At 47.5% G+C, this 1,153,433-nt stretch overlaps 2 protein-coding genes across 7 annotated transcripts in view; one reads left to right on the top strand and one right to left on the bottom strand.

Annotated features, from left to right (window-relative positions):
* Positions 1-101,310, top strand: part of AK5 (adenylate kinase 5) — a 3,278,219-nt gene extending 3,176,909 nt beyond the window's left edge. The window contains exon 14 of the mRNA XM_069641673.1: positions 99,765-101,310. Coding sequence (XP_069497774.1) covers positions 99,765-99,833 — 69 coding nt within the window. The 3' untranslated portion in view covers positions 99,834-101,310. The remainder of the gene's footprint in view (positions 1-99,764) is intronic.
* Positions 101,311-393,313: 292,003 nt separating this feature from the next.
* On the bottom strand, positions 393,314-1,101,284 carry ZZZ3 (zinc finger ZZ-type containing 3). Of its 6 annotated transcripts, none has more exons than XM_069641671.1 (12): positions 1,101,091-1,101,284; positions 1,005,888-1,007,443; positions 949,105-949,243; positions 901,405-901,552; positions 901,207-901,322; positions 879,442-879,513; positions 852,892-852,993; positions 776,147-776,242; positions 686,123-686,275; positions 583,705-583,839; positions 547,071-547,171; positions 393,314-394,561 (listed from the first exon to the last, which is right to left on the bottom strand). In XM_069641671.1, exons 2-12 carry the CDS (start codon positions 1,007,411-1,007,413, stop codon positions 394,417-394,419), a joined length of 2,733 nt encoding a protein of 910 aa, XP_069497772.1. In that variant the 5' UTR covers positions 1,007,414-1,007,443; positions 1,101,091-1,101,284; the 3' UTR covers positions 393,314-394,416. The 6 variants fall into 6 exon arrangements, with proteins under 6 accessions (XP_069497772.1, XP_069497773.1, XP_069497767.1 ...); XM_069641672.1 differs by lacking the exon at positions 1,101,091-1,101,284 and adding an exon at positions 1,100,631-1,100,696; XM_069641666.1 differs by having other exon boundaries at positions 394,270-394,561; positions 879,442-879,516.
* Between the last annotated feature and the right edge of the window lie 52,149 nt (positions 1,101,285-1,153,433).

Here is a 1,153,433-nt window from a genome sequence, read left to right as displayed (position 1 = left end):
ATTAATTGAGATTTTAATTGCAAAAACCAGGCAAAGCCCATGGCTAAACATAGACAAGACAAACTTTAGATCTTATTATGGGTAGATTTGGTTGTTTTACTGTTTGTAAAAAACCAAGATTCAGGATTGGACTGACCATTATGAAATTGGCTTTGATATTTCAAGTTTTTTTTTACTAAGAACAGTAGTGGTTTGTTAAAGCTAACAAACACCCTTGGGTAGCTAAATAGACAACAAGCCATAATTTCAAACCACATAGCAGGGAGGCATTCCTTGCAAGTATAATACCAGAAATATCACAACCAACATGGAAGACGCCATATCAAGTCTGGTAACCTGAACACAAACAATTCTTACAAGAAATGGGAACAGCAAATTGAACCTGGTATAACATGACAACAATGGATTTCAATTAGTATTTAGCGAACATCATGAAGCAATATAAAGAAGCCCTTATTGCAGAAAAAGAAATATGTTTGTCTTCAATAGAGCATGTGTCATATTCCCGATAACACATGTTATATATCCTTCAACAATTAAAAAACAAATCACAACATCTTCTTTCTAAACCCCAACAATTGCTAAGATCTGGTAGATTGTCTTAAATGCAGAAGGAATACCAAAAGGACTTCCCACTCAACATTGTTAAAGATTATAATCGGGTGTCACACACCAGACCAGGACTCTTGCCGCCAGCCTAGGATGCAGCGCACAATTAAAATACTTTTACTTAATTTCCTAGAATTCGGATTGAGTTGGCACCCAACCCGTCTCACACCCCCTTCTACAAATACCCCGGGTCACAATGGACCATGAACAAGGCCGGTGGGTGGTAGTACAATATTTATTTTAAAATTAAAGAAAATCACATAAATTTAATATTGGGCAACAATCACCAATGGGGTGATAATTCCAAGGTAAATTGATGAAATACACTTAGTTTCACCTTCTACTATATACATATCCAAAGCACAAATGAATAGGAGCAATTTTACTGTTTGGATAAATAGCATCTGAGTTAAGATTTCTCCCTGCAATGCTCCTAGAAAGGAGCAGCAAGGAGTCAGGTATACTATGCAGCATACAGAATTAAAATCAGACCTTCCCGCACGAAATGGGAGGTAAAATCGGATTTTAAAACCTTTGCAATTGCATAAAATAGCACTCAGAATTACTAAATATTTAATTTAAATGTGCAGTTAAATGAATGAGGTAAATATGAGTTATAACAGCATCAGGGATGTAAGAACGCTAGCAACTACAAGGCAAGGTACCAACAACGGGCATACCATTCAAAATTCAACTTTGAAGTGACAACACAGTGCAGCCAAATCACACGCATAGAAATTGCATTTGCTAATTTACACAGGTTTAAATGTCAAATCGGTTTGAAAAATGGGTGAAATAGACAGAATCGGAATGCGGTTTTTATGCTGAATGACAGATGCACATCACAGGGATGATATGCAAGTGAAAGAGTGACTCTAAATTAATGACAGGATGAGATTCTCAATGGGAAAGGAAATTCGGTTTTAAAAATAGAAGCAGTTGACAGAGAAAATAAGTTTGGAAAAGAAAGGTCAAGTTTCACTTAAACTGGATTTTAGTGGCTAGAAAAGAGAGACGCCGCCCACGACACAGGTTACTTTACAAGTGTAACCCCTTTGCATTGTGTGGCTCTTTACGTGGGAATTAATTAGTTTAATCAAAATAGTACAAAGGACTTACACAAGACAGAAATTAGTGGAAGAATGGCGCTAACACTTGGAGATCAAGGACAGGATGCACAGAGAACTCTGACAGTTTTAAGGATTTCTGCTAAGGCAGTTATGGGATGTCTATGGGGTGGAACCTAATACAAGGTACAGAGCATGGGAAGCAGTTTGTGGTTGTTGGTGGATGGGAAATACTCACAACAAGCACAAGGGTATTTGGAGAGCGCACCGGATTTCTTGACAGCAAGGATGTGGTTACTGCGGTAAGCTCTCCCAGAAGAAAACAGCTGGGCAAAGGTCTGGTCACGGCACAGCGGCACCTCAGCTGGATAGAGCGGATAGCAGGGCAAGCAGGCAGCACTACATAATCCCACTGAGGGTTCAGCCACCTTTCCCCTTTCTCCCTGAATCTCTTGGGATTTTTAGTGGGGTTTTTCTGGATCAATAGTCCTGCCTGGATAGGGTCAGCTATGCTCTGGCCTGGAAGTGGAGTCTGGAATCTTGCAGAGTGAAGATGGAATATCTGGATGTGCAGGAGCTGGAAAATTCAGAAGAGTGTCCTTTGACTCTCTGAGTCTCCCCCTTTTATAAGGCGGGTAACATCACAGGATTTACCATGAGGGCAGGCCTTTGGCTTGACATGCCTCTAACAACTGGTTTGTTCAGGGGTACAGTTACCGCCTTCCTGTCAGCCGGTTGGGCTTCAAGGACATGACATCAGTTTTATAGTGTGAGCTTAAATTGCCCATGCCCTCCCACAGTCATTTTTGCCAAAAATCAGTTATGACATATATTGCACAGTTTTACAGTTGTGGCATTTTTGAAAATCACATAGGCAAATGACACATTTCATACAGAGCATGGCATTTCCGACTCTACTTTGTCATTTCACCCTCCTAATAATCTTTCACACAATTTTATATATGTGTACCTATTATCACAGAGCATGTTTGCATTAAATTTTAAAGTTGCACCAAGTATACTTTTACCCTGATTTACATTTTTCAGCCGTTTGCGTCTCCTACATGCTAAGGAAAGCCACAATATCTTATTTTAATGCCACAAAAATTACATTTAAACTGTTAAACCTTTGCATTCCTGCGTTTCCTGGTTGCAGAAATAAACGTCTTAAAGTTTATTAATTCAGAACAATATTTTGCCCCAAATGGCCAGCATTGTCTTCCAAACAAGGGCATTTATTTTCAAACCACAGCCAACTGTCAGGCACTAGCCCTGTGTGCCATGGATTTGTCTTTGAAGCTCCCCAGTTTAAGTTCAGGGGAGATGCTGCTTAAAAAGTCACACCTTTGTGTCTGAGAAATCCATTGTACCCGGCTGGAGCACTGCCACAGAGTCTGATGAGGGCGTGAAATGTTTCACCCCTGCCTATTCATAGGCCCCAGATGCTGGTACACTTGGGGGAAGGTAGATCCTGTAGTCAGTCCTTGGGAAGCCAGGGCCTAAAAGCCTGTCCTGTTGGTTTCACAGTAACTTTATTTATTTATTTATTTATTTATTTATTTCCTGAACCAGAGAACAAGAATATTGGCATTAAACATCCTATATATGTTTTAAGATAAACCTCCATCACATTTTTATGCAAGGACAGGGCTTTTATTCAACATTTCACTTTTAAACAGATCTTTTCTTGTTTGTAAAAAAAGCACCAATTTACACGTGGTTCATTTTTCCTTTGCTGTCACTTTCAAATGCGGTTTTTCCTGGTATCCTTATTCTGAGCATTTCCATGGCTATAGTCAATTTATACTACACAGGAATCTGTTCAAAGCAAGGGTCCACTGAACTGACAAGAGAGAGAAAGCTTCTTATGAAGGGTTTGTCTGTGTCATTTTGTTTCAAAGGTAAAGCATGTTGCGCACGGCTTGAAGTAACGTCCTTTGGTATTTCACAGATCTTGCCTGACTCAACCTGTCATTCTATGAGAACTGCTCCCTGTTTTACTGGAGCACAACCTAAATATGGAGGGACCTAGCTGGGTCTCACTGGATCAGAACTGTGTACTGTTCAACAGATGAAAAAGAGCATCAGGGCGCAGTCATTTTAAAAGGCAGAATATTTTCTTTCTCAGTGAAAAAGTTTTGAGCTGACAGCATAGCAGTGCTGCCTTTGCATTCTTTTCTTTGGTGCAATTGAAGAAATGATGGCAGCAATTCTCGGGGTGTTCTGTGTTTCATCTTGCCCCATGTGTGGTGGTAAGACGGCGCAGCCATCATTTTGAAGACTGCAAAGCACAGTTTTAATGCAAGGTGATAGTGCTCAACAGAGCCAGCGCAGCCATCCTGCTGGTGCCTGCTGAGATGTAGTTTGGTGAGGTAGGGGAGTTCCTCTGGGCTGTTCAATGTACCCCACAGCATACAATCCTATCTGGTTTTCATAAGTCATCTTTTCCAGTTTTGCAGTGAAAACAGGTTACTAAAGATGAGCTGATACTGATAATTTGGCATATGAACAACTGGGAAGATTCTTTGCTAGTGATGCTCGATTTATCATTTGCCTTCGACACCTTGCCTCCACCATTGGATATACTTGTGGTGTCAAAGGATGCACTACAATGGTTCTCATCTTTTCTCTCAAAACATTGTACTGTACTGTAGTGTCCTTGTTGCACAGATCACACTATAGTTTTTAGGCACATTTTATAGGTAAGTTCCTTTATACATATTACTGTTACAAGTACATCTTCAAGTATATAAAGGAATTGGAACCCACCGGCTGCCACCATCCAGGTAGCCAGCTCCAACTGACAACTCTAGAACCCTGGGAGGGAACCTTCTGTAGATGACACCACAGAGTAATGACTCCTTTCTTCACCTGTATTCACTACTTTCTCTTCTTCTTCTTCTGCTTCTCGACTCGCAATCTCAAACTTTCCCAGCCCCCTCCCGGACTTACTCTTATTCCTGGTACCTTCTCTCTGGGAATGCTTAACAGGTTTTGCCAGGGGCCGTGGATTTGTTCTTCTTGCCTACCTCTGCTTCTCTTCATAGGCCCACTTGTCTTCTCAGCCAGGTACTGCTGGTGGACTCGGTGCAAGTTCCGGACCAAATAGTCTACCGTTACAGGTCATGCCACCACCATAGTTTCTTGTGCTCCTCGTACATTTTTCTAGGCGTCTCTGTGGTAGGCCAGAGTAGGCGGTCTTGGTGCAGTTCTCGGACCTCACGGTCCACCCAGAACAGGTCAGTCACGCCACTGCCTCTTAGTTTCTCTACTTCAAGTGCGCCGGCTCCCAGCCGACTTGCAAGACGCAGTCCGGGCGTCCTGCTGCTCGTCTCTGCTATACTGGAGAACTCACTGCAGTCTCCCAAAGCCCACTTTCAACCTTGTGGACTTCTCAACGACATCCTATCTCACCGGGTTCTCCTTCCTGATTCAGAACAGAACAAAGCCCTTTATTTCTGTTTGGTTTAAACATCAGTTTGATTGACAACAGCTGGTCAAGCACTTATCATACTTGATTGCAACATGCTCGGGGTCTTCTTCGTCCCTGTACTCATTATGGCGAGGTTGTCTGACAGTTTACAATAACACATGGTTTCAGCCGATACACTAGTTAGAGAAGGTTTGGGTGATGTTATTACCCTGTAGGGTTGGGAGTTGAAAGGGCTGTGTCTCAGACTCATGTCCTTATCTCCGGGAGGGGAGTTCCTCCCCATGAGGTTCTCCTGCATGTTACCACCCATAGGGGGACTATTGGTTAGTGGCTGCATCTCCCTAGCCACATGGAAAAGGGCTCCCCTAAATCGAGAAGTGACGCCATCTGGAGGATCATCACACTGTAAAAGAAAGTAGTCTCCAAATCTCAAACTCTGCAAAAACAATATCTCAAAGATTGTGGTTAATGCCCCCCCTCCTTTTGTCAAACGACTCCTATCTTTTGGAAATTTCACTGGACACTCATCTTGTTTAAGGTGGCTACCTTAACCCATAAATGTCTATACCAAACAAAAGCGCCTTGCTGATCAAATCTCATTATATCAGCCTACCTGTCTGATGTCTCAGATATTCACAGGCTAATCTCTTTAATTCGCCTATTTTCTATTGAAAAACTGCAGTATTCAAAACGTTACATCTGGAAAAGTCTATTTCTTGCACTAAGACCGCAGATAAAGATGACTCGTTATACAAAATAATTTCAAAAATAGCTTTATTTATGTTACTTAAAGTAGCATGTTTTATTTTTCATAAGTCGTTTGGCAATGAGTTCACCTATCTGACAGGTTTCACAGCGTTTTAATAATTTATGGTCCTCAGGACTATGCAAGACTCTAAACATAAGCATCATAGAATGGGACATTCTGACATCCATGGCTGAAGGAGAGAGAGCAGAAATAGACCCAGATGCCTAGGTTTGATACATCACAAAAGAAGATAGGCCCATGGTCTCAAACTATGTACGGAGAACTAGAGTTATCCCCCAGACATTGAGATTCAACAGTAAAGTGACTTTCTTAGCCGACAAATTATAAGAAAGGTACTTTTTCTGCATACTATACAGTATGCATGGAATAGAGAATGCCAAAACCCTGAGAAATAAGTGGTATATACGTTTCTGTCCAAGGGGTACCCAGTAAACGGAGGTAATGTTGAAACTAGTGCTTTCACAAAAGGAGATAATTGTACTGTATTGCTTCTTGACTTAGAATCTCAAGTACAACTTGCATCTGATATTGCTACAGACTTTATGACAGGGGCAGTCCTCACAGGGGCTACAGCAGCAGCAGCCATGTGCAATATTTATATTTGTGACTGTAAAAATTGATATGAGGACACAAAGTTCTCCACTCCCCTATAAGGATCATAGACCAGAATAACAAAAAAGGCCAAGAGCAATCCTTTTGCATCAAGACCCAAGTCTTCTAACGGCAATATGGACAGCAAAACTCAGTCCTGACTACTCCAAGCCTGCCCAGTTGAATGTAGGTCCAATAGAGGGAAGTGTCCATTAGTTCAGTCACATATGGAGCACCGTCAAATAGACTGGGGAATGGCGGTAACACCAGTTCCCAAAAAATGCCAGTGAAAAGAAGATCTCTCCTTATAAACATACATGATCTGATGTCCAAATGACCTATCAGCATAATGCCAAAGGAAGAAAGGAACAAGGGTTTCTGTTCATGAGTGTGTCTGGTGAACAAAACCTCAATGGGTTTCTAAATAGCATTAAATCTCAAGACCCTCAAGATGCTAAACCTATATATTCTGAATATCCATGTAAAAATGGAGACAGCACAGCTGATCATGCCCTGTCATACTCGTATTACATACATGAGAAATGTCTGCCTCTTTGATTCCAACCATCATATACCTATCTACAGGAAGCATTGGAAATATATCCAATTCTCAGCTCAAGGGCAACATTATCACTTCATCATGATATCATTTGAGCTTACATTGGCACCCAAAATATTCACAAAGATGATGGCTCCAATAATCGAACTATTAATCTAACAGAAAAACATTGTCAACCCTTAGCTGGACAACTGACTGATCCATGCAAACCCCTTTTTTGAAACATAGGTAAGTAACCACATACCAAGATTGTGCAATCTTGAAACTTTTCACGCTGTTGGTAAACATCAAGAAATCCCACCTCACTCGGTCACAGAACCTAGTGTTCATTGGGGCACAGTTCTGAGCAGGCATAGGTAAGATTTTTGTCTTTGAAATTAGCACCCTGAAATTGATAACACAGTTCTCCAGCCTGCTCTGATGCAAGTCGGCCACTGCCAGGGACTGGTTAACTGTAAAAACTGACTTCTCTATCTCTCCAATTCCTAAATCACTGCATTGGCTTCCTTATTTATTTTCATTTATGTATTGACAGCGCCAAAACCCGGATGTATCACTGCACTGATACAGCTTAGGAAAGAGAGCAAACAAAGGTAAAACAAATGAATGGTAAGCAGGCAGGGTGAGGAGCCGCTTGGCACCCGCTTGCAGTCTTAGTCATATTTGTTGAACTGCCAGGTTTTTTGTCTTTTTCTACAGATTAGATAAGATGATTCTTCTTGGATGTAGAGGGGCAGAGTGTTCCACATGGTGGGCGCTATGATAATAAAGTTAGCTCCGCCTGCTTTCCTTCTGGTCAATCTTTGTGTTGATAAGGCCAGGGTGGTGGAAGATAGTAGGCAGTGAGGTTTAGATCTTTTGGAGATGTGCTGATTGATGAAGGCAGGTGTAATGTTGTGGATGCATCTGTGGGTTATGGATAAAATCTTGAACTCGATGCAGGCTTTGATTGGCAGCCAGTGGGCCTCCCATTTAGCTTGGGAGATGATGTTCACACACCTCTAAGCCCTGGGCAACCCAAAGGACATTACTTTGAATCAGTTGGAGTCCGTGATCGCGAAAAACATGGAACCGCAATCAAAGAATCAGTTGGAGTTCAGATAGAGTTTTGTTGGAAGTGCCATAGAGAATGGTGTTGCAATAATCCAATTTGCTGCCAATGATGGCACTGGAAAGGGTAAGGCAATTGTTAGCAGACAGACATTTTCTATTGAGGTTGATGAGCTTAGTGATGTAAGCTGCTGATGAGGCAAGGGCCTTAACATGTTGTGCATGGATAGTTCTGCATCTAGGGAGACATGCAGGGTTTTCACATGACTGGAGACAACAGTGATATTTCCATTGATGGAGACGGATGCAAATGCTGGATCGAGGTATTTAAGCTGGTGTGGGGATCCTACAATGACGAGTTCTGTTTTATCATCGTTCAGGCGGAGATGGTGTTCAGTGAACTTACTGGTGAGGTGCTGACACAGAATATCATGGTCGACAAGATCAAAGGCTGCAGAGTGGTCAAGTAGGAGGAGAATGGCGAGTTCTCGAGAGTCTCGAATGCCATCAAGCTGGATCTTGAGGTCAAGGAGGGCGGCCTCCATAATATGTCTAGGTCTGAAGCCTGATTAGCGAGAGCCAAGAAGGCTGTGGTTTTCCAGGTGGGCTTGGAGTTGGGTGTTTACGCTGAGTGCAAGAAATTTGAGGATGTAGGGTACCGTTGTGATAGGGCAATATTTGATAGGGAGGGTGGGGTTGAGGGAGGGTTTCTTTAGTAAGGGGGTGGCCCTGGCTTCCTTAATGGCTAAGGGGATAACACTAAAGTCAAATAAGGCATTGATATATTTGGAGATAATGGGTGCAAGGGGCTCAGTGCACATTTTAATGGTATGGGAGGGGCAGTTTTCGCCTTTGCAGTGTGAAGGTTTCATGTGCTGTATGATGGAGTTGATGTCGGAAGGAGAGACTTGGGTGAAATAGAAAGGAGATGTGATGGTGGTAGGGAGTTCTTGGAGAACAGGAGAAACACCTTCTGCAGATAGCATGGTTAGCTTAAGGATAGTTTTGTTTCTCGGCTTGACAGTTTTGTTGGTCAGTGCTGATTGGAGGGTTGTACACCATGTTTTGTCGATGTTTTGTCCTTCGGGAAGCTGACTTTGAGGAGTGCTGGGGATTCGAGTTCTTTGAAGATTTTGATGCACTCCTTGGTGTTGGAAATGGCCTCCGTGATTCAGGTATTCTAAATGCTGGATTTGGTGGTAATGATGGCTGATTTATAGGCTTTAGCTGCATAGAGGAAGGATTCTTTATGAGCTATGGGGGGATTCTTCCTACAGAGGTGTTCTTGGGCCTATTTGTGTCTGTGTAAGGTGATTCCTGATGCTAAGTGCATTGAATTTAATGCATAGTTCAATGGGCCGGACTATTTACAGGAGAAATGTTGTCCCTATTTTCCCACCCCTCCCCAAAGATCTGCCACAGCTTCTTTGATTGCGGTTCCATGTTTTTCGCGATCACGGATCCGCGGCCAAGCCTTTTCAGTTGTGGCTTCCCAGCTATGGAATAGGCTCCCCGCTTCTTTGTTCCACGGAGGAACATTTTTCATTTCAGTGACTTTTGAAAATATTTGTTTTAGGATTCTTCCCTTTTCTTTTTTATCTTTTCCTTGACTACTCCTGGCCTGTTTGTTTAGCACCAAGATGCCCTTGTGATGAACACTGCACTATATACATTGGTATAACATAACATCAGTGTTTATGGTACCTTAAGATATGGCCCACATCAAACCCTGTTCATACCTACCAGAAATGTGGAATCAGAGGTCACAGACTTTAAGCACATGATATCTCAGTAGCTCATGAAATCTGGATTCAGTGGTGGCTTCTAGAAGTGAGCCTAGAAAAAGGAGTCTCCCCGAACCCTGCATTGCTAAAGGTGGTCGTGACAGATGCTGATGGTACAGAATTGAGGGTCCACTTTGAAGACACCAACGGTACAGGGGAAATGGTCTCTCCCGCAAATGAAACATTCCTTCAGTTGGAAGGAACTGATCATAGTGAAGTTTGGCACATTTATGTTTCCAGAACTAGATGCAGAAAATACCAATATTGTTTAGGATGTACAACACAGTCTCAAATGTGTTCTGGAACAGGTAGGAGGATAGGAAACCACTATCTTACATAATGAACCAATTCATTTTAATCTTTAACTCTTCACTGGAACTCTTGTTATCAAAGAGGTTCAGGGCTACCAGTAGAGGATATGGTACCCCCCCCTCAGTCAACCTATTTGCAGACAAATCCAACATTCAGGACCCTAACTATTTCTCGAGATTTCAGGATCGTGGGTCTTGGCAATAGATGTGCTGTCAGTGAAAGGATGTAAGGGTCTCCATACAAGAAATACTAAGGAAATGCAGACAAGAGAGCTGAATTGATACTTACTGCTCTCCACTAGGTGTTATATCCTTGTATGCCCCATTGGAGCCTCCGTGGATACTTGATTGCAGCCTTTCTCTTTTTGCCAGCCCCAAGTTGCCAGTAAAATCCCTCTCCCAGCTGTATTTAACGGTTTGAAAATTGAGAGGCAGCTACTAGTAAAGTTTGGCCTTTCTGACAAAGTTACTAATACTGTCCTCCCTGGATGGTGTCTCGAATTCTAGATTATAGAGTACAGGAGGGGGACCAGCCAGAAAAGGTTACTAAAGGTTTCTGATGGAAAAAGGAGCAATGACAGAATGTGAGCATTGGTATGAAGGAAACTCAGAACAGAATCTATTATTTGCAGCCCTATGAAACAACAAACACTGTAATAGCGAGCTTTATGTTATAGCTAGACCTTACTAAAAGCTACATACCTGTACATATTATGTATATAATTTCCAGTCACCATGAACAGTTGAGATGACATTGTCTTATGGAAGACATGTTACCATATATGATTCAGCAATTCTTTCTGTGTTTTGGTCTTCTGTATCATTTTAGTTCACTTTTTCAGGCTAACAGAAACAGAATATTATTTTTCTCAATGGATTGCTTCTAATTGGCGTGTTTGTTTATTTATTAATTTATATTGCGCACCAAACCCAGAGGTAACGGGGCTCAGACATTACAGGAAGGTTCAAAGCTTAAGTGGGGTTAAGTTCAAGTCGGTCACAAGTCAGCAATCTGACCTTGTGACTGACCTTGTCCTAGCCCAAATCCCCTTTGAGAAGAAGTACCAGCCTTTTGGGATCCTCTTATTTTATTATCACCACAAGATATTTAAATTCTTTCCAAGACTGTTAGGGAGAATTCTCTGTTTAGGCTGAATTTCCTAACCTAGTGAGTCCCCCAGCAGCTTTGCTGGATTTTTGGGGTTTATTTTTTTCTCCTGCCAAGAGTGAGACTCTTTTACCCACACTCTTGGACATGATTTGAGTGTGTTTCTTTGAATCTAGATGTGTTTAATGGGCTATGGGGTCTTTTACCCCGTAGGGTTTCATGTGTTTTTGTGATGTGTGTTACACAGCACCCCCGTGCAGTAACACAGGGGTGTCATAGTGACCCCCCAGTATAGACTCCATACCCTGGGACTGACTACTGTCTCCCAGGGCATGTAAAGTCACTATTGACTTTACTAGTCTTAAATTCTGAACAGAACCAGTACAAACCATCATATTGTGGACGTACTGGCTGGGGCAATTCGATTGCCCCAGGGTCTGTTAGTCGAGGGGGCACGTCTCCGTCCCCCCTGATCGAGTTTTGGCTGGTGGCAGTGGATACTGCTTTTTATATTCTGCCGCGAATATTTTCCTATGGGATTTCCCATTGTTTTAGGCTACTATCTTTATTTAATTATTTAAGGTAGCCTCGAACATACCGCCGGTTTATTTAATTAATATTAATTCTCCGGTTGGTATTTTTTGCCAAAACTTGATTCTAAAATGGCGTTTGTGTTCTCTTCTGTGACTCCAACCCAAGTCGAGCCCTTTGTTCCACTTTTTGGCGGGCTTCTCCACAGAAGCCCTCCAAAGTGGTGCCACTATGTCTGGGGTACTTAGGAGGGGTGGAGGGGAATTTAGGCACTCTGGACTGAGTTGCCTAGGCAACTCAAGTCGCACTCCGTCCTGATTGGCCCAAGTCGTGAGCCGGTCGGCTCACCACTTAGCATGTTTGAGTGACAGCTAGGCTGAGTGAATTGGGGGTTTGCTGCATAAAAGCAGGGCTTTGGGGACTGGAACTTCAGAAGTCGCCACAGGACCTAAGAATCCGACGAGGGAGAAGCTTAGCTGACCTGCCACGACACCACGACCGGTGGAGCCCTGCTGGACCGTCTCACCACTTTTCCCAACAACAGAGGAGATCTCCCGCCGGAGAGTCTTCTTCCTTTGACTGGTGGGGATAACCAGTTTCACTGTCTTTTCGCTTTCCCGACGTATCTCGTGGCCGCCTTGCCCGTGCTAAGCACCCCGGTAACCGGGATACCACGTTTTACCACGACCGCGAGATAAAGGTAAAGGTACCACCTTTTACCGGAAAACTCCGCGGCTGGTTTCTGCCCTGGTAGTGCAACGACCTGCATCTTTCCTCCACGTCGAGATCTTCTCTTCCCCTGGACGACGCCACAACTTGTAACCACTACCAGGAACAACTGCCACCGCTGGAGGATCCTTCCCACTTAAGGTACCGTGTTCCGCCTGGCTTCCCTTGCAACCGACTGTACGGGGTAGATTTAGCCCCCGGCTTTCGAACCTGGGTTAGCCTGGGACATCCTGGCTAAACCTTTCTAAGCCTCTCTAAACTCTTTTCTGAACCCTCTGCAAGACTTTCTAAGCCTAGTGTAACTATGTGATCTGGGGCGCATTTGTGCTCTGCTCTCTCTAAGAGTGGGCCCAGACTTTGGACTTTGGCCCACCAGTGACTTTTTGCTCTCTGCCTTGCTAATAGTGTTCCTGAATCGTGGAGTGGTGTAATCCTGCATATTCTGTCTTTTTCCCTCCCTTTTTCACAACCTTAGTAGAGTGCAATCTAGTTAAGCGCTCACCTCTGTATGAAAATAAGTGGTGTCTTACTGTGATTATCTAATAAGGGAAAAAGGGGTGTATATATCATAATAGTAACTGTGTTTAGAATATTTTACAATAAGAGTGCTGGAGTGTTTCAACTGTGTGTTTATAAATAAATAATTATATACTTTGATACCAAAGCTCTGGTCAGTGTTTGCTTGTATTATTGTATCCGAGTGCCTATTGAGTATACTTTGCATACTGCCTAACTCTTCTTGAGGGAAGTCTGACTGCTCAGCCACAGCTACCAGGTAAATCTGGGTGGTACAGACTGCTACCAAGTGGGTTTACTGCTAAGTCTTAAATCTTTTGCAGTGGTCCCTAAGGGAACTGCACAGGTTTCTGCCTAACACCTTTATATTTCCTCCTTAGCTTGTCAAGAAGCCATGGTTCTCCTTCTCTTCCTGAGCCTAAGAGTGTGGTAGGGGCTTGATATCATCCAAAGGGGCTCCATAGTGAGTTCACACAAACTGACAGCTAGGACAATTAACCTGCATAGGAGAATGGCCACTGGGTTTGCTACAAACAAGGATATTCGATTCAACACAGAAATTATATAGTCGCATTGGAAACATAATTAGGAAGCTCATTTTGAGAATAGTGTAAATCCTACAGAAAGGACCATGCTTGAGACAAAGTACACACCCATAGACATCCCTGTGACCCTGTGGAGGTTTAATGGTTTACTGCCAGGGGTGCAAAAATGGCATGGGTAGCCAGGCGGTCCTGGGTTGCCGCGCCTCTTTTATACCCTTGCCAGTAAGCAAACTGTAATGCTGGACACCAGGTACATGCCCTGCCGCTGGAATACTTATGGACTTGGTTGCTGCCTCCACCACAGGGTAAGTGAATCCCCCTCCCTGCACACACTCATTTCTTTGCATTTTCTTTTAAAACAAATAAACTTCATGCTCCTCTGCGCTCTATGTAGTCCTTCTACCCCTGTGCCCAATCTGCTTCATGGTGTGTCCTTTGCCTGCCCACCTCCATTCTGATTGGGCCTTAAGCCCACACATGACACCAAAGGTGATACGCAGTGTTTGTTTGCTGCAAAACCACTTGGTTGCTGCCTTCACCACAGGGTAAGTGAATCCCCCTTCCCGTGGCCACCTGCACTAATTTCTGTGCGTTTAAAATAAATAAATAGAGGTTGCGCTCCTCTACGCTCTGTGTAGCCCTTCTCCCCCTGTGCCCAATCCGCTTCCAGGTGTGTCCTTTGCCCGTGCACCTCTATTCTAATTGGGCCTTAAGCCAACACACAACACCAGAGGGTCTAAGCAGTGTTCATGTGCTGCGCAACCAATCGGTTGCTGCCTCCACCACAGTGTAAGTTAATCCCCCAACCTGTATCCGCCTGCACTAATTTCTGTGCATTTTCTTTTTAAAAAATAGACTTTGTGCACCTCGGTGCTCTGTGTATTACTTCTCGCCCTGTGCCCAATCTGCTTCCTGGTATGTCCTTTGCGCGCCCACCTCCATTTTGATTGGGCTTTGAGGCCACACATGACACCGGAGGGTCTAGGCAACGTTTGCTTACTGCGCAACCACTTGGTTGCTGCCTCCACCACAGGGTAAGCGAATCCCCCTCCCCGTGGACACCCACACTCATTTCTGTGCATTTCCTTTTAAAAACAAATAGACTACGTGCTTCTCAGCGCTTTGTGTAGTCCTTCTCCCCCTGTGCCCAATCCGCTTTCTGGTGTGTCCTTTACCCTCCCACCTCCATTCTAATTGGGCCTTGTAATCCCTCTTCTATCCTCCACCCAGGGCAGCCTCTGCCCGGGCAGCCCTCAGCTAAGGATACATAGACAAAGGGCAGCTCTTGAAGAAGCAGCTCCAGTCTGTGTTTGCCCGTGTTCACCTGAGAAGCCTGCTGCCATCAATTAGCAGCGACTCATACGATAAGTGTGGTCTGGGTGGGTAGTACAGTAATTACTGTACTCAATTGAAACCCTATCTCTCTTACAACCCTACATAACATAGCACACCCATTTTAGTTTGCTAGTAAGGAATTTTTCAATCACTACAGTGTCCGAATTGTAAGTGGCTACCCAGTTACTGCTGTGTCTCAAATGTAGGTGTATTTTCCCACTTACCACGAATTCCAAATCTAGGTGTTGTTACCTGCTGCTGTATCTCAAATCTAGGTGTTTTTTTACCTGTTGCTGTATCTCAAATTTAGGCATGTATCCCACTTTCCAGGTGCCTCATTTCTAGGTGTTTTTTACCTGCTGCTGCATCTCAAATGTAGGCATTGTTTTCCACTTGCCAGGTGTCTCAAATCGAGGTGTTTTTATTTGCTGCTGTCTCTTAGATGTAGGCATTTTTCCCACTTGCCAGGTGTCAAGTCTGGGTGTTTTTTACCTGCTGCTGTGTTTGGAATTTGGGTGTTTTTTTACCTGCTGCTGTGTCTCAAATGTAGGCATTTTTTCTCATTGCAGGGTGTCTTAAATCTGGTTGTTATTTTACCTGCTACTCTATCTCAAATCTAGGTGTTTTGGCCTGCTGCTGTGTCTCAAATCTGGGTGTATTTTACCTGCTGCTGTGACTCAAATTTACATGTATTTTCCTACTTGCCAGATCTCTCAAATCTGGGTGTTCTTTTACCTGTTGCTATATCTCAAATTTAGGCATGTTTTCCAACTTTTCAGGTGTCTCCAATCTAGGTGTTTTTTACCTGCTGCTGTGTCTCAGATTTAGGAAGTTGTTTTTCCCACTTGCCAGGTGTCTAAATTCTAGGTGTTTTTCACCTGATTCTGTGTCTCAAATGTCAGTGTTTCTTTCCTCCTCAAGCACTGTCTGCCAGTTCTAGGGGGCTCCATATTGCTCCTGTGTTTCAAATCTAGGTGTTCTTCACATGGCTGATTTGTTCCACTTCTAGGCATCCGTCCCAATCACTGTTTACTCCAATTCTAGGTGTCTCCTCTCTAACACTGTGTTCCAGTTCAGGGTGCTCCCCCACACCTGTTGGGTTTGGCTCCAGCCTATCTCTATCATTGCAGCTGTGCTCTGAGTCAAAGTGCTAAAGAACTAGGTCTCCCACTAGTAAGGGGCCCAATTTTAGGTGCTCCACCACCTCCAATCTAGGTTTTTCAAGGGGGTATATAGCAGAAAAGCACAAAGGTAGCCGTAAAATTCCAGCGGACTAATAATCAGAGTGTAGTCTTTGCAGACAGGACAAAGGTTAAGGCCACCTAAGCACACATTCAGGAACCAAGCCTAGCCCTGCCCCATTTGGACCTCTCCCTCAACCAATCTGCAAGCCATAAAACCCCAACTGAGTCGAAGATACCCCACACCTACCCAGAAATAACTACAGACAACAGAAACTACCAAGAAAAATGTGACTAAAAGAGGCCCCTAAAACTAAACAAACAAAAAGACAACAAGCACAGCAAAAACTCAGGAAGGTGTCAGAGGTGGGCAAGCGCACCTAGGATAAACAAAATGGAACCACACCACGCCACCACATCACCAATACCAACACAGCAACAGAGCACACACCCATAAGAGCGACAGAAAATAGAACAAACTCTAAAGACAAAAATCATTATACCTAACACCATACCTCGCGACGGACCACTCGCCAGAGCAGCATACAACATCTAGCAATGCCAGAAACACCGGCAGGATGCTGGGACTGCACAGGAAACGAGTAGAAACATATGGAAGGAGAAAGATGGGAAACAACACCTTCCCTCCATACATCACCAAAACTCAAGGGGACCTACAGCAATGGCAATAAGATACAGATACAGGAGCGAGAAGAAGTCATGGACCCAATGTGAAACCTAGCTGATCTACTCAATGATGAAACAGACCCAACAGAGCACATCCTACACCCTAAGAATAATGAGGAAACTCGCCAACAAGACCACACAAAAACGAAAGCAAGAACAAAACATGACACCATGAAGAAAAGAAAAAAATACACTGCAATCTAATCAACGCAAGATCGATGTCTAAACATGCTACAGAGACCTTTGATCGATCTACTCTACGATGGTGGAATTAACATTGTTTTTGTCAGAGAAACTGGGCTAGATGACAATTACAAAGTCACACTATACAGCTGTCGACCCGACAACCTCAAATGCACACAAGTAAACAGAAAAGGAAAAAGAGGAGGAGGACCTGCAGTAGCCTGCAAAGCCATGGTCAGAGACAAGCAGCACATTCCAAACCTAAAACGACAAGGTGCCATCTACAGAATAAGAGAATAAATTCTCATAATTGCAGACCAGAAGAGCTCGATTTTGTGGTCCTCAACCACATGATGCGGCCGAGCTAGGCAATGGTTATTCACCCGCAGACGGAAGACCAACAGTTCTCAGCACCAGAGACATGAAGTGAAGCATGAACAAGTAAACAGAGTGCAACATGGAGAGCACTCTCACAGGCAAAAGTGGTGCTGTTAACTGATGCATTGGGTACACATAGTCATTTTCATCAACTTGTAGAGGTGCACAGAGCCCTGAGAACAGAGCAGGGTCCCAGGCCTGAGGAGACCAGTTCCAATCAGGCAGAAATCCAGGGGGTTGATGGCAGGGGGCAAGGGCCAATGGTAATCCTACAAGCCTGCAACAACGTAATAGATAGTTTCATGGGGAAGAGGCACATCAGCCACCTGACATGCAAGAGCCAATTAACTAAGATCTATAGGGGCAATCCATACTGTACACAACTCTGATCACCCAACCAGAAAGTGTGATAGGTTTTTTGGGGGGCGCCCATGTTGTGACAACATTCTGCCACAAAAAGGATTGACAGGAGCGGTGACTCTGGAGATTTGAGAATGTCCTGTATGATCCCTGTGAGTTTTTGTAATAAACGACAGTTCTAAATTGCCCATTGATGAGTCCTCCATTTGTTCTGGGGCAGGGTTGTTTGGCCCTTGGGAGCTGAATGGGTGAGCTCGTAGTAACCTCCAGACCTCTGGCATACCAGACCTCACCAACAGAAGGTGTTAAGACACCACTACACCACCATTTCCGCTCCAGAGACTCTAGAGAAGATGAGTTCCAAGGTGTCCTTTGCTGTGAAGGGCGCTTGGGAAGGGAAAGGCTGATTGGCCTATGCGCCTATCTTGCAAGCACCATGTGTGGCCTGCAATGTGGAACAAAGAGCCAACCAGATAACATGAAGACCATTAAACCTTTCTTTTTTACTGCGTTGCGCACTGTCTGACATTCAAATACTGACTTTCAGTGTCAGATTAAGAATGAAAAGGTTATCTCGCTTTTTAAAATAAATCCTTCAAAGGACACGTGATATTTGACACATTCCCAAACCAAGATCCATATGAATTAAAGCAGAAGTCTAAAACTAGAGATGGTAACCTACTTAAGGAGTCTGACAGAAGCCAAATAACATGAACCTTTTCAAGTGATCCACTGAGCAATGCTTAACTATTAGACCTCGTTCCTGTGTTTAAGCATGTATTCTGTAATCAGTACATAATTAAAATTAAAACACTACAAGTAAGGACATTGTAGTGGCCTTGAGTAAGACACTGGACTGGATGATGGTTGGAAGGGGTTTTTATTTGGCAGATGTATAAGCAGATGGATGAGACAATCAATACATGAAATCAAGACCTGTTCAAGCTGCACTGCAGCAGATCCACTGCCTGCTGCACTGTCTCTCATAGGGGTAGGCTGTGTGCCTGGATTCAGGTAGGTCAATGAGGCCTACTGCCCTGAGCAGGAGGAGCACTGCAAAGCATCCGCGCTGTCCCTAGATCCCGTTCCTTTTTCTGTGGTGCGCGCACAGCCACGCACATCCGCACCGTAGTCTCGCGGGATCTTGCGAGGGATGAGATCTTGCAAGGCTACTTCTCTACACACATCTTGTTTTCCTGTCTTTTACCATGTTTAAATGTTAGATTTAGACATCAAATTGCAAACATTTAAAATATAGGCGTTAATGCCTTAGATGTCCCAATGCTGCTTAGTTATTTACAGTATCTGCCATTCCTGTGGTCTGCGGTTCTCTGCCACTCTGCCGCCAGCTGGCTTCAGCGGCCCCCAGATTGATGCAGCAGATGACTGTGCGTGAGCAGAATGCACATTTTTTAAAATAACAAATTGATTTTATGTTCAACGATTTAGCAGGCTAGAAAACGGTGAATATTATTTGGCAAGACTCCTCTTAAATACATATTTCTGGTGTGAAGAGGTTGCTGTCAAATCCATGTAATGTGCCGAGATTATTTTTCAGGGACAGTGGCAAGAGCTGGACACAGAGACTGCAAAATAAATAAAGAAAAAAAGGAAAATGCCGTCGACACATAAAAACGATCATGCCTTTTACAAAAAGTGCTTATTTTATTCAAACATAAATTGATCATTATTGTGGTTTTAAAAGCTTTATTTCGGCGGTTGGCATAAAAGCATGATATGATGTTTTATGTATATCGCACTCATACACAGGTGTTTCAGAGCGCGAAACAATGATATCATCATTGAGTAAAAACAGTCCTTTAGAAAACAGCTTCGTAAATACAATTAAAACTCATAAAATATCCGCGTTTGAAGAATGAAAAAAAATTAAATTAATAACTACTCCGATTAGCACAGTGAGTATCATTTTAAATACATGCAAATTATGTCCGGTCTAAGTTGCGTTTTTTAAGAATTCCTTCCTACAAGCCAGCACTTTGGTTAAAAAACGCACTGATAACATCAAAAACAAGCATTCTCAATAGCAACCCTTTGGGCTTTTGTGTAGGCATGGGGAAGGCCCTTGCCAGGCATTGCTGTAATGGTATTAACTGGCCATTGATGATGGCAGGTGCAAAATGGTGCGAATACCTGCGCATCTAAAAGCAATGCCTTTACTTATACGCACGCCAAAACATTTGGCTTTGCCAATGCTGGTTTTTAACAGAACTTTAATGAAGGACACACATAGTGCTTATAAATCGAGTGGCTGAAGACAGGCCTGGTTAAGGCATTTGTATTACAACAGTAGCAGGTTTAGAGCTCCAACTAAGTCATTAACTCTCAAAAGACTGCTTTGAAAAAACACTAGCAGGCACTTTAGTGCAACGTTTGATGGTTATGTTGTACGTCAATGTGAATATGTATGTGTAGTTACATGTAAATATTTATTACAGTAATGTTATGTTGGGTAATGAGGGGGAAAGTGTAGAGTTGGGGTAAGTGTTAGCGGGTATGATAAGTAGAGTTTAAAGTTAAGTTGGGGTAGGACAATATGTATAGATGGCCATTATTTAAAATAGGGGGGAGAAGGGAGGTACTCCGGCATGAGGTAGTGGGATAGTGTGTCAGTCTGCCTGAGGCCACCTAGTAAAATGGGACCACTCACAGAGGCAATCCTATGGCCTCACACTCCATATGGGTGGGGCCTGAGTTTAGGTAAGGGGTCTGTTGTGCCAGACCCACCCTAAGGGTCCCGTGATCCCTCCAAGGAAGAGTGAGCTGACGTAGCAGGTTCCCAGTCCGTTGGATCTCACACCAGGGGAATCCTAGGGAAAAAAGATAAAAGTTATAAATGGTTTTATTAAATAAAGAGGGGTCCCTGTTGGGATCCCACTAAAATTCACTGTGGTGTCAGTGTCCCTTTGTGATCCAAGAACTCAGGGTGTTAACAGCAATTTTATTTAGCAGGTGCAGCGTCCACACCCTACCCAGCGGGCTGAGGGGTGGGGGTGGTGGTATCCATGGGAACTGACCCTGCTCCAGGGATGGGAAGTGTACACCCTTTCACGGACCAGGACTGGGAAACAGGGTCTATGCTTGGTTAAGTTATCTGATGGTGTCTATTCATTGAACCTAATGGTGATTGTATATATTTGTATTATACAGTGTTGTGTGATACTACTATCTGCTAGTTTCATTTTTCATTTTGTTCTAAAGGCCTGAATAAATGACTATATTTTTATAACTGTCTGTCTAAGCTGAATTATTGTGTTCCATTCTCTGTGGCCCCTGACCCCACTCACTCTCCTGAGACTAAGCCTTGATGACTCTCCGCTGCTACCTTGATTGGATTTTGGCTAAATCCTGAGCTCCCTGTTCACCATAACTAGGGTGGCCTCCTAAAATCTGTTTATCAGGCCAGAATCTAGAAATCTGTTATAACAGCATGTGAATTTAAAACCAATCCCATCCTAAAGAGTGAAGACTTATTTAACAGAAATAGTGTTACTACACACTGATGTGTTTGAGTCGCATGTGACCGTTCCAGCCTCCCTGTTGTATATACTACAGTAGGCAGAGGCATAGACAGGATAGGGCCTGAGCGGGCAAGGGCCTACCAAAATCTGTAAATGCCCAATCAGCACTGCTGTGTAGGCATTTACAGATGTTATTGTCAATGCGGTGGGCACAACTGCATTAGCTTCAGGCCCCACTTGTTAGACAGTTCTGGCTATGCCTCTGATATTAGGCGAGAAAGGGAAACCGAGGCAGGGGAGGAAGTAGAAAAACTGTACAACTTTTCACTAAAGGCCCCTTTTTACACCTCCTCCTCCCCTCCCCCTCCCGCACCCAAGCACTCTGTGACTCTCTCTATCTGACCAATTCTACAACATATCCCTGGAAGGAAACCTCATCATAAGCACTAAAATAGCATTGCTCGTGCCCCTCCACCACAGCATCCTCGTCCAGGCTCTCAGTCCCACCATCAACCCGCTCGCTCTTTTCTTCCTTCTCTCTTCCTCCCACCTTTGAATTTCTAAAGCTACTAGCTAACAGCCAGCCCTCAGGATCCCCTGCAGACCCCTGCCCTCCTATTCTTGTAAGAGAAATCCTATCCTCAACCTGTGCTGGCAACATCGCTAGATTGATTATTAACTCATCTCTGACTTCAGGCACTTACTCAGCAGTTTTCAAGACTTCATACATCAAACCCTCTCTTGACCCCCTTCTATCGACCAACAACAAAGCTTAAGGTAAGTAGGGGAGTGGAGGTGTGGGCGGTTTGGGAGGGGGTTATGGTTTCTATAGATTTGGGGTTGTTTTACGTTGGATGACCGAATGTGAAATGTACGAACAATTTTGTATTACGTACATTTCTCATGCAGTCATTTCCGTCACAAACTTTTCAGTCGCGGTAAAATAACCCCAAATCTTCTCAACCTCTCAGTGGCCTTCACACCATTTTATCCATGCTACCCTGAAGGGCAGATACCACTCTTTTGGCATCAGGGATACAGCCTTGAAATGGATCTCCTATTTCCTCTCCAACAGATCCCAAATAATACACTTGCCTTCCTTCTCATCGACTCCCCACCCTGTTGCTCACAGTGTACCACAGGGCACAGGTCACCTCTCTTTTCCCTCTGCTGTTTAACCTCTATCTGAGCCCACTCTGTTATCATCCGCTCACACGGTATGTCTTGCTACAACTGCGCACATGACACCCAAATCATCTTCAAGATATCAAAGGACCCTTCCAACACCACCCCGGACCTTGCATCATGCCTCACCGAAATCGACTACTGGATGACTGCTAACCACCTCCTTCTCAACTCTGGAAAATCAAAAATTACCTGCCGGAATACTGCCTCTTCCCCAACACACTCCTTGCCCACTCTCTCAAAGCCCACCCCCCTCTACCTCCAACTCAGTAAAAAGGACTCAGACCTAACACTAGCACATCACATCAACTCAGTGTAAAAATCCTGCTATCTACACCTATGCATTCTCAGACACATCTTCCCCTGACCTTCCCACACAGAGTCACTGCAATCATGGCTATCGTCCTCTCACAGCTAGACTATGCTAACTCCCGATACCTGGGCACCCATGCATCACAACTCAGTAAGCTCAATGGGTTTAAAACACTACATCAAGGCTCCTTCTTGCCCTAGCCCTCAGATAACACATCACACCCACCCTCCATGTCCTTCATTGGCTGCTAATCAGGCGACGAGCCACCTTCAAGGCAATGTGCATCACCCACCGAGCTCTGCACAACACAGGACCAGAATATCTAGAGCATAAACTCACACCCTACAGGCCTACCAGAAACCTGAGATCAGGCACAGCTCTCCTCCTTGTCATCCCATGCGCAAAATCAACTTGAATAGGGGAATCTTCTTTCTCCAGCCAAGCTCCCACCACCTGGAAATCAATCCCATTTAGCCTCAGCTGCATAGAGGATCACCTCGCGTTCCGGAAGGCACTCAAGACCTGGCTTTTCTCCTCTACACCTTGACTGACCTAGTCAATCTCCTGGGTGAACTATCAACCCAGTCAGATAGGTGGGGACAACGATGAGTCCCGCGAAAAGACCACAAGACAGTACCTAGCCTGCATGGAAAAGATCCCAGTCTATTCTTATCATACGATTGGTATACCCTCATCGAAACTAAATATCAGCCTTGATTCTCTGGTATGTACAACACTCCATCTCAATGGAACTTAGTCATATCCCCCTGGGCACGGCCACCCACCCACACACATCTGAAATAATTCACTACTCGACTTCCCACGCAAAAAAGTCAGTGTAGCTGGGCATATAATCACGCCTGACTCGCCTACTCTCCTGACAGACTATTACAGCACCCATCCACTTGCCAGATCTCCATGGGTCACTAGCAGGGACTTACCGTCCCTAACTATCTTTGTGCTGGCTAAAATGCACACACGCATTCTAAAATCATCCTTTCAATTCTCATACCGGCGTTCACCCACAGCACTTTGAGGCCATACCAAAGGCATTAGTGCTATACAAATGCCATGTAACATAACATAACATATTCCATTTCTCCCTATCGGTACTCTAATGCAATAGTTTTGGCTTAAAAGTGTTGCAAGCTACAGCTAATAGCCCAAACTAATAAGGATAGATTCCTTGGTTTATTTATTTATTTATTTATTTTAATATTTATATTGCGCCGGTAGCTCGCGAGCCTCGGGGCGCAGAAACAAGGACACAAAAACAGACAGACGGTGATTAGACAGAGTGGACGGGACAATCACATAGATTTAAACGGACTGAGATTTGGGCAATGAGGCAGTTTATTTGAAGATGTGGGTTTTTACCCGTTTGCGAAAGCGCGAATAGTTGGTTTCCAGTCTAAGGTGGTCTGGTAGGTTGTTCCAAAGGTTGGCTGCAAGGGTCGGAAAGGCTCTGCCTAAGCCACTTTTGAGTTTGTGTGGTGCCGTTGCGATTTTACCAAGTTGGGATGATCTCAGTGTTCTATTAGGAACGTATGATTTGATCCTTGTTTTTAAGTAGGTTGGTGCCTTTCCGTAGATACATCTGTGAACGATGGTTAAGGTCTTGAAATGCACCCTGTCTTCGATTTTCAGCCAATGAAGCGCCCTTCTGGAGTTGCTGATATGCTCTGTTCTAGTTTTGAGCTTGACAATTCTTACCACGTTGTTCTGTACAATTTGGTAGCTTTGTAGGCATTGCTTGGAGGCACCCAGGACTAAGGCGTTGCCATAGTCGAGGTAGCGACAAGATAGTGGCTCTTGCTATGGTCGCGCAGTTTTCCTCAGATATGAAGGGTCCGATGGCTTTTATTAGACGGAGGTGATAAGCACAGTTTTTTTTGATAAACTGTACTTGGGCGTCCGCCCCCAAGGATGCTTCCAGCAGCATACCAAGGGTTTTAACCTTGCTTAGGACCGGTATGGGGGTATCCTTAATGTGGAAGGATGTGTAGGATGAGGATAGCTTAGCACGAGCAGAGGATGAGCCGAAAATCATGAGTTCCGTTTTTTCCCGTTTAGGCACATCCAATTGGAGTCCATCCATTGCTCCACGTGGTTGTATATCATGGTAAGTTGCTCGCTATCTTTCTGATAATTGCCACTTAGTTCGAATACAAGCTGCGTGTCGTCAGCATATTTAGTGAAATAGGTGTTTATGTGGTCGAGAACAAGGCATAGGTACCTCAAGTAAAGATTAAACAGTAGGGGTGACATACTAGCCCCTTGGGGAACTCCACAGAGAATTTCTTTTTCCAGGGAGAACTTGTCCCCCCAGTGCACTCTGGATATTCTGTTTTTTAGAAAGGACTTTCTACTTTGGTTACTATCATTTCTCCTTTGCAAAGTACATTCAATATCAGTTTAAGCCACGTGGTTCTTACAGTATCCTATAATGGACAGGTAAACAAAAATTGGTACTCATCTTTGTCTCAAATTTTACAATAACGGAATTTGGGTGAAAGCCCAGTGGCTAGTTACCTTAGTAAGTGGCAGCGAGGTTACCCGGTCAGAACGTTGAAAATGTTTTCCGATATTTCTCATATGGTTATTCAATATACTTCTCAGGACCAAGTGTGTGTTTTATTGATAAATATTTTTGTGATAAACACTGTCGAGTGCATGTGCCCAGTAGTTATTTTAACACCCAATCGTTAAAAAAGGAAATTAAGACTGTTTTGGTTGTTTGCCCATTTTTACAGCAGTCATCCCAAAAAAAGGGAAGGCCTATTGTAAAGAACATCTTTTACACATTTAAACTATAAAAGAAACCTGCCTCCTGGTGCTTCCAATATATCACAGAGGACTTCATGGTAGGTTTGCAATTCATACGTATTCCGCAACCTTAGACAACATAGGTGTGGTTTCAACATGATGTTGAATTTAGCTTCTTTTATGCTTAGTTTAAGGTTTAAAGGGGCTGAAGGGGAGCTATTTAGAAGGCCAAAAGGGCATTTTAGTATCTGCAGCTCCTGCAGTGTGAGGGGAGCATTCAGTGCCGCTTGCGCTGCTGGGGAGACCGTTCTTGGGATGCCCGACAGAAACTTTTCTGCCTGGTGTCCCACTGACCTCTTCTCCTCATAGAGGTCCCCATAAAAGTCGGTCGCCACCTTCATTATGCCATCCCTTGAGTTACAGAGTTTCCCCTCCTTGTCGCGCAGTTCAACCAGAGTGGTGTGCGCAGCGTAGACTTTCCTGAAGAAGAAGGAGTTGCATTTTTCCCCCTTCTCCAGGTTCTCCACTTTGGAACGGAAGATGATGCCCCTGGATTCATCCCGAAAGTGCTGGCTCAGCCCTTTCTTGACTTCCTCCAGGGGACCCCTTACGTCCCATCCCTTGAGTTAGAGGTCGTGCAGCTCCTGCACCTCTCGCTGCAGTTTTTTACACTCCCTCTTCCTCCCCTGGGCTTTCCTCCTCCATGCATTCTTAAAAGAGTCTTGAACCCTTCCCTTGACCCATTCCCACCACTCACCTGTCGCCTGGAAGCCGTCCTTCATTTCCTGCCACAACCTGTACATCTCCCTTAGGTCGGCCTCCAGTCCCTCTTCTCTCAGCAGGGAGCTGTACAACTTCCAGGATCCGGTCCTGCTAGGAACTTGCCCGTCAGTTCACCCTGGAAGTGGATAGCTCGATGGTTAGAGAAGTGAACAGGTATCATAGAACTCAGTCCCCCCTCAATGTTTGGGAGGTGAAGACAAAGTCTATCCTAGAGTGCAGAGAGCCATCTGGGGAGCTCCAGGAGAAGTTCCTGCCGTTAGGCCCCATTGACCTGATTACATTCTTCAAGGATGCCTCCCGCACCATCTCCGCCAGGAGCTTTGCTATGGCATCCATCCACCGAGAACCCGCCCTCAGGCCTATGCCTCCTCCCTCTTCCAAGTTACATTTAGAATCCCCACCCATCAATATTGTTATGGTGGTAACCAGCAGGGGCCTCAGGTGCTGGAGAATTTCCATCCGCTCATCTACGTCAGAGGGGGCGTACACAGCTATGAGCCTCACCGACTCGCCCGCCCATGAGCCATCAACGACAAGAGCTCTGCAGCATTCAAGCTCGGTGACGGAGTCGGCCATGAAACGCTTCCCTCTGACTAAGATGGCTACACCTGTAGCCCAAGTGCTGTTCCCCCCGACCAATATGAGGGGCCTAGAGTCTACTGGTCCTCCAGGTGTCTGTAGGACTGGGAATAAGGGATGGCACATTCCGATAGAAAATAAACATCACTATTCTGGCTAGCCAAAAAACTCAGGGTGTTAGCGCATCTGCTCTTGTCCTTAACGCTTCTTACATTTATGGAAAATAATGAAATAGCCATAATAATGTTTAAAGGTTTAGTTTAAACTAATAAAAGTGGATGAGATATGGTCTTGCCTCCCAGCATTGCTGCACAATTAGAAACCACTTTTTCTCCCCTAGCTAGGGCAAGGTAGCTTTATTTTCTATCTGCGGTATGTGTAGCCCAAGGTAGTCAAACGTTGTAATGTTTTATAATGTTACATTGTTTATAGTAAAACTTGAAAACAGTACTTTGTGAAGGGTGGAGGTTACGACATGCCATGGGTTTGGTTTAGGAACTGTTTAGAACTAAGCCTTTTACTTTGCATTTATCTGCAATGAGGTTCCATTGGTATTGAAGTCCAGAAGGGTTTTTGGAAATAGGTACAGCCTTGTCACAGAAATGTAGAAGGCCCCATTTTTCCTAAATAGGGTGTGTCAGTACCAGGTTGGTTGATGCCTAGGGCCAAAACATTAATTTACAAAAGGAACAACATGGGGGCCATGAGACAGCCTTGCCTTATACCAGGCCTTTAAGTGGGGTAAGAAATCGAGGGGGGGCCCTCATTTGGGGGCGTGGCTTGTGGGAGGGGCGTGGCCTAAAAAGTACGCAAATCGTAGGGTATGCACACAAATATATATATAAATGTTATATATTTGTGTGCGTACCTTACTATGGTTTGTGTACTATGCAAGCCATCTTTTCTAAACATAGAAATATGTAACATATTTCTATGTTTATAAAAGATGGCTTGCAAAGTACACAAACCATAGTAAGGTACGCACACAAATATATAACATTTATATATATTTGTGTGCATACCCTACGGTTTGACTAGTTTTCAGGCCATCTTTTTTAAACATTTCAGGTTTATAAAAGATGGCTTTGAAAGTACACAATTCAAGCCATCTTTTATAAAGCTTTGACTACGGACAAAATTGTCCGTCGGCAAAGCTTTATAAAAGATGGCTTGAAATGTGATCTTTCAAAGCCATCTTTAATAAACCTCGAAATATGTCGAGGAATCCCCAGGTTCGCCGAGGGTTAAAGACGCCTCGGTGACCTGGGGAAACAAAGGCACAGTAACTGCCTCTGGTGACCTCCCGCGCGAGGTGTCACCAGATGCAGTTACTATGACTGACGGAAGTGGCAGCCAGTCACAGCGTCGCTGTGGCTGGCTGCTACTTCTGTCAGCTTGCCTGACTTCATTGCAGGCGCATCTCCCGTCGCGGCCGCGACGGGATAATGCATCCCAATCCCGCCACTGTTGCGGTAGGACGGGGGCCCCGGCAGGGCCCCGGCTCAGTCACACTTTTTGGAGACTGCCGGGGCCTGGCCCCGGCAGGCCCCGGCCCACTTTAAGCACTGCTTACAACCTTATTGATGTTAATCGGTTCTGTGCATTCACCTTTAATGCCTCAGCGGATGAAGGCATAGATGCTATGGTATAAACAACACATTGTAACAAGTAGGTTGTGGGGAATCTATAATTGCAATAAAAAATATCACAGATGAACACGTGGTACAGTGTCAAACGTCATTTGAAGATCAGTATAGGCTGGGTAGATTGTGTGATATTTTAGAAATAGAAATGTTTATGGGATTAAGCATAGACTAAAAGAATGATCAATAGTTGATATACATTTTCCAAAACCTGCTTGCGCTTCTGTTATTGTGTTGTGTTCCACTAGGTTGTGACATCAAAGCTCTTGGGACCTACTCACTAATAAATGATTAGCTGGGAGAGGCAACATTGTAGGAGCAGGTTCTGTTATGCCCATTTCCATTGTCTATCCACTGAATATAATATCTAAACATGCATAAAGCAGGACGCTCTGCTAATGTAATTTCCTGGTGTATTCCTGTCTGGGTTGCTTCCTTTTCTAACGATATGCCTGAAGTCCCGCAGATTTGTTTTTTTAACAGCATTATTTAAAGATTGCCAAGGGCCAATGAATAATCCTTTTTAGTTGTGGCTATTAGGTGGCACTGAAAGCACTACATTTAAAGCCAAAACTGTTGTCATTAAAATAAGAGCTTTAAAATAAGAGGATGGATTTAAGTAGTTTGGCTGTATGTCCCACCCATTTAACACCAATCTCTAAGTGAAATCTATATGATTTTCCTCCCATTCCCACCCATCTTCCCTCCAACCACACCCCTTTTTGTACTCTTTGCTGCAAAAGTGTGGTGAATTTGTCAGCTATTTTTACTTCCAAAATGGCAGACGCCTGTTACACTCACCTGGTTCCCGCAGGGGCATTGAACGGGACTGAACAGCAGTGGTCTCCACCAGCGTGACTCGTAGGGCGGAGATGGCTGACTGGACTGGCCCTCCTAGTTTTGTTTGCTTGACCCGTAAAAGTAGTTTCCCGAACGCCTCTGATATTCCCTTTATGTCCTCACCTTAGTGCTTGAAATGATGAGCGCTCCATCCTGCGCTGATTGCAGGGGCGCGTAGAATGCCAGTTACTCCACTGGATCGAAGGAATAGGGTGAGTTCCAGACGAAATAGGGCTCTGAGGAATGTGGCGAGGAGCCATAATTATATAGTCTTTAGAGGTCCAATGTCTGCTATTCACTCATTTCCCTTTTCCTTTATTTATCTTGCAGCTTGGACCAAAAGGATTCTCCTGATTGGCAGCAGGTCACACTAAGGTAAGAGTCTGTATTACCCAGCACTGTCCGGTAGAAAATAATGATGCTAAATGTCTCTAACCAAGTGCTTTTGTCCTTTTACAGGTGCGGCGTAAGAAGATGCTGGATGCCGAAGAATTATACCTCGGGCGGCAAATCAAGTAAGTGCCTGGCGGTAACCAAGATTGTCTATGTTTGCTCTCGGCTCACCTTGTTTTTTTCTTGTCTTCCTCTAGATGCCGAGAATGCAGCTACGAAGAGATGTAAGCTGCGCCAGATTGTGTAGATGCTGTGAAGACTGGTATGTATGGCGCGGCTCAGCTGCTAGCGGTGCGACGCGTTTATTTTTTCAAAGTCTTTTTCCTTGTCAAGGATGCAGTGGATTCAGGAGCAGATGAAGATTAGAAGGTAGGTTCTTGCTCTAACCTTTTCTTCTTCTTCCCTTCTTCCCAGGATGCGGTCCGGATTCGGAGCGGGCGTGGCTGGTAGCAGGATGCTGGCTGTAGACACGGTGAGCGTTACGCTGCTGAATGCAGAATAACGCGAAGCATGTTCTGCTCTTCGGGCGTGGTTTAAATAGCTTCCAAAGTAGTCCAGGTAAATAGTTCCAAGCACCACAACCAAGTAAAAAATAGTCCCTGAAGAAAAGTAGTCCTTCCCAGGCCTCACAAAGGCCAATGCTTGAGTTCTCTGCGGCATGGTCTGCATGAGGTAAGTTTGACTGTATGAGCCTGGCGCCTACGGCGCCAGGACTGAATCCATAGAGCCCCTAACCGGGGCTTTGTGGGTTCCAATAAGGGGCTCGATGTCTGCCCTCTGGACTGATGGGCTTGATCCGGGTGTCCGGGGGTAGGCATCATGACAGCACTCCCCCCAAGGCCCCTCCTAAGGCTGTCCTTCTCTCTGGTCCTGGCTTATCTGGGAAATTCCAATGGAATTTCTTCACCAACCGGGGTGCATGGACGTGATCGCTAGGCTCCCATGACCTTTCTTGTGGCCCGTAACCCTTCCAGTCGACTAAGTAAAAAAGTCTTGATTTGACCAGAGTCCAGAATGTCTTTAACTTCAAATTCGGGTTCCCCGTCTATTAAGATGGGGTCTGGTGGTTTGGCTAGTCGTGTTCCAGGTCTTACTAGTTTCAGGAGTGAAACATGAAATACGGGGTGAATACGCATAGTTGGAGGTAAGTTCAACTTAATGGCCACTGGGTTGATAATGGCTTTAATAGTATAAGGTCCCAAGTATCTGGGTTAAAGGTCAGAGTTCCCTTTAGAGTTATGTGTTTCGTAGCCAACCAAACTTGGTCTCCAATCTGATAAAGCGGGGCTTCACTTCTATGTTGATCTGCAGTTTTCTTGTATCTTTCTTTAGCTTGTCTCAAATGTTCTGTTGCTCTTTCAAAGGCTTGCTTAATAGCAGCGTTTAGATGATTCACTGCGGGCATGTCTAAGTGGTGAGGTGAGTCAAGTTCGGAGGTCCGAGGGTGACGCCCATATATGGTATAAAAGGGACTTTGTCCGGTTCCTGAATGCAAAGAGTTGTTATATGCATATTCAGCTATCCATAATATTTCCTTCCAGTTGTTTTCGGTTTGATGTAACATACAACGTAGGTATTGTTCAAGAGTTTGGTTGGTCCTCTCCGTCTGACCATCGGTCTGGGGATGATGGCTGGTTGACAGCCTCACGTCGATTTGAGCCAATTGACAGCATTTTCGCCAGTACTGTGAAATAAACTGGCTACCTCGATCGGAGACCAATACAGAAGGAAATCCGTGCATTCTAACTATATTTTCAAGAAATTCCTTGGCCAAGGTCGAGGCTGTAGGTAGCCCTTTCAGAGGAATAAAATGAGCCATCTTGGAAAAAAGTTCCACTATGACGAGGATGCTGTTAAATCCATTACACGGAGGCAGATCAGTGATAAAGTCTAAAGATAAGGTATGCCATGGTGTGGGTGGAATGTACAAAGGTTGTAACAGGCCAGCTGGTTTCTTCTTCAAGGTCTTGTTTTGGGCGCAAATACCACAGGACATCACAAATGTTTTCACGTCTTTTCGCCAGGTTGGCCACCAAAATTGTCTTTTAATCTTGGCTTCTGTCTTTGCGATTCCAGGGTGTCCTTCAATTAGAGCATCATGGTTATTGGAAATAACTAATTCTTGTAATTCTTTGTTTGGTAGAAATAGACGACCTTGATAGTCCGGTAGATGATCGTTAACTGAATAATCCTGGCCTTTGTTTGACCAGTCCTGTAAGGCTGCCTGATCGAAAAGTTGTTGGACCTTTAAATGGATGTCTTCCAAGGTTTGTAGAGTTGTTATGCCCAGGATTCTTTTCTCCGAAATTATAGGCACTGGTTCAGGATTGGAATATGCTTCTCCCATTCCAATACGAGATAAGGCATCTGCTATACCATTTTTACAACCTGGTCGATAAGTAATCACAAAGTCAAATTCCGCAAAGAATATGGCCCATCTAAGTTGACGTGAAGATTGGGCCATGGCTGTCTTTAAATATTGCACATTTCTGTGATCAGTGATTACAGTGATGGTATGCCTAGCACCGAGAAGATAATGTCGCCAGGCCTTGAATGCAGACTTGATAGCCAATAGTTCTTTGTCTGTAACGGCATAGTTTAATTCGGGTGCCGAACATTTTCTTGACCAGAATGCTACTGGATGAAGTTGGCCAGTTTCAGGATCCCTCTGGGAAAGAACAGCCCCCATGGCTACACTGGACACATCTGTTTCAACAACGTATGGAAGCTCGGGACGTGGGTGCCTTAAGACAGGTGCAGACGTGAATTTTTGTTTTAGATCCAGGAAGGCCCTTTCTACTTCTTCTGTCCATGAAAAGCGTTTGTTCTTTCGCAAGAGTGCTGTGATGGAATGTACAATATGTGAGAAGTCAGAGATAAATCTGCGGTAGAAATTAGCAAATCCAAGCATGCTTTGTACTGCTTTAACTGAGGTGGGTGATGGCCACTTAAGGATGGTGTCCACCTTTCGAGTCCATTCGAACTCTATTTGGGGTCAGGATAAATCCAAGGAATTCCACTTCTGTAGAGTGAAAAGCTCATTTTTCCAATTTCGCATATAGCTTATGCTGGCGTAGTTTTTCAAGGACTGCACGAACGTGCTTAACATGGTCTGATTCAGAGGAAGAGTCACTAGGATGTCATCTATATAAACAACGACACAGACGTCAATGAGTTCTCGAAGGACATCGTTCATAAAATACTGGAAGGCTGCCGGTGCATTGCACAGCCCGAAAGGCATCACTTGATACTCGAACAATCCGTACTTGGTGCGAAAGGCGGTCTTCCATTCATCGCCTTTTCTTACACGTACCAGGTGATATGCCCCTCGGAGGTCTAACTTAGTATAGATACGAGCATCCTTTACTTGGTCCAGTAGTTCCGGGATAAAAGGCAGCGGGTATCGTTTTTTTACCGTAATTTGGTTTAAAGCGCAATAATCTATACACGTTCTAAAGTCACCTTCTTTTTTTGGCACTAAGAATAATGCTGAGGCTGATGGGGACTTGGATGGGCGAATAAAACCATTGGCAAGATATTGATCCAAATATTGTCGAAGGTGAAGGTTTTCGGGTTCTGTAAGGGCGTACATTCTACTGCATGGAACTTGGGCACCGGGTATGAGATCGATCTGACAATCGTATGATCTGTGAGGTGGTAGCGTATTTGCTTGATCCTTCTGAAAAACATCCTGAAAGTCTAGGTATTCCTGAGGTAACTGAGTAGTTGAATTCGTGACTGAGGCCAGGCTTTTGTTCAAAGTTTTTTTTGGATAACAAGTGTGCACACAATCCGAGAAGGTCATTCTCTTTTCTCGCCATTCAATACAAGGATTATGCGTTTCCAAACATGGCATTCCCAGAATTATTTGGAACTGTGGGGCCTTGATTAAGTCAAACACAATACTTTCTCGATGCCCATCTTGACCCAACAGCATCATCTCTGTAGTGGAATGAGTTACTGGTCCAGAGGCAATTTCAGTTCCATCGACAGTTGTGATGACCTCTGTTGCGATCTTTTTGCAAAGAGGTAGGTTCATCCTTGAGGCCAATTTGTGGTCCGTATAGTTTCCTATGGCTCCGCTATCAATGTATGCTCTTACTGCGTGCAGACGAGATGGCTGCCTATGATCAATAAGGACCATTGGTATGATGAGATGCGAGGTCTGAGCATCTTTCTTCATGCTCGGCAAGCGGACCTCTACGCTTGTCAGGCGTGGTCGTTTCCCGAGTCAGACTCCATGAGGCTTTTGTCAGCAGCTCCTACCACCTTCTTGGGTGGTTTTACTGGGCAAACCCATAATAAGTGTCCCGAAGTTCCACAGTACAGGCACAGTTGTAACTGCCGTCTCCTTTCTCTTTCCTTTTGAGTCAGAGGTCCCTTAACCCCCCCCGATCTGCATAGGTTCTGATGCATCTGTTCCCTTGGGGGTAACATAATCCTTGGGCTTAACAAATACCCGATTCTTGAATTTAGCTCGATCAGTCTTTCTATTCTGAAGTCTGTGATCTAACTGGACCACCAGATCTATATATTCAGGGCACTCCTGAGGTGGATTCACCACTTGTGCTAAAACATCTTTGAGCTCACCTCGAAGTCCTAGATGAAATAACGTAATCTGCTTTGCCTCTGGCCATCCGGTTTCCACCACCAACCTATTGAAGGTTGTGATGTAGGTCAACAGATCCTGGTTACCCTGACGTAGGGACAAAAGTTTGTTATCCAGGGCTTGTCCTTGTGAGTGTCGGGCAAACAGTCTTTCCATGCTTAATTGAAAACCCTGGAAAACCCGAAGAAGAGGGTCATCCTGATTGACTAGTGGAATTGACCAATCTGTTGCACTACCGCTGAGATAAGATAAAACAAAGGCTACCTTTGCTAGGTCATTCGGAAAGGCTCCAGGTCTACATAGAAAATGCAAGCGGCACTGGTTCATAAACAGAGCAAACCTTTTTGGGTCCCATGCAAAGCGTTCAGGTGGTGCTAAGAGAATATTTCCTGGTAAAAGTACTTGCACAGGGTTACTTGTTTGAGCGTGAGTTGGGGTACCCCCGAGTCCAGGTAGGGGTGTTTGCCCAGCTTGGTTTTGCAATAGTTGCCTAGCAAGATCGTCAGTGCGTTCCTTAGACACAATCAGCTTTCTCCGGAGAGCATTGGTTTCTTGGGGGGCGGAATGCACTTCGGCCCTGAGTTCTCCCAGTAACTGGGCTAGTTGGTCAGTTTCTAAGGCCCCCATAACGCCCAGGTGGGAATTTGTATTGAGGCTTCGCGTTCTGTTACGCTCACCTGGTTCCCACAGGGGCGTTGAACGGGACTGAACAGCAGTGGTCTCCACCAGCGTGACTCGTAGGGCGGAGATGGCTGACTGGACTGGCCCTCCTAGTTTTGTTTGCTTGGCCCGTAAAAGTAGTTTCCTGAAAACAATAGAAGGGAGTTAGCCATCCGTGGATTACGAGGATACCTGCACCCAATTCGTTCCCACTGAACACCTCCGATATTCGGATTCGGAGTGGGCGTGGCTGGTAGCAGGATGCTTGCTGTAGGCACGCTGAGTGTTACGCTGCTGAAGGCAGAATAATGCGAAGCGTGTTCTGCTCTTCGGGCGTGGTTTAAATAGCTTCCAAAGTAGTCCCAGGTAAATAGTTCCAAGCACCACACCGAAGTAAAAAATAGTCCCTGAAGAAAAGTAGTCCTTCCCTGGCCTCACAAAGGTCAATGCTTGAGTTCCTTGCGGCATGGTCTGCATGAGGTAAGTTTGACTGTATGAGCCTGACGCCTACGGCGCCAGGACTGATCCCATATATGAGCCTGGCGCCTACGGCACCAGGACTGAATCCATAGAGCCCCTAACTGGGGCTTTGTGGGTTCCAATAAGGGGCTGGATGTCTGCCCTCTGGACTGATGGGCTTGATCCGGAAGTCCGGGGGTAGGCATCATGACAACGGCATGTGTGAATGTAAATAAAAAGTGATTTGACTTGATTGATGCTTTAAAAAATATTTACTGCCGATTTTCAGTAATGTTACATATTTTAATGTATTTTGTATTCAAAATAAACAAGTTACTGTTATAAATATATTTTTGGCAAAATTTCTCTAAAAATGTCCATGTACTTATTTGTGGGTGTTTATCTAGTGTGTTCTTATGAAGCAGTACCTGATTGGATATGCAGTGTGATGTCACTATGGTGTGATTGGTTGAATAGTCTGTGCTTTTATGCCACACGGCAGCCATTTTGTTTCACTGAATCGGCTGAGCTTCCAAGGATAGATTTGGCTGGCAGCTCTGGGGATGTTATGGGTTGCTCCCATGCCATCCCCACTCATAGAATTATTCCTCCACTGGTTCATGTTGGCGAGCCACGGGGCTTTGTATGCGCCATAGATGGCGCTGTTCATTTGGATGCGGTGTGCGTTGTGTGAAGAAGCGCTGGCTGGAGATGCAATGGAAGACATGGTAGGTTCAGAGGAGGACTGGCTGCACAGTGCTTTGTATGTATGTTATTTTTTTGCTTTAAATACATTCCCTTCTCTGGTCATAGGTCCATTCGGGCACTATCATATCATCAGCAAATGGTGGCCCCTGGGCTGCAGAGGGTGGCTGCCATGGGTTTGCATCCTGCCCATCTATTGGAAGGGAACTCACTAATAGCTGCTCAGCAATACTTCGTTGGCGGTGTGGTTGAAATCCCTTTCCTCCATGGTGGCATCATTTCTATGTTTTCCATTTTGGCAGCATTGGTTTAAAGGTCTGTGCCCTTTACTGTGAATGGGGCAAATCCCCTGCCAAAGGAAGTTCTCCCAGAAAGCAAGTCTCTTGCTTGGCCCTAACTCAGTCTCACCTACCTGGGTGCGGGCACCAGCAGGCACAGTGTACTCCTCCAGCGCTCCATACTTCCGTTGGCTTGACATTCTGCATGCCTGCTGCAGGCAGAGGCCTGTCAGGTCACAGTTGGTTCTGGCTGCCTCACGCCTGCTGCAATTGTTGCAGCGGCAGGCAGACACGCTCCTCAGCCCATTTGGCCCCAACTTCACGCACACCTGTGCTGACCTGCACATGCAGCCAAGGCACCAGCTCCTGCCTGCTCAGCCACCCTGCACATGCAGACTGGCTTTACATTGTCTTTTTGGGAACAGGGGACCCTTCAGGCTGTGGATTCCTGGGGAGCCATGTCACTGCTCTTCCTTCACCTCTTCTAACCATGCTCTCGTAACATGTTTTCTTAGCTGTTTCTGTCCTCTGTGCGGTGTCCAAGTGGCTGTTCAGTCCATTGTGTCTGGGCAGCGGACACCCATTGTCCTTTGGCTGCTTGGGATTCCATGTGTCACCCATAGGGAGGACACCTTGATACAGTCCATTTACATGCTAGTGTAGAAATCTCACATGCAAGTTATCTTGGCCAACGGTTGTTCGACTCAGTCCTAGCATACTTGAATGTTCTCTTGTGCTTGTGATTTTAATTCCAGTGGTCGATTGAAAAAGGGCTCCAAATCTTAACCAGATATATAAAATGTTGGTCTGGGGGTGTTCAGAAAACATGAGCCTTTTGAACTGTGTGACCACCTCTGAGGTGCTTATGACTTCACCCAAGGTGACAATGGGCCTCATTACACGGTAGGCGGTGAGCCATGGCGCTATTAGCGCCATGGCTCATGCCGGTAAAATACCAGCACCGCCTTGGCGGAAAGGGGATTTACCGCCCCATTCCAAGGTTGGAGGGGCGGTAAATCCCCTTTCCGCCATTGCCCTTCCCCATTCCCATTTCTGCCCCATAGGGCTCTATGGAAATGGGGAAGGCGCTAATTACGGCACCGCAATTTTGCGGTGCCGTAATTAGCTCCGAGGTCCCTTAGCGGGTTGGATTTTAACGCCTGCAAGAAGCAGGCGTTAAATCCTCCAACCCGCAAAGGGACCTCGTAGTACGGCGGTAAGGGTTAACGGTCACCGTTGCCATTAACGGTGACCGTTAACCCTTACCGCCGTCCGTGTAATGAGGCCCATGTGTATTAGGTTTCCTGGTCCCCACACCAGTCCTCCCAACTGCCCTTCCCTGGCTCTGGACCAAGCTCATTAAGAAGTATGGCCATTTACAACACCTAAACAGGGAGATGACCAACAAAAGCAGTGGTTTGCAAAGACTGGGCTTAGGCAACAAGGACAGCCATTTTATTAGCCAAAATGCACTTTTGCAGTAAAAAGGTGCACCGCAGTGCATCAGCAAAATCTATACAAATTAAGATACATGACCCCTAGCCCATTAGGAACACTCTCAAAAGAGTGAAACACTAAGGGCATTATACAGGGGGGAAGGCAGGGCACCAACCAACCACCTACTCCTTCATTTTGGCAACATTTCAGCTTTTACATCTGTCTTGATATTGGGCAAAATCTTCCTCGGGGCCAGCCCTTTGAGAGCAAAAATACCCAATTCAGCCCAAAATACAGGTTCTATTGTGCTGAGCAGTGATCTCATGCTAGTGACAAATGACACCCTCAAAGTGTTATTAGCATATTTATTCTAAGCAGTGAATTTCATATACATTTGGGATTCAAGTTAGAGAATATTACAAAGCATAAAACAAAGAGCAATGCAAAATATAGTGAAACATGGAACTTAGATAAAACATAGAGAAACACAGTCTTACGTCCCTTAATCTCAGCCCTGGGAGACCTGGGTTTCTCATAGAAAAACAAGGCTGGAGGACACCGTGAGAGCCAATTCCGGGCACCTGACTGTACACGAATCAAGTCCACAGGCGATCTCCCCCTGATCCCATGTGTGCATGGATACTTTATACTCTCTTGCTGTCAGTCACCATGACGCATAGTTCCAGAACTTTCTCTGTGAGGCTGGTTCATGGAAAAAACCCAGCTCTCTCTGAGATGCTCCCTGCTCGCTCCTACCCCCTCCCTTGTTCCCATCTGCGCTGGCTGAGGAATGTCTTATCAGTACCTTCCCAGAGAAAAGGAAGATTAGCTTGGAGCCAGGGCTAACGTTAGTGAGGCTGAATATTCTAAGGGAAGCAGGGATGTATTAACCCCATCTGCAAGCTCTAAAAGGCATGCACTCATAGCTTAGTGTTTATAGCGCTTAAGACTGGCTATCTAAGCGCTATATAGGTGCCATGATGTTCCAAACACTCCAAAAACCTATTAGCTACATGGCTAGGGGCCCTCCCTGCCTGTCTATCAACAATGTTTAATTTGACCTATCTCATACTAGGCCTGCATATTCCTTGTAGCTCACTACTGCATAATGGAAGTGCTACAACAGACTACTGTCAGCATTTTTAGCACATACTTTGAATACACTATTGGCTTTCAGCGGCTAATGCTGTCATCTAAAGCCCTGATTGGCAAGGTTGCAATTTCGTGTATCACTACATTCCACCCCTATTCAACGTTTGTGCGACAAATGCTGACTAATACCTATCAACATAGTATTTAGTGCAGTGATAAAGACCTAGGGGCTTTGCAAGAGGTTTAAGCAAACTATCTTCTAGCGGTTAGTTAGCGTGGCATGCAAGGTAAAACACTACCTAAACAAAAATGTACACAAAGTGAACAGTGACATATACCCTTGCCAGAACCTGGCCTACACAAAAATACCTACGCCAAGTGAACATGGACATTTACTCTAGCCAAAACCTGGCCTACACAAAAATACCTAAATCAATTTTGTATAACTGATTGTCAGTTAAAAAGCAGCATGCAGTTAAAATGTCAAGGCAATCCAGTGTAGTCTAATCTACAATGCACTATTGCATTTATGTGTGGTTACCAATTCTAAAACCTGGCAGCCTTTCACCCTAAGGGCCTACCCTCCCCCTGATCCCAGGGCATTCAAGCGTGACTATGGGCTGTGTGACTAGACACTTCCCCCAGGTAGGTGGAACCCAACCAGAAACCATCTAATTTCGTGAACAAGGTGAACCCATGGGCACCAGGTTGTCTAAATAAAAACAATTCTACTAATTTACATCAAAGCATGGCATGTGTTATTCATGCAATCAAAAGCAAGCAATTCAATCCATATGTATGCTGGTAACTGTAGCTCTGCGTGCCAGTGTGTGGAGGATGGTTGCCCCCACCCAGTAAAAAGCCAACACCTGCTGATTTAACAATGTTTGCCATACAATGCATTGTGTGTATTTAGCAGTCTTGTTGACCTGCCCTATGGCAGACAAAAATGTCTTCATGTCTAAAATTCTGTTATCTTCAATTGGCTGTCAATACTTGTAGCAGTGCTGGGCATATCAATGGGCCCCACTAGGCCAGAAGTTCTATAGCAGAGCTGGCATCAGAACCCATAGTGGCTAGCTTATTGTGATATCTACCATATACAATAATAACTTTAGCCACAAACACCATACTACTATCCGGCAGTGGCTGTTTCATCACACCATGGAAAAAATTCATTTAGTCAAGTTATAGTTCATTAAATCTTGGCGAGAACACTCGCTGCAGTTCTTGGTCAGAAAAACATCACATTAGACAAATTAAACAAATGGTATCCATTCAGTGACAAAAGATGCCTGACAATGTGCCAGGCCAGTACTCTAGCAATTCCATGTGGATACTCATTTGCAGCGCTTTTCCAAAGAATTATTCCAAATGTTTACAATCAAAAGGTGACTCTTTGCATTAGTGTGCTGGAGACCGCTGTCCCCACAAAAACATGAAACTGGTTGGTTTAACAAAAAACCGTGTCACACTCTGTGTCATAAAATCAAACATCAAGTCAGTCATGGTTTCATTTACCTGCCTTAAGCTGGCTGTAAAAGTATCCAGTGTTTCAAAGATTACCATTTCAAATTATAGCTCATACACTTGGCAGCATTACTTCAATTAAGAATCTTAACCTACGCACAGGTGACTTTGATGTGCGCACTCATCTTATCTCAAAATTAATTACACTCCTGCTTGCATAATTCTGCTGCCCCAACAGTTCATAAATCATTCTCCTGCCTACGTGCAATGTAGAATATTTTTTTTTTCAAAAAACAAAACATCTCTGGTTAAAGCCATTCAGTTGGAAGAGTAAAACCATTTGGTTTTTTCAGATTCATCTCAACAGTGCATTTAAAAACCATTTTTCAATGTGTTAGCATTCAATTGCTGTGTCACACAGCTGTATGTGGTGCCTGATGTTACAGTCCACAATTCATTGTCCATAGTCCTTTAAACAAGAAAGGGCAAAACATGTCATTTAAATGTGTAGCATCAAATACTTGATAATTAGCCAAGTCTGCACCGTGCCAGTTCAGCAAAAGTTATTACTCTGTTGGACACTATTCGCAGGTTACAGCATTGAGTGCGGTGCAGGGCACGTTAAAGTTGAAATAGCATGTCGCAGTGGCTCGCTTTCTCTGAGAATGCGTCTGACCCTTCTTTGATCAGTGTCACCCACAAACTGCATATTCACTCTCTATATTATGAAATGTCTTGTCGTGCTTTGCCTAGGCAAAATACAAACAGAAATGTTAGGATGTCATCAAAACTTCAATATCAGCGTTATCCACCCCTTCCCATAATACCACCCCCATCTTCAAAAAGTCTCATCAGGTAACTACACACTTTGTCATTGCTACTGCAATTATTTATCACCTTTCTGCATGTTTCTGGGGGCTTATTTACACTCAACCATACGGGGTGTAACTGCCTAATCACAAACTCATTTGTGCAATGCAATCATAGCTGGTCAATGGTACCTCAGACTGATCTGTGCTTTTACAAAGCCATATAGTAAGTACCCAGGTCGCACAATGCTTTTCTTTTTCACCAAAGCGATCACCAATGCCAGGCGCCAACTTGCTTCCAGTGTCCCATGATCTTGGTTTAGGTTGCCCTGCTGGCATCACTCCATTTTTCAAAGGTAAAGTCTTTCAGTCCAATACCGCTTGCAGTTGTACGAGCAGCTTTGTTTATTTATCTTTCTTTTCTTAGCAGTGTCTTTTCAAGCCTCTGGTTTTTTTCACTTGTCATTTTTTTCAAAGGGCGTTTGCTGTTTTTGAACCACTCCTTTGAGTGCGATAGTCTGAGTCAGTTTCTTTGTTGCTTCAACAAATCATTCATTCTTGCACTAAGCCGTGTGGCTTCTGGATCATGGCTAATGTGCAGTGTTCATGTTGTACTTCAAAGCCCCGCTCTGCATGTTGTCTCTTGCAAAACGGCTAAGCACTTTTGTCAGTTTTGCTTCCATCTGGAATGCCATAATGTCTTTGTCAGTTACTCCATCCCCTGGCAATGTAGCTTGCAGTTTGCCAGATGTGTATTTTCTCTTCTCAAAGCGCCTAGAGGTTTCTTCTCCAGTGCACAGCGCTTTACTTCAGTTCACATCACATGGAGCATTGGAATGCAGCTTGCACAGCAATAGCGCTTTACTTCACTTCACATCACATCACATGGGAATGCGGTTTGCACAGTAATGTCTGTTGGAATGGGCAGCTGTCTTTTCTTGGCCCATTCACAGATGCATAGGTAAATGTTCAGATGTGATGTGCCCGTCTGCCATCCTGCATGAAGCCTTTGCTCCGTACCACAGTTTACTGGGCAAATTCTTTACTTTTTGAACAGCTCTCTGTTTTTGCTCCCCCTTCCTCAGGAATGCAGGCATGTTTATCTTTCGTGTGCACCTGGCAGCGCCATTAGCACGCAGCTTATCTCTTTTGCCTATAACTCTTATACTGTGGCGGCTTCACTCGTTTCAGACAGTTCATCCAAATTAACTCTTTCTTGTACTGTTTCTGCTTTTGTTTGCCTTCACGCACCTCGCCCAAGACAGCTTCAAGGCACAAGCTCTGCACACACAGCAAGACTCTTGTTTTTCAAAAGCGGCACTTTTCTTGTCATTTTTCTACTCCATGTAATTTTGCAAAATGTCAAAGCGTCTTTTTTTCTTGTAATGTGCGATCTTTCAAGAGAACTCACAACCCATTAAATCTTTGTGCTATCTTATCACACACAGATGTTTCATTCTGTTGTACCATTGCCAAACTATAACCACTCAGTTCAGTGCATTTAAAAAATTAAAAATGCCATATTTAGTGCAGCTCCCTGCACGTTTTTTTTTTCCTGCAAGAACAACCCACACTCTATTGCTTGTGGGCTGTTTAATGTGTCAACAACATTTTTCCCCATGTATCACAGTCAACAGGTCACTATTTTCAAAGCATACATCACTTATAAGGCAACAGCACAAATCCATGGCATAGCATGGGGACAGTCAAAAATACTCCAGGGGCAATTTAGAAAAATATAAATTGTTTTTCCCCCCAACCATTGCAAGCTGGTTCTGCAATTTCAAATCAGTACACAAAAATCGAAAATCCAAATAACATTCACTCACTTTCCTTTTAAGTGAGTCTCTCACCCAATAAAAGCATGGCACAGCCTAAAATGCAATATAACCATTTTAGTGTGTTTCCTTTAAACAGAATTTGCCACCATTAGCACATGGAATTTTACAGTTGCCAAAAGAAAGAAAAAACTCTTTAGGCTCTCAGCACAGATGTTACTCATTCTCCTAAGCATGGCTCATTCCCCTTCCTCATTATTCAGGAATGCCAACCCTTCAAAAGCATATATCAAAAAAGACGAACCTTCGCCTCCGAACATTACAGCCCCCACTCGCTAGCACACTGGGGCTGAGTCAATGGTTAAATTACTATTCACAATTTGCATGTCAAATCCCTGCAATTATTATTTTTTTTCCTGCCCTCATGACAGAATAGAGATGAGAACTCCGTCTCATTATGCATTCCAAATTACAACTTTAAACTTGGGAAACCACATGATAAAATTCTTTTTCTAATTGAGCATACATCTTTCTTAACCATTCATCGGAGTGCTTTAAACAAAGCCATTTCCCGCTCGTTTATTGCCTTGTACTCCCTGGCACCAATCCCATGCAATAAGTCAGTCACGACTGATTTACTGAAGGGAGTCTTAACCACACAAGCTATCGGCCACGGCAAACCGACACAACATTGCTGCCTTTTGAAGTCTCAGAGCTGCAGTGAGACCATCAAGGAAATGCGACAGCCTGCTCCCCACTCTACACTGTGTTCTCTCACACCATTTGTCATGTCATGGCACTGCTCTTCACAAATCCCACCGCTGCCACCAAATGTCTTGATATTGGGCAAAATCTTCCTCGGGGCCAGCCCTTTGAGAGCAAAAATACCCAATTCAGCCCAAAATACAGGTTCTATTGTGCTGAGCAGTGATCTCATGCTAGTGACAAATGACACCCTCAAAGTGTTATTAGCATATTTATTCTAAGCAGTGAATTTCATATACATTTGGGATTCAAGTTAGAGAATATTACAAAGCATAAAACAAAGAGCAATGCAAAATATAGTGAAACATGGAACTTAGATAAAACATAGAGAAACACAGTCTTACGTCCCTTAATCTCAGCCCTGGGAGACCTGGGTTTCTCATAGAAAAACAAGGCTGGAGGACACCGTGAGAGCCAATTCCGGGCACCTGACTGTACACGAATCAAGTCCACAGGCGATCTCCCCCTGATCCCATGTGTGCATGGATACTTTATACTCTCTTGCTGTCAGTCACCATGACGCATAGTTCCAGAACTTTCTCTGTGAGGCTGGTTCATGGAAAAAACCCAGCTCTCTCTGAGATGCTCCCTGCTCGCTCCTACCCCCTCCCTTGTTCCCATCTGCGCTGGCTGAGGAATGTCTTATCAGTACCTTCCCAGAGAAAAGGAAGATTAGCTTGGAGCCAGGGCTAACGTTAGTGAGGCTGAATATTCTAAGGGAAGCAGGGATGTATTAACCCCATCTGCAAGCTCTAAAAGGCATGCACTCATAGCTTAGTGTTTATAGCGCTTAAGACTGGCTATCTAAGCGCTATATAGGTGCCATGATGTTCCAAACACTCCAAAAACCTATTAGCTACATGGCTAGGGGCCCTCCCTGCCTGTCTATCAACAATGTTTAATTTGACCTATCTCATACTAGGCCTGCATATTCCTTGTAGCTCACTACTGCATAATGGAAGTGCTACAACAGACTACTGTCAGCATTTTTAGCACATACTTTGAATACACTATTGGCTTTCAGCGGCTAATGCTGTCATCTAAAGCCCTGATTGGCAAGGTTGCAATTTCGTGTATCACTACAACATCAGGCACACATAATTGTGAAGACACCAAACATAGGACTTGGAAGCAATAAAGGTGCTATGCCGGTTTGGCTGTAAAAGAGTCACCAACGATTATATATATATAAAGGTATGGGGAAAGAATTCATGAATAATTTTGGAGGAGCCTGAATTTTGTTTTTCTTCCGATGCACCGATGGCCACAACATTCCCAGGAATTGAGCAACTGGTAAACGCCTACTTGGTGAGGTTGTTACCTCCTGCGTCCCTCACCGACCCTTCCCCAAACCCCCAATTTGCATGACATAACTGTCCAGCCATGCCTCAGCCTATCCTGTAAGGGATGGTAGACAGGGTAGTGTCTTAGTGTCTGCTTACTTGCTACAGTGGTTTAATCCCCGTAGCCCCATCATGCCCTGCTGATATGATTATGCCATCAAACACGCCTTCTAGGGCTTGTACCCCTTTACCAGTCTTGGAGGCAAACATCAATTTCTTGACCAGCATAGTGTGGGAAGGCCCATGACCTTTTACCTTTTAAACCATTACCTTCTGTTGGTTGTACCATAGCATACAACGGACCCCTGGTGCTGCACCCCCCATCACCATCTCTCAGCATTCTTTGCCCAGCAACGCGTCTTTGGTTTTGGCACATTTTGGTGGCGCATGTATAAATCTATTATTAAATGAAGCACTCCTATCTGAGATCATATTCTCCTTTCTTCTCGTTCTCTTGTTTTGTCTAGAAGCAAGGCTTTTGTACTTATTACTTTTATTTGAGACAGAATGGATATCTCTCCCTTTTTCAGTTTTAGCTCCTCTATGATGGATTGTTTAGCTCTTCTGAAGTCGCTGTCAAAGTATCCTATTTCATGAGGCATTATGTTATTTGCAGTGGGTACAATTTTTGCTGTAAATAAATCAATCATACTCATCAAACAGCTTGTCATGCAACCTGAGACGACACTCAGGTGAATGGGCATCAGTGTCCATTCATACGCTGTCTCTGCGCAGACATATGTCAGCTGCTGCGCAAATTGAGGTGTACCCCCACTCGCATGTTGATCTACTACTCTACCTCTCTGCCAAGTCCTCTCTTGATAAAGAAAGAATTGAATTCATCCTCACCGACTAAAAGGCAAAAAGGCACCTAAACCCACTCCTCACTCCTTCTAAACCTATGAATACCATCTCCACTCTCACAGTAATGAACTAGCTGAATACTTTGCTGCAAACATTTCCAAAATTAGAGACTCTCTTCTGGCCTTCCTCACACTCCCTCCTCCTACATTGTACACTCTGCCTACTCTACCTTTATCCTCTGCCTCTATCTCCCACTTTAGTCACACTAATACTGAAGAAGTCCTAGTTCTACTGATGAAGGCTAAACACTCTTGTGCCGCATCAGACCCTCTTGCTCCTCAGATAGGCAAGCCTATTGTCCATTTAGTGGTCTCTCACCTAGCTGAACTCTTCAACCTGTCCTTTGATTCCACTTGCATTCCCCAGACCATGGTCATCCTTCTCCTAAAAAAGCAAGGGGGCTGACCCGAACCTACCGGCAAACTTTTGCTCTGTGTCTCTCCTTCAGCACTACTCTAAAGTGCTCAAAAGGGTTGTGTTCAACATCTTACACATTTTTAGACATCCACAACTTTCAAGACCTGTCTGCTACCTTTGACACTGACGATCACTCTGATCTCCATAGTACTCTCTCTTTTCATAGGATATGTAATCGAGCCCTTGCCTTGATTAAATCCTACCTGGCCAATTCTGTCTCCTGGAACAGCACCTCTCAACTCACTCCTCTAACTGTTGGTGTTACACAAGGCTCTGTCTTGGGTTCTCTCCTCTTTACACTGTACACCTCTCCTCTTGGGATACTAATCTTCTCCTTTTGGTTCTCCTACCAACTCTTCGTGGCCAAAACACACATTTGCTTCGCTTTTCCTGAACTCCTCTATGAATTCACCATCAAAATGTACAACTATCCCTCGTCCATTCAATATTGTATAGTTTTACACTCTCTGTTGTTAAACTCTACCAAATCAGAGCTCTTCTTCCCTGCTATTTACTCTCTCTTTTCTTTCATCTCCAAAACTGCAATGGCAGCTCGCCTCAACCTCCTAAATATTAGGAAAATCAGGTATCTCCTTCCTTTCAACATGCCAAGCATCTCTTAACCACTCTTGGCTTCTCAAAACTGGACCAGCATCCTCTTTGGTCTCCCTAACTATGCTTTCTGTCCTCTCAACAAGATCATTGATTTCGCTACCAGGACTCTCTTTGAACTCTCTCACTTCACACCTACTTCCTCGTACCGTCGCTAGGCTTAATGGCTGATGATGCATAACAAGACCAGATTTAAATGTCTTCTCCTGGTTCACAAATCTATCCATGATAAGGCACCACTGTATCTATCCTCCTCTATCCAACTCTACAAGCCTTCTCACAATCTCCTCTCTGCTTGCTCAACCATCCTTGTGGCACCTCACCCTCCCTGTGCTTCCTTTCGCTTCTGCTCTTTCTTCTTACTCCACTTGCATGGAATTCTCTTCCCCAAGACATCTGAGAAACAGTCCACATCAATTTGTTCAAAACCAAACGCAAAATCTACCTTCTATCCTCTGAGTTACCCTCTTACCCTACCTATCATTTGCCTTTTAGCTAACATTCTTCCCTCGCCTCTAACCTGCCTCTGTCTGGCACTTTCTCTATGTAAATCCTTTAACTGTTCTATTTTTTCCACAACTTGGTCAGAATGTCACTCGAACTCACCCCGTTGTAAGAAGCTCCCTGCTTCCCATCAAATCTAATATCTTATCTAGTGTACATTCTTTTGTGATCAAAAGAGCATTGTTCCTCCCTGTATATGATATGATATGATATGATATCATAGTTCATTTATCACGTGCCTGTACACAAGTGTTTCTAGGCATGACAAGAAGGGGGGACAGAGGAGGACAAAACAGCGATCTTACTAGGCTTTGTGCTATTCAGATCGTGCAAGTGTAGGGTGAGAGTGGGGGAGAAGTGATAAGGGGGGCAGGGTGGGAGGAGAGTGCAAGTTGTTTGTGAGTGCTTCGGTTGGTGGCTCATAAGTGCAGAGAGTCAGGGGAATGCAGGGTTGCAGATACAGTCCCTTAAGTGGTTGGTAGGCCCAAATGCAGTGTAAGGGCAACTGGTCGTGCAGGAGCTTGGTCCCAAAATGTGAGTGGGTGGCCAGGTAACCAGAGTGTGCAGCAGACAGGTACATCAGTAAGGAAGCAGGAGAAAGAAAGCGGAAGTGAAAAGGAAGGTCTCGAATTGCTTCCGGAACCTTAGATGCTCCTGCTTATGTTTGAGGGTGGCAGTGAGGTTGTTTTAGAGGTATACCCCTGCCGAAGAGATAAATAAAAAAATAGATCTCTAGCATAATTGATTGGATAGCATTCCATGACTCCAATTCAAACATAACCAATCTAACTTTGTTTTGTCAAGGTTCTATAAGTAGGATGTGCTGGACAGCCCTCCTTCAGATGCTCATTTAATTCTCTAAGATCATGAGTGACCCAAACAACACAGGATCACAGTCCAAAAAGGTAATGTTCAATCAAGGGTCTATACAAATATATATACTTCAATTGAACACACTACCTGTAATAGAACACATAGAAAATACTGTACAAAATCCCACCCTAAGGAAGAACAAAGAAGATGTAAGTAGAAATCAGCACTCTGAGCGTGGTTTCAGGGGTGGTAGGAGAAATACTGGCCACAAAAAGGATAAGTTGTTGTTGAAAACAGGTGCACTCATCACCTAGCTAGTTTCTAGTACCCAAGTTGACCGACGGTGGAAGTTCAGGATCACCAGTACCTGGATTCAGTTCTTGGTGGGTGCCAAGTAGTGGCTTATGTGATCATTCTGTGCAGCAGAAGGAGTGCTCTCAACGACTCAGGTCAGAGCGGTCCCAGGATTGCTTCACAGCATAGCCGGGCAGAGTTGGGCTTTAGCTGCTGGGAGGGGTCAATGAGTGATGCTCCAGCGGTTTGAGTCGGTGGGCAGCGGTCATCAAATTGGTGACTTTGGGGGCGTTGATGTGCAGGTCGATGAGGTGGCTGTTCAAGGACTAGCTGGGCTGAGCCATGGTTGTAACACCTGGTCAGAGTCGGTGTGGGAATCACCAGTGATTCAGGTCGGGCCCCGGCATAGAGCAGTCAATTGGGGCCTAGCAGGTGACAGGCTTAGCTAGGGCACGAGGGAGCATCAAGCTGGTTTGAAGGGCAAGCAAAAGTTTGACTTGGAGGAGCGCAAAAGCCAGTGCCAGTGCCTTCCCTCTCATAAAACAGAGAGCTTCAGCTGGTCTGGCCCTACAGCTGGTGTGAAGCCCGCTTGAGGACAGGATGGTTCTGTTCAGGGTCTGCGCAGAGTGTTACATCCTGATCCACAGTAAAGGTCACTCCCGATGTGCCCTCAGAGTGGATATGGGGAAGACCTTCGTTCCACCCAGGACGGCTCCTTCACCTCTGGTTTAGGGCTTTGGAAAGCACTACTTTCCCAAAGGAAGTCCAGTGAATTCTTCTCAGGTGTGTCTTGAGAGGATCCGAGAGGATCTAAAGAAGGGTTGGGAGATCCCTTCTTTTAAAGGCAAAAGTCCCAAGGTGACTGGACTAAAGCTAACCCACCTTAGTGGTCCAATCCCTGTTCTTGTCACACCCAAAGTGCTTTGCTCCAGAGGTAGTGGAGGGGACACGGAAGAGAAAGAGAGACAGAGAGAAACAAGATGATGGAAGTCTCCTTACATTGACCAGAGACTCTGCCTACTCAAATCAGATCCTCTCCCTTCCCTTTCCACTAAGAACAAATGCCCTTACAGATGCAACACCCTGGTATGAGGCAACTTCTTTTGAATGGGCCTTATGCTTTAATGCCTGGGCCCAGGACAGCTGCCTCTGGCAGAGGGTGTTACCTCACCAAAGAGATCAAAGAAGAGACCTGTTCTTCCCAGTTCAAGCCCTGCCATTTGGCGGTCTTCACCAGGCTGACAGAACACACATCAGCTTCCACAACAGAGCTGACACACAGGAGCTGACACATGTGCGATATCAATTGGGATGTGGGTGCCATGATCATAGGTAGTACCATGCATCATGCCTAATCTCAGGCATAGTTTTATTTAGAGCGTACCCTGCCACCAGCATGGGTTACTCATGATCATCGTAGTTTTGGTACAGAAAAGGGGCATATCTTAAATGCTGCCCATTGCTCAGCAGAAACTTGGCTGTTGCTGCGGCTGTGACCTTTGAATCTCCTCTAAGCCATGAGCAGAGAAGGCACTGCAGATCAGGCTACTCATGCAGCAGGGCACAAGTACACTATGCATTTAGTATGGAGTTGACAAAAAGGGGACCCTGGTGATTGTATTACCTGTATTATTGTATGTAATAACAAACATTTTAAAAAGCCAGGGCTTTGTACCCTTGCCAGATGGCAATTCTTCACACTGTACATGCTACAATGAGACATACGTCATGCTCAGGAATTGATTAAAAGAAACAGGACATTGATCAAAGGGGACCCATAATATGAAAGATACATCTCAAAGAAGTACACATTAAAGTAAAGAAGAGATGAAGAGGGCAGTTATGAGGGGGCTTTGAGAAACGATAACATCACTTCCCATTGCACATTTTGCATATACCAGTAGAGGGGTGGAACTGGGAAATATAGCAGCTATCATTTATCTTCCAACGCTGTTCTTTCTATAAATAATATTGGTGTGAGGAAAGACAAGCACCCCCACTAACTAGACAATCACCTTAATAAAGCTATTTTAGCTTACATAACTAGTTGTTTTTATTGCAAGTATGTTGTTTAGTTGCACAGTAAGTACTTCTATCAACAGCATGTACATACACAAATATGAACCTCAGCACACAAACACAGATCTATCTCTTCAACAAGTGTGTAACCCACTGGGCTATCTTCTTCACCATGCTGGAACTCAAACTTATCAATATTCATTTCAATTTTGATTATTGCATTTTATTAATATATTCCCCCAAAGAAAGTTGGAATTGCCACAAAGGTTGTGCTGTAGTGAATGTACTAATTGGGCATTCAGAGGCTCAGTTGATCTGATCTGAACTTTGTTGCAATGCCTCATCAGCACACTATGCATTATCATGATGTGTTTAAGTCTTTAAAAAAAGTGTAACAACTTCTTTGCCAGGTAGCCAGGTGGAGGCCCCTCCCACAGTGTGACACCTCAGTGTATGCAGACAATTCGTACTTGTCCTGCCTGTTATCACACTCCGTTTGATGTCAGCCACCACCTTAGCTAGACACTTGTTGACATTTACAAGGTGTTAATGGCTACGGTGTGCATGCCAGCCCTGGCCCAAAGATGAACTGTAGCAGATAAGCGCACACTCGCAGAGAAGTAAGCATGTCAATGTTTTTTGTTTTTCAAAATGATTGCCAACATTGAGCAGCAGGGACTAAGGCGGGATTGCAACCTATGTTTGCTTATTCTATTTTGTACAGCCACTTCTACAACAGTTCAACATGCACATAATTACCAGAGAAAATATTCTCAACAAAAGCCTTCACACACACCAAAACATATTTATTGTGCACTGGGTCAACATCATTTCTCATTACCATTACTTTCCTGTTACATCTGGGGACGCGGCCTGTCACCTGCTTTTGTTTTCGCTTGAAGACACGGGCTCGAAGGAGGTTACCCTGGCCAGTAACAGCTGCAAATCAAATGTGCCATGGCTTAGAAGTGGCCCGGTATCTGACTGAGATAGCATATTCCCGGCCTATGTTGGGTACAAGGTGCTATAAAAACAATTAGAAGACAAAGATATGATTTAGCTGTTACAGCATGCTGTGCCAAAACTATACTCAGTTGCTTTCAGAATTCTTGCCCTCTCAAGCTATACATCCCTGCTTTCTGAAACCACACACTTATTTATGGACCTTTGAATGGAGGAGCCCCCTCACTATTTACCTTGCAGAATCAAGGGCTCAGAGTGGGCTGCCATACCAGAAATACTTTCCACTAAAGTGTGGACATGCCAATGCCCTCCTTCGGCCACCTACCCCATGTAATGATGGCATTTCTTCCACAGACAAGCAGTTTTATAAAATCGATGAGTTATGTTATTTTGGGCACTTTAAACTACCGTGGCACTTACGTAATCAGGGGTTTCAATGCTCAGCTAAAGGGTGCTCATTTTATCTGCCTCTGAAAGGAAGAAAGGCTGAGTTGGCCCTGATGGGGTTCAGAAACCGTGTTCTACAGGTTAGAGCTCAGCACCCCATTTCCTTTTCCTTTCCCTTTGTTAATATTTCTTGTACTCCGAGCAAGTTATTACAAATCCAACGTATTGTAAAGGTGAACTGTTACTGCCCGTCTCCTGTATCCTGGTAGATAAAAGCTGATATTTGAGATGGATGGTGGCAGGGCCCCCTCAGCCATGTTCTACTGCATGAATAACAATCTGGCCTTGGCACTGTGAAGGCCAAATTAGAGAATCCTTAGAGGATATTAGCACACAGAAGCACAGTATCTGGCAGCTTCAGTTTCACATCACATTCCATATAATTGCAGTTTTGGACACTGGGAGATGCAGGGATTGGTCTAAAATAACACTGTGCTGATTAGGTACTGAAGCTAGGAGTTAAACCCAAGTTTCTGCATGCTTAGCTCAGTAATGTGGACACTCAACCACACATCCCAATTTGTCATCGCTGGGACTTGGCTGCAGATGCCAGAAGTGCTATGCAAATAATAACTTACAACACAACACATGCAGAACCCCCACCCCACTAGTCTGAACTGACCTGCATGGTCCAGGGTAGTTTGCCCTATGATTGGTACCCCACTTGTGATGGCCCTGAATGAATGATGAATGTACATATTTCTCTAATTTGATAATAATGTGTCTCCCTTGCCTCAAGCCTTGAGGAGGAGAAACTCGAGGAAGAGCTCCTTAGGCTCTTGGCTGGCTGTCCTTCTGTAGCAGGCAGGATGTAGGCAGCAAAGTGAAAGTGCCGATCATGGGGGGGGCAGACAAACAGTAACAGTGGTGGTGACCTGCTGCACCATGCACTGAGGGAGGGCAGAGCAGCCGCCTCAGGCAAGCTGCTGCAGTGTGCCACCCATGCAGGAGGAGGGGAAGCATTCAATCCAAGGCAGGCAGGAATCAAGATAGAAGCCAGGGCCTGCTACTTCTCAAAGCGTGAGCCCTCATGCTGCTTGTCTCACTTGCTTTCACACCCATGGCCACACCCAGCAGTCAGGAAAGGAAAAGAGAACAGTGACAAACAATTAATTCACTGCAAGGATGGGTGGAGTCATCAGACAACACGAGCACCTCCATGCCAGTCATCCTTACTGTTTCATAGTTTAGGCTATTAGGGGGCATAAGCCAAAACTATTTCATTAGAGTACAGATAGGGAGCAATGGCATATGAGGAGGAACACAAAGGTTATAAGTGTTGTTTGGTCATTTGCCCACCAATTAACTGTCCATGGTCATGCTAATACCAACGTCCATTCCCACTCAGTTCCTGCCTCTCCCCGCCCAAACACCTCCTCATGGGAACACTTTTAGCTCACTTTAATCAAGCCTTACCATTAAACTTCGATCCCAAAACACCTGACAGTGTTTTCTCAAAGCAGTCTTATCAGATGTAATGACTTAATTGGAGTAATAAACACCCTACTGGTGTAATAACAATGTCTTAACCAGGTCTGCCTTCAGCCACTCAATTTATAAGCACTATGTGTGTTCTTCACTGAAGGCCTGTTAAAAACTAGCATTGGCAAAGCCAACAGTTTTGTCTTTTGTATAAGTACTAGGCAATTGCAGGCACTGCTGCTAGACACCCAGGTACTCGCAACATTTTGCACCTGCTACCATCAATAGCCAGTTAATGCCACAGTTGCAGTGCCTGGCAAGTGGCTTTCCTATGCCTAGACAAAAGTCCAAACTGTTGGCATTGCCAATGCCTGTTTTTATGTCTTGCTAGTTCCTGGCTGTCGCCCCCGCTCTGGCGTCAGCAGTGAGCAGCATGTGTCCAATGAGCAAACTATTTGGTTGCCATGTGGTGGGGGCTGCGCCTCCAGGGGAGCAATGAGTCATCTCATTAGTTTGGGCTATTAGGTGGCACTAGAGTACAGATAGAGAGAAATGGCACCTGAGCAGGGACCATTGCTTGAAGGGTTTGTTTGGTTATTTCAATCCCTATGGCCATTCCCTCATAGTTCCGGCCCTCCCCACCCAAAACACCTCCTCACAGGAACTGTTTCAGCTTGCTTTAATCAAGCCTTACTATTAACTTTGCTCTCAAAGTGCCTACTAGTGTTTTTTCAAAGCAGTCTTCTGAGAGTTCATGACTTAATTTGAGTTGTAAACACTACTGGTGTAATACAAATGTCAAAAAGGTCTGCATTGAGCAACTTGTATAAGCACTATGAGTGTCCTTCACTGAAGTTCTGTTAAAAACAAGCATTGTCAAATCCAACGGTTTTGACTTGTGTATAAGTACTAGGCATTTGCCAGGGGCTGCTATTAGATGGCCAGTTACCCGCCCCATTTTGCACCTGTTACATTCAATTGGGCAGTTTATACCACTACACAGTGCCTGGCAAGGGCCTTTCCCATGCTGCCCAAACTGTTGTCATTGCCAGTGCTTGTTTTTTTGTGTGTCAAATGTGTCTGCAGGTATGCACGCACAAAGCATATGTTCTTCTCAGTGTCTAAATGAGGTTGTAAATGAGAGAAAGAAATAAAGAACGCTAAATCTCTTCTGGCCTTGTGACTTGGCCACACACCATTAAGTGTTGACTTCCCCCAACCCCCAAGCAGTGCTTCCCCCCTACCCCCAAGTTGTGCAGCAGGTGAGCCCCCTCTTCACTGCCAAGGGTGCGGTCCGGGTCACATATTTTCCCACCCATAAAAACGCCACTGAATGTAAATGCACATGGATGCCTTTAAATGCATTGAATAAGTGCTATCTAGGCAGAGAGATCCAACTAAAATCGAAAACAAAACCCACCACCACCACGGCCCTCCCCTTCATAGTGCATATTTCTTTGGCCTGTGCTTTCTCTCCTCTCATCAGTCATCTCTCGCATGGAACTGGAGCATCAGTCAAAGACGGAAGCAATGCCCTTTGCGGTGCTCTTCCAGCTAAAAGGTCACACATACAAAGGCACTGATTTCGGAAAACCCAAATACGCTGTGGGAACTCAACAAAGACACGCTGGGTTGCAAGTGCTCCCCTGTGGTCTTCAGATGACACTGGGGCGCTTGATTTCACTTCAACTGACAAGAAAGCAGTACACAAGGCGTTGATTGTAACATCAGAACAATATGAGTTGAATTAAGGGTTAAATTCCCTTACATTTGAACGCTTTATTTTAAGCACATTCTTTATCTTTGTAGACTGCTTTATTTTAACACATCCCTCCTTTGCCAATACGCAGCTTTGTGGATTTACTCTAGGTGCCAATATCACAACTGCAGTGAATGAGTAAATGCATGCAGCTCAACAAAATACACCCTATCCTTGGGTTAAAAGATTGCTATAATATGTGTGTATTTAGCTTCTGTCTAAAAGTAAGGGGACTATGTTGAGTGTAAAGCACCATGAAAGGGTGATTTGTTTTTTGGGCACGCCGGAATTCATTGACATGTTATCCACATGAAAGCTGCCATGTAGATCTTCAGAATTAACCAATGGGCAGGTGGAGGATAGACAAGCCATGGCAGCCTGAGCCCAATCTCTACCTTCTGTGGAACCAACAGCGAGCAGAACCTTCTGTCATTGGGCACAAGGCGACAGCCCTAGAGAAACCTGGAGATTTTCCAGCAGGTCATTGGCTGCTGGAGTAAAGTCATGTCAGGCACACCTCTCAAAGCTGGGGCGGCTCGTCCATAATGAGCGATGGGGTGCCAATCCACCACCCATTCTAGAGGAGCTACCAAAGGCGGGGAAATCTAGTTCCCCTTTACTTTTTCAGTTCCCCTTCATGTATACCCAATGCGGCATACAAGGTAAGGGCATTTGCTTACCCAGCCTTGCATAGCTCAGTGAGGATGCAGGCTCTTTAACTGCAGCCATAAATGTGCAAAGGGGCTTCATCCATGCCTCCGAGCACATTTAAGTTTCCTTGGTCCTTGGGCAGCAAGATGGAGGCACTCCATCACCACCTCACATGTCAGGAACCGGGAAGCTCACCTTGCGTCTTAGGTTCCTGTCTGCGTTGAGCATGGGAGCCAGACGTGTGGAGAGAAGCAGTGGAGATGGTGGCGAGTCTGGAGCTGGGAAGAAATGGATAAGAAAAAAACATCTTTGTATGTGAGTTTGCAAGTATGTGTATATATATGTATGTATGGAAACATCCAAGTGGAGTGTCTCTGTAACTGCACATATGAATGAGAGTGCAGTGTGAACGGTGTGTACCTGTGTGAGCTTGCATATGAATGATTGAGAAAGAAGCTGTATAGATGCCGTCTGTGTGGTATCTAGACTTTACATCGAAATCAAATTCATCTAAGACCTTTCCATCAAACTTTATTCAACAAAAATACTTTCCATCGAAATGCATTTTCATTTAATAAAATGTGATGGATATTTGATTGATTTTTTAAATTTTAAAATTAGGGTTAGGGTAAGGGGTAGGACAAGGGTAAGGGTTAGGGCAAGGGTTAGGATTAGGGCAATGGTTAGGCTTAGTATAAGGGGTAGGGCAACGGTTGGATTCAGGGTAAGGGGTAGGGCAAGGGTTAGAATTAGGGTTACGGTTAGTGTAAGGGGTAGGGTAAAGGTTAGAATTTTGGTAAGGGGTAGGGCAAGGGTTAGGGTTAGGCTAAGGGTTAGGGTAAGGGGTAGGGCATGGGTTAGATTTAGGGTTAGGGTAAGGGGTAGGGCAATAATTAGAATTAGGGTTACGGTTAGTGTAAGGGGTAGGGTAAAGGTTAGAATTTTGGTAAGGGGTAGGGCAAGGGTTAGGGTTAGAATAAGGGTTAGGGTAAGGGGTAGGGCAAGTGTTAGAATCAGGTTTAGGATTAGAGTTGGGTTAGGGTTAGGGTTAGTAAGGGTGTCTTGGGAGTTGAGGAGGGGGGTGGAGGGGAAACCTCCCCCAAAAAATAAGATTATGAAACGTTACATGAAGCTTGCCAGTCACAAAATTCTTTGAAGATTTCAGCACTGGACAGCTCCATGTAACGTTTTAACGTTACAAAAAATGCATCTAAATGCTATTTCTTACATTTAAATATCCATCGAAACTTGTCCATTTCTATTTTCGATGGACAAGTTTCGATGTATATGCACTTTTACATGTAAAGGATAGCATTTCGATGGATTGGCATTCGATGCATTTCCATCAATGGATTTGCATTTCGATGAATTTCCATCGATGGAAACACCATAAACTGTCTGTGTGTGTGAATGGGTAGGAATGTGGGTGTGGGTGGCCAGCGCGCACTGGTGCATGCACCAAATCGATACTTTCTTTCAGTGGCATGGCCTGTTGTACTGCCATTTTTAGCCAAAATCAACTTGATGGGTGTTATTACATTGAAGAGGGGTGAGGGTTGAGGGGAGGATACTTCATTGTGGCAGTCACCCTGGATGTTTTCTTACTTTGGTGTGGCCTTTTTGTACTTGTATTAAGGGCAAAACCAACATGATGTATTGCATTGTTACATGGGGGCGGTAGGGCATTAGTGCAGCCAGAAAGGATATGTTTTCTTAATGTGGCATGACAGTTTTTATTGGTGTAAAGGGTAAACGAAAATGGTGATTATTCTAACATGGGGGTACATTTGTGCAGTCACCAAGGATCATGTTTTCTTATTGTGGCATGGCATTTTCTACTGGCATTAAGGGTAAAACCAACATGATGAGTGGTCTTACATATGACATGTTTTCATATTGTGTTATTATTGGCATTATGCACAAAGCAAAAAGAAGTATGCTCTTATGTGGGAAAGCTGCTATACATTGGTGGAACCAGCCTGGACATATATGGGCACAGTCAGCATGAAAATGTGTTTTACACTGTCAGAATACAACTGGCATATTGTGGGCAAAAGAATCATGAAAATGCTTTGGAAAATTCTCCTGTGCACTGTTGGCGATTTGTCATTTAATGGATTTTGTCATGGTTTCCTACAAATTTGCTTATAAACTGAGTGGTTTTTTTATCATCTTATGTTTCACTGAAAGTGTGCTGTAAAATGCACCATTTCAACCCAGTATTTATAGACTTATAGACTTTTATCTGGAGAGAACCTCTCGAAACGCCCTTGATTGCTTAGGGCTCCATCGCTTCGCTGGGTGGATCCTGCATATTGTTGGGAATGTGTAGACCCTCCACTTAAAAGAATTGCAGCCATCATTGTCTCGTAGGCTAAGAGTGCTCGGGCAAGCTGAGGCATAGACTGTCACGAGTCAGGGGCACGGTGCCCAATCAGTGGGTTCTCACATGTGTTTGTGCTGGCTAAGAAGGGTAGTGAAGATTGGATGTCTTTGATATCTGGGGACACTTAGAACAAGTATTCCTTTTTTTAATCAAGTTTTACAAATAGATGTTAAAACCTTCTGTTGACAATAAAGCCAACATGTTAGAAAGAATGCGCCCACTGCACATAACATACATACATGTACATGCATATAGCTCTAGGAAGTATTCCTCCTTTCAGTTAAAATAATACCAACACCATAAACAATTTCGTTTAACAAATATCTCTAGTTTATAGAAGGTTGGCGCACCCACCCGCCAAAACATTTGTTTTTAAACGAGAGATGACTTTCATGTGTAACCATTATTGTCTCACGTGATGGAAATAACCCTGTATGGGCCCTTTTACATGCTGTTACAAACGATGACCGGATTGCAAGTGTAATTTAATTTTGTTTTCATCTGTCTCGTGCCCCCCACAGAGATAATGCTGCTGGCCGCCTGGAGAGCTGCTGGCAGCCACGCAGACGGGGCGACACAACTAAACATGCCAGCAATCATGGTAATGCGTATGGGAGCAAAGAGAGAGAGATAGCATTGGCAATGCCAAGAGCGTTGGCTTTTGTTTAGGCATGCATTTGGAAATTCATTTGCCAGGCACTCCCGTAGTGGTATTAACTGGCCATCAGTGGTAGCTGCTGCAAAATAGTGTGAGTACCTGGGCATATAATAGCAGTGCTTGTCAGATGCCTAATACTTGTACACAAGCCAAAACTGTTTGTTTTGTCAATTCTCGTTTTTAACAGTTTAGTGAAGGACACGCATATAAATAGAGTGGCTGGAAGGCAGATCTGGTTAAGACTTTTTAATTACACCACTAGCGTGTTTACAGCTCCAATCAAGCCATTACCTCTCAGAAGACTGCTTTGAAAAAACAGTGACCGGGACTTTAAGCACAACATTTGATGGTAAGGATTGATAAAGTCAGCTCAAAGAGATCACAGGAGGATGTGCTGTGGCCAGGGAGGAGCAGGAAGTGGGTGGGAATGGCCATAGGGCTTAGCATGGCAATGAGCAGTAAATGGGTGGGTAAATAATCAAACACCCACAAGCTTTCTGTCCCTCATATGCCATTTGTCACTAGCTGTACTCTAATGCAATAGTCTTGGATAAGAGGTGGCGCTTTAGTGCCACCAAATAAAAATACATGTTGCTGATTATTACATAGTTCAGGCACTTTCATCCTGTTAATGATGACAATACAGCAGTCTAGTGGGAAAGAAGATAATTGTGATGTGACGACAAAAAAAACAAGAACAGGACTTGGGGCTGAATACATTTTAAAAAAAGGCACATTAGGACTATGCTGTGGGCTGGGTGAAACATCAGGGTATTTCAAAAGTAAAAGAAGAAGTTCTTACATTCCATAATCGTTATGTCAACAGTGTTGTATCACATTAAGAACGATTCTTTGGAGAAAAAATGTATATAGTTGAAGCTTACATCTCACACAGTAGTTAGGATAAATGCAGGAAGGGGAGCCAACAGTAGGGTGTAACTAGGGATAGTGTGGGAGAAAAGCTGTCCCTCCACTAACCAAATGTATGGGTGCCCCAACCTGCATTGGTACTTATTCAGAGAGAATGAATAACTATATCTAAAAAAGAGCAACCGAAATGCAAAACCACACAACTCCTATGTGTCCTGGTGTGACAGAGCTAGGTATTAGATTACTGTCAATCACAACTCAAATAACTTGCATGAGTGTTTAAATGACCGTGGGATGTTCTCATAATTCTGCAAGGATGCTGTGAGGAGACTAAAGATGCAGCCATCCGGATATCCCCAATAACAAGGGGTGGTATCCCAGAAGAAATATATCAGTTACCTTTCACTCACAAATTATGAGCTTTTTACAGTACTCTAGATTAATTAGGCATCTTAATACTACACTTGATGCCCCCCTTTTTAGATGTTCACAAAACTCACCACTCCACATGAGATTTGATTGAATAGGTGAATAGGTGAATAAAACACGGACAGAAAATCCCACGGTCATTTAAACACTCATGCAAGCTATTTGAGCTGTGATTGACAGTCATCTAATACCTAGCTCTGTCACACCAGGACACATAGGAGTTGTGTGGTTTTGCATTTCGGTTGCTCTTTTTTAGATATAGTTATTCATTCTCTCTGAATAAGTACCAATGCAGGTTGGGGCACCCATACATTTGGTTAGTGGAGGGACAGCTTTTCTCCCACACTCTCCCTATTAGATAGGCGCTGCACCACACGCTGCCTAGGGATAGGCACCCCGTTGAGGGACAAGGTGTTCTTCTAGCAGTGTCAGACAGTTACACCCTACTGGTGGCTCCCCTTCCTGCATTTATCCTAGCTACTGTGTGAGATGTAAGCTTCAACTATGTAATTTTTTTCTCCAAAGAATCGTTCTTAATATGCTGTGGGCTGTACATGATCTCAGACTATTGTGAGGAGTGGATGCCCTAAAGTCAAGTTGCAACCATAGACTGTTGTGATACAGTGTGAGCTGACAGTTCAATGAGCTGCAGAGAAGTGCACTCTCAGGCTGAATTGTCACTCAGTTAGCTCATGTCATTTGTAGGGTTTGAGCAAATCAGTTGTTTTATTTTGTGTTATGATGTAGATGACATTTTATGTTCCTAAAATGTAGTCTATGTGAAAAGTGTAACAAATAAGCATGCCACTTAACCAGTGGTTGTATTTTCATAGGGCACAAACGTTAGGAATTGGCAGTCGCGACAAATAAAGACAGAGGTGGCCAGAGGCACCACAAATAACCCACAACCAATAGTCATTTCATGTGTTACCATAGAACATGTATTACAAATCCTATGGACATTTTATACACTTTGTCATGAAAGCCATGCTGTAAAATGCACAATGTGACCCCATTTAAAAAAAACATCTGTGGGTAGGTTGAGTCTTGTTCGCTTGCACTACACTCACAATAATATATATGCCCCACTACTTTAAAAGTTCACCAGCTGCTACTGACAAAAAGTCATTGTTTGGTGGGCATAGAAAAAGGACTGGCTCTAATTCCTTCATGCACACTGAGCTTGGCTTTAGCAGTAAACTTCCTATCTTGGAAATTCGAACACCCATCGTCAGTCAATGGCATCACCCATTGATTCATATCTACAGGTCTCTGGTGTGGGAAAGCTTAGCAATCAGGGGTTAAGTCCTAAAAAATAAAGTGGGGGGACTCAGCAAACACAGTGGCATGTGCCGTCGCCAGAAATTAGCATATCAAGGTGAAATGTGCACATTTCATTAAATTGGTTTTGCATAACCACCCAAATTGAGCAGGACGAATGGCATTTGCCTTTCATAAAATCAACACACGAAGAAAATCAAGAGAGGATATTTTCTTCTAATAGTGTTTTTGAAAACTTTAAAAGGTGTGCAGGTTTTTAAACTCCAAGAACCAATATACATGTTTTCCCTGGAACTTGCAGTACGGAAATGGAACATTTCACCTTTAGTTGTCTCTTATTTTTCATCATATAGTTTAGTGGTGAAGTGTCTGGCCTATAAATATGAGGTTGGCTTTAATTCATAAATTCAAAGAGGACATTCAATGCTTCTCATTTTAGCTGGGGGTACTGAGTCCCTCCTCTGAAAAACGTGGGTGGGCTCCGTCCCCCTGTGTGTCCCCTCGACTTGAGCCCTGTTAGCAATCCTTGGTTAATGGACTAATCAAATGCCTTTGCCATGGCAATAATTGCTTCTGCAAATGTTATCTCCACTGCAGCTGCCATGGAAGCAATAATACATTATACAAACGGGCCATGCCAAACCACATTCCCTTAAGTGACAGCAATCACATGCTAGTTGTGTTGGACCTCTTCCTTTCCTCTGTAGAGAAAGAAACACCTCAACGCTCACACCAGAAAAATACAATCCGCTAGGGAAAAAGGCCCAGCACACCTCTTACAATGACAACAATGTTTTATTTCCACAAAAATAGAAATGCGCCAGCAATGCACTCTGCTGCTAAGGAACTTTCTGCCAAAATCAGTACGAGCAACACTTTATGAAGGCACACAGCATCATCAGTAACGTAAATTACATAATGTACAATATCCTCATGGCTGGTTGGTCGAGACCCTATAGATAGGCTACCTGCTCCATAAGGGATGCCATGCCATTGGTACCAGCACCTTCTGTCCATCTTCTTCCATGTGGGTTCCTCCTTGCGAGTCATCAGGAATGAAGCTACAATTAATTGGCAAGCAGGTGGAAAAATCCTATACAGGCTCTTTGTCTAACCTAATGTTCACCTGGTACTGTAAACAAGGGATAAACAGATAAGTGTATACTTTGAGGTCATTGCTTCTAACAAACTACAGCTTGATTCCAGCTCCCCACCCTCGTTTAGCTATGTTGTTTTATCCCTCGCGGCACCTCGCAGCACAAATCACGTGACCTATGACAAAGGTAACAGATCACTGTTTTCAGATGTTTTCTCATCGATTGGGGGTTTAACAGTTATATTGCCGGTGGTCTGGGACTGGCTGATACCTTGGAATGCTAGCAGTGTTGGGATGGGGGCATCTGAGTGCTATTACTTAGAGCTGGGATATGGAAGGTCAAAGGCTCATGCCCTACTTGTCGTGGGATCGCTTTTCGCAGAGAGCTCTCAACCCCCTCATGGCCTTGCAGGGCGCATTCCTTCTGGGATACGAATGCTAGCAACATAGGACAATGATGAGTCTATGAAGCTCTGTAGCCCTGGCCTTTCTCACTGGTGCCCAAGCTACAACTCATTTTAAAATATTTTTTATAATTGGTTATTTATGCATTCCCGCATGCATTCGCTTTATTTCTATGTGTGTGGTTCAGGCCTGCAGCCCTAGCTTCAGCATAAAATTAGGCCTTCATTCCAATATGGCTGCTACTATCTAAGATGCTATTTGTTTCCCCATGTATACCAGAGCAAAAACGTACACCAACCTCCCCGCACTATGGCCCCTACTGAGGCCCCACTGCCTCCTCTAACCTCCCCGACCCCATACTGCACACTCCCAGGCCTCTGCCTCATCTGAAAGCACTGGGGGGCCTGGAACAATCGTAACCACGTCCCAACACCTCCTTGGGTACCTTCCATGCTGCAATCTTCTCCATGTAGTGTCAAACACTCTAAATTATGTAATTGATATCAAATAGACATTCTGTTATGTGCCTATCAAACCACTTGTGAGTCAGATGCCACTCTCCCTATTGCACACTAGGGTCAGACTATATATAGATAATTGGCTACTAAGCAAAATAAAACAAATCTAGCCATTGCTCCAACTCGGTCCATGTGTTTGACTTTGGTCAACTCACGTTATGCCCGTGTTCCGCATTTAACGCATGCGCCGACATCATGATCATTATTATCTAGGCAGATCACAGTACGACGTGCTATTATTAATGGATCGTGTACATGTGCCTGTGCATGCACAAGACTTGCTTGGCAGGCAGTGCTGCTACAGTAGGACGTGTAGCAAGGTTGCTTCTTGTGAGCACCGGATATGACCTGGACAATAAAGACGACATTACTCCCAGCGAAGGGACGGAGAAAGAGGAAACGAGCCAGGCCATGTCTTTTGTTGATTGTGAGGAGCCAATAAAGCCACGCTTGCCTTGCAAGAAACAGACGGCATCCTAACAGAAAGTACAACTGGGACAGATGCTGGCTCTCCAAAGTAACTGCATTGCAAATATATACCCATTCAATGAACGCGGCCAGCTCTAACGAGCCGCTGCTGTTAACAAGTTAAAGTAATTGTGCCCCTCGTGGCTTTTTAATGATGAGCATACTTAATCTAAAAACTGCATATTAGCAAAATAAACACAATGCTCATTATATAGTTATAATAAAATGAAAACCTCACCCTTGTAAATCACTCGATTTACCCCTGTGTTCAAATGTTAAACAGACAAACACACAGCTTCACTGCTCACTACGAATAAAGAAAACAAAATGGCTTACTTGTAGAAACAAACCAGAACCAATCACATTATGCTTACATCACTAACTACACATCCAATAAGGTTGTGTTTACATCACAAAACACTGGAACACAATCCACAAATCATTACATGGGTCATTTGAAAGCCATTTTGCAAAACACGTATCTTCTTCATTTTGAAAACGAAATACATTAAAATATGTAACGTAACTTAAAAGATGCAGTAAATATTTTTAAAAGCATCAATCAAGGCAAACAAATGTTTTATAATATTAACAATTAATAACATTAACACATGGCAGCCACCAGTCTGCAATGAAAAATGGCTGACAAATTCAGCACACAATACAAATGCAGATAAAGAGTGGAAAAAGGGGTGTGGTTTGAGGGAAGATGGGAGGTAATGGAAGGAAAATCATATAGATTTGACTTAGAGATGGGCGTTAAATGGGTGGGACACAAATCCAAGCAGCAGAAATCCATCCTTATATCCCATCTGCATTGAAAAGCATTAGAGTCCCTCATTCAAAGACTCTATTTCAAGCTCTTATGTTAAAGCAATAGTTGTGGCTTAAAGGTAGCACTTTCAGCACCACCTAATAGCCAAAACTAAAAAGGAGATAGTTGCTCATGACTAGTTGGCACCCATACATCTACCTCCTGATGAACCCCTGAATGTTTTGCTTTTCCTCTGACTTCTTAGTATTTTCTATCTCAGAAAAGATTCTGGCCCTTTATAAATGTGTAGCTCAGGAGCCCCAGCAGCACTGATGCACTGCTGGTTGGTGCACTATGTCGAGAAGTCTTCTACAAGAAAGGTGATTCTATAATCACTGTACAACATACTGTAAAGGAGCAGTCTGATATGAAACTAGGATTTAAAATGTCGTGCTAACTGTGCAAACATCCTTAGAGAGGAGACAGAATGAGTATTTAGGTTAGATTCTGTGGTCGTTAAACTTGGGTCTCTCAGAGATTATCAAACGTAGTGCCAGTTGCTGCTTGGCAGTGGTTGCTCAGAAGGCCACCATTCTACATCCAATAACGACTTGGGGTACACTCTGAGGCAACCTGTCTGAGTCCATAAAATATATAGAGGTTTTTAGGCTACTTGCTCCTTCCATTATTTGCCCAGTGCCTAGAAGAGAATTGTTTGTCTTCTCACATTCTCTGGGGTACCTGAACAGGGCCATCATAAGGAGTTTTGGGCCCTGAGTCACAGATGTCTTTACCCTTCCTCCCCCCCTTAGCCAAGAAAATGAAGGGATCCAGAATCTCTCTGCCTGTGCCCCTCCATCCCCGCTCCATGCGATCTCAACCCATAGCTTGATATGCTGCCTCGCAGCAATCACAATATGCATGGATACTCCCTTCCAGCCCCCTTAACCTCTTCAGACTTGCTGGAATCAGAATAATAAACTACTGCCATTTCAAGGGCAACATTAGCAGTCCATGATGAGGGTTCTGGCCACATTTGAACAAAGTCAAAAGTTATGGGTTTGGGTAGGCATAAATAAGGCATTTGCCATGAACTGCCATAATGGTACCACCTGGACATAAGATGGCAATGGCTGGAGAATGGTGTGAGTACTTGGGCATACAATAGCTTGTCTGGGAAAATGCTTTTAACAGGCCTTCAGTGCAAGCACTGCTTTAAATCAAGTGACTGAAGGCACACTTGGTAAGGCATCTTTATTGCACAAATAACTCTTTACAACTGCAAATAAGCCATGAACTCTCAAAAGACTATTTAGAAATAACACTGGCAGGACAAGATGTGATGTTACAGCTTGATAATGCTGGCTCAAAGAGATCCAAGGAGGGTTTGTTTTTTTAAAGATGGCACAGTAAACGGTGGCAATGGCTATAGGGATTAGCATTTCTAAGGGCAGTCAAAGGGTGGGTAAAAAATAAAACACACACAGGCTGTGTATCGCTCCTCACATCTCATCTCCTTACTTACTGTACTCCAAAGAAATCGTTTCGGTTTCGGCTTTACAGCCACCTAATAGCTAAAAGAAAAAAATAGCAGTCACAAAGAGGGTGTAGTTTAAGATGCAGGACACAGATCAGTAGCTGTTTGAAAAAGGTACAAATACCCTAGCATAGACAGAAGACTCATGTTAGCAGAATGTAAAAGTGCTCAAGCATGCAGACAGATTGGAAGCAATGGGAAAGGCTCACATGTCATTGCACAGAAGAGATAGCGCATATACATTAGAAGCTACCAGAAAGGTGCAGGTATAATAACATAAACTGAGATTAAAAGGGAGCTATGGGTTTCAAACTGTATTGATATTGGTCAGCCAAGAAACAAATGACTTGGTGGTGTGCAATATATCAAGACCCTATTATACATGAAGCAGCACTATGGCTATTTAAACCATGAGTGAGACTTTTTTAAGAGCAAACCTTGTGAACTAAATCAAATAGACAACGTTAGAGAATGGCAATTTTGACAGGTTAGGCACCACAAGATTAAATGAATTTCCCAGGATCACATACATTGGTTATGAGATGAAGCTGCGGTTTGAGCCAATTTACATTTTCTGCACTTGACACATTGTTTCCCAGTTGTTATCAAAGAACAAGGTATAAATATTTATGAATGTCTGCCTTTCATGAACTAAAATAATACCCTGATTTGCAGAACTAACTTAGAAAGTACACACATGACATAATAACCTGACTTGACAATATTTAAAAAGAAAACTTTGTAGAAGAATGTTACGCAAAAGAAGAATGATTGCAGCTTCATGTTCTCCATTATCAAGGTAAATATACAAGTACCAGAATATCATTTCGTGTGCGCATAAAGATTTAATCTGGGTTATCTTTTGTGTTTTAAAGCTACAAATATACCCAATACATAGAATTGTGGACTGGTATTTATGATGTCCGGAAGTACCTTTGAAATTATATAAGAAAGCAACCAATTTCTTGTGCTAAATAAGTACACTTGAAAATATTCTCGCCAGAGGTCGGTGACATTTGGTCAACTCTCTTTTGTATATGACCTCTCCATTCAAATGGCCTACATAAAAAGAAAGATCAGGAAAGGGGCTAACCAATGGCATTGGTTTGTGAGAAGGCAAACCTCACTGAAGGCAGCAGCGTACTATAGAGTGAGATAAATTAACTTGTTTAGGATCACTGTATTGTCTGCTGTAAAAAGCAGGCTATGAGCCTCAACACATTGGTTCTGCATTCTTGAATTTGGGTACCTAGTCACCTTTCTCGACTAACACTTTATGCTCTTTATTTGGGTGACTGCTAGTTTTGATAACCATCATTTGGAGTAATCGAGCCCCAGACCTGCATCATACTGATGCTATGCCACTTTCTATAGCTAACGCTGTCTAAAAAGGTGCAATGTGGCATAGCGCAGCAGGTGTTACTATCACAAAGGTATACATGCATCAACCTCAGATATTGAAAGTCTGAAGCTATCTTGCTGGAATTGGGTTCTGTGATCTGACATGAATGCAAGTCTCTGTAACGAGTGTTTAACACACTGAACTATCTTCTGAAAAATCATGGAATTCAAATGTATCAATATGCATTTCAACTTGCAGGATTGCACATGATCAATATATTCCCCATAAAGAATGAGAATGCCATGGGGGTTGTGCTATGGTGAACGGACAAATGGGTACAGATTCTCAAAATTGAGAGCAAATGGAAAAAGCGCAGAGGATGCACTTTTTTCATTTGCACTAATTTCTGAAATGTGCACGTCACCTCAATCTTAAAGGTGACTGGCACATTTCAGTGATGGTTGAACAGTAGCACAAAGATGCACTGCCCAGCCCCCTTAAATAAAGTGTCATGAGCAGGATCCCAACACTAATGTATTGCAGGCTCCTAGCACCACGTGGGTGATTGTAGCGTATTTCAAAGTGACCTGCTCTCCTGGCTCTGTGAAATGCAGTAAAAAATAAAAATGTCATTTCTATCCTTCTTTGAAAAATAGATAGTGAGTTTCCTATCTCAACCACCGTGCCCATTGATGCAACAATCTGCACCTGGAAGACAGGTGGCCACGTGCAGAAACAGCAACAGTACTTGCTCAACCCTGAGATGTGCGCCAACTGTGGAGTAAGGACTGACTGAGAAGAAAATGGTTCTTCTTTCATCTCTTCTGGCTGCTCCTCCACCACCACCTCATCTTATTCTCATCTTATTCTCCCTTCAGAGTCAAGCCACTTCTGCTTGGTGCTCCGTGCCTCTGCAGGTCTACCTCTAAATCCTCTACTGTTTGTTTGTCCAAGGCACTCAATGCCCTCGTTGCTATTGGCTGGAAAACTCAAACTATTAGGGTTTAAGCCTCTTAAGGGAGTTCTGAACAGTGGCACATTTCCCAGTAGTACAATACTGTTCATAATGTGAGATGATTGGTTATTTTCCAGCACACCAAATTGCGTACTTATAACAGACATATTGTCTCCTGATAAGCTATTTACTGCTTCCTGACCCTCCTCTTGTAATTCGAAATAATGTATTTAAATTAACTTATTTTTATGTACCAATGTTATTGTACTTGGGCTTCTCCTTTCACCTACATTACCTCCATATGTGATTTCAAAGTGTGTGGTGACTGTATTAGTTGTCACATAGGTGTTTCAGCAACGGGTGACTCTGCACTGTCCACAGCACTGATGAGGGAATTACCAAAAAAGGTTTGGAGAACTTTCAATTATCCCGTGAGGTCTTTTTAGTAGTGCCCCATGCATTCATCTGAATTCTTGCATAGTATTTACTTGACTGCTAGACCTCCCGTAGTTTGGCCTCGTGCAGGGTCGGGGTGACTATGGGCACTTTGTCTGCCCTTTTGAATGGGCATGTTTTCTTTACTTGACCCCTTCCTCCACCTCAGTCATTACTGTTATATTGAGTCGGGATGGGGCATGTGCTAACGGGAAACTATTTACTGCTCTGTAAACATGTCCAATAGATATTTTTGCGATATTGGCCAGTTTAAGCCTACATGTTGCTAAAGAATTTCTGGACTTTGGCATACAGAGTTTGTGTGTTTCTCAGAGAACATGATCGATGGAGCACATGCTTTGTGTAATCAAGACATGCACAGTAGGTGTTTGTGTACACACACACTCGCTACCCAGAAGTGACATAAGCTCACTAGGCACTGCAAGAGTGCTCTTCTGAAAGCAGGTGGGAAAGTCCTTTTTAAGGGAGGACCCGCCTTTCACTTACTCTAAAGCTACTGACGGCTTGAGCTAGGGTGAGAACTATTTTCAGGCATAACATAAATGGTGTGTCAATCCCGACTACTTTTTCCTTCTCATCCATCTTCAGGATATTTCTTTCATTTCTTTTTTCCAGGAATCTCTTCCTTTCCTTGTCTCTCTTCTGTTCTTTCTCTGCTTAAGTTTCAGTCTCGTTTTATTCTCTAGAGGAATTGTCTCAGGTTGCCCTTTGTCCCTCTTTCCAACTTTTTCATTTTTTTCATCCTCCCTGTACTCTTCAGCTCTTTCTTGTCTTACTGTCTTAGTTCACCTCCTTGTCAAGCTTGACACCACCCTCCTCTGTAAACTAATGTCTCTGTTCAGCTTTTCCTACCACCCATTCGTTGATGACACCCAAATCATCTCCTCCTTCCCATCCTTTATCTGCCTCCCAGCTGCCTCCTGCTCTTGTTTGCTCCTTGGCTTTGCTATCTACTCTTTTGCCCCCTATATAAGGTACTGTACTTTGCAACCCTCACTCTTTAAAGCATGCCAGGCACTTCTCCCACCACTGCCGCTCCCCCGCCTTCACTTTGAATGCCTCTCCATCCAAAACTGCTCCTTCCTCAAATCCCTCATCTTTGTATTCAAATTCATGCACATGGAACTCTAACCTTTCTAACGGTCTCCTTCTACTCCCCACATCCCGCGCTGTCTCAAACCCTGCTCAGTCTGTCAGCTTCTCACCCTGCTTTAACTCCTATGCTGCTCCTTTACACTCCTTCCTCTGTTCCACTGGAACTCCCTGCTTGGGCACTCTGAAATAATGAACATCAGCAAGCTACAGGACTTTACAATTGGTCTAAAGAAAAATCACCTAACCCTAGTAGACGCATTCATGATGCATGACATGATATGATATGATATGGCATTTATAATGCGCCTATACACAAGTGTTTCAAGGCGCGACGAGGCTAGGGAGCGGGACAGAGGGAGGACAGAGACAATGATCTTACTAGGCCAAGTGACATTGAAATCGCGCAAGTGCAGGGGAGAGTGGATGGGAAAAGTGTCAGGGGAGGGGGGGAAGTGCTGTACATGGGATCAAACAATAACAAGAAGTGCAGCCAGTAGGTGGAAAGTGCAAGGGTAAGTGCAGACAGCGGGTGTCCAATAAGTGCAGGTACGGGGACTATAGGGTTGCAGATACAGACCCAAGTGCAAGGGTTGCCAGGAGGCAGTGTGGTGTGCAGCTGGGTCGGCAGGGACCTGGGCCCGAAGTCTGAGGGTAGCCAGTTGACCAGTGCAGTATCAGAGAGGAGATCAGCAGCAGAGAGGAAGAGAGAAGGCAGAAGCAAAGAGGAAGGTCTTGAGGTGCTTCCAGAACCTGAGATGGTTCTCCTCAAGTTTCAGAGAGGCAGGGAGGCTGTTCCAGTGGGGGACCGCAGCTGAAGAAAGATATCTACCACAAACTCCTTGCTTGGAGAAGCGATGACCCTGAGAGAGTTGGAGGTGGAGGAGTGAAGAGCTTGAGTAGGAAGGTATTTTCGAAGAGAGAGATGGAGGTATTGAGGACCCAGGCCCCAGAAGGCCTTGTGGACAATGCAGAGGGTCTTGAACTTCATCCTTGCAGCCACTGGGAGCCAATTAAGTGATTTCAGTGCTGGAGAGATACGATCCCTGGGCTTGAGGCCAAGGACAAGTCTTGCAGTCCTATTCTGGATAAGTTGCAGAGGGCAGAGAGTAGAGGAAGGCAGATTTAGATAGAGGCTGTTACAATAGTCCAGCCTCTAGAGAACCAGGGCTTTGGAGACAGTGAGCTTCTAGGGGCAGGAGAGGAAAGGAAGAATACATCTGAGGAGGTGCAGTTGGTAGTTTGGCTTCTGAGAGACGTCAGAGATGTGAGGAGAAAAGGAGAGTGTGGAGTTGACAATGACGGAGAGGTTCTTAGCCTCACAGGTGGGAGCAGGAAGAGGGCCAAGAGAGGCCGGCCAGAGGTTGACAGGAAAGGAGGGTGCAGGTGTGCCGATGAGGAGGATCTCCGTCTTACTAGCATTAAGGCAGAGATGATTGGTGGCACACCACTCCTGGATAGCAGGCCAACAATGAGAGATAAGAGAGGGAGAAGAGCTGGCAAAGGGGAGCCTGAAAACAAGCTGAGTGTCATCCGCATAGCACTGAATTTTGGAGCAGAGTGCAGCAATGTGGTGGGCGAAAGGTGCCAGGTATTGGTTGAAAAGCCAGGAGAGAGGTTAGACCCCTGGGGAACATACAGGTCGAGAGTTAGATAGACGAAAGGAAGGACCCAAGTTGGACCTGGGAGGGTTGGTCAGAGAGGAAAGAGGTCAGCCAGGCCAGGGCCTGATCGGTGATACCCAGGTTATCACGGAGGTGGTTGAGCAAGATGGCATGGTTAACTGTGTCAAAGGCAGAAGAGAGACTGAGTAAGATGAGGACAGAGGGGAGATTAGAATCAAGGTTAGAGAGTAGGTCTTCACAGATGTTCAAGAGAGCAATTTCCATGCTTCTGGCTGCTCTCAAGCCAAACTGATGGTCATGGAGACAACCAACAGATTCAGTGTGAAGATTAAGCTGGGAGAGTGCCAGCTTTTCCAGGAGTTTGCCCAGGAAAGGGGTGATGGAGATTGGGCGATAGTTAGCCAGGCAGGAGGGGTCGGCAGAGGGTTTCTTGAGAAGAGGGTGCACAAGACAGTGCTTCAGGGGGAAGGGAAGGCTCCAGTGGCAAAGGAGTGATTGGAGAAGTCGGACAGGGCAGGAACGAGGGTGTCAATGTGGTCCTTGACGGTTTTGCAAGTACAGGGAAGAACCTGTTTTGACAAAACATTCATGGATCAGACTTGTTTAGAAACCTTGTCAAGGGAGAACAGAGGAAAGGAAGAGAAAGAGGGAGGAGAGGTGGCAACAGGGAGGTCAGAGGTTGGGAAGAGAGTAAAGGGAGTAGTAAAACCAGAGGGTGGACAGGATGTCCTGGGTTTTAGAGATGAAATGAGAAGCCAGCGATGTGCAGAGGGCCTGGGAGGGGACAGGAGAAGTAGAGGCTGCAACAGGATTGGCCAGCTCCTTGCAGATTTTAAAGAGTTCGGCAGAGTTGTTAGATGCTGCAGAGATGCAGGCTTTGATGTGGGCTCTCTTCTTGGTGCGGACAGAGATCCGGTATTTACTTTGGAGCAGGTGGCCGGCCAGTTTGTCAGAGGATGCACAAGATGCTAGCCATTTCCTCTCAGCCACTCTACACTTGCGTTTGAGGGTGATGAGGTCAGAGTTGTACCAGGAGTTGCACTTGGCTTCGGGCTTCAAGCAGATCCTCATGACAGGGGCAAGAACATCACGGGTATCAGAGATAGCAGAGTGGAGCATGGAAAGGGCTGTGTCAGGATGTGAGTCAGCCAGAGGTGGAGGAGGGGGAGAGAAAGTGGTAGCGTAAGCCTCAACTGATACACGTTTCATGGGTCGCATGACCGGGAAGGTAGGTGGCAGTGCTGGAGTTGGCTAGGCCTGAAGGGTAGAGAGGAAGAGATGGGAGGAAAGGAGAAAGTGATCACTCCAGGAGGGAGGAGTGGTGAGAGGGATAGAGAGGGGGAGGGCTGAGGAGATCAGAACATCCATAGTGTGACCTGCAGATTGAGTCGGCCAGAGGGAAGAATAGAAAGAGAGAGAGTAACAGAGGGCGCAAAATTGTCCAGAGGAGGGACAGGAAGCATTCAGGTGGATGTAGAAGCCAGGAGAGAGGAGCAGAGGTCCGCCCACTCAGAGAGGAAGGAGGTGATTTGACCAGGTGGCAGATAGATAGCAGCCATGGTAAGAGAGTGGTCAGGACAGAGAGAAAGTCTGCAGACAAGGCATTCGAAAGAGGAGTAGGCCTATATATGAATGACAGAGGCAGGAATTCACTCCGGGAAGATCAAGGCTACACCCCCTCTGGAACGGTTGGTTCTGGGCACAGAGAAGATCTTGTACCATCAGGGAGGAGAGTGTCAAAGCTTGTGACAGAGCTGGCCATGAACCATGTCTCGGTGAAACCGAGGACATCAAGGTCAAGTTCTTCCAGGAAGCGGCAGATGTCACAGAGGTGTTTGATGGCTGAGCGAGAATTGAGAGTGGCAACATTGAGAAGTTGCCAACCTTAAAAGACTTACGGGGAGGGGTACAAATCAGAGGTAAACCCTGCAGAGGTGAAGAAGGAGCCTGAGGGAGGGCAGTAGAGGAAGGAGGAGAGGACAGGGTAGCCAAGGAGGCAGCAGAGGGGGGAGGCAAAAAAGCTGAAAAGAATTGAGATAAGGGACAACAGGAGATGAAAGGAAATTGATGAGGCTGGGAAGTGTCTATCAAAGAGGAGAAGGTTGGCCTGAGGGCCTTGGACCAGGACGGTGATGTCAGGTAAACATTAATGATGACCTTAGGGGAGTGGAAGGAAGCCAGGAGGGCTTCCCACCGGGTGCCACCATTGTTTGTATTGTTGTATTGTTTATTTATTTGTAGAGTGCACCGGGTCGTTAGGCAACTGGACGCTTGTGAAGTCTTAGATTAGAGTTACATAAATATCTTACATTTCTTAGGTTACAGTTACATAAAGATCTTACATTTACAATCGAGGTATCAGTTAGAACTGAGGTTATATTTGTATTTACCTAAGCAGCTTGAAGCAGCAATAAACAGAGGTTTGCAGAGTGGAGGTATGTACATGTGCATCATAGGTAAGGTTACAGATACGTATAGAAGGGAGGATAGGGAGGATAGCTCAGTGGCAACGTGCGTGCCTTGGAAGCAAGAAGACACAAAGCCACACAGGTTCGATCCAAGGGTCCGCGCTTAGAAACCTCTAGGTGTTTAAGCACGTTATAAATACGCAACTAAGACAAACACAATTACGCAACTAAATAAACAAAAACAATTCCTGTAACAGCCCTTCGATGCCCGTGGGCTGTGTGAGCGCTTTAAAAATGTAAAATAAATAAATAAAATAAATATATATGGTTTATATTTACAGTTATCGGCAACATATAGGATTAGCAGAGGTATACATAGAGGAGAATTAACATGGGTGTGTTAATCTCAACACAAGTGTCTTGTTGGATGGAAACCAGCCAGTCAAGGGTTATACATCAGCAGTCGTTGGTGTGTAGCCAGAGTTTAACATTAGTTTTGAAGGATTGGAGGGAGGGTGTGTCTCTTAGGAAATCCGGGATAGAGTTCCATAGATGAGCTGCCAGTACTGGGAAGCTGGAACTTCCAGTTCTTTTCAGATTGAAGTTAGGGATCCTGATACTATTGGCTTGAGCCTTTCTGATGGGGCGTTCAGATGTATGCTTCGTGAATTTCTCTGTGAGGTATGCAGGTGCTTTGTTATCGAGACAGTTGTGTGTAATGGTCAGGGTTTTAAGTTTGATTCTGTCATTGGTGGTCAATCATTTGGCAGCTCTTCTTTGGTCATATATGTTCTGTCCTTTGGGAATGCCTAATGCTGTTCTAAGGGCATTGTATTGCAAGGTTTAGAGTTTATTGGTGTTGTGTTTACTAGTGCCTAGGTAATGTGTGTTGCAGTAGTCTAGTTTTGATAGGATTAATGCCCGTGCAATAGTGATGGAGCTGTCAGTGGACAGAAATGGTTTACATGCATGAATTAGTTTACAAGTGTAACTTGTTGCTGACGCTGTGGCATTTACTTGCTTGTTGAGGTTAAGAGCTGAGTCTAAATAGAAGCATAAGGTCTCCCATTAATGGGAGAAGAAGAGAAAGGAGAGAGCACAGAGACCATATGAAGAATTCATAGGTCTGGCGAGGGAACGACCAAGAGGATATCAGTGAGGGTCTGTCTGGAGGACGCACTAGTAAAGGTGACAGCAATAGGGAGGCCTGGGTTGGAGACCATGATATCCTTTTTGAACTTCTTCCTACCAGACTTAGCGAGGAGAGCATGATAGTCGATAGAGAAACAGTTGGAAAAGATAGGAAAAACTGAGAGCACCTTAGAGCAGGTGGGGGAAAGAGGAAAGAGGGGTGGTGGGGAAGATGGAGGGGAAACTAGGGGAGGACAGAAGGAAAGGTGCAAGCAGACGAGATGGAAATGGACAAGACAGATAGCAAATAATTTAACTAAGTAGACAAGAGCTCAGATGGCAGAGCAAGGCAGAAAACAAGGCAGTCCGGTAAACAACAATCAGGTTACCAGGGCATCAGAAACAGAATAGTCGCTAAGAAGAAAACCTAGAAGAGGGTGGAGCACAGCCGAACAAAGAACAATATACAAAAGCACAGAGCAGTCGACAGATGAAAACCTAGAGGAAGGAAGAATACAGCAGAACACAAAGCAAAACAATGCAAAAACAGGGCAGTCGATGAGGAAAAAAAACAGAACAATATACAAAGAACAGAGCAGTCGACAAATGAAAACCTAGAGGAAGGAAGAATATAGCAGAACACAGAGCAGTATGATGCAAAAACAGGGCTGTCAATGAGGAAGAAAACATAGAAGAGAGAAGAGCACAGCAGAAACAGGAATACACCAAGGGGCAGGGAAGCAACTGGAATGTGGGACGGGGCAGGGGAAGGGGAGGGTAAGGCCCTGCAGGGGGGCAAGGACACTGGGGGTGCTGCATGGGTGCAGGAGGCTGGAAGGGAAGGCGCAAGGCGCACCCGAGCAGGAGTTGTGAGGGACCACGCTGTCAGGAACTTAGCGCTGCGAACAAACCAAGGATGGAAAGTGCGAGGAACACACGAATGAGAGTTGCGATAGACCACGCAGACAGGGACGTGAAGCTGTGAACGAACCAAGGATGGAAGTGAGAGGAACACGCGATCAGGAGTTGTGAGGGACCACGCAGTCAGGGACACGCAGCTGTGAGCAAGACCAAGGTGGAAAGTGCGAGGAGCCACACAATCAGGGATTGCGAGGGACCACGTGGGCTGAAGTGTGCCCGAGGATTGAGAGGGCGATAAAGCACACGCGATCAAAGATTGTGAGGGACCGCGCAAGTCAGGAGACGCGCAGCACCAGTGGAATCAAGGATCCAAGTGGCGCAGAGGCAACTCAGTCAGAGTTTGCGAGGGTCCACACAGGTCAGGGAGGCACAGGGTGAGCGATGCGAGGATGGAGTGGTGAGGGTGTGCACGTAACAGGCAGCGGTAGAGGACATGGATGGGTACGTGATCAAGGAATGCAAGCGGAAACGCAGGTAGAGGGTGCAAGGGGGGACAGGAAGGAAGTGCGAGAGGTGAGCTCAGGAGGGGTGGGAGGGGACAGCAAGTTAACACTCACAGGGGAAGGGGGTACACCAAGCATGGGGCAGGGGCAAATGCGTAGGTTTCAGGGGAGGGGAAGGACACAGTCAGAAGAGGCGCAGTCAGAGGGTCTAAGAAGCGCAGAGCAGGCAAGCAAACTCCCCAACTTCTTACCTGGCAGCCGCAGGCATGATGGTTAGTCGCCCGCACTCATTGTCTGCGCCGGAGACCCCTTTGTCGCCAAACACCTGCGTCATTCAACACCATGGACTTCTCCTGCGGGGGCTTTGGCGCAGAGGGTCCGAACCTCAGATTTTATAGTGTGGACATAACAAACGTGTTATGTGTAAATCGGGCAGAGTCTCCTGCAAACCTGCGTCGTTCAACACCGCAGCCTTGTCATTCCGCCTTCCTGATCCCAGACCCTGTCATCACCTGTACAAAATTATACTGTAAATAATGTATATATTATGTGCTATGACATCCATCTTGCTCCCAAACCCTATCCTCGCTTGTGCAATAAAATGCTGTGCTGCAATCGAGCACAGGGAATAGATTGTAGCGTGGGCACTGGTGAGAAAGACCAGGGCTACAAAGATGCATAGAGCCATCATTGTTTCATGTTGCCAGCATTCGTATCCCAGAATGAATGTGCTCTGCAAGGGCACAAGGGGGTTTGAGAGCTCTCCGTGAAAAGCGATCCCACAAGAAGGAGGGCATGAGCCACCGACCTTCCATGTCCCAGCTCTAAGTAATAGCACTCAGATGCCTCATCCCAGGACCCCTAGCATTCCAAGGTACCAATCAGTCCCAGACCACCAACCATAAAACTTTTAAACCTCCAATCGATGAGAAAAGATCTGAAAACAGGGATCAGTTGCCTTCACCATAGGTCACGTGATTTGTGCTGCGAGTTGCTGGGAGTGATAAAACAACATAGCTTAAACAAGGGTGTCAACGTGTCTGGACTTGAGCTGTAGTTTGTTAAAAGCGATGGCCTCGAAGTATCCGCCTAGCCCATGTTTGCAGTAGCAAGTGAACATAAGGTTAGACATAGAGCCTGTATTGTTTTTCTTTACATAATTGCCAATTAATTGTAGCTTCATGCCTGATGACGCGCAAGGAGGAACCCACATGGAAAAAGATGGACAGAAGAGGCTGGGACCAATGGCCTGGCATCCCTTATGGAGCAGGTAGCCTATGGATAGGGTCTCCACCAACCATCCATGCAGAGTTGTACATTATGTAATTTACGTAACTGATGATGCTGTGTGCCTTCATAAATTGTTGCGCGTATGATTGTGGCATAACGTTCCGTGGCACCAGAGTGCTTTGCTGGCACATTTCTATTTTTGTGGAAATAAAGCGAGGTGTGCTGGGCCTTTTTCCCTAGCGGTTGTATTTTTTCTGGTATGACCGTAGAGGTGTTTCTCTACACTCTTGTCATGTTCACTCCGCCTCAAGGAACTTTGAGATTGCACAGAGGGGGCTCTATAGCACGTACGTGTTAACTTTGGTGGTCTCCTGAATGCAATTGCCATGGGTTGTAAAATGATGCTTTTAGTCTCCATAGGATTTAACAGAAAACCACTGCTATATTCATGAGTCATGGAACACTGCGCTTTTGCAAATGTACTCCTGATGAGGTTTTTTTAGTAAATTCTTCACAAATGCCCAATAGAATGTTAAGAGCACTTTTACTCCATAAGTGTTCAATCAGACCTTAAGGATTGTCTCTCTCGAAAACTCCTTGGGCCAGATTATCAAAGCTTTTTAACACGTGTGCAAAAAAGTGCCGCAAACAAATTTAGCACCAATTTTGCTGCTTGGATTTTATGGAATGGAGCAAACAGGTTTAGCCTCAATCGGTATTTTCTAAAACGCTTTTCACTTGGGCAAAATTGAAGCAGGCTGTTACGTTTACTCTGCATTGCAACATGAACAAAAACATAGTAAACACCTTTGCTTTATGGTATGCAGGAAACATAGTACCATGTAACAGTCCGATTAATGTGTACCCTAGTGCAAACGTTTTTAGGTCAAATGGATTGTGACAAAACCTGTCTGCTCCATTTTGTATTATCAACGCATTTGCTCAATTTTTAGCACTGGTCCAAATGTTAGATGATGGCATTTGCCGTACGCCAAAGCCACAGGGAATGCAGCCTTATTGAGCAGAGCTATCCAATAGGGAGGCACACGAATGTGTTTTAATCTGGGGCGAATTTAAGATAAATGCAGTGACAGGTGCTTGGGAAAATGTACGATGTAGTGATAGAATGTTTATCATGTGATTTGTGTTGGTAACGTGTATTTTTTAGTTCATTTGATAAGCAACTATAATCTTGTCTGGTTTCGTGTGATGAATGGAGTGACGGGTGCTTGGGAGAATGTACAGAATATTGTAGAATGTATAATTGATGTGGTTCTGAGGTTCAAAATGTTGATGTGATTTGTGTCTGTAATATGTGTATTTTTTTAGTTCGTTTGATAAGCTGCAGCAAACTTGTGTGGTTTCGGTGGATGAATGCGGTGATGGATTCTTGGGAGAGTGTAGAGTATAGTGATAGAATGTATAATGTATGTGGTACTAAAGTCCAAAATATTGTTCATGTAATGTGTGCCTGTAATATGTCTGTTTTTTTATTAATTTGATAAACTGTTATCAAGCTGTGTGGTTTTGTGGGATGGATGCACTGATGGGTGCTTGTGTTGACAGGGATCCCTGTGTCACAGGATGAATACTGATTGAGGTATTATGCAGAAAGGGCATAAGGGTAACTCAGTTGCGGGTGGGAAAGGACAGTGTGGACTAGTGGCCAACCATGCTGCAGACATATTCCTTGGGGTATGTAATGACAGGGCACCTCACCACCTGACAAATGATTGATAGGGGCTGGCAGTGAAACCAGCAGTCTACACCTCAAATCTCTATTCTCAGTGCAGTGGACGAATCAGGCAGAGTATGATGGTGATGTGGATGGGTGCTTGCAAAGGATAAACCCACCTGCCATCCCAAGCATATATCATGGGTCGATGGCAGACAGAAGGAAAGAGAATGCACCTGCTGTCCAAGTGAACTCCAAATTCAGTGGGGTTGACAGACTGCGCAGAGGATTGCCAATCGCCCAGAAGGAAAAATACGATTGATGGGTTGAGAAGGGGCGGGCATAGAGCTTTGTACCACAACCAACAGTTTCTGGTTAGCAAACGTCAAGGCAAAGTAACTAACCACCCGAACATATTTTCGGTATATGGGAGGTCCACCTGTTTCTCCAACCATCAATTTTGCCTGATATGGTTTTGAAGACCAGAAGCCACGTACATTTCTAATAATTATTTTTAAGTGAGCGAGCGACTGAGTGTTGAGCTGGTGTGTTGGGGTTGTCTGGCAGATGGGTGTGACAAAGTGCCATATCCACCCGTCTAGGCCCCAGGCCAGGTATAAGGGGGATCCCCCAGTCTCCCCAGCTCATCTCTAGCATGTTATCTCTGACCCCGCTTTTGACTTCAAAGAATCCCTTACTGCCTACAAAGCTAGCCCTGAGTTGATTCATGGAGAGTCAAAGCGTTCCTTTGTACCAGACGAAAGAAGGAAATGCAAGCAAGACAATGGGCCTCATTACCAGGTGGGCGGTAAGGGATTACCGGCACCGGTAAGGGCACCGGTGCTGGTAATCCCGTACCGCCCTACTACGAGTTCCCTTTGCGGGTCCTTCCTTAATGCCTGGTTTAACCAGGCATTAATGACGGGACCCGCCGGGGGATGCCGGGGTCAATAACAGTATCGCAATTTGCGGTACCGTTATTGCCGCCTTCCCCCTTCCCATTGAGCCCTATGGGGGCTCAAATGGGAATGGGGAATGGCTCTGGTGAATGGGGAATTACCGGTCCCGCCGACCGCGGAATGAACCGGTAATTGCTCCAGCCACCAGACCGGAGTCCGAACGATTTTGGAGGCATTCATGGCGCTAATAGCGCCATGGCTACCTCCAACCTTGTAATGAGGCCCAATGTCGGGTACTTCACTTCAACTGAAAAGAGCAAATGCAGCACAGATTGTGCCCGATGGCGCTGGACTGCAATGACTTGACCAAACTACAGACACGTACTAGCGTGCACCCATGTCAATCAGCAACCGAGGATAAAGACACAGTACTTAAAGCAAAAGGAGTCTGGAAGTGGTGTTTGTGTGCACGCTCACAAGCCTAGGTGTGACAGCATTGCAGAAGCCTGTTTAGTGCAGATCCTCACTCATTACCTGCTTAGAATCAGACAGCATCTCACTTCACATCAGCCAATGCTACACATAATTCCAGGGCATTTGAAGCCAAGATGGTGCCTGTGAAGGATTAATTTATCTATTTATTGTTTGCTTGTAAGGCGCTTATACAGCCAGTAAAATAATTTTTCAAAGCACCCACAGGACGAGGGGAGGGAACAAGGGAGTGAAATACAATACAAAACACAATATTTAAGAAGAACAGTAGGGGAAACGGATGAAAGCTTCAGCTAGCAGACCCCCACACAGCTTGCTTGCATGCTAAACAGAGGTGGTAATATCGTAGTCCTTGCACTGACTGAAAGATCCTGATTAGCTGTTGATCAATCAAATCTTAGACCATCTGCTTAGAAGTGAGGTATGGAGGGAGATGGGGATAACAAAGCAGTGTGGAAGTCAGGAGATAAAAGCAAGAGAGGTTGGGCTGTGTATGGTGGAGCAGGAAGGAGCAAAGTGACAGGAAGAGGTGGGGCAGCGGCTGCCATGGATTCAGTACCATCAACGGCCAATGATCAATGCCCAAGATTTGAGTTCCAACCCATTAGCGAGAAATACCTGGCTGAAGTCCTAGAACAACTAAAGCCTACAAATTGTAAGTGGGACATATGCCCAGCCCTCGCAATCAAGCTTTGCGCCCCGCAGCTTATCCACTTGATTACCAAATTTATAAACACATCCTTTAGGGAAAATTCTGTACCCACTGACATCAAGCAGGCCTGGGTTTCCCCACTAATTAAGAAATCCCTGTTGGATGCTAGCATACCAGGTAATTACCGGCCAATTACAAATAATATATACAGTGGCGCACCTTCAAACTGAGGAGTTTGTGCAGTGTCATGATGTTCTGGGACAGAAACAATAAGGGTTCCGGCGGGCACACAGCACAGAATCAACCCTCCTCAACTTAAAACCAAACATATTTATCATCATGGGGAAGGATAACATGGCTATGGTGATGCTGTTGGACCTGTCCACGGTGTTCAATCTAGTTGATCATTCCATATTTGCAGACAAGTTATGTCACAAGCATACTTTTCCACTGCAGCTGCAAGCTGGGTGAAGTCATTTTTATCAGACCGGAAGGCGAGTCTTCTTTCAGGAGTCTAGGGCAGAGGAGTTCTTGGTTACTTGCAGTGTTCCACAAGGCTCATGTGTGTCACCAACACTCTTTAACATCTTTACACTCCCAATATTCAATCAGTTGGATGCAGCTGGAATAATTTATGAAAAATTATGCTGATGACACACAAAGCCTTGTTCCGCTCTCTGGGGACTATGCCTTGTACTCTGATACTGTCAATTGCACCTATGGTCTGATTCAAACCTGGATGCTGGCAAATAAGCTTGCACTCAATGACTCTAAAACTGAGCTTGTGGTTGTGGGGACACAACCACAACTGCGTAAGCTAAGCCTGAAATACCAGCAGTTCAATATTGCAGGTTGGGGGCGCTGTTGAGCAGCCGGCAAGATGGCTGCCTAGCTCTTCGGCTCCGAGCACTGCCGCTTTTCATCTATGGACATCTGCGGTCAGCCTCCTCGCTACGCCTCTACACCCGTCTCCCTGCTCTGCTGATACTTGGGGCTACCTGCGTGTGAAGTTTGGCCCCGATTCGGACTTCCGAAGCCAACATACGGCCCTGTTGCCTTTTCTCCTTGCTGGACAGGGGCCTGCCCTGGTGGCAGCGGAGGCCCGTGGCAGTCTCGTGTGGCGCCGGTTGTTATCTGGGGCCCCTCGCCGTTGTGCCCTGTGCCACGCACCTGCCTGACCCCCCCGCTGTCATTCCTGGACCTGGCCACCCAGAGACCTGTGGAGCGCGCGGTCTTTCTGCGTGGCCGGGGACGTTGCTGGTGGACGGGACCCTGCGCTACGCCGACGCTCGGGGTCCTTGCTGCCGGCGTCCTCTTTTTGAACTGGAGCCGCGGACCGCGCGGCTGCTGGGGGCTGCTCTGCGGCGTGGCACCTGGCCCCCCCTCTGATGTGACTGGCAGCTGGGGAGTCCCCGGCGATCTTGCTACTCGCTGCCCGGGTCGAGTGCTGCGCCAGAGGTGAGGAGCTGGGGAGCCACTATATACCAATCTTGTCTGCTGTCCCCCTGCCTTAACTCCCGCAGCCCGCTCCATAGCGAGGCCTAGTCCCTGTGATCCTGTGGCCCCGTGACACTCCCAACATATGTGGATATTGCTCCGGTTGCCATAACTGTGCCCTGGTGTGCGGACGCTGTGTGCTGCCCCAGCTGACCTCTCTCCCTGTTCTCTCACTCCAGGCAATGGCGGCTTTCGCTGCTTGACACTGTGCCCCAGTGCTGGGGATTTGACAAGGGGGCTTGACATTGGCCACGCTACACGGCCACTTGGCCCTCGGGTCAATCCCCAGACGGAGTCCCGCTAACGGCCTGAAACGCGGGCCTACCTGTTCCATGTATGAACTCCCCTGTCTCTTTGGAGGGGGGGGAATGGCCACTTCCTGAATAAACCCATCGTACCTTAAGCTCTTGGTGCAGAGAGTCTGTGATTTGCTTGGGTTTGCGCAATAATCATCACGTTGGAACCACTTGGGCACCATAACCACGCTCCCCAGACGCGTGTGGTGTTGCTGCCCTCTCCTGGACTGCTTACACGAGCGCTGTGGTTGCTGACTATCAGCACGATGTCCAACAGGTCCAGGAACACCAACAAAACTGGAGCCATGGACAAATTCGCTAAAGCAACCTCGAGGTCTGACTCGGCCCACACATCAAGCGACCAGATGGACGACGCGCCTCCAGCTGAGGCACCTGCCACAGACCTCACGGTAATGATGGAATCAATGGCCAGAAACTTTGCAGCCTTCCATGAAAGGCTGGATGACATTAATGCAAATGTGGCGTTACTCAGAGCTAAACTTGATCAACAGGGAACGAGAATCACGGAAGCTGAAAACAGGATCGGAACTAACGAGGACAGCATTACTACACTACAGGACACAGTGTCCACTCTGATCACGGATATGAAGTTAGTAAAAGCCAAATGTGACGATCTCGAATCTAGATCGCGGAGAAATAATATACGCATTATCGGAGTCCCGGAGAATGCGCTGAAGGGCCGGCTCGAACTGGCAGTTGAGAACCTGTTGACAGATTTACTGGGCAATCCTAATATGTCCCCCTTCTTCACCATTGAGAGAGCCCATAGAGCGCTTTCTCCACGCCCCAAACCTGGAGACTTTTCGAGACCTATCATTGCGAAGATTCTCAGCTTTAAAGACCGTGACCTGATCCTCCGCCTGGCACGCGAAAAGGGGGAGCTCAGAATGGAATCACAGGTGATCAGAATCTTTCCTGACTTCTCGACTGGAGTACAGCAGGAGCGTCGCCAATTTTTCTGAGTGAAAAAATTACTCCGAGAGAGGAGCATTCCCTATGCCATACTGTTCCCTGCGCGCCTGAAATTCACATTCAACAATAAACTATATTTCTTTACAGTGCCATCTGAAGCGGTGAAGTTCATAGAGGCACATATTCCCCCGCAGCCTCCAGCTAATGACTTCATGAACAATGACTGAACTCTAAAGTTGGCCCGCGCAATCTAAATGTTCCACTCATATGTGAATTAAGAATCTTACTGAACGTTGACCTTACCTGCAGCCAACCATGTTTCCTTATTTACCCTTCTGCACTGCTCCGGCTGTATACACGTCATATAGCATCTTGGAGATGCATGCCACTGAGATATTGCAATACTAACTGTTTATTTTAATCATACTTACCGTTAATAATGTTCAAACTGCAACGCTCACATGTTTCATTTGCAGTTCCCTACTCCTCACTTAAAGATGCAGGGGCAGGCACTACATGACCGCTAATACTGCTTGTTTTGTAACGGAACCACTATGGTTCCAAGCGTGCTAGTGCACGGCAATGGCGCCCCCCACTGCGATTGCACTGTTCTTCGATACACTTCTGTTATGGGTTAGCCCCAGTTGGGCTATTGCACAGGCTGGACCAAGTTGGGGAAGGCTCAGCTGTGTGCATATAAGGGTGGGTGATGTTCACACTACTAATCTTGGGTTGGTGGTGAGGGTGGTGGGAGGGTATAGGGTGTTATTCAAAAAAAGCACACGAGGTACTGCGGCACATGCATTGTGGAGGCACGAGCACACTTTAAATTCCAACCTTTTGAGCCCACACGGCTGCTCGACCTGGGATGTCCACTAGACAGGTGCCATGGGATGAAATGTTAACCACTGAGATGTCTACCGCCATAATGTCCTGGAATGTCCGGGGATTGAGCAACCATACCAAGGCCCGTAAAATCATGCCCTGTGCTAAAAGGCACAACTGTAAAATTCTATTCCTACAAGAAACGCATTCCAATGGTCATATACCAACGACTATGGCGCCGTCGTGGGGCCCCGCTAGGTACTTCACTTCCTACTCCACCCAATCTAGGGGTGTCCTCACGATGATCCATAAATCTATTAAAATTGTACTACACAAAAGTTACATAGACCCCGAAGGGCGCTATATCATACTGTATTGCACGCTGGTCAACAAGGAGTATCTGCTTGTTAACAACTGCTGTTCCAATGTAGACTGTCCTGAGTTTTTCAACACTGTGGCCAGCATACTACTAGGTTATGTGGGGGTTCAGATTTTATGGGGGGAGACCTGAACCTCATCCTAGACACTGTCCTGGACAGAATTGGAACTGCTACCCGATCCCTGTCCGGCGCCGCACGTAAGCTACACGGCCACATTAGAACACTTAACATCTGTGATGTCTGGAGGACGCTATACCCTCAACGGCGAGAATATACTTCTTACTCGTCGGTGCACGACAGCTCATCCAGGATAGACCTGTTCCTCGTATCATGTGAAACCTTGGGCAGGGTCGAGGGGTCCCGGATCTTACCTCGCACATTGTCAGACCATGCCCCGATCACACTGTCTGTTAAGCTGGGAACACCTGTCCCGACGTTCAGTACCTGGCGTTTCAAATCCGAAGCTCTTCAGGACATTGTGTTCAAGGCTGAAATACTGGCCGACATTGAATCCTTCTTTGAGCACAATTCCCTCCAGGCCACGTCTGCTGGGGTCAGGTGGGACGCCTTCAAGGTATATTAGGGGTATGTGTATTTCCAGGGAAGCTGGGGTTTTGAAAGCAATCAGAGCTGCCCTTGGTCGCTCCGAAGCCAAACTGAGGCAACTAGAGCTGCAGTGCCCCTCTGGTGATGACCCTGCCATACTCGCCCAAATCAGTAAAGAACTCCAGACGTACAATGCACTTGCTACCAACGAAGTCCAGTACTTCGCCCGCCCACAGGCCGCCCGGAATTATGGTGAGGGGGATATCCCGGGCAAGACACTAGCGACACTTGTAAGAGGGGAACTTGGCTGAGCCCAGATTACCTCCATCAAAGACGAGCAGGGCAACGTACAATGGGCGGACCAACAAATCTTGGACACGTTCACTGAGTTTTACAGGTCTCTCTACTCCCAGCCTACCGAACACACCGAACAGCACATCAGTGAGCTCCTTGACCAGATCCCCACCACATGTATCTCCCCCCTAACTCGTGACCAACTTGACTCCCCGATCACATTGGACGAGATAGTCGCGGCCATCTCAGACTTGCCTAAGGGTAAGGCGCCGGGTCCAGATGGGCTTAGCACTGAATTCTATCAAGAACACATCGCTATACTGGCCCCCAAGCTGCTCGAGGTCTGGGACGAATCACTCCGCACTTCCATCCTTCCCCCCTCCCTGCGTGAAGCTGCCATCACGGTACTGCTCAAGCCTGGTAAACCCGACGACGAATGTGGGTCATATAGACCTCTCTCTCTCATGAACCTTGACACTAAAATATTTGCCAAGATCATAGCAAATTGATTTCTGCCCATCATGACATACTTGGTTCACGAGGACCAGGCAGGCTTTGTCCCTGGGCGCTCCACCTCCCACAATATCAGAAGCCTGTTTAATGTAATGTCCCGTATTGACCAGGATGCGCAGGCTGTGGTGGTCACCCTAGATGCTCAGAAGGCTTTCGATATGGTCTCATGGAGGTACATGTGGTTGGTGCTGGAGACAATGGGCGTTGGCCCAAACATGATTGGGTACATTAAACTTCTATATATTTCCCCAGTGGCGCGAGTCCGTGTTAATTCATTAACATCTAATCTCTTCACACTTTTCAGGGGCAGCCGACAGGGATGCCCCTTCCCCCCGATCCTCTTTGCCCTAGTAATAGAGCCAATGGCAGATTATATCCACGCACGCCATGCCCGCAAGGGAATTAGATTGAAAGATAACCCCGAAATCATATCCCTCTATGCGGATGATGTACTATTATACATCAGAGATCCTACTGCCCACCTTGACCCCATACTGAGAGACATTACTCACATTGGCACCCACTCCGGGTTCACAATTAACTACTCAAAATCTGAGATGTTTCCCCTCACTAGATCTACCCAACAGCCCACCACCGAATACCCTCTTCGCTGGTCCCCGGATGGTGTCAAATACTTGGGGGTCCAAGTATCCCTTACTAAACCCACCTTGCCTGGAAATAACTGTTCAGATTTGAGAAAAAATGTGCCTACACACTCAAAAGGTCTCCCTCAACTTTCGCTACCGCGTCATGCAGTATAAACTCTTAAATAGGCTTTACTATACCCCACACAGGACCTCGAGGCTCACTCACACAGCTGTGCACCCCTGTCCCCGCTGCGGGGCGGAAGGAGCGGATCACTTACATATGTTCTGGACATGTGGCAAATTGCTTGAATTTTGGGAAAGTTATTTAGAAACACTTGCTGTAATTACTGATACTGTAGTTGATCCCGACCCCCTAGTAGTTCTGTTTGGAGCATGGAGAACAGATGATACCAGACACATGGCTAAATTCCTAAACATAAGCTGTATGATAGCTAAAAAGTGTATACTTCAGAATTGGAGAAGCTCCTCCCTCCCAGTCCTCCAGAAGTGGCTGTGATTGCTGGTTACCAGTCAATTGGTCGAAAACATTTGGTCGACAGGACAACTGGTCGACACCATTTGGTCGAATGCCAAATGGTCGAATTTTTTTTTTTTTTTTACCCCTTTTTTGGGTTTTTTTGGGGGGGTCCCCCCCCCCAACCCCCTTTTTTTTCTTTTTTTTCTTTTTTTTTTCCCCACACGAAAACCGACAAAACACATATATAAAAAAAAAAAAAAAAATTCGACCATTTGGCATTCGACCAAATGGTGTCGACCAAATTGCAGTCGACCAGTTTGCTGTCGACCAATTGACTGGACACCGTGATTGCTCACCTGGTCCCGCAACTGTGAGGAAGAATATCTAAATACGCTCCCCACCCACTCTCGCCCCAAGAATATCTGGGTCGAATTCAACACCTTTCTTAACAATCAAGGTGAAAGTACACCCGGGTCTGGCTTGTCCCCTGCCGAATCAGGAACTATCCCTGCATCATGAACTCCCATACCCTATCCTTTTATGTGATGCTCTGTTGACACTGCTGCGATTTCTGTATTGTGACCAATGTGCTGCTCCAAAGCATACCTGTTATGTACATTAAATGCCTCCATTTATGTGCCTGTTATGTACCTCTGCCGAAGAAAATAAAAGTTTAAAAAAAAAATATTGCAGGTTGTACCATCAAGGCCCAGTCCAAGGCTAAATCTCTAGGGGTAACTTAACAGCTTGGTCTCCAGCGAGTCATACCACCTGAAATTGCTGGCTCTGCTTCGTCCCTTTCTATAGGGGCCAAGTTGGACTATTGTGCTAGCCTCCTGCTGGGCATCGCCATGGGAGAGCTCTTCCGGCTCCAGGTAATCCAAAATGATGCCGTACGCATTGTGGAAGGGCTGCAAAGAACAGACCGTTTTTCAGCAACCAGAAGAGCCTTGCATTGGCTCCCAGTGAGCAATAGGATTCTGTTTCGTGCCCAGTGCATCACACATCGATATTTGTATGGGCAAGGGCCCAAGTACCTGTCCAACTGCATTTCTTGGTTACCAGCTGGCAGAATACTGTGTTCGAATAAACCATTTCTTCTGGCAACCCCACAGATCAAACATGTATGTGTAGCACATGGGTCTTACTCAAACGCAGCCCCAAGACTCTGGAATGCTCTTACCCATGAAGTGAGGGCGTGTGCATTATTTTCCAGCTTCAAACGAGGACTGAAAAGTATCCAATTCTGCTACATTTCACTGCTTTCCTAGTCTTCTCTCTTTTATGTTGGATGTTTATTGTCCTGTTCAGCGCCATTATGCCCCCAAGCTCTGTTTTGCGCTTTACATTAAAAAAAAATAAGAGAGCAGCTGTTTAAATGGATGAGGAGACTATCAAAGAGAGAAGGTAGGAGAGAAGGTGCCAGAGGAAAGGGGCAGTTTTGAGGGGGCGGGGAGGCCATTAAGAGAGAGAGAAGGGGTGGAGAGGAGCAGTTTAGAGGAGGGAGAGAGACCATCACCAGAGAGAGAAGTAGATAGAAGAAAGGAGGTATAGCTTAAAGGAGGGAGAAAACTATAAGCTGAGAAAGGAGGAGAAGTATAGCAAAAAGAGAAGGTGAATAGCAGAAGATCACATAAACAGTAAGAGAAAGGAATGAAGAGGAGAAGAACAGGGCATTGCAGAATGTCGAGGAAAGGAGGAAAGAGATCTGGCATCCGGAGGAGCAGAGGGTAAAGGCTACTGAAAAGCATAAAGACAATGGGCCTCATTATGAGCTTGGCGGTAGCCGTGCCTGTTTTACAGGCACAGCTACCGCCAAACTCACAACACGCACTGGCACCCACGATTGGGCAATAACCGGCCCATTACAAGTTGAATGGGCCGGTAATTGCCCATTCGCGGGTGGCGGTATTGCCGGGCTGCCATTCCCCATTCTGCCTCACCGTTGATTACGGTGCCGGTGCAATCACGAGTTCTGCTCGCGGGTGCCGCACAGCCTGCCAGGTCACACCTGGCGGGCTGTCAGACACCCGCGAGCAGAACTCGTAATTCGGCGACACGGTATGAACGGTGCCGGTGCCTTACCGGCACCATTCATACTGTGCCCGCCAACATTTTAATGAGGCCCAATGGCCTGTAAGGAAGTTGATCATTTAGGGTGATAGGAGAAAAGAGGCAATTCTAGATAAGATTTTTATTGAGATTTCTGACTGGCATATCCAAGGATTTCCAACAGGTTGACGCCCCATGTTCAGATCACCCAAGGTACCATGGCTGATTATGTCAGTAACTTCTACATACGAATTGTGACATTCTGACAACTACAAAGACCAACGCATCTACAATTACTTCCAAGAAATAATTGTAGGGCACTTAAATTCCTAAAGTCTATGTTTCCCTGCCAGGATGGTAGCACCTTAAAGAGAGCAGAAAGGGCCGGGGGCTACAGTCCGTAGAGGAGTTTACTTTCTTGTCTAGTGTTCAATTCCCATTTGGTAATTGCAGAAACAATTATGTTTTCTTTTCTGGTCTCAACTTGTCTGATGATTCCTCAGCCGTAGTGGCGTGTCTAGTCTTTTGACTGGGGTGGTCCAAGTGAAGCACTGACTTATGCAGGGGTGGCATGAAGTATGAGCGCACACACACATAAAGATCATAGTTTAGGATAATGGAGTGGCACCTGGAGAGGCCAATCAGATTCCAGGGGTAGCCCGTAGGCCACTCCTTGGACATGCCACTACTCAGCAATGAGATAGGTCAGGAGTTGCCTGCCACCACACCTCTTCTTAAGGAATTTGCATCCCATTTCCACCATTTCCCTCCTGAAACTGTCTGGCAGTGAATCAAGGTCCTTTGTGCACGGGTGACAGTATGTGTTCCATGACTGCCAAACCTCTCTTTCTTGGCTAACTACTTCCTTTCCCCAAGGTGGTCCCAGTTTTTTCCTTTTCCCAGATCCATGTTTATTTATTTATTTATTTATTTATTTCTACATTTATAAAGCACGCTAAGTCTGGAGGCATCAAGACGCTGTTACAAGACCAGTTAGACGTCAGACATATTGATAAATACATAGCATACCACATATCAAAGTGGTACATTCCAGGTAAAGAGGCTACCAGTGTCATTTGCAGGGGCGGCCATTGTCCGTTAAATGAGGCAAGCATTAGACATCGGCCAGTTAGGTGAACAGAAGTGTTTTTAGCAATTTTCAAAAGGTCCAATAGGAATGCTCAGCTCTTATGGAAGGAGGGAGACGGTTCCAGTGTTTGTCAGCAATGGCAGGGAAGCCGAAGCCTCCCACTTTGGCTCGTTTGATTTTAGGTTGGATAAAACCATGAGCGTAGGCAGCTCTCGACGGTCTAGAGGAGACGGCTTTTTCAAATGTGTTTGCAAGGTAGGGTGGGGCATCGTTAGAAAGGCATGTGTGAGTGGTGGAGAGTGTTTTAAAGAGAATCTGCTCGCGGACAGAGAATCAGTGGCCTTTTTTTCTTGCTGCTGTAATGTGCTCCAATTTGGGGACGTTCAAGGATGCTCTATTTTGAATAACCTGCATCTTTTTGATGTTGTTGGCCGAGGTATCTACAAAGAGGGCATTGCAGTAGTCAAGTCTTGATCCTATTGTAGCGCTGGCTATAGTGAGGCAGCTATAAGGGGAGAGGAAGGGTCTGGCTGAATTGATCCATTTTGTTGTGTAGGCGGCTGAGGAGCCAATAGCACTTTAAAGGGATAGTGTATCATCTATGTACACTCCCAGAGTCTTCACAGAAGGTGAAGCTGGTATTGAAGTGCCATCAATATTAAAGGAGGAGTATTGTGGATCGAACTTCTTGATCATAGATGGGGTGCCCACCATTAGGATTTCTGTTTTGTGATAATTTAAACACATGTAGATGGAGTCTAGGATAGTAGAGTCTTGAAGATAATTGCTGGAGAGGGTAAGTAGTATGTGCATTCGGCATAATTTGTGTAAGATATGCCGATTGAGTCTAGGGGGATGAAGAGTGGTTTTGTAAAAATGTTGTACAAAGTAGGGGATACACATCATCCTTGCGGTACACCAAAAGTAATGGGTGCTGGGGGGGGCACTGGCATTCTCTGCAAATACACGGATGACACGGTCACTTAGGAAGGAGTCAATCTAGGTCGAGGCCTCAGAGGAAAAGATTGCCGCAGATGAGAGGTGATGACCTAGGACTTTGTGGTCCACCAGGGCAAAAGCAGCAGATCAGTCTAGGAGTAGCAATGGTGCAGGCTTTCCATTATCCATAATCTCATCGATCAGAATTTTTAGATAAAGTAGCACTGATTCAGTCCCATTACCCGGGCAGAAGCCTGATTGGCACATGCCTAGGATGTGGTTTGCTTCTAGATAATTTTGAATGTGCTGCTTGGTCCAGAATTCTTTGTAAAAAGGGGATGGTAGTGATTGGGCGGTAGTTGGTGGGAATCATGGGGTCCAGGTCCAGCAAGGGTTGTTGGATGAGAGGGGGAACCCAGGATTCTTTAAGGCTGTTGGGGAAAATGCCAGTGATGAAGGAGGCATTAATGAAGGAGGCGATGAAGGGTACCTAGGTCTCAGCACAATCTTTGATGAGGCTTGCAGGGCAGATGTCGCCTTTGCAACAAGAAGGTTTAAGGCCTTTTAAAATCGACTTAACATCGGCTTTTGAGATGTCAGTGAAGGTGAACATTGGTAGATCCTTTGGGCAGGAGGGGGGGTAGTACTAACTAATGTGGAAGATGGTCAGAGTTTAAACAAGGCTTGCTTAGTATCAATCTTTCTGTGTAAGGTTTGAATTTTGACAAGCATGGCATTCTGAATGTTGGTGCACCAACCATCCTCCTTCAAGATTGTGACTGGGGTTTTCGTGGGGGTTTCCAATTCCCTTAGGATGGTGAACTACTCATGAGTGTTGGATTTTGAATTGGTAATGCAGGCATTGTAGATAGTGGCTTTGGCAGAGGGGATAGTTTTTTTATAATGTTTGGCGGCCAGGGAGAATAATACTGTCTTGGCTTCTGAGGGAGATTTATTTCAGTCTGCATCTGCAAGCTGTTTTTTAGCAAAGTGTTTGCAGTTTGGGGTAATCCATGAGTTCCTGTGTGCAGATGGTTTGAGTTTGCGTGGTTTGAGCGGAGTAATAGTGTCGATGGCCTCTGTCAAAGTCCTGTGGTACAGGTCAGCAAGTGTGCTAGGGTCTGTAGTAAAGGGTAGCTCCAGTACGAGAGAATTAAGCAGAAGGGCGATGCGTTCTTTGGTGATATTCTTAGAGCTGTGAGCTAGGGTGGGGGCAAGGGGATGGCAATAGGTGTGGAGTGGGCTGAAGGCGAGATGGTAAAGTGGACAAAGTTATGGTCCGACCATGGACAAGGGTTGCTTGCAAGGATGTTGACCTGGCAGTTTAGGGCAGCAATCCAGTCTAGGATGCCTCCTTTATTATGCATAGGCGAGGTGAAATCTTAGTGCAGTCAGTGAACTGGCGAGTATAGATGCAGCTAGATCTGAAGGGTCATTGTATCCTAGGTTAAGATCTCCCAATAGAATCATTTTGGAGGTAGATTTAATATTAGTACCCAGAGGGTGTATGAGGTTCTCTTCAAAGGAGGGTGGCAGGCCTGGGAGCAGTAGATGGTATAGAGGGTGATAGTGTTGGAGTCTGAGACACAGGATACCACAGGATACCACAAACAGGATATCACAATTGTCTGAGAAAGTGGCGTTGGAGTATCTAATTGCTAGGGAGTCTTTTGCTATGAGTGATACTCCTCCACCCCTGGCATTAGATCTGTCACAGCGGAAGATCATGAATCTTGGGGGGATTGCAATGGACAAGGGAGGGCCTGTGGTAGCCTGTAGCCATTTTCCGTGGTTGCAAGAAGGTCAAGATTTTGGGTAGTGATCAAATCATGGATGTTGAGGACGTGTGCCGGAGTAGATCTTGCATTGATGAGACCACAGTTTAAGAGAGGAGAGGGTATGGGATTGATAGGAGGGTTGGGAGGTAACAGTTTGGCTACTGACTTGCTTTGAAGCGCTTGGGAATTGATAGGAGTTTTGTTACAGTTTTCTCAGAGGAGGTAGGATTCCTTAACTTTTGAGGGTTAAGAGGTCTGGGGGAGTTTTTAGAGCTGGGCGGTTCTAGTGGTTTAGATATGGCTCCTAAACTATTAACTGAGCGGTCATCTCGACGGGTGTTTCTGTTAGTGATAGGTTGGGGAGTGCTTGTTGCTTAGGGCTAGATCCTAGTATGAGGGCAGTGTGGTCACCCAGATGGGAGTTTATAGTTCAGGTGTCTTGTGGGAGGGAGAGGCTGCCAGGAAAGGCTAAAATTTCTGTGCTAACGCTGCTATCGAGGGCCTGGTCTGTCTTGGCAATGCGATCGGTGCTATGCTCTGCAATCCGGGGTAGGGTGCCATCGATGCTCCTGGCCTTAGCACCAGTGGTGGGTATGGGCCAGTTAGTAGGGATGAGGGGGGTCCCGATGTGCATGAGTGCGGGAAGGAAGGGGTAGATTTAGGTAACACTTGTCTAGTGAGGTTTGTAATTGAGGGTTGCTGGGACCTCCAGGTTCTGAAAGCTAATGTGGGCGCAGGGCGCGGGCCTGATACTGATTGGCCGTGGAGGACATTTGCTGGCAAAGTGCTTGGGAAAGACTATGCACAAACTGGTTACTGCAAGTAGGAACAACGCAAGAACCAAAAAAGCTACTGTACTTGCTCTATCTGGCTATGTATCTCTTTTGTAACAAGGTAATGCACCCTGGGCGCTATGGAAGTTGCAAAACTTTTATGAAAAAGGGGGGATAAAATTGCCTAATTATGAGGTTTATTATGTAGCGAGCCAGCTGCAATATGTTGCCAAATGGCTCTCAGATGAAGTGACCCCTGAATCTAGGCTGTTTGGACAGGATTGCGCCCCATTTTATTTAAAAGAGATGATCTGGCTGCCCAAAACAGAGATGAAAGAGCGCTCTAGGATGATGATGCTTGGATGGAATATGTGGCGCCGGGCATGCCAGATGATGGAGAACCCGTTCCCATGTTCCTCGCAGATGCCGCTAGCGACACTGGCGGGGGGTGATGAGCAGTTGAGGATTATGATTAGGACTCACTGGGAATCGGTGGGGTTGGTAACGCTGGGAGATGTCTGGCGAGACGGGACTATTATAGAGTTTGGAGTGCTGGGAGGAGAAACGGGGCTACACACGGGCCAATATATCACATACTATAGAATGGTGCAGAGAATCAGGAAGACATGGCCCGAAACAGTACTAGAAGGAGAACCAGATTCTACCATAGATGTAATATATGATATATCAGAGGGGGGGCATGAGATCTCTAGACTGTATGAGATGGTGATGTCTAAGGTTGGGAAGGATTTATCGCAATTGAGACTAGACTGGGAAGAGAAAGTAGGAGCCCCAATAGAGGATGGGATGTGGGAGCTGTCTTGTGGGATACCACAAGAAGGTGTCAAGAAACGCAAGACTGAAAAAGATACAACTGTATATTACGCACAGGGCGTATATGACACCTTTGAGGATATCTAAGTTTGGAAACGCTGGACGACAAGCATGTCCCAAATGTGACGAAGAAAAGGTTGACATGGTACACATGTTTTGGTCATGCCCAGTAATTGAGTGTTTCTGGGGGGAGGTGGCGCAGAAACTAGCGGAAAAGGGGGTAAAGATCATCATAGATGCAGCCTGGGCCTGCTTGCTGGGGGGGGTTCCCCAGATCGCAGAAACTTAAGCATGTCGGTAAACTAAAAGACATAGCATATGTGCTTGCAAAAAGAAGAATTGCCATGGGATGGAAGACATGCCACAGGCCACGGGTGGAGGTGTGGTGGAAGGAGTTGCAGAAATGGGCAGAGGCGGAAACCATGGTATGGCAAGAGGCAAGCACAGTAGGGGGAGAGGAGGAAGCGGGAACCCTGTTGGCATGGAAATCGTTAATAGCGGAATTGTTTGGAACAATGCAAGACCTGACGGAGTCTACGGAAAGTGAGACCCCACCACCAGCGACAGATACAGACTGTGCGGAATAATTAGGCTCATAAAGGGGGGTGGGATGGGGGGAGCAGTGGTCAAAATTAAGAAATGTATAATTGAACTGTTGATATATGCACTGCGTGTTTGGTTGTGTTGTTGTTTGGTTGAATAAAATCAATAAAATTATTTTTTTTTAAAAAAGGTAATGCGCCCTGATACCTCAGGGTTTGGTGCTCTATATAAATAAATAAACAAACAAACAAATGACAAGGAAGGGAGGAAGTACATAGGTGGAGGGAGGGACAGGTGTTTATGGCATGGACTTATACATGCAATTTTACTAGGGTTATAATCGCAAACAGTAGAAGGCAAGATTTTATCAAGGTGGTTTCCTTGTGAAGTTAGGAGGGACGTACAGGCATCTTTTTCGTCCGCTTGGAGCGCGGGTGGGACGGTGCATGCAGATCCTCCTTTTGGCATGGTGGAGGGGCAGCCAGCGTGTTGGACTGTCCAGGATAGGCCAAGACAGGCATGATGGCCCTCGGAAAAGACTGGTCAAAATGGGCCGGCTGCGCCTGCCGGCTTGGGGGGGTAGTCTCACCACAAGTTGCAGTGGCAGCCAATCATGCCGCTCGATTCTGGAGGCATGTCCAAAGAGTGCTGAAAAGGTCAGTGGAGATGGCAGCGGCCATTTTGGAAGGGCTTTCTCCCCCATGGATCACCAGGCACTGCAGTGGAAGTGAAGGGGGCAGTGAGGGGATAGCTGAATGATGCAACTCGGCTGAGCTGTTGTCCACCACACAGTCCAAGATGGCAATATGTCCCTTGGAAACGGCCCTTCAAAATGTTACACACCTCTGGAGCACAACAGAAAGAAAATGTGTCCACGTGCCCGCCTTCTGCACTTATCCCACAAAGCTTTTTGGCCTAGTTAGCAACCAAGTATAGGTAGGAAAATTGACTCATTTGTTTAATAGGATTTCACCTTTTGCATATGCTGTTTCCTTTCGTTAATGCTGAATGAGCTACAATATTATTAAATGTGATCTCAAGAGCATAACATTAATAGTCCCAGGATTGAAGATTTATTGACCCAAGCAAAATAATATATTTCTAATGTCAAGCAAGGAAGGAGATTCATTAAAAAAAATAAGTTGTGGTTTTAGGTTTCATGGGGGAAAATTAAACTGAGACAGAGACCACTGCTCCTAGAACTACCTGTCTAAGAGGAATTATCAGTCTTTTACTGAAGTGGTAGAGCCTGCATCGGAGGGCTCTATTTTGTGATAGATTTCCGCCACCCGAATCACTTATTATAATTGGTTACTTATAAGGCGCTTAATACTTAAAGGGCAGACCCATGGATCGAACCTGTATTGCACACGCTGTCTTGCTTCCAAGGCAAGTGTGTTACCCCTGACCTATCCTCCCTTCAACTAATCCAGAATTGGACTTGTCCCAAGCTGAAGGGAAGGGCCTCTAACAAAGGTGAAGGTCGCCGAACACAATAGAGCTTGATGGTAAGAGTTGTAATGCTATAAGAGCTTGTGTAGGGGGAAAGGGAAGCTCTGTCTAGGGCTTCCTGTGACAGAGCCCGTCAATGGCCCTCATTACAGTTTTGCCAGTATCCCGCTGGTAATTCTGGTGGGATACTGGCAAAACTGCCGTACCATTTCCACTGCCCGATATCCTAGTATTACCGGGTTGTAAGGGCGAGAAAGACGCCGGTAAATTCCCATTCTATGGAGTCCCATGGGATTACTGGATTTATCGGTTATTCTGGCATTTATTTGGCTGTAGGGGCCTGTGCTCCCATCAGATTAGGGTTTTTGGAATTACCAGCATTTATTCCAGACCAGCGAATTTATAATGAGCCCCAATGCCTGCTTGCTAGTGTGTAAACATCCAAAAACGGAACCTTGGAATGCACTTTTTATAGTCATTTAGAGCCTCCCTTCCAAGCTTGCTGATTGGCTCAAGAGCTGGAAACCTTGAAAAGAAGAAAGAAGAATCCTGACTGACTGCCTGACTGCTATTCAGGCGTGGTGATCTGCCAATGATCTTTGCCTTAATGCCAGTAAGACAGAGATCCTTCTCATTGGTATCCCTGCTTCTTGTTTCCCCCCACCCACTCTATGGCCAGAATCCTTGGGTCCCCTCCCCTCACCCACTTGTGAGGCAAAAAACCTTGGGATCATCTTTGACTCCTCTCTCTCCTTCTCTCCACACATCACAGGCCTTGCAAATAAGTCTAACTTTCAACTGCACCTCCTCAGGGGCCTTCTGCCTTTCCTCACCTTCCCCTGGAAGCTCAACGTCTCCAGAGACCTGGTTCTCTATAGACTAGACTACTGTAACAACCTCTTCCTCAATCTGCCTCTTTCCTCCCTTCAACTAATCTAGAATAGGACTGCGAGATTTACCCTTAGCCTCAAACCCATGGACCACATCTCTCCAGCCCTAAAATTTCTCCACTGGCTCCCTGTGACCGCAAGGATCAAATTCAAGACCCTTTGCGTAATCCACAAGGCTGTCTGGGGGCTGGGACCTCTCTAAATCCAGCCTTCCCTCCATAAATACCTCCCGGCAAGCGTCCTTTGGTCCTCTGGCTCCCACTCTCTGCAGGTCAAACGTTTCTCCAAGCAGAGAGTTTGAGGTAGATCCCTTTCCTCAGGTGGCTCCTCCCTTTGAAACGGCCTCCTGCCCCACCCCGAGACTTGAGCAGGATCTTCTTATGTTCCAGAAACTTCTCAAGACTTTCATTTTCTCCTCTTCCTTCCCTCTCCCCCTCCCGTGCTAACTCTCCCTCTGCTGCTGCGACTGGGGCCTGGTCCCTTCAGAGTCATACATGGGCCAGACAGCCCCCTACCGGTCCCCCCCAGCATCTCTTGCCAGCACTTGCCCTCAGACTCCCTTTCGTAGACTAGTCAAACCTGGTCCTCCCTATTCACCTCACCCATCCTATCTCCCCCATCCCCCTTGCTCTTGCCGCCTTGGCCTGTCCAGCACTTGCCCGCCCTCACCCTAGGGGCACCCAACTCTTGCACTTCTCCCTCTAAACCCTGTCCCCTGCACTTACCATCTTGTTCATGTACTTGCACAGTAGGATTGTCACAATACCAATATAACCGTTTTTGTTGTTCTACTTTTGTGAGTCCCATGTTGCCGCTGCCACCCACCATCTTGTCTTGTGGCACCTGCATTTTGTGTATAGGTGCCATACAAATGTCCAATAAGTAAATAAATCATAGAATGCAGCCTTATATTGGTGGTTAAACCTGATTTCTACACTCTATGACAGTGTAAAGAGAAACAATTGTGCTTACATTCTCACTTGAATCCTCATCAAAAATGTGTATCAATGATAAAAAATAATTTTAATTGTGAGTTTTCATTGTTTTTTTCGTCAATGTGGGGCACCATTCACATATACAATTCAAAATTATATTGTGTGGATTTTCACCCACATGAGTGTGGCTTTCCCCAGGACCAGAATGGGGGTTGTGCAAAGGAGATAATGTCCCCCAGGCCTCAGTAGTTCCATCACGGTTCCAATCTCCCACAGACATATTAGGATTTTGAAAAGGCATGTTTGAGGCTTGCGCAGCATTAGGGGTCCAAAGGACCCCAGAGGGGTTGCATTTATTTTTCTTTTCTCTGTTTGTTGTTGCATATAATGCTTGCATTGTTAAGGTGAAATTAGATTGATCCACAAAGATTGTGTCATGTTGGCCCAAAGTTGCTGTGTGTACCTGGCCTTCAAATTCTCTTCATTGTTATTTCAACTGCAGGCTCACACCCTTTTTTTTCTTTTGCAGATTAATGCAGAAAGGACGCCAGAAGACATTTTTTCTCAAGTCTGTGCTTCGGTTGAATCTATTTTCTGAGAGCCTGGCCCACTCACATGTCTTTTCAAACAATGAATTGTAAGGTGTATATTCAGTAGGCATGTTACATCATTGACAAAAGGCAGCCAAGGCAAAGAAGCTGCCCAGAGCAATATGTGTTGTCATAGAAGGTATCTGGACTTAGTGCATGAGGTATTTAAATGTCAGGAAATGTTCTGTCATGCATTGACAACAAATTAATGTCGGCACTACATTGCAAATGCTTCATAATGATGATGCCAATTCTTGCATTATAAATAGTGTATACTCCATCGGCCAAAAGCAGCATGGCAAGAAGGTTAGCCCGGTTCATGTTTTTGGGAACTATAATGTGTAAACGGGTTACCAGATGTCACACCTGTCAGCAGTCAAGCCTGCTACTCCAAGTAACAGAATCCAGCTTACATCCGACGCAGCGCAGACTACAGGAACGCAGCACAGAGTCGAAAAGGGGCTCTCTCCTGCGGTGATGCCCAGGTTAGGTGTGGTGTTGGCACCTCTTCACCCTTGCCCTTAGTCTCCCTCTTCATCCTAATGGTGATTTGTTATTGACTGCCACATGTAAAGAGTATCTGTGTTATTAAGCTGTCTCTTTAAATTCTGTAAATTCTTCAAGGAAAAGGGAGAAAATCAGTTTGAGGGATGAACACATGCCCCTATTCGCACGGTAGGATGAACACTATTCGTTCTGTTCATGTACGGTTCCTTGGTGTGTTGTTTTTGGACACTGTTATATGCATTTGCTATTGGGAGTGGGTCTGCATAATGTGGGTAAAGTGGAATTATTGTAGTGGTGCAACTAAAATGGCTCACAGTGCTGACTGCTGCATGCCATGTAAAGAAGGAACACAGGACGAACTGAATCCAGAAAATACATTAATATAGATCCCATGTTGGCAAACTTTGGCTCTTCAGATGTTTTAGTCTACAAACCCCATCAGTCCTATCTAGCATAGTCATTAGTGAGGGATCATGACGTTAATTTTTAGTATGTAGGTATATTGATTATTTTACATAATGTATCATTCCGTGCAATGCTTCCATTCAAAAAAGTACCAAAAAGAAGTTTATAAGGATTGCAATTTTGTTAATTCATCCTGCTTGTAATGGTGAAATGCTTCCATATCAGTGGCACGGTGCATTTGATAGGTATTGGCGCCAAACAAAAGACTGCATCTGTTTGGTGTATTGATGTTGCAGTGAAGTAGCTTCAGGAACCGGCCAAGCGTCCCTGTCACCTCCGAGCACGACAGGCCGGAAGTCATTTCAGCTTGAATCAGCCAGCACAGCTGTGCCATTGGGGCGATGACCAGGATCTCTTCAGCTGAAGTCAGTTACTCCCACTCTGCAGCACCCCGCTTTTGCATGACCGACCTTACTTTGTCAGCAGTTCGACTATTACTGAAATTATTTGTATTTTTCCAAGTTTAATATCTTGTAACAAAGACATGCTATTAAAAACGTATGTACAACATGAGACGCGTATCCTCCTTTTTGTAACCGCTGGGCTGGATGTAGACGTGAACCAGTCTTCAAGAAAAGTAGTGGAATTAAATGTTACTAGCATTAAAGCTAATGAAGCACCTGCGTTCCTGCAGTAGGTTGATTTCGTGTAATGCTGAAATAGTTTCTCTTTCTCTTGCATCTTTTTGGTGTGGGGTAAAAAACGTATACGTGTTTTATTTTGGTTATCCTGGGTTCTTTTTTAGCTTATCGTGGCCCTTTAAGGACCATATTTCCTTTTACACATGTCAATTCAAACCTTGAATGTTATTTAGGGAAATAGATAATCACATTGATTTACATGCACCTTTAAATATGTACAAAAGTATATATTTCTATATCACCTTCTGCAACAAGATAAGTGTACCGATATCACTCTCTCCACTGCTCAGGATCCACCTTTGAACAGAGGTGCACCAGGCTGCAGAAGGTAAGTTCAGAATGTATTGGTTATGGTGTCAAAAGTAACACCAAGAAAGAGATCTTCACAGCCTTCCTCTGCAGCGCACTGAGGAGATGTCCATCTTCCACGTCACTACCGTCTCTGCCCCACACATTTTTGTTTCAACGTTCCTTACTACACGTTCTTTACTCGCTCCATTCAAAATAACATCTCACACGTGCTATGCCACCCGAAACTACACCCATTGAAAAGAAGTACCACACCTCATTTTCTCCAGCAAACCAAGTCACGCCTTAAGTCTAACCACAACTACATTCCTTTCTTCCAGTGTCTTCCATTCATTGTTTTGACAGCTTGCACCATGTTCTTAAGCCTTTCAATCCTGGAAAAATGTAAAACTTAACCAGCTTTTCCTGGAGGTTTAACTTTAATCCATTCACCCTGTTTCGTATTCAGGCATGTGTGCAATCACGCAACACAAAATAAATTGCTATGGACTTGTTAAAATAGATTGTCAAAATCAGCCCTGTGGACAGATTCTGAGAGGCTACCCTGTTCCGGCGAACAGGGACACACATGAATGTCTAGCCAAGCTCTATATAGATAGTGTCACTGAACAGCAAGGCTTAGAGTTGGGAGGGCATGAGAGCGGTGAAGGGTTCAATTAAGCACACAGGGTGCACTCTTGATAATACATGTTAGGCAGAATGTATAAAAAGACAGTTGATTACTTAGGCATTGGACAACTCTTCTCAAGCTGAAAAACAGAGGTAAAAGACGCACTAAAACATGTATGATATGATATGGCACTTATAACGTGCCTATACACAAGTGTTTCAAGGCGCGATGAGGCAAGGGAGAGGAACAAGGGGGACATACAACGATCCTACTAGGCCATGTGTCATTCAGATAGCGCAAGTGCGTGGGAAGCGAGGAAGGAATGTGCAGTACATGAGAATAGATAATAAAAATAAGTAAAATAGCGGCCAGCATGTGGCAAGTGCATGGGTAAGTGTGGACATCAGCTATCTAGATCTGGTGGGGGACTGTAGGGATACAGAACAGTCCACAAGTACAGGGGTTGCCAAGTGGGCAGTGCAGATGTGTGACGCTGGTGGGAGAGAGACCTGGGCTTGGAATCAGAGGGTGTCCAGGTAGCCAGTGCAGTGCCGGTATCAGCCAGGAGGTTAGCAGAGGAGAGGAGGAGAGAAAGCAGAAGCAAAGAGAAAGGTTTTGAGGTGTTTCCGGAACCGGAGATGGTGCTCCTCAAGTTTAAGGGAGGCAGGGAGGCTGTTCCAGAGGGAGGCACCAGCCGAGGAGAGAAATCTACCACCAACTCGTTTCTTGGAGAAGAGACTGACCCTGGGGGAGTTGGAGGCAGAGGAGCGAAGAGCTCGAGAAGGAAGATATTTAGGAAGAGCAAGTTGAAGATATTGAGGCCCGCCTTGTGGACGATGCAGAGAATTTTGAACTTAATCATCGCAGCCACTGGGAGCCAGTGCAGAGATTTCAGTCCTGGAGAGATACAATCCCTGGGCTTGAGGCCAAGAACAAGTCCTGCAGTCCTGTTCTGAATGAGTTTCAGAGGGCGGAGAGTAGAAGCAGGCAGATTTAGAAAGAGGCTGTTGCAATATTCCAGTCTAGAGAGAACAAGAGCTCTGCAGGCAGTGAGCTTATGTGGGAATGAGAGGAAAGGAAGAATACCTCTGAGGAGGAGCAGCTGGTAGTGTGACTTCTTAGAGACGTCAAAGATGTGAGGAGAGAAGGAGAGTGTGGAGTCGAAGATGACCCAGAGGTTTTGGCTTTGCAGGTGGGAATGGAAAGGGGACCAAGAGAGGCCGGCCAGAGAGCAACAGGAAAGGAGGGAGCGGGTGTGCCGATGAGGAGAATCTCAGTCTTACTGACATTAAGGCAGATGTCATTGGCGGCACACCACTCCTGGATAGCAGACAGACAGTCAGAGATGAGGGAAGGAGAGGAGGAGACAGAGGGTAGCCTGAAAATTAGCTTGGTGTCATGCGCATAGCACTGAAAGTTGGGGCAGAGAGCGGCGATGGTATTAAGCGCGTTATAAATAGCCTATCATATAAATAACCTATCATATCAGTGATGGAAGTGGCTTGGCCTGAGGGGTCGGGAGGGTGAGGTGGGAGGAGAGGAGACAATGATCACTCCAGGAGAGAGGAGTGGAGAGAGAATCAGAAAGGGGAATGTCTGAGGAGATCAGAACATCCAGAGTGTGCCCTGCAGAGTGAGTCAGGCCAGAGGGGAGAATAGTGAGTGAGAGAGAGTCGCAAAGGTTGCGAAAGAGTACAGAGGAAGGACAGGAGGCATCCAGGTGGATGTTGAAATCTCTGAGAAGGAGGCGTTGAGTGGTCAAGGCCAGGAGTAAGGAGGAGAGGTCCGCCCACTCAGAGAGGAAGGAGGAGATCTTACCAGGTGGCCGATAGATAGTAGCCAGAATAAGGGAATGGCTAGGTGAGGGAGAGAGCTTGCAGACGAGGCATTCAAAAGAGTAGTAGGACTGCGTAGGAGTGACAGAGGCAGGAATCCACTCAGGGAAGATCAGGGCAACACCCCCTCCAGAGCAGTTGGATCTGGGCGCGGAGAGGATCTTGTAGCCATCAGGTATGAGCGTGTCAGAGCTAGTGACAGAGCTGGCCGTGAACCATGTCTCGGTGAGACCGAGGACGTCGAGGTCAAATTCTTCAAGAAGGCAGCAGATATCAGAGGAGTGTTTGACCGCAGAGCGAGAGTTTAGAGTGGCAATATCGAGAAGGTTGCCATCCTTGAAGGATTTCCAGGGAGGGGTACAGCTCAGATGTACGCCCTTCAGAGGTGTAGAAGGAGCCCGAGAGGGGGCAGAGAGGGAAGGAGAAGGCAAGGAAGCCAAGGAGGAGGCAGAGGGGTAGGTGAGGAAGCCACGGAAGGGGGAAAGAGGGGACAGCAGGAGAAGAGAGGAAATTGATGAGAGCCTATCAAAGAGGTGAAGGTTGGCCTGAGGGCCTTGGACCAAGATGATCCTGTTCGAGTAAACATTAATGATGACCTTAGAGGAATGGAAGGAGGCCAGGAGGATGTCCCAACGGGTGCCACCATTAATGGGAGAAAAGTAGAAGGGAGAGAGCACAGAGACCATATGAAGGGTCCATAGGTCTGGCGAAGGAACGACAAAGAGGATGTCGGTGAGAGTTTCCTTAGAGGAGGCGCTGGTGTAGGTGTCAGCGATAGGGAGGCCTGGGTTGGAGACTAGGCTGTCCTTTTTAAACTTCTTCCTACCATATTTAGTAAAGAGAGCAGGATAGTCAATAGAGAAACAGTTATAGAAGTTAGAGAAGATAGGGGGGACAGAGAGCACCATAGAGTAGGTGGGAGAGGAGAGAGATGGAAGGGGCAGGGGGAGGTACTGGAGGAGGACACTAGAGTAGGCAGACAAGGAGTGAGAGGCAGGCAAGTTGCGCAATAGGACAAGATGACGACACTCAGACTTACAGAGCTAACATATTGCACAGTTAAGACAGGAGAGAAGACACAACAAAAATCGAGAATCCTGAATAGAGGGAGAAAGGCCAAGGTTTCACAACGCAATTTTAAATACTGCGACATTGCATATTATAACAGGTGAAATCACACCTAAATTTGAGGATCCTGAATAGAGGGAGAAAGGCCTAGGTTTCACAATACAATTTTAAATACTGCGACAGTGCATATTATAACAGGAGGAAAAACACCCAAGTTAGTGGGTCTACTAGGTGGAGGCAGTAGTTAGGGAGGCCCGGACCATTGAGCAGGGTGACAACTGGCAACAGGTGTCCCCTGCGGACATCTGCCGACACAACCAGGAGCCGCCAATCAGGGAGCCGCCCCTTGCCTAGGGGCAGGGCCGGTCTTTGCGTCAGTCAGCCTCCAGGGTGCGCTGCACCAGCAGTCCACAGTGCTAGAATATACATGTCCCACGTTCATTTCCTAACATTATAAAAGTGAATGTGCCTGTTCATTTTACGTTAGTTTCCTAACATTATAAAAATGAATGTGCCTGTTCATTTTTATAATGTTACGAAACAAACGTGTTACACGTGTATTCTACCACTGGCACTGCTGCAGGCTGTGGCCTCGGCCCTCAGGCAGGGCAGTGCTAAAATACATGTGTAACACGTTCATTTCCTAACATTATAAAAGTGAATGTGCCTGTTCATTTTTATAATGTTAGGAAATGAACGTGTTACACGTGTATTCTACCACTGGATCTGCTGCAGGCTGTGACCTCGGCCAGGGCAGTTTCTAGTCCATTTGGTGCCCAGGGCGAAACATTAGGAATGTGCCCCCCGCACCCCATCCCATCCGCCACTCCTACCACACCCTGCGCACCACTCACACTGCACCCTGCGTGCCATTACCAAACTACACCGTTAAGGAACTCCTAACCAAAGTCAAACAGTCTGTCACACAAGGAATGAATTGCCATTTGCAACGGCGGCCCACTTTTTCACTGGTGCCCAAGACAATTTTATTCCTCAGTCCCACTTAGGCTGCAGATAATGAGGACTGGGCACACCAACCAAGAGACCATGAATATGGCACAGGATGCAGTATATACAACCAACAAAGAACACAAGATTCTGAAGGGGGTTTGGAGGCAACCTAAGCCAAAAGGGCAATGACAGGAAGACACCTGAACCCAATAAACAATCACTTTAACATTCTTTGAATGGGAATCAAGGGTTATGCTTTGATACAGGAAAGTCTTGACTGTTGTAAGGAAACATGGACCAGGATTATTTATTTATTCATGCAATGTTTGTCGGGTACCTGCATATTTATTTATTTATGCAATGTGTGTCGGATACAGGTATCCGAAAAACATTGCATAAATAAATAAATTATCCGTCTCCATGTACCCGACAAACATTGCATAAATAAATAAATGAACTGGTTCGTAGCTTAAAGAATATTTACTCAGCAACACTGGTCAAAACTATTATCCGCATAGTGAAGTAACTCATCACCAGTGCCATGAAAGTGGTTTAAAGTGTAATTGATATATAGTTTGGAAAAGAAGCAGCATGAAAGAAATAGCGCTGCTTTAAACTATTATTTTGGCCATTTTCTGGGCTTGCAGGGACGCACCATGGGCCCAAACGGGTCGGGGCCCACGGTGCATCCCTGCAAGGCACGCTCACTCCCCACAGCCCACTGCACCTCCTCTCCCATCTCAATGCCAGCACGAAACCATTTAGTGACTAATGGGCCACCATTAGCAGTTTCCTGCCGGCATTGTGATGGAAGGGGCTGGTCTTAGCTGCAGGGGGACCTAAAGTGTTTTTATTGGTGTGCTTATGCCCCCACCCCAAGTGGCACAAAAGTGGTCAGAGGGAGCCTTTGACTTCTGTAATGTCACGTAGTACTTTTGTACTACGTGACATTACAGTCGGAAAGGGCAGCGCCAGCACCTGACCTGCAGAACTTTCCCCACGTCAATGCGCCGCCCCACAAACTGGGGAATTCCATCCCCTCAAGAGGCTCCAGGGACCGGGGCAATTGCGTCCCCCGGGACTATTGCGCCCCGGGCAGTTACCCGCCTCGTCCGGGCCAAGAAACAGGCCTGGCCTCAGCCCTCAGGCAGGGCAGGGCGATTGGCAAATAAATTAGCAACATTTGTTGCTTTATTACCTTCCCCTGGCCCCGGGTGGCGCCGGCGCTGCTGGCGCCAGCCAGGCCCATGGGCGCACGTGCCGTGTGCCCTCCTCCAGGCTATGGGCGCGCACTGACACTGAAGTGTGGATCGATTGGGGCTGGCTGGTGTTGTCGGCCCCGGCCATTACAGAAAAGAGGAGCGAGTGGGTCACTAAATCCTGAAGTTGTTCCCATCACAAGCACACACTGCCAAGCAGCAGCAGAATCAGCAAATACAAACAGTTTCTGCATCCTGCCCTCACTGATTGGCCTTGTGTCAGGAAACCCGGCAGTAACTACGGCCTGCCGAGGCAAGCACACTTCTTTCCTCCTGCTCCCGTCCTCGCAGGTGAGGCCTATTGCTGAACAGGCGTTTTATTTATTTTAAAATGGTATCGAGGAGTTGACTGGGCCATCCAAGAACAGCCTATGGAGGCCACAATGCTAGACACTTTTGTCAAGGCCCAAGTAGTTATGAAAAAGGAAGCGACCACTGGTGGTGGACTCTCCTCAGGAGATCAAAAGGCCGGTCCTCGGGAAAGAAATGGGCAGAGTGTCACCGTCAGCAGATCTTAGACAGTTGCACGTTCCAGCAGGGTTGGATTGGTCAGTCCATTGGCCGGGCCAAAATCACTTCGAGGGTGAGGCCCTGGGGGCCGGTACCACGCTTGGGCCGGTTTGGGGGTTACTATGCCCCCCTAGTGCCCGCTCCCGAGCATGTTGTTCGTCGTTCCCTCTTTCCTGGGCATGCAGTGCTGACTTTATTTTAGTGCAAGAGTTTCATACATTTCACTGTTCGCTCAGACTTGTCTTATACTCTTCTTTGTCGTTGTGCTTCTTTTGTTTGAAATAGCAATCACGCTAGTCTAACAAGATAAACAAACACCTACACAAACGCGCCTTGTGAATGATGGTGTGAAGGATGGATGCAGGCGCTGGACCAAAAGCTGAGCGAAGTGTGCACAGCAGCTGGCTTGGGAAAGCGACTCATTAACTACAGTAGAAACCGTCTCCGTGGACGGTTGGCCCGTCTTCCGTATAATGCAAATACCCAGACTGTAGGATGCATGCTTCACTTTTTTGTTCCATTGGTGGCGGCATGCTGTAGCATCAATTCATGGCCTTTAAAAAACCCTGCACGGTGCAGCTTCCAATCTCCTTTAACACAAACGCTGGGATATGCCATGACTAGCTAACGTCACATTAATCAAAGCCAGGTCTCTAAAGAATGGTTCAAGTGTTGGGGAATCACCTGCTCACACTTTCTGTCGTGTGACCAACCAGTGCGCAAAAGATGTTTCAGAGCGTGGGGCTCTTGATGCCACCCATTTCTGCATTTGATACACCAGCAGCTAAACACACCCTGGGGAGGCAGCTCCTTCTGCATAGTCCATTTCTCTCCCAAGCTCGGGACAATGTTCTTTACCATAATGGAGAATGTGAAAAGGCGCAGGTCTGCAAAGCTGGGGGGTGAGGGTAGAGGGCAAAGTGCACTACGCTTGGGGTACACTGGAGATGCTTCCCCTGATACCCGCAGTACTCCAAGTCCCTGGAAATTAAATTTGTCTATACACTGCACAATGTGCAAGGGCCACTGTTATTCAAGCAGCACGCCACTAGTAATTTGCAAAAAGTAAACTTAACGAGTCTCAAGAAAAGATCATCTTCCACCCTTTAATAATTTGATTATTTTTCTTTTTTTGTTGGGATGGTAGACATCATTTTTCTTTGCGATCTTACAGTTTCATGGTGCTGTCGGGAGCTAAAATGAGTGATCACGAAGGAAACATTTAAGAATTTGGAGAGTTCACAAGCATGAGCAAAACAAACCCCAATACTCGAACTGCCATTTCTCTTCCGCGGTAATGCACTACAGTGTGTTTCAATGTAAAGTCCACATTGTAATGTCATAATTTTAGAACGCCACCTCTCCAACATTAACATTGGGAGCTATGTTGAATTGTACATGCATGTTAACTCTTTGCATATGTTTAAAGTAGACTTTACCACTCACTTCGAGTAGTGATATTGTTTACGTGTGTCCCTCCTAAATATATTTAACTTCCCGTGAAATATTTGATGCAATACATATTGCATAAATGCATGTATTTTAATGCTGGGATAGACGGGCTTGTACAGCTATCGGTGGGTATGTTGCTGGTGCTTGTTCTTGGAGGTTTGAGTAACACTGTTCAAGACCAGTTCGTCACCTTTTAAGAGTGGCTAAATATTTGAGGTCATACGAATGACATTAGTCTAGATCTGAAATTGTCAATTCTCTGACCTGAGTCACAGCAGCAAACTGGTTTTTGTTACTAAAAATGAAGAGCAAAAGCAGATTAACATAACCAGGCCTGTTCGTGATTGACCCTCTTATTGCTGTTTTCTGAGGTTCATGAAATTCAACAGATGCCAGCATTGACAATTTTGTTAACTCATAGTCCCCACTCCCGCTGCTCAGCCCATGACACATGCATGAGATCACAGGTCAGGGGATGGAGGGGCGCCAACGATGCTTCCCGCCTGGGGTGCAATCTGTTGTAAGACCGGCCCTGCCTAGGGGCCCTTAGCTGAAAGGGGGCTGCCGGACAGAGGGCTGACCAAGGATGGTCAGCAAAGAGCACCAGGCAGCCAATCAGGATGGGGAAGGGGCTGGCTGGGAGGCGGGAGGGAGAGGGAACAAGGAAGTGGCTGAGGGGATGGGGGAGGGAGAACAACGCGCTCAGAGCGCGAAGGCACACAACTAGGAAAGGGAAAAAAACACAAACACCTACTTTGGGGCACCGGGGCAGGCGAATCCTCCTGCAGCAATGTGGAAGGCAGGCAGGACACGATCAGCTGCTATCTCCGCTCCGCTGGCAATGAATGTACTACTAATGCATACACATTCACCTTAGTGTACACTACTAAGATCAGTAACACTTCACTTGTTTAATACAGCTAGAATTACTGTTTCAGTATACTGTAAGTGTACCAAAGTGTTCTATATACAGTAAGTAATCAATTCCTTAAGAACTAATAGGTGTAGAATAAATAAGTTGGCAAAGACCATAAAAAAAAAACCTAGAATTAAAGTTTTAACCTTAAACAGTACTTCCCTAGTTGGAAAAGAATGGCCTAGTAACTAAAGAGTCACAGGTCCCAATACTAGCCTTTTCAGGAGGCTAGAAGACTATTTAGGAAGATTGACCAAGTGTTGGTTTGAGTTGTAAGTCTTGCAAAGTTCAGTAAAAAAAAAAATCTTTAAAATACCCTTTCCCAATCCAACTACCTTAGGAGGGACCCAGGGTGGAGACCAGGCTAGAACACCACCTTTCAAGGCTAGGCAAAGGAGGGATAGGGCTAGGACTTCACGTACATAGAACAGTGGTAAATGGGGAGCCAAAACAGGTATGTTTACTCACCCCCTGTACTCCAATTTTCTCATGGTCTACCGCGAGAGTTACTAACATCACTGGGCCGTCTGTTTTCATGCCTTGGTTCAGTTGGAGAAAGCCCAGGGGTCACGAGTGCAGAGGTCACTTGGGCCATCAGGTTCTTGGGTATGGCTAGTTCATGGTTCCATCCCTGTTGTGTTGGATTCTGGATTCTGGCCATCTGAAGCACTGCTAATGCTGCTAAATTCGTCATGAAGGCCATTGTCCTGAAAACCCAGCATAACGGTTAACTTCCCGAACAAGAGAAACATAATCCATTGGAAGACAGTCACACCTGTTACCAGGCCATTCATCCACTCTCAACAACACACTTTTTCAATGCATACTTGAAATTGGAAAACTTTAATTTTGTAACCACCTATACTCCAAACCCATGGACATCAATTAAGCTTTGAGCTATCATTCAGTTGAGACTCGAAGGGGAGTTCATGTATAGTCAACTGTTAACTGTGAAGAGAATTTTTTCAGATCCTATAAAAAAATAAAATAATGAAACCTTGGCAAATCTTCAATCATGACATTTGATATACTGACCTTTTCCAAAACCGCTGATCCAGGCATACAGATGGATAAATATTTAGAGAACTATGCTAGTAGCGGAATAGATCTGAATGGTTCTATGTCATTTCATCACCAGATTTTTTTGTGGAGTTTTTTTACACCGATTTTTGATAGAAAAAACTCAATGATTTTTCTTTTTTGTTAATGAGTGGAGTTCCACCAAATCCCTCTTTTCTCAGTTATTTAATACCTATTCCTCACACCCCTACCCATTATATCACTTTACAATTTTTGAAGTGTTCCATAGGCAAAAAATCGCCATAAAAAAAACACGCAAAAAAAAACCTGGCAATGAATGAACGTCGTACCATCGGAACTATTTGTATTGTACAATATTATTCATGGAAATGATATGCACTATCCACAAACTGGTGCAAAATATGTTCTCAATTCATTATGCTCCGCAAGTTGAAACAGCGGGGAATGTAATATAAATCTGATATAAGTACCCCATTTTTTAAATCATATGTCACTCATCATTATTTGGCGCATAGCCATAATATTTCACAATTTAAATGTACAATGATGTTGGAGGTAGTGAAAAAACACTGAGGGGTAGAGACTTAGAAACACTTTCATTACAGCAGGACATGTTATGGATGGACATTTCACCAGCGGTGTATCCCACAGAATTGAATGACCAGTTAGAATTACATTGATTCAACTAATGCTAGAGGGGCATTGTGCTGGGCAAGCAGATGCTAATTCATTGCCTTTTGGATACTTGCCCTTTTCGCAAAATGTTCTAGAAGATGTTTTGGTGGAATATTAACCACGAGGCACCCTTGCCGCTCAAATGTACAGTGTGGAGCAAGTAAGTGCATTTCGTTTCTGTACAACTTTCATTGGCTGCTTAGCTATATTGGCTGCTGATTTATATTTTCTGGTTATTGTTTACACAATTGATAATTTACTCCTGATAAAGAGTCCAAAACAGTTGGACACAAAGAGAGACACCATGTGAATCATCAGTTAAAATGAAATGCTGTCTGCGTTTTGAACTGTCAAAAAGTCAAGCAGGATCAACCTCACATAGGCAAGTAAACAAGTAATTAATTCAATATTGCTTCTGGGTGACTATAATGCGGGGTTCAAACATAGTAATGGAAAAATGTGCCACAGTCGATTTCCTAATTCCTAGATATGTCCTTATGCAGCCAGTAGGAATATTCAATCGGGTAGTCTCTGAGAGGGGCTCACTAGACCTTCTATAATCCTGAATCAGGATACCATCTCCTAAAGTCAATCACCCAGTCTCTGTGTTTCCTGTATCTCTTTCTAGGAGTCCCTTCCCAGAAGGCTCCTTGCTTTCTCTTAAAACAAATATAGCCCAATAATCAAAAAATGTTGATTTACGGACTAACTAACCATAAGCCTCTGGTATACAAATTAAGGGGCCGATTCATGGAACAAATGTGCGCCAAAAATCTCAGCGCAAGCTGGCGCAAGCGTGAAAAAAAAGCAAGGAAGGTCCTGCGCGTGTTTTCCCCAGGATGTGCGCCAAAACCGCGCATGTCGCACACGTCATTGCAACATCCCGAACGCCGTGCCCGACGCGCACAGGGAAAGCGCACAACATCGGCGCATACACCAAAAAGGGTGCAGGACAACGGGGCCTAACACGCGGAATGGGGAACAAAGAAGGCGTAACTGAGGAAGTACTGCAGGGAAATACACGGAATGCCCACAAGCACGCAAACAACACGTATTCATGGGATCGAATACGGGAAACCCGCGCATGCCAAAAGACGCGCATAGGCGTCAACACGTCCACCACACGAAGGCAGGCGGGAGCGTCCCCGCACACAGTATAAAAGTGCGCGCAAACAACAAACACGTATATCCAGCTACGATGAATGCCCCATTCGTTGCAGCACTGATCGTGGGAAACCGCAGGAGGAGGAGAATAGCCAGGGCCCGCATTTTCTTTCCCCGGACTAGCCTTTTTGGGATGCCTGACGACCAGGTCTAGGGCAGGTATAGCTTTCCACCCCGTATCATCCTAGACCAGGTCAGGGAGTGGGATGATGACCTTACATCACCCACCCTGTGCTCCCAAGCATTGAGCCCCTTGGAGAAGGTGCTCAATGCCCTGCATTTTTTGGCCACTGGGTCATTTCAGCGGACAACTGCCATAGTGGGGGGGGTCTCACAGGCAATGCAGTCACACTGCCTACACCAGGTGATGGCAATCATTCCTGCACGTCCCTCAGTCCGCAGGCACATATACATGCCCAGAACACCCGCAGAAAGGCAGGCCGTGGTCCAGGACTTTTACAGGGTGGCACACTTTCCCAAAGTGCTCGGTGCCATAGATTGCACCTATGTGGCCCTACGTCCACCTAGTGCCACTGAGCACATCTATTGAAACCGCAAGCACTGGAATTCCATCAACGTGCAGGTCGTATGTGATGCAAAGGGATTCATCACCTCTGTCTATGCAAACTACCCTGGCTCTACCCATGACAGTTTCATATACAGAATGTCCGCCCTGAGCTGGACCCTGGAAGCTGGGCAGCATGGGGACACATGGCTCCTAGGTGAGTACAAATGCCTGTGCACATGCATGCATGTCACACAGAGCCAAATACACAAACCCCAATAATCACAACCATTATCACCTCCCCAGGGGACAGTGCCTACCCTCTGAGCAAGCACATGATGTGGCCAATCCGGAACCCCACCACACCACCCCAGGTAAGATACAACGCTACCCATATTGCAACCAGGGCCATAGTGGAGCGCACATTCGGAGTGCTCAAGTCACGCTTCCGCTCCCTTGACCGCTCTGGCGGCCAGCTACTATATGCACCACGAGTAGTGTGCAGGATCATTGTGGCAGCATGTGTCCTGCACAATGTTGCAACACGGTGGGACGTACCGGTGGAGCCCCCACATCCCCAACTACATGCAAGGTGTGTATCACCCCCACCCCGCAAAACAGGCCATCACAATCCCTGGTATGTCACCCAAACCCTCCCAACCCACATCACCCTTGGTGCCACAACATGACATGGCATGCAATAGCAAAAGGCCAACACATGACCAATAAGATACGAAGTGACATGTCATAAATGAAAACTGGCACGAGACAATGATGCCTGACATGGAATCAGATGAAATGACTGACCAACAACCTCCCACATATACAAAGTCAGACACAAATGCTTTCCACCAGTCGTAGCATGAATACAAGACTGAATGCCTGTTCACATGCACATTGGGCATGCAAAAACCCTACTCCCAAACCTGTGTGCTGTGTGTGTCTCCTGCAACACACTGCTCAGCACACAGTACATTGAGCAGCCATTGTGTTGCAGATACACCTTGAGCATCACATGAAAATGACAAATCAAATCAATAACCAAATGACGCATGTACAGGATACCCAAACGGTAATTGCAGGGACACAGTGAGCCCGAGAATGCAATCTGTGTGCAATCTGTGTGCACCTGTGGCCATGGAAGGGGGGTTGTATGTGTGGTGGATCATTGTGCAACTGTGTGTGTCATTAGGGACATGCACTCAATATATGCATGTGAAATAAAGTAACCCTCAGTGTCCTGTACACATCACATGTGAACATTGCCGCATGTCAAACCACACCAATCCCCTGACACCTGAAAAGTAAAGACAACAGGAACAGGCATTGACCAGCACAACACATCATGTACATAGTACCCCACAATTACAATGTCAGAGTGCCCAAAACACTGTAGCCCAAGCCAACTGTCCAACAACAAAATGCCCTCCCTCATTTACACATCACTGTGACCTTCTGAACAACTGTGTCTGGGGTATGTAGCCTTCTTCCTTCAAGTCTACCTGGCTACAGGATCACCCTATCCCTTGGTCTCCATGTTCCAGTTTGTGTGTAAATAGGGTCCAGCCCCCTCAGAGGCCACCTTGACTGGTAAAAATACCAAATCGCAAAGAACTCCAAGGAGCCAAACCCACAAACCAGGGAAAAGGCCTGTAGTCACCAAAAAACCCTGGAAGAGTCTCCAGTAGATGACTTGAAGTAGCAGGGAATGTCAAAGCACATCTACAAGCACAATGATAGAACAACCAAGGTAGCACAGTTGAACAATGGCCCTACAGGATGGTACCAATTACGGTACATAACACACAATGTGGATGCAAAAACTGATGGGTAGTGTCACAGCTCCGGTGTCAAGGCGCAGGAGTGCCACGAACCAATCACCCCCTCCGTGGTCTGGGCGCCTGCAAGGTCAAACTTACAGAGGCCTCTGAGAGCCAGGCGGGGAAGGAGGGTCCGGGATATGTTGTTTGGACAGGCATTGGTATGCAGGATAACTGGAAAAAGGGGCAGGAGAGGGGAGTCGGATTGGCAAGGGGAAGTAGTCAAAATACTAAAAACTACTATTCACCATAGCACATACTCAATCTGAGAAAACATGTTGACCATGCACATTGTACCAAATGAGTCAAATGCAAGCCAAGGAGAGACCTATCTCTGGGGTGAGTGCTGGCCTCCTGCCTGCGCACTCTCAGGTCTGGTAACAGGAGCAGTTCAATGCTGCAAAGAGAGCATGAGTTACTAATCTGAATGTGTGTTAACAACACACAGACACAACACCATCCATGCCCCAAAGTAAGTGACTCCTCCACAAACAAACACTCCTGTCTGCTGCTTTGTACCTATACATTAGCTTGGCCCCCTCATGGTTCATACACTGTCAATGCAGTAAGGCAGGCGCATGTGGGCGCGCGGGAAATGGAAGACCAATGCGTCAAAAATCACACATGATACAATGGTCCCTGGGTGAGCTGCTACACGCGTATAGCGAGGTGCAACTTCAGTACAAGTTGTTTTCTGGCTGCCGCAGATTTCAATAGGTAGTGCAGGTGGCAATTTGCACATGCAAATGATATGCACTGCACACAAGTCTGTGCCTCGTAAGGGTGTCCCTGTGCGCTGTATCAGTTTCTGGCTAGGAACGCTACTGCCCTAATAACTCTGCTTCAATGGAGCAGGGGGTACTCGAGGATATGTTCGATGGCCCCTGCGTGTGCCCCTGATAACTTGTAAAGCCACTTTGCATTTGACCCTCAATGCATGTCAGCTGTACTGTGCACTTCTCCAACAATGGCTGGCAATGCTCCCCAAGTGGCCTGATGGAAGGTTGGCTGCGGTGTGGGCCCTTGTGCTGCTCACCTTGCCTGGAGCTCCTGGAAACACGTCTGCTTCTGTCAGACATCTGAGCAGAAGCCCTGCGCTTCTGCTTGCGCACACATGCACACGTCTGCACCACTGAACGTGGCCAGTCATCAGGATTACTGGTCCCTGTGTCTGCTGGCAAAGGTAGTGTGGAGGCTCATTTCCCTGCAGAAAGGGCATAAAAGATATAAATAAGGCTTGAAAGTTCCCTGTGTGTGTGTCTTCATGCTGGTTGTCACTGGGCCCGGTTACAAACCTACATCCAAACTCCTTCCACCATCAGTGTGACTTTGACAGGCCAAACGTGCAGGCTACTGTCTACAGCATGAAGGGCATCAAGCACATATACAGGCAATAAAATAACATACATCAAAATCCACACCAATTAATGGAGACATCAATCACGTATTCAACCAAATTGATTACAGACATGGGGTGGATAAAACGCCACAAATCCCCACTAGGGGTGTTAACACAAGTAGTACAGCAGCAGACAGGCCACAGTTATGATGAAAGTCCAAAGCCCTTGTGTAAATGTTTGTCACACTGAACCATCCTAGCAAGCCCATTGATAAGGGAAGCAGGAGTGGCCTATGTGAGTCAGGACCCCAAGCTGCAAACACATACACGAGACAAGCTTGAAGGGCCCAGCTGTAACAGACAGTGGATGCTTTCAAAAGCCACAAAGCACCACACCGTCACATGAATGCACAATAGACAAACAATGTTAAACTATATTAACTAATTAAACTAACAATGAACAACCTACAGAACCTAATTAAAATAACTATCAAATAGTCAATATTAACTAACTAAACTAAAATCAAAAATCTAAAATGGCCACATACGACCCAGGGGGGGGGTACCTAGGAGGGGGAGGTACAGGGTGCACCTCAACACCCACATGCGATGATGTTGAGACAAAAAAAAACCTCCATGGGCTCAACGCCTTCACAGCCTGACCTGTGTGGGAGATATCTCGTTGTCCGAGTCTGGCTCAACCTGAAAAGGAGGACGTGGCACAGGAGCAGCTTGCCCCTCTAGCCCCTCGAGCTTGCCCCTCGTCGGCAGCAAGTCTGCCGGATGGGTGAGCCTGGTTCTGTGCAGCGATGGCACATAGGTCTGCATGCAGAACCTCCCGTGATACACGTGCTTCCTCTTGCAAGGTAACACGTGTAACTCAGAGTTCTTCCTGCAAGGCCTGGCTGGACAACTGATGCATCTCCCGGCAAGCACGTAGCTCAGCCGAGATGGTACGCTCAAGCTGCGCAAACCTCTCCTCTGCCCGCTCCTTCTGGGTCATCATGAGCACACCCAAAGTGGATCTGAGGGAAGCATACTCAACCTCCATGGCTTCCATATGTGCCTCTGCATGAGCAGCAATTGCTTGATGCAAAGACAACATTTCAGCCTGGCGTGCCCTGTCAGAGGCCGCCATGCCCAGCCTGAGCGAGTGGGTCATGGGCCGTGCCGCCTGCTGCTGGAGAAGCACATGCCTAGCAGGGAGAGCACGGATTGGGCCACACGTTCCATGCTCACAGCAATGTTATCAAGTGCTGCCCCCTGCCATTCTGAATTGGCAGTCATGTCTTGCTCCCACTCAGTATACCTCAGTGGCGCACGGCCACCGCATTGCCCTGTAAGACCCAAGGACCGGCCGTCCTCGTTGGGTTGGCACCACCCGCGGCTGCACGACTACATGCCCCCGTCGACGTGATGGCCCAGGCTTATCAGCGACTGGTGTGGAGGGTGACCCTGCATCCGATCCACCACAGGCAGAGGTCCCACCACTCTCTGGCCCCTCAGTGCAGGTGTCGTGGACAGAGGAGTGTCCACATCAGAATCACTCACCCCTGACGTATGGACCTGATGCACATCTAAATCGACATGTACGTCAGAGTGGTCATCTGAGCTGGACTCATTGCCAGCCAAAGACAAGATGGTCCGTAGCACATGTGGGTTCTCAGGTCTACCACCCCACGACCCCCACTTGTGCCGGGTTGCTGTTGTGATAACAACCCTGTGCCTGGCATGACAACACCATCCTCTGGCTCCATTGCGTCATCATCTGAAAAGTGGAGAGAAAAAAACATTAGTACACATGTCAGAAGCACATAACAGACACACACATACACATCAGACAGACAGCCAACACATGAAGCAGACATGTCACACACAAAAGAGAACCTGCCATGCATGCCAGGTCAATTTGACATTGCATCAGTGAGTAGGCATGTAGAAGGGTGTTATACAGCCCTGAAGTAGGTCGATGCAGTGCAGAACATGTGTACGTTACTCTGTATCTACATGTACAAGTACTTCATGGTGTGTATCAAAAAATGTGAAGGCAGTGCAAGGGCAAGTTCAGGCATCACGAGCAATGTGCATGCAATGGGTTGCATGGCTACACGCAAACCTCCCCCCCCTTAGTAAAAATGCAGGGATGCCTTGCATGGTAGCAAAAGGGTGACCAGAGACCTGTGTATTGGCAGACAGTGTTGACTAGCATCAACTGCATCATCTGAGTCAACTGACAACACAGTAGATGATGATGGGACAGTAAGCAGGACACATGATGAACCCTCAGTAGTACACTGATGTGTGCAGAAGCAACTACACCAGTTGGACAGAGTCAGTTGGCCTGAAACAGGGGGAGGACTGTGCCCCACATAGACTGTGACACCCTAAACATATGTGTGATGCAGGACTGAGCCAGAGTGGGCATGGGATGGCTGAAGAAATGCCATGAAATGTAGCTCATCCTGGACAGGTACTACAATGATCATCCAGTCAAGGACACATAGGGGGATGCATGGAATGCACATGGAGCATGAATGGGCACTCATGTCCCTGCGGAGCATCTGCCATCTGCGCAGTCCAAGTGAGACACCCTGCATGAAGGGCAGAGGATGTACCCCACTGCATATGTCTGGCAGGTTGCCTGGTGGAAGTTAACATGTACACAGGAGGCTTGAACAGGCCATTGGAGTATGCCAAAATGATGTACACCAGTGCAATGGTAAAATTAGGGTGCAGGGGGGTGGAGGGGCAAGGGGGCATGCCTACGTGGAGTACCTGCATGCAGGCAGAGGACACATGCACATCAGTCATGCAATGACATAGTCCCAGTGCGGAGAGGAAAGACACCCCTGGCTACATGCAGAAGGGCCAGTGAGCTGGAACATGGACCGGAGGGGCATCTGGGTGACTAGCATGTGAGTGGGGTGCAAGTGTGGTGACGAGGACAGTCCCCGTCTGCTCTGCATGTCCACCATCCTGCACAGCATGCACACATCAGTGAAGCATTGCATGACTAGCACATGAGAACCATGTACACATAGCATGTAGTGGCAGTCAAGCACAACACATCACACAGGCAAACCACACATGGGCTGGACATTCACGGAACAACACTCACTGGACAGGGCATCAAAGTCCTGCATCTCTCCCACTCCTTCGACTGATTCTGCCGGTTTGAACTCCGCAACAAGTGACTCGTGCAGAGTGAGGTCATCCTCCTCAGGTGGTGGCCCACTGCCAGTCACCAGAGTCATGCTGTAATTAGAGGCATGCTTGGCCTTAGCGCTGCATTTGAGGTCATCCCAACGCTTCTTGCACTCGGCAGCTGTGCGCACCTCATGGCTGAATGCACTCACATTATCCGCAACATGCTTCCAGTGAGTATTCCGATGGGCAGCGGTAGTTTGACAGTTCGACCCACTAGCATGTCATGGCTGTGTTCCCGCACGTAGTCCACAAGGGAGTCCAGTTCCTGCACACAGAAAGGCTTCTTCCTTGACGTGCAGGAGGCTGTGGCTGTGTCTGGGGTCCCAGCCTGTGTTGCAGGTGCAACCTTCCTCCTCTTGGGTGGTGGTGCGGAACCTGGCTGGCGAATGCCGCCCTGATCAGTATGGCCAGTGGCTTCGGACGATTGAACCAAGGGAGTGGCAGGCGGAAGGATGACCGAAGGCCTGACTTGCGTCAGTGGCTGCTGGGTGCCCTGGAATGGACCCTGCACAGCAGCATCCGCTGTGCCAGGGTAATTGACCGCGACTGTCCTGGTTGGTAGACTCACAACCGGGGTGTTGTTGGCTGCATCTGCCCCTGCACTTGCCAACACCCGGCTGGTCGGGGCAGAAGATGACATTACTGCCCCAGGGACACCTGCCTCGGTCAGGGCAGCCCTGCGTGTATCTACGGTGTTCCTCCTGACCTGCTGGAAATCTTCCATGGACTCTTCAAGTGCCAACGCAGACTGCGCTGGCAGACCCTGAGCCTGGGTGGTGGTGTCCACAGCTGCACCTGCAGCAACCCCTACCCTTGGGCCTGTGGCAGTCGATGAAACGGACTGCTGGGTCACATGGGTGCCAGTGCCAGATGCATTAACTGCATCTCCCGGAGCCGCAGGGGGTGGTGGCATGACTGCACCAACATGTGGCACAACACCGTCCGAGCTGCCGCACCCCTGCCTCTTCCCCCTTTGCAGCCACCCTGGACAACCTGGAGTCCCCCTACTCCCTGGTCACCCCGCCCACATCCCTGACAATGCCCGCCACGAGGAGTATGCCCAGCTGAGGTGGCCCTCACCTTTCGTGGCCTCCCAACCATGGCACAGATGGAGTAGTGCCGGCACAGATGGAGTAGTGCACCCATGTTGAGGGAAACGCCCTTGTGCGTCACGTCACAGACGCGCTTACGCGCTAAGGGCCTTTCCTCGAATTACACGCAGACGGGCAGTTTTTTCATGTGCCAAATCACTCTGTATCAAGCTGGCCACGCAACAACACATGGAAGACCACACTCCTGCCCAGAAGGCCATTTTCCTGCCCCCCAGAGCCCCAAGCATGCTCCCACCTGCCATGTGCTGCAGCCTGCCTGCCTGCTGCCCATATGTCCTGCTGTTTGGTGCCTGCACGTCAGCCATCTGCAGGGTTGCAGTTGCTGAGACCACCCCTGCTGGAACAGAAGACTCCCGACTGGGATACCATCGCTCCACAGCCTAGCCCCAGGACCCAGTTGCCCACCCACACCTGCCTCTGGGGTTGCCATGTCAGACACAACACCATCTGGCACCACTGGCAACCCCCAGCCAGAGAGGCAGAGGGCTACCAGCTTCAGTGCCAGCGAAGTTGTTATCCTGGTGGAGCAAGTCCTGGGGCAGTATGATGCCCTCTTTGGAAGTTCACGCGCGACAATGAAGGATGGAAGAGGATCTGGATAACATCGTGACAGCCATCCACGTGGAGAGGGTGGCAGTCCGCGACATTCAACACGTCCGGAAGCGCTGGGAGGACTTCAGGTCCAGGACCCTCAACAAGGCCCGGCGCCTCTTGAAGGCAGTGGATGGCAAGGGGTGCCGGGTCCGCCTAACCAACACCCAAATGAGGGTCCTGGAATGTATACGCCCAGCGCTCCACCTCCAGGTCCTTGAGAAGCAGACCCATCTGGAGTCGAGCGGTAAGTGTACATGCGTACTGATTGGACGCTGTGCATGTTGAGGTGTGGCAGGAGTGTGCAGGTTGTACATATGTCTGTGTAGGGCCATGTATGCATGTGTATGTACATGGAAATGAGCCTGCTGCATGTGAGTCCTCTCATGTGTGAGACACATCGATGGTGTATGTGTTGGTAAGCATGCTGGCCAAATGCTGGTGTGGGTGCACACATTTTTACATTTCTGTGTATGTACAGTGGCATGGTTGTGGTGGCACACATGGATGGTGGTTCCACCTGCATGTATCTGCACTATGTACATGTGCATGTGTGTTTATTTGACAAGTGTGCAACTGTGATACACCATGGATGCATGTGACAGTAACATGTAGGAGGCTGATTGCCAGATGTGACATGGATGGCGATTTTATCACTGCAACAGGTGGTGGAGATGTACAGATGCATGTATGTCTGGTGGCATGTGTGCATGTGTTCTGCACTACCCATGTTGCATATGAGGTGAGGCTCACCTTCGGCTGCTCATGCTGTTGTTTGTGTATGGATGGTGCTGCCTGATGCAACATTCCTGTTGATGTGCTCATGTGTGTGAGTTCTAATGACATGTGTTTTGGGGAGTGTGATGCCATTTCTGAAGTTTGACACTGCCACTCATGCACAACTGTCATGTGTTTATCAGACCATTGTACAGTGCCCTGATGCCTGTGTTCTATCTCTCCCTGTCTGCAGCATCAACTTATGAAGAGGGCGGAGACGGTGCTGTGGAGCAAAGCGGCAGGGATCCCGCCGCCAGCCCGAGACGCAAGGCCCGGCTCCCCTCCCAGGTTGTCATCTCGTCGGGGAGTGAGGAGTCTGGTGCTGCGTCCGTGGCCGCAGCTGCCGAAGGTAGGTCCAAGAGGCAGAGGTCGGAGGTGGACTCCTCAGTAGCAGAAGGGGCAGCTGAGACCCCACAGGGTCCGATGGAGGAAGATGGCACGGAGTCATCCAGGTTGGTGGGGGGTTTGGTTGAGGAGGAGGCCGTGGAAGGGACACACACAGGGTCTGGAGGGGGGGATTCCACTGGTGCTAATGGTGCAGTCCAGGGGCAGGTACAGGAGGCAGCTCAGGCTACTGCGGAGGTGCCTGTGTGTAATCCTGTCCCCGATCCTGTGACTGCATCATCCCGCACCAGCAGGGATGCCTACGTCCAGACCCGTTCTCAGGGAGGGGATGAGCGCACAACAATTGGCCTTCCTCTTCCTGCGGATGTGGCAATCCGGGACCATGTTGAGCCTGTCCTGGCTGGGGTGGCGTTGCGTCAACGGGGCATGTGAGATGACCTGCAGTGTTTTCGTGAAGACACTGCACATCATCTCGGATGCCTCTTTGACCGCGTCGACCTACTGGGATGGGTCACCAGGACAGGATTCCTCTGTCTGCTGGACCTTCTTCCGACCCCCTCCTCACCTGAACCCCCTATGCAGCAGTCGTACTCCGTGCCATCTTCCAAACCCATGTATCACCTGGGAACCCTGTAGAGCTGCCTCTTACTCAGCGGCCAGGCTGGTGGAGGATACATCCCTGCCACAGTCGGGAGTCAGAGGTCCAGCAGGGGTGGCTACACCAACAACTGCACCCCAGCAGGAGGAGGACATGCAGGCATCAAGAGCCAGGGCACAGGCACAGCAGCAGCAAGCTCAAGGTGGGAGCGATGATGGCTCGGGCCATCAACATCAGAGGGGCAGGCATCGGCGGGAGGGCAGGAGGACCCTGGATTGGGAGTGTCTTCCGTGTGGCAGCGGTTGGGCCAGCACATAGATGCGGAGCGGCGGCAGGCGGAAGAGGCACGGCTCACTATGGTCAGGGCGGAGAACTCCATGCGCAGGGCGCTGAGGCAGGCCGAGTGCCTCGAGGCAATTTGCAGGGAGTTGGAGGTGGACATGGCGTTATCCCTGCGAATCCTCAGGGCCATGAAACAGGCCCGCCTAAAGGACATAGAACAGGAGTTCGATGATACCCTGGCCCGGGAAATCGACAAATGAGCCGTAGGACTTGCCCGCCGCCATTGTATATAGTTAGTTAGTGTTAGGTTTCATTTATGTTTTTCTTTAATTTGGGACGCTTGGACTATGCCCCACCTTTTTGTAGATAGTTCTTTATTAGGTAGTCTTTTTTGTAGGTTTCATTTCAATAGTTGGGCTCATGGACCCTGGATTTGTTATTTGTATATAGTTGAACAGTCGATTTTGCATCATTCCTTTTTTTATTTGACCATGGAGCAATGGATTTTACTTATTTCTTTCCCTTTGGATTTGCTTTGTTGGACGGAGACTTTGGACACATCTTCATTTGAATTTATTTGGATTTTGATTTCATATTTTTTTTTTATTTCGGGACATGCAGCATTTTATTTCTTATTTCCATTATTGTGTGTTTTCATTTGATTCCCTTCATTTTGTGTTCAATACATTTTTGTTTCGTACTTCAATTTGTGGTATTCTCTCATTGGTTTCATGCATGTCACAATATGGGTTTTCACATTCACTGCCACCCATTGTGTGTGTGTGTGTGAGGGACGTGTTGATGTACATACTTGCCATTTGGGTTGTGTCATGTAATGGGCATTTCAATGTGGGGTGGATGAAATACTTGGTTGGCTCTTTGGACAGGGGTGGCGTGCAGTGGGCTTTGTGTGGCCATAAGGCCCATGATTGTGGATCATGATGACGTGTTGGGGGGGACATGAGTCGGGGCCTGCTGGCAGGTGGCCCTCACTGCCGGGTGGGTGGGGGTGCAGGGGGACATGAGTCGGGGCCTGCTGGCAGTTGTCGTCACTGCTGGGTGGGTGGGGGTGCAGGGGGACATCAGTCGGGGCCTGCTGGCAGGTGCCCATCACTGCTGGGTGGGTGAGGGTGCAGGGGGACATGAGTCGGGGCCTGCTGGCAGGTGGCCCTCACTGCCGGGTGGGTGGGGGTGCAGGGGGACATGAGTCGGGGCCTGCTGGCAGGTGCCCGTTATTGCCGGGTGGGTGGGGGTGCAGGGGGACATGAGTCGGGGCCTGCTGGCATGTGCCCGTCACTGCCGGGTGGGTGGGGTGCAGGGGGGCATGAGTCAGGGCCTGCTGGCAGGTGCCCGTCACTGCTGGGTGGGTGGGGGTGCAGGGGGACATGAGTCGGGGCCTGCTGGCAGGTGGCCCTCACTGCCGGGTGGGTGGGGGTGCAGGGAGACATGAGTCGGGGCCTGCTGGCAGGTGGCCCTCACTGCTGGGTGGGTGGGGGTGCAGGGGGACATGAGTTGGGGCCTGCTGGCAGGTGGCCCTCACTGCCGGGTGGGTGGGGGTGCAGGGGGACATGAGTCAGGGCCTGCTGGCAGGTGCCCGTCTCTGCCGGGTGGGTGGGGGTGCAGGGGGACATGAGTCGGGGCCTGCTGGCAGGTGCCCGTCGCTGCTGGGTGGGTGGGGGTGCAGGGGGACATGAGTGGGTGCTCACTGGTGCATGGTGACATGTAGGTTGGCTGGGAGGCATGACCAGAGTGGATGGGCTACCTGCGGGGCATGGCCTAGGTGGATGGGTGGAGAGGGCACACCTGGGAGGTCCCACACTGCCAATTTGCGTGTGAAACTCCCCGCGCACCCCCAGTATACATGTACCCCTCCCGCAGCAGCGAAAACGTGTGTAAAACTCCCAGCGCACCCCTCTGAATACACGTACCCCGCTCGGCCAAGGACTATCGCATGTAAAACTCCCCGCGCACCCCTCAGAATACATGTACCCCACTCAGCCAAGGCCTATCGTGTGTAAAATGTCCTGCGCACCCCCAGAATACATGTGCCTCTCCCGCTGCAGCGAAAACGCATGCACAACGTCCCGCGTTACTGAATGAAGACAATGTATGCATCCTAGAGGACAAGTGACGAAGATTACACGTTAAGAAAGTGCTGAAGAAAACAGAAGTTCGATAAATGTACAGACGCTGAAACGCACAAAGTCATCATAGAGGCTAGCATTGAGTAGTAAATAGAATGCAGGCGAAGCCGCCATTGTACAGAAACTGGACATTGGTATCATGAAATAAATAAGCCAGAAACCATGAAAGGAGAATGGAAAGCTGTGTCGCAGCAGAATAGCAGGCTCATGGAGTTGCGTAGCGAGGCTGCCTGGCCTGAAGTCAAGATCTTAGAAATCAAGGTCAGCTATCTACACTGAAGAAGAACACGTGTGCAGAGAATGAGTCTTCTCACGTTAAGGTGCAAGAAAGAACACAAAGGATGCCAAGTTTTAAATAATTTAGAGCATTTAAAAACTGCAAAATGGACCAGATCGTAGTCTCCTGTCACATGAGCCTAGGATAGAAATAGAGCTTGAACTTGGAGTTCCAGACACACTAGCAAGTTTCCATACATTCCCAAAGACGACAATACTCTACAAGGTCAAGTACAAAGACAATTTCATGGCAGAAGGTATGGGTGATGAGAGATGCTAGGCTAATTTGGTGGTGAGGTAGCTTCATGTCCTATCTCCCTACACCTGGGTCTGGGCTTACGTGCTGCTAACTGAACCAAATGTTCCAGACATATCACAAGCGTGCCAACCAATTGTATAAGTCTGTATAACGAAGGAGCTTATACCTTGTAGGACCAATGAGGAACTGTGTATCTAATGTTTCTGAAATGACATGTTATGAGAGGTAGGCATAAGTTGTCCACCTGATAAAGGACAGCCAATTCTAAACGTAGCTCCTATACGATTGTATATCTAGATGTTTCCCTAGACGCATAATTGAGTATAAGAATTGTATTTTTTGTGGAGATCATTGAGTGACTGAGCATATGCCCATTGACGTTCGTTGTAACCTCCCTGTTTTAGATAATTGTTAATAAAACAGTACTTGCCATCTTCTTGAGTTTGTCCAGTTATTTGGACTTCCTAAGGGCCACAAGTTCAATACTAACACAACACATCTCAGAACATGCATGCATACATCTATTAACATCGCCAGACCTACAGATCTCAGCAACAGTCAAGCAACTTGTTGAGCTACATAATATTCAAACACAAGGTGAACACACTACAAAAGAGCAGATGTTTTCATGTTAGTAGCTTTCAGGTCAAATCCTGGATGGGGCAGCCGCACTAGTCATCCAGTGTGTTTTCATGTGGTGTCCGAGCAGCACAGTGTCCAGGCAAGTAGCAGAGCTGGGCTCTCTCTGGGATCTCAGTGGAATTGTAGTCAGAGAGAGGTACACAATGGGCCTCATTACGAGTTTGGCAGTCCAGAAACAAAGGGGCAGGTAATCTTACCGGCCTTGTTATTTCCGGACCGCCACACTACAAGTCTGCCTGCCGTTCCTGGCAGGTCTGACCCTGTTGAGCACAACAGCACCGGTAGGCAGAGTTGTTATGGACGCACCGTTAGCAATGGTGCTGGTGCATCTGAGTCCCCATTCCCGTGGAGTCAAAGGGGACTCCATGGAAATGGGTACTTACCGAATCCCCCGCCTGACGACCCGCTCCTCTGGGACTTGTAATTTACCGGTGGCACTGGGAAGTCAGATGGCGGATTCAGTATTTCGAAGTCAGTAGCAAACCACAGGTAGCACCAGCGGGTTATCGCTGACCTCGTAATGAAGTCCACTGTTATGGAAACTACAACCACGCTCCTTTTGTAGTCTAAGAGAAAAAAGTCCAATGTGAGATGCTACTGTCCTGCTTGAGCGAGGTAGGCCCTCTGTAATGTGCATGCCTCCTTAGCCTTCTTTGCTGCTACTGCTTCAAAAGGTCTTGTACATGTAAGCCTAACGATTGTTCTCGAGCTTCTGGCTCGAATAAACAAGCGAGCAAGTTATCATAAGGATCTGTTTGATGCTTTAGGTTTGGCTTGCCCTGTTGACCTCTACATAGCTAAGCTCTTGATGGCCAGGCACTGTGGCCCTCTGCTCACTGGGAGCAAAGAGAGGGACAGACATTATGACGAGGTGGCCAGGTGCCCGGCATTGCATTCATTTGCTGACAGGCATTTATTTCGATATCATTTCCGACGCTGAAATTTCTTCGAAAACCAAAAATCGAAATATATGGGGGGGGTTGCGGGGGTTAAATGGGTGGAGAGGGTGTTGGGGTAGGGGTTAGGAATAGGGAAGAGCACATTCGTGTGGACTCCCCGAAAATAAATATAAATTAGATGGGTTTTTTCGAAGTAATTTTAGCGTCGTAAATTACTTTGCAAAAAGCCTGCTGGCAAATGAACAGGGAACTATGTGGTCCACAACTAGAGACTCCACTTTAGCCCGATACGCTCCTATCGCTTGGGGTGATGGAAAATGCCTCATTAAAGGTAGCCCATAGCTCATGTAACAACTTCCACCCCAATCCAATGGTAACCAGCTATAGACAGAGACTCTACATATACAGTAGTTTCCATGGCAGGTGGCACGACCATGTTCAGCAAAAGAAACTCCTTCATGAAAAGAAAAAGATACATTATTTATAGTAAAATTGTTTTTGTTGGATAGTGGATATTTGCATTTGCTTATACCCATAAATAAAGTGATCAGGTTTGCGTAGCAGAGAAGGTCTGTGGCAGCCAAAGTGCAAGCAGAGTCCATTAAATGAAGCTCTTCGTATGCATGGACACTATGAACCCTCAGCATTCCTTTGGTTCGATGATGCCAAAAATATTTCTAATTATGGCACTGTAGCCCCAAAGGGAGGTGCTTGCAAGACAGTCATATCATCTAGTTCAGCAATACCAGCACTACAGGGAAAGCACTAAACGCTACATCCAACATTGCCCAAGGAAAATTACAATGTTTTCAATAGCCTCCACGATTGAGCAATGCTGGCTGGATCCAGAAGGCAGGAAGCTTGTGAGAGCAGAACCACATTCGTTCGTGAAAGGGTTCTGCATTATGCTGAGGGTGTTTGGAGGCAGCAAAAGGATTTAGCTTGCGCACTGTGGAGGCAGAATCAGTAGGAAGAGAATGTTCTGAAATAGGAGGAATGAGGCTGGAGAGAGTAGGTCGGAAAGCAGGAGAGGAGGTTAGGAGTGCTTTGGAAAAGGAGGAGGAAAACAAAGAGGTGACCAAGACCAAGAAAGTAGCAACATTGAGAAGAAGGAAACAACCCGGTGGTGAAGCTCAAGGCAGGGTTAAAGGTTGATGCAGAGTTGGAGACCAAGGAGGTGGTAATGAATCAACCCGAAGACAGTTTTATAACTGAAGATGGAACAGTCTATTGCACTGTTTAAATTGTACTTTATGGAAGCAGGAAACCAGTTCAAACCACAGCTTCCCACTTTTCACATTGGGGTTGATTTTAAAGCGAGCAGTGTAGAAAATGAAAGCGTAAAATTGCTGTCACGCTTTCATTTTCTGCTGCAGATCATTTGGCAGCTATCCTGAGGCGTCGGAGGGCAGCAAAGCGGAGACAGAATCTCTGCTTTGCATTCCTCTTCCGTCTCAGGACAGCATTTCATTTTACGCGTTCATGAGATTTTCATGCAGAAGTAAAACAAATGGAGTCCGATAGAATACCCCTCACATTGGCACCTGCTAATGATCAGGCTGATACCACTGGAATCCTTTATAAAAACGCCACCTGCAAACTGTATTTGCGGCTGTGTTTTATATCTCTCAAAGCAGAGAGAAAAACTGAAGACTAAGGGCTTGTTTGCCTCGTTTTATGCTTTACTTTTCCACTCGCTTTGAGAGTAATGAAAGAGTTGGTGGTTCCCTGTATGCAATTACCATTTTTAACAAAATGTTCCCCAATATGTTATCTTCTGCAAAACACTTTATCCAGGGGCAACATTTCAAGATTAAAGCTGCTAGCTGTTATAACGTCAGCTGTCACGCCTGTCAGGTGAGCCGTGAGGTGGCAAGGAGTTCGGGAAGAGTACAAGGATTACCCAGGAGTGTTAAGGGTGCTCCGGTTCCCGAATTCGACATCCTAGGCTCGCCTGCGACGCTGGGACAGAGATGGGACCTATGGGTTGAGTGTCTTGAGATGTTATTTGCAATGTCTGGTGAGGATGATGATCAGAAGGAAGATGAAGGTGATGCTTCTCTTTTATGTGGGCAGTGATGTTCATCAGGCTTTAAGTCCCTGGTGCCTGGTGATGGGTCCTGTGCGGAGGCAAAATTGGCACTTCAAGCGTATTTTCGGTCAATGGTTCATAAAGAGTATGAGCGTTTTCAGCAGGCTCATCAGGATCACGCGGAGTCATTGGATGCCTATTATGCGCAGTTGCAGTGTTTGGCAGTGTCTTGTCATCTTGCCGATGAATCAGAGGAGATACGTGCCCATATTATCCAGCATTGTGCATCATCTGTATTACGGAAGCAGATTCTGCGGGAACCAGACATATCAATGCAGCGTATTCTGGAGTTAGGGAGGGCGCAGGAGTTGTCCTCATCTTGTGCTGCAGATGAATAAAACCTACAAAGCAGGGTGGGTTGAGTCAGCGCATGTTGTGTCAGCTAGAGGATTGCCCAGGGAGCCGGGCAGGCCTTCGCGGGATTGCGAGGGTCATGGCGGTCGGCTGACAGAGATGACAGGAAGGTTTGTGATAATTGTGGTGGTTTACTGCCTCATGATCGGGGGGGTGTCCGGCAACTGGCCAGAGCTGTAGTCTGTGTGGGAAATTGAATCACTTTGCACGGATGTGCCAAACCCAGTGGATGGAGCAGCTGGTTGATACTACCCCGTTTGTTTCATCCAGCCGCGCCGGAAGGGTATGGCTGCGGAGGTGGAGGGCCAGGCACTGCCACTTTCAAGGTTTAGGGGTGTGGTGGATGAAGGAAATGTTTTCTTTGTGTCTGCAATACGCCGGGATGACGTGAGTACTGGCTGTAAACCTTGTTGTGTGGTGTCAGTGTTGGGGGTTGCAGTGCTGGTGATCATTGACACCGGGGCATCAGGGAATGTGATGCAGATGACACAATCTGATATGCTACTACCTCGACCTGTTCTGCATTGTCCCAGGATTTGGATTTTTACCTATGGGGGTGTGTCATCTTTGCCCTTGGATGGAGCTTTTTCGCGCCTCTCTGGCGCATGATAATGGTTCGGGGGCCACTACATTTTATGTCACTCCTGTTGCAAAGGATACTTTGTTGAGTTGTACTACGGCTGAGCGTCTTGGCTTGGTCTGTTTTGCATTATAGGGTGTATGTGGGCAATGATGAGGGCCTTTTGGAGAAAAAAGCCCATTTGTTTGACGGGGTGGGGTGTTTGAAGGACCAGAAAGTGAAGCTTCATATTGATCCCTCTGTGCAGCCAGTTGGTCTGCGACATTCCCGCATTCGTTTGCATTTGCAGCATAAAGTGGAATTGGAGAAGCTGGAGATGTCCGACATTATTGAGCGAGTGGATGGTCCCACACCATGGGCGTCCCTGATTGTGGTTGCGGCAAACCTAAGGCCCTGAATGATATGCAGATTTGTGTTGATATGCAGCTACCGAATCTGGCTATTGGTCGTGAACGGCATGCCACGCCAACTCTTGCTGATATTCTTGCCGATCTTCAGGTGTCTCCTGTCTTTTCTACTCTTGACCTGAGGACGGGTTATCATCAGGTGCCTCTATATGTGGATTAGAGACCCATTACGACTTTTTCTTCCAGTGTTGGGTTGTTTTGATATAAACGGTTGAGTTTTGGGGTCTCATCTGCTGCTGAGGTTTTTCAGAATACGATCAGGGGTGTATTGTCAGGGCTCCCTGGTGTCCTGAATGTTAGTGATGATGTGCTTGTTTTCTCTGGATCCTACAAGGAACATGCATGGACTGTCATAGGTTTACGCTTAATAGGCGTAAATGTAAGATCATGTAGCTGAAGGTGGACTTTTTGGGATTTGTTTTTCATGATGGTGGGTTGTCCCCAGATCCAGAAAGTGGACGGCATAAAGATGACACCTCGCCCTGAATCACCCACTGCAGTGCAACGTGTTTTGGGGACGGTTAACTTTTGTGGATGGTTTGTCCCCAATCTGGCCACTATCACTGAACCCCTGCGGTTGCTTGCAAAAGGGGATAAGGAATGGCAGTGGGGGCTGGTGGAAGAGGATGCTTTTCGCAGGGTGAAGGAGGCATTGGTTGCAGACACTGTCATGACTTACTTTGATCCCAGGGGTGGTGTGTCCTGGTTTGGTGCCACGGAGATTGTGGTGCATGCTAGCCCCGTTGGGCTTGGAGCAGTGCTATTGCAGGTCCATGGGCAGGGTGTGAAGAAGCCAGTGGCGTATGCTAGTAAGGCCCTGTCTGATACTGAATGCTGATATTCTCAGACTGAGAGAGAGGTATTGGCGGACATGTGGTGCTGTTGAGATTGTTATATTTACATCTTTGGGCATCCGGTTACTGTGTATACGGATCACAAGCCCCTTGTCCCTATTATGTCGGGTTTGGATCTGAGACCGCCCATTCGGTTGGAGCGTTGGCTTCTGCAGTTGAAGCAGTATGGGGTGAGGTTAAAGTTTAGGGCAGGAGTAGATAATCCAGCCAATCCAGTTTTTTGGGCGCTTGCGGTGATGAGGGGGCTGAGACCGAGGAGTTTTTCTCTATGATTGCCATAGCAACGGTTCGTAACACAATGTCGCTTGACGAGATCGCTGAGGCCACTAAAAATGATTTGGGTCCGTGAGACCTTGTTGCCCAGATACGGGATGGCCATTGGAAGTCCTTTCTGTCAGTGTCCCAGCATAGGACTCCAGAGGCACAGGCATTTGTGCAGGGGCTGTGGAGGGTCCATCCTGAGTTATCTATGGGGCCTGAGGGTGTCTTGTTGCATGGAACTCAGTTGGTGATTCCATTGGCCTTGGAGGACAAGATTCTTATGTTGACACATGTTAGTCATCAAGGGGAGAGAAAGTTTGGTTTCCTGATTTGTAACGGGAGTTGGATGATGCCCTTGCAAGATGCAATCGGTGCCAGGTCTCAAGGCCTGTGGCCGAAGTGCCATCCATGAAACACCAGAGTGAGAAGTGGCGCTGAGTGTAGACTTTGGGACTATATTACAGTCTGAACACTTTTTGGTTGTGCTGGATGAGTTCTCAAGGTATCCATTCATTCAATTTGTGGAATCCACAGCTGCAGCAGTAGGTATTCCAGATGCTTGAGGGCCTTTTACAGCCCCTGGGGTCCCTGAATCTCTGAGATCTGATAATGGCCCTCCCTTTCAAGGAGTTAAGTTTGAACGCTTTTTGCAGTTTTATGGCATTACGCATCAGTGTATTACTCCTTGCTGGCCCAGAGCTATAGAGAGATTCATGAGGCTCTAAATAAGGCATTTCAGATTGCTTTGGCCGAAAGAGCAGTCCCTGTATTTGGCCCTGATGTCACTTTTGATGGTGTATAGGACCAAGCCACATGCGTCCACTGGGATGGCGCTGGCGGAGATCTTTTTAGGGAGAAAAGTGGTGTCACTCATTCCTGAACATCCTTCCTGAAGGTGTGCTGTTCCTGACCCGAAGGGGTGGAGGCAGCGGCAAGTGCAGGTCAACAGTCAGGATTCTGTGAGGAGGGGCCTTGGTGTTGAGGGTGCAGTGGTGGTTGGGGACTTGGTGTTGGAGAGATCCAAAAATGTGACTCATAAACTTTGTCTCCCACATAAAGTTGAGCCATGGACAGTTGTGGGCTCACTGTGTGCAGTGAGGACGGGAATCAATGACTCAAAACTCTAGTTGGTTTAGGCAGGTGGCCTCGCCTCTGGTAGATGGGACCCATATGGATGAATTTGGTTCCCTGGATGATGGCGATCCGATTATGCCAGATGATCAGGGTGATCAGGGAGTTCCACCGCCCGGTGGGGAGGATGTATGCCAGGATGGTTTCTATTGGTTGGTGTGTCCTGGTTTGGTGACAGATTTTTCTCTCAGGAGGTACCTGCAGCGTATGGAATGCAGGCTTCCAGAAAGATTTTGGCACTATGATCTTGAATGACCAATGAATGATGTGACTGATGAAGTACTGTATAGGGCAATAGTTCTTGATGTTTGTGGTTTGTTTAAAAGGGACATTCACTTTCCCCTAATTCTGAACAAAGGCCAGTGTCTTGCACAAGCGAATGTGCACTGAACGTCAACAATAAGGTACAGCTGTAGCCTGCCTAACACTACCTTGACAAGATCCTATTTGAAAAAAGAATCCAGTAGTTAAACAAGAGAACAATGAAAGATATGGCATGTGCGTGCGTCCGTACTCGGGTTAAACAAGGAAAGTAAGTCCATTGTTAACCAGTGCACAACAAATATATATGGATAGGAGACCTGGTATTGTGTTTACTCACTCTGGGCTGTAGAAATATATTTTTGTGTGAAATTGATGTAGGGAGAGATGTACAATTTTGAAGCAGGAGTAGACATGAGTTCCAATCCCTGATTCCATATCACTAAGTTCCTGTGATCCAGTGTGTAATGTCCAATGTATTGCTGAACAGCTAACTGAGGAAATAGTGACTTAAATATCCATTTCCACGCTTGGCATAGTTCTGATCCCCAGCAAATCACTCATTGTGATGTAGTTTCAAAGTCTCAAAAACATACTTTTGGAAGTGCACTCCTCCCCGCTACCTGCCCTGTGACACACACAGAAGCACACACCTCTTTCATCCCACTTTAAGTACTGATCAGACACTTAACATTGGTGTTTGCTTTAAAGTTGCAAACTAATGATAAAAGAAACCTCGCGTCAAATCTCAATTCTCCCATTTGACCCATTTGTCCCAAGTATGTGATCATGGGAGTTACACTTGCTTTCTGTTCCTTATTTCTGCTAGGTGATACAATTGAGATGATCCCCTAGAATTTTGCATGATTCAGCTAAGTGGAAGTCTATTGATTTACATCATTGATTTACATCATGCTTTAACCCCACCCTCCTTTTCATGACACTTAATCCATTTCACGGATGCTTAAATACATATGGCTTGTGCCCTATTGGGACTTATATTTTCTGACGCCTGACTTCCCGATCCGCCAGGACTTGTAATGTCCCGTGGCACTGGGAAGTCAGGCGCCAGAAACATGGTTACGGGGTTGGCGGCAACTCACCAGTGGCAGCGGTGTGTTACCGCCAACCTCATAATGAGGCCCTCTGTTACTGCATATGGCATTATGGCTCTATCATCTCAATGCTGGTACATTCATGACGGTAACATGCTTTTTAAACATTTTCAATTTCAGACATGGCAGTATAGCTGTTAACTGAAATGAGTATATCATAACTCTGTTCTTATACTGCTGTCTTTCTATCTGTTCAGGTGGCACAAGATGCTGTCCGACTACAAGGACAGTGGAATGTGTTTGCGTGATACCTCTGGGTGACTGGTGCCCTACTAGGTGCCCTTGAGAAGTATGCTGCATTCCATGGTTAATGGCTAAACCCTGTCCAGTTACATACCAGCATAGGAAGAACCTGTTACACAAGCCTCCTGGGTCATGTGCTAAGAAAGCCTTTGTTAATCAGAAGCACACTGGAAATGTAAGCCTTAGGCTGGGGCCAGCCCACTGAAAAAAACAAAAAACATTCGACATTTTTTCCCCCAGCATTTTTCGAATGACATTCGAAAAAAAGTGACATTCGTCACTATAAACCATGTTGTATAATAGGGCCATACATGACAAGGACAGAGTTCCTGCCTGCCCATGATGCTAGACAGAGATCTGATTAAATCCTGACTTCAGTGTCCATCTTGGTCCTTGCGTGGAAGTGAGTACAGGTGTGCTTCGGTCTGGTCCCCAGACTGAGGCCTCAGCAAACCCAATCATTGGAAATAGCAATCATATTTCAATGAATTTATTTTCTTCCATGAGATATGTACACATCTCATGTTCATAACAATACATGCTCTATGCATATATAATGTGTATGCTCACAAACACAGGTGTGTCATTGCAATTGCCTGCTGTAGGTGGCCCCCTTACTTTTTCCTATGGACCCTGTGTTCCCCCTACCAATGATTCCTGGAGATGTCAGTGTCTGGCTTTCAGAACTTTGCTGAGGGTATGCGCTAATATAACCCCAGGAGTGAGTATTCAACTCACTCAAGACAAGATTGTTAAATTATCACTGCTGTTAGAGAAAGTGGTAATTGATACTTTATGAGCAAATGGCTCTGCATACTCCGGCACTGAAAAATCAAATGGCCTTAGATACTATTCAGGACTTGAAAGGAGGCATCAACACCATAATTGGGTGTGAATGATGTACGTTTGTCCCAAACTATGAAGGCAACTTTACTGCATTATTATCCATTTTAGAAAATATGTGGATATATTACGTAGAGAGAATATCTAGGCCGGATAATCCCTTTGGTCCAGGTTAACCAATTCTATTGGGTCATTAGGCGCTTCTATAATTCATGGGATGCTGTTCATTCTTGATAATCTTTTGGGAAAGTACTATTTATATTTACTAATCGGACAGTGTTTTTAGCTGTCTGGTAAAAAACATGATTAATGCTCTAAGGGTTGAAGAGCCGATCATGTTGTTGAAGGCAACCGAAGAAATTGAGCGTTAGAGCCCTTTGGATAGCACACATACAATGGATAGGTTACAGAATAACTCTTACACCAAATAACAAAACCAACTCGGAAGATGGCAAAAGGATTTCTGTTTTAATATCAATTGTCTAAAGCAGGGAGTTACAACGGACATCAACGGATGTCGCACACGCTCTCTTGAATCAAAAATTCATCATACGTGATGTCATACTACGTGGCAAACTAAGAAAAACCTAAGAGTGATTCTGATGAGCTCAACTGGAACACCTAAGTATGCTTACTATGAGGGTTGGGTTGTGATTGGATATCTACTGTCTACTGTCAGCAACTGACAACTCATGCCCACCTCTAGTTAATGTTAATGTCAAAAGATATTTGTACTGCGCACTATCACCACTGCAGTGGTCCCCTGGCGCTGTGGCAGATCTGAAACAAAGCGGGAGTGGGTTAGGTGTGTTTGTTGGACTAAGTTTGGAGAAGAGCAAGGGAGCTGTGAAGTACTGTTGGTAGCTTCAGTCCGGTTAACACCGTTCGCATGGCATATTGGTGTGTTATTCGGTCAGTCGTGTGCTGTTGTTTGTGGGTCTGTGTGGTGTGGTTGTTGCGGTGTGGTGAAGTGCATGCGGGTTGCTGTGGTTTCAAGAGGCGTGGTTGTGTTTGGTTAGAGTGTGAGCGGTGTGTGAGGAAAGGTGAGGTTTTTAGTTGTTTTTTTGGGGTTGGTTAGTATCCTTGTTGTTTGGAGAGATGCATATTCCTATTGCGTCTCCTTTCTTATTTAGAGAAGGTTATTTCCTTTCGGTGATTAAGCTTCAGCGTGACAAGGCTGTCTCATCTCTTTGTCATTATGCTAAGTTAGCTACTTTTGTTTTTTTATCTTTGTATTCCACCAGCCCTTTCATCCCAGTTTGTCTTTGCTGTAACCTGGTTTTTTCGATTGATTTACTTGTGAGCCACGCCCGTACCCTACATCCTTTCTGAGTGGGTAAGGTTATTGTTAATATTGGGAATGTATGCTAATTTCTGTCCTCATGCGGTTGTCGCTTGTGTTCTATTCCACCTAGCGTTGTCACTCTTGTTCTTGAGGGAGTTTCCCTTAGTCGGTCCTGGGTGTTGTCTTTGCCATCATATATTCTGTCAATCTGTTCTTTGCGTTTCTGTTTCATTGTTTTAGTTGTTTCAATTTGGTTCTGAGGTGTTGAAGAGCCAGGTTTTTAGAAGTTTTCAAAATTTTAGGTGGTCTTTGGTGTTTCTTATTTCTTTCGGGAGGTTGTTCCAGGTTTTAGTGCTGGAGTGATGTGGTCTCTTCTGGATAGTTTGAGGAGGAGCCTGGCTGCTGCATTTTGGATGCGTTGTAATTTCTTCAGGAGGTATTCGGCATCCCGAGGTAGAGGCTGTCGATTCTTGACATGATGAGGGCGACGATTGTCAGTATTTTGTGAGTGAAGGAGAGGAAATGTAGGATTATTCTTGTTGTGTTAAGGAGGAAGAAACATTTCTTAATTATTGCCTTTACTTGTGGTTCTAAGGTTAGGGCGTTGTCCATTAGGAATCCCAGGTTTTTTACTACCTTAGGTGCTGTGGGAAGGGTTCTCATTTCTGTCGGCCAGGGAATGAAGGTGTTCTCTTGGTTTTTGGATATAATCATGATTTCTGTCTTTCCTGGGTTGATTTTCAAGTTGTTGGCGTTCATCCAGTCAAAGATTTCTTTTAGACATTCTACTAGGGTTAAGTGATCGGCTTGAGTAGCTTCGATTTTGTAGATGATTTGAGTGTCGTCTGCGTAGTTATAGCATGTAATGTTGTATTTTTTGAAGATCCTGATTAATGGAGTCTGGTAGATGTTGAAGTATGGTGGTTATAGTGAGGATCCTTGTGGTATTCCACAGTCGTAAACTTGTGGAGTAGATTTGAAGGGTTTTATCCATACAGTTTCTGTTCTGTCTGCTAGAAATTATTTCATTCAGAGTAGTGCAATGTCCGTTATACCTATATCTTCCAATCTTTTGATTAGGGTGTCATGGCTAACTGTGTCGAAGGCAGAGGAGAGGTTGATAAGAATCAGAGCCGAGGTTGTGTTGGAGTTTGTTTTTAGGTCATCCCAGATGGATAGTAGTGTTGATTCTGTTGCTCTTGCTGGTCTGAAGCCGACTTGTGCTTGGTCTAGCAAGTGGTGTTTTTCCACATGTTCTTGCGTTAATTTGTATACATATGTTTCTAGGAGTTTTGCCAGATAGGGAATGTTTGAAATCGGTCTGTAGTTGGCGAGGTATTCCACGTCGCAACTTGTGTTTTTTTAAAAGTGGCTTAATATATGCTGATTTCAAGGATCGTGGTACAGTCCCTGTTGTGAGCGACAGATTTAAGAGGTTTCTGTAATATACTGATGGCGTTCCTTGTGCAAGGATTGATTTGTAGATGTCAGGGGGGCAGGGATCCATGGGTGATCCTGCCTTTTTGCTGTGTTTTACCAGCTTGACAAATGTCTCTACTGATATTTCCGGGAAGTTTTAGAGTTTGCGCTGCAGCTCCTTGTCAGGTCCGGTCGGTTGAGTGTTAGGGTTGGATGGTCTGTTTTGTATGATTTATCGGATTTTGTTTTTGAAATGGTCTGTTAAGTTGTTGCATAATTTCTGTGAAGGTATTGGAGTGTTGTTGCAACCTGGTGGGTTTCTTATTTTGTTTATGATAGTGAAAAAATGTTTTTGTGGGTTGGTGGCATTGGTCATTCTGTCATCATAATGCCTTCTCTTTGCCTTTTGAAATTTCTTCTCATATGATCAGATTTGTTTCTGGAACTGAGTTTTCTTATCATGGTCGTATTCTTTCCTCATTCCAATTCCAGCTTCTTCTTGTTCTTTTTCATGGTGCTTAGTAGTAGTGCGATCCATTTTGTCATTGCTCTTTTTCTTGAGGGGGTAAATGGTTTTTCCAGGGAGATGTTTTCGATTGTATCGGCAATCCATTTGTGGAGTAGCTCCACTTTCCCGTCTAGGTCTGCCTTTTCCAATTCTGCTGTTGAAGGTTTGGTCATCTCCAGTTGTTCTATTAGGTTGCTTGCTTTGCCAGTTTTCCAGTTTCTTTTTGTGGTGTTTGAGATCTTGAGGGGCTAGATGCTGACTTAAGTTGGTAGTGTGATCACAAATGGAATGATGAGGTGGTTGCTCCAAAGTATTTGTATCGGTGGTGCTGTGGTGATAAGTATTTTCTTGATGAAGATTGCATCAAGGGTGTGTCCTGCCAAGTGTGTTGCCCCTTTGATCAACTGTTGTAGTTTAATGGTTGTTAGCTGTGTATTAGTGCACTTTGAGAGTTGCTGTGTTTTTCTTCAAACTAAATGTTGAAGTCCCCCAGGATTATTAGATGTTCGTGTTTGAAGACTGTGTTGGTGATGGCTTCTATGAAGTTGTCGACGAAGGTTGCATCGTATGTCGGTGGTCTGTAAACCAGCATGAATTTAATGTTTGTTTTTGGATTTGTCGATAGGTGTATGACCATGGATTTGCAGTTCTTGATGTTAAGAGGTTTGTCTGTTTTTAGTTTTAGGTGTTCTTTGAATGCTATTGCGAGGCCTTCTCCTTTTCTATTTTTCCTGATTAACTGAAGGCATTTGAAGTTGGTGAGGAGGCAGCTTTGGAGTGTGATTTTGTAGTTGTCATCCAGCCATGTTTCTGTGATGAATAGGATGTCGATGCTGTTGTCGCAGAGAAGGTCGAAGATCTCTGTTCAGTGTTGGGACATGGATTTTGCGTTTATTAGGTTGCAGTGGATTTTAAAGGTATAGTTTGATGTGTGCTTTATTGTCGGCGTTGTCTTCTGTCTGGTGTTAAGGTTTCCTTCCAAGTCCATCTCTAGTTGAGGTGTTGGTACAGTTGTGTCTGTGTCGTCGAAAAGCTCTTCTAGGTTCAGTCTTGGGTTTTTGTTTTCATCAGGCTCCTCTTCTAAATTTTGTGGCTGTCGAGCGGAGGGTCCTCTTCTTTTGGTGATGTAAGGGATTATGGCATCCATTATGTTCTTGTTATCTCTAGCTTTGTCTGTTCTTCTTCTGCGTGTTTGTTGGTCATCCTTGATTTGTACGTTGGGTCGGTTTGTTCCGGTGAGTGGTTATTTGCGAGGTATGGAGTTAGGTATAGGGATTTCTCTATTCTCTCTGCGCTGGTTCTGTTATCGTTCTTGTCTGTAGGAGTGTTTTCTGCAGTTGTGAGTCTTCGGTGGTGTTCAGTTGGGTTTGGTCTTTCTGCTCTTTGTCTTTCCTTTGGTCCAATTAGTTTTCACAGAATTTTGAGTTTTGGCATTTTTTTTGGTTGGTTTTTGTTTGGTTCGTTGTTGAAGAGTTGGTCTTTGTGCTTTTCGTCCGGCTGTCTTGTGGTGTTGGACTGGGTGTGGGGAATTGTCCGATAGAAGCTTGGGCTCTGTCTGTTGGGGTGGTCCATTCAGGTGATATCGCTAGTGTAGTTTAGTTGCCGTCTGGAGTTTGGACTGTCCAGTTGGGGAGGTCTACTAGGGTTATATCGCTAGGATATTTCAGTGGCTGTCCCTAATGTGGCTCTCCTTGGAAGAGACTTACAGCAACAAACAATCTCTTTGGTGTGAAGCAGGGTACTGTTCACAGCACCATCTCAGAATGTCAGGGCCAATGATCACAGTACCATCTCTCCGCGGTAGGGCTTATACTTACAGCACTGTCCCAATGTGGCACCCTGTAGAAGTGGTTTAAAGGCCTTCGTGCCAATTCTTTCATGGTGTAACATTGTGTTATCCTCGAGAGGCGCAGGTTAGTAATCTCAGTACTGTTCTTATTGTGGTGTTTCCTAGATGGGATTTAAACTAATATCCACATATCTGTACGGGTACTGCAGGGCCTGTTAATTACAGTACTATCCCAGAGAGGCACCAGCTAATAATCCTGGTACTATTCTAGAAAGTCACAAGTTTGTAATCACAATACTGTTCTATTGTGGTGCTTTCTAGATGTGTTTTAAGTCAATATGTGCTAATCTCTAGGGGTGCATCATGGTCTAATAAACACAGTACTAACCTAGAGAAGTACAAGCTATTAATCACGGTGTTGTCCTAAAGGGACACAGGCTAAGACTCACAGCACCATCCCAGAAGGGGCACAAGCAAATAATCACAGTACTATCCTAGAAGGTAAGCCGTTAATCACAGTACTGTTTTAGAAAGACGCAGGTCAATAATCACCATACCGTTCTATTGTGGTGCTTTCTAGATGTGATTCTAGTCAGAGTATGGTAGTCTCTAAGGGCACGGCGTAGTCTAATAATCACGGTACAATGCTAGAAAGGCAGAAGCCGATAAGCACAGTACTATTCTAGAGGCAAAGCTAATAATCACAATATTTTCTTAGGAAGGCATAAGTCAATAATCACATTACTATTCTGTTGCAGTGCTTTCTAGGTGTGATCTAAGGGTGTGGCACAGTCTATTAGTCAAAGTACTATCCCAGAAGGCACAAGCTAATAGCCACAGTACTATCCCATAAGGCAAGCCAATAATCACAGCACTATTCTATTGTGGTGCTTTCTAGATGTGGTTCAGGTCAATAAGTGCTAACCTCTAAGCGTGGGGTGCATTCTGACAATCACAGTATTGTCCTAAAAGGCACAAGGTAATAATCACAGTATTATCCTAAAGGAACAAGCTAATAATCACAGTATTGTCATAGAAAGGCACAAGTCAATAATTGTAGTACTATTCTATTGCATTGCTTTATAGATGTCATTCAAGTGAGTAAGTGGTAAACTCTAAGGGTGCGGTGCAGTCTAATAATCAGAGTACTATGCTAGAAGGCAGAGGCTAATAATCACAACACTATTCTATTGTGGTGCTTTCTAGATGTGGTTCAAGTCAGTAAGTGGTGAACTCTAAGGGTGTGATGCAGTCTAATAATCTCAGTACTATCTTAGAAGGCAGAAGCTAATAATCACAATACTACCCTAGACGGCGCAAGCTAATAACCACAGTACTATCCTAGAAGGCACAAGCTAATAATAACTGTACTATCCTAGACGGCGCAAGCTAATAATCACAGCACTATCCTAGAAAGCAGATGCTAATAATCACAGTACTATCCTAGAGGGCGAAAGCTAATAATCACAGTACTATCCTAGAAGGCGCAAGCTAATAATCACAGTACTATCCTAGAAGGCGCAAGCTAATAATCACTGTAGTATCCTAGTGGGCGCACGCTAATAATCACAGTACTATCCTAGAGGGCACAAGCTAATAATCACAGTACTATCCTAGAAGGCAGAAGCTAATAATCACAGTACTATTCTATTGTGGTGCTTTCAAGGTTCGCTGACGGTGCTGGTGCTTCCATGGCAACTCTGCCTGCCAGGGCCACTGTGCCCGACAGGCAGACTAACAGTGTGGCAGTCCGGAAACAACGGTTTCCTGACCGCCACACTTGTAATGTTTGATGTGTTTTTATTTCCCTTTTTAAAAGATTAACTTTTTGATGTTGTGATGTATTTCTTTGGGTAAAAGTTCTAAATTCAATTGTAAACCTAATACATAAATAAATAAATAAATAAATAAATAAATAAATAAATAAATAAATAAATAAAGTGTTACCTTTCACATAGAGAAATCTGTCCTTATTCTTCCCACTTTTATTTATCTTCCCCTTAAGTCAGGATTTCCTCAGTTTCTCTTCCTAGCTGGTTATTATCTCACTGGGCTGACCATAGAGGATACTAACACAAGAGGGTTCAGTGATGGATTTCTTAATTTCCTGCTCTTGGTGGTGTTCTTTTAAGGATGGTATAGTTACCAAGTATAGTTGGGGAATCTATCCTGTTTGATGGGCAGTACTTCTCTAGATGTCCAGATTCATCACAGGAATAACACTGCTGGGATTGCGTTAAAAGGTATGGCACAACTTCCTTTTCACACCCTTTCATAACATCTGAACCAGACCCACTATCTTTAGGTGTATCATGTGTCGCCAATCTTAGTAAATCACAAAGAGAGTTCCTGGGTTATACATTGCTCGCTCCTCCTGTTCTAATGGGGCAGTACCTTGGAGGGAATCCAAATTCTTCCCATGAGGGATGTAATTCGTCTTTTGTGGCAGATGGGATGGTTTCCTGTCTGTCATCTGCCAAAGACAGATCAGAAATATTTTCCTGTAACATGGAAAATGGTCTCTGGGTAAATCCATTAGCCAAACAGAGCTCTGATTTTTCTGGTTTTCTGAGTCCAGAAACCAACAGAGTGTTACCTCTGAAGTCGATGGTTCCCCCTTTTCTAGTTGTTCCCTAAGGCATTCTTGGTTTGAGATTTCTGAATGAGGGTTCTCGTAAATCTCTTCTTTATCAAGGGGGTAGATGTAGGACTGGGATCTTCTGAGACTTTAAAAAAAGGTCGGAAATCCGGGAAGGTTGATACCTTCTTGGGCCGGTGTCCTAACTAGGGTTTCATAGATTTGTTAGATTTGGCGGGGAATCCTCCCTCAGTTGTTCAGGTGTTTTTAACCTTCTTAGGGTGTAGATGGGCATTTTCATCTCCTCCCAGTCTCATAATGTTTTCACCCCTGTGTTTAGAGGATAGTGAGGCTCCAGAATGTATGTCTCCTGAACGTAGGAACTAACCAGTTTTTTTAAGGCTTCAGTTTTTGGAGTGTTACAATTTTCCATTCTCCAGAGGAAAACACGTGATATTGAGGTATTTGGAGATGTCATCCCTTCCAGGGAAAATCTGGACTCAGATTGATCGTGATTAGTGTCAGAGTTTAGCTCTGTCTCCAACCTTGAGTCATACAAAACATTTTCTTGGTCCCATTCCCCACTGGGTTGTCTCTCTGAGTTTTCACCATCTCCCTTTTTAGAGTTTTGCTGGATGGGAGGTTTACATAGGGTTTCCTACTTTAGTGTTAAATACCTGGTCTCTTCGTTGTTGAGTTCGAAGATGAGGAAGGCCTATCAGAAGATGGTGCAACGCAGGGATCAGCTCCAAGCCCCTCTTCCTGAGATTAAAACAGGAAAAGGACCCTGGATTTGTCTCCCTACACCACGGACAGCTGCCCTTGGTTTTACGTGGCATAAGGACAGTGCAAGCACTGGCCGGGGGAGCCCGTTGGAATTAACCACAGCAAAGTAGATGTAAAAGCTGTGAGCAGGTTGCCAAATGCCGGATACGGCCAAAAGGTGAGTCCCAATATTCAGTGGACAAGGAGGAGGCCAAGGTATTCAACCAGAAAATTGACAAGAGACGGTAAGTTAGAAGCAAGAACAAGAAGAATACCACAGAGCAGAGTATAAGAGGGGAAACAGGCAAAAAGGGGTATGAAAGAGATGATGAACAAGGTCAGGATGCAGGAAAAAACAGGGTTGCAAAACAGCAGAGAGCTGGTAAGCTACAGAGTGCATTTAAGACACGACCATCTGTGTCAACAGTGTGTTTTTATAGACTGGAGGTATGTGAGTCGTGACAACGGGATCCGATGTTGTCGCCATGGTAACCAGTGACTCTTCTGGAATTGCTCATGCACATGGAGCAGACACTGGCCTTACATGCATTCTTCCTAAACCAGTAATGGCGGCGATCTTGGAGCCGTCAGAGACCTCTGTGGACTTAAATCTGTCCCTGCGGTGCACATCAGGATTGCAGCTTCATGTTCTTGGCGTCCCCTGCTGCAGATACCAATGCAGATATGACCACCAGGTAGGTAAGTGCGGGCCACGACGGTGACATGCTGCACGCACAACAATTATTTGTCCTAGCAACTCGCCTCTGTTAACCTGCATTGAACCCCATGATACGTTTAAGAGGGTGATTTGTATCTCATCTCCACAAGCAAGGAGAGGCAATACTGTTAATCTGCACATCCTTTCGGATTTGTCACAGGGCATAAGATAAATCACTGAGTTTCTGTGCATTTTTACTCCGAGACCTAAGGAGATGATGTGCTTTTCTCTACAGAGGATTCAGTACTCGTGGGGAAAGATCAGATTCTCAATATTCCCCAGCACCTTTTCTCTAGTGGGAACAACATCCTGGGAAGATAAGAGGGAAAACTGGATTCCTACTCATTGAACCAAAGGATAAGTGGTCTCATGAACTTTCTCTATAAGGTCCTGCCGATTGGTAGAGAAGAGGACCTGTGTGGGCTTTTCCCTAAATACGCAAGTTATGGGATGGGGATTATCCTTAGTTAGTTTACATCCTCTTGGGGTCCTCCAGTTTGTGTCATCTGAGCTGGATTCCACTCCTGAGATCATATATAAGAAATCAGGAGTAAACCTCGGACACAAGGGCATTGTGTTGTTTGCTATAAACATTTATTAACAGAAATGAGGGTTGGAGAAAGACCTATCTCACCTTATCCTTATGAGGAGTTTACCTGCCTCAATGCAACTAAAGGATGCCAATGTCACGATGTCCAAAAGCAAATTAGTTCTCCGTCCTGTGTCCAAAATCCTAACATGACCCTTACATTCTAAATCTAAGATAATGTGAAAAAGGGGTATAGTCTCTCCACTGGTTCCTTCCACAGTTCCAACGTAAAGTTCGAACAGGGTGCAAAAAGAAACAAAATAATCAAACATTGACAAGCCTCAAGAGGCAGCTCCCTTCCCCTAAGGTTTTTCATTATGATTTACTACGCATACTCAGGGGGTGTTGCCTTTTTTCTGAGGTGCTTTGCATTTTACACCTTAAAAGTTATACGGTCCAAGGTAGGTGCTTCCCTTCCCCTTGGTTTCTTTTTCGAAGGTCCACAACTTTCCAATCCAGGGATATCCTTTCCTTGCCCTGGGGCTTAGAATTTACAAACACAATTCCTTTCCTTAGGATTCTAGGAAAGGTGTATTTTTCCCTTCCCCTGGATTTCCCAACCTCATGGGATTTTCTGTCTCTCTGCGATTGTCCAATTCATTTAAGTTTCTTGCTCAAGGGGTATGGCTCCCTTCCCCTGGAGTATGTCCAATCTTAAGAGTTCACTCTGCCTCTTCCCAATTCTCACAGTACATTTCACATTGTCTGGTGTACAGCATTGCAGTTCCCACCACCCACCCGAGGAGCAGGAGCTCCGGACCATGTCCCTGCAGGAGCAGAGGACCAACGAGGGCATCAGCTATCCCCAGGGCCAAGCGTAGCTTTTTTGGTAAGCGCTTGATTTCTGCCGAAATCCGCCCGAAATTGCGCATTTCGGCCGCGCTCCAGCTGCCTAGGAGCTTATTAATGTTATTTCGATTGTGGAGGCATTGCCCACACTGCCCCACACCTGAAGACTACAACTAAGCCATTCGCCGCCATTGCAGCCCACGAGGCTCTCCCCCACTCCAAGATGGCCGCCCCCTGAAAGCAGCATCCACAGCCGACTGATCCAGGCCCCCAGCAGCCAGCTGATTGGCTGCCGGGCCTACCTCTTGGCCCATTGGCCGCCGGCAGGCGAAGCCGGCCCCCTCATTCCAAGGCCCATGAGAGGCAAGGCCAGCACCTGTTTTGTGCCTGTTCGGTGCCGTGGCTGCCGTCTGCCAGACCCCCTGGCTCTCTTCACACAAGGTACTTTTACTCCTCTTGACAGCCACAGCAGTCTGATTCTGCCCATACGCATTAATATGTGACCAAGGCCCTCTCCACATACACTATGGTCCTGCCTATGCCCACACAGCCTGACCACGACAACCATGCCTTTACAGAGCCACGCGCAGTACAAGTTCTGCATTTAGCCTCTCCTTTGATTGCTTTTGCCTATCTATAATCGCATTTAGCCTACATATGGTTGCTCTGACTAGCCTAGAGGCACCCAGCACCCAGATTTGCATTTAGCCTGTCTCTGACTGCATTTAGCCTGTCTCTGATTGCATTTAGCCTGTCTCTGACTGCATTTAGCCTGTCTCTGATTGTATTTAGCCTATCTCTGATTGTATTTAGCCTGTCTCTGATTGCATTTAGCCTGTCTCTGACTGCATTTAGCCTGTCTCTGATTGTATTTAGCCTATCTCTGATTGTATTTAGCCTGTCTCTGATTGCATTTAGCCTGTCTCTGACCATTTAGCCTGTCTCTGATTGCATTTAGGTGACTGCATTTAGCCTGTCTCTTATTGCATTTAGCCTGTCTCTGATTGCATTTAGCCTGTCTCTGACTGCATTTAGCCTGTCTCTGATTGCATTTAGCCTGTCTCTGATTGCATTTAGCCTGTCTCTGATTGCATCTAGCCTGTCACTGATTGCACTTAGCCTACATATGATTGCCTGTCTTGCCTAGAGGTACCTGACTCTTGCAAACCAACTGCTCGCGCCTAAAACCAGGTCACAATGATACTAACTTTTATTTACCTGTCAGCCTTTTGGACAACAATGCCAAAAGTAAACCACCAACCGAGGCCTACACTACAGGGCATACCGCCCGTGGATGAAGGACTCTTAACTCCCCCCCTAGAGCCCAGCCATCAATCTTCACACTCACTTATTACCCACCAATCGCTAACATACCTCCCCTGTGACATTGCAAGTAGAAACGCAAAACTACGTTCAAGATTACCTAGAATTTACGAACCATTAGCTAGACTCATTACCTCTTGCAATAGAAGTAACACTAACATCCGAAACACTCCTCCTATAAAGATTGACCTCCATCGCAATAACCGCCCAAATAAGCAGCCCAATGCTAATAATAGCATACCTAAAAAGAAAAGTAATACCACCAGCATACCTAAAAAGAAAAGTAATACCACCCAGGCCACAGCAAAGCCGAACATCCAACTGAAGTGCGCCCTTATTAATGCCAGGTCACTAATAGCACACGCTACCGAAATTGCGGATCTCATTCAAATAGGAGACTATGACATCCTCGCCATAACAGAAACTTGGCTGCACCAAGCTGAAGGACCTGCCCTAATGCTTGCCTTACCCCATAATTACACCATACTTAGAGAAGATAGAGTCAACTCTCGAGGAGGTGGCCTAGCTATTATTGCTAAAAATAATCTCACCCTAAAAATTGAACCAAGTTCAACGACTAACTCCTGCGAATCTTTAACTGCTAAACTCCTCGCATCTCCCTCTCAAACTATTACTATTCACCTTATCTATAGACCACCAGGCCCTATTGGCACGTTTGAGGAGGACATTTCCACGATCCTCTCAAACAACCTAAAAACTTCATCCCAAGCTATCCTTCTAGGAGACCTAAACCTAGGCTACAATGATCCTAAAGACCTGCAAGCAACTAATGTCACTAATGTCATCTCAGAACTAGGCTTCTCCCAAAAAATCCTACAACCCACACACGAAAAAGGCCGTATACTCGACTGGGTTGCTGACTATAACTGCAATACAACGATTGTCAATATCACCCCACAAATCTGGACAGATCATGCACTGATAACTTTCCTCCTAAATGTTAACTTGGCCCTACCTACTGAAATTGCTCTGGCTCCCCCCTTGCCAACCAGAAACAAAAAACGTATAACTACAGAAAAACTGCTACCACTCATCCTCCCCAGATTAAACTCTCTACCTGACTTATTGGACACCTCATCACTAGTAAATGAATTCAACTCTTCCATGGCTACAGCTCTAGATACTATTGCCCCACTGAAACTGAGAAGGAGTAAGCCCAGAGCCCACCTAAACACCTGGTTTACTCCTCACCTCAAATCTCTAAGACTTGAAAAACGCAAATGCGAATCTGCCTGGCGACTAACCCCAACAGAGACAAATAAAATTGCACTCATCAATGCCTCCAAGATTTACAAAAATGAAATAAAGAAAGCAAAAAGAGAGAACTTCAACAACAGAATACTGCAGCCCAAATCTGGAACGAAAGAACTATTCCTTATACTAAAGGAACTAGAAAACCCCATTCCTGTCCAGGATAACTGTGACAAAAATAAAATATGGTGCTCGAACATCCAAAAAGCACTAAATGACAAAATTGCCACACTCCAAACAAAAATTGAGATAAAGAAACAGAATATTCCACCCTCAACTAACCTAAGAGGCAAACCACCAACCAGCACTGAACCAGACCATAAATTTAACTTCTCGAAAGTAACTATACCTGAAACCGAAAAGATAATACTTTCACTCAAGCCATCCAATTGCCGAGGCGACCTATGCCCAGCCCAACTAATAAAAGACGCGGCCAGAGACCTCTCCCCATTCATTTCTAAGCTTATTAATGCCTCCTTTGCTTCAGGCACTACACCAGATAACCTCAAGCAATCTTGGGTCCTCCCCCTCCTAAAAAAACAAACATTGGACCCATCCATCCCGACTAACTACAGGCCTATCACAACGGTACCCTTCCTATTAAAAATCCTAGACAGGGTAGCCTACCTGCAGATCCAAAAACATCTGGAGCTGCACCACCTTCTAGGCACAAGACAATCAGGTTTCAGACCTCAGCATGGAACTGAAACCGCGCTCATCGATCTTAAAACTCAGGTCGAGGAGCTGAGAGACTCCGGAAAGATGGCCCTACTCCTCTTACTGGACCTCTCTGCAGCCTTCGACCTGGTGGATCATGATGTGCTTTGCACCCACCTAGAAACAGCTGCCCACTTCTCCACACATGCCATCGCATGGATCAAATCATTCCTAACCGGTAGAACTATGAGAGTCTTCTCTACTTCTGCTGCTGCTGACCCTGTATCCATCACATGTGGAGTCCCACAAGGTTCTTGTGTCTCCCACACAAAACATCAAAAGATTAAAAGAAGAATACTCCTCCTTCGTCATAGACGGTAACACTATCAAGGTAGCAAAAGAGGTAAAAACATTAGGGTTTTACCTTGATTCCCACCTCTCCCTAACTAAACAGGTGAGCGCAATGGCATCCAGCACCGCATATACCTGCAAGCTGATTAGAGCCGCAAAACCATACCTATCCACTGTCTGGCTTTCAGAACTTTGCTGAGGGTATGCGCTAATATAACCCCAGGAGTGAGTATTAAACTCACTCAAGACAAGATTGTTAAATTATCACTGCTGTTAGAGAAAGTGGTAATTGATACTTTATGAGCAAATGGCTCTGCATACTCCGGCACTGAAAAATCAAATGGCCTTAGATACTATTCAGGACTTGAAAGGAGGCATCAACACCATAATTGGGTGTGAATGATGTACGTTTGTCCCAAACTATGAAGGCAACTTTACTGCATTATTATCCATTTTAGAAAATATGTGGATATATTACGTAGAGAGAATATCTAGGCCGGATAATCCCTTTGGTCCAGGTTAACCAATTCTATTGGGTCATTAGGCGCTTCTATAATTCATGGGATGCTGTTCATTCTTGATAATCTTTTGGGAAAGTACTATGCTCGAGCATTAGTGCTGTCGAAATTGGACTACTGCAACGCACTATATATAGGGGCCAATAAACATACGTTGCAAAAGATGCAAACACTACAGAACAATGCTCTTAGAGCTGCCTTAGGAATTCCAAGAAGGGAGCATATTTCAGAGGCTAGAAGACAATCCAACTGGCTCTCCACAGCGGACAAAATCAAACTCAAGACAGCTTCTCTAACTTTCAAAAGTATCAACCATCTAGCACCCAAATACCTAGCTGCTAGATTCAACAGAAAAATCTCCACTAGACCCACCAGAGAAGCATACTCCAACCAGTTAGTGATACCCCCATTTAAACTAAGTACGGCCGGAGGAAACAGCTTCCCGGTCAAAGCTGCCCAGCTTTGGAACTCCCTCCCGTCCGGCTTGAGATCTCCCCAATCCTACGCTCTCTTCAGATCTAACTGTATCAATTGGATCAAAGAAAATGACCGATAGTCCTGCCCTACACCAACATAACCACTGTTCTACAGACGTACTATGTACATAATTATATACTCTCTATCTTCCTACTGCATATTTCCTGTATATATTATGTTATATGTATATATTATGCACAATGTATATTCTCCTTACTGTCCTGCATTATGTAATTTCTACCATGTATAACCACTACTTGTAAACATGCGTAACCTGTAAAGTTTAAAGTATCCTTGAACAACGCGCCCGGTTACCTTCGGGTCTGGCGCGCGCTATAAATAATAAACAAACAAACAAACAATACACTCCTACCAGGCTTTCACAACTCTTACTTTGCATGTTCACTTTTCTCTTATGCCTTGTATACTCTCCTGTCAGAGCATCTTTGTATAGCTGCAACAAAAGGGTATGATTCGTCCCTTGTACTTTCATGCTTCTCCCATGCCCGGAGTGTACACAATCTTAAGAGGTCACTCTCCCTCTTCTCAATTCTTACAGTATATTCACATTGCCTGATGTACTCTCCTGCCAGGCTTTCACAACCTTCACTTTGTACTTTCACCTTTCTCTTATGACTTGTATACTCTGCTGCCAGGGATTTTTTGTAAATGTACACCAAATGGGTATGAGTCTTCCCTTGTGTTCTCACACCTCTCCCATGTCTGGTACACTCTCTTGCCAGGGCTTTCACAGTAGGTTGTACCAAAGGGTTATGACTCTTCCCATGTGCCTTTACAATGCTCATATTTTGGTGTGGGTCCCGGACTTGCAGTCCCATTGCCTTGTGTACTTTCCTGCCAGGGCTTCTACAACATACACTTTTAGGTGTGGTTCCTAGACTCGCCCCACATTGCCTGGTCTTCTTCAACATATGTCAGTTTTACTCAATTATCCTCAGGCTCTTCAACTCCTCTGCACTTGTTTCCTTTCTCAATGCTTTCAGCGTTCCCGTTCCCTTGCTTAGGTTCACTTTCACAGTGCTTCTATGTGCAGCGTGGTCTACATTACGAATCACCCCTATGTCCAACTTTCCTTGCTTGGGCTCACCTGTCTGTTGTGGTGCTTCAGCATTCTCTACGGTCCTCGCTTCTTTCACTGTGGAGCCTCGTCTTGCTGACTGTGGCCTGTCAGCTCTTCGGTACCCACTTCACCATGGCCTCCATCAAGTAGCCTCTCCTGCTGCAGGCTCTCGGATGGCATACCTTCCTTCCAGCCTCTTTCAACGGTGTTGATAGCCTCTGGCCTGCTCCCTTCTCTGGCTCTCATCTGCTTCATTCCCCGACTTGTGTCGTGTAAAGTGGATCTGCTTCCCCTCGATCTCCATCTGCTTTGCGGTGCCAGGTTTTTGAATGTCCCGGAACCTCTCGGATACTTCCAATAACTACAGCGCGTCTCTAGGTCAGTGATCTGCATTACTCCTGTGATCTTTCTTGTCTCAGTCTTTCAATAAAGAGAATGGAAGAAAGCCTTATAGTCAGTACTGAGTAAGGGAACAGGTTCTATGTTGCAATATAGGTTGGGGGATTTTAAGAGTGTGGAAAGGGGGATACCAGGTCCTCCCTCAGATAGCCATCCCAGGGTCAGAGTCAGGTAGCTTCTGCCTTTCCCTGGCCACATGAGTGGAGCTTCCCCTTCAGGGAAGGAGTGATGACATTGCTAGATTCGTCGCAATACTAATTTCACCTATATTGTAGTTCACTTACAATTACATTTCCCATCAACATTCTTTAGTCATTCATTTGCATACATCTACATTATTCCTCCACAGATTTTGTCCTTTTGAGGCTAATTACCACTAACCTTTCACCTCTAAATGCATTGAACAATTTACCAAGTTAATTTGCAAATGTTATGTAGAGGAGCAGTCACATGCCTCTGAAGGAAGTCCCGCCCCCCTGAATGGGGACTCAGTGTCGGTGCTTCGGTGTCCCCATTCCCATGTAGTCCTATGGGAATGTGGACTTAGAAGATGTGCTGCCTGACTTTCAACTCCACCAGGACTTGTTATGTTCCGGTGGCACCAGGAAGCCAGACAGCGTATTCGATGTTACGGGGTCAGCGGCAACCCCGCCAGTCGCACCGGCTGGTTACCGCCAACTTCATAATGAGGCCCATCATCTTTCAGATTCATAGAAAGATAAAATTCACAGTTAATTCAGGCAAAAATAAAACCAAGTATCATAACTTCGATTCAAGTTCAAAGACAGAACAAATTTTACCACAGCTACAGTAGTGAGGTATAACGACCAATTAATAAAATGTTCAACCATTTTCCACCTCCCAACAGTCTATACTCCCCTTTAAATTTGTCAAATAATGCCTTCCTTTGATCATTCAGAACTATACAATCATCCAAAAGATGAATCAAAGTTTCTTGCTTCTGTGGAGAGAATCTACAGTTTGTGTCGAACATAAGGTCAGGCAATCGAGTCACTAGCAGATCTTGAGTTAAAATCACATTAAATCTAATTCTTAAACATTATTTTGAAAACTCAAACTAAGGAATTTCCCCAAGTACTTAGGCAGTACCTTATGCTTGGCTGGCCACCAGGGGGCACATGGAGGAAAGCTAACCTTTCATGCACTCCTAGGCAGCAGGAAGTGAAGGGGCTTGCGCCCCCCATTACCTGCCCAGAAGGTGATTTCATCAGTGGCCCCCGTGAGGTGAGTGCCACGAACGTTTGGAGCGATTCGAAGCTGGTGTGGCTGAGATAGCCACAGGGGAGGTGGAGGCAGGAGAAACAGAGAACCCCTGGCGCTGGGGTGCTGCGGAGGACCCCGAAATGGTGGCCTGTGGAGGGGTCTGGAGGCAGCTGCCGGACGCCAGTGCAGTGCAACTGGCCCCCCTGGGGAGGGCGGCCAGTGGCCTGGCAGTGGGGTGCCAGTGAGGAGGAGCAGGAGACACATCTGGCCAGTAGGAGGTGGCGGCCCAGGCAGGATCCCACGTGTTTCACTCGGTCTCCATCCAACATCTTGGGTTCTGACCCTGGGAGCATGAGGGGCCACACTACATTGACGGGAGAGGGACCCACGCTGACCAAATCAGCTGGCCCCACTACAGAGGGAGTAGAGGCAGTGGAGTCTCCCTCGCTACACATGGGGAGGGGGCCCCCGTGAGGAACCTGGTAGGTGACAAAGGAGGTCGGCCCTGACCAGTGTTGGGAATACCCCTAGATGACTGTGGCAAAATGGAAGAGGGGAAAAGGTCAACTTCTAGGCGGCTAGATCCCCCTGGGAAGAGGAGGAGAGCCGACTGGAGGCACCAGTGCAACAACATAGAGGGAGAACGGCGCAGCCCATGGAGCTTTTGCCACCGGGGCTCCCAGCTGCCACCCACCACGCCCCAGCCCATGAGCTGGAGAGCCTCCCTGCAGGGATTCCAGTTTGTGGGTGGGGAGCGGGCTGGAGCAGCCTCTGCATCCCCGGGAGCCAGCATGGAGAGTGACCCGGCTGCCACAAAGTCCAACCTGATGGCCAAATGGACCAGAGAGTCCTCTTGGTGGAAGTCAAGATTAATGGGCTGGAGGCCAATCAGTCCTCAGTGGACACCCCGGAGCTCCAGATGGGGGTGAGGCTGGCTGACCTGGAGAGGAGGGAAGCGGAGAGCGTGCTCAAACTGGATGGCATATATGAGAAACCTGATGGTATTCCCCCAAGTAGACCTTGAGAATCTCTTATTCTGGTGGCCAGGGAAAGGCTGGTACTCTCAGATACCAACCCTGGGCGTGGACGAGTGAGGGAGGATCACCTGTGTACGGCAGCCCGGGATCATGCTCGGGAGAATGCCCCCGGTGAGACGCAGTATTATACTGTAGAAGAAGAACATCCCTGAGGCTTTCGTAGGCTGTACCACATCTGCCTCCCTTCCTCACATGGAATCTTCCTTGCCAAATCTAATGACCCATCCATCTATAACAAATCCCCTAGGATCTCAAACCGTGTTGCATTCAGACACCATCTCTCCCAGAATCCCTGTTGTCCTGTTTCTTCGTCTCCATGTCCCTCTGATAATTAATTCCCGAACACCCAGTCTACCTTGATAAAACACAAACACTACAACCCTGGCCCCTTTCAACACGAACACTTTCACACACTGTGAAAGACAACGTACTAACCACCAAGCCTTTTACCTGACATGTCCTAGCACAAGGGTCAGGCAGAGTCAGGCAATTGACAGTAACCACGCACACCTGAAGGCCCTTTCTCTTCCCCACAGGGATAAAAGGTGGAGCATGAGTGTGCCATACGAGCAAGGCAGACCACACGACTAGACAGCTAAACATGGCAGTTCAAGAGGAGAAAGACAGTGCAAACTGAGAGGGTGACAAGGAGAGAAGCGACCTTGCCCTTTCCGACCATGGCCCATGAGACCTCTGTCGAGCGAATTCTAAGACCGCAAACAATAGCCCAAGTGTGTTGCAACAAATGTCTACGGTACACGAAGCGTGCCTACGCTGATAAGCAGGACAGAGGGAGACGCCTGCTACCGTGGGACCAGTCTTGACACCCAATACGAAGAAATCCAAGAGGTTCATCACAGCATGTGAATCAAGGGGAGGAACAATAAAGAAACCGAACTGTGTTGAACAAAAGTAGCAAACGGATGATTGTAGAATGTACAAAGAACTATTGATGTAAAAGAGGAAAGCCAGCTGCAGTTGAGCCAGACACCACAGGGGTGCTCACTCGAGAAAGTCTGGGCGATTACCTGATTGTTGAAACTACTATTACCAAAAGGCCTTGAGAAAGGGGAGAAGAGGGTCAAAGTGGTCATACGGGGGTCTAGTAAAATCCTCTGTACAGTTGAAAGTCTTTGACCGGCAGATGATCGTGAATAAAATAACTCAATCCCACATCGTAAGAAAGTAGAAGAAACTGTGAGATTGGCAAAAGTGAACCCGAAGGAGGGATTCTGATGAAAAGGGGCAAAGTCTAAAGTCACAAAGGGAACAGTGTATTGACTAGAGTGAACCCGGCAGAGGATGGTCCACATTGAATGAATACTAGTGAAACACTTAGGGGAAATATCCCGCTTAATAAGAACGAAGGAAAGCACAGTGGGGCAAGAGCGAACATGACAGAGGGGTGTCCAACAGTGTGTTGTTCAAAAAGACACTAAGACCTGTGAAGAACAACAGGTGAAGGTGTTTGCGAAAGAGCAGGGGAAGTGGATTGTCCCCCTTGGCACTGGGGCTTGAGCCCGGCAGTGGGAGATCCTGAAGGAAAGGCCTGAGCCTGATTGAGGGAGGCCAGAAAGACCAGGGGAAGTGGATTGTCCCCCTTGGCACTCAGCAAACGGAAGAGTGACTAAAGAAAGCCAGAGTGAACCGGACCGGAGGCAGGCTGATATTCGAGATGGGTCTGCACACGGAAGAGGGGGCCCCAAGGGTGAGGAATCGTCGCTCAAGTGCAATCCGAAAGATTTTTTCGTTTGATTATTTGAACTATCAGATCCTCGGAAGTAGGAGAGACAAGCTCTGAAGATTCTGATATTGATAGGAGCTGTTTGCGGGGTCTGCGCCCAGAAGAGGGAGATACAGGGGTGAAAGCCTCACCCAGCATGCAGGGAGAAAGGAACCTTTGTTGTTATTTTGAATGCATCATGCCCTTGAAGGTCAGAGACTTTTTATAGAGCAAGAGACTTGGCCATTGAAGATCCTGATAGCTGAGACCAGAACTGTCGTCTCACTCTGGGAAAGCTCTAACGTGTGCTGTACTCCAGAATCCCACCTTGTCCTGTGCTCAAAATGTGGAGAAGGGACACCACAACTACTACATCCTGGCATCTTGTTTGTGAACACTTCTTTATTTCTTATGAGCCCTATCCCACACTCTTTTGTATTTTAGCATAAGGATTGGCAATAGGTTTTTCTTAGTATAACCTGCAATCTTCTCCCAGAGTTCGCTGCATCCGCCTTGCATCCGCCTCCTGCCAAATTCCAAGGCCGCCTGATGCTGGATGTCCACAGCAGTGCACGTGTGAAGCGGCTCGATCGGAGGAGGTAAGACGGCGCGTATGATGAGCGGACCCGGTAAGTGAACCCTCAATGCTGCAATGAAGCTAACACAGACAGTTTGGTAAAAAGAGGTGATTGTACCCTTCCACCCTGAACTCCCACGCCGTCGAGCAGAGACCCCAAAGAGGCACCATCACACACTCATATTCCTGGCGGGAAAGCTGTATTTTTGACCGCACGCCAGCAATACCACAGTAGATCAAACATAAGACGCAGCACATACAGGGGGCACCTACTGGCGCAATAATAGTGGTCAACAGCAGAACAAAATTACTGTTAGTGACACTCAAGGCAAGAGATGAAAGCTGCGGGAAGAGTGAACAACACTACCACTGGCACTGCCAAACGTGACTGCACCGCTGTTAACCTGCCCCCATCGGCACCCAAATGCAACACTGGACGGCGAAAGGACGCTGACACAAGGAAACAGGAGAGTGCAAGGCCACAGATCCCACGACACGATCAGAGGACGCCATCTAATCAGCCTATTACACTGTAGTGGCCAGACAGGGAATCTCTTGACATATAGAAATGCACACAGAGATCCATAACCGACTGATCATATTGGACGAGTTGTGCCTCCGGTGTACACCATGATGGAGCAAAAGGGAATGAATGAACACTAAGAGCCTCCCGTAGAGACACGTGGTGACTGAACTGGCAGTGGAACTTTATGACTTGTCGGCGATGGCCTGACCAGCAATCTCTCCAGGAAGACAATCAGTAGAGAAAGGATAGAATCTAAACACTAACAGAATCAACCCCGCCCAATAGCACCAAGCAGTAGGCAACAACCTGACCCCTGGAGCCCATAACCATGCACAGACTGCCCAACTGAGGCACACCCATAGAAGTGATAATGTGGAACTAAACCAGGGAAGAAACATCACATACACCGACGGCTGACCTGGAACACTGCATCAACGAGACAGGGTGGCTCAGCAATATCTTACACAAAAATCATATACCTCACCTAACGGGAACAGCAACGCTTAACATGGGCAAGGATAAGACCAAGAAGCTACCCGCCCAGAGTAGAATCGATCAATACACGATGCCAGTCACACAAGCCCGAGAAGGACAGGAATAGGAAGACTGTATGGCTGAAGCAGAGAGCTCAATATTGTTAAAAGACGTTGGGCCTCATTACGAGTTTGGAGGTAGCCATGCCCTTAATAAGGGCATGTGTACCACCAAACCCAGGTCTGGTATCCCTGAATGGGGAAATACCGAGCCATTCAAACCTAGGAGGGCCCGGTATTTCCCCATTCAAGGAACCCGGACCTGATACATCCCCATTGCCATTTGAGCCCCCATAGGGCTCAATAGGAATGGGAAGCATGCTAACAACGGGCCCGTTAATGACGGCCCGTTGTTAGCATGCTGGGCCACTCGCGGGACCTGCTAAGGACGTCTGGTAAAACCAGGCGTCCTGAGCGGGTCCCACGAGCGGACTTCGTAATGACGCAGTCGGGGGTTAACGGCGCCGGCAACTCTACCGGCACAGGGTCCTAATGAGGCTCATTTTGTCCGCCCTCGCATACTCCAGGGCCTCAATGGAACAAAAAATGGATGGCATCAGTATGGACGTGTCACTCCTCCGTCATGACCTGAAAAAACTAACGTCACGCACTGGCGAGGAGGGGTTGCGTGAACTACAACAACAATTAACCGGCTGAAAAAGATGGAAGAAAGAGTGGACGAGGGCGAAGGCAGGTCAAGGCGCAACAACGTCCGAATTCTAGGCTTAACAGAAAATAGGGAGGGAGCAAACATGGAATTGTTCTTGGAACAATGGATCACCGACATGTTCTCCAAGTTCTTCTCGATAGAGAGAGCCCACCGCATGCCATCTGGATGACCAGTGCCTTGTGCCCCCCCACATACTGTGATCGCAAAACTCCTGAACTACAGGGACCAGGATGCACTGCTCCAACGTGCACGTGCCAAAGGCAAGCTGACCTACAATGGATCCAAAATTGCCTTTTTCCCAGACTACACCAGAGAGGTGCAAAAGGCCAGACAGTCGTTTGATCAACTTAAAAGTGAACTGCAAACACTAAAGGTGAAATATGGCCTGTTATTCCCAGCCCAGCTGAAAATTTGCCACAAAGGCACTAGCGTCCACTTTACGGACCCTAAGGAAGCATGGAGATGAGCAGAACAGCACATTGAGGGGGACTGGAGAAATGCATGGAGCAACAGGAATAGAAACCCCCGGGCCCGACCAGAAAGAGAACTACTACCGCTACAACCGCCGCCACAAGACCAAGAACCGCTGCCTCACAGGGAAGAAGAGTGAGAGCCAAAACGGGCAGTGTAATACACACCGTGAACCCAGCAGAATCAAAAAGTGGTAGAAAAAAAGACAATGTCAAGATACGTAACTAAGATGTCCAAGAATAGACAATATTGGTGCGATAGCTGGGGACGAATCTCCACCCCACCAGGAGCAAACCCTACTCTGGACTCAAAGTTTAAGTGTAATTTGGAATTTGTTGGGGATAGAAATTGTTAAAGGGTTTTCATGTGTGCTTGATGGCTGACTGCTTTTGCTCAGTTGTCAGATAAGGTTCGGGCGACAGATGCTTCAAGTTGGGTGGAGTATGGGGAGGGGGTGGAGAGTTTTCTTCCTTTATTATTGTTCTAGTCGTTGTTACTCACGGATCCAGAAACCGATACACTGATGCTTCATTGAAATCACAACATAACACGGAATGGGAAAGTCACTGGTCACCCAAGAACTCTAACAGCACTCAAAATGACCTCACCTAAACACAAAACCAGAACACTAAAAATACTAACGTGTAATGTCAATGGACTGGGCAGCAGTGTGAAAAGAAGGCAGGTAACACAGCTACTGAATAGACATTCACCGGACATAGTATTCCTCACCGAAACACACCTGGCAGGTACAACCTGTAATCTGTTCAAACGCACCAACTACCACAACGCGATTCACACCGGCTCTATGATGGGCTCAAGAGGGGTCCTTATATTAATACATAAAAGGCTCCCCCTGACTCTCTCCGCTGTAATCCAAGACACAGGAGGTAGATTTGTATACACCACAGGATCTCTCTGGAACCAAACGATAGCCATGCTAGCAATCTATGCGCCGCCTATATTATTATCAGCATTAATAATGGATGTTACGCCCACACTCACCAATGATATGTCCAACACCTTAATCCTAGTGGGGGGAATTCAATGAAGTCATGGATGTAGAACTAGACCGCAAGCACCTAAGAGGAAGAAACCCTAGCACCAATACCAAACTTGCTACTTTCACAACTGCACTGGGCTAGGGGGACGTGTGGCGGGACCTGCACCCCAACACAAGAGAATATTCATACCATTCTGGTGCCCATGCCTCCCTCTCGGAATTAGACTACTTCTTCCTCCCAACGACAAATATACACAAAGCAATCACTGCAACCCTGCTCCTGAGGGGTATCTGGGATCACTCCTCATTGGTAATGGAGTTGATGACGGAGAGACTGCTCCACCCACCTACTTGTCGCCTCAATAGCTATTACCTCGGTTTGCCAGACCTTATAGAACAGATACAAACTGTCACAAAGAATTACTTTGAACTAAACACTGAATCAGTGAGAGATCCGTGTGTACTGTGGGAAGCGTACAAAGCGATGCTCCGGGGAGAGATCCTCTCCTGGATCACTGCCCACAAAAGGAAGCACCACAAATCACTGGAAGAGGCGGAGGCAAATGTAAAACGAGCAGAGGAGACTCACCTCGCCCTAGACCGACCTGACACACATCGAGCATTAATGTGAGCCTGAAAACACCTACAAAATATAGCCCTAGACTGCGCCAAACAAGCACACAGAGCGATGCATGCCAGAATATATGAAACGGGCGATAAAGCGGGCAAAATGCTAGCGTGGCTTGAACACAGGGAAAAGGGGCATAGTCAGGTCAGAGTTATCAGACCTGATAATGCAGATCCGCTGGTAACTGATGGAGACATAGCAGAGGGCTTCGCGACATACTATACTGATCTATACCACAAGATGTGGTAACTCAAAGATGGCCGCCCGCACGACTCCATTTCTGCCTGATGGCTTCTATTTGCGCCCTGATTGGTCCTCCTGGTGCTTTTGTGCACCAATCACGAGCCAGCAGGCGAGTTCGAGCCAGCACACTACAACGAAGGCTCACATAGACAAAGGCTCTCACCCTGCCTGTCCCGAGCCTGTCACGTGCCGTCTGGCCGTCGGGCAGAACCCCTGCCTGACCATGCCTAATCCACATGCACGGCCACGGTAACATTATAACCCCCACACGTGACCTTAATGTATTATCACTCTGAATCTGCTAATATTTACTGCTATGCATACGCCTATATACGCCTATCAACTAATGTGGCACACTTGGTCTCCCAAGTTCCCATGAGCCATAAGTGCTCTCGGTCTTAGTCACTGCACATCTCTGTATCTTACCCTGTGCCCTATATATCTTTGTGGTGCTTATTCCTAAATCTATTAATGGCTCAGGCACCTAGCTGCCTCAATTGCTCTGCCTTGGCGAATATACTACTTTGATTTTATTATTAATGACTTCATTGAGACCAGATCTAGGACCCTCCTTACTTGCTTTGCCTAACTATGGCACTTCTGCCTATTGGTGATATGTACTCTACCTATTGTCTTATTGTGTCCAGCCATTGCCCACTGCACCTGAGCGCCACTGTGTTAGGCACCCCACTAGTCTACCCTACTGCATCTATAGGTGCTGCGCCACTGTCCTCTTAGCCTAATTGTGCTATTTCATATCAAGGTGCTCTCTCATTGTATTTATTGCATTATATTCTTTTGCATTTTAGCCAAATTGTGTCATTTGAACTTAGGTGCTACCTTCATTGCATTTTAGCCAAATTGTGTCTTTTGAATTTAGGTGCTACCTTCATTGCATTTTATCCAAATGGTGTCATTTGAACTTAGGTGCTACCTTCATTGCATTTTAGCCAAACTGTGTCATTTGAACTTAGGTGCTACCTTCATTGCATTTTAGCCAAACTGTGTCTTTTGAATTTAGGTGCTACCCTCACTGCATTTATTGTGTCATTTGAACTTAGGTGCTACCTTCATTGCATTTTAGCCATACTGTGTCATTTGAACTTAGGTGCTACCTTCATTGCATCCTAGCCAAATTGTGTCATTTCGCACTTAGGTGCTAGCTTCACTGCATTTTAGCCAAATTGTGTTATTTCGCACTTAGGTGCCACCCTATTGAAGCTCAGCCAAACTACGTTAGCTCGAACCCAGGCACTGCTCCTCAACTAGCGCTACTCTCTTCATGCACCATGAGCCCTCTTTGCCCAGGGAGAGTCTAACTCGGCACCGGCCTAGGCCCGAGCTCTTGTCCCAGAGTTAGGTCAACTACCCTCACTTCTAAATATTTGCTACCCACTATTTAGCATGTGCCCCTTGAATTGTGTTCGCCTGCCTCCTGCTCTTCTTAAATACCGTAGCACTGCTTAGCAAGTCATCCCAATCACCTATAAAAATGTATTCGACTATGAGCAATACTAAGTCACCTGGTAGCGCTCCTCCACATACTGGTGACCTACAGCCACTGCTGCCCACCAGCCTCCTCCGCTCCACCTCTGATAGGAATTTAGGACTCAGAGCCTGATTAGCTAAAATGTATGAGCCCCTCGCCCACTCTATGCCCACCTCACAGAGACTTAGAACCACGACTGCCCGGTGGCCTAGCCTACCTACCCTCAAACCTAACTCATCCCAGAACCCCAACTTCACACCTCAAATCACAACTACTAAAGCTACCGCGAGCCCCCAAATCAAGGGAGCCCTAATCAATGCTAGATTGCTAGTAGCACACGCAACAGAAATTGCAGACTTGATCCTCAAAGGACAGAGACCTGGCTACATCCGGCAGCTGGCCCAATGCTCAGGCTTGCAATCCCAGATAATTACTCTATCCTGAGACACGACCGACCCAACTCCAGAGGAGGGAGCATTGCTATCATACACAAATGCAGCCTTACCATGAGAACTGTAACTACTATAAATGTCCTTTCTTGCGAATTACTCTCTGTTAAAGTCCCTCTTACCAACTCCCAAACTCTCAACATACACCTGATATATCGTCCTCCAGGCCCAATATGAAGATATTAATACTATACTATCTAGTAACCTCAAAAGCTCCACCCAAGTACTCACCCTTGGGGATTTCAACATGGGCTACAATGACAATGACGTAGAAGACCAAATTGCCAATACTGCACTCAGTACCCTTTCGATTTAGGATTTACCCAAAGATGTATGGAACCTACACACGTCAAAGGCAGAATACTCGACTGGGTGGCTGACCAGAATTGTCTAGCCAACATTACCGACATCTCACCATTAGCCTGGACCGACCACTATTTGGTATCATTCACGCTCTCTACCATCCGACCCCCACCTTTACCTATTAGTAGGGCCCACCTACACTCACGAGAAGCAAGAAGAGCATCACTGTGGAGAGACTCATCCCGAACGTACTCCCCACAGTAAACACACTCCCTGACAACCTGGACCCGGAGACCTTGGTTGAAGAATATAATAAAATCATGTCCACTTCGTTGGATTTAATCGCTCCCCTCAAACTTAAACCAAGCAATCCCAAAACATATCTGAACAAATGGTACACACCATTCCTCAAAAACGTAAGACAGCAAAAAAGAAACTGTGAAGCCATTTGGAAAAAACACCCTTCAGTAGCTAACAAACTTAAACTAACCAAACTAGCAGCCCTCTACAAAAAAGAAATCTACCTTGCTAAACGATCTGCCTTTGACTCCCACATAGCCCAAGCAAGATCCAACATGAAGGAACTATTTTCCATCCTGAAAGAAGTAGAAACCCCCATTGAACCACCAGATACCTGTACTAAAGATAAAAACTGGTGCTCAGAAATTCAAAAGGCTTTAGCCAACAAGATTGCTATGCTACAAAATAAAATTTCCTGCAAAAAAGCCTCCCTGAATGACCCTCCCACCTCTAAATCGCCTGAGAAGCCTACTTCAAGGGAAACTACCCGCTTTAATTTCTCTAAAGTCACCACACTTGAAGTAGAAAAAATCATCTTGTCACTAAAACCATCCAACTGTCAGGGTGATCTGTGCCCTGCACAGCTCATTAAAGATGCGGCCCATGACCTCTCCCCTTTCATCACAACATTAATGAATGCCTCCTTCTCCACTGGTTCTATCCCCACCAACCTAAAACAATCCTGGGTAGGGCCACTACTAAAAAAGCCCAAACTTGACCCAGCCACGCCCACAAACTATAGGCCCATAACGACTGTGCCATTCCTTCTAAAAATATTGGATAAGGTTGCATACGTGCAAATACAGAAGTATCTGGAAGAACACCACTTACTTGGAGCTAGGCAATCAGGTTTCCGTCCTCAACATGGGACCGAGACCGCCCTCATTGACCTTAAAGCCCAGATCGACAAGCTTAGAGATAATGGCCAAGCCGCCTTACTCCTCCTCCTTGACCTTTCCGCAGCATTTGACCTGGTCGATCACTCTGTCCTATGCACTCACTTACACACATCAGCCCACTTTTCCGTTGAGGCCATTACATGGATTAGATCTTTCCTCAACGGCAGAGCTATGAGGGTCTTTTCACCTACAGCTGCAGCAGACCCCATTCCCATCACTTGTGGCATGCCACAGGGCTCCTGTGTCTCCCCCACCTTGTACAATATATTTACCAAGCCCCTTTTCGATGATTTGGATCATCTCGATATCACCTAAGTATGCGGATGATACCCAGATCCTCCTTCTGCTTTTTGGGAGATTATGGAAAGGATATGGCCTTGGTGAATAGAGTGTACATCATCATCCAGGCATGCATGGCCACACATGGACTATGCCTGAATGATGAAAAAACTTAACTCATAATTCTAGGGACTACTACCAGTCTGAAGAAATTGGGCTCTGCCTATTGCCCCTTCATGATCGATGGCAATAGTATTAATGTGGGACAAGAGGTCAAAACCTTAGGCTTTTACCTGGACTCCACCTTCTCCTTCATCAAAAAGGTGAACTCTCTAGCCTCTTCCACGGCCTACACTTGTAAATTGATCCGTGCAGCCAAGCCTTTCCTGTCTGACACCAGCTGTTTGACCCTTGCCAGAGCCCTCATACTGTCCTGCCTGGACTACTGTAACGCTCTCTATCTTGGGTCCTCCAAACCCATCACCAGCAAACTCCAAACTCTCCAGAACAACGCTCTTAGAGCAGCACTGGGCATCTCTAGAAGAGAGCATATTACAGCATATTGTCAACAGAACAATTGGCTTTCTGTCAAAGACAAAATCCTTTTAGAAACGGCCTCACTTTCTCACAAATCCCTCAATAATGCTGCCCCCATCTATCTAATCGATAGATTCCATAGACAAACCTCCCTGAGACCAACAAGAACAGTATATAAAGACTGCCTTTCTGTCTCCAATTTTAAATGTTCTACCATAGGGGGTAACAGCTTCCCAGTCAAAGCAGCAAAATTGTGGAACTCTTTACCACCACCCCTCAGAATGGACTTGCACTATCAAAACTTCCGATCTAAGGTCATTTTATGGTTCAAAACGTAGGCTCCCCATCATAACCTAGTGCCTAGTCTATCAGACTCTTGTTTACTGTACCCATTGATGCCTATTTGCACATATGTATATATTACTGTTATTACTGTATGTTATATATTTTTTGATGTTGTAACCAAGCTTCGCAATCTCATGTAAATGCTGCGCACTGTTACCTGAGGGTATGACGGCGCATTACAAATAATAAAACAAACAAATAAACAAACAAACAAATCACCAAATGCCCCCGTCAATGTCTCGATATTAGATGAAATCCCTCTCCCCTTCCTAAGTGACGAACAAAAAATGCTGCTTGAAAAGGATATCACAGAAGAAGGCCACCTCCCCGCAGATCTAAGGAAAGCCACCATAATTGTGATACCTAAAAAAGATAAACCGCCAGATAACTGCGGATCATATAGACCAATCTCCCTCATAAATGGCAAAGCCAAACTCTTGGCGAAGGTATTGGCTAATAAAATGCAAACGGTCATAACATCACTGATACACGCGGATCAATGCGGCTTTATGCCACAAAGATCCACACGCATGAACATACACAGTCTCCATGCAGCAATAGAAAAGACATCTACCCTACAGGACCCCCTCTATCAAGGGTAAACAAAGAAGTGAGGTGGAGTTAAACTATCCCTTTTTGCAGATGACATTCTGGGATATCTTACAGCGGTGGGTGCCTCTTTCCCCAAACTCATGTAGCAAATCGAGAGCTATGGACGCCTTTCATGCCTGAAATTAAACGTGGATAAATCCAGCGTTATGCCATGAGCCAAAGCGACTCCAGCCTGACCGCCCATACACTATACTTGGGGATGAGGGTAGACCAGACACAGACAAAATATTTAGGGGTGATCTTGCCGAGAGATCTTACAGGACTAGTCAAGGCCAATTTTGACCCAATTCTGACAAAGATCAAAGAGGACCTTAGAAGGTGGGTGCCCCTCACCCTCTCTTGCCATGGGTGAATGACCTCTGTAAAAATGAATGTCCTCCACTGCTTGCTTTATCTGTTCTCCGCCCTCCCAGTGAGGCTTCCAGCGGTATTCTTCAGTGACTTGAAAGGTACACTCTTGAAATTTGCATGACAAACCAAGAGGCCGAAAGTGAAATGGGCAACCTTCATGCTCCCGCGTGACCTGGGTGGTTTTGGCTTTCCGGACCCCTATCTATACTACAAGGCCGTCCAGTTAAGGGTGTTGGTGGTGCATTCATGGGAGGATCTTGCGAATGTATTGGACCTACCCGGAAGACTTGGTAGTCCACTGAAGGTGAGGGGCTACCTGTGGGTCCCATATCGGCGCATTCCAGGTGTGGCTAGGGAACATCCTACATTGGGTGCTCTCTAGAACCTTTGGAGGGACAGTGGAGCTAATAGAGTTTTTTCATCCTGGCCCTCTTCCTTGGTGTCGGTCTGGGGTCCCCCATTCAAATTGGCAAGTCAAGGGAAGAAGTTTGAACAACAATGGTCACGTGAGGGGCTTGAGAGGGTGGGCCAGTTATTTGAGCAGGGCCGCTTCAGGAGCTTCAAGGAGATGTAGGAGGGCCTGGGGCAGGACAGCGTCATGATCTTTGAGTACCTAAGGCTAAAGCGGATATTTACTGGCTCGAGGTAGCTTGCCTTGGTCCCCGGGGATCTAACCCCTTTTGAGAGATGGTTAGATGTTCCGTTGCCCATAAGGGATCCCTTTTGAGCATATACAAATTCTTGGTCTCTACCCAGAGGTTGGGAGATACACATTCAAAAGATTTTGGGTGGAGCTTGTGGGGAAGGAGATTTTAGACGAGGTCTGGGCTGAGATTTTCCAGATTACGTTCCATGACAACATCTTCACCGCTACCATGGAACACAATTTTACGGTGCTGCAAGGGTGGCATAGGGACCCATTGAAGATTCAACTTATGTTTCTGGGGGCCTCTCCCATGTGTCCCATGGGATGTGGCCAGGTGGGTTCCCTCTTCCACATGTGGTGGCACTGTCCTAAAATAGACATCTTCTGGCAGGAACTCCTTAGCTGGATTAAGGACTACTCGGAGGTCCAGCTGAGCATGGATCCTCTCCAGATGTTGCTCGGGATCCTGGCCATGGACCGGGAAGAATACAGGCTGCTGAGGGTATGCAAAGCCATGCTGAGGGCTGGGAGACTGGCTTTAGTGCAAAAGTGGAGGGCAGAGGGGGCCCACGAGGTGGGAGTGGGAACAGAAACTATGTAAGATCATGGTGATGGAGAAGTTGATTGCCACTGTTAACAATTACTTGGGGTCCTACTTGGACGAATGGGGCCTGCTGATGGCTAGGATGTAGAGTGTCAGTGCCTAGCCATTGAGGAAAGGGAAGGACAAGTCTACTATGGCTCTCTGTCCGGAGGAGGGAGCCAATCGAAATCTATATCTATGTGAAGTCAAACGGCCATTGTTGTGTTATATTGATTCATGTGTCTCCACCCCTGAGACTGTGTAATGTATATTTTATTTACGCTGCCTGAACACGCTGACAATGGAAAGGAGGAAGGAGGACATCCTGTTATGAGGTATTCAAAAAGTCTTTATTGTTGACTATGTCAGATTAATGGCAATAAACACGAAAGTTTAAAAATAAAAAAGCTTTATGCTCAACCAGAACATTTTCAAACGTTTTATAACCTTGGCATGCAACTCAGGTGGCGAGCCAATCTGCTAGCGTAACTTTCTCTTTAGCTTTATTAGGGTTGGTTAGCAAAGTCTTCATTGAGAAGCTAGCTTCTTCCATAAATAGCCTACACTAATTTTTCCAGATTTCAAGGACTCCCTCCCCTGCGAATTCCATTGCCAGTTTGATTTTCTCGAAGCAGGGGCCAGGAGAGGCGCTTCCATGCAATTATGCCCTGTAACAAAAGAAGTCCCAATTCTTGCCGGATAATTGCAATCGCTGTACACCTCAGGAGTGGTAAAGGACGTTCTCAGAAGGTACCTTCTAGATAATACCAATTCACTCTATCTAAGTTTGTTAAGTTATCTGCACCATAGGTGATTATCGGGACTACTTTTTGTTTGTAAAACATCAGTAAAGGGCATAAAGAATACAGGCTGTACTTTTTATTAATAATGGAAACTTGAGAAGCTGGTGTTGCCATTTGGGAGACCAGCTTCTTCACCTGTGTTAAATCATCTTTCTTATTATTATAGCAGATCCCCAAATAACAGTAATCCTGAACTATTACAAGGGATTTACTGCTTAAAGACCAGGTTGAGCCTTTCAAGGTTCCCTCCTTAGTGGGTTGAATTTTCATAACACTCGACTGGGGAATATTAATTGTTAGACTGTTAGTCCTTTCATATATTGATAGAGCATATAACTGCCTCTGTAAACTGATTGGAGTGCGATCTAATAACATCAATTCATCGGCATATAAAAGCCATTGAACCTCGCCAAGACCAACATTTGGCGGGAATACTCGAGCTGCTTCAGGGTACAAATTAAGATCTAATAAAAACAGATTAAAAAGTGCCAAAGGGCAACCCTACTTTAACCCCCTAAAGGTTGATATCGGGGGAGAGGGGGCTCCTTGCTGACTAAGCCAAATGGTTACTGACAAATCTATATACATACCCTGTATCAGCTCCAATAAATCATCCGGGCAAGCCCAAGACCTCAACTTCCTCCACAGAGCACCTCTCGGGACTATGTCGAATGCTAATTTAAAATCAATAAAAGTCAATACAGGGGAGTTTTAGTTTTAAAAGACTTTGCTTTAAAAACATCTAATAAAAAACAATTCAATGATGTACTTAGTCCCGTGACAAATCCTGAATTGATTAGGATCAAACACTTTGTTTAGTAAAATCCAGTCATTTAACTTATGTAAAAGAAGTGACACACATATTTTCGTGGAGGGTCTAATAATGCTATCAGGCAATATTTTTCGGGTAAAAGGTGATCGCTGTATTCAAAAACTGGAGGATTTGTTTAGCCATAATAATTTGGTTAAAGATGTAAGTTAAAATTTCCGCCCATAACTCTGTTTTTGATATAGCATTAAACAGACCGTCCGGCACAGGTGCTCTCGATGAAAACTGTATTGCCTAATTATCAGCAAAACCTCTTCCTCATATATTCTCATCAGCCAATGGGATTTCGGGGCCCAGTTCTCTGATTCGGCTGCATAAGGCTGGTCATCATACAAATTTGTAATGTGTGATGACCAGTTTACTGGCATAAAAGGTTTAATTTGGAGAGTAAATTGAGGTGTTTCTTGCAATTTAAACAGCCTCCAAATTTCTGTCATGTTACTAGAGGCCATAGCCTTCAATATTGCTTTTGCATTGTGCTGCAAAATCATTAACTTACGTCCTCTCAACCATTGGGAGTAGCTCCATTTTATCTTTGCTCTCTGACAAAAATGTCATAAACAAATGTCCCTTCTGACACTTGATTTTTAACAAATGTGCGGGCTTGCATTCAATTCCTATTAAAACGAGCTTTAGCAAATCCAACAGTGTGACTATTTTATAAACACAAAATAGCATTTGCCAGGGACTGCCATTATTTGCCCATGTACTCCCACCATTTGCCAGCTGTTGCCATCTTATTGCCAAATGTAACCATTATGGAAGTGGCTGGCAAATACCTATCCTACGCCTGCACATAATCTAAAATTGCTGCCTTTGACAATGCTTGAATGGAAAGTGCACTTGCCTAGCCGAGATTACTGATTTTTCCTTTGAGTGAATCTTTTAAAAGAGTTTTCTCTGACAAATGGTTCATCAAAGCATCCAGTGCAGTGCTGGACTGACCTACAGGGAACTCTGGAGATTTCCAGGTAGGCCTCTGGGCCATGGGCTCCTTTTGTGAAGAATGTGTTAAAAAAGCTTCCAGTATGTTGTTCCTCACTCTTAATAAATGTGATATGAACGTTTTGTGCAATGATTTTCTATTTTGTAATCCTTAATAGGAGAAATGTGCTTTAAAATTCCCTATTTAGACTAATTTGTCTAACTGTTATTGAACAAGATATACATATGGTGTCAGCAGTGGGATTTGATCCAATTGCTAATAGTTGGAGAACCCCGTTACATGTAGAGAATCCAAATAGAGACCTCCATGCCCCATCCATAGAAATCTTAGATTCAATAGACAAACCTTATCAAACCCCTTTTTCCCTCAATGGTGAGAAATCGATGGAGAGTATGATACAACCCTTCCCGCTCTTAGAACAGAAAATGGGAGTACAATTCTTCCCCTTCACCTCTCAAGCTATTCACCACAAACAAAAAGCAATAGAAGGAAATGAGCATTGCCTTTGATGCCCACAGTACTCTCTGATTCACAAGAGAGATAAAATTGTAGTCTCTCTAGACTTACGGATGAGACACTCTACCACTTCCGCCATCTATGTGGAACCTCACGGAAAACGTAGTGTTTTAATTTTTCCAATTCTATCTTGTGGAGAAGAGCTGAGATTCGTTATCTTTAATTTCTCTCATACTCAAAGAAATATTCACCAAGACAAAATACTGGGAACTCCATATACGAGACCATGTGGCGTTCCCCATTTAAGGTTGATTTAGCAGGTTGAATGAGTCTCAGATAGACCATCCCTTCTTTTCCCCAAAACACCCAAATCCCACAACATCGGAATTAGAAGACCTACTAAAATCCCATTACCTCTAGTATAGGATCCTAAAGCCCCTTCGCTAGAGAAATTCCTTGTGAATTCATTCCGGGGGCGGGGGGCGGATGTGGAAATAATACCCCAGATTCCAACATCTTAAGGGCAAAGATAGAAAATAAAAAATCAGGAGGGGATCTTAAAACCCCTTCTATCGAAAATGAAAGCCAGGGACCCCATCCTTACTACTCAGAACAGAAACTAGAGGACGAACAATGAAGGGAAGAGATGCAAAACTCAAAGGGGAAACTGCAAGAAGATCAAAACTTAGAGAGCCATAATCCCTAGGAAATTTGATTTGGCCCGCTAAATAAGGACAGGAGAAGGTCCATATCTGCTGTATCTTTAGATGAGTCAGAAACCTCCCAAGTAGAACAATGCTTATTTTATGGAGAGTGGGGCCATGTTATGGAAATCTGCTCCGACTAGCTAGGGGAAGAGTTAATGGACAGCCTAGAGAGAGAGAAAGAAGCAAAAGAACTCCTAAAGCCATCTCCTACAAAAAACCTGAACGACCAAACAAGGGTAAAAAGCTTAAGCCATAATAATGCTATGATATTCAAAGGGAAGATCTACCTTGATTTTATGCTGGAAAGCTTGTACTGACGCTCTGGATGTTCCACAGAGAGATCTCTCAGTGAACCTGCTCTACCCAACCAGCATAAGGGAAGGACATGTGAGCAACCTGAGGGTATTCTCCCAGGTAGACCTTGGATGTCCCTTATTCATGTGGCCAGGCAAGGGCAGGCACTCTTAGATCCCAACCCGAGGGGGTGGACGAGCGAGGGAGGATCACCTGGGTAGGGAAACCCAGGGGTATGTTTGGGGAAATGCCTGAGGTGAGACGCAGAATTTTACCAAAGGAGGAGAGGAAGATGAGATACCTAAGGCATTTATAGGCTGTAATACACCTACCCTCTTTCCTCCCGTCAAACCTCTGCCATACAAATAACAAATGCCCTAGAATCCTAAACCCAGATACATCCACACACCACCTCGCTCAGAATCCCTGCTTTTGCCCATCTTACCCCAATACTCCCAGTTATTATCTTTCCCATCCCTTTGATTATCATTTCCTGCATTCTCAACCTGCTCAGACAAAACACTTCTGTTCCCACAAACCTCCTTGTTTATCTCATGATCGTAATCCTGATCACTCCCGTTTTCTTTCCAAACCCTGCCAATCTCATTATTCCGAATATATCCAAACCTCTAGGACGAGAACCATAATCTTATACAAAACCTCTTCATCTCTATACCCAGTAGGATACTCGAACATTCCAACCCCTGAATGGACTCATTCCCCAACATAAATCCCAAAATTGGAATAAATGGACACACCCCAGTAGGGAATGAGACCAGGTGATACTTTACAAGTTGTACAAAGTTTTTATAACATATAAAAGATGCATACAGAGAACGCTGCTGCTATGAGAGCGCTCTGCCAAACATTACACGAGCAGCACATTATAAGATTGAAACGCATAACGGCTGATGATTTGATATAGGTACATAATACTTGAATGTCATAGGCTCAACTTGCAGAACCAGTATGGATACATAAGACAGTTGCACCGTATTGGCTCGAGGCTTGGGTGTTTGTTGAGCAGCACATGGGTCAGCTGGGCTCATCTCCGTGGGGTGAAGGTCAGACACACACGATGAAACATAGCTAACTAATCTATCTTATCAAAACAGGAACTGAAGGCATGCAACAAATAACAATTGGAAAAAGTGGACAGTCATGGGGATGCTGTAGAGTTCATTTTGTTCGATATCTGATTCAGTTTGCTCTTTGAACCTTAGAGACTGTTAAACTCGGATGCCCGGGCCCAGGTGCCCACCTTGGACCTTTTGCTCTGTTTGATACCTCATGATATAAGCCGACATGTGTTAGTCTTACTAGTGAAATACAACAGTGGGGGATTAGACCTGGGATGGGTAGTGGGTCTGTTCATAAAATGGAGGTCAGATGTGTATCTGCATCAAGAGACGTTGGGGGACTGTGGCTTCTCGAGGTGGGAGTTGAGGGGCCATAGACAGGTTTGTGGAGATGGATGGGCACACAGGCAGTGGTTCGGCTCCGGTCACACACTGGGCAGTGAGCTCAGAGGAATAGAAAGAATACTGTTCGCGACTGAGCTTACATGAGAAAAGAGCTTATGCAATGCAGACATAGGCGGAGATGGTGGGGTTGGTGCTGTGCACAGCACTGGACAGTGGGAGGGATGGCTTTTGGAAATCATTGTGCGGCCTAGTAAAAAGATGGAGTTTGGGGAAGTATAAAATGGAGTCTTTATGTGTCATCCAATGGCTCCCGTCTTCTGTCTTCAGATGACAGAACGTGGGAACGTCTCCCGCGATTGGGTGAGCATAAGAGTCATTCCATACAGAATGCACAGGGGGGTCGAAAGGACCCTTCCTCCCTTACACCCCTTCCCTTTCGGAAACGAACACCTTCGCACAACACCAAGGAAAACAACAAACTAATTCCAGAGCTGTTCACCTGAAATGTCCCAACCTGAGGGTCAGGCAAAATCAGGCAATTGACCAAAATCACACACACCTGACAGCCCTTTCCTTTCCCCACAGGGATAAAAGGTGGAGCACGAGAGCACAGGACGAGCAAGGCAGACCGCACAATGTGAGGGCTAACTCAGAATGGCAGTTCAAGAGGAGGTGAAAGTTGGCAAATACTGAGAGGGTGACAAGGAGAGACGTGACTGTGCCCTTTCCGATCCAGGCCTGTGAAACATCTGCAATTGGAAACATATGGCTGCGAACAAAGGCCAGCGTGTTTGTTGCAGCAGATGTCTATGGTACATGAGACCCTCCTCTGCTGATAACCAAACCGGGGAGAGACGCTTGTCTCGGTGGTACCAACCTTGACTCGAAGGAAAAGAAAGCCAAAGCAGTTCACCACAGCTGGTGAGTTGAGGGGAGAATCCATAAGAAACTGAACTGTGTTGAACGAAAAGTAGCAAGAGCTGATTTGAACTTTGAATGGAACTATTGAGAAAAGAGGGGGAAACCCCAGAACAGAGGCGAACAGCACCACATGGGTGCTCGCGCAAGAACTGCGGGTGATTACCCGATGATAAAAGACTACTGTAACAAGAAGGCCAGGCAAAGAAAGGTCAAAGTGGTCACAAAGAAAGGGGTCTTGTAAAATCCTCTGTACCTTCGACAGTCTTTGACCGACCAATGATTGAGAAAGAAAGGGAAATGAATCCTGCATGGTGAAAACTAGTACATGAACTGTGAACCCCGGCGGAGGGATGCTAACATGCAGGGGCGAAGTCTGAAGTCCTATAGTGAACTGTTTATTAATTGGCCAGAGTGAACTCAGCGGAGGGATACTAACGAGATGGGGCAAAGTCTAACGTCCCATAGTGAACTGTCTGTAGAAGTTGGCGAGAGTGAACCCGGCAGAGGTAAGCCAACAACCAGAATAGTGTGTTAAGTGAACCAAACCAAGGGGTGTCCACGATGAACTGTCTGTGAAAGTTAGAAAGAGTGAACCCGGCAGAGGGAAGCCGACAATCAGGGGCAAAGCCTGAAGAACTGTTTAAAAAGACATTAAGACCCGTGAAAGTAAGAAGCATTGAAAGACGAGGGGAAGTGAATGGTCCCCCTGGTCAAGTGGGTCTGAGCCCGGTCGAGGGAGATCCAAGGGTGAAAAGTCCTCACCCAAAGTCCATTGAGAAAGGAACTTTTTGTTTTTTTGTTTGTTTTTGACTACATCAGGCCGCGAACGCAAGAGACTTTTTATTGAAAAAGAGACTTATCCATCGAAGAACCTGATAGCTGGAACATAACTGTTAGCTCGTGCTGAGAAAGCTCGAGCATGTGCTGTACTCCAAGGTCCCACCTTGACCTGTGGTGAAAACGTGGGGAAGGAAGACCCCTGGCAATCACATCCTGACTTATTATTTGTGAACACTTCTTTGTTTATTGAACCCTTATCCCACTCTGTTTGTGTAATTAGTTGTAAGGAATTGGCAATAGGTTTATCTTAGTATTAGCCCTTTTATTTTGACACAACGCCACAAGAACTGCTTTATTTTTCATTTGATGTTCGGCGCTTGCTCCCATCTAAGACTTAGGTTTAGATTAGGCGTTTTTCCACCCTGCATTTACAGTTTAATAAACACCCTTGAACTGTGATCACTTGTGTCTGTCTTTACCGTTGCCACCATGAGTTCCTTACAGCGCCTGGAGTGGATATATATAATTTAATTTAAATTAAAGCACCTGCAGCAAATTCTGCCACAACCTCGCTCTAACATGACACAAAAAGCACTGTAGCTGCCTTGATTGCTACTTCTGTTGCCACTTCTGCCACTATATGCCAGCTACCCGTCAACGGCCAACAAAAACAGGTGTGAGCCCAACTGGATAGTGTGAACAGAAACTGTGCCATCAGATCTGAGTTATAACCTAAGAATTGGAGAAGGGCCACACTGAAGAGATTTGCTGTGTACATGGACATACAGAGATGTACCCTTTTGTAGAGTTTCCTGTTACAGCTTTTGGAAAGGAAACCTAGGTGACAGCGGCTGTGATTCCACAATTAGTGGCCCAGATAGTTATAAGGAGTAACATACCCAAGTTCGACCAGTAGGTTTCTCAGTTGGCCCGAACAAGGATAGTTATAAGAGCCCAAAAAGGTAGAACTCCCCTTCTGATTAAAACATCCTTGCCGAAGTCCAGGGAAATCTCATCTTCCTTTATAAAAAGGAGAGTCCAAAACAAAAAGGTGGTGGTCTTTTGATCTTCCATCTTGTCGAGAATGTCAAAATGGTGTGAAACTGGGAAAAGTGGATTACCTATATAGTTTTCCCCCAAGAGGACAAAGAGACCAACAACCTAAGGGGAAGGGTATGTCATGAATCTAGCAATGTCGTTCCCTCCTTCCCTGAGGGGAACATCCCCTCATGTGGCCAGGGAAAGGCAGAAGCTACCGACTCTGACCCTGGGGGTGGCTATCTGAGGGAGGATCAAATGAGGGGAGATAACCCTCCTGGGACTGAAGTTGACTTACTAGGTAGAACCTTATATCCCCCTTTCCAATCAGGCTATGACACTCGCTCTTTAAATCCCCCAGCCTGTATTGCATACAGCGACATAGAACTTGTTTGCCTACTTGGTACTGACTATGAGGCTTTCTTCCATTCTCCTTAAGGAAAGACTGAGATGGGGATGCTGTTGAGCAGCGGGAGGATGAGGACCTAAGCCTCCGTTGCTCTGCTGTGGCCGCACATATCCTGATGGAAACATCCTGAAATTGGACAAAATTCATCCAAATGTCCGCAAATATATATGATCGGAAGGTTACCGCCAGATAATGTGCCATTTGAAAGGCTGTAGATGGAGCGAGATTGAGTGTGAATCAGCTGGTACGGAGTGCACCTGGTGCCGGGAACCATATTGTTAGAACTGATGTGCTGAAACAGATCGGTCATCCCAGCACACCAACACTGCGAACGTACATCCAATTGATGGCGATACGTGCCACATGGTAGGAGTGAATCCCCCACCTTGCTGATCAACTGCCCGGTGCCACCAGAGGCGACGGACAGCATCAAGGTCTGAGCGGAATACAAGGGACGAGGCACGTGGGAGGGAACTCCACCTCACCTGCAAGGCCTCACCGCACCGGAGCCAGACTGAGGTAGGACCCCTACAGCGTGGAACCCGCCAAGGTAAATACCAGGTGAAAAGAAGAAGTGAGGCGTTGGAAAGGACAGGGGGAGTCTCCATTATAAAGTGAACTCAGCAGCCAGAGCTTAGGGGGCACCAAAGGTGGAAAATGAGGAAGCCCGATACACGGACCGCGATGGGAACATAAAGATTATTCGTGACTCTGGAAGGGGAAACGAGTACAGGGAATCCCCTTACTAAGGCATTGGGGTAGCGATCCCCCGTCATTGCGCTGTGAGATTGAAGAACTTATACTTAACGGCCTGACACACAGGACCTGCAGGATGGAGGCCGTGAAACCCGCTCGTCAACTTAATCAGAGGCAAAGACCAGCGGGAGACAGACACCGCCACACGGCAGGGCACCCATAAGGAAGGGCAGGATAAGGAGGGATATCTGGAGATATTCTCACTGGGAGACTCCGGGAGACACAGAGAAAAGCATAACTGTACGCTATGGGAGACAGGAGAGCCAGAGGACTGCCCAAGGCCGTGGATACAGCCATAGGAACACTCCCCAGAACACCAGGTGGGGAAGAAGCAAGGCACTGACATCAGTCAACGGCTCACAGCAATTAAGGGAAAACCACAGACAAACACGCCGGAACAGGCCCCAACCCATACATCAGATACCAGGTTGGCACACAATAGGAGAGAGTAATAGAGAGACGCCTATTAAAACTTGGCAAACAACCCATAAGGCACCACAAGGAATCTGACAGGGTACCAATAGAGAACGACAGGGGCGCACCCAATGCTGATATCCAAACAACCTCTTGCACAATGGTGAAAGGCCATCAGAGGATGGAAGCGTATGTAGTAGCCAAACCCAAAACGCCCAGGCAAACCCAGGACCAGCAGGAAGGAGATCCAGGTATACCGACGGAGGCAGGGGAAGTGACTCTGGAGAATCTTATGATGGCCATATAAGAGACAAAGAAGGCACTTGAAACCAGGATCCAAGAAGCAGGCTCAGATGCATCTCTGGTACGTGTGGGCCTGGGGAAAATGAAGGATAGAGTGGCATCAGCGGAGCAGCGAATAAGTGATCAGGAAGATGTGGTGGAATCCATGCAAAACAAAATCCAGGGTCTCGTGAGGCCAACGTAGATTCTCGAAGACAAGGCGGAGGGCGCAGAAGAGCGCTCCAGATGATGAAATATCCAGATGATAGGAGTGACTGAATGGGAACTGTGGGACAGCACAGAGCTCTTTGTGGAAAGATTCATATTCGATACACTGCGACTCTACGGTCTCGCCAAGTTCTTTACAGTTGAAAGGGCACATAGGGTGCCCAGCCGTCTACCACCCCGAGGAGCACCACCTCGTGCCATAATAGCCAAGTTACTTAACTTCAGAGACTGGGACGCAATCCTACAGGAGGCACGGAAGCTGGGGAGTATACATAAAGAGAACACGTGGATCCTGATATTCGCAGACTTCACGCAAGAAGTGCAAAGACAGAGACGGTCCTTTGAATCAATAAAACGGAAGCTCCGGGAACATGGCCCGAGATAAATGATGTTCTTTCCGGCCAAGTTGAAGGTGCTGGCAGATATCCAGTCGCACTTCTTTCTCTCAGCCAACGAAGCCTGTTCCTGGATAGAATCCAAGTATGGACAGGCTGATAACCGAGGAACACAGGACTACAGGGAGAATCAAAAACGATGATGGGATGAGGAGTTGAAATATCATGAAAGAGTGGGGAAATAAACAAACAAACAAAAAAAGAGAAAGAAAAGGACAGCAATGGACATTGTGGAACTTTCCGAGAACATGCAACATGACACCAAATTGCAGAAGGAGGAACAGAGAAGCACCAGAATCTGAGGTCAATGTTAAGGCCTCGCAGCCACAAGCGAGACCGAAGGGTCGGACAGTCAAACCAGTATATTTTTAAAAGATGTCCAGTAACGAGGACCTATCACAGTTTGAAGCAGGAATCACTTCCTGCGGGGAGAATGCAGAGGAATGGGAAACTAGAGAAGGTGGAGTGGTGGAAGGGTGGGAGGGGAGGGAAGAAGGGGGAAAGGGAGAAAATGAGGGGAGAAGACAGCACAAACTTACGTGGGGCAACAGTCAAACAGCAGGTTAAGGGTATGACAAGTGATTGGTATGACCAAGATGTAATCAGTGGTTTAAAAACAGGGGCGGCACAGTTGGATAGCAGGTGGGCGCGAATGAAGACACAAAGGGCAGGGTGGTTTCTCCAACAGGGTGTGGGGGGCTCCAGGGGAATGGGATACCAAAGCACTTTAGATGTCGATAAAGATAGGAACCTGGAACACACAAGGCCTTGGAAATAGATCTAATCGCTCGAGGGTTCTGCAATTTTTACGCAGACACGACATCCAAGTGGCATTATTACAGGAGACACATTTAATCGAAACTGATCTTATACATCTACAAAGGAGATGGGGTGGCATATTGGTGGGAACGACATACTCATTATATTCGAGAGGGGTGGTGGACGCCAGAGTACCATTGCAGTTGGAAGCTGCCAAGGGGGACAATAAAGGATGTGCATTTATGATACAGGGCAGCCTGGAAGGGCATAACATCTGCATAGTAAATCAATATGCACCTAATATAGACAACGATGACTACTTCCAAAAGGTTGGGGAAGTTGTGGGCAGAGACAGAGTGGATATTTTTATTTGGGGGGGAGATTTTAGCTGTTATTTAGACCCAGATAAAGATCAGACAGGATCAAGGCTTTCCCAACGTCCCCAATCAACTCGCTCCCTCAACAGAATGGTGTTGGAATTAGACTTGCAGGAATATTGGAGGGGGTCACCCTGGGACGAAAGGGAATATTCATTCTATTCACCAGTGCACAGGACACCCTCTTGCCTAGATTATCTATTTACGGGCACAGAGAACGCACACAGATTTTCCCAGATGGAATACCTAGGGAAAGTGCTATCCGATCATGCCCCCCTGGTTACGTCATTCCAGACATGGTGTTGCCGCCCAGCGGTACCAACCTGTAAATTAAGAACACAGCTGCTGAAGGACAGGGCATTCAATACAATGTTGAGAGAGGAGATTGTCTCTTTCTTGGGGTGCAATGAGAACTCAGTGGACAAGGTGAGTGTGGTATGGGAAGTCCTTAAGGTAACAATAAGAGGGATATGCATATCTAAGATGGTGGGAATTAGAAAAACTTTATCATAAAAATTAAAAGATTCAGAGAGAAAAATTAGGGATCTAGAGAATGACTTGGGGAGGGGAAAAGTGGTGGGCCATGATTTAGCAAGGGATATCACAACACAAAACTCAAACGGGAGGCTTTGTCCAAATTTGACAGGAATCACTACATCAAGAGTATACATGGCGAAGGGGATAAAGTGGGCTGCTTGCTAGCGTGCCTGATCCAGAAAGAACACCCAAGAGGGGCGATCACGCAAATTTATGATAGTAAGGGGTCTAGAGTAGCCACGCAACAACAGATCAATAGGGTCTTCCACGAATATTATATGACACTGTACTCGAGCGAGGGAACAGACTCAGAAGAAGAGGCCTTCAACCTGTTTAGCACACATGCCTAAACTGATGGAACCCCAGAGGGAGATGTTAGAAGCACCTATAGAGGTGGGGGAGATCGAGTGGGTGCTAAAAACAATGGAGTAGAGTATTATCTAGAATACGCTGATATATTGCTCCCAGTGCTATGAGGAAGCCTTCGCTCAGGGTATTCTCCCTGAGTCGATGAGAGAAGCACTGATTACGGTTATCCTAAAACCCCGGAAACATCCCACCTACTGTGCATCATACAGACCCATATTGCTACAAATGTTGGCACAAAAATACTAGGGAAGATAATAGCACTGAGACTGGAGAAAGAAGTCCTCAATATAGTACACCCGGACCAATGTGGCTTTATAAGGGGGGAAATACCTCCATGAACATTAGGAGGCTACATTTTATAATGGAACTTGTCCAGCACTCAGAGGAAAAAATTGCCTTGTTGGCATTAGACACAACAAAGGCTTTGATTCCATGGAGTGGCAGTGGCTATTTAAAGTCCTAGAACGGATCGGGATAGGAGCCCAAATACTGCAGTGGATCCAGCTATTACATAAAGCCCCAAGCAAGGGTAAAAACAGGCAATTGGATATCTGGGAAATGGACACAAAAGAGGCACCCGTCAAGGTTGCCCGGCATCACCGATACTGTTCGCCCTGCCACTAGAACCTCTGGCAGGATATTTCAGGCAATATATACATGAGACGGGGATCAGAATCCATGGTGTAATGCACAATATATCACTATACGCAGATGACACGTTAATGTATGTGAGCAACCCACCTCAGGACGAATGTCCCGGTAATATCAGAGGTACTAGCTCTTTATCGGGCTGTAGTGTGAACAAGGAAAAATCCCTGGTTTTCCCATTAGGATCACTATGCACACAACCTGTGGATTTACTCCAGCAATAGGGGATTCGTTCGGAACTGGAATCCTAACACTATCTAGGAGTCACAATTTTCCATGAAATAGTGGAGACCTTTAGGTTTAATACGAGGAGAGCATTGTCCAACATAGGTGACTCAATACATTTCTGGAAATCCATACTGCTCTCCTTGATAGGGAAAATAGCCCTGTACAAAATTGTGTTATTACCCAGATTACTCTATTATTTTATTAATATTCCGTATAAAATCAGGAAATGCTGGATGCCAACATAGGGGATCTGCTCTGGGGTTTGAACAGGAGAAGGGTGGCGTTAACCACTCTACAGAGGTCATATATGGAAGGGGTGCTTACCTTACCAGATTTGGAAGCCTACTACAAAGCAGCCCAGCTGCAAACAGTCTCCAACTGGGTGGACACTCCGGAAGGTGACTTGAGACGACTATAAGGGAATTTCTCGACACATAGAAAAGGGATTTAACTATTGTGGGACCCAATGGCAAGTATGGGAAAGAGCGAGATACACACAGTGCCAAGGGAAATCTGGAAACAGACAGCAGGAAATTGCAGAACCCCCATGACCTGGACCTACCATTGACCTTTGACGCAGTGCTAAGGGGAATACTGACTAATCTCAATTGGTCTAGATTACGACACAAAGGGTGCTCGAGGCTGGTGGATCTCTATGATGAAGGGAAATTGCTTCCATTCCAAAAATCACGCCTACGGTATGATATGCCTGAGGAAGCTTTCTTGAGCTATGCTTGAAGCGTGGAGAGAATAGCTGACCTATGGGCGGGGACCCCGATGGAACCAGAACACAGCACCCTAATGCAGAAGATACTAAACGCCAAAAACAGTAGAGGACTGATCTCACGTCTGTATCAGCAAATGGGGGAACAAAGGAGAATCCGGGAATTAGGTGTTAAGGCAAAATGGGAATGGGATGTCGGGAGGGAGATCCCTGAAGAGCAGTGGGCCAGGATATGGGAACAAACATGCAAAGTGTCAAGAAATGCCAGGTTCAGGCTCATACAGTATACATTTATTCATAGGGTATATATGACACCATCCAGACTATACATGATTAACTCACAACACATGCCCAAGATCTACGGAGGCCACGGCAGGATTCTGGCATATGGTGTGGGACTGCCCAATGATCAGGATATTCTGGGAAGAATTAGTGACTAAGACCAACTCCTGGGCCCATAGTGAGTACACTGGCACACCAGAACCGTGTTTATGGGGGATATTACCTGGTGGAAAGAGACCCAAGACTAAAAGAAAAATAGTGTCCCTCTTGCTCATACTGGCCAAACGCAGGATTGCGATCTCGTGGAAAAACCCAGGGGGTCCATCCATTCAATTGTGGATGAAAGACATACATCGTTGGGGGATGGCAAAGATGGAGATATTGAGGGATTAGACCTCAACAGAAGGAGGGGAGGATAGGGGAATGGACTGGTGACAAATGTTGAATTAACTGATGAATATTCCTGACTTATGCCCACCATAATGGGAGACATAAGCGAACGGGTCTACCGAGAATGGAATGCTAGTCTCAATTAGAATTTGGACTGGATGCAGAGAAATTGATATGTATTGCTGCCATCAATCTGATTTTTCACACCCAATGAACAAATAGGCGCAAAGTTCCATAACCCTGTGCCTCAAACTGGAACATTTAAGTTGCATGTCAAATACTGTAAGTTTACACTTTATGGTTTGAAATGTTTAGTAACCGAGTAATGTTTGATGTGTTGCGGTATTGTACGCACTTGCTGAGAACATAACTGTAACTAAAGCTGTCACTACTTTATCAATAAACAAAAATATATTTTAAAAAAAGGAAATACTGAAATGAGAAAGATTGTGGGAGTAATGTAATGTAGAGCACTGAACTAGAGACAGACTCTAGTCGTTGGGAGTATCTGAGAGGTTCGGGGCATTCAAAACCCTGGCACAGCAAAGAAGAGGGCGATCGAGGGGAAGCAGCACTTTACCTGACACAGTTCAGGGAACAGAGCAGATGACAACCGGAGAAGGGATCAGGCCAGCGGCTGTCAGCACCGTTGCAAGAGGCTGGAAATAAGGTATGCTGTCCAAGAGCCTGCAGCAGGAGAGGCTGTGAGAAGGATTGCACAGTGAAGCGGGTACCAAAGAGCTGACAGGACATCAGCAAGATGAGGCTCCCCTGTGAAGGAAGCAGGGTCTGCAGAGAACTCCAAAGCCGCTACAAGAGACCATTGAGCCCAAGCAAAGGAAGTGGTACACCACCGTTCGTAGTGTAAACCGTGCAGCACTCAGAAGCTTTGTGAACGTGGACGCAAGCAAGGGAATGGGAACGCTGAAAGTATTAAGAAGGGAAACCAATGAAGAGGGTTTGAAAACTCAGAGGATAATTGAGAGAAACAGAGATATGTTGAAGAAGACCTGGCAGACAAGTATACCAGGCAATGTGTGGTGAGTCTGGGACCCACACCCAAAAGTGCATGTTGAAAAGCCCTGGCATGGGAGTACATCAGGCAACAAGATTGCAAGTCCGGGACCTGCACCCAAATACAAAGTGGACATTCTAAAGGCACAAGGAAAGACTCAACCCCCTTTGGTGCAACCTATTGGGAAAACCCTGGCAAGAGAGTATACCAGTTACAGGAGAAGTGTGAGAACACAAGGGAAGACTCATACCCCTTTGTTGCAGCAATGCAAAGAAGCACTGGCAGGAGAGTATAACAGGCATGGGAGAAAGTTATAAGTACAAAGTGAAAGTTTTGAAAGCCTAGCAGGAGAGTACACCAGGCAATGTGAATGTACTGTAAGAATTGGGAAGAGGGAGAGGGACCTCTTAAGATTGTGGAAACTCCAGGAATTTAGAATTCCTTTTTAAATAAACATTGTGTGCATACTTATTTTCACCACCTATACACATAATAAGCAAACACAGTATACCTAAATTGTTCCCTAAAACTCTTATCAGTTGTTACATTTTATTTATTTTTCAAACATTATACTAGATGGTTTTTCCATCTACAACCTACTGTTTACTTGTTTTATATGTAAACAGTAATGCATTTCTACACTCCCTCACACTCAAAATAACGTGCCTGGAACCATTCATGTAACCTAGCACTTATAGGGAAAACTTGTACATATTAAAATATACAATGTTTAGCTCAATAAAACACAAGTAGAAGATTGCAGAATGCTTTTTTCTCTTTTAGATTATATACTCTTCAGAATATTACCATTTATTTCGTACTATTTTTAAAGTACAACCTAGTAACAACCCATCTCCTACTTTATATAAAACACTTATTACCCTATTCTTCCATTTCAAACTTTTATTTTGCATGTTTATATTCACAAAGCATATTACACAGATATTTCAAAACTAAGGTTCTAACAGCATTAAGTAAGCATTCTTTAAACCCTTTGGCACTCTAGCTTGGTGTGTGACTATAGAGTCATTACACAGTAGCAAATATATTTCTGTACGCACCCATGTCGTGAAATGTTCACATTCAATGGATGCCCCTTCATTAAAAATAAGTGCACACGTTTTAAAAGTTTTCTTACTAACAGAAATTTGACCACATTTAAAATTCATTATCGATATGTTAATTTTCCTACCATCTACACTGTATCTTTGAAACATAATCAATGCATACTTATTACAAACTAGATTTTGCAGTGTTGATTATAAATTACAGCCGCAGACACTGCATTGTATGTCATGGAATGCTTTAGTTACAAGATCAGACAAATGTACACTTTTCTCATCAGGGATAGGTACATACACAAATCTTTCACAAAGATCTGGCGTAGAATAACCTTTCTTACATTTTGGATATATATGATTCCACTCGTAATTAATTCCTACATACCTGTGTACACTAACAGTTTCCATCCCTAATAAATGAAAGACAGTCATTAAATATTCTTGACTATCTCCCTGTGTATTTTGAGAAAAATGTTGATTTCCACTTGCAAAAGCTACTACTTTTCGGATTGAAATTGCCAAATGTAAACTATCTGGTTTTTCATCTATAGATATTTTAAGAAATGAACGTTCCACACATAGCTCCTTCTCTGCTGTGGAAGTTATTTCTTGCATCAATGGAGTAATTTGAAACAACAGTCACAAAGCTGCATTACAATAGCATTCAACTTCTGTTTCATTACAAAATCTGTAATGAGAGTATGCTATAGTTGAACAATTTTCGAACTCTGTTAAATTCTGTTGTTTTTTAGTCTTACAAGGACTGATCTCATTTGAAAGTGCTTTCCCTGGCTCCTTATGTTTTCTGGATGAGTGCTGTACAGGTATAAGGTTCAATTGAGGAGCATACTGTACATGCAACCTATTATATTCTTCAATGCAAGAAATGTCAGCTGTCACTTTTCTATCATCAAAGTTTATTAAAAACAAGCCTATATTTTTCACACATTACAAAGCTACATTTGACATTCCTGCTTTAAACACTGTATTACCAATGTCAATAAGTGCTGCTTCTAAAGTCAACCCTTGTGATTTCTGAATAGTTATTGCATAAGCAGAGCACAATGGAAACTGTGCTCTTTTCACAAAGGCATCCTTAAAAAGCATGAAATGTGCAGAGGTCCAAGAAATCAAATGAGTTCTTTCTACACGATCAAACTTAACTTCAACATGTTCAATATTTGTACTGTGAGGAAAAGTGTGAAATGCAATCACTCTTCCCATGGCACCATTGACTAGACCAATTCCTACATTCAAGTTCCTCTTCAATATTACTTGTGCATTAATGCACAGTTTTAAAACTCTTTCTAGACCTGCGGCTTTAGAAATTAAATTCTCTAGTTGACCTAATTAAGCTTTTGCTCTCTTATCCAACTATAAAGGCACAACATGACCATCTAAAACATCACATGATTTTATCTCCAAAATACTTTGCTTCTCGGACAGTAGCATTTTAGAATTAAACTTGTTACACTCTGCAAGTGTGCACATCAAAGCAGCACAAGAAATATATATTTCCTTAAGAGTCAACATTACATCAGATGGACTGCAATCTGCATGAAACGTGTTAAAAATCAGTCTTTCCCTTAAGACTGCTTTCACATTTTCCTCAAGAATACCTATACAAATCTTATTAAGCATTTCTGCATACTCTAAGTCTGCAGATTGCCTCATACTAATCATAAATTCCTAGAATTCCAAAAAATTCCAAAGGTTAAAATGACCAATAGTTCCTATACTTTTTTGACTATCCTTAGATTGCATCATTTGAAAACTGGTTAACCTTTCACAGGAGTTGATTGTAACAAGTCACCAAAAACAAGTACATGTTTACCTCCAAACAAAACATTGTAGTCAGTCTTCAAAACCTCTTGCATTCCCAAGTGAATGGAAGCTAGCATCAAGTTAGACACTATACTTTGTTCACCTACAATCAAGGTATTTCATTTTCAAATAATTTTTCCTACTTATTGTGCTGCACTTGATACACGTTTTCAGTACTCTAGTGTGTTGTCATGCTCTACTGGTAGCATCAACAGATGATGTAAAGTAACACCTCCTACATTAAGGGGCCGATTCATGGAACAAACGTGCGCCGAAAATCTTCGCGCAAGCAGGCGCAAGCGGAAAAAAACAGGCGCACGTGCACGCGTGCGATTCATGGAAGTCCCTGCGCGTGTACACCTCAGGATGTGCGCCAAACCCGTGCATGGCGCACAAGTCACTGCAACATCCCGAAAGGCGTGCGCGACACGCACAGTGAAAGCGCACAACCTCGGCGCATACACCAGAAAGTGGGCGGGACACGGGGCGTAACGCGTGGAATGGGGAACAACGCGCGAAAATAAGGGCGTAACTGGGGATGTACTGCAGGGAAGCAGACGGAACGCCCACACGCACTCGAACCACACGTATTCATGGAATCGAATAGGGCAAAGCCACGCACAGCCAAAGACACGCACAAGCTGAAACACATCCGCCACACGAAGGCAGGCGGTAGAGTCCCAGCGCATCACAAAAGTGGCAACATACAGCAATTGGGCCTGTGCGAGCGGGGTACGTGTATGTCGGGGGGGCGCGGGAAGTTACACACGCAATTGAGCGGGGTACGTGTATTTCGGGGGTGCGCGGGAAGTTACACATGCGATTGAGCGGGGTACGTGTATTTCGGGGGTGCGCGGGAAGTCACACACGTGATTGAGCGGGGTACGTGTATTTCGGGGGTTTGCGGGAAGTCACACACGCAATCTCATCAGGGTACGTGTATTTCAGGGTGCGGGGGAAGTATCCCACGCAACATCAGCAGGGTACGTGTATTCCAGGGGTGCGCGGGAAGTTCCACACGCAATCTCATCAGGGTACGTGTATTACAGGGGTGCGCCGGGAGCAGCACACGTGAATTGCACGTGTGGGTCCTCCCAGGTGTTCCCTCTACAGCCTCCACGGCCCCTGCAGGTGGCTCACACCACAGGGGCCTACCCAGCACATGTCCTGCAGGCACCCCATCCACCATGGCCATGCCCACCAGCCAACCCACATGTCAACTTGCACTACTGCCCACCAACGCATGTCCCCCTGCACCCCCAGCCACCAGGGGCACCCACCACCAGGCCCCCACCCATGTCTCCCACCACCCCCACCCCCCAGTCACCAGGGGCAGCCTCCACCAGGCCCCCACCCATGTCTCCCACCACCCCCACCCCCCAGCCACCAGGGGCAGCCTCCACCAGGCCCCCACCCATGTCTCCCACCCCCCCACACCCCAGCAGTGCAGGGGCAGCCTCCACCAGGCCCCCACCCATGTCTCCCAGCACCCCCACCCCCCAGCCACCAGGGGCAGCCTCCACCAGGCCCCCACCCATGTCTCCCAGCACCCCCACCCCTCCAGTCACCAGGGGCAGCCTCCACCAGGCCCCCACCCATGTCTCCCAGCACCCCCACCCCCCAGCCGCCAGGGGCAGCCTCCACCAGGCCCCCACCCATGTCTCCCACCACCCCCACCCCCCAGCCACCAGGGGCAGCCTCCACCAGGCCCCCACCCATGTCTCCCAGCACCCCAACCCCCCAGCCACCAGGGGCAGCCTCCACCAGGCCCCCACCCATGTCTCCCAGCACCCCCACCCCCCAGTCACCAGGGGCAGCCTCCACCAGGCCCCCACCCATGTCTCCCACCCCCCAGCAGTGCAGGGGCAGCCTCCACCAGGCCCCCACCCATGTCTCCCAGCACCCCCACCCCCCAGCCACCAGGGGCAGCCTCCACCAGGCCCCCACCCATGTCTCCCACCACCCCACCCCCCAGCAGTGCAGGGGCAGCCTCCACCAGGCCCCCACACATGTCTCCCACCACCCCCACCCCCCAGCAGTGCAGGGGCACCCACCACCAGGCCCCCACCCATGTCTCCCACCACCCCCACCCCACAGCAGTGCAGGGGCAGCCTCCACCAGGCCCCCACCCATGTCTCCCACCACCCCCACCCCCCAGCAGTGCAGGGGCACCCACCACCAGGCCCCCACCCATGTCTCCCACCACCCCCACCCCCCCAGTCACCAGGGGCAGCCTCCACCAGGCCCCCACCCATGTCTCCCAGCATCCCCACCCCCCAGCCACCAGGGGCAGCCTCCACCAGGCCCCCGCCCATGTCTCCCACCACCCCCACCCCCCCGTCACCAGGGGCAGCCTCCACCAGGCCCCCACCCATGTCTCCCAGCACCCCCACCCCCCAGCCACCAGGGGCAGCCTCCACCAGGCCCCCACCCATGTCTCCCACCACCCCCACCCCCCAGCAGTGCAGGGGCAGCCTCCACCAGGCCCCCACCCATGTCTCCCACCACCCCCACCCCCCAGCAGTGCAGGGGCACCCACCACCAGGCCCCCACCCATGTCTCCCACCACCCCCACCCCCCAGTCACCAGGGGCAACCTCCACCAGGCCCCCACCCATGTCTCCCAGTACCCCCACCCCCCAGGCACCAGGGGCAGCCTCCACCAGGCCCCACCCATGTCTCCCACCACCCCCACACCCCAGTCACCAGGGGCAGCCTCCACCAGGCCCCCACTCATGTCTCCCAGCACCCCCACCCCCCAGCCACCAGGGGCAACCTCCACCAGGCCCCCACCCATGTCTCCCAGCACCCCCACCCCCCCAGTCACCAGGGGGAGCCTCCACCAGGCCCCCACCCATGTCTCCCAGCACCCCCACCACCCAGCCACCAGGGGCAGCCTCCACCAGGCCCCCACCCATGTCTCCCACCACCCCCACCCCCCAGCAGTGCAGGGGCAGCCTCCACCAGGCCCCCACCCATGTCTCCCAGCACCCCCACCCCCAGCCACCAGGGGCAGCCTCCACCAGGCCCCCACCCATGTCTCCCACCACCCCCACCCCACAGCAGTGCAAGGGCAGCCTCCACCAGGCCCCCACCCATGTCTCCCACCACACCCACCCCCCAGCAGTGCAGAGGCACCCACCACCAGGCCCCCACCCATGTCTCCCACCACCCCCACCCCCAGCAGTGCAGGGGCAGCCTCCACCAGGCCCCCACCCATGTCTCCCACCACCCCCACCCCCCAGCAGTGCAGGGGCACCCACCACCAGGCCCCCACCCATGTCTCCCACCACCCCCACCTCCCCAGTCACCAGGGGCAGCCTCCACCAGGCCCCCACCCATGTCTCCCAGCACCCCCACCCCCCAGCCACCAGGGGCAGCCTCCACCAGGCCCCCACCCATGTCTCCCACCACCCCCACCCCCCCAGGCACCAGGGCAGCCCCCACCAGGCCCCCACCCATGTCTCCCAGCACCCCCACCCCCCAGCCACCAGGGGCAGCCTCCACCAGGCCCCCACCCATGGCTCCCACCACCCCCACCCCCCAGCAGTGCAGGGGCAGCCTCCACCAGGCCCCAACCCATGTCTCCCACCACCCCCACCCCCCAGCCACCAGGGGCAGCCTCCACCAGGCCCCCACCCATGTCTCCCACCACCCCCACCCCCCAGCAGTGCAGGGGCAGCCTCCACCAGGCCCCCATCCATGTCTGCCAGCACCCCCACCCCCCAGCCACCAGGGGCAGCCTCCACCAGGCCCCCACCCATGTCTCCCACCACCCCCACCCCCCCAGTCACCAGGGGCAGCCTCCACCAGGCTCCCACCCATGTCTCCCACCACCCCCACCCCCCAGCAGTGCAGGGGCACCCACCACCAGGCCCGCACCCATGTCTCCCACCACCCCCACCCCCCAGCAGTGCAGGGGCAGCCTCCACCAGGCCCCCACCCATGTCTCCCACCACCCCCACCCCCCAGCAGTGCCGGGGCACAGACCGCCAGGCCCCCACCCATGTCTCCCACCACCCCCACCCCCCAACAGTGCAGGGGCAGCCTCCACCAGGCCCCCACCCATGTCTCCCACCACCCCCACCCCCCAGCAGTGCAGGGGCACCCACCACCAGGCCCCCACCCATGTCTCCCACCACCCCCATCCCCCCAGTCACCAGGGGCAGCCTCCACCAGGCCCCCACCCATGTCTCCCAGCACCCCCACCCCCCAGCCACCAGGGGCAGCCTCCACCAGGCCCCACCAATGTCTCCCACCAGCCCCACCAGCCCAGTCACCAGGGGCAGCCTCCACCAGGCCCCCACCCATGTCTCCCACCACCCCCACCCCCCAGCCACCAGGGGTAGCCTCCACCAGGCCCCACCCATGTCTCCCACCACCCCCACCCCCCAGCAGTGCAGGGGCAGCCTCCACCAGGCCCCCATCCATGTCTGCCAGCACCCCCACCCCCCAGCCACCAGGGGCAGCCTCCACCAGGCCCCCACCCATGTCTCCCACCACCCCCACCCCCCCAGTCACCAGGGGCAGCCTCCACCAGGCCCCCACCCATGTCCAACTCATGTTCCCCACCACCCCCACCCCCCAGCACTGTGGGGCACCTGCCAGCAGGCCCCCACCCATGTCCAACTCATGTTCCCCACCACCCCCACCCCCCAGCACTGTGGGGCACCTCCCCACCCATGTCCAACTCATGTTCCCCAGCACCCCCACCCCCCAGCACTGTGGGGCACCTGCCAGCAGGCCCCCACCCATGTCCAACTCATGTTCCCCAGCACCCCCACCCCCCAGCACTGTGGGGCACCTGCCAGCAGGCCCCCACCCATGTCCAACTCATGTTCCCCAGCACCCCCACCCCCCAGCACTGTGGGGCACCTGCGAGCAGGCCCCCACCCATGTCCAACTCATGTTCCCCACCACCCCCACCCCCCATCAGTGCAGGGGCACCCACCACCAGGCCCCCACCCATGTCTCCCAGCACTCCCACCCCCCAGCCACCAGTGGGCACCCACCACCAGGCCCCCACCCATGTCTCCCAACACCCCCAACCCCCAAGTCACCAGGGGCAGCCTCCACCAGGCCCCCTCCCATGTCTCCCAGCACCCCCACCCCCCAGCCACCAGGGGCAGCCTCCACCAGGCCGCCACCCATGTCTCCCACCACCCCCACCCCCCAGCAGTGCAGGGGCAGCCTCCACCAGGCCCCCACCCATGTCTCCCAGCACCCCCACCCCCAGCCACCAGGGGCAGCCTCCACCAGGCCCCCACCCATGTCTCCCAGCACCCACACCCCCAGCAGTGCAGGGGCAGCCTCCACCAGGCCCCCACCCATGTCTCCCACACCCCCAACCCCCAGCCACCAGGGGCAGCCTCCACCAGGCCCCCACCCATGTCTCCCACCACCCCCACCCCCAGTCACCAGGGGCAGCCTCCACCAGGCCCCCACCCATGTCTCCCAGCACCCCCACCCCCCAGCCACCAGGGGCAGCCTCCACCAGGCCCCCACTCATGTCTCCCACCACCCCCACCCCCCAGCAGTGCAGGGGCAGCCTCCACCAGGCCCCCACCCATGTCTCCCAGCACCACCACCCCCCAGCCACCAGGGGCAGCCTCCACCAGGCTCCCACCCATGTCTCCCAGCACCCCCACACCCCCAGTCACCAGGGGCAGCCTCCACCAGGCCCCCACCCATGTCTCCCAGCACCCCCACCCCCCAGCCACCAGGGGCAGCCTCCACCAGGCCCCCACCCATGTCTCCCAGCACCCCCACCCACCCAGTCACCAGGGGCAGCCTCCACCAGGCCCCCACCCATGTCTCCCAGCACCCCCACCCCCCCAGTCACCAGGGGCAGCCTCCACCAGGCTCCCACCCATGTCTCCCAGCACCCCCACCCCCCCAGTCACCAGGGGCAGCCTCCACCAGGCCCCCACCCATGTCTCCCAGCACCCCCACCCCCCAGCCACCAGGGGCAGCCTCCACCAGGCCCCCACCCATGTCTCCCACTACCCCCACCCCCCAGCCACCAGGGGCAGCCTCCACCAGGCCCCCACCCATGTCTCCCACCACCCCCACCCCCAGCAGTGCAGGGGCAGCCTCCACCAGGCCCCCACCCATGTCTCCCAGCACCCCCACCCCCCCAGCCACCAGGGGCAGCCTCCACCAGGCCCCCACCCATGTCAACCCCAGTCACCAGGGGCAGCCTCCACCAGGCCCCCACCCATGTCTCCCACCACCCCCACCCCCCAGCCACCAGGGGCAGCCTCCACCAGGCCCCCACCCATGTCTCCCACCACCCCCACCCCCCAGCAGTGCAGGGGCAGCCTCCACCAGGCCCCCACCCATGTCTCCCAGCACCCCCACCCCCCAGCCACCAGGGGCAGCCTCCACCAGGCCCCCACCCATGTCTCACAGCACCCCCACCCCCCCAGTCACCAGGGGCAGCCTCCACCAGGCCCCCACCCATGTCTCCCAGCACCCCCACCCTCCCAGTCACCAGGGGCAGCCTCCACCAGGCCTCCACCCATGTCTCCTAGCACCCCCACCCCCTCAGTCACCAGGGGCAGCCTCCACCAGGCCCCCACCCATGTCTCCCAGCACTCCCACCCCCTAGCAGTGCAGGGGCAGCCTCCACCACGCCCCCACCCATGTCTCCCAGCACCCCCACCCCCCAGCCACCAGGGGCAGCCTCCACCAGGCCCCCACCCATGTCTCCCAGCACCCCCACCCCCCAGCCACCAGGGGCAGCCTCCACCAGGCCCCCACCCATGTCTCCCAGCACCCCCACCCCCAGCACTGTGGGGCAGCCTCCACCAGGCCCCCACCCATGTCTCCCAGCACCCCCACTCCCCAGCCACCAGGGGCAGCCTCCACCAGGCCCCCACCCATGTCTCCCACCACCCCCAACCCCCCAGCAGTGCAGGGGCACCTGCCAGCAGGCCCCCACCCATGTCCAACTCATGTTCCCCACCACCCCACCCCCCAGGACTGTGGGGCACCTGCCAGCAGGCCCCCACCCATGTCCAACTCATGTTCCCACCACCCCCACCCCCCAGCACTGTGGGGCACCTGCCAGCAGGCCCCCACCCATGTCCAACTCATGTTCCCCAGCACCCCCACCCCCCAGCACTGTGGGGCACCTGCCAGCAGGCCCCCACCCATGTCCAACTCATGTTCCGCACCACCCCCACCCCCCAGCACTGTGGGGCACCTGCCAGCAGGCCCCCACCCATGTCCAACTCATGTTCCCCACCACCCCCACCCCCCAGCACTGTGGGGCACCTGCCAGCAGGCCCCCACCCATGTGCAACTCATGTTCCCCAGCCAACATGTCATCACAATCTAGATCCCTGGTCCCTATGGTCAGCCTCCAAATGCAAAACACCCACCCGAGTATTGCATCCACCCACTCATAATTTGCAATTACATCACAGAACACCAATTGCAAGTTCCAAAACAAACACATTTCCCTCACATACACCCAATGGGTGTCAGTGAATCTCAAAACACATATCATGAAATGCATGAATCCAATGAGATACCACACAAAGAAGTTCACCAAAAAAAATATGTATTAAAGGAAACATAAATAGAATAAAAAATGAAGAAACAGAAATATGAATGTAGAAAAATTAAAAGAAGCATGTCCGTGAAAAAAAGCAAAACCAAAAATAAAATTCCAAAGTAATGTCCAAAGTCAATGTCCACAAAACAAAATCCAATGGGAAATAAAAAAGAAAGCCATTGCTCCATGGTTAAAAAGTGAAAAAAAATACAATCCAACAGTGAACTATGTACATGGGAACAAGCCAGGGTCCATTATCCCAACAAAAGAAAGGAAACCTATCTAACTACACTAACTAATAAAATGAACTATATACAAAAATGTGGCCAATGTCCGAAAGGTCCAAATAAAATCAAAACAAAAATGAAACCTAACACTACCTACATAACTATGTACAAGGGCAGCGGGCTAGTTTCACGGCTCACTTGTGGATGTCCCGGGCCAGGGCATCATCGAATTCCTCCTCAATGTCCCGGAGGCGGTCCTCCTCCATGGCCCCGAGGGTCCGCAGAGCCGTCGACGTCTCCACCTCCAAACCCCTGCGGATTGCCTCGAGGCACTCGGCCCGCCTCAGGGCCCTCCGCATGGAGTTCTCCGCCCTGACCATTGTGAGCCGTGCCTCTTCCGCCCGCTGCCGCTCTGCATCTATGGCGTGGCCCAACCGCTGCCACACGGAAGACATTCTCTGTCCTGGGTCCTCCTGCCCTCCCGCCGATGCCTGCCCCTCCGATGTTGAAGGCCCCGAGCCTTCATGGCTCCCACCACGTTGCTGCTGCTGCTGCTGTGCCTCTGCCCTCCTGCTGCCTGCACATCCTCCGCTGGCTGGGGTGCAGTCGTAGATGTGGCCACCCCTGCTGGACGTCCGACTCCCGACTGTGGCAGGGATGCCTCCTCCACCAGCCTGGCCGCACCGTCAGAGGCAGCTCCACAGGGCACCCAGGTGACTGATGGGTGGGAAGATGGCACAGAGGACGACTGGCGCGTAGGGGGTCCAGTTGAGGAGGGGGTCGTAGCAAGCCCCATCAGACGGAGGAATCCGGCCTGGGTGACTTGTACCAGCAGGCTGACGTGGTCAACGAGCCATTCGAGATGACGTGCGGTCTCTTCATGAAAAGACTGCAGGTCACCTCGCATGGCCCGTTGACGCAACGCCACACCAGCCAGGACAGGCTCAACCCGGACCTGGATAGCCACGTCCGCAGGCAGAGGAAGGCCAGTTGACGTGAGCTCATCCCCTGCCGGAAAACGGGTCTGGACGTAGGCATCCCTGCTGGTGCAAGATGATGCAGGGACAGGATCAGGGCAGGATTGCACACAGGCACCTCCGCGGCGGCCTGTGCTGCCTCCTGTCCCTGGTCCTGCACTGCACCACTAGCATCAGTGGGATCCCCACCTCCAGACCCCGTCTCTGGTGCTTGCACGGCCTCCTCCTCCACCAAACCCCCCACCAACCTGGATGACTCCGTGCCATCTTCCCCTGTTGGGGCCTGTGGGGTCCCTGCTGCCGAGGAGTCCAACTCCAACCTCCGCCTCTTGGACCTCCCCCCGGCAGCTGCGGCCTGGGACGCGGCACCGGACTCCTCACTCCCCGACGAGATCACAACATGGGAGGGGAGCCGGGCCTTGCGTCTCCGGCTGGCGGTGGGATCCCCGCCGCTGTGCTCCACAGCACCTTCTCCGCCCTCTTCATCAGTTGACGCTGCAGACAGGGAGAAACAAAACACAGGCATCAGGGCACTGTACAATGGACACATACACACATGACAGTTGTACATGAGTGGCATTGGCAAACCTCAGACATGTCATCACAATCCCTAACACACATGTCATTACAACTCGCACACATGAGCCATACCACAGCCATATCGCAACTGCCACCACCATCCATACACATACAACAGCATGAGCAGCCAAAGGTGAGCCAGACATCACATGCAACACAGGAAGTGCACCACACATGTACACACACCACCACACTTGCATGCATGTGTACACCTCTGCCAAGTGTCGCAGTGTTCAGACGGGCATCCATGTCACATCTGCCAATCAGGCTTCCACATACCGCTGTCACATGCATCCATGTTGCATCACTGTTGCACCCTTGTCAAATACACACACATGCACATGTACACAGTGCTGATACATGCAGCCAAAAACAACATACATGCGTGACATCACGGACATGTCTACTTACATACACATTCATCCAAACACAACTGCATTTGGCATGCAAGCCTACACACACAAGCACCATCCATGTCTCACACATTCCAGCCCTCGCATGTGTCAGCCACACGGCCCTGTCCACCCCCACCCATACTCGACCCCATACAAACAGATGTGCAACCTGCACACTATTGAATAATCACCACACGCACTGCTCACAATCAGGATGCATGTACACTCACCGCGCGACTCCAGACGGGTCTGCCTCTCAAGGACCTGGACGTGGAGCACTGGGGATATGAGTTCCAGGACCCTCATCTGTTCTTCCGACAAGTGGCCCCGGCGCCCCTTGGCATCCGCTGCCTTCAAGAGGCGCCGGGCCTTGTTCAGGGTCCTGGACCTGAAGTCCTCCCAGCGCTTCTTGACATGTTGTAAGTCGCGGACTGCCACCCCCTTCGCATTGATGGCAGTCACGATGTCAGTCCAGATCCAAGTCCGTCCTTCCTTGTCGGCGCGGGAACTTCCGAAGAGGGCATCATACTGCCCCAGGACTTGCTCCACCAGGACACCAACTTCGGTGGCACTGAAGCTGGTACCCCTCTGCCTCTCTGGCCGGGGGTTGTCAGTGGTCCCAGATGGTGTTTGCCCCGACATGACAACCCCAGAGGCAGGAGTGGGTGAGCAACTGGGTCCTGGGGCTGGGCTGTGGAGCGATGGAATCCCAGTCGGGAGTCTTCGGTTCCAGCAGGGGTGGTCACAGCAACAACACCCCTGGCTGATGTGCAGGCAGCAAATGGCAGGGCACGTGGGCAGCAGGCAGTCAGGCAGCAGCAGATGGCAGGTGGGAGCGTGCTCGGGGCTCTGGGGGGCAATAGTTCGGCCTTCTGGGCAGGAGTGTGGTCTTCCGTGTGCTTACGCGTGGCCAGCTTGATACGGAGTGATTTGGCACGTGAAAAATCTGCACGTCAGCGTGTAATTCGAGGAAAGGCCCTTAGCGCGTAAGCGCGTCTGCACGCATACGCATTTTCATTGGACAGAAGGCCCCTCAAGCGCAAGCGCCCCTGTGACGTGACGCGTACAGACGTGCATGGGCATTTCAGCGCGCGTGAAAAACTGCACGTCCGCGTGTAATACGAGGAAAGGGCCCATGCGCATAAGCGCGCGTGGAAAACTGCACGTCCGCGTGCAATACGAGGAAAGGCCCTTAGCGCATATGCACGGCAGCACGCATATGCGATTTCATTGGACCAAAGGCTCTTAGCGCGTGAGCGCGTCTGTGACGTGACGCGCACAAGTGTTTCCCTCATTGCACGTGATGACAGAACACACGTGGATTTCCACCAATCGCGTGTGAAAGTTCCCGGCACCCCGGAACACACATACCCAGGCTAATCGCGTGTGGAACTTCCCGCGCACCCCGAAACACACGCTCACTCCCCTCCGATCACACGCGATGACACTCGGACCTACAGTCTTACCACGTATCCGAATACGGGAAACCCGCGCACGGCAAAAGACGTGCACAGGCGTCAACGCGTCCGCCCACACGAAAGCAGGCGGAGGCGTCCCCGCGCACAGCATAAAAGTGCGCGCAAACAACAAACGCGTATATACAGCTACGATGAATGCCCCATTTGTCGCTGCACTGATCGTGGGACACCGCAGGAGGAGGAGAATAGCCAGGGCACGCATTTTTGCACCACGGACAAGCCTTTTGGGGATGCCTGACGACCAGGTCTACGGCAGGTATAGGTTTCCACCCCATATCATCCTAGACCTGGTCAGGGAGTGGGAAGATGACCTCACATCCCCCACCCTTTGCTCCCAAGCATTGAGCCCCTTGGAGAAGCTGCTCAATGTCCTGCATTTTTTGGCCACTGGGTCATTTCAGCGGACCACTGTCATAGTGGGGGGGGGTCTCACAGGCCACGCAGTCACGCTGCCTACACCAGGTACTGGCAATCATGACAGCGCGCCCCTCAGTCAGCAGGCACATATACATGCCCAGAACACCCGCAGAAAGGCAGGCCGTTGTCCTGGATTTTTTCAGGGTGGCACACTTCCCCAAAGTGCTCGGTGCCATAGATTGCACCCATGTGGCCCTACGTCCACCTAGGGCCATTGAGCACATCTACCAAAACCGCAAGCACTGGCATTCCATCAATGTACAGGTGCTATGTGATGCAAATGGAATCATCACCTCTGTCTATGCAAACTAACCTGGCTCCACCCATGACAGTTTCATATACAGAATGTCCGCCCTGAGCCGGGCCCTGGAAGCTGGGCAGCATGGCGACACATGGCTCCCAGGTCAGTACAAATGCCCTTGCACATGCATGCAATTCACACACAGACAAATATCCAAACCCTAATAATCTCAACTATTATCACCTCCCCAGGGGACAGTGCCTACCCTCTGAGCAACCACATGATGACGCCAATCCAGAACCCCACCACACCACCCCAGGTAAGATACAACGCCGCCCATATTGCAACCAGGGGCATAGTGGAGCGCACATTCGGAGTGCTCAAGTCACGTTTCCGCTCCCTTGACCGCTTTGGTGGGCAACTACTCTATGCACCACCAGTAGTGTGCAGGATCATTGTGGCAGCATGTGTCCTGCACAATGTTGCAACACGGCAGGGCGTCCCGGTGGACATGGTGGTGCCCCCACATCCCCAACCACAGGCACAGGCGCTGCCCATGGGAGGGGACAGGGCACGTGGCGAGGAAGCCCGGACCCAGCTTGTGGCCACATTTTTCACCTAAACTCCCACCCCTGCGGAGTGCACACAGGCCTGGCACATACCAGGTGACAATCGATGATGACAAAGAGACAGTCAACTGTCGCAACCCTACCACCCTGAGATAGTTGCCATGGAAGTGCCACATCGTCTGCATCCCTAGCTACTTAAACACAAGCTATCCTGTGTGACCAAAAGGCACACATATGACATATGACATGACATGGGCCATACACAAGTATTCCAAGGGGCAATGAGGCAGGGAGGGGGGAACAAGGGAACACAGAGAACGGTACTACTAGGCCAGGTGTCATTGAGATTGTGCAAGTGCAGGGGTAGGGGGAATGGGAAAAGTGCAAGGGGAAGGGTGGGGGGGAGTCCAGTACAGGGGAAGTAGCCCAAAAAAATAATACATAGGTCGCCTGGTGGCAACTACAAAGGTAAGTGCAGACAAGTGCTGGGAAGGGAGGGCTGTAGGGATAGAGAGACAGTACTGCAGTGCAGGGGTTGCCAGGGAGGCAGTGCAAGTGGAGAGTGGCTGGGCCAGGGACCGAGGTCGGTGAGAGTGGCCCAGTTGCAGCTCCTGTGCAGTTCCAGTGAAGAATTCTGCAAGGGAGAGGCAGAGACTAAGCAGAAGCAAAGAGGAAGGTCTTGAGGTGCTTCCAGAACTGGAGATGGTTCCCCTCAAGTTCAAGTCAGGCCGGAAGTCTGTTCCAGGGGGAGGGCCCTGCTGCGGAGAGAAATCTACCCCCAGCTAGTTGCTCTGAGAAGCGGATGACCCGGACATGCAAGGTGTGCATCACAAACACCTGCAAAACAGGCCATGGCCATCACTGTCATGTCACTCAAACCCTCCCAAACATCAACATGACATGGCAAGCAATACCCATACACCAACGCAGTAACGATAAGGTACACATTGCCATGTCCTAAATGTACAGTGGCATCGGACACTGCTGCCTGACCCGGAATCAGATGAAATGACAGACCAACAAAATCTCCCACCCAAAATAAGTCATTTCCAAATGCATTACAACAGTCGTAGACATAACATCAAAATGAATGCCTGTCTACATGCACATTATGCATTGCAAAATCAACACTGCAGCTCATGTGTGCAGTGTCCTACTCCTGCATCACACTGCTCAGCGCACAGCACAGTGAACAGCCATTGTGTGTGATGCACACCCTGAGCATCACATCTAAGTGACAGACCACGTCAAACATCAAATTAGGCATGTACTGGATCCATAATCGGTCACAGAACATGTGCTGCCGGGACACAGTGGGCACCAGAAGACAACCAGTGTACACGTGGATATGCAAGAGTGGGAGTACATGTAGTGCATCAGAGTGCAAGTGTGTGGTTCTGCAAGGACATGCACTCCACATATGCATGTGCACTCAAGTGACCATCAGTGTTCCCTACACATCACATGTGAACATCCACCATGTGTACACCCCAGCATGTCAAACCACAACTATCCCCTCACACCTGAAAGGAAAACACAACACATGAACAGGCATTGATCAGCAGAACACAACATGTACATATGATACCACCATTACTATGTCAGAGTTCCCATCACACTGCAGGGCAAGGCAACTATCAACAACAACCCCCCTCCCTCACAAATGACCATGACCCACTGAACAACTGCACCTGGGTCATGGAGCCTCCAAACCTCAATTCCACCTGGCCACAGGATCACCTTTACCCTTCGTCACCATCTCCCACCTTGTGGAGAAAAAAGATGCCTGAACCCTCACAATCCACACTAATTTCCAAAATCACAAAATCCAAGGCATAAAAACGAACCCGAACACCCTCCAGTAGAGGACTTGACGTAGCAGTACCTCACAAAGGCCAAGTACTACCACAATGATGCAACAACCAAGGTAGCACAGCAAAACAATGTCACGACAGGATGTGAGACATGTGTGGTACATGACATAGGATGATGCACCATGAATGGATGTGTACTGGCACAGGTCGCCTGTACAGGCGCGGGAGTGTCATGAAACAGCCACCTCCACCATGTCCCCTGAGACCCTGGTGGGGAATGAGGTTCAGGGATATGCAGTCGGGACAGGTGTTGACACACTGGATGACTGGAATGAGTGGCAGGAGAGGGGAGGAGGAATGACACATGAAACTAGGGAATGCACGAAAATGTACAACCTGCATGAACACATACACAATCCAAACAAACTTGGACATCATTGTCATGGCCTTCTGTAGTCCAGGCTCAGGAGTGGTACGAACCAACCACCCCCTCTAGGGTTTTGGCGCCTGCAAGTTCGGGGCTTACACAGGCATCCGCAACCCCAGTGGGGAAAGAGGGTCAGGGAACGTTGCTTGGATAGGCACGGGAAGCAGGAACACCGGGTAGAGGGTACAGGTTTCAAAATTGCATAGGATCACGGGTGATTAGGGAGAAAAAACATACCAAATTGAACCACACATACATCCATGCATCAGTACACTCCCCAGCAAGCTTATCCAGAGCAGTTCGTAAGAAAAACAACAAGACACTTAGCTCTGGTTTTGAGTGCTGGCCTCCTGCCTGCGCCCTCTCAGGTCCGGTTACAGGAGCACTGCAATGCTGCAAAGAGAGCCACAGTCAACAACCTGTACGTGCCAATTACACAAAAACACAACACCAAACATGCCCCATAGCAACAAACTACTCTACAAACAGACAATCTGTGCTCAATGCTTCGTACCCATATATAACATCACCCCTGTGACGGGTCATACACAGTCAATGCAGTAAGTCAGCCGCTGGTGGGTGCGTGGCAAATGGAACACCAATGTGTCACAATTCACACAACATGCAATGTTCCCTGGGTAAGCAGACAGACCCATATAGCAAGCCATGACTACAGAGCAAGTTGCGTACCACCATGACCGAAACAAAGTTGGCAGTGCATTTATCATGAAGTACGTGGAAAAGACATGCACTGCACCCGAGTATGTCCCTTGCTGTATGTCCCTGTGAACTGCCCCTTTCCATGTCTCGGAAGGCTACATGGTTGATACAAGTGCCTCAATGGACCTTGGTGTACCGGAGGGTATGTGCCACTGCCCCTGCATGTCTGCCAGACAACCCTACTATCAACAGCCATCAGTCCACCAACACATCTGAGCTGCATTGTGTGCTTCAACACCAATATTCGTCTAAGCTCACCCTCAGTGCTGTGACTAAGCCTGCATGTGCAACTCGCCTGGTGCAAGCTTTGCTGTGTCGTGGCCCCCCTGTGATGCTCACCTTGCCTGGAGTTCCTTGGAACATGTCAGCAGTTCTAGGATGTGGGTCTGCAATCACTGTGCCTCTGCTTGTGCATACATGTCCATGTGGGCACCAACAAACGGGTCCAGAATTCCGACGTCCAATGGGCCATGTCTGCTGGCAAAGGTGCTCTGGAGGCTCATCCCCCTGCAGAAAGGGCATGAAACACATGATTAATGCTTCAAAGTCATCTGTGTGTGTCTCATCAGGCATCTCATTACTTGACCATGTCAGAGAGTCACATCACGAATCACACCATCAGTCCGTCTTTCACCTCCAAAAGGTGGAACACTATCTACAGCATGAATTGCAACAAGCACGTGTACAGGAAAGATATGAAACATACTACACAATGCATAGCAATCAATGTCCACATTAATCATGACACACCCCATCTAACAAAAGCTGAACAGTGGACAATGACACCTAAATCATCCCCACTAGGGGTGTCAACACAAGTCACACAGCACCAGACATGCCACAGATATGACAGTCCAAAGCCCTTGTGTAAAATGCTGTAACACCGAACCATCCTTGCAAGCCCATGGATAAGGGAGGCAGGAGTGGCATATGTGAGTCAAGGACCACAAGCAGCAAACACATACACAAGACAACCATGAAGGGCCCAGCTGGAACAGACAGTGGATGCCTTCAAAAGCCACAAAGCACCGCACCGTCACATGAAAGCACAATAGACTAGCAATTTTAAACTAACTCAACTATTAACTAATTACACTAAGTATGGAAAACCTACATTACCTATTTAAACTAACTATCAAACAGAAACTTAACTAACTAAACTAAAAGAAAACTCAAAAATGGCCACATACGACCCGGGGGGGGGGGGGGGCACCCAGGAGGGGGAGGTACAGGGTGCTGCTCAACATCCACATGCGATGATGCTGAGCCAAAAAAAATATCCTGCATGGGCTCAACGCCTGCACAGCACGACCTATGTGGGAGATAGATGGTCGTCTGAGTCTGGCTCATCCTGGAAAGGAGGACGTGGCACAGTAGCCTGGCCACGCCTAGCCGCAGCTTGCCCCTCGTCGGCAGCAAGTCTGCCAGACGGGTGAGCCTGGTTCTGTGTGGCGATGTGACGTAGGTCTGCATGCAGAACCTCACGTCATACACGTGCTTCCTCTTGCAAGGTAGCACGTGTAACACGGAGTTCCTCCTGCAAGGCCTGGCTGGACAACCGCTGCACCTCCCGGCAAGCCTGTAGCTCAGCCGAGATGGTACGCTCAAGCTGTGCAAACCTCTCCTCTGCCTGCTGCCTCTGGGACATCATAAGGACACCCAGAGTGGATATGAGGGAAGCATACTCCTCCCTCAGGGCATCCATGTGCGCCTCTGCGTGAGCAGCAATTGCTTGTCGCAGAGACGACATTTCAGCCTGGCATGCCCTGTCTGAGGCCGCCATGCCCAGCCTGAGCGAGCGGGCCGTGGACCGTGCCGCCTGCTGCTGGAGAAGCACCTGCCTAGCAGGGGGGAGCACAGATCGGGCCACACGCTCCATGCTCTCAGCGATGTTCTCCATTGCTGCCCCCTGCCATTCGGAATTGGCAGTCATGTCTTGCTCCCACTCAGTATACAGCGGTTGCACGCGGCGACCGCGTTGCCGGGCTTGACCCCTGCGGGACCCAAGGACCGGGGGTCCTCGCTGTGTTGGCACCGCCTGCGGCTGCACGACTACATGCCCCCGTCGACGTGATGTCCCAGGCACATCAGTGATTGGTGTGGAGGGTGACCCTGCGTCCCGATCCACCACGGGCGGAGGAACCAAGACTGTCTGATCCCTCAGTGCAGGTGTGGCAGACAGAGGAGTGTCCACATCAGAATCACTCACCCCTGACACATGGACTTGATGCTCATCCAACTCAACATGGACGTCAGAGTCGTCATCAAGGCTGGACTCATAGGCAGCCAGAGACAAGATGGACTGCAGCACTTGGGGGTTTTCGTGGCCTACCACCCCACGACCCCCACTAGTGCCGGGTTGATGTGGTGTTACCAACCCTGTGTCTGGCATGACAACACGATCCTCCGCCTCCATTGCGTCATCACCTGAAAAATAGAGAGAAAAAGGTCAATACACATGTCAGAAGCACACGACACACACACACACCGACAGCAAAGGCATCCGGCAGACATGTGACACACAACATATGACCTGGCATGCATGCTGGGTCTACTTTGAATAGCTTCTGTGATCAGACCTGTTGAAAGGTGGCAGTTTCCATGGAAGTGGGTCTATGCAGTGCAGAAAATGTGTACGCCACTCACTACCTACATGTACAAGCACTACATGGTGTGTGCCAGGAAATGTGAAGGCAGTGCAATGTCAAATTCAGACATCACGTGCATTGTGCATTCAATGTGTACCATGTCTAGAAGCCAAGCACCCCTCCACCCCAGTACCAAAGCAGGGATGCCTAGCATGGTTTCAAAAGGCTGACCATACACCTGTGTATTGACAGGCAGTGTTGACTGGCATCAACAGCTTAATGTGATTCAAATTACAACACTGCAAATGATGCTGGGACAGTGGGCAGGACACATGATGAAAACTCCGGAGGCCGCCCATGTGTGAAGAAGACACAAGAGTTGGACAGAGTCATTGGCCATTGAACAGGCTGAGGCCTGTGAGCCACACAGATTGTCAGGGCCTAAACATGTGTGCAACGCAGGACTGAGCCACAGTTGACCTGGGGAGGCCGATGAGATGGCAGGCAATGTATGTAACCAAGGACTCATATTACAGTGATCATCCAGTCAAGGACACATAGGGGCATGCGTGCAATGCACATGGAGCATGAATGGGCACTCATGTCCCTGCGGGACATCTGACCCATGCACAGTACAAGTGAGATACCCTGCATCGAGTACTAAGGCTATACCACACGGCATATGTCTGGCAGTTTCTACGCTGGAAGTTAGCATCTACACAGGACACATGAACAAGAAACTACACATTGGCAAGATTGGAGCAGACCAGTGCAAAGGTGGAACTGGAGTGCATAGTGGCGGAGGAGGGGCAAGGGAGCATGCCCACATGGAGTCCCGCATGCAGGCAGAGAAGACATGCATGACGGTAGCATTGCATTACTTACACATCAGAACCATGTACACGTCACATGTAGCAGCAATCATGCACAACACATCCCACAAGCGAAACACACACTTCCTCAACAAACACGCATCAACACTCACTGGACTGGGCATCAAAGTCCAGCATCTCTCCCACTCCTTCGACCAATTCAGGTGGTATGGACTCTGCAACGAGAGCCTCATGCGGAGTGAGCTCTTCCTCCTCTGGTGCAGGCCCACCGCCAGTCACCAGAGTCAAGTTGTAATTTGAGGCACGCTTGGCCTTAGTGCTGCGCTTGATGTCATTCCAACGCTTTTTGCACTCCTGCGCCGTGCGCACCTCATGGCCGAATGAACTGACATGTTCCGCAACATGCTTCCAGTGGGCGTCTCACGTTGGGCAGCCGTAGTCTGACTATTGGCACCCACTAGCATGTCACGGCTGTGGCCCCGCACATAGTCCACGAGGAAGTCCAGTTCCTGCTTAGAGAAAGGCTTCTTCCTCGACGTGCAGGAGGTTGTGGCTGTGTGTGGGGTCCCAGCCTGTGCTGCAGGTGCAACCTTCCTCCTCTTGGGCTGTGGCGCAGACCCTGGCTGGCTAATGCCGCCCTGACCAGTATGGCCAGTGGGTTCGGTGGATTGAGCCAAGGTAGTGGCAGGTGGAGGGATGACCAAAGGCCTGACTTGTGTCAGTGGCAGCTGGGTGCCCACTAATGGACCCTGCGCAGCAAGATCAGCTGTGGCAGGGTCATTGACCGCAACGGTCCTGGTTGGCAGACTCACAACCGGGGTGCTGTTGGGTGCATCTGCCCCTGCACTTGCCAACACCCGGCTGTTCGGGGCAGCAGATGACATGACTGCCCCAGGGACACGTGTCTTGGTCTGAGCAGCCCGGCCTGCCCCTATGGTTTCCCCCCTGGCCTGTTGGAGATCTACCAAGGGCTCTTCAAGTGCCAACGCAGCCTGCGCTGGCAGACCCTGAGCCTGGGTGGCGGTGTCCACAGCTGCACCTGCAGCTACCACTACTCTTGGGCCCGTGGCAGTCGATGGAACGGACTGCCGGGTCATATGGGTGCCAGTACCAGATGCAGGAGCTGCATCCCCCGGAACCACAGGGGGTGGTGGCATGGCTGCACCGACACATGGCACAACATTGTGCTCAAGTGGCGCACCCCTGCCTCTTCCCCCTCTGTGGCTGCCCTGGACACCCTGGAGTCCCCCTGCTCCCTGGTCACCACGGCCACGCCCTCGACCACGCCCGCCACGAGGAGTACGCCCAGCAGAGGCGCCCCTCACCTTTGGTGGCCTCCCAACCATGGCACAGATGTAGTAGTGCTGGCACAGATGGAGTGGTGCCAATGGGAGGTGTACACCACAATTGACCTGGGCAATTGGGGTGAAGGGCGTGGGAAGCAAGATGTTAACAGCCCCCCTGCACCTGCAAGGCTGTATGTGACCCCGGTGATGTGGTGACGGGTCACGCAATGCTCAGGCACCCCAAAACTGCAGTAAAACCGTGCACGCAACCCTGCAGCCTACGTGCGTGGATTCAACCTCCCGCAGTACGCGGTGGCACCCAGTAACACGAATAACGCGTACGCATGGGACACGCAGGCTACTATGACATCGAAAATGGGTGCGATACACAGGGGCACCCGCAGTGGGAAAAAGAGCGTGTGCGACTCACCGTCTGACTAGCGCGATGCAGAAAAACACGCGTAGCCAATAACCCCGCCAAAAGAAGAGATACGTCCTTGATAGCTGTGAAGTTGTGATGGCGTGCGAAACAACAGGAAGCAGCAACACACGTCGGTCTCCACGAAAGGCACGTACAGCGAACTGCTGGGCCCGCTCACCTTTAATCCGTGCTGAGGGAAATGCACGCGCGCGTCACGTCACATACGCGCATGGGCCCTTTCCTCGTATTACACGCGGACGTGCAGTTTTTCACGCGCGCTTACGCGCATGGGCCCTTTCCTCGCATTGCACGCGGACGTACAGTTTTCCACGCGCGCTTACGCGCATGGGCCCTCTCCTCGTATTACACGCGGACGTGCAGTTTTTCACGCGCGCTGAAATGCCCATGCACGTCTGTACGCGTCACGTCACAGGGGCGCTTGCGCTTGAGGGGCCTTCTGTCCAATGAAAATGCGTATGCGTGCAGAAGCGCTTACGCGCTAAGGGCCTTTCCTCGAATTACACGCTGACGTGCAGATTTATCACGTGCCAAATCACTCCGTATCAAGCTGGCCACGCGTAAGCACACGGAAGACCACGCTCCTGCCCAGAAGGCCGAACTACTGCCCCCCAGAGCCCCGAGCACGCTCCCACCTGCCATCTGCTGCTGCCTGACTGCCTGACTGCCTGCTGACCACGTGCCCTGCCATTTGCTGCCTGCACATCAGCCAGGGGTGCTGTTGCTGTGACCACCCCTGCTGGAACCGAAGACTCCCGACTGGGATTCCATCGCTCCACAGCCCAGCCCCAGGACCCTGTTGCCCACCCACTCCTGCCTCTGGGGTTGTCATGTCGGGGCAAACACCATCTGGGACCACTGACAACCCCCGGCCAGAGAGGCAGAGGGGCACCAGATTCAGTGCCACCGAAGTTGGTGTCCTGGTGGAGCAAGTCCTGGGGCAGTACAATGCCCTCTTCGGAAGTTCCCGCGCCGACAAGGAAGGACGGACTCGGATCTGGACTGACATCGTGACTGCCATCAACGCGGAGGGGGTGGCAGTCCGCGACTTACAACATGTTAAGAAGCGCTGGGAGGACTTCAGGTCCAGGACCCTGAACAAGGCCCGGCGCCTCTTGAAGGCAGCGGATGCCAAGGGGCGCCGGGGCCACTTGTCGGAAGAACAGATGAGGGTCCTGAAACGCATATCCCCAGCGCTCCACGTCCAGGTCCTTGAGAGGCAGACCCGTCTGGAGTCGAGCGGTGAGTGTACATGCATCCTGATTGTGAGCAGTGCGTGTGGTGATTATTCAGTAGTGTGCAGGTTGCACATCTGTTTGTATGGGATCGAGTATGGGTGGGGGTGTACAGGGCCGCGAGGCTGACACATGCAAAGGCTGGAATGTGTGAGACATGGATAGTGCTTGTGTGTGTAGGCTTGCATGCCAAATGCAGTTGTGTTTGGATGAATGTGTATGTAAGTAGACATATCCGTGATGTCACGCATGTATGTTGTTTTTGGCTGCATGTATCAGCACTGTGTACATGTGCATGTGTGTGTATTTGACAAGGGTGCAACAGTGATGCAACATGGATGCATGTGACAGCGGTATGTGGAAGCCTGATTGGCAGATGTGACATGGATGCCCGTCTGAACACTGCGACACTTGGCAGAGGTGTACACATGCATGCAAGTGTGGTGGTGTGTGTACATGTGTGGTGCACTTCCTGTGTTGCATGTGATGTCTGGCTCACCTTTGGCTGCTCATGCTGTTGTATGTGTATGGATGGTGGTGGCAGTTGCGATATGGCTGTGGTATGGCTCATGTGTGCGAGTTGTAATGACATGTGTGTTAGGGATTGTGATGACATGTCTGAGGTTTGCCAATGCCACTCATATACAACTGTCATGTGTGTATGTGTCCATTGTACAGTGCCCTGATGCCTGTGTTTTGTTTCTCCCTGTCTGCAGCGTCAACTGATGAAGAGGGCGGAGAAGGTGCTGTGGAGCACAGCGGCGGGGATCCCACCGCCAGCCGGAGACGCAAAGCCCGGCTCCCCTCCCATGTTGTGATCTCGTCGGGGAGTGAGGAGTCCGGTGCCGCGTCCCAGGCCGCAGCTGCCGGGGGGAGGTCCAAGAGGCGGAGGTTGGAGTTGGACTCCTCGGCAGCAGAAGGGGCAGCTGCAACCCCACAGGGCCCAACAGGGGAAGATGGCACAGAGTCATCCAGGTTGGTGGGGGGTTTGGTGGAGGAGGAGGCCGTGCAAGCACCAGAGACGGGGTCTGGAGGTGGGGATCCCACTGATGCTAGTGGTGCAGTGCAGGACCAGGGACAGGAGGCAGCACAGGCCGCCGCGGAGGTGCCTGTGTGCAATCCTGTCCCTGATCCTGTCCCTGCATCATCTTGCACCAGCAGGGATGCCTACGTCCAGACCCGTTTTCAGGCAGGGGATGAGCTCACGTTAACTGGCCTTCCTCTGCCTGCGGACGTGGCTATCCAGGTCCGGGTTGAGCCTGTCCTGGCTGGTGTGGCGTTGCGTCAACGGGCCATGCGAGGTGACCTGCAGTCTTTTCATGAAGAGACTGCACGTCATCTTGAATGGCTCGTTGACCACGTCAGCCTGCTGGGACAGGTCACCCAGGCTGGATTCCTCCGTCTGATGGGGCTTGCCGGGGAATGACTCACCTGATAAAACAAGTCGCCTGTCCTGACGCAACCTCTCCCAACGTCGTGTCTGCACTTCTCTGGCTTCTGCCTCGCTTCGGGACCCTCGCCTCCTTTGCCCTCTGGCTCGGTACGTCGATCAGGGATCAGATGTGTGCAGATCTGCGAAGGAATCTCTCCTCACTTCTACAGGGCGTCCCGTACACCTCTTGATCCCGGCTCGATCGTCCCGTCCTCGCCGTTCTTCCGCCTTTACTCCGTTACAACGTATACGATGGGGCAAGTGGGGGAGGGTCCCTATCCGGGCGCCATCTTGAAAGGGGCCCCTAGGGGTCCCTCGCGATATGGAAATAAGGCAATAACCATACACAAAAGGATGCGCCGGACACGAGGTTCAAATTCCCAATGCTAGGGTTTATTGCAAGCAACGTGAGTTTTCTAGACCGCGAGGGACGCAAGAGAGCGAATTACGTACATCAGTTACATAGATACAAAATGCATATCATACAATCAGCTATGTCATGTTTAACACCCCCCTTTATTAAGTTTCTTTGAACTCAGGATGACGATGGACATTTCCGACGGGTATGACAATTATGACACTTTCGATGTCTATTCTAGTAACAATGTGCAATTAGAAAGTGTGCAGGCATCTTTTAGTTGTTGAACAGGACACGGTGGTTCTGTTCTTGGAAGCAAGCTGCACACGGGGGAAGAGCCACATCCCAAGCTTTGCTATCTATGAGGTACTATTCGTGTCCTGGGACCCGACACGCTCTAAAGGGTTTTGCGAAGGGGGGGCCGTAAGAAGAGCATAATTCAAGCCTTTAGCTGCTTTATTCTAACATATTCTACCACAGTACGAGACTGGTAGGCAGCTGTGAAATGATTAAATGCCCTGCAGCTCTCCCTCAAGGCTACAGAGAGGGAGCGTGGGCATTCCTTTCTGGGCTACTCATGAGGAGTTTCAACAAACTCCTCAGTCCCGCGACCTTGCCCTTTCATATTCAGACAATAATGTTAACAGTTGAGCAGAGTAAGCAGAATTCGCAAGAATTGCAAGCTGCAAAGCAGTTTAGACAGAAAGCAATGAGCAATGGTTAACAAGCAAAACGGCGATTCTTGCTACGTTTAAAATGGCCGCTTGCTGGTCAAGCATAGCAGTCTGTATTTCGATAATTCGGTGCATAAGACGGTTGGCCTTCGGCCATCAAGTTACGTCTGTCATTCAAATGAAGGGTATTCACTTTTCCAGATTGACAACATCCTGCACGTCCACAAAACATTGAGAGTAGTCCTTTCTCCATTTCCATTGGAACACATTGAATTGCTATAGTTACCTTAAACACGGTAACTTTCCAGCATGCTGTAAGGTTTCCGGGGAGACGGTGTAAACCCACCACAGCTTACTCGTGGGACGCATCGCCCGCTCCGTGACACGTGCGGCCGCTGCAACCCGTTTTGCAATTAGTAGCGTTCTGTACGCTACAACGGGGTTGCTTCTGATCAATTCTTAACAGAATTTAAAAGGTAAGAACAGAGTGGGATGACTGCACGGCGATTAGAGTCGGCAGTGGACTTGTTATGGTGTATTAGAATAGCGAATGATAGTGTACCTTAATGCTTCTCAGTTTCTATGCAAAGATTGCCAGAAAACTTGTTTAAATTGAAGAAAGGGATTAGTGAGTAACAAAATCACAAGCACACCCAGTACTGAGCAGCACATTTATCCCACAGACCCAGCCTCAGGACTGATAAGAAGTAAGCCTATAATTTTACTTGAATCACTCTGCATGCTATTACCTTTTTGGAACAGAAAACCGGAGGTTTATATACCAGAATAGAAATGCTTGGCAGAATAGCAGGTAGATCAGATTTGTTACTTTATAACCAAACGTCAATCATGGATTGAAGGGTATCTGGTATTCTTTAGATTATATGTGCTTTGACTTTAGTCGGAACAAGCAATTACTAGCATGGCATTGGCTACTGATAACTATCACCTGAAAAACCTTTTTTACATCATGCTATAGTCTAAATTAGAATCCTCATTGTATACCCATCTACTCTGTCTACATTTAGGTCTCGAACCTGAAAACAGTAGAGTGCTCTACCCCAGAGTCATATGAGGATTCAGAATACTCTAATATATTATTTTCTCCAGCATGGGTTTCTTCACCCAGCTCCTATAAGGTGCGCTTACTTGCATCTTCGCCTAATATAATGCATATTTACAAACACTGTCTATATATGGTAAACATAGTTACCAGACATGTATTCGTACATTATAGGCACATAGAGTACTAAATTACAGGATGGTCACAGCGGCTTCCTGTTGATGTTTTGAGCTAAAATGAGTTGCTTTGAAATACCAGAGACTCTCCTTTGAATGTTTTCACATAAGGACCAATTTTATTCATTGAAACCAAGTTTATTCACCATGGTCTGGTACTAATGCTTTGTCTTGAATTTGTTGTCCTTGAACAAAAAACATATGTCTATATATTTATCAGTAGTTTGACATATTCTTTATTTATTTTACTGTTTTTAAGTTCATACTTTTTGGCTCATGAAGAAGGGATGTTGATCCCGAAACGCGTCAGCCTTTCTATTTGAACTGTTTATATACATGATTGATGCTCATTTAAACAGCATTTACTGCTTGACATTTCATTTGTTTTCTGCATCAAATGATCCAATGACAAAACAATTTGTTGTATTGATTAAACCATTATGTTTTAATGCCTAAATCATTGTTTGCTCTTATATTTACTTTATTAAAAGAGTGTTCATTGTTAAATTCTAAAAAGATTTTCACTTAACCATCAGATGATGGAATATTGATAGTGTACAAGGGACGGTGGGCTCCTACCTTTGGATCCTCTTTCTTTTCTCTACATATAGGTAATAGTGATCCTGTGCCAGGGTCACGTTTCCTCCCCTGCACCTGAAAATAATATAGAACACACTTACACATCCCATTAACAATACATAAGGTTAGGTGAGTGCATCTACAACCCTTCGCATAGTCAAACTGATACAGCCCAAGTTTCATCATAGAAGCAGATACTTCTGATGTGGCATTAGGAGCAGTTTTTTTTACAACTACAGTCCAACGGATTTGAGCATCCGGATCAGGGGTCAAGTCCTAAAAATTAAAGTGGGGGGACTCATCAACAAACGCAATTGGATGTGATGTCACCAGAAATGAGTATATCAAGTTGGAATATGCACATTTCATGCTTTGCATAACTACCCAATTCGCCCGGGACAAATGGCATTTGCCTTTCATAAAATCAACACACAGAAAACCAACAGAGGATATTTTCTTCTAATAGTGTTTTTTAAAACGTTAAACGGTTTGCATGTTTTAAACTCCAAGAACCAATAGAAATGTTTTCCCTGGGATTTGCAGTACCGAAATGGGACATTTCAGCTTTCGTTGTTTGTTATTTTTCATCAGGTTATATAGTGCAGGGAAGTGTTCGGCCTGCAAACCTGACAACTGCGTTTCGATCCTTGATGTCGGTGTTAATTCACAAATTCAAAGAGGACATTCAATGTTTCTCATTTTAAGGTGGGGGGGAGGGGACTGAGTCCACCCTGTGAAAAAGGTGGGTGGACTCCGTCCCCACGTGTACCCTCGACTTGAGCCCTGATCCAGAGACTAATCTCGCTCAACCCTTTCACTGCGTGAGTTGAATTATTCAGTCCTTTAAAAGGAATTGTTAGCTCTGAAACAAGCATGCATGGAATTGAGACATTTGTTGATGGGGGCTACTCATCAGGTGGATTTTATAACCGAACACGGAATGTACAAGCCTTTCAGAACCTAGAATGCAGGAACAATAGACAAGCCAGATGGGCTTACTTTATTGCATAAATTGACTTCAGAATTACCTACATCCATGGTTCAACCAATATAATCGCTGATGCATTATCCCATAAAGACGTCATCCATCCCAGACCGAAGATTTTGACAGAAAGGATGCTACCTTCCAAGGCCTTTGTTTCTGTGATCGATTAATTCTTTCAGCAAGTTCTTGCAGAATCCAAAGACAATCCTGCGTGTATTTCAAATACCATGGGACTACATGAGCACCAAAGTTTCCTCTTCAAGGACAAGAATATATATCTTCCGTCCCCAAGACTTCAAAGACAAGTCCTTCAGATGTTCCATGATCACCCTGTTGCTGGACATAGAGGACAGAACTGCACTTAAGAAGCCATTTCCCAATATTTTTGCCTACATGGCAGCAAGCTATCAAACAACATGTACACTATTGCGTCGTGCGTGCACGAAACAAGACCACTTCCCATAAACCGTTTGGAAAGCTACAACCTCTTTCAATCCCTGCCAGGCCTTGGGAAGCAATAGCCACAGATTTTATAGTTGAACTCCCCCTTCAGAAGGAAAGACAAACATTATTGTTACCGTAGATCGCTTCTCCCCAAGTTGGCCGACTTTAATGCATTATCTAAACTACCTACTTTGGCAGGAACGTTGATATGCTTCTTTCATGAAATCTGCCACTTACATGGTCTTCCTTCTTCCATAGTGTCAGAAAGAGGGCAACAATTTGCCTCGAAATTTTGGAGTCATGTATGTGCTGCTTTGAAAGTCAGTCGCAATCTGTCATAGGTTATCACACACAGTCTAACAAAGAAAACAAACCAGGTGTTAGGATAGTACTAACAATGTTTTGCTACTCCAACTGATACCAATTGGACAACTGTGCTACCCTTAGCGGAATTCGCGTACAACAATGCCCAACACACATCGCTTAAGAACAACCCGTTCTTTGTTTCCGATGTCTTTGTTTCCGATGGATACAATCCTCACTGCCTTCCTGATTTGCCTCTCTCAGAGACTCAAGTTCCCACTGCCGATCAATGACTTTTTGATCTTCAGGCTACCCATCGTCTTGTCAAGAGTCAACTGCAAGTCACTCAAGACAGAATGAAAAAACTTGCTGATAAACGCAGACAGGATTCCCCTTCCTTTTCTGTGGGTGACCTAGTATGGCTTGCCTCTCAGACACTTCCTCGAAATTTGGTACCATCCAAACTTGCCCCATGGTTCTTTGGTCCATTTGACATATTACGATGTATCAACACTCTCGCCTACCTGTTGGATCTGCCCCCTACATGGAAGAGGATCCACCGTCATTTTCATGTTTCCCTTCTTCACCCCAACAAGGGTGTGCCTTCTGATCATCTCATGACTACAAGACCCCCTCCGATTCTGGTTGATATAGAACAGAAATATGAAGCTGAGGCCATTCTCGTTATCGTTTAGGGGTGCTTAGTACACTGGAAGGGATACAACCCCTCTGACAGGACTTGGGAACCTGCACATAATCGCCATGCCCCAGCCCTAGTTTTTTGATTTCATCGGCTTAAACCTTTCAACTGCGATTACAGGACATCAGGGAGGGGGCATGCGGTCATGAATGGATGTGTCGTGCGCTTCAGACACACCTCATGGTCCTTACACACTTCATTTGGAAGATGCGGTTAACGGTCTAGTTGCTTGCCCGACCATCCCCATGTCTCAGACTGATATCATCTGCTCTGGCATATCCTTCTGCAAATTATTCTGCAGTAGCTGGCCTGGTAAGTGCTCTGGCCTTGGAAGCCTCGCTCACTCCATTTGAAGATTGTAAACTTGTATACATTTCTCTGTTCCTGCTCTGTGGCTTGTTTTCAGTGTTTCTCATTCCTTGTTCCATCTTCCTGCTCACCATCCCCGCTACCCTACTCCCCCATTCCCCTGTGTCTGACTGGGCTTAGCGTCTTGAGTAATACGACACTGTAGGATGTAGTCAACCCTGCGCCTCCGTGTTCTGCATTATTCTGTAGTAGCTGGCATGATAAGTGCTCTGGCCTTGTGAGCCTCGCTCACTCCATTTGAAACTTGTAAACTTGTTTAAATTGCTCTGTTGCCTCTCCACGGTTTGTTTTCAGTGTTCCCATCCCTTGTTCCCTCTTTCTGCTCCCCTCCCCTGTGTCTGATTGGGATTGGCGCTTCACTTATTCAGGTAATAGAGCAGTCCACTGCCCGTTGCAGCCCCCCTGTGGCAAAGGACCCGAGGAAAAGAACAGCTCCCACAGAAGCATCTTTAGTTGGTGTCTGCCGGTGTTAACCAGGGAAGCAAGAAGCCTGCAGCTGTCAGCCTGCTGTGACTGCCAAGGTAGCTGTGGTGTGGACAGGGAGGGCAGCAATCCCTGTACCCCACTAACTGTTGCACCCCTCTAATTACTCTATTCTTATCACACCACTCATAAGCATCTCAGTGAACTGTATTACTTGGCCTTCTCTCACATCTCTCTTGGAAAGTCGAATCTGCATTGTGGTTTGTGTTGAAACTAGGCCGTTTTCCCTCTTATTAGGAAAGTCAATTCTGGGTGTTCTACAGTGCACTCCCCCAGCCCCCTTGCCTGCGTTCACTCTGCTCCTTCGTTCCCCTGTGGTTACCTGGTTATTGCCTTTTGTGTGTCTCCTTCTGTGTGCACCCTCCCCCTCTGTTGCCTCCTGTGGTGCATGGCTTTGGGTTGTGCTTCTTTTCCTTCACTCTCCATGTTTGCCTCCTCACACCCTCTATGGTGCATTCAATATCTCCCATCTTTTCAAACTGCTGCTCTATATCCTATCCTATCCTATCCCTCTCACTACGTCCAGAAGGAAAAAGTTCAAGAGGGATAGCCTGGTATCCAACCCAGGCCTGCCTATTGCAGATACCCACATCAGTGATTCCTCCAGACAGACTCTAATGTACATCCTCTTCTCCAGACCAATGGACCCCTCATATGATCTCTGTTCTCTCGCCTTTCTCCTCCACTTCCATTAATGGTACCCAGGTGGCACCCGGTGGGAGGTCCTCATGGCCTCCTTCCATTCCTCCAAGACCATCATCAATGTTTATCTAAATGGTACCATCATGCTCCAGGGCTCTCAGCCCAATCTCCTCCTTCTTCATAGGCATCTCCCACATCTCATAAATGTCCTCCCTTCTCCTGCCACTCCTTCTAACACCTCTCTGGCTCCTCTGCCACCTCCTTCCTCCTCCGCTGCCTCTCTGGCACCCACCTCCTCCTCTGCTCTGGCCCATATGCCACCACTGTCTACTTCGACTGCCAAATCTCTGGCCCTTCTGCCCCCTCTGCTGGGTGTACCTCACTTGTGTACCGCACCCTGGAAGTCTTTCAAATGCAGCAACCTGCTCCATGTAGCTACTCTCAATTCTCGCTCAGCTGTCAAACATTCCTCTGACGTCTACCAACTCCTCAAAGACCTTGACCTGGATGTCTTCGCTCTCACCAAGACATGGTTAATGGCCAGTTCTGTCACGAGTTTTGTCACTCTCCTCCCTGAGGGCTACAAGATCCTCTCCGAGCCCAGAATCAACTAGCCCAGAGGTAGAGTGGCCCTGATCTTTTAGGAATGGGTCCCTGCTTCTGTCATTCCTACGCAGGCCTACTCCTCCTTTGAATGCCTAGTCTGCAGGCTCTCTGTCTCTCCTAGCTGCTCTCTGACTGTGGCCACCATCTACAGGCCATCTGTAGATGGTGGCCACCTGGCCAGTTCACCCTCTTCCTCTCAGAATGGGCTGACTTCCCTTCTTCCTTCAACCTCTCAACTTCTCCTCAGAGACCTCAACATCCACCTGGATGCTTCTAATCCCTCCTCTGGGCATTTCCACAACCTATGCGACTCTCTCTCCCTTTCCATTCTAACTTCTGGTCCGACACACTCTGCTGGACACACCTTGGATGTTCTCATCTCCTCAGACATCCCCCTCTCTAACCCTCTAACAGCTCCTCTCTCTTGGACTGACCACTTTCTGCTCGCCTCTCACCTGAAGCTTCTTGCCCCTCAAGCAAATCCTTCCCCAGAACTGCCACCTTCCTTTGCGGTCATTCGGCCCATTAAGCGAGTGTCAGTGGATGTCTTTGCCTCTACTTCCTCTGCTCCTCCTACTCCTGTGGCTGACTTGCACTCTGACACAGCCCTCTCTAACCTGCATCTTTCTCTCTTCAACACTAGACATCCTTGCCCCTGTCATGAGAATCCATCTGAAGCCTTCCTCCAAGTGCAACTCTTGGTACGACGACAAGCTTGCCACCCTGAAACGTAAGTGCAGGGTGGTGGAGAGGAAGTGGAGGGCTTCGGGTGCATCATCTGACAAACTGACCTGCTGCATCTTCCAAAAGCAATACGCACCCTCTGTCCTCTCCAAGAAGAGGGTCCATATCCAAGCGCACGTCTCTGCGGCCTCTAACAAAACAGGTGAACTCCTTAATATCTGCAAGCAGCTGGCCAATCCTACTGCAGTCTCCACCACTCATGTTCCCTGCCAGGCCATCTCTACGGTTCTGGCCTTTCATTTTACCACTAAAACCTAGGACATTGTCATGATGCCTACCCCCGGAGCACCAGGCCAGGCCCAGCACCCCCGGGAGCAGGCATCACGCCCCCGGGTAAAAGCCCAGCGGCCCTTTATAGGGGCTCTTTGGACTCGGTCCTGGCGCCGTTGGCGCCAGGCTCATGTTGGACATCAGTCCTGGCACCATAGGCGCCAGGCTCATAAGGGGAAGTGTTTGGTGCACTTACCTGAAGCAGACCATGCTGCACACTCACCTGATGCAGACCATGCTGCATGAAGAACCAAGCCAAATGAGGCTTAGATGGGACTATTTTTCTGAAGGAACTATTTTGTTACTTGGGTGGGGCTGTGGAAGAATACTCACCTGGAACTTCATCCAAAGCTATTTAAGCCACGCCCGGACAGCCACACGTGCTTCGCGTTGTTCTGCATCCCAACAGCTGAACGCTCACCGTGTCGGCTCCTGCACCTGGACTCCAGCCACGCCCGCCTCGAACCTAGAACACCTGTAAGGGAATAAGAGAAGAGAAAGGTGAAAACCAAGAACTTATTCAACCTTCTTACCTGCATCCGGAATCTTCACGCCAGCATTCCTGTATCATCTTCATACTTACGGCGTATCGCTCAGAAAAGTCAAGTGGATGTGCCAGCGCCATTCTGAAAACCAGTGAAGTAACTGGACGAACGCGCGCCCCTGCACCAGAAGCAGGATGGAGAGTTCATCCTTCCAAACCATAAGGTGAGCTTAAACTGGGGGTTTTGGAGGAATCAGAGAAGAACGAAGGGGGGAAGGGGGGAGCAAGCACACTATTCTGCAGACTGTTAATCCCCTTTCTTATCTGCAGAAGGATATTCCTACGGGCCAGACAAGCAAGATTTGAAGGTTCCGTTCAGTCGGTGTTCCGAGTTCTGCGCATCACGCTCGAAAAGGCCACAGCAACCCAGACCAGACCAGCGCCTCTGTGGGAGTCAGGTGAGCATTACAGAACATGAAGCCTTCCTACAAATTCCCACCGAGGCGCTATGGAAACTTCTGAGACTGATCAGTTGGCCCAACTACTGGGGGAATTACGGGCCGAAGTACACACCGCTCGTCAAGAGACTAATGCTCTCAGGAGGGAAGTGATTGTATCAAAGGAAAGAACTGATGACCTGGCTAGACAGTTTTTGCAAGGTCAAGCTGAACACACACTCCTCTACCCGGTTCCGGGAGGAACCCCGCTCCTGTGGTTCCCAGTAACCCTGTGCAGATTAATCTACCTGGAAACATGCCGCTGGACCCACCCGAACGCTTTGCTGGGGACCTCAAACCATTCGCTGTATTCATGAATCAGTGTCGTTTGCACTTCCTATGAAGTCCTGGGGCCTTCCCTAATGACCAGACCAAGGTAGCCTTTGTATTGTCATATCTCAGCGGCTGTGCTGCCGATTGGTCAGTTCCACTGGTTACTCAAGATGACCCGATTCTCCGTGATTTTCAAGGATTTCAAGCAAGCATGGAAAGGTTATTTGCTCGACACTCTCAGGGGCAGGCTTTGGATGACAAACTCCTATCCCTGCGACAGGGCAATCAGGACCTCCTATCCTACATTGCAACCTTTAATAGATTAATTGTGGAAACTGGGTGGCCAGAGGATAAAAGAATCATGTTATTTTATCGAGGTCTACGCGGAGAACTTAAAGATGTCCTGGCCCAAGTTGTAAATCCGCCCCAAGAATGCACAGAATATATAGACTTAGTGGTCCAATTGGATCACAGACTTCAAAACAGAAAAGCAGATCGGTCCAAGTTTGAGACCCGGGTGTTGATCAAGACCCACGCTAACCCCAAGGGTGCTGATGTCTCTGAGCCTATGCAAATCGGAGGGGTTAAAGGACCTTTAACTCAAAAGGAACGTGAAAGAAGACGGCAGATGCAATTATGTCTTTATTGTGGGTCCTCTGGACACTTTCTACGAGATTGCTCGGCAAAACCGCCCAAGAAGATGGTAGGAGCCGCTGATAAAAACCATGAAGACTCTGTTTCGGGAAACGACCACGCCCGACAAGCGTAGGGGTCCGCTTGCCGAGCTTGAAAACTAACTCTCAGACCTCGCATTTCATTGTGCCAATGGTCCTCGTAGATCCGGAACAGCCTAATCGGTTGCATGCAATAAAGGCATACATCGATAGTGGGGCTATAGGAAATTATGTGGATCGTGAATTGGTCTCTAGGGTTAACCTCCCTCTGCGTCCTAAAACCAGCAAAGATGTCATCACCACAGTCGATGGAACTGAAATTGCCTCTGGACCGGTAACACATTCCACTGCTGAGGTGACACTTATAGGTCCGGACGGCCATCGGGAGGCAGTTGTGTTTGATGTAATCAAGGCTCCATAGTTTCAGGTTATTCTCGGAATCCCTTGGTTAGAGACACATAATCCTCGAATTGATTGGCGAGCGAAGAGAATAACCTTCCCGGATTGTGCACAAACCTGCTACCCAGAAAATCTGAAGATTAGTCTAGCGTCTGTAACCTCTGTCTCCATGCAACTACCTCCGGAATACCAAGACTTTCAGGACGTCTTCCAAAAGGAACAGGCCAACACGTTACCTCCCCACAGATCGTACGATTGCCAAATCGATCTGGTGCCTGGTGCACAACCCCCTTGTAGCAGGATTTATGCACTTACTGAACCTGAGAATCTGCATTTCAGGCAATATTTAGATCAATACCTAGCCAATGGTTTCATTCGCTCGTCAAAGTCTCCGGCATCCTCGGCTTTGTTCTTCGTGCCCAAAAAAGAAGGCGACCTTAGAACTTGTATTGACTACCGCACATTGAACCAGATAACTGTTAAAAACCGTTACCCTCTGCCTCTGATCCCTGAACTCCTTGACCAGGTGAAGGACGCTTGCGTATACACCAAGTTAGATCTCTGGGGGGCTTATCATCTGGTGCCAGTAAAAGAAGGCGACGAATGGAAAACGGCCTTCCGTACAAAATAAGGATTATTCGAATACCAGGTGATGCCTTTCGGGTTGTGCAACGCGCCTGCTGCCTACCAATTCTTCATGAACGATGTCCTTCGGGAACTCATCGATGTTTGTGTTGTCGTATATATCGATGACATTCTTGTGTACTCCTCTTCGGAATCTGATCACAGAAAGCATGTCAGGGCCGTCCTTGAGAAATTGCGCCAGCACAAACTGTTTGCAAAGCTGGAAAAGTGCGTTTTCCATACCACCGAGGTTGAGTTTCTTGGATTCATCCTCACACCTAAATGGACTCGCAAATGGACTCACAAAAAGTGGATGCCATCCTCAAATGGCCATCACCTAGTTCGGTGAAAGGTGTCCAAAGCATGCTTTGTTTTGCTAATTTTTATCGCAGATTTATCCCGGAATTTTCACGTGTGGTACAACCCGTTATTTTGCGAAAAAATAAACCCTTCGAATGGACCGAGGAAGCTGAACAGGCCTTTCAGGAATTGAAAGCTAAATTCACCTCCGCACCTATTTTGAAGCACCCGCGTCCCGATCTCCCATATATAGTCGAAACCGACGCGTCCAGCTTAGCCATGTGAGCTGTCCTGTCTCTTAGAGACCCTGAAACCAACCAACTGCACCCCGTAGCATTTTGGTCCAGAAAGTTCTCGCCGCCTGAGGTAAATTATGCAATCACCGACAAGGAATTATTAGCCATTATGTCCGCCTTTAAGGCTTGGCGGCATTATCTTCTTGGCGCCAGGCATACCATCACCGTGATCACTGATCACCGAAACTTACAATATTTAAAAGCTGCCAAGGCTCAATCATCACGTCAGCTCTGATGGGCTTTGTTCTTTGCTGAGTTCGATTTTGTAATCACTTACCGCCCCGGCTGTAAGAATGGCAAAGCGGACGCGCTATCTCGAATAGGAATGGGAGAACTAGACACAAACTCAGAACCAGTGCCGATATTTCCCGAACAAAGACTTTTGGGGATAACCTCTTTACAAAGCCTTGAAGACATTCAAGCAAGGGTAAAACAACTCCTGGACTCTACAGCCTTGCAGGATTGGATCCAAAGGGGGTCTTACTTTTCGGTCAACGATGGCCTACCTTACTTCCAAGGACGCTTATTTCTGCCAGAAAAGGAATTGCAAGAACTGGCTATTTCCCGTCATCATGATACCGTGATGGAAGGACATCCTGGCATTGTCAAAACTGAGGAAAAAATTAAACGACAATTCTGGTTGCCTTCCTGTCGAAAGGATATAAAATCTTTTGTGATGTCCTGTGGAGTTTGCGCCCAAAACAAAGGCCAAAAGACAAAACCTGCCGGTCTTCTTCAGCCTTTAGACATTCCACCAGCACCTTGGCACACCTTGTCACTAGATTTTATCACGGACCTGCCCCCTCGTAATGGATACAATACTATTCTGGTTGTGGTGGATTTATTTTCCAAGATGGCCCATTTTATTCTGTTGAAAGGATTACCTTCAGCTTCTGTCCTAGCCAAGGAATTCCTCGAAAATATCATCCGTTTGCATGGATTCCCGTCCATACTAGTCTCCGACCGGGGAAGCCAGTTTATTTCTCATTTTTGGAGAAAGTGTTGTCAACTGGCACAAATCGATGTAAGACTCTTAAACAGCCATCACCCACAGACCGATGGTCAGACAGAGAGAACGAACCAGACCCTTGAACAATACCTACGATGTATGTTGCACCAATCGGAGGGTAATTGGAAGGATATTTTATGGGTGGCCGAATATGCATACAATAACTCGGTACACTCTGGAACTGGACAAAGCCCCTTTTATACCCTATATGGACATCACCCTCGTACTTCAGACCTGGACTCACCTCTGACCCTTGAAATGCCCGCAGTGGACCATTTGCATTCCACGATAACTCAAGCCTTCAAAGATGCAACTGCACATTTGCAACAAGCGAAAGGGAAATACAAAAAGAATGCGGATCTGCATCGGAGTGAGGCGCCTCCATACCAAATAGGGGATCAAGTATGGCTGGCTACCAAACAATTATTGCTCAAGGGACCTCGAACTTTTAATCCAAGGTATTTGGGCCCTTACTCGATCAAAGCTATAATTAACCCAGTGGCAGTCAAGCTCGATCTACCAGCTAACATGCGGATTCACCTCGTTTTTCATGTGTCACTTTTGAAACCAGTGCAACCAGGAACCAGATTAATAAACCAGAACCAATCCAGATAAATGGGGAGCCTGAATTCGAGGCGAAGAACATTTTGGATTCTAAGATCTCAAAATCAAAACTTTTCTATCTAATTGATTGGAAAGGGTACGGCCTCAGGAAAGGTCTTGGGAACCCAGCGACCACGTACCTGCACCTCAGCTGGTAAAAAGGTTCCATCGGAATTTCCCAAACAAACCGAAACCTCCAGAGGGAACGACCTTGGGAGGGGCCTTGGGGGGGAGTGCTGTCGTGATGCCTACCCCCGGAGCACCAGGCCAGGCCCAGCACCCCCGGGAGCAGGCATCATGCCCCCTGGTAAAAGCCCAGCGGCCCCTTATAGGGGCTCTTTGGACTCTGTCCTGGCGCCCTTGGAGCCAGGCTCATGTTGGACATCAGTCCTGGCGCCATAGACGCCAGGCTCATAAAGAAAGGTGTTTTGTGCACTTACCTGATGCAGACCATGCTGCAAGATTCAGGCCTCCCTGAGACCTGAAAGGGAATATTTTTTTCATTGGGTCTATTTTGCCACTCGGGCGTGGCCAGGGAAGGATACTTACCTGGAACTACTTTGGGGGCTATTTAAGCCACACCCAGACAGTAGCTCACGCTTCGCGTTGTTCTGCATCCAAGCAGCTGAACGCTCACCCTGTCTGCCCCTGCATCTGGTCTCCAGCCACGCCCGCCTCGATCCTGGAACACCTGTAAGGAAAGAAGAGAAGAGAAAGGTGAAAACCAAGAATTTTATCAAACTTCTTACCTGCATCCGGAACCTTCACGCCAGCGTTCCTGAGAAAATACTTTCATTTAAAAGCACTGCGTTGCTCGCTGCAGCTCCGCGCTTCACTCACCTGTCCACGGGAGTTCTTCTGGCTCCACCGTGACTGTCTGCACCGGTCGCCACATTTCTGCGCCTAGGGGAGAGAAGAAGAGACAAAAGGTGAGCAGAAGGAACATATGAGGAAAGCCTAATTTTCCGCCATAACATTTACCGGTCTTCTGTTGGTGGACCATTCCTCATTTCGGGTCGGCGCCGCTTCGTTGGCAGGTACCGCACCCCAGCCCCTATGGGGAAAGGACAAAAGACATTACTGGAGGAATATAAAGACATTAAGAGGGATCGCCCCCATTGCTAACTCACCTGAGTTTACCTTCGGCAATTCAATCCCTCAACGCATCGCCTTCATTCTGCACCTGAAATAAAGGACAGATCACAGGTTAGGAAGGCAACAGAAAAGGAGGCTCTACACTTGAACTTTTGTAATCTTCATACTTACGGCGTTCCGCTCGGAAAAGTCAAGTGGATTTTGCCAGCGCCATTCTGAAAACCAGTGAAGTAACTGGACAAACACGTGCCCCTGTACCAGAAGCAGGATGGAGAGTTCATCCTTTCAAACCATAAGGTGAGCATCAACCGGGGATTTCGGAGGAAGTTAGAGAAGAACGAAGGGGAGAAGGGGGGAGCAAGCACACTATTCTGCAGACTGTTAATCCCCTTTCTCATCTGCAGAAGGATATTCCTACGGGCCAGACAAGCAAGATTTGAAGGTTCCGTTCAGTCGGTGTTCCGAGTTCTGCGCATCATGCTCGAAGAGGCCACAGCAACCCAGACTAGACCAGCGCCTCCGTGGGAGTCAGGTGAGCGTTACAGCTCGCTCCAACCTTGGCTGATTTCCGCAATCACTCTTTCGCTATTGAATCGTTCCCCTTTCCCCTCAAGCACTCCCTTGTGCACCCCCTCCTAAAAAGCATTCTCCCGATCCTACATGTCCGGCAAACTATTGCATGATTTCTATCCCTCCTTTCCTGGGCAAACTCCTGGAAAAGCTGCCCATCTCCCAGCTTTCCCTCCACACTGAATCTGTTGGCTGCCTTCATGACCATCAGTCTGGCTTCAGAGCAGCCAGAGGCACAGAAACCGCTCTTTTGAACACCTGTGAAGTCCTCATTATTCTGGACCTTTCCTCTGCTTTCGACATAGTCAATCACACCACCCTGATTAAAAGACTCAATGAGGACCTGGGCATCAAAGAACAGGCCCTGACGTGGCTGATGTCCTTCCTCTTTGACCGTCCCTCCCAGGTCCAACTTGGGTCCTTTCTCTCCACCACCTCTCTCCACATGTGGTGTCTCTCAGGGCTCTATCCTCTCACCCTGGCTCATCAATGTCTATCTAGGCCCGTTGGCGCTCCTGATCTCCACCTTCTCTTCTAACTTTCAGTGTTATGCGGATGACATTCAGCTCTCTTTCAGGCTTCCCTCAGCCTCCTCGCCTCCCTCGCACATTCCAGACTGTCTATCCACGATTCAGGATTGGTGCACCTCCAGCGATCTTTGCCTTTTTGCCTGTAAGATTGAGATCCTTCTCATTGGGACACCTGCTCCTGCTTTCACTCTCTCACTCTGGCCGCCCTCCTTGGACCCTCTACCCTCACCTTCTTGTGAGGCAAAAACCTTGGCATCATCTTCAACTCCACCCTCTCCTTCTCTCCTCACATTACAGACCTTGCCAAAAATGCCCACTTCCAGCTGCACTTCCTCAGAGGTATTCTACCTTTCCTCACTTTCCCCCAGAAGCTCATTGTCTCCAGAGCCCTGGTTCTCTCCAAGCTGGACTACTGCAACTGCCTCTTTCTCAATCTGCCTACCTCTACTCTTCGCCCCTGCAACTAATCCAGAACAGGACTGCAAGACCTTTCCTTGGCCTCAAGCCCAGGGACTGTATCTCTCCAGCACTGAAATCTCTCCACTGGCCCCCGGTGATTGCAAGGATCAAGTTCAAGACCCCCCTTCCTCGTCCACAAGTCTTTCGGGACCCACCCTACATCCAACTCTCTCCTCTGAAATACCTTCCTTCTAGACCCCTACGCTCAGCCAACTCCCACTCTCTGTAGGTCAGACTCATCTCCAGGCAAAGAGTGGGGGTAGATCTCTCTCCTCTGCAGGTGCCTCCTTCTGGAACGGCCTCCCTGCCCCTCTTAGACTCCAGCTGAACCACCTGAAGTTCCAGAAGTAGCTCAAGACCTTCCTTGTCTCCGCTGCATTCTCTCTCCCACTCCCTTGCTAACTTACCTGTTTGCTGCGCCGACTGGTTGCCTAGTTTGTTTGTTTGTTTGTTTATTATTTATAATGCGCGCCAGACCCAGGGGCATCAGGGCGCAGCAGTTACAAGACAATGTGAAGCTTAGTTACAGGGAGTCAAAAGTATGAAACATTATTTACAAAGCAGGGTATAATACTATTTACAAATATTACAGGCGTTATATGCAATGTTATAGTTATCTTCACGGGGTAACAAGTGGTGAGTCATGGAGTAAAATAAATGTTTTACTATTTATTTATTTATTTGTTTGTTTGTTTGTTTATTTATTTGAATGTATAAAGCGCCCAGCGGCCCTTAGTCATCGTGGCGCTGTTACAGCTTATTCACTTAGTATAGGTACATTACATAGCAGTTGTAGAGATTTGGGAAAAAATAAAAAGTCTTTACGTAGGCAGGTTAGGCATTGTAGGGAAAGTTAGTTGAATAGATTCATTTTTAGCATCTTTCTGAAGACTGTGAGAGATTTTTCATGGCGTACGTTGGGCGGGAGTGCGTTCCAAGCTTTAGGGGCTAGTACGTCAAAGCTCGTACCGCCCGCTTTGGCTCTACTGAAGACTGGAACTGATAATAGCTGGGAGTATTGGTCCTGCCTTGGTCTGTGGGCTGGAGCAAGGTGTATTCTTTCAGACAGGTAGGCAGGGGCTGTCTGGGCAATGCATTTGTGAATGATTGTGAGGGATTTAAATGTTATGCGTTCTTTGATGGGTAGCCAGTGGGCATCTTTCCTTGCCTGTGAGATGTGTTCTCTCCTAGGTATGCTGAGGGCCGCTCTGAGGGCGTTGTTTTGTGCCGTTTGCAGTTTGTTCATGTTTTGGTGGAGGTGCCTAGGAGCAGGATGTTGCAGTAGTCCAGTTTTGCTCCAATGGTGGCTCTGGCGATGTTGAGGCAGTTGGTTGGTGATAGGTGTTATTTTACTGCGTTTATGATTTTTTTAGTGAGTGCAGCTGAGGATGAGATGGCTCTGACTTGCCTGTCCATTGATAGGGTGGCGTCAAGGTATACCCCAAGAGTTTTCACTGCAGTGGAAGCTGTGATAACTGTATTCTCAATGTTGAAGGAATTATACTTGTCATTCAGTATTTTTAGGGACTCTTTGGGGCCTATCACTAGGATTTTGTTTTTTTCCCCGTTTAGGCAGAGACCATTGGCTGACATCCAGGCTTGGATGCGTGCGTAAGTCTTTTGGAGTGTGTTAAGGTCTTGTTCATTGTTCCCGGTAAGGGGCAGAAGAATATGTGTGTCGTCGGCATAGTTGGTAAAGGCTATGCCGAATTCTTCTAGGTCGCTGAACAGTGGGAGGGTGAAGAGATTGTATAGAGTGGGGGAGGTACAGGATCCTTGTGGCACTCCACACTCAATTGGGGAAGGGGTGGCTGAGGCATGATCAGAGAAGACCCTCATCGCTCTGCCTTCCAGGAAGGAGGTTATCCAGGCGGTGGCTTCATGGGAGAAGTGGGCGGTGTCCTTGAGATGTTTGCACAGGATTTTATGGTCAACCAAATCAAAGGGCGCAGAGAGATCCAAGAGTAAGAAGAGTGAGGATTTGCCTTTGTCCATGGCTTCAAGTAATTGATTCTTGAGGTCCAAGAGGGCTGATTCTGTGCCATGACCAGGGCTAAAGCCGGATTGTCTTTTTCCTAGGATATTGTGGGTTTCTAGGTAAGATTGAATCTGTAGGTATGCAGCCTTATCCAGGATTTTCAACAGGAAGGGCACTGTAGTAATTGGACGGTAGTTGGTGGGGGAGTCTGGGTCAAGGGAGGGTTTCTTTAGTAGTGGGCACACCCATGCTTCCTTAAGGGTGAGTGGGACGGTACTGTTGGTGAAGGAGGCGTTGATAAAGGTGGTGATGAATGCGGCTAAGGCTGTGGCGCAGTCTTTGACGATGTTGGCTGGGCATGTGTCCCCTTTACATAGCGACGGTTTGATGCGCTTCATGATTAGTAGGACTTCTGGGATGGTTACTTCCCTGAATGAAAATGGTGTGGGTTTGTTAATGCCCTGTTGACGGTCTGTAGCTGGTGGGTTGGGGTAGAGTAACTTTGGGCAGGTTGTCAGACTGGGTCTTAATTTTGTTCTGGAGTGTTTTAATTTTGTTTAGCATGGCGTGTTTGATATTGTTACACCAGGTTTTGTTTTTTTCAGTGGGTTGTACGGCGGTACGGGGGGATGGTCAGCTCGTTATAGATTGCGAATAATTCTTTAGATTGGGAATTTGATTTCTCAATTCTCGAGTTGTCCGTGTCTGCTTTGGCTTTGGAGATGGCATGCTTGTATAGTCTGGCGGCTGCGTGGTAAGAGTCACTGGTAGTGGTGGAAGGGTTATTCTGCCAGGAGGTTAGAGCTACTCTTTTGGCAGTTCGGGCGTCAAGGAGTTCTTGAGTGAACCATGAGTTGGCATGGAGTGTGTGCTTGGCTTTTTTCTTTTCCAATGGAGCAATGGTGTCTAGTAGCTCTTTGAGCGTGGTGTTAGAAATGTTGACTAGCTCCATGGGATCACTGGAAGTAGGGTGGGCGAGGGCAGAGTGTTCAATCAGGGGGAGGAGTCTTTCTGCGGTGAGTGATTTCTTGGATCTGACCAGTGTGGCTGGTGCGGGTGGTTTTGGCTTTACTGTTGGCTTAGATGGTATGAAGAAGTGTAATAGGTGGTGGTCCGTCCATGGGAGAGGGGTGCTGGAGCTGAGGTCGACGGCACAATTGTGGTCCGCGATCCAATCAAGTGTACAACCTTTGGTGTGGGTCGGGTTGTTGATTAGTTGAGTGAAGCCTAGGTCTAGGAGAGCTTTAGCGAGGGCTTTGCCTTTCTTGTCTTTGGGGTCTTGGAAGCCTAAATTAAGGTCACCTAAGAGAATAGCTCTTGTATTTGTTTTTAGGTTGTTTCCTAGGATGTGGGTGATTTTGGGTTGGAAGTCGTCGGTTGGTCCTGGTGGACGATAAGCAATGTGGAGTGTTATGGTATCATTTGGCTGGGGTGATATTTTTACTGAAAGCAGGTCAAAGTTGTCTGTCTCAGTGGTGTTTTGTTGCCTGGCATTAATAGATCCCCTGAGGATTAGTGCTACTCCTCCACCTTTGCTGGAGGTCCGTCTTGGCGCAAGATGTGGTATCCTGGTGATAGGATTTGGCAGATGGCCGGACCAGAGGCCTCGTGTAGCCAGGTCTCAGTGATGGCTAGGATGTCTGGATCTAAGTCGGTAATGAGGTTGTGGATCTCTGTGGCATGTGCTGGTAGGGAACGTGCGTTGATAAGGGCACATTGGAATAGGGTGGCTTTATTTGTTTGTGGTTTAGTTTTGGTGGGGATGCCAGTGAGAGTGCACATTTTGGCGGTGCTGGGTATGGGGGCGGCTGTCGGTAGTGGTGGGTGGTGGGGTTGTTTTATAGGGTATGTTTTGGAGGTGGTTGAGCAATGGGTCGATCTGGAGCCTAGTCTTCGATTTCTCATGTGAAGCTCCATGGGATGCGAGTTAACTAGTGAGCAGTAATGCTCACTAGTTAACAATGTTAACTGCCATAGTTAACAAAGTTAACAATGGCAGAGTATACAAGTATTTACAATGTTATAGACAAAGTACACCAAGTAGGGGTTGCCGACTTGGGATGGGCGTTGTTAGTTACCATTCAGTTACGCAGGCAGGTGGTTATACATCATGTGACTTAATGGTCATTGGATTTCAGCCACAGGATGGTGTTGGTTCTAAAGTTAAGATAGGACTGGTCTGTTCTCAGTGTAGGAGTCAAGGAGTTCCATAGTTTAGCCGCTTTAACAGGAAAGCTGTTACCTCCAAACGTGGATAGTTTAAATCTAGGGATGGACAAGCGGTCCCTGTTTGCTGATCTGGTGGGTCTTATGGATGTCTGTTTGTGGAATCTCTCAGAGAGGTAGATAGGGGCGGCGTTATTAAGAGATTTATGGATAAGCAACAGTGTTTTTAGGATGATTTTGTCAGTTCAGAGCCAGTTATTCTGTTGTCTACTCTCAGAGATGTGGTTTCTTTTGGAAATACCTAAAGCCGCTCTAAGGGCATTGTTTTGTAAAGTTTGGATTCTTCTAATAATAGATTTGTTGGAGCCTATATACAGGGCGTTGCAATAATCCAGGCAGGACAGGAGAAGGGCTCTAGCCAGGATAGTACAGCTGTGATTAGAAAGAAATTGCTTACCTGTTCTTATAAGTTTACACGTATAGGCCATAAAGGACGCTAGCGTGTGGACCTGTTTGGAGAATGAGAGCATGGAGTCAAGATAGAAACCTAATGTTCTTACCTCCTGTGCTACCTTAATGTGGTTGCCGTCGATTATAAATGAAGAGTAGTCAGGTCCCAAGTTAGTTGGGGTACCAAGGATGATGAGTTCTGTTTTATCATCATTCATGCATAGACCATGCATGGCCATCCATGCCTGGATGATGATGTACACTCTGTTCACCAAGGCCAAATCCATGTCATAATCCCCTGAAAGTGGGAGGAGGATCTGGGTATCATCTGCATAGTTAGTGTAGGTGATACCGAGATGGTCCAGATCATCGAAAAGGGGCTTGGTGAAGATATTGTACAGTGTGGGCGAAACTCAAGACCCCTGTGGTACGCCGCAAGTGATGGGTATCGGGTCTGCAGCTGCAGAGGGCGAGAAGACCCTCATAGTTCTGCCAATTAAGAAGGATCTAATCCAAGTAATGGTGTCCTTAGAGAAGTGTGCTGCTGTGTCGAGATGGTTACATAATATTGCATGATCCACCAGATCGAACGCAGCTGAGAGGTCCAAGAGGAGGAGCAAGGCTGATTTACCGCTGTCTCTAAGCTCATCGACTTGGGTCTTGAGATCAATGAGGGCAGTGTCCGTTCCGTGTTGTGGGCGGAAGCCTGATTGTCTAGCTCCTAGCAGGTGGTGTGATTCCAAAAATGTTTGTATTTGCGTGTAGGCCACCTTGTCTAATATTTTTAGAAGAAAAGGGACTGTTGTAATAGGCCTGTAATTGGTAGGTGTTAAGGGATCGAGCGTTGGATTTTTTTAAGAGTGGAAGTACCCATGATTGTTTGAGGTTTGTGGGGATAGTGCCGGTGGCAAAGGAAGCGTTGATAAGCTTGGATATGAAGGGTGATAAGTCTCGAGCCGCATCCTTAATGAGCTGTGCAGGGCAAAGATTGCCCTGACAATTGGATGGTTTGAGGGACAGAATAATTCTTTCCACTTCAAGGATAGATACTTTAGAGAAGTTGAATCGGGTGGGTTGGGCTTCGGCTATGTTCCCAGTTATTTTGGGTGATGGTGGGTTCCTTAAAGAATCTTTTTTGGGCTATTTTATTTTGTAAGGTAGATACTTTATTAGCAAGTACATGTTGGATGTCTGAGCACCATTTTTTATCTTTGTTACAAGTGTCTGGTATAGCGATGGGGGTCTCTAATTCTTTGGGAATAATAAATAATTCTTTCATATTGGAGTTAGCTTGGGAGATACAAGTGTCGTAGGATGCTCGCTTAGCTAGGCAGATTTATTTTTTGTAGAGGGATGATAGTTTGGTGAGCTTTCATTTTTTGGCTTCCGAGGGTAGTAGTTTCCAGGCAGCCTCGCAATTTCTTTTTTGTTGTCTTAGGTTTTTTAGGGAAGGTGTGAACCATTTGTTCAGATGGTTTTTTGGCTTACTTGGTCTGAGTTTAAGGGGGGGGTGATCTGGTCCAAGGAGGAGGCCATCATTTTGTCATACTCCTCCACCAGACTCTCTGGGTCTGCGCTGTCAGGAAGTGAGTTAAGCGTAGGGAGTGAGGCAGGGATAAGCCTATTTCTGGTTAATGTAGGTGGAGCCATGGGGGCAGGAGTGGGCGGGGGTCTATTGGTGGAGAGCGTAAATGAGAGTAGGTAGTGGTCGGTCCAGGCTAGCGGTGAGATGGAAAGGATGTTGGTATGGCAGTTGTGGTCTGCCACTCAATCTAGTATTCTACCTTTATTGTGGGTGGGTGTTATGCTTCTTTGGGTGAAGCCTAATTCTAGTAGAGTATTTGTCATTGCCAGGGCAGGCTGATCCGAAGGGTCATTGAAACCCAGATTAAGGTCACCCAATAGTAATACTTGCGTTGAACCTTTGAGGTTATGGGCTAGGATCATATTAATGTCTTCCTCAAATGTCCCAGTTGGGCCCGGGGGGCCATATATCAAGTGAATATTAAGGGTTTGAGAGTTATTCAAAGGTACTTTGACTGACAATGCTTCACACGATTGAGTATCGTAAAGGGGGGGCTAATCTCATAGAGAGGCTGCATTTACAGATAATGGCAATACCTCCTCCTCTAGTCCCTTGTCTGTCTTGTCTCAAGATAGTGTAGTCATCGGGGACTGCTAGCATAAGCATGGGGCCTGCTGCGACATGTAGCCAAGTCTCAGTGATGGCGAGGAAGTCTAGGTTATCCCTCAGAATCAGGTCAGCAATCTCCATGGCATGAGCTACTAGTGATCTAGAATTTATTAGAGCTCCTTTGATAGGCGGGCTAGTGAGAGCTGTAGTTAGTGGGTGGGAAGCTGACTGGTCTTTGGGATTCAAATGCAGGACTATGCATCTTCTTGTCTTAGGAGGGCGGTTATGGGGGCGTGGCCTGGAGATCATGGCGAGTGGAAGCTGAGTCGCCGTGCTCCGGCCGAGACGCCGTATCTTGATCCTTTTGCCTGCCTGAAATCACACCTGAGACAGAAAGAACCGGTTCCGAGGGAAGGAGAACCGACTCCGGACACGATCCTGTGGTTTTCTCCTGGGTTCGGACCTCCAGACCCACGGATTCTCCCCTACAAAGGTCCCCTCCCCCACTGCTGGCAGGACCCAAGATGGCGGCCATCTCTTGAAGCCGGTGCCGGAGGAAAACGGTAGCCGCCTTCGCAGCGAAGCCGACCCACAAGCTGCTGCCACGACCGAAACAAGGAGGAGGAACCTGCCCCTCCACCCGGGTCCGATCTGCTGTTGCTGCAGCGACAGCCCGGGGAGACAACCGGGCGCTCCCGCCCGGGGAGACTGGGCCCGGGCCCTGGGCTACGGCATCCGTAGCGGCCGAGGAGTGAGAACCGGAGAGACATCGTGAGTGGACACGCTGACCCCTTCGTGCGGGGAGCCCCGCCATCGACAGCAAAAGAAGGTGGAGGTGAGGAGAGCACTGGGTGAGGGCATAAACCAATCGAACACACCCAGCATAGAGGACAAAGCAACGTGCTGTTGTATGCCCCTCCGAGAACTTGAACACTGATCCCGCGAAAAACTGACCACCCCACCCCCAGAACCATAAGCTCCCCCAGCCCGCACACTAAAATCACTGGGCTGGTGGGGGCATTACTGAGGAGGCGACGGCAACTATCATCTACCCCCACATAACAGAGTGGCGTCTCTGAACGCCCCTCATCATGGCGGCCAGGAATAAGAAGAAAACAAGCACCAATGACACGTATGTATCTGCTAAAGCAAAAACTCCTCCGCAGCCACGCACTTCCACCCCGAACCTCCCCAAGCAAAACCGGCAGACTCCCCTGAAAATCAAGCCCAGGTACTGGAGGCAATTGCATCACTGCGCACATTTATAGATTCCAGAATCGGGGAGTTCAAATCCGAGCTACAACTCATGCGCCAGGATGCCCGCAACCTAATAGAAAGAGTGACCACTGCCGAAACAACCATAAAAGAGATGTCAGACGACACAGCAGAGCTGAAAGCTAAGGTGCTGGACCTGGAACAAAAGGTGTTCACACTTGAGGCCAGGGCTGAGGAGGCTGAGGGCCGGGCCGGATGGGCCAACATCAGAATACTTGGGGTCCCGGAAGGAAGCGAGGGCTCGAATCCGACAGCCCATATAGAATCCCTGATACAACAGGAGGTGGGCGCTGGAAGACTAACGCAAGGATTCTCGATTGAAAGGGCCGATAGATCACTTCAGAAGAGACCCCCGCCGGGCTCACATCCTCGCCCTATAATCGCTAAAGTACTCAACTTCCAGGATAGAGAGACCATCCTCCGGCACTCCAGAGAGGAGGGCCCCATTGAACGTCGGAGCTCCAGGATCACAATCTACCCCGATTACACCCCGAAGGTCCAACGGGAGAGGAATTCATTTGTGCCGATTAAAGCCCGGCTCAGGCAACTGAACCTGAAGTACATGCTGTTATACCCCTCCAGACTGAAAGTGATCCACAAGGGGAGGACGATCTTCCTGGAATCCCCAGCAGCTGCAAACATGTGGCTGGAAGAGAACAATCTAGCCGCAGATAAGGATCCTCAACCCACGGAAAACTGAAGAATCCCCTGCGCTTGAGGCATGGACGAATTCATGACTCATTAAGCTAACTCAGATGCAAGGCAAATGACCAAAGAGAAAGTAAAATCACCCAACAGTTAGCTATGTAGATGCGGCCCTCGCTCGGCCCACGCCAGGCACAGAGCCCTACCCCCACGCACAGTTCAGGACAGGCCAGTTGCCTTACCGACCTCCCTCGTGCCTGACACCCGGATGGGTCCTGATGGTATGAGAGCGCCTGAGCACCAGCAGGAACTTGTTGTTTCTGGGCGCACCAGTTCCAGTTTTGTTAATCGTTTTGTTCACACCACAGTCCTCGAAATATTAAGAGAGAGGAAGCACGAGACCGAAGGTCCTTGGGGGCCGAGGATGAGAAAACGCCAGAACCCAGGGGGAGAGCCTCACCACCTGGAGAAAGGGCCGCCCCGTGAAATCTGGGGCGACCGGAAAGATGAAACCTAGACACCAACTCAATGGCACTCCAACTTAAGGTGATGAAGTGGAATGTGAGGGGTATGGGCACGTACCTGAGAAGGAATCGGATCCACTCTTACCTGCGCAGGAAAAAGGTATCGATAGTGATGCTTCAAGAGACCCACCTCACGGAAGAATCCACAGCTAAATTATCCGAAAGATGGGGTGGGATCGGAAGAGTGGCGCCATACTCCAAATTTGCTAGAGGAGTAGGTGGGTGAACCCGACTGTGCCCTTCCAGCTACTGGACTATGAAGCCGACAAAGAGGGCAGATATCTAATACTATGGGGAACTATCGAATCCATGCCAGTGTGCCTGGTGAACTCATACTGTCCACAACACGCAATACCCTCACACCTCGAAATGCTCAGTGCTAAAATGATTCTTCGCAGAGAGAGTGCCTTCAAATGGGGTGGCGACTTCAATTGCATCAGGAACGGAGCTATGGACAGATCAGACCCCCCCGTCTGTTAAATAACCCTGCATCTAACGTGCTAAACACCACAAAAGAGCAGCTCGACCTAGTTGACATCTGGAGGGAACAACATCGCACCGAAAGGTGCTATTCTTATTACTCGGCCCTGCACAAGGTCCATACGAGGATAGACTATTTGTTCATAGATCGTGAGCTGGCTCAACAAGTAGACTCCACATTGTATCTAGGCAGAACCATATCCGATAACTCCGCTATGGAGAATGCCACCGGCAGCACTCACAGACCACGCATTTAAGGAGGAACTTGCTGCTAAACTTGAGTAATATCTAGACATTAACACAGGCTCAGTGTCAAGTTGGAGCACACTATGGGAGGCCATGAAGGTTGTGACACGGGGAGAAGTCATATCCGGAGCTGGTGGCATCCGCAAGAATCTGAAGTTGGAACTGGAGGATCTGGAGAATAAGATTACACACCTGGAATTCGAAATTGACATCATGCCGGACGCTGAAACAGAACTGAAGGGCACCCGGGAAGAATGCCTTCTGGCATGGAATAGGCTGTCTAAATTCGACTACACGATCTACATAGCCAGAGCACACAAAGAAGCAGATAAACCTGGTAGAATGTTGGCCTGGCTGTGCAAACGCGAGTTCCCAAGACACCTCCTAACTGAAATAACTGACAAAGGGGGACAACCCACAGGACACAACAAGATATTAACTCTGCGTTTGCGGCCTTCTACTCCAAACTGTATGCCCACGACACCAAAATACCAGTGGAGGATATAAGGGCTACACTAGCTGAGATTGAGCTCCCAAGACTGACGGAGGCCCAAAGTGAGCTACTGGATGCGGAAATCACTCCAGAAGACGTGACAGAGGTGATTAGATCGCTATCCACCTGCAAGACCCCCGGGAGTGACGGGCTTCCGCCAGAATTCTATAAAGCGTATGAAGCGACCCTCGCCCCGATACACCACAAGGTGTATATGGAGGCATACGAAAACGGAATCCTACCCAACTCCATGAAAGAAACAATTATCATCCCTATACTTAAACCCAACAAACCTGTCGACAACTGTGAATCATACCGCCCAATCGCCATGCTAAACTATGACTGCAAGATCCTGACCACAATACTGGCTAAGAGGCTGGCAAGGGTGGTAGGAACCCTGATTCACGAGGACCAGAATGGTTTCATTCCAGGACGCAATACTACCGCAAACCTGAGGAGGCTCCAACACATCATGGCAGAGACCTACGATCGAGATGAGGACCTAGCAGTGCTATTGCTAGACGCTATAAAAGCCTTCGATTCCATCTACTGGGAGTGGCTGATCAAAGTACTAAGGGAATTTGGCTTTGGCGAGGGCTTTGTAAAATGGGTCGAGGTACTGTATAATACACCAGCAGCGAGAGTGAAGACTGGAGGGATGGTGTCCGAAGCCTGGGCGATACAGCGGGGCACGAGGCAGGGATGCCCGCTGTCCCCGATGTTATACATACTGGGCCTGGAGCCAGTGGCTGCCTATTTCAGGAAACAACACTTCGACGCGGGCATTGAGCTGGGTAGTGACCATGCCATAATATCCATGTATGCAGACGACGTCCTCTTGTATTTGAATAACCCTCAGCGCAATGCACAAGTCGCGTTGGACATCCTAGACAACTATGCCCGATACTCTGGGATAACATTTAGCAAGCTAAAGTCGTGTGCGTTCCCAATGGCCAGACTCAGGGGTCTGGATAAGTCCGACCTTCCAGACGTCGAGATACAATGGCAATTAGAGAAGTTTAAGTAACTGGGAGTCGAAGTGTGTCATACTCCTGTGCTCACGCATGAACACAACACTGAAAAAGCAGAAGGTGCCCTCCGCAAATCCATGAACTCTTGGTCGAAGCTACCACTGGCAGTAATGGGCAGAGCGGCAATAATCAAGATGATTGTTCTCCCCCGTTTCTTATATCACTTCACGAATGTCTGCTTCTACATCAGACCTCCCTTCTTGAAGAAACTGGACTCTCTAATCAAGGACTTCATATGGGGGTCATCCAGACACAAGCTCTCTTTACCTACACTTACGCTCCCGTACAAGGAAGGAGGGATACAACTACTCGATCTGCAAAGGTACTATCTAGCTGCACAGCTCAGCCACGTGACGAAATGGCTCTCCGATGACCCGTCAGCTGAAGTGGGGCTCCTGCGACATGATAGACCCAATCCAAAAAGCGCATCCCTGAGACAAAAATGGGAAACCGAATTAGGGATCACACTAACTGACAGTGAATGAGAGCGAATACTACTATACCCCAAAGAGGTGTCGAGGAACATTAGATTCAAACAAGTTCAACTGAATGTGCTATACAGAACATACATGACCCCACTAAGAGTTGCTACCTTTAACAAACAAACATCACCGAACTGCCCCTGGTGCGGAAATGATAAAGCGGACATGATCCACATGTTCTGGACCTGCACCAAAACGGCGAAATTCTGGTCCATGGTAGAAAGCACTTGCACCAAAGCGGGACTCACAAGATATGAATGGAACCCAAAGGAATGCTTACTGGGAGCCCATCCCAGACTCAGCAAATACAAACACCTGGTCAAACTAATGGACCTAGCCTGCATCCTCGCAAAAAGGTCCATAGCTATGGCATGGAAATCACCAGGGGGCCCGAGGCATGGACGTTGGTTTAAGGACCTGGAAAAGTGGACAGAGGCAGAGACCAGAGCCTGGCAGGATGGAATCAACTCAAACGATGATGACTCGAATGACAGCCTAGAATCATGGAAGGCCCTGTTGCGCGACATCCAATACGCTTCGGATCACAAACCCCCCTGAGCTCTCACCCCTACCAGAGACTTGCCTGGGGTTTACCCCCAAGAATGGACAACCCGGAAATCCAACCCCCGTGACCTTGGGTACACCGACTACCGGCCCCTCTCCCCCTCACCACAATTAAGAAAAATATGTTGAGCTATGAAGACTGTGGTAGTTAATTAGTTGTTGTTTGTTTGTTATGTTACCGTTTGATGGTTATTATGTACTAATATAAATGCCAATAAAATACTTAAAAAAAAGGTGGACGGTTATGTACTAACTCGGTACTTGCGGGCATTGGGCCGGGCAGAGTTTTAGGTGTCCTTTTTCCTATAGAAATGGTTAGCGAGCTTCTAAGGGGCTCATATATTTTAGCTAGTCTAGCTCTAAAACGGGTATTCCTAGATTCCATTGTACGAGGGTTACTCGGAGTTCGGTGTGGATGGTCGTCCATAGCTAGATGCTGTTTAGTTGTTGTGTTGTTAGGCTGGTCAGGGGGTGTCGTGGTAGGTAAGTCCCCAAGGGCCTCTGTGTGGCGTCTAGCAAGACACAGTGTGAAACTCGATATGAGTAATGAAATGCAAATCATTTGGCTATTAACTTTAGTGAACATGCTGAAGCTTAGTGAGAGAGACACTTTTTAAGAAGATTGGCTTATGTAAGGCAGTGGTGATCGAGTACCCAAGCCCTAGCGATATGACTAAGTGCACATAGGCACAGTTCAACTTGGCTGGGCTATGGCACAATTCAGCACGGGCACAATGGGCGCATGACTAAATGCAAACAGGCACAGTTTAACATGGCTAGGCTGTGGGCAATGAGGCACTGGCTAAATTTGGATTAAGCACATGGCTAAGTGCACGCAGGCATAGTTCAACATGGCTAGGCTATAATTCAGTGAGGCGCCGGCTGAATTTAGATTAGGCACGATGCGATCTGGCGCGCAGTGGGTTACAGACAGTAATCAATTTGACGTATGTGCATGCATCAATGACAGCAGCAGGGGCTTGATTGTGAATCAAGAAGCATATAAATACAGTAGTTGGCAAGTGTAAGCTATTGGAGATCAGCAGAGGTGGTAGTTAGGCAGGTGCAGTACAAGTTAGCCTTACCAGCATGCATAGACAAATTTAGAGCAGTAGACTGATACAGTGTCATCCTATACAGGCAAGTATGTGATGGGCAAATCAGACAGGGGCCTTTTTAAATTGGCAGGCAGATACAATGCCAACTTCTGCCGGCAGGTAAGTACTTAGGCAGTTCAGTCTCGGCATAGGCAAATTTCGAATCCGTAGGCCAATACGGAACTAACCGATTCATGCACATGAGAAGTGAGTAAAGGGCTAAACAGCAGGTTACACGTCATATAGCACAGGTACATACAATCCAAAGTCATGCAAGCATATAAGAAAGTCAGGCAAATGCAGTGTAAAGCAGTACCGGCAAAGCCAGTGCAGGATACTAATAAAGTCAACAGAATAATGCAGAAGTGGAGCAAAAAGTGGAAGATATATCTGGGCAGCATAAGTATAAGATGTACATAGCAACAGTCATAGGTATAGTTCCTAACTTTAGAGGTTTATGTTGTACTAAGTTGCATTCGCTGCGTATTTGGATAGATCTGGAGTTCTAAGAGTTGTACGTAGTCAGCCGGACATAAATTCTATAATGAGAAGCAGTTAGCTGATAGAGAGGTCGGGAATCGGAAAACCGTATAGGAAGACAGATAACTGATAAATGCGTAACATTGACTTTCTCGGGAAGCGAGATTGGAGGCACTGATTTAAAAGTTAAGGTTGGAAGTCTTTGTAATGTGATTAGTGCCGAAGGACCTTGTGCGCAATGTGGCGGTGCACTGTCGGTTGCACAGTTGTGAAGTGAACACAGGTGAAAGGGTTTTAGGTTAGCAGGTAGTGAGGGATGTGTGCACTCTGGACAATGGAGAGCAGTGGGTAGCACTCAAAAGATTGTCAGAAGTGCACGGCTTACCAAGTCCTCAATTATGCAGAACAAGTGACTGAGGTCCGTGATGTGCTGCAGCGCCGTATGGGTGTGTAGCAGCAGGCTGTGGGGGCTCGAAGGGTCGAGGGATCCGGGCCTGGCCCAGGCAGATCTCAGGACAGGCTCTGGACAGGCCCGAGCCTTACACTTGTGTGCCTGACCATGCTCCTGCAAGACTGGTCTTCCTTTGCACTGCCTCCTGACCTACAGCGCACTTGGGCCTGTAACTGTAACCCTTACAGCCCCACTGCCTCCTGCCCTTTCCTAGAGCCACGCTGCCCTGGCTGCACTAACTCCAAGCTATGCTGCCCTGGCTGCACTCCCCCATTTCCTCTGACTTACACTTCCCCTTCTCCTTACCCTTGCACTTCTTTTGTCACACTTGCATGATCCGAATGACACAGGCCCTAGGAGGATCGTTTGTCTTGTCCTCCCTATGTCTTCCCTACCTTGTCTTGTGGCACCTAGAAACATGTGTGCGCTGGCGCATTTGTAAATGCGCCATATGTTAGGACTGATTTTTTATATTCTGGCCTAGTGGGCAGATGTATAGAAGACCAACCTATATTGTGACAGGGGCAACTCTGGAGAGCTGTAGCCAAACCAGTTCAAGGTAGCTAGGTGAGTGGTCTAGGCTAAGTCTCAAGAGGTGGTGAGCTTGTAAGGGGCCCACAATGAGTATACACAGTTCAGCAGTCAAATATTACACTTAGACAATCAGGTATAAAAATACTTCTTTACTTATGGCCAAAACACACAGTGAAAAATGACTACTAACAGGTAATATCACACAATACAAAACATTAGATACATATATACAATTACTGGTGTAGGGCAAAATACATATCAAACACCTGAAAAGAAAGGTACTACAAGTCCACAGAGAATCAACCCTAACTTCAGAAGTCCAACCCTAAATTGTCTGGGGCCTTCTGCCCAAATGTGCAGCAAAGTTTCCACATAGTTTGTGAAGCTGGAAAAAACAAATGTAGGGTCTATGGGGTCCAGTGAACAGTTCCAAGTGTCAGGGAACGAGTTAAACTAGCTAACAAACGTGTTCACAACTTTTGAAGTGCTTGTGTGAACAAGCTATGGCAAAGCTAAAGTTTTAGGAAAGTTTTACAAAAGTTAGTAAACTTTTAAAGGGGAGTTTAGGGGCAGGTAAGTATCGCTATAGCTCACGCCCTGTGCTCCAATTGTTCATGAGACTTGGCAGGTCGGTTGAAGAAGGTCCAAGGTCGCTGTCAGCCGCAGCCCTTGATCCCCAGGGGTTGCAGGTTCAATCAGCTCACCAGTCAGTGTCTGATACAGGTGCAAAGACTCTCACAATGCAGGAAAAACTGATGCAGGGCCCCTATCAAGACAGGAATGGACACAGGTAAGCAATGTCGGGCATTACTCACCACAGGACGGCGGCGCAAAGGGATTCACTTGTTGCAGTCAGACTTTCCCTCCTATCTCGGGTCCCCTTGAGACTAAGACGACAAAGTTCCGCAAAGGTAAGTCTTGTAGCACAAGCTGAGGATCCCCTAAGTTCCAGGGCTAAACTCGGAACGGTGACGTCGGCAGCACAGTAGCCCAAAGTCAGAGCTGGTCAGTCACAGGGCAGTCTCGGGGCATTTCTGAAGGCTCTTCTTTGCAGGACCCCGAGCTGATGTCGAGAATGGATGTTCCCTCCACTCGAAGGATCGCAACTCCTTTGCAGGACTGCTGGAGATCACCTTCAAGACAGGGTTCTCCCAGGACAGCAGGAGAAGTTGGTCACCAAGCCTTCTTCCGATGGGTCTCTGGTTTCATCACGGGTCTTGCACCTGTTTCTGTCAGAATATCTCTAGAGTGGGTGCAGGGGTACTCTTCTTATCCGAAAAGCCAGGTAAGAGCATCAGCACCACTAGCCGATGACAGATCTGCCCCACATACATACAACTCAGCTGTGGTCAAATCAGGACCACTGGCGGCAAAACTCATTCCACCCAGACACACTGGCACCACTAGCATGTGGTTTGGGAGCCAGACAGTCCCAGTCCACCTCCTGGCAGCAAACACACATAGCCCTCCAGTCGCCCACCAAAAGTCTCTGCTTTCACTGGCACTTGAATACCATATAAGGATTTTCTTGGCCTCACAGGTCAGGAAGAAGGCTGAAAGACAAGATGGCCAAAGAACAAGCGAAAAATCTCATGTTATGGCCATGTTTGGCCACTAGCCACAGTTAGTAGCAAAACGCGGTAAGGCTAAAATGAAAAGTCCCAAAAAGTAGGAAAAAGTAACTGCTGCCACCAGCCTGTCCATTTAGCACACCTAGAGTAACCAAAATCATCTGAGTGTAAGTCTAGGGTAAAACAAAAAAGTGTACTCCATTGTACTGCATTGTAAAAGTAGTTACAAAGTAACTAAACTAAGGGAAACAATGTTTCCCAGTACTGACAACCTGAAGGACATGTTAGTTTCCCCATAAGAGATGAGCACAAAAGCCAGTGTAGTGAAGCTTAAGCCTTCCTTGCACTGTAAAAAAAACAGGTCAGATTCAAAAATAAAAGCAACAGGTTTGGGGGTCCATAGAAATAGAAGGAAACGTGCAGTAAAGAGGAAGCTTTCCTAACACCATATCATATCCTACCAGTAAGTTGCTGTGGTGCTAGTTCATACCTTCTGGTTTCCCCTGTTGTTTGATCTCTCTTGCCTGTCTCTCAGCCTTACGGGAATCTCTACATCCTGTCTTCTTCAGCTGCTTGAGTTGCTTGGCTGAGCTCTGTTCTGGACTGGCTCAGTTACCTGCCTTGGACCCTCTGCTAGGATTGTTCATGTCATCTTGGCAAGTACCCAGGGGTTTTTATTCCCCAGAGGATGTCCCCCTTTGTTTGGATCTGTACTGGAGAAAGGCCTTTCTGGTCACCCCTTATTATACCAGTGGGGTGTCAGACTGGCCTCCTTCCGAGACAAACCCTACCTCTTTGAGCCACGCAGCTTCCGCCAGTCAGAGGTAAAGCGATCACCTTCTCATAAGCCTGGAAACATCTCTCTAAATGCAGATTTTTTTGTGCAACTTTAATTATTAATAAATAAGGGAAATGTATATTTCAGTTAATTTTGATCATTATTACCAAGGTGAGGGCTAATTCACAGCCAAATACATCCCGTTTTGTTATATTTAAATACTTTGGGTCAATCAAAGCAAAGAGGAGGATGATTCTAATGGGTGTAATTGAAGGGAAGCCATCACAGGAACTGTCCAATCCAAAATGACTCTCAAACTATGCTACATGGGTGAAGTGGGTTGGGTACTTAAAATTAAAAACATAGGTAGAGAGGGAGGGTTTTCGGAAAAACAGCAAAGGAAAAGAGCCTGCACGACAGGAAAGCTTTTTGGGGTTCCACCTGGATGTAGCTGATGGAAATCCTATTTAAAAAGGCCTCTTCAAGAGTGAGCTGAATGGACAAGCCTTTCCCAAAACAGAATACTCACACAAAGTTTTGTCCCAACCAGAAAGTTATTTTGTATGGCACTTAATCACTGTTATTCTAACATTTGCATGGTAGTATTAGATGTTAAAACAGAACCAGATTGAAGGGCCTCATTACAATTTTGGTGGTAAGGCAACAACGGCGCCGGTAGTGCTACCGGCACCGTTGTTACCATGCCACCACATTACAAGTTCTGCTTTCGGGTGCCGCTCTGCACGCCTGGTCAGACCAAGCGTGCAGAGCGGCACCCGCAAGCAGAACTGGATGGTAGCAATGGTACCGTTATGAACGGTACCACTGCTACCATCCTCCCCATTCCCTTTGAGCCCTATGGGGGCTCAAATGGGAATGCGGACGTATGGCTCCGGGTCCCGCGCAAGGGGAATTACTGGGACTGCCGAGGTCGGGATGGCCTGGTAATTCCCCTTTCGCGGGACCCGGAGCCGGACCCGAGTTTGGGGGTAGCCATGCCGGTATAAACGGCATGGCTACTTCCAACCTCATAATGAGGCCCAAAGACAAACCAAAAGTGAATACAATAACCCCAGAGAATTTGATAAAGGTGCCAAAAAATAATGAAATCCCAGCTAGAATTTGGACATATTCTGGGGGAATGGTGTTTGCAATCGGTCACTAAAGGGGCACTAGGATGATAAATCAAACTTTGGTGAAGTAGATTTAAAATGGTTTCCTAGAACCCAAAATTGTGCCGGCCACATTTGTCTCCGACAGTAAGCAATGGTTAATTTCCTGAGTTTTCACAGGAGCAAAATATATCTGGGTTTTTGAGTATGGTGCACATAACTCACAGATTTTCAGGGATTAACTTCTTGATCTGTATAATGTAAGGGTGCAGAAGGAGGAGACTGACACACAGGTGGCATAGTAATTGCTATAGACTTTCCTTCAGTATAAAAATAAAGAGAAAACCTATCTTTCCCTATATCTATGTGGGTTTTCCCTGCCTCAACTAAAGTGCTAATCAGTCAGTCGAGAAGTCTTCGCAACTTAAATAGTCCACCATGCTGTGTCAAAACGTCCCTATCTCTATCTTTTTACACTTATAACTGAACTAAAAGGTTGCACCAATGTTATTGGTCCAGGAGAATGACTCCCTCCTCCTGGACTCGATGGCACAGTTGCGGTTGCAAGTTCCTCACCAAGGGGAATGACTCCCTTCCCCTGGTTCTGATACTTCACAAAACGAGAGCACCAGGGGACCACTCCGGTGGTGATAGTGCAGGGTACAAATATTCTTTAACATTAACACAAAAGATTTCCGATCCTTTAACGCTCTATCTCAAAATGTTCACTGTTTCTTTACTCCAGGAGAAATGACTCCCTTCCCTTGGATCACTGGTTTGATCCTCCTTGCTAACTCAACTACCTGGAGAATGACTCCCTTCTCCCAACCTTCTTTGGCTTTGTTCTCACAGTTTGCAACACCAGGGGGAATGATTCCCTTCCCCTGGCCTTGCTCAGGCTTACTTCACAGTTCACAACACCAAAGATAATGTCTCCCTTGCCTTGGCCTTTCTCAGGCTTACTTCACAGTTCAAACAAGTTTGCCTAGTGCACACCTTCTAATTTAAGTGAGGTGAGAGTATTACGATGCTTAGTGGGGTGCGGGGGAGAATATCAACCTTGACACTGGGTTGTACCAAATTATGTAAAAACAGCAGGTGTCCACAATCTTTGTGGAACACTCCCGTCCCCTGCACACCCTTGTAGTTGAAAATACAACCAAATTCTCTTGAGTGATTTCAAAAATAAATCTTTATAAAGGGATGATATCGTCATCCATGGATTGTGTGCCCCTCATGGGGTTGGTTTAGGCAAATGATAATTCAACGTGCAATTTGTCACAGTTTATAATCAACATATAAAACCTAAAGTAAACTGATTTTTACAATACATAGCATTCACAGTAACTATTTTTCATAGTCCAGACAACTGAATATTAACATTTATAGTTCAAATGACCTATAGTAGACAATTTGTACTTGATTTGAACTCCCAATCCAATGTGTCTTAGTAGGCAGAGTCCAAGTTTTCAAAGTACTGTATACTTTACGCGTTTCGGGGCGAATAGAACCCCTTCTTCAGAAGATGTCTACTAAACGTGTTTTTCTTCAATTTATCTGTATTAACAGTAGAAAGGTTATTGTTATTTAAATCATAATAATACATCATAGTCCCTGTCTGTCATGACTGGATTTTTCTTAATATATAATCACCTGTTCGTTTCTTAGTGTGGTCTCAATTGGAGATACCAATTCCATCTTGATCGGTATATCTTTGTCAATCCTAAAAGAAATTTAAAAAAATATGCAAAAAGGGGGTTGTGAGTCCCTATCATTTTAAGAAGTAAAGATATAAAATAACTGCAACCATGTTTGCATTCTCAAACATGTCCATTAGAGAGAGGGTATAGATGTTTACCTGATCAGCAGGTCGTAGTCGGGATTTTGGGTAATTTCCCGCTTTGTTAAAGCTCTATACTCCTGTAGTGGATCTTGGAGACGCGATCAAATGACAACGTGGGCCCTGTAAAGCGGAAAGAGGTTTATCAGGGGCTATATTTATCAATTACCGAAATCCTATAAGATAATTCTATGTGGTGAGTGTAAAGTTCTAATTAAGCTTACCTCAAAGAGGGACGTCTTTATGCATGTATCGTATGTTGAAAATCATACGCACGGCAACTGAACAAAAATGGCTGTTCTGATGTTTATATAGCGTGATGACGTCAATGCGTGTCAACGTCGTGACGTCACAATGTTTACTTTTGACGCGATATACTGTGTGGTCTAAGCAGAATAGGGTAGAGTCTTCAATGCTAAATTAGAATCTATATTTTGAACATATATGCTGGTCAGTAATGTGGGTTCCTTGTTTTTTAACATAAATCTAGAATAGTCTTAACAATTATCGTCGACTCGTGATTGGAGGAAAAATCCAGCCTGCTCACAGTCTATCTGTTATTACTTCACAGTTCACACCAGCAGGGGGAATTACTCCCTTCCCCTGGTCATTCTCAGGCTCATCTCACAGTTCACAAAACCAGGGGGAATGACTCTCTTCCTCTGGTCTTTCTAAGGCTTATCTCACAGTTCACAACACAAGGGGGAATGACTCCCTTCCCCTGGCTTCTTGTATATTTAGTTTCACAATTCAACCCTCTACTGGTTTGTTCTGGCAGACCTGGTTCACTCTCCTGCTAAATATTGCCCCGAAGATGATGACTTATATTGATCTGGGTGCAGATCTCAGACCGGCATTGTTCTACTACTTCCATTTGTCAGACCTGGGCTGCTTTCCTGCCAGGTACTGCCATGAAGATGACTTGCATTATGTTTCTATTCTTAGGTTCTCAACCCTCCCCTGGTGGTCAGTGACTTTTCTTGAACTCCAGCATAAGGGATACTCTCTCTTGGTTTCTGTGCAGGTCTCAGAGACTTCTCTGGTGGTCAGTGGTATCTCTGTTCCCACTGGGACAACGTAGTTTATCCCAGAGGCTATGCCTGGCTCTGCACTCCACACCGGCAGGTCTCCCGTGTTCCTCGTTATCTGCTTTCTAAATGGGATGCGTCACTGACTCTTTCAGGGTTCGTACTTCTACCCGTCAGCCTCTCTGGCCCTCTTCTGTTTCGACCGGCCTTCTCCAGCAGCTCCTCGAGGCTCTCCGACTTTGAACAGTTTTGTTACCGCCACCAGACCTGATGGTCTACTTCCTCGCAGGTATGAAACTGCCACCCCTTCGGCAATCCTGGTACGAGTAGGGCTCCTGCTGGCAACTCTGCTGTTTCAGCGACGTCTCTCTCTCTTCCTCCCTTCTCAGGAACAGCACTTGGCTGGACACAATAGTCCACTTCACCACAGGTGTGGGACTGCCACTCCTTAAGCAATTCCAGTAGGAGTTGGCCTCCTGGTGGCTCTTCTGCTGCTTCAGTGATGTCTCATCCTCTCTCCTTCGCCCCAGTTCAAATCTCTGGGTAGCTGGCGCAGGTTCCTGACATCCACGGTATAAGACGCTAAGGCCTTCTTCAGTTTCCTTATTATAGGGCTTGTCCCACCATTGCGTAATGTCAGTCTTTGTTGTTAATGGCTCTGTGGTATTCTTCACGCTTCTTGTGAGCCACCTCATCCCAGTACGTCAGTCTTCCAGGCACTGCAATAATACCCGAGTCTAATATCAGTAGTGGTTACATCTTCAGATTTGCATAGATACATCCAAGTGTTGGGTAATGTATTGGGATCTGTACTATAGGGAGGTGTGTTGTACCACATTCTCCCTAGATGGTCGCCCTTGGCCCTAAACAGGGAGTCTCTCCCCATGATATCATCCAGCTGAGTACAACCCAAAGGGGGACTATTGGGTAGTGGCCTCACTTCCTTGGCCTCATGGAAAGGGGCACCCCCTCGGGAAAAGTGACGACATCTAAAGATTTGCCAAAGAAAATACTTTACACAAAAGTAAAATCCCAAATATTTTTCCTCTGAAAGTGAAATAGTCAGGTTAATTTCACTCCTTCATTCCCAAGAAAATATATCAATTGAACTAACCAACAAAATGTTTTCAAACAATATCGGGCACAAATAGGATTCTGCCTTAAGTGGGCTTCTAATGCTTGATAGTTTCCTTGCTGATTCCCTTTACATTTCAAATGAATAATACCATGCTTGTGAGACCCTTTAAAGCATCTAAGTATTTTGCTCTTCAAAATAAAAGCTTCTACCCTTAACCCAAGCCTTTGGAATAGGTGTACCAAAGTCAACCCTACCAAACATTATTTTATGTACAAGCTAGAAACCAATGTTGAATAAGCTCTAGAAAAGGAAAGCCACAATTGTTCTCTGTTGATATGATATGATATGATATGACATGGCATTTATAACGCACCAATACACAAGTTTTCAAGGCGCGACGCGTCAAGGGAGAGGGAAGACAGAGAAACGATCATACTAGGCCAGGTGGCATTCAGATCGCACACGTGCAGGGGAAGGGGGAAGAGGAAAAGTGAGGAGTGGGAGGGGGGTTGAGACAGAGCAGTACATGGGTAAAGAACAATAACTGAGAGAAGTAGGGCCAGCTGGTGGCAAGTGCAAGGGTAAGTGCAGACATCAGGTGTCAAGTGCAGGTGGGGGACTGTAGGGATATAGAGAACAGTCCCTAAGTGCGGGTGTGTAACTGGTGGGGAACCTGGGCTAGAGAACAGAGAGTTAGCAGGTAATCAGTACAGTTTCAACCAGGAGTTCAGCAGGGGAGAGGAGGAGAGAAGGCACAAGCAAAGAGGAAGGTTTTGAGGTGCTTCCGGAAACGGAGATGGATCTCCTCAGGTTTCAGGGAGGCTGTTCCAGAGGGGGGCCCTAGCCAAAGAAAGAGATCTACCACCAACTCATTGCTTGGATAAGCGACTGACCCGGAGGAAGTTGGAGGCGGATGAGCGAAGAACTCGAGAAGGAATATATTTAGGAAGAGAGAGTTGTAGGTATTGAGGCCCCAGAACCAAGAAGGCCTTGTGAACAATGCCGAGGGTTTTGAACTTAATACTCGCAACCACTGGGAGACAGTGCAGAGATTCCAGTCCTGGAGAGATACGATCCCTGGGCTTGAGGCCAAGGACAAGTGATGCAGTCCTGTTCTGGAAGAGGCTGTTGCAATAGTCCAGTCTAGTGAGAACCAGCGCTCTGGAGACAGTGAGCTTCTGGGGGAAGTAGAGGAAAGAAAGAATACCTCTCAGGAGGTGCAGCTGGTAGTGTGACTTCTTAGAGACATCAGAGATGTGTGGAGAGAAGGAGAGTGTGGAGTCGAAGATGACCCCGAGGTTTTTAGCCTCACAGGTGAGAGCAGGAAGAGGGCCAAGAGAGGCCGACCAGAAAGTGACAGGAAAGAAGGGATTGGGTGTGCAGATGAGGAGAATCTCAGTCTTACTCGATACAAACACTTGTCGATGGTTTCAGAGAAATCTAAGTTAATTGTATTATTTTAAAATGTATTCTAAGACTAGTTTTGTCTTTTGAATCCGAGAACCAATGTCAATTTATATGTTTATATTGGAGAAGTTTTATTGATTTGTCTAGAATAGTTATTCAAATGTGGTTTTATAGATTGATGGTTGTGTGTAGTTAAAGGCAGGCTGGTTGGGTTTCTTTCCTGTACACAAGCTGCCTGTGTTCATGCAAAATATTGTGGCTGACTCCCCCATAACTTAAAGTTGGGGGGCCACCTTTAATGTCTTTATTTATTATTTAAATTTAAAGACGATTCAGATTAAAAACAGTGGACCTCATTCCCAGTGTGTCGCAAAAAATCTGGTGTTACCGTGATGGCGGTGGCACCGGTTCCGCCAACCAGGGGCGCCGGAAACAAGGTAGGATTCCACCTTGTGGGCCACGCACCTCCCCTATCTGTGGAACCGGTGCCACTGCCATCCCAATAACACCGGTGGAGACGGATGTACCGCCACCAATGTTGGCGGTGCATCCACCTCTGCCGCGTGCATGCCGGACATAGCGGAACCATGGCCACGGAAACACCAGATCTGGAAATAACGTGATTGCCGGAACCGGAAAGCGCCCGGTGGACATTAACAAAAATCACAATCCACTGCAATCTCCCTGGACCTGAAACCATCCAGCGTTTCTGACAGCCACAACCTATCTAGTGACATATCATCCAGGATTCCCCAAACCTGCCAGCGAAAGCCACGCTTCTGTGAGGCCGAGCTGAACATGATGGTCGACCACATTGTTGACAATGCCAGGGAACTTTTCCCGCAGCACACAGCTCCGGGGGAAGGCAATCTGGGTGGAAGCTGCCTGAAAGGTGACTGCTGTGGGGGTGACAGCACACAGTTTTAAAGACCTGTGGGACAACCTGTACCTGAGGGTGTGCAACCTACTAGCTGCTCACCGCAGGAGCTGCACAGCTACAGGCTATGGACATCCCTCACCCATTAATCCGCTGCCCTGGGAGGAGAAGTGCAGCAGTGTGCTGCATTGGAGGGTATTGAGGGAGTCGATGCAGATGAGGTGGGAACTGGGACACTACCTTCAGTAAGGGGGGATTGCAGTCTGTATATATATCCGGTTGCTGATGTCGTCATGAATGAGGGGGACTATTGATGTTATGGTCTCCCTGTAAAGCCGGTACAAGGTGTGGATGTGGCCTGGCGTCAGGTTCCAGGGTGATGCACTGATGCAGGTTAATGTGGGCTGCCTGTGGGGTGCTACCTGCTGGACTTTGATGTTAGGCATGGCCAACTGGTTCCTCCATCGCCTCCTGCGCATACACCACCTCCTCTGCCTCTCAGCTGCTTCATTCTCAATACCTCCTTGCAGGTTCCCCAGCCCAATGCTGCTACAGCGACTGCCAGCATGCTTGTGTTGGGAGATGGGTTGGGTGTGGGTGTGGTCCTTTTGTACATTCACAGTGGTCAATGGTGTGCAGCTGGGCTAATTTTGTACTCCTGTGTCCTGTTTGCCAGCATGGTTGGGATGGGTGGGGTGTTTGGTGTGGTCCTTTTCTGCATTCACAGTGGTCAGTGGTGTGCACCTGTGGTGGTTTTGGACACTTGGGGCCTGTTGCTGCTCAAATGGCACTGTTAATGCCTGGTCCACGGTGCCGACATTACAGGCGCAGTGTTCACGGTGCCACTAGCATTTTTATGGCAGTGTTTCAGTGTAGGCAGTAATTTGTGGTATTTGGGGTGTAGGAGGAGGTTGATCAGGAATATATATCCATAAAAAGAATAAAACGTTAGAAATATAGACATATTCCATAAGTAAAATCATTGGGCCTCATTACACGGTAGGCGATAAGGGTATTTTACCAGTACTGGTAAATCCTTACTGCCTTAATACGAGGTCCCTTTGCGGGTTGGGGAATTTAACGCCTGCTTTTTGCAGGTGTTAAAAATCCAACCCGCAAAGGGACCAGGGAGCTAATTACGGTACCGCAATTTGCGGTACCGTAATTAGCGCCTTCCCCATTCCCATTATGCCCTATGGGGCAAAAATTGGAATGGGGAAGGGCAATGGAGGAAGGAGGAATTACCGCCCCGCCAACCTTGGAATAGGGCGGTAATTCCCCTTTCCTCCAAGGCGGTACCGGTAAATTACCGGCATGAACCATGGCGCTAGTAGCGCCATGGTTTACCGCCTACCGTGTAATGAGGTCCATTGCATCCAAAACCCATCCCGAAAAGGTGCACAAGGACCAGTAAGGACTGGTACTCACTTCATTTGGCATTCATATAAAACCGTCCTGAACATAGAAAAATGGTTCCCAGGAGCAAGGCTGTGTCCATAGAGGTGCTTTCACTGTCTTGCCTACATTTCGCTGCTGCAAAGAAAATACTTTATACAATATATTTGAGCAATTGAGCAACAATCTGGTGTATGCCAGTCCTGGTTGAGCTAAACACTGCTATCCCCTTATCCTACATGGACCAGTCCATTACAAATATAAATCACGTAGGACAACAGTATCTTTTGGCGCAAAGAGGAAGCTATTTATATCCCGCCAAACCTTATCAAGGTGCAGGCGATATCCCAGGCGATATCCCACATGAGACCAAGATCTTTTCTCTGATTCGGGAGCAGCATCATGTATAATAGCTTGCTTATGCAGTGCTAAGGTGGGGGTATGTGCCTGAGTTGTCTTGTCAGTCTCAATATAAATATAAATTCAGCCTGAGACTTGGAAACAAACCACCTCTGTAGCAGCATCTGTGAAAGGGTTTCTTTGTAATGCTTCGTCACAAAGGCATTAGTGAGCTGCACACTTAACAACTGTGATGTGTTTTGGTAACATAATGATACAGCGGAAACGTAAGAATTATTTTTCATTTGACAAAACCGTGATATCTAGAAACCTCGCTGCTTCCAGAGCTGATTAAAATCATGGGCCACACTACTGATCAGCTAATATGCATGCCTTGGTCATAGCTATTCAGCAACCTGGCCAGAGAATACATAGGTAATTGTCGGAAAGAGACTGCATACCCCACAACTAATTTCCCTTTAACACGGAAACCAGGCCCATCAACACAATGAAATGAGCATTATGTAAGCGTGTATCAAGGAGGTCCTGTCTTGGTTGTGCCAGATCAGCAATAATGGCTAAGCAGTTGTTGGACTCCCCATCAATTGGTCTAGGTAATACAGATGCAGGAGTATAACAGGGCAACACGCCATGCATGAGACACACATTCAACAATATTTCATGTTTATTTAAGGCAAGAAAGTGAAAAGTGTTGTTAAAGCAAGAAAGTGAACAGTGGTGTGCTTGTTTTCAATAACAGTGCTATTATAGCTTGTGCCACTTCAACCTGAAGCAAGGGACTTCAAACAACACTGTTTAACTGTTGTACAGCACGTGGAACTGCTGCAGCAGAACTGAGACGCGTGAAAAGACCCGCAGCCACTTTGTCAAGTGTTGAGCTATAATATGGAAGTGGGCAGTGTTTTTCAACATGTTTTTGAGTGAGAATTGGCGATAAAAACCTGTTCTGCGTATAGAGCATTATTTATACTGTGGCGAATGCATGTTCAGTTTCTGATGACAATGGTCGTTATTCTGGAGTCTTACTGCGTTGGTTCCTGTGAATGTTCGACCAACAATCCATTACTCGGGATACAAAGGCGTCAATATCTGCCATAGCCAGGGAAATGCACTTCTGTGAAATTCTAGGGCATGTCCTGCCCTAGATAATGTACTTTTTCTTAACATAACAACAATGTCTATGAGCTAATGTAGTTAAAACCCGCAGTGTATCGGGTTTACAAGCTTCATAAAATAGTAATCCTGTACACAGCTTTTGAAAAAGGATTTAGAATGTTTAGAAAAATCTGTGTTAGTCCATTACAAGGAAACGGGTGAGGTTCTCAGTGTACCACCCGTGGAAGTCTTGTCCAGATATGTTGTAACCCATTGCATGACAATGTGAATACATATTGCTTATCTATGTGCACTGGGATAGAGAAACATCTACAACATTGAAGCAAGTAGCTGAAGGTAGAATGCACACATAAATAGCAGGATTAGGGACCACTGGAAAGAATGGTAAAACTAGGGTACAAAACAATACATTTTCTTACTCAGGTCAGAGAGGCACAGCTCCACCTCACTGATGATGCCCAACAAGACTGAAACACGTGTATGGGGTTGCTGTTGGTACTCTTGTTCAGAAGGGAATTGCTATAGCATTTCGGTGCTGGACTGCCCCATGTGGGCGGGGCAAAGACTAATATGAAAATGGATATTTCCCATCTGTGAAAGGTACAGTGAGCTAAAATGTGGCTGCGGAATCTAGAGTGGGTACCATCCCATATAACAGGCCATTTTAGCCATGTTCGTTCTCATAGAGGGGCATCCAAGACTAATTTTTTGATTTTTTCAAGGGCCTTAGGTTTAGTCACCCTACGTGTCCTAGGGTCCTCCAGACGTGGACTCCTTGCTCACTGTGTTCAGAGAGGCACAGCTCCACCTCACTGATGATGCCCAACAAGGCTGAAACACGTGTATGGGGTTGCTGTTGGTACTCTTGTTCAGAAGGGATTTGCCATAGTATTTCGGTGCTGGACTGCCCATGTGGGCGGGACAAAGACTGATATACAAATGGAGAGCGCCTGGGGACCAATTCCGTTGGTGACGGTGCGCTGTATAAGTACCTTTAACATAACATGACATCTGTGAAAGGTACAGTGAGCTAAAATGTGGCTGTGGACTCTAGAGTGGGTACCATCCCATAGAAAAGGCCATTTTTGCTGTGTTCGTTCTCATAGAGGGGCACCCATGACACATTGTTTGAGTACTGTAAGTTGTTTTGAAGTTAGGGTGAACGTTTCTTTTCCTATTCAGCTCGTCATCCGTGGATGAATGGAATAAGTCATTGCCTGTAGTCCTTGTGAAAGTGTGTACCTCTGGCCCACGCTATTCGCCTCAGATCTACGCCAATGCTGATGGCTCTGGCGGCTGTATCAATGCGTCAGGCTGCCGATTCTTGCAAATCTTGAGCAATCAATTTGGCCTGAAGTAAACCAGAATTGAATGGCACAATTCTCTCTTGAGGTAGGTATTGGTGAAAGTAGACGATTTCCAACGATAACCTATGGTTAGCAGCTGACAAGAGCACATGTGAGTTTGCCTGCCTTAAATTAAGGGACGCATTAGCGGAATACTTTTTGCCATATGTGTCCAGCAAGTTATCTTCCCTAGAGAGAGGATTAGAGCTCTGCGTGCCAAAAGACATATTTTGAGGAGTTTTTGCAAAAATTGTAGCAGAGGCCGCCACTGAAGACTGAGGTTGTGAAACTACCGACAGGCTTGAAGCCTCTGAATAAAGCTCTATGGGCCTCATTACACGGTAGGCGGTAACCATGGCGCTAATAGCGCCATGGTTGCCGCCGGTATTTTACCGTATCCGCCTTGGTGGATGGTGGAATTACCGCCCTACTCCAAGGTGAGCGTGGGCGGTAATTCCCCATTCACCAAGGCTCATCCCCATTCCCATTTTTGCCCCCATAGGGCATAATGGGAATGGGGAAGGTGCTAATTACGGTACCGCAAATTGCGGTACCGTAATTAGCTCCGAGGTCCCTTTGCGGCACCCTACTTTAACGGCTGGTAAAACCAGCCGTTAAAGTCGGGTCCCGCAAAGGGAACTCGTAGAAAGGCGGTAGGGTTTTACCGGTACCGGTGCCCTTACCGGTACCGGTAAATCCCTACCGCCTACCATGTAATGAGGCCCTATGTATCTAGGCAAAGAATGCAGAGTTTTCCAAAGAATCTTGGCCTCAGACAGCACATCCTTTTGCAAGGGAATTCCTGTTTTTTCAGGTTTATTAATTGACAGAACGCCTGATAAAACACCTGGCTCCCCATCCGACTTTTCTGAAACAGGAAAACTCACGGAGGTCTTGAACCCCAGCCATCCTGTTATGCAAAGCCCTTGTAGACAAGGCAATCTCTTCTTCGCTCTCATTGTCGTCGTTTTCTGTGTCCACTTGAGTGTGCGCAGGCAGAGCTTTCGCAGAATCAGTAGCTATCGGGAGGGTGTTGTGAGCAATATCCAGGCTAAAGAAAAGTAATTCTGTGTAATTCAGACACCTGAGTGGCAGAGACTGTGTTGCTGGACGAGCCTGATTGTGCAGTATTTGCTGGAGCACAGGGATGTACAGGAACAGGAGGAACCAGTTGAGTTGAACTGGGTGGAGGAATAACTTCCTTTATTAGATTTTTAAAATAAGTCTTCGTAGGGTACGGGTGCATTATTCTTTGGAACTTTCCGAAGATTCTACCCTCAGAAGAGGCTGAAGATGTGGAGGCTGTTGCAGGGCCGTCACGAGGGGGGTGCAGGGGGGGCAAACTGCCCCGGGCCTCGCGCTTGCTGGGGGCCTCGCGGCCCCCTCTCCTAAGTGGAAGGCAGCACAGTCTCCCGTGTCCTTTATTCACACGGGGGACTGTGCTGCCCCTGCAATGATTTTGCTGTTTCTTGTGAAGCCGTTTGGCTCCGCAACAAACAGCAAAATAATGGGAGACAGCAGGGCTCAGAAGTGAGCTCTGCTGCCTCCCGTCATTCAGCTGAAAACGTGGACACGCTGACTGACAAGAGAGGACTCCTCTCCTGTCAGTCAGTGTGTTCACTTTGCTCAGCGTGACCACACTGACTGACAGGAGAGGAGTGCTCTCTTGTCAGTCAGTGTGTTCATGTTGTCAGTGTGACCACGCTGACTGATGGGAGAGGAGTTCTCTCTCGTCAGTCAGTGTGTTCAGGTTGCTCAGCGTGACCACACTGACTGACAGGAGAGGAATTCTCTCTTGTCAGTCAGTGTGTTCATGTTGTCAGTGTGACCACGCTGACTGATGGGAGAGGACTCCTCTCCTGTCAGTCAGTATGTTCATGTCAGCGTGATCATGCTGACTGACAGGAGAGGAGTTCTCTCTTGTCAGTCAGTATGTTCATGTTGTCAGTGTGACCACGCTGACTGATGGGAGAGGAGTTCTCTCTTGTCAGTCAGTATGTTCATGTCAGCGTGATCATGCTGACTGACAGGAGAGGAGTTCTCTCTTGTCAGTCAGTATGTTCATGTTGTCAGTGTGACCACGCTGACTGATGGGAGAGGAGTTCTCTCTTGTCAGTCAGTGTGTTCATGTTGTCAGTGTGACCACACTGACTGATGGGAGAGGACTCCTCTCCTGTCAGTCAGTATGTTCATGTCAGCGTGATCATGCTGACTCACAGGAGAGGAGTTCTCTCTTGTCAGTCAGTGTGTTCAAGTTGATCAGCATGACCACGCTGTCTGACAGGAGAGGAGTTTTCTCTTGTCAGTCAGTGTGTTAATGTTGTCAGTGTGACCACGCTGACTGATGGGAGAGGAGTTCTCTCTCGTCAGTCAGTGTTCACGTTGCTCAGCATGACCATGCTGACTGACAGGAGAGGAGTTCTCTCTTGTCAGTCAGTGTGTTATGTTGTCAGTGTGACCACACTGACTGATGGGAGAGGAGTTCTCTCTTGTCAGTCAGTGTGTTCACGTTGCTCAGCATGACCACGCTGACTGACAGGAGAGTTCTCCTGTCAGTCATTGTGTTCATCTTGATTAGAGAGGACTCCTCGCTTGTCAATCAGTGTGTTCACGTTGCTCAGCGTGACCACGCTGACTGATGGGAGAGGAGTTCTCTCTTGTCAGTCAGTGTGTTCACGTTGCTCAGCGTGACCACGCTGCCTGATGGGGGAGGAGTGCTTTTTAAGGGTGCATGGAGGTAAGGTAAGTGTTTTTTATTTTAAATTAAAAGTGTGTATGTGTATTTAAATTAAATTAGTATGTATATGTGTATGTATGTATGAATGCATGCGTGCATGTTGATGTTTGTGTCAATGCTGTGTTTGGTTTTATGTATAAATGCATGTATGGAGTTGTGTAACTGGTGGTTGAATGCATGGGTGAAAGTGTTTTTTGTGAGTGTGTGTTCAGCACCACCCCTAAATGTAGCCACCCTGGGGGCCACTTCATTAAGGGGTGGGCTCATGGCATCAGAGGTGCACCTAGGCTAAAATGTCAGGGGGGAAAGGGGACTAATACTTCAAATGTTGGGAGAGGTGCTAACGTCAGTAGCTGTGAGGAAGGGGCAAACTTCCTTGTGTGGGGGCACCTAAAATCTTTCCACTTTTCGAATGAGACTATTCTGGTAAAGCTTCAATGTTACAAGCAGCTACCTCTTGCCTTCATTTCTGAAACATCACACTTAAGGACTGCTGTGAGAATGAGATGTCTCATGTCACCACTTCCCTTCTAATCACTCCCCTAGCATGCAAGTGCTAACCCCACATCACAATTTCAATTACCTAAAAGTGTATGGATAGAATGCAGGTGCTAACAGTGAAATGACTTCTCATGGCCATGCTTATCCCGATGGCATTCTCACCCAGTCCCTGTCCTCCCCACCCAAAACAACTCCTCACTGGAACTCTTTGGGCTAGCTTTAAACATGGCTAGCCATCAAACTTTGCCCTCAATGTGCCTGCGTTTCCTCAAAGGAGTCTTATAAGAGTTCATGACTTCATTGGAGTTGTAAACACGTAACTGGTGTAATAAAAATGTCTTAATCAGGTCTGCCTTTGGCCACTCAATTTAAAAACACCCTGCATGTCTTTCGCTGAAATTCTTTTAAAAATAAGCATTGGCAAAGCCAACAGTTTTGGCTTATGTATAAGTATTAGGCATTTACGAGGCACTGCTATTAGCTGCTCAGGTACTCAAACCATTTTGCACTGGCACTATCAATGGCCAGCTAATACCAATACAGAAGTGCCTTTGCCATGCCTACACAAATGCCCAAACTGTTAGCATTGCCAGTGCTCTTTTTGCTTTACCCTTGATGCACAGGACTATGCATCAAGGTTAAAGCAAACATACTACTTGGCTAAATTGGCCCACTTTGAATGTAGGGCAATCTAGCCAGTAATAACACTTATGGTACACAGTCAGCCTGGATATACTTTCTGTGGCATGGCATTTTTACTGGTTGGGAATCCGTACATGGTAATAATGGCAAATATTGATGCAGCCTGAATCGACATAATTAGAACAACCAGCATGAATATATGTTTATACTAGCATATCTCGAGTGGAAAGGCGGCATGAAATGTATTGGAAAATGTTCCTATGCACAATTTGTGATTTGCAACTATTGGGAATTTCCATGTGCTTCCATACAAAACCAATTGCAAACTGTGTGGATTTCTACCCAATTTTGCAAAGAAAGTGCTATAAAATGCATACTTTTAACCCAATGTTTCAAACATTTTCTTGGGAGTGAGAACCCCCCCCCCAAGCCACCCTTTGGTTTGGGCTCCCTCACTGTGCTCTGTTGATCCTGACTAATTGGAACAAACATTTAAGCCTCTTAAGTTCAGAAATGTACCAGCCTCCACTGTACATCATTTGTCACTGTGTATGATGTGTGTTTTAATGCGCAAACAGGGGCAGGGTGCTCCTTAATTATATGATATGGCATTTATAACGTGCCTGTACGCAAGTGTTTCTAGGCGCGACAAGGCAAGGAGGGAGAAACAAAAGAGTAGGACAAAACACAGATCTTACTAGGCCTTGTGTCATTCAGATCGTACAAGAGCAGGGAATGGGGAGGGGAGAAGTGCCGAGGGTGGGGTAGGATGCAGAAGTGCAGGAACAAAGTAGAAACAAGAGTGCAGCCAACTGGTGGCAAGTGTGAGTACTCATAAGTGTAGCCAACGGGTGGACAATACGAGCAAGAGCGGGGACTGTAGGGTTACAGATACAACAGATACAGACCACAAGTGCAGGGGAGCCAAGAGGCAGTGCGGGATTGCAATAGGACGTACAGGCAGGGACCTGGGCCCGAATTCAGAGCTTGACCAGGTGACCAGTGCATGGATCAGGCAGGTGATCAGCAAGGGAGAGGAAGAAAGAAGGCAGAAGCAAATAAACAGGTCTTGGGGTGCTTCCGGAACCGGAGATGGTGCTCCTCGTTTTTAGCGAGGCAGGGAGGCTGTTTCCAGAGGGAGGCCCCAGCCGAAGAAAGAGATCTGCCCTCAACTCTTTGCTTGGAAAAGTGATTGACCCTCAGAGAATTGGAGGTGGCGCAGTGGAGAGCTCATGCCATTTTATATATATTTATTCATATGATAAAAAAGTTAGTCTGGCATGAACCTTTCTTCAGTAGAGAAAGTAGTAATAAACCATATTTGGGATCCTGCACACAAACTCAAGGGTAGATTTCTCAAGTCTCCTGTGTGCGGATATGCCGCCGCTGGCCGAGTGCAAAAAACTGTAAGGGGGCCTCACCAAATACTTTGCCCCGGGCCTCACCACATCTTCTGACAGCCCTGGGCTGTTGATGTCCAAGTGGCTGTTGTGGTGGGTGCCAGGAACCAAGTTGGTTGCCTGACTGGCGGTGGAGCCCCGAACCCAATGGAGGATGATGGCACCTGGTATAGCCGACCAAGAAGTCATTGCAGACGATTGGACCATTACAAATTCACTCTCATTTACTGTAGGAGGGAGCAGAATTTGGTGAGGCAACAATGTCAGCATGTGAATAGATTCTGGTGAAGATACGTCAGATGTTTCCTCTGCAGCTTGTGGCACTGAAGCTGAAGGATATTTCCATTTCCCATGCACCCTAGCCGCCATCTTGTATAAGGAAAGTTGCTCCTGTAACTGTCACCACACCAGAAGGTTGTGAAAGTGCCTGTGAGGTTGGCATCACGGAAGGAGACACAGACAACAGATTCTGTGTAACAAAAATAATTTTATTGACTTAAAAGTCATGATGGGGTAAAGCCTAACTTGCAATATACTAAGATGGGATTTCCCCACCTAACAAAACGGTATTACCCAAATTGACCTTTTACAATTGACCTTTTGCACAATTGACCTAATTATAGTGGTCCTAATTGAACTTCTGCACAATTGACCATTATATTATTTTAGTTATTTTATATATGTATTGGGTTGGTTTTGGATTATAAATAACATAAGGGGATTGGGTGTGGGGTTGCAGGGGGTTTTGGAATGGGTGGTGGTTGCGGGGGGTTTCCCCCCGCATATATGTCCTAATTGACCTTCTAAATTAGGTCAATTGTCCCGAGGTCAATTCTCCCGAGGTCAATTATGAAAAGGACTATTAGTATACAACCAACAAAACTAAGGATAGTCTGTGTCAGCAAGTTCAACTTTAAAGTCTGTCTGTGTCGAAAACCTATGCTTGCCCTCATAACTAACAGCAAAACAACGTGTAGGGATGTCAACAATAAATTAAAAAGTGTTCCAAAAATAAAGTTCTGAGCTATTTCCAGCTCAAGCTTAGGCTTCAGCTACTCCTCAAATTTCAGAATTGTCATCACAATGTTCAAGTCACCTTCTCTTGGATTTAAGGTTATACAGTTCCACACCTTTTCAAATGTCAGGCTACCCTTTCCCAAGTTCAATACCGTTTCTTGGCAGCAAGTCTCAGGGTTGCCATCCCCAAGTTCAATGCCAAAAAATGTCACAAAAAGAAGTATCTTAAAGCTGTGTCTTTCAGCTCAGTTCCAACAATTCTTCACAGCCAGAGTTCTCTTTTCCAAGCCTTACATGCATCAATAGTAGTCTTGCTCTTGACACAATAGCAGATTTCCTTGCTAGCATTTAAGGGTTCTCTGGTATTGGCACATTTGTCAGACCACACTGTCCACCCATTACAGGTCATTCAACAAGGAGCCTTAAGTTCTCTTTTTAGCAGGTCAATTAAGGGTTCTTTTTTTTATCGCGCAATAGCCAAAATTGGACTTTTAACACATTAAGAAGAAAGTACATACAGGAAATAAAATTAAGTCAATTTACATAATCCATTTACAATTATTCAAATAAAATCTAAAACATACCCACTAATATAGGAAGAGAGAAGGAAGAAAAAGAAGAACACATAAAGAAAACACAGTAAAAAGAAGGACAACATGTCTCATAGCAAACTGCATTTTACCAGAAGAGAAAAAAGAGAGAGAAAAAAAAGAAAAAGAAAAGAACAGAACCGGGGGTCGAAAGGCCTCCACGGACCATTCCTCTTCTTCTCTCTCTTGTGCATCTGAATCAGTCATCAATTTGAGTTCCCTTAGGGATCTAACGACCTATACAGAAAGACCAGACTCATTACCTGAGGATAATCTACCCCAGAAGTCATTGGTCTTTAGCCAAGATTCATCATGAACAAACCTGCTAAATCTTCTAACCGTCAGACTCAATGTGCCTGGGTACTTAGATAGTAAGTGCTTACTCTTCTGGACTTCATTATTATCACACTTATCACAATTTGGTGTGATTTTCCCTTCCTTATCTCTAGTTGCTAGTATCTCTAGAGTAGGGAGTAGATTTAAACAGATTCACAGAAAAGATATTCTAAAGCATCAATCAGCTGACTTTTTTAGATAGGCAGGCACTACAGACAGTTGCTTTTCCGTCAGTGTAAAGGTGGTTGATCTCTTAGACTTCCTCATGCTGACTATAGTGTCTATCTAGTCATACTGCTTCATTTTTTCTTTCACCTCTAGTGGTTTCTGAAGGAGGAGGTCAACACTACACTCAGATCTGGCCAGTATTTCAGAGCATCTTTGCTTAAATTTGACCAAGAACACATGTTTTCCAAAATGCAACTCAAGAGCCACTTCCTCAAAGAGGGAGTTCTTTGGTGGATCTAAGATTAATCTGTAAAGTGCCATCCACTTCCATTCCATCCATGATCTAAGTGATGAAAGGCCTAGTTCGTATTGAAGGGAAACTATTGGCACACAGTCAGGTAAACCCAAGGTTCGTTTCCACAGCTTAGCTTCCATTGTGTCCCATTCTATATCCATGGGTATTCAGTTGTAATCCAAGCCAAATAGAACTATCGGAACTACCTTACCTATGTAAAATATAGTATAGAAAATTTACAGAATTTGGATTTGATATTTTTCATTTGAGCTCCCAACTTCACCAATTTTAGATCAATTGATAGCAACAGACTGCTCTTCGTTGGAAAAGATCTAAGTGTGGCTACCAAGTAGGTTAATTCCGAAACAGTCTCTATCGATAGCTGGTCCAAGTTCCAGGCATAGTTCTTAACTGCCTTTCTCGGATGTTTAAATATACATTTCTTGGACTTTGCAGGATTAACGGTTAGGTTATTATTTCACGCATTGTTGTCTAATGCGGTCAAGAGAAGCTGCAGCCCAACTTGAGAGTAATCCAGGACTACAACGTCATCTGCATAAGCTAACCAATTCACTTTTGTGTTTCCAAGGGAAGGTGATATTAAACCTATTCCTGCAGCCACCTGGATAGATCTGCCATGAAAAGAATGAACAAGAGGGGAGCTAATAGACAGCCCTGAAGAACACCTCTCTCGATCCTGATCAGGTTTCATGGAAGGCCAGATCTACAAAGCCTCATATGCATAAGATTATTATAATGTAATTCTCTCAGGGTCGATAATAAACTAGGAGGGATCCCCCCAGGCATCCAATTTTTTCCATAGGAGGTTCCTATCAATTGTATCAAAAGCCTGGGAGAGGTCAATCCACGCTCCGAAAAGGAGGGTGACCCCCCCCCCTTGAAACGAAGTTGCACCAAAACAACTCAAAACTAGCCCATTGTGAGATGTAGATAAACCCTTCCTAAAGCCAGATTGCTGCCTAGGTATAATTCCCTTGACTTTTGCCCAGGCTTCCAATTCCCCTAGAATGAGCCTGTAAAGATTTTTCTGTCAGCATCCAGGAGGGAAATCGGGTGGTAATTTGATGCCAATTATCTATCCCCCTTCTTATAGATGGGTATAACTATGGAGTGTTTCCATGAGTCTGGAAATCTCTTCAGAGAGATGATGTTATCAAATAATTGTTTTAGTACCCTTGCCCAAGTAGGCGGGTCCCAAAGTAAAGTGCTCAATCCAGACCTGTTCTTGTATAACAGAATCCTGTTTCTGGTTCCTAGTTACTTCATTCATCCCCACCATTGTCCAGAAGTTTCTAGAGTTTCTACGGGAGAGTGCATAAAGCATTCGCTCTCCATCTTGCTGGAGAACAAGGTGCCTATGAGCTCTAAGCTAGTTTCTGAAGTTGTTATTGAGGTGTCTGACACCTTCTTTATACGATTCAGAATCTAGGCGGGATGTCTTTAGCTTCGCTCTTTGTTTTCTAAGTTCTTTCTTTTGTGCTATTATTTGAACATTAAATGTATGTTTATGGATCCTATGTGGTTTCTGAAGGTAGGATTCTAAAGGGGCCAGATTAGACAAGAAGAGAGAGAAGCCCCCAGGATCGCAGCAATTCGACAGTTGTTCGTTAGAAAGTTGGGTCACCAGTTCCCTCAATTCATAATTGAGCAGCTTACCCCCCTTATCAAATCTCCTTACAGCATTACCCGCACCGTTAGTAGACAACTCATGAATATAGACCAATGCGCCTGGATCACTATCATAACACAAGGTTTCCTTTAGCATTACATGATTGTCACTATTTTCGTCCCCCAACTGAAAAACAAGAGCAACTTTCAAAAATACTTCTTGAGGCAAAGAGATAGTCAATCGTTGAGAACAATGTTCCCCTGTGCCAGGATGGAGCATTTGGAATGTCCCCCCTGATGTTACCATTAAACATTTGGAAACCCCACTCCCGCATGAACTCTACCCATATTATTCCATTACTGGTCTTCTGTCGAGTATTATCGGACTTTGGTTCAAGTGTGGGGATACATTGTGAATTTAGATCTCCAGCAATAATAAAATCATCTGCCGGAAATTGTACTAAACACTCCACTAAACCATCTGAAAGGTCATGCAGGAAGTCAGACAAAGAAAGGATGCTGGGATTCCAATACACATTTACAATTATCCAGCTCAAGCCCACCTTGACACCTCTTTTTGTCACTCTCACCATAAGGATACCTTGGCCCTCATTCCGAGTTTGGAGTAAGTACCGTCCCTTACCGGCACAGTGCAAATAGCATGTCCATGCTGGTACCAGCACGCTAATAAAGGCCTATTACGACTTCGCGGACACGAGCTTTGCGCCATGCCGGTAAGGGACGTAGCGCCATGCCGCAAAAGGCCCCCAAAAAGCCCTTACCGGCATGAAGCTAGGCGCAGATTACACCTCCGACATAGTCCAATGCGACATTAGCGGTGACCGTAAATAGCGGTGACCGTAATTAGCGAACACTGCTATTTACGGTCACCGTTAAATAGCAGAACCGGAAATAGCATCATCGCACAGGAATGGGAAGGAGCACGGCGGCCATCTTTAAAAACACAATCCATTGCAATCCTCAGCACACAGGACCCCTGGGGCACTGCTGACCGACTGAAAAGTTCATCCTAATACCCAAGAATGCCTAAAGCACTCAAGAAGGGATATGCCCGCCTCCGAAAGGAGAGATTTAGCCAGGATGAACTGCAGATGCTCGTCGACACCTTGCATGAGCATGCAGGGACCTTGTTCAGCAGCAGTGTTGCGCAAAAAGGAGATCTGGGCACTAGTTGGCAGGAAGGTCAGTGCAGTGGGCAACACACCCCGCACGGTGAAGGATTGCCATAAGTGGTGGGATGATCTGCGCCTGAGGATGCGCAACATTCTCTCGGTAAACCGTACAGAGGCCTTGGAAACCGGAGGAGGACCAAGTTCTCCCATTAAGCTCACCCCGTGGGAGGAAACATGTGCAAGCATGATTGGCCCTGAATCAATAGAAGGCGTAAGAGAGATGGAGTGTGGCGCCACGACATCTGCTGATGGAGGTGAGTGTCCAAAGTAAAAACTGCTAAGCCAAATGTGATGAAAGTCAATGCCAATGTTTGTCCAAAGAGTGATGCCATGGTCGGCCACACACACTCCCTGCAAAGTATGCCGAAGCAAGTGAGACACATGCCGATGCCTGGTGCAAGGCCATAACGTACATGGCACATACCACACAAAGTAGGGAATTCCATGAGGTACACAGCGTGCATGACCTAAATTGTGAGCATGTCAGACAGCACAGGACCTGGCCAACCTAAGTGACACCAACATATGGCTGTATTTACCACCCATGTATGAAATGACGTGCCCTTCCCAATACAAATGCCTATTACCCACAATTGTGTGGATGTGCAATCGTCCCAATGTATGTATGATGCCTATCCAAACATCACATCATGCCGTCCCTCTCTTTCACCCCCAGAGGCAGTGAGCATGACAGTGAAGAGCAGGACACCACCCCTGCACAGGACAGACCCAGTAAGAGGTCACAGGAGGACAGCAACCGTCCATCTACATCCAGGGGACAAGCCAGGGGGTGCCGTGTCCCAGCAAGCAAGCCACAGCAGGGACACATAGCACCTGCAACTCCAAGGCCCGTGGAGGGCACACCACCCCACCCCCACTCCCCACTGTCCTGCCTGCAGACACCTGTCCGACCCCCCGTTGGGAGGAGTCCAGTGTGGCTGGGGAGGTGGCAGCCATGGCACCCCTCACAGTTGAAGACATCCAAGATGACAGCGCGGGCACCATCGAGGATGATACAGTGCATGTTGTCCACACCCCTACACAATTTGCATCCTCCATGTATCTATGAGCGATAACGCTGACACCAACACCCCGGAGCAGTGTGTGGGGGAGTTGTGGGGGGAGAGGGTGGGGCGAGGGGGTGAGAGGGTGTGGGGGAGTTTTGGGGTGAGGGGGAGGAGGGCGAGGGTGGTGGAGGGTTTTGTCACTCACGTTATTATTGTTACTTTCAATACACCGGTTGTGTGAAAAAGAAGACCAGAGTGGACATTCATCATTGCGCATGTGTCATTTAATCAATCACAGTGCATAGTGTACATGTACCCCCACACCCAGTGCCCAATTTAGAACCATTATGTCACCCTCTGCTAACATGTATGTCAGAACTATTGTGCGATCACTGACTGGCGCACGGCACGTCCCTCCTGTGCATCGCCACCGTGATGATGTCCTGCCACATCTTCCTCATCCCCTTCATCATTATCAGGTGGTAGCAGTTCCATGTTAGGGGGCAGGGGCACATTCCGGCGGATGCACATATTGTGCAGCATTACACATGCCATGGTGATCTTGGCCACCTTCTCATGCCTGTAGAGGAGTGCCCCACCCGACCGGCTGAGGCAGCGAAATCGTGCCTTCAACAGGCCGAAGGTCTGCTCGGTGACCACACGTGTACGGGTATGGGAACGATTGTAGTCCTCCTCGTGCCTGCTCTGTGGGTTTCGGACAGGGGTGAGGAGCCACGGCTTCAAGGGATAGCCACCATCACCTGCATGAGAGGGGAGTGAAGGTAAATGTTTGCAAATTCATGATGGACAACTGTACTAGTCTCACATGCCTGCAGGTAATCGGTGCCCACATGCACATGTCCCTGGATGCATTGACCCCATTTCAGTTCCCTCTATGTGTCCTGTGCCATTGACTAATGGTGTGGGTTGCATCTTCAAGATGATACATGGTGTGCACTGACATCTTGTTGCACGTGCATCATATATGCATACAGCAGTGTTGGAGTCAAATTAGTGATGTGTTGTGTTCTTTCAGATTTACTTCTAGGGAGCGTTGGCAGTGTTTGGTACAATATTGGGCATTCTGCGCTGATCATTCCCATGGTGACATGCAGCACTCCTATGGGTGTGCCGACCCAGTGACATACTGTGGAATCCCTAGTTGGTTCATTTCAATGCACTCCCAGGGATGATTGTCCTGTGTGGTGGTATGCTGGAGACAGCAACATAGTGCATATTCCATGCATGGTGCAGGATACCCTTATGGTGGGTGAGGGCCGCTGATGAGTGGTGCATGTGTTGTGGGATGTGGGCTGGTTACCTGTTAGTCATGTAGTCATAGGTGTCAACCTTACTTCATCACTATGGGATTTGGGTGTCATGTACCGTTTGTGATGCTTTGGGGCACAGTGTTCGGTGATGTGCACATCGTGCAGTCACATCAACATTCCCACCCAGGTGGAGTATGCATCCCCCCCCATTCCCACCCAGTTGGAGTATGCATCCACCCACCTCACAACCCTGATACACTGCCATGGCCGAGTCTGGCAACTCACCAAGCAGCCAGGCACGTCGTCCAGCATGTCGCTCCATGAAGCGTGGTAACGTGGAGTTCCGCAGGACCATAGAGTCATGAGTTCATCCGGGATATCGGGCACAGCAATGTGTGATGATCTTGCTGGCGTCGCATACCATCTGCACATTGATGGAGTGGTATTGCTTGCGGTTGCGATACACCACCTCCATGGCATGCGGGATCACCAACTCCACGTGGGTGCAGTCAAGGGCACCTACACAATTTGGCATGCCTGCCAGTGCATGGAAGGCAACTTTTGTATCGAATATATCCTGGGGAGTCTGTGGTAGGGATATGTAGTCCCTTGTGTGCTTGAGAAGGGAATCCAGCACTTGGTTCAAAATCCGGGAAAAAAAGGGTTGTGATATGCCATGCATGTGCCCCACTGTGTGCTGGTAGGTGCCTGTGGCAAGGAAGTGGAGCACAGACACTACCTTCAGTAGAGGGGGGATGGCGATGCGTATTTCTATGAGGCTCACTATGTCGTCGTGTATCAGGTCCACTATGGTGGTGATGGTGTCCCGGTCAAGCCGGTACAGGGTGTGGATCTGCTCAGGGCTTAGAATTAAAGGACTGGCTCTGGTGCGAGGGATTGTGGGCTGCCGGAGTGGTAATGGTGGCTGCACTGGTGGGGCATGCTGGGCCTGTCTCACCCTCCTTCTCCTCCTGCATCTCCTCTGTGGTGGAGGCTGTTGTTGTTGTTGTTGGTGTTGTGGCAATGCAAGCAAGTCCTCCAGATCCAGTAATGCTACTACTATTGGAATCATCTTGGTGTGGTGTGTGGGTGTGCTCCTTTTGTACTGGGCCTGACTCCATTGCCTCCACCTGTGCTGATTCTGTGCACCTGTGCCAGTTTGGGACACTGCTCAGGGCTTTTTATGGCATGTCCGCGATGCCAGTATTTACGCCGTGCCGGTAAGCACTTTTTTCGGCTTCATGAGGCCGTTATTTGCATGTCCGCCTCACTTGTGATCTACTACGATTTACGGCATGCCGCTAATGCCGGCATGGTGGGTCGCGTGTGCGCGACCAGACCGCTATTAACTACATCGTACTTTACAATGCCGTTAATAGCGGTCTGGTTGGTCGGAATATGGCGTAGCGGTAATCGATGCCGGTATTCCTTTACCGGCATCGTTATTCTCTTTGCATCAACCTCGGAATGAGGGCCCTTGTCTTGCATTCGATAGTATTATTGATGTCTTAAACACCTCATCACTACAAGCAACTAGCAGACCCCCATTGGTCTACCCCCCTCTGATCCCAACGCCAGCTGCTGAAAACCAAATCTCTTGGAATAATATCAGGTCAGATGTACTAAACATTAGCGTTTTCCTTGGTTCTTGGGAGAAGGAAGTATAACCTCTAGTATTCCATGACAGTACATTTTTCTGCTCATTCCTTAGAGCTTCTGCTGGGTCATGTCCATATTAAGGAATACTTGTGAGATTTTCTCAGGAACCATTTCCCACATGTTCAATGGATTTAAAGGGTTGCCCTCTTTGTTTTTGGTCCCTGCTGACTGTTCTTGCCTCTCAGGGTACACTTGATGAGCAGTTATTGGTACAGGGCATACCTGGGAAATCCTCAATCCTCTTTGGTCCCAAGCCGCTGCCTCACCCAAAATTAAGTCCAAACCAAGTCTTGATTTCAGGATTACTTCAGCAGCGTTCGTATCAGACCCAAAAGGGAAACTCACTACGTCAATATCTGCTGTTGTAAAGTACTTTAAAGCAGGAATTGATTTAATTTCAAACAGGATTTTAGAACGATACCGGGAATTTTCTCGAGAGAGAAAGACTCTACAATTCATAGTTTTTTTATATTGTTTAAATTCTCTCTGGGTCCCCATTGGCAAATTACTATTATCGGTCGTGCTTCCTGTAGTTTTACTCGCTCCAGTTTCATTTACAGGATGCACATTAACTTGTAGCTCTTGTGACTTTCTTTCATTACTTATTGCAGGAGAACCGCCAACCCCTAAATTGATCACCACTCATGTGTTTGCTGATCACCACTCCTGTGTTATTATTAGCACTCAGGGCCTCCCCCAGACCTCCGGAGACTTCACTTTTGGATTTTTTCAGAAATATCAGAGGGATTTTTACCATGTAGTTAACAGATTTTCTTTTTCGTTTAGCTAACAGAAATATAGGAGCAATTTTCTTTGGTGGCTCAATTACCTCAGTTTGGCTTCCCACAGTTAGTTTTCCCACCGTTTCTTCTTTTTCAGCCGGACCCTGATTTTTTTGACCTTTTGATTGGGATGCTTTCTTCCAGTTTTTCCCTTGGCCACTTTTAAGCGCCTTTTCTTTCTGCAATTTTTGAAACCTTCTTTTAGCTTTTGAAGAAATCGGTTGGCCTCTGATGCCAGATGCTTCTTTTTTCATTTTCCTTGATTGTTTGGCAGACAGGGAGCTTCATTTATTGCTCTTTCCCTTCTTTTTCTTTTCTTTTTGGATTTTCCATTCAATTTCTTTCTCTGGGGGACTGCCAAATCAGAGTGTGCAGATGATATATTTATTGGGAACTTCTGTTCCAGATCTTCATGCGGGAATTCGCTATCCGCCATGAGGGCCAATCTTAAAACCTCCTCCATTCCCGAAGCTGACAGTGGAGTATCATGTAGAAATGATTCTGGATTAGTTTTTTGAGTGGTACCTTTATCTCTTACCTCAGTCATTCGATTGTAGAGCTCGAATTTCTCCAATAGGGTCACCAACACCTTCATTAGTTCCCCGCACAGTACTGTCAGGTAATCCATTTTTAATGATTGGTCTTTAACTTCTTTTTGGAGTTATCTCATGGCTTCCCCCGTCAATTCATTGATGGCAGATTTTAAAGCCACCGTAGTTATTTCATTTATCTACAGATCTTTTGTGACCTCTAATAGCATACGTGTATGCTGTTGGACCTCCATTTTTAAGTTTTCAAAAACCTTGACCAAAGATGTTAGGACAAAGCCAATTCCTGATATGTATTTACTGGTTGCGTAATGGAGATCAGCTGCGAATTGGCTAACAAGTTTATGGACTTTTGTGGACAGGGGACTTTTCCTTGTTCCAGCTATTTTCCTTCACCTGTGCTCATTTGCTCCTGGGGTGCATTGCCTGGTACAGCCATTTCCAATTCCAGCAGATCTTCATCTCTCGGCTCGTTGAGGTTAAAGGTAGATTGATTTTGAGGGTCCTCTGACTGCACAGGACCCGCCCCTTGATTTAGTAGATCTTCAGTAGTGCAATTCATCAGTAACTCCATCGATGCCACTACTAAGTGATTAGAAATCACATTTTTAATAGTGGTCGTCCTTAGGGTATAATCAAGATTTCCTTGAAAAAGTGACTGAATAGGATTATTTAATGGAGTTGACTCACCTCCTTTGTGCCTAGATGCCTCTGGCCTTTTCCGGATGCCTGACCCAGTTGGAGACTGGTTGTCAGAAGGATAGACACTTGGTGGAGGAAGAAAAATACCACCACCTGACTTATAGGGCTTAAAGAAACTTGAACCTCCCCCCCCCCGGGGCATTTTGTCATTTTGCCAGCTTCAGTAATATTATTCTGATTGTTCCGGCTGTTTTGGGCTCCCTGGACAGAGCTGCGTAGATCATACATTATAAAGGAAGAAGTATGTTGCCGCTTCACTTGGGTCAAAGGCCACTGGTCCACAGTCCCCATGTATAAAAGTCAATGGAGGTGACCTTGGTGTTGAAGGAAGGACTTAATTAGAAGCTGTGAGTAAGCTTGAAACACTGATCTCGGGTCCCAGAGTCACACCAGGAAACTTAAGTACTAGTACGTCTTGGACAGTTAAAATGAAGAATCACTAGGGCGTTTCAGTCGAAGTTGCCCGTCACCTGTGAGCACTGTTAATGCTACTAGTCCAAGGAAAGCTATTACCCTGTTTCACAAGAGCGAGCAGAGAGTTGTATAACATGCCCCTGCTCAGTCAAACAGTTCGATAATAGACTAATTAGAGAGTAAGTCGTTACTCCTTGCCGACACACAATAAACTTTGTAATTCGATTCTGGCATCCCCTCCGCCAAGTATCAAATCACTCTCTGGGCGGGTGCTGACCTTCCAGGAAATACCGCGAAGGTCCTCCCTGCGCCCTGTGCTCTAACCTCTTTTGAGTTTGGAAGGTTAACAATTTTATTATATCGAGCACTAAACCGGCCGCTGACGGATACTGAGTAACAAGTTACAGTTATTCAACAGTTAATCACAAAAATATACAAGTCCAGATACCCACTGACTTTGCAGTACCTTATTTCTCTTATTGCTCTTCCTGGTTTTCACTGGTCTTCACTGACTGCCGGGAGAACAGTTTTCAAATCGATTCAGCTCGATTCACAAAGAGTCTATCAGTGAATCAGTGCCCGTTCACACCACGGCCTGCCGTCCCCTGACGTACACGGACTACACAGACTACTCCTTCACTCTCCTTCACTCCGCTTCGTGGAGTTTCAATGTTTTTAAAGGCTCCTCCCAATTCAGTTCCAGTGTGAACAGACTCCAGCACCGAACACAGACTACTCCTTCACTCTCCTTCACTCCGCTTCGCTCCGCAGAGTTTCAATGTTTTTAAAGGCTCCTCCTAATTCAGTTCCAGTATGAACAGACTCCAGCACAGAACATAGACTACTCCTTCACTCTCCTGGTTCTCTGATCTTGGCACAGTCGTTGCGCTACACAATCCACCCACTACAGGTCACGCAACCAGGAATATTGAGTTCTCTCTGAGCAATTTAAATATTCAATAAACAAGTGGTTTCTCAAAGGCAGTTTCAAAGCCAAACAATTTATCATACTTGATTTCAGCTCTGCAGTCAGTGTTCTTTATTCACTTTTAGTTTCCTATTTTCTTTCTGCACATGATTAAACATCAGCTTAATATTAGCAGGGGCTTTTCCTTCCATTCAGTTCGGTACACAAGATTAGCAGATTTTCTTGTTTCCTTCAATTCGGTATTCAATATTGGAGGTGTAGATGTTTTCATTCGATTCTATATTCAATATTAGTAGTGTTGCGAATTTTCACTCACTTTACCTACGGGTTAGGTGCGCTATATAAATAAATAAACAAACTTGGGTATTCAATATTAGCAGTTTATGCTTTTCATTCAATTCAGTATTCAATATTAGCAGTTTATGCGTTTTCGCGCCAGTTACCTTCAGCTCTTTCATTTAACTTCACTGTTCCACTTGTAATGCCAGTATTTATTCCCTCAGCGCTGTTTGCAACCTGTGTAGCCCGCTGGTGTGCCCCGGTCTCTGGGTAGCTTCACCATTACTCTCCGGTTGCAAGCGTCTTCCTCCAGCGGTCCTCTCTGGCCCCTACTTCAACTTCTGCAAGGCCTGCTTGAGTAGGGACAGGAGTTCGATCGGCGTCAAGTGAGCTAAGTGCCTCTGCTAGGCCGGGCGCAGCGTTCTTGCCATTTGTGCCTCACTGGCGCTCCTTTTGCTCCCACTTTATATGGGAGACTTCCTTCTTCATAAGGGAGGCTTCCCTTAATTTGGGGATCTCGTCCGGCTTCTCGTGTCGGGTCCCACCACGGCTGCCTCTGGATTCTCTGGGTTTCCCAACAATCTCCATCCAAGTTCCCCATATCTCTCTCTCTTACTCCTGCATGGCTTGGCCTTTTATACACATGTGGTCCTCAATGGGCTGCAGGCATATTCCATCAGTCAATTTTGCCTGACTGATTAAGTGGCGATGCCTGAACTTCATACCTTTCATGCATCCTCATCGTTCCAGTACCTAAGTGGTCAAAGTGAATGGTGTTCATTACTCTTAGTTGCTTCTTCCTCGTCTCAGTGCCAGAGAGGGGAAGAGTATGTCCCAAGAGAAGAAAGAAGGGGATTTGACCTACAATAACCCATAAAGGTTGGGGGAGGGCTAGATTTGTTGACATTAGGATAAGGGGGATACCATGTATTGCCTGAAGCCATCCCACTCTCAATCCCCAAGGACCCTCCACCCAGGTGGTCCTCCCTCACTTGTCCAGCCCCAGGGTCCGGATTCAAAAGTGATGGCCTTTTCCTGGCCACCTGCGTGAAGGATCCAAGGGGAGTACGAGTGAGAATACCCTCAGGTTTCTCACATGCTTGTGGAATCTGTAATTTGAGGCGACAGAGATGCAGAGAGCTTGATCAATGCAGAGCTCTTCCTTCTATGAGACCCTTATAGACGCTCGGGATGTACCCTGGTAACTAAGCCCTAATAGAATCCTCTGGAAGATCGAAGACCCTCAGAAACCTTGGGTCCATTAAGCTTATGATGCTGGGGCATCTCCTTGGGTCTGGAAGACCCAGTAATAGACCTGAGGGGTCCTTGGTGTTACCACAGGTAGAAGAAGTCTGGATGACCTTGGTGGTCTCTCCGGTAACAGTCCCTGAAAGGACCTCGGTGCTTGCACCGATAGAAGCCAGGAGGGTCTTGGAGAGGACTCCGGTAGCCCAGTGGCTAATCATAACAGGTCTTGTGTCCCTCTTGCTTGCGCAGGGTTCCCAACTTACCTGCTTTGATTTCCCGAGAAGACATGAACTCCTTAATGTGACGCACCAAACGCCTCTCTACAGCATGCAAGTCTTTGATGAAGTGTCCGGAGGGAAAGAGCTAAACAGGAGGAACAGGCCACCCACCGATGGTTGGGGCCCGAACACTCCAAGCCATGCATGTGAGTGTCTGCTGCTGCAAAAAGCCTGCTGTAAGAAGCACAGGTGGAAAACCTGGTAACGTCCATCATAAAAACTTGATAGGTATTGCCAGAAGGCAAATGATAATTCCCTCCTCCCTTCCAGTGTTATGCAGACGACATGCAGCTCTCCTTCAAGCTCCCCTCCACTGCCTACGCTTCTTCTTCTCTCATACCTGACTGACTGCGATTCAGGCATGATGTGCCAATAATGAGCTCTGCCTTAATGGCAGTAAGACTGAGCTCCTTCTTATTGGGACCCCAGCTCCCGTCTTGTCTCCTATTCTCTGGCCACCCTCCATGGGCCCCCTCCCCTCACCCTTGTGAGGCAAAAACCTTGGTGTCATCTTCAAGTCCTCCCTCTCCTCCTCTCCTCACATTGCAGACCTTGCCAAGAAGGCCCACTTTCAGCTTCAGCTCCTCAGAGGCATTCTCCCTTTCCTCACCTTAACCCAGAAACTCAATGTCTCCAGAGTTCTGGTCCTCTCTAGGCTGGACTACTGCAACAACCTCTTCCTCAATCTACCTAATTCTTCCCTTCACCCCCTTCAACTAATCCAGAATAGGACTGCAAGACTTATCCTGGTTCTCAAGCACAGGGACCAGATCTCACCAGCTCTAAAATCGCTCCACTGGCTCCCAGTTGCTGGAAGGATCAAATTCAAGACCCTCTGCATCATCCACAAAGCATTCTGGGGCCTCTGACCCCACTACATCCAACTCTCTCCCTAAATACCTCCCTGCTAGAGCCCTCCAGTCTTCTAGCTCCAATTCACTGCAGATCAGATGCTTTTCCAAGCAGAAAGGGAGGGTAGATTTCACTCTCTTCCACAGGAGCCTGCCTCTGGAATCGCCTCCCTGCCCCTCTTAGGCTGGAGACGGATCTCCTTAAGTTCTGGAAGCTTCTCAAGACACTCCTTTTCTCTTCTTCCTTCTCTCTCCCCCTCCTCTGCTAATGTCCTGCGCTGCCGCATTTTGACTGACTGCCTGGTTCCTGCTGACTCATACAGGGCACCAGGCCCTCCTCGCCCAGTCTACCCCAGGACCTTCTTCTCCCCTGAACCCCCCCAAAACCTGCACTTGCCCTACCAGGCTCCCTCCCCGGTACTAGCCTGCCAGAGGCAGCACCCCTATTAAGCCCTTCCAACCCTGTACTGTCGGATGTCTCAACCCACTCATCCAAGCCCTGCAACATCACGGGGCATTGCTGGCAGCAGAAACATCAGAATGGCCACTGGAAAGCATGCGGCCCGCCTGAAATCACCAGAAAATGCGCAGTGAAAACCTGAAAAATAGGCTGCCATCCACTTTTGCCTATCTTAGTGAGCACAGGAGATCAATGCCAAAAACCACCATTGGGCTACCCACAAAGCAGCCTGAAACCACTTGGAAATAGCAATGCTGATTGCAAAAGAAATACAAAGTTGTTTGGGAATCCATGTTCTTGATTGTAAGAAATTGCTAAAAGTGCATTGAAGTCACTTACAGTACTCACACCTGTTCTCCCCTTAGCATTTTCCTAGCCCTGGGGTCCTCTCCCCCACCACTTGCACGCTCTCCACTCTGACCTGCACCCTTCCATCCTTAGCCTTAGCGCATTCTACTCTGACCAGCACTTGCCCCCACCTCCCTACTCCCCTGCACTTCTTGTTACTGCACTTGCACAATCATAATGACACAAGGCCTAGTAGGATTACTTTTGTTACTCTTCATCCTTGTCCCCCCTGCCCTTTTCTGTCTTGCTGCACCTTGAAACACCTTATAAATATCCAATAAATACAATAAATAAATAATTGAAAAATTACAAGGGAAAACATTCTGCAGAGCAGAAAAAAGGGCTGACGTGTTCCTGGTAGGTGGAGCGTGCAGAGCTAGCCAGCCACTGCTGTAGAGCCTACCATGCAACCTACATTTCTTAAAGCAAAATGTACTTTTGTGCTGTGCAAAAGTGCTCCAGTCCGGTCCCCACAGCACAAACACCCGTAAGTGTGGAGGAAAGTGGAAGGGATGTATTAGTAATGGTACAGTTCACCTTGCCTAAACGATTGCACCCCAACAAATTACCTGATGCTGAATGACACAACAAGAATGCTTGCATATGTTTCACATCTCATCTGCTGTCCATAGGGGCATCCAGCCCAGGGCATCCCAGTTAATGGCATTACAGAAAAAGGTGATGACCAGCCTCTTCCCCTCTTTGCTTCCGAGCCGTTGTCCTTGCTGCACCTGCAAGTACCCCTATTGCACTTTCTCTCCACACTGCAGTACTCACCTATAATGCATTTGCTACCGTTGTTCTTCGTACTCACCTCTCCCTATGCTTTCTCCAAAAAACTGCAACTTCTTCCTATCATAAAACTCATGTATTGAAATCCCACAACCCATTCTCTCTTCCCCCTGCTTCCATCAAACAAAGCAAAAGAGCAAAACACACCTCCCCTAAGACTTGTCCACCTCCTCTCTCTTCCTCTGATTCTCAACTTCTCTACTCTTTCTTACCGCATCAACGGAACATTGCACTCTGGAATGCTCAGTTGGTATTCACAGCATGTCTCTTCTCATTGATCTCCTTGCTATCATTGAAACCTGAATCCATCTGACAATGCCTCCAAGTCGTCTCCTTCCTTTGAATTCACCATCTGAACTATTGCGCCGCCTCACTCGGTTCACATCAACTGCATCGATTGCTTTCGTGGTCCCGCTGGAACATTCTATGATGAACTTCGGCAACTCCTTGATTCTCTTTCCACTAAACACCACCTCATTCTCTTGGGTGACTTTAACCTTCCCTCTCCATCTACTTCTCAGAAATCTAAACTTCAGTCTTCTCTTAATGACCATGCTCTCCACTCTATACATAACTTACCAACCCACATCAGGGCTAAGTCTTTGGATCTCTCATTCATCTACAACTCTCTCTCCGCTACTAATACCACTGTCACACCACCCCTATCTGATAACTCTATTGTTTCCACCACCCTCTCCATTCCTCCCTCCAACCTCTCCTCACCACTTGCCTCACCTATTACTAAAAGGACATTTAAACCTTCTACCATTCCTCCCTTTCTTCTCTGGACTATGGCTCTCGCTCTCCTCCTTCACACCCGATGCCTCTTCCACTAACACTGCCTTCTCCAGCTTCCAATCCCTACTATAGGACACCTTCTCCTCTCACTTGTCACTGCTAGATTTCACCTCTAAGTCTCTGCATCCTCAACCAGGGATCACCCCATTCACACACTCTCTCCTGACAGACATGCATCGGCTGCTGCACAAATGGAGCATTAGCCACTTGCATTAGGACCTGAAAGGGAATTCCACCTGACCCTTACTGACTTTCACTCTAAGCTGGCTACAGGGCACCCTAGAAACACTCAAACACCTAGAACTATCAACTCCACTCCCACAGCTAATAATCTCTTCAACATTTCCAAAAGTAGAGCCTTTTGCCTGACCTTCCTCAGACTCCCTCCACCCACATTCTACCTACTCATCCGCCATCCTCTGCCTCGATATCCCACTTTAGTAGCACTAATATTGAAGAAGTCCAATCTACTGATGAAAACTAACCCTTTTTGCACCTCATCAGACCCTATAACTCCTGTGCTAGGCAAGTCTATTTCCCCTTTGGTGGCCTCTCATCTCATTGAACTCTTCAACCTGCCCTTAGACTCTGCTTGCTTGCCCTCTGTTTTCAAAATGGCCATGCTCGTCCCTCTCCTAAAAAAGTAAGTGGCTAAACCGAACTTCTACCAGATACATTTCTTCCTGTCTCTTTACTTCTGCACTACTCTCAAGTGCTTGAAAGGGTTGTGTTCAACAGTCATCCACAACCTTCGAGACCCCCAAGGAGGTTACCGCTCCCATTACTCCACAGAAACTGCTCTTATGAATGTCTCCAACTTTCTCCCCTCTGCTTAGCACTCCAACCTATCCTCTATCCTAATTCTCCTTGACCCGTCTGCTGCATTTGACACAGTCGATCACTCTAATCTGCTTAATACTCTATCTCTTCTTAGGATTCATGATCAAGCCCTTGCCTGGATTGAATCCTACCTGGCACCTCGCCAATTCTCTGTCTGCTGGAGTAAGATCGCCTTTCAACTCACTCCTCTAAATAATGGTGTCCCACAAGGCACTGTCTTGGGGTCTCTCGTATTTACAGTCTACTCTTCTGCTCTTGGAGCCCTTATTCCCCCATTGGGTTCTTGTACCAACTCTTTGTGGATGACACCCAAATCTTCTCTTTTCCTGAACTCTCCTCTGATCTTGATCGAAATTACAAACTGTCTCTCTGCCATTAAATATTGGCTGGCTTTGCACTCTCGGATGTAGACTCTACCAAATCAGAGGTGCTCTTCTTCCCTGCCAAATACTCCCACTCAACTCTCCTGCCTATCCAGCTCCCACCTGACACTCTCCCCTACTCTTCTTCAGCTAGAAACCTCAGCGTCATCTATGACCCTTTTCACACCTTCTCTACTGTAATCTCCAAAACTGCAAAGGTGGCTTGCCTTAACCTCCTAAATATTAGGAAAATCAGGCAACTCCTTTCTTTCAACACTGCCAAGAATCTCTTAAGCACTCTTATCTGCTCAAACTGGACTCTGACAGCATCCGATTTCGCCTCCCTGAGTACGCTTCTGTCCTCTCAACCAGATCATTAACTTTGTAACCTGGACTCCGAGCTCCCTCACTTCACACCTACATCCAATTACAGTCTCCAGCTGGATGGCTGATGATGCACAACAGGGCCAGATTTAAACGTCTTCTCCAGGTTCACAAATTATCCACAGTAAGGCAACACAGTATCTATCCTCCTCTATACAATGCTACAAGCCTTCTTGTAATCTCCACTATGCTCCATGAGTACCCTTGCAGCACCTTGACCTCCCTGTGCTTGTTCTCCTGCTGTTTCTCTTCTTGCTCAACTTGCATGTAATTCTCTTCCCCGACCATCCGAGAAACAGTCGATTTGTTCAAAGGAAAACTGAAAGCCTACATCCTCACCTCAGATTTACCCTCTTAACCTGCCTCATCTGCCTTCAGTCTAACATTTTTTCTTTGCATCTAACCTGCCTTGTTCTCTAACGTTCTCTGCCTCCACTAAGACTTCATCCAGCGCAGCACATCACTAACACAGCTGGCAATACTGCATGCATGCACTTAATAAATGCCTAATATTCATTGTCCTTAAACTTTGTATTTCCACCCATGTATTTTCCCTGGTGACGGTTCCACTCACACCCCTCAACAAGCCGGTCAAAAAATCACTGAAACGCCATCCATTGTAAGACGCTCACTGCTTGCCATCAAATCCGATATCTATGGTATGTTCTTTTGTGATCAAAAGAGCACGTCATCTTCAAAACACTGGCCCTCACTCACAAATGTATCCACCACGCAGCCCCTCAATACCTATCACAAAGAATTACCAGGCCACCCACAGGGAGACCAATCAGAACCCCATACACCAACCTACCCTCAGTGCCCAAGGTCATAAGAGCACGGGCTGGAGGCTCCAGCTTCCCATTCATCGCCACGACCCAGTGGAACTCCTTGCCATCCAACCTCAGAGGAATATCATCCCACATAGCCTTCTGCAAAGCAATTAGAACACTACTGTTCGTCTCAACCTGCCAGTGTCTATTCTACAGGACACCAAATGTATAGAAATGTCTTGCCTGTAACACTGCCACTCCTTTTGTAACCAAGTCATTTGTAAACGCTGCTACCCATGTAACCCTAACCAACTGTGCTACGCCGTATGTATCCAGTAAGCAACGTACATAACATGTAACTAAGTCACTCTCTTTTACCAGCGCCTTGATGCCCCTGGGCTGTTAGTGTGCTTTATAAATGCAAAAAATAAAAAATAAATTGTTCACGTTCGATCTACCATAAACCATAATGTTCACTGTTCCTTTTGCACAAGGAAGAATGTTGAATGAAAACGCATGGTGATTTCCTTTATAGAAATGTCCTAAATAGCTAATTATAGTAAGAATGCCTTTCCTTCTGCAAGCAATAATGGCAGGTGTTATTTATTTTGGAATATCCTTAGTGGTAATGTGGGCCAGCTTACTTGTGAATGGGATGCAATAGCTGTTTTGAACTGTGTCCTTCACTCTCTTTTCAAAGGTGATATTCCACTTGTGGGCATGATGGGGAATTACCCCCAACCCCTCCAGCACTGGCTTCCTGTGGGAGAGCATTTCCTTGATATAGTCATTGCCTTGTTGCAGGACCTCCCCTTGCGGGTTCACCCTCGTTTTCTTCCACTAGATGGCGAGTTGTCAAACTTCTGGCCTTGAATGTAACAGCTCTCTCCATAGGTCAAAAATAATTCTGATACCTTGGAGAAGCCTCTGCCCTGTAACATGCTCTTGTTGAATTGGCACCTTTTCTTTGGAAGTGTACTGTTGAAATGGTACCAGCGGTCTGTTTTTACATTTCTGACCTTTCCAAGGCCTTGCCACCGTGCCCGAGTCTCAGACCAAAAACCTGCTACCATTAGCCACGCACGTTTCTTAACAACTAAGGCAGCGGCTTGCTGCCCTGCATTCTACACAGCATCAAGGCTGCTCTTGATAATTGTATCACAGGGTATCTGCAGTCCTTTTCCTATAGCTTGTGCCAGTCCACTTACATCTTCTGGCAGCATCTTGATAAAAGGATTAATTTCGTCCCACCCTTGAAATGGTCATAGCAGTGGAAGGCAGTGGAATTAGCAGTGTGTATTATACTCATAGCTATAATCACCATTTTCCTCCACATGGTTTTTACCCGCATAGATTGTCCCTTGGTGACTCTGAAGAGCAGGCAGAAGTTCAACATCTTTTACGACCAGTTGGGACCATCATGGAGTGTGTTCTAAAGTACTGAGAAGCGCGGGCTTGACCTTTTTACTATTCAACGGCGAACACACCTCGCTGCTGCTGGGGCATAGTATGTTTCAATTGCTTATTTACAGATTCTATAATTTGGATGCAATAGCTCACTGGTTTTATTTCATCTAATAGTTCAATGAGAAAATCCTCATCGTGCTGTAAGGAACAAGTTACTACCCTGTAACTCATGTTCTCTAGCATGGGTCTGGGATGGATTCACATGCTCATGAATATTCCCGGTCGTCAGGCTGGGAATCCTCAGTAAAAGAAACAGTTTTGATTTACCCTGAACACTGTACTTTACTCTGTAACCAATCACTATCCTTTGGGTCACACTGCCCCCATCCAATGACAGACGTCTCCCTAAGCTGCAACCCCTCTTCAGTTTTGGTAGAGCATGTGAAGTGGCAGTATGAACCAAAAAGAGCCACAAAGGGCAAGGAGCGAGGGTTTGCATGCAAATCCATGCGAGAGCCATGCTGAGGGACAGGAGTTACGTAACTTGGTCCTTCTGCAGCATGGGTCTGGCATGGATTCACATGCTGATGAATATGACTGAAGTGGCAAGGCTCAACACAAGCAATACACTTACCCCATGAACAGACTCACCTCTCACAAACAGGTTGCCTAGCACCGCTTGGCCAACCCAGGACTTCTCCTTGGAATACCTGTTGATGCAGTAGAATCTTGTTAAGGTGTGGGTGGATCTCTACGTAGCAGCCCTGCAGATGTCAAGCAAGGGAACACCAGAGAGAAACACTGTTGTTGCTGACATGGCTCTGGTTGAATGGATCTCGGCTGGCCTGGAAGAGGTCTGTTGACCATACAATGACAGTGCATGATGCAGCCGGAGAGCCACCTGGATATGGAAGCCTTAGACCTTCCTGTGAATCACAGGTCCAAGTTCACAAAAGGTTTAGATGTTTTCCAAAAGTCCTTTGTGCATGCCACAAAATCTCAAGGCACAAGCAACGTCCAGCAAATGCAATGTCCTTACCGCCGGCGTAGAAGGATTCAGGAAGAAAACTGGCAGGACTAAAGGCTCGTTGAGATAGAATTCTGAAAGGACCTTCGGTATGAAGGTGGGGTGGGTCCACCGCACCACCCTCGTAGAGTGGACCGACAGTACGGCTGCTTGCAAGAGAGGGCCTGGATCTCCCTGACCCGCCTGGCCAAGGTGATGTCCACTTAACAACCTGGTGGAAAAGTCCTGAAGAAGCATTTGAGGAAGTCCTTGATGAGGTTCCACCACAGAGATGGCTTACCAGGCGTCCTGGTGTAACGAGACATGGCAGCCAGATGCACCTTGACCGAGGCATGAGCCAGGCCAGCCTTGGCCAGTGAAAGCAGATACGGAAGGAGCTGTGGAGCTGTGATTGGCAGCAGTTTAATCTTCTGAGTACTGCATCACACTGTGAAGTGCTTCCACTTGTGACAGTGGGAGAGTGTAATGTCCACACTCTAGGGCTGCATGAGCCAAGCAGTGCGGCTCAACAAAGCTGGGTCGGGTGAAGTATTGTTCAGTCACGCGAGAGGTAGCTGGATGGACAGAGCCACCTACAGAGTACGGCTGGGTACCAGATCTGCCGGGGCCACGCAATGACAATGTCAGAGTGTGTTGATCACACATAGCAGGAGCGGAATTGGAGGGCAGGCGTACAGGGAGAGCCCCTCCATTGGGAACGAGAAGGCATCCCCAGGCTTCCCTGATGAGAGTACCTGCTGGTGAACCTCTGGCACTTGAAGTTGGTCGATCTGAGGCCGACCCACTTGCTGAATAGACGGGATACTTACACTTGCTAAAGCTCCCATTCGTGGCAGGACCGCAGCTCGCTGCTGAACGAGCCTGCAATGGTGTTCTTGATGCCTACCAGGTGAAAGAGTACGAGGAACATGTCCTGAAGGATGGCCCAGTGCCACCTTCCAGGGAAAATGTGGGAGAGCGCATCCCGCCCTTCTTCCGGATGTAGAACATGGTGGTGGTGTTGTCCGTGAAGATGCGCACCACCATCTCCTTCAGCTGAGTTAGGAAAAACCTGAGGGCCCAGAAGATGGCCCGAGCTGCAGGATGTTGATGTTGATGTATTTTCTTCTGAGAGCCAGAGGCCCCTGGCATGGGACTATCCAGTGTGGGCCCCACACCCTTTCAGTGAGGCATCTGTGGGAACCGTGGCCTCGAATGAAGGTATCTGGAAAGGAGCCCCTTGTGTGAGATGTTGGCATGCCCTCACCATTGGAGAGCTTGTCAGAGCTCCTGGTTGAGAACGGCCTTGTCCGTCCTAGTACCTGTGTTCTGTAGCTACCATGCATCCAGAAATTGCTGAAGAGGTCTAATCTGAAGCCTGCACATCCGGACAAAGTGGATGCAGGGGGACCTCATGCTGAACAACGACTTGATGGCTCGCAATGTTGAGTTATGCACCAATGACAGGAGATACACTTTATCCATGATGGCAGTCATCCTCTCCTCCGAGAGGCTTGCCAAGCATGTGACCGTGTTGAGGCAGACGCCCAGGAACAGAGCACTCTGCAATGGCTCCATGCAGGACTTCGTATAGTTGATGAAGAATCCAAAATCCATTAGAGGTAAATGGGCTCCGTGGTGTGCTGGACTGCCAGCATGCGGGAGCGGGTCAGCCAGTCGTCTAGATAAGTGTAGATGTGGATTCCCTTGAGGTGCAGATGTGCTGCAACAGGAGCCAAACATTTCGTGAACACTCTCTGCGCTGACTTCAGGCCAAAGGGCAGAGCCTTGAACTGATAGTGCCGTCCCTGGACCACAAACTGTAGGAACCTCTGATGTTTTGCGTGAATGGGGAATTGAAAGTAGGCATCCTACAGGTCCAAGGTTGCCAGGAAATCCCTTTCCTCCAGCTGGCCAAGCACATGCTGCAACATGACCATCCTGAAATTTTGGGATTTCAAGTAGTTGGTAAGGCGCCTTAAATCTAGTATTCTCAATCACCGTCCTGACTTCTTCCATAATAGAAATGATATTAAGTACACTCCAGAGCCCTGGAGGCACTGGGGACAGGCTCTATTGCTCCCTTTCTTAACATGGCCAGAACCTCCTGCTGCAGCTGGGCCATGTGTAGTTCTTGACGCGCCACAGGAGGAATGCAAGGATACCTGTGTCAAAAATCCAAGGTGTGCCCCTGATGAAGAACGTCCAGCACCCATTTGTCTGTGGTGATGGTCTTCCACTTGTCGACAAGGTTCGCTAGCCAGCTGCCCCCGGGGTGTGAAAGTGGGTGCCCGGATCTATGGTCGGTTTAGGACTGCTTCAGCATCCTTGCCATGGCCTGTGGGTGACGTTGCCCTCTGGTGCAGAAGGTTTGCAAGTGCCCTCTGTATGTCTCCTGGGTGGTAGAGCAGGAGGGCTGGCGATAGGGTGCAGAGTACCCCTTGGAGGATCTGCCGGATTTCCCTCTTTTGGAATTAAAGGACAACAACCTTCTCTGCCTCAGTGTCCCCAGGACCTGTGCAGACTCTGTGTCGGTCTTAATTGTTTGGAGCATCTCGTCTGTTGCCTTTTCTGAACAAATCATTCCTGTTGAAAGGCATGTCCACCACCTTCGACTGCACGTCCGCCCTGAAGTCTGTAGCCTTCAGCAACCTTGGTGTTGCAGGACTACTCGGTTGCTCATCTGGCGGAAAGCCAGTCTCTGTAATATCCAGTGCCACTGTGATGGCATGGTCCGAGGCCACCTAACCCTCTTGGAATAGGGCTAGGTCATCAGCCTTCTTGTCCTCTGGCAGAAAGTCCAGGATCGGCCCAAGCTTGTTCCAGAGTTGCTGATCATACCGGGACAGGATGGCTAGGGCATTGGTGGCTTTGATGGTGGAAGACGTGGTGCAAATGATGCACCTCCCCACTGCATCCAGCTTCTTCCCCTTCTGGTCCAGAGGTCCCATGCACAAGGATGATGGGTTCGCAAAGCGTTTCGTGGTGGCGGCAGACACCTCAGAGTCTGGAGAAGGCTGCAATCTCAGGCACCTGGTGGCTGGGTCCGGTACCCTATATTTCTTCTCCAATCTCTCTCTTTTGGGAGGGGCAGTATTCAGCATCTTCAACAGCTCCAAACCCTCCCAAACAGTGTCCAGCAGTGAAATTGGCATGACAAAGGAACTCTTTGATTGATTGCTTGATTGATTGATTGATATTTTATTTCTATCGTGCTTGTACAAAAGTGTTTCAGAGCGCGACAAGGCAAGGGAGGGGAACAGGGGAGAACAAAACAGCGATCTTACTAGGCCCAGTGACATTGAGAACGCGCAAGTGCATGGAAGGGGGGGAGGGGAAAAGTGCATGGAAGGGGGGAGAGGTGGAAAGTGAGAAGCAGAGGAGAAACAGATAAATCACAATACATAAATAATAAAGGCAACAAACAGTGGTAATGCAGCCAGCAATTTGCAAGTGCTAGGTGTAAGGCAGCAGACCGGGTAGGTCTGATAAGTGAAGGAAGAAAAAGGGGGGCTGTATGGGTACAGATACAGACCCCAGTGCAAGGGGTGGCCCGGAGGCAGTGCGGGAGGGTGGCAGAATGAGCAGGTACCGGGGTCCAAAAGACAGAGGGTGGCCAGGTGCACGGTGCCAAGAGAGAACAGATCAGCAGTGGAGAGGGGGAGCGAAGGCGGAAGAAAAGAGGAAGGTCTTGAGGTGCTTCCGGAACCGGAGATGGTTCTCCTAACGTTTTAGAGTGGCAGGGAGGCTGTTCCAGAGGGAGGCCCCAGCCGAAGACAGAGATCTACCCCAGCTCGTTTCTTAGAAAAACGACTGACCCTGAGTGAGTTGGAGGTAGAGGAGTGAAGAGCTCGAGAGGGGAGGTATTTGCAGAGGGATAGCTGAAGGTATTTTGAACCCAGGCCCCAGAAAGCCTTGTGGACAATGCAGAGGGTTTTGAATTTAATCCTTGCATTCACTGGAAGCCAGTGGAGAGATTTCAGAACCCTTCCTTCATTTCTTCCGGGAGCAAGTTCAACAGGGTGGAGATCCTTGAGAGCATGCTATGAAAGGATCACACCTTGTCCTGGAGTGAAGACCTGGCGGGCTTATCCGTGCCCAGTGGCTCACCATCAGCCAGAACATAATCGTTGTATTCATCCATATGGGTTGATTCTCTGTCTCTGCCTGTGTAGATATGTGTAGACACCTCCCTCACCGGGGTCAACGGTCTCACTGGAGAATACGGGGCTACCCTACTGACCGGCCCAGGGACCGGAGCAGCTGGTAGTGTCTGCTGTATGTGTGACACACAGGTGTGGAGGGTTGTCAAAATGTCCATAGACACATCCCTTGGAGCTGGCTGAGGCATGACTGGGAATACAGGTGCCGTCTCCGGGCTGAAACGTGGACCAAAAGGCAGATCTGGCTCACCCCTCGGTTATCCCTCCTGGCATATGGGGCCTTTGGGAAGGTGATTGTTATCAGAGATGGTGTATATTCGTGGGGATCTCCTTTGAGACCATTTCAGGCTTGTCTGCGACACCTTCCCCACCCTGGGGAGAAAATCCTTATGGGGCAGTAGCTCCCTCAATCTCCCTGAATCTTTAGGGAAGGAGGCGATGATGGGAGCCTGTTCATGCACAGGCGCAGCTTCAGGAGGGCATGTAGGTAAAGACACCGGTGGTGTAGCCGTCATCTTCACCGTGGACACCACTGTAGTAATGGCCCCTCCCTGTGGCCGAAATAATGATGGTCGTCGACGGGTACGTCAACGAGATGGCAGATACCCTGGATGACGAAGGGGTTGTTGACGAGGACGAGGCCTTAGCAGACAGAGCCGACATCAATGGGGTCTTGGGCCTCTCCTTCACACCCTTGTCCTTAGAAGAGGGACAGTGCTTCAAAGGGGTCAGGGACTTCCTTGCAGAAGGTGTCTCCCCCCCCACAGGCAGGCTCACTGTGGACGCAGATGAAGACAGGGAATGGATCCTTTCCAAAGAGGGTCCCACAGCTGCACCGACCCTGGTAGGATCTGCAGCATGGTGTTTGGCCTTCTTTTGGATCCTCTGACCAGAGGCTTCCTCAAAGGATCTCAACCTCTTTTCAGAGGGAGCACGCTCATGGTACCGGCCGGTCCTGGATTTCTATTTCTATTTGTTTGTATATATCACGCTGGTCGGCCGCATGGATCAGGGGACAATGAATAGACGCAAGGCAGTGGAACATATAAAGATAGGACAGCTCGTAGGCCGGAGTGAGCAGGGCAATTATATGAGATAATGGTCCTCATTATGACCCTGCCGGTCCGGAAACAACAGTGGCGGTAAATCAACTGCCACCGTTGTTTCCGGACCGGCTGATTCTGAGTTCTGCAGGTGGGAGGTGTCACTCCTGCCAGGTCTGACCTGGCGGGAGTAACGCCACCCGCCTGCAAGCGGAAATGGAAACACCGGCTCCGTCATAGACAGGACCAGTGTTCCCATTGTCCCCATCCACATGGGGACTCAATGGGAATGGGGATTTACGGAATTCTGCCTCCGGAATTTCCCGGGTAACCGGAGTTGTAATGCCCCAGTGATTCTGGCAATCACGGAGGCAGAATGGTATTTAGGGTCCGGCAGCAACCTGCCGGTTTTTCCGGCATGGCTACCGCTGGACTCATAATGAGGCCCAATGTCTCTCTCTCATTTACCTGAAAAAGAGGGTTTTCCGTTTTTTTACAGAAGCTCATGAGGTTGTACTCTAATCTCAAATTTGATGGTAAGTTGTTCGATTTGTCAGCGGCGACGGTAGGAAAGGCTGTACCTAGTCCGTTCCTTCTCTTATATAAAGGTAGCACAATTTGGCCGGAATTTTCTGATCTAAGAGATCTGCATGACACATATCACTGGCCCATAGAGACGCTTGTGGACCAGGGTAATTTCTTTAAACTGGGCCCTGTCTTTCACCTTAAGCCAGTGCAGTTGTTTTCCTGCATTGCTAATGTTTTCTGTTTTGGTTTTCTGCTTAATAATTCTAACCGCGTCATTTTGAATGTGTTGGAGTTTAGAGATACTTTGCTTACTTGCGTCGACTGTCAGAGCATTTCCATAGTCGAGACGTGAGAGGATGATTGCTCTGGCTAGGGTGGCGAAATTCTCCTCAGTTAGGAGCAGTTTAATGTCTCTAAGGATTCTTAGATAATATGAGCAATTCTTACTCACGTACGATGTCTGAGCTTCAATGCTCATAGAGGCCTAAAAAAAAACCTTGCTCATTACCGATATTGGGATATCATTAATGAGGAAAGATTTGTATAGAGAAGTCAGTTTAGCTCGTGCTTGAGTGGATCAAAATACCATAAGCTTGGTTTTATTGCCGTTAAGGCAGAGCCAGTTATGGTCCATCCAAGATTCGATATTATTGTAGATTGTGTTAATGGAGGCGCTGTCCTTCCATAGTCTCCAATCAGCTCCATTACCCTCTGAGTGTCGTTGCCATAATTGGCGAAATAGACGTTGATATTGTCAAGGATTTCTCAAAGAAGACGTAGATATAGGTTAAAAAAGGAGGGGGAAAATACTGGCTCCCTGAGGCACTCCACACAGTATGTCCATTATATGGGAGAACTTGTCACCCCAGTATACCTTGGATTTCTGTTTCGAGAAAAAAGACATAAGCCATGCAGTTGCCTCCTCTGAACAGTTCACAACTTTCTCCAAGGCGCATTGGATCAGACGATGATCAAAAAGGTCAAAGGCTGTGCTTAGGTCAAGGAGGGGGAGGAGTACTGTCTTCCCTATATCTACTTTATTGAGCATATGTGTCTGGAGATCTAACAGTGCCGTTTACGTACTGTGGGGTACTCTGAAGCCAGATTGTTGGTGAAGCAGTATCTAATTTTTCTGTACATGGGACTGTAATTGGCCAGTGGCCACCTTGTCCATTACCTTGAGGACAAAGTTGCAGTTGGTTATTGGTCTTAAATTACTTGGGCTCCTATGATCTAGATTAGGTTTCTTCACCAGGGGGGGTGACAGTAACAGTCTTAATACTAGAAGGGACCTTACGGTCCCGGAATGAAGCATTTATTATTCGAGTGAGCAATGGTGCGAAGAGGTCTGCATTGTCCAATATCATCTTGGATGAGGCATTGCTGTGCCCAGGGGCAGTGGTCTTCCCCAACTTGAGCCACACTGCTAACCCGCGGGAACGGTCCTTAAAATCGACGCAAATCTCACATTCCTCATCATCAGTGTCCAGAAGCAGGCAATATAGGCACTTGAGGTGACGATACTCAACGTAGATGTTGCATAGACCACACTTGGTGCAGTGCTTGAAGAGACTCCTCTGACATCATTAAGGTACAAACTAGGCCCAAGCATGGTCCTTCAAAAAAACTTTGAAGAGAAGATCCACAATGGAAGGTGATCTTCGTCAACAACGGATCCCCGCTGCTGGTAGTCGAGAAACGCTTCAAGGTGGAACGTTGGTCAAAAAAGACACATTTTATTGAAAAAACTCAAAATATCAAAAAAGGCTCAAAGCACGATATGGGAGGACTCCCAACACTGAAAAGTGCAGTAAAAATCTGAAAATGGCCACCGGTGGTGGTGCTTAAGCAGATTGTCATTGGATGGGGGCAGTATGACCCAAAGGACAGCGATTGGTTATGGAGAAAAGTGCAGTTTTCAGGTTAAAGCAGAACTGTTTTTCTTTTACCGAGCATTCCCACCCTGACAATGGGGTATATTCATGAGCATGTGAATCCATGCCAGACCCCATGCTGGAGAACTGTATGTTACACCTTCCTTTGCTAAATCAATCATAGTCAATATTGTTTTTTTTTAAAAAAAATGGATTAGATTTCTACAGGAACATACAATATTTCAGGAACAAGAAAACAGAAAACAAGAAAACAGAAAATAGGAGGAAATGCCCCCACAGCATAAAAATAATTGATACGGCGGTGATGCATTCCGGTTACTAATAGTTGAGGCATGGTCTCAATAAACAATGAAGAGGATGTAGAAGATTTGAAAGATTGGGAGGACTTACTAGTGAATACATCAAAAGAAATGATATACAAAATTATAGCCAACACTAAGAAGACACACGACAAATTGATCAAGGAAATTGAATTAACTCGCAAAAATATAGAAGATCTCAATATACCTGAAGGAACTTTCAAAAATATTCAAATACTGGACAGCTATCTAGAAAAGTACGAACAAGAGATCAAAATGAAAAAACAACAAACATTTCTAAGAGACGAATTAGATTATAAATTCAAACGTGTCTATACATTTCAGACTAAAAGAGGCCACAGGGGCTGAGGGAGTATCAGGAAGCAACACAAAAGAGCAAATAGGCTCGGCAAGATCAAAGAACCTACAACCAAAGAAAGCCTAATCCTTAACATTTCGAACAAGCAATGTTCCAAAGCTCTAGCAGCGTTAAATAAAGGATTATCGTTCAGCCCCTCTTCCCATTCAGATTACTTCCAAGAAAATGTGGATATATTCAAATTTGGAAGACTTCTCAAATTAAAAAAATTCTTTGCAACAACAGATGTAACGAAGAAACAGGTAACAAAACCCATTCCATCAAGCCTCAGTGTCTCACACTCAATCAACACTATTGAACTATTAAACATTCAAGAATTAGAATACACTCATACTATTGAATCATTTGCAACAGATCTAAACGTGGAACTCAACCTAGCACTTTTGGAGGATCATTTTTGGAATAAAAAACCTCATGATACAACAAACATGATTTTTGGAACATCATTTAACCTACAGTTAGCGTTAACTTTAGGTGCGCTAGAAGGTGACTTGAAAATTCTGTTCTTCATAAATTGTGACACATTCGGCAGTCTGAGTGTTTTCAGTCACCACCAAGCAGCACCCAAATTACCTTTATCAAAATAAAAACACTGTCAACCAAAGACCAATTCGCTATCAATTGTATTTGAGACTGCAAATGTATAAACAATAATTGATTTGTACAGTTGCGGCAGAATTGGAACATTTACTTTTGAATCCTAAAAACATGCTACAAAACAACTCTGATCTGTACCATTATGGAAGAACTGTATGAAACCAGAGAACTTCAGGCAAAATGATTATTCTCAGGTGCCAATATTCGTCAGACACAAAACAACAGCAACATCAATTCCAAGTCTCTTAAAAGCTGTTTGAACATCTCGAGCTCCTTTCCAAAAGGGAATTATCAAAGTGGTGGGAAATCACCACATTAGAAAAATATCTGGAGGTAGGAAGAATACCAAGGGGCCTCAGAATATGCATTTTTCCTTCCTTCAATGAAGAGGATGTAGAAGATTTGAAAGATTGGGAGGACCTACTAGTGAATACATCAAAAGAAATGATATACAAAATTATAGCCAACACTAAGAAGACGCATGAAAAATTGATCAAGGAAATTGAATTAACTCGCAAAAATATAGATCTCAATATACCTGAAGGAACTTTCAAAAATTTTCAAATACTGGACAGCTATCTAGAAAAGTACGAACAAGAGATCAAAATTAAAAAACAACAACATTTCTAAGAGATGAATTAGATTATAAATTCAAACGTGTCTATACATTTCACAAGAAAAACATCAATATAAATCCAATCATTAAAAAGAAACTAACACCAGTATCGACATCCGAAACTGAAGCCTCAACGTCAACATCAGAAACAGAACCAACGAGTGAAGAGGAAAATGGAGCTTTATCTGCTAAAGATGATAACACTGAGGAATCACAAAGACCATATTATTTTTTAGAAGAATACAAAAAACACAAGCAATGGAAATCTCAAATAATGACCAGATCACAATTTGTTATGGACAGTCAAACCAAAGATCGAAACAAAGAAATAAGACTAAAAGAGGCCACAGGGGCCGAGAGAGTATCAGGAAGCAACGCAAAAGAACAAAGAGTCTCGGCAAGATCAAAGAACCTACAACCAAAGAAAGCCTAATCCTTAACATTTCAAACAAGCAATGTTCCAAAGCTCTAAAATCAGCGTTAAATAAAGGATTATCGTTCAGCCCCTCTTCCCATTCAGATTACTTCCAAGAAAATGTGGATATATTCAAATTTGGATGACTTCTCAAATTAAAAAAATTCTTTGCAACAACAGATGTAACGAAGAAACAGGTAACAAAACCCATTCCATCAAGCCTCAGTGTCTCACACTCAATCAACACTATTGAACTATTAAACATTCAAGAATTAGAATACGCTCATACTATTGAATCATTTGCAACAGATCTAAACGTGGAACTCGACCTAGCATTTTTGGATGATCATTTTTGGAATAAAAAACCTCATGATACAACAAACATGATTTTTGGAACATCATTTAACCTACAGTTAGCGTTAACTTTAGGTGCGCTAGAAGGTGACTTGAAAATTCTGTTCTTTATAAATTGTGACACACTCGGCAGTCTGAGTGTTACTAGTCACCACCAAGCAGCACCCAAATTACCTTTATCAAAATAAAAACACTGTCAACCAAAGACCAATTCGCTATCAATTGTATTTGAGACTGCAAATGTATAAACAATAGTTGATTCGTACAGTTGCGGCAGAATTGGAACATTTACTTTTGAATCCTAAAAACCTGCTACAAAACAACTCCGATCTGTACCATTATGGAAGAACTGTATAAAACCAGAGAACTTCAGGCAGAATGATTATTCTCAGGCGCCAATATTCATCAGACACAAAACAACAGCAACATCAATTCCAAGTCTCTTAAAAGCTGTTTGAACATCTCGAGCTCCTTTCCAAAAGGGAATTATCAAAGTGGTGGGAAATCACCACATTAGAAAAATATCTGGAGGTAGGAAGAATACCAATGGGCCTCAGAATATGCATCTTTCCTTCCTTCAATGAATAGGATGTAGAAGATTTGAAAGATTGGGAGGACCTACTAGTGAATACATCAAAAGAAATGATATACAAAATTATAGCCAACACTAAGAAGATGCATGAAAAATTGATCAAGGAAATTGAATTAACTCGCAAAAATATAGAAGATCTCAATATACCTGAAGGAACTTTCAAAAATTTTCAAATACTGGACAGCTATCTAGAAAAGTACGAACAAGAGATCAAAATTAAAAAACAACAAACATTTCTAAGAGACGAATTAGATTATAAATTCAAACGTGTCTATACATTTCACAAGAAAAACATCAATAAAAATCCAATCATTAAAAAGAAACTAACACCAGTATCGACATCCGAAACTGAAGCCTCAACGTCAACATCAGAAACAGAACCAACGAGTGAAGAGGAAAATGGAGCTTTATCTGCTAAAGATGATAACACTGAGGAATCACAAAGACCATATTCTTTTTTAGAAGAATACAAAAAACACAAGCAATGGAAATCTCAAATAATGACCATATCACAATTTGTTATGGACAGTCAAACCAAAGATCGAAACAAAGAAATAAGACTAAAAGAGGCCACAGGGGCCGAGGGAGTATCAGGAAGCAACGCAAAAGAACAAAGAGTCTCGGCAAGATCAAAGAACCTACAACCAAAGAAAGCCTAATCCTTAACATTTCAAACAAGCAATGTTCCAAAGCTCTAGAATCAGCGTTAAATAAAGAATTATCGTTCAGCCCCTCTTCCCATTCAGATTACTTCCAAGAAAATGTGGATATATTCAAGACTTCTCAAATTAAAAAAATTCTTTGCAACAACAGATGTAACGAAGAAACAGGTAACAAAACCCATTTCATCAAGCCTCAGTGCCTCACACTCAATCAACACTATTGAACTATTTAACATTCAAGAATTAGAAGACACTCATACTATTGAATCATTTGCAACAGATCTAAACCTGGAACTCAACCTAGCATTTTTGGAGGATCATTTTGGAATAAAAAAGCCTCATGATACAACAAACATGATTTTTGGAACATCATTTAACCTATAGTTAGTGTTAACTCCAGGTGTGCTAGAAGGTGACTTGAAAATTCTGTTCTTCATAAATTGTGACACACTCGGCAGTCTGAGTGTTACTAGTCACCACCAAGCAGCGCCCAAATTACCTTCATCAAAATAAAAACACTGTCAACCAAAGACCAATTTGCTATCAATTGTATTTGAGACTGCAAATATATAAACAATGGTCTCAATAAACAGTCTCGGGTCAGGTGGGTCGTCACTGCACCCCATATGTCATAATTATCATTAAGGCGCTCCCCTCTCTAGCATTACTTATATCGGTCCGGGTAGGCCTCTCTCCTTTTGGCTCATCCATTACCCCCCTACTGGAACACAGTGTGGAATTGTAACTATTCAGTTTCAACCAGTGTACTACTCCCGTGCAGCACAGCAGAAGTCTTTTCCATTAGGTATATGTCTTTAGCCATGGCCGACCATTCCTGTACCGTTGGGAGGTGTTCCCTTTTCCGGTGTCTGGCTCTGCAAGCCTGTGCTGCCAGCAATAGGAAGTGTGCCAAGGTTGTGGTTGTCCCTCAGTCCTCCGCCCGTCTCTCCAGCCCAAACAGCACAAGCAGTGGGTCCAGCGCATATGTTCCCCCCCCCTGCATCTCTGATCCAACCAGGACCTCCAACCAGAAAAACAGAACCCTCGGGCAGCCCCGCCACATGTGCCAGTAATCAGCCCTGGCCCCACATCCGTGCCAACAATGAGGGTTCACCATTGGGAACATCTTGGACAGGTGGACAGGGTTGTATTGCCATCGGTGGAGAAGTTTTATAGCATGCAACTTATATTGGCATGAGATGGAGGTCTTAAAGGCTCGCCTGCACATCCATTGCCAGAGACTATCCCCCTTTCAATGCCCAGGTCCCTTTCCCAGTGCGAGCGGAGAGCCCCTGTGACCCCCCCTTTCCAGTTCCAACAGTGCTCGGTAGAGGCGCGAGATCAGGCCCCTCATGTCTGCATAACAATCTAGCACCTTCTCCACTGGGGTGAGTTCCCTCTGAATGTATTCTTGTAACGCTCACCTGATTCCCGTAGAGGCGCCGGTCTTGACTGGGCGTATACCGTATCTTCAAAGGTGATGTGTAACACACGGCTGGCTCTTTGGGCTGGACCTCTGTGCACTGTATGTCTGGCTCGAAGGGTAAGATGTCTGCAGATAGAAAATGTGGGATTAATGAACTGGGTTATTGAATGTCTCTCTCTTCTTCCCTTTCTCTTCTCCTGTAGAACCCCAAAGGTTAACGCTCTCACCTTAGGTAAGTGAACGCCGTGCTCTCCATCTGCCTCGAGGCAGGGTGCTGTAACCAGTTTCTTCACTGGATAAGGGGAGCAGGCCTCTTGACTTCAGAGGACTGCTGTCCGTCGTTTACTGCACGAGCGGTAAGTTTCGAGTAATTCTAATGTCTTTAAAGTCTTTAGTAATGATGTCTCTTGTTTTGCAGGGTTCCGGCGATGGCGGATGGCGGGCTGAAGTGAGTTGTAGATGGAGCCCGTGTGATGAATAGAAGCGCCTGGAAGCACGTAAGTAAGCGCTTGTTGCCTGCTTCACGATGCGCTCTAACTGTCTTTTTATTTTGCAGGTACAAGTTCGGGGCGGCTGCAGGGTGCCGGAATACCCACTGGGTTAGATGTGGAAAGGAGTAATGGCACGTGAGTATTAAAGTTCCCCAATGTCTTTAAACGCTCCTTGTTTTGTCTTTCAGATGCGGGATGCAGCGCCGAAGGCCTCCGGAGCGTGCAAAGAGTTGGTAAGCTTTTGTCTTTCAGATGCTGGAATGCAGTGTGAAGACCTTCGGAGCGCACGAAGAGTAGGTAAGCCTTTGTCTTTCAGATGCCGGAATGCAGCGTGAGGCGTTGGTGACAGCAGATGGACCAGGTAAGTGAAGAGCTGTCACTGAAGACCGTAATGCTAACCTGTTCTTTCTTGTCTTTATAGGTGTTGCTGAAGACTGGATTCAGGATGGTAAGCCTTTTTCCTTAGGCCCAGGATCAGATGCAGAAGACACGATGAGCGTTCTGCTGCTGAGGATGCAGAATAACGCAAAGCAAGATTCATCCATCGGGTGTGGTTTAAATAGCCTCCTGTAGTGCTTAGGTGTCTCCTTCCACAGCCACGCCTAGGTAAGAAAAGAGTTCCTGCTTTCCAGAAGAGTTCCAGTGTTCAGAATCTAGGGAGTGGCTCCTGCCCCACCCAACAGGAAAAGTAGTTCCAAACAGAAGAGGATCAGAGACTCAACTGGCAGGCAAGTAAGCAGCATGGTCTGCTGCAGGTAGTCCACCCAAGCATTATGAGCCCGGCGCTTCCAGCGCTGGGACTGGGCATATTTATGAGCCTGGTGCCACTGGCGCCAGGACTGGGTCCAAAAGGTCCCAATTGGGACTGGTTGGCACTCGGAACCTGGGTTATGGATCTGCTTCCAAGGGAGTTGGGAAAACCCTGACCTTTTGGAAGCAGAGATCATGACAATTCTTTCCACTTGACGGACATAAAAAAAAAACTTGAGTCTTAGGTATAAGAGGACTGACAATTTCCCTATCCCCAGGGCTTACTCCAGTTTTTGGATACTGATGAATTCCCCATTTTGGACCAATAGACCCACTCTCGCCAATCCTGCTTCAAACCATGCCTGGTAACATTCGACCCTTGGTATCTCGTCCCTAACTGGGGGTGCCCAGATGTGACTCATCGGGGAGGGCCATGTGGTGATCCCAGATCCGCCCCTCTCCTTAGCCATGCTGTCCCAGTGTTTTCCCTCGAGGATCGGGTGTTCTCTAATGTGGTTCGGGAGGCGGTGCTTGGGTGCCCAGAACCACTCCCCCACCGTAACCGGGAGCAGGTTCTGGTTCTCCAAGTGGTACCCACTGCTTGTCTGGATCTTCCCTTAGATGTGGGAGCAACACTCTGAGCTGTGTCGCCCTATAGTATGTTGTCAGATCTGGCAATCCCACTCCCCCACCCTGTCCTTGGCCAAAATAAGTGCATCATAGCTCACCCTGGGCTTCCGACCTTGCCAAAGGAACCGTGTGATGCGCCGCTTGGTTTCTTTCAAATGTTGTACTGGTGCACTAATTGAGAGCATCTGGAACAGATATAAAACCATCGGGAGGAGGTTCATCTTTATAGCATTCAACCGGCCCATCCACGACAGCTGTCCCTTTCCCCATGTCAGAATATAGCTTTTCAAAGAAAGTGTGGTAGTTGGCCTGGTCAAAGTCCTGGTCTGGGTGGACTAGATTAATCCCCAAGTATTTCAGCCCAACTCACTGGATCTGCAATCCCAAGGGCACCAGTTCCTCTACATTCCTTGCCACTTCCGGAGAAAATGGGAAAACCACTGATTTACTTGTATTCCCCTTAAATCCCGTGAACCTTCCATATTGCCCAATAACCTCCACGGCCACCGGAATGGACTGAGCGGGATGTCTCAGGTGGAGCATTACATCGTCTGCATAAAGACTGAGCTTCTTAACTTCCCTGTTTCCCACCTTGATGCCCTCAACCCGTGGCTCTCGCCTCAGATTTCCAGCCAGGATTTCCATGGTCAGAGCGAAGAGTAGGGGCGACAAAGGGCACCCCTGCCTTGTGCTCCTCTCTAGAGGGAAAGATCGGGACAGACGCCCGTTAACCGTAACTCTAGCTGAGGGGCTCTCATATAGAGCCTGGACACCATGCTGAACCCCTTCTCCAAAGCCAAATTTCCTAAGCACCCCATTGAGGAAGTCCCAATCCACCTGATCGAAGGCCTTCTCCGCATCGATGGCCACCAGTACTGAGATTCCCTCCTCCCCCGCTGCTGTTCTCATGAGGTGAAGGGTCTTGCGGAGGGTGTCTGCCCCCTGTCTCCCCTGAATGAACCCCACCTGGTCAGAGTGAACGAGTTTTGGCATCAGGCTCTCCATTCTTGTAGCCAATATGCTCGTAAATAAGTTTGTGTCCAGGTTGAGCAGGGAGATAGGCCTATATGACTTACAATCAGAGGGGTCTTTGCCCTCCTTAGGGATAACTGTAATCAGCGCCCTCCCGAAGGATGGGGGGGTTCACGAAGGATGGGCGGGTTCACGAAGGATGAGGGGGCCCTCCCCCCCAAAGTAAATAGGGCAGCTAAGTGCTGCGCAAGGGGTCCTGCTGCAAACGTCTTATAGAACCCTGCCGTGTATCCGTCTTCGCTTGGGCCCTTACCCAACTTTAGACCCAATATTGCGTTAAGGACTTCCTCATGCGTGATTGGCCTGTCAAGGATCGAGCTCTCTCCTTCCCCGAGTTTTGGGAGTCGGACATCTGCCAGGTGCTTCTCAAGAAAGTCTTGTCTCGGGTTCCCTCCTTCCCATAGAGTTTTTTGTACAATGCCTCAAAACCCCCTACAACATCCCCCGGGCCGGAGAGCCCTTTGCCCTCTCTCCCCTTGAAACCCAGCCACCCATCTGCCAGCTCTCTGGCCTCTGAGTTTGACAGCCAGCATGGCATCGGCCTTGTCTCTCTTCTCATAGTACTTTTGCTTCAGGTACTGAAGGCTGGCGAGGACCCTCCCCATCTCTAAATCCTTCAATTCCTGGTACTTACCTCTAGCCATTGTAAGGACCCACTCCTCCCGCTCTGCCTGTTTTCCCTCTGCTTTTTCTAGAAGGAGGATTTCTCTCCTAGGATTTTCAGCCAGCAAGGCCCTGATCTTCTTCTTTCCGGCTCTTTCCCTAATGAGAAGACCTCTCCAGGTTGCCCTTGCAGCGTCCCAAACCATTCCCCTTTCCACTTCCCCCGTGTCATTAACCTGGAAAAAATCATCTATAGCCCCCTTCATTTCTTCCACAAAGATGGTGTCCTTGAGGAGAAGGTTGTTGCAACGCCAGAGCGATTCTCTGGGTTTCATCCCCGAGAGAGTCATCTTACGTTCTACCAGGTCGTGGTCTGACCAGCTGATTGGGGTATGTACGCACAAGTTCACCTTAATGAGGTGGTCCCGCTCTAAGAAGAAATAATCAATCCTCGTTCTGGAGGCATGGACTGGGGAATAGAAAGTATAGCCCTCCTCTGTCGGGTTGGTGTCCCTCCAGATGTCTACGAGCCCCCGGTTCCACATGTAGTCAGCAAAACCGTTACTTGCGCTTCCCCCTCTACTGCCCACTGGGGTATGCCCGCCACTGTGCGCCTGCACCCTATCTGCTCACATTTTGAAGTCTCCTCCTATGATGAGGAGGCTGTCCGCCCTATCCATAACCTCCCTCATGGCTTCCCTCAGGAATTTGGCTGGTGTTGGGGCTGTACAGCGAGACCAGGGTTATTTTTGTGTTGTGTAGAATCCCCGAAACCACCAGTACCCTCCCGTCTGTCCGGCCCCAGGCCACTGGATCCAAGAGCCTGAGTCTCCAGCTCAATATAATACCCCCTTCCCCCTTCTTGGCTGGCCCAGTTGCCCAAAATGTCTGCCCAATATGGGCTCCTGGGATTCGTCTTTCTTCACCCAGAACTGTGCGGGTCTCCCATACTCGGAGTACATTGAGGCTGCCGTTCTTGAGCTCCCTCCCCAGCAATAAGAGTTTAGTGGGGGAGTTGAGGCCCTTCACGTTCAGGGAGCCCATCTTGAGGACCTCCATTGGGCCTGCCATGTTACGGGGCACAATTCCAAGACTGCATGACCCTCCAAGACCCCCTGGTGACCCTCAACCCCATGCCTCCCTCTGGTGCTTCAATTTCCCCTATCCGAGCATCAGGTCCTGTATCCGACCCCTTACCCTCCCACCCCCCCTAACAGTTACATTTTGAAAGACGCCCACCCTAAGGTGTGCACTAGGGTTGTATTTGTCGCTCCTCCGTTGGTCCTCATAATATCTCACCTCCCCCTGACAGTGGTAATGTGCTATAGAGTTCCCCTCCTTCGCTAGTCCAAGGACCCCTGCACCTCAATTTTCTTCTTCTACTTCCTCCCCGGGAGGGGTTTTCAACTTCTTGAACTTTCTACGACCTTGCATCTTCTTTTTGGTGACTTGTAGACCCATGGGCTTCCGCTGCTGGTTCTGGGGTGTCGCATCCGTTTCCATTGAGGCCCCACTGCCGTCCGCGCCTTTGATAAATTGGAGTACCTGGAGGGCCTCTTTACCCCCTGTCACCCGGTAGTCCACTTCTCCCAGTTCAAATGTTAACGCAAAGGGGTGGGACCAGCGGTACCTGACGTCCTTGTTGGTGAGCCATTTTGTGAGGGGGCGACACACCCTGCGGCTGTCTAACATCAAGGCGGAGAGGTCCTGGAATATTTTGATTGTATCTCCCTCGTAGATGAAGCTCCCCAGGCGCTTTGCTTTATCGAGGACCTCCATTTTCTCTCTATACCTGAGGAAGCGCACCACTATGGACCTCGGGCCCCTGTCTCCTCCTCATCCTCCTCTGTGTGCTCTCTTCAACTGCACTTCTTTGCCCCCCTCGAGTGCGAAGAGTTGGTTTATCAGGCCCTACACTTTTCGTCCGACTTCCGCGGCTGATTCGCCCTTCTGCTCGCTCACTCCGAGGATTCTCAGGTTGTTGCGCCTCTCCCTGTTTTCTAGGTCGTCAACCTTCAAGAGCATCTCTTCTTCCCTTTGTTCCAGATCTGCTTTGCGTGCCTCGTACTTCATGTCAAGAACGTCCATTTGCAGATGGTTGTGTTCAAGCCCTTCCATTTTGTCCTCGATTTTGTTTACCCTGCCTTTGAGGTTGCAAGTGGATGTCTGTATGTCAGTTCTGATGACCCTGATCTCCTTAAACAAGTCTTTGAGATCATCTCTGGTCAGGGCTGGAGTTGGGGCGGAAGCGCCTCCCCCGTCTCCATTTTGTGTGTGGTGAGGGGAGGTGTCTCTAGCAGCACTTGCAGGAGTCTCCTGAATCGTTACAGAGATAGAATCCCGGTTTGGGCCCGTGTCTTCTCGGTTGCCTGGCCTTGTGCCTCCTCCAGTGTAATGTCCACGTGTGGGGCACTGGAGTTGTTCCACGTCTCTCTAGTTGGGGTGCCAGCCGAGGCAGGGGGTCTTCTCTATTTATGCTTTGTATTTTGGCCTGGTTTGGGTGGTCCAACCTGGCCTCCAACGTGTGTCACCCACCGTGGCCCTGCACTGTGGTGTTGAGGCCCTGTGCCTTTTCCTAGATTTCTGTGGGGGGGGAGCTTATGGAGTACTCCCAGTTTTCGAGGCCCCGCAGGACTTAACAGATCCAGGTGGTGTTCCTTGTGAGGGGATTCAGTAGGTGTTGTCCCCTGTGGGGCCCTGAGGTAGGTGTACCTCAGTGCGGGCACCTGTGGGTATGGTGCACACAGTGGTGTTCGCTCTGGGGTGCCGGGGGCCCAAGACTTGTCTCCAACCTTTGAGTAGGTCTCTTCTGGAGGCCCTGGACTTCCTGGGCCTCCCCTCTTTGTGGTCCCCTCGCATCCTGGGCACGAACCAATGGAGATGGGGATTCAGGCTATGCTCCAAGCCCTCAGCGCAGGCCCCGCGGCCTTCAGTCCTCAGAAGACACACCAAATGTCTATGAGGCCTCCAGTGGCACCACGTGTATCCCTCACCCGATTTGACTCTCCTGTACCCGGGGCTCTTCGTGTGGCCTCCCCCATTATGGAGGAGATCTCTATGATTCTCCCTCCCGGGTGGGAGAAGGCCCCGTGAACTTGGTCTCCCCGGGGGTGCTACGTGGAGTGATCTTGTCCCTGCTTCACCCTGTGGTGCCCAGGCCTTGCACCTTTTCATGCGGTCCTTAGGAAGTTCTCGAGAAGGGACCCTCGGTTTCCGGAGACCCTAGAGCTTGAGCACGTTCAGGTGGGGAGACTCGCAGTGGGACTCTGTGCAGGCCTTCTCCTGGCGTGCCTCTGGAGTAGGCGTGCCTCCCTTGCTCCATTCGGGCTCTTTCTGTGGCTGGCACGCAGCTAGTGCTGAGCCCCTGAGTGTTTCAAGTCCGCTTCTAGCTGGCGTCTCGGTGCCCCACCCATTTGCACCATGGCCCCCACCTGGGGGGTCTGGTACATTATGTGTCCCTGTAGCTTTTGCCGTGTGTGCCCCTATCTGCAGGGGCACAGCTTGAGGTGGGGCCCCCAGACCCTTCCCTGGCCTCCTTGTTGGGGTTCTTATGCCAGTCTAGGCCCCTGAGCTCCGGGGCTCGTGGAACATCATCCGGGATGTGAAGGGTCGTTTAATTGAGGCGTAAAGGGGCCCTCTCCTCTGGCGTCCCCCTCGAAATGCAAAATGTCTTTTGGTACCTCGGGCCTGTTGTGGGGGAGGAAACCGGTCTGTTGACCTGGCGGGCACAAGGTGATGAGCTCTTCTGCTCGACCCTCGGCAGCCCCACGGGTCCCAGCCCACTGCGGACCACGGCCTGGGCTCAGGGTTTCGGCTGTTTTCTGTGCAACGCCCACCGGGGCCCGCTTGGAGTCTGTTCCCGGTCTCGTTGAGTCTCCACTCAGCTGAGCCAGCGCTGAGCCGGGATCCTGGGGCCCAACTTCTGTCCTCTGATGCACTGGGGTCTGGGCCAATCGGCCTCAGGCAGCGTGTCTCTGGGATCACAGGGGCCCTCGAGATAGGGGTCCCAATTTCCCGCTCTCCACCCCCACGTCTGGCAGGCGTCCCACTCTCCTTTCCTTCGCCTGAGCTGGGTGGTGGTTCATGGTGGGGGGGGTCTCCCCAATGGTCAGCAGCTTTGCCTTGAGGGCCCCTAGGGGTACCAGGAAGCCCAAACGGTGTCGGGGGAGAAGTCCACTCTCTAGGCCCAATGGGAGCTGACGGAGCGAGAACTTCATGCATCCATTCAGGTACGCACACCCTAGCGGTCTCCCAGTCAATATAGTTTAATGTCTAGATCCTATCAGAAGAAATCCCAATTATAATTTGCCCGCCACCATTGCCTATGCACTCAGAAACGCAACCAATCATCGGAGATGCAGGAAGTTATCCCCAGGCAGTGCACCTATGCGTCTCAATGCTCCCATATTATACCAAGCTGACACTTTGTGCCTTTTGTCCATAGTTTCTCATAATTCTACTAGTCCTTTCCTTACTCTCCCATGCTGCTTTCCTTCCTTTCCTTAATCTTGTTCCTTGTTCCCCGGTCTACCCCTTCTATGGCTAGCTCCATTTGTATTTGTATTTGTTTATTTATATTGCGCAGCCTGCCCAAGGGCATCAGGGCGCATGTTTGGAAGGGTTACAATGAGAAGTTACAGAAAGACAGTTACAGGAAGGCAGTTACATATTACAAAGTATAAATATACATAAGGCAAAGAAATATACATATATTTACAAGGTAGTTAGTCGACCCAATATGTACAGAGGTGATAGGATTGGTACAGCGTGCAGTGAGTGTTTACAAAAAGGAGGCTGAAGCTTCGTCTTGCTCATAAAGCCATTGTTTTGCTCTATTTTTGAAGGATTGAAGGGAGGGGACATTCCTGAGATCATTGGGAAGTGAGTTCCAGAGCTTGGCTGCCAGGACTGGGAAGCTCGAGCCTCTGGCAGTCTGGAGCTTGAAGCTAGGAATGATGAGTGTATTAGCTTGTGCAGATCTTAGGGGTCTGTGGGCTGTGTGTTGTGTGAAGCGCTCTGACAGGTAGGCTGGTGCAGCGTTATTCTGTGCTTTGTAACTAAGAACCAGTGTTTTGAGGGCAATGCGCCGTGAGATGGTGAGCCATCGTAAGTTGCGTCTAGTGGAGGAGATGTGTGTGCGCCTAGGTATATTAAGAGCAGCCCTGATGGCGTTATTCTGGGTTACCTGAAGTTTGTCAATGTTTTTTTGACTGGTTCCCAAGTAAAGGGCATTGCAGTAATCAATTTTGGATAAGATGAGAGTTCTGGCAAGGATCAAGCAATTGTCCGTAGATAAGAAGGGTCGGCAAGCAGTGATTAGTTTGCACGTGTGCGCAGATGCTGAAACTACTGAGTTGGTTTGTCTAGTGAGAGAGAGGGTCGAGTCTAGATAAATACCGAGTGTTTTAGTGACCTTAGTGACCTTGATAATGTTACCATCAATGATGAAGGCATCATATTTGCTGTCAAGTTTTGCAAGTTTGGATTGAGAACCGAGGATGAGTAGCTCAGTTTTCTCATCATTTAGGCAGAGACCGTGGTGGGCCATCCACGCCTGAATGACGGAGTAGACTGCATTAAGAGCTTTGACGTCAGTTACATAGTCACCAGTGATAGGGATGAGTATCTGGGTGTCATCCGCATAATTTGTGTAGGTGACACCCAGATGGTCAAGAATATCAAAGAGTGGTTTAGTAAATACATTGTAGAGCGTAGGTGATACGCATGAGCCTTGTGGGACTCCGCAAGGGACATGCGCTGGGTCAGCCGCGGCCAGAGGTGAGAAGACTCTCATGGATCTGTTGGCAAGGAATGAGCTTATCCAAGAGGTGGCTGCATCGGAGAAGTGGGCAGCCGTTTTGAGATGCTGGCAAAGGATTTGGTGGTCCACCAGATCGAAGGCGGCGGATAAATCTAAGAGGAGTAGGAGCGCTTGTTTGCCCTTGTCTTTCAGATCCTCAATTTGTGTTTTTAGATCTAATAGAGCTGTCTCAGTGCCGTGTCTCGGACGGAAACCAGATTGCCTGAGTCCTAATAGGTTATTTTTGTCAAGATAATCTTGAATTTGGAGATATGCAGCACGGTCCAGGATTTTTAGGAGGTAAGGTACCGTGGTGATGGGCCTATAGTTGGTGGGATTATTAGGGTCTAAGTTAGGTTTTTTGATTAAGGGGATTACCCAAGCATCCTTGAGGTTGTTAGGTACTATGCCAGATTTAAAAGAAGAGTTGATGAAGGATGTTATAAAGGGAGCGAGCTCAGGTGCTGCTTCCTTTATGATTGGTGCTGGGCAGGCGTCGCCTTGACAGTTAGAGGGTTTTAGCTTCTTGATGATATTTTCCACTTCCCTAGTGGTAAGCGGTGAGAAGCTAAAAGGTTTGAATGGATGAATGGGGGAAGAGATGTTGGAGGGTTGGGGGTTTCCTGCTGAGTCGCGGAGATGGGTTTTTTTTGTGTTAATTTTAGCTTGGAGTGTCATGATTTTGTTGAGTAATGCTTTTTGTATGTTGGCGCACCATTCTGTGTCAGGGGTACAGGTGTCAATGGGGGCGGCTGGGGACTCTAATTCCTTCAGAATTCTAAAGAGTTCCTTAGTGTTGGATTGAGCTTGTGTGATCCTGTTGTTATAGACTTCTTTTTTTGCCGCTAGAATGGCTTCTTTGTAAGAGAGGGTGATGGATAGAAGGTTAATTTTATTTTCTGGCGTAGGTGAGTTTCTCCAGAGAGACTCAGCTTTGCATTTATCTTTGCGAAGTTCTCGTAGAAGTGGGGTGAACCAGGGGTTGAGATGGTTGCGTGATTTTTCTTTGCGCTGTTTAAGTGGGGCAATGGAATCCAAGGCTTTTAGCATAGCTCGATTGTAGGTGTCCACCAGGGCGGTAGGGTCAGCACAGGTTGTGGAGACCGAATTTAATAGTGGTAGGATGAGTGGGAGTAGTTTCTCAGTTGTGATATCCTTCTTGTTACGAGTAAGTGTGGGTGGCGCCGTACAAGGTTTATCCATAGATGGGCGAGATTTGATAGAAAATGTTATTTTGTGATGGTCGGACCATGCACATGGTAGCACCGAGATTAAGTTTAGTGCACAATTCATGTCAGAAACCCAATCCAGTGTACGTCCTTTGATATGGGTAGGTACGTTGACATGCTGAGTGAAGCCAAAGTCAGATAGGACATTGGCTAGGTCACCGGCTTTAGTGTCATTCGTGTCCAGATAGCCTAGATTAAGGTCACCAAGTAAGATAATTTGGGATTTAGGCTTGGTGCTGGATGCTAGGATAGAAGAGATATCTTCTACGAAAGTGGACGTAGGACCAGGTGGCCGATAGATGAGGTGTACTAAGGCAGTATGATTGGGAGAGATAGGGAGTTTGATTGAGAGTAGTTCAGCAGAGGGTAGCTGATGACTGTTAGCGACTCTTAAGTTAAGAGAGCTCTTGAATATAAACGCTAATCCCCCCCCCTTAGTTTGATTGGTGTCCCTATCACATCTAATGATGGAGTAGTTATTGGGAATGGCGAGGGTCAGGGCAGGGCCAGATGCCGCATGTAGCCAGGTTTCTGTAACAGCCAGAAAGTCAAGGTTTTCAGTCACAATGAAGTCAGCGATGTCAAGCGCGTGAGCGGAAACAGAGCGGGCGTTAATGAGAGCCCCTTTAAGTTTAGGTTGGGTCTTGGGAGTGTTGGCTGGGGAGGCTTCACCCGATAGTGAGGTATCTGGGGTGTGGGTTAAGTTGGCCGAATTGTCCCTGATGTCTGTGTTCAGGTGGTAGGACCAGTGGTGGCATCTGGTTGCTAGTCTTTGGTTCCGGACTGGAGTGGCACAAGGTTTGCTGCAACTGAGTAAGCGTAGTGGTGAGGGTTCATCTGTGGTGATTTTGGACCTGGCAGTGTTAGGCAAGGATGAAGTATAATCGTGTTGAGAGATGCCGTTCCGTGATGTGAGATGTGTGTTTGAGTAGTAATAGAAGCGAGAGCAAAGCCTGGCATTCCTGATGCGCGTAGGGCATGGTTGGTTCGGGGTGGGTTTGGTGGTGAAGTGTTGTAACCACAAGGTTGGTTCATTTAGGTATGGATTGTGCGATATTGTGTTGCAGGATGGAGGTGAACACGATAGTGTTGAAATAGTTGTGGTAGCTGGACTAGGGTGCAAGGCCATAGTGGATACAGGATGTAGTGAGATTGAGGCCAGAAAGGTAAACAATGTAATGGGGTGATGCGAGAGCAGATGGGCGTGCTTAGGGGTGATGAGGTTAGGTAAGGAGTACAGTAGGTAGATAATCCATGTGCAATACATAGTTAATAAAATTGTCGCACAATGTGATGTGGGGAGCTAGTGGGTAGAGGGTGACGCAGTGGGCGGCTGACAGCAAGGCGTAATAGTGCAGGCAGTAGGTCCTGGGTGTAACTTTGTGTTGGGTTTATGGTGGTTTGGGCAAATCGTGGCAGCGAGTGTCAGGTGGTTACCAAGAACCTTAAAGCCCAGCAACACAGGAGGCACAGTGTCTAAAAATGCCTATTAGGTACGTACAGATGCTAGAGGGATCGGCGATGACTATTCAAACAATCGAGTATGGCATAATGGCAATGAATATCTAGCAATACATAGTGGATGCCTAGCAATACATACTAGATGACCATGGAGGAATATTAAATTATGTTAGCGGTAAATGCAGCACATGGACAGTACAACAAGATTAGCGTGGAAGAATATAAAGATTGCAGTAAGTACGGCCGGGTAAGTCATTTGCAGAGCGCGTGCAGGTTCAGAAGTGTCAACAGCACATGGTGCGCGGATAGCGGGATCAGCTAGGCGTGGTAGGGAACTTACCCCAACAAGACTCCTGGCGCCGGTGGTGTGCACCAGAGGACCGCATCCGAAGGTAAATCTAGGGCCAAAGCTCATTTAGCTCTCATTATGCGGCCTTGAATATGGGTGTGTAGAAATCAGCAGCTTGCAGCGCCCATCGGCGAACAGGAGGCAAACAGGGACTTTCTCCTGGCCTTCCTCCGACGGCTCCATCCTGGCACCATAAGCCTATCAACCTCCTTTTGGTCCTTTTCTCTGAACCAATAGGGTGGATAGAAGCTTGATCTCAACCCACCCCAGACAACCATCTTCAGATTCAAACCATAGTCCTCTAACCATGTATACCAGAAGCTGCAGTCTCAATGCGGAGCAGGTGTACCAAAGGTTGTTGCCTCTTCAAGGAGGTAGGTGGTTCGCACGTGTATCTATGAAAGATACCAACGCCAGAAAACTAGTCACAGTTAAGTAACTAATTCTTCTCCTCCAGCATTGGATCTTCCAAAGACTTGCATTCCTGAATAGAACACCAAACAGTGACAGCATGCAAAGGGGTCAGTGTAATTCTCGAGTAGCATGAATACAGGTCTGTAATCACATATTAAACGCATGCAAGAAAGCATTGGTCAAGGCAGGAAACACAGGCTGTACATACCATGTAGAGGAGGTCCCAAATAAAGCCTGCACTCCAGTCACCCATTTTGAAGTACCAGGAACGTTCACACAAAAATATGTGACGTATGATGAGCAAATAAACCAGCAGAGAGCCGCAGTAGAGCAATACCTATTGAAGTATCGATACCCAGAAAACCATGGACAGCAAGGTATCCATTAAGAAAACCCTACCAGCAAATGAGACAAAATGAAGAGTGCCAAAGTACAGTCCCGGAAGAAACCAAAAAGGTCTTAATGGAAGACAAATGGTGACGTCACGCTGTAAGCAAAATGAACACAGTCGATCAGTTTACACCTGTACATATGCTTGGAACCACAAGAAAGCTAAGAAAACAGTGCAGCTTACTATGCTAAGTAGAAGAATAGTGCGGCAAGCGCCATTACACATAAATCTACCTCAAACAAAGTACTTTAGTATAAGTATATTCCACTTTGCAAACGAAGCAGAATCAACCCAGGTTACTAAAGGCTGAATGAGCAGAGATTCAGATTTAACAAAACGAGGAAGAGGCGGCTGAATCGAAACTCAGCAGAAGCAACTCGTGCCAGGGAAGCCAAGGTCATACCAATAGACGAGGCGAACAGTAGCTACATATAATTGAAACTTAAGAACAGAATATCCTGTCTATGAAAGGTCAAGATAAGGAGGCGTAGGCAGGTGGCAAGCTAAATAAGAATCAAATACACAAATTGAGGGGGGGTGCTGTTGAGCAACCTGCAAGATGGCTGCTTAGCTTTCTGGCTCTGTGACCCGACTGCTTAATATCCACCTGCATCAGCGGTTCTCTTATCAGCCACTGCTGGGAACGAGTGCATTGTGTTTGTTAACCCCGGAGCAACACACAGACCCATGTCGGGGTGAAAAACAAGACCTTATTTCTGAAACGAGACCCTTTCTTGTCCCAGGCCGGCTCCCCAACAACTGAGACCTGCTGGGCCGCGTGTCGATACTTCGGGCCCGGCCCCCCGCATGCTACTTGGGTCGCGGCTCACCATCCCTCACTGGCCGGCTGCCTGCTCCTGATGCCCTGTTGATTCGTGTGCTGCCGCTGCGGGACTGGCCCTCCGGGGGCTGCTGGAGCGGCGGGCCTGGTTCTCTCTTTGCCCGGCCAACTGCGTGCCCGGCCACCTGTGCAGTGCTGGTGCGGCGCTTCTGCTCCCGGCCCCACTCTCCCTTTGGCAAGGTGCCCCTGGGGCTGCCGCTGTCCCGGGCGGCTCTTCCTTGTCGGCTTGCCCCTGGAGGCGTGCAGACGCGGCAGCCGAATCCTGCCTGTGGCTGCCGGATCGCCTTGCTCTGTGCCGTGGGGACTGCTGTGGTGGGCCCGCTGCCCCGGAGGTGATGAGCCGGGTCTGGCTGGTGGCTGCCCCGCTGACTTGTCTGGCCCTGCGGGGGCTGCCGGGTGGGTCCCACCACCCCAGAGATGATGTGATCTCCCAGCCCGCGCCCGGCCTGCTCCTTTCGGGAGGCGCCCGTGGTGCTGGACTGACTGCTGATTCCCGCCACGATTCTGGACACTGCGGCCCTTCCGCATACACTCTTCTTGGTCACCTGGGGGGCTGGGGCCTCGACTGTGGCGGGGAACCTGGTACTCTACATCTGCAGGTGAGGAGCTGGGGGGGCTGAAGCTGGTATGTACTGTGCCCCTAAGTGTCCATTACGCGCATAACCTGCCTGCAGCGCAAATCCTACCTGCCCTAAAGACCCTGCACATAACAAGCTGCTGCAGGCCCACAAGCCTGGGGACTTAAACGGAACTGTGCGGCCCCGCTGGCCTGAGATTCGGCACGGCGCCACTCCCCCCTAGAAGATCCTTTACGCCGCAGTGGGGGCTGCTCTCCTCCTATGGACCCAGTGTCTGTGGCACGTTTGTGGCTTCCTCGGACTGGGGTGGGCAGTGCCTGTGGAGACCTGCCCTGGTCACATCCTGTTTGCTGGCTGGGCGATCGTGGCGCCCCGCTCCCTGTCACCCATACTCTGCACCCGCTCAGCGGCCGCTGATTGCACTGCCCATTGCCTCTGATCCTGGAGGCCCGGTGCCCTCCTGGCCTTGCGGAGCGCCTCGCCTGCCTGGCTCCCCAGCTTGGTTACGCTGCATCACAAGACTAGCGGACGCGCCGGCCACCTCTGTACAGTGCCGCCGGCGCCCTGAAACACCGTTGCCTTGCATACAGCTCACCCCTATCCCTACACAGTGGTTGGTCCCTTGTTCAATGGGAAGGTGAGGCCTTCCTCCTCGTCCCGATACTGTTATACTCAAGGGGCCCAAAGTCCACGGACCAAACACCCCGCAAATACCGTCCTGGGGTGCCACAGTGTGTTCCCAAAACATGTCAAGTAAATCACACGGGGCCAACAAGGCGGGGGCAATGGATAAATACGCTAAGTCACTACCTAGACAGGAGCAGGGAGGGTCTGTCTCGGCCCATGATGAGTTGGATGCACCTCCATGCCCCCCCAGCCTGACCTCACGACTCTAATGGAGGCCATGGCGAAGAACTTTGCGTCATTCCACGAGAAACTGGATGACATTAATGCTAGTGTGGCCTCCTTGCATCTCCTTGTATTGATCAGCACAGCGCCAGGCTGGTGGAGGCCGAGACCAGAATTGGGGCCAACAAGGATGAAGTACACACTCTCCAAAACACTGTCTCTGACCTGGTGCGTGATATGAAACAAGTCAAGGTGAAATGTGACGATTTAGAGTCCAGATCCCGTAGGAACAATATCCGCATTGTGGGGGTCCTGGAGTCTGCCCTCAAGGGCAACATGGAACAGGCGGTTGAAAATCTCCTAAGAGACTTCCTGGGCAATCCCCTATTTTCTCCGTTCTTTGCGATCGAGCGCGCTCATCGGGCGCTGACCCCCGACACAAGCCAGGCGATTTCCCCAGGCCGATAATTGCTAAGGTTCTAAGCTTCAGAGATAGAGTTCACATCCTACGCTTGGCTCGGGAGAAGGGGGAGCTGAAACTGGAGTCTCAAACTATCCGAATTTTTCTGGACTTCTCCGTCAGTGTGCAAATGGAGCACAGACAGTTCAACGGCGTGAAAAAGTTGCTCAGGGAGAGGAAGATTGAGTATACCATGCTTTTTCCGGCACGACTGAAGCTCACCCATCGTAATAAGTTGTATTTTGTCACTGTGCCGGAGGAAGCAGTGAAATTCATTGAATCCCACATCCCACTTCCTGACCCGGCTGATGAGCCAACAGATAATGGTTGAGGAAATGCGCGCCGCCCCTCATAGGCGGGCCTCCATGTGCACCTCCAGTGCACGCGCCGTCTATATCTCCCTTGTTTTACTTATGGACTTTGCATCCTGTATATTCCCTGCTAGTTGTAACCTGTTGTAATGGTTCCCAGAAACAGTGATACTTGATACCGCTGTACGATCTACAGTGCACTGCACCGACTTCTCACTTAAGTTGGGTTCACAGCAACAGCTACCCCCGCTGCAGCTGCAATGCCGAGTTTGGCATGTTATGACCACTGGTTGCGCCCCAGTTGGGCGTACAGGCAGGTGTTGTCCTGTTGGGTTTGGCACGCCTGCGTCAGGTCTTCGGGTGGGTTTCTGTGCACTGCTGGGTTGGGGTGGGCAGTGAGGGTGGGGGGGTAATGTTGTGGGATGTTACTTCAAAAATGGCAAGGAGGTAGTGGCTTTGAGGGCAGAAGGGTGCGCCATTGTATCGATAACTATCACATGGTCAACAAACAAGGCCATGTGGTGCTGGGATGCCGCATAAAGCTTAAACATTGATATTAGGCTAATATCATGGAACATCCGGGGGCTCAGCAATTTTACAAAGGCCCGCAGGATAACGGCATATGCTCAGAGGCATGGGGTCAAAATACTCCTCTTACAAGAAACCCATGCCCTCGCACATCTCTCATCCTCCCTTGCACCGACATGGGGCGCCAATAAATATTACACTGCATATTCCTCTCAATCCAGGGGTGTCCTCACCTTGATTCACAAAGCAGTGGAATTTTCCTTACGCACTAGCCACATAGATCGAGAGGGTAGATATGTGATCCTACATTGTCTGTTAGCTAACACAGAGTGCCTATTGGTTAACACTTACGCTCCAAACATAGATGCTCCCGATTTTTTCGATGGCATCAACATCCTGCTTCTGAGACATGTTGGGGTCCTGATCATCTGGGAGGGGACATGAATCTCATATTAGACGCCGAGCTGGATAGATCAGGCACTACACACAGGACGATATCCAGAGCCGCTCGCCGGCTCCAGGCACACATGGTCCCTGCTGGCCTAGTCGATGCCTGGAGAGCACTTAACCCACTGGCTAGGGAATACACATTTTAGTCTTCTGCACACGACAGCCACTCTAGAATCGACCTCTTCCTTCTGTCGACTGGGCTCATGGGGAAAATCCTCAGTTTGCAGATATTATCGCGCACGCTTTTGGACCATTCCCCAGTGACACTGGACATTGCTCTGCAGCCTGCCCTCCTTCGCCACTCCAACTGGCGCTTCAAATCAGAGGCATTACACGATATAGTTTTCAAGGCCGAAATCCTGGCACATATCAATTTGTTTTTTGATAACAACAAGCGTCATGACACAACCGATGGGGTTCGGGGGGAGGCATTTAGGTGTTCATTAGCGGTATGTGCATCTCTAGGAAAGCAGGGGTCCTGAAAGACATTAGGAACTCTCTACACCGCTCTGAGACCATACTCAAGAACTGGTATGTGAATACGCCTCTGCCCCCTCTCCACCCAAGTTGGCTCAGATACGAGCGGAATGGGAATCCTTTGAGACCCACGCCCTCAGGGAGATACAATACTATGCCCGGCCCATTGCGGCTCGGAAGTATGGCGAAGGGGAAAGACCTGGTTGAACTCTGGCCAGGCTGGCCCGGATTGAGGGGGGCAGAACCCGGATTGACTGTATCAGGGACAAGAATCGAGTGCAGCATTGGTCTGACCAACCCATTCTCGAGACCTTTGCAGAATTCTATGCTGCCCTCTACGCCCCGCAGCGCGAGCATAGCCCAAAAGACATGGATCTTCTCCTTGACCGAATCCCCATGTCTCATATATCCAACGCCACTAAGGAACATTTGGACGCCCCCATCATCCTTGATGACATAACCGTGGCCATCTCAGCCCTCCCCAAAGGCAAAGCTCCCGACCCGGATGGCCTCATCGCTGAATTTTATCAAGAGCATGTTGCTGTACTGGCACCGCGCCTGCATGAGGTGTGGACTGAGTCGCTCCGCCACTTTCCCCCAGTCCCTTCGTGAGGCCATCATTACCGTGCTCCCTAAACCGGGCAAACCCCCGGAGGAGTGCGGCTCCTACAGACCTCTTTCTCTTATGAATACAGATACCAAAATATTCGCCAAGATCATTGCGAACAGGTTTCTCCCCATCATGACATACTTGATCCACCGTGACCAAAGCGGCTTTGTCCCTGTCCGTTCCACTGCATTAAATATCCGGCGACTATTCAATGTCATCTCTAGAATTGACCCTAAAGCTAGCGCTGTTGCTGTGACCCTGGATGCCCAAAAGGCGTTTGATATGGTTTCATGGCAGTACCTGTGGGCGGTGCTAGAAAAAATGGGAATCTGCCCACGCATGCTCTCCTACATCAAATTGCTCTACACAAATCCAGTGGCCAGGGTCCTGGTTAATTCTCACCTGTCCGCTCCCTTCGCCCTCCACAGAGGGACGCGCCAGGGGTGCCCATTTTCTCCCCTGCTATTTGCGATGGCTATCGAGCTTATGGAAGATAGTGTAAGAGACAAACATACTCGTAAGGGGATACGTCTGCGCGATATGCCCGAAATCATATCACTGTATGCGGACAATGTGCTTCTGTACATAAGGGACCCCTCGGTCCATCTAGACCCAATCATCCGCGAGATAATCAAGATAGGTGCATTCTCGGGCTTCACTATAAATTATACCAAGTCAGACATCTTCCCCCTCACACCTGCTACTCCCCAACCAACATGTGAAATCCCACTCAGGTGGGCCCCTGAAGGCATCAAGTATCTCGGGGTTCAGGTATACCTGTTGAGATCCTCCCTATTGGCTGATAACTACGTGGCTGCTGCGCAATATGCAGAAGTCAGGATGAAGAGGTGGTGTAACCTCCCACTGTCCCTGTCGGGAAGACTGGCGCTAATTAAAATGATTATAGTTCCAAAGCTCCTATATATATTCGCTAACGTCCCACTCTGGCCCGGGAAGCACTATTTCGCAGACCTGCACACAGGGTTCGCCCGCTTCCTGTGGCATTCTGGTCCCGTCCGGCAGCATATGACTTTACTCTATGAGAAGGGGGGTTTTAATGCACCGGATCTAACCTGATACTGGATTGCTGCACAAGCCCAAAATGCAATAAACTGGTATACACACCAAAACCCTCCTCCTCATGTCAAACTTGAGATCCTGGCAACCGAGGAGGTGAATGTTATGTCCTTGATCCTCTTCCACTCTTATCGCTCTGACGCCCAGGCCGACCCAGTGGCCACCACGATCAGGGCATGGAAATTGATCCTGCAATCCCACTCTGAACTCTGCCCCTACTATAAATGGCTGCCCATATGGTCATTCCCAGGCCTCGCCCCCACACAGAATAAACTCCTCATGCGTCACTGGCTGGACCTGGGATATCGTGCGCTCTCCAACCTGTTTCCCGAGGGGAAATTCATCACCCCGCAGACATGGAGGCCAGGACACTCTGAGTCACCACTTGAATTACTGCACTACTTTAGACTCAGAGCAGCAGTGCAGGACATGTGGCCTTCGTACCCGGACAAACCCCCTAAGTCACCTGAGATCTGCTACATTGCTAATTCTGCGGGGGGCTAGGGACATAGTATCCGCCCTGTATAAAATGTTGTTAGCACGATCTGCAGAACCATCCCACAAGATTCGGGATGCATGGAGCCATGAACTGGGGTTGGCAATTACTGACGGCATGTGGGCGAAAATGTGTGCACACACACAGAAGGTCTCCCTCAACTCCAGATTTAGATATGTGCAGTATACACTCCTTAATTGTCTGTATTATACCTCTCATGCGGTGGGGAAATTTGCACATGATCAACCCCACGTCTGCCAGAGATGCAGATCCAGCAAAGCGGATCATGCCCATATGTTCTGGTCCTGTGGGGCGCTGGCCCCGTTCTGGGAGGCTGTGCTTGAGGCCCTCTCAGAGATGGTGGGGTTCTGAATTAATCCTGATCCCCTGGCTACGTTGTTCGGACTATGGGAGGGAACTGGGGCAAAGCGGGTTGTTAAATTCTTGAATGTGGGGGCTATAGTGGCTAAGAGATGCATCCTGCAGTGCTGGAAGCGGCGATCCCCACCTTCGCTAGAAATGTAGGTAAGGGCTCTCACTTGGACGCAGGTGTGTGAGGAAGACTATATCAATACACTACCTGTGAAATGCTTGCCCCAAAAACGTGTGGACAGAGTTTTGTAGCTATTTGAATAGCAAAGCTGACTTGGAGCTCTTATCCTCGCCCCCATCACCAGATCAGGCAGCTGTGTAATCTCAACTATGAGCCGCCCTACTAGACTCAAAGTGTTTTTGAGAACGTGCCTGTTTTGTTGCTTATGCACTGCTTCCTTGTCCATATCCTCAAGTATGTAACATGGTTTGTTGTTGTGATGTGTAATGCACCTGCTAATGTTCTTTGCCAATAAAGAAAAGTTTAAAAAAATAAAAAAAAAAATTGATAGAAACTAGACAAATTCACGGTGTGGGAAGCACGTGACCAGCCGAGCGAGAAGAAGCACAGGTTCACACCTACGCTTGGCATCCGCCCAGGCAGAGATATCAGAACTTTTCCAGACAGAAGATGTAGTTTTGAGGCCAACCACAGTGAAATAATTGACACATAGTTGCTGAAGCGATGATTGATCGTAACCATAATTGGAGAAAGGCCAGATCACTAAGGGGCACCCCGCACCTGGCCGACCGTTCTTCGTGCTGCTAAGCAAAGTGGAAGAATATGCATGGGGTTGATGCCAACCCAATCACAATGGACCAAATAACCTAGGGTCCTATAGTTAGTAAAACCAATGAGACGTTGTACTTTTAGTGATGTCTACAGTAGTTGTTTTTGAAGGTGGGGCTCAGATGCCCATCTGACAGTGTTTACCCAATCCCCTCACTCCGTTACAATATACAGTACCTATATTAAAGTTACCTTTTCCTAACCAATAGAATTGCATGTTAACTTTTGAGTGTTAAACGTCAATTATGATGAGTTTTGGGTATAAATGTTACAACTTGTATGAAGTTCGTTGGAGTTGAAGCGAGAAGGACGATTTAATCACTGCTGATTTCCATGACTCCCCGTTTTTTGTACTCGACATTAAACGGACTCCCTTTGCCAAACCATTGAGTTATCCTTATTGATTGGTGTTGGAGTAATAAATCTGCACCCCCATCCATCACAAGGGTGCAGCTATCTCATCTTAAAGTACTTCTGAGCAAATCTCGGCTCTATGGCCCGGCCAGGGGGTCTCGGAGTACAACCCTCAAAACAAAGAAATGAGGCAGTAACATTTGGCCAACCTATAATTTCGTCTTGGATTGTTCAAGACAATAGTGCCTTGCAAAGGTGCACACGCATCTATGTTGCGGCTCTGCAGATATCCTACAGGGTGTTCCCAGCATAGATAGCAGCTGTTGGTGCTCTGCCAATGGTCGAGTGTGCTTTTATCAGCACTGTGATGGTACGTCCCAACATGGTATAACAATGGTAAACATATGGGACCACCCAATGGGCCAGTCCTTGCTTCAATAAGACTTGGCCCTTCTGGGGCACCACCAAAGAAGAGAAATAATCTATCAGATTTCCTGAAAGGGAGAGGGCTTTGCACGTAAAATGTCAATGTGCCTACCAAATCCAGGGTGGATTTTCTTTTGGAGGGGGTGAGTAAAGAGATGGACTCACTGAGTTTAAATTCTGAAATGACCTTGGGCTTGACTTTTGGATGAGGGTGAAGGATAACTGAGTGCATAGAACTCCATGAAAGGCCGATTGACACAAACCTTGCAGCTCTCCAGTTCTCCAGGCCGAGTTCACATTGTACCTCATCTTTGTAATAATTATCCTGTTGTCTGACCAGGGAGTTTCTAGCTAAGTCCCATTCTATATGTTCGTATATTTGTGTGTTTGTGCGCCCAGATGCCTGTGGATCCCCGGCGCATTACATGTAAGTAAATAAATACATTAACAAAAATATATGATAGCCACCAAGAAACCTGTTTTCCAAGTTGTGAACTTTATGGCACTTGTGAAGCTGCTGTTGCGGTAGCTTCCTTAATGCGGTCAGGACTGTATTAAACTCCCATGCCGGTACAGGGAGCCGCACTGGTGGGAACTAGTGTAGCAGCCCATTCAAGGTCTTAACCGTAGGGTCAGAGAAAAAAAAAGGGGCCTGAGGTTGTTCGGAGTAAAAGCAAATAGCTGCTAGATGAACCCCTTTCACAGCACACCAAAGTGCAACACGTTGCCATAAATTCTGGGTAGTGGGTGCCTTTGCAGCCTGAAGAACTGTCAAGCAGAGACGTAAGTAGATACGCTTGCAGTATTCAGCAGCCATGCTGAGATACTGCATTCTCATGGAGTAGCTGTCTTTGTCTCAATAACTGCACTGAATACCGCTTGAGTGGAATGGACTTGGTAGTCGAAATCCTGTTCAATACGGGGTACCATATATTTCTCAGCCAACCAGGGCTAAAAGTAGCATCTCACAGGGTTGTTCCCTGACTCTCTTGAGCACTCTGGTGACTAGAGGAATAGGCGTGAAGGCATATAGGCCCCGATTGTTCAATGGAATTGCAAATACATCCCCCCCAGAGATTCCAGTTCCTAGAATTTGCTCGCAAAATGTCGATACTTGGGAGTTTCTTTAGGTTGCAAAGAGGTCCAGGTTTGGTCTGCAACAAGCTCTGAACAATTTTTGAACCTGGGCATTGTCAAGTTCCCACACATGGAACATATGTACTCTCTGTTGAAGCGGTCCACAAGTACTTTAATTGCTGCTGGCAAGTGCACCGCTCTGATTATCTGTATCAGGCCCAGTTCCACATGCACTCACTGCTGCTGGATAGCATGATTGCGTTGGTGTTTCCCAATTTACATACTGCATGGACATGGTATTGTCAGTCTGTATGGCCATGGTGCATCCTCTGAGCACTGGAGGAAAAGACCTGAGGGGCAAGCGGATCACTAATTTCCAGAACATCGATGTGTAAATTGGCTTCCACTCCAGACCATACACGTTTTCCTTGCAGGTGATTCAGGAGCATGCCCCACCCTGCCAGGGAGGCATCCGTCCACATTGTGGAGGTGGGCGTCTGGAACAGCATTCCTTCCAATAAATTCCTGTCCCCATGATACAGATTTGGAAAAATGTTGACTCAACATGGGGTCACCTCAGTTGCCGGTAGCTTGTGCTCACTGTGTGTCCTCTCGTACCAGGAACATCTGCAGTGGGGCATGATAGAAATACAGGAGAACATAATGCCCATGCACAGTGAAGTGCATTCTTAGTTGTGAACTGTTTTACCAGTGCTGAAAGAATAATACTCAAAAAGGACAGCAGACCCACCTGCTGGTCAATTGAGCACTTTCACATTTAGGTCTAACACCTGTAGGTTGACAAAAAACAGTCATCCACTTAATTGATTTTCAGCACATGCTTTCATGTAATTTTCAATATGGAACTTGGAATTTCAAACTTCATTCAAATACAACATCTTTTGTTCTTATTAATTAGGACATAAACCGTATTTGTTTGCCAATTGTTCACCATGTAACAGCCACTACATGCACATGTTTGGATCCATAAGGATCATCCTCAGGTGGCTAAAAACAAATTAAAAAAAAAACCAATCAACAGAAATCCCACTCCCCTGTCTCTAGCAGCAATCAGATTATAATGCACAAAGTCCAACGCTTTTTGACTACAGATATACTTCCTTCAGTAAGTGATGTTAACCACATGCTGTTAGAAACCTGTATGCAGCCTAGACCCACCAAGCTGCTGTGAGGCGCCAGAAGTAAGGGAATGGACACAAAGTTAGTGGATTCACAAATGTTTTGGGGAAATGCCTCATTATTCTCAACTCTATGAGAAGTTTCCCAGCCTCAACAAAAACAAACTAATGGACCAGTCTCTGTAAGGATGTCCCAAATAAATGTCCACCGTCCTGTGTCCTAATAAAACTACTCTGACCATCACACTCAAATACTACCCCAAACTACTACAGGGGAAAATATGTTGTTGGCTGCTTTCCTCCAGCCTTCCTACATCGTGAGTGCCCCACTGTCTAATGGGAACACTGATAACCGAGAACCCTTTTTCAATTTCTTTTAATTTTATTTAGTTTATTACAAACTTTTAAAATACATTCAATTTAATCTCACATGTCATAGAAATGTTTTAGGCTCTTCCTTGTGATTGTCAAATTCGTCACATTCACAGGATGGAATTACTCATTTATTCCTTTCAATGCATAAGATTGTGTTTGCCAACTGCTTTATGCATTTCAGTAGCCATGCCTTCCTTTGCTAACAATTTGTCCACTTGATCCAGGAAGAACGTCAGAGCAAAAGTTAGTTTTTTGTTTGTTCCATCGAAGCATACCAACCGCTACTCTTCACCACTCATAGGCGGTCTTTCTGATACAAGAGATCCCACATATTTGCTTCTCATGGATCTTACTGCAAGGCATTAAAGGGTCAAATGCTTCAATGTTTCCTTAACACTATTGCAAAATCTGCATTTGTTGTCCTGTAACAAGCTATTTTTCCACATGCTTCGAACCTCTTTAGTTTGGAATAGGCTTAAACGAAATTTCATGTATATAGCAGCAACCTGTGGTATCTGCTTGGATACTTCTCCAAGTAGCTGGATAGCTTGTTCAGGGCTTTGGCCCACTAGCACCATTTTGCATCAGTTTGTGTCGAAGTCTCTGATCTACAGTGTCTATCCAATCTTGAAGTCAGCGTTTTTTTTTGGACCAAGTTGGGATTCACTTGTAGAGTGTTTATATCGATGTTAAGATCTCCTGAGGTTTTTTTCACATCGTTCAACCCATTGAGTCAAAGTTGTTTCATTCTTACAACTACAAGGGTTCTGAAGAATGTTAAATTGTGGTTGGACTGTCTTTGATGATCGTTTTCCTGTAAAGGGACAGCATGTTCCATACCACTCTGGCATTTATTGATGTGAGACCCAACTCCTATCTGATACACACGGTCGGAACGACTTTCGGTAACCAAAGCACTTTTCACCAAAAGGTGTTTTCAAAGGAGGCCCATATTAAGTGGGAACAACCTAATGCACACTCTGCTCCATGAACCAGTGCAGGAACCACCTTTTGCCTATAGAAGTAAATTGTTGGTTTTAGCGAATTTGGAATTTGCCAAACTTTGTGTTTTTTAGGACACCTTGCGCCGTTATTTGTTTACATTTGGCTTTGGTTTTTTCAACCCAGGGAGCATCATTGATGTTGGTATTGATCCACATCCCTAGATATTAGTAGTTACCGCGATTTAAGGTTTCCTTCCCCAGATGCCACTGTGGCTTCTTTTTAGAGAATCCTATTCTTCCTTTCAAATTTTGAAGGGTTAGTATTTCAGATTACGAAGGTGTTTATGTTTAAACTATTCACTCCCACATACTTTTCCAACGCGAACAATTTCTGTTGTAATCCGATAGGGGTCACATCAAGCAGGACTAAATCGTCCGCGTATAACATCCAACCAAATGTTTTCCATTAATTTTGTTTGGGAACGCGGGCATACTTCCTAAAGTCATACCAATGTCTGATATGAGCAGATTGAATAGAATAGAAGCCAATGGACACCCCTGTTTCACTCCTCTAAAAGTCTTTATTGGTGCCGACAGGGTGCCAGCGTTATCAAGGCAGATTCTTACTTCGGTACCCGTATGCAGTTCTTTTAATGCCAAGATCAAGCTTATTGGACAATTCAATGTTTTCAGTTTTGTCCATAAAAGCTCCCTGTCCACACTGTCAAAGGTGTGAGCCAGGTCGATGAATGCGAGGTAAATCTTCGTCCCATGTCGAATAGCATCCATTTTTAGGAGGTTGATTAATATCATATTTAGCCCACATCCGACGCCCTTGTCAAAACCTGTTTGTCTTGGATCATAAGTAATAGTAGGTTTGATCCATGTTGACAACTGTAGTTGGATTTGGGTGGTGAAGATCTTTCCCACAACGTCGAGGAGGGCAATCAGGCGATAGTTTATTGGATTCGATCTTATGCCTTTTTAAAATATTGGCACCACGATTGCACGCTTCCATAACGTCGGGATTGCACATTCATCTGTTATTACGGAGAACAATAATGTATACAATTCTGCCCACTCCTCTTGATTTTCCTTCAACATTAGGTTTGTGATGCCGTCGGGGCCTGGTGCTCTCGAAGAGCTAATTTGAGTGATGTTCTTCAGAATGGCATCTTTCACAGTATGGCTGTACCAGTGATTTAGATGTGGGAAGGTTGGAGCTTCTATGAGACCTTTCTTTTTGTATAACTCATCATAATGATTTACCCACTGTGTTTCTGAGACCATATTGCTCATGATTGCTTGTTGTGGGGCACTAGTATCATTTAAGAGTTTCCAGAAGTCTCTTGAATTTTTGTGTGATAAAATGCTAATCATGACTTCCGAGTCGCATTGTTCCAGTATGTGCCCGTGTGAGATCAGCCAGTTTTTTTATTTTTGTTTGGCCTTTTTTTTCTCGGCTGGATGGTTTTCATTAGATGACTTCATGATTTATCTGATTTCTTTCCTCAGCTCTCTTTTCTTTATAAGGATCTCAACATCATAAGCTTGTTTTTTCTTAAACCCAATGTTACGTAAGCCTTGATTACTTTCTGCGTATTGATCTAGCAGGGGGCAGTATTCTACTTTATTGAAGTTATTCTCAGTTAATTAGTTTAGGAATTCTCTTGCAATGTTTTCCACTTGGCTAGCATTTATCCGCAGTCTGTTTCTACTCAGTTCTGCAATCAAGGCTGGGTTCCATAAAGTTGGACTAGGATTGGGAAACCCGAGGAATGTTATTTCCAGGAGATTATGATCGCTCTGATTCATAGCGATAACCTGCTAAGTGACAATTCTTTGTGCTACTCGTTCAGATACAAAAAAGTAGTCTAGGATTGATTCTTGCATGTTCCTTTCCCAAGTAGCTCGTGGCAGAATGGCAACTGCGGTATTTGCCATTAAGTAAGGACATATCCCTAGCCTCCATTTCTTCCAACCATCGAGTAGCAACTTGATTCTACTGCCCGGCCTTTCCGATTTTATGCTTCCCTGTGCACATTGTGGTAACACACTCGATGTTAAGATCTCCACACAGTATAATATTTGGGCACAAATCTGCAGATTTAAGGTTCTCGATTAGGTCAGACAGCTGATCGATGAATGTAAGGGTGCCGGCTGCTTGATGATGCCAATATACATTCAAGATATGTATTTTATTTCCAAAGATCTTAAAATCATCCAGCATTTCAATTGTAGTTGATTGAATGTACAGAGTTAGATTATTTGTACTAATAACACAGCATCCACTTGTTTCTTTGATCAGGGTGAGCAGACCGGCCATAGCACGTCCTTTCTTTCTTCTTATGGCTTATGGGTTTATACTTATCTCATATCCTTCCATGATTCGAGCTACTGAGAGCCAGGTTTCTTGTAAACACAGTTTATCAAATGAGTCAAGTCTGTGAGATACATTGTTGAACAGGTGCACAGAGCCTCTCGTGTTCCATGTGCCAATCTGATATATGGTCTTGTTTGGATCCTGTTGGCATTAGCTATAATTACATCCGCCTAAAGCATCAGAGATCCAACTCCAGTTATCTTTTTCGTCTGCAGAAGCTAAGTCATTTAGCATTTTTTTCTGCACTCACTTTGTTACTGCACGCTACGGTTATTATTTTCCGTTCTCCTAAATGGTCTCCACCGAAGGAGTCTCGAATGCTTTTTGCGCATGCCTTCTCTGTATTGGGTGGATTCACCTTTTCTTTTGGAGGCAATGTCGTGTACTCTTTTAGACAGTTCACTTTTCTTGGATTATCGTAGAAGTCCTGATCATGAAGATTACAAATGACATGACTTGTATCCACTCTAGATTCTGGGTTTACTTCCAAGATGTCGAACCCAAGAGGTATAAGACATGGCACTGCATTAAGCAGCATGTCGCATATCATTCTCGGGTGGATATGCAACCGCACCCGATCATGAAGTAGTTCTTCCAGGAATTCCACAATTATGATGTCATCTGATTCAATTGTTCTTAAAGTTGGCACATGGTGTAGTAAGCGCAGTACATTTTTTCTGATTAAGATGAGTCCATCTTGCGCTGGTAGAATATGCTCCAATATTAGAGAATAATTATTGCAAACCTTTTGTTTTCTTCTTCTGTTTTCATGAAGAAATCTCTGCATTCTTTGCTTATTGGCAACCCTTGAATCCTTAGTGTTATTTTGAAATTCTCGGTGCCACTCACCACTCCGCGGATGATAATGTCACGATATGAAGATCTTAGGAGGCGTGCTTTGGTTTCATTTTCACAGCTTCTAAGTTGTGAAGTCCGCCCCTTTTCCGCTGAACTATCATTTGCGTGATTTTGAGCTTCTATTTTAGCCCTCTTTTCAGCGATGGTACAGAAACTAGGCTTCTCAATTAAGCTGGTGACATTTCCATGCTCGCTTCCGGGCCCAATTCCAGACTGTGGGATGATTTTGCTGACTCGCTGCTGAGGTTGCTCATTAACTCTAGGTAACGCTTCACTACAGAGTTGTTCTGGCTCCTCTTCAGATTCTATGAAAATAGCATTCTGCAAATCATTTTGAGATTGATCGTCTTGCCTTTCTTCATCTGTGTCATAAGTTGAAAGAATTAATAGCACCGAGATATCTTCTTTATCATTGATCGTCGGGGCAGATGTTAGCACTGTCTCTTTTGATTTGGATATTGCCTGCAGTTTCAATGTAAGTAAAGATGTTTTTGACGTGTTGGTTGATTCAAAAGTTACATTCAAAGCGTTGATGTTTCGTAGGAATTTCTGAAAATTATTGGCATTGCAGGTCTTTCCTTTTGCTTTGTTTTTGTTTTTTGCCTAGTGGCAGTTTGCCTGCTCGGACCTTGTCAGCTTGTAACTTGCCAGAAGAAAATATCAAATAATTTCCATCACTATTGCTGGATACGTCCAGTTATCCAGTCTGTAAACTCACTGGATTGCCAATTAAATCCCCTGCATTAGCCGAGGTAGATGGTCTGGTTGAGGGTAAATCATTCTCATTCGGGTTCCCATTATCCGTTCGTAAAGCGTTGGTACATCGGTACTTTTTTTGTTTCATCTATTGGATTCTTGGTGTTAACAGATTTACTTGATTGTGGTCTACAAGAAGGCCCCATCAGATTTTCTCCTGTTAGTAGAATGGGATGCCCATTAATATCATTGTTAGGAAGTAACTAATATTGAGTCTCTGCATGGTGAATTTCAATCTGCTGAGCATTTTCATGGGCTCCTCGCGTTGATTTCAAGTTCAACACTTCTTGGTTTCGTTTTATGCGGGCGAGGGCTTCCCTTGCGACTTCCGCGTGAAGTCTCTTATGCTCAGTGTTGTTTTTGAAGTGCTCCATCAAGAGCTTATGTGAGAAGTCAGATCTTTCGTTCTTGTTTGTTTGTGCTTTAATTGCATTAATTCCAACTTCAATGTTAACAAGCTTTGAGTTCATCATGGCAATCAGAGTGCTCTGATCTTTATAGTTGTCATTGATTTGCTCATACATTTTTCAGAAAGGTGTTACAGCAATTGTCAAGGCAGACATAATGTTGGGATTTAATTCTCAAAGCACTTTCTCCACAATATCATTTGTATTAGACCTTTCAATTGGAGGTCCATACTTACCAGAGGAAATAGTTCTTCTAATTTATGGATATTCACGCTTGATAAATGAGTCAGAAGATGGGTCCTCAGTATTATCCTGTATTCCTTGGGAACATGAACGACTTTTGTTATAGTTTTCCCTCGTGTTGAAGCTGTTGTTTGAGCTATTCAGTCTGATTGCATCAGATTTCGAGGCTGCATTAAGTTCTACATTGAGAGCAGCTTATGAAGGGCGAGGAACTAGAGTCCACTCTTCTGTGTTTTTGGGGTCTGTTAACTTTGTTAACACTAGAGTTTAAGCCCAGAGACAATTCCTGAAAGTTCTCAGTGGTAGACATGGATGGATCCACATGTGGCTCTCTTGGGACACCATCACGACTTTTAATACTTACCTTGTTGTTCAGTTGAGTCAAGTCGCAGAGGAGTGTATCCTCTACAGCTAATGAGGTCCGTCATTGTTCGAGGGTGACCCCGTCTTTGTTAAAATCATTTGCCTTGTATTCCAAAACTAAATTTGCACACAGCTGTGTTTGCGCATCTCCAAAAACCTGATGCCGCGGGCCCTGTTGCATGCTTTCCTGCAGTACCGCCACCTCTGACTGAGAAGGCACAGCGTCTGCACTATGCAGACCTAAGCTTGAAGGAATGGCCTGGGTTATTTTAGAGGAAACTTGGGAAGAATTGTTTGAATGCTATGAGGCTTGTTTTTTTCCCCTTGCTTGGAGGCAAGGAATCAGATGGTATGAGTAGTATGGATTTTGAGTTCTCTCGCCCCGGATTAGCAGGGGTAGCAATGTCGAGCTCAGCTTCTGTCACATTTGAGACAATCAGCACTGGGAACAGGAATGACAGCATGCTGACATTAGAAAAATACGTTTGGCGGAAGATTCATAGGGCTTACCTCAGTCACTGCGTGCACTGTTCATCAGGGGAGCCCTCCCCAGTGCTTCCACTGCGCACCATGCCAGTACGTGCAGTCGAGGGACTGTTGAAGGGCCGTTGGGCAAGTCAGATTCCACATCTACAAGCGGGACACACTCGACATGGCCCCCGGATAGCCACAGACCACAGCACTGCAAACTGGAGCGTAGGCAATTGTATGCTCTTGCATGCTCCATTCTCATCTCCAACCTCATTGTTAGTTACCCTTATGGATCCCATATGTAGTGTTTGTAACATGGGGGGCCAGAGGAGGTGCGCACATGGCCGGATACATCGTTGTCAGTATGCTGCATGTTGATTATTAGTGTGCTGTTAATAGGGGGGGTGAGAAGCAGGCTTTTCGCTTACTGGACAGTCATCCCATCGTCTGAGGCAATCCAAGGAAACACAAGAAACACTCCAGGCACTCCGCGACACTCCACATCGTGCAGTGAGATTTTAACTCCTTGGCTCCTCCTTAGCAAAGGAAAGTGAAGAAACACTTGCACAGGCAAAGTTCAGCTTCTGGGCAACGGAGGAATTGAGCAGCACCTCCAACACAAGAAACACTCCTTGCACTCCAAGTACCCTTTTAGGGAAGTAACCACCTTCCTAGATTTATGGCCAATGATGCCAACTCAGTGCCAAAGGGACAATCCTCTTCTTTGGTCTTACTGTCAGATCTTATAATGGCAGGGGGATAATCCCCTTCCCTGGTCTTCTTCTGGCTAGTCTGCCAAGGGGAAAATCCTCGTCCCTGGTCTTTTCTTCGTTCTTACAAGAATGCATATTGTGTTCCTGCTGATGTTTATGCATGTTGTTTTGTTCTAATGTTTATGGACCTGTTCTGTGCCCAGGTTCTCCACTGTGTACAGTGATGTTCACAGCCCAGTTGTACATAAAGAACTATCTACGCTATATTTACTCATTTCTGGTGGAGTTAACATATTCTCCTATCTGCAAATGTCTGTCTGATTTCCCAACCCTGTCTCACTGGGATGAGGATTGGGTTGCTTTTATCCAGTAAACAATTTTCTACTTAACAGAGTTATTTGTTGTTTTACGGCACATATATACCTGGATCTGTGTCTATATCACTTGCATATCAGCTGCTTCGATACAGTGGGTTTCTTTCTCTGTTGCCCATGTTCTCTCCCCAATAAAAAACTGTTCAGCTTATATATATATATATATATATATATATATATATATATATATATATATATATATATATATATATGTCATTTATAACACACCTGTAGCTAGGCGTTTCTAGGTGCGACAAGACAAGGGGGCTACATGGGGAGACAGAGGGAGGACAAGACAAACTATTTTACTAGGCCTTCTGTCATTCATATCATGCAAGTGTGACAAACTAAAAGCACAGGGGGAAGGGAGAGGAGGAAGTGCAATCATGGCAACATTGCTCTGAGCAAGTGCAGCACAGCTCTGGGTAAGTGCAAGGAGGCGGGGGACTGTAAAGGTTACAGTTACAGCCCCTAAGTTAGCAATAGGCCGTGCAGGGGAGATTGATCATGGAGAAGCCTAGTACCCGGTGAGACTCTGAGGGTAGCCAAGCAGCCAGTCGACACAGCAGGCAGATAGATCAGGAGGGGAGGGAGAAAAAGCAGAGGAGAAAAGGAAGGTCTTGAGTGTCTTCTGGAATTTCAGGTGGTCCAGCTGAAGTTTGAGAGGGGCAGGGAGGCCATTCCAGAGGGAGGGGAGGGGGATATCAGGAGAGGGAGAGGAAAGCGAGGACATGATGTCCTCAGTTTTAGTGGTAAAGTGAGACGCCAAAGCAGTACAGAGACCCTGGGAGGGAACAGGTGAGGCGGAGACTGCAGAAGGATTGGCCAGCTCCTTGCAGATTAAAAAGAGTTTGGCTGTGTTGTTAGAGACCACAGAGGGACAGGCTTGGATGTGGACTCTCTTCTTGGAGAGGACAGCGAGTCTGTATTGCCTTTGAAGCAGGCAGCCAGTTTGTCAGCGGTTGCACCCGAGGCCCTCCACTTCCTCTCGGGCACCCTACACTTGTGTTTCAGGACAGCAAGGTCATAGTCCTACCAAGAGTTGCACTTGGAGGTTGGCTTCAGACAGATTCTCATAACAGGGGCAAGGATGTCCAGAGTGTTGAAGATAGAAAGGTGCAGGTTAGAGAGACTGTGACAGAGTGTAAGTCAGCCACAGGAGTAGTAAGAGCAGTGAAAGTGAGGAAACAGGCATACGCTTCGTGGGCTGAATGACTGAGAAGGAGGGTGGCAGTGTTGGGGCGGGCTTTGCCTGGGGGACAGAGTTTGAGGTGAGAGGAAAGCAGAAAGTGGTCAGTCCAAGGAAGAGGAGTAGGGAGAGGGGGATGTCCGAGGAGATGAGAACATCCAAGGTGTGTGTCAGACCAGAGGGTACAATAGAGAGAGATGATTACGATTACTCTCCTCATATCGTTCTCCAACCTTTTCAGTGAATACTGAGGTATTTCACAGGGCACACATGCGAAGTATCTGCATACCCGATTTGCTTGCCAGAAAGGCTGCATGCCTTCTGCAGCCCGACGCTGCCAACACCATCATTGGAAACGTTGGTCTCCCTCTGGACTTCGCTGGAACTCCCGCTGACTCTGCATACATGGGAATGCTGCCGTGACCACATTGGTCAACGCTCTCTCCTCGTTTCTCCAAGCACCACCTGTGCTCTTATAGTTGGTTGCTGGGCCCTCACTGGTCTTCGGCCACCTTTGCCCCACAAAGGCAGGTCCTCCAGTGCCAAATATCATTTTCTCTGTTGGTCTTCTCTCAGTTGGCTTGTCCTCACACAGTTTCTTCCTTTTTTTTTCTTTCGCTCTCTCTCTCTCGCTACAGTCCTTCTCTTTTAATAGTTACTTGGTGAAACAACATAAACAAAGGACTCAAGTGAAAGTGGAAGCGCAATCGCCGAGCTCCAGCTAAGATGGCCACAGTGAGCGCAACACAGTGGAAGATGTAATCAGACTGCCGCTACGATACAACGTCCTCCCGCCAAACTCACCCGCCGATCCAGTGCTGCCAGAAAGATGAAGGGGCTGACCACAGCCACGAACGGTTATGGTTCCCATATGAGGCTGACCCTGCAGCACATCGGAGTGGGGAGGTACGAGGAAACCTCTGCTCTGTGACCCACTGGAGTGGTGCCGACCCGTACCATCGTCTGAAGCCACCTCTAGCGCTGAATCGGGACGCCCAAGACGTGGGAAGAGACCCGCTTCGAACTATTCCAAGACACTGCCTTGAACGTGAGCGGGGTGCAGACCCCCCCACCGCCTGATTGCAGCAAGAGCGAGGACAGCGTGCCTCCCTCAAGGACGACAGAGTGAATCCCCGGAGGAAAGAATAGGGCACTCATCGGAGCAGAGTGTGCTGCCTGCATATTACGCTCCCGAGGAAAAGATTCAACCAAACGAGGACAGAGACATAACACGAGCTGTAAATCCGTCACAAGCCTGGAGCCATCGTGTGGAACCTCTCTTTGGACCTCCCTCTGCGGTCCGAGAGAGAAAGAAAACAGAGCCCTAACACCGGGACCGCACGTGCGGGTGACCGACACCCCGGGGAACGAGGTGATCTACAGCAACCCATTAACTTACACCCACGCTGACCATACCCATAAATGCTGTGGTACGAAATGATACAAAACCGCACAACGTGCCTATAAATTACCGGACACAAAGAAGGAGCGCCCCAAGTGCGCATACTGGGCCCCGTACAACAGCGCAGACTCAGTGTGAGCATATGGTGAAGTGCAAAAGAATACAAAAGGTATGAACCTCCTGCATAACGGACACGGCGGTCATCTGGCACGATCCACTCAGTAACACTATTATGCCCAGTGCCATATACCTAACACCGAAACGGTCACACTGGGGACTCACCAGGACTCACCAAACCAGCGAATGCAAAGACCACTCTAGGAGCCGAAGTAAGGATACCCTTGGTCACCCTCCTGTATGATTATACGTTTTTTTTCATGAGACACACTAAACAGAGTGGTTGACAGCAACGAGCATTCCAACGCTTAACGCCTCTGGGCTGTAACGCGTCACCATTAACCTGTAGGCTCAATACTACCCTTGCATGCCCACCAGAAGACCTAACATGGAGTGTGAGCATACGATAGTACCAACCCGCGGTTTCGGAGTAGAACCTGTAACTTACACACAGGCAGAAACTTCACGACAGGGGAAAAACAGAACTTACCTACAGTCACAGATTTCAATCCCACATTGTGCGCCACTATAGACTCCCTCACCGGAATCTAGAGGGAAGAGGGAAAAATAAATTTAAATACTGGCACGATACACACGGACACCCGCCGACCCCTAGGGGCTTATTGATTAGCTGCAGCTCATGCAAACATATATATGCAGATCAAATTGGTTCCACTCTCCTGCATTTTATCACGCAAACCAAACTGTGTGCCTGTGTAACATCGTCTGCGAGGAGGAAACGTTCCAGGCATCCTAACACCGAATACTAATGTGCAGAAAATGTGCCAATATCGCCCCACGGACACAACTACCACGTATGCTTACCCCAGAGAACCGGAGTGGGAGCACATGTTAACAACAACCTGCGGCATCTGCAAAGAACCAGCAATCCAGACACAGGCAGCAAACGCACGAAGAAAGGAGGGGAGCTGCATGCTGGAGTCACCCATGACCGCACCCTTGGAGGGGATCAGCAATGAAGCCAGAACCTGGACACACTGTACTACATTGTTGACCCAGCACCGCCCAACATAACACTGTGATTTACACACCTCTGAGCCGCAATACAAACCCACTGTCAGCGGCCCTGCACCTGTACAGCTCATCATACAGTCAACCAACAAGGTGAGACAAATCACCTACGACGTACCTACTACAGAGCTTGGCATGGTGAAAGATAAACCCAGGAAGTCCACCACACAGAGCAGGATGGAACAATACACGACATCCACTCCAGCCTCTCTACTGGAACAAGCTGTATCAGGTGAACTAGAGAGTAATGACAACAACATCTCTCCCAGGGACGTGATGAGTGCTATAGCTAGTTCTCAGTCATCTATGGAAAATAAAATGCATAGTATCGGCACGGAAGTGTCCCTCCTGCGCCATAACCTGCAGAAACTTACCTCACGTACGGGGGAAGCTGAAACCCGCATATCAGAAACAGAGGACAGGCCACGGAACGTGAATCACCAGATGTATGGTGTAATAGAGCGCATCAAGATTCTGGAAGAACGAGTGGAAGAAGGTGAAGGGAGATCGAGGCGCAATAATATTTAATTTCTCGGCCTGCCTGAAAAAAAACTAAGGACCGAGCATGGAACTATTCCTTGAACAATGGCTAGCCGACCTGTTTGACTTTAAGACTTTCTCGAAATTCTTCTCCGTCGAACATGCACATTGAGTACCGACTGGTAGACCTGTACCTGAAGCACCACCAGGTACTGTAATTGCAAAACTCCTGAATTACAGAGATCGAGACACCATACTCCAGATGGCAAGAACAAAAGGCTCCATCACATACAATGGCTCCAAAATCGCATTCTTTACAGACTTTACCCGGGGGGTACAAAAAGCACAACAATCCTTTGACCCGCTCAAAAAACGTTTGCAATCACTGAAGATCAAATATGGGCTGATATTCCCTGCACAGCTCAAAATATACCAAAACGGTACAACGGTACATTTTACAAATCCTAGGGAAGCATGGAACTGGGCGAAAAGACATTTGGAAGGAGATTGGAGATCACAAGGGAGGCAAGAGGACATGCAAAACAGACTGCGCCCAGAAAGATCACCACGTGCAAGACCACAGCAAAAACCGGAAGCAATTCTGCAGGACAACAATGTTTATTAAGGGCTGCAGACCTACAAACTGTTATAACCACTCTCAGAGAGTGGGGTCAAGATGCTGGTCCCCTATCCACACTAGAATGCTGAATCGCATGTGACCACGATGGTTGGCGGCCCACTACGAGCCGCCCCTGATGCAGAGTTGAGAAATAAGTAGACATTTAGAGCACAACCCCTCCTGACTGGGATAAGTCGGGTGTTTGGAGTAAACAGTGTCAGTTAATATTTTGTTTGACAACTGTCCTTTTTTGACAGCTGTCCTTTATTGTTCGGGCAATAGATGCTTCAAGTTGGGTGGAGTATGGGGAGGGTGTACGGAGTTTTGTTGTTTGGGTTCACACTGGGTGTCAGGGCTGGGCAGGTTAGCAGCATTTCTTATAGTAAACATATGTTTCCTAATCACCAAAACCCTGTGAATCATTTGAAGAAACCTTATATGCAGTATATAAGCAGGATTTTCCATCCATGTTGCAGGCAAAGTATGCAGGGACTCAGAAACCTAAAGAGACTACATTTCCCAGCAGGCCGTGTGCTTCACAAGCCTGCCGGGAGAAGAAGAACACACGTGAGCCGCGCCCAACAAACCGTGCATGCGCGAGCCACGCCCACGCCTCTTTGCTTGCTATTCCGGCTTCTAAGGAGATCGGACGTGTTTCCCAGCGCTCTGCTCAGGGCCAGTCTTCGCGGGGCATTCCGCCCGCCTGAACTCATCACAGGCCCCGCACCAGCATACAGATAAGTCCTTTTGAATGATACTGTGTGTGGAAAGAAAGACTAACGAAGCGATCGAGGTCGCGGACCTGGCAGACATACTTGACGGCTCAGTCCGCAACGCATGATCGAACATTAACCCGCATGCAGAGTGCATAGGGGAGACTGAGTGTAGCTCAAGTACATTCCGGGTGAGGCAACCTGGAACGTGTACTTCTGGTGTTCCAGCGGGGCGGGGCAGGGCAGGAGGCGCGGGTGCGGAGCCTCGGGTGAAGACAACCCGACTCAAGCACACAAGCGGGTCATGTTGGCCCATAGTTTGGGGACACAAACATAGTGTGAGAACGTATAGTAGACCCAGCACACGCTTATTGTGTTTTTTGGTATTTTCAGCAGAGTCTCCTACGGGTCACTTGGAACATCCGTGTGTTGAGAAGGAGAACAAGACTACGATCCGCAGCTAAGTACATTTCTGATCCTTTGCTGATGTACTCTGTAATGTCACAAGGTGCAATGTAATGACAAGGATGCCGTGTAACAGTGCACGTTAGCACGAGCCTTTAAACTGCATGCAGCTAATGCAGTGACGGCAAAAGGCTCATACTAACGTAGTGTTTTGGGGGGACTGTAGCGTGGTTGAGAGCTCCAAGCAAAAGCTCTAGTAGTGGTTCCAGGCTCCACAACAAAGGCCCCCAATTACTGGTCAACAGTGTGAATGTGTGTAGCATGAGTGGGCAGAGAACTCATCACAAGAATAACCAGTGGATGGGGCGGCAGGAGCTGAGGAGCATCTTTCCCTAATCCCCCCAAATCCCATCCATAACATCTCCCTGACCCTTTTCCCTGTGATCCTACTACCCTGTACCCATCCACTCAACGGACCCTAACCCTCTTTCCCTGACAGGTTGCGGTATCCTGCATTTCCCATCGGGTCCAGGTGCCAAGACCTTACGGGGAGGAAGGTGTTCGTGCTGCCTCTGCGCCTGACAAGACAGAAGGTTCCCCGACAGAATAGCAAGCCCACGTATATTTAGGCGCCCGGGCAGCACGATCAACCATGGCTGAGATGGTAGTCTTGTTACAGGAGCTCAAGCAGGAGCTTGCAGCAACCAGGCAAGAGTACCAGACTCTAGCAGGGCAGGTTCATGCCCTAACAGTTCAAAGTCAAGCCCAGGCAACTCCATTACCCCGCGAACCCCCGACCCCCGTCCAAGTACAGGTGTCAAGCGAACCCCTGCTTCCTTTGGCTGCCCCAGAACGATACCAAGGTGACCCTCAAAGGTACAATCAATTCATCAGGCAATGTCAATTACATTTTCTAACAAAACCTACAGTTTTTTGGACGGAACAGGCTCGCACTGCCTTTGTGATATCGGACTTGAGCGGGGATGCGGCTTCATGGGTGACACCATTGGTTCAAAAGGATGATGCCCTTTTGTATTCTTGGGAAGACTTCCTAGAGGAATTTGGTCAGATTTTCAATCGACGTTCAGCCGCCCTGCAAAAAGACAGGGAGTTGTTGACCCAACGCCAAGGAAGCAAGGAACTGGTCACCAATGTAACTTCTTTCAATAGATTAGCCGTAGAAACGGACTGGCCCCAAGAGAAAAGAATGGTGCTTTTCTAGCAAGGCCTTCAAGAAGACCTCAAAGACCTGATTGCGCAAGTAGATCCACAGCCAACTACGTGCTCAGGGATGATCGACCTAGCATTACGTCTAGATCAACGCCAAAGCGACCGGCGCCAAGACAGAAGGAAGTGGGATGCAAAGACAATGGTACGCCTAGATCAACAAAGACCCAGTAAACGCTCTGAAAAAGGTACAGGCACAGAGGAGCCTATGCAAATTGGGACGGTCCGGGGACCATTGTCCAAAGAGGAGAAGGACAAGAGAAGGCGAGACAAGCTTTGTTTATACTTCGGAAAAGCAGGGCATTTTGTGAGAGAGTGTCCCACAAAACCGAAATGTAATTCATCGGGAAACGCCACCGCTCGCCAGTGAGGGTGGCCCAGGCGAGCTTAGGAGAAGACACCCCGAAGAGCTTGGCTAACACTCATCACAGCCAGGGAGCCCATGTGCTGCTGAAAGGGCAGTTGCGTTGGCAAGACAATCAGGTCTCAATAATACTCATGGTCGATTTAGGTGCTACAGGCAATTTTGTTGATGCGCAATTAGCGCAGAAACTTGGACTTCCTCTAGACTGGACGAAGAAGTGAAGGCAGTGGATGGATCTCCGTTGTCCTCAGGACTCATTACGCACCAAACACAAGATCTGCAATTGACATGCAGGGATCATCACCAAGAACAGTTACGGTTCGACGTCATAGCAGCTCCACATTTTGGATTCATTCTAGGTTTACCTTGGTTACGAATACATAATCCCGGAATAAACTGGAAGGTAAGTTCAGTCCGGTTTTCGTCAAGCCATTGTGAAGAACACTGTTTGGAACCACGTGACACACAGATCGTAGGAAGTACGAACATGGAGCTACCCGAAGAATATGCTGAGTATAGGGATGTCTTCAGTAAGGCCACGGCAGAAACTCTACCACCCCATAGACCATTCGACTGCCGCATTGATTTGGAAGCTGGAGCCATGCAGCAGGATTTATGCACTCACGGAGGCAGAAAACGAACACCTCAAGGCTTATATAGAGACCAACCTAGCAAACGGGTTCATCAGGCATTCAACATCACCAGTCTCTTCTCCATTATTTTTCGTCCCAAAAAAGACAGGAGATCTACGCACTTGCATAGACTATAGAGCAATAAATCGGATAACTATTAAAAACTGTTACCCGTTACCGCTGATACCGGTGTTGTTACATCAAGTGAGAGGATCCACGGTATATACAAAATTGGACTTACGCGGAGCATAGCATCTAGTCCACGTAAGAGAAGGAGACGAGTGGAAGACGGCATTTAGGACCAAATTTGGTCTATACGAATAACAAGTAATGCCGTTTGGACTCTGCAACGCCCCAGCAGCGTTCCAACACTTTCTGGATGAAGTCCTACGGGGTTACCTAGATGTTTTCACAGTTGTATATATTGACGATGTATTAATATATTCGCAAAATATGGAGGAACATCGAAAGCATGTACGAGCTGTTTTGCAGAGGTTAAGAGAACATCAACTATATGTAAAGCTTGAGAAATGCGAATTTCATCGATCAACTGTAGAATTCTTAGGGTTTATCCTATCGCCTCAAGGAGTCACCATGGACAAGAGGAAGGTACAAGCCATAGTAGATTGGCCATCCCCTAGCTCTGTTAAAGAAGTCCAAACCATATTAGGATTCGCCAACTTTTATAGGCGTTTTATAGATGGATTTGCTCAAAAAGTGCTTCCAATCACCCGTCTGCTCAAGAAGGGAGTGATGTTCCGTTGGGATCCAGCAGCCGAGGAAAGTTTCCAGGCGCTAAAGAAGGCTTTCACCACAGCTCCAGTGTTTTTGCACCCAGATCCTGCTAAACCCTTTGTCGTAGAAACCGACGCATCAAGTTACGCTATCGGGGCTGTTTTGTTGCAGCGTGATGACCATGGACAATTACATCCCGTAGCGTATTATTCCAGAACCTTGCTACCAGCTGAGCAAAACTACGTAATAGCTGACCGGGAACTATTGGCCATCAAGGCTGCGTTCAGTGAATGGCGGCACTATTTAATGGGAGCCAGGCATACCATCACAATTTATACTGATCACCGGAATTTGCAATTCCTAAAGTCTGCGAAAGCATTAAGTCCAAGACAATTAAGATGGGCGATGTACTTTGCTGAATTCGACTTCGTAGTCACGTATCGGCCTGGTGCAGAAAATAAAAAGGCTGACATCATGTCCAGATATCCAGACTCCTCATCGGTCTTGGCAGAAAATCCAATTGAAACAAAACCCATAGTAGATCCAGTACGGGTAATCGGGAGCATTACTGTGGATGATATGTTCCAAGATATCAGAAGGGCGATGACCGCTTAAGAACTAGCACAATGGACAATACAGGATGCAGACCGAACTGTAAAAGAAGGATTACCATTCTACAAAGGCTGCCTGTATCTACCCACTAACCAACTACAAAAAAAGGCTCTTCAGTGGTGTCACGATTCGCCATTCGTGGGTCATCCAGGGGCGACTAAAACACTCGAACTACTTCGCAGACATTTCTGGTGGCCTAACATGATCCGAGATGTTCGAATATATCTGAATCAGTGTGAAAATTGTCTACGTAATAAGGCTGACCATCAACGACCCGCAGGCTTGCTCCAACCTTTAGCAACACCACCAAGGCCTTGGCATACAATTTCAATGGACCTCATTGTTGAACTACCTAAAGGTTTGGGCTTCACGTCTATTTTGGTGGTTACAGACTACTTAACTAAAATGGGACGCTTTATACCATGTACAGGGACGCCCTCTTATAGCGACCTCGCCGAGTTGTTTTTGAAGAACATAGTACGGTTTCATGGTATACCTCAGGAAATTGTTTCAGACAGAGGCCCACAATTCACCTCCCATTTCTGGAGTGCCTTCTGTAAAGCAATAGGTACTGAGATGCGTCTGTCTACAAGTTATCCCGAGACAGACGGTCAGACCGAACGCCTGAATCAAACATTGGAACAGTACTTAAGATGTATGATTCACAGTCAAGGAAATTCTTGGGCGGAGGTAATTTGGCTAGCTGAATTTGCCTACAATAATGCTGTCAACACATCCACTAAAGTGACTCCTTTTTTTGACACATACGGGTTTCACCCGAGGTATCAACCAGTACCCGACCTCGCGCCTATGGCTCCCGATGGGGAAGAACGCAGGAAACAACTTGTCGGCGCTTGGCAAGTCATGCAAAACAACCTGTCCTCAGCAAAGCTATAAAAAATACGCTGACAAGAAGCGCAGACCAAGCCCACCTTACCACATTGGGGTCATAGTCTGGCTATCCACACAGAATGTACACCTCCAAGGTCCAAGGAAACTCCAACCAAGATTCATTGGCCCATATCCTATAGAAAAGGTGATAAGTCCAGTGGCAGTACGATTGACACTACCAAAGCACATGCGTATACATCCAGTCTTTCACGTATCCCTTCTAAAAGCAGCACCCCCGTCCCTGAAACCCAAAAAACCCCCACCCCTTATTGTCAATGACAATCCCGAGTTTGAGGTCAAAGCTATTTTGGACTCACGTGTTAAGCACAAAAAGCTTTGGTACCTAATAGATTGGAAAGGGTGTGGCCCGGAAGAACAATCCTGGGAACCGGCTTCTAACCTGCATGCTCCTCGGCTCCTCCGTCAGTTTCATCGTAAGAACCCTACTAAACCCGGGCCTGCAAGAGGGAGGGGGAGTACTGTCAGGGCTGGGCAGGTTAGCAGCACTTCTTGTAGTATCCCATCCATAACATCTCCCTGACCCTTTTCCCGGTGATCCTACTACTCCGTACCCATCCACTCACTGGACCCTAACTCTCTTTCCACGACGGGTTGCGGTATCCTGTGTTTCCCATCGGGTCCAGGTGCCAAGACATTATGGGGAGGCAGGTGTTCGTGCTGCCTCTGCACCTGACAAGACAGAAGATTCCCCGACACTGGGTCTAAGAGTTATGGTACAGAAACCTCCTTTCTAACAAGACATGTCACAACGGCAAGTGGGCATAGTCCTCCCGTAGTCCACACCGCCTGTTAACGTAGCATGCCTTCCAGCACACTGATAGAACACACTACAGCACTATGCAAAACAACACATCCTGACACACTCTACACCTACTCCAGATGGCAGTGATTTACAATAGGAATGACACCAGATCTATTAGAATCATGACCTGGAATGTAAATGGGCAATGCAGCGGACTTAAAAGGCACCTAGTAATACAGCTGTTAAACCGTCACTTACCGGACGCTGTATTCCTAACCGGGATGTACCCGGCTGGTACAGATTGCAACTTGTTCAAACACATCAATTATCGCATCGCAATACATGCATGGTTCACCATGGGCTCCCAGTGGGTACTTATCTTGATACATAAGAGGCTTCCCTTCACCCTCTGTACAGTCACCCAAGACGCGGGGGGTAGATACGTATGCATAAAAGGGACTCTCTGGGAGCTTACCATCGTTATGCTAGCAGTCTATGCTCCGCCTTTGCCCACTTCAAGATGGACATCGTCCTGGTGAACCGCACGCATGCGCAGGGTTGCCAGGACGACACATAATGCCATTCTCCAGTCTGTACGCACGTAGCAGCGGCCAGACTCCACGGAGATTCTCGTACACCGAGGTACGTTTTTCACAGCGTGCCCGTTTCTTTTTTCTCCTGCCTGTATCCCTAGTTGATGCAGCTACATTTCCACCGGATTACTCCGGGTTCGTTATTCTGCCCATTTTAAAGATGGACGTGCGCTTGTCCGTGAGGTTCTGTTGCAGCTTCCTGGACACGCCGTATCCTCTTTACTTACATCTCTGTCCATGGCGCGGTCCTGCCATGCACATGGCAATCTGTCCTTTTACATGCAGTATCTCTTTTTCCACTATTCCGTATTGACCAGTATCCTGTCCCCGTTAGGTTGGTTTCTGTTTCTGATGTATGGGTCCTTTATGATCTTTATTTTAGATACTCTTTTGGCCGCATCCCATCTCCGCTCTGTTTGCTGGCTTGTCCACCAGTTGGCTGGCTTTTGACTGGACGCCTCGCTTCTGTATCAGCAAGGTTAGTGTTTTCTATCCTCCCAATCACTTTAACAGGCTCTATGAAATAAGACATTAGACTGATTAGTGCCTTTTCTCTATTACCCTACAGGGTCCATGTTATGAATATTGTTGTGAAATAGGAACAGTGAAAGTTTATACGCTGAAGATGGTTCTTTGAACCGAAACGCGTCGGTCATCTCCCTTTCTCTAACATCTTTAAAAAAAAAAAAGGAGACTTTTCCACTGGAAGTTTATACTGTTTTAAACTATTGATTCTGAATGTGTGAAGTGACACTTTTCTGTATACATTCTTGTGACTGATTTACACAATGCCAGTCATTGTAAGGCATTTCCTATGTTTGATATAAGTTCTGTACATTGTATGCTGCATGGACTAATGTGCTCCATATGGCTTTAATAGAGGACACTGTGTACATTTGATCCTATCACTTCTAATAACTCATTGGATTTGACATATTAAAAATTCAAGAGTTAGCTCTTTAATTCAGGCTCTGATTTATATGTACATTTTCTACTGAAGTTTCTAAATGTCATGTTTGTCAACTAATGAGTTATTTTTATTTACCTTTTAATACTAAGTGTTTCATTGCAACCAGGTACTCCAGTACCTAGAAATTCGCCTATACGGCGCTAAAACTATTAGAGTTACTTTCCTTAATAGGGGGATTTTCTTCCCTGGAGAGTGCATTTGGGCTTGCTCTGTAGCAATACACAGCTCTGGTTCTACCAGATCTATTAGAATCATGACCTGGAATGTAAATGGGCTAGGCAGCGGACTTAAAAGGCTAGTAATACAGCTGTTAAAACATCACTTACCGGACGCTGTATTCCTAACCGAAATGCACCCGGCTGGTACAGATTGCAACTTGTTCAAACACACAAATTATCGCATCGCAATACACGCAGGGTTCAACATGGGCTCCCAGGGGGTACTTATCTTGATACATAAGAGTCTTCCCTTCACCCTCTCTACAGTCACCCAAGATGCGGGGGGAAGATACATATGCATAACAGGGACTCTCTGGGAGTTTACCATCGTTATGCTAGCAGTCTATGCACCGCCAAATTTACTCACTTCCTTAACCAATGATATTATACCATCATCACCGGAGACTCTTCGAATCTTATGCTAATAGGAGGAGACTTCAACGAAGTTAAGAATATAGAACTTGATCGAACACACCTTCGAAACAGGGACCCGTCCACCCGCACCAGACTCGCTACGTTTGCTGATGCTTTGGGGCTACAAGACATATGGAGAAATTTACACCCGAATACAAGGGAATACTCATATCATTCTGGAGCTCACGCCTCGCTATCAAGGCTAGATTATTTCTTTCTCCCGTCAGTGCACCTGCACTTAGCATGCGAGGCACAGCTACTGCCCAGGGGTATTTCAGACCACTCCCCCCTAATAATAAGTCTCAAAACCAACAGACCTGCTCCACCGCTCCTCTGGCGACTGAAAAACTACTATTTGGGATTCCCAGATCTGGTGGAACAGATTCAGAATACCACAAAAACATAACTTGAGTTAAACACAGGCTCTGTAGATGACCCAGGGACACTATGGGAGGTTTTTAAAACAGTGCTTAGGGGCGAAATAATTTCCTGGTCCACAGCCTATAAAAAGAAACACCTGAATACACTACATGAAGCCGAAACACGTGTGCAATGTGCCGAGACAGCCCATCTAACCCTTGACCAACCAGAACACACCGTGCACTACAATTAGCGCAGAAACAACTATAAAACATAGCTTTAGATAATGCCAGGCAGGCGCACAAAGCAATGCGTGCCAGGGTGTATGAAACAGGGGACAAGGCGGGAAAGATGTTTGGCGTGGCTGGAGCGCAGGGATGAGGGTCTATGTCAGGTCAGGATGCTTATACCCAATGATTCGGAACCACTGGTGTCAGACCGTGACATAGCAGAGGGCTTTGCAGCCTATTATGCTGAGCTGTATAAAGCTCCATCCTCCCCCATTGATGCCTCCATATTGGCAGAAATTACCCTTCCAACCCTCTAGAATGAACAGCTAACTTTGTTAGAAAGAGACATCTCGGAGGATGAGCTGACCACCGCCATGTCAGAACTGCAGTCTGGTAAAACCCTGGGGCCAAATGGCTTTCCAATTGAAGTATGGAAGAAAATAGGAGCAAATGGCATATCCTCACACCTGCTGTGAAAGTACGAAAATTCATGTACACAAGGTTGCCTGCCCCCAGACCTCAGGAAAGCCACTATAATAGTACTACTGAAACCAGACAAACCACCGGATAAAAGCAGCTCATACAGGCCCATCTCCCTCAAATAGTGAAGCTAAACTGCTCGCAAAGGTGCTGGCCAATCGACTACAACGGGTGATACCTTAGTTGATCCACCCGGATCAATGTGGCTTCATGCCGCAGAGATCCACCCGGATGAATATACATAAGCTACACTCAGCACTAGAGAGGGCAACCGCTCTTCAAGGCCCCTTAGCCCTACTCGCAATAGACTTTGAAAAAGCTTTTGATTCAGTCTATTGGGAAGATATCTGGGAAATAATGCACTGCATGGGTTTCGGCACGCAGTTCATGAGTTGGGTCAAACTCCTTTACAAATCCCCGGAGGGAGTAATGAGAGTAAACAGATATGTATCAAGTCCCTTTGAATTAGGGAAGGGGACAAGACAGGGTTGTCCCCTGTCAGCCATGATCTTCGCATTGGCGATTGAACCTCTTGCTGAATTATTGAGAAGCACAGAGACCTGGAACGGCTTTCGCTGGTCGGACAGCTGGGAGGACAAAGTGTCCTTTTATGTGGACGACCTGCTAATATATTTAAAAGACCCGATCAGATCCTGCACCACAGTAACGCAACTGTTGGAAAGATATGGTACTTTGAGCGGCTTGCGTGTCTACTGGGCCCAATCCACATTATTTCCATTGGGACAGGCGGTAGACATAGTGCCACCTGACTGCCCCTATAGGGTAGAGAAGGAACAATTTAGATACTTAGGTATACAAATCACGAATAACCTCAACGATTATGTGCTCAAAAACCTACACCCTGTGACAATGAGGTTCAAAGAAGATGTACGACACTAGACCTCCCTGCCACTCTCACTGCTAGGCAGGGCAGTGCTTTTTAAAATGATGGCTCTTCCCCGTTTTCTGTATATACTGCAAAATGCTGCTCTATATATTCTGCAAAGCGAATTTCACAAAATACATCAAAATCCTAGGAAACTGCTATGGTGTGGGGGCCATCCACGCTTGGTGCTTACCACTCTTCAAAGATCCATATGGGAGGGCGGGATTGGACTTCCCTGTTTACAGACATACTATTGCGCCAGCCAGATGGCAGTTGTGAATGACAAACTTCACGGGGATACCTCACCACCGCATAATAGGCAGTCAGAACCCGATACATTCAAGAGACCCATAATGAAATCCCTCTACCACGATAGATACAAGACGACCGTCCCAACTATGGTAACACACATAGCGAGAATATGGGCAGAGACCCACAAATTCATCAGATGGGACAAAAAGGTGACCCCCGTACAGCCACTATGGAATAATAGGAACCTCCCGGGTGTGAACAAGCTCCCTAAATGGACCACTTGGTCAAAGAAAGGAACAGTGACAGTAGGGGATGTAGTGAAGAAGGAAACATAATCCCACTTGTTGATCTGGCTTCCCATTTCAGTCTCCCCCCGACCGAACAGTACTACTATATGCAGCTGAAGCATGCATTGTTGGCCCACCTCCCCTACCTGCTCGACATGCCAGAATACACCCGAATGGAACATAACTTATTTCCAGAAATGATCAAGCATAAGATAACATCAGTTTTATATAGTGCCATAACCTCTTTCGCCACAACTGATCTGTCGATTCTAAAGGCCAAATGGGAAAGGGATGTGGGTGCTATACTACCGGAGGAATGGGTCTCATCGCTGATGTTCCCCCGAGAGATAGCCATCTCATCCAGACTCAGACTAATCCAACTGAAAATACTGCACCGGATATGCTACCCAAGAGTGGCTCTCTTCAAATGGGGTAAGATTACTGACCCGACTTGTTTGCGTTGCAAAAGTGAGAAAGGCACATTCTTCCATATCCTCTGGAGTGTACTTATATCCAACAATACTGGCAAACATGCTGTAATGAGCTATCGTAGATCATGGGTAGAACGAACCCTAGGGATCCGAAACTGCTACTGTCAGAGGGGGGGGATGATGGTGACCCGTCACGGTTTGAAAAACTGTTTTTGTCTACCACCACCGTGTTGATAAAAAGAAACATAGCACAGCTATGGTGTTCTGCTGTGACACCAACTTGTGAACAATGGATCACAGACATAGACATCTGTGTCGCAATGGAGCGTAGAGTATACACTGCCAGGGGTTGCCCTGAGAAGGCAAAAAAAATTTGGCAGAAATGGGAGGATGCTCACTGACTTGTTCATTGTTTCAGAGGGCCTACACGGCATTATGCTGATATACTGTGGAATCCATATGCATTTAATGCTGTTGTAATTGAACATACCCATAGGAAATGAAAGACCCCATTTTACTTTAATCTAAGTGTGACTTTAAGTAGTTAACAAGGAAGGCAGAAGGTTAATTTACCTCGAACTGTTGGTTTATGTGTATGTTATGTTTTATTTCAAAATAACAATTATCAGGCCGATTCATGGAATTAATGTGCGCTGAAAATTCCCGCGCAAGTGCGCGAAACCGTGCGAATCGCAGTGCAAGTGCGAAAATCGCAGCAAAACCCGCGCACATCGATTCATGGAAGTCCGTGCGCAGGTAAAATCTGGGATGTGCGCTGAAAATCTGCGTGGCGCACGCCGGCGCACAGGTCATCTAATGGCATGCACTATGGCCACAGCGAAAGCGCACATAGCGAGGCGCACATAACAAAAGTAGGCGTAACACGGGGCGTGACACGCGGAATGGGGAACAACGCGTGAAAATGTGGGCGTCACGGGGGAAGTACAGGAGGCAAGTGCGTGGAACGGCCACACGCTCGCCTACAACACGTATTCATGGAATCGAATAGGGCAAACCACTGCACGGGCGAAGACGCGCACAGGCCTAAACACGTCCGCCACATGAAGGCAGGCGGTAGCGTCCCTGCGCATGAAAAAAATGTGCGCCAAAATGTGCGCTAACAAAAAGCACGTATATACAGCTCTGATGATTGTCCCATACTGTGGCCCTCTAGGACAAATGACGTGCAAAGGGGTACGCGACAAACACGGACACCCGCTGTGTCAAAAATAGCGTGTGCGTGTATTTCGGGGGTTAGCGGGAAGTTTCAAACGCGATTGGCTTTGGGCGAGCGGGGTACGTGTAAATCTGGGGTTGGCGGGAAGTTTCACACGCGATAGGCCCTGTGCGAGTGGGGTATGTGTATTCCTGGGGTTCGCGTGAAGTTTCACACGCGATTGGCCTCGGTACGTGTAAATCTGGGGTTTGCGGGAAGTCTCACATGCGATTTCAGCAGGGTACGAGTATTTCGGGGGTGCCGTGGAGTCCTACACATCAATTGGCAGTGTGGCTCCTCCCAGGTGTTCACTCTACACCCTCCATGACCCCTGCAGGCAGCCCACACCATAGGGGACTACCCTGCACCCCTGGTCATGTCCCGCAGGCAGCCCATCCACCATGGGCAAGCTCCCCGGCAAGCCACATGTCAGCTTGCACTACTGATCAACGCATGACACCCTCCACCCCCACCCCCCAGCACTGAGGAGCACCTGCCAGCAGGCCCCCACTCATGTCCCCCAGCACCCCCACCCCCCAGCACTGAGGGGCACCTGCCAGCAGGCCCCCACTCATGTCCCACACATGTCCCCCAGCACCCCCACCCCCCAGCAGAGCAGGGTACCTGCCAGCAGGCCCCCATTCATGTCCCCCAGCACCCCCAACCCCCAGCAGTCAGAGGCACCTGCCAGCAGGCCCCCACTCATGCCCCACTCATGTCCCCTGCACCCCCAAACCCCAGCAGTGCAGGGCACCTGCCAGCAGGCCCCCACTCATGTCCCCCAGCACCCCCACCCCCCAGCAGTGCAGGGCACCTGCCAGCAGGCCCCCACTCATGTCCCACTCATGTCCCCTTGCACCACCACCCCCCAGAAGTGAAATGGCGATCTCATGACACAAACCAAAAGTCAACTATGTACATCAACACATGTCCGCCACACGAAGGCAGGCGGTAGCGTACCTGCGCATTAAAAAAATGTGCGCTACAAAAAGCACGTATATATACAGCTCTGATGAATGTCCCATACTGTGGCCCTCTAGGACAAATGACGTGCAAAGGGGTACGCGACAAACACGGACGCCCGCTGTGTCAAAAATAGCATGTATTTCAGGGGCTCGCGGGAAGTTTTACACGCGATTCGGCCTGGGCAAGCGGGGTACGTGTATTTCAGGGGCTCGCGGGAAGTTTTACACGCGATTGGGCCTGGGCGAGTGGGGTACGTGTATTTCAGGGGCTCGTGGGAAGTTTTACACGCGATTGGGCATGGGCGAGCAGGGTACGTGTATTTCAGGGGCTCGCGGGAAGTTTTACACGTGATTGGGCCTGGGCGAGCGGTGTACGTGTATTACTGGGGTGGGCGGGGAAGTACAGGAGGCAAATGCGCGGAACGCCCACACGCACACGCCAAAAAAGACGCGCTAATCCGGAAACACGTACGCCAGCAGGAAGCAGGCGTACGTGGACCCACACAGCATAAAAGAGCGCGCAAACAACAAGCAAGCTCAGACGCCAGGATGAACATACCGTTCCTACCAGCAGTGGTCGTGGGATACCGCAGGAGGAGGAGGAGGAGGATAGTCAGGCCCAGAATTTTCACACCCAGAACCAGCCTTTTTGGGATGCCTGATGACCAGGTGTATGGGAGGTACAGGTTTCCACCTCACATAATACTCGACATGGTCAGTGAGTGGGAGGATGACCTCACATCACCCACCCTCTGCTACCAAGCACTCAGCCTCCTGGAGAAGGTCCTCAATGTACTGCACTTTTTGGCCACCGGATCATTTCAGCCGACAAGTGCCATAGTGGAGGGGGGCGTCACAGGCCACGCAGTCACGCTGCCTACACCAGGTCTTGGCCATCATGACTGCACGCCCATCAGTCCGCAGGCAAGTATACCTGCCCAGAACACCTGCAGAAAGGCAGGTTGCCGTCCAGGATTTCTCTGGGGTGGCACAATTCCCCAAAGTCCTAGTTGCCATTAATACGTCCCCCCAGGGCATCAGAGCACATCTATAGAAAACGCAAGCACTGGCATTCCATCAACGTGCAGGTAGTATGTGATGCCAAGGGAATCATCACCTCAGTATATGCCAACTATCCAGGGTCCACCCACGACAGTTTCATTTACAGAATGTCAACCATAAACCAGGACCTATGTTACTCACCACTCCGAATAGGTCAAAGATGCGGAGAACACGACCTTGGAGATGTTGGTAGCATAGAATTCCGAATTCAGCCTTCCATCCCAGCTCCCCTGAGTACAAGACTCAGGCTTCCTCAAAGAGGGGCTCTTTTCCACAATGTACCTCTCTGCTGTTTCAGTAGAACAGACAGAGATGTCAATTGAATAAAAGAGCGGGAAGAACACACACCGCCAATACCAATGCTGCAAAAGAATACCAAGATATTAGACAGTGTTGATGTGTTGATGTTAAACAAATGATTAGAACAGTAAATGATTGGACAACTACCTATATGGATATTGGAGTGGAATTGCGTTTCCCCGGGATAATCTACAAAGAATAACACGAATGAGTGGAATAAATCTAAATCAGTATCGTTTCCCGCTTTAGCTATAGAATTGATAACAACTGACCTGAGTAAAGATAAATGGAGTAGGAGGAGTCCAGGATTGAAACAGGAGTTCAGAATTCTGAAGACAACGACAGGAGAAAATAACAAACAGGGAAGTTAGTATAGGTAAGTAACCCCGGACGGCACGAGGGACGCACTAGGGTCGAGTTGGTGCAGATCAGGAAAGCGTTCATATGCACTGAAGAGTAATCTCACAGGAAAGTCACTCAATGTCCTAGAATCCAACAGAAAACAATGTCCATGGAAGACAATAGATATGTACCCGAGTATACGAATATGGTTGAGTAGTTGTTGAGATGATCCGGATGAAAACAGCCAAAATTGATGTGCAGAGCGGCAACCAGGGAAGAACCGCAAGACACAGAAGAGAGCCGTATCCAGAAGCGTTCCGAGTCCAACAACCAGACGATCACAACAAGAACAAGGGAGGAGACGAAGCAATCCAATTTCAGGCAAAAGGTCAAAACCAGCAGTTCAGATAAGGATTCGTGCAGGGATACACGAAGAAGAAACGGATGAAACCGCGTGTAGCTGGTAACGCTAATTAGCAGCAACGAGCCCCTTGGAAGACGGTGGTTTTATAGTCGTAAGAGGGGCGTGGCTTGCTGTACGTCTACCACGTACAAGGCGTGTCAGGTGACCTGGAGTACGTCGACGTTTGTACAGACGCCATGGTAGCTTGTACCTGGACCATAGAGGAGCCTGTAAAGAAGATGTATTCTGCAAGGATGCCGACGGGGAAGTCTGAAGTGTAACAGCATCCTCCCCCAAAGACACCGGCAACCCCCTGGCGGAATGGAAGCTCCTGAGAAGAACCAGACAATGCAAATTGGAGAGTGGCTCCCAAGTACGGTCCTCAGGCCCGTACCCCTTCCAATCCACGAGGTAGAACAACGTACCCCTAGACACCCTGCAGTCCAGGATACGCAAGACCTCATATTCCTCCTCACCATCCACCAAGATCGGCGAAGGACGAGTAGGCAGACGGGTCCCAGGGATGAAAGGCTTGATCAAGAAGACGTGAAAGACTGGGTGTATGCGCCATGATCACGGCAAAGAAAGCTTAACTGCCACGGGATTGATGACATCAGTAATGACATAGGGTCCCACAAATTTAGGCAGAAGTGAGCGTTTACCTGCAATTCGCAAATTGCGGGACGATAACCCCACTTTCATGCCACTGCGATAGACTGGAGCAGGTGATCGATGCATATCGGAATACTTCTTGGCACGATCTTGAGCTCGGAGTAAATGGCAGCGTACATCCCGATGAATCTTATCGATATCTCTGATGCAATCCTTTGCTGCAGGATTAATGGCCGGTAATACCGGATCAAGTGGAAGTGCTCTAGGATGACCACCATACAGGGCGAAAAAAGGAGAAACTCCAGTTGATGTATGCATAGAGTTGTTATATGCAAATTCTGCATAAGGCAAAGAAGTAAACCAAGACTGTTGGTACTGAAGGCATAAACAGCGTAGATACTGTTCGATGGTAGCATTAGTTCTCTCAGTTTGCCCATCCGTTTGAGGATGGTAAGCCGAGGAATACCTGTCTTCAATACCCAAAGAAGCTGTAAGAGCCTTCCAGAATCGTGACGTAAATTGGGTGCCACGATCGGAAAAAATGACCGAGGGTAACCCAAAGAAACGAAACACATTCGTCAAGAACAGTTTTGCCAATTCAGGAGCTGCAGGTAAACCAGAACAAGGTATGAACAATGCGTATTTAGTGAAGTAATCAACGATTACCCAAATAGTGTCATAGCCCTGAACGTCAGGAAGTTCCACAATGAAATCCATAGACAGCATCTGCCAAGGTTTGTACGGCACAGGAAGAGGTTGTAACAATCCAACTGGTTTGGCTCTAGAAGTTTTACACTGAGTGCATATGGAACAATTCAAAATGTAATCCTTTACGTCACAAACCATAGAAGGCCACCAGGCCCAACGCCGTAAGGCTTCAAGAGTTTTTTGACTTCCTGGATGTGCAGCAATCAAGGAATCGTGAGACCACTGAAGAGCTAAGTCTCTAGCTTGACCTGATGGTATATAGACTCCCTTGAATGAATGGCATACCCTGACTGATTTCCAGATTGAGGTCACTGATCTCTTTTGGATGTTTTGAAACCCAATCAAGGATAATTGAACGCAAAGAGGGCTGAACCGAACAACCACAAACAACCTTGTTTGGTAGAAGAGGAAGAGCTTCGATCTGTTGAGACTGGCCATCCGCATGTAAACGCAAGAGTATCAGCCGAAACTTGAGCTTTAGCAGGACGGTATGTAATAACAAATTGGTATTGTGAAAAGAATAAATGCCACCGCGCCTGTCTAGCTGTAAGACATTTCATAGATTTGAAGGCTAAGAGACTGCGGTGATCAGAGTATACAGTTACAAGGTGTTTAGCCCCCAAAAGATGATGCCTCCATTCCAAGAATGCGTCTCTGATGGCTAAAAGTTTGCGTTCTGTGATGGAATAATTCTTTTCGTAAGCTGTCAATTTACGAGAAAAATAGGCAACAGGATGAATCTCTCCCGAATGCGGACAGGTTTGAGACAATACCGCCCCAATGGCATAACCTGAAGCATCAGCTTCCACAAAAAAAGGAAGCTCGAGATCAGGATGTTTGAGGACAGGAGCGGAAGTGAAGGCTGATTTTAATTGATCAAAGGCTCCCTGAGCTTCTGAAAACCATACAAATGGTACTTTGACACTTGTCAGAGAGGTAAGTGGTGCAGATATTTCAGAAAACCCATTGATGAAGCGTCTATAGAAGTTTGCAAATCCCAGGAATGATTGTAATGATTTGACTGAATTAGGCACAGGCCATTCCAAGATCGCACTAATTTTGGATTGACTCATGCGCACACCATTGTTAGTAAGATCATATGCCAGAAATTCCACCTCTGAGGCATGAAATATGCACTTTTCGGCTTTAACGAACAATCTATGTTCTCTCAGACGTTGGAGTACTATCTTGACGTGTTTTTCGTGGTCTTCCTGGTTTTGAGAATAAATCAAAATGTCATCCAGGTAGACAACAACAAATTGATCAAGAATGTCGTAAAACAGATCGTTCATGAAAGCTTGAAAAGTGGCCGGGGCATTACATAAGCCAAAAGGCATGACAAGATATTCAAATAGGCCATAACGTGTTTTAAATGCGGTCTTCCATTCGTCCCCCTCTCTCATGCGGACGAGATTGTAAGCTCCTCTAAGATCGAGCTTAGTGAATATTTTGGAAGAACCCAACTGGTCAAGAAGGACAGAAATCAGAGGAAGAGGATACTGGTTTTTAATGGTTGCTGCATTCAAAGCACGATAATCTATACAAGGACGTAGATCCCCTTCCTTCTTAGGGACAAAGAAAAGTGGTGATGAAATAGGTGATTTGGAAGAACGAATAAATCCCATGGACAAAGCCTTGTCTATGTAATATTTAAGAACTTCGTCTTCTTTGAGAGTGAGAGAGTACACTCTGCCAGATGGTATTTTTACTCCCGGAATTAGGTCTATTGGACAATCATAAGCTCTATGTGGAGGTAGAGTCTCCGCCATCCCTTTTTCAAAAACATCTGAATAATCTGTATATTGCGAAGGTATCACAGAGGATACGTTTTTAGAGACAGCTCCGATATGCATAGTAGGTGAAACTAGCGCCCTGACTGGACTATCATGGGTAATACCGAGTAATGTAGTACATCGAGTATTGCACATATTGGAAGGGAACTGAATCTGAGATGTCGACCAGTCGATGACAGGATTATGAAGTTTCAACCATGGAATGCCCAGAATGACTTTGTAAGCTGGTGCTTTAATGATATCAAATGATATGTCTTCAGTATGGCCTTCGTCAGTACTCATATGGAGTGGAACTGTTTGGTGAGTTAACATTCCAGAGACAAGAAGTGAACCATCCACTGCGTTAACTGTTTCAGGGATAGTTTTGCGAACTAATGGTATTTTTGACATGGTGGCAAAACATTGATCAACATAATTACCTGTTGCACCTGAATCGATCACAGCTGTAGTCTGGAATGAAACACCATGATCTAAAGAAAATGTAACAGGTAGGCGAACTAAATGACTCAGATTCTGTACTGTAGAGTCCAAGGGTGAGTTTCCCGACATAGGGACTCTGTCTACTGTCGGGATTTGGCGTTTCCCACCTTTCTTTTAGGTTTTTTGGTACACTCAGGTAACAAGTGATCAGAGGCCCCACAATACATGCAGAGATTGTGTGACCAACGATATTCTCGTTGAGCAGGGGTAAGCGGTCCCCTAATCACCCCAATCTGCATAGGCTCAGGCGCAGGAGATGATGAAGATGAGGCCTCTGCTGCAACCGAGCTGAACAATGCTGTTTTCTTTTCGCCGCGTCTTTCAGACTTACGAGCGTCAATCTGAAGGACTAAATCTAGTAGTTCCCCGAATGCTGCGGGAACCACAGGAACAGTGGAGAGAATGTCCTTTAGTTCATCTGAGAGGCCTTGATAGAAGACAGCTGTCTTCTTTTCTTCAGGCCAGTCAGTCTCTGCTGCCAACTGATTGAATCGAGCCAAATAAACCAATAAAGAATTGTTTCCTTGTCGATGTTTTAAGAGTTCCAGATCAGTAGCTTGAGTGGTATAACGTGTATCAAATACTTTACTCATCATAGCAAGAAGGGCATCACAATTGTACAGAACATGACTATTAGATTCCAACAACGGGTTAGCCCATGCGGCTGCAGTGCCTCCCAAATGACACAAAATAAAAGCCGCTTTGATTGTAGATGTGGGAAATGAGGTGGGGCGACACAGAAAATGTAATTTGCATTGATTGATGAAAGTTCTGTATTGTTTAGGGTAGCTTAGGAAGCGTTCAGGAGGAGCTAGCGGGAACTGGGTTGTAAGCATGATCGGATTTGATTCCTGCTGTGGAGGTGGAAACCCTGAACCGGATGCTGTAGCTCCGGCACCAGACATCTGTGACGCTGGTGTGGTAACCAAAGACTGAATGGCGTCCATGCGTTGGCGCAGTGCTTCTTGTGCATTGGCCAAGTCGGTACGTAGATCCGTGACCATTTGCACGATTTGATTCAAAGCATCACTGGCCTCTGTGGACATTTTTAAGGCTGCTAATTCTGTTACTCACCACTCCGAATAGGTCAAAGATGAGGAGAACACGACCTTGGAGATGTTGGTAGCATAGAATTCCGAATTCAGCCTTCCATCCCAGCTCCCCTGAGAACAAGACTCAGGCTTCCTCAAAGAGGGGCTCTTTTCCACAATGTACCTCTCTGCTGTTTCAGTAGAACAGACAGAGATGTCAATTGAATAAAAGAGCGGGGAGAACACACACCGCCAATACCAATGCTGCAAAAGAATACCAATATATTAGACAGTGTTGATGTGTTGATGTTAAACAAATGATTAGAACAGTAAATGATTGGACAACTACCTATATGGATATTGGAGTGGAATTGCGTTTCCCCGGGATAATCTACAAAGAATAACACGAATGAGTGGAATAAATCTAAATCAGTATCGTTTCCCACTTTAGCTATAGAATTGATAACAACTGACCCGAGTAAAGATAAATGGAGTAGGAGGAGTCCAGGATTGAAACAGGAGTTCATAATTCTGAAGACAACGACAGGAGAAAATAACAAACAGGGAAGTTAGTATAGGTAAGTAACCCCGGACGGCACGAGGGACGCACTAGGGTCGGGTTGGTGCAGATCAGGAAAGCGTTCATATGCACTGAAGAGTAATCTCACAGGAAAGTCACTCAATGTCCCAGAATCCAACAGAAAACAATGTCCATGGAAGACAATAGATATGTACCTGAGTACACGAATATGGTTGAGTAGTTGTTGAGATGATCCGGATGAAAACAGCCAAAATTGATGTGCAGAGCGGCAACCAGGGAAGAACCGCAAGACACAGAAGAGAGCCGTATCCAGAAGCGTTCTGAGTCCAACAACCAGACGATCACAACAAGAACAAGGGAGGAGACGAAGCAATCCAATTTCAGGCAAAAGGTCAAAACCAGGAGTTCAGATAAGGATTCATGTAGGGATACACGAAGAAGAAACGCATGAAACCGCGTGTAGCTGGTAACGCTAATTAGCAGCAACGAGCCCCTTGGAAGATGGTGGTTTTATAGTCGTAAGAGGGGCGTGGCTTGCTGTACGTCTACCAGGCGTGTCAGGTGACCTGGAGTACGTCGACGTTTGTACAGACGCCATGGTAGCTTGTACCTGGACCATAGAGGAGCCTGTAAAGAAGATGTATTCTGCAAGGATGCCGACGGGGAAGTCTGAAGTGTAACAACCTAGAAGCTGGGGGGCATGGCGATACATGGCTGCTTGGTGAGTATAAATGCCACAGCACATGCATGCATGCCAGATACTGAGTAATGTCACAACCCTACTAATGATACCCATCACCACCTCCCCAGGGGACAGTGCCTACCCTCTGAGCACCCACATGATGATGCCAATTCGGAACCCCACCACGCCACCCGAGGTAAGATACAACACAGCCCATATTGCAACACGGGGCATAGTGGAGCGCACATTCGGAGTGCTCAAGTCACGCTTTTGCTCCCTCGACCATTCTGGCGGGCAGCTCTTATACGCTCCCCCAGTAGTGTGCAGGATCATAGCGGCAGCATGTGTCCTGCACAACGTTGCAACACGCCAGGGCCTGCCGGTGGACATGGTGGTGCCCCCACATCCCCAACCACATGCACGCCTGCTACGCATGGGAGGGGAAAGGGCACGGGGTGAGGCAGCCCGAACGCAGCTGGTGGCTAATTACTTCACTTAGAATCACACCCCTGTGGAGTGCACACAGCCCTGCCACATACCAGCTGACAATCGATGATGACATAAGGGACAGTCAACTGTCACAACCATACCAGCCTGAGATTGGTCACCTGGAAGTGTCACAATGTGTGCATCCCTACCTACAGAAACACCACCAATGCTGTTTCATCAAAAGACACATATGCGGCTAAATGCATTACCCCCTTGCAAAATACAACATGAGAACAGTGCCATGTCACCCAACCCATCCCCAGCACCGCCACCCAACACACCATGGCATATCATGCTATGTGAGAGCAAACAAAGCAATCCCGAAAACCTGACAAGTGTCACAAAGTACAGTGTCCCTAATAGAAACTGGCCACACACAATATGCTCCCATTAATGTTGAACTAACAACACACATGACCAAATACTTACCAACAATACAATGCAGCTACACAAGCTCAAACATAACTAAAACATGACAGTACTAAGTTAAAGTAGTCGTAGTCTTACAACCTGAATATGCCACCACATCGCCCCCTTCCAACTGTAGTCTTGCAAGCTTCAAAACTTGTCTGTGTACTGCATACAACATGAATTCCATCTCCAAAGTAGACGGCCTTGTGAAGACATGAGGAATGAACCTGCAAATTTAGAGGGAGACATGGAAGCAGAAGCATACATAATTACAACATGCAGTGTACAATACAACAACAATATACACAAGAAATGTCTACACAGTATTGACTACAGACTTCCCACACAGCTCATGGGAGCCCAACATCACTGTGTGCATCACTGTCACTTGGTCACACCCTTTGCAAGCCCATGGAAACGGGAATGCTGGAGGGGGTGTGTCTCACGAACCCAAGCATCAAACCCAAACTCAGGACAAGCCTGCATGTGCCCAGCCAGAATACAGTGGATGCCCACGGGAGCCACACAAGGCAACACACTGTCAAAAAATAATCAAAAATAAAAAATAGAAAATCAAAAAATCAAAAATCAAAAATGGCCATGTGGGGGTGGGGGGAGGCCACCCAGGAGGTCCGAGGACAGGGTGCGCACCAACAGCCGCCTGTGTGGATGTTGGGAAAAAAAAACACCTCCATGGGCTCATGGCCTGCACGGCTATGCCAATGTGGGAGAACTGCTGCTGTCGCTCTCATCACCCTCTGCTGCTGCTACAGGAGGTGGTGGTGCTATGGGAGGTAGCCCACGCAAAGCCCTGGTATGGTCCCCCATGGCAGCAAGCATGCAGGTGTGGAAGGTCTCGTTCTGGAGGATTATAGTGCGGAGATCCCCATGCAGCACCTGACGTGATGCCCGGATCTCCTCCCGAGTTGCCTGCATCTCAGCTGAGAGCGAACGTGTGAGCCGCTCCAGCTGCTGTTCTGTCCTCAAGTTAGTGGAAGTCTCAAGGTCAACAAGAGTCTCCCTGAGGTGATGGAGTTCTACCCTCAGGGCTTCCCTGTGGCCCTGGGACTCTATTGATATCGATTGGCGTAGAGTCTCCAGTGCTGCCCGTTTGTTCCTGTTGGGCGCCAACATGTCCTCCCTGTGTGATTGGCAAATGGAGTCTGATGCCTGCTGTAGTTGTTCCATCTGCCTTTCAGGGGGGACAATGGAAGTGGCCACCCTCTCCATTGCTTGAGCCATCATCTCAACTGATGCTGCCTGTTGGGTTACCATACCGTACATGGATTGTTCCCATGCGGTATTGCCTGGTGGCGTACGGCCACCACGTCGGCGGGCACCACACCTGTTTGGGGCAAGGCGACCTGCGCCTTGCTGTGCCGGCACTGCCTGAGGCTGCAGGACTGCATTCCCCCTCTGATCTGCTGGCCCAGGAACAGGATCAGATGTTGTGGAGTGTGACCCTGCACCCTTAACCGCCAAAGGCTGACTAACCAACACCGACATCCCCATAGAGGGTTCTACCCCTGGTGCAGGTGGGTTGGACAGACGAGAACCCCTTCCAGAAACACTTACCTGCGACGCCACATAGGTCTCATCACCCGAATCAGCACCTGAATAGAGGTCTGGGGAGGTGCACCTAGAGACACCCCTTGACAGAATCGTCTGCAGCAAGAGTGGGTTCTCACCCACCACCACACTACGTCCCCCACCGGTGGCCGTTTGTGCCTCAGGTTCCTCCTGGGTCTGCACCATCTCCTCAACCTCAACAGCATCAAGTGCGTCATCCCCTGCAAAAACATGAAAGACAAAAAATGGAAACAGGCATTAGCACCATAGCACACAAATAGGCCTGACAAGCTACAGAACCAGTACATGATTTACACATGTCCCACATGACTATAACCCTCCCATGCATGCACTGTCACAGAGTTGGAAGGGGAGGCAAAAGTCAGACACTGATGACACCAAGATGGAAGAGCAACACATTTGCTGCATGCTGGGTAGCACTGCCATCACACATTGGCCTGTGAGTGGCATGTCCTATACACATAAATGACACATGCCACACACAGCATAGCCATGGTACATTCCACAAGTACATCCATATGTCAGTGAATGAGTACTGTCACCCATCCATGTGAGATGGACATGAAGAGATGGAAAAATGCAACATAGTGTGAAAAGATACGCCATGTGCCACACACTGCAACACATCCAGTGTACAAAAATACAGTGATTGCAGGGCCATGTACACATCAATGGTTGTGCACTTCAACATGACAGGAAACAACTAGCATGTTCCACATTCAAACAGGCCCAAAAACATCATGTGATCAGGACAATACTCATTCAGCCTGAATGGTCAAATCATTCAACTACCAAGGTGACACATGTGGGCCAATGTGGGGTTCTTCAATGACAGAAGCATGTCACATATGTCACAATAGGGCTGAGGAATGTGTTGCAAAAGTGGGAGAATTGAAACAATCAGCCTGAAAGAACACTGAAAAATACAAACAATGTTGTTGCATGATGCCACCTCAAAGGCAACTGCCGTAATGTTGCGCTAAATTACTACTGTCGGCAGAAGGGATAGTGTCACACCCAAATTTCAAGGCCGCAGAATGTTTTGGATGAAGCACATGGGTGACCCATACTACTCAGTCACACACACCCTCACCTGCCACTCAATCAGAACCCGTCTCCCAAACAACATACACATGCATTACACACACACGCATGGGCACTCACCGGACAATGTGTCATAATCGGGTAGTTCTCCCACACCTCGGATCTGTTCCTCTGTGACGAAGGTCCCAGCAACAGACTCATGTTCAGTGAGTTTGTTGTCCTCTTGTGGAGACCCACCGCCAGTCACCAGAGTAGCAGCATGACTTGAGGCCAGCTTGTTCTTTGCTCTGCGTTTCAGGTCGTTCCACCGCTTGTAGCAATCATCAGCTGAGCACCTCACAAATCCAAGGGCACTTATGTGGTTGGCGATGGTCTGCCAGTGTGCCTTACGTTGACCAGGTGTGGTCTTGGACCCTGCATTCACCACCATTTCGTGGCTATGGGCCAACACATAGCTCACAAGTGCATCAAGTTCCGAATCATTGAAGCAAGGCTTCCTTGAGGTACCGGAGTGTGTAGCCGTGCCTGGGGTCTCAGCCTGTCGTGCCAGAGCACCCTTCTTCCTCTTTTTAGAAGGTGGAGCGGAGCCAGATTGGCTAACGCCGCTCTGGTCGGTAGGGGCAGAATCACCGGTGGACTGGGTTGTTGGAGTGTGCAAATGCACATTGACCATAGGACTTGGTGCAGGCATTGCCTGAAGTGTGATGTTGGCAGGGGGAACATCAGTATGATGGACCAGGACCAACACTGTCCTGGCTGGGAGAGTCAGAGCTGGGGCGGATGGAGCTGCAGCTGCCCCTGCAGCCTCACCACCCTGCATACTTGGGGCAGCAGATGACATAGCTGCCCCAGATCCACGTGGCTTGGTGACAACTTGCACCGCCACACGTGGCTTAGACTTGCTGACCTGGAAGTCAGCCAGGGAGTCATCCTGTGCCAGGTCAGGTGCCACAATGGGCTGGTCCAACAAGGGCTGAGCTGGGATTGTCTCAGCCACGTTTCCCTCAACCATGGGGGGGGCATGGGTGTCCCTGATTGGTCCTCCTCACATGGGGGCATAGGGGCACCCTGCAAATCCCGGCCACGTCCCCTACTGCGCCCACCACGTCCACATTTTGAAGGTCAGCCACCTTTGCCTCCCTTACCGCTTGGTCGCCTCCCAACTATGGCACTGATGATGTGCGTATGGGAGGAGCAGTAAACTATTGTCCTGGGCAATTGGGGGTCAAAGGGGTAGGGTACTAGATGGAATTCGTACCCTAGTGCTCTAACAAGGCTGTCTGTGACCCCTGGGGGAAGATGACGGGTCACGCAATGCACAAGCAGCCCAAAAACAAACATAAACGTGCACGCAACCCCTCGTAGACCACGTGCGTGGAAAAATGAACCCGCACTACGCTGTGGCACCCAGAAACACAAAAATAAGCGTACGCGTGATACACGCAGCCTACAATGACCTCTGAAGGGGTACGCGACACACGGGGCAAGCAGAGTTGCTAAGTACATGCAGAACTCACCGTCTGCCTGGAAAAAGAATGTGAAAAATACGCGCGTGTGCGCGTTGGCAACACCCTGCCCAAAAGAAGAATTGTACGCTGTCTGAGGAGACAGGACAAAAGGAGAAGTGAACACTGTTTGAGGAAACAGGCCCACAAAAAGTAGAAAAATTAAAGCTGTCAGAGGTAACAGGGAGTATGAACTTGAAACGCTGTGAAGTAATCGCGTGTGAACCAACAAGAAGTACAGAATCCACCCACTCGCTCTCCACAAAAAGCACGTACAAGGAAATGGCATCCTACACGTACCTTTTAAACCGGACCACATGTACACGTCACTTACGTGTGTACGCGCCCTTTCCTCCAATTAAACGCGCTGACAATCGGACAGGCAGCTTTTCCACGTGTGCTCTGTCATCACGTGCTATGAGGGAAACACCCCCGCGCGTCACCTCACAGACGCGCTTAGGGCCTTTGGTCCAATGAAATTGCATACGTACGCTGACGCGCTTACGCGCTAAGGGCCTTTCCTCGAATTACACGCTGACGTGCAATGTGCACGATTTCCTGCTGCCCACGTGCCCTGCCATTTTCTGCATGCACGTCAGCCAGGGGTGCTGTTGCTGTGACCACCCCTGCTGGAACCGAAGACTCCCGACTGGGATTCCATCGCTTCACAGCCCAGCCCCAGTTGCCCACCCACTCCTGCCTCTGGGGTTGCCATGTCCAGCACTACACCATCTGGCGGCACTGGCAACCCCCAGCCAGAGAGGCAGAGGGCCACCAGCTTCGCTGCCACCGAAGTTGGTGTCCTGGTGGAGCAAGTCCTGGGGCAGTATGATGCCCTCTTCGGAAGGTCGCGCGTCGACAAGGAAGGACGGACCAGGATCTGGACGGACATCGTGACTGCCATCTACGCGGAGGAGGTGGCAGTCCGCGAATTTCATCATGTCAAGAAGCGCTGGGAGGACTTCAGGTCCAGGACCCTCAACAAGGCCCGGCGCCTCTTGAAGGCAGCGGATGCTAAGGGGCACCGGGGGCCACCTGTCGGAAGACCAAATGAGGGTCCTGGAACGCGTATGCCCAGCGCTCCACGTCCAGGTCCTTGAGAGGCACACCCGTCTGGAGTCGAGCGGTAAGTGTACATGCATACTGATCAGAAGCTGTGCGTGTGGTGGTGTGCCAGTAGTGTGCAGGTTGCACATGTGGTTTTGTAGGGCCATGTATGGATGTGTATGTACAGGGCCATGAGGCTGACACATGCGAGTCCTTTCGTGTGTGAGACACATGGATGGTGTATTTGTGGGTAAGCATGCAGGCCAAATGCAGATATGTGAGCACACGTTTGAATGACTGTGTATGTCAGTTGTCAAGGTTGTGGTGTTACACATGGATGTTGGTTCCAGCTGCATGTATCTGCACTGTGTACATGTGCATGTATGTGTATCTGACAAGTGTGCAATTGTCATGCAACATGGATGCATGTGAGACTGATATGTAGAAGACTGATTGCCAGATGTGACATGGATGCCGATCTCATCACTGCGACACTTGGTGTAGGTGTACACATGCATGTAAGTGTGGTGGCGTGTGTGCATGTCTAGTGCACTCCCTGTGTCTCATGTGATGTCAGGCTCACCTTTGCCTGCTCATGCTGTTGCATGTGTATGGATGGTGCTGGCTGTTGCGATATGGCTGATGAATAGCTCATGTGTGTGATTTGAATTGCCATGTGTGTTGGGGATTGTGATGCCATGTCTGAAGTTTGACAATGGCACTCGTGTGCAACTGTCATGTGTGTATGAGTCCATTGTACAGTGCCCTGATGCCTGTGTCCTATCTCTCCCTGTCTGCAGTGTCGACTGATGGAGAGGGTGCTGTGGAGCACAGCGGCAGGGATCGCACCACCAGCCGGAGACGCAAGGCCCGGCTCCCCTCCCAGGTTGTCATCTCGTCGGGGAGTGAGGAGTCCGGTGCCGCGTCCCAGGTTGCAGCTGCCGAGGGGAGGTCCAAGAGGCGGAGGTCGGAGTTGGACTCCTCGGCAGCAGAAGGGGCAGCTGAGACCCCACAGGGCCCGACAGAGGAAGATGGCACGGAGTCATCCAGGTTGGTGGGGGGTTTGCTGGAGGAGGAGGCTGTGCAAGGGACAGAGACGGGGTCTGGAGGTGGGGATTCCACTGGTGCTAGTGGTGCAGTGCAGGGGCAGGGACAGGAGGCAGCACAGGCCGCCGCGGAGGTGCCTGTGTGTAATCCTGTCCCCGATCCTGTGACTGCCTCATCCTGCACCAGCAGGGGTACCTACGTCCAGACCCGTTTTCAGGCAGGGGATGAGCTTACGACAACTGGCCTTCCTCTGCCTGCGGACGCGGCTATCCGGGACCGGGTTGAGCCTGTCCTGGGTGGTGTGGCGTTGCGTCAACGGGCCATGCGAGGCGAAATGCAGTATTTTCATGGGGAGACTGCATGTCGTCTCGAATGGCTCGTTGACCACGTCGACCTACTGGGACAGGTCACCAGGGCTGGATTCCTCCGTTTGCTGGGCCTTGTTCCGACCCCCTCCTCAACTGAACCCCCTATGCACCAGTCGTACTCTATGCCATCTTCCCACCCATGTGTCACCTGGGTGCCCTGTGGAGCTGCCTCTGACCCTGCGGCCAGGCTGGTGGAGGACACATCCCTGCCACAGTCGGGAGTCGGACGTCCAGCAGGAGTGGCCACCTCAACAACTGCACACCAGCCAGAGAAGGATGTGCAGGCAGCAAGAGCCAGGGCACGGGCAGAGGCACAGCAGCAGCAGCAACAAGGTGGGAGCCATGATGGCTCCGGGCCTTCGTCATCGGAGGGGCAGGCATCGGCCAGAGGGCAGGAGGACCCAGGACGGGAAGTGTCTTCCGTGTGGCAGCGGTTAGGCCATGCCATAGATGCAGAGCGGCAGCGGGCAGAAGAGGCACGGCTCACGATGGTCAGGGCGGAGAACTCCATGCGGAGGGCCCTGAGGCGGGCCGAGTGCCTCGAGGCAATTCGCAGGGAGTTGGAGGAGAACATGTCGTCGTCCCTGCGAACCCTCGGGCCATGGAAGAGGACCGCCTCCGGCACATTGAGCAGGAGTTCGATGATGCCCTGGCCCGGGACATCCAAAAGTGAGCCGTCGGACTAGCCCGCTGCCCTTGTAAATAGTTAGATAGTGTTAGGTTTCCTTTGGTTTTTTTCTTTATTTTGGCTGCGCTTGGACAATGCACCACGTTTCTGTATATAGTTTTTCATTAGGTAGTATTTTTGATAGGTTTCATTTCTTCAGTTGGGATCATGGACCCTGGATTGTTCATCTGTATATAGTTCACTATTGGATTCATCTCTTTTTTTTGGATTTCCCCATGGAGCAATGGTTTTCACTTTTGTTTTTCCCTTGGATTTGCTTTGTTGGACTGTGACTTTGGACACCTTTCCTTTGGATTGTGATTTCTTGTTTTTCATTATTTTACGGACATGCAGCTTTTCTTTTTTTATTCCCATTGTTGTTTGTTTGATTTTAATTCCATTCATGTTGCGTTTAATACATTTTTTTCTTCATACTTCGATGTGTGGTATTATCTCATTGGTTTCATGCATGTCATGATATGGGTTTTCACATTCACTTGCAACCATTGTGTGTGTGTGTGTGTGTGACGGACATGTGTTCATTTACATACTTGACATTGGGGTTGTATCATGTAATTGCCTTTTCTATGTGGGTGGATGCAATACTTGGTTGGGTCTTTGGGCTTGGGAGGCTGGCCATAAGGGCCATGATTGAGGATCGTCATGACCTGGGGGCAGGGGGACATGAGTGGGAGCCTGCTGGCAGGTGCCCTGCACTGCTGGGGGATGGGGGTTCAAGGGGACATGAGTGGGGGCCTGCTGGCAGGTGCCCCTCAGTGCTGGGGGGTGGGGGTGCTGGGGGACATGAATGGGGGCCTGCTGGCAGGTGCCCTGCACTGCTGGGGGGTGGGGGTGCAAGGGGACATGAGTGGGGGCCTGCTGGCAGGTGCCCTGCACTGCTGGGGGTGCAAGGGGACATGAGTGGGACATGAGTGGGGGCCTGCTGACAGGTGCCCTGCACTGCTGGGGGTGGGGGTGCAAGGGGACATGAGTGGGACATGAGTGGAGGCCTGCTGGCAGGTGCCCTGCACTGCTAGGGGGTGGGGATGCAAGGGGACATGAGTGGGGGCCTGCTGACAGGTGCCCTGCACTGCTGGGGGGTGGGGGTGCAAGAGGACATGAGTGGGACATGAGTGGAGGCCTGCTGGCAGGTGCCCTGCACTGCTAGGGGGTGGGGGTGCAAGGGGACATGAGTGGGGGCCTGCTGGCAGGTACCCTGCACTGCTGGGGGGGTGGGGGTGCTGGGGGACATGAGTGGGACATGAGTGGGGGCCTGCTGGCTGGTGCCCTGCACTGCTGGGGGGGTGGGGGTGCAAGGGGACATGAGTGGGACATGAGTGGGGGCCTGCTGGCAGGTGCCCCTGACTGCTGGGGGTGGGGGTGCTGGGGGACATGTGTGGTGGCCTGCTGGCAGGTGCCCCTGACTGCTGGGGATGGGGGTGCAGGGGGACATGTGTGGGGGCCTGCTGGCAGGTGCCCCTGACTGCTGAGGGGTGGGGGTGCTGGGGGACACGTGTGGGGGCCTGCTGGCAGATGCCCCTGACTGCTGGGGGGTGGAGGTGCAGGGGGACATGTGTGAGGGCCTGCTGGCAGGTGCCCCTGACTGCTGGGGGGTGGGGGTACAGGGGGACATGTGTGGAACATTTGTGGGGGCCTGCTGGCAGGTGCCCCTGACTGCTGGGGGGTGGGGGTGCTGGGGGACATGTGTGGGGCCTGCTGGCAGGTGCCCCTGACTGCTGGGGGGTGGGGGTGCAGGGGGACATGTGTGGGACATGTGTAGGGGCCTGCTGGCAGGTGCCCCTGACTGCTGGGGGGTGGGGGTGCTGAGGGACATGTGTGGTGGCCTGCTGGCAGGTGCCCCTGACTGCTGGGGGGTGGGGGTGCTGGGGGACATGTGTGGGGGCCTGCTGGCAGGTGCCCTGCACTGCTGGGGGGTGGGGGTGCTGGGAGACATGAGTTGGTTATCATATTGCAACGTGACATGTGGCTTGGCTGGGGGGCATGCCCATGGTGGATGTGCTGCCTGCAGGACATGACCAGGGGTGCGGGGTAGTCCCCTGTGGTGTGGGCTGCCTGCAGGGGCCGTGGAGGGGGTAGAGGGGACACCTGGGAGGACCCACACTGCCAATTCACGTGAAGGACTCCCCGCACTCCCCCAAAATACGTGTTCCCCGCTCTGACAGCAAAATCGCGTGTGAAACTTCCCGCGCACCCCTGAAATACACGTACCCAGGCCAATCGCATGTGAAACTTCCCGCGCACCCCTGAAATACACGTACCCAGGCCAATCGTGTGTGAAACTTCCCGCGCACCCCTGAAATACACGTACCCAGGCCAATCGCGTGTGAAACTTCCAGCGCACCCCTGAAATACACTACCAAGCCCAATCGCGTGTGAAACTTCCCGCGCACCCCCAAAATACACGTACCCAGGCCAATCGCATGTGAAACTTCCCACGCACCCCTGAAATACACGTACCAAGCCCAATCGCGTGTGAAACTTCCCGCGCACCCCTGAAATACACGTACCCAGGCCCAATCGCATGTGAAACTTCCCACGCACCCCCGAAATACACGTACCCAGGCCAATCGCGTGTGAAACTTCCCGCGCACCCCCGAAATACACATACCCAGGCCAATCGCGTGTGAAACTTCCCGCGCACCCCTGAAATACATGTACCCAGGCCAATCGCGTGTGAAACTTCCCGCGCACCCCCGTAATACACGTACCCCACTCGCACAGGCCCTTTTGCGTGTTAAAGTTCCCGCGAACCCCGCAATACACGTACCCTGCTGAAATCACGTGTGAAACTTCACGCGCACCCCAGTAATACATGTTCCCCGCTTGCCGTTTGGCAGCCCTGTAAACTGGTCCAGGGTTAGCGCAGCCCTTTGCGCTGAATTGGGAATTTTTATGGCTTTTCCTTGCGCGAGGGCGTTCTTAGGGGCGTAACTGGCACTGCTGCAGGGTCGCTGCGCCACTCTGCGCCATGGCTTGTTTTGGAGGCTAAAATCCATGAATACGCTGTGCGCGGAAATTGATTTTAGCGCACGCGGTTGGCGCAGACATTCGCACGTGCACACTGTGCGCCAGCCGCGTGCACCACTTTTGTGCGAAATTCTATGAATTACCCTGAAAGTGTTTTATTTAATAAAAAAAAAAAAACAACAATACATATCCCCAGATGGCTTGTCAGAACTCAACGTATACAGTGTTGTGGGCACTTGCAGTAGTTTATTAGGTTTTGGTGTGGGGACTAATTCTCTTCTTATTTCAGGGACGATTTTTATCTGACACGTCACAGTACCCAACAGAAAATATATAACATTCCAACTTATAACTGAACTAGGTCAGTGTATAGCGTGCACTTCCTGCAATAAATACATTCACACGCCTCCTGTCATAAACAAACCACAATTCCCAACAGAAAATCCAGTGACCCAAAAACGAATACTCAGTGACTGAAAAGGTATCCACACGTGCACCAAATACACATATTCTCCTTCACCTCAAAGTGACCCACCCCATCCAATGCACCGCGCATCACTACATGTTTCTGACTACCCCGCGTGCCTCATGCAGTTCCGTAACCATGCCATCTGATATTATAGATGCTTAAACACAGCTTTTCCCATGCTACTACTTGCCACAAACACATATGTGCAAGAAAATCAAAACAAATTCAAAAACATTACCATTCCTGCAACTGTCAACGTGTACCAGGTTTCCAATTTTCTGATGCAATTTCCAACTGTCATCAGATCTGTGTTTATTATGTTCGACATGGCAGACGGCCAAGAAAGCCTGCCCCTCAGTCCCTCTAATGAGCTGCCAATTTTCTAACGTCATATCAGTGCTTAGAGAGTCGAGAACCATTCCCTTCATTATCTGACCATAGGTGCAGATGTGTCAAATTCTGCCCCTAGGAAGTTGACAGATTGAAATTGTGAGATCAGACTTTGAAATGTTGATGGAAACCCTAGGTCGCTAAAGGAATGTATTATCTGCTGAAAATGTGCTCAAGCTTTAGATTGTGAAAGCCCCTTTAACAGCCAGTCATCGAGAGTTGGGAAAACTTGTACTTACGCTCTCTGCAGATGGCTGGCAACAAGCGTTAGGCATTTGGTGAGCAGTCTGGGTGTGGATCGGAGTACCAAGGGGAGAAAGCAGAATAAATAATGACTTCATACAGTGACCCTGAGGTAGAGCCTGTGCATCCAGTGGATTAATATGTGGAAGTAGGCATCCTCCTGGCCCACCACGGCCAGGAATTCTCCCTTTAAGGCCAGGACTGAATCTATGTGATCACTGTGCCGACGAGAAATGTCGACGCAAGTAATGGCGCAGCGCAGTGATCAAATAGATCACTTTACCCACATACCACAGCCTGCATTCCCTTACCCGACCCCCCCACCACACTTACCTTTACGACAGCACACTTCTGTGTGTGCTGCTGACACCCCACTATCCCAGAGGCACTGGTCCCTCGCACTTACGTGGGTCAGAGTTGATGCTGCAGGATGCTTTTTTGCTTTACTTTCTTGGGCCCCAGTTACCACAATGGTAAACTGGGGACACCCCCACAGCCCCCAACTCCTGTTACTGCACCCAAGGAGGGAGAGCGGGGGACATCCCTGCAACCCCTGCTCTGCTTGGGTGTAGTAAAGGGAGTCGGTATTTTGTGCACCCCCAAAGTCAACATTTTTGTAGATTTCCCCAGGACCTACCCTGATTTGCATATTGTCTTTCCCCTTGTTATGATTGATTCAGAACCTTTCAGCCATCATCTCTTGGTTTTGCATAAGCCACCCCGAGTGGGATGAGTAAGCCCAGATGTGGGTCCGGAGCCTGCTGGGCCTAGAGACCCAAGCAAACCCCTCATTGAAGCCCAATGAGGCCGCACATTGTCTGGGGTTGCCTGTGATCTCATGCAGAAGGGATGTGATCTAGCAGTTCAGGCTGGACTGCCCTTTTCGGGGCAGGGTCAAGCCTGATTTGCATATGGTCTTCCCCTTCTGTGGCAGATTGAAAAACTAGGGTCTGGAAAGTTGTTCATACCTGTGCCTGTGGTTATGATCAAACCATCCAGCCATCACCTTTTCGTTTTGCAGGACTTCTCAACTTTCTGTCCATAGGCTGATCTGCAGCAATGAGAACTTGAGAGGTTTGAGGAGTTTGTCTAAATGGCACAACTCCAAAATGGGCTGCCACTCCACATTCTTGGTCCTTACCAGAAAGTTTCATTAAAGTATCATGAGTAAACAACTTTCTGACTGTGACGATTTACATGACCTCTTTCCCGAGAAGCTTCAGGATGTTCTGATTGCTCAACACCACAGGAAGGAGTGTGAAAGCACTGCTGTAAATTCCAGTGTATGTCCCTTTGAAACTATGTCTAGCATCCAGTTGCCTATAACAATGACATGTCATTGCCTTGCATGCGCCTTGATCTGACCTACCTTCGGGAGTGCGGGTTCGGTGGGTGGAGGTTGCATCAGAATTGAGTCAAGTTTACTTAGTATATTAAATGTCAAGGGTGGCCTAATGCCCCCTCGGCTGCTGTGGGCAGAATGCTTGGTTGAGCTTTGCTGCAACCTGAATGAGGTAGTGCGTGAGGACATAGACATGGAGCTGCGGGTCCTGTAAGACATGAATATGGCACTGCAGCTGCTGAAGGAGCAAAAGGGAAATGTGTACCAGTTTCACAGTAGCCTATGGCGCTAGCTGTGTTTTACTTTACGCATTTCAAGTGATTATTAATCTTTCTGTTGTACAGATCCGGTCCACCGAAGAGCATAGCAACAATTCGAGGTTTGCTTTTGGCTGGACATTGGTAGCCCTTCATCCAAGCTGGTCTTTGCAGGAATGACCCGTGGCAAGCTGCAAGCTGGCAAAAACCCACGCCCGCTGCGTACACTGCCTAGTCGATAGCATGATCTTAAGTTATCGCACCCTCCTTAATTAACAACATTCCTTGCTTCTTTCTGTAGGTCCACCAGAAGATGCTCAAGGTTCTTATTCATCTGGTGCCAAAGGTATCCATTATAGTGAGCTGTCATTGCTAGTGTTTGGCTGTTTTGATGGTCATCTAGGTGTACACCGACACCTTCCGGATGATGGCTTCCAATTTTATTCTGTGTTGTCTGGGCATACCGTCAACACAGAGGAAGGGTCTTGGATCTCCTCGTAGGCATGGTAGGGCAGAATCTGGTGCCTTGTATTTCTTTTCAGGACATGCTGTAATCACAGGCACCGAAACTGGCATTTTGAAGATTGCTTGACAAGTTTCTTAAATGGTGTCTCAAATCGGGATGACTGTTGTGTTTCACCTGTGCTTATCACTATGGCCACAGAGTCAAGATCGCTTTCCCTCAGTGGACACTTGCAGATGACACAGCTCTGCTACCATGGCAATTATAGTATGAATGGAAAGTATGTCATCGGGTGGAGGTGCTCTGCCAGTAATATCGGCTTCCCTTGCTTAGGGAGGACAAAGTTTCCTTATTCATCACCTAGAGGTGCATCCCGCAGCAATTTGCCCTCTTCCAGTTCATTCTCACCTGGATGACCAAGAGAAGTCATGGTCACCTGTTCTGGTGGTGTTGGCTTTATCGTGGGAACACATGGCTCTAAAGGACACTGTGTCTGGCCCTGAAGGTCTTTTCTGCTTGATGCGCCAGCTGCCGCTTATTGAATTCTGAGATATTCTGTAATGGCTGCAGAAAGGCTGACTGAAAGGAATCAGTGTCCCGATTAAGTAATGGCATGTTCAGTACACAAGTAGCTTTAGCCACAGGAGGGTGTGAAAGCCCCCAAAAACGCTAGTCATCATTGGGTTCTGAACCCACATTGTAAAATTAAGTCTGGGAGGTCAGACATCTACACTTAATGGGAAACAATGCAATGTCAGACATCTACTTTATGTTAAACAATGCAATGATGTGCAAACCCATCACCGAAACTATCGGCCAGCGATTGACAGGGGTTAGGGGGGATAATACTGGACTTTCCCAACGTCTGGGATATACATGTCTCGGTCGAGTCCATAGAGGAGGAAAGTTAGCTGTTCTTTTACATTGACTATTTAAATGTCTCCAACCTAGCCTCACAGTTGGCATGGACAGACGTCTGTGTCAAATAACATTTCACCCTTCGAACATGAATGAAGAAAGCTTGTTTGGACTTCTCGTCAGAGGATCTAATTGAGGATTTTGCAGTGCCCAGCGTGGATGAGCTTTCCCTAGACAGCTCAATCGACAAGCTGTAGTCAGAATGAGACTTGGGACTCCGCTTTCTGGTTTTTCTCACCAGTGGGGACCATGCTTGATGCAGAAAGTGTTTGCAGTGACCTTTTAAATTTGTGGACCAGGTGAACCTCTCTCCACAAATTAGCTCTTCTTTTCAAAGATTATGCTCTTCTGTAGCTCTGAAAGGCAAAGACGTAAGGGCAATTCTCACAGATATATCTCCTGAAAGATGCCCCTTTACTGTCGTAACACACATCAGATGTCTCCTCTGTCTGTCCAAGAGAGTTGTTAGAGAAAAAACCTTTGCAGATGTCAACAGTCCTTAGTTATGTGGGGATGGAGACAGTAAATACAGTCATTATGAGGATCCTTGAGAAAACCATTGTTCTTCCACAGTTACTTCATTCTTTAAATAGACTTCTTAGCTTTAAGAGATTCAACTTTCCTACCTTTCTTACCCATGTTAACATCAGCAGGTGTAAAACCATGCTGTTTTAAGGAGAAAGGAGGGAGGAAGCCAAGAACCGAATTTTATGAAAAACATTAAAAAAAGAAGTTCCAAGTGTTTGCAAAAAAATTGCAAAAGCTCAGAGAGCTGAAGTGGATTCCTTGTCACTAGACTTACAGTGAGGAATCCCAAGATGGCTGCTTGGGTTCAAGCTAACCGCATTATTAGATTGGAGGAAAGGTTGTACGTTAAAAGCCTTCATGTGCTCTATGTGCAATGCATTGATATATGGGGTACATTACTCACTGTAATCGTATTTCTGATGCTTGTATCTGCTTAGAGCCACATGATATGCATAGGCCGACATCTAGTGGCAGTCGCAGATTATTACATGATTTGTTTTCAAAACTCAAAAAGGGACGTCGACAGTGTCTAACCGACCTCTTTTGCCAGCTGGTTGACTTTTAGCCGTCTCCCCCTTGTGAGGGCCCTTTAAGGCTAGACAGTTGATCAGGGTGGTGATCAAAGAAGTCCACATAGCATGACATTCTCCGCATTATCCAGTCAAAACTTTCTGTGGTCCATAGAGAGGAGCTAGGAAACACTAAGGGAACCTGGGTGTCCTGCATGTGAGGAGTACCCTCTGTTGGAGCATGCTGTTTATGGCACAAGGCCCCTGAAAGTGTCTCTTTGGGGAGAGAAGGGTCCCTGGCCTGGGAAGTAGCAGATTTTTGGGAAGTAGAGGATTTTGACATTAGGGGCATCAATGTTTTTGGAGTTTTCAATGCCTTGGACTTTAGGAGTGTGTCTGGCACATGTTTCTTAACGAGTTCCCTCATTTCCGAGGTAGTGGAGGGGGCCGTCAAAGCATCTTTGGATGCATGTTCTCCAGCACCCAAAAGGTGGTGCGATTTATTTGCGGTGTCAGAAACAGATTTGGATGTCTGTTTTGGGAGCCTGTCATGCAGCCAACGTAAGCGTGATGGCCCAGAGGACAGGGATGTTTTCGACACTGCGTATGCCTCAAGGACTGTCAGCCGTGATGTGTTTCGGTGGCGTGCAGTGCGAGTGCCTGAGCTGCCGGGTGTAGTCTCTGTAAAAGGACCGCCGGCCTGCTTGATGGAGTCGGGGGCTCACACGCGAGAAACCCGTTGGGTGCCAATAGCCCTTGGCGTCACTTAGGACGTCGACATCACTGGACGCTCCCTCCACGTCAATAGCGGCTTTTGCCTGCATGACGTGATGGGCCAGTGTTTCATTTTACAGTCCTTTAAAGTTTTAGGCTGAAACAGATTGCAAGGTTTTCAGTGTTTTTCAGGGTGGTCCCTGGGAAGACAGTGATTACACATTTTGTGTGTGTCCCTCCAGGGGTACTTCCTGTTGCAGGAAGGACAACATTTAAAAGGCATATTTTCCGTAATACGGGGTGATGGCAGCCTGGCCATGGAAAGAGAAAGATAGGGAAGGAATAGACATTCTCTAAAAAAGAAGAAAGTTATGACCTCCCTCCACTCTCCATACTGTGAAGGGCCAAGGCCTGGTGTAGGCCGCAGTCAAAGTTCATCGAGACGGTATGAGCAGTCGTCGATGATAAATTTGTCCTCAAAAGCCGCTGAAGAAGATCTTGCAGTGGTTCGGCAGTTGAAAGGAAAAAAAGGCTATAATTACACTTTGATAATCAAAGGCATTAGCCAGAAGGAAAGTCTGCAACTTGCATCCGACTATGATGGCAGAAAAAAACAATCTGAGGGGCCTTGTTGCGTGAAGGACCATGGGTACAGTGGACGTCACACTAGGTATAGGATTACTGACACACTACATCCCTTTGAGTTCGAAAACAAATCATGTTATACTCCGCGACTACCACTAGATGTAGGCCTATGCATAGCATGTGATCTAAGCACTGATCATATACGGGGAATAATTCAGGCATGTGAATCTATTAAAGAGCCAATGCAGGACAATCCCCTGGTATTTTTTTTACTTCATTAAAAGATGCATATGTTCCAATGCCTATTTTAGTGTTAGGAGACTGAGAGGTTACATGTATGTAGATAGGTTCGTTGAAATGCCTCATTCTTTATGACTGGTAACTTTGCCTATTTGTGTTTTCAGTGTTGAATGGGAAAGACATCTTCGGCATGATGCAGGTATAGCTAAACACTGTGTTGGTGTTTATTGTTTGGTTTCCAATTGTACTCCAAGTCCTGGTACCCTTTGAAACAGTGATCTCTTAAAGTGGCTTTAGTTGGTCAAGTACCAGGTCTCCTGTCAGTGTTAACTCCACTTTTGGACATAGATTGTGCAAATGCTTTTTTTCTCAGGCCCTGTATGTGTTTTTAGCATGTGCCTCCAGATATGCTTTGTATATCAGCTGCCTTTTCTACACCACATTTCAAGGTGCTAGCGTGTTTTTCAGTGAAGTAACGCCCCATGTAATTTTCCAGAGCCAGACCATGCATGCCATGTTTCTTTGCATAGTTTTTTTTAAGGCCCACTAAGGAGCTTGTCTACGACTTGGAAGCAGCTATGTGTGAAGCCTCAACAGTACCAGTGACCTTCACTCAGCCCTACAGATAAGGGGCGTATCGGCCACGTTTGCTCCCTAAAGCATAGGCAAATACTCCCAGAAAAGAAAATTAGGGAACAGACACCCGAAGCTAGCCCCGCTTTCACCCACACTGCTCAGTGTACATGCTTGGAATAGTAGTACATGTAGAGCCACAGAAAGAAGCTATTATTATTACTGCCTGATCTCAAGAGGTAAAAATGCACCTTCTAAAGTGCATGGAAAACCAGGTCCAAGGTAATATGTATACAGTTAAAACACATTTTTACTTGCTAAGAAAATACTCTCTAAAAAAATGTTTTACTCCCAACTTAAAAATAAATAGATAGGGAGTAAAATACTCCGGTTTCAAAACCTTATCTGGAGCACTTCCTTCACTGGAGCTGTGGTTGATAGCCCAGTACCTAATTTGGGAGTCCATCAATGGCCTCTATAGCCTGCACCTCCTCTCTTGGAATGCCTCGGTGGTTTCAGCCCTATCGGCCTCAATGGCATAGGCACCGCCATGTTTTTCTTTAGTCTTAGCCCTAAACCTTTATCGAGCCAGACAGCAACACTTACTTGTGATCGCTTGGTGGGCAACTAGTACATACCCTGTTCATCAACCCAGGGGAATCTGAGGTTTTACGGAAGGCAAAAGTTAAAAGGAGCATTTTTCATTGCACCTATATGCAATAAAAACAAGACTTAAAATGCTCAAACACGTTAACGTGCATTTTCATTTAACCAGACTTGCAGTGTGGTTACTGGAAAACTCTCCAACCTTGGCCTTGGTAGCAACTTCTTTCATTTATTCTTTCAACTAACAAAACCGATAATGGAAAAAAAATTGAGGGCTTCAACTGAAAGGAGAGTTGTAGGTAATGTGCTCAAGGTATACAGGAACACTATTAGAGCTGTGCCTCCCGATGACGCCCACCATTAAGTTTTGATAAACAAGTTGCAATACTAGATTGTGGTGTATTCATAGCATGCCAATCTTAAACAGAACAGAACATATATATATTGAAAGTTGTGAGAGCCTGCTCAGAGGTTAACCTTTCAAATGTTTAAGAATAATGAATATCCCATGATAGAGGGCACTGGTCAACTCAATGGAAACCCCACACTACGCTCATCTCCATTCCAGGTAGGTATCTTGGTCTCTGTACTTCATACAAATGGACTGCACTGAAACTCCATGCCAACATTTATTGTCTCGGGGGGATAGCTCAGGGGAAACTTGCTTGCCTTGGAAGCAAGACAATGCACAGCAACACAGGTTCGATCCCCGGGTCCGTGCCTGGAAACCTCTGGGTATTAAGCGCGTCATAAATAACCTATTATATCATAAGGACAACCCTTCCCTTTTCGGTTGACCCACACTAATCCTGTTTCACTTGCAAATGAACCACTTTCGGTACAACCAGGAGAACCATGTATCTAACAGAAAAACTCACATGGTCCAAATGCAGGTCGTTCCTTTGGGGCCCAGATGCTGAGAAAGCATTTCCTCTTCATGGAGCTTTTACAGAGCGGTTTCCTTTTCTACTGGGCACTAAAAAGGGATCGCCACTATTGCCTTGGCTGGTCGCCCTCACTTTGGAACCAATCGAAGACCATACAAAGGAGGAATTATAGCATTAGTGGTATCCAATGAGCTAAATTGTTCCATAAAGCCAAGATTCTTTACAATCTAATTCTTAATGTATCAGACTACTAAAACACTCTCTCCCTAGTGCCAAAATCGAAGGCAACATGGGGGCTGGCTAGGTAACTTGCCTGAAGTGAGAGATACCCTAAACAGTCGTTACATTTGGGTGGTGAGCAAGCAAACCAGTATTTAGGGTTCTGTCTTCCACCCAAAATGTCTTCATTGAACATGGCCAACAACTACCTTTTTTGATACCTGCAGGAAGGCTGAGCTAAATCAGGTGTGTCAAACTCCGACAGGGAGCCCGTTGTGATTCAAAAAGACCTCTCAAGTGCCCCAACACCAAACCAATGAAAATGATAATAGAGTGGCAGCTGTCAGATTCTTAGAGTGAATAATCCAAGCAAGCAAAGTGAATCAACCTGAAACTACCTTTGTCGGGAAGGAGGTTTCCCTCCCGAGAGTAAATATATATTTTTTCTTTTACAATAACAGGTTGAATTGGTGCATTGTGCAGACCAAATGGGAGTAGAAATACGATTATAAACTCTTGAGTAAAAGAAATTACTTTAGGGGGGCACGTGAAATATTGCAATACTTCAAATGCCAACAGTTCATGAGAGCATTTCAAAGCAACAATTGCTTGCTGGCATCATACAATTCTGTGCCCCAAAGAAACAATGAGTGCATAGTAGACATCCCTGTATTTGTGCCATATGACTGAAGCAGTGCCCAATGCAGTTACACAGTTGCCACTATCGTTTTTGGAGATAATGTTAGTTGACATTACATAGTCTTAACACATTAAGGGGTTTGGAAGAGTTGGACGTTAAACTTCAACTTAATTCAAAGTTGTGGTTTAAGTTAACAATTTGCATTTCTTGGAAGTAAGGATGCAAAGGACAATGCATCTGCAACGCTGCACTAGACTACCAAAATATCGTATTCTGGTAGTTTAATGATCGCAGGTCCATATTCGTTTCAGATAGTGATCATGCGTGAGGCATGTAATCCTTGTAATGGTATGTTCCGGGCAATGGCCATATTTTATGGGGCATTTTTGTGTCTCTTGTGTTCAGAATAATTATCTTCTCGCTTTATAAACAGTGCGAAATGCTTAAGGGATGGCTGCATACATACCATGTGGCTTTTGCTGGAAAGAAGAAACTAGATTTTTAACAGTAAGGTGACTTTATTTCTATGTATTCATTTGGATGGTTACATTTTCATTTGTCACTGCATTTTAAACCTTGCTTTAATATTCTGCTTTTAGGCTTTTTCCATTTCAGTTCATCGATTGTGATCTGTAGATAATCAGTTTCTAGTGACAATATCTTTCTCTCGATATGGAAAATAAAGTCACTGCAGAAAAGGACCATGTGGTGGGTCTGATGAAGGGACATCTGGGACCGGATCGGCCCTGCAGGCTTTAGGATTGACACGCCCAAGGTTAACAGACACATTACAGAGTCATGGTAGAAAAGGGTCAGTGCTGTTCCGGTTCATAATTCTGGGAAGGCTCCAGAAAACCTACAAAAGGCAGTGTTTGAAGTTGTAAAGAACGGTAGAGAAGAGTTTCAGTAGCAGTACATTCTTAATTCACATGCCACGGGTAGAGTGGAGTTTGCCCTAATATCCACACACACTACCCGTCACAGAGGTGAAGGTGATCACTGAGTGCATGCAAAGATAGACAGAATTACTGGGGCTATATTGAGTATGCTGTATCTGCACACATACGGAATAAGTTACTTACCTGTAACTCCCGTAGGCTCATGAATATTCCCTGTCGTTAGGCTGGGAATCCTCAGTAATATTAAAGGCAGTTTTGCTGTAAAGCCAAAAAACTGCTTGTCGATTATACAGGCTATTGGTGTCACTTTGGGTCATATTACCCAGGCAAATGGCATTCGTCGTCCTAGGCTCCACCCCCAGTGACCATCTTCGAATTTAGAGGCACACGTGAAGTGGTAGTAGGAACCAAGAAGAGGCATAGATGGAGGGGAGGGAGGGTGGCATGTGAATCCAAGTAAGATGCCCATGCTGTTGAACAGTAGTTACAGTTAAGTAACTTGTCCCTTCTCCAGCATAGAATCTTCAAGGATTCACATGCTCATGAAAATGCATTTACAGCAGTACATGCACAACCACAGGAGGTGGCACAGACACAACAGAAGCAATACAAAAACTCAGCTCTGGAACACACTCACGTCAATTAAACAGGTTGCAAAGCATTGCCTGGCTGACATGGGACTCATCTCTGGAATCCCTGTCGATGCAGTAGAATTTCATGAAGGTATGAGTCGACCACCACGTAGCAACCCTGCAAATGTCCAGCAGGGGACAACAGACAGGAACGCAGTAGTAGCAGCCACGGCTCTGGTAGAATTGCCTCTCGGTCTTCCTGGCAACGGCCTGTTTGCAAGCCGGGGCAATACATGATACAGCCAGAGAGCCACCTGGAAATGGAAGCTTGATCGAGGGCTTTCCCCTGCCACAAATGTCACAAACTGCAAAATTGTGCAAAATGTTTTAGTGCGTGCGAAATACAACTTCAAAGCATGGGCAGCGAATGCAAAGGCAGTTCTGCAGGAAAAGCAGGATTGAGGAAGAAGACTGTCAGAACCAAAGGCTTGTTCAAATGGAAGTCTGACGGAACCTTTGGCATGAAGGATGTATGAATACGTAGCACCATCTTGGACTGATGGAAAGACAAACAAGGTGGTGTTAGGAAACATTTCCACTCATGTGTAATTTTACCCTCCAGTTGTGAACCCCAACTTTTTGCTGTTGTCCGACCATCTTAGCCTGACTTTTGCCAGTGGAGCCCAGCCTTCTACTGTACTCCGCTGAGCTTTTGCTCTTTACATTATGGGGAAACTGACATGCCCTTAAAGGCAGTCAGTACTGTGAGACTTTGTTTCCCTTAGTCTTTCAGTTTGTTGCCATTTCTAATCAACATTTTACCAGTACACAAAGTAATACAGTCGGCTGGGGACTTCCTTTCAGTAGATCTACAGATGTGCCTTGGCCAGAGCTGGAGGCAGCTTTTACTTTCCATATATTTTTTACCCCTTTCCTATGGTCCATACCGTGTTTGGTCCAGGACAGTGGCCAGTGCCTAAAATGGCCTTGTGACTAGGTCCTTTGTTCTGTCCTTTGGCCATCTTGTCCCTTTGCTTTCCCCAGGTTGAGCAGACCCGGGAAAGTCCTCATTTGGTAATGCAGACCAGCACAAACCGAAGCTTTCGCAGGCTTCTGCATAGCTTGTGTGTGCCTCCAGGATGTGGGCTGGACCGTCTAGTTCCAATACACATCGTGGGTGCCAAGATGTCTGGTGTGCTGGGAATAACTGGGACCACCGTGATCCAGGATTGGTTCACGTCTGGGATGGCTGTATGTGAGCAGATCTCTCATTGGGTCCTCTTCGTTTTGGCGCAAGGGAGGTTCTGGATAGGAGAAGGAATCTTATACCCATTCCAGGCCGATCTCTTGAGTTCACACCGAACTTAGGAAAGGAGCCAAGTATCCTGAAACCAAGAAGCAGAGCCGAGGAACCGCTGGTGACCCGCTGGAAGGTTTGGCACCCCGAGCCTGATGTCGTCCCGTTGGACCCCCTGTTTCTGATCAAACCTAGAAGGTCTGCAATGGCGCTTCAACTCATTGGAATAGTGGGACCAACTATTCTCGGCACCTCCAACTTAACCAGTAAGCAAGCCTTTTTAGGAAGTGTTCCTGGACCGCCCAGTGAACTGACCAGATTGCAAGGGATGTTTGCCCTGGAACCACTGCTGTCTCGAGTTCCCACTTGAGCATTTGGAGCCTAAGCTCTGGGTATAAGGCCCTCTCCCACCGAGTTTCGTACACCTAACATTCCTAGGTCTGGAATTAGGAGGGTATGCCTGAACCTGAGCATACGCGATCACCGGGTCGCCCAGCTGTGGTGATGAACATTGTGGGTATCTTGCTGCTGTGCCCTCAGAATCGCTGCAGCGCAATTGGCCTGATCCCTTCATCAGGAGCGGAGGAATCACCACTGTGCCACCATGGAATCCTCCCTGGAACGCAGCCCCTGAAAGCCACAGAGACGCGCAACTGCAGGATTTGAACCTGCAAACCGAAGTAGACTTAGTCCGGGGTGCGACGAAGGTCGGCGAGTACTTGCAACCCTTACCGGTGGCCCCTGGCACATCCATCCATTTTTACGCACAATTGTCCCGAGGGCCACTTTTCTTTATCGAGGTAGCCTCTGCTACCAAGCTATTCCCAACTCTTGGAACCTGTTCTGCCCTCTTGAGGAGACCCTCCTCGAATAGTGGGAACTTATTCTTCACTGCCTCACCCACCTTCCTTAGCCCCTGCAAGAGACCCCGTTTTGGGGCAACTGCACGATCGCGTGCACCAGCATCGAAAGTACTTTTGAGAACAAGGCTCCTCTCATCTTTGGGAATGGACTCCCTTCTCAGCTAGGGTTTGAAAAGTGAAGGACAGCCTAAACGATATTTGCACTGTATTCTCCATTTCTTAACAGGTTGTAGACCTTTACTGTGCACTATTCCTTTAGGCCATTGGTAAGTGTATATATGTTTATTATTCGTGTTGTGGTGGTTTAGTTATAACTGCTGAGATTTGCTTTGTGTATGATTTAAAAGGACTTCAATAAATGCATATGTATTTTTGATATATACACCTGACAGAGTAATTTGTAGTGTCTTTTACTGTGTGTGCTCATTGTGGGTTTTTGATCACCCTCACCCATCCTGAGACCTAGTCTTGACCGCCGCCAATGCTACCTTGATTGTCCTGGCTTGCCCAGAAGGTTACCCTCTTCCAAGAAAATAAGCTGGCCTTCTGAACCTCTGCCCACCAGGTCAGAGTTCCGAAATACATTTTAACATGTGGTTTGCAAGAGAGCCTGTAACTCTCCAACACATCTGGCCCAAGTGGCAGAAAAGCAGTCGTCCAAGACAAAAACCCCAGAGAAACACTGAAGAGGATCAAAAGGTCAACTCCTCAATTTTGTCATAACGTTGAGCTCCAATGCAGGGGCTGGAGCCTTCACAAGAGGGAACGCTCTGAACAGACCATTTAGGAATTGTTTAACCAGTCTTTGTGAGCACAAGAAAAGCCTGCCAGGCGTTCCAGTGTATCGGGAGATAGCTGACAGGTGTGCTTTGATGGAAGCATGAGCAAGGCTGGTCTTTGCTAGGGAGAGCAGGTGGTATGGCAGGATTTTCAAAGGGGAGAAAACCCCTGCGAATTGCACCACACAGAGAAGCGCTTCCATTTGTGCTTATAGTACGCAAGGGTAGACAGTGCCTTAGCTTTAGCCACAATATTTTTATTTTTTTATTTGTATATGGTTCTTTCATGAACCTTTACAAAAACTACAATACACAATTAAAAGTACACAATCACATTTAAAAAGACGAGAAAAAGAAAAAAAAAACTTACAATCGCTTAAATGCAAAAAAACTATCAAAAAAGTAGAAGGAAGAAAAAGGAAAAGAAAACTGGAAATATCCAACAAAAAGACCAATATTTACAATCATGATTACTTAATCTATGGCTAAACTGATTTTGCACCCTTATAATGCCAAGGCCCCTCGAAGGTCATGCAATGATTTCGCAAAGTTTTACGACTCGAACCACCGTCGCTGTTAAGGCCATGTCTTATCCAGAAACTAATCTATCCCAGAAATATTTTGCAGTGATCCCTTCCTCACGTAGTACAAATCTCCTAAATTGCATTAGGCGCATAGACCATGTTCCCTCGCACTCCATCAATAAGTGCCTTAACGTTTGGTTTGAAGGAATGTCACAGACACTAGAGTTTTATGGCTGTCTCCATGATGGCGTCTTGCCAACACCTCTCCACAATGTACCAAATTTAGTCTGATCCTCAAGAAGTTGTTCCTCACTAACCTATCAGGAAATTTCATTAGGTATTGAGAGAGGCAGCCACGTTTTTTTCTGCTGAGAGGAAGGGATTATTTGAAGAGGACTGTTTAAATTTCACGATTATTTCTATCCAATCGCTAATTTCTAACTGCCGCTTAACCTTTAATGGATAGGATATGAGGATCTCTACATCCAAGTCCATCTTGGGCAGCATCTCCTTCACTCTTCTATTGCGATCTATCAACATGGACGATCTGGATTGTTCCAATTGGTGTCTAATGTCCCCATATAAGGAGGTGCTCTGTCCAGTGAGCTCCCGGTAGATCAAGATCAGCTTCCAGTTTGACATGCACCCCAACGATCTGAGACCGAGTTAGAATCTGAGGCTCCAACACGGGGTACACAAAGGGAGGCCTAAAGTCCTCTTCCATTATTGGCCCTCTACGACACTCCAGTTTGTAGGCCAGAGCTGGGGTTTAGCCTCCAAGCCATAAAGAATCACAGGAACCGCTTTTGCCAGATAAAATTTCATCAGCTGCAGAATGGAGAACTTACATTATTTGGAGTTTATCTTGAGCATTTGGGATTCAATCTGTGATGTCTTCGTAGCTGCTTGTACTTTGTGGTGGGTGGGAGAGTCATAGATGTTATATCCCAAATATTTCACTTCCTTAACCCTTTGGATAATTTGGCCCTCTAAAAACCAATTTGAGTAATGGATCTTCTTCTGTCGATGTCTGAAGACAACAATTCTGGATTTGAGGGGGTTTCTGGAAAGTTTATTCGCTCCTGCATATTCGGCCAATTTGGTCAGTAGTCACTGGAGACCTATGGCTGTTCTATCTAGCAGAACTATGTCATCTGCATAGGCCAGCCAATAGATCTTCTTGCGATTTAGCGCTGGACTGGCCAATGCAGATGACTCCATGAAAATGCCCATGTCCGCCAAGAAAAGGTCAAAGAAGAGGGGGGCCCCCAGACAACCTTGCCTGACCCCCCTCTCTATCCTAATAAGCTCCGACAGGTGACCATGTTCATCCAGCCGAACCCTTATAGAAGTATCTCTGTGCAATTCCACTAACATTGCAAATAGTGTGTCTGGCATACCCCAGCTCCTTAGTTTGCTCCAAAGCAATGCTCTGTCGACCTGGTCTAATGCTTTAGAAAGATCGACCCAAGCTCCATATAATGGTAATGATCCCTCTCCCATCGTATGTTCGCTAGTCAAATTTATTACCAGGCCATTCATTCAGGCCTGTTGACAAGCCCCGTCTGAAACCTGTCTGGAATCGGGACAGAATCATTTGCCTATCTACCCATGCTAACATTTCATTTAGCAAGAGTTTCACGAAGATCTTTCTTTCAATGTCGAGCAGGGCAATTGAACGATAATTTGCAGCTTCTCAACGGTCGCCACCCTTGAAAAGGGGTATAACCAAGGCAATCTTCCAGGAGGGTGGGAATATTTGGCTCCTGAGGATCTCTTCAAAGAGTCAATAAAAAGCAAGCGGGACCATATTTTTTGCACATTTTTAGGGATTTGATAAGTGAGACCATTTGGGCCCACCGCTTTAGATGAAGACGATTTGAGAATGATGTCTTCAATGTCCTCCTCATTAAAGGTTAGTTGCCAAGGAACTTTAAATAAGGGACTGAAATAGGTGCTCTTGGGGTCCTAAAAGATTTCCGTTAAATGTTCCACCCACCAGACTCAGGAATTAAGTTGCACAGAGAACCATTTGCACCAGATTCTAAATGACCAAAAGTTTCTAGTATTCTTTTCTCTTAGGAGCTTCAACATCTGTTCCCATCTCTTTGCAATCGAAAGGCTCTATGATTTCTTGACCACAATTAATAGTATGTTTTTTCACTTTTAACTTCTGCCGTATACTTTGCTAAATCCAACTCAGCTGATTTCAAATTGCACAAGGTTTTTCTGAGGACTCTTTTCCTCGGCTGTGTCACTATTCATCGAAACTATGCAGATGTGCTTGTGTGTTTCTTACCACTGAGTCACTGGGAACAGAAGTGGCCCAAACAAATTTAATAAAGTTATTTGAGTGACAATGGGTCTTCCAGATGTATCTGGGAACCTTCTTTAATTGGGCATTCAATTTTGCGCCCTCTACCCTGTATTTCACAAGCCTGATTTTCCCTTTCTGTTCTATTAAGGCCTGTTGTTCTATGTTTAATGACAGGGAGGAGAGATCAGTGAAAGATAGCTCTAATCTGCAATGATCACTCCCCTCCATCATGTTTAATTGCCAGGGCTGAGGTGCACGAGTGAAGGGGCTGGGATACAAAGATTTAGTCCAAAACCGACGAGGATTTCCCTCTGTGCCAAGACGTCAATGGCCCCAAGTCACCCTGTCAGCTTCCATTCACCATCCTCAGATCCCAGGACTCCAAAAAATTCAACCAAATTCGCCCATTTTTTAAGATTTCTAGAATATGCTGCTTCACTTTGTCCCTCCATGGCTGTACACACACTGTATTTAGGCCCCCAGCTAACACAATATGAGTCCCCCAAGGATCCATTTTAATCGATTCCAGCAAAGAGCCCAGAATCGTGAGGAAGGGTTGAAGTTCTGAGCGGGCGGGGTTCCAATAAATATTAATGATCACCCAGTTGGGATCAGGGAGTTTTAATGTACTTTACATGCCTAGATTCCATTGGCATTCATAAAAATCGGAGTGACACTTTTTATTAGCCGATTTTTAAATACCATCAGACCACCACCTGAGGGTCTCCCTTTTGCTTTTGGAGAGGCTGGCAAACACAACATTATGAACCCTTCCATGTTGATTGGGTTTACCAACCAGGTTTCCTGCAATAGTACTATGTCACTAAATTCAAACAAGTAATCCCTCATACCCCTGGCTTTAAAAGGTACTGGATCCCCGCGTGTACCAACTCACTAAATATTGACCCTTTTTTCTAAAGCTGCTTGTTCCAACTCCCAGCTTCTGCAGAACCTGGGAGAGCATTTCTGGTAAAAGGGTTAAGGTGTTTTCTTGAAACTTAGGACCAGAAAATTCCCTTCTTTACTCATTTGAAACCTTAGTTTGAGGATTGCCCACCCTTTGATGTTGAGCCTTTGTACCCCCTTTGCTCTAAAGAAGAACTTGAGCACTGGCCCTTGACTCATTAATGGAAACCTCGGACTCTAGCTCCTTCGATGCTTTCAAGATAGCTGACTTTGCTGTCATCGAGGTAAGAGCTACTTCCACAAAATGAGGGTCTTGAGCAAGTGGGAATGTTATATTCTCAATATCATCAGAGAATAGATACAAATTGTTTACTTTTTGAAAACCCCAAGGATCACTGATCTATTAAGAGATTTATGATGTTTGGTATTCGTTAAAAGTCTTAACCACACCCTTGGGATGGCAAAGTTCTTAATGTCATCTATTGCAATCGGTACATCTGACAGTTCAACGGCTTGAGATGAAACACTGGAATCCTTTCGAGTTGGATGAATAACAATCATTGTTGATGTCCCCTGGCCATTCAGTTTACCGATTCTTCCATGTGGACCACCTTGATCCGATTCCAATATTGGGATAGGCGTTAGGCTTTCTGACCCAGCCGAGGATTTACTTGAGTCTCTTCTGCCTGCTGGGAGGAAGATTGGGGCGAGGTTTAAATTGGCTCCAATGTGAGAGGCCTGGGTCTTATTAATCATGTAATTCTGCTTTAGCGGTAGAGTTTTCTTCTGCAGAAATATTGGGGCCCATTTTATTTTATCTGAAGTGTTTCTTCCTGAATGTTTTAGGACTGACAAAATAGTGCTCTGCCCAAGTGCCCTTAGATTCTGAGTTCTATGGCTTATTTGGACTCTGTGGAGCCCCCAAAACGATTGCCGGGCCACTCCTCATCTGTTTGAAGGCCAATACTCACTCTTATTGCTTCAACTTTATCCTCTGTAGTGAGTGACTCTTGAGCATTTCCCAGCTTTGCCTAATCTATTAGTTTCGATAGGCAACAATGAGGGTTTCGGTGAACTACTTGTGATCGGAGATTTTTGCCTTTCATTGCCTTGATCACCTACTGCAGCGGATATTAGGTTCTCCTTAGGCTGAGCATCGGATCTTCTGCTGGTCATGGGCCCTTCTTTTGAGTCTTTTGGTTTTTTATGATTTCTCTTCGATCTTGGTTGAGAAATTCTTGATCTTTTTTCCCCCAACTTGTTGCTTTCTCATTTTCCTTCGACCTCTGTAACTGACAGGTTGCCGTTTCCAGGTTAACTCAGGATCCGTCTGCTTTACTGGGGTGCCCCCGGAGTGCGTAGGAGGGTTTTCTACGATTGTTTTGATCTCCTCTTCTCCTATGTTTGCCAATCTCCGGAACTCCGCCAGCGTAGATTCTGAGAGAGGAGTATCGTCAAAGTATTGGTTTGAGACGATATCACCCTCTTCCCCCTCTCCCTGCGGAGGTGGCTTCATTTTCAGAAGCTGAATTGCCTCCTCTAAGACTGGTAGTTTTTGTCTGGTAGTTTTTGTCATCTTCAGCCTTTGTCTTAAGGATTGCCATATTCTGAATCGAGGATAGGTCTAGGCCTTGGTTTGTGAACTCGAGTCTCATCTCTCTCAAGGATGGAATTATGTTGGTATTGATGGCAGAACCCAAGCACACCAACGTAGATTCGCATTTTGCCATCTCGTTTGTTAGCTCTACAAATATGCCTGCTTGAGACAGTACTTCTGTCTTGAGAAGCTCAAAAATTGAGACTAGAGATTTCAATACAAAGTTCCAAGCCTTCAGGGTACCCTCATTCAGATAGTCTTTGTCTGCGGGGTACCCTCCGTGTTGTGGGCCTTCCTTCGCCAATAATTCTTGGATGGTGTGTCTGACTGTGGAAAGGACAGATTTCCAAATCCAGTATTTGAGGTATCTGAAACCTTCCCTAATCTTGTGGAGGGATAAAGCTCTGTGCTTCAAAATGTGATTTGTAAAGCCACCCATGAGGTTTCTAATTCACCCTCCACATCATTCAGACTTTTGTTCCTTTCTTCCGAAATGTTTTTATTTATTTTTTGTATTTTCATGCTAGTCACTGTGTATTCCAACCCACGTTGCCAGTGTTGAACAAAGACAGATTGAGCATTCTGCTCTACTCTCTTTCCCTCGGCTGAGCAAACAATGCATCAGCTTGGACTTGGGCCTGGCTTGTTACTGTGCCATTATTAAGAGGGGGTATAACATCCAGTGTGGCCGTAGAAGAGACATCTACTGATGGGTCTACCAAATAGGAACCGTCCCCTTCCATGGCCTTTGCTCTGTCCAATGTCCATGTGCTACGCAGTTTCATAGCCTTAGCTTATACTTGGATGCCTTCTTAGAAGCAACCTGGCCAGGAGCCCTTTCGAAAAAATGCCCTGCGAAGCAAGACAGTCAATGCAGTTTGAGCCGTGTGAAATCACAGTGATTGTTTACGGGTATGCTGACTGATCCTCGTGCTGCATCTCCCACTTAAAATATACGCGGTGTATTGATGGAAGAGCGAAAACCACTCCAAAGGAGTTTACCGAAGTGCTTACAGTGATTTAATGCCTCCCTTAGATTGATTTTAGTTTCCCGGACCCTGGTACAGAGATCTCCTTCCGGTTTCGCTTTTCCGGGGCATTAAACCATCCTTACAATCACACGTCCGAGTACTGGCGCCTATTTGCCAAACAGAGGCTCCTCGTCCTTTCGCCTGAGTGCTTACGCCGCAAGGGCGGGGAGGGCGGGTTTATAAACCCAGCTGATACAATTCCGCACTCTGCCGCATTCTTGTGATTTAAAGCTGTAGACACCTTCAATCCACTCCTCCACGCTGCGTGGCGATAAATACAAGGTTTTATAAAGTTCTGTTTTCAATTTGGAAAGATTGATCCTGGTGAGCGCAGGCAAGACCAAACACGGTGCAGTATCAGTCAAATAGAGGCTCCTCGCTCTTTCTCCCTTTACATTCTGTGGGCAATGAGTAATGGGCAAGCTCTAGGTTTGCAGGAGCCAAGCCGCCAGTTTCAAGGATGCTGGATCGTGGCAGAGGACAGACCCTCCCTCTTTGGAGAGCAGTTCTGGAAGAGGAGGCATCTTGATGCAAGGAGCCAGAAACAGGTGTAGAAGGTCCGAATACAAGATCTGCCTGGGCCACACCGAAGCAACACATACCATCTTGCAATGAGTCTGTTTGAGTGCCCTGAACAATCGCAGAATCAGGGGAAATGGCGGGAACGGCTAGAGAAATCCTCCCTTCCAACGGAACAAGAAGGCGCCCCTAGACTCCTTGGTTGCAGCAAACTTGGAGGACTTTGCATTTGCTACTGTGGCGAATAGGTCGATTTGAAGGCTACCCCACCCAGAGAAGAGCAGAAGAACCATAGTCTGAAGAAGTTCCCAGTCATGGCAAGACCGTAGTTCCCCGAGTGAATCTGCAATGGTATTGTAAACGTCTCCCAGACGGAATGTAATGAGAAACATCTTCTGATCTATCGCCCATTTCCATATCGCTTGCGCTTCCTTGAATAGAATGGGAGAGCAGGTTTCCCTCCCCGTTCGAGCCCAGTTTCCTGATGTAGAAAATGGCATTTATAACCACCTTGCCTATGAGTTGGGGGTTGAATGACTTGAAAGCCCAGAACACCAGTCGTAGATCCAAGACGATGTGCAACTCCTCCTCCTCTGGTTGCCATAAGCCCCTTGTGTGAAGTTGACCAGTGTGGGGCTACCCACCCTTGCAGGGAGGCGTCAGTAGTCACGGTGGTCTGATGCTCTAGAAGACAAAAAGGAGTGCCTTGGGTGAGATGCTGACGAACGTACCACCACTGCATGGTCTTTCTGGACACTGGAATTAGTGATCTTGCAGTTCCAGGGGCCTGATATTCGTATCCATGAGCTGCTGTAGAGGCCTCATGTGAAGCCTGCAACGAGAGACTAGGGGGATGCATGAAGACATCATCCCCAACAGAGATTTGATTGAGCAGATGGCTGTCACTCAAAGAGTTGAGAGATGTTGCACTTTGCTCAAGATGGCCTCAACCCTCCCGCCGAGGGAGAAGCCAGACCTGTCTGTGTTGAGACATGAGCCTAGAAAGGGAGCGTTCTGCAATGGCATGACGCATGACTAGGGAAAGTTGATCTAGAACCACAGCAAACTCAGACACCAGATGGTCTCCTCGGTGTGCTGACTGGCCAGTGGAAGAGAGCGGGCGCGGATCAACCAGTCATCTACGTATGATAGACAAAGATCCCTGAACACTGTAAAGGGGCTGCCACTGGAGTCAGACACTTTGTGAACACCCTTGGAGCTGACTTGAGACCGAAAGGACGAGCCTTTAATTGGTAAGGTGTGCTGTTTATGACAAACCAGACAAAGCGTCTGTGCCTGCGATGAATGGGTATGTGAAAGTAGGCATCTTCTAGGTCTAGGGAGGCCAGGAAGTCTGTGCTGCAGTTGGAGCATGTACTGCAACTAGACCATCCAGAACTTCTCGGACTTTAGAAATGTATTCAGTTTCCTCAGATCAAGGATGGGCCTTCAACCACCAGACTTCTTTCTCACCATGAAGTATCTTAAGTACACTCCGGAGCCCTGGAGGTATTTTGGCACTGTTTCTATTGTGATCTTCTTTAACTGTGCCCGGATCTCTTGCAAGAACAGAGGTAGGTGTTGCTCCTGTCTTCTGACTGGAGGAATGGATGGGGAATTTGAAAACGGCCTGACGGCCAGGCCCACTGCTCTGAGCTCCAGCAGGTTTATATACAGGATGCTTCCGTCCTGGACCATGTTCCACGAATCGCAAAGCCCTCCAGAGTAGCACCCCAGCCCTAAAGGGAGGAGTCTGTTGTCATCACTAGGGTAGGCTCTGGTCCACTGAAACAATGCCATCCATCAGAGAAGATCGGGTAGCAGGAGCGGTGGTATTGGGATCCTGTCCCACAGGCACCCCGTCTCCTGATCCCAATTGGCCAACAGGTGGAGCTGGAGGCGCTTCATCTTGAGGCAAACATGATGTACAGTGTGGATGCAAGAGGTCATCAGGCCCAGAATGGGCTGGAACCACCATGTTGATGTGGTCATGTTGGCCAGAAAGTGCCCCACCGCCTTGTGGAGGGACAGAAGCCTCTCGGGCATAGGGAACACCCGCTGAACGGTAGTGCTCCAACGCACCCCTAGGAAGGCCAGTTCCTGAGATGGGCACAACTGCGACTTCCTCTGGTTGAGGGAGAACTCCAGCTGATGAAGGAGTTCCGCCAATCTTTGGCGGGAGTGCGCTTCCCCTTTAGGCGACCCCGCCCTCACCAGGGAGTCGTCCAATTAAGGGTACAGACGATGGCCCTCCAAGTGAAGAAGGCCCGCCACTGACATCAACTTTGTGAAGACACGAGGGGACGAGTTCAGGCCGAAGGGCAGCACAATGTACTGCAATGGGCAGCACCCTGTACTGCAATTGGTACGACAATCGTGAACCACAGAAACTTCTGATGCGCTGGTAGATCGGAAGATGCAGGTACGCATCCTTGGGGTCTAGGGAACATATCCAGTTCCCTGCACATAGAGACTCTGCTATGTGTGCAGAAGTAATCATCTTGAAGCATTCCAGCAGTAAAGACAGATATATAAATGACAGGTCCAGGACAACCGTATTGCCAGCCTGGTTGTTCTTGGGTAGCGCAAGAATCCTGAAATAGTAACCGGAGGCCCTGTCCATAAGAGGAACCGGTTATATCACCTGCATCTCCAAGAGCAAAAGGACCTCCCGTAACAGACCTGGGACCCGATCTGACAGAGGAGGCGAGGATGGTAGAGGCAAATAAAAAGGAAGTCTGAAGACTGTGGCGACTATGGAAAGGATCCACAGGGTTCCTGAAAAGACACTTTCAGGTGTCCTGGAAAAGGGCCAAACAGCCCCCCACAGGGGAGCTGTGTTACCCAACCTTGAGGTCACGGCTTCTTGGTGTCAGAGGCGGGGGCAGAGGAGGGGGAGCGGAAAAATCTGCCTGACGTCCTCTGCCGCTTCCTTCTGTTGTCCCTGAGCGACCTGCTGGGCCTCTGCGTACTGCAGTCGCGGATCCCCTTGAAGCTGGAGAAAGCATGGGGCTTGAACTGAGGGAAGGACTTTTGACCTGGTTTTGTCAGGATGGCCAAGGACTTGGCCGTTTAAGTGGAGGTTTTCTTCTTTGTCAACTTGTCATCGGTTGACGAATGAAAAAGGTCCACGGCCTCAAATGGCAGATCCAGGATCCATTCCTGCACGTCAGATGAAAACTTAGTGGTGTGCATCCACGCCGTCCTTCTCATCTCAACCCCAAGGCACAGCTCTCTGCTGGCTGGGTCGATGTGGGAGACCGAAGACTCCATGAGGTCCTGCACAATGGCCCGAGCATCTGCCAGACCGGCCTCAAAGGACGCTTGTTTGCCCGAAGGGAGGTCGGGCAGAAATTCCCTGAGCTCCCGCACAGAGCTTCTGGTTAGCTACAGCCGAGAGTGCATCTGCGTTGGCTTGCCGCATATGCAGTCCTGAGATGGAAAAATAGCGTTTCCCAAAGACTCGAGCCCTTTGTCCTCCTCAGTTTAGAATACAAGGAGGCCACAGCCACCACTGAAGAATGAGGCTGCTGGTGGGAGGCAAGGAGGATTGACTCCCTGTCCGTCAGCTTAAACCTGCTGTCCAACTTCTTGTTCATTTGCCTGTTGACCCTGGGCTTCTCCCAGACCTTTCGCACCGCCTGCAGAACATCCTTCTGGAGAGGGATGCCAGACCAGATCGTGGTGCGTTTCCCCAAGACCTCTGCTAGCACTCCCGACTGCTGGGGAGCTTCCTCGGGTAGAGGGACCACCAAGAACTCTGCCAGGCCATGAAGGCACTCATGAAAGGCCTTAATGGATGCAGAGGGTTCATTGTCATGGGCGTCAAAGTCATCATCCCCTTTTCACAGACCGAGGGGATTCCGGGTCCTGGGACACGGGTGCCAGCGGGGCCAACCTATGTCCGGAGCCGAATACAGGTCCAACAGTTGTTGAGGGGGAGGCATAGGTCATTCAGGAAGAGGTAGAGGGGTCAGAACAACCTGTAGGGCCGCCTGGAATGGGCGAGGAACCAGCAGTGCTGGAGGAACAGGAGGAGTACCCAGAGGAAAATGCTGGGACGGCACCACCTCCAGGACGACCTTTTTCACTCCTTCAGGAGCCCCTTCATCTGAGGGGAACGCCTAAGGAAGAAGAAGTGCTCGAAAGAAACGGTCCTTGCAAGCCGCTGGGTCCCTAGGGGCCTGGCCCTCTGACGCGCTAGGGCTCTGCTCCGGGTCAAACCCCAGAGGTGCCTGGTTTGTGTAGCTGTAGGGCTGTGGTGGTTAGATGTATCCCTGAGTGAACCAGAAGCCTGCACCATATGATCCGTTGCTGCTTCCAGAGGGAAGGGGACTGGTATCTTCTTGCAAAAGCACTGGCGGCCCCTGAGCCGGATCCAAGATGGCCGCCAGCATGGCAGGCTCCGCCACATGCCTCTCCGCCATTTTGAAGCCTTGCGCCATGCCCTGGGTCTCTGATACGGAAGGATACAGCTTGGGTCTTGCACCTGAAGCAGAGGTGTCAACCTTGGAGATCACTCTGGTAGGCGCTGAACCCTAATCCGGATGGCCGATAGTCGTAATACTGTGACTCACGACCTTGGAGCGACCTCAGATAGGCTGGACACCCTCGGACCCTGTGTCGGTAGCCGTGCTGGATCGTGCCAAGGATGGTCTCCTGGAGGTGGCACTCTATGATCCCTTAGCCACTGGGGCAGACAAAGAGGGCGAACTTGAGCGTCCTTCCGAGGACAGCCTGGTAGGGTCCCTGAGCCCCTCAGGTTGGGAGCTGGTAGCCAGGACTAGCTCGGACCTGCCAGAACATGCATTCAAGGAACCCGGGGAAGGAGTTGCTGCGCTGTGGAGCTGTGCTGAACAGAGGGCCTACCTTGTCTTGACGAGAGGTCCTGGAGACAAAGTCCTTAAGGGGGGAGGAGGAGAAGTGTGGAAGATCTCCCTCCACCACAACAACCGATTCTTCAATGCCCTGTGACCGAGAGCGCTGCAAGCCTAACATGCGTCACAGTGGTGGTCGGGCCCCAAACACTCAAGACAGAGTGCATGGGGGTCCAAAGCCGGGAACGAGCGGTTGCATGAGGCACATGGCAGTGAAGGGAAGTTAAATAAGATGGAAAAAGAAACCGGCGAGCAAGCGGAAAGCTAAAAAAGTCTCTGCGCCAGCTGGCTAGTCCGACACAGTCTGTGCAGAAAAAGGGACAGAGGTGAGGCACTGGAAGGTGGGGCATTCACATGCCTGAGGCCACGCCCCTGCACGCTATACTAAATTTAAAGTGAAAGCTCAATTTTTCGCTGCCAAAAGGTTGTTAGAAGACACCCACAGGGATGGAGAAAAGGGGACAGGATCTATTAGTACATTGGGAACAAGGTTTCTAATGACCCAGTGTTTTTCCTTTTCACTGCATATGCTTGACGCAACTGGGATGGAGGGCTCTGCCAAGGGAAACGGGCACTACAATTACTGCTTGCGGCCAAATGGTCTATAACCAGCCTATGGAGTAAACCAGAAATACAGACGAAGCTCTTGTGGTGAAACAGAGTATGGTTTATAATGGACATGGAAGAACTAGCCCAAGATGTTCGCAACTTGACAATTATTTATGTTGTTGGACTATGCGCCAAAAAACAGCAACTTCCTGTATTGCCTCAGGAGATAGAGGGCTCTCAACATTTCCCAAAGTATGGTAATTACCCACCAATTCTATGGTAAGACCTGTGGCTTTCAGACTATGCTTTAATTACTTTATTGATGCTCAAAGAAGCAGTACAAAGCAATACCATTGAGGGATTAGGTTTGCACGAGACTTTCCCAGAAAATCTAGTTCCAGAACTTCAGAAATTATTTGATCTCAGGTTCCAAGTGACAGATCCTTCTAGCCCTAAATGTCTTCTACTCACACTGGATTCTCCTCTACACTATTTTGACTACAGATGAGGGACACTTATTTCTCTGACTTGTCAGGGATGTTTGTGTTGCATTGAGATCACTTCTGCTCCCTCCTCCCACAATTGAAGATTTGCACCACATGGTTTCTTGTCAGTAATATGCACACAACCCTCCTCCATCCCATGCTATAATCAGAACCTATTGGAATGCAGGTGGAAGAATTGTCTCTTTTTCCTTTGTCTAATAGGATTAGGAGCAGTGGAACTGCGGCCATGAAGAGGGCAGGATTAAAGGTTGACTCCTGCACCCTGCACCTGTACTGCAGGTTCACAGCCGGAACAAGTTATATGCCGATGCAGAAGGGGACAGCCAAATGCAAACCAGTCTTGGCCACAACCCAAAAAGGGCTGTCCAGCGTGAACCGCTGGGTCACCTCTGTTCTGAGCCAGACCCAATGTTCCATTTAAGATTTCCAAGGAACATTTTACGCCCTGTTTTTTGAAGTTGAGAGTACTTTTTTTGACATGTCAAAAAGTTATGTCTATTCTCAATGAGTATTTTTCATTCATGTAAGCCAAATCTGGAGGGGAAAACGGTGAACAGGAGGATTAAGTTACTGTCATTTAATGCCTATAGCATGTCTATTTTGACATAGTTTCATAGTGCGTTTTGTTTTATGCCAAAACGTGGGTTGACAGCTCTCCTCTCAGATCAACATGTTATCCACAATTACAACTGTTCACATAAGGATAACCACTACAACCCAAACTACGGTAGAAAAGAAAGAGAGGCTCATTGAAATCCAAGCAGATATTTTGAGTATCTACACTGAAAGTCCCACTCCTGGCATTCAGTCAAGGTATTGAGAAGAAATACAAAAGCAAGTCAGGTTGTTGTGCATGTTAACATCAAGAAGTAGCATTCACAAAATAAATAAGCCAAAGAGAAAATGGTCACCATTATCAATCTAAATGTGCTTGAAACCCACAATCCTTTGGCCCTAAACATGGCAAAAGGTTTACTTTTTAAGGACACATTCTTTCGACACGCATGCTCTTACATTAGGAATCACAGCAATCATTCTATGTATAAACAGAATGTATACACATAGTTTATTTCTCACAGTTCTCCTGACATTTTAACATTATTTAGGAACATACTGTATACACAGATTAGAAGAAAACAAAAACATACAAAATGTTTTAAATGATCCACAACAGAATCCAGCAGTATAAAAGAATGCATGTGAATCCCTGCTCACTGCACAGACTATATAGGTCATCACTGGTTTAAATATTAATAAAAATACAATCTTCAGTGGATCTTGCGCAGGCTACAAAAAGGGGGAATTATTACTGTGTGTATGATTCATGTTAGGCAGTTTTCATAGACTAGCTGCGTTGACAAATGCAGGGGACAAACAGCTGTGTGTTCTATTTCGAGGGCATTAATGTTTAATAATTGAGACTATATACAGCAACTACCACTGGCACTTCCACCATATTTTGTACACATCACATGATCATTTTTTAATATAACATTACATTTAAAAAATATATCTGAGTGACAGTTTTTGAACATTCACACACCATGAGCTGGTGAAAGGAAGGGCACCCCAATTGCCACCTGTAGTGCTTTGCTGTTGGTAAAGAACAACTTCTTGTGGTAAAAAGATAAAAGTAAATGGCATCTAAGCAGCTCCAATTTTACAATGGACCGTTCCTGGAACAGCAAGTCCTTCTGTACAGTATATCCTACAAACAAACAGTGTCATTGGTTAAAAACCTTGTCTAAAGATGTCAGTTTCTGTGCAAAAAAACGATTTCACAACAAACTGCAAGCTACTAAACTGGTTTATTATAAATACTTCTATTTATCTCTATCATATGACTAGAGTCAAAAGCCTTTGGAATTGAATGTGTGCTCATCATCTGTCTCCACATTGCTTCCAATCCGCCCCCTGCCAGTGCAGTAGAGACGGTTAACAATTCCAGCGAAGCCTTCTGCACACGCGGAATGTTCAGCTGCTGTTCACGGACCTAGTACTAGGGCAGCACAGTGCTGGAGGTTGAGGAGCACACCCAGGAACCAGTCATGCCGAGAGCGTCATTGCAGCAAAAGACTAGAATCTTTTCCAACTGTAGAGGGAATTAGCAATGATGACAGCCAACCCAAACGTCCAAATCAAGTCCCACGTCATCTGTTTGCTGGGAAGTAGTTTGGGTCAAGGTAATTGTAACTAGTGCCCTGGGCCATGCAATAGTCTCTGTCTAAGAAGGTCTCTACTCTGTAAACAGGTTCCAAGTGGTGATCTTCCTTGTGAGTTGCTGTTTCATGAAGACTGAAAAAGAAACAGAAGATTTAGGAGAGACATTTTTCAAACCGTGTGAACTTTCGCTGGCATTAAACATTTTCAAAGATGTAGCACATTTTAAAACAATTTCTATGCGATACATCAATAAACAAGTTTGTTGTTTTATTAAAGGATCACTTGCTGTCTTTTTAAAAGAAAAATTCAGCCTTTTTTCTGACTACATAGCTAATACAGATTTTTCATTGAATAAATGCAATGTCATCACAATTTAATATGTATATAAGCGAATGTTGCACAGGCTTTTGATAGCTTTCCTAATATTTAAAGAAAGGATGGGGACATCAAACCGGTATACACTGAATGGTCTGGTTTTGTCGTGAAATCCGTAGACTCACCCAATCCAGTGCAAACATATCCACTTCAGAGACAGATTAAAATCTGGCTGAAGCTGGCCAGGACGCAGAGGCTGCAGAGCAAGTGTTTGATTTTTAGGGAAATTATCTACTTCTTAGCAGACTTCCCCCGCTTTAAAGCTGGTCCCATAAAAATATGTTAACATGCCTGTGTCTTTTTTTTGCGTACAAGTAATTTCAAGTCACTTTTTTTTTAAGACCGGCATGTATTCCTCCATTTATAAGTTTAAACACTTTGGCATGTAAAATATGAAGGAATAGTATATAAATTGTGTTTTATTACTAATATCTAGGCATTCGTATAGTCATTTATCTACGTTCACCATTCACGGTTAAAGCAAAATATCAGTGCTATATGATGCAAATGCTAAAGTGTTTATACAGTTAAAAGTAAATGCTAAAATGTGTGCTTTACTAATCAGCCCTCGGTTTCTAACAAAGCCTTCAGTATCTAGTAAGTGCATATTTCTAAATGAACCTTCAGTATGCAAAATCCAACACTGACAAGTCATTTGTGTGCATTTATTTTACAAAGTTAATCAATGGAAATACTTAATTTAATTATTCAGTGCATCATTCGTTAATTTCGAGCGATGATGGCCACGCATTTCTTTATCTTGTCTGCAGCCTCCCCATATCCACCTCTCCATATCTGCATGCTTTCTCATCCGATACATCTCTGCTATTGTCCCGTTTATATATGGTGTAGGTAGATAGAAGCTCAAACCACATACAGATTTTTTTTTTTTTTTTTTAACAGAGTGGGAGGACTGCCTGGACATGTGCCAGGTATTTCAGCCTGGGAATCTTAAGGAAGCAATTTCTAGATGGCTCTTAAGCAATCACTGTTTCGCATCTATAACTTGAATCTTTATTTTGCATGGGGTTTAATACAAGAATATTATTTTATTACATTTTTCAGCATACAGTTTATTTCTAGCAAATGCTCTTGGAGGTTTAACTGCCCTTTCTGGCTCAATCTCCAGTTTTCATTTTGAAAGAGAACAGCTGATACTATTGTAGTGTATCCTAGAACCAACAAAAAAGCCCTCTTTTTAATGAAATAATACTGTCTGTGCATAGCACAATGCTATGCTCTTACAATTCAACAGTTATAAGGCAGTTAAAAAATCTCATTGAATTAAACAATACTATGAGAGGATATATAGGCCACATGCCGCTTTTGAAGTCGAATTATGGCTGTGGTGGGTTGCATACATTAGACATCTTTGTGTATAGAAATCATAAAACTTAAACCTTCATCTTTCACAATTTAAAGCACATTTTCGTGGTTTGCTGAAATGAACAATCTGTCAGTTTCCTTTTCAAAACTTTTTCCTGATAACGCTTTCAGTACAAAAGACCACATTGTATACTGTATATAATGTATACAGCAACAACATTCACCTCGAGCCGAAACAATACTCAAAGCGTATATTTGGTGCATCAGCATTCTCCTGCATAGTGGTGAGACTTTGGAACTCGCTCCCAAGGGATAACCTAAAGTTCAGAGCATTGTTAAAAACATGGCTCTTCAACTCGTCAAGCTAAATAAGAAACGTCATCGAAAGAAAACTGCCAACACAGAAAAATAGAAACACGGATTTTAGAACCTGGCTGTTCCAGGAATGGCAGCTTGAGGCTGGAGCTCCTGTGTCCTGAGCTTATCTCCAACTGCCACAATGACTGATCCTACCACTGCTGAGTATTCTCAGCCTGCCAAGCGGCAAAAAGGTGGAGATGATGAGACTAGGGAATATGGAAAGAGGGAAGACAAAATCCTGGAACTTTTAACCAGGGTTACCTCAGATATAGCAGATATTAAAGCAAAACTGTTTGCTTCAGAGGAGAGATATACCGAGTTATCCACTAAGGATGACTCTATGGAGAACCATCTGACTTCAGTGGATGAAGGAGCACAGAGGATGACTGAACAGATAAGGGATTTACAGCTGCAAAATGAGAAATTAACCCTCAAAATCTCTTAACAGGAAAAGTTGATGGACAGGTTCACTCTTTCAATGAACATAAAGGAGCTGAAGCATGTCTGATTTGGATCAAGAGCCGCTGGAAGAATCGGCAGCTACATCTGGTCACTTAAACACTGGAAAAAAGAAGAGAAGACTGTTCACCAGCTTCTGTTATGCCATTAATTTACATCTAGTGTTGTGTTTGAATGTGGTTTATGTTGAATATAGTTTATTCATATCTCTCTTTTTTTTTTTGGAAACATTACATATTGGTAAAGTATTCATTGGAAACTGCCGGTGCGTTTGCTTTTATTTGAAAGATCGATATGCAGGCGATTTCGAGCAAAGGACCTCATCGAATGTGAAGCATGTTTACGTAATCCAGGAAGTTGCTTTGTTGATCATCCGGTTGATACACATTATGTGCTGGAAAGGCCTGTATAAGGAGAATGCAGTGTATTGTTGGGGGAACTCATGTGGGTCCCTCAACGTCAGAAGTTTTAATTTGATGGATGACATTTATGCAATGACTGCAGCAGTGAGTGGCGATCAAACAGCATGGGTACCTGGAGACTTGGAACCTTCGCGCGCTACAGGGAGGAGCGTTGTGATAATAGATACACTGCATGCAAGCATTTTACTTGCCTATATTTGTCCAGCTTCAATAATGAACATGCATTTATATCACGGGTACAATGACTTTGTTAATCTGCATTCCGTGATGTGAGAGGGAATGAATGTGTACGCGCACAATATTCTAAGGAAAAACCAAATGAGGTGTAATTAATATGGTTTGCTTGCATGGATAAGATCATTTCTGAGCTTGTATTTCTATCATGGGCACGTTGATCTTGCTAATATGCATTTTGTGATATGAGATGGAATGCATATATACGTGCGCAATATTCTGGAAGTTACTGTTTCAGATGCAGGTCCTGAGCGCGGGCATAACCAAGAATGAGATGTATTTAATATTGTTTGCTCAGCATGAGTTAGACCATTTGGGGCTCATTATGTAAAGGGTATGTGCTTATACTGTTTAGGCATGATTCTACCTTGGTTTTTGTTGTTTACTCCCTTTAAGTTTAGTAGATTTTCTTTCAAACAACAAGATCTATGAGGAATGGCTGCTGAACGGGTATGATGTGTGACTGAACCTGCATTGGGAAACGTGGGAGAGCGAAATGTATATAAAACTGTTTCACAGTAATCCAGCTGGAGTGGGTGGCTGGAACATTTGTGGGATACTCTTCAAATTGTTGGTTGGGATACCCTGATGCAATGCAGTTTCGAAAGTGGGTTTACATGTATGATCTCTTATTGTCTTTATGTGACTAAGGGTCTCAATTGCAAACAAACAATGAACAAATGCTATATATGTTTTTTAAACTTCTTTGGGCAAAAGTGGATTCAAATTGGCACAGTATTATCCTTCTCTAATTATTTCCCTGGTAACAAGAACAATATATTATGCTGATTGGGAAAGGAATTAGTATGTTTTGGTTTGGCATATTATTGGACGACAAATACACATCAAAGGGTTTATTATTGAAATTTAGAGAGGGAGTCTATGATATTTTGAAAATTTGCATAATATTAGATATGGATTTGATGGTGGACGGGGAAAGGTTAATATATACAGCTGAATGGATGAGGAGACTTAAGAGTGTAAACATTCACTGTAAGATATGGTATTCGGATTGGATGGTGGTTATAATGATTTGGGATTGTGAATGACTTTTTGTAACATAGGAGAAGAAATGTGGATGAATTTCTTTCTGATAATGGACACCATTAATCGGGAGTCTAAGATTTTGAACACAGTTTGACAATTCAGGAGAATACTCTTAGATGTTTCTGTCTTACTTGGGCGGACATAGGTCAAATCTTTTGCAGATTTATTTTCTTTTCTTTGGTGTAATGTACTGTCTGTTTTATGTGTTGGTTGTATGTTGTAAGGTAGAAGCATGCATAATGGAGAGCAGTGTAAATAGGATGCACATGAGGATTTTGCATATTAACAAGAGATCATTCACTGACGTGTGAACAGAGATATTTGCTTAGCTCATGTTGGGTTGCAAATATGTAAGGTGTTTGTGATATAATGGGTGACTTAACGTTTGTGTCTTGGAATGTGAAGGGGCTAAATTGCTCTACGAAAAGGGAAAAAGTGATGGCTAGATTATGGAGAACAAAGGCGGATGTAGTGCTTTTTACAAGAAACTCACTTATTGGATGAATCCAGGACATATCTGACCAATAAGAAGTATCCTCGTGAGATATCGAATTGATATGTTTCAAAATCAAGGGGAGTTAGTGCCCACTTTAAGCACAGACTTATTCTTAAAATGAGAAAGTGGTGATGGACAGAGAAGGTAGGATACTTTTAGTTGACATTTCTTATAGTGGTAAGGTTATTACTATTGAATGTGCATATGGTCCATGTCCTCCAAATAAATTATTCTTTGAGACGATTACCCGGTTGCTACGTGATATGCAGGGTGACAATTATAATTGGTGGAGACTTTAATTGTGTTCTTGATCATGCTGTTTATCGATCAGCAGTATGCAGATTCACGAATTATGGGATCAGTGGAGCGTATGGCTTGTTCCTTGAAAGATTCAATCTGGCAGATGCATGGAGGATTATACATTCCTCTAGTAGAGAATACTCCTATTCGCCAATGCACGATTCCTTTTCCTGGATTGACTATATACGGATATCGGAGAAATTGGTTGATAAGTTGCTGAGTGCAAACATTAGGGAACGTGACATTTCTTATCACGCTTTGGTGGATTTAAGGTTGGCAGTAGGTGGAGAAAAATCAAACTTCTTAAGATGGCGCATTAAAGCAGGTATATTAAGAAATGACAATGAAGTAAATCACCTCAAATCATATATTGAGATGCTTCTCAAGGAAAACATACATTCAACAGTGTTGGGGAGAATTCTCAGAAATGTGCCAATTCCCTCCACCTTAGAGACCCCCCCCAACAACTTTGTTTGATTTTGAGGACTTGATCTTTTTTAACCTGGAGAGTGTGTGACCCTTTTTCTGACGCTCTCATGTATTGTATTGTGATTTTGAACACTTTCTTTTGGTTGTGGACTCTGACAAACTCCATAGGCATAATCTTTTACATTGTGTCACACAGCACCTTCAGTGCAGTGGCACAGGGAAGTCTTTCAGGTTTCCCAAAGGTTTAAATACCTTCTCTTGGATAAACTGTTTCCAAGAGCAGTAAAGTGAAATTGACTTTACTTACCATTGTAACTTTCTAGACCCAGCACACCCTATCTTACAATAGAGTCCTGGAGGGGTTACCTAGTATCCCCTTTGTTTAGCTTCTCATGTAACATTTTTATGTCACCCTTTCCTCACTGAAGGGCTGGTGGCAGTGATTTTGTTTTAACTACCATGGTGTGCATTTACCGCCGGCTGCGTTCGCAGCTACAGTAAAGCATCCATGGGTGCCATTTTTGTCAAAAAGGTAGTCTTCTTTTTTCACCATTTCTTTGAGGAAAGGCCCTTCTTATGGTATGGTCTCATTGTTCATTTTGCCTTTGGCGGGATTCATGAGTGAAGTCCGCCTCTGGCTCCAGGGTGTCTGGGGTAGGCAGGAAGTGAGGGAGGTTCCCGAAACTCCCTGTGCTTAGCCTCCTAGGAGACCCAAATGCACTCGGTGGTGATTGGCCGGCTGACTGTCCCGCAAGTACAGCCACCCTGCTGGGTGACTGATAGCTGGGCTGGAATGAATGGGAGAGAACTGAATAAAAGGCAAGTCTTTTGGCTTGGAAGGCAGAGTCGACCACTGGACGAAGGAACCAAATAAGTACTTGAAGAGGACGCCTGCTGCAAACTCCTGGACCGCTGGTTTGCCTGGTGAAACCCTGCTGCAGTGTCGAAACGCCAAGTTCGCATCGACAGAGAGGCCCCTGCACGGACGACTTCTCCCCTTAAGTTGGTGGGACCAATCAACTCCAAAGTAAGCCACCTGGACATCCATCTCGGAGATGGTTGAATTTCCACAGAGTTTCTGCTGGAAACCGTATAGCCTGGGAGAGGAACACCAGATTATGTGCGTTACTTTTAGGCTGGCCTAGAGCTTCAGGAAGATCCTCCGGACTCCCAGGAAGCAGGACTGACCGAGCCTGAGCCCCCTCAACAGAGTGCGGGACCCCAGAAGCAAGGAAAGTCCATCTCGACAGCCAGGAACCACAGTGTTGCTATTCACGAGGAGCTGAAACACTGAGCAGCCACTAAAAGTGAAGTTTGCCGGTTGCGAGTTTTGATCGTCCCAGTGCCTTGCAGGAGTCCCCCGACGTCCTCCCTCTTTTACCCACGACTGAGCCCCAGGAACAGTGAGATCTGCAGAGCTGCACAGGAACAGAAGTCATCAGCTGCATCTTTTCTTCATTTCTAAGGTACGGTAAAAAATCTGAGAGAACTTACCTCTTACTGTAAAGTGCTTGCAACTTCTACAAATCACAAGTCTAATCAGCTTGTGGCCCTACATTTGATTCTTCTTTTCATCAAAGACTCTGAAGAACTTGTGCAAAGACTTTTCCATTTACTTACCAGAAGTGCTTCATCCTATACAAGCATTTGCCCATTGACCTTGGCTTAGCCTATTGAATTGTATGACTCTTCTTGAAGGATCCAAAAGTATTTGCCTGCTTAACAATATTTGTGGTCTCTTGTTGTTCTAATAACCTTTGCCTTTTACCAACTTCTAAGATTATTCTAAATGCCAACAGTAAGATATTAATGTCCCCTGTCTCCTAGTTATTGAAGTTACCCGTGGGTGTAGGTTGTGTTTGTGGGCCATCCCAAAAGGGTCTTTACCGATTTAGAAACTAAGAGTGAACAGTATTTACGTGTATTTGTGTGTTACTATTATATTGCTCCCTGCTGAAGAAGGCTTATTCTAACTGGCTGATAAATAAATTAATAACTATTTATGCTGTTGGAGGCATGTGGACCGGTATAGTGGGAACTGGCGTGGGCATCTGGGCCTGCAATGGGGCCTGAGGCGCTGGAACCATGGGCAGAGTGGCCGTGGGTGTTAACAGCAGAACTGGAGGGTGCATGCCCCGGATCACATCGTTGAGGATGAGGCCCATCTTTGGAGACCTCATAAGCGAATGGAATTTTTCCAAAAAAACTGTCCTCGCAGGCGGTGGAGCGCTTGGTGGCACGGGCGCAGGGCGCGGAGGTTGCTGAGACCTGTGCACACTCTGCCTTGCTGCATGCAGGGTATATCTGCCCTGCGACACTGAAGGGTATGCTCTAGGCCACGAGCCCGGCGAAGACCAGTCCCACCTGGAAACTTGTTCCCCTGCCTGTTCCCCAAAAGGGGATGGGTTTCGGGCAAGCCGCCATTTTGTCTGGACCGGCGGCCATTTTGGCAGGCTGCATGCCACGTGTGTCTGTTGTGGTGCTTGCCGCACTGTGCCCGGCCTCTTCCTGGACTCTTGGCGGTGGAGGTAGAGGCCTATCTTGCACCTCAGGACGGGGTCTGGCGGGCTGAGTGCCCTCGGCCTCGCAGTAGTACTGCATACAGGCGACCCCTCGGACATCTGTCCGGTACCAGGGTGTAGCCCCTCGGGCGGAGCCCGGTAATAGAACCTTGCGGTCTCTCAGCGGAGTCACCGGTAGGATCTTGCGACCCGTCGGCCTGGCGGCCGGTGTCTGAGTCAGCCTTGGTACCTACGCTGGTGCTAGGAACTGAAAGGTCCCTCCCGATCAGGCACTTCCTGGGGAAGGAGTCGCCTTTGTGGGGTGCGGATGAAATCAGTGCCCCTATCCTGGACCTGGACTTGTGCCTGATGAATTCCTTGAAGTCCTCTGGAGGCGACCTTCCAAAGAGCTCCCTCCACCGAGCTAGCCTGTTCTTCAGAGCGTGCGCTGTGAGCGTGTCACACATGGTGCAACCCTCCCAGCCATGTTCGGGGCCAAGGCAGTGGAGGCACAGAGCGTGGGGTGGGGGTCGGGGGGGGGGGGGGGGGGGGTAGTCGGATGTAGGAAAGAGCCCTTCGCAGGCTGGCCACCTGCTTAAGCCAGCTGACATTGGCATGCGCCAGGGAGGAGAGTGGCGCCAGAGCACAGAGGTATCTGAATAAGAGACAAGAAAAAAGAAGACAAAAGTACTTCTCCGGGGAAGAGCGCGTGGAATTACTAGGCCAAACCCAGGAGCGCTGGTGAAGGCAGTGCGTTCCAGTCGACTTGGAAAAGAGGACAAAGGAGTGGTGTCGGTGGGCGAAGTCAGTGGAGCGCATGCACCATGGGCCACGCCCTCAGGCACATCTAAATTTAAAGGGGAAGATGATTATTTTTGTTGAAAAAGGTTCTGTTTCCCATCCCTAGCGAGGGGCGCCCATACAGTATGGAGGAAAGGGGACGGGACTTAGGAGTAAGAAAGTTTAGGGCAAAGTAGATAAAGTTGCTCCGTTTGTGTCAAAGTCGATCTGAGCCCGGCAGAGGGGGATCAATTGAAAGTTTGAGGATGAATAATGAAACACCCGAGAAATTGGAAAAGTGAAAATCCTGAGAGCAGTGTGTTAAAGTGGATTTGAGCCCGGCAGAGGGGGATCCAAAGTGAATAGTGAAAATCCTAAGAAACTTGAGTACATGCAAAATAAAGGTAAGGAACTTTGTGTGTTGCATCATGCCCTCTAAAAGGAGAGACTTTGGCATAGAAGGCCATGATGTTGAAGTTTTGAACTGCACTCTCGTGCTAGAAAAGCCAGAAACTGTGCTAATCTCTAGCGTGCCGCCTTGTCCATTACTGAAAACGTGGGGAAGGGAAGCCCACGGCTGGAATATCCTGACATATGATTTCATTAACACTTTTCTTTTGCATAACATCGTTTCCCACACTATTTGTATTTAGAGGCAAGGATTGGTAATAGGTGTTAGGCAAGATTGGAACAAGTTACTTACCTGTAACTGTTGTTCTCCAGCATGGGTCTGGCATGGATTCACATGCTCATGAATATTCCCTGTCAGGCTGGGAATCCTCGGTAAAGAAAAATCAGTATCAGTTTCGTTTCTGATCTGTCTTTCGTAGTAGTAACCAATCACTGATCTCTGCATGATACTGACCACAGCCAATGACTGCCCTCTCCCTAAGCCCCACCTCTGGCAGCCATCTTCAGATTTGGTAGCACGTGAAGTGGCAGTATGACCAAGTCAAGAGCCGCAGAGGGGTAGGCGGGAGGGTTCGCATGTGAATCCATGCCAGACCCATGCTGGAGAACAACAGTTACAGGTAAGTAACTTGTTCCTTCTCCAGCATGGGGTCTGGCATGGATTCACATGCTCATGAATAAAAGAATACATAGCAGTACACACATGCACAACCACGGGAGGTGGCAACAGGCTCAACATTAAGCAATACCACAACTCAACATTAAGCATCTCTTACCTTCTCACCAGGCTCACCTTAGGCGAACAGGTTGCGCAGCACTGCTTGGCCGACCCTGGACTCCTCCCTGGAATCCCGGTCGACGCAGTAGAATTTCGTGAAGGTGTGCGTCAACCTCCACGTAGCAGCCCTGAAGATGTCCAGCAGGGGCACACCAGATAGGAACGCCGTGGTAGCTGCGATCGCTCTGGTGGAATGGGCTCTCGGACGGCCAGGCAGCGGTCGGTTTGCCAACCGATGACAGTACATGATACAGCCGGAGAGCCATCTGGAAATGGAAGCCTTTGAGAGAGCCTTCCCCTGATTGACAGGTCCAAAGTTCACAAAAAGTTGTGACGTCTTCCGAAAACTCTTCGTGCGGTCCACGCAGAACTTCAGTGCTCTAGCCACATCCAGCGAGTGCAAAGTCCTTTCAGCCGGCGACGAAGGCGACGGGAAGAAAACAGGCAACACCAAGGGTTCGTTGAGGTGGAAGTCCGACGGCACCTTGGGCATGAAGGAGGGGTGCGTCCTGAGCACTACCCTTGTGTCGTGAAAAGTCAAGTACGGGGGCTTGCAGGAAAGGGCCTGGATCTCTCCCACCCGTCGTGCGGAGGTGATGGCCACAAGAAACGCTGTTTTCCACGACAAGAACTTCAACGGAGCTGAGTGCAGAGGCTCGAACGGAGGTCCCATGAGCTTGGTCAGCACCACGTTGAGCTCCCACGCCGGGACCGGAGCCTTCACCGGCGGGAACGATCTGAACAGTCCCTTCATGAATTCTTTCACCAGACGATGAGACCACAAAGACGTCCGTCCTGTGGTTCTGGTGTATCGGGAGATCACAGCAAGATGAATCTTGATGGAAGCGTGCGCCAGTCCAGCCTTGGCCAACGTCAGTAGGTCCGGCAGTACTTGAGGAGCCGTAATCCGTAGAGGGTTGATCTTCTGTGCGTGGCACCAGACAGAGAACCTCTTCCATTTGTGTCCGTAGCATTTAAGAGTTGAGGACGCCCTGGCCTTTGCAAGAACCTCTCTGCATCGGCCGGTATGTCGTAACCTCCAAACTCTAACGCTGCAGGAGCCAGGCCTGCAAGTTCAGCGACTTCGGGTCGTGATGGAGGATGGCGTCTCCTTCCCTGGAGAGAAGATCCGCGTCCACTGGCAGCTTGATTGACGGGGACGCTGACAAGTCCAGAAGGCCCGGGAACCATATCTGCCTCGGCCACGCAGGTGCGACGAGGATCATCCTGCACCGTGACCTCTTAAGCTGGTTGATGAGCCGGATCAGCAACGGCAATGGAGGGAACGCGTATAGGAACAGGCCCTCCCAGGGGAACGAGAAAGCATCGCCCATGCTCCTCGGCTGGGGAAACCTGCTGGTGACCCTCCGTCGCGAACAGATCGATCTGGGGTGTGCCCCACCGTCGGAAGAGGCGGTCCACTAGATCCTGTCGTAGTTCCCACTCGTGGCACGAGCGCAGCTCTCTGCTGAGCGAGTCGGCGATGGTGTTTTTTATTCCTGCCAGATGAAACGGCACCAGAAACATCCCTTGGGCGACGGCCCAATGCCACAGATCCTGCGCCTCCTTGGACAGGGCTGGGGATCTGGTACCGCTCTGCTTCCTGATGTAGAACATGGTGGTGGTGTTGTCGGTGAAGATCCTCACCACCTTGCCCTTGAGGGACGGAAGAAAGGACCTGAGGGCCCAAAACACTGCACGGAGCTCCAGGACGTTGATATGGAGGGACTTCTCCGTCGGCAGCCAAAGGCCTCTCGCGTGCAGATTTTCGGTGTGCGCTCCCCACCCTCCCAGGGAGGCATCCGTGGTCACTGTCTTCTGGTGGCCCGGGGTCTGGAAGTCCATGCCCGCCGTCAGATGCGCGGGTGCCCCACCACCGGATCGCTCGTCGGAAGCTCTCGTCAAGTGTGATCCTGTCCTCGAAGCTGCCCGTTGTCTGGATCCAGCGAGCGTCCAGGAACTCCTGTAACGTGCACATTCGAAGCCTGCACAGGCGGATGAGATAAATGCAAGAAGACATCATTCCGAGGAGGGATTTGATGGACCTCACCCTGGCCGCGTCCGCAACCAGCATCCGCTGCACCTTGCCCAAGATGGCCCTCGTCCTTTCCTCCGACGGAGAGGCCAGAAGCGCCACTGTGTCGAGTTTTTCTCCCAGAAACAGTGCGTCTTGCGTGGGCACCAGGTGGGACTTGGCGTAGTTTATGGAGAATCCCAGGTCCTTGAGTAGTTGGACAGTCCTCGCCGTGTGCTCCGCGGCGAGCTCCCTTGTCTTTGCTCGGATGAGCCAGTCGTCCAGGTAGGGGTAGACGTGGATCCCCTCCAGGCGCAGCCGCGCCGCCACCGGTGCGAGGCACTTGGTGAACACCCTGGGCGCCGACCTCAATCCGAAGGGAAGGGCTCTGAACTGGTAGTGATGCCCTTGGACCACGAATCTGAGAAACCTTCGGTGTCCCTTTAGGATGGGGATATGGAAGTAAGCATCCTCCAAATCCAACGACAGGAAATCGCCCTCCTCCAGCTGACCCAGGACGTGCTGGAGGGCGACCATCCGGAAGATCTGTGCCTTGATGAATTTGTTGAATTGTCGTAGGTCCAGGATGGGACGCCATCCTCCTGTCTTCTTCTTCACGAGGATTTATCTTGATTATACTCCGGAGCCCCGAAGCCTCTTTGGGACGAGCTCGATGGCACCTTTCTTGAGCATCGCCTTTACCTCCAAGAGAAGTTGAGGGACCTGATGTTACTTCCTGGCCACGGGGGGGGGGTCAGGGGGGGCTGGGGGGGTGTAGGAACGCGCTGGAACTTCTTTAGAAACTCGAGCACGTGACTCTGGGCCAGGGCGTCCAGCACCCAACGGTTGGTGGAGATGGACTCCCACACGCTGATGAAGTTCGCCAGCTGGCCTCCCTGGCGATGCTTCGGTGGGGGCCCGACCCCACGGCCGGTTCAGTCCTGCTTCGACGAGGCTTTGCCGCCTTGTCCTCCCTGGCGACGACGGCAGGGTCTGCCCGACTTGCCTCGTCCCCTGTAGGCTTCCTGTGACGACGAACGGGCCGCTTGACGGTAGGTGGAATATCCGCCACCGGAACCTTTGGAGGCACCCTGCTTGAGAACACCAAGAGACCGGGCTGTCTCAGTGTCCGTCTTGATGGCTTGTAGGGAATCGTCCACTGTTTTCCCAAACAGGTTGCTCCCGTCGAATGGCATGTCCAAAACTCTGGTCTGCACGTCCTGCCGGAAGTCCGTTGCCTTGAGCCATCCACGCCGTCTAAGGCACACGCCGTTGCCCAACTGGCGAAATCCAGTGTCAGCGATGTCCGTCGCTATCGTAATGGGAGGCAGGGAGGCTCTGGGCCCCGAAGTCGCCTCCACTGGTGTAGCCTCCACAGGCCTTGGCAGGGTGGATCAAGGCTTTCACCACCTTAGGTGCGCTCACCGCCTTCTCCTTGGGGGGAGGGTCACCGCCTCGCTCCCCCTCCAATGGGGCCTTTGAGCTCGACCAGGGTCTCTCCAGGAGCTTCGCCGGGTGCTCGGCCTTCCTCTTACCAGAGCCAGAGCGTTGGCTCGTGGTTGATGGCGCCGGGGAGGATGCGCCCTGCCTGGCGACCGTAGAGCCTGACCGTTCGGCACTCCCGGTGCCAGCGGACTCGCGGTGCTTGGCCTTCTGTTGAGCCCCCCTCGCCGGGGCGCCCTCAAAGGTCTTAGAAGACCGCTCAGACTTCTTCTTTTTCTCGCCTGACGGGCTCTTCCCTTCCAGCCAGTTGGCGAGACGCAGATGGCAGTCCTTCATGGTCCGCTCCGACATATTGCCGCAAAACGCACAGTCCTTCTCCACGTGTGTCTTGTCCTCATGCAGGCAGTAGAGGCAAAGGGATTGTTCGTCCTCCTTAAAGACATTCTGAAGCTGGCATCCAGGGCAGACCCTGAACAGCTTTCCGGGCGTCGATCTTCCCTTCTCCTGTTCCATGTCCGAGATGGGCCCGAGAAACTTCTGGAGTCCTCCAAAAGCGTGGCTCGATGAAATCTTCACCCTTGAGGGGCGTAGAGGAATCCGACATGGGTCCCTGTTGATCGGATAAAGAAACGGTGGAGCCGTGAGGCTCTTTTGACCGAAAAAAGAGAGAATTTTCCTATGAAAAAGTGCGAAAACGCACTACAGCTCGAGAGCAATAGCACAAGGATCCCAACACATGAACGTGCGGTAAAAAACTGAAGATGGCTGCCAGAGGCGGGGCTTAGGGAGAGGGCAGTCATTGGCTGTGGTCAGTATGACGCAGAGATCAGTGATTGGTTACTACTACGAAAGACAGATCAGAAACGAAACTGATACTGATTTTTCTTTACCGAGGATTCCCAGCCTGACGACGGGGAATATTCATGAGCATGTGAATCCATGCCAGACCCCGTGCTGGAGAGGTATGCAGTACCCTTTGGGAGACTACACCAACCTTGTCCGCCTGGCAAAAGGTAACCCAACCTTTGGTATAAGTCTGTACTATACAGGTTGGTAGTGTGGCCGAGCAGCATGTTTATCTCAAGAGAGGTCAATGTGAGCAGTACGGTGTATGGTTTTTACTTAGAGATTCACAGTGACCAGTTTTCAAATAAACTCTTACACTCAAGGTTTCTTGATTAAACAATTAAACAGTCAGTTGAATAAGCCTTCTTCAGAGGGGAGCAATATATAAGTAACACAAACATACACTTCAAAATACACACTCTTAGTTTCTCTAAATCAGCAAGTACTGATTTGGGATAGCACACAGATGGTTCCTACACCCTGAGGTGACAAATAACTAGGACACTGTGGACATTAATATTTCACTGGTACATTTAGAGCAATACTGAGTTTGGGGTCAATGAAAAGGGTTTGGGAATAAAACAAAGGTTACACAAATATTCTGAAGCAGGTAAGTACTTTTGAACCCTCCAATGCAAAGTCAATTAACCCTTTCTTGGAGGAAAGGTAATGCACAAAGTCAGAGGTAAGAAGAGTCTTTCAGGGAGCCAGCCAAAGTTAATTGAGCAAAAGGCGAGGTGAGCTGAAGCACGTCTTGCAGGTAAGTAAAAGTCCTGCACAATGTTTTAGAAGTCTTTGTAGAAAAAAATAGAATCACTGTAGAGCCTCAACCTGGGAGGCTTGTGACGGGGCAAAGCTGCAAGCAGCTCTGCAAAAGGAACCAAGACAAGTCTCAACTGAGAACTAGCAAGGCTACACGACAAGAGGTAAGTCCCCTTAGTTTTACAGTACCTTTGATTAGAAGAAATAGTTCCAGCTGGCTTCTGTCCCTGTGTAGGTCTGCAGATCCTGTGGTTCCTGGGCTTCAGTTGTGGGAACAAGAGGGAGGACGGCTGGGGACTCCTGCACTACGAACTGAAGGTCAGCGGCAGCAATGGGCAAACTTCAGATCAGCGGCACTTCGCGGGTTCAGCTCCTCGAGACTCTCGCAAATAGCACCATGCAGGTTCTCGGATACCACTATGGACGTTCCTCGCATCTGGGGTCCAGCACTCTGTTGAGGTGGCTTAGGCTTGGTCAGTCCTGCTTCCTGGGAGTCCGGAGGATCTTCCTGGAGCTTGGGTCTCACTTAAAGACACTTGCTCGATTCTGGTGTTCCTATCCTTGGCACTTGGGTTCCTGCAGCAGCAATGGAAGTACAGCCAGCTCCGAGAGGATTTCCAGATGAGCTCTTCTTGGGGTCAAAAGGTCCCACCAACCCAAGGTTGAGAGGTCGTCCTTTGCAGATCTTCTCTAATTGAGGCAAATTTGGAGCTTCAGATAGTGTGTGCTGGGTCTAGAAAGTTACAAACTGTAAGTAAAGTCAATTTCACTTCACTGATCTTGGAAACAGTAGTTTTACAAAGAGAAGGTATTTAAACCTTTGGGAAATCTAAGAGACTTCCCTGTGTCACTGTACTGAAGGTGCTATGTTTCACAATGTAATAATTACACCTATGGAGTTTGTCACACTCCAAAGTCAAAAGAAACAGAGTCCAAATCACAGAAAAATACACGAGAGATTGGGAAAAAGGTCTCCAGGTTAGAAATCAAAAGTCCTAAAGTCCAGCAAAAAGAGCTGGGGGTCTCTAAGGCAGAAGAGAATTAGCAAATTCCTGAGAATTCTCCCTAACAATTGGCTTATTAGTATAGGCCCATTTATTTTGGCAAGACACCACTAGGACTGCATTATTATTTGACGGTCATAGCTTGCTCCCATATTTCGATTTAGGATTAGATAGGCATTTTCCAAACCCAATTGAAGTTCAATAAAAAAAAACCCTAGAACTGTGGTCACTTGTGTCTGTCTTACTTTTGATGGTTAGGTAAGAATTGGTAGAGTAACACTGTGTGAGACTACACAAAAATGATCTGCTTGGTATTAGGAAACCCACCTTTTGCTATAGGTCTGTACTACACAAGTTGGTAGTGTGACCGAGCAGCCAGACCTATCTCAACGGGGTAATAATGTGAGCTGTAGCAATGAAATTCGCAAATACAAATATCCAAGCACCACTTACACTGAAAGTTTTCATTATAAATAGTTATTTAACATCAATTTTTAAATGAGTTCTTTAAAAAAAAAAGCTAGATATGTAACAATCAAATATACTTTAAAATACTTTTCAGAATCAGCATAAGTTAGTGGATACTCTTTGGATATGCTTATTACACACTTCCGTCACCCGGAGGCAACTTCATTCACAAGAATATGATATGATATGGCATTTGTAACGCGCCTATACACAAGTGTTTCAAGGCGTGACGAGGCGGGGAGTGGGGAACAAAGGGAAGACAGACAACGATCCTACTAGGCCAGGTGTCATTCAGATCGCGCAAGTGCATGGGTAGAGCAGAAGGGAAAAGTGCAAAGAGAAAGGGAGAGGGGAAGTGCAGTAAAGGGGTATTAGAATAACAAGATAAATAATAAGGGCCAGCTGGTGGCAAGTGCAAGGTAAGTGCAGACAAGTGCTGGGAAGGGGGGCTGTAGGGATACAGAGACAGTCCTGCAGTGCAGGGGTTGCCAGGGAGGCAGTGCAAGGGGAGAGTGGCTGGGCCAAGGACCGAGATCGGTGAGAGTGGCCCAGTTGCAGATTCAGTGCAGTTTCAGTCAGGAATTTAGCAGGGGAGAGGGGGAGAAAGCAGAAGCAAAGAGGAAGGTTTTGAGGTGCTTCCGGAATCTCCTCAAGTATCTGGGAGGCAGGAAGGCTGTTCCAGAGGGAGGCTCCTGCCACGGAGAGAGATCTACCCGCAAATTGTTGCTTGGAGAAGCGGCTGACCCTGAGGGAATTGGAGGCGGATGAGTGAAGAGCTTGAGAAGGAAGATATTTAGGAAGAGAGAGTTGAAGGTATTTTGGCCCCAGGCACCAGAAGGCCTTGTGGACAATGCAGAGGGTTTTGAACTTAATCCTCGTAGCCACTGGGAGCCAGTGTAGAGATTTCAGTCCTGGAGAGATACGGTCCCTGGGTTTGAGGCCAAGGACAAGACTCGCAGTCCTGTTCTGGATGAGTTGCAGAGGGCGGAGAGTAGAGTCAGGCAGATTTAGATAGAGGCTATTACAGTAGTCCAGCTTAGAGAGAACCAGGGCTCTGGAGACAGTGAGCTTCTGGGGGAAGGAGAGGAAAGGAAGAATACCTCTGAGGAGGTGCAGCTGGTGGTGTGACTTCTTAGAGACGTCAGATATGAGAGGAGAGAAGGACAGTGTGGAGTCAAAGATGACCCCGAGGTAGGAGCAGGAAGAGGGCCAAGAGAGGCCGGCCAGAGAGCTGCAGGGAAGGAGGGAGTGGGTGTGCACATCATCACGAAGAGCACCGTGCCGACGTGGCCCAATTGGGATCTGGGATCTGTCTTATTGGCATTACGGCAGAGGTCAATGGCGGCACACCATTCCTGGATAGCAGACAGACAGAGATGAGGGAAGGAGAGAGGAGGCCGAGGGTAGCCTGAAAATTAGCTGGGTATCTTTTTTTTAAAAATGTTTTTATTGTATATGGTCTACATTTTCTATCTACTGACATAAAAGGAAACCTTTACAATCTTTTATATAACATACAAAAACAAACAAAAAGATAAAAGGAAGAGAAAAGAAAAAATAACTCTTCTTTAGAGTTAATGATTAAAAATAGACGGGTTTTAACCCCTATAGGGGAGGGGAGAGACAGTAGCTCCTATTCCTCTAAAGCTGATGTAGGGATTGAAGAAAATTCACCACTGCCACCGTTAGCGGAGTCTCGTATCCTGCGATTATTCTATGCCATGTGTTCTCTGATGTTAGCCATTCGGCTCTCTACAAATCCTCCTAGTTTTTTCACACGCAGGTTCCACGTTCCCTTGCATTCGATAAGCAGATGCTTTAAAGTTTGGTTTCCTGGAATTGCGCAATCTTTGCAGTAAATCACTGTTTTTTCTGATTGTTTCCGAGTATTCAGATTTTCCCCCGTTAGTAGAACATTCATTCCGACTATAAGGAAGTTATTTCTAGCTTTTTCATCCGGAAATATTTCAAGATAATTTGGCAGTGGACCTATGTTTTTATCAACTATAAGAAAAGTGTTCCTTAGCCTTGTGGATCTTGTTTCTTCTATTGTTTTTATCCAATCCAGGGTTACCAGCTCCTGCTTTATCTTCAGTGGATTTTCCATCAGAGTTTCCATGTTTGATTCTGTCCTTGCTATTACCATTTTTATTTTTTGTCCAGGGTCTGTAGGATTTCAGATGTTGAGTTCCTGCGATGCTCATTGATGTCTTCATACAGAGAACCTTTTTTAGGGTTTATGATTTCTCTATAGAAAGATGTAAATTTCCAGTCTGCCATGCAGTTCAATGATTTCAAACCTAATTCAAATCTTAGTTGTCCCCCTGTTGTGCTGCATAGTAGGTTTAAGGCTTTTTTTTCCAGATTCTTCCTTCAATTTTGTCCCAATTAAAGTTCCAAAGCTGTGGGTTGGCTTCTATTCCATATAATAGGATTGGAACTATTTTACTCAGGTAGTGTTTGATCATTGGGACAATTGAGAATTTGCAGAATCTGTTCCTAATTTTGGTCAGTTGGGGGATTACTGCTCGTGTTTGAGAGATAATGTCTCTCTCCACTTTGTGGTTAGCTGGACTTGGTAAATCATATATCCCAGATATTTCAGGCTTTCAACTTGGGGGATTCTTTGCCCATCCAGAGACCAATAATTGTATGATGTCTTCTTCCTTGGATGTTTGAATACTAGGATTTTCGATTTTTTGGGGTTTATTAAAAACCCATTCTCCTTAGCATATTTCCCAAGGCTGTCCAACAGTCTTTGCAGTCCAATGGCTGTTCTGTCCAGCAGGATGATATCGTCCATGTACGCAATCTAGAATATTTTCCCGCCATTTATGACCGTGCATGCCAATGCGGACATACTCATATGGTCTTCTACATCTGCTAAGAACAGATTAAAGAAGGTTGGTGCCCCCAAGCAGCCCCGTCTTACCCCCTTTTCCACTGGGACTGCCTCGGATAGACGGCCAATATTATATAAGCGGACTCTTATGCTTGTTCCCGTATGCAGTCCATTAGTATTGAGAGCAGTGATTCCGATATTCCCTTTATCCTGAGTTTGAGCCATAGTCTTGTTCTATCGATCTGATCGAAAGCCTTAGAGATGTCAATCCAGGCTCCATATAGCGGTGTTGCTCCTTTTTCCCTTGTTGTTTCGCTAAGGATATTTAGTAAGGATCCATTTAGAGCCGTAGATAGTCCTTTTCTGAAGCCTGTCTGGCATCTGGATAACACCCCTTCTTTTTCGACCCAAGACGAAAGCTCATTCAGTAGCAGTCTCCAATATTTTGCTGTCAATGTCTAGGAGGGCGATGGGTCTGTAGTTTGATGGATTGACCCTGTCGCCCTCCTTAAAGAATGGTATAATCAAGGAAGTTTCCCATGATGGTGGAAAGCATCTTTGCTTCAATATCTCCCTAAAAAGCCTTCTCAACAACTTAGCCCATAGCTTGGGTTTTCCCTGAGTACCTGGTATGTGTGCCCATTTGGCCCTGCTGCTCTTGATGCTGAGGCTTTGGATATGATTTCCACTATATCATCCCCCTCAATGTGCATTTCCCAACCTTTGTCTAAGGGCGGACAGTTTTGTTCTTTTAATGTTTTCCGAAAAAAAATTGTAAGGTATTCCACCAAAATTCTCTCTGGGACTAGATAACACAGTGTACTGCTGGAACTTGATTCTAGTTCTCGCATCAGTGACCAAAAGCTTCTTGATTATGAGGATGAAATTAATTTTAGCATCACCTCCCCCTCGTTGTGATGGAGCATGACTTTGCGATTCTTTGTCCATCCTTTGTAATTTCGTCTGATTATTTTCAGTTGCTGACAGTATTTTTCACTGTCGAGCTTTTGGCTTTTCAGGTCTCTGATGTTTTTTCTTAGGAGTCTTTTCTTTTGCCTTGTTTCTTCATCAAAACTATGAAGATGTATTTGCATTCCTTTATTTGATGGTATTTTAGGAGGAGCAAGTGACCATAGAGTAGGCACACATTTCTCTGGGTTGCCTATTCCATGGGCTGTCTGTTCAGACATGTTTAGTAGTTTTTTATTAAGGATTCTCCCTCCTTGTCCGTATTTTCTTAGTCTTACTTTGTTTTTTGTTCCTATTATTTCTTGATTGTGAACTAGGTTTGTAAGACCAGAGTCATACTTAATTGAGAGTTCCAATCTTGAGTGGTCACTACCTCCTTCATGTTTGATTTTTAGTTGTGATTTTCGGGCGAAGAGATTATCACTGACAAAAATATAATACAACACTGAGGCTGAATTTCCTCTATGCCATGTCATACAGGCCTCTTCGCATCCTTGGCTTGCATTATTCAACATTTTCAGATCCCAAGCCTCGGTGAATTCTAGCCAGGATTTCCCTTTATTTGATAGAGTTTGTTTACTGTCCTCTCCCTTAATCTTTTTACCCTTTAAACATTCTTCATTAAAGTCTCCTGCTAACAGAATCTCTGCGTCTTGCCATTTTGTCTTAATCATCCCCAGTAATTTAGCTAGCTTATTCTGGAATAGTTGGATTTTGACAGCTGCCGGGTTCCAGTACATATTGATCACTATCAGGGCAACTTCTTCTTGATTTCCCGGGGAGTGGGCTTTACAGGTTAGGATTCCGCTTTCATCTTTCCAAATTTGTGTAACATCTTTGAAAGTGCTATTTTTGATGGCAGTAATTAAGCCTCCCGCCGGCCTCCCTTTTCCTTTCTGACTCGCCGGTAAACAAAATGTTGTAAAACCCTCTATTTCGATTGGGTTAACTAACCATGTTTCCTGGAAAACCAGAATATCCATTTTCTCCAAGATACTTTTTCACTGTCTTTGCCCTGAACGTGCTGGAGCCTCTTGTGTTCCACTTAACCACATTCAGCTCTTCCTGCCTAAAGGTTCCGGGTTCCTATACCCATGTTTTTCAAGACTTGCGCGAGTATGTCGGGCAAAGCTGCTAGTGTTTTTTCTTGAATTGATGCTTGCTTTTCGGTTGTCTTTTCCCCTTCTCTAGTTACATCTCTGGGGCCCATACTTTCCCTCTGGGACGTTTCCTTCTGGCTGTCTTGATCACTCACCTCTACTTGGTGTTTTGTGGGATCCGACGTGTATATGGTTAACCCTTCTTGCTCTAATCCTTTCTTTCCTTTCAAGATTGCTGCGTAGGCTTTTGTTGAGCTCAATCCTATTTCCACTAGGAACGAGTTGGCCCGATCTGGGAATTTCATATATTGAAGGTCATCTGAAGAGAATAGGTAGAGGTCTCCATTTCTTTTAATTATAGATAATATTGTCGTTCTACTGAGGGATTTTGACTTTGCTTGTTTTGGTGTCATCTTTAGCCATAGTTTAGGAATTTCAAAGCCGGTGAATAAGTCTCTATGGCTTTCAACGAGGCTACTTCTCCTCTCCCTGTCCTCTTCCTCCCTTTGCTTTACAGGTTCATTTTCATTCTTTGTAGTTTCTCTTATTTCCGGTTCTGAGATGGTTTGAAATTTTCCATGACCCAGTTCATAATCACTTCAGTAAAGGGCTCTTGTTCCTTTCACTTTGGCAATATCGGTGTGGTTATTTTCTTCCTTTCAAATATCGGGGTTATTCTTATTTTGGGACCCACTTCATCTGTTGGCTTTTTGAGTTGTTTGATGAAAATTGGGGCGAGTTTCAAACTTTTTTTTTTTTGTTATTAGTCTGTGTCACTTCTGTTTCAATGTACTTGATTTGGTTATCAGTTTGTGAACCCATGTTTACACCTGTTTTCTTTGGTTTACTTGAAGATTCCTGGCCTGTGTTTTTTTTCTCCCTTTTGGCATTGTGGTTGGCTTTTCGAATTGACTCTTGGTGTTTCTTGGCCTTTCTTTGGGTCCTCCTCTAGAGCTTTTTCATCTTTTCTCGGTGGCGTTGTTTCTTCTATTTCCTATGTTTTCTTTTTTCTCCCTTTCCATTTTTTGACCGATGTTCCTCTGTTTCTTCTTTTCTTGCTTTTTAGTCAGGTGGGGGAGTCTTTCCTGATTCCTGCTCTTCTTTATTTTTGCTTTTTTTTGCATTCCTTCTTCTCCTGTAGTTTTGGTTATTTGCCTCAGTCCAAAGAGTCATCTTTGGAGTCCTATTTACCTTCATTTTGATTCTCTACAGTGTCTACTCCCATATGATCTTGTTCTTCCATCAAATGGGCTGTCTTTAGGAGCACCTCTATTATTGACTCTGATAGGGGGGTATCCTCCCGTGCCTCAAGGTGTTGGGTGCCGGTCTGGGTTCCTATTTCTTTTTGCGATGGCTATTCATTCCAGACACTTCTGCTTTCCCAAGATCTTTCATGAGGGTGCGGAGGAGAGCTGTTTCTTTTTCTGTGGTGTAGTGAGATTTTTTTTGTCTCTTCTATTGATGGAATTATCTCAGTTCAGTGTTTATCACATTACTGAGGCCGACCATTGATGCTTCGCATCTTGCCACTTCATTGGTTAGTTCTAAGACTATTCCTGTTTGGGATTGAACCTCCCCCTTTCAGTAGTTCAAAGACTGCAACCAGAGAGTTTGGGACATAATTGAGAGCACTCAGGGTTGACTCACTTTTAGGTGGACTGGAGTCTTGCTTTTTTTTTCTTCCTTCTTCTAAGGATCAATTGTTGTGATTTTCCATTGAATGACTTCCTCTGTGTGGCTCTAGGATTTCTCTTTCTTCCTCCTGCTCTGTTTCTGTCTCGCTGTCAATATTTTCTTGCATTTCCTGTTTCTCGCCAGTTTTTTTCCCTGTATCCTCCGCTTCTCTCTGCTGCGTTAGGTCCTTTGTTGGGTATTCCACCAATTCATCCATGCTTCTGCTTCTCCTTTTCTCAAAGTACTCCTTGATTTTTTTTCTGTATGTTTCTAGTAGTGACTGTATATTCCAGCCCTTTCTTCCAATGGTTCCTACATTCTGCCTGGTTTAACACTGTCGATTCTCCCCTCTTCTAATCTTAGGTTGGGGGGTGTGAATTTGTGCCTCCACTGAATTCTGATAGCTCGTTGTGGGTACCTGCTCTCTCCTGTCTGCAGGTGACACTACCGTAGTGGAATGCACCACTGGTTCCAAATAGGAGCCGTCCCACTCTGGTACTTTTGTGGCATCCAAATGTACTGTGCTCCTTAGTTTCATTCTAAGAGCTAGTGATGCAGGCAGATTTTGTTATTTGAGTGTTAGATTATTGTTTTCCTTTTATTTATCCCTTAGCTTTCTTCTATCAGTTCTGAGTGGAGCAAAACTTAGCTACTTCCCAGGTCTCCCAACTTCAACCCCCGCCCCCCCCCGCCACCCCCTCCCACGGGATATGTTTTTTAAACTTTCCCAGTCTGACTCCTTTCTCCTGAATTGCTTTTTCCTGCTAGTTTCGGGGAATGGTTGAAAAGGAGAGGCAGATGGATCGTGGGTGCAAGGATCTCTATATATGAGAATCGGTAGCACAATGCTTACCGTGATGTTGTGGCATCTTTTGTCGCTCTTAGCTCTCACTGGATTTCACTTGCGTTCTCACTCTCATCTCCCGCTCCTGAACTGCCGATTTGCAGCAATGCAGGATAGTCGTGCGGATCTTTGATTTGAGCTCCCCGGCACGTCTGAAGTGGCACTCCTCGCTCCAAAGCCGCCAAACAGCCCAACAGCTTTGCTCCAGCCCTTCTACCTCAGGGCTTACGCCGCAAGGGCGCTCTGGGCGTGTTGATGAGCCCAGCTGGCTGTCACGTAAATTACGCGTCACTCGGGATGTGATTTTTGTGCTTTAAGGCGAAGGCGTCCTTTTCACCTTTCTGCCTTGAATGCCTTCAATAAAATTTGTACAGGCAGCTGCAGGGGAGCAATGCTGAACTGTGCTCCTTCTATTCTCTCAGACCACAGCACTCCTACAGTCCAATGCTTTCAGTATGTCTCTCGCAGTTAAACAAATAGCAGCGCCGCCACAGCCCAATAGCTTTGCTCCAGCCCCACTGAAAGTTGGGGCAGAGAGCGGCTATGCGGTGGGCAAGGAGTGCCAGATACTGGTTGAACAGCCAGGGAGAGAGGTTAGATCCTTGGGGGACACCACAGGTAGAGAAAAAGATGTCAGAGAGGAAGGACCCCAGTTGGACCTGGGAGGGTCGATTGGAGAGGAAAGAGGTCAGCCAAGCCAGAGCCTGACCAGCGATACCCAGGTCATCACGGAAACGGTTGAGCAGGATGGCATGGTTGACAGCGTCAAAGGCAGAAGAGAGATCGAGCAAGGACAGTAATGGCAAGTATATATATCACTAGATTCTGAGGTTGCAGAAAGGAAGGGTTAAAGGAAGGAAAAAGGTTAAACAGGTGGTTCTCGGGGCATTTGAGTATACTTAAATCTTCCAATGAAATCTAGACAAGCATTTCCCAGCAATAACCGTGGACACTCTGCTGCCCTCTGCCCTGGTCACTCTGCTGACCTCTCCACCCCCCCCCCTGATCACTTCCTGCTGCATCCCCCATTCCTGGCCCCTGCTAGCCTCATCTCTCCTACACCCACCAGCACTTACTCCTTTCCCCTTCCTGCCATGCACCCCTTCTGTCTCTCCCTTTGTTGTCTTCCCTCCATCTCCCTCCCCTCTCCCTCCTCTTCCTCCTCCTCTTACTCTACCTTCCCCTCATCCTAATGTCCACCCCCTCCTCCACCCCTCCCTCCCCGCACTATCTCTTCTCACCCCAATCTTATCCACTTCCCCACTGTTAGCCCCTCCAGCATCATCAACATTGCCCTCTGGAACACCCGTTCCATCTGTAATAAAGCCACTGCGACCTTCGACATGTTCTTCCGACTCAATCTTCACTTCCTCTGCATCACCGAGACTTGGATCCCCCTCTTCAATTCCACTGTCCCTGCGTCTCTCTCCACCTCCTTTTCCTCCTCTCATGCCTCATGCCCCTCTGGTCGCGGAGGCAGCGTCGGCCTCATTTTTCACCCTAAATGTCTTTCCTCATCCCCTACCCTCACCCTCCCCACCTTCTCTTCCTTTGAATTTCTTTTCAAATCCTTTACTTATCCTCACGCGATCTCCTTAATTATTTATAGACCTCCTGGCCCCCTCTCTCCCTTCTATGAAGACCTTGACCATCTTCTCTCTCTCATCTCTCCTTCCCCTACTCCTCTCTCTGTCCTTGGCGACTTCAACCTCCCTCTCTCATCCACATCTCATTCTTCTCCTCTTCTTTCATTGCTTGACTCCTACCTCCTCTCTCCCCTTCCTACTCACTCACCCACCCACTCCTCTGGCTCCACACTGGATCTCATCTTTCTCTCTTCTTACTCTTCCTTCCCTGTATCGTCTCTTCCTAACTATCTCTCCGACCATGCCTTGCTCTCCTTCTCCCTCACTCCTCCCCCCTCATCTTCCCCCACCTCTCCGTCGTTCTCTTGTTGCGACCTCCGCAACTTCAACCCTACTCTCTTCCTCGACTCCTGTTCTTCCTCCCTCCCCCCTCTCTGATTTCGCTTCCCTCTCAGCAGATGACGCCCTCTCCTCACTGTCTTCCTCTATAACCTCCAGTCTTGACCAACTCTGTCCTCTCACTTCCTTCTCCCCCTCTCACAAACATTCCCAACCCTGGCTTTCTTCACACCTTCTGTCCATCCGCCGCCTTGAACGACTCTGGATCAAATTCCCTTCTCTGAATAACCAATACTCTTATTTCTCATATCACTCTCTCTACGACTATTGCCTCTCATCTGCCATGCGCTCCTACTACTCTACCCTCCTCCACTCACAAGCTTCTCATCCTCGCCCTATCTTCCAGACCCTCTCTTGGCTTCTCTCCCCTCCCACTTCTGACTCTTCCACGAACTCTTCCCTCTCTCCCTCTGACTTTGCTAACTGCTTCTCATCCAAAATCCTCTCTTCACCAGAACATCCTCTCCTCTTCTTCCTTCTCCCCGCCCTCCCCCTCTTCCAGCTCTGCCAACTTGTCCACCTTTTCTCCTATCACCCCTGCATGCATCTCACACCTCCTGTCCAAAACTCACCCTACTGCTACCCCATCCCCACCTCCCTCATCCCCCAAAATTGACCTTCTCCTTATTCCCTACCCAATCACCTTCTTCAACATCTGTCTCTCCTCCGCCACCTTTCCTTCAGCTTTCAAACATGCTACCATAATCCCTATCCTGAAGAAAACTTCTGCTAACCCTATTCTTAACTCCAACTTCCGGCCAATCTCCCTTCTCCCCTTTATCTCCAAGCTCCTCGAGATCCTTGCCTACTCTCAACTTTCTGCTTTCGTCTCATCCCACTCCCTCGTCCCCACCTCTCAATCTGGTTTCCGCCCTAAACACTCCACTGAGACTGCCCTCACCCATCTCCTCAACTCTCTCCTCACTGCTCGCTACGCTAAGCAATCTTCAATTCTCATCCTCCTTGATCTTTCTGCAGCTTTTGATACCGTAGATCACCCCTTACTTCTTAGCACTCTGTCCTCCTTCGGCTTCAAAGACGCTGTTCTCTCCTGGCTCACCTCTTACCTCTCCAATCGATCCTTCACTGTCTCCTGGGGCGGCCGTTCCTCCTCCAGCCTCCGCCTGAACTATGGCGTCCCTCAGGGTTCCGTGCTGGGACCCTTTCTTTTCTCTCTCTGTACCTCCCTTCTCTCCCCAGTCATCTCTTCCTTCGGCATTTCCCATCACTTCTACGCCGATGACACCCAACTCTTTCTTTCCTTCTGTTCCTTCACATCTGACCTCCACCTCACTCTTTCTGCCTGCCTTACGGCCATAAAAGATAGGATGTCATCCCACTTTCTTTCCCTCAATAATGACAAGACTGAGGTGCTTTTATTCCCTCGTAACACTCTCTCCCCCCTTCATCCACTTTCCACCTTGCAACCTCCCCATATCTTCCCATGCCCGCAATCTCGGCCTCCACCTCGACTCCTCTCTCCTTCTCCAACCACATCTCTCCAACCTCTCGAGCCTGTCACCACCGCCTCTACAACATCCGCAAGATCCGCCCCTCTCTCACATTCCATGCTTCCAAACTCCTTATCTCCTCTCTTATTTTCTCCCGCCTCTTCTACTGCTCCTCTCTCCTCTTTGGACTCTCTGTCTCTCCCTTAACTCCCCTAAAATCCAACTACCACTCCTCTATTCATACTCTATGGCTCCTCTGCCCTCGAGACTATTTCTTCGTCTCTCTCAACTTGACTGGCTTCCCTTCCTCTCAACTGAAATTTCAATTCCTCTGTCTTGTCTACAAATCTCTCCATGACCCGCCCCCCACCTTTCCTCCCTCCTCTCATTTTACTCCCCCTCCCGCTCAGCAAACCTCTACCTCCTCACTGCACCCCCATCCTCATGTGCCTCCTCATGCTTCCGCTCCTTCCAACTCTTGCCCCTTCTTACACTGGAACTCCCTCCCGCTCTCCAGCCGCTCCACCCCTACCTACTCATCCTTCCGCCACTCCCTGAAAGCCCATCTTTTTCACCCCCGACTTCCCTTCCCTACCACTCTCCCCCTCCTTCCCCTCCATCCTCTCCCCTTCCCCTCTGACCTTAAATTGGTAACCAATACCACTTAGGGGCATTGAGGACACCAGAACACTCCCCCTTCCCTCCCCCCCCGACCTCAAACCCGACACTGTAACTCCCTTCACCTGCCCCCCTCCTCTAGCCTCCCCCACACTCCCCCTTGTAAATTGTTCTAATGACCTGTTTCATGTTTGTAAATATGCTTCTCCCACTTTTGTACCCGTTATATTGTAAAGCGCTTTGGCTTTTAAAGCACTATATAAATTCAATAAACAAACATAAAACAAGTTACCACCCATGAGAGACAAAGATATCAAAGTCAATGGACTAGAAGAGTCTGCAGCAAGCCGGGACAGCCAGAACACAGACTATGGAGCTGAGGCACTTAGATACAAATAAGCCTTGCACAAAGTTAGAGTTTTGTAGAAATCACTTTTAGTGTCACAAGCTGTTAAGCCTGTAAAAAGCAGAGTTGGCATCAACTAAGGTAAGCCACTGCAAGTCTCAGCCGAGAAAAGCACAGCTCAAGAAGACACTGAGTTAAGTACACCAAGTCTAAACAGTACCTCTGGTTTGAAGAAGAGCGGTCCAGCTGGATTCTGTCCTGTTGCAGCAGTGCAGACCCTGGGTTCCTGAGCCTCAGTCATGGGGACAAGAGGGAGGACGTCTGGAGGGCTCCAGCTGCAGCAATTTGGAGGTCTTCAGCAGCTACAGGCTCTTTTCAAATCAGCTGCACTACGCGGTTTCAGCGCTGATCTCGTATACCTGTTGGGCTTCCTTCACTCCTCGAGTCCTGTACTCTGGAGAGGGGACTCGAGCTCTGGTCGTCCTGCTTCTGGAGAATCCTTAGGAGACTCCTGGAGCTTCTGGCCACATTGCAGACATTGCACTCTACTACGGATTTCTCGACCTCTTGCACTTGGGTCTTGCAGCAGCGAATAAGTACAGCCAATCAGGGAAGATGGTCCAGTGGAGTTCATCTCGGGGTTAGTTGGTCCCATTAACCCAAGGGAAGAAGTCCTCCCTTCTGGAGTTTGGCTTGTCAATTAGAAAAAGGAGCTTCAGCACCAGCAGGGCATCAACGGGCAATTCAAAGGTCCAGGAGGATGCAGAAAGCTTTGTTCACGGTTTCTTCGTTGGGGTGTTCATCCCAGTGGTCGACTCTGACTCTAGTCCCAAAACCCTTGCCTTTTAAGCAGGTTTCTCCCATTCATGCACAGCCTAGGCTGTCAATCACCCAGCAAGGTGGATGTCCTGAAAGGAAAGCCAGCCAGCCAGCCAGCCAATCAGGACTGGTTGCATTTAGGCATTCCTAGAGACAAAGGACAGGAGAGTTTCGGGATCCTCCCTCACATCCTGCCTTTTCAGACACACTGGAGCTAGAGGCGGGAAGCCCACCAAAGGCACAACGAACAAAGGGCTCAACTCGGCCTCGACGAGTAAAACCCAAGAAAGACCTCACAAACAGAAAATAGTGAAAAAAGAAGACCAGGGCCATTTTGACAACATGGTCATCCATGGGTGCTATATTGCAGCTGACAATTAAGCCTGTAGTAGGAAAGCACAATGGTAGGAACATTATACCACCAGCCATTTAAAGTAGTGAGGGTAACATAAAAAATGTTACATGACAATGTAGGATAAGGGGCTACTAAGTAGCCCCCCGTCCCCAACACTCCACATAAGATGGGGTGTGCTGGACCTACAAAGAGAAAGGGTAAGTAAAGTCAATTTCACTTTACTATTCTTGGGAACGGTAATCACACAAGAAAAGGTATTTAAACCTTATGAGAAATCTAAAGGATTTATCTGGGACACTGCACTGAAGGTGCTGTGCGTCAACGTACAGAAAGTAGATGCCTATGGAGTATGTCAGACTCCAAAAACAGAGGAACAACATAATCCAAATTAGATCAAAACAGTGAGCAAAAGGTCTCACCCACTTCAGGGTTAAAATTAAAAAGTCCTAAAGTCCAGAAAAAGAGCTGGGGGTCTCTAAGGTTGAAGTAAAATTAGCAAAGAAATTAGAATTCTCCCCAACATTGGGTCTGCATTTGGCCTGCATCTAATGAACTGGGCTCTTGCTTTGCACAGGCCCATTCACGCCCCATCGCTGGAAGCTTCACAGGCATCCTCTGAGCTTGGATGGGATCTTGTCAAACTCATACTGCATGCTCAAACCACGAGGAAGGGGCTCCTGAAATCGCAAATTGGACTGCGCTTTTTCCAGAGGGCCAGTCAACCCCACCCTGGGTCACACTTAAGGTTTTATTAATGTTTATCAATTGATTTTAGTATCCACTTTTCTGATTGTAACTGTGGAATAATTGTGAACATTTAACTTCATAGGTTTTAATCTTTGAAACTGTTGTTTAATTTAAATTTGACATACCCTGTCCTGTTATTTGCTTAGCGTTTTCGTCCGAGTTGAATCAGAGTGTATCTCTTTGCACGCACGTAACGCTATAGCTAAGAACTACAACTCCCTTCTGTGTTGTAGTCCTTGTTCACGCATTTTTCCTCAAACCCGGCGCGAATGCGCCAGCACGGACGTGACCAGCTAGTCCGTGCGCAGACAAGCGGACTCGGCTGCTGGTAGGTTTCTGTTTTATTTCCATCATCCTTGACTTATGGGTATCATAGAAATCCTCCAAGCCATAGCCAAGGCTATAGAGGAATCATGTGTGCGCAGTTCAGTGTTTGAGGGAACTCTTGCAAAAACCCAAGATACCGCTCATACTTCCAGTAATCAAGCCAATTCGGACGTCAATATGGCAAAGGGAGCAGTTTATGCTTTACCCACCCCCAGCGTAGTTCGGGCGGTTATAGCAGACCGCATACTGCCTGCTGACCTCGACCATGCTGTAACAGCTGACCCACATCCTATTACAAAGATTCCTCAGAGAGTGGATACTTCGTTTAAGAAGAGACCTACCCCGACAAAACTAACGTTAGCTCTATTAAACACCAGGTCTCTCGTGAAGCACATGACTGATGTTCATGATTATGTCTTCAAACACAGGTAGGACATCATGTGTATCACTGAAGAACTAGTTACTCTTACCTTGTAACGTTCTTTCGATGGGATGTTCCTCCGACGTATTCCTTATCTTAGATAGAAATCCTTCAGCTTTGCTGGCCTCGGAAAATTTTTTCGCCAGAGGGCGCTGCGCGTCGATGATCGCCGAGTCGATGACCCTCGACGGCCTCCGTGCCGACGTCGACGTCATCCTGCCTATAAAGGCCGCGCGCAGCGTCCGTTGCTCAGTTCCGTTTTGTAGTCCCCAGTAATGTTTTTGGATTAGACTAATCACCTTGAAGGAGCATAGGCTGCAAACCCACAGGAAGTCATACTGCGGGGATGGATGGGAGGGTCGATAAGGAATACGTCGGAGGAACATCCCATCGAAAGAACGTTACAAGGTAAGAGTAACTAGTTCTTCGAAGGGATTGTGTCCTCCGACGTATTCCTTATCTTAGATAGACTCCCATAGCAGTGGTATTGTGACTGGAGGCGGGAGTAATAAAAGTTATGTTACCCTTCCAGAATGGACAGAGTGTAACACAGCCTTGCCGAATCTAGTTTCTTGACTAGAGGAGGAATCCAGGCTATAGAATTTGGTAAATGTATGTGCGGACGACCATGTGGCAGCCGCACATATATCTCGAATTGGCACCCCTCTTTGAAGGGCTGAGGATGTTGCGATACCCCTGGTAGAATGAGCCCTTAGATTTTGAGGAGGCTCCTTTCCTGCCAATTTGTAGCACTCCAGAATGGCTAAAATAATCCATCTGGAGATGGTTTGTTTTGTTATTGGAAGGCCCAACTTATGTCCTGCATAACCTACAAAGAGTTGGTCTGCTTGTCTGATCTTAGCCAATCTGCTGATATAGAAGCTCAAGGCTCGCTTAGGGTCCAGCCTGTGCAGTCTCTCTTCCTCCTTCCCCGGATGAGGAGGAGGGTAGAAAGAAGGTAATATAATCTTCTGAGTGATGTGAAACTCCGAGACTACCTTCGGGAGGAAGTTAGGCTTCACCTGAAGAACAACTTTGTCCTTGTAAAAGATTGTATGTGGAGGTTTACACGATAAGGCTTGCAACTCGCTAACCCTTCTAGCAGATGTCAATGCTATTAGCAAAACAGTTTTGAGGGTGAGAAGCTTCAATGAACAAGAGTGTAGTGGTTCAAAAGGGGCACCCTTTAGGAAGTTTAAAATTAGGTTTAAATCCCATAAGGGAACTTGAAAAGGTTTCGGGGGATAAACATTAGTTAATCCTTTTAGGTATTGTATTACCAATGGAATTTTGAAGTATGAAGGCTCCTCTGCAGTGCGCTTAAAGATTGATAGCGCTGCGAGATAGCCCTTAATTGTGCCAACCTGTAGGCCTGAATTAGCCAGGTAAAGTAAGAATGACAACACCATAGGTGTACCACAAGAAAAGGGTTCAATATTCTTTTCTCTGCACCAGCTGCAAAATTTGTTCCAACGGCAGCGGTATAGAGTTTTAGTTGCCGGCCTTCTGGCCGAAAGCAACACCTCCATAACATCATCCGGAAGGTCCCAATCCTTGTACCTCAACCTTTCAGACACCAAGCGTGAAGGTTGAGGGTCTTGATGGCTGGATGGAGAACCTGACCTTCCTTCTGCGAGAGAAGATCCTCTCTGTATGGCAGTCGAATTGGAGGGCAGATGGACATGTCTAGAAGGTCCGGGTACCACGTTCTCCTGGCCCAATCCGGGGCAATTAGGATCATGGTCTTCCGAAACCTTCTCAACCTCCTGATCATTTGAGGAATGACAGGGACCGGAGGGAACGCGTACAGAAGTGGGAACTCCCAGTCCACTACGAACGCATCTCCTAGAGCTCCTCTCGGGGGAAATTCCCTTGAGCAAAATCTGTCGCACTTCCTGTTGATACTGGTGGCGAACAGATCCACTTGAGGGGTTCCCCAAAGGGCGAAGATCTCTTGAAGGACTTCCTGAGCTATCTCCCACTCGTGAGAGACTGTGCTCTGCCTGCTCAGAGCGTCCGCTGTCAAGTTCTTCTCTCCGGCTAGGTGAATTGCCGATAGAGAGATTCCTTCCTGAATTGCCCAAAACCAGAGCTGCATCGCCTCTCTGCACAGTGGTAGTGAGCCTACGCCTCCTCTTTTGTTGAGGTAGTGCATGGCCACTGTATTGTCCGTCATTATTAGGACGTTTCTTCCCCGTACAGACGGCAGAAAAGCCTTCAGCGCTAGTCTGATGGCTCTCAGCTCCAACAGGTTGATATGTAGTCTGGACTCCGATGGAGACCAACGACCGCTGATGGTCAAGTCGTTGGCGTGAGCTCCCCACCCCGTGAGTGAGGCATCCGTGACTACTGTTATCTCCGGCCATGGTTGCCAAAACATTTCTCCTTTCAGGATGTTCTCCCGACAGGCCCACCACTGAAGGTCTCGGGCTACTTTGACCGGGATCCGAAGGAGATCTGTCATCCTTCCTGAGAACTGTGACCACTGAGTTCTCAGTGCCCACTGGAGGGATCTCATTCTCAGGCGAGCCTCCGGCACGAGGAATATGCAGGATGCCATGAGGCCTAGCAACCTCAGAAAGTCGTAGGCTGGGAGATATTGGGCATTCTGAAATCTGATGACCATCTGCAGAATATCTCGAGCCCTCACCTCTGGTGGCAAGGCTTTTCCCAGGGAAGTGTCCAGGACTGCTCCAATGAATTGGAGTCTCTGTGATGGTATCATCTGTGACTTCTTTAAATTGAGGGAGAAGCCCAGCTTGTGAAGGAAGTGGCAAACATAATCTAGTTGTCTCTGAGCCTGTTCCGAAGATACAGCTCTGATCAACCAATCGTCTAGGTAAGGGTAGACATGAATCCCTTCCCTCCTTAGACTTGCAGCCACAACCGACATTAGCTTGGTAAAGACCCTCGGGGCGGAGGTTAGCCCAAATGGCAGAACTCGAAATTGATAATGAGAGCTGCCAATTGCGAACCTCAGGTATCTCCTGTGCCTGGGATGGATCGGCACATGGAAATAAGCGTCCTGGAGGTCTAGAGATACCAACCAGTCCTGAAGCTGGAGGGCCTGAAGGATCTGAGAGAGAGTCACCATCTTGAACTTGTCCTTTCGGAGGAATTTGTTCAATTCCCGTAAGTCTAAGATGGGTCTCAGTCCTCCGTCCTTCTTCGGTATTATGAAGTAGGGGGAGTACCAACCCTTGTTCCTTTCCGCTACAGGTACCAGTTCTATGGCACCTTTCTCTAGCAGGTCTAAAACCTCCTGCAAGAGGAGCGGATCTGGAAGCTTCAAAGGGTTGTTCCCCGGTGGATGACTCTGAGGGATATGTAGGAAGGGCAGGCAGTAACCTTGGGCCACTGTCTCCAGAGCCCAAGCATCTGACGTAATAGCCTGCCATTCCGTCAGATGGTGAGTTAACCTGCCCCCTACTGGTGTTCTGTGAGGGGAGACCTCAGAGTGGTTTTGAAGCGGCTGATGCAGTTGCCGAAGGTAAAGTGGCTCCTGCTCCTGCGGGTGCGGCTTTCTTTCCCCTACCCCGTCCACCACGGGTAAATCTTCCTTGGCCTCTTTGAGCCGGTCGTCCCCTGCCCCTTCCATATGAGGAATAGTAACGAAAGGACCGTCCTCTCCACGATGATCCCGAAGGACGAAAGGTATTCTGACGGATAGCAGCTCCCAATGACTTGGCTGCTGCCTTGGACGTTTGCAGTTTCTCCAAACTGTCATCCGCCTTCTTTCCAAAGAGGGTAGAACCGTCAAAGGGCATATTCAAAAGCCTGGTCTGCACGTCAGAGGCAAAACCAGACTTCCTCAACCACGCATGCCTGCGGATTGTGGTACTTGCCGCCATGGCCCTGCTGATACTGTCAGCAGAATCTAGGCCAGTTTGTAGGGTCTCGCACATCGCATCTTTACCATCCCTGATGATGTTTAAAAATGCGTCCCTTTCCTCTCCTTCTTGGAGGCAGTCAGCCGCTGATGAAGCGCACTCCCAAAGGGTGTGGCTGAACCTAGCGAGCGTACAGGTCGCGTTAATAGACTTTAACGCCATGCTACAGGCAGAAAAAACCTTCTTAGCCATGGCATCATACTTTTTGTCATCCCTATCCTGCGGAGCAGTGGGGTATGCAGATGTGCTGCCTGATGAGGTTGCAGCCTGTACAACCAAGCTCTCAGGAGTAGGGTGTTTTGACAAATATTCAGGGTCAGAACTAGCCACCCTGTATTTTGTTGACAGTTTTTTATTTACTGCCGGGATAATTTCTGGCGTTTCCCAGTTTGTCAAAATCCTTCTCTGTAGAGCAGAGTGAAATGGAACCACAGGATCCTCCTGTGGGCCCTTGTCCAGTATGTCAGTGAGGTCATCCTGCTGAAAGGCAGGAGAAGGTGCAGACCAACCCATAAATTCTATGATTCTAGACATCAGAGCTCTATATGGAGTCTCCGCATGTTCTCCTGGGTCTGGTTTGATAAATTCTGCTTCAGGAGAAGTGTCCAAGCCACTAGCTTCCTGAAGTGCATCCTGAAGATTTTTTAATCTTCCTTCCTCAGAGGCGAAAGTCTCTGGCTCTGGTGATGTGGTCCTCTGTAAATCAATATCTTGGTCTGAATCCTCCCTTTCCTCAAAAATCGAGGTTAAAGGGGGATACATTGGTTTTTGGAATGGTATAAACCCCATTTCCAATGCAGAAGGAGCCATCATCACAGGCCTTGAAAACGTCGATGTCGTCGACACCGACGTGAAAGTACTCGAAGGCGCCGTGAAAAGCGTCGAGAAATGTGTACTAGGCCTCGAAGAACTCGAAAGGATCGGAGTCCTGCTCGAGAACGACGTCGACGTTCTCGGCGTCGAGTCGGAGGTCTTTTGTCTAACCGTTGGCTGTGGAGTAGCCGTGGTTCTTTCCTTCACCGGCGTCGATATCGGCGTCGACGTCGGCGTCGACTCGATCGACTGATGCGCCGATGAATCCTTCGACAACGGCGTCGATGGCGCCGACCTCTGTTTCGAAGGAGTTTTCGACGATGGCGTCGATGATGCTTTATCTCCCGATGGCTCGAGGCGCTTTCGGGTTGACTTTTCCGCCGGGTACTGCGACTCGCGGCGTTTAGATTTTTTGGGTTTTTTACCCGGGGTATCACCCTCAGCTGTCTTCGAGGGGGACGAGGCCGCTTTCTCGAAGACGCTTAGCATCTTTTTCCTGAATTCCTCCCACTCAGCTTGCGAGCTGCGTTTTGTGGGGCAATGAACTCTCTCAGGAGAACTCGACGAAGATGACGAAGGGGATCTCCTACGTCTCTTCTTCGAGTGTCTCGATGTCGACGAGTGGTGGGAGCCACTTCGTGATCTAGATCGAGAGTGTTTTTTATGGTGAGGAGACGAACGTCTCGACTCTACCGAAGAAGCTTTCGAGGAAGTTAAAGTTGACCTACCTCTCTCGAGCTTCCCCCTACGCTCCTTCAAGGCTTTCGCCGTCATGGAAAGGCATTCCTCACACTCCGAACTCTGGTGCGTGATTCCCAGACACCACAAACAGACCCTGTGAGGGTCCGTCAACGACATTTTCTTCCCGCAGTCTCGGCACTTTTTGAAACCGGACCGAGGGGTCGTCGGGTCGGAGGAGGATGCCATCGATATCGAGGTAAATAGTAGTTATTATATACGTTATCTTGACGAGAACTGTAGCAACGGTGTTCCGAGGCACAACGAAGCGCGGAAAAACGGAACTGAGCAACGGACGCTGCGTGCGGCCTTTATAGGCAGGATGACGTCGACGTCGGCACGGAGGCCGTCGAGGGTCATCGACTCGGCGATCATCGACGCGCAGCGCCCTCTGGCGAAAAAATTTTCCGAGGCCAGCAAAGCTGAAGGATTTCTATCTAAGATAAGGAATACGTCGGAGGACACAATCCCTTCGAAACCTGGCTTACGGATGTAAACGGCCCTACCATTGAACAGGTGACACCCCCCGGCGATGTTTTCTTCGGGAAGCACCGGGAGGGGAGCCTTGGAGGGGGTTTGGCTGTTACATGCAAAAAGGAGCTCGGTATTTACGAAGCAAAAATACAATGCGTAGGTTGCGACTTAATACATATCAAACTGCTTCCTGATTCTAATCACAGCATTAACCTGGTTCTAATTTATCGCCCATCAGGTGAATCTAAGTTTAATGAGGAGATCATAGATGTTGTAACCCCGCTTCTGACAGCTTACTCTGCTCTAGTGATATTGGGAGTCTTCAACCTTTCAGATAACAATACACAACTGTGAACCAACACACATAAAAGGTCATACCCTTGATTGGGTGGGAAGTGGAAACATCCTTCGAGATAACAACCACTACACCGTGCATTTGGTCGGACCATTTCTCAATTTCCTTCCAATTTACACTCCCTTCTCCCCTATTAAAAATGCACGACCCTGGGCGCAAAGTGCCTAATAGGAACCCAAAAGCTGTTACAACACCTATTCTCGCAAAATGCCTAGAGATCATAATATCCAAAACTAGCTGCTCCGACCATCCGGAAGTTCTTATTAGTACTTAAAATGAAGACATTTAAAGTATGCTGGATCGGTGGCACCTCTGAAAACTAGAACTGTCAGAGATAACCCCAACCATCATCAATGGTTTACACCTGCGCTGGCAGAATTAAAACCCATAAAAAGGCAGGTGGAACATACTTGGTTATAAGATGACACTCCGGAAAACTTGGCAGCCAGGAAGCACAAGGCAAAGGAGTATAAAATTAAAATTGTGGAAGCTAAATGTAACTTTTACCATGAAAAAAATCCTCCAGGCTGGGAACCAAACTAAGGAACTGTTCAGACTCCTTAGGTCCTCGGAGAAACCCACGAGTACCAACCTCACTCATTATTAAACCAACGAATGAAGACTATAACAGAGTGCAGAAAGACTTTTCTGATATATTAAAAACTGCTCAAAGAAAAATCCAGGAAGAATTAACCATGACAGCTTTACATACCACCATTATCACTGAAAACCCAAGTAATGAGGGAAATGATGAGGGAAATGCTAATTAGAAAACTGGCCCTCAATTCTTGGAAGATGGGGAGCAAGCCCCACAGAAATCCCAGACCAGTTTTAGGTTCAGGGAGCATACTACGGCAGAAATTCACAACATCCTGAGGACGATGCATCCTATTAGCTGCCTGGGCAAACTCCTTTCATCCAAGATAATATTGGAACAAAATGATATTTTCGCTCCGTTCCTCTGCAGATTTGTAAATTCATCTTTCCGAACCGGCAGCATTCTCCCCCTGATAAACATAGCAGTTACACCACTACTAAAGAAAGCGGGATTAGACCCCAATGTTGCAGCCAATTTGAGGCCACTTACCAACACGCTCTCTTTTTCTTGAAACTTATTGACAATGTTGCAGCTTCAGACTCATGTTTCAGATATGGGTATACTACATAAACAATCAGGCTTCTGTAGTTTCCACGGCACTGAGAGTGCCCTGCTGGACCTGCAGACACGCATGCTCTCCGACCTGAAGTCTAGCTGTCGGGGATGCTGATGATGTTACACTTATCGGGAGCCTTCAACTTGCTGGACCACAGGATCCTGGGCCACTGTTGAGGGCCTCTCAGTGGAGGCTATAAATTGGCTCAAATCTTTTCTCGAAGGATGTAGCTCCCGAGTTTAATGGGAATGCCAAAATTACCACCTGTGGAGTCCCCCAGGGGGCATGTTTCTCCCCCCTGCTCTTTAACATTTATATCATCCCACTATGCTTGCACCTGGAAAATCTGGGTCTTTTCTTCTGCAATTACGCAGATGATTTACAATTGGCACTGGAGAGCTGTGGCGACTATGACAAAGACCAACAGACGCTGGACTCGGTCTACCAGATCGTTAAGAGCTGGATGTCTACCAACTGGCTATGCCTTAACACGACTAAGACCGAGCTAATGTTATAGAGCCATAGACAAGCCAGAGAGAAGCTGAGTTTGGTCTATACGAACTTCCTGATTAATGGCAGTCAGATCACAGTAGTACCTAAGGTAAAGACCTTGGGCGCCTAACTAGAAACTAGTCTGGATAGTGGTGCCCAAGTGGATGCAATTGTGAAAGGCACCAATTACCATCTTAAGGTGATACGACAAGTGGCCCCACTAGTCTCGGAAGAAAATTGTAAAAAATGTTTAGAGCCGTGATACTCCTGAGAGTAGATTATTGTAACATTCTCCTAGGGGGAGCCAGGAAGACTGACATCTGAAAATTACAGAAGATTCAGAATGCTGCTGTGCGTATTGTATACCAGATGAGCAGTACTGAACCCCCCCCACCCACATCAGTGGCCAGAAAGACACTCCAGTGGCTGCCGGTCTCAGCCAGAGTTCAGTTTGAGCTGCTGACCACCTGCCATAAATGTGTCTATGGTGATGCCCCAGTCTATCTTAAGAACAGGCTGAGATGTTATCAACCCAAAAGAAATCTTCGCTGTGCTAAAGCCTGTCTTCTAGACGTAGATCGCGTTAAGAGAGCTCGCGGAAATGGTTGTGCCTTTCACGTACAAGCTGCGCGGGCTTGGAATGCCCTATCCGAACATCTAAGAAATACTGAAGATCATCTGATCTTTTTATTTTTTTTATTTATTTAAGCATTTAGTGTAAATGAATACAAAATGTTTGCTTTGTCTTCAGAAAATGGCCATTTCTACATACCCAAACGTTTTAAGCAGTCATAAATCCTCTCATTGTCAGTTATGATGTCATCATTTTAATCTGTTTCTGCCGTTCTGGTCTGGCGACATCAGTTCCTGATTCACGCTTTGCTATGTGTTCCAGCAACTCGAGTGTTGGCGATGGTCGAGTGCTTATCAGTTTGCCCAGATAGTCTTTTTTGCATTACTTCTGCCTAGACCTCTCTCTCACTGTTTGATTATTTATATCAACGTACAAAGCTTCCCACCAAGAATCAGAGTCCAACTTACACGACGCTGGCAGCACTGGTTGAATTAGTTTCTCTCTTTCTGCTTTTAGATCCTTGCAGAACATGAGTAGATGTTGGAGCGATTCTTCGTGTTTGTTACATAGGCGACATACGTTGTCAAACCATATTTTCTTAGTGTTTGTTTTGTTTTTAGAATGTTTAGCCGGAAGCGCAGGATTGCATCTCTATGATTGGGATTTGGGCTCTTGTTCAGATAGTTAGGAAGATTTTTTGGAAAGTTAACCAATTTGGTTGATGGAGTATGTGATTTGGATTGTCTGGGAATGTTGTTTTCAGTTTGTGCCTATCCGCTGCTAGCAGTGCTATTTTTGCTTTTTTTGGATTGGTGTTTAATCTTTCGACGTTGACGCAAAGATTTCCCAAAATGTATTTGCATTCATTACTCCACCTCATTTTGAAGTTTCAATATTTTGTATTGGAGTGGGCAATCTGTTAATTCCACTTTTCTATATGTTGTTAGGAGTTTTCCATAACACATGCACGAGTATGGAGTTGAGACCCAGTTTGTGTCTGATCACGCCTGTTGGTATACAGTTTGGCAGTCTTAGAAGTCTTTTCCAAAATCTAGCCTCCAGCCTTTCCCATATTTTCCAGGGCAACCTTAGGCAGGTGTAACCTGCATACGCAATTGTCAGAATTACTTTTTGGTTGTAAAAGTCTACTGTAGGCTGTAGGGAGAATTTTCCAAATTTATTTTTTAGTATTAGGGCTTGAGCTATCAATTGGTCAATTTTTAGCTCCAGGCTTGTGCTCCATGGCTTGTCACTCCAGTCAGAGCTGATTATTACTCCCATATATTTTGTGCTGCTTGATACATTGATTGGGGAGTCCTGTAGACACCATTTTAAGGGTTTGAACATTTTTGTCTGAGGTTTCTTGAAGATCAAAATTTCTGATTTGTCAGCGTTAATTTGTTGTTAGCTTCTACGTAGTCCTGTAAAGCATTGAGTTTTCTTTGAAGGCCAATGGCTGTCAAATCTAGTAGAACTCGGTAATCTGCATTTAGCAGATGACCCACAGAGTTTTGTTTATTCGTGGGGGAGTAGGATCTTTCCGGCCTTAGCCCTTCTTTGATGTCCAAGATGAAGAAATTATATAGAATCGATGCCATGGGCCACCCCTGTTTCAGCCCTCTGGTGGTGTTGACTGGGATTTCCTTTACAGTCAAGTCGCACTTGGAGGGAGGTATTGGAGTGGAGAGATTCTGCTAAAAAAATTGACGGGCAGCCCTTGTCTCTTAATTTGTTCCAAAGAATTCCTCGATCAATTTTAATCAAAGGCAGCTGCCATGTCAATGCATGCCATAAATAGCTTTTGGTTGTCGTTTACTATATTTAATTTCAACAAATTGAGTAACAGAAAGTTTACGCCACAATCGACATGTTCCATGAATCCGGCCTGTCGCTGATCAAGATTTCCAGTCCTCGTTAGCCATTCCTTTAGTCTCTTCGACAAGATTCCTGCATACAATTTTCCTACGACATCCAGTAAAGAGATTGGAGGATGGTTTTCCAATTTTGTTCGGTTCCCCTTTTTGAAAATTGGTATGACAATGGCTCTTTTCCAGGAATCAGGAATCTGCTTATTGTTTATTCTTGTGAAGAGTATGTTGCATAAGTCAGCACATAGTTCCGGATTTTGTTTTAGGATGGAATTTGTCAATTCATCGGGTCCCAGTGCTCGAGAAGAGTTTAGATTTTTGATTAGCCCAAGGATTTCATTTCTGGAGAAATTTATGCCTCATGGTTTTGTGCCTAGCGATTGAGATGTGAAGCTTGAATTAGAGCTCATATGTTCATAGATGGTGCCAAAATGTTGTAACCATGTTGCTTCGTGGATTGGGTTAATCTGTTCATGTCCTCCTGAGCATAACTCATGTATTAGGGACCAGAAAAAATAGGCCCTTTTGTTTGCTATTGCCGTGATCATTCGCATCGAGTCTTGTTGGTACAACTGAGCTGTGTGTGCTTTCGCCCAGTTATGATACTTTGTTAGAACTTTCTTTGATTATTTTCCAGTCATCTTTAGATCTTGGATTTTTGCTATTCAAAGATCTTTTATTAACTGTTTTTTCAGCTATGACATGGTCATAATGATGTTGTCTTTGTATCTGTCCTTTCAAGCTTGTTGTGTTTGTTGTTCTGAAGGCGCTTAGACATGAATCATAGTTGATTCCTGAACTGTTGGTATTTATCTACGTTCTTATCATTGCCTCTAGCTGTGGGAGTGTTTTGGTGGAGAGGCGTAGTCTGTTGGTGCTATTGTTTGTAAAAACTTTGTGAGGCCAGTTGATTTCTTTTTGGAGTTTGACCTCCTTCATGTGGAATTGTTTGTCTGCAGGTTAGGATCAATTGACTATTGTTCTTGTGTAGGTTGCAAGTGGCATGATGAGGTTAGTTCTGATGTTACCTGTGCCTCAGCCTGTGACAATGACCCTGATGTATTGTTTATTGGTTGATTTACATGCAGTTTAGATGCCAAGACCTCGCTGGATTTTTCATTTGATCCTGTATTTGTGACAATCTCACCGACTGTGTGGGGATCCTTGTAAAGCAATGAGGTTTTCCTGTTGGTAGTATCCTCTGAGGTGGCAAAGTTCACTATGTCACTGAAACCTCTCAGAAATGTTCTTTTGTCCTCAAGAGCGTCCTCCATTAAATTAATCAAGGTCTCGAAAATGATGTTTTCAAACTCCTTTTCTTTGGCTCTTCTTTCTTTTGTCGCCTCAATATCTAACTCGATGTATATTAGTTTGGATTGCATGAGGGCTAGAAGTGTGGTCTGGTCCTTATAGTTGTCCTGGAGTGCTTCGTAGAGTTTAAGGAAGGAGGCCAGAGTTATGGTTAGAGTTGCCCCAATAGCTGATTGAAAGTTTGTCAATTGTTCTAGGATCGCCTGGGTGTCCTCTGTGTTTTGTATTGAGCCTGCCATTTTGCAGAGTAACTTGAACTTTTAGAGGATCTTTTATGTTTTTCATTTTCTCGGACAGGCACTCTTTGGATATCCAAGCTTTCAGAGTTGTCGCTATTGGAATATTATGTTATTCCTGATTCATTGTATTCAGGCAGAGTCTGGCTTTCAACACTTTTGGAGGCAATTGGGCTTGTTTATGTTGATCCTCATGTCTCATTTTCGCTTCTGTTGAGTTTTGTGCTTGATGGCTCTGGGGAACGTTAGATTTCACTTTTTTTTGTGGTGCCATTTGAGTAACAGATTTATTTGATTCTACTTCTGCAATTCACGCTTCACCCTTCGCTTGTGAGGCGTGTAGGTTTAGGATAATCCATTTGGCCTCAGGAAGAGATCACGGTCCTGAGGTTTTAAAGTGTTATTTAGGCAATGGAGTTTGTGCTGTGTTAACACTTCATTTGGCATGGCTTGGACCGTCATGTCTTGGTCTCTATTTTGAACATCTTGGGAAATTGCCTCTGGTAGGGGTTCAGGAATTGTGTCGGTAGTTCCATTTCCACGGCACGCAACTGATGGTCTTGCAGTGGTCGCCACTGGCTCACAGCGACCGGATGCTTGTAAAAGTTCAGTGCCAGTTACCTCTCGCCATGTATCATACTCTGCCCGAACCATAGTTGTAACCTTGTGGTTTGGCATAGGTTGATCAGTTAATGGCACGGGAAGCTCGATAGGTTTGAAGTGCCATTTTATGGATTTTAAATCAGATAATGATTTTGTCTGAGCCCCTGTGCTTTGAGCTGGGACACTGTAGCATCTTTCAATACAGCATTTTAAAAATAATGTTATCTTGTGTCAGAGGTAACAAGATTTTTGTGTTTGATTTGGAACTTGATTTAGGAACTGTACGAGTGCTTTGTGCAGTTGTATTAAAAGACTCAGGTGCAAGCGCAGGTTTTGCAGGTTCGATTGATGGCTCAAGGTTGCCCGACATGTTGTAACTTAACGTTTGACAAGTGGGCAAGGTCTCAGGGGGTAGAGAAGATTGCTCGAGCGTCACCTCTATGGCGCTATCCTAGAAAAAGCCCAGAGCATCAATCTAAATGGGAGAGTCTGTACAGGGAGCCTGCCTGTGCTTAATTTCTGTTCCCAGCACCTGCGTCAACCCCACCCTGGGCGCCAAGGACCTAGGGTCATGTGCCTCATTGGAAAATGGGACGAGGGCCGGGGATTCGCCTCTCTCTGTCGGGTCTGTGTCGGTCTCACTGGCGCTCCTTCCTTCCGCTCCTCACAGATCGCTGTTCGAAAAAACCGCACCCTCCAACATCGCCAGTACAGAGTCAGCGTCCTGTGCACGCGCAAGTTTTGCCAGCAACCCTGTGCAAGGTGAGTTGAAGAGAATGCGGAAAGATTTGTTCCATGAGAATTGTGATTATTTTGCTCACATATGGCTTAGTAAGTAGCTGGATCCATTGTGTCTGCTTACTCGTCAGTCTCCACAGCTTGCTTGGTTGGATTGCAAGAGACCGCTTACGAGATGTGACGAGGGCAGCGTTGGTCAACGGACGCTGTTCGTAGTTCTCCTCGGTATGTGTAGCAGGCAGCTTAGTGCGGCTCCATGTTCTGAGGGCAGGTTTAATCAAGGCTGGCTCCATCACAGCCCTCACCAAGCCCTCAGCCGACACTCCGCGTCCTAGTGGGGCTTAAACAGTCACCTCCTTCAATGAAGCTGGTGGAAAGACTCCGCACCAGCTGTAGCATTAGCAGCAGAATGGAGTGTCTTGGCAACCAACACTCATCCAACACTCCGCGGACGGTCTGCGTCCTAGTGGGGCTTATAAACAGTCACCTCCTTCAAGGAAGCTGGTGGAAAGACTCAGCAAGAGCCATAGCAGTAGAATGGAGTGTTTTGGCAACCAACACCCAGCCAACACTCCACCTCCATTTGATCTTTAGAAAACAGTTAAATACCTTTTTGTTTGTGTAATAAGATAGGCAGCACTTCATCCTTTCTTTATGGCGCCTGGATGCCTTTGGAGCCTTATAAGTGACCTAACATAACAACAATGTCCACCTCGATTTGCATATGGCAAGCCTTCTTGTCTCTACCAATTTGATGCTCCAGAGTGTTGCAAGATAATTTGTATCTCTTTCAAGAAGTCCCCACAGAGCAAAAAATCCCTCAAGTTAAAAAGGAGCTACCTTACTGGCCCTGGATCATGGGGCAAGAGTCCATTCTTGTCATCTACGGTCCAGTACTCTACCCTTTCAATAGATGGACGACAGTTTGGAACATTTCTACTGTTATTTTTTACAAGAATTTGCTTAATTTGAACAACTGCTGATAATAGAATGAACTAGAAATAAGCTACAATTGGACTTTTAAAGGGCTGCTCTTGTTGCAGATTTATTTCTAGACTACCTAAGGCACGTAATCTTTTCTTCCCCGACATTGTACATCTACAGTACACAGTGCTTCCGTTACAAATCCGTGGTGCATGTGTTTGGTAGTGACTTTACTTACCAGTAGCATATTTATTTTACTGATTTCCTATGTCTATTCAATAGTACTAGCGGTACCACCCAGCATTGCCCGGGTCTGTAGCCAACATGCACGTGGGGGTCTGCTATAACCTTCTGTATGTTTTTTGTGTCATAACTGCCAATAATTGAAAAACGTCAATCTCACAAAAACGCCTATACTGATAGCACAGGGCCAGACCCCGCCCTGTGCAGGGCGAATGGGTGGGGTTGGTGAAATGTCAATACCGCCAGTACAACCCAGACTGGTATGCCAACCATGGGACAAAATGTCAGACCACCAACTATTATGGGGCTGCAGCCAACCCCGAACATACAAACACACTTTCACAAATATATATATATATATATATATACACATACACATAGATATATATATATATATATATATATATGACAATGCATTACTTTCCGTAAAAGCATTTCTGATGGTTGTATCTGCTTAGATTCACATGCTGTGCATAGGTCCGACATCCAGTGGTCACTGCAGAGTATTGCATTTTGTTTTTCGTAGTTGAAAAGGGGACGTCGACAAGGCGTGTCCAACACTATCCCTATAGTGACGTGCGGTGTACCCACAATCCCTCACGCGTCGAGGTCCATCTGTTTGTATTTTTTCTGCCCTGAGGGAGCCTTCTAGACGTGAGTGAGTACAGAAAAGAGAGAGATATAAAAGGATGTCTATGTTCCTTCCATCCGAGCGGGGAGGAAGGGTGGGCGCATGTGAATCTAAGCAGATACAACCATCAGAAATGATTTTACGGTAAGTAATGCATTGTCTTCTGATGTTTGCTAATCTGCTTAGAATCACATGCTGTGCATAGACTAGCGAGCAGTACCCGGAGTTGGAGGTGGGTTGTGAGAAGGAACAGTAGAGAAAAGGTGTCTTAATACTGCTTGTCCCACCTGGGAATCAGCTCTAGAGTGGGCATCTAGACAGTAATGTTTTGTAAAGGTGTGTACAGAACTCCAGGTTGCCGCTTTGCAGATGGACTCCAGGGGAACATTTGCAATGAATGCTATGGATGCCCCAGTGCCACGAGTAGAGTGTGCTCTTGGCTTGAAGGGTAGTTCTCTCTTAGCAAGAGTATAACAGAGAGCGATGCATTGAACAATCCATCTAGATATAGTGGACTTAGATACTGCATCTCCTTCTCTTCCTGCTTCCACCGAGACAAAGAACTGATTAGTCTGTCTCAGTGGTCTAGTTCTTTCCATATAAAACATGACAGCTCTGCGCACATCAAGTGTGTGCAGGCTCTTTTCTCCTAGATTTAAGGGATTTTGAAAGAACGTTGGTAGTTCTATTGACTGGTTGACGTGGAATTTCGAGATGAATTTCGGTGCAAACCTTGGGTGTGTGTGTAGAACCACCTCATCTCTGTGAACCGTTACAAAGGGGTCTAGAACAGAAAGAGCCTGTAGTTCACTTACTCCCCTAATGGAGGTGATAGCTATTAGAAAAGCAGTCTTAAGAGTGAGGTCTAAGAGTTGCCTTGTGCATGGGTTCAAAGGGTGAACCCATGAGCCTGGTGAGTACCACATTTAGGTCCCTGCCGGGAGCTGGGTTTGCTATTGGAGGGTGTATCCTCTTTACCCCTTCCATGAAGGCCTTGGTCACTGGGACTTTCCACCATGACACTGAGTTGGGAAGTGGTGTATGCAGAAAGTGCCGCTAGGTGGACTATAATAGAATTGAATACTAAACCTGAGTCCAGCAAATGGGTCAGGTACAGAACAATTTGTGTGGGAGAGCAGTCAACGGGGTTGATGCTTCTTCCTCTACACCAGATGACAAATCTCTTCCATTTGCTAGAATAACAGTGACGAGTGTTAGGTTTTCTAGCTTCCCTGAGGATGTCCATGCACCTTTGTGGAAGTTGTAAATGTGAGGGCATGGATGCAGTGTCCTGCCCTTGTCCTGTGACAGCATGTTGTACGGGCATGGCAGTTTCACTGGTGGAGACAGAGACATCTCCATCAGATGAGCGAACCATGGTTGCCGGGCCCACATAGGGGCCACTAGTATTATGGTGGCTTGTTCCCGGTGCATCTTGTGCACAATCTTGTTGAGAAGGGGAGTCGGGGGGAAAAGCGTAAACAAATTTCCCTGACCATGGAATCGATAGACCGTTCCCCTTGGACTGGTTCTGAGGGTACCTGGAGGTGTAATCTAGGCATTGTGAGTTCTCCAGAGTTGCGAACAGGTCTATTTCTGGGAAACCCCGCTGTGTAAAGACGTCGAAGACGATGTCTTTGTGTAATCGCCATTCGTACTGTGCGGGCAGGGGGAAATCTCTGCTGAGTTCGTCTGCTAGCAGATTGAGTTCCCCTGATACATGTTGTGACAGTAGGAACATGTGTCTGAGAGCCCACTTCCAGATGTTCTGGGACAGCTTGGACAGTCCTGGAGAGTGGGTTCCCCCTTTCTTGTTGAGGTAGTACATGGCTATGGTGCTGTCAGTGAGGACCATCACCGTCTTTCCTTGTAGGTGTTCCTGGAAGGCTTTCAGTGCCTTGAACACCGCCAGTAACTCCAGTAGATTTATGTGCTTGGATGCTACGCTCGGAGTCCACACTCCGTGGGCAGTCTGATGGGATAGGTGAGCCCCCCCATCCTGTGAGGGATGCGTCTCTGGTTAGAGTGGCTTCCACTGCGGGTGTGGCAAAAGGTTTCCCTATTAGCAGGTTTTCCTTTGTCCACCACCGTAGCGAGAGAACCAAGGCCTGCGAGACCACCACTAGATCGTCCCATTGTCCGCTGGCCTGACACCACTGGCTGTTGAGCCACTCTTGCATTGGGCGCATGCGCAGGTGCGCGTGAGGTACCAAATAAATACATGATGCCATCATTCATAGCAAGCGCATTGCTTCGCGTACCGTCACCTCTCGACCTGCCACATATCTGAAACAGCATGTTTTGGACCCTCTCGTTAGAGGGGAAGACGAGGCCGTCCTTTGTTCGAATTAGAGCCCCTAGGAATTGTTTGATCTGGCTGGGGTCTAAGCTGGACTTCTTCTCGTTGATGGAGAAGCCCAGTTGGAACGAAAGGTCTCCAGTCTTTTGGGTATTGGAGAAGCATGTTTCGTAAGAATCCCCTGTTATGAGCCAATCTTCGAGGTAAGGGTATACTGGGATGGACAACCTGTGCAGATGGGCCGCTGCCACTGCCAGTACTTTCGTGAATACCCTTGGTGCTGATGCTATCCCGAAGGGTAGCACTCTGAACTGGTAGTGTTTGTTCTCTATCATGAACCCGAGGTATTTTCTGTGCGCTGGCAACATTAAAATATGAAAGTATGCATCTTTCATGTCCAGTGTTGTCATGTAATCCCCTTGAGATAGCAAGGGGATTACTTCCTGTAAGGTTACCATGCAAAACTTTTGGGGTTTCACAAATTTGTTCGCTGGGCGCAGGTCTAATACAGGGCGCATGGTTAGGTCCTTTTTGGGTACAAGGAAGTACACTGAATAAATACCTTCCGTTACCTGAGGTAGAGGCACGACCTCTATAGCTCCTTTTTCCAGTAGCTGTTCCACTTCCTGTAGAAGGATGGTGAGGTGTTCTGGTGTCATGTGTCGTCCCCATGGGGGTTTGTATGTTGGGGAACTGTTGAATTCTGTACAGTAGCCACGGGCTATGGTTGATAGTACCCAACCGCCTGATGTTTTTCCCTCCCATGCTGGAAGAAACGATGTTAACCAGCCCCCGACCGGCGATGCATGGGAGGGGACCCGAATCTTCGGGTCATTTGCTGTTACTGGACTGGGAGCCTCTAGGGGTAGAGGCCCGGCCTCTCCCCTTGCCACGGCGTTGGCCTCTCTGATTGTACTGGCCACTATTACCCTGGTTAGAGGACCAGTTGTTGGCAGAGTATTGTTGTTGTTGATTCTGCTGCTGGCGTTGGCCACGAAAAAGGCGCTTATTGCCATAGCCGTGTCTGTTCGGGGGCCTAGAAATCTGGTCAAGGGTCTTGATTGTGTCAAACTCCTTCTTAGCATTTTCTAGAGCCTCATCAACTGCCTTACCAAAGAGATTGGTATCCTCTATAGGTTTGTTGATCAGGGAAGACTGTGTTTCAGGTTTAAATCCCGAATTGTGCAGCCAGACATGGCGTTTGAGGAGTATCCCTTGGACTAGGGAACGCCCAGCAGTCTCTGCAGCATCTAAAGTGTTTTTAACGATGCTTTGGTTCACTAGTGTCCCTTCCGTGATTGTGGCTAGAAGGCGTGTACGCAGGGGTACTGGTGCCTCTTCAGCGTCGCTACGAAGCTTGCTCCACTGTGCGTCTGCGTAGCTTGCTAGTAAAGAGTTGTTATTAGCGATCCTTGCCGAGAAAGCGCAGGGCATACAGCTTTTCCCCTCCTTGTCTGGAGGTGCCTCGCTGGTGGACAGTGGCAACCCCTGCCCTCTTCCTTGTATTTGTTACTACAAGGGAGTCTGGTACGGAGTGGGCCCTGACGTATAAAGGGTCAGAAGGAGATGCACTGAAGAGTTTTTCTATTCGAGGGTTGACCCCTCTGACCAACGCAGGAGTGGATAGATAAGGGGTGATTCTTTTTACTGAGGCAAGAAGTGGAATGGTTTGTCTGACAGGGGGTTTCTCCTTAATTACTTTTTCCACAAAGTCAATGTCAGGAGAGGTCTCCCCTGTGTCTATTTCGAAATGTGCTGCTGCTTTGCGCAACAGTGCATTAAACGTAGGTTGGTCATCTATAGGAGATGTGTTCCTAATAGGCGAGTCTTTGGGAGGAGATAGGGTTATGGCATCGGGGTCAGAGTACGCTGATGGGGACTGGCAGGGGTGTGAGGTAACTACCTCTAGTTCTTCTCCGAAGCCCCCTGCACCTGTATCTGGATCTTCCTGAAAACCCTCCTCCTCTAGGTTTCGTTCTTCCTCTACACCCAAAAATTCATCCTCTTCCTGAAAATGTTGTTCCTTCAGTGAGGTCATACACATTTAATTCGTCATGCGAAGGATTAAACAGCCTAGGAAATTTGACCCTGGGGTCCTCCTGGGGTCATTCTCTTGGTCTTGGGTGTTGGTAGGTTTTGGGTTTCCATAAACCTTTCCATCTTCTCCATACAGAAATGGAGTCTCTCCAGAGTTTCATGGGGTACCCCTGAGTAGTCTGGGGGGGGGGGGGGGGGGGGGGGGGGGGGGGGAATTAGTGTTTTCTGCATGGAAATGATTTGACCTCTCCTCGTCCATAGAAAGGTTTCCGTCGCCTTCTGAAAAGCCTTCCGGTAGGCCAGGAGTCCCTCTAGATGAAGGGGGCAGTTCCTGGCTCCCCTTCTGCTTTTTCGGCGTGTCTTTAGCCCTTTGCACGGCATTCGACGTGTCTTTCGTCGTCCGCTTATGGGTATTGGCAGAAACAATCCTCGCTAGGCTCTCGACAAGTAAATTGTCTGTGGAGGTTTCTGGTCTCGACGTTACGGGCATTGCGTGTTGTACTGCGACGGGCGATCTTACATGGAGCGTTACGTCGGATGGTTTTGGGGTAGCGCCTTTATTTGTGGAAAGCCCAGTCGCTGGTCGCGATTGCATTTGCGAGTGGGGCTTTAGACTCTTACGGACTGAGGTAGACGCCGGGGTGCCCTGCGTCTCCTTCGGGGCTGATGGATTCTTCGTCTTCGACGAAGAAGAGCCGTGGGTTGTGTGCTTATGGGAGTGAGTCTTTTGTGCGTCCTTGTCGCCGGGGTGTTCATCCCCATAAGCAGGGCGTGAGCCGAGCTCGTCGGGGCCGGGGACGGACGTCGAGGAGCGTGAGCGCTCCCTTGAGAGGTTTAAGACGTCCGCAACAGAGGTCGTGTTATCACCTTCCTCGTCACTTTTGGCGGCGGCGGGTGAGGAATCGGACTTCGACATGGCATAGGCCGCCCACCTCTTGACTCTACGTTCTTTTAGAATTTTGGGTTTTAAAAGCTGACAAGCCGCGCAGCCGTCTTCTTTATGATCGAGGGGCAAGCAACGATTACAGCGTTTATGCTTGTCCTTCCAGGTGTACTTGCCCTTGCAGCGCGGGCAAAACCTAAAGGGTGTCCTCTCCATAGCGGAGGCAATAATTAGTGGTGATAACCCCGAGGGAAAGGGAAGGGAAAAGGAAAGGCATTCTCGAAGAGAAACAAGTTAGTTCCACCCCCAATCTCCCTAATGTATGTTGGCTGGCGAGGCCAGGCCACGTGTTCGGCAGCGTCGAAGGATCTCCTCCGTCTCGTCTCCTCCGAAGATCTTGTTCGGCGGAGAAACAGCTTCGCAGCTACGTCGAGGGGAGGGATCTATGTGTTAATGTAATAAGTCAGGACCAAGGTACAGGAAATATGTTTTGCAATGTCTCTCGAGGAGCTCCACGTAAAGGCTACCAAAAGCTGGGCGGAAAAAAACAATCTGAGGGACCTCGACGCGTGAGGGATTGTGGGTACACCGCACGTCACTATAGGGATAGTGTTACAGACACGCCTTGTCGACGTCCCCTTTTCGACTACGAAAAACAAAATGCAATACTCCGCAGTGACCACTGGATGTCGGACCTATGGACAGCATGTGATTCTAAGCAGATTAACAAACATCAGAAATATATATATATATATATATATATATATATAGAGAGAGAGATATTTTTGTACTTTCTTCTTTTCCTTAACATACTTTGCTCTTGTCAATTGTCTTCACCAAGCCTACCCCCTCGAATCTAAGCCACTGCTTAGCTCCATTACCAGTGAGAGTTTGGTCAAAGATGAAAGCATAAACTGGTTACATTTTTAAGTTGGCTTCTCAAGCTGGCCACTCCCTTCAAGTTCCCGAAGCACCTTGAAATTCTGCCTAAAGATCCTTTAGCCGGGGGCCTTTGCCGGCCTCCCATTCTTATGTCAATTGTGGAGACGATCAGCTGCTGATGGATGGCGCCATCGGTGCTCCGTGTGACGAATCCAGGATATTCATCCCCTCTCACCAAGGGGGAAGGTCCCCGTTTGAGACTGGGGTGAGGGTGTTCTGCAAGACCCTCCACAGGGGTCTGGGCAAGTGGGACCTCACTGGGAGACTACCCTTAGGGGGGTGGTGGGGAACAATTAAAGTTCCTGTGAGGAACTCTCCAAGCCACACAACCTAGTGGCATACATGGAACCAATTGCTACAAAGACTACTGTACCATACACTTGTTTGGCTGAAGGCAATTATGGATCCAACCATCATGAAGGGATTGAGAATATCTCTTTAAGAGAACATGCCGTACACGGCAGAAGGATATCCGAGGGACCGACGAAGAGAAGGAAAAAGAAACCCAGTTGTAGAGAAGAGCACCAGAGCGAATACAAGATCCTGCAACGTTCACCTGCCGGTAGCGGGGAAAACAGGAGAGGCAGAAGGTTGCTGGGGCAATGGAAGACGAGAAGAAAAGGAGGGCCTGAATAGCACCGACTGGGAAGGGTCCAAACCAGAATCTAATACTAAAAGGGAAATACTATATGAGCAAAAAGCTGCTAAGACAAGAAACTGCGACCAAGTCTTGTCAGAGAGAAGGACAGACAAACTTGTCAAGCACAGAAAGTGCCGGCAAAGAGAATCCATACGTGGGGCAATATCAAGTGGGCAGAAACCCCAGCCAAGCTGAGAGAGCCCGGATCAATAGACTGTGAGTGGTCTAAAACCTCACTAGTGAGGAAGTATCCAAGGAAGCTCGGCATAAATACTTCACTAAAGAGAATATCAAAACCAAGAATATTGTAGAGGAATTACAAGAGCCAATGCAAGAGATAAGATGAGATAATGCTAGATAAATAGCAACAAAATTAAAGACATTGATACAAAGAGGCAGTTGGAAAAAAAAGACTGGTACAACAGGAGAACCAAGCCAATCTCCTGGGATTGTTGAGGTTTAGTTCTACCCTGACCCTTTTGCTAAAAACTGGGAATGTCACAGATACTTTTCCACATTTGCCATATGGGTGTGCATCCCGTTACAATTACCGGAATTTAGGCTTCTTTTATGCTGGTTACCCAACTTTCAGTTCCATGCACCTCAGTATCATATGTACCTAGTAACCCTGATACAATTGCACTTGCCTGTATTGCTGATAGTATCTCGGATGGCCCCCGGTCATCCTCACTGTAGCAGTTTGGTATCTTTACACCGGTTCAATGGTTTACACGCCACAGTACCCGTGTAGCTACTGGCATTGTTTTGTCGCCCCGGCTCATGGTTACTGCTTTCACCTTGTTCACATCCTCTCATGTCTGATAATCAAACTCACGACCGCCTAACTACTAATGCGGTGAGGGGGAGGGCATGCCCGACCACCATGTTTGTTGTCAAAAATATAATGGAACATACAGGTTCCCATGTAAGCTGGCCACACGGCAGCGGCGCACCCCATTGCGACTGCACTGTTTTCCATTGTGTTATTGTTGTGCACCTGCCCCTGTTGGGCAGACGCAGTAGATGAGCCAGATTGGGTATGGCTCATCTCTGGGAGGGGGGCGGGGGAAGGGAAGGACACACTGCTAGTGGGGGTTGTGCAGTGAGGGTGGAGGGGTGGGGCGGGGAGACTAAGAAAAGGCAGAGAAGGTATGGTAAGGCAGGCGTTGGGTAGACAAACTTGCTTCACTATGGTCAAACATGTGTACACACGCAGTCGCCTGTACTGGTAGGTTCACTGAAATAGTGGTATGGCTGTTCAGTTGATGTCATGGAACGTCCGGGGGATAGGTAATTTTACGAAGGCCCGCAAGATCACTGCATACGCGCTGAGACATGGTGTGAAGATACTGCTTTTGCAAGAGACGCATGCGCTCGGCCACCTTGCATCATGCCTGGCACCTTCCTGGGGCCCAAACAGGTTCTATACTTCATACTCTACACAATCCAGGGGAGTCCTAACTGTGATTCATAAATCTGTGAAATTCATGCTGAAAAAAAGCTTCATAGATGAAGGGGTAAGATATGTTATCATACATTGTATAATGACAGGCCGGGAATGCCTGCTGGTGAACTTATGGCCCTAATGTCGATACTCCTGAATTCTATGATAAAATATCCTCTATACTGATGGGATACATAGGGGTTCCTATAATCTGCGGGAGGGGGGCAGGGGGGCGGGAGGGGATGGAGGGTGGGGTGGACATGAATCTCATACTTGACACCCACCTGGATAAATCGGGTACGGCGGCACCCAGAGCCATCTCACAAGCAGCTAGACGATTGCAGGCCCACATGATGTCCGTTGGGCTAAGAAATGTTTGGCGGACACTTCATCCTCAGCTGCGAGAATACACTTTCTACTCCTCTGTCCATGACGGCTCATCCAGGATAGACCTATTTCTGACCACAGGCGACTTAATTGGTAAGGTTATTGATTCTCGAATATTGACTCGCACCCTTTCCGACCATGCACCGGTTAGGTTGCATCTGGAAATAACGGCCCCCCCCTGCCCCCTCGTAACTCCTGGCGTTTCAAATCGGAGGCATTGCCTGATGTAGTGTTCAGGGCTGAGATCCTCTCTGACATACGGACCTTCTTTGCAACTCAGAGCAGGACACTACCATTGGGGTTAGATGGGAGGCCTTCAAAGTCTATATTAGGGGAATGGCCATTTCATGGGATTTACAACGCTCCGAAACCAGACTCAAGCCTCGTGAGCGCGAGTGTGCGACTAATGCAACACCACATAAATTAGCCCAAATTAGAGCTAAATTAGAGACGTTCGAATCTCATGCAATGCGAGAGATAAAGTACTTGACGCGACCAGTAGCGGCAAGGAAGTATGGAGAGGGCAAAAGGCCTGGCAGAACACGGGCTAGGCTAATCCGAGTGGAAGTGGGCAGGACTCGCATAGAATGTAATAAGTACTCGAAAGGGGTCCCACAATGGTCGGACCAGCAGATGCTCTCGACATTCTCATCATTTTATGCTGACTTGTACACTCCACAACAGGAACACAACATATAGGATATCCGGGACCTGCTCGAACAAATCCCCACGGCCCTTATATCCCAAACCACGCGTAAACAACTGGAACTATAACCAAAGACGAGATAGTGAAAGCCATCACTGACCTACCACAAGGCAAGGCTCCGACCCCTGATGATCTTACCGCAGGGTTCTATCAAGAACATGTTGCTATCCTGGCGTCTAGGTTACTAGAGGTATGGTCTGAGGCGACTCGCGAGTCCATTCTCCCCCCAACAATGCGTGAAGCAACTATAACAGTTCTCCTCAAGCCCGGCAAGCCCAGCGATGAACGCAGGTCTTATAGGCCTCATTTGCTTATGAACCTAGACACAAAGATTATTGCAAAGACTCTGGCCAATAGATTCCTCCCTATTATGCAGTATCTCGTCCATGATGACCAAAGTGGTTTCGTACCCGGTCGCTCGACGACTCTTAGTATTAGGAGATTCTTTAACGTCCTCTCAAGAATCGACCAGAGCATGGAGGCGGTCACGCTAGATGCGCACAAAGCATTCGACATGGTCTCTTGGCAATACATGTGGGCAGTCCTGGAAAGAATGGGGTTCGGCCCAAAGGCGATCCACCACATTAAGGTACTATACACCTGTCCCACTGCAAGAGTCCTAGCCAATTCTCTAACCTCACAATTATTTGAACTGCGCAGGGACACGCGTCAGGGTTGTCCCTTCTCCCCTATCCTCTTCGCATTGGTCATCGAGCCGATGGCAGACTATATCAGGACACGACATTCCCGAAAAGGCATACGCCTGGCTGATCCTTCAGATATTATATCGTTGTATGCGGACATTGTCCTATTTTAATGTCAGGAACCCTTCCATACATTTAGATCCCATATTGGGGGACATAATCAAAGTGTGCCCCTTCTCCGGATTTACCATCAACTATACGAAATCCGAGATATTCCCCCTTAGCAGCGCAACCCATCAACCGACTTGTGAATATCCCCCCTCCGCTGGTCCCTGGTGGCATCAGATACTTGGGGGTCCAGATAACATTATCTAGATCTGCTCTGATCACTGACAATTATAACGCTGGGGCGAAATACTTTGAATCCAAAGTCACCAAACGGCGTGCCCTGCCACTCACTCTGGCTGGTAGGCTCTCGTTGATTAAGATGATCCTGGTGCCCAAGCTATTATATATCTTCAGTAATGTACCGATCTGGCCGGAACAGAGCTACTTTGACGAACTCCACACTTTGGGCTCCCAATTCTTATGGCATACCGGGGCGGTCCATAAAAAATGGAAACATGACCTTGCCCTACGAAAGGAGGGGGATTTGCAGCTCCTGACCCTATACTGGATAGCGGCCCAAGCACAATTCGCCACATACTGGTATAGACATCCCACTGCTCACCCAACAGACATGGCGCCCTGGCCACACTGGTTCGGCTCTGGAAATGTTGCAGTACTACAGGCTCCGGGCCGCAGTCCAAAACATGTGGTCATCTTTCGCACGGGAGCTCCCCGAACGGCAATACATCGCTAACTCTAGCGCTAGTCGGGGAATACTCTCCTCCCTTTATAAAATCCTACTAGCAAAACTCACTGACGGGACCCTCAACGTCCGCACGGCCTGGGCTGGTGAGCTTGGCCTTGAAATCACGGACAACCTGTGGGAGAAGATGTGCTCTCATACGAGGAAGGTTTCCCTAAATTCTCGAAATAGATGCATGCAGTACAAACTATTGAATAGAGTGTACTATACCCCACATAGACTAACCAAATTCAACCGTGTTGCTATACTGGTTTGCCCGAGGTGTCAGGCCGAGAATGCAGACCATGTGCATATGTTCTGGTTATGCCCTGCACTGGACACATTCTGGAGAGAGGTTCTTGGTGCACTTTCTGAGATTGTGGGTGAGGTAGTTGACCCCGATCCAATGGCATTGTTGTTCGGTGTATGGGCAAACGATGAGACCAAGAAAATGGCTGGGTTTCTGAATGTGGGTATTATGGTGGCCAAGAGGTGTATACTGCAATGTTGGAAACGACCCTCCTTCCGTACCTTCACTTGGACACAAACTTGTGAAGAAGAGTACATTGCCTCATTGCCTGAGCATTCTCGCCCAAGAAATGATTGGACTGCCTTCGGCAGCTACCTTAATGAAGAAGAGGACGATGACTCGACCTTGACTACACACCCGACATCATGAACAAAACCAGAACTATTGTTGTGTGCATTTAAACCTTATATGAATAAGGGGAAACCCACGACTGACAAAAACTGTGATACAACATATACGCTTGTGTTGACGATTGATGCTCAATGTCTGTATTTGCTTGCACTCTGTCAATAAAACAAAAGTTTAAAAAAATGTTTTAAAAAAGAAACCTACTTGGTTATCAAAGCATCCCAGACAGGAGGTATCCTGGCCCTCATGACCTATCCGCAGACTTCTATGAAGCATATGCCACTTCTCTTCCACCACATTACCTCGATGTCTACCAGCACTCAGTTGATTGCGGGGCTCTTCCTGAAACTAGAAGAGGCTGAGATTGCCCTGCTGTTGAAACTTGGAAAGGACCCCCTGGACTATTCGTCCCCGAAGGACCCAATCAAAGGCACAAGACTCCTGTCTTGTCTGGCCATGTCAGGTCCGGGAAGGCAGCGCACATGACTCCCCCAATAGGTATGTGGCATTACTTGATACCGACTACACAGTAACAAGTTCCCTACCTGGACTCCTCCCGCCCCGTTCCTCCCAACATGCATGCAGCCTGCCACATTGACCGCCCCTGAAACCACAGGCCATGGGAAAGAAAACCTGGTCACTTCAGCCATCTAGGGCACACACTACTGCAACAAGGTGTCCTTCCTCGAACCTGCCAGACTGGCCTGTTGGACAACTCGCACCGCAACTCAATACTCTGCCCCCCACCCCCACCAAAGATGTGCATCGCTACAACACAGGAATCTTTACCTGCGTTCATGCATTAACGTAACCAAATCCAATGGCAACCCTAACGCCACAAACAGTGCGGCAGCCTTCACACCACGCATAGCCACTTTCCAGCCCAAATCCAATCACGCCAAAGCAATGCATACCCCATCTCTGGCCTTTAGCAACCTGCCTTTCAGCCACATGCACACCTCACTAGCCTCCATTGTGTAGCCCACCTCGAACATTGCTTGGCCCACTATAGCCATCGGCACTCTGACCACAAGTCACATCTCGCACAACCTCAATACTAGGCTTCAGGACAGCACACTGGACTTTGTGTCTAGCCACACTTTGTCACTTTGCCACATCTAGCCAGCCTGATCTGCTGGCACCTCAATTCTGCGCCTTAGGCACTAATCCTTTGATCACCATCTACAGCAAACGGTCTGAACAACACCAGCAGCTCCATATTAAACAGTCCTAAGAACGGCACCACCAGCCATCTGCCACCTAACACATACAACCACATTGCCACTGCACTAAACTGTACTCTAGTGAACGGCAGGTCCATCCCTCTGGACATCCTTGACCTTATTACAGCCAATAATCTAGACAACCTCCTAGCCATCACAGAAACCTGGCTTCATGCTGCTTCAGGCCCGGCACTATCCACAGCCATCCTGCAAGCATATACCATCCATAATTCGGAAACAGACAGGACTCCAGATGCGGAGGGTGGCGGGTGGGTGGGGTGGGAGTGTTGGCAGGTAGCACAAGCCAGTCCCACACACCCACTATCACTATGCATGGAGTCTACTGCAACCCAGGCCCATTGCTATCCTTCAAAGAGGACCCTTTGCATGTTGTCTCCTCCAACATGAAGCCCACATCCATGACCCTACTCCTGAGCTACATCAATCTAGGCTTCAACGACAATGATGACAGCAACGCCACATAACTAGCCAATTCCCTCAGTGCACCTGGCTTCAAACAGCATATACTACACCCTACACATGCTTACGGTGGCATTCTGAACTGATAGCCGACCGTAATTGTCACGTCTGTTATCTCCAACTTACCTTGTCCCTGGACCGACCACAGCAATATCTCTCTCACCATACTTAGATCCATCTCCATTCCAACGTCTGCTATGACTCTACACCCCCAAACCCCCCCACCACCCCACAAGACTAGCCTGGAGCTCTCGCAACTTAACCAAAGTCTGCATCCTGCCGTTGCTGGATGAATTGCAAACCTTTCAGACCCCACAATGCGATCCTGCCTTTCTGGTTGACACCTACAACAAAACCATCTCTTTTGCAGTCGACACCATCGCACCCCTGGCCCAATACAAGTCCAAATGCATCTCGCACCTCAACGTGTGGTACATCAGCAGTCTGTTAAAAAAAACACAAGGCTGAATCTAAATGGAGGAAAACCGTGAGACTCCAACAAAGCTTGTTTCTCCTTTTAAGTGAAGGAATATAAACTGGCCCATTTTACAAGCAAAACGCACCACCAATAACACTAGAATTTACAATGCCAAATCTAGCACTTGTGAGCTCTTCGCGATTCTGCATCAGACGGTATCCCCCTCCTGCCAACCATGAACAGCATCAAAGATGTTACCTTGTGCACAAACATCCAAATTGCACTCTTAGATAGAATCCGTACTCTCCAGAACAAAATCCAACAGAAAAAGAATGGCCTCAGCATTAACAAGCAACATCCCCTTAACACTGCTCCCAGGGAACGACCTCAATTTCGCTTCTATCCAGTCTCGGAAGTTGAGGCCACCTTGATCATGAAAGACACTAAATCCTCCCGTTGTCAAATGGATGTGTGCCCAACCCCTCATCAAGAAGAATAAGTTATTTACCTGTGGTAACGTTCTTTCAACTGGATGTTCTTCCCAAGTATTCCACACCTTTGATATTCAAGTTTGTTTGTGGCTTGCTCCGAAATTCTTTTTTCCATAGGTTTGATCTTCGTGCAGAGTTGAGTCTTGGTCTTCGAATGGCCTCTGTAGCGTTCCACGGAAGTCAACGCTGGTATATGAAGCACGCGCTCTGACCGTTTTTTCTGTTCTAGTTTTTCCTTCTTTAATTTGCATGATGCGTCGTCGGAGGAGACAATCTTGATGCTGCGAGAAAGGAAGGTGTAAGACATGGAAATTCAAGGCAAGCAAGAGGGGATGGATGCGAGGGCGATGAGGAATACATGGGAGGAACATCCAGTCGAAAGGACGTTTTCTGCGGTTAAATAATGTGTTCTTTGAATGGATTGTGTCCTCCCACGCATTCCTCATCTTTGATAGACTCCCAAAGCAGTTCCTGTTAGGAGGTGGGTGCCAAAAATGTACATTTGTTTATATTTTGAAGGACAGCTTTGCCAAACGTTGCTTCCTCTCCTGAAAAAGAGTCTACACAGTAAAACCAGGTTGCTACTCTGTGAATGTCTCAGACTGGAACACCTTTCCAGGGCTGAGGAAGGATCCACCCCTCTATTGGAATACGCCCTCAAACCTTCGGGCAAATCTTTGCTTTTTTGCTTGACAATGAGTAGCATTCGGTTATGCACATGACAATCCATCTAGAGATTGTTTTGTGACCGCCAAGCCTAATCCTTGACCAGCGTAACCAATGTAAAGCAGATCATCTTGACAAAAACTTGCCATTCGTATACTGTAGTAGCTTAATAACCTTTTGGGGTCCAGACTATGCAGTCTCTCCTCCCCCTTTGATGGATGAGGAGGCGGATAAAAGTTGATAATACGTTGTGCAAGGTGAAACTCAGACATGACGGAAAGATGACCAAACTCTTAGACCCAACCTGTCCTTGGAAAAGGATGTGAAAGGTGGTTTGGAAGACACGGCTTGTAGCTCACTTACCCTACGGGCAAAAGTGATAGCTACCAAAAAGGCAGTTTTCATGGTGAGCATCCTTAAAAGACACGAATGCAAGGGCTCCAATAAGACATCTTAGTAGTAAATTTAAATCCCATGAAGACACGATGAAGGGTGTAAGCAGGAAGACATTTGTTAGGCCCTTAAGAAAGTGTACCACAATCGGCACCTTGAAGTACGATACCACATCCAGAGATCTCTTAATGATTGACAGTGCCGCTAAGTAGCCCTTCACCGTAGCCACTTGCAACCCAGAATGGGTTAGGTGGAGCAAGCAAGATAAAACATGGGGCAGCTTACATGCGGAAGAATCAAGTTTCTTTGCCTGCACTAGCTGCAAAACCTATTCCAACGGCAGCGGTAAAGGGATTTAGTTGCTGGTCTCCTAGTAGAAAGCAACACCTCCATTACATCTTCTGGAAGGTCCCAATCCTTATATCTCACCCTTTCAGAGACCAGGCGTGAAGATTGAGAGTCCTGATCTCTGGGTGAATAATTCAACCTCCTTGTGAGAGAAAGTCCTCTCTTTTGGGGAAGACTAATTGGAGGGCAGATAGCCATTTCGAGAAGGTCCGGGTCCCACGTACTCCTGGCCCAATCCGGAGCAATGAGCATCCTGGTTTTTCCGAACTTCCTCAACCTCCTGAGGACATGAGGAATGAAGGTGGACTGGTGGAAACGTGTACAGAAATGGAAACTCCCAGGTCACCACAAAACGTCCCCTAGAGCTCCTCTTTGCGGACATTCCCTAGAGCAGAAAAGCTCACACTTCCAGCTGACAGTGGTCACAAACAGATCCACCTCCGGGGTTTCCTTAAAGGGCGAAGATCTCCAAAAGGACTTTGTGAGCCAACTTCCACTCATGAGAGATCATGCTCTGCCTGCTCCGAATATACGTTGTTGTATTCTTTTCTCCGGCCTGATGAACCTCCAGAAGAGTGATTCCTTTTGTCAGTGCCCAGAACCAGAGCTGCATTGCCTAACTCTGCACAGGGGCAGTGACTCCACGCCCCCTCTCTTGTTGAGGTAGTGCATGGCCACTGTTTTCCGTCATTATCAGGACACTCTTTTCCCCTATTGAGGGCAGGAAGGCCATCAGCGCTTGTTTGATTGCCCTTAGCTCTTACAGGTTGATAGAGTATGGACTCCGATTGAGACCAGTGTGCGCTTATTGAAAGGTTTCTCATGTGTTCTCCCCATCCTGTGATGGAGGCGTCTGTCACAACTGTCATCTCCAACAATGGTTGCCAAAAAGGTTCTCCTCATCACATTTTCTTGGCTGGCCCACCACAGGAGATCCTGGGCGACCTTTGTCAGGACCTGGAGAAGGTCCTCATTCTGTCAGAGAATTGAGACCACTGGGATCTGAGAGCTCACTGAAGGGATCTCATTATCAGGCAGGCTTCTGGCACCAGAAAAATGCAGGATGCCATGAGGCCGAGCAACCTTAAGAAGTTGTAGTCTGGAAGGCCTTGGGCACTCTGAAATTTTTGGACAATCTGCAAGAGATGATGAGCCCCTAACTCGGTGGCTAAGCTTTTTCCGAGGCTGAATCCAGGGCTACTCCAATAATTTGAAGCTTCTGTGAAGGTGTCAAGTGGGATTTCTTGAAGTTCAGGGAGAAGCCCAGATTGTGGAGGAAGTGGCAGTTGCAACTGAGATGACTGACCTGATCAACAAGTCAACCAGAAACAGGTAGATGTGAATCCCCTCCCTCCTTAGACTTGCTGCCACCACTGCCATGAGCTTGGTGAAGACCTTTGGGGCGGAGGTGAGCCCAAATGGCAGAACCCAAAACTGATAAGGAGAACCACCAACTGCGAACCTCAGGTACTTCCTGTGCTTTTGATGTATGGGCACATGAATGTAAGCATCCTGAAGGTCCAATGACACCCAGCAATCCTGGAGTCGAAGAGCCTGTAGGATCTGCGAAAGAGTAATCCATCTTGAACTTGCCCTTCCTGAGGAACCTGTTCAAGCATCTCAAGTCCAAGATAGGTTGCACTCTTCAGTCTTTCTTGATAATTAGGAAGTAAGGAGAATACCAACCCTGGTTTCTCTCTGCTGCCGGTACCAGCTCTATGTCACCTTTCTCCAAAAGGACTGAAATCTCCTCTTGGAGGAGCGGATCTGGAACAAAGGCAGATCTGGCTTTTGGGGGGGGCTATCGGAAGGTTTCTTTAGGAATGGGAGACAGTAACCATCGGCTATGGTTTGTAGCACCCATGTGTCCAAAGTCATACTTTGCCAACTCTGGAGATGATATAACAGTCTGCCTCCTACCACAGACTTGTGGGTGAGGGAGTCATTTTGCTGCTCCAACTGCAGCTGAGCGTAACTCCATGGGTGCTGCACTGGGAGCTCTACCTCCTCTCCCTCTGCCCCAACGAGGTGCTCTCCTCTGACCCCTTTGTGAGAACTATCCTCTGCTTCTAGAGATTGGGAAATAGAAACAAAAAGGTCCTCGCCATACTTGACTTGAAGCTTGAGGTTGCCCGATTGCTGCCCCTAATGATTTTGCTGCAGCACTAGAAGCTTGCAGCTTCTCCAAGCTGTTGTCATCTTTTTCGCCAAAAATAAAAGTACCATTAAAGGGCATGTACGGCAGAAAATTCTGACTTTCGGAGCCATGATATCCATCTTAAAACAGTACTGGCAGCCATGGATCTACTTTGGAATCCACTGTATCCAGGCTGGACTAAGGATTGTCTCATGGCATCTTTCCAGTCTTGGACTAGGCTTAAAAACCTGTCCCTTTCCTTACCCTCCAGTTAATATTCTGCTGCCAGGGCAGCTACAACCCAAAGGGAGCGAGTGTATTTTGCTAAAGCACTTGTGGCATTTGACCATGTCAGTGCCAAGCTTCCTGCACCCAATGCTCTCTTTTCCAAAGAGTCAACCCTTAGATCTTCTTTGACTGCAAGAGTGGAAGGGTAATCTGCTGATTTCAATGAAACAGTTGCTGCTTGAACAACCAGACTCTATGGTGTGGGATGCCTGTTCAGAAGAGGAGGATCCACAGAAGCTATTCTGAACTTCTTTGTTAAGAGTTTGTTTACGGGGGGAACGGAATCCGGCTTCAGCCAATTTTCCATACCCCTTCCCATTAAGGCAGCATGGAAAGGTAGCACAGCCTCCTTGATTGGACCACTGTCTAAGATATCTGTAAGGTCATCATTCTCAAGCGTAGCTGCTGGTCTAGACCGGCCCAGATATTCAGCCACTACAAATAACAGATCTGTATGAAGGATCAGCATATCCAGCCAACTGTGAGTTACCAAAATCAGTCTCTGGAGATGTTTCCCAGCTGCTGGATTCTTTAAGTGTTTCCACCAGATTCTGCATCTTGGATTCTGGACAAATAAGGTCTTCTGGAACATTTGGCGTTTCAAACTGATAACCAAAAGGGGCTTGATCATCTTCATCTTCTTTGAAGATGGGCCCCATTTGCCTGAAGAAATCAGGTTGAGGCATGGATTTCACGAACTTGGTTGGCTCTGGAATCGGTTTAATAGCCTTAGGAAGCATTGAAAGCTCAGATGGTGTCGAAGGCCATTTTTTCAAAGGGGTCAGTTAATGTGCCGACGGTTTAATGTGCTTCGATGAATTCAAATGGATGACATGCCGTGAGGGTTCACGAGATAAACTTGATGACTTTTGGACCTTAAAAGAAGACTTGGATACCGGAGATGAAGGCCTCAAGGGGGTAGGAGGCTTTTTCTTATGTGGCGATGAAGGCTCCTTTGACTTGCGTCGATGAGACTCTCTTCCCAGGCTCTCAGGAGCGCGAAAAGGAGACACACAAGACTCCCTACTGATCGTGTCAGACGCGGAGGAGTGGCTTTGTTTCCCAGACTCCTTGAGAGGGACACTTGGAGGAGGTTGCCTCTGAAAAACATCAAGCATTTTTAAGCTGAAGTTTCGCTTTCTGCAGAAGTCGAAGTTTTCTTTGGGAACTAAACATTTTTCGGGAGAGGAAGACGACGACCTGTGACGCTGTATTTTACTCTTCTTGTGAGAAGAGGACGACAAGCGTTGTGAACTGGACCTCGATCGTCTCCGATGTTTCCACCGTTTTCTCTTGGGGGAAAACATCCCTCGTATCAGAGAACGACTTTCTTTTGGATGGGAATTTGGGAGAGGGCTTACCTGCATCGAGGTTCACCTTCCTTTCCTGCATGGCCTCGACAGTCAAATAGCCATGAGCAACAGTCGTCCACCTTGTGGCCTGTCCCCAAACACCACAAACAGACATTGTGAGGCTCTGTGATAGAAATATTTGCCCCGTATGCACACCGTTTGAAGCCTGCTTTGGTGTCGGAGTCATGTCTGATAGAACAAAAAACACAAACGAAATTGCGCTGAAACATGTAGTTCTGAAGCAAGCAGCAATATGGTAAAACGGAACTGAGGTTGCGCGCATGCTTCAAATACCAGCGTCAATGTCACGATGAAAGCTATGGAGGACATTCGAAGACCAAGACTCAACGCTTCATGATGCTTGACCCCATGAAAAGAAATGTCTGAAGCAAGCTGTAAGCAGACGAATATCAAAGATGAGCAATACGCGGGAGGACAAAATACATATGGAATGTGCTGACACCCTCACACCCTTCATCACCACCATCATCAAAGCCTCCCTTCTCTGCCTGCTGAGTGCCTTCCAGCCTGAGGAAGCATGTGTGCTTCCGTTGCTGAAAAACTCTACCTCACATGCCTCCATCCCCACCGACTACCACTCAATTACCACCGTCCCCTTCCTCCTAAAGATCCTGGATTGGGCAGCTTATCTCCAGATACCTTGAATCCAACAGCAACCTAGGTATGCGTCAATCGGGTTTCCGTCTTGGCCGTGGCATGGAATCAGCACTTCTGGATCTCAAAAACCAACTTGACGAGATGAAAGATGCAGGTAAATCAGCACTACTACTATTGCTAGACTTATCGGCAGCGTTCGACCATGTGGACCACCAAATCCTATGTCAACACCTGACCAGTGAACTTCTAGTTTGAAGCCATTACCTGGATTACTTCCTTCTTACCTGACAGAACCATGAAAATATTATCAGAAAATTAATCGTCCCCACCCCGTTTTCGGTTACATGCACCGTGACCCAAGGCTCCTGCGTATACCCTACTCTCTGCAACATATTCACCAAACTGTTATTTGACCTCCTGTATGACAACAGTATTTCCTACACAAACAATGTGGATAATACTCAGATCCTCCTCTCTCCAACAGGAAACTACTCCACAAAGTGACACCTTGCACACAGTGTACCAAACTGTCCATGCCTGGATGGCCTCATCTCCTCTGCTTCAATGATGACAAAACAGAAATTCTCCTAGTCGTTTTGCATACCTCACTCAACAAGCTAAACCAGGCTTACTGTGCCTTCTCCATAGACGCCATCACCATACTAGTCTCTAGCGTCGTGAAGACCTTGGGCGTTCACCTAGATGCCACTTGTCCCCAACAGGGCAGATCAACACAATTGCATCCTCAGCTGCACACACCAGAGCTAATTTATGCCAGTAGATCATTCCTTACCACTAACAGCTGCCTCGCCATCGCCCGTGCACTTATTGGATCTAGACTCGACTACTGCAATGCCCCATTTGCTGGTACCGCCACATGCAACAAACACATTCCAGGTCCTTCAGAACAATGCACTTTGCACCGCACTAAACATTCCTAGCTGAGAGCACATATTGGCTGCCAGAAGCAACATACACTGGCACCCAATACTTGAACAAATGACCTTCAAAACACTAACTATGACCCACAAATGCCTATCCAAATCCGCCCCATTATATCTCTCCCAAAAACTTTAAAAAGTGCATTCCTCAAGATCGACTCGGTCCTCTTACGCTCAGGGGCTTATTACTCCAAGAATCAGACGAACAAGAGCTGGCAGGAGGAGCTTCCTGGTCATCAAGCTCTAGAACTGACCACTTTTTTGCTCTCCTCCCACCTGACGCTGTCCATCAGGTGAAGCCTACCGCAGCACTGCCACCAACCTACTCTGTCATCCGGCCTATGAAGAGTGTGTCAGTTGAGGCCTTTGCTGCTATTTTCTCTCTTCATCCTACTCCTGGGGCTGACTCACACTCTGACACAGCCCTCTCTACCCTGCATCTTTCTATCACTAACACTCTCGATGTCCTTGCCTCCGTTATGAGAACACACCGGAAGCCTACAGCCAAGTGCAACTCTTGGTATAACTCTGACTGCGCCACCATGAAACGCAAATGTAGGGTGGCTGAGAGGAAGTGGATGGCATCTGGCACATCCCCTGACAAACTGGCCTGTCGCCTACTCCCAAGGCAATACAGACTCTGTACTGTCCAAGAGAGCCTACATCAAAGCCATTGTCTATGCGGCCTCTAACAACACGGCCAAATTCTTCAAAATCTGCAAGGAGCTGGCCAATCCGGCTGCAGTCTCCAACTCTCCTGTTCCCTCCTAGGTCCTCGTCGTCGTCCTCCTGCAAATTCTGGCTTCTCTCCCTCTCCTCCTGCCTTCTCCTCTTTTTCTGTGATCACTCCTGATGAAGTTTTTAGACAAGTCCGATCTATGAAAGTGTCATCCAGGCAGGTGCTCCACTGCTCCACAAGAAACATCAAGGACCACATTGACACCCTCATTGTTCCAGCCTTGGCTGACTTCTGCAATCATTCTTTTGCCACTGGAACTTTCCCCTTCCCCTTAAGCACTCCCTTGTGCATCCACTCCTGAAGAAACAGTCCTCTGAGCCTTCCTGTCACGCAAACTACTGCCAGTCTCCACCAGTCCTTTCTTGGGAAATCTCTTGGAAAAGCTGCCAATCTCCCAGCTCACTCTCCACAATGAATTTGTTGGTAGTCTCCATGACCATCATTCTGGCATCAGAGCAGCCAGAGGCACAAAAACTGCTCTCCTGAACACCCATGTAGACCTGCTCACCAATCTTGATTCTAGCCTTCCTTCTGTCCTCATTCTCGTTGATCTTTCCCCTGCTTTCGACATGGGCAACCATTCCATCCTGATCAATCGTCTGTGAGAACATGGGCATCACAGATCAGGCCCTTGCATAGTTGACCTCTGTCCTCCTGTACCGTCTCCATCGGGTCCAACTGGGGTCCTTTCTCTCCACATGTGGTGTTCCCCAGAGCTCCAACCTCTATCTCTGGCTTTTCAACCTCAAGTGGCCCTTTTTGGCCCACCTCATCTCTACCTTCTCCTCTAACTTTCATGTTATGCGGATGACACTCAGCTCTTCTTTAGGCGCCCCTCTGCCTCCTTTCTCACACATTCCTGTCTATCCGCGATTCAGGAATGGTGTACCTGCAACGATCTCTGCCTCAAAGCCAGATCCTCCTCATTGGGATCCCTGCTCCCACCTTCCCTCTGGCACCCCTCTTTGGGCCCTCTCTCTGCGCCTTCCTGTGAGGCAAAAAGCTTTGGGGTCATCTTCGACTCAACTCTCTCCTTCTCCCCTCAAATCAGGGACCTCTCAAAGAAGTCCCACTATCCACAGCACCTCCTCAGCGGTATTCTTCCTTTTCTCACTTTTGCCAAGAAGCGCCACGTCTACAGAATCCTGGTTCTCTCTAGGATGGACGACTGCACCAGCCTCTATCTCAATCTGCCTTCCTCTACTCTCTGCAACTAATCCAGAACAGGACTGCAAGACTCTTCCTTGACCTCAAGTCCAGGGATCGCATCTCTCCAGCCCTGAAATCCCTCCACTGGCTCCCGTAGGCTGCAAGGATCAAGTTGAAGACCCTCTGCATAGTCCACAAGGCTGTCAGGGGCCGGGAGCAGCATTACTTCCTCAAGATCTTTCTCGAGCCCTTCCCTCAGCTACCTCTAACTCTCTGATAGTCAGATGCTTTTCCAAGCAGAGAGATGGAGGAAGATCTCTCCTCAGCAGGGGCCTCCCTCAGGAACGGCCTCCCTATCCTTCTCAAACTCTAGCAGGACCAGCTCAAATTCAGTAAGCAGCTCAAGACCTTCCTTTTCGCTTCTGCTTTCTCTCTTGTTCTCCCCTTGCTGACCACCTGTCTGCCGCGCTAGCTGGTCGCCTGGCTATTCTCTGAACTCAACAGGCACCAGGCTTCTTCCACGACCTGCAAGCACCTGCATTGCCTCCTATCACTTAGGGGCTGTATCTGTAACCCCCCCTTTTGCACTTCCCGTAGCTGGCTCCTCCCGGCTGCACTTAGAGCAATCGCTGCCCTGACTCACTGACTTTTTTCCCTCCTCCTGGCACTTCTCCCCGTGCCCCCCTGCACTTGCACGATCTGAATGACACAAGGCCTAGTAAGATTGTTTGTTTCGCCCTCCCTATGTCTCCCTACATTCCCTTATCACGCCTAGAAACACTTGTGCATAGGCGCGTTATAAATTACTCATCATACATCACCTCAAAGAAAAATAACTCATTACCTCTAGCACCAACAACAAAATAATCATACTGGACCTTCTGCAAACGCTCCAAGACACTCTTCTTCCAGGGCCCCTCCCGGGGCTGATCGGGGCCACCGGCCTTTAAGGGCCAGAAACTGCCAATGGTCACTGGACCTCGTGCTGGGATGGAAATGAGCCTATCCCACCCCCTTAGGCGCTTTCAGGTAAGACACACCATATGAGGTGATGTAGTGTACAAGGGGGGAGCAATCCGCACTACTAGGCAACATGTAGAGGCACTGTAGCGCCTAGAAATGGATGCACGGCACTGGGAAACATTGCACATGACTCCATTTTGTATTAGGCCCAAAACAGTAGAAGCGTGCATAGTGCAGCTCACTAGGCCCAATCCCATTAAAACGGAATGGATCCGCAGAGCCCAGTTCCCACAGAAGTTCACTTCCCCCCTCATCCCTCCAGTATTGCAAACATTTAGTATCATCCAAAGGAATGCGCCCTGCAAGAGCCTGAGACATCACCAGGCTCCGCACTGCATCCATTCATTTCCACTAAACTGCCAGTAGGCCTATAACCCCCACCCAGCCAGTCCTGAACCAGCCCCACACCACTCACCCGACCTCCCCACATTTGCATTCCAAAATATGTTCACGACACCCCTGGCCCAACACAAATCAAGTGTCTACAGAAGGTCTAAGCATGCGTGGCTTTATTTTTCCAAGTATGAAAAGACATCTCTTGTAACACAAGGTACAGGGAGGGATAAATGAAAGATCAAAACCCTGGGTTGAGACTTTGAGTGTGGGAACAGCGGTATCAACAAAGCCCTGAATGTGTGGGTCAGCGTGACTGTATTTCATCCTCCCTTCCCCCTGGCACCATTTCCGTGACGCCCAGGTCCCTGACACAATGATATATTAACTAGGCTTGGCATGTTTAGTTTAGAGAGAAACAATGTAGGCTGTGTGTGCCTTGATCTCCGCCGCAAGGATGTGCCCAGCTGACCCCACATGGTTCCTGACCGACGGGAAAGAAACAACCAATTACAGCCTGGCATCTCCTACGGAGCAGGCCCATGTGTAGGGTGCCTCCAATCAGTAGCACCAATTAGTACTATATGTAATGATGATTTTTGGGGTTTTAAGCCCTTTTTTGTAGCAGGACGAGTCAGAGCGCTCTCGAGCAGCAGAGTCCTTTGCTGATATTTGTATTCTGTACAATTAAACTTCATTATCCTCACAACGCTATCCCCTGGCTTATTTCCCTAGCGGGTTGTCTTTATTCTGGATTGTGTGTAAAAAGTGACTTGCCTTCATTTGGTTACCATTACGACGTGATTCCATCATCCCTGTACCTGCAGAGGTATCCAGGTGGCCTCTCAGGAGGGGCCGTACCCACCTACGGTGACCAGCCCCAAAAACGCGTACACGGAGTGGCCCTTACGGGTGCCGTCTGTGCAGAATTCCTGCCTACTTGTTGAAGCGGGGTACGGTCCCAATTAGAGGCCCAAGCCTGTTGTGGATTCCCCATGAACGCAGGCTTTCAGAAGAACGTGAACACTTCAGTATAGCCTGCAAGTCATAAAGTAGGGTTGGGTGTGTAGAGCAGTGAGAAAAGGGTGATCATGCAGTGAATGAAAGTGGATTGTGGTTTGTAGATTTTTCTTGGCCATTTCTTTTCATTTATTTTTTAAAGAGACTATTAAGGATACTGAAAAAGGAATACGGGAGCCTCCCCGAGTGAGGGGAGAGTGTGGCGCCACTTATGCACTGTCTCCACCAGTTCGGGAAGAAAATATAAGGAGAAACATAGGAGCGCCATATATTTATGAGCTTGGGAATAGTACTGGTTGTTATTTTAGCTTGTTATTTTAGTTTGTTTTGTTGAGGTATTTTAACGCTTATGGAGGAGGCCCAGGATGGGCAGATGTGACGTGTGTGAGTGCATCAGGAATGAATGAAGAAACTCTAGTGGGGAACGTGGGAGGGGGAAAAGTGAACGGATGTTGTTTTCTTGTGTTATGACATTACTGATTAGTACCAGAGACACGATTAAGGGGTATATGTTTTAATTAATAGTGGACGTATGTAACGCTCACCTGACTCCCACGGAGACGCTGACCAGGTCTGGACTGCTGCGGCCTCTTCTAAGGTGATGCGCAGAACTCGGAAGATCGACTGGACAGGACCCCCAAATCTCGCTTGTCTGACTCGCAGGAGAATCCTTCTGCAGATGGAGAAAGGGGTTTAACTACCTGCAGAGTAGCGCGTCGGCCTCCCACTTCCCTCTCCGTAGACCACCTCCGAAATTCCCCGTTAACTCTCAACTTAAGGTTTGAAAGGACAAGCTCTCCACCCTGCTTCTGGTGCAGGGGTGCGATTATATCCAGTTACTTCACTGGTGTTCGGATTGGTGAGGATCCAAGCTTACTCGACTTTCCTGGCAAGGTGCCGTAAGTATACTGTTGTAAAAGTTCAAGAGTTGGCCTCCTTTTCTATTTGCCTTTATATTCAGTAGTCCGTCTCTTATCTCTTTTATCACAGGTGCTGAGTGAAGATTTCGCGTAGAGGAAACAATTCGCCGAAGGTAAAAGCGGCGCCGACCCGAGATGAGGAAAGATTCTCCCAACAATAATCAGGTAAGTCTTATGGCGAAAATCTGGCTTTCCTCAATATGTTCCTTTTGCTCACATTTTGTTCTTCTCTCCCCCCTTAGGCGCAGGTATGCGGCGGATCGTGCAGATGGTCGCTAAGGAGCACGGAGATGTCTCGTGAACAGGTGAGTGGAACGCAGCGCTGCAGCGAGCAACGCGATGAGTCTTTAAAAAAAAGGTCTTCCCTTAGGATCGCCGGCGTGATGACTCCGGACTCTGGATAGAAGCAGGTAATGTTCTTCTGTTCACCTTTTCCCTTCTCTTCTTTCCTTTCAGGTGTTCCAGGATGGAGGCGGGCGTGGCTGGAGTCAGGATGCAGGAGCAGGCACGGGGAGCGTCCAGCTGCTAGGGGCAGAACAACGCGAAGCGTGAGCTGCTGTCTGGGCGTGGCTTAAATAGCCCCCCCAAAGTAGTTCCAGGTACGTATTCTTCCCCGGCCACGCCCGAGTGGCAAAATAGTCCCACAGGTAAAATAGTCCCTTTCAGGCCTCAAAGAGGACTGGATCTGGCAGCACGGTCTGCATCAGGTAAGTTCACATAAACACTCCCTTTATGAGCCTGGCGCCTATGGCGCCAGGACTGAGGTCCAAAATGAGCCTGGCGCCAAAGGCGCCAGGACAGTGTCCAAAGGGCCCCTACTAGGGGTTGCTGGCCTTTTCCCCGGGAACATGATGTCTGCTTCCGGGGACGCTGGTCCTGGACTGGTTCTCTGGGAGTAGGCATCATGACAACGTATCTCTTATTTAACTGTGGTACAGCAGTACAAGCATAGCCCTAACACAAGATACTTTCCAGACACGACCATGGGGACAGAAACACCCCTAGACCATATATGTAAAGCCCTGCCACTGTTCTGTGAGCAAAAGTATCACAGCCAATGGGTGACACTCTAAAGGGGAGAGAATGCCCTGATCCTGGCCGGAGCGGGGATCCTTTGACAGATGAGCCCTGGACCATATGTCCACCTACTTGACCGCAAAATATAAGGCGAAACAATTACAGAGTAGAAGGGAAATATTGGACCTCTGGAGAATGTTTGAAGAAAGAGGTACCAGCTAAAGGGGTGGGGACATCGGATAACAACAAGATGAGTATAGAGGAGGCTGGGGCAAAAGGGGAGACGAAAAAGGGGATATGCCCGCTAGCCACACAGCCTGCAGAAGGGTACACCAACAAGACATGTGTCAGGAGGAACTATAATGGCCATCCCAAGTACTGCCAACCCCCACTATACGCTGCACCCCTCAGGAGTCGACCCACGCAGGGGTAAGTGCAAGAGTCCTATAGGTAGCATTAGCCACGACACGCACAGAATTGGCAAGGTTGAGGGCAGCCTGTGAAGTAACACAAGTGGCAGGGGTTCCAATGCTGTTTGCAGGAACGCTCCTACAGCCAAGGACGAATGGAAGTCAGGTGGCTTCCCGTTCAAGAACTGTTCATATAGAGCGGTATGGAGAAACAGATTCTGGGGTATGAGAAAGAGGGGTCCCGGAGAGGGGATGAGGAGTATAAGAGGGACTTCGATGGTACAGAAGAGGATACAGAGGGAGGGTCCGAGCAAGCGCCCTTGACTACACCGAGAGTAGAGAGCTTATGGGACCGAAGATTAAGGGAAACGTTTGGCAGGATTGCAATGGCATGGAAGAAGGGGAGCGCAAGGGCGGGAAAGGAAAGATGTAATTACAAATGCCCCTTAGTACACAAGGGCGCAGGGCGACCCACTATGTCCCCTAGGCACACATGTTAAAAATAATCTCCTTAAGCCCTCCCACAACTGACAGTGGGGACAGGGAAATGGATCTACGCATTTGAGAAAAACACAACGGAGACATTAAGAGCATGCTAGTAGCAGTAGTGGGAGATCAGGCAGAGACCGTGTGGATTAAAGCTGAGTACCCGGGAGTAACACCAAGTAATGATGCCCATGATGGAGCATTATTCAATATGATAAGAGCGCGAGTATGGGATGCACTGCGACACACGTTTCCAGACACCCCAGATTTACAATCAATAATGCAATGCACAATGGGGGACGAGGAAGACGCTGTGCAACATATTCTCAGGGTTCAAAAGATGTGAAGAGCAGAAATGGGCAGTGCCTGGGATCAATAAATGTCTTGGTTTTATTTCATAGTGAAAAGAGGGCTACCCAAGAAGTGCAGAAAGCGCTCGATAAGATAGCTGGGGGTGGAAGCAAAGGGGTGGCCCGAGATTCAAAGCATCATAGTGCACCATTGTAGGAGGATCAAAGAGCGCAAGAAAGAAACTGTTCAGAGACCGAAGGCAGAGGAAGCAAAACTAGTTCAAAATAAACTAGTGAAGGTAGCAGCAGTATCAACAGTGCCACCCCCGCAGCAGACGGGAAGAGAACGGTGTGCCTCCATTGCAACACAAGCAAGGATGGCAGCAGTGTGGGCTGACAATGGAAAATGACAGTGGGGAGGAAAAAGGCACATTTCGGGCAGCAGTGAGGTTGAGGTGGATTCCAAGGACAAAGGGGAGAGGGGATTTGGAGGACAATGACCAAGGGGTCAGGACAGTGCTGGCTGTGTGGGAGGTGGGGGCACAGAGAATGTTGCAGCAGACAGGGAGGGAATTATAACTACAACCAACAACCTTATGGGTACCCCCACTGAGGTAGCCCCCAAGGGCCAGTTCAGGGAACGTCCTGTATCCCGTATGAGATTCACCAGGCCTGTATGCAATTGCCTCCCCAAATCCCTAGCCCTTACCACCCACCACACCAGCAAGCCAGCCGTGCAACCACACCAGCCCCGCCCCAATCAACAAGCCAAACCCATTTGCAACTGCACCAAAACGGAGCAGCGGCCCCAAATCAGGGAGCAACGGTGGTGGGGAAATCCTTTCTCGTTCCCCGGAACAGACACATACCTGGGTGTTCTGTACTGTCAGTGACCTTCCATCCAGAAGAGGAACCACTGGTGGGCGCAGAGATGGGGAATAAACAATTCATTTTCATGGTGGACTCGGGAGCAGAGAAGTCGTGCATTAGTGAAGGAAACTTCCTGCCAACGTTCTTTAGATTGGATGTTCCTCCAACGTATTCCACATGTTTGACATATTCCACATCGTTCACATGTAATGTCCACAGCTGTGTAGTTCGGAAACTTTTTCGGCAGAGGGCGTCCTGCATCGAGTCGACGTCCCTCGAAGGCCTCCGTCGAGCGCGACGCCACCGTATTATAAATAGGACGCACGTCGCCCGTAGCCTCAGTTTATGTGACTGCACATAGCCTTGTGGTAACGTAAACTGCAATCCCATAGGAAATTCTTCAGAGGGGCAGGCTGGGAGGGCGATGTGGAATACGTTGGAGGAACATCCAATCGAAAGAACGTTACCAGTTCGGTAAGTAACTTGTTCTTTGAATGGATTGTGTCCTCCAACGTAGTCCACATCTTTGACAGACTCCTAAAGCAGTACCAAAAAACAGAGGAGGGAAAATAATTTAGAGTACCCAATCAGATGGCAGAATAAAGAACCGCCTTTCCAAAGGCCATATCTTGACCATGGAGCGTATCCAGGGAGTAATGTTTTACAAAGGTGTCGGTAGAAGCCCATGTGGATGCATCACAAATGTTCCTTATAGGAACTTCCTGCTGTAGGGCAGTGAAAGTAACCACGCCCCTACTGGAATGAGCTTGCAACCCTTGCGGTGGGTCCTTGCCTGCCAAACGATAACATTCAGAGATGATGAGGATAATCCACCTGGACAAGGTCTGTTTTGACACAGCCTGGCCCAATCGGTGACCAGCATACCCCACAAAGAGATGATCGTCCACTCTGACCCTGGACATCCTAGAAATATAAAAGCTCAGAGCTCTCCTAGGGTCCAATCTATGGAGCCGCTCCTCTTACTTACCAGGATGAGGAGGAGGATAGAAAGAAGGAAGAACCACTTTCTGACTCAAATGAAATTCAGATACAACTTTAGGTAGAAAGGAAGGACGTACCCAAAGTACAACCCTGCCCTAATAGAACACAGCAAAGGGCGGTTTAGATGAAAGTGCCTGCAATTCACTCACTCTGCGAGCGGAAGTAACCACAACCAAGAACACTGTCTTGAAAGACAACAATCTCAAAAGGACAGGAGTCCAAAGGTTCAAACGGAGCACCCATTCGAAATATCAACACCAAATTCAAATCCCAAACCGGCACCTGGAAAGGGGACAGCGGGATCACATTAGTCAGTCCTTTAAGAAATTGAGAAATCAAAGGAATCCTAAAGTAACAACGCTGAGTCGTGCGCAGAGTCAGTCTGCGTCAGTCCACACGTTTTTTTGGGTGCCAGAGGAGCTGCAGCAACAAACTGTTTTTCCCCCTGAAGAAATTGGTGGTGACTTTTACTTCCCTGCGCTTCCCTTGCGCTGTTGCTTTAAGGCTGGGGGCCAGAGGCTGTGGACTGAGCCTATTTAGAGCACAGTAGCGTGCAGAGTCGTGCGCAGAGTCAGTCTGCGACTGGCCGTTAGACTGTCTGCCGACCCTCTACTCTCTACCAACGCCGGCAATGACTGCTCAATCGAGCCATGGAGGCCCGGTTTTAAGGCGCAAAACGATTCAGCAGCGCCGAATGCAAAATCCCTGGACCGCCCTCAAGCCTGACTCCTCGCCTGTGATACAAAAAAAAATCAAAAGGTAAGCGGTTTGAGCAGTACGCTCTTGTCAAATGTTCCCTGCGAACCTCAAGTTTCACTGTTATCAGCCATGGCTGAATCCACACTCAATAACACTGCTGACATAACTATTGTCACCGAGGCAACCTTAACAGCAGAAGCCATAGTAAGGCTAATAGCCGATTCTACGGCTGTGAGCGGCACAGCAGATAAGAATCGTTCGATGCCCAGTAATTCTGACACATTGTCAGATCATCTTACAAATGAAACTCAAATTCAAGATGAAGCAGAGGCGAATTCGGCCGAACTTGTGTTGGCTGGACAAAGAGTTGACAAAGTGAATGTCTTGACAAATCCAGCCCGAATACAGACCACTAAGTCACCCGAGCCCCCTCCTCAAAGGCGTCTATTAACTTTAAAAGATCTACCTTTGATTTCTCTATCTCCATCGAATTCTTCTCCACCATTAACCAAAACTCTTACAGAGATGTTGCTTCTAACTACCAAAACTGTTGACGAGTTATTTTCTCCATTCGAACTCACGGACGCAGAGCTAATGGAAGCATCACAATGTGACGACGAAAATGAGCCCCTCCATAAATCTTCAAACTTGAGAGGGGACCAAGAATTAACCAGAATCCGACATTGACGAGCGTCGGCCGACCGGGATAGCTGATCACCCTCCCTTAACGTTGTCTAGCGGTGTAGAAACCTTGCTGCCCACAAACAAATCAGAAGAGAAGAAATCAACGCCTCAGACGATTGTGGAGGCACAGCGGAATCTAAGTTCCTCATTTGGTGACATGGACCACATAGCCCAGCAGCGAATCCCAGAAAATCACCATAATAACATAATAGAGATTGACACACCACGACGGGCGACGCGGTAAGAAGATATTCTCCATCTCTTGTCAAGAAAGAGAACAAGTCTGAGAGCGCTGCCTCATGTAAGAAGGAACACGAGCGGCCCTGCAGACCCCTTGCTCCAATCGATCAGGGCAAAGCTGCATCTGTCTCAAAACACAAAGGAACAAGCTAGCACTCCTATAACCACGGATTCACGTGCGAAAACATCACAATTATTAAATACTTAAAAAAAAGTATCCACCTGCAGCGATTCACAGGCTAAGACATCAAATAAGACGTTCATGCCTGGAAGAAAACGTGGGGCCTAAATCTAAACCCAGTCTCTCTTCTGCTGCAGCTATGCAAACTTACAATAATGTCCTAGCGGCTTCTTCGACAGCTCTTCTTCCGTTCCTAAAGATGTACGAAACTCTGCATGAGACCTTCGAAGATCAGACCGCGCTCATAATAAGCATAAATGAAAAGATGTAAAAATTTGAGGCAGTAAATGCGTCTTTACAGACACAACTGAATCAAGAAGCAGAACAATCAGTAAGATGGCAAGAGCGGTTGAGTGACCTAGCCGCGCGTCACCACTGTCAAAATGACTTCTTAATGGAGGGGCTATTGGATGCTGGAAAATGGATGCGGCACTCAATGGCTAGTGGAAAAGATCTGAGAGCGGCTGTTCCGTGCTGTTGTCCTTTGAGCCAACGGTCTAACCCGGTCTCTATACCAGTGGCCGTCCAGTTGAATAACGAGCCTAAAACAAAAATGAAGGCAACAAATAATAAAAAGCTCAAAAAATTGCAATCTGCAAACACACACTCAGTTGTGGTAGATAGCCCGGCAGCGTCAGCACCTCAAACTTTATCAGTTGAAATTCAACCGAAACTGCCAGAAGTAGTGATCTCAGACAATTCCCAAAAACTGGATGTTGAGCAAGCAAAGGGAAGTACATCACAGAGACCTCAAAACGAAGCAGGAGTGGTAGCGATCCAAAACATCTCTTTTGGCATCTTTTCAGGTCCTGCCAAATCAATACAAGTTGCAAATGAAAAATCGTCTTTTCCAAAAGGGAATAAAAGCGATAAAACAAGAGCGAAAACATGCAGGAATGTACCTCTCTTGAAAAGGCAATGCTCAAATGGCTCAAAGAAATTTATAAGAAACCTGACAACTCCTCCTCCACACCTTGACGTTGCCCTAAAGAGTGCCACGAAAGTCAGACTGGAAAATTTGACAGAAAAATGCGTCTCTACTAAGGAGTCTGAACGCTTACCGCATTCATCTGCCAAGCGCCGTCGAGAAGAGTCAATTGCCTCAGAAGAAACCTCCACAAGCCCCTCAATTGATTTGTGTGATCTTTCTACATACTCAATAGAGGATTATGACATCTCAGCGACAGCCGACAGCTTGGGCTACGAACGTCCGCTGACCCGGCAGGAGATCCAAGCCGAAGTCGCTGTTAGGAAGTCAACAGAACATCGTTTCAGGCTGCACGAACCCACAACGTCCAAGGAAAAACAAAAAGAAAATTTGTGGGCATTGGTCTCTAACGTTCAGCGTCCAACAACAACGAAAAAAATAACAAAATCAGAAAGAACTCCTGCATCGAAGTTTAATCCGAAACAAACTTCAGCTCACTTGCAGAAACATGCCCAGCTGAAGACTAATGCAAAAGATAGGTCAGCTGGGCTTTCAAAATCGAGCTGGTATAAACTGGAACTGGAAAATATCCTTGAGGAAAAAAACGAGAAACTTGAATCGAGCCAACATATTGAGGCTGCTAGATTATGTCCCTGCATTACGAAACATAACTTCTGATTACATAGCGATTGTAGAGTACAAATCAGAACACAGAACCGATTGGGTCATTTTACACATGAAATCAAGACATGTACCGCTGCTTGATGCCAAAGAAGTAGCCCAATAATTTGCCTGCAAGAAACATGGCTCTGTGATCAACCTACCTGTGAAGGGTATGCTGTTTTTCTAAATGCACCTGGAAAAAACATATTTGGCCGCTCTTTTTCTGGATTACTTACGCTAATAAAAACCACATTTGAATGGGACGTGATAAACATTTCAAACCCCAATTTGTTCGTGCAAGCCTTAACTTTAGAATCCATAAACGAAGTTGAACCTAAAAAGAAAAAACACTTTGATAATAAATACATACTGGAACCCCGCAATGATCTCTGAATCGGTGTATCTAACATCAATTACCGCACAAATTGATGCCAGCTTTGAGCAGTTTGACGACCCATTTGTTCTGATACGTGGCGATCTGAATTACTCATGGTTCAATCAAGAGAAAACGCGAACCACATCGAATCTGCTTACAATTCCAACAGAATTAGCAGATCGCGGTTTCAAATGGTAGTATGAACTAAGTCTACGCCATTGTGCGATGTTGCGTGGCTGCACCAAAGGTGACATCCCTGCAGCTGATACCTGGCATAGAGGAGACCTAAGAAAAACCCTAGACTATATTTGGGTGTCTGAAAGTTTGCATTGTCACATCTCGAAGTTGACCATAATAAAATCATCAAAGAGTGATATCGACCCCCTGACGGTCTCCTGGGTGTGGGATAACAAAATCAGCCAGTCAAGTTATAAAACACCTTTAACTATAAACAGCGCCCAAAATCGATTAAAGATAAATAGATTGATATGCTGACAGCAGACTTTATTCGTGAAAACAAGTTGGGTGGTGAGAGTAATTACGTGCCCCTGTTGCTGCAATTTTCTTCATGTTCCAATAGGCATATCATGAAAGTGTCCAAAAACAAACATCCTTTTAGCGTAGAACTATCTGAAGCAAAGAAGACGCTAAAAAAGGACATTCGGTGGCTAAAGAATTCAGCTGATGCAAACCCAGGTATACTGATTAGGAAGAGTCGGCTACGCTACCGAAATTGGTTAAAATCATTTAATTAATTCGGAGAACAAGAACAAGCAGAACTAATGTTACGTCTAATAACTCAAAAAGACAGTAGAAACATCTGGCAAATCAACACCGGTCATTTAAAGCAAGTGTTTGCTTTATCAAATGGTGCGACGGCGGCAAAATGGATGTAACATTACACGTCAGTTTTCACAAGCCAGGATGCAGGCAACGCCGATAAAACACTGCTACAAAGAGTTGCAAATGGGACATTATCGAAACTGCAGAAGATATTGAAAATGCCATCCGAAATCTAAAGAACTCAAGGGCTGCGGGCCCAGATGGCATATCAAACTCAATGCTAAAAGCAAACAGCAAAAACTGGGCGTATTTCATGAAAGCCCTATTTGACCAAATAGCGGTGACTTTAACACTTCCGGCCTCGTGGACAACAGCAGTGATAGTACCGTTTTTTAAAAAAGGAAACCGTGAAGAGCCGGGTTACTATCGTCCCATTGCGTTGCTTGATACAACGGGCAAAATATTTGCCACTTTCTTGCAAAAAAAGCTTGCAAGATGGGCCGAAGGGGCTAAATTAGTCGACGAAAGGCAAACTGGCTTTACAAAAGGAGTGGGAGTGGAACGAAATCTGCTGCTCCTAAACCTGGCAAAGTTAGATGCCTTGAACCGCAAGAAAAGGCTGTTTCTTGCGTTCGTTGACCTAAAACAGGCCTTTGATACTGTCAAACGACAACTGCTATGGAAAAAACTTAAGGTTTGGGGCTGTCCTCCCCAACTATTGATGCCACTGATGGCACTCTATTCGAACAGCACCATTCGTGTGCGCTTGAATGCGGAAGGAGATCTAACTGACGAAATAGAAACAACAAAAGGTGTGAAACAGGGTTGCCCGTTAGCAGCTTTGCTATTCAAATTATTCATATCAGATCTGCCAGCAGCCTTGTTACAAACAAGGTCATTTCCACCGAAAGTGAATGGCAAACAGCTAATCTGGGTAATTTACGCGGATGACATTGTCCTACTTGACTCCACCGAGATTGGTCTCCAAAGACTATTGATAGCTTTACAAGACTACCTAACACAAAACCACCTGATAATAAATGTCAAGAAATCTAAAGTCATTGCTTTCGGACAAAAGACACAAGCAAAGAAGTCAGCGTTTAATTGGAAAGTGAATAATGAAGCTCTAATGAAAACTGAAGTTATCCATTACCTTGGAGTCCTGTTTAACACCTCAATAAGAGAGTGGAGTTGGACTCACGATGTCTTATCCCGTATGAAGATCTTTGCTCAACAAGGAGCGAAATTACATGCAAAATATGGCAAATTCACTTTGCAACCAATAATAACCTTCTACTTGCAAAAAGTAGCTCCAGCAGTCTGCTTCGGAAGTGAGGCAGGGTGGAAAATAAACGCAGACTTTTGGACCCAAATGGAGGGGATTTTTTTGGCGAAAAGTCCTTAAACTACCACGGAGTCTACCAATGGTAGCACTTAGACATGAATTGGGTCTAGAATCGCTACACAATCTAGTGGTATGGAAGTCATTAACAGCTCTTGGGATAATGCGTTTATCACCAGTTGAAAAAGCCTACCAGATCTTGAACGAAAAAAGCAACGATCTGCCAGCTTTCTTATTAAATCAATGGGAACAAAAATTGTTAAAAATTCTACTTGACGCCAACATCAACATGACTCTGCTATTGTTAACTCCGCAGGTAGCGAAAAAAAGTTCCATCAACGGAACTGGATAACAAACATGGACAAACGGAGTGCCCTAACTTCGTCAATTGACCTGGGAACGTCAACGAACAGGCCAGGAGAATTACCGAGATATCTGTCGAAATTTCCATCTCAACATCACCGAAATCAGTTCTTGAGACTGCGGTTAAACCTCTATAAAACTCGTGATGTCTGGCACGATTTGCACCAAAAAACGGAAATATGACAGACTGGTGGAGCTACCTAATCTCAGGAATAAACACTCAACTAACCCGTGCAACTATCAATTTTATAGACTTGATTTTACCAAACTCTGACATAAAGTGAGACATTTAGTTGGCGGGTTAAGTTTATTCCAGTGTAGCTTATTCCAGTTTGTGTTCGCTTTTCGTTTCGTTCGGCATCGTCAATTCAGTTTAGAACGCATAACTAATTCTACGGTGGGACTGACAAAAAAGTTTGTTTTCCATTTGCAAAACTAATGTCAATAAATTCTTTTTTTTTAAAGTAAGAACATTCTTCAGACGAGCGCTTAAATATAGACAGTGCCGCCAAGTAACCTTTAATGGTACCCACTTGAAGGCCCCTCTGGGCCAAAGAAAGCAAGAAAGACAAAACCACAGGAATGGAACACTGAAAAGGATCAACATTTTGTTCTCTGCACCAGTCGCAAAACTTACAACAACGGCAAAGGGATTTTGTTGCTGGCTTCCTAGCCGAAAGCAACACCTCCATCACATCATCCGGGAGGTCCCAATCCTTATACCTCAAACTTTCATATACCAAGCGTGAAGTTTGAATGTCCTGACCTCTGGATGGAGAACCTGATCCTCCTCTCGCAAGAGAAGATCCTCTCGGTAGGGAAGACGGCGTGGAGGGCAGATGGACATTTCTAGAAGGTCCGGGTACCACGCTCTCCTGGCCCAATCCGGAGCAAGGAGGATCATGCGGGATCCGAACCTCTAACACTTGAGGCATGACGGGTACTGGAGGAAACGCGTACAGCAGTGGGAATGACCATTCCACTACAAATGCGTCTCATAAGGATCCTCTGAGGAAATTCCCTCGAGCAGAATCTCTCGCACTTTCGGTTGGCACTGGTGGTGAAGAGATCCACTTGTGAGGTTCCCCAAAGGGTGAAGATCTCTAGAAGGACTTTCTGAGACAACTTCCACTCATGAGAGATCGTGATCTGCATGCTCAGAGCGTCCGCCGCTGCTTTTTCGTCTCCAGCCAGATGAACCGCTGAGAGCGAAATTCCTTGCTGGATTGCCCAGAACCAGAGCTGCATTGCCGCTCTGCACAACGGGAGTGACCCTACGCCCCCCTTTTTTGTTGAGGTAATGCATGGCCACTGTGTTGTACGTCATGATCAGGACACTCTTCCCCCGCACAGGCGGCAGAAAAGCCTTCAGGGCTTGCCTGATGGCCCTCAGCTCTAACCGGTTGATGTGGAGTTTGGACTCCGACGGAGACCAACAACTGCTGGCGGTCAAGTCGTCGGCCTGAGCGCCCCATCCTGTGAGGGAAGTATCCGTCACTACAGTCACCTCCGGCCATGGTTGCCAAAGCAGCTCCCCCTTCATCAGGTTCCCTTCGTGGGCCCACCACATAAGATCCTGGGAGACCGAAAGAGGAAACTAAATGGGATCCGACATCTTTCTCGAGAACTGTGACCACTGCATCTTGAGGACCCATTGCAGGGATCTCATTCTCAGCCTGGCCTCTGGCACCAGAAAGATGCAGGAGGCCATGTGGCTGAGCAACCTTAAGAATTCGAAAGCTGGGAGACTTTTGGCATGTTGAAACTTGTCCACCATCTGCAAAATGTGATGAGCCCTTACCCTGGGAGATGAGCACTTCCCCAAGGACGTGTAAAACACAGCTCTGATGTACTGGAGCTGTTGGGAAGGTGTCAGATGTGACTTCTTGAAATTTAGGGAGAAGCCCAGCTTGTGGAGGGAACAGCAGGTGAGACTGAGATGATCCAACGCGCACGGATCAGCCAGTCGTCCAGGTAGGGGTAGACGTGAATCCCCCCCCCTCAACTAAGGAACGCTGCCACCACCACCATTAGCTTGGTGAAGACCCTTGGGCGGAGGTCAATTCGAATGGCAGGACCTGAAACAAAGTGCGAATCTCCAGCCGCAAACCTCTGGTACTTTCTGTGCTTGGGATGAATTGGCACATGAAAATAAGCATCCTGTAGGTCCAGAGACACCAACCAATCCTGATGTTTAAGGGCCTGGAGGACTTGAGAAAGAGTAACCATCTTGAACTTGTCCTTCCTGAGAAGTTTGTTCAACCAACGCAAGTCCAGGATGGGTCTCAATTCCCCGTCTTTCTTTGGGAAAATAAAATAAGGGGAATACCATCTCTTGTTCCTCTCCGCTACATGCACCAGTTCTAGAACGCCTTTCTCTAGCAGGGTCAAGATTTCCTGCACAAGGAGCAGATCCGGAAGCTTCAAAGGGAGATTCCCTGGTGGATTGCTGTGAGGCCGCTTTAGAAAGGGAAGGCAGTAGCCGTGGGCTATTTTGTGTCCAGAACCCACGCATACGAAGTAATGGCTCGCCATTCTTCGAGATGCTGAGACAGTCTGCCCCCGACCGGCGAACCATGGAACATGGCCGCATGCCTGTTTTGGAGCGGCTGCGGCAGCACCTGAAGGCAAAGAGGCAGCTGCCTGAGCGGCTTTGGCACCTCTATTTACCAGACCACCATGGGTACTTTTTTGCTGACTCCTTTGACTGGCGGCCCCTCTCATCCTACCAAAGGAGGAGTAGTAACAAAAAGAGCCTACCCTCCACTGATGTCCCCTAGGACAAAAAGGCAGCGGTTGACGCACAGCTGCGCTTAAAGATTTAGCCGCAGCTTTTGAGGTCTGCAACCTCTCAAGGCTCTCGTCAGCCTTGGTGCCAAACAAATGCACGCCATCAAAGGGCATGTTCAAAAGACGGGTTTGCACATCCGGAGCAAAACCTGACTTCTGCAAACACGCAAATCTGCGTATAACGGTGCTTGCAGCCATGGACCGGCTAACACTGTCTGCCATATCCAAACCCAACTGAACGGATTCACACATGGCATCCTTGCCATCTTGCACGAGAGCAAGTAACCCATCCCTTTCTTCCCTCTTATTCCCCCTCGGGAATATGCTCAGCCGCAAGAGAAACACAGTTCCACAGAGTGTGTGAAAATCTTGCCAAGGTACGAGTGGAGTTGGCCGATTTAAGCGCCATACTCCCCGCAGAAAACAACTTGTATGCCCAACCATAAAAGCGTTTGTCGTCCCTATCCAGAGGGATGGTAGGGTACGCCGACCCAGATCTAAAATGTCAGTTAGATTATCTTGCACAAAAGCTTCAGGAGGACTGGACCAGCCTAGATACTCTGTGACCCTAGCCATGAGCCTCCTGTAGGATGACTCTGCATGAGCACCAGGATCAGGCCTGCCAAATTCCACTTCCGGAGAAGTGTCCAGGCCACTATCATAAAAAGTTTGCTTCAACTCTTCCAATTGGCTATCGCCTCAAAAGATAGCAGCCCCATCAGGCTCAACAGGATCAAGGTCAAAGTCTGACCTCTCCTCCTCCTCATGAATGTCATCCAGAGGGAGGTAAAAGTCCTTTCTCGGAACAGCCGAGGGTCTGGCGCCGCCCAGAACAAGCCTCACAGACTTGGAAGTAGCCTTCCTAGGACGATTCACAGTAACCGGGATCTCTGATGGTAAATTTTGCCCAAAAAGGCCCCGAAGGCGCCGATGGCTTCAGCGTCGACGGCATCGGCACAGAGGCCGACGGCACTGAGGACTGATACGACGGCAAAGCTTCGACGTCCGTATCCGACAGACACTTAGCCGGTTTCTGCGGTCTTGCTGGGGATGAGGACCAAGACCGGGAAGCACGTCTCTTGCGGCCATCCTGAGCCTTGTCCGAATGGGACCTCAAAGGCTCCCGAAGAGGATCGCGCCGAGGACCCGAGCCCTAGGCGTGCGAGCCACAGATCGAGACTGTTCCTTGCCGGCTTTGTTACAAGGCACGGGCGGAACTGTGCCTTGCAATTGGAAAATCAATAACATCTGCTCCCTAAAGGCAGCCCATTCCTCCAGAGTTGAGGACTTTGTCGGGCAAGCCACTTACCTTGCGGCGCCATCCTCTAAGGAGGATGGGGAAGGCGACCTGTGACGGCACTTCCTCGAATGTCGGGACAAGGAGGACAAATGGCGGGAACCAATACGGGACCGAGATGCCTGGGACTACTTCCGACGCTGAGAGCCACCCTTCGAATCGTCGGTGCACATACCCTTGGATGAACGTGACTTACTGGGTTTCGAACCCCTACCTACCTGAAACTTCCCCTTACGCTCCTGCAAGGCCTTAGCAGTCAGCGACTGGCATTTGGAACAGTTGTCGGTGTCATGACTCTCACCCAAGCACCACAAACAAATGCGATGCAGGTCGGTAATCGACATTTTCGACTTGCAGTCCCGGCAAGTATTGAAGCCAGACCGCGGAGTCGGAGGGGTCGAAGAAGACATTCATGAGGAATACACAAGGCACGCCAAACTAATGGCAGGTGTAAAACTATCCCTATGCAATACGATCATCACTAGGGATGCAATGTCAGTGGTGGAAAAGCCCCCATTGCGCAGTAGCAGAAAGAAAAGGCAAGCGTGGCAACACAAATATGATGCATATCAGGGCTTAGGACTAGATGCAGTGGAAGACATTCGTCATCCCGAACACTCGAATAGTTGGTAAACCGACATGAGTGCAATGGGAAGACTAATGGGAGTTGCTACGTTTGTTCCTTAATACTGCACGCATTTGGGGCACCCAAGGTCTTAGTACCACAAGAAGTACCCATAATAGAGACACAAGGTCTAATTCATTTAGCGCTATGTAGGATCAAAGGCACTTTTCAGGAATGCAACATCCAACTACAACTGATCGAGCCAGACCTCCGAAAATGCAAAACGAGTTCCACCAGCCCCAACTGCTTTAAGGAAGTGCACCTAGCAATACAAGGGGTGAAATATACGCCCCATAATTGGCAAGAGACAACCCTTGTGTGTAAGGCAGAAGGACACCCAGTAAAAACACTAGCGCTTGTAGAACAAGCATGTTCACAAATATGGACAGAGCATGACGCAACACTAACATGGATCACAGCAATCGAAAACCAGTGAAGGTGCACCAAGAAGAAAGCTATGAGCTATGCTTTCATAGTGACTGGACTGTCTCAGTGGGATCAAAGAGACGATGTAACAGAACCATACTAATTCCAGATCTCTGAAAAGGCACTGCAGCGCTGATGGATTACTACTGGGTTTGCGGTCAGCAGACGTACTTGCACCTTCCGACATCTTGGAGGGCCTACTGTTCGCTTGCAAAGCTGCACTCCGCCCTGCTAGAAGTGCCAGAAGAACACTTAAAGGGGGGACCCTTACCTGATGAAGAGCCGACAGTGTCCCTACCACATAAGTAATACTCACTATGTCACCTTCAGACTTCCGCATCCTCTCTGAAAAGGAACGTTATGATCAGCTGAGAAGAAAGAAGAGGTCCTCAAACTATTTATCTCAAGACTCATCCGACCTCCTCATACAGATACCAGATGAATACAAACTCTATATAATTCAGCAGAGACATTTTTTTACATCCTTAATACCCACCATGAAGATGCGAGCCAATGCAAAATGGCTCCAGATAGTTCAATGGGAACTAATCCAGCTGGCAAATGATATTGAACCAGGGTTCAACTTCATAAAAGTGGAACTAAGGTGTGTTGGACCTCCTGACGGATATGGAGGGCAGTGTTTGCAAGTTCATGTTGCAAATTCGTACCTTCTGAAGACGCTGAAAAGGGGACACTATCACATGTCATTGCAGCGGTGCATGAACAAGAGGTGAAAATGAGAAAGGAAGCCAAAGTACAGGAAGAAGACTGGTTTACCATGGCTTTTAAGTGGGTCCCATCGTGGCTTGGAACGTTGGTGAAAATGCTGGTGCCTATTTTCATCGTTATCCTGGTGATATTTTGCACGTGCCAATTGGGTCTCTGGTATTGTGCCAAAGCGGTGTGTAATAGTGCAATGATGATGGTGACTATTGAGAATAATAAGGTACCGTGTGAAACAAAGGAAGTAGAGATACAAACTGAGCAAAATTACCGCCCCCTTCACCAAATGGTCCGAACCCCTATTGGCAATGTACTTGATAACTTGTACCACACAACCATTGTACCTCCCAGATACCGAAAATGACAACAAGATATGGGTGGATATGGCAGGCGATGGAGGCTGCATATACATGACCTGCACACCTGAACAGTATGCGCAGCGCGGGGGTGGGTATAGTTTAAGACATGTGTGCAGAGTTTGGATGCCTATAAAAGGGAACATCAGCATGGGACGAAGCAGAAAGGCGCGCAAATTAACGTACATATAGTGGGGGCGAATATGTTACCGTAGAAGTAACAAAAGGGGGAATGTTGGGATGGAAATGAGCCTATCCTACCTCCCTAGGCCCTTTCAGGAAAGGCAAACACAATATGAGGTGCTGTAATGCACAAGGGGGGAGCAATCCGCACTATTAGGCAACATGTAGATGCACTGTAGCACATAGAAGTGGATGTGCGGCACTGGGAACCACATAGCACGACTCCATTTTTTATTAGACCCAAAACAGTAGGATTACATTACCCAGCTCACTAGGCCCAATCTCATTAAAACAGAATGGATCCGCAGAGCTCCGTTCCCAAGGAAGTTCACTTCCCCCTCGTCCCTCCAGTGTTGTGAATATTTAGTATCATCTAAAGGAATGCACCCTGCAAGAGCGTGAGACAACACCAGGCTCCGCACTGCGTCCATTCATCTCCACTAAACTGCAAGTAGGCCTCTAACCCCCATCCAGCCAGTCCAAACCAGCCACACACCACTGATCCAACCACCCCACCTTTGCATTCCCCAATATGTGCACGGCACCCCTCGCCCAACACAAATCAAGTGTCTACAGAAGATCTAAGCATGTGCAGCTGTATTTTTCAAAGTATGAAAACACATCTATTGTAACACAAGGTACAGGGAGGGATAAATTAAAGATCAAAACCCTGGGTGGAGACTGAGTGCGGGAACTGCAGTATCAACAAAGCCCTGAATGTGTGGGTCAGCATGACTGTATTTCATCCTCCCTTCCCCCTGGCACCATTTCCTGTACCGCCCAGGTGCCTGCCACAGTGCTTAGCATGTTTAGTGTAAAGAGAAACAATGTAGGCTATGTGTGCCATGACCTTCACCACGAGGATGAGCCCAGGTGACCCACGTAGATCCTGACCGATGGGAAAGAAACAACCAATTACAGCCTGGCATCCCCTATGGAGCAGGTCCATGTGTAGGGTGCCGCCAATCAGTGGCACCAATTAGAATTGTATGTAATGACGATTTTCGGGCTTTTAAGCCCTTGTTTGTAGCAGGAAGAGTCACAGCGCTCTCGAGCAGCAGAGTCCTTCACTGATATTTGTATTCTGTACAATTAAATTGTAATCCTTGCAATGCTTTCTCCTGGCCCATTTCCCTAGTAGGTTGTCTTTATTCTGGAGTGTGCGTAAAAAGGGTCTTGCCTTCACTCGCAACTACTAACATCTGTCATCTTAATCAGTGCCTCGATGCCCATGGGCTTGGAACACGCTACAGGCTGTTAGGTCCACCTCCTAGGGCCTTTAGCAAATATTTGGCCTGATTCAGCTCTGAACCCAGATTTGTTTGCCGTGGCTACCCTTCCAGACACAGAGATGGCCTTTGGTTCCAAAGAGTGGCCCTTGATGTTTCTCGTTCTCTGCAGGATAAGAGCTGGATCCTTTCTTCTTTCGCTTGTCTCCTTGCAATACAACCAACCAGTAGCAAGACTGGTCATCAACAGATAGATCTCCGACAGGTTCCTTTTAGGTAGGCACACAAAAAGGGGTGACACATTTCCCTATTGCCATTTATCCTGGCCATGGAGCCACACTGAGGCATACAATTATGTTTGCAGCAGATATACACTTTTTTAATTAAACATCCCCAAATTGATCTAGAACTAGTGATGCAGGATATTCAGGAGTTTTTTGATTATTCCGGTCCAAGAGTGAATACAATGAAACCAGTTTTATTTCCCCTTACCGATGGGACTCCCCGAATATTCCAAAGGGCTGGGGTTCCAATGACACGCCTCCAAAAACCAGGTATCGTAGGAGTGGAAATTGCTAGGAGCCCTGAAGTGATATGACAGGAGAAATATGATCCGGCCTTATGAAAGACTTGGGATGTCCTCCTGAAGAGGAAGAATGTTCTGCTTTCCCTGTTGGGAGGATATTTATTATCAAAAGGGTCCTTCCCCCAAGATTTCTTTATTTGTTTTTAAATGTGCGAGTGATGTTTTAAGTTATTACAAAGTATCCTCTACGAATTCACATGGTCCATAAGGCGAGCTAGATTCGGCAGGGATAAATTAACTGCTCTGCTTGTTCGGAGTGGTCTGGCTCTCCCAGACTTTGATTATTATCTGGCAGCTCGGGCAGTTTTCTACTTATTGGTACTCCTAGAATCCAGATAGGTCCCATGGGCAAATTGAAAGAGCATTTGCTGCCCCATCTTTAATTAGATCCATCATCCTCATGGGCACTCCAGATAAGGCTGGAGAGGTTAATGTAGTTGTCTGTATGTGCACTGCATGGGCTAGGACTGCGCAGAGAAACCTCTACTCGCTTGTACTGCCTATTACCCACATTCCTGGGTTTCCCCCCCGAATAGTGAACAGCTTTATACCCAATGTATGAGTAAGAGGCTTTTCTAGGTTCTTTGGGGTTTCTCCCCCTGGTAACCGATTCCTGTCCTTATACAAATGCAAGGAACTGGGTGGCACCTCCACTTTAGAAATGTTCTGTTATTTTCCGATGAGCAATGTTTAAAGAGCTTTTTAGCTCGTTTACGACCCAATCACGAACAGCAAAGTTACTACATGAAACCATTTGTGCTAAAGGGGAAGGCTGCTTGATATACGGTCTATATGACAAACATTGCTCACCATAATCATATTTCTGATGCTTGTTCCCACTTAGATTCACATGCTGTGCATATAGTCCGAAATCAGTTGTAATCGCTGAGTATTGCATCTTTGCTTCCAAAATCGAAAAGGGACGTCGAACTGGGCGTGTCTGTAACACTACCCCTGTTAGGCAAGACTGTATTCAGTACCCTTTGGGAGACTACACCAACCTTGTCCTCCTGGCAATAGGTAACCCAACCTTTGGTATAAGTCTGTACTAAACAGGTTGGTAGTGTGGCTGAGCAGCCAGGCTTATCTCAGGAGGGGTCAATGTGAGCAGTAGGGTTTTTACACAGAGTATTCAAATAAACTCTTACACTGAAGGTTTCTTGATTAAACAATTATTAATGTATTTAACAGTCCGTTGAAAAAGCCTTCTTCAGAGGTAACACAAAGATACACTTCAAAATACACACTCTTAGTTTCTCTAAATCTGCAAGTACCCATTTGGGATGGCACACAGGAGGTTCCTACACCCTGAGGGGACTTAAATATCTAGGACACTGTGGACATTAATAGATCAATGGTACATTTAGAGCAATACTGAGTTTGGTGTCAAAGAAAAGGGTTTGGGAATAAAACAAAGGTTACACAAATATTCTGAAACAGGTAAGTACTTTTGAACCCCCCAATGGTAAATTAACCCTTTCCTGGAGGAAAGGTAAGACACAATGTCAGAGGTAAGAAGAGTCTTTCAGGGAGCCAGGCCAGCCAATGTTAATTGAGCTAAAGTCTAGGTGAGCTGAAGCACTTCGTGGAGGTATGTAAAAGTCTTGCACAATGTTTTAGACGTCTTTGTAGAAAAAATAGAATCACTGTAGGGCCAAAGGCTGGGAGGCTTGTGAGGAGCAAAGCTGCACGCAACTCTGCAAAAGCAATCAAGACAAGTCTCAACTGAGAGCAAGTAAGGCTACACGACAAGAGGTAAGTCCTCTTAGTTTTACAGTACCTTTGGTTAGATGAAATTGGTTCCAGCTGGCTTCTGTTTGTGTGTAGGTCTGCAGATCCTGTTGTTCCTGGGCCTTAGTCGTGGGGACAAAAGGGAGGACGTCTGGGGACTCCTGCACTACGAATAGAAGGTTGGCGGCAGCAATGGGCAAACTTCAGATCAGCTGCACTTCGTGGTTCACTTCCTCATAGCTCTGGCGAATAGCAATACTGCTGTTCCCGGATACCACTCTGGACTTCCTCGCATCTGGGGTCAAGCACTCTGTTGAGGTGACACAGGCTTGGTCAGTCCTGCTTCCTGGGAGTCTGGACGATCTTCCAGGAGCTTGGGTCCAACTTAAAGACAATCACTCGATTCTGGTGGTCGTCTCCCTGGCACTTCAGGTCCTGCAGCAGCAATAGAAGTACAGGCAGCTCTGAGAGGATTTCCAGATGAGCTTGTCTTGGGGAAGATTGGTCCCACCAATCCAAGGGGAGAAGTCGTACTTTGCAGGTCTTCTCTAGTCGAGGTGAATTCGGAGCTTCAGCACTGCAGCAGGGCTTCACCGGGCAAACCAAAGGTCCAGGAGTTGCAGCAGGTGTCTCTTCCACGTAGTTCTTCGGATTCCTTCGTCCAGTGGTCAAATCTGCTTTCCAAGCAAAAAGCCTTGCCTTTTATGCAGGTTTCCCCTAGTCATTCGCAGCCTAGCTGTCAATCACACAGCAGGGTGGCTGTCCTCAAAGGATAGCCCTCCAGCCAATCACCCTTGGGTGCATTCCTATTACCCAGAAGACTAAGCACAGGGAGTTTCGGGCACCTCCCTCGCTTCCTGCCCTGCTAGACACACTGGAGCCAGAGGCGGGCTTCACTTGTGAATCCCGCCAAAGACAACGAACAAAGGGACCAAACCTAGTTTGGCACGCAGAGTAAATCTCAAGAAGGACCTTTCCAAAAAGAAATGGCGAACAAAGACGACCGGGGCAATTTTGATGAAATGAACACCCCTGAGTGTCTTAGTGCAGCTGCAGTTTCAGCCCGCGGTAAAACACACACTGGTAGGAAAAAGTAAACCACTGCCACCAACCATTAATTGTAGAAAGGGTAACATAAAAAACGTTACATGAGAAACTAGACAAAGGGGATACTAAGTAACCCCCTCCAGCACCCAATTGTAAGATTGTGTGCAAGATTACAATATGTAAGTAAAGTCAATTTCACTTCACTGCTCTTGGAAACAGTAGTTTCACCAAGAGAAAGTATTTAAACCTTTTGGGAAATCTAAGAGACTTCCCTGTGCCACTGCACTGATGTGCTGTGCGTCACAATGTAAAGATGATACCTATGGAGTTTGTCAGCCTCCATAGATAAAGAAACACATATGTTAAAAAAAAACAGAGTCCAAATCACAGAAAAATACATGAGAGTGTGGGGAAAAAGGTATCATTCTCTCCAGGTTAGAAATTAGAAGTCTTAAAGTCCAGCAAAAGAGCTGGGGGTGTCTAAGGTAGAAGAGAATTAGCACATTTCTGAGAATTCTCCCTAACAACCCCTAATGTGACGTGTAGTGTACTCATGATCCCCAAGGCGTCGAAGTGACCCCAGTTGTTTTTGCTCTGCCATGAGGGAGCCTGAAGAGAATACGTGAGTGAGCGCGGAATAATAGAAGGTATAAGATGCCCATGTTCCTTCAACTCCAAGAGGGGAGGAAGGGTGGGTACATGTGAATCTAAGCAGATATAAGCACCAGATATACTATTAAGGCGAGTAATGCATGTCTTCTGATGCTCGTGAAGCTGCTTAGATTCACATGCTGCATATAGACTAGCAAGCAGTACCAGGAGATGGTGTTGGAAAGTTCAAAGGAACAGCAGCAAAGACATGTCTTAACACCGCCTGAGAATCAGTCTTAGAAAGTGTGTCTAAGCAGTAAGGTTGTGTGAAGGTGTGAACAGAACATCATATACCTGCTTTGCAAATAGAATCTAGAGGAATATTTGCAATGAAAGCTCTAGTAGCCCCTGTGCCTCGTGTAGAATGTGTTCTAGGCGTAAAAGGTAAGACAGAGTAACACATTTTGGATACATTTAACAATCAATTTAGAGAATGCCGACTTAGAGACAGGATCCCTTTCTCTACCAGTGGCAAAGGAGACACAGAATTGACACAGAATTGATCTGTCTTTCAAAAGTTGTTTTGTCTTATCAAGGTAATACACCACTGCTCTCCTAACATCTAGTGTATGGAGGTTTCTTTCAACTGAATTAGTAGGATTCTGGAAGAAAGATGGAAGGTCAATGGACTGGTTTACATGGAACTTGGGAGATGAATTTAAGTGCAAAGCGTGGATGTGTGCGCAAAACCACTGTGTCCTTATGAATAGTAACACATGGGTCTTGAAATGAGAGCGCATGAAGTTCACCAACTCTCGTAATTAAGTAATAGCCAACAGAAAAGCAGTCTTATAGATGAGAGTCTTAAGATTAGCTTTGTGTGTTGGCTCAAAAGGAGGGCCCTAAAGTTTAGTAAGGACTACATTTAAGTCCCATCCAGGAGATGGATTAGAAATAGGTGGGTGAAGTCTTTTCACGCCTTCCATCAAAGCCTTGATTACCGGGACTTTTCCACCAGGAAATTTTGCCCTGAGGGGCGGTGTAAGCAGAGGAGGCAGCAAGGTGGACCTTCAGGGAGTTAAAAACTAGTCCTGTGTCTAAGAGGCGAATTAGATAAAGGACTGCGTTTGTGGGTAAACGGCAGTGGTCGAAGTTGGCGGGAGCGGTGCTCCTCTACTTCTTTTAAATAGGTTTTACCATTCCTATACTTTTATTTTTAAAAGAAACGGTTCCGGAACGGTTTCGTTTTAAAATAAAAGTGTAGGAAGAAGTTTAAACTTGCACTTTCAGTGCACTGCACTGGACGTGCCCTTAAACAGCAGGTGCATGTGTTTTGGGGTTTGTATTGTGCATGGGAGGGGGGACAGCATTGGGGTTTGTGGGGAGTGGTGCAGGCCAGTAGAGAACATAGTTCCACTACTTATTTTCGTACACTTCGACCACTGGTGAACAGTCATTTCGGTTGATGTAACTAGTATCACACCAAATGACAAAACGTCTCAATTTACTGGAATAACAGTGTCTGGTATTTGGTTTCCATAACTCTTAAAGAATGCCCATACATCTTTGAGGCAGTTGGAGATGCCCAAACTCTGACATCAGGAGCCATGCTGCTAAATTGAGAGTTTGAGTGCATGGTTGTAGTGTTTTCCCCGGATCCTGGCACATCATGTTATTGGGGCACTTTTCACCGAAGGGCAAAGTGACATTTTTATGAGATGCGAGAACCACGGCTGATGACCCGACATTAGTGCAATCAGGATTAGTGTAACTTGCTGCTGGTGCATAGAGTTAATTATCCTGTTGAGGAGGAGTTTGGGGAAAACTGTTCCCCTTGGACATCTTTTGGGGATACCTGGAGGCGTAGTCTAGCCGGTCAGATAGCACAGCAAGTAGAGCACTCGCTTTCACACCTGTGCATAGCCTGCCCACGCAAGTTTGAATCCCGGCAGGGCCAAACTCAGCCTTTCATCCTTCCGAGGTCGATAAATGAGCACCACACACCATGGGTAATAATAAGCAGCACTCAAATGCCTGAGGGTTCGTAGCGCTATACAAGTGCAAATTATTATTATTATTGTGCATAGCAGGACAGGAAGCGAGGGAGGTGCCCGAAACTCCCTGTGCTTAGTCTTCTGGGTAATAGGAATGCACCCAAGGGTGATTTTCCAGTGTTGCATAGAGGTTGATGTCCCCATTCTGCAAAAACATTGTGCAAAATGTGTTTTGTGTACACGTTATGGTGTTCTTCTGGAACGTGTTGTGACAGAAAGAACCCGTTGTGTTCAAATTCCCACTTGCAAATTCTTGACAGTTTGGACAGCCCCGGAGAGTGAGTACCTCCCTGCTTGTTTGTGTAAAACATGGGTGTGGTGCTGTCTGTTAGAACTAGAACGGTCTTCCCTTGCAGTTGTATAAGAGCTTTCTGGGCTTTGACCACTGCTAGTAGCTCTGACAGATTGATGTGTTTGGAGGCTACTGATTGTGGCCACCTGCCATGCGCTGTCAGATGGTGATCTCCCCACCTTGATAGGGATGAGTCTGTGGTGAGAGTGGCCTTCACTCTGGGGGTGGTGAATGATTTCCACCTCAGGAGGTTGTCCTTTGTCCACCACTGTAGTGATAGAAGAGGGCTTTTGAGACAATCACATGGTCGTCTCAATGACCTCTTGCTTGACGCCATTGGCTAAAGGGCCACGAAAATGCAGGATGCCATTATTCCTAATAGCCACATGGCTCTCCGTATGGTTATCTGATGACCAGCTGCATATTGAGGAAGCTGGAACAACATATTTTGGACTCTCTTGTTGGAGGGGAAGGCAAGTCTGTCTTCTGTCTTAATTAGGGCTCCCAGAAATTGTTTCACTTAGCTGGGGACAAGACTTTCTTTTCGCCGATAGAGAACCCCAGTCGAAAGAGTATATCTACAGTCTTTTTAGTGTGCTCTAGACACCCCTTATGCGCGTCTCTGGTTATGAGCCAGTCATCTAGATAAGGGTACACTTGAACGGACTGTCTGCGCAAGGAAGCGACTGCCACTGCTAGAGCCTTGGTAAAAACCACTGGGGCTGAGACAATACCAAAGGGGAGTACTTTGAATTGATAGTGAGTGTTCTCTATCTTGAGACTTAGGTACTTTGTGTGCTGGCAACATTGAAATATGAAAGCATGCATCTTTCATTTCCAAGGTGGTCATCCCTGTGCTTTAGCAGTAGAATCACCTTCTGCAGAGTTGTCATTCTGAACCTTTAAGGCTTGACATACTTGTTTGCAGGGCATAGGTCTAATACAGGGTGCATGGTTAGATCCTTTTGGGTTACAGTTAAGTATATGGAATAGATAACCTTGTTTACCTAATGATCCGAGATGAGTTCTATTGTTCCCTTTTACAGCAGGGTCTCCACTTCTGCCTGAAGGATGAGTAAATGGTCTGGAGACATTCTTCTGTCCTTTGGAGGGTGGTACAGAGGTGTTTTAAGAAACTCTATGCAATAATCCTCGCCCACTGTTTTGAGCACCCACATGTCTGAAGTAATCCCCTCCCATACATGGGTGAAGCATGTTATCAGGCCTCCTACTGGAGATGCATGGGAGGGGACTCGGGCCGGAGAGTCATTTGCTGGCAGGGCAGAGGAGTGTGAGGGATCAGCAATGCCAGGCGGACAACTGTTTAATAATTAACATGTGCCATTTTATAAAATAAAATGTTAAAGAGAAATGTCTCAATGTCCCTACTCTGAGGATTTCCCTACCTAGCCAAATCTAAAGGGAAACACTAACACGGGACGTCTGGCACTCACACTAAACAACAAATACACAAAGAAAATATATGGCAACTGAAATAACCAACTAAATTCACAGTTTCTTGATAACTTTTCAAAAGCCTGGGTGAATTCCCTTTCCCAAGATTCAAAGTGACATCTGCTCCAATGTTCAAATAAGGAACTCCTTGTATGTAAGATAGTCTCAAATCAGTTCTTGACGTTTCAATGTCAAAATCACACAATTGTCTTAAGCATCTCAAGGAACAGCATTGCCCTTTTCTCTGTTTAAGCCTCACTGTTTTGTCAGATTGAAATAATTAATTTGTGTGACGTCAAGGATATGTAAAAAACAGAACAGTACAAAAGTGTGCTTCAAGGATTACATTATGAGCCAGAGAATATATCATGTGGAGAGCATTTCTGAATTAAAGGACATGGTTTTTCTATAGCTTCTATCTGCTTAGTGTGACATCCTAGGCATAGTCCAACACTTCACCATCTAGTGGTTGGTCAAATGTATTACAAGTAGTTTACTACAAACTGAGATTCATCGACAGGGATGTTCTGGCCATGCTATCTTACATGTATGGGTAGAGACCAGGTAATACCCCTCGATTTCTTTCCAGCTTTATGCAAACGTGAGGTAAGACATAAAATTATGGAGACTAGTGCAATTACTGTATTTCTGAATCACTGCAAAAGAGTGCTGATCCAAAAGAAAACAAGACTATCTTAAGCTAACAAAGTAATGTATGTGTGTGCATCACTGCCTGAGGAGGTGTGAAGGCCATGAAAGCTTGCAAATAAATTGCTATTCACCTAATTCAAGTATCAACTTGTTTTCTGTTGTATCACTCTATTCTAACCTTGCCTAACACGGTCCAAGAAAACTGAACCTCTCAACTCTGCACGTTACCATTGCAAAGCCCATGAGCACATACATATGATAAGAGAAAGGAGTCACAATGACATACAAAATGGTATTATGGGGGACATAGCATTATGGAAGAAATCCCCGGGAGCAAGCCGAGTTAAGCTGGCCATGGCTTCCCACATCTGCTGAATTTCAAGAGTTTTGAGGAGTTAAATTTGCACAACTTAATTGCCTCTTAACTAAGGTTTTTTTTCAGTGAAAATATATATATATGGCAAATATTACATACCTGTAACCGCCTTTCTGACGATTGTATCTGCTTAGATTGACGTGCTCTGCATTGGCCGACATCTAGTGGTAGATGCAGAGTATTGCATGACTTGTTTTCAAACGTCGAAAAGGGACGTCAACATGGTGCGTCTAATACTATCCCTAGTTTGATGTGTACTGTACCCATGGTCCTTCATGCTTCGATGTCCTCAGAGATTGTTTTGTTTCTGACATGAGGGAGCATGAAGTGTATGCATGAGTACAGGAAGGTAAAGAAAGGTGTAACTTGTCTATGTTCCTTCAACTCCAAGAGGGGTGGCAGGGTGGGTGCATGTGAATCTAAGTAGGCATGTCACATTTGGCTTTGATGCTTGTGGATCGGCTTAAAACGCCATGCTTTGCATAGAATAGTGAACAATCCCTGGAGTAGGTGGTTGGTTGTTAGAAGGTTCAGCAGCAAAAGGAGCTAACGCTGCATGGCCCACCCGTGAGTCGCTTCTTGTATGTGCATCTAAGCAGTAATGCTGTGTGAAGGTGTCAATTGAACTTCAAGTCATTGCCTTACAAACATATCCAATGTTATATTTGTAATGAACGCTAAAGTAGCCCTGTTACCTCGAGTTGTGCCCTGAGCATGAATGGTAATGTTTTGTTGGATAGAGAACACATTTGCATGCATTTGACAATCCATTTTGAAATAGCAGATTTAGCGACAGGATCCCCTTTGTGCGACTTGTAAAACAAAGAATTGATCTGTCTTCGTTAATGGCTTTGTTTTGTTTAAGTAGTGTATTAATGCTCTACTGACGTATAGTGAATGGAGGCTTTTCTCTGCTCAATTTTGTGGGTTTTGGAGGAAAGTTGGAAGTTGTACAGATTGATTGACATGGAACTTTGAAATAAATTTGAGAGAAACACGGATGTGTACGGAACACTACTTTGTCCTTCTGAATAACAACAAAAGGGACTTAACTGAGGAAGCCGGCAGTTCGCTGACCTTCCTTATTGAGGTGATGGCCACAAGAAAAGCAGTATTATAAGTTGGATGTTTAAGACTGGTTTTATGCATTGACTAAAAAGGAGTTTGGTAAGTACAACATTTAAGTCCCAACCGGGAGTTGGATTTGAAATTGGGGGATATAGTCTTTTAACCCCCTCCATAAAAGCTTTAACCACTGGAACTTTCCACGATGCAAATTTACTTTGAGATGTGGTGTATGCTGAAAGTGCAGCTAGATGTACCTTTAGATAAATACCTGAGCTCAGAAGATAAAGCAGATATCATACTATATGTGAAGGTTAACAGTCAATGGGGTTTGATGCTGCGTGATTTACATCACAAGACAAACCGTTTCCACTTATTGAAGTAGCAATGTCTTGTATTGGCTTTACAGGCCTCTTTTATGATGTCCATAGAGCTGTGGGGTATGTTTAAAAGTCCAAACTCCACGACTTCAGGAGCCAAGCTGCCAAGTTTAGTGTGTGCAAACATGGATGGAGTGTTGTTCCCGGATGTTGGGATAACATGTTGTAAGGGCGCGGTAGTTTGCCCACCAGTCAAAGTGACATCTTTAGCAGGTGTGAGAACCATATCGGATGTGCCCACATTGGTACGATTAAACATACTCCTGGTGCATTTTGTGGATCATCTTGATCAGAAGTGGCTTTGGAGGAAAGCACATGCAAATCTCCCTGACCAATTGATCCACAATGCGTTCACCTTGGACCCTTTCTGGGGATATCTGGATGCGTAATCTTGGCATTGTTCGTTCTCTTGGGGAGAAGAGATCTATGTCTGGATGGCCCCTGTCTTTGAAGAAGTTGTGTAGAATGTTGGCATGCAACTGCCATTCATGCTCTGTGGGGAGTGTCATGTTTCTGATCAACACGTCTGCCAGACAGTTGTGTTCCCCTGTAACATATTGTGACGGGAGGAATATGTGGTGTTTGAGAGACCAAATCCAGATTGTCTGCGCTAAGTTGTGTGAAGATTCACCTACTGTTCTTATTTCTCCTCAGAAGGGAACCCCTTTCCATGAGGCTAGGGATGCGAGGCTGCTATCCAATATTCCCCCTAGGGGTGGTTTAATGCACAAGGACCTCATGGGGAGGATTACTTCCAAATCCTCTCTCTCAGTAGCATCCAACTCCATTACAGCATCACAGCCATTCAGGGGGAGCCAAGACATGAGACAGGGGATTACATAATTCCCACTGATTCCTTGAAGACCATAGGTGTATTCAAATGTACTCAACCAATCCAATACATCAAGTTTTGCATCATACATACTCAAGGCTTCTTTGGGCAGGCGAGGCCTCTTGGGACTTGAAGACCTAGAGGACCCTGGGAGGGAAGCAGATTCAAGAGACAATCTTTGCATATCCTTCTCATGTTGCATTTCCAACTCCATAAGCCTGATGTCCTGATGTGTGGCTTAAGTTTGAGCACTTAACTTTTTGAACTCCAACTCTAATATTTTGTTTTCAAGAGAAACATTTTAGGCTTAGTATTGGACCTTGTGGGGTCCCAATGGAAATGGGTTGATGCAAAAGGAGAGGCTGTGGCAATAGGGGCTCCTTTCCCGAGACTCCTCCGACTCCTCTTGCAGAATGGAGTTTGACTCCAAACTGTCAACCTCATCATTTTCCACATTACTTGGGAAAGTATGTGTTACAGGCCTACTAACCAGACTTTGGTGATTCCATAACCTTGCAATTAATTCAACTTTCTTTCTTTTCCCAGGCAGACCCCTAGCTTTGCACATATCTTTCAGTTGCTCTACTGTCAGAATAACTAGGGATGCCTCGTTTAAGTTATCAATATTTGGCATGTTACAATTGCTTTACTTTATGATGGAGCTTAGACTTGTGGAGGTTTAGTTTGACACAAGTACAACAAAATACTCAATGTAACAACTCTACACAAATCCTCACAGCCTGCCACCAGTGTTAGACAAGATTGTATGTAGTAACCCTGTGGGAGACTACACCAGCCTTATCCTCTTGGTAATAGGTAACCCACCTATTGGTATAGGTCTGTACTACACAAGATGGTAGAGTGACTGAGCAGCCAGACTTATCTCAAGAGGGGTCAATGTGGGTTGTACAGGTGAAACACAGATTCACACTTACAAGTATCCAAATAACACGTATACTCAAGGTTTTTTAGTAAAATAATTATTTAACGGTTGATTTTATATAACCATTCTTTACAAAGGGCAATATGCAACAATAAAAACTACACTTCATAACACTGCCTCAGATTTAAACTCAATAGGTCAGAAGCGTCTGCAGGGAGTCAAAACAGCCAAAGTCAATTTCAGCAATGTCTAGGGGGCCGAGGCACTTCTTTAGATAGCCCAAAAGTCTTGCACAATTTTATTAGAGTTTGTAGCAAAGGAATCTCTGTTGGGCCACACGCTGTAAGGCTTGTGAAGGGCAGAGCTGGAACCAAACCTGCAAAAAACAGCTACTGCAAGTCTTCAGTGAGAACAAGCAAGCTAGAGACAAAAGAGTTAAGTACCCTTTCAGTCAAGACAGTACCTTCGGTTGGAAGAAGAGGATACAGCTGGCTTCTGTTCTGGTTGCAGTCCTGCAGTTCCTGGGCCTCAGTCGAGGGGACAAGAGGGAGGACGTCTGGAGGACTCCTGCATTGCAGTTCGATGGTCGGTGGAAGCTACGGGCACTTCCCAAATCAGCAGCACTTCGCAGTTTCGGCTACCGGTAAATAGCACCATTGCGATTCTTGGACACTTGATGGGCTTCCCTTGCATCTGGGGTCCAGCACACTGTTGAGGTGGCTCAGGCTTGAGTCGTCCTGCTTTGGAAGGGTCCTCAGGATCTTCCTGGAGCTCGGGTCTGGCTTAAAGACGATGCACACGATTCTGGTGTTCCTGGCCCCTGGCACTCGGTTCCAGCAGCAGCAAAGAAGTACAGCCAGCAAAGAGAGAGGTTCCAGCAAAGTTTGTCTTGTTGTCAGTTGGTCCCACCAACCCAATGAAAGTATTAGTCCGTTCCGGGATTCTCTGATACAAAGTTGGAGCTTCATTACTGCAGCAGGGCTTCACCGAGCAGTTCAACGGTCCAGGAGGGTAAAGCAACCTTCTCTTCCAAGTTCTTTCGTTGGATGTTTCTTCCAGTGGTCGACTCTTTAAGAGACCTCGCCTTTTATGCCGGTTTCTCCCATTCATGCACAGCCTAGGTGTCACTCACACAGAAGGATGGCTGTCCTGCAAGGGCAGCCAGCCAATCAGCACTGGGTGCATTCAGGTAACCAAGGAGACGAAGGACAGGGAGTTTCGGGCACCTCCCTTGCTTCCTGCCCTTCCAGACACACTGGAGCCAAAGGTGGATTTCAGCACTGAAGCCTGCCAAAGGCAAAACAAACCAAAGGGTTAAACCTGGGTGGCGTGCAGAGTAAAACCCAAGAAAGACCTCGCAAGCAAGAAATGGCGAAAATAGAACACAGGGCCATTTTGACAAAAGGGGCACTGATGGGTGCATTACTGCAGCTGAGGATTCAGACTACGGTAAATACGTGCAATGGTATGAAAATTAAACCACTGCCACATGCCATTAAATGTAGTGAAGGTAAAACAAAATTTGTTACATAAGTAGGAAAAGAGGCTACAAAGTAACCCCCCCAGTACTTTCACATAAGATGGGGTGTACTGGACCTACATAGAGAGAAAAAAAGATAAGTAACACCAATTTCACTTTACTACTCTTGGGAACAGCAGTTTACCCAAGAGAAGGTATTTAAACCGTATGAGAAATCCAAAGGACTTCTCTGTGACACTGCACTGAAGGTGCTGTGTGTCACATACCAAAGGTAGATGCCTATGGAGTTTGTCAGACTCCAAAACCAAAAGAAACACAGTGTCCAAATCTGATCAAAAATACATGAGAGTGAGAAAAAGGTCTCATTCACTCCAGAATTAAAATGTAAAGTCCTAAAGTCCAGCAAAAGAGCTGGGGGGATCTGTAAGGTTGAAGGGAATTAGCACAGAAATGAGAATTTTCCCTAACAGCCGAATTGTGCTGTTTGCGCCTGTGCTGGATAGGGGATCTGTCCGGTTGTCTGGACCGTCTCTCCTGGAAGCCTCTGAGGCCTCCGAAGGACCGACCCTTGTCTGAACGCTGGTGCGTTTGGCTGTTGGAATTGGGTGCGGACTCAGTGAGGATTGTTATGGAGAATTCTCAAAAATGTGCTAATCCCCCTCCACCTTAGAGACCCCCAGCAACTGTGCTGGATTTTGAGGACTTGATTTTTTTTAACCTGGAGAGAGCGAGACCCTTTTTCCCCACTCTCTCATGTATTTTTGTGTGAAATTTACCTATGCTTCTTTTGGTTATGGAGTCTGACAAACTCCATAGGCATCATCTTTTACAATTGTGTCACACAGCACCCTCCGTGCAGTGACACAGTAAAGTCTTTTAGATTTCCTAAGGTTTAAATACCTTCTCTGGGATAAACTACTGTTTCCCAGAGCAGTAAAGTGAAATTGACTTCACTTAGTATTGTACACCCTATCTCACAATAGAGTGCTGGAGGGGTTACTTAGTATCCCCTGTGTCTAAATGATATGATATATGGCATTTATAACACGTATATAGGTGCGACGAGGCAAGGGAGGGGGAACAAAGGGAAGACCGACAACGATCTTACTAGGCCAGCTGGCATTCAGAACGTGCAAGTGCATGGGAAGGGGGAAAGGAAAAAGTGTGAGGGGGAAGGGAGAGGGGAAAGGGCAGTACATGGGATAGTAGAATAAATAAGATAAATAAAACGGCCAGCTAGTGGCAAGTGCAAGGCAAGTGCAGACATAAGTGCTGGTAGGGGGACTGTAGGGATACAGAAAACAGTCCCCAGGTGCAGGGGCTGCCAGGGAGGCAGTGCAGGTGTGCAATGGGCGGGGCCTGGGCCCGAGATCAGAAAGGGTGGCCAGGTAACCAGTGCAGTTTCAGCCAGGAATTCAGCGGGGGACAGGGGGAGAGAAAGCAGAAGCAAAGAGGAAGGTCTTGAGGTGCTTCCGGAAACCAGAGATGGTTCGCCTCAAGCTTCAGGGAGGCAGGAAGGCTGTTCCAGAGGGAGGCCCCTGCCGAAGAAAGATCGACCACCAACTCGTTGCTTGGAGAAGAGACTGACCCTGAGGGAGTTGGAGGCGGATGAGCGAAGAGCTCGAGAAGGAAGTTATTTAGGAAGAGAGTTGACGGTATTGCGGACTAGGCTCCAGAAAGCCTTGTGGACAACTCAGAGGGCTTTGAACTTAATCCTTGCAGCCACTGGGAGCCAGTGCAGAGATTTCAGTCCTGGAGATATACGATCCTTGGGCTTGAGGCCAAGGACAAGTCTCACAGTCCTGTTCTGGATAAGTTGCAGAGGGCGGAGAGTAGAGGTAGGCAGATTTAGATGGAGGCTGTTACAATAGTCCAGCCTAGAGAGAACCAGGACTCTGGAGACAGTGAGCTTCTGGGGGAAGGAGAGGATAGGAAGAATACCTCTGAGGAGGTGCAGCTGGTAGTGCGACTTCTTAGAGACGTCAGATATGAGAGGAGAGAAGGAGAGTGTGGAGTCAAAGATGACCCCGAGGTAGGAGCAGGAAGAGGGCCAAGAGAGGCCGGGCAGAGAGCTGCAGGGAAGGAGGGAGTGGGTGTGCCGATGAGTAGAATCTCAGTCTTACTGGCATTAAGGCAGAGGTCAATGGCGACACACCATTCCTGGATAGCAGACAGAGATGAGGGAAGGAGAGGAGGCGGCCGATGGTAGCCTGAAAATGAGCTGGGTATCATCTGCATAGCACAGAAAACTGGGGCAGAGATCGGCGATGAGGTGGGCAAGGAGTGCCAGGTATTGGTTGAACAGCCAGGGAGAGAAGTTAGATCCCGGGGGGATACCACAGGTAGAGAAAAAGATATCGGAGAGGAAGGACCCAAGTTGGACCTGGGAGGGTCGGTCTGAGAGGAAAGAAGTCAGCCACATCAGAGCCTGACCAGTGATGCCCAGGTTATCACGGAGACGGTTGAGTAGGATGGCATGGTTGACAGTGTCAAAGGCAGAAGTGAGATCAAGCAAGATGAGAACGAACGGGGTGTTAGAGTCAAGGTTGAAGAGCAGGTCTTCACGAGAGCAGCTTCCTTGCTTCTGGCAGCTCTGAAGCCAGACTGATGGTCATGAAGACAACCAGTAGATTCAGTGTGGAGATTAAGCTGGGAGATGGCCAGTTTTTCCAGGAGCTTGCCCAGGAAGGGAGTGATGGAGATTGGGCGATAGTTAGCCGGGCAGGAGGGGACGGCAGAGGGCTTCTTAAGAAGAGGGTGCACAAGGGAGTGATTCAGGGGGGATGGGAAGACTCCAGTGGTGAAGGAGTGATTGCAGAAATCAGCCGGGCATGAGCCAGGGAGTCGAGGAGGTCCTTGATAGTTTTGGAGGAACAGGAGTGAACCTGTTTTGACGAGACTTTCATAGATCGGACTTGTCTAGAAACCTCGCCTGCAGAGAAAAGGGGAAAGGCAGAGAAGGAGGGAGCGGGGGTGGCTGCAGAAGGGCCAGAGGAATAGCATGGAATAGAGGGAGGGAGGCAATACGAGGAGAATGAGGACAGGATGTCCTGAGTTTTTTAAATGAAGTGAGAAGCCAGTGCCGTGCAGAGGGCCTGGGAAGGGACAGGAGAGGTAGAGACTGCAGCAGGATTGGCCAGTTCCTTGTCGATTTTAAAGAGTTGAGCCGAGTTGTTAGATGCCGCAGAGATGCAGGCTTGGATATGAGCTCTCTTCTTGGTGAGGACGGAGAGCCGGTATTGCCTTTGCAGCAGGCCAGTTTGTCAGAGGATGAACATGAAGCACGCCATTTCCTCTCGGCCACCCTGCACTTGCGTTTTAGGGTGACGAGGTCTGAATCGTACCAAGAGTTACACTTGGCTTTGGGCTTCAGGCAGATTCTCATGACAAGGGCAAGGGTATCAGAAGTATCAGATATGGCAGAGTGGAGCATGGAGAGGGCTGTGTCAGGGTGTGAGTCAGCCAAAGGAGGAGGACGGGGCGAGAAGGTGGCGGCGAAAGCCTCAATTGGCACGCGCTTCATGGGTCGGATGACCGAGAAGGTGGGTGGCAGTGATGGAGGTGGCTTGGCCTGAGGGGTAGGGAGGGTTGGGTGGGAGGATAGGAGAAAGTGATCACTCTAGGGACAGAGAGGGGAAGGTCTGCGCAGATCAGAACATCGAGAGTGTGCACTGAAGAATGAGTCGGGCCAGAGGGGAGAATGGTGAGTGAGAGAGTCGCAGAGGTCGCAAAAGAGTCCAGAGGGGGGTCAGGAAGCATCCAGGTGGATGTTGAAGTCTCCAAGAAGGAGTTGAGTGGTTGAGGCCAGGAATGAGGAGGAGAGGTCCGCCCACTCAGAGAGGAAGGAAGAAATCTGACCAGGCAGCTGATAGATAGTAGCCACAGTAAGGGAATGGCTAGGGGAGAGAGCCTGCAGACGAGGCATTCAAAAGAGGCGTAGGTCTGCGTAGGAGTGACAGAAGCAGGAATCCACTTGGGGGAGATGAGGGCTACAACCCCACCAGAGCGGTTGGGCCTGGGCGCAGAGAGGATCTTGTAGCCGTCAGGTAGGAGCGTGTCAAAGCTGGTGACAGAGCTGGCCGTGAGCCATGTCTCAGTGAGACCGAGGACATCGAGGTCAAGTTCTTCAAGAGGGCGGAAGATATCAGAGGAATGTTTGACAGCAGAGCGAAAGTTAAGAGTGGCAATGTGGAGAAGGTTGCCATCGTTGAAGGACTTCCAGGGAGGGGTACAGATCAGAGGTACGCCCTGCGGAGGTGTAGAAGGAGCCCAAGAGGGGGCAGGCAGGGAGGGGGAAGGCAAGGTAGCCAAGGAAAGGGGAAGGGGGAGAGCCGGAGAAGAAAGGAAGTTGATGAGCAGCGGGCAGCGTCTATCAAAGAGGTGAAGGTTGGCCTGAGGGCCTTGGACCAAGATGGTCCCATTAGAGTAAACATTAATGATGACCTTAGAGGAAAGGAAGGAGGCCAGGAGGGCGTCCCAGCTGGAGCCACCATTAATGGGAGGAGGAGGAGAAGGGAGAGAGCACAGAGACCATGTGAAGGGTTCATAAGTCAGGAGAAGGCACGACAAAGAGGATGTCGGTGAGTTTCCTTGGAGGCAGCACTGGTGTAGGTGTCAGCGATAGGGAGGCCTGGGTTGGAGACCAGAATGTCCTTTTTAAACCACTTCTTGCCAGATTTAGTGAGGAGAGCAGGATAGTCAATAGAGAAGCAGTTAGAGAAGATAGGAGAGACAGAGTACCGTAGAGTAGGTGGGAGAGGAGGGGGTGGAAGGAGAGGGGGAGAAACTGGCGAGAGTAGGCAGACAAGATAGCGAGCGGCAATCAAGTTGTGCAATAGGACAGACTTTCAGGGTTAAGAAGCTCACAAATGCGCAACTTAAGAACCAGAAATTTGAGAATCCTGAAAGGGGAGAAAAAGGCTGAGTTTTCACAGTGCAATGCTCGTGTAACATTTTTTATGTTACCCGTTCCTCATTGAAATGGCTGGTGGCAGTGGTTTCATTTTAAACTACCAAGGTTTGCATTTACCACGACCGTTCGCAAACCCATTAACGTTAACCGAGGGAGCCATCTTTTTCCAAATGGCGTTCAGCCATCCTTGTTAAACTGGTGCCCGGTCTTTTTTCGCCATGTCTTTGTGGAAAGGTCCTCCTAGAGTTTTTCTCTGCACGCCAAACCAGGTTTGGTCTCTTGGTTCATTCGCCTTTGGCAGGCTTCAGGAGTGAAACCCGCCTCTGGGTCCAGAGTGTCTGGGATAGGCAGGAAGTGAGGGAGGTGCTCAAACTCCCTGTGCTTAGTCTCCTAGGAGACCCAAATGCACTCTTTGGTGATTGGCTGGCTGATTGTCCGGCAAGGACAGCCACCCTGCTGGGTGAGTGACAGCTAGGCTGGAATGAATGGGAGAGAACTGAATAAAAGGCGAGTCTTTTGGCTTGGAAGGCAGAGTCGACCACTGGACGAAGGAACCGAAAAAGAGCTTTTAGAGGACGCCTGCTGCAACTCCTGGACCGTTGGTTTGCCCGGTGAAGCCCTGCTGCAGTGCCAAAACGTCAAGTTTGCATCGACAGAGAAGCCCCTGCAAGGACGACTTCGCCCTTTGAGTTGGTGGGACCAATCAATCAACTCCAAAGTAAGCCACCTGGACACCCATCTCGGAGCTGGTTGAATTACCTCAGAGTTGCGGCAGGAACCGTATAGCCACGGAGAAGGACACCAGATTGTGTGTGTTACTTTTAAGCAGGCCCAAAGCTTTAGGAAGATTCTCCGGACTCCCACGAAGCAGGACTGACCAAGCCTAAGCCCCCTCAGCAGAGTGCGGGACCCCAGAAGGGAGGACAGTCCACCTTGACAGCCAGGAACCGCACTTATTGCTATTTGCTGTACCGCAAGGAGCTGAAATGCGAAACAGCCACTGAAAGTAAAGTTTGCCGGTTGGAGTCCTCCCTCTTGCCCCCACAACTGAGGCTCAGGAACAGTAAGATCTGCAGAACTGCACAGGACCTGACGTCATCAGCTGCATCTTTTCTTCTTTACTAAGGTACTGTAAAACAAGTCTAAGAGAACTTACCTCTTACCCTAGAAGTGCTTGTAACTTCCACAACTCACAAGTCTAACCAGCTTGTGGCCCTACATTTGATTCTTCTTTTCGTCAAACACTGCTAAGAAGTTGTGCAAAGACTTTTCCATTACTTACCAGAAATGCTTTATCCTAGCCAAGACTTTTGCCCATTGACTTTGGCTTAGCCTATAGAATGGAATAACTCTTCTAGTGAACTCTAAAAGTATCTGCACTGCTTAAGAATATTTGTGGTCTCTTGTTTTCTAATAACCTTTGCCTTTTACCAAATTTTAAAGAGTATTCTGAATGCTAACAGTAAGGTATTAATGTCCCCAGCACCCTTGTTACTGAAGTCACCTGTGGGTGTAGGTTGTGTCTGAGAGCCATCCCAAAAGGGCCTTGTCGGATTCAGAAACTCAACGTGTACAGTATTGAACTATATTTGTGTGTTACTATTCTATTGCTCCCGTTGAAGAAGACTTTATAACTGATTGATAAATACATTAATAGTTCATGCAAGAAACCATGAGTGTATGAGTTTATTTGAATACCTGTAACTGTGAATCTTTGTGTAACTCCACTACAGTTCACATGTCCACTCTTGAGATAAGCCTGGCTGCTCAACACGCTACCAAAACTGTGTAGTACAAGCCTATACCAAAGGTTGGGTTGCCTATACCTGTAGTCAGTTGTTTGTAGTGTTCCCAGAGGGTACTGCATTCAAACTTTGCCTAACAAGGATAAAGATTTTGCTGTCTGTGAGCTATTCTTTTTCTTATCTAGTTCCTCATCCGTTGTAGAATGGAACAGGTCACCTGCTCGAAAGGCAGGTCTAGTATGCGTTCTTGCACATCTGGATTGAATTTTGTCGCCCTGAGCCAAGCCATCCTTCTCATGTCCATGGCAATACAATGGCTCGCTCTGAAGTATCAATGTGGGCCACCGTGGACTCCATTATGTCTTGTGCCACGATTTTGGCCTCGCCATCCCAACCTTGAAGCGAGCCTGGCTGTGTGTGGGGAGCTCAGGTAGAAAATCGGCAATATCCCACCACAGCTTCTGGTTGAAAGCCGCCAACATGGCGTCGGCCTGGCGCAGGTGGAGAGTGAGGTTAGAATACATTTTCATCCCGAACGCCTCCAAAAGTTTTGTCTCCTTGCCCAGGAGCGCTGAGGTAGAAGCCGCTGAGGAAGATTGTGGCTTAGAGTATAGTGATGCTGCCTCTATCACCGAGGAGTGTGGCTGGGGTGCGCCGACAATTGGAGGGGGTCCCCTTCAGTTTGGCTGTACTTAGCGTCGAGACGTCCATTGGTAGGTTGGGTAGAGTGTGGCTTGGGCCAATCTTTTTTGGCAACATCCTTTTGAGGTGGAATTCCAGTTCTAGTAGGACGACGTAGTGCGAGAATTTCTGCCAGTACTCCCCGCCTCCGGTTGTTCCACCTGTGGCTGCAGGATTCGTAGGTACTCAGCCAGGCCCGCCAGTAGCACGTGAAAAGCTTTGGCTGACAATGGGGTGTATGGGTCTTCCTCCTCGTCTGTGTCCACTGTAGTGCCTGCAAATCCGGGGAGTCTGAAGAGTGCTTGGAGCAGGCAGCTATGGCGTGCTGATTACCAGTGCCAGAGGCTGCTGAGGTGGCAGAGCTGGGGCTGCCGTGACTGGTAAAGGCATGTGAGCCGGGGACTGCGCTGAACCCAGGGGCGGTGTGGCCGTGGGTGCTTGCGGCTGTAAAGGAGGGAGCATGTCCCTGATTACGTCCCTAAGGATGGTACCCATCTGTAGTGATCTCATGAGGGTGAGGCACTTCTTGAATAACCTGTCCTCACAGGTCGGAGGAGTGCCTAATGGTATAGGCATAGGGGTAGGACAATGGGGCTGCTGTGCCCTGGGTGTGCCCCGTCTCGATGCATAGGGCAAAGGGTATCTGCCCTTCGAAGTGGATGGATAGGATGTGGACCAAGTGACAGGAGTTAACCAATCCCACCTGGAAGTTCGTTGCCCTGCCTCCTCTTCAAAGGGAAAAAGCGTCTGGTGAGCCACAATTTTCTCTGGCCCAGCAGCCATTTTGTTTTGCTCCGTGCCACGTGCCTGCGTCATTGAACTTGCTGAGCTGGGACCATCTTCCACCAGTACGCTGAGTGGTGGTGGTTGTGGCCTTTCCTGCACCTCAGGTCGAGGCCAGGTAGGCTGAGTGCCCTTGGCTGTGGTGACAGTTGTGCTGCATGCAGGCACCGCCTCAGACATGGGTCTGGTGTTGGGGCGTTGCCCCTCGGGTTGAGACCGAGTATTTGAGCCTTGTGGCCCATCAGTGGTAGTACCAGTAGGATCTTGCGACCCCTCTGCCTGGGGGCCGCTAGCTGGGGCAGCTTTGGTGTCCTTGGTGTTCTTGCTGGTCTTAGGATCTGAGAGCTCCCTCCCACTTGTGGGCATCCCGTGGGAAGAAGTCACCTTGCGAGGTGCGAAGGAGAACAGGGCACCTACCTTGGACTGGTCTTCCATTTCATGAATGCTTTAAGGTCCTCTGGAGGCGATCTTCCGAAGAGCTCCCGCCACCTGGCTAGTCGATTGAGTGTGCGTGAAGTCAGGGTGTCATACGCGGTACAGCCTTGCCAGCTGTGATCTGGGCCAAGGCACCGGAGGCAGAGGGCTGGACGTTGGAAAGGGACTGTCGCAGGCTGGACACCTGCTGAAGCCCGCCGTCATGCACCAGGGAGGAGCGTTGCACCAGAGGACAGAGCAGTACCTAGCATTAGAAAAGAAAAAAGAAGACAAGAATACTTCTCTGGGGAAGAGCGCATGGAATAACAAGGCCAGAGGTCTAACCCAGGAGTGCTGGTGAAAGCAGTCCGATCCAGTCGACGTGGAAAAGAGGACTGAGGAGTGGCGCCGGTGGGAGGTGTCAGCGGAGGGCGTGCTTCCAGGGCTGCGTCCCCAAATTTAAAGGGGAAGATCTGTTGAAAAAGGTTCCGTCTCCCGTCCCTTGCGAGGGACGCCCATACAGTATGGAGGAAAGGGGATGGGAGGTAGGAGTAGGTTATATTAAATTATACATTTATCATATTTATACAAGGAAGATAGCTAAATACTTAATTCACTTAACCCACACACAAAGTAATTCTTAATACTTTTCAAAGGCCATTACTTCAATGGTAGTTGCTCGCAGTTGCAATTGTTAGAGTTTGACACTTATAACAGTTCTATCGTATTATCGGTACTAATGCACACTTGCGTTACTGCACAGATATACAGTAATTGTATTTAGTTAGCAAACCCACGTAAAATGGGAAGGAAAAAGGTTGGTTAATCACATAGCAGCAGAGCTTAACGTTTTACAGACACTTTCTTAAGAAGTAGCAGAACAGCAAAAGTTCCTCAGGATACTTTTATTCTCTAGGATAAATTACTTCGCAATAAAACACAACGCAGGCAACCCTGCAAAATGATTCCCTAAAGGGACACAGGCTGGCAAACCTGGGTCAGAGGTAGAGTGGACACCCTGGACACCTCTTCACGCACTTCATTAAGTTATACCTTTCTCCCCCACAGTACCTTCGGTTAGAAGAAATGTTCGTAGCTAGATTCTCCTCTGGGCAGCAGTGATGGACCCGGTCTCCTGATTCCTCGGTCTCCCGATTCCTCGGTCTGGTGACAAAAGCAAGGACTCTGAATGGGAGTTCTCAGCCGCAGTCTCAAGAGATGACCCTTGGCACAGATTTCTTCAGTCTCCTTGGTCGGCTGTGGGTTTGGCGCCAAAAAGGACGGTATTCGCTCAGTCGATGATCTTCGGCTCTGAAATCCTGCACTCAGCTAAGGTGGCTTGGATGAGTTAGATCATGCCTCTGGAGGTCCAACTGGAGCTCAAAGTTCTAGACGGATTCGGCCTCTCTAAGACGTTTCACTGCAAATGGGTCGGAGGTCTCCTGGTATTTGCAGTCTGCAATGCTGGAAAGGCACAGCACCTTGGGAGATGGCCCAATTTGTAGGTCGCCTCGGGGCTGGTTGATGGGACAGTTTTTCTTTATAAATCAAGTTTATTAGCATTTTAGTCATATAACATCAAACAACATTAAAGTTTTCAATAACATCTCCACTCCAAGATTCCCCCCCTCTTTCTCCCAAACATGCTTTTCCATTCAAGTTCACTTCCGAGCTTGGACGATTATTCTCATATTGAGTCCAGGTTAAATCTCATGGCACCTCTGAACCCCAAGGAAGCCTTTCCCATTTAAAGTTCCCCCATTGTGGATGAACCCAGTTGACAGTCTTTCCCCTTCACAAACTCTTCCCTGGGCTTCCACACCCCTCTCTAGTATTTAGCCATTTTGGTCCGGCCGCCCATATTTCTCGAAGAAGGGGAACCAGGCTGCCTCAATATGGATCAGGGATTCCGGCATAAGGTTGGTAAGATACTCCATGTCATAAATAGCTCAGACCTTCGTCACCCATTCACTCTCAACAGGCATACGTGGGGTTTTTCACAACTGGGCCAGGCAGCACCTCGCCGCCACAAGCATGGTGTGAAGCATGTGGCCCCGATACTCCTCGCCCTCCTCACCGATCTTCACTCCAAATAGAAGGAGCCATGGAGAGAGTTCCCTCTGAATCCCGTCCACGCTCTTGATCCAAGAGAGGACCGCCTCCCAAAACCCCCTCACTCTGGGGCAGCCCCACCACATATGCAGATAGTCACCCCTCTCCTGGCGGCATTTCCAGCAATGCGGGTCATGGGCTCCCTTCATTCCCGCTACCATTACCAGGGAGTAGTGCCACCAATGGAGGAATTCAAGGGCCTGATGTATATATTGCGGAGACCTTGTAGACTAATGGGCCCGTCTACACATTCAGAGCCACAGCTCATCTTCTATTCCAAACCTAGGTCTCGTTCCCACTTGGCTCTCGAGGCTGGGGGTTCACTCAGGGCGGCCAGCAGTATTTATATAATCACGCTATCCGCCCTTTGGACCCCGACTGTGTTATCAGAAATTTCTCAAAGTCTGTTAGATCCTTCCTGAGATTCACACCACACCTCTCCTCCATCAAGGCCCCTATTAGCAGCTAGAAGCGAAACAGCGATCGCTCCTGCAGGGCCAGGGCCTCCTACAAATCGCCGAGGGACATGTAAGTGTCTCCCACCCACAGTTGACCCGCCCTACTGAGCCCCACTTCATACCATAGCTTAAATGCCTATGGTTTGACTATCCCGTCCCGGAGTGGTGGGGCCCAAATACAGCTCAGAGGAGACGGCCAAGATGTGAGCCATCTATTACCCCCCCCCCTTCCTTCCAGAGGGACCAAAGTACCTCCAGGACAGGATGATGCAGGACCCTACTAGGAATGCTTGTTCTAGGGCCCAACAACCACTCACTCAGTGTCACCGGGGCCAGCACCTTGTTGTCCATTGCAACCCACTGTTTTCCTGAGTCTGGGGCGAAGTGGTCTATTAAACACGCAACTGGGTTGCTTTGTAATAGACAGTCAAGTCTGGGTATCCCACTCCTCCTCATCTTTGGGTCGGGTTAGTGTGTCATAGGAACAATCACTGGGAGCATCTGGAATAGAAATAGAAACTTGGGTAGTATCACCATCCTAATCAAATTGAGCCTCGTCATCCAAGATAGTCCCATGCCCCCCCCCCCACCTCTCTGGGTCACGTTTCACTGCCACCCACAGGGGAGGGAAGTTCGCAGGCAAGAGGTCTCCCAAGGCGCTAGACAGCTGGATCCCCAGGTATCGAAACCTCTCTGTCTGAATCTTGAAAGGGAGCCCAGCTATGTAGTTCCTCTCCCCCTCCGAGAGGTTCCCGATCGGGAATGTCACAGATTTACCCAGATTGACCTTAAATCCAGAGACCCTCCCATACTCCACCAGGCTCTTCAGGACATGGGGAACCGAGCGTGACACGTCCGAGACGTAGAGCAATGCATCATCCGTAAACAGGCTCATTTTACGGGGCCACCAGCCATCCCCTCCATCCAGAGACGCGAGGACCTCCTCCATGACTACCCAACTCAACAGGTCGAACGCCTTTTCAGTGTCAAGGGACAGGAAGAGCGTGCCTTTGTCTCGTAGTGACCGGGAGCTCATAATATGTAGTGTCTTACGCATGCTGTCCACTCCCTGCCTGTTGAGGACGAAGCCCACCTGGTCTGAGTGAATCAGACAGCGGAGGCATGATTCCAGACGCGTCACCATGATGATGGCGTCAATTACTTCCTCTCCAGTTATCTTTCCGACCCTTTCAATTTGGGGAGGTCGCATTTGGCAAGATAGTTCTGAATATCTTCCACTGCCTCATTGGCGGGCCTAAAGTACAGGTCCCTATAGTAGTTCGCAAAACACTTCACTATGTTCTTCCCTCCCCTGGAGATTTGTCCCTCCCTTACCTGGATACCAGCAACCTTCCTTTCACTCTACAGCCCCTTGCCCTACGCGCCAAGAGGGCCCCCACAACTTCCCCCTTCTCATGATATTTCTGGTGTGTGTACCTCATTTTCTTGAGAACCTCCCCAATTAGAAGTGTGTGCAATTCCTGCCTCTTCTCTCTCGTAGTGGTAAGTAAGGCCCCTCTGTCAACAAACCCCCCCCCCCCCATGCGCAATGCCTTAAGCTCCTCACGGATCCTCCTCTCAATTAATGACCGCTCCCTCTTCCTGCGGGCCCCTTCTGCTATAACTAGGCCCCTGGAATGTGGCTTTGGCAGCCTCCAACACCATCCCCATAGCTGTCTCCCCTGTGTCATTGGTCTCAAAGTATTCCCTCACCTCCTTATTCATGAATTCCCTAAACAGTGGATCCCTCAACAATGTGTCGTACATCTCCACCTGTATGTTCGATGCGGCTCAGGCAGCTGCCAGGCCATCATTACCAACTCATGGTCTGACCATGTGATAGTGTCCACCCTTAGGGTACCCACCTCCTCCTCCTGCTCTTTTGGGACCAATAGAAAGTAAATTCTTGTATACGACTGATGGGGAGGTGAGAAAAAGGTATAGCCTCTGGCTGTCGGGTTGGTTCTACGCCAAGCATCCACCCAGAAATGGTCCTGCAGGTGGTCACGGAATGCCAAATTATCCCTCGAGAGGTTTCTAGATTCCTGAGATTTAGTCGACCACCAGTCAAGTCGGGTGTCCAGTACCAGTTTAAAATCAACCCCAAGGATCAGCGCCCCGTCTGCCAATTCGTCCATTACCTTAAACAGGTGCCTCAAAAATCTCAATTGTATTTGTATTTATTCATTATTTTTATATAGCGCTTTACGCCAAAGCGCTTGCCCAATGTTCGGAGCGTAGAGGGTGGCAAACGTGACCAGTTTTCTTTCCCTGGTACCTTTTATAGCCAGGATCTCCCTCCAAAGCCCCTCTCCTGGTTTCCATTTCCTCCAGCATGAACAACTTCCCCCAACACTATCCCCCCCCCCGATAGTGTCTCTCCTGCAGGAAGAGAACCTGCAGCTTCTGTTTGCGGAACATGTTACTAGTAAGGGAGCGCTTATTCTGTGAATTTAGGCACCTCACGTTCAGGGTACCAACTAGTACCTCAGCCATAACCCTTTTTAGCCCTTCTCTTTATGTGTCTCCCCTATCCAACTAGGCCCGCGGGCCTCTTTTCATATGGATAGCATAGCATGCAGATCACCTCTCTCCCTATCCTCCCTCATTCACTCCCGTCTCCAAACTGAGGTTGTCCGCCCCATCCCCTAAACATAGCGGAGATGATCGACGAACCAGCAGGGTTTCTCCCCCCACCCTGAGCATTCTAATTAACAACTCCAACATACTGAACACCTCTAACTGTGAACCGGCCAAGGAGAGAGGCATGTGTCAACCTCAATGCGTAGTATGTCTCACTACCCCCTTCTTCATGAACTCCTGACGTTGCCCTGGAAACGTGCCATTCCCCTATAAAAGAGTACCCTGGCAGCAAGTCCTTCAAGAGCCCAGCCATAACAAACAAACCAAGTAACATCAACTAGGGCTGCCCCCACCCTCCCCCCCCCCCCCCAACCATAGCCCCCGGACGCAAGAATAAATAATCAAACAGAGAGTCCCCTCTCAGCAGGTGTTATCCTCAAGAAGCCTCCCCTGCCCCCCAGCCAGGGCCCCAGAGGACATACAATAATTAGAAATGCTATTACAGTAAGTAATGCATCTGCTTAGATTCACATGCTGTGCATATGGTCCGACATCCAGTGGTAACCGCAGAGTATTGCATCTTTTCCTTCAGGGACCGAAAGGGGATGTCAGCATAGGTGTGTCTGTAACACTATCCCTATCGTGACGTGTAGTGTACCCAAAATCCCTCACGCGCAGAGGTTCCTCCGATTGTATTTTTTCTGCCATGAGGGAGCCCAAGGCTATTGTGAGTGAGTACATGAAGAAGACAGAAGTAGAAAGACGTCAAGTTCCTTCCACCCCGAGCTTAGAGGTAGGGAGGGCGCATGTGAATCTAAGCAGATACAATCATCAGATATGCTATTACGGTAAGTAATGCATGTCTTCTGATGCTTGTTAATCTGCTTAGAATCACATGCTGTGTATAGACTAGCGAGCAGTACCCAGAGTTGGAGGTGGGTTGTAAGAAGGAACAATAGAGAAAAGATGTCTTAGTACTGCTTGTCCCACCTGAGAATCAGACCTAGAATGAATGTCTAGGCAATAGTGTTTTGTAAAGGTGTGTACAGAACGCCAGGTTGCCGCTTTGCAAATGGACTAGAGGGAAATATTTGCAATGAATGCTATGGATGCCCCAGTGCCTCGAGTAGAACGTGCTCTAGGCTTGAAGGGCAGTTCCCTCTTAGCAAGAGGGAAACATAGTGTGATGCATTTGACAATCCACCTTGAGATAGCTGATTTAGAGACAGGATCCTCTTCTCTACCAGCTGCCACTGAAACGAAAAATTGTTTTTTCTCAGTGGTTTAGTTCTTTCCAAATAGAACATGACTGCCCTGCGCACATCTAGTGTGTGTAGGATTCTTTCAGTCATGCTAATGGGATTCTGGAAAAAGGTAGGTAGTTCAATCGATTGGTTCACATGGAACTTCGAGATGAATTTAGGCGCAAATCTGGGGTGAGTGTGCAGAACTACCTTATCCCTGTGGACTGTTACAAAGGAGTCTAGAACAGAAAGAGCCTGTAGTTCGCTAACCCTTCTAAAGAAGCGAAAGCCACTAGGAAGGCCGTTTTATAAATCAAGTCTTTTAGACTTGCTTTATGCATTGGCTCAAAGGGAGCTCCCATGAGCCTGGTCAAAACCACAATTAGGTCCCACCCAGGAGCTGGGTGAGAAATGGGAGGATAAATCCTCTTAACCCCTTCCATAAAGGCCTTGATCACCGGTATGTTCCACTACAACACCTTTTGTTGTAGGCCGAGAGTGCAGCCAGATGAACCTATAGGGAATTGAACACCAACCCAGTATCTAACAGATGGGTAAGGTACAGCACAATGTGTGTGGGTAAGCAATCGATGGGATTGACGCCCATGGAATTACACCAGATGACAAAATGTTTACATTTGCTGGCATAGCAATAACATGTGTTAGGTTTTCTAGCTTCCCCGAGTATGCCCATGCACCTCTGAGGGAGCTGTAGGTGTCCAAACTCTCTAACCTCAGGAGCCAGGCTGCTAAATTCAGAGTTTGTGGGCATGGGTGTAGGGTCTTCCCACTGTCCTGAGACAACATGTATGGGGGCACGGTAGTTTTACTGGAAGGGAGAGGGACATTTCCATCAGACGAGCCAACCAGGGTTGGCAAGCCCACATGGGGGCCACCAGTATCATGGTAACTTGTTCCTGGTGCATCTTGTGCACTATCTTGTTGAGAAAGGGAGTCGGGGGGGGGGGGGGGGGGCATAGACAAATTTCCCTGACCATGTTATCCAGACACTGTTCCCTTTGGAGCGGTTCTGGTTGTACCTGGAGGCGTAGTCTTGGCACAATGTCTTCCAGCAGACGCCATTCGCATTCTTCGGGCAGCGGAAAATCTCTGCTGAGCACGTCTGCCAGACGACTGAGTTCCCCTGGAACATGTTGGGACAACAGGAACATCTTATATCTGAGAGCCCATATCCAAATGTTTTGGGACAGCTTGGATAGCCCTGGAGAGTGAGTGCTTAGAATCAGCACTGTCTTCCCTAGTAATTGCATCTGAAAGGCCTTTAATGACTTGATCACTTCTAATAGCTCCAGTAAATTTATATGGTTGGATGCTACTTGAGGGGACCACACTCCATGTGCTGTCTGCTGAAGCAGGTGAGCCCCCCACCCTGTGAGAGATGCGTCTGTCGTGAGAGTGGCTTCCACTGCAGGTGTGGTGAAAGTCTTTCCCTTCAAGAGGTTTTCTCTTGACCACCACTGCAGAGAGAGAACGAGGGCTGGTGAGACAACTACCAGATCTTTCCATTGTCCGCTGGCCTGACACCACTGGCTGTTGAGCAACTCTTGCATGGGACGCATGCGCAGTTGCATGTGGGCAACCAAGTTTATGCACAACGGCATCATTCCTAGCAAACGCCATCATTCCTAGCAAACGCATGGCTTTGCGCACCGTCACATCCCGACTGGCTACATATTGAGGGATCTGAAAAAGCATGTTTTGAACCCTCTCGTTGGAGGGGAAGACGAGGCCAAATTAGAGCTCCCAGAAATGGTTTTGTTTAACTGGGGACTAGGCTGGATTTCTTCTCGTTCATAGAGAAACCCAGACTGAAGAGAAGATCTAATGTTTTTTGGGTGTTCGAAAAACATGCGTTGTACGAGTCGCCTGTTATGAGCCAGTCGTCGAGGTAAGGGTAAACTGGGACGGATAGTCTTCGCAGGTGTGCTGCCGCCACTGCCAGAACCTTCGTGAACACTCGTGGCACCGAGGCGATGCCAAAGGGGAGTACCTTGAATTGGTAATGCCTGTCCTCTATCATGAACCTTAGATATTTCCTGTGCGCTGGCAACATCGAAATATGAGAGTATGCATCTTTCATGTCTAATGTTGCCATGTAGTCCCCCTGTTTTAATAGTGGGATCACCTCCTGTAGTGTTACCATGCAAAACTTCTGTGGTTTTATGAACTTGTTTGCTGGGCGCAGGTCTAGAACAGGGCGCATGGTAAGGTCCTTTTTGGGTACAAGGAAGTACACTGAATTCAGGTGTAGGTGAACCCTGGTTTACCTGAAGAACAGGGACAGCTTCAATGGCGTCCTTTCCCAGCAGCGCCTCCACTTCTTGATTCAGGACTTCCAGATGGTCCGGTGAAAGGCGCCATGAGCGTGGTGGTCTGAATTGTGGAGGTCGGGCGAATTCCACGCAGTACCCATGGGCGACCGTCCTTATGACCCACTGGTATGATGTTATCCCCTCCCATGCTGTGAGGAAAGATGTTAATCGCCCCCCGACCGGGGAAACATGGGAGGGGACCTGGATCTGATGGTCATTTCTGCCTGGAGGCTGCGGCTCCTCTAGGATTGGGGCCTCTACCTCTGCCTTTGCCGTGTCACTGCCCTCTTGAAGGGTAGTATGCGGGGCTTCCTGAAGTTTGTCCTGTATTGAAACCCCCCGTGCCATAGTTACTTTGATTTGCACGGGACGGCCCTCGAAAGGACTGGCAGGAGTTATTACCTCTCTGGTGGGGGGAAGGTTTTTGTTTGATCTGTTGCAGAGACTTAAGCGTCTCATGCTCTTTCTTGGCTGTTTCTAAGGCCTCATCAACCGCATTCCCGAAGAAGTTAGCTTTTTCAATAGGCTCATTGATGAGTGAGGCTTGCGTTTCGGGTTTAAACCCTGAGGTACGCAGCCAAGCATGCCTTTTGAGTAGGGTCCCTTAGGCCAGAGACCCGCATGCTGTTTCAGCTGTGTCCAGAGTGTTCTTTATCAGATTCTGGTTCACCTGCCTTCCCTCAGCTACAATAGAGAGAAGTTTGGACTTGGCGGGTCCTGGGACCTCATGGAGGCCTTCCTGGAGAAGGTTCCACCGAGCGTCAGCATAACCTGCCAACAGCGTATTATTTGCTATACGCGTAGTTTATGCAGCAGCCAAGGTGACTCGTTTGCCTAAGGCATACAGCCTCTTGGATTCCCTGTGCGGGGGTGCCTCCCCAGTGGCAAGGAGTAGCCCTGCTCTTTTTCGGGTGATAGTCACTACCAGAGAATCGGGGATGTCGTGCTCTTTAATGTATTGTGGGTCGGAAGGAGACGGCCAAAACAATTTTTCCACTCTTGGGTTCACTGCCCGGGTTTGAGCTGGTGATACCAATGAGGGAGCCAACCTTCTCTTTATGGAATTAAGGAGAGGAATGCCTTTGCTAGATGGAGGCTTCTCCTTAAGAATATCCTCTACAAAGTCCTGCTCAGGCACAGCCTCTTGAGGAGAGATCTGAAAATGTTCAGCTGCCTTCTTCAACAGAGTTGAAGGCCATCTGGTCATCTACAGGCGAGGCCTGACGAACCGGAGTGGACGGAGGTGAATCCAGACACAATACATCTGTGTCCTGATCTTGATGGGGAAGTGTCCATGGGTCCGTTCCCTCTTGCTGGGTTTCTTCCCAATTGTCTGTGGCACCCGCCTGATCCTCCTCATAATTCGTAAATGTCCCTATAGGTGTCCATGTGGACAATGTCTTCCTGCTGGACGGGGACAGAAGGCTGATCTTCCTGATAATGAGAAGAAGATTGAAGGTTAGGCTCTCCACAAGACCTTTTCGGTGAAGGATGATCAGAAAAACTGATAATTCTCTCCAGACGGTCCATACACCCTTCAAATGTCTCCCTTGTCCATTTGGAGGATCCAGGAGGGCCTATGGGTGGAAAACCGTTGTCTTCCGCCCTACGGCGCCGAAAAAAATGTCTCTTAGGGTGTTCGAAAGAGGCTCTTGGCTGTCCTCATAAGTATCGTGAGAATCGGGGCCCCATTTGTCCGTGGATTGCCCCATGATTTTCAGCGGAACCGGGACAAGTCCCACCTCTGCAGTAATTCTCTCGATGCTGTCCTCGATAACTGCCAAATCGGTGTGAGATAATGGTTCCGATGGTCTATCGGTAGGTGTATTGCCTTCCGCGGCGTTAGGGGGCCTAGCGGACGGTTTTTCGACTAGAGGCCTAGTTGTCATTTTTGGGCCTACTGCAGCCTTCGGGACCGTCCTTCGTAGCGTCGGATTTCCGCGCTTCGACGTGTGAAGTTTTTGAAGCAGTGTGTTACGCTCACCTGGTTCCCACGGGGGCGTCGACCGGAACTGGGCCGCTGTTGTTTCCACCAGCGTGACGTGTAGTGCCGAGATGACTGACTGGACTGGCCCGCTCAGCCTAGTTTGTCTGGCTCGCAGGAATATTCTTCTGCAAAGGAGAAGAGGAATGAACCACCCGTGGAATTGAGTGTCAACCCACCTTCCCCACTCCCGTTGTCTTCCCACAGATCACTCTTGATGTCCCCTCCTTAGTCTCACCTGATGGTTTGGAAGGATGAGCTCTCCATCCTGCGTCGACCGCAGGGGCGCGTTGATGACCAGTTACTTCACTGGCGTAGAGGAATTGGTGAGTTCCAGTATTGACTATAAAGTCCAATTGTTCATAAGAGTTCAAATATCTGATCTTCACTCTGTCCGATTCCTTGCAGGTTGCCGATTAATCCACTTGAAGATTTCCAAATGGCAATTGGTAAGATTCAGGTAAGTGTATTGTGGTTTTCCCCTTAGGGGCCGGGGTACGGCGATGAAGCAGAGTTGACTGTGCCGACCCGAGATGAGGTGAGACCCCCGTGGTAAATCAGGTAAGTTTTGTGGGGGGTAACTTGTATTGTCTTTGCTTTCTCCCCTTGCTCACCTTGCTGTCTTTGTCTCCTTAGGTGTCGGAGGGCGGCCGCGAGATGGAGAGAGCGTGATGGAATGCTGAAGTATCGCCAAGCAGGTGAGTTCAGCGCGGCGCCGTAGGAATGCGAAGTGATGCTTCAAAGACTTCTGTCTTTCAGCTCCGTGGCGAAATGGATCAGGATTCAGGTAAGGATTAAAGTTAAAACTCCTGTTCTAACCTTTATCCTTCTTTTCTTCTTGTTTCAGGAGTCCCAGGACTGAAGCGGGCGTGGCTGAAGACTGGAGCTGCTGAAAACACGGTGAGCGTTACGCTGCAGCAAGCAGAATAACGCGAAGCACGTGTGGCTGTCCGGGCGTGGTTTAAATAGCCTTGGAAGAAGATCCAGGTAAGTATTCTTCCACAGCCCCACCCAAGTAACAAAATAGTCCCTTCAGTAAAATAGTCCCTCCTAAGCCTCATTTGGCTTGAGTCTTCATGCAGCATGGTCTGCCTCAGGTGAGTATGCAGCATGGTCTGCTTCAGGTAAGTTATCAATAATGAGCCTGGCGCCCATGGCGCCAGGACTGACTTTATCTTTATGAGCCTGGCGCCATAGGCGCCAGGACTGCACCCAAACAGCCCCTAACTGGGGCTTTTGGGCATGCTCCAAGTGGCATGATGCCTGCTTCCTGGGCTGCTGGGCCTGGTCTGGTCTTCCGGGGGCAGGCATCATGACACAGTGCCCTTACTTGTTTTTGATTGCCCAGTCGCAAGACGCTGCTGCGGATGCAGGGAAGGCTTTGGATCTGCACAATCTGAACAAACCCCCGAAATTTTCAACGCCCTTGCTTCCACTTTCACCTTTTTCGACATGGACGTCGAAATAGGGGTCGTGTGCTTCGTGAGATGTGCTTGTACGCCCCTTTCGCCGGGTGTTGTCCCTGAAGCGAGTCCAGAGTCAGGCCTTAAAGGATCGGGGGTGGGTGTGGCGGACCTAGAAGTGTCCGCCTCAAGGTCTATTACATCCGCAACTGATGTTTGGTCATCTGAAGTGCCCTCGTCACTCTCAGCGGGTGTGGCGGTGGGGGAATGGGATACCACCCGTGACATACCGTACAAGGCCCACCGCTTTACACGGCGCTCCTTAAGGGTCTTAGGCCGAAGGAGTTTGCAGGCCGCACACCGCTTTTCGTCGTGATCTAAGGGGAGACTGGCGCTGCACGTCCTGTGTTCGTCCTTCCAAGGATATCTGACCCTACACGTAGGACAGAACTTAAAAGGAGTCCTTTCCGTAGCAAAAAGGGAAGATGACCAGACCGAAAGGGTAAAGAGGGGGAAAGAGGAAAGACATACCGAAAATATGGCCACCCCAACCCCACTCTCCCTACTGTAAAGGTCAGCCAGAGGGCCTGACCATGTGGAAAGTCCGGCTGCCGGATAATAGGCGCCGAAATCCACTGTCGTAGACAAATCCCCCGCAGTCTTCGTCGAAGATGTTCTTGTGACCGAAGTGACTTAACGGGGAATAACCGACAAGTCGGTATAAGAAACATGTCTCTTATATAAGAGCTCTGCTATAGGGGGACCAGTTATCTGGGTGGAAAAAAACAATCCGAGGGACCTCGGCACGGGAGGGATTTTTGGTACACTACACGTCACGATAGGGATAGTGTTACAGATACGCCTATGCCGATGTCCCCTTTCGGTCCCCGAAAGACAAGATGCAATACTCCGCGGTTACAACTGGATGTCAGACCATAGGCACAGCATGTGATTCTAAGCAGATTAACAAGCATCAGAACATTTGCATCAAAAGACAATCAGAGACCCCACTCCGTACCCTCATGAGGGATCACCCCGCGATGGGGGGGGAGAGTGTTCAGCTTCTAAAATTTAGAACCCCTCTTCCCTCTTCTTTTCCCCCTCGTATTGCATCCAGTCCTCTAGGTCCCCCGGATGGGGTCGGGTCTCGTCCAGCCCGCTCCGCTGAGGGCACGCCACAGGAGCCAACCGCCTCCTCAGTGACTCTTTGAATCTCTTCAACAACCACCAGGTGATGTCTCCCTCCCTCATTCAAACTCCAATGAAAACGGGTACCCCATCTGTAACTCACTCCCCTTTCCTGTAGCCATTTGGTAAGGGCTCCACACTTCCTCCGTCGGAGCAAAGTGTAGGCGGAGAGGTCCTGGTAAAGTGACACTGCGGAGTTGCCATAGTTTATCAACTTGATCCGTTTTTGCCCTCTGGAGGATCCTTATTTTGTCACCATAGTAATGCATACGGCGAGGACTGTCCTCGGGCCCCCTGCTCCTCCGCCCGCTCTGTGAACTATCTATCACAAGCTTGTCACCATCTTCCGTGCCGAGAACCAACGAGGTTATTCCGCCTCTCATGGTTTTCAATGTCATCTATCTTAAGGCGGAGTGCTTCTTCGCACCTCTCCATCTCAAGGAAGCGGGCCTCCATTTGTGTCTCCAGAAGGCCCGTGGAAGTCTGATTCGCCTCAACCACTTCCACTCTGTCTTCCAGTGTGGTCACTTTGGTTGAGAGGTCAGTAATGTTGGCCCCCATGTCAGTTCTCATGCCCCTGATCTCCTATAAAATAATCTGTAATTATGGATGGGAGTCTCCCTCTTCCATCTCGTTGTCCTCAATGCGAAACTGGAACCATGCAAGGCACTCCCTCCAGCTCATATATGGCCTGCCCACCCCCTTGCCTTGCTCTTCAAGATACAAACTCACTGGCACACCTAATCGATCGTGAACTCCGGACCCAAAGCTTGTGTTGTGTGAGGCCTCATTATGACTCCAGGCAGACGGGGGTCTATGCGGCCAAGGCAGCGTCCTCCGATCACTTCCAGTGTGTATTGGGGTGTCTGGGCAAACTCTTCAAGATCCAAGCATGGTAGTCCGCCTCCTCTTCTGATCACCAAACAGCAGATAAACAGGCGAGTCCGGTGCCCTCAAATGCCAAAAATGAAGCAGGATCCTCTCTTAAGCTCCTAGAGGTGCAGCCGGCGTCCCCCCTCCGGCCCGCCCTCCAGGCTCGCCCTCAGGAGCTGCGCAGGGACACCAGGGGAGTCTAATCTTGCATCGTGCCTGCATTAACCCCCAACCTCCTCTCCTGCCCATCACGGATTGCCCTCAAGGGAGGGGAGGCTATGGGCCGGACCCTCAGTCGCTCCCTCAGTGGGACCCTGCCTTGCCGGTATGGATGGCTCCTGGAAGGTACAGGGCGCAGTTCGGGGATGCCAAGTGCTCTCTGGGCCTCTCGCTGGGCAACTGCTTCCTGCTTTTAGTGGCTGAAAGTGCACGCCTCCTGTCTCACTCAGTAGCGTCTCCTAGAGCGTGAGATGCTTTTGCAATCAGACCTTGGACCCTGGGGTGGTCCCCTCTTCAGTCTTCCTTGGGTGTGCCCATTCTTCCAGGCCCCGGGACCTCCCAACGCCACCCTGTGTCCGGCAAGTTGAGTCCAGGGAAATGAGGTTGGTCTCCAAGTCAGAATTCCTGGCACGTTAAAGCTACCTGAATCAGAGGGGTGCGTAGTGATTATAGGGTTGAATCAGGACTTGCTGTGCGTTGGGAAACTTGTTCCAGCAAGTCTATGGGCAACAGGGGAGAGCCTCTCTTCTGCAGCTATGCTCCCCCTGCTTCTCGGGTCTCTCAAGTACGAGGGGAGGACGGCAGGGCTCCCGCTTTCTCCCTCAGTCGGTGTTGCTGTGTGGATCCTTTCCACGGCCCTCAGGACTTACCTCAGGAGGCGCCGCACCACCCGTGGCAGGGCCGACATCTTCAAGGCACTTCTCCCGGCGTCACCCGGCACTTCGCTCAACCCAGGCAGGGGGTGGGTGCGCTCCCGCGACGGCCCACGGATGCAGCGCCACAGTAGCAGAGCTGCCTTTCCACCGCTGTCCCCCGAGTAGCAGGGTCAGGGGAGGAGGGGCACCTCGATGTGTGGAAGCACCCCTATCTCCTCGGGAGGGGGTGGGGCTCACTGCAGTTGTCGGCCCGACGGTCCCAGCTCCTCTTATCGTTCTCACAGGTCCGGCACCCTCACCTCGTCTTCCACGGTGCGTGGAGCACGGCTCGAGGGGCACCAGCCCGTGTCTCTCCGATTTTTATGGCTCTGGCAGCACCTGCGGTTGTCGGAGGGGGACCCTCTGCTCCACATACAGTTCCAATGGCAAAAAACCTTCGGTCAGAGGCAGGTTAGTACCTGCTAAAGCTCAATGACACCTCTTGATGCCCAGGGTTAGGACAGAGCTCAAAGCTCAGGCAGCCATCTTGCCTGCAAACCCTGCTGGCCTCTGAGGATCAGGACAGTTTTTCTGAAGGGCTTAGTAATTTTCTGAAGTCCACTAAGGGCTTGTTAAATCCATTCAACTGAGACGGTACAAGACTCCACTCTCAGAATAAGGCTATACCATCTGAGTATATGGTAGTGTAGACACCCCGCAGCTAGGCTTATCTTAGGAGGGAGAGAGTGCTATAGGAATTGTTAGGTACGTTTTACTGAAGTCCAACTGGTGTGGGACTTCATAAGACTTCTCTTGATATTAGGGACCCAACTCTTAATATAGGCCTGTGCTACACAAGTCTGTAGAGTGGCTGTGCAGCAGGCTCATCGTAGGAGGGAGTTATGTGAGCTGTAGAACAGTACAATGAAATCAGTCCACACAGGTATCCAAGTAAACACTTACTCAAAGTTATACTAAAATAAATATTGGATACATTACACACCGTAATCGTATTTCTGATGATTGTATCTGCTTAGATTCACATGCTGTGCATAGGCTGACATCTAGTGGAAGCTGCAGAGTATTACAGTTGTTTTCGAAACTCGAAAAGGGACGTCGACAGGGAGTGCCAGTAATACTATCCCATGTGTGACTTCCAAGTGTGCGTGAGGGATCATGCAGCCATGATCCCTCACGCATCGAGGTCCCTCAGATTGTTATTTTTCTGACATGGGGCACCAGCCCCATGTCTGATACGTATCCAAGAAGATACGTATCAGACAAGCTCATAAGCATCCATGCGCCTTCTCTCCGAGGGGAGGAAGGGTGTGCGCATGTGAATCTAAGTAGATACAAGCATCATAAATACGATTACGGTGAGTAATGTATCTCTTCTGAGGCTTGTGGAATCTGCTTAGATCACACGCTGTGCATAGATTAGCAAGCAGTGTTAGAAGAAGGTGGTGGGATGTGAGAAGGTTCATGGGCGAACAGATGTCTTAGAACCGCTTGTCCCACTTGTGTATCTGTCTTGGAATGAATATCAATGCAGTAGTGCTGAGTGAAAGTGTGTATTGAACTCCATGCAGCTGCTTTGCAAATGCTGTCTAGAGGAACATTTGCAATGAAAGCCAGAGTGGCTCCTGTGCTCCTTGTGGAGTGAGCTCTGGGCGTAAAAGGCAGTGTCTTGTCTGATCGGGAATAGCACAATTGTATACATCTGACTATCCACCTAGAGTATGCATTTCTTGAAATGCAGTCACCTTCTCTGCCTGGTGCTACAGAGACAAACAGTTGATCTGTTTTTCTTAGCGGTCTGGTCTTGTCTACATAGTAGAGGACTGCTCTCCTCACATCTAGTGTCTGGAGTTTTACCTCAGCTGAGCTGGTGGGTTACTGGAAGAAAGCTGGTAGCTCGATAGACTGGTTTATGTGAAATTTAGAGATGCACTTAATGGAGTACCTAGGGCGAGTACGTAAAACCAGCTTGTCCTTGTGTACAACAAAGAAAGGATCATGCACTGACAATGCTTGTATTTCACTAACTCTTCTTATGGAAGTGATGGCCACTAAGAAGGCAGTTTTATAAGTCAGGTGTTTGAGACTAGACTTATGCATAGGTTCAAAGGGGGTTGCATGAGCTTAGCGAGTACAACATTGAGATCCCATCCAGGCAGCGGGTTCGAAATTGGAGGGTGGAGTCTCTTTACTCCCTCCATGAATGCTTTGATGGCAGATACCTTCCACCTTGAGACCTTATTATGGGAAGTGGTATAGGCTGACAAAGCCGCCAGGTGCACCTTTAAGGAGTTGAACACTAACCCTGTATCTAGCAAGTGGAGCATATAAGTTAGAATGTGGGAAGGAGCACATTCTATGGGGTTAAGTTGTTTAGGCTGGCACCAAGCTACAAATCTCCTCCACTTGTCAAAATAACAGTACCTAGTGTTAGGCTTTCTTGATTCTCTTAAGATATCCATACATCTTTGTGGCAGATTAAGATGTCCAAACTCTATAACCTCAGGAGCCATGCTGCCAAGTTCATGGAGTGAGGTTGGGGGTGCACTGTTAGTCCCTCGTGCTGAGTGAGCAGATTGTACGGGCACAGGAGTTTTATAGGATCGCACATCGCCAGTTTGCGCAGATGTGGATACCAGGTTGTCTAGACAACATAGGAGCCACTAGGACGAGCGTTACCTGTTCCTTGTGGATCTTGTTCAGCACCTTCCTCATTAGAGGTGTTGGGGGAAAAGCGTAAGCAAATTTCCCTGGCCAGTTCATCCATAGGGTGTTCCCCTTGGAGCCTGGCTGGGTGGAACTGGACGCGAAGTCTGGGCATTGTCTGTTTTCGCTTGTTGCGAACAAGTCTATTGTGGGGAAACCCCATTGAGAGAAGATGTGTTCTATTACCCCTGCGTGTAGCTGCCACTCATGTTCTTCTGGTAGGGGATCTCTGCTCAATGAGTCAGAGAGTTGAGTTCCCCTGGAACGTTCTGGGACAATAGGAATATGATGCCCATTTCCACATTTGTTGCACAAGCCTGGACAGATTTGGAAAGAGTGTGCCCCCATTTGTTGATGTAAAACATTGCTGTAGTGCTGTCTGTCAGGATTTGCACAGATTAGCTTGCTAGGTGAGAATTGAACGCATGAAGGGCTTTGGACACTGCCAGTAGTTCTAGCAGATTAATGTGGTTCTGTGCTGCCGCGTGAGGCCACAGACACTGAGCTGTGTGGTGAAGGTAGTGAGCCCCCCCCCATGAGCGAGCTGTCCGTCATGACAATCGCTTGTACTTCCGATCGTAGAAGGGTTTCCCCCATCAGCAGATTTTCTCTTGTCCACCAGCAAAGATTTTGTACTAGTGTTGGCAAAACAACCACTAGATCGTCCCACTGACCACTCGCCTGAGACCACTGTTCGCCAACCACTCCTACATGGGTCGCATGCACTGTCGCGTGTGAGGAACCAGTTCAATGCAGGTCAATGCAAGATGCCATCATGCCTAGCAGATGCATCACTTTGCGCATCCTTATCTGGTGGCCGACCTGATAATGTGGTAATTGCAGTAACATATTTTGGACTCTTTCCTCTGATGGAAAGACCAACCCCTCTTGTGCGTCTAGGACGGCTGCTAGGAACTGTTTGGTTGTGCTTGGCACTAGGCTTGATTTTTTCTCGTTGATGGAAAAGCCCAATTGGAAGAATAGGTTGATAGTTCTCTGAATGTTTTGCCTGCAAATTAGGGGGGACTGTAATCAGCCAGTCGTCCAGGTAAGGGTACACTGGGATTGCCTCCCTGCGCAGGTGTGCTGACACCACTGCCAGTACCTTTGTGAATACCCTTGGAGCAGATGCTATTCCGAAGGGTAGCACTTTGATTTGTTACTGCTGGTTCGCTATCTTGAAACGCAAGAATCTTCTGTGCGCTGGGAACATTGAAATATGAAAATCAACATCTTTCATATCCAGTGTTGCCATGTAATCCCCCTTTTTTAGTAGAGGAATTACCTCTTGTAGCGTAGTTATGCAGACCTTTTGTGGCTTGACATATTTGTTTGCAGGGCGCAAATCTAATACTGGGCGCATTGTTAGATCTTTCTTTGGCACAATGAAGTTGACTAAATACCCTTGTTTACCTGGTTGGCCAGGACAACTTCAATGGCATCCTTTAGTAGAAGCGTGGCGACTTCCTCGAGGAGGATATGCTGGTGTTCCTTGGAATGGGCCTTTTCTCGTGGTGGGTGGTTCCGGGGTTGCTCGAGGAGCTCTATACAATATCTGCCTGTAACAGTGGACAGCACCCATCGGTCTGTGGTGATTGCCTCCCATGCGTGGGTGAAGGTGGATATGCGCCCTCCTAATAGAGAGGCATGGGAGGGCACCTGTAGCGAATAGTTACTGCTTTTGAGGTGGAGTGCCACCTCGGGAGGAGTTGCCTCTACCGCGTCCGTGGGATCTGCGCGCTCCTCTTGGGTAATTCTGGGAGGACTGACCCCGATTGTTGCCCGAGGTAGTACCTTGTCTTTGGGTATAAGTGGAACCCCTCTGTGAATTCTGGCCGTGTGAGCAAAATAAATTCTGTTTCCCCTCTGGCCAGTAGGTTTATTGGTCAGCTGGCCCAATGACTTGAGTGTCGCATTCTTCTTTGGCCGTCTTTAAGGCATCCTCGACAGCCTTGCTAAAGAGCATATTGGGCTCAACGGGCCGGTTGATCAGGGTAGCTTGAGTCTGAGGTTTAAAACCCAATTAGCGCAACCAAGCGTGACGCTTGATAATAGTCCCTTCTGGTATTATCCTGCCTGCATTGTCAGCTGGGTCAAGATTGGTTTTTAATAAGCAGCTCAACACTGCTCTGCCTTCTGCAGCCACCTGGGCAAGCTGAGACTTAAGTGGTTCCGGGGCCGAAGATAGTAAGGCCGAGACCTCGTCCCATTCGGGCCGTTGTTAGTCCAACAGGATAGAATTGTTAGCAATCTTAGTCTGGAATGCTGCAGAGGAGGCCACCTTTCTGCCCATTGTGTAAAGTCACTTGCTTTCCTTGTCAGGCTGGGCCTCAGAGGAAGCTAGGGGAGTGCCACCCCTCTTCCTTGTTGTAGCGACAACTAATGAATCAGGCTTCAGTTGCCCTCTGATATACAGCGGGTCAGAAGGGGCAGGTCTAAACAGTTTCTCTATGCAGGGGTTCACTGCCCGCGTAAGATCGCTGAATGGACTTGAGGAGAGGGATGAACTGCGTTACAGCCTTCTTATCACCTACGATTTCGTCTACAAAATCCTTATCTTGTTGTACTTCCTGATTTTCTATCTGAAAATCCTCTGCCGCCTTGACAAGCATTTCATTTAGTAGGGGTTGGTTGTCAATGGGCGAGTGTCAGGCAAGGTTTATATGCAGTACCCTTTGGGAACACTACAACAACTCTGACTACAGGTATAGGAAACCCAATGTTTGGTATAAGCTTTGGTATAAGGTTGTACTACACAATTTCGGTAGCAGCCAGGCTTATCTCAAGAGGGGTCAATGTGAGCTGTAGGGGAGTTACACAAAGATTCCCAGTGACAAGTATTCAAATAAACTCTGACACACAAGGGTTCTTGAATAAACAATTATTAATTTATCAGTCAGTTAGAGTAAGCCTTCTTCAGAAGGGAGCAATATAAAAAGTAAAACACAAACACGTGTTTCACTCTTAGTTTCTAAATCAGTAAAGACTCTTAGTTTCTAAATCAGTAAAGACCCTTTTGGGTTGGCCCACAGACACAACCTACACCCTCAGGTGACTTCAATAGCTCGGGTGCTGGGGACATTAATATCTTACTATTTGCATTAGAATACGGTTAGAAGTTGGTAAAAGGAAAAGATTATTAGAACAAACAAGAGACCACAAATATTCTTAAGCAGGCAAATACTTTTGGATCCCCTAAGCAGAGTCATTCAGTATAATAGGCTAAACCAAAGTCAATGGGCAAAAGTCTTATATAGGATGAAACACTTCTGGTAGGTAAAAAGAAAAGTCTTTGCACAATGTTTTAGAAGTGTTGAAGAAAAGAAGAATCAAATGTAGGGCCACAAGCCGTTAGACTTGTGAGTGGCAGAAGATGCAAGCAACTCTACAGCAAGAGGTACGTTCTCTCAGACTTTTTACAGTACCTTTGTATTGAAGAAAAAGTGCAGCAGGTGACTTCTGTTCCTGAGCAGCTCTGCAGATCTCACTGTTCATGGACCTCAATCGTGGGAACAAGAGGGAGGACTTCTGGGGACCCCCACACTGCAATGGGACGGTCATTGCTCGCAAACGGCAATCTTCAAATCAGTGGCTGTTCGGTGTATCAGGTACTCGCGTCTACCGCAAATAGCAACATTGCGGTTCTTGGCTGTCGAGACAGGCTTTCCTTGCTTCTGGGGTCCCACACTCTGTTGAGGGGGCTCAGGCTCGATCAGTCCTGCTTCCTGCAGCACTAGGCGAGCTTAAAAGCAACACATAATCTGGTGTTCCTCTCCCTGGCTATACGGTTTCAAGCAGCAACTCTGGAAATTCAACCAGCTCCAAGAAGGATGTCCAGGTGGCTTACTTTGGAGTTGAGTCCCACAAACTTAAGGGGAGAAGTCGTCCTTGCAGGGGCTTCTCTGTTGATATGAATTTGGAGTTTCAGCCCAGCAGCATGGCTTCACCGGGCAAACCAACGGTGCAGGAGTTGAAGCAGGCGGCCTCTTCAAGTTCTTCTTCAGTTCCTTCATCCAGTGGTCGACTGTCTTCCAAGCCAAATGCCTCGCCTTTTTTTCAGTTCTCTCATATTAAATCGAGCCTAGCTGTCAGTCACCCAGCAGGGTGGCTGTCCTTGCCAGACAAGTCGGCAATCACTACAGAGTGCTTTTGGATCTTCTAGGAGACTAAGCACAGGGCGTTTCGGGCACCGCCCTCACTTCCTGCCCACCCCAAACACGGAGCGAGAGGCGGGCTTAACTCGTGAATCACGCCAAAGCCAACGCGAACAATGGGACCAAACCTGGTTTGGCGCGCAGAGTAAATCTCAAGAAGGACCTTTCCACAAAGAAATGGCAAGAAAAGAAGACCGGGGCAATTATGACAAAAATGGCACCCATGTGTGCTTTACTGCAGCTGCGAACGGAGTCCGCGGTAAACGCACACCGCGGTAGTTAAAACGAAACCACTGCCAAAAGCCATTCAGTGAGAAAAGGTTAACAAAAATGTTACATGAGAAGCTAGACAAAAGGGGATACTAGGTAACCCCACCAGCACCCTATTGTAAGATAGTGTGTGCTGGGTCTAGAAAGTTACAAATGTAAGTAAAGTCAATTTCACTTTACTGCTCTGGGAAACAGTAGTTTATCCCAGTGAAGGTATTTAAACCTTTTGGAAATCTGAACGACTTCCCCGTGCCACTGCACTGAAGGTGCTCTGTGACACAATGTAAAAGATGATGCCCATGGAGTTTGTCAGGCTCCATAACCAAAAGAAACACAAAGCTCAAATCACATTAAAATACATGAGCGAGAGGGAAAAAAGGGTCTCACTCTCTCCAAGTTAAAAACATCAAGTTCTCAAAGTCCAGCAAAGTTGCTGGGCTCACTAAGGTAGAGGGAATTGGCACATTTCTGAGAATTCTCCCTAACAGCGAGTCCATGACCAGGGGATCCCGATCAACAGGTGAGTCCATGGGATACATATTTGTCTCGGGGTCAACCTCAGGGTCTTCATCATCCCAGTAATAAGGGTCTGCTGCCTCTTGAATAGAGAGGTCTTCATGGTCGGAGTAGAGGTCATAGAGGTCAATGACTGTGCCTTGCACTGGATTCTCGGGGAGCGACCTCTTAGTAGGAGGTTGAGCAGGGATATGCCACCCAGAGGGTGCTGTAGTGGGGGGAGTGGAGTGGAACATTTTGAAATAGGCATGGTCCTTTTCATAGAGGTTGGCCATGAAGAACATCCTACTCATGACCCTGTCTATATCCTCAGCCGACCATTGTGCAGAACTAGGGATGATCAATGGTTGGGAAGGGAGCCCTAAATCTTCATCTGTTGGAGGAAGTAGTACAGGTTCTATGGGCCTAGCCTCCTGAGATTTCTCCCTATGAGGGGTTTGGAGGACTTTTTCTTGGACTCTTTCTCCCTCCCTACCCTAGGACCCTGAAGCGTGTTTCCCCGACTGTTTGGGGCCTAGTACCTGACTTGATGCAGAACTTCTAATTTCAGGTGCAGGCTGAACCAAGCCTCGTCCACAGACGATCGGCCCTCAGTGGGAGTTTATTGCATGACGTCCGTACTGTCCTTTGACGGCTGGGACTGGTCATGCGGTGATCTCGAATGAGAGTGCCCAGAGGACAGAGATCCCACAGACCTTTCCCTGGCCGTCGTGCGTTGCCATCTGCTCAACACGTGTGTCAAGTCTCTGCCTTGGGTTCTGTGCTTAGTGGAGGATGAAGTGATAGCGCTTTCCATGCCAGGTGTTGTCCCCATAACAAGGCCGCCGGCCTGTCTTCTGAGGTCGGGGGCCTGCGCTTGGGTAACCAAAGCCACCCAGTTGCCCTCGCCATCAGAAACTGCAGTGTTGCTGCCGTCGCTGAAAGCACCTTCTACTTCCATGGCCTCGAGCTGCCTGGCGTAGTGGGCCCAGCGTTTAGTAGATCGGTCCTTCAAAGTATTGGGCTTGAAGAGCCTACATGCTCGACAAGAACCCTCAACATGGTCTCTCGGGAGACACAGGTTACAGACTAGGTGTTTATCGACTCACAGAAATTTCCTATTGCACTTGGGGCAACATTTAAAGGGGGTCTTGTCCATAACAAAGATAGGCGAATGTAGTGTAAGAAAAGGGGCATATACATTCTAAAATGACCTTCCCTACTGTGTGGGCCGGAGCGGCCTTCCAAGGCCGAAAATGGATCCGTTGCGGGAGTCTTCCGACGGTCATTTTTCTTGTCTTCACCGGCATCTGATGTTTCGATAGTCGGTGATATCAAGGATTGTAAGAATAAACCATCGGTAACTGAAAAATAGTAAATGGCTATAAGCCGAAAGAGGAACTCTGCTATAAGCTTCCGTCTAGAATGGCAGAAAGAGGGACCTTGAAGCGTGAGGGATCATGGGTACAGTGGACGTCACACTAGGGATAGTATTACTGGCACGCCCGATCGACGTCCCTTTTTGAGTTTCAAAAACAACAACTGTAATACTCTGCAGCTTCCACTAGATGTCAGCCTATGCACAGCATGTGATCTAAGCAGATTCCACAAGCCTCAAAGAACAAGTTACTTCTTACCTTGTAACATTCTTTCGATGGGATGTTCCTCCGACGTATTCCTTATCTTAGATATCTCTTTCCAGCTTTGCTGGTCTCGGAAGTTTTTTCTCTTTAGAGGGCGCTGCGCGTCGACGTCCGCCGAGTCGATGTCCCTTGACAGCCGCCGTGCCGACGTCATCCTGCCTATAAAGGCCGCGCGCAGCGTCCGTTGCTCAGTTCAGTTTTGTAGCCAACAATAATTCTTTCTGGACTAGACTAATCACCCTGAAGGAGCGTAAGCTGCAACAACAAGGGAAGTAGTACTGCAGGGATGGATGGGAGGGTCGATAAGGAATACGTCGGAGGAACATCCTATCGAAAGAACGTTACAAGGTAAGAAGTAACTTGTTCTTCGAAGGGATTGTGTCCTCAGACGTATTCCTTATCTTAGATAGGCTCCCATAGCAGTATTCTGTTATTGGAGGTGGGAGTACTGACTTCATGCTTCCTCTTATTGATGAATAGAGTGCAATACTGCCCTTCCAAACCTAGTTTCCTGACTGGAGGAGGAATCTAAGTTGTAAAACCGTGTAAAGGTATGGACGGACGGCCAAGTGGCAGCCGCACATGTGTCTCTAACCGGCACTCCTCTTTTGAGGGCCGATGAAGCTGCGATACCTCTGGTCGAATGAGCCCTAAGATTTTAAGGGGGCTCTTTTCCTGCCAGTTTATAACATTCCAAAATGGCTAAAATGATCCATCTGGAAATGGTCTGCTTAGTTATCGGTAGCCCCAGCTTGTGACCTGCGTAGCCTACAAACAGCTGGTCTGCTTGTCTTATCCTAGCAAGTCTACTAATGTAAAAACCTAAAGCCCTTCTTGGGTCCAGCCTGTGTAACCTCTCTTCCTCTTTCCCCGGGTTGGGGAGGAGGATAGAAAGATGGAAGGGTAATCTTCTGTGTGATATGAAATTCAGAAACCACCTTTGGGAGGAAATTAGGCTTCACTTTCAGAACAACTTTGTCTTTGTGAAAGATTGTATGAGGGGGTTTACAAGAAAGAGCGTGTAACTCGCTCACCCTTCTAGCAGATGTAAGTGCTACTAATAAAACAGTCTTAAGGGTACGAAATCTTAACGAACAAGAGTGGAGTGGTTCGAAAGGTGTGCCCATCAGGAAAGTTAGGACTAAATTTAAATCCCATAGGGGAACCTGGAATGGTCTTGGGGGATAAACGTTAGTTAACCCCTTTAGAAACTGTATTACCAAGGGTAACTTGAAATAGGATGGTTCTTCCGCAGTGCGCTTAAAGATGGATAGCGCTGCGAGATAGCCCTTGATGGTGCCAACTTGAAGGCCTGAATTAGCTAAATAAAGTAGCAAGGACAAAACCATTGGTGTACCACATGAAAAGGGATCAATATTCTTTTCCCTACACCAGCTGCAAAATCTGTTCCAACGGCAGCGGTATAACGATTTTGTTGCTGGCCTTCTTGCCGAAAGCAACACCTCCATAACGTCATCAGGGAGGTCCCAATCCTTGGACCTCAGCCTTTCAGAAGCCAAGCGTGAAGGTTGAGGGTTTTGATGTCTGGATGGAGAACCTGACCTCCCTTCTGTGAGAGCAGATTCTCTCTGAGTGGAAGTCGAATTGGAGGGCAGATGACAAGTCTAGAAGGTCCGGGTCCAACGTTCTCCTGGCCCAATCCGGGGCAATTAGAATCATGGTTTTCCGGAATCTTCTCAACCTCCTGATCATTTGAGGAATGACAGGGACCGGTGGAAACGCGTACAGGAGTGGAAACTCCCAGTCCACTATGAACGCGTCTCTCAGAGCTCCTCTCGGGGGAAATTCCCTTGAACAGAACAGATTGCACTTCCTGTTGACACTGGTGGCGAACAGATCCACCTGAGGGGTTCCCCAAAAGGCGAAGATCTCTTGAAGGACTTCCTGAGCTAGTTCCCACTCGTGGGACACTGTGCTCTGCCTGCTCAGAGCGTCCGCTGTCAAGTTCTTCTCTCCGGCTAGGTGAACTGCCGGTAGAGAGATTCCTTCTTGGATTGCCCAAAACCAGAGCTGCATCGCCTCTCTGCACAGAGGTAGTGATCCTACGCCTCCTCTTTTGTTGAGGTAATGCATGGCCACTGTGTTGTCCGTCATTCTCAGGACATTCTTTCCTTGTACAGATGGCAGAAAAGCCTTCAGCACAAGTCTGATGGCCCTCAGCTCTAACAGGTTGATATGTAGTCTGGACTCCAATGGAGACCAACGACCGCTGATGGTCAAGTCGTTGGCGTGGGCTCCCCACCCCGTGAGTGAGGCATCCGTGACTACTGTTATCTCCGGCCAGGGTTGCCAAAACTGCTCTCCTTTCAGAATGTTCTCCTGACAGGCCCACCACTGAAGGTCTCGAGCCACCCTGTCGGGAACCTGAAGAAGATCTGTCATTCTCCCTGAGAATTGTGACCACTGTGTTCTCAGTGCCCACTGGAAAGATCTCATTCTCAGGCGAGCCTCTGGCACTAGGAAAATGCAGGATGCCATGAGGCCTAGCAACCTCAAAAAGTCGAAGGCTGGGAGACGTTGGGCATTTTGAAACTTGGTGACCATCTGTAGAATATCTTGAGCCCTCACCTCTGGTGGCGAGGCTTTTCCCAGGGAAGTGTCCAGGATCGCTCCGATGAACTGGAGTCTCTGCGATGGTATCATTTGTGACTTCTTTAAATTGAGGGAGAAGCCCAGTCTGTGAAGGGAGTGGCAAACATGATCTAGCTGGATCTGAGCTTGTTCCGAAGATACAGCTCTGATCAACCAATCGTCCAGGTAGGGGTAGACTTGAATCCCTTCCCTCCTTAGACTTGCAGCCACTACCGACATTAACTTGGTGAAGACCCTCGGGCGGAGGTCAGCCCAAATGGCAGCACTCGAAATTGATAATGAGAGTTGCCAATTGCGAACCTCAGGTATTTCCTGTGTTTGAGATGGATTGGCACATGGAAATAAGCGTCCTCAAGGTCCAGAGATACCAACCAGTCCTGGAACTGAAGGGCCTGAAGGATCTGAGAAAGTTACCATCTTGAATTTGTCTTTCCTGAGGAATTTGTTCAGTTCTCGCAAGCCCAAGATGGGTCTCAGTCCTCCGTCTTTCTTTGGTATGAGAAAGTAAGGGGAGTACCAGCCCTTGTTCCTCTCCGCTACAGGTACCGGTTCTATGGCACCTTTCTCTAGGAGGTCTAAAATTTCCTGCAAGAGGAGCGGATCTGGAGCTTTTTGAGAGCTGATCCCCGGTGGATGACTCTGAGGTATGCGTAGGAGAGACAGGCAGTAACCTTGTGCAACTGCCTCCAATGCCCAAGCATCTGACGTGATAACCTGCCATTCCGCCAGATGTTGAGTTAACCTGCCTTCTACAGGTGTCTTGTGAGGGAATTCCTCAGAGTGGTTTTGGGGCGGCTGATGCAGATGGCGAAGGTAAAGAGGCACCTGCTGTTGCTGCGGCTTTTGAATATCTCCCCCGTCCACCTCGGGTAGTTCTTCTTTGTCCCCTTTGAGCTGGTCGTCCTCTACCTCTTCCGAATGCGGAGTAGAAGCGAAAGGACTTGCCTCTCGCAGAGGTTCCTGTGGGACGAAAAGGTGTCCGACGGATTGCAGCGCCTAGGGATTTTGCTGCTGCCTTTGATGTTTGCAGTTTTTCTAAACTGTCATCCGCCTTTTTCCCAAACAAAGAAGAGCCATCAAATGGCATGTTCAAGAGCCTGGCTTGCACATCTGGGGCAAAACCAGACTTTCTCAACCAAGCACATCTCCTGGTTGTTGTACTTGCCGCCATTGCTCTGCTGATACGGTCAGCCGAATCAATGCCCGTCTGGAGGGATTCGCACATAGCGTCTTTACCGTCCTGTATGATATTTAGGAACGCCTCCCTTTCTTCTCCCTCCGGGATGCAGTCAGCCGCTGTAGAAGCACACTCCCCAAGTGTATGGCTGAATCTAGCAAGAGTGCAAGTAGCATTAATAGATTTTAACGCCATGCTACATGCCGAAAAGACTCTTAGCCATAGCATCGTATTTTTTATCGTCCCTGTCCTGTGGGACGGTAGGGTAAGCAGTCTTGATGTCAGTAGAAGATGCTGCCTGTACCACCAGACTTTCTGGGGATGGGGGTTTGGACATAAACTCCAGGTCTGCAGAAGAAACCCTGTATTTAGTAGACAGTATTTTATTTACTGCCGGGACGACATCTGGGGTTTCCCAGTTCGTCATGATTTTTCTTTGAAGATCTTTATGAAAAGGTACTACAGGATCCTCCTGTGGACCTTTATCAAGAATATCCGTGAGGTCATCCTGTTGGAAAGCCTGTGAAGGTGTTGACCACCCCATAAATTCTGTGATCCTGGCCATTAAGGCTCTATAAGGGGTTTCAGCATGCTCCCCCGGGTCTGGCCTAGCAAACTCCACCTCTGGGGAAGTGTCTAAACCACTTGCCTCATGTAAGGAATCATGGCGTTCCTTTAATCTGCGTTCCTCTGAGGATAACTCCTCTTGAACTGGGGTTGCAGATCCCTGCAACTCTAATGTCTCTTCTTGGTCAGACAGTCCTCCCTCTTCCATAATTGAGGACATTGTTCTCAATTGGTCTGAACTCACAAAGGGTGTGAAACCCATCTCCAAGGCAGAGGGTGCCAAACTTGTTGTAATCGGCCTCAAAAACGTTGATGTCGTCGATGTCGAAGGCTTCGAACGTGGCGTCGAAAACAAAGGTGGAGGCCTCGAGGTCCTCGATAGAATCGGAATTCTGCTTGAGGATGTCGACAATCTCGACGACATTGTCATCGAAGACCTGGGAATAGCCACTGCGTGCGCCGCAACCGTGACTTTCCTTGGTGTCGACGCCGGTGTTGAGGATGGCGTCGAGTCGACAGACCCGTGTGTCGAAGGTCCCTTCGACAACGGCGTCGAAGACACCGACCTCGGCGTCGACGGAACCCTCGTTGACGGCGTCGACGGAACCTTCGAAGAAGGATTCGAGGTCTTTGCTTTACTCGAGGGTTCGTGACGCGCTCGAGAAGCTTCCTTCGCCGGGTGCTGCGACTCGCGGCGTTTTGGACCTTCGGGTCTTTTGACCAGAGCATCGCTCTCGGCAGTCTTCGAGGGGGTCGAGGCCACTTTCTCGAAGACGCTCATCATATTTTTTTGGAATTCCTCCCATTCAGCCCGGGAACTATGTTTCGTGGGGCAAGGGATTCTCTTAGGTGAAACAGAGAAAGAGGAGGACTAAGAAGGGGATCTTCGGCGTCTCCTTTTCGAGTGCTTCGATCTCTAGGAGTGATGGGACCCGCTTCGAGACCTGGAGCGCGAATGGTGACGAGGAGACGAATGTCTCGACTTCGTCGAGGAAGAAGCAGCTTTAGAAGTCTTACCTTTTTCCAGCTTCCCCCTACGCTCCTTCAGGGCCTTAGCTGTCATGGACATACAGTCCTCGCACTCTGAACAAACACCACAGACAGACCCTGTGAGGGTCCGTCAGCGACATCTTTTTTTCACAGTCTCGGCATTTTTTAAAGCCGGACCGAGGGGTCGTCGGTTCAGATGAGGAAGCCATCGAGTATGGATCGAATATCTCGAAAATGGAATAATTCTCTACAAAACTGGGGAACGATATTCCGAGGCACTGAGTAAGCGCGGAAAAACGGAACTGAGCAACGGACGCTGCGCGCGGCCTTTATAGGCAGGATGAGGTCGACGTCGATACGGCGGCTGTCGAGGGACATCGACTTGGCGGACGTCGATGCACAGCGCCCTCTAAAGAGAAAAAAATTCTGAGGCCAGCAAAGCTGGAAAGAGATATCTAAGATAAGGAATACGACGGAGGACACAATCCCTTCGAAATATATATACCCAGAAGGCACACAAGCAAATCTAAAATGCAGCAACTACTAATAACATACAATGTGAAAAGGAATCAATTTCAGAAACAATAATGCAGGGGAGTAACTTTTTATATGCTTTACATATCCAGCACACAGAGTGACGTCAATAAAGGTCAGTATCAACACTTATGGGATACATTGATCACCGTAATCGTATTTCTGATACTTGTATCTGCTTAGATTCACATGCTATGCATAGGCCGACATCTAGGGGAAGCTGCAGAGTATTACAGTTGTTTTTGAAACTCGAAAAGGGACGTCGACAGGGACTCCCTCACTTCCTGTCCCTGCCAGACATATTGGAGCCAGAGGCAGGCTTCACTTGTGAATCCCGCCAAAGGCAAAAAGAACAATGGGACCAAACCTGGTTCTGGGCACAGAGTAAATCTCACGAAGGACGTTTCTAACGAGAAATGGCAAAAAAAGACTGGGGCCATTTTGACAAAATGGGCACCCATGGGTGCCTTACTGCAGCTGCGCACGCAGTCTGCGGTAAAAACAGACAATGGTAGTAAAAAGTAAACCACTGCCACCAGCCATTAATTGTAGAAAGGGTAACAAACATGTTCCCGGAGAAACTAGACAAAGGGGATAATAAGTAACCCCTCCAGCACCCTATGTTTTGGGTCTAGAAAGTTACAAAATGTAAGTAAAGTCAATTTCACTTCACTGCTCTTGGAAACAGTAGTTTCACCAAGCGAAGTTATTTAAACCTTTGGAAAATCTAAGTGACTTCCCTGTGCCACTGCACTGAAGGTGCCGTGCGTCACAATGAAAAGATGATGCCTATGGAGTTTGTCAGACTCCAAAGTCAAAAGAAACAGTCCAAATCACATAAAAATACATGAGAGTGGGAAAAAGGTCTCACTCTCTCCAGGTTAGAAATGAAAAGTCCTAAAGTCCAGCAAAGAGAGCTGGGGGTCTCTAAGGTAGAGAGGAATTAGCACATTTTTGAGACTTCTCCCTAACGGCAGGCGTTGGGGACAGTGCTGTAAATTAAAGTCAGATTGCAAAAATTCTAGCACCTCCGTCAAGTCTTTAGAACATTTAGATTGTTCAGCTTGAATCGCATAAGTAGTCCATTCTAGTGCCACAAAGTTCCAGATCCGATAAAACCATTCAGTAACCCCCCCAGAGGATCCTTAGAATTCCACGTCTGTGCAATTGCCAATAGCGCAGCCAACTGCAGAACTACAAATACTGTACATTTTTGCTTTGAATTACAACGCATATTGGGATAAAAAAATCAGCAATAAGTTTGATTTCATGGAGCAAGGCTTCGATATTCAAAACAATTGTGGCATACAATTATCAATCACTGCCCAATAGCCCGCCAACACAAGTCAATGCCACCTAACATGCCCCCAGTCCCCAATCCCCCCACTAGTATTTCTCCCAAAACTCTATAATCTGAGAGATTGGAACACACAACCTTCAGTGGAATGCCAAAGGGATACCTAGTATCCCCCTTCTCTCTACTCCTGTGACTTTTTAGTCACATGGACAATGTCCTAGTTATGGCTGGTGGCAGTGGACGTGTTCTACCAACTATTGTGTAATTTTGATACTGCAGGCTATGTCCATAGCCTCAGTAGTGCACAAAAGGGGCACCCAAGTACCAACTTGGGGCCTCCCTTCTTTTTTTTGCCATTACTAGCATGGTTGTCCTTTGTTAGCACTTCTACCATCCTAGGAGGGTGAGGTCAATGCGTGCGTTGTGCCTTTGGCGGGAACCCTTGGGTATTCCTGCCTAGGCTCCAGAGCGTCTTAGCAGCCTGGAACTGGGGAGGAGTCTTAAACCCCCCCCCCCCCCCACTGTCCTTAGTCTGCCAGAGTGCCTGAATAGGACTAGCTTCACAGGGGTTCTAGCTGTCCTGAAACATACTGAGAGAGATTGAAGAGTGTTTGCTGCAACTGTATAAAAGGTGAGGCTTCTGGAGTGAAAACAAGTCGACCACTGGAAGCTGAAGTAACCGAAGAAGACGACCAGAGATGCCTGCAGGCTCTTTGCAACACTGAAGCGACCACTGCTGTTCGGACACCGTTTTCTGTGCGACAGAGGAACTCCTAAGAGGATGAATCCTTCCCTTTGACTGGCGGGAGCAACCAATTATTAGGAAGACATTTTCATTTCTGTGCCAATTCCATTTAACTTTAGAGAGCCACAACTCTCTTGCTGGACTCGGGACTTTGAAGATCTGGTTATCAATGGCGTAGGAGTAATAGTTCACACCGTGACTCCTGAGAATCTCCATCAAAGGCAGCAGATACAAGTTAAAAAGTAGGGCTGATAATGAAGACCCTTGAAAGCCACATCCCACCAAGATAGCGTCTGAAATATATCCCCCAAATTGAGCCCCCTGTTGTCGTTTAGCCAATAATTAACCAAACCTTGTTGCCATGTTCACCTTCACATTTTGTCCTCAGCTTTCCCTCCTCTTCTGTGCTCCCCAAAATGTTCCCTCTTTTCTGATCTCCCCTCTCTCGTCTCTCAACCTCTTCCTTCTTTCACCTCTTACTTCTACAACTCACTACAATAGACTGCAATTTCCACTACATCTGTGTGCAAAGACTCTTAAGATCAATACTTTCTTACTGCTGTGGTGCCCATTTATACACGCACTGGACCTGAGCATTTTAATTCAAAATGTTTTAGCTGCTTCTGTGTTGTGACCGGAGCTCCCAAATTATTAGCTGAGTGACAAACAAACTACAATTTCCTTAACTGTTTGGCATTGCGCATTAATCAAGCCGGCAGATCCACTTGCTGGTTAGTGAAGTTACAGCCAGCATCTTGTTTCCAGTCAGACAATCCCCCACAGAGCCAGGCAGATTTCCCAGCTGCAGTTTCCCCTGTTCCCTACCTTTGTCCCACCACCAGCCAGCCCTGACATCTGAAGGTGAGTGGAGTCTGGGTAATACCCATAAGCAATATGCAAAGTGCGATGCCCATGAGAACATCTTGTGTAATTTTGGAGGTTTGCAGATTCCCAGAATGCAGGTACATGAGTGGCATCTTTTGCCTGTGCCACAAGGTTCTTATGACATTTTGGGTAGTAGCAGGATTCCCAGTGGATCAAGGGTTGCTTATGAACTGGGCTAGAGATGGGTTGGGGAACCCTATATATTGCCTCTGGGTTCTAGATCATAGAGCCTGTGGCGATCTCAGCATTATTCCACTCCAATCATGTAGCCTCTATCACACAATACTGTCCCAGAATACAGGAAGAAAATAAAATGTTCATAATGACTTGTGTGTCAATTCACAATCAGTGACAACTCAGCTAGGTACCCAGGTGACAAAGTTCCCAAGACCAGGGAAATGCCCATTTTTGGAAACTACTATAACCGGATCTACAATACTAGAAACACATCTCACTAACCATGATGAAAAGAATGCACATTTTTGTAAGCGGTTTAACAACTTTCAGTATGTGCTGGTTAGCTTTACAGAGACTACGCAATTTACCAGTCATGCTAGAGGCCTCCTGGGGTGAAAAATTCAGTTTTCTTCTTGGCATGGTCTGTTAGAGCTATTTGTCAATAGCCGGAGGTCAGGTCAAACGTACTGAGGAACTTGGCATCTGACATCCTGTAACCCCTGCTTGCTTTTGACAGCGAGACTGTCACCAGTGAGAATATCATGCTGGCCCCAAGGGGCCAAGCCTGGTGTCACTCAAAACAGGGAGGCCTCCTCCTGTTGTTGCAGAGTCAAATCTGAAGAGAGTTTCACTCCTTCAATTGTCTCATCCGAGAGTTGTCCCCTGAGGAGATCGGTGAGGCTCACTCCCCTCCTCCTCTTGATTAGAGGCTAGAAGCAAAGCTCTTAATTCTGGTCTGGAAACCTAAGTCTTCAGACGGTTAGTGTGATGGACCCTAGGGGCGTCCTTGGGAATGCCCAAGTCCACTAAATAATTGACCTCTACAGGTTTACCCACAACCTTGAAGGGTCCAATCCAGGTGACCTGTAAGGCCCTCTGCCTTGTAATTACCATAACCAAAACAAGCTGTCTGGAGAAAACTCCACCATGTTGGGCTTCTGGTCATGCAAATGTTTGACCCGAGCCTGACCTGCTTTCAGGTTATCAGAAGCTTCTGTCATCATGAGTACCATCCTCTTCCTGAGGCCTAGCACATAGTCATTGACTCTCACTGGCTTGCGGGAAGGAGCATTCTCCAACCCTTCCTTGATCAGGGCTAAAGGGCCTCTAACCGAATGACCATAGAGCAGTTCAAAGGAACTGAACCCAACCCCTGCTTGAAGGACTTCTCTATAAGCAAAGAGAAGGCATGGCAGTAGAAGGTCCCACTTTCTTCTAAGGGGTTCTACTAAAGCACCCATCATGCTCTTCATAGTTCTATTAAACCTATCCACCAACCCATTGGTTTGGAGATGGTAGGCTGTTGAGAACTTGTAGGTATCTCCACAGTTTTTCCACATGGTCTGAATGTAGTGGGACATATAATTTGACCCCCTGTCTGAGATGACCTACCCTGGTAAGGATACCAAGGAGGGCCTTAGCCACTGCCCAAGCAACAACAGTTCCCATAGGTATTGCTTCAGGATTCCTGGTAGCATGGACTACCACAACCAATATAAAACGGTTGCCTGAAGAAGTTGGAGGGTCTATGGGACCAAGAATGTCAATCCCCAGTGTTAGGCAGAATTGCATGCAGTACCTTCTGGGACCACCATATACAATTAGGACTACAGGTGTAAGCAAAAACAACCTTTGGTATAAGTCTGTACTACACAGTTTGTGGTAGCGAGCTGAGCAGCCAGGCTCATCTCAAGAGGGAATGCGAGCAGTAAATGAAGTTACACAGAGGTCTTACAATCACATTGGTTCAAGTAGAAACTTGCACTCAAGGTTTCTTGGTAAAACACTAATACATTTATTACACAATCATTTCGAAAACATTCACTAGAAGGAGGTAACTTAATATAATACACAAATATACTTCAGCACAAAACCACTATGTTTCTGAACAAATTAAGCTCCCCTGAAATAGGAGCAAAATGACATTTCAGTCACTTTAAATGGGAAGGCAAAGGCACAAGTTAATAGAATAGATCACAAATACTTTCTTGGGCAGTGCAAATAGTTTCAGTTCACTAGAGGACTCGATTCAGTTCAACAGGCCTACGCCAAATTCAATGGACTAGTGTCTTAGATAGGAAAGAACAGTTCTTGTAGTAAACGGTAAAGTCTTTGCCAAAGTTCTCAGAAGTAGTTTGTACGAAAGAGAATCATTTGTTGGGTCACAAGCTGATTAGGCCTGCAAGTTGGGAAAGTTCTGCAAACTTTCATCGCGAGAGGTAAGTTCTTTCTATAGGGTTCGCAGCTGAAGACGTTGGTTCCTGGCAGTTCCTGCAGATCTCACAGTTCCAGAGCCTCATTTGTGGGGACAAGAGGAAGGACGTCGGAGGACTCCTGCACTCCATGGGATCGTCAGAAAACGCTGACAAAATGGAGTCACTTCAGTTCCAGTAGCTGTAATTCGAGCACACAAGCTGGTGTCCCTCTCCCTGGTTAATGTTAACCAGCTTCAAGAATGGCATCCAGGTGGCTTACGAGTTGATTGGTCCCACCAACTCAAAAGGAAGAAGTCGTCCTTGAAGGGGCTCCTCTGTCGAGATGAAGTTGGCAATTCGGACCTGCAGCAGGGCTTCACCGGGCAAACCAACGGTCCAGGAGTTGCAGCAGCCGTCCTCTTCAAGCTCGTCTTCGGTTCTTTCGTTCCAGTGGTCGACTCTGCCTTCCAAGTCCAGAGACTCGCCTTTTAAACAGTTTTCTCCCTTTCATTCCAGCCTAGCTGCCACTCACCCAGCAGGGGGCTGTCCTTGCCAGACCGTCAGCCAGCCAATCACGTCAGAATGCATTTGGGTCTCCTAGGAGACTAAGTGCAGGGAGTTCGAGCACCTCCCTCACTTCCTGCCCACCCCAGACACTCAGACGCCAGAGGCGGTCTTGAATCCTGAAGCCCGCCAAAGGTATACGGACAAAGGGACCAAGCCTAGTTTGGCGGGCAAAGAGAGAAACACTAGAAGGACCTTTAAAAAAGAAAATGGAGAAAAAAGAAGACTGGGACCATTTTAAACAAAGGGGCTTAAGGTGCCATCTTCAAAAACATGACTCCCGTGATTTTTAGCTACCTGTGTTCGTGGTCAGGAAAAATCAGTTCCTGCAGATCTCGCTGTTCATGAGCCTCAGTAGTGGGGACAAGAGGGAGGACGTCGGGGGACTCCTGCACTGCACAGGGAATGGTCACAAAGCTGGCAAACTGGCAATTCTTCGATTCCGGTTAGCTGTCTTCAAGCACACAAGCTGGTGTCCTCCTCTTTGGTTAATCCTAAACAGATCCGAGAATGGTGTCCAGGTGGCTTACGAGTTGTTTGGTCCCACCAACTCAAAGGAAGATGTCGTTCTTGAAGGGGCTTCTCGGTCGAGATGAACTTGCTGATTCGGACCTGCATCAGGGCTCCACAGGGCAAACCAACGGTCCAATAGTTGCAGCAGCCGTCCTCTTCCGGCTCGTCTTCGGTTCTTTCATTCCAGTGGTCGACTCTGCCTTCCAAGCCTGGAGACTTGCCTTTTAAACAGTTTTCTCCCATTCATTCCAGCCTAGCTGCCATTAACCCAGCAGGGTGGCTGTCCTTGCCTGACAGATAGCCAGCTAATCACGCCAGAGTGCATTTGGGTCTCCTAGGATACTAAGCACAGGGAGTTTTGGGTACCTCCCTCACTTCCTGCACACCCCAGACACTCGGGTGCCAGAGGCGGTCTTCAGTCCTGAAGCCAGACAAAGGCATAGGAACAAAGAGACCAGACCTAGTTTGGCACGCAGAGACAAACACTATAAGGACCTATCCAAAAAGAAAGGGCGAAAAAAGAAGACCGGAACCTGTTTTTACAGAGGGGGCTCAGACGCCACCTTGAAAAACATGGCTCCCGCGATTTAATGCTACCGTTGCTCGCGGTCGGGAAAAATCATGGTAGTTTGTTGTAAAACCACTGCCACCAGCCATTTCGATAGGAAAGGGTAGCATTTCACAGCTACATGAGTTTCTAGACACAGGGGATACTAGATAACCCCTCCAGCACTCTATTGTAAGATAGGGTGTGCTGGGTCTAGGAATTTAAAAAGACTAGTAAAGTCAATTTAACTTTATATTCTCTGGGAAACAGTAGTTTATCCCAGAGAGAGTATCTGAACCTGGGTACAGCCTAAAAGGCTTCCATGTGTCACTGCACTGAGAGTGCTGTGTGACACACATGAAACACATGAAAAGATGATGCCTATGGAGTTATCTAAAACCCCATAATCAAAGAACACAAGCATAAAATACATATCAAAATACATGAGAGTTTGGGAAAAAAAAGGCTCACACTCTCTCCAGGTAAAAACAATCAAGTCCTCAAAATCCAGCAAAGTTGCTGGGGATCTCTAAGGTGGAGGGAATTAGCACATTTATGAGAATTCTCCCTAACACCCACCCCCCTCAAAAGGGACTCCCACCACTGTGAGGGGCACTAAAAGTGCACATTCTTGGACTCACTATTGCCAGAACTCTGACAAGTGTACCAACTCTTACAGAACTTTTCTACATCAGCCCCCATCGTGGGCCAGTAGAAATGCAGAGATAGCCTCTTTGGTCCTCTTGAAACTCAAGTGGGCAGCCAGAGGGATCTCATGGGCTAACTTTAAGAACTTCTGCCTCACCTCCTGGAGGTACCACAAGTCTCCTGTAGTCCCCTGGGGTCGCCTCAGTAGATTCACTGTAGAGGAGAGCATCCTCCCAGTAAAGCCTATGCTTCCCTGGCTCTTGCCCTTCCAGCTGGGAAGCTGTCTGTTGGCGAAGTCCTTCTAGAGAGGGACACTCTGACCTCTGCTGAAGTCTGCCCTAGAGGGTCCACCTTCTGCAAGTAAAGTTTGCAGTTCAGGACAGTCGTTAGGATCAAGATCTCCAATGCAGGGCAGGTTTTCTTCCAACTCTGTCTCACCAGTAGCCGACTATCCTGAGTTTGGTTGGTCCTCTGACTCAGCCTCAGCTGAGGAAGGGGTGACTGGGGACTGTCCTCTCAGGGAAGTCATTGTCCTGTGAACAGGTTTAGGTGTCAAAATGTTCTTTAACCCGGAAACTTTAGATTTCTCTTTTGTCTCTTTCTTTTTTTCTGGGAATAGAAGGGTGGCCTTCCTTTGGACTGGGGGTAAGAGGAATCTCCTCAACCTTCCATTGAGAGCCTCCTAAGGTTGCCTCTCTGGCCAATCTTGTTTGCTCCTACTTCCTTTTACTGGGAGGCCTGGCGGTACTAGATACAATTCCAAGAGTTTTCAAATCAGGACTCTCCCAGGCACTTTATTCTGTACACTGACAGGTATTCTAAAAGTCATTATTGCACTGGATGAGAGCTGGCAGAATAAGAACAATTTGGATAGGACCTCCTGCAAGTTTAGCGGTACCTTTGGGTGCCTTAGCCACATCCTCAGGTTTGAAAAAACTTTCATCAACCACTGTAATGCTTGCCCCAGTGTCTCTAATGGCAGTGGTCTCCTGACCATTAACAAGTGCATTGTCCATATAATATTCTTTGGTGTTATCAGGTATGGAGTAGTACACATCTACATTATGTTGTTCCCACAGACCCAGGGACACTAAAGAAACACTGGCTTGGACTCCAATGGAGTCTTCAGCCGGTAATTGAAAGTTACCACTTGCCATATGACCGTCTCCCCCCGGGATGAAGGCTAAGGAGACTGGACCCCTGAAGGTTTACCCTTACACATGGTCAGTAGACCCATATACAAAACATTTCCCAAATGTTCTCTGGAATGGGGGGTTCTGCTGACCTCCCTCTGGTTTAGCACCAGAGGTTTCACTAGACTTACCAGGTTCCCCATGGAATTTAACCTTAGTATGTTTGTGGCCCTCTTTTGGGTGGTTGAAATTAGAATTCTCTTTTCCCTCTTTCTTGTGCTGCTTCCCCTCTTCCTTTGTGTGAGTTCCCCCAAATTCCTTGTGGCTATCCACAAGTCAGCAGCCTGTGGTAACATTTTGGGATCAATCTCTTTTGAGTCAGCCAAGTGCTGTCTCAGCTCAGAAGAGCAGGCATCAAAAATAGCTTCTAATAAAAAAAGATTACTCATTCCTTCAAAGGTGTTCACTCGGTAAAGCTTAACCCAACCATCTAAGTTCTTTAAACACTCACATATCCGGGCAACCGAAGGAGTACCAGAAGTCTTTTTGAGGTTCCTAAACCGCTTAAGGCACTGGGAAGGAATGTTCTCAAATCTTGATATTAATGCCAGCTTCACAGATACATAATCCTTTCTCTCAATGGCACCCAACTCCATTACAGCATCACAGCCATTCAGGGGGAGCCAAGGAATTAAATCATTCCCACTAATTACTTGAAGACCGAAGGTGTATTCAAACGTACCCAGCCAATCCAATGCATCAGGTTTAGGTTAATAAACACTCACTGCTTCTTTGGGCAGACAAGGCCTCTTGGGACTAGCAGACCTAGAGGACCCTGAAAGGGAAGCAGAATCAAGAAACATTCTTCTCATATCCACTTCATGTTGCATCTCCCTCTCTTCGAGTTTGATATCTTGATGTTTGGCTTCAGCTTGAGCATGCAATTTCTTGTATTTCAACTCTAATTTCAGTTTTTCAAGAGAAACATATTCTGGGCTTAACTGTGGACCTTGTGGGGTCCCAATGGAAATAGGCTGAGGCATAAGGGGAGGGTCCCTCTTCCTGGGACTCTTCCACCTCCTCCGACTCCTCTTGCAGATTGGTGTTCGACTCTAAACTGTCATCCTCATCATCATCATTTTCCACATTACATGGGATAGCAGGTGTTACAGGCAGACTACCCAAACTTTGGTGATTCAACAACCTGCCAATTAATCCACATTTCTTTCCTTTTACATGCAGACCCCTGGCTTTGCACATATCTTTCAGTTGATCTACTGTCAGAACAGTCAGGGCTGCCTCATTGAAGTCATCCATATTTGGCATGTTACAATTGCTTCACTTTTTGATGGAGCTTGGCCTTGTGGCTGGTTTAGTTGGGCACACATACAGCAAATAGTCAATGCAACCACTCTACCCAAATCCTCACCGCCTGCCACCAGTGTTAGGCAAGAATTGATGTAGTAACCCTGTGGGAACCTCTACCATCCTGGTCTTCATGTTATTAGGCAACCCACCAGCATTTAAAGCCACAAATACAAGTAGCCAAGTAACTCTTCTACTCAAGGTTTTAGTTAAAATAATTATTTATTTAACATCAGTTTTTAAATGAGCATTCTTTAAAAAGGACAATGTATGTAGCAATCAAATATACTTTATAAAATACTTTTCCAGAATTAACACCAAGCTAGTAGATATTCTTTACACACTTCCTACACCCTGATTTTTTTCTTAGTGATTTAGCAACTTTTAGTATGTGCTGGTTAGCTTTACAGAGACTATGCAACTTACCAGTCTGAGCATGAATCACAGAAATCTACAGCCATTCCCAGAGGGCAATCCTGGCAATGCCACCTAACACCTTGAATTGGCTCGGTTCCACAGTTATCACACTAGGGGAAAAAAATAAGTTAATTATTGGCTGGCAAAGTTACATTCTTAAGTATGCAATAATTATAATGAGATTTGTGGCAGCCTTTTCCAATTCATTTGAATGGGTTATGTACATATAACAAATCAAAAATAATGATCATAAAATTTTTGCCTAGTTTCATGCTGAATTTCTTCTGCTGATAAACACTGTGGTAGGATGTTTTATTATTAACCATTTTAACTACACAAGTTATTGATTTTGGACGAATGAAGAGCTAGCTCAACCCTTCCGGAATGCAAACCTTGTCAGGTTGCATACAGATAGATTTGAACATTTAATTTGCTGAGCTAGATTAGAGCTATCTTGTGACACTTCTTAAAGCCATTAGAACAAAACAACTTTCATCAGCATTTCAATGAGATTGCATAAAGCTCCCCTTTGCCAATTTTCGATTCTTGATAGATACTAAAGGAAGATGGAATTGTCAATTTCCAAAAGGTGAGCATGGGAGGGGTGCATGTTGTTAGGCAAGAATAAAATGTAGTAACCCTATGGGAGACTACACCAGCCTAGTCCTCCTGGTATTAGGTAACCCACCTATTGGTATAGGTCTGTACTACACAAGTTGGTAGTTTGACTGAGCAGCCAGACTTATCAAGAGGGATAAATGTGAGCTGTAGCATCGAAATCCACAAATACAAGTAACCAAATAATACACTCAAGGTTTTCTAGTAAAATAATTATATAATGGTCAGTTTTAAATGAGCATTCTTTAAAAAGTGCAATGTACAACAATAAAAATACACTTCAAAACACTTCTCAGAATCAAGGCAAAGCAAGTAGACACTCTTTAGAGATGCTTCATACACACTTCCTACACCCTGAGGTGACTTAGCTAACTAGGACAGTATCTGCATTTATATATCATTTTTGTACTTTGTAAAATTCTGAGGTTGGTTAACAAGAAAGGTTAAGGGAAGGAAAAAGGTTAACAGGTTTTCAGAGCATGTGAGCACTTTTTAAATCTCCCAATGAAGTTTAGATAAAAACCTTTACTAGCAATTATTAGTTAAAAACCAATATATCACCTATGAGGGACAGTAAGAATAAAGGTCAATGGGTTAGAAGAGTCTGCAGGGAGCCGGGACGACCAAAGTTAATTTGGGACAAAGTCTATGGAGATGAGGCACTTTTTAGATAGCAACAAAAGTCTTGCACAAAGTCAGATAGTTGTTGTAGAAAACCACTGTTGGGCCACAAGCTGTTAAACTTGTGAAAAGTTAGAGCTGAGAACAACTCTAGAAATCAGCTACAGCAAGTCTCAACTGAGAAAAGCAAGCTACCGCCAAAGAGTTAAGTACCCCTTAGTCAGAACAGTATCTTAGGTTAGAAGAAGAGGATGCAGCTGGCTTCTGTCTTGGTTGCAGTGTTGCAGATCCTGTGTTCCTGGGCCTCAGTTGTGGGGACAAGAGGGAGGACGTCTGGAGGACACCTGCACAGCAGTTCCTAGGTCGGCAGCAGGTACAGGCTCTTTTAAATTCAGCGGCATTTCCAGGTTTCAGCTACCAGAAAATCGCACCACCGCGGACACTGGATGGGCATCCTTCACTCCTCGAGTCCAGCACTCTGGTGAGGTGACTCGAGCTTTAGTTGTCTTGCTTTGGGAAGGTCCTCAGGATCTTCCTGGAGCTTCGGTCCGAGTTAAAGACGTTGCACTCAACTACTGATTTCTTGACACCTGGCACTCGGTTTCAAAGAAGTACAGCCAATTGGGGAAGGTCTTCCAGCAAAGTTGGTCTCTGGTTAAGTTGGTCCCACTAACCCAAGGGAAGAAGTCGTCCTCTCCAGAGCTTCTCTTGTCGATTCGGAAAAAGAGTTTCAGCACAGCAGCAGGGCTTCACCGGCCAGTTCAACGGTCCAGGAGGATAGAGCAAGCTTCTCTTCACGATTCCTTCGTCGGATGTTTCTTCCAGTGTGTTAGGGAAAATTCTGAAAAATGTACTAATTCCCTTCACCTTAGAGACCCCCAGCAACTTTGCTGGATTTTGAGGACCTGATTTCTTTAACCTAGAGAGAGTGACCCTTTTTCCTCACTCCCTCATGTATTTTAATGTGATTTTTCATACACTGTTTCTTTTGGTTATGGAGTCTGACAAACTCCATAGAGCTCATCTTTTCCATTGTGTCACACAGCACCTTCAGTGCAGTGACACACTGAAGTCTTTCAGATTTCCCACGGTTTAAATACCTTTTCTGGGACAAACTACTGTTTCCCAGAGCAGTAAAGTGAAACTGACTTTACTTACCATTGTAAACTTGCTAGACCCAGCACACCCTATCTTACAATAGAGTGCTGGAGGGGTTACTTAGTATCCCTCTGTGTCTAGCTGCTCATGTAACATTCTTATTTTACCCTTTCATCACAGAATGGCTGGTATCAGTGGTTTCATTTGAAGTACCATGGTTTGCATTTACCGCGGGCTGCGTTCGCAGCCAAAGTAAAGCAACCGCATGAGCCATCTCTGTCAAAATGGCGCCCGATCGTATTCTTTCGCCATTTCTTTGTGGAAAGGTTCTTCTAGAGATTTGCTCTGCACGCCAAACCAGGTTTGGTCTCTTTGTTCATTTGTGCCTTTGGTGGGATTCAGGAGTGAAGCCTGCCTCTGGCTCCAGAGTGTCTGGGGTAGGCAGGAAGTGAGTGAGGGGCCCGAAACTCCCTGCGCTAAGTCTCTTAGGAGACCCAAATGAACTGTGGTGATTGGCTGGCTGACTGTCCAGCAAGGACAGCCAACCTGCTGGGTGACTGACAGCTAGGCTGGAATGAATGGGAGAGAAATGAATAAAAGGCGAGTCTTTTGGCTTGGAAGGCAGAGTCGACCACTGGAGGAAGGAACCAAAGAACATCTTGAAGAGGGTACCGGCTGCAACTCCTGGACCACTGGTTTGCCCGGTGAAGCCCTGCTGCAATGCCGAAACGCCAAGTTCGCATTGACAGAGAAGCCCCTGAAAGGAAGACTTCTCCCTTTGAGTTGGTAGGACCAATCGACTCCAAAGTAAGCCACCTGGACACCCATCTCTGAGCTGGATGAATTTCCTCAGAGTTGCTGCAGGAAACTGTATAGCCAGGGAGAGGCACACCAGATTGTGTGCGTTAATTTTAAGCCCAGGAACAGTGAGATATGCAGAGCTGCACAGGAACAGAAGTCATCAGCTGCATCTTTTCTTCTTTACCAAGGTACTGTAAAACAAGTCTAAGAGAACTTACCTCTTACCCTAGAAGTGCCTGTAACTTCCACAACTCACAAATGTAATCTGCTTGTGGCCCCACATTTGGTTCTTCTTTTCATCAGACTCCAAAGAACCCGTGCAAAGTCTTTTCCCATTTACTTACCGGAAGTGCTTCATCCTATCCAAGACTTTTGACCATTGACTTTGGCTTAGCCTATTGAATTGAATGACTTCTAAGAATATCTAAAAGTACTTACCTGCTTAGGAATATTTGTGGCCTCTTTTTGTTTTAACAACCTTTGCCTTTTACCATTTTTTTTTTTAGAGTATTCTGAATGCCAACAGTAAGATATTAATGTCCCAGCACCCTTGCTACTGAAGTCACCTGTGGGTGTGGGTTGTGTCGTTGGGCCATCCCAAAAGGGTCTTGTCCGATTTAGAAACTCAAAGTGTACAGCACTGAAGTATATTTGTATGTTACAATTCTATTGCTCCCTTCTGAAGAAGGCTTTATAACTGACTGATAAATTAATAATTGTTTATGCAAGAAACCTTGAGTGTACGAATGTACTTGAATACCTGTAACTGTGAATCTTTGTGTAACTCCACTACAGCTTACATTTCCCCTCTTGAGATAAGCCTGGCTGCTCAACACGCTACCAAAACTGTAGTACAAGCTTATACCAAAGGTTGGATTGCCTATACCTGTAGTCATAGTTATAGGTAGTGTTCCCAGAGGGTACTGCATGCATACTTTGCCTAACAGCCACCAGCAATTAATTGTAGAAGGGGTAACAAAAATGTTACATGAGAAGATAGACAAAGGGGATACTAGGTAACCCCTCGAGCACCCTGTTGTAAGATAGTATATGCTGGGTCTATAAAGACAAAAATGTAAGCAAAGTCAATTTCACTTCACTACTCTTGGAAACAGTTATCCAAGAGGGTATTTAACCTTAGCAGAAATCCAAAGGACTTCTATATGGCACTGCACTGAGGGTGTTGTGTGTCACAATGTAAAATGATGATACCTATGGAGTTTGTCAGATTCCAAAATCAAACACAGAAAACACATAGGATTCAAAGTACAAAGTTCCAAAGTTCAGCAAAAGAGCTCGGGGTCTCTAAGGTGGGAGGAATTAAACACTAAAATGAAAATTCTCCCTAACAGGAAGGTTGGAGGGCGCATGTGAATCAATGAAGGATACCAACGCTGGAGAAATTGCGTTACAGGGTAGAAACTACTCCCTTCTCCAGCATTGGATCTTTCGTGGGTTCACATGCTGCGACTAGATTTTATAGCATTATACGTGTTGGGAGGAGATAACTAAGGCAAACAAAGATTAGAGACTTTTTTCAAATTTTCTGCATTAATGCGAGAAGTATACATCTGTAAGTAGACAAAGGGGAAAAAAAACGAAAGCTGCCGGGTTTACCTTACTGGGACAACTGTTGAAGGACTGCTCGTCCCATCTGCATGTCCTCAGCGTGTTATTGTTGTAAACAGTAGTGCCTGGAAAATGTGTGGGACACTGCCCATGTTGCTGCCTGGCAAATGTCTCTGATGGACACTCTGGACCAGAGTGCTGCAGAGGCAGCCGTGGCTCTTGTAGAGTGCGCTCTATGTGCAGTTTGCAACAGCCTGTTGGCCTTAGAGTGGCAAAAGGGGATTGCTGATTAAATCCACCTTAAGATGCCCCGTTTTGAAATGTGTTTCCCTTGTTGGATGGGCCAAAGGCAACAAAAAGATGTTTAGTTGATCTAAAAGATTTTATCCGGTCTAGATAATATTTCAATGCCCTTTTCACGTCCAGAGAGTGTAGAGCTTTCTCTGCTGGTGAAGTGGTGTTTGGAAAGTATGTAGGCAGAGTTAAGTTGCATTTTTGTGAAACTCTGATGGAACTTTTGGGATGAAATGACGACTGGTGGAGATCACCTTGTCCTTGGCGAATCGTAGATACGGAGGATATACTACCAAAGCTTGTAGTTCCGAAACTCGTTTAGTGGATGTAATGGCTATTAAGAAAGCCACTTTCCAGGTGACAAATTTGATGTGTTTTGTAGATAGAGGTTCGAATGGAAGCTTCATAAGACCTGCCAGGACCAGGCTCTATACCGGTGGAATGCTTTTCTTTTGAGGAAAGGTAGGAAAAAGCCCTTTTAAGAAGTGTTTGATTAGCCTGTCACTGTAGAGAGGGTGTGATCTTTTTATTGTAAATCTAGAAATTGCTGATAAGTGTACCTTTATAGAAGAGATTGCTAGACCTACTTTTGCCAATTTTAGCAGGTAAGGAAGACCCTGATGAGGTTTTATGGCCAGTGGATGTAGGTTGGGCTGTTGTACAGAATCTTTTCCATTTGTGGTTATAGGAAATGTTACTAGAAGGGGCCCTAGCCATTGCTAGATTGTGCTGACAGTCCTGAGGGATGTTCAAGTGGCCGAATTCGGCATGGTCAGGAGCCACGCTGTTAATATGATAGAGCCGGATCATGATGAAGAATCGTCCCGTCACTCTGGGATAGGAGATTGGCGTGAGATCCTAGATGGATTGGATTGTCTGCTGCTAGCTGCGGGAGGTCCGAAAACAAGGTCTGCCAGGGCCAGTACGGTGCACCAGAATTATTTTGCAGTGACCCATGCGTATCATCTGTATAATTTATCTAATGAGGGAATGGGGAAATGCATATGTGAACATGCTGTTACATGGCAACGAGAATGCATCCCGTCGGGATGTCGGATCCTGCTTGCAAATTTCTTGTACTGCTTGTTGTTGTGAGTAGCAAAGACGTCTAGAGGAGAATGACCCCATGTTGAGAAAATCTTGTATATCTCGATGTTGTGCAGTTGACATTCGTGTGACAAATTCCTGCTGAGGGTGTCTGCTTGCTTGTTCTGTATCCCCGGAAGGTGGAAGATTGGAAGCAGAAGGTCGTGTTGGATGGCCCAATGCCAAAGGGTCTGTGCTTCTTCTGAGAGGGTGTTTAACAGAGTTCTGCCTTGTTTCCGCAGGTAAAACATTGTAGTTGTGTTGTCCGTGAGGACTCAATCCACTGAATTCTTGATTAGCGGGAGGAAGGATTTTAGAGCCCAATGTACTGCCCGTAGTTCCAGCACATTTATGTGGAGGATGGATTCTTCGGGAGTCCAAAGGCCTTTGACTTGGTGCTAGTCCAAATGATCTTCCCATCCTGCCAGGGAGGCATCCATCACAATCGTTAGATGGTAGTTGGGCTCCACAAGGGGCATTTCCTTTGCGATGTTGCTGGGGTATGTCCATCATTTTAGTGTGTTTCAGAGAGTCAGAGTGATGGCAACTTTGTCTGACCAGGAACCCCAGATTTGGGACCATCTGGTAGCCAGAAACATTTGCACTGGCTGCATATGTAGCCTGAAGTGGGGAATCAGAGGGATGCAGACAGAAATGGTCCTTAAGAGAGCCATGTATGTGCAAACCGTTTGGCCTGAAAGTAAGCTAGGATTATCAATTTTTTCACCCTGTCTGATGAGGGTCTGACAAGGCTTAGGTCCGTGAGGAACTGAGCGCCCATGCACACCACATTTAATGAGGGAACTGTGCAAGATTTGGTGTAATTTATTGCAAATCCCAATTGATGGAGAATAGTTTGTCTGAGAGAAAACATGGTTTGTTGAAATGTTGAACCTCGAACCAACCAGTCTAAAGATGGGTTGGCAAGGTGGCCCTCTTTTCGGAGAAAGGCTGATACTGGTGCCAAGTATTTTGTGAACGTCCTGGGTGCTGATTTTTGGCCGAATGGGAGTACCCAAAACTGGTAATGGCTTTTGCCGACCACAAATCGGAGGTACTTTCGGTGCCTTGGATGTATTGGAACGTGGAAGTATGCATCCTTGAGATCAAATGCTGCCAGATATTTGCAGAGCTGTATGGCCTTTATGACATCCTGAAGTGTTACCATCTTGAACATTTGCCTTGTGAGGTTTTTGTTCAGCCTTCGCAAGTCCAGGATAGGCCGCCAAATCCTGTGTGGTTTATTGATGACAAAGTACCTGGAGTATACTCCTTTTCCTCTTGACAAAGGAGGAACTCTTACGATTGCTCGTTTCCTTAGCATTTGACGCACCTCCTGCTGTACAATTTGAAGGTGCGGGTGTGATACCTTCAAGGGAGGCATTGAGATTTGTGAGCATTTGTCCACTTGTCCTTTTTTATTTACCACCACCTTTCTGCCCCTGTGGCAGTTGTTGCTGTGCCTTATTTTGCCTACCTCTTTAAGAAATATAAAGGGGGATGATACCTGGCTATGCTGAATATTTTAGCCACTGGCATGCAAGTGGGGGAAGGTGGGTGGGACGTATGAAGGAAAGGGGACTAAGGTACCCCTACCAGCACAACTGCAGCACATCCGAGAACCACGCCCTTAACAAACAGGATGAGGCTGCAGCCCACAGACGCCCGGAATATGCTTAGGGTCTGCTGAAGCAATCGAGGAGGAAATGCATAGCACCTGCAGCCATGCAGCAGAGTTTGGAACGCATTCCCCAGAGACCCCCGACGCCGCCCTGCTCACGACGCAAACCGGGGGTGTTATGCAAAGTTTGTATGCAGTGCCCTTTGGGACCACTACACACAACTAGGACTACAGGTGTAAGCAAAACCAACCTTTGGTATAAGTCTGTACCACACAGTTTTTGGTAGCGAGCTGAGCAGTCAGGCTTATCTCAAGAGGGAATGTGAGCTTGTAAGGATGTTACACAGAGGTCTACAATAACAAGTATTCAGATATACACTTATACTCAAGGTTTTGGTAAAACACTTCTTAATTTATAACACAGTCAGTTAGAAAACATTCACTAAAAGGAGGCATTCAATATCGCACACAAATATACTACAATACTTTACAATAACTGGTTCTGAAACATTTAAGCTACTTTGAAGGAGGAGCAAAATGGCATTCAGAGTGTTTGAAGTAGGAGTACAAAGGCATAAGTTAATAAAAAGAATATTATCATTACTTTAAAACAGTGTGTTATAATTTTCTATGGGAATAGACCACACCCGAGACAGAGTAGATATTAAACTCTATTCTTCTCACAACAACTTCAGAACACAGGGATAACGAAATCTTAAGGGGTTAATTCAGGAAAAGGGGAGACATTGTGCTGCTGTCCCTTCAGTGAGTCCTCCTCTTGAAAGGTTCAGTCTAGCTTTATTTCCTTGGAAGGCTTGGAATATAGTTAACCCTTCTGCTCTAGCCTTCTCAGGGCTTCACTACTCCTAGATTCCTTTTATGCGGCGAGGTCCAGTTCATAAGCTTCTTTCATTCTCCTTGAGGGTCATTAAATCAAGGTTGCTGGCTTTCTCTCCATGTATCGATTTTCTTTAAGAGTTCATTATCATAAATGAGCTTTTGGTTGTAATCTCTCTTCATCAGATACCACGTACCTGGCGGCAGACTTCTTCCAAGGAAAGGCCCAGTGGTGTTTTTGTTTGTTTTCAACTCTACAGGCAGGCCCCTTCACTTCTCTGACAGCCTTTCTCACTGACAGAGCGCTGCCATGCTGGATCTTCAGTTCGTCTCAGGCTGTTCGATGCGCACCGTACAGGCTTCTGCTGCTGTACAACGCTGGTAGGCCTGCGTGGCCCTTATTGGCTTCTCCGGTCGGGCCTCTCTTTGGGAAACGCCCATCCACTACACGGCCGATGCCGCAGCTCCACCCCTTCGAGGGAGGGGGTTTGAGGGAAGTCACTCGCTCCGAGCTGCCTTCAGGGAACAGCTGTGAGCGCGTCAATGCCGGCTCTGCCTCCTTTTCTTCAGCTGCGGACTGCGAGGGACCCCCGTTTTGGACAACTCGTTGGCCACAGCTGATTGCCGGCGGTGTACGGGGATTTGCAGTTCCAAATAACACACAGGAACGACTTGTAACGAACAGCACAACCGGTGCAACTCTTCTGGTTTCCTCAACCCCTTTGTTACTTTAATACGCCCACTCGTACAAGGGCTCTTCCTCCAGCAGGGCCTTCTCTGGTTCTTCCTACATTTTCAGGCCACAATCGAAAAAGAATCCAAAATGAACAAAACAAACAAGACCAGTATTAAAGGAAGGCACCTCTCTACAGGAAAACATCACCTCCCATTGGAGGAACAACAAGTCCATCAACCTAGAGAGTCCCTCCGTCTGTGATATCACACATTCATCCTTCCTTGCTTGATCTCTATCTGGAAGGGCTTAATTGGCTCTGAGAGGGCGTTAATGGGCTCCGACTACCCTCTACCTCGGCGCCTCATCACACAGTGCAAATAGTTTGAGTTCACCAGAGGAGTTGATTCAATGCAATAGGTGGGCCAAAGTCAATTGTCTAGAGCCTTGTATAGGTAAACATGGTTCTGGTACTTAAACGGAAAAGTCTTTGCCACGGTTCTTAGAAGTAGTTCACAGAAGAAAAGTTAATATGTCGAGTCACAAGCTGACTAGGCCTGCAAGTTGCCAAAGTTCAACAAACTTTCACAGTGAGAGGTAAGTTCTCTCGGTCGGGTTTTCACAGTACCTTACATTGAAGAAAAAGATGCAGCTGAAGACTTCTGTTCCTGGCAGTTCCTGCAGATCTCACTGTTCCTGAGCCTCAGTAGTGGGGACAAGAGGGAGGACGTCGGGGGACTCCTGCACTGCACAGGGAATGGTCACAAAGCTGGCAAACTGGCAATTCTTCGATTCCGGTAGCTGTCTTCAAGCAGGCAAGCCGATGTCCTTCTCTCTGGTTAATCCTAAACAGCTCCAAGAATGGTGTCCAGGTGGCTTACGAGTTGTTTGGTCCCACCAACTCAAAGGAAGATATCGTTCTTGAAGGGGCTTCTCGTCGAGATGAACTTGCTGATTCGGACCTGCAGCAGGGCGCCACAGGGCAAACCAATGGTCCAATAGTTGCAGCATCCACCCTCTTCTGGCTCGTCTTCGGTTCTTTCATTCCAGTGGTCGACTCTGCCTTCCAAGCCAAGAGACTCACCTTTTAAACAGTTTTCTCCCATTCATTCCAGCCTAGTTGCCATTCACCCAGCAGGGTGGCTGTCCTTGCCTAACAGTCAGCCAGCCAATCACGCCAGAGTGTATTTGGGTCTCCTAGGAGATTAAGCACAGGGAGTTTTGGTCACCTCCCTCACTTACTGCCCACCCCAGACACTCAGGTGCCAGAGGCGGTCTTCAGTCCTGAAGCCAGCCAAAGGCGTAGGAACAAAGAGACCAGACCTAGTTTGGCACGCAGAGACAAACACTATAAGGACCTATCCAAAAAGAAAGGGCGAAAAAAGAAGACCGGAACCTGTTTTTACAGAGGGGGCTCAGACGCCACCTTGAAAAACATGGCTCCCGCGATTTAATGCTACCGTTGCTCGCGGTCGGGAAAAATCATGGTAGTTTGTTGTAAAACCACTGCCACCAACCATTTCGATAGGAAAGGGTAGCATTTCACAGCTACATGAGTTTCTAGACACAGGGGATACTAGATAACCCCTCCAGCACTCTATTGTAAGATAGGGTGTGCTGGGTCTAGGAATTTAAAAAGACTAGTAAAGTCAATTTAACTTTATATTCTTTGGGAAACAGTAGTTTATCCCAGAGAGAGTATCTGAACCTGGGTACAGCCTAAAAGGCTTCCATGTGTCACTGCACTGAGAGTGCTGTGTGACACACATGAAACGATGATGCCTATGGAGTTATCTAAAACCCCATAATCAAAGAACACAAGAGTAAAACAAACATCAAAATACATGAGTGTGGGAAAAAGGCTCACACTCTCTCCATTTAAAAACAATCAAGCCCTCAAAATCCAGCAAAGTTGCTGGGGGTCCCTAAGGTGAAGGGAATTAGCACATTTATGAGAATTCTCCGTAACACTCGCCCCCCCAGACTAAGGGACAGGAGGATTTAATCCACCCCTGGATGAATCTCCTTACTCCAGTCGGTCATACATTCTGGAGAGACCATCGGCATTTTGATGATTACACCCTGACCTGTGTTCAATGGTAAAATCAAACCCCTGTAGGCTGATTGTCCATCTTAACAATTTAGGATTTTCCCCTTTCATCTGCATTAACCATCTCAAGGGTTGGTGGACTGTCTGAATGACAAAAGTAGATCCATACAAGTATGGTCTAAACTTCTTCAGAGATCACACAATGGCAAAACACTTGTGTTCTATGGTTTCCGACCTTGTCTCAGGTTCCTTCAGCTTCCTGCTGATGAAGCAGATTGGGTGTTCCCTACCTTTCTCATCCAGCTGACTCAGAACTGCACCTATACGTGAATTTGAAGCATCTGTCTGCACAATGAAGGTTTGGCTGTAGTCAGGAGCTCTTAAGACTCGAGCTTGACAAAGGGCTTCCCCAAGTCCTTCAAATGCCTTAGTTCACTCCTCATTCCACCTGACCTTTCTGGGGAATTTGGGTGAGGAGACCACATTCAAGGGAGAAGCTATGGACTCACAGTTCTCAATGAAGTTCCAATAATAACCAGTGAGACCTAAGAAGGCACTCACTTGGGTTAGAGTAGTAGGGGTGGCCCATTCTTGTACAGCTTGTACTTTGCTAGGCAATGGCCTTATTTCACCTCCTCCTACCTCACGTCCAAGGTAGACCACTTTGCTCTGACCAATTTGACATTTACTTGCCTTTATGGTCAGATGGGCCTGCTCAAGAGCCTGCATACGTATCCTAAGTGGTCAACATGTTCTTTCCAAGTAGGGCTGAACACTGCAATGTCAAAGTATTCCATGCAGAAGTCCTCCAGCCCATTCAGAACTTGATTAACCATCCTTTGGAATATAGAAGGTGCATTCTTTAATCCAAAAGGCATTACCTTAAAATGATAGAAGCCTGCTGGGTTTGAAAATGCAGTTTTCTCCTTGGCATGGTCTGTCAGAGCTATTTGCCAATAGCATGATGTTAGGTCAAATGATCTAAGGTAGTTGGCTGAACCAAGTTTGTCCATCAGCTCATCTGTCCTAGGTAAAGGATGGGCATCAGTCTTTGTGACTGCATTTAAAGCGTTATAGTCCACACAGAATCTCAACTCCTTGGATCCTGCCTTTGGCACTAGTACAACTGACTAGACCATGGACTTGTAGATGGTTCTATTACCCTGAGATCAAGCATCTTTGTTGACCTCTTCCTTTATGTGGGTTCTTACATGGTCTGACATCCTGTAACTCTGCTTTTAACAGGTCAACAGTCACCAGTGAGAATATCACCCTGGCCCCAAGGGGTAAAGCCTGGTGATAGTGAAAACAGGGAGGCAAACAGATTTAACAGAAACTTGCACTCCACCGGTTGCTCCAGTGTCAGATTAGAAGAGAGATTAACTCCTTCTTTCTTCTCATCTAAAGGTTGTCCTCCGAGGAGATTGGGTAAAGGTTCACTCTCCTCCTCCTGAGCAGAAGCTAGAAGCAAAACTTCAACTTCTGGTCTTGATACATAGGCTTTTAGACGGTTGGTGTGAAAGACCATGGGGGCCTCCTTAGGATTGCCCAAGTCTACCAGATAATTGAACTCTCAAAGTTTTCCCACAACCTTGAATCGTCCAATCCATTTGTCCTTTAGGGCCACGGCCTTGTAGGTACCATAACTAGAACTTGCTGGTCTTGAGTAAACGCAACCATGTTGGCCTTCTGGTCATGTCAATGCTTCACCAGAGCCTGACCTGCTTTCAAGTTATCAGATGCTTCCGTCATCATGTGCGTCATTCTCCTACAGAGACCAAGCACATAATCAGTGACTGACTGGCTTGCGGGAAGGAGCACTCTCCAACCCCTCCTTAATTAGGGCCAAGGGGCCTCTAACTGGATGACCATAGCGAAGCTAATCTCCCTTCTGAGGGACTTCTCTATAAGCAAATAAAAAGGCATGGCAATAGAAGGTCCCACTTTCTTCTAAGGGGTTCCTCTAAAGTACTGATCATGCTCTTCATAGTTCTATTAAACCTCTCTACCAGCTCATTCGTCTGGGGATGGTAGGCAGTTGAGAACTGGTAAGTCACTCCACAGTTTTTCCACATGGCCTGCATGTAGTGGGACATAAAATGCGATCCCCTGTCAGAGATTACTTCCTTAGGAAAACCTACCTTGGTAAAAATGCCAAGTAGGGCCTTAGCAACAGCCTGAGCTGTAACAGTCCTCATAGGTATTGCTTCAGGATACCTAGTATCATGGTCTACTACAACCAATTTAAATCGATTGCCTGAAGAGGTTGGAGGGTCTAAGGGACCAACAATGTCGATTCCTACCCTCTCAAAGGGGACCCCACCACTGTGAGAGGCACCAAGGGTGCCACATTCTTGGCTCCACTCTTGCCAGCTATCTGACAAGTGGGACAGCTCCTACAGAATTTATCTACATCAGACCCCAACTTAGGCTAGTAGAAGGAACAGGTTACTTAACTGTAACTGTTGTTCTCCAGAATGGGTCTGGCATAGACTCACATGCTCATGAATATTCCCCGTCATCAGGCTGGGAATCCTCGGTAAAGAAAAAATCATTATCAGTTTCGTTTCTGATCTGTCTTTCTTAGTAGTAACCAATCACTGATCTCTGGGTCATACTGCACCCAGCCAATGACTGCCCTCTCCCTAAGCCCCGCCCCTGGCAGCCATCTTCAGATTTGGTAGCACGCCGAGTGGCAGTATGACCATGTGAAGAGCTCCAGAGCGGTAGGTGGGAGGGTTTGCATGTGAATCCATGCCAGACCCATGCTGGAGAACAACAGTTACAGGTAAGTAACTTGTTCCTTCTCCAGCATGGGGTCTGGCATGGAGTCACATGCTCATGAATAAAAGAATACATAGCAGTATACACATGCACAACCACAGGAGGTGGCAACAGGCTCAACATTAAGCAATACAACAACTCAACATTAAGCATCTCTTACCTCCTCACCAGGCTCACCTTAAGCGAACAGGTTGTGCAGCACTGCTTGGCCGACCCTGGACTCCTCCCTGGAGTCCCGAGCGACGCAGTAGAATCTTGTGAAGGTGTGCGTCGACCACCACGTAGCAGCCCTGCAGATGTCCAGCAGGGGCACACCAGACAGGAACGCCGTGGTAGCAGCGATCGCTCTGGTCGAATGGGCTCTGACAGCCGGGCAGCGGTCGGTTTGCCAACCGGTGACAATGCATGATGCAGCCGGACAGCTATCTGGAAATGGAAGTCTTTGAGAGAGCCTTCCCTTGATTCACAGACCCAAAGTTCACAAACAGTTGTGACGTCTTCTGAAAACGTGCGGTCCACGTAGAACTTCAGCGCTCTAGCTACATCCAGCGAGTGCAAAGTCCTTTCGGCCGGCGTCAAAGGCGACGGAAAGAAAACTGGTAACACCAAGGGCTCGTTGAGGTGGAAGTCCGACGGCACCTTGGGCATGAAGGAGGGGTGCGTCCTCAGCACCACCCTTGTGTCATGAAAAGTCAAGTATGGAGGCTTGCAAGATAGGGCCTGAACCTCTCCCACTCGTCGTGCAGAGGTGATGGCCACGAGGAACGCTGTCTTCCATGACAGGAACTTCAAAGACGCCGAATGCATAGGCTCGAATGGGGCCCCCATGAGCCTGGTCAGCAAACATTAAGCTCCCACGCCGGGGCAGGAGCCTTCACCGGCGGGAATGATCGGAATAGTCCCTTCATAAATTCCTTCACCAGGCGATGAGACCACAAGGACGCCTGCCCCGTCGTCCTGGTATATCGGGAGATGGCAGCCAGACGTATTTTTATGGAGGAGTGAGCCAGTCCAGCCTTGGCCAGCGACAGCAGGTACGGCAGCACTTGAGGGGGCGTAATACGCAGAGGGTTAATCTTCTGTGCACGGCACCAGACAGAGAACCTCTTCCATTTATGACCATAACACTTGAGAGTCGAGGACGCCCTGGCCGTTGCAAGAACCTCTCTGCAATCAGCCGGGATATCGTACCCTCCAAACTCTAGTGCTGCAGGAGCCAGGCCTGCAAGTTCAGCGACTGTGGGTCGTGGTGGAGAATGGCGCCTCCTTCTCTGGAGAGAAGACCGCATCCGCCGGCAGCCTGACTGGTGGGGACGTTGACAAGTCCAGAAGGTCCGGGAACCAGACCTGCCTCGGCCACGCCGGTGCGACGAGGATCATCCTGCACCTGGACTTCTTGAGCTGGTTGATGAGGCGGAGCAGCAACGGCAATGGAGGGAACCTGTATAGAAACAGGCCGTCCCAAGGGAACGAGAAAGCATCGCCCATGCTCCTGGGCTGTGGGAACCTGCTGGCGAACCTCTGGCACTAGAGTTGGTCGCCGTCGCGAACAGGTCGATCTGGGGTTTGCCCCATCGTTGGAAGAGCCGATCCACTTGATTCTGGCGCAGTTCCCACTCGAGTTAAGGTACTTTCTCTGGCCTTCCTTGTTTGTTATTGTTTCCTCTTACTGGGAGGCCTGGGGATGCTTGATACAACTCCAAGAGTTTTTAAATCATTCCCCAAAAGGACTCTCCTGGGTACCTCACTCTGCACACTAACAGGTATCTTGACAGTCATGTTGTTGCCCTGGATGCGAGCTGGTAATCTTGGAAGCATTTGAACAGGGCCTCCAGCAAGATTAGTGAAGCATTTGGGTGCCTTACCAAAATCCTCAGGTTTGAAAAAAAGATTCAGCCACCACTATAATGCTGGCCCCAATGCCTCTAATGGCAGGGGTCCCCCGACCATTCACAAGTACACTGTCATTGTAGTATTCTTTTTTGTTATCTGGAATAGAATTATAGACATCTAAATTCTGCTTTTCCCACAGAGCCAGCGACACTAAAGAAACACTGGCAGAGACTCCAATGGGGTCTTCAGCCTGTAGTTGAAAGTTTCCACTTGCCATTTGTACTTCTCCCTCTGGGGGAAAGGCTAAGAAGGCAGTGTGGATCCGTGAAGCTTTACCCTTGCATCTGGGATCCCCTTTCACATGGTCAGTTGATCCACAAGCATAACATTTTTCCAAATGTTTTGATAAATTGGGACTTCTGCTGACCTCCCTCTGGTTTAGCACCAGAGGTTTCACTAGCCTGATTCGGTTTCCCTTGTGGCTTACCCTTTTTTCGGTTTGGGGCCCTATTTTGGATTGGAGGTATTAAAATTCTCTTTGCCATCTTTCTTTTGCTTCTTCCCATCATCATTCTTCTGAGTTGCCCCAGAATCCATGCGTGTAGCCCTGTTGGCAACCCACAAGTCAGCAGCGTTTGCTAACTTCTTTGGATTAATTTCCTTAGAGTCAGCCAAGTGCTGTCTCCGCTCAGGAGTGCTGGCATCAAAAATTGTTTCTAACAAAAACAGATTTCTCATTGCTTCAAAAGTGTTAACTCTGTAACCCTTTACCCAACCATCTAAGTTCTTCAAACATTCACACTCCCAGGTAGCCCAAGGGGTACCATCATGCTTTTTGAGGGACCTAAACCTCTTAAGGTACTGGGAAGGAGTTTTCCCAAATCTAGCTATCAAAGCTAGCTTCAAATTTTCATACTCCAATCTTTCAAGTTCCCCCACCTCCTTCACAGCATCAGTTGCAACCTGGGGAGCAGAGACATAAGCCAAGGAATCAGTTGATTCCCTGTAAAACCTTGAATCCCATAGTTATACTCAAAAGCAACCAACCAATCCAAAATATCAAGCTTCACCTCATAGATACTCACAGCTTCCTTAGGCATGCAAGGTCTCTTAGGACTGGAAGACCTAGAAGACTCTGGAAGAGAACAATTTTCAAGAGACAATTTCTTCATTTCAAGAGCATGATGCATTTCCATTTCTCTGAGTTTGATTTCTTGATGTTTACTTTCAGTTTGCAATTGGAGCCTTTTAAACTCTAACTCAAGTCTAATGTTTTCAAGAGTGACACATTCTGGACTCAGTACTGGACCTGGTAGGGTCCCTGTGGCTAAAGGTTGAGGCCCAAGAGCAGGTAGAGGTACAGTGGGGCTCACATCCTGAGACTCCTCTGACTCTTCTGGCTCCTCAATAACATTAGAGTAAGACTCTACATCATCATCCTCATCATCAACACTATCAACATTTTCTGAGAGATTAGGGGTTACAGTCCAATTTCTCAGCCTTTGATGTTCCAACAATATTTCAACCAATTTGTTTTCCTTTCCTTTTACAGGGAGGTTCCTGTCTATACACATTTTCTTCAGTTGATCTACTGTTAAAATGATCAGGGCCTCCTGTTTCTAGTTATCCATATTAGGCAAGATAAAATTGCTTTTCTAGTGGTGCTTAGCCTTGTGAAGGTTACTATCTGAACAAAATAAAAGCAGAACTCTCAATGTAACTACTATACAATGTATCCTCACCGCCTGCCGCCAGTGGTAGGCAAAGTTTGTATCCAGTACCATTTGGGACCACTACACACAACTAGGACTACAGGTGTAAGCAAAATTAACCTTTGGTTTAAGTCTGCACCACACAGTTTTTGGTAGCGAGCTGAGCAGCCAGGCTTATCTCGAGAGGGAATGTGAGCTTGTAAGGATGTTACACAGAGGTCTACAATAACAGGTTTTTAGATAGACACTTACTCTCAAGCTTTCCTGGTAAAACACTTTGTAATACATTAAGCAGTCAGTAAAAATATTCACTAAAAGGAGGCAATCAATATCACACAAAAATATACTACAATACTTCACACTAACCGGTTCTGAAACACCTAAGCTACTTTGAAGGAGGGGAAAAATAGCACTTGGAGCATTTGAAGTAGGAGCAAAAAGGCATAAGTTAATAAAACTAATATTACAATTACTATAAAACAGTGCAAATAGTTTGAGTTCACCAGAGTTGATTCAATGCAAAAGGTAGGCCAAAGTCAATGGTCTAGAGTCTTGTATAGGTAAAAACAGTTCTTGTATTTAAACCAAAATGTCTTTGACATGGTGTTAGGCAGAAACCTGTGCAGTTCCCTTAGGGACCACTACAAAAAGTTTAAGTTTACAGGAGTTAGCAGTAAACCCAATTGGTAAGCAATCTGCACCACCCAGATTTACCTGGTAGCTGTGGCTGAGCCGTCAGACTTCTCTCAAGAAGAGTTAGGCAGTATATAGAGTATACACAATAGGGCTAGAAATACAGAAGCACAAGCAAACACTGACCAGAGCTTTGGTATAAAAGTATATAATTATTTATTTAAAAACACACCTGCAAAAATACACTGGCACTAATATGTCAAGGAAGTTCAAACAAAGTCACTATAAATATATGCTCCTCCCTAGTTAATTATTTTGACAAGTCTAGGTTAAGACACCACTTATTTAGCAAAACAGAGGTGAGCGTGTAACTGTAGATGGCACTCCAATAATTTGTTTAATAAGGGAGAGGAAAGGCAGAAATAGGAAAAACACACAGTACCAACACTTAAGAAACCACAGCAAGTCAAGAAAGGCAGGGTCTACTGTAGAGCAAAAAGTTCATAGGCCACTCTTGGAGAGAGCAAGGCGGAATGTGCCCAAGATCACACAGTGGAAATGCACTCAAAGTCTTTGCAGAAAAGTCAAAAGAGGTTGGATCAAGTTAGAAAGGTAATGTTAACAGGTCCGAGGTCACCCCAGGATAGAGAGTCAAGGATTTACGGGACACCTTGGACAGTCTGTTGCAAGGGAGACCAGGCGGGACACAGTACCTGAAATGGTGAGAAAGCTCCAGCGGGGGCAGTTGTTCCTGGCAGCGGGTGCAAGTCGGGGCTTCGTCCAGGGGAAGAGAAGATCTCGATGTGGAGGAAAGTTGGAGGTCGTAGCACTGCCAGGGAAGAAACCAGCAGCAGAGTTTCTCGGTTAAAAGGTACTACCCTTTTATTCGCGGTAGTGGTGAAGCGTGGCGATTCGGCCGCCGGGGTGCTTGGCACGGGCGATTCGACCACGAGACGATCCAGGAAGGCGAAAAAAGCGAACTGGTTGGTCCCACCAGGGGAAGAACACACTCCTGGAAGAAGATCTCCTCTGTCGTCGTGAAAGTTGTGAGGTTATTACAGCAGGGCTCCACCGGTGGTTTCGTTGTTGTAGATGGCTCAGCTTCTCCCCTCTTTGCATTCTTTAGGTCCTGTGGCGACTTCTGAAGTTCCAGTCCCCAAAGCCCTGCTTTTATGCAGCAAAACCCCCAATCATAAGCCTAGCTGTCACTCAAACATGCTAAGTGGTGAGCCGGCGGCTCACCACTGGGCCAATCACACAAGAGTGTGACTTGAGTTGCTAAGGCAACTCAGTCCAGGGTTCCTAATCCCACTCCCACACATCCTGTTGACCCCAGACAGAGTGGCACCATTTGGAGGGCTTCTCTGGAGAAGCCCGCCAAAAAGTAGAACAAAGGGCTCGACTTGGGTTAGAGTTTCAGAGGCAAACACAAACGCCATTTAAAACCGAGTCCTGGCAAAAAGACCCAACCGGGGAATAAATATTAAATAAATAACCCGGCGGTATCTTTAACATTGCACCAAAAAGTGGTGCGTTTAAAATGAATGGGAAAATCCCATAGGAAATATTCTGGTGGAATATTTTGCGTGGTATCCACTGCCATCAGCCAGAAACTCGACAAGGGGGGACTGGACAGTGCCCCCTTGGACAACAGACCCAGGGGCAATCGAAATTGCCCCTACCAGTACTTCCACAATATGATGTTTTGTACTGGTTCTGTTCACAATTTAGGACTAGTAAAGCCAATGGTGACTTTACATGCCCTGGGAGACAGTAGTCAGTCCCAGGGTATGAAGTCTATGTTTGGGGGTCACTATGACACCCCTGTGTTACTGCACTGAGCGTGCTGTGTAACACATACCAAAAACACATGAAGCCCTATGGGGTAAAAGACCCCATAGCCCATAAAACACATTACAAAGTCAAAGGACCTTCTCAAATCATGCCTAAGAGTGGGAGGAAGAGAGTCTCACTCTTAGCAGGAGAAAAAAATAAACCCCAAAAATCCTGTAAAGCTGCTGCGGGACTCACTAGGTTTGGGAAATTAGCCTTTACAGAGAATTCTCCCTAACCTATGGTTCTCCGAAATAGTTCACGGAAGAAAGGTTCATATGTCGGGTCACAAGCTGACTAGGCCTGCAAGTTGCCAAAGTTGTGAGAGGGAAGTTCTCGCGGTCGGTTTTCACAGTACCTTATATTGAAGAAAAAGATGCAGGTGAAGACTTCTGTTACAGGCAGTTCCTGAAGATCTCGCTGTTCCTGAGCCTCCGTTGTGGGGACAAGAGCGAGGACGTCGGGGGACTCCTGCACTGCACAGGGACTGGTCACAAAACTGACAAACTGGCAATTCTTTGAGTCCGGTAGCTGTCTTCAAGCACACAACCGGGTGTCCTTCTCCCTGGTTAATCCTAACCAGTTCCGAGAATGGTGTCCAGGTGGCTTACGAGTTGATTGGTCCCACCAACTCAAAAGGAAGAAGTCGTCCTTGAAGGGGGCTTCTCTGTCGAGATGAACTTGGCGATTCGGACTTGCAGCAGCGCTCCACCGGGCAAACCAACGGTCCAGTAGTTGCAGCAGCCATCCTCTTCCAGCTCTATTTCGGTTGTTTCGTTCCAGTGGTCGACTCTGCTGTCCAAGCCAAGAGACTCGCCTTTTAACCCCTTAAGTGCCAAGGACAAGGTATCTTGTCCTTGGAATTCCCTCCAGTGTGCCAAGGACGAGATAGCTCGCCCTTTTTGGCACTCTGTTTTGAGCGATCCCTGCAAAGCAGGGATCGCTCAAAATAGTAATCCAACCCCCAGGCTATGTGAGGTCCCCCCTCACTGCCCGGGGGCTGGATTACCTTCAGTTTCAGAAAGTGAAAGTAGTTTTCGAGCTGCCGCAGTAAAAATGAAAGGTGAGTCTCCACCTTTCTCCCCCTCGATCTCCAGCTGTATTTCAAGCCGGAAATCGAGGGAGGTGTCGTTGGAAAGGGGAGATTCTCCCCTTTCCAACACCACCTTTTGTGAAAGCATTGCTGGGCGCGGATCGGGCGCAGAGCGTTCGATCCGTGCCCAGAAATGCCCATTAGACACCAGGGATTTGTCTGAGAAGAGGGGGGAGGTGGGGACTGCTTATAGTAAGCAGCCCGTTCCCCACCCCAGCCCCCAAAGCATAGGGGCACATATGGGCTGAACCCTGGGGTCAGATGGCAAAAAAAAATGAACATGAAAATGCAACGGGGATGGGGGTTCCAACGGGGAAACGCATGGTGTTCCGAGTTTTCCTTGGTGGCTTGGACACCCGAGGCCGATATCTGTATAGTGTGCCTGTCTGGAAAAATCGTGAAATTCAGCTGTCGGAAAAGACTTGGGGTTATGGGTGTTTTCAGCTTTCCCGTTGATGCCCAGGTAGGTGCACCCCCACATGTGAGGTACTGTTTTCATCGGGTAGGCCATGTGTTGTTGGCGGCGTGTTTCGGTGGGTGAGCCGAGTGAAATGTGCGGAAAATGTTTTTTTGCCACATTTCGGACTTTGACAGGTTTTCTGGGTAATACATTCTGGGCCGACTTGCGCAAGTCAAACCTCTGCGGATTTCCACAAGGTTCCGGTGGGAACGCGGGAAGGTATGACATTTGTTGTGTTTGTGTGGTTTTCATAACGTTTTGACCCATTTGCTGGTGCCCTTTGTCACACAACCCTTTTATTTCCCAAATGTGCCCTACATTTAGTCGCTGCTTTAGGCACCATACACTTTTGTAACCTGCACAAGTCACCTACCCTTGAAAAGGTCTGCCTGTTCTCTTTCAAAAAATGTACGCTTGCCGTTCCTCACCACATTGGTTTTCCTGATTTACACATGCTAAGTACTTCTGTTCAGGCCGTAAGCATAACACTCCTGTGTACCATGGTTCAGTGTTTGGCTTGTGTTATTGCCTGTTTTGTGAAACACTACAATAAATGTGTGCTTTCCTAACTGCAAGAGCCAGGGGAATGTAGCAGAGTATTGTTTTTCTCAAAATTCATAGAAGCCATTGCCGTACCAAGCCAACCATGTCCACCACAACATTTTTTTCCCGGGAATTTTCCCGCTTTTTTCCCTAAACTATGGCACTTAAAGGGTTAAACCGTTTTCTCCCATTCATTCCAGCCTAGCTGCCACTCACCCAGCAGGGTGGCTGTCCTTGCCAGACAGTCAGCCAGCCAATCACGCCTAGGAGACTAAGCACAGGGATTTTCGGGCACCTCCCTCACTTCCTGCCCACCCCAGACACTCAGGCGCCCGAGGCGGTCTTCAGTCATGAAGCCTGCCAAAGGCGTAGGCACAAAGGGACCAAACCTAGTTTGGCACGCAGAGAGAAACACTAGAAGGACCTTTCCAAAAAGAAACGGCAAAAAAAGAAGACCGGGACCTGTTTTTACAGAGGGGGCTCAGACGCCATCTTGAAAAACATGACTCCCTTGATTTAACGCTACCATTGCTCGCGGTCGGGAAAAATCATGGTAGTTCATTGTAAAACCACTGCCACCAGCCATTTCGATAAGAAAGGGTAGCATTTGACAGCTACATGAGTTTCTAGATACAGGAGATACTAGGTAACCCCTCCAGCACTCTATTGTAAAATGGGGTGTGCTAGGTCCAGGAATTTAACTTCAATTTAACTTTATATTCTCTGGGAAACAGTAGTTTATCCCAGAGACGGCATTTAAACTGGGGACTGCCTAAAAGGCTTCCCTGTGTCACCGCACTGAGGGTCCTGTGTGACACACATGAAAAGATGATGCCTATGGAGTTATCTAAAACCCCATAATCAAAGAACACGAGTAAAACACATCAAAATACACGAGAGAGTGGGACAAAAAGGCTCACACTCTTCAGGTAAAAAAATAAAGTCCTCAAAATCCAGCAAAGTTGCTGGGGGTCCCTAAGGTGAAGGGAATTAGCACATTTATGAGAATTCTCCTTAACAGGGGGCACTAGGAATTCAAATTCAGATCCGGAAACCCCCATCTCTGGAACAGGGATAACAAGCAGTTGATGTGTAACTCCCACTCATAGGTGTTGAACCCCAAGTGGCTGAGCTGGTCTGCATCCACATTGTTGTACCCCGGGAGATGGACCAAGGAAATCCATATCACCTCTTTCAGGGCGCATTCCCAGATTGACACCATTCCCATGCACAGGAGGGGTAGGGAGATTAAGCCACCCTGTTTGTTCAAGTAAAACATTGTTGTGGAGTTATGGGCCATGTGCCTGATGAGCAGCGGAAAAGCCTCGAGCGCCAAGGCCACCGCCCTCAGTTCAAGCAGATTAATATGCAGGATGGCTTCCGCCCTGGACCGTAGGTAGCCTCCAGAGTAGCCCCCAGCCTGAAAGGGAGTAACCCTTTGTCACCACCAAAGTGGGCTTCGGTAGGGTGAAGGGTGCTCCCACTGCCACATTGCAGTCAATCAGCCACCAGTGAAGATCCGGGAGGAAGGACATGGGAAATGGAATCCTGTCCGACTGTGACCCCGTTTCCTGGTCCTAATTGGCCATCAGATGGAGCTGAACACGCCTCATCTTGAGAGGGGCGTGCCGAAACATGAGCACGCAAGACAACAGTGTTAACAAAGATTTATATTTACTACACCTTTCCTTCCATTTCTATGGACCCCCAAACCTTTTGCTTTTATTTTTGTATCTGACCTGCTTTTTTTACAGTGCAGTGAAGCTTTGAGTGTCACTAGACTGTCTTTTGCTCATCTGTTATGGGGAAACTGACTAATCCGTCAGGCTGTCAGTACATTGTTTCCCTTAGCCTTGATACTGTTACTACTCTGGTAACATTTGTATCATTTTTGTAACTTTTATCATTGTACAATGCATCTTCCAATGTGTTAGTCAAGATTGTATGAAGTATCCTGTGGCAGAATGCAACAGCCTTGTCCTCCTGGCAATAGTTAACCCAAACTTTGGTATAAACATTTACTACACAAGTTGGTAGTGACTGAGTAGCCAGGCTTATCTCAAGAGGGGTCAAATGGGAGCTGTAGGGTTATTACACAGAGATTCAGTGACAAGTATCCAAACAAACAGTTCCACTCAAGGTTTCTTGATTAATCAACGGTTTATTAATTGAACAGTCACTTGAATACGCCTTCTTTAAAAGTGAGCAAGAAAATAAGTAACACAATAATATACTTCAAAACTACACACTCAGTTTCAATTAATCATTAGATACCCATTTGGAAAGGCACACAGATACATCCTATACCCTGAGGTGACTTAAATAACTAGGACACTGTGGACATTGATATCACTGGCACATTCAGAGCAATACTGAGATTAGTGTCAAAAGGAAATGAGGAGGGAATACAATAATGGTTAACAAATATACTTAAACAGGTAAATACTTATGGAACCCTCCAATGCAAAGTAGATTAACCCTTGTAAGGAAGGTTGTATGCAGTACCCTTTGGGTGCACTACAATAACCTTGACCTCCTGGCAATAGGGAGACAACCTTTGGTAGAAGTCTACACAGGTTGGTAGTGTGGTCGAGCAGCCAGGCTTATCTCAAGAAGGGTCAAAGCAGTGGTCCAAGTGGGTGGGAGCGGTGCTCCTCTACTTCTCTTCATTTAGTTTTACTGTTCCTATACTTTTATTTTAAAAAGAAACCGTTCCGGAACAGTTTCGTTTTAAAATAAAAGTTTGGAAGAGGTTGGAACTTACACTTTCAGTGCACTGCACTGGATGTTCCCTTAAAAAGCAGGCACGTGTTTTGGGGTTTTTATTGTGCATGGGAGGGGGTGCGGCGATGGGGTCTGTGGGGAGCGGTGCAGGCCAGTAGGGAACATAGTTCCACTACTTTTTTTCCATACACCTCCACCATTGGGTCAAAGTGAGCAGTAATGTTGTGACACAGTTTCACAGTAGCAGTTTTTCAAATAAACACTTACACACAAGTTTAATTTCACAGTCAGCTGTAAAGCCTTCTTCAGAAGGGAGCAATATTTGTAACAATTAAAATACACTTAAAAACACACTCTTAGTTTCTCTAAATTAGATGATACCCATTGGGGATGGCACACAGACACTTCCTATACCCTCAGGTGACTTAAATAGCTAGGACACTGTGGACATTGATTTATCACTGGTGAATTTACAGCAATACTGAGTTTGGTGTAAAAGATAGAATAGAAGAATAAAACAAGGTTAACAAATAATTCACTAACAGGTAAGTACTTTTGAAAACCTTCCACTGGCAAATAGGTTTAACCCTTTCCTGAGGAAAAGATAAAGCACAGGGTCAAAGGCGATTAGAGTTTCTCATGGAGCCAGGACAGCCAACGTTAATTGCACAATGTCAATGGGAGCTGAAGATCTTCTTTGCAGGTTGGTAAAAAGTCTTGCACAATGTTTTTTTGAAATGTATTTCAAAATGACATTATTTGAATTTGAATATATTTATTTTTTCTTCCATAGAAACTTTTGTAAGAAAAAGCATGTCTGCCCCTGATGAAGAGTACAAGTAAACTCGAAACGCGTTGGGCCAGTCACACAATGTTTTTTTATTTTTATGAATAAATATTTGTTATAAACCACAATTGAATTGTAAAACACTAATTATGTTGTCTTTTGAAAATACCTTGGTGTAATAAGGTCAAAAACATGACAGAATTGTTAAAAATTGATTCCTTGTAAACTAAGAGGAAAGGCCTGTACTTGTACTTCCGATGCAGAGTCTTACACTACAGACCTAGCCCCTGAGACCAAATATTATATAGGCTTTCTGCCTCATAGATAGTGTGCAAGGGACGCGGGTTTCCTAAATTAGGAAACCGTTTGTCTTTTTTGTAAATCTCAAGAAGGACCTTTCCAACAAAAAAGAGCGGAAAAACACAGACTCTGGCATTTTGACAAAATGGGCACCCATGGGTGCTTCACTGCAGCTGCAATTGCAGCCCACGGTAGAAACGCACAATGGTAGGATAATCCACTGCCACCAGCCATTAATTGTAGAAAGGGTAACATAAGAAAATGTACATGAGAAACTAGACAAAGGGGAAAATAGTATGTTCTGAGACCAGAAAGTACTATGTAAGTAAAGTCAATTTCACTTCATTGCTCTTGGAAACAGTAGTTTAACCAAGAGAAGGTATTTAAACCTTTGGGAAATCTGGAAGACTTCCCTGTGTCACTGCACTTAAGGTGCTGTGTGACACAATCTAAAAAGATGATGCCTATGGAGTTTGTCAGACTCCAAAGTCAAAAGAAACCGTGTTCAAATGAATAAAAAAAAATACGTGAGAGGGAAAAAGATCGCACACTATCCAGGTTAGAAATGAAAAGTCCTAAAGTCCAGCAAAAGTGCAGGGGGTCTCCAAAGTAGAAGGGAATTAGCACATTTCTGAGAATTCTCCCCAGCACAATGCAGTACAATGGGGTACACTGTTGTTTTTGCCCTAGACTAACACTCAAGAGTGTTTATGGCTACTCTAGGTGTGTTTAATGGACAAGCAGGTGGCAGCAGTGACATTTTACAATGTTTGGTACTTTTCGTTTTAGCCTTACTGCGTTTACCGAGTTTTAGCTACTAACTGTGGCTAGTGACCATACATGGCCATGCCACGAGGATTTTTGCTCGTCCTTTGGCCATCTTGTCTTTGAGGCCAGGAAATTATAAGTTATTCACGGTAGTGACTAACGTACTATTAGTCCTTACACCTCTTTCCTCCATACTGCATGGGCGTCCCTTCCAAGGGACGGGAGACGGAACCTTTTCACCAGAAAAAACCTTCTTCCCCTTTAAATTTAGAGGCACGCGGGGGTGCAGCCCTGGGAGCATGCACTGCCCTGACTCCACCGCCACACCTCAGTCCCCATAGACGCGTCCACAATAGATTAAAATTTCCTAATGACACCAGTATTAGGGGGGAGGATGGTGGGACGCATGGAGCAAAGGACTAGTCACTAGGGTGAGTAACTTATAATTACTCTTACGTCCCGTCCCCTTTCCTCCATACTGCATGGGCGATTACAACTGAATGTAGCCACAGGGTGGAGAGGAGTACCTCCTTAAGCAAATAGGTTCCTGAGAACCGCCTGTCCGAAAGCCGCATCAGATCTAGAGCCGGCATCCAAACAATAATGTTTGCAGAAATCCGAGGGAGTGGCCCATGTGGCCGCCCTGCTTATGACTTGCCAAGGGACATGGCGCTGAAAAGCGATGGCTGTTGCCTTGGTCCTGACTGCGTGGGCATGCATGTTTGCCGGAAGAGGCTTGTGCTGACCCTCATATGCTGCTTTGATGGCCGAGACCATCCAATGGGATATGGAGGCCTTGGAGACCTGATAGCCGGGTCTTGTACTTCCAAAAGTGACAAAAAGGGCGTCTGACCTGCAGAAGCCCTTGGTCCTGTCCAGGTAGAATTTCAGGGCACGCCTGACATCCAGGCAATGCAGAACTCTGTGCTTCATCCTTAGGATCGGCAAAAAACGTAGGAAGGACTATTTCCTCGTTTAGATGGAAAGCAGACGGCACCTTAGGCAGAAATGTGGGTGTGTCCGGAGGACTACTTTGTCCCTGTGAAAGTTAGTATTAGTATATGGTTCTGAGGCGGCCAGCGCCTGGATTTCCCTGACTCTGCGAGCCGAGGAAAGGCCGACTAGTAAGGCCGTCTTAATAGTGACCAGCCTGACGTCAGCGGACGCCATTGGCTCGAATTGTTTGTGTGCCAGGGCGCCCAAGACTATGTTCGGGTCCCGCACGGGGTGTGGCCACTTGATAGGCGGGTAGAGTCTTGCGAGCCCCGTCAAATGTTTATTGACAATCGGATTAGAGGAGAAGACCCCCTCCTCCGAGTTCCTGTACGCCCCGATGGCTGCGTGGTAAATGCGGCAGGTGTCCACCTGCACGCCTTAGTGGGTGAGGTGCGCCGAGAAGGCGAGCACGTCGTCCAGAGTACATGCCAGGGGGTCGATTTCCTTGGAGGATGCCCAGTGGCAGAACCTGGTCCATTTACGTTTATACTGGGCCCTGGTAGCCTTGCTCCTTGCGCCCTGTCTGATCTCCAGATTAGCCTGGGAGAGGATGTGGTGCCGTAGCGTCACCTGTTCAGGAACCATGCTGTGAGGGCTAGCTGCTGTGGCACGGGGTGGATGATCCTGCCCCCATGACGCGACAGAAGATGTGCAGTGCCCGTCGGAAGGTGAATTGGTGGCACCTCCAAGAGGCTGAACAGCTCCAAGAACCATGGCCTGGCTGGCCAACATGGAGCCATTAGAATGATGTTGTGTGAATAAGCGGAGTGGGCGGGAAGGCGTAAGCTGTCATGCCGTTCCACTGAATCCAAAATGCGTCGCCCATGGAGCCGGGGCCCTGTCCCTGCCAGGAGGCGAACTGAGGGCACTTCTTGTGCCAGGTGGCAGAGAGATCCACCTGGGGACACCCCATCTGCTAAAGATCACCTGAGTAACGAGGTCGTTTAACAGCCACTCGTAGTTGTCCGCTCCCAACTCGCTGAGCCTGTCCGTTTCCAGGTTGGATTCCCCCAGAAAGTGGACTGCCATGAGGTAGATGTCGTTTTCCAGGGCCCACTCCCACATGCTGATTGCCAGAGTGCACAGTGGAGGGGATCTGGTGCCTCCCTGTGTGTTGACATAGTACATGCTGGTCAGGTTGTCTGTCTGGATGAGGACAACTTTGCCCCTGATAAGTGGGAAGAATGCTCTGAGGGCTAGCCATATGGGGTTCAGCTCCAACCAATTGATGTGGTACTCCTGCTCATGTCGCATCCAGGTGCCGTGGACCGAGAGATCATCCAGGGTGGCTCCCCATCCCTCGAGAGAGGAGTTCATGGTGATGGCGGGGGGAGGCCGGAAGGGCTTGCCCGTCCATAGGTAGCAGTCCATGGACCACCATGTGAGGTCCTGGTGGAGAGATGGAGGAACGTTGATCCTCTCGGATTGAGATCCCCGCTACTGGTTCAAGGATGCTGCTAAGTGCAGCTGTATCCTCCTCATCCTGAGTCTCGTGTGGGGGACGGCTAATAGGACCGCTATCAAGAGACCAAGGAGGTGCTGGTACCACCAGGCCAAGGTCACCTCTCTGCTGAGGAAGTGAGTAATGGCCCTCTTGATAGCTGTGATCTTGTTCTCCGACGGATACACCTTCTCGGAGCATGTGTCCCAGATGAGGCCCAAGAAGGTCAAGAGTCTGCAGCTGCGACTTCTTGAGATTGAGCGAAAAGCCCAGATCGTGCAGTGTGCTCATAAGAGCCTGGGAAGTGTGGTGAACTGCTTCCGGCGATGTAGCCCTGACAAGCTAGTCGTCAAGGTATGGGTAGATGTGGAGGCCTTGAGCCCTGAGGAGGGCAGCCACATTATTCATGAGTCTGGTAAAGAGTTGAGACCAAAAGGAAGGACCTTGTATTGGAAATGGTAGCCCAGGATCCTGAACCATAGGAAGGCCGATGGGGATGCCATATCGGGACGTGTAGATACGCGTCCTTCAGATCCAGGGAGCACATCCAGTCTCCCTTGTACAATGTCGCCACTATAAAAGCTGGCACAACCATCTTGAATTTTTGCCTCTTGCGTGGAGATCTCCGGTGTGCACTCTCCACCCCTCCAGGGAGGCGTCAGTCGTCACCGTTTCCTGGTGCGTTGGGGTCTGGAAGTCCATGCCCGCTGCTTAATGCACGCGGGTGCCTCATCACCGGATTGCTTGATGGAAAGTCTCGTTGAGAGAGATCTGGTCTTCAAAACTCCCTGCCACTTGCATCCAACGGGCATCGAGGAACTGCTGCAGTGGTCGCATCCGCAGCCTGCACAGGTGCACGAGGTAGATGCAAGATGACATCATGCCGAGCAGGGACTTGATGGACTTTACCCTGGCCACTTCCATGGTCAACAGCCGTTGTACCATGCCCAGGATGGCCTTCGTCCTCTCCTCCGACGGTGAAGCCAACCGCGCTACTGTGTCGAGTCTGGCTCAGAGGAACAGGGTGTCCTGCAACGGTACCAAGTGGGACTTTGCAAAGTTGATCAAGAATCCCAAATCCGTGAGCAGGTGGATGATCTTCGTTGTGTGGTCGATAGCGAGTTCTCTTGACTTTGCTCGGATAAGCCAATCGTCCAGGTAGGAGTAAACATGGATCCCCTGCAGGCGCAGCAGCACCGCCACCGGTGCCAGCGACTTGGTAAAGACCCTTGGAGCCGAAGGGCAGGGCCTTGAACTGGTAGTGTTGCCCTTGGACCATGAACCGTAGGAACTTTCGATGTCCTTTGTGTATGGGGATGTGAAAGTAAGCATCCTCCAAGTCCAGCAACGATAGGAAGTCACCTTCCTCCAGCTGTCCCAGTACGTGCTGAAGGGTAACCCATCCAGAACTTCTGGGCTTTGATGAACTTGCTGAGGCGCTGAAGGTCCAGGATGGGTCGCCAGCCGCCAGTCTTCTTTCGGACGAGGAAGTACCGCGAGTATACTCCGGAGCCCCCAGCCTCTTTGAGACGAGTTCTATCGTGCCATTTCTCAGCATGGCTTGTACCTCCAGAAGCAGCTGTGGAATGTGATTTTCTTTCCTGGCCACAGGAGGGAAATGGGGGCACTTTCTTTGAAACTCCAGAGTGTGATCGACCAGGGCTTCTCCCGAAGCTTAGCCGGGTTCTCCGACTGCCTTTTCCCCCCCGAGCCAGAGCATTGGCTCGTGGATTATTGCGTCGGTGACATCACGCCCTGCCTGGCAGCTGATGAGCCCGAACCAACAGCGCTCCCGGTGCCCGCAGACTCGCAGTGCTTTGCCTTTTGTTGGGCCCCCGTTGCCGCAGCACCCTCAAAGGTCTTAGAAGACCATCTCAGAAGACCGCTCGGACTTCCTCTTCGCACCTGCTGCTGGGCTCTTCCCCTCTAGCCAGTTGGTGAGTTGAGTACGACGGTCCTTCATTGTCCGGACGGACATGTTCTTACAGAACGCAGAGTCCTCCTCCATGTGCGACTTGTCGGCGTGAAGGCAGTAGAGGCACCGGGAGTGCTCATCTTCCTTGAAGACATTCTGTAATCCACATCATGGGCAGTTCCTGAACAGTTTGGATCCAGTAGGTGTCAAATCTCCTTTGTCCTGGGCCATGTCCGAATCGGGGTAGGGCTCAATGGTCTTCGGAATCCTCCAAGAAGTGTAATTAGATGAAAATCCACCCTTGAGCGGTGTAGGAAATGAATCGGTGGAGCTTGAGGCTTGAATTGACTGTAAACTCTTCGCAAAAACGCAATATGCAGTAAAAGCTCGAGAGCTACAGCACGAGGACTCCCAACACTTGAACCTGTGCTAAAAATCTGAAGATTGCTGCCAGAGGAGGGGCTTAGGTAGCGGGCAGTCATTGGCTTGGGTCAGTATGACCCAGAGACCAGAGATTGGTCATTAGTAGAAAGACAGTTCAGAAACAAAACAAACTGATTTTTTCTTTACCAAGCATTCCCAGCCTGACGACAGGGACTATTCATGAGCATGTGAATCCATGCCAGACCCCATGCTGGAGAAATGAAGGATAGGCTGTAGGCCACGTACAAGGTTGACACCAATCCCACCTTGACACTCGTTCTTCGCCGAATTCCCGTTCCTGGTGCGGCGTTGGACGGGTGCTGATGTCTGGTATGGCGGCCATCTTGTCGAGCTGCCTTCCACGTGCCTGCATCGGGCTGCTCAGCTCGCTGGGCCCAGCCTCCTCCAGGACTCTTGTGTGTGGATCATGAGGCCTACCCTCCTCCTCAGGCCGAGGCCTGGTAGGCGTAACACCCTCAGCCCGGGGGCCGGTAGAGCTGTGTTTAGGCGCCCCCTCGGACATATTCCGGTCCCTCAACACTTGTCACCGGGAGGATCCGAGGATCCCTCGGCCCGTAGCCGGGGAGGCCTCAGTGCACATGCTGGTAGTAGAACCTGGACTGTCCCACCCGCAAGGGCGAGTCCTTGGGAACGAGTCTCCCTTGCGGGGTGTGATGGAGAACAGAGGCGCTACCTTGGGCCTGCAACGATGTTTGACGAAGACCTTGTGGTCCTCTGGAGGCGATTTCTGGAAGAGCTCCCTCCACCTGGCTAGCCTGTTCTTCAGAGACCTCGATGAAAGTGCGTTGCACGCTGTACAAGCTTGCCAACCGTGGTCTGGGCCAAGGCAACGTAGGCAGAGGGCGTGGGGGTCTGAAGTTGATAAGAGCCTGTCGCAGGATGGACACCTGCTGAACCCTGTTGAAGTCGACACACGATGGGGAGGAGCGTGACACCTGAAGACAGAGTACCTGTATGATAAAAAGACAAAAAAGACAGAAGTATCCACGCGTGGAATTACAAGGCCAAAGCCAAACCCAGGAGCGCTGGTGAATTCAGACCATTCCCGTCGACGCTGAAAAGGGGACTGAGGTGTAGCACCGGAGGGCTGAGTCAGGGCAGCACATGGTTCCAGGGCTGCACCCCTGCGCGCCTCTAAATTTAAAAGGGGAAGAAGGTTTTTTTCTGGTGAAAAGTTCCGTCTCCGTCCCTTGGAAGCGACACCCATGCAGTATGGAGGAAAGGGGACAGGACGTAAGAGTAAATCCTTATATGGACTTCCAGTGCCCGGGAAAGCAGAGGCATTTGGCGGGCTACTCGAGGGCTGCATGTGTTTGCTGGTAGGATTTGGGCTGGGACTGTTTGGTCCCAAACCACAAACTGGTTTCAGTGCGTCTGAGGGATATGCATGAGTGTTCCCACCTGTGGTCCTGATTGGATCACTGCTGGGGTGTGTGTGTGTGGGGAATAGTTCTACTATTGGCTAGTGGGAGTTTGTGCTCTTATCTGGCTTTTGAGATAAGAAGGGGACCCCTGCACCTACTCTGGAGAAATCCTGAAGGAGCCAAGACTTTTGTCCAACTGAGAGAACCGTGAGGAGACCAGTGACCCGTCTGAAAGAGGCTTGGCGACCAACTTCTGCTGCTGTCCTGGAAGAGCCCCATCTTACTGTTGGTCTCCAGCAGACCTGCGAGGGAGCTGCTAACCTTTGAGTGGAGGGAACATCCATTCCCGATGTCTGCTCGGTGCCCAGATAAGAAGAGCCTTCGGAAGTACCCCGGGACTGCCCTGTGTCTGACCAGCTCTGAGTTTGGACTACTGTGCTGCCGATGTTGCCGTTCCGAGTTGAGACATGGAACTTGAGGGACCCTCAGCTTGTCCTACAAGACTTACCTCAGCGGAATTTTCAGAGCCCTAGCGTCAAGGCAACCATAGATAGAAGGGAAGATAGAGTCCCTTTGTTGAGTCTACTTATTTGTTTGAACAGCTTTCTTCAAGAACTCTCACTTTTCCTACATCTTCGCATATCCTGACCTGTCTCTTGGCCACTAGAGACATAGTGGCCCTCGCCTGCCAACGAGAACACTCATGTTCCAAGAATAGGGAAGGACCTTTAAGGTTTGTACCTTTTGCCTAGTAAATGCAACAAGTGTTCTTCAGGTTGCAGTTTGAGATTTGTTTGCCCTCTGAGACAGCCTTATGCAGTTGAGCTTTTAGCGGTTCTGGGACGGTTTCTATTTGTTGTTCCAGCTCATCCCATTTGTGGCAGCCGTAACCAGCTAATAGTGTAGTATTGTTAGCAATCCTGGTTTGGTACGCTGCAGAGGAGGCAACCTTTCTCCCAAACGTATATATCTTCTTGCTCTCCTTATCTGGTGGGGCTTTTGCCGATCCCAGGGGAGTTCGGGTCAGTGGGCTCATGTCCGAATAGCTTTTCTATCCTAGGGTTGACCACCCCTGTGAAAGTAGGTGTTAGTAGGGAAGGTTGGATACATCTCTGGACAGACTGCAGGAGAGTTATAAACTGCGTGTCGAACTTCTTGTCCCCCAGGATATCTTCCACAAATTCCTTGTCAACCTGTGTCTCCCGAATGTCGATAATGAAATGTTGCGCTGCCTTTAGTAGCAGTTCTTTGTACTGGAGTTGGTTTTCAACCAACAAATTTGCTACCGGCTGGCCCTGATGGATGTAAATGTCGTCATCATCGTCGTAAAACTGATCTTGGTCATAGAGGTCCCCCTGAGACCCTGGGTCTGCTTGGTCGTCATAATAGGAGTCCCGAGAGGGGTCTTGGTATTGATAGGTGTCTTGGGATGTCGAGGCTGGGGTGTCTAAAGCAGAGGTGCTTGACTGTGGCTCAAGGCGAGACTTCCTGGCAGGTGGTGGGTCTGCTGATGCCCCTGGCAGCGAGGTGTCTCTTTGAGCTGCCAGTTGGTCAGGTTATCTATCCATAAAGTTCACGAAACAGGACATTGTGCCTAAACTCTTAAATTGTTGTGGAGTAAAATGGCATAAGGGTGGGAAGCCTGAAATGACAGGGGCCTGGGAGGAAGTGACATCTTATCAGGTGTGGGATGGGAGGGAGTGGTATATTTATGGCGCATAGCCCCAGAGTCTAAGGGGGTAGAAAACTGTCTGGGTGTCATTTGGGGTTAAGGGCGTCAAAACTGTTTTTTCGGCAACCTAGCCTTAAGTATTGTATTGTATTTGGTTATTTATATAGCGCTCCTTTCATATTTGTATGGCCTCAATGCGCTTTATGGTTGGAACAACCTCATTGAGCGTAGTCAATGTGGTAGAGGTTCTAAGAGTTTTAGATTAAGAAATGCTCATGTACATTTTCGCCAGTTTAGGTGGCTGGCTAGGCTCCACTAAGCAACCCAAGGACAGGCACGTGGGTGGGCGCTGTTGGTGGTATACAACAGACTGCTATTGTTGAAGATTCGATGTGTTGCCAGCTATACCGAATTTTCTTTTTGTTGGTAGTCGCTGTATGCTAGTGATAGAAGTGTTGAGGTACATCAGGTGTTTCAGTGTGTATGTGCACTGCTAGACCGGATGGGCACAGCCACAGCTGAATTCTACGGTGCATTGATATTTGGCCGTGCCTACGGCCTGTGTCGACAGACGTGCTCAACAGGTATATGTACTGTATGCTTTGACTTAGTTCGGCTGCAGCGTCCTTTGTCCAGTGTGGACGGCACGGTCTCATTATTCATGGTCCCTCTAGTTGCGAAAGTCTGAGTGGCGAAGCGGTTGCGGTTATTGCAGTTGCCATAGAGAATGCTGCTTGTTTCAAGGGCGTATTTGAGCGGTAGTGAAGTACTGACTGGTTTCTTAATTACTGCTTGTATTTTGTGCATTATCTTAGGGAACGCCAAAATGCCTTTCAGCGCGTGAATGGAGGGCCTTTTCCTATGTGGTGCCCAAACCATCCTTCGCTTTCGGTCTTTGGGGACTGCCATGTGGCGAAAGCGTGCACGATGGCCCAGAGGACAGTGAGGAACCTGAGGCTTTATACCTGGTCACTGCATGGGCAGAGAGTCTCAATGTTGTCACAGAGTCGGCCGTGGGGAATGTCTTTAGTGTGGTTGCGTTTGCGTGGGCCTTGGCCGCCGAGGGTCTTCTCCATCACAGGACCGCTGGCCTGCATCTCGGAGTCGGGGGTCCGCACTTGGGGATCCGTCAGACCTCGTTCACCCTCGGTGTCACTCATGACCCCGATACTGCCCTCGCTGGAGTCTTCCGCCAAGTCTATGGAGGCCTCGGCCTGCAGGGCGTGAGCAGCCCAGTGTTTCGTTGCCCGATCCTTTAGGGTTTTCAGCCGGAAAGGCGGACAGGATTCACAATGCTTTTCAGCATGATCCTTCGAGAGACAGTGATTGCACACTCGGTGCAAGTCCTTCCACAGGAATTTACACTGGCACGAGGGGCAAAATGTAAACAGGGTTTTGTCCATTATGTTTTAAAAGGGCAGATGGGTGAAAATAGAAGGGGATGATGAAATAAACCTTCTCGAAAAGCAGTCAGTATAAAGAACCTCCCCCCTACTGTAATGGGCGGAAGCCCGTAAAGACTGCATCTGGTCGTCGATCGAACAGTCGTCGAAAATGTTGGTGTTCGTCAGGAGCCGTCGAGTGGTTGAGCAGTCGTGCAGTGAGGCGAACAACAAAGGAAAGTAAGAAAGTCTACAAGTACAACTTTTAGTTAATCAAAGGCATCAGCCTAGAAAAGAAGTCTGCATTTGCAACATACTTCAATGGCGGAAAAAAACAATGAGGGACCTTGACGCGTGAAGGACCATGGGTACAGTACACGTCACAATAGGGATAGTATTACTAAACATGCCCTGTCGACGTCCGTTTGTTTCGAAAACAAATCTTGTTACACTCGCGATTCCACTAGATGTCGGACTATGCAGCGCATGTGATCTAAACAGATCCACAAGCTCCAGAAGAGTAACCTAGCACAACACCACCTAGTAAAAAGATGGCATAGCAAGGCATATCAAAACCTCAGTACGGATCAGAGTGTTCATGTGCCACGGCCTCTAGTGCTGCCTATAAAGATCAATACATTAAACAAAGAAACTAGTCAACAAGAGAAGAATCCACACAAATAAAACTTACTTTGAAGCCAACATGGTGCACAAATCCACCTTCTGCATTCATCTGCAGAAGCTTCTTCTTCTTTAGCTTCTTAAGGGCGAGAAGTTCTTTGTATTCTGCGGATTCTCGACAAGCAAGTGGTAGGTTGTCTTCATCCTAAATAAATGGAAGTTTTAGCTTAAGCATTAGGTACAAAAAAGTTTTAGCTTGGAGAAAGAAATGCGTGCAGTTATTTTGAGAAAGACAATATTAATTAAATAAAAGCACAATATAAGACTGATTGAAAAATACCCACAACCATTTCTATTATGTTAATTCATACATTTAGCAAAAGTAGCTGCCTATTATGAATAGCTCAGAAGACTACTTCTGACAACAGGACATGATGTGCATTCATTTCTTAGCCAAATATCATCCAATATTTACTATTCTGTTTTCAGAGACTAATGTACTGGTTGTCAGTGCTGAACGAGTGCTGAATGGAAAGTGGTTTCCACACTATTACCGAACCAAAGAGGAGGGCCTCATCAGCAATGGCATGCTCGATGGATGATCCTTTGCACCTAAGAACAGCGGCTCTGTCTCAGCAATTGCTTCAGTCCTATATGCTGCAATAATGAAGGAGATATGTGGCTGCAGCAGTTGAAAGCATATGGTGCATTGTATTTGATCCTTCTGACAGGCTGGGTACAACAAGTGGAAACAGGTTTCTATGCCTTTGAGGATGAGACCATCCAGGTACATATGATGCCACCAGCAGGGACCCTAGTCCCATTCACCCAAGGTGAAAAAGCACCCACCAAGATGGCCGCCGCAGTGGTACGAGGTGCGCCGAGCTGATTGGCCGTGGCGCTCCTCGTATGGGCACCCAGCATCTAACCGGCAGGCGACGCTGGCCACCCCCACAAGGCCACCACGTAAGGCCAGGGAAGATGGCCAGCAGTCTCTCTGCCAGGCTCCACCGGGACCACACAGATTCACTGTCCCACACGCCCTCTGTTAGGCAAGACTGTATGCAGTACCCTTTGGGTGCACTACAATGACCCTAACTTCCTGGCATTAGGGACCGAACCTTTGATATAAGTCTGAACTACACGTCGAGGGACAGGGTCAAATGGAACGGAAACGGGGAAGTCCTAGCAGGGGTTGCTCCGCTGGACAAGGTGTGTGTGTGGTTGGTTTGCAGTTGGGGATGGGAAGGGTGTTGTGGGGTGTTATGGAGAATTCTCATAAAAGTGCTAATTCCCTTCACCTAAGAGACCCCCAGCAACTTTGCTGGATTTTGAGGACTTGATTTTTTTACCTGGAAAGAGTGTGAGCCTTTTTTCCTCACTCTTTCATGTATTTTGATGAGTGTTTGACACTTGTGTTCTTTGATTATGGAGTTTTAGGTAACTCCATAGGCATCTTCTCATGTGTTTTAACACAGCTCCCTCAGTGCAGTGACACAGGGATGTCTTTTAGACTTCTCAAAGGTTTAAATACCTTCTCTGGGATAAACTACTGTTTTCCAGAGAATGTAAAGTGAAATTGACTTTACTAGTCTTTCCAAATTCCTAGACCCAGCACACACCATCTTACAATGGAGTACTGGAGGAGTTACATAGTATCCACTGTGTCTAAATATTCATGTAGCAGTCAAATGCTACCCTTTCCCATGGAAAACCACTGCACCCAGCCTTTTTAAACAAACTACCATGATTTTTCCCGACTGCGAACACCGGCAGCTAAAAATCACAGGAGTCATGTTTTTCAAGATGGCACCTTAAGCCCCTTTGTTTAAATAGGTCCTGGTGGTCTTTTTTCGCCGTTTCATTTTGGAAAGGTCCTTCTAGAGTTTGTCTCTGCGCGCCAAACCAGGTTTGGTTCCTTTGTTCGTATGCCTTTGGCAGGCTTCCGGACTGAAGACTGCCTCTGGCGTCTGAGTGTCTGGGGAGGGCGGGAAGTGAGGAAGGTGCCCGAAACTCCCTGTGCTTAGTCTCCTAGGAGACCCAAATGCACTCTGGCGTGATTGGCTGGTTGACGGTCCGGCAAGGACAGCCACATTGATGGGTGAGTGACAGCTAGGCCGGAACAAAAGGGAGAGAACTGTTTAAAAGGCGAGTCTCTTGGACAGGAAAGCAGAGTCGACCACTGTAACGAAAGGAACGAAGAAGAGCTGAAGAGGACAGCTGCTGCAACTCCTGGACCGTTGGTTTGCCCGGTGAAGCCACGCTGAAGGTCCAAATTGCCAAGTTCATCTCGACAGAGAAGCCCCTTCAAGGACAACTGCTTCCTTTGAATTGGTGGGACCAATCAACTCGTAAGCCACCTGGATACCATTCTCAAGGCTGATTAGGATTAACCAGGGAGAGGGAAACCAGCTTGTGTGCTTGAATCTACAGCTACTGGAACTGAAGTGACTCCATCTTGTTTGCTTTTTCGACGATCATGTGCAGTGCAGGAGTCCCCCGACATCCTCCCTCTTGTCCTCACGACTGAGGCTCAGGAACAATGAGATCTGCAGGAACTGCCAGGAACCAACGACTTCAGCTGCATTTGTTTCTTCATACTAAGGTACTGTGCCAACCCGATTGAGAGAACGCCACTCTTGCAGTGAAAGTTTGTGAAACTTTCGCAACTTGCAGGCCTAATCAGCTTGTGACCCGACATATGATTCTTTTTCGCCAAATCTACTTCTGGAGAACTTTTGCAAAGACTTTACCGTTTGATACCAGACCTGCTCTTTCCTATCCAGAACACTAGCCCATTGACTTTGGTCTAGCCTATTGACTTGAATTGAACTCTTCTGGTGAACTAAAACTATTTGCACTGCGTAATAAGTGTATGTGATATATTCTACTTAACTTGTCCCCTTTGCTCACTTCAAACTAAACTGCCATTTGGTTCCTATTTCAGGGGAGCTCAAACTCTCTAAAAATCTTAGAGAGTTGTATTGAAGTGTATTGGTATATTAAGTTGCCTCTTCTAGTGAAATGTTTTCTAAATGATTGTGTAATAAACTAATAAGTGTTTTGCCAAGAAACCTTGAGTATAAGTGTCTACTTGAACCACTGTGATTGAAAGTCCTCTGTGTAATTACTTGTACTGCTCACATTCACTCTTGAGATAAGCCTGGCTGCTCAGCTCGCTACCAAAAACAGTGTGGTACAGACTTATACCAAAGGTTGGTTTGGCTAACACCTGTAGTCCTAATTGTGTGTAGTGGTCTCAGAGGGTACTGCCGGCAATTCTGCCTAACATGGAGTTGCAGGCAAAGTGGGAGGGAGGCGGGATGGGGACAAGACACACACTGGGCTATGTCTACTATAGATATGCACGGATGCATTGCCTGCATCGCTGCCCACATGATACATTGGGTTTCCAGAGACAATGGCTGGTACGGTTAAGATTAGAACATGGAATGTCAGGGGGCAAAACAGTTACATTAAACGCTGTAGAATTAGCTCATATTGTAAGAGGAATAATGTGGGGATAGCACTACTACAAGAAACCCATCTGGATGCACAAATACAACAGAACCTAGCAAAAGCATGGGGAGGGATACTTGTTGGTTCCACGTACTCCACCTACGGAAGAGGGGTTTTAATTTGGATAGGTCCGGCCATTCCCTTTAGAATCCTTACAACCAAAACTGACGATGAGGGTAGGATGGTACTAATGCATGGAATGCTGGAGCACCGCAAGGTTTGTATAGTAAACACATATGCACCTTATCCCAATGCCACCTTTCTGTACACAAGACTAGGCCCTTAAAGAGATAGACCACTGCTATGGGGGGGGGGGTGTAGGGTGTTAGGGACAATTCTCTGTAAAGGCTAATTTCCCAAACCTAGTGAGCCCCCCAGCAGCTTTGCTGGATTTTTGGGGTTTATTTTTTTCTCCTGCTAAGAGTGAGACTCTTTTTCTCCCACTCTTAGACATGATTTGAAGTGTTCCTTTGTATGTGTTCTATGGGCTCCTTTACCCCATAGTGTTTCACGTGTTTTTGATATGTGGGTTACACAGCACCCTCCGTGCAGTAACCCATGGGTGTCGTAGTGACCCCCAAACAGACTCCATACCCTGGGACTGACTACTGTCTCCCAGGGCATGTAAAGTCACTATTGGCTTTACTAGTCTTAAATTGTGAACAGAACCAGTACAAACCATCATATTGTGGACGTACTGGTCGGGGCAATTCAATTGCCCCGGGGTCTGTTGTTCGAGGGGGCACTGTCCAGTCCCCCCCGACCGAGTTTTGGCTGGTGGCAGTGGATACTACTTTTTATATTCGACCGCAAATATATTCCTATGGGATTTTCCCATTGTTCGAGGCTACCACTTTTTAATATAGCCTCGAACATACCGCCGGTTTATTAAATTAATATAAATTCACCGGTTGGTATTTTTTGTCGGAACTTGGTTCCAAAATGGCGTTTGTGTTCGCTTCTGTGACTCCAACCCAAGTCGAGCCCTTTGTTCCACTTTTTGGCGGGCTTCTCCACAGAAGCCTCCAAAAATGGTACCACTCTGTCTGGGTACCACAGGGGTGTGGGAGGGGGTTTAGGCACCCTGGACTGAGTTGCATCAGCAACTCAAGTCGCACTCTTGTGTGATTGGCCCAAGTGGTGAGCCGCCTGGCTCACCACTTAGCATGTTTGAGTGACAGCTAGGCTGAATGAATGGGGGTTTTCTGCATAAAAGCAGGGCTTTCGGGACTGGAACTTCAGAAGTCGCCACAGGACCTAAAGAATCCGAGGAGGGAGAAGCCGAGCCGACCTGCAACAACGACACCACTGGTGGAGCCCTGCTGAACCGTCTCACCACTTTTCCCGGCGACAGTGGAGATCTCCAATCCGGAGAGTCTTCTTCCTTTGACTGGTGGGGATAACCAGTTTGCCTGTCTTTTCGTCTTCCTGGACCATCTCGTGGCCGCCTTGCCTGTGCCAAGCACCCCGGCAACCACCACGGTTTACCACTACCGCGAAGAAAAGGGTAGTATCTTGTAACCGGAGAACTCTGCGGCTGGTTTCTTCCCTGGTAGTGCAACGACCTTCATCTTTCCTCCACGTCGAGACCTCCTCTTCCTCTGGACGAAACACCGACTTGCACCCACTGCCAGGAACAAGTGCCCCCGCTGGAGCTTTCTTCCCATTTCAGGTACTGTGTCCCGCCTGGCTTCCCTTGCGACAGATCGTTCAGAGTGACAGTAAATCCTCGACTTTCTAACCTGGGTTAGCCTGGGGCCTGTTAACTAACTTTTCCTGACTTGATCTCAATCTTTTATGAACTATCTACAAAGACTCTTTGGGCATAACCCCACTGTGTGATCCTGGACACATTTTGCTTGCTCTCTCTAAGAGTGGGCCTGGCATTTGAACTTCCTTGCTCTCCAGTAGACTTTGCCTAACATGCCTCACTGTGGTTCTTTGAAAGGTATTGAAATTGTGTGCTTCCATAACTTTGCCTTTTTCCCTCCCTTTTTCTATAACTTATTCGAGTGCCATCTTATGTTAAGCGCTCACCTCTGTCTGAAAATAAGTGGAGTTTCTCATTAAGACTTGTCTAATAAGTATTTAGGGTTGTATATATAATAATGACTGTGTGTTGAAATGACTTAGCTCTTTTTGTGCTAGTGTAATTTACATGTGTGTCTTTAAATAAATAATTATATACTTTTACACCAAAGCTCTGGTCAGTGTTTGCTTGTGCTACTGTATCTCTGTACCTATTGTGTATACTCTACATACTGCCCAACTCATCTTGAGAGAAGTCTGACTGCTCAGCCACAGCTACCAGGTAAATCTGGGTGGTACAGTCTGCTACCAATTGGATTTCCTGCCAACCACCTGTAGTCCTAAATCTTTTGCAGTGGTCCCTAAGAGAACTGCACAGGTTTCTGCCTAACATAGGGGACCCCACTAAGGACCGGTCGGACGACAAACACAGAAGACCGTCCCCGACTGCCAAGGTGCTCTCCTCATTGGTGCAGCACTTCCAGCTGAAAGATTTGTGGAGGGAGCAACTTGCAAAAAAGTAGGGAATATTCTTATTACTCAGCCCCACACAAAGTTCACACCAGAATAGAGTATATGTTTGTTTTCGGATGTGACATACTTACCAAGGGTCTTGTCAGGCCACGCCCCACTTATAGCTACCTGGACGGTGTCCGCTGCTAGAACACCCATACCCACATGGAGACTGAGAAGTGAGGCACCGCTAGTCGTAGCATTTCGCGAACAATAATGAAAGGCACATTGGACTTCTTAGAGACCAACAAGGGGAGTGTGAAGGAACGGTGTGGGAGGCGTACAAAGTAGTCATTAGGGAAGAAATGGTGGCGGCCTCTGGAGGCACCCAGAAGTCCATTGTGAACACCCTCACGAACATAGAAGAGGAACTGCGTGTCTTGGAGTCTGAAGCAAGGACCGACTCAGAACACATAAAAAGAGAGAGATCGAACTAAGGCGGGCATGTTTATTACAGTGGGATAGGCTGGGAATACTCAACTACACACAACACCTGGAGAGGAGTCATGCGCAGGGTGATAAACCAGGGAGGATGCTTTCCTGGTTGTATAAAAGGGAAGTTCCCAGGATCCCAATATGCTCTATCCTCGACAAGGACCATGCTGCGGTAAATACGCAAGCGGGCATCAACGCAATCTTCTCTTGACTACTACCAAACACTCTATGCCGACTCATTGTCGGCAGCAGAAAAACGACACAGGACATACTAGATACAATATAACTACACAGGCTACAAATGCAACATTCAGAGCTACTCGAGGGGGCAGTGACCCCCTGAGGAGGTCCTGGCTACGATCAGAACGCTCCCCACCGGGAAGGCCCCAGGGTCTGACGGGCTAACAGGGGAGTTTCACAAGGCATATGAGGGCGCGCTGGCGCCGCTCCGTGAAAAGGTGTTTAATGCAGTATACGAAAAGGGTATGCTCCCACACACCATGAGAGAGGCTGTGATAATCCCACTTTTGAAACCTGTGAAAGATAGCACGGACTGCGGATCAGTGGACGCCTCTAAGGCCTTTGACTCAGTCCGCTGGAACTGGCTGTATGCTACCATGTTAAAGATGGGGATTGGGCCAGCATACATGAGATTGGTTAGCTTGATATATACTGCTCCGATGGCTAGGGTCCAAACTGGGGAAATGTATTCAGACAGGTGGCAGTTACACAAGGGAACAAGGCAAGGTTGTCCCCTGTCTGAAAGACCCTGAGTACATCCTGCCCTATGTGCTGGAGGTGCGTGACAGGTTCAGCGTGTTCACGGGGATCCAAATTAACAAATACAAGTCATGCCTCTTCCTTCTGGCTGCGATGGTTGCAGTTGCAAAGATGAATTTGCCAGTTCTGCCCCTGCTGTGGTGCGCGGATTCCTTCAAATATCTGGGGGTGAATATACACCACGACCCCAAGATAGAACATGCACTCAACAAGGTGCAAGCTAGGGAGGGGCTGGAAAGGTCTATGGAATTTTGGGGAAAACTACTGTTGTCCATGGCGGGGAGAATAGCAACCCTCAAAATGGTAGCGCTACTGAGGCTTATGCATAGCTTCAGCAACGTCCCGTACAACTTCCCGAGGCAGCTCTTTCGAGACCTCGAAGGGCTGTGCAGGCGGTTCCTATGGCAGGCCCTACGAAAACAGGGGGTTTAAACTACCGAACTTTGAATTATATTTTCTGGCATGCCAATTGCGGCATCTGGTAAGATGGATGGCAGATGAGGTCACAACAGAAACGACATTCCTTCAACCAGCCGTCAAACATATGTACCTCAGGGATTTACTTTGGACTGCCGGAAAGGAAGTGAACGATCACCTATATTTGGTGAGGTTGGGGGTCCATATCTGGAAGAGGACCTGTGGGATAATGCGATTGAAGGACCCAGTCTCTCTGCAGATCCCCATCGCAGTGACCACGGTGGGCGAAAGATGGAGCAGCGCGATGGTGAGGACCAGGTGGGAACCAAGCGGGGTGGCCACATTGGGGGACTCCTTAATGAAAAAGGGCTACTGACGTTTTCTGAACTGCAGGAGATTTCAGGCATACCCATGGGGCAATTTCAACTACATGGGGCAGTGCTGGGAGTGATTACGAGGAGGTGGCCTTGTGTGTTTGGAGTGGCGATGTGGTGCAAAGAAGTAGAGAATCTACTTAGCGTCATGGAAGGCGGGCATTACATTTCTAGAATTTATGAACTGTTAATTGTGAGCACCTCGAGATACGAGTTGAAGTCCAGGGGGAGATGGGAAGTGGAACTGGGTAAAGGGTTTGAAGATAAAGAATGTGGGGGCCATAGCCCTATACCACAAGAAGGTCTCCAGAAATGCCCGATTACATTTGATACAATTCTATATCACCAACATTACATACCTTCCGCCAGAGCAAATTTCTAAATTACAAAAATCCCAGGTGCACAAGAATGTCCCAAATGCAGGAAAGCGGGGGCTGGCATGACATGTTTTGGGGATGCAGGGTGATAAAGGGGTTCTGGGAGAAGCTAGCTCACAAAGCCGCCCAAGACGGAGTTAATCTGGAAATACAAGCCCCAGAGGCATGCATACTAGGCAGGTACAAAAGGAGCTCGAAGAACGAACCACTGAATAAACTTAATGATTTAATGTACATGCTGGCCAAGCGACGCATAACTATGGGTTGGAAAGATACCAATGGTCCAAGTGTGGTCAGATGGTGGGAGGATCTGAAGAAATGGGTGGTGGCTGAAAAGGGAGTATGGGAGAATGCGCTACGAGCGCAAAAGTTGGATATGAGCACAGACATTCAACAGTGGATAGCCCTGACCGTATCGTTGTTCAGCCCAATAGAGAATGTAACCACATGAGGGGGAAAGCAGTGCGTGCATATGGCAAACTATGGACTTAATGTACTATATTGGAATGTAGATAGGGTGTACGGGGAGGGGGGGGGGAGTTGAGGGGAGAGGTTGAAAGTAAATGCAAAATTGATACACGTGTAACATTGGTGTGATGTGTTGGTTAATAAAAAACAATTAAAAAAAACAGTCTGTACTACACAGGTTGGTAGTGTGGCTGAGCAGCTAGGCTGATCTATCTCAAGAGGGGTCAATGTGAGCAGTAATGTGACACAGAGTTTCACAGTAACAGTTATTCAAATAAACTCTTACACTCAAGGTTTCTTGATTAAACAATTATTAATTTATTTCACAGTCAGTTGAATAAGCACTGTCATGACCACTATGAGGGGGCACAAGTTGTGCCACAAGCAGGCTCCCACCAGAACCCTAAGGGCCTTAAAACCACTGCCAAAGGGATCCTGGAGCCAGTCCTAGTGCCTTTGGCACCATGCTCATATGTAGGAAGGTAGGGCTGTCCAAACTAGGTCCCAGTTATGTACATGGGCCTTTAAATCCAACATGGAAGCAACCACACAGTCTAGTTTTAAGAACCAAGCCATGCGGTCTAGTGTTTTGGGTGTGGCAGGCCTGCAACTACTTTCCATGGTACTACTTTACCTGGGCTATATAAACCACACCCTGACTGCAGAACATGCTTCATGTAATTCTGCAACCAGCAGCGTGACGCTCACCGTGTCCAGCTCCTGGTCTTCAGCATCTTCCTGTAATTCTGCAAGAACAAGATTATTCTGTTTTACCTGAGACAACACCATCCAGCACTCAGCATCTCAACTGGGCTGCAATCTGTGGAAACCGAGAGAAGAAGAAACATCACTCACTGTGAGTACTATCTAAGAACTTCCGGCAAACTGCTACCACAGCTGCTGTTCGAACATTGCGACCTGCAATAACCAGAAAGGGAAAAACAACATTAGAATGCGCGCTTCCAAAACATAGAATTCCATCAGTCTTACCTGAATTCCATCGCGCTACGCCACGCTTCCATCCGGAGCACCACAGCAACATCTGCAAAGGAAAAGAGACATATTCAGGTTCGCTTTCAATATTAAACAACCTCACAGCGCTGTACTACCTTAACGGATTCCGGGGGGCCTGTTTTTCATCGCGGTCTCATCCACTCGCAGCCCCACAGTGGCCTGTGAGGAGAAGAAGAAAACACAGGTTAGCTTAAAAAGACAATAAAGGTGCTGCGCTTCGTGCTCTTTTCTAGAAACGTGCCTCTCCATCCGGCACGCCAGCATCAAGACCTTCGGCCCCGAAAAGGAGATAAAGACATTAACGAATTCCCACCATAAACAGAACAAAGACTTACAATTAACAAACCTACCTGCAGATTCACGGTCACAGCAGGCCTGGGCCCAAGGAAGGCGTACTGCACCAGTGAAGCAACTCAGGCATCTCGCCAACAAACGTCAAGCGCCCCTGCACAAGAAACGTAGGACCGATACCTCACTCTACAAATAACTAAGTTTCATTATTCAGCAACTGGGCAACTACGCATCCAGGGTTCCAGATCTCAGAGCCTTCCAGATGGACTTCAGAAGAGAGCAATCTATGTAACACTTATAATACACTTTAAAACACACTCTTAGTTTCTCTAAGTCAGATGATGCCCTTTGGTGATGGCACACAGACACTTCATACACCCTCAGGTGACTTAAATAGCTAGGACACTGTGGACATCGATGTATCACTGGTACAAACAGGTAAGTACTTCTAAAATCTTCCAATGCAGAGTAAATTAACCCTTTCTTGGGGAAAAGGTCAAAGCACAAAGTCAGAGGTAAAGAAGAGTCTCTCAGTGAGCCAGGACAGCCAATGTTAATTGCACAATGTCTAGGAGCTGAAGATCTTGTAGGTAGGTAAAAGTCTTGCACACTGTTTTTCGAATCGTTTGTAGGAAATCGAACACTTGAAGGGCCACAAACTGGGAGGCTTGTGAGGGGCAAAGCTATAGCAACTCTGCAAGGTAACCAAGACAGGTCTCAACTGAGAGCAAGCAAGGCTACACAACAAGAGGTAAGTTCTCTTAGACTTTACAGTACTTCTGGTTAGAAGAAATGGTTCCAGCTGGCTTCTGTCCCTGTACAGCTCTGCAGATCCGGTTGTTCCTGAGCCTCATTCGTGGGGACAAGAGGGAGGACGTCTGGGGACTCCTGCTCTGCAATGGGAAGGTCAGCAGCAGCAACGGGCAGACTTCGATTCAGCGGTCCTTCAGTGTTTCAGCTCCTCGCATCTGACGGCAAAAAGCAACACTGCGGTTCTCGGATACCGCTCTTGAGTTTCCTCGCATCTAGGGTCCAACACTCTTTTGAGGTGGCTCAGGCTTGGTCAGTCCTGCTTCAGGTTATTCCGGAGGTTATTCCTGGCGCTCAGGTCCGACTTAAAAGTAACACAGACAATCTGGTGTCCCTCTCCCTGGTACTTCAGTTCCAGCAGCAGCAGTGGAAGTACAGCCAGCTCTGAGAGGATGTCTAGATGGGCTTATTTTCAAGTTGATTAGTCCCACCAACTCAAAGGGAGAAGTAGTCCTTGCAGGGCTTATCTAGTCGAGGCAAATTCGGAGCTTCAGCAGAGCAGCAGGGCTTCACAGGGCAATCCAACGGTCCAGGAGTAGCAGCAGGTGCCGCTTCCAAGTTCTTCTTCGGATTCCTTCGTCCAGTGGTCGACTCTGCCTTCCAAACCAAAAAGCCTCACCTTTTATGCAGGTTTCTCCCATTCATTCCAGCCTAGCTGTTAAATCACACATCAGGGTGGCTGTCCTTGCAGGACAGCCAGCCGGCCAATCACCTTTGGGTGCATTCCTGTAACCAAGGGGATTAAGCACAGGGAGTTTCGGACACCTCCCTTATTTCCTGCCCACCCCAGACACTCAGGCGCCAGAGGCAGTCTTCAGTCCTGAAGCCCGCCAAAGGCGATGGAACCAAGGGACCAAACCTGGTTTGACGCACAGAGAAACTCTAGAAAGACCTTTCCAAAAAGAAATTGCAAAAAAAGAAGACCGGGACCTGTTTAAACAAAGGGGGCTCAGATGCCATCTTGAAAAACATAGCTCCGGGGGCACTGTTGCGCACTGCAGAAATGGCCGTCTGATCTTAGAGCTCCCGCTCCACTGAGAAATCCTGTGCTACATGATCCTTTCCAGAGCCGCCTGAAAATCTGATAAATAGTGGTACGGGTAGCCCAGATACCTGTGTGTGTTCTGTGTAACTCCTGACAAGCTGCGACCAAAAATGCCAGAGTCACAGATGGATGAACCTTAGCCGCCACACACATCTGAAGCGATCCGGCTCGGAGCACCGAAGGTAATCACCCGAGAGCCGTGGATGCGGAAGGTCGTGAGTGGGCGGAGCCTATCCCTGCAGCCCGCGCCCAGCCTGAACCCTCAACACGACGCTGGAGTGCGAGGGCATAGGGGGTGAACGGAGCGGAGGTGGACAGTCGGACCTCCGGATGCGACCTGGGCCCGCGGCGCTTTCCCGCCACTGAGCTCCAAGACCGCCCCCGGCCCCTGCCGTGCCCGCGACGAAGGACGTGCAGCTGCGCTGCGACGCTGTTGTGAGCAGAGGCCTGAAGGGACCCAACATACACCACGCGGCGCCAAGTAAGAAGGTCGGGGATGCAGCGAAGGGGGAGCGGTGCCACATAGACAGGGTTGACCAGCGCATGCCGGCGGGCTCTTGCCATTGAGGTGCTCTGCTGGGTCGGTCAGACGGCCCCACTGTCTTCGGAGTATAACACAGGCACGGCGAACCCTGCTGGATGCACGTTGCTCACGGGTGCCTGGCCCCATACTACGCGGGCTGAACGACGGCTACTGGAGAGCCAATGACTGGTTGTATAGACCCGGAGGAGCCCTCTCCCCGCGCAACCCCCGGCAGACCAAAGTGAGCACCCGAGTCCAGCGCTGTGTGCAAACGCAAATTATAACACGCTTGAAAACACACAACAGCGCAGGGGTACTTTCAGATTACACGCTGGTGATGGTCCCCTAGCTGTGCCATAACATTTGAGTGCATTATACCCCGAGGGGCGGGCCGGAGTCAGTCTCATAAATTACCTGGCAAACAGTGGTGGCTAAAAACATTTGCAAGGCTAATACAACACGAACTACCACGAATTTCATAGTCCAACAATAAAACACGTGGGAGGACGCAGTCCATTCATGGTTAACGAGCACCGGCAGACCATACTCTGTGATTGCCTGAATACAACGCTCCCAACCTTAGAGCTTTGTCCTGACCCTTTATAGAAACATACAAGGAGCAGAACTGAAAATACACGGAAGTGTGACGAGCCCAATAACAGGCTATTGAGGAAATACAACAGCAAATACCACGACAACACTATGGGCGAACCACACAAAACAGGTAAAGGGTCCAAGACTCCTGGTAACAAGAGGAAAGGCCCAATGGATGCTTACACTGGGAGCCAAAATCAAAATCCTACCATAGATGTCCACACTAGCATTAATGAGGCCTTGGACCCAGAAATTGGAGACCAGGAAGACAGCTTGACAACAATAGTGCAGAACGGATTTCGTGCAGTGAACATGAAGTTGGATGATATAGTAACCACTATTGGCTCCCTCAAGGCCAGAGTTGATAAAGAAAGCGCACGTGTCATGGAAACTGAAAACAGAATAAGCACTAACGAAGACACTACTGCACACCACGGCCACGACATCATCCAACTTAAAGAAACCGTGTCCAAATTACAGAATAAATGTGAGGACCTCAAATCAAGATCAAGGAGAAATAACATCCGAGTGGTGGGCGTGTCGGAATCGTTTCGAAAAGGGCAAATGGAAAAGCAACTTGAAATGCTACTCAAATCCTTTTTTAGACCGGAGGCGTTCTCCGAACACTTCTTAGTTGAAAGGGCGCATCGCACACTGGCACCAGCACCTAAACCAGGCGCACCGCCACAAACGATAATTGCGAGACTCCTTAATTACAGAGACAGGGACGCAATCCTGCGAATGGCAAGGGATGCTGGAACACTCCAATATAAAGAAAACCGGATACACATATACCTGTATATTTCCGCCGGGCTTCAGGCGAGCAGAAGATCCTATGAGCCTGTCAAAAGGCTCCTGAAGGAACGCTAGGTCCCATATGCCTTGATTTTCCCGGCCAAAATGAGGATTCAACACGCAGGAAAGGCACATTTTTTTTTAAACCCCGGCTGAAGCCACACAGTATATTGAAACTTGCATACCCTTGCCTACCAGAGGGGGCAGACCGATACAGAACAACAGGCCCCGACCGGCGGATTAAAAGACACTGAGTGAACGAGTACACGCTAAGGTATTGCATCTTTGGGCTGTGGCCTCGACTGTTTAACGGTTAAGGCGGACCGCGTGATGTTGTCAAGTGGAGTCGGAGCAAAGTCGGCGGCCATGTGAAGTAACATGGCTACCCCTGGAATACTCCAAGAGTTCAGATGGGAACATCGTCAAGTTGGGGGTGATGATCTGGGGAATGGAATTGGTTGTTTTTGTTTTGGAAGAGATGTAGGGGGGGGGGTTTGTGGCCACTGGAGGGCGTTGGGTCCGGACAGATGTTTGACAGTGGTCAACTGTTTGTTGAATATTAAAATTGTGGTTGCACTGAGGCTGGCGCTGACCGGGTCGCACAAAAGTTATAACCCTGATGGTCAAGACAATGTCAAGATACCTCCCTATAATGCACTGGTGACGGATTGAGGATAAAACTGCTCACGTGGAATGTAAGGGGACTAAATCGGATGAAAGTCAAGAAAATTAGTAATTATATTGTCAGACATGGCCCCCATGTCCTGATGTTACAAGAAACGCATACAACGGGAGTCAACACATACATACTGCCCAAATGGGGGAATTTACGGTGTTACACTGACTATTCTTCCCAGTCTAGAGGGGTTATTACTCTTATTCCTCCAAGCTTGGGATTGGGGCTGGAGGGCCACAAGGCGACTCAGCTGGGCAGATACGTTATTGTATGGGGAAAGGTCGCTGGCCAACAACAACACTATGGGCGACAACACTATTGTTGCTGGTTAATACATACAGGCCCAATATAGACGACCCTGCTTTCTAGATGAATGTATACCAGATGATTGCTTCGCAGGGTTTGACCAATGTAATCTGGGGTGGAGACTTCAATTTGGCTCTAAATCCCGCACTAGATAGGTCCTCAGAAACTATTATAGCTCCGAGCAAGACAGCCCTGACCCTGGGCCACATTCTTCTGTAGATTTCACTGGTGGATGCCTGGCGGGAAATACAGCCTGGTAGTAGAAGATACACATACTACTCTTCGGTTCACGACTCAATCTAGAATCGACTATTGGTTTGTTTCCTCGGTCATGACTGGTGCTTTGCAAAAGTGTGAAATTCTGCCCCGTACGTTATCCGATCATTCCCCAGTGATGTTGGAGCTAACACTCCGAAATGCCCCCTGTCCCGCAAGAAGGTGGAGAATGCCGAATGGGATGGTGGAATCACTAAATATCGAGATAGTTGAGTTTTTCACCGACAATGTGGGAACGGTTGAAAGATACTCCACGGTGTGGGAATCCTTCAAGGCATGGATCAGGGGATTGCTGATGTCCAAGTCTGTTGGCATGCTGAACGGTGTACGCGCCGAACTAACGGACATTGAAAGTAAATTAGACAAATTAGATGAAACCTACACCTGAACACGAGACATAGAAATATTAGCTGACATACACACACACCTCCAGGAATTTGATAAGCTGGCCATCAGAGAAGTGCGCTATGTGGCAGCCCCCATGCGGGCACGCAGATACGGGGAGGGTAACAAGGCTGGCAGAAAGCTGTCCAACTTACTTAAACATGATAAACAACCCAACCAGATCACTAGCATACAAACAGCACAGGGAGAGATACTCCTGAGGGAAGAGGAAATAAATAGGGAATTTGTTAAATTTTATAAAGAATTATACACAAATAAGGATAAGAAATCACACACAGAAATTAGAGAATACCTTGCAGCTCTCACCCTTCCAAAACTCCCTGATGAGAATCGCTTGGCGATGGACCAGCCACCAGATGCCCCGACACAATAAATGGACGCAAGTGGTCGGAACAGCACATTAGATATTTGGGGATTTTTGTGTCTAGGGATCGACTCACATTATATTCAGATAATTACGAAGCCACGCTACAAACTCTAAATACAAAACTTCAGATGTGGGGGCGTCTGCCGATTTCGATGTGCGGCAGGGTCGCCATCCTTAAAATGGTAATCCTGCCCAAGCTGCTTTACTTCTTTGTCAATATCCCCATATGGCCTGGTAGGACTTTTTTTCAGTAAACTCTGATCCATGGTGGTGGCACTACTCTGGAATGGGAAGACAGCGAGGATAGGCTGGGAAAAAATTACGGAATCTTACTCCTCTGGTGGTATAGCAGCCCCCGACTTTGAGTTTTACTATTATGCTGCACAGGCGCAATTTGCAAAATATTGGTACCATGCTACAGATGAGGTACCCCACACATGGATAGAGGAATACACCAAAACCCCACTAACATAAAATCAGTCATTTTTGATACGCAATACAAGGACACCTGCGAATACAATCCGGTTAGCTGCGCAGTCAGGGCATGGGAGGCTATATATAAAGGACTGAAACTGGAGACACCCTATAACCCAGAAATACCCTTATGGAACTTCCCGGGTATACCGCCTACACATGACAGCACCACACAGTAATCCTGGGACCCTAATTAGGAAATGAAAGTGGGGGATATGTTAATTAATGGGAAATTTGTGACCTTGGGGGAATTGCTGAGGGCACTGGGAGGTGGGCCACTCAAGACACTTCAATATTACCGCATGAGACCGGCATTTCAGAAAAGACGGCCGCTATTCCCAATTGAGCCTCTGCCACAACCATGTGTACAGTTGGTAACTGCTAAAGAAGGCCTGGGAATCTCCAGGCTGTATTCTGCGGTGCAGTCCCATACCCCCACAGTAAATCAAATTAAACAGAAATGGAAGAGAGACGTGCAGATGCCCATCGAAGAGGAGAAATGGTCCAGATACTGCTCACTCACTAAGAAGGTGTCATTGAATTCTGGGCTACGGTTAATCCAATTCAAAATACTAAATAGACTACATTACACGCCGGCTAAAATAGCAAAATTTGCCATGGAAAACCCGGATACTTGCCCTAAGTGCAATGCACCCCAGGCAGGAGCCTTTGATATGTATTGGGAGTGTCCTGTTGTGGCGGGCTTTTGGAATGATGTGGCTGTGATGCTGGAAGAGATAACACAGGTCCCCTCTGACCGAACACCTCAAAAATACCTACTTGGAGACATTGGCAAGCGCCCTGAGAAAGCTAGAAGATGGTTTAATATTTCATGTGCGGTGGCCAAAAAATGCATCCTACAAAAATGCAAAAACGCTGGCCCATCCAGCATGAACCAATTTCTTCGTGAACTAACACATGTCAATGAAACGTAAGAATATGTCTTGACCCAATCTCCGGCATGCAGGCCCAAAGACAGCTGGGGCCCCTTCAGAGTTTATTTGTGTAACGATCTCCGATGATGATGAGTCTTTGTAATTTTGAATGTATAAATGAACCAAAATGTATACTTACTGATTATATGAGGTGCAATGTGGAACGGTGCTGTGTATCTCCATGTGACCACTAATAAAACGTTTGAAAAAAAAAAAAAGAAAAACACAGCTCCCACGATTTATCACTACCGGTGTTCGCGGTCGGGAAAAATCATGGTAGTTCGTTGTAAAACCACTGCCACCAGCCATTTCGAGAGGAAATGGTAGCATCTGACTACTACATGAGTTTCTAGACACAGGGGATACTAAATAACCCATCCAGCACTCTATTGTAAGATAGGGTGTGCTGGGTCTAGGAATTTAAAAAGACTAGTAAAGTCAATTTCACTTTACTTTGTCTGGGAAACAGTAGTTTATCCCAGAGAAGGTAGTTAAACCTTGGGACAGCCTAAAAGGCTTCACTGTGTCACTGCACTGAGGGGGCTGTGTGACACAAATGAAAAGATGCCGCCTATGGAGTTGTATAAAACCCCATAACCAAAGAACACAAGAGTAAAACACACATCAAAATACATGAGAGAGTGGGAAGAAAGGGGCACACTCTCTCCAGGTAAAGAAACCAAGTCCTCAAAATCCAGCAAAGTTGGTGGGGGTCTCGAAGGTGAAGGGAATTAGCACATTTATGAGAATTCTCTGTTAAAACACCAACACTCAGCCCACCACCACCACCCTAATCTAAAATCCACAAGTAATCTTATTCTGCTAGCCACCAGAACCTCAAACATAGAACTTGTTGCATACTAGACACAGCCCGAAAGTTACAGGAACCCTGTTCCTTGCCAACACATGGCAGCAGGCCTCTCAACATCTATACTAACAAACACTTCATCAAGGTCTGACATGCGGATCGCTAAGAATTCGCTAGTGAACTATACAACAAACACTGATGGTTCCAAACTTTCCATTAACCACAGAGCCCCTCCCCCTGTATCCCATTCACCTCCGCTACTCAGCCACACATCTCCAAAACTACTCTTTACCTCGGATACTACTAGTGAGCATCATGCCATTGCCTTATTTGCCACACTTTCTTCGTCGGAGTATACTTATCTCGGGCTTACCGCAATCAGTTCCGAGTATATAATGTTCACTGCCACCCCTACAAGTATGGAAAATATCTCTAATGCAATGACCTTGCCCTCAAACTGCTACCAATGTTGCTGATATCATTAATGATAATGTCTTGCCTTCAAACTGTACCATCATATGTTCAAATGATGTAGATCAAATGATGTAGATCCTCTAGTGGCTAACGCACCTGTTATCAATGTTGCCGATATCATTGATGCTAATGTCTTGCCTTCAAACTGTACATTGTATGCTCAACGGATGTAGATCCTCTAGTGGCTAACGCGCCTGCTACCAATGTTTTTGATACTGATAATGCCTATGCTTTGCCTTCAAACTTTACTACAGTATGTGCAACTGTTTTGGATGCCTCAGAGCTTAGCTCGCCTACTACCACTATTATTCATACCACTTTGACAAAGACCCTGCCTATTGATAGCTCTACTAACCAAACGGAGAACTCTCCAACTGCAATTAAGTTGCCCAACCCCAACTTTAATGATCACTCAGTTAATGCACCCAGGGCCACAGCGACCAAAGCAATTAGAGCCCTTAGTCCTGACTCAATCCTCCCAGCACTCATCAGCACTAGGTCACTACTTGCACATTCTCTAGATATCTCCAACCTCATCACATCCAGTCACCTTGACATCTTAGCAATCAAAGAAACCTGGCTTCTTCCTGCAGCTGGCCACTCCCTATCCTTTGCCATCCCAGACAATTACACGATCATTAGGAAGGATAGAGCAACCAAAGGTGGGGAAATAGCCTTTATTGCTAAAAAAAAAAAAAAGGCACTACCTATTGGAGAAATCAGTAACCTAAGTGTTCCAAACACGCAAACCACTGTCCTTTAAACTAGCCCTGTCCCACAGAGCCACCCTTAATCTTCACCTTACCTATAGGCCGCCGGGGGCTACCCTCTCATTCGAAGAAAATATCTTATATCTCATCTCTTTGCAGGCCAAACCCTCCTCCAGAATTCTTCTCTTGGGGGATTTCAACCTAGGATTTAACGACTCTACAGACGCCCAGGCCCTCTCATTAGCAAATTCTATAGAAGCCCTGGGCTTCACCCAGTGCATCCTGGATCCCACCCATGAGAAAGGCCATATCTTAGACTGGCTTGTCGAACACAACAAGTACATCAAAATATTAGCCAACGTACCATGACCCTGGTCAGACCAAAATGTGATCTCATTCTTCATCCCTGTGAATAACGCACCACTGAAGGTAACCCGATACTCCCAGCCATTCGAAGGAGAAAAGTCGAAAACATCACTCTCGTTACTGAAAGCACACAGCCTTCAAACCATCCACTAGGGATATCGCAGCACTGGTTGACCTATACAATTACTCTCTACTCCAAGCCATAGACAAAGTGGCCCCCCCTGAGCAAACGTAAACCTAAACCCCCAGCTCATGTGAACCCATGGTTCACCACAAATCTCAAAACTCTTCGCTCCTCAAAGCGAGCGTTAGGCAGAATTATATGCAGTATCCTTTGGGAACACCACACACAATTAAGACTACAAGTGACAGTACAAATTCACCTATGGTACAAGCCTGTACTACACAGTAAAGTGGTAGCGATGGATGAGCAGCCAGACTTATCTCAAGAGCAAGTGAGCAGTATCAATAGTTACACAAAGGACAGCAATTACTACGATTCAAACAAACACTGACTTGAGGTTTCTGAGTATAAGAATGACAATGCATTACTTACCGTAAAAGCATTTCTGATGGTTGTATCTGCTTAGATTCACATGCTGTGCATAGGTCCGACATCCAGTGGTCACTGCGGAGTATTGCATTTTGTTTTTCGTAGTCGAAAAGGGGACGTCGACAAGGCGTGTCTGTAACACTATCCCTATAGTGACGTGCGGTGTACCCACAATCCCTCACGCGTCGAGGTCCCACTGTTTGTATTTTTTCTGCCCTCAGGGAGCCTTCTAGACGTGAGTGAGTACAGAAAAGAGAGAGAGAGAGATGTAAAAGGATGTCTATGTTCCTTCCATCCGAGCGGGGAGGAAGGGTGGGCGCATGTGAATCTAAGCAGATACAACCATCAGAAATGATTTTACAGTAAGTAATGCATTGTCTTCTGATGTTTGTTAATCTGCTTAGAATCACATGCTGTGCATAGACTAGCGGGCAGTACCCGGAGTTGGAGGTGGGTTGTGAGAAGGAACAGTAGATAAAAGGTGTCTTAATACTGCTTGTCCCACCTGGGAATCAGCTCTAGAGCGGGCATCTAGACAGTAATGTTTTGTAAAGGTGTGAACAGAACTCCAGGTTGCCGCTTTGCAGATGGACTCAAGGGGAACATTTGCAATGAATGCTATGGATGCCCCAGTGCCACAAGTAGGTGTGCTCTTGGCTTGAAGGATAGTCTCTCTTAGCAAGAGAATAACAGAGAGTGATGCATTGAACAATCCATCTAGATATAGTGGACTTTGATACTGCATCTCCTTCTCTTCCTGCTGCCACCGAGACAAAGAACTGATTAGTCTTTCTCAGTGGTCTAATTCTTTCCATATAAAACATGACAGCTCTGCGCACATCAAGTGTATGCAGGCTCTTTTCTCCTAGATTTGAGGGATTTTGAAAGAACGTTGGTAGTTCTATTGACTGGTTGACATGGAATTTCGAGATGAATTTCGGTGCAAACCTTGGGTGTGTGCGTAGAACCACCTTATCTCTGAACCGTTACAAAGGGGTCTAGAACAGAAAGAGCCTGTAGTTCACTTACTCTCCTAATGGAGGTGATAGCTATTAGAAAAGCAGTCTTAAGAGTGAGGTATTTAAGAGTTGCCTTGTGCATGGGTTCAAAGGGTGAACCCATGAGCCTGGTGAGTAACACATTTAGGTCCCAGCCGGGAGCTGGGTTTGCTATTGGAGGGTGTATCCTTTTTACCCATTCCATGAAGGCTTTGATCACTGGGACTTTCCACCATGACACTGAGTTGGGAAGTGGTGTATGCAGAAAGTGCCGCTAGGTGGACTTTAATAGAATTGAATACTAGACCTGAGTCCAGCAAATGGGTCAGGTAAAGAACAATTTGTGTGGGAGAGCAGTCAACGGGATTGATGCTTCTTCCTCTACACCAGATGACAAATCTCTTCCATTTGCTAGAATAACAGTGACGAGTGTTAGGTTTTGTAGCTTCCCTGAGGATGTCCATGCACCTTTGTGGAAGTTGTAAATGTCCAAATTCTATGACCTCAGGAGCCAGGCTGCTAAGTTCAAGGTTTGAGGGCATGGATGCAGTGTCCTGCCCTTGTCCTGTGACAGCATGTTGTACGGGCATGGCAGTTTCACTGGTGGAAACAGAGACATCTCCATCAGATGAGCGAACCATGGTTGCCGGGCCCACATAGGGGCCACTAGTATCATGGTGGCTTGTTCCCGGTGCATCTTGTGCACAATCTTGTTGAGAAGGGGAGTCGGGGGGAAAAGCGTAAACAAATTTCCCTGACCATGGAATCGATAGACCGTACCCCTTGGACTGGTTCTAAGGGTACCTGGAGGCATAATCTTGGCATTTTGAGTTCTCCAGAGTTGCGAACATGTCTATTTCTGGGAAACCCCACTGTGTGAAGACGTCGAAGACGATGTCTTCGTGTAACCGCCATTCGTACTCTGCGGGCAGGGGGAAATCTCTGCCGAGATCGTCTGCTAGCAGATTGAGTTCCCCTGGTACATGTTGTGACAGTAGGAACATGTTGCATCTGAGAGCCCACTTCCAGATGTTCTGGGACAGCTTGGACAGTCCTGGAGAGTGGGTTCCCCCTTGCTTGTTGTGGTAGTATATGGCTGTGGTGCTGTCCGTGAGGACCATCACCGTCTTTCCTTGTAGGTGTTCTTGGAAGGCTTTCAGTGCCTTGAACACGACCAGTAACTCCAGTAGATTTATGTGCTTGGATGCTACGCTTGGAGTCCACACTCCGTGAGCAGTCTGATGGGATAGGTGAGCCCCCCCATCCTGTGAGGGATGCGTCTGTGGTTAGAGTGGCTTCCACTGAGGGTGTGGCAAAAGGTTTCCCTATTAGCAGGCTTTCCTTTGTCCACCACCGTAGCGAGAGAACCAAGGCCTGCGAGACCACCACTAGATCGTCCCATTGTCCGCTGGCCTGACACCACTGGCTGTTGAGCCACTCTTGCATTGAGCGCATGCGCAGGCGCGCGTGAGATACCAAATAAATGCATGACGCCATCATTCCTAGCAAGCGCATTGCTTTGCGTACCGTCACCTCTCGACCTGCCACATATTGGGGGATCTGAAACAGCATGTTTTGGACCCTCTCGTTGGAGGGGAAGACGAGGCCGTCCTTTGTTCGAATTAGAGCCCCTAGGAATTGTTTGATCTGGCCGGGGTCTAAGCTGGACTTCTTCTCGTTGATGGAGAAGCCCAGTTGGAACAAAAGGTCTACAGTCTTTTGGGTATTGGAGAATTATGTTTCGTAGGAATCCCCTGTTATGAGCCAATCGTCGAGGTAAGGGTATACTGGGATGGACAACCTGCGCAGATGGGACGCTGCCACTGCCAGTACTTTCGTGAATACCCTTGGTGCTGATGCTATCCCGAAGGGTAGCACTCTGAACTGGTAGTGTTTGTTCTCTATCATGAACCTGGAGGTATTTTCTGTGCGCTGGCAACATTAAAATATGAAAGTATGCATCTTTCATGTCCAGTGTTGTCATGTAATCCCCTTGTGATAGCAAGGGGATTACTTCCTGTAAGGTTACCATGCAAAACTTTTGGAGTTTGACAAATTTGTTCGCTGGGCGCAGATCTAATACAGGGCGCATGGTTAGGTCCTTTTTGGGTACAAGGAAGTACACTGAATAAATACCTTCCGTTACCCGAGGCACGACCTCTATAGCTCCTTTTTCCAGTAGCTGTTCCACTTCCTGTAGAAGGATGGCAAGGTGTTCTGGTGTCATGTGTCGTCCCCGTGGGGGTTTGTATGTTGGGGAACTGTTGAATTCTATACAGTAGCTGCGGGCTATGGTTGATAGTACCCAACGGTCTGATGTTATTCCCTCCCATTGCGGAAGAAACGATGTTAACCGGCCCCCTACCGGCGATGCATGGGAGGGGACCCGAATCTTCGGGTCATTTGCTGTTATTGGCCTGGGAGCCTCTAGGGGTAGAGGCCCGACCTCTCCCCTTGCCACGGCGTTGGCCTCTCTGATTGTACTGGCCACTATTACCTTGGTTAGAGGACCAGTTGTTGGCCGAGTATTATTGTTGTTGATTCTGCTGCTGGCGCTGGCCACGAAAAAAAGCGCTTATTGCCATAGCCGCGTCTGTTAGGGGGCCTAGAAATCTGGTCAAGGGTCTTGATAGTGTCAAACTCCTTTTTAGCATTTTCTAGGGCATCATCAACTGCCTTACCAAAGAGATTGGTATCCTCTATAGGTTTGTTGATCGAGGAAGCCTGTGTTTCAGGTTTAAACCCTGAATTGCGCAGCCAGACATGGCGTTTGAGGAGTATCCCTTGGACTAGGGAACGCCCAGCAGTCTCTGCAGCATCTAAAGTGTTTTTAACGATGCTTTGGTTCACTAGTGTCCCTTCTGTGATTGTGGCTAGAAGGCGTGTACACAGGGGTTCTGGTGCCTCTTCAGCGTCGCTACGTAGCTTGCCCCACTGTGCGTCTGCGTAGCTTGCAAGTAAAGAGTTATTAGCGATCCTTGCTGAGAACGCGGCGGAAGCTGTGATTCTTTTCCCCAGGGCACACAGCTTTTTCCCCTCCTTGTCTGGAGGTGCCTCGCTGGTGGACAGTGGCACCCCTGCCCTCTTCCTTGTATTAGTTACTACAAGGGAGTCTGGTACGGAGTGGCCCCTGACGTACAAAGGGTCAGAAGGAGATGGACTGAAGAGTTTTTCTATTCGAGGGTGGACCCCTCTGACCAACGCAGGAGTGGATAGAGAAGGGATGATGATGATTCTTTTTACTGAAGCAATGAGTGGAATGGTTTGACTGACAGGGGGTTTATCCTTAATTACTTTTTCCACAAAGTCAATGTCAGGAGAGGTCTCCCCTGTGTCTAATTCGAAATGCGCTGCTGCTTTGCGCAACAGTGCATTAAACGTAGGCTGGTCATCTATAGGAGAAGTGTTCCTAATAGGCGAGTCTTTGGGAGGAGATAGGGTTATGGCATCGGGGTCAGAGTACGCTGATGGGGACTGCCAGGGGTGTGAGGTAACTACCTCTAGTTCTTCTCCGAAGCCCCCTGCACCTGTATCTGGATCTTCTTGAAAACCCTCCTCCTCTAGGTTTCGTTCTTCCTCTACACCCAAAAATTCATCCTCTTCCTGAAAATGTTGTTCCTCTTCAGTGAGGTCATACACATCTAATTCCTCATGTGAAGGATTAAACAGCCTAGGGAATTTGACCATGGGGTCCACCTGGGGTCCTTCTCTTGGTCTTTTGGGTGTTGGTAGGTTTTGGTTTTCCATAAACCTTTCCATTTTCTCCATACAGAAATGGAGTCTCTCCAAAGTTTCATGGGGTACCCCTGAGTAGTCTAGGGGGGGGGGGGGAAATTAGTGTTTTTTGCCTGGAAATGCTTTGACCTCTCCCACAACGTCGAAGAAAGGTTTCCGTCGCCGTCTGAAAAACCTTCCGGTAGGCCAGAGTCCCTCTAGATGAAGGGGGCAGTTCCTGGCTCCCCTTCGGCTTTTTCGGCGTGTCCTTAGCCCTTTGCGCGGTATTCGACGCGTCTTTCGTCGTCCGCTTATGGGTATCGGCGGAAACAATCCTCGCTAGGCTCTCGACAAGTAAATTGTCTGGGGAGGTTTCTGGTCTCGACGTTACGGGCGTTGTGTGTTGTACTGCGACGGGCGCTCTTACATGGAGCGATACGTCGGATGGTTTGGGGGTAGAGCCTTTATCTGTGGAAAGCCCAGTCGCTGGTCGCAGCTGCTTTTGCGAGTAGGGCTTTAGACTCTTACGGTCTGAGGTAGACGCCGGGGTGCCCTGCGTCTCCTTCGGCGCTGATGGATTCTTCGTCTTCTCCGAAGAAGAGCCGTGGGTTGTGTGCTGTCATGATCTCTGCTTCCAAAAGGTCAGGGTTTTCCCAACTCCCTTGGAAGCAGATCGATAACCCAGGTTCCGAGGGCCAACCAGTCCCAATTGGGACCTTTTGGACCCAGTCCTGGCGCCAGTGGCACCAGGCTCATAAATGTGCCCAGTCCCAGCGCTGGAAGCGCCAGGCTCATAATGCTTAGGTGGACTTACCTGCAGCAGACCATGCTGCTTACTTGCCTGCCAGCTGAGCCTCTGATCCTCTTCTGTTTGGAACTACTTTTCCTGTTGGGTGGGGCAGGAGCCAATCCCTAGATTCAGAACACTGGAACTCTTCTGGAAAGCAGGAACTCTTTTCTTACCTAGGCGTGGCTGTGGAAGGAGAGACCTAAGCACTACAGGAGGCTATTTAAACCACACCCGGTGGATGAATCTTGCTTTGCGTTATTCTGCATCCTCTGCAGCAGAACGCTCATCGTGTCTTCTGCATCGGATCCTGGGCCTAAGGAAAAAGGCTTACCATCCTGAATCCAGTCTTCAGCAACACCTGTAAAGACAAGAAAGAACAGGTTAGCATTCCGGCATCTGAAAGACAAAGGCTTACCTACTCTTCGTGCGCTCCGGAGGTCTTCACACTGCATTCCGGCATCTGAAAGACAAAAGCTTACCGACTCTTTGCACGCTCCGGAGGCCTTCGGCGCTGCATCCTGCATCTGAAAGACAAAACAAGGTGCGCTTAAAGACATTGAGGAACTTTGATACTCACGTGCCATTACTCCTTTCCACATCAACCCCAGTGGGTATTCCGGCACCCTGCAGCCGCTCCGAACTCGTACCTGCAAAATAAAAGACAGTTAGAGCGCATCGTGAAGCAGGCAACAAGCGCTTACTTACGTGCTTCCAGGCGCTTCTATTCATCATACGGACTCCATCTTCAACTCACTTCAGCCCGTCATCCGCCATCGCCGGAACCTGCAAAACAAGAGACATCATTGCTAAAGACTTTAAAGACAATAGAATTACTCGAAACTTACCGTTCGTGCAGTAAACGACAGACAGCAGTCCTCTGAAGTCAAGAGGCCTGCGCTACCGATCCAGTGAAGAAACTGGTTACAGCACCCTGCCCCGAGGCAGATGGAGAGCTCGGCATTCACTTACCTAAGGTGAGGGCGTTAACCTTTGGGGTTCTACAGGAGAAGAGAAAGGGAAGAGGAGAGAGGCACCCAATAACCCCAGTTCATTAATCCCATATTTTCTATCTGCAGACATCTTACTCTTCGAGTCAGACATACAGTGCACAGAGGTCCAGCCCAAAGAGCCAACCGGGTGCTACACATCACCTTTGAAGATACGGTAGTCGCCCAGTCAAGACCGGCGCCTCTGCGAGAATCAGGTGAGCGTACAGAACGCAAAGCCTACCGCAAAACTCTCGCCCAGGCGCTATGGAAACCTCGGATACTGACCACCTAGCCCGGTTACTTGGGGAACTAAGGGCAGAAGTGCATGCAGCTCGTCAGGAAACGAATGCTCTAAGAAGGGAACTGATTATTTCCAAGGAGAGAACAGACGGTCTTGCTAGACAATTGCTACAGTCACAAGCCGGACAAACCCCGTTACCCGCATCAGGGGCAAATCTTCCTTCAACATCCTCTATGAATCCAGTGCAGATCAACCTACCTGGGAATGTACCTCTGGCTCCGCCCGAACGATTTTCTGGTGACCCAAAGAGGTTTGCAGTATTTATCAATCAGTGCCGGTTGCACTTCTTATGCCGGCCAGCAGCCTTTCCAACTGATCAAGCTAAAGTAGCTTTTGTACTTTCTTACCTTAGTGGCAATGCAGCAGACTGGTCGATCCCTCTAGTTAATCAAGATGATCCGGTTCTCCATGATTTTCAAGCCTTTCAGCTTAGTATGGAAAAACTGTTCGCAAGACATTCACAGGGGCAGGCCTTGGACAATGAGCTTCTTTCGTTGCGACAGGGTAATCAAGACCTTTTGGCTTATATTGCATCTTTCAATAGACTAATAGTGGAAACTCAATGGCCTGAGGACAAAAGGATTACGCTGTTTTACAGAGGTCTACGTCGAGAGCTCAAAGACGTTTTAGCCCAAGTAGTGAATCCCCCACAAGACTGTTCGGATTATATAGACTTGGTCGTTCAAATAGATCATAGACTGCAGAACAGGAAGGCCGACCGTTCCAAGTTTGATGCTCGAGTATTTTCCAAACCGCCAACTCCTTCCAAAGGAGTAGACTCCGGGGAACCCATGCAAATCGGGGGTCTGAAAGGTCCTCTAACACAAAAGGAGCGGGAAAGGAGAAAACAGTTGCAATTATGCCTATATTGCGGAAACTCAGGGCACTTTCTTCGAGACTGTCCGGTGAAACCTGCCAAGAAGGCAGTAGGAGCTGCAGTTACCAAAGTTACAAACTCTGAGCAGGGAAACGACCTCGCCCGACAAGAATAGAGGTCCTCTTGCCGAGCATGAAAACCAGTTCCGTGACCTCGCATTTCGTGATACCTATGGTCCTCATTAGCCCTGATAATCCGGATCAATTACATGCAATTGAAGCTTACGTCGATAGCGGTGCCATCGGCAATTATGTGGATCATGAAATGGTTTTGAGGATGAATCTAACTCTTTGTCCCAAGGCTGTAAAGGACGTCATTACTACAGTGGATGGTACGGAGATAGCCTCCGGGCCAGTAACGCATACCACTCAAGAGGTGACGCTAGTAAGTCAAGATGGACACCATGAGAATATCGTGTTCGATGTGATCAAGGCCCCTCAGTTTCAGATTATTCTAGGAATACCTTGGTTAGAGAAACACAATCCTCTGATCGATTGGCGAGCAAGAACGGTCCAGTTTCCAGAATGTGTCTCTACTTGTCACCCTCCACCTGGTGTTGCACTGGCAGCAATTTCTTCAGAGACTCCCCAGTTACCTCCCGAATACCTTGAATACCAAGATGTTTTCCGGAAGGATCAGGCTAACACTCTACCTCCTCATAGGTCTTATGACTGCCAGATAGACCCGATACCTGGATCTACTCCTCCTTGTAGTAGAATTTATGCCCTCACCGAGCCTGAGAACCTTCACCTTCGACAATACCTGGATCAATACCTGGCGAATGGGTTTATTCGTCCTTCCAAGTCCCCTGCTTCTTCAGCTTTGTTCTTCGTTCCAAAAAAGGAAGGAGACCTTAGAACTTGTATCGATTATCGCTCCCTGAACCAGATCACCGTTAAGAATAGATATCCGTTACCTTTGATCCCTGAACTCCTGGACCAAGTCAGAAAAGCATGCATATATACAAAGCTGGATCTTAGAGGAGCTTACCACTTGGTACGAGTAAAAGAGGGCGATGAATGGAAGACTGCCTTCCGCACCAAGTATGGGCTATTTGAATATCAGGTCATGCCCTTCGGACTTTGCAATGCTCCGGCCGCCTTTCAATATTTTATGAACGATGTCCTCAGAGAGCTCATAGATGTGTGTGTTGTTGTTTACATTGACGACATCCTCGTTTATTCTTCATCGGAATCTGAACATCGGAAACACGTGAAAATGGTCCTCGAAAGATTGCGTCAACACAAACTTTTCGCTAAGTTGGAAAAATGTGTTTTCAACGTGACTGAAGTTGAATTCTTGGGATTCATATTATCACCTGGCGGAGTACGTATGGATTCAAAGAAGGTCGATGCAGTTCTCAAATGGCCATCACCATCCTCCGTAAAAGGTGTGCAAAGCATGTTAGGCTTCGCTAACTTTTACCGCAGGTTTATCCCCGAATTCTCTCGAATAGTCCAGCCCATCACTGCCTTGTTAAAGAAAAACAAACGTTTTGAATGGTCTACCGAGGCGGAACAAGCTTTCCAGGATTTGAAGACTAAATTTATCTCTGCACCAATCTTAAAACACCCTCGCCCCGAACTCCCCTACATCGTGGAAACTGATGCTTCAAGCCTTGCCATGGGGGCAGTTCTATCACAAAAGGACCCGGTAACCAATCAGTTGCATCCCGTGGCATTTTGGTCCCGCAAATTCTCACCTCCTGAAATCAATTACACGATTACTGACAAGGAACTTCTGGCTATCAAGTCTGCCTTTAAGGCTTGGCGGCATTATCTGCTGGGGGCCCGACACACCGTTACTGTGATTACGGATCACCGAAACCTGCAATATTTGAAAACCGCAAAAGCCCAATCCTCTAGACAACTCCGTTGGGCATTATTCTTTGCCGAGTTTGACTTCATAATTACCTATCGACCTGGTACAAAGAACGGTAAAGCTGATGCCCTTTCTCGGATGGGAATGGAAGAACACTTGATCAACCCTAAACCTGTACCAATCATTCCCGAACAAAGAATTCTGGGTGTAATCGCCACAGAATCCATAGAGGAAGTTAAGGATAAAGCCAGGCAACTTGTAACTCCACCAGACATACAGAATTGGCATCTGCAGGGAAAGGACTTTGCAGTAAAGGACAACTTATTGTATTTCCAAGAACGATTATACCTACCCAGCACAGATTTACAGAAAAAAGTAATCTCCTGTTATCACGATTCTTTAATGGAAGGTCATCCCGGTATGGCCAAGACCTCAGAAAAGATCAAGCGCTACTTCTGGTGGCCGTCTTGGAAAAAAGAGATCAGAGACTTTATAATGTCTTGTGGAGTATGCGCCCAAAACAAGAGTCAAAAGGAAAGACCAGCAGGCCTCTTACGCCCTATTGACATCCCACCTCGCCCTTGGCATACGCTTTCTATGGACTTCATCACCGATCTACCTCCATGCTCCGGATACAATACGATTCTAGTAATCGTGGACTTATTCTCCAAGATGGCGCATTTCATTCTGCTCAAAGGCTTGCCAACAGCAGCAACTCTGGCCCGAGAATTTCTCGAAAACATCGTCCGACTACACGGTTTTCCTTCGGTTCTAATTTCGGATCGAGGTAGTCAATTTATTTCTCATTTTTGGCGAAGTTGCTGTCGGTCGGCTCAAATTGATGTGAGACTATCGACCAGTCACCACCCTCAGACCGACGGACAAACCGAGAGGACCAATCAAACTCTGGAACAGTATTTACGCTGCATGCTGCAACAAACTGAAAAAACTTGGAAAGACATCCTTTGGATAGCCGAATATGCCTACAATAACTCTGTCCATTCGGGAACTGGGAAAACACAGTTTTTTCTTTTGTACGGCAGTCACCCTCGAACCTCAGAGTTGGATCCCCTCCAAGATCTTGAAACACCAGCAGTAGACTACCTGCATTCTGCAATCACCCAAGCCTTTAAGGAAGCTGTTTCTCACCTTCAAAGGGCTAAAGAACAATACAAGAAAGGAGCAGATCAACATCGGAAGGAAGCCCCTCAATATCAAGTAGGGGACCAAGTCTGGTTATCCACCAAATATCTACCTCTAAAAGGGCCACGCACATTCAACCCAAGATACCTTGGTCCCTATTCCATCACTACCATAGTAAACCCAGTAGCGGTCAAGTTGGACTTGCCCCCTCACATGAAGATACATCCGGTCTTCCACGTCTCTCTATTAAAACCCGTGCAACCTCAAACCCGACTAACTAAATCTCCAAAACCCATCCTAGTTGATGGAGAACTCGAGTTTGAAGTCAAAAGCATTCTCGACTCCAAGATCTCCAAATCTAAACTATTTTACCTAATTGACTGGAAAGGCTACGGCCCCCAAGAGAGATCCTGGGAACCTCCTGAATATGTCCACGCTCCTCGCCTAATCAAAAGATTTCACCGAACATTTCCTGACAAGCCAAAACCCCCGGAGAAGCCCGGTTTGGGAGAGGCCTTGAGGGGGGGTACTGTCATGATCTCTGCTTCCAAAAGGACAGGGTTTTCCCAACTCCCTTGGAAGCAGATCCATAACCCAGGTTCCGAGGGCCAACCAGTCCCAATTGGGACCTTTTGGACCCAGTCCTGGCGCCAGTGGCACCAGGCTCATAAATGTGCCCAGTCCCAGCGCTGGAAGCGCCAGGCTCATAATGCTTGGGTGGACTTACCTGCAGCAGATCATGCTGCTTACTTGCCTGCCAGTTGAGTCTCTGATCCTCTTCTGTTTGGAACTACTTTTCCTGTTGGGTGGGGCAGGAGCCACTCCCTAGATTCAGAACACTGGAACTCTTCTGGAAAGCAGGAACTCTTTTCTTACCTAGGCGTGGCTGTGGAAGGAGACACCTAAGCACTACAGGAGGCTATTTAAACCACACCCGGTGGATGAATCTTGCTTTGCGTTATTCTGCATCCTCTGCAGCAGAACGCTCATCGTGTCTTCTGCATCGGATCCTGGGCCTAAGGAAAAAGGCTTACCATCCTGAATCCAGTCTTCAGCAACACCTATAAAGACAAGAAAGAACAGGTTAGCATTCTGGCATCTGAAAGACAAAGGCTTACCTACTCTTCGTGCGCTCCGGAGGTCTTCACACTGCATTCCGGCATCTGAAAGACAAAAGCTTACCGACTCTTCGCACGCTCCGGAGGCCTTCGGCGCTGCATCCTGCATCTGAAAGACAAAACAAGGTGCGTTTAAAGACATTGAGGAACTTTGATACTCACGTGCCATTACTCCTTTCCACATCAACCCCAGTGGGTATTCCGGCACCCTGCAGCCGCTCCGAACTCGTACCTGCAAAATAAAAGACAGTTAGAGCGCATCGTGAAGCAGGCAACAAGCGCTTACTTACGTGCTTCCAGGCGCTTCTATTCATCATACGGACTCCATCTTCAACTCACTTCAGCCCGTCATCCGCCATCGCCGGAACCTGCAAAACAAGAGACATCATTGCTAAAGACTTTAAAGACAATAGAATTACTCGAAACTTACCGTTCGTGCAGTAAACGACGGACAGCAGTCCTCTGAAGTCAAGAGGCCTGCGCTACCGATCCAGTGAAGAAACTGGTTACAGCACCCTGCCCCGAGGCAGATGGAGAGCTCGGCATTCACTTACCTAAGGTGAGAGCGTTAACCTTTGGGGGTCTACAGGAGAGCAAAAAAGGGAAGAGATAGGGACACCCCAATAACCCCAGTTCATTAATCCCATATTTTCTGTCTGCAGACATCTTACTCTTGAAGTCAGGCATACAGTGCACAGAGGTCCAGCCCAAAGAGCCAACCGGGTGCTACACATCACCTTTGAAGATACGGTAGTCGCCCAGTCAAGACCGGCGCCTCTGCGAGAATCAGGTGAGCGTTACATGTGCTTATGGGAGTGAGTCTTATGTGCGTCTTTGTCGCCGGGGTGTTCATCCCCATAAGCAGGGCGTGAGCCGAGCCCGTCGGGGCTGGGGACGGAAGTCGAGGAGCCTGAGAGCTCCCTCGAGAGGTTTAAGACTTCCGCAACGGAGGTCGTGTTATCACCTTCCTCGTCACTTTCCGCGGCGGCGGGTGAGGAATCGAACTTCGACATGGCGTAGGCCGCCCACCTCTTGACTCTACGTTCTTTTAGAGTTTTGGGTTTTAAAAGCTGACAAGCCGCGCAGCCGTCTTCTTTATGATCGAGGGGCAAGCAACGATTACAGCGTTTATGCTTGTCCTTCCAGGCGTACTTGCCCTTGCAGCGCAGGCAAAACCTAAAGGGTGTCCTCTCCATAGCTGAGGCAATAATTTGTGGTGATAACAACCCAGAGGGAAAGGGAAGGGAAAAGGAAAGGCATTCTTGAAGAGAAACACGATAGTTCCACCCCCACTCTCCCTACTGTATGTTGGCCGGCGAGGCCAGGCCACGTGTTCGGCAGCGCCGAAGGATCTCCTCCGTCTCGTCTCCTCCATCGAAGATCTTGTTCGGCGGAGAAACAGCTTCGCAGCTACGTCGAGGGGAGGGATCTATGTGTTAATGTAATAAGTCAGGACCAAGGTCCAGGAAATATGTTTTGCAATGTCTCTCGAGGAGCTCCGCGTAAAGGCGACCAAAAGCTGGGCAGAAAAAAACAATCTGAGGGACCTCGACGCGTGAGGGATTGTGGGTACTCCGCACGTCACTATAGGGATAGTGTTACAGACACGCCTTGTCGACGTCCCCTTTTCGACTACGAAAAACAAAATGCAATACTCCGCAGTGACCACTGGATGTCGGACCTATGCACAGCATGTGATTCTAAGCAGATTAACAAACATCAGAAATACATTTATTTACACATCAGTTGTATAACATCTCACTAAAGTAAAGCAGTTGAAAAATCACACTCTTAATACACCACACCACTCCCAATAGATTCTGGACAAGTTAAGCTAAAAAATGAAGTGTGGGCAAAATGGCACTCCACAATTTAAAAAGGGAGGGAAAGACAAAGTTGGATACAAATTGAGCAGCAACAACAGGTAAGTAAGCAGGGCAATACAGAAAGTGGAACTACAGTGATGGAATCAAATCAAAAAGGTTTAGGGCCAAAGTCAATAGGACAAAAGTCTTTTGCTCAAGATCACACAGTTCAGGGTAGTTTGCGGTTAAATCTTTGCCAAGAGTTCCGGTCAGAGTTGGTCGACAGAAAAGTTAAAGAGTAGAGAAGGACAAGCCCTCGGATTGGTGAAAGGTTTCACACACCTTCACAGCGGCTGTACGAAATGAACAACCGGATTTGCACAGTACCTTGAAATGGAGAAGAAGCTGTAGCTGAGGCGGTCGTTCCTGGCAGGTCCTGCAGGCTCAATGTTCCTGAAGCGACTGTCGGACTGACATGAAGTAGGAAGACTGGAAGGTCCTGCACTGCCCAGGGACGAAACCAGTAGCAGAGCAAAGCAACAAATAAAATGTGCTCCTTAAAGCCCAAGCAGGGTCTGACCTTCCTGGCTATCCGGTTTACTGTAGCTCTGTACAGCAAATTCGACCAGAGGAGGGAGTCCTGGCTTGCAGTTTGGGCGAACTGGTTAGTCCCACCAGTTCAGGGGAAGAAGATTCCTGGTAGATGCTCTCTGTCGTTGGAGTCTGAAGATTCCGACATGCAGCGGGGCTTCAACGGGCGGTTCAGTCATTGTAGGGGTCCTCTTCTGTTCTAGTGGCGACTCTGCCTTTCCAATCCCAGAGACCTGCTTTTTATACAGTTTTCCTCCATTCACACAGCCTGGCTGTCAATCACACAGCAGGGTGGCTGTCCTGGCAGGACAGTCACCTAGCCAATCAAACAGGAGTGTGCCTTGGGTTACCAAAGGAACCCATTGCAGGGGTCATAAAACCCCTCCCTCACATCCTGCCTACCCAGACTTTCAGGTGCCTAAGGAGGGCTTCTGTGGAGAAGCCCGCAAAAAGACGGTGAACAAAGGAACCAAACCTTGTTTGGCGTGCGTAGTAAAACACGAGAAAGACATTTTCAAAAAGAAATGGCGAATAAACCCAGCTGGAACCGTATAAAAACGTATATGGTCCAGCGGGTTTAAGTTTGAGGCTACCAAGATAGCCTAAAACAATACCAAGGTTATTTAAGATAACCGCGGTAGGAAAAATAGGGTAGTTACCACTGCCACTGGCCAAGTCTTGATGAAAAGGGAGCAAAGCAATGCTCCAAGAGAAACAGACAAAAAGGGATGAATATTAACCCTTCCCAGTACTCTATGTAAGATAGTTTGCACTGGGTCTTTGGATTTTAAATAGACTAATAAAGTCAATGGCAACTTCACATGTTCTGGGAGACAGTAGTCAGTCCCAGAAAATGGAGTCTGAGTTGGGAAGTCTAAAAGACAACCCTGTGTCACTGCACTGAAGGTGCTGTGTAACACACAGTAAAAAGATGATACCTATGGAGTAGGTGAGGCTCCACAGTCTATGAACACAAGAATGTTAAAACGCACATAGAAAAACACATGTAAGAGTGGGAAAAAAGGCTCACACTCCTACCAGGTGAAAAAAATAAATCCTAGAAATCCAGCAAAGCTGATGAGGGACTCAGTAGTTAAGGGAAATTAGCCATTCTGGAGAATTCTCCCTAACAGCGAGGAGCGGAAACAATTTGGAAAAAGGATCCCTCAGACACAAACAAAGCCAACTTCACCTCTCTATTCAAAACTTACAAACAAGCCAAGCAAAAAAAGTCTTGTATAACGAAAGGATTGATGGTGCTCAGTCCAGCTCTAGAGAGCTTTTTGCTAATCTGCTCGAGTTAAGAGTCCCCAGTTTCCCCACCCGCTTCAAAGATACCACTTGGTGCACTAATATCCAAAACCCACTTCTGGACAAGATCTCTCTCCAAATCAAAATCTCAGCAAAGAAAACTAAACTTCTGACCAATGGAACACTCCTAGCTCTAACCTTGTTGCTTCATGACAATTCTATCGGTCATTTGAATTCTCCCAAGTCTCCGACCTGGAAGTTAACTCAATCATCATAGACCTAAACCTTCTAGATGTTAAGGCAACACTTGCCCGGCCCCCTTCATCAAAGACTGCGCCAGCGATCCAGCCCTTTTCATTGCCCTGGTCAACAACACTTCATTTACCACCAGTACAGTGCCCACTAACTTTAAACAACACCTGGGTATTCCCCCTCCTCAAAAAGCCAACACTCGACCCTAGCATACCCACGAAATACCGTCCAATCACTACTGTCTTCTTCCTTCTAAAAATACTTGATAGAGCAGCGTACTTGCAGATCCAAAATTAGCTGGAAAAGAACAATCTTCTGGGACTGCGCCAATCTGGCTTCCGTCCTGCCACAGAACTGATTCCGCTCTCCTCGATCTAAAAATACAAATGGATGAATTCAAAGAGAACGGTAAAAAGTAGCTCTTCTCTTGCTCAACCTCTCAGTTGCCTTCAATCTAGATCACAAAACCCTCTGCCTTCACCTTGCCTCAGCGGCCATTTTCTCCTGCAAGGCAATAGCTTGGAATGAATCATTCTGGGCTAAGAGGACCATTAGAGTCTTTTCGTCATCAGCATCAGCACTGCCTGCCCCAGTCCCATGTGGTGTCCCCCAAGTTGCCTGTGTCTCAGTCACGCTATACAACATGTTCACAAAGACACTCTTTGACCTCCTCGACTCAATGGGTATCTTGTACACTAACTATGTTGATGATACCAAAATCCTTATCTCTATATCTGGCGACTACACTACCAACACTAACTTACTGAACACAATCTACAAAAGTATCCAGGCCTGGATGGCTATGCACTTATTGTGCCTCAATGATGTAAAAACTGAGCTGTTGTTCGTTGGAAAAGTCTTACCAAACTGGACAAGGCAAACACATCTTTTACTATAGATTGCAACACCATCCCAGTCTCCAAAGAGGTAATAATCTTGGGAGTATACCTGGATGCGTCCCTAATCAGACAGGTTAACACAATATCCTCATACTGCACAACTAAAACTTATCAATGCAGGCAGACCCTTCCTGTCTTCTGACAACTGCATTACGCTAGCCAGAGTACTCATTATGTTCGGACTTGACTACTGTAATGGCCTTTTCGCCAGAACGTCCTTGGGCAATGTAAAAGAATTGCAAGTGATACAAAACAACACCTTAAAAGCAGATTTAATATTCCCAAAAAAGACCTCATATCCGTGGCCAGAAGAAGTGTCCACTGGCCCCCAGTTCGCGATCGAATACAATTCAAAACCCTCACATTAACTTACAAATGCCTAGCAAACACTGGTAGGCAAAGTTTGTATGCAGTACCCTTTGGGACCACTACACACTAGGACTACAGGTGTAAGCAAAACCAACCTTTGGTATAGGTCTGTATCACACAGTATTTGGTAGCGAGCTGAGCAGCCAGGGTTATCTCAAGAGGGAATGTGAGCTTGTAAGGATGTTACATAGAGATCTACAATAACAAGTATTCAGATAGACACTTCTACTCAAGGTTTCTTGGTAAAACAATTCTTAATTTATTACACAGTCAGTTAGAAAACATTCACTAAAAGGAGGCAATCAATATCACACATAAATATACTCCAGGTCGGAGACTTGGGAGAAAAATGGCATTCAGACCATTTGGAGTAGGAGCAAAAGGCATAAGTTAATAAAACAAATATTACAATTACTTTGAAACAGTGTAAATAGTTTGAGTTCACCAGAGGAGTTGATTCAATGCAATAGATAGGCCAAAGTCAATGCTCTAGAGTCTTGTATAGGTAAAAACGGTTCTGGTATTTAAACGGAAAAGTCTTTGCCACGGTTCTTAGAAGTAGTTAACAGAAGAAAGGTTCATATGTCGGGTCACAAGCTGACTAGGCCTGCAAGTTGCCAAAGTTCCACGAACTTTCGCAGTGAGAGGCCAGTTCTCTTGGTCGGGTTTTCACAGTACCTTATATTGAAAAAAAGATGCAGCTGAAGATTTCTGTTCCTGGCAGTTCCTGCAGATCTCGCTGTTCCTGAGCCTCAGTCGTGGGGACAAGAGAGGATGTCGGGGGACTCCTGCACTGCACAGGGACTGGTCACAAAGCTGGAAAACTGGCTATTCTTCGGTTCCGGTAGCGGTCTTCAAGCACACAAGCTGGTGTCCTTCTCCCTGGTTAATCCTAACCAGATCCAAGAATGGTGTCCAGGTGGCTTATGAGTTGATTGGTCCTACCAACTCAAAGGATTGAAGGGGTTTTTCTGTCGAGATGAACGTGGCGATTCGGACCCGCAGCAGGGCTCCACCAGGCAAACCAACGGTCCAGTAGTTGCAGCAGCCGTCCTCTTCCAGCTCGTCTTCGGTTCTTTCGTTCCAGTGGTTGACGCTGCCTTCCAAGCCAAGAAACTTGCCTTTTAACCAGTTTTCTCCCTTTCATTACAGCCTAGCTGCCACTCACCCAGCAGGGTGGCTGTCCTTGCAAGGCAGTCAGTAGCCAATCACGCCAGAGTGCATTTGGGTCTCCTAGGAGACTAAGCAGAGGGAGTTTCGGGCACCTTCCTCACTTCCTGCCCACCCCAGACACTCGGACGCCAGAGGCGGTCTTCTGTCCTGAAGCCCGGCAAAGGCATAGAAACAAAGGGACCGAACCTAGTTTGGTGCGCAGAGACAAACTCTAGAAGGACCTTTCCAAAAATAAATGGCGAAAAAAGAAGACTGGGACCCGTTTAAACAAAGGGGGTTTAGGCGCCATCTTGCAAAACATGGCTCCCGCGTTTTTTAGCTACCAGTGTTCGGGGGTCGGGAAAAATCATGGTAGTTTGTTGAAGAGGAAGTGTCGCGTATCATCCCCACTCCAGTTGCCCCCCTCCCATTGCCTATTGAGTTCACGCCAAAGTATGTGACATATGAAGAACAGTTAAATCGGCACATGGGCTGTGCCCAGTACATACCAGAAGAACAGCACCTATTAATATACCGACACCTAAAAAAACCTGGACAGTAAGGTATCCATTAAATAAGCCATATCTACATCCTAGACAATATGACGGTTGTTTGAATAAAATACCTGAAGAAGCGAAGAAGATAATGAAGGAAGATGAATGGTGAAGTCATAAGAAATCGGGCTGACACACATATAGAGGATATAATGACCTAAGAATACTGAAAAGAGACAAAATACTTAAGAGATACTGAGGATAAGTGTCATCTTGAGCCCAAGGGGAAGAAGTTGATGTCAAGATGAAGAAACGTATGCCATATACATGAAGATATTTAGTTAGTTTAAACGTGTACAGATGCAAGTAACTGCAAGAGGCAAAGAAATCGTGAAGCTAGCTTATGCTTAACAGTCAACAGATTGCGGCAAGCGCCAACAATTACAAGTATATACCTCACAAAGCACTTTGTGTATAAATGCAAGTCCACTACGCACACGAGCAGAATTGAACAAAGGTTACAAAAGGCCTCAAATGGAGTGTGTCGCAGCAAGAAAATCGAGAATCAAGAAAGAGCAGAACTCAGCAAAGGATGACCATGCCAACAAGCCAAGGTCTTATCTGGCTGGAATGGGCTGACATTGGATACAATTAAGGAAAGAAGAAAAACGGGATCCTGTTCAGAAAGGTCAAGATAAGCCACAGACGTCAGGGAACTGGTAGAATTAAATCAAATATAAGAAAAGACACAGAAAAGCCGATTTCACAGTGTCCAGTCACGTGACAAAGGCAGGCTGGAAGAGTGAGACTTTCACACCTATGCATGGATCGCCGCCATACCCATACTACTTAAAAGTTCTCAGAGCACAGAGCAGACTCAAGGCCAAACTACAAAGAAATAATTGACACATGACTACTGAGGTGATGATTGATTTTAGCATAATTGGTGGGAAGCTGGGGTGCAGACAAGCTTCTCTGCACCTGGATGTTCTTTCTGCGTGCTTTCAAATATCATGTAATCTAGGGTCCTATAGTGAGTAGAGCCAAGGAGACGTATTTTAGTGACGTTCATAGTGGCCATTTTGAAGGGAGGGATTAGTTGCCCCACCTGACATTGACTATCCAATCCCCTCTCCCGGTTACTATATACAGATATAGTACCCATGTTAAAGTTACCTTCCTATAACCAATCACGTTGCATGTTAGGTTTTAAGGTTGCCACGTAGAATGATGTTAGTAAGTGCGCAGGTTGTACGTCAGCAATGACAAGTTTTTGCTATTAATATTATGTTTTTTCTAAAAGTAAAGAGTGAGAAGATCGAGCGATTGCTGATGTCTGTTGTACTTCCAGTTTAATGAACTTGTCATTAAACAGACTTACTTTGCCAAACTATTGAGTTGTCTTAATTATTTAATGCAGGAGTATGATTCTGCATCCCCATCTATCTCGAGGGTACTGCTACTCATCTTAAAAGCTGCTTGGAGATCATCCAGTTCACTTGGCAGCAGAGGTTAGATGGTTAGATTAGATAAAGATACCCATCGACCGTCGACTTAAGTAACTTCGGGTCCTCGGCAATATCACACGTTCTTTATCATCCGGCTGATAAAACGAGAAGCTCCCCGTAGATGGTGGATAGATGAATTGAAAAACCCTGCAGGTTAGTTGTGACGTGTCCCTTGTTTTCTCCCAAAATCCCCTTCCACATCTACGAATAGCGGATCGGGCGAGCGGCACGGAGAAGCAGTAACTAAGGCGGTGATCCCGAGCATACGTAGACGAAAAACATGTGAACAGTGAGTAAAAAAGACTGAATGTTTTGGCAAAGCATGCATGCTTAAAAAACAATTAAGGGAAGGTAACGGAGGGAGGCAGGATAAAATATAACGTCAGAGTAAGAGCGTAATATATGTATAAGGTGAAAGATATTGACTCAAGTGTGGCCGGGCAATATTAAGAGTTATCGTGAGTGTGACCGCGATAAGGGTATACGCCCAGTTCCTAGATTTTAAAGAATGCTAGCAGAAGCCCTTATCTAAAGTCCTGTAAATAGGATGACGTAGGAGACCGGATTAATTAAAGACAATCCAAAAGAGATGGGCTTAAGTTCCATGTCGGAACAGACATTAGGGGTTAAGATGCACCTTAGAGAGCAGGCGGCATAAGATTTGTGTGTCCGGCCAGAGTTTGACTGTTTTATATTTTTGAGTAAAATTGTGACAACATAGTTGAAAACAGTTTTTGTGAAAATAGGTATGAAAATTGCATGATTGTAGATGGAAATTATTGGATGACATGAATTGATGCTTGTTTTTTTAGCAATATTAAAGTAAAAAATATTGTTGAAAAAACGGGATTGGAGCTTGCGACGATTGGTGCTCGCTCATATTGTTGATTTTTGAGACACAATTTTAATCAAGTTTGAAGTGAAACACGCACCTAAGCTTCAACAGTACAGTGCGTAATGGGTTAAAGAGACCACAGAAACATTTTTATGCCCTGGTCCCAAGGCGGATCGCTATCCCAAACGGTCCTGCAGCACATGACGACATATTTACATGCCACGTACACTGGCAAAAAGTTAGACAAGCGCCTGGCTAGTTTAGAACTTTGGAAGACGTACCAGGAACAAACAGAGGAGGAGCTGCCGTTAGATTGGATATTGAAAATATGCAAAGGGGGGGGGGGGTGAAGAGCCTTCTGCGCCACCCGCCCCGTCTGAAATAAAGAACTAAGCTAGTAAAGAAGAAGGATTGTACCCACTGAGAGAATTTAAGGCAGCAACGGGAAATAGCAACCCGTCATGAGTCACCTACGCAAAGTAATGGCGAAAGCCCAGAGAAAGACAAGTAAAGAAATATTACCTCCAAAGTCCCGAGGGACAAGGAGAGACGTGAAAAGGAAAAAGGTGATCAAGCACAAGCAAGTACATCTCTAGGTACGGGAAGAGAGGTAAAGAGATGGAAAGGGGACGAAGATAGAACTGATGAGATGGCACTCACACAGAACGAATGGAAGGTCAGATTTTATTGAAACTCAATGGTAAAGGCATTGAGGACATGAGACAAAGGGGAGAACGAGACTAACAAGAAAGAAGGGATAAGGAAGAGGAAGGATGATTAAGAGAAGAAGGGGTAAGAAAAAATAGGCAGAAACGAGAGCAGTTATATCATGATGAACAAGTTAGAAAACAGGAAAAGGCGGAAGAACAAAGAAAACACAACAAAACAGCTGATGATCAGGAAAGAATAGAACAAAGGAGACTAGAAGAGCAAAAGATACGAGAGAAGAGAATAAAAAGACGGCGAGATGAGGAAATACAAAGGGCGAATGAACAAAGCGATACGAGGGAAGGAAGAGGAAGACAGTGTTAGAGAGGAAGCGTAGAGAATTTGATGACGACATAGAACACAAGCAAAGACAGAGAGCGCGTGATCTCGAGTATCTGGAAAGGGAGGTTAGAAAACCTGATCCAGTGGTAGAATGGGAAGATATAGAAGAATTCTTTCCAGAGTACAATTCAGTACCAAGCACGTCTAGAGTAAATCTAGAAGACGACTTCTACACCAGAAGTATCAGAGAGACAATCGATCGAATATAGGATGAGATGGGACTAGAAAAGGTACCCCAAGGAAAAGGAAAGGATGAGCACCTTGACAGCACTCAGTTGTACGAAACTGAGGACGCTTCACGCAGCAGCAGAGAGCTGTTGTTCGATCGGCTGACTCTAAATAGAAATTAGGAAGATGCGAGAAGCTGCACGAGTTGGACACAAGCAATATCAGTCGAAGAAAGGGAAGCCTGTGCAAGAGAAGAAAGAGGCACAGAGCGAGATCGCGAGAGATGCCTCTCTAGGGATAAGGGAATAAGATGGTCAGACTCAATCGCATCCACAACTAAAGTACCAGAGTCATTGACACGGTCAGATCGGCACAAAGGATTGCCACATGGTCAGAGGCGGGTGTCTCCCCCGCCATATGTAAGCAGGTTAAGGACATTGCCAGACAGACGGCAATGTGGGAATATTACCCCTGCGGTAGACGGACAAATGATGAGAAGAAAAGGAGTTTAGCACGTCAGTGTTTCCCTTGTTAGAGAAGGGAGGGACAAGGTCACAGTATATACCATGGCCACAGATGGAGAGAATCTAAAAAACAAGCTCCCAATGTTGACATCTGGAGCTGGGAAATGGATACACGAGTTAGAAAAAATGACGGGAGGTAATACGTTGGCTATAGGGGATAACAAGGGACTTTTGATCGCCATACTTGGTGATAGACTGACGATGTTTGGACATGTGCAGGTTACCCCGGTGCGACTATAGTCAACACTGCGCATGACGGAGCACTGTTTAACAATTGCAGAACCGCGGTGTGGATAGTGATTCGAGTGCTATACCGGGACACTTCTGACATGGGAGCTATAATGACGCGTAAAATGAAAGAGGGAGATGATCCGTTGCTTTATATTCAGACGTTTCAAGACGCATGTGTACTGGAAACTTGTGAATCTTGGGGGATATCTATACCCGTGTTTTACCATATATTATGTCAAGGGCTGCCAGACCAGGCGCAGAAACAGCTCAAGAAATTGGTAGGATTCGAAGCTAAACGATGGTCAGAAATACAACTGACCATTGTACATTATTGCAGGCTGCTGCAAGAGAAAAATTACAAGCAAAATGATGCAAAGAAAGGCCAAGAAGCCAAATTAGTGCAGACAAAAGTGTCAAAATATGCCATTGAAGGGGCAATGATAACTAGCACACATGGATCCAATGCACAGCAGGTCAATAAGCAAAGGCAGTTTGATCAAAGCAATAATTGGTTTAGTCCAAGATGAAGAGGCTCACAAGGAAGGGAATGGCAAAATAATCAGGGAGGCTTTCAGAATATGCAAGGCTGAAATCAGAATATGCAAAATTGGCAAATGATCAGACCGCCGTCAACTTGTTGGATGTGTGGGATGACAGGGCATCTAGCGCCTATGTGCAGGAGTCAAGGGAAGGTGCAAAATGACCAATTTACAAGAGGGGGGGGGTGGTGAATCCACCTGCGTTTTCGCAGCAGGGTGGAGATGGATTTCCGCAGAATCAAACTCTACAACAGCAAGCGCCAAGAGTGCAGTAGAGCTTACAGCCACAGCAGACGGTGACCAATTCCTCACAGGGTCTTAACATTTCCTGATGCAACTTCAACAGACTACAGGCACGGGACAGATGAACAAGTTACTCCTTACCTGGTAACGTTCTTTCGATGGGATGTTCCTCCGACGTATTCCTTATCTATGATATTTGTATCTCCAGCTTGCTGGCCTCGACGTCATCATGCCTATAAATGGCCACGCGCAGCGTCCGTTGCTCAGTTCCGTTTTGTAGACTAAGGTAGTTATTGCATGAATGGTTACTGCCCTTGAAGGAGCGTAAGCTGCAACCACAAGGGAAATGTTACTGCGGGGATGGATGGGAAGGGCGATAAGGAATACGTCGGAGGAACATCCCATCGAAAGAACGTTACCAGGTAAGGAGTAACTTGTTCTTCGAAGGGATTGTGTCCTCCGACGTATTCCTTATCTATGATAGACTCCCATAGCAGTGGTATGTGATTGGAGGCGGAGTAAGAGATGCCATATTACTCTTTAAGAATGAACAGAGTGTAACACAGCTTTGCCAAATCTAGTCTCTTGACTAGAGGAGGAATCCAGGCTATAAAATTTGGTAAAGGTATGTGCGGACGACCATGTGGCAGCCGCACATATGTCTCTAATTGGTACTCCTCTTTGAAGAGCCGAGGAGGCTGCGATACCCCTGGTCGAATGAGCCCTTAGATTTTGAGGGGGCTCTTTCCCTGCCAGTTTGTAGCATTCCAGAATGGCTAAAATAATCCATCTGGAGATGGTTTGTTTGGTTATTGGTAATCCCAATTTATGTCCAGCGTAACCTACAAAGAGTTGGTCTGCTTGTCTAATTTTAGCAAGTCTACTGATATAAAAACTCAAGGCTCGCTTAGGGTCCAGCATGTGTAGTCTCTCTTCCTCTTTCCCCGGATGGGGAGGAGGATAGAATGAAGGTAAAGTAATCTTCTGAGTAATGTGAAATTCAGAAACTACCTTTGGGAGGAAATTAGGCTTCACCTGTAGAACGACTTTGTCCTTGTGAAAAATTGTATGAGGTGGTTTACAAGATAGGGCTTGTATCTCGCTAACCCTTCTAGCAGATGTTAATGCTACCAATAAAACAGTTTTGAGGGTGAGAAACTTCAATGAACGAGAGTGGAGTGGTTCAAATGGTGCACCCTTTAGGAAGTTTAAAACTAGATTTAAGTCCCATAAGGGAACTTGGAATGGTCTTGGAGGGTAAACATAAGTTAGACCTTTCAGGTACTGTATTACCAATGGAATTTTGAAATACGATGGCTCCTCTGCAGTGCGCTTAAAGATCGATAGCGCTGCGAGATTGCCCTTAATAGTGCCAACTTGAAGGCCTGAATTTGCCAAATAAAGTAAGAAGGATAACACCGCAGGTGTACCACATGAAAAGGGTTTGATATTCTTTTCTCTGCACCAGCTGCAAAATGTATTCCAACGGCAGCGGTATAGAGTTTTAGTTGCTGGCCTTCTGGCCGAAAGCAACACCTCCATGACGTCACCTGGAAGGTCCCAATCCTTGTACCTCAACCTTTCAGATACCAAGTGTGAAGGTTGGGGGTCTTGATGGCTGGATGGAGAACCTGACCTCCCTTCTGCGAGAGAAGATCCTTTCTGTACGGTAGACGAATTGGAGGATGGATGGACATGTCCAGAAGGTCCGGGTACCACGTTCTCCTGGCCCAATCCGGGGCAATTAGGATCATGGTCTTCCGAAACCTTCTCAACCTCCTGATCATTTGAGGAATGACAGGGACCGGAGGAAACGCGCACAGAAGTGGGAAATCCCAGTCCACTACGAACGCGTCTCCTAGAGCTTCTCTCGGGGGAAATTCCCTTGAGCAAAATCTTTCGCACTTCCTGTTGATACTGGTGGCGAACAGATCCACTTGAGGGGTTCCTGAGCTATCTCCCACTCGTGGGAGACTGTGTTCTGCCTGCTCAGAGCTTCCGCTTCTCTCCGGCTAGGTGAATTGCCGATAGAGAGATTCCTTCCTGAATTGCCCAAAACCAGAGCTGCATCGCCTCTCTGCACAGTGGCAGTGACCCTACGCCTCCTCTTTTGATGAGGTAGTGCATGGCCACTGTATTGTCCGTCATTATCAGGACGCTTCTCCCCCGTACAGACGGCAGAAAAGCCTTCAGTGCCAGTCTGATGGCTCTCAGCTCCAACAGGTTGATGTGTAGTCTGGACTCCGATGGAGACCAACGACCGCTGATGGTCAAGTCGTTGGCATGGGCTCCCCACCCCGTGAGTGAGGGGTCTGTGACTACTGTTATCTCCGGCCATGGTTGCCAAAACATTTCTCCTTTCAAGATGTTCTCTGGATAGGCCCACCATTGAAGGTTGTGGGCTACCTTGTCCGGAATCCGGAGGATATCTGTCATCCTCCCTGAGAATTGTGACCACAGAGTCCTCAGTATCCACTGAAGGGATCTCATTCTCAGGCAAGCCTCTGGCACAAGGGATATGCAGGATGCCATGAGGCCTAGCAACCTCAAAAAGTCGTAGGCTGGGAGACGTTGGGCATTTTGAAACCTGGTGACCATCTGCAGAATATCTTGAGCCCTCACCTCTGGAGGCGAGGCTTTTCCCAGGGACGTGTCCAGGACTGCTCCAATGAACTGGAGTGTCTGTGATGGTATCATCTGTGACTTCTTTAAATTGAGGGACAAGCCCAGCTTGTGAAGGAAGTGGCAGACAATCTAGTTGGATCCGAGCTTGTTCCGAAGAAACTGCTCTGATCAACCAATCGTCCAGGTAGGGATAGACATGAATCCCTTCCCTCCTTAGACTTGCAGCCACAACCGACATTAGCTTGGTGAAGACCCTCGGGCGGAGGTCAGCCCAAATGGCAGAACTCGAAATTGATAATGAGAGTTGCCAATTGCAAACCTCAGGTACTTCCTGTGCTTGGGATGGATTGGCACATGGAAATAAGTATCCTGAAGGTCCAGAGATACCAACCAGTCCTGAAGCTGGAGGACCTGAAGGATCTGCGAGAGAGTTACCATCTTGAACTTGTCCTTCCTGAGGAACTTGTTCAATTCTCGTAAGTCCAGGATAGGTCTCAGTCCTCCGTCTTTCTTTGGTATGAGAAAGTATTGGGGGGGGGGGGAGGAAGTACCAGCCCTTGTTCCTGTCCGTTACAGGTACCGGTTCTATGGCACCTTTCTCTAGCAGGTCTACAATTTCCTGCAAGAGGAGCGGATCCGGCACTTTCAGAGAGCTGTTCCTCGGTGGATGGCTCTGAGGGATGCGTAGAAAAGGCAGGCCGTAACCTTGGGCAACTGTCTCCAATGCCCAAGCATCTGACGTAATAGCCTGCCATTCCGTCAGATGGTGAGTTAACCTGCCCCCTACAGGTGTCTTGTGATGGGAGACCTCAGAGTGGTTTGGGAGCGGCTGATGCAGATGCCGAAGGTAAAGCGGCTCCTGCGGCTTTCTTTCCTCTACCCCGTCCACCACGGGTACATTTTCCTTGGCCTCTTTGAGCCGGCCGTCCTTTGCCTCTTCCATATGAGGAATAATTTTTTTATTTTTTTTATTTATAGACTTTTAGTTTTGTAAAGAAAAACAAACTCTTTTGTCAAATACATTTATAATCCTCAGCCCACGTCATTGCATTAATGCATTTTTCCGTTCGGGTTATGCAAGCGTGGGCATAATGATTCGTCCAAGATAGTATCCTTGTACTGCTGAACCAATGTTTTACAATAATTATATCAGTACCATGTCCATGAAGTTGATCACGTTGCAGGTTAACTGCACGTTTCTTCCCGTTATCAAATATGACCACCACTCTTCCATATTGCCATTTTTAGGGGCATAACGTTCAAGATGGAGGGAGCGCTGTTCAGTGATCTGTGTGCATTCGATTATGAGATGTTTGATAGATTCGAGTTCCTGCTTACAAAAGCGACAATTAGCATCAGTAATCATGGGATCTTTTATTCTCCTCTTGCGTAGCTTAGTGTTGGACAAATTAAGGCAAAGCCTTAGAAATTGATTCCGGTGATAAGGAGACGGAAACTTAGACAGGTATTTCGGTAGAGTGCCTCTTTCCTGTTCACACATACCAAGGTCTAAGCCTGTGGATAATGCTGCTCGCCTTTCCGCATTTTTAATCCACTTGGATTGCATGAATTTTATTTTTGCCAGTTTCGGCGACTGTAGAACCAAAGGCATTTTTATATTTGCATCTTCCAGGATGCCTAGTAGGTTCTCTTCCCAGCTATTTAGCACGGACGCAGATGTATCATTTTTTTTGTTGGCCAAGATTGTGTAAGCCGTTGTCACTGGCAGCAGTCTCATTTTACTAAGCAGTGGTATGGATTTCCATAATACTGTTGAGTGCAGGGAGTCGAGACCCAATTTGTGTCTCACGGCCACCATTGAGACACATTGTGGTAGCTGGAGGACTTTACGCCAAAAGCAGCCCTCAACTTGGGCCCATAGGCATGCCCTGATGTTCCACCCTGTTTCGCTACCAAAGCATATTGCTGGGATCACTTTCTGGAGGTAGAAAGTCGTCACTGGTTGAAGGGAGAATTTCCCATAGTTTAAATGCAATTTGCGTCCTTGCAAAGCAAACATTCGCATACGCGAGATGATTTCATTTGTCCAACTCCATTCTCTGATTGATACATTGAATGAAACACCCAAATATCGGATGGCTTCTGTTCTTGATAGAATTTCCTTATCGATGTGCCAGTTGAACCTCGCTTTTCTTGAGTTGTTTTTTGGTCCAAAAACCATCACTTGAGATTTATTTACATTTATCATTAAATGATTTGCCGTTAGGTAGGATTGCAGTGCTACCAGTGATCGTTGTAGGCCTATTTCGGTACTATCAAGCAACACTAGGTCATCTGCGTAGATTATATGCGTTACATGCGTGCCGTTGATTTTCGGAGGAAAGCACCTTGTTAGTAAAAAGGCTTCGGGTAAATCTGAAATGAAAAGTTTGAACAGTAAGGCTGCAAGCAGGCAGCCCTGCTTCACACTCTGTATGGTTTTTATTTCATCAGTTAGTTCTCCTTCTGCATTTAGACGTACGCGGATGCTGGTTTTGGCATGTAATGCCATCAGTGGGGCAAGTAAGTCATTTGGACATCCCCACATCTTTAATTTTTGCCACAGCAAGTTCCGGTTTATACAGTCAAAGGTTTGCTATAAATCAATAAACGCTAAAAACCTTTTTTTTTGTTTGATTGCGTTTAGTTTAGCCAGGTTTAGCAATGCCAGTTTAAGTTCCACTCCGACTCCTTTGGTGAACCCGGTTTGTCTCGCGTCATAGATCTTGTTCAATTTTGCCCATCTTGCAATTTTCTCTGGGAGGAATGTGGCAAAAATCTTCCCCATAGTGTCGAGCAACGCTATGGGGCGATAATTTGCTGGGTCTTCTTTGTTTCCTCTTTTAAACCCTGGAACGATTATTGCTTTTGCCCAGGAATAAGGAATTTTAGATGTATGGGCAATCTGATCGAATAGCACCTTGATGAAGTTTGCCCAGCTTGCTTTATTTGTTTTTAACATGACGTTAGATACTCCATCGGGGTCAGCGGCGCATGATGACTTTAACTTATGAATTGCGTGTATAATGTTCTCAAGTGATTCTTTTACATCCAAGTTACACTCTTCTATTTTTAATTTTGAAGTAGTGTCATCACCATTGTTGTTAAAGACTGTGCCATAGTGAAGTATCCAAGAGGCTGCGTTCACACCATTTGTTAGATAATTGGGTTGAGTCAAACAGCCATAATTTATTATCTTCCATATGTTGGAACTGTCTTTTTGGATTAGGAGGCGCAGCATTAGTTCCGCTTGTTCCTGTTTTCGAATGATTTTAAAGGATTTCAGCCAGTTCCGATAATATTGACGCCTGGTGGCTAGTTGTTGTGGTAAGTTAATCCCTCCGATAGATTTTAGTTTTTTTAAGTCACTAGCGAGTAGTTTTTTCGCTTCGCTTAATTCTGGACTGAAAGGATGGGTGTGGTCTCTGATCGTTTTCCTGTTTGTTTTTCTGTGCTGATCCAGGAGAGGAGTATATTCTGTATATAGATTTGTAGAACAAGCCATAAAGGCCAAAGTCATGATGTCAATTTGCTTGTTGTTTATTCTTAAACGATTTTGAGAAGAGTTAATGTCCAATTGAGTAGGGTAGCTTTGATGTGTTGATGTAGGGCCCATATACCAAGATAAGGTAAGTGGATTGTGATCGCTATTGGACGCTTTTCTTACTTGTAGGTCAGAAATCAAAGCTTGCAAATTCTCAGATCCCCGTATGTAGTCTAAAGTTTTGGATAGGTCATCACGTTGCCACGTTGCTGCAGCTGGAATATCTCCTTTTGTGCAGCCATTCAACAACACACAATTACGGGATGATATTTCGTATGTCCATTTCATACTACGATCAGAACCTTCCGATGCAATCACTTGCGTGTCGTCCAGATTGGGCTGATTGGATTTATTAAACCAAGAAAAGTTTAGATCACCGCAAACTAATATGAATGGCGCAGCAAATGATGCATAGCAACTGTCTATTTGGGTGGTTACTGACCGCAGATAGTCATCATCAGTGATCATTGCGGGATTCCAGTAGGTGTTTACCAACAGCAAGTGTTGTTTTTCTTCTATTCCTTGTAGAGTATGGGAAGACACTTCAAGGGTAATTGCTTGAACAAATAAATTTGGATTCTGGATGCCGATTACTTCCCATCCTGACAAATGTTTTATCATGGCAAGAAGACCGGAGAAAGGCCGTCAGTTTGTTTTTGCCAGCCTCATTTAGTTATGTTGTATAGCCATCACAGGAGGGCGTCTTTCTAAGCCAGGTTTCCTGAAAACAAATAAACAAGCTTTTGATGTCATGAGCTCTTCCTTCGTGAAATAGATGGGCGAAGCCTCTGGTATTCCATGATGTTAATAATTGGGTCACGTGCCTAGACCCTGCGTCATCCTAAGTGTTGTTTCTTTGTCTATTTGCGTCAGAGACCTGTGTCGTTTGTTGTTTAAGTTGGTTTCTCAGATCTTCCCTTTTTGTAGCAGATGTCTTTTGACATTGGCCAATTCCATGTGTCGATTTAGTAAGGACTAGAGGTTCTATCGCGGTGGTTAGATTAAAGCCATAGAACAGTAAGTCATCTATCGCATCAAGAATAATTGGGCGCGCTACTGTTTTAGTCCGCATATGCAAGATTACCCAATCTGATCTTGATTCGTTTTTATATTCTGCGATACTGATATCGTCAGATCGGATGTTCCTCAAGGCAAGTATGTTGTGCAGCAATCTCATCACGTTTGCTCTGTTGAGGTTTATTTCGTTTTTATCTTCAAGTATGTTTTCGAGCTCCAGTTTATACAGACTTCCTATAGATAATGTCTGTTGATCAACTCTGCATAAAGTGCCATGTTGATTTAGATTTTTTGTTTGGGCCTTTGTATATTTCGGGTTTAGTTTCAGTAACGATTTTTCAGGCACTATCTGGGACTTGCTCTTTATTTCTGTCTTATTCATACCAAACATGTCCCGCCGTTTTTCAGCTTCTTTTGGCCATAACCCAATGGGGCCTAAAGGATAGCGATCCGAATGTACATCTCTTTCTTCTCCTCCAGTAGATGGTTTTGAACTGACCAGTTCTCTTTCCGACAAATCGCGCGCATTAGAGACAACGTCGGTTTCTTGTTCGTCATCAACTGAGTAGGTTGATAAATCACAAAGTTCAATTGACCCTTCTATGGATTGGTCAACTGATGGACTGATGTCATCTTTTCTGCGTTTGGTGGATATTTCATTGTTATCTGTGAGGCGAACTGCTCCCGCCATGACAGTTTCTTGGGCGTCAGGTTTTTTCGGCGCAACACTGGTTTTTGGTGCCACTGGCCGCGGCGGTGTGATCAAGTTTCTTATGAATTTTTTTGCCTCGTTAGTTCGTGGACGTTTTGGAGCCGGACCTCTCTTTACAGTTTAAGGCATTGGATTGTTTTGCCTTCAATTTATCTGATGTTTTTACGGTTTGTATTGTTTTTGCTGTACCTGACAAAATGTCAAAGGAGATTTTCTTCTCTATTAGTACTGCTTGATTTGCCGGTGTAATCTGTGATGTTGGGAGCACTTCAATTTGCCCTGCTCCAACTATCACATCTGATGCCTCTTTACTTGTGGTAGGCCTTCGTTGAACATCGGTCGAGGTAGAGGAGCCCGCTGTACTGGTTACTTCGATGGTAGATTCCACGACAGAGGGCAGGGCTTTCACGAGTGGGATGGTTTACTCATTCTTGTTTACAGTTTTTGCACCGCTGATCTCAGTATCTATGATAATTTTCTCAGGGTCGTTCGATTGCATCCGTAGGTGATCACAGCTCCCTTGTTGCGTAGGCATCAGCCCGTGATCAGAATGGCACCGACTGCCGGCTACAGGCTCTCTCGTTAAATAGCTGAGTGGTTGTACAGCGACATTATGTCTAAGCCACTTTGTGCACTCTACTAGGGCTTCAGCGAGATCTAATTTTTCATGTGCCTCCCTTCGTGTGATTTCGTTTAGACGAGAGTGCCATTGATGAGTTGATGCAGCTTCAAGGTCCAAACGATTGTTTAAGTATTCGTTGCCTTTTCCCAGTGTCAACAGTTTATTGTTTAACACTGCCAAGATAGAATTTTGGTTGCGTACAGATTCATTTAATGGCTCATATAATTTCATAAATGGCATTAATGCTATTGAGGTGGCCGCTAAGACATTATTGTGAATCTGAATTCCAGCCGCGATAGAGATTTCCTTTGCAATTCATGTAGTTTTCGGGACCTTTACTTTCATTTGATTCCAATGGTCCATTTTCTGTCGAGTTATTTGCAGTTTGATCGGCATTGTGGTCATCATGTTTTTCATTCTACGTTTTTTTCTGTCGATTTTTTCGTTGGTGGTCATCAGATGCATCCAGGTTTAAAGGACCTACTATGGGACCAGGGTGTGATGGAGTGAGCATTTTTTGAGAAGTATGTTTTGCTTCTTCGCGAAGAGTGCTTGCCTTGCAACCAGGAGTTAGCACGTTGACATCGTTAGTTGAGAAGGTTTCGTTTAAGCGCTCTCGCATTAGATTAAAGTCTGATTTGAGTCGGGCAGTTAGCCGTGCTTCACGCGCGGCAACGTCGAAAGACATGGATGTGTTCGCATTAGGTATCAGCTGTGATTTTGACTTGGGCATTTTATTCTCGGACATTGCCCAAGCATTTGACGATACACAGTTTTTAACGTCATTTGGTGCACGTCCAACCACCTTGTTTGCAGTGCATGTTGATGCTTGTGTTGTTACGTACAGTTGGGAATCTCCTTTTTGAATGTGAAGCCTCGTGTCAGACGGTTTGGCCATTTTTTGAGAGTCCCATGTGCTGGTGTAGCCTTGCTGTGTCTCAGTATTTTTTGACATAGCATCGGACTGCATGATGCTAGTTTGTTTTTCGGGAGATTTTAGGCTTCCGACTGATGGAGACCGCAATGCCAATAAATCAGCATCGGTAATGTCAAATGAGAAGGTCTCAGAGGCGTCTAAATATGCTGTTGTTGGAAGCCCCAGCAGATCGATTAACACGATTTCAGGGAGAACAGGCAAGCGCGTTGTATATTCAGTCCCGCTGTTTAATGAATGCTCAGTTTGAGCTTCTAAAGTTTTTGGAACATTTGGTTCGGACGCCGGGTTCTTTACAAGCTGCACTGGAGATTTTTCAGTTTGGCGAAAAGCCGCTTCAGATTTAGTGCCAATGCAGACGAATTGATTTTTATTGTTCGCCTCGAGGTAGGCCGATGCAAGAGGGATGTCGACGGCTTCGGCTGCATCGACCCCCCCCCCACTCCCGCTTCCGCCTCTGCCGCAACTACAGCCTCAACCACGGCTAACACGGGCTGCGCGGCTGCCGTTGATGGTGGCAATACAACGGTCGATGACGGTGTCTGTCTGACGGGTGATGCAATTTGTATCATGCTGGGAGACCCATCGGCTCCGTACGGAGTCCCTGATTGTGTTTCCACCGCTGAGCAGTCAAAGGCACGCGGATCTACTTTCTGAGGCAACACGTTAGATGTAAGGCGAAGTTCATTTGGCTTACCTCGCTCCATTTTAGAATTTTGCTTCCGCAGACGATTTCGCGTGTGTGCCCCCATACCTAAGGTCTCCTCGCCTGAGGGCAGTTCCATCTGACCAGGCACCAGACGCCGATCAGCCTCGAACGCTCAAACGCTCTAAGGCGCACTGAGGCGGACTGGGCAGACTGGACTCACTGCCGGATTCCGCGCCGCGCTGCGCGCGGTGAGGCAGTATTTGTAGTAAACACTGAAAGGGGACTCCAAACACCGGATTCAGTCGCTGCAGCTCCTCTTAGAAAAGTTCAACCGAAGCAACCAGAGTTCTGGGCAGACTGGACTCACTGCCGGACTGAGGAATAATAGCGAAAGGACCTTCCTCTCCAAGAGGATCCTGAGGGACGAAAATTAGTTTGGCGGTTGCAGCTCCTAGTGACTTGGCTGCTGCTTTAGATGTTTGCAGTTTTTCCAAACTGTCATCCGCCTTTTTACCAAACAGGGAAGAGCCGTCAAAGGGCATATTTAAAAGTCTGTCCTGTACGTCAGAAGCAAAGCTGGACTTTCTCAACCACGCATGCCTGCGGATTGTAGTACTTGCCGCCATGGCCCTGCTGATACTGTCAGCAGAATCAATGCCAGTTTGAAGGGACTCACACATTGCATCTTTACCATCTCTGATGATATTTAAAAATGCGTCCCTTTATTCTCCTTCCTGGAGGCAGTCAGCCGCTGATGAAGCACACTCCCAAAGAGTGTGGCTGAACCTAGCGAGCGTACAAGTCGCATTAATAGATTTCAAAGCCATGCTATAGGCCGAGAAGACTTTCTTAGCCATGGCATCATATTTTTTATCATCCCTATCCTGTGGAGCAGAGGGGTATGCAGATGTACTGCCTGATGAAGTTGCAGCCTGGACCACCAGACTCTCTGGAGTAGGGTGCTTAGATAGGTATTCAGGGTCAGCAGCAGATATCCTATATTTCGCTGACAACTTCTTGTTAACCGCAGGGACAACTTCAGGAGTTTCCCAGTTAGTTGAAATCTTTCTTTGTAAAGCAGAATGAAAGGGAACCACAGGATCCTCCTGTGGACCTTTATCCAGAATATCTCTGAGGTCATCCTGTTGAAAAACAGGTGAAGGCGCAGACCAACCCATGAACTCCATAATCCTTGACATTAGGGTTCTATAAGGGGTTTCAGCCGTTCCCCTGGGTCTGGATTGACAAATTCCACTTCTGGGGAAGTGTCTAGGCCACTTGCTTCCTGTAATACATCCTGAAGGTCTTTCAACCTTCTTTCCTCAGAGGCAAAAGTCTCTGGTTCAGGTGATGTGGTCCTCTGCAGCCCAAAAGGCCTTTCTTGATCAGAATCTTCCCTTTCTTCATAAATTGAAGTTAAGTGGGGATGCTCTGGCCTGTGAAATGGTATAAAACCCATCTGTAAAGCAGAGGGAGCCATCATCAGTGGCCTTGAAAAGGTCGATGTCGTCGACGCCGATGTAAAAATCCTCGAAGGCGCCGACAAAGGCATCGAGAAAACTTGAAGAGGCCTCGAAGAACTCGAGAGGATCGGGATCCTGCTTGAGGATGTCGACGACGTTCTCGACGTCGTGTCGGAGGCTCTCGGTGTAACCATTGGCTGTGGAGTAGCCGTGGGTTTTTCTTTTATCGGCACCGACTCGATCAACGGATGTGTCGAAGAACCCTTAGATAACGGCATCGATGGCGCCGATCTATGCTTCGAAGGGGCTTTCGACGATGGCGTCGAAGATGCTTTACTTCCCGATGGCTCATGGCGCTTTCGGGTCGACTCTCTCGCCGGGTGCTTAGACTCGCGGCGTTTAGGTTTTTTGGGCTTTTCACCCGGGGTATCACCCTCAGCTGACTTCGAGGGGGTCAAGGCCGCTTTCTCGAAGACGCTTAGCATCTTTTTTCTGAATTCCTCCCACTCAGCCTGAGAGCTGTGTTTTGTGGGGCAATGTACTCTTTCAGGGGAACTAGAAGAGGACAAAGGAGATCTTCTACGTCTCTTTTTCGAGTGTCTAGACCTCGACGAGTGGTGGGAGCCATTTTGAGACCTAGACCGAGAATGCCTTCGACGGTGAGGAGACGAATATCTCGACTCTACCGCGGAAACTTTCGAGGAAGTTAAAACTGACTTACCTCTCTCGAGCTTCCCCTTACGCTCCTTCAAGGCTTTCACCGTCATGGATAGGCGTTCCTCACACTCCGAACACTGGCGTTCCCAAACACCACAAACAGATCCTGTGAGGATCCGTCAATGACATTTTCTTCCCACAGTCTCGGTATTTTTTGAAACCGGACCGAGGAGTCGTCGGGTCGGAGGAGGAAGCCATCGAGTACGAGTCGGTTTTCTCGAGGAAATATGAATATATTTCGACTGACGAACTGAGCAACGGTATTCCGAGGCACACGAAGCGTGTAAAAACGAACTGAGCAACTGACGCTGCACGTGGCCATTTATAGGCATGATGACGTCGATACGGTGCTGTCGAGGAACACCTACTCGACGGACGTCGACGCACAGCGCCCTCTACTGGGAAAAAATTTTTCCGAGGCCAGCAAGCTGGAGATACAAATATCATAGATAAGGAATACGTCGGAGGACACAATCCCTTCGAAATTGAATTCTAGAGCAGGAAATGCCACTGGTAATGGAGGGAATCCCTTCACAAACTGTGGAACGAGATTGTAGATGGACTAGGACAGCTCACTTGGAGACCTGATGTGTTCCATTCTATCAGTGACACCAAACCCTCATGAGGAACCAAGGGTAGATGTCACTATAGGGGGTAAGGATTATTCCTTTTTAGTTGACACGGGTGCAACGCAAAGTTTTCTTTGTCCGGCGATGCCATGAATACTCAAGGTTTTACAGGAGCTACAAGCCGTGTTCCTTTCACAAAAGAACTTCCACTTTCTTTAGGATAGTGTGACATGAAGGTGCCATTGTTGTATTCGAGACAGACGCCTGTCAATATATTGGGACGAGATTTGATGACAAAGTTAAATATGACAATCTCATTCAATGAGGAAGGTATAGTGTGTTCAACTCCAGGAATGCACTATTTAAAAGTGTGCAAAATGATAATGGAATACGCAGGACGAATGTCTATGAGAGCTATTCCATTAGAACCTGAGATATTCACATATGGAGTGTGCATATTAATGTCGTGTCTACCAGGCCTTGCAGACAGAACAATGAGAACTCCAGATGAGTTTCTGTTCAGACAAAGAATACCTATGCATGAGGAAAAGGGACGAGTGTTTCCCTTAACGATACAAGCAGCCATAGTGCGAGGTGAGATGGCTTTGCTTGATGGTTGTGATGATCAAGGCAGACAATGGTGCGCAATAATCGCCATTGGGGCAGGTTACAGATTGACTGACGTCACCGATGACCATCTGTTTGAAGAACAAATAGAGGATGAGATGACATTTGAGGTAAACCTCAATTGTTGGGTGAAAATTATTAAGAGAGGTGCCCTAGAGAATGATGCTGCCACAAAAAACTTGTGAATATTTGGATGACGACATGGCAAAGGTGCCTGTCTCAGTATGGACTACAGGCCCTTATGACGAAGGTTTACTGAAAGGAGTCGGAGAAGTGAAGACTTAACTGAAACCAGGAGCAATTTTACCAAAAGCACGACAGTATCCCATGTCTAGGGAGGCGGATGAAGGGATTTTTAAGACAATTTCTGCCATGATGGATCGGGGCATCTTAGTGATGTCAGAGTCGTCATGCAATACTTCGATTTACGCAGTGAAAAAAGGGAAGGGGGGTCTTGGAGGCTAGTACAAGATCTTCACCCGATAAACTAGATAGTAGAGGCAGAGTTCCCTCTAGTCCCGAAACCGTCTACAATTCTATGTAATATACCTGTTGATGTACGTCATTTCACAGTGATTGACTTCAAAAATGCATTTTTCTCAATCCCATTGCATAAAGACTCGCAGGATTTGACATCTTTTACCTTCAGACAAGTTCGTCTGAAAAGCACAAGGCTGCCTCAAAGGTATTGTGAGTCCCCTTCGATTTTCAATAGAGTCCTGCAGATGGATGTAAGCAACATTGCATTAAAGATTGTTGTTTTGCAATATGTGGATGACATTTTAATTTGTAGCACAACAGAGGAAGAGTGCAGAAGCAATTCCATTGAGTTATTGACTATACTTGCTGAGAAAGGATATAAAGTTGACAAAGAGAAGTTACAGTATTGTCAACAAGAGGTGCTGTACATAGGCCAACTGATTTCACATGAAGGAAAGAAGGTTACCCCTGAAAGAGCTGAAGCTATTTTGAAAACAGCTAAGCCACACACTATAAAAAAGATGCAGAGTTATCTAGGATTATGCAATTATGTCAGGGCATGGGTATTCCACTACAGCTCTTATACCAGGCCCTTATTACAAGCCTTAAAGAAAGCAAAGGCAACGAAAGAAAAAATCGTGTGGACTAAGGCCATGGAGGAAGGGTTTGATGAACTAAAAAAGGCCATTTGCACGGCACCAGTTTTAGGGATTCCCAATTATGAGGAATTCTACCTGTTCTCACACACGGATGGTACTGCTATGACAGCAGTCCTCACACAGAAAACCACGTTGGGATACAAGCCCCTGGCATAGTACAGTGGGATTTTAGACTCGGTGATGAGAGGTCAGTTCCCATGTGAACAGAGTTTGGCTGCCGCCGCGTTCGCCATAGAGAAAACTACAGCCATTTTAATGGGGGGGCCAATGACGTTATTCGCTGAGCACACATGATTTGCCATTTTAGATAAACCGAAAGGTACATTGACATCACAAAGAGCTTCTGCCTATGAAATGGTGATATCAAATCCAATGATTAAAATAGTTTGATGCAGAACAGTGAACCCACTATGGTTATAACAGAGCCAGTTACTGAAGGAGAGCCAATGCATGATTGCGCGAACTATGAAGAATTCTATGACGAGATCACCAAAGTAAAAGAAAAAGCATTGGCATTAGGAAAAACCGTCTTCATTGACTATTCTTCTAGGATCGATCAAAATGATGGACAAAGATATACAGGTGCAGCTGTGGTGAAGCACACGCCAAATGGGGAATTTCGAGTGCTTATTAGTGCACATCTACCCACTCATTACTCAGCACAGGCTGCAGAATTATTGACATTGATACTCGTGCTCGAGAATCACGCAGACCAGGAAGTAAGAATGTACAGTGGCTCCGCCTATGTGACGTCGACGGTGCATGCAGGCTTAGCGTGCTGGAAAAGGAGGGGCTGCCTCCTAGCGGATGGCACGCAGGTACAGCACGCCGCCTCATTGTCAGGTTTCATGGGGTTTGGTTGAATGTGGTGGAATGAGTGTATGATTAACACAAATTATGGTTTGGGCCTTAACTTTTAGTGCAGAGTGTGGAGAGCTTCCCAAGCCAAAATGGAGACTTCAAAAAGGATCAGTGATTGGTCAGAAGTAAAAGAAAGGCATTGTTAGAACATTCTAAACTGCCTTTCATTGTCAGCAGCCCAGCAGGAAGGTCTTATGTTTGAAGCTCTGAAGATTTAGAAACTTTAGCTGGGCCCTTGCGCCTAGGTTTTGTTATTTGGATCAGGAAAGTGTTGGAGAATTCAAGAAGAAAGTCAGAAACGTTCCGGTAAAAGAAAGAAGCAAGTTAAGTGACTTTATAATATTTAACTGAACTTTGTTTAATTCAGGAAGGATTTATATTTTTATACAATTTATTTACCAGTTCCTGTTTTCTTATTTTTGTTTAAAGAGTTAGTTGTGTTCTTTAAAGACATTATTTTTGGATTTCTTGAACAGTACTCTTATTTAATGAACTGCGCAACATATTTAGCACGTGGCAAGTTGGTGTGTGGAAGCATGTTCATTTTTTCAGCGTTGTGTGTTTTTCGGCCGTATATAAAGTATTGAGCACTGTTCCTTCTTACGGTAACTGTGCTTTCTTTTAACGTCGGGTTAGCGCTAGAAATCTTACACTGTCTGCGCAAGTGACAGTGTTATAGATACGCGAACCTGAAACGTTATGTTTTATTTACAAACATTCTAAACTGGCGCGCGTTCCTCATTAAACTGCCTCTTCAAGGATCTGTGTCCGGAGCGCAGTAATTTCCTCTTTCCTACGTGAACAAATTAAATTAAGGAGGGAGAAATACTGAACTACTACGCATGCGCATATCCCATTTTTGAACTCTATTCTCTGTTCCCATGCGCACACCATTTCAGAAGGAAAATTAATATCTTCACGCATGCGCATAAATCCAGTCAAATGAACGCTTCCTTGAAGAGCGATATTAATACACAAGCAAAAAGATCCAATTAGTGAACACTGCTTTCTTTCCACATGCGTAAAACAATTCTAAAAGGAAGAAGCAAGAGTGTCATATTTGGAATTTGTGCTAAAGCTAGAGATTCACACAAAAACCGACCTAACATTTTCAGATGGGTGTGTGTGTGTTTTGGAATTTGAACTGCTAGAAAACGAATTCATGGAACTTAGAGAGTGAGTTAAAGGCAGCAGTTTTCCAATTCTGAATTGAAGGAGATAGTAATAGCATCAGAGACACTTATTTGTTTCTTCAGTAAGAAAGCAAACACTTCCTCTAAGTTGTCAATAGAGGATATTCAGGTATGGTGACGTGTTTATTTATTCAATTCGATAAAGAGAAGTCAGAGCATAGAAAACGAAAGGTCAGTGACTAAAGTTTATTTGTTATTTTATCTACAGGTTAAGAGATATTAAGAAGCTGAGACAAACCTGAAGTTTATCATTTTGTCCCATTTTCCCCTTTCCCTTGGGGATGCTGTCACTGAACTGTTTGTTACCAGTTGAGAGGTTAGCATCCAAAGGGGACTGCGGCGGTTCAGCAGCTTCCGCGGACAACATTCTGATTGAAGATAAAGCCTGACAATTGTACAGGCTCATTAAGGCACTACAACTTCCAGTGGGCATAGCAGTCGTGAAATGCGCAGCCCACACGAAAGGGACAGACTATCTTGTGTGGAAATCGAAAAGCAGACGCTGAAGCCAAGCGTGTGGCAGATGAAGATGGATGTGGAAATGTCTGATATGCACGAGAAAATTATTGTTGTGAGGAGTGACCGGGAAGGCTACAGTAATATGTCAAATACTCAGTCAATTGAGCTCCAAGGGGAGGACCGCAGGAAGAAAAGACCCTTTGGAAGTGAAGCGGGTGTTCTTTAAACCCCTCTGAAGCTCTGTGGCGACAAAACAGCACTAGTAAGCCTATAGCCCTACTGAAAATAGCACTGGAGCAGTTACACTATCCAGTGCATGTAACAAGAGAGTATCTAGCAGCAACCATTACCGAAGACTGATTTGTACCAAACCTAGCGGAGCATGTTGCATTTTTTATGATAAATTGCGTAGTCTTTCAGAAATGTACGGCTGGGCCTACACTACATGTGATCAGAGGAGTCATCCCAAGGCCTAATGGTCCTTTTCATCACTTGCATATCGACTATGTCGATATGATTCAACTATATAAGGGTTACAGGTATCTAATTGTTGTGGTGTGTCCATTCTCTAGATGGATAGAGGCAGGTCCATGTACACACCAGACTCTACCTGTGCGGTCCAATTCTTGGTGAGGGAAGTGTTTCCCAGATGGGGAGTTTGTGAAGTGATGAGGTCAGATAATGGTCCTCATTTTGTTAACGCACTATTTGAAAAGATCAGCTTGCTGCTTGGTATAAAGCACAAGCTTTCATTGGCATATCATCCGCAAGTGAATGGAATATGCGAGAAGCTCAACAGCTTATTAAAGGAAAGGATAGCCAAGTTGAAGCTTACTCTGAAGAAAGGATGGTTGCACTACCTTCCACTGGCATTGTACGCACTCAGAAACCAGCCTGGTTCTGACCATCATTTTACACCACATGAAATTGTGATGGGCAGAAGAATGCTGACGCCTTTAATGCCTCGAACTAGAACTAGATCTGATGCTCAACCAACAGGAAAAGTACTAGGATTGGAAATGCAAAACTACTTGCGCTGCATGACATCTAGTTTTTCTATAATTTCAAGACAGCTGCAGCGACAAGGAGGGTGTAGGGCAGTACAGAACACACAAGGAGATACAACAGACAAAGTTCCGGAGTTACGTGTACCTCAACTATACCCTGGGGATACCGTCTTAGTTCGGAATCACACAAGGAAAAGGTGGGACAAGCCAAGGTTCCACGGCCCTTTTATTGTTGAGGACGTAACACCATCTGCAGTTAAGTTACAAGAAAGAAGAGCTTGGATCTTCCTTGGTGACATTAAGCCATATATCGGAGGGACCCTTCTGCCCGCACCCCAAACCCAAGAGACTACAGACAATGGGGAAGAACCACAGCACGTGCATATGAGATCTATGACGAGGAAGAAGGACTCATAACCAGTCAAATGTAAAAGCAAGAAACTTTTGTGATAAGGTTGTGGCCCAGTTCTAGACATTTCCTTTGAGCAGAATAAGGGAAGGGGAAAAATACGAACACTCTGTGCATCCTAGCGGTAGAGTAAAAGAAGAATTGCATTAATTGAGCCACAAGTAGCTTGTTGACTTTGGACTGAGGCACACTGAAGACTTCATAAGAAAAGCTATGCCAAATTTTGATCGAGGATATATAAATTGGAAGAGAATACAGTATCCCGAGTCATTCAATACAGAGTTTTTGTTTGGACTTACTTATGGTGTCACACAATAGTGACCTCACCAGAAACATACTGACCTATTTCGAATTGGTATTGAGGTCCTACACGTCGTTGATGGGGAGACTTACAAGCATAACAGAGTTTTTGCAAGATCCTGCCAACGAAAAGACAATATCAAACTTGCTCACAGTGATCACAGAGCAGTTATTATCGGAGTACAGCGAGGACAAGAAAAATGTCCCCATCAGAAAAGCAGCGAACAGACTTGTCAGCGTGTTATTCTTTCGATTAATTGAAGACTGTCCAGATCTTGTTGGGAGACACACCGATGTCCTGAATTTTCTTCGAGATCCAGCAAACACAGAACATTTGAGCATAATCCTGAACGGAATCATTATTCAGGTTGCTCTTCAAGCTCATCGAAATTACAGAAGCGTGTCGAGATTTTCATTCGAGGGACAGATCGTGGAAGTGTTATAAAGCACAACACAGAAGTTTTGACAAGAAACAAGAAATCCACTTTTTATGCTGACAGGAAGCAAAATTTTATCTGGACTGAAGAAGATTTGAGGTATAGAGTAGGAAATAGTCTATATGGAACACACATTATAGACTTGCCAAGGTCATTGTTCATTGTTGGAACATTACATTGCAAAACAGAACTGTTTCCAGCGATAAGGGACAGTCTACTATCTAGATCCAGAGACAGCAGTGTCCAGAAAGTAGTGATAGGGATAAAAATGTATTAAAGAATCAGTTTTTGCTTCCTTAGTTGATCGAGATGGCCAGTCAAAGCAGTAGCATTGTTCTCCCTCACAGAGAGACATCCATATTACCCAAGAAACAAATGCTGTAAGATACATATAGGTGCATCATTTATGCTTGCATTATATCCATAACCATATTGCTGACATTGACGATTAGAACTGCATTTTTTTATAGGTGCCATAGCGTTACTCCCGTGCATCCACCTGAGGATGTACACCCGATACCTCCAAGAGCGCCCAGACCCTATATAGCCATTCCTGTTCCAAGAAAGAATGATAGAGTGGCTGAGCTTGAAATGGATGTGCTAAGCAATGAGACACACACAACAATTGTTTTAGCAAATGAATTGAAACGCTGGAGACAGGGTCGGCTGTTACGCTCACCTGGTATCCACGGTGACGCCACTCAGCCCTGGTTGGATGATATGTGCCTCGAACCCTCTCCCCGTCCCTAGGTAGTGCCTCTGACAGCCAGAGCCTGAAATAGATAATGTTTAGAGACTTAACTGTCTCTGGTAGGGTGTCTTCCCACCTCCCTTGGATTCAAAACCTTCCCTTGGCCCTCTCCTCACCATAATTCTTTAGAAGGTATGCTCTCCATCCTGCCATTCGTGGCAGGAGCGCGTAGCCTCGTGTGGGCGAGAGCGACCAAGTTCCTTCACTGGTGCGAGCCTTTTTGAGTGTCTTTAAGGTAGTTCTTGCTGCTTTACAGTCTTTGTGTTCCATTCTGTTCTTTCCTTCCTTCCTCTTATTGTTATTAATGTCTTATTCCTTCTCTTTAGGTGTGCAAAGAGATTTTGGTGTTTTCTTGCGGGTTGGAGCTGAGCACGAACCAGTAAATGAAGGTGCGGTGTGTGCGATGCTGCCCGGTAAGTAATGCACGATGCGCGGTGCTGTTTTGCCTTGCATATGCTAACCTGTGTCTTTCCCCTTCCTTCGTAGGCCTGCAGTGTTATTCACCGGTTGCAGTGATGTTCCGGAATGATGCTGACCAAGAGGCGACTAACCAGGTATGAATCTTGTGGTTTTAGTTGTTTGTGTGGAATCTTGAGTATGCACTCACTAATGCTGTTCTTTTCAGGTTGCTGAGTTCCGGGAAGCATGCAGTGCCCAGAAGATGGAGTTCGCTGGATCGTCTATCTCCGGGTAAGCAGAATCAGGAGCTGATGATGGGCTGAAGACAGGATGCTACTCGCAGGTAAGATTCCAATAACGATGTTCTTTTTCTCTCTGCAGGCACGCGGTTCCAAGAACAGCTGGCATCAAAGAATACTGGAGACCAACTGGACACGGTGAGCATTACGTTGCAAACAGCAGAATAACGCGAAGCGTGTTCTGCTGTTCGGTTATGGTTTAAATAGTCTTCAGGAAAAGTAGTCCAGGTAAAGCAGTCCCAGGCCAACCACACCCTAAACACTATACCGCATAGCTCAGTTCTTGGTAACTGAGCTATGTGAGTGCCTCGATGTTGACTGAAGCCCACAAGAAAGTAGTTCCAAGTAGAATAGTCCCAACCTAAAGATTTTCTCTGTAGTGATTACGAACCTGGTGCCAAAGGCGCCAGGACTGACTCCAAGAGAGTCTCTGGTGAGATTTTAGGGCCTTCAAGGCCATAGTGGAACCCCAAAACCTGGTCCTACCTGGCAGGCTGCCTTGCCAGTGGGGGTTAGGGGTAGGGATCATGACATCGGCAAAGTAAACCAGATAAGGGATTGATTAAAGTTACACCTACACAGATAATGAGTACAAACAAACCTTGTCGTGTATCAATGATTTCAGAATCACATTCCAGATAATGTGGGAGTTTGTACAAACAACAATGAGAAGTTTTACGCCACAGGAATTTGAGAGACAAATGGAGAAAGCTGAACTTTTAAAGAGACAAAAGCCTTTAGAGAATAAGAAAATAGAAACACCTGCAAGCACACCTGATCCTGCGAGATATGATGTCAGGGCAGTACCTGGAAGAAGGACATGGACAGAAATTTTTAGAGACATTTTCATGCCTAGTTGGTATGTTGAAAGGATGAAGCTTATTGCATTTTCTCCTACTCGAACAGTACAAGTAGAAACGCCCAGATCATTGATGGAGAAGCGCGAGAATCCTCCAGCAAGAAGGAACAAGAAGCAGCTATACAAAAGTACTACGCGATATGCTTCTGAAAGCTCATATCAAAAGAATAAGAGCCAGAAGAAGCACACAAGAGGACAATAACGAACTAAATTATTACCTGGATAGCACAGCAGACTTGGGGAACAACATATGGTACCAGCATATGAAGGAAGTTGGAAGGTGAACTTCGGATGAGGAATGCTTTGTATGTACACCTCTGCCTTACAGCATGGGAAAATCAAAAATCTTTGTAGCTATCGAGATAGATATTCAGACAGCAAACGGTCTGTCACACAGCAATGTGCATGGCCAGAGGTCAGTTCATGGGAAGTGATGCTTCTCTCAAATGGGTAACTGAAAAAAGATCGAAATGAAGATGACTATGTTCAAGAAATAATTCCAAAACGAAGACTATTGTGATCAGATATGAGAAACCTGGAGTAAAAGGAGCAGAGATCAGAAGAGAAATTAACAAGAAATTGGAGACAGAAGGAAAAACTTCAGAAGAATCTCGCAGATGGAAGAACAGAGATCAAATGCAAATCTGGGGAACAGTACTTTCACCAGACGGATGGGAGAAAGGAGTAGTGATCTGCAGAGCATGGGTAGTCATCGGTTGTTACCAGGCTATCATTGACATAGTGCAGAATGAATGAAAGCCATTTTGGCCTAAGCTTGCTAAACTACTGACATGGGTCGAAGACAGAGAAGGACCCTTGCAGACAGTACCATTGGAAAGCCCTAAATTCTGTTTCAGAAATAATGGCACAAGAAAAATGGGAGAGAATCACAATTGTGGCCGAGTGTTTGATGCTTCAAGTATGATGCATGGTACTGCATTGATCATGGATCACTATTGGGCTTGGGGATCCAAGGCATATATGAGATTGCCGAAAAATTGAGGAGGTATATGTACATTGGTGAATGTCCATGTTCCAGCGTTGGTGATTCCAAGAAGTGACTTGAATATTGACAGTTTTCCGAAAGCAGATGCTCACCTGAGGAAGAAGAGATCTTTGGCGATTATGAAGAGAACGAAGAGGGAAAATTATACCTCTGCAAAATCCATAGAAGCTTTCAGTGCTATCCCATATGAACACAGACTAAGTCAGACCTCTTCAGTATTTACCTTGATCCTGATGCCAGGAATTCAGGTTGGAGCAAATACTAAATGGTTGCAGATAACCAGATGGGAGTTACTGCAGACCATCAACACGACCATAAAAGGATTCAATGCAATCAAAGAAGAGTTGAGAGCAATTAGAATGATGACACTCCAGAACAGATATGTCTTGGACATGATCACAGGAATGGATGGTGGTGTTTGTGCAAAAAATTGGAGAATCATGTTGCACATTCATACCTTCACCCAAATATTTGGTGTACCCGTGGTGAGAAGTAGCAGACTTGGGCACAAAATAAACTGATACAAAGAAAGTAGTACTGCTACTGAGAAAGGTTTGTCCTGATTGTTTGTCATTGAATAAAGCATGACCCATTTGTAATATCAAGGAACCTTAACTGTGTTTACTAATAGATTGTATCTTAGATAGATTGACTCAAAGAAAATGTCCAGAAGGAAAACCCACATACACTACAAGGGCTGTGAAAACAAATGACTTGTATTGAAAACACATACTTACAAATATATACAAAGCATTTTTTTACGTTTGATTACAAACAAAAACATCATAATATTTACGAAAAAACAATGCAACAAAGTGTTGTAGAAAAAGATCCTAAAATGGAACAGGTAACAAGAAAAAAGCAAGAAAAAGGCACAAAAGTGTTTAGAATGTGCAAAGAATATAGCACATATCTATGTTAGTCGACAACTTGTAATCTTTAGAAATATTTTTGTGAAAAAGAATTCCTGGGTCGTTCCAGTAGTCTTAGGACTATCTAGTTGGGTGGGTTCTATCTGGATCCCAATAAACAGATGTCTGTTCTGGTAAGTTCTATTGGGACGAAGTGAACCCAACTAGTTGTATGCCAACGTCACAGGGGGTATATTGGTGGAGGTTCCACATCAAAGTGTAACAATAAACATGCAGTATTGTCTCACGGAACCATAATAAGTTGGTTCATAAGTCCCCCTTTCTTGAAAAATGACGTTTCGGCGGCCATGGCGTCCATCTTGTAACCAAATTTGAGGGACGTGGAAGCCACCTTCTTCAGAGCGATTGAGTGACCCCTGTAGTGGAGAGACCAAGAGAAAAAAACGAGGGTCAATTATTCTCTTGGTACAGTGGTGTTTCCCTGCTGGACTTTTCTGGGTATATTAGTAAAAAAGGGGTGAATAAATCAGAACCTAAAGGGAAATAATTTCCTATTGATAAATGCTAAAAAGTAAAAGGAGGGGGAGACCTGATAAAAGAGAGAGTGAATTGCTTGTAAACTCCTACCTCTAGTTAACTGTGGTGGACGTATGAAATAAATATCTCACCACAGAAACCTTGGGGGCACACTCTTGATCGTACAGGCTCCCCGGTATGGGCATAGTGGGATACAGGACTGGTTGCTGTGCTTGAAATGAGGTAGGAAGACGCAATGTCGACCACCCGGGTCCGAAGTGTGCTGATCACGCTCCAGAAGTTTAATGGTGAAACTCTGTTGGTATAAAAAAGTTGCAGAGATGCTAATGAGGGTAGTGCCTGGTGGTAATTGTCTGAACAAATTCCAGACAAATATGGCCTTGAGTTGCTGGCCTATGTGGCAATTGCAGATATACATAGGGTGTTATATGTGAAAGATAAATGAGTAAAAGTAGTTAGTACCTGGGTATGGAGGTTTATTTGACAATCTGTGCGTTCCTCTGGGATAAAGAACCGAAGCTGGGAGGGCTCAATTGGTAAATTACCGTGAGTCCCTCGTAATGCGTTTCTATAGTGGGAGAGGTCAAAAATGTGAAAACTTAATGTGCTGAAATAGCTAACAGTTAGTATGTCTATGTGAGGCTTAGCTCACATGTGAGCCATACTCTTGTATAAAGTATACGTCACAATAAACACTCGCCTCCAGAGAGGTCGTGTGTGTATTAGTATCAACCCGTTACCTGAGGAGAGTCTGCGCCGTGTGCAGAAATTAATCTGTATAATCTGCCTGCTGCCGAGAGGAGTGTGTTTGCAGCAGCGGCAAGCTAGCTCTGCAGACACCAATGAATGGGAACGAGGGCTGGAGGTGGAGAGGGGTGTGTATGTCTCTCAGCCAATCGGGATGCTGAAGGATTCAGAGTCCCGATTGGCTGTGTTGTTAGCAATGCGGAAGTGGACAATTCCGTTTTTGTCTTTGTCTCCGTACTTACTGAAGTGTTCTGAATTGGATAACTTGGACGTCCGCAAACGTTATGACGGAGGCAATCCAGAGGTAATGTTGAAACTGCGCATGGTTATGCGCGCGGCTGCTTTGACTAGCAGTATGAATGTCGCGCAATCCAACTCGACTGGGAGCCAATCAGGATGCTGAGAAGTTCAGAATCCTGATTGGCTCAGGTGTTTGCAATGTGGAAGAGAATGATGCCAGTGTTGCGCCTGTATCTCCGTGCTGTGTAAGGTGTTCCGAGTTACTCGAACATCTGCAAATATTATCAAAGAGACAACTCAGAGGTAATATTAGAAAGGGAATGATTGTGCGTGTGGCTGCTTTTACTTGTAGTGTGGATGTCATGCGATCCGGCTCGCCCCAGGGGGGTGTGTTTCAAGTAGTCACGTGGTCCATAATTATACTACTGCAGATATTGAATCTAAGGATGATGTGGGTAGCGCATTATGAGTGCAAGAAAGATTATGCATCATGATGTGCCTCCGTGTCTGTATAGGTTTTGGGGTGTCCGGATTGGAGTATGTAAGATTTCATCAGCTATGGATCGCCAGCGGGAGAAAAAAAACTCTCTTGCATCGGCAGTCTCTGGCTGTGTCACGAGTACTAACAGTTGAATTTAAGACAGTCTGGTGTGGAAAAGACCCACCTGTGAGAGTGTAATATGTTAAGTGGGATAAAAAAGGAGGATTAGTTGAAAACTGTCCTGGTGTGATCTTGTTAGTCATCCAGGGTCGTGTTGGTGCCGCATGGGAGCTTCGTGTTGGAAAGTCCTCGTAGGTCTCAAACAAAGAGAGAGAGAGAGAGAGAGGAGGGGTTAAAGGAGGCAACTGTATTTTCTGTAACAATTAATTATTTTTGTGGAAAAAGTTGTTGTTCATTGAGGCCGTGGGTCACAGAGTCCATTCTGTGTATCCATCTGCATTCTAGGTCTAGCAGACGGCCCTGAATGTTAGGTCCACTGCGTACCCGTTAGATAACCCACCATTTGAGGTCATGAGTATTGTGTTTTTTCTCCATATAGTGCTGTACTAATGGAGATGTCATATTTTTGCAGCAGATTCTTGACCGATGCTCAGATATCCGTGTGCCAACGTTCCCCATGGTTTGGCCGACGTAGCGCAAATGGCATGGACACTCAATGCAATAAACCACTTGGTTTGTTTTGCAATTTGAAACGTCATTTAGGGTCCATGTTTTTGCTCCGATCTGAAATTGTTGTAATTCGGTGGTAAATTGGCATACTGAGCAAGTTCCGCATGGATAGTGCCCTTTAAGTGGTCGCAGGTTCCAGAAATTTGTCTGAGGGGATTTTTTATTGTACATGGAATGTACCAAATGGTCTCTCAATTTGCGTCCCCTCTTAAACGCAAATCTGGGTTTTTCTTGGTCTGGTAGAAAGAGTCTGACTATGGGCCAGTATTTGTAGATGATTTTTTAAATCTGAAAAGCATGCTGGCCATGAGTAATGGCACATGTGATTTGATTGTTCTCTACATTCCGCACTTTAGGTGTAAGAAGTGAATCGCGGCATGTGAATCGGGCTCTTTTGAGTGATCTTGCCACAGTTTTTTGGGGTAGCCTCGTTGTCTTGGTCTATCGCTTAAAAGGCTATCATCATGGTAGAAGTTATCCAAGGAAGTGCAATTTCTGCGAAGTCTTAAGAACGGCCCATACGGCAAATTTTCTTTCATATGTTGGGGGTGATCACTTTGAAAGTGTAATAAGGTATTGCGGTCTGTGGGTTTGCGAAAATTGGTGCATATTAGTTTCCCTTGGTCGTGTTCAATTCTTAAGTCCAAGAAGTGTATGGAAGAATTGCTGAATTCATGTGAATTGAATGTCTTGACTACATGTGTTGAGCCAAGAGCAGAACTCTAGTAAAGTCTCCTCTGTGCCTTCCCATCGTCTATATATCGACGTCATTGTTTAATGTGATCTCTCCATCTGTTGACTTGATTGAGGACAAATTTGTGTTCGAAATTGGCCATGAATAAAATAGCCAAACTGGGGGCAAATGCTGCCCCCATGGTGGTGCCTTTTGTTTGTAGGTAAAACTGTTGGTTAAATCAAAAAGGTTTTTACATAGGGCCAATGTCATGATTTCAATAATGAATTCAGGAGGTGTTTTCATCTGGGTATTTGTTGCAGTCAGATATTCATACACACAGTCAATTGCCGCCTGTTGAGGAATGTTCGTGTATAATGCCTTAATATCAAGAGTGACCAGTAGCTGTTTTTGTTGGTCAAAGTCTAGGTTTTCAAATAACTGGATGGTATGCATAGTGTCCCTGATGTAGGTTTCAGTTTTACTGCTGATGGGTTTTAAAAAATTATCAACGAATTTACATAGAGGTTCGAGTATGGACCCGCAACCTGACACAATTGGTCTTCCAGGGGGGTTAATCGAGTCTTTATGGATTTTGGGTAGGGCGTATAGGCATGGTGTTCTGCCCTGTGATGTCTGGAGAAATTCCGATTCTTTCTCTGATATCCAGTCCCTTTCTAGTGCGAATAAGACCATAGCTGTAATTTCTGTTTTTAAATCTCTGGTAGGGTCTTTTTTGAGGAATTTGTAACTCTGAGTAATTGAAGAGTTCCATTATCATGCAATGGTATTGGTCCGATTTCATAATCACGATCCCGCCCCCCTTGTCCGCGGGTTTGATAATGAGTTCTGGTTGCTTAGATAATTCAGAGAGGGCGTCTCTTTCTTGTCTGGTGATATTTTGGTGTCCGGTTGGACTATTTCTCTTACTCAGTACTCTGGAGGTCCCGCAGGACATCTTTCAAATGTAAGGTCGTCTTCTGGAACTTGATTGTCCAAGGGCATAAAGGTAGATTTGGGATGTAAACCTGTATCTTGGATGGTTCTGTGTCTTCATGTTCATGAAAGAATGAGCGTAATCTTACAGTATGTAAGAACCTACGAATTTTCATCTCACTGTTATACCAATCTGTGTTGCTGGTTGGTACAAATGATAAACCCTTAGAAAGTACTGAAATTTGTGTGGCAGTAAGTTGAGCCTTTGCCAAGTTAAAAATAGGTAATTCTTGATCTAGCTCTAAGTTTGTCTTCTCCTGCGCCTCGGCCGTTTGCGTTGGCCTTGAAAGCCGGGGTTCCATGGTGGGGGACCCCATCCTCCGCCTATCCCTCCTTGGCCTAAAAAAGGTTGTAGAGGAGGTGGTGGGTAATTCTGTGGCTGTTGGTGGCCGAACTTGATGTGCTGCTGCTTGACCCTGAGAAGGTGACACCTCTCCTCCTTGGTCTTTGCTGTCCCGACTGGGAGTTACCAGTCTGTTTAATATTCTTAAAAAATTCCTCAGTTATGTAGGGATATACTAGTTCTGTTTTTAATTCTTTGATATCCGCCTGTAGTTTATTGGTTTTCCTAGTTAGGGTGTTCGTTTTAAAGATGGCAAATTGTTTATTAATTGCCTCTATTTGATTTTTGGCGTCAGTGATAAGTGTGTTGTTTGTGAATTTCCTCTCTTCATCTTCTAAGGATTTTTGAAGTTCTGAGCTAATCCTCTGTGCGGTTACCTCTGGAGTGCCTTCGTCATAACGTTTGCGGACGTCCAAGTTATCCAACTCAGAACACTTCAGTAAGTACGGAGACAAAGACAAAAACGGAATTGTCCATTTCCGCACTGCTAACAACACAGCCAATCGGGACTCTGAATCCTTCAGCATCCCGATTGGCTGAGAGACATACACACCCCTCTCCACCTCCAGCCCTCGTTCCCATTCATTACAGTCGCGGCAAGCTAGCTCTGCATGCGCCGAACGCGCTCCTCTCGGCAGCAGGCAGATTATACAGATTAATTTCTGCACACGGCGCAGACTCTCCTCAGGTAACGGGTTGATACTAATACACACACAACCTCTCTGGAGGCGAGTGTTTATTGTGACGTATACTTTATACAAGAGTATGACTCACATGTGAGCTAAGCCTCACATAGACATACGAACTGTTAGCTATTTCAGCACATTAAGTTTTCAATTTTTTGACCTCCCCCACTACAGAAACGCATTACGAGGGACTCACGGTAATTTACCAATTGAGCCCTCCCAGCTTCGGTTCTTTATCCCAGAGGAACGCACGGATTGTCAAACAAACCTCCATACCCAGGTACTACATTTACTCATTTATCTTTCACAGATACCACCCTATGTATATCTGCAATTGCCACATAGGCCAGCAACTCAAGGCCATATTTGTCTGGAATTTGTTCAGACAATTACCACCAGGCACTACCCTCATTAGCATCTCTGCAACTTTTTTATACCAACAGAGTTTCACCATTAAACTTCTGGAGCGTGATCAGCACACTTCGGACCCGGGTGGTCGACATTGCGTCTTCCTACCTCGTTTCAAGCACAGCAACCAGTCCTGTATCCCGCTACGCCCATACCGGGGAGCCTGTACGATCAAGAGTGTGCCCCCAAGGTTTCTGTGGTGAGATATTTATTTCATACGCCCACCACAGTTAACTAGAGGTAGGAGTTTACAAGCAATTCACTCCGTCTCTTTTATCAGGTCTCCCCCTCCTTTTACTTTTTAGCATTTATCAATAGGAAATTATTTCCCTTTAGGTTCCGATTAATTCACCCCTTTTTTACTAATATACCCAGAAAAGTCCAGCAGGGAAGCACCACTGTACCAAGAGAATAATTGACCCTCGTTTTTTCTCTTGGTCTCTCCACTACAGGAGTTACTCAATCGCCCTGAAGAAGGTGGCTTCCACGTCCCTCAAATTTGGTTACAAGATGGACGCCGTGGCTGCCGAAACGTCATTTTTCAAGCAAGGGGGATTTATGAACCAACTTATTATGGTTCAGTGAGACAGTACTGCATGTTTATTGTTACACTTTGATGTGGAACCTCCACCACAATATACCCCTTGCGACGTTGGCATACAACTAGTTGGGTTCACTTTGTCCCAATAGAACTTACCAGAACAGACATCTGTTCATTGGGATCCAGATAGAACCCACCCAACTAGATAGTCCTAAGACTACTAGAACGACCCAGGAATTCTTTTTCACAAAAATATTTCTAAAGAATACAAGTTGTCGACTAACATAGATATGTGCTATATTCTTTGCACATTCTAAACACTTTGTCTTTTTCTTGCTTTTTTCTTGTTACATGTTCCATTTTAGGATCTTTTTCTACAACACTTAAAGTTGCATTGTTTTTTCGTAAATATTATGATTTGTTTTTGTTTGTAATCAAAAGGAAAAAATGCTTTGTATATTTTTGTAAGTATGTGTTTCAATACAAGTCATTTGTTTTCACAGCCCTTGTAGTGTATGTGGGTTTTCCTTCTGGGCATTTTCTTTGGGTCAATCTATCTAAGATACAATCTATTAGTAAACACAGTTAAGGTTCCTTGATATTACAAATGGGTCATGCTTTATTCAATGACAAACAATCAGGACGAACCTTTCTCATTAGCAGTACTACCTTCTTTGTATCAGCACATTTATACCTTTGCATGATGACCAGAATGGAACCTTAATAATCAGATGATAGATGAAGTTGATGATGACAGTTGGTTTGGAGCACTATTTTCATGGGTTCCCCAATGGATGGCAGATGCATTCAAGTTCCTAGGAGCCCTGTTGGTGGCGATATTACTTGGATTCTGTGTGATCAAATTAATAATCTTTCAATGCCAGAAGACTGCAAAGAAAGCCATAGGAATGAAGATCACGATTGATGTTGCGTCAGGATGGAAGCCCAAATACCTGACTAATGAAGAAATAAGAGACTTTGTTAAGGCCAGCATTTATGCACCAGAGGGAACAAAGTTCCTGTATCCAAGGGATCATAGAAAATATGTCGGAAGATGGATCTATTGCAGTCGTCCAAGTGGAGAATGCCAACTGATGACATGGTACAAAGATGAGCACGTAAGAATAGCAGGATGCTTGAAGGGAGTCAAAGGTATGGACCCCAAAGAAGCATTTCTTCAGACCAGGATGCCTGGGTTCAGAGGATAAAATAAAAGTGAAAGATGAAGGAAAAGTGGAAAGTATGTGATGTATGAAGAACAGTTAAATCAGCAGAGAGCATCACGTGGGGTCTGCCCAGTACATATCAGAATAACAGCACCTATTAATATACCGACACCTAAGAAAACCTGGACAGTAAGGTATCCATTAAAAAAGCCATATCTACATCCTGGACAATATGACGGTTGTTTGAATAAAATACCCAAAGAAGCGAAGAATATAATGAAGGAAGATGAATGGTGATATCATAAGAAATCGGACTGACGCACATATAGGGGATATAATGGCCTAAGAATACTGAAAAGAGACAAGATACTAAGGAGATACCAAGGATAAGTGTCATCTTGAGCCCAAGGGGAAGAAGTTGATGTCAAGATCAATAAACTTATGCCATATACATGAAGATATTTAGTTAGTTTAAACGTGTACAGATGCAAGTATCTGCAAGAGGCAAAGAAATCGTGAAGCTAGCTTATGCTTAATAGTTAATAGATTGCGGCAAGCGCCAACGTTTTACAGGTTTATACCTCAAGAAGCACTATGTATAAATGCAAGTCCACTACGCACATGAGCAGAATTGAACAAAGGTTACAAAAGGCCACAAATTGAGTGTGTCGCAGCAAGAAAATCGAGAATCAAGAAAGAGCAGAACTCTGCAAAGGATGACCATGCCAAGGTCTCATCTGGCTGGAATGGGCTGACATTAGATACAATTAAGGAAAGAAGAAAACGGGGGATCCTGTTCAGAAAGGTCAAGATAAGCCACAGAAGTCAGAGAACTGGTAGAATTAAATAAAATATACGAAAAGACACAGAGAATCCGATTCACAGTGTGCAGTCACGTGACAAAGGCAGGCTGGATGAGTGAGACGTTCACACCTACGCATGGATCCCCGCCATGCCCATACTCCTTAAAAGTTCTGAGCACAGAGCAGACTCAAGGACAAACTACAGAGAAAAAATTGACACATGACTACTGAGGTGATGATTGATTGTAGCATAATTGGTGGGAAGCTGGGGTGCAGACGAGCTTCGCTGGACCTGGATGTTCTTTCTGCGTGCTGCTAGACGTAGGTGGAAAAGTATGAGTGGGGTTGATTACAACACAATCATAGTGGACCTTGCAATCTAGGGTCCTGTAGGGAGTAGAGCCAATGGGACATCATACTTTTTTTAATATAACTTTTTATTGATTTTAATAACAAACCAAGGAAACACAAATAGGATGCTTACATCTGTCTACACACATCCACATCTCATAGTCAAGGTCTTATAGGATAACTTCATGTACATGATCCTAATAACAATCCTTGTAGGAAGCACAAGTCACCACACATTTAGTTATTCCGTCCCTCCCGTCTTCAGACTTTCCCACCTTTAGCTGGGCAGCCTCTTGCTGTGTAGACTCTGTGTTCCAGAGCCGCACGTGTCCATATCAGCAATCCATTGGTCTATGGTTGGGCATTCCGGGGCACCCCATTTTTGCGCAGTATTACGTTTTATCAGGCCTGCGGCAGTAGATCAAAACAGTCCTTCCCACTTATCAGCAACGTTCTCATCCGGGGTGCCCAGGAGCAGTATTTTTGGGTCTAATGTTATGGTGCGGGCAAGAGTTTCGGTTAGTTTATTACAGCATTGGCTCCAGAAAAGTTTGATTCAGCGGCATTCCCATAGGATGTGTATGAAGATGCCTTCCTCATCATGGCATCGTAAACAGTTCGGATTTGGGGCCTTTCTCCAGCCATATAATGCCGTCCTGGGGAAGTAGACTCGATGCAGCATTTTAAAGTTGAATGAGGCGGAGTCTGGATGAAATTGCGATTTCTTGCGTGTGCATTAAGACCTGTATCCAATCCTCTGGCTCTATAGTTCCTACATCATCCCATTTCCCCTTGAGATTAGACTGCTCTGGGGTGGCAAAGGATGTCATGGCTTTATATAGGATAGAAATAAGTTTAGTGGGAATGTTTACCGTAAGTACATTGCGCTCCAAGGGTGTACATTCTGGTACAGTAGTGTTTATTGGGATGTGCTTGTTAAGGGCGTGAGTAAATTGCGTGTAGTGATAGTGCTCAGTGTTTGGGAGTTGGAATCTCTGTTGCAGGATTTGGAATGAGGCAGTGCTACCTTCAGCGAGAATATCACTTACTTTAGTGATCCCCGCCTCTGCCTACTTGGTCCACACACCCAGAGTTTGCTCAGTTCCAATATATATACTATGGTGCCATAAGGGTTGCACCGTGGAGACCTTGTGCCCCCATCCAATGAAGGCGTGCGCATGTTTCCAAACCATGGTGGTGTGTGCACCCATCGTCTGCAGCGGAGGTCTAGTAAGAGCTTGGTAGAGCAGGTGGATTGGTTGAATACCCTGAATATTGGACAGTTCAGCTCTGATGTGTGGCAATTCCGGGTCTCCGTGGAGTAGGTAATTCACCATTGCTAGCTGGCCTGCCCAATAATAGGTTTGGAGGCATGGTACCCCGATGCCTCCCTCTCACACCGATCTTTGCAGCGTAGTGAGTGCAATTCGGGATTGCCCTCCCCATATAGGTTCTCTAAGGTGGTCTTCAATCCGGCTAAATTCCCGGTCAGGGATCCGAAGTGGGGCGTTCTGTAGCACACACAGATTAGTGTTAGGGGAAGGAGTTTCCAGTGTCGGACATCTATGGTGAAGCGGTCCGTGATCGGATATAGATTATGGGTCGCGTATTTTGAGAGGTTCCCGGAGATCCAGATTCCCAAATAACGAAAACTGGCAACTTCTATTTTGTACGGGCAATTTTGGGTGCGTCCCATCCTTCGCTGGAAAGAAAACCGACTTTCCCCAGTTGACCTTCAGTCCACTGAATTCAGTGAAGCGTGTCAGTATCTGTGCGATTATTGGGCAGGTCCGGGAGGGGTCGCTCAAGTATATTAATAGATCATCAGCAGATAAGGATCCTTTATCATCACTGCCATCCGGCCATTTAAATCCTGACCATTGGTTGCTTTGACGGAACCATAGGACAAGTGACTTAATTGCTAGCACAAATAGGAGAGGGGATAAGGGACATCCCCGACGTGTGCCTTTCCCGAGCGGGAACAGTCCAGAGGGCCACCCGTTTACCTTTACCACTGCCCGCGGGCCCATGTATAGCAATTGAACCCAGCTGAAGAAGGCCTCACCGAACCCCATTCGACACAGTTTCCCAAAGGCTCTCGCATATAACCAAGTCAAACGTCTTCTCGATGTCGATTGCAAGTAGCGCGAGTGGGCCATCTATGATAGGGGCCTGCTCCAAAAGAATATGAAGTCGTAGTATATTCATCCGTGTTGATTTGTGCAGCATAAATCTGCATTGGTCCGGGTGGACCAATGCGGAGATGACCCACTGCAGTCTATTTGTGAGGAGTTTAGCAAGAATCTTGGCCTCTCTGTTAATCAATGACATAGGTCTATATGAGGTGCACTGTTCGGGGGATTTGCCAGGTTTGGGGATGCTACGATCGTAGCACTACACAGATATGGTGGGTGGGTGCCTTGCTCTCTGGCTCCGAGAAACATCTTGTGGAGGGGGAGTTGCAATTTTCTCGCCGCCCAATTTTTTACAGGTTACGACCGGGAGACCATTGGGACCCGGTGTCTTCCCAGATTACAGCTGTGCAATGGCCTCAACAATTTTGGTCTCAGTGATGTCTCCGTCCAGATCTACCCTATGCTGCTCGGAGAGACATGGCAGAGTGATGTCATCTAAGAAGGAGAGGTTGTGTCGGGAGATCGGGCTACAGTATAGGATGGCGTAGAAGCGACCGAAGGCTTCAGCCATTCCCTGGTCCGAGTGGATCCGTTCATTGTGCTCGTCTACAATTTCCATGGCCTGTCTTTGGCCCTCATCCCTGCCAGGCCAGCATTTTACTAGCTTTGTCCCCGTATTCATAAATCCAGGCCCACGATTCCCTGTGTCCATGTTTGGCATTATCTAACGTGATATTAAGAAGATGCTCTTTAGCTTTAACAAGGGAACAGTGAATCTCAGGGGTCGTATCATGAATGTATCTGGCCTCCCATTCTCCCACTTCCCTTTCAGATTCTGTCAGTGTGTGTAGGTAGTCTTTTCTGTTATTGGATATCCAGGAGATCGCCGCCCCCCTGAGCACTGCTTTATACGCTTCCCATACCACCAACCACCGGGCTATCGACCGGTGTCATGTTGGTTTCAAAATATTCGTTACTTTTTTCGGCAAGATGGTCAATGAAATCAGGGAAGCCTAGATAGTAATTATTTAATCGCCATGATATGGGGAGGGGGGATGATAGGCCGTTCACACGTATCTCAATCATTAGTGGTGAATGGGCTGAAATGCCACGGGGAAGCAGTTCTGCGTTACGTACCTTATGTGTGCCTGTGGCGGGGAGAAAAAAATAATCTAATCTAGAAAGGGCGCCATGAGCCCCAGAGTGGAATGAATAGCCCAATGCGGATGTGAAAGCCGCCAGTCTAGTGGGAGTATTTGGATTACAACCTCGAATATGGGTGCGATCTAAAATATTGCACATTACATCATTAAAGTACCCTCCTAGACTCCAGATATCCAGCTGGTGTTTCGTTACGAGGGCAGTGATGTCATCCAGGAGTTCCTCCCCGAGCCCTGGTGGAGTGTATATTGCAACCAAGGCCAGAGTTTCCCCCCCAACGTGTGCCAACAAAGACCTTATAGCGGCCCCTGGGGTCTTGTTCCACCGTAAGTGGGATGCGTTTCTGCAGTAAAATCCAGGTACCTCGAGATCCCATGGTATAACCCGCGTGAAATGCAGAGTGGTGATTTGTGATTCGGAATAGGGTACAGATCGACCCCGCTAAGTGTGTTTCGGTAATGAGGACTACATCGGGGGAGTGCCCGTTCAGGAATTGGGTAATGAGGCACCTCTCGATTCCAGAGCCCATACCATTCACATTCCAGGTGAGTAGTTTGAGGGACCTAGGGCGGTTTACGGAGGTTAGCCAGTTCGAAGTTTCTGCCATGTGATTTATGTGGTACATAAATGAGTATACCTAGAACATCTTGTGGGTGTATGTTGGGATTGGGTGATGTGTGGTGGGTTTCTATCAGTTAGATCATGTGGAACTAAGAACATGCGGTAATATGTAGACAACATAAAACATTTCACAATTCTCCCCTGCCCCTCCCTATACTCCGCCCCAACTGGAACTATCCTGATCTTGGTTCAACCAGGAACTTACTGTGCCTGCCGAAGGTATGGGTTCTTGGGTGGTTGCCACGGCGGCCGCCATCTTAACAGTATTTTCCAGCGAAGAGGAGATGTAGGTGCACATCTTGCTTGTCAGGTGGACATCAACCTTTCTATTTGCTGCCATATCCCTTATTCCCTAGTCAGTATGACCGGTTTGCCAACCAAAAGGGTCAACGTCCCGGGCCCGATTGTTCAGTCCTGGTGGCAGAGGATGTTCTGCAGGGCGTTCCCGGTTCCGTTTGGATCAAGGTCTGCCTCCGGGATCCGGGTCTTCCGAGCCCTAGTTACCAGTAATGTGGGTTTCAGCCCATTTCCAGGCTTCACAGGGATCAGAGAAGTGCACCGTAGTGTTGTCGTACTGAATTTCCAACTGGGGCGGGAATAGCAGTCCATATTTAACGTTCATGGAGTGGAGTTTCCTTTTCAGCGATTCAAAAGGACTGTCTAGCCTTCTGCACTTCCCGGGAAGAAGGCAATTCTGGAGAGGTTGTGCGTGATTGTCTCCTTTGCACGAGCCATCTGCAGAATAAAGCCCCTGTCGCAGTAGTTTAGAAGTTTAGCTATAACCGTTCTGGGGGAGGCACCTGGAATCGGCTTTCCTGCAGGTATTCAGTGAGCTCATTCAATTGAGAAAAAGTTTGAAAAGGACTTTGGAGCAAATAGGTTTGCCAACCATTGTTCTAGAAATAGTTCCATGCTGGGACCTTCTGCATTTTCTGGTAGGCCCAGGATGCGGACGTTATTGCGGCTCGATCTCTCTTCGCCCTCTTCCACTCGCACCTCGAGGCGTGCCATTGAATGTGAGGGTGTTTGAAGAACTGGCGCGTTCCCTGACAACATTGAATGAAGATAAAGAGGGACTGAAATCCTCATTGAGTAAAGCTTACACAACAGATCAACTCAAACAAATCCTCGAGGAGACCAATCAGAAATTGGCAAGTTACAAACAAGAACTTGAAGCGAAAAAAATCTGAAAATTCAGACGAGACACCCAAGACTATAAACTCAATATACAGTTTGCAGGCTTATTAGGGCCACTACCCAAATAAACACAATACAAGTAACCCACGCAAGACAGGACAATCGTCCACTGGAAATACCTCCTCTGACGCTTTGAGCACGGAACTAGACGCTTCATCGGGTCACACCGCAGAAGCAACAGCAGGTCCTTCAGTCAGTAATCCAACATATAACGGCGCTGCGGCTTTTTTAGAAAAAAAACAATTCGAAGAGGACAAAAGAAAAAATCCACAGAGGAAAAAAGGTGACGAAGAAACCCTATTTGTGAACATCTGATCATATCGCCTCTCGAACATGGAGACACAAGTACTCAAGAAAGGCCTATCCTTTGTTCCCAAGAACAATAGCACTTTATTGCGGGAAAAAATCGACTTCTTTAACCCTTGAAGTGCCATGGGTATTTCTCCCCAGTGCCAGAGCCTTTTTTGGTGATTTCGGTATGTGGCCATTCAATGGCTTGTAACCTTTTTGTTACATGAGATATCTTGGCCAAATTTGGCTCCTTTTTTCCCAGGTTGCTGTAGGGGGGTGAGAGAAAATAAGCAAAAAGGGCGAAAAGTTTGGGTTTTTTCAAAAAATGCCAATAAAATGATGTACAAAGAAGCCTGTGGTTTTTTCCTTGTAAGAGCTAGGAACAAATGGTTTGCTGTGCTGAGTTCCCCAATTCCCTGGCTTTCAAGAACAGGTTGAGTGGAAATGGAAAAAAATAATTTTGATGTGGTTATCAACCGTTTTGTGAGAAGTAGATGATTTTGGCCATTTTTGCCAATTGGACATGCATGGACGGAATGGAAGAAAAGGGCAGGAAAGCCGAATTGGAGGACAGAAAGGCATATATTTCTGAAAAGTAGACAAAATTCCAAGTTTAGGAAGGGGTGATTTGCGCAGGTCAGGCAACAACTAGGTAGGGGAAACTGCCATCGATTGGGGGAAAAGCGGGAAAATGACCGAAAAAAAGGTATGTGTTGGACATAGTTGGCTTGGTACGGCAATGGCTTCTATGAATTTTGAGAAAAGCAATGCTCCGCTACATTCCCCCGACTCTTGCAGTTAGGAGAGCGCACATTTTTTGTAGTGTTTTACAAAACAAGCAATACCACAAGCCAAACACTGAGCCATGGTACACAGGAGTTTTACGCTCAAGAGCACAGGCAGACCTTTTCAAGGGTAGGTGACTTGTGCAGGTTACAAAAGTGTATGGTGGCTAAAGCAGCCACTAAATGTAGGTCACATTTGGGAAATTAAAGGGTTGCGAGACAAAGGGCACCAGCAAATGGGTCAAAACGTTATAAAACCACACAAACACCACATGGCCTACCGTCCCGCGTTCCCACAGGTGTCCCGATGAAAACGGTACCTCACATGTGTGGGTGCACCTACCTGGCCGCCAAGGGGAAAGCCTAAAACACAAGTAACCCCAAGTCTGTTTTCAGAGCGGAATCTCAGACATTCTGCCGACTGGCACAACATACAGATATGGGCCTCGGGTGTCCATGCCACCAAGGAAAACAGGGAACCCCATGCATTTCCGAAAAGAGGATACCCGTGGGAATCCGCAGAGGTATGAAATGCCCAAATGCCCCAGAATTTATTACCCAGACACCCCCGCAAAGTCCAAAATGTGGGGGAAAAAAACGCATTTTTCTCACATTTCGCTCGGCCCATCGAAGCACGCCTCCAACAACACATGGCCTACCGTCCCGCGTTCCCACAGGTGTCCCGATGAAAACGGTATCTCACATGTGTGGGTGCACCTACCTGGCCGCCAAGGGGAAAGCCTAAAACACAAGTAACCCCAAGTCGGTTTTCAGAGCGGAATCTCGACATTCTGCCGACCGGCACAACATACAGATATGGGCCTCGGGTGTCCAAGCCACCGGGGAGAACAGGGGACCCCAGGCATGATTTGTGCACATCGCCCCAGAATTTATTACCCAGACACCCCTGCAAAGTCCGAAGTGTGGGAAAAAAACCGCATTTTCCGCACATTTCGCTCGGCTCACCCATCGAAACACACCGCCAACAGCACATGGCCTACCGTCCCGCGTTCCCACAGGTGTCCCGATGAAAACGGTACCTCACATGTGTGGGTGCACCTACCGGGGGCGCAAAAGGAAAAGGGTAACCCACTGGTCCCCTCAAGCCTTTCGCCACTGCCCATTGTGTTCATGTGGGCAACCTACAGATTTGGGCCAGGGTGTCGAAGCCAGCAAGGAAAACAGGGAACCCCATGCATTTTCCAAAAGAGGACACCCCTGGGAATCCACAGACATCGTACCACGTTACAGAAGGAACATTTCAGAAAACACAGTATGAACGTCAAGCGACCGCATTGGAAAACAAATTTTCAGCAAGAGGATATGACCCCATATTGATTACTGAGGTAGCAGGAAAGGTCAGAAACACAAACCGAGATACTTTATTGGTACCCAAACCAACGAAGCCTGGAGAACTACTGGTATATGTCACCACCTACTCGGTGCAGAGCATGAGAATTAAGAGAGCAATAAAAAAGAACTGGTCCATGTTACAATTGGACCCACAGCTGCAACATCTGTTTCCTGACCCTCCAACGTTTGCTTACAGAAATAGCAAATCCATACGAAAGAGCCTAGTGAAAGCTGAGATTCCCACTCCGAGCACATCATCCCAACATAAAGGAACAATGCTGTGTTACAATTGGCAGCATTGTGGCAATATTATAAGAGGCAATTACATTACAGACCCCCACTCAGGTAAACATGTACAGTTAAGACACTCTTGCACCTGTGCCGCTCACAATGTAATATACGCACTGAAATGCCCATGTGGACTCTATTATGTAGGAATGACTACTAGGAAAGCAAAAACGAGATGGACTGAACATAAGTCCAATATCCGCACCAAGAGTCCCAAATCACCTGTTGCACTTCACTTTGCAGAGGCACGACACACAGTGGCACAGTTAAAATGCGTCATCCTAGAACAAGTGACACCAGGTAGCAGAGGGGGTGATGTACAAGGGAAATTTGCTCAAAGTGAAATTCTATGGATTGATCTTTTGGACTCATTGCACCCTCGTGGCATGAATGCTGAGTTTGACTTAATGCGTTTTCTGTAATTCCACCAAATCGCTACAGAGACCTATAATTTGCAAATGATACTTGACTTTTGTTTTTGCATGGTCAACAAGGTTCTACATTAGGTTGAGATTATGGTTGATTTGATTGTTTCCTAACACCATGATAATGTTGGGCTTGTCACTCCATTCAAGTGTATTGTTGTGATTAGCTCTCTGGTGCTGCAACATCTGTAATATGCTATATGGATGTATCTTGTCGTTATAGGAACACTGTACTTTAACTAAGTTTTTGCTTTGCAGTTATACTGACCTTGAAGGCCAGATCCCTTACCACCTTATGGAGGGACAGAGTTACGGCCATCTAGAAACCCCCCCTACATATCCCTTTAATGGATGCGAGATGGGGGCACCCCGCAAATCCAATTGGAGACGTGGTTGTGCCTCCATTTGCATCACCCATTTTGGAATTCGAATAGGAATGAATTTGTCCATTCGGAATGCAACAGGAATCCCGTGATACCATCTGCACCACGTATGATCCTAACTGACCTTGAATCCATACAAGATTTAGCACGAGCCTCTGGAATTCTATGAGGTCCGTGTGACTCTGCACATTGTAATCCGTGGCTCTAATGGAGTGACAGAATCAGCGTGAAGTATTCCCATGACAACGGCGTTGCAGCCGTACGCCCACACAAATATGGCCGACTCCCGAATTGCCCCGAGCGCATGCGCGGGGTTGCCGGGACTACATTAAACGCTTCCCACAGTCGTGTCGCCGTCTCTACAGCAGTCGGCTCGCACTGCGAAGCTCAGTACTTTAGGTGAGTTTGTAGACCTTGTGTAAAAAATGTGAACGAGCGGATTTTACTTTACTCAATTCGCTTCTGATTCCATGGCAAGACATACGCAGCATTCCTAACCTTAATTAGAAATTAAGCATATTGAGAATACAATTAGGCAGGTAACTGTTGTAGCATATGCCTAACCCTTGACCAGCCTTATACAGGGCTTTCAGTCCAATCGTAACCACTACAATCATTTTCCATAGGGTTTCGCCCACTGTACTCTGCCACCTCCCAGTCTCCAGTTGAAGACTGGGTGAGTGGTTTGATCTGGTGTAATTTTAACAATTGAATTATGAGCAGACTGCTCATTTAAATGAAAGGTGCTTACCTGAGTTACTCTTTTGTTTCCCCTCGATAGGTCAGAATTTGAATACTGCTAACCTCAGTGAGAGGTCAGTACCTATTACCCCCTCTTTCAGGTTCCAGCCAGTATTACTTAGCCTCACTAATTAGCTTAGATTATAATACCTGTTCTTTTGAATTTCCCACAGGAGAAGCTTTTAAGAAATTATCTAGCATTAATCACCCATTGCATACAGGAACAGCGAAGCCCCCACCCTGAAGATGGATCTTTAGATCCGAAACGCGTTGGTCATTTATATTATCCACTAAAAGGGCTTCCCTGGATGGAGCTGCTTTACAGTATAAACTCCCAAGGGGGAACTGATTTCCGCATGACAAATCTATATCTGCTGATTGATATGTAATACTGTGACAAGTGCATGTTCATGTGAATGCCTATGCCATGTGAATGCCTATGTCATGTACTTTAGTGTGTTTATCTATGTCACTGACCAGGATATTTTTGTTTGAAAATGGAAATTTAATTCCTGGATTCATTATTATTTTTTGAAAACGAATGCTGATAGGTCAATTAAAAAGAACCATATCCCTGAATACTGTTGCAAACATTGCTTTATACTCTCAGTCTATTGAAACATATGTTATCTATTTAATAATCTATTGAAATTGTTATTGAAACAACCATCATACATTATGTAGACAAATTTCTCCAAGTGAGAGTTATAAATACAAGCCAGGAATGACATAAAACCCGCCACAGTGGCAAGAACTTAATACTTGAACTAAGGTTCTGTAGGAGTGCATCTAGGCTTACTACTTAGCAATAGGCAGTTCAGGTTTTGTTCGAATTTGTGACCCAAGTAGTCTTGTGACGTTAGCCCGCCTGCACCTGAAATTGTATGAGAAATTCTATTACTAATGTAGTTATTCGATGCTCTTCAACCCATGTATTGTGTAGAAATTATCTTGATCTTAACTAGCAGTGCACTCCCACCCCCACAACTTGCTTTTGTTTGACATGTCCCATTAAGGTTATCCTCCATTGCTGAGACGCAGTGCTCCACCTCCACCGGTGCAGGAGGATAGTTTTTGGAGGTCATGACGAAGGAAAGACACCTGCGCAGAAATACCATCCATCTTCATCTCCACGGAGGAGCGAGAGTTGGCAATGGCTGCCATCACATCTTTCAGTGTCAGGGTTTCCGGTACGGAGGTCATCGGCGGGTCTGTGCCCATCACTGTGGTGGAGGTGTTTGTTGCAAATTGGTCCATCGTACTTTGTGTGGATATCTTCTTGGCTTTATCTTTCCCCATGATGTAGTCTCTTATCAAAGCCAAGTTGCGGGGTTGCCCAACCAGCCAGGGGGCTTTGCTGTAGGTGTAGCACTCTGGTCAATCTCACCCCGAGGAGGTAACTTCTTTGGTTTGGCTTGGACCGTGGCGGGGTACAATGGGGGGGTATGCTGGCCGGTGTCGTCCCCATCTGATCAAGGCAGGTCCCGCGCAGCCGCTATCGGGGTGGTGCACCCGTCCCGGGTGTCTGCGAGGAGTTGTTAGGGTTTTCGCTGCTTCTTTGTATTGGATCCCAGATCGATGCAGGGGTCTCTCACGCCCCGATCGGTGCCATATGGGAACTTGGCTTAAGGGGAGCATTCTGTGAGGAATCACCCACGTAGACCTGGTGGCGAGACCGGGGTTCAGTTGAGCGCGTAGTGTAGCCGTAGAAATCTTCCTGACAATGCAACTGTCAATAGTACCAAAGGACTGTTTGGAAGGGGAATTGCCCGGAAGATTATGGTGAGTCGGAACACAGCCGCCTAGACAGAGAACACAGTGTCAGGAGTTGGGTTCACGAAGCAAACAAGAGCAAACAATAACTGAGCAAACCAAAGTACACACGTAGTGGGATACCTCTGGGCAATGATAGCAAGTCAGTCAGAGCGGAAGGTCAGAGATATCCAGGAAACCAGTCTTGGTGCTTGTCCGTGAAAATGTTCCAGCAGTGGCAGTAGAAACCTAGAAGAAATAGGAAGTCCGTCCGAGGAGCGTGGTCCCAAAATAGAGACAATCCAACCTAAACCTGTACCCGCCGGCACGCGGACGCCTGTAGGGAAATGGAAGTCCGTGACAAGTTCCCAACGTGAATGTGTTCCTTGTGACAAGTTCCCAAAGTGAAAAGAGTTCCTTTCTGGATGAAGAGGAGAGTTCGTGCTCGCGAAAGGTCCGGGGAAAAAACAGATGATTGATTCTGTGTAACAGGACGTGCAGGAAGTGAGTTCCGAGGCGACAAGACAGAAAAACGTAAGGCAAGAGGAATGGTCGTTCGTTCCGAAGTCAAGGAATACAAAGTATCAAGTACGAGGCGAGGGGTGTCCAATATCAATCCGTAGGACAAAAACAAGGTCGTGGTTCAAGGCAAGAGGTAACAACAAGAAGAGAGCTCCAATTGACAAAATTCAGAAGCAGCGTTCTACGGTCAGGGCGGAGATTTATACAGAGTCACGTGACCGCGAGGGGAACGTTGCACACGCCGTAGTCGTGCATGTATGTGCTCAGGCAACCAGCGTTTACAAGGCAACCCCCAGCGTTGTCGGAGGGTTTGGAAACGTGAGGAGACGAAATGCTTCGGCTCCGAAAATCTCGGGGATTCGGGACTTGCATGTTTGGCATAACGTTTGGCGGTACGGGGAGCTGGTTTCCTGACACATTCTATGTGTCATGATGGGATAGATAACAGGCGTTAGTGGGAGGGTGCTCTGTCTGCGTATTGAGGGTAACTTCACAAGGAACCGGGTCTCACAGTCTATTCACCTTGTGGCTTGGCCTCTTATGTTAAGTACCCAGTTATTGAGTTTGCACACGCGGGGCTCAGCCAGTCTGTGGGGATAAGCGCTTGCTTAGGGGTTTAGGGGTTCTGTGAACAGCACAGCAGTGTCAAATGTCTTATAATCTGGATGTAGTGCTTCCCAGTAGGCAGCCGGTATCCCCTTCGCTCTAGCACCGCTTCCTCAGTTGAAATTATAGTAGATCATTAATTAGGCAGTCCGGCACCAATCCTGATCAGTACCTGGGTGGGGTGCGCGGGTAGGAATGATAAGGGGAACCACAGCACTGATAGGATTAGTTTCTCGAGGGATTCTGGCCTTAATTCCTGACCCCACTACCTCAACGGGAAGCCATCCTGGAGGACTTTGTGTCACACTTAAACAGGGTATTAGGCCGATCCTGTGCTTCCCAGTATAGGTACAGTGCCCCGGTTCATCAGACCAAATATATTCCCGCAATCGACGGACGCTTACTTGTATGTGCTGTGCCGGGGTGGGTTGCACACCACACAGTTACAAGTCTCCACCGCAGCCACAGCCGGCGAGCAGTCTGCGTTGGGTGTGTGTTAGGGCAGATAGCCAGAGGTGTCGTAGGCACGCCGGCTGTCTGTGCGAGCGGGGGAGCACACCTCTCGCACCCCGCCCGGAGTTGGCAACGCGGTCCCGGATGGTGGGGTGTTGTTGGTCCAGTCCGGGATCCCATATTTGCCACCGCGGACAAGGCGTACGGCGGAGGTGCCCGGCAGCAGTCACGTTCCGGCGTGCCCTCAGGGTACGGGCTTTAAGTTCTTACGTTGCAGGGCTGTGCACCAGACCAGGAACCCGTCGGAGCCCCAAGGACTCATCAGTGAAATCGCCAATCACTCTCCATGGCGAGCGACGGCACCAACTTCAGACCTCTCCCAGTCTAACGCTGCAACGTCTCTCTCAGGCAGCACTATTGTTCTTAGCGTCGCAGGGTGGTGCGTTTAGCAGCTGGGGTATCTGTTCAGGACGAAGGAATCTCGTCTGCCATTTTGGCTGTGTGCGTTCCCGCTCACACCGCCCAGCACTTCGTCTCGGATATCTTCTTCCCAAAGTGGGTTCAGCCGCTCACAGTGCATACCAGCGCTCCCCACACCCTGTCAGATAGCTGGGTGCCCTTCTTTCTTCGTTCCTCGCTGAAAAACCAGGATTTATTGCAGGATATATCTGGCGGCCGCGGGAGCTCTTAAGGATTCACGTCCTCATAGCTCGCCAGCTGGCCGGGCCCCCGGGACATCGTACTTTTAGTGACGTTCATAGTGGCCATTTTGAAGGGAGGGCTTAGTTGCCACACCCGACATTGATTATCCAATCCCCTCCCCTCTCCTCGTTACCACATACAGATTTAGTACCCATGTTAAAGTTACCTTCCTATAACCAATCACATCGCATGATAGGTTTTAAGGTTGCCACGTAGAATGACGTTCGTACGTACGAAGGATGTACGTTAGCAATGACGAGTTTTTGCTATAAACATTGTTTTTTTTCTAAAAGTAAAGAGAGAGAGAAGATCGAGCAATTGCTTTTCGTTGTACTCCCAGTTTTATGAACTTGTCATTAAACGGACTCACTTTCCCAAACTATTGAGTGTTCTTAATTATTTGATTCATGAGTATGAATTTGCATCCCCATCTATCTTGAGGGTACTGATACTCATCTTAAAGTGCTGTTTGGAGATCATCCAGTTCACTGCTGTAAAACCACTGCACCAGCCATTTCGAGAGGAAAGGGTAGCAGGGGACTGCTACATGTGTTTCTAGACATAGAGCATACTAGGTAACCCCTCCAGCACTCTATAGGAAGATAGTGTGTGCTGGGTTTAGGAATTTAAAAAGACTAGTAAAGTTAATTTAACTTTACTTTCTCTGGGAAACAGTAGTTTATCCCAGAGGTGGTGTTTAAACCTTGGGACAGCCTAAAAGGCTTCCCTGTGAGGGTGCTGTGTGACACAAATGAAAAGATAATGCCTATAGAGAATCAAAGAACACAAGAGTAAAACACACACCAGAATACTTGAGAGAGTGGGGTAAAAAGGGTCACACACTCGCAGGTAAAAAAATCAAGTCCTCGAAATCCAGCAAAGTCCCTGGGGGTCTCCAAAGTGAAGGGAAATCGCACATTTATGAGAATTCTCCGCAACACTTGTCCCCCCTCAGACTAAGGGGCAGGAGGATTTAATCCACCCCTGGATGAATCTCCTTACTAAAGTCGGTCTTACGTTCTGGAGAGACCATCAGCATTTTGGTGATTACACCCTGACCGGTGTTCAATGGTAAAATCAAACCCTTGTAGGCTGATTGACCATCTTAATAATTTAGGATTTTCCCCTTTCATCTGCATTAACCATCTCAAGGGTTGGTGGTCTGTCTGAATCACAAAAGTATATCCACACAAGTATGGTCTAAACTTCTTCAGAGACCAGACAATGACAAAACACTCACGTTCTATGGTTGCCAACCTTGTCTCAGGTTCCTTCAGCTGCCTGCTGATAAAGCAGATTGGGTGTTCCCTACCTTTCTCATTCAGCAGACTCAGAACTGCACCTATACCTGTATTTGAAACATCTGCCTGTACAATTAAGGTTTGGCTGTAGTCAGGAGCTCACAAGACTGGAGCTTGACAAAGGGCTTTCCAGAGTCCTTCAAATGCCTCAGTGCACTCCTCATTCCACCTGACCTTTTTGGGGAATTTGGGTGAGAGGACCACATTCAAGGGAGAAGCTATGGACCCATAGTTCTCTATGAAGTTCCTATAATAACCAGTGAGACCTAAGAAGGGTCTCACTTGAGTTTGAGTAGTAGGGGGTGTCTCATTCTTGTACAGCTTGTACTTTGCTAGGCAATGGCCTTATTTCACCTCCTCCTACTGCATGCCCAAGGTAGACAACTTTGCTCTGACCAATTTGACATTTACTTGCCTTTATGGTCAGATGGGCCAGCTCAAGAACCTGCAATACATATCCTAAGTGGTCAACATGTTCTTTCCAAGTAGGGCTGAACACTGCAATGTCATCCAAGTATGCCATGCAGAAGTCCTCTATCCCATTCAGAACTTGATTAACCATCCTTTGGAATGTAGCAGGTGCATTCTTTAATACAAAAGGCATTACCTTAAACTGGTCAAGGCCTGCTGGGGTTGAACATGCAGCTTTCTCATTGGCATGGTCTGTCAGAGCTATTTTCCAATAGCCTGAGGTTAGGTCAAATGTACTGAGGTACTTGGCTGAACCAAGTTTGTTTACAAGCTCATCTGTCCTAGGTAAAGGATAGCCATCAGTTTTGGTAACTGCATTTAGAGCTCTATAGTTCACACAGAATCTCGACTCCTCGGATCCTGCCTTTGGCACTAGTACAACTGGACAAGACCTTGGACTTGTGGATGGCTCTATTACCCTGAGATCAAGCATCTTGTTGATCTCTTCCTTTATGTGGGTTCTTACATGGTCTGACATCATGTAACCTCTGCTTTTAACAGGCAAACAGTCACCAGTGAGAATATCATGCTGGCCCCAAGTGGTCAAGCCTGGTGATAGTGAAAACAGGGAGGCGAACTGATTTAACAGAAACTTGTACTCCTCCTGTTGTTCCAGTGTCAGATTAGGAGATTAACTCCTATCTTCTCATCTAAAGGTTGTCCTCAGAGGAGATCCGGTTGAGGTTCACTCTCCTCCTGAGCAGAAGCTAGAAGCAAAGCTCCCACTTCTGGTCTTGAGACATAGGTTTTTAGACGGTTGGTGTGAAAGACCCTGGGGTCCTCCTTAGGATTGCCCAGGTTCACCAGATAATTGACCTCTCCAAGTATTCCCACAACCTTGAAGGGTCCAATCCATTTGTCCTGCAAGACCCTCTGTCTTGTAAGTACCATAACTAGAACTTGCTGGTCTTGAGTAAACTCAACCATGTTGGCCTTCTGGTCGTTCCAATGCTTCACCAGAACCTGACCTGCTTTCAAGTTATCAGATGCTTCTGTCATCATGTGTGTCATTCTCCTCCAAAGACTAAGCACAGTCAGTGACTCTCACTGGATTGGGGGAAGGAGCACTCTCCCGACCATTCTTTAATTGGGGCCATGGGGCCTCTAACTGGATAACCATAGAGAAGCTCAAAGGGACTAAACACAACTCCCTCCTGAGGATTTCTCTATAAGCAAATAGAAGGCATGAATGTAGAAGGTCCCACTTTCTTCTAAGGGGTTCCTCTAAAGCACCTATCATGCTCTTCATAGTTCTATTAAACCTCTCTACCAACCCATTCATCTGGGGATGGTAGGCATTTGAGAACTTGTAAGTCACTCCACAGTGTTTCCACATGGTCTAGTGGGACATAACATTTGATCCCCTCTCAGAGAGGACTTCCTTAGGAAAACCTACCCTGGTAAAAATTACCAAGTAGGGCCTTAGCAACAGACTGAGCTGTAACAGTCCTCGTACGTATTGCTTCAGGATACCTATGAGCATGGTCTACTTCAACCAATATAAATCGATTGCCTGAAGAGGTTGGAGGGTCTAAGGGACCAACAATGTCGATTCCTACCCTCTCAAAAGGGACTCCACCACTGGGAGAGGCACCAATGGTGCCACATTCTTGGCTACACTCTTGCCAGATGTCTGACAAGTGTGGCAGCTCCTACAGAATCTATGTACATCAGACCCCAATTTAGGCCAGTAGAAATATAGAGAACGTCTTTCCTTGGTCTTCTTAAAACTTAAGTGACCAGCCAAAAGTAGTCCCCTGGGATAGACTCAGTTGGTTCACTGTAGAAGAGGCCATCTTCCCAGTATAACTTGTGCTTCCCTGGCCCTTGCCCGTCCAGCTGGGAAGCTGCCTGTTGGAAAAGTCCAAGAGTAGAACACTCTCTTTGACCTCTGCTGAAGTCGGTCCTACAGGGGCCACCTTCTGCCAGTAAAGGCTGCAGCTCAGGATGGTCTTTAGGATCCAGATCTCCAACAGGGGAGGAGGTCTTCTTCCAGCTCTGAAATTTCAGCAGCCAATTCAACCTCTCCTGGTTGTTTCTCTTACACAGTCTCAGCTGGTAGAGTAGTCACAGGTGTGACTTTGGACAGTCCTGTCGGGGATGTCCTTGTTGGAAGTACAGGAGTGCTCTCTTGCTTTTTCTTTGAAACCTTGGGTTTCCCCTTTGTCTCTTATTCCTGGAAATAGCAGTTAATAGTTCCTGTGGGCTGGGTGTTATAGTTTCATCTTTTACATCCTCTTGAGAGCCAATTAAGGTACTCTGTCTGGCCTTCCTTGTCTGTTCCTGTTTCCTTTTACTGGGAGGCTGGTGGGTACTTGATACAACTCCAAGAGTTTTCAAGTCATTCCCCAACAGGACTCTCCCAGGCACCTCACCCTGCACACTAAGAGGTATCTTGACGGTCATGTTGTTGCACTGGATGAGAGCTGGTAATCTTGGAAGCATTTGAACAGGGCCTCCAGCAAGTTTAGTGAGGCCTTTGGCTGCCTTAGCAACATCTTCAGGTTTGAAAAAAGATTCATCCACCACTGTAATGCTGGCCCAGGTGTCTCTAATGGCAGGGGTCTCATGACCATTTACAAGTACACTGTCCTTAAAGTCCTGATGATAATCTTTTGTGTTATCTGGAAATGAATTGTAGATATCCAAATTCTGCTGTTCCCACAGACCCAGAGACACTAAAGAAACACTGGCAGAGACTCCAAGGGGGTCTTTCAGCCAGTAGTTGAACATTTCCACTTGCCATCTGTACTCCCCTCCCCCCCTCTGAGAAAAAGGCTAAGGAGGCAGTGTTGATCCCTGAAGGTTTACCCTTGCATCTGGGGTCCTCTTTCACATGGTCAGTTGACCCACAAGCATAACATTTTCCAAATGTTTTGATAAATGGGGGCTTCTGCTGACCTCCCTCTGGTTTAGCACCAGAGGTTTCACTAGCCTGATTCGGATTCCCTTGAATTCTCTTTGCCATCTTTCTTTTTCTGCTTCCCATCATCCTTCTCCTGAGTTGCCCCAGAATCCTTGTGTGTAGCCTTGTTGGCATCCCACAAGTCAGCAACCTTTGCTAACTTCTTTGGTTCAATTTCCTTAGAGTTAGCCAAGTGCTGCCTCATCTCAAGAAAGCAGGCATCAAAATTAGATTCTCACAAAAATAGATTTCTCATTCCTTCAAAAGTGTTAACTCTGTAACCCTTTACCCAACCATCTAAGTTCTTCAAACATTAACACACCCAGGTAGCCCAAGGGGTACCATCATGCTTTTCGAGGATCCTAAACCTCTTAAAGGGTACTGGGAAGGAGTTTTCCCAAATCTAGCTATCAAAGCTAGCTTCACATTTTCATACTCCAATCTTTCAAGTTCCCCCCACCTCCATTACAGCATCAGTTGCAACCTGGGGGAGCCTAGACAAAAGCCAAGGAATCAGTTAATTCCCTGTAAAACCCTGAATCCCAGAGTTATATTCAAAAGCAGCCAAATAATCCAAAATATCAAGTTTCACCTCATACATACTCACAGCTTCCTTAGGCATGTGAGGTCTCTTAGGACTGCAAGACCTAGAAGACTCTGGGAGGGAACCATTTTCAAGAGACAATTTCTTCATTTCAAGAGCATGATGCATTTCCATTTCACAGAGTTTGATTTTTTGATGTCTACTTTCAGTTTGCATTTGGAGCCTTTTGAACTCTAAGGGCCTCATAACGAGTTGGGCTGTATTCCCGGATGTAATACCGCCGACTGTAATAGCCCTAGTACCGACCAGTCTGGTGGTATTACCACCGGATTACAGGTTGGGCCTTAACGGTAAATCCCCATTCCTGATTGGGTCCATTGGATCCAATGGGGAATTTTCGGTGCTAATACTGCGGGCTAATACTGCCGGCTTTAATATCGCAGAAAACAGGGATTTTCACCTCCAGAAAAAAGCTGGAGGTAAAACAGGCGATTTAGGGCCCAACTCATGATAGGGCCAGCCCTTAAATGTGGTGGTAATACCGTTACCGCCGCATTTAAGGGCTACAGCCCAACTCGTGATGAGGCCCTAACTCGAGTCTCAGTTTTTCAAGAGACACAAATTCTGGACTCAGTACTGGACCTGGTCGGGTCCCTCTGGCTAAAGGTCGAGGCCCAAGAGCAGGTAGAGGTGCAGTAGGGCTCACATCCCGAGACTCCTCCGACTCTTCTGGCTCTGCAGTAACATGTTCGACCCTACATCATCATCCTCATCAACATTATCCACATTTCCTGAGATATTGGGGGCTACAGCCCAATTTCTCATTCTTTGGATGTTCCAACAATCTTTCTACCAATTAATTTTTCTTTCCTTTAACATGGAGGTTTCTATCCTTAAACGTTTCCTTCAGTTTATTTACTGCTAAAATGATCGGGCCTCCCGTTTGTAGTTATCCATATTAAGCATGATAAAATTGCTTTTCTAGTGGTGCTTAGCCTTGTGAAGGTTACTATTTGAACAAAAGTAAAGCAGAACTCTCAATGTAGGAACTATACAATTTATCCCCACCGCTTGCCACCAGTGTTAGGCAAAAGATGATGCCTATGGAGTTATCTAAAACCCCATAATCAAAGAACACAAGAGTAAAACACACATCAAAATGCATGAGATAGTGGGAAAAAAGGCTCACACTCTCTCCAGGTAAAAAGTCCTCAAAATCCAGCAAAGTTGCTGGGGGTCTCGATAGTAAAGGGAAATAGCACATTTATGAGAATTCTCCCTAACACTAGGAGACTAAGCACAGGGAGTTTCGGGCACCTCCCTCACTTCCTGCCCACCCTGGAGCCAGAGGCGTGCCTCACTCGTGAATCCCACCAAAGGCAAAGCGAACAATGGGATCAAACCTGCTTTGGCACGCAGAGTAAATCTCAAGAAGGACCTTTCCACAATGAAATGGCAAAAAAAGAAGACCGGGCCATTGTGACAAAATTGGCACCTGGGTGCTTTACTGCAGATGCAAACACAGCCCGCGGTAAATGTACACCACTGTAGTTAAAATGAAACCACTGCCACAGCCATTCAGTGAGGAAAGGGTAATATACAATTGTTACATGAGAAGCTAGACAAAGGGGATACTAGGTAACCCCTCCAGCACCCTATTGTAAGATAGTGTGTGCTGGGTCTAGAAAGTTACAAGTGTAAGTAAAGTCAATTTCATGGCTACATTTTCAGGGTGAATCTAGACTTTTAAAAAGACAATGTGTTTGAGAGACCTGCGCTCAATCTGCAAATCTCTATCAATTGCTCTGTAAATCTTAGTACTCTAGCTGGGAAGTTGGCATGCATTTTATTATTCAGACAAAAATCAAACATGAAAATGTAGAACTTTTAAGACCAGGCAATGTAAATGCAATGTAAAGAGAAATGTAAAGAGCAATTAAATACTACCCATTAATTGTTCCTCTATTTAAACTTGTAAGGCTGGAATCGAAGGAAGTTTGCTGGAGGGGCAGATTGCAAAATGTTGGAAATGTAAGGAGATTCAATGCCACCCAAATTAAACGAAACAAAAGAAAACATTCAATAAAGTTGTTAGGTAAAAGAAAACCATTTACTATCACTTAATTTGAATAAATATGTGCATCAGACAATGATGTAAACGCAATAGCGTTAAGCAGAGTGAAACAGTAAATTTTGCTCACACCAGACATCAGGCACATAGCCATGTTCCGGATTCTCTGGAGTAGATTAAGGACTCAAGATACACTCCGAAAGCGCCAATTTGGATGTGCCATTCAAATCACTCCAGCACATTGCCTTATACTAGGCGTCTGAAACGTTGTCTCGCCAGACATTCTGTACCACAGCTTCAATCAGGACTTACAGCCATAGTCAATGGCGAACAGTCATGGGAGATGTAGTCCAAAATATCTGGAGATGCAGGTTGAAGATCCCCTGCCCTATACTAAACAGAAAGAGCATCCTCAAAAATCACAATGTGGGTCTGCATGAAATCAATGAAACAAAGATGGTATGAACCCAATAAAGGAGCAACTGTTCAAACTAATTTAACACAAAAGGATTGTTGCCCATCAAACGTTCCTAGCCCTGCAGAGAGTGTTGACAAAGTGGAGACACAAGCCACAGTCCCTGGAGGAAAATGGAAGTAGTACTCAGTAGATGTTAAAATGTATGAGACAAAGGGCATCCCTGGTGCTCCCCGTAAAGTTACATTCCAGCCTCAAGTTTAAAAACAGCCACAAGTTTGAACTCCCCGAATTCCCACTCTACCTACAACCCACTAGAGAAAGAAAACAACCAGTGCATCTTCCAGAAGGACATCCTAAGAGGCTGAGATGACTCAGAATTAGAAATCTGCTTCAGACCGAGGAAAATGAGGACATTTCAAGATGTAACATAAGGATACAGCCTTGTGCATGTTTGTTCATATTGCCCACTACCATCCTTTATCCTATATGTTGAGAAACTCAAGCTAACCAGGAGACATTTCTGCAGTGGATGTTGTTAGAACAAGAATCTCCTGTAAAACATCAGGAGCATGAAATCAAACGTGCCCTTGAAATACAACAGTAAAAGATAAGGATGACACTAAATGAACACATGCTGAAGCTCCCAAATAATCCTGAAACTGAAAAGATCTCAAAATCAATTAAAATGTGGGCAATTTAGCAGACAAGAGCAGTCTGAATTAAAGTCACATATACTTGCAGGAACGGATATATCACAGTGCCCTATTCTGTAAAGTACAATGCTTCAGTAGTTTCATTAATGAATCCCCCACTGGCGTGGTATCTCATTTTAACACTGCGAATTGCTTTGAGTTAGAGAGCCAACCTCTGACCACATATCACTTTGTCAGTCAATTAGGAAGGGCTCATCTACAATCGGAATAACTGCTTTGAGAAAAGTCCAAATGGAACCTGCCAGGCTTAATGATAAAATCTCATAGATAACATATTGTAATTTAAGTTAATTTAACCGTATTAACCAGAAACGTCTTAAACATGCTGCTAAAATGGATTTCCCAAATCTACCCTGGCGCATGCATATTAGGAGCCCACCCTAGTTATGGTGAGCAGGGAGACTCAGGGGTTACTTACCCACCTGACTCAGATTTTCCCAGGTGTCACAATGTCTGTCATGGTTAGTGCCTGCAGTTTTATTACCTCCGTCAGCTTAGACAGATTAAACCCATATATCAGATTCCAATGTTGCTGCTATCGCCAGGGCCAGCCATCAGGAGTCAACTAGATTATGGAAATGCAATGCTGATGGATGAACCAGTTTATGAAGTTCCATGTGGTGCAGAAATCAGCTACCAGGATGGTAGCCAATGTTGCTAGGCGATATCACATGTCATCAACACTGGAAAAAACTCCACTAGCTGTGCACAACTGATCAAGTTTAAAGCCCTAACCATCACCCATAAATGCTTCTATGGGAAGCACCAGTCTTTCTCAAAGCCCGGCTACAGCGGTATAAGACGCCTCTTTCCCAGCGTTCCTGCTCGCAGCAATAACTAACAAATGCATCAAGCGTACCCGAGCAGGTGGTAGATCATTCCAGTTCCTTTGTGCCCACTTTATGGAACATACTATCACTGTGTATTAGGCTTGATTCCACTCACACATCCCTCAGGAAAAGCTTGAAAACAATTTTTTTCTGAATCCTTTTCCTAGCTACACTTCAGTCTGAAAACACCCTCTCAAATACTGGCCCTTTTAGATTGATGTTTATTATTTGTAGTTTCCGTTTTTTCATGTTATAGCGCTTTGATGCCCATGGGCTATAGGGCTATACAAATAAATAAAATACACAATGGATGCCGGGAGCACATTCTTGCGTCCTTTGTTCGGGTGAGAGGCATCAGGGGGTTCCAGGTTCGAGTGCTTCTTCCAATAAGGTGCAACTGCAAGATGCAAGTCAGAAAGATTAAGAAATGCAGACTTCACGAGGCAGACCTCTTCAGGACACTTCACAGGATGGAGGACTGCGAATTCCAGCGATGATGGCCATTTGCAGACGACACCGGTCCTTCCAGTCGATGTAAAAGGAGCAGCTTCAGTACCGGTTTCCTTGATGCTAGGAAGCAGACATTTTGGGAGTAGGTGATTTATGGCACAAGCTGGCAACCACCGGAGTTCCGGGCTTGAAAGCAATCAGCGATTGTTAGTGAGAATTCTCAAAAATGTGCTAATTCCCTTCACCTTAGAGACCCAGAGCAACTTTGCCAAAATTTGAGGACTTGATTTTTTTATCTGGAGAGAGTGAGACCCTTTTGCCCCACTCGCTCATGTATTTTGATATGTGTTTTACTCTTGTGTTTCCTTTGGTTATGGAGTCTAACCAACTCCATAGGCATCATCTTTTCATTTGTGTCACACAGCATCCTCAGTGCAGTGGCACAGGGAAGCCTTTCAGGCTTTCCCAAGGTTTAAATACCTTCTCTGGGATAAACTACTGTTTCCCAGAGTAAGTAAAGTGAAACTGACTTTACTAGTCTTTTAAACTCCTAGACCCAGCACACCCTATTTTACAATAGAGTGCAGGAGGGGTTACTTAGCATCCCCTGTGTCTAGATACTCATGTAGCAGTCAAATGCTACTGTTTCCTCTCGGAATGGCTGGTGGCAGTGGTTTTACAACCAACTTCCATGATTTTTTCTAACCGCAAACTATTTGTAGCTCCGGTAACGTTAAATCGCGGGAGCCATGTTTTTCAAGATGGCGTCTGAGCGTCCCTTGTTAAAACAGGTCCCGGTCTTCTTTTATCCCCATGTCTTTGTGGAAAGTTTTTCTCTGCGTCCAAACTAGGTTTGGTCTCTTTGTTCATTCGCCTTTGGCGGGCTTCAGGAGTGAAGATCGCCTCTGGCGCCCTAGTGTCTGGGGTAGGCAGGAAGTGAGGGATGTGCCCGAAACTCCCTGTGCTTAGTCTCCTAGGAGACCGAAATGCACTCTGTGGTGTTTGGCTGGCTGACTGTCCGGCAAGGACAGCCACCTTGCTGGGGGAGTGACAGCTAGGCTGGAATAAATGGGGGAGAACTGAATAAAAGGCAAGGCTCTTGGCTTGGAAGGCACAGTCGACCACTGGACGAAGGAACCGAAGACTAGCTTGAAGAGGATGACTGCTCCAACTCCTGAACCATTGGCTTGCCCAGTGAAGCCCTGCTGCAGGTCCAAATCGCCACGGTTGCATCGACAGAGAAGCCCCTGCAAGGATTTCTCCCTTGGAGTTGGTGGGACCAATCAACTCCAAAGTAAGCCACCTGGACACTCATCTCAGAGCTAGTTGAATTTCCTCAGAGTTGCTGCAGAAAACCGTAGAACCAGGGAGAGGGACACCAGTTTGTGTGCATTACTTACAGCCACTGAAATTGAAGTTTGCCAATTGCAAGCCTTTGACTGTCCTAGTGCAGGAGTCCCCAGACCTCCTCCCTCTTGTCCCCACGATGGAGGCCCCGGAACAGCCAGATCTGCAGGAACTGCCAGGAACAGAAGTCATCAGCTGCCTCCTTCTTCATTGTAAGGTACTGTAAAACAAGACAGAGTACTTACCTCTCGCGGTAAGAGTGCTTGAAACTTTTGCAACTTGCAGGCCTAATCAGCTTGTGAACCAACATTTAATTCTTCTTTCTACAAACTACTTCTGAGAACTTTTGCAGAGACTTTTCCATTTACTTACCAGAACCGCTTTATCCTATATAAGACTTTAGCCCATTGACTTTGGCCTAGCCTATTGAATTGACTCTTCTGGTGAACTCAAAATATTTGCACTGTCTAAGAATAATTGTAAACTTTCATGTTCTGATAACCTTTGCCTTTTACTCCTCTTGAAAAGTATTCTGAATGCCAACACTACGATATTCATGTCCCCAGCACCCTTGTCACTAAAGTTACCTGTGGTTTTAGGTTGTGCCTGTGGGCCACCCCAAAAGGGTCTTGTCTGATTAAGAAACTTAGAGTGCACAGTATTGAAGTATATTTGTGTGTTATTACATAATTGCCTCCTTCTAGTGAATGTTTTATAACTGACTGATACATTAATAAGTGTTTATCCAAGAAACCTCGAGTGTAAGAGTTTATTTGAACACCTGCGATTGTAGACCTCTGTGTAACATCATTACTGCTCACATTCCCCTCTTGAGATAAGTCCGGCTGCTCAACACTCTACCAAAACTGTGTAGTACATACTTATACCAAAGGTTGGCTTGCTTACACCTGTAGTTATAGTTGTTTGTAGTGTTCCCAGAGTGTACTGCATTCAAACTTTTGCCTAACAGCCATGATTCTACTGAGATGGCCCACCAGGGAGCCAGTCAGTCCACTGGCAGTCCAATGACACTTCCGAAAGCTCTTGGGGCATACAACTTCGACAAGACACAGACTATTTGGCCCCACTAGTGCAAGGGTCGAAACACCGACAAGGGTCTTCTGAGATCAGGCAGAGAAGCAAGGCTTTGCCGGGCCAATCCCTGGAGAGGATGCTGGTCCACTGCAAAAGTCGTATCCAGATTAGCAACAGCCTGCTCCTCCTCAAAGTATTCTTGGCTCCAACATAGAATGGCTGCAGGGGGAGTCCTCCTATCCAAACCTGGAGCAGAAAGCAAGTCCAAGCCCACCAAGGGATAGTATCTGCACCATTCAAACAGCCAGTACTTGTCCAATCAGGGACATTTAGTGGTTTTACATCCACCCCAGCATTAAAGTTTCTGCCACCAAGCATGTGGACTAGGATAAGACAGAACCAGCCCCCTTCCTGTGGTTGGCGCACACACATGGACAGAAACACTGCTGCAAAAGGATCCGATTTCCTGGGCAAGTGCTTCATCTTATATGGAATTTTCGGACATGAGAATGCAGGTAGCAGTTTAGGGCACTAGCTACATTTACTAGCCATACACAGTAAATCTGTATGTAAAAAATATAAAATGTTAGGGAGGTACAAAAGTATGCCAATTGCACCGCAATAGGGTGCAGTGTGCAATGTAAAAATACAAGAATTCAAAAGAGAAACGTTTCACAGTACAGCCAGTCCAAAGAACTAGTCAGTTTCCCCATAACAAAAAGCAAAGGTTAGCTTCAAAAACAAAGCAAAAAGAGTGGGGTTCTATAGAAAATTGCAAAAATAAAATCTTTCCTAACACATTATATACAAAAAGGCAAGGAAATAGTTGAATAATGCAGTAGAAAAAACGTCTGAACATACCGACACATCTTCCTCTAGAAGAGCATCCAGATCCCTGCTGTGATAACTAGATTGGCTATCTTCGTCCATGTACACCGGAGGTTCATGAGAGGTCATAAATGTTGAAGGTTTGAAGAGGTGTTTGTTTAGAGGGTGCTGTCGTTTACCTGTCGACTAAGTGTAAAAAAAAAACATTTTGAACTCAACCCTGGAAGGAGTTTCGTTTAAACAAATGTACATATTTAACATATTTAGAAAGCAGTTAAAAATGTATACGTCCACCTGAACACATTTTATGAGTTTCTTGAAATAACATGGTATCCAAATCCATCATCTATGTTTGCCACAGGATCCTCTGCATTGCGAATGAAAGTCATAAGGCACATCCCTTCCCTGCCCCAACACATACTCAAACAGATCAGGATTTCTCCATTGCCACACAAACTACAGTAATCGCTTTCTAAATTCTGGAATAAATACACTTATTTTCTTACCACACATCCTGCAGTCTTTAACTAAGGACTGCAGGGACCTGGTTGGAGACATGCTACCTTCTTGGGCCATGTCCCAGAAGGTAGGGAAGTAACAGTTTGTTCAGAAAGTCGTTCCAGGCATGTCGGGGAGATTCGTCTGGTGAACAGTGAAAGCCAATAGTAAGAAAAAGATAAAACAAGGGCAGAAATATAGAAAATATAATGAGTGGAGATGGAGGATTCCCCACACAGAAACAGAGAAATAAATATTCAAGGACACAACCAGAGGGTGTAGATGAACAAGTTACTTTCTTATCTTGTAACGTTCTTTCGATGGGATGTTCCTCCAACGTATTCCTTATCTTTGATGTTACCCATTCCAGCTTGCTGGCCTCTGAAATTTTTTCAGTAGAGGGCGCTGCGCGTAGACTTCCCTTGAGTCGGTGTCCCTCAACAGCCTCCGTATCGGTGCCAACGTCATCGTGCGTAGAAATGGACTTGCTCAGTTCCGTTTTGAAGCTTAAACTTGCTTTGCATGAATTGGTTATTGACCTTGAAGGAGCGTAAGCTGCAACTACAAGGGAAGTTTTACTGCGGAGATGGATGGGAGGGGCGATAAGGAATACATCGGAGGAACACCCCATCGAAAGAACGTTACAAGGTAAGAAAGTAACTTGTTCTTCGAAGGGATTGTGTCCTCCGACGTATTCCTCATCTTTGATAGACTCCAATAGCAGTGGTGTAAAGAGGAGGTGGGAGTAAAATTTGAATATTTCCCTTTAAGAATGTACAGAATGCAACACAGCTTTCCCAAATCTAGTCTCCTGGCTAGTGGAGGAATCCAGGCTGTAAAATTGTGTAAACGTATTTGCGGACAACCATATGGCAGCCGCACATATGTCTCGAATTGGAACCCATCTTTGGAGAGCCGAAGAGTCTGCGATACCCCGGGTTGAATGAGCCCTAAGATGTTGAGGGAGTTCTTTCCCTGCCAATTTGTAGCATTCTAGAATGGTTAAAATAATCCATCTTGAAATGGTCTGTTTCGTGATTGGCAATCCTAATTTGTGTCCTGCATATCCTACAAACAGTTGGTCTGCTTGCCTTATCCTAGCAAGTCTGCTAATATAAAAACTCAAGGCACGCCTTGGATCCAGCCTATGCAACCTTTCTTCCTCTTTTCCTGGGTGGGGAGGAGGATAGAACGAAGGTAAAGTTATTTTCTGAGTAATGTGGAATTCAGAGACCACCTTTGGGAGAAAATTAGGCTTCACTTGTAAAACAACCTTGTCTTTATGAAAGATTGTATGAGGAGGTTTGCAAGTTAGAGCTTGTAATTCGCTCACTCTTCTGGCAGATGTTAGAGCCACTAGGAAGACTGTTTTAAGAGTGAGAAATCTTAATGAACAGGAATGGAGTGTTTCAAAATGAGTACCCATCAGAAAATGTAAGACTAGATTTAGGTCCCACAACGGAACTTGAAAAGGCTTTGGGGGATAAACATTAGTTAACCCTTTTAGAAATTGGATTACCAAGGGTATTTTGAAATATGAAGGCTCCTCAGAAGTACGCTTAAAGATTGACAGCACTGCGAGGTAGCCCTTGATCGTACCAATTTGAAGACCTGAATTTGCTAAGTAAAGCAAGAAAGATAACACCGTTGGTGTATTGCATGAAAAGGGTTCAATATTCTTTTCTCTACACCAGCTGCAAAAAATGTTCCAACAGCAGCGGTATAAAGTCTTTGTTGCTAGCCTTCTAGCTGAAAGCAACACCTCCATGACGTCATCCGGGAGATCCCAATCCTTGTATCTCAACCTTTCAGAAACCAAGCGTGAAGGTTAAGGGTTCTGATGTCTGGATGGAGAACCTGCAGAAAAAAAACATACATATACCACCAGCTACCCACCTCTAACACACCGAAAGGTGGCTACTTGTCAGAAATTTACCTCACAGTAGGAATTTCATAGGATTATATCTCCCACCATAGACAAAGAAATGTGTTTAGCATATTTTAATTATTATATCAAACAACATGGTAAAACAACATAAAAAACCTATTTCCAGCGTTCGTTATTTGTAGAAACACAAATGGGCGGAAGAAGCAGACACCAAAACATTTGCAATGTACAATTAGCGTGATGTTAGTAATGGTGTATTTTGATCGCATTTTCAATTATACAACAACATGGTATAATAGCGTCGATGGAGAACCTGACCTCCCTTCTGCGAGAGAAGATCCTCTTTGCGGAAGACGAATTGGAGGGCAGATGGACATGTCCAGAAGATCCGGGTACGACGTTCTCCTGGCCCAATCCGGGACAATTAGGATCATGGTTTTCTGGAATCTTCTCAACCTCCTGATCATTTGAGGAATGACAGGGAATGGAAGAAACGTGTACAGGAGTGGAAACTCCCACTCCACTACGAACGCGTCTCCTAGAGCTCCTCTCGGGGGAAATTCCCTTGAAAAAAACTGATCGCACTTCCTGTTGATGCTGGTGGCGAACAGATCCACTTGAGGGGTTCCCCAAATGGTGAAGATCTCTTGAAGGACTTCCTGAGCTAGCTCCCACTCGTGGGAAACAGTACTCTGCCTGCTCAGAGCGTCTGCCGTCAAGTTCTTCTCTCCGGCTAGGTGAACTGCCGATAGAGAGATTACTTCTTGAACTGCCCAAAACCAGAGCTGCATTGCCTCTTTGCACAGTGGCAGTGACCCTACGCCTCATCTTTTGTTGAGGTAGTGCATGGCCACTGTGTTGTCCGTCATTATCAGGACATTCTTTCACTGTACTTCTGTCAGATAATCTTTCAGCGCTAGTCTGATTGCCCTCAGCTCCAACAGGTTGATATGTAGTCTGGACTCCAATGGAGACCAACGACCGCTGATGGTCAAGTCGTTGGCATGGGCTCCCCACCCCTTGAGTGGGGCATCCGTGACTACTGTTATCTCCGCAAAAACAAAGAGGTGATGAGTGGAAGGTTTAGACTGAATCTTAACCACTGGCGTTGCTCTGGGCAACCCTCCAGACCACCGTTATTCGCCTGCCAAGCCATTACAGAAGGGTAAAGGCCATATGCAAATCAGGCTTGGCCCCACCCCAAAAGGGGCAGTCCAGCCCGAACTGCTAGGTCACATCCCTTCTGCACGAGAACACAAGCATCCCCAAACATGTGACCTGGCAGTTTGGGCTGGACTGAGTGGGGTGGGACCAAGCCTGATTTGCACATGGTTTTTCCCCTTCTGTAATGGCTTGGCAGGTGAAGAACGATGGTCTGGAAGGTTGCCCAGAGCAACGCCAGTGGTTAAGATTCAGTCTAAACCTTCCAGCCATCACCTCTTTGTTTTTGCTTTGTCACCCCAAGTGGGAAGGGTATGCCCAGACGTGGGCCCCATGCCTGCTGGGCCTAGAGACCCAAGCTACTCCTCACTGATGAGGCCCAACTAGGCTGAAACATGTTTGGGGATGCTTGTGGTCTCGTGCAGAAGGGATGTGACCTAGCAGTTCGGGCTGGACTGCCCCTTTTCGGGTGGGACCAAGCCTGATTTGCATATGGTTTTTCCCCTTCTGTAATGGCTTGGCAGGCGAAGAACGATGGTCTGGAAGGTTGCCCAGAGAAACGCCAGTGGTTAAGATTCAGTCTAAACCTTCCAGCCATCACCTCTTTGTTTTTACTGTTATCTCCAGCCATGGTTGCCAAAACTGTTCTTTCAAGATGTTCTCCCGACAGGCCCACCACTGAAGGTCTCGAGCTACTCTGTCCGGGACTTGAAAGAGATCTGACATTCTTCCTGAGAATTGCGACCATTGGGTAATTAGTGCCCATTGGAAGGATCTCATTCTCAGGCGAGCCTCTGGCACTAGGAAGATGCAGGATGCCATGAGACCTAGCAACCTTAAAAAGTCGAAGGTTGGTAGACGTTGGGCATTTTGAAACTTGGTGACCATCTGTAGAATATCTTGAGCCCTCACCTCTGGTGGCGAGGCTTTTCCCAGGGAAGTGTCAGGACTGCTCCAATGAACTGGAGTCTCTGTGATGGTATCATCTGTGACTTCTTTAAGTTGAGGGAGAAGCCAAGCTTGTGAAGGAAGTGGCAGACAATCTAGCTGGATCTGAGCTTGTTCTGAAGATACTGCTCTGATCAACCAATCATCCAGGAAGGGGTAGACGTGTATCCCTTCCCTCCTTAGACTTGCAGCCACTACCGACACTAGCTTGGTAAAGACCCTCGGGGCGGAGGTCAGCCCAAATGGCAGCAGAACTCTAAATTGATAGTGAGAGTTGCCAATTGCAAACCTTGGGTATTTCCTGTGTTTGAGATGGATTGGCACATGGAAATAAGCATCCTGAAGGTCTAGAGATACCAACCAGTCCGGAAGCTGGAGGGCCTGAAGGAACTGAGAAAGGGTTGCCATCTTGAACTTGTCTTTCCTGAGGAATTTGTTCAATTCTCGCAAGTCCAAGATGGGTCTCAGTCCTTTGTCCTTCTTTGGTACTAGGAAGTAGGGGGAATACCAACCCTTGTCCCTCTCCGCTACGGGTACCGGTTCTATGGCACCCTTCTCTAGCAGGTCTACAATCTCCTGCATAAGGAGCGGGTCTGGAAACTTCAAAGAATTGTTCCCCAGTGGATGACTCTGAGGGGTGTGTGTGAAGGGCAGGCAGTAACCTTGGGCAACTGTTTCCAATGCCCAAGCATCTGACGAAATAGCCTGCCATTCTGCCAGATGTTGAGTTAACCTGCCCCCTACTGGTATCTTGTGAGGGGAGACCTCAGAGGGGTTTAGAAGCGGCTGACGCAGATGCCGAAGGTAAAGTGGCACCTACTGCTGCGGCTTTTTTACCTTTTCCCTGTCCACTACGGGTGAATAGTTTCTGGCCCCTTTGAGCTGGCTGTCCTCTCCCTTTTCCGAATACGGAGTAAAAGCGAAAGGACCTACCCCTCCAGGAAGCTCCTGAGGGGCGATTTGGAGTCTGCCGGATTGCAGCCCCAAGAGATTTTGCTGCTGCCTTGGATGTTTGTAATCTCTCCAGGCTGTAATCAGCCTTCTTAACAAATAACGAAGTGCCGTCAAAGGGCATGTTCAGAAGTCTGGCTTGTACATCTGTAACAAAACCAGACTTCCGCAACCACGCAAATCTGTGGATTGTGGTACTTGCCGCCATGGCCCTGCTGATGCTGTCAGCAGAATCAATGCCTGTTTGAAGGGACTTGCACATTGCATCCTTTCCATCCCTGATGATGTTTAAGAATGCTTCCCTTTCTTCTCCTTCTGGGAGACAGTCAGCCGCAGATGAAGCACACTCCCAAAGTGTGTGGCTGAATCTTGCAAGCACGCAAGTGGCGTTGATAGATTTAAGAGCCATGTTACATGCCGAAAATACTTTTTTTGACATGGCATCAAATCTTTTATCATCCCTGTCCTGTGGAATAGTAGGGTATGCCGACCTACTGTTTGATGAAGTTGCTGCTTGTACAACTAAACTCTCTGGAGTTGGACGCTTGCTCAGATATTCAGGATCTGAAGCAGATACCCTGTATTTAGCAGAAAGTTTTTTATTTACTGCAGGGATAACTTCAGGAGTTTCCCAATTTGCAGAAATGTTTCTTTGTAGAGCAGTATGAAAAGGAACCACAGGATCCTCCTGTGGACCTTTATCTAAAATATCAGTAAGGTCATCCTGCTGAAAAGAGGGTGTAGGTGTAGACCACCCCATGAATTCAATTATTCTGGCCATCAGAATCCTATAAGGGGTCTTAGCATGCTCTCCAGGGTCTGGTTTAGCAAAGTCTACTTCTGGAGAAGTATCTAAACCACTTGCCTCATGTAGAGAGTCCTGAAGATCTTTTAACCTGTTTTCCTCCTCAGAGATTAATTCCTCTGGCGTGGGTATTTTAGTCCTTTGTAAACCAAAGGGTCTCTCATGGTCGGAATCCTCCCCTTCCTCATACATAGAGGACAAGGCTCTAAAGTAGTCAGACCTAGGATAAGGTTTAAAACCCATTTCTAGAGCAGAAGGGGCCAAATTGGTTGTCACTGGCTGAGAAAACGTTGTGGTTGTCGACGTGGAAGTCAAAGGCTTCGACAATCCTGAAAAGGGCACCGAAAAAGTTTGCCGAGACCTCGATGTACTCGAGAGGATCAGAATCCTACTCGGCGTCGTCGAGATAGTCGATGGCATTCTCGACGTCATGGTCGAAGCCTTCGACACCTCTACTGTCTGAGACGTAGTGACAGTTGTAGGTCTGTCTTTTATCGGAGTCGACAGTGTCGTCGAAGACGGCGTTGATGCAACCGATTTATGCGTCGAAGAACCCTTCGACAAAGGTGTCGATGATGCAGATTTGTGAGTCGAGGAAACCTTCAACAGCGCCGATGACGTAGTCTTACTGCCTTTACTCGAGGGTTCACGAGGCTCTCGGGTAGTTTCTCTCGCCGGGTTCAATGACTCGCTGCGTTTTGATTTTTTGGGGTCCTTCACCCAGGGTAATACTTTTAGACGTCTCCGAGGGGGTCGAGGCCGCTTTCTCAAAGACGCTAAGCATTTTCTTACGGAATTCCTCCCACTTAGCTGGAGAGCTGTGTTTCTTGGGGCAGGTGACCCTTTCTGGGGAGGTAGAGGAAGCAGAAGAAGCGGGAGATCTACGACGCCTCTTCTTCGAGTGTTTTGATCTCGAAGACTGATGACAACCGCTTTGAGATCTTGAACGGGAATGTTTCTTTCGTCAACGAGGAGACGAATGTCTCGACTCAGCCGAAGAAACTTTCGAGGGAGTAGAAGTTTTAAAGCTCTTACCTTTTCTAACTTCCCCTTACGCTCCTTCAAGGCTTTCGCCATCATGGACATACAGTCCTCGCGTTCCGAACAGTGATGCTCCGATCCAAGGCACCACAAACAGATCCTGTGAGGATCCGTTGACGACATTTTCTTCCCACAGTCACAACATTTTTTGAAGTCGGACTGTGGAGTCGATGGTTCGGATGAAGAAGCCATCGTATTAAGATAATCTTCGGAGAATAATAAGGATTTTCCTGAGGAAAGGAACTGAGCGTCACGTTTCCAAGGCCCACGAAGCGCGGAAAAACAGAACTGAGCAACGGACGCTGCGCAAGTCTATTTATACGCACAATGAGGTTGGAGCCGATACGGAGGCTGTCGAGGGACACCCACTCGAGGGACGTCGACGCACAGCGCCCTCTACTGAAAAAAATTCCGAGGCCAGCAAGCTGGAATGGGTAACATCAAAGATAAGGAATGTGTCGGAGGACACAATCCCTTCGAATGTACCATATGCGTCACTATTGGTAAAATAGTCTGTGAGAAACCAGAGTGTCTCTCACACGCTAGTCCACAGGGATCTCTCTCTCTCAAGTGTCCAGGGCACAGCCATCGCCTTTGGATCCAGAGCCTGGGGGTGGACCAGTGCCAGAGGATCACCTTGGGTGAGGGATCATCGGGAAGTGAGGGTGAGGCAGCCGATGGTGAGACGCAGTATTCCTCCCTATTTTGTTTATACAACCCATCCTATGTTTTAGGACGCTCCAAGGTCCCAACTCTCCCCACCGCTGTTATTAAAACAAACACTGGGCCGAGGAAGAGGGTGACAGAGTAACATTAACTTTCATGCATCGTAATGGACATGTTCCAATTATCTGGTCAGGCAAAGTCAAGCACTTGACTCTTAAGTGCATACACCGGATACCAATTATCTCTTCTCACACAAATAAAAGGCAGAACCCAAAAAGACACTGAGCAAGGAAGAAAAAGAGTACGAGCAGGGCTTCCAGGACAAAGGAAAACCTACTAGAGCAGTGCATCGGACCAAGGGATGGGAGCAGCGGGTCGATCACCCCAAGAGTTCCTTACTGGAGGTCAATGCCTCTGAAAGGCCACAAGGGACATGTGGAGAAGATAAATCCCACAAGTGAAGATTGCTTTGTGTTTCAAGGATGCCAACAAAACTCCAAGGTGCATGGCAGAGTTGGAGAGGTAAGGCCAAGCCTGTGGTACTAACCTTGAGTCGTGAATTGGGAATCGCAAAACCAAGAAAGAGACGCACACAGCCGGTGAGTTGGCAAGCAACCTGAAAGACCGGTGTGTGTTAGAAGTTTGAAGAAGCAACATTACATCAGAAGTGAAAGCTGAACGCGTGTGAATGAGACTCGAGGAAACGCAGACCCTGTGAATTAACTTTTGAAGTAAAAGACAGCTGCAAAGCCAGCAATATTAAGTAACGAAGTGGTCCGGCGAAAGGATGTAGCCCACTCAAAAGGCTCTGTGAAGAGTTTAAAGCGATAAAGTGAATGAACAGCAAAAGAGAAATAAAGAAGTTTAACTCCTAGAGAAGGTGAGAGTGAAAGTTGAACTGTAAACAAAGTGTAACACTGGTCGCAAGAAATCACAGGAGCTATGTTTTTCAAGATGGTGCCTTAGGGACGGGCCCTTTGTTTAAACGGGTCCCGGTCGTCTTTTTTCGCCATTTCTTTTTGGAAAGGTCCTTCTAGTTTGTCTCTGCGCGCCAAACCAAGTTTGGTCCCTTTGTTCGTATGCCTTTGGCAGGCTTCAGGACTGAAGTCCACCCTTGGCGTCTAAGTGTCTGGGGTGGGCAGGAAGGGAGAGAGGTGCCCGAAACTCCCTGTGCTTAGTCTCCTAGGAGACCCACATGCACTCTGGTACGATTGGCTGGCTGACTGTCCAGCAAGGACACCACCCTGCTGGGTGAGTGACAGCTAGGCTGGAATGAAAGGGAGAGAACTGTTTAAAAGGCGGGTTTCGTGGACTGGAAAGCAGAGTCGACCACTGGAACGAAAGAACCGAAGACGAGCTGGTAGAGGATGGCTGCTGCAACTCCTAGACCGTTGGTTTGCCCGGTGAACCCCTGCTGCAGGTCCGAATTGCCAAACTCCATTCGACAGACGAACTCCTTCAAGGACGGCTTCTTCCTTTGAGTTGGCGGGACCAATCAACTCATAAGACACCTGGATACCATTCTCAAGGCTGGTTAGGATAAACCAGGGAGAGAGAGACCAGTTTGTGTTCTTGAATCTACAGCTACTGGAACTAAAGTAACTCCATTTTGTTTGCTTTCTTTAATGATCCTGTGCAGTGGAGGGGTCCTCAGACGTCCTCCCACTTGTCCCTACGACAGAGGTTCTGGAACAGCGAGATCTGCAATAACTGCCAGGAACCACGACTTCAGCAACATTTTTATCTTCATACAAAGGTACTGTGCCAACCCGATTGAGAGAACGCCACTCTCGTGGTGAAAGTTTGTGAAACTTTCCCAACTCGCAGGTCTAATCAGCTTGTGACCCCACAAATTATTCTTTTTTTGCCTAAACTACTGAGAACCTTTGCAAAGACTTCACCATTTGATACCAGAACTGCTCTTTCCTATCCAGAACACTAGCCTATTGACTTTGGCCTGGCCTATTGACTTCAATTGAACTCTTCTGGTGAACTGAAACTATTTGCACTGCCTAGAAAGTATATGGAATCTATTCTACTTACTTTTGTCCTTTTTGCTCATTGCTAAGTAACTGAACTGCCATTTGGCTCCTATTTCAGGGGTGCTCAAACGGTCTCAAAAGCTTAGGGGTTTTGTACTGTAGTGTATTGGTATATAATATTAAGTTGCCTTCTTCTAGTAAAATGATTTTCTAAATGATTGTGTAATAAATTAATAAGTGTTTTACCAAGAAACGTTGAGTATACGTCAGACCCTCCAGGATATTGTGGCATGAAATGGCAAATTATGTGGCATGAAATAGCAAATTTTGCAGCACAAAACGTTATTTATTGGAGCATTTTTGTGGCATATTTTCTATTGACTGGAGGGTGTAATATTGGCACATTGCAGGAAAGAGGTAGTGTGAAAGGCTACAAGAGAACAAGGGTGTCATTAGTTGTACCTTTTGTATCAATTCAATATGAAGAGTCCCAGATATTTATGGCTTGGCAGAACAGTGTTTGTTTTGGCTATGTTTTTGGTTTAATGTGCATACCTATGTAATATTATTGAGAGTATAAGTCATTATCAGTTTTAATACTGAAAATATTCCCCTTCTATGATCTCCAATCCCCAAATACCCACACACCTCTCTCACCAACAACCTCACGTCTCACCAATTTCCCATCACAATTTGCATTCCCGAACATCTTATTCTGTCATACACATACTCACATGCTCACATGCTCCGTCACATCCCCAAGTCACAATTGCACTCCCCAATCCCTGCCACACTTCAAATCTTACTCCCATCTCACACCTTACGCTCCCCAATTCCTCCTGCAGTATACAGTCCATTATTTTGTGCTACTTCTGCATCTTGCATCCTTTCTCCCATTCTATCGGAATCGCATCACCAGGCATTTAGGGTTCCCTACCATTTCTGCACATTTAAAAGCGCATCTTTTTTGCACATTTGCGATGCACTTTTAAATGTGCAGAAACAACCCCTGATTTGCGCAAAGGGGTGAAAAAGTCCATCTGACTGGTCGCATGTAAGATGCGCCCATTCAGATGCCATAGAGGATTGAGCTGCTCTTTTTTTGGCGCAAGTGATGAGATGTGCTTGCGCATTTAATGTATTGGATCCAAAAAAGGTTTCAGATGCTTGCCCCTTGTTTTTTTATTTTTTTTATTTTGCAAAAACAACTTGAGGGTCTGATAAGTGTCTACTTGAAACACTGTGATTGAAAGTCCTCTGTAACTACTTGTACTGTTCATATTCACTCTTGAAATAAGCCTAGCTGCTCAGCTTGCTACCAACAAACTGTGTGGCACAGACTTATAACCATGGTTGGTCTTGCTTACACCTGTAGTCCGAATTGTGGTTGGTGGTCCCAGAAGGTACTACATGCAATTCTGCCTAACACTCTGCAAAAGCAACAAAGACAAGTCTACTGAGAACAAGCAAGGCTACACAACAAGAGATAAGTCCACTTAGTGTTACAGTATTTTACGTTAGAAGAAATGGTTCTAGCTGGCCTCTGTTCCTGTACAGCTCTGCAGATCCTGTTGCTCCTGGGCCTCAGTCATGGGGACAAGAGGGCGGACGTCTTGGGACTCCAGCACTGCAATGGGAAGGTCAGCGGCAGCAATGGCAAAACTTCAAATCAGCTGCACTTTGTGGTTTCAACTCCTCGCGTCTATAGCAAATAGCAACACTATGGTTCTCGGATACCAATTCAGACTTTCCTCGCATCTGGGGTCCAGCACTCTGTTGAGGTTGCTCAGTTGGTCAGTGCTGCTTCCTGGGGAGTCGAGGATCTTCCTGGAGCTCGGGTCCGACTTAAAGTCACTCACTCGATTCTGGTGTTACTCTCCCTGGCACTTCGGTTCTTGCAGCAGCAATGGAAGTACAGCCAGCTTCGAGAGGATTTCCAGATGAGCTAATCTTGGGGTCGATTGATTCCACCAACCCAAGGAGAGAAGTCGTCCTTTGCAGGTCTTCTCTAGTCGAGGCGAATTCGGAGCTTCAGCACAGAGGCAGGGCTTCACCAGACAAACCAGACAAACCAACGGTCCAGGAGTTGCAGCAGGCGTCTCTTCCAAGTTCTTCTTCAGATTCCTTCGGCCAGTGGTCGACTCTGTCTTCCAAGGCAAAAGCCTTGCCTTTTTATGCAGGTTTCACCCATTCATTCCAGCCTAGCTGTCAATCAAACAGCAGGATGTAGTGTCTGTACTGCAAAGGTGGCTGTCCTTCAAGGACAGCCAGCCGGCCAATCACCTTTGGGTGCATTCCCGTAACAAAGGGGTATAAGCACAGCGAGTTTCGGGGACCTCCCTCACTTCCTGCACCTGCCAGACATGCTGGGGCCAGAGGTGGGCTTCACTGGTGAATCCCGCGAAAGACAAAACGAACAAAGGGACAAAACCTGGTTTGGCGCGCAGAGTAAATCTCAAGAAGGACCTTTCCAACAAGAAATGACGAAAAAAGAAGTCTGGGGCCATTTTGACAAAATGGGCACCCATGTGTGTCTTACTGCAACTGCAATTGCAGCCCGCGGTAATGACACACAATGGTAGTAAAAAGTAAACCACTGCCTCCAACCATTAATGGTAGAAAGGGTAACTAAAAACAACACTTTTACAAGAGAAACTAGACAAAAGGGATACTAAGTAACCCCTCCAACATCCTATTGTGAGATAGTGTGTGCTGGGTCTAGAAAGTCTGGGTCTAGTAAAGTCAATTTCACTACACTGCTCCTGGAAACAGTTTCACCAAGGGAAGGTATTTAAACCTTTGGGAAATTTAAGAGACTTCTCTGTGTCACTACACCGATGGTGTTGTGTGTCACAATGTAAAGATGATGCCTATGGAGTTTTTCAGACTACAAAGTCACAAGAACAGGGTCCAAATCACATAAAAATACATAAGAGTGGAAAAAGGGTCTCACTCTCTCCAGGTTGGAAATTAAAAGTCCTAAAGCCCAGCAAAACAGCAGGGGATCCCTAAGGTAGAAGGGAATTAGCACATTTCTGAGAATTCTCCGTAACAAGTCCCCTTGCAAGTTTGTGTTGAACTTCATCGTGAGAGGTCTGAGCCCGACAGAGGGGGACCTTGCAAACTTTGTGGTTGAAACATTGTTTTTGCAGTAAAGAAAAGAGACTTTAACGGCCTCGATGCATGTTTTGGAACAGTTTATTTTTTTGGAAACCGAGCCAGAGGCGAGGAGAGCTGGTTCAACCACATTTATTCATTTGAACACTGATTTTTCCTTTTTCATACATGTCTCCTTTTTTAACACTTTTTTGTACAAGAGATAGGGCAGGCATTAGGTTCTATTAGCATAGGCCATTTTGATTTGACCGACTCCACTAGGACTACGTTATTTATTACGTGATCGTCAAGACTACTCCCATATTAGTTATATGGCAAAGTAGGAGTTTCTCAAACCCCAACAATTTCAATAAAGTTTCTACAAAGTGTACCCATTGTGTCAGTGTCGTACTTGTGATACCATGCCTCCCCTAGAAGTCATACATAACAAGGGGGTGTGTTTGCAAGAATTGATGTACTAACCCTGTGGGAGACTACACAACCCTTGTCCTCTTGGTATTAGGTAACACTACTTTTGGTAAAGGCCTGTACTACACAAGTTGGTAGTGTGACTGAGCAGCCAGACTTCTCTCAAGAGGGGTAAATGTGAGCTGTAGAGCTGTAGCAATGGAATCCACCAGTTCAAGCAGCCAAGTAACACTTTTACTCAAGGTTTTAGTAAAATTAATTTATTTACCCACAGTTTTTAAATAAGCATTCTTTAAAAAAGGGCAATGTATGTAGCAATCAAATATACTTTAAAATACTTTTCCAGAATGAACACAAAGCTAGTAGATACTCTTTAGAGATGCTTCTTACACACCCCATACACCCTGAAGTGAATTCACTAACTAGGACAGTAATGGCATGTATATATCACTAGTACACTTTGTAAATTCTGAGGTTGGGAGAAAGGAAAGGTTAAAGGAAGGACAAATGTTAAACAGGTTCTCAGAGCATGTGATCACTTAAATCTTCCAATCAAGTCTAGAAAAAACATTTCCCAGCAATTATAGTTAAAAACCAATGTATCACCTATGAGGGATAGTAAATATCAAGGTCAAGTGGACTAGAAGAGTCGGCAGGGAGCCAGGACAGCCAACGTCAATTGGGGCATAGTCTATGGAGCTGAGGCACTTCTTAAAGTCTTGCGAGACAATTTGTTGAAGAAAAATCACTTGTAGGGTCACAAGCTGTTACACCTGTGGAGGGTAGAGCTGAAATCAACTCTAGCAAAGCAGCTACCTCAAGTCTCAACTGAGAAGAGCGAAGCTACAGACACTGAGGTAAGTACCCCAAGTCAGAACAGTACCTTAGGTAAGAAGAGTGGTTCAGCTAGCTTCTGTCTGATTGCAGTGATACAGATCCTGGGTTCATGGGCCTCAGTTGTAGGGACAAGAGGGAGGACATCTGGAGAACTCCTGCAGCAACAATTTGGAGGTTGGCGGCAGCTACGGGCTCTTTTCAGGCGAGCAGCACTTTGCGGTTTCAGCGCTCGGTAAACAGCACCACTGCAGATCTTGGGCACCTGTTGAGCTTCCGACACACCTCGAGTCCTGCACTCTGGTGAGGGGACTCTAGCTCTCGTCGTCCTGCTTCTGGAGGGTCCTTAGGAGACTCCTGGAGCTTCTGGCCGGATCACAGACATTGCACTCGACTTCGGATTTCTCAACCCCTGGCACTCGGTTCCAGCAGCAGCATAGAAGAACAGCCAGTGGGGGAAGATGATCCAGCAGTGTTAGTCTCGGGGTTAGTTGGTCCCATTAACGCACGGGAAGAAGTCGTCCCTTCTGGAGCTTCTCTTGTCGATTAGAAAAAGGAGTTTCAGTACAGCAGCAGGGGTTCACCGGGCAATTCAAAGGTCCAGGAGGATGCAGCAAGCTTTGGTCACAGTTTCTTCATTGGGGTGTTCTGCCCAGTGGTCGACTCTGCCTCTAGTCCCAAAACCCTCGCCTTTTAAGCAGGTTTCTCCCACTCATACACAGCCTAGCTGTCACTCAAGCAGTAGGATGGCTGTCCCGATAGGACAAACAGCCAGCCAATCAGGACTGGGTGCATTCAGGTTTCCGAGATATAGGACAGGGGAGTTTCAGGAACCTCCCTCACTTCATGTCCTTCCAGACATACTGGAGCCACAGGCGGGTTTCAGTACTGAAGCCTGCCAAAGGCAAAACGAACAAAGGGATCAAACCTGGCTTGGCATGCAGAGTAAAACCCAAGGAAGACCTCACAAACAGAATATTGCGAAAGAAGAAGACCTGGCCATTTTGACAAAATGGTCACCCATGGGTGCTATACTGCAGCCGAGGATTCCGTCTGCGCTAGAAAAGCACAATGGTAGGAAAATTAAACCACTGCCACCAGCCATTTAAAGTAGTGAGGGTAACAAACATTTTACATGAGTAGGTAGGATAAGGGGCTACTAAGTAACCCCCCAGCACTCCACATAGGATGGTGTGTGCTGGACCCACAAAGAGAAAAGGTAAGTAAAGTTAATTTCACTTTACGAGAAATCACAAGCATTTCTCTCTGACACTGCACTGAAGGTGCTGCATGTCATACAAAAAGTAGATGCCTATGGAGTTTGTCATACTCCAAAAACAGTAAAAAGCATTATCCAAATCAGGTCAAAACACAGGAGAGTGAGAAAAAGGTCTCACTCAATCAAGGGTTAAAATTAAAAAGGCCTAAAGTCCAGCAAAAGAGATGGGGGTCTCTAACGTTGAAGGGAATTAGCACAGAAATTGGAATTCTCCCTCACATTGGTGACCATTTAGTCAAAACAGCCCCGTCTTCTTTTTTCGACATTTTCTGTTTGTGAGGTCTTTCTTGGGTTTTACTCTGCGTGTTGAGCCAGGTTTGAGCCCTTTGTTCGTTTTGCCTTTGGCGGGCCTCAGCCCTGAAGCCGGCCTCGGCCACCAGTGTGTCTGGAAAGGCAGGATGTTTGGGAGGTTTCCGAAACTCCCCTGTCCTTAGTCGCTAGTAATGCCTGAATGCAACCAGTCGTGATTGGCTGTCTAGGCGGGGAGAAACCTGCTTAAAAAGCGAGGGTTTTGGGACTAGAGTGAGTCGACCACTGGGAGAAACACCCAACGAAGAAACTGTGAACGAAGCTTCCTGCATCCTCCTGGACCTTTGAATTGCCCGGTGAAGCACTGCTGCTGTGCTGAAACTTCTTTTTCAATTCGACAGAGAAGCTCTGGAAGGGAAGACTTCTTCCCTTGGGTTAGTGGCACCAACTAACTCAGAGACAAACTCCACTGGACCATCTTCCCCGACTGGTTGCACTTCTTTGCTGCTGCAAGAACAGAGTGCCAGGGGTTGAGAAATCCGTAGTCGAGTGCAAGGTCTGAAATCTGTCCTGAAGCTCCAGGAGTCTCCTAAGAACCCTCAAGAAGCAGGACGATAAGAGCTCGAGTCCCCTCACCAGAGTGCAGGACCCAAGGAGTGAAGGAAGCCCAACCGGTATCCGAGATCCGTGACGGTGCTGTTTATCAAGCGCTGAAACCGTGATGTGCCGCTGACCCGAAAGGGCCCATAGCTGCTGTAGCTGCCGACAACCTCCAAACTACCACCGCAGGAGCCCTCCAGACATCCTTCCTCTTGTCCCAACGACTGAGGCTCAGGAACACGCTGTCTGCACCGCTGCAACAGGACAGAATCCAGCTGGACCACTCTTCTTCAAACCAGAGGTACTGTTTAGGCTTGGGGTACTTACCTCATTGCCTTTTTAGCTGTGCTCTTCTCAGTTGGGAATTGCATGGGCTTACCTGTAGAGTTGATTCTAACTCTGCATTTCACAGGCTTGACAGCTTTTGACCCTACAAGTGATTTTTCTACAAACTCTAAATTTGTGCAAGAATTATTATCTAAGAAGTGCCTCAGCTCCATAGACGTTGCTCCAATTGACTTTGGCTTTCCTGGACCCTGCAGACTCTTCTAGCCCATTGACTTTGATATTGACTTGTACCTCATAGGTGGTAACTTGTTTTAGACGATTATTGCTGGGAAAGGCTTGCCTAGATTTCATTGGAATATTTAGTTGTCCTCACCTATACGGAGAACCTGTTTAACCTTTTCCTTCCTTAAACCTTTCCTTTCTGCAACCTTACAATCCGCAAAGTATAACGTGTCATATATAAATGCCATTACTGTCCTTGTGAATGAAGTCACCTCAGGGTGTAGGAATTGTGTATGAAGCATATCCAAAGAGTATCCATTAACTTGGTTGGTTCCGGAAAGTCTTTTAAAGTTTATTTACAGTGTTAGATATCTTGTCTTTTTTAAGAACGATTATTTAAAAATTGATGTTAAATAAATAACTATTTATAACTGAAACCTTGAGTGTAAGTGTTATTTGTATTTACGAATTTAATTGCTACAGCTCTACAGCTCACATTTACCCCTCTTGAGATGGGCCTGGCTGCTCAGTCACACTACCAACTTGTGTAGTACAGACCTATACCAAAAGGTGGGTTACCTAATATCAAGTAGATAAGGGTTGTGCAGTCTCACACAGTGTAACTACATCAATTCTTGACCAACACTCTCTCCCCTTGGTGTATTCACTTTTTTCGTGAAAATCACTCCCTTCCCCAACCTTTCCTTTCACTTCAAAGTACTAAGGGTATCTTTCGTCCTAGGGACTCTTTTTACCTTGATACACTTTTATAGCAGTTCACAATATAGTTCATACTCTCAAGGGCATCATCCTTCCTTGAGACACACCTATATACACCCATATTTCTCTCCACCTGGTATACTCCCTTGCCAGGACTTCTTACACAAACACCCAACATCACCTGGTATGGGGGCGCTGTTGAGCCGCAAGCCAAAATGGCGGGCCACTCTTTAGCCCCGTTCAGAGTGGGCGTTCTCTTTCCACTCACTCCAGCCTGTGGTTGATGATTTCCATTGCTTGGAGATATTTATAAATATAAAGGCGTAGGGCATCGCCCGACACACCAGGCGCTCTTGAATTGCCCGAGAGCTCTGCTATCCCGATCCTGCGGCCTGCTGAGCCACATCCACTTGACGTTGTCAGTTGGGCTAGGGCGTGTGGTGGAGTTGCCTTGCCAGGCTCGGCAAATGTGTTCACACTGCAGCAGGGTTTGATTTTGGAGGCTGGGGCTTATAGGGAAACGGGCAATGTTCGCGGGACGTTACTGCGTAGAGCTGGCGAGGTGAGGCTGCAGCAGCAAGGTGTGGGAGGTGTGCAACGTGCCTTCTCTGCACCCCTTACCTCAGCAACTGGCCACCCTCTGGCCTATGACCCTGCGAGCACTGTGTGCAGAGATGCGCCATGGATCGTATGCAGCTCGACTAACCCGCGCCGAGTCCTGTGGTGTGGTGGAAGTGAAGCATCCTCCCGACTATAGAAACCTTGGCGCTGTGATCATCTGGCACAAGTGGAGCTCACCACATGAACAAGCTGCATTAGGGAACCACAGCCAGGACACTACAATCAGGTACAGAAGAAAAGACCTGTGGGGAGTTTTATGGACTGTGCTGGAGAGACAGCATCCTCCTGTGCTACATGGGGACCTGCCTAGTGCCACTAACAGCAAGCCACTGCCCTTGCTCCAGGGGGCATGTTAGGGAGATTTATCAGTTTTATGCTTAATCCCTTCTTCTATTGAGTGCCTCAGCACTTTTTGCAGGACTTATGACCCTTTTTCCCCAGCATTCATTCTTACTTGCTCTAACCATGGGAACTCTGTTATTTATGTTTTACCTTACTTTATGAAGCCTTGCTTTCCTCCATATCTCCTAAAGTCATCTGTGTTTCACTTTTGCAGCACACCATGTGCACCACCCTATGTGCAGTCTTGCTGCGGACCCTTTGCTTTGTCCTTATATTCATTAATTTTCCCTAAGACCTACTGTTCTTAAGGAAAATGGGATACTTTGTATTCTTCCCAAAATTTTTAATTCTGAGAGATGAGCACACCCGACCTTATGTGTAGTGCTAAGGGGATACCTTTTTGCCATTTCTTGTGTGGTTGTCCTTTAACAGCCCTTCTACCATTCTGGGGGGCAGGTCTGAATGAGAGTTTTGCCTTTTGCAGGTACCCTTTGCATCCCCATCTACGCTCCAGTGTGTCTGTAAGGACAGAAAGCAGGGGAGGAGTTTGACACACCTCTTATTGTCTGCTGATGTGCCCAAATGTAACCAGTTTCCAATGTGGGGCTGGTTGTCCTGATTGGACAGCCACCCAACCCTTTCTGTAAACTGCAGGGAGTTTATAGAAGATTGAAGGGGTAATGTGAATAAAAGGTGAGGTTCCTGAGGCAGAAGACAAGTTGAACACTGGAACAGAAGATCAGAAGCACAAGACGACCAGAGACGCCGGCAGACTCTTCCAGTAACCATGAAGAGGCCACTGCTTCCCTGACCCAGTTTTCTTATCGACAGAGGAGCTGCGAAGAAGACAACTCATTACCTTTGGCTGGTGGGACCAACTAGTCATAAGACGAGCTGCAGAACGAGCCATACCCCGACGAGCTGCAGAACGAGCCTTCCAAGGCTGCATACCAGGGGACCTCCCACCCAATTGCAGTGCATCATCTTCCAGTGCACGAATTCTCATACCACATTGGTGAGCTCCCGTTGGACCTCCAGAGACACAATCCCACTCCTCAAAGTCCCCTCACCAGAGTGCAGGACTGCAGAATTGAGGCAGATCGACTGGGCGGTAACCGTTCATTGTTGAAGCTGATAAAAAGGTTCCAAAACCACAGACCGACGTTGAGATTGGGGAATTCCTTGCTGAGGGTCCTTTCTCATGAGTGCTGCTGCGACATCCCTTCCAAAGTCCAACCTCTTGTCAACAGTCCGAGGAAACAGGAGACCAGGTCAGTCGCTGCTGCACCGGAAAGAATGCAGCTGCATTTTCTTCAATCATCCTAAGGTACTGTGGGGCAAAAGGTAGCTGTTTGGCAAGATTGCATGCAGTACTCTTCGGGTGCACTACAACAACCATGACCTCCTGGCAATAGGAATCCAACCTTTGGCATAAATCTGCACTACAGAGGTTGATAGCGTGATGAGCAGCCAGGCTCATCTCAAGAGGGCAAATTAACAAGGGGGGTCCCTGGGAGTCCCTCTGCCAGACATTAGTCCTGGTTACGAGAAACTTACTAGTCTTTAGCACACTATCTTTCACAGAGAAAAAATATCCCAAACATATCAGTCTTTGTCCTGCCCTGGGGAAGTCCAGCACCGAAATGCTAGGCAATTCTCCTCTGAACAAGAGTACCAACAGCATCCCCAGACACGTGTTTCGGTCTGGTTGGACCTCATCAGTAGGGAGGAGCTGTGCCTCTCTAAAGACTCTGGGTAAGTCTCTCGTAACCAGGACTAATGTCTGGCAGAGAGACTCCCAGGACCCCCCTTGTCAATTTGCATATTTAAGTAACTTTGGGTCTCACCCAAAGTTAATAGGGGAATCCAGACGTGGACCCCTTGCTCACTATTCTTAGAGTCGGTCCTCTCCTGAGGTTCCAAACTGCATCACAATAGTCTCCAGGCCAATCACTGCTATGCAGTAAGTTGTCCATCTTGGACTGGGACAATAGTAGCACAAACAAATGGTATTCACAACCAATTCAACCCATCCAAGCCACAACAACTACTAAGGCCACCAAAGAGTACCTAAACCATTAACTCCTGTTACCTGGGGACCGGACACCAAGGTAGACCACTTACTCGTACCAACTTCACACTTGCTTGCCTTTCTGGTCAGATGAGCATGCTCAAGAGCCTGTAATACATATCCCAGGTGGTCAAGATATTCTTCCTATTTGGGGCTGAACGCTGCAATGTCATTCAAGTATGCCATGCAGAAGTCCTCCATCCCATTCAGAACATGATTTACCATCCTATATAGCAAGTGCATTATTCACTCCAAAAGGCATAATCTTAAACTGGTAGAGGCATCCTGGGGTGGAAAAAAGTTTGGCAATAGCCTGATGTTAAGTCAAATGTACTGAGGAACTTGGCAGAACCAAGTTTGTCCCCAGCTCATCTGTCCTAGGTAAGAGATGGGCATCAGTCGTGGATACTGCATTAAGAGCTCTATAGTCCACACAGAATCTCGACTCCTTGGATCCTACCTTTGGCTAGGCTTGCCCATGGACTTCTAGATGGCTCCATTACCCTGAGATCCAGCATCTTGTTGACCTCTTCCTTTATGTGGGTTCTTACATGGTCGGCCATTCTGTAACCCCTGCTTTGGACAGGGAGACAGTCACCAGTGAGGATATCAAGCTGGCTTCAAGGGGTCAAGCCTGGTGCCAGTGAAAACAGGGAGGCAAACTGATTCAACAGAACTTTGCACTCCTGTTGTTGCAGAGTGAGATCAGAAGTGAGATTAACTCCTATTTTTCCACCTAAAGGCTGTCCACTGAGAAGGTGAGGTAGAGGTTCACTCTCCTACTCCTGTTGATCAGATGCTTAGAGCAAAGCTCACAGTTCTGGTGTGGCTACATGGGCCTTTAGGCGGTTAGTGAGAAAGACCCTAGGGCCCTCCTTGGGATTGCCCAAGTCCACCAAGTAATTGACCAAGTAATTGACCTCTCCAAGTTTGCCCAGCACCTTGAAGGGGCCAATCCATTTGTCCTGTAAGGCCCTCTGCCTTGTTGGCACCATAACTAGAACTAGCTGGTCTGGAGTAAACTCCGCCATTTTGGCCTTCTTGTCATGGCAATGTTTAACCAGAGCCTGACCTACTTTCAAGTTATCAGAAGCTTCAGGTCGTTCTCCATCGGAGACCTAAACACATAGTCAGTGAGTCTCACTGGCTTGAGGGAAGGATCAGTCTTGAGCCCTTCGTTGATTACGCCAATGGACCTCCAATCGGATGACCATAGAGGAGCTCAAAGGGGCTGAAACCAACCTCTTCCTCAAGGACTTCTCTATAAGCAAAGAGAAGGCATGGCAGTAGAAGTTCCCACTTTCTTCTAAGGGGTTCTAAAGCACCAATCATGCTCTTCATAGTTCTATTAAACCTCTCCACCAACCCATTGGTCTGGGAATGGTAGGCTGTTGAGAACGTTTAGGTCACCCCAGTTTTTTCACATGGCTTGCATGCAGTGGGACATAAAATTGGTCTCCCTGTCTGAGATAACCTCCTTAGGAAAACCAACCCTGGTAAAGATACCAAGGAGGGCCAAAGCCACTGCTGGAGTACAGTCCTCATAAGTACAGCCTCAGGATACCTGGTAGCATGGTCTACCATAACCAATTTAAATCAGTTGCCTTAAGATGTGGGAGAATCGAAGGGACCAACAATGTCAATCCCTGCCCTCTCAAAAGTAACTCCCACCACTGGGAGGGGCACCAAGGGTGCCACGTTCTTGGGTCCACTTTTGCCAGAAGTCTGACAAGTGCGACAGCTTCTACAGAATTTATCTACATCAGACCCCACCTTGGGTTAGTAGAAATATAGAGAAATCCTTTCCTTGGTCTTAAAACTTAAGTGACCAGTGTGAGGGAAGATTGTATGTAGTACCCTTTGGGTGCACTACAACAACTCTGACCTCCTGGCAATAGTAACCCAACCTTTGGTATAGGTCTGTAATACACAGTTTGGTAGCGTGTTGAGCAGAAAGGCTTATCTCAAGAGGCGTCAATGTGAGCAGTAGGGGAGTTACACAGAGATTTACAGTGACAAATATTCAAATAAACTCTTACACACAAGGTTTCTTGATTAAACAATTATTAATTTAACAGTAAGTTTGAGTAAGCCTTATTCGGAAGGGGCCATATAATAGTAACACACAAATACACTTCAAAATACACACTCTTAGTTTGCCTAAATCAGCAAATACCCATTTGGGACGGCACACAGACACTTCCTACACCCTCAGGTGACTTACATAGCTAGGACACTGTGGACATTGATATATCACTGTTGCATTTAGGGCAATACTTAGGAGTATGTCAAAGAAAAATATTATTAGAATAAAATAGGAGATCTCACAAATATTCTGAAGCAGGTAAGTACTTTTGGTAACCCCCAATGCAAAGTTAACCCTTTCCTGGGATGAAGGCAAAACACAGAGGTAAGAAGAGTTATGCAGGGAGCCAGGCAAGGCCAAAGTCAATTGGGCAAAAGTCTAGGTGTGCTGAAGCAATTCTTGCAGGTAAGTAAAAGTCTTTCACAATGTTTTAGGAGTCTTTGTAGAAAAGAAGAAATCAAAGTATGGCCACAAGCTGATTAGGCCTGTGAGGTAGAGAAGCTGTCAGCAACTCTACAGAAGCAACCAAGAGAAGTCTCCACCGAGAACAAGTGAGGTTATGCAACAAGAGGTAAGTGCTCTTAGACTTGACAGTACCTTTGGTTAGAAGAAATGGTTCCAGCTGGCTTCTGTTCCTGTGCAGCTCTGCAGATCCTGTGTTCCTGGGCCTCAGTCGTGGGGACAAGAGGGAGGACGTCTGGAGGACTCCTGCACTGCAACGGGATGGTCGGCGAAAGAAAAGGACCAACTTCTATTCAGCGGCACTTCACGGTTTCAGCTCCCGGCATCTCAGCAAATAGCACCACCGCGGACTCTTGGCTGTTGAGATGGGCTTTCTCTGCATCTGGGGTCCAGCACTCTGTAGAGGTGGCTCAGGCTCGGTCAGTCCTGCTTCATGGGAGTCCGGAGGATCTTCCTGCAGCTCTTGGCCAATTTAAAAGCAATGCACACAATCTGGTGTTCCTCTACCTGGCTCTTCGGTTCCAGCAGCAACTGCAGTGGAAATTCAACCAGCTTCGAGAGGATGTCCAGGTGGCTTACTTTGGAGTTGATTAGTTCCGCCAACTCAAGGGGAGAAGTCGTCCTTGCAGGGCTTCTCTATTAGAGGCGAATTCGGAGCTTCAGCACAGCAGCAGGGCTTCACCGGGCAAACCAACAGTCCAGGAGTTGCAGCAGGCGTCTCCCAAGTTCTTCTTCGGATTCCTTAGTCCAGTGGTCGACTCTACCTTCCAAGCCAAAAAGCCTTGCCTTCTATGCAGGTTTCTCCCATTCATTCCAGCCTAGCTGCCAGTCAAACAGCAGGGTGGCTGTCCTTGCCGGACAGCCAGCCGGCCAATCACCTTTAGGTGCATTCCTGTAACCAAGGGGATTAAGCCCATGGAGTTTCGGGCACCTCCCTCACTTTCTGCCCCCATAGACATACTGGAGCCAGAGGCGGGCTTCACTCGTGAATCCCGCCAAAGACAAAACGAAAAAAGGGACCAAACCTGGTTGGTGCGCAGAGTACATCTCAAGAAGGACCTTTCCACAAAGAAATGGTGAAAAAAGAAGACCAGTGCCATTTTCACAAAAATGGCACCCTTGGGTGCTTTACTGCAGCTGCGAACGCAGCCCGCAGTAAAAGCACACCACGGTAGATAAAAGTAAACCATTGCCACCAGCCATTCATCAAGGAAAGAGTAACAACAAAATGTTACATGAGAAACTAGACAAAGGGGATACTAACAGTATCGTTATCCAAGAGAAAGGTATTTAAACCTTTGGGAAATCTGAAAGACTTCCCTGTGCCACTGCACTGAAGGTGATGTGTGGCACAATGTAAAAGATGATGCCTATGGAGTTTGTCAGACTCCACAACCAAAAGAAACAGTGCTCAATTCAGAGCAAACAAATACATGAGAGTGGGGAAAAAGGGTCTCACTCTCTCCATGTAAAAAATGTAAGTCCTCAAAACCCATCAAAGGTGCTGGGGGTCTCTAAGGTAATGGGGAATTAGCACATTTATGAGAATTCTCCCTAACAACCAGCTAGAGGAATCTCATGGGCTAACTTTAGAAACTGGGGTCTCACCACCTGGAGGCACTAAAAGTCTTCTGTAGTCCCCTGAGGTAGACTCAATAGGCTCACTGTAAAGGAGGCCATCCTCCCAGTACAGCCTGTGCTTCCCTGTCTCTTGCCCATCAAGCTTGGAAGATGCCTGTTGTTGAAGTCCTTTAAGAGTAGGACACTCATTGACCTCTGCCGAAGTCTGCCCTAGACAGTCCACCTTCTGCAAGCAAAGTCTGCAGCTCAGGATGGTCTTTAGGATCCAGACCTCCAACATAGGGAAGGGCTTCTTCCAGTTCTGCTTCACTAGTAACTGATTCACCATTCTCTAGTTGTTCCTCACACTCAGCCTCAGCTGGTGGAGGGGTCACATGTGTGACCTTGGACTGTACTCTCGGGATTCCTGGTTTTGTGCACAGGGGTGATACCTTTCTTCTTTCCCGAGACCTTGGGTTTCCCCTTTGTCTCCTTGTTTGTCCTAGAAGTAGAAGGGTGTTTTTCCTGTGGACTGGGAGTTATAGGTACCTCTAACATCCCACTGAGAGTAATCTAAAGTGTCCTCTCTGGCCAATCTCGTCTGCTCCCGCTTCCTTTTACTGGGGGTGCTTGATACAACTCCAAGAGTTTAAAGTCATTCCCCACCAGGACTCACCCAGGCACCTCACTTTGTACACCGACAGGAATCCTCACAGTCATATTGTTGCACTAGACGAAAGCTGGTAGTATAGGAACTATCTGGAGTGGGCCTCCAGCAAGCTTAGTGGGACCTTTGGGTGCCTTAGTAACATCCTCAGGCTTAGGGCAAGGCTGGTGCAGTCTCCCACCGGTTACTGTAAACAATCTCGCCTAACAGAAGCCAACGAATGCTGCGCTACCTATATATGCCTTCAGTGACGTCGACATTGAAACGGAGGCCTCCAAGGGACACTAAGTCAACGTGCAGCACCCTCTGCTGAAAATCCTTTTGCCGAAGCAGCTAAGCTGGACATTGGAAATATCATAAGATAAGGAATACGTGGGAGGACACAAACCATTTGAAAGAACTGTTCTCAAATAATATGTCAGGATACCATAGCCTGGGTCTCCCTTCCCCACGTTTTGGACACGGGGTAAGATGGGAGCTTGGAGCACAGTACAGTCTCTGGTTTTTCCAGCACGAGATGGCAGTTCTAATGGCAGCTCTCGGGACAGTCGATGGCCAAGTCTCGTTCTCTTGAAAGTCTCTTGCCTTCGAGGACCTGATGTATTCAACAAACTAAACAAATACACAGTCTCTTTTCCATGGATTTTGGGTGATGACTTTCACCATGGGATTCCCTTCTTCTGGGCGCAGATCCCTAGAATGTTTAATGATATTAAGACCCCGGATAGCTAGGTTTTCTCGGTTTCGAGGACCTCTTGGTTCCAAAATAAAGTTCCTTTAACAAATGAAAGTTTGTTTCCAACGTTCACTGGGTGATGGCTTCACCCCTGGGCCCCCCCCTTCTGGGTGCCGACCCTTCTTACATATCTCATTTACCAAATTATATGACAGTTCTTTTCTCAATGAACTTTTGGGCGATAGCTTCACCCCTGGATCAACCGCGGTAGGGCTCGGACCCTTCTTGACTGTCAGTACTTGGGCGATTGTTTCACCCTGTATCCCCTTCTGGGCGTAGAACCCGCATTCCTCCACCGGGTTCACTCTTGTCAACTTCACATTCGCTTGCATTTTAGGGATTCACCTCCCTTGCTTTTTCATATGGCGGGATTCCTTTCCCTTGCTTTTACACTGATGTAGTTCAAAGTCTTAATTGTACGGGGATTTCACCATTACCACTTTGACCTCTTTCGGCAGCTCTTCTAGTACTTGGGCGATTGTTTCACCCTGTATCCCCTTCTGGGCGTAGAACCAGCATTCCTCCACCGGGTTCACTCTTGTCAACTTCACATTTGCTTGCATTTTAGGGATTCACCTCCCTTGCTTTTTCATATGGCGGGATTCCTTTCCCTTGCTTTTACACTGATGTAGTTCAAAGTCTTAATTGTACGGGGATTTCACCATTACCACTTTGACCTCTTTCGGCAGCTCTTCTAAGGCCTTCTGGTACCCATAGTTTCACTCAGATGGTGATCAACCAGAGTCTCGAATTAGCAGCCACGTGATGCCGGTTTTCCTTCTGCAGCTGTTCTCCCCTTAACACTTTTTACAGTTCTTTACACAGTTAATTAAACTTAGTTCAGACTTTCCACTTTGCTCTTCTCATTCAACACAGCCCGGTTCTTATCGTTTTTTTCTTTCAACTCACCGGCTGTGATGAACCGCTTGGCTTTTCTTCTTCATTGGAGTCAAGGCCGGTACCACGGTCGCGTCCTGCTCATCGGCGTAGGCTTGGCCCGTGTACCGTTGACATCTGCTACAAGACACTTGTGCTATTGTTCGCAGTCTTAGGCTCTCTTCCACAAAGGTTCAGTGGGTCTGGGATGAAAATGGCACGGTCAGTTCCCTCCTCGCCACCCTCTCGATTCCTGCCGCCTTTTGCCTTCTCTTGAACTGCTGCGCCTGATTAGCCGTATAATTGTGCTGTCTGTTGTGCTCGCCTCGCTCGTATTTTGCTCTCCTGCTCCAACTTTTATTCCTGTGTGGAAAAGGAAGGGTCGTCAGGTGTGTGTGATTTAAGTCAATTGCCTGACTTTGCCTGACCCTTGTGTCGGGACAGGTCAGGTAAACAGTTTTATTACAAGACCGTTGTGCAAAGGTGTTCATAGCGGAAAGGAGGGAAGTTAGAGAATTTGACTATCCTACGGGGTAAGATGGGGAGGGTTTGCGAAATGGACGAGAATGACCGGGACAAAGAACAGAACATAGGGGATTGTGGGAACGGTAGTATTCTGTCATAGTAGATTGGGATTTTGGAAGATGACAATCAGCGGGACGGGATTGGTAGGGTTTGCGGGGTAAGCAGGAATAGCTGGGGTCTTGACATGAACAAATGGGATTGTGGGAATCTTAGTCTTTTGTCTGATCAGGTTGGGAATGCGGAAAATGATAATCAGAGGGACGGGAAGAAGGATGTGGAACATTCTAATGGAAATCGGTGAAACTAGGATTCTGGGAGTTATGCTTTTTGGGTGTAACCGGGTTTGGGACCTTGGAGGATTGATTACGTACAGAGGGGTTGTTGGATCTGGGCCCGAGATATCTAATGGGAGGAAGGGGAGCAGATAAAATAAAGCCCATGAAAGCCTCGGATGTCTCATCCTCCTCTCATTCTCTGGCACAATACCGCGACTCACCTGGGCTACTCCCCCCCACCTACCCCCCCCCCCCAGCATAACCCTGGATTCCACTACCCAGGTGATCCTCCCCCACTGGTCCACCCCCAGGAATTGGATCCAACAGCGATGGCCGTGATCTGGCCACTTGCATAAGGGATTCTCGAGGTCTTACTGGGAGAATACCCTCAGGTTTCTCACATAGGCCAGAACGCTGCCCGTAGCTCCAGGATGTTGCTATGAAGATCCTTCTCCTCTGGCAACCACAGGTCTCTGGCGTGCAGACGTCCAGTGTGCACTTCCCATCCCTCTAGGGAGGCATTTGTGGTGACTGTCTCCTAGTATGGCAGGTTCTGGAATCTTGTGCCTTAGGCAATGTTGGCACGAACACCCCACAACCCCATACTATCGCCTGCCGGAACTCTAGCAAAATCTTGTCTGTGAAGCTTCCGGACACCTGTATCCAGCGGGCGTCAAGGAATTCCTGCAGGGGCGCATCTGAAACCTGCATAGCCAGACGAGGTAGATGCAGGACGACATGCTCAGCAATGGCTTGATGGCCCTGCACAGTGGTTGTCTTCGTCGACGACAGCCACTGCACCTTCCCCAGAATGACTGCTATGCTCTCATCTGAGGAAGTCACCAGGCAAGACACCGCATTGAGCATGGCTAATAGGAACAACGCGTTCTGTGATGGCGTTAGGTAGGACTTTGGATAGTTGACGGAGAATCACAGATTCGTTAGTATCCAGACGGTTGCCTCTGTGTGCGCTTGGGCCAGCTCCTGCGAGTGGGCGCATATCTGTCAGTCGTCCAGATATGGGTATACGTGTATGCCCTGCAGGGCTAGATGATACGCCACTGGTGCCAGGCACTTTGTAAACACTCTGTGGGCCGACTTCAAGCCGAAAGGTAGGGCCTTGAACTGGTAGTGCTGTCCCTGCACAACAAAGCTTATAAATTGCCAGTGTTTCCTGTGAATGGGGACGTGCAAGTAGGCATCGTCCAGATCCAGCAATGTCAAGAATTCTCCTTTTTCCAGTTGGCCGAGCAGGTATTGCAATGTGACCATCCTGAATTTTTGGGACTTGAGGTATTTGTTCAGACGTCGTAGGTCTAGAATGGGCCTCTAGCCCCTTGTCTTCTTTCTTACCAGAAAGTATCTGGAATAGACTCCGGAGCCCAAGAGTCGCTGGAGAACTAGCTCTATCGCCCATTTTCAAACCATGGCATGTACCTCTTCCAGAAGCTGAAAGATATGCTGCTCCTGACAGGGAACCGGAGGGATCCGCGGACACCTGTGCTGAAACTCCAGTGTATGTCCTTGGGCGAGCGCGTCCAGCACCCATCTGTCTGTGGTGATATTTCTCCACTCGCTGACCAACCTCGTCAGCCGGCCTCCCACCGGGGTGCACTGGTTGGGGTCCGACATCCTAGTCGGTTCAGGCTAGCTTTGGTGCCAGCGGGCGATGGCAACGCTGTCCTCGTCTGCTACCAAAGGCCTGTGAACGGCCTCTGTAGGCTTCCCAAGTCATAGATCTGAAAGGCTGAGGGTATGAGGAGAAACCTTTGGAAGACCTGCTCAACTTTCCTCTGGAGGAGTGAAAAGAAGAGCAGAGCTGCTGGAGGGTTCCCAGGGTATGGGCGGTCTCCATATCCACCTTAATGGCCTGTACGGACTTGTCAACGACCTTCCCAAATAGGTTATCTCCGTCGAAGGGCATGTCCAGCATCTTTGCTTGGAGCTCCTGGTGGGAATTCTTAGCCTTCATCCAGCCTTGGCGACGAGAGCAGACACCGTTCTTGTATTTGCCGAACCCTGGGTCGGCAATGTTCAACGCCACTGTGGTGGCCTGATCAGACGCTACCTCCCCTTCCTGGAAGAGAGCGATTGCCTCCATTTTCTGGTTGTTGGGGAAGAACTCCAAAATCGGCCCCAGCTTGTACCATAGCTCCTTGTCGTTCCTGGCTAGGATCGCCAGCGCATTAGCCGCCTTGATAGTGGACGCTGCTGTGTAAATCGCCTTCCTTCCCACAGCATCCATCCTATTCCCCTCAGACTGAAGACGATGAGGACGGGCTCGCCGACTGTTTCTACACGGCTGATGATACCACCAGATACTTCCTTTTCCAGCCTATCCCTTTCGGCTGAAGCAGTACAAGTGTTCTTCATGAGGGCCAGGCCATCTTCCAACACGACGTCCAGAAGGGGTACCGCCATGACCGTCTTCCTCTTGGCCTCTCGCCCCTGGTATAAGAAAGCCCTCAGTTTCCTCAGGCACTAGCTGTAGCTCGGAAGCTCTTGAGATCATGGAATGGAACGATCCCACTTCATCCGGTGGAGATAGCCTATGTGGCGCATCCAAATGTGGGGATTCGCCGTCTGCTGCTACCATGTACTCATCGCCATACTCTGTCGTGGCCCTATCCGTCCACGTGCCCGTGTCTGGGTCTTCAATGGGAGAAGGAACCCAATGTGGCGGCAGAAGTTGGAACGGTGGAGTCAGATGCAGCTTCCTCTTCTTCGATGGAGGCTGATTTCTGGCCTGGGGAACCAGAGGTACCGGAGCAGGAGGCAGAGGCATTCTCTACAAGATCGCTGACACCAAGGTGTGCAGGGTCGACAGAATATCCAGGGAAATGTCCCTTGGTTGAGATGGCCGAACAGGAATACTAGGCCCTGCGCCGTTGTAATCCTCTTCCACATCCTCGTGGACCGTATGTAAGGATTCCTGGTCTTCGTCATCCATGGACGAGACCTCGATGGCTTGGGTGACAGCCTGGGGAGGGCTATTTCGGGGCCTCCCCACAACCCCGTTTTATTCCCCCTGAGGGTCTTGTACCGGGGCCTGAACCGGTTTGCCCCCTTCTGGCGTGCCAGCAGACTTTGTCGAAGACACTGCGGCGGTGTCGCCCCTTCGGGATAGGGACACCTTATGAGCTGTGGAGGCTACCTTTGCAGGGTCAGCGCCCTTAGCTGCAGCAGTCTCCAACTCCATTGTCAATGTGGTCTTAGCCTGAGCCGGTGGGGCCTGCTTAGGCTGCTCAGCCGCCTTCTCCTCAGTCCGCGGCTTCTCGGATTTCTCGCAAAGTTTAGCCAGGGTAGACTACTTCCTCTTTGAGGAGAAGCTCGATTGCCAGCTGGCAATCGATGCTGATGGTGATATCGATCGCACCCTATCCACCTTGGGACCCGCTTCCCGCGGTGAACCTGGTGGACTCAGACTTGCAGTTCTTTGCCTTATCTTGGGCCGCCACAGATGAGGCGCCCTCACAGGACTTACAAGACTGCTCCTCAGACTGGCATTCCTGGGTGAGGCATGGCCCTGCTTGTCGCACGGGCAGAGTCCTTGGCGTTGAGTCACGCCGCCAGTCTACTGTGCCCATCCGTCGTCGTCTTAGAGAAACCGAGGCAAGTTTCGCACTCCACCTCCTCCGAGTGCAGGCAGTAGAGTCATTGCAGGTGCTTGTCTTCCACAAACATGTTCGGTAGCCCGCATTTGGTGCAGGGCTTGAAGAGGGACCTTCCCTCCTCCTCTGTCATGGTCGGAGGTCGCAAAGTTGGCCTGATGGCCTTCTAGAATCTCCAACGATCTTCGCCCTTGAGGGGCGCTGAAATTCACCAACAATGGATCCCTGCTGTCAGCAGATGGAGAAGAGCACACAGGCTCCTTAGAAACAAAAATAAAACTTTTTTCTCTTGAAAAAAATTGGAAAAACGTACAAGTACTTGGAGAGCAAACTCGAGGACTCCAAACACTCAAGCGTGCAGTAAAAATATGAAGATGGCTGCCAGTAGAGGGGCTTAGGGAGAGGACTGTAAGACCCAGAGGACAGCGATTGCTTTAAAGGAGAAATCCAGTTTTTAAGTGAAACTTTTTTCTTTTACCAAGAATTCCCAGCCGGTCGATGGGGAATATTCATGAGCATGTGAATCCATGCCAGACCCATGCTGGGGAAGGGAGTACATTTTACACAAGGAAACAATAGTTTAAAAACCCTTAAGAACAAAAACACAATTCACCATCAATTTAGACCTCCTAGGGTCTTATAACAATATATCAATGCCCAATCACCCAGAATAAATAGGGGATGCAAAGTTTAGCAAAACCCAATGAAGGGACGCATGGAAGAGTGATCAAGGTTAAGTTTCGGGAGAGGTGAGTGAGATCAGGGGTCCACAATGAGTCCACACAGTGAAATACACAATTTGTATATATATATATTTATTGAGCATTTGTATGGCGGCTATAAAACAAGAAATGTTTCCAGGCGCCACAAGACAAATGAGGTGGTGAGGGGAGACGAGAGAGGAGGGGGGAAAAAAATAACAATAACAGTCCCTCTAGGGCTTTTGACATTTGGATCGTGCAAATGTAGTATAAAGAAGTGCAGGGGGAGAGGGACAGTCAGGGGACAGGAATGGGAGAGGGCGAGGATGGAGAAGTGCAGTGGGGAGGGGCGGCCATGGGCTGGAAAAGTACTAGGGACCCCAATAGTGAAAGTGCCAGGGAGAGGCAGGGGTAGGGAATAACTAGTGCGAGGACGGGGGTGGACCAGCCTCAGTATGATGTTGGTCAGGGAAAGGTGCCTGAGGGAAAGTGCTGGTAGTAATCGGGGCAGGGGAAAGACTGGTCAAAGACGGCCTGACCCCAAAAAGACTCACAAGGAACACAGGCAAACAGTAGCAGGGGAGGGGGAGATGGAAGGAGGAGGAGACAAGGACGGTCTTGGGGAGCTTCTAGAACTTAAGGAGATCTGTCTCAAGTTGGAGCGGGGCAGGAAGGCCGTTCCAGAGGGAGGCTCCTGCCGAAGAGAGATCTACCCCCCACCCTCTGCTCAGAGAAACGTCTGATCTGCAGAGAGTTGAAGCTGGGGTACTGAAGGACAATAGCAGGGAGGTATTTAGGAAGAGAGTTGGATGTAGCGAGGTCGCAGGCACCAGAAAACCTTGTGGATGATGCAGAGGGTCTGGAATATATTCCTTGCAACCACTGGGAGCCAGTGGAGAGATTTTAGGGCTGGAGAGATGCAGTCCCTGGGCTTGAGACCAAGGATAAGTCTTGCAGTCCTATTCTGGATTAGTTGGAGAGAGCGGAGGGAGGAAAGAGGCAGATTAAGGAAAACACTGTTCAATCCTGGAGAGAACCAGAGCTCTGGAGACATTGAGTTTCTGGGGGGAGGTGGGTGAGATGAGGAAAGGGAGAATGCCTCTGCGGAGATGAATGTGAAAGTGGGTCTTCTTGTCAAGGTCAGCGATATGAGGTGAGAAGGAGAGAGTCGAAGATGACACCCAGGTTTTTAGCCTCAGACGAATGTGAGGGGAGGGGGCCCAAGCAGGGTGGCCAGAGTGTAGGAGGGAAAGGGGGGTAGGAGTCCCAACTAGAAGGATCTCAAGTCTTACTGGCATTAAGGCAGAGATCATTAGCAGTAGACCATGCCAGAATATCAGTCAGTATGAGAGAGGATGGAGATGAGGAAGAGGAGGGACCTTAAAGCAGAGCTGTGTGTCGTCCAGCAGAACACTGGACATGAGGAGAAAAAGTGGAGTTCAAGTGGGCAAGAGAGGCATGGTAAATGTCAAAAAGCCACAGCCAGAGAATAGAGTCCTGAGGGACGCCGCAAGTTGAGAATGAGGTAGAGGAGAGAAACGAGCCCAGTTGCGCTTAGGAGGGCCGATTATAGATAAAAGTGGTCAACCAATCTAGTGCCTGGTCCGGGATGCCCAGGGAATCACAGAGCTGATTTATGAGGATGGTATGATTGACCGCGTCAAAGGCAGAGGACGGATCGAGGAAGATAAGGGCGGAAGGAGAGTTGGAGTTGAGGTTTGAGAGCAGGTCATAGTGGGTATTCAGGAGAGCAGTTTCTGTGCCTCTGGCTGCTCTGAAGCCAGACTGGTTGTCGTAGATGCAGCCAACAGATATAGTGTGATTGATTAGTTGGGAGATTACCACATTTTCCCCAAGAAGGGGGTAGTGGAGATAGGGCGGTAGTTAGCTGGGCAGGAAGGGTCCGCAGGTGGCTTTTTTAGGAGGGAGTTCTTGAGGGGTGAAGGGAAGGAGCAGTGGCAAAACAGTGGTTACAGAAATCAGCCAAGGCTGGAGTAAGATTGGCAATGATGTCCTTGATAGTTCTAGAGGAGGAGGGAAGCACATGTTTTGAGGAGACCTTCATAGAGCAGACAGTTTTGGTGACCTCATCAGGTGCTATAGGAGAGGAGGAGGATAGTAGGGGGAAGGAAGATGGGGAGCCAGATGGGGCCTGCATGCAGGCAGGAGGTTGAGGGGCATAGAGTAGAGAGGGGACAGGATGTCCTGGGGTTTGGTTGTGAAAACGAGGGCCAACGCTGTGCAGAGGGACTGGGAAGGAAGAGGCATAGTGGAGACTGATATAGGATTGGCAAGATCCTTACACATTTAGAAAAGATAGTTTGAACAGATGGTGAAATGTTCAGCTGTGTTTGTGGCACCAGAAAGGCAGGCTTGGATATATATCATGAGGTCGGTGAGGGGCGTCTTGGTCCATTCAATGAATTCCACATTGATTTTGTGGACATGATAACGAGGTGCAGTAATTTAAGATATCTAAATATTTGTCATGGCTTGTCCATTCTCCCAGTAGCTTGAGGTTGGTCCCGGTTTACGAAAAGTTTTAACATTATATCGTCACATGTTGTGTCTTCTCACCAACCGACAACAGGAGAAAACGGCCAGACTACCGGCGATTAGCACAAGACACAGCTTCTCCCCAGGGACCTATATCCACACCTTCATGCATCGCTGGAACGAACAGCGTTTCCATGGGCTGAGCGCAGTGAACTGTGCAGTTCCAGCTGCCATGAAAGTGGAGGGCAACAAGAGTTCAATCCACCTGGGGGATACTCGAAGGGATACCAGCAGCCCTTCACCAGGCACAGAACAGGCATAGAAGTTAAGTACGCCCTAAGGATTCATAGTTAGTTTCAGTGTCAAGTAGGGTGCGAATAGATATCTGGAATTACATTTTTTGTACAGGGAAAAGAATGTTTAAGATTGTAAACTGTGTAAAAATGAATATTTCTGTGGTTTCCTTGATCCTTGGGTCATCATGTCTGAAGATATAAGTATAAAAAGGAGACATTTTAAATTGTCTAGTTTTGGGGTCCAAGGAGGAAATGCTGAGAATGAAAAGAAATGCCAATAATCTTTTTGATAATAACAATGATTAAAGGAATAGTGCGCTCAAAAATGTTATTGTCCTGAGCGTTCGGGAATGTGGTTTAAAGCAATCTGTGATTGATCGTCAAAACATTTCCTATGCACCTTACCATAGTTTCTCACTTTTACACATGCAAAATCAAGCATCAGGGCGCAGCCATCTTGTGCTAATCTTATCCGTTGCGGCATCGCCCTAAACTGAACTGCCTTTGCGGCACTAAATCATATTCCCCACCCCTGATGCTGACATCACTAGACGCGTACGGCCCATTTCACAATGCAAATGCACGTCTTGCATCAACGTTCTCTGTGCACCAGCTAATGACGCGGAAATGGCAGAACACCTCTTTCCTCAAGAAGTATAAACAGACTGCTTCTCAGCAAACATCAGAGTTGCTTTTACAATCGTTTCACTGGGCCGCATTATAAGTATGGCGGTAAGGCAACAACGGTGCCGGTAGCGCTACAGGCACCGTTGCTACCATATCGCCATACTACGAGCTGTGCTTGCGGGTGCCTGTCAGCCTGGTGGGCAGTGCGGCTCCCGCGAGCACAGCAAATCGGATGCACCGGCACCATTGTAAACGGTGCCAGTGCATCCGATGTCCCCATTCCCACTGAGCCCTATTGGGCTCAAATGGGAATGGGGATGTACCAGGCATGGCACCCGCGAAAGGGCAATTACGGGGTCCGGCTGGGCTGGAATAGCCCGGTAATTGCCCATTCGCGAGTGCTGGACCCGGATGCGAGTTTGGGGGTAGCCTTGCCGGTTTTACCGGCAAGGCTACCTCCAAACTCGTAAAGAGGCCCACTGTCTTTTTTTGTATTTCCTTTGACTCGTTTCTGTTCTGTTCAGCTATCTTCGTTGCTCATAGCCTGTGCAAACAGATATTAGTACTAGCATTACTATCGATTTTAATTTTATCGTATAATGGCAACAATACAGCCCTACCAGTACGAGCCAGAGTACTCCGAGGCCGAATTAGCTGAAAGGCAAAGATGCAGAAACAATGGGGCATCGGACGACAGTTGGGATGACGAATCACTGGATCCTGAGCCACAGCCTAGTCGCATGGAAGACGTCTCTACCTGGTGTACCTGCAATCGGTGCGAGGTCATGCCAAAGGAGGAGGAGAACTGCTGCTGCAGAGAAAACTCTGGATGCTTGGCCTACATATCGGGAGACGAGACACGGCTGCAATGTGTTACCGAGCTGCATGACTTTAGGGCAGCCTGCCTCACCAGATCCATATTGAGGATTATGATTGTGCTTATGCACGAACTTCGTGCACCTGTTCGCCCTCAAAGTAACTACTCTAAAGTAAGTGTACTCTAGATGTGATGTAACTTAGGCCACTAACATTTCATGTTTGTCTCCTATATTGTCGTAACTGTGATCAATCACTGCCAAATGAATGTAGTCTGGCAATTGAATACATCTCTCGCGATTTAGGAAAATCACTTGTCATTTTATGCGTCTTTCACGTACAAACAAGAAACAATATTTCTCTGTCCCCCAAACGTTATGGATTGCATGGGTGTTCACTTTTGTAATGTGTCTACACTTTAAAGCCCAAGTTGATTGATCCATGAAGTAAAATTTGTACTGGCAACTATGACATAGGATACAAGATTGCATTTTCAACTAAGGTTTGTACACTTATGTTCATTTAAATACTGTTAGTACGTTTCTCTTCCACAGGTGGTACAGGCTGGTGGCCTATCGTTTGCTTACATGGTGGCTTCATGGGAGGCTTGTATACTGCGTTCGACGAGTAATACCCGCCTGTGTCGTTGGTGCCATTTGAGCCAAATTCCCCAGTGACAGCGGTCAGTACAGGGGATTTTCCCACACTGTGCTGCCACCCAAAGTATACAATTTGTAGTACATTTGTGCCATCAACATCAGCAACAAAATAAAAATCATCTTTTATGAATAGTTGTTTCAATTTTTGATTGAATCAAGGACACGCTCACTTATCCTGGCAATACTGGCAGGGTAGGAACGGCCAAGGGGCCAAACACTGTGTACACTTAAAGGTATGTTCTGCACAGGGACCATTGCTCACATGGCCCAGCCAGACCCAGTGTCTTCAGGCAGGCTCCCCGGAAGCAGGCCGCGCCCCTGCAAACCGCATAAGTGTGTCTCCATTCAGCAGTGTTCCGGCCCTTTTTTGCATCACATACACACCCACTTTTCTAATTCTTTATAAGCCCCTTGATAGTTATCCTGAGAACATCTGTGAACACTGGAAGTCAACTTGTGATCGTGCTACCTGTTCTTCTGCTTCTAACTACCCTGCTTGCTGAATCCAATTGTTTGTTAGTCAACGTAAGGACTGATCACCTAATCATCTCTTTCTGATCTCAAAATTTCTATCTATTTCGAACAAATGTACCTAGTAGTGTAATGTTCATTCATCTCAACGACTTTACCATTGTCTACTGTTTAAAGTGTTCCGATCTCGATATATAGCAAATTTCATCAGTGTCAATTGTGATAGAATTGCATCTTTCTCGAACCATGTCTATAAGACATGCATTACTTAGTGTAAGAGCATTTCTGATGATTGTATCTGCTGAGATTCACATGATGTGCATATAGTCCAACATCCAGTGGTAACCGCAGAGTATTACATTTCGTCTTTTGTGGATCGAAAGGGGACGTCGACATGAGCGTGCCTGTAACACTATCCCTAACGTGACGTGTAGTGTACCCAAAATCCCTCACACGTCGAGGTCCCTCCGATTGGATTTATTCTGCCGTGAGGAAGCATTTTGACTATCGTGAGTGAGTACAGAAAAGAGAGAAAAAAGCAGTAGATGTCCAAGTTCCTTCTATCCAAGCGGGGAGGATTGGTGGGTGCATGTGAATCTAAGCAGATACAATTATCGGAAATGCTTTTACGGTAAGTAATGCATGTCTTCTGATGCTTGTTATTGTTAATCTGCTTAGAATCACATTCTGTGCATAGACTATCTAGCAGTACCCGGAGTTGGAGGTCGGCTGTGAGAAGGAACAGTAGTGAAAAGATGTCTTAGTACTACTTGTCCCACCTGAGAATCAGACCTAGAATGAGTGTCTAAGCAATAGTATTTTGTAAAGGTGTGTACAGAATTCCAGGTTGCCGCTTTGCAAATGGACTCTAGGCGAACATTTGCAATGAATGCTATGGAAGCCCCCGTGCCTCGAGCAGAGTTTTCTGTTAGCAAGAGTGTAGCAGAGTGAGATGCATTTGACAATCCACCTTGAGATAGTAGTCTCCCTCTCTACCCGCTGCCACTGAAATGAAAAACTGGTTTGTCTTTCTTAGTGGTAGAGTTCTTTCTGGGTAAAACAGAACTGCCCTGCGTACTTCCAGTGTATGCAGGCTTCTTTCTGCCACGTTTGAGGGGTTCTGAAAAATGTTGGTTGTTCTATGGACTGGTTCACATGGAACTTTGAAATTAATTTAGGCGCAAACCTAGGGTGAGTGCGGAGAACCACCTTATCTCTGAACTGTCACAAAGGGGTCTGGAACTGAAAGGGCCTGTAGTTCACCGACTCTTCTTATGGAAGTGATAGCTATTGAGAAGGCGGTCTTGTAGGTAAGATCCTTAAGACTTGCTTTATGCATGGGCTCGAAAGGAGATCCCATAAATCTAGTCAATACCACATTTAGGTCCCATCAGGGAGCCGGGTTAGAAATGGGATGGGGTGGGAGGGGGGTGAATTCTCTTTACTCCCCCCATGTTAAGGTTATTAAAGTAAAAAGATATTTGTACCCCACACTATCACCACCGGAGTGGTCGTCTGGCACTCTGGTGGCTCTGAAAAAGGGAGGGGTGGGGGGTGAGTTAGAGCAAATAAGCTGGAAAAGTGCAAAAGAGCAGTGATGTGCTGCTAGCTCCGTTGGCTGGGCTTGCAGTGTTTTCCGGTCAGTAGTCATAGTGTGCTGTTGTGCGAGTCTATGTGTGGTTTGTTTTGTTGTAACAGTGTAGTGATGTTTGTGCAGATGGTTGTGTTATAGGCGTTGTGGTTGTGTTTGGTTAGAGTTAGAGAGGTGTATGCAGAGGGGTGAAATTGTTATTGGATTGGTTAATTGGGCAAATGAAAACAATCACAATTCTATCCAAGTGTGGCACATGCTGACCTTCACGATCCCATCTATCTCCGACGCCGGCTAATGTTCAAGATTATGTTTAGGTGCGGCACATGCCAACATTCACAATTCCATCTACGTGTGGCACATGCCAACATTCACGATCCTATCTAGATGCGACACTGGCTGATGTTCACAATTACGTCTAGGTGTGGCACATGCTAACATTCACAATTCCATCCAAGTGTGAGATGTGCTAATAATCACAGTTCCCTCTCAGTGTGGTATATGCTAATATTCACACTTCCATCTAGGTGTGGCATATGCAGACATTCACGATCCTATCTAGATGCGACGCCGGCTAATGTTCACGATTACGTCTAGACATGACACATGCTAAGATTCACAACTCCTTTAGAGTGTGGCTGGCACATGCTAATAATCACAGTTCTATCTTAGTGTGGCACATGCTAATATTCACAATTCTAAGTGTGGCATGTGCTAATAATAACATTTCCTGATGCAGTCTGGATTTGTCAAGGCCAACAATCGCTATTCTATTTAACTGTGGTATTGGCCGACATTCACAATTCTATCTAGTTGTGACGCAGGTTTTTGTTCACAATCTTACGCGAGCGTGGAAGGTGCTAACATTTGAAATTATGTCAAGATGTGATGCTTGCTATCATTCCATCTGAGTGTGGCAATTGCTAGCATTCACAATCCTATCCAGATGCGACGCAGGTTAAAGTTCAGAATTCCATCCACGTGAGGCACATGCCAACATTCATGTGATGCAGGCTAAAGTTCAGAATTCCGTCCAAGTGTGGTGCATGCTTACATTCATAAAGCTATTTAGATGTGACGCAGGCCAAAGTTCACAACTCCATCCAAGTGAGGCACACGCTAAAGTTCACAATTCCATCCAAGTGAGGCACACGCTAAAGTTCACAATTCCATCAAACTGAGGCACATGCTAAAGTTCACAATTCCATCCAAATGTGGTACATGCTAACATTTACAAACCTATCTAGATGTGATGCAACCTAAAGTTCATAATTTCATCTAAGTGTGGTAAATGCTAACATTCATAAACCTATCTAGATGCGACGCAGGCTAAAGTTTACCATTCCATCTAAGTGAGGCACACGCTAAAAGTTCACAATTCCATCGAAGTGAGGCACACGCTAAAAGTTCACAATTCCATCCAAGTAAGGCACACGCTGTTAGGCAGAATCCTGTGCAGTTCCCTTGGGGGACACTGCAAGAAGATTAAGACTACAGGAGTAAGCAGTAAACCCAATTGGTAGCAGCCTGCACCACCCAGATTTACCTGGTAGCTGTGGCTGAGCAGTCAGACTTCTCTCAAGAAGAGTAGGGCAGTATGTAGAATACACACAATAGGGCCAAAAACACAATAGAGCAAACAAACACTGACCAGAGCTTTGTATCAAAAGTATAGAGTTATTTATTTAAAACACACTTTAGGTAATACACTAGCACTTTCAATGAAAGTTAAAACACAGTCAAGGACAGTATGAACACCTCCCTTGGTAACTATCAGACAAGTCAGGGTTAAAGCACTACTATTTGTTAAGACAGATGTGAGCGTGTAACCTAGATGGCACTCCAATAGTTAAGTTTAAAGGGAGAGAAAAAGGCAGAGCATAGAATAAAACAGTTCCCAGCACTTAAGAGTTCAGAGCAAGGGAATAAAGGCAGTGTACACTGGGGAGCCAAAGTTCATAAGCCAGGCCCACTTTAAATGGAGCAAGGCAAAATGTGCCCAATATCACACAGTTTAAGTTGCACTAAAAGTCTTTGCAGAATGTCCAAAAGAGGTTGGGGTGACTCAAAAGATATAGTTAGAAGGTCTGGAGCCAACCCGGTTTAGAAAGCCAAGGATTTAAGGGTCACCTTTAGCAATCTGTAGAAAGGGAGGCCAGGCAGGACACAGTACCTTAAAGAGAGAGGAAGCTCCAGCAGGGGCAGTTGTTCCTGGCAGTGGTTGAAGTTCATGGTTCCGACCAGGGGAAGAGAAGATCTCGTCAAGGAGGAAACGTGGAGTCGTTGCACTGCACAGGGATGAAACCAGCCGCGGAGTTCCCGATTAAAAGGTGCAGTCCTTTTATTCGCGGTCAAAAGTGGTGAGCTTGGCTATCCGGCTGCCGGGGTGCTTGGCACGGGCGATCCGACCAAGAGACGTCTTTGGAAGGCGAAAAGGGTGAACTGGTTGATCCGACCAGCTCAAAGGAAGAAGACTCTCCAGCAGATCTCTTGTCGTTGGGAAAGTGGTGAGTTCATTGCAGCAGGGCTCCACCGGTGGGGTCGTCGGTTGCAGATGGCTCAGCTTCTTCCCTCTTTGGATTCTCAGGTCCTGTGGCGACTTCTGAAGTTCCAGTCCCAAAAGCCCTGCTTTTTTGCAGAAAAACCCCCATTCATGAGCCTAGCTGTCAATCACACATGCTAAGTGGTGAGCCGGGCGGCTCACCACTGGGCCAATCAGAGTAGAGTGCGACTTGGGTTGCGGAGGCAACACAGTCCAGGGTGCCAATTCCCCCTCTCCACCACTCCTGTGGAACCCAGACAGAGTGGCACCACTTGGAGGGTTTCTGTGGAGAAGCCCGCCAAAATAGTGGAACAAAAGGCTCGACCTTGGTTAGAGTTACAGAGACGGACACAATCGCCATTTTAGAAAAGAGTTCTGGCAAAAAGACCCAACCGGGGATTTAATATTAAATAAATAAACCGGCGGTATCTTTAACATTGCACCAAAAAGTGGTGCGTTTAAAATCAATGGGAAAATCCCATAGAGAATATTCCGGTGGAATATTTCGCGTGGTAACCACTGCCACCAGCCAGAAACTCGACAAGGGGGGACTGGACAGTGCCCCCTCGAAAACAGACCCAGGGGCAAGTATATTAACCCCTTCCAGTACTTCCACAATATGATGGTTTATACTGGTTCTGATCACAATTTAGGACTAGTAAAGCCAATGGTGACTTTACATGCCCCGGGAGACAGTAGTCAGTCCCAGGGTATGGAGTCTATGTTTGGGGGCCACTATGACACAGCTGTGTTACTGCACTGAGGGTGCTGTGTTTTTTTTTTAAACACTTTTACAGTGTTAAGATCATTTGGGAGACATCTGGGGCAAGGCTCTGGGGTCAACTCACCTTGGCCTGCTTCCTTGATTGTAATGGTGCCTTAATAACTGGTATCTTCCACCACAACACCTTCCGCTGTGATGTAGTGTAGGCTGAAAGAGCAGCTAAGTGAACATTTAGTGAGTTAAAAACCAAGCCTGAGTCTAGTAAATGAGTCAGATACAATACAATGTGGGTAGGAGAGCAATCAATGGGGTTGATGCTCTTGGAATTGCACCAGATGACAAAGCGCTTTCACTTACTGGAGTAGCAATATCGGTTGTTAGGTCTCCTTGCCTCTGTAAGTATGTCCATGCATCTCTGAGGGAGTTGGAGGTGCCCGAACTCTATGACCTCAGGACCCAGGCAGCTAAGTTCAGAGTTTGCGGGCATGGTGAAGTGCTTCTCCCTTGTCCTGAGATAACATGTTGTATGGGCAAGGTAGTTTCACTGGGGGAGAGCGAGACATCTCCATCAGATGAGCGAACCAGGGTTGGCGGGCCCACAGGGGTGCCACCAATATAATGGTGACGGTTCCTGGTGCATCTTGTGCTCCATCTTGTTGAGTAGGGGAGTCGGGGGGGGAAAAGCTTAAACAAGTTTCACTGACCATGTTATCCAGAGTCCGTTCCCCTTGGCATTGAGTGTTCTCCAGAGTTGCGAACAGGTCGATCTCTGGGAAGCCCCATTCTGCAAAAACGTTGGAGACAATGTCTTTGTGTAATCGCCAGTCATACTCCATGGGTAGCGGAAAGTCTCTGCTGAGTACGTCTGCCAGAAGATTGAGTTCCCCTGGAACATGTTGTGACAACAGGAACATATTGTTTGAGAGAGCCCATTTCCAAATGTTCTGGGACAGTTTGGACAGCCCTGGAGAGTAAGTGATCCCTTGTTTGTTCAGATAGTACATGGCCATGGTGCTGTGCTGCTTGTAAGGACCAGGACCGTCTTTCCCTGCAGCTGTGTCTGAAAGGCTTTCAGAGCTTTGAATATCGCCAACAGCTCCAACAGATTTATGTGGTTGGATGCTACTTCTGGGGACCAAACGCTGTGCGCCGTCTGCTGAAGCAGGTGAGCCCCATCCCGTGAGAGATGAGTCTGTTGTGAGAGTGGCGAAGGACTTTCCCTTCAAGAGGTTTTCCCTCGACCACCACTGCATATAGTGAACGAGGGCTGGCCCGACACCAATGGCTGTTGAGCCACTCTTGCATGGGACGCATGCACAACTGGCTATGAGGAACCAAAAAAATGCAGGACGCGATCATTCCTAACAGTCGCACCTTGCGTACCGTCACCTCCCGACTGGCTATATATTGAGGGATTTGAAACAACATGTCTTGGACCCTCTCTGAGGGGGGGGGGGGGAGAAGAGGCCGTCCTTTGTTCGAATTAGAGCCCCATGGAACTGCTTGACTTGACTGGGGTCTAAGCTGGATTTCTTCTCGTTGATGGAGAATACCAGGCTGAATAAGAGGTCGATCGTTTTTTAAGTGTTTGACAGGCATGTTCCGTAGGAATCCCCTGTTACGAGCCAGTCGTCGAGGTAGGGATAAACTGGGATGGATAGCCTGCGCAGGTGTGCCACTGCCACTGCAAGTACCTTTGTAAATACCCTTGGTGCTAAGGCAATGCAGAAAGGTAGTACTTTGAACTGATAGTGGTTGTCTTCTTGTGAATCTGAGGTATTTTCTGTGTGCTCGCAACATTGAAATATGAAAGTATGCATCTTTCATGTCCCATGTTGCCATGTACTCTACCTGTGTGAGCAGGGGAATTCCTTCCTGCAGAGTGACCATACGAAGCTTTTAAGGTTTGACATATTTGTTCGCTGGGCGCAAAACTAGTACAGGGCGCATGATGAGATCCTTTTTGGGAACAAGGAAGTACAATGAATAAATACCCTTGTTTACCTGTAGAAGAGGTACGACTTCTATGGTGCCCTTTTCCTGCAGGATCTTGACCTCTTGCAGCAGGATGCGCAGGTGTTCCGGCGCCAGGAATCTTAATCGTGGAGGTCTGAATTTTATGCAGTACCTGTGGGCGACAGTCTTGAGTACCCACTGTTCTGGTGTTAACCCCTCCCATGCTTGAAGAAATTATGTTAGCTGGAGCCCGACTGGGGAGGCATGGGAGGGGACCTGGATCTGCTGGTCATTTCTGACCTGAGGCTGGGGAGCCTCTATGGGTGGAATTCCAGCCCCTTCATTTTCCACGTCATTGACCTCTTGGGGGGGTATAGGGTGGCATAGCTGGTGCCCTGAGCCGAGGACCAGTTATTTCCAGAGCCATATTGGTTGTGAGGGGAGCGAGATTGGCCACTAAAGGAACGTCGAGAACCGCCCCCTCTTCTTTGGGAAGGCCTCTGGGAGATTTGATCCAGGGTCTTGAGGGTGTTGTGTTCCTTTTTAGCTGTCTCAAGCGCCTCATCAACAGCTTTCCCAAATAAGCGGGTCTCCTCCACCGTCTTATTTATCAATGAAGCTTGGGTTTCTGGTTCGAAACCAGAGTTTCGTAACTAGGCATGCCTCTTTAGGAGGGTACCTTGTGCCAAGGTCCGGCCAGCTGTTTCTGCAGCATCCAAAGTATTTTTGAGAATACTGTGATTAACTTGTTTGCCCTCAGCTACAACGGGAAGCAAGCAAGCCCGCAGCGGTTCAGGGACTTCTTGAAGGCCCTCTTGCAGCATATTCCGTTGTGCCTCTGAATAGCTAGCCAACCAAGTGGTGGTGTTAGCTATGCGAGTGGAAAATGCTGCAGCAGTTGTGACTCTTTTCCCCAGTGCGTGTAACTTTTTACTCTCCTTGTCAGGGGGCGCTTCCCCTGTGGACAGGGGGACCCCCGCCCTTTTCCTGATTGTAGTTACCACCAGGGAGCATGTCCCCTGATGTAGAGAGGATTAGAAGGGGAAGGGCGAAACAGTTTTTCGACTCTAGGATTGACAGCCCTTAGGGAAGGTGTCAACAATGAAGGAGACAAGCATCTTTTGATTGAATTCAGCAATGGAATAGCTTGGCTGGCAGGTGGTTTTTCTTTTAAGATGTCCTCGAAAAAAATCACCTTCTGGTAAAGCTTCCTGAGTAAGCAATCTGGAAATGTTCCACTGCCCTCCTTAAGATCGCATTAAACGCCATCTGGTCGTCAACTGGGGAGTCCTGTCGAGCAGGTGTGGTGGGGCGGGGGGGTGGAGAATCCATGCACAGGGTGTCAGGTTCCAGTGCTGGGGTAGGTGATGCACAAGGCTTAGGGTCGATTGGCTGGCCGTGGTCGTCTTCCCAACCCTCTGTGCGGTCAATGGGATCACCCACAGGGTCCCCAAAGGGATATTCGTCTTGATTGGATTGGTCTATAGGGATTTCATCATCAGTGAGGTCATAAGACTCTTCCTCCTGCAGGGAATGAAAATCTTTTCACACAGCTCTTCCGATGGTTGTGGCGTGTCTTTAGGCCTATCCTTTGGTTTCGACGAGTCCTTCGACCGTCCTCCTTGATTTGCCGCCGAAACGATTTTAGCGATGCTTTCGGTAATACATGGTGTCACAGGAAAGTGTTTGGACTGGGCCTGCGGTTGCACGGTTGTTTTTGGCGTAACGACGCCTTCTTCTGATGCATCTCGACGGTCGCTTGAATATTGGTGGTAGCGCCCTTTAATTTAGACTGCCTGGTCGCATGCCGCACAAGCGGTTGCGGGGAGGGCAGCCGATCCTGATGATCGGCGGGCACTGCCAAACGATCTAGTGTGCCCGTTGGCACTAAGGAACACTTCAACTGTTTCGCCGAAGACAGACCGTGGGTTGTGGCTGTAGTGTGGGAAGAATGTGCGTCCTTGTCGCCGGGATGTACAGTCCCATAGCAGGACTCACGTCATGCCCATTGGGGCCGGAACGGATGACGCAGAGTGAGAGGGCTCTGCCGTAAAGGTCAATGACCCCCAAATTGGAGGCCTGGTCGTCACTAAGCCCTTTGTCACACCCGACGGCGGCAGGGGGTACTACTCTGGGCCTCTGACATTCCGTAGGCTGCCCACCACTTAACACAGCGCTCCTTTAGGGTCTTGGGACGCAGGAGCTTACAAGCTGCACAGGCCGCCTCGTTGTGGTTAAGGGGAAGACACATATTACACTTTAGACACATATTACACTTTAGGTGTTTGTCTTTCCACTGGAATTTTGCTTTGCATGAAGGACAAAAGCTAAATGGAGTCCTGCCATAGCGCAGGAATAACACAGTGACGACAAGACCAAGGGACAAGAGAGGAAAGGGAAAGGCATTCTTAAAAATGAAATGTCCACCCCGACCCCACTCTCCCTACTGTGTAGGCCGGCCAGAAGGCCCGGCCATGTGGTCGGCAGCACCAACCGGATCAACTGCTGTCAAAGGTCCATAGAGCAGGCTTCTGCATAGGTCAGGTAACAGCTGTCGAGGGAAGGGACGGTAAGAGAATATAAAACGACCAAAGGTCGATAACTAACAATCTAGCAATGTCTCTGGAAGAGCTCTGCATAAGGCGACCAGTAAACTGGGCATAAAAAAACAATCCGAGGGACCTCGACACATGAGGGATTTTGGGTACACTACACGTCATGTTAGGGATAGTGTTACAGGCACACCCATGTCGACGTCCCCTTTTGATTCTCGAAACACACGGACTATATGCACAGCATGCGATTCTAAACAGATTAACAAGCATCAGAAGCAGGTTTCCTTTTGATGCATGAAAGTACATTCAACGGACAAGTAACATTGCGATTTACGTCGCATCAATCAATTCTGTATGAAAGTTATCCAGGTGTATATTCGACTACGCTACACAGATCTTGCTTCTTTGACCAAAAGAAACATTGAATAGAAAAATTTGATATAATCCCATCAATATCAAGCATTCAGTAGAAATGTTTTGTAATTATGTGTACTTTTTTTATACAGATTTTTCAAGAATCCCTGCTTGTATGGTTTTCGGTTGCCGTTCTAGGAGCCATGTCAAAAGTATGGGCAAAAGTATGGGCACTATCATGCAGTCGAGGCTGTCTTGGGAAACTCGAGGGCGAATCGATTCCGCATCTGCAGCCTGCACTTTACCCCGGATATGTACGACCAATCACTGTACACAAAAAAGCATTGATTCAGAAAGTCAAGTAAATTGCTTCCAAATGTAATTCCAACTCTATTTGTGCACACGCTGCCTCAGGTGAGTTCCGGATGATGACTTGCATATTTACCAGATTGTATTACTTTTTAACTATACCACATGCCATAATGCCATTCAAAAGAAGCACAATCTTTTCGTAATTGTGTGCTTGACATGTCAATTTTTTTTAGGAGGGCATACTGACTGGAGAACAGACCCTCGCAAGTGACGACACCACCGACACGTCAAGTATACCAATGGTGAGCCCTACAGACTTGCAGAAGTTCAGATTATCAAGAGTTGGATCTTCCCACATATCTAATGCACATCTAATTTTCCCTTTTACCACTTCGTGACAATGCAATGAAAATGAAGGAGCAAGATTCAGCATCCATTTCTTTTCCGGAGTCAACAACAACTTCTAGCGCCTCATCAGGTAATTTTATTTCACTTTTCAATTACGAGAATGTATTATGCTTGGAATTTCAAATAATATGAAATTGTTTATGTATCCTGTCGGTTGTTTACACTATGTGTCAGTGAAGGGTTTCTCTTTAGATGTACCATTGTCTGCATCGCATTGTCTCTGTTCCATTTCGCTGTTTTCATCCATACTAAAACAAGTACTGTGTTACAGTGGGGGTGCTGGTACTTCCACTACAATTACATCATCCTACAGAGCAGGTGCAGAGTATGAGGTATGCGTGCTGACAGTTCCCTTGAATGAAAAAGTAAATCCTACATAGGATACTATTAGACAGTGACATTCTTATAAACGTGCAGTCTTTCAAACTTTAATCATTTCAGTTCCAATGTTACAATTTCTCCCTAAGGCAGAATACATTGCAAAATGTATTCATGCAACATTACAAACAGTATGTTTGGCACAGTGATCTCTGATCGAGTACACTTGCCATCAATCACGAGTACACTTGCCATCAATCAGGTGAAATTCGAAATGAATATTTCTGACTAAATAACGTACACTGCTTACGGGGGTATGTATGTAAGCGATGTGTGTGATGAAAGATATTAATTTAAAAAATGTTTGATTCTTTGTTTTTTAAAATCAAAATTCTATCCAAGGAATGTATACCAGGTCGGGAATTAGAAGAGGAGGCACATGGATCAGAGGTGGACCACCAGCTTGCTGGTGCAGTCGTTACAGAGTAGACCACGGTTTCACAGAATATCAATAAAAGGGTAAATAAAAAACATTTTATTTCGTTTTCTCAAAGTGTTTTGGGCTGGTGTTTTCTTCATAACATGTGATCTACCGTATGTTTGATTTACATTGTACATGTTTTTACAACCCATCTACTAGAGGCCTGTTAGGCAAAGTTTGTATGCAGTACCCTCTGGGAACACTACACACAACTATGTCTACAGGTGTAAGCAAAGCAAACTTTGGTATAAGTCTGTACTACACAGTTTTGGTAGCGTGCTGAGCAGCCAGGCTTATCTCAAGAGGGGGAATGTGAGTAGTAATGATGTTACACAGAGGTCTACAATCACAGGTGTTCAAATAAACTCTTACACTCAAGGTTTCTTGGATACTTTTATAAAACATTCATTATAAGGAGGCAATCATAATAACACAAATATACTTCAATACTGTACGGACAAGACCCTTTTGGGATGGCCCACAAACACAACCTACACCCACAGGTGACTTTAATGACAAGGGTGCTGGGGACATGAATAATTTACTGTTGGCATTCAGAATACTTTTCAAGAGGAGTAAAAGGCAAAGGTTATCAGAACATAAAAGACTACAATTATTCTTAGACAGTGCAAATATTTTGAGTTCACCAGACGAGTCAATTCAATTCAATAAGCTAGGCCAAAGTCAATGGGCTAAAGCCTTGGATAGGATAAAGCTGTTCTAGTAAGTAAACGAAAAAAAGTCACCGCACAAGTTCTTAGGAGAAGTTTGTAAAAAGAAGAATCATATGTTGGGTCCCATGCTGATTAGGCCGCTGAGTTGCTAAGGTTTCAAGCACTTTCGCAGCGAGAGGTAAGTTCCCTCAGTCTTGTTTTATAGTACCTTACAATGAAGAAAAAGATGCAGCTGACGACTTCTGTTCCTGCAGATCTCGCTGTTCCTGGGCCACAGTGGTGTGGACAAGAGGGAGGACGTCAGGGGACTCCTGCACTGCACTGGGACGGTCAAAAGCTTGCAACTGGCAAACTTCAATTTCAGTGGCTGTTTTCGCATTTCAGCTACCGCACGGGTAACAACGCTGGTCCTGGGTGTCAAGGTGGACAGTCCTTGCGTCTGAGGTCCTTGTCTCAGGAGGATAGCTCAGCGGCAACATGCTCGCCTTGAAAGCAAGACGACACGGAGCAACACAGGTTCGATCCCCGGGTCCGTGCTTAGAAACTTATGGGTATTGAGCACGTTATAAATAACCTATCATATATCATATCATAGCTGAGGAGGGCCAAGCTCGGGCAGTTAGACGTCGTGGGAGTCCGGAGGATCTTCCAAACACTTTAGGCAAGCGTACAAGCAACGCATACAATCTGGTGTCCCTCTCCCTGGGTCTACGGTTTCCTGCAGCAACTTTGAGGAAATTCAACCAGCTCCGCGATGGGTGTCCAGGTGGCTTACTTGGGAATTGATTGGTCCTAGCAACTCAAAGTGAGAAGTCTACCTTTGCAGGGCTTCTCTGTCGATGCGAACTTGCTGATTCGGACCTGCAGCAGGGCTTCACCGGGCAAACTAACGGTCCAGGAGTTGCAGCAGCCGTCCTCTTCAAGTTCTTCTTCGGTTCTTTGTCCAGTGGTTGACTCTGCCTTCCAAGCCAAAAGACTCGCCTTTTATTCAGTTCTCTCCCATTCATTTCAGCCTAGCTGCCACTCACCCAGCAGGGTGGCTGTCCTTGCCAGACAGTCAGCCAATCATCACAGAAGGCATTTGGGTCTCCTAGGAGTCTAAGCACAGGGAATTTCAGGCACCTCCCACACTTCCTGCCTACCCCAGACTCTCTGGAGCCAGAGGCGGTGTCACTCCTGAAACCTGCCAAAGGCGAATGAACAAAGAGACCAAACCTGGTTTGGCGCGCAGAGAAAAACTCGAGAAGGACCTTTCCACAAAGAAATGGCAAAAAAAGAAGACCGCAACCTGTTTTAACAAAGGAGGCTTCAGCGCCATCTTGAAAAACATGGCTCGCGCGATTTAACATTACCGGAGCTACGAATAGTTCGCGGTCGGGAAAAATCATGGTAGTTTGTTGTAAAACCACTGCCACCAGCCATTGTAAGAGGAAACAGTAGCATTTGACTGCTACATGAGTATCTAGACACAGGGGATACTAAGTAACATCTGTCTTGTCCGGCAAATTGTCAAATACAAACTAAATATCTGAGTCACTTCTTCAAAAACTCGAACCTTATGGATGAAGACCACTGGTGGTCTAGATTGATAAGCGGAGACAGATGTTCCTGGCAAATTGCCACAACGGAAATCCTGAAACACACAATGGAAAAACTGACAAAAGTCGTATCTACACTGCCATCAGAAATCATAAAAGGCTTGGAAACTTAGATGGATTTTAGAGTAAATTTTAAAACACACTAAGAAACTCTTAAACCTTATTTGCAACTTCCTTTTGTAAAAATCTTTTCTGATTAATACAAATAAAAATAAAAAAGCACATTTTTGAGAATTCTCCCCAACAAGGCCCAGAAAGAAAAGAAGTATAAAGACACAGACAACAAATGAAACCATAGATGCAGCTTGCCAAACAGATTTCACCATGGAGCAACTACTATTTGAGGCGCAGCGTGGTCCAGTCAATAAGCAGGCTCGAGATGCTTATGTCCAATGGCCAGAAAATTAATTGAATGTGACCGGCGAAGCCAGGAAAGTGTTGTTGGACCTTTGCTACAATGTGAGAACTCGACAAGATGAAGATGAAACTGAATATAATGAAGATGCATTGAATTCCTCGAGGACCACTTGACACAATCTACACCCGCAAAAAAAGGTCCACCCAATAAACATTCGTTGTTGACGATTTCTCAAATTCATGTGCAAATAACAAGCTGAACTAACAGACTGAAGCTTCAACGCAGTTGACCGAGGAACTTGCCAAAGATCTCGACTACAGTTTGCCAAGTTTGAGCGAATTGTCCACCACAGTTGAGTCACAAATCACAATCATGCAGGACGATTGGCTAATAAAGGAGCAGCAATACATTGTATTCGACAGCTGCCCGGTAGAGATTATACTGATGCTGAAATGTGCCCATCCAGTGAGGGGGGAAAATATGCGGAGAGCCATTGTTGATTGTGACTTGTGTATTACATGCACTAACCTGAAAATCCAAGCCACCTATGCCCACCACCATCATACATTTTCATGGTTCGCTCAACCGATGAAAGTGCGAGCTGGAAATCTAATGTGTTCAGCAGCTCTACTTTTCAGTGGCTCTACTATTAGTACGTTGTCCAGTTTCTGTCAATTTGTGGGACTTCAGTTCCTTGATAAAATGCAGTACTACAAACATCAAAGAGAAATTGTATTCCCCGCTATTAGTCAAGCCTGAAAAATTGAACAAAGGTCAATTGAGAGGACATTCTCTGGCAAACAGTTCAGGCCAGCTGGCGATGGACAGTGTAACAGCCCCAGATTTTCAGCAAAGTACTGCACATACCACTTTCAGGACATGGAAAGTAAAAAGATTGTGCGTTCGGAGGTCGTGCAGGTGTCTGAATGCAAATCTTCAATGGCCATGGAGAAACATGGTTTCATAAAATCCCTTGAACATCTTCAATAGAGGGGAAGTTACAAGTTACTCACCGTAGTGACTAATGTACTCTTACACTTTCCGCCATACTGCATGGGCGTCCAGAAAAAACCTTCTTCCCCTTTAAATTTAGAGGCGTGCAGGGGTGCGGCCCAGGGAGCATGCGCTGCCCTGACTCTACCCTCCGGCGCCACACCTCAGTCCCCATTGACGCGTCCAAAATAGATTTTAACTGCCTAATGATGCCGGTATTATTAGGGGGGGAGGTAAGAGTGACTTATGGAGGAAAGGGGACTATGGACTAAGAGTACGCTAGTCACTACGGTGAGTAACTTATAATTACTCTTTCGTCTCATCCCCTTTCCTCCATACTGCATGGGCGATTACAACTGACTGTAGCCGTAGGGTGGAGAGGAGCCCCTCCATAAGCAAATAGGTTCCTGAGAACCACCTATCCGAAAGCCGCATCTGAGCTAGAGCCAGCAATCAAACAGTAGTGTTTGCAGAAAGCTGAGGGAGAGGCCCAAGTGGCCGCCCTGCTTATGACTTGCCAAGGGACATGGCGCTGGAATGCGATGGCCGTTGCTTGGCCCTGACCGCGTGGGCATGCATGTTGGCCGGGAGTGGCTTGTGCTGGCCCTCATACACTTCTTTGATGGCCGAGACCATCCAGCGGGATATGGAAGCCATAGAGGCCTGATAGCCTGGTCTTGAGCCTCTCAAAGTGACAAACGAGGCGTCCGATTTACAGATGTCCTTGGTCCTGTCCAGGTAGGACTTCAGGGCACGCCTGACATCCAGGCAGTAGCGGCACCACAGAATCCTCCGTCGGCGCCCCAGTCCCGGGTGCAGCCGCCTCAAACGGTGTTGTATTGTGCCTGTCTCTGGTGATGTAGTGTGGAATGTTTGTGGAATGTTTGTGTGTGGATGATAGAATCTTCTTAGTGAGTGTTCTATTCAGTGACAGTTACAGCTGGCCGGCCCTGGGTGATGGGAGCCGGTGTCTGTCCACTATCTATGTCCTTTATGTCCTCAATGTGGATTGTAACTATTAAGCTGGAATAAATTTACATGAAGTTAATCTTAAAAAGCCTGGAACCTGCTTTTTAACAATGGCGACGAGTCGGTCTTTGGCAACCTACATGCCACAAGCTGAAGGACTGAGGACCCTGCTGCGGGGGGTGCAGGAAGGACAAGCTGCTGGAGAAGGACAACACCGCCCCCCATACACTAAGTCCAATCACCCAGGGGCCCAGGGCGCAAGGGGAGCCGCAGGGGGAAAGCCCCTTTGTTTGTGGGACCAGCGCCGCCCATAAGTTGTGGGCAAGCTGGGCCCCACGGGGAGAAGCCCTGACATGCCTACCCAGGGCGCAGGGTAAAGCAGAGAAAAAAAAAAACCCTGGCGGGCTGGCCCAACTGATGACAAGGTATGCTTAAACTGCCTGAACTGTAGAGAGGAACTGGCAGACTGGGGGCAAGCTGCGCTGTGCCTGTTAATTTAAATGGGAAGGAGCTGTTTAATATGCGATGTGGAAGGATTGCACATAATTGGATAGCAGACCACTCTTACCATGGAACTTTATAGTTCGTGGTTGAACCCCAGAGTCTGGCAACTGGCGCACAACAGTGTTTTGGGCCTTGCTACTGAGGCCGGAAGATCAGCGTTCCCCAAGTGTGTGAAATGAGGGCATAATTGTTCACATATCATTCGAAGAATGGTGCTGCTGACCTGCGTGTGGTTCCGTTGAGGAGGAGATGTGCTCTCTGTCATATCGTTTTGTGACTGATGATGTCACAACATAAGCAGGAGGAGTTGGCGAAGCCATGGAATGCAGAGATTCCAGTGTTCTGTGAAGTCATCGGCTTCTGTGGTAACACTGCGATGAGGTAGCGAGTAAAGCACCCTGGTACGTCTTTATACGTGCCCAGGAAGTTGTGGCAGGAAGTTCTGAGCTACGTCTATGCAGCACTGGTCCGGATTATTATTTGAAGATTTTTGTTGGTAAACGGTGTGAAAGGGGAAGGAGCGTCCCCTCTCACTTACAGAATGAACTTGTTGGTGGCATTAAATTCATGTCTTGTTAGATGAAGCACTGTCCGCACAGGATAATATTCACACCATGAAAGATGATGATAGATGTCAACTTTAGGCGGCCCAACGGTACGGGACGAAGAAATTACTGCTGTGATACTGATAAGTTGGAAGTTGAAACGGCCTAAACTGGAAGCAGATAATTTGAAACGTTTTATTTTTGAACTGATAACCTGGAAGATGCAGGAAGATGTAGAGGGTTTGGTTTCTACTTTCTGTGCGGCACATGTAGGTCGCGTGGATGCTGTGTATTGCTGATGCTTGCAGCAAAGCATTTAAGATGGAACTGATCACTGCCGGTGTGGGTAATGTACTTGACGATGGAATCGAGGATAAAACGCCCAAGTATCCTTTTTTGTGTAATACATGTGCAATATACCTGGCGATGTACCTTGCACTTAAAAGGAGTGTGCAGCACGTTTATGGGATGTTGGGAATGGGCATTTAAATGTGGTTAATGGTTGTTGTATAAAACGACAGGCCACATAAGTATGGAGGGAAAATGGCAATATATGTGCACATTTGGTAATGGTTGGTGTAAGTTATTGCATAAAGGAGCATGTTAGCGGTAATGTATAGAATAATGCGTTTTGAGGATTTTCAGGTTTATGGTGCTTTGTTCATGGCACATGGACTTCCGTTTGCTCAATGTGTTACTGTGTTGTTGAAAAGCATGCACATATGTATGTGTTTGTATGTGATGGCTAAAACTAACATTTTCTTTTAGGATTTGCAGCATTTAGAGTTGCATGAAGCAACATGGACTGGTACGGATTTCCTTAGAGCCCAAATGGCTATGGACATTTAGGTTGTGATGGTGCCTAGTAATGACTATGGACCTTTTAGTCCATTAAAGTGTGGGTTTGGTGTTTTGCTTCATTTATACTGGAATATGGTTGTGGCATTTCATTGTTTTTAAAATGCATGTTATCAATCTGACTGGTGTAATATTGTATATAAAATGCGATTTCTGTATGTGGATGGGGAGAGAGTCAGAAAGTTTGGAAACGGATTCAATTCACGTTAGCATGGGTTATGCGTGATGTTCTGTTTTCAAGCATGTGAGTTAATCCATGGTTAATGTGTGCTTGGTATGGTTTGGACAAGTGTAGTGTAAGGGAAGTGTTGTCTTCTCCTTTGGGTATTGGTTTGGTGTGATTCCCAGTGTAGTGAGGTTGTGGTTGTTTTTTTTTTTTTTGGGAGACTTTGAGGTCTCAGCTCTCTAGAGTGGCAGTCTAGAGGCCTGCTGGAGATTCCAGGGTGGCAGCCTGGACACCAGCATTGTTGTAGGCGGGGGCAGGTGGTAGGAGGCGAAGCAGTCGTGTGGTGGTCAGGAATGCAGGTGATGTAGCCCAGTTCAGGGTTGGTCGGTCCTGGGGTGAGAGCCCAGTTGCTTGTTTGTGGCAGGAACAGGCAGATGGATGATAGTATTTTTGCAAGGGTATTTGGTTTGCGGTTTGTCAGGGTGTGATGTTTTTGTTGGTTGGGTTTGGCTGTGGAAGTGTTGGTTTTCAGTTGAGTGTCATGTGTGTCTGTCCTTGGAAGGTGGTAGTTTTGTTGTGGTGTGTGACTTGTTTTGTGTAGGTTAGGTTTGTAAAGGAGGGAGGTGTGTTGTATTGTGCCTGTCTCTGGTGATGTAGCTGGTGATGTCGTGTGGAATGTTTGTGTGTGGATGATAGAATCTTCTTAGTGAGTGTTCGATTCAGTGACAGTTACAGCTGGCCGACCCTGGGTGATGGGAGCCGGTGTCTGTCCACTATCTATGTCCTTTATGTCCTCAATGTGGATTGTAACTATTAAGCTGGAATAAATTTACATGAAGTTAATCTTAAAAAGCCTGGATCCTTCTTTTTAACAAACGGCTCTGCAGCCGACTCCTCAGCCTCATCAGCCTCCGGCCACGGTCCCTGTAGCTCAGCCTCCGGCGCCAACTCCTCGTCGTCCTCCTCCTCCTCCTCCTCCTCCTCCTCCTCCTCCTCCTCCTCCTCCACAGGATCCCCCAGGCTGCTGGAGTCACTTCGCACCCTGCCCATACGGACGCAAAGGAAAGCTGCCCTGCTCAAATGAGGGGTAGACCGTAGGCTACGTACCTGGTTGAGGCGAGTCCCACCTTGAAATTTGTTCTTCGCCGAATTCCTGGAATGGCGTCGGACGGGTGCCTCTTTCTGGTGCGGAAGCCATTTTGTTGAGCTACCTGCTATGTGCCTGCAACGTGTTGCTCGGCCCGCTGGGCCTGGCCTCTTCCAAGACTCTTGCGTGTGGATCACGAGCCCTACCCTGCTCCTCGGGCCTAGGCCCAGGAGTTGGTAGAGCTGTGTTTAGGTGCCCCATCGGACGTATTGCCGGTATTAGGGCATAGCCCCTAGGCCATGGTGCCGGTACAAGGGCGAAGCCTCTCGGGTGAAGACCCGGTAAAAGAACCTTCCGGTCCCGCAACACTGTCACCACGAGGATCCCTCGGCACGGAGGCCGGTAGCTGCAGCAGCCTCAGTGCACGTACTGGTAGAAGGACCTGACCGGTGCCTCCCGTGGGGGAGAGTCCCTGGGAAGGAGTCTCCCTTGCGGGGCGCGATGGAGAATATCAGCCCTACCTTGGGCCTGGTTCGATGCGTCACAAAGTTCTTGTCCTCTGGAGGCAACTTTTGGAAGAGCTCCCTCCACCTGGCTAGTCTGTTCTTCAGTGCTTTCGTGGACAGTGAATCACAAGCGGAACGAGATTGCCAACCGTGGTCTGGGCCAAAGCAACATAGGCAGAGGGCGTGGGGGTCAGAAGTTGGGAAGAGCCCGTTGCAGGATGGACACCTGCTGAACCCTGTAGAAGTCGGCATGTGCTGGGGAGGAGCGTGACGCCTGAGGACCAAGTACCTGAATGATAAAAAGACAAAAAAGGGGGATTCCAAGATGGCGGCTGATAGGAGGTAGTCGTGTCAGCCGCGCTCTCTGGCTTCCCGAGGTGATCTTCATGCGGTCCACCACCCCGCCGCAAGTTGGATCTGCCTAGGGCTTGGAGGAGACCCCCCGGGCACGTCCGCGGTCCGAGGCGCCTGGAAGAGTGCAGGGAAGAAGACGGAGCTGCGGCGCGAGCTCCGATCGGGTCGGTCCGGCCTGCGCTGCTGCCGCGGACCCGCCTTCGGTGGAGGAGCCCCTGGGATCGGAGCGCCTGGTGGGTGCCTGGCTCCCTCGGCCGGGTGTTGCCTGGTTGGGGGGAGTTCGCGACCAGGAGGAGAGTGGTGGCTGGCGGCTGCGGCGTCGGGGGGCGCCGCTGCTCTGGACAGGCGTCCGCCGCATCGGTGGCTTCGGAAGAGGAGACCACCATAGCTAACCCCCCGTTGGCAGAGCGGGTTCGGCTGCCGGCTGGGGAGGAACGCTTGCGGCGGTCGCTGCGGGGAGTCGGGGCCCCCTGGGGGGGTCTCAGGACGGAGCGGGCGACCCCCCCCGGAGCTCCGGGAGAGAACTGAGGCGGGGGGTGTGGAGGGGGCCACCCTGGCCGCCCCCCCCTCTTTGGAGCGCTGAGGATCGGGGACCTGTGGCGGGAATCTGAGGAGAGTGGAGGCCGGCAGCTGCAGCGCCGGTGGTTGAGGGGCGCTGCGGCTGTGGTCAGGCCGCCCCCCCAGGAGTACTGAGGATCGGCGGCAAGAGCGGAGACATCGGGGGTGCTGGGGCCCGGATCCCACCTCCTCCCCCCCTTTTTTTTCTCCCCCCCACATACATACCCCGATGCCCCCCGGAAGATATAATTGAGGAGTGCTCCTGTCGGTAGGGCCCTCCCCCGCACTGCGCCTGTGGCGGGAACCAGGGGCCACCCCTTGCTCCGGAGGCAATAAGCGGGGGGCCCACAGAAGAGGAAGACCCCAGAGCACGGATAACACTGCACACCAAGAGCCCGGGGAAATAAGTAAGCAGGGTGAGACAGTCGTGTAGGGAGGAGAAGATCTGTGGGGGGGGGGGGAAATCGGGGCCCGGACACCACTCTGGTGTGTGTGGACAGCTGGAGAGATGGCGGCACGGAGCAAGGGGAAAGGGAGCAAACTGCCCCAGGACCAACGGGACCCGCAAAGTACCCTCCGCACCTTGTGGTCTACGCAGGAGAGGGGTGATGACTTGGAGGGCAGCATCGTAGGTCTGGATGGAACGGGTTCAGCGAGGGTAGAGCGGACCCCAACTCCGGTCAACAGGCAGGACTTGGTGGGTGAGATCCAGGCCCTTCACTCCAGCATGGCTAAGACATTCCAGGAGCAGTTCCAGCTCATGCGGGCTGACCTAAACGACGCACTGGGGGAAATTAAGCGGGACCTAAGGCAACTTGGCGAAAGGACTGACCTTCTGGAAAAGGGGCTCCAGGAGGCAGAGAAGGACACGACTGCTAATAGCGAGGCCATAGAGCGCCTTGATGTGGCTACCCGCAACCTGGAGGTACAGATGGAAGACTTTGAGAATAGATCACGAAGGATTAACATACGGGTGAAGTCACTCCCGGAGTCGGTATTGGACACAGACCTCAAACTAGAAATACAGAGCCTCTTCGCAGAGATCCTGGGGGAGACTCCCCCCGAGTAGCATTGAGCTGGATCGTGTTCACAGAGTGGGCGGGCTCCCCAGGGGTTCCTCCTCTAGGCCGAGGGACGTTCTAGCTGCTTTCTCCAGATATGCTCAGAAAGAGGCAGTCCTCCATGCTGCGTGGAAAAAAGGAGCCAATTGTGTTCAAAGGCCATCAAGTTGCGTTATTTCAAGACCTGGCAAGTATCACCTTGATAAAAAGGAGGCAGATGGCGCCGGTGCTGAAGGTACTGAATGAGCGCGGAGTGAGATACAAGTGGACGTTTCCATTTGGCCTTGTGTTTGATTGGGAGGGCCACCAGAAACGGGTAACTTCTGTTCAGGAGGGGGCAGATGTGTTGCAGATTGACTTGGAGGGGGGTCTTCCGGAGGTGGGGGCCTGGTGGCAGGTCGCGGCAGAAGGTTTGGGAATGTCAACGGTAGGGGCTGACAGGCGGAAGGGAACACGAGGGGGTGGTAGGTCATCCAGGGAGGGTGAGAAGGCACCTGGGTAGAGTGGGCAATGAAGATAAGGGGAGTGTTATGTGCTACAGCTTGAGGGGCGCGGGGTGGTGGACCCGTAAAGGTGACAACTGGGCAAGGGGGCCGGGGGTGCAACAGATTGGGATCAGGAAGGGCGATGTCGCCCGGTAGGGGGGGAGCAGGGGAAGTGGCTGCTCTGGGGAATTGGGGTGTGGGAAGGTGGGTTGGTGGGGGGGATATTCCCACCCAAAGTTGGGGGTTCGGGGTGGGAACAGGAAGGGGGGGAAGGGGGCTGGGGGTCATAGCGTTCAGTGGGTAGGTTTGGATTCCAGGGGAGCGAGGCGCGGGGATAAGAGGCAAGGGGGTACCGGAGATTCCCAAGTAGTCGGCAAGGGAAAGGACAAGTGGGGGATACGAGGGGATTGGGTGCGGCCGGCAGAGCTAGGACAGGAGGCTTGCGTGATTTTCCATCTTTGCATTCAAGTGGTTGACGCATAACGTCAGGGGCTTGAACTCCCCGCTCAAGCGTACAAAACTAGAGTAGTTTACTAGGGCTCAGAAGCCAGATGTTCTGGCGATCCAGGAGACCCATCTTCTGCGAAAAGACCAGCATCGCCTGCGGTTGAGGGGCTACTCGCGGATATTGTTCGCATCGGGTCCCACGAAGAGAGGGGGGGTGGCCCTGGCCTTTGGGAGGGGGATGGACTTTCGTGTGAACGGCAATCTGCGGGATAAGAATGGCAGATTCCTCATGGTCAGGGGCGAATATAGGGGCACTCCGCTCACGGTAGCCTCGGTGTATGGCCCAAATATGGGCCAGGATCAATTCCTCCGAGAGACCTTGGGTATCCTGCAGGGATTCGCTAGAGGACAGGTTGTTTTGATGGGTGACCTCAACTTGGCCTGGGACAGGAGGGGTGACCGCACGATGCGGGGGAGTGGTAGAGGAGGAGCGGTGGCCTCTCCCCGCTTAAAAGAACGATGGGAGGAGGCAGGCTTGAGGGATGTGTGGAGGGCCCTAAGGGGTGAGGAGGAGGGATTCACCTTTGTCTCAGAAGTGCATAGAACCCAATCGCGAATCGATTACATCTGGGTGTCGGGTAGTCTGATTGGAGGGGTGACATCAGTTGAGGTGGGCCCCATGGGGATCGCCGATCATAAAGTTGTCCACATGGAACTCCGGTTGGAGGGGCGTAGGCAGGGTGTGTGGAGCTGGAAATTCCTGGAGACGCTCCTGAGGGATCAGGCGATGAGGGAGGAAATCGATGGTAAGATTCGAGATTTCTTTATGCGGAACAACAGTGTGGACACTAGCTTGGAAACTAGGTGGGACGCTTTCAAGGCGACTTTGAGGGGGGACCCGATTGCTCTTCAGGCGGGAAGGAACAAGTTACTAAGAGGGTTGGAAACGCAGTTGGAGAGTGAGCTTGAGGCTGCCAGAGTACGATTGGAGGGGAACCCCACCAGAAGAGTCTTCAAGGAGTATAGGACGGCGGAGGGCCAGCTGAGAATACTTAGGACTAAGAAGGCAGAGGCGGCTATGCTGAGAGTCAGACAAAAATTTTATGTTAAGGCCGACAAGGCGGACTCACTCTTGGCACGTCTATTAAGAGGGGATAGAGAGCGGAATGTTATTGTGGCTCTAAAGGACAAGAGTGGGGCAAGGCTCACCCGGACGGAAGAGATTAAGAAGCGATTGGCGGAGTTGTACGGGGAACTATACTCCTCGCAGGATATAGCGCCAGGTCCGCAAAGGGATTTTATTGAGGCTCTTCCTCTTCCGCGACTATCCAGAGACGAGGGGTGTGAGTTAGGCAGAGACATCACGGAGGACGAGGTCAGAGCCACTATAGCGGCTCTCCCTCGGGGGAAAGCTCCAGGTCCGGACGGCTACCCCGCATCGTTTTATAAGGCATACTCCCACCTGCTGGTCCCACACTTAACGCAATTATTTAACTCATTTGAGCTTAGAGGCGGGATAACCCCATCGATGGAGGAGGCTAAAATAACGCTTATACACAAGACAGGGAAGGACCCGGAGGAGTGCACATCTTATAGGCCTATAGCCCTCATAAATACGGAGGCAAAAATATACACTAAAATACTAGCTAGTCGGCTGGAAAAGTATCTGCCAACATTGGTACATCAAGATCAGACAGGGTTTGTGGCCGGGAGGCAGACGGCTGATAACATCAGGAGGGTAGCCAACGTTGTTGAGAAAGCACGGAAGACGACCACTCCGGCGATCTTATTGGAGCTCGACGCCGAAAAAGCGTTTGATCGAGTGGAGTGGTCGTTCTTGTTTCGGGTTATGGAAACAATGGGCCTCGGAGCAATTAATAGGGTGGCGGCAAACTACAAGAACCCTAGCTCACGAATCCTAGTGAATGGGGAGGTATCACATTCAATTAGCCTGCGTCGGGGAACTAAGCAGGGGTGTCCCTTGTCCCCGCTGCTTTATGCTATTTACCTGGAACCTCTGTTAATAGCTATAAGAGAGGCGGATGGGATTCAGGGCATGCCCTTTGGGGGATACCAGCATAAGGTCGCGGCCTTCGCGGACGATATGCTCCTTATGTTGACACACCCGAAGGAATCCGTCAGGGCATGCATGGATCTGCTGATTGCTTTTGGGGAGGTGTCGGGCCGGTGGATCAACTGGCAAAAGTCAGAGTTGATGAACCTGTCCCTTGGGGAGGAAGAGAGCAGGGTACTGAAGGCTATCTCTCCATTCAAGTGGAGCCCGGGTGGACTGCGATACCTGGGGGTGCAGGTGACTCCCTCCCTTGGTGGCTGGTATGGTGCGAATTACCCCCCCATGTTAAAGGCGATCAAAAAGGACTTGACAATGTGGGGCAATCTGGGGATCTCGTGGCTCGGGAGGGGGGCGGTATTGAAAATGGTGATCCTCCCCCGCATACTCTACTTGTTTCAGGCAATCCCTCCGTCTGTCCCTGGGGGCTTTTTTAAGGAATTGGACCGGGTGGCCAGGCAGTTTATTTGGAATGGGAAGAGGCCGCGCCTCTCGTGGCGCCTTCTCACGGCGTCTTCTCACGGCGTCTAGGGGACGTGGGGGCTTGGGCCTACCGGATTTCAGGCGATACCACGAGGCGGCGCTTCTCCGGGTGATCAGGGAATGGTTTGCAGCGAGTTATGACAAGCATTGGGTGAAAATGGATAGAGCGGTTGCTCGGCATCACCTGGGTGAAGTCTTGTGGCTCCCCCGGAGGCTGCGACCACCACATATATATTTGAGCGAAATCACGCAGGGTTTGGTGGATACATGGGACAGGGCAATGGAGAGAAGAGGGATTTCGGCTTTCCCGTCCCCGTTCACGCCGCTCTTTAACAACGGGGATTTCTCGCCTGGACTGGAGAGGGGAGCGTTCCGGAGCTGGGAGGAAGGAGGGTGTAGGACCCTTAGGGATGTGTTCTCCGTCCAGGGAGTGAAACCTTTTGAGGAGTGTAAGTCACAATTCGGGGTAGGTGAGAGGGGAAAGACTTAGGTACTTCCAGATTAGACATTGGGTCATGTCAGCGGAAGTTAGGGAAGCAGCAACGCGCGATTTGACACAGTTTGAGCGCTTTCTCACTACCCATAACGGTTCTAGAGGTCTTATATCGGACTTGTATAAACTGTTGGAGAGCACGACCCCGAGGGTTACTTGGCCCTATATGAAGAGCTGGGAGCGGATGGGGGGGGACGGAGATGGCATGGGGAGACTGGGAGGCGTTATGGAGGATGATCCCAAAAGTTGCTAGGGCTTCTCAATTACAGGAAGCTTGGTACAAGTATATCTTTGGCTGGCACTATACCCCCGCCTGGCTCCGCGCAATGCATCCTACAGCCTCAGATGCCTGCTGGAGGGGATGTAGGGGGGTGGGCACAGCAGCACATATATGGTGGGGCTGCCCGCGCATTAGGCCTTTTTGGGGTGATATGGCGCGTGTCCAATCTGCAACCTCGGGGGGGGGGGGGGAGATGGCCAAGACCCTCGGGAAATATTACTAGGGAAGGGCGCAGTCGGGGGAAATGCAAAGCACGAGTGGTCTCTACCCTGGCGGCAATGGGTCTAATTGCTCGGAACTGGAAGAGCTCGGAGGCTCCCGCGGAGCAGGACTGGATCAGAAAAATGTGGGAAATCCTATCGCTGGAATGGGCAACATACGCGGGGGAGGGGAAGCTGGCAAGTTTCGCTGCGGACTGGGGCGAGATGCTGAATTACTTGAAGGGGGAGTTTAGGGAACAATGGTGGCCCCAAAGACTGAAATTATTGGACATCACCTGTGGTTGAGAATGCTGGAGGTTTCCGAACTGTAGAGCTCGCTTTCGCTACGACCGGATGGGTTTTGGGGGGGGGGGGGGGGCGGGGTAGGGGGAGGGAAATTTTGTTAGTGTTGTCTTCTGTTTTTTGATGCTGTGCTCGTTTTTCTCTTCTTATATATATGCTGAAATTAATAAAAAAGATGTTTAAAAATAAATAAAAAGACAAAAAAGAAGACAAAGAGAAGTATCCGCACATGGAATTCATGGCCGAAGCCAAACCCAGGCGTGCTGATGAATTCGGCTCGTTCCAGTCGACGCTGAAAAGGGGACTGAGGTGTGGCGCCGGAGGGCAGACTTAGGGAAGTGCATGCTCCCTGGGCCGCACCCCCAAGCGCCTCTAAATTTAAAGGCAAAGAAGGTTTTTTCTAGTGAAAACGGTTCCATCTCCCGTCCCTTGAAAGGGATGCCCATGCAATATGGAGGAAAGGGGATGGGACGTAAGAATATGCAAATAGACCTCATAGCCACTGACAGACTTGTTTCAATAGCCAAGGCCATGCGAGAGCAGTTTCCAAACATTCGCCAACAATTTGATGTATGGCACGTTGCCAAATCTGTGGAAATTCTACTTGAAAAATGGCGCTCATTGATGCACCACTGTTCCAACGTTCACTCATGGACAGAAAACCAATATTTTCACCATTGTGCACATGGACCTTTATCAGAAGAACAGGAACGCAAGAAGTGGTCGGTTCCATCTTCACCTCCACACAAAGATCTTGAGAAGATCGTGTTTGATAAAAACTCATTTAAGAGACCTGAAGGGACTCAGAATTCTGTCAGAACGGAGATTTGGAGGTGTTCCACAAGATGTGCCTAAATTACAGGCCCAAGAGGTTGCATTTCAGCACAGACGGTATGCAATATCGAACCTTACTAGCGGTATTAGCGCATAACGAGAACATAGGGAGAGAGCAATCGAGAACTGCTGGAAACTTTGGGATGCCTCGTTACACAATGGCCTTTGCAAAAAGAAGCAAAAAATGGGTGGTCAAGCTAATATACCAAGAAATGGAATTCGATTTTGTAAAAGATCTCACTTTGACTGTGTTGGGCATGTATACTCATGGAATCAATCATGATTTTGTTCATACGACACATACATTGACACAAAACATTGCAAACGTGCCCTGTCCACCAAAAGCGGACCTCGTTGAACAGTTGACTTCCCGGTATAAATGATTAGCTGCGGTGTGTATGTTCCAGAATGTTTGTATTTTAAAGCTATTAAAAGAATCAAGAAGACTTAATCATCCAAATTGTCTTTTTCAAATGTATCCTTGTTGTAACGCTCACCTGATTCCCGTAGAGGCGCCGGTCTTGACTGGGCGTATACCGTATCTTCAAAGGTGATGTGTAACACACGGCTGGCTCTTTGGGCTGGACCTCTGTGCACTGTATGTCTAGCTCGAAGGGTAAGATGTCTGCAGATAGAAAATGTGGGATTAATGAACTGGGTTATTGAATGTCTCTCTCTTCTTCCCTTTCTCTTCTCCTGTAGAACCCCAAAGGTTAACGCTCTCACCTTAGGTAAGTGAACGCCATGCTCTCCATCTGCCTCGAGGCAGGGTGCTTTAACCAGTTTCTTCACTGGATAAGAGGAGCAGGCCTCTTGACTTCAGAGGACTGCTGTCCGTCGTTTACTGCACGAACGGTAAGTTTCGAGTAATTCTAATGTCTTTAAAGTCTTTAGTAATGATGTCTCTTGTTTTGCAGGGTTCCGGCGATGGCGGATGGCGGGCTGAAGTGAGTTGAAGATGGAGCCCGTGTGATGAATAGAAGCGCCTGGAAGCACGTAAGTAAGCGCTTGTTGCCTGCTTCACGATGCGCTCTAACTGTCTTTTTATTTTGCAGGTACAAGTTCGGGGCGGCTGCAGGGTGCCGGAATACCCACTGGGTTAGATGTGGAAAGGAGTAATGGCCCGTGAGTATTAAAGTTCCCCAATGTCTTTAAACGCACCTTGTTTTGTCTTTCAGATGCGGGATGCAGCGCCGAAGGCCTCCGGAGCGTGCGAAGAGTTGGTAAGCTTTTGTCTTTCAGATGCGGGAATGCAGTGTGAAGACCTCCGGAGCGCACGAAGAGTAGGTAAGCCTTTGTCTTTCAGATGCCGGAATGCAGCGCGAGGCGTTGGTGACAGCCGATGGACCAGGTAAGTGAAGAGCTGTCATTGAAGACCGTAATGCTAACCTGTTCTTTCTTGTTTTTATAGGTGTTGCTGAAGACTGGATTCAGGATGGTAAGCCTTTTTCCTTAGGCCCAGGATCAGAAGCAAGATTCATCCATCGGTGTGGTTTAAATAGCCTCCTGTAGTGCTTAGGTGTCTCGATTCCACAGCCACGCCTAGGTAAGAAAAGAGTTCCTGCTTTCCAGAAGAGTTCCAGTGTTCTGAATCTAGGGAGTGGCTCCTGCCCCACCCAACAGGAAAAGTAGTTCCAAACAGAAGAGGATCAGAGACTCAACTGGCAGGCAAGTAAGTAGCATGATCTGCTGCAGGTAAGTCCACCCAAGCATTATGAGCCCGGCGCTTCCAGCGTGGGACTGGGCATATTTATGAGCCTGGTGCCACTGGCGCCAGGACTGGGTCCAAAAGGTCCCAATTGGGACTGGTTGGCACTCGGAACCTGGGTTATGGATCTGCTTCCAAGGGAGTTGGGAAAACCCTGACCTTTTGGAAGCAGAGATCATGACAGTACCCCCCCCTCAAGGCCCCTCCCAAACCGGGCTTCTCCGGGGGTTTTGGCTTGTCAGGAAATGTTCGGTGAAATCTTTTGATTAGGCGAGGAGCGTGGACATATTCAGCAGGTTCCCAGGATCTCTCTTGGGGGCCGTAGCCTTTCCAGTCAATTAGGTAGAATAGTTTAGATTTGGAGATCTTGGAGTCCAGAATGCTTTTGACTTCAAACTCGAGTTCTCCATCAACTAGGATAGGTTTTGGAGATTTGGTTAGTCGGGTTTGAGGTTGCACGGGTTTTAATAGAGAGACGTGGAAGACCGGATGTATCTTCATGTGCGGGGGCAAGTCCAACTTGACCGCTACTGGGTTTACTATGGTAGTGATGGAATAGGGACCAAGGTATCTTGGGTTGAATGTGCGTGGCCCTTTTAGAGGTAGATATTTGGTGGATAACCAGACTTGATCCCCTACTTGATATTGAGGGGCTTCCTTCCGATGTTGATCTGCTCCTTTCTTGTATTGTTCTTTAGCCCTTTGAAGGTGAGAAACAGCTTCCTTAAAGGCTTGGGTGATTGTAGAATGCAGGTAATCTACTGCTGGTGTTTCAAGATCTTGGAGGGGATCCAACTCCGAGGTTCGAGGGTGACTGCCGTACAAAAGAAAAAACGGGGTTTTCCCAGTTCCCGAATGGACAGAGTTATTGTAGGCATATTCGGCTATCCAAAGGATGTCTTTCCAAGTTTTTTCAGTTTGTTGCAGCATGCAGCGTAAATACTGTTCCAGAGTTTGATTGGTCCTCTCGGTTTGTCCGTCGGTCTGAGGGTGGTGACTGGTCGATAGTCTCACATCAATTTGAGCCGACCGACAGCAACTTCGCCAAAAATGAGAAATAAATTGACTACCTCGATCCGAAATTAGAACCGAAGGAAAACCGTGCAGTCGGACGATGTTTTCGAGAAATTCTCGGGCCAGAGTTGCTGCTGTTGGCAAGCCTTTGAGCGGAATGAAATGCGCCATCTTGGAGAATAAGTCCACGATTACTAGAATCGTATTGTATCCGGAGCATGGAGGTAGATCGGTGATGAAGTCCATAGAAAGCGTATGCCAAGGGCGAGGTGGGATGTCAATAGGGCGTAAGAGGCCTGCTGGTCTTTCCTTTTGACTCTTGTTTTGGGCGCATACTCCACAGGACATTATAAAGTCTCTGATATCTTTTTTCCAAGACGGCCCCCAGAAGTAGCGCTTGATCTTTTCTGAGGTCTTGGCCATACCGGGATGTCCTTCCATTAAAGAATCGTGATAACAAGAGATTACTTTTTTCTGTAAATCTGTGCTGGGTAGGTATAATCGTTCTTGGAAATACAATAAGTTGTCCTTTACTGCAAAGTCCTTTCCCTGCAGATGCCAATTCTGTATGTCTGCTGGAGTTACAAGTTGCCTGGCTTTATCCTTAACTTCCTCTATGGATTGTGTGGCGATTACACCCAGAATTCTTTGTTCGGGAATGATTGGTACAGGTTTAGGGTTGATCAAGTGTTCTTCCACTCCCATCCGAGAAAGGGCATCAGCTTTACCGTTCTTTGTACCAGGTCGATAGGTAATTATGAAGTCAAACTCGGCAAAGAATAATGCCCAACGGAGTTGTCTAGAGGATTGGGCTTTTGCGGTTTTCAAATATTGCAGGTTTCGGTGATCCGTAATCACAGTAACGGTGTGTCGGGCCCCCAGCAGATAATGCGCCAAGCCTTAAAGGCAGACTTGATAGCCAGAAGTTCCTTGTCAGTAATCGTGTAATTGATTTCAGGAGGCGAGAATTTGCGGGACCAAAATGCCACGGGATGCAACTGATTGGTTACCGGGTCCTTTTGTGATAGAACTGCCCCCATGGCAAGGCTTGAAGCATCAGTTTCCACGATGTAGGGGAGTTCGGGGCGAGGGTGTTTTAAGATTGGTGCAGAGATAAATTTAGTCTTCAAATCCTGGAAAGCTTGTTCTGCCTCGGTAGACCATTCAAAACGTTTGTTTTTCTTTAACAAGGCAGTGATGGGCTGGACTATTCGAGAGAATTCGGGGATAAACCTGCGGTAAAAGTTAGCGAAGCCTAACATGCTTTGCACACCTTTTACGGAGGATGGTGATGGCCATTTGAGAACTGCATCGACCTTCTTTGAATCCATACGCACTCCGCCAGGTGATAATATGAATCCCAAGAATTCAACTTCAGTCACGTTGAAAACACATTTTTCCAACTTAGCGAAAAGTTTGTGTTGACGCAATCTTTCGAGGACCATTTTCACGTGTTTCCGATGTTCAGATTCCGATGAAGAATAAACGAGGATGTCGTCAATGTAAACAACAACACACACATCTATGAGCTCTCTGAGGACATCATTCATAAAATATTGAAAGGCGGCCGGGGCATTACAAAGTCCGAAGGGCATGACCTGATATTCAAATAGCCCATACTTGGTGCGGAAGGCCGTCTTCCATTCATCGCCCACTTTTACTCGTACCAAGTGGTAAGCTCCTCTAAGATCCAGCTTTGTATATATGCATGCTTTTCTGACTTGGTCCAGGAGTTCAGGGATCAAAGGTAACGGATATCTATTCTTAACGGTGATCTGGTTCAGGGAGCGATAATCTATACAAGTTCTAAGGTCTCCTTCCTTTTTTGGAACGAAGAACAAAGCTGAAGAAGCAGGGGACTTGGAAGGACGAATAAACCCATTTGCCAGGTATTGATCCAGGTATTGTCGAAGGTGAAGGTTCTCAGGCTCGGTGAGGGCATAAATTCTACTACAAGGAGGAGTAGATCCAGGTATCAGGTCGATCTGGCAGTCATAAGACCTATGAGGAGGTAGAGAGTTAGCCTGATCCTTCCGGAAAACATCTTGGTATTCTAGGTATTCGGGAGGTAACTGGGGAGTCTCTGAAGAAATTGCTGCCAGTGCAACATCAGGTGGAGGGTGACAAGTAGAGACACATTCTGGAAACTGGACCGTTCTTGCTCGCCAATCGATCAGAGGATTGTGTTTCTCTAACCAAGGTATTCCTAGAATAATCTGAAACTGAGGGGCCTTGATCACATCGAACACGATCTTCTCATGGTGTCCATCTTGACTTACTAGCGTCACCTCTTGAGTGGTATGCGTTACTGGCCCGGAGGCTATCTCCGTACCATCCACCGTAGTAATGACGTCCTTTACAGCCTTGGGACAAAGAGTTAGATTCATCCTCAAAACCATTTCATGATCCACATAATTGCAGATGGCACCGCTGTCGACGTAAGCTTCAATTGCATGTAATCGATCCGGATTATCAGGGTTAATGAGGACCATAGGTATCACGAAATGCGAGGTCACGGAACTGGTTTTCACGCTCAGCAAGAGGACCTCTATTCTTGTCGGGCGAGGTCGTTTCCCTGCTCAGAGTTTGTAACTTTGGTAACTGCAGCTCCTACTGCCTTCTTGGCAGGTTTCACCGGACAGTCTCGAAGAAAGTGCCCTGAGTTTCCGCAATAGAGGCATAATTGCAACTGTTTTCTCCTTTCCCGCTCCTTTTGTGTTAGAGGACCTTTCAGACCCCCTATTTGCATGGGTTCGCCGGAGTCTACTCCTTTGGAAGGAGTTGGCGGTTTGGAAAATACTCGAGCAACAAACTTGGAACGATCGGCCTTCCTGTTCTGCAGTCTGTGATCTATTTGAACGACTAAGTCTATATAGTCCGAACAATCTTGTGGGGGATTCACTACTTGGGCTAACACATCTTTGAGCTCTCCGCGTAGACCTCTATAAAACAGCGTAATCCTTTTGTCCTTAGGCCAGTGAGTTTCCACTATCAGTCTGTTGAAAGAAGCAATATAAGCCAAAAGGTCTTGATTACCTTGTCGCAACGAAAGAAGCTCATTGTCCAAGGCCTGCCCCCTGTGAATGTCTTGCGAACAGTTTTTCCATACTGAGCTGAAAAGCTTGAAAATCATGGAGGACGGGATCATCTTGATTTACTAGAGGGATCGACCAGTCTGCCGCATTGCCACTAAGGTACGAAAGCACGAAAGCTACTTTAGCTTGATCAGTTGGAAAGGCTGCTGGCCGGCATAAGAAATGCAACCGGCACTGATTGATAAATACTGCAAACCTCTTTGGGTCACCAGAAAATCGTTCGGGCGGAGCCAGAGGTACATTCCCAGGTAGGTTGATCTGCACTGGATTCATAGAGGATGTAGAAGGAAGATTTCCCCCAGATGCGGGTAACGGGGTCTGTCCGGCTTGTGACTGTAGCAATTGTCTAGCGAGATCATCTGTTCGCTCCTTGGAAATAATCAGTTCCCTTCTTAGAGCGTTCGTTTCCTGACGGCCTGCATGCACTTCTGCCCTTAGTTCCCCAAGTAACTGGGCTAGCTGGTCGGTATCCGAGGTTTCCATAGCGCCTGGACGGGAGTTTTGTGGTAGGCTTTGCGTTCTGTAACGCTCACCTGATTCCCGTAGAGGCGCCGGTCTTGACTGGGCGTATACCGTATCTTCAAAGGTGATGTGTAACACACGGCTGGCTCTTTGGGCTGGACCTCTGTGCACTGTATGTCTGGCTCGAAGGGTAAGATGTCTGCAGATAGAAAATGTGGGATTAATGAACTGGGTTATTGAATGTCCCTCGCCTCTTCCCTTTCTCTTCTCCTGTAGAACCCCAAAGGTTAACGCTCTCACCTTAGGTAAGTGAACGCCGTGCTCTCCATCTGCCTCGAGGCAGGGTGCTTTAACCAGTTTCTTCACTGGATAAGAGGAGCAGGCCTCTTGACTTCAGAGGACTGCTGTCCGTCGTTTACTGCACGAACGGTAAGTTTCGAGTAATTCTAATGTCTTTAAAGTCTTTAGTAATGATGTCTCTTGTTTTGCAGGGTTCCGGCGATGGCGGATGGCGGGCTGAAGTGAGTTGAAGATGGAGCCCGTGTGATGAATAGAAGCGCATGGAAGCACGTAAGTAAGCGCTTGTTGCCTGCTTCACGATCCGCTCTAACTGTCTTTTTATTTTGCAGGTACAAGTTCGGGGCGGCTGCAGGGTGCCGGAATACCCACTGGGTTAGATGTGGAAAGGAGTAATGGCCCGTGAGTATTAAAGTTCCCCAATGTCTTTAAACGCACCTTGTTTTGTCTTTCAGATGCGGGATGCAGCGCCGAAGGCCTCCGGAGCGTGCGAAGAGTAGGTAAGCCTTTGTCTTTCAGATGCCGGAATGCAGCGCGAGGCGTTGGTGACAGCCGATGGACCAGATAAGTGAAGAGCTGTCACTGAAGACCGTAATGCTAACCTGTTCTTTCTTGTCTTTATAGGTGTTGCTGAAGACTGGATTCAGGATGGTAAGCCTTTTTCCTTAGGCCCAGGATCAGATGCAGAAGACACGATGAGCATTCTGCTGCTGAGGATGCAGAATAACGCAAAGCAAGATTCATCCATCGGGTGTGGTTTAAATAGCCTCCTGTAGTGCTTAGGTGTCTCCTTCCACAGCCACGCCTAGGTAAGAAAAGAGTTCCTGCTTTCCAGAAGAGTTCCAGTGTTCTGAATCTAGGGAGTGGCTCCTGCCCCACCCAACAGGAAAAGTAGTTCCAAACAGAAGAGGATCAGAGACTCAACTGGCAGGCAAGTAAGTAGCATGGTCTGCTGCAGGTAAGTCCACCCAAGCATTATGAGCCCGGCGCTTCCAGCGCTGGGACTGGGCATATTTATGAGCCTGGTGCCACTGGCGCCAGGACTGGGTCCAAAAGGTCCCAATCGGGACTGGTTGGCACTCGGAACCTGGGTTATGGATCTGCTTCCAAGGGAGTTGGGAAAACCCTGACCTTTTGGAAGCAGAGATCATGACACTTGTTAGGCAGAATCCTGTGCAGTGCCCTTAGGGACCACTACACACAATTAAGACTACAGGTGGCAATACAAGTTTTACCTTTGTTACAGGCCTGTACTACCATGTCAGAGTGGTAGCAGTGGCGGAGCAGCCAGGCTTATCTCAAGAGTACATGAGCAGTAGCAGAGATTACACAAAGGGACCACAATTACTGTGACTCAAGCAAACACCGAATCAAGGTTTCAGGTAAAAAGTATAAGTACATTTATTTTTTAAACCATTCGTTAAAAACACAACACTTCTATTAAATTCAAATAAAAACCACACGTTAAATATACCACAACTAACCAGTTCACTTTTTACAGTAAGTCTCAAAGTAAGTACTCTGTGTTTGAATGAACTGGTGTTACGAACAAAACACGTTACCGTGAATATGATTTCGATCACTTTTTGACAGTTCGGTCTACTAAATAAACGCGTATCTGTGACGTGAAATGCTACCAGGGCAAAAACACACTTAGCACCTGAGAAACCCAGAGGGAGTTGGAGGCAAAAATCACAGGCAATATTTTGGTTCGGCAGGCAGAATCAAGAAACACTCAGAGACAGGAGTTCAAAAGTCAAAGGGTCGAAAGACAACGAGGCCTGTTGCCGAAGATCACACAGTTCACGATTCAACGTAGCCAAAAGTACTTCGATATTGTCAATGTTAGAAAGCAAAAGTTATAAGGAGGAAGGAAGACAAGGGCAAGCCTTGGAAAATGAAGAAAAGGGATGCACCCAGTTTCCTCAAGTAGAATACAGTACCTTGTTCCAATAGTGTAGCTGGTGCCCTGGCAGTTGTTCCTGTTGGTTTCCCGCAGACCCACGATTCCTGGAGCTTCGTTGTGAAGGAGGACGTCTGAAGGGGGTCTGCACTACAGAGGGATGAAGCCGGCAGCAGCGACGAGGAATAAAAGGTGCGCTCCTTAAAAACAGGAGAGGCTCTTCAGGTGGCTATCCGGACCACTACAGCAGAGTGCAGCGATTTCGACCAAGGAAGAAGATCCTCTGGCTGTAGAAGGTGAGCTGGTTATCCCCACCAAGCTCAAGGGAAGAAGACTCCGGACTGGATCTTCTCTAAGTCGTTGAAGGGAAGATAGTTCAGGACTGCAGCAGGGCTTCACCGTTCTCTCCGCTTCTCTTTGGTTCCTTGTAGTTCCAGTGGCGACTCTCTGACTTCTAGCCCAAGAGACCTGCCTTTTATGCGAAAAACCCCCATTCACACAGCCTGGCTGTCAATCACCCAGCAGGGGGGTTCTCCAGCCCGGACAACTACCCTGGCCAATCATGACAAAGTGCAACTTGGGTTTCCTAGGATATCCTGTGCAGGGGGTGACTACACCCCTCCCTCACATCCAGCCCACCTAGACATCCACGCGCCTTAAAGGAGGGCTTCTGAGCAGAAGCCTGCCAAAAGACAGTGAACAAAGAAGGCGAACCTAGTTTGCCGCGCAAAGTAAGACACAAGAAGGACTTTAACAAAAAGAAATGGTGAATAAACCCAACCGGAGCCAAAAGAAAGACTATTTGGTCAAGCAGGTTTACGTTCGAGGCTAATATAATAGCCAAGAACAGTACCACGTTTATCTAATATAATTGCGGTAGAAAAGTTAGGGTAGATACCACTGCCACCAGCCAAATCTAAATGTTAAAAGAGCAAAACAATGCTCTAGGAGGTACAGATAAAAAGGGATACGAATTAACCCTTTCCAGTACTCCATGGAAGATGGGGTGTACTGGATCTGTGGTAGATTAAGTAAAGTTAATGGTAACTTTACCCTTTTCTGGGGGACGGTAGTCGCCTCAGAAATGGAGTCGAGGGAAGTCTCAAAGACAAACAACCCTGTGCCACAGCACTGAAGGTGCTGTGTGACACACAAAAAGAAGAGGGCTACTGAAGTGGTGTACTTCAGAGTCCACAATCACAAAAACAGGTAGCAACACATAGCAAAACACAGGTAAGAGTGGGGAAAAGCTCTCACTCTTACCAAGTGGAGAAGAAAATAGACTCCAGAAGTCCAGCAAAGCTGCTGGGGGACTCACAAGGTGAGGGAAATTAGCCATAGATGAGAATTCTCCCTAACAATCCTCTGTCATTTTTTTTGTTGTTGCAAGTAGTGCCCATTGGAGGACACCATACTGTGTAACTCTGTGTTTTCCACCTTCCCGCTTTCGGCCAGCTCTTTTGGGTCATTCACTGATCAGGGCAGGGAAGGGTCAGATGGATATCAGCATGAAAGCAACTGTGGGGTCTGCAGTTGCCTTAGCATGCACATATCCAAATAGACCAAATAAATGTGCGTTCCACTAAGGAACGAGACCTAAGCTAAATAACAAACATGGCATGCAAGAACCAATGACTAAGCAAAAAACTGCATGAAAGGGTGCTATTGGTGTGAAATAAGCACATTCTGAACTATATTTTTATGGGGGCATGTGTTAGGGGCACTTGCTTTCAGATGCCTTATCAGAAGGGCTGATCTTTGATTTGCGGCCTTTGGAATCTTACCATTTCAAACACAGTGGGGATAGGTGTTAGTGTTACCAAAATATATGACCAATCTAGATTAGGTCTATGGTAGGTGAATTTGAGGTGGTGCAAGGGTAGGGTCTGGTGACCAGATGAGTTCAAAGGGAATAGGGGCCATGGGTTCAGGGGACCGTGAACTGGCAGGGAGGGGTTAGAGATGGCATGAGTCAGTGTTAGGGAGAATTTTTAGAAATGTGCTAATTTCCTCTACCTTAGAGACCCCCAGCAACTTTGTTGGATTTTGAGGACTTGGTTTTTTTAACCTGGAGAGAGTGAGACCCTTTTTCCCCACTCTCTTACGTATTTTAATGTGATTTGTGAGCTTTGTGTTTCTTTTGGTTGTGGTGTCTGACAAACTCCATAGGCATCATCTTTTACATTGTGTCACACAGCGGCTTGACTGTAGTGGCACAGGGAAGTCTTTCAGATTTCCCAAAGGTTTAAATACCTTCTCTCGGATCAAATACTGTTTCCCAGAGCAGTAAAGTGGAACTGACTTTACTTACATTTGTAACTTTCTAGACCCAGCACACCCTATCTTACAATAGGGTGCTGGAGGGGTTACCTAGTATCCCCTTTGTCTAGCTTCTCATGTAACAATTTTGTTACCCTTTCCTCACTGAATGGCTGGTGGCAGTGGTTTTGTTTTAACTACCGTGGTGTGCACTTACCGCGGGCTGCGTTTGCAGCTGCAGTAAAGCACCCAAGGGTGCCATTTTTGTCAAAATGACCATGGTCATCCTTTTTCTTCATTTCTTGGGGAAAGAGCCTTCTTGAGATTTACTCTGCGTGCTAAACCAGGTTTGGTCCCACTGTTCACTTTGCCTTTGGCAGGATTCACGAGTAAAGCCCACCTCTGGCTCCAGGGTGTCTGGGGTGGGCAGGAAGTGAGAGAGGGGCCCGAAACTCCCTGTGCTTAGTCTCCTAGGAGACCCAAATCCACTCTGTAGTGATTGGCCGGCTGACTGTCCGGCAAGGACAGCCACCCTGCTGGGTGACTGACAGCTCAGCTGGAATTAATGGGAGAGTACTGAATAAAAGGCGAGGCTTTTGGCTTGGAAGGCAGAGTCGACCACTGGATGAAGGAACCGAAGAAGAACTTTTAGAGGATGCCTGCTGCAACTCCTGGACCATTGGTTTGCCCGGTGAAGTCCTGCTGCTCTGCTGTAACTATAAATTCTTATCGACAGAGAAGCCCCTGCAAGGACGACTTCTCCCCTTGAGTTGGTGGGACCAATCAACTCCAAAGTAAGCCACCTGGACATCCTTCTCGGAGCTGGTTGAATTTCCACAGAGTTGCTGCTGGAAACCGTATAGCCAAGGAGCGGAACACCAGAGTGTGTGCGTTGCTTTCAAGTTGGCCAAGAGCTCCAGGAAGATCCTCCGGACTCCCAGGAAGCAGGACTGACCGAGCTTGAGCCCCATCAACAGAGTGGGGGACCCCAGAAGCAAGGAAAGCCCATCGACAGCCAGGAACTCTGTGTTGCTATTTGCGGTAGACGCGAGGAGCTGAAACACTGAACAGCACTGATTTGAAGATTGCCAGTTGCAAGCTGTGACCATCCCATTGCAGTGCAGGAGTCCCCAGAAGTCCTCCCTCTTGTCCCACGACGAAGGCCCAGGAACAGTGAGATCTGCAGAGCTGCTCAGGAACAGAAGTCATCTGCTGTACTTTTTCTTCAATACAAAGGTACTGTAAAAGTCAGAGATCTTACCTCCCATTGTAGAATTGCTTGCATCTTCCACCACTCAGAAGTCTCAACAGTTTGTGGCCCTAAGTGTGATTCTTCTTTTTCTTCAAAGACTTCTAACATAGTGCAAAGACTCTTCTACTTACCTGCCAGATGTGCTTCATCCTACATAAGACTTTTGCCCATTGACTTTGGCCTAGCCTACTATACTGAATAACTCTGCTTAGGGGATCCAAAAGTATTAGCCTGCTTAAAAATATTTGTGGTCTCTTGCTTGTTCTAATTCCGTTTACCAACTTCTAACAGTATTCTAAACATAAACAGTAAGATATTAATGTCCCCAGCACCCTACCTAATGATGTCAGGTGAGGGTGTAGGTTGTTTGTGGGCCATCCCAAAAGGTCTTTACTGATTTAGAAACTAAGAGTGTATAGCATTTACTTACTTTAGAAATGTGTTTCCATTCAGAAAAGTATATGTAACATAATTCTTTCCTTAGAAACTGTTTCACCATTCTAACAAAAAGTAGATGTAAGGGCATATTACTCAACTGTGATTTGGTTGTGCCTCTTCCCAAAAGTAATGCTGTTGATTTCACCACACTATTCTGGTTAGGATAAATATATGAGTGTCCCCAAATAGGTCTTGCTTTCCCTGACTTACTGTTAGCCTGTCCAGAGTAAATCTGCATTATGTCTTACATACGGTTAGTGGGAAGTATTGTAGTATATTTTTGTGTGATATTGATTGCCTCCTTCTAGTGAATGTTTTCTAACTGAGTGTGTAATAAATTAATAAGTGTTTTACCAAGAAACCTTGAGTATAAGAATTATTTGAATTCTTGTAATTGTACACCTCTGTGTAACCTCATTACAAGCTCACATTCCCTCTTGAGATAAGCCTGGCTGCTCAGCTCACTACCAAAAACGTTGTGGTACAGACTCATACCAAAGGTTGGTTTTGCTTACACCTGTAGTCAAAGTTGTGAGTAGGGGTCCCAGAGGGTACTGCATGCAAACTTTGTCTAACACCCCTGGTAGCAGAGCTGCTCAAGGCCCTCACGGACCTGGAAAACCCCGGGAAGGAGTAGTAAGGAACTTACCGAGCTTTACTTCTTTTCGTCGATAAAAAGCTGAAAATGAGGTGGAGGAACGCGCTGAAAGACTTCCTCCCACCAAAGAAGACGATGACGCTGGAGTGCCGTACAGAGAGGGAGTTGGCGTAGAAACATGAATCCCAACAATGGTCCGGGCCCACACACTTCAAGCAGAGAGAATGGGGATCCGCCATAGCGAAGGGACATTCGAATGAATAACAGGACACAAATCCCAGACGCTCTGGCATAGACGGAGGACTACGCGACTGTAGAACCGGGGCAGGAGAGAAGGACACCGGGAACAAGAAAAATGTGTTCCCAGTGATGCAAGTGCGTCCAGCCCCGACCGTGCGGAGAAAACGACTGAAGGGCAATGCGTGGGGCAGAGCTCAGGAGGGCGCGGTTACGGCTGCATGCCATACCGTGCGTAACAAGAGAACGACACATTTTCATTTTTGATGCAATTTTGACAAAAATGCTCCGGTCCCGTCCCGAAGGACGGAATGTCCCACAAGTATGGAGGAAAGGGGAAAGAACGTAGGAGTATATGCATTTGTTAAATACATTTTACACAGCCACTCTCCTAGCAGGATTAAAGACAGAATTTAACATGTTATACATTTAAACTTCTCGTCCAGGATGTGCAACTTGAAGGAATGCATGGCTATGAATGTAGAAATCATTGCACGTCTTTTGGACCACACAAAACTGATTGGCAAGAAGAGCAGCCACTGATTCTCTTTCACAAAAAACATCAATAGGGGTTTGGTGGCACAAATGTGGTTTGTGTGGAACTTAAATGGTGAAAGGATAAAACCCATGGGACACCATTTATAAGGTCCTGAAATCACAGGAGAGGTTTCTCCAATGCTCCAGAAGAACAAGTTACTCTCTTACCTGGTAACGTTCTTTCGATGGGATGGTCCGACGACGTATTCCATATCTATGACATGTAATCACCACAGCTGTGCTGCTTCGGAAAATCTTCGGCGTCTGCGTCCTGCGTCGATGACGTCGATACGCCGCCCTCGAGGACCTCCTCCAACGGCCAACGTCACTGGATGTTAGTAAGTAAGACGCACGACGCCCGTAGCCACAGTTGTAGTTTTTTCCCCAGAACGTGTGACACCAGTCTTCTGCCGGTCTGACACACAATGCCTTGCGGAAACGTAAGCTGCAATCGCATAAGAAATTCTATAGTGGGGAAGGCAGGGAGGGAGCGATATGGAATATGTCGTCGGACCATCCCATCGAAAGAACTTTACCAGGTAAGAGAGAAACTTGGTCTTCGAGGGGATTGGGTCCTCCGACGTATTCCATATCTATGACAGACTCCCAAAGCAGTACCAATGCAAGGAGGTGGGAAAAGAATTTAGAAAACAGAAATTTAGAATGCCCAATCAAATTGGGGAGTAAAGGACCGCATTGCCAAAGGCCAGATCCTGCCCACGGATGGAATCGGGGGATAGTACAAAAGTATGTACCGAAGCCCAGGTGGCTGCATCGCAGATGTTACGAATAGGAACACCCCTCTGTAGGGCAGTAGGGGCAGCCATACCCCTGGTAGAATGGGCCCGCAAGCCGACCGGTGGGTCCTTACCCACCAAGCGGTAACACTCAGAGATAGCCAAAACAATCCAGCGAGACAAAGTCTGTTTCGTCACAGCTTGTCCCAAACGCTTTCCAGCGTAACCAATGAAGAGTTGATCGTCCACTCTGACCCGGGACATGCGTGAAATATAAAAGCTTAACGCTCTCCTAGGATCAAGCCTATGGAGCCTCTCCTCTTCCTTACCAGGATGTGGAGGAGGATAAAACGCCGGAAGAACAACCTTCTGGCCTAAATGAAATTCCGACACCACCTTCGGAAGAAAGGAAGGACGAACTCTAAGGACTGTCCTTATGAAATACAGTGAAGGGTGGCTTAACTGAAAGTGCTTGTATCTCACTCACTCTGCGAGCGGAAGTGACCGCAACCAAAAATACAGTTTTAAGAGTTAACAGTCTCAAAGGGCATGAATGCAAAGGCTCAAACGGAGCACCCATTAGAAACTTGAGAACAAGGTTCAAATCCCAACCGGGCACCTGGAAAGATGACGGAGGGAACACATTAGTGAGCCCTTTCAGAAACTGAGAAATTAAAGGAAATTTAAAATAGGAACACTCTTCAGAAGAGCGCTTAAATATAGACAGCGCCGCCAAGGAACCTTTAACGGTATCCACTTGCAAGCCCCTGTGGGCCAAAGAAAGCAAAAAAGACAGAACCATGGAAATGTCACATGCAAAAGGATCCACATTCTTAACCCTGGACCAGTCGCAGAACTTACACCAACAGCAACGCTACAGGGACTTTGTTACGGGCCGCCTGGCCGAGAGCAACACCTCCATCACGTCTTCAGGGAGGTCCCAATCCTTATACCTCAACCTTTCAAAAACCAAGCGTGAAGGTTGAGGGATCTGACCTCTGGATGGTGAACCTGACCCCCCTCCTGTGAGAGCAGATCGTCTCGGTAGGGAAGACGACGTGGAGGGCAGATGGACAAGTCAAGAAGGTCCGGGTACCACGTCCCCCGGGCCCATGCCTGAACAATGAGGATCATCCGGGAACCAAACCTCCGTAACCTGCGCAGTACTTGCGGGATGACGGGGACTGGAGAAAACACATACAGCAGTGGGAATGACCACTCCACCACGAACGCATCTCCTAAGGCTCCTTTTGGAGGAAATTCCTGCGAGCAGAACCTCTCGCACTTCCGGTTGACACTGGAGGGGAAGAGATCCACTTGAGGGGTCCCCCCAAGGACGAAGATCTCCAGGAGAATCTCCTGAGCGAACTCCCACTCGTGACAGATCGCGCTCTGCCTGCTCAGAGCGTCCGGCGTCTCATTTTCGTCTCCGGCCAGATGAACTGCAGAGATCGAAATTTCCTGCTGGATTGCCCAGAACCAGAGCTGCATCGCCTCCCTGCACAGAGGAAGTGACCCTGCCCCACCCCCTTTTTGTTGAGGCAGTGCATGGCCACCGTGTTGTCCGTCAGGATCAGGACATTCTTCCCTCGCACAGTCGATAGAAAAGCCTTCAGGGCTAGCCTGACGGCCCTCAGCTCCAACAGATTGATATGGAGTCTGGACTCCGACGGAGACCAACGACCGCTGACTGTCAACTCGTTGGCATGAGCTCCCCATCCCGTGAGGGATGCGTCCGTCACGATCATCACCTCCGGCCAGGGTAGCCAAAATGGAGCCCCCTTCATCAGATTGTTTTCGACGGCCCACCACAGAAGGTTCTGGGCGACTGTGGACGGCACCTGAACAGGGTCCGACAACCTGCCGGAGGACTGAGAACACTGGAGCTTGAGCGCCCATTGCAAAGATCTCATCCGTAACCTGGCCTCCGGCACCAGAAGAATGCAGGATGCCATGAGGCCGAGCAATCTCAAGAACTCGAACGCTCGGAGACTCTGGGCATCTGCTGAATGTGAGGAGCCCTCACCTGGGGAGGAAAACACTGCCCCAGGGACGTGTCGAGCACAGCTCCGATGTACTGGAGCCTCTGAGTTGGTGTCAAATGGGACTTCAAGTTGAGGGAGAAGCCCAGCTTGTGGACGGAGTGGCAGGTGACCGACAGATGATGCAGGACTTGCTCGGGAGAGCGTGCCCTGATCAGCCAATCGTCCAGGTTGGGGTAGACGTGAATCCCCCCTTTTCTGAGGTGCGCTGCCACCACTACCATGAGCTTGGTGAAGACCCTCGGGGCGGAGGTCAATCCGAACGGCAGGACCCGAAACTGAAAGTGCGAGTCACCAACCGCGAACCTCAGGTACTTCTTGCGCTTTGGATGTATCGGCACATGAAAATAAGCGTCCTTGAGGTCGAGAGACACCAACCAGTCCTTAAGTTGAAGGGCCTGGAGGACTTGAGAGAGAGTAACCATCTTGAACTTGTCCTTCCTGAGGAGTTTGTTCAAACCGCGCAAGTCCATGATGGGTCTCAAGTCTCCGTCTTTCTTGGAAATCAAAAAATAAGGGGAATACCATCCCTTGTTCCTCTCCGCTACAGGCGGTTCTATGGCGCGTTTCTCCAGCAGGGATTGAATTTCCTGCGCAAGGAGCGGATCCGGACTCTTCAAAGAGAGATTCCCCGGTGGATTGTCTTGAGGCCTCTGCCGGAAAGGAAGACAGTAGCCGTGGGTTATGATCTCCAGAACCCATACATCTGAAGTAACGGCGCGCCACTCTGCAAGATGCTGCGCTAGCCTTCCCCCAACCGGCGAACCATGGGACATGGCCTCATGACTGAGCTGAAGCGACTGCGGCGTTGCCTGAGGGCAAGGAGGCAACAGCCTGAGCGGCCTTGGCACCTCGAGTACCTTGTTTTCCACCTCTGGCACTCCTACGGTGGCCCCTTTGACTGGCAGCTCCTCTCGCTTTACCAAAGGATGAGTAATAACGAAAGGAACCTCCCCTCCATATCTGTCCCCTAGGACGAAAAGGCAGAGGTTAGCGAACAGCAGCGCCCAACAACTTCGCTGCAGGTTTGGAGGTCTGCAACCTCACAAGGCTCTTGTCAGCCTTGCTGTCAAAAAGATGTTCCCCGTCAAAGGGCATGTTGAGGAGCCGGGGCTGCACATCAGGAGCAAACCCCGACTTCCGCAACCACGCACACCTGCGTATCACGGTGCTCGCCACCATGGACCGGCTGACGCAATCTGCCATGTCTAAACCCGACTGAACGGCCTCACACATGGCATCCTTGCCATCCTGAACCATGGCAAGGAAACCATCCCGTTCGTCCCCTTCGGGAATATGTTCAGCCACTAAGGAAACAGTTCCACAGAGTGTGCATGAAACATGACAAGGCACATACAGAGTTGGCCGCCTGAAGCGCCATACCCCCTGAAAAAAACACTTTCCTCGCCCAGCCGTCAAAACGCTTGTCGTCCCCATCAGGAGGGATGGTAGGATACGACGCCTGCTTTGCCGGGGCCGTAGCTGCCTGCACCACCAAACTCTCCGGAGTGGGGTGCTTGGTCAAATAGCAGGGGTCGCTACTGGCTGCCAGAAGACTCTCCGGAGCAGTCCAAGCCGCTGCCACCCTCCTCTGTAGAGCCATATGGAACGGCAGTACCGGGTCAGTTGGTGGACCTTGGTCGAGGATATCCATAAGGTCATCCTGAAGAAAATCCCCTGGGGGAGCAGACCATCCCAAGTACTCGGTGACCCTAGACATAAGGCGCCGGTACGAGGAGTCGGCATGAGTGCCAGGCTTGGGCCTACAAAACTCCACCTCCGGAGAGGTGTCCAGCACACTGGCATCGTGCAGGGACTGCTGCAGGTCCTCAATCTGGCTATGCCCGAGAGAATCTCGTCTGGCACCGTATCAGGAACCATGCCATCATCAGAGCCCTCATCCACCTCTGAAATAAACTCAAGATGGCGGTAAGAAGGCACAGAATGTGGACCAAAGCCATGTTTGACCTTGGCCAGAGCCTTTCTAGGGCGTTCCACCGAGCCCTGGGGTACCCCCGTCGAAACAGCCTCGAAAGGCGTCGAGTGAATCGGTGTCGACGCCGAACGCAGCGCCGACAGCATCGATGGCGTCGACACAGGCCTCGAAGCCGGAGCCCCGAGCGTGTCCCTCGACAGCATGGGTGCCAATGGCCTTCGATGACTTCTTCAGCGGCGGGGCCTCGAAAGAGTCCGTCGACGACATCGGCGTCAACGTCTTCCTCGAAGACACCACAGGTGCACACAGTCTCGAGCGCGTCGAGGACCTGGACCGGGCATGACGAGAACGATTCCCCTTGTCCGAGCGGGACCTCTCACACGAATCGTGCCGTCCACCCGAGCCCGAAGGCGTGCGAGCAGTGTCTCTCGACCGACCCCACTCGGAGGCGCAGACGGACCAGTGCCCTGCGATTTGAGAATCGCTAACATTTACTTGCCGAAGGAAGCCCATTCCTCCGGCGTCGCATGCTTGGTGGAATAAGCGACCCGCCGACGGGCGGAGTCCTCGGATGAGGAAGGCGACTGATGACGGCGCTTCCGGGAGTGCCTCGAAGAGGCAGAGTAGTGGCGGGACCGACTCCCACTGGACTTCCTACGACGATGCGGAGAGTCGCCCCTCGAATCGTCCGTCGAAAGCCCCGCAGACCTTGACTTCCGTGGCTTGGACACCTTACCTACCGACAACTTCTTGCGCTCCCACAAGGCTTTGGACGTGAGCGACTGGCAGTCGACACAGTCATCAGTGTCATGGGCCTCCCCGAGACACCAGAGGCAGGCGTTGTGCGAGTCTGTCACCGACATCTTGGACCCACAGTCCCCGCACTTTAAAGCCCGGACGCGTGGTGGAAGACGAGGTAGACATCTTCACGAAGAATATACTTCACAATACGAACAGGTTCGAAGGACCGAGCAAGAACAGAAACTCATGAGTTGAGGCGCGCCGAGATCTCCAAAGCGAACACGTTCGCGGAAAAAACGGAACTGAGGCTACGGGCGTCGTGCGTCCTACTTATAACATCCAGTGACGTTGGCCGACGGAGGAGGTCCTCGAGGGCGGCGTATCGATCATCGACGCAGACGCCGAAGATTTTCCAAAGCAGCACAGCTGTGGTGATTACATGTCATAGATATGGAATACGTCGGAGGCCCCAATCCCCTTCAAGACAGTCTATTCTCCATCCAAAAAGAGGAAAGGTGTGATACTTTTACTGCTGGGTTTTCAAGCTAGTTACTGAGCACCAGTTGAAGAGAAAGTGGTACTAAATTTCTTTCTCTGCTTGTTAAAATGGATTTCCAAAATCAACCATGGCGTATATTTTGGGATGCCACCCTTTTGTCGTGAACAAGGAGAAACTGAGGTTTTAGCCAAACCCAATCAAGGTAAGGTCTTGGGGAGGATAGCTCAGGGGCAACGCACTCGCGCCTTGGAAGCAAGATGACGCGGAGCAACATAGGCTCGAGCCCCGGTTCCACTCTTAGAAACCTCTGAGTATTAAGCACGTTATAAATAACCAATTATAATAATTATAAGGTAACAGAGTAAAAAGAGGGTCTCAGTAGGACTGTGAGCGTTGTCTAGGGGTACAATGAGTCCACGCAGGACACCCCCAATGATTCAAGTACAAAAATATACAATACATTTTTGGGTCTTTACACACTAACCAAGTAAAACCTCAAGTCAAATATAGTCACACCATCTATGTTAAATGTTAAAGGTATTTGTACCACGCACCGTCACCAACGGAATTGGTCCCCAGGCGCTCTGGCGGATCTGCAAACGATAAGGTGGGATGGGTTAGTAAGGTGAAGAGGGAGTAGGATATAGTGAGAGGAGTGGTGTTCTGTTGGCAGCTTCAACTCGGTATACACCAGGTGCTGAGCTTTGGTGCAGGTATTGGATCGGTGTCAGTCCTCGTGTGCTGTTGCTCCGGCTTATGTGTTGTTGCAGTGTTGTGAAGTGCGTGCGGCTTGTGGTGCGAGAGATGGTTGTGTGAGTTTTTGGGTAAGATAGGTATGCAGAGTTTGAGGTTATATTGGTTAGTGGGTTACATGACCTTTAGCATGCTAACATTCACAGTTTTGTCTAAGTGTGGCAGCGCCGGCTGGTGTTCACAGTTCTAAGGGTGGCACATGTTAACATTCATGTTTCATCTAGGCGTGGGCATGCTTTCCTTCAATCAAAGTCCTATCTAGATGCGACGCAAGCTAACGTTCACAATTCTATCTAAGTGTGGACATGCTAACATTTACAATTCCATCTAAATGCGACAGAGGCTAATGTTCCGAATCCTATTTAGGTGTGGGCATGCTAACATTCACAATCTTATCTAGATGCGACGCAGGCTAATGTTCACAATTCTTTCCAAGTGTGGACATGCCAATATTCACAATTCCATCTAGATGCGACGCAGGCTAATGTTCACAATTCTTTCCAAGTGTGGACATGCCAATATTCACAATTCCATCTAGATGGGACGCAGGCTAATGTTCAGAATTCTATTTAGGTGTGGGCATGCTAACATTCACAATCTTATCTAGATGTGACGCAGGCTAATGTTCACAATTCTATCTAAGTGTGGACATGCCAGTATTCAAAATTCCATCTAGATGCGACAAAGGCTAATGTTCAGGATTCTATCTAGGTGTGGGCGTGCTAACATTCACAATCTTATCTAGATGCGACGCAGGCCAATGTTCACAATTCTATCTAAGTTTTGACATGCTAATTTACAATTCTATCTAAATGTGAACATGCTAATATTTACAATTCTATCCAAGTGTGGACATGCTAATATTCACAATTCTATCTAAGTGTGGACATGGTAATATTATGGCACTCTATGTTATTGGGAGGTAAGATAGAGTGGCAGTGGTTTTCTGGAGCAGAGTAATTGCTCTGCTCCCCACCCATGCCACACTCCCAGTTTTTGCTAGTGTCTGTTAGCTGCTGGCTTCCTTGGCGTCCCCTGCCGGGCAGACGGCTGCCCAGGGGGTTTCAGATTTGTCCATCGGGTAACCAATCACAGGGGGGGGGGGCCTGTTGAGGGGGGGGATTGGGGGTGGGTTGGGTGGCGGGAAAGCAACAAGGGAAGCTGGTCGGGAGGGGGAGAAGGGGACAAGGCAGCGCGCGGCCAGCTGCTGCCAATATTTATTTTTTAAAGGGCCCAAAGCGGTCCCGTGCACATTCCACTCACCTGGCCTCCAGAGTTGGCTATACAACAGATATATTAATTCATCATTAGGAGAAGAAACAAAGCACATACTTCAATAACAAATCGCAGGTAAATACTTCTATATGCATGAAATTGAATAGATACCCTTAGAAAAACCACAGAATAACAAAGTTTAGGGACATGAGTACACGCCCATGTAACCCTATGGAAAACATGAGGAAAGAGGAACAGGTATGTTAACTTACCACCCCCCGTCATATCCAGAGACCACTGCTGGGGTTCCGGAATCCATTGGGGACATAGTCTTCTGTGTTTGGTTCAGTTGAGGAAGGCCCAGGGTTTGCAGGTGCGTAGGTAACGTATGAAAACAGGATTCGGTCGGTCATTGTGCTTGGGAATCTGCTCCTGACACCTTGCAGCTGAGCACCCACACAAAGAAAAGGCTTCTACAATGCAGGCGACCTCAGGATACTTGTAGGATGCGAAGACGACCTATTGCAGCAGGACTGAACATGGTTGGGCGGCGACAGGCAATATTCCAGCGAACGTTGATGCAAGAATGCCGAAAATGCAGGAACAGGCATTTTGTTGTACAAGTTGAAGATCTACCAAGTTCCAAGGATGCACTTAGAATGGCGACTTCTACAGTGAGGTAGCCAATGAGAGAACTGGTCGGTGCACCCTTTGGTTCTGGGATACTTCCGAAGTCATGGATTCTTTAGGAGGGGTCGAGATTGGTTATTCTCACTGGTCCAGGAGTTCGAAGCCCTGACGAGATTATCCTTGAGATCAGGCAGAAGAGCAAGGCTTCACCAGTATTTCACTGGAGTTGGTGCTGCTCAGCTACAAGTGTCGTACTCTAGTCGCTACCGGGCTGCTCTTCATAGAGGATCTGGCTCCAAAGATGATTTGGCTGCAGGAGCCCTCAATGTATCAAAAACTTGGGCTGGGCGCTTCCCCAAGCCACCATTCAAACTAGCAGCGGCAATACAATCATGGATAGTCACTAGCCACAAAGTCTGCCCAGCAACAGACTTTCAGCGCCAGGAATGTGTACTGTAACCAGACATTCCCAGCCCCACGCCCAGGCTCACACACAAACCGCCCTTTAGCTTGTGAAAGCAGCAACTTTGAGCGTATAAGGGCATTCTAAGTATGACATTTCCCGAACTGAGAGGGCAGGAAGGCCAAAGGACGAGCGAAAAGTATACTTACCTACAGTTCACATACTCCTCCTAAGATAAGCCAGTCTGCTCTGCCATTCTACCAAATCCTTTGGGTAATACAGACTTATACTAAACGTTGGGGACCTGTATGGCAAGGGATAGTTGGATACAGTCTTACCTAAAGAGGACTTTAGGAAAACTCCCCTAACGCCCATCACATACACCGAAAATGCAAACAATGCAACCAGTTATTGGCAAAACTCCTTTCCCACATCCACCACAGCAACATCAGTAATAGTGAACATCTTCAGCTATTTTTGTGTCTAAAGTCTTAAATGATTTTACTGTATTTTCAGGTTTCTCATTGAAATAGTGTATCCATATCTCCACATTCTATGCTATACCCCTGTTATACTTCCAATCACTGTTTGTAGACTCGAACTATAAAGAATGTTATGCCCTTAAGAGCTGGCTGAAAACTTGATCATTCTGTAACGCTCACCTGGTTCCCACGGGGGCGCTGGTCTAGTCTGGATTGCTGTGGCCTCTTCTAGCGTGATGCGCAGGACCCGGAACACCGATTGGACAGGACCTCCAAATCGTGCTTGCCTGGCCCGTAGGAATATCCTTCCGCAGATGAGAAAGGGGATTAACAGTCTGCAGAATAGTGTGCTAGCTACCTCCTTTCCCCCTTCGTTCCTCTCTAACTTCCTCCAAACCCCGGTTTAAGCTCACCTTATGGTTTGGAAGGATGAACTCTCCATCCTGCTTCTGGTGCAGGGCCACGCGTTTGTCCAGTTACTTCACTGGTTTTCAGAATGGCGCTGGCAAAATCCACTTGACTTTCCTGAGCGATGCGCCGTAAGTATGAAAGTTCAAAGATCAAGTGAGGCCCCCTTTATGTTGTCTTTCTAACCTGTGATCTGTCCTTTATTTCAGGTGCAGAATGAAGGCGATGCGTCGAGGGGTTAAACTGCCGAGGTGAGTAGTGATGAGGGCGATCCCTCTAAATGTCCTTATCATTCCCCAGAAATGTCTCTTGTCCTTTCCCCATAGGGGCCGGGGTACGATACCTGCCAACGGGGCGGCGCCGACCCGAAATGTGGAAGAAAAGCCGGTAAGTATTATGGCTGTTAATCAGGCTTTCCTTCTGTGTTCCTTCTGCTCACCTTTTGTTTCTTCCTCTCTCCCCTAGGTGCAGAGATGTGGCGTCCGATGCTGACAGCCGCGATGGAGCCGGGAGATGTCTCGAGGACAGGTGAGTGAAGCGTGGCGCTGCAGCGAGCAACGCAATGCTTTTAAATGGAAGTCTTTCTTCAGGGATGCTGGCGAGAAGATTCCGGATGCAGGTAAGAAGTTTGAAATAGTCCTTGGTTTTCACCTTTCTCTTCTCTTCCTTCCTTGCAGGTCTTCCAGGTTCGAGGCGGGCGTGGCTGGAGTCCAGGAGCAGGAGTAGACACGGTGAGCATTAAGCTGTAGGAAGCAGAACAACGCGAAGCATGAGCTGCTGTCTGGGCGTGGCTTAAATAGCCTCCAAATTAGTCCCAGGTATGTATCCTTCCCCAACTAGGTATGTATCCTTCCCTGGCCACGCCCGAGTGAAAAAATAGTCCCTATGAAAAAATAGTCCCTTTCAGGTCTCAGGGAGGCCTGAAGCGTGCAGCATGGTCTGCATCAGGTAAGTGCACAAAACACCTCCCTTTATGAGCCTGGCGACTATGGCGCCAGGACTGATGTCCAACATGAGCCTGGCGCCAAAGGCGCCAGGACTGAGTCCAAAGAGCCCCTATAAGGGGCCGCTGGGCTTTTACCCGAGGGCATGATGCCTGCTTCCGGGGGTGCTGGGCCTGGCCTGGTGCTCCGGGGGTAGGCATCATGACACATTCATAAGAAATCTCCCTCCAATGGAAATGTTAATATTAAATACATATCACTTCAGACAACTTACTGACAGGTAACGTTTTGACAGACATGTTTTGAGTTTTTTTAAAAACGTAATTGTAGAGGCTGGTTATTTTATTTAATTATAAAACGCCAAGACTAAATGCATAAAATCTTGGCATAGTTAAGGTGGGTTCACAAAATGAAAGTTGTGAAAGAGTATGAATGCCGATGATGAAAATTACATGTTCATGGGCAAAGAGGCACATGTTATCGCAATTGGGAGGCAATGTAAAATCACTTCCATGGTAATTTAATCTCAACCATTGAGGAGGATAAGTATTTAAATAACCAAATAGTAACGCCTCCAAGGTTAGTAAAGCTGTTCTTTGAAGTATGACCATTTTTCTGAATTCAGAATTTTATAAAAACACCAATATTAACGTTTAAAAGAAGACAACCTGTCCTTGTTTATCTACACACCACATATGCATCACCTGGAACCCATTGCGCATGGTTTTGACACCAGAATTGAAAAAATGGATAATGCATGTGAACATATTCACTGAGTCAAACAGCTTTTAAAGTCTAACCTAAACAGATTTACAACTTCAACTGTAATACCCCGCTATCTTACCTTTTTGGAGCATAAATAGACATTCGGCGTTCTGCCAGGTATTGGAATTCCTGCCTTGGCCAGCTTTATAAAATACTTTTGAACCCTGCTTGCAACCTAAACAAAAATAAAGACAGTCTTATTGAAAATAAGCAAATCAATTTCTCTGAGCATTTATTATTGCTTTCATTTTGTTTTGATAATAACAAAAAAGTCAAAAGGTTTTATTTCGAATGCTGAAAAAAGGTCATGCATCCCACAAAGGTTTTCAAATATCAATGAATATTCCAAAACTGAAACATGCAATTTGAGTAATCAGTTTGGCACTTGCAAAAACGAGTGGGATTTCTTGGTGGATAGATGCCTCCTGCTACTGGGAGTTGTTTAAGTACACAGAAGGCTGAGTACTGTTCCAAATGCTGTTACTCTACAGGGCTTCAAAGGCTAATTTTTCTCTCACCTATTAGTAGAACATTTGTAGAATGTAGGATAAGCTTACAGAGCGGAGTGGGACAGTGCACGATAGAGTGAGAGACTCACATTGAATAAGTGGCTGTACAGACAGGTTTATTGTAAAAACACTGGATGTATACAATTCACTGATAGTTTAAGTACAGCGAAAAGCAGTGTTCTTTTGTGACAACTCTAAGTCTCTAGCGTGAAGCGTCCAACTGTGCGTAAACATTATGGTTAGAGCCAATTGGTGGCCCAAGAGGCTCATCAGGAATCAACCCCTCCCATCCTCAAATAAGCACTATGGTCTATCCCGATTGGCTCCTCTTCCTCACTGCAGCACCTAGGAGTCGATTCGAGCTCTTGCGAGTAGGCCAGATTCTGGAACTCTGTGCAGACAGCCTACACAAAACACACACCACTAATTCAGGAGCATGGTGTTCACGAGCCAAAAAGAGGGATAGAAAAGAGAATGAGAATATGGAGTCTAGACTCGGCAGTGGTGAGGTGATGACAGAGCTGTAGCTAGAGTGAGACAAGCCATCCACTTCCAGCAGGATACCAGGGTCATGTGTGTCAACCGAGAGGGGAGTAGCAAGGGAAGAACTGTGGGGGTGAAGGGACGTAAACAAGGTGGGATATGCTGGAAACCGATCACTGACTTATAACGAACAATTATTTGTGCAAAAAATGCCGAATTTATGTTAAATTAAGAAGTAAACAAGTGTTGTGTCCAGATAAGACTATACAGATTTAAAACTCATCCTAAATGTCCACTTCTAGTTTTGCCAATTTTTTGATGTTCCAATGAATAATGTTCATGGCCTGTGCCTGGGCTGCCTACTTCCTTTATGGGTGGGGCGATGAATAACTTTAATACGATCGGTCCCCTTGTGTAATGGTGTGATGCTGGAAATGCATCAGAGGGACAGGGCCTCCATATCCTTGTCCTTTACTGCCTTTTATTGTGTGTTATGTCGTGTTTTCCGTGCAGGAATTCATGTGGGACTCCTGGCGGTGCAGCTCTCTTTTGGTTTGGTGTACAGACCCATGGGATACCCTTATGGCACCCGTGGGTGGGGGTACAACCCTGTGCCCCTAAGGTATGTTTTGGGCACCTGTGTGTGGCCCACAGAGCAGGGTATGGGCCGGTGGCAGCTCCATGCTGAATTTGACAGGTGCTCCGAGTATCCTCCATTTTGGGATACCCAGGCCCTGCCGTTGGAATCAGTTGATTCCTGATAGGAAACAAGATTGCCCCTGTGGCCTCTTGCTTTCTATTGGCTGTTACCTTGTTTTCCCCAAAGTCCTGGGAAGCCCTGACTCTGTCCCTTCCCCCTGACAGGCTGTTGGGTGGAAGTTCCATATAAAGTCCAGGCCAGACTGGCTGGAGCCTTCCCAGTGACTGTATTTACATGTTGTGGGTACACCCTGTGGGTGGGACCTGGGTGGAGTGTGTGACGAATACGCATTCCGTGTTGTGGATGTCTAGTATCTGGTATTCAATACAATGACTGAGACAGCCCTGCACGAAACTGGTATGAATACAGTGTAGAGTGTTGAATGGCTGAGTATTTGTCCCAATACACAAATTGTTGTGAGCGTCTGGAGAGAAGTGAATGGCCTAAATGCACTATGCACTTGATTGGATGCCTGCCTGCAAGAATGCCCTTCTGACCGATTGGTTGCCTGAGTGTGACCCAGCAGAATGAATGGGAGAATGATAGTATATCTCGGGGCCTCTCACTGCTAGAATTCAAGTTCAGAAGCTGAAGAGAGACTGGAGTTGAAACTGTAGCTTAACCTTGAAGCCCTGCTGGAAGACGAGTCTTGATGCTGCTCTATTTCATCAATCTGAAACCTGGTGTGTGTCCAAGGACTGACCCAGAGAGGACCTGGTAAGGCGCCCTCTTCCCGAGCTACGAGGGACCATCGTGCACCATCTGATCTTTGCCAAAGCTCCCTGGTAGACAGACCTAAGACAGGCTGCCGACCGGAGACAGGGACCGCCGCGGAATCACATGGAGAAGCACCCAGACACTGTTGTCCATCGTCGACGACCGCTGTTGCCGACCGGAGCCGCCGTGCTCCCTTTGCCTAAGTAACATTTGATGCAAGGATGCTCTCGCCTGCACCGTCGACCGCTTTGTCCCGCCGGAGAAAGTCGAGGCCGCCGACACACTGAGGAGCATCTGCCGGTGGGTTTCCCCGCCACGTGACGACCGTAGAGACGCCGGACGACTCGACACCCTTGCTGGGCCACAGTTCTTCACAATCTCTTTGCGGCCCTGAACTATCGTCATCGAGGTGCCCCACACGACTCTTCTTTGCAGGACGCCAACGCTCCGTCGTCGCCGAGCACCGCTAGGAACGAAGCTGCCACCTCGCCATCATCGCCCCTTTTTCCTCGTGGGTTCTCCACGATCCGTGGCTCTTGCCTTAAAGGTAGCCGTTCAAGAAGGATCAGTTGATGACCCGACAACGAACTCTGCTATTCCAGGTACATTGGGGTTGTAGAACTATTTTAGAAGGAAATAAGACTCTTTTGAACAATATATGGACTGGGCTGGTATGATATATCTTTATTTACAGGTTGCCCAGATTGGGGGGGGGGGGTCTCCACACAAAATTATGCGTAGTTGGTAGGGGTCAATATTTTGCCAATTGTTCTAACCAACTGCCTTCCTCCTATATCTATTGTTAGTTACTTTTATTCCTTGATCTGTGTGACATTTGACCAGAGTATAGTTGATGCACTTTAATGAGATCTGATAATTGTGGTACCACTTTAGAACTGTATATATTTGCCATTGTAGATTTTCTGAGCACAAAGTGAGTTATTGTGATAGTGTACATAACCTTGAATATGAATTATATAAAGACTGTTTTAACTAATACAGTGCGTGGACATTCCTTTGTGGGGGCTTGGGGACTACACTGTACTTAAGAACCGGCCTGCATCACCTCCTCAGAAGCTAGGCCTTGATTGCTCGTCCATTGCTACCTTATAGAGAATCTTGGCTGGGGTCCTCCCTGCCTCTCCTCTACCATATAGAGAGCAGAAGTACAGACCCCCCTCCAGTCTTTACGCTGATGGCAGCGGTTGGATGCTTATGGTTTTAAGAATTAGTGCATAACCGTGCCACTTACAAAATATCTGCACTTTGTTAAATTGAGGTTTAGTTGTGTACAAGATAACTGCATTACAAGAAATGGCGTCTATTGCAAAGGGTAAATTGACTAGGATGAGCTTAGAGGCTCTCCAGAGTGCTTGTGAAGCCAGGGAATTAGACTTTGTGGATACGTCTAGGGCTGAGCTGAAGGTGCCCTGGTGGACTACCAGACTGATGGTGTAAATCCTGAAGGGGAGGGGGGGGGGTGATGCAACCAATGAGGACTCTGCCCCAGGGTTTTTGCTGAATCTGATTCTGGGAATGCCACCATTCCAACTGCCTCTGTTCCAAACCCCAGCAGTGCTCTTCAGAAGGAAACCCAGAAGATTGAACTTTTAAAATTGGAGCTACAACGGGAACAGTTAGCCTTTCAATACAAAAAGTAGGCAACAGAAGCTGAATTGAAGAAAGAGGAGTTGGCACAGCAAGTGATACTCAAAGATAGGGACCCTGAGCACCAAAGAATCCAGCTAGAGAAAGCAAGAGTGGAGACTTCAGCTAAACCAGTTGAGAGTGGCCGGTCTCCAGCCATCAAGTTTATGAAAGATTTGGTTAGTGTGTTTGTGGAGGGTTCTGGTATCCTCCAGTGGATTGAAGCGTTTGAAATGGCTTGTGCAATTCATGATGTTGATAAGAGAGATTGTTAAGCAGAGTGCCTCAGACTCTCACTTTAATGAGATCTGAGAATTGTGGTACCACTTTAGAACTGTATATATTTGCCATTGTAGAGTTTGAGCACAAAGTGAGTTATTGTGATAGTGTACATAACCTTGAATATTAATTATATAAAGACTGTTTTAACTAATACAGTGTGTAGACATTCCTTTGTGGGGGCTTGGGGACTACACTGTACTTAAGAACCAGCCTGCATCACCTCCCGAGAAGCTAGGCCTTGATTGCTTGTCCATTGCTACCTTATAGAGAATCTTGCCTGGGGTCCTCTGTGCCTCTCCTCTACCATATAGAGAGCAGAATTACAGACCCCCTCTCCAGTCTTTACAAATGGGCACATACTAGCTAATAGAAAGCTGAGTGCAAAACAGCCCAGAGGAACTCCCCTACAGCTATGAATATTTAAAAGCTTTCCATCCATCAGTTCTTATGTATGGCATACATTACTCACCGTAATCGTATTTCTGATGATTGTATCTGTTTAGATTCACATGCTGTCCCTATAGTCCCACATTAGTGGTAATCACAGAATATTGCATCTTTATTTCGAATATCAAAAAGGGACTTCAACTTGGGCGTTACTAACATTATCTCTAAGGTGACAAGTAGTCTAGTGCACCCCAACTCCATCACATGTCGAGGTCCCACTGGTTATTTTTGTTCTTCCGCGAGGGAGCCCTACAAAATGCATGAGTGTGTACAGAAGAAAGAAGATGTAAGATGTCTATGTTCCTTCTACTTCAGGAGGGGAGGGGAGGATGGGTGGGAGTATGTGAATATAAGCAGATAGAATCATCAAAAATACGATCACAGTGAGTAATGTATGTCTTCTGATGCTTATGAATCTGCTTAATATCACATGCTGTGCAGACCAGCAAGCAATACCAGGAGATGGTGGTGGGAAGTGTGAAGAAACAGTAACAAAGATGCCTTAGCACTGCTTGTCCCACCTGAGAATCAGACTTCGAGAGTGGGTCTAAACAGTAATATTGAGTGAAGGTGTGAACAGAACTCCAGGTAGATGCTTTGCAAATAGAATTAATAGGAACATTTGCAATATTTGCAATAGGCCATAGTAGCTCCTGTGCCCCTAGTAGAGTGAGCTCTAGGTGTAAAGGGTAAGTATCTTTTGGAAACGGAGTAACACAGTGTGGCGTATTTAACAATCCATTTGGAAATAGCTAATTTAGAGACATGGTCTCCTTCTATACCACCTGCCATAGAGACAAAGAACTGAGTTGTCTTTCTTAGTGGTTTAGTCTTTTGAAGGTAGTATACTATTGCTCTCCTAACATCTAGTGTATGGAGGTTTCTTTCAGCAGAGTTAGTTGGATTCTGAAAGAAAGGAGGAAGTTCGATGGATTGGTTTACGTGGAACTTTGAAATGAATTTAGGCGCAAAACATGGGTGTGTGCGCAGTACCATCATGTCTTTGTAAATAGTCAAAAATGGGTCTTGAACTGAGAGGGCCTGCAGTAATGATATGATATGGCATTTAAAATGCGCCTGTACACAAGTTTTTCTAGGCGCGACAAGACAAGGAAGTGGAAACAAGGGAGGACAAAATAACAATCTTACTAGGCTTTGTGTCATTCAGATCTCACAGTGAAGAGGGAAGGGAGAATTGCCGGGGGGAGGGGAAGGGGGAAATGCAGTTAACTCACAAGTGCAGCCAGCGGGTGGCTCATAAGGTCTTGAGTTGCTTCTGGGACCGGGCGGTGGTTCGCTCAAGTTTGAGAAAGGCAGGGAGGCTGTTCCAGAGGGAGGCCCCAGCCGAGGACATAGATCTGCCCCAACTCTCTACTTGGAGAAGCGTCTGACCCTCAGAGAGTTGGAGGTGAATGAGCGGAGAGCTTGAGAATGAAGATACTTTGGAGAGAAAGTTGAAGGTAGAGAGGTCCCAGGCACCAGAAAGCCTTGTGAACAATGCAGAGGGTCTTGAAGTTGATCATTGCAGCCACAGGGAGCCAGTGAAGAGATTTCAGAGCTGGAGATACACGATCCCTGGGCTTGAGGCCAAGGACAAGTCTTGCAGTCCTGTTCTGGATAAGTTGTAAAGGTCAAAGAGTAGTAGGAGGAATATTTAGAAAGTGGCTGTTGCAATAGTAAAGCCTAGAGAGGAGTTCACTAACCGTCCTTATAGAAGTAATGGCCACTAAAAAAGGCAGTTTTATAGGTGAGGGCTTTAAGACTAGCCATATGCATTGGCTCAAAAGGAGGTCCCATTAATCTTGTGAGAACAACATTCAAGTCCCATGCGGGATTTGGGTTGGAAATAGGAGGGTGAAGTCTTTTTACCCCTTCCTTGAATGTCTTAATTACAGGGATATTCCACCATGAAACCTTGCTCTGCAATGTAGTAAATGCAGAGAGGGAGGAGAAGTGGACCTTCAGAAAGTTGAAAACAAGTCCTGAATCTAATAGGTGTGTTAGATAAAGGACTATTTTTTTTTTATTTAAAAAGTTGTTTATAGTCTGTATACAAAGGTTACAACTTTTACAACATATACATGTTTCCATTAACTTAAAACACTCTTTTACATAATTCATTCACTTTGAATTACAATGACATCCACTTTAATCATCTAATCTTACGATTGCAAGTTGGCTCACTTACATTTTAAAACCAAAACTCAATATACTACTCAGACGAACAAGTTACTTCTTTCTTTCGACGGGATGTTCCTCCGACGTATTCCTTATCTTTGATAATACGTTTCCAGCTTGCTGGCCTCAAATTTTTTCTGTAGAGGGCGCTGCGCGTCGACGTCCGCCGAGTCGATGTCCCTCCACGGCCACCGTATCGGCGCCGACGTCACCATGCCCAAAAATAGCCACGCGCGGCGTCCGTTGCTCACTTCCGTTTTGTAGCATGAGAAAAGTCATGCCTGAATTGGTAATTGACCTTGAAGGATCGTAAGCTGCAACCACAAGGGAAGTATTACTGCGGGGATGGATGGGAGGGGCGATAAGGAATACGTCGGAGGAACATCCCGTCGAAAGAACGTTACAAGGTAAGAAGTAACTTGTTCTTCGAAGGAATTGTGTCCTCCGACGTAGTCCTTGTCTCTGATAGACTCCCATAGCAGTGGCATGCAATTGGAGGTGAGAGTAAGAATGCTATGTATCCCTTTAGGGATGGACCGAATGTAATACGGCCTTGCCAAATCGGGTCTCTTGACTAGTGGAGGAATCCAGGTTGTAAAATTTTGTGAATGTATGTGCGGACGACCATGTGGCAGCCGCACATATGTCTCTCACCGGTACCCCTCTTTGGAGAGCCGAAGAGGCTGCGATACCCCTGGTTGAATGAGCCCTAAGATTTTGGGGTGGCTCTTTCCCTGCCAGTTTGTAACATTCCAGAATGGCCAAAATAATCCACCTGGAAATGGTTTGTTTTGTTATGGGTAGTCCCAACTTGTGACCTGAGTATCCTACAAACAGTTGGTCTGCTTGCCTGATCCTAGCCATTCTGCTGATGTAAAAGCTGAGAGCTCGCCTTGGGTCCAGCCTATGTAGCCTTTCTTCCTCTTTCCCCGGATGAGGAGGAGGGTAGAACGAAGGTAAGGTAATTTTCTGAGTAATATGAAATTCAGAAACCACCTTTGGGAGGAAATTAGGCTTCACCTGTAGGACAACTTTGTCCTTGTGGAAAATTGTATGTGGGGGTTTACAGGAGAGAGCTTGTAGCTCGCTCACCCTCCTAGCAGATGTTAGTGCTACCAATAGGACAGTTTTAAGCATGAGAAATCTCAGCGAACAAGAGTGAAGTGGTTCGAATGGAGTGCCCATTAGGAAGTGTAAGACTAAATTTAAGTCACATAAGGTAACTTGGAATGGTTTTGGAGGATAAACATTAGTTAATCCCTTGAGAAATGGTATCACTAGAGGTAGTTTGAAATACGATGGTTCCTCCGCAGTACGCTTGAAGATTGAAAGCGCTGCAAGATAGCCTTTTACAGTGCCAACTTGAAGGCCTGAGTTTGCCAAGTAGAGTAGAAAGGATAACACCGTTGGTGTACCACATGAAAAAGGGTTGATATTCCCTTCTCTACACCAGCTGCAAAATTTGTTCCAACGGCAGCGGTCTAAAGACTTTGTTGCTGGCCTTCTGGACGAAAGCAACACCTCCATGACGTCATCAGGGAGATCCCAATCCTTGTACCTCACCCTTTCAGAAGCCAAGCATGAAGGTTGAGGGTTCTGATGTCTGGGTGGAGAACCTGACCCCCCTTCTGCGAGAGAAGATTCTCTTTGAGTGGAAGACGGATTGGAGGGCAGATGGACATATCTAGAAGGCCCAGGTACCACGTTCTCCTGGCCCAGTCCGGGGCAATTAGGATCATGGTTTTCTGGAATCTTCTCAACCTCCTGATCATTTGAGGAATAACAGGGACTGGTGGAAACGCGTAAAGGAGTGGAAACTCCCAGTCCACTACGAACTTGTCTCCTAGAGCTCCCCTCGGGGGAAATTTCCTTGAACAGAACAGATCGCACTTCTTGTTGGTGCTTTTGGCGAACAGATCCACCTGAGGGGTTCCGCAAAGGGCGAAGATCTCTTGAAGGACTTCCTGAGCTAGCTCCCACTCGTGGGAGACTGTGCTCTGCCTGCTCAGAGCGTCCGCTGTCAAGTTCTTCTCTCCGGCTAGGTGGACTGCCGATAGAGAGATTCCTTCTCGAATTGCCCAAAGCCAGAGCTGCATTGCCTCTCTGCACAGTGGCAGTGACCCTACGCCTCTTTTGTTGAGGTAGTGCATGGCCACCGTGTTGTCCGTCATTATCAGGACATTTCTCCCCTGTACTGATGGCAGGAAAGCTTTCAGCGCTAGTCTGATCGCTCTCAGCTCCAATAGGTTGATGTGTAGTCTGGACTCCGATGGAGACCAACGACCGCTGATGGTCAAGTTGTTGGCATGGGCTCCCCACCCCGTGAGTGAGGCGTCTGTGACTACTATTATCTCCGGCCAGGGTTGCCAAAACAGTTCTCCTTTTAAGATGTTCTCTGGATAGGCCCACCATTGAAGGTTGTGGGCTACTTTGTCCGGAATCCGGAGGAGATCTGTCATTCTCCCTGTTGCGACCACTGAGTTCTCAGTGCCCACTGAAGAGATCTCATTCTCAGGCGAGCCTCTGGCACAAGGAAGATGCAGGATGCCATAAGGCCTAGCAACCTCAAAAAGTCGAAGGCTGGGAGACGTTGGGCATTTTGAAACTTGTTGACCATCTGCAGAATATCTTGAGCCCTCACCTCTGATGGCGAGGCTTTTCCCAGGGAAGTGTCCAGGACCGCTCCACTGTCCACTAGTGCCGGTATGTTCTGTAGCAGACGATCACCGAAGGAGAAAGAGACCAAGAGTACCACCATATGAGAATCGGTCTGACTAGTACAGAAGGAGGAGTAAGAGGTTTGTGAGGAACCCTGTTTAGGTGTTGGTTCCCGTACCGTGGTTCCCCTTACGGCCGGGAGCTGGCATTTCCCGAACGCCGAGGTGGTGTAGTTGGGCAATCTTGTACCGTGTGGTTATTTGAACCACAGTACATACAAAGACCCAAGGTCCTCCTCCGGTTTCTCTCTTCAGGAGTCAAGGGGCCTCGAGCTGTTGAACCCAATTGCATCGGTTCATCATTGGACTGAGGACGAGAAGAAGAAGGAGAGAACGTAGTTTGTGTATTCCTTCCCTTTTTTCTCTCCATTACTCTTTCCTTCATACGGTAATCTATTTGCATTACCAATGGGATTAATTCAGTTAGTGTAGAGGGGCGAGGGACCCGAGACACCTCGTCTTTGAGATCTTCAGATAAACCTCTTCTGAAGAGTGTGACCGGAGCGTCATCTGACCAAGTGGTTTCGCTTGCCATCTGTTTGAATTTGGTTATGTAAGCCAAAATATCTAAACGTCCTTGTTTTAGGTCAAGGAGGTGTTCTTGTGACGCTACACGAATCTCTTGGCGGCCAAACATGGTACGGATGCTATTGCAAAATGCTGTATGAGAGTCTAAAATAGGGTTATTGTTTGTGACTAAAGGTGTTGCCCAAGCCAATGCTGGTCCAGTCATTTGTGAGACCATATATCCCACACGATGTCTATCAGTATGAAAATAAGCTGCTTTAAAGGCAAATTGCACAGAGCAGGAGTCCAAGAACTCCTTAACCTTATGCGGGTTACCATCAAATTGTCCTCCTGGTAAGGGTCCTGGAGGAACGTCTGAGCAGTGTGGGATACGAGGGGCTGCAGCCTGTTGGGCCGTTTGCTGTTGGAGCTGTTTTAAGGAGGCATTCTCATGCTTTAACTGCTGTACTTCTGTAGTTAGGGATTGAACAGCAGCAATCAGCTGTTGAATTTGTTGCTGATCCATGACTTGTGATTCCTATGTTTCTACCCAGAGTACTAGGAACAAAAGATAACACGGGCGTTGCTAACTGTTAACTGTTTTGTAAAGACAACAAAATTGTTCCGAAATACACTGGGAAGAAACAAAAAACCACCTACCTGGGGATTTATATGGTGAACAGATGTCTGAAGAAACCCTGGTGGATCTTCGAAGAATAGGAGAAATCCCCCTCAGAACTCCTCAAAGGACCTGCAAAAGCTTGTCCTTCGTGAAACTCTGAGGAAAAACCCTCGTGGGGGATAAAACCCTGGAAGAGCTACTGGTGGGCGTTGTCTTCCTGTGGAGACCCGGTGAGAGCTGGTCTGGGTATTCTTTCTGGCTGTTTTAGACGAGAGGCCTTTGAAACTAAATATAGTGGGTAAAAATGAACACAGTTATTCCTGAAAGTAAGGAAAGGAGAAGTTCCTATATAGGGTTCTAAGAGCTTACCATGAGCTAAACATGAAGAGAGCGGAGAGGTAAGGAATCTCTGTCGTGTTGCAAAAGTAAGAGGGCACTATGATGAGGGAAAGAAAAGACCCGTAAGATTTAGGGTGGATGTATCTAGTTCTATAAGAGAAGGATGAACTAGGAGAAAGCCTACCCTTTTACTTCCAAGTCCTTTTGAGCCAGCTTGAGTGGATGAGGAAAATCTGGAGGTTCCCAACAAGGTATTGCTATAAAGGAAGGGTGAGGAGTTAGAAACAGAAGTCCGATAGCCGGGAGTCATTGAAGAAGTAAGATGAAAAGTAGATTAGTACCTAGAGACTCCCTGGAGGGAGGTATGGAGGAGATTCCGGGTCTAAGCGTGCTTAGAAGTAGAATCGATCCCAGAAATGCCGGAAATGAAAATGAAAGGTTCCGTAAAGCCTTCTGAAATAAAAGGGAGGAATGGAGAACAAGAAGGTGAGTAAAGTAGACAAAAAATGGTTGAGAGGAAATGTCTTCGTAATCCTAGTGAGGCGAACTTACGAAGTGTGTGCCGGCTCGTGAGAGAGTAGCAACGCATCTTCCTTCTGTTGTTGCTGGATTATAAGGGAGTGAACAGGAAGTGATGGTGGAAGGTTGCAAGGCTTCCTGGGAATTAACAACTAGCCTGCATTGTACGCTAGCGATGGTAACCGCTGTGGCGGCCATCTTGAAATCAGTCTCAACTAGACTGTGGAGTAGACGATTTCCTAGTGCAGAAGTGGCGGCCATGTTGGAAATAGGTCGGAAGGCGAAATGCACATTAGAAACCATCACACCGTGATGGTATCATCTGTGACTTCTTTAAATTGAGGGAGAAGCCCAGTTTGTGAAGGAAGTGGCAGACATAATCTAGCTGGGTCTGAGCTTGTTCCGAAGATACAGCCCTGATCAGCCAATAGTCTAAGTAGGGGTAGACGTGGATCCCTTCCCTCCTTAGACTCGCAGCCACTACCGGCATTAGCTTGGTGAAAACCCTCAGGGCGGAGGTCAGGTATTTCCTGTGTTTGGGATGGATTGGCACATGGAAATAAGCATTCCGAAGGTCCAGAGATACCAGCCAGTCCTGGAGCTGGAGGGCCTGAAGGATCTCAGAGAGAGTTACCATCTTGAACTTGTCCTTCCTGAGGAACTTGTTCAATTCTCGTAAGTCCAGGATGGGTCTCAGTCCTCAGTCCTTCTTTGGTATAAGAAAGTAGGGGAAGTACCAGCCCTTGTTCCTGTCCGCTACAGGTACCGGTTCTATGGCACCTTTCTCTAGCAGGTCTACAATTTCCTGCAAGAGGAGCGGATCTGGAACTTTTAGAGAGCTGTTCCCCGGTGGATGACTCTGAGGGATGTGTAGAAAGGGTAGGCAGTAGCCCTGGGCAACTGTCTCCAATGCCCAAGCATCTGACGTTATAGCCTGCCATTCCGTCAGATGGTGAGTTAACCTGCCCCCTACAGGTGTCTTGTGTGGAAAGACCTCAGAGTGGTTTGGGGGTGGCTGAAGCAGATGCCTAGGGTAAAGAGGCACCTGCTGCTGCTGCGGCGGCCTTAGTACCTTTGACCCGTCCACCTCGGGTGGAACTCGTTTGGCCTCTTGGAGCCGGCTGTCCTCTGCCTTTCCCGAATGCGGAATAATAGCGAAAGGACTTTCCTCTCCCAGAGGTTCCTGAGGGGCGAAAAGGAGTTTGGCGGTTAGCAGCTCCTAAAGATTTTGCTGCTGCTTTAGATGTCTGCAACTTTTCCAGACTGTCATCAGCCTTTTTTCCGAATAATGAAGAGCCGTCAAAGGGCATATTCAAAAGTCTGGCCTGTACACCTGGAGCAAAGCCAGACTTTCGCAGCCACGCATGCCTGCGGATTGTTGTACTTGCCGCCATGGCCCTGCTGATAATGCCAGTGGAATCGATGCCAGTTTGAAGTGACTCGCACATGGCATCCTTGCCATCTTTAATAATGTTAAGGAAGGCTTCCTTTTCCTCTCCTTCGGGTATGCAGTCAACCGCTGATGAAGCACACTCCCACAGTGTGTGACAGAACCTGGCGAGCGTACAGGTGGCGGTGATGGACTTCAACGCCATACTACAAGCAGAGAAGACTTTCTTTGCCATAGAATCGTACCTCTTGTCATCTCTATCCTGTGTGACAGTAGGGTAAGCGGTCCTGCTGCTTGATGAAGTTGCCGCTTGGACCACCAGACTCTCTGGAGTCGGGTGTTTCGATAAGTATTCAGGGTCAGCAGCAGCTACCCTATACTTGGCTGATAATCTTTTGTTGACAGCAGGGATAACTTCAGGAGTTTCCCAGTTAGATGCAATTTTTCTTTGTAAGGCTGTATGGAAGGTGACCACAGGATCCTCCTGTGGACCTTTGTCTAATATGTCTGTCAGGTAATCCTGTTGAAAAACAGGCAAAGGCGCAGACCAAACCATGAATTCAATAATTCTTGCCATCAGGGTTCTATAGGGTGTTTCGGCATGTTCCCCTGGGTCTGGCATAAAAAAATCCACTTTCGGGGAAGTATCCAGCCCACTTGCCTCATGTAATGACTCCTGTAGATCTTTCAACCTTCTTTCCTCAGAGGTAAAATCCTCTGAAACAGGTAGTGTGGTCCTCTGCAACTCAAAGGTTTCCTGGTCAGAATCTTCCCCTTCTTCATAAATTGAAGATAATCCAGGGTACTCTGACCTCTGAAATGGTATAAAACCCATTTCTAAGGCAGAAGGAGCCAGATTCGTCATTATTAGGCGAGAAAACGCTGATGTCGTCGACGCCGATGTGACAGGCTTCGAAGGCGCCGAAAACGGCGTCGAGAAAACCGGAAGAGGCCTCGAAGAACTCGAGAAGATCGGGATCCTACTTGAGGACATCGACGACAGTCTCAGCGTTGTGCCGGAGGCTCTTGGAATCACTATTGGCTGTGGAGTAGCCGTGATATTCTCTTTCATCGGCGTCTATGTCGGCGTCGAGTCGATCGACCGATGCGTCGAAGAACCCTTCGACAACGGCGTCGATGGCGCCGATCCATGCGTCGAAGGAATCTTCGACGACGGCGTTGAAGACGGTGCCTTCTTACCCGATGGCCCATGGCGCTCCCGGGTGGAATGTTTCGCCGGGTGCTGCGACTCGCAGCGTTTTGATTTTTTGGGTTTTTCACCTGGGGTATCACCCTCAGCTGTCTTCGAGGGGGACGAGGCCGCTTTCTCGAAGACGCTTAACATTTTCTTCCTGAATTCCTCCCACTCAGCCTGAGAGCTGTGTTTTGTGGGGCAGGAGACCCTTTCTGGGGAAACGGAAGACAACGAGGAAGGGGATCTTCGACATCTCTTCTTTGAGTGTCTTGATCTTGACGAATGGTGGGAGCTACTTCGAGATCTAGAATGGGAATGTTTGACCGTGAGGAGACGAATGCCTCGACCGAAGAAACTTTCGAGGAGGTTTTGACTGACTTACCTCTCTCGAGCTTCCCCTTGCGCTCCTTCAAGGCTTTGGCCGTCATGGACATGCAGTCCTCACACTCCGAACAATGGTTCTCGGCTCCCAAGCGCCACAAGAAGATCCTGTGTGGATCCGTTAGCTACATTTTTTTACCTCAGTCTCGACATTTTTTGAAGCCGGATCGCAGCGTTGTCGGTTCCGATGAAGATGCCATCGAGAACGAGTTGGTATATTTCGAGTAGATGTAGATTAGATTATCTGACTGAACTGAGCAACGATGTTCCGAGGCCCCACGAAGCGTGGAAAAACGGAACTGAGCAACGGGCGCCGCGCATGGCTATTTATGGGCATGGTGACGTCGGCGCCGATACGGTGGCCGTCGAGGGACATCGACTCGGCGGCCGTCGACGCACAGCTCCCTCTACAGAAAAAATTCCCGAGGCCAGCAAGCTGGAAACCCCTAGTCCTTGCTCCCAGTGTATACTCTGTATAAGTGATATACGTTTTGTGTAAGTCCAACGTCATCGACCAATCCCAATCATATAATTTTAGTTTAGTTTTAAGTACACCTATTTTAAAATCTTCAATTGATTCATCAATATTTACTAGGATTTTATTCATTTGATCTTGAAAACTTTCCATTGATCGCAAGAACCAGCCATCATGAGTGTATTAAGATCCTGAAAAAGAGAATTTCTAGGCGGCACCAGTATTTTAGGATATCTTCGCCAAATCCATCTGGCAGCTAGCAAGGAAAGTCCCAATTGATGTCGTACTATGGAATTAGGCACCGAAGTGGCCAGCCCCAGAGTATGTTTCCAAAGGTTTCCCTGAATCCTATTCAGTAAGTTATCGACCTCCATTAGGTACATTTCCAAACTGAATAGTATCATAGGTTCCACTTTTAATAGGTAGAAATTAATATGAGGAAGCATTGAAAACTATTTCCTAAATATCACCATCATAGAAGCTAGAGGACCTGCTTTCGTTTTTAAAAGGCCTCCCAAGATTTATTCGCGTTTACCTCGGCCAGAGGATGACCAAGATATCGCATTGCATTCGCTCGCTCTATTCTTACCCCTGCAATATGCCAGAAGTAAGGTTTAATTCTTTTATTATTTTGGAATATGATAACTTGAGATTTAGCTGAATTAGCCACCAGATTATGCTTTGTAGCATAACCGTAAAAACTGTTTAACTTGTTTTGAAGACCATACAGAGTTTTATCAAACAAAACCATTTCATTGGCGAAACATAGCCAGTGTATTTTTATATTTTTAGCCCCCCAAAAGCTTTCAGATTCTTCATAGCACCCTGCAGAATCCCATCAAACAGATCTAAAATTGCATACATTGTGCTAGAGGCAGGATTGTAATATACACATATCAACAAGTATGAACACGGTGCACACCCAGTAGGATTAAATTCAACTACTAGGAAGCCATTAGTGGTACATACAACATGCGAGTTGTGGTTAAATGCATTACTTATTAGTATCGCCCCGCCCCCACTCCGACGGGCGTCCAGCAGGTCCCTGCAATGCTGGCACACTATAGGTGGAGTACCCATTGACATCAAACGCATTCAATACTGTTGGAGACCATATATTTTTATATCTTGTAAACCAGTTTCCCAGGTTTTCCATTCCACAGCAATTCCATGACATAAATTTACATTCCGGCTGGCTAGGGTTGTTTTTATTTAGCCGCCATATCTAATATAGAGGTCATCAGTGGCGCCAGGCAAGTAATGTTAGAAACTGCCCCTACTAGTGCGGAGATCGGAGTTATGAAATCAGCTGTCTGCAATGGGACAGTTGAAGTATTCACTGCACGTGGCAGGATTTCCTCACTTGCCGGTAATTGTTCATCCACAAAGGCATCAGCCTCTTCTATGGACTGAAGTAGACAACAACAGGCCTCGCAATTTGAAATCCTTTCTGTGTTCCCACAACAACCTTAAAAAGATTACTGATTGAGGAGCACAAATCATTGAGTGTAAAGTACGTAGCTGCGAACTACCCTTAAAAACATTCAACAAAAATGATCTATTTAGTCTCTGGGGTCACTACACCACCCCAGGATATACCTGGTGTCCCTCACAAACAGAACTTAATCTGTCTCTGCCTCAGAGTCTTTCTAAGTAATTTGTCCCTCATTTCTCACTATTTCTTTGCACTCAAGAGTTTCTGGAGCTTTGCGCCTGCTTAGCGCATCCCCCCTCACCTCTAGACAAACCCCCCCCCCCTTATTCATATTACGATTGCTTGTTATGGCCTGTGCCATATCAAGTTCGTCATCATTCTCAAACAACCCCCCCCAGCAGTTGTGTTTGCAGCTTGCTGATAAATGACCTTGCTTCTGAGAGCAGTTTAACTCGCCTTCTTTCCCACGCGAGCCTATACCTCGATTCTCCTTTGAGTTCCCTTTAGCATTATTTCCTAATTTTTGTTTTGTAGGCAAGACTAGGTTTAATAGTGCTTTGGATTACTCATTTAATTGCGTTAGGTCAATTACCAATGTATTACCCGACACATTGGATTTGTTCTTATCGTGAGACTCTTGCAGATCACTTTCTATGGGTTCTTTACATATATTTTTTTATTTTTATGCATATCTTGTGTGCCAATATTTAGTTTTTCTTTTTTTGATTTTCTCTTTTTAATGCCTTGGCCTATGCATGTTTCATTTTGCGAGAGAAAAAGATTGTATTAGATTCCTCTCGCTCATGGGCATCCGACACAGCGCTGATTTCATTATTACATTGCTCTCTGGCTACTTGTCGTGTCATGCTATTGACAGCATTCTCTTCTTGTGTGGCCACAGCATTCTCGATGAGTGTAACAAGGGGTGAGGGACTGTTAGGAGAACCCTCCATTATCCCCAGGCGACACGTGACCTGTGACGACCGCATATGTGCCCATCTCCCCACCTGCATTTGACCTCTGGTGTTGCGAGATAAGGTAGCGAAATACATCATCCAATTTTAGTGAATTTGCTTGAATAGCCGTTAATGTTGGGGCTAATGTATCTGGAATAGTAACATCCAACTTTACCCCATCAGCCACCACGTTTGCATAAGAACACCGCAAGATGTTTTCAATTTCACACCCTTCCACAGTTTGAGAGCTTTTATCAATCCCCCCACATTTAGCAAGAGCAAGCATTTTTAGTATACATGAGTCCAATAAACCCATTTTCTCAGGCTGACAAGTCACATGTGCTAGTATAAAGCCTTCTAGTTTACATATTTCCCCTGACAATTCTGCAATCATATCTTTTAGTGAATTCAGATTAACATGAGTTGGGTTTATCCAATAGATTTAGAATAGATGAAATTACCGGAAACGTCACATTGCCCCCCGCCCCCCCTCACACATGGGGTGCCTACTATTATCATGAATCCGTTCCGAGTCCTTATTCCTGATATCTTTCATAGATGAGTCACTGTCTTCACAATCAGATGTCACACTGTGGTGGCTATTTTCCACAAACCCCACCCCTACAGCTGTCCCTGTCGGATAGTGTGTGGGCGAGCTAATGGAGGGCCGCACTGACCTTACCGAGTGATTATTGCCATACCCTAGTGTAGGAGCACAAGACTTCTCATCTTGTAAATTGTGCAGGCATATACTCTCCACCTCAGAGGGCAGAAGCACTGCTGGCGATCTTAAATCGCAAAGAAATGCGATATCGTTTATCCCATTCATTTGCCAACGTGGGGGCCAGAATTGATACATCAGAGATACTATTAAAGGATCAACTTCGTTTGTTGAATTGCTTCCCCACAAGGTAATCTCTCTCTTTTTCAAGTGTCAAAAGCTGTGATTCACTGTTAACAAATCCTGACCTTATTTTTAGTGCACATACTGGAGTGCACAATTGCTCACCCACACCATCAATAGCTTTAATAGCCAACGATTGCAAGCTATAAAGGGACTGTGTGTGCATCCATCACTCACTCGTAGTTCATGGACTAAAGTAGGGGCAATAAGCTCTACACTGGAATTGTGAGATTGAATAGGCAGGGTTCCATTCAGTGCTGTATTCAACTTCACTTCTGAAATACTCTTACAGCTTCGTAAGCTACCAACCATTTTCAATCCGTGCTTCACCAATATTGTAAATGTATCCGTGCCACCAGAGCCTTCCCACCACAGTTATCAGCACAGTCCTAAATAATGCAACTTCTCTTTGCACAATTATTCACGACTGAGAAACACCTCACACCAGGGAACCCGCGCCTAACAAAGAAAAAACAATTTCCTACCAGATTCTAGGTGAAGATACCCCTTGGGGAGAACCCCGCTGCTCCCCCACCATCCACTCGCCGCACTGTTGAACAGTCCAACAGTGAATAGACACTTGCGGACACTTCCGGTGCGCACCCCCGGATGTTTAATAGCAATGGGTATCCAATGAACAGCAGAGGGGGCGGGACTGTCGGCGGTGCGTGGGTGTGACTAGTAGAAAGAGAATAAGACTAGAAAAGAACACTTTAGACTCTGGAATGACGTTGAGGTTACTCTAGCAAAGAGTAACACAGCGGATTACAAAAGAGTAACGCTGTATAAGACAATGCTGATATTTACACTTAAGACCAGGGCCAGATACACAAACGAAGTAGTGTGGTTTGAAGCCCACTGTGCTTCCTCTTGCCGACTGCTTACTCCAACCAGCAAGGACTTTCCAACTTGATGCGAGCCGCAGCAGAAAAGCCCAGTATCATAATCCAACACTTGCGGACACCTCTGGTGCCTAGGACTATATCTGTAGGTGAACAGTCGATAGGATTGATGTTTTTAGAATTGCACCAAATGACAAAACGTTTCCACTTATTGGAGTACCAATGTCTGGTGTTAGATTTTCATGTCTCTAAGTCCATGCATCTTCAAGGTAATTGGATATGTCCAAACTCTGACTTCAGGAGCTAAACTGCTAAATTGAGCATTTGGGGGCACGTTGTATTGTCCTCCCTAGGTCCAGTGACATGTTGTACGGGCAGGGCCATTTCTTGGGATGGAGACCGACATCCTCAGATGTGAAAACCATGGCTGTGGCTGTCAAGGCTACATTGGTAACATCATGATAAGCGTGACTCGTTCCTGGTGCATCTTGTGCACTAGTCTGTTGAGAAGGGAAATTGGGGGAAAGTCATATGCAAATCACCTGGACCATTTGTTAGATAAGATTTGATAAAATCCAACTGGTGCAGAACTTCACAAGCCTTCTCTTAGTATTAGGGACCCAACTCTTAATATAGGCCTTTACTACACAAGTCGGTAGAGTGGCTGAGCAGCCAGGCTTATCTTAGATGGGGTAATGTGAGCTGTAGAGTAGCACAATGAAATCATTTAACACAAGGCAACACTTACACACAGAGTTATATTACATTATGTACTATTTTATTTCTATATACGCAAGGTAAATTAAACATTCTTTAAAAACAGTAGCAACTGATGGTAACATTCAATGGAAGATGGAATTCAGGTAAACAAGAACAAATAATGCAGGCGAGATATGCTAAACCTGTTTCAGCACACTGAATAAAGGTCAGTATTAGCACTTATCTTTGTTCACCATTACAAAATTGGGTTTGGGAGAGAAAATGGTTAGAGTCAAAGTAGAACACATTTTCAACTGGTTCAACATGTAGTTTCTTCCAGAGAGATGTTGGCAGTCTTATCCCAGCAATAATAGTGTCAACAATGAAAATCTGTAAGGAAACAAGCACTGCCAAAGCCACAGGGTTCAGAAGAGGAGCTTTTAGGAAACCAAGACAGCCAAAGCCAATGGGACAGTTCCAGTTCTGATGCGGCTTTTCTTAGAAAATGTTAATCACAGTCAGGAATCGCAGGAGCTCAAGAAGAGCTTACCTGTTGGGAGTACAAGCTGGAAGTCTTGCAGAGGTGAGTTGAGGTCAAAATGGGTGAAAATACTACTTAGCAAGCCACGAAGCATCACAAATTACAAAATAAAAGTTATATGCCAAGCCCCAAAGTACCTTAGAATTGAAGTAGAGGTTCCAGCTGCATGCCTTCCTGATGCAGTGATACAGACCCTGGTCCTTGGTCATGGTGACGAAAGGGAGGACCAGGGCAGCGAAAGTAGGACTGCCCATGAAAAGAGCACCGAGAACCTCCCCCTCTCTGTTGAAAGGGTCTTTGAGTAATTTGTTCCCGAGTCTTCAAAGTCATGTGCTCCTTCTTTTCCGTTTCCAGCGCCTCGTCAACAGCCTTGCCGAACAGGTTGGAGTCCTCCACCGGCTTGTTGATTAATGTCGCCCGAGTCTCTGGTTTGAAACCAGAGTTTTTCAACCAGGAGTGACGCTTTAGCAGGGTGCCCTGGGCTAGTCCTTCCAGCTGTCTCTGCGGCGTCTAAAGTATTCTTGAGAATGTTATGATTCACCTGCTTACCCTAAGATACAATTGTAAACAGGTGATTACGCACCGATTCAGGGACTTCCTGTAGGCCCTCCTGCAGCAGGTTCCATTGCACATCTGAATAGCTGGCCAACAGCGTGGTGTTGTTGGCTATGCAGGTTGAGTATGCTGCCGCAGTAGTGATTCTCTTTCCCAGAGCGTACAATTTCTTCCATTCTTTGTCAGGTGGTGCCTCGCCTGTGGACAAGGGGACACCTACCCTCTTCCTTGTCGTCATGACCACCAGAGAATCCGGGGGCATGTCCCCTAATATAAAGGGGGTCAATAGGGGAAGGGCGGAAGTTTTTCCACCCGTGGGTTAACAGCTCTGGTTTGTGAGGACTTTAATAATGAAGGGGCAATGTGCCTCTTAATGAAATTTAGTAATGGGATAGCCTGGCTGGCAGGGGGCTTCTCCTTTAAAATGTCTTCTACAAAATCCGAATCTGTCACTGCCTCCAGTGTGGCAATTTGGAAGTGTTCTGCTGCCTTCTTTAGGATGGCATTAAACGCATTCTGGTCATCAACAGGTGATGCCCGACGCAATGGTGGGGAGGAGGGTGAGTCCATACATATGGCGTCGGGGTCTGGGGTATCGGTAGTGGATAGCCAAGGTTGGTTACCTACCAGCTGGTCGTCCTCCCATCCCTGGGGATGATCGGTGGGATCATCAAAGCGATCATCATCCTGAAAGTATGGGTCAATAGGAACTGCCTCTTGGTCAGTAAGGTCGAAGACCTCGTCATGAAGTAAGTCTGAAGTCCTCTGGAACTTAGCCATTGGTGTATAAGGGCTTTCTACACAAGGCCTCTTAGGAGCAAACCTTTAAGAAAAGTCTACAAGCTTTTCCAGCCTGTTCATGCAACCTTCAAACTTCACTCTGGTCCAGGGAGCAAGAGGAGTGTAGAGGAGGAAAGAGCTCTTCCTGATGATCCTGCTTCCTAGAGCGTCGGGATTTCTCAACCTGAGTCTTAGATAAAGAAAGGGGGTCTGAGTAATCCCTCTGCCCTTCCTGGTATTTCGACGTATCTTTCAATATGTCTTTAGACTTGTCCTTCTGTTTAGCTGCCGAAACGATCTTAGTGAGACTGGTGTTCGGCGTTACTGGGAGGTGTTTGGACTGTGTAGGCAGTTGCGCCGTGGGTTTTGATGAAACTGGGGCCTTAAGCGGCATCAGCACGCTCTTCTGAGGCATCTTTATGGCCGCGTGGCTTTTGGTGCTGGCGCCCTTAGTCTTAGAATGCCCAGACACATGCCGCTGCCCCGGTTGTGGGGAGGACTGCCGATCACGAGAATCGGCGGGTACCATCGAAATATCCCGACATACCCGATGACGCCTTGGATCGCTTCGACTGAACTGTCGAGGCTGTACCGGGGGTTGTGAACTTAGTGGCCTGAGTATCGGGAGCATCCCTGTCACCAGGATGTACATTCCCCATAGCATGACTTGCGTCATTCCTATGGTGACTGGGGACAGATGTCGTGGAGTGAGAACGCTCCGATGTAAGGTCATTGGCATCCGAAGTGGAGCCATGGTCGTCGCTTATCTCATCACACTCGGCGGAGGAGGAGGAGCAGCTACCCTCGGCCTGCGACATGGCGTAGGCTGCCCACAACTTTACTCAACACTCCTGAATAGTCTAAGGACGTAGGAGTTTACAGGATTTACAGGACGCCTCATCGCGATTGAGGGGAAGACACTAATTGCACCGCTGGTGCTGTTCTTTCCATGGGAATTTTCCCTTACAGGAAGGGCAACATTACTTTGTTAAACTATGCATGTTTCAATGTACCTACCTGTATTCATCGTAACCTATTGTGCCCACATGTAACCAATCGGCACCTGCACACAAATGTATTTTACATGCTGTAACCAAGCTTTGAATATCCTTATGCCTTGCGCCTGAATACCCTCGGGTCTGGAGCGCATTACAAATAATAAACTAAACTAAGCTCAGGGATTCAAAAGGGACGACAAAACCAAAGGGACAAAGAGAGGGGAAAAGGAAAGACATTCTTGAAAAGAATAGAAAACCCCCGGACCCCAGTCTCCCTACTGTATAGGCTGGCCAGAAGGCCCGGCCGCGCGGCGGACAGCATCGACCGGAGCCCCATCTGTCAAAGAATGTTCTTTCGCTGTCTTCAGCAGAGGTTCAGGAAGCAATCATCGAGGAGGGGACGATAAACTAATATGACCGGAGGTCGGGAAATATAACAATGTTGCAATTTTGTATGAGATCCGCATATAAGCTGGACAAGTGGCACAGCGAGTAGAGCGCTCGCTTTGACATCCGTGCAGAGCTTGCTAACGCAGGTTCGAATCCCGGCAGGGTCAAACTCAGCCTTTCATCCTTCCGAGGTCGATAAATGAGCACCACACACCGTGGGTAATAATAAGCAGCGCTCAGATACCTGAGGGTTCCTAGCGCTATATAAATGGCAAATTATTATTATTATAAGGCGACCAGCTAGCTGGGTGGAAAAACAATCAGAGGGATCTCGACGGGTGAGGGATTTTGGGTACACTACACGTCACGTTAGGGAAAGTGTTACAGGCATGCCCATGTCGACGTCCCCCTTCGATCCTCGAAAGACAAGATGCAATACTCTGCCATTACCACTAGATGTCAGACTATATGCACAGTATATGATTCTAAGCAGATTAACAAGCCTCAGAAATAACCTATAATATCATATCATCTGGTTGTCAATAGGACGAGTCCTTGGGTTGAACAACAGGAGGAGTGTCTAAAAAGATGTTATCTGGGACATGGCCCAGGGTAGTTTGCCAAGTGCCCGAATCATCAGCAGGGTCCAAGTCTGGGTCTTGAGAGACTGTCTTGAGATGCCTGAACTGGGTCAGGAACATAGTAAATGTCCTGATAGGGGTCATCCTGGAACACATCAATGGGAGTTTCCTGTGGATGCTTTTCATCTGGGGATGCAAACGGAGCACCAGGTGAAAGGAGCTGCGAGGACTTGAGAGGAATAGGACAAGGATCCACACACCTATGTCTTTTAAGGATATTCTCAAACTGGCCTGTAAAATTGATAAACTCAGCCACTTTGTCCATACATGCCTCACATTTTTCCCTAGTCCACCCAGAGGAGGTGGATTCATCAGTGGGAGATAAGGGCTGGGCAGATTACGCACAATCTTGCTGAAGGACTTTAGAACGAGGAGGAGAGGCCGGATAAATTACAAGTTACCCACCGTAGTGACTAACATACTCTTAGTCCATAGTCCCCTTTCCTCCATACTGTATCGGTGTCCCTCACTAGGGACGGAAGGCAGAATCTTTCACCAGAAAAAACCTTCTTCCCCTTTAAATTTAGAGGCGTGGCCCTGGGAGCATGGGCTCCCCTGACTCCACCCACCAGCGCCACTCCTCAGTCCTCCATTGAGGCGTGGACGATATTACAATTGCCTAAGTGACACCAGTTTTATTAGTGGGAGGATGGTGGGATGTATGGAGGGAAGGGAACTATGGACTATGAGTATTTTAGTCACTACGGTGAGTAACTTGTAATTTCTCTTACGTCCTGTGCCCTTTCCTCCATGCTGAATGGGCGATCACAACTGAATGTACGCCCAGGGTGGAGAGGTGACCCTCCTTAAGAAAACAAGTTCCTTAATACTGCCTGCCAGGATGCCGTGTCGGACCTGGAGCCGGCATCCCAACAGTAGCTCTTACAGAAAGCTGAGGGAGTTGTGTAAGTGGCCGCCCTGCTGATGACCTGAAACGGTACGTGTCTTTGGAAGGCGACCGTAGCGGCCTTGACTCTGACTGCAAGGGCATACATGTTTGCCGGAAGTGGCTTGTGTTGCCCCTCCTGGACGAGGCCATCATCCACCTTGCTATGGAGGCCTTGGAAGCCTGATATCCTGGCACTAACCCGACGAAGGTGATAAATATAGCCTCAGACTTGCGGAAGCTCTTGGTCCAGTCCAGATAGAACTCTGGCACTAGTCTAACATGAAGACAGTGCAGAACCCTCGGAGCATGGTCGTTAGGGTTTACGAAGAAAGTAGGCAGTACGATCTCCTCATTAAGATGGAATGCAGAGACTACCTCAGGTAAGCACGCAGGAGCGTTCAGAAGACCACCCTGTCCCTGTGAACGGTAGTATATGGCTCGGATGCCATCCGAGCTTGGATTTCGCCGACACAGCATGCAGACATAAGACCCACCAAGAGGGCTGTCCTAATGGTTACTAGCCTGGTGTCTGCAGACGCCATTGCCCAAAGGGTTTAAGCGCTCAGGAGCCCAGCACTATGTAGGGGTCTCTCACGAGGTGTGGCTTCTTGTTGGGCAGGTAGAGCCTGGTGAGGCCTGCCAAATGTCTTAACCACCAGATTGGCAGATAAGAAAAAACGTCGTCCTCTGAGTTCCGGTATGCTCTGATGGCTGCCAGATAGGCTTTGAGGACGAGCCAGATGGCCTTCAACTCAAGCCAGTTGATGTGGGCCACCTGCTCCTGACAGAACCCTCCCCGTGGACACTGTGGCTATCCAAGGTAGCTTCCCATCCTGCTAGGTATGAGTCCGTGGTGATGGTAACGTGTGGAGTTGGCTGACGAAAGGGCCTGCCTATCCGTAAATTGCTGTCCGTGCTCTACAAGGCTAGGTTGTGACGGAGATGCAGTAGAATGCAGACTGGTTCCGCCTGGGAACCCTTCTCCAGAATCCAGGAGGCTGTGCAGTGCAACTTCAAGGTAGTTGTTGTTATGGAGAATTCTCATAAATGTGCTAATTCCCTTCACCTTAGAGACCACCCCCATCAACTTTGCTGGATTTTGAGGACTTGATTTTTTTACTTGGAGCGAGTGTGAGCCTTTTTCCCCCACTCTCTCTCCTGTATTTTGATGTGTGTTTTACTTGTATTCTTTGAACATGGGGTTTTAGATAACGCCATAGGCGTCATCTTTTCATGTGTGTCACACAGCACCTTCAGTGCAGTGACACAGGGAAGTATTTTAGGCTGTCCCAAGGTTTAAACACCTTCTCTGGGATAAGCTACTGTTTCCCAGAGAAAGTAAAGTTAAATTGAGTTAAGTAGTCTTTTTAAATTCCTAGTCCCAGCACACACTATCTTCCTATAGAGTGCTGGAGGGGTGACTTAGTATCCCGTTTCTAGAAACTCATGTAGCAGTCCCCCTGCTACCCTTTCCTCTCGAAATGGCTGGTGGTAGTGTTTTAACAACAAACTACCATGATTTTTCCCCGACCGTGAACACTGTAGCTTAAAACCGTGGAAGTCATGATTTTCAAGATGGCGCCTAAGCCCCCATTGTTTAAAACAGGTCGCGGTCTTCTTTTTTCACCATTTCTTTTTGGAAAGGTCCTTCTAGTGGTTTTCTCTGCGCGCCAAACTAGGTTTGGCCCCTTTGTTTCTATGCCTTTGGCAGGCTTCAGGACTGAAGACCCCTCTTGCGTCCGAGTGTCTGGGGTGGGCAGGAAGTGAGGGAGGTGCCCGAAACTCCCTGTGCTTAGTGTCCTAGGGGACCCAAATGCACTCTGGCGTGATCGGCTGGCTGACTTCCAGCAAGGACAGCCACCCTGCTGGGTGAGTGGCAGCAAGGGTGGAATGAGAGGGAGAAAACTATTTAAAAGACGAGTCTCTTGGCTTGGAAGTAGAGTCGACCACTGGAACTAAAGAACCGAAGACGAGCTGGAAGAGGACGGCTGCTGCAACTACTGGACCGTTGTTTTGCCCGGTGGAGCCCGGTGGAGCCCTGCTGCAGGTTCGAATCGCCAGGTTTGGACAGAGAAGCCTCTTCAAGGAAGACGACTTCTTTTGAGTTGGTAGGACCAATCAACTCGTAAGCCATCTGGACACCATTCTCAGAGCTGGTTTGGATTAACCAGGGAGAAGGACACCAGTTTGTGTGCTTGAAGAGAGCAACCGGAATCAAAGAATTGCCATTTTGCCAGCTTGGTGATCCGTCCCCGTGCAGTGTAGGAGTCTCCCTTTGGGTTACCTATTGCCAAGAGGACAAGGCTGGTGAGGCCTACCAAAGGGTTACTACATACAATCTTGCCTAACAGCTTGCCTCTGTGGAGATGAGGAGGGAGGGTCAAGACAAATGGCATCTGAGTCAGGATTTGGAGTGAGGGAAAGCCAAGGTGCTTCCTCTTCAGGCTCACCTTGACCCCAATCTGGGCATTGGTCCGGTGAGTCCTGGCCAAATGGACTGTCTTCCTGAACATAGGGATCCTCATAGAGCTCTTCAGGTTCAGGGGGGGTGAATCTCCAGGAGGAAAAGTGTCCTTAGAAGGAAGGGACTTCTCAGACAAAGTCTTAGAGACGAGAGTATGTGCTTTACGGTTTATTCGCCGCAACAATGCCTGCGAGACTCTCGCTTAGCTCCGGTGGATTTTGTTTTTTAAAAGAGACGCTGTTATGGGTGGAATGCCCGAACGCATGCCGAGACGACGGATGCAGGGAGGGCGGCAGTTCATGAGGATCGGTTGGCGCCGTCGAAACTTTGGCGGGCCTGTTGGCATCTGATACTTCCTCGATAGGGCTTGTGGGGTTGTAGGCTTATCCTTGGGTGGTAAGGGTGTGCCCCTGTTGCCGGGGTGTGATCTCCCCATAGCAGGACCATGGGCCTACCTGTATGGTCTGGGGCCGGGCAACTGGGAACCACTGGGAACCGGAAAGTTCCGCAGAAAGGTCTTTGGCCTCCACATCAGAGCCGTGGCTGCCGCTGTAATTCTCGTCACTAAAGGCGTCAGCGCCGACGGGGGAAACACTTTTGGCCTGCATGGCGTAGGCTGCCCACCGTTTCATCGGCCTGTCTTTCAGCATCTTCGGACGTAAAAATATACAAGTCTTACAGGATCGCTCGACGTGGTCACAAGGTAGACACTTGTTGCACTTGCGATGGGTGTCTTTCCAAGGGTATTTTCTGTTACAGGACGGCCAGAATTTAAATGGAGTCCATAGTAGAGGTAAACGGTGGCAGCCAGAACAGAAAGTGAAAGAGGGGAAAAGGAAGAACAAGTTACTTACCAACTGGTAACGTTCTTTTGACTGGATGTTCTGCGAATGGATTGACAGACTCCCAAAGCAATATCAGTGATCAGAGGAGGAAGAAGAATTTAGATATACCCAATCAGATGGCAGAATAAAGCACTGCTTTACCAAAGGCCATATCTTGACCATGGAAAGAATCCAGGGAGTAATGCGTGACAAAGGTGTGGATGGAAGACCACGTTGCAGCCTCACAGATGTTCTTAACAGGAACTACTTGTTGCAGGGGTGTGGATGTAGCCACAACCCTAGTGGAGTGAGCTCGTAAACCCTCCGGAAGGTCCTTGCCAGCCAGTCTAACATTCAGCAATAATGAGGATAATCCACCTGGACAAGTCTGTTTGTGAACAGCCTGGCCCAATCAGTGTCCAGCGTACCCCACACAGAGTTGATCGTCCACTCTGACCCTGGACATCCTAGAAATATAAAAGCTCAGAGCTCTCCTAGGGTCCAACCTATGGAGTCACTCCTCTTCCTTAAAAGGATTAGGAGAAGGAGGATAGAAAGCAGGAAGTGCCACTTTCTGGCTTAAAATAAACTCAGACACCACCATGGGTAGGAAGGATGGACGTACCCTCAATACAACCCTAACCTTGTGGAACAAAGTAAAGGGTGGCTTAGATGACAGTGCCTGCAACTCGCTCACTCTGCGAGCAGATGTTACTGCAACCAAGAAAACCGTCTTGATGGTCAACAGTCTGAAAGGACGAGGGTGCAAAGGTTCAAATAGAGCACCTATCAAGAATTTCAAAACTAAGTTCAGATCCCAAACCAGCACCTGAAATGGAGACGGCGGGAAAACATTTGTGAGCCCTTTTAGAAACTGGGCAATCAAAGGAATTATAAAATAAGAACATTCCTCAGACAAGCGCTTGCAAATAGACAGCGCTGCCAGGTAACCTTAACCCTTTAAGTGCTGTGGGTATTTCCCCCCAGTGCGAGGGCCTTTTTTGGTGATTTCTGTATGTGGCCATTCAAGGCCTTTTAACTTTTTTGTTACATGAGATATCTCGGCAAAATTTGGCTCCTTTTTTCCCACATGTAGGCGGTCGTAACGCCACCCAGGGATCCTAGGTTGCTGTAGGGGGGGGTGAGAGAAAATAAGCAAAAAGGGCGCACATTTTGGGGTTTTTCAAAAAAATGCCAATAAAATGATGTACAAAGAAGCCTATGTTTTTTTCCTTGTAAGAGCTAGGAACAAATGGTTTGCTGTGCTGAATTCCCCAATTTCCTGACGTTCAAGAACAGGTTGAGTGGAAACGAAAAATTATTTTGATGTGGTTATCAACTGTTTTGTGAGAGGTAGGTGATTTTGCCCACTTTTGCCAATTGGACATGCATGGACGGAATTGAAGAAAAGGGTAGGAAAGCCTAATTGGAGGACAGAAAGGCATATCTTTCTGAAAAGTAGACAAAATTCCAAGTTTAGGAAGGGGTGATTTGCGTAGGTCAGGCAACAACCAGGTAAGATATACTTTGGTGTACCTCAAGGAGCCAGCTTGTAACCTTGCATATATAACATTTTCATGACTCCCTTCTTTGCCCACCTTGCCCAGGAGGGCATTCTATTCACCAATTACGCAGATGACACACACTGTGTCATCCCCCTCACTGGTCAGCACAATCAGGACAAAAGAGAACTTAATCGCATATTCACAATCATTGAACACTGGATGATTGTAAAGACTGGTAGGTGTCTGTACTTCCACTCTCTATATGGTAGAGGAGAGGCACAGAGGACCCCAGCCAAGATTCTCTATTTGGTAGCAATGGACGAGCAATCAAGGCCATGCTTCTCAGGAGGTGATGCGGGCTGGTTATTAAGTACAGTGTAGTCCCCGAACCCCCACAAAGGAATGTCCACACACTGTATTACTGAAAACACAGTCTTTATATAATATTCAAAGCTATGTACACGATCACAATGACGCACTTTGTACTCGGAAGTCAACAATGATAAATATATACAATTCTAAAGTGGTACCACCAATGTTATCAAATCTCATTAAAGTGCATCAACTGTACGGTTAAAATGTCACACAGATCAATAACGAGGAAACCAGCAATAGAGATAGGCAGGTACGTAAAATGGTTGAAACAATATTATTTCCTCCTATTAAGGTTTTACCCCCCCAATGTACTTGGTGGAGTAGAGTTCCCCGAAGATGCGTCTACCGATCCCTCTTGAGTGACTCCCTTTAAAGCAGGAGCCACGGATCGTCGAGAGGCGTCGAGGAACTCGGCGTTCGGTGTCGGGGAATCGACGGCCCTTCTTGAGTGCCCTCCCTTTAAGGAGGAGTCACGGGTCGTCGAACGTCCAACGGCGAAGAGGTTGAACTACGGCAGGGAAGTGGCAGCTTCGTTCCTAGCGGTGCTCGTCGACGACAAAGAGTTGGCGTCCTGCCAGGAAGAGGCGTGCGGGGCACCTCGGTGACGATAGTTCTGGACCACAAAGAGATGATGAAGAACTGTGGCCCAGCAAGGGCGTCGAGTCGTCGGCGTCTGTGGTCTTTAGGTGGCGGGAAACCCACCGGCGGATGCTCCTCGGCGCGCCGACGGTCGGGCCTTCTCCAGCGGGATAAAGCAGGCGACGATGCAGACGAGAGCATCCGATGATCAAATGAAGTTCTTAGGCAAACAGGAGCACGGCGGCGGTCGTCGACAGTGGCGGACAACAGTCCGGGTGTTTCTCTTTGAGATTCCGCGGCAGTCCCCGTCTCGGGTCGGCAGCCTGTCGAAGGTCTGTCTACCAGGGAGCTTTGGCAAAGATCAGCAGGTGCACGATGGTCCCTCGTAGCTCGGGAAGAGGGCGCCTTACCAGGTCCTCTCTGGGTCAGTCCTTTCAGATTGTGAAGGAGAGCAACAGCAATTCTTCTCGTCCAGCAGGGCTTCAAGGTCAAGCTTCAGTTACTCGTCGTAGTGGACTTCAGCTTCTGAACACGATTCCTAGCAGTGAGAGGTCCCCAGATATACTGTTGATCTCCCATTCATTCTGCTGGGTCACACTCAAGCATCCAATCACGACTAAGGGCATTCATGCAGGCAGGCAGCCAATCATGCACACAAGGTATTCAGGCCATTCACTTCTCTCCAGACACTCACAACAAGTTATGTGTATGGGGACAAGTACCAAGCCATTCAACACTCCAAACTGCATTCATACCGGTTTCGGGCAGGGCTGTCTCAGTCATTGTGTCAACCACCAGATACTAGACATCCACAACACAGAATGCATATTCGTCACACACTCTATTCACCCAGGTCCCACCCACAGGAGGTACCCACAACATACATCACCGGGAAGGCTCCAGCTAGTCTGGCCGGGCCTTCACAACAACACCATATATGGCACTTCCATCCAACAGCCAGTCAGGGGGAAGGGACAGAGTCAGGGCTTCCCAGGACTTTGGGAAAAAAAGGTAATGGGTAATAGAAAGCAGGAGGCCGCAGGGGACATTTTCTTTTCCATTCGGAATCAACTGATCCCAATGGCAGGGCTGGGGTATCCCAAAATGGAGGATACTCCGCGCACCTGTCAAATTCAGCATGGAGCTGCCACCAGCCCATACCCTGCTCTGCGGGCCACCCACAGGTGCCCAAAAACATACACTAGGGGCACAGTGTTGCACCCCCACCCATGGGTGCCATAAGGGTATGCACCGCCAGGAGTCCCACATGAACTCCTGCGTGGAAAACACGACAGAACACACGATAAAAAGCAGTAAAGGACAAGGATACGGAGGCCCTGTCCCTCCGATGCATTTCCAGCATCACAATGATGCTGAACAATCTCGCTTTAAACCGTGGAAAGACGGAACTCATGGTTGTGGGCTCTGACAAATTAGACCCAGCGTATAAACATTTTCAGTTGGGAGATGCTCTCATTCCCTCCCTTCCCAAAGGGAAAATCCTGGGGGTGGTTATGGACCAATCGCTTACTATGAATTCTTATGTGGCTAGTACTGTGTCCTCGGCCACCTATTATATTAAATTGCTATCTCACATGCGATCACTTATTCCTCAACCTAACGCAGAGTCCATTGCTCGTGCCATCATAGGATCAACATTGGATTATTGCTGCAGCCTCTTAGCAGGTGCTAGCAAAAAGACCATCAGTTGCCTTCAGGTGGTGCAGAACGGAGCGGTCAGTTATTTCCGGAATGGCCCATAGAGCACATGTTTCTAAGGCACGGTAATGGTATGATTTGCGCAAATCGGCCCAGAATTTATTACCCAGGAGCCCCGTCAAAGTCTGAAATGTGCCTAAAAAACCCACATTTTTCACTTTGTCAGGGGTTCTGGGTAAAACATTCTGGTCCGCTTTGCGCAAGTTAGACATCTGTGGATTCCTACTGGTGCCCTCTTTTCAGAAATGCATGGGGTTCCCAGTTTTCCTTGGTGGCTTGGACACCCTATGCCCAAATCTGTAGGTTATCTCCCCAAACCCTTTTGTGGTTATCAGTGGGTTAGCCTTTTCCCTTTGCGGCTAGATTGGTGAACCCACACATGTGAGGTACCGTTTTCATTGGGACACCTGTGGGAACGCGGGAAGGTATGACATCAGTTGTTGGCAGCGTTTCTCGGTGGTTGAGCAGAGTGAAATGTCTGGAAATTGTGTTTTTTACCCCGAAATTCGGAATTTGCCAGGGGTTCTGGGTAGTAGATTCTGGGCCAATTTGCGCAAGTCAGACCTCTGGATTCCCACGGGTGTCCTCTTTTGGGAAATGCATGGGGTTCCCCGTTTTCCTTGCTGGCTTTGACACCCTAGGCCCAAATCTGTAGGTTGCCCACATGAACAAATTGTGCGGGTTACCCTTTTCCTTTTGCGCCCCCGGTAGGTGCACCCACACATGTGAGGCACCTTTTTCGTTGCGACACCTGTGGAACACAAGAAGGTATGACATCTGTTAATGGCGACATGTTTCGGTGAGTGGACACAGGGAAATGTCTCTGAAATTGGCTGGAAATTAAGACAATTCTCAGACATTTCGCTCTGGCCACCCACCGAAACACACCACCAACAACACATGGCCTACCTTCCCGCATCCCCACGCAGGGGCACCTCATGCAGGCCTCACTGGGCCTCCTACAAACTGCTGCATGAGGTACACCTCCCCTCCATTTGGGGTGGGGGAGGGTGGAGAGGACCCACAAAAATGTATGGGACAGGCCCCCCGGTGGGTGGGGCAGTAAGGTTTGGGCACCCTGGGGCCAGATTGGCACACCAATGTGACCCTCTGCGCCAAGGCAAGTTTCATAAACAAAGTAAATAATTCAAAATGGCAGGCTGCCCTTTAGCGGGGGCGGAGGGGCCCCCAACACTGCTGTGGAATTTTCTAATGTGAAGGGGGGTGCACCTCTCCACCACCACCCCAATTGGAGGGACGGCCCATCTCATGTAGCCCTCCCCAGGGGCAGATAAGGGGGAGGGGGAGGGGGCAAGTCCTACACTCCACCCTGGGCTCAGGCGTCCGTTCCTAGGATTGATTGATTGATATTTTATCTCTATCGCGCTCGTACACAAGTGTTTCAGAGCGCGACAAGGCAAGGGAGGGGAGGGGAACAGGGGAGAACAGCGATCTTACTAGGCCCAGTGACATTGAGAATGCGCAAGTGCATGGGAGAGGGGGGAGGGGACAAGTGCATGGAAGGGGGGGAAGAGGTGGAAAGTGCGAAGCAGAGGAGAAACAGATAAATAACAATAAATAAATAATAAAGGCAACAAACAGTGGTAATGCAGCCAGCAATTTGCAAGTGCTAGGTTTAAGGCAGCAGACAGGGTAGGTCTGATAAGTGCAGGAAGAAAAAGGGGGAGCTGTATGGGTACAGATACAGACCCCAGTGCAAGGGGTGGCCTAGAGGCAGTGCGGGAGGGTGGCAGGATGAGCAGGTACCTGGGCCCAAAGGACAGAGGGTGGCCAGGTGCACGGTGCCAAGAGAGAACAGATCAGCAGGGGAGAGGGGGAGCGAAGGCAGAAGAAAAGAGGAAGGACTTTAGGTGCTTCTGGAAACAGAGATGGTTCTCCCCAAGTTTTAGAGTGGCAGGGAGGCTGTTCCAGAGGGAGGCCCCAGCCGAAGACAGAGATCTACCCCCAGCTCGTTTCTTAGAAAAACGACTGACCCTGTGTGAGTTGGAGGTAGAGGAGCGAAGAGCTCGAGAGGGGAGGTATTTGCGGAGGGATAGATGAAGGTATTTTGGACCCAGGCCCCAGAAAGCCTTGTGGACAATGCAGAGGGCTTTGAATTTAATCCTTGCATCCACTGGGAGCCAGTGGAGAGATTTCAGAGCTGGAGAGATACGATCCCAGGGCTTGAGGCCAAGGACAAGTCTCACAGTCCTGTTCTGGATTAGTTGCAGAGGGCGGAGAGTAGAGGCAGGTAGATTTAGAAAGAGGCTGTTACAATAGTCCAAGCTAGAGAGAACCAGAGCTTGAGATACCATAAGCTTCTGGGGGAAGGAGAGGAAAGGCAGAGTACCTCTGAGGAGATGCAGTCGGAAATTTGACTTTTTAGAGACCTCGGAGATGTGGGCGGAGAAGGAAAGGGTGGAGTCGAAGATGACCCCGAGGTTCTTAGCCTCGCAGGTGTGGGTAGGAGGACGGCCAAGGGAGGCCGGCCAGAGAGTGAGTGGAAAGGATGGTGAAGGTGTCCCGATGAGTAGGATCTCCATCTTGCTGGCATTCAGACAAAGATCATTGGCGGCACACCAATCTTGAATGGCAGTTAGGCAATCAGAGATGAGAGGGAGAGGAGGTGGCAGAGGGCAGCCTGAAAATGGGTTGAGTGTCGTCAGCGTAGCACTGGAAATTAGAGCAGAAAATGGCAATGCAGTGGGCAAGAGTTGCCAGGTATTGGTTGAAAAGCCAGGGCGAGAGGCTAGACCCCTGGGGAACACCACAGGTAGAGAGGAAAATAGATGAAAGGAAGGACCCAAGTTGGACCTGGGAGGGTCGATCTGAGAGGAAAGAGGTCAGCCAGGCCAGAGCCTGATCAGTGATACCCAGGTTTTCACAAAGACGGTTGAGCAGGATGGTATGGTTCACCGTGTCAAAGGCAGAAGAGAGATGGAGGAGGATGAGGACAGAGGGAATGTTAGACTCAAGGTTGGAGAGCAGACCTACACGGATGTTCAGGTGAGCAGTTCAGGAGCAGATATCTGGTCCCAGGGAGGGCTGTATGACATGGCACCCACTGCATTGCGGGTGGGGCGAGACGGGGTCACCACCCCGTCCCATTAGAAAATTCCCCGTCCCTTTGGGGTGCCCCATAGCCCCCCCTAAAAGGAGTTCCACCATTTTCGATTTTTTTTCTTTGTTTACAAAACTTGCCTTGGCGCAGAGGGGCACATTGGTGTGCCAGTCTGGCCCAGGGTGCCCAACCCTTACTGCCCCACCCACTGGGGGGCCTGTCCCACAATTTTTGATGTCCCCCTCCCCCCTCACCCCAAATGGGTGGCAGGGGGACCTCATGCAGGCCTCCCTGGGCCTCCTACAACCGGCTGCGTAAGGTACACCCCCCTCCATTTGGCATGGGGGCAGAGGGACACCAAAAATGTACAGGACAGGCCACCCGGTGGGAGGCCGGCTGGCGAAGTTCGTCAGCGTGTGGGAGTCCATCTCCACCGACCCTTGGGTGCTGGACGCCCTGGCCCAGGGGCACGCCCTCGAGTTTCTAAAGAAGTGTCCCCGCATTCCTCCCGTGGCCAGGAAGGAAAACCACGTCCCTCAACTACTACTGGAGGTAAGGGCGATGCTCAAGAAAGGTGCCATCGAGCTAGTCCTGAAGAGGCTCCGGGGTATACTCCAGGTACTTCCTTGTGAAAAAGAAGACAGGAGGATGGCGGCCCATTCTGGACCTGCGACGACTGAACAAGTACATCAAGGCACCGAAGTTCCGGATGGTCGCCCCCCAGCATGTGCTGGGACAGCTGGAGGAGGGCGATATCCTGTCGTCGTTGGATTGGGAGGGTGCATACTTCCACATCCCCATTCTAAAAGGACACCGAAAGTTCCTCAGGTTCGTGGTCCAAAGACGGCACTACCAGTTCAAGGCCCTCCCGTTCAGATTGAAGTCGGCACCCAGGGTTTTCACCAAGTGCCTCGCACCAGTGGCTGCGCGGCTGCGCTTGCAGGGGATCCACGTCTACCCCTAACTGGACAATTGGCTCATCCGTGCAGGGACAAGGGAGCTCGCCGTAGAACACACAGCGAAGACCGTCCAGCTGCTCACGGACCTGGGGTTCTCCATCAACTTCCCGAAATCCCAACTGGTCCCCTCGCAAGTCGCATTGTTTCTGGGAGCCAAGCTCGACACAGTGGCGCTTCTGGCCTCGCCGTCGGAGGATAGGACAAAGGCCATCCTGGGCAAGGCTCGCCGTCGGAGGATAGGATAAAGGCCATCCTGGCCAAGTTGCAGCATCTGCTGGCCACGGATGTGGCCAGGGTGAGGTCCATCAAGTCCCTCCTCGGGATGATGTCCTCTTGCATATATCTCGTGCGCCTGTGCAGGCTTCGGATGTGCCCTCTACAGGAGTTCCTCGACGCCCGCTGGATCCAAGCAACGAGCAGCTTCGAGGACAGGATCCCTCTCAACGAGACCTTCCGACGAGCGATCCGGTGGTGGGGCACCCACGCTCATCTGGCGGCAGGGACAAACGTTCAGACCCCAGGCAACCAGGTAACGGTGACGACTGATGCCTCCCTGGAGGGGTGGGGAGCGCACACCGGAGAGCTTCACGCGAGAGGCCTCTGGCTTCCGGAGGAGAAGCCGCTCCACATAAACATCCTGGAGCTCCGTACAGTGTTCTGGGCCCTCAGGTCCTTTCTCTCGTCCCTCAAGGGCAAGGTGGTGAGGATCTTCAACGACAACACCACCACAATGTTCTACATTCGGAAGCAGGGCGGAACCAGATCCCCTGCCCTATCCAAGGAAGCCCAGGATCTGTGGCATTGGGCCGTTGCCCAAGCGATGTTTCTGGTGCCGTTTCATCTGGCAGGGATTAAAAACGCCATTGCCGACTCACTCAGCAGAGAGCTGCGCTCATGCCACGAGTGGGAACTACGCCAGGATCAAGCGGATTGACTTTCAGCGATGGGGCAAACCCCAGATTGACCTGTTCACGACGGCGACAAACTCCAAATGCCAGAGGTTCGCCAGCAGGTTTCCCCAGCCTAGGAGCATGGCCAATGCCTTCTCGTTCCCCTTGGACGGCCTGTTCCTATATGCATTCCCTCCGTTGCCGTTGCTGCTCCGACTCATCAACCAGCTCAAGAGGTTCCGGTGCAAGATGATCCTCGTCGCACCGGCGTGGCCGAGGCAGATCTGGTTCCCGGACCGTCTGGACTTGTCAGTGTCCCCACTGGTCAAGCTGCCGCTGGACGCAGATCTTCTTTCCAGAGAAGGAGGCGCCATCCTTCATCACGACCCGGAGTCACTGAACTTGCAGGCCTGGCTCCTGCAGCACTAGAGTTTGGAGGGTACGATTTCACGGCTGACTGCACAGAGGTTCTTGCAAAGGCCAGGGCGTCCTCAACTCTGAAGTGCAACGGTCATAAGTTGAAGAGGTTCTCTGTCTGGTGCTGTGTACAGAAGATCAACCCTCTATGGATTACGGCACCTCAAGTGCTACCATACCTACTGTCGCTGGCCAAGGCTGGACTAGCTCACGCCTCCATCAAGATACATCTGGCAGCGATCTCCCGATACACCAGAACTACAGTCCTTGTGGTCTCATCGGCTGGTGAAGGAATTTATGGAAGGACTGTTCCAATCGTTCCCGCCGGTGAAGGCTCCAGCCCTGGCGTGGGAGCTCAACGTGGTGCTGACCAGGCTCATGGAGCCGCCATTCGAGCCCTTGCATTCGGCTCCTTTGAAGTTCGTGTCGTGGAAGACAGCATTCCTGGTGGCCATCACCTCCGCACGACGCGTGGGAGAGATCCAGGCCCTATTCTGCATGCCCCCATACTTGACTTTCCACGATATGAGGGTGGTGCTGAGGACGCACCCCTCCTTCATGCCCAAGGTGCCGTCCGGACTTCCATCTTAACGAGCCCTTGGTGTTACCAGTTTTCTTCCCGTCGCCTTCGTCGCCGGCCAAGAGGACTTTGCACTCGCTGGATGTAGCTAGAGCGCTTAAGTTCTATGTGGACCGAACGAAGAGTTTTCGGAAGACATCACAGCTGTTTGTGAACTTTGGACCTGTGAACCAGGGGAAGGCTCTCTCGAAGGCTTCCATTTCCAGATGGCTCTCCGGCTGCATCATGCATTGTCACCGGTTGGCAAACCGACCGCTGCCCGGCCGTCCGAGAGCCCATTCGACTAGAGCGATCGCTGCTACTACAGCGTTCTTGTCTGGTGTGCCCCTGCTGGACATCTGCAGGGCTGCTACGTGGAGGTCGACGCACACCTTCACGAGATTCTACTGCGTCGACCGCGATTCCAGGGAGGAGTCCAGGGTCGACCATGCAGTGCTGCTTGCGCAACCTGTTTGCCTGAAGGTGGGCCTGGTAGGGAGGTAAGAGTTGCTTAATGTTGAGTTTATGTAATGCTTAATGTTGAACCTTTTGCCACCTCCCGTGGTTGTGCATGTGTGTACTGCTATGTATTCTTATATTCATGAGCATGTGAATCCATGCCAAACCCCATGCTGATGAAGGAACAAGTTACTTACCTGTAACTGTTGTTCTCCAGCATGGGTCTGGCATGGATTCACATGCGAACCCTCCCTCCTACCCCTCTGCAGCTCTTCACTCGGTCATACTGCCACTTTACACTTTATGTGCTACCAAATCTGAAGATGGCTGCCAGAGGCGGGGCTAAGGGAGAGGGAAGTCATTGGCTGGGGGCAGTATGACCCAGAGACCAGTGATTGGTTAATACTAAAAGACAGATCAGAAACGAAACTGATACTGATTTGTTCTTTACCGAGGATTCCCAGCCTGACAGGGAATATTCATGAGCATGTGAATTCATGCCAGACCCATGCTGGAGAACAACAGTTACAGGTAAGTAACTTGTTCTCCCAACCCCCCCTCTCCCGCCAGACCCCAAAGCATGGGGGCACATATGTGCACAACCCTGGGGGCAGATGGCTGATAAAAAAAAAAGGAATGGGGGTGGGGGTGGGGGGAGGCTGGTTTTTTTTTGCCCCCCTTAAATGGTGGTGGCCCTCCCCCTCCCAGGTGGGGGCCTGACACCACGGTCGGTTCAGTCTTGCTTGGAGGACGCCTTGCCGCGTTGGCCTCCCTGGCGACGACGGCGGGATCCACCCGACTTGCCTCGTCCCCTGTAGGCTTCTTGCAACGAAGAGCGGGCCACCTGGGGGAACGTAGAGGAGCCACCGCCGAATCCCTTGGAGGCACCTTGCTTGCCTCCGGAGTTCCGAAAGGACGGCCGTCGTTGCTGGAGAACTCCTAGGGCCCGAGCCGTCTGTGTCTGCCTTGAGCAACCCTTGCCGTCTAAGGCAAACGCTGTTGCCTAGCTGGCGGAAACCGGTGTCGGCAATGTCCGTTGCCACCGTTATGGCGTGGTCCGACGCCACCTCACCTTCCTGCAAGATCTCCAGGACCTCAGCCCTCTTGTCGTCCGGTAGGAAGTCCAACAGGGGGGCGATCTTGTACCACAATTCCCTGTCGTAGAGGACCACAATCGCACAGGCGTTGGCCGCCTTAATCGTTGTTGCCGCCAATGAGATAACTCGTCGTCCCATCGCATCCAGCTTCTTTCCATCGCCGTCCGGAGGGGAAGTTGACATCAAGGCCAATGCCCCCCCCCCCCCCCCCCGCTTTCTTCTTCGCCGCCGCTGAGACGACCGAGTCAGGGGTCGGTTGTGCCCTAAGGCAGAGGGGGGCCGCGTCGGGAACCCGGTACTTTTTCTCGTACCGATCCCTCTTAGCAGGCGTCGTAAACGGGTTCTTGAGAAGGGCGAGTCCCTCGTCCCAGATGTCATCCAGGAGAGGCACGGCGAGGACCGTCTTCCTCTTGGCCTCGCGCCATTGGTAAAGGAACCCCTCCTTCTTCTCTTCGGGGCAGAGATGGAAAAGCTTGGATGTCCTGGAAATCATAGCGTGGAAGGACCCAATCTCGTCGGGCCGTCACCTTGGGGGGCGGGGGGTCACTGCCTCGCTCCCCCTCAGCTGGATCCTTCGAGCCCGACCGGGGCCTCTCCAGAAGCTTCGCTGGGTTCTCGGCTTTCCTCATCCCAGAGCCAGAGCGTTGGCTCGTGGTTGATGGCACCGGAGAGGATGCGCCCTGCCTGGCAGCCGAGGAGCCCAACCGTTCGGCGCTCCCGGTGCCCGTGGACTTGCAGTGATTTGCCTTCTGTTGGGCCCCCGTAGCCGGGGCGCTCTCACAGGACTTAAAAGACCGCTCGGACTTCTTCTTCTTCTCACCTGACGGGCTCTTTCCTTCCAGCCAGTTGGAGAGGCGGAGATGTCGATCCTTCATGGTCCGCTCCAACATGTTCCCGCAAAAATCACAGTCCTTCTCCATGTGCGTTCTTTCCTCATGAAGCATTTCGAATGCTCATCCTCCTTGAACACATTCTGTAGCTGGCATCCAGGACAAACCCTGAACAGCTTTCCGGCGTCGACCTTCCTTTCTCCTGGGCCATGTCCGGGTAGGCCTCAGAAACTTCTGGACTAATCCAAGAAGCGCAACTCAACGAAAACTTCACCCTTGAGGGGCGTAGAAAAATCCGAAACGGGTCTCCGTTGATCGGATGGAGAAACGGTGGAGCTTGAGGCTCTGTTTAACCGAAAAATGAGAAAATCTCTCTGAAAAAAGCGCGAAAACGCAGCAAAGCTTGAGAGCTAAAGCACGAGGACTCCCAACACTTGAACGTGCTGTAAAAATCTGAAGATGGCTGACAGAGGCGGGGCTTAGGGAGAGGGCAGTCATTGGCTGGGGACAGTATGACCCAGAGACCAGTGATTGGTTACTACTAAGAAAGAGATCAGAAACAAAACTAATACTGATTTGTTCTTTACCGAGGATTCCCAGCCTGACGACGGGGAATATTCATGAGCATGTGAATCCATGCAAGACCCCAAGCTGGAGAAGGGCTGCTTACTGTAAGCAGCCCCCCACGTCACATACTCATCCCTGATGATCCAGTGGGTTGCTGGTCACGGATCGAGCTCTTTGCGCTGATCCGTGACCAGCAATGCGTCATATGCGTCATATTCAATGCGTCAGGTTCTCCCCTTTCCAGCGATACACACCTCGATCTCCGGCTTGAAATACAGCCGGAGATCGAGGCTGAAAAAGAAGGGCACTCACCTTCTTTCTTAACTGCAGCAGCCGAAAATGGCTGCTGCAGTAAATTTACTTTCAGTTTCACGTCGACGTGCTTTACGTACGCCGACGTGAAACTGAAGGTAATCCAGCCCCCTGGCAGTGAGTGGGGACCTCCCCCTCACATAGCCGGGGGTTGGATTACAGTTTTGTGTGATCCCTGCTTGCAGGGATCACACAAAACAAGGTGCCAAAAAGGACGAGATATCTCGTCCTTGGCACTTAAGGGGTTAATGGTACCCACTTGAAGACCCTTGTGGGCCAAAGAAAGCAAGAAAGACTGAACCATCGGAATGGAGCACTGAAAAGGATCAACAATGCGTTCTCTGCACCAGTTGCAAAACTTATGCCAACAGCAAAAGCACAGGGATTTGGTTGCTGGACGCCTGGCCGAACAGCAACACCTCCATCACGTCATCCGGGAGGTCCCAATTCTTACATCTCATCCTTTCAGAAACCAAGCATGAAGGTTGAGAGTCTTGACCTCTGGATGGAGAACCCTACTCCCTCCACTCCCAACCGAGACTCCCCCCACCCCCCCCCCACCCTCACGCATGAGCAACAGCTCTCTGTGGGGATGACGGCATGGAGGACAGGTGGACATTTCCAGAAGGTCCGGGTACCACGGCCTCCTGCCCAATCGAGAGGAATTAGGATCATGTGGGACACGAACATCCTCAACCGCCTTAGAACCTGAGGAATGGCAGGGAATGGAGGAAAAGCGTACAGAAGTGGGAATGACCAATCCACGACAAGCGCGTCCGCTGAAAATCCTCGGAGGAAATTCCCTTGAACAATATGTCTCGCACTTCTGGTTGGCACTGGTCGCAAACAGATCCACTTGAAAGGGTTCCCCAAAGGGCGAAGATCTCCTGAAGGACTTCCTGAGCAAACTCCCACTTGTGGGAAACCACACTCTGCCTGCTCAGAGTGTCCACCAATGCATTCTCCTCTCTCCGGCCAGATGAACCTCCGAGAGTGAGATTCCTTGCTGTATTGCCCAGAACCAGAGCTGCATGCCTCCCTGCACAGCGGGAGTTATCCAACACCCCCTTTTTGTTGAGGTAATGCATGACCACTGATTTGATGTTGTCCGTCATGATCAGGACACTCTTCCCGTGCACAAACGGCAGAAAAGCCTTCAGGGCCAGCCTGATGGCCTTCAGCTCCAAAAGATTTATGTGGAGTTTGGACTCCGACAGAGACAAACTACCGCTGGTGGTCAGCTCGTTGGCGTGAGCACTCCATCCTGTGAGGGAAGCATCCGTCACTACCGTCACCTCCGGCCATGGTTGCCAAAAAGGCTCTCCCTTCATCAGATTTCCTTTGCTGGCCCACCACAGAATATCCTGTGAGACTGAGCATATTCTGAAGGAGATCCGACATTTTGCCTGAGAATTGCGATCACTGTGTCCGGAGAGCCCATTAAAGTGATCTCATCCTCAGTCTGGCCTCTGGCACCAGAAGAATGCAGGATGCCATGAGGCCGAGCAACCTATAGAATTTCGAAAGCTGGGCGACTCTAGGCATGTTGAAATTTGTTGACCATCTTGAAAATGTGATGAGCCCTCACCTTAGGTGGCGAGCACTTCCACCAAGGATATGTCCATCACAGCCCAAATGTACTAGAGCTGCTGAGAAGGTGTCATATGCGACTTCTTGAAATTGAGGGAGAAGCCCAGCTCGTGAAGGGAGTGGCAGGTGAGGCTGAGATGATCCAAGGACTGTTCGGGAGAACGCGCTCGGATCAGCCAGTCATCCAGGTAGGGGTAGATATGAAACCCAGCCCTCCCTCCTGAGATACACTGCTGCCACCACCACGAGCTTGGTGAAGACCCTCGGGGCGGAGGTCAACCCGAATGGCAGGACCCAAAACTAAAAATGCGAGCTGCCAAACGCGAACCTCAGGTATTTTCTGTGCTTTGGATGGATCGGCACATGAAAATAAGCATCCTGTAGGTCCAATGACACCAACTAATCCTGAAATCGAAGGGCCTGAAGGACCCGAGAAAGAGTGACCATCTTCAACCTGTCCTTCCTGAGGAACATGTTCAAGCAACGCAAGTCCAAGATGAGTCTCAGTCCTCTGTCTTTCTTGGGAATCAAAAAATATGGGGAATACCAACTCTTGTTCCTCTCTGCCACAGGCACTAGTTCTATAGTTCCTTTCTCCAGCAGGGTCAAGATTTCCTGCACAAGGAGCGGATCCGGAATCTTCAAAGAGTTTCCCTGGTGGATTGTTGTGAGGCCGATTTAGGAGGGTAGGCAATAGCCATGGGTTATTGTTTCCAGGACCCACGCATCTGAAGTAATGGCTCGCCACTCTTCGAGATGCTGAGACAGTCTGCCCCAACCGGCGAACAATGAGACCTGGCCTCATAGCTGTTTCAGTGTGGCTGTGGCAGCGACTGAAGGCAAAGAGGAAGCTGCTTGAGCGGCTTTGGCAACTCTTCCCCGTCCACCACGAGGACCTTTACGGTGGCCCCTTTGACTGGCCGCTCCTCTCGCTTTACGAAAAGAGTAGTAACAAAAGGAACCCTCCACTGCTGTCCCCTAGGATGAAAAGGCGGAGGTTGACGCACAGCTGAGCCCATAGATTTAGCAGCTGCTTTTCAGGTCTGCAACCTCTCAAGGCTCTCGTCAGCCTTGCTGCCAAACAAATGAGAGCCGTCAAAGGGCATGTTGAGAAGACAGGCCTGCACATCCGGTGCAAACCAGACTTCCGCAACCACGCAAACCTGCTATCACGGTGCTCGCAGCCATGGACCGGCTGACACTATCATCCGTGTCCAACCCAGACTGAAAGGATTCACACATGGCATCCTTGCCATCCTGCACAATAGCAAGGAACCCATTCCTTCGGTAATATGCTCAGCCGCCTGAGAGACAATTCCACAGAGTGCGCGAAAATTTGGCTAAGGCACAGGTGGAGTGGGCCAATTTATGTGCCATACTCCCAGCCGAAAATAACTTGTGTGCCCATCCATCGAAGTGCTTGCCGTCCCTATCTGGAGGAATGGTGGGGTACGCCGCCTGCCTCGAGGTGGCCGTGGCCGCCTCATCCACCAAACTCTCAGGAGTGGGGTGTGTGGATAGGGAGATGGGGTTGCTACTGGATGGGCGTTCTTTCTTAGTCAATGCCTTGTTGACCGCCGGACGAGACTCCGGGGTGTTCCAAGCAGCAGCCATCCTTTTCTGTAACGCCACGTGAAAAGGCAACACTGGGTCAGTGGATGGACCCTTATCTAAAATGTCAGTCAGGTCATCCTGATCGAATTCAACTGGAGGGCCGGACCACCCCATGTACTCTAACTCTCGACATCAACCTCGTATAGGAGGATTCAGCATGAGCCCCAGACTCAGGCCTCCCAAACTCCATCTCAGGAGATGTGTCGAGGCCACTAGCATCATGTTAAGATTGACGCAGAACCTCCATCTGAATGTTCTCAGAAAAGACCATGTCAGGAGCTTCAGGAGTGTCACCAGGAGCATCAACAGGCTCCAATTCCACATCAGAGCTCTCCTCATCCTCATATATGTCCTATAGAGAACAAAAGCACTCCTTCCTAGGGTCAGGAGCAGACCTGGAGTCACGAATAGGCCTCACAGTCTTAGACTGAGTCTTTCTCCGAGGATCTTCTGCTCTAAGGTCCTCCACTTGTAAATTCAGGCCTCTAGACCTGATCACTTTGAGGGCGCCGATGGCTTCGGTGTCGACAAGGGCGCCAAGGGCCTGACCGAGGGCACGCCCCGACAGCCGCACTCGATGGACACAGCGCCAACTGTGTCGGCGCCGTCCTCGACACCTTCCCAGACGTCAACAGTTTCGTCGGGGACAGAGACCGCGATCTAGAACGTCTCTGGCGGTCTCGCGGAACCTTGTCCGTACGTGACCTCGACGGTTCCCGATGTTTATCGCGCTGACTGCCTGGGCCTGAAGGCCCGCGAGCGTCAGACCGAGACCGTTTCCTGCCGGCTTCAACCAAAGGCTCAGACTGAACAGTGCCCTGAGATTGAAAATTCTCCAGCATTTTCTCCCTAAATGCCTCCCACTCCTCCCGAGTAGAGGATTTAGTGGGGCAAGCAACTTTCCTCGCGGAGCCATCATCCGACGGGGAAGGCGACCGGTGACACCGCTTCCAGGAGTGCCTCGACGAGGGGTAGTGGTGAGAACCGCTCTGGGACCAAGATCCCCTGGACTCCCTCCGACGGGGAGAGTCACCCCTCGAGTCGTTGGTGGAAAGACCAGTAGTCTTTCTGGATTTACACGGGGTTTGGATACCCGACCTACCTGCAACTTCCCCTTACGCTCCCGCAAGGCCTTGGCAGTCCACGCCATGCACTTCGAGCAGTCGGCTGCTTTTTGAAGCCTGAACCCGGGGTCGGCGGGGTAGAAGAAGAAGACATTATCGAAGTAGATAATATGAGGCACGCCGAGTTCTCGAAGCAAACACGTTTGCGGAAAAAACAGGCTACGGGTGCCGTGCGTGTTACTTAGAACATCCAATGACGTCACCATCGACGGAGGCCTTTGAGGGACATCGAACCGATGCCGTCGACGCAGGACACCCTCTGCCGAAAAATTTCTGAAGCAGCACAGCTGTGGACACTACATCTCAAAGATGAGGAATACGTTGGAGGACACAATCCATTCGAAATGCATTCTCAGAGACTCAAACCCCTGGGCCCCACTCTCCCTACTGTAAAGGCCTGGCCAGAGGGCCGAGGAAACGCTTCCGACAGCATTGACCGATGCACCAGTCCTCGAAAGCCGTAGACGTCTTCGGTGTCGGGGTTCACAAGTAGCCGTTGAAGACTAAACGACCATGGGTCATGGGACAAAAGTTATGAATTTGCAATATGTCTCTTACGAGCTCCGCATAAGGCAACCAACTAGTTGTGTGGAAAAAAAACAACCTGAGGGACCTCGACGCGCAAGGGATTTTCGGTACACTACACGTCACGCTAGGGATAGTGTTACAGGCATGCCCATGTTGACTTCCCCTTTCGATCCTCAAAAGAAAGATGCAATACTTGCGATTACCACTAGATGTTGAACTATATGCACAGCATGTGATTCCAAGCAGATTACCAAGCATCAGATAATTTATTTTTCCTTTTTGCAAACCGATCTTACTAATATACATAAGGAATACCAAATCATTGCAAAACTATTGCTTCTATATCAGGGATCTGCAACCTGTGGATCTCCAGTTGTTTTGGACTATGAATCCCATCAGGCCTATTCAGCATAGTCAGAGTGGGATCATGGGAGTCATAGCGCAAAACAGGAGAGCCACAGGTTGCAGACCCCTGCTCTAGATCTATTGGCATAAACCTGTACGGCTGTTACTTCCCCGGTCAGTTCTTATTGGGGCACTTGTTTTCTTATCCCTGTAAAATATAAATAAAAATAACCTAGCATGGCAGTCATCAGATTCCAATGTGCCAATTTAACAAATCAAAAGGCATTGTAACCATTACAAAGGATAAAAACAAAACTGGTAATAATGGCAAATTGCTGTATTAAAAGTACCATTATCACTGAGCTTCATTCATTTCCAATGTGCGTGAATAGCACCACCACATGGTTGGCAGAAATAATGTGCAAAAGCGTTCCATTTTAAGCTCATGAAGCACGTATATCAAGACAATGAGGACTTCACACAAGCTTCTTTACTATGCTTTACCCCTTACAGTAAAAGCAAGACATAAGCTTTAGGACTGATCCACACAATGTCATCAAAACATTTATTACACCACCAAACATTTTCAGCCACACTAATGAAGTCCTCAAACAAATGGAAGTCGACACACAGCAGATGAAGCACTAATCTGCGCAGCAAAACACATTTTTTTGGTCACTGCTGGATTCTTGTGACACAAATGCCCTTCTTCCCAGGGGCATTCCTTACATTCGGAAGGGTCAGTGCAAGCTGTAACTCAGGGTGTATATGTGGACTTTATGCTGTCTCGCTCAGGGGGATATTAGAGAACTCAGCAAGCTACAATCCTCAGTTATCTAGTAGACAACATGAAGTGGAGGCCTTCTCTAATTGGGTAGAAAATGTGATGTTCCCTCCACGCTCTGCAATGGCGAGCATCAGCTTCCATTCATACAATCGGGACTACCACTAAGCCCATCTGATCGGTGATCCCTCAATGTTTGGCACACAGGAGAATAGGGAACATGAAAACAGGCAGAGAGGGAAGTCTACCGGCTTTTTCATTATTACCACTCATCACAAAGTACTTTCTAGGTCTAAATGAGTGCCTGCCTCAGGGAAACCTACTGAAACATTTTGCCCAAGGAATATAAAAGCTTACCACAGTCACAAAGTAGATCAATCGTGTAACAGCTTGTGACCCTACAAGTGATTTCTACAAAACTCTAACTTTGTGAAAGACTTGTATTAACTAAGAAGTGCCGCAGCTCCATAGACTGTGCTCCAATTGACTTTGGCTGTCCTGGCTCACTACAGAATCTTCTAGTCCATTGACTTTGATATTTCTGTCCCTCATAGGTGGTAACTTGTTTTAGACCTATTGCTGGGAAAGGCTTGTCTATACTTCATTGGAAGATTTAAGTGTACTCACTTGCACTGAGAACCTGTTTAACCTTTTTCCTTCCTTTAACCTTTCCTTTCTGCAACCTCACAATCTGCTAAGTTTAACTAGTTATATATAAATGCCATTACTGTCCTTGTGAATGAAGTCACCTCCGGGTTTTTACGAAGTGTGTAAAAAGCATATCCAAAGAGTATCCACTAACTGACATCTGCAGGGCTGCTACGTGGAGGTCGACGCACACCTTCACGAGATTCTACTGCGTCGACCGCGATTCCAGGGAGGAGTCCAGGGTCGACCATGCAGTGCTGCTTGCGCAACCTGTTTGCCTGAAGGTGGGCCTGGTAGGGAGGTAAGAGTTGCTTAATGTTGAGTTTATGTAATGCTTAATGTTGAACCTTTTGCCACCTCCCGTGGTTGTGCATGTGTGTACTGCTATGTATTCTTATATTCATGAGCATGTGAATCCATGCCAAACCCCATGCTGATGAAGGAACAAGTTACTTACCTGTAACTGTTGTTCTCCAGCATGGGTCTGGCATGGATTCACATGCGAACCCTCCCTCCTACCCCTCTGCAGCTCTTCACTCGGTCATACTGCCACTTTACACTTTATGTGCTACCAAATCTGAAGATGGCTGCCAGAGGCGGGGCTAAGGGAGAGGGAAGTCATTGGCTGGGGGCAGTATGACCCAGAGACCAGTGATTGGTTAATACTAAAAGACAGATCAGAAACGAAACTGATACTGATTTGTTCTTTACCGAGGATTCCCAGCCTGACAGGGAATATTCATGAGCATGTGAATTCATGCCAGACCCATGCTGGAGAACAACAGTTACAGGTAAGTAACTTGTTCTCCCAACCCCCCCTCTCCCGCCAGACCCCAAAGCATGGGGGCACATATGTGCACAACCCTGGGGGCAGATGGCTGATAAAAAAAAAAGGAATGGGGGTGGGGGTGGGGGGAGGCTGGTTTTTTTTTGCCCCCCTTAAATGGTGGTGGCCCTCCCCCTCCCAGGTGGGGGCCTGACACCACGGTCGGTTCAGTCTTGCTTGGAGGACGCCTTGCCGCGTTGGCCTCCCTGGCGACGACGGCGGGATCCACCCGACTTGCCTCGTCCCCTGTAGGCTTCTTGCAACGAAGAGCGGGCCACCTGGGGGAACGTAGAGGAGCCACCGCCGAATCCCTTGGAGGCACCTTGCTTGCCTCCGGAGTTCCGAAAGGACGGCCGTCGTTGCTGGAGAACTCCTAGGGCCCGAGCCGTCTGTGTCTGCCTTGAGCAACCCTTGCCGTCTAAGGCAAACGCTGTTGCCTAGCTGGCGGAAACCGGTGTCGGCAATGTCCGTTGCCACCGTTATGGCGTGGTCCGACGCCACCTCACCTTCCTGCAAGATCTCCAGGACCTCAGCCCTCTTGTCGTCCGGTAGGAAGTCCAACAGGGGGGCGATCTTGTACCACAATTCCCTGTCGTAGAGGACCACAATCGCACAGGCGTTGGCCGCCTTAATCGTTGTTGCCGCCAATGAGATAACTCGTCGTCCCATCGCATCCAGCTTCGTTCCATCGCCGTCCGGAGGGGAAGTTGACATCAAGGCCAATGCCCCCCCCCCCCCCCCCGCTTTCTTCTTCGCCGCCGCTGAGACGACCGAGTCAGGGGTCGGTTGTGCCCTAAGGCAGAGGGGGGCCGCGTCGGGAACCCGGTACTTTTTCTCGTACCGATCCCTCTTAGCAGGCGTCGTAAACGGGTTCTTGAGAAGGGCGAGTCCCTCGTCCCAGATGTCATCCAGGAGAGGCACGGCGAGGACCGTCTTCCTCTTGGCCTCGCGCCATTGGTAAAGGAACCCCTCCTTCTTCTCTTCGGGGCAGAGATGGAAAAGCTTGGATGTCCTGGAAATCATAGCGTGGAAGGACCCAATCTCGTCGGGCCGTCACCTTGGGGGGCGGGGGGTCACTGCCTCGCTCCCCCTCAGCTGGATCCTTCGAGCCCGACCGGGGCCTCTCCAGAAGCTTCGCTGGGTTCTCGGCTTTCCTCATCCCAGAGCCAGAGCGTTGGCTCGTGGTTGATGGCACCGGAGAGGATGCGCCCTGCCTGGCAGCCGAGGAGCCCAACCGTTCGGCGCTCCCGGTGCCCGTGGACTTGCAGTGATTTGCCTTCTGTTGGGCCCCCGTAGCCGGGGCGCTCTCACAGGACTTAAAAGACCGCTCGGACTTCTTCTTCTTCTCACCTGACGGGCTCTTTCCTTCCAGCCAGTTGGAGAGGCGGAGATGTCGATCCTTCATGGTCCGCTCCAACATGTTCCCGCAAAAATCACAGTCCTTCTCCATGTGCGTTCTTTCCTCATGAAGCATTTCGAATGCTCATCCTCCTTGAACACATTCTGTAGCTGGCATCCAGGACAAACCCTGAACAGCTTTCCGGCGTCGACCTTCCTTTCTCCTGGGCCATGTCCGGGTAGGCCTCAGAAACTTCTGGACTAATCCAAGAAGCGCAACTCAACGAAAACTTCACCCTTGAGGGGCGTAGAAAAATCCGAAACGGGTCTCCGTTGATCGGATGGAGAAACGGTGGAGCTTGAGGCTCTGTTTAACCGAAAAATGAGAAAATCTCTCTGAAAAAAGCGCGAAAACGCAGCAAAGCTTGAGAGCTAAAGCACGAGGACTCCCAACACTTGAACGTGCTGTAAAAATCTGAAGATGGCTGACAGAGGCGGGGCTTAGGGAGAGGGCAGTCATTGGCTGGGGACAGTATGACCCAGAGACCAGTGATTGGTTACTACTAAGAAAGAGATCAGAAACAAAACTAATACTGATTTGTTCTTTACCGAGGATTCCCAGCCTGACGACGGGGAATATTCATGAGCATGTGAATCCATGCAAGACCCCAAGCTGGAGAAGGGCTGCTTACTGTAAGCAGCCCCCCACGTCACATACTCATCCCTGATGATCCAGTGGGTTGCTGGTCACGGATCGAGCTCTTTGCGCTGATCCGTGACCAGCAATGCGTCATATGCGTCATATTCAATGCGTCAGGTTCTCCCCTTTCCAGCGATACACACCTCGATCTCTGGCTTGAAATACAGCCGGAGATCGAGGCTGAAAAAGAAGGGCACTCACCTTCTTTCTTAACTGCAGCAGCCGAAAATGGCTGCTGCAGTAAATTTACTTTCAGTTTCACGTCGACGTGCTTTACGTACGCCGACGTGAAACTGAAGGTAATCCAGCCCCCTGGCAGTGAGTGGGGACCTCCCCCTCACATAGCCGGGGGTTGGATTACAGTTTTGTGTGATCCCTGCTTGCAGGGATCACACAAAACAAGGTGCCAAAAAGGACGAGATATCTCGTCCTTGGCACTTAAGGGGTTAATGGTACCCACTTGAAGACCCTTGTGGGCCAAAGAAAGCAAGAAAGACTGAACCATCGGAATGGAGCACTGAAAAGGATCAACAATGCGTTCTCTGCACCAGTTGCAAAACTTATGCCAACAGCAAAAGCACAGGGATTTGGTTGCTGGACGCCTGGCCGAACAGCAACACCTCCATCACGTCATCCGGGAGGTCCCAATTCTTACATCTCATCCTTTCAGAAACCAAGCATGAAGGTTGAGAGTCTTGACCTCTGGATGGAGAACCCTACTCCCTCCACTCCCAACCGAGACTCCCCCCACCCCCCCCCCACCCTCACGCATGAGCAACAGCTCTCTGTGGGGATGACGGCATGGAGGACAGGTGGACATTTCCAGAAGGTCCGGGTACCACGGCCTCCTGCCCAATCGAGAGGAATTAGGATCATGTGGGACACGAACATCCTCAACCGCCTTAGAACCTGAGGAATGGCAGGGAATGGAGGAAAAGCGTACAGAAGTGGGAATGACCAATCCACGACAAGCGCGTCCGCTGAAAATCCTCGGAGGAAATTCCCTTGAACAATATGTCTCGCACTTCTGGTTGGCACTGGTCGCAAACAGATCCACTTGAAAGGGTTCCCCAAAGGGCGAAGATCTCCTGAAGGACTTCCTGAGCAAACTCCCACTTGTGGGAAACCACACTCTGCCTGCTCAGAGTGTCCACCAATGCATTCTCCTCTCTCCGGCCAGATGAACCTCCGAGAGTGAGATTCCTTGCTGTATTGCCCAGAACCAGAGCTGCATGCCTCCCTGCACAGCGGGAGTTATCCAACACCCCCTTTTTGTTGAGGTAATGCATGACCACTGATTTGATGTTGTCCGTCATGATCAGGACACTCTTCCCGTGCACAAACGGCAGAAAAGCCTTCAGGGCCAGCCTGATGGCCTTCAGCTCCAAAAGATTTATGTGGAGTTTGGACTCCGACAGAGACAAACTACCGCTGGTGGTCAGCTCGTTGGCGTGAGCACTCCATCCTGTGAGGGAAGCATCCGTCACTACCGTCACCTCCGGCCATGGTTGCCAAAAAGGCTCTCCCTTCATCAGATTTCCTTTGCTGGCCCACCACAGAATATCCTGTGAGACTGAGCATATTCTGAAGGAGATCCGACATTTTGCCTGAGAATTGCGATCACTGTGTCCGGAGAGCCCATTAAAGTGATCTCATCCTCAGTCTGGCCTCTGGCATCAGAAGAATGCAGGATGCCATGAGGCCGAGCAACCTATAGAATTTCGAAAGCTGGGCGACTCTAGGCATGTTGAAATTTGTTGACCATCTTGAAAATGTGATGAGCCCTCACCTTAGGTGGCGAGCACTTCCACCAAGGATATGTCCATCACAGCCCAAATGTACTAGAGCTGCTGAGAAGGTGTCATATGCGACTTCTTGAAATTGAGGGAGAAGCCCAGCTCGTGAAGGGAGTGGCAGGTGAGGCTGAGATGATCCAAGGACTGTTCGGGAGAACGCGCTCGGATCAGCCAGTCATCCAGGTAGGGGTAGATATGAAACCCAGCCCTCCCTCCTGAGATACACTGCTGCCACCACCACGAGCTTGGTGAAGACCCTCGGGGCGGAGGTCAACCCGAATGGCAGGACCCAAAACTAAAAATGCGAGCTGCCAAACGCGAACCTCAGGTATTTTCTGTGCTTTGGATGGATCGGCACATGAAAATAAGCATCCTGTAGGTCCAATGACACCAACTAATCCTGAAATCGAAGGGCCTGAAGGACCCGAGAAAGAGTGACCATCTTCAACCTGTCCTTCCTGAGGAACATGTTCAAGCAACGCAAGTCCAAGATGAGTCTCAGTCCTCTGTCTTTCTTGGGAATCAAAAAATATGGGGAATACCAACTCTTGTTCCTCTCTGCCACAGGCACTAGTTCTATAGTTCCTTTCTCCAGCAGGGTCAAGATTTCCTGCACAAGGAGCGGATCCGGAATCTTCAAAGAGTTTCCCTGGTGGATTGTTGTGAGGCCGATTTAGGAGGGTAGGCAATAGCCATGGGTTATTGTTTCCAGGACCCACGCATCTGAAGTAATGGCTCGCCACTCTTCGAGATGCTGAGACAGTCTGCCCCAACCGGCGAACAATGAGACCTGGCCTCATAGCTGTTTCAGTGTGGCTGTGGCAGCGACTGAAGGCAAAGAGGAAGCTGCTTGAGCGGCTTTGGCAACTCTTCCCCGTCCACCACGAGGACCTTTACGGTGGCCCCTTTGACTGGCCGCTCCTCTCGCTTTACGAAAAGAGTAGTAACAAAAGGAACCCTCCACTGCTGTCCCCTAGGATGAAAAGGCGGAGGTTGACGCACAGCTGAGCCCATAGATTTAGCAGCTGCTTTTCAGGTCTGCAACCTCTCAAGGCTCTCGTCAGCCTTGCTGCCAAACAAATGAGAGCCGTCAAAGGGCATGTTGAGAAGACAGGCCTGCACATCCGGTGCAAACCCGACTTCCGCAACCACGCAAACCTGCTATCACGGTGCTCGCAGCCATGGACCGGCTGACACTATCATCCGTGTCCAACCCAGACTGAAAGGATTCACACATGGCATCCTTGCCATCCTGCACAATAGCAAGGAACCCATTCCTTCGGTAATATGCTCAGCCGCCTGAGAGACAATTCCACAGAGTGCGCGAAAATTTGGCTAAGGCACAGGTGGAGTGGGCCAATTTATGTGCCATACTCCCAGCCGAAAATAACTTGTGTGCCCATCCATCGAAGTGCTTGCCGTCCCTATCTGGAGGAATGGTGGGGTACGCCGCCTGCCTCGAGGTGGCCGTGGCCGCCTCATCCACCAAACTCTCAGGAGTGGGGTGTGTGGATAGGGAGATGGGGTTGCTACTGGATGGGCGTTCTTTCTTAGTCAATGCCTTGTTGACCGCCGGACGAGACTCCGGGGTGTTCCAAGCAGCAGCCATCCTTTTCTGTAACGCCACGTGAAAAGGCAACACTGGGTCAGTGGATGGACCCTTATCTAAAATGTCAGTCAGGTCATCCTGATCGAATTCAACTGGAGGGCCGGACCACCCCATGTACTCTAACTCTCGACATCAACCTCGTATAGGAGGATTCAGCATGAGCCCCAGACTCAGGCCTCCCAAACTCCATCTCAGGAGATGTGTCGAGGCCACTAGCATCATGTTAAGATTGACGCAGAACCTCCATCTGAATGTTCTCAGAAAAGACCATGTCAGGAGCTTCAGGAGTGTCACCAGGAGCATCAACAGGCTCCAATTCCACATCAGAGCTCTCCTCATCCTCATATATGTCCTATAGAGAACAAAAGCACTCCTTCCTAGGGTCAGGAGCAGACCTGGAGTCACGAATAGGCCTCACAGTCTTAGACTGAGTCTTTCTCCGAGGATCTTCTGCTCTAAGGTCCTCCACTTGTAAATTCAGGCCTCTAGACCTGATCACTTTGAGGGCGCCGATGGCTTCGGTGTCGACAAGGGCGCCAAGGGCCTGACCGAGGGCACGCCCCGACAGCCGCACTCGATGGACACAGCGCCAACTGTGTCGGCGCCGTCCTCGACACCTTCCCAGACGTCAACAGTTTCGTCGGGGACAGAGACCGCGATCTAGAACGTCTCTGGCGGTCTCGCGGAACCTTGTCCGTACGTGACCTCGACGGTTCCCGATGTTTATCGCGCTGACTGCCTGGGCCTGAAGGCCCGCGAGCGTCAGACCGAGACCGTTTCCTGCCGGCTTCAACCAAAGGCTCAGACTGAACAGTGCCCTGAGATTGAAAATTCTCCAGCATTTTCTCCCTAAATGCCTCCCACTCCTCCCGAGTAGAGGATTTAGTGGGGCAAGCAACTTTCCTCGCGGAGCCATCATCCGACGGGGAAGGCGACCGGTGACACCGCTTCCAGGAGTGCCTCGACGAGGGGTAGTGGTGAGAACCGCTCTGGGACCAAGATCCCCTGGACTCCCTCCGACGGGGAGAGTCACCCCTCGAGTCGTTGGTGGAAAGACCAGTAGTCTTTCTGGATTTACACGGGGTTTGGATACCCGACCTACCTGCAACTTCCCCTTACGCTCCCGCAAGGCCTTGGCAGTCCACGCCATGCACTTCGAGCAGTCGGCTGCTTTTTGAAGCCTGAACCCGGGGTCGGCGGGGTAGAAGAAGAAGACATTATCGAAGTAGATAATATGAGGCACGCCGAGTTCTCGAAGCAAACACGTTTGCGGAAAAAACAGGCTACGGGTGCCGTGCGTGTTACTTAGAACATCCAATGACGTCACCATCGACGGAGGCCTTTGAGGGACATCGAACCGATGCCGTCGACGCAGGACACCCTCTGCCGAAAAATTTCTGAAGCAGCACAGCTGTGGACACTACATCTCAAAGATGAGGAATACGTTGGAGGACACAATCCATTCGAAATGCATTCTCAGAGACTCAAACCCCTGGGCCCCACTCTCCCTACTGTAAAGGCCTGGCCAGAGGGCCGAGGAAACGCTTCCGACAGCATTGACCGATGCACCAGTCCTCGAAAGCCGTAGACGTCTTCGGTGTCGGGGTTCACAAGTAGCCGTTGAAGACTAAACGACCATGGGTCATGGGACAAAAGTTATGAATTTGCAATATGTCTCTTACGAGCTCCGCATAAGGCAACCAACTAGTTGTGTGGAAAAAAAACAACCTGAGGGACCTCGACGCGCAAGGGATTTTCGGTACACTACACGTCACGCTAGGGATAGTGTTACAGGCATGCCCATGTTGACTTCCCCTTTCGATCCTCAAAAGAAAGATGCAATACTTGCGATTACCACTAGATGTTGAACTATATGCACAGCATGTGATTCCAAGCAGATTACCAAGCATCAGATAATTTATTTTTCCTTTTTGCAAACCGATCTTACTAATATACATAAGGAATACCAAATCATTGCAAAACTATTGCTTCTATATCAGGGATCTGCAACCTGTGGATCTCCAGTTGTTTTGGACTATGAATCCCATCAGGCCTATTCAGCATAGTCAGAGTGGGATCATGGGAGTCATAGCGCAAAACAGGAGAGCCACAGGTTGCAGACCCCTGCTCTAGATCTATTGGCATAAACCTGTACGGCTGTTACTTCCCCGGTCAGTTCTTATTGGGGCACTTGTTTTCTTATCCCTGTAAAATATAAATAAAAATAACCTAGCATGGCAGTCATCAGATTCCAATGTGCCAATTTAACAAATCAAAAGGCATTGTAACCATTACAAAGGATAAAAACAAAACTGGTAATAATGGCAAATTGCTGTATTAAAAGTACCATTATCACTGAGCTTCATTCATTTCCAATGTGCGTGAATAGCACCACCACATGGTTGGCAGAAATAATGTGCAAAAGCGTTCCATTTTAAGCTCATGAAGCACGTATATCAAGACAATGAGGACTTCACACAAGCTTCTTTACTATGCTTTACCCCTTACAGTAAAAGCAAGACATAAGCTTTAGGACTGATCCACACAATGTCATCAAAACATTTATTACACCACCAAACATTTTCAGCCACACTAATGAAGTCCTCAAACAAATGGAAGTCGACACACAGCAGATGAAGCACTAATCTGCGCAGCAAAACACATTTTTTTGGTCACTGCTGGATTCTTGTGACACAAATGCCCTTCTTCCCAGGGGCATTCCTTACATTCGGAAGGGTCAGTGCAAGCTGTAACTCAGGGTGTATATGTGGACTTTATGCTGTCTCGCTCAGGGGGATATTAGAGAACTCAGCAAGCTACAATCCTCAGTTATCTAGTAGACAACATGAAGTGGAGGCCTTCTCTAATTGGGTAGAAAATGTGATGTTCCCTCCACGCTCTGCAATGGCGAGCATCAGCTTCCATTCATACAATCGGGACTACCACTAAGCCCATCTGATCGGTGATCCCTCAATGTTTGGCACACAGGAGAATAGGGAACATGAAAACAGGCAGAGAGGGAAGTCTACCGGCTTTTTCATTATTACCACTCATCACAAAGTACTTTCTAGGTCTAAATGAGTGCCTGCCTCAGGGAAACCTACTGAAACATTTTGCCCAAGGAATATAAAAGCTTACCACAGTCACAAAGTAGATCAATCGTGTAACAGCTTGTGACCCTACAAGTGATTTCTACAAAACTCTAACTTTGTGAAAGACTTGTATTAACTAAGAAGTGCCGCAGCTCCATAGACTGTGCTCCAATTGACTTTGGCTGTCCTGGCTCACTACAGAATCTTCTAGTCCATTGACTTTGATATTTCTGTCCCTCATAGGTGGTAACTTGTTTTAGACCTATTGCTGGGAAAGGCTTGTCTATACTTCATTGGAAGATTTAAGTGTACTCACTTGCACTGAGAACCTGTTTAACCTTTTTCCTTCCTTTAACCTTTCCTTTCTGCAACCTCACAATCTGCTAAGTTTAACTAGTTATATATAAATGCCATTACTGTCCTTGTGAATGAAGTCACCTCCGGGTTTTTACGAAGTGTGTAAAAAGCATATCCAAAGAGTATCCACTAACTGATGCTGAAAAGTATTTATAAAGTATATTTGATTGTTACATATCTTGCCCTTTTTAAAGAACGCTTATTTAGAAATTGATGTTAAATAAATAGCTATTTATAACTGGAACCCTGAGTGTAAGTGTTACTTGGCTACTTGTATTTGCGAATTTCATAGCTACAGCTCTACAGCTCACATTTACCCCTCTTGAGATAGGACTGGCTGCTCAGTCACACTACCAACTTGTGTAGTACAGACCTATACCAAATGGTGGGTTACCTAATACCAAGTAGAAACGTGTTGTGTAGTCTCACAGAGTGTAACTACAACAATTCTTACCCAATAGCGCGCAGAGAGAGGGCTCGCAGAGAGGGGGGAGCAGACGCGCAGAGCGTGGGAGAGGGCGCGCAGAGAAGGAGGGAGAGGGTGAGCCGAGAGAGGGGGAGAGGGCAGAGAGGGATTGTGGGAGCGGGCGCGTGGACAGAGGGAGTGGGAGCGGGCACGCGGACAGAGGGAGAGGGAGCGCGGACAGAGGGAGTGGGAGCGGGCGCGCGGACAGAGGGAGTGGGAGCGGGCGCGCGGACAGAGGGAGTGGGAGAGGGCGTGCGGACAGAGGGAGTGGGAGAGGGTGCGCGGACAGAGGGATTGGGCGCGTGGAGAGAGAGAGGGAGGAGAGGTAACAGAGAAAGGGAGTGGGAGAGGGTGCATGGAGAGACGGAGTGGGAGAGGGTGCATAGAGAGAGGGAGAGGGCGCAAGTCTAGGGCGACGGTGATAGCATGGTTGGAGGCCACCTCACACTTGTGTAAGATGGCTAGAGCTTCTGCCTTCTTGTCAACCGGGAGGAATTCAAGTACGGGGCCCAGCTTGTACCAAAGTTCTCCATCACAACGAGAGAGCATGGCTAAGGCACTGGCAGGCTTGATGGTGGAAGTTGCAGTTGTAGTGATGCGTTTCTCAGCAAAATCTAACTTCTTCTCCTCCTGATCCGGCGGGACAGTACAAGACAAGGAAGGGTTCACCAACCTTTTTCATGCTGCCGCGGAGAGCACAGAGTCCAACGTGAGAAGGGTCATGAAGCATTTCGGTGCAGTGTCCGGAACCCTGTACTTCTTTTCTAAATGGTCATTTTTCGGAGGAGCAGAGTAAGGGTTTCTCATCGCCACAAGGACGTCTGCCCAGATGTCATCCAGTAGAGGAACAGACTGCAATATTCCTGGAGGACTCAACGTTGAAAAAGAAAATCTTCCTTCTCCTCAAGGACAAGGTTAAACAGCTTTGCAGCACAGGAGATCATGGCTTGAAAGGATCCAATCTCATCCAGAGTAGTCTCTGTCTGGCAAATCGGCCTCTGGAAGATCAGCATCCACAGGGATGTAGTCATCATACTCATCCGTACTCGAGTACCATCCGTGTCCGGGTTGGTGTCAATATTGGTATCCATGCCTGTAAAATCAGGCTGCCCCAAGAGAGGAGGGTGTGGAAGAGGTGGCTGCTGTGGAACAGCAGGAGCTGGACAAGTGGTGTCTGGGGAGGCTGGGAAGGTTTTGGACGGCTTCTAGCCGGCACTGGGCTGGAAACCACTGGTGGAAGACTGTTGAATCTCTGAGTCCATGGTATGGAGAGTGGTCAAAATGTCTATAGACACATGCCTGACAGCCATAGGCACCAGTATGGGGACAGGAGGCCAAGGGCTGGTAGAGCGAGGTGGTTGCTTATCCTGTGGCGCTGGTTGCGGCTCAGGGTCACCATAATGACCTTCTGGGTGTAAAAATAAATAAATAACACCCTTGGGGAAGTCGTCATCCAACAAAGTGCAAGGCAGAACCAATGTAGCAGGGGGAAGGCATCAATCACTGGCGACACAGTGAGGGGCTGCGTAGGCCTAGGGAGAAAAGGGAGTGCCGAGACAACAACTTCTCCATACTGGATCCCTTCGGGAAGGAGGAAATCAATGGGGCTCCCGGTAATGCACCCTATTAGCGGTCGTTCTTTAAAATTAATTCCCAAACCTACACAGTAAATATTACATAGCCGTGTTTGCATTGCACCACCCGCCTGGGCAGTTAGAAGTAGCTCCTGGTAGCTCTTGGTATAAAGCTAACCCGGCTCCTCTTAGCTTTAATCAGGAGGTAAATAGGTCCCAGCTTTTGGCAATTTCGAACCCTGACATGCGATAGCAATCTTCCACAAATATGTTCTTCAGCCAGCATTTCGAACAGGCCCTGAGGCTCTTGTTCGATGTGTCCGCCATACCACGTGTAGTAGGCCCAAGTCAACGGCTATGAACAATTATGGGATCTGACAATATACGGGATCGCTACATGGTGACTGATGGAAAAAATGTAATCTAAAATAGGCAAAATTCTACAAGATACTCGAAGAGCCAAACTCGAGGACTCCCGACCCAAAAACATGCAGTGAAAATCTGAAGATGGCCACCAGAGCTGGAGCTTAAGAGGACGGATGACATTGGCTGGGGCAGTATGAGCCAAAGTGACAGCAAAAGGCTATAAAGCGAACCGCCTTTTTTTTAAGCTGAAAGCTAACTGCTTTAGATTACCAAGGATTCCCAACCCGACGACGGGGAATATTCACGAGTATGTGAATACATGTAATTATGATTACAATTTTTCCTTTGTAGCACGCTTAATACCAGCGAGAGGTGTGTAAGTCCGGTATCAGGATTCGACCTGTGTTTGCGCTGCGTTGTCATGCTTACAAGACAAACTCGCTGCCTCTGAGCTATTCTTCCTCCTCTCCATGTAAGACCGCATGCTGGAGAAAGAGAGCGAGCAAGAGGTTCCAAGAGAGCAAGAGAGCGGTACCGCAAGCAAAGTATGTGAGAGTGGTAGAGGTAGCGAGAGAAAGAAGAGAGAAGATGCAGAGTGAGAGATAAAATGGTGAGAGGGAGAGAGAGAGAGGAGGGCAAAAGAGCGAGAAAGAAGAGGGCTAGTGAAAGGAGATCACGAGAGACGGAAAGAGCGAAGGAGTTGCAAAAGGGGTAAGAGAGGGAGCACGAAGGTCCTGAGAGAGCGTGCGAGAGGAGGTCCCAAGAGAGGGAGCAGCGGAGGGAGGAGAAAGTGAATGCAAAAAGAGTGAAGGCTTGAGAGAGGATGCAGTCGAGAGTGAGGTTCAAAGAGAAGCGAGGTTCTGAGAGAGAGACTGGTTCGGGTAGCAAAAGCAGGACGTGAGAGGGGTTCAGCGAGCGAGGAGGGTACGAAAAGAGGGGCGAGAAAGGTGTATGTGAGGGGGGCATGAGAAAGAGGTCCAGAGAGAAAGACGGAGAGAGGGGGGGATAATTTGTCAGAGTGAGAAATAACAAGAGCGGTCCTGAAAGTGGGAGACATCAAGAAGAGAGCAAGGTTCCATGGGGGCGGAAGAGAGGTTCCAATAGAGCAAGAGAGCACATAGTCCCGCACATGAGAGAACATGCATGCACAGAGGGCCAACACGTGAGAGCAGAGGCCCAAATCAGAGAGCGAATGCAAGAAAGAGCAGGCAAGAGAGCATTAGAGAGAGAAAGCGCGGTCACGAGAGAGAAGAGAGCGGTCCCAAGAGCCAGGGAGGAGAGAGAGCGGTCCCAAGGCCACGAGAGGAAAGAGAGCGGTCTTGAGTGCCAAAGAGGTGAGATAGCAGTCCCATGAGCTAAAGCGATCACTCCTAAGAGTGAAGGAGGAGAGCGGTTTGAAAAGGGCACATTCAGGGCATTGGAGGAACAGATGAAAGATATTTCCAGGATTGAGCTGGCATTTTTTGAGTGGATCGCCAGAGCACAAGTCTTCCCCCAACCACACTTCTAGAAGCGGACATCAGCTATGAAGGATTCAGCGAGAGCGTAAGAAAAGCAACCCACAGGCAGATCAGGTTCCCTTTATCACTTATATCCCCAGATTCCTCAACAATGGAAATCGTTCTTGCTACTATAGCTCAGAGACTATGTCTTTATGTGGATCTTTGCCCTCTATGTTGAACCTCTCTTGTCTGATGAACTCGGCCTCTGTTTTTATTACCCTCGCTCCTCAGCTGTTTTCTGGTTTGAAAAGTTTATACATATAAAATGTCTTCTCCCTTGATGTCTTTCCTCGCAAATAGTTAACGCCTCTTTTGGTTTGAAAATCAATGAAACTATAGTTTTTTTAAAAGTACCCCATTTCACAAACCAAAATGTCAATAATTGACCAAAAGGATTTATTCGATTGAAGTCGGAAAAAAGATGTAGGAATGAAGATCCTAAGCATATTGGTTATGAAACTGCCATGAAAAAAAATAACTGACTATGCTTCGAGGCCAACACAGTAATACAAAAACCAAAACATTTCTTGCAAGAGTCCATCAAAGTGGTTCGGGGAAAGCCAATGGAAAATGAACTATTCAAGACTTTGAGAAACTCATTCTTTCTTACTGTTTTAACTCGGTTGGAACTTTTGGAACAGCTAATGCTTTCCAAACTGCTCAGAAGCATTGGAGAACCTTTGTAGCTCCTATACTGCCTCTGTATGAACTCATGAGAAGATGGGAAATTGCCCTCCCTTGGGCCTAGGTCTGGGCCACCCATAACAGAAGCTATGTTGTCAGTAGATATAGGAAACAACTAGGGTACACCAGGAGGCCTTAAAAAAAAGTTTAAACATAATATTAGCATTAACGGTTTGAGCCCCCACCATCAAATCAGGGCAAAATAACCAACAAATGTCCTTTAACGCCTATACCAAATTTACCAGGGAGGTGGACAATCTCAATCCAATTCAAGAAAGAAGTGATCATCGGAAACTTCCATCAACTGCAGCAGATTGAAAATAAGTTCAAATACAATGGTGGACGATCGAAGAAACTAGCAGACACCACCGGCCCTTTGAGGACAGTGAGAATCCACCCTTGCTGGGATTGAGGACCACGGGTGAAGGGGCTGATTTGCGACTCTTAGGCACAGCACCATGTCTAATAAACCCCCAAGACTGAAGAGTAAGCAATCTACACTAGAGGAATATACAAAGATGCCAACAGGCCCGGAAGGAGCCAGGAGCAAAGACAAAGCCCAAGCTGGGAGCAGCGCCACCATGGGCGCGAATCAGGAGGTCCTCGAAGCGATCGCCGATTTGAAAGCAGCTTGGGAGACCAAGCTCGAACTGGCAGAATTAAAAACAGCACTGGAGCTTCAGGTCGGGGCACTGCAGGAGGATGTGAATCTGCTACGACAAGATGTACGGTCTCTGGCGGAGCGCACCGTGAACCTCGAGAAGGAGATGGTCCCTAACACGGCGGACTGTGCTAACTGATCGGAGCTTCATGCCCTGGTACAGCGAGTGGGTAATCTGGAGAGCAGAGCGGAGGAGGCAGAAGGGCGGGCACAGAGAAATAATATCCGTATTGTTGGACTACCAGAGGGAGCGGAAGGCCATAACCCCACGGATTTTGTTGAAACAATGTTGCTACAGGAAATCACTGGGGGAGTGCTGTCTCAGGGGTTCGCAGTGGAAAGGGCGCACAGTGCCCTAACGAGGAGACCGCCGCCAGGAGGCCCACCTAGGCCAGTGATCGCTAAAATACTTAATTACAGGGATCGTGAAAGGATCCTGGAACACTTCCGCAAAGGTGGGACAATACAGAAAGGCTAGGCAATTATAACGGCTTACCCGGATTATACCTTGGCGGTGCAGCGGAGCAGAATGAACTTTGAGGCAGTCAAAAGGAGGTTGCGAGAAGCGGGCCATAAATATATGCTGCTCTACCCACCCAAACTGAAGGTTTTTCATAAGCACAGAACTTTGTTCTTCGAAACCCCGGAAGAAGCCATGGGATGGCTTGACACCCAGGGTTGCCCCCAGGAGTCGGACGTTCGGACAGGAGAAGGTGGTGACGCAGAAAAGTAATGTACGAGAGGGGCACCGGGGGATCTCAGAACTTAAGACTAAGGGACTTGAATATAGTCACTGCAGTAGCCAGCGGAATGGTGTTGTCGGGATGAGATACATTCATGATCTGCGAACATTCGCATTTCTGTGCCAATTCCCTTCAACCTTAGAAAACCCAAGCTCTTTTGCTGAACTTTAGGACTTTTAAATTCTACCCTGGAGTGAGTAAGACCTTTTTTTCAGCACTCTCTCTCATGTATTTTTGATCTGATTCAGACTCTTTGTTTTCTTTGTTTTTGGAGTCTGACAAACACCATAGGCATCTTCTTTTTGTATGGTGAAACACAGCACCTTCAGTGCAGTGTTGCAAAGAAATCCTTTAGATTTCTCTTAAGGTCTAAATACCTTTTCTTGGGTGAACTACAGTTCCCAAGAATAGTAAAGTGAAATTGACTGTACTTGACTTTTTCTTTTTTAGGTCCAGCACACCCCATCTTATGAGGAGTGCTGGGGTTTACTTAGCAGCCCCTTTTCCTACTTACACGTGTACCTTTTTTATATTACCCTCACTACTTTAAATGGCTGGTGGCAGTGGTTTAACTTTCCTACCATTGTGCTTTTCTACCACAGGCTGAATCCCATGGGTGACCATTGTGTCTAAATGGCCACAGTCTTCATTTTTCGCCATTTCTTGTTTGTGAGATCTTTCTTGGGTTTAACTATGCGCGCCAAACCAGGTTTACATTTTTTGTTCGTTTTGCCTTTGGAGGGCTTCAGTACTGAAACCCGCCTCTTGCTCCAGTGTGTCTGGCAGGGCAGGAAGTGAGGGAGGTGCCCGAAACTCCCCTGTCCTTAGTCTCCTTGGTTACCTGTATGCACCCAGTCATTATAGGCTGGCTGGCTGTCCTTGCAGGACAGCCACCCTGCTGTGTGAGTGACAGCTAGGTTGTGCATGAATGGGAGAAACCTGCATAAAAGGCAAGGCTTCTTGGACTGAAGACAGAGTCGACCACTGGAAGAAATAGAAGGAAGCTTGCTGCATCCTCCTGGACCGTTGAATTGCCTGGTGAAACCCTGCTGCTGTGCTGAAACTCCTTTTTCCGAAACGACAAGAGAAGCTCCGGAAAGGACGACTTCTTCCCTTGGGTTAGTGGGACCAACTAACCCCGAGATGAACTTTGCTGGAAGACCTTCCCCAACCGGCTGTACTTCTTTGCTGCTGCTGGTACCGAGTGCCAGGGGTTGAGAAATCCATAGTCGAGTGCAGCGTCTTTAAGCCGGACTGAAGCTCCAGGAAGATCCTGAGAACACTCCCGAAGTAGGACGACCCAAGCTCGAGTCACCTAACCAGAGTGCTGGACTCAAGGAGTGAAGGAAGCCCATCCAGTGTCCAAGATCCGCAGTGGTGCTATTTGCCGGTAGCTGAAACTGTGTAGTGCAGCTGAATTGTAAAGAGTCCGTAGCTGCTGCCGAACTCCAAACTGCTATGCAGGAGTCCTCCAGACGTCCTCCCTCTTGTCCCCATGACTGAGGCCCAGGAACACAGGATCTGCCACTCTGCAACCAGGACAGAGGCCAGCTGGATCCTCTTCTTCTAACCTAAGTTACTGATCTGACTCTGGGGTACTTACCTCTTTGTATGCAGCTTGCTTGTTTGAGTTGAGATTTGCAGTAGCTGCTTTCTAGAGTTAACACTAGCTCTAACTATTCACAGGTGTAACAGCTTGTGGCCCAACAGTAATTTTCTACAACAAACTCTTTAACTTTGTGCAAGACTTTTGAGCTACCAAAGAAGTGCCTCAGCTACATAGACGTTGTTCCAAATTGACTTTGGCTGTCTTGGCTCCCTGTAGACTCTTCTAACACATTGACTTTGATTCTAACTGTCCCTCATAGGTGATGCATTGATTTTTTAACTAATATTGCTGAAAAAAAGTTTTATCTAGACTTCATTGGGAGATTTAAAATGTGCTCACATGCTCCGAGAACCGGTTAACCTTTTTTCCTTCCATTAGTACAAAAGTGAGAATCTATGTGGTCACTGCGCCCCAGTAACTGCAACGGCCGAAAATGCTGACACCAATTACGGCGCAGTGCAGTGATCATATGGATCACTGTGCCCGCTCCCCCTGGCCTGCATTACCCCTCCCAACCCCCTCTACACCACTTACCTTTAGGGGGGCACATGCAGAAGTGTGCCGCCCACACTCTGCGATGTCAGCTCCTCCCACTAATGTGGGTTAGAGCTGATGCCGCAGGGTGCTTTTTATTTTTATTTTCTTACGTGTCCCCTGCTTTCCGAAATGGTAAGCGGGGACACCCCCGCAACCCCCGACACCCGTTACTGCGCCCAGGTAGAGCGGGGGATACCCCTGCTTTGCTTGGGTGTAGTAAATATCACCCTCCTTTTGTGCACCTTTAAATTCGCAGTGACTGCGGGGGGGCGCACAAATGAGGGCGACCTTTATGTACAATACCCAAAAGTGATCTATAAATGCCAATACTGTCCTAGTTAGTGAAGTCACCCCAGGGTGTAGGAAGTGTATATGAAGTATCTCTAAAGAGTTTCTTCTTGCTTTGCCTTGATTCTGAGAAAGTATTTTGAAGTGTATTTTTATTGTTGCACATTGCCCTTTTTATAGAATGCTCATTTAAAACTGACTGTTAAAAAATAAATAATTTACTAGAAAACCTCGAGTCGAAGTGTTATTTGGATACTTGTATTTGTGGATTTAGATGCTACAGCTCACATTTACCCCTCTTGAGAAGGATGTCTGCTCAGTCACATTACCAACTTGTGTAGTACAGACCTATACCAATTGGTAGGTTACCCTATTCCAAGAGGACAAGACTTGTGTAGTCTCCCACAGAGTTACTGCATCAAATCTTGCCTAACAGGCGGCAAGAGCTTCTCCCCACTGCGACTGTCAGCGCGGGAGGGCCCTGTGTGCCGCTGACGCCTGTCACACCACACGCCAGCTAGACTTCCCGGTCTTATGCTTTCCCTTTTGGAGGCTTCGCAGATATGAGTTGGCAAGTACAAGAGCAATAGCCTCTTGGTCGTCCCTCCAGGTCTCTCCGCCTTTCTCCTCAGCTTGAACAGCCGGTCCGGAATGGCTGCTTCCTTGTGTGTTCAGGCTTGCTCGAAGTGTGCTTTGGTGCTTTGCCTTTTATCCCAGTGGGGAAGGGAAAGGGCCCTCTGGTGTGCATAGTTATTTTTAATTGCCTGACACTTGTGTTGGGACATGTCAGGAAAACGGCCCTGGTGTTGGTCTTTTGTCTGTCTCATTGTAAGAAAGGGGGGGTGGTAGAGTGTCTGAATATCCTACGGGGTAGGATCGGGAAAAGGTTTTATAAGAATGATATCCCTTGTCATAGAGGTTTTGGTATGCTCGGAAGCGTGAGTTTGGTAGGAATAGGGGTGCTTGTGGGGAAGGTAGTGTTTTGTCAAAGTAGACAGAGTTCAGGAAACAAAAATCAGAGGGACGTGGATAAGGACCACTAGGAGCACTCTGGTAGGCAACAGGAATACAGGGATTTTGGAAGTTGTAGTTTACGTGGTTTGAATTCCGAATAGGTTCACCAGATGCAGAGGTGTTCCTGGACTCTGGCAAAGGAGATTAGTTGGGTGTAAAGGAGGTAGAGTTGGAGCGGCCTACAAAAGCCTCAGGGTCCTCATCCTCCTCACCACCTTTCCTAGTATGAAATCGTGTCTCGCCTGGGGGATTCCCTCGAGCATAATCCAGGCTCCCCTAACCCAGGTGACGCTCCCTCACTTGTCCGGGTGACCCTGCCTCACTTGTCCACCCCCAGGGTCGAGATCTGAGCACGCCAGTCCTTCCCTGGCCACCTCAATAAGGGATTCTCAAGGTCTACTTGGAAGCTTTCTCACACTCCAAAGCAGTATGTGCCAAGGAGGCAGAATGAAAGACCCTATACCAGAAAACTTTGTAAAACCGCCCTCCCTAAGCGAGCAGTCGCTCCACGGGCTACATTCAGGCAGGAGTGTTTGGTGAAGGGGTGCAGTCAGGACCAAGTTGGCGCTGGGCAGATGTCTTTCACTGGTACCCTTCTTTGAAGAGCCAAAGCAGTTGTCGCACCCATAGCAGAGTGGGCTCAGAGGCAATTACTTTCCTGTGTTGAGATAGCATTCTGAAATAAAGAGTGTAATCCACCTAGACATGTATTGCTTATGGACAGCCAAACCCTTTCTCGCCAACTACAAGGCTGCCAACAGTTGGTCCGTTTTTCTAAATTCTGCCATTCTTGCAACATAAAAGCTAAGAGTCCGCTTCGGGTCTAGCCTTTGAATGCTCCTCCTCCTTGGAGGGATGAGGGGGCAGGTAGAAAACCGGCAGGTTGATAGCCTGGGACAGATGGGGCTCTGAAACAACCTCAGTTAAAAATCCCGGTTGTACTTAAAGAAAAACCTTCTCCCTGAAATAGTGGAGATGTGGCGGCTTGCACGTTAGGGCCTGCAGCTCACTGACCAGTCTGGCTGATATAATGGCCACCAAAAAAAGAGGTCTTCAGAGCAAGCAAACTAATGGAGCAAGAATACAAAGCCTCAAAAGGAGCAGGAGGAAAATGAGACCCAAGTTAAGGTCCCAGTTTGGGATAACAAAAGAAAAGGCAGAATTGTATTCACAAGACCCTTTCAGGAATTGGGCCATAAATGGGATCGTAAAGGAAGACGCTTGATCCTGAGACCTTTTGAAAACAGACAAAGCCACCAAGTATCCTTTGACTATTGCAACCTGAAGGCCCGACGAGGCCAGTGACATAAGGAACTCCATCAAGTGCGGCAAATCAAGATAAGGGTTGTGTGAAACCTCCTTAACCTCCCGAGACCCCACAGAATTACAGGAATCGGAGGGAAGGAATAGTGGAGGTCGAAGTCCCACTCCACTAGGAATGCATCCCCCAGGGTCCCTCTCGTTGGGAATTCCCTCAAGCATAACTGTTTGCAATTCCTGTCGTAGTCTGTGGCAAACGGATCCACCCTTGGGGTACCCCATTGAGCGAAGATCTCCTCTGGGAGTTCCTGGCACACTTCTCCTTCGTGTGAGACTGTGCCCTGCCTGATCAGAGTGTCCGCCAATCCGTTCTCCATCCCCATCAGATGTACTGCCCCCGAGTGTCCAGGACCGCTCTGATGAACTGGAGCCTTTGTGTTGGTGTTGTGTGCTGTAAGTTCAGGGAGAGGCCCAGCCTGTGGAGTAGCAATCAAGTGTCCTCAAGATGGGATGAAACCTGCTTTGCCAAGTTCCCTCGGATCAAACAAATCCTCCAGCTATGGGAACACATGGACCCTGGATCTTCTGAGGTGGGCCGCGACTACCGCCATTATCTTAGTGAAAACCCTTGAAGGGGAGGTCAACCCAAAGGGCAGTAGCTTGAACTGGTAGGGGTTGTCCCCTATGAGGAATCTGAGCAAATTCTTGTGCTTTTGGTGGATCGTCACATGGAACGACACCAGTCAATGAGAGCGTGGAGAATCTCTCTCAAAGTCACCATCTTGGACTTGTTCAAGGCCCTGAGGTCTATGATGGGACAAATTTCTCCCACTTGAGTACCGGGAATAGCAGCCTGATCCTCTCTGCTCGGGAGGTACCTATTCCACTGCACTCTTCAAACGCAGGGCCGCAGTTCTTCCTGGAGCTCCTGTTCCGGGTGCTGAGGAAGTGGGGGTGGTCTGTCCGGCAGCCTCTTTAAGAAAGGAAGACAGTAACTCCATTGGACGAGCTGAGGGGCCCAGGTATCGGCGGTAATCAGTACCGCCAATGGGGCCAGTGATGGCCTACCCATCCTCCAACCAGTGAAACTGGGGGGGGGGGGTGGCAGTAGAGAGCTCAACGCGGCTTTGAGGGCAGTCCCGCCGCAGCCACTGCTGCCACCGTCTGCTGGCCCTTAGAGGCTCCCCCGCCCCTTCTGTAGCGTGGGACACACCTCTTTCCTTGCCTGGGCTGCGAGACCGGTGCTTTCCTGCCAAAGGGAACACAGTCTGTACCCACTTCCTCTACAAGAGAAACTAAATGCAGGTTTTGCCAGCTGCTGCACTGTGGGATATTTTGATCCATTCCAATGTGCCCCACTGCATCACTTTACAAATGGAAAACCGAAAATGCCTTTTAAATGTTAGCTTTGCAACCTTCAAAAGTGCTGTTTTTGGCGCTAGATTCATTTATGTCCATTGAATCATTGAGATTAAAAAGGGTACTGAAATGTCAGGATCATCCAGTGTGGCTCAGAGGAACCGGACCTCATTGACTGACAGCAGTTATGAAATGTATCGAAGGAAAAGGCAGCCCAGGAACAATTGTTTTCAGTTCCACGGGAAAAACGCGGCTAAAATTGCAACATGTAACAGAATCAGCTGTACAGACAGAAACCTTAAACAAAGGCTGGATACATGTATCCAGACTGCAAACAATCCCTGCACTCAAGGGAAGAACTGGTGCTGGATCAAATGTGTATGTGCTGCATAGGAAACTCGGATTTAAAAGAAGTTTAATGTGTTTTTCCATGAAGGAAGTGCAAAATCGCCTGTTTTGAAAGCATGTTTTTTTTGTTGAAACCCTAATTCTTTAAGAAATGTCAAAGGATTGCTAATGTAAAAATCCACCTATAAACTGTGTTCATTTTATATGTTTTAATGAAAGATGTAGGTGAATACTTAAAGTAACCCAGATTGGAGTTTATCAACTATTTAATAAAAAAAAACAATTCTGCTCGACTGGGAAAGATTGACAGTTCACTGCTGGCAGGAAAGGACTAATTGCTATGGGGAGTCCTTGCATACTCATGACATAGGACTCATTAGACATTCGTCTGTGGCCCAGGCAAAGACAATAGAAGGCTGGACACTCATCCCTCCAGGGGAGGGGCAAGATGCTGGGAGAGGCTTCTCAGTGAACTTCAACGGTCTGGCCATTTGCTCACACTTGGGAAGCACAAAAAAAACTGACCTGCGATTTTGAATTTAAATTGCTTATTTTGCCACAGAATCTCATGACATTTCACTTGGCAGCAAAAATAAGTAAACAAATGAAAAGTACATACATTGAAATCTGAATTTACAATAGACGTGTGAAGACTTGGTAGGATTTCTTACTGCGTAAGGAACAAAAGTTGGTCAAAAAGACTAATTGCGCAGAAACTATTAATGCTGCAAATCTAATATTGTGTATCCCTGTTCTAGGGGTGATTGCACATATATGTACTGAATTAGGAAATGTTAGGCCAAACCTTCATGATTAAAAGTGACGAAATTCCACAGAAAGACAAAGCCAGGTTCCACCAACTTGGGAGTTGGCTGTAAAGGTAACCCACAAAAAATATGTTATGTATGTGTCTGATTTTATTAGAGGGCATACATATATAAATATCTATTTGTGGGCAAAGTTAAATTTTGGTCCTAAAAACTATGGGAGGTTCCCAAGTCACATCATAAAATATGACCACCCTTTCTGTCATCCAATCAGTAAAAAGCAAGGCGGGAACTGTGCCTTTGACCAATCATAGCATTGTGGGTTGCAAGTCTGCCCCTACCATGAACTTAGTGATGTCATTTGGCAGGTTAAACAAGGGGGCGCTGGCTTGCTACCATTCATGCTTGCCTGCTGAAACTCACCATCCCGCAGAACTCCAGCAACCAGAAGGGACAATCCAATCCAGTCTGAGGAGCCAGTCCAAATGACCAGAACCGCCAGGCTGACCTATCCCGCCAGAAGTGCCCTGCTGTATGTAAACCCGATCTGTGATGATCAAAGCCCTTGACGGTCCAATCTTAATTTAAAGTGGACTGTAAGTATCAATAGGAATCATAGTAAACCATAGTATATCTGCCTTGCCTTGTCCTATCATTTGTCCTATCCATCTATAACCTATCCCATCTTTAACTTAAGAACCTATAATATTGTCAGAACTATTCTTGCAACCCTATTTATAATTCTTAGTGTTAGCGATGATTTTCTCTCATATCTGTTTTACTAGACCATAAGCCATTAGTGATTTTGATTAAATAAAGTAATTCCCATAAAGAAAACAGGGTATCCACCACATGAAGGATTACAGTGGCCAATTAACTGTGGAGATTTACGGGTGCATTCTTTTTCTTAGCCCTTAATCTAGTTTAAGTAAAAGCAACCGGTCATTTTAAAACTGATTTTCTGTTTTTCTAAAAACATCAGTCAAACTTGCATAACTTCCTCAATTTAATAGCTAGAGACTTAATTTCAACTCCGACTTAAACCTACCTAAAAACCGGTGTATTTGACCAGTTTTTATTAATAAAAAAAAATAAAATAAATCGCATAGTGAAATTTAGGCGGGAATTTGCAATTTTGCAAAAAAGTTTTACATGTGTGTTTTCCCATTCAAAGTATTTCCAAACTTCCAGTCTGATTCCAAGTGTGCACTGTTGCTCATATTATAGCTTATGTTTGTTAGGATCTTTTCAGTGTTGCCCCCAATGGAGATTTATATCAATTCAAGGATTTTTGCACATTTTTCATTGTTTCTCCAAGCCATTTTTCGAATGCCATTTTAAAAGTATATAATTTCCCAAAACGTTTTCTCTTGTTTTGGGGAGGGAAGATTGTATTCAAACCCTATACACTGTTCTATATTCCCAAATACCTGCTGCTTACTTACATCTGTGCAGAATTGCTTAATTGTGAGATGAGAAATTTGCAGGGGGGAATCTTAACTTAAGCGCTATCTTTTCAACAAGCCAAAACTGTTCTTTTCCACGTTTTATCTTCTGTGCTGCTCAAAAGTGAATTCAGCTGCATTACCCACTTTCTTATTTGTCTTGTCACCACATTGGTGATTGCTGCACCATATATTAAATCATGTGTTTGATTTGAATTTCAAATAAATAAATATTACCTTTACAAACCAGCCTTATTCCTGGTCCATTGTGACCTGGGGGTATTTTGAGAAGGGGTGTGATATGAGTGGTATATCACTCAGAATATTGAGCCTATAGACACAATAAATATTTAATTTGTGCATTGCATTCTAGGATGAGACAGGGGTGTATTGTCTAATAGAAATCCGTACCATATCTTGGGGGCTTGTGCTGTGATTTTGAGTTCGAGTTACCACCCGTGGCAGCCTAGCACAGCCGACTAACCTGCAGGGTGCAGACACCTTGCTTGGTTGGTGTACTGTGCTACACTCTACAAGCACCTCTCAAAATAAATACTCCAAAATCGGTCCGGTTGGTAAAAGTAAATTAACCCTAAAATAATACATAAAGAAATTGATAGTTCCAAAATGGCGATCCCAGTAGAAATCAATATGGCTAGGGAACACCTCATGCACAAACTGTTTGTCAGGGGTGAGTGGCCAGAACAGAATGAACAGGTCTGGCTGCAGGAAATCAAAGGTCACTGCCATGGCCCTGCATAAATGGCAGGGCAAGGACCCATTACACCAAGCTCTTAGTGAACTGTACATGGCCCCAAAAGCAAAAGAGGAGCAGAATACAATTATGGGAGAAGGATGATGACGAATGGCTGCACAAATGTGAGCACTTCTTGGTTTTTTATGGTGCCTATGCTCCTTTGCCAGAGTGGGCACCTCTGTGCCGAGCGGGCTAGAGATTTGGATAGGGCAGACCTCCACAAGTTTCACAGCCCTCTCTCAGTGACTTGAGGTTCATGCAGTCCTCATGACGTGACTGACACAGAAGCACTGCGCACAGACATTGTTTGGGTACGTAATGGACATCTTAGATCTACAGTCATTGCACTATTTGAAGCCCGACAACTTCCATTGCCACAGTGTCGAATAAGACAAAATTGATGGAGAGAGAGAAAGAGAGAAAGAGAGAAAGAGAGAAAGAGAGAAAGAGAGAAAGAGAGAAAGAGAGAAAGAGAGAAAGAGAGAAAGAGAGAAAGAGAGAAAGAGAGAAAGAGAGAAAGAGCAAGAAAGAGAGCGAGAAAGAGCAAGAAAGAGAGCGAGAAAGAGCAAGAAAGAGAGCGAGAAAGGGAGAGGGAGATGAGCAGCGTGCTGAAAAAAGGAACAGAGGTATGGTATATGTGATTACCGACGTCACATCTGGATTCCATGACCGCTGGATCGAGTCAAGAGGGATCAACAGCCGAGACGAGGTGCACTGCCCGTCCTGTCGAAAGAATTCCGAGCCACTGAAAGGGATATCTATATTGTTAAGCAAGATTATATGCAGTACCTTTTGGGGGCACTACAACAACCCTGACCTGGCAATAGAAACCCAACCTTTCGTATACGTCTGCACTACACAGTTTGGTAGCGTGTGGAGCAGCCAGGCTTATATTAAGAGGGGTCAATATGAGCTGTAGGGGAGTTGCACAGAGATTCAGTGACACTTATTCAAATAAACCCTTACACACCAGGTTTCTTAATAAAACTTAATTTATCAGTCAGAATAAGCCTTCTTCAGAAGGGAGCAATATAAAACACCACACAAATATACTTCAAAAATACACACTCAGTTATCTAAATCAGCAAATACCCATGTGGGATGACACACGGGCACTACCTACACCCTCAGGTGACTTCAATAGCTAGGGTGCTGTTGGCATTAATATATTACTGTTGCATTTAGAATATTCGTGGGAGAAGTGTTAAAGAGGAGAGAGTTCAGAATAAAAAGAAGTATTCATAGTTATTCTTACGTAGGTAAGTACTTTCAATACAACCCCCCAATGCAAAGTGAGTTAACCCTTTCCTGGAAGGAAGGCAAAACACATAAGCAGAAGAGAGAAGGGTCATTAAGGGAGCAAAGTTAAGTTTGCAAAGGTCAAGTTGAACTGAAGCACTTCTTGCAGGTAAGTAGAAAGTATTCTCCAATGTTTAAAATGTCTTGGTAGAATAGAAGATCAAAGTAGGGCCACAAACTGATTAGGCTTGTGAAGTAAAGAAGCAGCAAACAACACTAAACATGCAACCAAGCAAGTCTCCAATGAGGACAAGTGACTACACAACAAGAGGTAAGTTCTCTTAGACTTTAGGTTGAAGAAAAAGTGCAGCAGATGACATCTGTTCCTGTGCAGCTCTGCATATTTCGCTGTTCCTGGGCCTCAGTCGTGTGGACAAGAGGGGGGACTTCTGGGGACTCCTGCACTGCAATGGGACAGCCACCGCTCGCAACCGGCACACTTCAAACAAGTGGCTGTTCAGTGCTTCAGCTCCTCGCATCTACCGCAAATAGCAACACTGCGGTTCCTGGCTGTTGAGATGGACTTTCCTTGCATCTGGGGTCCCGCACTGTTGAGGGGGCTCGGTCAGTCCTGCTTCCTGGGAGTCCGGAGGATCTTCCTTTATTTCTTGGCCAGCTTAAAAGCAACGCACACAAACTGGTGTTCCTCTCCCTGGCTATCCGGTTCCAGCAGCAACGGCAGTGGATACTCGACCAGATTTCAGAGTATGTCCAGGTGGCTTACTTTGAAGTTGATTGTTCCCACCAACTCAAAAGGGACAAATCGTCCTTGCAGGAGCTACTCTGTCGATAAGAAATTTGAGGGTCAGCACAGCAACAGGGCTTCACCGGGAAAACCAACGGTCCAGGAGTTGCAGCAGGCGTCCCCTTCAAGTTCTTCGGATTCCTTTAGTGGTCGACTCTGCCTTCCAAGCCAAAAAGCCTTGCCTTTTATGCAGCTTGCTCCCATTCATTACAGCCTAGCTGTCAGTCACCCAGCAGGGTGGCTGTCCTTGCCAGGCAGTCAGCCGGCCAATCACCACAGAGTGAATTTGGGTCTCCTGGGAGACTAGGCACAGGGAGTTTCAGGCACCTCCCTCACCTCCTGCTCACGCCAGACACCCTGGAGCCAGAGGCGGGCTTCACTCGTGAATCCCCGCCAAAGGCAAAGCGAACAAAGGGACCAAACCTGGTTTGGTGCGCAGAGTAAATCCCAAGAAGGACTTTTCCACAAAGAAATGGTGAAAAAAAGAAGACTAGGGCCATTTTCATAAAAATTGTACCCGTGGGTGCTTTACCGTGGCTGCGAACGCAGCCCATGGTAAAATCCCATAAAGTAGTAAAAACGTAAACCACTGCCACCAGCCATTCAGTGAGGAAAGGGCAACAAACATTTTCCATGAGAAGCTAGACAAAGGGGATACTAAGTATCCCCTCAAGCACCCCATTGTAAGATAGTGTGTGCTGGGTTTAAAAAGTTACAAATGTAAGTAAAGTCCATTTCACTTAACTGCTCTGGGAAACAGTAGTTTATCCCAGAGAAGGTATTTAAACCTTTGGGAAATCTGAAAGACTCCCCTATGTCACTGCACTGAAGATGGTGTGTGACACAATGTAAAAGACGATGCCTATGGAGTTTGTCAGACTCCACAACCAAAAAGAAACAGTGTACAACATCACATTAAAATACATGAGAGTCGGGAAAAGGGTCTCTCTCTCTATCCAGTTTGAAAAAAATCAAGCCCTCACAATCCAGCAAAATTAGGGAATTAGCACATTTCTGAGAATGCCCCCTAAAATATGTGATGAGGAATCTGTGGGAGAAAAGCAATCCAATGAAAGGAATATTCAGATTTAAAGCTCCTCACAGTTTTAACTAGAGCCTCTCACTCAGACAACCAGCCCATTCACAGTGTTCCTGCAACATCTCAAACCTAGTATGCCTCAAACATAAGCAAACCTAACAGACTAACACAGGCACCAAAAATGATTACCTAATGTATGAAAGAGATCTTTATCAGTTTATAAAACAAAAATGTAGGTTATGTTCATGTGCCATGAAAACCGAAATATGGATGAAATCATGGAAATGAATAGAATTTACTGCAAATAAACTTCTCATGGTGTAGAATAGTGAATATCATATCAGTATGTAACACATTTTGTTTCACTCTTTGGTTGATAATTCAGTTCTTTATGTATTTTTGTGTGCTTGCTAAGATGCCTACAAAGCTTTAGATTTTCACTGTAGTGGTACGAGGATCTGTTTAACAGTGATGCCACCCTACAACTGGGTGTGTTTTCATTGTGGGGTAAAAATGAGTTATCAAAGATTAAATGAGTTGATTCATCCATGCCAGTCAATGTGCATAGCAGAAAGAATATTTACGAATTTGCATTTGATCTCGTTTCCAACATATATCAAGAGGTTCAGAGGGTAGAGAAAACAAACTTAATTACCTGCTTTGCAGTTCTGTTACCCAAACTATCTGCAATCTTCTGCCATCGCCGAGACTCCACTTCTTCTGGGGGGAACTTTAAGAGTAACTGTTCCAATCTTTTCTGATGGAGTTAAAATCAAAATTGAGGTTTGTTACAAGGTGTTTGTACCTTAAATGTACACAGCGAAACGCATTTCACAAACGCGTAGTGCACTGTAAATAATCACACTTAAACATGTTAAAAGAACAAACTACTTACCCCTGGTAACGTTCTTTCTACTGGATATTCCTCCCTCAGATTCCTCATCTTTGATATATCCGTAGGTCTGCTTGCAAATTCGCAAACTTTCATAGTAGAGGGCGCCATGATTCGTCGACGCGTGGGCCTCAACGGCCTCGGCCCTGCTCTTGGCTGACATGTCAACATTGGTATAAATAGCTAGCCTGGCGCCATTTGCCTCAGTTTATGTTTTCTATCCTCCTATGCTCAGATGTCTCAAAGCTTATTAGCCAGGCATTGAAAGAGAGGAAGATCTAACAATGGAAATATTGGCTAATTAGAGTGGTAGACTGGAAGAGCGATGAGGAATCCTTGGGAGGCACATCCAGTAGAAAAAACAATACCAGGGGTAAGAAATGTGTTCTTCTAATGGATTGCGTCTTCCCACAGATTCCTCATCTTTCACAGATGCCGAAAGCAGTATGTGAAAGCGGTGGCAATCGAGAATGTATTGTTGGTTGATGCTGTGAAGCACAACCGTGCCAAATACAGACTTCTGACCAGACACAGAATACAGGCAGTAATGCTTGAAAATAGTGTGCAAAGACGACCAAGTTGTGGCATTGTATATGCCTTGTACAGGCACATCTCCCTGAAGAGCAGAAATGGTAGCCACTCCACGGGTGGAATGCCCTCTCAAACAATCTGGCAGGTCTTTGCCCGCCAAACCATAGCATTAAGAAACGCATACAATAATCCATCAGGAAATGGTCTGCTTGGTTACAGCCTGTCCAAATGTGTGACCCAAAAAGAGCTGGTCAGCTTGTCTGATATGAGATATCAATCAGAAAACATTCACTAAAAGGAGGCAATCAATATCACGCAAAAATATACTAAAATACTTTACACTAACCGGTGCTGAAACATTTAAGCTACTTTGAAGGAGGAACAAAACGGCATTCAGAGTGTTTAAAGTAGGAGCAAAAAGGCATAAGTTAATAAAAGGAATATTAGTTACTTTATAACAGTGCAAATAGTTTGAGTTCACCAGAGAAGTTGATTCAATGCTGTAGGTAGGCCAAAGTCAATGGTCTAGAGTCTTGTATAGGTAAAAACGGTTCTGGTATTTAAACGGAAAAGTCTGCCACGGTTCTGAGAAGTAGTTCACGGAAGAAAGGTTCATATGTCGGGTCACAAGCTGACTAGGCCTGCAAGTTGCCAAAGTTCCACAAACTTTCGCAGTGAGTGGTAAGCTCTCTTGGTCGGTTTTTCACAGTACCTTATATTGAAGAAAAAGATGCAGTTGAAGACTTCTATGTTTGACAGTTGCTGCAGATCTCGCTGTTTCTGAGCCTCAGTCGTGGGGACAAGAGGGAGGACATCGGGGGACTCCTGCACTGCACAGGGACTGGTCGCAAAGCTGGCAAACTGGCAATTCTTCGATTCTGGTAGCTGGTGTCCTTTTCCCTGGTTAATCCTAACCAGCTCCGAGAATGGTGTCCAGGTGGCTTACGAGTTGATTGGTCCTACCAACTCAAAGGAAGAAGTCGTCCTTGAAGGGCTTCTCTGTCGAGATGAACATGGCTATTCGGACCTGCTGCAGGGCTCCACCAGGCAAACGGTCCAGTAGTTTCAGCAGCTGCCCTCTTCCAACTCTTCTTCAGTTCTTTCGTTCCAGTGGTCGACTCTCCTTCCAAGCCAAGAGACTCGTCTTTTAAACAGTTTTCTCCCTTTCATTCCAGCCTAGCTGCCACTCACCCAGCAGGGTGGCTGTCCTTGCCGGACTGTCATCCAGCCAATCACGCCAGAGTGCATTTGGATCTCCTAGGAGACTAAGCACAGGGAGTTTAGGGCACCTCCCTCACTTCCTGCCCACCCCAGACACTCGAAAGCCAGAGGTGGTCTTCAGTCCTGAAGCCCGCCAAAGGCATAAAAACAAAGGGACCAAACCTAGTTTGGCACGCAGAGAAAAACACTAGAAGGACCTTTCCAAAAAGAAATGGCAAAAAAGAAGACCGGAACCTGTTTAAACAAAGGGGGCTTAGGCGCCATGTTGAAAAACATGGCTCCCGCGATTTTTAGCTACCAGTGTTCACGGTCGGGAAATATCATGGTAGTTCGTTGTAAAACCACTGCCAACAGCCATTTCGAGAGGAAAGGGTAGCAGGGGACTGCAACATGAGTTTCTAGACGCAGGGGATACTAGGTAACCCCTCTAGTACTCTATAGGAATATAGTGTGTGCTGGGTCTAGGAATTTAAAAAGACTTTACTAGTCAATTTAACCTTACTTTTTCTGAGAAACATAAGTTTATCCCAAAGAAGGTGTTTAAACCTTGGGACAGCCTAAAAGGCTTCCCTGTGTCACTGCACTGAGGGTGCTGACTGACGCACATGAAAAGATGATGCCTATGGAGTTATCTAAAACCCCATAATCAAAGAACACAAGAGTAAAATACACAACAAAATACATGAGCGAGTGGGAAAGGCGGCTCACTCTCTCCAGGTAAAAAAAACAAGTCCTCAAAATCCAGCAAAGTTGCCGGGGGCCTCTAAGCTGAATGGAATTAGCATATGAATGAGAATTCTCCCCAACACTGGCCTTCTAGCCGAAAGCAACATCTCCATAACTTCTTCCAGAAGGTCCCAATATTTGTATCTTAACCTCTCAGAAACCAGGTGTGGAGGTTCAGATTTCTGATTTCTAGGTGTAGAAGGCAGCCTCTCCTTGGGGAAGACGAATTGGAGGGCAGATGGACATAAACAGAAGGTCCAGGTACCAGGTCCTCCTGGCCCAATCCGGAGCAATCAGGATCCTGGGTTTTCAGAATTGATTCAACCCCCTGATGATGTGAGGAATGATGGGGACTGGAGGGAACACATACTGGAGGGGAAAATACCAATCCATCACAAACCTGTCCCCAGAGCGCCTCTTTGATGAAATTCCCTGCAACAGAACAGTTCACATTTCCTGTTGACACTGGACGCGAACAGACCAACTTGCAGGGTCCCCCAAAAGGCACAGATCTCTAGAAGGAATCCCACTCATGGGAGACTGTGCTCTGCCTGCTCAGAGCATCGGCTGCTGTGTTCGCCTCTGCAGCCAGGTGAACTGCTGACAGAGAAATTCTTTCTTGCAGTAGTGCCCAGAGCCCGAGCTGAATTGCCTCTCTGCAGAGTGGTAGTGGCTCTACTTTACATCTCTCTTGTTAAACTAATGCATGGCCAATGTGTTGCCATTATCAGAACATTCTTCCCCAGTACAGAAGGCATAAAAGCAATTAGCGCTAGCTAGTCTGATTGCCCCTCAGCTCCAAAAGGTCTATATGACGTTTGCACTCCGACGGAGACCAATGACCACCGATTGTCAGGTTGTACATGTGAGCTAACCATCCTGCAAGGGAGGCGTCTGTCATAACGGTTATTTCCGGCCATGGCTGCCAAAAAGGTTCCCCTTCCTCATTCTCCTTGCAGGCCCACCACGTGAGGTTCTGTGTGACCCTGCTTAGGACCTGGAGACGGTCCATCATCCTCTCGGGGGAACTGTGACCACTGGGATCTGAGAGGCCATTGGAGAGACCTCATCCTCAGACAGGCTTTTGGCACCAGGAAAATGCAGGATGCCATAAAACCAAGATACTGAGCAATTGGAAATGTTTGTGACATCTGCAGAAGATGTTGAGCCCTTACCTCGGGGGACCAAGCTTTCCCCAAGGAAGAATCCAGGACTGCCCCAATAAACTGAAGCTTCTGAGAAGGTGTCGGACTTCTTGAAATTTAGGGAGAAGCCCATTTTGTGGAAGGAGTGACATGTGTAGCCGAGATTATGGAGAACCTGCTCGGGAGAACAAGCCCCGATCAGCCAATCGTCTAGGTAGGGGTACACGTGAATTCCGTCCCTCCTTTGATTCACTGCCACCACCGCCATCAGCTTCGTGAAAAGCCTTGGGGCAGAGGTGGTTAGCCCAAAAGGCAGGACTCGACATTGAAAATGAGAACCGCCAATTGCGAACCTCCGATACTTTGTGTTTGGGATGGATTGGCACATGAAAGCAAGCATCCTGAAGGGCCGGTGCCACCATGCCATCCTGAAGCCAGAGGGCCAGGAAAATCTGTGAAAGAGTAACCATCTTGAACTTGTCCTTCCTGAGGAGACTTGTTCAAGAAACTCAAGTCCAAGATGGGTTGCAGTCCCCTATCCTTCTTGGGAATGAGTAAATAAGGAGAATACCAACCTTGATTCATTTCCGCTACAGGTACTAACTATCACACCTTTTCCAACAGTATTGGACGTTTTCCCCCACATCAAAATGTTTGCATGAACCAAAAGTTCTAAAAATGCTACCACCAAAGGTTTGAACACCAAAAATTCGAACCATTGGTGGTAGCATTGTAAAAAAAATAAACGGGGGCTGCGTGGGTGTCCCCCGCAACACCCCGCTCACTATACTACACAGTAAAGTGAGCAGGGGTTGGGGGGGGAAACCCCTGCAGCCCCCATAAAAGAAAAAGAAAAAAGGACCCTGCAGCGCAGGTTCACAATCACAGAAGTGAAAGGGAACTGGCCCTGCAGGGACTCAGCGTGAAGAAAAAGGTAGTGGGGTTTGTTTATATTGGGAGTGTGGGTGGGGGGGGGGGGGGGGGTGTCATGGGTATGTTGTGGGTGGGGGCATGTACGTGTGTTCGCATGAGAAAGGTGCAAACTTTCCGGCCGCGGGCAAATCACGTAGATCCTTTCAAAGATGGAGGGGCGGATGGTTTCCTGGTTGACAATACAGGCCTTTTTAGAAACGGGAGGCAATAGCCATAAGATACTACGCTCGGCCAATCTTCCAAATGCAGAGTCAGCCTGCCCGCACCACAGTCTTGTTGACCAAAGCATCAAAGGAGTTTTGGAGCTGTAGATCCTGCAGTGGGCAAATAAGTAGCAGCTTAGAGTATAGTCTTAACCCCTCATACTCCCGAACCAAGAGGTGCTCTACTTTGACCCTTCTGCCCTTCTGCCCTTCCCACATAGGATTAGTATCGAAAGGGCACACCTCTCCAATCCTGAGCAGCTGCTGAGGCTGGTGTATTGCTGCCCCTAGTGACTTTTCTGCCACCTTAGATGCCCTTAGCTTCTCTAAGCTTTCATCAGCCTTAGAGCCAAAAAGCTGACAGCCATAAAACTGCATGTCCAATAACATTGCCTGGCTATCAGGATCAAACCCTGACCTGCGCAACCACCAAATCTCCTAGTGACTGTACTTGCCACCACAGCACGATTTACACAGTCAAATGAATTAAAGCCAGATTAGAGAGACTGACACATGGCATCCTTTCTGTCTTGTACAAGACTTAAGAAGCTTTCTCTCTCCTCCCCTTCTGGGATGTCCTCCGCCGCCAACGGGACACATTCCATAGGGTGTGTGTATACTTGGCCAGAGTACAAGTTGCATGGATGGCCTTCAGGGCCATGCTGCCTGCAGAGAACGCACTCTTCCCTAAAGCATTAAACCTTTTATTGACACTATCTGGTATAGTTGGATAGGAAGTCGCCTTTGAAGTTGACGTGGCTGCCTGAACCACCAAGCTCTCAGGGTGGGATGTTTCGAAATCTATGGAAGCCTGCCTGTATTTCTTTGCGAGATTCTTATGGCTGCCAGTGTCGTATCCGGCTTCAACCAGTTCTCTAGGCCATGTGAAATGGCAATACAAGATCCTTTGGCAGGGCCATATCCAGGATATCAGTGAGACCATCAGTGGACAATCGGTCTACCGCTACCCAGATATTCTGTAACATTATCCATGACTTGGTGAATAGACCTTTCCTTCAGCAATCAAGTATCATTATTTGAAGGCTGATTAGGTACCTTACTTACCAGCCTGCTATTTTTTTACTATTTTCCTCAACTGCCTGCTGATTTGTATTTTTACACATATTTGTTTTGTTAAGAAAGAAAAACCAATCAACAGAAATAAATAAAATTTAAACCTTCCATTTCATAAAATAAAGGAATCTATTACGCAGACTATTCTAACCAAAAGAAACAAGGTAAGGCTAACACAGCACAAACACAAAGCGATTTGCACAATTGTTGTTTGGTCTTGCACTGCACAACAATTGCTGTTTGTTCTTGCAGTGTGCGCTGGCAACCTTTGAGAAGCAGTGGAGTTTATGAGTTGAAATGGTGCATTTTACAGCACGATAGTTGAGAAAAGTGGGATAAAAATCCATAAAATTTACAATTGGTTGTCTAGAGCAACATTAGAAAAATGCACAGATGCCATGTCACCAGAGTATACATTTTCATAATGTCTGTGTCCATAACATATGCCAGCATTGATATAGGAGGCTAGCGCATGATATCACGCACAATGACATCATGGGCCACCTCAATGTACGTTTTTAAAACACAGTCAACAAAACTCAATGTTCATATCTTGATATATATACATATCTTCCACCTCAAAGTATGTTTTTTGAAAATCTATCAGCACAAATGCATTATGATGTGTATAGTTCACATTTATTGTGAAAATAATGTGTGCTGCAATGAATAAGCAGCAGAAAGAAGTTAGCATGGTGATTTATTACATGGCCATTCATTATTACATGTCCACTCATGCCAAAGGTCAGACCTTCAACTGGCTCGTCCCCCTAAACATCCCCATCCAAGTTAAATCCATTGACATGGTACCTTGGACAGACTACTCTGATTCTCTTCTGTGTCCCTTGCGCCCTCCTCCACCAAAAAAAAAACAGACCACAAAATTAACTAAAGACCTGTTGGAACCGACCCTTCGTGCTTCCCTTGAGTCTTGGTTTGACAGCTCAGTACCCTGGACCTGCATGCCCCCCTCAAAATGAAAATGCAGAAAAAAAGAACACCCCCTGAACTGGTTCACTGAGGAACTAGTAGCCCTCTGAAAACTAAAATGCTCGAAAGTTCATATCTGGAGAAAGAATCCTTCCCACTCCAACAAGGAAGCCTTTAGCAGCATTGCTACCTCGTACAAAACAGCGATCATTAACACAAAAGCCAATGTTTACAACGCCCGTATCATTGATGCCAGCTCCAACACCAGGGAGCTTTTCAAAATCCTCAAGGAGCTCGAAACACCAACCCCTCCTACCGCCACCTTTCTCAAAGACAAAGCCTGGTGTTCCCTTTTACAATCTACCCAAGCAAACAAAATCCTCAACCTTGGAGATGAAACCATTCCCAAGAAATCTATGCTCCCCACACCCCTTACTCCCAGTACCCCCCCAATCCCAGCTCACCCGTTTGCCCATCAAACAGGCTCACCACCATCCAGCACCTCAAAGCATCCAATTGCATAGGAGACTTCTGCCCGCCCACCACATCAAGCTCTGTGTAGAACCCCTCGCCCTAACCTTTGCCAAATGTATCAATGCCTCCTTCAATGCCTGTACTATTCCCAAATCCATTAAAAAGTCTGGATCACACCACTGCAAAAAAATAAATAATAAACTCACTTGATCCTATCCTTATCCGTTTCTCCCTGGCTCCGCACTTTCCACTTCTCCCCCCTTCCATGCACTTTTCCCCTCCTCTCTCCCATGCACGTTCTCAATGTCACTGGGCCTAGTAAGATAGTCATTTTGTTCTCCCCTCTTCCCCTCCCTTGCCGCGCTCTGAAACACTGGAGTACAAGCACGATAGAAATAAAATGTCAATACCCTGCCTATCAACTACCGCCCCATCATGACGGTGCCCTACCTCCTGAAAATCCTCGACTGCACAGCGTACTTACAACTCCAAACTCATCTAGAAACCAACAATCTGCTCGTCGCTCGCCAGTCCAGATTCAGACCCAAACATAGCACTGAATCTGCCCTCCTCGACCTAAAGATCCAACTCGACCACAACCGTGACAACAGTGATCTCGCCATCCTCCTACTATTAGACCTCTCAGCTGCATTCAAACTTGTCGACCACAATATCCTTGGCCTCCAACTCAGCTCTACGTTTAACCTCTCTCCCGAAGCAGCCAACTGGATCAAATGCTTCTTGAACGAGCGAACCTCTAGGGTTTTCGCAGAAGCCGAAGAAGCCAACCCCATCCCAGTGTCCTATGGGGTCCCGTAAGGGTCCGGTCTCTCCTCCACACCGTACAATATGTACACCAAGCCCCTCTTCGATCATTTGGACAGCCTGAACATACCCACACACATTCTGCCAACGATGCCCATATCCTCCTCAAACTCACAGGCATCCACCAACTTGACTCTGCAAATACCAATCAGGTTTGGATGGCTCACCACCACTGCCTAAATGATAAGACTGAGTTGCTTATTGTCGGCTCTCTGCACCGCCTCAAACATCTCGACCCGCCTTCCGCATCTCACATCGACGGGATAAGCCCCCCCCCCTGTATCCTCACATGTCAAAACACGAAGGGCATACCTTGACGCAGAGCTCAACCTGTACAAACATGTTAAAGCAGTAGCCTCATCTGCGGCTTACTCAACCAAACTTATTAACCTCTCCAGAAACTTCCTTACCCACAGCAACTACCTCACACTAGCTAGAGCCATTATAAGCAGAAAATTAGACTATTGCAATGCCATGCTCGCATGTACCTCTTCCAAAAACCTCAAACTACAGACGATCCAAAACAACGCCCTCAAAGCAGTGTGGGGCTTGAAACAATCAGATCACATTTCTCTTATCAGACACAAAGCACACTGGCTACCAATCAAGTTCTGCATTGAATTTAAAATACTATCCATCACACACTGATGCCTCCACAACACCACCCATCTACCTTACACATTGCATCACCAAAAGATCCAGTTTGCGTAGCCAGTGCTCCTCCACTTCCACCTCACCAACTACCCCCAGATTTCGCAAAAAAAAGAGCGGTAGGTACAAGCTTCACAGTCATCATTCCCCCAGTGTGGAACTCCCTTCCACCCTCCATCATAGAAGAACCCTTCTACCTGATCTTTTTCAATAAAATCAAAAATGCACTATTCGACAAATATGCTCGATAGTTTGTATCTTCTGTAACCAAACAATACTGTGCAACCCTGTACACCTTCTACTACGCACAGAATGTTCTGTAAACAGTGGTGCCCTGATACATCCGGGTCTTGGGCACCATCAACAAATAAAATAAATACATACAAAATAAATCAAAATAGGGAAGTCCCCAAGGGCAGCTTTCTCTTACAGAAAAGCCAGCCAAGCAGAAAGATAATTATCACTTTCTATTTACCTGGCTTTCTTTACGCTGCATGTGCCGAGAGGTCAAGCGGTTAAGGTATGAATTTCCAACCTTGAATATCCCTTATAGTTTACAAAAGGTGAGATATGACCAAACGGCTTTTGGTATTCTTCATCTTAGAAGTAATCATTTAGAAATCAATTATATAGGCCAGACCAAGAAAGGAGGCAGATACATTTTATTTGGAAGGCGTGAGCTCTGTAGCGCAAAGGTGAGCGAACAAGGGGCCTGGGGAGAGACGATACGGCAAGGCAGTTCTTGAACACCAGGAAGGAATAGTTATCCTTGCTCTTTCCATTTAACAGGAGTAAGAATTGCACTTGCTAAACTGCCTTGAGACCGAGAGTGATGCGAAGGGTAGAAAATGTGCGATTTTAAATTGTTTGCATTTCACCAACACACCCGTTTATGCTCCTGGCCCATAAAAATCCATAACACAAACATTAACAATCTTTAGCAGCAGTTACTCCATTTGCAGAAGGGACAGACCGAATGTCAAAGGGGGAGGAGTGGCCATCATAGCTAAATCTTCCTTGAACATGAGAGGTGCTTTCAACTCCCCATAGCTCCTGTGAACTCCTCTCAGTGAAAATGTCTCTTTCAGCAACAGCGACACTAAACATCGACCTCATCTACTGTCCCCCAGAGCCCACACACACCGTTGAGAATGAGGTCACACAGATCATCTCTTCTTATAGAAAACCCAAATCACAAACCATCTTATTGGGGGATTTCAATCTAGGCCTGAATGACCCACTCGACACCAATGCTCTATCCTTGGCTAACACTATGTCAGCACTTGGCTTTGCGCACAAGATCCAGAATCCCACTAAGGTGAAAGGTCGTACTCTCGACTGGCTTGCAGATAGATATCAACTGCACTTCCACCGTCATATGTAAGTCACCCTGCCCCTGGACTGATCAACACCGCATCACTTTCAACATCAATACCAAGATCAGACCTACCAACCTTCCGAATATAGCACCAGAGGAGCCCTCGAGAAGCAAAAAGAAACTCACAGCCAACAACTTGCTCCCACTATTGCAACCCGTCCTGGCTACACCTACGAGACGACACTGCTGAGCCCACCATAATAAACAGACTCCACAACAATCTCTGACACTGCCTCCAGGGAATTACATACAAAAAGTACTTCTTACCAAAGGAAAATTATACGACGACAGAATATCCAAAGCGAGCTTCAATACCAAGGAACTATTGCTAATCCTCAGAGAGCTAGAAACCCCTATCCCACCCCCAGAAAGCTGTAATAAAGATGCAGACTGGTGTGAACATTCAAAATGCCCTTCAAAACAAAAATCAATCGCCTCCAATCTACAATTGAAGCCAAAAAGAATAGCCCAGACAAACTACACAAACCTCCACCTCCCTCTGCTACCTCCACCGACCTCAAGGAGCTTCCCCAATTCGAATTCACAGAGGTCACCATCCCAGAAGTTCTGAAAATTGTCCTTAGCATAAAACCGTCGAGTTGACCCATGCCCATTCATCATCAGTCTTATCAATGCCTCCTTCAAAAACAACTGTCTCATCGGACATAAAAAAAGCGTGGGTCCTACCCCTATTGAAAAAAAAACACCCTGGACCCCAATACTCCCACAAACTACCGCCCAATAACAGTACCATTTCTCTTGAAAATTCTTGATAGAGTAGCATATCGCAAATTCAGAAATATCTGGAAACTAATAAGATCCTGGGGCTACTCCAGTGTGGTTTCCGCCCAAGACATGGGGCGGAAACAGCACTACTGGATCTAAAAATCCAAATGGATAACCTGAGAGACAATGGGAAACTAGCTGTGCTTCTCCTAGACCTCTCTGCCGCATTTGACCTGGTGGACCACAATATTCTGTGTAAACACCTAACATCAACAGCAAACTTCTCCAACGTCACACTTTGGATGAAATCCTTCCTCAGCGACAGAACTATGAAAGTCTTCTCCACTAAAGCAGAAGCACAACCCCACCCCAGTCACCTGTGGAGTGCCACAAAGCTCATTTCTGGCCCCCACTTTGTACAATATCTTCACAAACGACCTGGGTGTCACCTACACTAATTACGCAGAGGACACTCAGGTCCTAATACCTATCGCAGGAGACCACGACACTGACACAGCCATCCTCAATGCCGTATACGATCTATCCAAGATTGGATGGCGCAGCACAGGCTATTTTTAAATGACGATAAGACTGAGCTGCTTATAATCGGCTCTCAACATAGAATCGCCAAACTCAATCACCTCTTTAAGTCCTTCGTCATAGATGGACACACCATTAAAGTAAACAATTATGTAAAAACGCTTGGTTTCCACCTAGACTCCTCATTCAATTTCGATAAACAAGTAAATGCTACCACCTCAACAACCTCATACACATGCAACCTCATTACTGCTTGCACAAAACTCCTCTCACCAGACAGCTATCTTACTCAAGCCAGAACCTTAGTCCTTATGCGCCTCGACTACTGCAACGCATTGTATGCCGGGAAGCGGATCCAGAATATCCAGAAGTTACAGATCCTACAAAACAATGCCCTCAGAGCTGCACTCAACGTCCCCAGATCAGCACACATCTCAGCCATTGGACACCAACAACACTGGCTCCCAGTACAAAAACGCATCATGTTCAAATAACTCACCTTAACCTACAAATGTCTTCACCAGATGGCCCCCGCCTACCTGTCCAACAGTATCACTTAGACACAACGCTCTAGACCGATCCGAGCTGCCTATCAGCACCACCTAGCCATTCCCAGGTTCAAGCTCCAAAAGGCAGGTGGTAGCAGCTTCCCCACTTTCGCCAGCAAACTCTGGAACGCACTGCTGTTCCCACTCAGAGCTCCAGAATCTTTTTTGGATCTTCCAGAAAACAACTCAAAACGCACCTCTTCACCCAAAGCTTAAGTAACCAAGTACTCCCACTAACCTAGCTTGTCACCACCCCCTCCTACTCCTCACTGAATCTGCAATCTCTGCATGTTATTCTGTTCACTGCATCTATCTGTAATGTCATTATCTTCGCTATGTCTGTTTTTTACTTGCTAGTGTAACAATTGTAACCTCTACACTCTGTAAGAAACCACCCAGATGCCTTTGGGCTTGGCGCGCTATATAAGCTTCAGAATAAATAAATAAACTACAAACCCGAAGTATAAGTGTTACTTGGCTACTTGTATTTGTGTATTTCATTGCTACGGTTCTACAGCTCAAATTTACCCCTCTTGAGATAAGCCTGGCTGCTCAGTCACACTATCAACTTGTGTAGTACAGGTCTAATTTCTGTGCTAATTCCCTTCTACCTTAGAGACCCCCCCACCCCCCGCACCCCATCTCTTTCGCTGGATTTAAGGACTTTACATTTTTATCCTGGAGTAAGTGAGACCTTTTCCCCACTCATGTATTATTGATCTGATTTGGACTCTGTGTTTCTTTTGGTTTTGGAGTCTGACAAACTCCATAGGCATCACCTTTTGTATTGTGACACACAGCACCTTCAGTGCAGTGTCACAGAGAAGTCCTTTAGATTTCTCTTCAGGTTTAAATACCTTCTCTTGTGTAAACTACTGTTCCCAACAGTAGTAAAGTGAAATTGACTTTACTTACCAGTTTTTGCTATGTAGGTCCAGTACAACCCATCTTATGTAGAAGTACTGGGGGGGTTACTAAGAAGAACAAGTTACTTACCAACTGGTAACGTTCTTTCGATTGGATGTTCCTCCAACGTATTCCAAATCTTTGACATGTAATGTCCACAGCTGTGTTACTTCGGACATTTTTTGGCAGAGAGCGTCCTGCATCGATGGCGTCGGGTCGATGTCCCTCGAAGGCCTCCGTTGAGGGCGATGTCACCAGATGTTATAAATGGAACACACAGTGCCCTTAGCATCAGTTTATGTTTTTTCCTCCATAACGTGTGACATGCTTGTACATAATGCTTGCTTGACAGCACATAGCCTTGAGGGAACCCAAGCTGCAAAAGCACAGGAAATTCTCCAGAGGGGCAGGCTGGGAGGGCGATGTGGAATACGTTGGAGGAACATCCAGTCGAAAGAAAGTTACCAGTTGGTAAGTAACTTGTTCTTCGAATGGATTGTGTCCTCCAACGTATTCCACATCTTTGACAGACTCCCAAAGCAGTACCAGAAAATGGAGGAGGGAAAATAATTTAGAATACCCAATCAGATGGCAGAATAAAGAACCGCTTTACCAAAGGACATATCTTGACCATGGAGTGCATCCAGGGAGTATTGTTTGACAAAGTTGTGGATAGAAGCCCATGTCGCTGCATCACAAATATTCCTAATAGGAACTACCCGCTGCAGGGCTGTGGAAGCAGCCACGCCCCTAGTGGAATGAGCTCTCAACCCTTTAGGAGGGTCCTTGCTAGACAATCTGTAACATTCAGTAATGGTGAGGATAATCCACCTGGACAAGGTCTGTTTGGTAACAGCCTGGCCCAATCGGTGTCCAGAGTACCCCACAAAGAGTTGATCGTCCACTCTGACTCTGGATATCCTAGAAATATAAAAGCTCAGCTCTCCTATGGAGTCACTCCTCTTCCTTACAAGGATGAGGAGGTAGCTAGAAAGCAGCAAGTACCACTTTCTGGCTTAAATGAAACTCAGACACTACCTTAGGTAGAAAGAAAGGACGTACCCTCATTACAACCTTATCCTTGTGGAACACAGTAAAGGGAGGCTTAGATTAAAGTGTCTGCAATTCACTCACTCTACGAGCGGATGTAACCGCAACCAAGATAACCGTCTTGAAAAACAACAGACTTAAAGGACAAGAGTGCAAAGGTCCAAATGGAGCACCCATCAGGAATTTTAAGACCAAATTCAGATCCCAAACCTGCACTTGAAACGGGGACGGCGGGAAAACAGTTAGCCCTTTTAGAAATTGGGAAATCAAAGAAGATCCTCACGGTAGGAAAGACGGCATGGAGAGCAGATGGACATTTCTAGATGATCCGGGTACCACGTTCTCCTGGCCCAATCCGGAGCAATGAGGATCATGTGGGATCCGAACCTCTGCAACCTCCTTAACACTTGAGGAATGACGGGGACCGGAGGAAACGCATACAAAAGTGGGAATGACCAATCCACAACGAATGCTCCTCTCGGAGGAAATTCCCGTGAGCAGAATCTCTCGCACTTCCGGTTGGCACTAGTAGCAAAGAGATCCACTTGTGGGGTTCCCCCCAAAGAGCGAAGATCTCCAGAAGGACTTCCTGAGCTAACTCCCACTCATGAGAGGCCGTGCTATGCCTGCTCAGAGCGTCCGCCGCCGCATTCTCCACTCCGGCCAGTTGTACTGCCGAGAGTGAAATTCCCTGCTGGATCGCCCAGAACCAGAGCTGCATCGCCTCTCTGCACAACGGGAGTGAACCCTACCCCCCTTTTTTGTTGAGGTACTGCATGGTCACTGTGTTGTCCATCATGATCAGGACACTTCTCCCCCGCACAGATGGCAAAAAAGCTTTCAGGGCCAGCCTGATGGCCCTCAGCTCTAACAGTTTGGTGTGGAGTTTTGACTATGACGGAGACCAACGACCGCTGGCGGTCAGATCGTCAGCATGAGCTCCCCATCCTGTTAGGGAAGAACAAGTTACTTTCTTACCTGGTAACGTTCTTTCGATAGGATGTTCCGACGGCGTATTCCACATCTATGACAGGTAATCACCACAGCTGTGCTGCTCTGGACAATTTTCGGCATCTGCGTCCTGCGTCAATGACGTCAATACTCTGCCCTCGAGTGCCTCCGTCGAACCAACGTCACCGGATGTTATAAGTAAGACACACGACGCCCGTAGTCTCAGTTGTAGTTTTTTCCCCAGAACGTGTGGCACCAATCTTCTGCCAGTATGACTACAGAAAGCCTTACAGAAACGAAAGCTGCAATCGCAAAAGAAATTCTGTAGAGGGGCAGGTAGGGAGGGAGCTATGTGGAATACGTTGTCGGAACATCCCATCGAAAGAACGTTACCAAGTAAGAAAGTTGATCGTCCACTCTGACCCGGGACATGCGCAAGATGTAGAAACTCAAAGCTCTCCTAGGATCCAACCTATGGAGCCTCCTCTTCTTTACCAGGATACGGAGGAGGATAGAACGCCGTAAGAACAACATTCTGGCTTAAATGAAATTCCGACACAACTTTCGGAAGAAAAGAAGGACGAACCCTAAGGACAACCCTGTCCTTATGGAACACTGAAGGGTGGCTTAACAGAAAGTGCCTGCAACACAGTCACTCTGCGAGCGGAAGTCACCACAACTAAAAATACAGTTTTCAAGGTCAACAGTCTCAAAGGGCAAGAATGTAAAGGCTCAAACGGAGCTCCCATGTGGAATTTTAGAACCAGGTTCAAATCCCAACAAAGCACCTGGAAAGGTGACGGTGGAAACACATTAGTGAGCCCTTTGAGAAACTGGGAAATCAAAAAGGAATCTTAAAATAAGAACACTCCTCAGACGAGCGCTTAAATATGGACAGCGCCGCCAGGTAACCCTTAATGGTACCCACTTGCAGGCCCTTGTGGGCTAAAGAAAGCAAAAAAGACAGAAACACAGGAATGGCACATGAAAAAGGATCCACACTCTTAACCCTGCACCAGTCGCAGAACTTTCTCCAACGGCAATGGTACAGGGACTATGCTGCGGGCCTTCTCATCTTCCGGAAGGTCCCAATCCTTATACCTCAACCTTTCAGAAGCCAAGCATGAAGGTTGAGGGACTTGACCTATGGATGGAGAACCTGATACCCCCCCCCTCCTGTGAGAGCAGATGGTCTCGGTAGGGAAGACGGATTGGAGGGCAGATCGACATGTTGAGAAGGTCCGAGGTACCATGTTCTCCGGGCCCATGCCGGAGCAATGAGGATCATCCGGGAACCGAACCTCCGTAACCTCTGCAGCACTTGCGGAATGACGGGCGAGCAGAATATTTCGCACTTACCAGTTGGCACTGGTGGCAAAGGTATCCACTTATGGGGTCCCCCAAAGGGCGAAGATATCCAGGAGAATCTCCTGAACCAGCTCCCACTCGCAAGAGACCGTGCTCTGCCTGCTCAGAGCGTCCGCCGCCACGTTTTCGTCTCCGGCCAGATGAACTGGTGAGATCGAAATTTCCTGCTGGATGGACCAGAACCAGAGCTGCATCGCCTCTCTGCACAGAGGGAGAGACCGTGCCCCCGCCCCTTTTTGTTGAGGTAGTGCATAGCCACTGTGTTGTCCGTCAGAATCAGGACAGTTCTCCCCCGCACAGACGGCAGAAAGGCCTTCAGGGCTACCCTGATGGCACTCAGCTCCAAGAGATTGATATGGAGTCTGGACTCCGACGGAGACCAACGACTGATGACTGTCAAATCGTTGGCATGAGCTCCCCACCCCGTGAGGGACGCTTCCGTCACGATCATTACCTGCCAGAGGACTGCGACCACTGGAGCTGGAGAGCCCATTGCAGAGATCTCAGCCGCAACCTGGCCTCTGGCACCAGAAGAATGCAGGATGCCATGAGGCTGAGCAACCTCAAGAACTCGGACGCCGGGAGACTCTGGGCAAGTTGAAACTTGTGCACTGTCTGCAGAATGTGACGAGCCCTCACCTGGGGAGGGAAACACTGCCCCAGGGATGTGTCGAGCACTGCTCCGATGTACTTGAGCCGCTGGATAGGTGTCAAGTGGGACTTCAAGTTGAGGGAGAAGCCCAGCCTGTGAAGGGAGTGACAGGTGACTGACAGATGATCCAGGACTTGCTCGGTAGAGCGCGCCCTGAATAACCAATCGTCCAGGTAAGGGTATACGTGAATCCCCCCTTTTCCCCGAGATACGCTGCCACCACCACCATGAGCTTGGTGAAGACCCTTGGGGAGGAAGTCAATCCGAACGGCAGGACCCGAAACTGAAAGTGCGAGTCGCCAACCGCGAACCTCAGGTACTTCTTGTGCTTGGGATGAATCAGCACATGAAAATAAGTGTCCTTGAGGTCGAGAGACACCAACCAGTCCTGAAGTTGAAAGGCCTGGAGGACTTGAGAAAGAGTAACCATCGTGAACTTGTCCTTCCTGAGGAGCTTGTTCAAACCATGCAAGTCCATGATGGGTCTCAATCCCCCCTCTTTTTTTCCGAACCAAAAAATATGGGGAATACCATCCCTTGTTCCTCTCCGCTACAGGCACCAGTTCTATGGCACCTTTCTCCAGCAGGGATTTGATTTCCTAGGCAAGGAGCGGATCCGGACTCTTCAAAGAGGGATTCCCTGGTGGATTGTCGTGAGGCCTCTGCCGGAAAGGAAGACAGTAGCCGTGGGCTATGATCTCCAGAACCCACACATCTGAAGTAATGGCATGCCATTCTACAAGATGCTGTGCCAGCCTTCCCCCAACCGGCGAACCACGGGACATGGCCTCATGACTGAGCTGAAGCGGATGCGGCAGTGCCTGAGGGTAATGAGGCAACTGCCTGAGCGGCATTGGCTCCTCGAGTACCTTGGTTTCCACCTCTGGTACTCCTACGGTGTCCCCTTTGACTTGCAGCTCCCCTCGATCTACTAAAGGAAGAGTAGTATCGAAAGGAACCTCCCCTCCATTGCTGTCCCCTAGGATGAAAAGGCAGAGATTGGCGAACTGCAGCGCTCAACAACTTCGCTGCAGCTTTGGAGGTCTGCAACCTCTCAAGGCTCTCGTCAGCCTTGCTGCCAAAAAGATGTTCACCATCAAAGAGCATGTTGAGAAGCCGGGCTTGTACGTCAGGAGCAAACCCCGACTTCCGCAACCACGCAAATCTGCGCATTACGGTGCTCGCCACCATGGACCGGCTTGCACAACCTGCCATGTCCAGACCCGACTGAACAGATTCACACATGGCAACCTTGCCATCCTGAACGAGAGTAAGAAAACCATTGCGTTCCTCGCCTTCAGGGATATGTTCAGCCGCCAAAGAGACAATTCCACAGAGTAGGAGTGAAACGTGCTAAGGCGCACACAGAGTTGGCTGCCTGTAAAGCCATACCCCCTGAAGAAAGCACTTTCTTCGCCCTGCCATCAAAACGCTTGTCGTCCCTATCAGGAGGGATGGTAGGGTACAATGCCTGTTTTGCTGGGGCTGTAGCCGCCTGCACCAGCAAACTCTCCGGAGTGGGGTGCGTAGTCAAGTAGCTGGGGTCGCTACTGGCTGGACAGTATTTCTTCGGCAAAGACTTGCTCCCTGCCGGAAGACTCTCCGGAGCAGTCCAAGCCGCCGCCACCCTTCTCTGTAAAGCCATATGAAAAGGCAGCACCAGGTCAGTGGGTGGACCTTGGTCAAGGAAATCCGTCAGGTCACCCTGCAGAAAATCCACTGGTGGCGCAGACCACCCCAAGTACTCGGTCACCCTCGACATGAGTCGCCTGTACGAAGATTCAGCATGCGTACCAGGCTCAGGCCTGCCAAATTCAACCTCCGGTGAGGTATCAAGACCACTGGCGTCGTGCAAAGACTGACGCAGGTCTTCCAACTGGCTATGACAAGATAACAGGTCAACAGGAACCTCATCAGGAACCAAACCTTCCTCAGACCCTCCCATCCACCTCAGAAATATAATCCAGAGGCTGGAACAAATCCCTGGAAGAGGGCACCGAAAAAGGCTCAAATACAGGCCTTACCGACTTCTTCAGGGCCTTCCTTGGAGATTCCACCAATGCACGGGGTACCTCCGGTAAAGCCTCCACAAAAGGCGTCGAGGGATTTGGCTTCGACGTCGAGCGTGGCGTCGATGGCTTCGACACAGGCCTCGAGGACGGAGCCTCGAGCGTATCCTTCGACGGCCTTGGCGCCGATGGCGTCAATGACTTCCTCGGAGGCGGAGCCTCGAGAGAGTTCCTCGACGGACATGGCGCTAATGGCGTCGACGTCTTCTTAGAAGACCTCACAGGCTCAACCGGTCTCGAGGGCGTCGAGCACCGAGACCTGGAGCGGGCATGGCTAGACCGATCTACCTTGTCCGATCGGGACCTCGAAGCCTCCCGATGATCGCGCCGACCACCCGAACCCGAAGACGTGCGAGCGGTGGCCCTATTACGTTCCATGCCGGCTTGTTTCGAAGGCACAGACAGAACGGAGCCCCGAGATTGGAAAATCGCTATCATCTCCATACGAAATTAATCCCATTCCGCAGGAGAGGAATGCTTGTTGGGACAAGCAACCTACCGACGGACGGAGTCCTCGGACGAGGAAGGCGACCGGTGACGACGCTTTCGCGAGTGCCTTGAAGAGGCAGAGGAATGGCAATGGCAGAGGAATGGCGGGACCCACTCCGGGACCGAGACCCCCTGGACTTACGACGACGACTCGGAGAGTCGCTTCTCGAATCGTTGGTCGAAAGCCCCGCGGATTTCGACTTTCGGGGCTTGGACACCCTACCGAACAGAAAGCTTCTTCCGCTCCCGCAAGGCCTTCGACGTTAACGACTGGCAATCGTCACAATCATCCGTAGCGTGTTCCTCACCGAGGCACCAGAGGCAGACGTCGTGCAGGTCCGTCAGCGACATCTTGGAACCGCAGTCCCGACACTTCATGAAACCCGACCGCGAGGCAGAAGACGAAGGCATGATATCTTCCCAAACAAACAAGTTCGAAGAACCGATAGAAGTTCTCAGAAGAACCGAGGCACGCAGAGATCTCTGAAGCGAACACATTCGCGGGAAAAATGGAACTGAGGCTACGTGCGTCCTACTTATAACATTCGGTGACGTCGGCTCGACGGAGGCCCTCGAGGACAGCGTATCGACACAGGACATTTTCCAAAGCAGCACAGCTGTGGTGATTACCTGTCAGAGATGTGGAATACGTCAGAGGAATAAATCCCTGTGAAGCGTCCGTCACTACTGTCACCTCCGGCCACTGTTGCCAAAACCGCTCCCCCTTCATCAGGTTCCGCTCGTCGGCCCACCACAAAAGATCTTGTGTGAGACCGAGAGTCGAATCCAAACGGGATCCGACATCTTACCTGAGAATTGTGACCACTGCATCATGAAGACCCATTGCAGGGATCTCATCCTTAGCCTGGCCTCTGGCACCAGAAAAATGCAGGATGCCATGAGGCCGAGCAACCTTAAGAATTCGAAAGCCGGGAGACGCTGGGCATGTTGAAATTTGTCCACCATTTGTACAATGTGATGAGCCCTCACCTTGGGAGGTGAGCACTTCCCAGAGGACGTGTCCAACACAGCGCGATGTACTGGAGCGGTTGGGATGGTTTCAGATGCGACTTCTTGAAATTGAGGAGAAGCCCAGCTTGTGGAGGGAGCGGCAGGTGAGACTGAGATGATCCATCGCTTGCTCAGGAGAAGGTGCATGGATCAGCTAATCGTCCAGGTGGGGGTAGACACGAATTCCCCCTCGCCTGAGATACACAGTCACCACCACCATTAGCTTGGTGAAGACCCTCGCGGCAGTGGTCAATCCGAATGGCAGGACCCGAAACTGAAAGTGCGAGCTGCCAGCCGCAAACCTCAGGTAATTTTTGTGCTTTGGATGAATCGGCACATATAAGGAAGCATCCTCTAGGTCCAGAGAAACCAACCAATTCTGAAGTCGAAGGGCCTCGAAGACCTGAAAAAGACTGACCATCTTGAACTTGTCCTTCCTGAGAAGTTTGTTCAACCAACGTCCAAGATGGGTCTCAAACAACCATCTTTCTTTGGAATCAAAAATATGGGGAATACTATCCCTTGTTCCTCTCCGCTAGAGGCACCAGTTCTATAGCGCCTTTCTCCAGCAGGGTCAAGATTTCCTGTACAAGAAGCAGATCGAGAAGCTTCAAAGAGACAGTCCCTGGTGGATTGTCGTGAGGCCGCTTAAGGAAGGGAAGGCAGTAGCCGTGGGCTAGTGTATCCAGAACCTACGCATCCGAAGTAATAGCTTACCATTCTTCGAGATGCTGAGACAGTCTGCCCCCAACCGGCGAACAATGGAACATGGCCTCAGTTGTTTTTGAGCGGCTGTGGCAGCGCCTGAAGGCAAAGAGGCAGCTGCCCTTAGCGGCTTTGGCACCCCTACTTGCCCTACCACCACGGGTACTTTTACTTTGACCCCTTTGACTGCCGGCTCCTCTCATCCCACCAAAAGAGGAGTAGTAACGAAAGGAACCTCCCCTCACTGCTGTCTCCTAGGACGATGAGGCGGAGGTTGATGCACAGCTGCGCTCAAACATTTAGCCGCAGCTTTTGAGGTCTGCAACCTCTCAAGGATCTCGTCTGCCTTGCTGCTAAACAAATGCGCGCCATCAAAGGGCATGTTCAAAAGACGGGCTTGCACATCCGGAGCAAAACCCGACTTCCGCAACCACGCAAATCTGCGTATAAACGGTGCTCGCAGCCATGGACCGGCTAACACTGTTGGCCGTGTCCAATCCCGAAGGGATTCACACATGGCATCATTGCCATCTTGCACGAGAGCAAGGAACCCATCCCTTTCTTCCTCCTTGGGAATATGCTCAGCCGCTAGAGAAACACAATTCCAAAGAGTGTGTGAAAATCTTGCTAAGGCACAAGTGGAGATAGCCGATTTCAGCGCCATACTCCCTGCAGAAAACATCTTGTGTACCTAACCATCGAAGCGTTTGTCATCCCTATCAGGAGGGATGGTAGGGTACGCCGGCTGCCTCGAGGTTACTGTAGCCGGCTGAACCACCAAACTCTTGGGAGTGGGGCGAGAGGAAAGGTAGCTGGGGTCGCTACTGGAAGGGCGGCATTTTTTTAGTTGACGGCTTATTAACCGCCAGAAGAGATGCCAGTGTCTGCCAAGCAGCCGCCACCCTTTTCTGCAACGTCAAATGAAAAGGTAACACTGGATCAGAGGAGGGACCTTGATCCACAATATGTGTTAAGTCATCCTAACAAAAGCTTCCAGAGGACTAGACCAACCAAGATACTCAGTGACCCTAGCCATCAGTCTCCTATAGGATGACTCGGCATGAGCCCCAGGCTTAGGTCTGCCAAACTCCACCTCAAGTGTTCAAGCCACTGGCACCATGAAGAGATTGATGCAACTCTTCCAACTGACTGTCCCCGGAAAAGACAGGAGCCACATCAGGCTCAACAGGATCAAATTCCAAATCAGACCTCTCCTCATCCTCATAGATATTATTCAGAGGAAGAAAAAACTCCTACCTCGGGACAGAAGAGGGTCTGCAGAATCCTCAACAGGCCTCACAGACTTGGAAGTAGCCTTCCTTTGTGGATCTACAGGATCAGGGACCGCCATCAGCAAATTCCGACCAAAAGGCATTGAGGGCGCCGACAGCTTCGAAGTCGACAACGGCACCGAGGGCTGGTGTGAAGGCAAAGCTTCGACATCCGTATCCGACGGACACGGCACCGACGTAGTTGACGCCGATCTCAAGCCCTTACCAGATTTCTGTGGTTTTGCCGGGGATGAAGACCGAGACCTGGATGCAGCACATCTCTGGCGATAAACCTGAACCTTGTCCGAAAGGGACCTCGAAGGTTCCTGGTCAGTATCGCGCCGAGGACCTGAGCCCGAAGGCGTACGAGCCACGGATCGACACCATTCCCTGCCGGCTTCTTCCGAAGGCGCGGACTGAACTGTGCCCCGAGATTGAAAAATTGCCAGCATCTGCTCCCTGAAGGCTGCCCATTCCTTCGGAGTCGAGGACTTAGTGGGACAAGCCACATTCATCGCGGCACCATCCTCCGTAGAGGACAGGGAAGGCGACCGGTGATGGCACTTCCGAGAATGCTGTGACGAGGAGGACGAATGGCGGGAGCCACTCCGGGACAGAGATCCCCGGGACTCCTTCCGACGAGGAGAGTCGCCCCTCGAATGGTCGGTGGACATCCCCTTAGCAGCTTTACAGGACTTACTGGGTTTAGAGCCCCTACCTACCTGTAACTTCCCCTTACGCTCCCGCAAGGCCTTAGCAGTCAGCGACTGGCATTTCGAACAGTCGTCGGTGTCATGACTCTCGCCCAGACACCACAAACAAATGCGGTGCAAGGCCGTAATCGACATCTTAGACTTGCAGTCCCAGCAAGTCTTAAAGCCACACCATGGAGTCGGAGGGTCGAAGAAGACATTCACGAGGAATACACGAGGCGCTGAGTTCTCGAAGCAAACACAGTAGAGGAAAAACGGAACTGAGGCTAAGGGCGCTGTGCGTCCTATTTGTAAAATTTGGTGATGTCGCCCTCGACAGAGGCCTTCGAAGGACATCAACCCGACGTCATCGAGGCAAGACGCCCTCTGCTGAAAAATCTCCGAAGGAACACAGCTGTGGACATTACATGTCAAAGATGGGGAATACGTTGGGGGACACAATCCATTTGAAGCCCCTTTTCGAACTTACTCATGTAACATTTATGTTACCTTCACTAAATTTAATGGCTGGAGGCAGTTTAATTTTCCTACCATTGTGCGTTTTTACCGAAGGCTCAATCCTCAGCTGCAGTATTGCACCCATGGGTGCCCATTTAGTCAAAATGGCCCATTCTTTTTTCGCCATTTCTTGCTTATGAGGTCTTTTTTGGGGTTTAACCCTTTTGTTTGTTTTGCCTTTGGCGGGCTTCACTGCTGAATCCCGCCTCCAGCTCCATTGTGTCTGGCAGGGAAGGAAGTGAGGGAGGTGCCCGAAACTCCCTGTCCTTCGTCTCCATGGTTACCTGAATGCACCTACTGCCGATTGGCTGGCTGTCCTTGGAGGACAGCCACCCTACTGTGTGAGTGACAGCTAGGCTGTGCCTGAATGGGAGAAACCTGCATAAAAGGTGAGGTCTCTTGAACAGATGGCGGAGTCGACCACTGGACGAAGAATCCAAAGAAAGAAACTGGAAGAGAAACTTGCTGCACCCTCCTGAACTGTTACCCGGTGAAGCCCTGCTGCATTGCTGAAGCTCCAAATTTCGTATTGGCTAGAGAAGACCGGAACGGACAACTTCTTCCCTTGGGTTGATGGTACCAACTGACCACAAGACGAACTTTGCGGGATCCCCTCTCCCTGCTGGCTGTACTTCCTTGCTGCTGCTGGAACCGAGTGACAGGGGTCAGGAACACCAGAAACTAGTGCATCGTCTTTAAGCCGGACCCGAGCTCCAGGAAGATCCTGAGGACCCTCTCAAAGCAGGACGACCCAAGCCTGAGCCACCTCAACAGAGTGCTGGACCCCAGAAGCAATGGAAGCCCACAAAGTGTCCAAGAGCCGCAGTGGTGCTATTTGCCAGTAACTAAAACCACAAAATGACACTGATTTGGAACGAGCCCTTTGCCGCTGCCATCAACCTAGAGTCCTCCAGACATCCTCCCTCTTGTCTCCACGACTGAGGCCCAGGAACTGCAGGACTGCAACCTGAACAGAAGCCAGCTGGATCCTCTTCTTCCAACCTAAGGTACTGGCTTGACTAAAGGGGAACATACAGTTTTGGTCTGTAGCTTGTTTGTCTCACTGGAGATTTCCAGTAGCTGCTTTTTCGGCAGAGTTCCTTGCAGCTTTGCTTTCACAAGCATTAAATCTTGTGGCCCAACAGTGATTCTTTTCTACAAACTCTCTATGTAACATTGTGCAAGACTTGTGTGCTATCTGCCAGAAGCGCTTCAGCTCCCTAGACATTTTTTCAATTGACATTGGCTGTCCTGGCTCCCTGCAGACTCTTCTGACCCACTGACCTAGTGTTTATCTGTCCCTCATAGCGTTGGAATTGAAATATTAGGCCTCCTACCGCAGTAAATTGAATGTGTATTGGCCTACGCCAAGTCGTCTAAAATATCATGTGAATAGACTCCGCGGCAAGGTCTTGACCTTAACGAAAAGTAATGTAAGTCGCCATCTTGGATTTAGCCGCCATTTTAGGTCCTCTTGTAAATGTGGAAGTCACCCTGAACATCAAAATGGAGGCTGAATGGTATTCTGAGCGAGATTCTGGCCGTTGTGACCTCCGCACACACGAATAATTAATATGCCTGCAGGCCACTTGTTGGGGTTGCGAACTAAGACCTTGTCCTATTGCTGACCTATGTGTAAATGAACAACTGTATCAGCGAAACTGATCAAAACGCATAAATTTTAGGATTGACCTGGCAAGGAACTCTAGGCCTGATCCCAAGAATGGTTAACCCGCGAGAGGGTTGGCCAAAGGCTGGACAAAACATATAAAAGTCCCAAATATTCCAATGTACGCTCTCTCTACTAATGCATCGAACCTTTGTTGAAGTTCGTTACGTTACTCTGAGAGCCGAATAGCTATCAGTTTGTCAATTGACTTTGGTAACTGTTGTAGCTTTTAAATAAAGCACTTGTATGTTCTTTGTAACCTGTGTTGGTGTGTTTCCTTTGGGCTTCCCAGCCTCATAGCAATTTTTATGTTTTCACAGTAGGTGGTACATAAGTTACTTGTATTGCTAGGAAAGGGTTAACCTATACTTCATTGGGGGATTGTAAAGTACTCACCTGCTCAGATAACTTGTTAACTTTTTTCCTTCCCTAACCTTTTTCTTTTCGATAACCTCAGTATTGCATTAAGTGTTAAAAGTGATACATATCAATGTCCACTGCATCCTAGCAATTGAAGTCACCTCAGGGTGTAGGAAGTGTGTGTGCGACATCCCAAAAGAGTAGCTACTTGCTTAACTTAAATCTGAAGTATTTTTGAAATGTATTTGATTGTTGCATATTGCCCTTTCTAAAGCAGGCTCATTATTGTACGAGAAAACCTTGAGTATAAGTGTTATTTCAATGCTTGAACTGTGAATTTCTATGTTGCATCTCTACAGCTCACATTTACCCCTCTTAAGATATGTCTGACCAACTTGTGTAGTACAGACCATACCAATAGTTGGGCTTTCTACTGCCAAGAGGACAAGGGTTGTGTAGTCTCCCACATGGTTACTACATCAATTCTTGCCCAACATACGGATAACGCTGGCCTGTAGAATGTATCGACACAATGTACACTCATATGATTGTATTGGAACAATGTACACCTGTCCATTTAGTGTGTTTATGTATTTGTTTGGTTGCTAATAAAAAGTTTCAACAAAAAAACATTCAAAATAAATCGGCAAAAATGAATTACTCTGAAAATATTAAAACCAACCAGTTATCATTTACCTGCTCTTCTACTGTCCACAGCTGGTTAAACGTTTCTGGCTTGGACTCGTCACAAAGGCGACCTCTTATCAGCTGCTTACATGCAACAACAAAAAAATAACATGTCTTTCAGAGAACACGTTTTATACACATTACGCATGGTATAAGTGTCTAGTAATTCCATAAGAAACAGTATCACCAAATGGCTCTCTAATGTAATTCTCCATTTAACTTTTATTGCTAGGTCACAACTAAACATTTTGGAACATTCCAATTACAGGTTCACTTATGAATTCATTTCCTTTTTTAAATTTATCAATATGAACCACAATGGAATTTCTTTGGGAATATTTTATTTTGTTCTTAATTTAACTAACTCAGTGCTCGCTTTTCTTGAGCCATCTCGCGAGATACCCAATTGGGTAACCACAAGACATTGAGGGTATCATCCAAGAAATCATGTCGTTACTGCCCTAAGTACCGATGAATGAAAGTACAGCCCTAAGATGAATGGAGCCTCGATGTGCCGTAAAAGCCCCTGGTCGTGCATTAAGTTCACAAAGTACTTCTTAGGGAGCAGGAAAAAGTTAGAGGAAGAATTCTGAAGGGGTTGAAACGGGTTCCAAGACTCAGGAGAGGATCTGCTGCGATGAACAAAGCTGTTCCCAATTTTCTGAGGGCTTTAGAAAGCGAATACTACCCAAGCCAGAGAGAAGACCAAAATAACCTTCAATGTGTTTGGATGAAATTACGACTCCCAGAGTCACAGACTGAATAAAGTACCGGATTTAGAGAGTTGCGTCGCCAACACAGTTGTGAGTATCTTCACGTCATAGTTCAACATAGCTAGGGGCCTGTCAAAGTGATATCTGTCCAGTGGTTTCCACAGTTTGGGAATGGTTATCACCAAGGTTTCTCGCATGTCAGATGGGAGCATGCCAGTGTCGTAGGCTTCTTCAAAGACTTTTCAGAGTACTGGAACTAGGCTAGAACTATATGCATTGTAAAACTCTGGGAGGGGGGAGGGGGGGTGGACCGTTTGTGCCCAGTGTCTTGCAAGTGGAAAGGAAGGCAATTGCCTCATCTAGTTCTTACACAGTAATGGGTAGGTTTAAGGAATTTCTAAGGTCGTCTGTTAGCTTCGGGAGGTGTATCAGTGAAAAGGCTTAAGCCAATTCTTCCTGAGAGACCTGATGGTCGTATCTGTATAGGTGTGTGTAGTAGGAGGTGAAGATATTGTTGATGGCCTGTTGTGCTCTCACATTAGTCATGGAGTAGCGTTGTCAAGGGCCTAGGGTGTTCTCGTTTACATAGCATTGCCAATAGTCTCCCAGGTTTAATCCCATCCACGTGTGCCTGAGCCACTATGGTGGCATATTCAAATTTGGACAGCCTCCCCCATGCTTCCTGGCACTTGGATCAGGCTTGTGCCAGATTCCCCTCCACTGACCGCTGGCCCGGGTGTTGGGCTTCCAGGGCCCTGATCTCCTCTTCTGCAGATTCTTAAGACCTTTCGCAGCTTCCGGCAGATGCTGCATGCACTTCCTATAACCTTGCCCCCGACTACAACCATCGTAGATTCCCAGATGATGCCCCAACTGTCAAAGCTCCCAACATTATTTTCAAAGAAATTGGTCAAGGAGTCCCATAGTAGCTTCTTAAAGGCCCACTCTGTTAAAGCACCCACAGGCATGCACCATGTCGGGATAGGCGGTCTAGGAGCCATTAGATTCCATTCTATCACCAGAGGGGAGTGGTCTGACATGGTGCGGCCCAGGTATTCTGCACTGCCAAGTTCAGTAAGGTGTCCTGACCCAAGAAACAAGTTATGTATGCGGGTGTGTAGTTTACATGGTGACAAGAAAAATGTGTCCCCATGCTCAGCATGCATCCTAACAGTTTGAACACCACCCCATCCGTGCCCCCTTGTGACTGTCTTTTTTTAATATAATGGTTTTGTAGCTGTGTGCAATGCCTGCCAGGCATCCACCAGGTGACGGTCGGTCAATATTTTATTCAGAGCGACAGTAGCCAGATAAGGGCCACCACTGGGGGTGGTGGGGGCAGGCCAGGGGGTGGGGGCTATCTGTCAAGCCCAGCATCTCTAACGTAATTAAAATCCCCACCCCATATGACAAAGCAGTTGCGCCTAACAGCGACAAGATTACATAGCACTTTCACATGCGACCGGTTCAATCCTGCTTGGACGCGGCCTTGCCGCCTTGACCTCCTTGGCGACGACGGCGGGGTCCGCTAGACTTGCCTCGTCCTCTGTAGGCCTCTTGCGACGACGAGCGGGCCGCTTGACGGTAGGAAGCGAAACCGCCGCCGGAACCTTTGGAGGCGCCCTTGCCTCCGCCGCTCCGAAAGGGCGTCCGTCGTTGCAGGACTCCAAGGGCCCGGGCCGTCTCAGTATCCGCCTTGATGGCCTGAAGGGAATCGTCCACTGTCTTCCCAAACAGGTTGTTCCCGTCGAAGGGCATGTCCAGGACTCTGGTCTGGACGTCCTGCCGGAAGTCTGTAGCTTTGAGCCATCCACAACGTCGAAGGCAAACACCGTTGCCCAGCTGGCGGAATCCAGTGTCGGCGATGTCCGTCGCCACGGTGATGGCGTGGTCCGAGGCCACCTCACCTTCCTGCAGGATCTCAAGGGCCTCCGCCCTCTTGTCGTCCGGCAGAAAATCCAGCAGAGGAGCCATCTTGTACCAGAGCTCCCTGTCGTAGCGGGCCACGATAGCCAAGGCGTTGGCCGCTTTAATCGTCGTCGCTGCCGACGAGATGACTCTACGCCCCATAGTATCCAATTTCTTTCCCTCGCCGTCCGGCGGGGAAGTCGATGTGGAGGCCGCACCCCCCCCCCGCTTTCTTCCTGGCTGCCGCGGAGACGACGGAGTCCGGGGTAGGCTGCGCCCGGAGGCATAGGGGGGCCGTGTCCGGGACCCGGTACTTTTTCTCGTACCGGTCTCTTCTAGCTGGCGTCGTGGAAGGGTTCTTGAGGAGGGAAAGGCCCTCATCCCAAATGTCGTCCAACAGAGGCACTGCGAGGACCGTCTTCCTCTTGGCCTCGCGCCGCTGATAAAGGAAGCCTTCCTTTTTCTTCTCCTCAGGGCAGAGTTGGAAAAGCTCGGAAGCCCTGGAGATCATGGAGTGGAAAGATCCGATCTCGTCGGGCGGAGAGGCCCTGGTGGGAGGCGACGACGGAAAATCCTCGTCGTATGCCTCGTCGTCCGTACCCGTCGCTGCCGTGTCAGTCCCTGTATCATCCCCTCGGGTGGACGGGGAGGAGGGCTGGAAGGGGCGCGACGGTTGAAAAGGAGGTGGTGGATGGATCCTTCTTTTCTTGGTAGGGGGAACACCAGAAGGTCCCGGTTCTGGATCCCCCGACGGGAGAGGTTCCTCCGTCGGTAACGGTAGCCTCGTCCTTATATCGGAGCATAAGGACTGTATGGCCAACAAAATGGCCGCCGAGTTGTCTTGGGGCGCTGGCAGAGGGGAATCCGACGGGCGAGCAGGGGCCCCGTCGGTATCCTCGACGATGTCGTCGTCGTCACCTGCGTCGGGGTCCATTCCGACGGGCTGGCCTTCTTCCACGCCTAGGCCGTGGCTTAAGACCTCGATCAGTTCTTCTTCTGAGGTTGAGGCCGACTCTACGACGACGCCCTGCCCCCCCTTCTTCTTCCCCACGGAGGGTTTCACGGGGGTCCTATCGATGGGCACAAAGGAAGACTCCCTCCGAGGAGGCAGGGAGATTCTGGGCCCTGAGGCCGCCACCACTGGTGCAGCCACCACAGGCTGAGCCAGGGCCGCCGCGACCGTTTCGATAGAGGGCTTGGTCGGATGGATCAAGGCCTTCACCACCTTAGGTGCGCTCACCGCCTTATCCTTGAGGGAGGGGGCACTGCCACGCTCCTCCTCTGCCTTAGAGCTCGACCGGGGCCTCTCCAGGAGCTTCGCCGGGTGCTCGGCCTTCCTCTTACCCGACCCAGAGCGTTGGCTCGTGGTTGATGGTGCCGGGGAGGGTGCGCCCTGCCTGGCGCCCGCAGAGCCCGACCGTTCGGCGCTCCCGGTGCCAGCGGACTCGCGGTGCTTGGCCTTATGTTGGGCCCCCGTCGCCGGGGCGCCCTCAAAGGTCTTAGAAGACCGCTCGGATTTCTTCTTCTTCTCGCCAGACGGGCTCTTACCCTCCAGCCAGTTGGCGAGACGTTGATGGCGGTCCTTCATGGTCCGTTCCGACATGTTGCCGCAAAACGCACAGTCCTTCTCCACGTGCGTCTTGTCCTCATGAAGGCAGTAAAGGCAGAAAGAGTGTTCGTCCTCCTTGAAGACGTTCTGCAGCTGGCATCCAGGGCAGACCCTGAACAGCTTTCCGGGCGTCGAGCTTCCCTTCTCCTGGGCCATCTCCGAGACAGGGCCTGAGAAGCTTCTGGAGTCCTCCGAAGTGTAGCTCGACGAAATCTTCACCCTTGAGGGGCACAGATGAATCCGACACGGGTCCCCGTTGATCGGATGTAGGATCGGTGGAGCTTGAGGCTCTTTTGACCGAAAGAATCGAAGTTTTTGTAAAAAGCGCGAAAAAATAGCACTAACGCTCGAGAGCAATAGCACGAGGATCCCAACACATGAACGTGCGGTAAAAATCTGAAGATGGCTGCCAGAGGCGGTGCTTAGGTAGAGGGCAGTCATTGGCTGTGGTCAGTATGACGCAGAGACCAGTGATTGGTTATTACTACGAAAGACAGATCAGAAACGAAACTGATACTGGTTTTTTCTTTACCGAGGATTCCCAGCCTGACGACGGGGAATATTCATGAGCATGTGAATCCATGCCAGACCCCATGCTGGAGAATTATGTACCTCCCTTCCTCCAATATTCGGAAGGGCAGTGACCCGTCCATCCAGGTAAGCACCCCTCTGGCAAATTTGAAGTATGTAGCCCCATATCCTGTCCCACCCCAGCGGGTTTAGGAGTGCCTCCTGTTCCTCCGGCAGCAAGTGTGTCTCTTGAATTAATGTTAAAGGATATTTATACCGCACACTATCACCATCGGAGTGGTGCTCTGGCGGCTCTGAAAAGGGAGGGGGGTGAGTTAGTGGGAACGAGCAGGAAAAGTGCAAGAGAGCAGTCATGTGCTGTTGGCAGCCTCAGCCCAGTTAACACCCACTGGGCTTGGGGTGCTTTCCAGTCCGTAGCCAGTGTGTGCTGTTGTGCAAGTCTATGTGAGGTTTGTTTTGTCGTTGTGCTGTAGTGAGGTTTGTGCGGTTTGCTCTGCTAAAGGGTTGTGGTTGTGTTTGGTTAGAGTTTGAGAGGTGTATGCAGAGGGATGAAATTGTTAGTGGGTTGGTTATTGGCATAGCTGTCTAGAAGTGATGTGCTAAATTTCCCCGTTATTTCTAGATGTGGCACGTGAATATCTCTTCATATCTAGATCCGGTACTGGCTGATATTCACAATCATTTCTATATATGACGCCCACCAATATTCAGAACTGTATCCATATGTGGCCCAGGCCAACCTTTGGATTCCTGTCTATATGTAAAGCAAGCTAGTATTACAATTCTGACTAAATCGGGCCTTGCTAGTATTCCCAATACAGTCTAGCCGTGGCACTGGCTAACAATTGCTAGTCTATCTAGATGTGGTACTGGCTGACATTCACAATCCTATCTAGTTGTGACACAGGCTACTGTTCACAGTCTTATCTAAGTTTGGCACATGCCGACATTCACACCATCTAGATGTGACACATGCTAATGTCTATGATTCCATCTAAGCGAGGCACATGCTAACATTCACAATACTATCTAGATGCGACGCAGGCTAATGTTCACAATTCCATCTAGCTGTGGCACATGCTAACAATCATGCTATGGATATTTTCTTTCGTTGTAGATAGGACTTCACCCTGTTTCTGCAGAGGTAGGAGCCTAAACCTCGCACATTCCAGGTTAACATTCCAATAGCAGCCATTGATAGGTCCCATGTCGAACTGCCCTCCCATTGTTCATGTGTCTCCCCTCACAGCCCACCTTCACCTCGCCATATAAACCAGTCTTGTACCCAGTAGTCTCACTCATACATTGGTTCCTAGTGCAATTAGTATTGCGACTAGCACAAGCAAGCAAATTCAGCACCTGTCTTAACTGCCAGAAAGGATTCCCGGTGAGCCATCTTGTATGGATAAAACGGAAAAGAAAAAACAACATTAACAATAAAACCAGAACAAATTGCCCAACAACCTCTGATTGTTCAGGCAGTCCTGTACCTCCAAGGCCAGACTTGGACATTGTATACCAGGGTGAAGGAACCAGCTACAGGTTGGTGCTTAGTGTCAACTGTGGGCGGGTGAATAAGCCGGGGGTGTCTGGATCTCGATCCTGCTGTAAATTGAAAGGATCTAGTTTGCAGCATTGGTCCGCCATTGTTAGTGTTCAGGGAAGCAGGAGTGGGTCCCCGTGGGCTTCAGCCTATTCAGCGAGCCAAGGAGACTGCAGTATCTGTGTTTGACCAAAGAAAGTTTCTAAGCAGTCGAAAAAGAGTCTTTTCCGTTGGGTCTCAATCATAGTGGTAAGGGTACAGTGAGTTCAATCTGTATCACGGGTCAGCATCACACTTGCTAGACAGATTATTGTGTTCCATCCACATGGTCGCTGCCTCAGGGCTGTCCATGACTTGCACTTTGCCATTGTAAAGGATCTTCCGTCTCGTAAGGTATGTAAGCATGTACTTGATCCCCAGTTGTCTGAGCCTCGCTTTTGTGGGCACAAATGTGTTTCTTGCTCTCTGGACTGCCGGGGTGTAGTCTGGGTAAATGCGATCTTCAAGTGGCCCCTTAGGAACTTGCCTCCTTCCCTGGAAAATTGCAGCATTACTCCTCTATCATGGAAGTTGAGGATCCTGGCGATCACTGGACTCGGGTGCGACCCTGGTGGTGGTCTCTTTTTCAGGGATCGGTGTACTCCTTCAACGGAGAACCCCTGTGATAGTAGATCAAGACAGATCTCTAGTAGCAGCAGATTCCCAATGTAGGAAGTTGTGCGGCTCCCACTGCTTCCTCCGGCAGGTCTAGCACCTGCACATTTTTTATGCGTGACCTGCCTTCAGCATCTTCTGCACACCATTCAAATGACGCATTACCCTTTTCCTGTTCTTTGACCCTTACTTCCAGATATTTAGTAGTGTTCACAGTTTCTTTTAGTAAGCCTTCAGCAGTCGTGACCCTCTCGGCTAAGTGTCTGACATCCTGCCGGTGTAGTTGGACGTCAATTTTGATTTCATCCATCCTGATCTCAATGGAGGATCGCAGTTACGCTATTGCCGGCAGTATCTGGTGTGTGTGCGCTTCTTGTAGTGGTGTGCGCACCGAGGGCTGATCTATGCTCTCTGTCTGGGGGGAGGGGGCTCCACTCGGTCTTCCCTTGCCAGCAAATAATTCCATGACTGTAGGTTTGCCCTTATGCTTAGTAGGCATCATAGCAGGTGCGCCATGTGTGTCTGCGCAGTGAGGGAGGGATCAAATCAGACAAGGCGCAGCACCTCTGGTCCTCACTGCTTCAGTGTCAACAATAGTGCCGAAGCCCAAATGTGAACTTTTAAAGCAGGATATCCGAGTAGGTACAGTCATCGTGGTAGCCAACACACAGCAGGCTAGTTCCAGCAGGCGCTGTGCACGGACAAAATGCACGGGATGTCCAGGCGAGCAGTTCAACCCATGTCTCTGGCCAATCGCAGTACAAGTCAGAAGGAAGGGGGGAGAAGCACACAGTGGGATGACAGGTGCCACCCAGGCCACTAGGCCGACACCCCAAATCGCCAAACAGGTTGCAGTACAACGCCCTTGCAGCAGACAAGAAAACAAGAGGATGCAAAGCACTGGAGCCCTTAATCTGCTTAATCAATTGTACCTTAGATGCGGCAGGAGCAGCATTTGTACGCCAATCTTACGCTGCGCTAGGTCTTCCCTCGCCTCAGTAATATGATCCGACTAGGTCAGGTAGAAGGCCTCCCCACAGGCCCACGTGTGCAAGAGCCGAACTCTTTGTCCCACTCCGTTCCCCGTAGTGTTTACTATAAAACAGCAGGCGTCCCCGTGCCAGTGGCCTCGCATATTAGACAGTAGAAATGCAGTGCAGGCACCTGAACACTGGGTGAATATAGAGAGTTGCATTACAAGGGTCCCCTTGCATGAATGGTTTTGGCGCTTACCCGCTATAAGGGCAATGGAATTGTTGACACTCCATGTGACCCAGGCCATGATGGATTACTGGGATAGGGCAGCTCGCAAATATTCAACGACTACGTTTCTATCTCCTCTCGCACGCATATGCAAGAGACAGGAATTCCTACCGTAGGAAAACACTAGGCGGTTCACCCGATGGATAGAAGTGGACTAGCGAGAGAGGGTCAATTATTTGAGGATGGCCAACAAGTATCTTTCGATAAACGCAAGAAAACATTTATGGTACGGGATGTAGATGGATATGCACTCGACGGCCAATGCTAGAGTAGCGGCACAAGCCAAAAGGGACAACTAAATTAGAAGACCTGTTTATGGAGGATGCCCCCGTCTTGCAAAGTCTCCTCATTATACAAAATACTTAACTCTAATAGATTTAAGCCCCCTCATACTTATCTGGTTAAGTGGGAAGAGGACATGAACACCCTACGGCCGATCTAACTTGATATAACATTTGGGCAAGAGCGTGGAAATCATCCAGGTGTGTACAACAGAAGCAGAATAATTTGAAGAATGTATAGATGATACCTCACTTCCTAGAGACTGCATAAGATGAACCTGGAGTGGCCACCAAGATGATGGAAATGTGCCTATACCCCAGGGTCGTTTTTCCATGTCTAGCCATCATGTACTCTCATCCAGTCTAACTGGAAAGAAGTATTGGCGCAAATTAAACAAATTACCAGGGTGGACCTGCCGGCAGATCCAAAGGTTGTGCTTTTGGGAGACGAGAATGAGGAAGGCCAATACAAATTGACGGCCAAATCCTCCAAGTTAATCACGCATTTCGTGGTTGCAACGCGGGTGATAGTCGCAGGAAATTCTAAGTCACCAACCGCTCCAGATATCCAAGAATGGCGGGCAAAACTATGATTTGTAGCAGCGATGTGCAAGATAGAAGCCGCCCTGAGTGTTGAAATGTCAACATTTTTAAAAGAATGGGATCTGTGATGAATCGGACGATGTCCTCGCTTATATCCCAGAGGTAACCTAGCCCCATGTGGCCAGGGGACGGCAGCCGCTACCTTATCCTGAACCTGGGGGGGTTATGTGAGGGAGGACCACATGGGGACCCGGGGGGAGGTAACACTCATGGGGATGACACTGCATTGTCGGGTGAAAGCATACAACCCCCTTTCCCTTTTAGGAAGGTCCCCTCATTGTCTCAAGCCTGGCTTACTGTGATTGTACTCTTCAAACCACCCCCCAATCTACTAATGACATTTTGCAATACTCCATGAATAAGCTAGGACGAACTGCCCATCAATCCCATAGGCATAGAAATACTGGGACGAGGAGACTTAACAGAGTAATGAGGATCGATGAGTCCGAGAAGCACATCACGCCCTCTAGTGTTTGCAAACCTGGGCTAGGAGCCGGGACATTTAAAAATCCCAAACAGCATGGAGAGCAGAGACGCTGCCTGGGAAAGTTGTGTACTCTCGTAGCGGACCGAGGGACAACCGAGACACAAAGCAGACCGTGAAGGCAGCGAGCTCAGGGGGACGATGAAGGAAGGAAGACTGCATATGCCGGTTCGCCAAGGAAAGCCGTGAGTCCCCAAAAGGGAAAATGGGACTCTGGAGTGCTTCTAAAAGGTTAAAGACAGATAAGTGCAAGCAAAGTGAATGAGGGGAATTTGAGACCTGATGTTTCCAGAATAATCATAAAGAGAACTACACAAGAAAAGCCCTGTCAGGAACTTCTACCACGCAAAGTCAAGTTTACAAGTGTGTAAAAAGAAGCCAGATGATACATTACTGGCAGGACAGCACACCAGGCAAAGGCAAGTCTGAATTGTTTTGCAGACCAGAGAACCCCCAAAGAAGGATCATACACCTAAGAAGTTTCTAATTATGTTAAAGAGACCTGGGGAAGGGCGACAGCTCCCCAGGAGTGAACGGACACCAAGAGGAGGGAGGTATCCTCTTGGGCTATGAAGAAATGTGGTTGTGTAATTGAATCATTGTGTTGGTGAAGAGAAACCTGAGGAAGGGAACCCTCCCCTGTAACTGTTGTGTTGGAGTTACATTTTTCATTTGATCTTCAACATTTGCGTACTTTCAAGCCCAAACACACTATCCTTCTCACAGTAGAGGTACTTTTTAAGTGTGAGGGCTAGGATAAGATAGGATTTCGGAAAAAGGATATTTTGGTTTGGATAAAAGGTAGGTAAATACCACTTAGGGTAGAGACAGCGAGGCATTTTCCAACCCATCTTTATTTTTAATAAAAAGGTTTATAGCCAACACCATGAGCTCTTTGCATGCACATATCATTCCTGGCTCTTCACAGGACCTTATCAGTCAAAATGACCATCCAGGGATTCATCATAGGCCACTTGATGTGCCATCCTTCTCATTGTTATAGTATACAATATGTTAACTGAATAGTATTGGAACACTTCCAATGCTCCATTTTAAATGTTAGCTACTGAGGCTAGTTTCATTTGATTAGGGTTTTTTGTTGTTTGGTTTGAATTTTATTTTGGACGATGTAATTGGAGTTCGGACATCGGACGATGTATGCAACTGCACACTGTTCAATTTTTCACAGCTTGTAGGATACGGTGTGGCTACCTGTCTTTATGTTGTAATGTTCAATAAAATGTAAATGATTTTTTTTAAAAAGGACACTTTCTGACTGCACTGTCTGGCGGGAAGCTAATAAGGACCACCGCTATTGAAATAAATGTTGGCCACAAAGACATTTTTCTTCCAGGCCTTTCACACTTTCAATCTACCAACTTAGTGCCTGATGTAATGTTTCCATCTTCTATTTTGGAAGCAGTGGGATGCTGCACCACAAGTTACAGTCATTACGGACTACCCCCAGACTTAAAGGAATAGTGCGCTCAAAATTGGCCCGAGCGTTCAGGCATGTGGTTTTAAGTAAACTGTGAACATCATAAAAACATTTCCTATGCACCTTACCATAGTTTTCTGCACTTTTACACATGCAAAATCAGGCAGCGTGGCCATCTTGTGCTAATCTTATCCGTTGCTGCATCGCCCTAAGCTGAACTGTCCTTGCGGCACTAATTCATATCTCCCGCCCCTGAAGCTGACATCACTAAACATGTACGGTCCATTTCACAATGCGAATGCAACGTCCTCTGAGCGCCAGCTAATGACGCGTCTCCATGGAAATGGCAGGACGCCTCTTTCCTCAATAAGTATAAACAGACCGCTTCTCATCAGACAACATCAGAGTTGCTTTTTCAATCGTTTCACTGTCTTTTTTTTGTATATCCTGTGACTCGTTTCTGCTCTGTTCAGCTATCTTTGTTGCTCTTAGCGTGTGCGAACCGATATTAGTACTAGCATTACTATCGATTTTAATTTTGTTGTATAATGGCAAAAATACATCCCTACCAGTACGAGCCAGAGTATTGAATTCCGAGGCGGAATTAGTTGAAAGAGAAAGATGCGGAAATTATGAGGCATCGGACAGTTGGGAGGACGAATCACCGGATTATGAGCCTGAGACTAGTCGCATGGACGTCTCCATCTGGTGTACCGGCAATAGGTGCAAGGTCATGCCTACCGAGGAGGAGAACTGCTGCTGCCGAGAAAACTCTGGATGCTTGGCCTACATATCGGAAGACCAGACACGGCCGCTATCATTACCCAGCTGCATGACTTCAGGGCAGCCTGCCTCACAAGGTCCGTCTTGAGGATTATGATGGTGCTAATGCACGAACTTCGTGCAACAGTTCACCCACGCAATCCAAGTAACGAGTAAGTGTACTCTAGATCTGATGTAACTTAGGAAACCTAATATTTTAGGTTTGTGTCCTATATTATCACAACTTTGATCTATCACTTCCAAATAAATGTAGGCTGGCAACTCGATACATCTCGCGCGATTTGGGGAAATCCTACTGGTCATCTTATGTGTCTTTCACGTACAACCATGAAACAATATTTCTCTGCCCCCCTAACGTTATGGATTGCATGGGTGTTCACTTTTGTAATGTGTCTACACTTTAAAGCCCAAGTTGATTGATCCATGAAGTCACATTTGTACTTGCAACTATGCCATATGATACAAGATTGCATTTTCAACTAAGGTTTGCACACTTATGTTCATTTAAATACAGTTTTCAAGTTTCTCTTTCATAGGTGGTACAGGCTGCTGGCCCATCGTGCATTTACATGGTGGCTTCATGGGAGGCTTGGATACTGCGATTGACGAGTAATACGCGCCTGTGTCGCTGGTGCCATTTGAGCCAAATTCCCCAGTGACAGCGGTCAGTACAGGGGATTTTCCCACACTGTGTTGCAACCCGAAGTATACAATTTGTAGTACATTTGTGCCATCAACATCAGGAACAAAATAAAATAATCATCTTTTATGAATAGTTGTTTCAATATTTCATTAAATCAAGGACACGCTCACTTGTCCTGGTAGGGCTGGCAGGGTGGGGACGGCCAAGGGGCCAAACACCATGTACACTTCAAAGGTATCTTCCGCACAGGGGCCATTCTACACATGGCCTCCCCAGACATAGTGTCTCCGGGCAGGCTCCTATGAAGCAGGCTGCGCACCTGCAATCCACATAAGTGTGTCTCCCTTCTGCAGTGTTCCGGCCCTTTTCTGCATGCCCATCCCCCGCCACCATCAATGGCAGTTCACACCTGTGGCCGTGCCCTCCTAAGGGGGCTGGCAGGGTGGGAACGGCCAAGGTGCCAAACACCATGAACACTTCCAAGGTATCTTCCGAGCAGGGGCCATTGTACACATGGCCTTCCCAGACCCAGTGTCTCCAGGGCTGGCTCCCCTGAAGCAGGCTGTGCCCCTGCAATCCACATAAGTGTGTCTCCCTTTCGCAGTGTTCCGGCTCTTTTCTGGATCGCATACCCACCCACTTTTCAAATTCTTTATAAACCCCTTGATAGTTACCCTGAGAACATCTGTGAGAACGGGAAATCAACTCGAGATTGTGCCACCTGTTCTCCTGCTACTAACTACGCAGCTTACTGAATCCAATTGTTTGTTAGTCAAGGTAAGGGCAGGTCACCTAATAAGCTCTTTCTGATCTCAAAATTTCTATCTATTTCGGACAAATGTACCTAGCAGTGCAATATTCATTCATCTGAATAACTTTACCATGGTCTACTGTTTAAAGTCTTGTGATCTCTATAAATAGCAAATTTTGTCAGTGTCAATAGTGATAAAATAGCATCTTTCTCGAACCATGTCTATAGAAAAGTTTGATATAATCCCATCAATCTCATGTAAATATGTGTACTTTTTTATATAGATTTTCCAAAAATGCCTGCTTATATGGTTTTTGGTTGCGCTTCTAGGAGCCATGTCAAAATTATGGGCACTATCATGCATACATTCCCAACGAATATCGATTTAATGAGAGAATGGGTTCGACCATGTGGATTTCCGGTGGACGAGCTTGAAAGTAGAGGATGTCTTGGGAGGCTCGAGGGCCAATCGATTCCGGATCTGCAGCCTGCACTTTACCCCGGATACGTACGACCAATCGCAGTACACAAAAAAGCATTGTCTCGTAAATTGCTTCCAAATGCAATTCCAACTCTAGTCGTGCACACGCTGAATCAGGTGAGTCCAGGATGATGAATTGCATATTTATCAAATTGTATTACTTTGTAACTATACACATTTTACTACACATCTGTCACTGGTTTATGGAGCATTATAGAAAGTAATTATGACCATAAAACAATGTCATAGTGCCCTTCAAAAGAAGCAAAATCTTTTCGTAATCGCGTGCTTGACATGTCCTTTTTTTGTTTTAGGAAAGCATACTGACTGCAGCACAGACCCTCGCAAATGAGGACAACACCGACATGTCCAGTATACCAATGGTGAGCCCTACAGATTTGCAGATCATCATTATCAAGAGTTGGATCTTCCCACATGTCGAATACAAATCAAATTTTCCCTTTTGCGACTTTGTGACAATCCACTGAAAATGGATGCAGCAAGAAACTGCATCCATTTCTTTTCCTGAGTCAACAACAGCTTCTAGCGCCTACCAGGTATTTTCTTTTTACTTTTCAATTACGAGAATGCATTATGCTTTGAATTTCAAATAATATGAAATTGTTTATGTATCCGGTCGGTTGTTTACACTGTGTGTCATTGAAGTGTTTCTCTTCATATGTTCCACTGTCTGCATCCCATTGTCTGTTCCATTTCGCGGTTTTCATCCATACTGAAACAAGTAATGTGTTACAGGGGGGTGCTGGTACCTCGACTACAATCTCATCATCCTTTGGAGCTGGTCCAGAGTATGAGGTATGCGTACTGACAGTTCCCAAGAATGAAAGAAAGTAAATCCTACATAGAATACTACCAGACAGTGACATTCATTTAAAAGGTGCATTCTTCCATTCTTTTATCATGTAAGTCCCAACGTTACTAATTCTCCCTAATCCTGAATACATTGCAAAATGTTTGAGGGCAACATTAGAATCACTATGTTTGGCACAGTGATCTCCGATCGAGTACATTTGCCATCAATCAAGTGAACATCGAAATTAAAATTTTGACTAAATGGCGTACACTCTTTACGAGGTTATGTATGTAAGCCATGTGTGTGATGAAAGATTTTAATTTCAAAAATGTTTGCTTCCTTTTTTTTTTTAATCAATGTTCTACTCAAGGATTGTGTACAAGGTCGGGAATTAGAAGAAGAGGCACATGGATCAGAGGTGGTGGACCAGCTTGCTGGGGCGGTCGTTACAGAGTGGACCACGGTTTCACAGAAAATCAAGTAAACAAGGGTAAATAAACTTTATCGTCTTCTCAAAGTTTTTTGGGCCAGTATTTTCTCCATAACATTTTTTTTTAATTTAAAGTGCTATCTACTGTATGTGTGATTCACATTGAACATGTTTTTACAATCCATCTCCTAGAGGCCCAGCAGGAAAAGAAGTATAAAGACACAGACAACAAATGAAACCAAAGATGCAGCTTGCCAAACAGATTTCACCATGGAGCAACTACTATTTGAGGCGCAGCGCGGTCCAGTCAATAAGCAGACTCGAGATGCTTATGTCCAATGGCCAGAAAATGAATTGAATGTGACCGGCGAAGCCAGCAATGTGTTGTTGGACCACTGCTACAATGTGAGAGCTCTACAAGATGAAGATGAAACTGATTATATTGAAGATTCATTGCAATTCCTCGAGGACCACTTGACACAATCTACACCAGCAAAAAAAGGTCCACCCAAATAAACATTTGTTGTTGACGGTTTCTCCAATTCGTGTGCAAATAACACCAGCTGAACTAACAGACTGAAGCTTCAACGCAATTGTCCGAGGAACTTGCCAAAGATCTCGACAACAGTTTGCCTAGTTTGAGCGAAATGTCCACCACAGTTGAGTCATAATACACAATCATGCAGGACGATTGGTTAATAAAGGAGCATAAATACACCGTATTCCACAACTGCCTGTTGGAGATAATACTGTTGCTGAAATGTGTGCATGCACCGAGGGGCAAAATATGCAGAGAGCCATTGGCGATTGTGACTCGTGTAGTACAAAACACTAACATCAAAATCCAAGCCACCTGTGCCCACCTCCATCATACATTTTCATGGTCCGCTCAACCGATGCTGGGCAAAGTGCTTGCTGGAAATCTACTGTGTTCAGCAGCTCTCCTTTTCAATGGCTCTACTTTTAGTAAGTTTTCCAGTTTCTGTGAATTTGTGGGACTTCAATTCCTTGCTAAAACGCAGTACTACAAATATCAAAGAATTTGTATTTCCTGCTATTAATCAAGCCTGGAAAATTGAACAAATGTCAATCGAAAGGACATTCTCTGGGAAGCGGTTCAGGCTAGCAGGCAATTGGACAGTGCAACAGCCCTGGATTTTCAGCAAAGCACTGCACATACCACTTTCAGGACATGGAAACTAAAGAAATGGGTAGTCTGGAGGTCGTGCAGGTATCCGAATGTACATCCCGAGTGGCCATAGAGAAACATGGTTTCATAAAATCTGTCGAACATTTTCAATCGAGGGGAATGCAAATAGACCTCATAGACACTGACAGACCTTTTTTCGATAGCCAAGGCCATGCGAGAGCAGTTTCCAAACATTCACTATCAATTTGTTGTATGGCACGTTGCCAAATCAAGTAATAAAAAAAAAAGTCACAGCTGCAGGTTAAAAAAAAAAAAAAAAAAAAAAAGGTTCTGAAAATATTTTATAGTGGTCCCAGTCTTTCAGCAACCATCTTTGGTGGAGCTCCAAAACTTGTGATGGGTCTGTGGAAACTCTGCTAGAAAAATGGCGCTCATTGATGCACCAGTGTTCCAATGTTCATTCGTGGACAGGAAACCAACATTTTCACCAATGTGCACATGGTCGTTTAACAGAAGAACAGGAACGCAAAAAGAAGTAATTAGTTTCCATCTTCACCTCCACACAAAGCACTTGAGAAGATTGTGTTTGATAAAACTGTTTCAAGACACCTGAAGGGACTCGCAGAATTCTGTCACACCGGAGATTTGGAGGTGTGCCACAATATGTGCTTAAAGTACAGGCCCAAGAATTTGCATTTCGGCATAGACGGTACGCAATATCGAACATTACTAGCGTTCTTAGCGCATAACGAGAACATAAATAGACAACAATCAAGAACTGCTGGAAACTTTGGGATGCTTTGTTACACAATGGCCATGCACACTCATGGAATCGATCATGATTTCGTTTGTAGGGCTCATACGTTGCCACAAAACATCACAATTGTGCCCTGTCCACCAAAAGAGGACCTTGTTGAACAGTTGATTTCCCGTTTTAAATGATTACCAACAGTGTGTATCTTCCACAATGTTTGTACAACGTACATGAACACTTGAAATCTATTTCACTTGAATTTCAAAGCTAATAAAATGTCCAAATTGCCTTTTCAAATGTATCCTCTTTGTCAATTTCTTTTTTGCAAGAATTGTCTGTTGGGGGATGCCATACAGTGTAACTGTGTATTCTCGCTTCCCGCTTTCGGCCCGCTCTTGTGGGTCCTTCACTGATAAGGACACGAGGGTCAGATGGATATCAGCATGAAAAATATGCAAAATAACAAACTTGGCATGCAAGAACTAATGACTAAGCAAAACACTGCATGAAAGGGTGCTATAGGTGCATTCCAACTGTTATTTTTCTGAGGGCATATGTTAGGGGTCGTTGCTTTCGGATGCCTTATCAGAAGAGCTGATCTTTGATTTCCAGACTTTGGAGTCTTACATTTTCAAACACAGTGGGGGGCAGGTGTTAGTGTTACCAAAATATATGACCACTCTAGGTTAGGTATATTGTAGGTGAATTTGAGGTGGTGCGGGGGTAGGGTCTGCTCACCAGATGCGTTCAAAGGAAATAGGGGTCATGGTTTCAGGTGACCGCGGCCTCACAGGGAGGGGTTGGAGATGGGAGGAGTAAGTCAGCAGAGATGGATGGGGTTCTAAGGTTGGTGTAACATTCTTGGATGAGCACAGTTTCCCAGGGCTCGATAATCGCGACTTACAAAAATGAATAGCTGCATTTCCGTGAGAACAGGACACGCACTGAGCTGACAGCGGTGGTGGGAGCTGGCTGTGCACAGAGCTGGAAGAGGGAGAGTGAACAGTTCGCAAGAGGGCAGAGGGAAAAGAAGGCGGTAGGAAGGACACAAATGGAGTTCAAAGTATGCACATTAGCACAGCGTTAATACACTTATATGAAACATGGGTGTGGCAAATAGGCATTTGAGGGGTGGAGATGTCTCCCCCCTTAGCTTATACATCATTTGCCAGGTACGAGAATGGCGCTGAAGGGTGGGATATACCGCCTCTCCTCCAACATGCGTTAGTGCACGGGAAGTTCAGTGGAGATAGAAGGGGACTTGGGTTTATGACTGGTCAGTGTCTCACGTTATCCACAGAGCACATTCCCCTGTGAAACCAGGGCACACGCAGATGTGACAATGGGATGGAAAATAAATGGAACTGTCGTCAGAAAATAACTAAATCACCATCAATGTAGAAGAGTAAAATAGTATTCACAGTAGCGCGACATTGGTGCATGCCAGCAAACAATTTGTTTAACGAAAATATTTCAAATTCCACGTTAGTCAGCAGGCAGGGCTAATCGCTCCCACAGGAGGGAAGGTCACTGCGTTTGAAGAAGCTTGTTGCCTGTTCACACCGACGCATCATGTACAGTATGTTGTTGATTTGTGGCTTTCCTTCACCAAAAGGAAAGATAGCATGGGCGCTCCTATGAAGGTTCAACTGTTGTTTGGCCTTGGAAGAAAGGGAGTATTCGCTTTGGAATGAATTACGGGAGGTTTGTAATACCTGCAACAATGATAATGTTTACCATTTCAAAACTGGAAAAAGTAACATGTAATTTAATTTCATGAAAACCATTGATCTGAGCGGACACCCTGCGTTACGCCAAGAGTATGGAAATACCAAATATAATTTAAGTTTTACTGTAGACGAGTTCATAGACGAACAAGTCAAGGTTTCATTTCCTGACGGTCATTGGTGGATTACATTGTAATGGGGCAAACAAAAAGAAAAATGATAAAATGAAGCATGGGAAGGGGGGGGTGGGGACCCCTAGACACCAGGGATTTTTTTGGTGATGTGTCGTTGGAAAGGGGAGGTCCTCCCCTTTCCAACCACACCCTTTGTGTAAGCAATGCTGCCCACTGATGGATCGGGTGGCGCAGGGCGCTCGATTCGTGGGCAGCAATGTCACTGGACCACCAGGGATTTGTTTGTGACGCGGGGGAGGGGGGCTGCTTACTAGCTAAGGGGCCCCCTCCCCCAGGGCCCCAAAGCATGCGGCCACATGTATGGAGACCCCTTGGGCGGATGGATGACCATCTGCCCCCAGGGGTGGGGGGCAACAAGAAATAAAGAAATACACCAGGGAATGTTTTTCTATATGGAAGGGGTTGTCCCCCCACCCAAAATGGACTTGGGGTCATGTCATGCAGCACGAGACCCCCTCCTCTTATCTGCCCCCAGGGAGAGCTGCATGAGATGCCGCATCCTGCATTTGGTGTGGTGGGAGAGGCGCGCCCCCTTCAAATTAGAAAATTCCCCGGCGGTGTAGGGTGCCCCTCAGCCCCCCCTAAAGGGCAGCCTGCCATTTTCAATTTTTTTCTTTGTTTACCAAACTTGTCTTGGCACAGAGGATAACATTGGTGTGCCAATCTGGCCCTGGGGTGCCCAAACCTTAATGCCCCACGCACTGGGGGGCCTGTCCAACAATTTTTGGGGGCCCTCTCCCCCTCACTCAAAATAGGTGGCAGTGGTACCTCATGCAGGCCTCCCTTCAGTGGGGGGGGCATGCTTGAAACTTATTTGTTTTTGCTGGTGTGACCATAGGTAACATGTTTTTTGTTTTGTTTATAGCTTTTTCTACGCAGGCATCTGCAACGTTATGCGAGTACTTTTTTAAAATTATTCTATGGTTAGGGCCCACTGTCAGTGGGGTGGGTGAGACTGGGGCTGGATGGTTGGTGGTGTGGGTGGTAATGGGCCATCTGGGCAGATATGCTGGTGAGCTGGGACACAATTGCAGGGGCAGGGCACAAATTGCCCCCCATGCCAGCAGAACATTGGTGTTTCCCTGGGAGCGGATCCCTCCCATGTGGGTTGTCCGTCTGCAAGCCCATTCTCCACTTCTGGCTGTGCTAAATTACAGATGTCCCCTCCGGGGAGGAATGGGGATCCTGCCAGGGGTCCCTGGAGCTGCTGCTCTGCTTAGGGGACGGTACACCCACATGGTACATGGATGTCCAAGGCTAGGGACATCACCTCCAACCGTCCTGGAGTTGCGGCTGGGCTGCATTACAGCTTTTCCCTTTGGGGAGGTATTGGCACACTGCCGGGACTCTCTGTGGGGAGAAGCTGTAACGCAGGGCAGCCAGGGCTCCAGCAAAGCCGGCAGTAATATCCCTGGCCTTGGGCACCCTTCTCCCATGTGGGTCTTTGCTGGGGGCTCTGGGTAATACATTCTGGGCCGATTTGCGCAAGTCAGACTTCTGCGGATTCCCACAGGTGTCCTCTTTTCGGAAATGCATGGGGTTCCCTGTTTTCCTTGGTGGCCTGGACACCCAAGGCCCAAATCTGAAGGGTGTGAACATGAGCAGAATTCCTGAAATGATGCTGTGCCTAAAGACTTGGGGTTACCCGTGTTTTAGGCTTTCCCCTTGGTGCCCAGGTAGGTGCACCCACACATGTGAGGTACCACTTTCATATGGACACGTGTGGTAACGCGGAAAGGTATGACATTTGTTGTGTTTGTGTGGTTTTTATAACGTTTTGACACATTTGCTGGTGCCCTTTGTCACAGAACCCTTTCACTTCCAAATGTGCCCTACATTTAGTCACCATACACTTTTGTAACCTGCACAAGTCACCTACCCTTGAAAAGGTCTGCCTGTGCTCTTTCAAAAAAAACGTATGCTTGCCGTTCCTCACCACATTGGTTTTCCTGATTTACAAATGCTAAGTATGTCTGTTCAGGCCAAAAGCATAAAACCCCTGTTTACCATGACTCATTGTTTGGCTTGTGGTATTGCTTGTTTTGTGATACACTACAAAAAATGTGTGCTTTCCTAACTGCAAGAGCCGGGGGAATGTAGCGGAGCACTGTTTTTCTCAAAATTCATAGAAGCCATTGCCGTACCAAGCCAGCCATGTCCACCACATACCTTTTTTTCGGTCATTTTCCCGCTTTTTCCCCAATCTATGGCATTTCCCCCTACCTAGTTGTTGCTCGACCTGCGCAAATCAACTCTTCCTAAACTTGGAATTTTGTCTACTTTTCAGAAATGTATGCCTTTCTGTCCTCCAATTCGGCTTTCCTACCCTTTTCTTCCATTCCGTACATGCATGACCAATTGGCAAAAATGGCCAAAAACGTCTACCTCTCACAAAACGGTTGATACCCACATCAAAAAAATGTTTTTCGTTTCCACTCAACCTGTTCTTCAAAGATAGGAAATTGGGAAATTCAGCACAGCAAACCATTTGTTCCTAGCTCTTACAAGGAAAAAACCACAGGCTTCTTTGTACGTAATTTTATTGACATTTTTTGAAAAAACACAAAATTCTCGCCCTTTTTGGTTATTTTCTCTCACCACCCTACAGCAACCTAGGATTGCAGGGTGGCGTTACGACCAACTACATGTGGGGAAAAAAGGGGCCAAATTTGGCCAAGATATCTCGTCTAACAAAAACGTTACAAGATATTGAATGGCCACATACCGAAATCACCAAAAAAGGCCTTGGAACTGGGAGGAAATACCCATGGCACTTAAAGGGTTAAAGGTGCAAGTTATGAACCACACTCCAACTATTAATCCACAGGAAAAGACCAGCAAGCAAAATAGTTCAATATCTGCAGATGGCAGAACGCAAAACTATATCAAACACACCCACCTTCTCACTAAATCTCTACACATTTTAAGAGCTCTGGAAAGCACTGTGGTAACAATGCATGCAACATTAGAACTTAATCAACTGGAAAACAAAGGCATGATATATGAAGCTATTCACTTACTTGTGAGTGACTCGTGGACCCTTCTGGACCATCACTTAAAGGCAGAACTGAGTATGAAGGGGACTCGCCATCCTTTGTAAGCTCCATGGGGCTTTTTGGTCTTACGGGTAAACCTACTTTAAACACAAAAAGTTACAAAAAAGATGCTTGTAATACTTAAATTTTGGGGAGGGAATACACAAGTCCTGCTCCAATTACCTTTATCAAAGGTCAATTTCGCTCTCCGACTAGGGCGTTTTCTGTTTTGAAATTCTCTTTCAAAGTTTCCTAAACTCGAGGTGTATTGGTCCCAGGCAATGTCCGGTAATTGGACTACTCTTTGAGGACATGGAAGCCCTATGTCAACCTAGGAGAACAGAGCAGAAACCAAATAACATCATTTGGAAACTATTTTGACAATATAGATTTAAATGTAAACAGAGAGAGTTCCTGAGAATCATTACAGTTTTAGTGTGGAAGGCTGCTTAAAATATGACATGCAAAAGGGAGCAGCAATACCCTTTCCCCAACAAATATTTGAAAATCTGAATGAATTGTGGCAATTATTGCCATCCCTCATCCCTGTATCTGTTTTAAGCTCAGATGCAGCATATTGTTTGCAGTTTAGATTCTGAACTGAGAAAATGCATGAAAATCATTGTGGGGTTTTTAAACATCAGTCGATCAGTGTTATCTACCATATTTGCAAGCAAACGGCAACAGGACCACTGATATGCAGAGCTTAAAGTAGTCACTGTACACTAGATCTGAACTTGGCAGATTGATCAGCAAAGCTCTAGGGGGACGAATAAGGTTTAAGTTACTTACCTCTAACTATTGATCTCCGGCATGGGTCTGGCATCGATTCACATGCTCATGAATATTCCCTGTCAGACTGGGAATCCTCGGTAAAAGAAAAACAATTGTTTCACTTATACTTTAAAACTGTATTTCTCCTCTCAACCAATCACTGTCCTCTGGGTCATACTGCCCTCATGCAATGACAGTCCTCTCCCTAAGCCCCGCCTCGGGCAGCCATCTACAGATATGGTAAGCATGTAAAGCGGCAATATGAAGAGCTGCAGAGGGGTCAAAGGGAGGGTTTGCATGTGAACCCATTCCAGACCCATGCTGGAGAACAAATGTTACAGGTAAGTAACTTAAACCTACTCCAGCATGGGGTCTGGCATGGATTCACATGCTCATGAATAACAAATACACAGCAGTACCACATAACTACGGGAAGTGGCAAGGCTCAACAGAAGCAATTAACACTTACCCCTGGAACAGGCTCACCTCAAGCAGACAGGTTGAGTAGCACTGCCTGACCAACTCTGGACTCCTTCCCGGAATCCCTGTTGACACATTAGAACTTCATGAAGATAAGCATTGACCTCCACGTTGCAGCCATGTAGTTGTCAAGTAGGGGCACACCAAAAAGGAACGCCGTTGTCGCTGTTATCGCTCTGGTGGAATGGGCTCTCAAACGGCCAGGCAGAGGACGATTTGCTAGCCGATGACAGTGCATGATGCAGTCGGAGAACCACCTTGAAATGCAAGCCTTGGATAAGGCCTTTCTATGGTTCACAAGACCAAAGTTCACAAACATTTGAGAAGTCTTCCAAAAACTGCAAGGCCCTCTCCGCCGGCAAAAACATTTTCGGGAAGAAACAGGCAACACCAAGGGCTCACATTCCGACTGAACCTTCGACTTGAAAGAGGAGTGTGTACGCATTACCACCCTCGATTTGTGGAAAGTCAGATACAGATATTTGCAGGATAGGGCCTGGATCTCACCCACATGTCTGGCAGAGGTGATGAGCACAAGGAAAGCAGTTTTGCACGACAGAAACTTGAGTGGGGCCTAATGCATAGGTTCAAAAGGTGCCCCCCATGAGCCTCGTCAGGACCACGCTGAGTTTCCATGCCGGGACAGAAGCCTTCACCGGTGGGAAAGATAGGAAATGTCCCTTGAAGAGCTCCTTGACAAGTCTGTGGGACCACAGCGAGGACCTACACAGGGATCTGGTGTAGCACAGGATGGCCATCAGGTGTAACTTGATTGATGCAGAGTCAACTGAATCTGTGGAGCCGTGGCCTCAGAGGGGTAATATTCTGCAGCCGGCACCACGTAGCAAAACGATTCCACGTGTGGCCATAGCACTTTTAGAGTCGACAACACCCTGGCTTTGGCAAGGAATTCCCTGCAGTACGCTGAAAATTCGTAACCACCGAACTGTAATGCTGCAGGAGCCATGCCCTCAGGCTCAGAGATCCTGGGGCGTGATGAAGGATTGTGCCTCCCTCTCTGGTGAGCAGGTCCAGAAGTGCCGGAAACTTGACGGGAGGCGACACAGACAGGCTGAGTAGGTCCAAATACCAAATCTACCTCGGCCACGCCGCAGCTACGAGCGTCATCTTGCATCAACACTGAGTGTTGCAGGAGAAGAAACAAGGGAAAGTATACAGAAACTACCTTCCACGGGAAGGAGAACACGTCCCCCCAAATTCCTCGGTTGGTGGAATCTGCTGGCAAACTTCTGGCATTTGGAGTTTGCCGCTTTGGCAAAAAGATCGAATTGGGGTCTGCCCCATTTGCCGAACAGGCGGTCCACCTGATCCTGACAAAGTTGCCACTCGTGGCAGGAGCGCAGTTCCCTGCTGTGGGAGTCTGCAATGGTGTTATCGACATCGGCCAGGTGGAGTGGGACTAGGTACATTCCCTGTCTGATGGCCAAGTGCCCCAAGTCCTGAGCTTCCTTGGAGAGCACTGGGGACCGAGTGCCCCCTTGCTTCCGGATGTAGAACATGGTGGTGGTGTTGTCAGTGAAGATTCACACCACCTTGCCCTTCAGAGACGGAAGGAAAGACTTGAGGGCCCAGAACACTGGCCATAGCTCCAGGATGTTGATGTCTAGATCCATCTCCTCTGGAAGCCAAAGACCTCTGGCGTGTAGACATCCGGTGTGAGCCCACCCAACCTTCTAGTGATGCGTCCGTGGTGACCGTCTCCTGGTATGGCGGGGTCTGAAATCCCAGCCCCGGGGCAATGTGGGAGCGCACCACCATCACCCGCCGGAACTCCTCGTTGAGAGGGATATTGGCTGCAAAACTCCCAGACACTTGTCTCCAACGTGCATCCAAGAAATCCTGTAGGGGTTGCATCTACAACCTGCATAGACGGACGAGGTAGGCGTAGGACGACATCATACCCAGCAACAACTTGAGGGCCCACTCCGCAGCTTTCTAGACTGACGACAGTCGCTGCACCTTCCCTTGAATGGCTGCTAGTCTCTCCTTCAAGGGTGACACCAGGCAAGCCACTGTGTTGAGTTTGGCGCCAAGGAACAGCGTGTTACATTAAGCAGGACCTCGGATAGTTTACGAAGAACCCAGCTCCGTCAGTAGTCGGATGGTCTCCGTGTGCTCGTCAGCTGGATTCCCAGAGCGGGTGCGTATCAGCCAATCATCCAGGTATGGTATATGTGTATGCCCTGCAGACGCAGATGGGCCGCCACCGGGGCCAGGCATTTTGTGAACACCCTTGGGGCCGAATTTAGGCCGAAAGCTAAGGCCTTGAACTGGTAGTGTTGGCCATGAATCATGAACCGTAGGCACTTCCGATGTTTCCTGTGGATGGGGACATGGAAGTATGCATCCTCTAGGTCCAAAACATCAAGAAATACCCTCCCTCCAGTTGGGCGAACAAGTGCTGCAACGTAACCATCCTGAACTGTAGGGACTTCAAGTACTTGTTTAAACGGTGCAGGTCTCCAACACCCTATCTTCTTTCTTACCAGGAAGTATCTGGAACAGACTGCGGAGCTCCGGAGCCATTGGGGAACGAGCTCTATCGCCCCTTTCCGTAACATGGCTCACACTTCTTCCAGGAGCAGAGAGATGCGAAGTTCCTAAACAGGGAACCAGTGGAATCCATGGGTACCTGCGTTGGAAATCTAAGGTGTGTCTGTTGGCGGTGATCTTCCACGTAAGCCGGCCTCCCACCGGGGTGCATGAGTGGGGGCCCGACGTTAGTCTTGGTAGCGACCTCTGTAGGCTTCCTGCGAGAAGGATCCGGGAGGTTAACTGTATGATATGGCAAATCCTTGGATGGTCTGCTTGATTTTCCCCAGGAGGAGCAAAAAGACGGCTGGCGATGCTACTGAAGAGTGCCAAGGAAATGTGCCATCTCCGTATCAGTCTTTATGGCTTGAAGGGATTTCCGAACAGATTTCTTCCATCCAAGGGCATGTCCAGCACCTACGCATGAACATTCTGACGAAGGTTTGTGGCCTTCAACCATCCCTGCTGACGAAGGCAGACTGTTTCCCCATCTGCCGGAAACCTGTGTCGGCGATGTCCACTGCCACCGTAATGGCAAGGTACAACACCACCTCCCCTTCCCGAAAGAGGACGAGCGCTTCCATTTTCTTGCTGTCTGGGAGGAATTCCAGGATCAGGCACAGCTTGTACCAAATCTGCCAGTCGTATCGGGCCAAGATAGCCAGAGCATTAGCCACCTTGATCGTGGATGCCACGATGTAAATGACTCTTCCCCATGGTGTCCATCTTCTTCCCCTCATTATCCAGGAAAACGGATAATGGTGAAGCCGGGTTAGCTGAACATTTCCTTGCGGAAGCCGACACTACAGAGTCCGGCGATGGTTATGACCTCAAGCACTTGGGCGCTGAGTCAGGCACCCTATAATTCTTCTCCAACCGGTCTTGTTTGGTTGGAGACGTGCATGGGTTCTTCACGAGGGCTAGTCCTCCCTCCCAAAGGTCGTCCAGAAAGGGTAACTCCATGATTGTCTTCCTCTTCGGCTCTTGCCGCCGATACAAGAAACCCTCTTTCTTGGTTTCCTCAGGCACCAGCTGGAACCGCTCAGAGGCCCTGGAGATTGAGTGGAATATCCCACCTCGTCTGGTGAAGAGAATCTATGAGGGCTGTCCAGGTGCAGTGATTCATTGTCTACCGAAACGAAGTGCTCATCTTAGTCGGTTCCCATGGCCTTATCCATAGAAGTGTGTGTGTGTATCCGGCCCGCTGGTGGATTCTGGGCCGTCCGTGGTGGAGGGGGCTGGTGTGGAGGCGTCAGATGGTGCTTTCTCTTCTTACGCGTAGGCTGATCAGGGACCTGCAGCACCACAGGTGTCGGTGCAGGGGGCAACCTCTGCTGGATCTGTGTTAGCAGGGTGTAGCGAGTCAACGAGATGTCCATGGATATGACCCTCGGCTCTGATGGAGACCAACGTCCGCTGATTATCAGATCGTTGGCATGGGCGCCCAACCCTATGAGTGAGGCATCCGTCTTCGGCCATGGTTTCCAAAAAGGTTCTTTCAAGATGATCTCCCGGCAGGCCCACCACCGAAGGTCCTGTGAGACACTTCTCGGAATTTGTAGGTCTGACATCCTTCCAGAGAATTGGGACCACTGAGTCCTGAGACCCCATTGGAGAGATCTCATTCTCCGGTGAGCCTCTGGCACCAGAAATATGCAGGATTCCAAGAGGCTGAGCAACCTCAAAAAAATCAAAAGCCAGTAGATGCTGGGCATTCTGGAATGGGGTCACCATCTGCAGAATTTCTGAGGCCTCACCTTCGGTGGCGAGGCTCTTCCCAGGGACGCATCCAGGATTGCTCCAATGAACAGCAGCCTTTCAGATGGTATCATGGGAGACTTTTTGAATTTGAGGGAAAAGACCAATCTGTGAAGGGAGTGACAGGTGGAGCTGAGATGGTCCAGGGCCTGTTCGGGATAACTGGCCCTGATCAGCCAATCCTCCATGTAGGGGTAAAGGTGAATTGCCCCTCTCCAGAGACTCACTGCCACAACCGCCATCACTGTGGTGAAAACCCTCAGGCGGAGGTCAGCCCAAATGGCAGAACCCGAAACTGATGAGAACCGCCAACGTCGGCTACTGTCTCTGCTTATGATTGATTGGCACATGAAAGTAAGCATCCTGAAGGTCCAATGATAGCATCCAATCCTGAAGCTGGAGGTCCTGAATGATCTGAGAAAGAGTTACCATCTTGAACCTATCCTTCCTGAGGAACTTGTTCAAGTCTCTTAAATGGGACTTAATCCTCCGTCCTTTTTTGGAGTTAGAAAGTACAGGGAGTGCCAACCCTTGTTCCTCTCCGCTACAGGTACTGGTTCTATGGCACCTTCCACTAGCAGGGTTAGTATTTCCTGCATAAGGAGCAGATCTGGAACTTCGTTACAGCTGTTCCCCGGTGGACGACTGAAGCTTTTTTAGAAAGGGAAGGCAGTACCCCATGGCATCGGTTTCCAATGCCCATGCATCTGAAATAATAGCCATTTTGTCAGATGCTGTGAAATCCTGCCCCACCACTGGGGTCTTGTGAACCAAGTCCTCAGAGAGGTTTTGGGGCGGTTGACACAGTGGCTGATGGTAAAGAAGCCACTGCTGCTGCGGTCTTAGTACCTCTTCCCCGTCCACCATGGGGGAAATCTTCTTTGGCCTCTGAACTGGTTGTCCTCTACCTCTTCCAAACGTGGAGTAATAACAAAAAGACCTAACCTTCCAGAGCTTAGCTGTGGGGCGACTTGGAGGTTGTCTGATCGCAGCACCAAGTGATTTGGCTGCTGCCTTTGAAGTTTACATTTTCTCCAAACTCTCATCCCATCAGCTTTCAAATAAATGAGTACTGTCAAAAGGCATGTTGAGTAGTCTGGATTGTAAGTCTGGAGCAAACACCAACTTTCTCAATCAGGCAAACCTGCGCATAACTGTACTATCTGCCATAACTCTGCTGATACTGTCACCAGAAACGAGATCAGTCTGGAGGGATTCGCACATCGCTTCTTTCCCATCCTGGACTATGTTTAAAAACTTGTCTCGTTCCTCCCCTTTGGGGATAGGGTCAGCTGCCATAGATATAGTGAACCTTGCCAACGTGCATGGGGCATTAGCCGATTTCATGGCCATCCTTCCAGCCGAAAAAACCTTTTTGTCCAGGGCGTCGAAACGCTCATCATCCCCATCAGGCGAAATAGTAGGGTAGGCATTTTGTCTATTGGTTGAGGTGGCAGCTTGAACCGCCATACTTTCTGGTGTTGGGTGTTTTGAGATAAAAAGGGAAAAAAAGGGTCAATGCTTGATGGTATCCTGTATTTTGGGGTCAACTTATTGTTGACAGCTGGATTGAGTTCAAGCGCCTCCCAATTGGTAGCCTCGCACTTTTGCAAAGCTGCATGGAACGGCACAATAGGGTCTTCTTGAGGTCCCGTGTCCAAAATGTCGTTCAAGTCATCTTGATCAAAGACTGGACTTGATCTAGCCCAACCGAAATACTCTATAAAACTTGACATCAACTGCCTGTACATAACCGCACCGGTTATCACCGGGATCTGATCTGCCGAACTACCTCTGGTGAGGTGTCTAAATCACTGGCATCATGCAGGTACTCTTGTAGATTTTTTGTTCTGGACTCTTCAGAAACTAATGCTTCAGGGACTGATGGCGTACCATATTGGAGGGCAAAATTCCTAGATTTATCTGAAGATGGTTCTGCATCCCATAGAGGGACGTGGCTTAAAATATTCAGTCCTAGGAAAAGGGGTATATGTCTTCTCCATGGTACTCCATGGATTCATAATGTTTGTCAACAGAGGAGCCGAAATCATCGAAACGGTCGACGGCTTCAACAACTCTGGCATCGAGGAGCTTGACGGGTCAATGACTTTTCATAACTTTCTGCACCGATGGCGTAGATGACGCATCTTTCTACCCCAAAGGCGTCGTTGTACAGTCTGTTGGTGCTAGAGGCATCGACAACTCAGTCCTCGAAGGGACTTTTCCTCGACTCAAGGTATCTTAAGACCGTTCGAGGAGTTTTGCCTGCCGGGCCCGAAGAGGCACAGCTTTTATGCTCATGAGGTGTTTCGATGGGAGCATGGCTTTTGGGTGTAGTCGATGGGGTCAAGGCTGCATTCTCAAACACCTGTAACGCTCACCTGATTCCCGTAGAGGCGCCGGTCTTGACTGGGCGTATACCGTATCTTCAAAGGTGATGTGTAACACACGGCTGGCTCTTTGGGCTGGACCTCTGTGCACTGTATGTCTGGCTCGAAGGGTAAGATGTCTGCAGATAGAAAATGTGGGATTAATGAACTGGGTTATTGAATGTCTCTCTCTTCTTCCCTTTCTCTTCTCCTGTAGAACCCCAAAGGTTAACGCTCTCACCTTAGGTAAGTGAACGCCGTGCTCTCCATCTGTCTCGAGGCAGGGTGCTGTAACCAGTTTCTTCACTGGATAAGGGGAGCAGGCCTCTTGACTTCAGAGGACTGCTGTCCGTCGTTTACTGCACGAACGGTAAGTTTCGAGTAATTCTAATGTCTTTAAAGTCTTTAGTAATGATGTCTCTTGTTTTGCAGGGTTCCGGCGATGGCGGATGGCGGGCTGAAGTGAGTTGAAGATGGAGCCTGTGTGATGAATAGAAGCGCCTGGAAGCACGTAAGTAAGCGCTTGTTGCCTGCTTCACGATGCGCTCTAACTGTCTTTTTATTTTGCAGGTACAAGTTCGGGGCGGCTGCAGGGTGCCGGAATACCCACTGGGTTAGATGTGGAAAGGAGTAATGGCACGTGAGTATTAAAGTTCCCCAATGTCTTTAAACGCACCTTGTTCTGTCTTTCAGATGCGGGATGCAGCGCCGAAGGCCTCCGGAGCGTGCGAAGAGTTGGTAAGCTTTTGTCTTTCAGATGCCGGAATGCAGTGTGAAGACCTCCGGAGCGCACGGAGAGTAGGTAAGCCTTTGTCTTTCAGATGCCGGAATGCAGCGCGAGGCGTTGGTGACAGCCGATGGACCAGGTAAGTGAAGAGCTGTCACTGAAGACCGTAATGCTAACCTGTTCTTTCTTGTCTTTATAGGTGTTGCTGAAGACTGGATTCAGAATGGTAAGCCTTTTTCCTTAGGCCCAGGATCAGATGCAGAAGACACGATGAGCGTTCTGCTGCTGAGGATGCAGAATAACGAAAAGCAAGATTCATCCATCGGGTGTGGTTTAAATAGCCTCCTGTAGTGCTTAGGTGTCTCCTTCCACAGCCACGCCTAGGTAAGAAAAGAGTTCCTGCTTTCCAGAAGAGTTCCAGTGTTCTGAATCTAGGGAGTGGCTCCTGCCCCACCCAACAGGAAAAGTAGTTCCAAACAGAAGAGGATCAGAGACTCAACTGGCAGGCAAGTAAGCAGCATGGTCTGCTGCAGGTAAGTCCACCCAAGCATTATGAGCCCGGCGCTTCCAGCGCTGGGACTGGGCATATTTATGAGCCTGGTGCCACTGGCGCCAGGACTGGGTCCAAAAGGTCCCAATTGGGACTGGTTGGCACTCGGAACCTGGGTTATGGATCTGCTTCCAAGGGAGTTGGGAAAACCCTGACCTTTTGGAAGCAGAGATCATGACAGTACCCCCCCTCAAAGCCTCCCCAAACCGGGCTTCTCCGGGGGTTTTGGCTTGTCAGGAAATGTTCGGTGAAATCTTTTGATTAGGCGAGGAGCGTGGACATATTCAGCAGGTTCCCAGGATCTCTCTTTGGGGCCGTAGCCTTTCCAGTCAATTAGGTAGAATAGTTTAGATTTGGAGATCTTGGAGTCCAGAATGCTTTTGACTTCAAACTCGAGTTCTCCATCAACTAGGATCGGTTTTGGAGATTTGGTTAGTCGGGTTTGAGGTTGCACGGGTTTTAATAGAGAGACGTGGAAGACCGGATGTATCTTCATGTGCGGGGGCAAGTCCAACTTGACCGCTACTGGGTTTACTATGGTAGTGATGGAATAGGGACCAAGGTATCTTGGGTTGAATGTGCGTGGCCCTTTTAGAGGTAGATATTTGGTGGATAACCAGACTTGATCCCCTACTTGATATTGAGGGGCTTCCTTCCGATGTTGATCTGCTCCTTTCTTGTATTGTTCTTTAGCCCTTTGAAGGTGAGAAACAGCTTCCTTAAAGGCTTGGGTGATTGTAGAATGCAGGTAGTCTACTGCTGGTGTTTCAAGATCTTGGAGGGGATCCAACTCCGAGGTTCGAGGGTGACTGCCGTACAAAAGAAAAAACAGGGTTTTCTCAGTTCCCGAATGGACAGAGTTATTGTAGGCATATTCGGCTATCCAAAGGATGTCTTTCCAAGTTTTTTCAGTTTGTTGCAGCATGCAGCGTAAATACTGTTCCAGAGTTTGATTGGTCCTCTCGGTTTGTCCGTCGGTCTGAGGGTGGTGACTGGTCGATAGTCTCACATCAATTTGAGCCGACCGACAGCAACTTCGCCAAAAATGAGAAATAAATTGACTACCTCGATCCGAAATTAGAACCGAAGGAAAACCGTGCAGTCGGACGATGTTTTCGAGAAATTCTCGGGCCAGAGTTGCTGCTGTTGGCAAGCCTTTGAGCGGAATGAAATGCGCCATCTTGGAGAATAAGTCCACGATTACTAGAATCGTATTGTATCCGGAGCATGGGGGTAGATCGGTGATGAAGTCCATAGAAAGCGTATGCCAAGGGCGAGGTGGGATGTCAATAGGGCGTAAGAGGCCTGCTGGTCTTTCCTTTTGACTCTTGTTTTGGGCGCATACTCCACAGGACATTATAAAGTCTCTGATATCTTTTTTCCAAGACGGCCACCAGAAGTAGCGCTTGATCTTTTCTGAGGTCTTGGCCATACCGGGATGTCCTTCCATTAAAGAATCGTGATAAAGAATCGTGATTACTTTTTTCTGTAAATCTGTGCTGGGTAGGTATAATCGTTCTTGGAAATACAATAAGTTGTCCTTTACTGCAAAGTCCTTTCCCTGCAGATGCCAATTCTGTAGGTCTGCTGGAGTTACCAGTTGCCTGGCTTTATCCTTAACTTCCTCTATGGATTCTGTGGCGATTACACCCAGAATTCTTTGTTCGGGAATGATTGGTACAGGTTTAGGGTTGATCAAGTGTTCTTCCACTCCCATCCGAGAAAGGGCATCAGCTTTACCGTTTTTTGTACCAGGTCGATAGGTAATTATGAAGTCAAACTCGGCAAAGAATAATGCCCAACGGAGTTGTCTAGAGGATTGGGCTTTTGCGGTTTTCAAATATTGCAGGTTTCGGTGATCCGTAATCACAGTAACGGTGTGTCGGGCCCCCAGCAGAAAATGCTGCCAAGCCTTAAAGGCAGACTTGATAGCCAGAAGTTCCTTGTCAGTAATCGTGTAATTGATTTCAGGAGGCGAGAATTTGCGGGACCAAAATGCCACGGGATGCAACTGATTGGTTACCAGGTCCTTTTGTGATAGAACTGCCCCCATGGCAAGGCTTGAAGCATCAGTTTCCACGATGTAGGGGAGTTCGGGGCGAGGGTGTTTTAAGATTGGTGCAGAGATAAATTTAGTCTTCAAATCCTGGAAAGCTTGTTCCGCCTCGGTAGACCATTCAAAACGTTTGTTTTTCTTTAACAAGGAAGTGATGGGCTGGACTATTCGAGAGAATTCGGGGATAAACCTGCGGTAAAAGTTAGCGAAGCCTAACATGCTTTGCACACCTTTTACGGAGGATGGTGATGGCCATTTGAGAACTGCATCGACCTTCTTTGAATCCATACGCACTCCGCCAGGTGATAATATGAATCCCAAGAATTCAACTTCAGTCACGTTGAAAACACATTTTTCCAACTTAGCGAAAAGTTTGTGTTGACGCAATCTTTCGAGGACCATTTTCACGTGTTTCCGATGTTGAGATTCCGATGAAGAATAAACGAGGATGTCGTCAATGTAAACAACAACACACACATCTATGAGCTCTCTGAGGACATCGTTCATAAAATATTGAAAGGCGGCCGGGGCATTACAAAGTCCGAAGGGCATGACCTGATATTCAAATAGCCCATACTTGGTGCGGAAGGCCGTCTTCCATTCATCGCCCTCTTTTACTCGTACCAAGTGGTAAGCTCCTCTAAGATCCAGCTTTGTATATATGCATGCTTTTCTGACTTGGTCCAGGAGTTCAGGGATCAAAGGTAACGGATATCTATTCTTAACGGTGATCTGGTTCAGGGAGCGATAATCTATACAAGTTCTAAGGTCTCCTTCCTTTTTTGGAACGAAGAACAAAGCTGAAGAAGCAGGGGACTTGGAAGGACGAATAAACCCATTTGCCAGGTATTGATCCAGGTATTGTCGAAGGTGAAGGTTCTCAGGCTCGGTGAGGGCATAAATTCTACTACAAGGAGGAGTAGATCCAGGTATCAGGTCGATCTGGCAGTCATAAGACCTATGAGGAGGTAGAGAGTTAGCCTGATCCTTCCGGAAAACATCTTGGTATTCTAGGTATTCGGGAGGTAACTGGGGAGTCTCTGAAGAAATTGCTGCCAGTGCAACACCAGGTGGAGGGTGACAAGTAGAGACACATTCTGGAAACTGGACCGTTCTTGCTCGCCAATCGATCAGAGGATTGTGTTTCTCTAACCAAGGTATTCCTAGAATAATCTGAAATTGAGGGGCCTTGATCACATCGAACACGATCTTCTCATGGTGTCCATCTTGACTTACTAGCGTCACTTCTTGAGTGGTATGCGTTACTGGCCCGGAGGCTATCTCCGTACCATCCACCGTAGTAATGACGTCCTTTACAGCCTTGGGACAAAGAGTTAGATTCATCCTCAAAACCATTTCATGATCCACATAATTGCCGATGGCACCGCTGTCGACGTAAGCTTCAATTGCATGTAATCGATCCGGATTATCAGGGCTAATGAGGACCATAGGTATCACGAAATGCGAGGTCACGGAACTGGTTTTCACGCTCGGCAAGAGGACCTCTATTCTTGTCGGGCGAGGTCGTTTCCCTGCTCAGAGTTTGTAACTTTGGTAACTGCAGCTCCTACTGCCTTCTTGGCAGGTTTCACCGGACAGTCTCGAAGAAAGTGCCCAGAGTTTCCGCAATAGAGGCATAATTGCAACTGTTTTCTCCTTTCCCGCTCCTTTTGTGTTAGAGGACCTTTCAGACCCCCTATTTGCATGGGTTCCCCGGAGTCTACTCCTTTGGAAGGAGTTGGCGGTTTGGAAAATACTCGAGCATCAAACTTGGAACGATCGGCCTTCCTGTTCTGCAGTCTGTGATCTATTTGAACGACTAAGTCTATATAGTCCAAACAATCTTGTGGGGGATTCACTACTTGGGCTAACACATCTTTGAGCTCTCCGCGTAGACCTCTATAAAACAGCGTAATCCTTTTGTCCTCAGGCCAGTGAGTTTCCACTATCAGTCTGTTGAAAGACGCAATATAAGCCAAAAGGTCTTGATTACCTTGTCGCAACGAAAGAAGCTCATTGTCCAAGGCCTGCCCCTGTGAATGTCTTGCGAACAGTTTTTCCATACTGAGCTGAAAAGCTTGAAAATCATGGAGGACCGGATCATCTTGATTTACTAGAGGGATCGACCAGTCTGCCGCATTGCCACTAAGGTACGAAAGCACGAAAGCTACTTTAGCTTGATCAGTTGGAAAGGCTGCTGGCCGGCATAAGAAATGCAACCGGCACCGATTGATAAATACTGCAAACCTCTTTGGGTCACCAGAAAATCGTTCGGGCGGAGCCAGAGGTACATTCCCAGGTAGGTTGATCTGCACTGGATTCATAGAGGATGTAGAAGGAAGATTTGCCCCAGATGCGGGTAACGGGGTCTGTCCGGCTTGTGACTGTAGCAATTGTCTAGCGAGATCATCTGTTCGCTCCTTGGAAATAATCAGTTCCCTTCTTAGAGCGTTCGTTTCCTGACGGGCTGCATGCACTTCTGCCCTTAGTTCCCCAAGTAACTGGGCTAGCTGGTCGGTATCCGAGGTTTCCATAGCGCCTGGACGGGAGTTTTGTGGTAGGCTTTGCATTCTGTAACGCTCACCTGATTCCCGTAGAGGCGCCGGTCTTGACTGGGCGTATACCGTATCTTCAAAGGTGATGTGTAACACACGGCTGGCTCTTTGGGCTGGACCTCTGTGCACTGTATGTCTGGCTCGAAGGGTAAGATGTCTGCAGATAGAAAATGTGGGATTAATGAACTGGGTTATTGAATGTCTCTCTCTTCTTCCCTTTCTCTTCTCCTGTAGAACCCCAAAGGTTAACGCTCTCACCTTAGGTAAGTGAACGCCGTGCTCTCCATCTGCCTCGAGGCAGGGTGCTGTAACCAGTTTCTTCACTGGATAAGGGGAGCAGGCCTCTTGACTTCAGAGGACTGCTGTCCGTCGTTTACTGCACGAACGGTAAGTTTCGAGTAATTCTAATGTCTTTAAAGTCTTTAGTAATGATGTCTCTTGTTTTGCAGGGTTCCGGCGATGGCGGATGGCGGGCTGAAGTGAGTTGAAGATGGAGCCCGTGTGATGAATAGAAGCGCCTGGAAGCACGTAAGTAAGCGCTTGTTGCCTGCTTCACGATGCGCTCTAACTGTCTTTTTATTTTGCAGGTACAAGTTCGGGGCGGCTGCAGGGTGCCGGAATACCCACTGGGTTAGATGTGGAAAGGAGTAATGGCACGTGAGTATTAAAGTTCCCCAATGTCTTTAAACGCACCTTGTTTTGTCTTTCAGATGCGGGATGCAGCGCCGAAGGCCTCCGGAGCGTGCGAAGAGTTGGTAAGCTTTCGTCTTTCAGATGCCAGAATGCAGTGTGAAGACCTCCGGAGCGCACGAAGAGTAGGTAAGCCTTTGTCTTTCAGATGCCGGAATGCAGCGCGAGGCGTTGGTGACAGCCGATGGACCAGGTAAGTGAAGAGCTGTCACTGAAGACCGTAATGCTAACCTGTTCTTTCTTGTCTTTATAGGTGTTGCTGAAGACTGGATTCAGAATGGTAAGCCTTTTTCCTTAGGCCCAGGATCAGATGCAGAAGACACGATGAGCGTTCTGCTGCTGAGGATGCAGAATAACGCAAAGCAAGATTCATCCATCGGCTGTGGTTTAAATAGCCTCCTGTAGTGCTTAGGTGTCTCCTTCCACAGCCAATCCTAGGTAAGAAAAGAGTTCCTGCTTTCCAGAAGAGTTCCAGTGTTCTGAATCTAGGGAGTGGCTCCTGCCCCACCCAACAGGAAAAGTAGTTCCAAACAGAAGAGGATCAGAGACTCAACTGGCAGGCAAGTAAGCAGCATGGTCTGCTGCAGGTAAGTCCACCCAAGCATTATGAGCCCGGCGCTTCCAGCGCTGGGACTGGGCATATTTATGAGCCTGGTGCCACTGGCGCCAGGACTGGGTCCAAAAGGTCCCAATTGGGACTGGTTGGCACTCGGAACCTGGGTTATGGATCTGATTCCAAGGGAGTTGGGAAAACCCTGACCTTTTGGAAGCAGAGATCATGACACACCAACATTTTAAGCCTAAATTCTTCCCATTGAGCTGGCGAAGCAGTCTTAGTCAGGGATATGAACCGTTTCGGAGAGGAACACGAAGACGAGGAAGATGGCGATCGATGGCGCAGTTTCTTTCCATGTCTAGACGATGACGAGTGGTGCGAACCACTACACGATTGGGATCGTCGATTCTTACGGCGAGGAGAAAAAGTTCTCGACTAGTCCCAAGTTTGTTTTTCCGACAGAGTCGAAGGAGATTTATGGGTCCTACCTGCCGCGAGCGTCCCTCTGCGCTCTCTCAGGGCTTTCGAAGTCATGGACAGGCAGTCCTCACACTCCGATGATCGAGCATATCCCAGACACAACAAGCATATTCTGTAGGGGTCGGTGATGGACATTTTCGAACCACAGTCACAGCATTTTTTAAAACCTGACTTGGGCGTGGAAGACGCTGATGGTGAAGCCATTCTTTCGAAAAATACTCGAAGATCTTCAATGATTTTTCAAAGATTTCTCTTCACAAATGAACAAAGTGTACCGTATCCGAAGCATTAGTGCGGAAATACATAACAGAAGCCAACAGGCGCTGCGTGTGCTATATATTCCTCCAGTGACGTCGACATCGAGACAGAGGCCTCCAAGGACATTAGGTCAACAGGCATCGACGCACAGCGTCCCCTGCTGAAAAAAAGAAAATCAGACGCATCTATGCTGGATATTGGAAATATCATAAGATAAGGAATACGTGAGAGGACACAATCCATTCGAAATACAGTTTGAAAGTGAACCTTTTTTCTTTTACGTAGGATACCCGACGACGAGGAATATTTATGAGCCATGCCAGACGCCATGCTGGAGAAGACCATGTTTAGCTTGTCCAATGTACCAATGCAAGTATAAAGTTTAAATGTAGATCTCAAAATCAATTGAAGATGGAAAGGAACAAATGTTATTTATATCTAACTACAATTCTCCAGGGTTGGAAGCTTTCAATTGGAATAACAGTCCAAAGAACTTATGTTTTCTCTTCAAAATAAGCCTTCCCAGACATTTCAGCATTGGTTTACGTGGCCACTGACTTGTGAACACATACATCACAACATGGCAAAGCACAGGAACATGCCTAGCAACGACTAGGATTCCCTCATGGTCGGCCCACCTCTTTGGCATTTTAACTGTGGTATGTTTAGAAAACAAGAATGTAGTTCTGTGTACAGTGATTGCTAACTGCACTTCCCAATTGTGTAACCATCTTTCTTCACTCCTGCCATCCGCCTCCAGGTTCCTTCAATGCACATTTACTGCTGCTGCACTGTAAAATGGTAATTTAATATGATGCTCTACAGAACTTCTAAATAACCGTTCATATGCTTTGTCACTGAATATATCACATTTGTATGCTGGAAATCCTCAGTAAAATTACATAGAAGTTTTACAATGAATCACTACCTTTTTTTAATGCTATGCTTTTAATTGCAATTTTATGAAGAAAAAAAACACAAACTAAAAAGAACATAATAACCTTGAAAATAGAATGCATCTCCTGGTGCATCCTTCCATTACCAAATTCCCATTGCTATAACCACATGCTTTAATAATGAAAGTGTTCATATCCTGTGATGAACCGACTTCTGCCCAGCACGAGTACAAGGATGAGTAGAGACTAAACCGCCTACTCAGCCCTCATACTTTCACAAAACAAGAGTGAACCCACACATATAGGTAACAAAGGCAGTTTAAACGTGGGCACCTCCTTCACCTTTTGTGGCAATGTGGGCAGAGGGAAGGATATGCTCTCAAGAGGGGCATGACTGAGTCAGTAGCAACCCCAAACAGCAAATTATAACAGTCCAAAAAAGGTTATATGGGATACATTACTCACCGTAATCGTAATTCTGATGCTTGTATCTGCTTATATTCACATGCTGTGCATAGGCCGACATCTAGTGGAAGCTGCAGAGTATTAGTTTGTTTTTCTAAACTCGAAAGGGGGCTTCAAACTAGGGTGTGCCAGTGATACCATCCCTAGTGTGACGTCCACTGTACCCATGATCCATCACGCGTGTAGGACCCTCGGATTGTATTTTTTCTGAAATTAGGTAGCATGAGGAGTAGCGCGAGTACAGAGTATCCAAGCAGATAGATAAGACTACAAGCATCCATGCGTCTTCTCTCAGAGGCGAGGAAGGGCGGGTGCATGTGAATCTAAGCAGATACAAGCATCAGAAATACGAATGCGGTGAGTAATGTATCCCTTCTGAGGCTTGTGGAATCTGCTTAGATCACATGTTGTGCATAGATTAGCGAGCAGTGTTAGAAGGAGTTGGGAAGTGAGAAGGGTCATAAGCGAACAGATGTCTTAGAACGCTTGTCTCACTTGAGTATCTTTCTAGGAATGAGTGTCAATGCAGTAGTGCTGAGTAAAGGTGTGAATAGAGCGCCATGTAGCTGCTTTGCAAATTGTGTCTAGGGGTACATTTGCAATGAAAGCTAGAGTGGCTCCAGTACCTCTTGTAGAGTGGGCCCTCGGTGTAAAAGGCAGTGTTTTATCTGAAAGGCAATAGCACAGTTGGATACATCTGACTATCCACCTAGAGATGGCATTCTTAGAGATGCAATCTCCCTCTCTGCCTGTAGCTATGGAGACAAACAGTTGATCTGTCTTTCTTAGTGGCCTGGTCTTGTCTACATAGTAGAAGACCGCCCTTCTCACATCTAGTGTGTGAAGTTTCACTACAGCAGAGCTTTTGGGTTCCTGGAAGAAGGCCAGTAGCTCAATAGACTGGTTAACATGGAATTTGGAAACAAACTGAGGTGAGAACCTAAGGCGAGTGTATAAAACCAGTTTATCCTTATAAACAGTAAAGAAAGGATCTGGCACTGAGAGCTTGAACTTCACTGACCCTTCTTATGGATGTGATGGCTACTAAGAAGGCAGTTTTATAAGTCAAGTGTTTGAGACTAGATTTGTGCATGGGCTCAAAGGGGGTCCCATGAGTTTAGCAAATAACACATTAAGGTCCCAACCTGGTGGTGGGTTAGAAATTGGAGGGTGGAGTCTTTGTACCCCTTCCATAAATGCTTTGACAACTGGCACTTTCCACCATTACACCTTGTTATAGGAAGTGGTGTAGGATGATAAAGCTGCCAGGTGTACTTTAAGAGAGTTAAACATTAGCCCTGCATCCAATAGGTGGAGCATATAGGTGACAACATTAGAAGGAGTACAATCAACTGGGTTGATTTGCTTATTCTGGAATCAAATAACGAATCGTTTCCATTTGTCATAGTAACAGTGTCTTGTGTTAGGTTTTCCCGACTCTTAAGATATCCATACATCTCTGGGGTAAATTGAGATGCCCGAACTCTATGACTTCAGGAACGATACTGCCAAGTTCATTGAGTTGGGCAGAGGATGCACTGTAGGCCCTTGTGCTGGGAGAGTAGGTTGTACCGGCACGGGAGTTTGATAGGGTCACACGCCGCTAATTTGCATAGGTGTGGGTACCACGCATGTCTCGCCCACATAGGAGCAACTAGGATGAGTGTCATTGGTTCCCTGTGGATCTTGTTGACTACCTTCCTCATTAAAGGGGTTGGCGGAAAAGCGTAGGCAAACATTCCTGACCAATTCATCCACAGGGCGTTCTCCCTGGAGCCTGTTTGGGGGAACCTGGATGCGAAATCTGGGCATTGCCTGTTTTCGCTTGTGGCAAATAGGTCTGTAGTGGGGAAACCCCACTGAGAGAAGAGGTCTCCTACGACTTTTTCGTGTAATGTCCACTCGTGTTCTTCTGGAAGGGGATCCCTGCTCAGAGCATCTGCTAGCGAGTTGAGATCCCCGGAACATGTTGGGATGACAGGTAAATCTTCCATGTGAGTGCCCATCTCCAAATTGTCTGGGCAAGCTTGGACAGATTTGGCGAACGAGTGCCCCCTTGTTTCTTTAAGTAAAATATTGCCGTTGTGCTGTCTGTTAGGATCTGCATTGACAGGTTGGATAGGAGAGGTTCGAATGCCCGAAGTGCTCTGAAGACTGCTCGAAGTTCTAGTATATTGATGTGGTTCTGAGCCACTGTGTGGGACCAGAGACCCTGAGCTGTGTGGTGAAGGTAGTGAGCTCCCCACGATGCCAGGGAGGAGTCTGTTGTGACGACGGCCTGCATCTCTGGATCGTAGAAGGGTTTCCCCAGATTTTCTCTTGTCCACCAGAGTACTAGTGTTGGCGAAACAACCACTAGATCATCCCACTGACCACTTGCTGGAGAGCATTGTTTCGCCAACCATTCCTGCATGGGTCGCATGCGCAGGTGCGCGTGGGGAACCAGGTAAATGCAAGATGCCATCATGCCTAGAAAATGAATAGCTTTGCGCACCCTTATTTGGCGACCAGCCTGATATTGAGGAATTTGCAGCAACAGATTCCAAATTCTTTCCTCTGATGGAAAGGCCAACCCCTCTTGGGTGTTTAGGACAACAGCTCCTAGGAACTGTTTTGAGGTGCTTGGCACCAGGCTTGATTTTTACTTGTTGATTGAGAAGCCCAATTGGAAAGGGAGGTTGATTGTTCTTTGAATGTTTAGTCTGAAAATTCCGGGTGTTTCCCCTGTGATGAGCCAGTCGTCCAGGTAAGGGTGCACTGGGATTGCCTCCATGCGTAGGTGCGCCGCCGCCACCACTGCGCCAGGACCTGGGTGAATACCCTTGGAGCCAAGGCTATACTGAAGGGCAGCATCTTGAACTGGTAGTGCTGGTGTTCTATTTTGAAACGCAAGAATCTTCTGTGCGCTGGGAACACTGAAATATGAAAATAGGCATCTTTCATATCCAATGTTGCCATGTAATCCCTCTTTTTTTAATAGGGGGATTACCTCTTGCAGTGTAGTCATGCAGAATTTTTGTGGCTTGACATACTTGTTTGCAGGGCGCAAATCTAATACTGGGCGCATTGTTAGATCTTTTTTTGGCACAAGGAAAGAGGTTGAATAAATACCCCCGTTTACCTGGTTGCCCGGGACTAGTTCTATGGTGTCCTTTGCAAGTAGAGTGGCGATTTCCTCGAGAAGGATTTTCTGGTGCTCCACTGAGTGTACCTTCTGTCTTGGAGGATGGTCGTGGGGGCGCGCTAATAGTTCTATACAGTATCCTGCGGACACTGGACAGCACCCATCTGTCCGAAGTGATCCCTTCCCATGCGTAGGTGACGGTGGAAATGCGCCCCCCTACTGCGGATGCATGGGAGGGGACCCGAAGCGGAACGTCACTGTTTACTAGGTGGCGTACCAACTCTGGCAGGGCTGCCTCTACCCCTAGTGCGGCCCCTGCGCTGGCCTCTGGTGAATCCCTGTGATGTTTGGAACCGATTGTTGCTCCATGAGGTTCCTTGATTTTGGTAGTAGTTGGAACCCCTCTGGGGGCTTTGGCCGCAAAAGCGACAAAAACTATTATTTCCCCTCTGACCTGGGGGTTTATTTGTGAGTTGGCCGTGAGATTTTAGGGTCTCGTACTTATCTTTAGCTGTCTTTAGTGCTTCTTCCACTGCCTTGCCGAATAGAACGTTCGGCTCTACCGGCATGTCTATAAGCGTGGCTTGGGTCTCGGGTTTGACTGGCCTTTTAGAGGTTCAGGTGCAGAGGCTACTAGAGCAGCTACCTGTTCCCACTGATGGCAGTTATAGCTTGCTAAAAGAGTGGTACTGTTAGCAATACGTGCCTGATAGGCTGACGTGGAGGCAACTTTCCTACCCAGAGCATATATCCTTTTGCTCTCCTTATCGGGAGGAGCTTCTGAAGAAGCTACCGGTGTACCTGCCCTCTTTCTGGTGGTTGTCACTACCAGGGTGTCAGGTTTTAATTGACCCCTTATGTACATGGGATTGGAGGATGCGGCCCGGTATAATTCTTCCACTGGTCGATTCACTGCACGAATAAGATTTGGAGTTACCAGCGAGGGATCATTTCTACGCTGGATTGATTTTAATATTGGGAAATCCTGGGTAATGGCTCGATTGTCCCATAGGATTTCTTCCGCGAAATCCCAATCTTCTTGGACACCCTCTGTATCTTATCTGAAAATGAGCTGCTGCTTTAGCCAGTACCTCATTGAGGAGTGGCTGATTATCAATCGGTGAGTCATTCACCAGGGGGGCCCTAGGAACTGGGGAGTCAAGATTGAATTGGGGTCTTTTTCGTAGAAGTCTGCAAAAAAAAGACATCCTTCTCATCACCCTATCAATGTCCGCTGAGTTCCATTCTTTAGAACTGGGAATAAACCTCTCCTGTTCTGGTTCCTCATCCATGCCCATATCTTGAGGAGTGGGAGGGACAATTTTACTCTTAGGAGTAGTGTCAGGGACCTTCTATATCACTTCAGGAGCCTTCTGTTTTCTTAATGATGTTCTGAAGGTTTCTTGTGTTGTTTATCCCCCTTCCCGTGACTAGAGGAATGTATTCCGGAGGTTTTAGGGATTTCAGAGGGGATTTGGAGGTAGTAGAAGGAGGGCGCCGAATCTCGGGAGTAGACACTACACGCTTTGACTTGGGAGCATAGCGGTCGGAATCATCTGACGATCGAACATACTATTGGGAGTGCGGCACCTTTTTCAACCACGGACGGTTGGTCTTTGTCATGTGGCGATCGCAAACGGGAACGCCCAGAGGACACAGAATCGTTGGACCGCTGTCTTGGTGCCTTCCGTTGCTGATCGCTCGACACGCGTGTTGAGTCACGGCTGATGTGTTTAGAGGAAGTGGTGTGGGTTGCGCTTCTGCCGCCGGGTGTTGTCCCCATAACTGGGCCACTGGCCAGTCCTCCGAGGTCGGGGGCTTGCGCGTGGGTGTCTGAAGTCACCCCTCTGCCCTCGCCGTCCGATACAGCAGCATTGCTGCCATCGCTAAACGACCCTTCGACGTCCATGGCCTCTAGCTGCCTGGCGTAGTGGACCCATTGCTTCATCAAGCGGTCCTTAAGTGTTTTTGGCTTGAAGAGCTTACAAGCTCGACACATAGCCTCGGGATGGTCTCGTGGGAGACACAGGTTGCACGTATTGTGCTCGTCTACCCCAGGGAAACTTCCTGTTACACTTAGGGCAGAATTTGAAAGGAGTACTCTCCATATGTGTATATCTGGCAGTGGGCTGTGTATATGTAGGAAATAAATGTGGGAAAGTTAGGACCACCCACCCATTCTCCCTTCTTGTACAGGGCCGAGGCCAGAGGCCTTCCAAGGCCCACAGTCCGTCGTGTAGTTTTCGACAGCTAATTCCCTCGATCTTCGCTGACGTCGATCTTCGGCGTAGGATGGAAGATAAACGGGGAACATTTTTAACAATATTTAGGCATAAATGGCAAATGCCAAGGGAACTCCGCAACATGCGTCCAACTAGTATGGCGGAAAAAAACAATCTGAGGGTCCTACACGCGTGAGGGATCATGGGTACAGTGGACGTCACACTAGGGATAGTATTACTGGCACACCCTAGTTCAACGCCCATTTTCGAGTTTCGAAAAATAAACTAATACTCGGCAGCTTCCACTAGATGTCGGCCTATGCACAGCATGTGATCTAAGCAGATTCCACAAGCCTCAGAAATATATATATATATATATATATATATACACACACACACACACACACACACACACACACACATATATTCAGTGAAAAAACTTTGGTAAAGGGACGTTAAGGTTCAAAGTAAAACCGAAAAACCCCTGAAATTCGGCAGTTATGGTAAGATAAGCAACCATAACTTGCGCCACCGTGCACTGCCAACACTTACACCCAGGACATCAAAGATGACATCACTGATGACATCACATGGCTGGCTCTCCCTTTTTTCCTTTACTGACATATCTAAGCCACATAGTTTTCTTCAGTAATAGTCAGGAAGTACAAATTGAAAAGGTACTATATTTGTAGACTTAGGGTCAAGTCAACTCATATGAAACATATACATAGTGGAAGACACAGGCTTGAAAGAGAGCAATCCTTTCTGTGCATGAAGATAATCATTAGGGTTATCAGCACTTTCTCATAGTTTTATTTTTATTACTCTACCTTCACTGTATATGCTCATATTTGTATACATTATACTCACTCTCCTTTCCTTTGGGTGCAGTCACATCATGTGATACTCATACATATGGTAAGTAGCAGCTTTGAAACAGAGCAATAGTTTCTCTGCATAAAGACAATCAGTTAGGTTATGAACTCTTTCTGCTACTTCTGCTTTTTTGTTTACTTCACTGTCCCTGTATATACTCATATTTGTATGTGTTGTTGTCTCTGTGTTTTGTCTGTAATAATTATGTATTAAGTGGGTTTTATTATCTACTTATTACATGTTTCACAGTACGCAAAACTCTAATAAGAAAGCAGTTATGTCACTATTCAACATGGCAAGATTATGAATATGGCACCTTCATCATGTATGCTGCACACACTGCCTATGTTTCTGCATGAGTAGCTTAGTATACTGGATTGAACTTCATAATAGAATGCTATTTATATCAATGCATTGCTTAATGCACTAATTAGATCATGATATTTATCCCAATGATCCTTGACAGTTTTTGTTCAGCATTATAAGAATCCCTTGTACAGAGTTGTTATGAAAAGTAAATGCACATGTGATGTCATCAGTGATGTCATCAATGACATTTGTGATGTCATCTTTGATGTCCTGGGTGTTAGTTAGTGTTAGCAGTGCACGGTGGCGCGAGTTATGGTTGCTTATCTTACCATAACGGCTGAATTTCAGGGGTTTTTCGGTTTTACTTTGAACCATAACGTCCCTTTAACAACGCTTTTTCACTGAATTTCATAGGTTTTTAGTAGCGCAACTTAACCATAATATCCCTGACTTCATATACATGTAACATAGAACCTACTGAACCCCCACGTAGTGATTTTGATGTCCGCGGACATATCGAGAATCTGAGCGTGGTGAATGTAAATTTAAATAGTGTGTCCCATTTCCCCTTTGAAGTTGGCTCTGAAAAGAGCCTTTTTTTTTTTTTGCTTGACAGACACCTGTTATTTTGTATTTTTTTTCTTGTCTTTTTTTCTTACTTTACTCCTAAAATCTTGACATAACCTTCTCCAAAGCAACCCTTAAATTCCAAAATAGAAAGGAATTTCCCATAAAAGATAGAGATGCCATCTTCTTTAAAATTAACAGTATTACTGGCATCAATATTCTCATTATTACAGAAGAACATACCAGCTCTAAGCATGAAGGCACACATGCCTCGGTTGATGACACACCTAGCAATGTTTTGCTGAGGACAAAAAACTGAACTATTGTCCCATATTGCCCTACGTAGTAATCCAGAAAAAATTACTTTTGCATTTGGAAGGATCTTCATTACGGCTTGAACCAAGCGTTCCAAATCAGCCAACAAAGTAGGGGCACTGACGTTGCACAAATGGAAAGCACCATAGTGCAAAACTACCACATGCGGACTGTTCATCGTGGCCATATCCTCACAAACTTGTACAATTCCCTGTACATTGCAATCAGGCACAGTGCTCCACACCACCTCCACTCCTTTCACATCAAAGTTCTTTTCAACATGCCTGCATCGAGCGTACTGTTGTAAACCATGCACAAACATATCTCCAAGCACCAACACCCTGACTTTCTCTACTTCTGCCATCTTCACCACACACCGTCTTTCAACACAAATCCACAACCTCGACATCTGATTGGCTAATCCGTACAGTCTTCTTTCCGTGTTGGATTTGCTGGAAAACCCCGGATGTAGCACGCCCTGTCCACGGACAGCCGCAGACCGCGTAATTCTTCGACACCCCTTCTACCATTTCCACTTTACTCTCTGTGCCATTCCCTCATTGCATACTGCTAAGCAGTCACACAATACGAAGAACGTCCTCAGAACACCCCCATTTTGTTTTGTTTTCGAACATTTCAGGACAATTATTTCATTATTCAACATATTAACATTACAAATATTATACTTTCATCTTGTATGCTGCACAAAATGCTATGTTTCTCCATTAGTAGCTCAGTATACTAGATAGAACCCCATAATACAATGCTATTTATATCAATGCATCGTTCAAAGCACTAATTAATGTATGATATTTATTGCAATGATCCTTGACACTTTTTTCGCAACATTATAATAAAAATCCCTATGACACAAATTTCATGAAAAGTAAATGCACATGTGATGTCATCAGTGATGTCATCAATGACATTTGCGATGTCATCTTTGATGTCCTGGGTGTTAGTCTTAGCACTGCACGGTGGTGGCGCGAGTTATGGTTGCTTAGCTTACCATAACTGGCAATTTCAGGGGTTTTTCGGCTTTACTTGGAACCATAACATCCCTTAAACAAGCTTTTTTTATTAGCACGCAAACAATATACAAAGATGTAGTGTAAACAGCAAGTTCATACAGATGGCTTTACCCAGAATGTTGCAAAGTAAGCATTTATGCTCGTTCACAGTGAAGGTCAGCTGCTTCCATTTTTTTCTCGCGGCCCAGAGAGGCCCACAACTCCCAGTATAAGGTTCCATTTTTTTTTTACCTTGACGGACAGAGATTGTGCTGAAAGACTTCTTTTGAAGAAGTGTAGCAAAAACGTAAGACACGATAAAGATGAAATTTCTGAAACGAAACCACTTTTGTATATTATATCACTTTGAGAAAGATCGTTGGCACACGCGGAGTCGTGTTTTGGGACTGCACTACACTTGGACAATGGAAAATGCAATTATAATGTAAGTAACCCTTTAGATTATTTTATACCGGAATATAATAACAATAGCGTGGCATTAAAGCCCGGTCAAGTTGTACTTGTTCGTTCAATGTGGCATATTGTTTTCTACCGCGCACTATCACCGCCGAATTGATCCCCTGTCATTTAGAGGGCTCTGAAAAAGGCAGACGACACAGGATGGGTTAATAGAAATAATTTAACCGGTCTGTAGCCGGTCAAGCGCTCTACTCGCTGTGCCACTTCACTGTAGCCGGTCAAGTGGCACAGCGAGTAGAGCGCTCGCTTTGACATCCGTGCTCAGCTTGCTAACGCAGGTTTGAATCTCAGCCTTTCATCCTTCCGTGGTCCATAAATGAACACCACACACCGTGGGTAATAATAAGCAGCGCTGAGATACCTGATGGTTCTTAGCGCTACATAAATGCAAAAATATTATTATTTTATTATTAACATACTCCGTTGCTCTATCTTCGCTAGCAAATAGTTTCACGCCCTAATAAAATGAATATTTTTAATAAAGATCGGCTAGTGAGACTAATTTATGTTTTTTAAAACAGGTACGTTGCCCCATTTTGCCAATGTCACGATTGTCAGACTCCAGCGGATGGATTGTTCAACTGCCAGGTGCAGCTCCATGTAAGCAACTTCATGACCCTCACCATTTTATGGGACAATCGCCAAGCCCTTACGCAGTACTAGCGGCTAGAAGCAACATACCAACCATTATGGTGGTCTAATGCCTCATTGTTGGAGCAACCTTCTGATTATCAGTGCGACCATTTACTGCTTTTATCATAAACCAACAGCCTATCTACCGCAAAGGAACAGCGCGTGGCTCAAAATAAACTTTTGCTGATCGACAGCAGAGACAATTTCAAATCGCTGAATATTCACTAAACATTTCATGTGAAATAAATGTACTTTACCAAATGTACAATCCTGCTGTTTACTTTTAAACCAGTTTCATATTCCGAATTGTGGCGCACTGTGTTCTAAGATGATCTAACACCCTCTGTAGTGCAAAGGAACATCGCGTGGCTCAACATGAACTTTTGCGGATCAACAACAAAGACAAATGCAAATCGCTGAATATTCTCTAAACATTTGATGTCAAATAAATGTACTTTACAAAATTTACAATCTTGCTGTTTGTTTTTAAATCACAGTTTCATATTCTGAATTGTGGCGCGCTGTGTTGACATAATGCGTGTGGTCTTCCGGGTTCTGTGTAAAGTCGCGTAGGACTGGAGACGACTGGGCGCGTTTGATGACGCAACCTGTAACGTCACGGAGAGAGGCGGGGAATATGAATGCTTTCATAATGTCAGGCTTAGGGGCGGGAGATATGATTTAGTGTCGCAAAAGCAAGTCAGCCAGGTCAATAGCGCCAGTCATAGGATTATCACATAATGTCGGCGCACACCAGCCTGATTTATTGTTTCTTTAGTGGACAAAAAGTCGGGTGAGGCCCATAGGAAATTGTACTATCAGCGGACAAAAGGAGGGTTCGTAGAACACTTTCAACCTGACAACGAACAATACAAACAACGTTCTCAGAACACCCCCATTTTGTGTAATTGCAACCATTTCGGGACACTGCAAGTGTTCTTAGAACACATTCACCTTGACAGATTACAATACGGACAGCATCCTCAGGACACCCCCAGTTTGTGTATTTACGAACATTTAAATACACCGCGAGTGTTTTTAGCTCAATTTTACCTTCCTTGCGAACAAAAATGACATATACTCCGTTCCTCTGAACACCCCACCATTTAGTTTATTTACAAAATGTCAGAACAGCCGTGTTCTCCGCGGACAAATCGAACACAACAAAAGCATATAGCACACAAAAAAACAAAACATTGAACCTATCTCATACTCCCCCACACTCCCCAAACATTCTTACACACCAACACACTCCACTAAATACAATTTTTAATCCAAGTTTCACAGCGCTGTCCGCGGTCGATGGCGAATACAAGATGGCGGGTGCCACAGAAAATCTGACGCGCTCCACGCCCCACGCCGTCCAATCAGCAAACACGTCGCATGTCCGCGGGCATGACGCAAGCCCATGGGCCAATCGGGGTGCTGTCCGCAAAGCGAACACAGATATCACAAATTTTTTTGCCTTACATTTTGGTCATTTTTTAAAAAACTACTGGACGGATTTACACCAAATTTGCAAAAGCACGCTTTTGGGACCAAGCCGCCGCTCCTGCCGCAAATTTGGTGTAAATCCGTCCAGCGGTTCGGGCTGTAGCCGTGCGCAAAGTTTTTTCCCCATTATGTCTATAGGAAAAAACAAACGTTTTGGGACCCCCCCCTATAACTTTGCCCCCCCTGGACCAAACCTCTCCAGACTTTGCAAAAAAATTCAGACTGGGCCATATACTTTTTTTGCAAAGTTTGGTGAGGATTCGTCCAGAGGGAGCAAAGTAATAAGCCACCCAAAAAGTGTTCTTCCTATGGAAACACCAACTTAACCATAACTACATGGACGCTACCGCGTCCATATATATATATGACAATGCATTACTTACCGTAAAAGCATTTCTGATGGTTGTATCTGCTTAGATTCACATGCTGTGCATAGGTCCGACATCCAGTGGTCACTGCGGAGTATTGCATTTTGTTTTTCGTAGTTGAAAAGGGACGTCGACAAGGCGTGTCTGAAACACTATCCCTATAGTGACGTGCGTTGTACCCACAATCCCTCACGCGTCGAGGTCCCTCTGTATTTTTCTGCCCTGAGGGAGCCTTCTAGACGTGAGTGAGTACAGAAAAGAGAGATATAAAAGGAAGTCTATGTTCCTTCCATCCGAGCGGGGAGGAAGGGTGGGCGCATGTGAATCTAAGCAGATACAACCATCAGAAATGCTTTTACGGTAAGTAATGCATTGTCTTCTGATGTTTGTTAATCTGCTTAGAATCACATGCTGTGCATAGACTAGCGAGCAGTACCCCGGAGTTGGCGGTGGGTTATGAGAAGGAACAGTAGAGAAAAGATGTCTTAATACTGCCTGTCCCACCTGGGAGTCAGATCTCGAGTGTGCATCTAGACAGTAGTGTTTTGTAAAGGTGTGCACAGAACTCCAGGTAGCCGCTTTGCAGATGGACTCAAGGGGAACATTTGCAATGAATGCTATGGATGCCCCCGTGCCTCGAGTAGAATGTGCTCTTGGCCTAAAGGGCAGTTCTTAGCAAGAGTATAGCAGAGAGTGATGCATTGAACAATCCATCTAGAAATAGTGGACTTTGAAACTGCATCCCCTTCTCTTCCTGCTGCCACCGAGACGAAGAACTGATTAGTCTTCCTCAGTGGTCTGGTTCTTTCCATGTAGAACATGACCGCTCTGCGGACATCTAGTGTGTGCAGAGTCCTTTCTCCCAAGTTGGAAGGATTTTGAAAGAACGCTGGTAGTTCTATAGACTGGTTTACGTGGAATTTTGAGATGAATTTCGGAGCAAACCTTGGGTGAGTGCGTAGAACCACCTTATCTCTGTGAACTGTAACAAAGGGGTCTAGAACAGAAAGAGCCTGAAGTTCACTTACTCTCCTGATGGAGGTGATAGCTATTAAAAAAGCAGTCTTAATAGTGAGGTGTTTAAGAGATGCTTTGTGCATGGGTTCGAATGGTGAGCCCATGAGTCTGGTAAGTACCACATTAAGGTCCCATCCGGGAGCTGGGTCAGCTATCGGGGGGTGTATTCTCTTTACTCCCTCCATGAAGGCCTTTATAACAGGGATCTTCCACCACGACACCTTGAGTTGGGAAGTGGTGTATGCAGAAAGTGCCGCTAGGTGGACTTTAATGGAATTAAACACTAGACCTGAATCCAATAGGTGGGTCAGGTATAGAACAATATGTGTGGGAGAGCAGTCAATCGGGTTGATGCTCTTACCCCTGCACCAGATGACAAACCTCTTCCATTTGCTAGAATAGCAGTGGCGGGTGTTAGGTTTTCTGGCTTCCCTGAGGATGTCCAAGCATCTCTGCGGGAGCTGTAGATGTCCGAATTCTATGATCTCAGGAGCCAAGCTGCCAAGTTCATGTTCTGGGGGCATGGATGTAGGGTCCTGTCCTCGTCTTGTGACAGCATGTTGTACGGGCAGGGGAGTTTCACTGGGGGAGATAGAGACATCTCCATCAAGTGAGCAAACCATGGCTGTCGGGCCCACATTGGGGCCACCAGTATCATGCTTACTTGTTCCTGGTGCATCTTGTGGACCACCTTGTTGAGAAGGGGAGTCGGGGGAAAAGCGTAAACAAATTTCCCTGACCATTGTATCGACAGACCGTTCCCCTTGGATTGGTTCTGGGGGTACCTGGAGGCGTAACTTAGGCATTGTGAGTTCTCCAGGGTTGCGAACAGGTCTATTTCTGGGAAGCCCCATTGTGTGAAGACATCGAAGACAATGTTTTCGTGCAGTCGCCATTCGTACTCTTCGGGCAGGGGGAAATCTCTGCTGAGTTTGTCTGCCAGCAGATTGAGTTCCCCTGGTACATGTTGTGACAGTAGGAACATCTTTTGTTTGAGAGCCCACTTCCATATATTTTGGGCCAGTTTGGACAGTCCTGGAGAGTGGGTTCCCCCATGCTTGTTGATGTAATACATGGCTGTGGTGCTGTCTGTAAGGACCATCACTGTCCTGCCTTGTAGGTGTTCCTGGAAGGCTTTTAGCGCCTTGAACACCGCTAGCAGCTCCAGAAGATTGATGTGTTTGGATGCTACGTTCGGAGTCCACACTCCGTGAGCAGTCTGATGGGATAGGTGAGCCCCCCATCCTGTGAGGGATGCGTCTGTGGTTAGAGTGGCTTCCGCCGCGGGTGTGGCAAAGGGTTTCCCTTTTCCCAGGTTTTCCTTTGTCCACCACCGTAGCGAGAGAACTAAGGCCTGCGAGACCACCACTAGATCGTCCCATAGTCCGCTGCCTGACACCACTGGCTGTTGAGCCACTCTTGCATTGGGCGCGGGCGCAGGCGCGCGTGAGGTACCAAATAAATACACGACGCCATCATGCCTAGCAAGCGCATTGCTTTGCGTACCGTCACCTCTCGACCGTTCACATATTGAGAGATCTGAAACAGCATGTTTTGGACCCTTTCTTTGGAGGGGAAGACGAGGCCGTCCTTTGTTTGAATTAGAGCCCCTAGGAATTGTTTGATTTGGCTGGGGTCTAGGCTGGACTTCTTTTTGTTGATGGAGAAGCCCAACTGGAACAAAAGGTCTACAGTCTTTTGGGTATTGGAGAAGCATGTTTCGTAAGAATCCCCTGTTATGAGCCAGTCGTCGAGGTAAGGGTAAACTGGGATGGACAACCTGCGCAGGTGGGCCGCTGCCACTGCCAGCACCTTCGTGAATACCCTTGGTGCTGATGCTATGCCGAAGGGTAGCACTCTGAACTGGTAGTGTTTGCCCTCTATCATGAACCGGAGGTATTTTCTGTGCGCTGGCAACATTAAAATATGAAAGTATGCATCTTTCATGTCCAATGTTGTCATGTAATCTCCCTGTGATAGCAGTGGGATCACTTCCTGTAAGGTCACCAGACGTTGCATTTGTTGTACTTCTTGGAGAAGGATGGCAAGATGTTCCGGTGTCATGCGTCGTCCCCTCGGGGGTTTGTATGTTGGGGAACTGTTGAATTCGATGCAGTATCCGTGGGCTACGGTGGAAAGTACCCAGCGGTCTGACGTTATACCCTCCCATGCTGGAAGAAAGGATGTTATCCGGCCCCCGACCGGTGTTACATGGGAGGGGACGCGAATCTTCACGTCACTTGGTGTTGTTGGGGGCTTGGGAGCCTCTGGGGGTGGACCCCCGGCCTCTTCCTTTGCCCCGGCGCTGGCCTCTTTGGCTGTACTGCCCACTATTGGTCTGGAAATTGGTGGCAGGGTACTGTTGCTGTTGGTTTTGTTGTTGGCGTTGGCCACGAAAAAAGCGTTTGTTGCCATAGCCGCGCCTGGTAGAGGGCTTAGAGATTTGGTCAAGAGTTTTGATCGTATCGAACTCTTTTTTAGCCATCTCCAGAGCCTCATCCACCGCTTTCCCGAAGAGGTTTGAGTCTTCAACAGGTTTATTTATTAAAGACGCCTGTGTCTCCGGTTTGAACCCTGAGTTGCGCAGCCATACGTGGCGTTTTAGGAGTATTCCCTGAACCAGGGAACGTCCCGCTGTTTCTGCAGCATCCAGAGAGTTCTTTACAATACTCTGGTTGACCCGGGTTCCTTCGCCAATAGTTGTAAGCAGGCGTGTACGTAGTGGTTCCGGCGCTTCTTCGGCATCTTTGCGCAGTTTGGCCCACTGCGCGTCCGCATAGCTAGCGAGCAAAGAATTGTTGTTCGCAATTCTTGCCGAAAAGGCAGCCGAGGATGTAACTCTTTTTGCAAGGGCATATAACCGCTTGCCCTCCTTGTCAGGTGGTGCCTCACTGGTGGAAAGTGGTACCCCTGCCCTCTTTCTTGTATTGGTTACTACCAGGGAATCCGGAATGGAATGTCCCCTGATGTACAGCAGGTCTGAGGGTGAAGGAGTGAAAAGTTTTTCAATTCTAGGATTGACCCCTCTGATTAGTGCGGGTGTGGACAGCGAAGGGATGATTCTTCTCTTCACCGAAGCGAGGAAGGGAATGGTCTGACTGACCGGGGGTTTCTCCTTAATTACTCTTTCCACAAAGTCTAATTCAGGAGAGAGCTCCCCAGTGTCCAGTTCGAAATGTGCTGCTGCTCTGCGCAACAGGGCATTGAAAGTGGGCTGATCGTCAATGGGAGACGTGTTTCTAATAGGTGAATTGTCAGGAGGATTTAGGTTCAGGACATCAGTGTCGGAATATATTGAAGGGGATTGCCAGGGGTGAGAAGGTCCTTCTTCTGGATTTTCTCTGAAGCCTTCTCCGACCAAGTCTGGGCTGTCTTCCAGACCTTCCTCCTGGTTCCGTCCCTCTTCCTCGTCCATAAAATCATCCTCTTCCTCAAAGTAATGTTCTTCCCCAGTGAGGTCATACACACTATGGAAGTCTGAGGCTGTGTCCTGGTGGGGATTGACTAGTCTCGGAATGTTGGCCCTGGGGTCCTCCTGAGGCCCTTCTCTTATTCTCTTGGGAGTGGGAGAGTTCTGGGTATTCATAAACCTCTCCATTCTTTCCATGCAGAGATGGAGCCTTTCCATGGTTTCATGGGGTACCCCTGAGCGGTCTAGCGGGGGTAAAATAGTGTCTTGTAGCTGAAAACGGCTCGACCTCTCCCACAACGTCGAGGAAAGTGTCCCGTCACCCTCCGAAAAGCCTTCAGGTGTGTTGGGGGTCCCCTCGACTGAAGGGGATAGTCCCTGCCTTTCTTCGGGCTTTTTCGGCGTGTCTTTCGACCTCTGCGTAGCGCTCGACGTGTCTTTTGGCGTACGCTTGTGGGCGTCGGCTACCACGATCCTCGCCAAGCTCTCAGCGACTCGTTTGTCAGCGGAGGGCTGTGGTCTCGACGTTATGGGTGTCGATCGCTCTACGGCGGCATGCGCTTTCTGCTGATGCGCGCCAGCCGATGATTTGGGGGCGGCGCCCTTATCTGCCGAAAGCCCAGTCGCTGGTCGCGGCTGCGGTTGCGAGAGGGGCTTCGAACCCGAACGGTCCGAGGAGGCCGCCGGTGGAACCTGCGTCTCCTTGGGCGCTGATGCTCTCTTCGCCTTCGACGAAGAAGAGCCATGGGTTGTGTGCTTATGTGTGGTCTTGTGTGCGTCAATGTCGCCGGGTGTTCATCCCCATAAGCAGGGCGTGAGCCGAGCCCGTCGGGGCCGGGGACAGACGACGAAGCGCGTGTGCGCTCTTTAGGGGGGTTTTCGACTTCCGTAGCGGAGGTCGTGGTATCACGTTCCTCGTCACTGTCGGTGGTAGCAACGGTGGGTGAAGCGTCGGCCTTCGACATAGCGTAGGCCGCCCACCTCTTGACCCTACGGTCTTTTAGAGTCCTAGGCTTAAGAAGCCGACAAGCCGTGCAACCTTCCTCTTTGTGATCGAGGGGCAAGCAGCGGTTACACCGTGAATGCTTGTCCTTCCAAGTAAACTTGCCCTTGCAAAGCGGGCAAAACCTAAAGGGTGTCCTCTCCATAGCCGAGGCAATAAATCGTGATAACCACCCCAAGGGAAAGGAAGGGGAAAAGGAAAGGCATTCTCAGAAAAGAACCAGAGATGTCCCACGACCCCCACTCTCCCTACTGTATATGGCCTGCGAGGTCAGGCCACGTGTTCGGCAACGCTAAAGGACCTCCTCCGCTCGCCCCATCCGTCGAAGATCTTGCTCGGCGGAGACAGCTTCACAACAGCGTCGAGGGAGGGATCGATATGTTCTATATTAATATAGGAAAACGACCAAAGGTCGAGGAGATGAAATCTGCAATGTTTCTCGAGGAGCTCCGCGTAAAGGCGACCAGTAGCTGGGCGGAAAAAAACAATCTGAGGGACCTCGACGCGTGAGGGATTGTGGGTACAACGCACGTCACTATAGGGATAGTGTTTCAGACACGCCTTGTCGACGTCCCTTTTCGACTACGAAAAACAAAATGCAATACTCCGCAGTCACCACTGGATGTCGGACCTATGCACAGCATGTGATTCTAAGCAGATTAACAAACATCAGAAATATATATATACACACACACACACACACACACACACACAATCTCCAATAACTAAATAGAAAAATCATCATCATCATCCAAAACCCACCATGTGGAAAGAACAGATTGCAAGGTTAGAAAGTTGCAACAATCTGGGTAATGGAAAAGGGGGAGACAAGGGATTAAACCACAATGTTTATAAAAGGACATGTTCTGGTGCAAATCGGGATGAATGGTGACCTAGGTAGTCTCTGTTGTCCAAAGATGGACCAAGGGGGCAGTTACCAGCCAATTGTACCTTTTGCTGGTCTTGGCGGTTAAACAGAGAATCAGGCTTCTAGGTGCTGCTAATGCAGTCTGAAGCGGCTCCAATGTGTCACTCATGTTGCTCCAGACGTGGAACAGTGTAGAGCAGGGTTCAAACCAAAGTGTATTGCAGTTCAAAGCGATGCTTGAATAGGAGCGGATCATGAGGGCCACCAGGGTCAGTTCAGCTGGCAGTTCGACGGCAAAGATGCTGGTAACTGGATGTGCAGTTCGAGACGGCCGGTTTGATGGCGCGTTCGATGGCCACTGCTCTAGCATTCGATGGTCGCTGTTCGTGGAGGTCACCAGAGTCAGTTCGACTGGCGATGTAGAACTGCAATGAAGATGCCGGTGTTTGGAAAGGCAGTAACATGGCAGATGCAACAACGGACGTCTAGCTGAAGCAGCAGCGACGACACTCCGCTGGCATGATGCAGCAGCCAACTGGTTGGGAGTGTGTGGAATAGCAGACCTCTCCAAAGGGGTCCTTTTAAGTTTCCACTGAGTCAAACGGGCTCAAAGCATAGCTGTTAGGGGTGCGATGGCGCAAACACAGGATGCCTGGTCGTCTTGGCTCTCAGGTGCTGCAAGACCCTCTTAGCAGTCTCAAGGACATGTGTAGTCCTTGTTCACGGCACCGCCCAATGAAATGGAGGCTGGTGTACAAGTTCAGGAGTCCTTCACCACAATGAAGTCCTAGGGAACAGTGTGACTGGCAGAAATGGCGTTCTGTTCCAGCAGCAGGTCACACCCCCATGTGCTATGGGGATGGGTAGGGAAGAGAGCTCTTCTGCCTTTAACACTCAGACTTCAGCTCAGTGCAAGGCATAAAATAAGCAGTGTCGATTTGTGATATTCTATGTAATTCTATAGGTTTGCAAATGCAAATTGACACTTGTGTAGCCTAACTGGTGATTTAAATTACCCTATCTGCCTAACATACTGCCTTGCACAGTAGCAGGGAGGGTGGATCTGTACCAGTGTGCCTGTCACATGACTGCTGATGCCCATCAGCAGGCAGCAGTGGGAAATGAACACTGGACGGAGTGGTCTCCCTGGGAGGACCAATCAGACAGTTTCTAAGCTCAGGCGAGGGGGCCAGCCCTCGAGGTATCTACTACAGAGTCTGCAAAGGTCATTAACAGGTATCGTGTGAATTTCACCTTTCCCACCAGCTGCAGTATGTCTTGTGTTCCATTCTCAATGATGCTGACCAAAAGCAATATATTAAAGTTTCTGGCAGTCAGCAATGTTGCTTCGTTAACAAGATGGGCTGGGCAGTGAATAAAATGCGGTACCACATGGGGAGGTGAGGTGATGAGAAACTATTGAACTGTTTGCCTTAATGACTAATGTAACTATAGAGGAAGAAGAGATTGTAAACCAATCAAATCCATGGGAAGCACAGAAAAAAATGAATCCTCCAACTTGCAATTGTTTCTACTGACTATTGTATTTATTGTTATAAAACTGCTGTTCATAGCCCATTTGGATGAAAGCCTCTTGATCAGAGCTAATCCACTGTTTTGTTTAATGTGTTCTCATCCAGCTGTAATAAACAGTGTTGCTTCTTGCCCGGGTTGCGCTCCGTTTTTTGGGTGCGTGGTTTTTATTATGTACTTATTAGTGGACCACTGACTACACCCTTAAAAAAATTAAACAATTATCTGCCCCCAGCCAAGAGAGTTAATAGCGATAAATACTGCTTTTGTGGGTGCACAGCTTTTGAAGGCTGCGCTTGTTCTACCTGGCTCGGACGTGAGGGTCGTGTTAATGACAAGCAAGGGCCATCTTGTCCGCCTGAAGTTTACAATCACCCAAACTGTCGCAATACCATACTATGAACTTTGTCTCTAGCTATGACTTTCTTTTAACATTGTGACATTTTTATTTATGAAACATTGTGAACTTCTCTTTACACAGCAAATGATGGGAAAAGCATACAGTATACAGGACATTTCCCAGTGCAACACAGACTGCACCAAGTTGCACAGAGCTTTGCATTGAAAACTGTTTTCAGAGCCTTAACTCATCATATCTATTTATTTGCATCCATTAATGCAGATAAAGTTTACATTTTAGAGACCCTCATCTCACTGAGAGGTGCACAAAAATGTTGCATTGTTGCTCATTTTATGCGTTTGGTACATGTCACTTCTGGTGACAATATTGGTACAAAACTGCTAATCAAATAAGTTTGCTTGCTAATCAATAACATTTTATTTAGCAAACTCTGCCAATAATTTTTTGAAAACTATTTAATACTTTGTAATGGAGAGCTTTGGAAAGTCAACTCTACCGAAAGAGGTCCAATGGTTTTTCCGCCTCAGGCATTTGTTCCAAAGTGAATCCCAGAAGAAGGCGGCGACTCACCCACTTAATGGCAAACATCCACAGGTTATTGGACTAAAGCAAGCCCACCAGTTTGAAAAAAAGACAATTTACTTGTGAAACAAACGTTGTCTCCCTCGCCCCTCAATGAAACCCTTATTCTAAAGAATACAAGATTTTGATTTTAGAGATGCAAATATTTTGTTGATCGCATTTCTAAAGCCTATTTTACTGCCTGGTACTAAGTGTCAATAACAGGAGATCTGGGGCCAGCACGGAGTACATATACACAGATGCCCTTCCAGATGTCCTTCCAGATATAACCAGAAAAGGGTACTGCCCTCTTTACATGTGGTTTTGTATGGTTATACGAAGGTGTCTACACCCACTGATTGGCGGGCAATAAACCTGGATCTATATTTTAAGAAATGTAGGAACTCTTGAACACAACCCAATAACACACGGGAGTTTGTATGGTGTCCAATTTCATGTATAGACATTAAAGATAAAGAAACATTTATTCTGTAACAGCATCAATTTGTATTAATTATCAATTTGGATTAAACAAATAAATGATGATTATCATCATATTTATTCAACACGGACCTAGCTTTAGGAAGGAACAGAGCTCTTTAAAAATCTTAGGGGGATGGACACAGTGAGGAAAACAAAGATACATGGGAGCAGGGAGCTAGCAACGGAGGAAGAGGATGGGGAAGTTGGTAGCAAGTGATGTAGAAGCATGGCTGTTTTCAACACCGGCGCTGCAAAATTAATGGCGCTTAGAAAAATTCTTCCTTTTCTACCAGCGGATTGCCGGGTGAAAGTAGTTAACTCCTCGATCATCGGATCACTAGATTATTGCAATGGGATCTACCTAGGCAGCAGACATATCAGATTCAGCATCTTCTAGTTCTCAAAAACTCTGAAGCACAGCTTGCCCTAAACTCACCCCTTCTTTAGTCATGCTACAGCAGCTTCACTGCCTGCATGTCAAAGTTCAAGTTGAGTTTAAGATCTTATACATCTCCCACCAGGTTTTTTATAAGACTGGGCCAGCTTACCTACTAACTAAACTGGAGCGTTATCAACCTACTGGGTGTCACGTAGCAAGTGCATTTAAAACCCCATGCTACCACAGAGCTCCGATAGAGGGCCACTCTTTTTTGATACTTGCCCCAACCCTGTAGAATTCCCTGCCTGCCTCCATGTGCAGGATTGTAGGTTAACTCCAGTTTTGAAAAGCATTGAAAGCCTAGATGTCTTCGGGCCTTAGTCCACACTTTATGAATACTGTACATCACAAGCAACCCGGTTAGGACACAGGTCGGAGCAGATCACCCAGTCTCAAGGTGGGGCATGGAGGGTATGTTAACCTAAGTATTAGGGAGGAGCAGTTTCTGAAAGAGGAGGCATCATGTTAGGTTAAACCAGTGCATGGTCAGGTGACTCCCTAGGGTGAATCCTCTCCCTCTCGAATGGTATGAACAGTTGCTCATTACACTGATCCTCTTACATGAAATTAATTTCATTACCAACATTGGTTAATTTACACTTCTCCACTGCATTGAAGAACAGAGAAATCTATTTTGAGGGGGAACTCGTCCCACCCCCCTCAGGTTACGTTACACAGGACAACTATCGAGGTATCCATGATTTCTGTCTCAGTTAGGGTCATGTCATGATTTTCATCAAACCTCCTTACCAGAGCCCATCTCAACCCCCCTCCACTCCCAAAGGTGGTCCAAGTGCTTACCTGATGATGTAGCGTGTTTTTCGCGCACCCAGCATCAGGCTCTGGAAAGAGTTGGATCTCTGTGTGTCAAGCAAGACAAACCACTAATCATGAACCCCTAACAGACTTATATTGAAGAGCAAAAGCGTCATGGGTGCGCGGCTAGATAATCTAGGAACCAATGCTTAATAAAACATTCATTGGATGGTAGCAATATCTCCCCTGCACAGGGAGAAAAATCGCAAAATAAAACTGCACAAAATTCATACATCATGGTATTTCTCTTTTGTTTTAAGGGTGAGGTAATGTGAATTTGTAAACATCTGTTATGTGGTACCTTCATAGCTTTCCTAGGCAGTTTTCTCTGCCGAGTGCAGTTCATTGAGCGCTTTTTCAAGCATGTGGCAATGCATCTTAGTTATGCAGAGTCTAAAATGGCAATTGGCATTACAGATCTACGTTTAGGTTCCTGCAAGGAAACCCCAATTGTGTAACAGTGTGCTACTATGCATTGTTTGGTTACCATGACCAAAAACAAATACAAGACTGCATTGTTTTCTACGATTCGCACACCTGTACATATTTGGACTAAACTATGCGACCACAATATTCACTTCGATAAACAATGTCCAGACTTCCTAATGAATAGAAAAGTAATCCTGCCTTTACAACAGACAGATAAATTACTTACCCCGGGTAACATTCTTTCGACTGGATGTTCCTCCCACGTTATTCCTCATCTTTCATATTCGTATCTCGCCAGCTTTGCTGCTTCGGAAAATAAATTCTCGGAAGAGAGTGCTGTGCACGATGTCGTGGCGTCGATATGCCTCAAGGGCTGCCATTGAGCGTCGACGTCACCAGCACTACAAATAGCTTGTGCAGCGCCCGTTGGCTTCAGTTCTGTTTTTTTTCGTTCCCATCAATCGAGGAACTAACCAGGCGTGCCCCAGACCGCAAGCTCTCATGAAACGCAAAGTGTAATTCACGTAAATTGTACGGCGGGGTGGGAGGGGCGATGAGGAATACATGGGAGGAACATCCAGTTGAAAGAACGTTACCAGAGGTAAGTAACTTTTTCTTCAAATGGATTGTGCCCTCCCACGTATTCCTCATCTTTGATAGACTCCTAAAGCAGTGATAATTTGGAGGAAGGAGTACTATTTAAATTAATCGTTAATCGAATGGAGGACTGCCTTAGCAAAAATACCTCCTTGAGGAGTCTAAGCAATAACAATTGACAATAGTATGAATGGATGCCAAAGTAGCCGCTGAGCAGATGTCATTTATAGGGACACCCCTTTGAAGAGCTGCGGAAGTTGCCCTGCCCCTCGTGTAATAAGCCGAAGACCTTCCAGCGTGTCCTTTCTCACAAGTCTATAGCATTCCCCAATAGCCAGTGTAATCCACCATGGTATGGTTTTTTTAGTTACTGCAAGGCACAGTTCAGGGCTGGTATATCCCACAAAAAGTTGATCATCATGGAGAAATGTTGACATTCTTGCAATGTAAAAGCTTAGAGGCCTTTTCGGGTTCAGCCTATATAGCCCCTCTTCCTCCTTGCCCAAATTAGGAGGAGGGTAGAAAGTTGGTAGGGTGATCTTGTGCGACAAATGGAAGTCAGAGACTACTTTCGGCACAAATTTTTATTTTTTTTATTTTTTATTTTATTTAGATTTATAAAGCATCCACGGCCCAGGGGCATCGTGGCGCTGTTACAATGAAGTTGGCTTGCAGATACAATTGTTTATAGATAGACAATACATTTCTGGGTCTAGAGGAGTCATGTCTATACAGGGTACAGTTGTTTATACATAGACGTACATCTTTGGGTCTAGCAAGGTCATGTCTATACAGGGTATAGTCATATCTATACAGGGATAGGTATGCATAGCGGTTTAGTAGGCATAGTATTCATGAGATGGATTAGTATAGAGTGTACAGGATAGTATGCAGTATTGATAACTAAGACATTCTTTAAGTCTGTGAGCCATAGTGGCATATGTTCATTAGAGTGTTATTGGAAAAGTTGTGTTTTGAGGGCCTTACGGAAGGTGGTGATGGAGGGTTCTTTTCGGAGGGCCGGGGGTAGAACGTTCCAGCTCTTGGATGCGAGCACCGTGAAACTAGATCCGCCAGCTTTTTGTCTTTTGAAGGTCGGGACGGAGAGTCGGTTGCTGTGTTGGGTGCGTTTGGGTCTGGTGGAGCGGTCTCTGTGGATGGTTTCTGAGAGGTATGGTGGTGCTGTTAGCGCGAGGCAGGCGTGGGTGATGGAGTGCTTTGAAGAGTATACGCTCTCTAACAGGGAGCCAGTGAGCGTTTCGTCTTGCTTGGGATATGTGTTCTCTTTTAGGGATGCTGAGGGCTGCCCTCAGAGCGTTGTTTTGTGTGGTTTGAATTTATTTTTAGGTTTTTGGTGGAGATGCCTAGAAATAGGACGTTGCAGTAGTGAAGCTTAGCTCCTACTGTGGCTCTTGCGATGGCAAGGCGGTTTTTGGGGGATAGGTAGGGATTGACAGCATTTATGACCTTGGTCGCTAGGGCTGCGATAGCATTGACTTTGCGGGACATGGAGAGCGAGGCATCTAGGTATACTCCTAGGGTTTTAGCCGCGGATGAGGTAGGGATGTTTGTTTTGTCTATGTTGAAGGAGGCATATTTGCTGTCACGTTTGCTGTGGACTTGTTGGGGGCATACTATGAGTATTTCGGTCTTGTCTCCGTTGAGTCAGTTTACTGCCATCCATGCCTGGATAATGGCGTAGATCTTGTTGAGGGTGGCTGCGTCCTGATCGTAAGAGCCAGTGAGGGGGAGGAGGACCTGAGTGTCATCAGCGTAGTTGGTGTAGGCTATGTTGTGATCGAGGTCGTTGAAGAGAGGGAGAGTAAAAATGATATAGAGTGTGGGAGAGGTGCACGAACCCTGTGGGTCTCCACAGTGGATGGGAGCGGGGGATACGCTGTCGTGATCAGAGAAAACTCTCATGAGCCTGTCTTCGAGGAAGGATGTGACCCAGGTGGTGGCTTGTTGGGAGAATTGTGCTGCGTTTTTGAAGTGTTTGCATAGTATCTTATGGTCTACGAGGTCGAATGCGGAGGATAGGTCGAGGAATAGGAGTAGAGCAGGCTTGCCCTGGTCCATGGTTTGTTGGAGCTGTATCTTTAAGTCAAGTAGGGCTGTCTCGGTTCCATGGCGAGGACTGAAACCAGATTGTCTTTTACCTAGGATGTTGTTGGTTTCCAGGTGTTGTTGGAGCTGTAAGTAAGCTGCTTTGTCTAATATTTTTAGCATGAACGGTACGGTTGTTATGGGTCTGTAGTTGTTGGGTTGATCAGGGTCAAGCGTGGGTTTTTTCAGAAGCGGGTGTACCCAAGATTCCTGAAGGGAGGGTGATACGACTCCCGAGGAAAGGGACGCGTTGATGAAGGCTGTTAGGAAAGGGGCTAGGGGTTCAGCGCATTCTTTGATCAGTGATGCTGGGCAGGTGTCGACCTTGCAAGAGGAGGGTTTAATGTTTTTCATGAGCGCTATGACTTCTGATTCGGTCACAACATGGAAGGAGAATGGAGGGTAGTTGTTAGTGCGATTGTTGTTTTGATCGTTGGCTTTGGGGGGAGAGTTGGTTGTGGGGGTGGCTTTGCGGTGGGTTTTTATCTTTTCTTGTAGAGTCTTAAGTTTGTTTAACATGGCCATTTGGATGATGGTTTTACTCCGAGGACAACCATATCCTCATAAAACGTAGTAAGAGGAGGCTTGCATGAAAGAGGCTGCAACTCACTTACCCTATGTGCTGATGTTAATGCTCAAGAAGAGCAGTTTTCAAAGTTAAGAGCCTTAACGGGAAGGGATGTAGAGGCTTGAAAGGGATACAGGTTAGACATTTTAACACAAGGTTTAAATCCCAAGCAGGGACATTAAATGGGACTGGACACATTAGTGAGTCCCTTCAGAAATTGAACAATTAAAGGTATTTTCAAATAAGAGACTTCTTCAGGAGGAGCGCTCATAAATAGAAAGCGCTGCCAGGTATCCTTTTATGGTTCCAATCTCGAGAACCAGATTAGCCAAATGCAAGGAAAGAAAGCATCATAGGAGTGCCACATTGAAATGGATCCACATTCTTGTCCTTGCACCAGTTACTGAATTTATTCCAACGACACCGGTACAAGGATTTGGTTGCTGGCCTTCTGGCCGAAATCAAAATCTCCATTAAGTCATCCGGGAGGTCCCACATCTTATATCTCAGCCTCTCAGAAACCATGCGTGAAGGCCGAGTGTCTTGACCTCTGGATGGAGAACCCTAAAATCCTCTCTTTGTGGAAGACTTATTGGGAGGGCAGATGGACATGTCCAAAAGGACTGGGTACCACGTCCTCCTAGCCCAATACAGGTCAATTAGGATCATGGATTTGCCAAACTTTCTCAACCCCCCCTGATCACGTGAGGAATGACGGGAACTGGAGGAAACGAACACAGAAGTGGAAACTTCCAGTCCACTACGAACGCGTCCCCTAGAGCTCCTCTTGGGAGAAATTCCCTTGAGCAATGCAGATCGCACTTCCGGGTTGGTACCAGTCGCAGACAGATCCACTTAAGGGGTTCCCCAAAGGGTGAAGATCTCCTGAAGGACTTCCTGAACTAGTTCACACTCGTGGGAGACTGTGCTCTGCCTGATCAGAGCATCCGCTGCCGTGTTCTGCTCTCCGGCTAGGCTAACTGCCGTTAGAGATTCCTTCTTGTATCGCCCAGAACCAGAGCTGCATTGCCTCTGCACAGTGGTAGTGACCCTACACCACCTCTCTTGTTGAGGTAATACATGGCCACTGTGTAGTCCGTTATTATAACGGCATTCTTTCCCCGTACAGAGGGAGACCAACGACCGCCGATAGTCGATAGTCGATTTGTTGGTGTGGGCTCCCCACCCCGTGAGTGAGGCGTTGTCACTACTATTATCTCCGGCCATGGTTGCCAAAAAGATTCGGCCTTGAGAATGACTTCTTTGCAAGGCCACCATAGAAGGTCCTGAGTGACTCTGCTCGGAACTTGCAGTTGATCTGACATATTCCCTGAGAATTGGGACCACTGAGTACTAAGGGCCCATTGAAGGGATCCCATTCTCAATCTGTCCTCTGACACCAGAAAAATGCAAGATGTCATGAGGCCGAGCAACCTCAGAAAATCGAAGGCCGGGAGATGTTGGGCATTTTGGAATTTTGCTACCATCTGCAGAATGTGTTGAGATCTCACCTCGGGAGGTGAGGCTTTCCCCAAGGAAGTATCCAAGACCGCTCTAATGAATTGGAGTCTTTGGAATGGTATCATATGGGACTTCTTGTAATTGATGGAGAAGCCCAGACTGTGTAGGGAGTGGCAGATGATACTGAGATGTTCCTCGGCTTGCTCGGGTGAACGATCCCTGATCAGCCAGTCGTCCAGGTAGGGGTAGACTTGAATCCCCCCTTCCCCAGAGACTCGCTGCCACTACGTCATGCACTTGGTGAAAACCCTCTGGCGGAGGTCAGCCCGAATGGCAGAACTCGAAACGGATCATGAGAACTGCCAACCGAGAACCTCAGGTACTTTCTGTGCTTGAGATGGATGGGCACATGAAAGTAAGCATCCAGAAGGTCCAATGATACCTACCAGTCTTGGAGTTGGAAAGCCTGAAGGATCTGAGAAAGGGTAACCATCTTGAACTTGTCCTTCCTGAGGAACTTGTTCAAGTTTCTTAAGTCCAACATGGGTCTCAATCCTCGGTCCTTCTTGGAAATGAGAAAGTAGGGGGGAATACCAACCCTTGTTCCTCTCCGCTACAGGTACATGTTCAATATGCACCTTTCTCTAGCAGGGTTAATATTTGCTGCACAAGGAGCGGAACTGGAATTTTGAGAGTGTTTCCCAGTGGATGATCTGGAGGCCTTTTTTTAAAAAGGAAGGCAGTAACCTTGGGCTACTGTTTCCTGCGCCCACGCATTTGAAGTAATGCCCCGCCATCCATTCAGATGCAGAGAGATTCTGCCTCCTACCAGGGTCTTATGGATCAAGGCCTCAGAGTGGCTTAGAGTCGGCTGCAGCAGCAGCTAAGGATAAAGATGCCACTGCTGGGGCTGATTTAGCACCACTTCCTCGGCCACCACGAGGGAAGGTTCTTTGTCCCCTGTGTCCGGCCCGTCGTCTTCCTCTACCAAGCGAGGAATAGAAACGAAAAGAACAACCCCTCCAGGAAGATAAGCCTGAATAGGGCTACTGAGGTTGTCGAATGGAGGCGCTAAGCGATTTAGCCACCACCTTGGAGGTCTGCAGCTTCTTCAGACTCATCTGCCTGGCCTGCACGTCCGGTGCAAACCCTGACTTTCTCAACCACGCAAACCTGTGCAGTACGGTGCTTGCAGCCATGGATCTACTGATGCGGTCAGCAGTATCCAATACTGACTGGAGACTCTCCCATTGCCTCCTTTCCATCCATTACTATAGCCAGGAAGCCGTCTCTTTCCTCGCCTTCCAGGATGTGATCAGCTGCCATGGCAACACAGTCCCACAGGGTATAAAAAAAATCTAGCCACGGTACAGGTGACATTAGTAGACTTCAAGGAAAGCTGCCTGATGTGAAGACCTTGCAAGCCCAGGCATCAACCCCTTCTTGTCGTCTCTATCCGGGGGAATAGAGGGATAGGAAGATTGTTTGGTTGAAGTAGCAGCCTGAACTACTCAACTCTTAGGCGTAGGGTTTTTGGAAAGGTAGACTGGATCGCTGCTAGAGTGTATGTACTTCCTAGGGAGATTTCTGATCACAGCAGGCCCAGATTCTGGAGCTTCCCAATTGGCCACCACCTTCCTCCGAAGGGCCTTATGGAAGGGCAAGATCTGGTCCTTCTGAGGTCCCTGGTCTAGGATGTCCGTCATGTCATCCTGCTCATATGTCGGGGAAGCCCTACTCCAACCCGTTTATTCTGTAACCCTGTTCATGAGATTTCTGCAACTAGAATCTGCATGTCCTGAGGGGTCAGGCCTGCCAAACTCCAGCTCTGGCGAACTGTCAAGTCCACTAGCAGACTGTAGGGTTTAATTAAGGTCTTTCATCCTTGACCGATGGTCAATGAGCTCTTCAGGTACATTCCGAGTGCCAAACTGCACCCCGAATGGAGATGTCTCATCAGAGGCACTTTCCTCCTCATAAATTGAAGACATGGACTTGGTTTATACATTATTTCCTGAACGGATATAGGCTTTGATGAGATCGAAGATTCTGTCGACAGTATCGTAGACTGCTTCGAAAAAGGGGTCGCTTTGCTAGGAATCACCCTCGATTTCTGCATCTAACCACTCGGCGCTGATGGTGTCGACAAATTCATCGAAGGCCTCGACTATTTGTGTTATTTCGACGGTATCGACTCGGATCTCGAGTCAATACTTTGGACGCCTTCTCATTGGGTCGAGTATCTCGACGTTCAGCTGGCTTACTGCTCAGCCTCAATGAGGTAGCCTTAGACTTCCCCGAGTCGTCCAAAGGAGCGACCGGGGCATGGCTCTTGCGTGTTTCTATTGAGGGGGTTCAGGCTGCATTCTCAAAAAATATGCATCATTTCCACGCTAAAGGCATCTCATGTACTTGGGGAATCCGACTTAGTCGGGCACCTAATTACCTCGAAAGAGGAATCAGATCAAGAAGAGGGAGATCTATGGCATCTCTTCTTCGCCTTCTTAGATGAAGACAAAAACTGCCTCTATCGACTCCTCGACCGGGATCTCTTCGATCTTTCACGCCGAGTGGCGTCTCTAGACTCCTCGGACGTCTCTTTCTTCTTCGAAGTAGACTTCGAAGTCGCCCTCCCCACCGCCAGTTTATGTCTGCGTTCCCAGAGAGCTATTTCTGTCATTGACCGACAGGATCGGCAGTCATCGGTACAGTGCCCAGAGCCCAGACACCACAGGTAGACATGGTGAGGATCGGTTATTGACATTTTCGACCCGCAGTCGTAAAACTTTTCAAATCCCGATTTAGGGGCTGAAGTGGTGGCAGATGAAGACTTTGTCGACAGAAAAACAAAGTGCGCCATTAGTGATCAAAGCTATTTGTACTGCTGGTGACGTCGACGCTCGATGGCAGTCCTCGAGGAACATCAACGCCACAACATCATGCAAAGCCCCCTCTGCCGAGAAAATCTTTTCCGAAGCAGCAAAGTTGCCGAGATACGAATATCGAAGAGGAGGATTGCATGGGAGGACACAATCCATTTGAAATGTTCTTTCCTGCTCAGTAGGCTATATGAAGACAATACAAAGTGATGTTCCCTTCCACTATATGCTTTTGGTAGGAACGAAATCACAAAATATTGTTTATTTTTATCATTGCAAGCATTTTGTGTTTTCCAACCGATGGTTATATGATGCTTATACAGGGCCCGAAATGTATGGGTGCTGGGGGCTACTTAGCTCCTGCTTAGAGCTTAGAAGAGCCTGGTTTACTTGATACCAACAGCTAGCAGAAGCTATTTCTGGCTCCCCAGGGCAACTAATGCCAAAGAAACACACCTACATGAATTTAACTCTGGGCATTTGGGGCAATCTATACATAAATGTTAGGACACAACTATACAACATTTACAGCTTTACGGGTCATAAATAATGGACAAAATTATATATTTGCATCTTATGTGGAAGTTATATTTGTGAAATGCTATGTACTAGCTCCTCGTTCCCCAGTGGTAGCTCCTGATCACTGGCTAATGCTAGATAACCAGGAGTTACGTTTAACTCCTGCTGATGCAATCTCAATTTCTATCCTGGTTCTATTATGTGGTATTTCTTTATGATCTCTTATGGGTAGAATGTTTATTTTGGCAAAATACATAGAAACTGAATACCTTCTTTTGAAGTCTCTCCACAAATCGGATGGGATCTTTCAAAGCTTCATTTTGGTGCCTGCCTAAATTCTCCAGGTCTTGAACAGCTTGGGTCCGTTGGGCCTCTAGCACAGCAATTGTCTGCAAGAGTCGCTGATAGCTGAAGAAAGGAAATGGATATTACCACAGTCTGACTTCAGAAATCAATACAATAAAAACAATCCAATAAAACAGCACATTCTGATAAATTGCCAATACACTACATAAAAGAAAACATTATTTATAAAAAAGTAAGTGTCGACATGTCTGGTAACATAATATTTTGTTACTAAAATCAGGAAGCGAGGTTAAACCATATGTTACATTTTAAGCAAATGAAATGATTAGAGTGGGTTTAGATAATATTTCAATGGAACTTTGAACATTTCCCAAAGCTTTTTATAGACCCGAGTGAACATTTACTGTCGACTTTCCACCCCTTTTCTTTGTTGCAATACCATTACTGTGATTAATTCTTGGTGCTAAAATAAAATGAAATGGCCATGCTACAAAACAAAAGAAATAAAAATAAATGTCTGTAGCGTACTCTCCAATTACTCGGTTTAAAATTCATGCAAAAATGTCAAAATAAAGTGCTAAAATCAAACCTGATACATTTGAAAAACAACGGAACACTTCTGAAGAACACACTGGAGATAATGCAAGACCATAAAGATAAAACCACTGAAATCTGACTGCAACCACGTATACCCTACCATCTTACATACGAACAATACCTCTCGATGTGGGAGGACTGTCCTCACAGGAAAGAAAAATGCCAGACAGGCATCTCTAGTGATAATTTAGGTTTCGCGATTTCGTGAACGGATGGGGCAATATGGACTGCTAGGTATTTAATGGAATTAAGTTGAAGACGGAAAGAGGCTACCCCGCCTGGGTCCCATGGTATGTCGGGTCTGAGGGGGGAGGACCTCTGATTTTATCCGATTTACCCTATAGCTGGACGTGTCCGAATTCGTGTAACAGATGGCATAAGCGTGGGAGTGATACTAAGGAGTTCCATACGTAGACCAGGAGATTGTCTGTGTACAGGGGGATATTCAGTATCCCTCCGACCCCCTAATCGCACCGTTCCAAAATGAGCCATTGCGAATATTTTCAGCCAGCGGTTTTATAGGCAATGCATATAGAAGGGGGAAAGTGGGCATCCTTGTCCGGTGCCGGAGTATAGGTTGAATTTGTTTGAGGCGTTTACATTCATGGTCACCTAGACGTGGGGGTTCATGTAAAATAAGCATAGGAGCCCTAATAAAGTTGGTGGTCACCCATAGAACATGAGTGCACTAAACAAAGTCCCACCTAATTTGTCAAATGCTTTTTCAATGTCAACCATTAAAATTAGTTTATCTGGATTGTCCCGTCCGGCGAGCACGCGTAATAGTCTAACGTTGTCTACCGAGTGACGACCTGTGATAAATTTAGTCTGGTCTTTATGGTTAAGTTGTGGCAGGATTTTGTCGATTCTATGTGCTAGGCACTTAGCCAATATTTTGGCATCCACGTTAAAAAGCGAGATTGGCCGGCAAGATCCACAATCTTCTAGGTTGTGCCCCTGTTTGGCGGCCAATATAATTGTCTTCCACATCATCGACTTTGGTAGGTGACCCCGAGTCAATGCTTCCGCGAATACAGACTCAAGCAGTGCGGGCATTCGGTCCACCATTGCTTTATATAGATCTACTGGTATGCCATCAGGTCCTGATGCCTTCGCCCCAGATAATGAGGCTATAACCGGAGTGATTTCATCACGTTATCAGCGTCACTAGTTCTACTTTTTGTGATTCGTTAATTGTGTTTAATTGGAGCGTGGCAAGAAACGCCTCCATCAGTACTCCAGTTAAGATTTTGGAGGTGGGGGTATTTTACTCCCTATTTTTAAACCTTAAGAGTAAATGTGATTTTAAGAGAGTAAAAATGACTTTTCTCCTTTGCAAGGGAGTAAAATGTATGTGACATCTAACCGACGTGCAAAAACTGTATGGAAATCCTTACTATAGGGCAGCTTTCTGCATTGTGACAGAATACACCTTTCATTACTTCTCTAAGGTCTAACCATTTGATCTTTCCTGTATATATTTAAATGTTGAAAACACAAAAACCTAGCCAATTACATAGTAATGCAAGCATGAATTTAATTGTGTGTTTTGAGGTTCGATAGCAGAACTGTCTTTTGATGTTTAATGAAAGTCCTCATTTCCTGGAGCTATTACTACCTAATGTGATGCCAATGCTATGATACAACAGTGCATGGATGCAAGTACTCCAGGCTAAATTCAATATCTAATCTCATGGGCAAATGGTTATTTAGATAGCGCTTTGAGCAAAGTGCTGTACATAGAACATATTTATCATTATTATCACCAAACCAAAGTGGGTACTTCTTTCTAGACCTCGAAAGGATGAAAGGCTGAGTTGACCATTACCGGGGATCAAACCTTCAAACTACAGATCAAGCACAGATAGCAACCAAGTGTGCTGAACCAGCTGAGCTATCTTATTGGCTAACATCCTTCAGAGGTCGGTTAACTGAGTATCGACTGAGGTATAATGATCACAGTGCCTAGATGTTGGACAAACCATGTATGAAGCGCTACATAAAGTCAAATACCTTTCTGGATTATCACAGTGACAGGTCTTGCTGAGTTTCAATTTCAATTACAAATGTAACTTTCATTTATTTGTTTTTGAAGTGTGCTTGCACTTCCTGGAGAGTAAGGTTTTTGATGTTTTAATTGTAGTCGAAGATTTGAGAGGCTAGAACACCTGTGATTGGTGTAATGACAATCACTCATCCTTGAGCAAAGACTCTGCGGCCACTAACCATTTATAGTAATGTACCCCATTGACTGCAAGGTTGAATGGATGTAAACTAGACCGTGCACAGTCATCATTTTACACACTGTTTATAATTACAGTGTGCATTAAATGATAAGTGTACACATTATCTGCCTCTGCATGATTACGCACACAGCACAGGAACTCTAAAAAATACAGTTTGCTTTCACTGGAAAGAAAAGCATAATTTGTTACATGTTAATTCTCAATTGCAACTTAGTTGTCCATCTTATTAATTATACAATCCTAAAATGCTAGGAAAATAAATATGCAGAGCCTCGGTTTGCTCCATGAGCATCAATATAGCAGAAGCTGAATGGAAATAAACCATTCCTTTAAATCACAGTGTGCAGTTTCTTTTTTTGAAAAGCTTCAGATAAATACATTCTGTTTCATAGGCTTTTATCCATGGCATGCAATTAAAAACATCTAGATAAAAATCAAAAGCAGCGTTCTGGTTTGTGTCAAGTAACCTGTCCTTTGCACTGCCCTCTGCTCTAAACATGTGTGTAAATGTACAAAGGAAAATAATAAAGCGGTCGTACTTGCAAGATTTTCATGCATAAAAAGGCCTATTACGCACCTTATCTGGAGGCCTGGCCTCTATATAATCAGGGGCAATTGGGCTCGGTTTAGCATATAGTTCGCTATAAAATTCTGCAAAACAATTGTTTATGTCTTTTTCGATGGTCAAGGAATTCCCATTCTTATCCCTGATGCCAAGTATTTGTTGGGAGGTCTGTGATGCGAAGGGCAAGCGCCATCAAGTGGAGTGGTCTGTCGGCATCTTGGTAGTAGGCCTGTGACCAGCTAGAGAATTATTTTTGCACCCGTAAAGTTGTGATTTAAGCTCCCCTCTAAGCTTGTTGAGCCGCGTGTATGTGTTGGGGTCTCAGGTCGGTTCATGATGAGCTTCTGCAAGTGCAATATCAGCCCTGATCCGGTTTTCTCGATCCCTCCAACCCTTCAGTTTGTGAGCCCATCGCGATATGCATTGCCCTCTAAGGAAGGCTTTGAATGCGTCACAGCAGGTGGTGGGGGAGTAGTCGGGGGTCAGGTTGGTCCACCAGAACAGGTCCATGTCTTCGCCAAGCTTCTTTGTGAAATCTAGGTATGCCGATGCTCTTAGGTTTATGCGTCAAGGTGGCCTGTCAGTAATGAGGGGGGGGGGGGGTGGGGGGGAGTTGTCTGAAAGCTCAATGTGAAGGAATACTGGTGCATTGTCTGATACCATCATAGAGAGGATTGCGCAATGCATCACTTGTGAAAGGATTTTAGATGGGGACATCCAGACGTCCACTCTGGGATAGGACTTGTGGCAGTTCGAAAACAATGTGAAATCATAGCGTGGAGGATGAAGGTGTCGCCATATATCTGAGTCCCAAATCGGCCATGAGTTTTAATAGGGAAGTCCATTTGCGTGGGGTTGGGGATAGCAATAGTGTTGCGCCTTGGCGGTCCATTGTCGCATCTAGGATTGTGTCCAAGTCCCCAACTATGAATGTGAGATTGCCCAGAAACTGTGCGCATTTCGCAAATAACTGCATAAAGAACGTGGGTGTGTTGGCGGTCGGGCGTAGACGTTCAGCAGGGTTATGGGGCGTTGCTAGATCAAGCCCTGGATTAAAGCGTATCTTCCATCTTTGTCAGAGTTGGTGTGCAATGTGTGGAATGGGCTGCATGTGTTTATCAAGATAGAGACACTGTGTGGTGAATGGGTTGAAGCCAGACCCATCCTCGGTTTAGTTTCACGAAGAAAAGCGATTTCACATTGTATGTCCCATAGGTGAATGAGAACTAGTCTATTGATTGTGTGCCCCAACCCCTGTACATGGAGTGTCACAAGGCGTAGATCAGTCATTCCCATGGGGGCAGAATCGTGTAGTGGTTAGGATTGGAAAACTATGGGTGTGACTATACCGGGGAAAGCCCCAATGAGCCGAGTGAGAGAGTGTGTGTGTACACGTACAATTATTGACAAAACAAACATGACCTTGAACCTGTAGGTCATAGCATAAACATTGGGAAAAACAAACAGTATCCCAATACTGCTTCTCAAAAGCCCATGAGCCCATGAACTGAGAAAGATGGGAGAGATAATACAACACTCAGCCGCCCCTCAGGCATGATGGTAAGATTCATCACGGGGCGCCAGTGTTATTGGATGGCCAGGGGTGGCAGGGGTAGGGGCTGGCACCAATAAGAAGGCAGGTTAGGTTATTTTTTATTTATGGTTAAAACAAAACCTTTGCTGTAAATTTTATATGAATATTTTTTTGTAAAGAAATTGCATCCAATCAATACATTACAATGTTTTTGATATAGATTAACAGATTAAAATAAATAAAACCTATACTAAAACAAACTAAAAGAAAAAACAGCGGATAATGAACAGGTCAGTGACAATTGCCTCTGTAGATTTCAGTTCATTTACAATGATGATATTTCAGCTTCAATCAACTTCAAAAGATCAACTAAAGCAAAGATTAGAACTTTTTCTTGTCCTGACATCATCCGATTCCACAGTGAGTCTACACAGTCAACATACTGAATGTTAATGAATCTCATTAACAGAATTGTTCTCGATTCTCTAAAATGAGGACATTCCAATAGAAGATGTTTAAGCGTTTCCTATGGTTCCATGCAATTTGGAAATCTACAGGTCATAATATTTCCCTTGCCTTTTGGTTTTCCCAGGTTAGCGTATTGTCTGTCGATTGGATTCAATCATTCAAAGCAAGTAGAATTGTCATCGTTGGTTGTAAAGTCTCTCCCGGGGTATATTATCCTTGTAAATAAAATATGCTAAAATGCCAACGCAAGGCATCATTGGTTTGAGAAAAACCGTATGGGGAGGAATCCATCACGTTGGCGGCAGGGTTTCTCCACAGTCAGGGCCGTTCGGTCATCTGCCAGTGCGTTGCCGCTTGCCCCGCTGTCGTCGTTGGAGTTGCCAGTGGAGGGTGTCCATTTGGTGGGTTGGCCTTTCTTCCTCATTATCGGCAGGTCTTGTTGTCTTAGCAGGCGCCAGGCGCCTTCTGGGTCGTCAAATGAGTGCCATTTCTTTTCCAGTATGATAGTATGATGCACCAGACCGCAGGAAATTTCAGATAACATTTGGGGGATGCTCCTTGAAGTGCAGTGAATATTGATTGATATTTTATTTCTATCGCGCTCGTACACAAGTGTTTCAGAGCGCGACAAGGCAAGGGAGGGGAACAGGGGAGGAAAAAAAACTGCGATCTTACTAGGCCCAGTGACATTGAGAACGCGCAAGTGCATGGGAGAGGGGGGAGGGGAAAAGTGCATGGAAGGGGAGAAGTGGAAAGTGCGAAGCAGAGGAGAAACAGATAAATAACAAATAAATAATAAAGGCAACAAACAATGGTAATGCAGCCAGCAATTTGCAAGTGCTAGGTTTAAGGCAGCAGACAGGGTAGGTCTGATAAGTGCAGAAAGAAAAAGGGGGGCTGTATGGGTACAGATACAGACCCCAGTGCAAGGGGTGGCCCATAGGCAGTGTGGGAGGGTGGCAGGGTGAGCAGGTACCTGGGCCCGAAGGACAGAGGGTGGCCAGGTGCACGGTGCCAAGAGAGAACAGATCACCAGGGGAGATGGGGAGCAAAGGCAGAAGAAAAGGAAGGTCTTGAGGTGCTTCCGGAACCGGAGATGGTTCTCCTCAAGTTTTAGAGTGGCAGGGAGGCTGTTCCAGAGGGAGGCCACAGCAGAAGACAGATCTACCCCAGCTCGATTCTTTGAAAAACGACTGACCCTGAGGGAATTGGAAGCAGAGGAGCGAAGAGCTCGAGAGGGGAGGTATTTGCAGAGGGATAGCTGAAGGTATTTTGGACCTAGGCCCCAGAAAGCCCTGTGGACAATGCAGAGGGTTATGAATTTAATTCTTGCATCCACTGGGAGCCAGTGGAGAGATTTCAGTGCTGGAGAGATACGATCCCAGGGCTTGAGGCCAAGGACAAGTCTTGCAGTCCTGTTCTGGATTAGCTGCAGAGGGCGGAGAGTAGAGGCAGGTAGATTTAGAAAGAGGCTGTTGCAATAGTCCAAGCTAGAGAACCAGAGCTTGGGATACCATGAGCTTCTGGGGGAAAGGAGCAGAAAGGCAGAGTACCTCTGAGGAGATGCAGTCGGAAATTTGACTTTTTAGAGACCTCAGAGATGTGGGCGGAGAAGGAAAGGGTGGAGTCAAAGATGACCCTGAGGTTCTTAGACTCGCAGCTGGGGGTAGGAGGAGGGCCAAGGGAGGCCGGCCAGAAAGTGAGGGCCTCTTGCTGGCATTCAGACAAAGATCATTGGCGGCACACCAATCTTGAATGGCAGTTAGGCAATCAGAGATGAGAGAGGGAGAGGAGGTGGCATAGGGCAGCCTGAAAATGAGTTGTGTCGTCAGCGTAGCACTGGAAATTTGAGCAGAAGGTGGCAATGCAGTGGGCGAGAGTTGCCAGGTATTGGTTGAAAAGCCAGGGCGAGAAGTTAGACCCCTGGGGAACACCACAGGTAGCGAGGAAGATGGATGAAAGGAAGGACCCAAGTTGGACCTGGGAGGGTCGATCTGAGAGGAAAGAGGTCAGCCAGGCCAGAGCCTGATCAGTGATATCCAGGTTTAATAGTGGGGCAAACCTTTTCCTTCAGTGGGACACTTCTACGGAGTAGTTGAACATGCGTATTTCTGACCCGTACGCAGATATTGTGCCCACAGATCTGTAGGCCCGGAGTATGGCTACCTTGTATTGGAAGTTAAGAAGCTGCATTGTAATGGGTCTTGGGCGATCTCCTGCAGCCGGTTTTGGGACTGGGGATCTGTGGATTTGTTCAATTGTATGTTAACGTGGGTCTTGGATATGCAAGTGGTCCTGGAATAGTCGATATGCAAATGCCTCAAGCTCCGAGCCCTCCGCCTGTTCGGGGAGGCCAATGATTTTGGAGGTTACGTCGAGAGCGGTTTTCATGGTCCTCGACTTTCGCCCGAGGCTTTGCACTTTTTTTTATGAGGCCGTCAAGATCCGTGGCGGCCACTGCGCGGTTATCCTCAAGTGCACTTATTCTCTGTTGGTTGTCGGTTGTGCGTTCCGCTTGGGCATTGAGGCGTGTCTGCATGTCCTGGATGTCTTGCTTGATTTCCAGCACTGTAACATTTGTTTCTTGAGTGATATGACCTATTGCTCTAATTTCCGTGAGGAGTGTCTGTAGTTTGGTTTGTACATCCATTTGGCGTGCTGCCGTGTAGACCGTCGTATAAGCGGATAGGTTGAGTCTGGTGCGCTGTCTCTATGGCTGCTGTTGCCGGTTAGATTCTTTGCCATCCCCCCCGCCCAACCGAGCCGTCGGTCGAGAGGCAAGATTTGGCATGCCCGTAGGCAGTTCCGGCTCCCGACTTTATCGATTATTAAATGAGGGGGTCAGGAGCCCAATTCACACTGCCAGGATCCCACTTGCTAACATGATTGCTGATGTATGTAGCAATAGTGCACACATGGGCGGAGATGATATTTGGCTTGGCTGTTCCGCCGAAAACAGTTGGGACTACCACACTGGTTTGCTTAGGTGAGTCCAGCGGTTCCATTGGGCCACTCAGCTATGACTAACATTAAATTTCGCACGGCGCAGGGTAGTTGGGGCGTTTAGTTGAGCTTGCGTAGAGCCCCTGCAGAGTCTACAGATGAGCAGCGGGAGAAGGCGCACCTTTGCTTGCTTGCTGAGAGTTCATAGTGTCTGTATCAACTGGTTCTTCTTTGCCATGGCGGTGAAGGGGGTTTCTGCCGCCAGATACTGCAATGCCACACATGGACCCATGCTGATCTGTACGCCCTGCACGCATCTGCCAGAATTCTGCTAAGGAGGGCAAGGAAAGCACACCACAGGCGGTTTCGTGCCGTTACATCCTTTATACATCTGTAATCATGCCTGCCAGATGCTTCACCCCTCGCCGGCCACCGAAGCGTTGAGTGGCTGTCGCATCCCCCGGTCTGGCCTTACTGATTGCACTACGGTGGCAAAGGGAGCCTTATGTCGAGGTGGAGATTTAACTAGCTCAGTTCTCTCCGGATCATGCACTCTTAACGGCCTGCTGAGGTGTCCAGTTCCATTAATAGCTCAATAAAAGCCCCAGCCTGATGCCGTGTGACTCACCTCCTTAGTATCGCCTGGGGGTGGGAGGGCATCCCACCACCCCTACCTCCCTCAGTGCGGGTGTCCCCGGGGCCGTTTGTTCAGCAGACTCAGGGATGGGACAAGCGAAGGACAGGGGGAGCCTGTTGCGTTCCCGAGCAGCCGCGTGTATGCGTGCGTCACAAGTTATTTCCACCATCGTGTGTTGCCAAACTCATCCCAATAAAAACAGTAAATAAAAAAAAGACTAATGGTGAGGGACTTTTTGGTAAATAAAAAAGGTATAGCCATCTCTAGTGCTTGGAGCACAACACTGAGAAATACATTTTTCCACTGGGAAGGCTATATGTTGATCACTTAAAGAGGCTAATTTTAGATGTTCTCTCTACCCAGTCTCTTGAATGGTAACCCAAAATATGTTGCATACAATGGGAATAGGTTCACTGAAGGTTATTGTAAATGTTCGCTTACTGCTGAAGCCATGTCACAGGACTTTTAGGAGATAATTTTATTGGTCTGCTGAGGTTAAATTGTCATTGTAGGCGTTTTAGCACAAGCTTACTAAAAGAACACACAATTGGAATTCCTTTGAATGCACCGTCATTTTAAATTGTGTCAAGCATCAGTCAGTACCATCATTCAGCATGGCCATTCATTAATATTTTGATTTAAAAGAATGTGCAACAGAGTGTGGCGTCCAATATTTGTTGCATATTCATTCTAGGTAACAAGATAAAAAAAAAAAAAAGACTGCAATGCATTTTATTGCTTCCAAATTCTAAGACTGTAAAACAAATAAAATATATCCTCTAGCCCTCTGTTGTCTGGTGTATATAACCTCAACATAGTACAAAAAAAAAAAATAATAAAAACAAATGCTGAATTCTGAGGTAAAAGTACTATTACAAAATAGTTTTGTTTTCGGCCCCCGAGTGTGGGGAGGGCATGTGCTTTTTTGGAGACATTAAACTGGGGTTGCACTCATTCGTTGAGGAATATGAATCATGCGATTCTGGATTGGGGTCCACTGCTGTATAGTAAACGCTAGTATAATTTGTCATGCCAAAAATGAAATCCTGCTTCACTGTGTTTGTGACTGGCTAAACATCTATTCAAGCACCCCATGGCAAAAGGTGGCATAGGCCAGAATCAATGAGGCAGTTAGAGAGTTTAGATTGTGTGAATCTAATAGGATTACAGCTTCAGCAGAAGTATCACTGTGAGCCCAGAAAGAATGGGTTTGCCTTTTCCCTACCTAACCAGTTTCCTACAAATTATAAGTTACTCACCGTAGCGACTAGCTTAGTCCCCTTTCCTCCATACTGCATGGGTGTCCCTCGCAAGGGACGGGAGACGGAAACGTTTTCACTAGAAAAGACCTTCTTCCTCTTTAAGTTTAGAGGCGCGCACGGGTGAGGCCCTGGGAGCATGCGCTGCGCTGACTCCGCTGTCCGGCGCCTCGCCTCAGTCCCCATAGAGCCGTCAACAACTGATTCAACATTGCCTGATGACCAGCTTTATTTAGGGGGGAGGTTGGTGGGACGTATGGAGGAAAGGGGACTAAGGACGGTGAGTAACTTATAATTACTCTTACGTCCCATAACCTTTCCTCCATACGGCATGGCCGATTACAACTGAGTGTAGCCCCAGGGTGGAGAGGACACCCTCCTTAAGCAAAACAGTTTCTAAGAACCGCCTCTCTGAAAGCTGCGTCTGATCTAGAGCCGGCATCCAAACAGTAGTGCTTGCAGAAACCCAAAGAGGTGGCTCATGTGGCCCCCCTTCTTATGACTTGCCAGGGGACATGCCGCTGGAAAGCGATGGCCGTTGCCTTGGCTCTGACCGCGTGTGCGTGCATGTTGGCCGGCAGTGGCTTGTGCTGTCCCTCGTAGGCTTCTTTGATGGGCGAGACCATCCAACAGTCTATGGAAGTCTGATAACCGAAGGTGACAAAAAGAGCATCTGACTTGCGGAAGCCCTTGGTCCTATCCAGATAGAATTTCAGGGAAAAGCCTGACATCAAGGCAGTGCAGAACTCTCTGTGCCTCGTATTTGGGATCGGCAAAACACATGGGCAACACAATCTCTTCGCTCAGATGGAATGCGGACGGCACCTTAGGTAGGAATGCTGGGTGCGTTCGAAGAACTACCTTGTCCCTGGGAAACGCAGTGTATGGATCCGGGGCGACCTGGGCCTGGATTTCGCTGATTCTGCAAGCCGAGTTGAGGCTGACTAACAAGGCCGTATTAATGGTGACCAGCCTGATGTCCGCGAACGCCATTGGCTCAAAAGGTTTGTACGCCAAGGCGCCCAGGAATAAGTTGGAGGTCCCACACAGGATGCGGCCTCTTGATGGGCAGGTAGAGCCTGGCAAGACCCGTCAGATGTCTTGACAATTGGGTTGGAAGAGGAGAAACTCTCCTCCTCCGAGTTTCTGTATGCCCCAATGGCTGTCAGGTCGGTGCGGCAAATGTCTACCTGCACAGCTGCCTGGGCGAGATGCGCCGAAAAGGAGAGCACGTAGTCCAGTGAACATGTCAGAGGGTCGAAGCCCTTAGAGTCTGTCCAGTGACAGAACCTGGTCCACTTGCTGCTTTCATACTGGGTGCTGGTAGATTTGCTCCTGCACCCTGTATGATCTGTAGATTAGCCTGAGAAAGGCTGAGATGTCCTAGCGTGGCCTGTTCATGTACTACGCCATGAGGGCTAATTTCTCTGCTGCGGGGTGGATGACCCTGCCCCCCTGCTGTGCCAGAAGATGTGCTGGGCCCGTCGGCAAACACATGGGAGGCCTCTCCGAGAGGCTGAGCAGCTCCGAAAACCATGGCCTGGCTGGCCACCATGGAGCTATTAGGATGATGCTGAGGAGGCGAGACTCCTTGATCTTGCATATTACCCAGTGAATCGGGGGAGTGGGCGGAAATACGTATGCTGTAATTCTGTCCCACCTGATTTGAAAAGCATCGCCCAGGGAGCCTGGGCCCTTACCCTGACAGGAGGCGAATCGTTGGCACTTCTTGTTGCCCCGGGAGGCAAAGAGGTCCACCTGAAGGTGACCCCATTCACGAAATATCTCCTGCAGCACTAGGTCGTTCAGATGCCACTCATAGTTGTCTACTCCCAGTCTGCTGAGCCTGTCTGCCTCGGTTGGATTCCCCGGGCAGGTGGACTGCCCTGAGGTAGATGTTGTTCTCCAGGGCCCACTCCCACATGCTGACTGCCAGTCTGCACAGTGGTGGGGAGTGGGGGAGGGGGGAGATCAGGTACCTCCCTGCTTGTTGACATAGAACATGCTGGTCGAGTTGTCCGTCTGAATGAGGACGACCTTGCCATCGATAACCGGAAGGAAGGCCCCGAGTGCCAGCCAGATGGCCTTCAATTCCAGCCAATTGATGTGGTACTTCAGCGCCTGCTGGGTCCATGTGCCATGGACACAGTGGTTGCCCAGCGTGGCCCCCAACCCTCGAGAGAGTAGTCCATGGTGATGGTGAGCTGCGGTGTAGGTTTCCGGAAATGCCTGCCCGTGCGCAGGTTGCAGTCCCTGGACCACCATGTGAGGTCTGGATGAAGCGACGGAGGAACGTTGATCATCTCTGCCGGATGTCCTCGTTCCTGGTTCCAGGATGCTGCAAAGTGCAGCTGTATCCTCCTCATCCTGAGTCTCGTGTGGGGCATGGCCAAGACAACCGCTGCCATGAGACCCAGCAGGTGTTGGTACCACCAAGCCGAGGTCACTTCTCTACTAAGGAAGTACGCCGTGGCCCTCCTGATGGTTGTGATCTTGTCCTCAGAGGGAAAAACTTTCTCGGAGCACGTGTCCCAAATGAGGCCCAAGAAGGTCAATCTCTGCGTGGGCTGCAGCTGCGACTTCTAGAGGCTGAGTGAGAAGTCCAGCTTGTGCAGTGTGCTCATAAGAGTGTTGGAAGTATGGTAAACTGCTTCCGGAGATGTAGTCCTGACAAGCCAGTCGTCGAGGTACGGGTAGATGTGGTGGCCCTGAGGAGGGCCTCCACTGAGTTCAATCGGCCTGGTAAAGACCCTGGGTGCCGAGTTGAGGCCGAAAGGAAGCACCTTGTATTGGAAATGGCAGCCCATGATCCTGAATCGTAGAAAGGAACTATGAGGCTGCCAGATCGGGACGTGTAGGTCTGTCTCCTTCAGATCCAGGGAGCACATCCTATCTCTCTTGCAAAATGTCTCCGCTATCAAGGCTGGCGTAACCATCTTGAATTTCTTTAGAGGTAGGAAGAGGTTGAGGGTGGAAAGGTCCAGCACAACTCTCAGGCCCGCCTGGTTTTCTTCTGAATGGTGAAAATCCTGGAGTAAAAGCCCAAGCCTCGCTGGGAGGCTGGGACTTCGTCCACTGCCTGGCTCTCGATGAGCAACCTCCACTGCCTGGCTCTCGACGAGCGACCGGATCTCCGCCAAAAGAGTTGCTGTCCCAACCTGTGGGAGTAGAGTGGAGGAGGGAGGAGACGCTGGGATAGGGAGGCGGTACCCCATGGAGACTACAGAGAGGATCCAGGGGTGCGCGTAATTCTGGTGCCAGAAATGTGCGTGAAGAGCAATCCTGCTCCCCACTGGAGACACGTGGACCCGGAGGGGTGTGTCATGCCTTCTTTCCCTCTGAGGCTGTTGCAGAGGAAGGGGGACTGGAAAAAACCCTCATCTCCCCTTAGCCTCCCTTTTTGAAGCTCTTGGAAGCCGCAGAACCCTCCGTATGTACGCCCCTTCCAAGAGCGCTGCTGTGACTGGGTGTATGGTTTGGGCATGGTCTTTGTAAGGATGGATAAAGACTTGGCCTTTTGAGAGCTTCTTTTTTATCCAGCTCCTCGTCCATTGTGGAGTGGAAGGGGTCACCCCCTTCGAACGGAAGATCTAGTATGCGTTCCTGGACACCCGAGTTAAATTTCGTAGCACGCAGCCAGGCTGTTCTCTTGCCCGTGGCAATACAGATGGCACGGCCATGGAGGACTCCATGATGTCCTGCGTCACAATGCTGGCCTCTGCCAAGCCTGCCTTGAATCGCGATTGTCTCTGCGCCAGAAGATCTGGGAGGAAATCCGCAATTTCCCGCCAGAGCCTCTGGTTAACGGCTGCCAGCATGGCATCCGCGTTGGCTTGACACAGGTGCAAGGACGCGTTGGAATACAGCTTCTTCCCGTACGCCTCCAAGATCTTCTCCTCCTTGCCTAGCAGCGCCGCAGAGGAGGAGGCTGAGGACGACGGAGGCTTGGAGTACAGCAATGCCGTAACGATCACTGATGAGTGTGGCTGAGGATGGGCCGATAGCACGAGTGTATCCCCCTCCATCTGCCTGTACTTGGCATCCAGGCATTTACCGGCTGGGCCGATTGGGGCTAGATGCCAAACCTTCTTGGTCAAGGCAACTACGTCCTTCTGCATCAGGATCCCCATTCTGGCCACGGGACATAGCGTGAGGACTTCTGCGAGGACACCCTCTGCTGGATGCTCGACCTCAGGTTGAGGAAGGCCCAAGTACTCTGCCAGCCCTGCCAGACATTCGTGGAAGGCCTTGGCTGAAGACAGCGTATCAGGGTCGTCCTCCTCATCTGTGTCCACCTGCGGGTCCAGAGGGTGCCATACTGGAGGGGGGGTGCTAGGAGCAGCTGGCTGAGGTGCGGGGGACCGGAGCTGGAGGCTGTAGTGGGGGCTGGTAGGGAACCGCCTGCACAATCGGTTGGGGGGCCGGAGCGGGCCCCCAACCAGGCCGAGCTCCGGTTCCTGTCCAGCTGAGGCTGAACAGGAACGGGAGCGGGAGCGGCCTGTACCGGGGTCTGCAGGTCCCTGATGGTGTACCCCAGGATGACCCCCATCTGTGGAGATTTCATGAGCCCGAGGAACTTTTCATAGTGGTAGGGGGTACCGACGGGGTAGCGGATGGCTGCTGGAGCTGTTGCGTGCCTGGTCCGTATGGACGCAGCGGGAACCTGCCTTGCGCGAAGGAAGGGTAAGCTGTAGGCCACATACCTGGTTGACACCAGTCCCACCTTGACACACGGGCATCCATCTGCTTTCCTTGGAGGGGCGTCGGCCGGATGTTTGGACCTTCTGGTGCGGCGGCCATTTTGTAGAGCTGCCTTCCACATGCCTGCGTCATGATGCTCTGCTCACAGGACCCCGCCCAGGACTCATCATGGGGCCTACCCTGTTCCACAGGCCGAGGCCTGGTAGGCATTTCGCCCTCGTGTATGTGCCGGTAGAACTGTGTAAAGGCGCCCTCTCGGACAGGATGCTGGTACTAGGGCGTAGCCCCTCGGGTGAAGACCCAGAAAAAGAATCTTCCAGTACCCTCAGCACTGTCACCGGGAGGAGTTACTGATCCCTCGGCCTGTCGGCCGGTAGCTGATTCAGCCTTGGTACTTGTGCTGGTATCAGGACCTGAGCGGTCCCTCCCATTCGGACAAGTCCTTGGGAAGGAGTCTCCCTTGCTGGGTGCACTGGAAAAGAGCTGTCCTACCTTGGGCTTGGATCGATGCTAGATAAAGTCCTTTAGGTCCTTTGGAGGCGATCTCTGGAAGAGCTCCATCCACCTGGCTAGTCGGTTCTCTGAGACCTTGAGGAAAACGCATTGCATGCGGTACAAGCTTGACAGCCATGGTCAGGGCCAAGGCACCGTAGGCAGAGGGTGTGGGGGTCTTTAGTCGGAAAGAGCCCGTCGCAGGATGGACACCTGCTGAACCCTGTAGAAGTCAACATGCGCCTGGGAGGAGCATGACGCCTGAGGACCGAGTACCTGAATGATAAAAAGACAAAAAAGACTGAATTATCCGCGTGTGGAATTACAGGGCTGAAGCCAAACCCAGAAGCGCTGGTGAATTCGGTCCTTTACCGTCGACGCGGTAAAGGGGACTGAGGTGTGGCGCCAGAGGGCAGAGTCAGGGCAGCGCATGCTCCCAGGGCCGCACCCTTGCACGCCTATAACTTTAAAGAGGAAGAAGGTTTTTTCTGGTGAAAAATGTTACGTCTCCCGTTCCTCGCGAGGGACGCCCATGCAGTATGGAGGAAAGGGGATGGGACTTAAGAGTACACTATGTATCCCATATGTTCATGTCTTTCTGGTTTTAGTTCTGTTTGCTGCACACAAAAGGTCACACTGCGGATTCCACCACAAAAGGTTGCATCCCGCTAGTGTGTTCTTTTGTGCGGTGCCCTCTCCCTCTTCCTTGCTGGTGGTCCACCGAACCCTCGGCCGCTATACGGCACCCTCCACTCGCTCACACCCTCTACCCCACTTACTTGCTGCGAACTCAAACCACAGGCTCCTGTCTTCCCTTCTCCATCTGCAGAGCGCAGCGCTGGAATCCCAGGGCACAGCATGCTTTTGTGTGCAACCTTCTGTGCCCTGGGCTTCCAGTGCTGTGCTCTGCAGACTGCCAGTGGACTCCAAGTGTACCACCAAAAGCCTATTCCTCCAATTATATCCATATTTTAGTTTTTCTAGTACTCAAATCTCCAGCATTTTCTCTCTGAATGCCTCCCACTCCTCCGGAGTAGAGGATTTAGTGGGGCAAGCCACTTTCCTCACAGAGCCATCATTCAACAAGGACGGGGAAGGCAACCGGTAACTCTGCTTCCGGGAGTGCCTCGCTCAGGAGGACGAGAACCACTCCGGGACCGAGATCCCCTGGATTCCCTCCGACGGGGAGAGTCGTCTGTGGAAAGACCAGTAGTATTTTTGGATTTACAGGGTTTGGATACCCGACCTACCTGCAACTTTCCCTCACGGTCCCGCAAGGCCTTGACAGTCAACAACTGGCACTTCGAGCAGTCATCCGTGTCGTGGCTCTCTCCCAGACACCACAAGCAGATACATTGCAAGTCTGTGCTGGACATCTTGGACTTACAGTCCCGGCACTTTTTGAAGCCCGACCGCACGGTCGGCAGGGTAGAAGACATTATCAAAGTAGATAACACGAGGCACGCCGAGTTCTCGAAGCAAACATGTTTGCAGAAAAAAAAGCGAACTGAGGCTACAGGCGCGGTGCGTGCTTCTTCTAACATCCGATGACATCACCCTCGACGGAGGCATTCAAGGGACATCGACCAGACTTCAACGCCCTCTGCCGAAAAGTTTCTGAAGCAGCATAGCTGTGGACATTACATATCAAAGATGTGGAATACGTTGGAGGACACAATTCATTCGAAAAGGCAGTTTTGTAAGTATTTTAGGCTGGCTTTGTACAAAGGATCAAAGGGTAGACCCATGAGCTTTGAGAGCACAAGATTAAGGTCTCTACCTGGTGGAGGGTTAGAAATGGGAGGGTATAATCTCTTCATCCCCTCCATGAAAGCCTTGCTAACAGGAACCTTCCACCAAGAAACCTTGTTCTGCGGAGTGGTGTATTCGGACAAGGCCGCTAGGTGTACTTTGAAAGAGTTAAATACTAGGCCATAGTCTAGAAGATAGAGCGTGTAGTGTAGAATGTTGGCTGGTGAACATTCAATTGAATTTAAGGATTGTGATCTGCACCATACCACAAACCTTTTGCACTTGGTGAAGTAACAGTGCCTGGTGTTGGGTTTCCGTGCCTCTGTGAGGATATCCATACACCTTTGAGGAAAGCTTAGATGACCAAACTGACTTCAGAAGCCAGGCTGTCAAGTTCATAGACTGAGGATGGAGTGTTGTCCCCTGGTATTAGGACAACATGTTGGAGGGGCACGGAAGCTTGATGTAGAAACCAAGGTTTCTTGACAACATTGGAGCAATCGGGATTGCAGTGATTTGTTCCTGGTGCATCTTGTGCACTATCCTGCTCAGGAGTGGTGTTGGTGAAAAACCATAAGCAAATTTACCTGACCAACTCATCGACAGGGCGCTCCCTTTGGATCCTGGTTGGAGAAACCTGGATGCGAAGTCTGGGCATTGTGAATTTTGGCTTGTGTCTAAGGGAGGATAACCACACTGGGAGAAGATTTTGTCTAGAATATTTGTTGATTTGCCACTCATGTTTCTCTGGTAGAGGGTTTCTGCCTAGAGCATTGAGTTCCCCTGGACGTGTTGAGAGACTAAGAACATGTTCCGCTTGAGTGCCCACTGCCACATTTTTGGGGATAGCCTGGATAGACTTGGAGAGTGTGCCTCCCTGCTTGGTTAGGTAAAACATGGCAGTGGTGCCGTCTGTGAGCACTTGCACTGTTGAACCCATTAAATGTTGCTGAAAAGCTTGCAAAGCCTTGAGAACTGCCAGAAGTTCTAGAAGGTTAATGTAGTTTTGGGCTCTGGTGCGAGTCCACTGGCCGGAAGCTGTGTGGTGAAGGTAATGGGCTTCCCATCCTGAGAGTGAGGCGCCTGTAGTTAGAATCTGTACTAAGGTTAATAAAAAAAACACTAGATTGTCCCACTGACTGCGACCATTGTTTTGCCTTCCGTCGAAGATCTTGCTTGGCGAAGAAACATGTCTGCGTCGAGGGAGGGATCTACGTTATTGATATTAATAACAAACGACCAAAGGTCGAAGAAACTATTTGGCAATGTCTCTCGAGGAGCTCCGCATAAAGGCGACCAGTAGCTGGGCGGAAAAAAACAATCTGAGGGACCTCGACGCGTGAGAGATTGTGGGTACAACGCACGTCACTATAGGGATAGTGTTACAGACATGCCTTGTCGACGTCCCCTTTTCGACTACGAAAAACAAAATGCAATACTCTGCAGTGACCACTGGATGTCGGACCTATGCACAGCATGTGATTCTAAGCAGATTAACAAACATCAGAAATATATATATTCTGAATACTCACAAGGCCTAGTAGGGTGGGTGTGGGGGTGTCTCTCTCTCTCTCTCTCTCTCTCTCAAATCTTAAAGTTCTTCACCGAATGCTTTGAAATTTTGACAACGCTGCATTCGAATACGCGCGTTTTTATATACCTACCATACATAATGTCACACCTATGACAGGTAAAAACATACATTTTCTGAAAAACAGCACCATCTGGTGGACGTAAAAGTAACACACTGTCTTGTGGCCAATGCTGGATTTGACTTTTATGGACTTCATTCACAGTGTGTCACTCTTTCTCAACTCTCATGCTGGACTTCCTTTGCATCTTGTACTCATGGTGGCCCTGAATCATGCTGTTCCCATCTTTATCTTGTATCCTGGCTTGCAACATTATGTGTTACTAATGACTTCTGCAATTGTATTCGCTCTCCACTCTTTTTGACTGCTTACTCTCTTTTCTCTCCTCCTTTCCCTTCTCCCTTTTCCTATCTCCTCCCCTTACTTTCTTCTATGCACTTATTCTATCAGAATTGTTCCTGGACCTAATATGATAGCAACCTCGTCTGTTTCCTCCACCCTCCCCATTACTGTTTTTTTCCTCCCCACCACGCCTCCAGCACTATCTGAAATGTCGTCAGGCCTAGTATGATAGTCGCTTGTTTTGTTCCTCCCCTCCCTTTCTGCACCCCTCTCCCTCACCTTTTGTTTTTCTCCGGCTCTACCAGAAATGTCGTCAGGCCTAGTACAGTAGTCGCCTGTCTGTTTCCATTGCCTTCCCACTCTCCCTTCCTTATCTATGTCTTAGTTCTTGCACTATCTGAAATGTCGTCAGGCCGAGTACGATAGTTAATTTCACATCCTTACTGTTCATGGCCTGTAAGAATGTGGTTGTATTTTCCCTTGTTAGCTCCCTTGCCTTGAAGCAATTTGAAACACATTGTGTATAGGCGCTATATAAATAAACGATCATATCATATCACACGCTATACTAAATATTTTACGATTCCATTTCAATGTTTCTGATTTAGAATGGCTCAGATACGTGCCGAGGAAGCAGCAGAGCGGCATGCAGCCAGACTTCAGGATGCACTGCTGCGAGCACGGCGATCGCGTGCTACAGCTTCAGATTTGCTTCGTTCTCAATGAATGCAACAGGCTGAGAATGGCTGAAAGACGTCAACGGGAAAAAGCAGTTCAGCGTCAAACACGACAATCGCTTTGCATTCCGGTACAATCCAGCTGACGATCATAGTTTGAGCCAGCATGTTCTCATCGGACTACGACTGAAGAAACGAAAGGAATGTGTTGCATCGCGGGAAAATTAAACTGCCTCAACTTGGAGAACCGCCAGAGCCATTAAAAACTTTACTTGCCGGATATACCACTGAATCAAAGCATTTCCTATCTAATATCGGGGAATACAACGCATGCTTCCAAATGACGTCGTTCGGCACAGAAATCTTAACAGCTCAATTCATGCCAACTTGCGCTTGCAATCACCATCAACATACCCACAAGCATTGTGAAATTAAACATATTAGAAACGTGCGCTTTCACGTTTCTTTCTTTTCCATTTAACCAGACTGAGCCACAGCAACGCGTGGCCGGGTGCAGCTAGTGCACAATAAATAAATACATTCTCAGTGAAAAGAGGATGTTTTGCCCTCTTTGCTGAGTCGAGAATTCCCATCAAGATCCATGAAAGGAACTTTATGGGATGAGTCATTGTGTTGCATGGCCAACTTGGGGCAGTTCTCTTATGAGAAGTCCAATATCCACCATAAAGAATACAGCAACAGTTCGAAACAAAGGGGTCCCATTAAGTAAATCCAAAGGGGATCACAGATGGGGGCAAGTGAATCATGGGAAGGGAGACAGTGTCAGGGTAGGGATTTAGGCTGTATTTGTAAAATGAGGGAAGCCAACTGTCACCAGGATCAGAGATATCCTCATCAGAGAACGTTGATTCCGATTCTCCACCCTCCACTAGCTCCTCACCTTCTTCTTTCCGTTCCGTACCCTTCTCTCCTTTTCTTCTTGGTCGCTCCTTTTTTTTGTGTAGATAAGGGCGGCCACGGAAGGAAGCCACCGTGCCACCCGAAAAGGGTACCCGGGGCCCCCCTCCGGGAGCGCCAAAAAGGGGAAAAAGCCCAAAGGCACAAAAAACCCCCGAGCGACCCCTGAGATACTCAGGATATGAGTAATGGGTAGTCTTGAGACGGGGCCGGGCAGAAGAGATGGTCAGCGGTACTATTCTGGAGGAGCTCCGGAGGAAGGCAGTCCATGCGGTAAAGGGTTATCACTGGGTGAAACCCAGTTCAAGGAAAGGGCACCAGGAGAAGTCGGCAGTCCAATAGCAGGCCAGGATCCGGTACACAGGGAAGCAACAGAAGGTGTCCAAGCGGTAGAGTAGACAATCCGAAAATAACAGGCCGGGGTCCGGTAAACAGGGAATCCAGCAGGAAGACCACAGGAAGCAGAGGAGGAGACGGGGACAAGAAGACAGAACAGAGAAAAGGTAAGGAGCACAGAGTGAAGGAAAGATGGGAAGGGGGGTGGGCTAGAAGACTGGAAGGAGAGCAAGGGGGATAAGAGGTACGGAAATACAGGGGGGAAAAAAACTCAAGAGCAATGAGGAGCAGGCAAGCAAGAGAGGAGGGATCGGGGACCGACAGGGAAAATATACGAGCGTGAAGGCTGTGAAAAGCACAGAGCGTACAGCACTCTCGGATAACGAAACCGGAAGCGTTGCAACGCGTCCGCGATCCGGAAGCGGCAGACTTTGAGCTTCCGAGTCGCGTCAACACGCAAACACTAGAACGGTGCTGAAGGAGAACGTGACGGGTGAGCGGAGCGTGCGACGGGCTAGTATCTGCGCCGCCAGCGGCTCCACAGGCTCCACCCGCCTTGCGGCATGACACCAACAGCCTCTCAAATTCGAACCCAACAAGCCTAAAGAAAGAACACCAATATTAAGAGAGAAACTTTAACATTCTATCAAGTGCTAACGGCATATCTGCTCATTCTTTTGGCATACGAATGCATAATAGCCCATAGGTTAAACAGATTGTGCTGTTACTGGTATAAGCAGAGTGACCCTCCCTCTCCCCCTACATGTAATAAGTGACTGTCTGTATCATCCACTTTCTATGTAGACCCAGTAGATCCCAGCAACAAATCTGGTCCGACACAAACAATGGTCCCAGTGTAGAGTTTGAAGGTGCGGCATGTGGGGCAGGGTCCATCAGGGATTGTGCATAAACCAGCTTCTAGATCATTCCCAATGATTTTTAATCAGGTAACGCAACCACAACAGGTCCTACTGATTGCAGTCTGGGTGACACTGCATGCAGCATGTGTTACTTGTGCCAGTGGCCAGTATAGTGCCCCTCTGAACAGGTGCGCAGAAGCGCCAAGGGCACCAGGTCTGTACTAGAGTGTGCCTCACCCCATGTCCACCTTTGCCATGCGTCATACCCACCTGTGCCAGGGTCAGCAAACTACAGGGAGGCCAGCAGTACAGGGTTGCACATCGGATGACTCCCCTCTCCCTACTTGACCCGTTCAGCCTTCGGGACCAGCACACTTGCAGGCCTGAGCTTGTATGCTCACATGGGACCCCATCCAAGGTGTCTGGTGTGGTTTGCCAGCATTTTACAAACATGATTATTAACTGCTTTAACCTCAGAGCGCCATTTTGTTGAACCATAATCTATGGAAGGGTTTGATGGTAGAGGGGGCAGGGGGATTGTTATTTAGCAAAATATTGATGCTATGGTCATTTTAATGCAGCCCATTATCTCCAAAATACCAGGGAATCACACCCTCCAGAACCACCAAGATTGTGTAAGGAATATTTCAATTCATTTACAGAGCAGTATACATTAAAAACAGAATCCCAATAAATTGAGCCACAATAAGGGTCTATGTAACAAGTACATAGAGTGAGTTATTTCGGACACGTCAAACTTTCACAGATTTTAGAGCTGTGTCATGCTAGACAAATGAGTGAACTTTGCCATCTATTAGAATCTTGCATATTGCCGGGTAGATCATGTAGTGCATTATTTTTGGATCCAGACAGTTTCACCTCCTTGAACTGTTTTCCATAATCATTGAAGTAGAACATGATCCTGCTGGTCACCCCAATGCATGTTCTGCAGTCCCTTAGCCTATTTAATTATCATCACCTTAACTGGATAACGGAAACATTTGGACCAGGGTTAGGTCTGGGGGGCAGGGTATGGTGTGCAGAGTCTATCCGGTGTTTTCCCAAGTGGAAGCTCTAACAACCTTGAAAGAGATTTTGTACAAAAATGTGATTGGCTGCCCTTTTCAGCATCCCCAGTGAACGCAGTTATCCCGCTCAACTATTGTCTTATGGGTCGGACACTAGTGGTTAAGTTGTGGCAGACATGTTCCTCTCCAGTACTGTTACCAGTTCCCAGTCCTCTCGGACTGACATGTTCCCTTATGGCTCCTCAGTTTGCATCTTAACCACATTCAGGTCATGCTTAGTTTACATGACTTTAACCATTTTATTTTTTTGCCATTCCCTGTACCACATTATTTATAATCTCCATGAGATAATCTTCACTAGGATGGCACTCCGCTATCACTCTGTGACTATAACAAGACCCAGGTGAGGTTGCCTTCTCTTCCCTGACCCTTTTAGCAGATTGCGTCTCATGTAGTGGGGATCCTGCCGCCCGTCTGATCTGCCCATTTGTCTCTCCAGACTTAGCCATCATCTCTAAATGCATTTTCCCTAGAATATATGGAGGAAGGCAGCAGGAGCTGAGCCAGTGGTTTCCAACTTAACCACTGACTGCTTCAGAAGTCCACCCAAACCAAGCCAATCCCCTTCTAAATTCCCCCCATCCATGGCCAGATGCTGGCTTAGACTGCTATAAGGGAGGGCATTGGCAAACACTGTTAAGCACAAGGCCTTTAGGACAACAGTGAGGCAATGGTAATGAAGTGAAAGCGCTGCTTTGAGCTAGAAAATAGCAGCCAGCACACAAAAAAGAATGGGGAGTCTATGGTGCCTGGCCTACAATAGTCCACTATGGTATATGAGTCAATTGAAAGCCTTTTACTAAAGTCGGCGGCTGGAGAGAAGGGTGGGCAGAAGAGTGTGCCAACACCTCAGCCACACTGTAGTTGGGTAACAACTACAGGTTTGTAAGAACAGTGCCAAATGTGTTGCCGATGTGGGGATAAGGAAGAGGGCTCAACGGAAGGGGAGTATCGTAACATGGCGATTACCGAAAGTCTGGGAGTTTGAGAAATCTATTAGTAAATAAACTCTAGGTCCTATGTACTGTAGGGGAACAAACAATGCCCGTAAATCATTGCCCACAATTAACTTTTCTCATCGCTCGCCAAATAATTTGACTTTAACTTCCACAAAGTATCTACCAAAGAGGTAGAAAAGGCCATTCTTACCCTCAAACCATCGAACTGCCATGGGGACCTATGCCCGGCACAACTGATTAAGGACGCGGCTCGTGATCTTGCACCATTTATTACCAAATTAATAAATGCGTCATTCACATCAGGCACCGTACCTAACAATCTGAAACAATCATGGGTCCTCCCCCTGCTCAAAAAACCGAATCTGGACCCTTCTACTCCCACTAACTACCGCCCCATCACCAGTACCGTTCCTTCTTAAAATCCTCGATAAAATAGCATACCAACAAATCCAACATCACCTCGAGCACTTCCAGCTCTTAGGATCAGACAGTCGGGCTTCAGGCCACAACATGGCACCGAAACTGCACTCATAGACCTTAAGGCACAGATAGATGAGCTGAGAGATCAGGGTATGACTGCACTACTGCTACTTCTTGATCTTTCAGCTGCCTTTGATCTGGTCGACCACAAGATCTTATGTGACCACCTTCAGAAAGCAGCCCACTTCTCTCAAGAGGCTACTGACTGGATCCAATCCTTTCGAAATAACCGCACGATGAGTCTTCTCCCTACTAGCAGCAGCTGACCCAACGCCTATCACCTGTGGTGTGCCCCAGGGATCATGAGTTTCCCCGACATTGTACAATATATTCACAAAGCCCCTTTTCGATGATCTAGATGGTCTGGGTATCACCTATACTAATTATGCCGATGATACCCAGATCCTCATCCCGCTGACGGGGGATTATGACAAGGATTTGGCCTTCGTCAATAGAGTGTACCTCATCATTCAGGCATGGATGGCCTCACACAGTCTATGCCTGAATGATGACAAAACATAACTCCTCATTCTAGGATCCTCACATAACCTTAGCAAATTGGACCAAAATTACTCCTCTTTCATAATTGACAACAATAAGATTACGGTAGCCAAGGAGGTCAAAACCCTCGGCTTCTACCTAGACTCAACTCTCACCTTCAAAAAACAAGTTAATGCTATGGCTTCCGCCACATCTTACACATGCAAACTTATCAGAGCAGCTAAACCTTCTCTCTCCATCCAATTGCATCCACTAGCCAGGGCGTTGATCCTATCCAAGTTGGACTATTGCAAAGCACTATATGTAGGCTGTAACAAATATGTCACTAACAAAATAAAGATCCTCCGAAATAATGCCCTTAGAGCGGCCCTCAGTATCCCGAAGAAAGCCCACATTTCTGACTCCAGAAGATCCGTCAACTGGCTTTCCACTAAAGACAAAATATTCCTGAAATGGGTCTCCCTGACTCATAAATGCCTCCACCAAGCAGCCCCTTAATACCTTATCACTAGATTCTCAAGACCAACTTCCTCTCGCCCCTCTAGAATAGCCAAGTCTAACCTCCTCATGGTGCCTAGGTTTAAACGCACAATGTCTGGAGGGAACAGCTTCCCAGTAAAAGCAGCACACTTCTGGAACTCCCTTCCTCCTACTTGCAAAGAGGACATTCCCTACCGCCAATTCAGATCCAAGACCATCCTCTGGCTCAAAGCCCACAATACATAACGACCGCCTGCTCTCTTGCTACCTGGATGCCCCACACCACTATGTTTGTAAATTATGTACATTCAGGTTGTCAACTGCGCGGCGCAGATACCCTTCACGAGACAACCGGCATCTTGTATATAATATCGTTTATATTGTTTATCGCTGTAACTTATGCCTCTTCGGCGTGTATCGTTTCTTTATGACGCGTCCAGCACTGTAACCACAGCTGGACCTCATACCACTGTATGTAACCAAGCTTTGCAATCCTCTTGATGCTTCTACGCCTTGCTACCTCTGGGTTAGGTGCGCAATATAAGTAAATAAAATACTAAATACTAAATTTGGGCCACAAATCCCAGAAGCCCTACAAAGGAAAGTCATTATGGAGGGTTGATGGGGCTTGAGGTTGAAATCATCTAACGACCCACAGTCACTGAGTCAACTAAATTCTTCTCCCATGGACCCTGTATGAACACAGTATGTACAAAAGGCATACTGATGCATTTAGTATTGAAACGGTAAAACAAACAGAGCTGTGAGTCTTTCTAAAAAACATGAACAAATAAACACAATAACAATATGTATCAAAATACATGTTTAAGTGTCGTCCAGTTGACATGGGTAACACCACACTCAAACTGCTATCCCCAATCTGCTTGTGGGGCACTGGGTAGGCTTTCAAACCCAGTCACTGCCAGGGAGCGATGGGAGCCTGAATGTACATCGGATTGAGCGGAAGCCTACCTCACACACCCTTCCCCTTGCAACACACCTCCTGTGGCTTGAGCCAACACATGAAGTTGTGGGTGCTTCCATCCCAGTTAAAATGGCAAGCAGACACGTAATAGTGAAATGATAAACAGCATTTCGAAGGCTGTGTAGGACGTTTATCAGACACAGTCAAGACCTGTATAGACATCCCAAATTCCTATGTTAAAGGACAATTTGGTTATCCACCTATTACAGGTCACATTATTATAAATTAGTGTCACTTGAATTAAGACACAAGTGCTTCTAATAACCGATCTCAATTGATGTGTTTGGCCATTTGTTTTTATTGTCAGATCACTTCTATTTAACAGTTAGGTTCTGCATCCTGGTTTCTGCACCTGGCACCATATCAGATACGTAACAAGTTCGCAATGTGTCCTAGGATTTAGGATGTGACATTTTTGTCATGTTTTGTAAATAGCTGCACTATAAAGAGTTGCTTTTGGTATAGTAATAAGTGCACAATAGGTATTTTCATTATTCCCATTCAGCATTTCAATAAACTTGTAGGTATGTTTGCAGGTGACTGGTTCCTAGGGCAGCTGAAGCATGTGTATATACAGGAGGGATGGGCGTGTGTGCGCCCATTAAGCGAGGCTGGAAGACCGGGGAGTGTGGAATACAAGTGGGGTGTGAGATGCAAAATTGCAATGCTTTTATGTGTAATGGGAGATGGTGTTCAATTGCAATGTGTGAGCAGCTTAGCTAATGTGCCTAGAACTTGGTGGAAAGTACGGATTTGCATGGGATAATGAAGGGTGCGGTAGCCCAGGCATCCTAGCCAATATCGCCATGCAAACATTCTAGTGTGTGGGTAAAGGGGGAAGCCAGGATCACAATTGCACTGGTGCTGTAGTTTTATGTACTTTGTCATCTCAAATTAGAGAAAAATGGTTGTGGATTCCTTTGTGCATTAACAGGGGTAAAAGTGTCAATGTGTGAGCTACTAGACAGCCATAAAAAAGTCACTCTACTCATTTCTTGCTTCCCAGGAGTCAATTATCACTAGCCAATGGCTAGTAGCACATGCACGTTCTGTGCCCTGTGCATGAAAATGTAGTGCACTCCATACTGAAAATCAAGAACATGTCTCCATAACATCAATAAAAATCCACCATCATAAAATCCAATTAAAAATACTGCCGGACGGCCACCAGGGGGGGCGCACGGATGAGCTCTTCCTCCGTGTGAGCTCTACTCTGAAATCCGTGAAGAGGCTTGAGCCCCCGCTTCTGGACCCCCCCCCCCCGGGTGAAAATGGAGCTGGTGATGCATGAAGGCCCCCCCCCCCTTGCTGTGAAAAACCCAGGAAAATCGGACAAGTATTGCTATCGTATTCACTGTGTGATTGGGACGGTGCCACTAACTGTTCCGACCTGAAAACGAAACTAAGACCAGCACACGCTGTGACTTCATGTGCATCAAACAGATCCACCCACCAAACAGTGGGACTTTCTAAACGAACACCGGGAGCCCGACTTTATCTTCCGTCCACCACATTCTCTGAGCGGAGTTGAACGGCTTCACAGCGCACGAGGAGCGGTGTACAATACTGGAGTACTGTACAGTCCCGAGGACACTGGTGTCGAGTCCTGTGACAACCCCCGATCCCACGCCGCTCTGCCTGCACTGAGTAGTCCAGGGCTTCCCCCCTGGCCTCAGCGGTACCCAGTGCTGAGAGACCTGGAGAAACACTGACACTGTTAGGCTCCTGCGCTGCCCAATGATACAGAGATTCCAGGAAACGGCGTCTTCCGAACCCAGCTGACCCCAGGCAGCTTGTACGGCTCTGGGGGATTGGAACCGTACCACTTCTCAGGGCCCTGGAACAACAGGAGAAGCATCCGCTACACTCAGAGACATTGCGGATCACAGGCGCAACATTTCCAGGATGACCGACGGCCCGGTCTCTCCTCTAAAGACACGCGGTAAGAGAACACCGTCCGCCCATATTAATTCCTGAGTGCTTTGAACCCGGCCTACTCATAAGGGCTATTATTCTCCATCGGCAGTGAAGCTCTGTGCCTGCAGAGCGGGCCACCCGCTAAGTGTGAAAAGTACCTCAAATAGTTCTGACACTTCTGTGTAACAGTGTTACAGATTGGAATTGGTGCATTGCATCCGCGGGAAGCGCCCCGCAGTACGGGGACAAACCCAAAACTGAAAGAATACACAGGGCAGGTGGACCACAATTCCACCGATATCAAGACAGAACTAGGATCCTTAAGAAGGCGAGATCTGGAGGCCCACTCACAATGGGAGGCGCCCAAATTACTATATTTCAGGACTTATCCTCACTCACTCTGGCGCTAAGACGCCTCTGCAGCCCCTTGACGAAATGGCTCAAAGAACAGGGCACGCGATATAGGTGGGGATATCCCTTCTCACTCACCTTTGAGCACGGAAGCAGGAATTTATCCTTCGATGTGAGGAGGAGATCAAGGAATGCATTGTGGACATTCTAGGAACAGGCCCAAGAGACGGTGAAGGAGGCGAAACCGAGCGGGCTGGAATGCAATGGGAGCTCCAGGGCCCTAGGAGAAAAAGAGTAAAAGGATCAAGAAAATATAGGCGCCCTAACAACACGCCAGAAAGCGAAAAATGAAGACGAGTCTCACAAATCTTACGATCCAACACATTGAAATCCACGGCTGAGATACTGGAAACAGACCCCCATAGAGATTGAGATCCAGGAACACAGTCGACATGGGGGCTGCTGTCCGCAGAGCTCCCCCCCCTGAAGTAAGGGGGGAAACGAACTTCCGAAGAAAGGACCGAAGAATGCACGTAATGTTACAGCTTTATATGTTTATTATCTTTACTGTTGAAATATGTGATGTTGGGGTGTGGGGGGACGGGAAGGGGGCTCAACCTTATGTTAAGATGATATGCTTGATTGGGACCGTGAGGCAACGGTCCCCACTGATGGTCCGACACTGGACTGAACACTTTCATGAAGTCCGAACTGGACGCCGTCAAAGGCTGCGAATGCTGCATCCTCAGTTCCTGGGTTCACTTGAACACCATCAACTCAGGAGGGAAAGGGAGGGGGAGGGAAGGGGGAATAGAAACTTGGAAAAGGTACTAGCACCATCTGAACTATTCCGAAATACCAAAGATAATGTGGGACTGGGAGAGCGAATAATTGTCTGGCTGCTGAAAATGAGTAAACTTCCTAAAAATAACCAACAATGGCATTATCTGATAAGCTTAAAGAAAGGGACTCCCTCACCCTCAAAGTTGGGACCATCAATGTGAAGGGCTTGAACTCAACAAGTAAGAGGTCACTGGTGCTTAGGGAATTTCGCAGATCCAATATTGACATCCTTCTCCTACAGGAGACGAAGTTTGCAAAGGGAGAGGAGCGGAGCGTTCTGGAGAGGCCTAGAGTTTTGAGGTGTCGGAATCTTACTCAAGAAGGGAATTAAATTTTAAGTTGAGAAGACATGGTCTGATGTGGGTGGTCGTGCCCTCCTGATAATGGGAAACATTTCGAAAGTGCAGGTAACAATTGCCACTGTATACTCGCCCAAAACCGGAAAGGCCGCATTCCTTGAGAAAACAATCCCTAAAATAATGTTAGAAGCCACAGGACATATAATCCTGGGAAGTGACTTTAACCAATGGACAGACCCGTCCAAAGATTGGAAACCTGAAACGAGAAACCAATATAGAGGAGATCACACCGAACTGTCTGAAATTATGGAACTGTATGAATTGAAAGATGTGTGGAGAGTCTTGCACCCCAGCGAAAGCGGATACACCTTCTATTCGAACCCTCACAACACATTCACACGTATAGACTATATATTTCTCACGACAGATCTCACAAGCACCGTACGTTACTCAGATATCATCCCGATAACATGGTCTGATCATGACATGGTCCTAGTAGATATTAACTGGGCATACTTACCTGTTACAGGGGGGACCTGGCGGTGCAACGAGACCCTCTGGAAAGATGTGGTCTTCAAAACTGAAATGGAGACCGAAATTGATGAATACTTTAAAACAAATGACAATGGGGAGGTTTCCAAACAAATGATCTGGGAGGCTGGGAAGGCCACATGGAGAGGCATTTTAATACGCGAGGGGTCCTCTAAGAAAAGGGAGCGAAAAATCATTGAACATAGACTACGGGCTTAAATATGCCAGCTAGAGGGAGAGGTAAGAAAAAACTCTGAGGTGGACCCTGATACAATAAAAGCAGCCCAACGAAAAAGGGAGGAACTACGGTTGTTGGAACACGATCAAGTAGTACGTAAATTGCAGTTTCTCAAACAAATTTTTCGAAAAGGGAGACAAGGTAGATGCGCTATTAGCAGCCAGACTTCGGGAGCAACGGGCGGAACACAAGGTAAAGGTAATAATAGAGGACTCCACCCTCTCGGCTCACCCCCCTTCACTATCCCAGAGTGCTTCGCCAACTTCTACGAAAACTTATACACCTCTGAAACAACTTCCGACCAATTAGACACAATCTCCTATTTATCGTCAATCACCATGCCCACAATAACGCACGCAGAAGCTGAACTCCTCGACTCCCCAATCGTTGAACAGGAAATCCAAGATGCAATCAAAAGGCCAACGCTGGGCAAATCCCCAGGGGAAGACGGTTACACCGCAGGCTTCTATAAAACCTTTAATAAGCAACTAACACCTTTCCTAACAGAACTATTCAATGAAATAATAGAGACAGGGGTGGCACTAGATTCGTTCAAGAGAGCACTGATCACAGTGATCCCCAAAGATGGGAAGAGACCCCAAGCTCTGCGGATCTTACCGCCCCATCTCCCTCCTTAAAGGATAGTTCCGGGACTTTTTTTTTTATTGTCCCTACGGTTCGGCCATGTGTTTTTAAGCATAAATCGGTAGATCGTAGAAAACTTTCCTATGGACCTTACCCGACTTTTCGTCCATTAACGCACTCGAAATCAGCCGCCATTTTCTGATAATCCTATCATTTCCCCCCCATCGACCTGGCTCACCTGCTTTTGCGGCACTAAATCAAATCCCCCGCCCCTGAGCCTGACATCAGCAGACGCGTACCGCCCATTTCCCAACGCCAAAGCACGTTTCGTGTCAACAATCGCTGCGCCTCAGCTAATGAAGTGTCGCCATGGAAATGGCAGGACGCCTCTTTCCTCTATAAGTATAAACGCACCGTTTCACAACACACAGCAGCAGATTTTCGATTCCATTACTCTCTCTGTGTTACTTTGAGTATTCTGTGACATGTTTCTGTGCTCTGGTCAGCTACCTTCGCCGCTTTTAGGCCTTGTGAACACCTGTACCATCTCTGTAAATTATTTTACTTTCTTTACCACACAATGGCTACAATAATGCCGTATATGTACGAGCCCGAGTACACCGAGGAGGAACTACTGGAAAGGCAAGCACGCGAAAACGATGGGGATTCGGACGGCAGTTGGGAGGACCAGTCAACGGATGAAGAGCCTGGACCATGTCGCATGGACGGCGTCTCCACCTGGTGCACGTGCAATCGGTGCGAGCTAATGCCAACTGAGGAGGAGAACTGCTGCTGCCGTGAAAATTCAGGGTGCTTGGCCTACATTTCGGAAGGCGAGCCAAGTCCTCAATGCATCACCGAGCTGCCAGAGTTCAGGGAAGCCTGCCTCTCACGGACCGTGTTGAGGATGATGATGGTGCTTATGCACGAACTTCGCGGCACTGTTCGTCCGCGTAATCCGAGTAACGAGTAAGTATACTCTGGTTGTGATGTCAGTGATGCCACTACTATTTCATGGTCGTCTCCCACATATAAAATTACATCTACATATCATTCGAACGCATGTAAATTGGCTCCATTGCATCTTTCTTTTTCACAGGTGGTACAGGCTGGTGGCCTATCGTTGCTTCACTTGGTGGCTTCACGGGAGGCTCGTACACCGCGTTCGGAGAGTAATACCTGCCTGTGCGGTACTTGCCATTAGACAACATTTCCCCAGCGACAGTGGACAATACCGCGGATTTTCCCTGGATGTGCTGCAACCGGAACTTTACAATGTGTAATGTTTATTATTTATGTTCAATTGAAATTAAGATCTAAAATAAAACCCAACATATATTTTAACAATGGTTGTTTTGATTTTTTAAATGAATCTAGTGTGTCTCCATTGAATAGTCTTCCTGTGCCTTGTCTTGTCACACCACATGTCTCCGGCCAGCATCCTCCCTCACGCTGGCCGCCCACCTTCAATCCACATAACCGTTGAACCCATATGCAGCAGACATACATATGTTATTTTGCGGGTTGGCATCAAGCCTCCCGGCCTTGCCTCCTCCCCCAAAAATACTTACCACATCACTTTGTTCAAGCGTTGGCAATAAAAGGCCGTTGGATTTTATTGATACAAAACATAGTTATAGGTAAATAATCAATATGGTTGATCATAATAAATCATCCTTTTGGGCACCGGGTACAGAGATGACCCCCTCTGGCCCGTGCCGCCTTGCCACCACAGGCCAGCCTGCTGCTGACTAACTGCCTAGGCATCCAGGGTCTCCAGGGTGAACTGCACCCATATATTCTCCTGGGAGGCTGAGGTATTTATAAACTCACCCCCCTGCCTTCCATGTACTAGATCCTGCAGCCTGCCTCTTACATGCAGTTAGATGGCCTCTCCTTGGTGAGGCCCTGCGGCAAACGAGTCTTGTCTGCACGACCACCGCCCCAATCCACCCCCCCGCCCTATCAAAGGCAGTTCGCACCGGGGTACTTGTGCTGGCAAGTGGAGCTGTCAGGGAGCGATAAAGGCCAAGAGGTGCCAAATAGCATGTACACTTCAAAGTGGTCTATAGAGCATGGGTTGTTGTTCCCATGTCTACCTCCAGACCCCGCGTCTCCTGCCAAGCATCCCCCCTCACGCTGAACGCCCCCCTGCAATCCACATAAGTGTGTCTCCATTCACGAGTCTTCCTGTGTCTTGTCTGCACGACCACCGCCCCAATCCACCCCCCGCCCTATCAAAGGCTCTTCGCACCGGGGTACTTGTGCTGGCAAGTGGAGCTGTCAGGGAGCGATAAAGGCCAAGAGGTGCCAAATAACATGTACACTTCAAAGTGGTCTATAGAGCATGGGTTGTTGTTCCCATGTCTACCTCCAGACCCCGTGTCTCCTGCCAAGCATCCCCCCTCACGCTGGACGCCCCCCTGCAAACCGCATAATGCCACGACATATACACGTCATTCATTCACAAACACACCCCGGTTTCGAATTCTTTATAACCCACTTCATATTTCTAATGAGAACTTCTTTGCGCTTTGCTAGTCAACCCGTGAAGGTGCTGGTTATCTGCTCTTCGTCTCTGTGAACTTCCGTGACCACTTCGAGCAAACTCGTCAGTTTGCAACCTGTGAACTGCTCCCTGTTCTACGACAAGAAACTACTCTGATCCCTGCATCTAACTGTTTGTTCGTCAAGGTAAGGCCATGTACCATAATCATTTTGCGTCCAATTTCTTTTCGTTCAAGACAGTACATGCAAGGAACTAGTCACATGTTCTGAGTTTAGTCAAATTATTTTTCTATTTTTTTAAAGTTATTCAAATACTTATCCGCATGTGAATAACGTGTATAGTTCCAAGAACCAAAACGAACCTTGCATTGGACCTTTTATGTGTCATTTAATTTTTTAACACATTGGTATTCATAGAGAATTGTTGATCTTTACTTTTCAGAACTTTCCACAATGCCTGCCTGTTCCATTGGCGGTTGCCCTTCGAAGACTCATAGTAAATCTGAAGGTACTATAAAGCATGTTTTCCCTAAGACAATAGATCAGATAAGAGAATGGGTCCGATATTGCGGATATCCACCGTCTGAGCTTGAAAGTAGAGTCCTAGAAGTCTTTGCGGACAAGAGGGGTGATCGATACCGCATCTGCAGCAGGCACTTTACCTCTGACATGTACTCCACATCATTGCTAATAAAGAAGAACACACCGCGAGCAAAGCGAAAATTGCTCTCAACCGCTATTCCCACTCTATTCGTCCACATCCCTCCACTGGTGAGTCAAGTTTACGGATTTATCTCTCGGCCTTGCGGTAGTGTGTAGCATTAGCTAACAATTTCCCCATTTATGTATCCACTCAATATGAAGGCGGAAGATTCTCCATCCGTGTCGTTATTGCAGTCATCAGCCACTTCAAGCGCCTATCGGGTAATCTTACTTAGCTATTCTGCCACTGACTTGTTTTAGGCATGTAAATCAATAGTTTTAATTTATCGTGTGATTATTTTACCTAATGGTACACCCTTGTACTCGTCCTCTAGTCTTTGTTTTCAGTTATAATTATTGTTATCCAAAATAATGCAAGTACTGTCTTTCAGGGAGATGCTGAGGAGTCCAACGCATTGACGACAACCGTTGATGTCACTCAGATGCTCGAGGTACGTTTCCGGACAGTTCCATCGATGGAGATCATCAGATCTTGCATTCTTGTAGCGTGATTGTTACACACAATGTTTCTTTCGTTTTTAGCCATTGATATGTCCTTCTGTCGTCGCCCTCCTATGTGCCTTCTTTTTTCAATATTGTGTTCATTACTAATGAAAGTCCTATGTTTCAGGGAGTCGATGGAGCATTAGTCCAAGAAGAAGGGGGAGCATGCAGTTACGGGTCGGCGCAACAGCTTGCAGAAGTGTGCACCGCAGTTACATCGTCCCTTGATGTTCTTATGCATTTCGAGGTATGGATACTGACAGTTCGATCAAGCGAAATCATATGACGTGATTACATCCGCTATACTTCCTTCTTTATTAACGCAAGTACTATGTTTCAGGGAGATGACGGAGCTTCTTCTACAAGAACATCACCCCTAGTAGTTGATGCAGATCTCTGGGTGGTGACACTTCCAACGATCGAGCAAATCGAATCATAGTTAGATATCCATTATTTATTTTAGACAACTGATCATTTGTGCAGGTCTATTTAGATGAGCCGTTGACGCCTGCACAAAGTGTATGTTCTTTTTAACAAAATAGAAAACCATACTAATGCAATTACTGTGTTTCAGGGAGTTACTTAAGCATCATCTTCAATAATATCATCAGTGGAAGTCTATGAGGAGCCCGAGGTATGGATCTTGACAGTTCCATCTAACTAGATCAACAATGCGTGAATAATTTTCGTTTGAATGTTCTACACAAAGCGTTCATTCGTGTTTTGCTATTGAGATGTACGTGGGTATTGGTCCCCAAGTACATTTTGTGTTTTCAATATTATTATACATACTAATGAAAGTTCTATGTTTCAGGGAGTCGATGGAGCGTCAGTGCGTGATGGATGTGCTTATCATGAAAATATAGTCGTTGCAGCGCAAGAGGAAGTAGAGACATGCACACACGAGTCGGAGCAACAGCGTCCCGATGTTGAAGTTCGAGGCAAGAAAGTTTCAAAGAAAAGAAAGCAAAAGAAGGTTAGTGTCCTGGTCACTATATTATGTTGTTTTTCCCTTTTCCAATCTGTCCTCTAGTTGCGAGTGGGTGTACGAACTAGATCTACACAGACAGTGAAGCGAACGAGAGATGTTGCTTGTCAAACCTTTTGGCAGGGACTTGAGACTGGAGATGCATCGTGCCAATGGGAAGAATATGAAGTGATTGACAACGGAGCTATACCACATCCAGCCATTGATAGTGAATGTCCTCCTAGTAGTTCGGATGCAGTCGGAGATCAATTCACAGAATCCACACCCGCAAAAACTAAGACCGCGAGAAAGTTGAAGAAATTATTTTATTCACCCATCGCCGGAGAAGGAACAGATGTTGCAATGGAAGAGAATGAAGTGGACGACAATGAAACACCATCAATATCACTGAACATAGCGGAAGACGATATCAGAGATTCTACCTTTCATGTGAGTGACATGTCCTCAACGTTACAGGCCGAACCAGCTGGGATGCAGAGTGACGGTATAAGGAAAGAGGCCAAATTCATTGTATTCGATAGTTGTTTGATTGATATTATTATTCGGATGAAATGTGGGCATTCGGTTGGTGGGGAAGTATGTGGGGAGCCATTGATTAATGTGACTCGTGCAATTCGAGGCACTAACCTTAAAATACATGCCACCTGTACAAAATATCATCCTTTCTCATGGTCTGCACAACCCATGCTGGGGCAACTGCCAGCAGGCAATCTACTTTGTGCAGCGGCTGCACTTTTTAGTGGTTCAAGTTTTAAAAAGTTAGAGTCTTTCTTTCAGTTTGTGGGAATCCATTTCATTGCGAAAACTCAGTTCTACAAATACCAAACCGATTATCTATTTCCAGCCATTAGCGAAGCTTGGAGAATGGAAAAAATGTCTATTGATAGTACATTCGCGGGCCAACGGTTCAGGCTAGCCGGTGATGGACAGTGCGACAGCCCAGGATTTTCAGCCAAGTACTGCACCTACCACTTTCAGGACATGGAAAGTAAGAAAATTGTGAGTTCGGTGGTCGTGCAGGTGTCACAAAGTACATCCTCAGTGGCCATGGAGAAAGTTGGCTTTGTAGCATCATTGCAAGAACTACAATCGCGGGGAATGGTGATCGACCTGATAGCCACGGACAGACACGTTTCAATTGCCAAGACAATGAGAGAAGAGTACAAAAATATAAATCACCAATTTGACGTTTGGCATCTTGCAAAAACAATCAATAAAAAAATGTCGGCTGCAGGTAAAAAAAAAGATATGCAAGGTATTTCACAGTGGTCCAAGTCAATCAGCAACCATCTTTGGTGGAGCTCAAAAACATGTGGAGGGTCGTTGGAAATTCTACTGGAAAAATGGCGGTCAGTAATGTTACACTGTAGCAACGTTCACCGCTGGACCACAAACCAACATTTCCACAATTGTGAACATGGCCATTTGTCCACAGAGGAGGCACGGAAGAAGAAGTGGTTGATTCCTTCATCACCCACTCACAAAGCCATTGAAAAGACTGTATTTGATAAAACTATAACAAGAGATTTGAGGGGACTCACGGAATTCTGCCACACAGGAGATTTGGAGGTGTTCCACAATATGTGCCTAAAGTACAGGCCAAAACGATTGCATTTTGGCATGGAGGGCATGATAAATCGGACTCTTCTAGCGGTCTTGGCACATAACCATAATGTTGGCCGTCAACAAAGTAGGACGACCGGAACTTTAGGGACGCTTCGCTACAATAAGGCCTTCACAAAAAGAAGTAAACAATGGGTTATCAAACCAGTGTTTGAGGATATGCAATATGACTTTATTGAGAGACTTATTGTTGATGTCCTAGATAGGCACATACATGGAGTTGTGAACGAACCTGTGCAGGGGACAACTGCATTGCCACCCAACATTGCCTCTGTTCCATGTCCACCTAAAGAAGAGCTCATTGAGAAATACACATCACGGTTTAAATGATTGTAATTTGATTGTCTGTTCTCTCGAGTCTCCTCATGTCGCAGGCCCATTGAATATGTGTAGCTATGTAATGTGTAAATAAAAGTGATTGCTCAGTGTACATGCAATGTGTCTCTCCACCCTTGCCCCTCCCTTCACCGTGCAGTAGTGCGAACCACCCGGGTGTCACCTGTGACTTTGCTCTCGAGTCTCCTCATGTCGCAGGCCCATTGAATATGTGTAGCTATGTATTGTGTAAATAAAAGTGATTGCTCAGTGTACATGCAATGTGTCTATCCAACCTTGTTCATTTGCGCATTAAATTAAACCAAACAGTAATATAAATCATTTTTCAAAAAATATAGAATGTCTCCGTATTTATGGTTCTCTGGGGCTGCAAAGCACGCAGACAAAATGCAAAGATGGAGTGTAAATTTCAAGTCCTGTGAGATGGCCTTACACTGAATGTAGCTAACTAGTAATGTGTGCTTGTTCAAAGTGAAGGTCAGCTGCTTTGATTTTTTGCTCGGGTGCCGGAATGGCCCACGACTCAGTATAAGGTTCTATTGTTATTTGACCTTGACAGGCCGGGACCATCCCGAAAGACTTCTTTTTGGGGGTGTGGTGCAATAACGTAAGAAACGATAATGAATAAAATTTCAGAAACGATAGCCATTTAATGTTCGTTCATTAGAAGAAATAACGTCGGCATAGAAGGAGTGGTATTTCGGGGCTGCCCTACGCACAGACACAATGGAAAATGCCAATATAATGTAAGTAACTCTTTAGATGAGTTTATACCGCAATTTAATTACTATACAGTAGCTTTAAAGACGGGTTAAGTTGTACTTGTTCGTTCTATGTGGCATATTGTTTTGTACCGCGCACTATCTTGAGGAGAACCATCTCCTTTTACGGAAGCACCTCAAAACCTTCCTCTTTGCTTCTGCTTTCTCTCTCCCTCTCCCCTGCTACAACTGGTCCACTGTCTGCGACCTCGGTCCTGGGCCCTTCCACTCTCCACCTGCACTGCCTCCCTGTCAACCCCTGCACTGGGGGACTGTCTCAGTATCCTACAGCCCCCCCTTGACGAATAATACCCAGTTGCACTGTCCTAGCTATGAAATAATTTCCCGACCTAATATATAAAATGAATAATTTTAATAAAGATCTGATGGTGAGACTAATTTCATTTTTTATGTTTTTAAAACAGGTACATCCTTCATTATTGTATGTGTCACGAGTACCAGACACCGGCGGATGGCTTCTTCAACCGCCAGTTGCTTCTCCGCGTGAACAACGTTAGCACCCTGACCATTTTATGGGACGATCGCCAAGTACAAGTATGCCCTTACGCGGTACTAACGGCTAGATGCAACATACAGACCGTTGTGGTGGCCTAGTGCCTCGTTGTTGGAACAGCCATGCGATTATCAGTGCGACCGAAGAGCTTATTTTATCGTAAACCAACACCCTGTGTATTGCACACGAACATCGCTTGCCTCAAGACGAACTATTTTGGATCGAGAGCAAAGAAAAATGCAAATCGCAGAATATTCTCTAAACATTTGATGTCAAATAAATGTACTTTACCAAATTTACAATCTTGCGGTTTGATTTAAAAGTACACTTTCATATTCCGAATTGTGGCGCGCTGTGTTGTGAGCTAATCTGTGTTGGTTTCCGGGTTCTGTGTGGAGTCGCGTAGAAGACGCCTGGGCGCGTTTGCCTACACAGCACAGAAACGTCACAGAGAGAGGCGGGGAATATGAATGTTTTGATAAAGTCTGTTTCAGGGGCGGGGAATTTGATTTAGTGCCGCAAACGCAGGTGAGCCAGGGCGATGGGGGGAAATGATAGGATTATCAGAAAATGGCGGCTGATTTCAAGTGCGTTAATGGACGAAAAGTCGGGTAAGGTCCATAGGAAAGTTTTCTACGATCTACCGATTTATGCTTAAAAACACATGGCCGAACCGTAGGGGCAATAAAAAAAAAGTCCCGGAACTATCCTTTAACCTCAACCCCAAAATGTATGCCAGAGGTTGGCTGCAAGATTGGAAACACTAAGGCCCCACTTAATTCACCCTGACAAGGTCGGGTTTATTCTCGGGAGACAGGGAGCCGATACCATGCGCAAAGCACTACACCTCATTCATGCAGCTCATAACCTCCCAAGCGATTCTGCCCTTTTGTCAATCGACGCAGAGAAAGCCTTCGATAGGGTAGAGTGGGAATTCCTGGGAACAGTCCTGCATAAAGTTGGAATAGGCCCGAGAATTCGGGATGGGATACGAGCGATATACACATCCCCCAAGGCATCGATATTTGTAAATGGAGAATATTCTAGATGGTTCGAGCTAAAATGAGGGACCAGACAGGGATGCCCCCTCTCTGCGATTTTATTTGCACTCTCCTTAGAACCCCTAGCACAGAAAATGAGAGCCGACCCTAATATAGAGGGAATGCGACTAGGGACAACGGAATATAGAGTAGCACTTTATGCAGACGACATTCTGCTACACAACTAATCCTTTAGAATCCATTCCCCACGCCCTTAACTTAATAGATGAATATGCCCAAATCTCTAGGTTCAAAGTAAATAGGACCAAGTCCATACTGTTCCCCCTCCAGGGATCTGCTGAAGAGAACGAGGCTAAGTTCCTCCCCCTAGGCCTTAAATTGGAACACACTACTTTGCAATACCTGGGCATAAAGATCACCAAAACCCTGAATGACCTATATGAAGCCAATTTCCCCCCACTTCTCCGGCGATTCGCAGCAGATCTCAAAAAATTAAACAAACTCACGATTTCCTGGCTAGGGCGAATTAATGCTGTCAAAATGGTATGCCTCCCCCGATTCCTGTACCCCTTCCAAATGTTACCAGTTGGGCTACCGAAAGGGTTCTTTATGGAAGCCAAAAAGATTATGATACGATTCATTTGGCAGGGGAAGAAAGCGAGAATTCCATGCAATACGTTAACTCTTCCCAAATATAAGGGAGGAGTGGCGCTCCCTGACCTAAAAGCTTACTACAAAGCCGCCCAGTTGGTGTGTCCTAATTTCACACCTTAGGGATCGCAAAAACCTCCAATGGGTACAAATGGACAACCAGTACCTGTCCCCGGCTACGGTATCTGAATGGCTATAGACCCCACATAAAAGGGTGCAAAGGAAAATTAAAGGCCCCCCCATATTGAGCACCATATGGAGTATATGGCGAACAGGCAAGGAAATGCGCAAAATCACTACCTGGCCGTCCCCGCTCAGCCACCTATGGTCACCCGGCATAAACAATCATATTCCCAACGTGGGGAGGTTCCAATCATGGTATGAGGCGGGCTTAGAAAGGGTGGGGCAGCTGCAGAGAAAAGATTTGTTCATCACTCTACCAGATCTGACAGAGGCATTGGGTATAGGCACTCTATCCACATTCCAGTTTATCCAACTAAAAGGTGTATTAACGAAGCCCGAATGGAGAGACAAACTTAAAAGAGACCTTACCCCATTCGAGAGACTCTTGTACTCTAAACCCGACATGCAATGTACCAAGAGTTAACAGCGGCAGGAGAGGGATCCACGGACCCCCTGAGAGCTAGATGGGAAAAAGATATTGGAGAAGAGATACAACCTGACCAATGGGAAATAATGTGTAGAGCTGCTTCCAAAACCTCCATATCCAGGCAATACAAACTCCACGCCATTTAACTCTTACACAGGTGACAATACGACCCCCTCAGACACTCCAAAATGTCCCAAATAATGAGCCCAAGATGCTGGAGAAAATGTGGAGAAATAGCCAACTACTGGCATATGTGGTGAGGTTGCCCACGCATCAAAGTGTTCTGGGACGAGGTCATGGGGTGGATCAAAGAAATAGACGGGATTCAAAGGGACGCTGATCCCTATTTAATACTATTTGGCCTAGAAAGAGACGGAGATGACTGGATCAGAGTGAAATGCCTAACTCCCCACCTATTGTTGCCGGCTCCGGCATTATTAGTGATTAAATTGAAATCCACAACAGTTCCAGGAAAGAATGAATGGATCAACTTGGCCTCAAGCATTTATTCGATGGAAACTTGTGACTGTCCACAGTGACTAAGAGGATCGTACCCTGCGCCATATTAGGCCGATTCTCGTTGCCCCTGCCACTATTGTTCTGAGCCATATCCTACTACACTATTATAGTGCAGCTGCAGTTCTTTGGTATCATCATAGCGCAGCCACCCTGTGGCTGCGCGGGGCACCCTGCGAACCTCACTTGACCGGAGGAGATCACCCTAGCGCTGCATCCAGCATCATTCATCATCATCCCTTTGTCAACCCCTCCCAGGCATTCACCAAAGTGGAACTGGATATACCCGACAGCTGGTTCCTGCTAGGCGCCGGGGGATCATACCCTACTTGCCATCATGACCAAGGGAGCGGGAGCTGGAAAGAAGCAAAGTTCGCTAAACATGTTCGCCAAGACACCCTCCAGGCCGCCGACTGAGCACCCAGAGGAATCGCCTAACGTCTCGACATCTTTGGCCCCTGATGACTCGCAGAAAATGCTGGAATACATGCGCAAAGGCTTCACCACACTGCATACTAAGTTAGACGATATGAATGGCACCATTTCATCTATAAAGGCCCATATCGAAAGAACAGACAGCCGGGGCGCCGAGATCGAAATAAGGGTTGGCACTGCTGAGGATGACCTGGGTTCCCTTCGCGCTGCGGTGACCACTCTTTCCAGTCGGGTCCTGGCAGTGGAGAAGAAAAATGACTATCTCGAATCTCGCTCTAGACGGAATAACCTCTGCATTGTCGGTGTACCCGAGGACAACATTAAGGAGCCCATGGAGGAATACGTGGAACGCATCCTTTTAACACTTCTGGACCACCCTAAACTCTCGGCACAATTTGCGGTAGAAAGGGCACACGCTCCCTGACCGCAAAACCCAGACCTGGAGCACCTCCTCGCCCCATCATAGCCAGAATCCTGAATTTTCGTGATCGGGATGCCCTACTGCGAACAGCCAGAGCTAAGGGGGAGCTGCTTCTTGGGGCAGCAAGGATACACCTGTACCCGGATAAATACTCTATGCTCTTTTCCCGCAAAGCTGAGAATCGAACACTCCAACCAAACATTCTTCTTCACTATCCCAGAAGAGGCCTCCAAATTTATAGACAAACACATTCCGGGTTGAACCACTTACCGTCAATACGAGATGTACACCTACTCTGCTTACTGTTGTATCTAAGCCTCATTCGGGACCCCCATTGGCGTGTCCCCCTGTGATGGCATCTTGTTGATGAAGTTTATTAGTTGCTGGTTTTGTTCACGTTGCTCCTTTGATCCTTTGCAAATGTGGCCCTGTTCGCCACACTGACTCATTGCATTCAGAGGCATTTTACTCCCCGACTAGTCCCCATCTTGGGTAACTATTCCATAATCACTACTAGACTCCCGATGGTTGGCCCCTGGTCCCCTGTCCCGCCCTCTGCCACTCCGGGTCTACATTATGCTCCCCAGATGGTGCATCAGGGCTCATGGCCGCATTCCACTGGCTTCACTTGCCTTCCTCCCCTTTGGCCCTGCTACTCCTTGTGCCTACCTCGAACACTCTGGTTAATACTATCGTATTGCATAATCTCTTCACGCTCTCCCCAGTCTGGTGCGCCATTGCCCGGCTAGCTACCAGTCCCCCGGGCGTTGACACCTAGAAGTTCTTGGTTGATATGGTTTGGGTATCGACCCTCTGATTGGGGGTGTGAGGGGGGACGTTATGGTTAAAAAAGTCTCGACAGCCACCGGAGGTGCCGCATGCGGCATAGCAGCGCATTTTGAGCACATAGACGGGGGGGCCGCATGCTACCGGATCGACTAGCTCCTTGTTGCTGGCGCCCCCTTTGCAGGAATACAATCAGTACCCTCACGAGAATGGCTAATACTGACCTGACCTTCATGAGCTGGAACATCCGGGGGTTGGACAATCACAGAAAGATGCAACAGGTACAGTTACATGCTGAACGCCATGGGGTTCAAATCCTATGCCTACAAGAAACCCATGCTCGCTCGGAGCAATGTGAGCGGTTTGCTAAGCAACGGGGGCCCAAGAGGTACTATACCAACTATTCTACGCAAAGCCGTGGCGCTCTCACTTTAACACACAAGAGCCTGAAATTCACATGTCACCACTCGCACATAGACCCTCTGGGCAGATATGTATTGATCATTGGCAAGCTGCTCCACCAGGAGGTAGCCATCCAGAATGTGTATGGCCCCAATATCGACTGACTCTACCTGCACCTAGCCTCTCTCCTTGAAAGTTACCCTCTGCTCCCAATATTATGGGGAGGCGATTTTAATACCATACTGGATGTCACCCTAGATAGATTGGGCTCCAGACCTCGCCAACTATCCAAAGCAGCCTATACTATCCTCACAACCCTTCCCCGTCTGGCACTTGTGGATGTATGGCGCCTAATGAGCCCTGATTCGCGCACATTCTCCTTTTATTCCTCGGTTCACGATTCTCATTCCAGGATAGACAGATGACTTATAACGGACAAGCTGGTCAGATGCCCGTCTCACCTGGCTATCCTCCCTAGGACGCTTTCAGACCACTCACCGTTGCTCATTTCCCTAAACTGGTGTCAGGATGCCGACAAAACTAGGCAGTGGAGGTTGAGCCCTTATTCGCTTCTCGACCAGGTCTTCGCAACCGAACTTGAATCCTCCATTGAGGAATTCTTTGAGATCAACACAAACTCAGTAACATCGCATGCTGTCCTCTGGGAATCCTTTAAAGCGTACACGAGAGGGATCGCCATCTCCAAAGGTTGCGGCATCCTGAAGCGAATCCGTGCTGACATTGTTGCTAGCGAATTGGCCCTAGCTATCCTCAAGTCCCAATCTGCCCAAGACCATTCCCCAACCACTCTGGCGGCACTGGGTTCGGAGCTGGACAGGTATCGCGACCTCGCCCAGCGAGAGGTTAAATTCCTAGACACCCCTCAGGCGGTAAGGAAATACGGGGAAGGAGAGCGTCCCGGTCAAATGCTAGCCAGGCTGCTGCGTCGAGAATTTGGAGCTCCCAATATCCCGGCAATAATGAGGCCTGACGGATCGCTCGCCATTTCCCCGCAGGATATCAACTCTCAGTTTCGGTTGTTCTACACCTCCCTGTACTCTGAAGCCGATGGTCCCCAGGTTCCAGAAATTGATTCCTACTTAGAGGATCTCCCCCGGTCAGTACTGTCCGCTGATGGCAGCATCTTCCTAGAAAGGCCTTTCACCTCTGAGGAACTTGACGAGCCCATTGCGTCGCTGGCATCAGGGAGAGCCCCTGGCCCGGACGTGCTCCCCATGGACTTTTATAACCAATATAAGTCTCTCCTGGTTCCACACCTATTGGCCCTATGGGAGGAATCTTGTGAGAGGGGTATACTTCCCCCATCTCTACGGGAGGCACTGATAACAGTGCTCCTCAAACCGGGTAAGCCCCCTACTCAGTGCGGCTCATACCGACCGCTTTCGTTGATTAACAGCGATGTTAAAATATACGCTAAACTGCTGGCCAACCGCTTAGCCCCATTCATGACCCACATCATCCACCCCGACCAGGCGGGATTTGTCCCGGGTAGGTTTACATCCTTGAACTTGAGAAGGCTCTTCAATGTGATCAGCAGAATCAGCCTGACCACACAGGTGGTTGCAGCCACCCTGGATTGCAGAAGGCATTTGACTCTGTCACGTGGAAATACCTATGACGAGTTCTCGAGAAATGCAAGTTCGGCCCTAACTTCCGTACCTGGGTAAAGCTGCTTTACACCGCCCCGTCGGCCAGAGTTTGTACTGAGGACAGATGCTCCACTCCCTTCCAGATATCCAGAGGCACACGACAGGGATGCCCCTTCTCCCCACTCATATTCGCTATAGCGATGGAACCCTTTGCTGACATGGTTCGCCAATCACATTCACATAGAATATTGCGCACAGTCGTCCAATCCGATGTAGTCTCCCTCTATGCAGATGACGCTCTTCTGTACATCCGCTTCCCCGACACCAACCTCGCCCCTATACTAGCAGATATGGCCCGTTTTGGGGACATATCTGGTTTAAAAATAAACTGTTCCAAGTCTGCCTTATTCCCACTCACGGACTCCACACATCCCCGCGGACTTATGTGGATTCAACTGGACTCCATCAAGCATCACCTACCTGGGGGTGGTAGTCTCCCGTCACACAGCAAGGCTCCGCGAGGACAATTACCAGACTTACCTAACTAACCTCGCTGCAAAAGGCCTCCAGCTGGTCCAAACTCCCCATATCACTGGCAGGCAGGATTGGAATACTTAAAATGGTGGTATTGCCTCAACTCCTTTACCGATTCACCAATCTTCCTGTGTGGCCTGGGGATGCTTTCTTTAGAACACTACGCCATCTAAGCAACACCTTCCTGTGGCATTCGGGGGCTGTCCGCCTCAAACTGTCCACACTGACCGCTCCCAAGGAATTGGGTGTGTTCAACGCTCCAGATTTCACCAGATACTGGTTAGTAGCCCAATCACAGTTTGCTTCATATTGGTTTAATACCGTTGATTTCCCCCCCCCCACACGTTCGGCTGTAAAAACTAGCGGTCTGTGACCATGTGATAGGCTCCCTGATCCTCAAACTAGCACCCCCTGACGCAGACTCTGAGGACCCAGTGGCTAGCACCTCCTTAGCACAATGGTTGCCACACTTCACCCATTCCACGGGGACTTGCCATTATGGAACTTCTTCCCTGATGTCCCACATATTCCACAATCAGTGGTATCTCGCTGGGCGGATGCTGGCTTCCTGACACGCCGCGATGCTTACGAACAGGGGAACTTTATTGAGTGGCCTGATCTCCCTCTGTCCCTTAAACGCCGGCACTCAATGTGGCTACAATACTCCTCACTCCGGAAGAATCTCAAATCCAAATTCCCTGACTTCTCCATCTTACCCCCCACCCCCGCGACGAGCACATAGTGCCGGATCTGTGTTCCTTCCTCTCCTTCAGGGGTAAGGTGTTGAGACTTTACTCTTTACTGCAGAATAGGGCAGCCCCCACCTTTACAAAGCTGAGGCACGCGTGGGCGTAGGATCTCAGAGTCAAGCTCACGGACGAGAGATGGTCCCGAATGTGTGGCCGCACCCACGATGTATCCTATAATACTAAATTTAAACTAATACAATTCAAGGTGCTACACAGATACCATCATACACCAATGAGGCTACATCGCAAGTTTTGCAGCGTTCCTCCCAGTTGTCCCAGGTGTGGCGCGGATCAAGCTTCCTACATCCATATGTTAAGGTACTGCCCCCGTCTGACCCAATTCTGGCTGGACATCTGCTCCACACTCTCAGACATTCCGGAACACACTATTGCCCCCACCCCGCTGCACTGCCTTTTCCATGACCTTCCTCAGCTGGCCCGCAACTCTAAGAAACTAGTAGGCCCTTGCATGCTGTTGGCAGTCCGCTGCATATTGTTGTGTTGGCTCCGCCCCAGGGCGCCTACCTACGCACAGTGGCTCAGGTCAATTACATGGGCTCATGATACTGAGGAGTCCTGGAACGCAATGCAACACTCACATTCAAGGCCAAGAGACATCTGGTGGAAGCTTCGGGACTATATGTCCAGCATGGCCTCACCTTCCAACTCTGCCTTGTCCTCCCCTGAGGAGTCCCCATAAATGCTGTCTTCCCCTGATACAGTTGTTAATGACCCGTCTGCTGCTCCACCCTCTGCATGCTGCAATTTACTCAGGATGTGCTGCATATTATGTATGTTGCTGATTTTTTAACTCATTGCTGGTGGCATGTGGCACCTTTTGTTCTCTGGTGTGTTGTCAAGTCAAATAAAGAAAGTTTTAAAAAAAAAAAAAATACCTCACAACAACCTCCAATTCCCAACCGGGGGAGCCCACAGGGTCCAGACACAAGATGCAAAACCTAGCAAATCACTGTGGAGGGAAACTCATCAAGTGGTGACAGAGCCGTCAGACAACAGAACTATGTTCGCTGTGCCTTTGTAGCTCTCACGCTACGAGAACATTCATAAAATGTATGCTAATCCAAGAAGGGGGGGTGTGTGGGTAAAGCCAAACCTTTGATGTGATACACCTGGAAATATGGAATTACTGTTAAATTAACAAAGTGAAATGATATATGTTCCGTCTCAGTTAAGCTATTACATGTTAGCGGAGGTTTACAACATAATGTGAAATCTTTTTCCTTTGTTTTTCTCCTTTTGTCTTACTCTTTTGAAACTAATAAAACCAAATTACAAACAAATAATAAAATACTGCAAGAAAATGTCTGGGTATAAATTCAAGTATAAGGTGAGAGACTGTTCTTAACATAATGCCCAATTTTGGTGAGCATTTGCTCTTGGCGTATGGCAGTTTTAGCTGCCTCTAGCGCAGTAACATTCACTAGGATACACGTGACCAATGAGATGAAGATGACGCTACCGAAGAATAGGACCTGCCAGCAATAAACACTCCAGTTGATGGTATTCTTGTAAAAGGCAACACATACATGTAAACTTATATAATCGCACTGTCAGCTATCAAAGAAGGAGGCGTAAATGCTGCATCAGGAGCAAAGCATCATTAACGTTAAGTATGTTCAAATGAGGGGGGGGCGCTGTTGAGCAGCCTGCAAGATGGCTGCTTAGCTTTCATGCTCCGTGCCCGGCTGCTCTTCATCCGTTTATATCAGCGGATATATACTCCATCTGAGGTTCGGAGTGCGAGAATCAAGCTGCCAATGTAGTGGGCGACACTACGATACCTTTTTTGGGCGGATTGGCGCGCTGGCTGCGCCGGTGCCGGCGGGCTCTTTGGGCGGTTGAGGCCTTGTTGCCACTGGATCGGGCTGCGGCCTCGCCCGCTGAGGATCTCCAGGGGCTGGGTTCCTGTCTACCTCCTGCCTGCGGGTCCTAGAGCTTGGGCGGCGACCCGAGGACTCTCCTGCCCGCCCAGCTTTGTCTTTCTGCCACCGCTCTCCCTTCTGCCCACCAGTTGGGGCCGACTCCTTTTCCCGGCCTGCCTCCCGAGTGGAGCAGGGACGGGCAGCCCCGCCGACACTTACCTGCGGGAGCCGCCGGAGCGGCTTCCCCAACTTGACTCCTGTGCGGCGCCCCGAGGACTCTTCAGGCCGCCCGGCTTTGCGAGCGGGCCCGCGCCCCACTGGGCCTCCTCTTTCCGCCCCCGCTCTCCCTCCTGCCCACCACCTGGGGCCGACTCCTCTGCCCGACCTGCCTCCCGAGTGGGCCGGGGTGGGCAGGCCTGCCAACACTCACCTGCGCGAGCCGCCGGAGCGGCCTCCCCAACTTGACTGCTGAGCGGCGCCCCGGGGACTCTTCCGGCCGGCCGGCCTTGTGAGCGGGCCCGCGCGCCGCTGGGCTTTCTCTTACCGCCCCCGCTCTCCCTACTGCCCACCACCTGGGGCCGACTCCTCTTCTCGGCCTGCCTCCCGAGTGGGACGGGGGCGGGCGGGCCCGCCAACCCTCACCTGCGGGAGCCGCCGGAGCGGCTTCCCCAACTTGACCGCTGACTTCGCGCGGGCCCGGCGCCCCGCTCTCCCTTCTACTGCCGGATCGCTGGGCCCCCTCTGGCCTCCTGGAGTGGATCCTCTGCCGGCGGCCCTTACAACCCGAGGTCCCTGGTGATGCCTGAACGTCGGGGGCTTCCCTGCTCCGATCCATCTGGGGGCTGGCCTCCATTCCTCGACCTGCTCTCCCTGCCGCTGGCCGCCCGTGGGGCATCCCGCCTCCTGCTGCTTCTCTCACCGCGGCTCCCCAGCCCCGTGGGGCGGCCCTGGCCACCGGAGATGCCTGGCCCCCTCTATGCTGCCCGCGGATCCTGGGGTAGCCGTGCTGGATTTGGCCCGCTCCTGACACCACATCCATCGGGCTGCTGATTGCGGGTGATTGCAGGTGAGGAGTAGGGGGTCCTTCACTACAGCTTGCCGCCCCCTCTACTTCACCAATCCTTGGGGGCACCCCTGCGGAGCATTATCGCCCCCCACACTTTCTGATTGCTGTGTATAACCCTGGAGCCTTGCTGCGCCTGCACTGCTGATGACCTCTGGGGGATCACCCTGGTCCTGCCATCCCCATTGCCAACCTCTCACTCCCCCGCCTGCTGCCCCCCTACAACACTCTCTGCCCGGCGACCCTCGCCCGCCTGGCGTCCTGGGCTGCGATGTGTGGCGATCGCTCTCTGACTGCTACTCGACCTGATCCTTGCTGGGCCTGCCTTTACGCTATAGTCCCCGATCACTCCTGCCAGCCGGACCTACTGCCTCCTCGTACAGGGTTACACGCACCCCACGACGCACCTGCCTACTGTGCACCTCGCTTTCATCCCTATACGGTGATTAGCCCTGTATGGCCTGCCGCCCCCTCTGAGGCCCCCGCCATCGCCTGCCCTGTGGCCTGGTACGTGCATTCTGATTAACTGCCCTCTAGATCTTGGTGTGTCGCCAATATGTCTGGCAAGTCACGTGGGGCCAACAAATCTGGGGCAATGGACAAATTCGCCAAAACTCTCTAGACAAGAGCAGGGAGGAACTACCCTACCTCAGGATGATTCTGATGCTCCCTCGCCCTCCCCTCAGCCAGACCTTACAATATTGATGGAATCTATGGCCAAAAACTTTGCTTCGTTTCACGAAAAACTAGATGACATCAACGCCAGTGTCGCCTCACTGCGCACCAAATTGGACCAGCATGGTACTAGGCTGGTCGAGGCTGAGACCAGGATTGGGGCCAATGAGGATGTGGTGCACACGCTCCAGAGCACGGTGTCCGACCTGGTGCGCGATATGAAGCAGGTCAAGGCGAAGTGCGATGACTTGAGTCCAGATCCCGCAGGAACAATATCCGCATCGTCGGGGTCCCGGAGGAGGCCCTCAAGGGCAAAATGGAACATGCTGTTGAAAATCTCCTGAAAGACCTCTTGGACAATCCTCAACTCTCCCCGTTTTTCACTATTGAGCGCGCTCATCGCGCACTGGCTCCCCGCCCCAAACCCGGCGATTTTCCCAGACCAATCATCGCCAAGGTTCTCAGTTTCAGGGATAGGGATCTCATTCTACGTCTGGCTCGAGAAAAGGGTGAACTGAAATTTGAGTCCCAGACAATCCGTATTTTCCCCGACTTCTCTGTCAATGTCCAAATGGAGCGCAGACAATTCAATGGTGTGAAAAAACTGCTCAGGGAGAGAAGGGTGGAATACGCCATGCTGTTCCCCGCAAGGCTGAAGCTTACCCACCGCAATAAGTTGTATTTTTTCACGGTCCCAGAGGAGGCGGTGAAATTTATTGAGTCCCATATTCCTCTCCCTGCCCCTCTCGACGAACCATCAGTGGAGGGTTAAGTGGGTTGGCCTCGCCCCGAGACTTGAATCCTTTACTGTACTGATGGCCTCCTCGCCATCTGCATTTGCCTCGCAATCTCATGAACCCTTGTCTTGCATATCCTTTGTTTGCTGTAACTTGTTGTAACGTCTCCTGAAACTTAATATGGGACACTGGAGCACGAACTACGGTATATCTCACCGACCACTGGGGACTTCTAGTTCTGTACCCTCTGTCTATCGTACTCTGCTCCGGTGTCTCTTGGAAAATCACCATGTTTTCTGCTGTACGCTATACGGTGTATACCACCGATCAGTCATCTTAGTCGGGCTCATGGCAGCAGCGACCCCCGCTGCAACTGCAACACCGAGTTTGGCTTGTTTTGATCCCTGGTTGCGCCCCTGTTGGGCGCGCGAGTGTGGGGTGCCCTGTTGGGGTTCACACGCTCGCTTTGGTTTTCTGGGTGGGTACACGGGCACTGCTGAGTTGGGGGTGGCAGTGAGGGAGGGGGGGGGCTCAGTTGTGGGATGTTATGGTAAAAATGGTGAGATAGCAGTGGTTTATGGCCCAATACAGCGTGTTACTGTTGGGGTGACCGATATTTATTTAACTGGCTGTGGCATTCGTTACTGGAATCCCCCTTAAAAACACTACTGAATGGCGGTTAGGTTAATGTCATGGAATATCAGAGAGTTCAGTAACTTCACGAAGGCGCGCAGGATTACTGCATATGCCCAGCGACACGGGGTCAAAATACTTCTCTTGCAAGAAACCCACGCCCTCGCTCACCTCTCGGCTTCTCTCGCCCCGGCATGGGGCCCCAACAAATACTACACGGTGTACTCCTCACAGTCCAGGGGGGTCCTTACCTTGATTCACAAATCCTTGGAATTCTCCCTGCGCTCCAGCCACATAGATACGGAGGGCAGGTACGTGATCCTCCACTGCTTCCTAGCTAACACTGAATGCCTACTCGTTAATACTTACGCCCCGAGTATCGATGCACCTAACTTCTTTGATCGCATTAATGACACCCTCCTAAGATATGTCGGGGTTCCAATTATTTGGGGGGGGACATGAATCTCATCCTGGACTCCGAGTTGGACAGATCCGGAACCGCACCCAGGGTGTTGTCCAGGGCTGCTCGCCGCCTCCGTGCACATATGGCAACTGCTGGGCTGGTCGATGCCTGGAGAGCATTCTACCCTTTGTCTAAAGAGTTTACATTCTACTCCTCTGCCCATGACAGTCACTCCAGAATTGATCTCTTCCTTCTCTCTGCCTGGCTCATGGCCAAAACACTTACCACACAGATCCTGCCACGCACGCTGTCCGACCACTCCCCGATCACATTGGACATAGCCCTGCACCCGTCCCTCCCCCAGCACTCTAACTGGCGTTTTAAGTCAGAGGCGCTCCAGGATATTGTCTTCAGGGCAGATATCCTCGCCGATATTACCTTGTTTTTTGACACTAACAAACGACATGACACAACGGATGGGGTCAGATGGGAGGCATTCAAGGCCTACATCAGAGGCATGTGTATCTCCAGGGAGGCGGGGGTCCTGAAATCTATTAGAAACTCGTTACGCCGCTCTGAGTCTAGACTTGGGGGGCTGGAGCGCGAATACGCTGCCTCCCCTTCCCCACCGAAGCTGGCAGAGATATGTTCTGAACTAGATAAATTTGAATCCCTTGCCCTCAGCGAGATAAGATACTTTGCCCGACCAGTTGCGGCCCGGAGGTATGGGGAGGGAGAGAGGCCGGGTCGCACCCTTGCCCGTCTTGTCCGATCCGAGCGAGGCAGAGCCCGGATCGACAGTGTCATCAACAATAACGGAGTGCGACACTGGTCCGACCGGACCATTCTCGAGACCTTCGCAGATTTTTACGCTACTCTCTATGCCCGACAGCGGGAGCACAGCCCACAGGACCTGGACGCTCTCCTCGACCGCATCCCAATGTCCCTCATATCTTTAGCTACTAAAGAACAATTAGATGCACCCTTCACCCTAGACGAGATCGCCTCGGTCATCTCCGCCCTCCCTAAGGGGAAAGCTCCTGGCCCAGATGGCCTAACTACCGAATTCTATCAAGAGCACGTTGCCCTTCTTGCCCCGCGACTCCATGAGGTCTGGGTCGAGTCCCTGCGCCTGGCCACCCTTCCCGAGACCCTGCATGGGCTGTCATCACAGTGCTTCCCAAGCCGGGTAAGCCTCTTGATGAATGCGGCTCCTACAGACCCCTGTCCATCATCAATACCGACACCAAGATTTTCGCCAAGGTCATAGCTAACAGGTTCCTCCCCATCATGAAATATCTGATCCACCCGGTTCAAAGTGGTTTTGTCCCTGCCCGCTCCACTACATTAAACATCCGGCGGTTATTCAACGTTATTTCTAGGATAGACCCCAAAGCCAACGCGGTTGCCGTGACGCTAGACGCCCAAAAGGCGTTCGACATGGTCTCATGGCAATACCTGTGGGCGGTGCTGGTGAAGATGGGGATCGGCCCTTACATGTTGGCCTGCATTAAACTGCTTTATACTAACCCTGTCACCAGAGTCCTGGTTAATTCTCACCTTTCAGCTCCCTTCACCCTCCATAGAGGGACCCGTCAGGGCTGCCCATTTTCTCCCCTCCTTTTTGCGATGGCTATCGAGCCCATGGCGGATAGTGTCAGAGACAACCACACCCGTAAAGGTATACGGCTACGGGACACCCCTGAGATCATATCACTTAATGCGGACGACGTGCTCTTGTACATAAGAGACCCATCGGTCCATCCTGACCCGATCATTCGTGAAATAATCAAAATTGGCACCTTCTCGGGCTTCACTATAAATTACACCAAATCAGAAATCTTCCCCCTCACACCCGCAACTCCCCAACCTGCATGTGAATTCCCACTCAAGTGGGCCCCCGAGGGCATCAAATACCTGGGGGTCCAGGTGTCCCTCTTGAAACCCTCTCTATTGGCTGACAACTATGGGGCGGCCGCGCAATACACTGAGACCAGGATGAAAAGATGGTGCCGCCTTCCACTCTCACTATCAGGGAGGCTGTCCCTAATCAAGATGATCATCGTCCCAAAGCTCCTATATATATTTGCTAATGTCCCACTCTGGCCCGGAAAACAATACATTGCTGACCTGCATGCGGGTTGCGCTCGCTTCCTGTGGCATTCCGGTGCCGTTCGTAGGAAGTGGCAATTTATGACTCTGCCCTACGAGAAAGGGGGCTTCAATGCGCCCGATCTTACTCAGTACTGGATAGCCGCACAAGCTCAGCACGCCACTTACTGGTACCACCACCAGGACCCTCCCCCCCATGTTAAGCTCGAGAGACTCACGACTGCGGAAGTAAATGTCATGTCCCTTATCCTCTTCCACTTCTATCACTCGGACGCCCCCGCTGACCCGGTGGCCTCCACCATCAGAGCGTGGCGACAGGTTCTGATGCCCTACTCCGACTCCCCCCCGTACTATAAATGGCGTCCCTTGTGGTCGTTCCCTGGCCTCACCCCTAAACAAGATAAGCTACTGATGCGTCACTGGGTGGACCTGGGATACAGATCATTCGCCGACCAGTTCCCCGATGGGAAATTTATCACCCCTCACACTTGGAGGCCAGGGAACTCTAAGTCGTTTCTGGAAATGCTGCAATACTTTCGACTCAGAGCAGCTGTCCAGGACATGTGGCCCTCGTATCATGATGAACCCCCTCAGTCCCCAGAGATTTGCTATATTGCGAACTCCGCAGGGGGCAGGGGCATAGTGTCCGCCCTGTATAAAATGTTGATGGCGAGAGCCCCCGAACCCTCCCATGCTGTCCGGGATGCCTGGAGCCGCGATCTGGGGTTAGACATCACAGATAGTATGTGGACCAAAATGTGCATGCATACACGCAAGGTTTCTCTCAGCTCCAGGGTCAGATGCATTCAATACAAGTTGCTCAATCGCCTATATTACACCCCTCACGCGGTTGGGAGATTTGCACGGGACCACTCCCACTCCTGCCAGAGATGTAGATCCAGCGATGCGGACCACGCACACATGTTCTGGTCTTGTGGGGCACTGGCTCCGTTCTGGGACGCTGTGCTTGGGGCTCTCTCTGAGATGGTGGGATTCCGCGTTGACCCCGACCCCCTGTCTCTACTGTTTGGCGTCTGGGAGGGGACTGACGCGAATCGGGCTGCTAGATTCCTGAATGTGGCTGCGATTGTGGCCAAGAAGTGCATTCTGCGGTGTTGGAAACGCCGATCCCCCCCCTGCACTACAGATGTGGTTGAAAGCCCTCACTTGGACACAAACATGTGAGGAGGACTACATCAACATGTTGCCTGTGAATGCTAGACCTAAAAATGTTTGGACTGAGTTCTGTAGCTACCTTAACAGAAGGGTTGACCTGGAGCTTCCGTCTTCTCCCCCATCTCCGGGCAGGGGATGGACCATGCTGTAAAATGAATGGCCTGCTGTAATGTACCTGCTGGTATATGCTTGTATGTATTCATTGCTGCGCCTTTGCATCGACACCTACTTTTTTGACCTGTACCCTATGTTGTTACTGTAACATGTGCCGTGCCTACTACTGCTTCTTGCCAATAAAGAAAAGTTAAAAAAAAAAAAAAAAAGTATGTTCAAATGAATGAAATGATCGATAATACCAGATAACAAAATAGAAAAATGAACAATCCAGTTGTCAGTGAACAATGTGCTGAGCTAAACGACAAGTTCATTTTTAAAAAGATGGTGTTTCTCAATGTTCATTCAATGCCACATTTCAGACTATAACGGGAGCAATCTACCCTTTTGTCTTAGTGGTAAAGAGTCCTTTAGCAATACACAACCACCCAAAGAAACCAAATCATTCTTCACAAGCTTTTCGATGCTCCTGTCAGAGTGTATTTATTCTGGCCATCATGAAAGACATGAACCAAGAGGCTGTAAAGCTTTGTTGATCAATGTACACGGAAAAACGCAAGGACAGAATTCCGATCATGGTTTTACAATTTTCTCTGGGGGATCTTGAAGGATATTCCCTTATTCTAAGCACAGTTAGCGGAGGAGTGGGGGAAGGGTGGGCGTGGGGGGACTTAACATTGCTCGACAGACATGCATATTCAAATCAAAAAAGATGTAGTTTGACCCCAGAGTCGCAGTGCATTGAATTTTCTTTGATAATACTGGGACTGCAAACATTGTGCATGAATCAAACAACTAGCTGGAAACTCTGCAAGAAACAGTCTAAAACGCAATTCCATCCCCAAACCTTCCCCACCTACTTAAAAACATAGCCAGCCAATCACAGTAATGCTTCACATTTTTCACCTTACAGTGAATAGAACCCTATACTATAAGCAATTAAGAAAATATCCAGCACCACTACTGAATCCTTCAAAACTATGTAACATATGCCAACATTGGATAAAAGCTGCCAGGCTGCCAGATTACAAAGAAATCATTATCAGTGAAATTACTATGGTCCATAATTTTAAATTTAGTTAAAACAAAAATCATAAGTCATGGTTACCATGGTTACACATACTCTTTGTTGTGTTTCAAAGCCACATGGTCGGATTCAAAGTAATACACGTCGGGGTCTTCCTCCTCCTCGTCGGCCAACTGGAGACATCCACTCTCTACCACAGGGAGTGCACTTCCAGATACCACCTTTTCCTCCATAGGAGGCTTTCGTAGTTCATTTTCTACACTCATCTGGGGGTCACACCCATTTGCTTTGTCTGTCTCTGTAGCAGGCAAAGACCTCTCCAAAGAGTCTGTAATACACATGTTTTTAGGTACGTTTATATCTGTGGATCTGGCTATGACACACTCCATTTCCCCATTTTCCTTAGACAGTGAGATGCTTTTCTGTGGGCTTTCTATGGGTAGAATGACCCTAGTTGGGGAAGGTCTTCGTGTGTACCCATGTTCTTCATGTTCCACAGAATACGACATTTGGGCTGAAAGAGTATCCCGACCTGAAGGTGGTTCAGTTTCCCCTGAGATTAAAGAACAAGCATAATCCTTATTCAAGTTGCTATTGCCAGTACATGGTTCCCTCGAGTTAGCGCCATCTCCCACAACATCCACCTCGTCCTCAGAATCTCTGATGGATTGCTTTAGGTCTGAGGCGTGCACGGCTCCTGGCTCTTTCGCCTGAGTAACATGTTCACAGGGCAGGATGTCATTTGTTAGTTCATGGTCCTTCAATTCTACCTGTTCTTGTGAATTTGCGCAAGGCACATTGTGGTCTGAAACAGTGTCCTCTTTGACCTTGTTGAGCAATAGCGAAGAATGATGGCACACATTGCCATTTTCTGCTACCATATGCTCATTAGGCAAGCAGGGGCCAACAACAGCGTCCTGAATAACATCACTATCTGGGTGACAGTCATCACAATTCAGAGCAGCCACTTCTTCTTCAGCTACTCCATTTACAGTTTCATAGTGTGCGATCTCAGTGCTTTCAACTAAAGCAGAGTCATTAAGGCCTTCATCGCATGCATTTACATTTTTGATTTCCCTTTCGTCACAGTCATCCAATAAAAGACATCGACGAGCTTGCTTAGTCCCAGGAGAGTCTGTGTCGTTTTCAGACACAAAGCTCTTCCTTTCTGATAGTTCATGGACAACATTGCTCACAGACTCTTCCTCCAAGCTGTTCAAGGTGTCTGAGCGCAAACAGCGCCTGGCTCGCTTCAAAACCGGCGATCCAGACTCCTCGTCCTTTGTCTCGCAATTCTCCACAGTGTCTTTCTCAGTACTATCCTTTTCTGATAGAGATAGCCCTCTTTTCCGAGGGCTCGCCCAGGAATCGCTCGGACTTTGCTGCTTCAGGTCGACACTTCTCCCACCATTTGCTCCCTTAAAAGTCTGCACAGATTCTGGTCTTTTCTTTGGTGATTTGGAACGCACCAGTGGAAGAGCAACTATTTCTTCTTGATGAGCAATGCTACGGTTCCTCAAGGTTCGACCACAAAAGGCTTCATCCAACCCATTTAATCCGACTGTTGATCTTGTTACACGAGTCGATCGAGAAGCAGCCATACTATGGCAAAACGCTAGCATGTGTTCGGCATGATCATCTCATCTGGAACCCTACAAATAAGGAGGAAAGGATAAGAGTTAAATATCAATTTCCAAAAAATTGTACGTCCGAGGAAGACCAACACGAAACAGTAACATTTTAAAGAAATAAGCAAATCATAATATACAGTTGTTCAAAGTCAGAGTCAACCCGTTTTTCATCCTCTGTCCCTTACTAGGTCCTAGAAAAAAAAAGCTAGAAAGGCAGTATGGAGGCAATGGTTTAAATTGGTACATATCCAATACACAGCACAAGGAATACAAAAGAATAGGAAAAGCAATTCAGACAAGAATTGGTTATCACATTGTATAGTGTAAGGAGGAGATCGACACACAGGTGGGCATGCTTGTTGGTAAGGACGTATTTTGGCAGAAAAGGGAAAAACCTTACCTGACACTATTACTAAGAGGGGTTGCCCTGCCTCAACTCAATACTAATGATGTGTTCAAATGTCCGTAATCAAGTTTCCACCATCCTGTGTCAAAACCTAGTTCCTTCCCTTGCACTTCAAACTAAACTAAAAGGTTGGTGAGTCTTCTTAATGCAGAAGAATGGCACTCTTTCTTCTGTGGAGCAGACTACCAATCCAGTAGTCTAAAAGGGACTATTTTCTGAGGGAGTGACTCCCTTCCCCATGTTGCAGTTCTTTTCAAAAGGCAGCACACAATGTTACAGATTTTAAAGTCTCTGTTCAAAATAAAAGTAAAGTTCAGACTCAAAACCTTGGTACAAAGAGAATTACTCCCTTCCCTTGGTCTTTCTCCGGCTTCTCACAATGTTCACAATACTAGGGGAAATGGCTCCCTTACCCTGGCCTTCAAGTTTCTCGCAATGTCAAGAGAAGGAATCCTTTCCTTTGGCCGGATCCCGGCTTCTGTGCAACTACACTCCTTCTACCCTCTCCACTGAGCTATTAAACTTATCACGCTCTATTCCGGCATAACATACCTGATAAATTTTCCTTTTTAAATGTAAGAATTAGGAAAGAAGGGGGGACCATGAGTTTTCTGGGAATGCACGAATGACATCAGTCAAAATGACATTATTACCTAGCCTGTTGCAACTATTTCAAGCCATTCCTATTAAAAGGTCTCCTTTCAAGCAAATGCAACAGAAAATTGGTAAATTCGTTTGGACCAGCAAACCTTGAAGGCTCTCCAGATCTACACACATCACTCTGTTAACTGCTTTGCCAGACGGTGTCAAAGAGATAGATATATATGCAACACAAATAAGCACAGCTATAAATTGGTCCACTCCTAATAGCACTAAATTATTGCTAGACCTGGAGCAAACCATGTTGCCTTTTACCTCTGGGGACAAGCTATGACTCCACTCACAAGCCAAGATAAGCTTTCCTACATCTTTGGTTTCAAATCAGACAACTATGTGGTACTGAGATTAATTAAGAAACAATTTTAAACCATTCACTGTTCCTTCTCCTCGAATTCTTGTTTTTGACAGCATATATTTCACTTCTAATCACATTCTTCTGAGGCTGCAAAGTCTAAGACAACTGTCTCAAAAAGGCCAACCAAGAGAAATTGAGTCCTGAAAGCACATTTTTGATATAATCTGAAAACGAATTTTAATTATTGCTTATTGTCAGTTAGGACAGTAGTAATGACAACCAGACAATGCCTCGGGGGGGGGGGGGCTAGGGAGGGGAGTGGGGGGGGGGGGGTTGTAACCATTTGAGCCTTTACAAACGTTTGGTTGCAACTTCTGCACCCCTTATTCACAAACACCAGAGGGAATGGCTCCCTTCCCCTTGCCTTGCTTAGGCTTTTCACAATGTTCACAGCCCACCTGGTTCACTACCCTGCCAGGCACTGTGACTACGAAGATTACTTATGTTACTTTACATAAAAGGGTGCAGGTCCCAGACCCGTGAAATACTCTTCTCTTGAAACTGCAGACCTGGTTTACTATCTTGCCAGGTACTGCGACTACAAAGATTATGTTAGAGGCAGTTAGTTATTCTATCTAGTTTCCAGACCCTTTCATTGTGATTCTCCTGCCATTGTGGGTTCCTGCCAACCGTCCCCGATACCCGGACATCTTTAGGGTTCTTACCGGCAACCTCTGGTTGTCTGTGGGCTTCTCCCCGCTCGTGCTTCTCGCGGCCTCTCATGGGGCTATGACGTCGTCACCACTTTCCTCTGCTACTGGGCTGCACGTTTCCAGCTCTCCATGCACGTCAGCCCTCCAAGTTGGCTAGCTGTCATGGTCTCTGCCTCCCTCCTTGGTCCAACCATGACAGAGCTACCGGGGACTCCTCCGTTTACGGCCAAGCGTCTCGGCCTCTGCACTCCCAGTGTCTGTTCCTTCGGCTCAATTCAAATTTCCCAGTTCCTCCAGGAAGGGTCTGACAATTTGTGACCTTGTGAAGTCCTTCTTCCCTTTTTATCATCATCTCAAACTTGCTTGTCCCACATTGTCTAGTCCGCTCATGTTTGTTCAGCGGGGCATTCTGCACTGCTCTACACCTCTTCCTCATCTCAGTATTGATGTTCTCACTCGCAATTTCGTTACCTGCGTTCTTCTTCGTCCCAGTTTCTGCATATGACTCACATAGGTAGTCACTACTATTCCTCGTCTCAGTAGTTTCTAAGGAGGTCAGATCATCTACCCTACAGAGGTACATGCAAGTGTGTGGGATTATGGGTCTCTGTATAAAGTAGGAGGATGAGGGAGGTGGGAATATATTTTTGGCATACCGCACTCTTCCAGGACTGTCTTCCCTGTGCCATGGGGAGGGGGGCTAGGGGGGAGATACCTCCCCTTGAGATCCACCCACTGAGTACCACCTCCAGGGGGACTATCGGGTAGCAGCCTCACCTCCCTGGCCACATGAGAAGAGAGAAGGGACGAGATCCAATGATTCGTCACAATAGCATCAAAATTACAATCCTAAACATATACACTATTGAAATAGCATCCTAACACAGCAATATCTAGAGCTTAATCAACTGCTCGGTAGGAGGCAATCAGGTTTCCGACCCAAGCATAGTACAGAAACAGCCCTACTGGATCTAAAAATTAAAAAAAAAAATCTAATCAGATCAGATGGGCATTCTTATCCTACTGGACCGGTCTGCCGTCTTTGACTTAGTCCACCACAGTACACTCTGTCAACACCTCAGCCAGCATTTCAACTTCTCCCCGGACGCCACTGCACGGATACACTCTTTCCTCAGTGAGCGAACCACTAGAGTCTTTATTGGGGAGGCTGCCGCCAATCCTATTCCTGCCCCACTAGGAGTACCAGAGGGGCCCTGCCTCTCCCCCACGCTATACAACACCTATACCAAACCCCTCTTTGATCTCCTTGATTCTTTGGGTGTCATCTACATCTACACCAACTTCGCAGATGACACCAACATACTCATGCCCATCACAGACAACTTTACCCAAGATACCAACATCATTAACTCGGTCTACAGCACCATACAAAACTGGATGGCCACACACAATTTGTGCTTGAACGATGACAAAACTGAGCTCCTCATATTTGGCTCCCCCTACCCACTAAAAAACCTTGACCCATCCTTTACCTCCCTTTGTATAGATGGAACCATTATCACAGTCCTAAAAAAAAGGTTAAAACCCTGGGATTACACCTAGAAGCTGAACTCACCATGACTAACACATACATGCACGGTCATCCGCCACAGCCTACACATCAATGCTCATATCACTGAGCAGACCGTGTTTGTCTCCCAATAACTGCCTTACGTTAGCACATGCTCGATCTGCTCTAAATTGGATTATTGCAATGGACACCTCAGCTGCCAACCTAGCTAAATTACAGCTACTGCAGAATAAAGCTCTGCGGGCAGCGCTTGGCAAACGTACTGAGCATATCTCCGCCATCAGAAGAGATGTCCACTGGCTACCAGTCAAATCATGTATAGAGTTCAAAACCTTATGCCTTGCACAAAAGTGCATTTATAAAGAAGCATCCCCCTATCTCATTGACACACACTCCCAGAAACCCCCAGGCTGAGTGTACTTGGATCAAATTCTAGCAGCTCCCTTATCACCCACCCCGTTTTAAGAGAAAAGGAGCAGGTGGCTCGAGCTTCAGGGTTTCTGAACCTGCCTTCTGGAACACCCCCCTATGGATATTAGGAATAAACAATCGTATAATGTATTTAAAAACTTGGCTTTTCAATATGTATGACTGAAATCTGCCAAGCTTTGTAAACTTGCCTTCTCTGTCTCTGTATCTGACAAACTTCTGTACCTGCTTCTGCTTTCAATGTAACAAACGCTGTGATACCCATGGGTTTGGGCATATATAAATGCCATAAATAAATAGAATTCCCCAAGAGATGGTAACGGGAATAAGAGTACGTCCGGGACAGGGCTGGGAATTTTTGAGACCTAGCTCAGAAGTAGAAGAAGAGAAAGTAGTGAAGCACATTGTGAGGCAATTCCCTGGCCAGTTCCACAAGTGTGTAGTACTGGAGAATCAAGGAGTACTCGTGAACCTCTTCATTGTCCCAGTGGGAGCAAGTAAACCAAAGAAGAGAAACTAGAGAGAGAGAAAGTGAAGCCTTTGGAGGGAGCTACAAGATGTGTTAAAGAAGTTGAAGAGGATTACAAATAATTGGGGGTCACGCAAGGAGAAGGGAGTTATTCTCCTAGCCCCACCAGGAACTTTGTTTTTTTTTGTGGTCAACTTGGGAACCGCTCCTTTGTGAACCTTGGAACATGAGAATGCTGCACCTTGAGAGATTCATCGCCAGGAGGAGGGAGTCATTCTATTGAGTTTTAGAAAACTCTTTTTTCTTAGATTGGCATTTGTATTTAAGTGGTAAGGATAGAATACGAGTTTGAACTAGGATGGTGAACATTTGATTTGGACTACACAGAGTTCCTGACTGCCCAAATGTTAGTGTGTTTAAGGAAGGAAAACCACCTCTAGTTAGGGATAGATGGGTTTGTTCATTCTATAAATAAATGTCTACAACAACCACTATGCCACCGTTTGGTCAGACTCCTCAATCCATGCCACCACAGTCGTAAGTAGTAATGCACTGCTCCCAGAAATCATGGCTTGTATTATAACAGTATCCAGAAAAGGAAACCTATGTAGCACAACAGGGTCAGAAAAATAGCCCAAACATAGCCCAACTCCCTTCATCTCCGAAAAGAAAGATCACTCTGCTGCCCCAGCTTTGAAAGTGACAAACAGGTCATGTTACAGTCTTCAGATTGGGAGAAAATGTATAAAACACTATTGGATTACATCGGTGTAATAGAACAAGAAATAAAATTTCAGTGCGTTGGCAGGTTATGCCCCAGCAATTTCAGTCGTCTTGCCAACCACAAAGTCATCTTTCTGGCACTGCTTTCTATAGCAATGGTGTTGGCAATATTTTGGTGGTATGCCAAAATCCAAAGAAATCACAAATGCAAATGGGTCTAGCTTTGGAAATGCACAGGCTAACATTTATTTCTATGCGCCACGGTACAGAAATGGTTGCTTAAACCAGACCTAGTGACTTTACCAATGCTTATAGTTCTACATTTGCGCTGCAAGTGAATTCCCAAAGCTTCTACTTCATAAATGTTTGCAAGATTGTAAAGCTTCCTCTTTCCCATTCAATCCTGTTTTTGTTTTAATTTCCTTATACTAGCACCCGTTACATATGTTCCAGAAATTATCCAGGACTTGTTTGCATACACCATTAAATCGTTTTTTCAATTAGACACTGCTACTCTTTCCATACAAGGCAACAATTAGTCTTTACAAATTAAAAGATTGTGCCTATTACGTTTTATTTCTAAGGTTGTGTATTGTGCTGCAGTAGAGTCAGCATTTTAAATTTAGATTACAGGCAACAGGTCCATGCCTGCCTATCAGTAACTTTTTTACAGTGCTCTCCTATGCTCACATTTCTTCACTGGGGCTTTGCCATTCCCGTTTCTATTCTGCGACTTCGAGATTTGTATTTCTACTGGAAATTAAAGAACTACAAGTACAAGAATTAAAATAAAACCACAATCTAATTAGCTACTCACATATGAGGGACAACTGAAGAGCTCCGATTGTCGTTCATTTATAGCCAAATAGATCAGGACAAGGTCACAACATAAGTAGAAAAACAGAGCTGGAGACTAACTGGTTTCCCAGCATGCAGTAATCAAGAGAGGCTCTGGCCTGTAACTATGAGCCCCGGGGCATTACCTGAAGTGGTAATGCCCCCCTGGAGGGGCTTACTGCTATTAGTACCTTTCCTTTTCCATGGCGGCCATTGAAAAAGTAAACAAAAAAAATGGCTGCCATGGAAAGGACAGAAGGGACTACATGTAGTCGCTTCTTCCTTTCCATGACGGCCTGGTGGAGATCGGGAGCGGACGTGCTGGGGAAAGAAGTGTTCTGAAGGTAAGTGGGGGTTGGGAGGGAATTCTGTGGATGGAGGGGAGGAGAGAGGGGTTGGGGGAACTTACCTCGTTCCCCGGTGGGGTGGGGGAAGATGGCAGCCTCCAGCCCTGAGGCATCTTGGAGCAGGGGGATTACTCCTGGTAATGCCCCCGTTCTGAGCCTTTTCATTGGCTGAGAGGCTGCCAACCTCCTCTACCCCCACCCCCCGCTGGGTACCAATTGTTGTAAAATCTATGTATCCTGCAAACACAGATTGTTTTCTATCACGAGAAATAGGCAGTCAGGGCAAGTTGCTCCCAAGGCAAACATTTAGGCGCTAAATCACATTTCAGAAGGAGCCATCATTTTAAGAGGATTGTAAATTTTGCATTAAAACAACAAAAATGATTTCCTATATCAAGAACAAATCACAGAACCAAGTTATTTAATCTATTTTGTGCCCTCACTGTGAAACCTCTCGTCAATTTTGAGCGATTTAGCCTGCACATGAAAACGAGGTGTAGAAATATGGCCTTCTGGCATTGGCCATTGTAAGGAACACCTGGTGGCAATAGTAAGACAGACAAGTGACTACACTTCAAGGATGTTTCTTGAACTTTCGCAAGTGTGTGATAAACGCCCATCTAAACCTAAATATACAGATGGGAGCAAGCTACGACCATCAAATAATAATAATGCAGTCCTAGTCAAGTCTTGACAAAGAGAAAAAGGGAACATACTAATAAAAACACAAAAAAACGATTGCCAATCCTTACCACTAATTTACAAATAATGTGGGGGTAATGTTCATGAAAAAGAAAGAAGTGTTCACAAAATGATATGTTCGCATGCTCGGGCCGTTGCCCACCTCCCGTTTTAAGCACGGGGCAAGGCTGGTCACACGAGAAAAGCACACACTCTGGCTTCTGTCTAACGATGATACAGTTATATTTCCACAGTTCAGGACGTTCTCTTTACTCCTTACAAGTGTCTTGACTCAGAGGGTCTGCTGTATAAAAACATTAAGTAAACGTTATTTTTCTTTCACCTGTATTCAAGTAGGCTGTTCACCCTGGACACCACCCCCCTCTTCTGGGCTCAGATCCCTTTCACATCAAATGTCAGAGAAAACGCTCTTTCTCGGGTGACTCACGGTTCAACCCGGCTCCCCCTCAGCCGGGCTCAGACCAATTGCGATGAACATTAAACTATCGAAGACTTCTGAATATGCACACGGTTAAGCTAAAACTGTGCATGATCACTTCAATGTCATATGTAACTACCCTCAGTTTTCTATCTCTGTAACTAAGTAGCTATGTTCTCTATGTATACACAATCTTGCTTGCATACACCTTCATGTAATAGCGCCTCGATGTCTATAGGCTGCAGTGCGCTCTACAAATGTATAAAATAAATAAATATTCCAACAGACTTTCAAATGAATGCCCACGCTGCTCCGGACCACTGTATATGGTGTCTTTGCGTGGCCTCCCAAAGTTCAATTACTCCTGTTGGTTTTCAATTATATTTGCATCGCTCATCACAAACGCCTCACACACTGTTCTCTTTATAAAAAGTTGTCACTTGCAACCTTGGTTCAAAACACAAGCTGGTTTGGTATCAGTCTCTCAGACTCACCGGCTGTGCTGTCTTTTCTGAGGCGGCTTTGCTGTAGGAGCCAAGCACAGTACTATGGCGGCAATCGCTCCTACCCGCCTGGGTTATCGACGCTCAAGAGCCTCGGGTACCTCAGACACACTGTGCAGGTTTGATCAGCCTGTGTTCCTGGTCATCTGTTTCTTACTTTCCAAGGCTCACGAAAGTAACAGTCTTTAGAGGTCAAGGGTACTTCCCTCCTTGCGACCATCTCCGGTCTCGCCGTCTTTCTCCTTGTATTAAACTGCCATCTTGGAACTGCTGTTTCCTCGTATGTTTTGCCTCGCTCAGTGTGCTTTCGTGCTCTGCGTTTTATCCGTGTGGGGAAGTGTAATGGAAGTCAGGTGTGTGTAATAATCCATAAATGCCTAACCTTGCCTGTCCGTAATGGTGGGACATGTCGGGTATACGGCTCTGGTGTTAGTCCATTGTCACTCATGGTGGGCTGTCCGTGAGAAAGCGTTTGTGTCGGAAGGGGGTGGGGAGCAGGGGTTGAGTTCCTAGGTATCCTAACTCGTAGGATGGGGAAAAGGTGTTAAAAGGGAAGGGGATACCGTGTCTCACCCTCTGTGTCCCACTTCTATTCCCCAAGACCCCTCATCCAGGTGATCCTCCCGCACTGGTCCACCCCCAGGAAATGGATCCAAAAGCGATGGCCGTGTCCTGGCCACCTTAATTACAGATTCCCGGGGACTAGCTGGTGAGACACCTTCCAGTTTCGGACACCATTCGTTTGACTGTGCCTCTAGAGATGGTGTAGAAAGTAATTGGGTAACTTTAGTTATTCTAATAAAGCTAAATTGTACCACTTTTATCTCTGCAGAGTGAGCCATTGTCTTGATCGGGACTGAAGGAGCATTCATAAGCCCAATACCAGCTGGGGAGCGCCTCTTGATGCATTAATGCTGCAAGCCTGCCAGTCATTTATCTAAGCTTAATGGCCAAAAGTATACCTGGTTTGCACAAATATTGCAATACTATAGGCATACTAAAAATACTAGGATTTATAATGTAGAAAAGCATAATGTGAAGACAAAAACCACCACAGATTTATCTGAATGCATTAAGGCATGTATGTGGATACAGACACTGTTTCTGCAGGTGAGGCTATGGTTTAATAAAGCATTTCAATGGCAATTACAAGAGGAACTAGTTGCTAAAGTGTCAGTTGACCAGTGTGTGCAGAGGCAAACGGCAGCAAAGCTCTTTTGGTGGTTGGGGATGTGGGAGCACCACCATGTCCACCGGTACACCACGCCGCGTTGCAGCGTTGTGCAGGACACATGCTGCCACAATGATCCTGAACACTACTGGTGGCGCATATAGTAGCTCACCGCCAGAGTGGTCAAGGGAGCCGAAGCGTGACTTTAGCACTCCGAATGTGCGCTCCACTATGCCCAAAGTTGCAATATGGGCTGCGTTGTATTTTACCCGAGGTGGTGTGGTGGGGTTCCGTATTGGCGTCATCATGTAGGTGCTCGGAGGGTAGGCACTGTCCCCTGTAGAGGTGAAATGGGTTGTCAGTGGTGTGGTTTTGTCTGTGTGAGACATGCATGCATTTGCAGGGCCATTTGTAATCACCAATGAGCCATGTGTTGCCATGCCTCCCAGCTTCCAGGGCCCGCTGTAGGGGTGACATTCTGAATATGAAACCATCATGGGTGGACCCCGGATAGTTGCCATATACAGAGGTGAGGATTCCCTTGGCATCACATACAACCTGCACGTTAATGGAATGCCAGTGCTTGCGATTGCGATAGATGTGCTCTGTGGCCCTAGGTGGATGTAGGGCCACATGAGTGCAATCGATGGCACCAAGCACTTTAGGGAAGTGCGCCACCCCAAAAAGTCCTGGACCACGGCCTGCCTTTCTGCGGGTGTTCAGGGCATGCATATGTGCCTGCAGACAGAGGGGCATGCAGTCATGATTGCCAACACCTGGTGTAGGCAGCGTGAGTGTGTGGCCTGTGAAATGCCCCCGACAATGGCAGTTGTCCGCTGAAATGACCCAGTGGCCAAAGAATCCAGTACATTGAGCACTTTTTCCAAGGGGCTCAGCGCTTGGGAGCACAGGGTGGGTGATGTGAGGTAATCTTCCCACTCCGTGACCAGGTCTAATATGATATAAGGTGGAAACCTTTACCTGCCACTGACCTGGTCATCAGGCATCCCAAAAAGGCTGGTCCTGGGTAAAAAAATGTGTGCCCTGGCTATCCTCCTCCTGCGGTGTCCGTGATCACTGCTGCAAAAAAATGGGCCATTCATTGTACGCCCTTTTTATACATTGTTTTTATTTCGTGGGGACGCTTACGTCGACTTACGCTTGGCAGACGCATTTCCGGATCAATGCGCCTTTTTCCGCGCGTCAGAGAGCCCTGTTGAATTCCATGAATACGTGTTGGTAGCGCGCGTGTGGGCATTGCAAGTATTTTACTGTGGTACTTTGCATGTAACGCCCACATTTACGCTTGTTGTTCCCCATTCCACATGTTCCGCCCTCTTTTTAGGTGAGCTAGACGGCATGCGCCTTCGCTGGGCGACTCACGCAAGGCGTTCGTGGTGTCGCAGTGACGTGTTGGACCCGCGCGGATTCAGCGCACGTCTCCGGTAAGCCACGTGCAATGTGTTCCATGAATCAACTAACAGGTGCTTGTGCACATTTTGCATGCAAGCGCCCGTTTTTCAGCGCTATTTTATTCTATGAATTGGGCCCTTAGTGTAATTTACCCTAAACCCTGATACTTCCCCGAAGGACTTGATTCTTTGCCACAATGCGCCCATTGATTTTTCCATTTGAGTTATTGTGAGAAGGACATCATCAGCGTACATGGCTGCTTTATATTCCGGTTTGCCCACTAAAAGACCCTTTATGTCCAGATTTTGTCAGATTTTGAGGGCAAATGGCTCCATTGACAAAGCAAATATCAACAGGGATAGTGGGCATCCCTGGAGAGTGCCTCTAGTTATGTTTATCTTGTCAGATCTAGAACCATTTATTCTTAATTGTGTGGAAGGGTTCTGGTAATTGGACATTACCCATGTCACAAAGCTAGAGCCGAACCCAAAGTGAGAGAGAGAGTTTGTCTAATGTATCCCCAGTCCAAAGGCAGATCAAAAGCTTTATGGGCATCTACAGAAAAAACTGACATCTCCTCCCTCTTTCTAGCAACAGATTCTATAAGGTCAATTACGCGTCTAATATTATCTTGGGTGCTTCTTCCAGGGATGAAACCAGTCTGGTCTGGATCTATTAGTTTTGGGAGGACCTTGCTCAACCTAGTGGCAAGGATCTTGGAAAAAATCTTTGCATCATTATTCATCAATGTGATTGGTCTATAGGAGGTACAAAGCTCTGAGTCATTACTTGGTTTAGGGGGAGAATGGTCCATGATTCAGCCATGGAGGGGGTAATACTTTTGGTGGTGAGGAATGAGTTTTATAAAGGCAGTGAGCTGGGGGGACAGGATGTGCGAGTATGCCTAAAATTTAGCTGATGTCAGGTCCCGGGCCAAGTTTTTCAGGGTTTTAATTTCATCTGTAGCTTCCAATTGGGCTTTGGGGGGGGGGGGGGGTGCTGATGGAGCGTAAATAGTGTTTGTGTCTTTTAAGTGCTATAGGGGGCCCTGCCATGATTTCTCTGTGGTGCTCCACCTTGATTTCCATTTTCTCGGTCTCAGTGAACCGTGTGGTGCCGTCCTCACCTTTCAGTGTTAAGATGTTGTTTCTATTGTGTACCTTCTTTAGTTTAAATGCTTTTATATTATTTGTATTTGGTTGAAACAACCTTTTACAAAAAAAAGAACACCAATTTCATACTTTCTCAAAGCAAAAGAAGAACTTTAGAAAATAAGAACACAATATACTTCTAACAAATACATAATACAAAAATTCTTCAAATTACCACATAAAAGACAATTCATGTCTAAAACGGGAGCATAAAACGATAAAAATGTTTAAAAGGAAATTCCCAGAACCTAAGCACTTCTATAGCTAACTATAATGTTGTTCTTCATTTCCACACAAGGATCGGAAACATATTTACACAGTTTGAAGAAAAAGAAAAAAGGAGGAAGACCTGCGTGTCCTTTCGATACATTTCAACAGTGGTTAGTCAACAATATTGCAGCTTGCGAGAACCTGCACCACAGTAATTGTAAGAGGATTATGAACACCAGCAATTAGACGGTCCCAAAACATTTCTGGTATCATGTTAGCACTGTTGAAACCAAATCTGGAGAACAGTCAAGACCCGATTTGCCTGGTTCCTTGACAGTCCATTAAAAGATGTTTCAGAGTTTGGACGCTCGGGTTGGAGCAATGATCACATAATTTTGTTGCTAAATCACCTTGTCCTCTCTGTGCCAAAACCTCACCAGTTCTTACAACATTTAACCAGATTCTAAGGAAATTATTTCTTATTTTCCAATCCGGAAATTTTACTAAATAGCTTGGGACTAAGCCTACATTCTTTTCTACTACCATGAATTGGTTGGTTTTTGCTCTGGCATTCATAATATCAATTGGTGTTATCCAGGTCATTTCCGCCACATTCTTCTTTGCCTTACAGGGATTGTTAAACAAGGTGTCCTGGTCAGTATTAGCCTTAGATAGTTCACTAAGGGCCCACTCTTCCAATTTTCTTAATCTCTCAGAACCACCCCTCTCAAAATGCACTTTAATGTCCCCATATAAAAAGAGTCCTCCTGTGTGACCAAGATGAGCCTAAAGGGAGACATTAGTTTCCAGCCTGCAATGGTTTTAAAGAGCTTAACCCTAATTCAAATATGAGAAGACCCATTGAAACACTCATGGGAAGATTGAGGACTTTCTTCCAGACCAGGCCCTCCCATTTCTGCCAATCGGTATGCCACAACAGGGGTTTGGTTTTCAGCCCGTAGAGTAGTACCGGGATGACTTTAGCCTTATAAAACTTAATCAATGGGAGTAATGAGAATTTGCAATATTTTAGTAAGATTTTTTTCATCTGGGCTCGTAGTTGTAAGATTTTATTCTGCAACTCCTTCGCCACCTTACAGATGGAAGGTGGAGAAGGAGTATTGAAGCATATATTTTGAAGCCCAGATAAAGCAACTCTTCCACTCTCTCAATTGGTTGACCTCCCATCTTCCAATTACTATAGGTAACCTTTTTTTAGACTTTGTCTCAACACCAGAATCTTTAATTATTTTGGGTTATGGGCTAAACCATTCTCTCTATAACTATCCACTCTATTGAGCAGTCTCTGCAATCCCACAGGAGAGCAGTCCAAGAGAACCACATCATCTGCATACGCCAGCCAGTGAACCCTTGAACTCCCGATCACTGGACTAGCCAACGCAAAGGGTTTCGGGCAGTCTCCTGCATCTGCCAGGTACAAATTGAAAAACAATGTGGAACCCAAACTTCCCTGACGGACCCCCTTTTCCACTCTGATAGACTCAGACAAGTTCCCTTCCTCGTCCAATCGAATTCTTATAGTATTATCTTTGTGGAATTCGATCAACACGGCAAGCAGCCACTCGGGAATCCCCCAGGCTCTCAAACTTTAGTTTATATGCCAGGATTTGGTTGTTCCCATTATTAGATTAGTATTGCTTTGTTTATGTCAGGGCCCTGGCCGACTTGTCCACCCAATGCATTTCTAGCGCCGTTTTTTGTTTTTTTGAGGTCCCTCTTAAGTTTCCTTGTTTGGTGTTTTTTATAGCTTTTTTCCAGATCTGCAACTGCCAATTCAAGTATGGAACACTGGAGTCGTGCCACCCTCCTTTGCTCTGCTCCTGCATCTATCAGAGCCCCACGAATCATCGGCTTCATGCATCCCAGATCACAATAATGGGGAATCTCTAGTTGTGTTCTCCCTAAAATAGTGCGCTAGAGTCTCGCCCAATTCTCTTTTAATGACCACATCTAGTAGGGTCGAGTCCTGTAGCTTCCAATATTTTGTGGGGGGGGGGGGGGGGGGGGCTGGGGAACCCTGAATTCGTAGATCTGCCGTGATCGGAGCAGGATCTGAAAGAAGTCGCGTCTGGATTTGTACCTTTTCCAGGCAGGGAAAAAGGACGCTTGGCATCAAAATCAAATCTAACCTTGAAAAGCCCTTATGAGCGTATGAATAGAAGGAGTAATCAGCCACTCCCGTATTAGCTAGCCGCCAGATATCTACTGTCTCTGTTTCCCGCAGAAACTTGGCAAAACTCAATGATCTGGAGAAATCTGCTCTGGTGGGGGGGGGGGGGGGTTGTCTTATCAACTTGTGGGTCTGGAACTACATTGAAATCTCAGCCAATTAGGAGATGAACCTCTGAATGCTAAGATTATTGGGATTAGGTCCAGTAGGAATTTCTCTCGTCTATTGTTCGGGCAATAGATCGATACTATGGTCAGTTGTTGTTCTAAGAAATGGCCTTTAACCATTATAAATCTACCTTGGGTCCCTCTTGTCACTGTGATTCGGGTTAAGGGATCGTTTTTCACTTAGCAGAATAGCAACTCCCTCTTCTCCCCCCCCCACCCCGCGAAGTGGCGAAATAGGATTTCTTAAACCTCCTAAATTTGATCCGACGTTCATCGGCATGAAGCAGATGCGTCTCTTGTAGGCACACAATGTCGCCCCGTGAGATGACCCAATGTACATTCTACGGACCTCCTTTTGCCCGGGAAGTTAAGTCCGTGAACATTCCATGTAATCATGCAAATTATGTGTTCATTATTAGTCCCCATGCTCCTTATCAGTGTGGGCAATTCTAAATGAGTTTGCACTGTCTCCCTCCCATGTGTAGTGGGCGATTCCGCTCTGCCCGTGTGTACCTGAGTTTCTACTGTGTGTTGATGTTTTGTTACCTTCAGTCTCCTGAGCCCTCCTGAGAATAAATTCACACCCTTGCCCAACCCGTCCCAACTCGCTCTCCCCCTCCATAATAAATGTTGGGAGCAGTCCTCAACCAACGGGGTTGTCCGGCATATCCCACCACCGACTAAACTGAAGGCCAACGGGGCCTAGTGTGAAATTAAATGGCACAAGTCTCAATCAACAAGTAGAAAATTTCCCCAAGCTACGAGCATGATGCATTCTGTAATGTATTCCTTAGAGTCACAGTTCTGGGGCAAGGCTTATTTCCCACCATTTCCCCCACAAGGTGTGAGGTTCCAATGGTTGCTGTAGTAGCAGCGCAGAGATTCTCTGTCCTGCCTTGCTTTTAACTGTCTCGAGTGATTTCTGGTCAGCGTGCGCCCCAAGATGGGCCTAGACTAGTTAAGTGTCGCTCCTGTTAAGATTTCAGTCTGGGTTTTTTTTTTTTTTCCGGGTAGGGCCCTGAATGCGGCTTCTTCAGTTAACTCTTGTCCATGCACGCGCCGTTGGCTTCTCCGCAGGTTCTTGTGAGGCAGATTCCCTCTCGGATTCTCTGCTGTCCGTTCTCATTCTCAAAAATGTCTCTGCTTCTTTCAAGGAGTGTGCTTGTTTCTGCTGACCTTCCCACCTAAAATGTTGCGAGGTCGGAAAGTCCCAGCGGTATGGGATCTTTCTCTCTCTCCGAGCCACTCAGCAGGGTGTTTCAGTGACTTTCTTTTTAGGAGGGTGGTGTTAGCCAGGTCCTGATAAATTAGTATGTTTGCTGCTCTAAATTGGATCTGCTTGAAGTTCCTAGACTCTCTCATGATTTCCTCCTTCACCCTAAAAAAATGTATCCTTGACAAAACATCAGGAGGAGTGGAGAAGGCTTGTCGGGATCTGGTGCGGTGAACTCTATTTCAAGCGGGGCTTCGTCCGGTAATTTGATTATAAATCTGAATAGGTCCTTTATGTAGCCCTCCAGTTCAGTATCAGTGATAGAGGTCGGGATTCCCCGAAGACGGTATATTGTTTCGTCTAGAGAGATTATCGGCATCCTCTTGTTCAGCGCCTCACATCTGGCCTCTAGGGCGGCAATCCTATTCCCTGTTTCTTCCATTTCGAACGCCCGTTTACCGAGGTTGTTTTACACTTCAGTTGTTCGGCTTTCGTCTGCTGCCACCCGCTTTTCCAGAGTAGATATTTTGCTCATGACTTCCTCAGTACCTTTTGAAATTCTTCGCGATGGCTGCTAGCAAATCTTGCCGATCTGATTTTGTCACAGATTGCGTGTTGAGGGGACTGCCTGATTGATGCACATGATGGTTCAACGTGTCGTGCCTCTGCTTGATCTCCTTTTATCCCTTTTTCAGGGATGGGCTGGTTCATTAGAATGGAGATGTCCACCTGCTTAGTGATTTTCCCACTCTTTGCCATGTTTCTCCCCGTTTTCACTGGCGACCTGATCTTCCTTACTACCACCCCTTTGAGCGTTGCGTTAAGGTACTGCCACTTTGGTATACGAGCTCTGTCCCTGTTCCAAGACCTTAGGACCAGGACCTGTGAACCAGGACCTGTGAACCAGGAGTGTTATCAGCCCTCCTACGTCAGTAATTCAGAAAAGACCTACCGTTGGCTAGGTGCGCATGGGCCCTCCATACCAGTTCAAGCCCCAGTTCGGTAATATTCGGGAAGTCCGGGTCACTTTGCAATCCTGGTCCTCCCCTAGGTCAACGGATAGGGACACTGCCCGTGGTTCTAATAGAGCCCAACGCTATTCAGATGGGGTAGATTGGGCCATGGACCCAGCTTTTCTTCAAAGCAGGCTGGTCACACCTGCTGAGTCAGCCAGAATGAACAGAGTAAAGCTGTGTAGTAGCACAGAGTTGGTGCTGGAGGAGTCTCAACTATTTGGGAGAGTATGGCTGGTGGGAGCTTTGAACTCAGGCCCCTTGTTGTCTCCAGTGCAGGTCAAGTGGTACTCCCTGCGTCAGCAGGTCCAGAGATGGTCTGGGCCCGTTTCGATGCGAAAATGGCAGCAAGAACATCTTGCCAGGATGCAGGGCTTAGATTCAATTTCAGGAGGGGGTAAAGGGGTAGACTAGCCCACAGCCTCCCTGGGTTTCGAGCCAGACCACCTCTAGAGTCCCCCAGTGTATCCCACACTAGTCCCGAAAAACTCCAACCCTGAGGAGCGGGAGGGGGCCATGAGCTGGAGCACTGTGCTATGTGGCTTGAGAGGCCAGGGATTCCAGCACACGGCTCAGCCAAGTCAGTCCGCCTCATCATGGTGCCGTCAATCGGGAGAAACTCTGTGGGCAAGGAGTCCGCCGGAGCGATCCCACCGTGTGTGGCTCCGTGCTACAAGCTGAGTAAATGCCGTAGGCTGCACTCCCAAGCCGAGCTGAGGAATACCAAATTGCTTCGAGCTGGAGAGTCTTCTGCCACAACCCCTAGGGCTGATGGGTCCCCTGCAGCCACGGCGTGATCTGCTCCTTGATTGCCTCTTATTTCACCGTTTGCTTGCAGCTTGCACCAGACCCCAGGCAGAGCTGATGCTCCAAGCTGCCCGGGGTCCTCAATGAAATCGCCTCTGTATCCACCAACGCCGAAAAAACACTCAGCTAATGAGGGGGCACTGAACGGTTCCACGTCTGCCCGTCTAATATGCTAAAGCCATCGGCTCCCTTGCTCAATTAGCAGGTGCGAGTACCACTTTTGACTGCTGTAACCTGGCGCATGTTGAGAGAGCGAGCTCTTCCGATTGCTTCAGCTCCTCTTAGTGCGCTCTCCTCGAAGCTCCAGGACGGAGCCGCCGCCATCTTTCTTCCCACAAAGTTGTCAACCAAACCGCTAAGTGAAGGGGAGGGTACACGGACCCTGTATTTTTAAGATTTGGTAACCCCTCCCTTCCTCACTCCATAATGTGCTCAGTGGGCTTTTACTTTGGAGTTAGACCAGCGAAATTGCTGTCTGAGGCTGGGATGACGCGGAACTATTGTGAAGCCATGCCACCAGCCTTGTCCTTGATTGTCCAGTTTTATGGTCCCTGCTTGAAATAGTTCACACTGCGCAAGCTTTGATCTGAGCTTGTCCCGCACACTGATGCTGCTCCCAGCACGAGTGCTCCTGCTATCTCCTTCGGTCTGTCTGACAGCCATGATCTCATCCAGGACCATATATACGCTAGCCAGCTCTTGTCCTTCCCTGTTACCCGTGCTTCAACTTCCATTTTTGCATGCATCTGTGCCTATTGTGCTAATGCATCTCAGAGTTCTGTTAGCTTCGTGGTTAGCTAGTATAAATGTGCAACAGGAACTCCCTATCTTTGCGCACACTCCTCCATCCATAGCCGTGAGGAGATCCAGAACATATCTATTCTGGAGCACCACCAATCTTATTTCTCTGAGCTATTTTATAGCATTGAACCCATTCACTGTAGAGTTAATAGTTACCATCTGCTCCCAACGAGTGATCTGTAACCACTTGCCATTTGTGTACATCTGTATCCCTGGTATTATTGATGCAAAGATTATCTTTTTCCTGCTGAACAGTCTGTGGTCTGTTGGGATCTCATCCAGTGCCATTTCTGATGCCTGAGAGAAGTCATTTCGCCCCTCTTTTCACTCTGCTCAATCCGTCTGGCTTCTCCCCATTCCTTATCTGTGCTGTTGGTGCCACCTTGACCGATCTCTTCCTTCTTTTGTTGTTGTTCATCTTCGGGAACTTGTTTAGCTTTACATCCTTTTTTGGGTACAACCAACAAAGGCATGTTGATGTGGATCAACGTGCATACTCCCCACTCAGGTTGCAGCTTCTCATACGCCTCCGCTTCATGCACCAGTAGGGATCCATCAGGACTGCCTCTCATTGCTGCGAGTTGTTCAATTGCCTTACATCCTACGTTCTCACTAACTTCAACATCGCCACTGTTCTGATAGCACATGGATGGAGTCTTCAGGAGGCATTATTGGCATCGGACCAGCTTCATTTTCTACCCATGTCAGCAACTTTGCGCTCATATCCCATTCCTTCAGGCACTTGTCATTTTCTTCCTGCACCTTGTTCACCGACGACTGGGCTAGTGTCGGTGCCTTGCTTCCCACCACTCCATCTTGCCATCCATTGCTAGTGTACACTCGCCCATACACTAATAGTGGTTTTTCCCAGCATCCAGGATCTCCTATCTCCTTCACTCTTGTCCAGGGACATGGCAATTCCTTCAGTGTGATAATCTTTGTTTCTCCTTTCTCAGGTCCGTCGTTTATGTACTGCAACCATTCATCTAGCTGGCAGTAATTGTTCATAATGTCTAATGTTTTTATGTAATTGTCCTCATTTGCAAATGTCCCTTTGGACATCCATCTCAACGTTGCAGTCTTCCCTTGAATGCTTCCTCGGGTTTGCACCACTGCGAGATACATCAGGCACGGTGCTCTTGCTGCTGGTATTTCAGTTGCTATGAACTTTCTAGAAGCACTTGCGGCAGAGTGGATTAAGGAGCAGATAAGGAAACCACCGCGGAGAGCAGTTATCTACTTTTGTCATATGTTTGTACCACATGTTGTTAGACACTCGATCAGTGTCAGTGAGATACAGGTCTACTCCCTTCGTGTCTGTGTCAACGCAGCGCCTGCCTCTCCTTATCTTATCAGCAGGGTCTCGTCCACCTAACATGGTAGGGCAGTAGTGGTAACGACAACATATTGCCAGAATATGAATCCCATCAAGCGCATAAACATGACATAATGATAATGTTCTTTTTCATATCCACTTGCGCTGCTTGATCGTTGCAGCCTGGTGATAAAATTGCCCGCCTGAAATGCGCAAAAGAAGGCATTACTGTGTTAGTATTTGCCAGTACCCTTAAGCCCCGTGAACCAAATAATCACCGATTGCAAAGACCTCCTCTCAGACCTTTCTTACGGAGGGGTCCCTCAATGTGGCCAACACTGGGAATTCACTGTGTTCAAGTTGTGGGTATGTTTGGGCAAGTACTCTACAAAAATAAGATTATATACTGCAGGGAATCGTGCTCTGAATCGTCAGGGTCTCCTTATATAGTGCACACACTGGTGAAAGCTTCTGGGGTGATGGGTGAAAGGTAGCATCAGCAAAACAAACTATACAATCCCCACAGCATTCACGTAGACCGGCGTGTGCAAAAAGGAAAATAACAAACAGTGTATCCTTGGTCGATTTGGACAAGTATTCCAGTTGCTGCTTCTGCTGCTTGGAGTCGTGTGACGATGGGGTGTCTCGGTCTCCCTAACTGGGTGAGGTCGGCACGCACTTGTAGTTCATTGAGGTCCTGAACTTGGCCCGGGTCACAGAGACTCTGTTGCCAGGTAAGGCCACTGCTTCATAGGGCTTGACATCTTGAAGGTGATTCTAGACGGCTTTACCTACTAGCTTAACAGCTCTGGCTGCTATAGCCTCAACCACGTGAGTTCCAGTGAACCTAGGCACATTCCAGTGACTCACAACATTTTGCAGGAGACCAATATCTCCCCCTTTCACAGAATGTTTGAGTTCACAGTCTTGTGGTGCATCGTCGCAGCCGATCTCTTTGCAGTCTTCTGGGCCCCTTTGGATCCGCTGTATATGGCGAGAGATAAGCGGCAATAGCAGCCAAAGAAGTAATGTAATCATGCATCTACTGTCTTAACACTTCTGCACTGTTCTCACAATCTTTCAATGCTCAGAGGAGGATGCATGCAATGTTCTGTCACCACCTCATGGGGCGTTAAATGGTGGTCTGACCCCGGCTTATTGCGCAATCCAAACTAGGCTAGAGTCAAACAATGCAGCCAGTTTTTCTTGGTGCTCTGCTGAGCTTTGGCTATGCACTCCTTTAGGAGTTCATTCAGGCGTTTGCACACCCCATTTGCTTGCGGGTGGTACACACAGGCAAATGTATGCTTAATGCCTAGCAGGGTTGTAATGTGCTGGAATAGTTAATTGGCAAAGTGAGGGCAGTTGTCGGACCGCAGGACCTCACAGACACCCCATCTCGTGAAAACGTCCCGCACCAAAAACGTGGCCGCTCTAAGGGCGTCGGCATGTGAACAGGCCTCTCAAAGCATGGCCTAGTGTAAACTGCTGTCATGTCAAGCAATTACTAACAAAATCAGCTAGTTGCTCATTGCTACAAACACCATGACAAAGTACACATCTCAATGCTGGTACGTCACCTAAACCCTCCCACACTATGTCACCTGCTTGACACACCATGCCATGGCATGCAACGTCCAAACAGAGAAATAAATAACCAACACATAACACTAGTGTCACAAAGCGTGCAACGATCAACCTAAAGTCCAGAAATAACGCACTCATCAAATTAAATCTGTCTGACCGTGACCATACCCAAATGCACATGTGCCTCAATGTGTCATGACTTGCTCATTCCACTCTTCTAAATTCCACCCTTCTAAATTTGTGTGGCACTGCTAACCAAAGGGGGCCAGGGAAGTGCATGCAGCTTGAAGGCTAACAATGGAGACAGTCAAGGTAATACATGAAGATGAAACATGAACAAAGGATGCATCTCAATGTACAAACAAAAACACAGGTCGGACTTGAGACTGCCTACAGATAGAATGGAAGCCCAATGCCGCTGTGTAAGTTACTTTCACACGCTGCACTCATAGCAAGCCCATGGAAAGGGGAAGCAGGAGTGGCATATGTGTCTGGACAAACACCAACACGAGACAAGCCACTACGGGTCCAGCTGGAACCTACAGTGGATGCCCTCGGCTGCCACACAAAGTAACACACTGTCACATAAATGCACAATAGACAAAAAACAATTTTTTCAAATCAATAATGCCCATGGGAGACTGGGGGGAACCCAGGAGGGAGGAGGTGCAGGGTGCACATCAAGATCCACGTGTGGATGTTAAAAAAGAACCTTCCATGGGTTAATGGGCCACACAGCTACGATGGAGTGGGAGACCTGTCACTGCTGTCACCACCCTCTAGTGCTGCATCAGAATGTGGTAGTGGAAGAGGAGGATAACCATGTCTGGTCCTCCATGGCAGCGGCCATGCAGGACTGAGATGCTTGCATCTGCAACATGATGGCCCGGAGGTCTCCATGCATCACTTCACGATATGCACGCAGTTCCTCCATGATGGTACAAGTCATCATTTGTATCTGCTGTTCAGACCGTCTACTGCTGGATGCCTTGAGTGCAGTCAGTGTAACCCTGAGGGACCTATACTCTGACCTCAGGGCTTCCCCGTTGGCCTGACCCTCTGAAGCCAAGGATGCACGCAGAGCCCTCAGTTCTGACCGTCAGCTCCTGTTGCAGGCCACCATGTTCAGCCTGTGTGAGCGGCATGTGGACAGCAATGCCTGCTGCTGGTGCTCCACCTGTCTTGCTGGGGTATCATGGAATTGGCCACCCTATCCATGCCCTGATCCAACATCTCATGTGAAGCAGCCTGTTGTGCAACAGCATACATGGACTGCTCCCAAACAGTATCGCCAGCTAACACACGGTGACTGCGTTGGCGGACCCCATGCCTGCCTAGGCCAAGGGTACCTGGCCCTTGATGTGATGATGCCGTCTGTGGCTGCAGGACTGCATCCCTCCCTTGATCTGCTGCCCCAGGACCAGGAGTCAATACTGTGGAGCGTGACCCTGCAACCATAACCACCACAGACGGACGTCACGACACTGACTGGCCCTGTGAGCACCCACAGTCGATGCACTCATCTGCGACACCACCAGAGCCTAAGGCTTCCTCAGAGGCAGACTCAGACTGAGTCTGGGCCAGGATGGCCTGTAGCACCAGTGGGACTTCATGGGCTACCACACCATGTCCTCCACTGGTGGTTGGTCGGGGCTCACTATCCTGTTCCTCCTCGACCTCTGCATCCAGTGCTTCATCACCAGCACATGGACAGAAAAATAAATGTAGAGCCATGTAAATACCATAGCCCACACACATAGGCATCACAATGTCATCATGTAACACATAGGCATCACAATGTCATCATGTAACACATCAGCCTGCCATGTCACAAACTCCTGCACCTACGCATTGTCAATGCAAGTGAAGGGTAGCATGAAAGCAGCCATGGAGCTGCGCGGAAGGGCTAAGTACAACCTGTAGTGCATGGTGCATAGAACCCGCTACACACATGAGCACCTGACTGGCATAGTTCATCCACCAACATCACAGATGCAAAAACATATATGCCACGTACCATAGCCATGCCTGATCTGTAATATTGCATGAGATGGGATGTGACATGACATGTAAATCACAAACTCAATACACACAAGTGTCACACAGTGCAACGATGCAAGGGTGGTGGAATTGAGTGAAGCCAGACACACCCATCCCATGAGGTCATCTCACATTGACATCACGCGAGTGAATAGGCATGGTGAAGGCGAGACCTAGGGTTGGAAGTGGGCAGTGCAGTACATGGGAATGGCATACAAATAAAATAAAACTACATTGGGCCTCATTACAACCCTGGCGTAGGACCATGGTGCTATTAGCACCATGGTCCATGCCAGATTCCGCCATGGTGGATGTCGGATTTACCGCCCCATTCCAAGGTTGGCGGGGCGGTAAATCTCCATTCACCATTGCCCCTTCCCCATTTTTGCCCCATAGGGCATAATGGGGATGGGGAAGGCGCTAATTACGGCACCGTAAATTACGGTGCCGTAATTAGCACCAGGGTCGCTTAGCGCCTTGGACTTTAACGCCTGCAAAAAAGCAGGCGTTAAAGTGGGAATCTGGCGCTAAGGGTTTAACGGCGCCGCAGCCTTTTACGGCGCCATTAACCCCTTAACGCCAGGGTTGTAATGAGGCCCATTATCTTCATTGAAAATGCGGTGAAGTGTATGTGCAGACATCAGGCGTCAATAGCTGCTAGAGGGATGTAGGGATATAGTAAACATCCACCGAGTGTGGAGTATGGCAGGGAGGCAGTGCATGGGTACAATTGGTGGCTCGGAGGCCCATGTCGGAGATCATTGGGTGGGCAGGTGACTAGTGCATTCTCTCAGTCATCCAGGACTCCAGCAGGGGAGAGGAGGTAGAGAAAGCAGAACACATGAGGAAGGATCATAAGTGCCCCCAGACCCAGAGAAGGTTCGCCTCCAGTGCCATTGAGGCAAGGAGGCTGTAGCAGAGGGAGGACCCAACCGAAGATGGACATTAACCACCAACTATTTGCTCTGAGAAGCAACTTACTCTGAGGGAGTAGGAAGGGGATAAACAAATACCATAAGAAAGAAGCAAATTGGGAAGATGGAGTGGAAGGAACTGCGGCACCAGGACCCATAAGGCCCTGTGGACAATGCAGAGCGATTGAAAATGAACAGTCGTATCCAAAGGGAGCCAGTGCCATCATTACAATCCTAGGGAGACAACACCTGGCACCAAGACAAAAGGACACTCCCCACTGTCCAGGTCAGGATGAGTTGCAGAGGGAAGAGAGTAGAGGCACAGAAATCTGGGTATAGGCTGTTGCAGTACCCCACCATGGGTATGACCAGTCCTCTGGAAACAGTGAGCTACTGGGGGAATGAGAGGAAAGGAGGAATACCCCCGAGGAGGTGCAGCTAGCAGGGTGACCTCTCAGAGACGTCAGAAATGTGTGGAGAGAAGGAGAGTGTGGAGTGCAAGATTGTCACAGACTATCTGCCATCACAGGTTGGAGCAGGAAGAGGGCCAAGAGAGCTTGGACAGAGTGACATAGAGTGACATAGAAGGAGTGAGCAGGTGTTGTGATGGGGTTTGTCACGGTGTGCAGCACATTGTGCATATGCAGTCTGCAGGTAAACAAGCACGTGTCAGCCCACCATGACATGGTTCAACCATTGCAGTCATGCATATGCAGCCAGAACTACCAGACAAGCAACACACTTCATCCAAGCAACATACACATGACTTGGACGCACACGCATCACCACTTACCAGACATTACCTCATGAATTGGCAGGTCTCCCACGCCTTGGATCTGCTCCACATCAATCATAGCACCTATGATCTCCTCCTGTGGAATGAGTTCTTAAGTCCTCTCGTGATGACCCCACCTCCAGTCACTAGAGTAGAGGCGTAGCTGGCACCCATTTTACCTTTGGCTCGGTGCCGGAGGTCATACCAACGCTTCAGTGCGTCAGTAGCTGAGCGCCTCTCAGGGCCCAAGGCGTTAATAAGGTCAGCGACACACTGCCAGTGGGCCATACGCTGGGCAGGCGTATGTGTGCTCCCTGCCCGCACAAGCATGTCGTGTTCGTGTTCCTGCACGTAGTCCACGAAGACCTGGCGCTCCTCATCACTAAAGCTCCTCTTCCTCGACGTCCAGGTCTCCTGTGCCGTGCCTTGGGACTGAGCCTGTTTGCCTACTGCACGCTTTGCCTTCTTACGAGGCTGTGCAGAGCCAGAGTGGCTGGGACCACTTGGGTCAGTAGGGGCTGGAGCACTGGTGGCCTGGGCTGTGGCATCACACACTGATGGTGTGACTGTAGGTGCCCTTGCAGGTGGCTGTACCTGGGTGCTGGTGCCATGACGCTGCACAGCATGTCCCTTTACCCTTCGATGCACGGATAGCATCTGCCCCTGCATCTCCGTGGACCGGGGCGGGGAACACCACAAGCATGGCTGGGTGACCAGAAGGCTGGGTGGTGGTTGCTACAGCTACCCCTGCAGCTTCCTGACCGTGTTAGGTGGGGGAGCTTGGCTCTCCTGCATGTGGCCGGCCACCTCGCGTGCCTCCGCCACCTTTGCCTCCCTTCCCACTAGTTGCCCTCCCAGTCATGGCACAGATGGATTGGTGCAATGGGAGGTGCAACTATCGATTGTGTTGGGCAATTTGAGTGAGGGGGAGGGGGGCAGTGTACGTGATATCAAACATACATCGAGCCAGGAAGGGGAAAAATAAACAGGCTGCGTAACGCACAGGCACCGCAAATATGAAAAATATGTGTACGCGACCCCTCTGCAGCCCACATGTAAAGAAAAAGACCCAACGCAGTACACTGTGGCACCCAGCAACACAAACAATACGTACGCAAAGGACACGTAAGCTACAGTGAAGGGGTCACGACACACAGGGCCACCCACAGATTGCAAAATGCCTACGCAACTCACCGTCAGCCTCAACAGTAGACGCGCGTGTGAAGAGATCGCGTGGAAACAAAGTCCACACATCTGTCCGCTATTGCTCGGCAAGTGGGTGATGCTCTACGCACAACTTTATCCCGATCCTGAACGTCACGCCCAACGTTCAGTGTGTGTCACATAAGTTACGCGCTTAGGGCCTTTCCTCTGATTTCACGCTAACGCGCTGTTTCCGCACGTGCAGAGTCACTCCGTTTCCGGCTGGCCACGCAAGTGATGGAAGACCCACGTTCCTGCCTACCAGCCATTTACCTGCCTCCAACTGCCCCGAGCTGCCTTCTATGAGCCAATTTCCTGCTGCCTGCCCACTCTGCAATTTTGGTGCCTGCTGTACAAGCCATTGCCAGAGCCCCTGTCGTTGGACCTGTGACCACATCTGCTGACATGCCAGACTACCGTTCCACAGCCCAGCCCCAGGACCACCTTACAGACACAGACACAGACACAGACACACACACACACACACCTGCCTCGGGGGTTGCTATGTCTGACACAACACCATCTGAGGCAAGTGGTAACCCTTCCCCCCCAGCAGCGAGGCAGAGGGATGTCAGCTTCTCATGCAGGCAAGTTGGCATCCTGGTGGAGCAAGTCCTGGGGCATTATGATGCCCTCTTCCAGGGACCATCGCAAGTCGTCAATGAAAGACAAAGGAATATCTGGGCAGACATTGTGGGTGCCATCCTCGCGGAGGGGGTGGCACCCCGCGACTACCATCATGTCCACAAGCGCTGGGAAGACTTCAAGTCCAGGACCCACAACAAGGCCCGGTGCCTCCTCAGGGCTGGTGATGACTGAAGGGGGCGCCAGAGTCCTGGATGAGATGTGGGTCCTGGAGCGCTTCTACCCAGCACTGCATGCTCAGGTCTTAGAGTTGGTGCTCCTTCTGGAGTCGACTGGTAAGTGTCCATGTGTACTTGTCCACCATAGTGCATGTGCATATTGATGTATGGAGTGTGCACCTTGGCCTTATGTCTGGTATGTCTCTTGTACAGATGTCTGTGTGCATGTCACATACAGTGCTGCATGTGTGGCTATTCCAGCATGTTTGACATCAACGGCGTCTCTGTTGCAATGTGTGATGCGCAGCAGCATCCAACAACGTGCGCATGGTTGCATACATGTGTCTGGACGTCACCGTGTGAGAGGTGTGACACGTGTGCCTTTGGCAACATCATGGCCATGCATGGTGTACATGTGTCTGGGAAGTGAGTGTGTGACTGGCCAACAATCCTGGATGGATGTTACTGGAGCATTTGAATGTGTGCTTGAATCCTGCTGGCAATTTTAGCTTGAGTGGACTCTGACGTGATAATTATGTGGCCTGCTTCATTTATGTCAGATGATGTGTGTGGATGCAATGTCTATGTCCCATGATGCATGTGAGGGACAGGCACAATATTGAGGTGCTGACAGTGCCTTGTCCAAGGATGTGATTGTCCGTTGTGAAGGACACACATGATTGTGGATGTATGTTAACTGCACAAATCGGTGTGCTGTGGAGGGTGATGATGGTTTTGACCTTTGCCAGTGCAACGCATGTACTTTTGTTTTGTGCAAAACAGACACATGTTCAGTTCCCTGATGTTTGTGTTCTATGTCTCCCTATCCACAGCGACGATGGAAGAAGGGGGCGGAGAAGGCACTGTGGAGCAAGGCAGCAGGGATGCCTCCACCAGGTACAGACACAAGGCCCAGTCGTCCTCCCAGGTAGTTGGGGTTCCTGGACTTTGCTCCACATTTTGTACCTCATTCTTTTTTAATTGTATTTTTTAGGATTTTAAGACATGTTTTGGGACAATTGCCCCTAGTTGTTTGTAAATAGTTTGATTTTTCCCGGATAATTTTTTGTTCACCATGGAGGAATGGTTTTCTTTTCATCTGTTTTTATTTGGACTTACATTAATGGACATGGACCACATGTTTGAATTTTTCATTTTTAACATCCAATTTATTTCCGTTTTCACATTCTTTTTATTTAATTCATATGTTGTTTTTACGGAGTAGGACTAATACAGATTTTTTAATATATTTTTTACCGTCGAAATCGAAGTGGTTTCTGGTCTCAATGGTTTAGTACATGTTTCATTCTTCCTTGATTCAGTTCTGTATCCCTGCTGTTGACCAATGTAGTTCATGTGTATGCACATATGCATGCATGAGTGATTTTGGAATTCCGATGCCATGAGGCATGTACTGGGGTGCATGACAAACGGATGGGTGTTAAGGTGCACCGGGAGTGTGCAGTGTGGTGGCATTTGATTTGTCATGTGCTGCATGAATGTATATTGGACGGAAGTGTTCTGGGGTGGGGGGTGGTGTCCAATGAGACGGGGCCTGCCTGCAGGTTGCCGTCACTGGTGTTGGGGTGGGGGGCATGAGGTTGGGCCTGCCTTAAGGTTGCCGTCACTGGTGTTGGGGTGGGGGCATGAGGCGGGGCCTGCCTGCAGGTTGCTGTCACTGGTGTTGGGGTGGGCGACATGAGGCGGGGCTTGCCTGCAGGTTGCCGTTACTGGTGATCGGGGACCCCATGTGGTGTGGGCTGCCTGTGGTGTGTGGTCACGGGTGATGGGGGGTCCCATGTGTTGTGGGCTGCCTGCGTAGTGTGGTCACGGGTGATGAGGGTCCCATGTGGTGTGGGCTGCCTGCGGTGTGTGGTCACGGGTGATGGGGTGTCCCATGTGGTGTGGGCTGCCTGTGGGGGTGGTCATGGGTGATGGGGGTCCCATGTGGTGTGGGCTGCCTGTGGGGTGTGGTCACGGGTGATGTGGGGGTCCCATGTGGTGTGAGCTGCCCTCAGAGGTGGTCACGGGTGAGGGGGGGTCCCATATGTTGTGGACTGTCTGTGGGATGTGGTCACGGGTGATGGGGGGTTCCCATGTGTTGTGGGCTGAAAGCGGGGTGTGGTCACGGGTGATGGGGGGCTGGTGATGGGGGTCCCATGTGGTGTGGGCTGCCTGCGGTGTGTGGTCACGGGTGATGGGGTGTCCCATGTGGTGTGGGCTGCCTGTGGGGGTGGTCATGGGTGATGGGGGTCCCATGTGGTGTGGGCTGCCTGTGGGGTGTGGTCACGGGTGATGTGGGGGTCCCATGTGGTGTGAGCTGCCCTCAGAGGTGGTCACGGGTGAGGGGGGGTCCCATATGTTGTGGACTGTCTGTGGGATGTGGTCACGGGTGATGGGGGGTTCCCATGTGTTGTGGGCTGAAAGCGGGGTGTGGTCACGGGTGATGGGGGGCTCCCATGTGGTATGGGCTGCAAGCGGGGTGTGGTCACGGGTGATGGGGGGCTCCCATGTGGTATGGGCTGCAAGCGGGGTGTGGTCACGGGTGATGGGGGGCTCCCATGTGGTATGGGCTCCCTGCGGGGTGTGGTCACGGGTGATGTGGGTGTGGTCACGGGTGATGGGGGTCCCATGAGGTGTGGGTTGCCTGTGGGTGGTGTGGTCAGGGGTGATGGGGGTCCCATGTGTTGTGGGCTGCCTGTGGGTGTGGTCAGGGGTGATGGGAGATCCATGTGTTGTGGGCTGTCTGTGTGTGTGGTCACGGGTGATGGGGGGTCCCATATGTTGTGGACTGTCTGTGGGATGTGGTCATGGGTGATGGGGGGGTTCCCATACGTTGTCAGCTGCATGCGGGGTTGTTCACGTGTGATGGGGGGGTCCCATGTGGTATGGGCTGCAAGCGGGGTGTGGCCACGGGTGATGGGGGGGTCCCATGTGGTATGGGCTGCCTGCGGGGTGTGGTCACGGGTGATGGGGGGTCCCATGTGGTGTGGGCTGCCTGTGGATGTGGTCAGGGGTGATGGGGTCCCAGGTGTTGTGGGCTGCCTGTGGGTGGTGTGGTCAGGGTTGATGGGGGTCCCATGTGTTGTGGGCTGCCTGTAGGTGTGGTCAGGGGTGATGGGAGGTCCCATGTGTTGTGGGCTGCCTGTGGGTGTGGTCACGGGTGATATGGGGGGGCCCCCATGTGGCGTGGACTGCCTGCGGGTGTGGTCACGGGTGATGGGGGTCCCCATGTGGTGTGGGCTGCCTGCGGGGTGTGGTCACGGGTGATGGGGGACCCCATGTGTTGTGGGCTGCCTGCGTGGTGTGGTCACGGGTGATGGGGGGGTTCCCATGTGTTGTGGGCTGCCTCTGGGGGTGGTCACGGGTGATGGGGGTCCCATGTGGTGTGGGCTGCCTGCGGGGTGTGGTCACGGGCGATGGGGGGGTCCCATGTGATGTGAGCTGCCTATGGGGGTGTGGTCGTGGGTGATGGGGGTCCCATGGTTTGTGGTCATGGGTGATGGGAGGGTCCCATGTGTTGTGGGCTGCCTGCAGGGTGCGGTCACGGGTGATGGGGGGTCCCATATGTTGTGGACTGCCTGTGGGGTGTGGTCAGGGCTGCCTGTGGAAGTGGTCACGGGTGATGGGGGGGTCCCCATGTGGTGTGGGCTGGCTGCGTGGGTGGTCATGGGTGATGTGGGGTTCCCATGTGTTGTGGGCTGCCTGCAGGGGGCGGTGATGGGGGCTGGGATGTGGCTGTCACGTGAGGAGGGGTCATCTTCCAGGGAATTTGTGCGTGTTTCGCCAGGTACGCACTGAGTTTCCACGTGATTTGGCTGTGGTGCAGGTGCCCCAGGCGCACCCCAGCCAAGTCGCGTGGAAACATCTCGTATCCCGGACGCACCCCAGTAAATCGCGTATAAACTCATTGCATACCCCGGACGCACCCCAGCCAAGTCGCATGGCAAATAGGTGCGTGCCCCGTCTGCAATGGATTTTCATGCAATTTGCCTGGGGGTGCTGTATGCTGGACCAGGGATGATGCAGGGGCGTGCGCCGTGTTGGGCATTTCGCTGACTTTTTGCTGAGTGTGAGGGCGTGTTGGGGGCGTTAATGGCGCAGCTTGATGTTCCTTGCACCATGGCTAGTGATGCCTCGGGTCATCCATGAACATACGTGCCGCACAATTGTTTATTTGCGCCATGGCTGGCGCACGCTCCTTCTCGGCGCACAGCGCCTGCACCTACCCTGCGCTTAATTTTATGAATCGGGCCCTAAGTCAATGGCGCTGGTGATCAACATACCGCACAAACAGAGAGAATCTCTCACCCCACAAGTACCCATCCCATGGTCAGAAACCTCCATTGGTTATTTAGGGGTCCAGATTCTCAAGAAATGTGAACAAATATACCAATCTAACTTTCCGCAGCTGTTCAGGGAGCTACAGAAATACCTAGAACAGTGGCAGAAACAGGAAATCTCGTGGTTGGGGAGGATAACTGCAGTTAAAATTAATATTGTCCCCAGGGTTATTACTGTGCAGAACTCCCAGTAGGCATCCCTGAAGGAGATTGCAGAAAAGCATATTGAAATTTATTTGGGGGGCGGGGGGGACGTGCACTGCAAAGCCAATTATGCTCCGCAGCAGAGGTTTGGGAGGCCTAGGAGTTCCAGACGTGGCTAGATATTGTAGAGCGGCTCAGCTGTCTCATGCTTTTGCCTGGGAATTAATGGCCGACTAGCCCAGATGGAAGCAAATTGAGGAAGCATGGTGCTCTGAACCACTTTCCGCCCTCCCACATATAAACGCCCTCTTGGACGCCGGCAAACTCAGGGCCCCTCGTAGCCACAAATAAGTGCTAAACTGGAGAATCGCAGCATGCAAATGGGGATGCACAGGCTCGCTCTGTCCCTTAACACCGATCTGGAGTAATCCAGACTTTACCCCGGGCATCCCCCCCTAATAGCTTCGTAGCCTGTCGGGTGGGAGGCCCGAGGATTGGGGACTTCTTAGACAATGGCTCCCCCCCTCACATTTGTAGAATGTAAAACAAAATTTAAAACCCCAGAATCTGAGAGGTTCCATCACGCACAATAAAGGCACTGGATTTCACAATGTGTGGTTAGGGGAAAAGGTGGGAGGGACTTAACCGCGCTAGAGAGGACTTTGACTGCATCTGCACCCAGGGGGAAAATCTCCACACTATATCGATTACTAGATAAAACGGATACTATCAGGAAGGAAAAATACAAGCTTAGTTGGGAAAAAAGACCTGGGGTGCACGCCTGACATGGAAGACTGGGGAAGAATATGGGCGAGACTGCATAAGAGCATCAAATGCATGACAGAGAGGGGGGATACAAAGTATGCTGCCGGTTTCATGCAACTCCTGAGCAGTTAAACAACAACAGGAATTTCCTCCAGTTGTTGGAGGGGATGCCCGGACATTGGCTCTCTAGTTCATCTGTTGTGGGATTGCCCGAAAGCTAGAGAATTTTGGCTAGTAGTGTAGGAGCAAATTAAACTCATCACAGGGCTGGGAATCCCATGAGACCCAGGAATAGTATTACAGGGAGACACGAAGGATGGGGCATTAACGTTAACAGGACAGATAGCAAAACTAACTACCCACCACCTCACTGCGGCCAGGATCTCCATAGCCCGGTTATGGAAGCAACCAGCAGGTCTGTTGCTACATGTTTGGTGGACTAAATGCTAGGACATTGCGGTGTCGGAAGAAATCACTGCCATGCGCCTGCGGAATATTACTAGCTCCCAGAACACCTGGGCTCCTTTTATGGAATACGCAGAGAAATACCCTGGACTAACCCACCGTAAGACCATGACCCGGTGGATTACATAGACCCCAAGACTAAGATAGCAGTGGAGACCTACGAAGTCCCTCGCATCAGTAGCAAATGAACTCCCCCCCCGGAGTAGAAGATCCAGGCAATGTAATGCCCCCATGTGTAAGCTTTAACCATGTGGCAACGTGACTATTGTGTGATGTTGATGATGATGTTTGTTTTCCTGAGGAAAAAAATCCTAATAAAATGTTTTGTTGGAAGAAAAAAAAAAAACCTGGACAATCCGCATGACCCAAAGTTCGATGAAGGGAGGTGGGTTTGGCACAACCCCGAAGGAGTATGCTGATAGATGCACTGGTCATTCGACGACCACACAAACTATTATGGACACCTCAGAGGAATAACAAAGATATGGCAGCCCAGAGCAAAAGTACTGTCATAAGGATATGGTCTGAGACGCTAGAGAGCCCAGCCACGATGGCCACGAGCCTGTGAGCTCCTCCACACCTTCACTTGATCCGGCATCTATCCTTAAGTTACCCGACTGAGCCAACATCTCAAATACAGCCTGGGCATGAAGAAACCCTTATCCACATTGTGGAGAAATCTGGAGTCAGATCGTGCACAGTGAATAGAACACCAACCCGATAAGTCTGGGGCTCTAAGCACAATGGCCCGGACGAGGCAGGGGAGGAGTCGACCCTTGGTGTGTAGCGCAACCTCAGATCTACTTCGGAAGCCCAGGCGGGACCAGAGTGAGGAGATAAACCCAACACGGCATCGTAGTGCCGGAGGAGCTGTGCTGAGCCTCACTGCTCCATATATGTGAGCTCATCCCCCCCCCCACTCCCTATCAGCATCACTCAGCGGCACCCCGCTCATAACACTGAGCCAAGGAAACTTGGCTAAATGCGCCGGGAATCGCCTGGGGCCAAACTCCAGGCAGGGCAGCACAAGAGGTAGACCAGTTTGCTCGGTCCCTTGCGGAGGGAGAGGGGAAAACATCGGGCACCGGAACATTCCACATGCACACGGTGCCACAGCCGTAGTGCCCAGAGAATTCTGCAACCCGCCGGGAAGCAACCTCATCCCGAGGAAGTCAGTCACACAGGGACCTGGACAAGGGGAGAGCCTGGTCAGGAGCGGGAACTGGGGCTGCTTAACGTGCGCAGGAGGGGCAGCTGCTGACCAGTGCCTGTGGGGGAACATACAGGGGGGCCTGGAGCGCTCCATGTGCACGTGGAACTGGAGCCACAACGTTGGGTGAATCCCACAGCCCAGAGGAGGTGGCCATTACACCTAGGGCTCCAGAGTATGTGCCGGAAGCTCTGGTGGGAATTCCATCCAGGCAGAGCTGCAGCCCCTGGGTGAGCACAACCAGAGGGAAGTGAGCAGCAACTGGCTGTGTGGGCACAGAGGATAGCGTCCTCTGCATTTAAGCTGGGAGCTCCGTATTGCAGAGACAAAAACTGCAAAAGGGGGTGGCGCTTCAGCTCCACCATAGCTCAGGACTGTAGTCAAGAGGTGGCTGCTGGGTGGCATGGAACCTCCAAGAGGGGGGGAAGTAACGAAGACTGGCCGGGCCAAACTTCTGGGGTTCCCACTGTGGGATATGAGCCTTGGGGGATATTACCACTGAGAAAGATCCGCTAGGAGAGTCCTCACACGCTCTCTCTCTCCCCCTCTTTCACCACCTCAAGCAGCAAATATCGGCACAATACTTGGATACAAACCCAGTGAGGCGCAGAGGTGAAGATCACTACAGGATATGAAAGCATCACGCAACCCTGTGATCGGAGACCTTGAGAGAGGACCTACATTGCTGTAATTATATAGGCCCCAAGGAGCGAGGGGAGTAAATCACCAGTGTATGAGGGTGGAGGATTCACAACGCAAGAGTCTGACCAGGAAGCCGATCAATACTGAGGCGGGGGTGGTCTGAGTTGAGGTACCCCATGATTTAATCTGTTACGGAGTTCGGGTGCTGAGTTTAGTCTGCAGCAGAGAATCGTAGTGAGAGGAGCTGCAGCTACAGTGTGCAAACTCTGATTCAGTGACTTGGTGGTGTGGCTTTAAGAAAAATAAGCCCAATGCTCCTTTAAAAACCCCTAGAAAGCACAGAGTGCGCAGAGTTCGGTTGCTGAGTTCAGTATGCAGCAGTCCGCAGCAGACAGCAGTAACAAGAGGTAAGAGGGTCTCATGGCAGAAAATCGGCCGTTAACCCGCCTTAAGTATAAACAAGAACAGAATTCCCTGGCATCCGTTTCAAGTCTCATGATTCATAATGGGCGGCATATGGGTTGCGACAGCGAAACTGAAACTGACAATAATATTGACATTGCTGTCAAGAGTGAAAAGGAAGCAGAGCTGGGAGGGGAGTCAATTGTTGTGACATGTGAGCTGAGGGGGGGCAGCGACTCCGAGAGTTGTGAGTAAAGAAAAAAAAGAGCTCCCTGTCGAGGCGTCTACCTCCCTAAAAGTAACAACAGCAGTGAATATGATGCACACGGCATGGACTGGGGAAGCCGTGAATGTTGAAGCTGTTCCAGACAGTGCAGACAATGTAGCAGCTGGGGAGCCGGGGTCAGCGGTCCTCACACCCCACGCTGCCACTGTGGCATAGAGCCCGGACCATAGAGTAATACTCCCACAAACACACTTGGAACTTGAGCCCATAAGTAACATCCCAGAAAGGGCGACGACCCCCTCACCTAAAGAAAAAGATGTCCTTCATGATTTGCCAATTTCTCCCTTCGATAGCAATGAAGGACGTTTGGAAGTTAACGAAGATGTTAGAATGCCCCCAGAAAATCCACATAATGTGGACAAAACAACAACAGATATACCTGGAAACGGGCCGTGCAAACAAGTAGACAAGCCGGAGGTGATTGAAATAAATGCTAGAGCATTTCAGTCACCGTTCGACGTGACTGATACAGAATTACTGGCAATAGATGAGCCACGCTTCTCCATGGACACAAATATACTGAGGTTTACCTTTCCACAAGAACACAGAGATTTCCCAAATGGAGGAAATGTGAGCAAACCGATACAGAAGACTGTGTCCAGACAGAATGAGAAAGGTGAAAAGGCCTGGGACATCAAAAGGACGAAGTACTAGACTGGAAAATGAACTAAGATTGCAAAACAGCTTGGACTTGCTGCTGAATTGCAGTGGAGCCGAGACATGGGCTCATGCACCAAGGGGATTGATCTGGCGGGCGTGAAGCACGCTTGACGATGAGGCGCCAGGCAAACTTCGAGAATATGAAAGCAAGAATGGCGGAAAGCTTTACATCTTCAAAACCGGGAAGGTGTCCACTCCCAGGGTATGGTGTAAGAACTGGTACTGCCTGTAAATCCGTCACTCCGCTGAATGAACGAGCAGAAGAAGAAATGCGAAACTCCCATCTTACCGCGACAGAGGGGGCCATGTTGGCGGAGCAATCGGAAAGGGTGGGAGCCAAATGTGTTACGCAATCTACTCACGAAAGTGAGAAAAGGTCAGCCTCCGAGAAAAACGGAGGATTACAACAAAAAACGGCTGAAGCTTGGCAGAAAGCATACAGATCTGCAAATCATGTGACCGGGACGAATTTTGGGGAGACGAGAACGGACCAGCGACAACAGTCAAGGCCGAAAAGCCCGGCTATACACGGAACAAATGAGCAGAAAAACAAGAGCACAGAAAATGCTGGGAGCTCTGCCACTAAGGAAGCAGGCCTAAAATCAAATAATCAGCGGCAGCTGCGATACAGAGCCATAACAACGTTCTGGCAGCCGCATCAATGGCCCCAATTCCATTTATAAAACTATACGAAAGTTTAAACGAGGCAATACAAAATAATAGTGCAGTATTGGGACACTTAAATGACAAAATACCAAAACTGGAAGTGCACATTTTGGCCTGGGAACAAAGACAAAAAGCCGAAGAGTGCCAGGTGGTAAATAGTCTAAAAAACCACAATGATGTGATTTTGAAAGAAATAAGAGAAAAAAAAAAATCAGCACATTGGACGAAATGTTTGGTATGTTGAAAATGATGGCTGAGCAGAGATCCCCACAGACAACAGAAACACCAAACACGATGGAGCTCAGAGTAAATGCGGCTACACAATGCCACTTGGACATACAAATCCCAAACAGTTTGGGAGAGAAAAGTACAACGGGATATGAAGCAAATGAATTTGGTTGTACTGGGACATTGGCTCCTGGTATGGAGGAGAGACTGCAAAGCAAGACACAAATGGCTGTGGCAGGCAACACTGAGGCAAATGGCCATGAGAAGACGACAGCAAGCGGGACGGTGTCCCCTCTGAAGAAGTCCACAGAACTTCCATCTTGCTCCTACGCTAAAGCTTCATATGGTATCTTTAGTGGCCCAGCCAAAAACCTCACAATTAATGCGAGGGAATTTAACCCGCAATTAGCGCCAAAAGGACAGACAAAGAAAAAAAATTGAAAAAAAGAAGCATATTCAGAAGCCATCAAATCAAACCAGTAACTAAAGGAAATTTATAAGAAATTTGACGACTCCTGTGAAATCATTGGCGTTTGTAAGGGAAAAATCTGAGAAATCAAAGAAAAAACAATTTTGAGGACAAGGCCGCAAAAGGATTGTGTAAAGATAAAAAAGAAGCCACAAATCCAAAAAAGCGTATGGGAATCGAATCAGTGCAAAGTGTGGATTCATCAGTTGATCTTATCGAGGAGTTATGCAATCTATCTACATACTCCGATAACGAATGCACAGTGATTTCAGAAGTGGCGCCGCAAAACGAATATGAAGGTAGCTCAGAGCCCCCGACAAGGAGCAAACGGGTGAAACAGCTGATAAATACACGAGCAATTGAAATGGGAAAAAGAATTTTGGCAAATCAACCAAGCAAATCGACCAAATGGCTGCCAGAAATGAGTGTGGAGCCTAAAAACAAAACTTCTACGACGTTGAATCCAAAACAAACACTAGCATAAAATCATAAAATAGCTAAACCAGCAGCGGAAAAACACCGTCAAGAACACAAAATGCCTTCACGAAAGATAAAGATTGAAAATGTGCACTGCAATGACATTGATGTAAACCTGAATAGAGGAAATATAATGCGCTTGTTGCACTCAGTGCCGGTACTACGAACCATTAGGTCTGATGACATTCGCATAGTTGAGTACATGTCAGAAGATCGTGTTGATTGTCTATTATTACACATAGATTCTCAAGCAGTGCGTAAAATCTTGATGACTGCAAAAGATGAGTTATTGTGTTTAGGGTTTGAGATTTCAGAACACGACCAGTTGGAAAGCAATGGGCAACACGAGCAGATTTGAGGAGGCATCTGAACATTGAGTCATTCCAAAAAACACAGAATGGGAATCGTAAGTTCGAGATGAAGAAGCATTAGCTAGAGAAGTCTGGCAGTGATGTTGCAGCAACAGTCATATTGTGGAATACGAGGGGGTTTAGCCATCTTTATAACAACTTCCCAGTGGCCTTAACCGATAACTTTTCAATCTGCCCGCAGGAAACCTGGATGCGATTGCCTCCAGTAAAAGATGGCTATAAGATACTCATAAACCCCGCTGAGAAAGGAAGACCTTTTTCCAGGCTAATGACAATGGTGAAGTCAGGTACAAACTGGGACATAATAGAAGAAAACAACCCAAACAGTTATGTGCAAGCAACAACACTGCAATATTCCAGTGGATCTAAACAGAAACCCCAAACCTTACTCTTGTTGAATGTCTACTGGAATCCTCTAAAGATCTTTGATGGTTCGTTTATATCCTCAATGATGAAGATAATAGATAAAAACCAAAGGACTCGGCAAGATCTATATACATCATTGTGTGTGGAGACCTGAATATTATTTCTTGGTTCGATAAAAATAGGGAGTTAATAGACGACAAATCCCCTGATGGTCGAAAAAGAAACACAAGAAGAAAGCATTGGAATGACAAAATGAAAGCAAGCGACGGCCATTTGGTTAATGGAACTGTTAACAGTGACATGCGGCCACAATACAATTGGCATAACATGGGGTATAATGAGATCCTAAACTACATATGGACATCAAAAAATGTGTTTGACAAAGTCAATAGTTTGAACATTGTAACAACCGAAAACAGTGACCATCATGTACTGGTGATGTCTTGGCGAACAATGTGCAAAGGAGATTCTGGGGTCGATGACCAAGCTCTGGAAATTAAACCACGGGCGAAACAGACTCAGAATAAAAGAAAAACAAATAAACAAAATGACGATGCAGATACATGAGGCAAATAACGATAACATTGATTCATAGACTATGTAGCACTACGACCATGTTTGATTCTGGGATCCTCTCAAAAACAGCTCGGTGACAAGGACCATAAACATAATTGGAGTGCATCATTAAAGAAAGAAAAAAGCGCTTAAAGAAAGACTTAGTGGACATAAAATCCCGCTTTGGGGCCAGTGCAACCACTCCAATAAAACGAAGAAAACAACGATACCGAAATTGGCTGAAAGTCTTTTTGTGTCAGAGGGATTAAGAGCGAGGTGAAGAAATGCTGGCCCTAATAATGACAAATACAAGAGAGATATGGAACATCTTGAATAGAGGCTCTCTTAACCAAGCCACGTCGATGGCAAATGGCGTGGCAGAAAGTGATTGGATAGCACATTTTCAGAAGGTGTTCTCAAAAACTGAAACAACAGCGACAACTGCACATGTAAACGAAGACTCAAGTTGGGATGTAATTGAGTCTAGTGACGACATCTGTGCTGCCATCAGGAAGCTTAAGAACTCAAGAGCCGCAGGACCTGACAGCATCACGAATGTGATGCTCAAAGAACATAAACATGCATGGTCTATTTTAATCGAAAAACTGTTCGCATTAATAGGCGAAACTCAAAATACCATCTTCATGGAATAAAGCAATAATAGTTTCAATTTTCAAAAAGGGCAGTCGGGTTGATCTAGCCGATTATCGCCCGATTGCCCTGTTGGAGACAATTGGAAAGGTGTTTGCGAATTTCCTACAAAAAAAGCTCTCGACCTGGACACTTAAAAATGAGTTATGCGATGAAAGGCAAAAAGGCTTCACCAAAGGAGTTGGTACAGAGATCAATCTAGTTTTGGTGAATATACTGAAGTTGAAAGCACTGCAGGAGAAGGACAATTTATTCCTTGCCTTTATTGACTTGCAGCAGGCATTTGACACAATAGAGAGAAACTATGTCGGAAATTGGAGACCTGGAACTGTCCAAAGGCCCTGTTGCACCCAATAAGGGCATTATATTCAGGAACATCAATCAGAATCAGGTTAAATGAAAGAGGACTTCTGTCTGAGCCCATTGAAACGTGCTGATCTGAGAAGGTGAAAGAAGTAATACAAGCTGCTAATATCTGTATGGATATGCTGTCAGATTGCCCACAAACTGCAAGCAAGAAACTAAGGAGTGGTTATGGATAGAAAATCTCGATAAATATGGAAAGCTGCCACAGCATTAGATCTGGGGTCGACGATGAATAAAGTGGATAACATGCCAAAGTATCTTGTTCAATTTCCATCAAGATATCATCGAGACAGCTTCTTTCAACTACGAACAAACTTATACAAATCAAAACAAATGATGGCGATGCGACGCATTGGAACTGCAAAGGACCATGCGTGTAGACATTGTTTATACGTGTGGAGACAACAAAACACTTAATAACTGAATGCTTGTCACTCGGAGACTAAGATCTGTCCATTTGAGTAAATTTGCCCCCAAAATTGACATGATGGAAGATTTCTCGGCACGCATTCTAAGTGGAAGTTCGATCCATTTGACTTGTGGGGTTATTCATTGTCTTGATAAAGCCACAAACTGAGGAGAGAAAGTGAAATCTAAGTTAAATTGAATGAAGTAACATGAGAAAATGTTGTAATAAAAGTTTGATATAAAAAAATACATCCGTTACTACAATCGCAACTCCCTCCAACTAGAGTGGGGCGTTACGAGGGCGCAGGGGGGCAAAGAGGTCTTGTACGGTAAAGTACGAAAACATGCTGTCTTTCAAGCCGACTGAGAGCGGAGGAACCACGACGCAACCAGAGAAGTGGTAGATCAGTGGTGAACACCAGATACAGAACTCTGCATCCACAGTGCATACATCTGGGGCAAATAAGATGTCAAAATCTGGCAAAGGAGGCAAACAGATGAGACTTAGGACAGAGGCACTGCAGGATGAGGGGTTCCGGGAGGATTTGAGGGATGCCATCATGGAATATTTTGAGATAAACACGGGCAGCGTACGCTCTGTGGGGACCCTGTGGGAGGCCTTTAAGGTGGTGGTGCGAGGAGTAGCTATTTCCAAATCTAAAGGGCTCCAGGGGGGTATCGAAAGGGAACTTCAGGACACGGAAAGGGAGCTGGAGAGCCTCGCACGATACGAGGACGCTGCCCACGATAATAGAGCAAAGGTAAGGGACCTTCGGTTAGCCTGCAGCGCACTCAGGGATCGACTGTGTAGATTAAACTACAAGAAATATACGGAGCGGCTACACGCTGGGGGCGACAAGCCAGGCAGATTGCTGGCCTGGCTGTACAAGAGTGAGACCCCCTGGCCAGTGATCAATTAGATTAGGGGCGAGGGAGGTCGCATCTACAATACCCAGGAAGGGGTAAACGGGGAGTTCCTCAAGTTTTATAAACACTTGTATGAGGACACCGGGGAGGATATGTGCCAAGATATACTGGACACATTAGAGGACATTGAGCTGCCCACCCTGGATGACCTTGAACATGAGGAGTTGGACGCCCCCCGTCACCTCGGACGAGCTGGAGGTGGTGATTCGGAATCTCCCCACGTGTAAAGCGCCTGGGTCGGATGGGCTGCCCAGTGAGTTTTACAAGACATACAAGCAGGAGCTGCTTCAGCCACTGCTTGCCATGTTCAACGAGGCCTATGAGCAGGGAGAACTTCCACTGTCCCTTCGCGAGGCCGTGATCATCCCACTACTGAAACCAGGCAAACCGGCCGTGGAGTGCGGGTCCTATAGAGCTTTGTCCATGCTGAACCAGGACAGCAAAATACTCACGGCAGTGTTGGCCAATAGGCTGAAGAAGGTGATCGGTAAACTGATACACACAGATCAGACGGGCTATGGCCCAGGCAGGAACATCACTGATAACCATAGGAGGCTACACCACATTATTGATCAAACTGAGGAAGACACGGGCGAGCTGGCTATCGTGTCGCTAGACGCTGTCAAAGCCTTTGATTCGGTGCGGTGGCCTTGGCTTAAAGCGGCCGGTATGGGACCTGGATATATCAGGTGGGTCCAGTTGTTGTATAACACCCCGACGGCGAGAGTCAAAACAGGACCCATAGTCTCAGATGTCTGGCAACTCAGTAGGGGGACCAGGCAGGGTTGCCCCTGGTCACCCATGCTATACATACTTGCACTAGAGCCGTTGGCGATATGCCTGCGGCAACAGTATGGGGAGGTGGGTATTAGCACAGTGAGTGGTAGACACCTGGTATCATTGTATGCGGATGATATGCTCCTTTATATGCGTTATCCGGAAGAGAACCTGCAGTATGTACTGGAGGTGCTGGACCGCTACGCCACTCTCTCGGGCATATTAGTGAACCCTAGAAAGTCTAGTCTGTTTCCCCTGGGCAAATACAATGTCCTGTTAGAGAGGCTGCCTATCCTGCCAATACCATGGCAGACTGAGACGTTTAGGTATTTGGGAGTAAGTATCTACCACAAGATTGAGGCGGAGCACAAACCTAACACGGAGAGAGCCGTAGAAGGGGTCAAGAACAGCATGGTATTTTGGTCCAGATTGCCCCTGTCCATGATGGGGAGGGCAGCCTTGCTTAAAATGGTGGTCCTGCCCAGACTCTTACATTTTTTGTGTGAATGTCCCTTTTTTGATTCCCAGGAGCCTATTTGTGAGACTCCATAGCATGTGTAGGGGTTTCGTGTGGGGTAACTCCAGAAACAGGGTGGCCCTGTGGAAACTTCAGAACCCGTGCGATAAGGGGGGGGGGGGCATAGGCTTGCCAAACTTTGAACTCTATTATCTGTCGGGGCAGCTGCTGTATGTGGCCAGGTGGCTGTCGACTGAGGATTCGGCAGAAGCTAGGCTTTTGCGGGAAGTCTCGGCCCCATACTTCATGAGGGAAGTGGTGTGGCTACAAAAGGATAAACTGATGGGAAGGGGGCGGCTATTGAGGCTGGGATGGGAGGTCTGGCACAGAACATGGAGAATGATGGGGGATTCGGAGCCGCTCTCCCAGCAGGCCCCATTAGTGGCGTTGTGTGGTAACGACTCAACTATTTGAGTCAGTCCGTAGATATTGGGAATCGGTGGGCCTGGCCACCCTTGGGGACATATGGCAGGAAGGAGAGGCATTGGAATTACAGAGGCTGCAAGATGAGACAGGGGTGCACAGAGGCCAATATATTACCTACGCTAGGCTTGTGAAACGGGTTAGAGAGAGATGGCCTCAGACGGCATTGGCTGGTGACCCTGATGCCTCCATGGAAACCATGTATGATGTTTCAGGGGGCGGGCACGAAATATCGAGGATATACGAGCTCCTGAGAGCGAAGGCTGGGAAGGAGCTGCTCCAATTGAGACAGGATTGGGAGGAAGAGGTGGGTGGATCCATGACGGACAGGCAGTGGGAGAGAGCCCAGAGGTACCATAAAAAGGTGTCCCAAAACGCGAGACTCCAACAACTCCAGCTGTATGTTACTCACAGGGCTCATCTGACTCCCCAGAAGATTGCAAGGTTTGGAGGCTCGGTTACGCAGAAATGCCCCAGGTGTGGGGAGGTGGAAGCGGGGCTACTACACATGTTCTGGGCCTGCCCGGAAGTGCGCAGATTTTGGGATGAGGTTAAAATTAAACTGGCTGGTGGGGGAGTGGTGTTGGACGTAGGATCACCTTGGTCAGGTATGCTTGGGATTTTTCCCAGACCCCGGGACTTAAGGCACATAAGCAAGATGAAGGATTTGGCTTATGTTCTGGCCAAGCGCAGGATTGCTATGGGCTGGAAGGCGGCCCACAGGCCTAAGGTGGAGCTATGGTGGGCGGACCTCTTGAGATGGGCGGAGGCGGAATCCGTAGTCTGGTTTGAAGCGGTCAATAGAGGGGGTGAGGAGGAAATAGGGCCCCTGCTGGCCTGGCGGCAACTGGTGGCCTCGATGGCTAACCCACACCAGGGTCATAATGATTCGGAGGACTCGGACGATGAGCGCTTAAGCACTGCGCTACCTGATAATGCTCCTGCGGATGACACGGAGGAGCCGGCTCTAGTTTGAGGGGGGGGGGGGGAGAGTTGGGGAATTATTATGTGTAATACGATGGTCTAATGATGCTTCTACATGCTGAAACAGTTGTATTGTGTGGTGTTTTGTTTGGTTTTTAAAATAAAATTAAAAAATGTTTAAAAAAAAAAAAAAGGAGGCAAACAGATATCAATATTGCACTTTGACACACCCTCGCACTCAAAAAGCGGCAAACCAAAGGAGGGACGCTCAGAGGGGCACTCTCAGTCCATCAACCTGGATCCCACAGGAGCGTTTCAAGATATTAAAGAAATGTTTAATCAACTACAAAGCAGCATACAGTCCCTGGACGGGAAGATGGACACACTCGACTGCAAGGTTGACCACATGCAGGTCCGCCTTGACAAACATGGGGAGAGACTTGATGAAGTGGAGGGGCGAATGACCAATGTAGAGGATGAATCCTCGTCTATGGCCAGATATATGACACTGATGAAGCGGGCCCTGAAAGAACTAGCTGATAAACAGGATAATTTAGAGTTCAGGTTCAGAAGGAATAAATTGAGAATCGTAAGGGGGCCGGAATAGGTGGAGCAGAGGAATATGGAACCCCTGGTAGAAGAAATGCTGCAAGAGATGCTTGGGCCAGAAGACTTCTCAACGGTGTTCATAGTGGAGAGCGCGTTCCGAGTCCCAAGCGGGAAGAAGCCAATCCCAGTGGCCCCAGCGCGCCCGATTATAGCCCGCATGCTAAAATACCGAGACGGAGATCTTGCTCTCCGCAAAGCCAGAGAAAAGAGAACTGTGACATATAAGGGCGACACAGTCAGACTTTTCCCAGATTTTTTAGAAAAGGTACAGGCCTCCAGGAGAACATACATGGAAGTCAGAAACAAATGCAGGCGAGGGGTATCTGGTACGCCATGCTCTTCCCGGCCCAACTGCGGATAGAACATGAGGGACAAGCAATTTTTTTGCCACAACCCAGAGGAGACCAATGCCTTTCTTGAATGGCAACCGAGGGGCCCGGAACAACGGGTGAAGAGACAGCCAGTGCAGCATATCCTTAGCTATTGGGTGATGACTGCAACAAAGGGGTATTCTGACTCGTGGACAGTAGGGTCACAAACATGTTCGCAGAGGTGTGGCGGATAGCTGGGCACCAAGCCACCCCTCAAGTGGAAACTCAAGTACCATGTTTTGGTTGGGGTAGGGGCGTTGCTGAGAAGTTGGGGAGCTCCACGGAAAGGGAGGTGGGGGTTCAAAATACTGACGAATTGGGGTTGTTGGTGGGGGGTGGCATGGGAGGAGGGGGGATAGGTACGACTATCAAGGTGCAGATGTATTATAAGGTACAAAGTCATTGCACACACAGAGGTCACAAGAGAACAGATTACTCTGGGGCTCAAATCCTTTGAAGATATTATTTCAAGCATTTGTAGCGCGTGCCAAATCCATAGGTATTTGTTCTTCAAAATGTAAAATGCTAGCAACGCTTAATTTTAATACCTGGAACGTCAGAGGGTTGAATTGCCCATCCAAGTGTTGGAGGGTCCTGCTGAATATGCAGCTCCATCAGATGGCAATTGCCTTTTTACAGGCGACCCATTTAACATCAGAGATAAGAGTCCAAATTCGGGAGAAGCTGGGGCCGTCATAGAAACTTTTCCTCCTACTCCATGTATGCACTCTCATCCACAACTCTGTTGGGCTTCGCCGGACCAATGCGATTAAAGATCGGGATTGTCCTTGTGGTACAGGGAACAGTCCAAGGGAAACTATACACCTTAAACAACTACTAAGGCACGAACCAAGATAAAACAGACATTGGACTGGATTGAACTTGAACTGGGGAAACTCCCGCCTGGGGAGATGGTCTGGCCCGGAGTCTGGGCCGGAGATTTCAACACAGTTATGAACCCGGCACATGACCGGACAGGGGATGGTCATCACCCGGTAACTAAGGGGACTGGCAAAATACAGGGTATGTGTCTAATGCGGAAGATCGAGGATATGTGGAGGATCAGGGTACACAACAATACGCATCACTCCTCAGCCCACAGCTCACAGCTCCGCATCACGGCTAGATTTCTTCTTAACATCACACACACTGCTGGAAAGGGTCACAGGGACAACAATCCTTGCCCGCACACTATCTGACCATACCCTGGTGTTACTTACTATAAAACTACTGGGGGGGGTTGAGAGAGGGAGATGGATATTTAAAAGTGAAGGCCTCACCGATAGTGTTTCGTGATGGCCTGACGGAGGCAATAGATATCTTTTTTTTAAAACAACGAGGGATCAGTGGGGTCGCCTGGAATTCTATGGGAGTGCTTCAAATGCGTAATTAGAGGGGAGTGGATTCACGGCAGAATTGTATAAGTACTACGCTGACAAACTAGGTCCTCACTTACTACAGATGTATCAGAGTCTGAGGGAAGGGCAACTGCCCGAGACCCTGAGAGAAGCAGCGGTGGTGGTATTGCTCAAACCGGACAAGCCCCACAAAGATTGCTCCTCCTACCGGCCGATCTCAATTATTAACCTCGACAACAAGATTTTGGCTAAGATCATGGCATCCCGGCTAGCACCCCTGATACAAATAATGGTGAGAACAGACCAGTCAGGTTTTATACCAGGGCGTTCCACCTACTACGGACTACAGAGGATGTTTGGGCTGATCTCAGTGGTTTAACGAAAAGACCCAATAGTAGCAGCACTGCTAGACGCCACCAAGGCGTTCGACTCGGTGGAATGGCCCTTTCCATTTACTATATTGCACTGTATGGGGCTGGGAGAACATTTTATAGCCATGGTATCATTGCTGTATACGCACCCGGTTGGTAGGATATGGGTGAATGGTCAGCTCACACCCACAATATTGCTGAGGAGGGGTACTCGGCAAGGGTGTCCCCTCTGGCCTCTGCTGTTTGCCTTGGCAATAGAACTACTCGCAGAAAAAATGAGGCATACTCACCTGCACCTAGGGATCCAAATCTACAACCATGGATTGGTGAACTCTATACGCAGATGATATGGTTCTCTTTATTAAAGATCCCAGACACAACCTTGCCTTGATTATGCAGGATGTCCGGCGATTCAGAGACCTTTCGGGATTGAAGGTGAACACTACGAAATCAGTCCTATTCCCATTGACAGATAAGGTGGAACAATACCCGGATGGATAAGGGTTCCATTAGCATATGATCCAGACCCACTCCCTCGGGATCAATATAGCAAGGGACACCAATGTCATATAGAATAGTAATTATCAGAGAGTCTTGGAACATGCCAAAAGCGCACTGGTCAGATGGGCGAATCTGCCTTTCAATCTATATGGCAGAATCTCGGTCATTAAAATGACACTGCTTCCCAGGTTTTTATATTTTTCTCAATGCCCCAATAGTGGTACCTGGAGAGTACTTTCGGGAACTGAAATCGGCAATACTGCACTTCATATGGGCGGGCAAGCAAGCTAGAGTCTCCTGGGACAAGTTGGCGGTGCCTATAAAGGAGGAGGGTCTTGCACTGACGGAGTCTGAAACATACTATAACGTAGCACAAGCAGAGTTCCTCTTTTATTGGTTTAGGGAACACAGGGATAGAAGGCATGTGGAGGTGGAAAGAGCAATCGCGGCACCATACTCCTCTCAGCACCTGGTAGGACACATTGAGCACAGAACATGGTAGCCGTCACATGTAGGGCATGGACCCGTATAGAACATACATCCAAGGGGGAGGTCCTATACCCCCCCAATCCCCCAACCACCAGTGAGGAGGGTTTTGACGCCCTAATGAAGAGGCTGGGGGTGACATGCTATGGAGATCTTTTTCCAAATGGGTCATTTTAACACTTGAAGAACTGAAGGATAAATGGGAACTAACAGCGCTGCATGTATTTCAGTGCTATAGATTGAGAGTGGCCATACGCCAACTGTTCTCGACATTCCCCAGGCAACCACAAATAGCCCCCATACTGGATAAACTGCTTCAAGGAGACCTTGTCAATAGAGTGACCTCCCAGATGTACACCATGAGCCTGAATTTGGGGGAGGAAATCAAAGCCGCCTCTCGGAAGAAATGGGAGCAGGCCCTGGGCAGGAGATCTCTGAAGAGGTGTGGAGGTATTGTTGCGAGGGAACAAGGAAAGGGGCTATTAATGCAAGTTTTAAATTAATCCATTTCAAATACTTGCATCAATTTTACTATAGACCGATTCAACTCTAGGGCTTCTTCCCAGACGCCTCGGGTAGATGTATTAAATGTGATAATGCCTCAGCCGATTTTCTGCACATGGCCTGGGAATGACCTCCCACACGAAAGTTCTGGGAGAAAAGTGTTTGAGAAAATTAGTGATATAAAGGGAAAGAACATAGAACCTAACCCGCTGATGGCACTGCTAGGATACACCAAATCAATTTCCTAAAGTACACAGAAATTAACAGGACTAATCCTTATTCTGGCCAAACTGCGGGTGGCAATGATGTGTGGTAGCAAGCAACGCCCAAAGGTGGCACAATGGAGTGCAGATATTTTATATTGGAATGACATGGAAATGGGATATGGCTCCATGACTCGCACCCAACATGGAACTAGGAATATACAAGGCCCTTACATACAATACTTGATCAGGTGCCCCCGGGACACAGACGCAGGATTACCCCTGCAAGACTGAGACGGTAAACGTGGAATAAAATGCTGTGGAACTCCCAGTCGAACTTAGGTGTACTCAAAATACGCCAGGAGCTACAGGAGGGGAGGGCGATGGCTGAATAGCACAGTGTGCATATAAAGCTTAGGACCTATTATACAAATGTATTCCAATGATGAGACTTATCGCACCGGGGATGGGGGGGCAGAGAAGGGGAATGGTTGTTCTTGGCACGCTGGTGCTGATTGTGTTGAAAAATGCGAATAATTTTTTTTTAAAGGGTGTGGTCGACAAGTCGACCAGAGGCGGGGGGGTCAGAAGAGGGATGGGGAAGTTCGCCCCATCCTATAAGATATATGGCACGGAAGAAAGCCAGGAGACACTGAACGCCGATACTATATTGGACCAATTCCTAGTGCTCCAATGATAGACCAGTATGTCGAGAGGTATCCCCTCAGCCAGCCGTATAGGTCAGGTGCGGTAAAAGACTACCCCAGAGTGGAATAGGAGCCCCAGGCTGCATCCAAAGACATATCAATTGACAGTATTGACTAAAGCGCCAAGAAGCCAAGTCACTGACGTCATTAGACACACCACGGCCTAGCAGCGTTCGACATGAAGCACACATGCCATCCACACAGCGGGACACAAACACGCACTAGAGTACAGTTCTATAGAGGACAGATACATATACGTACTGTCACTGCTTTATTATTTTGCCCTTAGCTAAACGCAGCAACGCAGAAACTGCAAGAAGCCGAGATTCTGAGCAAAGCTTGCAGATGCTTACATGCAAATAACCTTATGGAACTGCAGGAGCACCGATGGGACCTGACAGAGCCAAGTGTGACTAACATATTGGGACAATAGAATAACATGGACCCCGCAGGAACCGCTTAATGGTTAAGGAAAGTTACATCAGGCCACAAGCCTCTCAGCAAGAGCTAAGCGGAGTTGAACTCAGACTGGACCAGAGAAGACTTGTGAGTCAGGACCCGCTGCCAAGGCCACCAGATACAAATGACATTCCATTCCCAGAACAACAGTGACACCAGCTGCAACAAATGCAAATAATTTGAAGCTGCACAGCTCCAAATCATGGTCTCTTAACACCTGACCTGGCCGACTCAGACAATGGAATGCAACCAGCGCTGGGAACGGGAGCCGATCTTACGGCGACAGACAGAATCTTGCAACAAAAATATTGGACAGAGCGAAAGAGCACTCACATAGACTATGGTGGTACACATAAGTTACAATGTAGACACAGTCGTTCTTATTACCTTGAGAAGGTAGACCAAGAGCTGAGAACCTTTGCATAGCCCAGGCCTGGGGACATAAGCTCTTGCCAACCACAGTTTAGTAGCCTAAGGGTGGGTACCAAGGGGCAAGAACCAAATGGTAAGACCCTCGCACGGTAACATGGTTATAGATAGTGACTTGGGGAGGGACCAGGCCAGCCATCTGACATGCGAGAGCCAGTAGAACACCACATATAGGTGATTATATAGTTTATTAAGCTCCTGGCGACCAATGCAGTAGGCTAATAGGTTTTCTGGAGAAGGGTCCAGGTTGTGACATTACTCTGATGCAGTTTTAGGTCAAAACTGGCCTGCAAGCCAGGAGATGTTGAGACTTCCATGGATTTCTTCCGTCCCTGTACTGATCCCTGTGGATTGTTGCTATAATAAACCATGAGTCCTACGTTCCTCCTGTGGAAGGTGTTGGGCTGTGAACTCCTAGTGGCCCTCTGGCATACCTGGGAGTTTGTCCCAACAAAGCAGGGTCCCAACGTTCCAAGACGGCTTTCTTTCACATCTTGAACTGCTCTGTCTTGTGGAGTTACTTCATGCCTTATCAAATTCCTGTGAAGCAGTGTTAGGATTGCGGCCAGCGCCATTCCTTGTTCTTCTGGCTCTGTCTGTTAACTGGTGTCCAAAATCCCTAGTCAAGTTCTGTGCTGGCCACAATATAGGTGACCTACTTTCATCATTTATTTTGCTCTTTCCAGTGTTTCCAAGGATGCCGCTGGCCAAAGTCGGTCGCAGAATGAAGAAAAAATGTATAATGTTCAATCCAGAGGTGGGGAGCACAGATCAGAGGAGATCGTCAGGTAAGAGGCTCAGAAAAGGACACAAGCTTAGAAGCAGGCCTTTACATAGCTGCAAAGAGAAGATCTTGCAATCCTTCATGTAATCCTGCGGCATTTGGGCAAAGTCCATGTGATCTAAAAATGTGGGCTGGGTTTGTTGGGTTATAGCACACGCTGGTTCTTCCACTGGTATTGCAAGACTAGTACAATCAGTTATGCTCCCCCATATGCTCACTGTGTGTCTCTGCATTCTTGATGCAAATGTCCATCTCCCAAGGTGCACTGTGTCCAAGCATTTCTAGTGGAAGTCGAGGGGCCCAAAATGGCTGTCCCTTTAATGCAATGGTGCAGGTCCTTACTCATGTGACCCATGCCTTGGTGTGTGCCAATAGCGACCCGAATCATCACGAGGAACGTTTTGGCACCCACCCTTCTAATCCTCCTCGACAATGCTTGGAGCTCTAGCGCACATTTTTTTCAGCATTTCCTTTATGAACTTCAGCAATGCATGCCATTCGGCCCCATCGTGTCTGATCGTTACAGCAGATGCATTGGCAAAATGAATGACATAAGCTTGTGAAGTACTCCTCCTTTGGCCAAAAAGGGTACTCCTTTGTTTTCTCCATCAGGGTGCATCGCTTGTATAGGTTGGTGCATTACATCTCTTTCTAGCAGCTGTCATCGCCACAACATAGTGTTGCCAGCTTGTGACAAAATGACTATTGCTCTGCAGGAGTAGAGAAATAAGTAGTGGCTATATTGCCTACTCAGGCCCAGACCTCTTATAAAACAGCAGTGCCCCCAATCAAAGGTGAAACCAGCACAGCCCAAAAGGCATGCCTCCAGTACCTCTTTTGCAAATGTGGGCCAATGCCAAGCTTGATCTTCAGGAGGGGTGTGTTAAAATTAGCAACGAAAACAGCTTTAGTGCAATATTTCCAAAATTAAAATGTTGGTGTAGCTCACAAGCAGTTAAATTTGAGAATCAGGGCCCAGCAGGTGTTCCTCGGTTGCTGAACGGCCCAATCAAGCCCTTAGTCCTTGCCACTAGCCATCGGCAAGTGATATTCGACTCTTGGCGAGTAAGAAATAGTGTACTGCGTGCATGTATAGAATTGAGGTGGCAAGTGACTTTTGTGGCTGGCTAGTAGCCAACAATGACTTTTTGCCCCCAGTCCGATGCAGCGCTGGGACGTCTGGCTTGCAGAACTGATGAAGCCGAGAAGAGCAAGAGAACCAACAGCCAGATCCCTGGATAATGCAGAAGGGGCAGTTTTATTCATTTTTGCATTTACAAAGCACACTAAACCCAAGTGCAATGACTGCTTACAAGGGAGAAAGGATATGTATCTATAGACAGAAAAATTGACACAATATCGCCGATTAGTGGGATGAACACTATCCGTATTGAAGTCAATTTGGGGCACTAGAACTCCTTCTCGCTGAATTAGTAAGACCACCACGCAGTGAGCTACACTGCTCTGAAGGGCAACTTTGGCAAATATGCTGCTTGGCTCCATGTCACCGAGACTGTGTTGCATTTCGAGAAGCTGAGGTTAGGATATCTGCACATTCCTATGACAACATTTAGGTGCCCAATTTCAATTTTAGTGGCCGCGGGTCATGGTGCAGTACTTTCCTGTGGCTTTGCGATATTATGTTGGCTTGATTGCGGAGAGGAATTCACTGGCCCATGGACACGTGAACCAGGTCAGAGTACCAGGTTTGCCTCGGCCAGTTCAGGGTTAAGAGCACCACCGTGCACGGACATGTCTGAATCATTGGATCACTTTGCAGATAATCGAAAAAAGGTGGGAAGGCATAAGCGAAGAGGTCGGTCCACGGGAACGGCGTTCCCAATCGACCCCAGTTTTTGTGTTCTGTTGGCAAAGTGTGCACATTTGGTGTTCTGCTTTGTCGTGAATAGGTCGATTCCGGATGCCCCCATTGAGCGAATAGGTGTTGGAGCTGGTTGTCGCATAGCTCTCACTTGTGGCACTGGCTGGTGGACCTGCTAAGGCTGCCACCTTGTCGTTTAATCCTAGCAGGGGGAAAACGCTTGGCGCGCTATCCCATTGGCGATGGCCCAATGCTAAATCTTTTGTGCTTCCAGGGAGAGAGTTGGGAACTGTGTGTCCACACCCCTCTTTGCTTCCTGCGGTAGTACATGGTTGTGTGTTTGTCAGTTAATACCTGAACCGTAGAGTGTGGTAGTATTGGTTGAAACGGTTTCAGGGCCCAGCCCACTGCCCCGAGTTCCAGTACATTTATGTGTAGTCAGGCTTCCTCTGCTGTCCATTTTCCTTACATTTAGAAAAAGATCACATGCGCACCCCAACCGGACAGCGAGGCATCCGTCACCACTGTGTTGTGCGGAATGGGGTCTTGAAACAGGCATCCAATGCTGATGTTGTTTGGTCTTGTCCACCACTATAGTTGGTTGTTTAGTTGTGGTGTTATCTGCAGCTTGTCGTCCCACAACCCTGTGACCATCTGCTGGTGAGGAATTCTTGCAGGAGATGCATGTTCTGTCTGCAGTGCAGTGTGAGGGGAATGCAGGAGGCCATAGTCCCTAGGAGACCCATGCATTTTCTGATTGATAACCCCTTTCCTGGTTTGAACAAAGGAATCATTGCCTTGAGTGTTTCTATTCTGTCTCGCGAGGGGCGAACTAGGGCTTCGTATGTTGCAAAATGAGTCCCCAAAAACACCACACTCTTGGATGGCAATAGAGACTATTTTTCGAAGTTTATCTCAAATCCCAATTGCTGCATTGAGAGCTACATTTCTGTAATGGTTACGCAAGAGTCTCCCACGGTTTTTGCTCGCACTAGCCAGTCGTCTAGATATGGATAGACGTGATGGCCCTTTTTTCTCAGGGCTGCTGCGACTGCTGTAAGGTATTTGGTAACTGTTCATGGCACTGATTTTAGCTTGAATGGGAGCACTTTGAATTGATAGTGTTGACCTGCTACTGCAAAGCGTAGCGACTGTCAATATTTCTGGTGCACCGGGATGTGGAAGTATGTGTCTTTTAGATCGAATGACTTGGTGTAGAGGGACCATTTTGAAGTGCTGCTTTTTGATAAATTTGTTTAGCTTGCAGCAATCTAGTTATCAAGCGCCACTTTGTCTTGTTGAAGTATCAAGAGTAAACGCCCTTTCCCGTTTGTTGTTTTGGTACTTTTTCTATGGCGTTTTTTTTCTTAACATTTGATTTATTTCTTGTTTGAACACCTTTAGATTTGCAGTGGAGGTATTTAACAGCGGGATGTTTGGTCAACTGTAGCAGGTGACCGGATTCAACCACTTGCAATACCCACTTGTCAGTTATTTGTCGCCACCGATTTAAATGGGGTGCCACTCCCCCCCCCCCCCCCCCACAGGTGCTGTTTGGGCTGCACAGATCCTTGCCTCTGCTGCTGCCTGTATTCTCTTGTTCTCTGGTAGCCTTGGGATGATATTTTGTATCCCTGTGAGGCTTTCCAATACTGTCTGGAGCCTCTGACATTTCCCGATAAGGTTGATCTTCCCGCTGCTCCTCCAAACGTACGAAAAGTAGGCTTTGTTTGTAGGGTGAAAGTGGACCGTGTCTGTGTCTGTTTTAAATGCCTTCAGTGTCTCATCAATTTTGGGCCCAAACAGGCCATCCCCTTGAAAGGCATGTCCAGCGCTTTCTGCTGTACATCAGGTCTAAAATATGTACAGTGGAGCCGTCCTTGCCTTCTGAGAACTAGTACACTATTAATTTGTGTAAAACCAGTCTTAGCTAGGTCAACTGCGATATTGATACTAGTGTTTGCCGCCTCCACTCCTTCCTTCCTTCAAGGTGGTGATTGCTTCGGCATGCTTCTGTTCTGCCAAGTGTTCCAGAATGGGCGCCAATCTATGCCACATTTCACAGTCATACCTGGACATGATGCAAAGTGTTGGCTGCTTTTACTGTGGTAGCTCCCACCACAAGTACCTTTTTTCCCCAGAGCGTCCATCTTCTGGCATTCAGTTTCTGGTGGAACAGGACATTTACGTGACTGAGTGTGTGAATTTCTGCTGGCTGCCGCTGAGACAACCAACTCCGGGGACGGCGGCAACGTGAGACACTTGGGAGTGGTGTCTGGTGCCTTGAACTTTTTATCTAGCCTGCCTTTAAAAGCTAGTTCTGCAAAAGGGTGTCTCATGTTACAGAGCCCTTCCTCTATAAACTATAATTTTTTTCTCCTCAGAAGGGATGAGGCCATACTCCCGGCAAGCTTTTGTATTGAGTGAATGGAATGCCCCAATCTCTTCTGGCGGTGACGGTTTTGGGGTTTCCTCCGGCTGGTCATCCAACTGATCGTCATCCGTGTCCCACTGGTCATCCTCCTGTGGTGGCGATGTAGTAGTGGATGTTGTGTCTTGTGGACCTTTATCTGTGCCCATATCCGTAAGCTCCCCTTCCTCCTGTTCGGTGCAGCATATTTGTGCCGTATTAGAGACTGATTAGAGCCTGAACCCTTTGATGTTGCAAGTGTTTCTAGGCATGAAAGTTGTGGTTGTGTAGTCACTGGGGCGTGTAGTACAGTCAGAAGCCTAGTGTCCAGTTGAGTGACTAAATTCTGGAGTGTGGACAGAACCTGCAGTGAGAGGAGAGATGGTGGATTTAGCAGGTGTTCTTGTGTTTGTCTCACGGGAATATCCCTTGGTTCCCGGGGATTTATATTGTGGAGGTTGCAGGAGAAGTGGCCATCTTAATGGTGGAAGTAGTTGCAAGAGCCTTCCCATGGTTGTGGACGTCGGAGTCGGAGAACACTTGCGATTCTGCATGTTGAACTTCAAACTCGGAATCCACTTCGCACTGCAAGAGGTCTTCAGACATGAACTGCGAGTACGCGATTGGAGAGACTGGAGCTGTGATTGGATGGCACTGGATCATTTCTCGTACTCCCGATTGGTCCAATTGTGCCTGTGGCAATTGAGTGGGTTCAGCATTTGTCGGCTCATGCCTGTGCTTTTCTTTTTCCTCAGTCGATGGGTCTTTGGCAGTTTCCAGTGCTATTTTCCCCGTAGACATCAGTTTCTGTGCGGCGGCGATCAGCTCTTTTCCAGGAACAAGCGTTTGCCAATTGATGAGTATTTTGTTGATGAGTGCTTGTCAGTCGTCAAGCTAATCAACGGGGGAGAGCCCTTTTCGAGGTGTTCCGTCAGCGTCGGTCCTTCTATTGACGGGTCGGGCCCCTTTCAGAGTCGTTGACGAAGACATTGGCTGTCCCGCAGCCTCCTCCATTGATGACGAGGCTGGGCATTTAACAGTGATTCGTGGTATCACTAATTTAGGCTGTTTTGCTGGCCTTTCTTCAGATTTTGCCCTTTTTGACCCAAATTCCCTTTTTTTCTGGGTGTCTTGGGACTGCCAGTCTACTTGAAGACTATGCCTCTGAAGGGGATTGATGGCTTTCATTCAACCACCATACCGGACGTCTCTCTTTTAGCAATTTAAAGTTGAAGATCTTACATATTTCACACTCTTCAACAGTGGGGTCAGGGTGCAGGCAGTGTATAGAAGGCATGGTATCAAGAAGACAGACACAAATGATCACAGTTTAAGGGTTTTTATTAAACTGTATAGGTAGGGTGGAAAATGCCTAATCTAAACCTAAATCTAAGATGGGAGCAAGCCAAGACCATCAAATCAAAATAAGGCAGTCCTAGCGGCGTCTTGGCAAACTAAAAGGGCATATACTAAAAAAACCTATTGCCAATCCTTACAACTAAATACCAAAAAGAGTGTGGGATAGGATTCACAGGAAAGAAAAAAGTGTTCACAAATGATAAGTCAGGACATAGTAGCCAAGGGTCTCCCTTCCCCACGTTTTCAGCACGGGACAACTTAAGAGTGGTGAGCACAGCACACGCTGGAGCTTTCCCAGCACAAGACGACAGTTCCGCTTCAGCTATCAGGGCCGTCGGTGGGTAAGTCCCTTCTCTATAAAAAGTCTCTTGCCTCAGAGGACCAGATATGCTCCAAAATAATAAAAAAAAGAGTTCCTTTCACAAAGTATGTAGGGTGGTCCCTCTCTTCCGGGCTTAGATCCACAGACAGTTCCTATCACTATCAGGACCTTCAGTGGTTGACTTTCTTGCTTCCGAGGCCCCCACAAGTTCAAACATAAGAAAAGGTTACTTTCTGATTTACACTTGAGGTGATGATTCTTCATTGACGAGTACCCCTTTTCCGGGGCGCAGACTCCTCTCGAATATCAGCCACTCTCCAGTCGGGTTCACTCCGTCTTACATTCAAAATGCCTTTTTGATTGCAATCACGTGTCGTTGGGGTGAAGGCTTCTCACCCCTCGATCTCCATCTTCTGTGCTTAGATCCTTTTCAAACATTTGCCTCCCTCCTGTTGGGTTCACTCTGGCTTTGGCAAATATCTTATTGAACAGTTTCTCGTGGACTTCCTTCTTCGGGGTTCACTTTTGTCAACACATGGTTTCTTTAGACTTTGCCCCTTTTAATTGGCATTCCTCCTTCGGGTTCACTCTTGGCACGTTTAATTTGCTTTTGTTTCTATTGATGCAGGATTTACTTCTCTTGCTTTCTCAACAGTTTGTTGATCAAACACTTTCAACTGTACAGGGATTTTGCTCAACAGCTTTATGACCACTTTGACCTATCTTGGCGGTTCTCCTACAGCCCTCTGGTATCAACAGTTCAATCAACATGGGATTAACCAGAGTCTCTCAAGTGAGCACCCACGTGGTGCCGGTACCCTCAGCAGCTGGTCTTCCCTTAACGATTCTCTCAACTTTTCTCAATGTGCCACTTTGAGACTTTCATTCAACACAGTTCGGTTTCTTATTGGTTCTCCCTTTAACTCACTGGCTGTGATGAACCGCTTGGCTTTCCTTGCATCTGGAGTGAAGGCTGATACCACGGTAGCAGGCGTCTCCCTTGGTCCTACTTATCAGCGTAGGCACGCTCCATGTACCATTGACATCTGCTGCAACTCACTCGAGCTACTGTCCGCGGTCTTACGATTCCTTCTGCGGGGGTCTCGCAGGTCTGTGTCGGAAAGGGCAAGGTTGCTTCTCTCCTTCTCAGCCTTTCGATATTCGCTGCCTTTCTCCTCCCCTTCCTCCTCCTCTAGAACTGCTGTGCTTGGATAGTCTCGGCGTGCTGTCTGCCTTGCTCATATTGTGCTGTTGTGCTCCACCTTTTATCCCTGTGGGGAAGGGAAAGGGCTGTCAGGTGCGTGTGTGTGATCCTGGTCAATTGCCTGACCCTGGTGTTGGGAAATGTCAAGTAAACGGCTTTAGTATTTTGTCAGTCGTCTTCCGTGTTGTTTGAAAGTGTTTGTGTTAGAAAACGGGAGTGGGGTAGAGTAGGAGTATCCTACAGGGAAGGTCGGGAAAAGGGCGTTACAAAAAGGGGGTGTCCAACTTCCACTCCCACGAAGATCCCCCATCCAGGTGATCCTCCCTCACTAGTCCACCCCCAGGAACTGGATCCAATAGCGATGGCCGTGTTGTGGCCACCTGGATGAAAGACCCAACCCCCCCCCCCCCCCCACCCAGGGACTGGTCAGGGAGACACCTTTAGGTTTCTCACAGCAGTAAATACATTCCTCATGCTTGTCCCCCTCAAACACGTTTTTTAGACCACAGTTAGAGCAGGCTGTGAAAAGGGAGTTCCTTCCCTCCATACTCACTGCCCCCTGCCCCCTTTTCATTTATCTGACAGAAAAAAGGTGAAGTTACTGAAGATAGGAGTTTGATGATTTTGAAAATATGTGGAGATTTCACTGGGGAAACACACAGTTCCTATCACTATCAGGACCTTCAGTGGTTGACTTTCTTGCTTCCGAGGCCCCCACAAGTTCAAACATAAGAAAAGGTTACCAGCATGGCATCCAGTTAAAATCTGACGGGAGGAGCTAAATACTTGATGCCTCATTGGTGGGGACTAAAAGCATCGAAAAGGAGGGCAATGGAACACAACACCTTAGATTTTTCTTTATTTACTATTGTAAAAAGTTAACTGAGGATTCCCAGCTGGACAACGGGGAATTGTTCATAGCATCTGAATCTGAAAGATCCAATGCTGGAGAAAAAGTAACTTCTTGGGGCGAGAGATGTTTGGTTCTTTGCATGGAGAAAGTGTAGATCTGCCTTACGATCTATACTGCCAACTTTTGCTTGAAAGTTTTTCTAGGAGGACCTTCAAGTTTAGCTATAAATTACTACCAAGTACCTGTAAGCATTAATTCCAACTCAAAAATAACAAATTGTTAGATTTTTGATACACCACAACAGGCTCAATACCAATTATCAACAACGACACAGCCAGACCTCACAGACAACCAACAAGAGCACGCACACACACACTAAACCATAACAAGCAGTAAAGACCACCTACTTAAGCTCCCAAATAATGAAACTCAAAACTCCCCATATAATCATCTCCTAAAGACATAACAGAATTCAATCAGCGACAGACCATCAGGTGTTGGGAAAGGCAACAAGACAGTCAATGAAAGCACCACACAAGACACACAAAACCGACCCCACTCCTCCTCTGCTTCATGTACACAGATGTTTGTTGGAAGGGCGAGATGGTCGCAAGAATCTACCTACCCACGTATGGCTTCATCCCCAAGAGCCAGCCCTTACCCCCAGTCACAGCCCCCATCAGCGTCCTTGGTGGGGAATTCCACAAAACAGAAGATACTACTCTAATGTACACAAGACCATAATCAACACCAAGAGACCATATAAATGAATAAATGAGTAATAACAATATACAAAAGGTTGCTTCACATAAATCCATTCAGCAAAGTCACCTAGTACAAAGGCTGTGAAGCAAAGTCATTACAAATTGGTGTGCATATAACTGTTAAGTCGCTTTCTTAAATAGGAAAATGTACTTTTCTCAAATTTAAAAGTGCAAGACAACTAGATCCAAAAGGAATGAACTAACAAAGCAGAATGTAATCTCTCAGGGACCTTGAATCAGTGATCTGGTTGTGGCAGGACAACAGAGCATGAGGAGAAACAATCAGACATTGAGCATTATGGAAAGGCTTTAAAAATGAAAACGGAAGGAAGAACCAATGGTCATTTTTTTTCCCAATTCTTCAAATTAAATACTAGTTCAATTGCTAAGGCACTTCAGCAATCCTTACATCTACAATGGTATGTGGTGCAAATCCTGAAAGCCACAAAGCTCAAACATCAAGACAGAGGGCACAAACAGAACTAGGTCACAAAGCTGCAACACCCAGACAACGCTTTCAATCTTTGGAAACCACTCTTGTAAACATGGTTAGTTTGTAAAATCTGAAAATTAAATCCATGCAATTCAGGAAAATCATGCACTGTTGGAAACGTTAAACTACAAACTCACCTCTGGTTATATAAAAGGGAGAAGCGAAAAACAGGGAGGAACTAGGGAGGGTCCACGAATACAAGAAGGCACAAACAGAAATGCTCCCGCAAAACACAAAGACCTGAGAATAGCATGCAACGAACTTGAAGCACATCTTGCCGACCACACAGCGTGATCGATTGTCAAAACTAGACAGACAGTCTTATTATGCGAAGGGCAACAAGTGCCGTGTCCGCAAGCTTAAAATCAGTAACTGGCATTCTCGGATCGGGAAGCATTAGATATCCTCATCACTGCAGACAAGATAAAGCCCACAATGAAATCACTCAAACACAAAACCCCTGGCCCAGACGGGTACAGTCCACTCTTTTATAAAACCATTAAACCACCAAATAAAATGTTCACCTCTCTTATGGCTACTGCCCGCATTGCACCCGCCATGAAGAAGACCTCCACGAAATTAATCCTGAAACCCGCGAAGGACCCTCACCTGCGTTCTACATACAGACCAATCACCTTATTAAACACGGATGCAAAACTATTTGAAAATCCAAGCAAACAGACTTTCCAGACTGCTATCTGCTTTAATGTATTCGGACCAGACAGATTCATCCCAGGTAGATGCATTCACGATAATAGAAGACATGCCTTTCACCCTATAGAGATAGCAAAGAAAAAAAAAAACTAACTGAAGCTGAGGGTTCTTGCCTTAGAAGCCACCAAGGCCTTTGACAGGCTAGGCTGGTCATTTAATTTTGGTCCTGCGTTTCAACAAATTATCCTTGCTACTTACTGCTCTTTAATTACTAGAATGTGGAATAATCATAAACTCACTAGTCCCATCACAATCTTGTGGGGCACAAGACCGGAGTGACCCCTATCCCTGCTAACCTTTGCCCTGGCTATGCAACCATTTGCAAGGAGAATCAGGGACCACCTGAAAGTTGTCATAGGAGTCCCCTATACAATTTTGCTCTATGCAGGCACCTTCACGCTCACCCTCACAAACCCAGTACTATCTCAATGCCATTATGTCTGAGCTGGAGCGCTTCAAACTTGTCTCTAGTTTGTCAGTCAATTACCTCAAATCTAGCAGCCTATGGGTTTCTATCTCAAGAGGAGGATCTGACTGTTCATCAAGGCATATGTCCGCATTTTAACCAAACTCTTGAAAGATTTGATAAAGGACTTGAGAAATGGGGCAAACAAGAGATCTCACTGATGGGGTGTGTATCACCGCCGTCAAGATGAATCTTGTGCACAGATTCCTCTATGCATGTCTGTCTCTTCCGGTTAAGATCCGATTTGCAAAACTTCAGCACCGGATGTGTAATGTTAAACAAGGGGCGGGTGGGTGCCCAAGACCTGATCAGACATAACACGGTCACCCTAATTTCACACATATGTTCCCGGCAGGAGCCTGTCCATCCTCCCACGTGGGTCTTTAATCGAGCAAGCCATGTCCCACATCCCACTATCCCAACTGCCCTTAACTGACTTGAGTCCGCTCACCTCCCAGGTCTCTCTCCTTGCCTCTACCCAAACCACCTTGCTTTACCGGAGGAGACCAGTTATGAACCACAGCACGCAGCCTGGCCTCGGGACCATGTCTCCAATAGTGGGAAACACCATTTGCAGCAGGTTTGGGGAGCCAACACTTTTCCCTCTGGATTCAGGGTGTACTTATATTACACCCGCTTGATAAAGATGGTTTACCTCCAGCCTCCTTTGCCTGCAATGCCACCTTCCACATAGGCAAAAGGGAAAGGTACAGATACATCCAGCTTCAACATTGGGTTACCAACCCAGTAATGAAGGTTGCCGTCACTCGCGTTCCGATAGCATTGGAACGCTCCATGGATGATGGCATAGAGGTAGAAAATATATTACACAGCCTCTGTAGCGGCCGTGTAGTTATGGTTAAGTTGCTCATCCCATACGAAGAGAACTTTTTGGGCAGCTTATAAATTCGCTCCCCCTGGACGAATGCACACCAAACTTTGCACAAAAAAAGTATATGGAAAGACTTTGCGCAGGCCTACAGCCCAAACCGCTGGACGGATTTTCACCAAATTTGAGGCAGGAGCAGCGGCTTGGTCCCGAAAACATGCTTTTGTAAATTGGGTGAAAATCCATCCAGTAGTTTATTTTTTTAAAACCATCAAAAAGTAGGTCTAAAAAAATTAGTGATATCTATGTCGGCTCTGCGGACACACTTCCCTGTTCACTCCGCGGGCAAGATATCGATTGGCTAATCGGTCACGTCATGTTCGCGGACATGTGACGCGTTCGATGATTGGATGGTGAAGAGCGTCAGATTGTTCCGATGCGCCCGCCATCTTGGATCCATGTTTTGGTGTCCGCGGACATCGCGCAAAAACATATTAAAAAACACAACATTGCATTTGTTAAACTTATCAGATACTGTGTGGGGAGGTGAGAGTTGATGAGGATGGGCAGCAAGAAGCAAAAAACTTGTGTTTTTTGTCACGAAAGTTATACGGCACATCTGGAGGTGTTCCACAATATAATATGCGTAAAGTACAGGCGAAGGACTAATGGGTCTGTGTTAAAATGAATTAAAAATAATAATGGGATCAGACTGCCGCCCCCTAGAGTCTGGCATTTGAGGCAGCCACCTGCAGTGTCTGATGCAAAGAGCGGCCCTGCACGTGTGTGAGAATAACAGTTCTCATGGCGTCGGTGAGGAAAGTTTTTGCGAAGTGAGAATGTATTTAGATTCGTATTGAAGGTCACCAGCTTTGAATTTTTGGTTGCGAGCTAAGGAAGCCCACGCATGGGACACACAGTATAAGGTTCAATTGTTTTTTGACCTTGAGAGAAAGGGACCATTCCGTAAGGAATGCAATGAGAGGAGGTTTGTAATAATGAACATTTGATAAGGTTATGCATTCCAAAGGTGTGTAAGGAACATGTAAATTCAGTTCATGAACAATCTTTGGTGCGAACGCAGTGAGCGTTACGGTCTGACTTACGCCAAGAGAATGAAAATGGTGAATATAATGCAAGTTTGATTTTGACGATTGTATACCGGAACGAGCATTAACTTATTATCTGAAGATTAATTTTGGGTTATATTCTATTCGTTTGTTCTGTGTTGCTCATTGCAATGTAACGCAAGTACTATCTTTGTATTTAGTTGTCTTTTTTACGTGGTTCTGGGGAGTGCAGCATCGAGGTGCATCTAGACCATCACTAGGTTCACCCAGGTTCAACGCTAATATTTCATTAAAATGTCATGTAGGACCATATCAAATTGTGTATCAGTTTCCATGTTGTTTTCTCTTTGTTGAGATTGTTTGATGTGTGTGCTAATCGTTAGTTTAAACTCTATGCCGCATTAAAAAGTCAATAGATACATTGTAATAAAGTTCGGGTATTGAGACACATTTTCTGTTGTTTTCGAAACAGATAGATTCTCCTTTCTGCGACTGTCATAGATTCCAGATGCAAACTGACGGCTTCTTTATTCGGCAGCTGAACATAGTTGTCAATGCCTGGATCACAGTGACTGTTTTTTGGGACTATCGCCCAGAGCCCATGTGCCTGTACGCTGTACTGGCGATTAGGATTAACATAATATCATTTATGGTGGTCTAGGCCCAAGTTGATGCAGAAGCCCTGGAATTCACTGTGCGACCCAAGCGGTTCTTTTATCGAAAACAAACACCTTGTGTACGCGAAAAGAACAACATGTGCCTCACGATAAACAATTTGGATCATGACGAAGAAACAAATTTGCGATTTGATTGAATATGGCAATAGTCGGATGTTCTCGGAGTGTTTATTGTGAAATAAAGGTACTTTACAAATTGTACAGTGTTAGTAGGGTTTAATATTTCGAATTGTGACGTGCTGTGTTGTTAGTCGATGTGTGTTGATTTTCGGGGTCTGCGTCACGTGACGTAGGTGATTATGGGTGCGTTTGGCTACGCTGAAGAGGAACGTCACCGAGAAAGGTGTAGAATATCACTATGGTTGGCGATGTGAGGGTCAGGGGCGGGGCATATGATTTAGTGACATCAGGGCCGTTTACCTTAGGCAGATGCAGCAATGGATAAGAATAGCACAAGATGGACGCGCCCTGCTGCCAGATTTCGTATGTTTTCAAAAGAGGAAAAGTGAGGTAAGGTGAATTGGAAATGTTTGCGATAGATCAACGCATGTATAAAAATACATGGCCGAACCCTCGGGACAAAAATATTTTCTGAGCATTACACTTGTCAAACTTATGAAATAATGTCTGGGGAGGTGAGAGGCGATGACGATGGGTGGGATATTTCTGACGTGATTTTGAATGAGTTTACAAAGCTTGGTAGGATTTTGTGCAAAGCTTATATGACGATTGTATGTGCATTAATTTGACAGTTCTGAACAAATAAAACGTGCTTGGATTTCCAGCAAACTTGCGTGGTGCATTGGCAAGGATCTAAAAGCATGGTTTTGCAAATGTGGCAGTGCTTTCTTATTTGACGAGTGTCACATGCTGTGCATAGGCCGACATCTAGTGGAAGCTGCGGAGTATTATAGTTTGTTTTTCGAAACTCAAAAATGGGCGTCGACACAGGGCGTGCCAGTAATACTATCCCTAGTGTGACGTCCACTGTACCCATGATCCCTCACGCGTCTAGGACCCTCAGATTGTATTTTTCCTGACACGAGGTAGCATGAGGCGTGAGTACAGATGATCCAAGCAGATAGAAAATAGATAAAATAAGACTACAAGCATCCATGCGCCTTCTCTCAGAGGGGAGGAAGGGTGGGTCGCAATTGAATCTAAGCAGATACAAGCATCAGAAATACGATTACGGTGAGTAATGTATCCCTTCTGAGGCTTGTGGAATCTGCTTAGATCACATGCTGTGCATAAATTAGCGAGCAGTGTTAGAAGGAGGTGGGATTTGAGAAGGGTCATGAGCAAATAAATGTCTTAGAACCGCTTGTCCCACTTGAGTATCTGTCTTGGAATGGATGTCAATGCAGTAGTGCTGAGTAAAAGTGTGAATAGAGCTCCAAGTAGCTGCTTTGCAAATTGTGTCAAGGGGAACATTTGCAATGAAAACCAGAGTGGCCCCAATGCCTCTTGTCGGGTGGGCTCTGGGCGTAAAAGGCAAAGTTTTGTATGAAAGAGAGTAACACAACTGGATACAGTTGACAATCCACTTGGAGATGGCACCCTTAGAGACGCGATCTCCCTCTTTGCCTGTGGCTACGTAGACAAACAGTTGATCTGTTTTCCTAAGCGGTCTGGTCTTGTTTACGTAGTAAAGGACCGCCCTACGCACATCTAGGATGTGTAGTTTAACCTCAGCCGAGCTTTGTGGGTTTTGGAAGAAAGCCGGAAGCTCAATGGACTGGATTACATGGAATTTAGAAATAAACTTAGGTGAGAACCTAGGGTGTGTCCGTAAAACCAGCTTATCTGTAACGCTCACCCGCTTCCCACGAAGGCGCGGGTCTTGGCAGGAAGGTGTCTGTGACTCGAAAAGTGATGTGCAGGACTCGATTGGCTTCTGGGGTCGAACCTCTTCGCACTGTGTGTCGGACTCGAAGAGTGAGGTTTCTGCAGGTGAAAGAATATGGGAGTCTCTCTCTCTCTCTCTCTCTCTCTCTCTCTCTCTACTAGTCTTTATAGTCTTTTGGTGCGTGGCACTTTAATATCAAATAAGACTCGTATAATACTTTTCCCCTTTTGTCTTGCAGGACTCTCGAGATGGAAGATGGAGTGAAGCGCCTGGAACTTCGTAAGTAAGGCAAGCGCTCTAATGGTCTTTTTCCTTGCAGCCTTGTTCGTGCTGAAGAGACGCCGGAGTATCCGCAGGCGTTCTATTGCGACGAGCGCGCAGGGCGCGTAAGTAAATACCTGTCTTTGTCTCCTCTTTTGTCTTTCAGATGCTAGACAGCAGCGCCGGAGTTCGCGGAATGCCAGTAAGTAAGTACAATGCTTTTGTTTTCACAGGCGGCGATGCAGAATGAAGGATTCCGGAATTCACAGCGGGCCGGTAAGTATGGCAATGCTTTTGTCTTTGCAGGTGGAGATGCGGCATGATGAAACGGCCGCAGCCGATGGATCAGGTGAGTAAGCACTGCGTGTAAAGTTCGCCTTGCTAACCTGTTGTTTCTTGTCTTTGCAGGTGCTGATGTTGTCTGGATGCAGAAATGGTAAGTAGGATTCTTGCAGGTTCAGGATCGGAAGAAGAAAGGCCGGAGCAGACTCGGTGAGCGTTCTGCTGCAGATGCAGAATAACGCGAAGCACACTTCATCTATCGGGTGTGGTTTAAATAGCCTTGGAGTGATGAGGCATCTTCTTCCACGGCCCCGCCTAGGTAAGAAAAGAGTTCCAGTTTCCAGAAGAGTTCCAGTGCTGTATCCAGGGAGTAGAGCTGCCCCACCCAGGTAGGAAAGTAGTTCCTGTTCACAGGTGGCTTCTAAGTGGCTGGTAAGTAAGCAGCATGGTCTGCTGCAGGTAAGTCCACCCAAGCATCTTCACACCTATTATGAGCCCGGCGCTTCCAGTGCCGGGACCGATGGTTTAGATGAGCCTGGTGCCACCGGCGCCAGGACAAGGTCCAAAAGGTCCCAGTGGGGACTGGCTGGTGCCTAGGATTAGGGTAGGGGCCTGCTTCCAAGGACGTTGGGCTGGTCCTGGCTCCTTGGAAGCAGTGATCATGACAGTATCCTTATGAATAGTAAAGAAAGTATCCTGCACTGACAGAGCCTGAATTTCACTGGCCCTTCTTATGGATGTAATGGCTACTAAGAGGAAAGTCTTATAGGTCAGGTGTTTGAGACTTGTTTTATGCATGGGCTCGAATGGGGGGGCCCATGAGTTTAGATAGCACCACGTTCAGGTCCCATCCTGGTGGTGGGTTAGATATAGGAGGATGAAGTCTCTTTACTCCCTCCATGAAGGCTTTAACCACGGGTACCTTCCACCACGACACCTTGCTATGTGAGGTGGTGTACGCTGACAGTGCTGCCAGGTGTACCTTTAGTGAGTTGAAAACCAACCCTGCGTCCAGCAGGTGGAGCATGTATGTCACGATTGTGGAAGGAGTGCAATCAACTGGGTTGATTTGTTTATTCTGGCACCAGATAACAAATCTCTTCCATTTGTCGAAGTAGCAATGCCTCGTGTTCGGTTTCCTAGACTCTTTTAGGATGTCCATACACCTCTGTGGTAAATTGAGATGTCCGAACTCTATGACCTCAGGAGCCATGCTGCTAGGTTCATGGAGTTGGGTAGAGGATGCACCTTCTGACCTTGGTGCTGGGACAAAAGATTGTACCAGCCCGGGAGTTTGATGGGATCGCACACCGAATGTCTGCGTAGGTGTGGAAACCACGGTTGTCTCGCCCACATGGGAGCAACTAGGACGAGCGTCATCGACTCTCTGTTCATCTTGTTCACCACCTTCCTGATGAGAGGAGTTGGTGGAAAAGCGTACGCAAACATCCCTGGCCAGTTCATCCAAAGGGAGTCTGGTTGGGGAAACCTGGATGCGAATCCTGGGCACTGTCCGTTTTCGCTTGTGGCGAATAGGTCTATAGTGGGGAAACCCCACTGAGAGAAGAGATCTTCTACGATTTCTCTGTGTAGACACCATTCGTGTTCCTCCGGAAGGGGATCTCTGCTCAAAGCGTCCGCTAGAGAATTGAGATCCCCTGGAACATGTTGAGATGACAGAAAGATGTTCCGTCTGAGTGCCCATATCCAAATTTTCTGGGCAAGTCTGGACAGATTTGGCGAACAAGTCCCTCCTTGCTTGTTCAGGTAGAACATGGCTGTTGTGCTGTCCGTCCGGATCTGCACCGACAGGTTCAGTAGGTGGGGCTCGAACGCTTGTAGTGCTCTGAAAACTGCCAGAAGCTCTAGCAGGTTGATGTGATTCTTGGCCACTGTGTGAGACCAGAGACCCTGAGCTGTGTGGTGGAGATGGTGAGCTCCCCATCCTGTCAGGCATGCGTCCATCGTGACTACCGCCTGCATCTCGGGATCGTAAAAGGGTTTCCCCTTGGATAGATTGTCTCTTGTCCACCAGTGGAGGCTTTGTACAAGTGTTGGCGAAACGACCACTAGATTGTCCCACTGACCACTTGCCTGAGACCACAGTTTCGCCAACCATTCTTGCATGGGACGCAGGCGCGCGTGGGGGACCAGGTAAATACATGACGCCATCATGCCCAGCAAAAGCATTGCTTTGCGTACTGTTATCTGGCGACCGGACTGATATTGCGGAATTTGCAGTAGTATATTTCGGAGTCTTTCCTCTGAAGGAAAAGCCAACCCCTCTTGATTATTTAGAACAGCTCCTAGGAACTGCTTGGAGGTGCTGGGGACCAGACTTGATTTTTTCTCGTTTATGGAGAAGCCCAATTCGAAGAGGTGGTCAATAGTTCTTTGAATGTTTGTCCTGCAAATTACTGGGGTCTCCCCCGTGATGAGCCAGTCGTCCAGATAAGGGTACACTGGGATTGCCTCCATGCGTAGGTGTGCCGCCGCCACCGCCAGTACCTTGGTGAATACCCTTGGAGCCGAGGCTATCCCGAAGGGCAGTACCTTGAACTGGTAGTGCTGACTGTCCACCTTGAAGCGCAGATATTTTCTGTTCGCTGGGAACATGGAAATATGTATATAGGCATCTTTCATATCCAATGTTGCCATGTAATCCCCCTTTTTTAGGAGGGGAATTACCTCTTGGAGAGTAGTCATGCGAAGGTTTTGGGGCTTGACATACTTGTTTGCAAGCCGTAAGTCCAATACTGGGCGCATTGTCAAATCTTTTCTTTTGGCACAAGGAAGTAAGTTGAATAAATACCCTTGTTTACCTAGTGACCCGGGACGAGTTCTATCGCGTCCTTTGCGAGAAGGTTTTCGATCTCTTCGAGTAGGATCTTCTGGTGATCCAAGGAGTGTATTCTCTGTCGTGAAGGGTGGTTTCGGGGACGCTCTAGGAGTTCTATGCAGTATCCTGCGGACACTGTGGACAGCACCCATCTGTATGATGTGATCCCTTCCCAAGCTTGGGTGAAGATGGAAATGCATCCCCCTACTGGGGATGCGTGAGAAGGGACCCTGAACGGAACGTCACTGTTTTGGTGGAGGCGTGCCCCCTCCTTTATTGGGACTGCCTCTACCCCTACTACGACCTCTCGTTACCCCTGCCATACCTCTGGGTAGACTGCTGGTTAGTGTTCCATGTAGTACCCTGGCCTTGGGAATAGTTTGAGCCTCTTTGGGAGTTTTGTCCGCGAGGCCGACGATAATTGCCATTCCCTCTCTGGTTAGGGGGTTTGTTGGTTAGTTGCCCTAGGGACTTGAGTGTCTCGTACTCGTCCTTGGCATTCTTCAGCGCGTCCTCGACCACCTTTCCAAACAATAGATCCGGCTCCACCGGCTTATCTATCAGCGATGCTTGGGTCTCGGCTTTGAAACCAGACTGCCGTAGCCAAGCATGTCTCTTGATGACCGTGCTTTCAGCAATTAATCTGCCGGCGTTCTCCGCAGCATCAAAGGTTGCTTTTAAAATGCAACCTGACACGGCTCTCCCCTCTGCCGAAACTCGTGCCAATTGGCTCTTTAAGGGTTCTGGGGGAGTCTATGAGAGCCGCGACTTCTTCCCACTGGTGGCAGTTGTAACTAGCCAGCAGGGTAGTGGAGTTGGCAATCCTTGCCTGGTAGGCGAAAGTGGAGGCTACTTTCCTGCCCAAGCCATAAATCTTCTTGCTCTCCTTGTCGGGGGAGCTTCGGACGATGACAAGGGTGTTCCCGCCCTGTTACGGGTGTTTGTAACAACCAGGGAGTCCGGTTTGAGATGTCCCCTTATGTACAGTGGGTCAGACTGGGCTGCCTTGAAAAGCTTTTCAATTCTGGGGTTTACTGCTCTAGTGAGATTGGGGTTAACAAGGGAAGAGTCTATCCTCCTTTGTATTGACTTAAGGATAGGGATGGCCTGAGCAACAGGTCTCTTTTCTCCCACCAATTCCTCTGCAAAGTCCCTCTCTTCCTGAGCACCTTGGGTGTCAATGTGGAAGTGCTGTGCCGCTCTGGACAGGACCTCATTCAGGAGAAGATGGTTGTCGACAGGGGAGTTGGTAACCGCGGGCTCTTTCTCTACGGGGGAATTTACCCTGTATGTATCTGGGTCGTCGTCCTCCTCCTCTTGGTCCTCATCATCCCCATAATAGCCTTTCCCAGTTTGTTCTTCGAACATGCCCACGTCTGGATCCTCACCAAAGGATGGATCTTCCCGATATTGAGAATAGGACTGTGTATAGAAGGGGTCTGAAGACTGAGTTGGTGCTTCACCCTGGGACTTCTTACTTGGGGGTATTGGATCCTTAGAGCTTGAGGGAGTTGACCCTTCTGGGGTATAAGAGAGAAAGCGTTCTGGGTTTTTGGCGTAGAAATCTGCCAATGATGACATCCTTGACATTACTCTGTCTATTTCATCACTGGAACATTCCCTTGAACTGGGAATAACTCTTTCCTGGAGTGGTTTCCCTGTTATATCCTGACTAGACCTACTTGTTTGAACAGGGGTCTTAGGGACAACGGACTGAGATTTGTCTTGACTAGACCTACTGGCCTGAACAGGGGCCTTAGGGACAAGAGACTGAGACTTGTCCGTCTGTTTAGGTGGAGTAGAATGTAGTTTAGGAGTGGAAGTAGGCTGGGACTGCTTACTTCGTTGTTTTCCCCCCTCCCCGCAGGTGGAAGAGTGTTTCCCCGATTTTTGGGCCCTATCAGCGCTTTTCGATGCCTGGCGTCAAAATTCAGGGGTAGAGTCCCTCCCTGTCTCTGGAGAGTGTATGGGATTCGTTAGCAGCCTTCGCGCTGTCTGCAGACGCCGACTCCTGGAGTGCGGCCGGGGGGTAGAGGTCGGCGTCGTCTTCCGACGACCGAACCTCAGTCACTAAGGGGAGCGAGGCACTCTTAGCAACAGTGGAGGGTTGCCTGGTGTCATGAGGTGATCTCGAACGCGAACGCCCAGAGGACACTGACTCGGTGGACTGTTCTCTACGTGCCTCTTTCCGTGCGCGTCGAGTCTCGGTTGGACCTTTGTTTGCTGGAAGTGGTGTGGGTAGCGCTCGTGTCGCCGGGGGTCTTCCCCATAGCTGCCCTGCCGGACAACCTTCCGAGGTCGGGGACTTGCGCTTGGCTGTCCATCAACGCCACATTGCCCTCGCCGTCCGAAAGTACGGCGTCGCTGCCATCGCTGAAGGCACCCTCCGTGGCCATGGCCTCTTGTCGCCCGGCGTGGTGGGCCCAACGCTTTGTCGAACGGTCCTTAAGGGTCTTCGGTTTAAACCGACTGCACGCTCTGCAATTCGCCTCAGGGTGGTCCCTCGGCAAGCAGAGGTTACACGTGGCGTGTCTGTCAACCCAAGGATACTTGCGGTTGCACTCGGGGCAAAATTTAAAAGGGGTACCCTTCATACGCATCCTGTGGCAGCGGGATGGGAGTGTAGGAATATAAGTAATGTACCTATATTAATCAGAGTGTAGGATATGTGCCACCCCCCACTCTCCCTACTTGCAGGGCCGAGTCCAGAGGACTTCCGAGGCCCGGGCCGAGGCCAGAGGCCTTCTGAGGCCGAAATCCGTCGCTGTAGTCCGACGGTCGAATTTTCTCCAAGGGAGGATAACTCGGCGGCAACGTGTTTGCCTTAGAAGCAAGACGACATTGAGCAACACAATTTTTGATCACCGGGACCATGCTTAGAAACCTCTGGGTATTACGTGCGTCATAAATAACGTATCATACAGTACCAAGTGAAAATAGTCTTACACCAATATCCAAATATTCAGCCACCAATTCAATACCAGCTGTGTCCCTCATTCTTCCTGTAACCTACAGCAGAATGCTACACAAACTTGAATTTTTCCATGTTCATTCAGTTTGATGATATAGGGTTAAGCTAATGTCACTGTAAAACATAAAAAGAAATACAGGTAGCATAGCACAGAGACCAACAAAATCATCCATATCAGTTCATTTATTAAAGCAAAACATGCAACTCATTTTGCTCCCTTCACTAGTGTAGCCGAATGGGTTTTTGCATTTGGCAACTGCTTAACAAGTCTAGAAAAGCTCATTAATGCAAGACCGATATCGTGTAGCGTACTCTAGAGAAGCATTTGTACAGATCATATTTAAAAGTAAATTGGCCACTTCTCCAATACATCTTGGTGATAATTTGGCCCCAATTTACAGCCGGTTCTAGGCGTCATTAATCATTCCACCAATAGGTAGCTCCTTGTTCATTAAAAGGGGGCAAAGCTCTAGCAACGTCATGTGCTGGCAGTCCATTAAAGCACCTGGGCATTATTTAAGAGCTTTTGGTTGCGTGGTTGAGCGTAAAGCTGAAGCACCCACAAAACATTGGGGTCCTTGTGTGCGACTCATCAATTGGGTGAACACCTTCTCAATTGGGTGGCCCTTAAATCAACTGGGACTGTAGTTTCAATCTGATATACCGTTATTTTCAATTATTTATTTTCTGACTTATGCCCTGCATTTTAATGGATGCGTTTTCACACAGTACTCTTTGGCTGTGTGATGCAGATTAATGTGTACAGTATTTATTATACATGGTTTTCATTTATGCCATGCATAAACATACTTAAAAGTATTTTTAGTGTGTTTACTATTAATTGTTCTTAGGAGCTAGACTCTCGTAGCTGAATTTTCTTTAACCATTACAGAACTATATGTCACAGAACGAAAGGAGACTATTGTGTGTACTACACACAACAAGCATGTCTTGTAAGCTTGCTGAGCCATTTTGGGATGCATGCCATGTTGGAACACAGATGAAAACCACTTTTTTTCCATTAACCCTCTTTACCCCACTGCTGCGACTTGTTTAAAAACAGCTGGCCAGTTGTTCACACCCAACAGCTCTGTGTTTGACGCATCAAACCTACTTGATGACACTCCACAATGCCTACTTTGTATATTCGTACTAGATTGAAGACCGGGATTCGAACGTGGTGTGCGTGCCTAATCAAATGAGCAAACACACAAGATGTTTATGGTTTTATTGCGATGGATGTGTGTTTACATACTTTTAATCACCAACACCCTTTCCTCACACATTCTCACTGAGTGCCGAGTGCCAATCACAAAGGACAGCTGTAGGCTTATGAGGGAGAATTTGGCACCAAAGGGCGAGGGTGAATCTGTCCACTCAGGACGAACCACTGCCATAGCATAGAGGGACTAGGAACTGTATTTGTCTTGAACTTCTGCTCATGTTACCATGGCCTGTGCAGTGCTTAAAATAGAGGTAGAGCTAGATTGGTAAAAGTACTTTGCTGCTGGCTCCTTTCTCAACACCGTATTTGCAGATCAGCAGCACCCATCTCTAAGCAGAGTGCAATACGTTCTAGTAGGGCAAGGGCGGACCTTATCGCGCAAGCTCGCCTCGACAGATTACCCTATGTTAGGATTCGCCCCACTCAGCCATGAGATGTAAGAGGTCTAAGAAGGTCAATAAGAGTGTGACCCCCAAAGCCATAACAATGCTTGCCCAAAGCAAAGAACAAGGTGCTATTCGGCAGCATTTTGTTAACTACTGAATTTCTTTTCTCATTATTATATGCATTGGAAGGGCTTGAAACTGTACTGTGTTATGTCCTTCCTATTACAAGCGTCACACCCATTCTCAATTGCCACTGGAAGAATGTGACACTTTATAAAAGACTGCAATACTGTCTGTTGTGTTCTATCCATTACAGCCTTTCGCATTACAAGCATCTCTCTCATTATATATTGGCACTGGAAGGTGCATCGACTTGATAAGGGATCATAAGTCAAAACGGAGTGGATTACTTCAGAAGAACAGGTTTTTATGCCCTGCCAAAAAGGGCCATAAATACACAGACGATCCACCAAGTAGACCAAAAGTGGCAAGATGTGGCACTTGAAAATACTTTACTTCAACCATTTTCAAGTGCTACATTTAAAAAATACAAATCCCTTCTTCCTAAGGGGGAGCTACCCCCCCCGCCCATTTCCACTAGCGAGATGAGCCCACTATTCAAGACTACTATTCTTGGACAAGGCGGACCATGGACAAGATTTACATAGCGAAAAGGGGGTCCACCCTAGAAGTAACAGGTACAAGATACGCAGATTGGCCAGTGGAATTCCAGCGGGGGGGGGGGGGTGCGCCTCCGCCTGCTCATAGGCCTAAGCCACGCTGGAAGGCGACGACGAGCACGTTCCCAGGCCATACCACAACCAACGCGCAAACAAAGACCAGGGATTCTTGGCAGGGGATACCACCCCAGGCAGCCGATCCATAGAGCCAACAGCTGCACCCACCACGCACCTAGAGAAATCACACAGACCGCTCCAGCGAACACGCACCACAGAAACCACGGACACCTCAGACTCCTTGCCGTCAGGTGGATTACCAAGGCGGTCAGGGAGGAACAAGCCCGACATGGAGGTCCATACCCAATTGCAAGCCATACTCTCTGAGATGAAACTTATAGGGCAAGGCATGCAGGAAACAAACACAGTGGTGCTTGGAATCAAACGCGACGTGCAAGAAGTGCAAAATCGCGGAGAGAACAACATAGAACGAACAGCATATAAGTGCCCTAGAGGACAATCAGACCTCCACAGAGACAGATCTTGAGGGTGTAATACAGGAAGTCCAGAGGCTTGGTGAAAAAATGGAGGATCAGTGAAACATATCGCGCAGAAACAACCTGCGCGTGGTCGGAGTCCCTGAAAATATGGAAGGACAGGACATGGAATCATTTATTTATGGCCTTCTACATAACTCACTCCATATGCCCAATGCTAGGGACCTCATTGAGCGGGCACATCGCGCAACAATCCCAAAGCCAGCACCTACTTAACGTCCAAGAGACATAACTATGAGACTGCTAAATTTTCAGCACAAAGTGGCCATACAAAGGGCTTACAGAGCCGCCTCCCCGATACGCCTGGATGGTGCCGAAATTAGAATATTCAATCACTATTCTGTGGATGTTTCACAAAGGAGAAGAGGCTTCAACCCAATATTTGAGGCACTCAATGGCTCTGACCATAGGCACTACCTCCTTCCCCGCAGTATGGTGCATTCAGATCGATAAACAATATTATTTGAGGACCCTGAAACTGCCTGGCGCTTCCTCCAGAAAAAGAACTTACCAACGACGGACTTTGACAGCGCGCCAGCAGAGAAAGCAAATACTGCACACCCCCCTCGGCCCCGACAGGAGAGGTCACCGGCCAGGGGTAAGTAGCACAAAGCGGGCAGAGGACCCCACGGGTGGGACATAGAACAACGAAAATGCTCTGGCAGATCTTGAAACAGACCGGGTCCTGAACCGGGCAGATGAACGACCCACTCATGCCCTAAACTGGTCTACTGGAAGCTAAAACGGTACACCGCAAGTGACAATTCTGACCCAAGAAAAATGTTATGAGGTTATTTCATCCGGGTCCCCCAGATTCCCCCCGAACACACCTTGTGAGGACATCTCTATCACAATGAGGGTGACCTCCCGCGCATCCGCCATCCCCCTCATGGGAGGAGTCGAGGAGAGTACATGCGAAGAAGCAGCGAGCCTTCGCCTTTCTCTCATCAACCCTGTGTATGGGCTCTAAAGCCTTGTATTGGGCAAAAACCGATGGACAGGCTTACCCAATGTTTTACTGTTTGGTTTCCAATGGGCCTATGTTTCTGGGGTCAAAGACCCATGAGTTGGTTGAGATTGTTAATGGGACGGGGCATGCTCAGGACTAAGAGGCAAACTGACTAAGCAAGATAGTGCAGATTTGATGGTTTTAGATCCCAGCGCCATACTCACGCTTGAGAAATGTTGAAACTAAGCTGCATAACCGTTAACATCCAGGGACTAGGCCACCCCATTAAATGCAGACGCATGGTCAATCGCATAAGAGATCCACATGGGGATATTGGTCTTCTTGCAAGACACACACCTCAATAGAACTGAATCCAACAAATTATCTCGAGGGTGGGTTGGCATCGCAGCACAATCACCTAGCCATGGGAAGCGGGGGGTGAGGGGGGATCTTGATCCTGGTATACAAGCGAGTCTCACTTTTAATTCAACATATTTGCAGTGATAGCAAGGGATGATTCGTGCTGCTACAAGGCCAGATACAACAACCACCAATTACCCTGCTGTACATCTATGCCCCCACCTCAAACACGCCCGCCTTCTTTACACGTACTCTCGCCAAATATATGCAGAACATCACCCTAATAGGGGGGACCCAAATCTAATCCTGAACCCTAACCTTGACCGTCGCTGGAAAGCACTCGATTGTACCCCTACCCCAAATAAGAGAACCGCCCTCCGTGCACTCATGACCGATCTGCACTGGGTGGACATATGGCACGACCTACACCCTAACCAAACGAATTTCACACACTATTCCCATCATCACGAAAGCTACTCTAGACTGGACTATTGGCTGCTGCCAGACAATAAGACACACTTGGTCCTGGAATGCGATATCCAGCCCATTACCATCTCAGACCATGCTCCGGTGACGATGCGCATCTCAATCACTGACATGCCCCGTAAATCCCCAGTCTGGCGTATGAACCTTAGCTCCCTTCAATATCCTCACTTCTTAGAGAGAATATGGGACGACATGAAGCAGTTTTGTGAGAACAACGAAAACCAGGAATTTACACCATATAGGGGCTGGGACACATTTAAGGCTTTTCTCAGGGGGCAGTGCATCACACGGTGGACATTTAAACTAACAGAATGGGGGGGGCAGAGCTGACCCGGCTAACAGAGGAGCTTAAGTGCATACAAGCACAACATAAAAAAATAAATAAGACAATTGCTGACTTCAACCACGGATCCAGAAATATAGAAATGAGCTCCACAGATGGAGCTAGAAAATCCTACACAAATTGGTCACAGCAATACTACTACCAAAAGGATGGACCACTCCACATGATGGCACAAGCGCTCAAACAGCGACAGGCCACCCAAATGATCACCGCCATTAGGGATAACGCTAACAGATCAATAGTAGGCGATGAGCAAATAAAAGCTAGATTTGCTGAGTTTTATTGTGAACATTATACACCGCCCGACACTTATTCCACCCAGGCAATTCACAGATTCAATTCAGTACCCATACTCAGAATGCCGGGATGGCACATACAAGGGGCTAAACTCCCACATTACAGCAGCGGAAATCTCGCAAACGATACTCGCATTATCCCACGGTAAGGCAGCCGGCCCCGATGGAATACCTATCGATTTATACAAGCAGGTGGTAGCGGAGGGTGCCCTGAAACTAGAAGCAGTGTTCCGAGAAGCACTCATCCAAGAATGGCTCCCAAAATCCATGTTAGCGGCCAATATCATAATATTTCATAAGTGCGGGAGGGACCCTGACCTATCAGTTCATACCGACCGATTTCCCCAATTAATTCAGATGCTAAGATTCTGGTCGAAGTGTCTGGCCCAAAGAATAGAAAGTTCCCTGCCCCACGTTATCCCCAAAGATCAAACTGGATTCATAAAAGGTAGACACTCCAGTGACAATATCTGCAGACTACTGCATATAATAGCCGGCGTTAGAGACAAACAGGATGCCATTTTAACCATAGATGCGGAAAAGGCATTTGATAAGGTCCAATGGGAGTTTATGTTTCGAGTTCTACCCAGATACGGGTTCCCCCCCAAACTTAGTCCAACTTATCAGACTACTTTACACGGGCCAGGAGCCTCAGTAGTTACAAACGGGGTAGCATCACCGGAATCCGGCAGAGCTGCCCGCTCTCATTCATGTTGTACGCCCGATCGATCGAACCTCTAGCAATTAGATTGCGCATAGACCCAAAATGGGAGGGCACAACACAGGGACCTGAGGAACACAGAGTGTCGCTATACACGGATGACCTTTTATATATCAGTAAAACCCAGGATACACTGCCCTACGTTCAATCACTGCTCCAGGACATTGGCCCAATGGTGGGCTATAAGGTAAACTGGAACAAGTCAGAGGGGCTGCCTCTAGAGAGTAGACGGACCCTGGGATCCGGGGGGGTGGGGGGGGGTGGGGGGAGTAGTCTTGTTTGCCCTCCAGCTCCAGTCCTTTAATACATATAAGCGCATTGACCGCCGATCTTCATGACCTAAATTATCCTCTCCTCTAGCTCTTCGCAACATCATCACGGATGTGGAGAGGGGAGTATGCCGACGCTCTCCCTGACCGGGAGAATAAACGCCCTTAAAATGAACTCCCATCCCAAGCTAATATATATTGCCATGCTGCTTCTAATCTGCGCTGCTCCTAAAATCCGAAAAGAGCTAGACACAGCGGTCACGAAATGTATCTGGCCGGGGAAGAAAGCCTGCCTCTGTCTCCCAATCCTGCAAGCGGCCAAAATCAATGGGGGACTCGCCGCCCTCTCACTGATGGCCTAATTCAAGTGGCCCCATCAGCGCTGGCTAAATGTTAACGAGGACTCCAGCTGGTGGGCGATGGAAGTAGCGGAGATGGCTCCGCTTAATCCGGTAGAAATAATGACCACTACACCACATGGAATCCCACTGAGCCTTAGGGCGAATCAGACTATTGGCCCGACACTCCTACAATGGCACACATTCAGAGCCAAGCAGTGGGCTGTTAGTCAAAATCCTATGCAGTTCCCTTTGGGAGCACTATAGAAGATTAGGACTACAGGTATATGCAATAAATCCCCTTTGGTATCGGTCTGTACTACACAGATTTAGTTGGTAGCTGTGGCTGAGCAGTCAGACCCATCACAAGAGGGAGATGAGCAGTATTCTGGGTTTACACAATAGGACCATAGTACTATGGAACAAGGAAACACTGACCAAAGCTTTGTATCAAAAAGAATATATATATTTATTTTACACATTCTTAAATCACACAAATCACCATCATAGACGCAAGTTAAAACAGTCCGGAAAAGTATACACAACTCCCTATTTAAATTGTAGACAAGTTTGAGCAAGAGTGAAAACTGAGCAAAACGGCACAGTGTAAACTAAGCAGAAATGGCACTCTAACAATTTTTCAAAAGGGGGGGGAAAGGTCATGTTAGACAGGGTTAGACTCCTAAACACACCAGCAACACTTCCCAAATGGATTGTGAACAGGTTAGGCAAGGCAATACTTTAGCATAAGCAATACTTGAAAACCGAGCACAATGGCACTTCACAATGTTTAAAAAGGGAAGGAAAGGTGGTTATACGAGTTTTAGGTGCACCAACACATTTCTTGATGAAAAGCAATCTAGAGAAGGCAGTTGTAACAGATTTAGCCAAAGTCAATAGGCCTGCGCCAGTGTTAGTGGTACAAGGCAAAAGTGCCCAGGAACAAACTGTTCCAGTAGCTGCAGTCAAGTCTTTGTTTAACGGTTGAAAAGGAGGGTGCAGAAGGTAAAAGACAATGTTAGACAATAGGGGCGGTCAACCCAGGAGGTAAGTAAAGGATTTCAAACACCTTTAGCAGTACCCCACGAAACTGGAGGCCTGGCGGAACAATGTACCTTGAAAGTGGAAGCGGCTCCTGTGGTGGCGGTAGTTCCTGGCAGTTCCTGCAGTTCGGGAGATCCAGCAGAGAAAGAGAGGCTCTCGTCGTGGAGGAAGGTTCGAGTCACTGCACTGCCCAGGGATGAAGCCAGCCGCGGTGATGCCAAAACGAAAATAAAAAAGGTATGCTCCTAAATGGTGGTGGACAGGTGCCTGGCTATCCGGTCTCCTAGTGCTGGGCACTGGCGATTCAACCAAGGCAGGTCCTGGAAGGCGAATGGCAAACTGGTTGCCCCCCCCCCCCAGCTCAAGGGAAGAAGACTCTTGCAGGTGAAGATCTTCTCGGGTTGTTGGAGAAAAGTGGTGAGGTTCAGTCGTTGCAGAGGTCTTCAGCTTCTCTCCTCTTCTGGTTTCTTAGTTCCAGTGGCGACGTCTTGTCCTCCAGTCCTCAGAGCCCTGCTTTTATGCAGAAAAAAACCCCATTAATACAGCCTAGCTGTCACTCACAGAGTGCGGTAGCTATCCTGGCAGGATAACCCCCCAGCCTATTAGGGCAGAGTGCGACTTGGGTTGCCTAGGTAACCCTGTCCAGGGTGCCCATTCCCCCACCCACACATCCTGGCTACCCCAGACTCAGTGGCGCCGAAAGGGGGGCTTCTGCGCAGCAGCCCGCCAAAAGGACAAACAAAGGATCCCCGACCTGGGTTAGGATTTCAGAGAAAGACACGAGAAAGAAATATTATCAAAGATCTTGCAAGAAAAAACACTGATTAAAGTTAATAAAAAAAATAAACCGGTAGTTTGTTAGAGGCTGTCAGTAAAAGTGGTACCTCGAACAATGGGAAAATCCCACTGGAAAATATATGGGGTCGAATATTAATGGTAGTAACCACTGTCACCAGCCAGAAACCTTGGAGAGAGGGACTGGACAGTACCCTCTCGAAAATGAACACCATGAAAAACTATTAACCCTTTCCAGTACTTCCATAGTAAGATGGGTTGTACTGGTTTTGTTCATAATTATTGACTAGTAAAGTCAATGGGGACTTTACATGCCCTGGGAGACAGTAGTCAGACCAAGGGTATGGAGTCTATGTTTGGGGGTCACTATGACACCCCTGTGTTACTGCACTGAGGGTGCTGTGTAACACACATGTAACAAGATGATACATGTGTGTTATCTTATGTGCTTATGGTCTATGGAGGGTGAGAAAACCCCATAGACCATAAGCACAAAAAATAGCCTAACACATAGCAAAATACCACTAAGAGTGGAAAAAAGAGTCTCACTCTTAGCAGGAGAAACAAATAAACCCTTCAAATCCAGCAAAGCTGTTGGGGGACTCTATAGGTAAGGGAAATTAGCCTTTTAAGAGAATTCTCCCTAACGGGGGCCTCCAACAAAGTATCACCGACGTGGGCTAGCGTACGATCAGTATTAACGTATGGGGCACCACACATCATCCATCAGAATCATGGTAACAGGTGGGCTAACATAAGGATCATAGATATCATGGAGGACAATCACGAATTGATGAGTTTCCATGACGCACGCAATATCCTAGGTCGGGGGGGGAGGGAGACTGCCTCTGCTATCACACCATGCAGGCTATAGTACTCAAATGCACAACAAGCGGCCCACACTCACAGCGGCCCGCACCATGCAAGAAGAAAATGAAACTGAGCCAGGAAACATTCGCAAAACCGAATACACCATGTCCATACCAGATAATAAAAGTCGTACCCAAGCTTTGGTCAATAAATAGCTAAGATATACTGAATAGCTATGCAGCAATCTCGGCAGTCTCGGTATGCCTCAGGAACAGGGAGATACAATTCAACATCATTCATAGAGTATACTATACACAGATCAAAGTATACAAAATGGGCCTTCAACGTTCGGGGGCGTACTGGAGGGGTTGCTTGGGTATGGGAATGATGGGTCACATGCTATGGTCCTGCCCCAAGATCACACAATACTGGCGCAAAAATCCACCAACGACATATGGAGATTGAGGGGGCGGACATTACATTTACTCCCTTGGCCATGCTCCTGGGTACGGACAATACAGAGTGGCACGCAGACATGCTAGCACGCAAGGTTATGCACTTTATCCTGTTCACAGCGCGCAAACTGCTCCTTGCGCATTGGAAATCAACAGCCCCACCACCCATTAATGAATGGCAAGCTGCGCTCTCCAAGGCATGTAGACTTAAGCGTGCGGCCTACAAGAGACTTGCAGTTCGCTCCTGCGCAAGGGGCAATAGATTCTGGGAACTGGTCGACCCATATATATGAAGGGGCCACGCCCACCCAGGGCCCCGGTTGTTTCAAGCTTCGTGGCGAATTGCAGGAACAAAGAGATTGGATCCGAGAACTGCACAATGAAATGTTTCTGTTTTAAATCCTGAGCACGTCCCGGTGCAGGGGTGGGGCATGAGGGCCGGTCCCATGAATTTATATCAACCTAAAAAACAGTTTCCTGTCCTGAAGAGGGATACAACTGGAGCAGCAGAACACCAGGGATGGTGTTGATGCAAATTGTTGCCGAAACATATGTAGACATCCTGACACAAAAATAGATGTGCCTTTTTTGCAGCGCTAAAATTCTCTTGCTGCGCATTTAATGTTTTGGTTTCCCCAAACAGAATCAGAAATATAAACAATTGATTTTGAAAGGTGTTTCATAAGAACTGTCACTTTACTAACCCTAGACACCACGAATAGAATATGTGTGTGTGTTTATGCTGGACTTTTTAATTTTATGTGTTCTAATTTGTTTCTAAAGTCTGGAGGTGCCTTGTGGAAAGCACCGACCATTTATAGAAGTGTGTAATCTAACCTATTAAAATATTGTGTTTTTTACTCTGAACGCTCTCTGGACAATGATATGTCTTTATGCGACTCCTAGATAGATAAGAAAGATATCTATCAAAAAATCCCTGGGTTCCTGATCCCATTGCAAGGCGGACAAAAAGAGGGGCAATTGAGCTTTTGTTACTGGTTCACATGCAGGACGGTCATCTCAGAGGAAGATTGATGTGTTACATTTATTAGCTGTTGTAAATACCTCCAGAGTTTTCCAGTCAGAGTGGGAACGAGGGTGAGGGCCATGTGCTCTGCGCGCTGTACTATCGCAGTGAGGCCTGGTCATCAAGATGGAGTCGAAAGGGGGTACAAAAATGGATGCCCAGTGTCCCGCTCAGTAGTCCCATCTACGCGAATGTCAACCAAAGTTAACATCACATAAGGGCAAGGGGCGAACACACTACTGGAGGCACTTGGTCTGAGTTTCTACTGAGAAGTAAAGGATGAGAGGGGCCTGATGGCCCCTCCCTCTCACACACTTGCCTGCACGCCCACCGCCCATCCATCCACCCCCCTCCCCTATCAAAAGGCATTTCGCACCCGTGGATGAGCACTGCCATGGTGCGCTGTCAGGGGCGATAACGGCCAAGGTGCCAAACACCATGTACACTTCAAAAGGTATCCCACGTCAAAGGGGCAATCGCAAACATGGCCTCCTCAGACCCTGTGTCTCCAGGCAGGCCTCCCCTGAGGCAGGCCTCCCCCCTGATAAGTGTGTCTCCATTCAGCAGTCTTCCTGTGCCTTGTCTGCACGCCCGCTGGCCCATCCATCCACACCCCTCCCCTATCAAAGGCATTTTGCACCCGTGGATGAGTGCTGCCATGGTGTGCTGTCAGGGACAATAACTGCCAAGGTCCCAAACACCATGTACACTTCAAAAGGTATCCCACGCTAAAGGGGCAATCGCTCACATGGCCTCCTCAGACCCCATGTCTCCAGGCAGGCCTCCCCTGACGCTGGCCGCCCCCCTGCAAGCCACATAATACGACATACACACGTCATTCATTCACAAACACACCCGTTTCTAATACTTTATAAACCACTTGATATGTCTCATGAGAACATTTTTGTGCTTTGCAAGTCCACTCCTGAACGTTCTACCTGAGAAGCACTGAGATCTATGCTAATCTGCTCGTTGTCGTGCCATCTGTGACCGCTTCGAGCAAACTCGTCAGTGTGCTACCTGTGGCCATTTACCTGTTCTCCTGCAACATACTGCTCGGCCTGCTGAATCCAACTGTTTGTTGGTCAAGGCAAGGCCATGTATCCTAGTCATATTTCGGTCATTTTTAAATTTCTATCTATTTGCGATTAAAGTACCCAATAGTGGTATGTTCATTTGGCTCATTGCTATTGACTTGAGTTTCAATTTTTATGCTATCGATAGATCTATTTATTTTCATCTGTGTCAATTGTCATCGAATTGCATCCTTCGGGGGTCCAGTCTATAATGTAAGCATGTTTCCTTCTCGTGCAAGACAGAACATCCAAGGGACGAGTCACATGTTCAGAGTTTAGTCACATCATTTACAAATTTCTGCAATTTATGCAAACACTAAGCCGCACATAATGAACTGGTATAGTTCCGGCGAGTAAAACAAACTTTGCATTGAACATTGTATGGTTCATTAACTTTTGTATCACATTTTTATTCATCAAGATTGCTTAATAATGTGGATATTTACTTTTCAGAATTTTCAACAATGCCTGCCTGTTCGATTAGCGGTTGCCCTTCGAAGACCCATGCTAAATCTGAAGGCACTACAATGCATGTATTCCCGAAAACTGTTGATCGAATAAGAGAATGGGTCAGACATTGCGGATATCCACTGCATGAGCTTGAAAGTAGAGTCCAACAAGTCTTTGAGGACAAGAAGGGTGATCGATACCGCATCTGCAGCCGGCACTTTCCCTCGAACATGTACGCCACATCTTGGGTAACATAGAAGAATAAACGGCGAAGGACACGAAAATTGCTCGCAAACGCTATTTCCACTCTATTCGTCCACATTCCGCCACTGGTGAGTCAAGTGTCCGTTTTTAGCTTTAGGCCTTGCGGTAGTGTGTAGGTAGCCGAATGGATTCATTGATATTTTAGGTGTTGTTTCCAATTTGTAATACTTTCGACATTGATATGAGTGTATAGCTTTTTGAATAATGACATTTATCAATATATTATTTTTAGATTTCATAACACACAGACGAAATCTATATATGGGCACAGGGAACTGTGCTATATTGCGCATTTTCAAATGCATTACTCAAGTATTCTGTCTCCTTACATGGCAATTTTAAATATTGGCATTTTATTATCAAACAATAATTTACCTTTACAACTGCTCGACTATCCCTTGAATCTGAAGCAAGAACATTCTACTTCTGTGACGTGCTCGCAGTTAACCACTTCTAGCGCGTATCAGGTAATCTTACTTGGCTATTCCGCTACAGACTTGTTTTATGCATGTCAAGTAACAGTTTTTATGTATTGTGTGATTAGTTTACCAATTGTTTGGTTAGTGCTTTCCAATTGATATACAGCTTGGTTGTCGTCCCCTGGGGTTTGTTTTCAGTTATAATGAGTGTTATCCATACTAATGCAAGTACTGTCTTTCAGGGAGATGCTGAAGCGTCCACCACATTGACAACAGCCCTAGATGTTCTTCAGCAGCACGAGGTATGGATACTGACAGCTCCATCGACCGTGATCATCAGGACTGGAACACTTGTCGTTTGTGCTACACCATGTTTCATTCGTGATTAGCCAATGATATGTACCTATGCGGTCGACCCCAAGTGTGTGTTATGTTTTCAATATTGTAATCCTTGCTAATGCAAATACTATGTTTCAGGCAGTTGAAGCGTCAACCCCCACACTTGATGCGGAGCCTGACATTCAAGTAATTCCAGGGGAAGTGGAAGCGGGACCATGCGGATACGAATCGGCGCAACAGCTTTCGGAAGTGCGCACTACATTTACAACATCCCTAGATATTCTTCAGCAGCACGAGGTATGGATACGGACAGCTCCATCGAGCGTGATCATATAACGGGATTCCATTTGCTATACTTTCTTCCCTATTAACGCAAGTACTGTGTTTTAGGGAGACGATGGAGCTTCCACTACAATCACAACATCCCATTTAGATGATGCAAATGTAAAGAAATCGGAGAAATAAGTCGATTAAATCGGATCATATTTAAATATTCCTTGATTCTTTTAGACAAAGCATCATTTGTGGTCATCTCTTTATATGTACCTGTGCCGTCGACCCCAAGTGTGTGTATGTTTACAATATTGAAAACCATACTAACGCAAGTACTGTGTTTCATGGAGTTGCTGATGCATCCTCTCCAATACAATCATTCATGGCAGTCCATGCAGAGCCAGAGGTATGGATACTGACAGTTCCATCGAACTAGGTCATCAGAGCTCGAATACTTGTCGTTTGATTGTTCTACACAATGTTTAAATCGTGTTTAGCTATTGAGATGTACCTGTGTGTTCGTCCTCACGTGTGTTTTATGCTAACAATATTGTGATACATAGTAATGAAAGTACTGTGTTTCAGGGAGTCGATGGAGCCTCAATCCGTGCTGTCTATGCGGATACAGAAAATATAGTCTTGCAGCGCAACAGGAAGGGAAGAGATGCGGAAACGAATCAGAGCTACAGCATGCAGATGTTGAAGGTCGAGTCAAAAAAGTTGCAAAGAAAGGAAACAAAAATAAGGTTAGTTACAATCAGTTCATAACTTTAGAATTCTTTTTGTGCTGGGGACTATTTTATGTTTTTTTCCAGTCAATTGTACTATACTTTATCTTGTGTTTAAACTGAACATCCCTTTTCCAATCTGTCCTCTAGTTACCCGTGGGTGTACGAACTATACATACACAGACAGTGAAGCGAATGAGAGATGTTGCTTGCCACACTATGGAGGAACTATTAATTCAGACGCCGCGTGTTGAGACTAGAGATGCTCATGTCCAATGGCCAGAACATGAAATGAATGTGTCCGGAGAATCCAGTAACGTTGTAATGGACCATTGCTACAGTGCGACTGCAACACCACAAGAAGATGATACTGAATGTATTGAAGATAGCTCTGAAGTAGTCGCAGATCAATTCACACAATCTACACCCGCCAAAAAATTGTCACCAAAAAAGCTGTCGACATTCTTGTGTTCTCCCATCAATGTTGAAGTAACAGATGTTGAAATGACAGAATGAACCAGCAGCAGCATTCACCAACGCATCAGAACCTGATATCGGCGATATTGCTTTCAATGCTGCTGATATGGCCTCAACGATGCAGTCCGAAACAAGTGTGATGCCGGATGACAGTCTAATGAAAGAGGGCAAATACATAGTATTCGACAGTTGTTTGATGAAGTATGCTGAAATGTGGGCATTCCGTCAGAGGGAAAGTATGTCGAAAGCCATTGATTCATGTGACTCGTCAAAAACAAGGCAGTAACATCACAATACATGCCGCCTGTAGATTAAATCATACGTTCTCATGGCCTGCACAACCGATGCTGGGGAAACTGCCAGCAGGCAATCTACTGTCTGCAGCTGCATCACTTTTTAGTGGCTCCAGTTTTAGAACGTTCAAGTCTTTCTTTCAGTTTGTGGGGCTCCATTTCATTTCTAAAACGCAGTACTACAGATACCAACGTGATTATCTATTTCCGGCCGTTAGTGATGCTTGGAAAATTGAACAATTGTCTCTAGCAAGTACATTCGAAGGCAAACGATTCAGGCTAGCCAGCGAGGGACAGTGCAACAGCCCTGGATTTTCTGCCAAGTACTGCACCTACCACTTTCAGGACATGGATAGTAAGAAAATTGTGAGTTTGGTGGTTGTGAAGGTGTCCCAATGTAAATCCTTAGTGGCCATGGAGAAACTAGGCTTTATAAAATCAGTGGAATATCTACAATCGAGGGGAATGCACATCGACCTCATAGCCACGGACAGACACGTTTCAATTGCCAAGACAATGAGAGAGCAGTTCCCACATATTAAACATCAATTTGATGTATGGCATCTTGCTAAATCAATCAATAGGAAAATCTTTGCTGCAGGTAAAAAAAAAAAAAGGTTTGGTAATTATTTCACAGTGGTCCCAGTCTATCAGCAACCATCTTTGGTGGAGCTCCAAAACTTGTGAAGGGTCAGTGGAAATCCTACTTGAAAAATGGCGGTCACTGATGCACCACTGTACCAACGTTCACCGCTGGACAGAAAACGTACATTTCCACCAATGTGAACATGGCCCTTTGTCCCCAGCGGAGGCACGGAAGAAGAATTGGTTGGTTCCATCTTCACCCACACACAAAGCCATTGAGAAAATTGTTTTCTATAAAACTCTATCAAGAGATTTGAGGGGGCTGACAGAATTCTGTCACACAGGAGGTTTGGAAGTGTTGCACAATATGTGCCTAAAGTACAGGCCAAAGCGCTGGCATTTCAGCATGCAGGGCATGAAATATAGGACTCTACTTGCGGTCTTGGCCCATAACGAGAATGTGTGCCGTGAACAATCTAGAACTACAGGTAATGTAGGGATGCTTCGCTACACTACGGCCTTTGCAAAAAGAAGTAAGCAATGGGTGATCAAACCAGTCTATGAGGAAATGGAGTTCGACTTTGTTAAAGGCCTTATTGTTGCTGTACTCGAGAAGCACAGATATGGAATTTTGAGCGTTTCTGTGCAGAGCACTGATGCATTGTCACCAAACATTGCCACTGTGCAGTGTCCACCCAAAGAAGAACTCGTTGAGAAGTACAAATCCTGGTTGAAATCATAATCTGGTTGTCTTTTTGTAACAAAATATTATTGTACAGTGTACATACAAAGTATGCAAACCCTAACCCCTACCTTCACCATCCTGGGTGGCGAACAACCTGGGTGTCATCTTTGACTTCTCTCTCTATTCACCTCATATCGCTGACCTTGTCAATATGTGCATGTATATATTTTTGTTGATGTAACTAAGTTTCGCAATCTCATGTAAATGCTGCGCACTGTTAACCGAGGGGAGGCTTGCGTATTGCAAATAATAAAAACAAACAAATCTCACTTTGAACTCAAATCCTCGGGTACTTTATACTTTAACTGACCTTCCGCCAAAAAGTCAATATCCCCATAGTTATGGTTCTGTAGGGCTGCAAAGCACGCGGACAACGAGGACAAAATTGGGGGCCTTAGAACGCGCCAAGCAAGCCGTTGCAGATGGGAGAGAAGCCAGTTTTCATTTGCACATTGAGGCCCAGTATATAGATGGATTCGAAAATTCTAGTTCTCACAGATGGCTTTACTACGGGATGTTGCAAAGTAAGAATGTATGCTCATTTCGAGTGAAGGTCAGCGGCTTTGATTTTCAGCTCGCGGCCTGAAGAGGCCCACAACTCGCACTGGCAGTATAACGTTCTATTGTTTTTTGACCTTGAGAGACAGGGACCATGCCGAAAGGACTTCATTTGAAGGAGGTGGGCAATAACGTAAGACGATAAGGCAGAAAATTCAGAAACTATGCCGAGTTTCATGTTACTTCAGTATACAAAAAATCGTTGTCACGAGCAGAGTGGGATTTACGGACTGCATTACGAGGGGACATAATGGAAATTGCACATATAATGGAAGTAACTCTTTAGACGCTATTATACCGTAATGAAGAATTAATGAATGGATGAATGAATGGATGGCAAGTAAAACGTTTGTGGGATCGTCTTTGTACCGGGCACATGGGCATGCATGTCCACACACATGTAGACAAACAGTCATTTCTCATTGTGTGTTAACCTCGATTTATTTAGTTAGTTTTCGCATTGATTTTTAGAGCCGAACATTCACCATTGCACTATCCTTGCAAGCAAATAGTTTCTGATCGGCCATAATAAATAAAATGATTAATAGTAATAAAGATCAGCTGGCGAGACTATTTATAATTTTTATGTTTTCAAAACAGGTATATCCTACCCTCCTGCTACTGCCATCAGTTCCAGACCCCGGCAGATGGTTTTTTCAACCGCCAGCTGCAGCTTCTCGTAAACAACTGCACCACTTTGCCGATCTTATGGGACGATCGCCAAGGGCCCATATGCCCTTACACGGTACTAGCGGCTAGAAGCAACATATCAACCTTTACGCTGGCTTAGTGCCTAGTTGATGTAACAGCCTTGCGGTTCACTGTGCGACCAAAGTGCTTCTTTTAATGAAAACCAACACCCTGTGTACCATAAAGGAACAGAGCGTGACTCACGATAAAACGGAACACCATTTGCGGATAGAGAGAAAGAAAAAAAAAGAAAAAAAGAAAAAGAAAATCACATTCCGATTTAATATGCCAATTGATGAATATTCTATAAACATTTAATGTCAAATAAATGTACTTTACCAAATGTACCGTGTTGCTGTTTCATTTTAAAGTACAGTTTCATATTCCGAATTGTGGCGCGCTGTGTTGTGAGTTGATCTGTGTTGGTTTCTGGGTTCTGTGTGAAGTCGCGTAGAAGACGACTGGGCGCATTTGCCTACGCGTCTCTCCGTGACGCGGGGAATATGAATGTTTTGATAATGTCACGCTCGGGGGCGGGGGATATGATTTAGTGCCGCAAAAGCAGGTCAGCCAGGGCGATGGGGCAAGTGATAGGATTATCACAACATGGCAGCGCCCTGGTGCCTGCTTTCGCGTGCGTTTAATGGACGAAAACTCGGGTAAGGTCCATAGGAAATTTTTCTAAAATCGTGCGATTTAGGCTTAAAAACACATGGCCGACCCGTTTGACCAAACCATTCCTTTAATCCAGTTCAATGAAAATAGTTGGGGTGGAGGGGAGGTTCCAGAAAATATTTTTATTAAGAGGGTGCCACTTGGGTTTTGAATAATGGCATTTTGTGCCCCCTGAAAACATGATAGCTTTCCGTAAACGGTAAGGACTTGGTACCAGAATAACAGGGTGCATGCAATATGTTTGCCTTGAAAGTAATGCTGCATGTTGAAAGCCCACTGAAGAATTTTAAGTGAATAAATTAAGTAATAATATCCAATAAGACTGAGATCCTCCTCATTGGGACATCTGCTCCCTCCTTTCCTCTCTCGCTCTGCCCGCCCACCCTGGGCCCTCTTGTTGCTCCTTCCTTTAAGGCTAAGTACCTTGGGGTCATATTCAAATTCCACCCTCTCCTTCTCTCCTCACATTTCTGATGTCTCTAAGAAGCCACACTATCAACTGCACCTCCTCAGAGGTATTTCTCCTTTTCGCACTTTCCCCAGAAGCTCACTGTCTCCAGAGCCCTGGTCCTTTTTCTATGCTGGACTACTATAACCGCTGGTTTCTAAATCTACCTGCCCCTACTTTTCGCCCTCTACAACTTATCCAGAACAGGACTGCAAGACTCGTCCTGGCCTCAAGCCCAGTATCTCTCCAGCTCTGAAATCACTCCACTGACTCCCTGTGGCTGCAAGGATCAAGATCAAGATACTTTGCATCGTCCACAAGGCTTTCTGGTGCCAGGGACCAGGCTACATCCAAATTTCTCGTCCTAAGCATCTTCCTTCTCGAGCCCTCTGCTCATCCACCTCCAACTCTGAGGGTCAGACGCTTCTCCGGGCAGAGTGGGGGGTAGATCTCTTTCCTCGGCTGGGGCCTCAACGGCCTCCCAGTCCCTCTCAAACTTGAGCAGGACCACCTCTGGTTCCGGAAGCAACTCAAGACCTTCCTTTAAGCTTCCGCTTTCTCTCTCCCTCGCCGATTCCCTGACTGCTCCACACAATGGTCACCTGGCCACCCACCGAATTTCAGGTCCAGGCTCCTGCATGTCCAGTTGCCCTTGCACTGTCTCCGGGCCTCCCTGCACTTGCAGGCCTGTATCTGCAACCCTACAGTCTCCATATTCACTGCACTTATGAGCCACTTACTGGCAGCACTTATGAGCTACCTGCCCTTCCCCCCACATGGCACTTCCACAATCTGAATGACCAGGCCTAGTAAGATCGTGGTGTTGTCCTCCCTTCCTTGTCTTGTCCCAACTAGAAACACTTGTGTACAGGCACGTTATAAATGACATATATCGTACCTATTAAACATTTCGTAGAAACAAGAAAAGAGGTCAATATACACATTTCAAACGGGTTATTTATGTGTTGCCTGGGTTAACGCTTTCAAGTTGCAAGCTACCACACAAGAATATTAAGTCACTGCCCCCCAGCAAGCATATAAACACAGCATACTCACCAAGAATTAATTTATCACTCGCTAGTGCTAATTTTGAGGTCATGTACTGTGCATACAATTATATACATTGCATATAACTACAACACCTCAAAATGTATACAATAACCGGATTAAAAAAAATGTTTTAAATAAACTTAAATTAAACTTGTGTAGATTAAAGGTTATGTCAAGTAGTAAAAACACTAACACTAGAAATGTCAATAAAGCACCAACTTTAAAAATGCACCGTGCCTTATAATTCATAAGAGACAGCAGTGTAATTTCCCACCTCACAGCATTGCATGTGCATATTTTCCATTCAATACCATTTAGTTTTTTCCCCAGTATTTTCGTTTGAGATAGATTTAAAGTTGTTGCAAGAGCCAAACTGCGTGTACCATTTCCAACCTCAAATAAATGTAAAGTGACAAGAGCGAGATGATCTTTGGAGGTTTAAGACAACTTCTTTGTTTCAGACCGACTGCAACGGCAGCCAATCAAAACGTCCACACAGCTAGCAACAAATGGCAATGGCAGGAATGTGGAGAAGTCCATGGAAAGCAATCTCATGCCCTCTACATTGTATAACAATAGTTTTAGCAGTGTGCAAAATATGCACTCGTCCCTAACCACTGATGGAGTTCAAAAAGGATTTGAATCAATATAAAAAGAAGTTGTAAGTTTCCAGGGTAACACGGATAAATACAATTCCCGCATGATCCATGTTTAGTGAGCAAGAAGGCGGTGAAACTACGGAAAGGGGAGTTTCACAAGTGTCTTCATGGGGCAGCAGCATCTTTATAAAAAACGATAGCAAAATAAAGCTATTTAACAAAATGCAAGCTGTCTAGCTCTGCAAACAACACTTACATAAATCTGACGCCAGTTAATCTATACCCAAGGATATCAAGACTGTAATTGTTGAAGGACAAATGACCCTTTAATGCCTCACCAGAATTGCTAATAAAAGGATTGCCACAATTAAAACAAGCAACCAAAAATATATTAAGGTACTGCAAAAAAAAAAGAATGTGTGGTGAATGATTTGGGGGGGATTTGTTAACCAGAGAGATTATATGCATTCGTTTCCAATACAAAAATACAAGAAGGCAACAACATTAGTAAACACAATGGAATAATCAATAGAAACAGCCAAAGCGTTGTAGACTTCTAATTATGAAATGGACAACGCAAACCACTGCATTCTATTGCTGACAACGTAGAATTCCGCAAACTACACCGTTAACACAAGTCACTTTGGAGTGCGTGTACATGATTTAAGCATCCCCTTTGCAAACTATCACTTCAAGTGTTATTTATAATGTAGTTAAAACTGTGATGTTTATTATACAGGAGATACTCTTAAATTCAGTATTTTCAAATGTTTTTCAGTTCACATTAGGACACATAAGTGGTCCGTGTTGTAATTGATAGAGAACTGATGGGTACAACGTTAGTGGTTGGGACACAACCGCAGGACCAATGTTACATGAGCAGAGTACGGTGTAATATAAACAGGTACAACTGTTGTACTCCCAGCAACCCATGCGCTTTAAGGTCAGAGGTTAGACGCCTGCACCCTCCCGGGGAGTCTCTCACCTCACTACAAACCGGTAGGCGGGTCATAAACTGATTTTTCTTCCCACTGAGATGCCAACTCCGACTACCCGAGTAGACCAGGAAGCACAACTCTCGCGGGAAATAATGAGAGCACATCGGAGACGGACATATTGTGGGAGGAGCCAGCCGCCATGTCGCCCATACTCCCCGCCCCTCCCCTGTCTACAGCATTTCATTGGTTGGCGAAGATGGCGGCACCTCGCGCACTTTTACAACAGCCGCTGAACGCTTAGGGCAATCAGTTTGGCAATATGCATTGTGGCGCAGAACAGAAAGAGGCATGCACCCTAATGTGTTGCATGAAACATCATAAGGGGTACGTGCGGTCTCAGCGCCCACGCCCCTTCCGTATGCCGCAGCAGCCCACGTGCATGCATGCGTGCGATGCACCCCGCCCACTCATCACTGCACCTGCACCCAACCCCCATCCGGTGCTTACCTTCTGGCCGCCAAGGCCAGTTCACCTAGGTAGAACTATTAGAGTGCGGTCGCTGTTGCAGCGGTAATGCAGTTGATAGTCATCGTGGTCTCCTGGAAGATTTTGCTTCCCTGCGCCGCCTCCCACTTCCCCCTTCGCGGCCGCTCCTTCCGGTTCCCTGAGCCCGTTGGAGCTGGCAGCAGGAGGAGCTCACTGCACCGCCTGCTGGCCTGCGGCCCCGTTGCAGGAGACTTTCCCCGCCCCTGCGCGTGCCTCCGTTTAGTCGGTATGAAAGACCCTGCAAGGCTGCCCACTGATTGGTGTCGTTGGCCTCTGTTTAGGTGTGCACCCCTTCTTCCCGTGTTAGAGTTTACTTTTAGCTAGTAGAGACTGACACACGATCCCGTTTATGACTCTGACAGAGCTGCCACGAGAAGGCTGTTAAACCGTTAACTGTTAATGGAATGTTAATTTAAAATTCTTGTTGAAGTAAACCTAAAGATTGTATTTTTGTGTTTTTGTTTACAAAGTTGGTAGTGCTAATGTGAACTTTTTAACACTTCTTGTTTTATCGTTCTGACTTCAGGCCTTGGGGTATGGTGCGTCGCCTTGGCAACAGGCAATGCCGAGATTATCACAAATTCAACTGCATGAACAAATTGCATTTGTGCCTTCCGTTCAACCTCCATAAGTTTGTAAACCTATTTTTGTGAGAGGATCTGCGTTTGTCTTGACAGGTTACAAACAGCCAAGCATGCTGTGTATTTTAAATGATTTCTTTATTTGCCACCTCTTATATTTTCCCTCGTTCAAATATTGTGCAGTAGCAACCCGTATCAATCATTTTGTAGCAATCTGTCATTATTTAATTACCCGTGTTGGAATGTGGTGAGAATTTGCTCATCTGTCAAAATTCCAAATCTGCGATTGTGCTGCTTACTCGTTTTGGTATGGAAGGGTGGCAATTTGTCGGCACCGTGTTTCCTATCTGTCATAGCCGGGACAGGTACTAGAAGACAATTCATCGATATTCTGTGTGATGATATTGACAGTTTTCCAAATCCACTAGCAAATTGTTAACTGAGTGGCACCACGGATGGTTCCTTTTTTTCTTAGATATGACTCGTACAATGAGCTATGGACATTGATTGTTTTACTTGTGTTAAAGGTTTGCAATAAACTCAGTCTAAATATTTTTTTTTAAATATGGCGACAACTCGGTGACAGGAAGTAGGTTATTGAAAGGCGTTTCTGGTTTCCCGTTATGAATTCAGGCTAAGTACTGCCAAACATTAAGTATTCGCCAATGGCTACTAGTCGCAGAATCCAAATTCCTAAAAGTGCACCAAAATCTGTACAAGACCCAGTGATAGGACTATGCCCCTATGATCACTGGATTGCAAGATTTCTGGACTGAATTTACAGTGGAGGCAAATATTCAGATTCTTGAGCCCCTGTCCTTAAAGTACCAATCCACTCACTAACTGAAGCCTTTTCAGGCTGTCCTTTGCGATTAACACAGAGGCCTCCGTAAGGTGGTCAGGAAAGGACAACGGGGTCTGATTTTGGGTGTTTGAGCAACAAAAACTGCATTCAGAGGTGACCAGGGGTTCTGTGGACCCCTCTTGCAGAATTTTCTGCAGGATTGTGAATAGGAGCAGGAATGTGCTGACAATAATTGCTGGATCCAAACTGTAGGCCCTTGTCTCGGCACTGCACCATGGTAGAAGAGTTCACTTCATTTTAAATAAGTCCAGCCACGTTTCACCCCATTTCAGCATCAACATCTTTAAGGCCTTTGGGCAGTGCTTTAAAATATTCCCCTTTTCCCTGCCCAGCCAATCACATAACTTATAGGTGTCTCTTGCTCTTTTATCTTACCTTCTATTTGTTTCACTTTTTGTGTCTCTCCCCCCCCCCACACTTAAACCTGCTCCATTCATCTTTTCATACCGTGTAAACTGCTTTTTTTTCTGATCTTGGGCCTTAGGACCCTGGCACACTAAAACATTTCAACCTGCGATTCACACCATTAACTCAGTATAATGGTGTACGTTTAAGTAATTTGCTTGACATTTGATTCTGTCAACGTAATGCAGTCCTCTCTCAAAGATGTATATCATGACAGACTAATTTTACCCTGCTTTGGCACCAATATTGTAATGTATACATGTTGTTAGCAGGCGTTGAAGGAAAGCAGGGTCAGAAAGATAGCTAATCCTTAATGAATAACTATGGGTGCTTAAAGAGAAAAGTCATCCCCATTAAACCCTGCTAAGGGACTCGGGGTAGCTGCACAAATGAAACCATGAGCTCATTGGTGGTGTACAACTTAGAATTAAACCTGATAATCCTAATGAGTTCCTCAGCAAACTTCTGGATGTAAGTTGGCTTCAAACCTGATCATCCAAAAGTATATGCAAATGTTACTGAGGGCAATGTACCATGCCTACTCCGGTGTGAAGGGGGTCATTTTCTTTCATCTGCTAATTGCAGAGGGAGAACTGCTGTCCCACTGGCATGCTAGCAGTTACCGCCCTTGCAATCTGGATTGCTTGGACCACGAAAAGCATGGACATTCAGGTGAACCAGAGTTTCAGTGCAATTTAAACGCCCTCTGCCATTTATTTGCTTGGCAAGAGGCGTTTCGTTGAATTCCTCTGGAATTTGGCTGCTTGTACCAGTTGCTAAAAGCTTATTCCAGTGGGTAAGGGCAGAGCCAGGGGGAGGATGGCCACGAAGAGGCACTTTCTCCGGGGCACAGGTAGTTGTATAACGTGCTGTCATGGTCATGGAGTCAGGGGCACAGGCATGCAGAGGTCGCATGCACAGGAGACCTTGGTGGACACTGTCGCCAGGCTCATGAACAAAAGTAAACCAGAACATCCATTTAACACCAAAAAGCTTTTAGTATGGACATAGCACTTCAGATGCATTAACCTTGAACATTCCATCCATTAAGCAGCCCCAAGTGTATTCTTGAGTGTGGCTGCTAATGGATTGCCTTTGCACATTCTCGCTCTCTAGGAGTGGCAGGGTGTGGGTGGTAAACCGGCCCTAATGGGTGTGCTATATAAGCTGACCTGAACCTCAAGACAGACGCTTCGCATTATTCTTCACTTGCATGCAGCGTAACACTCACCTTCGCCTGAGGTCAGACTTCCCTTTTGAAGATCCTGCTTCCTGGACATCCTGCCAGCTTACTTACCAACTGGGGAAGCTGTTCTTACCTGTATATCTCTTCGGCGAACCAAGTATTCATCTTTACACTTTCCGGAATGCCGATATCTTCATCTTGGCACCGCAGCACAACACACTCCATCGTCGACAGCAGCGCCTGCAAGGAAAAGCAGACGACCAGGTTGGATATCTAAAAAACAGTCAGTTTAAGGTTGTGCTTCGCCATACTTCACGCTTTTCCTTGAACCATCACTTACCTGCTGTCGAACATTGCGGTAGCATCCATCTTCCTTCCGGCCGCGTCTCGCGTCTCACAGCTGCATTGAGGCCGCATTTCCATCTAAGGGAAGAAAACGGAAGAGACATTATTGTGGGCATAAATAGGAGCAACATATAAAGACATTAAACAGAACGAACAGCATCACAAGAGCTCAAGAAAGACTTGCCAATCATAAGGAGAAGCATAGTCGCAGCTGGACTGTGGACTAATCCTTATCAGGGATCAATGAAGGAACTAGATCCCATTTGATGCGCCCCTGCCAGAAGTAGCAGGATGGAGAGCTTCTTCCATAATTCACGGGTGAGCTTTATGGGCCGGCGTATGCTCACAGAAGTCGTACTTTGGGTTGAAGGGTTTGAGAAGTACAACCACCAGATTGGCACACTCACACACTCTTATCTCCATGCAGGAGCAGTATCACCACGTACGCCCGCTTAAGCTTTTCTACTGAGGGAGAGGCTTGAAGGGGGTGATTCAAGTTCAGGGAGGGCTGCAACCATGCCCCCGCAGAGACCAGGTGAGCGTAACACTTGCATGAGTACTCTTGTCGCCACTGAGGCCACTACTGTCCATGCAGCCACCAACATATTTTCCAGAGGAGAAGGAAGAGGGTCCTAGAGTGTCCCAAGACTGGTGTATAGCTTGCCTGTGACAGTGGGTATGCCCTGCACAAAACCCCAAACCCACACAGCCTGCCCAATCTACGCAGTGGCATAGGCATCTGTGGCAAGCAGCAGTCCCTTGTTTATGGTATTGCTCCAAAATGCATTTGGGGAGTTGTACCACCAGCAGCACTCTGCTTTAGGCAGCACCCGCTGGGCTACATAATGAAGCATTGAGGAAACTACTGCCTTTATTGCAAGCACCTCGTTAGTGGGGAGGAGGGGATTTGATGCACAGCCTGAGGAGGTATATGAATCTCTGCCACTGTTCCCTCCTGCGTGGACACGTGAAGAGGGGTGTGATGCAGGCATGGGGTCGGGTCTCTCCTCCCATGACAGTGGCCTATGGGAGAGCTGGAGAACTTTAGGTAACCCTTTATTTGAGAGCTTTATTGGGGGCTGCACCTTGTGAAAGACCCTGAAAACAATAGTGAGTGGTCGGTGCCCAATTGAAAGAGGCTGTGAACCATAGTGGGTTGCTTCAATCATTGAAATAATAGGGGAACTTTAGACAAGTAGTGTGATCAGCATTCAGAAACATTGTAGTCCAAATAAGGCTGAGACTGGTCAGTGCCAGTCAGTCACATCCAATACTATAGCTATCTTGTTTCCCATCCACCCGCATTGTGAGACGGCCCCATCTACTTTTGAGTGTCTGAAATGTACTCGATAATAAATCGTCGCCCAAGCTGTTTTTGTTGGCAATGGGCAGATGTCTTTCTACAAGGAAGGTCTTCATTTTTATTAATGTCAATTGATCAGCATGACAATAACTACAGAAATTGGTGCCTCACGAGTAATATTTAAAATTATTTTCAAATTAAATTGTCAATGGGGACTGTAAAAGAGGCAATGGATCAGTTCAGACAGGTGTACATATTATTCCTTTATTAATAATATATTGAAAGTTGGGAGTTGTAGCAATTGCGGCTCCGCATCTCCATGTAGTTTCATTGTAGTTAACCAGAAACATGGACTTTAAGAAGTCACACTACATGTAATGGTACATTTTTCAATTACATGTCTGGGTAATTAGACCTATAGACCTATATCGGTAAAATATCGAGAGGATCACAACCCAAGTCTAGGATACGGACACAGTCTCACATCGCCATTGGTTATGTATTTTCTCACAGAAAAACATGGCCATGAGGACTTCAAATGGCGGGCCATAGAAAGGGTGTTTGTGAATGATGGTAAGAATATTTCAATTAAACTTTCACGATGAGCGCAATGGTGGCTTTATCACATGCAGAGCTATATGAATGGCCTTAATAATCAAGAAGAATGTAACCAGTTTACAAAAGAACCTTTAATCTGGAACTTGGTAACATAATTAAGAGAATTTAAATACGAGTGTCATGTGAGCGCCACGTGATCTGGTGCAGTGGATAAACACATTTTCTGGCAATAGCTCATTGTTTTCACATACCCTTTTTGGGGGGGATTGTGTTGCTATTGGTGCAGTACACCATTTTTGATCTTGGAATATACAATATGAGCATGAAAATGCTATTCCCAGTTCTAATATGGGGTCTTTATTTGGCAAAGTAATTGGAGTGCAGATCTTGCGGTTAGTCATACCAAAAGTGCAATAACAGTCACCGTTATAATGTTAAAGTCGTTTTTGTGCAATAGTATTATCAATTTTCCACCATGTATGTTTCTAGATTATTGTGGGCCTGATGTTAACATGAGTGAGGGAATACAGTATAAACTGCATTTCAGTGTTTAAACAAGGTTGATTATAGCCTTGCATTGAAATCGTTTTGATAACTATAAATGGGAGTAATTTGCAAGATGCAATTTTGGAAAGATTATAACATGGCGCCTGTTGTAGCAACAAGGTAGCATTTTTCACATCAGTGTTACTCAAGATGGGTAAATAACACAGCGCCTGTCGTTATAGTAACAAGGCGGCTCTTCCCATATTAGCATTAGTCAAGATGGGTAAGTGGCACAGTTTTACACGCTTCTATTCAATATGTAGTTATTCCATGACGTCAGCTTTGAATGAGGTCTGATATTATCGTGGGAAATAGCTTTGGTGTCTTTTGAAGATTAAATGCAGTCTTATATTGTAGCTGCAGCTTAACCTTAATTGATAATTATTGAGGGAGATGTTGTTGGAAAGGGGAGACTCTCCGCTTTCCAACGACACCTTTTTCAAAGCATTGCTGGGCGCGGATCGTGTGCAGAGTGCTCAATCCGTGTTCAGCAATATCACTGGACCACCAGGGATCCATCTTTGATAATGGGGTGGCAGCCCCTGAGGCCCCAAAGCATGGGCCCACACCTCTGGGGGCAGATGGGTGATCATCTGCCCCCAGGGAAGTGGATGATAAAAAAAAAAAACGAAAGGGAACTGTGATTTGTTTAGTTTCTTTATTTACACCGTGCGCCGAACCCTGAGGTAACTGGGCGCCAAAGACTTATAACATGTTCAATCGGTTACAGGCATATTCATAGTAAACGGGGACAATGGCAGGCAGAAAATACTAAGTGCGTGTGACCAGGGTTACATAGTGGTCAAAGGTTGATACATAATGAGGTACAGTACAAGTAGAGACATAAGTTAAGCAATTCTTGTTAGCCAGCCAGGACTTAATATTGGCTCTGAAGGTCCAGAATGAGGGTTCCGTTCTATGGCAGCTAAGACCGGGAAGCTAGAGCCGCCCGCTTTTTTTAAATTGAATCTGGAAATGGAGAGGCAGTGTGAGTATAAGGTTCTGGTTGGTCTCTGGTTGGCGTTTGTTAAATTTAACAGCCAGGTAATGGGCGCTGTGTTCGATACACTTATGGATGATGACCAGGGATCCAAGGGTTATTGTGACTTGTACTGGGAGCCAACGGGCATTCTGTCTGAAGCTAGAGATGTAGGAGGAGCGAGGAATGCTCAGTGCTGCTCTTAAGGCATTGTTCTGGAGAACCTGAAGTTTGTTTAGGTCACGCTCAGGTACCAAGGAAGAGGGTGTCGCAGTAGTCGATTTTGGAAAGCACCAGCGGTCTGCCCAAGGTGATGCAGCTACTGGGTGAGAGGACATGCTTGCATGCATTGAGCAGCTTATTTGTGTAGGCTGTAGACGATGCAGTGACGTCACTTGCTTTTTTAGCCAGAGAGTAGAGTCCAAGTATACCCCTAAGGTTTTAATTTCTTTGGCAACTTTGATTAGGTTTCCATCAATGACGATGGATGCATATCGTGGGTCTAATTTGTTTAGTCGTTGTTGGGAGCCGACAAGCAGAAGCTCGGTTTTCTTGTCATTAAGACGTAAGCTGTGGTCTGCCATCCACACCTGCATCTCCAGGTATAAGCCATTAATCAATTTAGTGTCCTTCGTAGCATCCTGATAACGTGATGAGAACCTGGGTGTCATCAGCATAGTTCGTGTATATGACACCCAGGTTGTCGAGACGGTCAAACAGGAGCTTCGTAAAGATATTGTATAGGGTTGGCAATACGCATGATCCTTGGGGGACGCCGCAATAGATCGGGATACTGTCAGCTGATGCCGAGGGTGAGAAGACCCTCGTAGTGTGATTGGCAAGGAAGGATTGTACCCAAGCGGAGGCTTCGCTAGAGAAGGCAGATGCTGACGCCAGGTGTTAGGTAAGGAATTGGTGGTCAACCAGGTCGAAGGCTGCCGAGAGATCAAGCAGCAGGAGAATGGCTAGCTTGCCGTTATCCTTTGCTTCATCCATCTGGATTTTAAGGTACAGGAGGGCTGTTTCGGTTCCATGCCTTGGCCTAAAGCTCAATTCTGAGGCCCAGTACGTTGTTGTCCTCCAGATGTTTCAGAATTTGTAAATAGGCTACTCTATGTAAGATCTTTAGCATGTAGGGCACGGTTGCGATAGGCCTGTAGTTCGAAGGATTGTTGGGGTCTAAGGTCGTTTTTTTTTTTTAAAGAGGGGCATAACCCAAGCCTCTTTAAGGCTATTCGGTACTGAGTTAGTTTTGAAGGAGTAGTTGGTTATAGCTGTTATGAAGGGGGCTAGGTCGTTGGCGCCTTCCTCAATGATAGCGGCTGGGCATAGATCCCTTTGACACCTGGACGGTTTGAGGCCTTTGATGGAGGAAAAGGGTCGGCTGGTAGGGGTATTGTTGGGCGGGAGTTTTGGAGTTTTTTGCCAAGGTATTCTTTTTTTTGCTCAATTCTGGATTGAAGCAGGGCAATTTTGTCTATCAGATCCTTTCGAATTTTAGCGCACCAGTCTGCGTCTTTCATACAGGATTCCACCAGTGTGGCCAGTGACTCAAGTTCCCAAAGGATATTGAAGAGTTCTTTTGTTCTGGATTTGGCATTGATGATTCTGTTATCATAGGTTTCTTGTTTCGCTGTGAGGATGGCTGTTTTGTAAGTGGAGGCTGCGGCAGAGATGTTAGAGGAGTTGGGTTTTTATCCAGATAGATTCGGCCACTCTTTTGGCGTTCCTAAAGATTTTCAATTCAGGAGTAAACCATTTGTTGAAGTGGGCTACTAGTTTAGCTTTGATAAGTTTAATGGGAGGGATGCTATCTAATACTGTCTCGAGCGTTTTGTTGCAGAGGTGAACTAATTTATTTGCATCTAGGTCTGTCTAGTTTGCAGGGACAGTGATATTATGGATGAGAGGGCATAGGCTTTGTAACGTTATGTTACGGTTGTTCCTGGCAAGTGTTTGAGGAGCTGTGGTTGGGGAGGTGTTGGTTGGAGCATTCCCTTGGATAGAGGAGGAGATGACATGGTGGTCGGACCAAGCAGTTTGTTCGTTTTGTAGGATGGTGGTTTCACAATTGTGGTTCATCAGCCAATCCAACTTTCTGCCTTTATCGTGTGTCGGTGCTGTGACGCAGTGGTTGAAACCAAGTTGGGTGATTGTGTTTTCCAGAGATAAGGCATTTGGGTCATTGGGATCGCTGAAACCTAAGTTAAGGTCACCCAGCATGATGATTTGAGATCCTGGTTTGGTGTTATTAGTTAGGTCAGAAATGTCTTCCTCGAAGGAGGAGATATGACCTGGAAGTCTGTATATAAGGTGCATAAGGATTGTTTGGGGCGCAGAGTGGGATCCTAACTGTTAGAAGTTCACAGGATGGGAGGCTAGCAGGCGTGGTGGCTCTAAGGCCTAAGGAGGCTTTGGCTATGAATGCTACTATGCCTCCTTTACCAGTGTGTCTATCTGTCCTTGTTATTGAATAGCTGTCTGGTATGGCTAATGATAGTGCCGGGCCTGCTGCCTGATGTAACCAGGTTTCCGTAATGGCCAGGAAGTGTAAGTCGTTAGATGAGATTTGGGTGGGGGGCCACTAGCCACCAGGTATTTTTTTCCCATGAAAGGGGCTGTCCCACTACCCCCCCCACCCTAAGTGGAAGGGGGCACCCCTTGTAGCCCTCCCTGGGGGCATAAAACTCCTGTGTACCATGGCTCAGTTTTTGGCTTGCGGTATTGCTTGTTTTGTGAAACATTACAAAAAATGTGTGATTTCCTAACTGCAAGAGTCGGAGGGGGGGTGGTTGGGAGGGTAGGTAGCGGAGCATTGTTTTTCTCAAAATTCATAGAAGCCATTGCTGTACCAGGCCAACCATGTCCACCACATACCTTTTTTTTCGGTCATTTTCCTGCTTTTTCCCCAAACTATAGAATTTTTCCTTACATAGTTGTTGCCTGACCTGCACAAATCACCCCTTCCTAAACTTGGAATTTTGTCTACCTTTCAGAAATGTATGCCTTTCTGTCCTCCCATTTAGCTTTCCTACCCTTTTCTTCCATTCCGTCCACGCATGTCCTATTGGAAAAAAAGGCCAAAATCGCCTACCTCTCACAAAACGGTTGATAACCATATAAAAAAAAATGGTTTCCTCTCACCCTGTTCTTGAATGCCAGGAAAATGGGGGATACAGCATAGCAAACCATTTGTTCGTAGCTCTTACAAGGAAAAAACCACAGGCTTCTTTGTACATAATTTTATTGGCATTTATTTTTAAAGCCCAACATTTTCTCCCATTTTGGTTATCATCTCTCACTCCCCCTACAGCAAACTAGGATTCCTGGTGTTACGACCGCCTACATGTGGGGGGAAAAAAAGGGGCTGAATTTGGCCGAGATATCTCATGTAACAAAAAAGTTACAAGCCATTGAATGACGACATACCGAAATCAACAAAAAAGGCCTTGGCACTGGGTGGGAAAACCCATGGCAGTTAAGGGGTTAAGAGCATAACTTTGGTAAGTGTGCAAACTGGGTGATAATGGCAAATATGCAGGCTTATGATTGGGTAAATGCTTTAAAATTGACATTGTAATTTACCTGACCCAAAGAGAAGCATTGAATACACATTTCTTACTGTGAGATTTAGATGAAGTGGCTGACTGCATACACATAGGAGTGAATCAATGACTACAAATGGGCACATTTATTTAGCCTGAAGGTAATAATATTATTTTTCAATGTGAGATTTAGTTAACAATGGCAAGTGTACACACTTATGAGTGCATGCAGGATTACAATGGGCACATTTATTTAGCCCAAAAAGAAAAGGCAAAAACACCCAAAAATCATTTTTATTGTAATTCCAGATGTATAAAGCTTGTGCAGATAAAATACAGTAGTCTGCTGCTATTATTTGAAGAGCAAATAGGTGAAAGAAAAAAAAAACATTTATTGAGATTGTTCCATCGCCATAAGAATTTTTCATGCGGTTGAGGTAGGTGTCGTCTGCCTTTGCTTGATTGAGGAGTTCATGAATTTGAATCACTGTTGACGAGAATTGGAGGCCATCGACCCTAATTGCTCGTTTTAGTTTGTGCAGGATATGGTTTCCTGCAAACCTATTAAAGATGGAGGAGTTTTCCCATCATGAAATTAAGTGAGAGTTTATGGTAAATGCTTTCTTTATACATGGAGGGGAGTTGTTATATAGTACAATGGATGTTGGGCAGACAGTTGTTTTAACGGTTTTAACGTAATGCATATGTATTTTATGTCTTTATAGAATTTATGACAGACTATCTGGGATGGTCTGAGAATTAGAAACATAATTGGGATCATCCATTGATAGTCAGGTCCTGAAGAAGATGGACATCAGTTCTAGCATTGATCTAGATCAAAGGCATTCAAACAGTGGGGAGCGGCCGCATCCCGGGTGGAGGGGAGGGGGGGGTCTTTGGTGCAGAGAGCCCAGCATGAAGTTTTTTTTCTTTTTTTTCTCAGATTGGAGGAAATGGGCAGGGTGGCTCAAATGGTCGGACTGGAGCATAAAACCCTCTCAGGCAGCAATGCAAAAGTTTCCCGCAGTTGCAAATGATATTCATTCCTTTAGTCACAGAATGTTTGAATAGTAGCCAAGGGGGTGTTTTTTGTTAAAATGTAAGCAAATTGTGATATTTAAAGTATATTTATACAGCAACAACGGTCAAAACTACTAGCTGCATAGTGAAGTAACTCATCAAACTGGCCCAAATTGGCCAAAAAGTGGCCCATTTTGACTGGCCCACACTAGTGTTTTGCATTTTTGGTACAGGCATTGCCCTATAGGCCAGTCCAAGCTTGGCGGCTCATCCATAATGGGCGAGGGGGCATCCACCCAGTGGCCCTTTCACCCATTATGGAGATGCCAAGGAGCCAGCTCAGTGAAACACCGAGCACTCACTCAGCTGCTCTTTCCAGCTGAGGGAGTGTTCTTGGGCTGGCTGAACTGTCAAAGGGAAACAGCGTTTTCCTTTGACAGTTCAGTTCCCCAGCCGCACATGCTCACTGAGCCATGCAAGGCTGGGGGTGTTTTGTTTCGCCAGTCTTGCATAGCTCATTGGAAATGCTGGCTGGGGCACTGCACATATGGACAGAGCAGCCTGGAGCTGGGCGTTTAAGCACCCACGCGCAGGCCCCGGCAAAAGGTCCGCTTATGTCCATTAATATTTTTAAATTTAAATGTGTATGGATGCTTGTATGCCTGTGTTATGAGTCAGTGAATGATGGAGTGATTGCTGTGTGAATGTGTTTGTTTTGGTCCGTTGAGCTGATTTTGATGAGTGGGTGGTAGAGTGGGGAAGGAAGGTTGTACAACATTGTTGCACAATTCCCCTACCCACCTGCCAAAATCAGCTGTCCTTCTGAGGCGCTGTGGAGCCCAGGGGACAAATGTTATTTATTTTTGGGGACGGGGATGCTATTTCTTTACTGGCTATCTATCATAGATGTCCAGTCAAAAATACCAGCCCCCCAACGCCATGCATACACACATAATCATGTTGATTGTGTTGGGCACTGTGCGGCCCATGGGTTAGGGATAGTATGTTTTTACTGGACAGCTATCATAGATGTCCAGTAAAACATATCATGCCTGCCCCCTGGCGCCAATTGCAAACTGTTTGGCTTTTTACCCATTTTTGTTTTTTAAAGTATGCTCTAAAATGCAACATTTTATCCAATTATTTAAAAGAAATTCATGGTGGGGGCGGGGAGGGAACCCCCTTTGATCCGGGCTCCCTCACTGTGCTTAGTCGCTATGGCATATCTGGGGGAAATAGTTAAGCCCCTCCAATTAAAATATTCATGAGCCACCACTCTGTGCTGGGAGCAGGGTGGGTTTGCCTGGGGACTGTGGTGGGAGCAGAATGGGTGGGAACCATGAGATAGTGGTGCGATAGTGGTTTGGAGAGTCCAGGGTCTGTGCTGGGGTGTGGAGAGCACAGGGAGTGGGGATGAGGGAGGCCAGAGACTGATGAGAGCAGGTGGGGGGGCCCAGGAACTATAACTATACTGGGAGTAGAGTGCAGTGACGGCATGCAATAATTCATAGCCATTTGGACTTACTGTCGATTTGGCATTTTTGGGGGGTGAGGGGGCCTGCCCACATTTTGCTCGGGGAGTGGGGGGGGCAGGCCTAGGCCTAAAAAGTTTGAAGACCACTGATCTAGATGGTTTTTTCCATCAAAACTGGGAAAAGGGAAGATCCACATTATGCAATGAGGAGCTTTTTTTTTTTTTTTGTTCCACTTAATTACCTCTAGTAGACAACTGTTCAGAGAGATGGCTTTGCACTTTAAGATTCAAGATTATATTTTGAATCTTTGTATATGGTGATTTTTGTTACAATGCATGTGTATTATGATAAACATTGAGCAATTTGAAGTTTGTTTATATAGATTGTGGTTGCTTTTGTGGCAAAAGGAAAAAACTTGCATAATTGCGCAATCCATGTTTTTCTTTTGCACAATGAGCCTCTTATCAAGCCTGGCTGTCCGGAGATAAGAGTGCCGGTAGCAGCATACCGGCCGTCTTTCCATACAGACCGACTGCAAGTATGCCTGCTCCTGGCAGGTCTGACCTGCCGGTGGCACTGGCCTCTGCAGGCATGGTTTTCATGGAAGCACTGGCACCGCTAGCAACTGTGCTGGTGCTTCCGTCTGCCCATTCCCACGACAATGGGGACTTAAACCTTCCGCCGCCTGACATCTCGGGCTGCCGGGACTTGTGATGTTCCAATGGCACCAGGATCTCAGGTGGCGGAATGAGGTTACGAGTGCAGAGGCAACCCGCCAGTAGCACGAGCGGGTTACCGGCAAACTCCTAATGAGCCCCTATGTTTGATTTTTGCACTTTTTTAATGAATTTTATGAGATGTGAATTGTTTCTTTGTAGAACTGTCTTTTATATTTTTCTAATGTGGGTTTTCAATATATTATTAATAAATATTTACACATTTGTCTCTTGTACAGCCCCATTGACAATTTAATGTGAAAATAATGGTAAATATTACTCGTGAGGCACCAATCTCTGTAGTTGACATTATTGTTCCCCGGGTGCATGTGAAGTTAGTGGGAGTACACATCCACAGATTTTGAATTGGTCAGCGTGGTGCACTGCAAGGCTTCTCCTGTAGTTAAGAGACAATAGCCCCGGAAACTCTTAGGTTTTCTGGGACTGCACACTGGCAGACTGCAATTCTAACTCACACCCATGCCACTGGCCAGACAAACAGCTTGGGTACAACAAATGTAATGGGTAAAGTGCCCAATACATGGGCATCAAGTTGGGGTGCGGGGGGCTTCAAGCTGCAATCCCTCATGCAAACCCACCTCGCATAAGTCCAGACGGTGGGCTTGTGAAGACCTTGATTACAGTGTGGACTGAATCAAGGCAGGCCATGGTGTGTCAGCAGAGGCATCGGCTGGAGCGGCCCTATCAAGTTGAATCGGGTGAGGATTGTTAACAGCCTAGGGGAGAGAAGTGGGCAGTGCAATGTCTAAAGACCTGGTGGTAAATGGGTAAGTGAACAGAGTGGGTGATTAGGGTGCAGCATGAACTGGAGCGGCTGCTGATCAGTATCTGAAGAGGTTTGTGTCTTAAGGCTGCTCCTGCAGTCCTTGTTAGTAGCCAAGATGGGCAAGGCAGCTACAAATCAGCAAAAGCTGCCATTTGTATCTGGCGCTAAGAAGCCAGCTATGCTACCTTCTCGTATCGTAACGTTGTCCCACCTGTAGAGGCTGCTAAGGAGTCCCAGAGTAGGATGTGAGGAGGAGGTTTATGGAATTGAAGTCTAGATAAGTAGGGCAGTAAAATAGGTTCACTTTGTGCAAAGTGGACTTTATGCAAGGGAGACTTAACCAGCATGGGGAAACCCCAGGGAGATGTGGGATAGTGCATCTCTTCGTTGGAGAATTTTAATGTGACCATGACTAAGGTGGTAGCAGAACTGAAATCTGCTGAAGGTGATTTCAATTAAAATAAAGATTAATTAAAATAATGCTTCAGGAGGAATAATATCAAGGTCCTAGGTATTTTCGAAACCACCACAATGTCAAATGGTAGTACAGGAGCTGTAATGGGCTTTGTTTCTAACTATTGTGTGTCTTGTCTTTGACCCTTTACCTAGCGATGTCTGTAGCATAATGGAGGATATAGGCTGTGAACCAGCAGTCATCTGAATCTGACTAACGCCTTTGAGTGTTCCTGAAAATTCTGTAACTGGGCGGACCGGTGGCTGGGTGGTGATACCTGAGCCTCCGGAGAGACGTAGCAGAGCGTTTAAGCTAATGACCCTACCCACACCGCCAGCCATCGGAGTTGGGAACAGACCTGGATCTGTAGTAAGTCATACCTTGTCTTACCCCTTTGAGATTGCGTTCAGGTCAGTATAGACCAGTGCCACATCCTCCTAAAGGAAGTCAAGCACACTTCAGGTTTACTCGCTACTCACCAAAAGCATGGCACGAATATACACAGAAGGGAGTCAACTAAACGTTTTCCTCAGGAAGGCACGTTCGACTTGGACAGAATAACTCATTTACGTAAGGCATTAGGGCGAAAAAAGGCTCGTGTGTACTCCTATGTCAATGGGATAGTTATCTCAAATGGTATATTGAAGTTAAGAGACAGACTTGAATCCAACACCTGGGCATTGAAAGACACTCCAGATAAGCTCCGGGAGCAAGTAAAATCCCAGAATGAATACTCCCTTAAAGTCGGGTACAAACGATTACATGCTGTAACAGGGACCGAAATTGAGGGGTGCCCGACGCCGTTTAGCTCCTGGTAACAGCTTTTGAAAGTTCATGGCCGGCGCTGGTTTCAGCTCCTACTAGATAAGCCTCTTGGGAACATGCATAAATCATCCCTGTCGGCTTCATCCGTGAGCTATGACAAAGGTTACTTCTGACTAAAAGAGAGCAAGTGTGTGCCACCAGAACCCCCTTCTTAAAAGCATCACACCAAGAAAATATATAAATTGCAAAAAACAGGTTCTGCACAAGTGACAGTTGGCCCTTTCTAGCATTTTAAAGTGTACAATTTCAAAGTGTTTTTTCTTCAGCCTGCTTTTTAAAGCTGAGTCAGTTTCGCTAATTTTCTTACAGGAAAGTGGTGTTGGTACTATTTCTTGAAGTCCCTTTCTATAATAACATATTTTCTTGCAACATGTTAACGCTCTAAATTTATATCCTGAACTGCTACACAAGGCAATACAAATAAATGATGCAGGAAACCTTACTGTGTTTCTTTGTTAAAGTTGGAGCGGACTATAGCTCTAAATTGATAATACAGATTAATGAAGTACCAATGTAGGTGCAAATCTCTCCTCTTACACATTGCCTTTTACATTTTAATGCACCGTAAGTAAAAAATCATGCCATTTGCAAACCAGTTACAAATTATGACTGCATTTAAAGCTGGACAGTTTCCTTAATGAGTTGTAATTGTAATGGGTTATTTATAACGCGCTTAATACCCAGATGTTTCTTAGCGCGGACCCAGGGATCGAACCGGTATTGCTCCGTGTTGTCTTGCTGACAAGACGAGCGCTTTGGCCATGAGCTATCCTCCCGTGACATTCTTTCACTGTAACATTAGACTGGTTAGTAATGAAGTTGTCTAACCTCTGTCATTGTGTGAAGAGGAGTGTTCTATTCTGAAAAAAAATTCCAGCTGCTGTAAAGCACATTTAGCCAACACATGTCTGGCAATTTTCCTTCTGTGACTCACTGAAATATGCATTCAGTCTAATACATGTCAAGTGGGAACAGCATTTAGGGCAATACCTGTGCTACAAATGCATCCCCCACACAAGCATGCTGTATCTTGCCCCTTGTAAAAAAGAAAAAAAAAACACATAATACAGTGGCAGAGTTGCCTTTTCTAAATAAGTCCACTAATGTCTTGGTACCGTTTGCTATGCAGCTACATGCAGGGATAGCCACCAATTTGCACATATTTCGTTAGCTAGTGAAAGTTCTTAGTGAGTTAATGCACCTGATGCAGATGACTGTATAATCCATGTATCTCAGGTTGGAATCCTAGCAGGTATAACTCGCCATTAATTCCCCTGAGATCCTTAAAATATGAACCCTTATTTAGTTGGTTGACTAACCCCTGCTTCAGTCATGTAGCGCCTGTACCAAATATCTTGGCATGTAGTATATTCAACTCCTGCACCATAAACTAATTTCCTAGTCTTATCCAACATAGCAACCAGAGTTACTTTTTAAACCTTGTCCTACATGTTCACCTGGGGAAAAAAAGACTGCAGCAGGCGAGAGAACAAGGTGGTAGCGGAGAAGGGGGCAGTGGCACAAAGGAACATGTGCCAGTCACACTGATGGAATAGCAAAAGCAAGAGAAACTGATCTAGTGATGGGTTTAGCCAGAGACCTATGTAATGACCAAGTGAGGCGATGGCAACGGAGAGAGAGGACGAAATATGAAGCAACTTGGCATGAGACCATAATTAAAAGATACAATCAGTAATAAGAGTGCAATACAAAGCAACATCGCAACAGAAAGAGGGGAAAGTGCAGTGGATGCATTTTTGGGTGCTTATCACAGATTGTAAATAAAAGCAAATTGCACCGTTTTTCAGCCACTCCAGAGAGAATAGAGGGACATCCTATATCTGTAAAGCTGTTTTTCAGAGTGCTTTCTTTTGAGCTACTCCATACCTTTAACTTAAGAGTGTATGCATAAACAATCTTAAGAAAACACTTATGAGACTTTAATAGCTCCTGGGTCGGGTGAATAAATCCTGGTCAGAGTAAATTCCTCGACATCCAAGAGATACTTTCAGTTCCTGTTTCTTGATTCTGAATTATGACCCCTGCTGTAATCCAAGGGGAGCCCCCGTTAAAAGAAAGTTTGGAAGATATTTCTGATACTTATAACCCGCCCATTTTAAATGTTCTATCCGATCAACGACCAGCTAGCCCAGACTCTAACTCAACTGCCAGTTTATCTGTCCACTCCAATCCTATGGTCGGTCCGTTCACTCCTGAAATACAAGCTTAGATTTCTAAACTCTTTGCCATCCTCCGGCACGTTTGACTCAGACAACTTCGTGGAGGTGGCGATATCCTAGTGACTGTATATGCCACATGGAGCGCTACTGATTTGTTTAATATTGTCCATAGATTCCCAAAGATACAAGAATAGTTCTGAAACTTAAGGTCGTCATTGACTGCTATCACCCCACTTGTGTTGATTTGAATCTGTTATTGCTAGTGGTACTACCCACAGATACATTTACTTTGCTCAAGTTGTGTGCAGATTGGTCAGCAGAAGAACCTGCTACTGCTAGGGATTTCAAAATGTTCACTGATGGACTGGTACAAACTATTATAGAAACGTGTCCTCGAAAGACTGATTGGCTTGTTTACATGCATTAATCTTAGACCAAAGGTGAAAATCCTGTGGAATACCTCGAACGTTTGAAACCGGAATTAGGGCAGTACTGATAGAATGGGATGGAACGGGTTTGGTTTAAGAAAGATTGGCTGCACAGCACTTTCATGAGAAAGTAGAGCAGCAAAAAGAAACCACAGAAGCCAAGCTTATGGCGTTGCAAATAGTTTTCAACCTCTCCAGGGAAAGGGAGGGTTCCATCCCATTCCAGGCGGAAGGGAAAGGGGGAGAGGAGCACCCTCAGTCATTTTAGCCAGGTGAAGCTGCTGAAAGGTAATTAGAATTGGTTATTTATAATCCGCTTAATACCCAGAGGTTTCTAAGGGCGGACCCGGGGGTCGAACCTGTGTTGCTCTGCGTCAACTTGCTTCCAAGGCGAGCGTGTTGCCCCTGAGCTATCCTCCCGTCACTGACACATAGTCAGTCCTCCAGATACTTTTTTTGAGGTCGGAGCATTTTACTCCTAATTTGAAAGGTTGAGAGCAAATGCCATTTCAAGGGAGTGCGTTTTTTCCTTTGGCAGAGAGTAAAAAGTATGTGACATCCAGCCAGCGTGGGGGGAAAAAAGTAAAAACTATTTTAAATCATTATCAAGCCGCAGTGGTCCTCTTTCTAATCAAAAAGTAGTTTCTCACAATTAACAGATAAAGCACGGTGCACTGTAAAACAAGCATCCTCCTGCATATGGAAACAATGAGCCCTGACACTGAGCTTCTCTTGCATGCAAAGAGTAGGTACAAGGCGGGGGCAGAGGAGAGGGGGTGCTACTAAGCAGCCATAGGTAATGGTGGTCTAAGAAAGAACACCGGCCCGGCAATATCCTGACGGCTGTAATATCCTCTCAATGTCAGAGCTGTAACTACATAAAAGCCGCCGGAGGAGCGCGACTGCAGAGCGTGCCCCATCCAAGGCTGACCCGATCCGTTAGTAGGAGGGGGAGAACAGACCATTTATAGATCCGGAAGTGCAGCTGTCTGGCCTGATCCAACGAGTACACACCGGAGAGCTGGTGGCAAAGCTATCTTACACTGCAGAGCTGTCGGCCTGATTGGGGGAGGAGCAGAGAAAGCCAGCAACCCTCCCTGCATTGATGCTCTGCGGTACGGAAACCAAACAGACTGACAAGCTGCGGCTGCTACTGTGTGCACATGTAATCCGTGACCAGGCCTGCAGATCCCATCGGAAACCTTGACGACATCAGGGAGAAGTAAATGAGGAGGGACGCACACGGGAGGGACCCTGAGGGAGGCGCTCCCTCTGCTGAGACGGCTTCTCTTTCAACGGTTGCATCCATCTCAGTTACACGGATCATGCACTCGACCCCCTCCCTTCTGACTATGGGATCACCACCCATTAGGGCAACAATAATAAGATAACCCAGGATTGTACAATTGGGGGAGGGGGAGGCACACTGCGAGCTGAGCCACCGCCATCTTCCCTAACTTGAAACTACACAGTCACCCCACACGCTAGAAGGTGTACGATTGTGCCTGATAGTGCTGACCATCAAAGGACATACGAAATACGGCGACCTCCACACCAACTGCTAAAAGCCTCGCCCCCTACAGTGTGCCTGAGCTCCTGAGCCCATTATCTTTAGGGGGCAACAATAGATTGTAGACCCAAACTCACCTGAAAAGACGGAGAGAGAAACATCCTGGCACCGCCAGCCGCAAACTTAGTGTGATGCCACCAGATCCGCAGGCCCATGATAGCAACATAATGGACAGAACCCTGCTAGAATGAGAAACTTATCAATTCACAAAGCGGCAGAGAGGATCTGGGTCCCAAAAGTCATTATGCCCAAAGGGGCTGGGAAGAAAAAAGGCCCAATGGATTTGTTTACCAGTGGCCCCACAACCTGTAAACCAGACGCAGGGAGAGAGCTAGAGCAATGCACCTGGGTAGGCACGCAAAGACCAGCTGATGATAGCAATGCAGAGTGGCTTCATGTCCATTAATGTTAACTGCACGACATTGCGGCAACGATTGGGTCCCTGAAATCCAAACTGGAGAAGGCCTGTATTAATGAAGTAGAAACCAGAATTGGCGAGATGGAAGACACGTTGAGCCGTCCTGATGGCGGCATTGCGGAACTTAGGACAGAGCTCGATAAAGTACGTGGCAAGTGCAATGATCTCGAGTCGCGCTTGAGATAGAACAGACGCATCGTCAGTATACCCGAGGCGGCATGCAAGGGGCCCATGGAGCCGTTTGTCGAAGTCTACTTATAACCATGTTTGGATCAACCAAATTCTCCCCACACTTCTTGGTTGAACGTGTCCACCGCACTCTTGCCCCCTTCCCTAGACCTGGGGCCCCTCTGTGAACGATCATAGTGTGGCTACTCGATTAGAGACTGGGACCTCATCCTGAAACGTTCCAGGGAACAAGGGACACTCGGATGTGAATCCAACAGCATCCACATCTACCCTGATTTTGCCGCTGGAGTATAGGTCCTGAGGTGATCGTATGGCCCTGTGAAGGGTCCCATACGTCCTAATGTTCCCCTGCGAAACTACGTATTCAACACAGTGGCAGGGCACATTTCTTTGAAAATCCTTCAGCGGTCCTAGCCTATGTTGAGTCGATGATCCCACCCCGCGACCAGCGGAATCAAAGTCATAGTCCTGAGGCAGAAGCTGCCAGGAACGATGGGGGAGACTGAAGAAGCAGCCAACACATGATCTCATGATAACAATATTTGACTCTGACATGTTAAATTGTTCATTAAAGCCGGGGCACACAACAGTAGAACTGGCCGTTGCAAGCGGCGACTGCTCAAGGCGGTCCCCGGGAAAGTTCCATGGTTGTTCAAGGGAAACACCATTGAGTTGGAGAAGATGGTGAGGGAGAGGGGAGGAGGGCACTTTGGGATTTTAGGGGAGGGTTAGAGGTAGGGGGGATCAGGAAATGTGGAGTTGAATGGAAATTTAAAAGCAGACAGTGTTGGGAGGATTGTAGGATGTACTATGCGCAAATTGGCTTTCTGAGACAGAAACATAAAAATGTTAATATATACTCAACTGATGGCTAGGCTCAGGACTGGTGCCACATTTCCAGACAAATGGGAGCTACAAAAGGGTACAAGACAAGGGTGCCCTCTGTCCCCAATGCTGTACATAATCGCAGCAGAACCCATTGCGGCCTTCCTGAGACAGGAATATAGTGATGCTGGAATAGAAATAGACTGGGTTAGGCACATAGTGTCAATGTATGCAGATATGTTACTATACCCGAGTAACCCTGAGGTGAATTTGCCATAAAGGCAAGTCTTTTCTCGTCCCACTGACAGAGACAGCGACTTTTAGAGTAGCAGACTTACCGGTCCTTCCCCCTACCATGGAGTTGGGAGCTCCTTCAGATAACTGGGGCTGAACATACACCATGATCCCAAGCTAGAACACAAATCCAACACAATAAAGGCTAAAGAGCGTTTGGTTAAATAGATGGAGTTTTGGAGCAAGCTTCCCCTGTCGGTGGAAGGAAGAGTGGCGCAATTAAAGATGGTGGCATTACCGAGGCTTATGTACTGTTTTTGGAATGTCCCATACAATATTCTGAAAAACTTTCTGGAACTGGATAAAATATGCAGGGGCTTCCTTTATCAGAGAGGAAGGCATAGAGTTGCACTTAATGTATTGCAAAGGCCCTATGCGCAAGAAGGATTGAAGATCCCCAATTTTTAATTGTACTTCCTGACGTGCCAGTTGCAGTATGTAGTGCAATGGATGGCTGATGACCCTACGGAGGAATCAGCTCTCCTACAACCAACAATTAAGACTATTCCTCAGAGACTTGATCTGGACTCCCCAGCGGGAACAGTATAGTCCTCCCCAATTAGTGAAGTTAGGTATACAAATATTGCGAAGGACCTGCAGGACCATGGGGCTTGGAGATCCAATATCTCCACAGACCCCCTTAGCAGCAGTAATAGCAGATATACACGAATATAGATCATTAGTTAGGGCACAGTGGGAGTCTTGTGGAACTGCAACGACAGGGGATCTGAGGAATGAAAATAGGCTGCAGCACTTTACGGAACTGCCGGATGCAACTGATATACATAAGGGTCAATTCCTACTGCACAGGACCAGTACAATAAAGGGCAGGTGGCCAGCTGTTACGGAAGAAACTATAGGGTGTGAAAACACAGAAGCATTAATAAACATCTCAGAGGAAGGGCACACTATTTCCAGAATTGCTGAGGTTCTGATAGATCGCAACTCCAGAGTTGAATTGAAATGCAGGGGATGATGGGAAGAAGAATTGGGGAAAACATTTGAAGACAAAGAGTGGCAAAGTATAGTCCTACATCACAAAAAGGTTTCTAGAAAAGCCAGGCTGCAGCTCATTCAACTCTACATTACACAAAGGGCATATCTAACGCCAGCTGCAATAGCAAAATTTAAAGGGGCGGGCAAGCAGGCATGTCCCAAATGTAAGGAAGAGAATGTAGGCTTGATACATGTGAAGTGCCTTGACAAGTGCCTGCAAGAAGCACTGCATTTTCTTGCCATTTCCTGCCTGTGTAAGCTGTTTCTGCAAAATCGCGCCATTTTGAAAAGTTTTCCCTTGAATGGTAGGTTTGCCAACGGACATTGGTTTTTGTGACTATTTTTCCCATGCATCTACTTGAATCTGTCGTGTCCGGACTTTGGTTTAGTTTTGGTGAAGACTTTGACTTTGTGAACACTTTGACTTGGTGAAGATTTTGATTTGGATTTGGACTGAGTCCAATAGAAATAATCAGACATCTACTTTAATATATTTCTTTTTGTTTGTTAGGTCGTTGTGACTCCTCCCCCTATTTGAGTCAGCTGCTGCATAAAAGGCTTGGGCACGCGCCCCTGTGAAGTGCCTTGATCAGTCCCTGCAAGAAGCCTGTTTGCCGTCTTTGCAGGTTAACAGGCTCGAACTTCTTTATTTCAGGCTGGGTTAATTTTTGGGTACGTTTTGAATACACATGTCCCTTTCAAAATCCGGTAGTGTTCGTACTAATCGGAAGACCGAAAAATACACCTATATCTGTACAGGGCCATTGACTAGGAAAGAAAGTATGGTGGGTGTACGGCAATATGAGGACAAATTGGCAGCACCTTTGGTGTTTACGCTAGTGAAAGGCACTATGAAAATGGCTTTGGTGCTGCCGTTACCTCCCTCCCCTCCCCACCGACACCAACGGAAACGGCTTTAAAGGCTGCCATGGAAGGTGAATGTTCTATTTTGTTAATTGAGTCTGTAGTTTCGGTACCAAGCCCTAGGGAACCAGGCACTGACTATCCTTGTACTATATTGAGAGTTCCAGTAGCGGGGGTAGGGAAGGTTTTGTCTCGTCCCGAACGTCGCTGATCATCTTGATAGTTCTCTTCTGGCTCTTGCCCAATATCCTTTGAGCCAGGAGAGTGTATGGGAGCTTTCATCGGGACAGAGAGAGGATCAGGGTGGGTCTGGGAGTTTGGGGAGGGGTTTGGAAGAATCAATCCATGGGAAAATTCTATTAGAACTAAAACTCCACACAACTTTACTAAATAAACTTATTATGGCAATACTATCGTATAGAAGCATAGATGGGTCCGGCCCAACAGAGAAGTATTACAATATAGGGACCCAAACGGGCCAGTTGGCTATTTCCATGGACCGCTCCAGTAAGTTCCTGCAAGCTTCTATATTAACGGCAGCCGTGAGCGAGTCAATCGGCAAAGATGCTGTCATATCCATCAGCCCGCTGACTCATAGTAACATCCCCGAATGCTCTTCCGCTTTTAAAAGCCAAGTTTCCTGTAGTAAAAAGGAAAAATAGTAAACGTTTTGGTGGTAGAGGCCAAAATAAGTCCTCCAGGAACTACTGGCGTAATTTGATAAAAAGTGATATGATGGGGCCAGAGAAAATGTCTTATTTAGACACCTCTGGGATGGAGAGGCCTCATGTGATCGGGACTGCGGCATTCTAGCTTCAGATACTATCACAGATAATATGAAAAAGAAAAAAAAACAAATAAAAACAAAAATCAAAGAGCTTTAATTAAAGGACTTCCCTTTGTTAAAAGTATTGGGCAATCGGAGGGTGACTTGTTAAAGTTCTCTTCTAAAAAAAGCAGTCGCGAAAGTTGATGAACATTCCAGCTCATCATTCTGTTTTGTCTAGTGTATCGCTTATGGGAAAACTAGACATAGTGAGAGGGAAAAGTCTGGATAAAATAACAATAGGTGAGTCCACTTCCAACACAGTGCCTAGTAAGGTGGCCTCTGTCACCAAAGTAACACCCTTGAAATTCGTGGACGTAAGTGATATGTCTCTTGCAATACGTATGCCACCGGCTAGCCAGGTCGCTAAGCCAGGAATTGGCACATCATCATCACTGCACTTTTCTAGGGCCAAAATTAGTCAAGGGCCTTTGTTTTCTACAGCTAGTACTGTAACAGGATCCCTATCTACGACAAGTGACTCATTTGGGACCTTAGAACACAAGGAGAAACTAACAGGGGGTGACGCCGTTATGGAAAAAAATAGTAAGGCAGGTGCTGAGAGAAATAATGGCTGATTTGGCATGACAAGCCTAAAACTACTTTGGTTTAGGAGAAAACGGCAAATTTGGGGGCTCCATAAAGAATACCCTCAGTAATAGGATTGCAATGTGAAGAGCTTGAGAAATTCCTGTTGTCCCAGGTTCAGAAGACCCCCAATGTGCCGGGCTCTGCTGTAATAAAAACAACCGAAGTGGGTTGTCAGGCAGTAAATCCACAGCCAATGCAAATAATTGACAAAGAGGCTGCACCCAGTGATAAACGATTAGGCAGTCATCTAAATAACCTTTGGGGCTGCAATCCTAAGAGTAATAATCAACAACCTATATGGAAACAACCCATGGAGGAAACATACTTTAAAAACTCAGTTTCAGTAGTTGATAAGTCAATATAGTCTGAGCATTCTTGTGGAGGATTCACAACTTGAGCTAAAACATCCTTGAGCTCCCCACGCAGGCCTCTGTAGAAAAGCGTTATTCTTTTATCCTCAGGCCATTGAGTTTCCACTATAAGTCTGTTGAAAGAAGCAATATAAGTCAAGAGGTCTTGATTACCCTGTCGTAACGAAAGGAGTTCATTGTCCAAGGCCTGCCCTTGTGCATGTCTTGCGAACAGTTTCTCCATGCTGGACTGGAAGGCCTGGAAATCATGAAGAACCGGATCGTCCTGAGTAACTAAAGGGATCGACCAATCTGCGGCACTGCCACTGAGATACGAAAGCACGAAAGCCACCTTGGTCTGATCTGTTGGGAAGGCAGCTGGTCGACATAAGAAGTGTAGGTGGCACTGGTTAGTAAACACTGCAAATTTCTTTGGGTCACCAGAAAAGCGTTCGGGCGGAGCCAAAGGCACATTACCAGGTAGATTGATTTGCACTGGATTTGAGGATGCTGAAGGATAACTTCCTCCTGGAGCGGGCAAAGGTGTCTGTCCTGCCTGCGTTTGTAGCAATTGCCTAGCGAGGTCGTCTGTTCGCTCCTTGGATATTATCAGCTCTCTTCTTAGAGAGTTTGTTTCCTGACGAGCCGCATGTACTTCTGCTCTGAGTTCCCCAAGCAATTGGGCCAATTGATCAGTGTCCGAGGTTTCCATTGCGCCTGGGTAGGAGTTTTGTGGTGGGCTTCGCGTTCTGTAACGCTCACCTGATTCCCACAGAGGCGCTGGTCTAGGCAGGAAGGTGTCTGTGACTCAAAGTGATGTGCAGGACTCGATTGGCTTCTGGGGCTGAGCCTCTTCGCACTGTGTGTCGAACTCGAAGGGTGAGATTTCTGCAGGTGAAAGAATATGGGGGTTAATGATCTGGGCTGTTGAGTGTCCCTCTCTCCCTCTCTCTTCCTAGCTTCTCCGTAGAGCCCCCAGGTCAACGTGCTCACCTTAGATAGGTGAATGCTGGACTCTCCATCTGCGTCTGGTGCAGGGTGCCGTTGCCAGTTCCTTCACTGGGTGAAACGTAGGCCTCCTGACATCAGAGGATCGCTACCACCGTTAACTGCACGAGCGGTGAGTTTCCGGACACCTTTTTAGTCCTTATAGTCTTTAGGTGCGTGGGCACGTAATATAGAACAGGGCTTGATATGATGCTTTCTCCTATTTGTTTTGCAGGGCTCTTGGAATAGAAGATGGTGTGAAGAGAGCCGAAGCTGGAGCCAGAGCCTTGGGACGAAGCGCTTGGAAATGCGTAAGTAATTGCAAGCGCTCTAACTGTCTCTTTTCTCTTGCAGCTGAGTTCGTGCTGAAGAGTTGCTGGAAAACGCCAGAGTATTTGCAGGCGTTCTATTGTGGCGAGTGTGATGGGCGTAAGTAAATACCTGTCTAATGTCTTTTCTTTTGTATTTCAGATGCTGGGTCGCAGCGTTGAAAACATCCGGAATGAACGGAGTGCTGGTAAGTAATAACTATGCTTTTGTTTCCACAGGCGGAGATGCAGCGTGAAGAAATGGTCGCTGCCGATGAATCAGGTGAGGAATGCGCCGCATGTGAAGGTTGCCGTGCTAACCTGTTGTTTCTTATCTTTACAGGTGCTGCTGAAGACTGGATTCAGGAATGGTAAGTATTGTTCTTGCAGGTTCTGCTGAAGACTGGATACAGGAATGGTAAGTATTGTTCTTGCCGGTTCAGGATCGGAGGAAGAGAAGCTGGAACAGACTCGGTGAGCGTTCTGCTGCAGATGCAGAATAACGCGAAGCACGTTTCATCAATCGGGTGTGGTTTAAATAGCCTTGGAGTGATGAGGCGTCTTCCTCCACGGCCCCGCCTAGGTAAGAAAAGAGTTCCTGTTCCAGAAGAGTTCCAGTGTTGTATCCAGGGAGTGGAGCTTGCCCCACCCAGGTAAGAAAGTAGTTCCGGCTTACTGAGGATTCCTATGCAGCTGGTAAGTCCACCCAAGCATCTTCATATATATTATGAGCCCGGCGCTTCCAGTGCCGGGACCGATGGCATTGATGAGCCTGCCGCCACCAGCGCCAGGACAAGGTCCAAAAGGTCCCAGTGGGGACCGGCTGGTGCCTAGGATTAAGGTTAGGGGCCTGCTTCCAAGGACGTTGGGCTGGTCCTGGCTCCTTGGAAGCAGTGATCATGACACTGATACACCCAGATCAAGCTGGGTTTATCAAGGGCAGACAAACCGCAGACAACATTCGTCGGGTGGCCCATGTAGTTGAGAAAGTCCAGAAAACGCACACCCCCGCAGTCCTGGTAGCTCTGGACGCGGAGAAGGCTTTTGACCGCGTTGAGTGGTCCTTCCTTTTTCGGACAAAGGGAAAAATGGGGTTTGGTGGGGACTTTTTGACATTGGTCAAGGCTAATTATCAAGCGCCCTCCATCAGAGTAATGGTGAACGGGAGTGCCTCTAGGAAAATATCTCTGCAGAGGGGGACAAAACAGGGTTGTCCCCTTTCCCCAATACTATTTGCGCTCTATTTGGAGCCACTCCTCCAGGCCATTCGGGAGGCAAGGGATATCCAGGGGATCCCATTCGGAGGGGAGCAGAATAGGGTAGCAGCCTTTGCTGATGACCTGCTGCTCATGCTCACAGCCCCGCGGAATTCATTGCCGGCTAGTGTGGCCCTTTTAGAGACTTTTGGGTCGGCCTCGGGTCTGAAAATTAATGCCAACAAATCCGAGGTCCTGAACTTAACGCTCGGACCAGCGGAAAGGGAGAATCTGCGGGCAGCTACTGGCTTTCTGTGGAGCCCGGGAGGGATTTGTTACCTAGGGGTGAGAATTACGGCTACCCTGGCTGGATGGTTCCGGGCTAATTTCCCTCCGCTTCTTAAGGCTATTAAGAGGGATTTTCTGAAGTGGAGAGAGTTGAGGGTTTCATGGTTGGGGCGGATAGCCGCGGTTAAAATGGTTACACTTCCTCGGATCTTGTACCTATTCCAAGCTGTCCCGCTGCCTGTGCCGGCAAGCTATTTCAAGGAGCTGGAAACCCTGACCAAGGAATTCATTTGGGAAGGCAAAAGGCCTAGGGTGGGGAATCCAAATTATGATGGCATCGAAGAATGAGGGAGGTCTAGCATTGCCGAATTTTAGACGCTATTACGAGGCATCCCAGCTGCGAATTATTAGGGAATGGTTGAAGGGGGAGGAAGGAATGCGGGACAAATTGTGGGTGAGGATGGATAGGGCTGTAGTTCACCGAAACCTAGCAGAAGTAATGTGGCTCCAGAAACAACACAGACCGGGTCATCTTTACGAGAGCACCATCACCAAACTGATGGCAGACACTTCGGATAGGCTAGTAAAATTGGAAGGGATTACCACATTCCCGTCTCCCTTCACCCCCATATTCGGCAACAGGGACTTTTCCCCGGGAGTGGAGAAAGGAGCCTTTGCGAATTGGCAGGAAGGGGGCTGTCGGAAATTGTGCAATATGTTTTCTGGAGGGGAAGTGTCATCGTTTAACGACTGTAAGAAGCACTTTGCAGTACAAGAAAGAGAGAGGTTGGGGTATGCTCAGATCCGCCATTGGGTTCTCTACCCAGGGATCAGGAAAGCGGCGACAAGGGATCTGACGCCCTTTGAAAGACTCCTGCTCACGAATGACGGGGCGAGAGGCCTCATCTCCAACATCTATAAGACTCTGGCTGGCGCTAATGAGGGGGGGGTCCAATGGGCATACATGCGAGAGTGGGAGGGGGCTCTCGGACGCTGGATCTGCCGGACGGACTGGGGGAAGTTGTGGAGGAGAATTCCTAAACTGGCCAGGGCGCCCCAACTACAAGAGACGTGGTATAAGATCATGTTTAGGTGGCATTATACCCCTGTCCGGCTTAATAGATTTTTTCCTACTGTGTCGAGGTTGTGCTGGAGGGGTTGCGGGATGGCGGGCTCCGCGGAGCACATTTGGTGGGACTGCCCCAAGCTAAAATCGTTCTGGGGGGAGGTGAGGGAGGCACAGGGACTGGCCTTTGGGCTGAGGGACGGGAGGACTCCAGTGCACATTCTTTTGGGGGGCTGGGTGGATTCTGAGGCAGATGAACCTAGAGGAAGAGAAAAAGCTATTGTTATTACGACTCTTGCCGCTATGCAGCTAATAGCCCAGAGATGGAAAGGCTCTGAAGTTCCTAAGATACAGGACTGGTTCCGAAAACTGTGGGAGATAGTGGCTCTGGAATGGGCGACTTATGCCATGGACAACAAGGCCCAGAGCTTCGCGGCAGACTGGGGGGGGGGAACTACTGCAAGTTCTTAATGACGATTATAAGGTGATGTGGTGCCCACAGCGATTGAGGCTTCTGGATTTGCAATGACTGTGGTTTTTTCTTCTTCTAAAACGGTCGATGGATGAAGGGGACTAACTTGTTGCCGAGAGGGGGGACATGGGGAGGGGGGGGGAAGGGGATTGTTTGCTTGTTATTTTGTGAAAATCAATAAAAAGAGTTTACTACAAAAAAAAAATGGGATACCACTACCAAGTCTCCCTGGGAAATATGTGAAGCATTGGATGCCCCGATCACTTCTGATGCGGAAGCCATTGGTTCGCTTTCGTCCGGTAAGGCCCCCGGTCCTGATGGATTGGGGATGGAACTGTACAAGACATATAGTGCCACATTGGCACTGCACCTACTCAGGGTTTGGGAGGAATAACTGAGAGTTGGGCGATTCCCACCCACGCTTACCGAGGCTGTAATATCAGTGTTGCCAAAAGCAGGTAGACCATCGAGGGAAGTCGCTTCCTACTGCCTGTTCTCATTAACTTTGATGCCAAGATTTTTGCAAAGTACTGGCGAACAGACTCCTACCATACATGATTTCTGGTGTACCTGGACCAATTGGGCTTTATTCCCACAGGATCCACAGCCCTTAATCTATGTCGCCTTTTTGGCATTATATTGCAAATAAACACACAGACCCAAGCAGTGGCAGCATCATTAGATTTCGAAAAGGCTTTTGACTCCGCATCATGGAACTATTTGTTTGGGATGCTCAAACACTTTGGGATGGGTCATCATTTTATTGGGTATGTGAGACTGTTGTACGTGAACCCGGTAGTCTGGGTCTGTACAAACGGCACAATGTCCCAGGTGTTCTTGTTGGCCTGGGGTACACATCAAGGCTGTCCCTTTTCCCATTGCTGTTTGCACGGACGATAGAACCACTAGCACAACTAATTAGGGATCAACGTGCACACACAAATACACATAGCTCGACCCCAACAAGTCATATCACTATATGTAGATGATACTTTGTTTTATATATGGAATCCAGATGAAAACATGGGTCCAATCATAGAAGTGGCCAGATTCACAAATCACTCAGGATACAAGATCAATATCTCTAAAACCCAAATTGTACCCATTTACGGGCAACAATATAACACCAGTTGACCTTAGAGGATTCCGATGGGCTCCAACCTCCTTCATATATGTGGGTGTAAAGGTCTCTCGCACACAATGAACCCTCTACGAAGACAATCGTGAAGCGTACCTGAATGCTCTGGCGGTTAAATTGGCCATGTGGGCTAGATTCCGATCTCCCTATATGGTAGACTACCCTTGTTAAAAATAGCGGTGGTCGGGGCGTGGCTAAAAGGCTATGGAGTAGGACATGTTTCCTCCATTGCTGCTGCTGATCTGTAAAGATCCTGCACTGTAACAGTACCAGAAATGAGCTTTTTGGCTCTTAAACGAAAGGACTGACACAAGAAGGAGCGGTGCACGTCCATGAGTGGGTTGGAAGCTGAAGACCAAGAACATACAATGTTGCAGGTAGACGGCAAGTTTGTATCCAGATCGTGACATTGAAACAAGATGGCCGGCACGTCGGAACAAAGGACTGTACAGTAACTGCAAGTGGCGAGGAGGGGTCAGCTGGTGACTGCGCGCGCTCCAGCAGTCACCCGGGAGCCGGTCTGTTACTGAAGAGAACCAGACACTCGCAGTTTCAAGTGGGACCCAACGTATTTGTGGTTGCCCGAGAGAGACAGCTGAGCTCAGTAAGCAGTGCAAGACTGGAGCCCCCCACGTGAGAGAGGCTCCAGCAAGTGGACGGTGACATTGGATCCGGACGGAGAACCCCCTGCGAGGTGATTGCAGAAGGGTCGGATGGCACTGCGGACATAAGGGGAGCGATGCGTGAAACCGCCCACAAGAACAGTGCGGGTCATCTGGAAGGCGGACCCTCGAAGCCTGGTCCACAGTGACGGTGAACACCAAGGGAAACAAATGTGCCTAAGTGGCAGCTTCATAAGACGATCGGGAGCAGCAGAACCAGGTGGCTCGAGGGTCTGAGGACATACGGAATGTCCTCAGCGAGCAAAGCAGCTGCGACGTAATTGTATGTTGAACGAACCGCAGTGGGCACTGGGGGCCAAACAACACACCCGAGAGACAGAGCGTCTCATGCCTGAATTAAGCTCTGTGAAACCCAAGCACGGCGAAAATTTGCACAGCTGAGTAAGATCAACGGCCCAGGACATACGGGCACTACCGGAATCAAGAGGCAGCAGAAGCACTGATGAAGCATTCGGTACATGATGGGATATAGAGCGGTCCGGACCCCCGCACTACGCCCATAGAAGTAAGCCCCACAGGAAGAATAAAAGTGGCCTGAGCAGTGCCGCGCTGGGATAATCATACAGAGCCTGTAAACGAACCAAAAAATCACTCGCAAACAGGGAAGCAGGCGTACAGAGCGCACTAGGTGCGGTGTACAAATAGGAGACGCCTACGATAAAAAGTAAGCAGACTGGCCACACGGCATATCAGTCACAAAAGCCAAAGAAGCAAGGTCTTAATTTAAGGACACACGAAGTGGAGAGAAACACCAGGAGACACGGTACGGAGCCATAATCTTAAGGGCTGCAATCAATGTGCATAGTTGGAGGCGTGGGGCTTTCCTGGAGGCTTGAGACTGTGGGAATGTGAGGGGTAACCGGAGGGAGTCTGCCACATAAGCAGCAAACCACATAAACACAAAAAGGCGAACTTTGGCTGGCAGAGGGGGAGGCGTGGCTACAAGGCCATGTAGAAGGACCCTGTATTGATCCGGACTGAAAGCGCACATGGAATGGCCTGTAATATATAAAAAGACAGGTGAATCACAGAGGATGTGGTGACAAGGAGAACTTGGATACATGGGTATCTCACTGAAATACTGGGCCGCCCAAACAAAAACAGTACAGGAGCAGAGGTGTCGGGATCCTTCAAAAGGCTGCACGGGCAAGCAGGCCAGCGGAAATAAGGCAGCAGACCGTCACATACGGAGGAACAACCCCATGCTCCCCCCAGCAGGGGGAGAGAATAGGCAACCAGGAACTGTCCCACCGGAAGCCTCGAACACCAGCAATAAGGGGTCTACAGTCCACCAGAAGAATAGCAGCGCAATAAGGACATAAGACTCTGAGGTACAAGCCAACAGGCAGACATCAGAGACTATGGCGCAAAAGAGTGGCAAGACCAAGGTAAAGCAACCAACAATGGAGGATATCTTCACTAAACCATCACAATCCCCGGCCACGACAGCACAAGCGAAAGGTGACCCACAGTACATGTCGGCCCCGCCGCGGGAGGATCGGTTGATCCTGCAGGCCATCACGGACATGATATCCTCGTGGACCACTACGATAGCAGATCTCAAAGCGGCACAGGAATTCAAGATCGGTGCACTGGGCGTGGATGTTAACTTTTTGCGACAAGACGTCAGGAAGCTGGCGGCGCGCACAAGTACTCTTGAGAGCTTGGTGAAGAACAACACAGAAGTCAGCACTACCAATACTGAGGAGGTCCACATACTGAAACTACAAGTACACAATTTGGAGGACCGAGCGGAAGAGGCAGAAGGGCGTGCGAGACGCAACAACTTCCACGTGGTAGGACTGCCAGAAGGAGGAGGACGACCAGACCCCACTGCCTATGTCGAAAATATGCTGATCCAAGAAATTGGGGCTGGCAAGCTCTCCCAAGGGTTTGTGGTCGAACGTGCGCACAGAGCCCTAACAAGGAGACCGCAACCGGGAGCCCCCCCACGTGCGATCATTGCAAAGATTTTAAATTCTAGAGACGGGGAGAAGATCCTGGAATTTTTTCGAAAGGGCAGAACAATAACCCGAGTGTCAGCGATTGTCGCAGTGTATCCTGACTATACCATGCTGGTGCAGAGACGATGCTTTAGCTATGTTGCAGTGAAGAGGCGACTAAGGGCAGCAGGATTTAAATACATGCTGTTATATCCCGCAAAGCTAAAGATCTTACACAAGGGCAAAGCACACTTCTTCGATGACCCAGAAGAGGCGACAAACTGGCTGAATAACCTGGGTTGCCCGGACGACAAGAAGGGGTCGGAGCGAGGCAGACAGGATAAGTGAACCTACGCTATACCAGTAACTCTAGCCTTAAGGAGGATGGTAACGGGAAATGTAATGTAGCCACATGGGTCTGTCAATAATGTGTAGGCACTAGAGATATAAAATTTCAACAAAAGGACTTGTATGGACTGGAATATAGTGGCTTAAACCTTCAACTAAGTACGTCTAATGCACAATGAGCTATTGTTTACAGGGAGCATCACATTTGGAGCATGATCTACCCCCAATAGTTAGAGTAGTCGGATCACCAGTAGGGCGATAACCCCCCGCTGTGCACGTAGTATCGGCAGTAGCCAAGAAAGGAGCAAGATGCGGGATAGCCTGAGATCTGGGGAAGAAGCTGGGCATCAGTTGGGGATTAGGGGAAGGGGGGACAATTGGAGACGGGTTGAGCAGGGGGAGAGGGAAAAGTTGGGGAGTTTGTAGTGGTGTTTTTTGGGGCACGAGCTTACACCCAAGCGCTGAAGCGACTTCTACAGTGGACAAGGGAGGACAGAGGCGGGACGGGGCATGGAAGACCTCAAGATAATAACCTGGAATGTCAGGGGACTCAACAGCTACCTGAAGAGAAATAAGATCATGTTATATCTCAAGTGGCAAAAAATAGACATAGCTTTATTGCAAGAAACCCACCTCACAAGAGAAAAGCAAGGGACGATAGAGAAGAAATGGAAGGGGACCACTGTTGGAGCAACGTATTCGGTTTATGCCAGAGGGGTGGTCATTTGGGTCATGCCACACGCGCCCTTTCAGTTAATGCAGTCCACAGTGGACCCAGATGGCAGAATGTTAGCGATACGTGGAATTCTGGAGAATAGAGAATTGTGTATTATCAACACATATGCCCCAAACCAGGATACAGTGGCCTACTTCAAGACCCTGTACGGTAAAGTTAATCAGTACATAGGCGGCACGATCATATGGGGAGGGGATTTCAACTGCAAGCTAGACCCCAGAATGGACAGATCCGATAGGAAACTAGACAGGCCCACCCCGGCAGCCAAAACCCTGAGAACCCTGCTCGGCGATCTTCAGATAGTAGATATATGGAGGCAACACCACCCAGAGGATAGGCATTACTCATTACTCCAGCCCACCCAACTAGATTACGTGTTTGCCAACCCGGAACTTACCGGGGAGATAGTGAGCTCGGAATATAAATCAAGGGTCTTACCAGACCACTCACTCTTGATCTTAACGTGGCAACACCAGCCTCCCAGAGCCAGGATCCCAACCTAGAATATTTTGAAAAGAACACCGGCAGCATAAACTCCGAAAGCACCTTGTGGGAGGCATTTAAGGTAGTGGTGAGAGGGGCAGCAATATCAAAATCCAAAGGGCTCCAGGGGGGCCTAATGAAAGAGCTGGATAAAACAGAAAGGAAATTAGAAGAAAATTTGAGTAAAGGGGGCACCTCGCAGGAAGATGCTGAAGCTATGAGCCAATTGCAACAAGAATGCGGGGAACAATGGGAGATACTATGCAACTTAAACTACAAGAAATACGTAGAAAGACAACACGTTGGAGGAGATGAGCCGGGTAGGCTGTTGGCATGGCTATACAAAAAGGAGACGCCTAGAACAGTGATAAGTGAGATAAGCGGAGTGAGTGGTCAAATAGTGAATACCCAAGAGAGCGTAAATGAGGGATTCCTTCAAGTCTATCAACACCTATATGAAGATGCAGGAGGAGCAGATGATAACGGAATGAGGGAGATACTGGAGGACATCGGGTTACCCAAACTGACTGCTGAAGAGAAAGAGAGCCTGGACGCCCCTATTAAATTCGAAGAGCTAGAAATGGTGGTCAGACAATTACCCACTGGAAATCCCCCAGCAACTGATGGGCTCCCTAGTGAGTTTTATAAAACATATAGGGCGGAAGTGCTCACCCCACTGCTGGCAATGTTAAACGAGGCCTTTGAGATAGGGAAACTACCGTAATCCTTGAGAGAGGCAATAATCATCCCGCTTCTCAAACCAAATAAGCCTAGCATAGATTGTGGGTCGTAGAGACCGCTGTCCATGTTGAACCAATATAGTAAAAAACTCACAGCTGTGCTAGCAAACAGACTTAGAAAGGTTATAAGCAAACTGATACATCATGATCAGGATATATTCCGTGTAGGAGTATAGCTGATAACCACAGACGGCTTCATCACGTCATGGAACAGACTGAAAGAGATGAACGAGGTCGCAATTGTCTCACTATACGTAGTGAAAGCCTACGATTCAGTAAGATGGCCATGGCTGATGACGGCCCTGAAGCAATATGGAATGGGGCCTGGGTACTTGAGGTGGGTGAAGCTGTTATACAGCTTGCCTCTTGCTAGAGTCAAAACGGGAGCGATCATCTTGGACAAATGGCAGCTCAGTAGGGGCACCAGACAGGGCTGCCCATGGTCTCCGATGCTGTATATTATCGCATTGGAACCCCTAGCGATATATTTGAGGCAACAATATGAATAGATAGGAGTGCACACTAGGGAAGGGCCGCACCTAATATCACTGTACGCAGATGGCATGCTGTTGTATCTGAGGTATCCAGAACAAAACCTGCAATACATCCTCGAAGTAATGGAACGATTTGCGTCATTCTCTAGCATTGCGGTTAACCCCAAGAAGTTGTGCATATTCCCCTTAGGGAGATATAAAGGTATTGCACAGGATAACCTACCAGTACTACAAATACCCTGGGAGACAAGCATGTTCAGATACCTGGGGATTTATATTTACCACGAGATAGAAGAGGAACATAAACATAACACGGAGAAAGCAGTAATTAATATTGAAAACAGTATGAAGTTCAGGTCTAAACTCCCCTTGGCTATGATGGGAAGGGCGGCACTGTTGAAAATGGTTGTATTGCCTAGGCTGTTACATTTTTTTTGTGAATATCCCATGCATGCTGCCCAAACGCTTTTTTAGTAAACTACAGAGCCTGTGTAGAGGTTTCATCTGGCATAATACTAGAAATAGGATTGCCCTATGGAAGTTACAAAATGCGTATGAGAGAGGGGGTATAAAAATGCCTAACTTCGAGATGTACCATCTGGCCGGGCAACTACAGTACATGGCCAAATGGTTAGCTGAAGACACAACAACAGAGTCCAGACTGCTGAGGTCAGAATACGCACCCTTCTTTCTGAAAGAATTGATATGTCTGCCCAAATCAGAGCTCAAAGGACGATCAAAGCTGTTAGAATTGGGGTGGAGGACATGGCGCAAGGCATGCCAGGCCATGGGGAACCTGACTCCGTGTCAGCGATATATTTGAGGCAACAATATGAATAGATAGGAGTGCACACTAGGGAAGGGCCGCACCTAATATCACTGTACGCAGATGGCATGCTGTTGTATCTGAGGTATCCAGAACAAAACCTGCAATACATCCTCGAAGTAATGGAACGATTTGCGTCATTCTCTAGCATTGCGGTTAACCCCAAGAAGTTGTGCATATTCCCCTTAGGGAGATATAAAGGTATTGCACAGGATAACCTACCAGTACTACAAATACCCTGGGAGACAAGCATGTTCAGATACCTGGGGATTTATATTTACCACGAGATAGAAGAGGAACATAAACATAACACGGAGAAAGCAGTAATTAATATTGAAAACAGTATGAAGTTCAGGTCTAAACTCCCCTTGGCTATGATGGGAAGGGCGGCACTGTTGAAAATGGTTGTATTGCCTAGGCTGTTACATTTTTTTTGTGAATATCCCATGCATGCTGCCCAAACGCTTTTTTAGTAAACTACAGAGCCTGTGTAGAGGTTTCATCTGGCATAATACTAGAAATAGGATTGCCCTATGGAAGTTACAAAATGCGTATGAGAGAGGGGGTATAAAAATGCCTAACTTCGAGATGTACCATCTGGCCGGGCAACTACAGTACATGGCCAAATGGTTAGCTGAAGACACAACAACAGAGTCCAGACTGCTGAGGTCAGAATACGCACCCTTCTTTCTGAAAGAATTGATATGTCCGCCCAAATCAGAGCTCAAAGGACGATCAAAGCTGTTAGAATTGGGGTGGAGGACATGGCGCAAGGCATGCCAGGCCATGGGGAACCTGACTCCGTGTCTCCCCCCGACCCCCCCCCCCCCCCAAGTGCCGCTAGTGGCGCTGAAGGGAGTGGATGCACAACTAAGAAAGACAATACGCAGATACTGGGAACCGGTTGGCATGGCAACACTGGGAAATGTGTGGCGGGATGGGAGGGCACTGGAATTTACAACACTAATGGAAGAAACTGGAGTACACCCTGGGCAGTACATTACCTACACTAGGCGGTTCGGCAGATAAGAGCCACATGGTCAGAAATAGTACTAGAAGACCAACCAGACTCGGCCATAGAGACAATATATGACATCTCGGAGGGAGGGCATGAGGTATCCCGGATTTATGAACTGGTAATGTCCAGGGTGGGGAAGGAGGTGACCCAGTAAAGACGGGAGTGGAAAGAGGATGAGGGAGAACCCATGCAGGATGGGCAATGGGAAAGAGCACAGGGGTACCACAAGAGGGTGTCCAAAAACGTGAGATTACAACAGATCCAGCTATATGGAACTCACAGGGTGAACATGACCCCTCAAAAGATAGCCCGATTCAAGAGCACAGAAACACAAATGTGCCCCAAATGTGGGGAAATAAGCGCGGGGATGATGCATATGTTTTGGGCATGTCCTGAGATTCAGAAATTTTGGGGGGAGAGAATGCACGTTGACAGTGGAGCTGATCTGGTGGATATGTCATCTGAGGAGGAAAGGGGGATAAGGCAGAGGTGATGGTGTTTTTTTTTTGTCTTCGCCCCACTTGTGTTGTCTCTTGTGTTCTGTGTATATTTGTCAGTTTGCTGTTATGTTTCGCAGGATAACGCTATTATGACAGATTGAAGATGTATGATGCTTATAGTGTTCTGTAAATTAAGTTGTGACGCTTTACTGTGAGACATTGTTTACTTTATTGGTAGTTGTTGTTGTTCATTGCAAACTTAATAAAGTGTTTAAAAAAAAGAAAGAAATTTTGGGGGGAGGTCAATCACTGCCTCTCTGAGAAAGGGATCAAGTTAGACATAGAATCGGTGTGGGTGTGCATGATGGGAGTATGTACCAGACCACATAAAATGAAGCATGTCTGCAAACTTAAGGACTTGGCTTATATTTTGGCCAAACGTAGAATAGCCATGGGGTGGAAAGCGGGTCAGAGACCCAGGATAGAAGTGTGGTGGCATGACCTCCTGAAATGGGCAGAAGCGGAAACAACAGCATGGTATGAAGCGGCCTGCAGGGGAGAGGATGATGAAGTGGGAACGTTGATGGCCTGGAGACAGCTAGTGGCCTCATTAACTGAGCCCACCAGAGCCAGACCAAGCGAACACGATACCTCCGGGAGTATCGAAGGAGGGGCGCCCATAGAGGAGCAAGACTAGAAGTGCAATGGAATAAGCTTGAGTTATGGGGGGAGGGAATGTGATGGCAGTGGTAAATATACGTTGATGCATATGATGTTTGTACATTTATAACTTTCACTGTCGGGTGTGCTGTGTTGTTTGTAAATTTGGAAAATAATAAAAATGTGTTAAAAAAAATGGCGGTGGTTGATTCCAAGATGGCCGCTGCACCATGAAGAGGTGCGCGCAGCGTGCTCCGATGAGCCCTGAATAGTAACAACACTGATCCAGTCCTGTAAACTGACGGCCTGGCAGAACATGATCATCTGAACCCCAGAGCTATAGGGAACGGAAAGAAGCTAAAGTGGATTCCAGTGTTTCATCCGATCGAGAGAACGCCAACACCACGTTGTGAACGGGGCATGGCTCAGCAGACGCAGATTTGCAGAATGTCTCCCGCGGTGGATTGAGGGACAGCTGGATCGCGCCCCCTCGGTCGGAAGAACTACACCGGCAGGAGTTCCTTTGATAAGTGCCCGTAGTCAGGAGCATAGGACCGGGCGGACCAGAGTATTTATACCTGAGGGGCGTGGCCTGGAGGCTCACTATCGCTCTAGCTTACCCGCTGCATGTAGAACGCCCGCAGCCACGACGCAGCCTCATATAAGGTTGGTCTCCCTCCTCCCCTATTAAGGAGCTATAGTCCTCGACCCCAGTGTCACTCATAAGGGCTATATTGGCACCTCACACAGGGAGTTAGACATTTTCTGCACTGCAATGAATAACAGGCCGGCTATAACAACTTGGTGTCCTCAACATTGTTTGGGAGTTACTACTGCATCTTCATACTCTTTCCTGATGTATGGGCCGTACATAACCTAGCAGGACTTTGCAAGCAGAGGGCATGTGCATTTGGGTCACTCCCAGTAACATCATTTCAAATACTAAGCACCAGTTTGCAAATTGCTGCGCAATTAACCAAGTGAGCGAGGCATCTGCCCTCTAGGTTGGCTGAATTTCATCAGACGGTATATTAGACATTTAGTCAGCTTGTGCAATATCATATGCTGAGGGGGAAAAAGAAGCATTCCCAAGCGGGGCTTTCTTAAGGCACACAATCTAAATTGAATCCCCTACAGAAACTTTAGGCATCTGGCCAGACTCGAACTCTGGCAGGAAATACTCTGACACGCTCTCCTCCAGCAGAGGCCCATAACCTTGACATGAAGATGGCTGCGTCAAAAGATGGCTTTGCTACAAACTTCCGGGAGTTCCAGGATAGATTTTTGGCCTCTTTTTAGCAACAGTTCACCTCCTTCACCACAGAGATCAGACAGTCACTTTCAGAGTTTGGCAAAGAGATTGTCTCTTTAGGGGAACGTGTCGATAGCATTGAAAGGACAATCCAGGAACTGTCGCGGGAGTCATCTCAATCTGACATCACTTTGGAAGAGCTCACCAGGGTGACACACAACCTTGAGGTGCAGTGTGAAGATTTGGAAAACAGATCATGCCGCTCTAACATACGTATTAGAAATTTGCCGGAATTCATCACAGAAGCGGACCTAAGAAAATTGGTAACTCACATCTTCACAGACCTGCTGGCAGAAGGTGACACGCCTGTGGTTTTGTTAGACCGCCTCCACAGAACAGGTCCCAGAAGATCTGATCCAGGGGCAAGCCTGTGGGACATCCTGGCTGCATGCTCTTCTCATCCTAAAAAAGAAGTTGATCCTCAGAAAAGCATGAGAAATGTCCTCTATTACGTATAATGGAACTGAGATCCAATTATTTCAAGACCTGTCACAAATAACCCTCCAAAAGCAACGTGAGATGCAGCCAGTGGTAAAAATGCTCCAATCTAGCGGAATTAAATATAAGTGGACATTTCCATTCAGCCTGGTTTTTACTATGCAGGACAGACAATACAGAATAACCTCTTGAGAAGCTGGGATGGCTTTACTTCAAATCGAAGATCAAGAATTGGAAGTTGCTCCAGAGGCAAAGGGAAAACGTACCTCTCAACAGAACAAACTGTGGGAATGGTCGATGGCAACTCGTAGGGAGGAAAAAAGGACAGGGTGCAACAACTAAAAGACTGGAAACCCCGACTTCGAGGCCCCGTTCCTAAACCACCAATGGAACTGACAGAATGAAGGGGTACATAATCGGGGAAGCAGATACGAAATCTGCCTGTAACTGGATAAGAAGCCCATTTTGCGCCGGGGTCGTGGAACACATCATCTTGCGATCAATCTGTTCAGGTAACAGATGGGGGTACTAGGATACCCCGCAAGCCACCTTGGGGTTAAAGCTGACCCACGGCCCAGTCCTCGGGCCTTGGGAATGATTAGCAACCGTGGCTCACTCCAGGGGACTATGTTAGAGGGTGTAGTAGGGAAAGTTGAGGTGGGGTGGGAGGGGCAAAGGGGAGGTGCCTGCGGAGGGTTCAAGGGGGTCTCCGCGTGTTATAAATGTGATATTATGGAGAAATACAGGTTTGGGTATTTGGATCAGATTCTTTTAAATTAAGTTATTTTTTTTAAAGTAGGCACAAAGCAGCATACGCTTTTTACCGCTTCGGGCACACAAAACAAGTTAGCTTGAGTATGTGCCATGCAGCATTCCCTCACACAAACCGAAAAGGCGAATCAAGACAACAGCAATGCAAGCTTTCATCATGTAGAACAAGTAGAGCGGATGAGTGCCAGGTAAATCATGGCTAGAAGATTTCCACAAGTAGAATAGATAAGAAATGAGTCCCTGCAGTAGAAGCTCCCTCACATAGAACAGCTGTAATATAGGTTTCAGGAGTGCACACTCCCCTCCTAATATGACAAACCTATGCCATGACCCTCAGTACATCATACTTTCCTCACAAAGAACAGGTATGTATGTCTCAACAGTGCAAGATTACCACATATACAACATATATGTTGTGGGTCACAACTTCTAGTACCTGAATCCAGAGGCTTCCCTTGCAGTGTCGGTACTGGTGAGGATGAACAGACTACCGGGATATGCTATTGATTCCTGCGAATATGGGAAAGCAGGGATCACTAACGGAACCCGGTATGCCTGCCTGGAAAAGGTTGATGGATCAGGATCTTGGGAGATGTCTTCGGTACCATACATATGTGTGGCATTAGGTAGGATTTGACACCAGGCCGGGGAAGAAAGGTAAGGGTGAGCGGTCTGAAGGGAACCTTTGTTGAAGGCAGACCAGATTGTAAAGTTGAAAGGTGATGAAGGCAGGGTCATAGAAAGTAATAAGAGGGCGTGTTACCCCAGATTGCTGGCTCTGGGCAGAATCACTACATCCTGTATCTGGCTCTCCCCAACCAATTGTTTGTATTAGCAATCATACAAAACTTGAATGAAATAACAAGTACCTAACTATAAAAACCTGGTGTTTTCCTAAATTGCCCTAAAACTAAAATAACTTACTTTCATAGCACAATGGAGTGGTGTGTATCACCTCTACACACCCCCTGAATGTCATCCGTTGCAAAGACGCTGAAGAAGCCTCGCTGGGCCTCTTATGTAGCAGTGAACCTGAAGTGGTCTTTAGCACTTCCAGTTCACTTTCATTGCAGTGCCTGATTAGCACCCGGCGGTAAGGCATGGAGTGTTGGGAAGTGTGGGTAGTACAGGGGGGAGAAGACCCGCCCATACCGTAACGTAGTGTTCCTAACAGTATAACCCCTCGTAGCCCCCTTCTGTGGCCTGGGTTTATATGGGAATTCCTGGTGAAAAGCCCTAAGGAGTTGTGGTGCGTGGATGTTGGATATTGTTTCCCACGTTCGGGACCATAACCCTCCCATTCCATTAGATATTGGAGTGTTGAATGATTCCACGCAGTCCAACATTCTGGAAATGACAAATTCCTCTTCAGGATCGACCGCCACAACTGGTTCACAATTTTCTTATGGGGTTTGTTGGAGACGGTTACAAGCTTGGAGAAGAGAGACATGAAAGACAGTATGGACATGCATGTTCCGTTTCATTGCCTATGACCTTGTCAATAGTATAGGGTCCGGTGTATTTGTGCTTACATTTTCGAGTGGTTCCTTGAAGTGTGAGATGTTTTTGTACATAACCAGACTTGATCTCCGGTTTGGTACAATGGTTATTTCTTCCTATGTACATCAGCAAATCATTTGGCATTCTCTTTACTAATCAGTAGATGTTGCATGATAGTTTGTTGCTCTTGATGGATTGTTGCAAACCATTTGTCGGCAGTGGGAATTAAGGTTGGGGTTACAGGCGTTATTGGCATTATCTTGGGATGTCTACCGGTGTTTCCATAGAACGGTGAGGTTTTCGTGGCTGTGTGCAGTGTGGTGTTGTATGCAAATTCAGCTAGAGGTATAAAAACAATCCAATCGGTTTCACATTATGCACAATAACACCTGAAGTACTGTTCAAAGTTTTGATGTAACCTTTTCGTTTGTCCATCACTCTGAGGGTGGGTGATATGCTGTGGATAGATGAGCTTCAATTCCTAGATGTTTTTGTAGAATCTTCCAGAAGCGGAATACGAATTGGGGTCCTCTGTATGTGGTGTATCACGATGGTAAGGAATATTTGGGCCATTCCTGCTGCAGTTGGTATCTTTTTCAAGGGTTCGAAATTTCCCATCTTTGTAAAAGAGTCAACTACAGTAAGAATGGTGTTCTATCCTTCTTTGGTGACGGGTAAATCAGTAATAAAGTCCATACTGATAGTATGCCAGGGATAGGACGGGACTGGTAAAGGCATTAGAAGTCCTATTGGGGCTTGTCAGAGATTTTTGGCACAAACGCACACATCATATCTTTTGATGTGGTTGATATCTCGGACCGGGTTGTCCACCAAGTATGCCTTCTCACTAGATCAAGGGTTTTTCGTTGACCATAATGTCCTGCAAGTGGATGGTCATGACACCACTCCATTATGTGTTTCTGTTGTTTATTCTGTGGCATCCATAACACTTTGTCATGAAATAACAGACCAGCGATATCGTAGTTTTTGTATTCTTGAGAAATGAGAAAATCATCTCAGAAGTGTAGGACTCACAAACCTGGTATAGGAAATCATCGATCGAAGGCGGTAACTCCATCACTATTTTCTACAGGAAGAAAATGGCATACCCTCTTCAGGCATTTAATCAGTGTTGTATCTTCTGGACAAGGCATCGCCTTTGGTGTTTAGTGAACTGGGGTTAAAGGCGATTGTGAAGTCGAACCTGCTAAAGAAGTGCACCCATCTTGATTGCCATTGGTTTGTACTGCTAGCAGTTGTTAGATATCCTAGGTTCCGAAGATCTGTTTGGATTCTAAATGGAAAGGGGGCTCCTTCAAGATAGTGCCTCCACTCTTTAAAAGCTTCTCAAATTGCGATGTGTTCCTTATCGAAGATGGTGCAATTCATTTCTTCGGCGGTATGTTTCCTCAAGAAAAACGCCACTGGATGCATTGGTTCATCTGGTGTGGGATGTTGGGATAAAACAGCACCTATTGCTATGTTAGAGGCATTGGTTTTTACTGTAAAAGATGCATCCAGTATAGATAATTGAAGGATCAGGGCTGTGGTGAAAGAATCCTTTAAGGATTGAAAGGCCGTTTCGGCTGCTAGAGTCCATTGGTAAGGAACATTTTTCTTCAATAAAGCTGCAGGGTATGTGTCATTTGCGAACAATGAGAAATTAAACATCGATAATGGTTGGCAAAGCCAAGAAACCTTTGGAGTTCATTGACGTTCTTTGGTGTAGGCCATTCTTGAACTGCTTGTATTTTTTGGGGATCCATACTGACTCCATCTGGAGACAAAATGTAGCCCAGGAAGGCAATCGTTGTCTGATGGAAGGAACATTTGCCCAATTTGGCATAGAGGTTATGTTGTCGTAGCAGTTTCAATATTTGTTGATGTGCATCTCATGGAGAGCCAAGGAATCAGAGAATATCAGATTATCGTCTATGTAGACGACTACGTACTGATCAAGGTAAGGACGGAATATCTCATTGACGAAGTAGTGGAATGCAGCCCGTGCATTGCACAAACCGAATGGCATAATGAGGTATTCGTAATGCCCTTCCCTTGTCCAGAATGCAGTTTTCCACTAGTCTCCCGGATGGACTCGGATCAGGTTGTAAGCACCTCTATGATCAAGCTTAGTTTATATCTTGGCCCCTTGTACTAGATCTTTCACGGATTGTATTAGAGAAACTATTTTTTTTCACTGTAATGTCATTCATCTGCCTGCAATCTATACAAGAGCGTAATTCTGAACACCAGTCTTTTTTAGAGATAAAAAAGATTGGTGCTCCAGCATGGGATGAAGAATGTCAGATGAATCCCTTTGCAAGGTTATATTTGATGTACTCTTTAAGTAGAAAGGTCTCTTGGACCTTTAACGCATACATCTTGCCATATGGGATGACAGCACCTGGAATCAAGTTGATCTTAAAGTCATATGACCGGTAGGGCGATAGTGCTTCTGCTTTATTTGGATCGAAAACGTCCTGGAATGTTTGATATTCTTTGGGGAGTTCCTCTGTGGCTGCGATTTCCTTGATCAGAACGTTTTCTGAAGGTTGCATGGAGGGTTCTATGGTACTCATAAAGGATTCAAAGTGACATGAATCAGCACAATAATCAGATTTGAAGCGGACTACCACTTTTGTCCAGTCAATATAAGGGTTTTGAAGAGCTAACCACGGCATGCCAAGTACGATTTGGAAGTGTGGTGCATCAATATTAAATCCTATATGCTTGTGGTGGAATACTCTACATGTCATATGGAAAACACTTGTCTGTTTAGTTATGGGTCCTGATGTGAGCAGGGAACCATTTTTAGAGTGTATGTTTTCTTCACATTATTTTTCCAAAAGGGTAAAATGATTTTTACGATCAATCTGAGTATCAACAAAGTTACCCGTAGCTATACAATCAATTAGGGCTCTGGTATTAATTAATGGAAGTCCTTTACGTTGAATGGTGATGCCAAGATAAATGTGGTTAACTGCAGACATAAGCGATAATAATAGGCACAGGGTGTCTATGGCTGTTTGGAATGGTCTCTGGTCTGTCAGTCCACCCCTCTTTACAGAGGACCCAAAGCTTTTCTCATCCATTTAGGGCATTCATGCACTTGGTGTCTATTTGTTTATTTCTTACGTGCACCAGACAGGAAAACTGCATTCAGGCGCAGATGTTAACTAGAGATCGAGTTTTAGCTGTGATGGCCAGTAGATGCCCTGAATACTTAGATTTATTTAAATAGGAAGGTTTTCAGTTATTTTCTGAACCTTACCAATGTGGTGCACGATTGTATACCAATAGGTAGCTGATTCCACAACTTTGGTCCATACACAGAGAACCTCCTGTCACCCTTAGAGGTGCGTTTTGTCCGGGGGACGTATATCAAGAGTTTGTCTCCTGATCGGAGGTCTCTAGTTGGATGATACTGGTGGATTCTAGTATTCAGATATCTAGATGCGAGTTTGTGAAAACACTTGTACACAAGACACGCCACCTTCAATTTGATACGGTCCTCCACCATAAGCCAGTGGAGTGCTTTCCGAGATGTGGAAACCTGGTCTCTTTTTCCTAGATGGGCAGTTAACCTGACTGCCGCATTCTGGGCCCTCTGGAGTCTCGACATTTGTCTCACAGGGAACCCTGTCATGAGACTATTGCAGTGGTCGAGGTGGGAGTTTACCAGAGCTCCTACAACCACTGGATGATCTTGAGGTGTTAAAGGGAGTACATTCCTATGCATACGCAGGGAGTAATACACTGCTTTTACTTTGGCCCCTACCTGGGCTTCACTGGCCAGACTTTCTTGCCAGATACACCTGAGGTTTTTCACTCTTTGAAAACGGAATGGCTACACCTAGGATCTGTGGAGTTATGTTTATTTCTCCCTTTCTGTTTTTTTCTCTGATCTAAATAATATTACTTCTGTTTTGGCAAAATTAAGCTGTAGCTGGTTGCATGCCATCCATTTTTTTATGTCTTGCATGCACCGGTCGATCCCTTCAAATGCCTCAGACAGATTGTCTGTCTCCACGTAGATCTGCGTGTCGTCAGCATATGAATGGAATCGTAGGCCGTGTTTCCTCAGGATATCAAACAGCGGTCGAATATACAGATTAAAGATCAGAGGTGAGAGGAAGACTCCCAATATCACCTGCTGGGTTCTGTCCTGTAGGAAGGAGTCAAACCAGTCCACCACTACTTTAGCGGCTCTTCCTATTTTTCCAATACGTTGAAGGATGATCTTATGCTTAATTGTGTCGAACGCCGCTGACAGGTCGAGCATCAATAATATCGTATAGCTTCCCCTGTCTGCAGCTTCCAGCAAATCATCCTGGATTTCCAATAAGGCAGTCTCTGTCCCATGATTCGGGCGGAACCCCGATTGATGTTCATCTAATATGTCTTTACTGTCAACAAACTGCTGGAATTGATTGCAGACAATTCTTTCCAAGATTTTAGTGGGCCAGCATAAGTTGGCCACAGGGCGGTAGTTTTTCAACACCAAAGGGTCCAAGTTGGGCTTTTTCAATAGAGGTTTTACCAACGCTCCCTTGAGTGAGCGTGGGACATAACCCTCTGTTAAAGATTTGTTAACAAAGGTGGTTATAAATGGGATAAGGTTAGCTGCCAGACGAATGGCAGTACATGCTGCCATAGGAAAGGCCAAATCCTTTGTGGGTTTTAGTTGGAGTATTAGTGCTTGTACTGCTTCCTTATTAATAGATTGGAAGCAGAAACTCTCCTCATTTTCCTGGTTTTCTACTACTTGTACCTCTTCTCTAGATTCTTCACACTCTTCCGCAATCATCACTTCGTTAATACTCTTCTGAATGTCCACGATTTTTTGTTACAAAAAACCATTAAACTTATTAGCCTGCTCCTGTGAGTCGGCGGTGGGTGCTGCCATACATTTAGGGTTCGTAAACCTTGTCACTACGTCAAATAAAGCTTTAGCCTGATTGCCTGCTAGCTTAATTTCTCCTTGGAGGAAGTCCTTTTTTGCCACAAAGAGGGCATTTTTATATTCCTTTAGGTGGACTCTTGCCTTCTCTGCATCTTTATCTAGTTTGGAGGATCTCCAAAGTTTGTTAGCCTGGCGTACCTGTTTGCGCATCAGGCCCAGTGCTGGACTAAACCAGGATTTGGATTTTTTGGTTATCTTAAGTCTAAGCGGTGCGTATTTGTAACAGATTTCCTTTAACAGATCTGCCCCCTTACTGAAATATTCTTCACATGTCAGATTAATATCCAGGCATGCCAGTCGATTTTCAACTTCCTCCCCAGGGATCTTTTCTAAAACGGACGCCTTCCGACACCAAATGTGTGGTCTCCTGTCCTTTCCCCCCTCTGGTGTCCCGTTCCCCTAACCGTAGCTAGTTGTAAACAGTGATCCGACCACAGAAGGGAAATCGTCTCACCGAATTGGACAGCTCCCCCTCTTGCTGCTAGGAGATCTAAGCAGTGACCTTTCTTATGGGAAGGTTCCCTAGTAATGAGCTCCAGATCATGGTTATCTAGGAGTTCCATCAGGGCAGCGTGGTAAGGATGAGGATTATCCTTCTCGAACCAGATATTCCAATCTCCTACACATAATATGTCTTTGTATTTGCTCCCCAGTAGTGTAAGGTGAGCATCTAATGTTTCCAGAAAGTTCTGTAGGGGTCCAGGTGGTCTATAGCCCAGCAATACTTTAATTGCTTGAGTATGTGACACAGAGATGGAAAATTCCCCAAACTGGGTATTGTCATTCCAGTCCAATTTCTCCAAATGTGAGATGGTCATGCATGACTTATATATTATAGCAATACCCCCTCCTCTCTGTTGATAAACTGAATGGTGTACTTCTCTGGAACCAGTTTGTGAAAATGGTTTGAGACCCTTCAGTGAACCATGTTTCAGTCAAACATAGTAGCTCCAGGTCTAACTCATGGATGAGTTCTCCTACCTCTACAGCGTGTGCCACTGCTGAGCGTGCATTCAGTAAGGCCACTTTTATGGTAGGGTTCTCCTCTTGCCGTGTCGTCTGAGAAACCCTTTCCAGTCCATACTGCTGAATTTTATTTAAACATCTTAGATGTAAGTGCCCCTGCATGGAATTCCAAGATCTCATCTGTGTCGCCATGTAACTTACTTTCAGTTTCACGTGCTCCATCTTCTGAGACTTGTCTTTCCCAAAAATAGTTGTTGTCCTGGGACCACAATAGAAACACAGATGTTAAGTCCACAGTGTTCTCGTTCTTCCTTACTAACAGGACCCCGTACTCCACCCACTTGCATGGGTTCAGGTAAGGGAACTCCTGAAGAAACAATGATTGGAGTATGACTCGGGAATCAACATAGTTCAAAAACGTTTCTGTTCCCCTCGTCTTTCTCCCTGCCTTTGTTCGATGTGTAATGCCACGTATATTAGTTCTGCTAAAGTAGCAGGGGCAGGCAGTTTTTGAGATACTGCATCTTTAATATCGTCTTTGAGCCCCCTACAGTATATGGTAGCCTGAATATCTTCAGCCCATGCTGTTTCAGCCATAACATACTTGATCTGGGCAAGATAAGCTATGAAGTCTCTTGAACCCTGTTTGATATCCATCAGTTCGTTTTGGACAGATCTCTCATATATTCATCTCTCAAGCAGTATTGGGTAATAAAATCGTGGCAAAAATGTTGCTGGTTAAAAAAATTGCGGCAAAAATGCTGTGGTTTGACCCGGTAAAGGTGTACCCCATTATACCATTTAAGGAGAGTGGGGATGTCCCCCCACTACCCTTAAATGGTATAATGGGTCCGGGATTTGCGGGGGTGTCCCCCGCATATTTTACATGATTGTGGCGGCAAAACCACAGCATTTTTGCCGCAATATTTTGGATTCATGGCCATTTATGCTGCGATTTTAAGACATGGAACCTCTCAAACATCTGCCAAAACCCGACAAGGAATTGATCATAGTCATCTAGGATTGGTCACGGTTGTTAATCCATCGGGAGGCTCAGGTAAGGGCATGACCATCCAGATTCATGAGAATAAAGGCTACCTTAGTGGTGCCGGTGTTATACAACTGGGTTTGATTCATGAAGTGTAATATGCATTGTGTCATAAATTTAGAGAAATTGTTTGGTGACCCAATGAACCTTATTGGCATGGGCGGGGAGGGAATATGTGCCCCTACACCTGGTTCTCAGGATGCCTGTTCCCAATCCCCGCTCTCCCTATGGTTCTGAGCTGTTCCATAGGAGAACTGAAAGGTAGCAGGTCTAAGGGTTCTGATTTTTCCAGAGTCTGACGGTCCTCCACCCCCGTCGAACCAAGAGGGAAGGCCTGATTGAATTTGGGACTGGAGATCAGTGAGAGTGTTTTGGAGTTCCATCACCTTGTTGGCAATGATCACATTGTCTGATATATATGCAGCCATTACAGTTTGTAGGGTTTTCATGGACAAGGCTATGTCTATGACTGCCTGTTCCACCCTGACCAGCAGGGACCACAATAGGTGTTTGCAGTCTGCTAGTACCCGAAACCAGAGGCTTCCGCAGGGTCGGTACTGGTGAGGATGAACAGACTACCGGGATATGCTAGTGATTCCTACGAATATGGGAAAGAGGGGATCACTAACGGAACCCGGTAGCTTGCCCGGAAAAAGGTTGATGGATTAGGATTTTGAGAAATGTCTTGGGTACCATACAGATGTGTGGAGGTAGTACAGATGTGTGGAGGTAGTTGGGATTCAACACCAGGCTGGGGGAAGAAAGGTAAGGGTGAGTGGTCTGTAGGGAATCACGGAAGCATACAGAGAAGGGGAAAAATATATATATATGTCTTACCATTGTTGAAGGCAGACCCGAGTGTAAAGTTGAAAGGTGATGAAGGCAGGGTCATAGAAAGTAATAAAACAGCGTGTTACCCCAGATTTCTGTCTCTGAGCAGAAGCACTACATCCTGTATCTGGCTCTCCCCACCCAATAGTTTGTATTGGCAATCATACAAAACTTGAATGAAATACGAAGTACCTAACTATGAAAATCTACCGTTTTCCTAAATTGCCCTAAAACTAAAATAACTTACAGTGATAGCACAGTTGAGTGGTGTGTATTGCCTCTACACACCTCCTGGAAGTACGCCGAATACACCTCTCTGTACGTTTTATGTAGCAGTGAACCAGAAGTGGTCTTTACCACCTCTGTTTCGCTTTCATTGCTGTGCCTGACTAGCACCTTGGTGCCACCCTCTTGAGGGCAGATGCTAGTCCTGCACCTCTCTGTGCACCCGGTATCTCCGATGTGCAGATCTTCCCCCATGAGAACAGTGAGGCATGAAGGGTTGGGGAAGTGTGGGCGTGGGGGAGAGAGGACCCGCCCATGCCGTAACGTTGCGTTCCTAACAACAACCGTTGTAGTTCCCCTTACATAAATAACAAACTGCATGGGATGGAGCAGGGCAAGCACCACCACACTGAACATGTTAATAAAGGCGTTGACAATCCAATTTCTCATCACAAAGAACATGCCCAGCAGGGGTCTCAGCTATCGAAGGTTCTCTCACAAATAATAGGAACACCATAACCAGCAGCCATGCTGTGAGGATGCACTGACTGAGGGCTCCCGTATGATCCGACTAAATGATAAGCCTGGCTTGACTTTTGTTAGTGTTAGATGCTTGTTTCCCGGAGGCCTAGCACGAGGGGCTGGCTCCGGTCCAGGAGGCCGCGTGGCCTTGAGCGCGGCCTAGGCAGAAGCGCTAAATGAAAACACACACACGCTGGTTCACATTTGCCCGGAACTGCCTCCCACTCCAGGGGGCGGGGCTTTTATTTAGCTGCCCTACGTCACCGCGCTGCGGGACGTAGGGCGGATATAACATTCCTCCTTTATTTCAAAATAACCTAACAAAACAACATAAACAACATGCTCAACTATAAACTCCTGCACCTGCTGTTGGATTAGCATACATAGTCATTCAGCCTCGCAGGCGGTCTCGTGGTCTTTCTCAGACTGTATCGCTTCGCGTGGGGGCTGTCCCCGCTCGGTTCGTAAGTCTGCTCACCTTCGCTGCATGTGTCCTCACTGCTGGGCAGTCTCGGTGATTGCCAGCTGCGATCCCCTGCGGATTCCTCCTCGGGGTCTTGCGCCGGCACGTCGCTGCTTTGTTGCTCGTTGTCGTCGTGAGGCCCCTCGCAATCCGTCCAGAGGTGCTGGGGCACGGGCTTGAACCAGGAGGCGTTACTTCCCGACCTCCCCGGGTGACAGTTATCATGGTCCCACGCCGGTTGCTGATAGTCCATGGCAGTTCCTCGTACCTGGTGTCTAGCTTGGATTTCGTGGGGTTTCGCAACATGATGACTTGGTC

Source organism: Ambystoma mexicanum, chromosome 1q, assembly GCF_040938575.1.
Source record: "Ambystoma mexicanum isolate Mex_15411 chromosome 1q, UKY_AmexF1_1, whole genome shotgun sequence".
In the NCBI taxonomy this organism is placed as follows: Eukaryota; Metazoa; Chordata; class Amphibia; order Caudata; family Ambystomatidae; genus Ambystoma; species Ambystoma mexicanum.
The sequence above is the reverse complement of the archived record's forward strand: the minus strand, read 5'-3'. Positions and strand labels throughout refer to the sequence as shown.

Excerpts from the sequence above, each read along its gene's own strand:
- ZZZ3 (XM_069641666.1), bottom strand. The coding sequence starts at position 1,007,413 with ATGCTAGCGTTTTGCCATAGTATGGCTGCTTCTCGATCGACTCGTGTA. Across the intron at positions 949,244-1,005,887 it reads GCTTTGAAACACAACAAAGA|CTATCAGCGACTCTTGCAGA; the intron begins GTATGTGTAACC and ends TCCTTTCTTCAG. Across the intron at positions 547,172-583,704 it reads TGCACCATGTTGGCTTCAAA|TGTGATAACTGTGGAACCGA; the intron begins GTAAGTTTTATT and ends TTTTTCCCCTAG.